This window comes from Giraffa tippelskirchi, chromosome 5 (genome assembly GCF_054371585.1).
Source record: "Giraffa tippelskirchi isolate mGirTip1 chromosome 5, T2T-mGirTip1v1.2.pri, whole genome shotgun sequence".
In the NCBI taxonomy this organism is placed as follows: Eukaryota; Metazoa; Chordata; class Mammalia; order Artiodactyla; family Giraffidae; genus Giraffa; species Giraffa tippelskirchi.
Genome location: NC_137279.1, coordinates 163,514,588 through 164,573,479, shown reverse-complemented (window position 1 = coordinate 164,573,479; position 1,058,892 = coordinate 163,514,588). Strand labels below are relative to the sequence as shown.

Sequence of the window (1,058,892 nt, the reverse complement as noted above, 5' to 3'; positions counted from 1 at the left end):
TGGATGTATTTTACTCCAATCATGCTTCCCGTAGAGTTGAGATCATACTAAAATTTTATGTCTTGTTTGTTTTTTTCAGCTTTATTGATGCAAAACTGGCATATCTTGCCTGTTTTGCTTAACATCTTATCACAGGCATTTTTTTCAAGAAAAATTTAATATCTGATAACATTCCATTAAATTGATGTGCCACTGTTATTTATCCATTCTCCTGTTGTGAATGTTTAAGTTAGTGCTATTGTCTGTTTTATTATGAATGGCTTTTCTCTTATTGGTTGTGCTGTTATAACTAATGCTACCACCTTGGACATCCAAATACTTAATCTACCCTTTACTAAGGACATACCGCATCCTTAGTTCATATCTGTGTTCTTATAACAACCCTGAGAATTAGGTGGTATTTTCATGGAATAGATGAGGACAGTGATGAAGCACAACTAGTAAATCCCGAACTGAAAGATAACCCACTTCTTTAGACCTCAAGCCTGATGCTCTTTCTTCCACCCTATGCTTCATGTTACAAGGTGAACAACAGATGAATAAATCATCTGACAGCCACATCCCATCAGAAAGAGTTAGATGATCCAGGAACTCTATACCTGGAGGAGTAAAGGCTTAGAAAGCAAAGATGTCGCCCAGTATCAGCCAGTAAGGCCTATTGGTTTAAAACAAAAAGAAAAGCAAGAAAGCTTATCCATGCAGCCACAAGGGACAGAACTAAGACATCTGTATGGGAATTCAAGATGATTTTCACTCAATATAAGAAAAAAAATGGGTGGTACCATGAGTCTAACATAAGACAGATTTGAGTTTGAATCCTTGCTCCCTTACTTACCGGTTGCATGACTTTGGACAAGTCACTGTGTTCTGTGAAACTCAGATCTCACAAATTTAAACTGTGTGAGGTTGATCTGAGGGTTAGGGGTAATGTGCATTTGGTATCAAGTTTGATCCATAGCAGGAGCTCAATAAATGGTCACTACTCTTTTTAACACTAGGTTATGGCTGTTCAACCCTGGAGGGACCACGTCGGATATTTAAGCAAAGTTGGGATATCCCTCTGTCCAGTGGATGATGGAGGCAGTCAGAGTTTAAACCAGGTGATTTCTAAGTCACACAGTTAGAAAAATGTGAGCCAGAGTTAGGAGTCCTGGACCCGAGACCTTGTTCCATTAACTTATTAGATGAGGCATAAGAACAAATGACTTACTTTTTCTGGGCCTCAGTCACCTCGTTCATAAAACTGGGAATAACAACAATGCACTCTTCACTGGGCTATTAGGAGAGAGACAAGAGACTGTTGATATGCAAGCACTCATATAACCCTAAAAATTCCACCAAAGTCCATTCCTTTTATGATTAGCATTCCAGCTCCACAACGCAGTGACTTTCCTGAGGCTGCACAGAGAAAATAAATTGTGCTTCTGATGAAACTGCTGACTTCTAGTTCTCACACCCTTCCCAGTCATACCTGTATTAGCCAATGTTGTTTGAAGAGGGAGCCAGCCAGGACAACCAGTGCAGATTTGGAGTTTGGAGGGGCTCACAATGCTGCCTATAGAAATGTCTTTCATCTACCAGGAATGTCTATGGTATTTACAGAGCAGACAGGACTAGGTCAGAGGCTCTCAGGACCTTTCCCTAGCTTCCTCACCTCTGGGTACAGGACACTTACAGATTATGGACAGCTGATCCTTTGGGCTGCAATGCTGTGAGCTAGGCCTGACATATATTCCATTAATTTCCCAGATAGGCAGCCTGCATTCATCCATCTGATCTCAGCCACCCTAGTTGTCTTTGGGGTTTTACATTTCCATTGATCATAGAGAGTGACTGGCATCCTTCACTCAAATGCCAGACATTCCTGATCCTCAGTGCTCAGATTTTCTATCCATCACTCAGGAATGAACAGGAATTGCGCTCAGAGTAAAACATGACTTGCAGCAACTTCATCCCATAAATTGTTATGTATTTTCTTAGCCAGCATTACCTTTCTCCGTTGAAGTCTTAAGATTTATATCACCCCTATCCTTACAACAGAACTGGGCAGTTGAAAGCTCTGAAGGCAGCTAGACATGATCACAAATACCAGTTCTGACATTTGTTTGTGACATAAGGCAAGCTGTTATATAGATTAAATGAGATAGTGTATATTAGACCCTTAGCCCACCGCTAGACCATAATGGTGGTGGTGGTTTAGTTACTAAGTCATGTCCAACTCTTGGGACCCCATGGACTGTAGCCTGCCAGGCTCCTCTGTCCATGGGATTCTCCAGGCAAGAATACTGGCATGATTTGCCATTCCCTTCCCAGGGGATCTTCCCAACCCAGGTATCATACCGGGTCTCCTGCATTGAAGACAGATTCTTTACCATCTGAGCTACAAGGGAAGACCATAGGAGTATCCTGTAATTAGCTGTTCCTTAGCTACTGTCATAGCTGCATGTTCTTGGGCAACTCACATAACTCTTTTGAGCCTCAGTCTTCTCATCTGGAAAAATGGATCATCTATAAAAAAGTGATTAAGAAGAAAGCAATAGATTGCACTCTCAGAGCAGGCTACTTTTTCAACTTAGTAAATTGTGTTTCCTCGGTATGTTGTTTAGAGGAAACTTGGAGCTTCAGCTTCCTTTTCTATAAAGGACAAATAATAACACTCATTTTTCAAGGTTGCTGAGAGAATCAGAAATAATATCTGGAAAATTCCTAGCATGAAGAGCAACTGTGGCATTATTCCTGATGGGTGACTGGCAGCACGATTACCATTTTAATTTTGAATGGTAGCAATTTAAATTTAGCATCTAAGAGTGGAACGGTGTAATCACCAGCCAACACCGAAGCAAGCAGACACTGAGGTAGACACTTTGGGCCACATAGGATAAATCAGAGCCGGGCTCAAATTACATGGTAGCCGCTAAATGCTTTGCTGGGAGAGATAACCACTCTCCCATCTGTCCTTCCCAGCCTCTCCCTCCCCCGTTCAAGAGTAGAGCATCCCTCTAGAACTGAATTCACAGAGGAGCCAAGATGAAATAGACTGTTGACCTCTAGCTCTCACCCCATCTTCAAGCACCACGTCTGCCCTGGTCTCTCATCACCTGAAAGCAGTTTTGTCATATGACTCCTAGCTCAGAGAAGTTGAGTGGATCCCTAGTATCTCCCAAATGAAGTTCAAAATCAAGGTCTTGAATGAAGTTCATAAAGTTAAGTTCTTCTAGGATTTCTCACTACTGATTCCAAGGAGAGCTCATGGAACAGGGGGACAGGAACTTGAGAGGTACTCCAGCCTCTAGGAGTCACACACACCTAGCTGAAACTCAGCCCATGCCACCTCGACCAAAGTTCCTGGAAGAAACAAGGAAATATACCTCAGGTACTATAAGATGAGACTTGGTGCTGTTATTCCAGTTAATTCTCATGACCCCTGTGAGCTAGAGATTCTTACTGTCTCTGTTTTTCAGATGTGAGGACAGAGCCCAAGATCAAGCAACACAGGCAGAGTCTCTGAACCCCTTGCCTCATGAGTAAAATGAGGACTAAGGAATGCCTCCCCATGGAAGAAGGAGGACTCCCCCAAATGCCCTGAGGTGTTGGCTGTTGCCAACATCGCCTCAGCTTGAGCATCAGTACTCTTTCTGGTCTCATCATCCTTTCTTCTAGATCTGTAGCTAAAGTCATAAAGACCAGCACGGTGTCTGGAACTAGCAACGATTTCATTGAAATTTGTGCATATTCTTTGGAGCCTGGACTCAGAAAGTAAAGGGCAGGGACTTCCCTAGTGGCCCAATGGTTAAGAATCTGCCTTGCAATGCAGAAGATACAGGTTTTCAATCCCTGATCAGGGAACTAAGATCCCATATGTGTCCAAGCAACTAAGCCAGCATGCTGCAACCGCTATGCCTGAATGCCACAACTAGAGTCTGTGCGCTGCAATGAAAGATCCTGATGCAACTAAGACCTGACCCAGCCAAATAAATAAATTTTTTTTTTAAAAAAGAGAAAGAAAGTAAGGGGCAGGCAAGCGCCACTGGCCTTGGCTAGAGCTGGCCTCCCTGTCATATGTCCTCAAAGTGGCACTGCATTTGCCTTATAGTTCCTATAATTATACATAGTGGGAACACCGACGCGGAGGAGTTCATGAGGGCAGGACATATGTCTAATGTGCTCAGCGCTGCATCCCTGGTGTGGCTGATCTCTAGGTACTGGATGAACAGATGAATGAATAGGCTGATTCCCCCGGCAGCAATGTGTGTAGGGAATCAGTTGAACCAGGAAGAAGCACTTATGACAAGTCACGTGGACTGCTGCTGGCAATCGGGGATTTAAGTCACAACAGCAATAAGGAGACTAAAGTAAAGCTTAGTTACGAAATCCCAGGAGAGCAAATGTTTAGCCCCGGAGGACTCAAGTTCAAGTTCCACCTCTGCCCCAACTCATATCACACGATCTTGGGAGATGCCCTCTTTCTCAACCGACCCAGGAAGAGGGGGGATCAGGAGAGCTCACAACACACTTCCAAGACTGATGTTCACATGTTTCCCCTAGCTAACTCCTCTTACTCCAACTTTTAAGGATGTTTTGAAAATAGCTGAAACAATGTGCAGAATTTTAGAGGCAGCTCCTGGGAGTAAAACTCATGTCGACAAACCCCTCACCTCAGAATAGTGCAAAGATTTAAGATATTGGTAATCTGAAAAAGAGGACAAGCCCCTGATCTGAGGTTTGGGGCTTTAATGTAATCAGAAAGGTCTCAACCTCTCCCTCACTCTCTTTTACATAAACACACACATACACACACACACACACACACACACACACACACACATGCACACCAAGGTAACCCTGTTACCTACTTGGACCAAAGGAAAAAAAAAAGATGACAAGGGTTTGGGGAGGGAATTGTCATTTTCTTTCCTGTCTTCTCCCTCATCTCTTGGTTTTTCTTTGTTCAAAGCTTAGTTCAGCTGAGCACCAAGCACCACCTCATCCATTTCACATGAAGTGAGAGGTTGCAAGGCTATTCAATGCAGATTCCCAGGCCCCAGATGGAGCTTCTGAATCAGACATTTTGCTCACACGCTTCATGCCCCCTCTCCGCTTCCTATGCTTAATAAGTTTTGAGACACACTTGCAAATGTTTAACCCAACTTAGGGTCTATTCAAATGTGCCACGCACTTTACAAGATAGCCTGAAGCCGACAGGCAACACTTTCTGACCTTCAGAAGTGGCACGTTCATACAGTTCAACCTAATCCATGGGCGTAGGTGATGTAAACCTCAGCACAACCTTCCAGGTGGGCATGATTATTCCTGATTTACCTTTAAGAACACAAGACTCTTGGTTATGAGTCTTGCTGACGGGCACAGAGGCATGGAAAGAAGACGTGAGATTCAAATGCAGGCCTGTCGCCTCCACAGCCCACGTCTGCCTCTGTTCCTGAGCCACCTCGATGCCTCAGGACAGCAGGAACACTGGACAGCTGTGCACTACCCACGCCCCAGTGCCCTAGGTCGGCGCCATCACTGATCAAATGGGGCCACAAGTCTGTCCCCTGAGGCCTGGGCTGTGTGCGAAAGTTTTCAGAAAGCTTTGTTTCTTGTCAAAAACTAGACTGATGTTTTTCCTGGAATGGCTTTTGGAAGGGAGCGTGATTGCTAATTAAATATGAAGTGGTTTGAAACCTAAGTGTCTCTCTGAATAATGTAATGTTTACTCCTGATCAGGAAGGGGTGCCAGGGGGCTGTCTCCTCAGGGTTATTTACGTATCCCGGTCTCCAACACCCCCTTTGCAAGCCACTGCAGTGACCCTGTTTGGGTTTGACACCCCCTCCCGCAAGGGATCCCTGTCCTGAAGTGGCCCGAAGACTGAGCAAGAGGGAGCATTTCTGTCCCCGGAGCCATCGCTCTGCTGGCTGAACCTGGTACCTGCTCAAGCCCAGAGCCGCCCCGCTCTGTGCCCAGAGGAAGATGCAAAAACTCATACACTCGCCTGCTTCTGTAACTTGGGACTGGGGCCCTGAATCTGTGAGTCTGTGGAGGGGAAAAGAAAAAAGAGCAGCTTTGTCTAGAAAGACTCCTATATTACATTTATCATCTCTTTGAATTCTTCAGTTTTCATACTTTGAATTCCTCAAAGACCCCTCAATATGGTCATTCCTGTTGCCATTTGATAAATAAGGAAAAAACCAAGACCCCCAAAGTTAATACTTTCTTCAAGTCCACACATCAGTTAAGCCCAAGACTGTCTGACTCCAAAGCCTTTGTTCGTGTCCAGAAGGAAGAGGCAGGTAGGAAGGGAAGGGGACTTATTTTATGCTAAGTGTTGTGCTAAGCGACCTCCTCTTCAGGGTCTCCTCTACTCCTTCTATCACTCATGTGAGGAAGGCATAATTACGCCCATTTCAGAGGTAAGAAAACAGAGGTTCTAGGTATGGGAGTGTTTGCCAAGGCCACACAGGCAGTAAATAGCCGAACCAGGCCACAGTCCAGGCTCAATTCCCACCCGCTTATGCTCCTCGATGACAATGAGCCCCAAAGTCTGGGTCTCTTCCCAGCCCTGCCACTAACCAGTGTGTGATTTGGAGAAAACTACTTGCCTCTCTCAACCTCAGTTGCCTCTTCTGAATTGTGAAAAGACCTCCAGTGCCTCTCAGGTTTGTAAATTGAGACAACCGAGACCCCTCAGAACAGATTCTGTGTGTTGGCGAGATGACCTGGCTGCTGGCTGGATTGTAAACGGATATTGTTTAAGTAGCAGGTCCTTGAGCTGTCTTTGTAGAGGGAAAATACCTCAGAAGGCACCAAGTTAATGCCGGCCAATAGTGAGAGGCTGGGAGGGGGACTGGGGTGTCAGAGTGTTTGGGAGAAGCAAGAAGCTTAGAGAAATCCTGGGAAAGGCCCCGGGAGGGCCCTCAAGCCACCTCATACAAGCAGGGCAGGAACAGGGTGGGTGAGCTGGGGCTTGTGTGAAGTGATTCTGCACTTGCTTAGGAGGAGGGGGTATATCCACCTGCCTAGAGCAAATGTACTTAGAGGTCATCACCTCCAATCTCTTGTCCATACCCCCAAAATGTGCCTGAGTTGGACATCACGAACCCCTGGCAAACGTTCAGTCCTGGGACCACCAATCGTAGTAGACGCTACCATAGACTAACCCCCAGAAAGGGAAGAAACTACTTTGTTTCAGCTCATCTGTATACCGGGCATATATTCAATGATAGATGTAACCAATTCTGAAGTATTTTTTTTTACATAATAGTAATAATAGCAATTTAAAAAGGAGAATAAGGAGAATAAGAACAAGGACACTTAGGGAGTTCTTTCTTTGTGCCAATGTGCCAGTCCCTTTGCATACATTGTGTTAATCCTCATAACAACTCGAAAAAATATTTACTTTCACTGTATCCATTTCATCAACACAGCCCCCTGAGGCTCAAAGAGGTTGAGTCACTTATACAAATCCCACAGCAGGTAGCTGGCAGATTGGAACTATGAACCCTGGTCTGTTGGACCTGAATGCTTTGGCTGCATTTACACCTCCTAGAGGAAGTGCCTCCACTCTTCAGTCTTTCCCTTTATTAACAGTGTCAACCTTGGTCAAAGCATTAAACCCCTTTGAACCTCAGTTTCCTTATCTGTAAAACAGAGTTGCGTGGGGACCAAGAAAACTAGATCCATCCCCATATTCAGTTGGTCAATCCACAACCACTGCCGGGGCTCCTCTGGTGTGTCTGGGCTGGGGTCTGGGGCTTGGGGGCTGAATGAGAATGGCCAATGTCAAGGACAAAAGATAGATGCAGCCAATCAGAAGGCAGCATGTCGAGCATTATTAGAGAACTGTTTGCTGCCCAGATGTACTGGGTTAATGCTTTTATGAAACTTAGGAGAATTATTGGCACATTGAAGGCTCATTTCCCCTCTCATCTCTGCCTGGGGCTCTCCCTCTACATCCGTATTCCTCAGATGAGATGCCTGGGCCAACAGAACTTGTACTGGCAGCTGGTTTCAGAACTTGCAACACGTCGGGCTTTTTTTTTTTAAGCCTCCAGTATCTTCCAGCCTGGAAAATCCCAAGGTGACTCAGAGACTTTCACGGAAAGTGATCAAAGTCGAGGCCTCTAAAGCCCCTGGATTCCACCCACTCTGAAGCTGCCCCTTCCCCAGGCAGACCCGGCCAGAGCTGAAGCACACAGACCTCGCTCCCTGCGGCAGCCGAAGGCAGAAGCACCCAGCCAGGGGTCTCCACATCCAGGCGCCACTGTCCCTCGGCTCTGTGTCAGCTGTGGGTCCCTGGGCAGGTCTGTCCCAGCTCAGTGTCCTCATCTGTCAAGTGGGGACAGAATTTCTAGTCTCTCTTCCTCCCAAGCTTGTTGTAAAAACTAAAAGGGAAAGTACAGTGTTGTGCAATGACACACCTGTCACAGAGAAGCCATTCATTCTCCAGTGAACATACCCTTTGTTTCACCAACTAACCATAATACCTAACATTGGCACTTTTCTGGCTGTCTGCTGCTTAACACTCTGTGCTTCCCTGCAGGGGGTGCAGAGTCGAGGCCGGGTCAGGGAACTAAGATCTCACATGCCACACAGCACGGCCAAAAATTTTTTAAATATACCTAAGGCAATGGCACCCCACTCCAGTACTCTTGCCTGGAAAATCCCATGGACGGAGGAGCCTGGTAGGCTGCAGTCCGTGGGGTCGCTAAGAGTTGGACACGACTGAGCGACTTCACTTTCACTTTTCACTTTCATGCATTGGAGAAGGAAATGGCAACCCACTCCAGTGTTCTTGCCTGGAGAATCCCAGGGATGGGGGAGCCTGGTGGGCTGTCGTCTATGGGGTCGCACAGAGTCGGACACGACTGAAGCGACTTAGCAGCAGCAGCAGCAGCAACGTTTTCTGGGTACCAAGTATAACCAAATTAGTTAATAACTCCATATATTAAGTTCCATATTTTAACTAAGTTAATATGTGTAAAACTAAGTATTAGAGATATGAGTTAATATTAGCAGTTACATATGTTCAAACTTAGTTAACATATGGAATTACAAAAATACTTAGTTTTACATATATTAACTAATGTAATCTTCAGAAAAACCCTAAAGGTTGATATTTTTTATATCCCCATCTTACCTACAGGGTAACTGTTCAGAGGTTAAGTGACTTGTTTAAGGCTCCACAGACACAGCTGAGAAGTGCAGAGCTAGAAATGAACCCAGGAGGTACAGCTCCAGCGCCTGTGCCCTTAACCTCTACCTCACTCTCCACCAGTGAGATATGAGGGTCCACAGTCTGGTAGGAAAGAAAGACAGGTAAGCAGACAAATGCACTATCAAGATTCATGCTGGGATAGAGGGAGTGCAAAGGCAGGCACCACTGAGCCAGAGGAGGGGCTCCAACCAAGCCTGCAGGTATCAAGGAGGGTTTCTTGGCAGAAGCAGGTACAGACTAACAATGTGATCTTGACAGAGGCTCCAATTGTGGGAAAGTCTTGGGGTGAGAAAAAGGCTGATTGGGGTGACTAATGGGGAGAAGTGGGCACATAGGGTGCAGGGGCCAGACCAGCTAGGGACGATTATATGGGGCCTTGTAAGCAGTGTTTATTTATCAGGCAAGGTCCCAGCATGACAGAGATGGCACGCTTACCTGAGTGATTTAAGAAAAGTGTAAGAAACTTGACACAAAGTGTAGACAGGGAACAGAAGTGATGACAGATGCTGCAGCGTTCACAGGCTAGTAGCTGGTCCACCATGAAGCCTGCAGGGACCTGAGCAGGCGGGGTACAGGGAAGACTGTGACGGGAGCTGCGGTCTTTGGCAGACGGACACGACCTTCCCCAGGAACCTGCAGGAGGCAAGTGGGAGGTCAGGGCTCTGATCGCTCTCCTCCTCCCTTCCCATCTCCTGGGGCTTCATTGGCTGAACCAAGCTGGGAACATGAACGTGGTGGGCCTGTCAGAGATCAGGGTCCAGGGAGAAGAAGGGAGGATGGGGGCCCTGCAAGAGGCAATCAGAAGACATCCTTGGCCAGGGCTTTGTTACCTTATCCTGGGGACAGCAAAGAGCCATAGAGTGACACTAGATCTCTATTTTGGAAGGAAGGTTCTGATTACAGGTGAAAGAAAATGAGCAGCATGTAAGAACCAGAGGCAGGGTGACCAGTTAAGGCTGCGGCAGATGTCCGGTGGGAGGGATGTGGGCAGGAAACACGGCAGTGGTGTTTTGAATAAAGAGACTTGGACAGTCGTTAGGTAAGAGGCAGATCTCTCCTTTCCCTCCTCTTCCCAGCCCCCACGGTGACACACGGGCACGGGCACATGCGCACACACACAACCGCCACCACTCCTCGCACCCTGCTGCCATCACAGGCTGCATCCTTCAGGCCTCTGATTCACATTCAGCTCACATCTGTTGATGAGCATCCCTAGTGTAGCTACCACCAGGCCAGGTGTTCTCACTCCACTGTTTCATTTGCATGCTGAACAAATCAGCGATCTGGGCACCATGCTCTCAACTTAAAGAAGAGTGATATGAAGTTCAGAGGAATCTAGAGACTTATTCAAGGCTCCCACAGCAAGGACGCAGCATAGCCAGGACTTGAACCCGAGTCGGCCTGGTCCTGTCTTTCCACCTCCTCTCTCCCTTCTTCCTCTTGCCTTCCCCTCTTCCCAGTAGGACACCTCTAAGTCTTACGTGTTGACCCCCACCCCTCCAGGGGTTTCCTTGCTGAAGGACATTCATTCCTACAGAGTCCCCAGCAGACTGAGTTGATCATAAAGTCATCTTCCCACGACCACAAGAAGCTTCATGCATTGCCAGAGCCTTGTAGGCCTGAGGTTCCAAACCCAGAAGGTCTGCTCACCCCACCCTCCTAAACAGAGGGCACTGACTGCTGTGGATTGGGTGGTGATCACAATGAGGGTTTGGGCTTCCCAGGTGGTGCTAATGGTAAAGAACCTGTCTGCCAATGCCAGAGACATAAGAGACGCGGGTTCGATCCTTGGGTCAGGAAGACCCCCTGGAAGAGGGCATGGCAACCCACTCCAGTATTCTTGCCTGGAGAATCCCATGGACAGAGGAGCCTGGTGGGCTATAGTCCATAGGGTCGCAAAGAGCCAGACACGACTGAAGAGACTCAGAACACTCGCACAGTAAGGTTTTATAGGTGGAGGGTGTTTTTACTTGATCCAGACTCTATCTGAAGGGCTTTACCTTGAAACGTCACAAAACCCAATGGAGTGTGTAAACTGAATATTTCCAGTTTACAGACGAGAAAACTGAGACACAGAGAGTTTAAATAAATGAACTAAGGACCCAGAGACAGCAAGCAGCAAGGCTGTGAGGGAACACAGGCGGGGCAGCTCCACAGTCTGTTCACTTCATCTCCTTGTGTGGTTTTTGTCTGAGCTGGAAAGCCCCAGAGCACATCCAAAATCACCCCTCCTTCTGAAAACGAAGAAAAGGAGGCCTAGAGAGAGGGAGCGACTTCCCAGCTCAGTGGCAGAGCCTGGACTAGACCCTCTCACCCCCAGTCCAGCGCTCCTCCCACCAGCTGGCACTGCCCGTCCTCCAGAAGCTCTGTGTGCCCCAGGCTGGAAACTGGCTGAGCTTTTAGCTAAAAGCTTGATTATGCTGGGGTGAGCTCTCCCCTCCAGGAAGCCAGTTTACGGGACATTAAAGTCTCTTGCTAATGACCTATATTCCTCACATTCAAACTGGAGCTTGGCCAGGTTCTCCAAGTGACTCCTTTGCAGGGGTCATGAAGCTTTTGGCTGGGGAATAACCAACACCAAATATTTCCAGAAGCAGGAAAACCCCTAGGGTCCCATTCCTCAGCTCCTCCTCGGCCCACAAGAAGGTTGCTCTGCAGCCAATGGAAGATAATTTCCTTTTCTTTCTAAGACTCTCATGGACGACACTTGGCTAGCCGGGGGTCACCAACACCTCCTAATCACCCTCACCCCATAATTATTCTATGGATGAAAAGCTTTAGAATGGGAATGTCTTTATCCTAAGCTCGCATGAAACCAGTGGGGAAATTGAGGTCAGCAAGGAGATGGTACCAGCTCCACGTTACACAGCAGGGCCAACAACAATCAGAGGCAGGTTGGACACCCCACCAGTCTATCCTGAACCCTGCTTGTTTCCAACATACCTTGTAGGGTCCTCCCAGCACACCCAGAGTAAATCTTTACTCTAAGTGTTTAATGATTCTCAAAATCTCAAAGAGTTGTAGATATCCTTTTGAAATATATCTGTAGAAATAAAGAAAAAAAGAATAGTTTAGGGAATAACTTGTCTCTCTCAGCGCTTACTTAATCTGTTTACTCAGGATTACCCGGAGAAGGCAATGGCACCCCACTCCAGTACTCTTGCCTGGAAAATCCCATGGATGGAGGAGCCTGGCAGGCTACAGTCCATGGGGTCGCTAAGAGTCGGACGACTGAGCGACTTCACTTTCACTTTTCCCTTTCATGCACTGGAGAAGGAAATGGCAACCCACTCCAGTATTCTTGCCTGGAGAATCCCAGGGACGGCAGAGCCTGGTGGGCTGCCGTCTATGGGGTCACACAGAGTCGAACACGACTGAAGCGACTTAGCAGCAGCAGCAGCAGCAGCAGGATTACCAGGCCAATTACCAAGCTGTCTCCTTCCCTCCCCCAGGGGGCCTGAAGGAGGTAACTTTAGGACATCACAATGAGGTCAATGTGCTAATGTTTGTGAAGCGCTTCAGTTTACACAGTGTTTTCATGTTACACTTTGCAACAGCCTTGTGAGGTGAATGCACACCTATCGCAAGAGAGACAGTGTGCCCTGGCTGCGTTTCCTCTGGACGCTGGAGTGAGAGAACCCTAGGGCCGAACCCCAGTCCCAACACACGCAAGCTGCGTGAGTTCAGGGCAGCCATTCATCTTCTCTAGGCCTCCGCTTTCCTCATTTACAAAACAGATGTTATACCCACCTTGCAGATGAATGAGATAAAGGCCCAGCACTTTATAGCACTCAGTAACTGCTAGCATTGCTTATCCTTGTATCCTCTGCCAAGGGCCACATTCCCAAAAAGGTATTTAACCCTGGGGCTTGTTATCCCATCTCAGGCAAAAAAAAAAATATTCATGAGCATCAGAAGGGTTTGAGCGATTCCAGATGAGAAATCCATGATGGGAGCTGTTAATAGATACAGTCAGAATGGGCACCTCACCTTGGTTAATCTAATCAGTGAAACCTGTCCTTATGTGGGATGTACTGAGAAGAGGCACTATTTTTTCCTGCAGGTTCAGGTTGTGAACCTAAAGGATGAAGGCCAGGAGGAGTGCTATACGGAAACTGAGAATGAAGCCAGCGTGAAGGAAAGGAGGCCTGAGAGGGGAAGAGAGACGTGGTCCTTATGACATCTTTTGACCCCTCTCTCCAGCAAGCTCTACCACGCACATTTAAATTGTATGCACCAATGCATTCTTTTTGGGTGGGGAAGAGTGTCTATGGCTTGCAAGTAAAAGAATCTTATGGACTTACCCACTGGCAACAGGGGTGTTGAAAGATTAGGGATGCCTGCTGGGTGAGATGAGTTGGATGGTCTCATTGGAATGAGATATACAGGGCACGTCAGGCCATCGTGGAAATGTTCTACTTCTTAAGCTGAATAGTTATGTATGTAGATTTTTCATGCTCTTCTCTGTGCTTTGCATGTATGAAAAATCTCACAAAACAAAATTTTATTTAAATCTACTGGTCTCTTTTCTAAGGACAGTTTAGCAATACACAAAGCCATTAATCAATTTCATTAATTAAATTAAAAATTTTAAATGCACATATTTTTTAGCCCTAAAATTCCTCTTCTTTTTTTGGCCACACTTCACAGTGTGTGGAATCTTAGTCCCCTGACCAGGGAGGGAACCCATGCCCCCTGCAGTGGAAGCATGCAGTGTTAACCACTGTACCACCAGGGAAGACCCCTAAAATTCCTTTTCTTATCCTAAGAAAATATTAACATCTACACAAAGATTTATGTTCTACACTGTGTATCATTTCCAAAAATTGAAAAGAATTTAAGTTCCATCAATAAGGAATTGAGGAAATTATGGTATATTCTTAAAAGGGAATAGTTATGTAGTCAGGAAAAAGAATGCAGTAGACTTCTTTATGCATTGACAAGGAAAAAAATTAATATATATATAATATAAAGTTAAGTGGAAGGGTGTATCATTTAGAAATTGTGTCCAGGCACCAGTCATAGAAGACCTCATCACAGTGGCTTAAAATCACAGGGAGTTATTCTCCAATGTTAAAGAAGCTTGGAGCAGGACAATGGGGAGTGGTATAGCTATTCCTTTAAGTTATTGATGTCTCAGCTCTTCTCTTCTGGTCCCGTTTGCAACTTTCATCCTCAGAGTCCCTTCATGGCCTAAGATAACTATGAAACTCTACCTTCAGATCTGTTTGTAGGTAAGAAGGAGTCAGGCATACAGGTCAAGAAGCAACAGTTAGAACTGGACATAGAACAAGAGACTGGTTCCAAATTGGGAAAGGAGTAGGTCAAGGCTGTATACTGTCACCCTGTTTATTTAACTTATATGCAGAGCACATCATGCAAAATGCCAGGCTGGATGAAGGACGAGCTGGAATCAAGATTGCCGGGAGAAATATCAATAACCTCAGATATGCAGATGACACTACCCTTATGGCAGAAAGCAAAGAAAAACTAAAGAGCCTCTTGATGATAGTGAAAGAGGAGAGTGAAAAAGTTGGCTTAAAACTCAACATTCAGAAAACTAAGATCATGGTCTGGTCCCCTCACTTCATGGCAAATAGATGGGGAAACAATGGAAACAGTGAGAGACTTTATTTTCTTGGGCTCCAAAATCACTGCAAATGGTGATTGCAGCCATGAAATTAAAAGACACTTGCTCCTTGGAAGAAAAGAGATGACCAACCTAGATAGCATATTAAAAAGCAGAGACATTACTTTGCCAACAAAGGTCCGTCTAGTCAAAGCTATGGTTTTTCCAGTAGTCATGTATGGATGTGAGAGTTCGACTATAAAGAAAGCTGAGCGCCGAAGAATTGATGCTTTTGAACTGTGGTGTTGGAGAAGACTCTTGAGAGTCCCTTGGACTGCAGGGAAATCCAACCAGTCAACCCTAAAGGAAATCAGTCCTGAATATTCATTGGAAGGACTGATGCTGAAGCTGCAACTCCAATACTTTGACCACCTGACGCGAAGATCCAACTCATTGGAAAAGACCTTGATGCTGGGAAAGATTGAAGGCGGGATGAGAAGGGGATGACAGAGGATAAGATGGTTGGATGGTATCACTGATTCAGTGGACATGAGTTTGAGTAGGCTGTGGGAGTTGGTGATGGACAGGGAAGCCTGGTGTGCTGCAGTTCATGGGATGGCAAAGAGTCGGACATGACTGAGCAACTGAACTGAACTGAAGAAGGAGTCAGGGAAAAGGCTGAAAAGACATGCCTCCCACCTGCATCAGCCTCTCTTAAGCAACCTTCTGGGTGTTGTACAACCTGTCTGTTTATATGCTATTGGCTAGAACTTAATTCCCTGCACACATCTTGCTAGAACAAAAGCTGGACAATGTAGTCTTTATTCTGGGTAGAAGTGTGCTCAGCTAAATATCAAAATTCTGCACTAGATGTGTGTGTGTGTGTGTGTGTGTGTGTGTGTGTGAGAGAGTGTGTAGAATGCAACATATAGGTTTGTAAGCATATAGAATAAACTCTAGAAGCATATACACACTAAAAAATGGTTATGTCTGGAAAGTCAAATTAGAGAGACTTCTTTTACTTGCTACTCCATATCATCCTGAATTAATAAAATTATTTTCAACCAATATTTATTATTTTTGAAATCAAGAAAGCAACCATAAATATATCTCAATTTTGAAGAAAAAAGAGATAATGACATTGAAGTCCTATAAGTTAAACTTCAGCATGCATTATGTGTTGGCAACAATACTGTATGCCAGGGTTTGAGTATATGCATTTATGCTCATGCAGTTATAAAGCATTCTTAAAGCCTTCAGAGCACAGTAGGTATTGAATAAGAGAAAAGCCAAACACAGAAGACATGAAAACCTCTTTTCTGATCTAAAGAAACTAGAAATCTACTGATGACACTTTTATCATGATTCATTGACGATTTCCTTTTACAAACATCTCATCTCCCCATGAGATTCACCCAACGAACATTGAGTGCCCACCATGGGCCAGGCAATTTATTAGGCCCTTTCAACCTTTCTCATATAATCACTAACAAAAACTCTAGCAGGCAGGCACTTTTGTCCCATTTCATAGATGAGGAAGACAAGCCTCAGAGAAATGAAAGAAGTTGGGGTTTTCGTTTGTTTGCTTTTAAAATTTTCACTTATTTATTTTTTTGGCCTCAAGTTTTCTCTAGTTGTGGTGCATGGGCTTCTCCTTGCAGTGGCTTCTCCTATTGTAGAGCACGGGATCTAGGGCTCACGGGCTTCGGTAGTTGTGGCTTGCAGGCTCTGGAGTGCGGACTCAGTAATTGTGGTACACAGGCTTAGCTGCCCGTTGCTTGTGGGATCTTAGTTCCCTGACCAGGGATCCAATCCATGTGCCTTGCGTCAGCAGGTGGATTCTTAAGCACTGGACCACCATGGAAGTCCCAGTATTTTTTTTAATACCTGGAAGACCCGTGTTTCTTGGACTGAGAATTAGCATGTTGGGCATCAGTGTTTTCTATAAGGGTTAGGACCTGAAACTTTTGAAAGAACCATTTATCTTTTGGGGAAGTATTTCTGAATTGTCCATCACCAACCATTTCTTCTCGGATATCATCATGTTTGTTGATTGGAGCTATCCTTTAAGTTGATGCACCTCTGGATCTGGATAAAACATTAAACTGTCTTCCTTCTCCATCAAGTGTACAGTTTTTAAGCTATCATTGGCATTTCAAGTCTTCTGAAAACAGTATGGCAGTATATGCATGGCCCATAGCACAGTACAAGCAGCATCTAACAACGGTTTTCGCTGCGGAATGTTTTCAGATTCTTGAATAAATCTGATCTTTGATTGAGACCCTACTGATGATCCCTGGGAAAACCTTTCCCACCTCACCTCTAGTATTGACCATTGCTGCTCAACCCTAGCCCTCCCTGACTTCTAAGCTCATCCTTTTACGACCCCACTGGAGGATGTCTCCAAGCTGGATCATCCCCAAGTCCTCCTGCAGAGGCCAAGGAATGATAAATGGCAAATATTCCTCACCCAAACTCCCTGTCTCATACCTTAGGAGCCTCAGAGTCTGAGGCTTTCTAAAATTAGGTCAATCACTTCCTTCCTTACCTCCAGCCAGTTTTAACTACAAGCTCTCCTATCCATCTTCCTTACTGGCTGAATTTTCCTCTGTGCTTTCATGAACTACCATAACCCAGCAGTATTTTTCCTATTGCCCTCTTAACTTCCTCTGGGAGTCTGACTTGTTACTCATTTTGGACCCAGTGTCTTGTGAACTTGATCATGGTCTTCCTTACCTTACTCAGCTCTGACGCAAGTGAGGAAGAGCCTTCCCAGTTTTAGTCACTCCTTAGAGATGGGGCTCTGGATGTCATACCACCCCTCCACTGTATGTCCAGTGAGTTTCCCGGATGCAGCGGGAGTGGTGGAGAGAACTTGGGCTTTGGACTGAGACAGATTTGGGTTTGAATCGTAGCTATACAATAATTCTGAGTCATGATTTCCTGATTTCTAAAATGCAGGTGATAAATGAATTTTTTCCAGACTGCATGTGAGGGTTAATTGATATAAGTATTTTGTTGCCTAGCACCTAGGAATCATTTAATAACTTTTTGTTATTTATCTTACCTCCAGTATTCGTGATTGAAAATGCCCTAAATTCTCATCATATAACTAAAGAATATTAACATCAATTATAATTAGGCCAAGAGTTACACAGCCCGTTAAAAGCACGGGCTCCAGGACAGACGGCCTGAGTGTGAATCTCAGTTTCACTGCTTAGTAACTATGTGACCTTGGGCATTTATTTAAACCCTCTGAACATCAGTTTTCTCAACTGAAAAATGAGTTTTTGACTGTACTTGCTTCATGGGGTCAAATCACTTAGAATAATGCCTTGGCCATTATAAGCACTTAATTTGTATGTAATGTTATAGTTTTTACCATGCATTGAAGTCTTGTTAAATTCCAGGCTCTATTTCAACTCTCATTCATCCTCTAGCATTTTCACAATGACTCAGGTCATAGGATCCCTGCCTTTGAGCTAGGGAAACTGAGGTTCAAGTGGGAGGATGACTTACGCCATGATTCTAGAGCGAGTAGGTGGCAGAGGCTGGATTCATGACAGGCAGTCACCACCCTTTTCACTCTGCTCTGAGGTTATCTCCCTCTGACTCCGGCTTATTCTCTAAGGAGCCCCTTGGCTCCTTCCCAACTTCCTATCCTGATATCTCAAGTACATTTCCACATTAATCTTGGTTTCCTTTGCTATTTATGTCCTGTTACCTTTCCCAAGCTTTATCACAAGGATTGATTAATCTGAAACTGTTTCTCAGCGGTTATGACCCTAAAGGAAATATATTAGAGCCTCTGTAACCATTCCTGATCTCAGCTCATGAATGATAGGCTGTTTATCAGAGAGCAGAAGGCAGCCCATTGTTGGGATGTAAAGAAAAGGTGACCAGGTTAGAAGGCCTCATATAAGACATGGGTCTCTGGGACCTGCTGAGTAAGATGATGTGCATATGGTTCTCGGTAAACAGGATATTTTCTTGGGCTCCAAAATCACTGCGGATGGTGATTTCAGCCACAAAACTAAGACACTTGCTCCTTGGAAGAAAAGTTAAAACAAACTTAGGCAGCATATTAAAAAGCAGAGACATTACTTTGAGACAAAGGTCCATCTAGTCAAAGCTACGGTTTTTCCAGTAGTCATGTATGGATGTGAGAGTTGTACCAAGAGGAAGGCTGAGTGCCAAAGAATTAATGCTTTTGAAATGGGGTGCTGTAGAAGACTCTTGAAAGTCCCTTGGACAGCAAGGAGATCAAACCAGTCAATCCTAAAGAAACCAACCCTGAAAATTCACTAGAAGGACCAATGCTGAAGCTGAAACTCCAATTATTTGGCCACTTGATGTGAAGAGCCAACCTACTGGAAAAGACCCTGATGCTGGGAAAGATTGAGGGCAGAAGCAGAAGGGGACGACAGAGGATGAGATGGTTGGATGGCATCACCGACTCAATGCACATAAGTTTGAGCAAACTCTGGAAGACAGTGAAGGACAAGGAAGCCTGCTATGCTTTAGTCTATGGGGTCACAAAAAGTTTGACATGACTTAGCAACTAAACAACAACAACAAACAGGATGGTGTTGGCCCAAACTGCTAACACTCAGCTCTGCCATAATGTGAAAGGGGTCTTCTAAGAGCAGAGATGCATAGCCACAGAGATGGTCATGCATTCCATCTAACAACCAGTAGAAATTAGAATGGTAGCAGCTACCTCTGATTGGAGGCATCTAGTTTGCTAAAGAGGAGATACACACACTTCCTGGGTGTCAGTGCTTACCAGGCCCTGACTTGCCCTTGAAGCTCCAAGAATCCCAAACAACCCAGAGTCCCGCAGAGGCACCATGCGAATTCTCGCCTCTGTGCCTTTATCCATGCATTCCTTCATTCAACACTTATATCCTAACTATCTATTATGGGTCTCTGGTGGGGGGAATTGTGTCCCCCCTCCCAAAATTCGTATCTTAAAGTCCTAACCTCTAATACCTCGGAATGTGACCTGATTTAGAAATAGGGTCATTGCAGATGTAATTAATTAAGAGGAAGTCACACTGGAATAGGGTGAATTGTGTCCTTATAAACAGAGACAATTTGCACACATACACACAGGGGTAATACCACATAAAGATGAAGGCAGAGAGCAAGGGGATATGTCTACAAGATGAGAACCACCAAAGACTGCCAGCAAACCACCAGGAGCTAGGAGAAAGACATGACGCAGATTCTTTCTCACAGCTCTCAGAAGGAACCAAGTCTGCAGACCCCTTGATCTCAGATCTCTAGCCTCCAGAAATATGAGAAAATACATTTCTGTTGCTTTAGTCACCCAGCCTATAACACCTTGTTACAGCAATCCTGACAAACTAATACAGCATCAGACATGAACTTACGGGAGTCAGCACTGAGCAACACAGATGAGGTCCCTGCCCACACTGAGTTTACCTCCCAATAGAGAATACTCTAAGAATACAAAATTAAATACACTACACCTTCAGGTCATGATAAGTGATGTGAAGGAGACTAAAGCAGGATAAAGGGATGGACAGTGAACAAGGTGCTCAGAGAAAGTATCTGTGAGGAGGGGATCTTTTGAGTAGAAGCCTGAAAGAAGTATGGGAGTAAGTCATGCAAAGTTGTGAAGATAGAATATTACACTTTGGCCCCTTTGTCTGGATGGTGGTCCCCCTCGCCAGCGCCCTCTCCTAACTCTCCAAGCACCAGCTAACTCGCTCTAGTCTCAGCTTAGATGCCCTCTCTTCCAAAGAGATTCCGCTGACCCCCAAGCTAAGCTAAATGCTGCCCTTCTATGGGCTCCCAAACACCTAGAGTACATGTATCCCTCAACAACTTGTTTTATAATTTTTTTTTGTTAGTTTTGTGTTTTTCTATCTAGATTGTGCTTTCACAGAGGACAGGACCATGTCCTGTTCATTTCTGTGTCCCCAGAGGTCAGCAAAGAATCTGGCGAACAACAGGTGTGATAAGTCTGTTGTATGGATGGTTGGATGGATGGATCGATGGACTGATAGACAGATAAATGGATAGAAGAAGAGAATGGAATTATGTTATTTATTCCTCACTACAACCTTGTGGGATAGTTATTATTGTACTTATGATACAGATGAGGAAATCTTAGTCTCACTGAGGAGGGATCCAGGCTATTCATACTGACCATGTTCTAGGGCACAATTCAACTGGCCCAAATTGTCGAAGGACCTAGATGAGCAAAGTCACCCATTGGACCCAAGTTCCTTGAAGGGCACAGCCCTTTACAAATTACACTCTGACATTTCCATTTGTTCCTCTCAATAGCCTGAAAATATTTAAACAGGATAACTGTCATTATTTGACAGACAGGAAAATCCTGATTCAGGGAGGTGAACTGAATTGCCCAGGCTCTCACAGCTGGCAAGCAGAGCGAGGACTCCCGACTCCCTGTTCTTCCATTCGTGGTGCTGCTGCCCCAACTCACTGACCCTTGGAACCATATCTTAGATGTTTAGACCTAGGAGGACTTGGGCTTCATCGAGGCCGGCCTCGACAGATGAGGAAGGAGAGGCTCAGAGCCGGCAACCCCATGCTCACCACCCTTCCTTCAGACTGAGACCATTTCACTTGCTCTAAGAAAGTACCAGAGGGAGGCTGCTCTGTTCAAAGACAACAGGAAACACCTGCCCTTTGTAACAAAATGAACAGAAAGCAAAACAAAGAAATAGAAGAGGAAATCGTCATCTAGACAGAACCCTAAAACTCATTTTTCCCTGAGAACGGCAAGCTCTTCTTCAGCACCCTTTTCCCTTTAAGACCATCAGCTTTTCTGGAGGATTAAATCAGGAGGACAAAGTGATGATAAATCCACCAACCACAGCAGTCTCTCCATCAGCCCTTTATGGAGAAACATGTGAAGAGTTGATGCTTTTGAACTGTGATGTTGGAGAAGACTCTTGAGAGTCCCTCAGACTGCAAGGAGATCCAACCAGTCCATCCTAAAGGAGATCAGTCCTGGGTGTTCATTGGAAGGACTGATGTTGAAGCTGAAACTCCAATACTTTGGCCACTTGATGTGAAGAGCTGACTCATTTGAAAAGACCCTGATGCTGGGAAAGATTGAGGGCAGGAGGAGAAGGGGAGGACAGAGGATGAGATGGTTGGATGGCATCACCGACTCAATGGACATGAGTCTAGGTAAACTCCAGGAGTTGATGATGGACGGGGAACCCGGCGTGCTACAGTCCATGGGGTTGCAAAGAGTCGGACACGACTGAGTGACTGAACTGAACTAAACTGTGGAGGCGGAGGGGCATGGTGGCAGGGATGGGCAGAGTTCGAGGAGTTTCTCCCTCTCTAGTGTGGATGGGAATGGTTGCATTTCTCCAGTGACCCAGCATTCCTAGTGGGAAATGGAGGGGAGCAGGAGTCCCACCACAGCCCGCAGTGCAGGGCAGCAAAGGTGACTGTGACTTCACTCCCGCCATCCACATGGCCCAGCAGCCCTCTGCTCTGTCCTGGACCTCTGTGCCCAGTTCAAGGTTGTGGGTTCAACCCAGAGAGGTCAAGGTCAGATGCTACAATCTGCCCCCATTCCCCATGAACAGGGAGAAAATCAAGTGGGCAATGCATTTTGGAATATAATATCTCAAATCTGGTCTAAAGTTGATGGTGGTTTTTTTTTTTTTTTTTTTTTTGCTGGAAGCCTGCTTCTACTCCTGTGTTCCAAATAACATGAGCCATATTCACCTCTCATTCAAGGAAAAAAACCTCAGTCCCTTCCTTCTATACCAGGATCATACTCACAGTCAAATTATGAGCAAGGCAGCTCACCCAACTTGAGAACTGTCTCCCCAGCAGCACTGTCTCTCCATTCCTAGAGCACCTACCTCAGGTCTGACCTCATCACCTCTTGCATGACCTTCTTATTGTAGCAGACCCTCCCTCCCCTAACAACCTACCCCACCTGTTGATATGCTCTCCCTGCGCAATTAACCTGATCAGATCAGTTCCCAGCTCCAAATGCCAGGTTCCTGTTTCCCTTCTTGTTGTTGTTGCTGTTCAGTCACTAAGTCATGTCTGACTCTTTGTGACCCCATGGACTGTAGCACACCAGGCTTCCTTGTATCTTCACTATGTCCTGAAATTTGCTCAAACTCATGTCCATTGAGTCAATGATGCCATCCAACCATCTCATCCTCTGTCATCCCCTTCTCCTCCTGCCCTCAATCTTTCCCAGCATCAAGGTCTTTTCCAATAAGTCAGCTCTTCACATCAGGTGGACCAAGTATCTGGAGCTTCAGCATCAGTCCTTCCAATGAATATTCAAGGTTGATTTCCTTTAGGATTGACTAGTTTGATCTCCTTGCTGTCCAAAGGACTCTCAAGATTTTCCCTTGAGATATGTCCAAATTCTTCATCAGGCTCTATATAACCCAACCTCAGCTCCTTATCTCTTACCACCTCTGGCTCCCATTCTTCTCCCCAGAAGCTCTCAGCTGCTTGCAGTTACAGCCACAGTGTGCCACGTATCATCTCCATTCACTTCCTCTTGTGACTCTTTTTCCTGGAACAACTCCCTCCCCTCACCATCTCCTACCTCTTATTGCACTGCCCAAATGCTACTCAGTCTTTGAGACCCAGCACAGGCATCATCTCCTGAAGAGGCTTTGCCAGATCTCCCTCATACCAGCCCAGCCACCCAGCTGGGACAGGGGCCTTCACCTTGCACCCACAGCCCTGTCTTGCTACACCTACAGTGACAGCCACCTAATCATGTCCCTTTCTTCTGACTCCTTCTCAAGGGTCAGGGCTCGGTTTTACTCATTTCCACAGCCCCAGATGCTGGTCAAATCTCTGAAAAAACAGAAGAACTCCATAAATGTCTAATGGGTAAATGAATGCATGGTTGGTGGAATTCATTTGAAGAGTCAGACACAATTGAGTGACTGAACAACAACAAATGAGGGAAAGTAAAGAATCTAGGAGAGTTCCAGGTATTGACACTTCTCATAAGACTCGAAACACACAACAAATGAAGGTTTAGGGAGCAGATGGCTGCCCCATTGGATAGAGATGTCCCATAAGCAGTTAGATCTATGTACATATATGGAGTTCAGAAAAGACTGTATCTGGATGAGGGATATCATTTGGGTAATCACTGCAGTAGGAAAATTGCTCAGAGAAGGATCTAGAGTGAGAAAAACAAGGGCGGGAACCCTGAGGAATACTGTCGTTAAAGCATGGGCAGAGGAAGATAGTTCCATGTAAATAACAGAGCCTACTGCTGCTGCTAAGTCACTTCAGTCGTGTCTGACTCTGTGCGACCCCAGAGACGGCAGCCCACCAGGCTCCGCCGTCCCTGGGATTCTCCAGGCAAGAACACTGGAGTGGGTCGCCATTTCCTTGTCCAATGCATGAAAGTGAAAAGTGAAAGTGAAGTCGCTCAGTCGTGTCCGACTCTTAGCGACCCCATGGACTGCAGCCCACCAGGTTCCTCTGTCCATGAGATTTTCCAGGCGAGAGTATTGGAGTGGGTTACTAGTGCCTTCTCCGAAATAACAGAGGGGACGTGGCCAAAGAGGTAGGAGCCGCTCCATCAGAATGTGATGCCACCCAAATCAAGGGGTGAGAGCACTCCAAGGGGACCAGGGTTTCCAAAAGCACCAGTCACTTCTTCTTTTATTTATTTGTTTACTTGGCTGTGCTGGGTCTTAGCTGTGCTATGGGAACTCTTAGCTGCAGCATGTAGGATCAGTTCCCCAACCAGGGATCGAACCAGGGTCCCTGCATGTGGGGTGTGGAGTCTTAACCACTGGACCACCAAGGAAGTCTTCCAGCAGTTACTTCTTAAACAATGAGCAAGGCCTTTATAATCTAGTCCTTGCCTTGATTTTCTACCTCATCCCCTCACACTGTAGATTTCAGCCCTTCTGCATATCTTAGGGTTCTCTCAATCTTCTGTGACATTTTACCTTCCCATTCATTTGTTCATTCATTTCCTCTCCAGTAAGGTCCACACCTTCCTGTGTGGTTCCATACAACCTACCAGAAATTGCCATCATCAATCAAATGCCATCTTGAGCTTTTCCTCCTATAAAGCTTGCCTAACCTGTTAACCACTCCTTCCTCTAGCCCTCTACTTTTCTATCAACTTGGCTCTTACACATCACCTGCAAGACTGTATTTCTATTTCCATGCCTCTTTTCCCCATAAGATTGCCTTGTCTAGGGGCACGGGCTGTCTATTTATCTCTACAATGTCAAGAGCAGACACGTGATGTGGCATGGTCAGCAGTTTACATGTTTTACTGAATGAGAAAGAGTGAACAAAAGACTTAGCACATCAACATCACTCAGAGAACAAATCAATGGCAGTGTAAAAATCAAGATAGAGTTAACTGAGGATTTTCCTTTGCCGGGTTTTGATTAACTGAGGTTTCCCTGGGTTAATGCCTGGATTGATACTATACAGAATACACTGAGGTTTGCCCTGGCCTATATGAGCTCCTTAATGTAGTTGCAAATGAACTAATCTGGGTGGGAGGGATCACCTTTGTACTGTTACATAGAAACATCCGTTTGTGTTGAGACTGCCAAACTGGTTTTCCCTTAGCCCCACTGCACCAAGGGCGTCTCATAAATGTTAAATAATCATAATGGCCATGCTCAAGGGGGTGTCAGTGGTCATAAAAGCTGGCTTTTATGGATGCTTGTCTGCGTCTCCTGGTGGGTGGCTACAACTTACACAGGTCTGCTGGCCAGAGGGCTCCATACAGGCTGCATCTGAGAGACCTCTACGCTTGGGTGGCTTGGATCCAATCACAAGCTGGGCCGCCCAACCATTGATTGATTGAGGAAGGCCACCCACACTGAGGCTTCTGGAATCCATTGGTGAGTCACGGGCCAAAGGATTATGTCTTCAATATGGGCCATCAGGCCTGATACCAAAGCATTTCCTGCTTACAGCTTAGGGGAGCTGTCATTAATGAGGGTGATGACCTGTGGGTCCAAGAAATAGCCAGATGAGAGGAAAACCACAGTCTCATTTACACCTCATGGGACATGGCTTCCTAAGCTTTTCTGTTTGATTCTACATTCTCCAGCAAACCTCATTTTACACTCATCCTATCATTTATCCTTTGTATTCATTCATTTCATGGACATTAATTGAGCACATGGGCTAGATGTTAGAAGTGCAAAGATGAATAAGACACGATTCCTAAACTTTTGGGTTAATTGTAGACAAATAAGAAACCATTCCCATGTAATGTGTTATGTATATATGGCCATTGCATGCATGAGTGCTCAGTCACTTAATTTTGTCCAACTCTTTGCGACCCCATGGACTGTAGCCTACCAGAAACCTCTGTCCATGGAATTTTCCAAGCAAGACTACTGGAGTGGTTTGCCTTTTCCTTCTCCAGGGAACCTTCCTGACCCAGGGATCAAACCCATGTCTCCTGCGTCTCCAGCAATGGCAGGCAGATTCTCTGCCAGTGAACCACCTGGGAAGTCCCATATATGGCCATAGGGATATGTACAAAGGGAAGAAAGGGAACCACAGAGGTCATATTTGTACTGAGTTTTAAAGGACGAATAGGATTCCAAGTGGCAAGGAAAAGGGAAGAAGAGAGGTGCTGGGTATCCAGGGGGGTGAAGAGGCATTTTAAACAACTAGATACATAGAATGAGAGGAGTGCAAAGTAGGGGTCAAGAGCAGGATCTCTGCCTCCATAATTTCAGGGGTACTACTCACATCAGAGTCTACAAAGTCATGCAGTGCATAACCTGATGGTTATAGCCGCTCATGGCCCTCTTTGGGAGACTTGGGTTCAATTCCTGACTCTGCTATTCACCAGCTGTATGACCTCGGGTGATGCTCTAGCTGTTCCTCATTCCCTTCAAGTGTGGAATAAAGAAACTGAACTAGATGGTATCCAAATAATCTCTTCTCCCCAGAGTCCTCTATGAGTGCAGCCAGAGATGAAATGACAAAGGAGTTAAAGCCTGTTATTTCAGGACTGAATCAGGTATTGTCCTTGGAAATAAAACCCTAATCTTCCCCCAAACTCTTGATTTATGTACATTTTTTAACATAATGTTGGTTAAACGGTGATATATAGAAAGTGAGCACTAAAACAGAATTTAAAGATCATTTAACCCAAGTGGTTCATTTTTGAGAAGGTGAGACTGAGACCTAGAGACAGTAAATGATCCACCCAAAGGCACATAGTAAGTTAGGTCAAGATCAGAACTCTATCAGACTCTTTGTCCTAAGCCAAGCAGTTACAAAGTTTGACACTGACTAATTCTATGACATTGCGACCTCCTTGGCCCATTTCATGTTTATTCAAAAAAAAAAAAAAAAAAGAAAGGAACCGTCATCCTATTGAGAAGCATAATGCTGCTAATGAAGGCTGCCTGCAGATCCACTCACATGCCTCCTGGACACCCTATTCCCACTCTGCTGGCTTCCAAACAGCAGAGCATCCAGCTGACCAAATCTGCAAATCTAGGACCATAGCACACCTCCACCTGATATTTCTTTGAAATATAAAAATTCCAAACCCTTTTCCTCATAATTAAATTAAATCTAGGTATATACACAAGTCACCTTTGATGTGGCCAAAATATTCCAAGCACCAGACACTCAAGTGAGAAACTCAAGTGTGATTCTTCCTCCTCCTCTCTCTCCCATTCCCTCCTCCCAGTTCCAAAACATGTCCTTGTCTCCAACTTCACTGACCTACTTCAGAGCTATACTCTTTCTTACCAGAGCTATTACAGTAGTCACCTGACCAGTGTCCCTCCCTCCCATCCATCTCCCTCCTCCTGCCACCATGATGGTTTTGACTCTTCCCTGCTCAAGGGCAAACAAGGGGCACTCCCACATCTATCAGTAAAACCCAGTCTTGAGCCTGGCATCTCACATGTTTGCTATCTTCCCCCATCCACCTGCCATTGTTTATCTCTGCCTCTGTACTCCATCAGTATGCATAATTACTGTTTATGGTTCTACAGGTATGTTGGGGCTTCCCAGGTTGTTCAGTGGTAAAGACTCCACCTGCCAATCCAGGAGACACAGGAGAGGCCAGTTCAATCCCTGGGTTGGGAAGATCCCCTGGAAAAGGAAATGGCAACCCACTCCAGTATTCTTGCCGGGGAAATCCCATGGACAGAGGAACCTGATGGACTACAGTTCATGGGATCTCAGAGTCAGACAGACTTAGTGACTGAACACACACGCACACACGCATGCCCTGGGGACGGGTAGGCTCTGCTATCTCAGGCCTCCACACCTTCACTCAGCCTGTTTTCTTTGCCTGGAATGCTTTCCCATCCTCACATCCATCTCCCTTGTACATCCATCCTATATAAGTCTGCTCAGGGATACCACAGCCAAATTCCACAGACTGGGTGGTGTAAACAACAAAAATGTATTTCCTCAGAGTTCTGGAGGCTAGAATCCATGACCAAGATGTCAGCAAACTCAGCTTCTGGTGAGAGGTCTCTCTCTCTCTGTGTTCACATGGACTCTGCACTGAGAGATAGCTCTCTGCTGTCTCTTCTTCTCCCTATAAAGAGCCCCACCCTTATGACCTCCTTTAACCTTAATTGCCTCCCTAAAAGCCCTGTCTCTAAATACAGTCATCACATTGAGGGTTAGAGTCTCAGCATATGAATTTGAAGGACACAATTCAGTCCATAACACCTCCATCATAGCGCTCATCTCTATGTATTACAATGTTTTATTTTCATGTCTTTCTCCTCCGGTGGCTTCTGAGTTCTTGAGGAAAACAAGAAGTCTGTGAATCCTCATGTCAGTGAAGACTGGTCCAGGTTTTGTGAAGCCCAAGGCTGATAAAATGTGATGGGCCCTAACTAAGGAAGGGATTAAAACTTAGGTCCTAAGTGACTTGAGGAAGGGCCCGTGCAAGTGAAGAGCTCTGGAGCTTCAGTTTCGTAGTCTCACAGTTTACTGCCTCTGGGCTCATAATAAAAAGCTTCATTGGATCCTACAAAGACCACTGGGCTGGGGCGCATTCAAACTTCTCATCTGATTTTGGACAGAGAACTTCATTATCCACATCTCAGGGTTTCCGCATGTGTAAAATGAACTTATAATACCTGCCATGAGGTTGTTGTGAAGATATAGTTGAATAACCCGAAAATACATTAAATATTTGTTTACTTGCTCATTGTCTGCTTCCAACTACAATGTAAGCTCCATTAAAAAAAGAGACTCTGCCTTGGTCGTGGCTGAATCTTTTCCATGATGGTGCCTGGAAATGGTTGGATGCTTCATAAATATTTGTTGAGTGAAAGAATGTAGTGCCTTGTAGGACCTGAAAGAATGGTGCTTGGTATCCATTGTTAAGTTCTCCCAGTTGTAACTATCGCTACTATTAATGAATCTTTAGTTACATGAATAAGGAAGAGACAGAAAATACTAACGATCAGAAGACACAAAAATCACTGTAAACTAGACTCTGGAGAGCATTATCATTCCAAATCTCTTATTCTCCTAATTGTTTTGAAACTTAGAATAAGAAAATATCTGGAAGGAAGAAAGGAAATTTAGAGAGGGAAGGAGAGAAGGAGGAGAGGAGGCAGAGAAGAAAAGAAAAAGAGATAGACAAACAAAACAAAAGAACATTGAAAACTGTCCAGGCAATGGAGAGAGGCAAAAAGGAAAGCCCCAGAAATTTGACATCGTTTCTTCCAGGACCAAGACAGTTTATTTATTATTCATTGTTCGTCAGCTCCCCTTGCTCTCTCCAGGGAGGAGGGAGTGTGGCTGGGTGCAGAATGCTCTCTCATCAGCCTTCAGAAAGGGCAGACAATCTCAAGTCACGTCAGGCCCCAGTCTCTTCCATCTTGGAGCTGAAAAGCAAGTCTTCCAATTTAACTCTGAACTCCTCACCCCAATCAATTAAGAGAAATCTCACTAAAAACCCCAAATAAGTTTGGTTGGCTTGACCTAGCTAAAGAGGCATGGTTCCTCCTGGAAGAATCTATCATGTTTAAATGGCTCACACTGATGGGGAGGAATTCAGGGAGAGAGGCTGCAACCCACAGGCAAGAGCTGAGAGGGACCCCCACACTTACAGAGGGCCCCCTCCATGACAGATGGGGAAACTGAGGTTCTAAGACAGCCAGCGACTTTGTCAAGGTCATAGAACTTTTTATTACTATTGTTAAAAGGAATCCCTGAGACAGATCTGGCTTCCTATACAGTCCATTTAATTCTCACACTTGACTATGTCAGTAACTCTGACTCATGGTTCAAGGTTCAAGGCTCTTATGAGCCTGACCTCAGCTTCACAGACCTTGTTTCCGCTTCTCATTTTGCTTCCTACGTGCTATGGGAACTTGGACAAGTGACAGCACCTTTCTGGGCCTCAATCTTATCCTTTGTAATTTGTCTCACATATGTGCTGTCAAGATTAAGTAAGACAGCATGTTTTTAAAAGCTGGTAATTTTTGTGCTTAATAAATGCTGATTTCCCACCTTCTCCCTTCCTCCTTCTGGCTTCCCCGGTGGCTCAGACTGTAAAGAATCCGCCCTCAATGCAGGAGACTCAAGTTCCATCCCTAGATCGGGAAGATGCCCTGGAGAAGGGAGAGGCTACCCACCCCAGTGTTCTTGCCCGGAGAATTCCATAGTCAGAGGAGCCTGGTGGGCTATAGTCCGTGGGGTCACAGAGTAGGACACTAACGGAGCAACTAACATTTTCACTTTCCAAACTTCTCCCCTTCTCCCCCAGCCCTCCTTCTTTCCCTTTCTCTTCACTCCTCTTTTCTTTCTTTGTTCTTCACGTATACAAATGATGAATGCAAAGAAGTAGAACACAGGGTCCTTGCTCAGAGGAAGTTCATCTCCAATCAGGCTTCTGTTTTCACTTCTGTAACATGCAAAGGTGGGAATACACAGATGTCATTCCCTGTCCTCAAGGAGCTTATAGAAAACCAGAGCTACATACAAGGGAGAGAAAACCCCATAGGAAGCATGACATTTTCAAGCATTCAAAAAAACACATAGAAGATGGGGAGAAATTACCAAGTTAGGGTTCAGTGATGAGGTATCGGAGGGGGAAACCCAAGAGGTACTGTAGTTCTCCTTGTCTGATTCAGAAAAAAAAAACCATAAAGGGAACTAGAAGTTCACCCATCAGGGCAACTATTTCTGGGCACCAGAGAATCTATGTCCTCTGGGTCTTGTGACTAATGAACCTGGTGGGAAAAAATATCTTAAAATTATATGAAACTGAAACAAGAGAAAGAAAATGAAAGGAGAAGAGGAAAGAAGAAGGAAGAAAAGAAGGAAACTGCCACTGGTTTTCACTTATAAGTACTAAGTCCCAGACTAGATTCCTTTATATATTCATTCTATGAGTGAAAAAAAGAAAGGAGGAAAGGGGACAGGGGAGCAAGAAAGGTGGAAGGAAGAAGGAAGGGTGGGAAAAAAACCTGGAGATGGATACTCTCTTCTTTTTAGAGGAAAGAAGAAGGAAGAAAAGAAGGAAACTGCCACTGGTTTTCACTTATAAGTACTAAGTCCCAGACTAGATTCCTTTATATATTCATTCTATGAGTGGAAAAAAAGAAAGGAGGAAAGGGGACAGGGGAGCAAGAAAGGTGGAAGGAAGAAGGAAGGGTGGGAAAAAAACCTGGAGATGGATACTCTCTTCTTTTTAAACAAGAGGAAACTAAGGTCAAGAGAAAATGCCTTGCCCAAGGCAACACAGTCATAAAACGCAGCACTACGATTGAAAGCCAGCTATGTGTAACTGCAAAGCTCGGGCTCCCTCAGGACATCCCAGTCCCCTGATCAGAATCCACATTATCCCCCAAATTATAGCATCAGTGGTAAGGTGTGGTCTGAAGAGCTAGGATGTCATGGGAAGAGGAATAAAAAGCACAGAGAAAAGGGCCCTTTCAGGTGCTCAGGGAATCCCACCATTTCTGTGATTATCTCTACAACATGAATTTCTCCTTGGGTTACTGACAAAGTCAACCCTGGGCAGGTCACCTAATCTCTCAGCTGCCTTATCTGTAAAATGGGTTCATAACATCATCATCATCATTTGATGAAAGAGACTGGATTAGCTGAAATCTTGAGCACCTGTCCAGGTTGAAGTTTTTAGATGCTACTCACATCACAGAATTTCACATCTAAAAAAAGTGTAAAAATTCATGCCCAAGAAATGGCTAGACACTTGGTAGAGATTTCCACTTGGCCCATTTGTCTGTTCTCTTCTTTTGCATAATGACAGAATTTTTATCTAGTCACAAGACTGCCCAGGTAAAGTGATTTCTTGGCCTTCCTTAAAGGTAGGGGTGGCCATATGATCAAATTATAGGTAGTAGAATATGAAAAAAAAGTGAGGTGTGCAACTTCTTCCCTGAAAAAGAAATGGTAAGCTCTCCCCAATTCCTCTTTTCTTCTTCCTGTTGAATGAAATGCACACTTGATGGCAGGAACTGCCATCCTGGATCATAGGATGGAAGGCACATGAGGAGGACCATAAGGCAACACGATGGGAAGAGCTTGGGTCCTGATGCACAAGAAGCCATTATTCTACATGGAATCTAGAAAGGTGGGACTGTGAATTAATTTGCAGGGCAGCAGTGGAGAAACATAGAGAACAGACCTTTGGACACGGAGGGGCAGGGGACGGGAGGAGGGAGAGGGTGAGATGTATGTGTATGGAGAGAGTAACAAGGAAACTTACAATGCCATATACAAAATAGATAGCCAATGGGAATTTGCTGTATGACTCAGGGAACTCAAACAGGGGCTCTGTGACAATCTAGAAGGGTGGGATGGGGTGGGAGATGGAAGGGAGGTTTGGGAGGGAGGAAACATTGGTGTACTTATGGCTGATTCTTGTTGCTGTATGACAGATGGAAAACCACAAAATTCTGTAAAGCAATTATCCTTCAATTAAAAAATAAATAAAGTGGGTAAAAAGAAGCCATCATTCTATCCCTCGATAATCTACCTGAACTTCATATATGAGAGAGAAATAAATTCCTACCTCGTTTATACTGCTGGCCTCTAGCAAATACATCCCTTTTATGAAAAAAAAATATCACAGATTGTCCAATTTGGGAAACATACTGCATGGAAAGTGAAATGGGAAACATTTTAGATATGTTCATGGTATCGTCGCTGTCATAAATACAAAGTCAAATGGGGCCAATGAAACTTAATGTCTATGCATGGAAATGGAGGGTCCCTTAGAAAATCCAAATTATTTTTATATTGAATAGAAAGAGGGTTGGATAACCACTTCCATGTATACACAAAATTGTAGAAGTTATCACAAGACTTCTTAATTGCCCTTACCCCCTATCCTGAGCCTAGAGGCCAGAAGACCCAGTTAGAATGAAAATTATATAATCCACTTATTTTCAAACCAAATTCCACTATGACTGCAGGGCAATAGTGGGAGAAGTCTGTCCAGGGAGGATGAGACAGGATGAGGTGAGGTCAGCAGATCTCCAGGAACCTGCCTCAACTGCACCTTCATTTCTCTTATCTGCTTTACATATCAAGGTTCCCCAGAAAAGTTCAAATGATTCTGTGGTCAAGTCTGAGTAAGTCCAACTTCATGGTTAACAGAGGAAAGAACTAGCACCCAGTAGGGGAACTGACTTGCCTACAGTCACACAGTAAAGGAGAGGTCAAGTTCCCAGGCCTAGGAATCAGCCTCTTCCACAGAACCAGAGCTATTTACTGATCAGGACAGACACAACTGCTAGCCCGGGGACAACCCTCTCTTACCACAGAGACAGAGTTTCCCTTTTGTTTGTGATTTTTAAGTGACTCTCTCATCCGCATGGGTGCTTCAGCCAGAAGGGAAAGAACCTTTGACCACAGCAGGTGCTCACAGCCTGAGAACGAGCCAGTGAATTCCTATACTGGCCCCAGGAAGTCAAATGCTGTCCAGCCTGCTCAGCTGACCCACAGAGGGATGGATCACTCCTGGTCAGAATGGGTCTTAAGAGCAGAGCAAAGGAAGGCATCACATTTCCTGTAGCATCATGACCACGACCAAAGATGTCTTCTTCCCAGAAGGGAGGATCAGGTGGGTGCCAGGAACAGGTCCCCAAATCCCTAAGCACCAGTATCGGTCACTCAGATTAATATTAAAAGTGACTGGGAGGACTTCTCTGGTGATCCAGGGATGCAGATTCAACCCCTGGTGGGAACTAAGATCTCACATGCATCTTGTCAAAAAAAAAAAAACTAAACACACAAAACATGAAATAGAAGCAATATTGTAACAAATTCAATAAAGACTTTCAACATGGGGTGGGGCGGGGAGGAGAAGTGATTGGAAATTCCCTGGTGGGCCAATGGTTAGGATTTGATGCTTTCACTGCCATGACCTGGGTTCAATTTCTGGTCAGAGAATCAGAGAACTAAGATTTTATATGATGTACAGCACACACACACAAAAAAACCCATTAAAAGTGATTATTCATTGGAATGTTCCAGAAGTTCCCAGTTCCCAAAGGCCTTTTACATACATTATCTCAGTTGGAGGTTCTTACAGTGCTAGAGGGGAAGTGGGTCAGAAATCAAAATGGCTTCCTGATACCGTCAGAGATGCTGGAGGCCCATCAGGGTCTCACTAGAATGTGAATTCCTTCAGGGAAGGGGATTAGGTTGATTTTTGTTCACTATTTCCCTAGTGTTTAAATACTACACTTGAACTGATGCCCACTATTTGCTTCATAAGTGAAGAAACAGCCTCTGCCGATCTTCCCAACTTCATCTCTCTTCATCCCCCCTAATAAGACACAATCCATGCAGCCTTCCAGTCAGTGAAACACAGGCAGGTCCCCAAGCTGAGGCAGCTCTCTCTCCAGCCTGCAGGGTTTATGCATGCTCTTTCCTCAGCCTGAAATGGCCTCTGCCAACTTTTCCTCTACTGGACCTTTCTATCTCAGTCAACATTCAGGGCTGCTGTGTTCAGATAAGCAAGTTGTTCATCAGGCAAGAGTGATCTGGAAACTAACACAATATTATAAAGTGACTACATTCCAAGATAAAATAAAAATTAAATTAAAAAAAAAAAAAAAGAGTGATCAGCCCAGGAGGCAACTGGGGACACAAAGATCTGCCTGGGCTCTGCTTGTCAAGCTGTGCAGCCAGGTTAGGGGCTGCATTTATCCAGTAAAAGGGGAAACGTTTTAAATTATTACACAGCTTCCATAGGGGCTAGAGTCCTGTTAATATCAGGTCCTCCAGGGCTCCTTTGGCCATACCCCAGAGCAGCATAGAATCCACTCACAATCTCTGGCCTTGCTCATTTCCCCACAGAAGGCATGAGGTCTTCCCCTGCAGCAGCTGTCTTGTTAGAAGTTGTCTCAACCGTTACAACAGTGCGAGGCCCACAGGAGCACTTCTAGAAATGTGAATGAATAATGATGGGCTTAGAGAGATGAATTGCCTTTTCCAGGGTGACATGGTCAGCCATTGGCAGAGCTGCATCGAGCCCCCCAGACCTCCTGGGGTCTGGTCTAGAGCTTCCGTCCACAGTAGAAACCCTCCTTCCAAACACCCCTTCTGGAAGCCAAGCCCTCAAAGATACCTTATTTAGCAGTGAAGACAAGCCAGATGAGGCTAATTAATTTTGAACCCTTGCATGCAGCTTGTTCACTCAGTGAGGGTTACTCATGAACAGAAATATTTGAGAAGACTCATTTCTCCACCCCCAATTCATAATTCTGTCTGCTCGTCACTCTTCACCCGGATTTAAGAGGTGCTAGTGAACTTCAAGTAGGCCCTGTGCCTCCAGCACCACTGTCCTGACCAGGCTTTGCCCCTTGATGCTTATCCTGCAAACGTAAACCAAAGGGGCTTGACCAAGTGGCTTCTGCAAAGGGTCGTGGAGCTAAAAGCATCTCACACTTTGGTATTCTGGGTATAATGTGATCCAGACTCCCTGATAACAAAGCTGTGCAGGAAAAAGTGAGGAGGAATACAGAAAATCACCACGTTGGCAGCTGGGAGAACCAGGTCACTGTCCTGTTAGGATAATATTGGTAACTCCTCATTGGAAAAGTGAGATTTGACTAAAGCCACTTTGCTTGCAGAGGACAACATTCCCAAGGCAGAGCTGTCTGGAAGATTTGAAAGGTGATCAAGACACAAGGGGCTTTGACTGCTTCTCTATGCAAGAAGGGGGCTGTGCTAGGAGTAGAGAACCCAGGAATGGTCTCACACTTTGGTCTTTGGGTATAATGTGATCCAAACCACTGCCTACTCCACCACTTTATTGCTCTGTGACCCTGGGCAAGTCACTGACTGTCTCTGAACCTTGGTTTCCTCATCTGAATAAGGGAGATAAAAATATATATGTTGAAAGGGGTTTTTTGGGTCACACCCTTCTTTCTTCATCTGCTTATCACTGCTAGAGCCTGGGCTCCTGGCTTAGACTTGCAGTGTGACCCTGAGTAAGTTAACTTCTCTCAGTCTCCATTTTCTTTCTTGTAAAATACTGTCTACCTCACAGAGTTGTCCCAAGGGCTAAGAGAAAGGAATGCATAGAATATACTTATTTAGTAACTGCTAAACAAGCATGAATAACTCTTACAGTATGTCTGACTACTAAGTTACTAATAAAAACAGACCATAGATTAGTTCAGTGGTAAAGAATCCACCTGCCAATGCAGGACACGTGGGTTTGATCTCTGGGTTGAGAAGATCCCCCTGGAGGAGATGGCAACCCACTCCAGTATTCTTGCTTGGGAAATGCCATGAATATAGGAGCCTGGTAGGCTACAGTCTGCAGCGTCACAAAGAGTCGGACACGACTGAGTGACTGAACAACAACGGCCCAGGGGTGCAGCTCCAGTTTAGGCACTCCTGTTTCCTGATCTTAAATAATTAAATACCCTCTCTGGGCCTCCATTTATTCCCTCAGTAAAATGAAGGGATGGGGCCTCCCTAAGGGCTTTCTCTCATTACATTCTGTGGGTACCCGAATCTCTGCCCCTTTGAACTCTTCGGGGTCTGAAATGTCTGTTGTCCACCTGTGGAACTCCCTGCTCATCATGTAGGGCCAGGTTAATCGGACTTCCTCTGAGCATACTTCCATGACAGGGACAGAAAAAAGCAAACAGTCAAAGTACGTCACGGTACTTTCCCTGCTTTTATTTTTTTTTCTCATATTTATATAGTGACTTTATTATTAGCTCCATTAATTCTGTGCCACAACCCATTATACCCCACTGTACACGGTGGCACTGAGATATAGCAATAAGTATCTTGCCCTTCATAACACATTTAGTTATGGTAAAGGCAGGTCTAGTCCCAAACCCTCTTAACCCCTACTATCACTGTTTCTATTGTGTCATACTGACAACATCCCAGATTACTCTCTAGTGTGAAAGGATTAGGAAAGTCGTTATTGTCCAGTGTTGTTTGAAGAGAAGATGAAAATCATCTTCTTTTTCCTGCTTTTAACAGTCACCTGGATTCAGCACTTCCGACTTATTCCTTCTCTTTTTCCCTCCCACTCAGCAAACCCAGTAGCCCTGGAGAACATGGCTCCAGCAGAATAATAGATGGTACTTGGGCTTTAAAGGCAGATCCGGGCCAAACCAAATTCTGTCCCGCCGGCCTATCTAGATGATATTGATAAGTCACTTCAACTCTCTAAGACCCAACTGCCTCATCTGAAAAATGGGAGACTAATGTCTACATCACAGGCTGTCAGAATTCAGTGCAGGGACCACCAAGAGGTGGCACTTGAGAACGAGAGAGAGTCACTGGAATGAGCTGGAAGTTGCCTTTCTCTTTGGAAACATCCCGAGGGTGTGGCACAAAGGAAGCAGGAAATAAAGTGTTGCTGGATGGCACTCTTTGTAAAGAGCTGCTTGGAAGTCCAAATCGTCCAGCGGCCAGGCCTCCCGACAGATAAACTGCTGCCACAAAGAGTTAATGTTCAACTGCCCTTCTGACCCCGTGTCCTTCAAAAGGAGTACTGGCAGGAAGCCCTGGGCTGCCCCCATTGGGCCCGTGCCTGCCCACCCGAAGAAGCTGGCGGAGAAGGGGGCAGGCCAAACAAAAACCTTTAACTATGATGTCATCGCAAACTCTCTCCCAGATAAATGCCCAGCTACCAAAGCATCTGCATTGCATGCCAAAACGTCCAGCTGGGCAGAAAACAAGGAATCAGGTCCCAGGCGGCCCGTGCAGACCGGTCCCGGGCGCCTGTCTCGCTGACCCGGGACCTTGGGATCGCAAGAGACCAGCGGCCCAGGAAGCACCAGGGCTGGCTCTTCTCTAGGCCGCCCACTCTGCCCCGGACGACAAGCCCCGCCCCGGCTCGCAGGGCAACCAATCAGCGCTTCCTTCTTTCCCAGACTCTGAAGGGACCGCCCCGATGCGCTGCGGCGGGAAGAAAGCCCGGGATCAAAACAGACTGAAAAGTGAGTTCCGAGATAATGCACAAAGCGGGCCAATCGGGCAGCAGAAGTAACGCTGCGAGAAACCGCAACTGACTTCCTTCAAGATGTTAGAAGATATTCCACCTGTGAAAACGGCGGCAGATATATTGAGGAAGGAAAAGGAGAATCGGAGAGTCATTGCACTTAGGAAAAAGAAAATAAGACGGCTGACATTTTAAAAAGAGTCCTAACTCCAAACGCAGCAGTTGACCGCCCTCCTTCCCCCCGCACACACACACAGGGAATTAATAATTCATGGATTGTATCACCCATCCTTATGCCGTCCCTTCCCTCCTTCCGCAACTTTAAGTCCAGACTCCATCATTTTAATGACTCGGCCTCAGCTCCCTTGCACTCTCACGCATCGGTGTGAGCACCTGCCAAACCAGTTAAATGCAATTTTCCCGTCCGTCTTCACGTGCGACCACCCGGCGCACATCGCCTGGCTGACTCCTCTCAACAAGTTCCAGAAACCAAGCCGAAGTCCTAATACACTTCCCGAGTGGATTCCATCCCACTCCTCTAAACGATCATTCGAAGTCTCTCTTGTGTCATCCCCAGCAGCTCCTCCCCTACCCTTCCTCACAGCTGCTAATCTTGCTTCGGTTTTATTGAGGAAATAGACTCGATCCCAGCAGAGCTTCCTTCAGCCACCACCCGCTCCCCTCCAGCCCATATGGATATCCGCACTTGCCCTTCACGCTTCCTCTCTGCCCCCGCGACGAGTCTGCCATGTCACTCTGCCTTGCTCTTTCAACGGCCTCTCCTCTTTTGTTACTCCGTGCCCACGTCTTTCACTGCCCCAAACCACCTTCCAGCACCCTCACTTTTCCCTTCCTGTCGAAATCATTTTCCTCCGCGCACAAACATTCTGCATTTTCTCTCATCTTTAGAAACAAGAGCAAACCCAAATCAAGCTTCTCTTTAGGTTCCATATTTTCCTCCGGCTACCTACCCATTTCTGAGCATCCTTTACAGTACAACTTACCAAGGACAGTCTGTGCCAGCGGTTTTCAAACTGGTTTGGTTTACATACCCACAAAAGAATTTTGAAAAATATGTACTCTAACACACATTTCAAACTGACATCTAAAATTGTTCATTGTAAGTTTAATAGTTGTAAAGAGGTGATTTATGACAATTTGTAAATACTGAAAATTTGAAATGAAGATACTAAGTCACTCTTTTAAAAGATCTAGTTGAATGTGAATATCATAGCATTCTGAAGTTTACATTTACTTAAAAAGTATTAGTATATGAAAGAGCTCCTTTTAACAATCAGAAATTTTAGTTTATTTCTCGAATTCATGTTTTCATTCTATTTACCTCTCCTCTAGAATCTTAACCTAACACAGATTGTAAGATTGAAAGTCTCTAACTGATCATGTCATATATCTCTAACAAAATGTATATAAATAGAAATGTAAAATGTTTTCTTTCCACTAACCATATGGTTGTACACATTAAAAAATTCCATCTGCATTGAGTTATCATAATTGTGTACTATTAATATAGTACACAATTGATCAAAACAGCAAATATGGTTTTTTAGAAATAATTCCTAAACATATAAAGTGTTATAGGAAATTATCTCATAATGAGATATCTGAAATTTTTCTTTAATTAGTTTATGTATCCATTGATATGGGCTTCCCTGGTGGCTCAGTGGTAAAAAGACATGAGTTTGATCTCTGGGTTGGGAAGATTCCCAAGAGAAGGAAATGGCAACTCATTCCAATATTCTTGCCTGAGAAATCCCATCTACAGAGGAGCCTGGCAGGCTGCAGTTCATGGAGTTGAAAAAAAGTCAGACACGACTAAGCGACTAAACAATAGCAACATCCACTGGTATATAATATTTATTGCTGCAGTGACAGAGAATTAAACGTCAATTCTAGTCCTATTTTTCTTATTTACAGATGTTAGCACTGAGAGCAATTAGTGTCAAAAATCAGTTCATTGGAAAAGAGTTTTGTTTATAGAAATGTGACTTCATTCTTTGAACTCCTTTTAAGTTATATGCCAGAAATCACATAGTGAACTGTCATCAAAAGTTATTTTTAAGGGGGCTTCCCCGGTGGCTCAGTGGTGAAGAATCTGCCTGCCAATGCAGAAGACACAGGCTTGATCCATGGTACAGGAAGATCCCACATGGTGCAGAACAACTAAGCCCATGAGCCACACTTTGAGCCTGTACTCTAGAGACCAGGAACTGTGTGCCCAAGAGCCGGTGCTCCACCAGAAGAAAGGCCACTGCCATGAGAAGCTGGTGCACTGTAACCAGAGAGTAGCCCCCCACTCACTGTACCTCAAGAAAAGCCCTCATAAATGGCAACCCACTCCAGTACTCTTGCTTGCAAAATTCCATGGATCGGGGAGCCTGGTAGGCTACAATCCATGGGGTCGCAAAGAGTCAGACACGACTGAGCGACTTCACTTTCTTTCTATAGTTCCTTTTGGAGAAGGAAATGGCAACCCACTCCAGTGTTCTTGCCTGGACAGAGAGGCCTGGTGAGCTACAGTCTATGGGGTTGCAAAGAGTCAGACATGATTAAGCAACTAACACACACACACACACGCGCACACACACACAGCAATGAAGACCCAGCACAGCCAAAAATAAATAATCTTTTAAAATATTTTTAATAATATGCTATCTGATAACTGGAGAAGGCAACGGCACCCCACTCCAGTACTCTTGCCTGGAAAATCCCATGGACAGAGGAGCCTGGTAGGCTGCAGTCCATGGGGTCGCTAAGAGTCGGACACGACTGAGTGACTTCATTTTCACTTTTCACTTTCATGCATTGGAGAAGGAAATGGCAACCCACCCCAGTGTTCTTGCCTGGAGAATCCTAGGGACGGGGGAGCCTGGTGGGCTGTCGTCTATGGGGTCGCACCGAGTCGGACACGGCTGAAGCGACTTAGCAGCAGCAGCAGCATCTGATAACTACTAAATCAGAGCTCCATATAGCTATTTGCAAGGTGCCTATTAGATTTTCATGCAGAAATGTCAAGGTACATATGTCCTGGAGCAAGAATGGGGGTGCCCCAGGAAGGATCAGGATGTGAGAGGTGGCTGCAGAGACTGCCCCTGACCCTGACAAGTAGAATGGGGAGAACGCTGCACTCGAGTCAATGACTTGGGTTCTAATGACGGGACCAGCGCTGCTGATGGTGTGATCTGGGACAAATGATAAAATCTTTCTGAGCTTCAGTTTCCAATTGCCCCTTTCCTGCATGTCCACAGATTCTGAAAGCAGAAGGAACTCTCGCTAGGAATGCAGAATTTTTGAATTCTTTAACTTAGGAGAATAACACAGATTCAGATGTGACTGAATCACTAGTCACACTCTGATTTTTATCTGTTCTTTTTTTTTTTAATCTGTTCTTTTTTTTTTTATTTTTAAATGCAGTAAAATACAGAAAACATAAAACTTACCATCTTAACCAGTTCTACCAGTGTACAGTTCAGTAGCATTAAGTATAGTCACATTCTTGTGCAACCAATTGCCAGAACTTTTTTATCTTGCAAAACTGAAATTCTATAACCATTAAACAACTATTCATTCCCCACTCCCTGTAGTCCCTGGCAGCCACTATTCTAATTCCTACTTTTATTTCTTTAACTATTCCAGGTACCTCATATATGTGAAGTTATGCAGTATTTGTCTTTTTGTGACTGGCTTATTTAGCAAAATGTCCTCAATATTCATCCATGTTGCAGCATGTGTCAAATTTTCTTCCTTGCTAGGCTGAATGAGATTCCATTTTCCATTCCATATTCACCAACTGTGAATTGTATTCCATGTTGAAATGAGAACTCTGTTTATTCAAAAATATTTATTGAGCACCTACTATGTTTGTGTATATACATCTGGATGTGTTGTACATGTGAGTCAAACAGATATAATGACTAGGTGACTAATACTTTCACTTTCATAGTCTAGTGTAGATGAAAGTGGATTCAGTCTCCTGTCCTATCTTTTAATCCATCAATCAAGCTTTTGGGTCAGAATATCAAGATGGCATCATGATGCCAGTATTCCAGTTTGGAGCCCTGAGACCACCTAGTTCCATCCTCTACACATACAGCACATATCCAGACCCTTCCTCACACCAACCCAAACCTCCACCCCCATCTTTATTCACTCCCTTATAATAGCTGTGTAAGCATCTGTATCTCTGATGAGATTATAAACCTGTTTGCAAATAAGAAGCAAGTAAGGTTTAGCTATGTATCCCCAGGACGTTAACGAAGTCTTTGGCACATATAAATGTTCAATAGTTGTTTTTTAAAATATACTGAGAAAGCTGAAAAATCCTTTATCTGTTCTAAATTATTCAAATAATTCATATTCAAAATAACTCAGGGAGATTTGCCTGAGTCTCACCATGGTTGCAGACTCTGGAGTGCAATTCTTGGCTGATCCCGTATAAACCCATTTTTACTGGGAAATAAAATAATTCAAAAATTACTGCTTGCTTGCTATGTGCCAGAGTCTGTTCTAGGAGATAGGACTATGGTAAAGAACAAGGCAAACTTTATTCACACTCCCCTAACACATTCTGGTTAGGGAGTGAGAGAATCAACAGTGAGTGAAGCACAGTGAAAGAAATAGCAGGCAAGGGCCAGGGTTTATACTGCTTTATCCTGGAGGATCAGGGACATCTTCTCTGCAGGAGTGTTAGTGGGTCAGAGATCTGATGAGAAGAAGGAGCCCAACAGGGAAAGGTCATGGGGAAGAACATTCTAGACAGAAGGAACAGAGACTGCAGAGGTCCTGAAGCAAGAAAGTTATACTGATGCAGGTTAAAGCTATATTATTCCTAGTTTAGAGATAAGACCATCAAATCTAAGATTCAGTGACTTGTCCACCACTCACAGAAGTGGTAGCTAGACTGGGAATTAGGTACAGTCAGAAAGTAATCATATTTAAGTGGTGTGCAGACATTTTCCCAAGCAGTTCAATCCTCTAAGCCATAGAAAAGAAATATCCTGACTGAACTTGATACAAAATAAGCCACACTTCTCATTCGACACTCTCCCACTGGGTCATCTATCTCATCCACTTCTTGTGTCTTTCTCCACCTCTACCATATCCAGGTTGTTGACTTGTAAAAGTCTGCCTCCAGACCAGATATCTGTTATGTCTATTCTGAGCTACAGATCCTTGTCCCCAACTGGAATGCAAGCTCTCCAAAACCAAAGCACTGTCTGTACACGGCTCTCCAAAACCAAAGCATTGTCTTACACACAGTAGTTACTGAATAAACATTTGTTGAATGAATGAATGAGCAACTAAATGAACTGTCTATCCAGCTATTCACTGGACACATCCATCTCAATATCTCACAAACACCTGAAATTCAGCGTATCCCAGAGTTCCTCATCTCTGCTACTCTCTCCTCCCAGCTACCCTTTCCATGCTTCCTCCCCCTCTGAGATCAGTGCACATTCCAGTGCCCAAGTCAGAAACCTGGGCCCTATGTTTGATTATTTTTCTCTGTTTTTATCCATATCTAATAGGCAATGAAGTCTTCTCAGTTCTAACTCTTTATAGTTCTAGAATTTGTCCCCCTACTTCTACATTCTTTCTAGATTTGCCTTGGTTGAAAATCTTATCATTTATCTCCTGAATTATTGCAGTAGTCAGCTAATTATCTCATTTCTTTCTGTCTCTCCTACATACATAAGACTCTGTTCTATAAGTGATCATTTAAAAATATTTTTTAAATTGTAAATGCTGCATTTTCATTCTAAAGATATGAAAAGTACAGAAAAACTTGAAAAAGAGAACAGAAATCACCAATAATTCCACTATGCAGAGATAACTATAGTTATTTTTTGGTGTTGGTACAGTTCCTCCTGGTTTTGCTGTGCACATATTTATTTATTTATTTTAAATCAAAACCTGAATCATGCATTCTTCTTTTTGGCTTGGCATTTTATTATGCATGTGTCCCTATACCTTGAAATATTGCCAAATGACTTGAATGCTTTAAAATATCACATCAGTTGCATGTAGTATAATTTGTTTAATCATTTTCTAATTATTCAGCATTTAGATTCTTCCCAGTTTCACTAATGTGTCCTCAGTGCACATTCTTGGACATAAATTTTTGTCTTTAATTCTGATTATTTCCTTATGACAAATCCCTAGAAATAAAATTATTAGAGCAAATTATATGGCCGTGCTTAAGGCTCATAACACTTTTGTCAAGTTACCTCAGAGAAACTTCTTAAAAACGTGAATTTAATCATGTCATTCCCTTTTGAAAATCTCTAAAGACAGAACTCAGAAACTAATTCAGACTTCTTGAGCAGATTTATAAGACTACATGGTTTGGCCTCAACTTACCTCTCTGACTTCATCTGCCACTGATCCCACATGTAACCCCTTTATTTCAACCACAACATATTATATATTAATATCAGCTCATGAAATATGTCAGTCCTTTGGACATGGTTGTGCTCTCTGCGCAGAACATCATGTTCCCTTTTCTTCATCTAGCCATCTCCTATTTGTTGATCAAAAATTTAACTTTAAGCATCATCTATATAAGATAGAAAATATCTTCCATTTAAACGCTTGCTGTGAGTCAGGCTCTAAACTAAAGAAAAAAATTCATTGCATTTAATAATCACAGCCATTTTATCTAAGTATTTATTTCCAACATCAACTGAAGAAACAGGCTGAAGAGTGACAGGCTTCTGTAGTTAAGTGGCAGAGTGGAGATTAAAACCCAAGTCTATCTGACTCTGAGCCCATGTTCTTTATCAATGTGTGTAAAATTTGTCTCCTCTCTGATCTTCCTGCCATTTCAGCTCAGTTCAGTCCTCTGTCATATCTGATTTTTTGTGACCCCATGGACTACAGCACGCCAGGCCTCCTTGTCCATCACCAACTCCTGGAGTTTACTCAAACTCATGTTCATTGAGTCGGTGATGCCATCCAACCATCTCACCCTCTGTTGTCCCCTTCTCCTCCCACCTTCAATCTTTCCCAGCATCAGGGTCTTTTCCAATGAGTCAGTGGTTCGCATCAGGTGGCCAAAGTATTGACGTTTCAGCTTCAACATCAGTCCTTCCAGTGCATATTCAGGACTGGTTTCCTTTAAGATGGACTGGTTGGATCTGCTTGCAGTCCAAGGGACTCTCAAGAGTCTTCTCCAACACCACAGTGCAAAAGCATCAATTCTTCGGCACTCAGCTTTCTTTATAGTCCAACTCTCATATCCATACATGATTACAGGAAAAACCATAGCTTTGACTAGACGGACATTTGTTGGCAAAGTAATGTCTCTGCTTTTTAATATGCTGTCTAGGAAGGTCATAACTTTTCCTCCCAGGAGCAAGCGTCTTTTAATTTCATGGCTGCAGTCACCATCTACAGTGATTTTGGAGCCCCCCCCCCCCCAAATAGTCTGTCACTATTTCCACTGTTTCCCCATCCTGCCATTTAGATTCCTCTTTTATAGGTTTTCAGAATACCCTGGGCTTCCCTTTGTCTTTCTGTTTGTCCATCTAATCAGCCTCCCTCATTAGAATGGAAATTCCTTGAGGGCAGGAACTATGTCTAATTCACAGTGTAGGAACAAAGTGAATAGTCATTGAATGAATGAGGAATGAATAAACAAACACTGATTGTACTCTTATAACTCTGACCTCAGTTTTCCTTAATTTCCTTTGCTGTCACCGATGATGACTTTATGAGCTTGTCTCCTTGGGGGATCACCACTCATTTCCTCTGTTGTCTTGATTCATGCTGGGGTTCGCCAACTGAGCAGAGGTGACATCATGGTCACAGAACTCCTCTGCCAATCAAGGTGGACCCCCAGACAGCATCCTGTGAATCCGGCAGAAAGAGAAAGATGTCGATTGGGAGTGCCGTTAGAAACTTTGTTGCCCACACATGCCAGAGTGATGAGAAGAAAGGAAACATAGAAATAGAAAGCAGGGACTTAACGGGATGGCAAGGAGCTCCAGTGTGAGGCAGGAACTGCCCCTAAAGGATTAAAAAGAAAAGGAAAATTGAAAATTTGGCACAAACCTTCAACTGGAATTAAAGAGATCAGGTCCATAGGAGTTGTCCGCTGAGGCTGTCCCACTGAGGTCAAAACTCCTTCCAACCCTTCCTCTCAAACCCCTGATTTCAAAAGCTGTGTAATTTTTACTTAGGTGCATTGAATTCCACCCCCACCCCCATAAAAGGCACCCTCCATGGGGTGAGTTTCTGAGAGCTGCTTGGACCACATACTCCACAGTTTGGTCTCCAAAGTGGCAATTATCCTTTATTTCCTCTTTCCACTGTCACCGCAAACATCTTAGCATCCCCACAAATGCCACCTAAGAGTTCGTGTCACCCAGTCAGAAGTAGCAGAGCAAATATCTGCGTACATGCACATACTCAGACACACACACACTTGCATGCATGTTCAGAGATACCCAACCGTGTGTTTGCAATTATATGTACATCCTTGCATATAATTAACACATAACCATGCTTTCACATATACTAAAAAAGGCACCCTCTAGGTATCTATTTAGTCAAAAAATAGTTAATTGAGTACTTCCTCTGTATTAGCCACTATGCTCCATCCTAAAGAAAAGAAAGATAAGACATTGTCATTGCCTGCAGGAGTTCACAGTCAATAGGTGAAATAGATAGACATCTAGTCAGTTGCAGAGCCAGATGACAGTGGAAGTCCAGCAAAGCCATCCAGCCCAACCTCTGAGCTCAGAGTTTTTCCAGGGAGGTAGAGGCAGATCTGATCCTTGACAATGACTAGGAAAAGGTAGCTGCATATACAAAAGCAATGTGATATGAGTTTGGGAGAATTGCAAGCAGTTCAGCATAGCTGGATTTTAGAGGACAAGGGGAAAGGTAGATGAATCACAAAAAATAGGGGTAGAGGGATAGGGAAATACGAACTCATGAAAGGAATTCCATGCTGAAATTCCAAATCTAGCAACATGGCAGACTTCATTAACATAGAACTGCCATCCCAGAAAACAAAAAAGCACACACACAGAAATACTGAATAAAATATAATAGCTCCCTCCACTGAATAAATATCAAATGAACTCTGATGCATGGATCAGACATTCCATGTATCAGAAATAAAAGGAGAGTATAAAATCAAGGTAATAATCTTCTAGCTGAAGTTGAAGTGTGTAGAAGCCAAATCATGCAGTCTTATATATCCATCCAATGAAACTGGACTATTTTCTGAAATCTTTCTGTAGAAAGTTTAAAAAGAGAATAATACAGTTAGGTTTGCATAGCCTAGTACCTATGGACCCCCTGGGATTCCTTCCTACCAGCACAAAGACAAAATGGCTTTCTAGAGACCAGGGTGCATGGGATTCCCACAGAAAACATAAGCCCTGCTATAGATAAGCTCACAATAAAAAATTATAGACCACACAAGCTTAACTTATCTAGTATGCAAAATGAAGATTAAAATTCAAAGGGATTTTACATATTCATACTTACCAGATTGTTAAAATTTAAAATTCTAACAATACCAGTTGTTGAGGATAGAAATCAATAGCAAAATTTCATATGCTGCTATTAATAGTAATGGCACAAATTTCTTACAACTACTTCTGAGAGCATTTTGGCAATAAAGTGGAGGTATATTATATTTCACTTTTCACTTTCATGCACTGGAGAAGGAAATGGCAACCCACTCCAATATTCTTGCCTGGAGAATCCCAGAGACGAAGGAGCCTGGTGGGCTGCCGTCTATGGGGTCACACAGAGTTGGACACGACTGAAGCGACTTAGCAGCAGCAGCATATTATATTTCTACCATTTAGCAAATCCATTTCTTTGTATACTAGAACTAAAGGAAGAAATACATAAAGGAGTCCATTTCTGCATTGTTTGTAATAGCAAACAGCTGAAAATAATCTAAATGTTCACAAACTTTATAATAGATCAGTAAGGTATGGTTTACCCATACAGTGATGCCATAACATGTTAAATGAATATTGTAGATCTATATGCATCACATATAAATTGTAAAAACACAATGTCAAGTGATCAGAGCAGATTATAAAAAAAAAACTATTTTGATACTATTTACATATATACATATTTAAAACTAACAAAACAGTTATATAGAGTTCATGGATGTATACTTCAGTCAGTCAGTCAGTCAGTTCAGTTACTCAGTCGTGTCCGACTCTTTGCGACTACATGAACTGAAGCACGCCAGGCCTCCCTGTCCATCACCAACTCCCAGAGTCCACCCAAACCCATGTCCATCGAGTCGGTGATGCCATCCAACCATCTCATCCTTTGTCATCCCCTTCTCTTCCTGCCCTCAATCTTTCCCAGCATCAGGGTCTTTTCCAATGAGTCAGCTCTTCGCATCAGGTGGCCCAAGTATTGGAGTTTCAGCTTCAACATCAGTCCTTCCAATGAACACCCAGGACTGATCTCCTTTAGGATGGACTGGTTGGATCTCCTTGCAGTCCAAGGGACTCTCCAGAGTCTTCTCCAACAACACAGTTCAAAAACATCAATTCTTCGGTGCCCAGCTTTCTTTATAGTCCAACTCTCACATCCATACATGACTACTGGAGAAACCATAGCCTTGAATAGATGGACCTTTGTTGGCAAAGTAATATCTCTGCTTTTTAATATGCTGTTTAGGTTGGTCATAACTTTCCTTCCAAGGAGTAAGCATCTTTTAATTTCATGGCTGCAATCACCATCTGCAGTGATTTTGGAGCCCAGAAGAATAAAGTCAGCCACTGTTTCTCCTGTTTGCCCATCTATTTGCCATGAAGTGATGGGACTGGATGCCATGATCTTAGTTTTCTGAACGTTGAGTTTTAAGCCAACTTTTTCACTCTCCTCTTTCACCTTCATCAAGAGACTCTTTAATTCTTCTTCACTTTCTGCCATAAGGGTGGTGTCATCTGCATATCTGAAATTATTGATATTTCTCCCTGATTCCAGCTTGTGCTTCCTCCAGCCCAGCATTTCTCATGATGTACTCTGCATATAAGTTAAATAAGCAGGGTGACAATATACAGCCTTTTCCTATTTGGAACCAGTCTGTTGTTCCATGACTAGTTCTAACTGTTGCTTCCTGACCTGCATACAGGTTTCTCAAGACACAGGTCAGGTGGTCTGGTATTCCCATCTCCTTTAGAATTTTCCACAGTTTATTGTGATCCACACAGTCAAAGGCTTTGGCATAGTCAATAAAGCAGAAATAGATGTTTTTCTGGAACTCTCTTGCTTTTTCGATGATCCAGTGGATGTTGGCAATTTGACTGGTTCCTCTGCCTTTTCTAAAACCAGCTTGAACATCTGGAAGTTCATGGCTCACGTATTGCTGAAGCCTGGCTTGGAGAATCTTAAGCATTACTTTACTAGCATGTGAGATGAGTGCAATTGTGCGGTAGTTTGAGCATTCTTTGGCCTTGCCTTTCTTTGGGATTGGAATGAAAACTGACCGTTTCCAGTCCTGTGGCCACTGCTGAGTTTTCCAGATTTGCTGACATATTGAGTGCAGCACTTTCACAGTGTCATCTTTCAGAATTTGAAATAGCTCAACTGGAATTCCATCACCTCCACTAGCTTTGTTTGTAGTGATGCTTCCTAAGGCCTACTTGACTTCACATTCCAAGATGTCTGGCTTTAGATGAGTGATCACACCATCGTGATTATCTGGGTCATGAAGATCTTTTTTGTACAGTTCTTCTGTGTATTCTTGCCACCTCTTCTTAATATCTTCTGCTTCTGTTAGGTCCGTACCATTTCTGTCCTTTATCGAGCCCATCTTTGCATGAAATGTTCCCTTGGTATCTCTAATTTTCTTGAAGAGATCTCTAGTCTTTCCCGTTCTATTGTTTTCCTCTATTTCTTTGCATTGATCGCTGAGGACTACTTATGTTGGGTTAATAAGAAAACCTGATTTGAAAAGACACACACCAAATTCAGGATAATGGGGAGGGATTGTGTGGAATTAAGGGATGGGGCTGAAATTGTATCTTAACTGCTTCTTTCTTAGCAGCAATATTTGATCGGGAACAAATAGGGCAATATGCTAATCTCTTATAGTTGAGTGGTAGGTACACGGTTCTTGTGTTATTCTCTGTGTATATTACATTTTTGAAATGAATTCAAATTCAAAAGAAGAATACATACTATGTGAAGGATTGTATTCCCTGAGAAGGTGAATGACATGGTCAGATTTCTGTTTGGAAGGCTCCCTTTGGCCCCTATGCAGAAGAGTTCTTACCAGAATGTAGACTCAAACAGGGAAAACCTGATTACCAGAGGCTATTGGAGTTGGTTAAAAGAGACTTAATGAGGGACTTCTCGGGTGGTCCAGTGGTTAAAATCCACCTTGAAATGCAGGCGATGTGCAGGTTCAGGGAACTAAGATCCCACATGCCACAGAGCAACTAAGCCCACAGGCTGCAACTACTGAGCCCAAACACTCTGGAGCCTGCACACCGCAGCTAGAGAGAAGACCTGGAACAGCCAAATGAATAAATAAATAATATTTTGAAGAATTAATGAGGCCCCAAATAAAGGGAATAAAGGGAAGGGATGAGTTTGAAAGCTATTTATGAAGTAAAAATTGCCAATATATTGTCAATAATTTTCCTTTGGTATTGAGGTTTGTTTTGTTTTGTTTTTTGATAAACTTTGCTCTTTTCCCTTTTTCAGTTGAAGTATGACATAGCAATAGAAAAATACATGAATCAAAGTACACTGCTTAATAAATTTTCACAAAGTGACCAGCACCCACATTAAGTCCACTCCCAGTCAATATGAGCCTAAAGGTGATCACAAACCTGACATTTATTATTATAGATAAATTTTGTGTTTATTTAAAATATTGATTTGAATTTATTGAAATAACAGAGGCACTTAGCTATCACAGCTTCCCAGGTGGCAGAGTGGTAAAGAATCCACCTGCCAATGCAGGAGACGCAGGAGATGCAGGTTCAATCCCTGGGTTGGGAAGATCCCTTGGAGGAGAAAATGGCAACCCACTCCAGTATTCTTGCCTGGAGAATCCCATGAACAGAGGAACCTGGCAGGCTACAGTCCATGGGTTCACAAAGAGCTGGACACGACAGACCTCACACACACAATGAGTTGTCTAGATGCTGGTTGGTTCCAGAGCTGATTCACCCAGGGCACTGGGTCAATGACTCTGTGAGGTTCTGACCCTTTATGGCTGGCAAGATGGCTGCCACAGCCCCAAACATCATCAGCCGCTCAGTTGTGTCTGACTCTTTGTGACCCCATGAATCACAGCACACCAGGCCTCCCTGTCCATCACCAGCTCCCGGAGTCCACCCAAACCCATGTCCATCGAGTCGGTGATGCCATCCAACCATCTCATCCTCTGTCGTCCCCTTCTCCTCCTGCCCTCAGTCTTTCCCAGCATCAGGGTCTTTTCCAATGAGTCAGCTCATCAGGTGGCCAAAGTATTGGAGTTTCAGCTTCAACATCAGTCCTTCCAATGAACACCCAGGACTGATCTCCTTTAGGATGGACTGGTTGGATCTCCTTGCAGTCCAAGGGACTCTCAAGAGTCTTCTCCAACACCACAGTTCAAAAGCATCAATTCTGCAGCACTCAGCTTTCTTCACCGTCTAACTCTCACATCCATACATGACCACTGGAAAAACCATAGCCTTGACTAGACGGACCTTTGTTGGCAAAGTAATGTCTCTGCTTTTAAATATGCTATCTAGGTTGGTCATAACCTTCCTTCCAAGGAGTAAGCATCTTTTAATTTCATGGCTGCAATCCCAAACATCATACCCTCAGCAAAATGTTGAAGGAAGGAACCAGCAATAACCAGGCTACTGAGACATCTCAAGTGCTTTCCTGTTTGCTCAAATACATAGAACATGATAAACTTCACGGAGGCTGGAAAAGTCAATGATCCCTGTTTTGAGAATCTGTGATGGGAAATGAGTAGAAAAAACAAGGTTGGGTATCATTATGACAGTCAAATAATTTCCTTGGTTTCCTACCAGGCCCACTCAATACTAGGAATCAAGTAGTACAAATATTTATCTTTGGTTCAAGTGTAAAGTTTTTCTGATTAATGTGTCATCATTGCTTTGGAATTTTCTGTTCTTACCTAACTCCTTGGTTTTACTTGCTTATTTTGTTTTCTTTCTTTTTTTTCTTTTTATTCAGTTTCATTGAGATATAGTTGACACACAGCACTGTATACATTTACGGTGTACAGTATAATGTTTGACTTACATATATTGTGAAATGTTTACCACAATGAGTTTAGTCAATATTCATCATCTCTTGTAATATAGAAAAAAAAAGATTAAGAAAAATATTTTTTCCTTGTGATGAGAACTCCTAGGATTTGCTCTCTTAACAACTTCCATGTATACCATAGAGCAGCATTAACTACATCATCATGTTGTACATTACATCCTAGTTCTTATCTTGTAACTAAAAGTCTGTACCTTTTGACCACCTTCGTCCAATTCCACCTCCCTACAGCCCCTGCCTCCAGTAACCACAAACTGATCTCTTTTTCTTTGAGTTTGGTTTCCTTTTTGTTTTGTTTGTTTTTTTTTAAGATAAAATCATGAGCTGTTTTAAACAAATGAACTTACAATGCCTATGGAGTTGGAGTATATAATAAAATAAGAGTGACAGTTAAATTTAAAATTTTATATACATTTTCCAGCCAACATATTTGAGAGGGAAATTATCCTTAAATCAAAATTATGTACATTAAAATCCTTGTTCCCCCTGATTTTTGCTATAAAATTTAAAATTCCCAGGATAAAATAAATATCAGCAAAGAATGGGCAAACATTAACATTTCTCTAAAGATTATCTTTTCTGATAAAGTAGTGATAATTATTCTTAAATTTGTAGTAAAATATGAATATCATGTTGAAAGGGTCATGTTAGTTCTTGCCAAAATAACTTAGTTCTAAAAATGAAAATGTCAATTTAACTAAACTACCTCTTAGCATCATCCTAAATCCACATTGTTTTGGTAATTTATAACCCTGTTTGTCATATGTTCTTTCATTTATAAAAGATGTGTATCTTAAAAATAAATTGGTTTATTGGGACATAGAAGAAATTGAAACAAGCAAATAGCCACTCTTGAAAATATATTTATCAGTGACCAATGGAGGAGTCTAGACCTGAAACCCCTAGCGAAAGAAACTCTGAGTTTTCATATAGATTTAGCATTTTCATAATTATACTAATTCCTAGATAACCCAGACTTAGAGGATATAAAATGTAAGGAAGAGGGATTAGGCCCCAATATTTGGAGGGATCTTCTAGTAGGTGATGAAAGGAACTGGAGAAAGCTTATAACAATCCCTTTTGGTGTCACTCATGACGTGTTTGTTCTTTTGGGATTTAGTGACCTAGATTTAATTGGGCTTCCCAGGTGGCACAGTGGTAAAGTATGGCCTGCCAATGCGGGAGATGAAAGAGACATGGTTCTGATCCCTGGGTTGAGAAGATCCTCTGGAGAAGGAAATGGCAACCCATTCCAAAATTCCTGCCTGGAAAATCCCATGGACAGAGGAGCCTGGTGGGCCACAACCGCAGGGTCACAAAGAGTCAGACACAACTGAGAAACTGAGCACAAACAACCTAGATTTAGTTATTTTGACCCTACTGTATTCCATTCATCACTAACCGCTTATCTTGCATCATTTTCCCTCTTGGCACATAAGAGTCTGGTTTTTGTTTTTTATGTTTCACATGTAAGTGAGATCACACAATGTTTGCCTTCTTCTGTCTGACTTATTTCACTTAGTATAATGCCTTTCAGTTACATACACACTGTTGCAAATGTTAGAATGTCTTTTTTATACTGGAATAATACTCCATTACATGTATAATATATTCCATAACTTCTTTATCCATTCATCTGTTGATGGACACTTAGGTTGTTTCCATGTCTTGGCTATTGTAAATAATGCTGTTAAGAACATGGAGGAGTGCAGATATCTCAACACAAAGTTTTCACTCTCTTCAGATATATACCCAGAGGTGGGAAAGCTGGATCATATAATAATTCTGCTTTTTTTTTTTTTGAGGAGCCTCTATATTATTTTTCCATAGTGGCTGTATCAGGTTATATCCCACCGCTTGCACAAGGGTTTCCTGTACTTCACATTTTCACCAGCAATTATTATATCTTATTTTTTGATATTAGTCATTCTAACAGGCATGAGGTGATATCTCATTATGGTTTTGATTAGCATTTCCCTAGTAATTAGTAATGTAGAGCATCTTTTCATGTACCTGTTGGTCATCCCTATACTTTGGAAAAATGTCTATTTAGGACCATTATCCACTTTTAAATTAGATTATTTGTTTTTTGCTATTGAGTTGTATGATTTCTTTATATTTTCGGGGTATTAACGCATTGTTGGATATAAAGTCTGCAGATATTTATCTTCCCTTTCAGTAGGCTGTCTTTTTGTTGATTGTTTCTTTTGCTGTGAGTTTGTTTATTTTGAGCTTCATAAAAACAAACTCATACTGTATGTATTCTGTTGTGTCTGTTCCCATTCACTCAATATTCTTTCTGTGAAATTTACTTGTATTGTGTGCATTGAAGGGGTTTGTTCATTTTCATTGCTAAATTTTATCCTCGTGTGAATGTTTAATTTCATTATTTAATGATCTGCTCAATCGTTGATGTGGATTTGAGTTGTTTCCAGTTTTGGTGAAAATATATACATCCCTCTGTTGGGTGTATATTTAGGTAGGAGTGGAATTTCAGGGGGATGGGGTATGCATATTATTGGCTTTAGTAGGTACTCCCAACGTTTTCCAAAACGGCTGAACCAATTTGCATCCCTGCTTGCAGTGAATGAGAGTTCAGTTGTTTTACCTCTTCAACAACATTTCACACTACCAGTTGTCTTTTTATTAATTAGACAAGGGTGTCACAAGTATGAAGCAATATCTCACTGTGATTTTAATTTGCATTTCCCTGTGACTAATAAAGCTGAGCACGCTTCTATGTTTATCTACCATTTGTATACCCTCTGTTCAGTTCAGTTCAGTTGCTCAGTTGCATCCAACTCTTTGCAGCCTCATGGACTGCAGCATGCCAGGCCTCCCTGTCCATCACAAACTCCCTGAGTTTACTCAAACTCATGTCCATTGAGTCGGTGATGCCATCCAACCGCTGTCATCATCCTCTGTCATCCCCTTCTCCTCCCACCTTCAATCTTTCCCAGCATCAGGGTCTTTTCCAATGAGTCAGTTCTTCACTTCAGGTGGCCAAAGTATTGGAGTTTCAGCTTCAGCATCAGTCCATCCAATGAATATTCAGGACTGATTTTCTTTAGGATGGACTGGTTAGATCTCCTTGCAGTCTAAGGGACTCTCAAGAATCTTCTCCAACACCACAGTTCAAGAGCATCAATTTTTTGGCACTCAGTTTTCTTTATAGTCCAACTCTCACATCCATACATGATTACTGGAGAAACCATAGCCTTGACTAGATGGATCTTTGTTGGCAAAGTAATGCCTCTGCTTTTTAATATGCTGTCTGCTGCTGCTGCTGCTAAGTCGCTTCAGTCGTGTCCGACTCTTTGCGACTCCATGGATTGCAGCCTATCAGGCTCCTCAGTCCATGGGATTCTCCAGGCAGGAGTACGGGAGTAGGGTGCCATTGCCTTCTCCAATATGCTGTCTAGGTTGGTCATAACTTTCCTTCCAAGGAGTAAGCGTCTTTTAATTTCATGGCTGCAGTCATCATCTGCAGTGATTTTGGAGCCCCCCAAAATAAATTCTGCCACTGTTTCCACTGTTTGCCCATCTATTTGCCATGAAGTGATGGGACTGGATGCCATAATCTTAGTTTTCTGAATGTTGAGTTTTAAGTCAACTTTTTCACTCTCCTCTTTCACTTTCATTAAGAAGCTCTTTAGTTCTTCTTCACTTTCTGTCATAAGGGTGGTGTCATCTGCATATCTAAGGTTATTGATATTTCTTCCAGCAATCTTGATTCCAGCTTGTGCTTCATCCAGCCCAGCGTTTCTCATGATGTACTCTGCATATAAGTTAAATAAGCACGGTGACGATATACAGCCCTGGAGCGGGGGCTGCACGGCGCTAGAGCGACTTTGAGGAGATAGCGCATGTCCAAGGTCAGAGAAGCCCCACCAAGATGGTAGGCAGTGGAGTGGTGGCTGTGCAGCCCTGGAGTGACTTTGAGGAGATACCCTCTGTTAGAAAGTTCTAATAATTGATTGTCTCTTTTTTTCTTACTCATCATTATTTACAAATCATTCTGATTATCAAAAGGAAACTACCAAAGCCTCCCTGATTCTAACATTCACCTCTGCTATCTGGGGCTATTCATGCCTTGTCTTCTCTTCGAAGGAGGTGAGGAGAATCCAAATGTGATGTGTGCATTCAAGTTTTCCAAAGTCTGCAGTGGGCTGTTGAAGGCAAAGTTAGCATCATTGGAAGGGTTCATCCTGAAGATGGAATTTTTTTCAGGGCTGGATGTTCTAGAAGGGATGCTTACCAGAGATGGGGAGAGGGTCCACTTGGAGGGAGGACATCAAAGTCTAACTCATTCTACTCATTACGTTCCTGCAACACTTCACATAGGCTCCTTCGCCCATTATCATACTACCATAATCATTTCTCACACTCACTTGTCTCTTGTCCTAGACCTACGTCTTGCAGAGCCCTTCCATTCATGTCATTGGTGCGGATAGTGTAAACAGGCTTTGGCCCTTGGTAGATCTCAGGAAAGCCACATCAAACAGGATAGGTTCTCCAGCTGATGTCTCTCTTAACTTCCTGTATTCTTTCTTTGTAACACTTGTCTTAGTTCTTAATTACCTAGTTAAATGATTATTTGACTTTTTGCATCCTTCTCTAACTCATAAGTCCCTTGAAGCTGCGATCTCGTCCCTTTTACCCACTGCCCTTCATGGATTTACCAGTGCCTGGTATAGAGTACTTAATGAGTATAATCAACAAATAACTGAAATAATTTGAATCTGAATCCCAGAGCTGCCCTATACTATGGCGTGACTTCATCTTTCCTTAAGTGAAAGTGTTATTCGCTCAGTCATGTCTGACTCTTTGCAACCCCATGGAATTCTCCAGGCAAGAATACTGGGTAGGGTAGCCATTCCCCTCTCCAGGGGATCTTCTCAACCTAGAGATCGAACCCAGGTCTCCTCCATTGCAGGCAGATTCTTTACCAACTGAGCCATAAGGGAAGCCCATCTTTTCCTTAAGTACCCATGAAATGGTGCTACTTCTTATTGAGACTAGTTTAATTCATCAAGTACTATTGGATAAGTATAATGAGAAGACAGGGAGACTGGTAGTATGCAGTGACTTGATCTCCATAGCTCCTCTACTAACTTGCTATGTATACCCCTCCTCCTGCCAGCAAGTTATTTTATCTATCTGGACCTTTGTTCCCCTAGATTTGAAGGGAACACTTCGGACTCTGGCCTTAAGAATCACCCTCTCTGCATTGTGGGATCCAAAGTTATGTCCAATCACAAGAAAATGCCGAGAAAATGCTGAATTAGGACAGGGATCTGAGCGGGGATACCAAATGGAGTTTGCCTGGCTGGATTTTAAAATTGCTTGAGACCAGTGACTCCTTTTTTCCTTCCATTTTCTCTTTTGAATAGCAATATCTATAACTGTTATTCTATGCCTGTCCCATCGTAGAATTTTGGGAGCAGATGACTCATCTCTTAAGTTTCACATATTCCTAGATTCATATATGGAGAGCAATTGCGCCTCAGGATGGATTAAACCCAGAACCTCATTCTTACCTTACTTAGATGATGTAGTTTGGATGATGAGATTTGAGATTTTGAACTGATGTTACAATGTACTGAGACTTTGGGGAATGTTGCGATAGGATGAATGCACTTTGAATATGGGATAGATGTAAATCTTCAGGAGCCAGAGGTAGGAAGAATAATGGTCCCCTCAAAGATGTCCACGTCCTAATCCCTGGGACCTGTGATACGTTGTGTGACATGACAAAGGGGGAATTAAGCAATTAAGGTAGTAGATTGAATTAAGGTTGCTAATCAGCTGACTATAACTTGGGTAGATTATTGTGGACTATCTGAGTGGATCCAATGTCATCATCAGGGCCCTAAATGTGGAAGGGGTGGCAGAAGAGAATCAGAGAGATGATAGAATGAGAAGGACTCAGCCCAACATTGCTGTCTTTGAAGAGAGGAAACAAACCAAAGAAAGTGAATGACCTCCATAAGTTGGAAAAGACCAGGAAACACCTCTAGAGCCTCCAGAACTAGGAGGTAATACACTTGTGCTGTTTTAAGCCACAAATTAGTGGGTAATTTTTTACAGCAGAAATAGGAAAGGAATCCAAGTTCTGGCCTGTGGTTTACTCCTCCACAATCTTAAACATCATCTTTGCATTCCTTCGTATTCCTTATTTCTCAAAATCAGAACTCCTGGAAGGATCAAAAGCGACAAACAGGCTGCAATGCCTGGTACACTGGTGCTTAAATGATGTTAGTGTCCAGCTTCCTTCCCCTCCTCTTCCAGGTTGGGGAAACACAGAGAAGAAAGTGAGTGAGTGAAAGTCGCTCAGTTGTGTCCAACTCTTTGTGACCCCATGGACTGTAACCCACCAGGCTCCTCTGTCTGTGGAATTCTCCAGGCAAAAATACTGGAGTGGGTAGACGTTCCCTTCTCTAGGGGATCAGAGAAGAAAAGTAGAAGCCAAATGCCATTCTTAGCAGTGCACCCTCCTGCTTTTGATGTCGCTGGCTGTGTAAAGGATTGTTTCAGTGAACTCCCCAAGCACAACTTATCGACATCCTGCTCCTTATCTGCCTTTGGGGGACCCACAACTCCCCCCTCCGTGGGGAAACCCCCCTTTAGAATACAAAAGCTCTTTAGAAGAGGAGAGTTCTCGGAGAGAGCAGGACCAGAGCGTCACTCTGCAAACAGGCTCTTGGAGATGAAAGAACTCAGGGCATCAGTATCTACACTACAGCCACTATATTTCCCAGGGAGAGAATCCCACAGCGGTGCCCTGTGGGGGAGGGGAGCCCCTGGAGGAGTACAGCCTCCTCCCAGACCCTCAACCACAGAGACCAACCCCCCTCAACCATTCCAAGTCTCCAGCTTCCTTCTTAGTTGTTATGAGCTTTTATTTAAAAAGCACATTTAATACAAGTATAGTTTCGCAGATACAAGTTTTCACTTTGTATTCTACAAAAGTCTTTGAATATTATTCTCTTTACAAAATGGAACCTTACAAAAATACTGGCAATTTAATGTTTTTATACAGTTTTCTCTAGTTGCAGTTATTTCTTTCATTGTAAAAACATCTACCACAGAACTACGGTATTTTAGTTGATATTAAAAAAAAATTTAACTCCATGCTTTTTTAAGCAGCTAATGTAAATAACACAGGTCGAGACACAGTTTATAATCATAGTGGATATAGCTAAAATTGTTTCAGAAATAATATTTTACATAGTTAACTTTTAATGTTTTATACATTATTTATATAATATTTATATATAAAAATCATAGCTTGCTATAAGTTGAAATGAAGGGACGGCTTCTGTAGTAAGGCTGTGCATGTGGTTGACCCATGTGGTTACATTTAGCCCTTTGAAAGGTGTGCATCCGAGATCTGAAAGCATTTCTTCCTTCCTCCTTTCCTCAAAGGTTCAGTAGAAGCGGTCCCTGACGGCTGCCTCAGGTGGGACCTTGCTTGGAAGGACACTTACGGAGAGAGGATGAGGAAACTCTACGGAGATTTAACCCACGTGTTCTGCCCAGCAGAACCTACCAAGAACTGCCCTAGAGATCAACCCCAAGACAATAGTGCTTTACACAGCTTAGCAAGAGCAGCTCCCCCAGAGACCCTGCCCCCATCAACTCCGTTATCTGGAAGGGCTGCCTCTGGGATGTGAGACCGCCTGCTACTCTGGCTCATTCAGACTTTGAGTAGCCAAAGGGTTGCTTCATTTTTCATTCTGCCCCCTTCACTCCTCCATCTCTTGCATGGAAGGCTGCTTTCCATCAGCTGATGGCAGACCACATCTGTGCTCGTCTCCGGGCCCTCAGAGGCAATCCCGGTGGGCACCCAGCAAGGGTTTCCAGGGAGAAAGCAGTAGCCGAAGCTAATCATCACTACTTGAATGTGCCAGTGCCCGGGTGATTGCTGTACACAACATCAGCATCCTGTAAGCGACATTTCAGCATCACAGGATGGTGCGTCAAGAGAAGACACAGGAGGGCCTGAACCCTCCAGCTCTTCCAAAATTGTGCTATTTGTGAAATTCACTCATCCACAAAGAGTCACCTAAGCACTATAAGTGAGGGACTGTGGTTGCTGGCTTATGGGCTGAGGAAGTGAGTGATGAGGCCTCATGACTGGGAATCTGGATTCAGGATTTGAGGCTGGACTGAGCAAACCTGCTTTTTTCTGATATTTAAAAGCAAAAATAAACAAACAAACAAGGTTCCTGAACCAAAGTCACAGTAGAGAATCGAGTGGTGTGGACAGAGACACAAGAGGGGAGCCCCCAATGGCTAGTCTGTGATTCAGTGCTATTTCTGGCATCATGTGCTACAGGGTGAATGTGAGCTTTCCCAACAGGCCTGGGATTCCTCAGGTCACAAAGGTGACCAGCAGACTCTACTCAAATCGTCTTAGTGTTTGTTCCAGAACAAGCCTGTGTTCACTAGAACATGAACACTTAAACCAACTGCATATCCAGGATTCCCGCACTTGCTGTTAGTTTGCTGTTGTTTCCATATAGGTGAGCGCTACCTATTTTGGAAGGCCATAAGGTAAGACTTTTTTTTTTTTTCCTTTTTAAAAATCAGTTGGGCAAAAAGTTTTTCCCTACATTCTACTGTCTGATGAGATTGGAGAGCAGCAAAAACTTGCTGTCAGCAGTCATTTTCCAAAAACAGCTCAGGAGGTGGGTGGCCCCTACACCATATTGTGGTGATTGCTCCTGTCCATAATGTCCACAGGTGAAAGGATGTCCTTCCTGATGGCAGAAGGAGGCAGGGAGAGGGCTGTCTTGGTCTTGAAGAGGTCAGACACGAAGAAAACCTAGAAGCATAAAATCAGAGATCCCAATCAGTCATTAACATTTGGGCCTTGGGGACAGGCAAAGGGAAGATCCTAGGAGTGTGGACTTTAGGAAAAGGGGTCCCCAAACTTTGAATAGGGAAGGACCACGAAGACTATGGGCTTCCCCGAAGGCTCAGCAGGTAAAGAATCTGCCTGCAATGCAGGAGACACAGGGAGACATGGGTTGGATCCCTGAGTCAGGACGATTCCCTGGAGGAGGAAATGGCAACTCATTCTAGTATTCTTGCCTGAGAAATCCCAGGGACAGAGGAGTCTAGGGGGCTACGGTCCAAAGGGTTGCGAAGAGTCGGACATGACTGAGCGACTAAACACACAACAACATGGAGACCGCAGAGTCCAATTCTTATTGTGCAGAGAGGGAAACCGAGGCCCAGAGAAGGGTAGTGACAGGCCCACAGGTGCACAGCCAGGGTAGGAGCAGACCTCATATCCATGGGCTCTCAGTCCAGGGCTCCCTATCTACATGCCCCACTTCCTTATTTCTCAAGGTAAATGAATAGCAGTGAAAGATAAGTTCTCAAACAAAGGAAGCATTAGTCACCGTCATTAGTCCTCAATACTTTCCCTTTCCTCACAAAGGAATCTAGGGTGTAACCAAAAGAGATCAGCCAATATGAATTCCTATCAGCAGGCCCTGGAGCAAGGAAGCAGTCATGATCACTTTTTCCTGAAAGCCCAGTGATGTCAACAAGCTGATGGAGGTCAAGAAGCCAGGGTCTCTTGGCTGAAGGAGTCAGCAACTAACCCGGAGGAAAGGTCAATGAAAACTCTCCTATCACTCATTCCCAACCTCCTTCCTCCTTCTGAGCATATGACCTCACTGAATCGTCTTAGAACCATCGAGAAACATTTACTGAGTACTGAGTGCTTACTCACAAGTGCATAAGGATGGCTCAGGCAAGAGTTTCTGCCTCAATTAGCTTATGATGAAAGATTCAAGAACTTGCTCCGTTACCCAAGTAAGAGAAATTTATGCTTTGTATTAGGTGGGAAAATAAATACACAGATCCCCATTTGAGCAAGTTAGCAACAGGAGTTTGTACTAAGTAACTGTAAGAGGCAGCTGTCAGTCATGTAATTTAATAGGAAACATATGGCTGGGTTTTGAAATGGGGACTAAAACACTTCAAAGTTCCTATGTCTAACAGCTTTCTGGATGGAAGAGTCTTTGTCCTGCAGATGGTAATGCACTCTCTAATAAGGACAGCCCTGTGACTTCATTCTGGACACATTACAGGCAAAAAAAAAATGAAGTTCTTATTAAGACTGCACCAACACCAAGGCTCTAACAGCCAGAGCCTGGCCACAGAAGGGACTATACTGTATCCTTTGTTGAACCAATTTCCACAGTGTTCTCTCTAGTGATACAGTCATCAGCAAAATGCAACCAAAATCACTGGGGATGCTGGTTATCACTGGACACTGGTTACCCTGGGAGAACTTGGTGACTAGAAGGCCAAAGGAAACAATGGCTTACTAGCCACCACAAAATCCTTTGTACCTTTTGAGTTTTTGTACCCATTTCATAGATGACCTACTCAAACATTATTATTCCTTTGTTGAAAAAAAATAAGAAGGGCCAGGCAATTTCTAAGTTATAAGAAAGTGAAAAAAAAATAAAAAAGAAAGTGAAATATTAGTCAAGAAATGGAACATTTGAAAACATTTACAGTCTGAGTGCAATTGAATGGACCCTTTGCAAAGGAAAAAATTAAACCTTTTGTCTCATTTTCTAAGGAGGTGTGAATAGTGAGAACTGTGGCACAGGAAGGTTTGTCTCGTAGCCAGGCACAAGTTGAGACTCAGGAGAGAAAAGGTCTGTTCAGTCCTGCCAGGAGGCCCGAGGCTGCCCTGCCTGGGAACTCTTTACCAACAAGTGGGTAAGGGGGTTTTCAGATGCCTCAGTATAAGGAAATCTGAACAAACACAGTTAAATGTAGAGATCAACAAAACTTTTCAACTCTTCTCTGACAGGTGCAGAACCTATGTCCTCATTGCTACCTGGAAATTACCTTCTCTTCCTCCTTCGCTCTGTCTCCGAGGAAGAGGTTTCAGTCAGTCCCTCCATTGCTGGCTCTCAACTCTACTTCCTACAGCCCAGCAGCGAGCCCCACCAAATAAGGGCTCCTACTGATCTCATTTCTTAGAGATCTTTCTCCCAGCCTGCATGCCATCTACTGAGGGCAAAGAGAGCAGAGGACACCCTCAAGCAAACATCCCTCCCTTCAAGGTCCTGACACCACCTCTATCTACTGGCTGATTTCCCAATTTAATTTCCTGAGCTCACACCCAATACATATTAAGAGTTTCCGTTTCCTAACTACAAGATAAGAATGAAATGAAGGTTAAAGGAAAGAATGTATTTGATAAGAATTGTAAACCTGTGTCTGGCACATAGTTCAATAAAAGGCGTACCTTGTCTGGGAACCAAAGTCATGTCTGGGCCTAGAGTAAGCCATGTGCTCTTGTGTCTGCAAAACTTTGCTCATCAGCCTTTCTTCTGATGGGATGGAGTCCCATCCTTCTTAAGGATGGAGTCCAATTCTGATCATTCTACATCACCTACACACTTTGCATTGAACCTTGCATATACTAGGAGCTTATAAAATGTTTGGTGTTGAAATTCTACACTTCTCTCTACTGGAAGCAGGCACTCTGGCCTTGGATCTTATCACCATGTAGAACTTTCACAGACCTCAGGGGGATCGAATCGTCCCACACCAACTGCACACAGCCCCACAGCAAGATGAAAAGTAGACTCTGGTCCAACAGGATCCCCTCGTAAGCTATATTTCACCTTCCGCGTGGCTTGAAGTTTCACAAACACTTTTTGGGGATCATGAAACATGATCCTGTTGAGATTCAAACAGGGCTCTGGCTTCTTCATGCTTGAACAGCAGAACACAAAAAGGACTAAAAAAACCTGAAAACTTTTTGTCCTGGAGCAGTTCTATTTTCCACAGAAGATAATTTCCACCCAGAAAGAAAACCCAGAAGCCCAGGCTATGAAGGGTCTGTACAAATTAGGTGACTACCTCAGGTATGTGGGACAAACACCCTCCCAGCCCATAGCCCATTGCACAGAACTTCTCTGCCATGGGAAAGAACCAGCAGACAACAGTCTCAGCAAACACAAAATCGATGTGCAAAGCACCACTAAGAGTTCTAGTATCTCTCGCCCTGAGCATATGCTTCCAATTCTTATTCTCCTCTTCTCTGAATTTCATAAATTGCCTTTTTGAAAAGCACAATCAGTAAACACTTATTGAACATCTGCTCTGTTCCAAGCCCTGAGATGATAAAGATAATTATACAGAAGACAGAATTCTTTGCCCTCTAAGCGCTCACAGCTCAATGAGGGAGAGATCCAGGTAAATAGAGCAATGCAATAGCGTGGTTTAGGATTATGATAGAGGGAAGCCAGGGTGTTAAAGCAGTACAGAGAACATGGCATCTAACCCAGGATGAAGGGGAGGGAAGAGGGCCTGAGAAAGCTTCCCCCAAAGGAGGTCTATTTGAGCTTAGCTTTGAAGGATAAGTAGGAGGGAGCCAGGTGGTGAATGCTAGGAATGTTGTTCTAGGCAAAGGGAGTAGCACATGCAAAGGGAGTGAGGGAGCCCAGCAAGTCCAGGAGCTGCGGGAAGCTCAGTGTGGGGAGGGCTGAGTGGTGAGGGTGGCTGGAGGGAGAGCCAGATCTTGAGCAGGAGTATGACACAGCCTGAGGAGCCACGGTCAAGGCTGAAGCTGGAAAGCAGCATGGTGGGGAGACCTGCATTAAGATCATGATTATCTAAGAAGAAGGCATCAGAAAGGGAGCTGGGTGCCTGAAGGCAGGGGTACCGGTCAGGACACTGTTGCAGAAGAAGAGACGATGAATCCTGTGCAACCATCACGCAAGTAAAGACAAAGAAGACAAGATGGGTTTTTGAAAGGTTGAGGCCAGAACTGCGGTTGAGAGAGGTGTGCATATGTATGTGGGTGGATGTGTGTGCAGGGGGACCTATGTTTCTCTTTCTAGTCTTGTTTTCAACTCTAGAAATCTTGCACTCGTTCCCATCAAAACTCTGGGTAACTATCCCAGGAGGGAAAAAAAATTATAGTTCTGCTTTCCTCTGCCTTCTAATATTCTGGCTCCCTCTGACATTGGCTTAGAGATATGGTTCTGACCTCCTGAGTCAGAGAGGATCTGTAATCTGAGGGTACAGTGATCTGATTCAGGCAAGCACTCCGGAGAATGTAGTCCTTCCATCCAGAGCAAGGCTACACACAAACATGACAGCTCCAGGCTGGAGGAATCCCACTGGAGGTGATGAGATGAGAAATGTACAGGAGTCTCCTTATATAAATGGTGACTCTTATTACTGTGCCAGTGGGTCATCATCTCCCACGCCCCATCCTACACATGCAGCACCGGTGACAGGCTTTGCTCTTGGGAGTAGGGCAGACTTGTCTTCAAATCCAAGTTCTGCCACTTTCACAAAAATACCTAAATGAGGGATACAATCTCTCAGGCTTACTTAAGGAATACGTGGTGTCACAAAAGGCACAAGTAGGGCTTGAGAGCAAACAGCCATGATCACCAGCTTGTGTGTTCAGTGCCTGCCCACATCCAGTCACCTCTCTTCCCCAGCCTCTTGGGTAGAAAGAAAAGAAACAAGAGAAGGAAGTAGAAACAAGAAAAATTAGAGGGAAATAGAAATGATCGAGAATATGAATGAATACGTGAAAGCCTGTATTGATTCAAGTGAGACATGAAGACCACGTGAAATGGGAGTTTTCCATAGGACACATAGGATCTGCTCTCTAAGTCCAATAATTTCTGGGGCTTTTGGGGGGAATGAGTCAGCCAATCAAAAAGAAAGATGCTTCCAGTGTCGTGTTGCTGGCATTCACCAGCTCCGATATGACACTCCTCAGAGCACACAGCCCAGCCCAGCTGAGGGGCTGCCTGCCTAGAGCTCACCAAGCTCCAGATGATCAGATGGGCTGCTAGACCTGCCAATCAATGGCTTGTGTGTCTTAGACATCTTGTAATCTCTTTGAGAGCAAGTCCCCTATCTGTACACTGGGGCTCCATGAGCCCCTCCTTGAGCTGCTCTTATCTGCTCTCTTCAGTACCCATACTGAACTTTTAATGACCTTCCATCTTAGTATGAGGCCTAGACTTTAGTGCAGATGCAGTGCTTTAAACGTGATGTCATGATTTCCCTTTAGACAACGAGCTACTCAAGGGAATGAACTGTGCTCAGAGCCCAGCATGCATAACCCTCTGTAAATCTAGTCCACTCACTCCCCTTGTGAGGCTAGAAACCATGGGCTGTCCCTGTTGCATACTCCCCATGCCTTGGTCTTGGGATATCCTTCGGGCATCCTGCTCTACCATAATAAACAATCTCACTGGTTACAGAATAATTTTCCTTCCCCTGGGTCTTGGCTCACCCTCACACCTTAAGTCCGCCTGCCAATTCAAGACAGGAGAGTTTGATCCCTGGGTCCAGAAGTTCCCCTGGAGGAGGAAATGGCAACCCATTCCAGTATTCTTGTTTGGAAAATCCCATGAACAGAGGAGTCTCACGGGCTCACAAAAGAGTCTGACACGACTGAGTGACTGAGCACACGTGCAAAGAAAAGTCCTCCTTGGCAGCCCTGTCTTTTGACTAAATAGGAGTTACTTTATTACAATAATTATTTTCTGACCTTAATAAGGCCAGTGTCAGTGACTTTTTGGCCCTGGAAACTTACCAGTGTCCATATTGAGTAATTTCCTTGTGTATCTGAGAGGGAACTTGATGAGGTAGAAAGAATGTCACACAAGAAGTCAGGCTACAGGATTTAGTCCCCAAATTGCTACTGCTGTGTGACCCAGGCCAATGCACACTCTTGTCTAGGCTTGCACTTGTGCAAGACGAAGAGGTTTGTGATTTCAGATGATGGGTCTGTCCTTCATTTGTGTGCTATGGCTATTTAAAAATCTACCTTCTTACAGTTTCTTAAGGCTTAAATGGAAGGATTCATGTACAAACGCTTCATACCTATGAAAGGCTCTTCAAATCCTCAGTCATCGTCCTTCATGACCATCATCAATACTGAGGGTCATGAAGGAAGTTAGTCCCATGAAAAGAAGGAGGGTTTGGAGCAGCAGAGGAAAGTCATGGGCAATTGTGAAGGAGAACAGGCATCTGAACCCTGTAAAGAGCCTCACAGGAGGGCACTTCTCAGTTAATATGGAGGAGGGTAGCTGGAAAGGAGGACCCAGAGAGCTGACACTCAGTGACTAGGATGCTAGATCCAGCATCAGCCAGAGTTCAGGAACATGGTACCCAAGAATTATCGAGACGGGAGGAAGCAGGAGACCACTTCCAGAAATCCCACCTTTTGAAGTTGAAAGGGTAAAGGAGGCTGCTATAACCGACTGCCCCCAAGCATCCCACATTTTCCATCATTCTTAAATGTTTAGGGCCACAAGTTATGCCATATACACATCCATCTCCATGTCTTTGTATTCCTCCTACATGAAATGCCCTTCCTTATCTTTTGTATCTCAGAGAAAATACCCATACGTTGTTCAATATTCTCCTACTCTAGGAATTCTTTCCAGCCTTCCATCATTTTCAAGAAAAAGGAGCGCTCCCCTTCTCGTGGCCCCACTGTCCCCAGGACAGGAGCCCATCCTAATGGCTGTGCCCGTCTACTGCACTTGTGTGTTTCATGTCCTTCCCACTAGAGCAGCATTTTTCAAGCTACACAGTACAAGTCATTAATAAATTATGGTATCAATTTATTAGGTGGTCACTACCAGCATTTTCAAGGTTAAATTTAAAACGTTACACTGTATCACCTACAGTAAGTCTAAGTCTTATTTTGTGAAATAGTTTAGTTGTGTGGGTGCCTCTATTAGGCTTCCCAGGTGGCTCAGTGGTAAAGACTCTGTCTGTCAATGCAGGAGATGAGACGTGGGTTCAATCCCTGGGTCAGGAAGATACCCTGAAGGAGGGAATGGCTACCCACTCCAGTATTCTTGTCTGAAAAATTCCATGGGCAGAGGAGCCTGGTGGGCTACAGTCCATGGGGTCACAAACAGTCGGACACACAACTGAGCACGCATGCGCAGTTGCCTCTAATGGGTTATGATGCATGGTGCATTTCTCATTATGGACTGTGAAATACTATGGACTGGGAAACCACTGAACCATAAGCTCTTCAAGGACCAACTCTTTTCAGCTTGTGAATATTTAAAATCAAGCATCATACTTAACATGGAATACACATTCAATCAATGTGCTGCATGTGCCAAGCATGACATATCTTTAATTCATTGACTCCTCAATCCAAAGATGAAGCTGTGTGTTAAGACGTATCATCCCCACCTGGTGGGATGGGAAGAGGCAGCTGAGAGGAAGTAACTTGGCCAGTGTATCTAACTGAGTGGTGGGAATACAACTCCCCCCTTCTGAGTCGGCCTCCATCCCATTCATCTCAGCAGAGAAATAAGAAAGGAGATTTTATCTTACCAAAAAACCTGAATGAATATGTTAGCCAACCCAACAGAATGACTCTGAAAATTGTCATTATCTACTGAGGGGCAGAGTTTACCTCTACCTCTGCTTTCTTCTCTCTCTCACACCCACGTTCCTGTCACCCCTGCCCATCTGAGAATGGGGGCCCAGAGTGGTGAGGTCATCCCAGAGCTTCTGGACAGACAGCAAGGCTTTTGCAGGGCCAGAGAGATTCAGGAGGTTATTTCACCCATTCCCTCTGCCTGGGCAGCAGTGGAACAAATCCAGTGGGAACAGTGGGAATCTTCTGGTACAGAAGGAGATCATCCCACAAATTCATGGCATAGATTGCACAGGGTTGGGGTTGCCTAGTTTAATCTTTTAAGATAAGATCAGGCGAGCCGGGATCTGGTTCCTACTCTGCCACCATGTGTCCTTAGGTGTGTATCACTCTCTCTCTTTGCACCCCAGTTTCCTCTTGGGGGGCCATCATCGCTGAACTCTTCTTCCATTCACATCCTCCTTTGTCTCCTCCCTCAAGGTCACCTCTCTGGGGCAGAGACAAAGAACACCCTCGCCCTTCCCTACATCCTGGAGGAAGACAGCAGCACACAAAAGAGCGACGGCTGGCTGAGCCACACCCCCCACGAGAGGAAAACCAGGAAAGACTCTGCCGCGTGTTTATGAAATTCACGAGCAGCTGCTTCCTCTGCTGCGCCACAGCAATGGCGGCCTGGCCCTGCCCTGACCCCTCCCAGGGCCCCGTAATTTGCCATCTGTTGGAGGGTCAGGGAGGAGGTGGCCAGATAGGTAAGTTGTCACCAGACAGGAAATGAACCCACTGTCTGTCGCTTCATCCGGGTCCCTGGGTTACTCCAAGGGTGGGAATGCTGAGCCCAGCTGTAGAGTTCAAATCTTGGGAGGGGTGACTGTGTGTGTGTCTGTGTGTGTGTGAGAGAGAGAGAGAGGGGACGGTGAGCATGTGCCTGTGTTTGCCTTGGCCTGTCTGTGTATCCATGGTTCTGAAAGCTGGTGACAGAAAGAGGATGGATGACTGTCTGTGTACAACTGGGTCTGACCATGTGCCTCTGTGCCATGCACATGTGTGAAGGTGTACATCAGTGTGCCTGCCCTTCGGACCCCATGTGACTGTGTCTCCGTGTTGAGTCCCCGATGCCGTGTAGGTTTTTTGTCTGTGTTGGGCACCATTGCCTCCCTCCTCTGGAAAGAGTTCAACTACCAAGCAGTGGGGGAGGGAACCGAACCCTCTCCTGTTTGGCATGTGATTTTTGTCTAGACACGTCTTTTTGCTGTGACAGGACTTACTCTCAAGACCCAGGTCAAAGTGCTTGGTTGTCATGGCCTATTGCCCAAGGCTCTGCAGTAGCTGAGCCAACATTCTGGAGTGATGTGTTGTAACCCTTGGGGACTTAAAGATATGCCGTGGTCCCCAATAGAGGCCACCTACGTGGACATTGCAGAGAGATGGTTCTGTCTGAGAAGGCAGGTCTCTCTCTGCACGTGTGCTCAGTCGTGTCCAACTCGGCAACCCCATGGACTGCAGCCCCTCAGGCTCCTTTGTCCATGAAATTTTCTAGGCACGAATACTGGAGTGGGTTGCCATGGCCATTTTCCAGGGGATCTTCCTGACCCAGGGATAGAACTCACATCTCCTGTGTCTCCTGCATTGGCAGGTGGATTCTTTACCACTGAGCCACCTGGGAAGCCCTGAGAAGGCAAATCGAGCTCAGTTACTACAAAGCCCAAAGTTGGCTGAGCCTTGGAATCTCTGTGGGAGAAGGTCATGGAGCTAAAGGGCTTCCAAGATCAATTCACAGATGAGGAAGCTAGGCTCAGGGAGGAAGTATCTTGCCGAAAGTCACAAGCTAACATCACTCATTCTTTAACCAATGCTTATCAAGCAGCTATTGAGTGTCAGCCACAGCACTAGGCACTGAGAATGAACAACCAAGGGTAAAGCCATGGATTCTGCCATCAAGGTACACATAAGGCTACTTGGGGAGACAGACATTTGAACAATTATGACAGAACCAGGCCGAATGTCATAGTGGAAAACATTCAAGGGGCCATGGCACCATTAGAAGAAAGTTAAGCAATTGTTTTCAGAAAAGGCAGAAGAAAAGATGTGGCAAACTAAACAATGCCACCCTCAATGATGCCCAGGTTCCTAATCCCCAGGACCTGTGAATACGTTACCTTACATGGCAAAATGGACTTTGCAGATGTGACTAAGTTAAGGATATCAAGATGGGAAGATGATCCTATATTATCCAGGTGGGCCCAATGTAATCACAGAGGCCCTCAAAAGAGGAAGGCAGGAGAGTCAGAAACACAGAAGGTGTGCTGATGGAATCAGAGGCCAGAGAGTCTGAAAGAGAGATGAAGATGTTACGCTACTGGTTATGAAGATGGAGGAAGTGACCACAAGCCAAAGAATGCAGGCAGCCTCTGGAAGCTGGAAATGTCAAGCAATCATTGATATTTGAGACTCTCCCCAGATCTTCCAGAAGGAATGCAGCTCTGCAACATGTCGATTTTAGCCCAGTGAGATGCATTCTGGAATTCAGAACTCAAGAACTCTAAGAAAATTAATCTGTGTTGTTCTAAGCTACTAAGTTTGTGACAATTTGTTAGAGCAGCGACATGGGAAACTAACACAGGGTTCATCTGCGATGGAGTGAAACTGAAACTGTGCTCCATCAAAAGGGGACAGCTGTCTAAGATAGGAGCTCAGGGTGCCGAAAAATCTGTTTCATGTGCTGTCCTGGAGGTGAGGGGGTGTGAGAGGAATGGAAGATGAGGCCTTACAAGAGGATGGGGTCTTCAGAGCTGGCCCTGCTGAACTGCCTGGAGTCGACCCTCTATCTTCTATCCTCTCTCTGTGTTACTTCATCCTTCCTAGTCCGTTTCCTCATTTCTTTAGTGAGGACAGTGAAGGGTGTAGGGTTTTCCAGGCATTGGAGATGATCAGTGTAAAGTGCTTAACGTAGTAGCTGCACATGAGCTTTCCATGCATGTTAGCAAATATGATGCCCTTGTTGCTGGGGGTGCATAGAAGCTTGGCTCAGGAGATTATTGGTAAGGGTGGGAAATGGCTTATACATTCCTTGCCCCCCTGTGAAGTGGCCTTGTACCTTATTGGGCTGCCTCTTCTTGATCCTCCTAACCAATCTCAGATGATGCCCCTGTCTTAAGATCCATTCAAATCAGCCACATTCACGGGTGAGAAGAGAATGTGGCTTTGCCTAGGATGTGCCTAGGCAGACTTGTTTCTTGGCACCAAGTTCTGTTATGAGACACAGTAAGGCAGAGCCTACAGGCTCCTGCCTTGGCTGCAGGCTACCTGGTACAACTCCAAGAAAGCACCTGATAAGAGTGGCAAAACCCGTCAGGCAGACACCTTCCATCCACCTCCCTGTCCCCTCTTCTTTGTTCCCCAGACCCATCTCCAGCTCATCCTGTGGTCCTGAGCTTTGTTTCTGTCTTCCTCATACTTCTTATGATGGAAAATCACACACTGCCTTCTTTTCCCCCAGCTGAGCATTCTCAAGCTCTTAGGCTGACCCCGCTGTCTTGCTCTGGCCTCTTTGAGTAGCTTACATGAAATGGCTCACTCGGTGCTGGAATGCTGAGCCAGTCAGGACCACAGGCTCCTGAGGACTAAGCTGGGAGTCAGGCGCTGGGAGAAGAATGATAAATATTGAGTCCCTACCCTCGTGTGGCTCAGAGCTAAGTGGGACAGGGAAAAATGCTTACAACCTTTTTCTAAGCCATCTTTACACTGTAAAATAGGCTAACAAACTGAAAGCAGCAACTAGAGCAGCCTAAAGGCTTGGGAAGGCCCCTGACACCCTTAAATTCTGCTCTGGGAGCAGCTGTGTATGCTGTTTACACCTCAGGTAACTCTGGACTACTTTGGCTCAGGTGACCATGCCTCCTTGCCAATCCCAGAGGGCATAGCTTTGAGCATCCCCAGGAGCTCTTATCTTGGATGCCCTGAGTCATCTCTCTGAGTCTCAGTTACCTCATCTGTAAAATGGCTGTAGTCTCCAATGGCTTCATGTGCCTTAAAAGGATGAGTAAAGAATCTAGAACAGAGCCGACACAGAGTAGGTGCTTGACAAACGCTTGGACCAAATTCCTATCCAGTGCTCCAGCCTGCCAGAGCCAAACAGGATAAAAGTCAGACCCCTCATTTCCCTTCTCGAAAATAAACCCTGGTCCTCCCATATACTTTGTCCCATTGTACATAGTACAACGTGCTCTATAAAAGACAGGAAGGCTATCAAGGACCCCCACCCCCCATCTTTCAATTTTTTTAATTGGGGGTGCAGGAGATTTTAATTAGGGCAGTGGCGCCGAGAAGGAAACACCACAGCAGGCCCCTGTGGGCCGACCTCCTGCCTAGAGTGAAGCTCAGACAGCATGGTCAGCAGAGGGTTACTCTGTCATGCAAACACCCATCCCCCACTGTCACTTCACATTAAAGGGCCAGGCTGCAGAGAACAAGCTGCCCAGTGACAGCTGCTCTCATTAACGATGTGCTCCCCCAATTTCTCTCCCTTCTGGCCTTGACTGGGGAAAAAAAAAATACGAAAGAAAGTAAAGAATAAAGCCCGCAAAACAGCCAGTCCCTAAGCTAGGGTTCCCAGGCCAAGGCTGGCTGGCAGCTCAGATACTACTTTCTCCATGGTGCCCACTCTGATCGCCCCAAGTCCGTGCCCCTCTTCCCACCTTGCATGCCTGCTAAAGTGCCCTGGTCAGTCCCCATGATGGCTCCTCGTCCTACCGTAGTTCCTGTGCCTGGCCTGGCTATGAGCACCTGAACTGGGATTGCCTTGAAAGCAAGGACTGTGCCTTATCCATCCCCGTGCCTTCATGAGAATGTTCTCAAGAAAAAGTGGATCAACTCACGGACCCTAGCTTTGTTGATTACACATCCATTCACTTAGTCTGAGCTAGCATCCCTGAGAGGCCTTGGTGACACAAGGAGAATAACACATATATTGACCAGGGACCCTGTCTGGGAGGAACAGTCTAAAGGGAGACACACATGTCCACAGTTTCAACACACAGTGATGAATATAGGAGACAAGGTGGTTAGTGCAGGGAGATACCAGGCTTCAGCCAGGCTGAGTACCCAGGAAAGGACCAGGGGCTGGTCTAGATCTCTCCACCTCATGATTCTTACCGGGAATGAACAAGGGTTAAACTAACAATACAACCGGCACGTGCAGTGCTCGAACACCCAGCCAGTATTCTGTTCTAGAACTCCTGCTGGACCAGGGTAAGTACCCCTTAGTACGGGCCAGGAAAGCATGGTGTCAGAGAGGTGCTCAGTCATGTTGGCTGAATAAGCCCCTCAAAGTTTCCAGCACAAAATTTAATATTGTACAGATTTTTTGTTTGTTTGTTTCTCTTTTTGACTCTTAAAAACAACTTGTTGCAGGCAAGAAAAGCAGAGATACCTGAAGACACAGAGGCTCAGAGGTAGCATGCCTCACCCCACCCTCACCAGGAGTCAGGGAGGAGGTATATGAAGGGGTAACCCTGCCATTTGGGGCAAAGCAGAATGTGATCCATTCAAGACTATTCTTTAGGAAGCTCTGTGGTTTGATGTACAAAGCCCTCAGGCTAAGAGAGGGCTGAGCCTTCGCCAAGCTGTTTCTTACCCAGCCAACACCTAGTCAAGGGTCTGACTAAGTCCAGTAAAGGTCATGGTGGTGGTGGTGGTTTAGTTGCTAAGTCATGTCCGACTCTTGAGATCCCATGGACCGTGGCCTGCCAGGCTCCTCTGTCCATGGGATTCTCCAGGCAAGAATACTAGAGTGGGTTGCCATTTCCTTCCCCAGGGGATCTTCCCGACCCAGGAATCGAACCCAGGTCTCTTGCATTGCAGGTAGATTCTTTACTGACTGAGCTCCAAGGGGAGCCCAAGGTCACAGTAGGAAGGGTAAAAGTTTTCAAGAAACTGGGAAGTGTCCCTGAATAGTAAGTGATCACCAAAGCAGCATGTGAGCAACAGATGAGTCAGAGACTTAGACTCTTGACATGTGACTTGGGAAAAGTTTCTTCCCCTCCTGAACCCTAAATGCCCTCATGAATAGAGTAAGTGAGTAGAATAACTAAGATATCTTTCAATTGCAACTATGAGCCTAACCCTTCTAGAGAAGAGGATTTATAGAGTTTTCTGGATTAAAACTTCCATGGGGACTTGCCTGGAAGTCCACAGGTTAAGACTCCGTGTTTCTAATGTAGGAGGTATAAGATCCCCCTTATGTTGGGGAGATAAGATCCCACACACCTTGCAGCCAAAAAATCCTATGCCTGTGACAATAGTTATACAACTCTGTAAATATACCAAAAATCATTGAATTATGCAAGTAAAGCAAGTGAATTGTATGGTAGGTAAATTATAACTCAATAAAAATTTAAAAATAAAATAAAACTCCCAGGTTGGAAAAAAGAAGGAATTATCCTCAGTTCATTGAAGAGGTCCTGGGGCAGGGTGGCTCCCTGGACCCCAGGCAGAGAAGAGGATTGAGAGCGTCCCGGCTCTGGTCACTGAACCAAAAACATTTAATGAGCAAGTTTTTCAGGGCCCTGCTCATGTGCTGAGGACCAGAGGCTACTTACTATGCAGCAGGCCACCAGGGCTCCTTGAGCAAACCCCGCCAGGACATCGCTGGGATGGTGCTTGTGGTCAGACACGCGGGACAGTCCTGTGTAAAAGGCCATCATGATCAGGGTGAACTGCAGAAGGGGCCGGAGCAGGCGGGCCCCTCGCCAAGTGAAGCGGGCCTGCAGGTACAGCTGGAGGGAGGAGACAGAAAGAAGAGACACTGAGTGACTGGCCACTCACCTGCATTCTAATCCCAGGTCAATTCCCATGCATGGAATCATCTGCAAGAAAGACCATTCAACTTGGACTTGATCTCAAGCCCATTTTTTTTTTTTTAAACTTAAGCCTTAGTTCCCCTGCTAAAAACTAGGAAAAATGGAGCTTTTCTAGGGAGCTAAACTAGAGAGAATTGAAGAAAAAAATTCAAGAGAATGGCCTTAGCACACTGCCTGACATTCCATAAATGGGAGATTCCTTTTCTCATTTTTTGATCGAAACCAATTAAAGAATACTAACCCGGTTCATAATGGTTTCTTTTTTTATATTCATTGACAACCCATTCAATGCATTTGTGTATTTTCCTAGAGATGATGGCTATACAATTCTTTCACTTCCCAACTCTCAGAAGCATCATGGAAACTCACGCATGCTGATCAGGGGAAGTTATTATGACAGTCACAATGCAATGCTTCCGATTCAATTGAAAGCAACTCTAACAAAGAACAAATTTCTAAGTCACCACCTGGAACTATGGATTTTGCATCACAACATGAGGAAACACATAAACCAACCAGACAATGCAAGAGATCTTTCAAACAGAGGTTGACAGAGACTGGACTGGGTGGGGTAGAAGAGTAACCTGAAGGAAAATGGAAGGAAAAAAGCCACTCTGGCCGAAGCAAAGAAGTTGCAATGACGTCAACTGGGTATTGTCCCTTGGAGTTATCTTGCTGCAGTTTCCGTTCTAACCTCTGGGCACAACCTACTTCTAAGGTTCCTGTGGGAACTTGGGAAATGAAGGGGAAGAGGCAAGAGGATGAAGGGGAACTTCCGACACAAATCAAAGCAAGGCACTGGGAGACCAGAGAAAAGGGAAGAGAGCGGAGGGGTGGGGCGGCGGCCTAAAGATAGACCTGGGGCAGCAGTAGGGAGTGATTCTGCCCTTCCTGAGACAAATGGACACCGTCCTCCGGATGGTCAGGAAAGACAAGCCAGCAGCAAACCTGAGAGACAGAAGAGTGGAAGATTCCAGAATCATTCTTGCCCATGTAGAAAGAATGCCTAACACTGACTCCTCAACTACTTGGAAGACAATTTCAAAAAACTCAGACCTGGAAAACAGCAGGCAACTTTATAACCATTATGAAATTACATAAATATATTTTGGGGAAATCTAAGAACAACAGATAAAACATTTAAAAAGACAATGCACTGATGCTGTTGGCCGCTAAGCAAGTGATAAAAACCAGTCATTTTTCAAACACTAAAAATACCCCATTAAATATCAAAAAGAAGTAAAGCAATTATACACCAATTTAAAAAATAAAAAAATAATCTAAAGAAGAGGTAAAATCACCATAATAGCCCAGATGATGATATAAGTAGAAATTAGCTCACCAAGAACAGCATAGAGCCAGGATGAAACAAAGGACATGGAGGACAATTTGAATAGACAGAATTTTTATTTTTGAGAACACTCGTTTATAAGAACCCTCAACTTCTAAACTCAAAAGATAATATGTAAATTTAATCAGATTCCGAGGAACATCCTAAAAAGGTTTAGAGAAAAAACTTTAACAAATTATTATAAAATTAACCTAAAAGGTCAAATAAATAAATACACACACACAAAAATAGATCAATACATAAGCCAGGCACTATGCTAAGTGCTAAGCACACAGAAATGAGAAGTTATCATTCCTCCCCTCCAAGGGGCAATATATGAAATATATTAAATATAGATGAATAGAATATAGAATATAGAAAACAGGTTTAAGTGCACTTATGGATTTTATAGAAACTATGAAAGAAGCTGGGGAACCAGGGTCAGTTACTAAAGGGTAGGCATACTTGATTTGAATCCTAAAGATACATAAATATTTGCTAGGCGTCAAGGGGATGTATTGAGAAGTGTGTATCCCAGGCAGCTCAATGGCTTAGAAGTCAGTCAGAGCTGCAAAGGACTTCTGGAAGTTCAGTAATAACAGAAAAGAGTATATGCGACCAGTGGGGGTGTGGGGATGGCAGGATGTGAGACACAGGGCTACAAAGGCAAGCAGGGGCAATTCATGAAGGGGGTTGCATGTCAAAGGAATGTGACCTCTATTTAGGTCAGTCTTTCTTTCCCAAACCATACTTCATGGAACATTCCAAAGGTCTTTTTAAAAAAAGGTTGATAAATATTAAATCCTTATTTTAATCACTTATAAGACTTATTATTTTTATAGAGTATCTACCTATTGAATCCCAACTGGGAAATATTACTGTTAGCCATGGTGAAAAAATCAAATTATTTTTAAGTAAGAGACTCAGTACCCCCAAAAAAATAATGTGCAGGTTAAAGGCCACTCCCTCATTTCTAGTGAAATAACCCAACAAACAGCAGATTCTGCAATCATGAGTCAAAGGAATCTCTCCCTTTTGACAGTGAGAATGGGAATGATGTTGGTAGCCCCAACTCAACCTGGTCCTTGAGACAATGGCAAGTTCAGGGAAGAAGGACTAGTCCATATGCAGTCTGACCACCATGGTCCAGCCTTCCTCCAGCCAGTCTTGGCAAGGAGCAGGGATGAAGGGGGTAGCTGAAATGCACAGGTTTTCATCAGATGAACCTCACTGAGCCTCACTTTTCTCTCATGTAAAATAAATGTAACAACTACCTTATAGGCTGTAGCACAGATTGGTGACAAATGCCTGGCACCACATACTGCTCAAAGACACAGATGATTTTACTCTCTAACCACTTTTCTTTCTCTTAATTTGGACCTGATAACATCAAGATTTTCTCATTTCTCTCAACTTAAAAATCTACAGGTCCTCAAAAAATGATTGTTCAAAATCCTCCAAGTCTCCCTGCCCCCCTCCATGTAGCCTTTAAGTCACTGGCCCTGGAGATGTAGGTGGAGCAGAGGAAGGGCAGGTTTCCCAACTGGACAAGGCACACATCTCCCCATCCACCGACTCAGATACTGAAGGCTAGAGCTTAATACGAGAAAAGAATAAATATGTGAGAGGAGGTGGAGGAGGGAGGAAGAGACATGTCGTCAGAATAGCTTCAGGAAGGGAGTGCTTAGGAAGGAGGAGGGGGCCACCATGAGGCTAGAATCCCTTTGGGAGGCAGTCCCAGGTGGGGCAGTCGGTAAAGAATCTGCCTGTCAATGCAGGAGACATTGGTTCGATCCCTGGGTCGGGAAGATCCCCTTGGGAAGGAAATGGCAGCCCACTGCAGTATTATTGCCTGGAAAATTCCATGAACAGAGGAAACTGGTGGGCTACAGTCCATGGGATTGCAAAGAGTCGGACATGACTGAGCACACACACACACACAGACAGGGAATTAGTGGGCAGATGGACGCTTGTTCCCCTACATCCACTGGTAACTAGTACCTTTATTGAGAAATGTCTTGAGATCTCAGGATCAAGAAGGTGTCTGCAGCTGGGGCACAGCAGTAATCAAGTGAATCCTGGGGTGAGATTACCCTGATTCCTGGAGAAGGAAATGGCAACTCACTCCAGTTTTCTTGTCTAAGAAATGCCATGGACAAAGGAGTCTGGCAGGCTACAGTCCACGGGGTCACAAAAGAGTCAGACATGACTTAGCATTTAAACAGGCCCCTATTTCAGTCCCTTACTAACTTCTCTAAGCCTCAGTCTCCTTCTCCGTGAAACAGGAAGGACAGGATCTTCCTCTCAGGGTTGCCAGCATCAAATGAGACATCACAGGACCCTGCCTGGCAGAAGACAGGGACTGAAGGCACTCTTTAGAAATCAACACCACCCATTCACCTTGATAGATGAGACTGACTCAAATGACTGTAGTTGATTTCACCAAAATAAGTGAATCACTAAAGAAAAAGATTGTGCAATGACCTTTAGCCCAGTGACTGATTCAGAAATGAGAAGTCAGCTGAGGGCAGCAGGCTTTGAGGTTGATCAAAGAATCTGATAACACGCTCTACCCCACCCCAATCTAAGCGCTGAATGGATTGGATTTTGCCAGTTCAGAGCCTAGTTCATATGAGCCAATCACTACAGGGCCAGAGGCTCAGGCCCCTTCAGAATCCGTGACTACATTCTGGAGCGCCTTGCTCCCTTGGAAACCTGACCTGGGAATGCTATGTGGGTCAGGAGGATCCATACTCCATAGGGTCCGACCTGGGAATGCTACGTGGGTCAGGAGGCTCCATACTCCATAGGGGCAGGTAGCCCTTATCCAGGAGACAGAGTCAAACATACTGGTCACAAGGATGTAATGCTCTGTTATGGGCCAAAGAGCATGGAGCATTTCCGAGAATCAAAACTCCTGCAGGGGCTTCAACAAAGTCCCAGGACTCCTGAAAAGGGTCGTTTAGAAAGAGGTGAGCAGAACTGGACAAAACCAGACAGCCTAAATCAGCCTGACCTCTCCTGGGGGTCAGCAACCCCAAGGTCCTGAGCTCTCTGTCTTTATTTCCCCACTGGTGTGAAGGCCTCTGGGCTCAGAGAACCCACTTCCTTGGCATCAGCGCAATGCCACAGAAAGTGCCTGACTTGCAAACAGAACAACCGGATTTGAATCTTTTTTTTTTGCTACATACCAGCTGTCTGACCTGGACAAAGCACTCCGCTTCTCTGAATTTCTGCTTTCCCATATGTAACATAAGGAGATTATTTTTTCATTTAAAAAAATGTTGTAAGCATCAATTCTGTCCAAAACTCTGTGAAAGACACAGACACGAATAAAACAAATTCCTTCATACACACAAAAAAGAATACAATCTTTCTATCTTTTTCTGGGGCTAAGATTGTTCTTCCAATTACTAAAATAAAACTGCTGATTGCAGATATGTAAACTACAGTAGAAAAGTATATGTCTGCCCCCGACCCCAATGTACAGGAAAGTCCCCAGCACACAGAACTCACTCCAGAAATGGAGCTCTCTTCTTTCTGGTCTGAGCTTCAAAACTGTGGTCCTGTGGAATTCCAACAAAACCTCCTTAGAAAAGTCTGGCTGAGTTCAAGCTGGCTCGGGGCTGAACCAGCAAGTCAGACCTGGGTGAGTCTCACTGGTTCTTGCTAAGTCATTTGTGTTTCATTACATGATTTGCATACGAGTGAAACAGGTCTGTACTGTCCTCTGGCTTCATTTCCATTGCTCTTGGGAGCGCTCTGCTAAGAGTGAGAAGGAGGCTTTTGTCCTTCCTCTGTCCCTGCCCACTCTCTTCCTGGAAATCTGTCTAGATCACTGACACCCACAGGGAGAAACTTTCTCCCTTCTCCCATCTCCTCCATAGCTCATACTTGAGTCTGGTTCACAGAGCTGGTGAGTCTACATGGTACAGAACTGGGAAGTTATTCAACTACATTCAGGACAAAGAGGAATTTTTAGTTGACTTTTCTCCTCCTTGAGAAGTAAAGAGATCTTGCTTTCTGTCACTATCAGGAGGAGAAAAAGAAACTACCAGTTTGCTCAGCATTTAGACACTGAGCAAGGGGCCTTATATTACATTCCCTACAATTGCTACAACCAGCCTGGTAGGCAGACACCATTGTGCCCATTTTACAGTTGAAGAGATCAAGGCCAAAAGAGGCCATGCCACCTGCTCAAGGTAACAATGGATCATGATTGACACTGAGTAAGATCTGCCTCTTTTAGGTCCATGCTCTAACCACAGAACCACCTGGCTTTCCTTAGGGAATGAGTGCTCTGCAAGCCAAGTATTGGTCTTTTGTATTGGATTTCTGTCTCTGGAGAAGCAATCTGAGGGGACTACACAGGTGTCATGGACTAAAGGACAACCTGAATGGGACATTTAGAACTTCAGGCTCCTCTAATTCACCTGTCACACCTTTCAAGTGTGCATGTCTGAAAACACAGATGTATGGCTTTTGTTAGAGTTAGAGCAGAGGAGTCTCTGACCTGGTCTTGAGTTCAGCAGAGCCTGTGAGCTGACTCAGCATGCCTCAGAGCCCTCTCCTCTGACCTCCAAACCCTCAATCCACCCCAATCAGAGAACTCAGCCAGCTGCTTTGCAACTATTTACCTCTCAAGCTTTCCTCACAAAATGTGAGCTCTCTCGGTATCCCCCGGTGTTGGTACAGAACATATATTCAGAAAATGCTGGATGGATGGATGAAGCAGAGAGGAAGAAGAGGAAAAACACCTGGTCCAGTGGTTTATTTCCCCGTGGAAACAACAATCTTGTTCCTGGCAGGGGTTTCACCAGACACTCCCAGGATCTGTGGGCATGTCTCGTGGACATACCAGACCCCACGGCTCTGGGATTCTAAACATATTGAACAAAACCTCAATGACTAACAACCACAGGATGGAGAACATGGCTGTCAGAGCATAGCCACTTCCCTGTTTCCTTGGTACCCAACAAAGCCTCTGACACATCAACAATTCTCATGGGCATCACAGCGAAGAGCCCACAGGTAAATACTTCAGAGGCAGCAAAGGCCTTCCCTACATCACATGGGCCCTTCATGATCTATAAGTCAGTGATGAGGAGGTGAACAAAATTTTGATTGGAATGGAAAGCAGCATGGCCTGGAAGTGTCAGAAGATACAGGATTGATCCATCCATCCATCCATCCATTCATCTAACATTCACTGCATACTTAACTGTCAGACACTACTTGGGTCCCTCCGTTCATTCATTCATCAAGCATCCATTGCATTCTTAATTGTCAGTGTTTGGGGAAGTGAGAGACCGCAATAAATCAAGAGACAAAAACCTCTACTCCGCGAAGCTTGTAATATATCTAGTGGAGATACACAAAGGCTGTATCAGATGGTGAGAAACTGCGGGTGTGTGTGTGGGGGGGCGGAATAAGTCTGCAAAGGAAGCTAGGGAGCAAAAGATGGGGCAGCCAGGAAAGGCTTCTCTGACAAAGTGTCCCGAGGACGTGGAGGGGCAAGGTGCAGATTCCTGGGAGAGGAACTCAGCAGTCCAGGAAAGGCCTCCCTCGAACTTGCTGCTGCCTGATCTGAGCAACAGGAGGAGGAGCTAGGGCTGACGCTCACAGGGTCTTCTCAGCTCTCAGTGTACCCTCCATGGTCTGCTTCCTATCAGCCATCAAAGCCATGCTCAACTGAACATGTGCAGACCCCATACCACCGTCCTCATGTTCTTCTAACCTCCCATCATCAAGAGACTACCCTACAGGACACTCTCTTTGTCTTCCACCCTGCTCTGCAGTTTAGCGAGGGTGTCACAATTCTGAGTTTCCATAATAACCTATACACCCCTGTCCCTCCTGCATCATGAACCAGCCTATCGTCATTGTCCATCAGCTCCTCTAGACTGAACTTCCTGAGGGCCATGACCATGCCCTGCCCATCAGTACATTCCCACCTCTAGCATGGGGCTTGCATGTGTGTGTGTGCTAAGTTGCTTCAGTCATGTCCGATTCTTTGCGACCCCGTGAACTGTAGTCCCACCAGACTTCTCTGTCCATTGGATTCTCCAGGCAAGAATACTGGAGTGGGTTGCCATTTCCTCCTCTAGGGAACCTTCCCGATCCAGGGATCAAACCTGCATCTCTTATGTCTCCTAAATTGGCAGGCTGGTTCTTTACCACTAGCTCCACCTGGGAAGCAAATTCCTCACTAAACTGGTGATGAATGTTGAAAGCATAGGTGAGTTCCATGAGGGCAGGGCCCAAGGCTGATTAATCTAGTAGCCCCAGAAGGCAGCAGCATGCCTGGTACAACAGAGGTAACTCCAGATATGCTATGTGAATTGGTGCCCCCCACCCTCCCCCAACCATGTTGGCATTTTGTCCAGACAGCCAGGTCATCCTCAGTCCCTGACCATGGAGGTCCAGGGCCAATCCAGATGTGGTCCTCTGGAGTTTAGACCAGGGCTCGAGGGTAGAGAGCACCATTTAGGTTTATATATGCTGTGGGATTTTTCTGATTTGTATCTGCATTAATCTCTGACAAGCCTTAACCTCATCCTTAAGCTTCTGTGCCCAGAGATAATTTGGTGTTTGAAACTATGGTTTTTCCAAGCTATCCATTTTACTAATCAAAACCTAATACGGAGTGCCCTCCAAAGCCATGGAGGCTCTCGGTGGCAGCCTGGCAAAGGGATGGCTGGTGTTCTGGTCCGCCACTCTCTGAACTCCATGGAAATCAGGACAAAATTGTCTCTGCCTGCTTCCCATCTTCCCTTTCAACACCTAATCCAAACTTCTTTTAAAAACAACCACGAGGGATTGAGAAATCAATTAGATGGTAGGCACCATCTAATTCCACTCTGACATTTGACAGCTGGGGAAAGCAGAGCCTAGAGAAGAAAAGTGGTACCAACTTCCAAAAACAGACACGATTGTCTCCACTTGACAGAAGAGTACACTGAGGTTCAAAACCTAGGAAACCAACTCACAGTTCCATGGCTAGTAATTGGCATGGCCAGAATCTCCCAGGTCTGTCGGACTCTAAATGCAAACACTGTCAATGCCATACTCAGCCAGTCCAAATGGGAGTATTCCCAAGGCTCCAAGGAAGCTCGAGCCCAGGTTGCCTGAACAAAATCCCACAGAGCTCTGGAGACTGCCAGAATCATATGTCCAACTCAGGCACTTCCTGCAGCTCAACATAAAAGCTATGGGAGGAGGTTCTCTGATGGACTGCAGTATCTTCTACTTCCCCAGACAGGCGGCAACAGTGTTCTTCAAACTTCCTTTGAAAGCTTTGCAAATTGGACTTTCAAAGGGTTGAGATTTCTGTGTAACATCATGTAAAAAGGAGCCATGGTGAAGGACACTGTCCTCCCTACTTCTCAGCCCTTACCTTCAGAGGTTATTTTAAGACAAGATAATCTTAGAGCTAAAAAGAGAGCCCTGAGTTTACACATTGTATGTGTGGGTGCTTGAGAATTGTGAATGTGTGTGTGCAGGCGCTCCAAAGAGTCTGTAAAAATATGTTGCAGAGATGAAGGATTAAGGAGGTTCTTTTCTTTCTTCCTCTCTCTTTCTTTCCTTCCATCCTTCCAAGAATGGAATATAAAGCCACTGTAGTTTTTTCCTCCCTTAAAGATGTAAATAAACATTCAGTCACAATCCACGCCTTACCCAACACCCCCGTAGAGAGCTCTTGCTATAATCATAGCTGCCAGGAGGTGATGGGCGGTGGGGGTAAGGCAGCATCTCACCCATTAGAGCAGATCTGAAGAAAAGCAGGTTGCCTTCAAATGACATTGGAATTAGGGTTGGAGCCTGTATCTGTAAGTTTATCCTGCAGAGGTTTGTTTGATTTCTTTCTTTTTTTTTTTTTTTTTATCACACAGCACCATGAAAAGAACATACAACGAGGCTCGGGTCATGAAAACCAGCCTTAAAATACCTTTCCTGCCTCTTAAACTCAGATTTGTTTGTTTCTGTGTCTGAAACTGAAAATAGTGTAATCAACACACATCTCGTTGGGTTACTGAGAGAATCTCAAAGTCGTGGCATGACCATGACACAGTGCCTGAGACAGAAGGCACCAGAAACCTGTCAGCACTTTTACAAAACAGTGAAATTATATTTTGTAAAATTGCTTCCAGACCTGGGTAAAATACAAATGGAGCAGGAAATGAAATATCATTGTTAAACTGTCCTTCCTCAGAGCAAAGCAAAAGCAAAAACAACAGAAAAATAAAGTACGGTGGGAAGTGCTATCCATGAATTTTAAAAATCCATGTTTAATATTTTTAGAGGTTGGGGCCCACCTTGTAGCTCTGTATCCTAGGTAACGGGAAGCCTGGAGGCCTCCAGACTTGGAACAGACTGGGGGAAAAAAACAAAACAAAAAAACCTCTCTGCTGTTTTTCCCAACTCTTAATTATGATTTTTAAATATGAAAGCAAAATGCTTTTTTTCTAAACAACTTTATGCTCCTCTGAGCTATGTCTGACCTCTCAGCGCCTTCTCGCTCTGAACTCCATCAAAGCAGCCAAAAGCAGGAAGTGCCTTGGCATAGGAACCTCATTCAAGGGGAGAGGAAAGGCAGGGGGATGATATTTAACTGACAAACAGAAACAGACCAGCAGCTGTCTGTCTATGTGGCAGCCGGAGGGGAGTAGGTGCTTCCCTGCACCAACCTTCCTAGCATTTCCAGGAAGCATGGCCATGGCAAGGCCAACATGGGGCCTCAGATCATGGGTCCATCACTAGTTGAAGGCCCTCCAACACACGGTGATCCTCTCTGGGCCTTGGTCTCTAGATCTGAGCACCGGGGCTAAGAATTTCCTACTTCACTGTGTTATTATGAGGTCACCTGTGCTCATGGATGCAGAAGGATTCTGCAAAACTCAAAATCACTCTGTAGACAGATAATGAGTTAAACCTTTCCATCAGAAGACGACCGAGGAGGACATGGCATGGAGAACATTATGAGGAATGTGATCTGAAGGCATGGATTTGAGCGATAGTTCTGGTGTCTATGTGAATTTTGGCACTTTGTTTGAATTGTCTGAGCCTTACTTAGTGATCCTTTCCCACAGTAGAGATAATATTACTTATAACAAAGTTCCTGAAAGGATCAACTGAGTTAATGGATTTTCAGAAAATGGTGCTTGTTACCACAAAATGTTATACAAGTGTCTTTATCACTTAATCATTCCAAAATGGGTGCTCAATCCTTATCAAGCAGCCATGGTAAATATTATTTTTATTTGAAAAACGGGAAAGGTCTGGAAAGTGAAATGACTTCTGCTAATGCAGTGGCAGGGCTCAGAATAGAAGCTAATTCTTCTAGCCAACCTTTTTCAAAGATTCCTCAGTGAAGTCTGCCCCTAACCATTATGAGGGCTCTATGTACAGACGAGATTTAAGCTGGGGTTGGACTTCATTGGAATCAGAGACAAAGTACTTACCACCAAATACAGCATAGTGTACATGGAGAAGGAGGCATGGCCAGAGAAGAAGGACTTCCTGCAAGAGCAAGAGATGGCTGTGTAAGGGCCATATTCATATCCCCACTACATGCTGGTCTGTCTTCCCTCCCAGGACTGTGACCCTGAAAGTAGCACTTGTTCACTGCTGCATCCGTGGTAGTGCTTTGGACACCTTGCCTGGGAGGTAGCAAGCACCCATGAATGAACAGATCAATGAAAGAACAAACAAATGAATGAATGGACTTACCAAAGCTCTATGGTAATTGTTTTTACGATCTGTCAGTTATTTGACTGTGAGTTCCTTAAGAATGGGGACTTCGCCTTATTCATCCATCTAAACCAGGGCCCCAGCACTGAGCTTGGTACTAAGTAAGTACTCACTGAACTGCCTGCAGCAAAGGCGTGAACCTAGTGCCATGGGAGGTGGAGTCTCACCTGGCTTCCTGGACTTTGCTGTCTTCGCCTCTGCATTTGTAGTTTTGAATATAGCCCACAGAGCAGTTGATTTGACTGAAATCAGGGTTGCAGACGCTCAAGAAGTGAGGACGCAGGCGCCCTATGGAGACCTTGGCAATGTCTGTGAAGGACTGGCTGATGGCACAGCCGAAGAGGAAGCAGCCCACCTGCTTGTAGAGGGCTGCCACGTAGGGATTCTGAATCGTCGAGCGGGACTTCTCCTTCAGGTAATAGATGCGGTAGAACTCCCCTGTGATGATCTGAAAGACAACGGATAGGGAAGCGAGGCGGCATCAGGACCTATCAACAAAAGTGAGGCTGTAAGGATATTCAGTGACATAAGAAGATATTCAGTACATAGCCATAGGTTATAATCTAGAAAAATCCCAATTTTCTATTCAAGAAGTATATAAGACATCAATGTGCATGGGAGAAAAGACTGAAGTACTAATGCAGTCATTTTTCCCTTATATAAGAAGTCCTACATGACCATATAGTATCTTTGTAAGAAGAAACATATGTAATCAAATACAGTCATATGTAAATATACAACATATAAAATATATATTAATATATATGTTAAGATATAGATATCCATATATGTGTGTGTTTGTGTGTGTATTGGGTTAGCTAAAAAGTTAGTTTGGGTTTTTCCATACCATCTTATGGAAAAACCTGAATGAAATTTATAGATAGCCGTGTGTGTGTGTGTGTGTGTGTGTGTGTGTGTGTGTGTGTGTGTGTGTGTGTGTGTGTGTGTGTGTGTGTGTGTGTGTGTGTGTGTGTGTGTGTGTGTGTGTGTGTGTGTGTGTGTGTGTGTGTCGGATTGGGTTTGAATCCAGGCTCTGTCACCTACCTGGTGTCCTTCTGAAATAACTTAAACCTCTACAGAGGTACTGTCAGAAATGTGGTGACTGGTGGAAATGCCCTGGGTCACAGAAAGGGAGTCTTTCATTTTACTCTTAAGAAGTAGGGCATGATGAAAAGAGTACTGGCCTACAAACCAAGAAACTTTTATACAAGGCCCTTCAGAGTTTGTGAATTCCCAAGGGTGCCTGCATTGTCTCCTCCATCCTGAAAGACAGTGAGCAAGTCTGGGTTTTCATATCCTTCCTCCATCCCACTGTGTCTACTCTTTAATGTTTAGGGGAGATTCATCACTTCTTTAAAAAGAAAAAAAAAGAGCCAGCAACTATTGATTATGAATAGCATGTCAGTATTTATTTTTTCTATACTTTATGACACCCCCACAACTACCAGGAGATAGATTGAGACTCAGAGAGGAAAAGCACTCTAACCGAAACTGCCTGCTGTACATTAAGAATGGTGGGGGCTTGGGGCAGAGAAGGGGGTCAGACTGTCTGTAAGGGAAACACCTTAAATGCCTACACAGCTGAGGATAACTTCTGCGCTGGTGATACACCACCACTCAGCCTGCTGTCCTTGACTTAACTCCACAGCACAGCCCTGGCCACTTCCTGGTCACAACCACAGTGCAGGGACAGCGATGTTCAACTCATCACTCACCGCAAAGTCCCTTTCACACTTCCTCACAGGGAAGGCTGATGAGCCACACTTGCCCTTTCAGGGAACAGAGACCATGTTCACAACCACAAGGGAAGCAATAGACTGACACATCCGGGCACTCTTCTCATAGTCTCCCCTCATTCTTTTTTAGCTGGGGAAGGCATCCAGGCTGGGCATCTGATCCAAGTCCAGGGCTCCCAAGTCTGGAGGGGAGGAGGGCCATGAAAGGCCAGCTGGGCCCAGGGGCAAGCAGGTGCAGTCATGAGAACAGCCACGAGTGCTGCTAACATTATACAGTGATTCTGTGTTTATAAATGCTGGTGATTTCTCAGTGCTACCCTTTGGTTTCCTGGATCATATTAAATTTCCTAGATCATATGATTCCATTAGAGAGATGGTCAAAGGCCAGGCCCATCTGGCATCCTGGCTTAGCCATTCTCTGGGAGAGCAGCAGGACTATCAACTGAATGAATAAATGAATGAAAGGGGGCAAGATGGTGGTCCACACGGTTGTTTTTATTGCAAAATTGGAAATGACCTCTAAACATTACCAAGAGTCCTTTGACAACATGCTGCAGAGATTAAAATCTGAGAAGCCTAGCCAGTCATAAATGAAAGGGTCCATTATATATGGAAGAAACTGAAGTTCAAATTAACTCACATCTAAAGATTAGACCCAGGTGTTCTAATTCTCCACCCAGCATTCTTTCCTACCATTCATGGTCTAATTCCCCTTTTGAACCTGTTTATACTTTTACCCTGTGTAACCTTATGGGCTAACATGTTCCAGATGTTTATTACCACCATCATGTTCTCTCTTTCTTATTCTTCTTTTTTTATAAATCACACTCACTTGACTTTAGACATGGGGGGGAAAGCACTAAACTAGCAATCAAGGGGCCAGAGTTCGAGTCCCTGCTCACTGAGTGATTTGGGATAAGTCAGCTTCTCCATCTGCAAAAGGAAGGCACTAGACTCCGTGATTAATTCCTTCATAACTGCAATGACATTTATTCCCAGCTCTCCTGTGCTACCTTCACCAGTAGCCTCTCATCAAAGCAAAGATAATAAGCAGCAGGAAAGGAAACATACTTGCTCAGAGATGACACAAGCCAAGCACAGAATCAAGGCCCCATGTGCATAATTCCTGCCCTAGGATGACTCCTGAGTTCCTTGAACCATCTACTGAAACAGATAAGAAACTTTTTCTCAATGGGCATGTCTTGGACGCGATTTCCAATTTGATGCTGAAAAAGGACACGTGGGTTCCCACTGCAGATCAGCATCTCTTACATCATTTTATGGTTGATTAATCCCAGGAGTGTCACCTCTCTGCTTCAGTTATCTCAGGAAGAAAGGGTTTGGTTACACCTCAAGGACAATCTTTACCTCTCACACCCTTCATTCTGAAACTTCAGTTTTCAATGCCACAGTCTTGCAAACAGCAAGCTGCTAAGTAAAATGCTTCCTCCTCTCACGGGAAGATAAAGATATTAAGAGAACATCTGATGGCCCCTCAAATTCCCAATAACAACTCTAATAATACTAGCAATCTTTTATATTTCTTTTGCAACTTACAGTTTCATTTAATCTGCAACCTGTGAGGACAATATACCCAGTTTACTGGTGAGAATACTAAGGCACTGAGAAATGCGACTTATCTGAAGGGTTTGAGGCTAGAAAGCTGATAGTTAAGAGTAGAGCCCAGATATTCTAACTCAAGTTCAAAGACCCACAGAAGACTACATCAAGATCGTTTTATTATTTCTGTTATTAAAAACAATTTCCACTATAGAATAGCAACTGTGTATTTTCAAGGACAGGATCAGGCTGAGGCCATTTAGCAGACATATGACTCCAGGACCACATGGCTTCTGGGGCAGCCCTGACAGATCTCGGAGTTAATGAGCAACAAATTATGTATTTTCTCCATCCCCTTGTACAGAAGGGTCGGGGAGTCGACAATACAGCCATAAATCATCATTATGAACTGGCCAGGTTTGGCTTCTTGTAATCCTAACCCTTAAAAGACCATTTAATGAAATTCGGGCTGCCCGAATACCTCACTTCTGCAGAAGAGGCGAAGGCTTAAATTGTTCTCCGACACGTTACACACCTAACTCTGGAGTTCCAGATTTACTGCTTTCGGACTTTATTCATTACTCGCAATGTTTTTATTCCCGGGTAATAAAATAAGCTCTTCCCTCCCCCCCTCCCCCTACAAAGGCTCTGTCCCCACTCGCAGACTCTGGCCCCTGGAGCCCTCATTTCTGCTTCAGTCAGCAAAGTTGTGATATGTAAATTTCACGGCTGAGAAAAATGCCTTCAATGTCGATCCCTTTCTGAAACAGCAAGCAACAGATTCTGGGGGTGATGGCAGGCTGCCAGGCGAGCAGAGGAGAATTCTCCCCTACCTGCCTTTTAAAGCACTTGGCACAAAATCTGGAAACTAATAAAGTGGGAAAGCATTGCAATTAAGCTATGAGGGGACAGAAAGGGATCAATCAGTCCTCGTCAGAGAATGGCCGAGTTTGGAGGGAGGTTGGCTCCAACTCTTAAGACAGCTTCTCTTCCTGTCTTTTCTGGTATACAAGAGCTCAACTGCCCACATATTCACAAATATTGAGCTGCTCTGGAGAGGAAATTTGGAAAAACATTAGGAGAGACATTTTGGAAAGGAGAGATTACACGGTGCTGAAAGAAGCACTGATTTTTGGAGCCAGAAAATTCTTGATCTGTATATCCCATCTCTTACTGTGAACCTAGACAAGTGACTTCACCTCTCCGGGCTTAGGTCTCCTTGTCTATGAAATAAGAGCAATATCTTGACAAGTACACACTGCTATATTTAAAACAACCAACAAGGACCTACTGTATAGCAACAGGAATTCTGCTCAATATTCTGTAATAACCTAAATGAGAAGAGTTTGAAAATGAATTGATATATGTATATATATAACTGAATCACTTTTTGGTACACTGTTAATCAACTATACTCCAATATAAAACAAAAATTTAAAGGAAAAAAAATTAAAAATTTTAAAAGGACTAAAATCTACCTGGCAAGATTGCCAGGGGAATCAAAAAGATGATATATCAAATACCTGGCACCTAGCAGAAGAGCTCTGAAAACAATAATGTTGTTTTTTCTCCCTTCCCTTGGGAAAAAAGAAACGAAAAATTGACACAGGCATGCCATTTTATTGCCTTTTGCACATACTGTTGTTGTGGCTGCTGTTTTTTACAAATTGAAGGTTTGTGACCACCCTGCATCAAGCAAGTCTATCGGCAACATTTTTCCAACAGCATTTGCTCACGTCATGTCTATGCGTACTATGTTTTTAAATTTGTAATACTTTCAATATTTCTAATTTTTCATTGTTATTATATTTGTTACAATCAACGATCAGTGGTCATTTTTTTAGCAATAAAGTATTTTTTAAATTCAGGCATAAACATTGTTTCTTAGACATAATGCAATTGCACACTTAACAGATTACTGTTTAGTGTAAACATAACTTTTACATGCCCTGGGAAACCAAAAACCCATGACTCACTTTATTGCAATATTTGCTTTATTGCAATGATCTGAAACTGAATGTGCAATATCTCCAGGCAATGTCTATACTTGTATAAAACATCTTTTCCAAAATAGTTCTAAGAGATCCCTGGAAAAGAACATATCACACTAAAGAATTTGGAAGTACCACCTCTCCAGGGTAGAACCAGAAAAATATGAGTATGGAGACGTTGGTTTTCACCATTTCATCTAGGATGTCTTTTTCAGGGGAACAAAGCAGAAAGAAAGTCTAAATTCCAGGCAGCAAGGGCTACCCTCCTGCAATGTTTGTGTTATTTGTAACAGTCTACTATATAGATTATCCCAAGAAAAGTAAGACTTTTGCAGAGTCCCAACAATCCCTCTTACAGAGTCTGAGAACTCATCTTCTGCTGCCAAATTTGAAGGACAGTTCAGTTCAGTTCACCTCAGTCGCTCAGTCGTGTCCGACTCTTTGCGACCCCATGAATTGCAGCACGCCAGGCCTCTCTGTCCATCACCAACTCCTGGACTCTACCCAACCCATGTCCATCGAGTCAGTGATGCCATCCAACCATCTCATCCTCTGTCGTCCCCTTCTCCTCCCGCCCCCAATCCTACCCAGCATTAGGGTCTTTTCCAATGAGTCAACCCTTCGCATGAGGTGCCCAAAGTATTGGAGTCTGAGCTTCAACATCAGACCTTCCAATGAACACCCAGGATTGATCTCTTTTAGGATGGATTGATTGGATCTCCTTGCAGTCCAAGGGACTCTCAAGAGTCTTCTCCAACACCACAGTTCAAAAGCATCAATTCTTCAGCGCTCAGCTTTCTTCACCGTCCAACTCTCACATCCATACATGACCACTGGAAAAACCATAGCCTTGACTAGACGTACTTTCGTTGGCAAAGTAATGTCTCTGCTTTTAAATATGCTATCTAGGTTGGCCATAACCTTCCTTCCAAGAAGTAAGCGTCTTTTAATTTCATGGCTGCAATCACCATCAGCAGTGATTTTGGAGCCCAAAAAAATAAATTCTGACACTGTTTCCACTGTTTCCCCATCTATTTCCCATGAAGTGATGGGACCAGATGCCATGATCTTAGTTTTCTGAACGTTGAGCTTTAAGCCAACTTTTTCACTCTCCTCTTTCACCTTCATCAAGAGGCTCTTTAGTTCTTCTTCACTTTCTGCCATAAGGGTGGTGTCATCTTCATATCTGAGGTTATTGATATTTCTCCCGGCAATCTTGATTCCAGCTTGTGTTTCTTCCAGCTCAGCGTTTCTCATGATGTACTCTGCATATAAGTTAAATAAGCAGGGTGACAATATACAGCCTTGACGTACTCCTTTTCCTATTTGGAACCAGTCTGTGGTTCCATATCAAGTTCTAACTGTTGCTTCCTGACCTGCACACAGGTTTCTCAAGAGACAGGTCAGATGGTCTGGTATTCCCATCTCTTTCAGAATTTTCCACAGTTTATTGTGATCCACACAGTTAAAGGCTTTGGCATAGTCAATAAAGCAGAAATAGATGTTTTTCTGGAACCCTCTTGCTTTTTCGATGATCCAGCGGATATTGGCAATTTGATCTCTGGTTCCTCTGCCTTTTCTAAAACCAGCTTGAACATCTGGAAGTTCACGGTTCATGTATTGCTGAAGCCTGGCTTGGAGAATTTTGAGCATTACTTTACTAGCATGTGAGATGAGTGCAATTGTGCAGTAGTTTGAGCATTCTTTGGCATTGCCTTTCTTTCGAATTGGAACGAAGACTGACCTCTTCCAGTCCTGTGGCCACTGCTGAGTTTTCCAAATTTGCTGGCATATTGAGTGCAGCACTTTCACAGCATCACCTTTGAGGATTTGAAATAGCTCAACTGGAATTCCATCACCTCCACTAGCTTTGTTTGTAGTGATGCTTTCTAAGGCCCACTTGACTTCACATTCCAGGATGTCTGGCTCTAGGTGAGTGATCACACCATCCTGATTATCTGGGTCGTGAAGATCTTTTTTGTACAGTTCTTCTGTGTATTCTTGCTACCTCTTCTTAATATCTTCTGCTTCTGTTAGGTCCATACCATTTCTGTCCTTTATCGAGCCCATCTTTGCATGAAATGTTCCTTTGGTATCTCTAATTTTCTTGAAGAGATCTCTAGTCTTTCCCAATCTGTTGTTTTCCTCTATTTCTTTGCACTGATCGCTGAGGAAGGCTTTCTTATCTCTCCTTGCTATTCTCTGGAACTCTGCATTCAGATGGGAATATCTTTCCTTTTCTCCTTTGCTTTTCGCTTCTCTTCTCTTCCAAGCTATCTGTAAGGCCTCCTCAGACAGCCATTTTGCTTTTTTGCCTTTCTTTTCCATGGGGATTTTCTTGATCCCTGTCTCCTGTACAATGTCACGAACCTCTGTCCATAGTTCATCAGGCACTCTGTCTATCAGGTCTAGACCCTTAAATCTATTTGTCACTTCCATGGTATACTCATAAGGGATTTGATCTAGGTCATACCTGAATGGTCTAGTGGTTTTCCCTACTTTCTTCAATTTAAGTCTGAATTTGGCAATAAGCAGTTCATGATCCGAGCCATAGTCTGCTCCCAGTCTTGTTTTTGCTGACTGTATAGAGCTTCTCCATCTTTGGCTGCAAAGAATATAATCAATCTGATTTTGGTGTAGACCATCTGGTGATGTCCACACGTAGAGTCTTCTCTTGTGTTGTTGGAATAGGGTGTTTGCTATTACCAGTGCGTTCTAGTGGCAAAACTCTATTAGCCTTTGCCCTGCTTCATTCTGTACTCCAAGGCCAAACTTGCCTGTTATGCCAGGTGTTTCTTGACTTCCTACTTTTGCATTCCAGTCCCCTATAATGAAAAGGACATCTTTTTTGGGTGTTAGTTCTAAAAGGTCTTGTAGGTCTTCATAGAATCGTTCAACTTCAGCTTCTTCAGCATTACTGGTTGGGGCATAGACTTGGGTTACCGTGATATTGAATGGTTTGCCTTGGAAACGAACAGAGATCATTCTATCGTTTTTGAGATTGCATCCAAGTACTGCATTTCGGACTCTTTTGTTGACCATGATGGCTACTCCATTTCTTCTAAGGGATTCTTGCCCACAGTAGTAGATATAATGGTCATCTGAATTAAATTCACCCATTCCAGTCCATCTTAGTTCGCTGATTCCTAGAATGTCGACGTTCACTCTTGCCATCTCCTGTTTGACCACTTCCAATTTGCCTTGATTCATGGACCTAACATTCCAGGTTCCTATGCAATATTGCTCTTTGCAGCATCGGACTTTGCCTCTGTCACCAGTCACATTCACAGTTGGGTATCGTTTTTGCTTTGGCTCCATCCCATCATTCCTTCTGGAGTTATTTCTCCACTGATCTCCATTAGTATATTGTGCACCTACTGACTTGGGGAGTTCATCTTTCAGTGTCCTATATTTTTGCCTTTTCATATTGGACAAGTGTCCCTAATATTCTGGTATGCTTCAGTGATAACATCTGCATAGTCTGTAACAACTTACAAAACTTTCCCCAATCCACTGCATTACCTGCTTCTCACAACACCCTAAGAATTGCTAAATTATTCTCCACACTTTATAAATGAGTGTGATGAAGGCCAGAGAGGCCACTGCATTACCCTTGGGGATAAGGTAGTGGACAGTGTCCAGGCGCTTGCTGCAGCCTGGGCCTCCCATGTTCTGCCCAGTGACATCTAGCTGGCTTTCTCTTAGAAGCCCTAGCAGGTGGCAGGATGGAAGTCGCCAGTGAGACAGGCATTCCCTGAGCACCTAGGAAGGTCATGTCACCTGTCAGGCACCTGCACGTCCAGATCCCCATCAGCCACAGAGCACCAAGCTCCCCCTTCACATCTCAGCTCTGTGGATTAATGAACTTTTTTCAATCCAGAAGAGATTCATTCATTCAACAAGCACTGAATGATGGAGATAAATGAAGGAAGAATCATTTTTCTCACTTGATTTCTCAGTAAAGGAAATGTAACATATCCAAGTCCTGCTTCTAAGAATGGAGACAGAAGTGTTACTCTATCTTCTTTGAGCTTTGCTTCATCTACTACGATGAAATGCAGTACCTTCAGTGACTAGAAATAACTGATGAGAAAAATTTAGTTTCCCATTCTTCTCCCACTCAGTTGTCTTTAACCTCTTGGTAGGAGATCAGCGCCTCACAGATCAGGAAAGGCAATGGGGACCCAAATCTGTCCAAGGCGACCAGTGGAGTTTCTAGGCTTTATGGGTAGGACTAGAATATGGACAGCAAAGAAGCCAGAGAGAGGTCACAGAAACTATTTATGGTTGAAATCAACCATAAAAGATTAGTGGCCGCCCTAAGCCCTCAAACTTTACAAAGGAGGCATCTTGAAACTTGAAGCAGTCTATTTTCCAAAGTCAGGGACCCAAAGGCACGAGTCTTCTAGGTGATCAGCTCTTCCTATCCATGCAAGAGTCCTCCTATAGCATTGCCTACTGCCCACCTCTCGCTCCTTTGACCTTGAATTTCCTACCATCCTTAATGTCACCACTGTGCTTTTCTTCCTATTTCTCAAACACCTTTCTCTTTCCAGTGGCTCCACTTCTGAGTGCTGTTAGATAAATGTCAGTCTTCCTAGGGTTGTATCCTTGCCTTTTCTCTGTGACTTCACCTGTGAAAATGACCTTCAAATGGGCATTTCTTTTGCTCTCTAGTTTCAACTCACCCTTTACCCCATCAGTCTTGTTCCAATCTTCTGCCAAATCTTCCAACTAGTTATCAAACCAGTATTATCAGCATGTCCACCTGACCAAGTCACACTCATTCCAACTTCTGCCCCAAATCTCACTTCTCTTCCCTCCATTCCTACTCAAGATGCCACCAAACACAGAACTGCAAAGACAGGAAATCTTAGACTGTACCCTCTCCTTTACCCCATTGTCATCCAATTCTGCTCATCCCATGTTTGCAAGGTGGGATGTCATATCCATCCTATTCTCTCTCTTCTCTTTGTATTACCACCACTGCAGTTCAGACCTCATCCTTAACCTTGGTTGAAAAGTTGGCCATGTGAGCTGAAAATACTTTCATCAATCTCTAGCCTATTAATGAGAGTAAAAACTCCTCAGCACTCAAGGAGCTTCACAATCTTGCAGTCATCTCTTCCTACCTTATCTTTGTCTACACCCTTATGCTCTATTTCTTTTGCCGAACAGGTCTGTCTGCTTGACATTTCCTGAAAAGGCCCTATTGTTTCAGGTTGGTGAAGCCATCCCCTCTGTCTGGAACATCAGGATCTCTGATGAAAGTCTCACCTCTGCTTCAAAGTAGAGCTCAAGTGCCAGCTGGGTGCACCAGGTTAGAGTTTGGGCTCCTTTACTCAAGAGTCTTGGGCAACTGAGCTCTATAACTCTCAGTCTCCTTATGTGTACAAAGGGAGATGATAGGATGGCAGGACCAGGAGCTCCAGGGTTGTTGTGATAATTAAATGGAGTGCTTCATGAGTGATGCTGCTGCTGCTGATGAAGCCTTCACCAATGAAAACGACCTTCAGTGATCTTCCTCTCAACTCCCACAGTACTTTATTTCTGCCTTAGACCATCTACAGCAGAAGTCCCCAACCTCTAGGATCTAACGCCTGATGATCTGAGGTAGAGCTGATGTAATAACAGAAACAAAGTACACAATAAATGTATTGTGCTCGAGTCATCCCAAAACTATCCCTCCCCCTCACCCTGGTGGGTGGAAAAATTATCTTCCACAAAACCAGTCCCTGGTGCCAAAAAGTTGGGGACTGCTAATTTACAGCATTTTTCTTGTTTTGTCCTTGAAGCTCTCACCTCTCTGGGGCTTACTCTCCTTCACTGCCCTGACTATCTTCTAGCTCCCTGACCAGTTCTTTAGTCTCCTTGAGGGTCTAATGGTACAGTCAGTCATGTACTTGGCCTGTTCCATAAGCTCCAAGGAGAGTATCTGTGTTTTGTATCTCAGCTTCTAGGCCAAGGGGAAACCTAGAAGCTGCCTGTATGTTCTAAGGAAGGTCTCACTCAGAGAGGCTTTCACTTTCTGAACAAACCACTTCCTACACAACACTATCCCAGGGACTTCCCTGGTGCTCCAGTGCAGGGACTGCAGGTTCAATCCCTGGTCGGGGAACTAAGATCCCACATGCCGCACGGCAAGGCCAAAAAATAAATAAATAAATAAAATAAGAGAGTAAGAACTAAATTAAAAGCTATTTTAAAACAAACAAAAAATATTGTTTAAAAAAAAAAAAAAGATAACCCACTATCCCACACTGTCAGTCTTGGGCAATCATCTGCCCAGGGGCCTAGATGTTTTGTCCTCCTCCATATAAAGAGCTCTTTACAACCAGGAACTACAGATTTTCTAGCTCACTAAATACAGAGCACTCTGCATAGCCCCAAGCACACAGTGGGTCTTCAATGTCAGCTCCTGTGCTGGGTTTTGAAGCCAGACAGACCTGGGTATCAATTCCTGCTCCCTGTTCACCAAGCAGAATAACCTCACACTGGCCACACTCCCCTTGTAAACCTTAGGACCCTCCCTCATTAGTAAAATGGGGTCAATAATACCTATCCCCTTCAGATGCTGAAGAGGATTTAAGATAAGGCACATTAGTTTCCAGCCCACTAGATAGTGGGTCAATGGTATCTAATCCTCTATCCCATCTCCTAACACTGACTCACATGAACAGATTGCCCAGCCTCCTAAGTTCAGTTCAGTTCAGTCGCTCAGTCGTGTCCGACTCTTTGCGACCCCATGAATTGCAGCACGCCAGGCCTCCCTGTCCATCACCAGCTCCCGGAGTTTACCCAAACCCATGTCCATCGAGTCAGTGATGCCATCCAACCATCTCATCCTCTGTCGTCCCCTTCTCCTCCTGCCCCTAATCCTTTCCAGCATTAGGGTCTTTTCCAATGAGTCAACTCTTGTCACTTAAAGTGGAGAATATCATCACTCTCATATTAGATAGATTTTTCCAAATAGTCCTGAACCCCTAAGAATGATAGTAACTAAGGAAGAATTGCTTGAGTTGGGGGGGGGAGGGAAAAACCTAAATCCTAATCTCAGTGCCTGTGTTTGTTACATTACAAATAGAACACCTCCCCCCGCCCCCACCTCAGGCAGTAAGGAGGTCTGAAGAGCTCTGTAGCCCTCTGATCAGGGATGACACAGTTGAAGGATTAACATGATCATTCTCTGTTGGTGGTCTTGGTAATTGCACAGATATAGTGGATTGTAAACTGGGGGAACTGGGTGTCCCACCAAGGCACCGCTGGGCCAGCCTAACTTCACATTTTTTTTCAGAGTTGAAGACTCGACTAACCTTTAATGAGGAGGCAGTCTTGGGGAACCTTGTTTTCTTGGCAGTGCTGTCTCAGATAAAGGGAGATGGGGGGTGGGGAGGAAGTAATGAAGTCCAGATGTGGGCAAACTGAAGCCTGATCCTGAATAAACAAGTCTTGGAGGTAATAAGCTCTTCTTCTTGTCTCTCCAGCCAGAAATGTGCATGTGGTACAGAGCAGGCTCCCATGTGCATCAGAGGCCATCATCCAGATTTTAGGGAGACAAACAGCACACTTGTCCCTGCTCGCCTAGGTCCTCTAACATATTTTGACCTAATGCTTGTCAGTTTCTGCTCGAAATGTATGGCCTCCTCTATGATTTTTACAATTGTATATATTGAGCACCCAAGTTTGTGCCTTATGCTAGCAATATAAAATCAAAATCAGACTGATCCCCACTCTAGCAATCACCGGGAAATAGTCAAGTAAACAGACATGACAGTTCAATACAGTGACTGAAGAGACAGAGGTAGGCCCAGGGACCTCTGGGATCTTTGGAAGGTGGGGGAGGAAGCAGTCAAGGAATGCTTCCTGGAGAAGGCGACATTTGGTTGGTGTTTATTTAGTACCTACCACGTGCAAGAGGGAAAGATCTGATCTCTGCCTTGCAGGAACCTATTATCTAGTTGGGGAGATGAGAAGTGGACACAAATCACATTACACGGTGATATATATTGAAGGTGCTATCTGTCTGGTGGAGATGGGGCAGCTTCGGGCAGTTTAGTGACAAGAGACAACACACAGCTTGTTAGGCGAAGGTTCAATCCTGGATCACCAGCACCTGCGGGCTGGATAAGTAATTGTGGAAGGGAAGCAGGCTTTAGAAGGCAGCAGTGGTCTCATTTTAAAAAGCCTTGCCTTAGAATCAGAGGACTCCTGGTCTGGCCCCGCCACTCATTAATTATGGGAAAGTCACTTCATTTCTTGATCTCCAGTTCCTTTAGCCATAGCAGTCCACCCCCGAGAATCACAGAATCACTACCAAGTGCAGATAAGAGAATGTACACATGAAGGGCACTTTGTAAACTTTACAACACTATAGAAATGAAAAGGCCAGTTCTCACTGATGACACATGTAATGTCAGCTGATTTGACTCCCAGAACTAGCCTATGGAGTTGGTGAACTATTGTCACCAATTTACAGTAAACGTAGGTATAGTTCTTTTCCAAAGGGGTCAATGCCTTGACAAAAGTTGAAGGACAAGTCACAGAATGAAGAAGCTCAGAAGTTTTAGGCCACAAACCTCAATCAAAGCCAAAATCTGAGCTTCTACTCTAGTTAGGAATGTCATAACAGAGGTTTAAAATGGATGGGATGTGAGGAAAAGGAGCATTTTTATGGCCAGAGAGAGAAGTGGATTCACTCATGACTCATCACACTTCAACTCCTAGATATTAAGAATCTTTATTGAACCCCTTTCAGGGTCTGACCAAAGCAAGCACTTGAGCCCATGTTTATTTAAAAGGAATACTAAGCATTTTTTCCATATTAAAATCTTTGCACATAATTCTCTGCACAGCACAGTGCAAGGCAATTGGAGAGAAGGCTAGATAAAAGATAGATGATATTTACTGTTTTTGCTCCTAATCTCACTGCTGCTAGAGTCATTAAACCCTTAGAAGGCGGGGATAGGAACCATTGCCTTGTGGATTTGGAAGGAATTCCTATTATGCTATAATTTCAAAATCTAAGATACATCTGAAAAAGAGGTCAAAATGACCCGATTTTTCCACATCTCCTGCCATAGTAAGGTGTCTGCTTTCTCTATAACTTCTGAAATTTGCATCTTGAAACCCCACTGGTGTGCCATTCCTTTGTTGTGGGGACTATTCAGACTGGAGCAGGGGCACCCAGATCAGTCAAGGCTTCTCTTGTTGTTTTAAACAAACCTGACATTTGGCGGAGGAGGCCAGGGCAGCAAGTAGCAGGCTGATTAGATTTCCAGCTCCGGGTCCCCCTTCACCCTCCCTGACTGTCATTCACGCCCTCTGATCAGAAGCAGATTCTGCATGGAGCCAGCCAGGCTCTCTGGCCAGTCACAACAGGAGAGATGGTTGTTGTTGTTGAATTCAAGTTGTATAGCTTTTCCAGAATTGACTATTTGTATTAATGGGAATTATTCACTTTTCCTCCGAGGTCTTTGCTTTTCCTCTTGTTCATGATTACTCTGCTCCTTAATGACAGGTAAGCGGGTGAGCATACCTCATTAGCAGCCCACATCTCACACACGCCTCCAGCTAAAATGCAGGGGCAGCTGGATCAGGAGGCTAAAGTTTTCTTGCAAAGAGTATTGGCACGAGAGTCAAGAGACCTGAGTTCTCATGAATCAACTACAAGGGAAGAGCGGCAGATGTGATGAGTCCAAAGGCTGGAGGGTCTTTCCTAATTCTACTTCTGCAGGTAAAAGATCTTGACTAAGTCACTTCATCATTATTCTTTTTACTTCATCATTTTTTGATGCTGTTTACTCACAATAAAAACAGTGAACATTTGCTGGATATACTGCCTGTGTCAGGCACTGAGTTACTTTCCACATATTAGCTCATTTATTTCTGAAAACCTTCATAATAGACATAATATCTCCATTTCATAGATGAAAGCAAGGAGGCTTACTAATTTTCTACACGTTCCATAGCAGAGGAGCTTGGGGGTGAACCAGAGCCCACACTTTTAGCCCCATATGAAACTGAGACACCGGAAAACAATGTGTGTGTGTGTGTGTGTGTGTGAGTGTGTGTGTGTGTGTTGGGAGGGTGCAAAAGGCTCAAACACGGCCCCAGGTTTCCATGACACAACAGTAGCACCTGACAAAGGATGGCTTTCTCAGAACCAAATGGAAGCACCATCCAGACCTATTCTGCTGGCACTGTGTGGGTGGGGGAAACGTCCTCGTTGCCCATCCCATAACATCCCATCCCATAACCAAGGCACAGTGCATGACTCTTTCAAGGGAACCTGGGGGATCAGGGAGCATTTTAATTAAAGCTTCCACATGACATGAGGAGAGAGGCCAGCCACAACTCAGCTCTTCAAAGCAGGTTTTTCTTAGTGAGGAAGGAAGAAGCAAGGACCCAGGAGAAGCGACATGAGCCCTGTGTCCTCCTAGCCCACTGCAGCCAAGGATGTGCCCCCTAGTTGTGAAATCAAACAGTACCCTCATTTTACAAATGAGGAAAATGAGGTCTAGAAAACCCAGGTGGTGGTGGTTTAGTTGCTAAATCACGTCCGACTCTTGTGACCCCATGGACTTTATGTAGTCCACCAGGCTTCTCTGTCCATGGGAATTTCTCAAGCAAGAATACTGGAGTGGGTAGCCATTTCCTTCTCTGGGGATCTTCCTGACCCAAGGATGGAACCAGGATCTCTTGCGTTGCAGGCAGATTCTTTACTGACTGAGCCACCAGGGAAGCCCAGGGATTTACCTAATTCACGTTATGGCAGAAAGTGAAGAAGAACTAAAGAGCCTCTTGATGAAGGTGAAAGAGGAGAGTGAAAAAGTTGGCTTAAAGCTCAACGTTCAGAAAACTAAGATCATGGCATCTGGTCCTATCACTTCATGGGAAATAGATGGGGAAACAGTGGAAACAGTGTCAGACTTTATTTTTTTGGGCTCCAAAATCACTGCTGATGGTGATTGCAGCCATGAAATTAAAAGACGCTTACTCCTTGGAAGGAAGGTTATGGCCAACCTAGATAGCATATTTAAAAGCAGAGACATTACTTTGCCAACAAAAGTCCGTCTAGTCAAGGCTATGGTTTTTCCAGTGGTCATGTATGGATGTGAGAATTGGATGGTAAAGAAAGCTGAGCGCCGAAAAATTGATGCTTTTGAACTGTGGTGTTGGAGAAGACTCTTGAGAGTACCTTGGACTGTAAGGAGATCCAATCAATCCATCCTAAAAGAGATCAATCCTGGGTGTTCATTGGAAGGTCTGATGTTGAGGCTGAAACTCCAATACTTTGGGCACCTCATGCGAAGGGTTGACTCATTGGAAAAGACCCTAATGCTGGGTAGGATGGGGGCGGAAGGAGAAGGGGACGACAGAGGATGAGATGGTTGGATGGCATAACCGACTCGATGGACATGGGTTTGGGTAGAGTCCGGGAGTTGGTGATGGACAGAGAGGCCTGGTGTGTTGCAATTCATGGGGTCGCAAAGAGTCGGACATGACTGAGTGACTGAACTGAACTGAACTGAGGGGGCCCCAAGTCTCTCTCCCTGGCGCCATGCCCAGGAGCAGCCCACTAGATAGGCCACTAATAACTGCATGTAAAGAGAGCAGAGACCACAGGACATCCCTGTCAATGTGGTATTCTTATCTCAACAGCTCCCAAGTTAGAGCCAGCTTCTAAAAGGATTCAATTTAACTGAGCTTCCAAGTGTCAAAAACACCTGTTCAAACCTGAGCACCAGATACCGTGTTAAGTATTCCCCTTCCATTACAAACGTTTTTTCCAGGCAAAGCCATTCTTCCTAAAGAACTCAACCCGAACTGTAACTTTGGAGCAAAGAGTAAAATTAGATTTTGTATTTCTCAGCTTCTGAACACAAAGATCCTTAGTCCACCTTTACTACAGTTGCCAAATGGACTGTTTTTCTTTTAAAGGTCGGAAAGAATTCTACTTGCCTCCCTGCCCCCTCCCCAATGTCACACTGTTGATTGTGTGCCTGGTTTACGATGTTATTAAAAAACAAAGAGGGGTCTCAAAGTTTATAACCCACCCCCAGAGTGGGGAAGTCAAAAGAAAAACTTCATGCAGTGCACTCGGTGGACCATCAGCTGTTTATATTTGATGCAGAGAAGGCAAGAGTAGCTAACCGCCTATCCCACCGAGCACTTGAATAGGACAGCCAACCTCCTGTCCACAATCAAGTCAGCAACGTGGACAGAGGGCTTTGGAATAAACCAGGTTTATGCTTGAGCCCCAGTTTTTACTTGCTTTTGACTTTGAGCATATCACTGAACCCCTCCGAGCTTCAGATTTTCCATCTGAATGATGGGAATACTAAGCTCCTATTTTACATGCAGTGTTCTTAATATTGGGCTTCTCTGGTGGCTCATAGGGTAGAGGATCCACCTGCAATGCAGGACACCCTGGCTCAATTCCTGGGTCAGGAAGATCCGCTGGAGAAGGGATAGGCTACCCACTCCAATATTTTTGGGCTTCCCTGGTGACTCAGCTGGTAAAGAATCCACCTGCAAGGCGAGAGACCTGGGTTGGGAAGATCCCCTGGAAAAGGGAAAGGCTACCCACTCCAGTATTCTGGCCTGGAGAAGTCCATTAACTTTCTCCCTTCTTGGCTTGCTAATACAGGCCAAACATAAGCTTCCATGTTTGGATTAACCCAAAGATGACTTAGAATCTAAAAGAGAGAATTTTTGATCTTGGTGGACGTGATGCCTAGCCCTTTGCTCATGTTGCTGGGGTTCAAGGACAAAGAAAAAACTGAAAATAGTGGATATGTGGAATGGATGGCTGTGAAAATGTATGAACTACAAATTATAAGACTGGATTCCCTCACTCTTCCCCTCCTCTGCTCTAAATGGACACATCTAAAACAAGTGATCACACTAACAAGTGTGATCTAAGTACAGCCCAGATAGACGACACCCCAATTCCCACGTGGCTACCATTGCTCAAAATAATTCTGGACCTTGTCAAGCTGGTAGCACATTTTCGCAACTGCAGTGGGGGCTTCATCCTCTAAGGGAAGATCTGGATATAAGTCTAGACTTTACCCCCGGGTATGAGCCACCTGATCAGCAATTAAGAGTTTACCAAGTACTTCAATATTCATGATCTCTTTTACTCCTCACTGCAAAGCTTTGAAGCAAGATGGTCACCCTCGGTTTTAAAGATGAACAACTTGCCAGTGGAGGGCCAGGTCTAGAACGTAGGTCTTTGGACTGCAAGTCTCATTTACCAGGTGAGAGAATTAGACAATATGCCAGAGCATGCCAGTGGCATTATCACTGTCAGAGCAGCAGCACAATAGTGTGGAAAAAATATAGGAAATGCCCAAGATATTCAGTAAGCCTTTTCCCCTGTCCGCTGGGGCTCAGATTTATAGCATGGTGGCTCAGAGGTCAGACTCTGGGGTAAGGGACGTGCATGCGTGCTCAGCCACTCAGTCATGTCCAACTCTTTGTAAGCTCATGGACTGTAGCCTTGCCAGGCTCCTTGGTCCATGCGATTCTTCAGGCAAGAATACTAGAGTGGCTTGTTGTGACCTCCTCCAGAGGATCTTCCTGACTCAGGGATCAAATCCTCATCTCTTACATCTCCTGCATTGGCAGCCAGGTTCTTTACCACTAGCACCACCTGGGAAGCCTGGGGTAAGGAAGACAACTAGGTTTAAACCCCAACTCTATCACTCATGAACCAAGTGACCTTGGACAAATTATTTTTATTCTGCGGACCTCCATTTCTTAATTTGTAGAAGAAAGATAAGGACAATATCTACACTTTGACTATTGTAGAGATAATGTATGCAAAATATTTTAGAAGGTTGCTTAGCATACTTTTATAAACAGTGTTTATGTATTTTTTTATTTTAAAATATTGAGTTGGACAAAAAGCTCATTTGGGTTTTTCATATTATGGAAAATCCCAAATGAACTTTTTGGCCAATCCAATACTTTTAGTAATAGTATTAACTGCATGAAATAGTGTTAATCAAGTGAAATTCTTCTTGATCTTCTAAACCTCTGCTATATCAGATAGACCATGATGTGCTACAAGGGAGTCGGACAGTTTGCCCACCGCAGTCTGGGCGCTTACCGCGAGGATGGCAATAACAATCCCCACAGCACAGAGCACAGCGTCGTTGATTGTCTCCCCGGTTTTCAGCGGATACTTGATGCTCTCGTCATTGCAGTAAAAGCCCCGGTGGTAAGGCTTGATGGTGCTTGTCTCGATGATGATGAAAGGCAGGCCCGCTGGTCAAGATGGAACCATCATTACCGCATACAGGGGAGAAAACAAGACAGAGGAAAAACATCAGTGCAAAGAGGCCAAAGAAGAAGGACCTACAGCAGCAAACACCACCCCAGATAACAGCATCGATAGTGATGTCAATTCCTTGCATTTGTAGTGACCTACAGCCTTCTCTGGGGCTTCCCAGGTGGCTCAGTGGTAAAGAATCCGACTATAGTGCAGAAAACAGGGTTCCATCCCTGGGCTGGGACGATCCCCTAGGGAAGGAGATGGCAACCCACTCCAGGATTCTGGTCTGGGAAATCCCATAGACAGAGAAGCCTGGCGGGCTACAGTCCATGGGTCGCAAAAGAGTCGGACAAGACTGACTAAGTGACTAAACAGCAACAAAGTCTTCTCTGCATGCTCCCCCTTCCTGCCTTTACTCATGACTAAGAAGGTGTAGCGTGATCCTCTTGTCTTGACCAAGAGCACAGAGGGAGACAGTGCAAGCACCAGGGAAGGAGCTTTTCCACTGCTCTAAGTCATCTTGCTAAAGTCAAAGCGCAATTTGTAATTATCACTAACAACGTTCCAAATCTAATGATGTCTCATGATGCCTCCAAGTGCCTTCCTCTCTTAAGTCAACCATTTCCCCTTTGAAAAGCTCACTTCAAGGCACTCAGGCATGGAATTCTGAAGACCCTGGAGTAAGATAACCTAAATTTGAACCCCCAGATCCACCACTTCCTAGCAATGTGACTTCTGCTTCTTTCTCCATCTTCCTGAGCCTCAGTTCCCTCACAAATGAGTTGTACTGATGCCTAAAGGGGATCAAAGCATCCGAAACTCCTAGCGGAGTGCTGGCACACAGAAGCTACTCAGTGAATGGCGTTTCCAATTCTTTTCTTTCACTATTCAACAAGTCATTGACAAGGCTGAGCAGAGCTGAGCTGGGCCCCGCTGCCTGCAGACCTGGAGCAGAGCCCAAGGGCATCAGGAGCACCGCAAGGCATTCTCGCAGCTGCTGCTAGTTTATCAGCGTCTAGTTCAGATGCCATTTCCTTAAAGGTCATGGAAAATAGATTTCCTCACCTGCCAGGAAAGGCCCTTATAAGCCTGAAGCAAAAAGTGAAGGCCCACAATCTCTCTTGCTTGGACCAGGCAGCAGCCTCCAAATTGGTCTCCTGGCCTTCTGTGCCTCTTACACACATCCACCAGTTTATTGCCTGGGCATGAGCAAGTCACGGCCATGCTCAAGGTTTGTCAATGGTTCCCCACCACACAGGACAAGATGACGTCCCTAAGTCCAACCTCCGGAGTTCCCACGACCCGAACCTCCTTGACACACACTCCAACAAAACAGGATACAGGACCTCTGTCTTGGTTCATGCTCTCCTCTTAAGCTGGAAAGACACTCCTCCCCTACCTCCAAGTTCAACCAAGCCCCACTGCCACCTCACCAAGATGAGGAAAAGGTAAAATAAAAGTGAAAGGGGAGGCACTGAATGTCAAGACTAAGGAAGACCACGAAAAACATCCGGTCAATGATAACCACTGCTGATGTGCACCAACAATGTATAAGACACTTTGCATCCATTTTTGCATTGAACCCTCCAGCAACCCTGAGTGGTCATTTTAAAATCATATAAGCACTACTATCACTCATCTCCCAGTAGAGAAAAGAGAGGCTCAGAATGACTGTTTAGCTCACTCAGAGTCTCTTAGTCCACCTCCAAACTGCCTAAATCCCCAATTTAACTTTACAAATTGGTTTTTATCCATATAGGAATTTCATTAGTGGGGGAAAAAAATGCGATAAGCAGCCATTCAAAAGATAAGTTTCCATTTTCATGTTTTTCCAAAAGAATTAAGCTCACGTCTTGTTGCTCAAAGGCCCAGACTGCCTAAAAAAGAGAAATATACCATGAACTCCACAGTTTTTCAATGACTTTGGTCCAGGCCAGCAGTGATAAAAATGCTCACTTTCTAAAAAGTGTATTTATGTATCACTGTGCATACACACATGGATTTATTTGGTTTTATTCTTTTGATTTATTTGAATTCTACGGCTATTTATTTTGTGACCCCTAACTGCTTCCTGCTAGAACAACAATTTACTTTATCAAATTCATACTGGTGCTTTGAAAAGAAAGCCCAGCCACACACCACAGCATTGTGCCTGACCTTCAGAAAGTAAACACAGAGGGGCCCTGGAAGGCAATCACCAGCAGCTCTTGAAATTCTGTCTCTGTGAGGACGGAAAAAAGGAGGAGGAAGGGGAGACAGTGAATGCATGTTCTGGTTTAGTGGTGGCAAGTGCAGTTAGCTGATCCTCTGGGGTTGGGGGCTAGGAGAGAGAAGATATCCTGTGGGCCTGAGCCATCTTCATTCCACTGCTTGAGCACTTTGAAATGCGGCCAAGTTGGCTATGAAAAGGAGCTGTGAAGCCAGCAGTATGATATTAATAGTCCGCTTTTAAAGTTCCACACATCGTGACCAACACTGTTAGCTTCGCATCTGAGCCCGGCCACAGCCTCTGTGGTGCCGAGGAGCCAAAGCGTTGCTAATAAACTCAGGAAGGGAACAGACCCCCAGTTCCTTACATTTGTGCTCCGCTCTTAGGCCTCCAGCTTCTATTTTTAATAGTGTTCACATGATAGGCCTGTAAAACATATGTTTCTAAGGACAATAAAACACATATAAAAGAGCTGTGGAGTCAGACTGAACTCGGTTAATGATTTCAACTCTGCTCACCACTACTTGAGCAAGTTATTTCCCATCTCACAACCCCCTTTCTTATCTGCTCAATGGGAAAAATGAAGACTTGCTTTGAGATTCATGGGATGGTATAATACATTAATGTATTCACTCACTCATTCAACAAGTATTTATTGAGTCTCAAATATGCCTACGAAGTACAAGGAATACAGAGATGACATACGTCCTGCCCTCAGGAAGCTTATGATCTAGTAGGGGACGACATAGATCATGGAATGAAATCAGTACAGGGAGTTGTTTTCGTTGGAAGAAACCAGGCAAGAACATGGGGAAGGGTCAGCACAGAGTCTGGTGCACACTGTAGACACTCAAAACTGCTGTAAGGAAGAAGGAAGGGAAAGTCCCACAGAGAAGGTTAGGAAAGAAAATCTGTCTGGTCAGTTCTTTTGCACTCAACCTGGGAGCCATCCAAACCCTCTTCCTTCCTTCCTTGTCCAAGGCTTGGGGAGGGTTTCCGGTTCCAATAATATGGATGATGACCACAAGCAGACAAGAAGTTGGATCTGAATACGGTTCGTTTTATTTTCTTGAAAGGCATGGAGACAGCATTGAGAAAACCCAGTGGCCTTTTCTGTCTCCCTTACAGACTTGTGGCATGATTGGGGGTGATGCCAGTCGAGTCTTGACTTGGCTCCAGGAAAAGAATAACCTCAGATTCCCTTCAGTTGATGGGAAAAGCGTAAATATGTCTCCCTCAATGGGGCAGCCAGTCCTCAAGTGACATAACGCCTTGCCTCTCCAGGACACAGAGATGAGGCCATTCTAATCCAAAGCAGGATTTCCATTTCCAATGTTGGCACTGTCTTTATTACCAATCACTATATTTCCTGACCATTTCATTTCAAGAAAATTCCTAGTACTGGAAATTGAGGTGAGAGTAGATCAAAGAACCTGGCCTCAAGAAGCTCATGGTGTGGTAAAAAAGTCATGAAAACAAGTGCACTAAAATATTTTTATAGTGTGAGGACTGACAGATGTAGAAAGTACAATGAACGCACAAAAGCGCACTCTACAGGGGACACTAAAGATGGTCTGGAGGGGAGGTTTAATTTGACACTTATGTGAGCAGGTTTCTGGGGTCCTAATGTAGGCATGCATGCTAAGTGGCTTCAGTCATGTCCAACTCTGTGCGACCCCATGGACAGCAGCCCACCAGGCTCCTCTGTCCAAGGAATTCTCTAGGCAAGAATACTGGAGTGGGTTGCCATTTCCTTCTCCCTGGGGTCCTAAATACACTCATAAAAACAGTGTAGCTTAGGGATTGCAATAGGGCTTCCTAGGTGGCACTAGTGGTAAAGAATCTGTCTACCAGTGCAGGAGACTCAAGAGACACATGCTCCATCCCTGGGTCAGGAAAAATCCTCTGGAGGAGGAAATAGTAATCCATGCCAATATTCTTGCCTGGAAAACCCCATGGACAGAGGCGCCTGGGAGGACTACAGCCCATGGGGTCACAAAGAGTCAGATACAACTAAGCAACTGAGCACAGAGCACAGGGACTGCAATAGGCTATCAACAAAATGAGGGTCACCGCTATGATGAAAATACAATTTTAAATCTGGCTACAGAGGTGGGAGAGATACACAAGGTGCAGAGGATCCCCACATAAACTGGCAAGTCAGACAAACCTGCTGCCTGTTCTGTTCTCAGCACTGATGGAACTACTGAGTTGGAATCCCAGTCTTCCAGTGGCCCAAAGGCCAATAGGAGAAGCAGTCATAAAAGCTAACACATTAAGTCACCCTAAGGTTCAAAGGGATTAAAGTGACTTACCAGAGTCACTGGGTCAGAAAAGCTGTGGAGGTGGACGGGCTCAAATGCTCTGACTTCTGGGCACATTCTAAAGTAAATGAGTCACTTAAAATAGAGGGGAGGAAGCACCTATGAGTATTAATACATTAATTGAAGCTCAGCAAATCTCATGGTCTTTGAAGAAAGTGCTTGGTTTGGGACAGTCAAGGCAACAGCACTGGCTCCTGTTCCCTGAACATTTACCATGTACTACACACGTTAGTATCTAATATGATTAAAACTCTGAGGCCAATATCCTGGAATTAAATTATCTATACTGAAAGGTACATTATAAGCTTTTTGCAAAGCAGAACGAAAATGTAAGTGAATACACACACACACACACACACACACACACCCCATCTGGTGATTCTAAGACCTCGGACTCAAGCATTTCTCCTTCTTTTAATCAAGGATCAATTAACTTCCTAAACCTCCAGGGACCTCTTGGGATGTGTAGGCTGCAGGGGAGGTGAAATACGAACTCACTGACAAACACTTAATGGGCAGAAAATCAAAGCATGAAGAAAAGCCCCTGTGTTGGGTTCAGCCTTTGAAAGTTCTTGGGATTTGAAAAACTAACACTTGGGCAGGTTGGGCGGTTTGGGGGTGGGGTGTAAAAAAACATGGGATAAGTTTTCGTGGCCCACCCATTGATAAAGTCATGTGGGAAGTGTTACCAAAGTGACCCAACCCCAGAGCCCTGCTCCCTCCAGCCACAGCTTCAAGTTTGTGCAAAATTAAACACAGCCTCCTGTTCTCAAAGTGATTTTTAGAAAGCGTTTGTGAGGGTAGGAGAAGAGCGGGGGTGGGAGAGTGAATGACAAATTTTTGCACTTTTGCATGACCGAAATCAGAGCATCAGGGAGAGATTTTCCTATCGCTCCTGTAGACCTTTTCTAGAACTGTCCAACCTTCCACTTCACCAAAACTGTAGTTACCCTAAAATGAGCTAAGTCTAGCATTCAACTAATACCTGCAGAAAGCCTACATATCTACTCACAAAATAATACTGGATAAAGAGCCCATGTGCTAGTTGTTTAATGATTCTGTGACAGGAATTTATACATCTTAGCTAGGGTATAGAGTTCTATCAATTTACTGTTTTACTCCCTTTGCAAATGGAAATTAAGGCTCAGAAAGGTTAAGAAGCTCATCTGAAGTCAAAGTGAGCAAATGGCACCAATTCAGACCAGTATAGAAGTAGAGCTCGACACGGGACTTCCAGTGGTAAAGAATCCACCTGCCAACTCAGGGGACACAAGACGGATCCTTGGTCCTGGAATTAAGATCCCACATGCCACAGGGCAACAAAGACTGTGTGTCCCAACTACTGAGCAAATGTGCTCTGGAGCCTGAGTGCCCCAACAAAAGAGAATCCCACACACCACACTGAAAGATCCTGCTGCTACAACTAAGACCAATGCAGCCAAAAATAAAAAAATATTAAGAAAAAGAAAGAAAAATACAGATGGACCACACTGGGTTTCTGATTTCAAAGAGTTTAGAATCTAATTAGGAATTAATGTATTTTAATCTCCACAACAGCTCTGAAAAGTTACAGGCTCTTATTTTCATTTTTACCAAACAGAAAACTGAAGCCAGAACTTTTATAATGTGGCCAAGGTTCCCAAGTGAGTCAACTGGTCACTGGGATTTGAACTCAGGTCTGTCTTTCTTTTGGCTCATGTTTTCTTACTCCATGACCTGACCCTCCCTTTCTTTATAAATGTCTTCCCTGTTAAAATATGACCAACTGATTTTTTTTTAATCACTTAAGGCCAGAATGGTCAACCCAACTACTACTTAGAGGTTCAAAATACAAATATTTATGTTGCTTGTAAGTGACAGGGTTTCTATTTAAAGTAATTAATTGCTACTGGTCTTAGAAGTGTGCAAACTTTCTTTGGTTTACGATATTTGTCCAGATTTTTAGACTGGACACAATCCAGATGAGACAAAACTAAGTTTACTATGAAGGCGTTTCCCACCTTTGAAAGAGGCTGCCATGAAAAACACTTGCTGTTGGCTGGTGTGAATATTCAGTATTCTGGTCTAGAGGTTCTCTTTGACAAATGCTCAATTCTTTGGTCCTGGAAAGTTCAGGCCTTTTTTTTTTTTTTCACAAATAGAAGATTGTCTGAACCCAAAGCAACCACATGGTAGAAATGAAGAAAGGAATGGCAGGTCCAGTCCTGGCTCCTGGGTTTCTTGAGTCTAAATCCTGGGTCTTTAATTGGATTCCATAAGCACATATGGACAGTTCCTGAGCACTGGGCACTGTGTGAGGTGCTCAGGACACAACCTTGAGCACTATTTTTGGGTTCCTTAACTTCAGAAAGCCTCAGGTTCCACGACAAAGAGACACCTGACTTAGTCTATTTGAGGGTATGAAAAAGGACTTTGAATGGTCTTTCTAATTTGAAAGTGCTTAAAGTATTATAAAAGCATTTTATCCTTTAGAATAAATAATATCAGCCACCTTAAAAGTGTCAGCTCTGGCAGTTTTGGCTTTTGCAGTTGGAATTTTAAAGGGCTGCCACATCCACCAAGGAGTAAAAAACAGGTCGACCAACAGTCAGTGATTTATACCTTTCACTGAGACAATTCCAGACCTCTTTCGTTGCCATTATATATTTCACAAATGAGATACTTTATTTCTATTACTATACAAAGGACTTACGATTCCTCTCCTCCAGGTAAAAATAGGTCAAGACCTCCTTTCTTTCTTTTGATGCCTCTTTAAATAAGGGTGGGAGTCCATGTACACTCATTGGGCACTTATTGTGTGCCAGGAGGTTTGGATATATCAACTAATTTAACTCTCAAAACAGTCCTCTAAGTTATCAGTTAATTACCAAAGTACAGAAGGTCAGAGATTATAATTTGCCTCAGTGTCCACTTTGCTTATAAGAGGTGTAACCAGAGTACGTAATCAAACACTCTGAACTCTAAAGTTCATTCAGAGATGGGGCCAGTGAGCCTGCCCTTCTTAAATACACATGAAGTCTGCCTATGCAGATGATTCGCAAAGCTACAAAGCTCTGGAAAGTGGAGGCTGACCTCAAATAAGGATAAAAAGTAAGGCCTTAGATGCTGAGATGCATTTGTACAGATCCAGCTACTCTCCTATCTCAGTCTCTCTTATGAGCCAGAGACGTTCATTTGCAATATACTGCCCAGAACTAGGACATGGTAAGAATCACATGAGTGGTTTCACAGTTCTTAGGTAAATGATCACCTCTGATCTTCCTGACAATTCTGGAAAGTAATGTTTTTAACATCTGGATTAAAGTATCACTGGCAAACTCTGATTCAAGACCTGAATATCTGTTCTACAAAGGAGCCACTTAGCCACATAACCCACTCTGGCAGAGTTACTTTTTTCCAATTTGACCAGAAATTTTGGAATCAGGCAGACAGGATTCTACTTCTATCACCTGTCATGCTTACTGTATGACCTTGTCATGTCACTTGACCTCTCTGACCTCCATTTCCATCATCGTGCAATAGTTCTCAACATACAGAGTGGATTGGGAGGACTAACTGAGACAATGTATAAAGCATCCGGTAGTCATTTGGCTCTGTAAATGTTCCTTCTTGCTTCTGTATGTGATAGGAAGCCACGGAAAGCTTTTAAGTAGGGACAAGACATGATCAGAGTTCTGTCAAAAGCCACAGCCCCACCAGCCCCTTTCCCAGTGTAATCTGATCCCACGGGAAAAGCATGCTCATAAAATTCTTTAATTCCAGGGACTTCTTGGGATTGTGTAAACAGAAGGGGTTAGTGGGACCTGGCACCCTGACACAGAGAAGAAATATCACAGCAGGCACCCTGCCCTGCATTCTTGAAGATCACAGGAGGCAGAATGGGAGGTGTAATAAGGGTGAAAAACATTTCTCCTTATTTTTCCAACAGTTAAACATACATTCGTCGGCAGTGTGCTCGCATCAGAGTCATGCTATCCAGGTGTATACAAACACCAAGTTCTCGTGGTGGTACAATAAACAACACGGTGCCTGGCAGGACATCAGACACTTGAGAGACAGTCAGAAAGCAAGGCTGGAGCCAGATGCGGTGCCAAAAATGAAGAACTGAAGCATTATCGGAGGCCTTGCGAGAACAAAAACATGCTGGCAGGTAATCCAAGGCCATCAGGGCACTCCAAGCCAACTCATCAAGCTACATAGCCCTACCAAGTTCTAGGTCAAAGTTGACACATTGGCAGCCCAAGGCCAAATCTAGCCTTCAGAGATGTTCTGTTTGGCCCACCCAGTTTTTAAGATGTTTTTAAATTTATTATTAATATTTAATAACAGGAGATCTTACATAACATTCAGATTTCAGCTTCTTTTATTTATTATTTATTTATTCATTTATTTATTTATTTTTGGCCTCCTGGGTCTTCATTCTGCACAAGGATTTTCTCCAGTTGTGGTGCTCAGGCTTCTCATTGCCTTGGCTTCTCTTGTTGAGGAGCATGGGATCTAGGGGTGCTAGGGCTCAGTAGTTGTGGCTCATGGGCTTAGTTGTTCCATGGCATGTGGAATCTCCCCTGACCAGGAACTGAACCTATGTCCCCTGCATTGGCCAGCAGACTCCCAACCACTGGACCACCAGGAAGTCCCAGATTTCAGCATCTTAAGCCAGCTCTACTGTCCACTGGCAATCAATGTAGGTAATGGTAACAAGCTACACAGATTCTCCAAAGCACTACCATGCCCTTCTGTCTCCCTGATACCAAGGCTACATCTTGGTTCCATTCCCATTGAGTTTGTACTGTCACTCTCCCTGTAACTGGTCTACTTCAGTCATTTATGTTAATAGTAATATCTGATCCCTGGAGATGTTTGGCTTTTCCATCCCTGCTCTCAAGAACATAAAGTTCCTAGTTGAACCCATAAAAATAGAAACAATGAACACTTGATTCAACTTATCATCTCCTCCATGGTAAGTGATGGCCATATTAGACCCATGTGGATGGGTGTGTACATGGGTGTATCAAAGACTTAACCAAAGACTGTGCCTCCTATCAATGTTTTCAAAGCCAGACATTATGTCAAGTCACCACTGCAAGGCAGTTAATAATATCTGCATATTAGACATGAGGAAACTGAAGTTCAGAAGCTAAGTAATTTGTCAAATATCTCACGGTTAGTAAAAGGAATGAGGGTAGGAAGCCAAGGCATGTTGAACAACAAAGTTCTTTGCAAGTTTATTCAATGAGGGTGGCATTGGGGCCAGAACGAATCTGCTTTACTGACCAGTTAAACAAGGTGTATATGTTAATAAATTACATGGTTATGCTTCAGAAGAAAGAAGTAGACACAACTTATACATGTCTACATGATATACTAAGTGAAGTTATCAGAGAGTTTATTTTTCAAGGCAATGGTGTTAAAACAAGAAAAAGCATCTTTCTGGAAGAGGCTTTAGAAGCTTTTTAGAAGCTCATTCATTCTAAAAAGTAAAAGTCAAGTGAGAAGGAATTTACAATTCAAAATCCACCAAATAGTTGCTGGTAATTACAAATCCTACTCTAGTGGAATCAGGAACATTATAGTAATAGGCTGGTAAAGTTTTGAAACTACAGGAGATCCGAGGCGTCAGTTATTCCATTTCAGTTCAGTTCAGTCGCTCAGTCGTGTCCGTCTCTTTGCGACTCCATGGACTGCAGCATGCCAGCCTTCCCTGTCCATCACCAACTCCCAGAGTTTACTCAAGCTCATGTTCATTGAGTTGGTGATGCCATCCAACAATCTCATCCTCCGTCGTCCCCTTCTCCTCCCACCCTCAATCTTTCCCAGCATCAGGGCCTTTTCAAATGAGTCAGTTCTTCGCATCAGGTGGCCAAAGTATTGGAGTTTCAGCTTCAGTATCAGTCCTTCCAATGAATATTTAGGACTGATTTCCTTTAGGATGGACTGGTTGGATCTCGTTGCAGTCCAAGGGACTCTCAAGAGTCTTCTCCAACCCCACAGTTCAAAAGCATCAATTCTTCAGCACTCAGCTTTCTTTATAGTATATTCCATTTACTAGATGGGAATACTAAGACTCACCACACCCTAGCATCGTGATTACTCCTTTCTGGGAAATCTCTTCAGAAAAGGGTCCTTATTTTATTTATTTCTGTATCCTCAGCACAAAGAATAATTCCTGGCACTTAGTGGGTGCTCAACAAACATGTACTGAATAGATCTATAGGAAACAGACTAAAATTCAGAAGAAACGGCTCCACCCCTAACACACTTTATAATCTGTGAATCCTCCCCCCCATGCTCCCTTGCTTCTGAACTTAATCTAATCTCTTTCATATCCCTAAATCCTGTTTTTTGAACACAATCTCCCAAAGCAACACAGTACCCTCATAAAGCACAGATGCCTGTACCAGGAATAAATTATGGAGAACCTAACCAGCTTCAAGTACCAGATGGGTGGTTAGACTGGATAATCTTTAAGACAATTAATCTTCAGAGTTTCCCAGATGTTTCATGCCTTGAATCTATCAGAAAATACTGGGAAGGGGTGAACTGAGGAGGCTGTTGCTCAGTGATTCAGCATCAGGTCCACCCTGCCACACGGGCTGAGGGCTAAGGGATCAATTTCAGCACACCTCAACCTAACCCAGTTGCTCTGATCTTCTTGGGAATTTCTGCCCTGAAGAAAGTTCCCAGTAAGAGGAAGAGCACAGATTTCAAGAAAGCAACAGACCTGGATTTGAAAACCAGTTTTGCTACTTATCATCTAAGCCATCTTCAGCAAATTGCTTAACTTCGCTGAGGCCCAGTTATAAAAAAAAAAAAAAAAAAGACGCCAAGAGCCACTTTGAAGAGCCATGAGGATGAAATACCATATTTAATAAAGGTATTTATTAAATGTACCTTTGCATTTAACATAGTCCTAAAAATCTATTCTATGGCTGTTTCCACGATACCAATTAACCAGCTTGACTGGTTTCCTCCAGAAGGTGGCCGGACTAACCTGGACAGGGCTGTGTCAGCTCAGACAAGGACTGTCATGCAGGTTGCCCAAGACGACAGCAATTCCAGTGCGCGGCTGAGAAGACAGCCCTCACCCCAGGAGCACCCTCCCCACTCCTGGCCCTGTCAATGTTCCTTTTGTAAAACACAGAAACCTTCTTCAAATCTGACAGCTGCCACCTGCACAAATAATTCAAGGATGTAATTTTGTAACTGAATACAAGCCCTGAAAGCTGAAAAGTTTGAAGTCCAGAATAATCCCTTTGACCTTCTGCCTAAACACTCACTAATCACTTTTTAATTTGTAGTTTATTTCCTCTCTCTGTGCTGTCCTTCTAGGCTATATTTTCGTTTTAGATGTATCCAGGGAGTGAATGGCATTACAGAACACCTGATTAAAGTACAAGTCAAACTTCTCTCCCAGACATCTGAGGCTTGGTGCATGCCTCACTGAGTTCTCCAAATTGCTCTGGGTGGCAAGAAAGTGAAGGAGAAAAAGCCTGCTTTGAAGGAGGGAACTCCTCACTGAGAGAATTAGGAGCTACAGAAATTAATAAGAAGTGGTCTCTGCCCTCTAAGAAGGCATACTCTGGGGACAACTACCCGTGATGCCACGTGACGGGAACTTCCACGGAGGCATTTCTAAAATATTCAGGGAGCGTGGAAGACGCCCTTTAGCACATGACTTGGCAGCCAATAGGCATGCAATACTGGTTTATTGACTAGCCCAGTAAATGCATTTCAAAGATTCCTTGCTGTCATTCCAATGCCAACTTTGTACTTAAGGCAATACAAAAAAGAAAAAAAAAGAAAAATCCAGAACAGGTAAGCCTCTCCCACCCCCCACAAACTGCTTCAGTGTTTCACCCCCATCTCCTACCCACCTTTTACCCTTGAGAAAAAATGAGAAAAGTAATGTGAGGGAACCCATCTAATTCCTAAAACTCAGATACTGAAAAGATGCAAAAAGAGAAAAAACAGAATTAAAAATGTTATTCATTCCAGAAAAAAATCTCTTCCTTGGAGGAAAAAGGTTTCTAACTTAATCATCACTCAGTTCAGTTCAGTTCAGTCGCTCAGTCACATCCGACTCTTTGCGACCCCATGGACTGCAGCATGCCAGACTTCCCTGTCTATCACCAACTCCCGGAGCTTACTCAAACTCATGTCTATCGAGTCAATGATGCCATCCAACCATCTCATCCTCTGTCATCCCCTTTTCCTCCTTCTCATCACTAGGATCACTATAAATTGTAGTAAGTTGAAGGTAGATCAGTATATTGGAGTCATTCAGCTTTGTGTCTGTTCTAGTAAATTAGCCTACTGAGTAAATTTCACCTACTGAGCAAGGAGGAGTCTCGAGTAGTCTGAGCTGGCTCAGCTCGACCAATATCCTGGAAGGAAAATAATTTCCACACTAGTTTTTAATTCAGCGGAGTAATGCCTGGTAGTAAAAAGACAGCACAATTAAGTTTGGGGAATTTAAGTTTCTCTAGCTAAAGTGTTAGTCGCTTAGTCGTATCCAACTCTCTGCAACCCCATGGGCTGTAGCCCTCCAGGTTCCTCTGTCCATGGAATTCTCTAGGCAAGAATACTGCAGTGGGTAGCCATTCCCATCTCCAGGGAATCTTCCCAACCAAGAGACCAAAACTGGGTCTCCAGTATCACAGGTGGATTCTTTACCGTTTGAGCCACAGCTAAGGGCACCTTAAAAACAAATACTAACAAATGATAACTAATAATAAAAATGTTTGTTCATCAGTACTAACTGCTGCTAACTGTATATCATCACACTTCAGCTCACTTGGGTTCTATTTCTTCATGGGAACTTCGACGGAGGCATTTCTAAAATGTTCAGGGAACATGGAAGATGTCTTTTAGCACATGACTTGGCAGCCAACAGGCATGCAATACCTAATGCAAAATGAAAGAGGTGGTCCTACCAGGTGTCTAATGGACCTTCCGGAGCTGTCACCTTTATCCAAGGAGTGCAAGGCATTTTTTGAACAAACCAAAGGCTTTGTTCCCATGGCATCCTCACAGAGCAGATGGGCATCACCTCCTGTCCATTATCCTAGCTGAGGCCACTGGGGACCAGGCTATTTTAAGTTTGTGAAGGTTCAAAGATGCTCATTTATAAAAATCAAGAGCCTCAGAAAACATCCCCAAACCTGCCAATCTTCAGATACAAACCAAATTCAAGATGGGCAGCTCTTGGCTCAGTCAAAGATGTAGGTATCAGCAACATTTCAGTGTGGGTTAGAGGCAGGGGGAATTAGTATCAGTTACTCCTGCACACTGGATACCATTCCGGGCAGTTTGAGCTGCCTCTCATTTGTGAAAGTGAAAGTGTTAGTTGCTCAGTTGTGTCCAACTGTCTGCAGCCCCATGGACTGTATCCCACAAGGCTCCTCTGTCCATGGAATTCTCCAAGCAAGAATACTGGAGTGGGTAGCCATTTTCTTCTCCAGGGGATCTTCCCAACCCAGGGATCAAACCTGAGTCCCGCATTGCAGGCAGATTCTTTACTGTCTGAGCCATCTAACCCACCCAATAATCCTTTTCAGTAACCAGTACCCACTTGATTTTGCAAAGGCCGGAACTGAAGATGAGAAATAAGTCCACAGAGCAGCAGTGCAGGAATGCTGCCGGGTCAGGCTGGCTTTGCACAGTGCCCCGCAGCCATCACATTTCCTATGTATAGGCGACTTTGACTGGACCTCCAAAGGGGTCCTTCTCATAAACTGGTCAGCCCTCCTTAGCTAGAAATCCTTGTGCTCTGGGGCCACCCTCCGCTGCTCTGGCCCTGCCCCATCCCCACCAGGATCAGGGAAACAAAATGTGGGCATTCAGATACACGTGGGAGAGCCAGCAGCAGTAAAGAACTCCTAGGTGGCTTGCTATAGGAACCCTATTGTTCCAGAGGGAAGCTCTTGTGCCAAAACTCTGCAGGAAGCCACTGCTCCATGATGCATTTTTCAGCTGTGAAGAGAAAAGGGTAGCTCCTGGGATGTTTCTTCAACGGTTCTGGAAGCCAGGCCCTTAATCCTTGCAAAGCAGCGAGGAGCCAGCTTCTCTCAGAGGGACAGAATGTCTAGAGTCCTTCTTCCAACTAAAAACATAAAAAGAACTCGTCAACCTCCCCTTTACAACCTCTCAAAATGTATGAATCAGGAAAAGGGGGAGTAGAGGATATTGAAGCCCAAGGGTTGGGGGGCGTTCAGACCTTCTCTGCTCCCCTCTTTTCCTCATGACCCTGCCCACTGACCTCTCTATTGCAGTAAATTACAAAGCCCCCACTGTTCTCTCTGCCCATCCTCCCCCAACCTGTCCCCCTCACACACACCACACGCCCCCTCCCCCCCCACCCCACACATACACTTTCTTAAAAGGGCGAAATGCCAAATAACATTATTCTCCTTCACCATGGTATTGCCACGAGAGCTGCCTGGTATGTTTGCCTGAAAAATGGAAGGTTTTCATGGAAATCTCAGCCTCCACTACAGCTCACCCTTTGTGGAAGTGGACTTGGAAAAACATGGAAGGAGCCCCCATGGATACCTAACTGGGCAGACAAGAGCAGAGGGCAAGGCCCATGGAATGGCTCGAAGGCCCCAGGAATACTTGAGCGTGCCTTTGGCAGCCCTTAGGAGGCCTTCGTACTTCAGCAAAGCCCCTCTCTGCAGCCCCACTCTGTCCACTGTGCCCCTGTGCACAACATGGCACCCTGTAAAGGCACCACGCCTCTGGGCAGGGACCCTATTATCTAACATGAGGGGGGAGGGGAGGACTTACAGGACATATATTATCCAGGTAGGCAAACAGGTATCCCTGCAGGTGCTGTAAATCGCAGAAAACTTTCCTTCACTGCCCAGATTAACCAGCTGAACACCAAGAAAAACAAAAAGGGTCTTCGGGCTTTGGTGTGGTCTGGTGGCAGTTTGGAGGGAGCAGACTCAGGTAGGAGTCCCACCCTTCTCTGACGCATGTGGCAGTGTGACCCTGGACTCCTGAGTTCTCAGGACATCTGTGTCCTCCCTGGCAAAACAGATCAGGCACTTTGGAAGGGCCGCTGTGAGGATTTCCTGAGATGGTGTGTCACACAGCCCGGTTCCAGCAGATGGGCCCTTAACATTTCTTCTTCCCCATCCCACAACCGCACAAAGGGGAGGGGGACAGATCCCTAAGAACAGGACAGGATCTGTGAGAAACCGTCTCTCCTATCATGCTCCAAGGGCCTCTGAGAGCAGAGCTGTGTATGTGGGCTCTGGCCTGCCCATCAAGATGACAGAATGGGTCTTGGGGAATTAATTATTCAACAGACTCGCCCTTCACAAATCCCATCCAAAGGAATGGTTGGATGCCTTTTAGTACACGGACTATACAAAATACTGAAAGGCCAGTGCACTTCAAAAGCCTCACAAAAACCCAGGCCTGGGTTTGGCAGGAGTTCCTCAGCCACTGGGTTTTTCTGTGTGTGGTTTATAATAACATGCAGACCTGATGCCAAGTCCTAATCTATTAAGGGACTGCCAATTAGCAGGAGGCTTAGAGCTGCAGGTTTGAAAACTGGGGAGCAGGTCTAATTAGGCTTGCAAATCATTTCTGCCCATTGCCCCTTTCCATCTGACCCAGGCTATACTGGCCAATTGTTCTTCATACATCCTTTCCATATTCCTCTGCACACACCTCTTTGTGAGTGTGTTTGTTTGAAGGTTCCGGGCCTGAAGGTCAGTGCTTATTTTTGTGTCTGTCTTTAAGACTGACGTGGAGGATCAAACAAGATTATCTTCTGGATAGTGACTCTCAGATTTGGTCAATCATCCAAACCATCAGGGACACTTATTAAAAAACACATTCTGGGCACGGCCAAGAACCCACTTGATAACTCAATCAGACTTTCTGGGGCAAGGGCTTGAAAATTCCCCTTTTTAATAGGACCTCAAGATGATTCTATCCCAAGTCAATTTGGGAATCACTACTCTAAAAAGCATAAACAAAATTTTAAACTATATCAAATATCAAAGGTTTACTGAGCACCTGTTGTGTGCTGGAGCTGGGAAATATCACAACAAATAAAGCAGGGTTCCTGCCCTCAACCAGCTCTCTATTTAGGGGGCCAGTAACATTCCCATAGAAACCCTGTCTTTCCTATTAGAGCTCCTGGGAGAATCCACACCTGCAATCCTCCTCTCACATTCTCTTCTGCTGCATCATAAACCTAGCTTTCTAATGTTTTTGCTGAAATGGCTCCGAAAAAAACCAGAATGATTTCAGACACCAAACATCAGAGGCTTATCTTAGGAGGGGAGGGGAGAAAAAAACCTAAGAAACATATGGTTTCAAGATACAGGAGAAAATACATACTTTAGGACTGCCTGGTCTAAAGACAGAAACAGAGTGGAGAGTAATGTTAGGGGGGCTCTGTGCAGCAGAAGCAGCCCACGGCTGGGTCTTGGAGCCCAACACTGGATACTTCCATGACTTCAGAAAGTCCCTTTGCTTGGCCAAGCCTCCTTTTCTATTAAGGAGAGGAGGCTGCACTACTCAGTTATATTTCAAAGCATATTTGGCACAAACTGTTTTCCCTGGAGCTTTCATCAGAGTTCACTTTTGAGTTTCAACAGGGAAATGTACAACCTAGAAGAACCAGAGTCCTCCAGGGCCCTCTCTAAGAAAAGCTAGCCTGAATGATCTCTAACCAGTTCCAAAATTATGTTTTGAGGCTATGGCTTTCAAATGAGACTGATTTCCTAGCCATCAGGGATGGTGTTTTTTATTTGTCTTATTATTATTTTTTTTAATCCTATCCTATTAGTCAGTAATGCCATTCAATCATATAGTGCTGGGTACACTGCAGAGACTCAAAATAAGGGGATAGGTGTGAGGTAGACAGCATGGCCAGGCTGTGTTTGAGAAAGAGCACTCTGGTGGCCACGGGGAAGAGGGGTTGGAGCATAGGACTTCATATCTAAAGCTCCCTGCTTATGATGCATGACCAAGCATCTTCCCAAGGAAAAATCTGTATTTTCTAGACACATCTCCATTAGTCCTTAAAAAGACATACTAAAGCCTTGACACCAAGCTAGGTCCTGGACAGCACAACCCAAATAATCACTGCCTTCTCTCCAGGAGTGGCCAGGGCTGTTGCTCTCTTTGTTTCCTACACCTCTAGGAAACTCACTGCTAGTATCAGAGTCTCTCAGGTTATCTTAACACACAGCACTATTCAGGAGCATAACTAGGTATAGACAAGAAGTATGCAGCTAAAGGGAGTGGCAATCCATCTGCTGGCTACTTAAGCACATGGCAAAGAGTAGCATGGTGTGGATTTTGGAGTCAGACATACCTGAGTCCTGCCTCCACCTTAAACACATCAGTTAACTTTCCATAGGGATATGACATGAAAAAGATATGATATGCAAAGATGCTTCATATAATGCCAGGCACATTGGAATGCTCAATTAATATTACTGGTATCATGAATATGGGATGGTGTGTCTTTTCTAAGAAGGAGCGAAACAAGTGTCACCTTGGCCCATTAAGAAATCCATGACGAGGACTTGCCTGGTGGTCCAGTGCCTAAGGCTCTACCCTCCCAGTGCAGGGGACCCAGGTTAGATCCCACAAGCTGCAACTAAAGATCCTATGTGCCACAACAAAGATTGAAGATTTCGTGTGCTGCAACTAAGATCCAGTACAGCCAAATTAATGAGTAAATATATTTTTAAAATCCATTAGGTACTTCACATATAGTTACTGAACATGTATCTTAAAATCACCAAGCCTCTGTTTTTTTTATGAGATGGGAGTGGGTAACTGACAATACAGATGATCAAGAAAAGCACAGAGTTTGTGGTGAAGTAGATTTGAAGCTCAGCTCTGTCTGTTTGGTCCTGTGACACTGGGTAAGCTGCTAACCTCTCCAGGGAATCTGTAAAATGGGGTCAGTAGAGGGGTTACTGTGAAGTTTGGAGGTACAGTACCATCTCAGAGTGCACTCAGTTCATGAAGCTATGGCTATTCCCATGGTCTCACCACAAAAATACATTAGAATGAAGAAAGATGATGAGGGTAACCCTATGTCTCCATGTGGGAGTTTTCCTTTCCCTTAAAGCAGGCAAGGCCATCAGTATATGCAGAGTTTTCTAAAAGACCAACATCTTTTCAATGTTTGATTATTTCCAGCTAAAAGAAAATAATGGGATTTTCTCAGCACTTCAACCTGGTTTGAATGGAATGTCACTTGGATCTTCCTTGGTTCATATCTGTTGAGACTATGTGTTCACTTTCTTTTCATTCATTTTTGCCCAATAAATTTTTTTATGCACCTACAGTGAATAAAGCACAGAAAAGAGCAACTCAGTTGACGCAGTGATCATAAGTCAGAATGTTTGTTTTTTAATTCATGTGAGGAAATTAAGAGTAGTAGTGACTTACCTAAGTGCACTCGATGACAAAAGAACACAGGTGTCCATGCACTGACCAACTACACGATGATGGGCTACATTAGCTGATTATTGTTTGCCGGTCCTAGCCTTCCTGGGGCCTACTTGTGTGTGTGTGTGTGTGTGTGTGTGTGTGTGTGTGTGTGTGTGTGTGTGTGTGTTCACATGTAGCTTACCATAGTCACTAACCCAGGAGAAGGAAAATGAAAAACCTAAAAGGAATCCATAGAAAAGATAAACAAACAAGATAAAAATTGGTGACCCATATCTAATATTGATTGATTTTGCTATAAAGTGTGGTCCAATTGCCAGACAATTACTGGGATGTATAAAGTCTACCAGTCATTATATTCCCTGGTACTTTCAAATAAGAACAGAAGAATCTGTGTAACAGGCTTAGCAGACACTTCAGAGCAATAAAACATTTTAACTAAGCATAATGTGCTATACTTGACTTTATTTTTAAATAACATGATTTATATAAGTTTCAACTGGTCAAACTCAGTTAAATTTATCAGTTAATAACCATCAAACTTATCTCATGGTAAATAAATTCAGATCAAGGAAGATTTTTCCCCCCTTTCTTCATGGTATTCTCAATTCATGGGGAGAGAACAGGATGTGATGATAGCACATTATCTCAGAGTCATTTAGGCCTAAAATCAAATCTCCAGCTATTTGGCTTGGGCCTCAATTTTCTCACATATAAATGGGAGGTGTCAGAGATTGAATTGTGCCTTCTCCTAAGTTTCATATATTGGAGTTCTAACCTCCCAGGACCTCCAAGTGTGGTCTTATTTGGAAAGGGGGTCTTTGGAGAGATAAGTCAAGTTACAATGACAACAGTAGGGTGGGTCTTAATCCAATATGATTGGTGACCTGCGGAAAAGGGGATATTTGGACCCAGGGATACACGCAGGGTGTACAGGGAGAAGGCCATGTGAACATGAAGACAGCCATCCACAAGACAGAGAGAGGGCGGGAGCAGATCCTTCCTGCATGGCCCCCAGGAAGAATCCCCTGCACCACTTTGATTTCAGACTTCCATCTCCATATCTCTAAGACAATATATTTCTGCTGTTTAAGGCATCCAGTTTGTGCTATTGTCACAGTCATCCAAGCAAACTGGGGGCAATTGTGCCTCCCCCAGAGTTTTGGTCTAGGGGAGCAGGATGAAGGAAAAAGAAAGGGGGTGAAAGAGAAATTTGTGTGATTAAAGGATGATGCTTAATTCTGAATGATTGTAAAGTGTCATACAATCAAGCAATGACAAAATAACTTTGATTATGGTGACTATTAGTAACACAGAAATAATCTAAGTAACTGAAAGAAAATTAAATAAAAAATGATTAAAAGGGTATGCCCAACAGTAGTAATGTTTGTGTAAGTTGGTGAATTATATATGATCTTCTCTCTTTTCCCTAAATTTTAAGTGATGTAGTTTAACATATCAATGTTGAAAGCAAACTTACCTTTAGAAAAAAGGCTATAAAACTTATGTGAGTGTCAAAACTGACATGGGTTTTTCTATTTTGTTCAATCTTTACTGAACAACTTATATGTACAGGCCCGAGTTAGGCACTAGAAATAGAAAAGTAAGAAAAAGAAGGTCCCCACCTCAGATTTCACTGTCAAGGTTCTATAGAAACCCTCACTTATTCTTTATATCTCTCCATATACATAGGGAAGACAGTATTTTCCCAAAATCTTAATCTACCATAAAAATACTCTAATTCAAAGAGCAAGAGAAAAGCTGTGTGTGTGGTCCAGTGCCGACAAACACACCAGAAAGTTTTCTTCCAAATATTGTTCAGTCAACTAACCAGCCATTGTAACTTCTCTGATTAAATCCAGTCATCAAAAACACCACTTGTGGTAGGAATCAAGACATCCCTATGTCACAGGACAACATCTAATATTAAGGTAACCTCTACTCAAACTCAAGGCCCTTACACCTCTGAATTCAAGCATGTTTGCATTTGTTGATTGAGCATATGTTGGTAAAACTACTGTTTAGGAACAATTAATAGTAACCTGGCGCATAACATTATGAAGCAGAGACTGGGTAAGCTTGGAGTCTTGATTCTTGGAAGACACATAAGCATGGGCTACATTATCAATACACATTTGGGGCACAGAGTAAACATTTAAGATTGCTAATACATGAAAGGTCATCCCTTTTTGCCTTAAATCTTTGAGTCCTCTGTGTTTCAGGAAACTCAGTTTTCCAAATATATAACCCAAAGTCACTGTTTTTCTACAATGATGGACAGACTCCACTGACTCAGCCCCTCCAGATTAAGTTCTGTTGCCAGTGGTTCTGCCAAATCCAGCCTTTTCCTTCTGTTGTTCCTACTGCACTATTTCCACTCCCCTCCCTCCACCTTACCAAGCAGTTGACAGGTGAATTTAGATATATACAAATGAAAAACAGAAAAAGAAAAATGAAGACCAGAATCCATCAGAATTTATTTTCTCTCCCCTCGTCTCCATCATTGAGCCTTCCCCTGTGCTTATAGCGCTCTTCTGCCTGGACTGGCCCTGCTGGACTCCTGGTGGTCAGCGTGCTGCTATTTAGAATACCTGTAAAGGCGAGTATTACAAGTTTCACTTCAGGAAAGGTCACATGTAAAACCCTATTTGGGTGATGGAGGGGAGGAGAGTCATGTGTACAGAACACAGAGGGACATACTTCAAGTTTTGGTTAATTAGATGTTGAGCTTCATGAGTAGGAATTGTGCCGTTTAACTTTATAGCACCATCAACCTAGCATGTAGCAGGTGATCAGAAAATACTGCAATTAAGCGAGTGAATGAATGAATTCATGAATGTGGTTGCTTTGGGTTTTCAAAGAAAACCACTGGCCTTCAGGTCAGGCATCATGCTAAAATGGGAACATCCACAAGTACCGTTGAGACTCATTTCCCTTTTCTGTTCAAAGATATACCGTGCTGTGAAGCCCACATTTTAAAGGCATGCGGATGAAGCTGACAGAGGAAAGATAGCAGCTTCTGAAACCAACTTTCGAGGGTTTGGAAAGAAACTCTCACCGTATGGAGAAACTTTATACTTCCTCCATCGATCTCATAGTCCCTCTCCTCCTCAGCAAGTCCCAGGGCGCTTTTCCAATCCCACATTGCTCTGTGCTGAAGCCAAAGCCCAGTTTCCTGCCTCAAAAGGCCCTTTGTTTGGACTCTCTTTCCAAATCAGTGTATCCTGAGCTTGAACCCTCTTGCTTTTGAGAACTTCGATGTCTTGGCAGCAGAAGGCTTTGCCAGCAGGTTTGTGGTCCTCACAGCTTTCAAAAACCTCAATGTGAGGGCATGTCTATGGCTAAAAACTCTTTTCATGGGGGGTGGGGGAGAGGGAGTATTATTTTAAGAGTTGCAAAAACAACTTCACATTGACTCTTTCGTCTTTAATTGCTACCAGAATACTGAGAACCTCTTGTTCCCTTGTATTTAATTAAGATGATAGTTTTAATCAACTTTCAATGATATTGGTTCATAGGCTCTGCTCAATCTCTTGGGAAGTTTTGCCTCAGAACAGTGGAATGCATTAAAGACACATTTCCAACAGGTTCTCACCAAATGGGAAAACACCTTCCTTCAGCAAGCGCGGATGGAAAGGTAACTACATCTGTGCAGCTGCTTGATGATTCCCTGGAAGGACTCCAAAGTTTTACTTTTCACAGATCAGGTAAACTGCATCTCATCCATTCTCTGTACACTACATATGCTATACATCCAGGCAACGCTATCTCGTATTCTTTGTGCAGCTTGCCGACTCTGACAGATAAGAGTTTCCAAACAAAAACATTTTAGGAAGAAGGGTAGAGATTAATGTGGAAGAGCCTACTGTCTGTATCTCCCAATCTTGGGATGCTCTGTCAGACAGGAATTGTTCTTCCCATTTTACAGATGATGAAACTGAAGTTGTTCAGAGAGGTTACAACCCTGGCCTCACTTATAAGCTAGGCAAATGGTGGAGCCAAAATTTGAGTTCAGAACTGTTCCCAAGGGCACATTCTCTTTCCATTATATCATGTGGCCTCTGAAAGTTTAAAACTTTCTGACTTGAGTTTAAACTGTGGGAACTTCCTAGGGTGACTCTCTTCATCTCTCCTCTTATGTCTCAACCCTCTGATAGGATTCAGCAATTCAACATGGATCAAGATATCCAACCAGGAAGCACTGTACTAAATGTGGAGTTCTTTATATTTGATGAACTCAGCAAAGCTTAAAGATCATCTCACTCACCTGTCCCATTATTTAGGAAAGAAAAGACCAATAGAACATAAGGGATTGAAAGTTACTACCTAGTGTTTCATCTGGAAGCACTTGAAATGAGGTGAAAGTTCCCTAACGTTGGACTAGTGAGGGCATGAGATGTGCAGAAAGCAGCCTAGGGATGGATACTATTTCCCACAGGCAGAGAAGAAGGGGAGGGTGCTTTGAAGAGCAAAGACATGATTCAAGGCCAGAAGGCAGACATCTGCGGGGTGTGTCAAGAAAAAAAAAAAAATGAGACCAATATGGATGAAGGTGGATGTCACTGAGAATACCTGTGCACTCAAAATAAGGTTGGCAGGAACTACAAACTGTTAACAGTAATGCCTCCAGGGAATGGAATTTGGAGGGATGGTGAGAGGGTTATCCCCTTTTAACATAATCATATTTTTGGAATATTTTTACTATAAGAGTGCATTACTGTGCTTTGGGATGTTATGTTAAGGTTTAAAAGGCTTTGTAGATTATGACACATGGGACCATTATCTGATTTACAGAATAACCAAATCCATGGTGTAAAGGGGTGCTTTAAAATAAGGTATTTATTGGATTTAAATTTGAACCTGCACAAGGTAAGGGTTTTATTTGCTCTGGATTTTACTCATTTTCTTAAGAGAGTAAACTTCTCTGAGCCTAGTTTTCCCACCTATGTGATGGGAGCGGGCAAGGGGAAACCCTTGATCCTTGGGCCCTGCCACTCCTGCATTCTAAGATTATTCTAAAGGATGGTCACTGTACCAATGGTTAGAACTTAGGCAGAGGAATCGCTCAGCTCAATGAAGCTCTTCAGTGCAATGCCGTTTTCAACAACAGTGCACAAGAGCATTCTCCTGAGTTGGCCATCCAAACAAGTGGTGGTGTTACTACCCCTAGCCCCCCCAGCTCAATTCTGCTACCTCTATACAGTGTCCAGATTGTATTTCTAGAACTGCTACTGCCCAGTGTCCATTCTAGAAGACTCTAGAAGACTACATCCAATTCATCATTAGACGCCGACACCAAGCACAGCACTTGGTACATGAAAGGTGCTCAATGGATGTTGGTTGAAGTGATGCATCACCACCAATTAGTCAGGGGCTTCTAATTATAAAACTGATTGATATTATTATTAATATTAATAATGACTTACCAGCATGACAACCAAACATAGCCAATACTGGGTTAAACTTATAGGAAGGTAGACACTGGGGTTACTTCCTAGTACCTAACCTCTTCATGCCTCAGTTTTATCATCTGTAAAATCTGAGTGATAATCCATTACACAAGGATATCATAAGGACTGAATAAAACACATTAGGTGCTCTGTTCTGGGAGTTCCTTTCTCTTCTGAATCATACATTTTGGTATTTCAATCTCAGCCTTCTCAGAATTATGAGAAGCAAGATTAACCCAGAGAAATATCTAAAAAGGTAAACATACAAATTGTGGTGTCTTAGGATATTAAGAGATTGTTTTTAAAAGTTTTTCCAGTGGGTAAAAGCAATGAATCAAATACTGTTGATGTGACAGAAGAAATAAACAGAACAGTAATATGATAAAACAGAAAAGAGTTGAAAGGAGAAAAAAGCCTTCCCTTCCTCCTTCAATGTGAACTTCATGACATTTTATGGAACAGAGGAAATGCCCAGAGAATTCTCCATGCCCCATTTCACAGATGAGGCAACAGAGTCACAGAGAGGGAAAGTTGCTTGGCTAAAGTGATCCAGTAAGTTAACAAGAAAGTTAGGACATAAACCCAGATTTCTTAACTTTCCGCTTGGGCATCTTTCTCGGATAGGAGGCTTCTGCTTTGCTCATTCACAGAGCCTCTCCTTAGGGCAGGACTAGGATGAAAAACACCAATCATCCTAAAATATAGCCCTAGCTTTTAGGATAACTTCGATTTTTTTTTTTTTTTAATGGGAGCTATCATGGTTAGTACAAATTCAATCTGTTGACCAAGTTCAAAACACTATATAATGTAAAAATTGAACTTAAAATATCTAGCTGCCTTTAGTTAAGTACATACTCCCAATCTCTCAGGTTAATTAATACTTTATTATAAGCTATTACAAACTCTAGCAAGTGAAGGCTTTTTCCATTTCATCACACTGATTTGCAAGAAGTATGTATTAAGCACCCAGTGTTTAGCTTTATAATTATACTTAATAATAATTCAGCTATTTATAGAAAGAAGAGATATTGTGCCAGTAGCTGCTTTAAGGTTGTGTAGTATAGGCAACAAAATTGTATTTTCCTGTTTGCTTCTTGTTTATATTTACCAAAACAGCCTTTTATTGACACTTTCTTCAATGTGTTGACTTTAATAAAAATTTTCAAGCATTTGTTCTATACAAGGGAGTCATAGTCTATTAAGATGGACCTGTACCAAACTATAAAATAAGCCAAAAATTTTGACATAAGAAAGGTCAATACAAAGTGCTATGATCGCCTAAAGAAGAACTAATTCTGCCCAGAGGAAATTAGAAGGGCTTCACAGATTGGGTGGCACTTGAATTGATGATAAGAGGTGAATAACATTTTTGGAGCAAACAGAAATGATTTGGTGGGAAAGTTCCTGGAATAATCACAGAATGGAAACATCTGGGCAAAGGCATAAAGTGGGGATTGGGGAGGATGGGAAGAAAGGGAATGGCAGGTTGGTTGGGGCCAGATTCTAAAGAGTCTCAAATACACTAAGAAGTCTTAGTATAGTCAACCAGGGTGGTGTGTGGCGGGGGGCAGGGTGGGGAGGAGGGTGGTGGTGGTCAAAAAAATCCCGAAAAGAAGGACCTATGTGATTAAAATTACAGTTTTGAGAAATTATTCCTATATAGTTAATGCATAAATAATATATGGGAGAGCCTATCCCCCTAGAAATAAAACCTGTAAAGGAATGTTTTCAGATCTAGGTGTATGAAGGAATTCATTTAAAATGGAATAGGGACTTCCCTGCTGGTTCAGTGGCTAAGACTGCACTCCCAATGCAGAGGGCACAGGTTTGATCACTGATCGGGAAACTAGATCCCATATGGTGCAGGTAAGATCCAGTACAGCCAAATAAATAACTATTTTTTTTAATTAAAGATAAAATGGGATAAAAGCAGGGAGAATGGAGGACAGCAGATTCAGACTATGGGTTGCCATTTCCTTCTCCAGGGGATCTTCCCAACCCAGGGATTGAACCCAGGTCTCCTGCATTACAGGCAGATTCTTCACTGTCCGAGCCACCAGGGAAGTCACGTGCACACACATTTATATCCATTGTACAAATATGACTTTACAGTTGTAAAGCATTTTCCTTATATAAACATGATACCATACTCTTGGTCTCAAGAGCTTCATGAAGTAGGCAGAGAATGAATCATCACCTCCATTCTATCACCCAACTAATACAGCAAACTTGGGAACACAGCCCAGGATCAGCATGGAGCTGCCTCGTAGACCTCCTATTTTTAAACTTTCATTTAATGATCAGCTCAAGACACCTGGTCATGTTTTCCCCAAGAATGAATGTGTGTCTCCCTTCTCATCTTTTTACCTACCCCTTGAGGGCAGGATCCGCCTCTTAGTATTTCTTTGTTATCTCTTTGTATTTATCTCAATAAATACTGAAGGATAGATAAGATAGCCAGCTGAGTCCCAGGAATGTTCTCATCTGTAGTTTCCCCCAACCGCAAAGAATGGTAAATAGGCAATGATCCATTTTCCCATTGGTCCTGTGAGTGCTTCCCATTCATCACCAGTTCACAGCAGACAAACAGCCCCTGCCATGACTCCTATGATCTGAGCTGCCTCCTGCCAGCTGCTCTGCATTCTAAGCGTGAAGGATCTGTACAGAATGGGCTTGCTCTCAGTCCTGTTTAACTTCTCCATGGCTCTGTGTTTGTCAAAGCTTCATGCCAACTCTGTCAGAAAAAGAAATGCCACAAAACTTCTTTGAGGAAAGGGAAAAAAAGACCTACTTTATACACTTGCTCTCATGCAAATCACACTCCATTCAAATCCCAGCTGAATAGGAGCCCTACAATAGCCTGGGAAATACACAGAGCCTCTAACCCAAGTGTAAGCTGCTGCACTCAAAATGTCACATTTCTCGGCCTTTTTAACTCCTTTGCAGAAGACCAATAAGAAGAATTAACAATATCTTCTGAGGTTGCTATCCCTCTGCACGAAGAAAAGTCATTCCCTTCCTGTACAAAATCGGCAAAGTATTCTCCTGCCACGGCTTCTGCCCTTTTCGTCTCAAGTTCTGCAGAACTGGAGTTGGGATGCTCTGTGACATATTTTCAATCAAAGTGGATATATGGTCCAAGCTACCAGCTCCAAGCAGATTCTAGCAAAGGAGTTCCCCTGCAACCTTAGTAAACAATCTCTGCTAGTGATGAACTAGCTGAATTATTAATATACCACCCACCAAAAAGAGTTGAGACAGGTAGGGCTAACCAGGTTCTGAGAAAACTGAAATGAACTCCAACACCCTCCTCCATAGGTTGTTGTGAAATTCAAGCAGGTTAACCAGCCCCTTGCATGACTGCCTGCAATGGAGATAGATGTTCTTTAGTTCATGCCCTTCCCACTTCCAGCCCAGAGGTTTTTGAGTCTAATCTCTATCTTCCAGGAATTTGCAAAGAAACAAACAATAGTAAAATGGGCAAAATGCTTTAACCCCCAAATAACACTTGAATACTTCATAAGGCCTGGTCATTTCACTTTAGAACTTTCTGGCTGGCTTGCTGGCTCTTCATATGCTTATTATTGAAAATAGCAGCCAGTGCAAATTTCAATGCCATTCTTCACCATGGGAGAAAAGAGTTCACATAGGTGTTGGTTGGTTCTTATCCCAGGCGTTCCACCATTTTGTAGACACAGGATCCCCAACAAGCTCCTCGACCTTTCCCAAGGGCAACTGCCATATCTGTAAAATCAGTTACAGTAATATCTTCCCTTCACAGTTGTAGACTTTGATGAGATATGGGAATGTGCTGGACTATAGTGGAAGTGTTCAAAAATGTTCCTTTCCCAGCCTTTTTCAGGTTGATATCTGGAAAATGACCTCCTCAGTAGGGTGGTTTGCATATATTTTTCTGTGGGCTTTTCAGGGCTGGGGAGCTCAAGAGCTAGAATGAGAAAAATGAACTGAGGCAAGAAAGAATATTTACATTCAAATTATCTAATGCACACATTATCATTTGGTAGCACTATTCAGTGAAGTTTAGTTCAGTTCAGTCGCTCAGTCGTGTCCGACTCTTTGCGACCCCATGAATTGCAGCACGCCAGGCCTCCCTGTCCATCACCAACTCCCGGAGTCTACCCAAATCCATGTTCATCGAGTCGGTGATGCCATCCAACCATCTCATCCTCTGTCGTCCCCTTCTCCTCCCGCCCCCAATCCTACTCAGCATTAGGGTCTTTTCCAATGAGTCAACCCTTCGCATGAGGTGGCCAAAGTATTGGAGTTTCAGCTTCAACATCAGACTTTCCAATGAACACCCAGGATTGATCTCTTTTAGGATGGATTGATTGGATCTCCTTGCAGTCCAAGGGACTCTCAAGAGTCTTCTCCAACACCACAGCTCAAAGACATCAATTCTGCGGCGCTCAGCTTTCTTCACCGTCCAACTCTCACATCCATACATGACCACTGGAAAAACCATAGCCTTGACTAGACGGACTTTTGTTGGCAAAGTAATGTCTCTGCTTTTAAATATGCTATCTAGGTTGGCCATAACCTTCCTTCCAAGGAGTAAGCGTCTTTTAATTTCATGGCTGCAGTCACCATCAGCAGTGATTCTGGAGCCCAAAAAATAAAGTCTGACACTGTTTCCACTGTTTCCCTATCTATTTCCCATGGAGTGATGGGACCAGATGCCATGATCTTAGTTTTCTGAACGTTGAGCTTTAAGCCAACTTTTTCACTCTCCTCCTTCACCTTCATCAAGAGGCTCTTTAGTTCTTCTTCACTCTCTGCCATAAGGGTGGTGTCATCTGTATATCTGAGGTTATTGATATTTCTTCCGGCAATCTTGATTCCAGCTTGTGTTTATTCAGTGAAAGGTATTATTAATTAATAATAAATGTTTGGATTTCACAGCTGAGGCCAACACAACTACAAACAACCAATTTAAAGCAAAATTATAATTAAAGGTTCTTCAACTCCATCAGTTGGCCTTTGGAAAATTAAACCTAAAATCAAGAGGGCTTATTTTCCCCTGAGATTGAAAGCTCTGTATTTTGAATGCTTTGACCCAAGAAGTATACTTTAATTTCCCAGCCAGCCCCAGAGAAGTCTGCATTCACACCATGCCTACAGTACAAACCATCCAAAGAGTGGGACCATCATCCCTCCTTCTGTGTCATTGGAGCCATTTTCTTTAAACAAATTTAAATGAGAAGCCTGCTGAACACAAGATGCCAGTACAGTAGCCTTCCTATTTTGGGGGGAGACTTCCGAGACCTCTGGGGCTTCCCTGGTGGCTCAGATGGTAAAGAATCTTCCTGCGATGTGGGAGGCCCGGGTTTAATCCCTGGGTTGGGAAGATCCCCTGGAGAAGGGCATGGCAACCCACTCCAGTATTCTTGCCTGGGGAATCCCGTGGACAGAGGAGCCTGGCGGGCTACAGTCCATAGGGTCACAAAGAGTCATACATGACTGAAGAGACTTAGCACGTTCCAGTGGGTCCCTGAAACTGTGGACAGTACTGAATAATATAAGTACTATGAATTTTCCTGTGTATACCTTGCTATGAGAAAGTTTAATTTATAAATTTTGCAAAGGAAGAGATTAACAACAATAACAAATAATAAAATAGAACAATTATGATAATATACTACAATAAAAGTTATGTGAATGTGGTCTCTCTCAAAATATCTGCTTGTACTGTAGACACCCTTTTTCTTGAAATGATATAAAATGACACAATACCTACATGATAAGATAAAGTTCGACACAGTATTAAGTGACTATTGACCTTCTGATCTTACGTCAGGAGCAGGACCATCTGCGTTGGGTGATTGGATCATCAAGACATAACAACATGGATGGCTGGAGGTCAGTAGCAGCCCATGTTGACAGCTGGGGATCCTTGCACGTTGAAACTTTTGAGTTATTTCTGGAATTTTCCACTTAATATTTTTAGACCAAGGGTAACTGAAAACATGGAAAAGGAAACAGCAGATTAAGGGAGGACTACTATAAGTTGGTGACACCTTTGGAAATATTTTAAAATCTCAGCCTGCCAGAAGTTCCTCCCTTTGATAGCAATACAAGCGGCTGCTTCAAAAGAAGACACTAGACATTTAATCAGTGTCCACTATCCACAGAGCTGCCTGTCCATTCTAGAATGTTCAACATTTTCACCACCAAAGATCCCTTGATGTTCTTCCATGACTGTCTATGACATCTTTATTTACCAAGCAAACTACATTTAAGTCATTTCTCTACTTCTGTTAATTAAAGCATGGGAAGTGCCAATCACATCTCCTAATGAGTGGAAATAACCAACAAGACCAGAGTGATCTGCCAGGTAGCATTCCACACTCAAATCACCAGCACAGAAAGCCAGTGCTTTGACCAGTCCGGGCAGAGGCCAATGCTCTCAGTTAACCTAGGCAAGTTAATCATTGAAAAACGTACAGTCCATGTTAGATATTTTTGAAGTTCTGAAAAGAGCACGAGATGCCCTGTGATTGCCCTAGTAGACCTTGACAGGTCCAGGGAACCCAGGGTAAGGATCACAAGACTAATTCATTTTGGACAATTCTTCATGTGTTACTGACGTGAAAGTTGGAAGGAAACAGTGGGGAAAACTTGAGCTTCAGAAATAGAACAAAAGCAGGAGAGCCTATTGTTTAAGAATGGCCTCATGAGACAGACTTCTCAGGTCTGACCCCAATTCAAACTCACCTGCTTGTACCTTTTGTTAAGTTATTTCTAATATCTCTGAACCTCAATTCTGTTAATGCAGATAACAGTAATAAAGACTTCATAGGCATATTGGGAGGATTAAATAAGAGAATGCCTGCACCCTGTGTAGCCCAGTGAGAGGCATATACTGGCACTCAGTAAATGTTAGCAACTGCCATTATTTAGTCAGGCTTGAGTCCAAACCCCAGGTCTAACACATATTAGTTGTGTGAACTTGGGCAAATCATTTACCCTCTCTGAGTTGCAAAACCAGTTATTGACATCTACCTTATTCTGTAATTGGAAAGATCAAGTGAAATATCATCTAAAGTTACTAATATTAAAGGTTGAGTGCCTTTTCCTCACTCTCGTGAATTGTATGTGGTTTAATTTTTCATTAACTTATAGCTTAATCTGCACTGTAATTTTCAATTCCAACCTATTTCTAAAGATTTGTCCTTGTGTCTTATACTCTAATATCACCCAGTGTCCAGCACATAAATCTAAAAGATGGACTGTAATTTTAGTTTCTGAGAGGCAACCATGTATACAGCTGTATCTCCAGTGGGGAAAGGATGGAAAAAAAGAAATCAGTCTTATCAGGACCTACAGTTCTATTTCATGGTCTTAAAAATATCATAAAGCAAATCCAAGGATATACAGATTTCAATATTTGTACTTTTAACTGTTTTCAGGGTACTCTGAAGAGCCAAGGCTGCTTTTCATTTTACTGAAGCAGGAATCTGCTTGTCACATTCTGGTTTCTGGAAGTATGTTACTCAGCGTATGAGTGGGTCTAGCTGACCACCCAGCTATTACTAAAACAGTTTTATTATTCTCCATTTACTCATCTTAAACCCAGTGATGCTGCTAAACTGGTTGAAAACTTTCCTTGTGAAAAATTCTCTGACAAACAAAGCAACACTATAGTGTTTTCATAAATATGTTAACTCCAAAGATCTTCAGTAACACGTCTGCATTTTTTTCCATATATATCTTAATTAATCTTAAGACACCTCTATTGATAAAATGGTGCAGCCACTATGAAAAATAATTCGGCAGTTCCTCCAAAAGTTAAACATAGAGTTACCATATCACCCTGCATATCTATTCCCAGGTAAATATACCCATGAGTATTGAAATTCTGTGTCTATACAAAAATCTGTATATGAACGTTTATAACAGCGCTATTCATAATAGCCAAAAAGGGTAAATAACCCAATGCTCCAGCAACCAATAGATGTATAAACCAAAGGTGGTATGTCCATATAATGGAATATTACTTAGCAATAAAAGTAGATGAAGAACTGATACAAGCTGAACATACACGCTACTGTATGAGTGAACCCTGAAAATACTATGCTGAGTGAAAGGCAAAGAAATAGAAAATTGATCAGCAGTTGCTATGGGATGGGGAAGGAGGAGGATAAATGTGAAGTGACAGCTAACAGGTACAGTTTTTGTTTCTTGTTGCAGTGATAAAAAAAATTTTCTAAAATTTATTGTGGTGATGGTTGCTTAACTCTGTGAATATATACTAAAAGCCAGGGAATTGAACACTTTGAATGAATTAATGTTATGGTATATAAATTAGGTCTCAGTAAAATTTTTAAAAATACCATGTAACCCATGGAAAACTGTTTCCCTAAACCAAGAGGATTTCTAATGGCCCATTTATTTTAAGGGGCATTTGAGAAATTTAAAAATTCCAGAGCAAATAAATAAATAAAATTTAAAAAAATATATATAATATCTTATAGCTTCATCTTTTTAATAAGGCTATGAATATAAAGAAGCATTTACTAATCCTATTATAATATGGGCTTCATAAGTCTTCTACAAACACTGCATTTAAAGTGTTTGTGGAGGGAGGGGCATTACCATGATTCAGAGGCTCCCAACCAGGAGATTAGGAGCCCCACCACCATCTTCCCACCTCCTGCACCTTACCCCTCCCCAATTTCCTTTAATCTCCTTCTTCACCCATCCTTCTCCTCTCTGCCCCAGTAACTCAGATCCATCTGTCTCTCAACTGATCTCCCTCCTTGGCCTCCAGTTTCCCTCTCCTCAAATCCAAAGATCTCGAACACAAATCAGAGTAGATTAACCCCCCTCTTAAAAATTGTTCATGAATATGTTAATTCCAAAGGTTGCCTGTAAAACTTTGGCAATTTTTTTTCCTTACACGTTTTAACTAACCTTACAATACTTCTAAACTGATGCAGCTGCTATGGAAAAGCGGTTTGGCAGGTTCTTAAAAAGTTAAACATGCAGTTACCCTATGACCCAGATCCTAGGTATATACTGAATTTGGTTATATACGAAATATATATATATATATATACGAAATTTTCCACAAGAAAAAGAAAAATGAAAACAAAAATAAGACTTCATTCGCTGGTCCTCCAAAATAAAGTTCAAGTCCTTTAGCAGCCTGCCATTTATAACTCTCCTTTTTAATCTGGCTCCTGACGGTCTCTCCAGGCTCATCCCCAGCATCCTCTATCCCCTCAATTCAATGCAAATACACACCACGTACATTCCATCCTGCAACCACTCACCCTTCCCAAACATGTTCCTGTTTCCAGGTGTCAGCATCCGTTGCTTCCCCTGCTACTCTCTTCCACTCTCTATGTGCTCAGTCACTCAATTGTGTCCAATTCTGCAAGCCCATGGACTGTAGCCCACCATTCTCCTCCGTAAATGGGATTTTCCAGGCAAGAATACTGGACTGGGTTGCCATTTCCTTCTCTACTCTGTATAATGTGGGCTATTATTTCTCTAGCAAGACCCAGCTCCATGTCCTCAGGCAAGTTCATTGCTTTTCTTTGTGCAGCTATAGCCAGCCCCTGCCTTACCACTCCCAAGTCAGTGGCACTAAATGTGTGAAATTATGAAAAAGTCTGTATGCATTCCCAACCTGGGAATTTTGAAGTGCAAGGAACCCTACCCCCCAACTCAAACCGAGGGGAAGAAGGGACTGAGGGGGGTTGCACATAGTGGATGCTCAGGAAACAACTGCAGAAGATAAGACATACTTGAAAGACAGGTATAAACATAGAAATTAAATAGGTTCTCTAGAAATTATACAGATTGATGCCACAAACTAATTTGGAGGCAAGATATAAAGAAACCATCAATGAGAACAGCTTCCTCCATGTCAATAATCATGTGTATTATCTGCTTTAAGGACACATAAACAGGAACCAAAGCATACTGCTTATTATGACAAGGCGCTTACACTGATTTGCATTTCTCTGCAAAACTCTCTAGGCATATAATTTTGTTAATTTGTGACAAACCTCAAAAACACACTTCCCACCAATACTCTGATTGCAATGTATAGTTTAAAAGCACACAGAAATCATCAAGTTCCTTTCATAAGTCGCCAGCTGGATCTTATGTGTGTTGTTTGGTTCAGTTTGTTTTAAATTTGGGAATTTTAATGCAGGTCATCATTTATAATTTAACTTGAACTTAAGGGAACAACAGTTTCACAAGGATGTCAGAGAAACTGACCTAGCCTTCTTTCAAATGTGGGGACCACCAACTCATGCATGACCTTGAGGAAATTATTTCATCCGAGACTCAGTTTCCTCTTCAGTCAAAAGCAAACACTTTGAAAACACTGGCTTCTCTTTCTCCTTTCCTGAGACACGTCCTTTGAAAAAGACGGTGCCTGTTCAAGTTCAAATCAGTCAGCAGTGATCTTTGGTAAGAAGCACTTTCTAGAACAAGGGCCAATTTGAAGAAAAGTGATATACGAAAAAAACTGCCTAGTCCTTCAAATCTGCACCATGTGTCACTAGCCTCACTCAACTATCATCCTTTGATTTGGATTAAAAGTTAAACCTGTTTGCCTTGTTCCTCTTTTAATTGACCCAAGCAAGAGAAAAATGAGAATAGAGCTCTCTGGAGAACTACCTCATACACGATATCAAGTTTCAAACTGACAAGGACATACCAGAAAAGCAAAATGGTAAAAAGGCACTGGTTCTAGGCCCTGCTCCTTCACTGTCACTGGACAACTAATAACCAGTCCAAGCCTCCAAGTCTTCCTATGTGAAGAGCACTGACTAGGACATGGCGACAATGACAACAGCAGCTGGTGAGTGCCCAGCGCCATGCACTATACCAGGCATCAGCTCGCAGGTCCACAGTGCATACTATCCCATTTCACAGGTGAGAAAACAGAGACCTCGGGGACAGTCACAACTTGCCCAAGGGTGTAGAGCTTATAACCATAAGCAAACTCCCACCTGTCTGTCTCCAAAGCCTGTGCTTCCTCCTCAGACCTCCCACCTGTTCCCTGTTCAAAGAGGCCTATTTTTCTGACTGAGATAGAAAAATGATCTCAGTATTGTTGATAATGAAATCATCAAGGTACTTTCAAATTCTAAAGTATCCACAAATCTAGGCACTGAAAAATTGCTCTGATGGAATTTTCTTTATGTCCACAGAGAGGCTTGTCAGCACACGCCAAGCTGTTTCACAGCTATCTCTATATAACTCTGTCCCCTTTACTGCCCAATATGATCCTTGCATTAAGACTCATATTTGTGTCCTATATTGGGACTCCCCTCGTGTTCCAGTGGTTAAGACTTTGCCTCCCAATGCAGAGGGTACGAGTTCAATCCTTGGTTGGGGAGATAAGATCCCACATGCCTTCTGGTCAAAGAACTAAGACATAAAACAGAAGCAATATTTGGCCTGCAGAACACATTTGTACATATGTGGACCCAGTAAAATGGACATAAATGAAATGGAATGGAATAGAAAGAGGGAGCCTTCATTGCATAAACTGCATTGGAAAGTGGGCAGCAAGGTAAGCTGACAAGAGTTCTGGAAAATTTAGTGACTCCTTACTAGTTGGGTGCTCTTGTTCAAGTTACTTAACTTCTCTGAACTGCAGTTTCCTCCTCTCTAAAGAAAGTTAGAAAGTTAATCACACAGTCATGTCTGACTCTTTACGACCCCATGGACTGTAGCCTGCCAGGTTCCTCTGTCCATGGCCTCCAGGCAAGAGTACTGGAGTGGGTTGCCATTCCCTTCTCCAGGAGATCTTCCCAATACAGGAATCGAACCCAGGTCTCCTGCATTGCAGGCAGATTCCTTACCAGCTGAGCTACTTGGGAAGCCCCCTCTCTAAAAGGATCTAATATCTACAGGACATGGTTGGCATAAACAATAACAATAACACTATCACAGTTATTCCCTTCCTCAAGAGACATGGAGAGTGCCCTGGATGACAAGCATTCCAATTATTTTCAAACATGGCTGCTCTTTTTAGTTAGATGTTTTTCCCCTGGGCTTTCAAAAGACACATATAAGAGTTGACCCTAAAACAGGCCCTTTGTCCAAACTTCCTCCCAGCCTTGCTAAGGTGTATCTGTCCTTCCCTTAAAGTGATATGGCCATGTCACTTCCAAGGGGAAGAAAGTAACCACCAAAAGCTCTTGAGGTTCCCACACGCTGACTTTCTCCAAACCTGCCACTGCTCTCCTCTGGCTAATGGAAAACATTTGTATTCCCTGTCTGGCTTTTTCTTACATTCTCTTCACAATTGTGTCCCCTAATATATTTCAGGCAACTTTGCAACCAAAACATTAAAGAAAATTTCATAGAACCATTGAGGAGTAAGAACAGTGGGAAGGAAAGGAAAATTCTATTACTATGAATAATAATAGCCACATACCACCCAATAATGACTTAGTACTTTTAAACCTCTCTAAGTAGTTTCAGATTTATGATATCATCTAAGCTTCACCATACACGAGTGTCATGAGGTTTGCTTTTGTATTTTACAGATGAGGAAACTGAGGCCTGAAAGATTAAACAATTTTTGTCCAAGTCACATATGTAGATGACATTCTGTCAGGATTTGAACCCAGCTCTGGGTGAATCCAAAGCTTGTACTGTTTCTCCTGTACTCTGCCAAGTTAACTTTGATTTTTTAAAGGCTCTCTTTAGAAATCTAATTCATTCATTTTACTTTTTACTCACACACAACAAACTTCAATATCTAAAGAGAAAATATTTATAGAGTTTACACTTCATTTATCCAAAATGGTCACTTGGCCTTCAATAAGTACACTACAGAGAACTCAGTTTAAAAATAAGTAAAAATCCCAGATTTCAGCAATTAGGAGACACCACCAAACCCTGGATGGGGAAGATTCCCTGGAGTAGGAAATGACAACCCACTCCAGTATTCTTGCTGGAGAATCCCATGGACAGAGGAGCCTGGCGGGCTACAGTCCATAGGGTTGCATAGAGTTGGACACTTTCACATTCACCAAGTCCTTGCACTAAAAATCACAGGAGACTTTCAGGCCAGCACTCTGTGGTAATTTTTCCTTTTGAAAGAATTCTAAAAATCTTGAATATCTTTTTCTTAATTTTATTGGAGTATAGTCGATTTACAATATTATTCTAGTTTCAGGTGTACAGCAAAGTGATTCAGTTATACATATACACATATTCATTTATAGGTACACATTCATGTAGACACATATACATATTCATATATTCTTATATAGGTTATCACAGAATATTGAGTAGAGTTTCCTGTGCTGTATAGTAGGTCCTTGTTGGTTATCTATCTTATATATCATACTGTGTGTATAGGTTCATCCCAAGCTCCTGATTTGTCCCGCCTTGTGCTGCCTGGACGTTTCCCCTTTGGTAACTGTAAGGTTGTTTTCAACATCTGCAAGTCTTTTTCTGTTTTGTCAAGAAGTTCATTTGTATCATTTTTTTTTAATTAGATTCCACATATGAGAGATATCATATGTTATTTGTCTTTGTCTGACTCATTTCACTTAGTATGATCATCTCTAGGTGTCTTAAGCACTTTTATTGGAAAAGACAGGTGTACTGGCCACAAACAGAAAAAAAAAAAAAATACAACCTAACAATTCAAAAAGTGCCACATTTAATCCTTCTCTATAAACCAATAGCTTTTTCTCAATCGCCATTAAGACACTAGCTATTAAACAAAACAGTGATTCTCAAATTTAGCCTAATAAAAATCACTAGAAGCTTTTATGAAACACAGAACCCTAGGCCATGGTTCAGAGCATACTGAATTTGAATCTTCCATAAAGAAGCCTGAGAATCTGTATTTCACACCAGACAGGTGTCCTTATTAGCTGAGACTATGAAGTACTGATATAGCAGGAATTCTGAAAGTTATCACTCCCCAAATAATGTGTACCGTGTTGAACTGACACCCAGGGTAGCGAGTCTCCATTAATAAAACTTTTCAAACAAAGTAGCCCCAGGGGGTTGGCATCATTAACATCATGCTATGCACAACAGGGCTTGCCAGCCCGAACAACTGCACAGGAAGTGGAAAAGAAAGAATCTCAAATTGACAGGAAATCAATAGGGCTAAAAGTGGAAGAGGTCACCAACTCGAACTTTAACAATCTCCCTCAAAGGCAGCTATGCCCCTATGGTATATATCAAGTACAAGAGAAAGGGATGAAAGAGCTAAGAGAAAAAAAAAAACTAGCCAATCCAGACAATGAAGAAACAGAGGTTTTCAACTGTCCTGGAAGAGTCAGCAGGGCTTACCTACGAAATGGAGGCTCCCTTCTCATTTCAATCAGGGCAGGATGCTTCTTGGTTGGAAGGTTCACTAGTTATTAAGCAAAAATCTATTTCTAAATTCTTTGGTTCATGTGGTAGATTAAGTTATCAAAGTCTGCTCCATTATTAAAAACACATACTTAGTGACTATAATAGCAGAGTTAAAAAAAAAAAAAAATAGAAGGGAAAAACCTGTTGGGCTTGCTTCCTTGTTCGCTTGTAAATCCTATAAATTTTAGGAAGCAGGTGAAAGGACGCATCTGGCCAGGAAAAAACCTAGCCAGTTTCTCAGCATATTGGATGAACTCTAAGACAATGCTCTTTATCCCTCCAGAATGAACCCCAATTCAAGCTAATTATCAGCAATACTGCTTTGATACAAAAACATAAAAATTCAACTGTTGATAAATAATCTATGAGAAGCAATTTCTGGGTTTCTACATCAGTTATCTATCAGCACAGATTCATAAAATTGTCAGCGCTAGAAGGGATCTGAGAAATTATCTAATCCCTTTCCTTTGTGATCATAATCAAGAAATCAGGCCCACAAAAGTTAAGGGAATGTTTTCAAAGTCACACAGTGAGTGACACGGCAGTACAAGACAAGAGCTCCTGTTCCTAGGCCCTTATTCTTGTGACTTCCTGAGCTAATATACAACCAAGAGCTAAGAAGAGCACAGGTATCAGGTACCAGGTAGACATTCAATAAATCCAAGTGTCATTCCTCTCTACAAGAAATCGGTCCTGGAATGTCACAAGGCAGCTTTTGACATTAGATATCATCCTGCCCAACCAGTCATTTCACTGTTGGAAAAAACTGAGACCCATTAAAAACTAACCTGCCACAACCACACAACTAGCTGCTGGCACTGGCCACCCTGGAAACTGAACTTCTGGCGCCAAGTCTCCCATCCTCTTCACTACATCACATGGCCTCCCTCTCACTATTAAAGAGTGAAGAGTTTAATAATAACACATGATAATTTTATTTATCCCATAGACTGAACCAGTTCTAGAATTTTATTTCAGCCATTTAACTGCAAATCAAGAAGTGTCCAAAAACGTTCTAGAACCACTAAGTTAATAGCATAGTTGCTGACTATCAAAATTCTCTATTTTTACCCATTTGAGCTTCTTTCTCTTTGCCTCACTAACTGTGTTTCCTGGTGAGGAATGGCACAAGAGCCAAGCCTTTCAAACCAAACCTGCCTGAGCACCTTCTCCTTCAAACATCTCCCACCCCCACCATAACCTCAGTATCACAAGTCAAAGGAGGAACAGTCTTCAAACTACCACATAACTGCACTCATTTCACATGCTAGCAAAGTAATGCTCAAAATTCTGAACAAAGAACCTTCTATAAAGCATGATCAGAATATACTGTGAAGATGTGATGGCTCAGAATACTACTAAATTTTAGGGGTCGCCTTCTCAGCTAAAGTTTAGATCAACAATGAATGAAAATCATCTTCTTCAACCTACTAGGCCAGTGTGACCTTCTCCTCTTGGACATGGATGCTTTGTGGTCTTTGCTATAATATTGTTATTGAGTTTTTGTTTCATGGTCTCATCTACCTATGATTGTGAGACACAGCATATAAACATAGCCACAAAAGGCTTCATCTAGGGGTCTGGGTTATAAATCCTTTGCATTTGCCCAAGTATTGAGAGATGACAAATAATTTTCACATCCAATAGTTCCTCTGATGCTCACAGCAACATAATGGAGAGGCTACTCTGATCACCATCTCACAGATGGGTTCACAGATCTCAGAGGATGAAGGATCTTGAACAGAGCCCTTGACAAAAAGCTAGACCTGTCTAATTCTGCCCACCTATCAAAATGCATGGGCTGGGAGGAAGCAGTCAGTAAATACCTGGGGAGACAGACAGGGAAGAGATGAGATGAAGCAGAGAAGCTCCATATAGATTTACCAAATTCCCACATTTGCACTACAGTTATGCACTGCTGTTTGTGCTTTCTTTGGAACCACTGTCTCATGGGGTGAAAAAGCACCCTCAAAATTTGGGAATTACTCAGTGTTAGAACAGCCCCAAATCAAAGCAATGCCTTAGGGCAATGAGACCATATCACTGACCAGAAGAGCTAAACCACCTTTATCCATCTGTTTCATTGCTAATAATTAGCTGGAAAATGTGGAGGGGGAGTGTGTGTGTGTGTTAGTTGCTCAGTCGTGTCCAACTTTTTCAACCCCATAGACTGTAGCTCACCAGGCTCCTTCTGTCCATGAGATTTCCCATTCAAAAATACTGGAGTGGGTTGCCATTTTCTTCTCCAGGGGATCTTCCTGACCCAGGGATCCAACCCCAGTCTCCTGCATTGCAGGCAGATTCTTAAACATCTGAACCACCAGAGAAGTCCTGGCTTTCTGTCAAGAGAGCTTTAAAAATTTTCTAATAATCTGAGTTTTAGGATTCTTCTGATGAGAGAAGGAGGATGGACTCCAGTCATCCCGCTAGATTAAGGATCAACTCAAATTGACTTGTGTGAATCTCAGTTTTCTCATTTATAAAATGGAGATAGTCTCTTCATCAGGGTTACAGTGAAAAGTACATAAACTAATTTACTTGACAAAGAGTCTAATAGAGCTTAGATAGAAAAGATGCTCCTTCCTCCTTGCATGGGAATGGTCTCTGCTGCTCTCTTGTAACCTGGTACAGCAAAAGCATTGCATTAAGAAAACAGAAGGCCATCCATATTATGCAACCGAAAGGAGAACAAAATCGATTTCAGAAAAACTACTATGCAAAGATTCATAACCATATTTACAAGCAATAATTGGCAAAGACAGCTATTTTCTGAGATATAAACTCCCACAGGTGATTCTCTGACACCAGATTCCTTTGGCCCTCAAAGGCGAGTGGACTTCTATTGTTTCACCAAGAATTTAAAAGGTAACAACATGTATATTGCACATTGCCTCTTATTTTTTTCCAGACAGAAGGAGAAGAATCTTGGTGTATAGTCCTGTGAGAGAATAAACAGAAAACTGTGTCTCCCTTTTTCATATATTAGGGCTTTGTAATCCAGACCACATGATCAATAGACTATATAAAAATTAAATCATGACTGACAGTTCCAGGCAAAAAGTGAACCAAGTAGAAACAATTTTTTAGGACTGTGATGTGTGGAATATTAAAATCACATGTTGTGCTAATAATTTTCTTTTGGAAGTCAAAGGGAGTTCTCCTGCATAAATTTCTCAAGTAAATGTTTACCTTGCAGTGTTTCCTATTAAAGGAGGTCAAGGGGCATCAAATTAGTGCTATTGTGATTTGGTCTATGCACAGGGGAGACACTTTTTAAATGACTTGGTTGACATGATGTTAATGGCAAGGCATATACCCTTAAAACGGACAGCTGTGTGATTCTTATGGTAAAACAGAAAATCCTATTATCTTATAAACATTTTTTATAGTAAACAAAACCATTTGCTGGAACAGGCCCAGAGTGAATAAACTTAACAAACAGCTAGGTATAGAATATTAGCTTTGGAAGGGACACAGGGAGAGTCAGGGCAGATGAAGAGCTGAAATGCACAAATGTACACCTTACTCACACCTTCAATGCACAACAGTATCTTGGGATTTGTGTGTCCCTGGCTAAACTATAGCTGATAGGTATGTCTTTCTGCAAATTCCTTCACACTTTTTCCTTTGATAAGACACACCATCTCTTGGGATTGCCTTCTGAAATCAGAGTGGAAAGCGGAGGGAAAGGTAACGAAACTGTCTGAGCTCTGCTTCCCTAACCACCAAGTAGGAGATAGGAGGGTACATGGCAACAGTCTAGAAAGAGTTCACCCTTCCACCAACAAAACGCACCAGTGAAGACTGGAAGCCCCAGATAAGTTTACAGCAAACAGCTTCAGTGTGTTTCTGGGTTCCTGGTACTCCCCCAGGACCAGGGAGGATCTCTTAAAAATTCAATAGCTTGGCAAGGAGACTTTAAGCACTAATCTCCCCACTGTGCATAAGTCGGTTGCCTTCAGGAAGGTGGGCCCCCCAGTGACAATTCCTTTACATAACATCTTAATGTTGAATTTATATGAAGAGGTGAGAATGGGATTTGCCACCTGAACTACAGGCACCTTTCTTCCCTTCCACAGAGCACAATTGACCTTCAGCTGTCTCTGTGTATCTAAAGGAGGTCATTCTTCTATTTAAACTCCAAGAGTCTCTTCTTTCTTTGACTCCGAAAATTCACTATGGACAGTCAAGCCAAGGACAGATGGACCTCAGTAAGGACCCTGCTACAGAGTCATGAACACAGGGACCTGGGACTCCAGCCCAAGAAGTCTCTGGTCTGCACACTGTACGTGCACAAATGCAATTCAAACGAGACTTGAACCTCCTGTGCAGGAGTTCTATTTTAAGGGAATGAAATTGGGAACACAGATGTTTCTTCAGTTAGCAGAGTTGGCAGAACAGCCCCTGGACCAAATCCGAGTTCTTAATGCAGGAAGGGGCCTCAGAGAGCAACTAGTTCAACCCACTCACTCAATTGATAAGGAAACTGAGGCCAAAGAGGCAGTTAGGTGGCACACTCAGCAAGTGACAGAGTGGCCCTGTTCTGATGACAAGTCCTGCACGCTTTCCATTTCACCATGATTCGCTTAAAAAAAAAAAAAATCTAAGCTGACTTCAACCTGTGAACTCCTGTAGATTCTTGTCAATAGCCACCCCTCGCCCCGGGGGCAGTTCATAAATTCTCCGGACCCTCCCACCCCACTCCCTATACTCTTTTTCTAGCTGTGACTTCCAAATAGTTTGGAAAACAGAAGCAAGCTACTGCCTCAACGTTTCAGGAGTACAGTTAATCGTGGTCCCAATGCAGGACGGTGGCTAGTTTTCCCAGTGCCTCAGTTTCCTCACTGGTGAAACGGACCTCCTCGCTCGTACTGCACCGAGTCACGGAGAGGGCCAGTCAAAACTATCACCTGGTACACAGTAGGCGCTTTAAAAGTGACTGCTGGGTCGGCACCAGGCATCAAGCCCCTCGACAGCACCCTCCCAACCCCTGGGGGGCGTTCAGGAGAGCAGCAAGTGAAAAGGCCAGGGCAGTCTCAGCGGAAGGGCTGGATGTTTACATTCGGCCGGGGGAAGGCAGCGCTCTCCAGGCGGGAGCCCGGCGCTCCAGGAGATCCATCTTACTTGGATGGATGTCCAACCAGCTCTACTCCGGCTCCGGGTCCCAGTTGCATCGACTTCCCCTTTCCTAAATGGACGAGCCCACTCTTTTCCTGGGATTCTGCCCGGGATTCCAACTGCAGCTCGGCTTTTAGGATTCGGTGTCCAAGTGGCCAGCGAAAGCCTACAGCGCTCCCGACACTCCTCTACAGGCCGGAGAGGCGGCGGGAACCGAGAGGGCGGGGACCCTGGGGCCGAGAGCCGCGCGAACACTCTCCGAGAAGCCTGCAGGGGCCCCGGAGGCGGACGGCGCGGCGCGGCCGGGAGACGCCGCCCCGCGCGCAGCCCGTGTAGGGCTGGGACGCGCGCCGGGCGCCGAGGGCCCGAGGGACAGTGGGGCCGGGCTCACCCATGAAGAGGCAGAAGAGGTCCAGGCAGATGAGCAGCACCCGCTTGCTGCCGCCCTTCCTCGGGTTGTTGTTGAGCGCCGGGCTGCCGCCGTTCTTGCTCTCCGCGACGATCGCCTTGTCGTACTTGTAGTTTTGCATGGCGCTGGTCAAGACGCCTGGCGACAGCAACCACACACCCAGACGCCCGGGTCGCCTCCCGGCCGAGGCTGCTCGGGGCGCGGCGGGAGAGTGCGGCCCCGCTGCCCGCTTCCAAAGGCAGGCGGTGGTGCTTTCTGCTCCCCCTGGGGCTCCTCTGCTTTTCTTGTCTCAACCCCGAATCGTTCGAAAGTCCAGGGTGAAAAGAGCCAACTTCTCGAGGGGAAAGTTCTGCAGCGCTGCGCTGCTTGCAACGCGCGGAGCTGGCGTGTCTGTGCGCAAAGCCTCGAGTGGTCAGCCCGGGCGCTCGGCCACCTTCCTCCGCGCCTGGTTGCTTAATGAATGGGAGCTGCGCGGAGCGGAGCTGAGCCGAGCCCAGCCACCCCGAAGCGCTGCCGCGACTCCAACTTTCCTCCTCCTCCTCTTTCTGCTGCTGCTGCCGCCGCGGCTGCCGCTGTGATCACCAGGGTTTGTTTTCAGCACTTTTATTGCACGAGGTCCTTTTAAAAAAGAGAGAGGGAAAGAGAGGGACCTCCTTACTTGGCTCAGAAGGGATTCTGAAAGCACAGCCCCTTCCTTAAGCAGCCTAAGACGTAGGATAATTAAGGCCACATTTTCCCCCACCCCCTTCCAAAAAAAAAAAAAAAAATCCTAAAAGGAAAAGTTACTCTCAAACCAGAGAATCCGGGAGCCCCTAGCGTTCAGAAACACTGAACTGTCACAAAAGGAGGGGGAAAAAAAGTATAAAGAGAAACATTTTCTTGCCGGCCTTGGGTCAGGCAAAAGTTTAGGCTGTACAACTCAAAAGCGGTTTTCTTCTCCATGACACGTTTGGGGCTTTCAAGTCTTTATTTTGATTTGAATCGTATTATCCCAAAAATATTCAAAGGAAAAAAATCTTTTTTTATTGTTTTTAAGATCTTAACACCCAGCACCAGATACTGGGGTAAAATTTGAGGGTGCGTGTGTGTATGTGTGCTCAATCGTGTCTGACGCTTTGTGACTGCATGGACCCACGGACTGTAGCCTGCCAGGCTCCTCTGTCCATGGAATTTTCCAGGCAAGAATACTGCAGTGGGTAGCCAGTTTCCTCCTGCAAGGGATCTTCCTGACCCAGGCATCAAACCCTCTTCTCTTGCATCTCCTGCATTGCAGGCAGGGAAGCCCAGGATTCCGAGGATAGGAACAGGAAAAGAACTGCAGGACTCTGGAACTAAACCTGTGGTTTGAAATCCTGGCCTGGCCGCGGCTCTGTGCTTCGATTTCCCAATATGTAAACTGGAGTTAATGTGTTTCTCCAAAATAGAGGAATTGTGAAGACATAAATAGCTAATCTACCTCAGGGCCTAGAACAGTGCCAGGTATAGGTGTTAATTGTGATTTTTACTTCTGTTTCCAGGGTGAAGGAGTTCCAAGCCCTCCACTAGATCAACTGGCCCCCAACCTACCTGTACCACTATGTGGGGGTGGGGGGTAGTTTGGGGGTGATCTAATGCTTTGCCTTAGAGACTGTTATATGCTTTTAAATTACTTTATTTTTAATTTTACTTTTAAATTTATTTAATTTTTAATTTTACTATAAAATTTATTTAATTCTTAATTTTTCTTCCAGGTAGAGTACAAACATTTCCAAGGCAAGGGCCTTTCCTTCTAACTGCTGTAGTACCTATAGGAAAACTGGGCACACAGTACCATAAATAGGTATTCCTTCCAGATGTCTTTTTTTTGTACATCCAGAAATAGAAATATTGTAGCTTTTTTATACATTATATTGATCATGTTCTTTTTTATACTGACTTGTTATGGGGTTCAGTAACCTTATATCCAGCCACCACCAGCCACTTGCCTTTTCTCCAATAGTTGTTTCCCACTCCACACACTGTCCTCCTTCTCCTTCTGTCTGTAATACACATCCATACCTTCTCTAACTACCAAAATGCTTCTCTTGTTTTAGGGTCTGAAATGTCACTTTCTCTCTGAGCCCTTCCTTGACCCCTGGATAGAATTAACTTCCCCTTCAACACTTTACTCTCGTAGCATTTATCACAATCTGATTTGGTGCTATAGTTAGTAAAGACTAGTGCCCTCTGTAGATTATCAGCTCTGAAGCATCTCCCAGGTACCTCGCACAGAGTTTGGTGCCTGCAGAATTAAGCTCAAGTCTAGACTGCATAGCAACCAGTGGGTTGGCAAAGAGAGGCAAAATCGCTGTCTTCTGAAAGAGAGAGTAACTGAATCTCCAAGACAGTTTTGGAGCTGCAGTATCTAGCTGCAGATTAGACCCAACATTCTCCATTCAAATAGCAGCAAGGAAAAGTCAGGGAAATTAAGAGAACCGATCCCTTAGACACCTTTACAGTGAGAAATGCTTCCTCCTGAAGTGTTAAAAGAGCAGAAACAATACAAAGCCAATTTCAACCTTACTGACGTTCTAAAAGGAACTCTGGGATTCTGGTGTCTACCCTTGCCCACCCCACGCTCCTTGTTTTGATGATCGTCCTTGAAGTTCTAAATCACCAAGCTACGTCTTTGGAATCCCAGATGAAAAGTAAAAGCAAGTCCCTGAGACTTCAGCAGCCCTCTCTGATTTTTCCCTCCTTTGAGCATCAAAAGTCCTCTGAGAATCATAAGTGCCACTGACAGCCACTTATATCCCACTGTAGAGTCCTCTGTTCTATTATTTGAATTTTAAATTACCTCCCTTTACATCTCCTGTCTGTTTTTCCCTCTCTATGAAATGACTTTTATTAATTTAATAATACACATTTTGAAAAGCTAGACTTTTACTGTAGTTAAATGGTATAACTCAGCAATCACTGTTGGGCTCTTTAAAGTTACTGAGTAAGATTGATGGTAAACTTCAGCACTACACTGAATACCAGGAACCTTTTTGGCTTTAAGGTTCCCTGGATTAAATTCAGCTACTTATTAAGAAGGATAAAAATCTGTTATTCCAGGAGTGGAAAAAAGGGGGAAATAAATGAATGTTTAAATAAGGGCTTTATATTTCCATTTACAAGGCTCTGTGGGCTACTTTTTCCATAACAAAAAGATCATAGTGCTAATTGATGCATGTTGTTGGGTGCAAACAACTATTACATTTGGATAACTCTTCAAAGGAGCAGAACACTACAGATACTCATTAAAATGGACTTGAACAACCCATAAGCATAATGTCAGTATCATTCTTTAGATAATAGGATATAAAACAGCCTCCCCAGATGCATACATTTGAAGGCCTCTTTGCTTTAAATCCTAAAATTGGACAAACCAACTAGCAAGTAAAATGCAACAGAACAGACTTGATAGTTTAGAGTGGTGTCATTTCAAAGTAATTACATAATTTAAATTCCTGGTAAATGTAGTCTACCAGAACACACACCTGAAAATGACATTCAGTTCACTAAACTAGTTTGTATAAAAACTATAACATCAGCGAGGATAAATGCCTTCTTAAGATTAACTTATTATGTGTGGCAACAACAGCACATCATTCTTAAATAACTAATACCTCCCAAGAGATTTAAATGGCCTTCATTTCTAAGATCTCTCGTTACCTCATAACTTTATTTCTCTCTCTTTTTAACCCCTAACATTTAATAATTAATCATTTCTTTATTTTTTGAAAAGGCATGAATTGGCTCTGGAAATATTTAAAGAAAAGGTAACTGGGTTTCTTTACATAAAATTGTGTAGTCAAAAGGTCAGAGCCCAAATTTCCCAAGTCGTTGAAATTCACTTAAGGAGACCTAAGTTTTGGCTAACAAGTACCCATTTATCCAGGTTCTTTTAAAGTGTTACATTCCATCTCTGGTTTTTACTAAACAAAACTTGTTGGCTTGCTGCTCCGAAGTGTTGGATTCAGTAGCACAAGAGCTCCCACTGGACTGAGCAGAGGCCTCCAGAGCAACACTGTGGAGGAAAGGCAGGAAGGAGCAGAGGATTTAAGGTCTGAATATCTTGGGAGTGCTGTTTGACTTGAGAAACACTCAACAACCTCTCTGAACTTTAATTTCCTCAACTTTTCAATGGAACTGACATTTTTCTCTGGTTCCGGGGACTAAAACATTAGTAATGAAATAATATTTGAAAATACCTAGTACACTACAACAAATGGGCTTCCCAGGTGGCACAGTGGTAAAAGAATCCGCCTGCCAATGCAGGAGCTGCCAGAGACCCAGGTTCAGTCCCTGGATTGGAAAGATTCCCTGGAGTAGGAAATGGCAACCCACTCCAGTATTCTTGTCTGGAAAATTCCATGGATAGAGGACCCTGGCAGGCTACAGCCCATGGGGTCACAGAGTGGGACATGACTGAGCATGTGCACGCATGCATACATACAACAGATAGTTGACAAATGTTAATTAAATGTTAATATCGTAAATGAGCACTTTATTTCTACAATATATGTATTTTAAATTCAGATTTTAAAAGTTAACCAGTATAGATTAAGGGTTAAAGTCTTTGTGGTTATTGTATCAGACTGCCTAGGATGCAAATAAAGATGTGGCAGAGATACTGCAATCCACGCCAGCATGTTTGCCTGGAGAACTCCACAGACAGAGGAGCCTGGTAGGCTACAGTCCATAGGGTCAAAAAGAGTCGGACACAACTGAGTGACTAACACCGATCCAGTACTAACTCTGAATGTATCAGTTAATTTTATTCATTTTTCCCCTAGATGAAATAACACTTTCAGCATCTCTATATCTATATGTTTTTAAATGTGCAGTTTCTTGAGAATTCTGAAGGTATTAAATCAAGCATGCTTATTTCTTTTAGACAATTTAGTTACACATGGGTTTCTTCAGGATTGTTTGTGAAACTCAAGAAAAGCTATTTGCTTAAACTAATGATCTTGTACAAGTAAGAGTACTTTCATTTTAAAAGCTTTTTCACATCTATTATTTTATTCTTACAGCTCACCAGAGTAGGTGGGGTTGATATCATTAGACCATTTTATAGATGAGAAAACTGAGGCAAGCCCATTTAACTGGCTAGGAATGGTTTTCCCCGAAGGTAAAATGGAAATGATTCTAACATTAGCTCATGCTGTATAAAATAGAGCCCTTTACAGTTTATAAAGGTATTTACATTCACTGATCTCATTTCAGGTAGGTAAGGCAGAGATCATTATCTTCATTTTAGAAATGAAGGCACTGAATTTTTGAAAGATAAAGAGATTTGCTTAAAGTTGAAAGTAAGGGGGTTAGTGAAGCACTAGAATTCCTGAAAGTGAAAAGTGAAAGTGAAGTCCGACTCTTTTGCGACCCCATGGACTGTAGCACCAGAAGCTACTCAGTCCATGGGGTGCCTCCAGGCAAGAATACTGGAATGGGTTGCCATTTCCTTCTCCAGGGGGATCTTCCGGACCCTGGGATCAAACTCAGGTCTCCCGCATTGCAGGCAGACTACTGGCTGAGCCACTAGGGAATCCCTAGAATTCCTGAAGCACTCTTGAATTTCTAAACCAAGATTCTTTTCTTTACACCCTCAAAGGTGATCAGAAATTTCTGCTTCTCAACCATCGTTTCAGAGTACGTTAAAGGGAGTGCAAAATTGATCTCACATCTTTATTAAAAAGAACTAGAAAAAGTTTTACACTGTTTTGTCTTTTCTTATAGATTTGAAAAGGAACGACATTGTTGCACTTTGTGTCACTGAAAAGGAAGATTTGGGTCCCTTGTTTGTCAATATTTTTACCTTTCTACAAGCAATAATCTTTTCTTTAGCTAAAACTACACAGTTAAAAACTAACTTCATAATAATTCAAACAATCAATGCTATTCATTAAATTTTTTTAAAAAAATCCAGAATGGACAGAGGAACTTACAAATTAAGATGTGGCAGTTTGTCTCTAGACCAAGTAAAACTGGAGCGTGGCTGCTAACTCAAAAGGAGACTGATGCTGCCACCTTGTGTCATTTTAGAAAAATGCTAGGATTCCCAAAGTGAAAATTGTAGCTGATGGAATAATTTTAAGGAGAATTCAGAATTTTTATATTGTACATTAAATTATAATAGTCAAGAATTTTTGATATTTTCCTGATCCAGTATTTATTATTCATGCAACAAGGATTTATTGAGCATCTGATAACGTACCAAAAACATTCTTTTAGGAACTAGGGATATGGCAATGAACAAAGCAGACAAAAATTCCTGTCGTTGTTGAGCCTGTTGGCCTCTAGTTATTTTATATGTATGAACTTATTAAAAACTCTATGAGGAAAGTGTTCCCAATTTACAAATGAGGTTACTGGGGCCCAGAGAATTTAAGAAACTGGTCTGAGATTGCAAGGTGGTAGACCCTGGATTTGAACTTGGGCCATCTGATACATGAGTCATTGAGACTCTTATCATCAATCTGAATAAATTTGTCCTCTGTCTAGGTATACAAGGGAGAGATTAGAGGTTTTCCCTAGTGGCACTTCAGCTGTGTGTGTCTGGACAAAGAATAGAATGGGTGAAGGTGTTGTGTGTGTGTATGTGTACATACATATGGGTTTCTCAGGTGGTGCTAGGGGTAAAGAACCCATCTAACAATCAGGAGACATAAGAAATGTGGATTCGATCCCTGGGTCGGGAAGATCCCCTGGAGGAGGGTACGGCAACCCACTCCATTATTCTTGCCTGGAAAATCCCATGGACAGAAGAGCCTGACGACCTACAGTCCATGGGGTCAAAAGAGTCGGACACAACTGAAGCAACTTAGCACACACATATACACATACATACACATCTATGTGCATTATTTACTGAATTTATATGTATGCATATTCCATATATGTATTCACTGTATACATATATGTGCATTTATTCACTGTATATATATGGGTATTTATTAATTTAATCACACATGAGCACCTATTCTACACTACAATTCATGCTAGATGCTGCTGCTGCTGCTGCTAAGTTACTTCAGTCATGGCCGACTCTTTGTGACCCCATAGACAGAAGCCCACCAGGCTCCGCCGTCCCTGGGATTCTCCAGGCAAGAACACTGGAGTGGGTTGCCATTTCCTTCTCCAGTGCATGAAAGGGAAAAGTGAAAGTGAAGTCGCTCAGTCGTGTCTGACTCTTAGCGACCCCATGGACTGCAGCCTACCAGGCTCCTCCGTCCATGGGATTTTCCAGGCAAGAGTACTGGAGTGGGGTGCCATTGCCTTTTCTGATGTTAGAAACTAGAGATAATCAAATGAAAGCTTATGGTTTCTTTCTTCGAATGACTCATTCTTAGTAGGAAAGAAAAAACATACACAAATACTTGCAGTATTATCCTGAACTTGTCACGTTTTATTGTAAAGCTTTAATTGCTTTCTTCAAAAATCTATATTCTTTAGACAAAAGCCAAATCTTTGGGCTTAGCATGGTACATAATAAGTCATCAAAAAGTAGTCATTGAATGAAAGGCTAGTAGAGAGTTGTAAGTTCCACACAGGGCTATCAGGGAAAGTTTCACAAAGCAGATAAGGAAGGGCTATGAAAAAAACCTGGAAAAGATATGTAACTTGAGTACACAGAAACAAAAGAGAAAAAAACATTTGCAAAAATTAATCCCAGATGGATAAGTGACATAAACATGGATGATAAAATACAGTTTTTAGAATAGAAGAAAGAAGAATCTATTCATAACCTTGGGTAGGCAAAGATTTCTTATATGGGAATAAAAAGTAATGATGACAAAAGAAGAGATGTAATTGGAATTCATTAAAATTAAGAACTAACATTTATAAAATACACCTGAGGTCACCAAACCATGGGCTAAAATTCAGCCCACTATATGTCTTTGTACAGTCTGTGAGCTCAGAATGGTTTTTACATTTTTGCATGGTTGAAAAAACTTTAAAGAACAATAATATTTCATGATATGTGGAATGTATATGAAATGCAAATTTTTGGTATCTGTAAATAAAGTTTTATTGGAACAACCATGCTTATTCCTTTAATGTATGACTTTCTACAGCTGCTTTGTGCTACAAAGGTGAAGTTGGGTAGTTGCAACAGAGATCACATGGCCTACAAAGTCTAAAATATTTACTATATGGCCCTTTACAGAAAAAGTTTGCTAACAGCTAAAAAACACAAGCAAGAAAGTGAAAAGGCAATTAGGACAGATTAGGAAAATACATATATCCATAAACAGGACATATTCAGACTGTATAAATAACTATAAATCAATCAAAAATATAGACATCACTTAAACTTTTTAAAGGGTCAGGGAAGAAGGGGAAAGTCTTGAACAAGCACTTCACAAAAGAGGATATATGAATGACCAATAAGTATAGGACAAGGTGCTCAACATAATTAGTCATTAGGGAAATGCAAATCAACCACTACATATCTACCAGAAGGGCTACATTAAAAATCCTGACAATACTGAGTGTTGGTAGATGTGGACCAAGTGAAAAATTGGTACAGCTACTTTGAAAAACTCTTTGGCAATATCTACTAAAAATTGAATATATATATATGTATATATGTATGTATATGCATATATATATATATGTATATATGTATGTATATGCATACATATATATACATAGGGCTTCCCTGGTGGCTCAGATGGTAAAGCGTCTGCCTGCAATGCAGGAGACCCAGGTTCGATCCCTAGGTTGGGAAGATCCCCTGGAGAAGGAAATGGCAACCCACTCCAGTACTCTTGCCTGGAAAATCCCATGGATGAAGGAGCCTGGCAGGCTACAGTAAATGGGGTCACAAACAGTCGGGCACAACTGAATGACTTCACTTTCACTTTTCACTTTCACATGTATATGTATGTATACATATATATATATATATATATATATATCTCCTATGACCCAACAAAGATGAAGGCATATGTCTATCAAAAGACTTACACAAGAAAGTTCAAAGCAGTTTTATTCATGATAGCTCACAAATGGAAGCAACACAAGTGACCATCAAAAATAGAATGACTAAATGAATTAGCACACATTATACAGTGAATACTATACAGCGATGAAAAAGAACGATCTGCGTCTACATAGAGGAGAATGGATGAATCTCTCAAACAAAGTGTTGAAAATAAAGGCTGCTCAGAGCAGCCCTAAGAAACTAATACCTTGATTTACTAAGTACATTACTTTCTTCAGTCCAAAAAATCTTTTCTTTCTTTAAACGTTAGAGGGTAGGGAAATGGGATACAGAATGGTAGAGGCAAGATAATGTGAGGCCTTTACCCTGAGTGTTCTCTCTGTTGAAATGTTGCCCTCCTTCAGCCCTTTGCTTTATTTACCATATCTGCATTTCTCCTGATGCCATTACTTAATTTTTTTCCATAGAATTTATGCTGTTTATTTCCTATCTTTCTCCACTAGATTTCAAATTCTGTAAAGAATTTATGTCTTTTTTTTTTTTTTTTTTTTGCCTTGTGTCTCCTTAGCGTTTGGCACTTGGCAAATACTTGTTTGAATTAGTAAATAACTAGCTTAGTAAATAATTGAATTAGTGAATAATCAAACAAGCAAGTGAATGAATGAATGACTACCTGGGATGGCACCCACGAACACTTCAGGAAGATTTAATGATAATTTTAAATATTGTCAAGTCAGAGTCCTCACTGGAGGAGGCCTGCTCTACTGATATTTATTAGATACAAGACACAGCTGTGGGGTTTCATCTCTTAGCAGCAGTGTCCCAGACCATCCCAACTCTCCTTTTTTCACAAACTACAGTTCCTTAGAAATTTCAGTCTGCTTCACTGTTTAAGATGAATTCCAAGTTTGCTACTTGCATTCTGTTTCCCCAGCCTGGACTGTTTCTCCCCTTAGACATTGTTTTTTTTCCCATCTTCTGTCCCCTCTTCAACAGTGGTAACTGGCCTTTCTCTCCTGTATTAAATTTTTGGGCAGTGTAGTGGGCTTTCCCTTAGGAGAGAATATCTTGGGTTGATCCAATCAGGATAAAAGTAAAATTTTTATTAAGACAGAATTCAGGTGGACAAATAAAGAAATTTTAGTCCCATTCTTCAGACAATACACTAGTATCTTTCATATATATTAGCTCAACTCTTCATGTTAACCCTGTGAAATAATAGTAATAGCTACCACTTACATTGTGCTTATATGCCAAGTCCAAAGTACTTTGCTTGGCATTATCTAATGCATATACTAATTAATGGCCCTAAGAGACAAGGGCTTTTATTAACCCCATTTGGTATTTAAGAAAATGAGATTCAAAGAGGTTAAATAACTTGCCCAAGGTCACACAACAATAGTCATGGTGGAGACAGGATCCAAAACAGGGAGCTGGGGTCCACCCCTGCTTATTTAACTTATATGCAGAGTACATCATGAGAAACGCTGGGCTGGAAGAAACACAAGCTGGAATCAAGATTGCTGGCAGAAATATCAATAACCTCAAATATGCGGATGACACCACCCTTTTGGCGGAAAGTGAAGAAGAACTAAAGAGCCTCTTGATGAAGGTGAAAGAGGAGAGTGAAAAAGTTGGCTTAAAGCTCAACGTTCTAAGATCATGGCATCTGGTCCCATCACTTCATGGGAAATAGATGGGGAAACAGTGGAAACAGTGTCAGACTTTATTTTTTTGGGCTCCAGAATCACTACTGATGGTGACTGCAGCCATGAAATTAAAAGACGCTTACTCCTTGGAAGGAAGGTTATGGCCAACCTAGATAGCATATTTAAAAGCAGAGACATTACTTTGCCAACAAAAGTCCATCTAGTCAAGGCTATGGTTTTTCCAGTGGTCATGTATGGATGTGAGAGTTGGACGGTGAAGAAAGCTGAGCGCCGCAGAATTGATGCTTTTGAACTGTGGTGTTGGAGAAGACTCTTGAGGGTCCCTTGGACTGCAAGGAGATCCAACCAGTCCATCCTAAAGGAGATCAATCCTGGGCGTTCACTGGAAGGACTGATGTTGAAGCTGAAACTCCAATACTTTGGCCACCTCATGTGAAGAGTTGACTCATTGGAAAAGACCCTAATGCTGGGTAGGATTGGGGGCAGGAGGAGAAGGGGACGACAGAGGATGAGATGGTTGGATGGCATCACGGACTCGATGGACATGGGTTTGGGTAGAGTCCGGGAGTTGGTGATGGACAGAGAGGCCTGGCTTGCTGCAATTCATGGGGTCGCAAGGAGTCGGACACGACTGAGCGACTGAACTGAACTGAACTGAACTCCATTAGAGCTTAACCAATAAGCTCTAATAACCCAGTATGCTATTATTTGGCTATTAGAGGTTATTGTTATTTCCATTAACAGGTGAAGGGATCAGGAAAAAAAGTAATTTTTCTCAATGTCACTGAGTTAGTAAATGGCAGAGCTCATATTTGAACCCAATCTAAACCATCTATCAAACTACCCATGCACATAGACACTGGGTTGTTCTCAAATGTATCTCAAATTAAGCATGTCCAGAAATACACTATCCCAAACCACTCTACCTTTAAGAGTCTCCATCTAAGTAAACAGAATCTCTAGCTACCTCATGCCCTACATCCAATCAATCACCTACTTTCACTAATTCTCCCTCCAAAGTAGATCACAAAATCTGTCTCTTATCCCTGTCTCAATGTCAGCCATCCTTTCTTTCTAATCTATTGCAATAACCTTTTAATTGCTCAGTTTCTACATTTGCCCACTTTGGGCTTCTCAGATAGCTCAGGGGTAAAGAATCCACCTACCAATGCAGGAGACACAAGAGACATGGGTTCTATCCCTGGGTCAGGAAGATCCCATGGAGAAGGAAATAGCTGCTCATTCCAGTATTCTTGCCTGGAAAATCCTATGGACAGAGGAGCCTGACAGGCTACAGTCCATGGGGTCACAATGAGTTGGACATGACTAAGTGAATGAGCACACACACACACACACACACACAATTTTCCACACAACAACCAGAATGATTTTTTTTAACATAAATTTGATTATGTCATTTACCTGCTTTTTAAACTTTGAGGCTTATGATAAAATGTAAAATCCTGCCTAATATGGTCCCTAACTAACTCTCCAGCTTATTTCCCACCTTGTTCATACATTCTAGAGACATTGGCTTTCCCTCTATTCCTTATAGATGTTAAATCCCTTCCCAATTTGGGGTCTTTACGTGCACTGCCCCTTTTAGTATGTCTTTTCCCCCTTTACTACTTCTATTTTTAATGGCTTTATAGAGATGTAACTTACACACCATAAAATATACTCATTTAAAGTGTACAGTTCAATGGTTTTAATATATGCACAGTGATGAGCAGTCAAAACCACAACTTTAGAACGTTTTTATCATCCTCAAAAGAAACTTGAAAATATATACACATTTACATATACAACTGAATCACTTTGCTGTTCAGCAGAAATTAACATAACACTGTAAATCAACTATACTTTAATAAAATAATTTTTTTAAAAGAAACTTGTACACTTTAGCTGTCACCTCTATTTCCTCCAATCCCTCCAGCCCTAAATAGTCACTAATCTATGGATTTGCTTATTCTGAATATTTCATGTAAAGGGAGTTGTACAATATATTGTCTTTTTTGACTAACTTCTTTCACTTGGGCAATGTTTTAAGAGTTCATCCAAGTTGTAGCATGTATTAATCTTTCACTTTTTTTCTTTCCAATTATTACTCCACCTTAGGGGTACACCACATTTTATTTGCTGACATTGAGTTGTTTCCACTTCTTTGTTATTATGACTAAAGCTGCTTTAAACATTTGTTTCATGAAAGGGACATTAGCCTTTTTTCAAAGTGAAATGAATATCTATTTTAGAGCTGGAATTGGAGGAGTGATGATCTGACTTCATTTTTTAAAGAATCATTCTAGCTGTTTGTTTGTTTGTTTGTTTGTTTTTTACTTTTTATTTTGTATTGGGGTATAGCCAATTAACAATGTTGTGATAGTTTCAGGTGAACCACAAAGGGACTTGGCCTTACATATACATGTATCTATTCTCCCCTAAACACCCCTTCCATCCAGGCTGCCACATAACATTGAACAGAATTCCATGTGCTATACCCACATAGGTTCTTACTGATTATCCATTTTAAATATAGCTGTTTGTAAATGTCCATTCCAAACTTCCTAACTATCCTTTCCCCCCATCTTTCCCCCTGGCAACCATACATTTGCTTTCTCAGTCTGTAAATCTCTTTCTGTTTTACAAATAAGTTCATTTGTATCATTCTTTTTTAGATTCTACCTATAAGGGATATCATACGATATTTCTCATTCTGGCTGTTTGAAAGTAGACTGGATGTGGGCAAATGTACAAGGAGGGAATCTAGTTTGGAGACTATTGCAGTAATCCAAGAGCAAGCAGTCATGGGTTGATTTAAGGCAGTATGAATAAAAGGCGATGAAAGAGGTCAAATTCTGGAGATACTTTGAAGGTAGAACCATCAGAATTTGTTGACAAGACGGATGTGTAGTAGGAGAAAAAGACAGACATCAAAGATAACTCAGGACTTTTAGCCTGAGTAGCTAGTTTGCTCAAATTCTAATAGGTTATTAACTACTAATAGGTCCATGTCCAATACTGAACTCCTGATCTTCCCTCCCAAGACTTGCTTCCTCTCAGTTCTTCTTACCTATGGGTGACAGCCCCCTCCTTCTAGTTACTCAGGGTAACTAGAGTAACTTGAGCAAGTAGGACTTGAGCAAACTCTGGGAGACAGAGGAGGACAGGGAAGCCTGGCATGCTGCAGTCTATGGGGTCGCAAAGAGTTGGACACAACTTAGTGACTCAACAACAACAACCTATTAGTTATTCAGGATGTCAAGTAGACAGATGTATATCATAGATATCATTTTATTTGTCCTTCTAACATCAAATAAGATACTACCAATTTTTTATCATTCAGTGAACAATTAGTGAATGCCTAGTATGTATAAGTGAGTGAAAGTGAAGTCGCTCAGTCGTGTCTGACTCTTTGCGACCCCATGGACTGTAGCCTAACAGGCTCCTCTGCCCATGGAATTTTCCAGGCAAGATACTGGAGTGGGTTGCCATTTCCTTCTCCAGGAGATCTTCCCAACCCAGGGACTGAACCCGGGTCTCCCACGTTGTAGGCAGACGCTTTACCATCTGAGCCATCAGGGAAGTCCTATATGCATAAGGTGCACCTGTAAATATCCAATAAAGATAATCTAACTCTATGTCTCTGACAGTATTTTACATACTGTCAATGAATCAGTGAAAACAGCAAGGGGTCTGAAGACAGGAATGTTAGTTCTGTCTCAGTTCCAATTGGTTATATGATTTTGAGTAAGTATCTTCATTAGTTTCTTCATCAATTTCTTCATCTTTAAAATGGGGGGGGGGTTGTGCAAGATAATAACCAAGATCCCTTCCCCAGCTCTAAAAATCTTACCATTTGCTTATCTTAACTGAAACCTAGTTTTCCCCAATTTACATCATTTCCTTGAAAGTTTGCTGGGGAAGGAAGCTACTTTTCCTTCACCTGTTAATTCACTGAGCAAAAAATAAGAGAAGTTGGACTATATGGTCACTTTCATACCTCTGTTTCTATTCTATGAATGTGACAATCTCTTCTTTAAAAAACAAACAAATGGGACTTCCCTGGTTGTCCAGTGGCTAAGAATCCACCTGCCAATGCAGGGGATACAGGTTCAATCCCTGGTCTGGGAAGATTTCACATGCCACAGGGCAACTAAGCCTATGTGCCACAACTGCTGGGCCCACACGTCCTAGAGCCTGTGCTCTTCAACAGGAGACGCCACCACAATGAGAAGCTCACGCACCATAGCTAGAGAATAGTACCCACTTGCCACAACTAGAAAAAGCCCACACAGAGTGACAAAGACCCAGCGCAGTGAAGAAATAAATATTTTTTAAATGGATCTTTTTATTATTATTGCAAGAGTAATACATATCAATGTAGATGAAAGTCAAAATCTAAAATTATGCTGCCTCCCCTTTTCCTCTGCTAATTTCTTGTAACACTGTACTCACATCTCTGGTAGTATCTGTAACATTCTACCTTCTATTATTGTTATTTGTGCACTAGAATATTGTACATTTTCATGAGGTCAGTGATCTCATACACATTTTTACAGTTTTCATGGTGTTCGGTTCATTGCCTTGTCGATAACAGATATCTCCAAAGTTTATACTGAATTAATGAATGAGTCAATCAACTATCTACAGCAAAATGAATTTTAAAACATTTAATGTACAATAAATAAAATTTTCCCAGGAAGACCCTTCTGATGTTTGTGAGTAGTTTTTCTGCTGTTTTTGAGTTTTTATCATTCTACACCCTTTGATTTTATATATGCCTATGAGAACATTGGAATTCTCTCTGGCATAGACAAGGTATTTCTGATATTTGAAAAAAATAGAGTAATAGAAATATCATAGCAAATATCATGGCAGTTTGAATCCCAATCAGTCACTAAGTAGCTGTGTGGCTTTGGACAAGTTGCTGTCTCTTCTTAAGCCTTAGTTCCCAGTGCGATCAAGTGAGAATTACAGATCTTACATGCTGGGTTGATGTGGAAATACAATGAAATAATGAATGTGAAAATTCTTTGCAAACTACAATGCTCATATTAAAAAACATCATCTTTTTAAAAACCTAATTTCTGAGAAGACATTCTGTTATTATTTTTACTGTTAAAATGATGAAGTGCTTTGATGGGATAGTTAAGCTGATTTCTAGTAAATGCTAAGATTTGATAGGGGTTGGACTAGAGAGGTATGTTGTATAATTTTCAAATAAGGGGACAGAGAAATAGGTCCATAAAAATTCTGGAAATGTATGTAACCTTAGGGCTACCACACATGGCCACAAAATCTCAGGGTCTCCATCAACATGGATACACATGAAGGCTCCTGGGCTTGTAAAGCATAGCAGTCCTAGTAGGCAGCCATGTGGTTAAAAATATGGAGAGCCTTAGCATGGAACAGAGGATAAATTCTGCGAATATTTTCAGAAACATATTTATAATGAATTCTTAAACAGTATATGTCACTCTTTACCATCGTGCTATGCTAAGTCACTTCAGTCCTGTCTGATTCTTCACAACCCCATGGACTGTAGCCCGCCAGGCTCCTCTGTCCATGGAATTCTTAAGCAAGTATACTAGAGTGGGTTGCCATGCCCTCCTCCAGGGGATCTTCCCAACTCAGAGATCAAACCCATATCTCTTATGTCTCTTGCATTGGCAGATGGGTTCTTTACCACTAGCGCCACTTGGGTTTTGATCTTTATCATTACTAATACTAAAAACGTGAAGTAACAATCATTAAGACAAATTGTTATTGTTGTTGTTTAGTTGCTAAGCCATGTATGGCTCTTTTCAAACCCATGGACTGTGCTCCACACTTTTCTTATGTAACATAACTATTATGCTTACTTAATGGCTATGTTTCATCAAATCTTCCATTCATTCAAATGAACATCAGTTGAACATTGACTTTTGGTAGGTTTTAGGACAAAAACACTGTCCCCGAGATGCTCACAGATATTTGCTGTGGATCCTAGGGCTCTTGAGAAAGCATGAAGTAAACTTTAAATGTGATTGCATGAAATCCAGCATGAGGGTATTTAAACCTCAAGCTAAAAGGAGCGAGGGGAGATAAAGACCATCTCTAATTTCTATGGGGTAAAATCAACTGGAAGTCAGAAAAAATTAAGACAGCTTGCAGCTCAATTTGGAATGGTTTTAAAAATCAATCCTGAATATTCATTGGAAGGACTGATGCCGAAGTTGAAGCTCCAATACTTTGGCAAGGGGACGACAGAGGACGAGATGGTTGGATGGCATCACTGACTCAATGGAATGAGTTTGAGCAAGCTGGATGGCATCACTGACTCAATGGAATGAGTTTGAGCAAGCTCAGGGAGATGGTGAAGGACAAGGAAGCCTGGCATGCTGCAGTCCATGGGGTCACAAAGTTGGACACGACTGAGGGACTGAACAAAAAGAAAAAAAAGGACATTGAATCATTGTCAAATGTGTTTCATTACAGCCAATGGAGAAAAACTGATAAAGCCCCTTGTGAGCCAAATACAAACCCATAAATACTGGAAGGAGGGGACCCTTTTTCCATTCCCAGGCATGACTGATGATACCAGCAAGGGAAGCAGCAGCAGTTTCAGAATGAGCCCAACAAGTGCCAAAACAGCAGGGACAACTGGAGCAGCTGTAGCACCAGGAAAAAAACTTCATCTAGGATCCCCATGGGAAAGGCAGACATGTGGGGACTCGGGATTCTGGTGAGCCCACTGAGAAAGCTTAACGATATTAATGGTGGTCCCATAGTAACAAGAAGGAAGGGTTTACACAAAGTCACTTTATTGTCACTCAATCTTTTATAAGAAAGACAAGGCTATTTATCATTTTTAAGGTCTTCTTTCTTTTTTTTTAACAGCATTATTTAAATTCATTTTCCCATTTTTTTAACCCAGATTGCAATATAGTCATAAAGAAGATTCATCTTACAGCTGAATCTGGGCAAAATGTTTTGTCTGTTGCCTTAATCTGTGAGCTGTCATAAAGATAAATTCACTGCCTCAAGGTAATCACACATAAAAGTTTGTGTCTTTTCTTGAGTATTCTTTCTAGGTCATTCTCCTGGGATAATCAGTAGTTATTTAGGTTTTAAGATTTGACACAGATTCTCTTATAATAGGGCAGGAGACACAGGAGAAAATATTAGGATTAAGGTTTGAGGAAATTTCTTAACCCTTAATAGGAAACATTTCTATTTTATTTTTAAATTTGGAGGATTAGTGATGTCTACCTTGAACTACCTAAATGATTCATTTGATTACTGTCAATATTAGGATTGTACAGAGTCAGACAGACTGAAATATTTACTAGCATGTGTCATCATGGGCAAGTAATTTCATCTCCCTGTCCCTGTTTCCTGGTGCATAGAATGAGACTAGCTCTGCTTTGCTCTATTCCTGAGCAGATTAAGTAAAGAACGCATGAAAGGAAAAGTGTTAGTTGCTCAGTCATGTCCAACTCTTTGTGACCCAATGAACTGTAGCCCACCAGGCTTCTCTGTCCATGGAATTCTCCAGGTGAGAATACTGAAGTGAGCAGCCATTCCCTTCTCCAGGGGATCTTCCCAACCCAGGGATCAAACCCAGGTCTCCTGCATTGCAGGCAGATTCTTTACCTTCTGAGCTGCCAGGGAAGCCCTCCAAAGAATGTATAGGAAGTCCCAAATAAGACAATCAATTCATAGTAAGTGTTTTACATTTCAGCAACATAATGGGAGAACTCCCTAGAAACTACATTCTGTCGTGAAGGATTAATGCTTCATTCAGTAACTAACTGAAATGCTCAGATTTCTAAGATGCATAGGCAAATGAGAAAGGAAGATTAGTATTCTAAACCAGGCAAACAGAATCATCCAAACAGAAAGAGAGCTAAAGAGGAAAACACAAGACTGTGAGTTCATGCAGACCAATAAAAATCTTCATCTGAAAAAGCTGGGTGGCTGTTGACATTCTTCCTAGGCTTTGTCATCTGACCTCTAGATTATCTGATTATGTCTAAATAGGAGGAAGGGTGATAAAATCTAAACTCCTCCCCTCTGTAATTTACAAGTTGCAAAACTGGTCTGAGTGTCTACCTTTGCCACAGAAAAAAGGTATCTCAGCAGAATTATTTCTTTAATGCATAAAATTATCAAATCTTGGAGTCAGAAGAACTCTTAGTTGTAGTTTGGACCTCATTTTATACGAAGCAAATTATTTTAGAGACACTAAGGAATTTGCTTAAAATAAAGACCAAGATCCCAGATTTGAGATGATTTGTTTTTTGTTTTTCTGGGTTTTTGTTTGTTTTTGTTTCTTAGTTTAAATAAATTATTATTTTTTTAAATTCCAGATCTTCTCATTTCTAGTCCTGTGATTTTTCACTAAACCACATTGATTTTGTTCCTGTTTGGTTTTGAATGTAAAGGATTTTGTTTCACCAAAGAAATAGAGGGGGAAAGAGCCTTTACATTCATATCTATTCCTGTGCCTCCTGATCTATAATTCTTATATATGTGGTTTTCAACTAGAGATATTTAGAAACATGGGATGATATTTTTTAGTAGTCACTATGACTAGAGGTTGTTATATGTATTTAATGGGTGGTACTCAGGAGTGTTGCTTAATACAGTGTAATAAATTGTTCTGCACAAGAGCAACAGTGGTCCTGTTGCGGGGGGCGGGGGGAAGTACTGACTATGTTCAAGGCATGAGACTGCTGAATGCTTAAATACACTTTATCCCATTTAATTCGCACAGTGTATTAGTATGATGTGCATACATGCATGCTAAGTTGCTTCAGTCTGGTCCAACTCTTTGTAACTATATGGATTATAGCCTGCCAGGCTCCTCTATCCACGTGATTCTCTAGGCAAGAATAGTAAGATTGGGTTGCTGTGCCCTCCTCCGGGGGATTCTGACCCAGGAATCGAACCCATGTCTCTTATATCTCCTGCATTGGCAGGCGTGTTCTTTGCCACTAGCGCCCCTGAGAAGCCCACATTAGTATGTCAGATACTATCAAAATTTCCATTTTACACAGTAGGAAACCAAGGCACTGAGGGGAAGACCTACCCGTATGTATGCAGGTGTATATTTACATGTTGGCTTTTATATACTATCAAAGTATAGATTACCTGGAACATTTGATCTCAGATGGCTTCAATCTGCAATGGCTTGAAATGGGGCTTGGGTTCCCAGCCAGAGATCGGGGCTGGGTTGGGGCAGTGAAAGTACTCACATTGAATAGGGGGAAAAAACATTACCCATTTCCCACCACATAAGTACAATCCCTTTTCACATTTTAGTATACAGTATTTCCTTCTAATATTATGCTTTTGAGTCTTAAAAATTAATTATAATAGTATGCATATAAATGTAAGTTTCTATTCTGTTTTTTTTCACTTAATGTATTATAGGTACTCCACTCATAACTATCATTTTTTAAAAGAAATTGTAGCATTCAAATCAATTATTGTTGTTGTTCAGTCACTCATTCATGTCTGACACTTCGTGATCCCATGGACTGCAGCATGCCAGGTTTCTCCATCCTTCACTATCTCCCTGAGTTTGCTGAAATTTACGTCCATTGAGTCGATGATGCTGTCCAACCAACCCATCCTCTGTTGCCCACTTCTTATCCTTCAATCTTTCCCAGCATCAGGGTCTTTTCCAATGAGTCAGCTATTTACATCAGGTGGCCAAAATGTTGGAACTTTGGCTTCAGCATCAGCCCTTCCAATGAATATTCAGGGTTGATTTCCTTTAGGATCGAATGGTTTGATCTCCTTGCTGTCCAAGGGACTCTCAAGAGTCTTCTCCAGGACCACATTTTGAAAGCGTCAGTTCTTTGACACTCAGCCTTCTTAATGGTCCACCTCTCACATCCATACATGACTACTGGAAAAACCATAGTTTAGACTATACAGACCTTTGTCGGCAAAGTGATATCTCTGTTTTTTAATACACTGTCTAGGTCTGTCATAGCTTTTCTTCCAAGAAGCAAGCGTCTTTTAATTTCATTGCTGCAGTCACCATCCTCAGCAATTTTGGAACCCGAGAAAAGAAAATCTGTCACAGTTCTTTATGCCTCCAATCAAAAGAAAGCAAGAATGAATAAACAGAGCGCTGAGAACATGGCCTCAGTAAAAGTGGCTGATTCTTTGATCAGTCTCTGGACCTGTGGCAGATAGCAAGCCTGGAGTCTGACTTTTCAGTCTGAGTCCTTAAATCAGTGTGATTTAACGTTCAGTACAAAATATTTTGAAGCTATCATAAAACAGTAAGTATAAGATATAAATATACCTTGGGGCTGAGGGAGAGTAACCAAGAAAGGACAAACAAGTATAGGAGGTCATACCTCACTGGAGCAAGTGTAGCAGCAGTTCACTAGATGATGAAAAATTCTCTGATTTCCCAGACCCAGCTGGTCCATAGTCACTGGGAAAGCAGGAAGCAACCCTCTGGGGCATAGGCAAGACACAACCAGTTGGCATGCACAGGGTATAGGAGAAAGCTACTTCCCTGAGTAAGGGAGATGAGAATTAGCTTGAGTTTGTCACTTTTCCTCTATAAATGTTGAAGTGCTCTCAAAAGAATCCATCCCATACCACAGTCCTTCTAATCACCATGACTGCCACAATGGTCAAGCACAGTTGACACTCAAGTTTCCAAGGCATGTGCTCTATCTGGGCTTCCATCACAATCAACCACAGCTGGATTAATTGTGATGCCACAGCATGTCATGGGTTACTAGCATCCCATTTTCCATCAGCCGCATGCTCAGCACTAGCACTCAAGCCCATGATCAACCCAATCTCCAAATCCTGAATTTCTGGGACCATTCCCATTCTATATCAGTCTAAGTTCAATTAAGAGACAGAAACCAGGCCCTGATTTGAAAAGGGGAGGCTCAATATTAAGAATAATCAAGCTATGATAAAAGACTAAGTATAAGATGTGAGTACCCTGGAGGTGAGGGAAGGTACCCAAGAAAAGACAAACTCGTAGAAAGGGAGTCCTCTCCTGAAAACTGGGCTTGGATCTTGTTGGAAAAGGTATAGTGGCAGCGCACTCAATGGCAGAGACATGTGCTGATTTTCCCAGGCCAGAACTGGTCCAGTTTCTGGGCAAACGGGGACACAACCATTTGGGAGTGAGAGTGGCCTGTAAAGGGAGTCAGTAGAGGTGGGGTGTCTGGAGATCACAGTGTATCAGGAAAGTCACACATTTTTCAGGGATGTAGGAGACAAACCTCTGGGGAAGGGTAGAAGCCAGCAGGACTGAGGGGCTGGTGCAGGTAAGATGTTTGGAGGGCACAGTGTCTGTGTTGAGAGTGTTACAGGAAGAGCATCAGACTTGGCTGGGGTGGTTAATTCTGGGAGCATGACTGGGGCAAAGCAAGACACTGACCAATGTACAGCAGCTGGAACTAATGAAAGAAGCCCTTTTCTCCCGCAGTGTCACTCTAGTGCCCTCTACTGAGAAAACTTAGCGTTTTGCTCCCTGTAAAGAACAAATGCTTAAAAGGAAGCTTTCCATCCAATTTCATAGAGTAAGTTCAGTTCAGTCCAGTCACTCAGTCATGTCTGACTCTTTGTGACCCAATGGACTGCAGCACGCCAGGCTGCATAGAGTAAGTACTAATGTGTAAATTTAGAGCTGAGAGGTAATAAATTGATAACTAGTACACCATTGAATAAAAGGTGGCTATCTTCAGGAAGAAGGACCTGAAATACCACACAAAATACATACTCAAACTCCCCAGATCTTTCCCAAAGGGATCTCTGGCCATTTGCTTGGGTGAGGAAAGAGAAATAGCAATACATTTTGAAAACTATTGGAATAGGATCTGACTTTTGGCATCAATACTGTAATGTTTTATGTGTCAGCTTGGCAAGACTACAGTGCCCAGATATTTGGTCAAATATTAGTCTAGGTGTTGCTGTGAAGGTATTTTTCGAATATGACTAACATTCAAATTATAAGACCTTGAGCAAAGCAGATTACCTGAGTGGGCCTCAGCCAATCAGTTGTAGGCCTTAAGAATAAAAAGAGGGGTAACCTTTAGGAAAAAGGAATTTTGCCTCTAGACTGTCTTTGGGCTTGAGCTACAATATCGACCCTTGCCTAAGTCTTCAGCATGCCAGCCTGCCTTGCAGAGTTCAGACTTGCCAGTCCCCATAATCACATGAGCCTATTCCTTCAAATCTTTTTCTATATATATATACACACATATACACTATGGCTTTTACTTCTGGAAAATCCAGACTAATATGGATACCTAGAAACCCAGCATCATCACAACTTTCTGCAGAGAGAATGCAAAAGGTAGTCAAGCAATAAGTGGATTCTTGGCCAGGCATCCCATAGACAGGGAAGCCTAGTGTGCTACAGTCCATGGGGTCACAAAGAGTCGGACACAACTGAGTGACTGAACTGAACTGAACTGAACTGGCCAAGTGAAAGTGTTAGTCACTCAGTCGTTTCCGACTCTTTGTGATCACATGGACTGTAACCCACCAGGCTCCTCTGTCTATGGGATTCTCCAGGCAAAAATACTGGAGTGGGTTGCCATTTCCTCTCCAGAGGATCTTCCCAACCCAGGGATTGAACCTAGGTCTCCTGAATTTCAGGCAGATACTTTACCATCTGAACCACCAGGGAAATCTTCTTGACCACAATCTGACTTAAAATCTGTATACAAGGTCTGTGCACCCACCCTGTAGTTATTTCCCCAGTTCCTTAATGTATAATTGACATTGACATACTTGGCATTTGGAATAACACTTAGCACGTGGGGTAAGGAATACAACAGTAAGGAGGGCCAAGTGGAGGTCTCTAAAGTTCCCCCACTTCTATCCACCAATCTAGATAGAAACAACACTGTATCCCAGGGAAGATGGAGTGGATTAGTACCACTCTGAAGTATCTCAAGGATGCAGGAGTGATGGTCCCTACCAGACCTCCATGTGTCCAGCCAGTCTGGCTTCTGTAGAAACCAGATGACACGTTCTGGAGAATGATAGCACACCACTGCAAGCTCAACCAAGTTATAACCCCAATTTCAGTTAGCATACTGAACATGGTGTCTTTATGAGAGCAGATTAATTATGGCCTTAAGTATATGGTACGTGATCATTAACTTAAAGGATGTATTCTTTTCTATCTCAGTCAAGAAAAGGGACTGGAATCAGTTCACATGGAATGGACTAGATACATTCACAATTTTCCCCCAGGGTTATATTACCTCTTTTGCTTCTTGACATTAATACAGTCTTTGCAGTGTATTAAGGATTTTCTGGGTGTTGGTTGTTCCAACAACATAGGATAGTCTTAGAATCATAACTGCCAAGTGGAAGAGCAAATAAATATGCAATTTTGCTAGATATTAACTGGCATTCACTCTTTAATTTACCATTAAATCCATTTCTGCTTTTTAATTTGTCAACCTCTCTCTATCTAGTCAAACAAGTCAGACTTTTGGATATTTCTTTCAACCTTCCCTTTTATCCCTGCTACCATCAAAACTGGTATAAAATCAAACTAATTTTGCTTTCCAGAGATGTTTCAAACTAGGTTCTGATTTTGAATCCCTAAAGCCACTGCTTTAGTTCAAACTCTGAACTATTTAGACATGATGTCTCTTACATCATATTATTGGCTTCTTGGTGCCTAGGACAGAGTGTGCAATAGAAATTTGATTTCATTGGAAAGTCAAAAAATGCTTGCATTGAAAAGATGATTTCTATACCTGAATACTGAATAGGCAATAGCTAGAGGAAGAGCAAGAAATTCCCGGCAGAGGGAAAGGAATATCCTAAGGTACTTGGTAGAAGAGTACATGAACACTGGGAGGAACTAAAAGAAATCCAATGAGTTAGAAGCACAAAAAGCAAAAGAAAATAAACTGGAGAGGTAGGTAGAGGCCAGAACATGCAGACTATGTAGACTAGATTATGGACTCCTTGTTTCATCCTAAAATATACGGAAACCATTTATAGATTTTAAGCAACTGAGTGACTCAATTGGATTTGGAGATTTAAAACATCATTCTGGCTGCTAGGTGAAAAAAACTTAAAGTAGTCCAGGCAAGGGATACTAGACGGGTGGCCCTGGTGGTGACAAAGTAGACAGATTCAAGAAGTATTTTTAAATAGAATTAATGGAAATTAAATTCAGCAAAATATGGAAGCAAGCTAAATGTACATCAACAGATTAATGGATAAAGAAAATGTGATACATATATACAATAGAACATTACTCAGCCATTAAAAAGAATGAAATAATGTCATTTGCAGCAATACGGATGAACTTAGAGATGATCATACTTAAAGAAGTAAGTCAGACAGAGAAAGAAATGTCATGTGATATCGCTTATATGTGGAATTAAAAAAAAATGATACAAATGAAATTATTTACAAAGCAAAAACAGATTTACGCTTAGAGAACAAACTTATGGCTACCGGGAAGGAAGACTTTGGGGGAAGATACGTTGGGAGTTGGGGATTGACAGGTACACATTGCTATATTTAAAATAGATGACCAACAAGGACCTACTGTATAGCACAGGGAACTCTGCTCAATACTCTGTAGTAACCTAAACTGGGAAGGAAGAGAAGAAGGCAACAGAAGATGAGATGGTTGGATGGCATCACCAACTCAATGGACACGGGTTTGAGCAAACTCTGAGAGAGAGTGAAAGACAGGGAAGCCTGGCATGCAGTAGTCCACTGGCTCCAAAGAGTCGGACATGACTGAGTGACTGAACAATAAAAACAATTGGGACAAGAATTTGAAGAAAAGAATAGATACGTGTATGGGCTTCCCTGGTGGCTAAGCAGTAGAGAATAAGCCCGCCATTGCAGGAGATGCAGTTTCAGTCCCTGGTTCGAGAAAATCCCCTGGAGAAGAAAATGGCAATCCACTCCAGTAGTCCTGCCTGGGAAATCCCATGGACAGAGGAGCCTTGTAGACTACAGTCCACCGGGTGGCAAAAGAGCTGGACACAACTCAGTGACTAAACAACAGCAACAGGTACATGTATGCGTACAACTGAATCACTTTGCTGTATATCTGAAATTAACACAACCTTGGAAACCAACTATACTCCAATATAAAATAAAAATTAAAACATATTTAAAAACTCTACAAATAGACATGTCTAGTGATGAACTGGTTAAGTGGGTCCTTCCCCCTTAACTGTTTCTGCTTAGACTTGATGTCAATGATATCAATCATTGAAACAGGGAGCACCAAAAGACAACCAGGTTGGGCAGAGTCAAAGGTGGGTTAGAAATAGTGAGTTGGTTTTTCGGACATACTGACACTGCAGTGCATTTGAGACTCCAAGATAGTAAGCACAGAATCAAAATAAATGTCAGAGGAAAGGTCTTGGTTGATGAGACACATTTGTGAGTCATCTGCAAATAACATAATTTGTATCATGGGTGTATATGAGAATGTCTAAGAATGTAATGAGGAGGGAAGAGGCCTGGGCCAAATCTTGAGAACTAACAGCGTTCACAGCCAGAAAGAGGAGGAGGAGCACACAAATATAACAGAAAAATAGCAGTCTGTAAGTGGGGTTAAAAGGAGGCCAGGAAAAGAGAGTGTTTAAAGGACAGAAGGCTGAATTGTGTTGATTGCTGCCTAAAAGGCTGAGTTAAAGTAAAGCCATAAAAAATAATCATTACACTGAGCAACAGAGAATTCCTTAGTAACTTCTTTAAGGGCAGTTTCAGTGATGCAGTGGAGGTGGAAACCCAATTAAAGTGAGTTGAGTGGATAGAAGGTGAAAAATGGAGTCAGCTTTCTCTGTAGACTGGGGAAGGAAGTATATAACTGTGGGATTGGCTGAGGACAATGTATAGTAAAAGGAGGTCTTTTGAAGGGGGGAGAGGCTTTCCTGGTGGCTCAGACGATAAAGAATCTGCCTGCAATGCAGGAGAACGGGGTTAGATTCCTGGGTCGGGAAGATCCCCTGGAGAAGGGAATGGCTACCCACTCCAGCATTCTTGCCTGGAGAATTCCGTGGACAGAGGAGGTTGGTTGGCTACAGTCCATGGAGTCACAAAGAGTCGGACACAACTGAATGACTAGCACTTTAAAGATGGCAGCGCATTCTGAATGCAGTTGAGTGAGACAGGTGATCATCGCGAGGAGGAGGGAGACATAACAAGGAACCAAACCCTGGAGAAGTCCAGATGCGCACTGAGGAAACAGCCACCAACAGAAGGGAGACTTCATCAAATGAAAGGAGAGAAGGAGGTGAGATGGGCAAACACAGACGGGTGTGTTGATCTAGTGATAAGATCATGAAGAGTGCCCATATGATGGTTTCTACTTTCCCAATTCAAAATGAAGAGCGGTCATCAGTTGAGGATGACAGTGATGGGGATGGGAAGTTTGAAGGTAGTCTATGAAACATATCTCAGACAATACGAAGGAGAGCTAATGAGAGAAACATAGCCTGATGGTTGGACAGTGCTGACAGATCATTTTACTCATCAATTGGCAACATTACTGTTCTTCTGTATTTAACTTCTTAGCTTGTAAAATTAATCCAAATTGATCTCTGCAAGAGTTTGGTCTGAATTAACCAGATGATGGTTTCAATTTTCCCCTTTATTTATGCCCTAGCCTGGATCTTCCAGAAGCAGAGCCTAAAGCAGAGGGCTTAAGTGCTCTTATTTTATTAAGGAGTATAATTCCGGGGAAGAAGAGTGAAGGCAGGCAGAGTGCAGCAAGGAAGACAAGAAAGCCAATGTGAGGATGTTGTATGTTAGTTATTGCAAAGTATGATTGATGGCTAGTTTCAAAAGACTGTGCTCTTAAGAATCAGGACACAGTGTATCTCGGGACTGTCTACTTAGGAGAGAATCTGGTAGAAGAGAGAAAGATTTTGGCCATTGACTATAATCTGTGAGATCCTTGGTTCACCACTATGCTTCCAGGTTGCATATGTCTGTGTGCCAGCCCTTGGGATTTCCTGGATGGCACAGTGGTAAAGAATCCTCCTGTCAATGCAGGAGACACAGGAGACCTGGGTTGAATCCTTGGGTCAGCAAGTTATCTGGAGTAGGAAATGGCAACCCGTTCCAGTATTCTAGCCTGGAAAATTTCATGGACAGAGGATCCTGGCAGGCTACAGTACATGGGGTCACGAAGAGTTGGACACGACTGAGCGACTGAGCACATACACATGCATATGTCTGGGTGTCAGTCCCTAGTAGGGGCCAGAAGAAGCTGTAACACAAGGAAACCCTGGGATGGGAAGAGAGAGGCGCCAGGCAAATCCAGGAGGCAAAGTGCTTTCCACTTCGGCTTTTTTGAACTTTGTCAGAGCCATGCAGAGCTGGCTGACCCCACAGCAACTAGAATGAGAGACAAGTACCTCCAAAGAAGGAAATGATACAACTTACAATTAAGAATATAGCTTCCTTGATTTGACTAAACTCGTGTAATACTTTAGAATCACAGACAAAAATGCAAATCAACTAGTCTGTCTCTAATGTCATACTAAAATCCTCTAACCTGGATGGTGAGCCGATCAGAGATTTTTAAGATGCTTTCGACACAGCAGGAGGATTTCAGATTTGTGTTGGGCAGGCTTATGCAGGAAGCAACTTTGTAACTACTGTTTTAACAGAGCAGAAGAGCCTTGCATATTCTGAAGGCCCCCTTAAACACTCTGTTCTGCCATCTAGTGTTCACTAGTTTATCAAATTTGTAAGGAGTGGCTTTATCTGTTTCTCAAAGGCAGTACTAACAACATTTTGCGGCAGGACAATTTCTAGTTACGAGGAGTCATCCACATTTGGGAATATCCGCGTCCCTGCCCACCACCCCACCCCCTTACTAATAGCAGTAACCACCCCCAGTTACTGTGAGGACCAAAAGCACTCCCCCACAGTTTCAAATGCGCCCCGGGACCTCAACCATTGAGAATCACTACAGGAGGTGTTGATGTGAGTCCCCACTTTTCAGATGAGGAAACCAGGGCTTAGAGAAGCTAAGTGACAAGGTCACGTTACAGAAAAGCAAGTGCTCAGTACACACGAGTCTTTTCTAACTCCCACCTTTCCCTTTGCAGAGGGTAACTTAAGCATTTTTGTTGTTTAGTCACTCAGTCATGTCTGACTCTTTGCAACCCCATGGACTGTAGCCCGTCAGGCTTCTCTATCCATGGGATTTCCCAGGCAAGAATACTATAGTGTATTGCCATTTCCTTCTCCAGGGGATCTTTCTGACCCAGGGATCAAACCTGAGTCTCCTGCATCTTTACTGACTGAACCACCAGGGAAGCATTCTTAGTGCATTTGTAAAATGACACAATCTATTAAAAAATTATTTTCACATGGCTGTATTTTATAAGGTCAAGTTCAATTGTAAGATCATCAGGGTAACAAAAATAGAACAGTTGAGAGATCAAAGTGACAAAATACAAAGATCACTGAAAGTTTGAGAAAAGTTTGTGGGAGGGAATTTTCAACAAACATAGTTATTGAGCCTAAAAATCAGAATGGGGATTTGATGATGAAACACCTTCTAGCATGTGAAGGGTGTTCACACAAAGAATGGTGTGTTTATGTGACTATATAGTCTGAGATAATACGAATTCATGGTGATTGTATTGGAGTATCACTTGTACAGCACTTGAAATCTTACCAAGCACTTTCGTATATGTTACCTCACTTTAATAATTTTTATAGTACTGAGTCAAGGTAAAAATGTCAATGTTAGATATACTCTGTTACATACATATGTAAAAGACTAGAAAAAAAAACATTACTGATAAAAATGAGGAAGAGAGCCACTGAATACAAACATATCCAGTGACCAAATTTTAACGAGGTAGGAAGATGGGCATTCACATGGGCCCATACCTGACCACCTAACATCTGGGCTCTGTAGAGAACTGATTAATTGGAGGCAGAGGTATGTATTACAAGACTTAGCTAGCTGAATAAACAAACAAAACATCCATCAGAGTGAAATCAAGTTCAAAAATAAAGTATACATTCCTGACACATTGCAGATTATCTGTGAAAATAAACCGGACAACAGTGAAGTTAGGGACATAGGATTACAGAGAATGCATGAGGTACACAAAGACAGGACAAAAAAGATAATACTTGAGAAAAGCCTGAAAAAAACAAGAGTTTTGAGAACTCCTTGAGAACAAAACTACTACTAATTCATTATTTGTGAAGAATTGTCCATCCAATTACCCACATTTGTTAGACTGAATAACTAGATATGGCCACCTGATATAAGAGGTAAGAATGATTCACTATGCATTGTGCATGAATATCTGTTACCATAGTCATAGTATTGATCAGCTTTTACATCAGGAATTACCTTTTGTGATGGTGCTCTTATACTTTCCTCTTTGACATTATTTATTCAACATATAGAGCACCCACTATGTGCCAGGCAGCATTCCAGGCACTGGTGATACAGTAGAGAACAAAATAAATATATTCTTACCCTCATGGAGGTTACTTTCTCATGTGTATATGAGACAGGGGAGAGGAGGAAGAGAAGATAGATACACAAAATAAAGAAGTAAAACAAAGTGCAGTGTGTTAATAGTGTTGTGTTACTGAGTTAGTTAAGCAGGAAAGGAGGTAAACACTGTTGGGGCATCAAAGGAAAAATAACATTTGCTGCTTAGGCTAAATATTAGGTGAAATGAGCAGGACTGAAAACCACATATAAGTACATTGCCTATTTTATGCAAAAACACATTTATAAAATATGCATAGAAAACAGAATCAGAGGAAATATTGTTAAATATTAAAGTGACTATCTTTTTTGTTGGTGAATCTAGGAGTAATTTTTAAAGTGCTTTTCTTTATACGTTGCTATTTTTATTAATTTTTCTATGATTAGCATATATTTTATAAATCAGAAACAATAAACATTTTAAGTTATTTTTCTCAATATGTTTTTCATCATAGCTAATTACAGTGGCTTAATCTCCAGCATAATATATTTGTGTTAGATATATCAGTTCAGTTCAGTCGCTCAGTTGTGTCCGACTCTTTGCGACCCCATGAATTGCAGCACGCCAGGCCTCTCTGTCCGTCACCAACTCCCGGAGTCTACCCAAACCCATGTCCATCGAGTCAGTGATGCCATCCAACCATCTCATCCTCTGTCGTCCCCTTCTCCTCCTGCCCCCAATCCTACCCAGCATTAGGGTCTTTTCCAATGAGTCAACTCTTCGCATGAGGTGGCCAAAGTATTGGAGTTTCAGCTTCAACATCAGTCCTTCCAGTGAACGCCCAGGATTGATCTCCTTTAGGATGGACTGGTTGGATCTCCTTGCAGTCCAAGAGACTCTCAAAGAGTTTTCTGCAACACCACAGTTCAAAAGCATCAATTCTTCGGTGCTCAGCTTTCTTCGCTGTCCAACTCTCACATCCATACATGACCACTGGAAAAACCATAGCCTTGACTAGACGGACTTTTGTTGGCAAAGTAATGTCTCTGCTTTTAAATATGCTATCTAGGTTGGCCATAACCTTCCTTCCAAGGAGTAAGCGTCTTTTAATTTCATGGCTGCAATCACCATCAGCAGTGATTTTGGAGCCCAAAAAATACAGTCTGACACTGTTTCCACTGTTTCCCCATCTATTTGCCATGAAGTGATGGGACCAGATGCCATGATCTTAGTTTTCTGAACGTTGAGCTTTAAGCCAAGTTTTTCACTCTCCTCTTTCACTTTCCTCAAGAAGCTCTTTAGTTCTTCTTCACTTTCTGCCATAAGGGTGGTGTCATCTGCATATCTGAGGTTATTGATATTTCTCCCAGCAATCTAGATTCCAGCTTGTGTCTCTTCCAGATGTATAGAAGAATCATTTTTCAAGAGATAAAATAAACTCTCTTGAAATGTCCTGTATTATCTCTTTAACATTATTCATGCTTCTGTTAATATGCTATCAATTTTTACAGTTCTGGCCCATATACACCTGACTTCTATTCCCCTCATTCAACTTATTGCTTAAACCACTCATAAGATGCTTATCATTTATTTTCTTGTATCAGTAGCCTCCCCTTGAGAGGTAGTGTGATAATCTCAAGGTCCATCATGTTGCCACAAATGGCGTTATTTCATTCTTTGTTATGGCTGAGTAATATTCTGTGTGTGTGTGTGTGTGTGTGTGTGTGTGTTTCACATCTTGTGTATTTATTCATCTGTCAGTGGTCACTTAGGTTGCTTCCATACCCTGGCTATTGTAAATAATGCTGCTATGAATACTGGAATGCAGGTATCTTTTTAAATAAGAATTTTTGTCTTTTCTGATAAATGCTCAGGACTGGAATTGCTGGATCACATGGTAGTTCTATTTTTAGTTTTTATCAGTTTTTTAATTTAATTTTTATCACTGTTTTCCATAGTGGCTGCACCAATCTACATACCCACCAACAGTGTAGGAGGGTTCCCTTTTCTCTACACCCTCTCCATCATTTATCGTTTGTAGACCTAAATTATTTATTTGTTTTTTGGCTGCCCTGGGTCTTCATTGCTGCATGTAGGCTTGCTTTAGCTGCAGAAAGTGGGGGCTACTCTCTAAGCGCAATGCACAGACTTCTGTTTGCAGTGGCTTCTCTTTTTAAGAAGCACAGGCTCTAGGCACAAGGGCTGCAGTAGTTGCGGCTCAAGGACTCCAGATGTGGCACAGGGGCTACATTGCCCTGAGGCACGTGGGATCTTTCGGGACCAGGGATCAAACCAGCATCCTCTGCATTACAAGCCAGATTCTTAACCACTGGATCACCAGAGAAGTCCCTGTAGACTTTTTGATGATAGTTATTCTGATCAGTGTGAGGTTGATACTTCAACGTGGTTTTGATATGCCTTTCTCTAATAATTATATGTTGAGCATCTTTTCATGTGACTGTTGGCTATCTGTATGTCTTCTTTGGAGAATTCTGTTTAGATCTTCTGCACATTTTTTTGGCTGGGTTGTTTGGTTTTTTTTTTTTTTTTTCCTATATTGAGTTGTTAATATATTTTGGAAACTAAGCCCTTGTCGATTGCATTGTTTACAAATACTTTCTCCCAATCCTTAGGGTATCTTTTTGTTTTGTTGATAAATGTTAATCATTATTTTTCTAAATTTAATTTTCTAGAAGGCAGGGGTCACATTTTATGTTTCTCTTTATTCTTAGCTATAGATAAGCACATAGGAAACTCATCCACCCAGTTTTTTTTTTTAACTATCCAGTTTATTTCCCTAGGACCTAACATGTTGGCAGCAGGTGAGATTTGGTGTGGGTGTGGGGGAGAATAAAATGTCAAACAGTTTTATATGTTATGCTTATAACCCACTCTATCTTTCTGTGAGGTAGATAGCAGATACGAAAACTGAGGCTCTGAGAATTTAAATAACTTGCTCGAGATCACCCGGCTGTTAAGTGTAAATTAAATCCATGTTTGTTTGACTCTTTCCATTGTACTGTGTGTTGGAAATAAATATGAATAAATGGATGAGTGAATTTGAGAAAGATCTGGAATTGTATTTTGAGCTCCTCCTGTGTTTATTTACCACTGTATTCCCAGAACTTCCCACAGTGACTACTTCACAGGAAGGGCTCAATAAATATTTATTGTTAAATGAATGAATAAATAAATGAAGAAAAGGACAAAGGAACAAATCAAGGAATGAATCAACAAAATGACTGCTCAAAAAGTAATTTTCAGTCTTACTATCCCGTCTCCTACATTCAATATATGACATATTTATGATAAATGCTCCCATTTGGTACCTAGAGAAAATGGAGGAAGTAATTCATTACCAATTTGCTACACGTATGATTTCAGACCAACGGTACACAATCACCTTTGTTTTTATTTTATGAAATGAGGAGGTAATATGTTTCCAGCTGTGTAACCATAAGCTTCATTTGTTTGGCTGTGGGTTCACTTGGAATGGGCAAAGGAATTCAAATAAATCTGTGTGGTGTATCCCAAACATATTTTTCTTTTCTGGTTCAAGGAACTTTGGGAAAACCCATTTGTTTGTATTTTACATAATTGTGTTCAGCTCCCCCCATCCCTTACACTAAAAAAAAAAAAAAAAAAAAAAAATCAGCCTAAAGTTGGCAAGGGTCTACAGGGACTAGGGACTCCTGGAAAGACCATATCAGATACTTCATTGGATTCAAACTAGTCCCCTACTTCCTCTTAATATAAGCACAAGGGAAACACCATAAGCTTAACTTAAAATGGATTTGTTTATAATAAGATATCAACATGATAAAAACACATTAAAACATCTGCAGGGTACAATGAAAAACTACTGCAAAAATCAGCTGTAAAAATAATCTTCATTTAGATGAAAAATACCAGATAGCTCAGGAATGAGCTAATATGTGTCTTTGAGAAGGAAGTTTGTATCCCACTGGTGCTTATAAAACATTTCTCAATTTTTAAAACTATGCTTTCTTGCATGTTTTTAGAGGATATAAAATACTCATACTGGAAATGGCATAATGTCATTATGTTTTATATGGTTACATTATTTCCACTTACACATATAAATCATCAACATTATAACTAATTTTGGAACAGGGAGATTGCTTTGAGATAGCCACGTAACTAAGATACACAAATACTTTGTAGTGAGAACAGCAGAAATATAAATGAGTGTCATAAATGAGCTGTAGATGATTTTCAAGTTTTCTAATGCACAGCATTGAAGAATTCTTTTCCAGTGTTAGAACTAGAACCTTACTCCAAATGAGAAAATTGCTAATGTTTAGTATGATTATTATTGGTATTTTTATTATCACACATATACAAGTGTATAATTATATAACATTATATTCATAAATGTGGCTTCTTTGTTTCCTGTGATCATGGGTGGATAGTGAAACGGAAGCATTTAATAAATTTAAAGTTCTGTTTTACTAGAGTGAAGCTCCCTTTGTTGTTGTTCAGTCGTTAAGTCATGTCTGACTCTTTGCGACTCCCTGGACTGTAGCCCGCTAGGCTCCTTTGTCCATGGAATTCTCCAGGCAGGAATACTGGGGTGGGTTGCCATTTGCTTCTCCAAGGGATCTTCCTGACTCAGGTCGGGTCTTCTGCATTGCTGGCAGATCCTTTACCATCCGAGCCACCAGGGAAGCCCTGAAGTTCTCTTACCTCACTTAATTTTCTGCATTGCATTAGATTAATGGCAAGAAATTTCATTGTAAAAATGAACCACTGTCCTTTAGAATTTTATAATCTAAGGAGAATTGTGACAGAAACATAGCTATTAATTATTTACACAGTCATACAGATACATAGACATACCTGTAGATTATTTCCTGGCTCCTAAAATTTGCATCCCATACATACACGTTGGTACCAAAAGGGAGACACTGTATTAAGGGTGAACAAAGGGAGCACATTACACAATCAGTGTACAACTTTAACTTCTCGCATTGAATGTCACTTCAAATAGTCTTCCTTTTGTTTATATTGCTTAAAGTTTTTCATGAATATGTGCTTATAAAGTTTATTCTTGTATTAATCTTATTTGCTACATAACAAAATATTTCTTTCATATTCATAGGCCTATGAATTGCCTGCAGCTTTTAAAAACAATTTATTTTTAATTGGAGGATAATTGCTTTACAATATTGTGTTGGTTTCTTCCATAAATCAACATGAATCAGTCACAGATATACATCTTTCCCCTCCCTCTTGAACTTCCCTCCCACCTCCCACCCCTCTAAGTTGTCACCAGATGTGAGCTCTCTGCGTCACACAGCAAATTCCCACCAGCTATCTATTTTAGATACGGTAATGTATATGTTTCAGTGCTGCTCTCTCATTCGTCCCACCCTCTCCTTTCCCTACTGTGCCCACAAGTCTGTTCTTTATGTCTGTATCTCCATTGACAGTAAGTGAAAATGTTAATCACTCAGTCGTGTCCAACTCTTTGCGACCCCATGGACTGTAGCCCACTAGGCTCTTCTGTCCATGGAATTCTCCAGGCAAAAATACTGGAGTGGGTAGCCATTCCCTTCTCCCGGGGATCTTTCAGACCCAGGGATTAAACCCAGGTGTCCTGCATTGCAGGCAGATTCTTTACCATCTGAGCCACCAACACTGCCAATCCATTGCTGCCCTGCAAATAGGTTCATCAGTACCATCTTTCTAGATTCTCTCTATATAAATTAATATACAATATTCATTTTTATCTTTCTGACTTATTTCACTCTGTATAATAGGCTCTACATTCATACACCTCATTGGAACTGACTAAAATGCATTTCTTCTTACAGGTGAGTAATAACATTCCATCGTATCACAACTTTTTTATTCATTCATCTGTCGATAGACGTCTAGGTTGCTGCTCCAACCAAAAGACACAGATTGGCTGAATGGATACAAAATGAGATCCCTATATATGCTGTTTTCAAGAGACACATCTCAGACCAAGGGACACATACAGACTGAAAGTGAGGAGCTGGAAAAAGATATTCCATGCAAACAGAAGTCAAAAGGATGCAGGAGTAGCAAGACTCATATAAAATAGACCTTAAAATAAAGACCATTACAAGAGACAAGGAAGGACACTACATAATGCCTACAGCTTTGATGGGCTCTGTATTTTTTCAGTCTAGGGATATCTGAGGACAACTCTTCTTTTGGCAGAGGTAAGAAATTCAAGAGGCCCTGCCAAACTGTGCAAGTATATTTAATACCTCTGCAAAGATGGGGTGTAGGTCATATCTGCCCACGTTCCATTGGCCAAAGCAAGTCCCTGGGGAAGTACATTCCTCCCATTGTGGGGGAAGGGGAACTGGAGAGTTATAATAATATTAACACACTCTATCATGACTACAGATTATAAAGTTATATCATATCCCTGAGCTACAAAAAGAGGTAAATACTAAAATATCATCACAAATGTAAGTAAAAGTTTAATATCTCTTTGAACAGCTACTTACCAGAGACAGTATTGTTTGGGAGCTAGAGTGGAAGGTTAGAGAAAAAAATCCAATAACTAGTTAAATCTATAAAAGTACAAAATGAAACACACTCTTTCCTCTTTGGGGCTTCCTTAGTACCTGTGCTTCCCTCTATCATGTCGCTTATCACTCTGCTTTCTGATTGTTAATTTCTAAGACAGAGCATTATTGATTATCTTTGTATACCTACTAAAATCCCTGGCATAGAGTAAGCACTCAATGACTGTTTGTTGAATGACTAAATGAATTTATGCATACATAACCCAGACTATGTGGTTCTATTGTTTCTTTTTTTTATGTGAAGTTATTTATATTTTATAACATTGTAGAACTAACATAATTTTTTTATGCTCCCCATTTTCTTTTCCTACCTGGGACTTTTTATTCTTCCTTCTCTCAAGGAGGTTATTTTAAATAAAATAAGTTGAACATGCTTGGTTTGATATATCTCAAGTGTTTTCTTGCCGACAAACTTTGTGCATACACATGTGTGCACCTGGGTGTGTGTGAGTGTGTTTGTATGTGTGTGAGGGAGAGATCTGTGAAGTTTTTACACAATCAGGATATAACTTTAGAGTATTCACTATACTATCGATGAAAATCAATTCTTGAACCAAGTTCTTGCCACATTTATTTCTTGTGTAATGTGCTTACTGGGAAAACCTCATAACCTTCACATTACGTAGTTATGAGCCTGTCAGGGGACAATTACCATACTAGAACAGATAAAAAGATTTCATACAGGTTGTATAATGCAGTGCCTTCACAGTAAATAGCAGACAACATAAAGAAATGAGAAAGCTGATGATAATTTTAAAAAAAGCAAAAATGGAAATAGCAGAATGCCAACTGGTTTCTATTACCATTCAACACAAATAATAAACCTTTAAATCTCTTTAAAAGTACTGTTAAATTCACTTGGCTAAATTGTGTACTTTTCATGATTTAAACTTCACATGGAAGTATTTTCAAGTGAAGTTCATAAAATTCCCATATTTGAAAGTCATCCAGAAATAATATAGATATCATCTCTATAGTTCCCCCAAATTACAACATTCCAATTCTGTAGCTGGTTTTAGATAGACTATGTATGTGACGAGAGTGTAAAATATTATTTTAATGTAGCTACACAAAAGGAAACAATTTGCTCATGATTTTTACAAATGTATATCTACAGAAAACTTAATAGTTCATGACAAAACTTTTGAGGACTCAAAGGGATGTGATTTCTCAGTTCAAGTGATCTTGTTCTTTTTCCCTCATAAGTTAAAATGTGGTAACAGTTTAGAGACTAAATGAATTATCCAAAATCACACACCAGAGCCAGCTTGCCCCATGAAATATCAGATTTGTCATGAACATTCAGAAGAAGACTTTAACTTTGGAACTTGGACATAATCATGTCAGGAATAGTAAAAAGTGATTAAAAACAGTTAACATTTGAAATCTCAAAATTCTTTGCTGGGTGTTGAGAAATATTTGCAATACAGTAAGATTGTAAACAGGAAAGATTTGTTTTTATTTGATGGTTGACTCTAAGGATGGTATCAAATATAAACTCAGCTAAGATTCATGACATAAACTTATGATATAGAACTCCCAACAGTAAAGGAGTGAGAACATACAAATTCCTGAAGGGATTTATTTTTTAATTTATATTTGAAAAATGTTTCTAACAGATGGGAAAAAGTAAGGAGCTATTCACAAAAGCTTTCGCTTATTCCCATGAAAACACTCCATTTATTGAATAGGAAATAAGGTGTCCAATGTACTTTTAACCAAACTAAGAATTCACTCCTCCAATTTATAAAAGCTGTTCATTGCTCCTACTAACAGTCCAAATATTTTCTCATCTGATACCTCTCAGTAAGCTGGACTCTTTAACCAAGCTCAAAAATAAATGTTTTTGGCATCTTCTTGTATGAAGAAGAGAGAAAAAGCCATCTCTTTTCAAAGCTGGTAGATTCTAGTGAGTGACAAGGTTGGGGGTCTTTTGGTGTGACAAGAAACTTGCCAGATTGGCATGTTCCTGGTTTATTCGATACTATGGCAACCTTTTATTCAGGTGAAAACATGGAGTTTGCTAGGGTACGCCCAAAGTTTTTAGAATGAATTTTTAACCTGTGAAGATAAGCCAGAAACCTTTAGACCCTTGAAACTGTTCTTGAAACCTTAAGAATCTGGATTAAACAGGAATGGAAAACAGGGGTAAACATCAAAAATGTAGAATTTACTGGCAAACTAAGAGGGAAAGTAAGGAACCACTGGTGAGCTTGGATTTATGACTAATGCAGAGAGCACTTCCAGCAATAACTCAGGGTTGAAACTGAATTTTGGATTCAAGGAACATAATCAATGTTGTGACTTAGAAACAGATTTATTACAGACAGATTTGACTGATTCTGTCTCAAAAAAAGTTTCTTTGCCTTCCAGCTTGTTTTCACTAAGCAATCATCATACCATTTAGCTTTTGTTCTGTGGGCATCATAAAACCATAAGATTTTAAATGGAAGAAGTAAAGAAAAGGGCAGGAAAAAATGTATAATCACAATCTTTTTTTTTTTTACAAGTCTATGTTTCTGAGGATATTTATATTAAACCTAACAAAAGTAGGTACCAAAAATCATGTAACTTCTCTCCTGTGTAACTAAAGAGAATTTGGTGGAAGAAATATAATGAGCTTCTGTTTTCATCCATGAACAGTTTTAATCCATGAGTTAAAAAACAAGTTACTGGTCTCTAAATTGTTTCCAGAGTACAAATTTCCTTGAGACGGTAAGAGCCTTCAGGACATTATTCATGAGATAGTTCTTTTATATCTAGCAGGGTAGGCATTCAAAACTCCTTGAGGCTTGCATTATATTCTGAAAAATAGCATTTAACTTTCTTCAAAAGTTCCTCTAATGATTCAATTTTATAATAAGCCAAAAAAACAATTAACTGGAAAAAAGTCATGTTAAAAGTAGTTGTAAATTTGAGACAAGTGAATTGTATCAGTTAAAAAAAAATTCCTCCAATTTAAAAAAACTTCATTGCTCCTCAAACAAACCTTTGAAATAGTTTGTAAAGGGCTTGAAATGTACTTTTTAAAAAAAGAAAGTGAAAAGTTGCTCAGTCACGTCTGACTCTTTGAGACACCATGAACTGTAGTCCATGGAATTCTCCACGACAGAATAATGGAGTGGGTGGCCTTTCCCTTCTCCAGGGGATCTTGCTGCTGCTACTGCTGCTGAGTCACTTCAGTCGTGTCTGACTCTGTGCAACCCCATAGACGGCAGCCCACCAGGTTCCGCCGTCCCTGGGATTCTCCAGGCAAGAATACTGGAGTGGGTTGCCATTTCCTTCTTCAATGCATGAAAGTGAAAAGTGAAAGTGAAGTCGCTCAGTCGTGTCCGACTCTTAGCGACCCCATGGACTGCAGCCTACCAGGCTCCTCCGTTCATGGGATTTTCCAGGCAAGAGTACTGGAGTGGGTTGCCATTGCCTTCTCCACCAGGGGATCTTACCGACCCAGTAATCAAACTGGGGTCTCCTGCATTGCAGGCAGATTCTTTATCAACTGAGCTATCAGGAAGATACTTAAAGTGCTGTTTTTTATTCCTTATGAGGATAAACTCAAGCCATATTTCTAAGAATATGGTTAAAGATAGCTTTGAGTTCTTTTTTTCTGAAAAAATTCATGAGAGATGCTGTGATGTTTTTCATTATACATCATAACTGTTAGGATTTCCCTATGTCTGTAGCTAAGTATGCCTGAAATTCTATACAACTTATTACATAATCTATGTGAGATATCAGGTAGATCAAGTAATGAAAGAGTAAAGGAGCAGAATCATTGTGGAGATGCCAACCCACTCTCCCTTTTCGAATTCTGGTAAGGGCACCCAAGTGTCCAATTTGCAGGCAATACTCCCCCCAACATGCCTTGTTCTCCCTTCTTCCTTTATCCCAGTAACAGGAGAAGCCTTCTAGAATGACAACACAAAGAGAAAACACAAAGTGGATGTATCGTTGATCCTGTTCGTGACACCAATTGACTTGCACTGTTCACACTGTCCTCACTGTCCACTAAACCCAGGGTAGGCAAGGTGTGAGCTAAGAGGCTCGAAGGAGACTCGAGGAGCCATAGGAACTGCAGACACCTTTATTCTCTCCTGGCTGGCATGGCAGCCATAACACAGCCTCTCTTATGGCTGACGCAACAGCCGTAGCAGCAGCTATAACATACCCTCATATAACATAACCATGATGCTGCTCCAGTGTAGCCCCAACACCAGAGCAGCCAGTGCTTTCATGGTGGAACTCTTACAGGCATACCGCACAAAGCAGCTCGTGACCAGCTTGTAACCATTTGGGTTACCTTCACCAGGGACATCTTCCACTTTTCCAAAGAGCAAGAGGCTATGGGGTGAGACAGCCTGACCACACAGGCCATCGTGGCTAATTTGCTCTTTTCCTACAGAAGGGGAAATTAAAGCTGCCTCCAATGTTTGGAAAAGTGGAAGATGTCCCCAGGGAAGGTAACTCAAATGGTAGAAGAAAGCAGAAAAGACACATACAATTGACTTGAGCTACTCTGTTATGGGGTATGCCAGTGGCTCAGTTATAAAGAATCTGCCTGCCAATACAAGAGACTCGGGAGAGGCAAGTTCAATCCCTGGGTCAGGAAGATACCTTAGAGGAGGAAATGGCAACCCACTTATAGTGTTCTTGCCTGGAGAATCCTATGGACAGAGGAGCCTGGCGGGCTGCAGTCCATGGGGTCACAAAGAGCTGGACACGGCTGAGCCACTGAGCACACACACACACACACACACACACACACTCAGTTACTGTGTGCAGGGAGCAGGGATACTGCTTATGACTGTGTGGTTGATGTCCTCAGTATGTTGCTCAGTCCTTTCCTGAGAAATCCATTGCAAGTTCTACATTGTAACAAGGGCCTATAGACTAAGAGAACAAAGTCACCTTCTCAATTATTAGAGCTGCTGCTGGGAAGAGAATATTAAAAAAAACAAAAAAACAAAACTCTTCCTCCTTAATTTTGAGGATCAGGATGGCAGTAGAGGGCGCCAGGTGGGCAAGCAGTGCTGAGTCTCACCGGGAAACGGAAACAAGTGTGGGTCAGGTGGGCTCCATAGAGGTCAGAACTCAATAAAACCTCAGGGGGTTCCTGAAATAGTTCTGTTTACTTCCAAGACTAGCATGACCTGAGGAAATAAGCATCATTTTAAAAGTAAAACTATTATTTTCTTTAGAATTTAGTTTACGAAGGACATTGTTGTATTCCTTTAGCTCACACAAATAATTACTTCTGGCTCTAAACAGTAAGAGATTAAACAAGTGGACTTACTTTGTACAAAAGGCCAAGTCTGAATTCCCCTTGGACTTGGTAGTGGAAATAATGCTCCTTCCTTCCTTCTTTTATTCATTCATGAAATATTTAAAGAATACCTAGTGAATAAGACTCAGTGGAGCAAAAGATGATCCTAAATAGTTACTAATTTATGCAAATACTGTGCAAATGCAGTAGATTAATTGTTTAATAAAATAAACCATAACAAACAGAAGAGTGTTGCTTGACCGCTCTCACCAGTGGGAGAGGGTAGAATTATGCCAAGTGATCTAGGAACTGGTAGTGGTGTGTGCTACCCAATTGTAACAGTACACAGAAAAGTTGAGAATCACAACACATGGGCAAACAATGAAGAATAAAAGTTTTCTTGTTCTTAGGCTTTTGTTGATACTCTATATCAATAACATCCCCAAAAGTGATAATTACACAGAAGAGATATATTAATAGCCCTAGTAATAGAATGCCAGAGTGAAAGATTAATTCTAGCCAAGAGTGATTAGGGAATTTGTGAAGGTGGAAAAAGATGGGCATGATTACATGATATCAGACTTTAAAAGGTAAGATAACTTGTTAATTATTCAGCAATACATTCTTAAAACATTTATTGAGAACCTAGGTACTTGGGATACAAAGATAAACAGGATAAAACCCACACCCTTGACTATTTCAGGCAGGGAGAAATGTTTTTCTGCCTGAAAACAGAAAAAAAAAAAACCCACAACAACATCAGTGCCACAAAACAAACACAAGGTTATAGCACAACATAGTGCCAGAAGAGAAATGACAGAGGGCCTTATAGGAATAAACAAAAAGAAGCCTTTAGTGCTTCTAGGAGGGAATAGGTAAACTGAGATAAAGTTATCCCGGAACTAACATGTCATTCATATATTACTTGTTCAATTAATATGCATGAAACACCTATGATTTTCACAGTGCTTGCTCTCAAGGAATTAATAGTCAAATAGTAGCCCAGACATATAGATAAGTACAGTGATGGACCTAATAAAGTGTAATTTAGCATTATTATTAATAGATGCAGGATGGTCAAATGCATCTGGGAAGTTGAGGAAAGCCTACCAAGAGGAGATGAATTTTGAATAGAGGAAGTGAATGTGTTACTGACACAGAGTCCAAGCTCACTGGCTCTGCTTGCCACACAACAGACCAATGAACCTGAGAGAAGAGGGATTGAGGTAAGGAAGAGACTAATTGGGGAGCTGGCTGACTGAGAAAATGGCAGGATAGTGCCTCAAAGTAACCTGAATGCCAGATGTTTTTATAGATCAGAGAAGGGGCCAGGTGAGGAAGCAAAGCAAAAAGGCCATTAATCTTGCAAACATCTCCCAGAATGTTAAGCCTCAGGCAGGGAATGTGTTAATTTCTTCCTTCCTGCCATGCACTGGTGGACAGGGTTCTGGACAAAGTCACTTTACACAGTTAGACAGAGGGGCAGGATTCTCTGAGGCCAGGCCAGTCTGTATGATTACAATAACAAAAGCAAGGAAAGGCAAGTCATATAAACGGTTCCAACATGCCGTCACAATTGGCTTATTCTCTGCAACAAATGTTGAAACTATGTTAGGCAGACTGTGATTTAGAGTACCAAGGACTAAAGAGGTTCGAGACAATGAGAACAAAGGGAGCACGGGTACAGTCTTACTACAGCTTGGTGTGTACAAAGAACAGAAAGAAATCTGATATGAATACGGCTTTGGGTAAGGAACATGAGGTTGTCAGGGATCAGATAGAGGGCCTTGAATGCAGATTTAAAGACTTGCAATTTGATGCTGTAGACCAGTACTTTTTAAACTGGATTTCACAAAGTCCTTGAGTTCCAAGGACATATCTCAGAAAGATGAAGGTACTTCCCCTAAAGGGCAGATTTTAGGAGTCCATGAATTCTAGTACAGAGTTTTAAACATTTAATCTTTAGGCAATGTAAAGTGTTTGAATATTTTGAAGGAAGGAAGTGATAAGCTAAGCAAGATTTTGGAAGATTCAGCCATCACAATTTCATCATCCAGAATTGTCCCATTTCTCCAATTTATAAACAACCACACTAAATCCGATTCATTCTTTTTCTTAAATATCTCTAAAATTCATCCATTCCTCTCCTTTCCTACTGGAACTGCCACTGCCATTAGTTTTCTTCTGGTTAAACATAAACACCTTTAACTAACTGTCCTACACTCTTCAGTCAATCCTATCCACAACTTTTTCTTATTACTTATTGCACCATTTTGCAGCCATAAAATTAAAAGATGCTTGCTCCTTGGAAGAAAAGCTATGACCAACCTAGACAGCATATTAAAAAGCAGAGACATTACTTTGCTGACAAAGGTCCATCTACTCAAAGCTACAGTTTTTCCAGTAGTCATGTATGGATATCAGAGTTGGACTATAAAGAAAGCTGAGCGCCGAAGAATTGATGCTTTTGAACTCTGGTGTTGGAGAAGACTCTTGAGAGTCCTGTGGACAGCAAGGAGATCAAACAAGTCAATCCTAAAGGAAATCAGTCCTGAATATTCATTAGAAGGACTGATGCTGAAGCTGAAACTCCAATACTTTGGCCACCTGATGTGAAGAACTGACTCATTGGAAAAGACTTTGATGCTGGGAAAGATTGAAGGCAGGAGGAGAAGGGGGCAACAGAGGATGAGATGGCTGGATGGCATCACCGACTGGATGGACATAAGTTTAAGCAGGCTCCGGGAGTTGGTGATGGACAGGGAAGCCTGGCATGCTACAGTTCATGGGGTTGCAAAGAGTCAGAGATAAATGAGCAACTGAACTGAACTGATTTCACCATTTTGAAATTTACTAATTTAACATTTTTCAATTTACAAATATAAGTGTATATGTTTTCCATTAGAGTATAAGTTCCTAAAAGCAGATATGGAAGTTCCTTAAGGACTGTCAACATGGGATCCACTAATAAACGTTCTATAGTTATTCTCTCTATCATACACCATCATTTTTTCCTTTTCTACATGATCATTCCCATCAACATATAAGCATGTTGTATTTTTCTTTGCTCTAAAAAAACCCACCCTAAAAAAACTCAGGAGACCAGAGTTTAATACCTGGGTTGGGAAGATCCCCTGGAGAAATAAATGGCTACCCACTCCAGTATTCTTGCCTGGAGAATCCCATGAACAGAAGAGTCTGGCGGGCTACAGTCCATGGGGTTGCAAAGATCTGGACAGGACTTAGTGACTAAGCATACACACCTACACACACTGTTAAGTTTGATTTAGCCAGAATAATAAAACTCCTCATCCTCACCATCACCTTGGCCTTCTTTCAGCAAGGATCCTGTTAGGTTAGTCGAACAAAGAGTTACCCTACCCTCCCAGTAATTTTCTACTCACTGATATTCCCACGCAGCTCCTTGGCTACAAACCCCCACTTTTCTTTGCTGTATTCAGAGTGGAGCCCAAGCCAATCTCTCACCTCCTGTAATACCCCATTACAGTAGTCCCTACAGATATAGTCAACTTAGCTTCTTTAAAACTGCTGTGAATAGCTTTTCTTTAACAAATGCTAACACTATGAGTGATAAATGAGACAAGCAGCAGATGTCTTGTTCACTACTATATCCCCAGTGCCTAAAACAGTATCTAGCACACAGTCAGCACTTAGTACATCTTTTTTTCAATGAATGTATATATTTAGAACAAGGAGCAATATACCCAAAGAATCTGGGAATCTTTACTTGGTAAGATCACTAGTTTTACACCACTTTAAAAACATTTCAACATTTAAAAAATAAAGGGTGAAAAGTTTATTAATGAATGTATGCATGCTCAGTCACTTCAGTTGTGTCCAACTCTATGTGATCTCAAGGACTGTAGCCCACCAGGCTTCTCTGTCCATGTGATTCTCCGGCAAGAATTCTTGAGTGGGCTGCCATTTCCCTCCTCCAGGGGATCTTCCCAACCTAGGGATTGAACCCGCATCTCCTAAGTCTCCTGCAGTGCAGGCAGATTCTTTATCACTGAGCCACCAGCGAAGCCCCTTAATGAATGTAACACAGTTAATTTCATAGAATCAGAACCTCAGAGTTAAGAGCCCTTGAAGGGCACCTAGTGCTTGCCCACAGAAAAGAAATGGAAATCTCTGGCTATTTTTTCTTTAGGTCTTTAATCTTGGAGGGAGAGTTACTTTAATATATATGGAGCATTAGGAAACTTTGAAATTAGCTAATTGGTCTTAAGTTTGCACTAATTAATCATGTTAAAGCTTTGTAGTTAATGTTCACAGGATTGAACCAAAAAGCCAAAGCATTAACACCCACTGGGGGTCATTTAAAGTGTATTATAAAAGACTTCAAATAATGTGTATACTCTATAGTTTCATCAAGGGTTGTTTTAATTCCAACACACAGCTATAATATAGATGATAATCATGTCAAGGTGACATTGGTATCACTTTATTCAAACCTCACTAGTTTAAAAGCACAGTATAGCTAGGCACTGAATCCATGCCAGGGGGGAAAGAATTGATTTAATTGATCTAGAAGTATGTTTGAGTTTTTTTTTTTTTTCAGACAAGCTGTCAACACACACATGAAAGCAAGATTCTAAAAATGCTGTTAGATCCATAATGTTTATACAGCAAAGCAAACAACCTTTGTTATTCCAATTAATGCATCTGGCCATGGAGAAAATCTGATCCAAAATGTTTTATATTTCTCTTAACTACACTGAAAAAAATGTTGACTCATATTGAATCAATTTGGAAACATACTCAGATGAAAATGAAAATGGATTACATTAAATTTAATATTTGTTATTAGAATACCTGCTAAAAATAACATCACAAAGTTTTACACTTCCTTTAAAGGGTTTTAACGGTTGTCACATGTATTGTATCTACTTATTTTTTGGAAGACTGTTGGGCCAGGTAATATTATCCTCTCACCCTTACACACCAACAATAATAAATGTCAAGAGGTAAAACATGTGTAGGGAAAATAATGTACCAAGATCAGTTTGTTGAGATACCTTGGACTATAGCCTATAGTACTTCATAGTAATCTCCCTTTTTCCTTTGATAGTTTCATTCTAAAATGGGTAGTGGATTTAGGAATTGAATTTCCTAACACTACTAGTTTTACCAATGAGATGTAAATCGATCTGTTTAAGGATACACTAAGTGATTAAGCTGAGATGTGAATTCAGGATTTTTGTTTCTAAATACTACACTTCCTACAATACCATACTACCTTTGATGATCCAGAATAATTGTTAAATTAAATCCAACAGGGTTTAGAATATTCAACAGGTAAAATGACCTACTTATTAAACAAACAAATGACACTTTTTAAAGAGCGAGGAAAAAAGTCACGGATTAAAAGAAACATAAGATGCATCTCAATAAAATGCTATTCAAAAATCTTTACTAGAATAAACCAAATGTACAGTTATTCTTAAGACAATCAAGAGAAATTGAACACAGAATGGGTGGTTTATAATAGTAAGGAATTATTGTTAATTTTGTTAGATATGATAATAGTAACATCGTTATGCTAAAAAGAAGTCCTTATCTATTAGTAGTGTATACTGAAGTATTTACCAGTGAAACAGCAAACAAATAATTTTAATAAAACACCCTATGAAACAAAAAAAAGTGAAAAATAGATCGGTAAATGATAACAATACTGATAATCATTAAGGGTGGGAGTTATTTGTCCTACTTTGGTGTATGTTTGAAATTTTTCATAATAAAAATAAAAAAGAAGCAATTACTGAACTAATGCTACCTATAAGACACCATCAGCACATTTTATTAATCAGCGAGTATCCAACTTTCTTTTTATTTTAAATTGGAGAATAATAATAGGAAAGAATACCTTATCATGAATCTCTAAGGTCCTTTATGTTCTGGGTTCTGCCCATCTCCAATCTCACTAAACACTGTTATACCAAAAATTCTGCTTTGTATTTAATACATGTGTGTGTGAAATCAAATTGATATTAAGTTTGACTTATTTTTCAAATGCTCTTCCCTATATTCTTGTTCCTTAGTTCTGCATTTTGGTAATCTTTTTCTTTAATCCAATTCAATAAATATTTTGGGAATGATATACTAGGTTCTGTCAAACCCCAGGAGCAGCAGAAAGGGTATGTTATTTTCACATGTATATGAAATATTAGTTTGTATATGAAATGTGAAAGGTATATGAAATATTCACGTACATAATAACAGAATTGATAGATGTTATATTAATTCTATGAAAAAAGTGCTATGCGGATACTGAAGAGGAAGATGTGAACAAAAATTTGATCAATCGTATTAGAAGAAGGACAGAATTATCTTTCTATTCTCTCTATAAAAATATAAAATATGAAGAGGCAATCAAAGAATATACAGCCAAAATATGTAGAAAGCAAGTATTATAGAGATAGGTGGAATAGTTAATTTATAAAAATGTTATTTTTCTGGATTTGGTAAGTTTGTGTTATTTGTTAACTTCAAAAATTTTGTAGATTTAATTTCAGATATTTACTTACATCCCCAACTTTGTATTTTTTCCTTAAGGAGGTTCTGCCTCATTGTATAAACTTCAGGTGCCACACAAGCTTAATCCACTGAAGAGCCTGTGACTTACTAGGGTACATCTGTGCTGAGGGTACATCCATCAGTGAATAAAAAGAGAGGGGAAGAAACTCTTTTGTGAAGCTTACTTTCTAGTTGCAAGAGATAGACAAAACAAAAATGTAATAAACAAGTAAATTAAACAGTATGTCAGAAGGTTAGTGCCATGGAAAAAGTGGAGAAGGCCTAGGGGAATGGAGAGTGCAGAATAGAGAGCGCAGGCGGGGGGTCAGAGTAAGTAAGCCTCAAGGAGAAGCAAAGAATAGAAGGATGTGGTTATTGATAATATCAATGGAATCTAGTTATCTGTATTCGTTTAGGTGGTGCTCCATTATTCTCTTACTCAGGTCCCCAGTATATAGGATTTGAAGTCAAGTAACTACAAAGTCACTGTAGTAAGAGGGTAAAGAACTGAATAGCTTCCCAGGGGACAGTAATCTTAGAGACTGGTACTGAACAACAAATGGACACTAAAACATCACTGGAAAACAATAAAATGGGGTCTATTGTATTTACTAGGACTTCTTGGGGGGTGGTGAGACCCTCCGCAAGTGGCATGGCTCTTTAAGGAGATTCAATCTGATGAACTCTCATGTTGTACTGTTAGGTAGGAGAGGCAAATATGGAATCACAGCTGAAACCATTCAGGCAACAGAAGGCTGAGTGATGCCACCAAGAATTGTCCTTTCCCATTGTCATCATCCACTTAGCATTCCATCTATGCTCTAAACGAAAGTCATGAAAACAGATGAAAATATAAGTTTAAAGTACATATTGTTGACCTTCCCTAAAAATAATAAAAACATGACAATGGAACTATAATTGTAAAAAATTTATGTTTTTAGAGCATCACATACTCTTTTTTATATGGGTAGCTGTTTCATAGTAGAAACACAAAAGGACAGGTCAGAACTGGATATGAGTTCTGAGTCTGCCACTTAGTTGATTAGCATTGGAGAAATCAGAAAGGGAAAAACTAGGTTTTATCATCATAAAATGGGGATAATAATAAGTTTCTTTTATGACAACTAACTGAGATAATTGCACTTAAATGAGCTTTTTAATCTATGAAGTATCATCTACTTGTTTGGTATAATAATAAAACTACAAAGTAGTTCATAGTTGCTAGGTAAGGATCATAATTATGTGGCATATAATAATTAAAGTTGTAATTATCCACCAATAGTTAAGACAGTGCAGGATGCTTTAAAATTTCTTTATAGGCTGTCTTCATAAAGCTTCAAGAAAGCAATCTAATAGTCTTTAACATCTTTTACTGGGCTGTTAAAACAAGTGACACATTCATCTTATTTCTCAAAAGCAGAACAGATAATTTTTACTTGAATAAATACCGAAGGAGTGATCCTTAGCCAAATACCAGTATCAGAATAACTGGCTATTTCCCCCCAATTGCCGGTTAGGTACAATGATTCTTAAATGATACTTCTTGTCAGCAAGAAAGATGATCCCAAGAATGAACAGAAATAGCCTCTGTTCAACAGCTGTGATGTCTATAATTTATAAGCCATGATCATCTCTCATCAGATTGGCTTGGTGTGCAGAAAAGATGCAAGTTTGCTATTTGTATATTCATTACTTCTCAGAAAAGGAACTTTCGTTACATCTTATCCTTTTTAATACATTTCTCTCTTTACCTATAAATAATTCAATGAGACTTACTATTTGAGGAATGTGACCTTGAAACTCTACTGTCATACACAAAGGTAAAAGATGTTCAACTAATTCTTAAACATTTATTCCCAAACGGCAAATGATTTTTAAGCTTTGAAAGACAGGCAACACTGGAAACTAGGAGACTGAAGGAAGGAAAGAAAGAAGAAAAGAAAGGAGAAGGGAGGGCAGGAGGAGGAAGCGATAATCACTGTATTTACTGTATCTTGGCAGTTTTTAAGGCTCTGCCTGCTTCTAGTTTCCTCTTACCGTTTCCTCACTCCCCCTTCAATCTTTACCTTTAATTTGTGCCCTTACATTGCCCTTGTCCCTTAGGTAGCTTACTCCCCAAGCTCACTACGTTCAGTTTCCTTCTTCAATTTCTTTCACTATTTCCCTCTTGTGCAGCTCTACCACAATTTCTATGCTATGTATACTTGCTTAGACGTGTCTGACTCTTTCGCGACCCCATGGACTGCAGCCCACCAGGCTCCTCTGTCTATGGGAATTCCCAGGAAACACTAACCAGAGTGGATTGCCATGTCCTTATCCCTGGGATCTTCTCAACCCAGGGATCGAACCCTTGTCTCCTAGGCGGATTCTTTACCACTGAGCCGCCTAGAAAGCCCATATATTTATATAAGTATGTCTAAAATACATTTGAGCAAATATTGGGACTGATTGGAGAACTTTGTGCAAACTAGTTAGAGCCGAGAGCTCTAGAGGAGAGGGTCTCTCCTCCATAACTGAGAATTAGACAGTATGTGGAGGAGGACCAGTGAAGTCAGCACAGAGTTGGCTTTTTTGTTTGTGCCGTGATGACCTGTATGAAAACAGTCCGTGACTCCAGAAACTTCCTTGTGACTCTCCTCCGACTGACCTTCGATCAAGGCCCTTCCCCACTGCCGCCAGCCCTGACTTCCCTCGGACCCACACGCTGCTTTTCACGCCCCTCTCTCCCCACACTTCAGGCCTGTTTCTCTTCTCCAGGTTCTATTAATACTTCATCTCTTTCCACTCGCCAAGATTCGGCACAAATATCACCCTTTCATTTCCACTCTGTCAGGTTCTGCTCGCTGGCCCCCTAACTCTGCTCCCACCCCGGGCCCCTCCTTCAGGTAGCGAGGCGACATCCTTCCCTCTCCCCGCTCCGCGCACACCTGTCAGCCTCCACCCTTCCTCCACTGCGCCCCCAGGGCCCTGGCCCCGGGCCCACGCCGGCCTGACGCCCGCCCACGGGGCCGCGGCGTGCCCACGCCCACGCCCCCCCCACCCGCTCGCGTCCCCCCCCCGCCCCGCCCCGCCCCGCCCCGCCCCGCCCCGCCCCGCCCCGCCCCAACCCGTCTGGTCCCCGAGTCTCGGGCCCCCGCCCCCCGCGGGCCCGCTGCACTGTGGGTAGGCGGCGGCGGCCGCCGCACTGAGGAACCCGCGGCGGCGGAGCGAGGCTGCGCGCGCCGAACATGGCTGAGAAGCAGAAGCACGACGGGCGGGTGAAGATCGGCCACTACGTGCTGGGCGACACGCTGGGCGTCGGCACCTTCGGCAAAGTGAAGAGTTGAGTACGCCGCGCCTCGCGGGAGGCCGAGCCCCGGAGTCCGGGAGCGCCGGGCCGCGAGCAGGCAGCGGGTGGCGGGGCCTGGCGGCAGGTGGAGCGGCCGTGCCCGGGCCGCGCGAAACCTGGGGACCCAGGGAAGGCAGTGGGTACCGCTTCGCCCCGCGGCAGCGGAGGGGGCTCGGGCGGGGGCGTCGCGAGGTCCTGGGACTGGCGTCCAGCACGCGTCTACCGCCCGAGCTCAGTGCCCCCTTCTGGAACCCGGAGACTGGGTTGTTGGGCGAGATGCCTTTCAGCTGGGAGGCTGTAAGGATAGGGCTGGGGAATGACCCACGGTCCTGATGGTGGAGTTCCCATTTCGTGCCAGGTGTCCCGTTAGGTGCTTCACGTGTGATCTCCTGTAATCCTTACAGCAGATTCAGGTGTTACCTTCGTCTTTAACGTGAGAAAACGGGGACCCCCCCTAGGAGGGACGTGTTCAAGGTCACACCGAAATTGGCAGAACCGGGATGAAGGTCTAAAATGTCCTCCAATTTTGGCCAGGCTGGGAAGTCCTGCTGTCTGGATTCTTTCGTGCTTCCTGACTCTGGATTTGTGGGGCTGGTAGTCTGGGGGGGGGACCCCGGGGTGCGAGGTGGGTGGGTCTTTCTGCTGGCCGTGGGAAACGCTGGGATGCAGCTGGGTTGGGTCAGGGCTTAGTTAGAACTGGGACGTCTGAAGGTTGATTGGTGTGTGTAAAATGGTTCTAGGAAGGCTTCTAGGATAGAGGGAGAGGAAAAAGGGACTTTGGTGTTGAATCTTGGAAGATGCAGGGCTGAGGCCAGAACTGCTAAGACATACTCTGCTGAGCTCTGTGTTCTTAGGTGATGGGATCCCATTTTGGGTGTAGAAAAACAGGCTGCTTTGATTTTTTTTTTTTTTTTTTTACTGGTTACTAGTTAAGTATTGAACTTTCCTGTTTTTCTTAAGTCATGTGGGATTAATTAACTTGTCCTCTCTCCAGAAGTAGAACCAACTTATTAAAAATACTTCTTTTGGTTGTTGCTTTTTGGTTTTTTTTTCGTTTTGCTGGAAAATGTTGGGTAGGCAGCTTGAAGATTTTATTGAGCCCTCTATTTCCTTAAAAAATCATAATGAAAATATTTTAAGTTTTTAAAATTAAAGTAAATTACAATTTTGAGTTATTCTCTATGACATTGTGAATCAGCTATAAGTATCCATGTATTCCCTACTTCTTGAACCTCCCTCCCACCCTGCTAGGTCATCACAGAGCACCCAGCTGAGTTCCCTGTGCCATAACTTAGCTTCCCACTAGCTAGCTATTTTACACATGGTAGTGTGTATATCAATACTACTCTTTCAGTTCATCCAAAAATCCTATTTTAACCTTGAATCTAGGCTGTAAGTGGATACAAGAGACTCGTTCATTCGTATGGCAGGGATCAGCTTTTATTTGCTTGCACACGTCTGATACCCTTTCTTTTGTTCAGTAAACACTTACTGAGTGCCTACAGTGTGCCAGGCACTGTTCTAGGTAATGGGGATACCCTAGGAACAAAATCATTAAAATCTTTCTTTCTGTGGTGCTTATATTCTAGTAGGAGAAGACAGTCGTCACTATATATATTTATATATGTGTGTGTGTGTGTAGTATTTTTAGTGATGTGAAGAAAAATGAATCAGAGTTTTGTGCAGTTAGCAATTTTCAGTAAGATTGTCAGGCATGGCCTTACAGATAGGGTGGTATTTGTGTAAAGACCTCAGGTTTGTAAAATTCTTTCAAGTCCTGTGAGGGCTGTGAAGTCCTGGCTTAGGTTTGCAAGACCTCATAAAGTGGTAAGTGAAGAGAATATATTTAGAGTGAATATATGAAGATTCAGGAACTGGATTAATGCTGTGACATTACTAAGGACTATTGTGTTTTGATGTTATACACTCAAGTCTTCACCATCTGGGCATGTACACTCTCCAGGTTATATAATGTATACTGTTCCTTTTCAAATTGTGTTAAAATTGTTTTTTAAAAAATTCTTGTGTAATCTGAATGTTAGCTAAAATACCCATCAGATAGATCATTTGGTCCATTGTCACAGGACAACTTAAATCTCTTTTTGTGTATATCCTTGAACGGCTTCTAGGCACTGACTTAAAATATAAACCAACAAAAGGTACTTGGATTTATGAGAAATCCTTTTCCTGGAAGACTCCTTCCCAGTGAGCAACCAACTGGGGAGGTTTCCTAACACTGTATGAGCACCTCTCCAAAGTTAGACAGTGCTCTCCCATCCAAAGTTAGAATTAGTACAGTTGCTTAATAAAAATTATATAAGTTGCAGCAGTCTAAAGTTACTCATTTACAGTGGACCCTTGAACAACATGAATTTGAACTGCAGAGGTCTACTTTTACAACAGATTATATTTTTCCCCTAAATAAATACTACAGTATTATACAGCCCAGGTTGGTTGAATCCTAGAATGTGGAACCATGAATACTGAGGGATGAATGTAAGGTTACATACAAGTTTTCAACTTCCTGGGGTCCAGTGCCCCAACTCCAGTGTTGTTCAAGGGTCCATTGTAATTCTTTAAGAGACTATAAACAAAAGCACATTTATTTTTAAACACGACTTTTTTTCAGGCCTATTTAACATATCATAAAAGTCACCCATTCTAAATGTATTATGTGTAATACAAGTCAGTGATTTTTAGTGACTTTACTGAATGGTGCAACCATTATATAGATCGATTTATAACATTTTCATCACCACAATAAAATTCCTCGTGCCATTTATAGTTAACCCTTAGCCCTAGGAAACTGTTAATCTGTTTTCTGTCTGAATAAATGTGCTTTCTTTGGACATTTCTTATAAATGAGATCATTGACTATGAAGTCTCTTATGTCTGACTTCTTTAACAAGGCTTTTGATGTTCATGCATGACATAGCATTGTTCCTTTTCATTGCTGAATAATATTCCACAGCATGAAAATGCCATATTTTGCCTATGCAGTCACCTGTTGATGACCTATGTTTTCAGTTTGGGACTGTTACAAGTAATGCCACCACAAACGTTGTATGCAAGTCTTTGTTGTGGATATATGTTCTCATATATATTGGGAAGATACCTAAGAGTAGAATTGTTGGCTTATATCATAATTTTATTTTTATCTGTTGGAGAAACTGCACACTTTTCCAAAGTGGTTGTACCATTTTACAATCCCATCAATAATGTATGAGGTTTCCTATTTCTCCAAATCCTCACTGACATTTGTTTATTGTCTTCTTATAACTCTTCTAGTAGGTGTGAAATGGTAACTCATTGGGGTTTCAATTTGTGCTTTCCTAGTGGTGATACTTAACATCTTTGCATGTACTGAATAGCCATTTGTGTACCTTGGGTGAATTGTCTTTTCGTATCTTTAGTTAATTTGTTGGATTGGTTAAGTTGAGCTTATAAGAATTTTTTTTTATAAATTCTGGATACAAGTCCCTTATTGCAAATGTTTTCTCCACGTCAGTTGTCTGACACATATAAATGTTTTGAATTTTTATGAGGTCCTGCTTATTGACTATTTCCTTTTATGGATGATGCTTTTGGTGTTATATTTAAGAAATCTTTGCTTTGGGTTTCAAGGATTTCTTCACATTTTTTTAAAAATAGATGTTTGTTGTTTTAGCTCTTATATTTACATCTAGGACCCATTTTGAGTTAACATTTGAGTATGGTATAAGTTGAGATTCTAAGGTCAACTTTTTGAATATGGATATCCAATTGTTCCAGGACCGTTTATTGAAAATACTTACCTTTTGATTTGCTATTGATTTAGACTTTGTAAATTTAATTTCTACTAAAAAACAGTAGTAGATAGTTTAGTTTTATATGGCTATAAAAACATGGAAATGAAGAAGTGCTGAATATTTTATGTGCCTTCTCTCTTAGCTATTATGTTATTTATAGATATTGAAAATTTAACTTCAGTTGTTGATGTGTCAATTTACAGATCAAAGTTAGGTACAATGAACAAAAATGGAAATAACTAGTTTTCATTTAATAGCACTGGTTTCAAGCTACTTTTAAAAACATAAGGAAATCCTTGTAATTGTTGATAAATAATTGAAGCCTTATTTAAAATATTGAGTTGATTTTTCTCCATTGTTCTAGTGTAAGAATACTAGAGGAGTGCTTATGGAAACAGATTATGTTGGCTTTCAGAGTTTGAAGTAGTGCATCTTATCTACTTAAATTTTTTTCTATGTATTGTTTTGGTTCTTACTCTTTCCCAGGTAAGGTACAACTGCCGTTTAAGAGCTCTTGTAACTAGACTTGTTCAGTTCTTACCTAAATAATGAAGGTCATAGAAATTCTAGAAGAATAGATCTTGTGTATGTGTTTTACAAAGACTGGTTGAAGAAAAAAAGTGTTTTAAATATAATGATAATTATATTTTAAAAAGAAGCTTGTATTTTCAGGGTGAGAACTGATAGATTTGATTTATGAAATCATTATTCTTCATTAGAATTGTACGCCATAGGATCAGTTCAGTTCAGTCGCTCAGTCGTGTCTCACTCTTTGCAACCCCGTGGACTGCAGCACACCAGGCTTCCCTATCTATCACCAACTCCCAGAGCTTGCTCAAACTCATGTCCATCAAGTTGGTGATGCCATCCAAGCATCTGATAGGATGCTTTCAGTCAAAGTAGCCTTTTCTAGTCAGCAAGGTCTCATCAAGGCTTTGTTTTTTGATGTTTTTCAAATAGTTATGTGAATGGCTCACAGAATTGGCTTTCAAGAAATTAAGTAAATATTTTATTAAATCTTCACTTCTGTGTAAGATAACAGGAAAGATAAGCAAATGTAGAGCTTGTGTTCAGTTGTTCGGTTGTATCCGACTCTTGGCAACTCCATGGACTGTAGCCTGCCAGACTCTTCTGTCCATGGAAATTTTCAGGCAAGAATACTAGAGTGGGTTGCCATTTCCTGCTCCAGGGGATCTTCCCGACCCAGGGACTGAACTGTCTCCTGTGTCTCCTGCATTGGCAGGCGGATTCTTTACTACTATGCCACCTGGGAAGCCCTAGAAATATAAATACCAAGTCCTAAGTGATAAATTAGATTTCAGACAACTACCTGGTTAGTTGGTGGCCCTCAGAGTTACACCTGTGGTATTTCTGGCCCACACTGGCACTGTTTTTGACCCTCATGTAGTGTCAAGTCCCTTGAACTGCAAGGAGATCAAACCAGTCCATCCTAAATCAGTCCTGAATATTCATTGGAAGGAGTGATGCTGAAACTGAAGCTCCACTACTTTGGCCACCTGATGTGAAGAACTGACACTGGAAAAGACCCTGATGCTGGGAAAGATTGAAGGCAGGAAAAGAAGGGGACAACAGAGGATGAGATGGTTGGATGGCATCATGGACTCGGTGGACATGAGTTTGAACAAGCTCCAGGAGTTGGTGATGGACAGGGAAGCCTGGTGTACTGCAGTTCATGGGGTCACAAAGAGTTGGACACGACTGAGCAACTGAGCTGAACTGTAGTGTCAAGGCCCTAAAGAATACTTGAAAGGTCTCTGGGCTTTGTTTTCTTCTTCTCCTTAGCAACAACAGTAGAATGTGAAATTTGTTTGCAACTGATTTTTTAAAGATTTAATTTCAAAAAATGGATAAGTTTAATTGTTCCTTCTGGCTTAGTGGAAATTTGAATTATTGAAGACCAGAGCTGAAATAAAGATGTAATGTAAAACAAAAGAAAAGGGAAACATATTTGTAACAATTTAGTGATAAAAGCTACAACTTGATAAGTTGATACTGCTACTGCTAAGTCGCTTCAGTCGTGTCCGACTCTGTGCGACCCCATAGACGGCAGCCCACCAGGCTCTGTCATCCCTGGGATTCTCCAGGCAAGAATACTGGAGTGGGTTGCCATTTCCTTCTCCAGTGCATGAAAGTGAAAAGTGAAAGTGAAGTCGCTCAGTCGTGTCCGAGTCTTCGAGACCCCATGGACTGTAGCCTACCAGGCTTCTCCGTCCATGGGATTTTCCAGGCAAGAGTACTGGAGTGAGGTGCCATTGCCTTCTCCGAAGTTGATACTAGGGTTTACTATATATGCACTTGGTTTTATTTAGTCCCCAAAGTAATCCTGGATTTGGTATTACCTCCATTTTGCAAGTGTAGATATTGGGAATTAGATACTTTAAGTAATTTGCCTAAAGTCACAGTGCTAGTAAGTTGCAGAAATGGACAATTTAGGGTTCTCTGATGCAAGTCTGTCTCACTCTTTGCGACCTTATGGACTGTAGCCTGCTAGGCTCCTCTGTCCATGGGAATTCTTCAGGCAAGGATACTGGAGTGGGTTGCCATTCCCTCCTCTAGGGGATCTTCCCCATCCCAGGATCAAACCCTGTCTCATAAGTCTCCTGCATTGGCAGGTGGGTAAATTGCATATGGATGATTAAAAATTATATTTTCATATAAATTTTACTCTTGTGTCTCAATCCATTCCATTTTTTTTATATGATAAATTTACTGAATTCTGACACTTTTAACCCAAATTTCTTAAAAATACCAGGTATTTTAGGGTTCCCCCATCCCCATTATGAAAATAACTTTGACTAAAGATTGCCAGTGGCCTTTAGTAACCAGACTAAAGAGAAGTTGTGAAAAATAACTTGATGTCATAGGATGAAGGAACATTGGTTTTGGAAGGCATTATCTGGGCATTTTCATTTCATACTACTGCCAGTTATATGAATTTGGGAAACCATTAAACTCTGAGCTTGTTTCCTCTTTTGTAAAATGACAATAACAATACTTGGCTACTTACATTCTAGGTTTTTTTTTTTAAGGATTAAATGAATTGAGGCATATAAAATGGCTTAAGAGAAAATGAGTTACTTTACAAATAGATGGCTGTTGTGGAGATGGCCACACATGGCCATTTTGAGTGAATCCTGTACCCTGTGTGAGGTGTTATTAATAATAAATGTTTACTGATTGCAATTCTGATTGCAACTCTGATTGCAACATTGAGACTTAACTTTAATAATCTGCCCCAATTTTTTGGTTGCCTGCATTGGAAAGTTCCTGATGATTAACTCATTTGTGCTATATGATATTTAGTTATTAGTGTTTCTATTAAAAATACAGTATCTTTTTAGGTTAAGTCATGAAATTTGTTTTTTCACAAATATGGAAAATGAATAAAATAAGAATGAAATGGATATAACTTGATGTTCATATAAATTGCTAGGTGAACTGATTTTACTTTTGAAAATATGTACATTCTAAACAGCTGTTAAGCAATGCTTCCAACTAATGAAGCTATATATTTTCTGAAATACTAGACCATTAGTGTTGGAATGAAAATGAATTCATCTTTCTTAAATAATAAAGTAAGTAATGTGCTATTTAGGGTTCTTTTCACCTGACTTATTTTTATGATTTCAGTGTTTGTCCTTAATGTTGAATGGATTTTGTTCATTTTATGTAATGGATTGATTCTTGAAAGATACTTTTCCATAGGAAACAATGTTATAAGTGATGGATAGATTCAGAGGAAGTCCACAAAGGCAAGATGGTATACAGTATAGAGAAGACTGGATTTAGAAGGCTGTTATAAGCCAAAGTCACTTGATCTCTGAAAAAGGGAATAAGACTGTATGTTCTTTTATACTTCTGAGAGTAGTACAGGAGAACATGTAGATGAAAGTATACAAATACTTAACTTTTATGTACTTGTATACTTGGGCCCTATTATGGCCTTAAACCTGTGATTAGCTGAACTCTGAGAATAATCTGTGATCTGGTTCTGAGACCAGGATTTATTTGATGTTGAGAAGAAAGAGTTTACTCTGTTCTGTTTTATTTTTCTCTGGTCTTTTTTCATATTTCATTTGTGTATGTTTATTAATCTAATTCTCCAGACACTGCTCACTTATTACCCTCTTCTGTATGCCATGTATATGTATGCAACGTGTATATGCAAACATGTAACAGATATCTATTCCAGATCTCATGGTAGTGATCATAGAACTCTTGGATAAAGGAGGCAAAGCTGGGAAAGGGAGGAGGATGTGAGAGGCAGCTGGCAGTTTTTATGTGTGGTTTGTTGTCAAGGTTCTACTTGGAGTAGAACCAAAATAATACACACAGCTACTTTTTTTCAAACTTCGGAAAATGCAGATTCTGAGCTAAAAATGCCTTTCTACAATCTTGCTCCTCACATATCTATGTGAGTTAGAAAGGATTTTTGTAGTTGATCATATACTGAGGAACTTACTTCAATTCTGTGGACTTTCTCCCTTTCCCATGCTGACACAGCACTGCTTTATCTAGTTGTAATTTTTTTTTTTTTTAATGTGCCATAATATTCCCTTACCTTGTAGTCCATGTTCTCTTTCCTTAAAGCGTTTGTACTGCTTTGTAGTGATTATATTGTCACATTTACTCTTCTGAGATTCTTGTGGTTTCCTTAATGATAGGGAAAGTACTTTATAGAGAAAGTAGTTAATGTTTTGAAGCCAGGTAGATAATTTAATTGGATCTAACAGAAGATCTAATCTCAAATGAGAAAATGGGTGGCAGAAGACCCCTAAAATATTGAATGTGTTATAAAAGTAAGAGGCAGTCTCCCTAGTGTGTTTATTAGTTGCAAATGTAAGAGAAAACACTTTGAATCAGGTTAAATAGATTTTTATCAATTATTTAGACAATTGAAATGCATATGCAAAGCAATGTGTTTATTTTGAAATGTGGCAAACCATTTTATTTTTAGTATAGTGTTATTAAGGAAAGAATTTGAGGCAGCTCTTATCTCTGCTAATAATAGAAGCCACACCCCTTCAAGGGAACAGTATTCTTGCTTAAGTGGTGTCTGATGGTTGACAATGTTTGCCTCTGATAAATTTTAGTGTATTTTTTTTGGTAGTGCTTTTATTTTTAAAGTGTTAATAATGCTTTTTTAAATATGCCCTTAGTTTTTTTAAATGCCTTTTATAGAATCATCAAATCTTGCTATAACATCTCTTACCCTGAATGTTAGTGTATTGATTTATTGAAATACTTTTTTTTGGAATCTTTATTCTTCATATTATTTTGTATTTACATTTTATGCACTATTAAAAACATAGTGAGCAATATATTCTCATTTAATCTCTCAATTTCTAAATTATAAATTAGTTATAAGATGGTTATATAGCTATCATAATTGAAAATAATGGAATTAAAGTTTTAAGTATGCCATAAGTTTTTTCTAAATTCTTACTTTACTTGATAAATACCATAAATATTATTTAGTTTTTGTTTTTAATGTGTTGGAGCATAACTTGGTACCATATGTATTCCATAATTGACTTGAGTTCTGCCAGACTTAAGTTAATGAGATAATAGAACCAATTATATCTTAAGCACCTACCATGTTTAGTCATACAAGATTTTAAGCAAACTATTTATGTCATTGTCAAAAATGTGACAATGATACTACTAATTGGGAGTATCTGGAAAGAAGGAAGAGGGAAATATTCAAAACAGAATTTACTTAAATGATTCTTCTCTCATGTTTGAATTCTATGTCAAATATGATATAATGAATCTACCTTTTACTCAGGTTTATACCAGGCCTTCTCAGTTCTCTAGTAATTCACAGTTAAGTAGTATAATGGTTATACTATATGCTATAAATTTGCTTTTAGTAAGAAATTTGGCTTTGTGACTTATGGTAGCTTTTTGGATAAGATAAAGAAATGTGCTTTGGAGGACTTATTGCTGCTGAACAACTATTCCCAAAGAACTTAGGTGTCATTCTAAGGGAAATCTTGGTCCTTTACTCTATTTAATACATATAGTAAGATTTCCTATTTGGGATAGTACAAAGCTAGATGAGATAATTGATAGACAAATCACAGAATGAGAATTTAAATTTTTATTGACTCTTTGAATTGCTAGGTAGAATTTGATGGGGATAAGTGTCAAATCTAGGGTAAAAACAAAAATGAAAAGCAGGTATATAAGAGAGTAGAACAGTTGATAGCAGTTCTAAGATATTGCAGTTTTATCTGACCATGAGTTTTGGAAGTATATATTATGAGTACTTAAGTGTAAAGATTGTAATTGGGTAGAAAATAGACATATAGATTGATATTGGTGAACCATGTTAGTAGATAGTTGTAGAGGTATTAATAGTATAGTTCTGTACTTTGTATTAAGCTAAATGTTGAATATTGACTTTAGTTCTTGGTTCCACAGTTTGGAAAAAAATCTTAGCCAGTTATATTTCATTCAGAGAATGATCATTATAACTAGGGGAGTTCAGAAATTATGCCATGTGAGGTATGGTAAAGAATATTTTTCATTGGAAAAGACACTGATGCTGGAAAAGATTGAAGGAAAAGAAGAAGGGGATGACAGAGGATGAGATGGTTGGATGGCATCACTAACTCGATGGACACGAGTTTGAGCAATCTCCGGGAGTTGGTGATGGACAGGGAAGTCTGCAAAGCTGCAGATCATGGGGTCCCGAAGAGTCGGACATGACTGACCGACTGAACTGAAGTGATAAACACACACACACACACACACACACACACACACACACACACATTTGTATGTGATTGTGTATGTAATGTGATTGTTTTCTGTATCTGGCTATGATTTCTAACTTGCATCAAATCAACTTTCTAGTTAAGGTGCAATTGAAAATCTGGAGAAAATTAAAAATTTGAAGGCAGCCAGGACTTGAGTGGTTGATATCCCTGTAAGAAGAAAAGTGCATTGAAGTGAGTCTGACATTTTGTTTGGCTTTTCTCTTTGAGTCATTTGCTAATTTGTAAAGATGGTAAATGTAAGAAGCCAAACGAGAACAGTGGATAAAAGGCAGAAAAGCTAGGCAGAGTTTGAATCCTGGGGAGATAGCAGTTGGAGTTCATAACTTATTAAGGAGAAAAGTCACAGGTAAGCAGTTGGGTTTTTGGTTTCAAGCCTGTGAAGACTGAAATCCTTAGAATCAGCTTAATGCTAGACATATTAAGATGATCTGCTTCCTGTCTTTATTCTCTGGAGGAAAATAAAATCAAGTGGGCCCTTTATAGTTTTTCCACACACAGTGTTCAACATTCTAGGAAACAAGGGGAAGACAATAGAAAACACACTCATAGGAATTCAGATATTAAAGCTATCAGACATGGACTTAAAAATAATTACGATAGAAGTGATGTCAGTATCACGATGGTATGCTGCTGCTGCTGCTAAGTCGCTTTAGTCGTGTCTGACTCTATGTGACCCCATAGACGGCAGCCCACCAGGCTCTGCCGTCCCTGGGATTTTCCAGGCAAGAACGCTGGAGTGGGTTGCCATTTCCTTTTCCAATGCATGAAAGTGAAAAGTGAAAGTGAAGTTGCTCAGTCGTGTCTGACTCTTCTCGACCCCATGGACTGCAGCCTACCAGGCTCCTCCATCCATGGGATTTTCCAGGCAAGAGTACTGGAGTGGGTTGCCATTGCCTTCTCCGCTTGATTGTATGAGTTATTTCTTTTTTTCTCCCCTTCAATGTACAACTAATTGGACATGCATAACCAAAAAAAAAAAAAAAAAAGCTCTCTGCATAGCATACCAGGACACTCAAGAGATCCATCCATCTTTGTACCTGAAAGTGGGTGGATTGGAATGCAGAAAAGGGTGTGGAGCACAGACCTTTTTTGGCAAAGGAGGTGGAGGGTGATGGTGGTGTGTGTGGGTCTGCCCAGCTGTGCATGCCACAGCTGGAGGGACCTGCTGCTGTCTCTCTGGAGAGAGGGAAAGGAAAGAGAAAAGGGCAAAGAGAACTGAAAGAAAACGTCTCCTGCCCATTGGTGCTACGATTCTGGCCATGGGACTACCCATGGGCTGGTGGGACCCTCACCCCAAACTTGGGGATCCATCTACTAGGTTGTGGGCACACCCAAAGCCCAAAGATTAACATACATCTCCTCCAATGTGCCACCAGCTACCCTCTCCTCTTTTATTTTCTCTGCCAGCTTTTTGTTGTTGATGCACATTCCCAACTCCCAACCTTGTACTGGTAAGAAAAATGAAAAGAATAAATAAATAAATAAATAACCTGTGCTATAGCACCACCTTCTGGAAAACAAAAGGAAGACTTCTAATTACCAACCTACTGAATTGTTAGGGGTAAACAAGTTCAGTTCAATTCAGTCGCTCAGTCGTGTCCGACTCTCTGCAACCCCATGAATTGCAGCACACCAGGCCTCCCTGTCCATCACCAACTCCTGGAGTCTACCCAAACCCATGTTCATCGAGTCGGTGATGCCATCCAACCATCTCATCCTCTATCGTCCCCTTCTCCTCCTGCCCCCAATCCTACCCAGCATTAGGGTCTTTTCCAATGAGTCAACCCTTCGCATGAGGTGGCCAAAGTATTGGAGTTTCAGGTTCAACATCAGACCTTCCAATGAACACCCAGGATTGATCTCTTTTAGGATGGATTGATTGGATCTCCTTGCAGTCCAAGGGACTCTCAAGAGTCTTCTCCAACACCACAGTTCAAAAGCATCAATTCTACGGCGCTCAGCTTTCTTCACCGTCCAACTCTCACATCCATACATGACCACTGGAAAAACCATAGCCTTGACTAGACGGACTTTTGTTGGCAAAGTAATGTCTCTGCTTTTAAATATGCTATCTAGGTTGGCCATAACCTTCCTTCCAAGGAGTAAGCGTCTTTTAATTTCATGGCTGCAGTCACCATCAGCAGTGATTCTGGAGCCCAAAAAAATAAAGTCTGACACTGTTTCCCCATCTATTTCCCAGGAGTAAACAAAGCATTGCCTAAATAAAGAAAAATCTTTGCTACTTCAAATGTAGCAAATCAGATGTAGCAAATGTAGGAAAATATCATTGTAATCTTGTTATCACAAGAAGAAAGTGACAGTTTTCCCACAACCAAACCCAAAGACCTGGAATATTGTGATCTAACTGATAAAGAGTTGAAAATAGCTATTAAGAGGAAATTCAGTGAGCTGCAGGAAAACTTAGGCAATACAGTGATCTCAGGAATAAAATTAATAAATGGAAGTAGTACTTTACCCAAGCGACTGAAATTCTAAAAAGAAACCAAACAAATTATGGAGCTAAAGAACTCAATAAATGAGATTAAGAATTAGAATGCAATGGAAATAGAGCAGGTCACATGGAAGAATTAGCAAGCTCAAGGGCAGGGATATAGAGATGATTCAGATGGCAGAGAGAGAAAGAGAAATAAGATTTTCAAAAAGTGAAGAAACTGCAAAAACTCTCTGACTTCATCTGGTGAGCCAAAGGAAGAAGAGAGGGAAAAGGGAGCAGAGAGTGTGTTAAAGAAATAATAGCTGAGAACTTTCCAAACCTAAAGAATGGGATATACATGTCCGCAAAGCTAATAGAACCTCTACTTATTTAAACACAAAAGGACATTCTCCAAGACATATTAAAACTGACAAAAGTCAATGATAACTTGAAAGACTGCAAGGAAAAATAGTAACCTACAGAGTTACTCTCATTAGGCTATCAGCAGATTTATTAGGAGAAACTCTAGACTAGGAGAGAGTGGAATGACATATTTAAAATGTTGAAAGATAAAAGCTGCCAACCAAGAATATCCAGTCTGGCAAAATTGTTCTTCATATATGAAGGAGAAATATGGGCTTTCCCAGACCAAAACTGAGTTAATCACCACTAGACCTGCTTTACCAGGAAATGTTGAAAAGAGCTCTTCAAGTTGAAAGTGCACAAAAGATGAAAGTACACAACTCTGATTATAATGATAGAAAAGTAACTTTTTGCAATAATTAAGTCCTAATTATAGTACAGAATTTGAAGGCAATGAAGTATAGCTACCACAACTTGTAATCACATCATAAGAAAGGTAATTTGTGATGTCAAAAATGTAAAAAGGAAAGAGCTGAAGAATGGAGCCTTTATAGGCAAATGAAAATAAGTTGCTATCAGCAGAAAAATAACTGTTTCATGTAAGAGAAGTTTTATATAAATTTCATGGTAACCATAAAAAAATCTAGAGTGGAGAATGAAATATTTTTTAAAAATGGGAGACTGAGAAAATCACTGTGAAAAACCACCAACTTACAAAGGTAGACAGAAACAGAAGAAGAAAGAGTGGAGCAGTAAAATAATAAAAGATAAAGGACAGTATGGCAGTAGTATGTTCTTACATGTCAGATAGTCACCCTAAATGTAAATGGATTGAACTCAACAATCCAAAGGCACAAAGTGGCTGGATGGATTAAAAAAAAAGCAAGACCCAATTATATGTGATCTACAGAACACTTTTTAGCTTTAAAGACACAATGTCTCAAAGGAAAGGATGGATGATGATATTTCAAGTAATTGGAAACCAAAAGAAGGTGGGCATAACCACAGTTATATCAGACAAAGTAGACTTCAAGTCAAAAAGTATAATGAGACAAGAAAGGTCATTGTATAATGATAAAGGGATCAGTATATCAAGAGGTTATGTGCTCAGTCACTCAATTGTGTCTGACTCTTTGTGATCCCATGAACTGTATGCTGCTAGGCTCCTCTATCCATGGCATTTTCTAGGCAAGAATACTGGAGTGGGTTGCCATTTCCTTACAATCATAAGTATATATGCTCCCAACACAGAGGCACCAAAATGCATTAAACAGATAATAACAGATCTTAAAGGAGAAATAAACAGCAGTACAGTAATTGTAGGATATTTCAGCATTCCACTATCAGGAGTGGATAGATCATACAAACAGATTCAACAAGGAAACATTGGAATTGAATCACACTTGAAAACAAATGGACATATGTAACATTCTGTCCATCAGAATACACATTATTCTCAAGTACACATGGAACATTCTCCAGGATAGATCATATGATAGGCTACAAAACAAGTCTTAGCAGATCTAAGATTGAAATCATACCATCTTTTGTTTATCACAATGGTATGAAACTAGAAATCCACAACAGGAAGATAGTAAGAAGATCTGAAACCATGTGAAAACTAAACAACACACTTACAAGAAACCATTGAGTCAAAGAAGAAATCAAAATGGACACAAATTATCTTGAGACAAATGAAATATAGTATATTAGATATATGGGAGGCAACAAAAGTATATCTGAGAGGAAAGGTTATAGTAATATATACACATAACCTCAGATATGCAGGAAATACACCACCCTAGTCATAGAAAGTGAAGAGAAACTAAAGAGCCTCTTGATGAAGGTTAAAGAGGAGAGTGAAAAAGCTGGCTTAAAACTCAACATTCAAAACACTATGATCATGGCATCCGGTCCCATCACTTCATGGCAAATAGATGGGGAAACAATGGAAACAATGAGAGACTTTATTTTCTTGGGCTCCAAAATCACTGCAGATGATGACTGCAGCCATTAAATTAAAAGACACTTGTTCTTTGGAAGAAGAGCTATGACAAACCTAGCTAGTGTATTAAAAAGCAGAGACATCACTTTGCCAACAAAGGTCCATCTAATCAACACTATGGTTTTTCCAGTAGTCATGTGTGGAAGTGAGAGTTGGACCATAAAGAAGGGTGAGCACCAAACAATTGACACTTGAACTGTGGTGGTGGAGAAGACTCTCGAGAGTCCCTTGGACTGCAAGGAGATCCAACCAGTCAATCCTAAAGGAAATCAGTCCTGAATATTTGTTGGAAGGACTGATGCTGAAACTGAAGCTCCAATAGTTTGGCCACCTGATGCGAACAGCCAACTCACTGGAAAAGATCCTGATGCTGGGAAAGATTGAGGGCAGGAGGAGCAGGGAATGACAGAGGATGATATGGTTGGATGACATCACTGACTCAATGAGCATGAGTTTGAGCAAGCTCTGAGAGGTAGTAAAGAACAGGGAAGCCCGGTGTGCTGCAGTTCATGGAGTAACAGAGTCGGAACGACTGAACAACAACAGTAGCACGTGTATTAAGAAATTAGATCTCAAATAAGCAACCTAACTTAATACCTCAAGGAATTCAAAACAGAAGAGCAAATTAAGCCCAAAGTTAGTAGAAGGAAGGAAATAATAAAAATCAGAATGCAAATCAATGAAACAGTGACCAGAAAAACAACAGAAAGGATCAATGGAACTAAGAGGTAGTTCTTTGGGGGAAAAAAAAAAAAACAACAACAAAATTGACAAACCTTTAGCTGAACTAAGAAAAAAAAAAACCTCAAGTAAAATTAGAAAAGAAAGAGGAGATCTTGCAACTGACTACAGAAATAAAGACTCATAAGAGACTATTATGAATAACATGCCAACAGATTGTATAACCTAGATGGAAGTGTGCATTTCTGGAAACACAGAATGTACCAAGACTGAAAAGGACATCTTTTTTTGTTTGTTTTTTTTTGGGTGTTAGTTCTAAGAGGTCTTGTAGGTCTTCGCAGAACTGTTCAACTTCAGCTTCTTCAGCATTACTGGTTGGGGCATAGACTTGGATTACCGTGATATTGAATGGTTTGCCTTGGAAACAAACAGAGATCATTCTGTCATTTTTGAGACTGCATCCAAGTACTACATTTCAGACTCTTTTGTTGACTATGATGGCTACTCCATTTCTTCTAAGGGATTCTTGCCCACAGTAGTAGATATAATGGCCATCTGAGTTAAATTCACCCATTTCAGTCCATTTTAGTTTGCTGATTCCTAAAATGTTGACATTCACTCTTGCCATCTTCTGTTTGACTGCTTCCAGTTTGCCTTGATTCATAGACCCAACAGTCCAGGTTCCTATGCAGTATTGCTCTGTACAGCATTGGACCTTGCTTCCATCACCAGTCCCATCCACAACTGAGTGTTGTTTTTGCTTTGGCTCCATCTCTTCATTCTTTCTGGAGTTTTTTCTCAACTGATCTCCAGTAGCATATCGGGCACCTGCTGACCTGGGGAATTCAGCTTTCAGTGTCTTATCTTTGCCTTTTCATACTGTTCATGGGAAAGGTCTGTCTAGTCAAGGCTATGGTTTTTCCAGTAGTCATGTATGGATGTGAGAGTTGGACTATAAAGAAAGCTGAGTGCTGAAGAATTGATGCTTTTGAACTGTGGTGTTGGAGAACACTCTTGAGAGTCCCTTGGACTGCAAGGAGATCCAACCAGTCCATCCTAAACGAAATCAGTCCTGAATATTCATTGGAAGGACTGATATTGAAGCTGAAACTTCAACACTTTGGCTACCTGATGCGAAGAGCTGACTCATTTGAAAAGACCTTGATGCTGGGAATGATTGAAGGCGGGAGGAGAAGGGGATGACAGAGGATGAGATGGTTGGATGGCATCACCGACTCAATGGACATGAGTTTGAGTAAACTGCGAGTTGGTGATGGACAGGGAGGCCTGACATGCTGCAGTCCATGGGGTTGCAAAGAGTGTGACATGGCTGAGTGACTGAACTGACTGATTGACTGACCAAGATTGAATCAGTACTAGAATTCTAGCTAGAACAATTAAGCAAGACAAAGAAATAAAAGACATCCAGATTTCCTGTGAAAAGATGACCTTAGGTTTACCTTCTTTTGATACAGTTTCTCTTGGACATATACCACGATAAATGTGCTATTTCAGTTCTGTTACCAACCAGCAGTATTTATGGTGAAAATTATCTGTGATTGGTAAATTACATCTGGACTGAGAGGATTAAGGAAACACATATTATACTCTAAGGATATACATTACTGCTTCATTGTTTCACTAGCATAGAATTTGTAGAGAAATAGACCTCCAGCTCCGCTTTATGGCATCTCTTCTAACTCAGTGCACCCTTTGTGCAGGGGTTGGAAACTGTATGCATGGGCTGTTATTTCATGTGGTTACTGTTTAAAATTTACGAATGCTCTGAGTGTCTCTGTGTGATTGATTAACGGTCTGGGAAGCAACAACTGGATATTTTAAGGACTCTGGATAAAGATGTGTCTGATTTTTGTCATACTGACATGCTATATTTCCAGTGCTAAGTCCTTCCAAAGAGCTAAGTAAAATTGGTGATAAGATGACTACCTGTTGTGTCCTGTGAGTTTGAATGTTATTTTGAACCCAGTACTACTGATGATCATTCTGGAAGAGGAAGGGAGAGGGAGGAGGGCAGAGGGAGGATGACAGGGCATCCTCTGTCGTCCCCTTCTCCTCCTGCCTTCAATCTTTCCCAGCATCAGGGTCTTTTCAAATGTGTCAGCTCTTCACATCAGGTGGCTGAAGTATTGAAGTTTCAACTTCAACCTATAATTTTGTACTCAATATTTGAAAAGATAATAGAAGAAGGTTTTTCAAAGCTGATGAACACATCAAGCCACAGATTCAGAAGATGTATGAACCATAAGCAGAATAAATACAAGAAAACCATTCATAGGTGTATCATTGGAAAACTGTTTAAAATTGTTTGTTTGCTTTTTTTTTCCCTTGAGACTTTACTATACTGGAGTGGACTTCATCTGTGTATGCAGAGATGGGGGAAAATGTAAAAGGAAAATCTTAAAAGTAGCCAGAAGATTAAAAAATGCATATTATTTTCAAAGGAATGAAAATAACCAAAAACAATGAAAGCAAGGAATTAGTGGAGTGATATCTTTGAGAGGTGAAAAAAACAAACTGCCAACCTATAATTTTGTACTCAACAAAAATATTCTTCAAAAATAAAGTCATAATATGTTTTCAGGTAAGGGTAAACTGAGCGAGTATGCCTCTAGAATATGTCTATGGAACATAAAATTATATTAAGTAAATATATTCGACTACAGAAATTATTCAGTTAGGGGCATTGAAGGGGAGATGTCTGAAGGCAGGAAATGAAAGGGGAGTGAACAGGAGGGAGACAAAGCATGTAAAGATACACAGAGAGAAGACACGTAAGGACAAGAGATTGAGAGATCGGCAAGATAAGAGAGGGGATGATTTAAGAAGCTTTGGGAATGTTTCTGGAAGATTCTGTTTTTCATCTGGAGTGATTACATACGTGAACATTTTTTTCAAATCTTTTTATCTCTGACCTGAATGCTAATACTTGATTGGCTAAAAAGTTTGAGTCTTCCCGCAACATCTTACAGAAAAACCCAAATGAACTTTTTAGCCAACCCAGTACTTTGTCCATCAGTTTTAAATAATCTCTTCTATACTGGAAAACTTTTTTCCTTGGCTCTGTGTAGATAATTCATCTTAAATGATTCTACAAAAAATTGATTCTCCTGTGAATTTCTTGATTGACTTAATTTTAAAGAAGTACTTTAAAATTATAATCCAAGCCAACATGTTTTAAAAAATGAAGCCGAATACAGAATATCATTATCAGTAATCAGTTCTCAAAGGTAGATTGAGAACATGTGCGTGCTCAGTCACTCTAGTTGTGTCCTACTCTTTGGAACCCTAAGAATTGTAGTCTGCCAGGCTCCTCTGTCGGAGAAGGCAATGGCACCCCACTCCAGTACTCTTGCCTGGAAAATCACATGGATGGAGGAGCCTGGTAGGCTGCAGACCATGGGGTCGCTGAGAGTTGGAAACCACTGAGCGACTTGACTTTCACTTTTCACTTTCATGCATTGGAGAAGGAAATGGCAACCCACTCCAGTACTCTTGCCTGGAGAATCCCAGGGACGGAGGAGCCTGGTGGGCTGCTGTCTATGGGGTTGCACAGAGTCGGACACGACTAAAGCGACTTAGCAGCAGCAGCAGCAGCAGCATGCTCCTCTGTCCATGGGATTCTCCAGCCAAGAATCCTGGAGTCGATTGCCATATCCTCCTCCAGGGGATCTTTCCTATCCAGGGATTGAACTCTCATCTCAATGTCTTATGCATTGGCAAGTAGATTCTTTTATCACTAGTGCCACTTGGGGAAACCCTGCTTTAGAACAATCTTTCCTTAAAAATGGGCTTCCCTGGTGGCTCAGATGGTAAAGAATCTGCCTGCAACGCGGGAGACCTGGGTTCAATCCCTGGGTTGGGAAGATCCCCTGGAGAAGGGAAAGGCTACCCACTCCAGTATTCTTGCCTGGAGAATTCCATGGTCAGAGGAGCCTGGCAGGCTACAGTCCATGGGGTTGCAAAGAGTCAGACATGACTGAGCATAAACTTTCACTTTATTATTGATCACTTTGCTTAAAAAAAAAAGAAAAATCACATCCTCAGCCCTTTCCTGATCTGTTTAAAATAATTTTCCCACCTTCACCCCAGTCATTCTTGTTATTCCCAGTACTCAGCACGATTTTCATTTTTTGTCGTTATATCACCATTATATAACGTTTGTTTATTGTTCATGTTCTCCTCCAGAGTGCAAGTTCCATTTATACCTGCATTTTCAGCATTTGGAGCAATGGCTAGCACACATTAGACATTCAGAAAATATTTCTTGAATGAATGAACAAATGAATGTTCAGGCCAACAGGGAGTAAAATAAAGAGAAAAAGATCTTCAATCGTATGAGTTTGTTCTCTCAGTAAAAATTTAGTGCATGTTATATATTATATAATGGGATTATTTCAGTCCATGTTTTATTTTCTTGAAATTAGGTAGTCAACTTTCATATATTCTGATCCATAGGAAAGGCCACAGCCCTACTCCAGCCTCCATTTTACCTGAACATACAAGGCAATGGCACCCCACTCCAGTACTCTTGCCTGGAAAATCCCATGGACAGAGGAGCCTGGTAAGCTGTAGTCCATGGGGTCGCTAAGAGTCGGACACGACTGAGCGACTTCACTTTCACTTTTCCCTTTCAATCACTGGAGAAGGAAATGGCAACCCACTCCAGTATTCTTGCCTGGAGAATCCCAGGGACGGCGGAGCCTGGTGGGCTGCCGTCTATGGGGTCGCACAGAGTCGGACCCGACTGAAGCGACTTAGCAGTAGCAGTAGCAGCAGTAGCATCAATTCTTCCTTAATTTTTCTTACTCCAGCCATTCACTGTGCCTGAATTTCTCAGCTGAAATGCTGGACATAAAAGGATAAACATGCAAGTAAGCACTCTTGATGTGTTATAATTAAGTGAACCTGGTTATTGGAAAGTGAAGTAATGTAAGTTTTGAGCTTGTGTGTTGGTGGCAGATGAACCATTTTGTTCCTCATTGTTCTTTAATTCTAGTTTCTTCATCTGTGAACTTGGGGTAATGTTTACTTCTCGAGTTCTGGGGAATAAATAAGATTTGTATATAAGGTGCTCATAGTACTTGCTTAATCAGTGATATATCAAAACAGGAAGTCTTTTGCTTCCTGTTCAGAACTGTCCTTTATAGAATTTTAAAGGACTTTCAGGGAAAGGAAATTTGGTGAGCAATGAGATTGTTTTGTCTTACCACAGGTGAAGAAGAAAGGGGGCTTGTGTTATTTTGGCAGAAGTTTGGTGATGGCAGGAGTCAGAACATGTATGCACTCAGATGACTGTCTTGATTCCCAGAGTGAAGACTCTTGATACAATGAGTAAGGGGTGGCTGATGCCCACTCATGGCCCTGCTTGCTGGCATGTGGTGTCCCTTGGCTCGTAAAGCCTAGGCAGGGTGTAGTGTCATCCAAACATTCTTTCTTAACTTTTTAAATTGAGTTGTACCATATATGTGAAGCAGTACACATATTCTAAATGATTTCTTACATAAATCCTTAGTGAATTTTCACAGACTGAACATAGGCATATAACTACTACTTAAGAGCACAAAAAATGACCAGTTTCCCACAAGCCCCCCACTTTGTGTCCCATTTTAGTTACTGTTTCCATCTTCTTCCCCCATCAAAGGTCACCACTATCCATGGTTTATAGTTTTATCTATTTTTGAACTTCATAGAAATATAGGCATATTTGTCTCATTTATTTCACTTGAGGTTTTGTTTGTGAGTTTTACGTACGTCATTATATGTAGTTGTAATTCATTTATTCCCATTGCTGTATAGTATTACATTAAGACTATACATTATATATATTGTATGATAAGAATATAATTCAAATTATACATATTATACAGTATGTTTGTAACCTTTACAGCAGAATGGCATTTTGACAGTTCTTTGCTTTTCTTGAGCCTCAAGGACAAATAGATTGTAATTTAGACCTAAAATATACAATAGTTTTTTAATTGTTCCTTTATTAGATTTTAATAAAATATTTCTATCAGAATTTTAGTAAAATTTTAATAAATCTTAGATTTGTTTCTTTACTTCATTAGATATATTAATGTTCTAAATTATATGATATTAAAATTGAATGATTTAAATGAATTAGTATGGAGTAATGTATAGGAAGAGAAGTGTTTCAAGTTATTTTTCATAAAATTATAGGATCTGTGCTTCTGTAAAAAATGCTTGACTTCATTGGGGGTGATACTGGATATTTGAAAATTTATAGTCTTTGGGCAAAATAATAATGTATTTACAATTCCATAATACAGTTATATGAAATCCTGGGTCTTGTGTATCAAGAAAAGCTGGAAAGCATCCAGAAAATAGCAACTAAAGTCAAGAGGCTAGAGTGGCTCAAAAGACTTACACCCTTTACTGTGGAGTGATTTTGGGGGGTATAATTGGAAAAATCTTAGACTTGGAAGGGGAATTAGACTTTATTTAGTTCAACCTGTTACTTTGTGCAGGAATTTATCGTATGATGTTCTTGACAAATGGCTGAGGTTTCTCTGATTGGATATTGGATGGTGCATGCTTCTGAGTTTTAATCCTGATGCTGCTCCTTCATAGTTCAATGACTGTGGACAAATTCTTAACCTCTCTGTGCTCCATTGTCTTGGTTTATCATTTATTTCCAGCCTTGGCAATAGGAAAACAATACAGGGGACCTGACCTCTAATCTCTTCCCCTGTAGTATTGAGAGATGAACTGAAAAATCAATAGATGTTAGTGTTACACATCCTGTCAAAAAAGAATGCTCATGCTACAGTAGTAATATTAAAAAGGAAATTTTCAGTGTAGGCTTGAATGATGAGAAAGGTGGAGATGAGAGGGGCTTCGTGGAGCAGATGACTCTGTTAGTTGAAAGAATTTGTGTTGATTATTCCCAGTTCTGCTCCCAGAACAATGTAAAATAGTTTCACTCTTCTGTATAACAGCTATTCACCTTATCAAATGTAAAATTCTAAAAGGATGGATGTGATAAGTCTGGATGTTTCAGTTGCTTTAGAGAATATTTTGTATGATTAGGCTAGAGTTTGGGAAAAACAAAATGGACCACTGAGTGATAATTTTGTAGAATCCTTTAATCCAAGAAATTGTATGAGCTATAAATTATAGTTTATTTCCATTAGTTCATGGATGGCAGTTCAGGAAAATTGGAAATTTGAAATAAGTTAAAACATTTTGCATATTATTCTGTTTAGGTTCCACACATAAGGAATGCTGTATAATATTTCTCCTCTGTCTGACTGACTTCACTCAGTGTGACAGTCTCTAGGTCCATCCATGTTGCTGCAAATGGCATTATTTCATTCTTTTTAATGGACAAGTAATATTCCATTGTAGATACATACCACTTCTTTATCCATTCCTCTGTCGATGGACATTTTACAAATGAACTTACTTATAAAACAGAAAGAGACTCACAGAGGAGTCTATGATTGCTGGGGAGAAGGGGGACTTAGGGAGTTTGGGATGGACATGTACACACTGCTATATTTAAAATGGATAACTAACAAGGACCTATTGTACAGCATATAGAACTCTGGTCAATGTTATGTTGCAGCCTGGATGGGAGGGGACTTTAGGGGAGAATGGATACATGTGTATGTATGGCTGAGTCCCTGTGCTGTTCACGTGAAGCTTTCACAACATTGTTAATCAGCTATACCCCAATACAAAAAAAAGTTAAAAAAATAAAAATAAAGTATTCTAGACAGGGTATTATTGAGACTCAGCTGTGAATGACAGGGATTTTCAAAATAAGAATGGCTTAAACAAGATAGTATTTTACTCTCTTTTAACAGTCTGAGCAGGTAGTTCCAGGCCTCAGGACGGTGGAAGGATCTGAAGAAGCTGCTGCTAGGGACATTTCTGTTTGCATGTCATTGGCCAGAGCATAGTTACATGGCCATATCTAGTTACAAGAGATACTGGAGGCAGTCTCTACTTTAGGTGGATATATATTCAGGTGTAATTTGGGAGTCATATGTCTGGGAAGGAAGACTGTCACAGTGTAACAGAATTAATTTGTTCACCACTTATATCCTAAGTGTCTGTAATTGCACTTGATACAGAGTGCACCATAGTAGGCATTCATTAAATAGTTGTTCCATGGATGAGTGTTCTTTATTGCTCCTGTCAAACTAGATATTGATCTGGATATTTATATACATGATACACATGATAAATTATGGCAAATTTGTCCACCCTTGGTTTTTAAAAATGGTTTGCTTTTTTTCATCTATGTTCTTTGTTCATAATTAAGGTATCCCTAAGAGTTTTCATATAGATTTGCTACCATACAGAATCCTTTATTGCTGATGTTTCTTCTCACTAAAGCTTGGAGACCTATTGAATCTCTCTTAACATGTGTCTTTGATCAGCATAGTCCTACCATGTGAATGGTGCTCAGTAAATGTTTTTAGATTGAATAAATGAATGTTGCTGTGCTCAGTTATGTCAGACTCTTTACGACCCTATGGAGTGTAGCCCACCAGGCTTCTCTATCCATGGGATTTTCCTGATAGGAATGCTGGAGTGGGTTGCCAGTCCTGCTCCAGTGGATTCTTTACCACTGAACCACAGGGAGAAGCCCAAATGAATGTTAAATGTTAATGAATCCAAGCCTTTCTTCTCAGTTAATTTCCCTAGAAAAGTTTACAGCTGTAATACACAAAAAAGAAATTCTTGGTTTTAAATCTGTTTATATTACAAGATTTTCAGAAATATTCAGCTTTCAGGTGGGATGTGATTATGAGACAACTATCTGTATTTAATTATCACTAAGTACTAATACACTTAAGTTTTTAGGTAATAGAGGCTATTGTATTTCAGCAAAAAAAAGGGGGCATTCTTAATGCATTTGAATCTTTTGACCTCAGATAACCAATTAGCTTATCATTGTGCTTAACTCTTTCAAGGGATGATGCCATTTCTTTCTTTCTTTACTGGAGTATAGTTGGTTCACAGTGTTGTGTTAGTTTCAGGTGTACAGTACAGTGATTTAGTTATATTAATACATATATTCCTTTTTTTTTTTCAGATTCCTTTGTCATTTAGGTTATCATGGAATATTGAGTAGATTTCCCTGTGCTATATATTAGTTCCTTGTTGGTTGTCTATCTTATATATAGTAGTGTGTGTATGTTAACACCAAGCTCCTGATTTATCCCTCCCTGCCAGGTTTCCCTTTGATAACCATAAGTTTGATTTAGTATCTGTAGATCTTTTTCTGTTTTGTGAATAAGTTCATTTATGTCATTAAGAAATTAGGTTCCACATATGAGTGATATCATATGATATTTGTCTTTTCCTGTCTGACTGACTTCATTTAGTATGATAATCTCTAGGTCCATCCATGTTGCTGCACATGGCATTATTTTGTTCTTTTTTATGGCTTAGTAATATTCCATTGTATATTTGTACCACATCTTTATCCATTCCTCTGTATGAACACTTAGGTGGCTTTCATGTCTTGGCTATTATAAATAGTGGTGCAATGAACATTGGGGTACATGTATCTTTTCTAATTTTGTTTTCTGCAGATATATAGAGTGGGAATTGCTGTGTTGTATGGTAGTTCTATTTTTAGTTTTTTAAGGAACCTCTGTACTGTTCTCCATAGTTGTACCAATTTACATTCCCACCAACAGTGTAAGACGGTTCCCCTTTCTCCACACCCTTTCCAATGTTTATTATTTGTAGATATTTTGATGATGATGACCATTCTGACCAGTGTGAGGTGATACCTCCTTGTAGTTATGATTTGCATTTCTCTGATAATTAGTGATGTTGAGCACCTTTTCATGTGCTTTTTGTCCATCTTTATGTCTTATTTGGAGAAATGTCTATTTAGATCTTCTGCCCATTTAAAAAATTTTTTTTCATATTGAGCTGCATGAGCTGTTTATATTTTGGAGATTAATCCCTTGTCAGTTGCATCATTTGCAAATATTTTCTCCCATTGTGTGGGTTGTATTTTGTTGGTGGTCTCCTTTGCTGTTCAGAAGCAGTTAAATTTAATGGGCCCCATTTACTTATTTTTGCTTTTATTTTCATTGCTCTACAAGGTGGATCAAAGAAGATTTTGTTATGATTTATGTCAAAAAATGTTCTGCCTATGTTTTCCTGTAAGAGTTTTATAGTGCTCAGTCTTGCATTTAGGTATTTGACCCATTTTGAGTTTATTTTTTTGTCACTGGTATAAGCAAATTTTCTGCTTTCGTTCTCTTGCTTGATGCTGTCCAGTTTTCCAAGCACCGCTTATTGAAGAGATTGTCTTTTCTCCATTGTATACTTTCTCCTCTTTAACATAAATTAATTGACTATAGGTGCATGGGCATATTTTTGGGTTTTCTGTGCTGTTTTTTTGATCTGTATTTTTGGTTTTTTTGCTGCCAGTATCTACTGTTTTGACTCCTGTAGCCTTGTAGTATAGTCTGAAGTCAGGGAGCCTGATTCCTCCAACTCCATTTTTCTTTCTGAAGACTGCTTTGGCTATTCAAGACCTTTTGTGTTTCTGTAAAAATTTAAAATTTTCTGCTAGTTCTGTGAAAAATGCCATTATGTCATTGGTAATTTAATAGAGATTTCATTGAATCTCTAGGTTGCCTTGGGCAGTGTAGTCATTTTGACAATATTGCTATTTCCAATCCAAGCACATAGTATATCTTTCCATCTGTTTATGTCATCCTCAATTTATTTCATCTGCATCTTATGGTTTCCATACTACAAGTCTTTTTTCTCCTTAGGTAGATTTGTTATTAGATATTTTATTCTTTTTGATGCAGTGATAAATTGGATTGTTTCCTTAATTTCTCTTTTTGATCTTTTGTTGTTACTGTATAGGAATGCAACAGATTTCTGTGTATTAATTTTGTATCCTGCAACTTTATGAACTCTAGTAGTTTTCTGGTAGCATCTTTAGGATGTTTTATGTATAGTGTCATATCATCTGCATACAGTGACAGTTTTACTTCTTTTCCAATTTGGATTCCTTTTATTTCTTTTTCTTCTCTGATGGTTGTGGCCAGGACTTCCAAAACTATTGAATGAAAGTGGCAACAGTGGGCATACTTGTCTTGTTCCTGATCTTAGAGGAAATGCCTTCAGCTTTTCATCATTGAGAATGATGTTAGCTCTGGGTTTGTCATATATGGCCTTTATTATGTTGAGGTAAATTTGCTCTGTGCTCACTTTCTGGAGAATTTTTATCAGTTGTTGAATTTTTTTGAAAGCTTTTTCTGCATGTATTAAGATGATCATACAGTCTTTATTCTTCAGTTTACTAATGTGTATCACACTGATTGATTTGCATATATTGAAGAATCTTGCATTCCTGGGATAAATCCCTCTTGATCATGTTGTTTGATCCTTTTAATGTATTGTTGGATTTGATTTGCTAGTATTTGTTCAGGATTTTTGCATCTATGTTCATCAGTGATAGCCTTCAAGTTTTCTCTTTATTTTGGTGGCATCTTTGTCTGGTTTTGATATCAGGGTGTTGGTGGCCTCATAGAATGAGATTGTGAGTGATCCTTCCCTTGAAATTTTTTGTAAGAGTTTCTGAAAGATAGGTGTTAACTCTTCTCTAAATGTTTGGTAGAATTAGCCCGTGAAGTCCTCTGGCCTGGACTTTTATTTGCTGAAGATTTTTTTTTAACTTTTTATTTTGTTTTGGAGTATAGGTGATTAACAATACTGTGACAGTTTCAGGTGGGCAACAAAGGGACTCAGCTACACACACACACACGCGCGCGCACACACAGGCGTATCCATCCTCCCCCATGTTTCTCTCCCATCCAGGTTGCCACATAACATCGAGCGGAGTTCCTTGTAGGTCCTTGTTGGTTTTCCATTTTAAGTATAGCAGTATGTACAGTGCTACCTATTTCTTCCTCTCGAACTATTCCTTCCCCCTATCCTTCTCCCAGCAACCATAAGTTCATTTTCTAAGTCTGTGAGTCTGTTTCTGTTTTGTAAATAAGTTCATTTGTATCATGTTTTTTTCAGATTCTATGTAAAAGGGATGCAATACAATGTTCCTGTTTCTCTGGCTGACTGACTTTACTCAATGTGACAATCTCTAGGTCCATCCATGTTGCTGCAAATGGCATTATTTCATTCTTTTTAAAGGCTGAGTAATATTTCATTGTATATATGTACCATCTCTGTCAATGGACATTAGGTTGCTTCCAGGTCTTGGCTTCATAAACAGTGCTGCATTGATCATTCAGGTTCATGCATCCTTTTGGACCATGTTTTTCTCCAGATACATACCCAGGAGTGGGATTGCACGGTCATGTGCTTGCTAAGTTGCCTCAGTCATGCCTGACTCTTTGGAACCATATGTACTGTAGCCCACCAGGCTCCTCTGTCCATGGGATTCTCCAGGCAAGAATACTGGAGTGGGTTGCCATGCCCTCCTCCAGGGGATGTTTCCGACCCAGGGATCAAACCTGCGTCTCTTAAGTCTCCTGCATTGGCAGCCAGGTTCTTTACCATTAGCCCCACCTGGGAAGCTCTTGCAGGGTTATATGGTAGCTCTATTTTTAGTTTTTTAAGAAGCCTCCATACTATTCTCCATTGTGGCTGTACCAATTTACATTTCCACCAACAGTGTAAGAGGATTCCTTTCTTTCCATTCTCTTTCTACTAGAAGATTTTTAATCAGTTTCAATTTCATTACTTGTGATTGGTCTGTTCATATTTTCTGTTTCTTCCTGGTTCAGCCTAGTTCAGCCTTGGGGGTTTATACGTTTCTAAGAATTTGTCCATTTCTTCTAGGTTGTCCGTTTTATTGGCATATAATTAGTTGTTTGTAGTAGTCTCCTAAATGACTTTTTCTTTTAATTTCTGTGGTATCCGTTGTATCGTTTCCTTTTTCATTTCTAATTTTATTGATTTGAGCCCTCTCTCTTTTTCTTGATGAGTCTGGCTAAAGGTTTTTCAACTTTGTTTATCGTTTTAAAACACCAGCTTTTAGTTTCATTGATCCGTTCTTTCATTTTCTTCTTCTCTATTTCATTTATTTCTACTCTGATATTTATGACTTCTTTCCTTCTGCTAACTTTGGATTTTGTTTTTTCTTCTTTCTCTAGTTGCTTTAGGTGTAAAATTAGGATGTTTATTTGAAATTTTTCTTGTTTCCTGGGGTAAGATTGTATTGTTACAAACTTCCTTCTCAGAATTGCTTTTGCTACATCCCATAGGTTTTGTATCACGGTATTTCTGTTGTCACCTGTCCTTAGGTTTTTTTTTTTTAATTTTTTTGATTTCTGCTATGATCCATTGGTTGTTTAATAACATTGTTTAGCCTCCATGTGAACATGTCTTTTTTTTTTTTTTACAGTTTTTTTTTTTCCCCTGTAATTGATTTCTAATCTCATAGTGTTGTGGTCAGAAAACATGCTTAATATGATTTTAATTTTCTTAAATTTCCTGAGGCTTAATTTGTAGCCCAAGATGTGATTTATCCTGGACAGTGTTCCATCTGCATTTGAGAGGAAAATGTATTCTGTTGCTTTTGCATAGAGTGTTCTATAATTATCAATTAAGTTCATCTGGTCTAATGTGTCATTTAAGGCCTTTGTCTTCTTATTGATTTTTCTGTTTTGATGATCTGTCCATTGATGAAAGTGAGGTGTTAAAGTCCCCTATTATTACTGTGTTACTGACAATTTCTCCTTTAATGGCTGTTAGCATTTGCCTTATACATTGAGGTAGTCTTATGAGGGGTGCATATACATTTATAAATGTTACATATTCTTGGATTGATCCATTGATCATTATGGATCCTTGCCCTTCCTTGTCTTTTTCAACAGTATTTATTTTAAAGTCTGTTTTGTCTGATAAGAGTATTGCTACTCTTTCTTTTGATTTCTCTTTACATGGAATATCTTTTTCCATTCTCTCACTTTCAGTTTGTATGTCCCTAGATCTGAAGTGGATCTCTTGTAGACAGCATATATTTGGGTCTTGTTTTTATATCCATTCTACTAGTCTATGTTTTTTGTTTGAAGCATTTAATCCAATTACATTTAAGGTAATTATTGATAATGTATGTTCTTATTGCCATTTTGTTAAGTGATTTAGCTTTAATTTTTGAAAGTGAAAGTGTTAGTCACTCATTTGTGTCCGATTCTTTGTGGCCCTATGGACTGTAGCCTGCCAGGCTCTTCTGTCCATGGAATTCTCCAGGCGAGAATACTGGAGTGTGTTGCCATTCCCTTCTCCAGGGATCTTCCCAACCCAGGGATTAAACCCAGGTCTTTTGCATTGTAGACAGATTCTATACCATCTGAGCCACCAGGCGTATTTTTTATTCCCTTCATTTTTTGTTCTCTTTCCGTGTGATTTGTTATCTATCTTTTAGTGTTGTGTTTGCTTTTCCTTTTTTGTATGTTTGTCTAATACAGATTTTTTGTTTGTGATTCCCAAGGGGTTTTAGTATAGCAGTCTGTATATGTACAAGATTGTTTTAAGTTGCTGGTCTGTTCATTTCCAATACATTTTCAATATCCTGCATTTGTACTCTTCTCACAATCCCTGGTTTTGATATCAGATTTAGATGTGTGATATCAGATTTTGTTTTATGTTTGCCTTTACCAGTGATCTTTCTAATTTGTATTGTTCTTGTTTCTAGTTGTGGCATTTTTTTTTTTTTGCCTAGAAAAGTACCTGTAGGATTTATTGTAATGCTGGTTTTGATGGTGCTGAAGTCTCTTTTTAACTTTTGCTTGTCTGTAAAGTCTGTTGATTTCTCTGTCAAATCTAAACAATAGCCTTGAAGGGTAGAGTATTTTTGGTTTTAGGTTTTTCCCCATCTGTACTTTGAATATATTGTGGTACTCTCTTCAGCCTGCAGAGTTTCTGCTGAAATATCAGCTTATAACTTTATGGGGATTCTCTTGAATGTTATTTGTTGCTTTTCCCTTATTATTTTTAATATTTTTTCTTTGTCTTTAATTCTTGTCAGTTTGATTAATATGTGTTTCAGCAGATTCCTCCTTGGTTTTATCTTATAGGGGACTCTGTGCTTCCTGGATTTAAGTGAGTGCTTCTTTTCTCAGGTTCGGGAAGGTTTTGTCTGTAATAGCTTCAAATATTTTCTCAGGCCCTTTCTCTCTCTCTTCTCCTTCTGGGACCCCTGAGAGCCCAGGATGGTAGTGATGGCTTTTGCCTGTCCCTAGAGCTCCTGTAGGTGGTGGTGGTGGTGTGTGTGTGGTGGGGGGAGAAAATGTGCACACCATTCTTCTTTATTCATTCATACATTTGTTGATGGACACTTAGGTAGTTTTCATATCTTTGCTTTTGTGAATAATGCTGTGATGAACATGTTAGTGTAGATACTTCTTTGATATCCTATTTTTATTTCCTTCTAATACCTACAAGGGGGTTGCAGAATCACATTGTAGTTCTATTTTTTAGTTTTTCAGGAACCTCTATACTGTTTTACATAGTGGTTACACCAATGTACATTTCTGCCAACGGTGCACAAGGGTTCCCCTTTCTCCACATCTTCACCAACATTGCTGTCTCTTCAGTTTTAATGACAGCTATTCTGAAAAGTGTGAGGTGATAACTCATTGTAGGTTTGATTTGCATTTACTTTATAATTAGTCATGATTTACCTGATGATTACCTGATGATTTTGTGTATTTGGCCATTTGTATGCCTTGTTTGGCAAAAAGTTTATTTAGTTTCTTTATTCATTTTTCAAATCAGATTGTTTGGTTTCTTTGCTATTAAATTGTTAGATAATTTACATAATTTGGATATTAACCCCTTATCAGATGTATAATTTGTAAATATTTTCTTCCATTCAGTAGGTTGCCTTTTCATTTTGTTGATGGTTTGTTTTGCCATGCAGAGGCTTTTTAGTTTGATTTAATCCTACTTGTTTATATTTGCTTTTGTTGCCTTTGCTTTTGTTATCAAGTTCAAAAAAATTATTGCTAAGGTCAATATCAAGGAGATTACCTCCTATGTTTTTCTCTAGAAGTTTTATGGTTTTTTTGTTTTAAATTTAAGCCTTTAATCCAGTTTGAGTTGATTTTTGTGTAATGTATGAGATGGGGTCTATTTTCATTCTTTTGTATGTGGCTATTCAATATTCCCAGTGCCATTTATTGAAGAGATTATCCCTTCCCCATTGTATGTTTTTTAGTCATTTGTCATAAATTAATTGACTTTAATTATGCATGAGTTAATTTTGGGGCTGTCTATTCTAGTCCGTTGGTCTCTGTGTCTGGTTTTATGCCAAGACTATGCTCTTTTAGTTATTACACCTTTGTAAGATAATTGGAAATAAAGAAGTGTGATATATCTAGTATGTGCAAAATACTGTGCTAGACACTTCCTAGCAGATTCAGATGAATACTGACTGTCTTATTTGAGGAGGGTAAGAGCTGGTAGCGCTTACATATGATTTTTCAAGAACGCAAATATATATAACAGCCTAAAAATGGTGAAGGAACATGAACTTTGTCAGTATACTGTGAGGGTTTGAAAGAATAGAGATTCCATCAAATGTGGGAAAACAGGAAACCTTTATAGAAAAGGTGAAAAAGGGGTACATGTGAATTTTCTGATGAAATGGTACTGAAACTAGTTATGAGTTTTAATTTATTATAGCAATTATTTATTCTTTCATAATACAATGATTGAATTAACCAGAGAAGAGGAAGAGGTGAACAAAACCTAGTAAATTCCATTCTATTGAAAAGATGTTTCAAATTCATACCTATAGTTTTAGGTATGAATATGGAATTCAGTATCCTTTCCACAGATACTTAATTAACATCTCTGGGCTGGGTGCTGAGGATACAGAGAAGACTAAGATACAGTTTCTGTCCTTCAGGAGCACATACTCCAGTAGAGTAGTCAGACATGAAAAGAGATTATTTTCTGTTCTATACAATAAGTGATATCAAAGTGGTAAATATGAGGGAAAAAATTTGGGGTTACAGTGGAAGGAAGCATGGATAAATGATTACATTGCTATGATGGCAAAGTTATTTTCCTTTTTCTTTTCTCTAGTTGGAGAGCATCAATTGACAGGCCATAAAGTGGCAGTTAAAATTTTAAATAGACAGAAGATTCGCAGTTTAGATGTTGTTGGAAAAATAAAACGAGAAATTCAAAATCTAAAACTTTTTCGTCATCCTCATATTATCAAACTGTAAGTATTTCTGCACCTGATTACATAAGAGAAACTGTCTCAAAATACCATATTTGAATTTATAAATAATTATTTTTAGTTAAACTTTTATAAATATACAGTTGTTCATATTTATATTTAACAAATTAATTCATTTAACCGCATTATTCTTTTTTGCATACTTCTGGTTTAGAATTAAAAGTCTAATTGTAGATTGACTCATGTCTAGTATTCATGTTGAAGGTAATTTTGCTATTTCTAGATTTATTTTATAATCATTTTCTAGTCACTTTTAATGAACAGGGCATTTTCTTTTTGGAAAAGGTAGAAAGTAACTGTTAAAGATTATCTGCTATAATATTATTTGTAAAACTGCCATCATTACTTTAATTACTGATAGTAAAGTCCTTAGGAAGGCAAATTAATTTTTTTTTGGATAAAGCAAGTTACAAACTTAGAAGGTAAATAAATTAAGAGTTTAATAAATAAGCTAAGTAATTAATTTGAAACATAAATAATTTAACATCATCTAGTTTAGACGTTAAGTATGCAGCATTATTCTTTTACATCATTTGAAGTTGTGTTTAAAGTGGCTGAAATAGCTCAGTTGGGAGAACATTAGACTGAAGTTGTGTTTAATATTAATTGTGAAAATGTAATATGCTAAAACTCTGAAGACTGTCTTTATTTTTTATCTTAAAGCTTGTACAGAGTTTAAGAAAGTAAATATTAATCTTATCGAGTACCTGATAATGTCTAGAAACTGTGTTGAGCATTTTACATATATAATTTCACTTCATCCTCTCGAAAAGTGTATAAGGGATATTATTATCTTCATTATACAGATAAGAAAATCACATGTTTAAAGAGTATCAGCAACTTGACCAAAGTCAAATAGCTAGTAAGTTTTGGAGCTAGTTGTTAACTTTATATCTGATTTCAAATGCCATGCTATTAATCTCTACTTCAGGACTGAAAAAACTGAGAAGAAAAGCAATATTAGTATCTTTGAGACTTTGCTAGTTCGTTATAGTCAGAGGTTATATTTAGTCTAACCTTTGTTAGTGAGCTGTCTTTAGGTATCAACGCTGATGAGGAACAATCTGATAACCCTGTAGAGGTACTTTGTTTACTTATAACAAGGTTGCATAACAGCTGTGGTGGACCATAGTGCCCCCACCGACACCCCCCCTTCAAAAAAAAGAAGATGTCCTAATTTCCAGTGAGTATGTTATATTACGTGGCAAAGGAGAATTAAGGTTATGAATGGATTTAAGGTTGCTAATCAGCTACAAAATAGAAAGATTTTCGTTGGTTATCTGGGTGGTTCCAGGGTAATTCAGTGGTCCTTAAAAGTGGACAAGGGAATCATAAGCCAGAGAAAAAGATTTGAGATGGAAGCAAGGTCAGAGAGAAGGGATATGAAAAGGATTCAAGTGGCTGTGCCTCGCTTTAAAGGTGGAGGAAGGGGGCCATGAGCCAAGGAATTCAAGTGGTCTCTAAATACAAAGAAATAGATTTCCCCTAGAGCCCCCAGAAGGCAATGAAGCCCTGCTGTACCTTGATTTTAGCCCAGAGAGGCATGTATCAGACTTTTCCCTTTAAAACTGTAACATAATACAGAATACATTTGTGTTGTTTTAAGCACACTAAGTTCTTAGTATGGCAGCAATAGAAAACCAGTAGAGTAGCATTCTTGAAATCTTTAAATGAATGGCTGATCCAGTTATTGCTAGGATTTGGGACATGCATTTAGTATTTTCTATAACTAGATGTATTTATTGCTAGGGAACCAGTGCAAATTGGTATGTTAAATGAGGGGGCCCCCTCAGTGTATCTTACTAACAGCATGAATATGCCACTAGCTGTTCAGGGAGGCTTCTGCGGGGGTTTGGTGTACCATTGGACGACCTGTGATGACTCAGTTCTCTCATCACTGTGATAAAGACTTCGTTCTAACAATAAGCTTCAGTGTCGTTTTATCTTCATTTGAAGTTCACTTGATCATAAGCATAAATAAGAAATGAGGTCCCTGAAATTGCATGGCTGTACTTGATTTTAAGGTTATATTATCTAGGACCTGTGGTCTAGATGATCCAAAATTTGTATATACAGGTTTTTAAAGATATCACAGGAATTAAAATATCACCTATGATTCACTCTTCTATTCTTTGTTTCCTTAACTTTAAAATGGGGATATCTCATGGTGCTGTTTGAGAATTATTGTGTTCTCACTGTTATAATGCCTGCTGGTTGAAGTGCATTGACCCAAAAGCAGGGTCAGTGATTTCACTCCTCTCATGATTCTAAGTGATTTTCAGTTAACTGAACCAGTTCATGTCTGACTTCAACTCCATGTTAATAATTATTTTATTCAAGTTAATGAATAACTGAGTGGATGAATTTAGCTTCTAAGATAAATCTCTTTGCTCTTCCTTACTGAGTGGTCACTTCCTATAAGAGGGGAAAGCTGCTAAGCCAGGCTAAAACTGTCACATGCCAAAGTGAGAGTGGAGAAGGGAGAGATCTCTGTATTCTTCCTGTTTCTTGACCTCATCACTTATATAATGCAAACCCTGAAAGATGCCAAGGAAAGTTTGTTCATCTAGAGCATGAGTTCTAGTTGCTATTCTGTTCCTGTAAATAAATCATTTTGTCAGTAAGCAGTTGCAGTTGTCAAAAGGACTTAAAAGCTTATTTTTGATGTTATAGCTACTAGTGTTTTCTTGCTTCCATTTCTATAACTATTTATAGTTGTCTGACTTTGGTTTGACTACTCACCCCATTCTGTTTCAGAATTATTTCATTATGTTCTGTTTTGTGAAGGAGTACTAGGATGTTCTCAGGATTGGTCAGAAGGTAACCGACAGAGGTGAATTTAGTGTTAAAGTTTTTGGCTACCAGCCTAAGCTTAGTCCATTTAACCACATTGCCTCTTTAATTGTGGATTTGATTTTTTGTTTTAAAAAGGCATGCGTATTCTTGCTTCAGAATAAACTTGCTGACACAGCCTTCTAACAGTGTTAGTGATTTAAACAGGGAGAGAGACCTGATCATTTTAGTGGTTTTGTTTGTTTTCTGCAGTCTTGGACTATGCAAGTGAGCCAAGAATAGTTTCCTTGTTACAGAATGGGCTTCTAGAATAAGCAAGAAAGTTTGAAAACTAAATACTGAAAATGAAGGTTGTATGTCGCACAATTTCTCTATTAACTCAAATTGAAAAAACCCACGGGGAGAAAATTGAAAGGAATAAACAGGATTAAAAGGAAACTGCAAACTTCCCATGAACTAGAATTTGTTGAATTGATTTTTGTCTTGGTTTTTCATTTCCCCATGATTCTTAGGGAAATCTCACTTTAACTGGTCAAAGGATCAGTACTTTCTAACTTGGCAAAGATGGTTTTTGCCTGCCAACTTTTAAATATCTTTATCTTATCCACCCCATGGACAGCTTTTAACATTTTTCATGAGCACCACCTGAAAATGTTGTAGTCCCTAGGTTTCTATGGCACTATGGTGTTCTGATTTTCTTTTTACATTCTTGCCTCTTTTTGAAACTTTCTTTTATGGGCCCTTCATTATCTGCCTGGCCATTAGATACTGATATACTTCAGCATTCTGAGCTAGTGTAATCTTAGTGAATCCTTTTTGGGTGACCTCATCTGCTACCACAGTGTGATTTGTCATCTCTATCCTAAAAATTTGCTAATCTATGTTTCTGCTGAATTCTGAGCATATTCATTGAACTATTTGTTGAGTGTTTCCATTCTGAAATCAAAGAGCCTTTTGAAACTAAGTTGAATTTTTTCATATATATGTGTATGAAAAATTCATATTAGTTTATTGAGTTCAGCTTAGTTTGTATATGTATATAATTCAACTTAGTTTATATATGTTTGTGTGCATGAATGAAATAAATTAGTGTGCATGAATATTAGTTTATAGACATTTGTGTGCATGAATGAAAATACCGATCACACAATTTCCAAAGCCTAAAACTTGAGCATCATATTTAATTCCTCTTCCCTTATCCCTTACATATAATTGATCATTAAGTTCTACTACTTTTTTTCGAGTGTCTCCTAAATCTGCCCCTTTCTCTCTGCTCTTATTGTTACCATTTTCTTACTTGTATTTCAAGTGTTGCTTCTGCTTGGAAAACTTTACCTTTATCTCCCTTCCTCTAGGCTTCCAATTCCAACTTGTCCTTTAAATACCAGCTTTTAAATGCAATTACCTCTGGAAAAACTACTTTGCCCTAGCCGTAACACACTGGGTCAAGTTTCATCCTCTCTGTTCCTAGAGCACCCAGAATTTCAGCTTTTCCAAAGCTGAACATTACATTGTAATTGCTCATTTTCTTTTTAGTATCTCCACAAGATTGAATTCTTTAGGTGCAAAAACAATATTTGTTTTCTTCTTTTACTCAGCCAATTTTTATTGGGTGCATAGTATCTGATAGGCACTGTTCTAAGGCTTTGGGAATACAGTAGTAAAAGACAGGGTCTCTCTCCCCTTGTGCCGTTTATGGCTGGCCTTATCTAGCAGTTGTCAATAGTAAGTAAACAAATTAACCAGACTATTTTAGGCATTGATAAAGTGCTATATGGAGAGTGAAACACAGTGCTGTCCTAGGGTGTGACGAGGAAGGAGGAGGTGCTAATTTAGATTAGGCTGTTAGGAAAGCCTCATTGAGCAGAGATAAGGCTTAAGCTAAGACCTTAAGGATTATAAAGATCTAGCCATTTGAAAATCTGGGAACGGTATTGGTAAAGTAATCTCAGAGGGGTGAAAGAAAGATTGAATATTGTAGGAAAAAGAAGATGGTTATAATGTCGAGAATGGAGTGAGTGATGGAAAGAGAGGTAGTTCATGAGGTCAGAGAGTAGACGTGGACCACATATCATAGGATCTTGAAGACTTTGCTGAGAGGTTTGGATTTTGTTCAAGAAGTTGAGGGAGTGAGAAAGTTGGAGGAGTGACATGGCCATAGTGTAGAATGGGTACAGAGGCAGAAGTAGAAGCAGAGAGACCAGTTAGGAAGCTGTTGCTATGGTCCAGCTGGGAGATTAATGATGGCTTTAGCCAAAATGATAGTGTAGATTTGTGCTGTCCAATACAGTAGCCACTAGCCATATGTGGCATAAATTTGAATTAAATTAAATGTTTTGGTACTCTGGTCATATTAGCCACATTTCAGGTGTTTTAATAGCCATGTGTGGCTAGTTGGACAGTATGATAAAATATTTCCATCACTGTAGAAAGCTCTGTTTGACAGCACTGGTTTAGCTGTAGATAAACCTATCAATTCAATGTATATTTTAGAGGTAAAACTAATAAATTACTGAGGAAAAGAAAGGGAGTGAGAAATCATCTCCTTTTTTTTGCCTAAGCAACTGCAATTTGGGGCTTTGACTTGAGCAATTAGGTGTTGATGATGATACCATTTTCTGAAATAGGAAGACTAGAGGAGAACTGTGTTGGGGGTACAAGTGAATGTTAATGATCTGCCTTGGCTGTGTTAAGTTGAGCATCCTGTTAGTTATCTAAGTGACAGTGAAGATTCGTGCCGTCAATATCGTCTTTATCTCTTTGGCACCTAGTACGATAGTAGGTATTCAGTGGTTACTTTGTGTATAAAGAAGTGACATATGAACGATGTCCTGATGGTTCTAGAAAAACAACGAAGCAAAAGAATGAAAGTATAAGGAACATGGTATGGTGGGAACAAGTAGTCTGGTTTGTCTAATGCACAGACTGTTGTATAGGGACATGGAGGAAAATAAGGCCACAAAGAGCTTGTTGATACATTCATTCAACAGATAGCACTGGGGATACATCAGCAAACAAACAGATGTCAAAAACAAAATCTTTGCTATTATGGAGCTTATATTTGTGTGGGTGTGTGTGGGCACTTGTGTGCTTCTGGAGTGTGTGGCATTGAAGAGATAAGCTATAAATCCTATATTAGTAAAATATGTTATATTTTAGACAGTAAAGAGGTGAGGAAATATGCATGCAGATATTTGGAGGTAGGAAATAACAGATGGCGAAAACTGCACATACAAAGGCTATGAGGTGCAAATTGCTACAGGTGGTAGATCATGGGAGCAGTGATCTGGGGGAAATGAGTAAGAGGTGTAGTCAGAGACACAGAGGGGAGCCAGATTGGGTAAGAGTATACCAGACCATTGTAAGAGCTTTGGTTTTTAACTCTGAGTTAAAGGGAAGCCACTGGAAAGTTTTGACCAGAGGTGTGATATTATCTGACTTATGTTGAAGCAGAGAAATCAGATTAGGGGTCAGTTGTAGTATTCTGAGTGAAAGAGATGGTGGCTTGCATTAGAACAGTGTGGAGAGTATTGAGAAGTAAGCATATTTTATATGTATTTTCAAGGTAGAGAACAGGATTTGCTGACAGATGTAGGTTGTGGGCTTCCCTGGGTAGCTCAGATGGTAAAGAATCTGCCTGCAGTGCAGGAGACCTGGGTTCCATTCCTGGGTTGGGAAGATCCCCTGGAGAAGGGCATGGCAACCCATTCCAGTATTCTTGTGTGGGGAATCCCTTGGACAGAAGAGCCTAGCAGGATACAGTCCATGGGGTCACAAAGAGTCAGACACAATTGAGCAACTAAACACAGCACAGTAGGTTGTTAGAGGAGAGAAGTCAAGGATGACTCCAAGGTTTGCTGGTGTGGACAAATAAAAAAGTGGAGCTGCCATTAATTGAAATGGAAAAGATTATAGAACAAACAGATTTGAAGTGGGGTTTTAGGTATCAAGAATTTGATTTTCTTTTTTTGAAGTTGAAATGCTTATTAGTTATCCAAGTAGAAATGCAAGTAGTTTATTTGATTTGTGAGTCTGAAGTTAAGGAGAGAGCTGTAAACTAGAGATAAATTTGGAAGTCATCAGCATATAGATGGTATTTAAGATATTTAAGGCCCAAAGACTAGGTGAGATCCTCAAGGATGTGAGTGTGGAGTGTGAATTCCACACTCCACTTCTTCCGCCATAAGAATTCAAGGGGTTGACCTCTAGGGCACCATGATGTTAAGATGTCTGGGAGAAGGGGAGGAACCAGCAAAAGAGTATGAAAATGAGCAGTTAAAATGGTTGGGGGAAAACCAAGAAAGTTTTTGGTATCTCAAAGCCAATTGGAAAACATATTTGAAGAAAGAGAGATTATTAACTTTTCCTTACACTGTTGAATGTTGAGTAAGATGAGACTGAGAATTGACCATTAGATTTGGCAAGGTGGAAGTTTCTGGTGTCTTTGAAATTTGTTGGAATAGTGAAGACAAAAACCTATTAGGAAAGAACCTGAGATGTAGAAGGGGAGATAGTAACAACAGCATTCAAGGATTTTAGAGAGGAGAGACATAGGAGTGGTGACTAGAGGGAAGTGTGGGATCTAAACAGTGTTTGTTTTTTGAGATGGAAGATATTATAGAATGCTTATGTGTCAAAGAGATAGTACAGTCAAGAGGGAGAGATTGACACAGGAGAAAGAACAGCTAATTGTAGAAACCAAGTTCTTCAGTAGGTGGGACAAAGGAATCCAGGACATAATCGGAGGAATTAGTCTTAGTGTATGACCATGGAGGAAGTGGCTGTGTGTAGTAGAGGAAAAGAGAATGAGAACTACGGAGTCCAGGAAATTAGAGGGTATGTATTGGACAGATCATCTACATGGATATCTTGTTCACCCAGAATGATGACAACGTTCAGTTCAGTTCAGTCACTCAGTCGTATCCAATTCTTTGCAACCCCATGGACTGCAGCACGCTAGGCCTCCCTGTCCACCAGCAACTCCCGGAGTTTACCCAAACCCATGTCCATTGAGTCGGTGATGTCATCCAACCACCTCATCCTCTGTTGTCTTCTTCTCCTCCCACCTTCAATCTTTCCCAGCATCAGGGTCTTTTCAAATGAGTCAGCTCTTCACATCAGGTGGCCAAAGTATTGGAGTTTCAGCTTCAACATCAGTCCTTCCAATGAATATTCAGGACTGATTTCCTTTAGGATAGACTGGTTGGATCTCCTTGCTGTCCACAGGACTGTCAAGAGTCTTCTTCAACATCATAGTTCAAAAACATCAATTCATCAGCGCTCAGCTTTCTTTATAGTCCAACTCTCACATCCATACATGACTACGGGAAAAACCATAGCCTTGACTATACAGACCTTTGTTGACAAAGTAATGTCTCTGCTTTTTAATATGCTATCTAGGCTGGTCATAACTTTCCTGCCAAGGAGTAAGTGTCTTTTAATTTCATGGCTCTAGTCACCATCTGCAGTGATTTTGGAGCCCCCCAAAATAAAGTCTGCCACTGTTTCCACTGTTTCTCCATCTATTTGCCATGAAGTTGATGGGACCAGATGCCATGATCTCTGTTTTCTGAATGTTGAGCTTTAAGCCAACTTTTCACTCTCCTCTTTCACTTTCATCAAGAGGCTCTTTAGTTCTTCTTCACTTTCTGCCATAAGGGTAGTGTCATCTGCATATCTGAGGTTATTGATATTTCTCCCAGCAATCTTGATTCCAGCTTGTGCTTCATAAAGCCCAGCATTTCTCATGATGTACCCTGCATGTAAGTTAAATAAGCAGGGTGACAATATACAGCCTTGATGTACTCCTTTTCCTATTTGGAACCAGTCTGTTGTTCCATGTCCAGTTCTCACTATTGCTTCCTGACCTGCATACATATTTCTCAACAGGTAGGTCAGGTGGTCTGATATTCCCATCTCCTTCAGAATTTTCCAGTTTATTGTGATCCACACAGTCAAAGGCTTTGGCGTAGTCAATAAAGCAGAAATAGATGTTTTTCTGGAACTCCCTTGCTTTTTCGATGATCCAGTGGATGTTGGCAATTTGATCTCTGGTTCCTCTGCCTTTCCTAAAACCAGCTTGAACATCTAGAAGTTCATGGTTCACTATTGCTGAAGCCTGGCTTGGAGAATCTTGAGCATTACTTTACTAGCGTGTGAGTTGAATGCAATTGTGTGGTAGTTTGAGCATTCTTTGGCATTGACTTTCTTAGGGATTGGAATGAAAACTGACCTTTTCCAGTCCAGTGGCCACTGCTGAGTTTTCTAGATTTGCTGGCATATTGAAACGTTAGTAGTGGGAAAAAAGACATTAAGTCAGAATGACAGGAAGATGATAAGGAGATTGGTTGATGAATATAACAAGAAAAAGTGTCGGGCAGTGTTACCTGATGGCCTGTACTTCAGAGACAATGGTGGTTTTTGAGGGAGGATTTCCTATAGACCATAGTTCATTACTAGACTATGGAAATTGGCCAGCATTTAAAATTTCACTGTGACTTAATAAGATCTATGCTGTGATCAGTAATGGCTCCTAATATCTCAGAAAAGAGACAGACATCATACCCCTTTGGCTGGAAGCACACATCACCATCTAGTCTTTAGAAAGAAAATAAAAATCAAACTGATATCTGATCAAGTCTCTGGGTCCAACAATATTTATTGAAGACCTATGATATTCTCAGAGGAATCAGCAGCTAAATTTACTGGAATCACTGCTTTTTTCTTGTACCCAAAGATGTACAAAGCAGAAAAGTGGCTGAGACTTCTGTTGATAAATCAGATCAGCCTACAGTGAGGTGATCTTGCTGTTCACTGTTCATTTGATTCTATTAGAGTTTGGTGCCTGTTAGGATTGCTTCTTTAGAACCTTTTTTTTTGCCCCTAGAGTTCTCAGGGTAGGTTCCCTGTTCACAGTTCATTTGAGAAGACTCAACCTTATTTGTCAGTTATATTAATCTATAGAAAGTGGGGTACCTTTTTCATCCCAAAGACTATCGATTGCTATTATAAATATTTCTTCTGAAAATCTGTAATAATTTTCAGTAGTATAGCTTTTATATTTTACTTTTTTTCTATTTTTTTTTAAATTGAAGTATAGTTGGTTTACAATGTTGTTAACTATTTTACTTTTTGCAGATATTAATTTACATATCATGTGTCCTCTCTTACAAGATATACTATGTAGTTATATCACCAATTTCCTGGCCATTTTTTCCTTCCTCTTTAAAGAAGAATAGTAACCAAGACCACCATTTAGCACTTTCTTTTTTGAATGTTAATAATAAACAGTGCCCCATCTGGGTGGACTAATTACCAAAAGCCTCCCCTGCTTCTGACACATCCTGTGTCAAGGTGTACTGCCTGCAGGGTGGCATCTGGGCCACTTCTTAGCCCCTGCTTGTGCCTTCCACTGGGTGCCTTTAAGCCATGCACAACCACACAGCTATACATAGAGGCTCTTAATAGAAACTCAGTGTAATTTAGATATTTCTAATAATCAACTAGATATAACTAATCCTTTATAAACAAAGCAGAGTGGAACAGTTGTTCATTTATATGTGTTAGATGCAACCATCATTTAAAACATTAATACTATAGTTAACATGTTTTTAAAGTTTTCAAAACTCTGGTAAAATTGTGTATGGATGTGGAAGTTATATTTTTTTAGGAAAAATTTTGACAAATAGAGCTAAGGTTCTTGATTGTTTTATGTGCTCAGCTTTGAGTGCCTAGAACATACGTATTTTCACAAGTATAAACACACACATATGTACATACATACATCTGTTTAATTATGTCTTATGGAAGTTTCATAATGCATACAAAAAAAGTAAAGTGATGAAGCCTTATATGTCTTTCATTCAACTTCAGCAGTTATCAGTGTATTACTTTATCTGCTTCTTCCTACTTGTCCCACCCCAAATTACTTTGAAGCAAATCCCAAATAGTATGTTTTTAATCTGTAAAGTGAAAGTGTGAAAGTGTTAGTCACTCAGTCGTAGCTGACTCTTTTTGACCCCGTGAACGATGGACTGTAGCCCGCCAGGCTCCTCTGTCCATGGACATCTCCAGGCAAGAATACTGGAGTGGGTAGCCATTCCTGTCACCAGGGGATCTTCCTGACCCAGGGATCGAACCCGGGTCTCCTGTATTGCAGGCAGATTCTTTACCGTCTGAATCACCTTTTAATCTGTAATCTCTTCAATATCTACTTTGGAAGGTAAAGGCTGTGTTTTAATAAAATAAGCACAGTTTAGTATCATCTAATATTTTAAACAGTTAAAGTATTATCAACCAGTCATTCAGACTTTCTTTTCTTGTTTATAAATAGTTTTTAAAGTTGGTCTGTTTGAACTAGAATCAAAACTAGTCTATACAACATGTCTTTTAATTTACTTTTAATCTATACCTTCCTTCCCTTTTTTTGCATTTTATATCTTGAAGACAGGATCAATTGTCAACTTTAAGATTTTGCTGACTATATCCATGTTGATAACATTTTCCTTTCCAAGAATATTTTTCACTGTTATTTAAATATACCACACCTCAACTCCTTAGTTCAGTTCAGTCACTCAGTCATGTCTGACTCTCTGTGACCCCATGGACTGCAGCCTGCCCGGTTTCCTGTCCATCACCAACTCCCAGAGCTTTCTCAAAGTCATGTCCGTTGAGTTGGTGATCCCATCCAACTGTCTCAACAGCCTCTGTTGTCCTCTTTTCCTCCTGCCTTCAATCTTTCCCAGCATCAGGGTCTTTTCTAATGAGTCAGTTCTTCACATCAAGTAACCAAAGTATTGGAGTTTCAGCATCAATCCTTTCAATGAATATTCAGGACTGATTTCCTTTAGGATTGACTGGTTTGATCTCCTTGCTGACCAGGAGACTCTCAAGAGTCTTCTCCAACACCACAGTTCAAAAGCATCAATTTTTTCACACTCAGCTTTCCTGATAGTCCAACTCTCACATCCATACGTGACTACTGGAAAAACCATAGCTTTCCTAGACGGACATTTGTTTGCAAAGTAATGTCTCTGCTTTTTAATATGCTGTCTAGGTTGGTCATAGTCCATCTCCATAGACTACAAACAAATTTTTTCTTAAATGGAAAAATTAATGCTTAATTTAGTTGTCGAGGAATGGATGATTTCCTAGATTTTGTAAACATGAAAGGTGGGATCTGGAGGGAAGGACCTAACTGAGTTTTATGAACCTCCATGTTTATAACTCTGTGATTATTTTGATAACATTATATAATTTGTTGACATCTTAAAGTATTATAAAACACTGGAATATCAATTTATAGTAGGAATGAACACACTAGGCTGATTTTGGTTAAAGTAATATTTTTATTATATTTTTCATTTACAAAAAAAGATACCAGGTGATCAGCACTCCAACAGACTTTTTTATGGTAATGGAGTATGTGTCTGGTGGTGAATTATTTGACTACATCTGTAAACATGGACGGGTGAGTAACATTCTATCTAGTACAATAAACCCTTAAGCAAAAAAAAAAAGAGGAAAGTAGTAAGAAATAGCAAACCACAAAGATACCTTCAAAGTCAAAATTGTTTCTGTAATAATGTCTAACTAAACATACAGAGTATTAGATGTATTTTCTTTCTTAAAACATGCACTTTATGACATACTGATTTTAGGAAATATATTCCACTTAATTGCCAACATGAAAAGCCTATGCTTTTCAAAGTGCAAAATCAGTTCCGTAACATCATGCTGAAGCTTCAGATATTTCCTTTTCTTAGCAGTTTCATGTAAATTCTGTTTTAGATTGTTTTACTTGTGATACATTGTGCACATCTAGTAATATTATTTGAAAATGAACTGTGACATCTAGCAGCAAAGAAGAGCCTGTCGATTGATATGTTGAGCTTGAATGCAAGTTTTTGGCTTGTTTGTCTGATTTGTTGAGAATTCTAACACAATTCTAATTGCTTATTACTCAGTTATATTTAGGCTGATTGTGAAACTAAAACATGCTATGTAGATGTCCCAAATGTTCTTGGTATACATTCTTTTATACCTGATAGGTTGAAGAGATGGAAGCTCGGCGGCTCTTTCAGCAGATTTTGTCTGCCGTGGATTACTGTCATAGGCATATGGTTGTTCATCGAGACCTGAAACCAGAGAATGTGCTATTGGACGCACAGATGAATGCCAAGATAGCTGATTTTGGTATGTAACTCCAGAGTTGTTCAGAAGTGTACTAGCTGCCTTTGCAAGTGTGACAGTACCAACTCTTAATGAGCTAAAACTTTCAATTTCAAGGATGTAAATCCTATATTGTGAAAAGGGATTAGTCACACCGTCTGCACACTAGCTTGTTCTGTTCGTTTAAACCACTTTCTAAAAATGCAAGTACATCTAGAGAAGTTAGAGAGCTTGTATCAAGGTAAACCTACTCAATCTGCATTCCCTCCTGAGGAAATGAGACTTGACTTTTTTGTGAGGGTTACAAACCCCCTTTGAAAATCTAATGAAAGTATGGGCTTTTTCCCTGATAAATGCACTTAAATGGAGGTTCGTGAAAATTTCCATGCAGTTGTGCAGCATTGTAGTCCTTCTGAACTGATGGAGGAGGAATGTCAGTAGACTGATTTTAGCAAATATATTCCACTTAATTGCCAACATGAAAACCCTATGCTTTTCAAAGTGCAAAATCAGGAGGAGGAATGTCAGTAGACTGTGGAATAATATCTAACAGCAGTTGACAAAAAGAATAGGAGTTTTTGTTGGGGGTAAAATAAAAGGATAAAATGTAAGTTTTATGACCAAACACTTTCTGGGATCAACATACCTGGACAGGGTGCCATAGTAGGGGAAAGGGTTTAGAAAGTGAGAGATTATAGAAAGAGATGAAAAGGTACCAGAGTTCAGCATTACTTAGTTAACATTTTTGTCTGTACCTTGTCTTTAATCTAAAAGTCAGGAGATTTCTTTTCCTATTTCTCTTTCTTCTCTAAATCATAAACCTCTTTTAGTGCTATAGTTCAACTAGATTTTGGTTCAATAGAATATTTTTTTATGTTGAATTAAAGCCTTCCAAATTAAAAACTTTTGGAACATAATCTTTATAAATTGGAGCCTATCTGATTTCTACCTAGCGATTTTTTTAAAAAGGCCTATGAAAGCAGAGTATAAAAAAGTAATAGTAATCTCTGTTTTCTTTCTCTTGGAGAAATGGGTAAGTAATATTTTGATGCTTTTATGTTTGAAAAAGTATGCATAATTTAGAATAACCTCATATTTGTGAAGTGAATCAACATTCTTATTTAGGAAAGGAATTTCAGTCTTATGTGTGATGTGCTTTAGCTTTTTTTGTCATGTATAACATGACTTGATGTATATACAGACTTGATGTTATTCCTTTTGCATTTATCTATATTTACTTTAAGCATATCTAGCACTAGCTAAACATACTACTCTTATTTTTAGGATTATCTAACATGATGTCAGATGGTGAATTTCTTCGAACTAGCTGCGGATCCCCAAATTATGCAGCACCTGAAGTCATCTCAGGCAGGTAATATAGTATATCAGTGAAGAGTAAGCTTTTCGTAATGTTTGTTCATTCTGATTACATTTAACTTTAATATATTCTCTTTGGAAGATAAGGTTTTTAATAGAAGCACATTGTGCCTTTAATTTTTCTGTCATTGAAGACAGAAGAGTTACATTAAACAATTTTTAAAACATTTAATTTTGATTTTGTTCTGAATGTATTGAAGTAGTTTTTCCATTAAAATTGAAAAAAAAATCATGACTTTTTTTTTTCATTTTAGGCAATTGCAGCTAGGAAAGCAAGCATTTGCTAGTGTCATTATTTACTTATCAGACACAGTCTTTTAATCATACTTTATATACTCTTATAAAGCATGCAGAGTATTTTTATGTTGTCTTTGGAAGAATGAGGTTTTGAGGGGAGACGTTATTGTCATTTCATGAAAGCAAACTGCACAAGAGAAGACTGTAATTATTCATGTAGCTTACTCATTGATACATTTTTTAAATGTTTATACAGATGGCAGTGATAAACTCAAGTCTTCTTTGGTGACCAGTGTCTGATCTTAAATTAATAGAATTCTCTGAGAGAAAATATAAAACAGTTATTACTGCATATATAGGAGCTTGGGCTACATAGCAAACACTGTAAACATTGGATAGTGATTTTTATTGAAATGAGTTATACTGTTTTAATTGGAATTGTAGAGATTTACTCTATTACCTGAGGCTCAGGTTTGAGTTTGGTAATGTGCCCTTGGGAATTTTAACACTGTAGAAAGGTGAGAGAGAAAAGAAACAACATTCTAGGCATAGGTTTTCTGGATAAAGGTCATCTCAGCCCCATGAGCTACCAGGTGATTTGAATGAAAGTAGGAGGTATGCAGGATAATGTGATATAGCCTGAATACCATGAAAGAGATTGCTATAGAACCAGTTAGGTACTTTACTATTTCAAATATTCTTTAAAATAGGTGTGTCAGGCATAAACATTCTATTTTTATGCATTTTCTTGCCTTTTAATTGCTTTGTGTAAGAAGATTTAGCCTATACACTATATAGTATTGCTTTTCTAAGTTTATGGTCGTCTACTTTGATGTTTCTATCAAAAATCAACCATAGAAAGTTTTATACTTTTTAATTAGTAAGTTCAGTTTAGTTTGTGTCAAGTACACATAAATACTATTTTCCTTTGGGAAATTTGAATAGCAATGGGTTCGACCAATTGTTCTTTCTGGGGAACAACCATTGAGTGTTGGGGAGTGGCCATGGATTTCATTAAAGACCTTGGAAAGCAATATATTTGGAGTCTCTCCTGTATATACAGGTACACAGAGAAGAAGTAGGGTACACGCAGTTGAGAAGTGACACTTGCATTTCGGTTTTGTGTTGTCATCCCCCCCTAGGCTGTATGCAGGTCCTGAAGTTGATATCTGGAGCTGCGGTGTTATTTTGTATGCTCTTCTTTGTGGCACCCTCCCGTTTGATGATGAGCATGTGCCTACACTGTTTAAGAAGATCCGAGGGGGTGTTTTTTACATCCCAGAATATCTCAATCGTTCTGTTGCCACTCTCCTGATGCATATGCTGCAGGTTGATCCCCTGAAACGAGCAACTATCAAAGACATAAGGTGAATATTCTTTTTGTGACTATTAAGTACATATTCTAGTATTAATATTAGTACCACTAACTGCATGTTTGCTTTATGTTAGGCACTGTAATACTTTATACAAATTTTACTTTCCTTACTATATAAACCTGGCCCAGTCATTCAATTTTTAATTATTTCAGATTGTGTCCCAAACTTTTCAGTTAAAGTAGCAAAGCATACAAGGCCTGTCATAGTAAGGCTATGCTTACTTCTTCCTGCTCTTACCCCTTGTACCAGAGCTCCAGCCACAGTGAACTTTTCCTTGTTCCTCAAATATGATGCATATTTTATGTCTTCATGCCTTTGTTTATATTATTCCTTTGCCTCTAATACCTTTTCTGTCCTTTTGAACCTGAAAGATTTCCATTCATCCTTTAAAATTCTTCTCACTTATCACCTTCCTTGTGAAATCACTTCTGATTCTCTTGGGCATTGCCAGTTGCTTGCATGTCTGTGATTTCCACACTTTGTTCATGCTTTCATTCTCATTTTGTATCTAACTGTTTTCAGTGTATCTTTCTCCCCTCTTGTAACTATAAAAGGGTAGAGAGAGTGTCTTAGCACCTTTGTATATACAGTGCTAGAAGGCCTAGAAATACAGTAAACATTCATAAAGTATTTGAATACGTTTCAAATGGAAATAAACAGGGTGAGAGTTATATATTTTACATAGAGTTGATGAAATAAACCATAAAGAGTTTTGCTAAGATTTTGAATCCAAAAATAGCCACTAGTGGGTTTGCTGTGAAGGATTACTTGTTATGTGAGAAACTTTGGAAACTGCAGTTGCTGGTGTGACTGTGAATATGACCTTTATATAGCACACACAAGTCAGGATGATTCATCGCCCTCTGTGTTTTATTTATCAGTCATATTTCTTAGAGGGTTTTTTTGTTCTTACCTAACATTTCATCAGGTATTTATTTGCAAACGCATTCTTTTAACATCTTTCCTGAATACTCTGCCTTGTCTTCATAAGTCAGACTATGACTCTTGAAATATTTAAATGATGGCTGAGGTAGTTGTTTGTGTGACTGCTGTTGATCTCTTTTGCATTCCTGTTGCATTTGTGTCTTCTTCCCTCAGCCTCTGTTAGTGTTCCAGGCCTCATACATAAAAATGTAAAATTGTAAATTAGTACCATATTTAGTTTTGGAATGGAAATGAACAACTTAGTGGGGAAACTCTTTTGTGTTCATAGTTCTTTAGAGTAAATAGGTCACTTAGTTGGCTTTTCCTTAGAGCATTAAATATGCTAATATGTATATATACTTGCACCTGTTCACATCAGCACATATACTTAGAGTAATAAAAGCACTGATTCTGTTATATTAAACAGGTACCTGTATAGTCACAAGCTTTAGAAGAACAATGTAAATAAAACCCTACTTCAGTTCAGTTCAGTTCAGTCGCTCAGTCATGTCTGACACTTTGTGACCCCATGAACCACAGCACGCCAGGCCTCCCTGTCCATCACCAACTCCCGGAGTCTATCCAAACCCATGTCCATTGAGTCAGTGATGCCATCCAGCCATCTCATCCTCTGCTGTCCCCTTCGCCTCTGCCCTCAATCTTTCCCAGCATCAGGGTCTTTTCAGATGAGTCAGCTCTTCGCATCAGGTGGCCAAAGTATTGGAGTTTCAGCTTCAACATCAATCCTTCCAACGAACACCCAGGACTGATGTCCTTTAGGATGGACTGGTTGGATCTCCTTGCAGTCCAAGGGACTCTCCAGAGTCTTCTCCAACACCACAGTTCAAAAGCATCAATTCTTTGGCGCTCAGCTTTCTTCACAGTCCTACTCTCACATCGATACATGACCACTGGAAAAGCCATAGCCTTGACTAGATGGACCTTTGTTGACAAAGTAATGTCTCTGCTTTTTAATATGCTGTCTAGGCTGGTCATAACTTTCCTTCCAAGGAGTAAGCATCTTTTAATTTCATGGCTTCAGTCACCGTCTGCAGTGATTTTGGAGCCCCAAAAAATAGTCTGCCACTGGTTCCACTGTTTCCCCATCTATTTGCCATGAAGTGATGGGACCGGATGCCATGATCTTAGTTTTCTGAATGTTGAGCTTTAAGCCAAATTTTTCACTCTCCTCTTTCACTCTCATCAAGAGGCTCTTTAGTTATTCGTTCTGCCATAAGGGTGGTGTCATCTGCGTATCTGAGGTTGTTGATATTTCTCCCGGCAATCTTGATTCCAGCTTGTGCTTCATCCAGCCCAGCGTTTCTCATGATGTACTCTGCATAGAAGTTAAATAAGCATGATGACAATATACAGCCTTGACATACTCCTTTTCCTATTTGGAACCAGTCTGTTGTTCCCTGTCCAGTTCTAACTGTTGCTTCCTGACATGCATACAGGTTTCACAAGAGGCAGGTCAGGTGGTCTGGTATTCCCGTCTCCTTCAGAATTTTCCACAGTTTATTGTAATCCACACAGTGAAAGGCTTTGGCATAGTCAATAAAGCAGAAATAGATGTTTTTCTGGAACTCTCTTTCTTTTTCGATGATCCAGCGGATATTGGCAGTTTGATCTCTGGTTCCTCTGCCTTTTCTAAAACCAGCTTGAACATCTGGAAGTTCACGGTTCACGTATTGCTGAAGCCTGGCTTGGAGAATCTTGAGCATTACTTTACTAGTGTGTGAGATGAGTGCAATTGTGCAGTAGTTTGAGCATTCTTTGGCATTGCCTGTCTTAGGGATTGGAATGAAAACTGACCGTTTCCAGTCCTGTGGCCACTGCTGGGTTTTCCAAATTTGCTGGCATATTGAGTGCAGCACTTTCACAGCATCATCTTTGAGGATTTGAAATAGCTCAACTGGAATTCCATCACCTCCACTAGCTTTGTTTGTAGTGATGCTTCCTAAGGCCCACTTGACTTCACATTCCAGGATGTCTGGCTCTAGGTGAGTGTGAGTGATCACACCATCATGCTTATCTGGGTCGTGAAGATCTTTTGTACAGTTCTTCTGTGTATTCTTGCCATCTCTTCTTAATATCTTCTGCTTCTGTTAGGTCCATACCGTTTCTGTCCTTTATTGAGCCCATCTTTTCATGAAATGTTCCCTTGGTATTTCTAATTTTCTTGAAGAGATCTCTATTCTTTCCCATTCTATTGTTCTCCTCTATTTCTTTGCATTGATCGCTGAGGAAGGCTTTCTTATCTCTCCTTGCTATTCTTTGGAACTCTGCATTCAAATGGGTATATCTTTCCTTTTCTCCTTTGCTTTTCGCTTCTCTTCTTTTCATAGCTATTTGTAAGGCCTCCTCAGACAGCCATTTTGCTGTTTTGCATTTCCTTTTCTTGGGGATGGTCTTGATTCCTGTCTCCTGTACAATGTCATGAACCTCCATCCATAGTTCATCAGGCATTCTGTCTATCAGATCTAGTCCGTTAGATCTATTTCTCACTTCCAGTTTACACATATATGGGTGGTATAAAAGAGTGGCAGCCATCTCAGTACTTAAAATTGTTGTTGTTCAGTCACTCAGTCATGTCTGACTCTTTGTGACCCCATGGACTGCAGCACGCCATGCGTCCCTGTCCTTCACCATCTCCTGGAGCTTGTACAAACTCATGTCCATTAAGTCAGTGATACCATCAACCTTCTCGTCCTCTGTCGTTCCTTTCTTCTGCCTTCAATCTTTCCTAGCATCAGGGTCTTTTCTAATGAGTCAGCTCTTCACATCAGGTGGTCAAAATATTGGCGCTTCAGCTTCAGCATCTGTCCTTCCAATGAATATTCAGGCCTTATTTCCTTTAGGAATGACTGGTTTGATCTCCTTGCAGTACAAGGGACTCTCAAGAGTCTTCTCCAACACCACAGTTCAAAAGCATCAATTCTTTGGTTCTCAGCCTTCTTTCTGGTCCAACTCTCTCATCCATACATGACTACTGGAAAAACCATAGCTTTAACTAGACAGGCCATTGTCAGCAAAGTAATGTCTCTGCTTTTTAATATGCTGTCCAGGTTGGTCATAGCTTTTCTTCTGAGGAGCAAGTGTCTTTTAATTTCAGTCATAACATGAGTTTATAGTTTTCATCATTTTGAAATTAATTCATCTTCTGTCTTTAATGTTTGGAAATTCTTCATTTGACAAAACACAGTTCAACAGAAAGAGTTACTAATTCATTGAATGATTTTATATAACAAGCATTTTGCTAGATACTTGACATATTTTCTTGCACTGATTCTTAATAGGTAGCTCTCATTTATTTTAAATGCTTACAGTATTTCCTTTTTTAAAAATATATATATTGATTTTCTTTTTGGCTGCTTCCTATCTTAGTTGTGGCACATGGGCTCTTCATCATGACATGCAGAATTACTCTAGTTGTAGCACAAGGGCTCAGTAGTTGCGGTGCTCGGGTTTTCTAGTTGTGTGTGGGCTCAGTTGCTCTGTGGTGTGTGGGACCTTAGTTCCCTGGACCAAGGATTGAACTCATGTCCCCTGCATTGCAAGGCAGATCCTTAACCACTGGACCACTAGGGAAGTTCCAAGTCTTAATAGGTAGCTATTATTATTCTCATTTTACAAAAATAGGGCTCAGAAATTGCCTGATTTCAGAACCTGTGCTACTGCAACTCATCCATATTGCTACACCAGTCCTCTGACATCCATCCTTTCTCCAACATACCATGATAATGTTATATTTCTGTCATGCTACGACATTCTCTTTTATAGTTACAGGCATACCTAGTTTTATTGTGCTTCACTTTTTTTGCACTGTGTAGATACTGTGTTTTTTGTTTTTTTTACACAAATTAAATGTTTGTGGAATCCTCAGCTTATATGATGATGGTTAGCATTTTTTAGCAATAAAGTGTTTTTTAATTAAGATATGTTCATTGTTTTTGGGCATAATGTTTTTGCAAACTTAATAGTCTACAGATACTCTAAGCATAATTTTTTATGAAATTCATTTATTTCAGTGGAATAAAACTATAAGCAACATGAAAAAGTAAAGTGCTACATAAAAGCCCCATAGTAATAAAATTTGAAAGGTTTCATTGGCTTAAACAGTTACAGGTAAAAGAACTTTATATATATGTTCAAGCATGCTGTTTTAACTACCTTGATATGTGCTATGTTGGTCAGAGAAAAGGCCAATGACTTACCTAAATCTGAGGACTGAGGGAAGGAATCCTAAGCCTTCACCTACCAGATCACACATCAGTTTTGGCCTTATCCTATAAATAAGCCCCACTATAAACATAATTTTTATATGCAGTGGGAAACCAAAATATTGGTGGCTTGCTTTATTGCAATATTCACTTTATTGCAGTGTTCTAGAACCAAGCCCTCAATATCTCTAAGGTATGCTTTTATTTTTGTACATATCCTTTTTTTCTCTTAAGATGGTAGGCTACTGGAGGTTAGAAAATATATCTGTATTTATTTGTTCATTTAATCATTTTTATTTACTTAACAGTTATTTAACATCTGCTTTGTTCAAGGTCCTATGCTAAGTGCTGGGAATGTTGGTAGGCAAGACACATTGTCTTGAGGAAACTCACATCTTTAAGTGCTTTAAGCTTAGTATTGCTGTTAATGTTGTTATGGTTAAAATGAAAGATCTGAAGTTCAACTGTCTAATCACAAATTCTGATTTCTTTGTTTACTAGCTATTGGCATATTTCCTACCTCTTTGTGCTTTACTTACATCATTTATAGTGGATTTGTTTGGAGGATAGTCTTAGGTTAAAACATAAGAATTTACTATTACTGTAGGTCTAAACACAGTTGAATGTTAGAAACTACAAATATTCATTCTAATATAATTCAAATTTTTAGAATAATGCCCAGCATATAATATTAGCCATTAATACTGTCCTAAAGTGAATATATAAGGACCTTTTAGCTGCACTTAAAGCAGTTTGCACACATTGTGAAATTCATACAGTTTGATTGGAGTCATTATAGCTCTTTTAAGTCTTATATGAGAATCAGGTTTTAGGCAGCAGTGACAGAAAGACGGCTTCTGGAGGCTGTGTAGTAACCCATCTGAGATGAATTGATTTTGTTTCAGGTGAACCTTCATAAACATCCTGGTTACTACTTACCTGGTTTAGAAATTGACTCCTGAAAATTAAAAGCTGGAAGTATGATTTTTTTTTTTAATATGTTCAGGGTTGCTTTATTATCACTTAAAAAAATATAGTTGGTTTACAATGTTGTGTTACTTTCAAGTATATAGCACAGTGACTCAGTTACACACACACACAGACATACACATGCACACATGTATATATCTTCCTTTTCAGATTCTTTCCCTTATAGGTTACTTCAAAATATTGAGTATAGTTCCCTGTGCTGCACAGTAGGTTCTTGTTGGTTATCTATTTTATATATAGTACTGTGTATATGTTAATCCCAATCACCTAATTTATCCTCCCTCCATCCCAAAGTATGGAGAAGGCAGTGGCACCCCACTCTGGTACTCTTGCCTGGAAAATCCCATGGTTGGAGGAGCCTGGTAGGCTGCAGTCCATGGGGTCACAAAGAGTCGGACATGACTGAGCGACTTCCCTTTCCCTTTTCACTTTCATGCATTGGAGAAGGAAATGGCAACCCACTCCAGTGTTCTCGCCTGGAGAATCCCAGGGACGGCAGAGCCTGGTGGGCTGCCGTCTATGGGGTCGCACAGAGTCGGACACGACTGAAGCGATTTAGCAGCAGCAGCAGCAGCATCTCAAAGTGTGGCTTTTTAACTGGCACTGTTATTTATTATGAAGAACTGTGGTTCTTTATCTGAATTAATTAGAAATGAAAATTTAGATTATTTCTGTTGTTTTTTTCAGCATTTATTTTATTGATATAATTCACATACCATAAATTTGTTTCTTTAAATTGTATGATTCAGTGGTTTTTAGTACATTCACAAAGTTGTATAGTCATCACCACTCTCTATCCCAGAACAGTTTTCTCATTCCTCAAAGCTCTGTACTCATTCCTCCTCCTTGCAGCCCCTGACAACCACTAATCTACTTTCTGTCTTTATGGATTTGCCTCTTATGGACATTTCATATAAATAGAATCACAGCATGTGGCCTTTTGAGTCTGGCTTCTTTCACTTAGCATGTTTTCAAGGTTCTTTAATGGTGTAGAATATCAGTACTTAACTGATGTTTTGCTTGAAAAATATTCCGTTGTTTAGATAAACTGCATTTTGTTTATCCATTTATCACTTAGTGGATTTTTGAGTTGTTTCTAATTTTGGTTCATATAATGTTGCCATGAACATTTATGTATACGTTTTTAAATGGTCATATGTTTTTATTTCTCTTGCATAGATGCCTGGAATTTGTAATTATTGTACACTGTTGTTGCTCTAATTTGCTTAGTGATTTTACTTAACTAAATCTGTTAAGTCTGTATTCTTTGTCAAGGGTGGCCACTGAAGTCTTTGCTTCGTTAGCTTAATGGTCAGCTAACTGCTAGAGAAAGATTTCCTTAAAGGCCTTGATCTAATCAGTCTCCCAGCCTTTGCTGAGGGATTCTGTGTCCATGTTGGGGTGTGTCTTCAGCACTTTAATAAGAAGTTCATAACTCTGCATTAGTCTTGATTCCTTCTAGCTTAGAGCCTCAGAGTCAATCAGTGATGAGAAATCAGGGGCTTTCTTGGGCATGAACAACAGTCCTGCATTTGTGAGTTCTAGGATTTTAAGAGTATTTTAAGGACTCCTATGGAACTTAGTCCATAAATTTTCCTTTCATCGTTTTTGATCAGCTTCTTGTTTACTCCAATTCTTTTTGCTGCTTTGGCAACTGGGATGTTAGACAGTTGCCACTGGTTGTTTCTGACAAGTGTTCTGGACAAAAGGCTGTTTGCAGATGGAACTCTAAGTCAGGTCAGATGAAGACAGGGTTTGACAGAAGAGGTTTCCAGAGATCTGCCAGCCCTGTCTAATAATGACAGTTCTCTGGGGATAGGACTTTCGGAGAAATCTAAGCCTGTTCTCCCCATTTGCCTCCCAGTGGTTCTAGGTGCTGGTTTTGGGGGTTAAAATGATTGTGAGGCTATTGGTTTTCAAGGCCACCATAGAAATGGGGAAGAGGAAATGGATATTGGGTAACTTAAAGTGTCACATATCTCACTGTTCTTACGGAGACACAACCATTTTTTAAAAAATACTCCTCAGATTATTACAAGCCTTTGGTTAATTTCCAGAGTTGTGAAAAAAGATAATATTGACAGTTTCCTCTAGTAATCTCATTGCTTTAATAGAAGAATGAATTTTTGGAGTTTATTCAAAAGTGTTTCTCTACCCTATTTTAAAATTGGATGTTTTAAAAATGCTAGATATGTAGCAATTTATTTTTTCTATATTTCTTTTCAAAAAATTAGTACTTACCGGTCATTTTATTACTAAATGTTTATTTGCGCTAGTGGTGCTCAGTCACTTCAGTCATGTCTGACTCTGTGTGACCTCATGCAGTCTGTCAGGCTCCTCTGTCCGTGGGATTTTCCAAGCAAGAACACTGGAGTAGGTTGCCATATCCTTCTCCAGGGGATCTTCCCAACCCAGGGATTGAAACTGCATCTCTTATATCTCCTGCGTTGGCAGGCAGGTTCTTTACCGCTGGCATCACCTGGGAAGCCCAAATGGTTATTTAGGTGCTTATTATTGTCATGATATAGCAATTAAATACTTTAATGAATTTGTTTTTTTACTTCTTTGTCTATTAATTGTTCTGCATTTATCGAGCATTTGCTCTGTACTGGCTACTGAAATGTAGGTGAATAAGGCATGGTCCCTGTTTCAAGGAGCTTAGTATAAAAATCTGTAACAACTGTGAGAAAGTATGGGTGTTATAATAGTATCATTTACTAGCAGCTGTAGAAGTTTCACCTCTGTATATATCCATAAGACATGGCACACCATCATTTCTCACTTGGACTATTGCACTAGCATCCTCCTCCTCCTCAGCATCATTAGTTTTATCTTTTCAATTCAGTTACTTTATCACAAGAAGAATGATCTTCACAGAGTGCAAATTAGATCATGTCACCTCTGCCTCTTTAACATCTTTGTTATTATCATCAACCATAGGTTCAGTCCCAAAACCATTTTTGTAGCCTACAGCTGTCAGAAAAACCTGATATCTTTTGCCACTCCAACCAGTAACTTATTATGATTTCATGATTCTGGCCTCAGTTCAGTTCCTTGAACATAGGAAAGCTTTTTTTTAACCTCAGAATCTTTGCATATATTGTTTGTTTTGCTGGGAGTATCTATTCCCCAGCTCTGCTTAGCTGACTTCTAATCATTCTGATTTCTGCTTAAATATTACTGAGAGTGGCTTCCTTAAGCACTCAACTCCCGTTCTGAGTTGTGCACTCTTATTTTACCTTGTGCTTTTCACTCATAATTTTTATCACAGGGTTTTTGTATTTGTAATTCTGTGTTTATTTTTGAGAGTATTTGTTTAGTCTATTTTCAACTAGAATGTAATCTCTGAGAAAGAGTGTGCATTTTTACCATAGTATGTCCTTAGTAAATATTCATAAATGAATTAATCAGTCAGTAGAAGGCATTCAGGTAAAATATATACTGATCTGAATTTAGCTTAGGAAGTGCCCAGTTTACCCTGTATCAATGGTTACACGGTCTTGAAGAAATAATATATGTTAGTTAAATGAAAAGGGATGGGATATTCTAGGGATGGGATATTCTAGGGTGTCAGTAGTAAACATCATGTGTAAAGGCCTGGAATAGTGTGAAAATAAGATCTAGGAGACAAGGTTCTCAAATATTTTGGTTTGAATACTACCCCCCAACCAGTCTTAAAATCGAGGACTCTGAAGGGTCTTTTTTTATAAATGCAGGTTATTTTTATTAATTTCATATTAGAAATCAAAAGTGAAAATTTTTTTAGATAATTAATTCACTTAAAAATAATAGTAAACCTACTACATGTTATTCTGAATAATATGTCTCCTATGAAAATAACCTTATTTTCCAAAACAAAATATGACGAAAAGAGTACCGTTATTTTACATTTTTCAAATCCTCTTGATCAGAGACAGCAGCTAGGTTTTCATACCTACTTCTTTATTCATCTATTGCAATATGTTGTATTAGTTGAAGTCTAGGAAACATATCTGATCTCAGATATTGTTGGAAAAGGGAGGAACATTCTCATAACCTTTCAGATAGTTACAAATATTTTTCTTTGGTATTAAATCAAAGCTTAATATGTTAATTGCAATATCAAATTGGAAAACATACCAGTGAACTTTTGTACTTTATTACATTGAAATCCACAGGTCTGTTTTGCATTTTGAGTGGAGCTTCTGCCCATGTATGATTATGTAACATCTTGCATTGGTCATATGGAAAATATTGGGTTAGTGAGATAGCCTGGTGTTCAGAATGGTAACACATTTCATTATATACTATCAAATCATAGTCATTATCCTCTGCACTATAAAAGTAGAAAAGTCTCTTAAATATTGAGAAGCTGTCAAACTTATGGAAACAGATATAAATTATTCTGTTATATAGGATTCTACATATGTATATAGAATTCTGTTATAAGCAGAATTCTAACATTTTACTTGAAAGCTTGAATTTCATCACTGGAACCAAATACTGCCAGTTGTTTCCTTTGAAATGACAGACTTATTTTATTTCCTTTTGTGAAAATGTCAGCAAAATACCCAAGTCTGAATAATCATAGTTACTCTAGAGCAAGGGTTGATGAACTTACTCAGGGTCCCATAGTTAGTAAGTGACTAGAGACCCAGGTCTTTCTGATTCTGATATATTGTATTGCCCCATGTCTAAATTATTTGGGACTTGCCAAAGCATGTTCTTACAATAGTGTATTGTGGTATCTTTCCTAGAGAGCATGAATGGTTTAAACAAGATTTGCCCAGTTACTTATTTCCTGAAGACCCCTCCTATGATGCTAACGTCATTGATGATGAGGCTGTGAAAGAAGTGTGTGAAAAATTTGAGTGTACAGAATCAGAAGTAATGAACAGTTTATATAGTGGTGACCCTCAAGACCAGCTTGCAGTGGCTTATCATCTTATCATTGACAATCGGAGAATAATGAACCAAGCCAGTGAGTTCTACCTCGCCTCTAGTCCCCCAACTGGTTCTTTTATGGATGATAGTACCATGCATATTCCCCCAGGCCTGAAACCTCATCCGGAAAGGATGCCACCTCTTATAGCAGACAGCCCCAAAGCACGATGTCCACTGGATGCACTGAATACAACTAAGCCCAAATCTTTAGCTGTGAAAAAAGCCAAGTGGCATCTTGGGATCCGAAGTCAAAGCAAACCATATGACATTATGGCTGAAGTTTACCGAGCTATGAAGCAGCTGGATTTTGAATGGAAGGTAGGAAATTATAGTATATGAAGAGCATTTGTAGAAGCCATTTTCTGTATAGTAAGCCTATCTGAGCTGCTGAATTGAGTACTAAGATCAATAAAAAGTTGGTTTTGATATGAATTTAGTGGTCTCAATAAATAAATGGGCTGATAAATCCTATTCTTTCCAATAATGTACCATGTGCATTCAAAACAAAACAAATCTTCGTAAGGATGAAGAACTGTCGATGTTGGGGACCTATGTATTTTTGAATTAGAGAATAGCATTCTTGGCTGAGAAACATGGTTGTAATCAACTTGAAATCTCTTGAGAAAATAGTCCACTGTTTCAGCAGGCATCATAACAGTAACAAGTCATGTGTCTTCAAAGATAGTGTATTTTTACCTTTCTCTGTCTTTTTAATGGCAGGTTTTTTTTGTTTGTTTTTGCCAGTAGCTGTAGTGCAGGTGGTTGATACACATTATACCAGCAGGGCCTGTTTATTTAGTAAACAAATACTTTTCTGTAAGTTGAGAAAATTTCTTATTTGGCTAGTATTTTTAGTCCTTAGTTGTGATATATTTTTGTTACTCTCATCCCACATTTTGCTTTATTAGTATTTCTTTGTTTTTTATTAGTACTCAAATTCATTTCAATTCTATTTGACTATATGTGGGGGGGATCTGTTTTTCACATTCAGGTATCTTTTACTCTTGTTCCTTTCTTGAGTTCTGTGAATGTACTTTTAAGGGAAGAAAAACATGTTCAAACATACCATGTAAATATTCATTTGACATGTTTTTATTTCATTATTTATATATGGAATGAATAAACAATAGTGAAAGTGAAAGTTGCTCAGTCATGTCTGAATCCTTGTGACCCCACGGACTACACAGTCCATGGAATTCTCCAGGCCACAATACTGGAGTGGGTAGCCTTTCCCTTCTCCAGGAGATCTTCCCAATCTAGGGATCAAACCCAGGTCTCCCACATTGCAGGTGGATTCTTTACCAGCTGAGCCACAAGGGAAGTCCAAGAAGACTGGAGTGGGTAGCCTATCCCTTCTCCAGGGGATCTTCCTGACCCAGGAATCCAACCGGGGTCTCCTGCATCGCAGGCAGATTCTTTACCAACTGAGCAGTGAGGGAATAAACAATAATATTTCCTTAATACCATTTAAGAAAGATCTCCCTTTTCTGAACAGTTTTATTTAGTTAGTTAAAAAAGACATGTTGGTGTCTTTAAAAGTCCTTATTGAGAAATTTTTGGAAGTAATTTGATAAGGTATTTTGAAAACTAGAATCTTCTTTATCTGAGTTGCAGTTTTATTACCCTCAGAAGACAAATAATGCCTTCCTCACAAGATTACTATGATACTTAAACTTTGTGACAGTAGCTATTAACAGTGCCTGATTCAAACCATTAACATGTTATATATTTCCTTTTTCTGTCTGTTCTACATTCATAGTTAAAGGTATTCAAATTGAGACAGGGAAACCAAAATATGTTGGCAACCAAAATATGGTTTAGAGTGAGGCGAGTCTGAAAAGAAGGCTAGACTCTTAAGAGTCTCTGAGTTCCCTTTCAGTTTTAATTGCTGTATACAGTACTGTTGAAAGTGAAAGTCAGTCAGTCATGTCCGACTCTTTGCGACCCCATGAACTACATGTAGCCTGCCAGGCTCCTCTGTCCATGGAATTCTCCAGGCAAGAATACTGGAGTGGTTTCAGTTTCCCACACAGTACTGTTAGTGGGGATTAAATAAATACTAAACAACTATGTAATATAAAAAACAATCATTCAGAAGTTTGTTCTCTACCCCACCCCTTCCAATTATTTGTTTAGATATTATTCTTTACAATAAAAATAATGGAAATTATTTTATAGTTTTTTATTTTGAATGTTTTTCCATAAAGAAGATTTTTCATTTTAGGTAGTGAATGCATACCATCTACGTGTAAGAAGAAGAAATCCAGTGACTGGCAATTATGTGAAAATGAGCTTACAGCTGTACCTGGTTGACAATAGAAGCTATCTTTTGGACTTTAAAAGCATTGATGGTAAGGAAGCCATGCAAGCATGAGCTCTGAGAAGATAAAACTTGGCACTAGTTGACAAGATGTTAAATCATCTCAAAGACATGGTGGGTAGTCTTCTATACTGGTTTTTAGTAATCTAGATTTAACTAAGAATGTAAGTGAAACAAAAAGAATTGAAGATAAGGAAAATTTCTAATCTAGCACTTCTTTTGGAGACGTGCTTCCTCGTTTTAAAAAAAAATCATTTGAAGTGTTGACTATGGAGGAAAATAAGGAAATAATTTTTACCTACAGTGAGCTGAATTAGGTTCTTTGTCACACTTCTCCTTTCATATTTTATCAGTAAGCATTATAATATCTAAAATTCCCTGTCGATTAGCTTCTTTTATCTTGGGTGGCCATGGTGTCCAGATAGGCCTCTCCTGGGATTTGGGTTGGATTTTATGCCCATGGCCATCCAAGAGGCAAAGGAGTCAGAGGAGGTAGTCATGTCCAAGGATCTAGTATGAGTCGAGAGTCATACCTGGCTGAGCAAATGTGCTTATTCTGCTCAGAGTCCCAAGTGGGATGTGAGCAGACTAAACCAAGGGTCTACTGCTGGATGGAATCAGAGGAAAACCGAGTTCAGAGTTAAGGAAGCTGTTTTCAACAGTTTAAACTGTATTCTTAAACTGCCATCAACTATAGCTGTGTCTATATGGTCCCTAGAACACCTTTATCAAAATTACCCAGAGTTCTTATTAAAATGCAGATTCTTGGGAACTCTCCCAAACCTAGCAAATCTGAATCTCTGGAGATGGGTCCTTGGGAAACTGGGAATCAGCATTTTTAACAAGATTTCCTTTGCCCCTTCGGCAATTGCAGTGTGCTCTGAAGAATCAGTGCGATTGTAATTTTTGTTTTTATCTTAATTATTTTGTTGTTGTTGATACACTGCAAGAAAATAATCCTCCAAAGGTGTGCTTTCTTCAGATAAGAGGGTATCAGGAACCTTTGACTTCAAGGTTGCTGTCAAACAGTATGTTGAGAAGGATTTAGTCATCACATTTTGACTGTGTAGCAGTGTTAACAGTTGGTTAGTGATGTCCTTTACAGTTGTGGGAGGGAAAAGTTTTTGCCACCCCTACTCCTAAAACACTGCAACATGACATTGGCTCCCAGGATGCCCTAGCTCAGATGTGTTCACTTAATATTCTGAATAAGGTACCTTCATAGGAAGGGCTGGGGCGAATACACTGTTCATGTAAATTGCTCTTCTTTGGTCCATTTCAGATGAGGTGGTGGAGCAGAGGTCTGGTTCCTCAACGCCTCAGCGGTCCTGTTCTGCTGCTGGCTTACACAGACCACGGTCCAGTTTGGATTCTGTAACTGCGGAGGGCCATTCACTCTCTGGCTCTCTCACGGGCTCCTTGACCGGAAGCATGTCATCCTCTGTCTCACCTCGCCTGGGCAGTCACACCATGGATTTTTTTGAAATGTGTGCCAGTCTGATTACTACTTTAGCCCGCTGATGATCTTTCCCTAGTTTTTTTCTGTTATTGCACTGTGAAAATCAGATATATTCTTTAAATTATTATTTTACTTATAGATATCACATACTCTGAAGTACTGGTTGAGAGCCGTGACTGTCTCCAGGGGACACAGTACCATTGAAATTTACTGAAAAGGAAAAGTCTGACATTTTATTTACTGTAGATATCTGTAATTCTGTTTTGCCTATTATAAATTCACATAGGCAGTATCTTTAATATGTGAACACTGATGAAGATTATTGTTAACCTAAAATTGTGGATTCACTACAGATTATTAATATACCTTTACTGGTGAACCATCTCAGTCAACAGGTAGTTTGGCAACATCTTGCTTTACTGTTTAGTGTAGGTAAATCAAGTTTGCTTCCTAAATTTCAGCAGGCTTTAAGCTGTATTTATGCATAAGAAGATTTAAAAAGAACATAAATATTAGTAAGATAGTATTTAAATGTTGAAATCTTAAGAGCCAGCCCACTCCCCCCAAATTTTAGAACCAAATTCTACTAGCAGTTTCTGCAGATATTGCCCAGTGTTCAACAGAAGGGCTGTGGTCCTGAAACAGGTAATGGTCATTTCCAGGTTCCTTCAAAATAGCTATCACCAACCAGAGGTTTTATCTTGAGATTTTCCTGAATAACATATATAAGAGCCTTCAAGGTTCTACTCAGTACTGGAACATCTGGAATTACAACTTTTGTCTTTTTTCATAAACTTGTATCATTTTACAACATGCCTTCAAAATCTACCTTTCTCAAGTTCTTTTTCACTGTATTTATTTTTGTACTCCCGCAAGCATGATAAAACAGTTAAATGAAACAAAGCAAAATGTCAACAGTCCCTTCAAGAGAACTCTTTGGTCTCTTACTGTGTGTGGTGGTGAGGAGTGTGTGTGTACCTGTCCTTTTTCATCCTGTAATGCTAATTACTCACCAGAAGTTTGTTATTGTAGTCACCCCACTCCCTCACCTTCCCTAATCACCTTTGTCTTTGTTTATTGTTTGATCCTTAGTGGCTGATGGACTTATTTTTGAAATCTTCTCTGGGTCTCTTTCTTTGTTCTACATCTTGGTTGCTAGCCATCCAATTTGAAACACTGTTCTGGCCCTAAGGGCTTTTGTGTACTTCCAAAGCTTGGTAGGCTTGTGACCTTCACTGTTGAACCTGTTAGGGCAGGGAAGCCTTAAACATTCAAAAAAATTCTCTCAGATAAATATATGTGTTGTTTACATATATACGTATATGTATTTGTATACCAGTGCTTTTAAAGGAAAACCAAACTTTTTTTTGGCTTTGTGAAAGTTTTTTTAAGGCTTTAAAAAAAAAAAACCCTATATAAAGCAGGGTAGATAATAGCCCATTGATTATATTGTTTTAGTAAAAAATATTTAATATTTAAATTATGTGTAATTTATCTAATTTGTATTTATTCGTCTTGTTTAATATGTTGTAATTAACAGTCTCATTCACCTGACTTAACCCTAGAAATGATTAAGTGATTAAGCTCTTGAAAACAAAAAGTGAACACTTCCTTGACAGGTTTCTCTCTCTTTGCCAAAAATAATGTGTTTTCTACCAAGAAGCAAATGAGAATGTTAAACCAAATTTCTCTTGTGTTTGGGAAAGACAAGTATGTCTGTCTTTAAAGAGTTTTGAGTCAGGAGTTTGCAGTGTGTCACATAGTATTGTTTAGCAGAACTTTAAAAAATGGTATTACACAACTTTTAAGGATGACTTAATATCAAAATACAAGGAATCCTTTGTTTGCCAATTTGAGAAAGAGAGTGGGGTTGCAGTTAGGTGTTTTACAAATTTGAACCTTTGAAAGATTGCCATCTAGTGGCATCAAAATATGCTTTTTTGTGTATATTTTTATAGGGATAAGCAGACCTGCTGCATTAATCTTGATGTGTATATACATCTGGCAAAATTTTGGCCCCAACAAATGTATAAATACCTCTTTTGGGAAACACAGGGCCATCTCATAATATTTGCCTGTTAATGGGATGACCTTCAAAATAAATTAATCTGACTCCTTACTCCTAATGACAAAATCCCTAATAATTTTGAAGGCAGAAAAACAGTAGGAAGGAATTCAGTGGCATTTTAACTTCCTTAGTTTAATGAATCAGATGTTAGAAACATTAAAATTGCTTTATATGGTTATCATTTTTTAAAGTTAAAAAATTACTATTTTTTCATTCTTGCCAGTATTTATGAATATCTACATTTCAAGAGCTACGAGTTTTCAGAGAACCAAGGGTCACAGTTTGGGTTCTTGTGTGCTGAAGTTTCTAGGGACAGCTCTTCTGTGGATGTAGATGTTGTAACACATTGGTCTGCAGAGAGAAGATTACAGGAGGCTCAGTCCAGCATAATAGGTCTAGAATATTTTCATAGGAGGCTCTTTGCTGCTCATGCAGGACGAGGGAAAGAATCAGTTGCTAAATTCCCATATTTCAGTCTTGTAACCTGGGTGAGTGTGGATGTGGTATGTGGTAGATAGACCTGGGGTAGGAACACTTTCTTCATGTTATGATTTTGTAGGAGAACTCTGTTATTAGGCTACAGATAAAGTCTTAGCTATATCATGGAAATGGAGTCCATCATTGGTTCTAGAACAGCATTTCTGAAACTGCGTTCTGTGAGTTGCTCTGCAGAAAGGGGATTTCACTGAGCAAGTCTGATAAATGAAACATGTTACTCTCCTGCTTGAAGATGACAAAGGATGTGACCATTAAAGACTTTGACCAGTCCTTCTGTGGAAAAAGAAAATCATTTAAATTTGTTTAATCCTGCTTTGTCCAAATTAATTTAAACATTGTTTTAAACTTACTATCCCCTAGGGAAAAAAGCATATTCGGAAATTGTGATTTTAAGAAAATTATTGTACCAGGTTGCCATAATTAGGTAGATAAAAATAAAACTAAGATTTCATTTGCCCTTACCCGTTGTTGGAGAGAATCTGATTCAAAATCAGAATTATTTTAACCTGTATACATATTCATCTTGAGCGAATGCTGGGTTAGTGGAATTCTGCATGTCTACAACTTACTTCATAGCATTTTGATTGTCTTAATCAGGTTTGGTATTTTGTGGAGAGCAAAATTTATTCTTTTTTGTGTTGAATGGATAACTGAATAAACCTTAAATAAGATTACTTCTAAAAATGGTGTAAGAGACTAGTGACTAATGCTTTGGCTCAATGGGTATTGAGTCAGTAGCTTTGATTCCTTCTTTCAGAAAGTGTAATCAGTGAACATTTTCTTAACACTTTTATATAAGTAGACACCAAATTTAGATCTAATTCCAGTTATTCTTCAATGAAGGAACAAACAACATCCCAAATTACATATGTAAGGTGGGAGGCAGGCTATTACAAGTTGGGCTTTTGTTTTGATCAACAGACTTTTGAGACACTTTTGTAACCTCTGGTGTTTGCATTCCTTGATACTTGCTAGCTGTAAAGAGAATCCAGGAGCCTAAATTATTCGGAAGTAACAGTATTCCATGTCAGGCAATTGGCTATATGTAGTACAGACAGTTCTCCCCTTTCCTTTCTGCAAATAGTTTTCCTGTGACAGTTACATAATCCTGGGCTTGCTTTCTCTTATTCCCTAGCCAGTTTGTACTCAGGGAATACAAATTGATTTTTATATTAGATGAGATATAATTGAGAAAATAATCATTGACAGCTGTTACAGATCTTTGACTATTTGGATTTTTCTGAAAATGTACATTTTATTGAATTAATCTAAGCAATGTACCTTTGATTTTATAAACTGAATGATCTTGGAATCTGCCTGCCATAGGCACTGCATCTTTGTCTCTTCACTGATTAATAATTTAAAATCTTGTTAATGACTGTGAAATCTAAGTATCTAAATGCTAGACATATTCACAGTTTTGTCTGTTTTTATTTTTTTTTTTAAAGACCTCCACGTTTTCAGTTTGGCGTTTCTTTACCTGATCCTTTTGTCACTTTGTGACTTTTTAAACAGAGAATGTACTTTTTTTTTTAAATAATAGATCTCAGAGACTCTAAAATTCTGGATGAGGGATCTGTGCAATTTGTTTCTAAGTCACATCCTGTGTTGGGCCTCATTTTTATAACCTCTGAAGTGGAAGGGATAGATTAAAAGACCTCTAGGTTACCTTTGAGCTTTAAAATTCTGTCTCTTCTCTGTCTTTTCATATGATTTGTATTAGCGTTCACTTTTTACGTGCTGAGAGATTGTATACTAATGTGAATGATCTATATTTGCTTGGCGAGGTGTTTTGAAGATACATACCTGAATGTTTTTCTAAACACAGCTGCCCCCCTGGAATACAAATGGCAAAGTCATCCAGAAAACCAAACATGTTAAAATATTAATATCATGTATGTGTACTTGCCATAAAGCAAAAGATGACAAATTTGGAGTGATGGAAGTGTTCCATATATTTTAACAGTGATTGTGGCTCAGCTGATAAAGAATCCGCCTGCAATGCAAGAGACCTGGGTTCGATCCCTGGATTGGGAAGATCCCCTGGAGAAGGGAAAGGCTACCCACTCCAGTATTCTGGCCTGGAGAATTTCATGGATAGTATAGTCCATGGGGTCGCAAAGAGTTGGACACGACTGGGTGACTTTCATGTCACTTTAGATCCAGAGACCCTCCGTATCTATTAACTTATTTAATACATTACAATCACCTTGTGTGTTGATGATTTTCCAAATGCGAAAGCAGGACCAGAAAGCTTTTCACAAGCTTTAATGCCATATAATGTTCAATGATGATCACTGTTCTTTATGTGCCCCCTTCCCTTGGGGGAAACAGTCTGAATCACTGAAACATCTTAGTAGCTAAGTAATAAAAATAAACACAGACGCATTGCTTTCAAGTCTTAGAGTGACATGAAGTAGTCTTAATATTTTTTTTAGTTTATTTGAATGAGTTGATTGTGCTAACTAGATGTATTTATGATTATATATTGATTTTTGTTAAGTACTTCTAAGTTATTGAGTGTGCTTAAAACTACTGAAGAAACTTTTTAGGCCTTGATTCTTCCTTTAACTTTATTTATGTGATTCTTACAGCACAATGGTTTTTAAAAAAGTAAAACCAGCCCCAACTCCTATCTTAAATTATAATTTTTGACTATTAATCTAAATTAGGCTTATCTAAATTTCATATACAAATTGGTAATTTTTCATTTCATCTGCATATTAGATGATACTATTCTCATAGAGTATATTTCTGTTCACAAACTACCAACTATTATCAGCTTGATACAGATTCTTCCAGACCTTACAGAAATTTGAAATGTAATTTATGTTTGAGCTTTTAAGAGTATACCTTATTTACACAAGTTGCTGGCATCCTTACCAGCCTTTTCCATGTACAATTATAATGCATTTGATACCACTGAACAGTAATAACGTGAAGAACAGGACCCACAGTGTAGACTAGATTAAGTTTTAATTCAGCTTTTTCAGCCATAACCTGATAAGAATCAGGCTGGGTCTAGAAGTGATCAGACTGTGGGACTGTATTAATTTTGTGAGTCAGTGTTTACTGCCAGCCTTGCACAGCAATGCCAGTTTGCAGCCATGGTTGTATATGTGACTTTCTGTAACTACTGTTTATATATAAAGCAATTCAGATGTTATGGAAGTAGCTCATGATTTTATTTGGACAAACAGGGTAGGTAAATTTAAGTTACATTTGAAAAAGTGCAATTAAGAAAATCATAGCATATAAAGCTCTTTGGAGGAAAAAGTGAAGTGTTTATAGAATATTCTAGCATGACAACACTTTTAAACATATATAGAATTTTGACAAGGTTCATGCAATGTGAATTTTTTAATTCAAGGTTTGCTGCTTTGTGTTGATATATAATTTCAAGGAAGGAATAGGAACATTCTACCCAAGGAGAACTGCACAGTTAATTTTTTGCTGTTAATTTAAGCTTGCATTTTTCACAAGTAAAAGTCCTTTTTAAATTTTGTTACAAAGAAAAACCATTTTTCTAGACAGGTAATGGTTTCCTAAGGTTAAAAAGAGAAATAGATCCCACTAAAAAAAAAAAAGCAAAACACCTTAATTAATTGTGCCTTCTTTCAAATTGTAGGAATAATAATTAAAAACTTATTTAAGCTGTGTTTTTCCCCTAATTCCTCTCATTTTTAATTGTCCTCCACAGTCACATTGTTTGCTTTTGCCTGTTTGTTTTTGGGTTCCTTTGGCCAGACCTCACTGTCATTGTCAGAAATTGTTCACTATGTGTGTCTTTCTGTTTTATGTCGCTTCCCTTTTTAAGTCACCTTGGTAAAAGTTTGGCTGCCTTCTCATGGTTTTAAAATGAAAGCAATGAATAGCAGTCTTTATATTTCAATCCTTTAAAAAGTTTGTAAGCGAAAGAAAGAATGCAGAGCAAAGAACAAAATCTAATTTGGAATCTGATTCTCAGTTTGGCTGCTGTGGCAGCAGCAGATCATTTAACCTCATTTAATGTTTTCATCTATAAAATATGGGTAATAACCTACCTCACAGATGTGTGTGAGAAACTGGAGGCCCTTGTTTAAATACAGGGTTTATCATCCTATTTAACGTAAATCCCTTTCTTAATAGATATCTTTGATACTGATAGGATGAGTATCTTGATTTTAGGTAAGTTATGTGGTAAGAATGTAGTAGAAAAATGTTTAGGACCACAATTTCACAAATGATGGTATTCTTATTTTAAGTGACTTTTAAAATTTCTTGAAAATATCAAATATTCAAATACTAAATTTGTCTTTTGTTGCAAGAGATATTCAGAACTTCTTAATATGTTGGCTGAAGATGCCTTAACGTACCAAATTATAGCTTTCTCTCCAGACTACTCACAAATATCTATGGTTGTACAATGTTTTGAGTGTTTAATGTAAAATTGTTATAGAACTGTGAACTCTGAGCATACTAATCTTGTTTTAGGAAGAATGCTTGTGTTCTGTATCATATATGATTAAATATCATACAGTGACTTTGGAGTGCAACAAACAAAACTGAAAGTTGACAGCCATTAGGTTGTTGTGTCCATGACAATCATAAGAAAATACAAGATTGGATAGTGTTCAAAAAAATTTCAAGAACATCTTTGGGAAAAAAATTCCATAGGCTGATATATTTACCTACCAAAGCACTTGATTACATATCTAGTAAGATAATTTTTTTAACTGTTAAAATTGGGATCATGTTTTATAATTCATTTAAGAAATGAAAAAAAAAAGACCAGACTCTCAGTGCTTTTGTGTTTTAATAACCATAGATGCAGATTTCAGTTTTGTTATATATATATATTTTTTGTGAATGTTAAATGATCAGCGGAAGGATCTGTCTTCCAGCAACTGTGTGCTATGGGTGTCCTCTTGAATTACACAGCATTTCATAGTTACAGGTTCTCCCTAGTTAATATTTGCACTGTACAAGCTCACAGGTAACAAACACAAAAGAGAAATGATTGCTTCCAAGCTTTTTTCACAAAATCAAATTAAAGTCTCTGGTTAATTTGAAAGCTCTTTTGTTTCTGTTCATTGATACTCTGCATGTCAATTAATAGTTGCTGACAAAGCTGTTGTAGAACTTGGTTGCCTCTGATCCCATGGAGATGCCTACCATCTTTGTCCACTTTTGTCTTCCTTGTCGTACACTGTAGTTTCTAACTTTAGCCACTGTATTAGTTTCCTATTGCTGCCATAAGAAGTTACTGTAAACTTAGTGACTTAACACAAATTTATTATCTTACAGTTCTGTAAGTAAGTCAGAAGTTCGGTGGGCTTAACTGGGTGTTTCTGCATCAAGTCAACACAGGCTGACAACCACAGCAGCAGTAGGGAGAAGCTCTGGGCAAAATCTGTTTCAAGGCTTACTCAAGTTGATGGTGAATTCAGTTCCATGCTGCTATGGGACTGCAGGCCCGTTTCCCTTCTGGCTCTTCGCTGGGCATCACTTGCAGTTTCTAGAGACCAGTATCATTGCCTGGTCCATGGCTCCTTTCATCCTCAAAGTGAGTAACAGAGGGCTCATGCTTCAGACATTTCCTGCCTCTTCTTCACTACATCTCTGACTGGCTGACTGTTCTGGTTGTCAGGGTCCATGCTATTAAATGGGGCTCACTTGAATAATCTCCTTATTTTAAGGTCAACTAGTGAGCAAACTTAATTTCATGTAAAACGTTCCTTTTTCCCAAGTCACATAACATATTTATAGGTATTAAAGCCAGGGCAAGAAGATCACTGAAGCCAAAATTCTGCTTATCATCATAGGAGAGGAAGGGAAAGGCCTAGACGACTTCAGGCTTACAACAGAGTTTTACACTGAAGGCTGCTGAGAATAGAGAACAATGTAGATGTGGTCCTACGTGCTTACGGTGGTCACCTCCCATATACTTTTTGAAAAACATCCAAGTTGAGATTTATAAGATTTCTATTTACTTCCACAAACTTCTATACTTTTCTGATTTCCTACAATAAACATCTATTACCTGTACAATTCAGGAAATAAAGAAGTATACCTTTAAAGAAAAGGTATTCAGTAATAAAATCTGTTCTCTTCAAATTTTGGATAAAGAAAATAGAACTCTGATGATAAATCTCAACTTGGATGTTTTTCAGAAAGTATACAGGAGGTGACCATCATAAGCACATAGGACCACATCTACGTTGCTTGTTCTCTATTCTCAGCAGCCATTAGTGTAAAAACTGTTGAAAGCCTGAAGTCTTACCCGTTACCCAGAAACAACCACTTCTTAGCAATTTGTCTTTATGTATTGATTTTTTTTTCTCTTCCTCTTCTTCCCTCTAGAATTCTATGTTTTAAAAGTTCTGAACATATGTGGGAGAGGCCCTGCTGGAGAGAATGCTATGGTGGCTTGGAAGACCAGGTGTGTCAGAGGTGCTGGAAAGGAGGAAGGGACGGCTCTGTCGGTGCACGTTAGCAGGTTGCTGGGGGCCTGGCCTATACATGAATGAGGGTGTCGTTGATAACCTCTGTTAGGTTTGGGTCCCTTTGCAAGCTGTCTTTTTCTCTGACAGAGTGTTGTCATCTCTAATGATATCTTTTGATACAAAATTAAAAAGTTGTTAAATAGAAACTCAGTCTTTCCATTGAAATATTTTGCTAGATTAGGGTTTCTAGGAGACAGATGACATCTGCTTGAGACATCACTGAAATTATAATGTTTGCATTAAGGGACTTTGTAGACTAATAGCATTGAAACTGAACTTCACACACTGTGATTTAAAGAATGGAAGGAATGTGGCTGATCATAAAACAGAAATAACTACTTTGATGTAGATGGAATGTTTTTCCTAAAAATGTACTCCATATCCATAGTTATTAGATATTTGTTTATATTAGACTAAATGGTTTATACTTTAAAAACATAGAAAAGTGTTGTTTCAAAAACCTGTTAAGCATATCTACGTAAAATTTTTATATCCTAGCCATTCTTTTTTTTTAAAGACTGGATTATTTTATTAACATCTTAGAATCATCCAATTTTAACACAGTTCACTGAAACCAACATGCTTCTTCCTCATTATATGATTTTTATCCTCTTTTCTTGGCTAGTAGATTTACTAGCATAAAAGATTTCTTACTAAATTATAGTGACTCTTTTGCTACCCCATGGGCTTCAGCCCACCAGGCTCCTCTCTGTACATGGGATTTCCCAGGCAAAAATACTGGAGTGGGTTGTCATTTCCTTCTCTGGGGAGTAACGATGACAGTTTTTCCCTAACAATGTTTCTGGTAACCCTGGGGTCCATCAGAAGTGGCTGCACTCCTTAGGAAATAGAGCAGATGGCCTGAAGTACCTAAGGACACCTTGGATTGATTATGAGGCCCTATCACATTCACAGGGTTTATGCAGTGATGCACATATCAGCCTTTTTGTCTTGATCTCCCTTACTGATGATTTTCTGAATTTGAGAGGTCAAGATATCCTAGCCATTCTTTCAAGTCTTAATTTCAAAAACTTGTTTTTGTGTTCAGCATCTTCCAGCTTCACAAAAGGCCAGGTACTAAAATAACCACACTTTATATTAAGGGTTTTAGGACACTTTTATTTATATTATTGCATTACAGCCTGACAACAGTCCTGAGAAGTAGACGAGGTGAGTGCTATTAGCGCTGCTTTACTGATGAGGAAATAAGAGACTCAGAATACAAGGCCATGCCACGAGACAAAACGTGACTGAGACAGAGCTGTGTCAGGTAAGATTCAGTCCCACTGTCACCTCAGGATCTAAGGTCATGTTTTGGTGAGGTGGCAAGAGTGATATGTAGGTTTTGGTCCTCTTTTGTATAGGATTATTGCATGAATGGTCTCTGCTCAGCACAGCCTTGCACTCCCTCTCACTCAGCTTGGGCCACACCTGTCCTTGTCTCATGCAGTGCCCACAGTGTCAGAGAGGGCTGCAGTTGCCTGGCTGCCCTGCCTCTCACAGTAGTAAATTTAATTCAGGGGATTGGGGGAGTCCAAGCAGAAATATATTCCCAGTCTTTGGTGTCAGCCTAAATCTCATCTCCCAAAAAAGAAATTTCATCATCACTTCTCAATTCTGTTTCTCTCTCACCTCTCCGTCTCATGGGGCTCCTGTACTATATATACTTCTGTTGTGGCTGTCTTGAATTAAGGTCTAGTGCTCTTTCACCTTGAATACCGCCAAGATGACTAGTCTCTCCTCATTCTTATCTGTCATCCATAATCAGTCACCCATATTGCCGTGATTTTTTTTTTTCCTTTTCTCTCTAGACATCTGGTATTGTCTTCCTGCTTAAGACTGCTGGATGGTTCCTACTCTCTAGAGGAAAAAGTCCAAGTGACCTCTGTTACATTCTAGCCCTGGCTTACCCTATTTCAGCTCTTGCTACTTCCTACCAGATACAATAGACTCCTTTTACTTTGAATTTCTTCCCGGTCTCCAGGGAGAGCATGGACGTCTCCATCTCTGTGTCTTGTCTAGCAAATATATTGTGTGTAAAGACCAAGCTTCAGTGTCAGCTGTACGTTGTTATAACTGTTACTTGTAATAATCTCTCCACCTATTTTCCTCTCTAAGCCCTATGAATACTTTTGATACTTTTCATCTGGAATAAGCTTGGCCTTTCTTGGCACATGCCATTTGGAACAAGAAAAAAAAGATAAAAGCACCTAGAACCTTAAAAAATAGTGTCACAGTATAGAGGATGAGGCCATGGATCGTGCCCTTGAAGGTCGGAGTCACCCTGCCTAATATGCCGTGTACATCATTTGAAAAATAGAATGTTATTTACAGCTCAGCTTATTTTTACTCTTTAAGTAAAAATACTTATAAATTATTTTAATACATATTAAGGCATAAAATAATATCCTGTTGTCTAAAGTAAAAAATGGTTATTTTAAACTGATACAGTATATAATTTAAATGTTATTAAACATATTTAGGCAATTCTCAAAATGTTGGGTGGATTTAGGAAAAACTACTTTTCAGCATCCTTTTCCCAAAGAAACCAATTTTTGGCAACATTTGTTAGATTTTTAGTTTTATGATAAAAATCAATGCAGAAATGTCCTCCTGCTTTAGGATGATACCTGAAATTGGAGTATTTGAAAGATGTTGGTTACACTATTTACTTTTCAGAATTAAATTATACCCAATTTAAACGCACAACATCTTCTCGAAATTATAAACACTCATGTACTAATATTAGAAGCATTAGAAGCAAAGTAACCATCTGCACAACTGACTAGGTGCCATACGGGGTGATTTCTAACTTTGGACATGGCTCATTAAACAAGTGCTCAAATGCCAACACACACTGTTTCACATTCGAGCCAGCCGTGAAATACATACTGAAATAGACATTGAAAGATAACTGTTTAGTAGTAAAACCAACATCTAAATGTGGAGTATTTTTCTTTTCTAAGTTGTTAACGAAAATTTCCACAGATTCCACCATCTCATGCTGGCAACATAAACTAATGTAAAGCAGGGCTGAGACCTTAGAACTAGTTCACACTTGAGCAGACCGTACCATTTGATCTTGATCTCTCTAAGATGACCAAACTTGTTGCCTGAGGGAAAAAAGGAGAAATAAACGAACACTTTAAATACAGGCTCATGGAAGAGGAAAAGATTTGGGGGAATTTCTTATTCAGCTTAATATTCATATACTCCTTTAAAATGTTTACAAATATGCTCTTTAGAGAAGTCTGATAACCTACTCAGAAGTGGCAGACAAAAAAATTACTCTTCCAAGTAATTCTTGTAGAAGAAAGAAAGAATTAGTTGCTCAGTTGTGTCCGACTCTTTGTGACCCCATGGACTGTTGTAGCCTTCTAGACTCCTCTGTCCGTGGGATTCTCTAGGTAAGAATACTGGAGTGGGTTGCCATTTCCTTCTGCAGGGGATCTTCCTGACACAGGGATTGAACCTGGGTCTCCCACATTGCAGGCAGATTCTTTACCATGGAAGTCCTCCTTACAGAATAGAGCATTGGATATTTACAAACTTTCCCTGAAGTTAAATATATGCAATAGTCTTTCCTTGAGACTCACGTACACAGTAATGTATTAAGTATTCAGAATTTAATTTAAAGTATAAAGTCAAACCACTTACTTGAAATCTAGATGTTCAATTAGCACATATCCATCTACAGAAATAAAAATCACTGTTACTAATCTGAAAGTTATAATGCTTTGAGTTTTTCTCAAAAGCAGTGATTGAAATCTTATGGTCAATAACCTAGTAACTTACATTTGCCTTCAGAATTGCGGCATATCACTAGATTTTCTTCAGTGATATCAATGACGTCCAGTTCTTCTCCAGGGGTTATTGGCAAGTCACATATTCCATTTCTTGAATTACTGGAACACACCACTGCTGTGTTGATGACAGTAATCTCTTTATCATACTGAAAGAAAAAATTACTAATCAGAATATGCTTGTATAGATTTATTCTTTTTCATTATAACATTAATGGAGGACATACTATGGTAACTTAAAAATAAACTCAAGAGGTTAGATATTTGTTAGTCAACTAATGTCTAAGGAAAAAGAAAATAGCAAGATATTTAGGGAAAGAAAGATTAAGGAAATAATAGTACATTTGTTTATTATCACAACCTTTACATTTGTTTGGTAAGATCATACTTTCAAAATGTCTTCATACCCATTATCTAATTATAGTAGAAGGAATTCTAGGAGGTGAGAAGGTGGTAACGTTGGTGTAAATTAAGTATTGTGAATGGTATTGTTCCAGTAATGAAGTCAATCAGTAAACCCAGGAAAGGACAAGTTATAAAAAGAGGGAAACAGAAAACCTCTTTGTGTAGTAGTGCTTTAGAGTTTATAATGTCCTTATGTATATAGCATTTCTAGATGGCACTCTTTCCACCCTTCCTCTCTAGTGGGCTCATATATTCTTGCATATATGTATTAATAGCTGCAGCACACGTATTTTAAAGAGGTAGGAATGGTGTGTGCTTCTCTGATAGCTCAGCTGGTAAAGAATCTGCCTGCAATGCAGGAGACCTGGGTTCAATCCCTGGGTTGGGAAGATCCTCTGGAGAAGGGAAAGGCTACCCAATCCAGTATTCTGGCCTGAAGAATTCCATGGACTAAGTCCATGGGGTCACAAAGAATCAGACACAACTGAGCAACTTCCACTTTAGGAATAGTGTGTGGGAGCAGGTCCCACTCTCCCTTTGTGGTTAAAGACAAGCACTTATGGAAAAACTGAGGGATTCGATTTCTGACCTTAGGAAAGGTTTTTTGTTTTTTTTTTTTTCTGTGTTATAAACTAGCCAACCTATCCATGTAGAGGTACACCACCTTTTATTGTATTGAAATCTGTTTATTGGAAAAAGTTCTAGAATATGTAGCTTATACTTGCAGATGTCTACTTCACCAAATTAGGGTAGCCACACATCTTCCTTTGCACAGGATAGTCTCTGTTTATATTAATGTCTCTAGTTATAAATACTTACTATGATTAATTGTGCCTCCTTCCCCTCAAAAGTGTCCTGGATTTCGATGATGAATTATGATGGGTGCCAAATGCGATCTAATCCACAAGATAGGTTTTTCTTTTGCCTAACAGAGTAATAGCTTCCTAACTGATCTTACCCTTTCCAGATCACTGTTCACAGTGATTTCTTAAAATGCAAATCTGAATTTTTAAAATAAAATTCTAAAAACTCTTCTTCATTCAAACTCACATTTCTTAGTTTGACATTTAGGGTCCTTTGCACAAAATCATTCCCCATCCCTTTCTCTTTCTTTTCCCTTCATTGAAGCCTCATCAAGCTATATGATAATCCTGAATGCACTGTGTACCTTCCATATTTCCATGCCATTTCACTTGCTGTTTTCTCTACCTGAAATGCTTTTTTTCTCTTAAGCATTATTCATGAAGGCTTTCATGACTGCCATGTATAATTTACTGTTTTAACTGCACTTTGTATGTACCCCATGATGGCATTTAATCAACATATTGTCTCATAAAATAAAAATGGGAATCAGTTTTATCCATCCTTGCACCCTCAATGCCTGACACAAATGAAGCACCCAGTATTTTGGTTGAGTGTGATTTGAGCTGAGTAAAAATTACTGAAACTGTATAGTTTTTCTAATGATATATCAAGGAGACTCACCACAGGTGATTGGGAAGAATGGACTCAAGAGAATGGGAATTTCTGCTGCCTATGAGAGAGTCACAAATACAGTGGGGAATAAAAGCACTAGATGGGACATAGGGTCCTTTCAACAACAAGTAATTGTTACACACTCATTTTCAACTAATCAAATAACGTCATGGTTTACAGTAAGTAATTTCATAGTACAATTTATAGATCTAGTGACCCTAATTAGCTTGGTTCAAGCAGAACTTATTAATGATTAAGAAGTATTTGTGTTTATTCCTAAGTTGAGTTCAAAAACGTTTTTATACAGTGTTAGCTACTGCTATTACACTCGCTACGTGGACATGATACATAATATAACCCCTGTACTCCAGGAATTCATAGTTTAACTGATGAACATGTATTGCAATAATGCTAATGTTTTGTGATAAGCTAGAGGTTCGCTCAGGTATAAAGAATTGTAGAGGAAGAGTCATTTCTTTAATCAGCAAGTGTGAGTTCCTAGAGGAGATGCCTCAACCAGGTCATCACAAATGAACAGGTGCTAGTCAGATGGAGAAGGAGCAAGGGTACACCTGACAGTGGAACGGATCAGGTAAATGTCTAGAGGAAGGAACTAGCAGGACAAGGATGGAGGTGGATGTTCATTCAAGAAACAGAACGACGAGCAATTTGTTGCCAAGGCACAAAGTGCAAGGTGGAAGAATGGCAGGAAATAAAACCAGAAAGACAAAGGTCATGACATGAAGAGCTTTATATAACTCTCTCTCAATCCAATGTCTGGTAAATGGGAGGTGTTCAATATATGTTTAATAATTCCCACTGTGACAGAACATGAAATCAAAAGGGAGGAGTGTCTGAAGCTTGAAATTACAGAAAAATGTTCCATGGACTCAATGACAGAGTTGTTTAATCATTCAGTGTATCCATTTTTATGTTGGGAGCTAGGGGGGAGCTTGAACAATACAAAAATCTGTCCTTTAAAAGGGACTCAAGACTTTAGTTCAGACTACACAAACACACACACACACTTTGGCTCAAGGAGTTAGGGAAGAGCAGATGACATTTGAACAGTCTTAAAGAACAACTTAGCCGTTTTTCCAGGCAGAGGAAATAGCACGTACAAAGGCATGATAATACAGAAATGTATCGGGAAAAATTAATCTATCATGTTTAATCAAAGACCATGACAGTCCCAGAGAAGCAGATGTGCACCACATTTAACAGAATCTTTAAAAAAAAAAATTTTAAGTCCTCTGTTAATGTTTACCTTGAATCTTTCTCTAAAAAGTCTTTCTTCTCTTTTCATCCTGTGCTTTTCTAAATTTTGCTTCTTGGTTTTGAAGAAACTCCTAGAAGATGGCAAGAAATGTGCAGGTAGGGTTAAGTGTTACTATATATAATAAAACTCTTTAAGCTTCCAAAGCTATAAACTCATTCTACTTCAGGATAAATTCAGGTATAATTCTGTGTATAATTTTATACAGTCTTATTGTTGCCTCTTCTTTCTCAAATCCATCTGCATACCTGCCTCCAGGGTCATCTTTCTAAAATTTAATTGATCATATCACTCTCTTGCTTAAAACCTTCCAGTCTGTCTCTACTGCCTCTACTGTAAGATAAAGTCAGATCCCATTGTGTTGGACACAGGGTATTTTATAATCTGGCCCAACCCCCTTTTCCAGCTGTCCTTTTCCATATAACATTCAAAGTCTACATGGAACATGTTAAAAGGTGGGCTGTCATTTCTGTGCCTTTATACCAGGAAACCACCCTCAAACTTCCCTGAGAACTGGCCATCATCCTGATTAATAAAGGGATAATAAAAGGGTTGCACTAAAATTGCTCTAAAAAAATAATCCTTACTTATTGGTAGAGTAAGTTATGGTAAAAAATAATTTTAAAAGGAACAAAGAATGCATAGAAATTGATACATCAATCTACAGGAATAATGTTAAACTCAGTATTGGATTTTCAAACTACTCAGTTGAGGAAAACAACTATAATATCAGTTTCTTGTAAGAAACAAAGCACTAGAAGATTGTTTCCTAAAAAGATTTATGTATAGTCCTTAAAATAGTGGGCTTCCCCAATGACTCAGCCTGAAATGCAGGCGACATAGGGTATGCGGATTCGATCCCCGGGTTGAGAAGGTCCCCTGGAGTAGGAAATGGCAACCCACTGTGGCATTCTTGCCTGGAGAATCCCATGGACTGAGGAAAGCTTTTTTTGGCAGGAGATGGGGAAAGTAAAAAATTTCACTGATATTTCATTTCATGGAATTTTGTTTTGCTATGCTATGCAACATTAAAAGATGCTTGCTCCTTGGAAGAAAAGCTATGACAGACCTAGACAGTGTATTAAAAAGAAGAGACATCACTTTGCCAACAAAGATCCGTATAGTCAAAGCTACGGTTTTTCGAATAGTCATGTACAGATGTGAGAGTTGGACCATAAAGAAGGCTGAGCGCTGAAGAATCGATGGTTTCAAACTGTGGTGCTGGAGGTGATGGTTAAGAGTCCCCTTGGACAGCAAGGAGATCAAACCAGTCAATCCTAAAGGAAATCAACCCTGAATATTCATTGGAGGGACTGATGTTGAAGCTGAAGCTCCAATACTTTGGCCACCTGATGCGAAGAGCAGACTCATTGGAAGAGACCCTGATGCTGGGAAGGACTGAGGGCAGGAGGAGAAGTGGGTGACAGAGGATGAGATGGTTGGACAGCATCACCAACTCAATGGACATGAGTTTGAGCAAACTCTGGGGGATGATGAAGGATGGAGAAGCCTGGTGTGCTGCAGTCCATGGTGTTGCAAAAAGTTGGACACGATTGAGTGACTAAACAACAAAATGCAAAAGTAGAAGTGTGATGTTTAAGGTAGAAAGATGCTTTTCTAGTCTTGAATACATCTTTCCAACTTGGGAAAAGTAAATTACATCAAGTCTAAACTTAAAAACTTAGAGAAGGACCATCCTCACCCTGTGCCACTCTCTGAGTTTAAATTTGGTATAGACTGAGGTCTGATTTCTTCTGGGGTGCCCCTCGAGGACTTTTCTAGACAGATTTCCCAGAGCAGACAGACCATACAGTGTTTTCAGCTCAGTGATTGTTTAGACAAGGATTTCCCCAAAACATCAGTTAAAGTGCCTCAGCTCCTGCCCTAGATCCCAGCAACTGAGAAGACTGAAGCACAGAACACTAAGTCACCATCAGAGTAAAACACATCCTCTCCCCCACAGCCACCTGGGAATTTGAATCACGTGAATAAAGGATAGATCTCGAGTCAATGAAACATTGTTTTATTTCTAACACTAATGCAGTGATCACTAGAATTATATTGTATCAATATGTTAGGGAAATCAGCCTTGCTATATGATACCCAGTTTCTCTTCTCAAGGCATCATTCAAGTTCTAAATGGTATATTATTTAAGTTCATTCTTACAGGGAAAAAGTTCCTACAGCCTAGAGGAAGACGGGAAATTTTTCATCCTTTGATAAAAAATGATGGCTAGAATCCTTTTCTTGCTCCCTATCCACCAAAAGCAAGAATGATAAATGTGTGTGACACTTAACATTTTCATATTCTCTTTCTCTTAATCCTCTCTGTTGTACTGTAATATATGTTAATATTCTCATTCAGTAGATAAGGAAATCCAAATATCAAATTTAATAACCTGCCAAGATCACACAGCTAGTAAGAGGTATAAACTGCAACAGAAAAGCTGTAGTGTGAGTGCACTGTGTGCTTACCTTTCTGATTCTTTAGCACCTTTTTTCTTTTTTTGTTTCAATGTCAAAAACTTGGGCTTCCAAGATTTTTCTTTATCTTCATCACTGAGAAGAAAAATATTTTGTGCAAGTAAATTAAGATTGAACTATAGTCTTCATGGAACCATCAATACTTTTTGGGCAACTGTGTTTTACCAAAAAATTAGAAAGTCATCTAGACGTATGTTTTAATAATCTATGGCAAGGCCAGAGAGTAAATATTTTAGGCTTTGCAAGCCATGCTATCTATCCTAACAGTTTGACACTGCTATTGTGACTATATACACAAAAACAAGTGGCTGGCCATATCTGGCTCCCAGGCCATAACTTGCTAATGCCTGATCTGTGGCAATCCAAATTTGAAGCCAGAATTTGAAAAATAATAGATATACGTATAACTGAATTGCTTTGCTATACACCCAAAACTAACACATTGTAAATCAACTGTACTCTGATATAAAATAAAAATAAATAAAAAAAAAAAGGAAATTTGAAGCCAGAAGCAAGAGATCAACTTGTTTATAATCATCCTTTCTCTCCTTTCTGAGCCTTAGTTTCTTCACCTATAGAACATGAATGATAAAATGGACCCTCACTGTGAGACAGGACTATCCCAATTAGTGTGTAGCAGAAAAGGATGCAAAGAGTGGAGAGGGTATTACAGAAGAAACCATATTTTTGAGCACCTGTGTGTCAAGTCATATGCTTGGCATTTTACATATGTTAATTAATGTGTTTTTTACAGAAAGCATTGCAACAATCAGTGTTTCATAAAGTTTTACGAAGGGGGAAATAGATGATCTTCGTAAGTTATCATGGTCACAGAAATGGTGCTTTGAACCCAGTGGCTTTGTATCCAAGTGTGCTTGGCAACCAAGTCTACACTCTTTGATCATGCCTGCTGCTTCAAAACGTTTCTTCACTTGTTCAGTTCAGTCACTCAGTCGTGTCCGACTCTTTGGGACCCCATGGACTACAGCACTCCAGGCCTCCCTGTCCATTACCAATTCCCGGAGTTTAACTAAACTCATGTCCATTGAGTCGGTGATGCCATCCAACCATCTCATCCTCTGTCGTCCCCTTCTCCCGCCTTCAATCTTTCTCAGCATCAGGGTCTTTTCAAATGAGTCAGCTCTTCACATCAGGTGGCCAAAGTATTGGAGTTTCAGCTTCAACATCAGTCCTTCCAATGAAAACTCGGGAATGATCTCCATTAGGATGGACTGGTTGGATCTCCTTGCAGTCCAAGGGACTCTCAAGAGTCTTCTCCGACACCACAGTTCAAAAGCGTCAATTCTTCACTGCTCAGCTTTCTTTATAGTCCAACTCTCACATCCATACATGACCACTGGAAAAACCATAGCCTTGACTAGACAGACCTTTGTTGACAAAGGAATGTCTCTGCTTTTTAATATGCTGTCTAGGCTGGTCATAACTTTCCTGCCAAGGAGTAAGTGTCTTTTAATTTCATGGCTGCTGTCACCATCTGCAGTGATTTTGGAGCCCAGAAAAATAAAGTCTGACATTGTTTCCACTGTTTCCCCATCTACTTCCCATGAAGTGATGGGACCAGATACCATGATCTTTGTTTTCTGAATGTTGAACTTTAAGCCAACTTTTTCACTCTCCTCTTTCACTTTCATCAAGAGGCTCTTTATTTCCTCTTCACTTTCTGCCATAAGGGTGGTGTCATCTGCGTATCTGAGGTTACTGATATTTCTCCCGGCAATCTTGATTCCAGCTTGTGCTTCATAAAGCCCAGAGTTTCTCATGGTGTACTCAGCATGTAAGTTAAATAAGCACAGTGACAATATACAGCCTTGACGTACTCCTTTTCCTATTTGGAACCAGTCTGTTGTTTCATGCCCAGTTCTCACTATTGCTTCCTGACCTGCATACAGATTTCTCAAGAGGCAGGTCGGGTAGTCTGGTTTTCCCATCTCCTTCAGAACTTCCAGTTTATTGTGATCCACACAGTCAAAGGCTTTGGCATAGTCAATAAAGCAGAAATAGATGTTTTACTGGAACTCTCTTGCTTTTTCGATGATCCAGCGGATGTTGGCAATTTATATGTTCATCACTGATGTGAGCAAAACTGACCCTTCCTCTATTGATCATTTGTATGTATGTGGTGTCTGCACATCAGAACACAGTAACTCTTCACTGGGTAAATTATAACCACAAGGATATTATGTCAGAGGAATTTAAAAAGTTCTCAGTGACACTGTGTCACCATTCCCTTAAGATTATGGTCCAAGTGTCTAACAGATTATCAAGGTCTCAGCATCTAACCAGCATTAAAATGCAGCCTAGGAATATGAGATTAACAGATATAGACTACTATATGTAAAACAGATAAGCAACAAGGATATACTGTATAGCATAGGGAATTATATTCCGTATAATACCCTGAAATGGAACATAATCAGAAAAAAATATACTGGATCACTGTGCTGTACACTTGAAACTAACACAATATTGTAAGTCAAGTATAGTTCAATAAAACAGAAAGATGCAGGTTAGCTAAGGCTTTCAAGAACTTGCCTAGGGATCTTGCCTAGAAGGCTTTCCAGGACTTGTCTAGGAATCTCCCATCACTCTTTGCTCAATGTCCATTGCCTTTGGAGTCTATAACAAGGAGCTCAGCAGTTACTTTTCTGACTGTCTGATGTTCACTCATTTATCTCTCCATTTTAAGTTTGCAAAAGATGGGATCCAGACAAGCATTCCAGATGTATCTACTACAGGCTTATCACAATGCTAGGCAGAGAGGAAGTGTTCAGTGAGAATTCATGCATAGACTTGTTAGGAAGGAGCTATAGCTATGTGGGCAGGGAATAGGCAAAGCCAATGCCTACTGAACAGTTTATTTTCTTTACTGATTATAAAGCAGTGTATCCTGAGTATTTAAAAAACTGGAAGCAGAACTAGAAGAGAGACAAGCATAATCTGACCTCTCAAAGGTCCAAATTTCCTTCTAAACATTTTCTAAGCACTTTTAGAAACTAAACTGTGATCAAAACTGTATATATCATTTTGCATTCTGCTATTTTTCAGTTATAGTGAAAGCATTTACCCATGTCACTGGAAACTACTTTACATACACTTAAGTGGTCATGTTGACTAATATTCCTAGTGAATTTGGGTTGTATTAAACATTTCCTTTTATATACAGCCCTGAGACAGACATTTTATATATAATTTTAATGTTTCCTTTATTTTTTACTAGAGCTAATTGCTTGTAGCAGAATTACAGAAAGGGTTTGGGCACTGTAGATATATAGTACCATATTGTTCTTTTGGAAGAGTCATAACAGTTTTTACTCCTGCTAGCCATGTGACCATTATGGTCAACTTTTTGCTTCTCTGCAACTTGTTTTAGCTTTTATAGGGATCTAGTTAGCTTAATGAATTTGACAGGACAAGGATTGCTTTTTTGGTCATATCACAGGTTAAGAAACTAAGATTCAGAGAAGTAAGATGACATGCCATAGGCCCCACTAGTACCAGATTGTAGAAGCTGTTCCAGTGTCCTTTTCAAGATCCCTCTCTTCTTCTTTCCTTGGTGACTCTCTAGGAGGAATTCTAATGAACAAAAGGAGATGAAAAGCAGAGGTCTGGATTATCTAGCAACAATTTAATCCAGAGTTGTTTAGGCATCTCTTCAATCTAATACCTACCAGGACATGACATTCAAACTACCCAAGCTTACAAGAACTCAGATATCATCTTCCGTCTCCCTTCTCATCCCAAATTGTGCTGTTTTCCATCAGTGTCCCATCTGCTACAAATGTCTTTAATAATTGATTCATCTGAGGCCATACTACAGAAGATATATTCTATCACATGAAATAGAAATTGGTCAGGTTTTGATAGGGTTAAGTGACTTGGTAAGTATCATTTAATCATAAAATATCTTCATTTTTTTCACCATCTTAGAACACATTTTGATCACTTTTTCATCTGAGCAACTTTAATAATATTCTAATAAATATTTTGCTTCCAACCTTCCCTCCAAAGCTTTCTGCAGAAGGGTCTAGGTCGAGTTACTCTTCCTAAAGTGTGACTCTAATTATATTGTCCTCTTGCCCATAGTTCTGGACTCCCTTATTCGGCAGAGAAAGTGTTAGTCACTCAGTCGTGTCTGACTCTTTGTGACCCCATGGACTACAACCTGACAGACTCCTCTGTCCATGGAATTCTCTAGGCAAGAATACTGGGGTGGGTTGCCATGCCCTCCTTCAGGGGATCTTCCCAGTCCAGGGATTAAACCATTGTCTCCTGCAGCAGAAGGATTCTTTACCCAGTGAGCCACCTGGGAAGCCCTATTTGGCAGTCAGGCAAAAGAATTTTCTATAAATAGGGCTCTCCCAATACAAAACTACTAGGTCCTGGATAAAGGTTGTTCGTGTGTGTGTATGTGTGTGTTTATTTTTAGCAAATTGCTATACTTTGTCCTTGTGTTAAGTCCTGCATACTATATTCTAATCACCCCCAGCAAATAAATTGAAACTAGACAGAGCAGTAAGCAATATGCAAGCACAAAAGACAAGTCTGTCCTGAGGAAAATGCTATCAGCACCGTGATATTTCAGAAGATTAAACTTTACATCAAGGGCAAGGTAGGAGTTAAGACAGGTCATTATATTAGATTTTTTTTAAAAGACATTTCAGCTATATTTTATTTATACAAGACACAGTGAACGAGAATATGGAAATCAGAAAAAGATAAAAAATGTATACTAGGGAAATACTAACTAAAAGATCAGATCAAGAAAGATCAAGATAAAGATCATGAAAGATCAAGATAAAGATCATGAAAGATCAAGATAAAGTATCACTAGGAAATGAGCTTAGTGTTGCAGTGAAGAGAATGGATTGGGAGTCCAGTTGCCAGGGTTTGAATCCTTATTGGCTATATGAAGGTTTAGTTGCTCAGTCATGTCTGACTCCTAGCGACCCCATGGACTGTAGCCTACCAGGCTCCTCCGTCCATGGGATTTTCCAAGCAAGAATATTGGAGTGGGGTGCCATTTCCTTCTCCAGAGGATCTTCCCAACCCAGGGATCGAACCCGGGTCTCCCACATTGTAGGCAGACACCTTACCATCTGAGCCACCAGGGTAGTCCTATTGGCTATATGAGCTTGGGCAAATAACCTAACCTCTGTGTCTCCACCTATTTTTTTTTTTTTGTAAGGATAGTCTTATATTTTTTTGTTGAAAGTCTTGAGGACTACAAATTACAAGCTAAAAGTAGATCACTATGTAGAAACATAGTGAATACATTTTGCCTGTGTATAAAAGCTTTATCAAAGTCATTCCTTTAATAATTTCACCCCATTCACAATGGTATCAGTTATAAAATGCTCTTCTTCATAAGGTTATTATACCTTTATTTCAAACTATATTATATGTTATTCCCTCAAGATAAACTTTTAAACACCAAATTCTTGGCTCATAAGAATGGCACCTGTGAAAGGGTAATTCCCACTCAGTCTTTGGTGGCATTATTCCAAGTTTGTTTCTTTCACCAATCAAAAAAGCTTTCAAAATGTTCACTTTTAATATGAAGTCTTTCCACCAAAAAGTGTGGCCACGTTGTTCTCTTACAACTCCAATTTTATATTCCAGGGCTCTCCTCCATCTCCTGCCAAGTTAACATTTCCTGCTCATAACACCACTTTCCTGATCACGTGCCTCATGGTCCAGTGAAGCTTCTTCCCAAACACACGTCTTGCATTTACACAGCTGTCCACCTCTCTCCCACAGCAAACCATCCCCACTTCTCTCTCTCAGTCCCCAGTCTCCAACGGACAAGATGTTTCCTATCCTTGCTTGCTTGCTTCAACTTGGCACAGGCTTTCCAGATCCCCTAAAAATGGAAATGTCTGCCTATTTTGACCTTAAATCATTTTGCAAATTTTTTGAAAGTAGGTCTTTCTTCGTTAACCAATTTAACAAACTATCTTTTGATATAAGGCCACATGATACACTGGATTAGAAAGCCAAGGCCCCACCTCAGGAAGTTTCCATCTAGAGGAGGAGACAGGGAAGAAATAAGACCAATACAACTGTGAAAAGAATGTTCTGATAAAAAAGGGTACATAACCCAAAATAGTTAAGCTCAGAGAGCTTTTGCTTCCTGGGGAAAGCAAAATTTGAATTCAGGTTTAAATAATAAAGTACTCAGCCAAGCAAAAAGCATGGCAAAGTGTCTTATGGGCAGAACAATTCTTTTGTTCTTAAATTCTAACCTCCTTGGAAAGCCTTTTCCCAGATATCTACCCTAAAATGACTATCAGCCTCCTCCCAACACACATAGCATATGCCCAGTCTCTTTCAAAATATCCAAAGCAATCAAATTCCTATGTTTAATGATCCATCATTTATCTATCTGTCTCTCCAAACAGAAAGGAATAGGAATTATAACTGTTTGGTTCACTGCTTTATACCCAACACGTAGCACAGTGCTTGGCATACAGTACCTGCTCAGTAAATATTTGTTGGATGAATTGAAGAAGTTGGAGCAAACATGAAAGTTTAGATATGCTGGATGGCTTGATGAGTTCAAGGACCACCCAGATAATACAGTATGGATGGAACACAGGAATAATGGGTGAGTGGCAAGTACAGTTGAGGCTGAGAGTTCACCAGGGCTGTATCAATAATGAATTTTATGTCTTCTTAAGCAGTTTGGATTTCATTCTGCCATGGCAGTAATCCAGCTGAGAAACAGTAGGTGCTTGCATGTGGCTGGTAGTGAGGATGGGAAGCAGGAACACTTTGATAGAGTTGAGTTATTTAGGCATTGAGAACATTGGTTCTGCCAGGTGGTGCTTGCCATCCTCCATAGGAGGTTATTAAATAAGTGTTGTATTGAAATGAGTTTCAAGTCTATAGATTCAAAGGTAAGAAACAAAGCTCCAGTGAGTTTTGAAACACCTACCACTGTTAGGTCATCTGTATTATTCATTGTTCCCCCTCCCCAGTGGAAGCAATATATTACAACTTGACTTTTCACCTAGTAACCAAGGATCTAAAGAGATGGTATTCTGACCATAGTTAACAAAACATCAGGAAATGGGTTAAACACCAGCAGAGATGACCAATGCAGTAAATTGACTTACTTTGGCTGTTTTCCATTTGTGGCCACATCATCGTAGATAATAACTTCCTGAGACCTAAGTTCTAGGGTCAAGATAGGATAAAAATAGTCTGTTATTTGATATGATTTATACAATCCCTGACTTTTCAAATTATACACACTTAATTATCCACATGTATCTCTGAGTCTGTTTTATCAAAATCTGATCATAGACCATAGATAGGTTGAAAGGATCAAGGAACAAAAAGAGAATCCATTTGGGAAAAATTCAACTGAGGATTAAAAAATAGATGTCCTGGTATCTCAAACACATACATAAATATTTATATCAATTTGATTTCATAGAGATTTCTAAAAAATATGAGTTGCTGAAGGGATCATTTTAGACTGGGTTCCCATCAACCTGGAACTGGACAAAGATGTTATACTGCTAGGACAAAGAGAGGCCTGAATTTCAAGGGGAAAACACCAACTTAATAGACATTAATGTTAATTTTTCTTCCGTGATTTTTATTTCAAACCATTGACAACTGCTTCTTTATAATAATCTTGTGTAAAATTGAATCTAACTTAGTACATAATTATAATTAGAGATTTTCAATATAGGATATTCATATTCCTTGGTGCTCTACATAGAACTCCATAACATTCAAGTGATTCACCACTTGAACTAGTTAGAAACCTTCTGGCATAATTATTCACAGTTCATGTTCAATTATTCATAAATTTGGATGGAGGTAAAATGCATGCCTATTCTAAGTAGACTTTAAAAAAAAAAGGCCAAAGATTATTTTGGGAGATGTGATTATACCAGGTTTATATAATTGTTATTTAGTGCAGCAAACTCATATTTGTGGAATATAAAATTCACTCTAATTGCCAAGTCAGAGTAAAATCAAAGTAGCCACTATCACTAGAGCCCATAAACTAAACCTGACAAACAACAAAACACATGGCCCTCTCTCATTGACACATTCAGCTTACAGAATGTGACTTGAGAGTGAGCACACTCTATGTCAGGCACTGTGCTAATTTGTGCACTATTGCTTTTATAGCAAAGCAAACAATATTCTAGTGACTCACCCTTGATTCAATTAGTATGTATACTGGAAAGTATTCATGTTCAAATTACTGTGTCTTAATTCGGGTGAGCTGACTGTGGTAAAATGTAAAATGCACACACTTTGTGTATTCAGAGACTTGAGTACAAATCCTAGGTCACTAAAATATGGATGTTAGTCCAAGAGTCTTCCTACAAAAGGATAATGCATCTATTTCTTAGATATTAAGGGGCACCTGGTCTATAGGAGGCACTTGAGAAATGGCACCCATCTTCCCCAAAGTAAGTAATACTATGATGTAAAATATCTTCTTCGATTTTAATGTATCAATTTTTCATTACATGTGAAATTCAGGGAGGATTACTACTTCTTTCTTAGACTGAAAATGTCAGTGCTGAGTAACTTTGTTCCAGCAATAAGAGAATGTCACTTACCTAAATCAGGCAGCGAAAGGGAAAATGCCCTGTTAATTGACAAAAGACACAAAGGATTAAGGGAAAAGCCATATTCAGAAATGTTCATTGCTACATCTCAAACAACATAATGATGACTAGGTTTCTTGATTTGAATGCTTTTGGGGAAAAAAAATGTCAATATGAAGCAAACCTTCCCTGCAGCTTTATTCTGATCACCTCTCCCCCTCCTGTAAATGAGCTTATTTATCCCCAGTGACCATTCTTACCCACTTTCCTAATGGGACAGTCTCAGGGTCTCCCACAGCCCTTCTCTGTCCACAGGATCCTGTTTCTCCCTTCTAACCTTCCAGGGTGCCAATCAGATATATCCAGTGTGTGGGACACAAGGTGAGAGAGATGACCCTCTGGAGACGCTGGACCCTGACTATGTACAGGTTTAACCAGAGAGGTGACTTAAGGGGAGAATTACGGGCCAGGGGAAATGGAAGATGGTAAATGTGCCAAGTAGGAGAGGACACTTGGCTAAGTAGATTGTCCAGTTTTCCTCAAATCTCATAGTTAAGGAGATCACATGGAAGGAAGTATGATGTGATAGAAAAAAAAATTCATGTGTTTTAAGCAATTAATTTAAGCTCAGTCCTACAGGCCTAGGGACAAAAGGTAAACAAAGTTCTGTGTTATGTTGGTATGTCTCCATGGCAATAATTGAAAAATTAAGGTAAAGAGGCAAATTTTGGCAAAATTTAAGGGGAAAAAATCTTTTCAGACTTTACTAAAAATGGCAGATTTTCCCCTGAATGTAGTGAATTTATCTCTGTAGAGGTGTGCAGATACAGAGATTTGGCCTCTTAGGAATAGCTGCAGAGAAGCTTGTGTACTGGGTTGGAATAGGTAATAAGGACCCTTCTTACCCTGAGATTCTCTGACTGTTAAGGAAAAGGATTTCTTGTAATAGATCTTACAAGATTTGCACAGGATGTTTTGGAAACACAGAAGAGAAACTGGTAATACAGGTTTGGGATTCATGGAATGCATCCCAGAAGGGGTAATATTTGACCAAATTTAAGAGAAGGCTAGAACTCTGATAATCAAAGGAAGACAGAGAAGCGCAGATGCATTTCAGACCTATGGATGTCATGGTTAAAAGCAAGGAGGCACGAAACACCACGGTGTACACATAGGGTGTGTGTTATGGGGTGGAGCTGAGAGTAAATCTGAGTAAGACGGAGCTGGACAAGTAGGAAGGGGACTGCCATAATCGTATTTACTTGCAATGAAAAAGGATTGGATATTCTAAAAGTCATAAGCAGTCACTGAATAGTTCTAAGGAAAGGGAAATCACATGTAAAAAACATCAGCTTTCTCACCTGGATTAAATTTTTAAGGGGCTACAGGCACCATGCTAATAATTCTTGTCAGAAACTTCTAACCTGCTAAGGTCAGGGTATGCCTTTAAGGGTCTCACTGGCCACTAGAACTAGACTCTGTCTTCTATGTTTAGGACTGCAATTTGTAAACCTCATATAACGTATAAATCTCTTTGTAGATCTAGATCCAACATACAATTAGACTTAAATTCATGTTACTTTAAGGTTTTATAATTGAACTTCAAGATAAATAACAAATTCCATGTCAATATATGTAGTGACCTGGAGCAAATTATTTTACCATCCCCTGCCCTCATAAAATACAGATCTATGTCTATGTTTCTCTCCTTCCCTCTCTGAAGTGCCTTCAGAGACCACACAATCTCCTATTATATGCTAAAAGAAACTTGGTCCCTATGGATGCAGAATGGAAGTGACTTGCCCATGTTTGCACACTGAATAAATGGAAGAGCTGAAACTAGAATCCGGAATCGAGGCATCGAGTCTCTTTCTCCTACCCATGAATTGTAACCTTCTCAATTCCCATTGGAGAAGGCAATGGCACCCCACTCCAGTACTCTTGCCTGGAAAATCCCATGGATGGAGGAGCCTGGTAGGCTGCAGTACATGGGGTCGCTAAGAGTCGGACACGACTGAAGCGACTTAGCAGCAGCAGCAGCAGCAATTCCCATTGGTAATTAGCTAGGGTGAACTTGGAGGGTCCCTTCCAGAGCTAAGACTGAGATACATGGACCATCCAGCTGAAAAGTTCATCTTCCTTCTCCACACACTACCTCTCTCAAGAGAGGCAAATTAGAATATGGAGTGTAGACAAAAACTGCTGGAGCCTGTAGGACTGAGAAAGCATAAAAGAATGTAATTAATAACGTAATGCTCAGTAGTAACAATAGGAATATATATGCCAAGGATGATGAGGAAGTTCCTTTCCTGGACTTTTTAAGACCTTCCCTCTTCCTTTGTTCACAATCTTCCCTTATCAATTTTTTCAAAAAGGACATTGTCACTTTCTCACTAGCATGTGTGTGTGTGTGAGTCACTCAAATACTGGCAAGGAGGAGGTAGGTGATAACCAGGGCTTTGGTTTTAGCTCCTGGTACCCCCTTCACTAGAAGAACAGGATGGAGACCATCAGCTGTGTAACTACCAGGCTGGCACTGCTAATCCTCTCCTAGAAAGAGAAATAAAAAGGGACTTTTTACCTTATATTTTCTTTTGAATTGATTTTCTTCACTTTAAGTCCATCCTTTTCTTTCTTGAAGAACCTCTGCAGTCTTTTAAGTGATGCTTTTCCGTCTGAACTAAGAGGAATCAGAGAATATAAATAACACACTGTTTGAGAGAGTACTGGGGATGGGAAGCTGCTGTAGTAAAAAAGATCAGAGACTTCAGTCTCATTGCTATTAATAAAACACACCCACTCAAGGAAGAGCAGGAAAATGCCTTGTCAACCCCTATGTTCTTCTTTTTTATAGATGCTAATGGGAATTAGCACATACCAGCTATGAAGGAAATTACTATATTTCAATACAAGCTTTCACCTACTCCAAATGGTCTTTATTTTACAGAGTTTATGGAGCAAAGTCTTCCTTTTAGAGACCATGACTCAGGGACCCATACATTAGTGAAATTCCTGGCTCCTGAGATTCATATCACTGATCTTTAACTTATGGGATGATAATATAACAGTGATGCTACACTGACTGCCTGCTTGATGATTAAAATTTTTCCAAATATGCCCTGATTTTCAGGGGTGGGTGAAATGTTAGGGAAAGTGGATAATACACCCACATCATCCCACCCAACATAAATGCCCTATTTTCCTTTCAACCTTCAAACTTCCTGATTTTGACTGCTGCTATTTTCTTCCCACAATGTGCCCCTAATAACTGAATTTGATTAATAATCCCCATTTGAGCAAATATTGATAACACTGAATTATTACATATTAAATTAAGCCCCAATCCCAGAGATAGCCTCATTAGCTTGAAAAGACACAGGTAAATAAAAAGACACAAGTAAATCATAACCATTGATTTCTTCCTGGAAAAAAACCTGAAGCATTTTATTGCTATTTATTTCTTATTTCTCACTTACTCCCTAATGCAATATCAAAGTCTTCTACTTGGGGAGATGGACATTTTCTCAAAAGAAAAAGCAACATGCTTAAAAATTACAAGATATGATTATATACAATTACAAACACCCTACCGATAACAGAATTTTATTACAACAGCTTATCTGCACTCTCCATGAAAATCTTCCCTAAAGATGGGGTGAGTAGTGATGGAGGTCATTTCTTAAACTTCAGTTTTCCTAGACTAGCAGGAAATACCCTTAGGTATGAAGCCAAGAAAAAGAGAAACTTGCCCTATATTTGGGTAGTTGCTCTTTGTTTTGTAGACAGCTTCATACACTTCTTTACTATTTACTTTTGAAATTAAAAAATATTTATAATGGCAGTGATATAGATTCATATTTGACACAAAATTATGGACCTACCAGGTGCTAGGTACTCTGATCTTTTGTTTGTGAAATAGTTTTATGGCAACATATGCACATGTTTTTACAAGCAGGTGGTAAAATTAAGTAAACTCTATAAAAGTATGTACAAACAAAAATTAATATTTGCTTCTACCCTGTTTTCAAGTTTGCTCTCATTTAGTGAGAGAAAGTTAATTTATTAACAGATTCCTTCCTTGACCCTCCGCCTTTGCATATTTTACATATAACAATCAGTCTACTAAACACCAGACATTGTGCTGAATGCTGGAGAAGTAATGGAGACAACCAGACACATCTTGAACAATCCTCCTCCTCATAGCATGGCTTTCACCTAATTCAGCACATAGGGTTAAAATACACAGACACACTTTGAATCTACCCTGGCAATGGAGGATTTTCAAGTTCAGAACTTGATTCACATTGAGTTTAGGAGAGTCACTTCTCTATGCTTCAATTTCCTTTTTTAAAAATGAGGGTACTGTGTTTAATGATCTCTAGACTGCTTCTCCATCTCTGACATTCTAAGAAGGACAAAACAAAAATGAAAAACAGCAGCATTTGATTATCCCTCCTCCATTACCTTTTCATTTATTTAAAAGATATTGTTTGAATATCTTAACATGTGCCTGGCATTATGACATGGGTCAGAAAAAATAGTAAGTATAAAGAATAAAATCATCTAAGGGGGAAGACAGCTAATAAAGAATCACATAAATATAGAATTATTAATAACTGTGACAAGTGCCATTAAAAAAAGGGTAATGGTAATGCTATAAGACTACATACCTAGGAGAATATTCCCTAGGGAATAATGATTGAGCTGCAATCAGAAGAAATATTAAGAGTCACTTAAAGGGGCAAAGAAGAGGAAAGAACATTCCAGGAAGATGGAGTAGCATATGCAAACACTCTGCAGTGGGAGCTTAGCCAGTCAGAGAAGTTAAAAGGTCACCATGACTGCATCTCAAAGATGAAGACTAAGCATGTATGAGAAGAGGCTGGAGGAGTAGATAGGAACACTCAAGTCCTCTATACCATGTTAAGGTCAATTGTAAATGTATTGGGAATATACTACAAAGCTACAGTAATCAAAAGAGTATGGTACTGGCACAAAAACAGACACATAGATCAATGGAACAGAATAGAAAGCTGAAAAACAAACCCACACACTTATGGTCCATTAATTGATGATGAAGAAGGCAAGAATATACAACAGAGAAAAGACAGTCTTTTCAACAAGTGGTGCTGGGAAAACTAGAAGAAAACATAGGTTCTTTGACATAAGTCTTAGCAATGTATTTTTGGATCTGTCTCCTCAGGCAAGGGAAACAAAAGCAAAAACAAACAAATGGAAGCTAATCAAACTTAAAAGCTTTTGCATGGCAAAGAAAAACTTTAACAAGACAAAAAGACAACCTACTAAATGGGAGAAGATATTTGCAAATGATATGTCTGATAAGGCATTAACATCCAAAATATATAACAAGCACTTACAACTCAATATCAAAAGAAAAACAAACAGCCCAATTAAAAACGGACAGAAGGCCTAAATAGACATCTTTTCAAAAGAGACAAACAGCCAACAGGCACAAGAAAAGATGCTCAGTATCACTGATCATCAAGGAAATGCAAATGAAAAGCACAGTGAGATATCACCTCACATCAGTCAGAATGGCTCTTGTTGAAAGACGGCAAAAGATGCTGGTGAGAATGTGAGGAAAAGGAACCCTCAACACTGTTGGTGGGAATGTAAATTGCTACCACTACTATGGAAAACAGTATGGAGTTTCCCCAAAAGATTAAAATTAAAACTGTTGTATAATCCAGCAGTTCCACTCTTGGGTATATATCTGAAGAAGATGAAGAAACCTAATTCAAAAAGATATACGGACCCTAATATTCACAGCAACATTATTTACAATGGCCAACATATGGAAGCAACCTTAGTATCCATAAACAGGTGAATGGATAAAGAAGATGTAGTGTACACACATACACGTAAGAATACTAAGCCATAAAAAGGAATGAAATTTTGCCATTTTCAGCAACATGGATGAACTTGGAGAATATTATGCTTAAACATACAGAGAAACACAAATACTGTATGTTTTCACTTATATGTAGAATCTCTGAAATAAAAAATAAGTAAAAGAATGAAACAGACTTACAGATACAGAGAACCAATGGTTACCAACCTGCCTGTAAGTGTTTGAGGGTCTCCTGTAGAGGTGTGAGTCAGCAATGGCCTGTCACAGGGACAGGGGCACTGGCAGCAGCAGTCCTGGGAGGCACGACATGTGGCATAAATTCTCTTGGAGGAGGTCACAATTTAGCCCTACCATAGAGCTGCTGGATGGGTGACCCACAAACTGGAGAACAATTATAACAAAGAAGTTCTCTTACTGTTGAAAGTTCTAGGCACCACATCAGACTCTCCGACCTGGGGATCTGGCAAAGGGACTGGAAATCCCCAGGGAATCTGAAGGTCAGCAGGATTTGATTATAGAACTTCCACAGGATTGGGGGAAATGGACTCTTGGAGGGCACAAACAAAATCTTGTGTGCACCAGGACCCAAGGGAAAAGAGCAGTGCCCCATAAGAGACTGAGCCAGACCTGCCTGTGAGTGTTTGGGGGTCTCCTGCAGAGGCATGACCTGCGATGGGGTCAGGGGCAGCAGCAGTACTTGGAGGCATGGCATGTTGGCATAAGTCCTCTTGGAGGAGGTCGCCATTATTCCTGCCACAGAACCTCTAGCTCTAACATAGAGATTTCAGACTCCCAGGACTGAGTCACCTCAGGCCAAACAACTAACAGGGAAGGAGCACAGCCCCATCCCTCAGCAGAAAACTGTATTAAAGATTTACTGAACATGGCCCTACCCACCTGAGCAAGACCCAGTTTCCCCAATAGCCTGTCCCTACCATCAGGAAGCTTGCACAAGCCTCTTATCCATCAGAGGGCAGACGGAAGAAGAACTATAATCCCATGGCCTCCAGAGAAAAAACCACAATCACAGAAAACTAACCAAAACAATCATATGGATCACAACCTTGTGTAACTCAATGAAACTATGAGACATGCCATTCAGGGCCACCCAAGACAGACAGATCATGGTGGAGAGTTCTGACAAAATGTGGTCAACTGGAGAAGGGAATGCAAACCAGTATTCTTGCCTTGAGAACCCCCACGAACAGCATGAAAAAGCAAAAAGATATGACAGTAGATGAGTCCCCCAGGTCGGTAGGTGTCCAAATATGCTACCGGGAAATAGTGGAGAAATAGCTCCAGAAAGAATGAAGAGGCTGAGCCAAAGTAGAAATGATGCTCAGTTGTGGATGTATCTGGTGGTGAAAGTAAAGTCCAATGCTGTGAAGAACAATTTGCATAGGAACCTGGAATGTTAGGTCCATGAATCAAGGTAAATTGGATGTGGTCAAATAGGATATGGCAAGACTGAACATTGCTATTTTAGGAATCAGTGAACTAAAATGGATGGAAATGGGTGAATTTAATTCAGATGACCATTATATCTACTACTGTGGGCAAGAATTCTTGAGAAGAAATGGAGTACCCCTCATAGTCAACAAAAAGAGTTCAAAATGCATTACTTGCATGCATTCTCAAAAATGACAAAATGATCTCAGTTCATTTCCAAGGCAAACCATTCAACATCACAGTAATCCAAGTCTATGCCCCAACCACTGATGCTGAAAAGCTGAAGTTGAATGGTTCTATGAAGACCTACAAGACTTCTAGAATTAATACCCAAAAAAGATGTCCTTTTCATCATAGAGGATTGGAATGCAAAAGTAGAAAGTCAAGAGATGCCTGGAGTAACATTCAACTTTGATCTTGGAGTACAAACTGAAGCAGGGCAAAGGCTAACAGAGTTTTGCCAAAAGAATGAACTGGTCATAGCAAACACCCTCTTCCAACAACACAAGTGATGACTCTACACATGGACATCACCAGATAGTGAATACTGAAATCAGATTGATTATATTCTCTGCAGCTGAAGATGGAGATGTTCTATATAGTCAGCAAAAACAAGACCTGGAGCTGATTGTGGCTCAGATCACGAACTCCTTATTGCAAAATTCAGGCTTAAATTGAAGAAAGTAGGGAAAACCACTAGACCATTCAGGTATGATCTAAATCAAATCCCTTATGATTATACAATGAAAGTGATAAATAGATTCAAGGGATTAGATCTGATAGAGTACCTGAAGAAATATGGATGGAGGTTCATAATTTTGTATAGGAAGTGGTGACCAAAACCATTCCAAGGAAAAAGAACTGAAACAAGGCAAAATGGTTGCCTGAGGAGGCCTTACAAATAGCTGAGAAAAGAAGAGAAGAGAAAGGCAAAGAAGAAAGGGAAGGATATACCCAACTGAATTCAGAGTTCCAAAAACAGCAAGGAGAGATAAGAAAGCCTTCTTAAGTGAAGAATGCAAAGATATAGGGGAAAACAATAGAATGGGAAAGACTAGAAATCTCTTCAGGAAAATTATATACCAAGGGAACATTTCATGCAAAGATGGGCACAATAAAGGACAGAAATATCAAGGACTTAATAGGAGAAGAGGTGCAGGAATACACAGAAGAACTGTACAAAAAAGTTCTTAATGACCTGGATAACCATGATGATGTGGTCAATCACCTAGAACCAAACATTCAGGAATGTGAAGTCAAGTGGACCTTAGGAAGCATTACTATGAACAAAGCTAGCAGACATGATAGAATTCCAGCTGAGGTATTTCAAATCCTAAAAGATGAGCTGTGAAAGTGCTGCTCTCAATATGCCAGCAAATTTGGAACTCAGAAGTGGCTACAAGACTGGAAAAGGTCAGTTTTTATTCCAATCCCAAAGAAGGGCAATCCCAAAGAATGTTCAAACTACCACACAATTGTGCTTATTTCACATGCTAGCCAGGTCATGCTCAATACATTTCTAGCTAGGTTTAAACAGTACGTGAACTGAGAACTTCCAGATGTTCAAACTGGATTTAGAAAAGGCAGGGGAACCAGAGTTCAAATTGCCAATGTTGTTGGATTATAGAAAAAGAGAACTTCAGAAAAATATCTACTTTTGCTTCATTGACTATGTTAAAGCCTTTGATTGTGTGGATCACAACAAACTGTGGGAAAATCTTAAAGAGATGGGAATACCAGACCACTTTACATGCTTCCTGAGAAACTTGCATGCAGGTCAAGAAGCAACAGTTAGAACTGGACATGGAACAACAGACTGGTTCAAAAATGGGACAGGAGTACATCAAGGCTGTATATTGTCACCCAGCTTATCTAACTTCTGTGCTGAGTACACCATGTGAAATGCTGGGCTGGATGAATCACAAGCTGGAATCAAGATTGCTTGGAGAAATATTAACAAAGTCAGGTATGCAGATGATACTACCCTAAAGGCAGAAAGTGAAGAGAAACTAAAGAGCCTCTTGGTGAAGGTTGAAAGAGGAGAGAGAAAAAGCTGACTTAAACTCAACATTCAAAAAACTAAAATTATAGAAAAGGCAGAGGAACCAGAGATCAAATTGCCAACATCTACTGGCTCATCGAAAAAGCAAGAGAGTTCCAGAAAACATCTACTTCTGCTTTATTGACTACGCCAAAGCCTTTGACTGTGTGGATCACACTAAACTGGAAAATTCTGAAGGAGATGGGAATACCAGGCCACCTGACCTGCCTCTTGAGAAATCTGTATGCAGGTCAGGAAGCAACAGTTAGAACTGGACATGGAACAACAGACTGGTTCCAAATAGGAAAAGGAGTACGTCAAGGCTGTATATTGTCACCCTCCTTATTTAACTTATATGCAGAGTACATCATGAGAAACGCTGGGCTGGAAGAAGCACAAGTTGGAATCAAGAATGCTGGGAGAGATATCAATAACCTCAGATATGCAGATGACACCACCCTTATGACAGAAATTAAAGAAGAACTAAAAAGCCTCTTGATGAAAGTGAAAGAGGAGAGTGAAAAAGTTGGCTTCAAACTCAACATTCAGAAAATAAAGATCATGGCATCTGGTCCCATCACTTCATGGCAAATAGATGGGAAAACAGTGGAAACAGTGTCCGACTTTATTTTGGGGGGCTTCCAAAATCACTGCAGATGATGACTGCAGCCATGAAATTAAAAGACGCTTACTCCTTGGAAGGAAAGTTATGACCAACCTAGATAGCATATTAAAAAGCAGAGACATTACTTTGCCAACAAAGGTCCGTCTAGTCAAGGCTATGGTTTTTCCAGTAGTCATGTATGGATGTGAGAGTTGGACTGTGAAGAAAGCTGAGTGCCAAGGAATTGATGCTTTTGAACTGTGGTATTGGAGAAGACTCTTGAGAGTCCCTTGGACTGCAAGGAGATACAACCAGTCCATCCTAAAGGAGATCAGTCCTGGGTGTTCATTGGAAGGACTGATGTTGAAGGTGAAATTCCAATACTTTGGCCTCCTTATGTGAAGAGTTGACTCATTGGAAAAGACCATGATGCTGGGAAGGATTGGGGGCAGGAGGAGAAGGGGACGACAGAGGATGAGATGGCTGGATGGCATCACCGACTCGATGGACATGAGTTTGGGTAAACTCCGGGAGATTGGTGATGGACAGGGAGGCCTGGCGTGCTGCGATTCATGGGGTTGCAAAGAGTCGGACACGACTGAGCGACTGAACTGAACTGAACTGAACCATCACTTGATGGCAAACAGATGGGGAAAAGTGGAAACAGTGGCAGTTTTCTTTTCTTGTGCTGGAGAATCACTGAGGATGGTAACTGTGCCATGGAATTATTAAAAGACACTTACTCCTTGGAAGAAAAGTTATGACAAACCTAGACAGCATATTAAAAAGCAGAGACATCACTTTGCTGACAAAGGTCAGTACAGTCAAAACTATGATTTTCCAGTAGTTATGTATGGATGTGAGAGTTGAACCATAAAGAAGGCTGAATGCCAAAGAATTGATGGTTTCAAATCGTGGTGTTGGAGAAGACTCTTGAGAGTCCCTTGGACAACAAGGAGATCAAACCAGTCAATCCTAAAGGAAATCAACCTTGAATTTTCATTGGAAGGAATGATGCTGAAGCTCCAGTACTTGGGCCACCTGATGCAAAGAGTTGACTCACTGGGAAAGACCCTGATGCTGGGAAAGAGTGAAGGCAGGAGAAGAAGGGGGTGACAGAGGATGAGATGGTTAGATGGCATCACTAACTCAATGGACAAACTCTGGGATATAGTGAAAGACAGGTAAGCCTGATGTGCTGCAGTCCACGGTGTTGCAAAGAGTTGGACACAACATAGTGACCGAACAGCAATAACAGTAGTTACCAGAGGGAAGAAGAGGGGAGGAAGTGGCAGGTTGGGGAGGATTGGAAGAGCATTAAGGTATACAAACTGGTAGCTATAAAATAAATAAGATACAAGATATAAGGATATAATGTATAGCACAGGGACTGTGACCAGCATTTTATAATAACTTTAAGTGGAGTATAATCTATAAAAATTTTGAATCTACTGTGTTGTACATTTGAAACTAATGTTGTGAATCAACTATACTTCAATTAAAAAAATTGAGAACCCATAGAAGTGTTTTAAATAAAACACATTCTATCATCAGTCTTGGATTGTGAGATCAGGAAGTTTCATACCAAAGTTGCTTCCTTGTCAACAAAAGACCCATTACCAGCATCTTCCTGATTCTAAATGCATCTATTCACACATCCCTTGAACCACCTCTATTAGTTTATCATCACTTCACCCAAATGGCATTAATACAAGTATATAAATGTAAGATACCTTATTACTAAAGTGCCACAGAAACTCAGCAGTTCCTACTGACAGTTTCAAATATCTTCTTATACTTGCCATTATGTGAGATAAATGAGTTAGAGAAATCTGACTTTGCTCTATGGGGAGAAAAGATACAAAGACCATTGACCTATTGTGTTTTGGCCGTGCCAGCATTCGTGATCTTAGTTCCCTGACCAGGAATCAAACCCATGCCCCCTGCATTGGAAGCATGGAGTCTTATCCACTTGACCACCAGAGAAGTCCATGTATTAAAGTCTCAGCACATTCATCTCACTGCAGGGCTGAAATGCTTACCTCTTACTCCCAGAGCACTCAACATCATCATAGTTCTCTGAAATGGAATTTGGCGTAATGGCTCCTTGGCCTTCGGTTTCTTTAGTCATCTCTAAGGCCTTCACATAACCACCTGCAAGGAAAACAGAGAACCCCCTGAGAATATTTCATCAACCACTCTCATAAATGCATTCATGTACATCAAGAATAGAAAAAGGCAATAGAAATAGATTAAATATGCTAACACTGGATTATAACTTTGGTTTGGATGATCCTGTGGCAAACCACTTCACCTTACTGAGCCTCAGTTATGGTTCTCTCAAGTTGGGATAATGATGGTAACCCCTACTCTTAGATGACTGTGGCAAGGGTTAATACATCTTTATGAAGGGTGCTAATTACCCAGTAAGCCAGTGACCCCTCCTTCTTCTTGGAGCGTTCTTCTTCTAACCCCTAACCTCAAATGTTGAAGTTTGCCAAGGTACAGCCCCTGGGGTTTCTCTTCCTACATTTAGATGCCTTTATCCAGTTTTGTAGCATTTTTCTTCCTTAAAGTAAAATTTCTTAGGTTGATGGAGTACACGCCAACATTTATTATTCATTAATGATAGCATCAGCGAGATAGTATGCCAGGTTGAAAAATGTCTAGGGATTGTTTGCACAAGTAGCTAGCCTGTTAACTGCAGAAGCTGGTTTATTTCACAGGGCTATAAACTTGTCATAGCCATAAAACTGCCACCTTTTTATCAGTTGGCATAGGTTAATATTTAGAGCATTGGTGATTCAGAACCATTTTCAGATATGAACTATTAATCAGAAATAAGTAGTAATATATCTGATAAATAACAACAGGCACATTGACTTTGGCTATTAATTAAAAGCACCAGACAACAAGATTTTATCTTCTGATAAGAAGTCAATTAGCACATCAGCCCCAAACCATCTCAATGAATGTCAGCTCCCAGAGGCACAAAGGCCCTGCTTTTCCTTACAGAGTTATCAGTAAGTTTCTCTAGCACAAATATTTTTTTAAAATGAAGAATACCATTTATGTTTTTAACTTTTTATTTTATAAGCAAAGATGCTTTTATTTCAGGATATTTTTTTTTCTTTCTTAATCTTTCCTTTTGGCTGAAGCAAAATTTTATGGCTTCATTTTAAAAACATAAAGAAGAAAGTGAAGTTGCTCAGTCATGTCCAACTCTTTGCAACCCCATGGACTGTAGCCTACCAGGCTCCTCTGTCCATGGCATTTTCCAGGCAAGAGTACTGGAGTGGGTTGCCATTTCCTTCTCCAGGGGATCTTCCCGACCCAGGGATCGAACCAAGGTCTCCCGCACTGCAGGCAGATGCTTTACCGTCTGAGCCACCAGGGAAGCCTTAAAAAAACATAGACAACTTAAAAACATAGACAACTCCCAAATTTACATCTCTAACCTAGACATCTCTCTCATGAGTTCTAGATACATCGTCAGCCTTCACACTGCTTCCATTTGGTTGTCTCAACATATTACATTCCAAACCAAACTCTTTACTTTCTGCAAATGTGCTCTTCCTGAAGTCAGCCTCATCTCAATGATGAGTGGCAACCCACCTTTCTAGTTGCTCAGGTCCAAAACCTGAAGACATTCTTGACTCCTGTATTATACCCCACCTCCAATCACAGCCATCCATCAGCTTGACTTTCACATTATATCCTTAATCCAAAAATACACATCTCAACTCAACCATGGTACCCTCCTCCAAGCTACCATTGTCTCTCATTTAAATTATTGCAACAAACTCGTAACAGGTCCCAGGTTCTTCCTCTACATTCTTCTTTCAAGACAGCAGCCAAGATGATTCTTTAAAATACAAGTCAGATCATTTCTGTTCTTGTGCTCAAAACCTTTCACTGTTTTTGTTTTGTTTTTTCTAAATAGTACTTAGAATAAATGCCAATGTTCTTCCAATGGTCTACAAAAGCCCCTGGTCCCTTGTTATATCTCTGACCTCATCTCCTACCACAGTCTCCTTCATCACTGCTCCAGCCACACCAGCCTCCTTGCTATTCTACCAGCACATCTAATAGGCTCCTGCCCCGGGATAGCTGCATTCCTTCCCCCATCTCCCTAGAACATACTGGATAGATATGGCTCTGTTCTTCATCTACTTTGTGTCTTTGAGGTCATCTGTCAGCCCTTTAAAAATACAGCATCCACTTCCTCTACCTACTTCCCTAATTCTTTTTTTGCTTTTATTTTTTCTATATTTATTTAAATTCCACATAGTGAATATTTTATTGTTTATATATTTATCCTCTGTCTCCTCTGATCAGAATGCATAATTTTTGTCTGTTTTGTTTACTGCTATACCCCCAACACCTAGAATAATTCTGGGGACATAAAAGGCCCTTAAATATTTTTAATATTGAATGATTTGAAAGCATATGCCCTCTAATTAGAGAGTTTTAGTCTTATAGTGTTTACTGATATTTTGAAATATATATTTAGTGTTTTATTACATACATTTTATTTGTTCTGTTTTTCCCTCATTTTCCTTGTGTTTGACTGACTGAGGTTTCTTCTCTTTTTCTTCATTCTCTTTTTCTTGTTTGTTTGGAAAGTTCACATTCTATGTCTGTCTTTTGACAATTAGTAACATTACAGTGTGACGGACAGGAAAGGGCACAAATCATGAGTAGAGCTCAATGAATTTTCCCAAAGTGAGTATGAGGATCAGCTATGGTAACAGATGTTTTTTTTCCTTCACGCAGCACCAGGAACAAATGAGCAAATTTCCTTCTGCTCCCTGGGGTTTGTCTTTAATTTTTTTTTAATGGAAGGAAGGAGTTCTTTTATTTTGTTCATTTTTTTCTGAAAGAGACCTATTTGTATAGAAGGAGTTAGAAAAACAACTGTATTTTTTTTTTCCTCAAAACTTTCCTCTCTGTGTTCATGCCCACTTTCCCTGACTAAGCATTTTGTGCTCCTCATCACAAGTACTGCAGAGAACTATTCAGGGGGTTTAGCACAAGTTTATTACAGACGCCCTTTGTGCTTTAGCAGTATGTACAGATTACTCAGAAGAATTTTCTTCAGACTGTTTTCAACATAGTGTAATCCCGAAATCTGTAGTGACTCTTCAAGGACAATACATAATTGCTTGAAAAGGGCTTTCAGCCCCATGTTTAGGCCTCTCCTTTAACTCTTATTTACTTCAGCTTGTTCTCCTCCCTTTCTGCCCTTCCATTTTTTTTTATAGTCCAAATTAGTCTATCCATTTTTCATCTAAAGACATGGTTATTGATTCAGTACTGCCTCTGTGCTTTCTCATGTGTCATTTATCTCATTAGAAATGTCTTTATTTGTCCTATTTCTTAATTTTTAAAATTTTTTTTATGGTTTAAGAGCACTTGAGGTCTACTCTTGTAAATTTAGAAGTACATAATATAGTATTGTTAACAACAGGCATAGTGCTATCCATTCTGTGTGGACATAATTCTTTGAGGTCCCAACTTTATACAGGAATCCCCTATCGTATGGGCTTCCCTGGTGGCTCAGTGTTAAAGAATCCACCTGCCAGTGCAGGAGACACAGGTTTGATCCCTGGGTCAGGAAGATCCCCTGAAGGAGGAAAAGGCAACCCACTCCAGCATTCTTGCCTGGAGAATCCCATGGACAGAGCAGCCTGGGGAGCTGCAGTCCATGGGGTCACAAAAGAGTCAGATATGACTGGGTATGCACACATGCACCCTCCTATTATGCACACACTTTGGGCAGGCCCTGGGAGACAGCTCCTGTCCTCTGCACACCATGCAGTCAAAACAGGAGAACAAAGGATTCAGAGCTCAGTGAAAGCCCTCAGGGCAAGAGCAGCTTTGGTGCTCACTCATTTCTCAGGGTTCCTGGTTGCTGCAGGCATGTGGATACTTCCTTTTAAGTCAATTCTGTGATGCTTTAATGAATTGTTCCCCCCCCTCCAATTTTCTTCTTCACTTTAGTTGTTTTAGTCAGAAGAATCATTGTCAAGTCTACCATATTCTCTCTCTGAAGTCTGATTTATTATTTTATTCTCTCCTTTAACAAAGTTTTATTGGTTGCAGAGATACAGAGAAAAATGTCAAATGGTCTCTGACCCCAAGGTGTTCACAGTGAACCATGGGAAACAAGCGTGTACATCATGAGTTGTAAAGTAAAGCATGCTGTAATTGTTTTAGAAAAGCAAATGAGCAAAGAGAACTGACAGTTATTTAGCAATGAACCGGATACTTTATATGCACTGACAAAGAGCCCTGGGAAATAAATAGTACTGTCCCCATGTGTACATAAAAGTAAGTAACTTCCCAGGGTTGTAGGATTAATACATAGTGGTTTTGGGGTCCCAGAAATGCTTGAATCTAAAAAAAAAAGCAAATACATCACTATTATGACAAAGGTCGGTATAGGCAAAGCTACAGTTTTTCCAGTAGTCATGTACAGATGTGAGAGTTGGATCTCATAAAGAAGGCTGAATGCAGAAGAATTGATGCTTTTGAATTATGCTGGAGAAGACTCTTGAGAGTCCCTTGGAAAGCAATATCAAACCAGTCAGTCCTAAAGGAAATCAACCCTAAATATTCATTGAAAGAACTGATGCTGAAGTTCCACTACTTTGGCCACCTTGCAAAAAAGATGATTCACTGGAAAAGACCCTGATGCTGGGAAAGATTGAGGGGAGGAGGGGAAGGGGATGACAGAGGATGAGATAGTTCAATGGCATCACTGACTCAATGGATGCAAGTTTGAGCAAACTCTGGGAGATAGTGAAGGACAGGGAAGGCTGGCTGCTGCAATCCACAGGGTCACAAAGAGTCAGACACGACTTAACGACTGAAGAACGAAAACCTAATATGGAAAACTGGTCATTCCATTGCTGTTTTGGTGTCCTGGAAACAGAGAGGAGTGAACAATTATGGTCCCTGGAGAGTGGGAAAGTGGAGTATAGATGTAAGGAAGGTAAGGAGGGCCTCAGAAGAACTGACTTTGGAGACAGATCCTGTAAGATGGCTAAGACATCAGCAGGTAGAGGGTGGGCAGAAAGGCATTTCAGACATAGGAAAGAGTTCAGGCAAAGTGATGGGGCACTTAAGCACATGACAGTCAGTTAACTTAGAATAAACAGTGTGTAGGGAAGGAGCTGCATGGCAGGGATGCAGCCAACTAGCCTAGAGGCAGATTTTATAGGGTCTGAGTCAATCTTTTGATTGTAATATATTTTCATAACTTTGATTCTAACATGTTATGACATGTCAGTGGTTTGCTGTGGCTTATTGGACTAGAGTAGACATCTGTTTTGTCTATCCAGTGTCTGCTTTTTACCCCATGATAACAGCTCTTAACTTGGGAAATCCTTCAATCTGAAATGATACTGTAGAACTAATTCTACCTCCAGCTCCAGATGTGAATTTATGACATAGGCCTGGGTCAGTCAGAGCATCCTATCCCACATTCATGATGATTGGGTCGAGCTTGGCATGTGAAACAATCAAGCCAGTAAGACTCAAATCTGGGCCTTTTCTTAAAACTGTTGAGAGGATAACCATTGCCAGCTTTCTGTTGGGGTTCCTAAGAGGATAGATAGTGTGTAAGTCTGCCCCTGCCAGGTGCCAACTTGTCTCCACAAGGGTAGAGTTTGCTTGAAGATGGAGCCAAGAGGGAGGGGGACAAAGCCAGGAGCAAAAAAAAGTAATACTGAGTCCCTGGGATACTGTTTGTGTCCCTGAGTCCAGCCATGTCCAGACCTTCTGCTAGGTGAGCCTCCTTCTCTTTTGCTTAACACAGTATGATTTTATTACAGTTACTTGCAATCAACAGTTTTGACTCACATGAAGATAAAATTCAACCTGAATAAAGTCAAATAATAGTATCATACTATGTCATCAATATGTCAGTGTCTTGGGTCTACAAAAAACAACGGGTTCCGGGAGATATAAGAAGAAATGAGTAAACATTCAACTGTGTACCTATTATGCAACATACCGTCAGATTTGGTCTGCGCCAAACCCCAGTGAGATCTATATTATGATCCCTTTTTATAGATGAAGAAATTGAGGAATATGAAGGATTATGTTACACAGCTAATAAGTATAAGAGTCTTGATTTGAACTTGGGCCTTCTACCTCCAAATCTAGTGCAGCTGCCTCACCCAGGCAAGTGACTTGATGTATAATAGATGCTAGGTGAATATTTATAAAATCAATTAAATCTTGGTCACACACAGCTTTAAAATAATTCAGTAATGGCAAAAAGAGCCAGAGAAAAATGAAACTCACAGTAGCCTATGGAGTGCTTGGCCGGCTGGAAGTCCTCAGGGCAAGCCTCCACCTTGATGATGTCCATTGCAGCATCCTGCTTTCTGGCCGGCATGGTTCTCCCACCTCTGTGGTCTTCTGCCATCTGGGTTTTCCCAGGTGTCTCTTCATAGATACCCACCTAAACACATGCAACAAGGACAGTCCTGCACTGTTTTGACTTAACTACTGGTTTTTCGCTTACTAATGCTGTTCTGTATCCATTCATTCCTCCCAGCTAGCCATTGTTTGTTGTTTTATTTAACACAGTCTCATTTCTCTTAAGTTTCACAAGGGCACATACAATGTCTTTTGTTTCCCTCTGAATAGCCATCGGATGTCTGGCTTGGAGGCAGGCCCACAGGATGCAATCAGACTATAATGGCAGGCTGACCATGAAATAGGCTCTTGATATATCTTATCTGACTTGATCTTCATGACATCTCATTCAAAAAATACCATGATTTATCTTGATAAAGGATTTAGAAAGGTTAAATAACTGGCCTCTGGTCTCACAGCTAGTCATCTGCCCAGGAGGACTGGATCCCAGAGCCCTGTGCTCTTCGCTACCAGGGATACACTGAAAAAGGGCACATCCATGCTTTTGCTCTTTCATGGTCAGTATCCTCAATCATATCAGATTTCCCTGGTGGCTCAGTGGTCAAGATTCTACCTGCAATGCAGAAGCTGCAGGAGATGTGGGTTCAATACCTGAGTCAGAAAGATTCCCTAGAGGAGGACATGGCAACCCACTATAGTATTCTTGCCTGGAGGATCCCATGGACAGAAGAGCCTGACGGGCTACAGCCCATAGGGTTGCGCAGAGTCGGATACAACTGACCGACGGAGCATGCACACATCCTTAATCATGCTCCTCTGCTGCCTTTCTCATCATGAAACGTTCCTGATGAACCCCTTCCTGATCTCTGGTCTCACCATGTATCTTAACACATCATGCCACTCCCCTGTCTCTGGGCCCTATCTTTCATTATTAATGACTTCTCTGAATTATGCTGCTTTTTTATATTCTGTAAACACTGAATCTATTCCAGCTGGGCCTCTGGGCCTACACCTCAGTTCAGGCCCATACCACCACCAAGATGTCTGATTTACCCAAGCCCTGCCCATGGGACTGGAACAATCTGACATGATGTGATAGGCGCATCTCAAACAGGCACCCCAGATGTTTCAAACCCTGGTAATAGCCCCGCTGGTATCTACTGTTTAAGCCTCTGACTGTTTTGAAGGAGATCGTGTCCACTGGATGTGGATATACACATATACAGTGTTTCATATCAATAAACAGTGTTAACTGATCAGTTAATTAACAACAATATACTTCATTTTCATGGTAGCTTACAAAGTACCTTCATCTACATTATTTCAGTATCAAAAATAAGACAATTAGGATGGGAGTGGGGATGGTAATTGGATAGGGGTTATTTATTCTTATTTTTTACATGAGATGCCTAAGCTCAGAGATTAAGTCCCTCTTAAGCAGAGCCTCAGAGCACAGAACTTCAGGAGGCCCTGCCATCAGGCTCCACAAAGACAGGGTGGGCACCCGAGTTGTCTCTTTGAATTTGCCCTCCGGGTGTCTCGCTGAACTCATACTAATCTCAGCCCAGTTTATGAGACCTGCTTCACAGCTAATAAGTAAGAAATCGGAGGCTAGAGTTCAGTGTTCTTGTCCTGTCAATTTCTTTCATGAGACACCCAACACCCACTCCATCTTCTGTCTTTCTGGAGAGTTGCATGGCTCAGCCTCTAAAAAGTCACTCCATGAACTGAGCCTATTATATGGCTAACCTGGACTGTTTGATCTGGAACCCTAGAATATAAATACCTTGAAAAGACGGTCTAAGTGTAGCTCTTCTGCGTTTTGAAGTTTCAATTGGTATGGTTCTTCTTCCTTCATTTGTTTATCTTCATCTTCGTGTTGGGGTCTGAAATGTGAAGAGATACCAGGGAAAAAGTGAAGATGAGAGAGTTTTGATGATAGTGTACCCCTCAATCCTAAATGAAATGAATGAGGGAAATGAATTTAAACAGAGCTGAACCCTCCTCTTCCCCTCCCCCCCTTCTCCTTCCCTTTCTCCTCCTTTTCCTCTTCTTTAAAGATGAGAGGACCAGGATCAAGTCAACCATAGAAAATTTCCCCGAGTTTCTGGCTGTTCCAATCAATGCCGGAATGAATTCCTGCTTAAAATCTAACTTCCCATTGGCTGATGGATAAAATATCAGCCCCACTGTGATTTGGCCCCCACCCTTCTTTCCAACTCCATCCTCTCTGCTTCGTCTCCATGTTTACGCTAATCTACACTCTAATTCCCCAAACTGTCCATCCTATTTTGAGCAACTCTTCCTTCATATTTGCTAGTTCCTTTTTCAGTCATGCCTTCCACATCTTACACTGCTGAGAAACAGAGAACCCTTTCCAGTCTGTCTAAATCAGCTCCCCTCTGAGAATTGCTGCCTGATTTTCACAAGCAAGCGTTGCCTGATTCTCTTTTATCCCTCTATTTTATATTAAAATGTACAGTCTACAGATGTGCTTCTGGCTCTTTCATTTTTCCTTGACACTAACTAAAAATCAGAGCTCTGTTAATTCATGTGTGTACCCCCAGCACTAATGCTTTGTAATCCGCAGTAGCAGTCTTCCAGCTAGTATTCCCTCATGAAAGGCATGACTACCACACACCTATATACTGACAGTAGCTGCAGCAGAGGAGTAGAGGAGAGGAGTCAAGGTGAAGAGTCTAGTCAACAAGCTGAGGACCCGGGACAGAACACTGAGGACCCTCAGCATCCAGATATGAATGTCTGTTTCTGGCAACAGAGTGAAGTAGATAGTTCTATAACCACTTTTACATGGAAGGCAGAGACAGAGAGAGCCCTCAAAGAAAAGCAGAAGAGGTGGTCATGCAGGAAGGAGAAACACCAGGAGAAATATTCTGTGACAATGGGAAGAATTTTACAGAGTTTCATTCATCCAATGACTGGTGACTCTTATCCATCATTAAGGCCACTAGTTCTAGAACAGGGGCTGTGTAGGGAAGGCTGGGATCCAGCCCCTATTCTGCCTCTAATAACCTAAGATGAATCTTTCTAAAAGTCAAATGTTTCCATCTGTAAATGAAAAGTCACAATGCTAGTCTCCACAGTTGCCATGAAAGTGAAATGTGATAAAGATGTTGAAAGCCTAACACTGCTTACAGCAGGTAATTGGCTCTCATAACTGTCAGTGTCCTTTTCTTCATCACAGCATCTGCTGAGTTAGAATTACCCAAGGCTTCTCTTCCCATTGCTGACATTTTTCCTAAGGCATTTACCTACCTTGCTGATGTACGCGTCCTTTGTAATCCATCTTTCTATCCCCCGGGTTTTGTCCAGTAGTTTATACATGGCTGGATCTCCATAAATAACTGTCAAATTACATTTAATGTTGTGACTCCTAGGAATGCTAGGGGTATATTATTTCTGCTTTAAAACTCTTTTGTGGCTTCCAGTGACTTATAGAATAAGGTTTAAAACTGTGCTGTCCAAGAGGTCACTGTTCACATGTGACTTTTGAACATCTGAAATGTGTATGGTCCAAACTGAAGCTGTTCATGTAAAACACATCTGGATCTTTAAGACTTGGTGTGAATAAAAGGATCTAAAATATTTCAGTAGAAACTTTAATACTGATTACATGGTAAAATGATAATGTTTGGGATATATTAGGATAATTTCTTTTTTTTTTATTCTGCTTTTTAGAAAATAGCTACTAGAGATATTTTAAGTGACACATGTGGTTTGCATTATATTTCCACTGGACAGGATTGGTCTGAATGATTAATTAGGGAATGTTGGTCCTCCTGGATCTTGCTCTGTATATGACCCTGGGCCTTGTTCCTGCTGCTCCACACTGCACTTTATGCTCAAGTATCATCCAGCTCTTTGTGGACACCTGTACTGGCCTCACTGTGCAACACTATGTCTTTGCCCCCCACCTTGTCCTCTGCCTGGAACATGCATCCTGCCATTTTCACCTGGCCAGTTCCTATATGTTTTTACGATTCAGCTCAGCTGTCACTCTTGCAGAAAGCATGCCCACCACCTCACCTCTGTGTTTTCATAACTTTTAACAGTGATTATCTAATACTGTAAATTCCTACTTCCATGGTCATTTTCCCCTCCAAGTGACCCCGTCACCCCTACCACTCTGGTCTTCATTCTAAAGCTGAACTAAGTATAGGGAATACATTCTATTCATTTTTGTACCTGAGAATCTAGCAGTGTCTGAACAGAGAAAAAGCTCAATAAATGTTGAACTAAGTAGGTAATCATATGGCATGTGCTTACTCTGTGCCCAGCACTGTGTTAGGTGCCAAAGGGTAACCACAGGACTCATGAATTCAAGGTCAGGCAGGAGCTCAAGGAGAGAGATGAAGCAGGGTTTTCCTCCATGATCCAGCTTGTGTGTTTTTAACCTCAGCCAGGAAATGCTGATCCATGCTCCTCCAGAGCTCACAGGCCATGTTTATTTTAATGCATTATAAATAACTTCCACGAGTAGGTGGTGAGAGAGACAGGCAGAGTCTGAAGGATCAGGCAAAAGCCCTGCTATATGCCAAGCCCAAGTCTGGATCAAGAACGAGAAAAATGGGCCCTGCCCACAAGGAGCTCAGAGAAGGAGAGAATGAGGATGAACCGGCATCTTAGCAAACAAAGGACGGACATGATGTTAGTGGAAATGTGTGCGTGTCTTACAGCAGCACCACAGGGAAGGGACTAGAGGGGGGGAATGAGGAAGGCTTCTTACAGAAGGGGATATTTGATGGTTAGTAGAAGTCTGCCAGATCATTAAGTTGGGCTGACTGAAGTAAATGAGCAAAGGCAAAGAGACCTGAAACAGCACGGTGCATTTTGGAAACTGTCAATTCTTTGGGACCCATGTGATTGTCATATACCTGTTTGACTGTATTTCTCTCACTGGGGAACCCCCAAGGGTAGTGGCTAGCTCTCTGTCACTGCCCCAGCCCTTGAAAGTGAAAGTTGCTCAGTCGTGTCTGACTCATTGTGACCCCATGGACTATACAGTCCATGGAATTCTCCAGGCCAGAATACTGGCGTGGGTAGCTGTTCCCTTCTCCAGGGGATCTTCCCAACCCAGGGATTGAAACCAGGTCTCCCACATTGCAGGTGGATTCTTTACCAGCTGAGCCACCAGGGAAGCCCAAGAATACTGGAGTAGGTAGCCTATCCCTTCTCCAGCGGATCTTCCTGAACCAGGAATCGAACCAGGATCTCCTGCATTGCAGGTGGATTCTTTACCAGCTGAATTACCAGGGAACCCCCAGCCCTTGTGGCTAGCAAATGGCCAGCATGTTGGGGACTCAGCAAGCCTCTGCTGAGTGAGTGTAGAATGAGCTAGAACGAGGTGAGCCCAAAAGGCCAGGCAGGACCCTTGAGCACCTTCTCTGTACCAGACACCTTGCAGGGTACTAGGGGTGCTGAACCAGGTCAGGCGCTAGAGACAACTGGCCCATTAAGGAAAAACAGTTGTGTCATCAGAGGGTCAGTGGCTAATTAATGCTTTTCCTTTTGAAGATAAAACTCACCTAAGTTCTTGATGGTAAAAACTCTTCCAAGCCTGAAAGTAAAGAGAAAAATGGGCATTTTCATAAATCTACCTCATGTCAAACCCCAACCAGGCCTCTGTTGTTTGGTTACAGATCATTAGAGACATGACCAAAGGGTGAGGCAAGTGAGGTCTCAGTACAGAGCAAAGTAGATGCTGACACAGAATGCTTCATGAACTGTTGCCAGTGGAGCTGAAGATCAATCAAAAGAACAAAAAATAACAGGCATTTCTAAAGTCATGGTGCATGCCAGAGGTAATGTATAATTTGACTTAGAAAATTAAATTGTTCTCTTCATGCCCATCCATGAATGCATCTGTAGAATAAAGAACTTTTAAACCTCATGAGCAAATAGGAATTGCGATATTTGAGCAATGTTCCAGTGAGCAAAATTGGTACAGGCAAGTATGTAAGCCATGCTGGGCATTCTTCCTTTCCAGATCATACCCCACCTGATCAAAAATCAGCTCTTGTGTGATCTAGACTTGGCACCATTAAACTTAGGCCCCAGTGACCACAACCTAGCCCCTCATTTAGTCATTTACGTATCATTCACAATCTGGAATCTAGCCAAGAACCTGAAGAGAACAGAAAATAAGCATTCAAAATGCTGCCACAGAGTCCACGCCAAGAGCTCATATCCCTTCCTTTGAATAGAGCCTCACGGTTTGCATTCAGGGATGACTGGCTCTCATTTTCCACACAATTCTAACAGATTGGATGGCAACACTTATAGAAAGACAAGTTAGATGGACCTTGCTTTATATCTCTGCTACATTATTTACAGTTATTTAACTTCTCTGAGCCTTGAGGTCTCATCTGTAAAAAGCAGTGATGCCAGCTCACAGGGTGACTGTGAAGATTACATGATACCATGTATACACAGGTGAAAAAATGAAAAAGTGAAAGTGTCAGTCACTCAGTCGTGTCCGACTCTTCGTGACCTCATGGACTGTAGCTCACCAGGCCTCTCTGTCCATGGGATTCTCCAAGTAAGAATACTGGAGTGGGTAACCATTCCCTTCTCCAGGGGATCTTCCCCAGCCAGGGATCAAACATGGATCTCCCACATTGCAGGCATATTCTTTGAGTCTGAGCCACCATATACACAGGTACCTGCCCCCAGACAGGGACCTGATGTGTGGTGGACCACATGGAAACTCACTGCTGGACACAAAGAGGTTGACAGGAGAAGGAAATAACAATTGATAGAAATAACAAAACAACTACAGCATATAGACAATGGCAGTTTGGTGTGAAGGCAACTCATTCTGAACACCTACAAGGGCCCAAGAGCATCTCAAGAAAAACATGAACAGTGCCCATTCAGCCCCTTATGTTTCAGAGAACTCCAAATCATCAAGAAATGGAGAAATCAGATTCTAGCCACCAAGCTCAAAAACATAAGATGAACATAATACATGTCTGAGGTTGAAAGAAAAATACTTTCATGCTTTTTAAGTTTTGAATGGGATAAAATTGTGGTCATTTGGAAAGTTCCATTGTGCAGAAAAGTTTGTCATTTGCTGATACTGCCAGGTAAGTGAGGCATCTTTCTGCTTTCATTAATAGGAATAATAATCATTTCTAGTTTTCTATCTCTAAAGTGTATCACAAATGAACAATCCTTTTCATTAACCATAAGAAAAACGAAGAAGAAAGATGAAGGACCTCAAGGAAAGGTACCCAGTGAGGAAGGAGTAGTACCTTAACTGACCCAGTTAAAACAGTAAGTAAGTACCTACTGTGTGCTGAGTGCTGGACTCGGTGCTCACCTGCTTCATCTGGCTTAGTTCACTCAGCAATTCAGTGAAACAATTGTTGGTCTCACTACTTACTGAGCATCTACTACTGCACAAGGCTTATGCTTCCTGCCATTCCAGAGAACACACCATTTTACAGAAGACACAGCTGAAGCTCAGAGAGGTAAAGTGCTTGGGATAGATTCCAGCACTTACTATTAAACTGTTTACCTGAATTTACCTCTTTTCATTCTTACAATGACTTCTGATGGGGGAATTCCTATGACCGCATGTGAGGAAATGGAGGTTCCAGGTCACAATAGCCAGAAGCCAGAATCAAAGCCCGTGATTCTGCTTTGGCCCTAATCAAGTTGCTAGTACTATGCCCACCAGAAGTCCAAAAAATATGCCTTCAAGGGTCTGGTCATTCTCATGGAAGCACATGATATACAAATTTGGCATGTGATGAGGAACGCTTCTCTCCTGAAGGGACAGTTATTAAAGGCCAGTTGGTACTGACCACCTTACATCAGGTGCCAGGAAACGTTACTACCACCTTCTCCCATCCTAACACATTTTCTGTCTCTGATCATACAGGGCTCAGACTTCAGAATCTTAGCAGGTGAAGTCTACAAATGCCTCTGAAATTGCAAGGAAACACCAAACAAAGCTTTCCTCCCTCATGAAAGAACTTCAGAATCAACTCTGCACACTTGCTTTAGTTATGAAGCTGATAAGAAGAAAAGAAACTGTACCTTTTGGAGTTCTTCAATTCTGACTTCATAAGTTGCTAAAATAAACATGAGACAATTATTTCAAGGCAATTTCTCATAGCATCCATTTCTTATACAGTACCCAAGATTAAAGCAATTATGGACAGTGGCAGAATTCAGTTTTCTCAACCCTCAGAACAATCGATGTATGGGAAACTTGTCCACACGGTTTAGCAAATTCTCAGGTCATTGATCATGGTATCTTTCCTTTGGGGATTTCTAGGATGGAAAGTACAGTCAATGACAACATTTGAAACAATTGTCAGTTTCCTTTTTGTTAAACAGATTCATACTTCATTATGAAGAGAAAGTACTGCAATTGAGTGGTGGCAATCAGAAGGCAGACTTGAAAGGAAAGGGAAAGGAAATAAGGCCACAAAAGCCCAGGTCCCACTTCATCAAATCCAACTCCACAGTACGGCTAAAAGTGGCTCCATGAGCATTTTGTTTCCATGGCACAGCTGGCTGCCAACTAAGGCTCAAATACCTTTCAGCTTTTCCAAAAGTTCTGTGGATTTTATTTAATGATATGATGCCAAATTTAATCATTAATTAATACAAGCAGTAGCAAGAATTTGGGTTCAGAGCTCAGTCCTGCCACTTCCTACCTGTGGAATTACAGACAAATTACTTCATTTTTTTGAACCTCAGATTGTTTATTGGTAAAATTTTGCCAACTGGCATCTGCCTTCCAGAGTTCATGGGAAGATTCAAGCAGATGATGTAAGAAAGTAAATGTAGCAGAGCACCAGACATTGTATAGAAAATGATGTTTTTTAAAATAAAATTGCTAATTTAATTTTTCTTTGCTTAAAAGTTATCTATAAACATTTCACCTACTGATAGTGAATACACGCATATAATAAATAAGACTTTCCCTGTTCCTTTTCTCTTTCTTGCTGCTGGAGGTTTAGTTTACAGAACTGACCAAACAACCACACACATTTCCAAGCCACTTTTACTCTACACATACAATTCATTCATAAATTATTTAAATGAAATCACTTTCTCTCTAGGGACTATCTGCATGTGATTGTTGACACAAGGACCTAAAATTCTGTGTGGCAGATTAATAACCTGTACTTCAACTTTGGTAATTATACACTTATTTTCACCAATTTTTGAATCAACACATTTTATTCTATTACTTGCTTTAAAAACATTTAAGAATATCTGCTTATGATGCAGTTGGCCTCATCCTTATCAAGTATGGATTTACTTTCCAATTCTAAAAAATGATAATCTCCTTTTCTCTCCCTTCTTCAATCTATTCACCCTTCTGTGTTTTTGAAAGAATTAACAAATCATGATATCTTTGCTTCTACCTGTCACCTGATGGGGAGGAGATATTATTATTCTTAGAAAGGAGAAAACCAAGGCCCAGAGAGAACTTACTTGCTAATGTTAATAAACAAAGATAATACACAATTAATAATGCATTCATAATTTGATACTGTTTTTTTTTTTTTATTTAAACAAAGTGGAGGTTCTCTCAACAGTAAGTGTTGCCATTAAAACTTGTTCCCAAGGTAGGAATATAAAGTACAAACGATCATACCTCAGGGGGTCAGGAAAGGACTAGGAATTATAATAGGAGGATATAACCCAAAGCATCAGAGCCCTCACTTAGTTTCCACAGGGAATTATATAACTGTTTCCTCTGAATAGCTGTGTCCCAGCTGGGAGGAAAATGACAAATGTCAGAAGATAGTCTTCAGCAACCCTCCACCTGTACTCCAATACGGTACACTAGTACCACAACATGGTCATGTTTTCAGACCCTCAGCTCTTTGTCCAGGCTAACTAATCGGGAAACTCCCTGTGTGAGTTTCTAACTCCCTGTGTCACTTTGGAAAAGTCCCTTTCCCATGTTTTACACCAGGAGGTGAGACAATTATTACTAATATTAGAACAATAATAATAAAAAAAAATAGCTGACAGTTTTCTTTTTTTTTTTCTCACGATAATCACTACTATATCTGATATACTGATGAGGAACAGATACTCAGAAAAGTGAAGTGACTTGCTCAGGGTTGCTCAGGTAGGAAATGGTTTTCAACCTGTCTCCCAGCCATGAAATCATTCAAACAAACACGATATTACAGGAGCATAAACGAAACTTCTCTGGTTGAAGTTATCCCCAGGGGTTTCTAGGAGCCCCCCTTAGGACAGCCCTCGGCTCTAGGAAGCACAGTCTGAAAGGCACCGTCTAGATGAGCTCTGAGGACAATTCCACAGAGCTTCCAGAATAGCCTAAATCCGCTTATCCATCACCCAGTTGGTATGAAAGGGTGAAGTTTCAGAAAGTCACCGGTGCTGAGCTAGGCAAACTGAAAGGGTGACCTTCTGTTTTTCTTGGCATTGTTTAAGAGACAGACTCACCCAAAGGTGATGGCAAAAGCCTTCTCCTCCTTTCCTTTCTTTCCTTCTCCCTCTCTTCATCCTAGAAAGTCAGTATTTAAAGATTCCTCATCCTTGGTGAGCGGAGGAAGGAAGAAATCCAATCTGAGCTAATTTTTTCTCCAAGTTTACTGATTCTTCTGTTCCCTCCATTCTGCTATTGAGCTTTTTTTCTTTACTGTATTTTTTAGTTCTAAAATGTCCATTTGTGTTTTCATTACGTCTCCCATTTCTCTGCAGAGATATCCCCTATTTGGGGATAAGACTTTTTTCTCAATTTGTTTCAATCATATTTATAATTCTCACTGAAGCATGTTTAAATAGCCAATAGACAATTCTAACACTTCAGTCACCCCAACGTTGGCATCAGTCAGTCATCTCTCTTTGAGACTTTCCTGGCTGTTGGTATGATGAGTGATTTTTGATTGAACCGTGACCTTTTAGAGTATTATGTTGTGAGACTCTGGATACTATTTAAACCTTCTGTTTTAGCTAGCATGGTAGCAGAAGTGGAGAGGACTGCCTTTTTCCTGCCAGGTGGGGGTAGAAGTGTAGGTTCCCCATTTCTTGGTCTTATTGATATCTAAGTAAGGGAAGGGCTCCTCATCATTTCTGAGCAGGAGTGGGTGCTCTGGCTCCCGGCTAAGCTTCTGCTGGTAACACTCTGGGTGGGGGGGTGGGAGTGCTCGTTATCACTCCCAACATAGCCTCTACTGATACCACAGGGAGAGGGTGCCTTATTGCTGAGAGTGTGTGAAAGTCTTGACTCTCCACAAGGTCTGCTCTGGTACTATCCCAACAGGGAGGGGAAGGGACACCTTGTTATTGCTGGGTGGAAGGCTGGAGTCCATGCCCCCACGTGGTCTTCACTGACCTTCACTGTAGGTGGAGTTTGTTACCCTGACAGGGATGAAAGTCCCAGCTCCCTACTTAACCTTCTTGACCAGCAGAAGGGTTGCGGTGCATCATCACAGCCTGATAAAGGTGGATGTCCAGGCTCCCCACTTAGCCTTGGCTGGTGGCGGTGGGGCCAGTTTATTATTTTCTGTGACATTTAGCTGGGATAAAGTAGTTGTTGTCTAGACGCTTTCTGTTTTTCTAGGCTTCTCTTTTACTGGTCCTTTGGCTAGAAAGAGCAGGCTTCTGTTGGAGCTGCTTTGTCTGTGCCCAGTGATGTTTCTGGGTTGCCAACTTCTTCAGCTCCAAGGCTGGGATATATGAATCAAGAAGAAAACCCAGTGAACTCACCACTTTACCCTTCCTTTGGGTCCAGAGCTGCCTAGCTGGTCTACCTTCTTCTTTCTACCTTTTCACAGTGTTCTAGTTTTCTTATGTTTGTATATAAAAATATACAATATAAACATATATGTATATATTTGTTTTAAACATATAATATCCAGGGGTTTTAGTTGTACTTAGAAGGAGGACTAGGGAAAAGTATATGTGCTCCATCCTCTCAGAGCAGAGTTCACTTGACTTTGCATGTATTACCTTCTTAAACACATGGCACAGTTACACAAAGAAGATATTATATCCATTTAGTAGATGAAGAAATTGAGATTTGCACATCTTTCAAACAGTAAGTATAAAGAGGATGAAACACACGGGGAAAAGTCAAATGAACATGGACAAGTGGGGGTAAAATAGCCTATTTCCGTCCCTTTTTTGCATCTAGGGTAACTATCCCTTGCCTCTTTAGAGAGGAGCAGGGAAAGGAGTGTGGGCTAAAACAGCATCCTTTCCATCCCAGACTAGGGTTCTCTGGCTTCCTCAGAGAATCTCCTGGCAGGCTTCTATCCTATCCCCCACAGGATGCCATCCTGGCTGGGGAAGCCCTCACCATCCATGCCCTTCTCCCTCTCTCCCCGCTTCCAAGTGTCCTTTGCACAGTTACCTCTCAATTACATCAGTGGCTTATTTTCTGAGCCCTTTCTCTTTTCAGTCATAAACACTTGTCTCTTCAGCAGCACGGAGGGACACAAAGGATTCCTTGGTGAAAGACTGAGGAGAGATCTGGGTTAGCGGTTCCTTCGTTGGGTACCCCAAATGATATCCCCAACAGACCCAGCTTGAACATCCGTGGCCTGGAGAGAACACATGGAGGCCTCTGGTCCACTTCCTTCCTTCCAATCCTCAGCTTCACCCTACACACGAAGGACCTTGCCTACGTCACCCTCCTCCTCTCCTGCCCCATCACAAACAGATCTCCCTGCAGCTCCATCTGTCCTGAGATGGAAGGACCCAGGGAAGAGACCCAGGCAGCATCTTAGAGACCCACCAGCGGGAGGGCATTCTGGGGGGGTCTCATGAAGTCCAGAGGGAAGCTGCAGGGGAGCATCCCCTTGGCCCTGTGAGCACTTAGCTTTGTAGGAAAACATGCAGCTGGAATGCAGTCCAAATGAGACTCACAACCTTTCAATTCAAAGTGTAGCCTGTGGACCAGTGGCATCAGGGCACCTTTAGAAATGCAGAATCTCTGGCTCAACCCAGAGCAATTGACCCAGAATCTACATTACAACAAGATGCCCAGAAAATTCATGTGAACATTAGAGTTTAAGAAGCCTTGCTTTTAAGTCAGGGGCCCAGGCACCCCAACAACAAGGCAGTACTGCCTTCTGGGTTGATGCAGACAGGAGTTCCACTTCTTAAGGCTAGTATTTTACAAGCCGGTTTGGAGAATCTAGAGCTTACCCAGTCTAGGAGAAAGTTTTTCCAGTAGTTCTTGGACCCCTTATTTCCTGAGGTGAGAATGGAAATTTCAGTGGATTCTAACTCTTACCCATGAACTTCCTAAGCACGTGTTCCCAGGCAAATGACTTCCTCTCCCAGAGCCCTGGGCTTCTTGTCTGTACAACAAAGAGGTTGAAGCAGAGGATCTCTAACTCTCCTTTCGGGAGAGTCAAACATTCTTGAATGAGAAGCAGCATAAAACTGTGCGCAAAGCATGGATCTTAGAGGCAGTCTGAGCCGTTGCCCAGTATAGCCCTTCCACATATTACTTGTGTGACCTTATGCAACTCAGTCTCTCTGATTTTCAGTTTTCTGTCTCTAAAAGTGGGTGAATACAATGGCTATATCAAAAGGCATGTGCACAGAGGACCTTTAACAAGACTGTGGCCTACAGCACAGCTCAGTAAATACTAGTGTTTATTCTAGCACTAATATTTATGCCTTTTGTAGAGAACGCGTTGATTCTATTGATATAGGCAGAACAAAGACACAGAAACCTGAAGAAATGCTATGAGTTTCTGATTCTTCACCTTCTTGCCTGAGACAGTCTCTTTTTTTCACAGAAAGGTCTGAGCTTTGTCGGTAACACCAGAGGCAGGAAGACCCAGCTCCAAACCAGTGGTCAGATCCATTTAATGAATCCTCTGCTCCTATTCAGGCTAAACACAAGGACCTCATTCCTCTAGTCTGTTATCTCTCTTCTCCACGCCCAGGGACCTCAAGACCGACGTCAAGAGAAGAGAGATGAAGTTTCCATGGGAGGAGAAGGAAGAAAAATGAATCACTATAACGTGATTTTCCCTCCCACGCATCTACAAAAGGCAAAGTGTCTCAGTAGATTGGTGAAGAAGAGAAGGCAGCACTAGGAGCTGGGAGACAGCACTGATGCTCAGCTGGGTTTATTTGTATATTTAAGAGGCTAGAAGAGGGGAAAAAAGAGAAATGTGACAGTAAAGCAGCATGACTGTCAACTTTTAAACTCAGAGTTAGCTGGGAGAAATACCATTTTGGACATATTTTCATTCCATACAGGGTTACAATATTAATTGGCTTAGCACACTTACAATCAGCAGATTCTTTTGCAGTGCACAGGTTAATGGAGTTGCTGGAGTGTCTCAGATAGGAAACTGTTGCCTCATAATTATGTGGTTCTTCAAATTCAGCACTGAGAAGTGTGGAGAAAAAAAGGTTACTTAAAGAAAAACATTTTTAAAACATATTTTCAAACTCTGGGTATTTTTTTCCTCATTAGAGAAGTAATATAAGTAAGTCTGGTCAACGTGGTGACCCATGGCCAATGTGGAAGGCACACCACCCCCACTTTAAATACAGAAGATTTCTGGATGAAATATAACAATGTAAAGAATTATATCAAGAACCCATAATTTACCTAGAAATCAACAAAGTAAAACCCCCCAGGTGCCAGACATAAACAGGAAATTCGCAATTAAAGTGTCCGTGAGAATTGCAGCCAAGGGACTCCATGGGAAATTGGGATCAAATAAAAAAAGATCCCAGTGACTGAATGGCTGGGGATTTAAATTCAGTCTGAGCCACAGGCCTCACTGAATGGGAAGCTGGAACTGAGCTAAAAGAATAAGGTCCAGGGTCACAAAACGCCATCCCATCTGTAAAACTAATTGTAATAACCATGTACTCTCCCAAGGAGCAAGCAGGAAAGCCTCCTATCTGAGGAGGGCAGTTGTAGCTCCAAGAGTCACCCGGGAGGAGGCAGAAACTCTACAGCCCAGCACCGAGGGGACGGGGTTCTAAATGCATAATACCTGTGTGTTCCCGAGACACAAAGCCAGCCTGCTGTTACAAGCCAAATCCCCACCACCGCCACCACTGGCTCCCCTATAAAGGAAACCTGAAGTCATTCTGTAAAGATGCTCCCACACCCATAGCGCCTATGGTTTCCCAAGGGAAGAATCCCCACTCAAAACAGGCTTATAATGGAAAACTGCTAATCACACAAGAAGATGAGCCACTATAGGTAGTCAAAAGATCGAATGAAGAGCCTATTGTTCAGAGTGAAGTAAGCCAGAAAGAGAAAAACAAATATCATATATTGACGCATATACATGGAAACTAGTACTGATGAAAATATTTGCAGGAAAGAATGGAGATGCAGACATAAAGAACAGATTTTTGGACACAGCAGCAGCAGGAGACAGTAGAACAAATTGAGAAAGTAGCACTGACATATATACACTACCACGTGTAAAACAGATAGCTAGTGAGAAAGTGAAAGTGAAAGTTGCTCACTCAGGTCCGACTCTTTGCGACTCCATGGACTGTATAGTCCATGGAATTCTCCAAGCCAGAATACTGGAGTGGGTGGCTTTTCCCTTCTCCAGGGGGTCTTCCCAACCCAGGGACCAAACCCAGGTCCCCCACATTGCAGGAAGATTCTTTACCAGCTGAACCACAAGAGAAGCCCAGGTATACGGGAGTGGGTAGTCTATCCCTTCCCCAGCAGATCTTTTCCGATTAATTTGCCAAATTCCCCTAAAATTTGGCAAATTCCCCTAACATTTGGCAAATTCCCCTAACATTTGGCAAATTCTGACCCAGGAATCAAACCAGGGTCTCCTGCACTGCAGGTGGATTCTTTACCAAGTGGGCTATCAGGGGCAGTAGCTAGTGAAAAGCTGCTATATGATACAGGGAGCCCAGGCAGGCACTTGGTGGTGATCAAGAGGGTGGAAGGGGAGAAGGGAGGAAGGTTCACAAGGGAGGGGATATATATAAATAGTTATGGCTGATTCACATTGTTTTACAGCAAAAACCAACACAACACTGTAAAGCAATTACCTTCCAATTAAAAAATAAATTAAAAAAAGAATAAAGTAGAATGAAAATGCTAAATAATAATTATTGAAGATCATGAAACAGGGCTATGGGAATTATTCTCAGGTACCATTCAGGAGCAGGATAGAGATTTTGATTACCACTAGACTTAGTTAACTGTGGATGTCAAACTTTGTCACCACAAAAAGAATAGAAATAGAATATTTAATTTCTTAAGCGGTAGAAGTTCAGTTCAGTCGCTCAGTCATGTCCAACTCTGCAACCCCATGGAATGCAGCATGCCAGGCCTCCCTTTCCGTCACCAACTCCCGGAGTTTATTCAAACTCATATCCATTGAGTTGGTGATGCCATCCAACCATCTCATCCTCTGTTGTCCCCTTCTCCTGCCTTCAATCCTTCCCAGCATCAGGATCTTTTCAAATGAGTCAGCTCTTCGCATCAGGTGGCCAAAATATTGGAGTTTCAGCTTCAACATCAGTCCTTGCAATGAATCTTCAGGGCAGATTTCCTTTAGGATGGACTGGTTGGATCTCCTTGCAGTCTAGGGGTCTCTCAAGAGTTTTCTCCAACACCACAGTTTAAAAGCATCAATTCTTTGGCGCTCAGCTTTCTTTATAGTCCAACTCTCACACCCACACATGACTATGGGAAAAACCATAGCCTTGACTAGACGGACCTTTGTTGGCAAAGTACTATCTCTGCTTTTTAATATGCTGTCTAGGTTGGTCATAACTTTCCTTCCAAGGAGTAAGAGTCTTTTAATTTCATGGCTGCAGTCAACCATCTGCAGTGATTTTAGAGCCCCCAAAATAAAGTCTGACACTGTTTCCACTGTTTTCCCATCTATCTGCCATGAAGTGATGGGACCGGATGCCATGATCTTAGTTTTCTGAATGTTGAGTTTGAAGCCAACTTTTTCACTCTCCTCTTTCACTTTCATCAAGAGGCTCTTTAGTTCTTCACTTTCTGCCATAAGGGTGGTGTCATCTGTGTATCTGAGGTTATTGATATTTCTCTCAGCAATCTTGATCCCAGCTTGTGCTTCTTCCAGCCCAGCATTTCTCATGATGTACTCTGCATATAAGTTAAATAAGCAGAGAGACAATATACAGCCTTGACATACTCCTTTTCCTATTTGGAACCAGTCTGTTGTTCCATGTCCAGTTCTAACTGTTGCTTCCTAACCTGCATACAGGTTTCTCAAGAGACAGGTCAGATGGTCTGGTGTTCCCATCTCTTTCAGAATTTTCCACAGTTTATTGTGATCCACACAGTCAAAGGCTTTGGCATAGTCAATAAAGCAGAAATAGATGTTTTTCTGGAACTCTCTTGCTTTTCGATGATCCAGCAGATGTTGGCAACTGATCTCTGATTCCTTTGCCTTTTCTAAAACCAGCTTGAACATCTGGTAGTTCACGGTCCATGTATTGTTGAAGCCTGGCTTGGAGAATTTTGAACATTCCTTTACTAGTGTGTGAGATAAGTGCAATTATGCGGTAGTTTGAGCATTCTTTGGCATTGCCTTTCTTTGGGATTGGAATGAAAACTGACCTTTTCCAGTCCTGTGGCCACTGCTGAGTTTTCCAAATTTGCTGGCATATTGAGTGCAACACTTTCACAGCATCATCTTTGAGGATTTGAAATAGTTCAACTGGAATTCCATCACCTCCATTAGCTTTGCTCGTAGTGATGCTTCCTAAAGCCCACTTGACTTCACATTCCAGGATGTCTGGCTCTCGGTGAGTGATCACACCATCATGACTATCTGGGTTGTGAAGATCTTTTTTGTATAGTTTTTCTGTCTATTCTTGCCACCTCTTAATATCTTCTGCTTCTGTTAGGTCCATACTATTTCTGTCCTTTATTGTGCCCATCTTTGCATGAAATGTTCCCTTGGTATCTCTAATTTTCTTGAAGAGATCTCTAGTCTTTCTCATTCTATTGTTTTCCTCTATTTCTAAGTGGTAGAAGGAAAATGCTAAATGAGAAAGCTTAAATATTAAGAAGGCAGGAAAGGAAAAAATGCACATAAGGGAGTGGCATGGTAAGTCTAAAACATAAAATATAATAGCAAAAAGTCCAGACTGATCAAGAATCACAAAAAATGCACATAGATTAGTCTACTGTAAGGAAAGTGGAGAGTATCTGACTGGATGTTGCAAAAATCTTGGTAATGCTGCTAAAAACTGCCAGATAAACCAAAGCTCCGTTATCAATGGAGAAAGAGTGTAAAGCAAACTTTCTGAAAGAAAGCTTAGGTAGGTGTATTAATATCAGACCACACTTTACCATGACTGATCAAGACGATGAGGGAAGGCATACGCATATCCATACACACACAAATTACAGATACGAAAGGGGACAACACTACAGTTTGTTTCAGATTTTCAGAAATCTAAGAAAATATTAATATCAGCTCTCTGTCAATAAATTTGAAATTTTAGGGAAATTTGGCAAAGTGGTAGGGAAATATAAAAGTACCACAGTGACTGAAGAAGAACTAGAAAGACTAGTAGGCCAACAAACCATTAAAGGGCTCGAATCAATAGTACTCACACCAACCTCCACACTCAATGCATCTCTCTCCTTTTCACCCACTATGTTTTATGACAAAATTTTAGCAAAGTTTCAGAGGATAGAAAAAGAGAAAAACTACTTTACTCATTTTCAGAGGATAGTGTAATTTTGATATGAAAACCACAAAAAGATCAAACAATGAAATAAAAGTAAAGCCCAGTTTCATGTAAGAAACTTTAGCCCAAATTCACTAAATAAATGAATTTGTATTAAAATCAACTTAAGAATAACTAAAAGTTATTCCAAGACTTCAAGGATGGCTCAACATCAGAAAATCAACCACTGCAATGAATCACATTGAAACAATGAGAGGGAAAATGTCATAATTATTTTAATAGATATAAAAAAAATTCCATGTAGATAAACTCTCAGCTAGGTTAAATGCCAACAAATACCACACTTAATAATGAAGTCTAATAAACTTTAGTTGATATCTAAACTCTATTGGGAATGCCTGAAATAGGAAAAAGTCAAATCCATAGAAAATTGAACAAAAGGACATGATAGACATCACAGAAGAAAAAAATTGAATTGTTTACAAAAGTAAATTTGGAGTCTTATGGTCAGCAGGGAGATGGAGTCAAGACAATGAGAATTTCATTTCTATCCATCAGTTTAGCGAGAATCCCCCAACTGGAAAAGCACACCGCATTTGGCAAGGACACAGAGAAACTCGTTATACCGGTTTGAGAGGACAGCCATTTGGGGAGATAATTTTTCAATACCTATTATAGTAAAACTGAAGTTTCTTATTTACTATTATTTAGCAATTTCTACTTTAAGTAAATAACCTAGAGACACTTACCTATATTCACCTGGAAATACATGAGGATGATCACTGCAATATCATTGGAAAATGTGAAAATAAAAAACAATTTCAATGTCCCTCAGTCAGAAAATACACAAATTATGATACATTCACATGATTAAATATATATAGTATGCAATTATAATGAATAAACTAGCTGTACATGCATCAGCATAGATAGAATATGAAAACTGCTTTGAGGAAATTCAAGTTTCAGAAGGATAAACAAGATGTTGTTTATGCAAAAATGTAAAATTCTGTATCTTTAACAGATATCTGAGTTTGTAGCTGAAGAATAAGAAATACAAATGGATACACTCTAATATTCATAGTTGGAGTTGCTCTGGGTAGAAAGAAACAGGACTAGGGAGTGAAAGGAATAGGGCTTCCTTCAACTGTATCCACAGCAAACAGACTGTGGATAGGAGCGAGACAAACAAATCACCCACAATCTTCCACCGTCACACAAGTGAGCTCTTTGCATTTTGGTCTTCTTCCAGATTTCCGCCCTATTTCTATAGTTATAGACAATGGAAAGGTTGGACTTCCTCCTTTGCTTCCCTACATTTATTTTATAAGCATATTCCACTCAGTTCCCCATCTATGTTTGAACACTTTGATTATTTCAGGTTTTTCTTTCATAATCTCTATAATATTTTAAGATACGTATGAACAGTTCATTTTTCTGAAGAGGAAAAATTATGAACTCTAACGCATCAGTAATTTCTCCCCTCACTATTTTGTTCCCCTCCCCCTGCATAAAATAATCGAGAGACATGTTCTTAAATTATAGACTATGCCATGCATCTTATGCTCCAGTGACCTAACAATCTCCATGGGTCTATGGTAAATTAACTTTATTAATTAGAAACAATTTGTGGAAATGCTGAAAGAAGATGTCTAATCAATTTGTTGGACTACTTTTGTCAGAAATGAATAAATATCTGATTTCAGATAATCAGAAAGAATTTCAACAGAGCATAAAAATGTCATCTTTCAGATCAGTGTCTTTATAGAGAGGCAGTCCTAGGATTTATGTTAAAAGGGAAAAAAGACTGTACATGTATTTAAACTTCCCTTTCTGCCATCTGAGAATGTCTTTTATATTTTTCTTGGTCCATTAAAACAAGATCTGAGATACACCTTGATTTAATATGACATGGGTCAAGATAATGAACCTGGATTTCTGGGAAGAAATAATTTTATAATTTAAATATATCTATGCTTCAACTTCTTTGTTTCCACATTTATTAAAATATTTGTGTACAGTCTGTATCTAGGACTTTAGATGTCACTGGGAGGCAACACAGAATTACTCACAGACTAGGAGCTTGGGGTCAGACAGATACGAATTTGAATCCTCTCTCTTCCATTTTCTAGTTTTAAAAGTATTGAATAAATACCTTAAATCTTCAGTTTCCTACTCCACAAAACAGTAATGATAAAATCTACTTGAAAGGTATACTATAGATATTGAATGAAATATCTGCCCTCTGCATATAGGCATTCCACCAAAATTGTGCTACAAATTTATTACATTATTAAAATTACAGTATTTTAAAAAAGAAGTGTTGAGGTTTGCATTTTGGAAAGTTCCTTTTATTACTAGCATATAGCACCAGGTTTTTATCTTTTCTGCCTTTCTTATAGAAAACTTCTAGTAATTTAAATATTACATAATAAAACATGAATGTTTCTTAAAGATACCTTCAACATTATGTTCCCAGGGAAACAAGAACACTGTAAATGCAGTGTAAATGTTAAAGATGACTTATAAACGCAAGTATTTTCTAACTGTATTTGGCCCCTTAGAAACCTATCTTCTAAACAGATTTTTGGACAAGTGGGGACTCTCTGGATGAAACACAGACTTGTGACTTCCTCTCATGGTTGTTTCCACTTGCCACGTCGACCCCTGGGCCACCACCCTCCTTTGAAGAAAATAATGAATCCACCTCTGTATCAGACTGTACATGCTAGGGAAGCAGCTCACACAGCTTATTCAAACACCTGTTCACTTGGTCAGTGAAGTTTTCCACAACAGGATCAGCTGCTAATTGTCGAGGGTACTACATGATGGACACTGTACCTAGATTCATCCCATCCACCTCTCACTGGCTGTGTGATCTCGAGCAGTTAGCTTCTCAGAGCCTTCACTTCTTCACTGGGTCATCAGCAGTTCAGTGGTGGAATAACTGAGTTAACATGTGGGAAATGCCGGACAGGTACATTTCCATGCTCATCTTCTCCTATGCTACACTGCGTGAGGATGAGTCAAAAAGTTTCACTGCAAGACAGTTCTGGAAAATCTAAAGAACCTGCATTTAAACAGAAAGACTGAGGCTTACACAAAACCACTGTATCTGTTTTATTAGGGGTGTGGACCTAAGTTGAAAATCCAACTTATTCCATTTGTTTCAATGGTCCACCAGAAGAGTTGTAGCTTAGCCAGCAGCTGCTCCCTGTGACATTCTACAGGTTCCTGGTGACAAGGAAGGATGAGACCATCTGATCTCTCAATTACCCGAAGTCCCAAAGTGGAAAAGTTTCTTTCTCCAATAAACACTTCTTTTAAGACTAACCTCTCCATAGGCTTTTACCCTAAGAAATTCCTGAATGAAGGAACTAATTCTTGAATCAAATGACTGGTAATTAGACTACAAACAATGGCATTCATTCTATCTAAACTGGATCTCCAAATGCATTTGTGCCAGGTTTACAAAATCGCATGGAAAAATTTTACATATATTTTTCCTCGTAAGCTATTCTAAGCTCTGTCTTCTAAATATTAGATAATGGTTAAAGATGAAGTAGTTGACCAGAATGGCTCTAAGGAGAGACACACTTCTGGAAATAGAGGCTTTTAGGGTGGAATCTCCACACCTCTAGCCAGCTTTACCTGGCTGTGACCCTGGATACATAGTTGGATCCAAGTCTCTTCTCCCTTTAACCCTCTTTCTGATAAGGATGAGATGATTGTCATTATGCTGCATTTAGCACAATGCTTGGCACAAAGAGTTCACTACTTCCATTTCCAGTAATATTTACTACCATGTCCCCCTCTACACACATCAACCACTTGGACTTCAGCTTCTACTGCCTCTACCACCAGTTCTTCCACTTCTACCATTTTTACTGAACGCACACATACCTCTACATATACATCTTTGTATTTGATTTTACTATCATTTTATATATGATTTTATGTATCCTATATATGTTTATGTACAGATACATGGATACACGTGTGTGTATGCATGCCCAAATCCTACTCATGCATGTTTCATAACTTTACAGATTGTACTATGACTCTACAATAGCATCAACAACAAACAGTGGCATTCAGCCCTGGACACTAGGTATTTGTTTCTAATTCATGAATGGGTAACTCAACTCTCTCTACATAAGGGTCACAAAAGCACAATGACTAAAGGGATGTGTGACTAAGTACAATGACTAAAGGGATGACTAATTTTATGTGTCAACTTGACTGGTCACAGAGTGTCCTGATAAATATTATTTCTAGAACTGTTTAGAGGGTGTTTCTGAATGAAGTTAGCATTTGAGTCAGTGGGTTCAGTACAGCAGACTGCCCTCCATAATACAAGTAGGCATCATGCAATCCATTGAGGGTCTGAATACAACCAAAGGAGGAGGAAAGAGGAATTCACTCAATTTGTCCTGGCTCATCTGTTGATCTGGGTCACGTCAACTCATCTCCTGCCCTTGGACTGGGATTTATACCATTGGCTACCCTGTTCTCAGGCTGTTGGACTTGGAATTATACCATGCTTATAGATGGCAGATCATGGGACTTTTTGGCCTCTATAACTGTGTGAGCCAATTCCTCATACTTAATAAATAATGAAATATTATATATGTAATATATGCAATCTAATATGTAATGCATAAATACATAAAATACATATCCTACTGGTTCTGTTCCTCTGAAGAACCCTGACTAATACAATGACCAGGTAAATGTTATTAGAGTAATCTCAGTTTCGGGAGTAATATTATTAAAACTACTTTGTCAAACCACTGATCTCATTCATAAGGAGGGCATGTCAACAATAATAATAGCTAATAACTTTTATTCCTTTACTTTGTGCTAGGCACTGTTTCAAGTATATTTCTCAATTTATTTGATTCTCAATTGACCCAATGAAGATACTATCACTTTTTCCATGTTCAAGTGAGGAAACTGAGGCACAATCCAGGTCACAGAGCAGTAAGCAGCAGAGCAGAGATTAGAAGCCAGATATCTGAGTGCAGAATCTTGGGTCCCAATCACTCTGTTGTAGAATTTCTCAGAAAAATGGAAGTGCCAGCTGAGGTCAAACAGAGCATGAACAGCTCCTATAGCAATGGAAGTCATTACAGGAGGGGGTCATTGGCACACACCACAGAGAGGACCCAAGAGGACCAAACAAACTATGAAGCAAAGCCATGATGAGTGACCATCATGTGTGCTGAAGATGGGGAGGTATAGAAGCTCTGAGATTTCTCACTCATTAACTCACACGCCCTCATTCCCTCTTTGACCAAACTGTATTCATGCTAACGTTATATACGTTCTCTCCTTGAATCTTCTCAGTAGCACGACAAGGCATTTTGCACATGTGGAAACTGAGGCTTGGAGAGCTTCAGTAACTCACGCAAGGCAACACCACTGTGGGTCAGGAAAACAGGCCTTCTAATTCCTAGTCTATTGCTCTTTTCCTTGGAACTACAGAAACCAGGAAAAATAAGAAATGAAAATGATGAAGCCCAGAGTGATGGTGAAGGTCATGGAGCTTAAAAATGGGTTTTAGATGATATATTTCAAAATTTCGTTAGGCTGATCCAGTGGTTTCACAGATCAATTCTTCTATATAGCAGTCATTATATGGGGAACATGTGACGAGGCAGTTACTATATTTCTCTGTGCCTGATATTATCACTTATAAGAATAGTATTACTTAACCTTAATAGTATTACTTAACAGAATCAATGAAATCACTGATGAACTTAGGAATGACTCTTTAAACTCACCCTGACTTCTACTAATGCAACCACTAAGCAATTTCTCAATAATCCAGTGGCAACTTTCACCGCATGAATAAAAGATGACCCTAAGCCCTCATTTTTATTATTAAGGTCAAGCTTTAAAATACCTAAACTTCAAATTTTAGGGTGTCTGCTTTGAGGTGGGATATCATATCTGAGAGCATTTGTTTTAAGAAGTGAAAGGCAGGGTCATCCTCTGAGCTCCTGGCAGGCTTTCCTAGGAACAGACCTCCTGAAGCCAGCAGCTGCCTGCAGCCCTAGACCTTGTTACAGACAAACCCTGCTACTCCAAACACACGACAAATCGCTGCCATTTATCAAGTGTTTACAACATTGCTGGGCACTTTGTGGAATTATAGATATGTATCTTGATCCTCACAGCGACTCCAAAAGGTAGGATTTATTGATTTCTCCATTTTCCCATGTGAGGAAATCAGAGGCCCCGAGATATTAAATAACTCTTCTAAGATCACACAGCTAGTGTGGAGCTCAAAATATAAACCTAAGGCTGTCTGACTGCAAAGTCTATGCTCTTAACTCCTTATAACACATTCCTTCAATCTTCTTGTTTTCAAGTATTGCTGTGTTGTTCAGTTTAAACAAATCTCAAAATTATGTAGCTGGTAATAAAGAAATATTTGATTCTCTCCCTGCTTTCAAAGAATTTATAATTTAGACAGGGAGCTGAACTACACCCAACAATCTAGAAAATAACCAAAACAGACTGTATATAATTGAGTCTCAAGCTAAGAACCATCTAAGTCCATTATATTATTCAGCCAGTATTGGCTGAACTATTATTACATGCTACACAGACTGCCACTGTACATTCTAATTATGTCAAGTTACTGCGGTTCCTCAACACACCAGGATGTTACTTGCCTCTGTGCTTTTGTATGTGTGGTTCCTCTGTTTGTAATAACCTTACTTCCAATGTCCTTTCTACAAACTTTCACTTATTCTTTATTGTTTTTTCACCTTGGTAATTTTCCTTTATTATGATGACTAAGGAAATGGCAACCCACTCCAGTGTTCTTGCCTGGAGAATCCTAGGGACAGGGGAGCCTGGTGGGCTGCCGTCTATGGGGTCGCACAGAGTCGGACATGACTGGAGTGACTTAGCAGCAGCAGCAGCAGCAACAAGTGAATAGGTCTTTTTTTACATTACTTTTTTTATTGGAGTATAGTTGCTTTACAATGCTGTGTTAGTTTCTCCTGTACAGCAAAGTGAATTAGCTATACATATATATATACACACACATATATATACACACATATATATGTGTGTGTATATATAAATATATATATATATCCTCTCTTTTTTAAATTTCTTTCCCATTTAGGTTACCACAGAGTATTGAGTAGAGTTCTCTGTGTTGTACAGTAGCTCTTACTTATTCTTTAAGACATGAATTATCATTTTTCTCCAGTCCTTCAACAGTCTATTCTCCACATAGCAGCTAGGATGATCTTTTACAAAGATAGGTTAGACCTTGTCACAATCTTGCTTATGCTATTTAATTTAAAAACAACAAAAAAATGTTAATTCACGTTGATGTATGGCAAAACCATTATAATATCATAAAGTAACTATCTTCTAATTAAACAAAAAATAACAACAAAACCATCGAATGCCTCACCTGTATGATCTCAGCCCTAGCAACCTCTCCAAACTTCTTCTTATGACCCTCTTGCTCCCTCATTACACTCTAACCACACTGGCCTCCTCTCTGTTTTACAAGGATGCTATCCACTCTCCTACATCAAGGACTTTGCAAATGCTGTTCCTGCTTCCTGGAATGTTTCTATATGGCCAGCTGCCTCTCAACCACTAGGACTCACCTTAGAAGTGTGGCCATGTCAAGTTATTTAGCCTGTGACTCAAGTTTTCTCATTTATAAAATCTATAATAGTTGTATCTGCTTCTTAAAGATTGTCACAAATGAAATCATTCACATACTTAGAATGGACACTATGTCAGCATTGACTGCTATTTCTAATACGGTCATTATTTCATTGTTGTCACAATGGCTCCCTAAGCTATCTACCTATTTCTACCTGCTTCTTCACTATATGTTATTTATACAGCATCCAGATCGATCTTCCCCAAATAAATGTCAGCTCACTACCTGGATTAAAACTCTCCTCTGGCTTCCCAATGCATTTAGAGCAAAATTCGAACTCAGTCCACGGCTGCTAAGAATCACCACTGTCACTGCCCTAGCACACTGTGTTTTAGCTCTACTCCTTGCCTTTTTCATTCCTGAAGCTCATCGAGAGTGGTTCTCCCTTGAGAGTGCACCCCGACTGTCCCTCTCTTGGAACATTTTCTAGACCCTCCATGATGGGGTCCTCATCATTGAGGTCTCAGCCCAAATGTCACCACCTCAGGAAGGCTTTTCTTGATGGTCCTACACCTCCTTGGATTCACTTCCAATCCCATGTTATTATCCTAATATGCTTTAATTTTTTTCTTTATAAAAGTAGATTCACAGATACAGAAAACAAACTAGTGGTTACCAGTTGTAGGAGAAGGGTCAATATATGGGTGGGGAAGCAGGACGTACAAACTATTGGATGTAAGGTAGGCGACAATGATATGTTATACAACAGAGGGAATATAGCCAATATTTGTAATAACTGTAAGTTGAGTATAACCTTTAAAACGTACATATATCTTTTCCTTCATAGGCTTTACCACTGCTCAAGTAAGAACTACAGCCGTATCTTATTTGACCACCATGTCATTTCTCTGTTATCATTATTTTACTTGAATGCCTTCGGGAAGGCATTCATTCCCCAGGATCTATTCTTCCTAGTCATAACACAGGTCCTAGACACGATCACATAATCTGCTCTTACCTAGAAGACACTTGTAGTCCCCACTCTGTGTGGGGTAGAAATACCAAAAACACAAACACAAAAGTATGTTCCAAAGTACTAGGTTGAAGGAGGCCATCCAGACATTGAAAAAGGGCTTATATTATCTTTTAAAGACTATTGTCAAAATGAAAATCAAAATTAAATGTTTGGGAGAGAATATGGTGGATTCCTAAGATCTACCCACAGACCCTCACATGAGAGAAACATTGTACTGTCTGAATCTATTCTCCTGAAATAAAGAGCTTCTCTCTGTGTTAGTGTCTGAATCAGAGATTCCCTGACTCAGGACTACCCTCTGACTCTTCTTAATAGGAAAAAACCCATAGTTACAGCTAATGAATAAAATATTAGCCAACAGTCAACTCGGCTAAGCACTGACATAGACCCAGGGCTGATTGCTGCCCTGGGACTAACCTGCTTTGCTCACACACACAAATAGCTGCTTATTCAAGAGGCATGCCAACTAGCTTGGTTTGCATGAAAGAGTGATGACAAAGGATAAACTCCAAAGAGTCGTTTCATTAATGTGATATTAATATTCTAGAGAGAAGAAGAAAGGGAGAGGCCAAGGGTTGAAGAAACTAAGACTCATTGATCATCTTCTGTATAGTTCCAAGCTTTATATAATCTATATCATTTAGTCTTTGTGACAATCAATGAAGTAAATATTACTATGTTCACTTTAGAGACATGAATATCAAAGCTCTGAGCTGTTCAATGACTTGTATTGGAGGTGGGGTTGAACCCACGCTAATTTGACTCTAGGCCTGTACTTGCTCCATTACACAATGCCGCTTATATGTAATACACAGTATAGAGAGGCTTAGAAGTAAAAATGGCTATTGTAAATGCACTGAGTTCCTAAAAGAGGATTACAAAATATATCCGCAGAGATACAGCAAAAACACAGACCCCTGTTTTGTGAATAATGGCTAAAAACAATGAGAGTTTGAGATTAGGGAAGAATGTAGTCCTTAGATATTTTAAAAAACATCACGTAAAGAAAAAAATAAAGGGATTTCCCTGCTAATTCAGTTGGTTAAGAATAACTATAGTTATAGGATTAGTTATAGCTAATCCTCATTAGCTATAACTATGGGTTTTTTTCCTATTAAGAAGAGTCAGAGGGTAGTCCTGAGTCAGGGAATCTCTGATTCAGACACTAACACAGAGAGAAGCTCTTTATTTCAGGGGATGCAGGTTCCATACCTGGTCAGGGAACCAAGGTCCCACATGCCTCTGAGCAACTAAGCCCTCACGCCAAAACTAGAGAGGTCGTCCACTGAAATGAAAGATCTGCATGATGCAATGAAGATCCCATCTGCCGCAACTTAAGACCCAATGCAGCCAAATAGATAAATATTTTTTTAAAAGAAAGGAGTAGAGACAACATCCATTGCATCAATCAGTAGATCCGGGATGGATGATTGAGAGTGTAGAATAAGGAAGTCATTTCTTTTTCCAGCCCAACTTCAAGGACTTTCGAATAAACAAACAAATGTGTGCGTGGGCACATGTAATATATTTTTTATACACTGCTGTATCCTCAACGTATTCTCAATATAAGAGGGCTTGGCATATGGTAGATGGTCAACAAATATGTGTTAAATGAATAAAATCTGCCCCACAAAAGAAAAACACTGAAATCTCCAGGCAATGAGCTCTCCATCAAAGGATTTTTGAAGAGAATAAGGTCCTGAACATGAATGCCTGCCCTTGGTGAGAGGTTATATAACAGCTAAGCAAACTTTACTGAACACTCTAGACACTTGGTAATGCACTAAACACTTTACAACTATTATTTCATTTAAACCATACCACAATTGCATGTGTTAGGAACTATTAATATCCCATTTTACGTAAGTAAAACTGAGGTTTGCAGAAGTTAAGGCATTTGTCCAAGACTACATAAATGTTAAGTGGCAATACTGAGATTAAAAGCTCAGATTTTTTGTTGATATTATGCTATATGGCCTGTTGCATCAGATAATTGCCAGGTCCCCTTCTAGTAATGAGATCTGACATATTCTATTTCTAATCTAATATCTTTATTGAAGATTAATACCATGAACATGGAAGATGTTCTTCCCAAACAAGCAGCAGTTTCCATGGCAGTTGTATCTAAGAATGCTCAGCATCATGGCCTTTACTTGTTCAAAGTAATTTCTTAGCATTACAAGATAAAATTCAAAACCCTTAGCATGGCACTGAATGTATTTCAGAATTAAATGTCATGTCTTACTTTTCCACCTCAGCATCCTTCTTCTGTCTGTTTATATCCTCCTCTCTACCACCTTGCTTTCAATCATGTTCTAGCTCTATAGTGAACATCCATTGGTCTGTCCTTCAGTCTATCCAGCCATCCATTCATCCATCTACCAACTATAAGTGAAGAATGTCATTATTTCTGGGAATAATACTCTACCCTCATCTACCTTATAAAGTGAAAGTGCTAGCAGCTCAGTTATGTCTGACTCTTTGCCACCCCGTGGACTATAGCCCACCAGGCTCCTCTGTCCATGGAATTCTTCAGGCAAGAACACTGGAGTGGGTAGCCATTCCCTTTTCCAGGGGATCTTCCTGACCCAGGAGTTGAACCCAGGTCTCCTGCATTGCAGGCAGGTTCTTTACTGTGTGAGCTACAGTCGCAAAAAAGGGAACAAATAAGTAAACCTATGTAATTCTGACCTATCATTACAGGATACATTTCAAGTTCTTTTTACTTCCATGAAGCCACACCTAAGTATTCTGGTCCCTCTTCATCTCTTGTCTTTCACTCTCACAGCACTATGGCCCATATCATCACTGAGGTATAGCGAGTCTCATTTTAAATGAGGTTAAGTTCTACAGTCAAAGGACAGAATACTGAAACTGTGCTTGTAAATCCCATAGCAAGAAAGTGTCACACCAGAGACTGACTACAGTTTCCCAATACTTGCCTATCACAGTAAGGTTGCCCTACCGCCCTGCATGTTGAAATGGATGATTTAAATGCCAGAGAAGAAGTCAGCTTAGTTCAGAGCCAAGCTATAGAGAAAATGCATATCGAGCTGAACACTACTGTCACAGCACACTCATAATCACACTGAGATGCTCACAGTATTCAAGGCAAGAGAGAACCAAGACGGACTTAGAGCACAGTAGAAGTACATTGTCCCCTCAAACTGTGACACTGGAGCCCATGTTCATAGAGTAAATAATACAGATCATCTCCTGGGCTAATTTTTTCTCTCTTTCACACAAATGCACATAGAAGGCAGCTGACTTACCCTGTGTCATCACTGAACTCTTTCAAATAGACAACTGAACTAGGGGTTCCTAAAGCACATGAATTTTATCTAGCTCCATGCAGTTTGTTCCTTGTTGAACCAGATCATCTCCTCTAATCCTTGGTGTACAGAATCCTCCACTAATTGGTTCCTATCTCCCTCTAACAACACATTCCTTCCCATTTCTTACTGTACTTTCTATACTCTAACTCAACTAGTTTGGTTTCCAAAAGAAGACAGGATACTCCACACTTTTTGCTTCTGCTCATGGTGTCTTTTCCTGTGTTTTCTGACAGATGTTTATCCTCAATACTTATTTCAAATGTTGCATCTTCACTGTTAGGTTGATTGAATTAATGCCTCTATTCTTCATCCCTTTCTGGATCCCTGCCCAATGCCATGTAAAGTTTCAGTGTTCTACTCTAACTCAGTACCTGCAAAATTGCCTGGATAGTCTGCAACATATGAGCCAGTCAGCTGAGCCTAGCCCAGGTCAGCTGAACCCACACTCACTGTGTATACTATTGATGTTATATTGCCATTACATAGTATTACTGTAGTAATAGGTAACTGATATGTTTTCTATAAAAGACTTCCCTGACCCTCCCAAGGAAAAGTGATCTCTCCACATTTTTGCAACCTCTGAAACTTGTACCTATCTCTATTATAAAATGTAACACATTCTAATATTATAAACATTTCATGAGTGAATAAGTAGTATGATCATTTTTATGTTTAGTATTCCATTTAAGACTGACCTTCTTGGGAACAGGAGCATCTTTGTGAAGGAGTTGAGGTGATACACTCAAAACAGTTTGGGCATACCTGTTAGTACAGCCATTATGCAATACTGTATGGTGGTTCCTCGAAAAATTAAAAATTGAAGTGCCATATGACCCAGAAATCCTATTCCTCGGTATACACCCAAAGGAAATGAAAACAGGCTCTCAAACTGATACCTGCACTCCTATGTAGATTGCACCATTATTCACAATGGCCAAGGTATGAAACACCCTAAATGTCTGTCAATAGATGAAAGGGTAAAGAAGATGTGAGATATATACATACAGATAATGTATATGTGTATATAATAGATATATATGTGTGTAAATGTGATAGATAACAAATGTTACAGATATATGAATGTAATATATTATAAATGTGATATGCTGCTGCTGCTGCTGCGTCGCGTCAGTCGTGTCCGACTCTGTGCGACCCCATAGACGGCAGCCCACCAGGCTCCCCCGTCCCTGGGATTCTCCAGGCAAGAACACTGGAGTGGGTTGCCATTTTCTTCTCCAATGCAAGAAGGTGAAAAGTGAAAGTGAATTCACTCAGTCGTGTCCGACTCTTTGCAACCCCATGGACTGTAGCCTACCAGGCTCCTCTGTCCATGGGATTTTCCAGGCAAGTGTACTGGAGTGGGTTGCCATTGCCTTCTCCATAAATGTGATATACGTGTGTGTATATAAAGATCTATATATGCATATGGAATATTATTCAGCCTTTAAAAAGAAGGTCATCTTGCCATTTGCAACATGGATGAACCTCAAGGGCATTATGCTAAATAAGTCAGAGAAAAGACAAATACTATGTGATATCACTTATATGTGGAATCTTAAAAAAATAAAAACTAAAAAAAAATCTGAACTTGTAAACGCAGAAAGTAGAAAGGTGGTTACTGGAGACTGAGTAGTGGGGAAACTGGAGATATTAAGAGTACAAACTTGCAACATAAATTCTGGAGACTCAATGCAGAACACAGGGATTATAGTAAAAAAAAAAAATGCTGTGTTATAAACTCAAAGTTGCTGAGAGACTAGAATCTTAACTGTTTCCAAAAGAAATGATAATTATGTAAGGTGACAAAGGTGTTAGCTAATGTTACCACAGTAACAATGTTGTAAAATACGTGTGTTGAACCAATATATTGTGCATCTCGAACTTACACGGTTTTACATATCCATTATATCTCAGCTTAAAAAAAAATAGTTTGGAAACACCTGGGTTAGAATCGGGGCTCTGCAAGTGGCAAATGTTCTGAGCCCAAGTATCTCTAGCTATAAAATGAAAACAGGGCCACAACTTTGCAGCCTTCTTGAGAAGAGGAAGTGAGAACCTTGGTATAAAGTGGTCAGCTCAATGCATGACACATCAGAGGGCACAATACATAGACTGACACTTCCATGGCGAAAGTATTACAATGAGTGCACCAAAGCCAGAAAGTCCTTTGTCCCATTACTGATTCCTAATATCATACTAGCTGCCCACAGCACTCTGTAGCCTCTAATCCGATTTATTACTAGGAGGCTGATGTTTCAATTTACTGAGCCCAACCGTACCATAAATAAAAGGACCTCAGAGACCCATCTTTGCAACTTAACATCAGCTCGGTTGTTAAATGCAGTGTATTTAATTTCTCATTTAATGGAAAGTTGCAGTTGGTTGCAGTTTGTTATCTCTTCTTCCTCCAACTCTTCTGAGAAATACAGACAACTGACCTGTGCTTATTGCTTGCTTTTGGGCAGGCTAAGCAGCCTCGTTGATGGGCTGCACTGCTGCACGATTAAGAAATGGGTACTCACCTCGCTAGAGGCAGGTTGCCTTCTTCCACAGCTTCTGCAATAGCAAGAGGCAGAGTGAAAAAAAGACGTGTTAGTGGCAGTCTGTTTAGGTGAACTATATGTACAATGACCTGATCCCCTCCCACCACCAGAGAAAATGTAGAGGGGCAGCTCACCCGAGCCCCAACCCACCCTACCCCAGCACCCAGGGACTGTCAGACCTGCACGCAGCATTCACACACACTTTATGGTGCTTATTTATGACTGCAGTCTCTTATATTAGACTTTGACCTTCTTGGGCCCCGAAACTCCTATGGGATTTATCTCTTAATTTCTTGTTTCTTTAAATTTTTTTTAAAATTAAACTTTCCACTTTGAGATAACTGTAGGTTTACATGCAATAGCAAGAAACAATACAGAGGGACCCCTTATACTCTTTACCCAGCTTCCTCAATAGTATGAGAGCTAGGTTGATGTTCTTGTTTTCCCTTTGCCCTGTGGATGTCCACTAGCTCTAACAGCACTTGTTGTAACTAATCTATTGTTTCTATCACAGAGTCCAGCAAAGAAGAGTGCAGCTGCTCAATGCATGCTTGAGGTAATGGTAAGAGTGCCTTTACTGAGCGCTTACTGTTGTGCTGGGCACTGTTCAGTCTTCCCAGGCTTCATCTCATTTCTCCTTACAGTCATCCTATGAGAGGAGTATTATTATCATCCCCATTTTACAGATAAGGAAACAATGAAGCTCAGTGGGTCCCATGACCAAACCTAAATAGCCAGTGGTGGGGAAGCTGAGATTTAATAAAATTTTTTAAATGGGGAGCCCATTTTATTCCCCAAAACTTAGTCCTCTGTTCTCTGACAACTTTTTTCTCTTTCAGAGAGATAGTTTGAGGCCTGGATTATTTAATGTTCATAAAAATCAGACTTTACCCTCTTTGATATGGAGATAGCCATATTATCAAAGTATACTTAGAAGAGCTCGATTTCTCGTTACAGAATTTCCTTTTAGGATATGACTTAAGGTAACTTTTAGCAGTGGTTCTCAAAGCATGGCCCCCAGACCAGCAACATCAGTGTCTCCCAGTGAACTTGTTAAAAATGTAAATTCTCAAACGTTCCAAACCCAGACCGGACTTCCCCAATGGCTCAGCGGGTAAAGAAGCCACCTGGAATACAGGAGACAAAGGATATGCAGGTTTGATCCCTGGGTTGGGAAGATCCCCTGGAGGAGGAAATGGCAACCCACTCCAGTATTCTTGCCAGAGAAATCCCATGGACAGAGTCTGACAGCCTCTAGTCCAAAGAGTCGCAGAGTCGAACATGACTGAGTGACTAAGCACAAATCCAGACCAATTGACTCAGAACTCTGGGTTTGGGCCCAGAAAGCTATATTTTAACAAGTCCTCCAGTTGATTCTGATGCATGCTGATGTTGGAGAACCACTGAGTTAAAGAAATTTCACCCTGAGGTTGCCCAAAGCAGTCAAATGGGCAATCAACGAGCTAAGAAGAAATGAATGAAGAATTAGCTCTTTTAGCGTACTGTTCACTGGTACTCGTGGCCACAGTAAGAAAATTGCTAGCACAGCACTACACATCACCCCAAGGTGTATGTTCACCTCGTGTTTCATTAGGGCAAATGTAAATGTCAGTGGGATCCGGCTATGGTGGGGGTGGAAGCGGGGTGAGAAGGTTCCCTCACATAGCAGAGGCATACACATAAGAGCACAGAAAGAAGGCTGCCCACCGAGGCTGCTGCAGTTTATGGGAAGGAGGACCAGTAGGGGCAGGGGTGAGGGCCCTTCAATTCATTCCTGAACACCGATCACAGTGGCCCAGGGGATTCCCATCATGATCCCAGGTCAAGTTCACACTGAGTTTCCTCTCTCCAATCCCTCCCCTTCTCCTACTCCACTTGGTTGTGTTGACAACACAGGCTTTGTAGGAAAACAAAGACTCCCTGCCTCCCTCTTCAGCTACTTTTCTTTTTCTTCCTCTTGGACAGATTCCCAGTGATCAAACGCAAAGCTCTCAGGGGAAGCAGGCTGGCCCAGGAGCGATAAGGGGCCAATTCCCACAGATTTGTCATTTCACGGGCAAGCTGCCACAGCCTCTATATGAGAATAAGCAGTGATGGATGTCCAGCCCCACAGAAAAGCAGTTTGGCACTGTCCCCTGGGAGTTGATGCGGTGAGGGGAGGTGACAGGGAGATGGGGGCACGGGAGCCGTGACTCCCCTTGGCTGCCTGTGCACGGGCCCTGTGTGTTTTCTTACCTTCCCCATCGGGCTTGGAAAGAGCAGCTGCCTGCCTCTGGAAGGCCTGGAGGGTCACGACTGGGGGCCTTGGCGGCTTTGGCGGAGGAGGACCCAGGGACTCGACGGAAGGCAGTGGCTTGGTATTGGGGAGTTGTGGATGCCTGACATCTGGCTGTTCCTCTGGGCACAAAGAGTCCAAAATATAGGTTATTATTTCCATCTCATGGTTGGCCTCAGTCTCACTCCCCTCCCACCTATTCTCCACCCAGTAGCCAGGGTATCCTGATCAACATGTGAACCCAAGCTCGCTGCCATCCCAGCTGCCCAGTGGATGAAGCCCGAGCTCCTCAGCTGCCATCCACTCACTCCATCCTCTAGTGTTAAAACACCACACAGCCTCAAACTACACTTTTTTTTCTTACCACACTTTGCCATCCTGCTTCCCCAACCTTCAGTCCCAACATCTTTTGCTCACACCACTGGCTTCTCAGTTTTCCACATTTCATAAATATTTTTTGTAGTTTCTATTTTTTCTCTTTTTTCATTTTTTATTCTATTTTTAATTCACTTTTTTATTTGAAGTATAGTTATTTCACAAAGTTGTGTTTGTACAGCATCATGAGTCATACGTTTGTGTGTGCGTGTATATGTGTATAAAGTTGTGTTCATTTCAGGTATACAGCAAAATGACTCAGTTTTTATATGTATATAAGACCCTTTTCTGATTCTTTTCTAGGTTCTTACAAGCCCAGGTTTGATTTCAAAAGCCTTAACTAGCTCTCAAATATCCAAGATTTTGTTCGTACCATTCCTTTTCTGGTATGCTGTTCCCTTAACCTCCCTTGGTGAAGTTTGACTCATTCTTTAAGACCCTCCTCCAATGATACCTTTCCTGATTTCTACCAGAAAACCAGCTCATAATCAACCACTCTTTGCTCAGTATCACCTGGCACATTGTTACCACCTCTCCATCAGTGCTGTGACATATGAGCAGGGCTGGTCTATCTTCCCACCGAATGTAGGTTCCTAGAGGGAAGGGACTAGGCCCTAGTGATCTCCTCTCAGTGCCAACCACAGGACCAGCATCAGCAGAAATGCACAATGACAATGGGCAGATGGACAATGACAATGACTATTCCCTGAAAGGATTTTTCAAGCATTCATGATGGGCAAATAACATGGGGGACATGAAGAGGAGTAACAACTGGTCTCTTGATTTCCAGGGCTCCAACATCTAGAACAGGTTTCAAGGCTGCCTTTGTGGTACCTGGGCACCTGTGGATTCTATATCCTGTAATTTCCTAGGACAGTCCCAATTTTATGTATTTTATTCTTCTGCGCTGATGAGCCAACCAATAGAAATTTCAACATTATATATAAATATTGCATATGCTTTTTACACTGAAAACAGCACAAAATCTTCTATTATTCAAGTGCCTTGACTTTTGGTTGATATAATACAGTGGCTGACCACATGGTAAAACTAAAGAAAGTTGGCTAGTGTTTTATAAAAACATCAGTGCAACCTCCTCAAAGCCCTGCTATCCTCCCTCTGCAGTCGAAGAGGGGGATTCCTTCTAGCCCTATAGCAGGGGTAACATAGTTAGGGTCATAGTATAGTTCCTTTCTTCTAAGACTTGAATTATAAGCTGCAAAATCAGAGATTTTAGTCTTTCTCAAATAATAGAGAAGACAGTAAAAGTGAATGATCAGTTACTTACTAACTGAGCTCCTCATTTTTATCAGGCTCTGTGCTAAGCAATTTACATGGGTTATCCCATTTGATCCTCCCAACAGCTCTGTCAGGTAGGTTATCTAGTCCTTTCTTTCCTCCCATCTCGCCTTGCTCCCATTCATCCTTTCTTCCTCCCTATCCCTTCATCAACAATTATTTACTATATTCCAAGCATTGTTCTAGGGGCTGGAACTAGAGTTAAGGACAAGAAAAGATAGAGTTCTGCCCTCAAGAATTTTCATTCTAATAGGAGGAAGCTGATGATAAACATGCAAACAAATAAACAGATAAGAAAACCATAACAGGGCAGTTCAGTTCAGTTCAGTCGCTCAGTTGTGTCTGACTCTTTGCGACCCCATGAATCACAGCACGCCGGGCTTCTCTGTCCATCACCAACTCCCGGAGTCTACCCAAACCCATGTCCATCGAGTCAGTGATGCCATCCAACCATCTCATCCTCTGTCGTCCCCTTCTCCTCCTGCCCCCAATCCTACCCAGCATTAGGGTCTTTTCCAATGAGTCAACTCTTCACATGAGGTGGCCAAAGTATTGGAGTTTCAGCTTCAACATCAGTCTTTCCAATGAACACCCAGGACTGATCTTCTTTAGGATGGATTGATTGGATCTCTTTGCAGTCCAAGGGACTCTCAAGAGTCTTCTCCAACACCACAGTTCAAAAGCATCAATTCTGCGGCGCTCAGCTTTCTTCACCGTCCAACTCTCACATCCATACATGACCATTGGAAAAACCATAGCCTTGACTAGACGGACCTTTGTTGGCAAAGTAATGTCTCTGCTTTTTAATATGCTATCTAGGTTGGCCATAACATTCCTTCCAAGGAGTAAGCGTCTTTTAATTTCATGGCTGCAATCACCATCTGCAGTGATTTTGGAGCCCCCAAAAATAAAGTCTGACACTGTTTCCACTGTTTCCCCATCTACTTCCCATGAAGTGATGGGACCAGATGCCATGATCTTAGTTTTCTGAACGTTGAGCTTTAAGCCAATTTTTTCACTCTCCTCTTTCACTTTCATCAAGAGGCTCTTTATTTCTTCACTTTCTGCCATAAGGGTGGTGTTATCTGCATATCTGAGGTTATTGATATTTCTCCTGGCAATCTTGATTCTAGCTTGTGTTTCTTCCAGCCCAGCGTTTCTCATGATGTACTCTGCATATAAGTTAAATAAGCAGGGTGACAATATACAGCCTTGATGTACTCCTTTTCCTATTTGGAACAGTCTGTTGTTCCATGTCCAGTTCTAACTGTTGCTTCCTGACCTGCATACAGGTTTCTCAAGAGACAGGTCAGATGGTCTGGTATTCCCATCTGTTTCAGAATTGTCCACAGTTTATTGTGATCCACACAGTCAAAGACTTTGGCACAGTCAATAAAGCGGAAATAGATGTTTTTCTGGAACTCTCTTGCTTTTTCAATGATCCAGCGGATATCGGCAGTGATGGAGGACAAATAAGGATTTTGGGATTAACATGTACACATTGCTATACATAAAATAGATAACCAACAAGGACCTACTGAAAACCGCAGGGAATTAAATTCAGTATCTTGCATTAACCTATATAGGAATATTCTATAAAAGAATAGAATATAATATTCTAATAATATTTTAGAATATAATATTCTAAAAAAGAATAGAAGCATATATATATATATAGACACACACACACATATATATATAACTGAATCATTTGCTGTACATCTGAAAATAATACAACATTGTAAATCAACTATACTTCAATTTAAAAAAAGTAAAAAAAGAAAATCACAGCAATCTATTAATTCTTTAAAGAAAACAAAAACAGGATGATATGAAAGAATGTGAATTCTTGGTGGTGAGGTAATATACTTTAGATGGAGGCTAGAGAAGGTTTATCTGGGAAAATGTCATTTGAACTTAGACCTAAAGGTAACAAAGGAAAGATCAAAGAAAAGTATTGTATAGGAAGAGGGAACAGAAATCATAAGGTCCTGAGTCATAATGAAGTCTGTTCACAAAACAGCAAGGAAATCCAGGATGCTGTCTATAGGCTAGTGATCTAGGGAAAGACAGCAGGAAGTAAGTCAGAGACGTAAGCAGGGACCAAAAGAAGCAGAGCTATGAAGTCAGTAGTAAGTAGTTTAGATGCTATTCTGAGTGAAAGGGAAACCAAATAGGATTGTAAGCAAGAGAGCAAGCCAGCCAGCCAGCCAGCCAGCCATTTATTCAAAAAATACTTTCTTGAGAACTCATTGAAACTGGCCTTGTTCTCTTAGGTTCTGGGGATACAATGGTAAAGAAGACAGTTTTTATTCTCACTTAACTGATACTTTACTGAGGTAAACAAATGCATAACAAACTAGATAGGGGTAAGTGACAGACAACTAAAGCAATGTAAGAAAAAGGTTGCTGGAGGTGGGTGGCTATTTCAGATCGAGTGATCCACAAGGTCCACACACAGCAGGTGATACTGAGCAGAGACCGTGATAAAGTGAAGGAGTGAGATGTCAAAGTCCTACAGGAAAAGTGTTCCAGACAGAGAGAGCAGCAAGTACAAAGGCCCTGGGGTGGAACTAGCTTGGTATGTCTAAGGAATAGAAAGTAGGTCAACGTGGTGAGAGAGTACGAGATGTTGGCAAGGAGCAAACTGTATGAGCCGCAGTAAGACAGCTAAAGTTGAAATGAGCAGGGAAGTGATATGATTGGATTGATGTTTTAGAGCATCACTGCACCTGCAAGGAAGGGCATAGAATACAAGAGGGCAAGAGTGTGAAAGCAGGGAGACCAGCTGGACCTGGCAGTGGTCCAAGCAAAAGATGGCCCATAGTGGAGTAGACTTGAGCAGAAGGCAGAAATGGAAGCGAGTCAGGAGATTCAGAACATATTTTGGTGACAGAGCCAAGAGCTTGCTGCAAACAATGATTAGTTACAAACAAAGAGGCAGGGAGATGGGATGGGTGAGAGGAATAGAGCATGATTCCTAGATTTTTGGCCTGAGCAAATAGAAGGGTGGTTGTGCTAGTTACTAAGACAAGGAAGACTGGCAATGGATCAGTTGATAGGAAAGTAAACCAGGCTTTGTGAAGTTAAGCAGACTGCCCCAGTTCAGGCATCTTGTAAGAAGTAGAGCTGAAGGATTCAAATCTGGGTTTGCCCTCAGCTGTCTCTCCATATAATTCCAGGAGATTAGTCACTTAATCCAAACCTGAAATTATAATCTAGCAGATGGGCTTAGAATATCTGTGCTAGAGTGGGAACAAACACTGCCCAGGCCACATATGAGACCACCCATGCCAGTAAGCTCTAGATGAGAAACCTACAGTGATCCCTCCCCCTAGGCCTGTGGGGATTTGATTTCTCACCTGGGGTCTGGCTGGTGAGCTCATTGTCATAGACAGGGTGACAGATGCTCCTCTCAGGACTGGAGTTTGCTGTGCTCTTCCCGCTACATTGAGAAAGTTGAACGGTGGGAACTTCAGAGATGGCACACAATCTTCTTTGGGCCATCAGGTGCCTGTGGGAAGGTGGGGCCTGGGCTCCTTTTATTTCCAGCTTTTCCCTGGGCTCCTCTGGAGTCAGCCTGATACTTTTCTGCTCTTCTAGATGGAAGGCCCTGCTTCCACAACTGGCAGGGAGAAAGACGGATGGTGTCTCACTTTTCTGAGATAAAACCTCCCAGCTCCAGAGCTTGTTTTTGAAGCTATCACTAACCATGACTTTCTTCTTATTGGCTATCTCATCATTTGACTGATACACATCTAACAGCAGAGAAGCCTTCTGTGAACTTACTGCAGAACCAGGAAAACTTGGAGGTTCCAGGTAATTATAACATTTCTGAGTCTCACTCTTCTCAGTCACCTTCACTTCCTGGGGTTTAAGAGGCTGGGGACCACCATCAGCAGAGCTGGGTGAGTGCTGACTGTGGCTGGATGAGGGGGGTTTCCCACTGGCCAAAGTCGTTGTGGACTGTCTGCTTCCAAAGTCTCCCTTTTGAGAAACACCTGCTGGGAATTTAATAGGTCCTGAAAGAGATGATGCATCAAGATTTTGAAATTTGGCTCGAAGTTCCTTGAAGTTTCTTAATCCTTCCTAGAGCATAAAAGAAAAGAAAAAAGCAGCACCATTAGATGACTTCACTACACTTGCCAAGAGGCTCTAGGTGCTGGTATAATGTCATTGCTTATCTATCAAGTAGTATCAGTAATGCTATTGTCTACGTGAGGCAGAGTGAAAACAACTATGTGCTCTTTGAAACACTGCAGGTATGCTTAGTTTCTTCACAACATACAAAGAATGCTTATAAAATAGATAGCACTAACAATTACTGATAAATCCCTGGATATAAACTTTTGGTGGCTCTCTGCTGCCTGTCCAAATAAACCCCTGCATGTGGCATTTAAGAACAAAAGTTGTGGAATTGTGATCCCAGCCATAGATCAACTTGTGTGCGTGTGCTTAGTCACTCAGCTGTGTCTGACTCTGCGACCTCATGGAATGTAGCCCTCCAGGCTCTTCTGCCATGGGATTTCCCTGGCAAAAATACTGGAGTAGATTGCCATTTTCTCCTCCAGGGGATCTTCTCAACCCGGGGATTGAACCCACATCTCTGGCATCTCCCGCATTGGCAGATGGATCCTTTACCACCACTTAACCCTGATGCTGGGAGACACTGAAGGTAGGAGGAGAAGGGGACGACAGAGGATGAGATGGTTGGATGGCATCACTGACCCAATGGACATGAGTTTGCATGAGTTTACATGAGTAAACTCTGGGAGCTGGTGATGGACACGGAGGCCTGGCGTGCTGCAGTCCATGGGGTCTCAAAGAGTCGTACACAACTGAGCAACTGAACTGAATTGAACTGAAACCAAAAGGATAACTGACAAGTTTCTAGAAACTTTATACTCTCTACCACCCTGACTCTGCTTATGTGTTCCTGCTCCCCCAATGCATCCCCCCATCTACTTGTCAACTGCTTTCTTGCAACAATAATGCCCACCTTCTCCACAAGATTTGCCCTGTGGCTGACAGGTAGGCTAATTCCTTCCCTGGCTCCACGTTGCCTGGCGACTGAACTTAACATCATAGGGTGGAGACAAGAGCAATCTTTGGAACCTGACAGGTATGTGTTCCGTTTCTGACTCCGCTCTTTATCATCTAGGCAAATACTCTGGGAAACTTGGTATCATCAGTGCAGTCTCATCATAAAAATAACTTGCAAGCAGTAGAAGGATAAGGGCTGCCATATGTAAAGAATCCATCACAGTGCCTGGCACATAGTAAATAAAAGCTACTTAAAAGGGATGAGATGATGCTCTTGTATTTTTTACTCTCCTTGGGAGATTGTGTTATCCTTTAAATTCCACTCGAATTCAGTGAATGAAAATGGTGGTAGTAACAGCAGGCCAACCCTTGGAGCAGAGGAAGGGACATGCACAGGATCATACAGTAAGCAGGTGGTCTATGTAGGTGGGATTGGGCTCCATGCCTGTGCAGTGCTCTTCCCAGGTCCCCCCTCCCTTCCCTCACTAAATTTACTTTTGTAAATGCATTTTGTCATTTTCTGTCTTCAGAGGGGGTGGTGGGTGGATAGAGCATAGGAGGACATGTAATGAAGCCATTTCCAAAGTAACAGCCACCAACTTCTCCCAATCATCTTACGGGTCTTAATTTTAGGTATACAGACAATCTCCATGCAGGTAACTTCAGATTTTGCCTGCTGAAGGAATAACTGTTGGGTGGCCTTTTCTCACTGTGTTTACAGTTGACTCATACCTGCCCTCTGAAGATTTAGGAAGGGAGGAATACTGAACAGGAAGTATGAAGCAGGTGTCTGGAAGCATGCTTGCATGTTCGTCCCTCTTTCTTCAACCCTCCCTCCATCCCCTTCCTTCTCTTCCTCCTCTCTCTGTCTCTCTCACTCACACACACATACACACCCCTGCACACACATTTATAGCTTTCTTCACAAACTGCCAAGGGTTAGTTTCTTATATTTCAACCAGCAGTCAATTCCATTGACCTTACTCTCCCCTAATGTGGTAGCAGCCAGCACTGGGCATGGAACCAGGAGATCCAAGTATGAGGCTCAGCTTTGCCATTCTCCAGTCATGTGCCTTGGACAATTTACTTCACTTTTCTGAGCTTTAAGCTCCTCACTATAAAATGGGGATACTCTACTAATAGTTCAGGGTTATTGCAAGGCTCACATGAGATGACAGATGTACATACCTTGTGGTTAATATTTTTTAAATCGTGGTAAAGTACATTTAACTTTAAATTTACCACCATAGCCATTTTTAAGTATACAGTATAGTACAGTAATGTTCAGTACACTCACACTGTAGTGAACGTCCAGGACTCTTGCCATCTTGCCAAACTGGAGCACTATATTCATTAAACAACAGCTTCCCATTCCCCCTCCCCCAAGGAGATCTGGGACAGAGAGGAAAGACAGTACAGAAACTGGTCTGTGGCAGGCAGGACAGTGCAAGACCTACATGAATGGTCTGTGCTGCAGCTCTGCATGCCCCAGCCTGAGTCACATTCACTGGTGTGGAAGGGGTTGGGTGCTGGAATGTGGGGTCTGGAGAGTGGGCTCAGGAAGAGAACAGCTACTGGCTGCGGACAGACAGATCTGAAGCGGCAGGAATAAGGAGTTCCACAATCAGGAATGTTTGTGGAAGAAATCTGGGCCACCAGAGAAGCAAAATGCCATTGTTGAGTGGTGCACAAGAGGCAGGGCCACCACTGCACCCCCTTCCCCCTTCCCCTGCCTTGGTGGGCGCTAGGAGGAGCACCCACCTGAGCAGGCTCCCACTTCCCTCCTGCCAGTACCTCCTGTGGCCCTGCTGGCCCCAGTGGGCTTGCACACCCTGCCCATTGCTACCTCCACCCCGACTGGCCTTAGACGGGTCTCAGGTACAGGTGCTGCTGGGAGGAACACATGCAGAGGTGGGACTGAAACCACAGTTAAGCCCCTGGGGCATGCAATGAAGGAAGAAGAGCTGGATTCTCTTGTCATGGCTGCAAGAACCATAGATTTACACCGCTGCTGCTGGCTTTGAAAACTTAGCACCTGCAGAATATATGAATGGATGAGTGCTCCTGCATCTGAGATGGGTCTAGCTTTAGCAGCTGTGGGCTTTGTGGGCACACACACAAGGGGACTGGAGCACGTCAGAATCTGCGCTGTCTCCATTAACTCCCACCGCGGATCCAGGCACATGATCACTGCAGTCCTGGGATGACTTTGGTGGATCTGCACCGGTGGCTTGGTGAAAACAATGCCTGAGAAACACCAGGACCAACTGCCACTATAACCATGGTTAAAGTGGGACTGAGAGCAGTTCCAACAATAGTGTAATTTGTGAGTCAGCACAGAGGTGAAAAATGACACAACAGGATTCGCACACAGATAAATAGCTCCAGAGGAGGAAAACTCAGTGACTTTTCTCCCAGTGGGAGTGCTCCAACTCTGCCTATCTCACACTGCAGATCAGAAACACAGCTCAGAGACAGATCTGGGGACCTCTACTCCAATAACTAGGGAGCAGACTTGCCCCTGACAGGGCAGTAACAACACAGAGAAAGTGGGGATGGGGGGCTTTGCTCAATATCCATCGCAGGCTCAGGTCACCACAACATCAGTCACATCTTCTATCAAGGGGATAATGGCTAGCATACACTGAGGAAAGGGGTAGTAGACATCCGTGCTAAAAACAGTCCTCACATCAAAAAATCTAAAACACACAGAGACTACACAGGGACATTCCCACATAAAAAATAGCCTTCCAAGGCAGTGTGAGGGTCAGGAATTAAAAAGAAAAACCTTCAGAGTATTTGGCTTTGAAGGCCATCAGGGCCTGCACGCAGGAGCTCCATGGGGCTGGGAGAAACAGAGACTTCTCTCTTGGAGGTTGCACACAAGGTCTCACATACATTGGGAACCAGCACAAAGCAGTACCTCTACCTGAACTGGGGCTAGACCTAACTGGGGGTCTTGGAGGTGGGGGTTGGCTGTAGCTCACTGTGAGGGCAAGGACACTGGTAGAAGAGGCCCCAGAGAATATTGATTGGCATGAGCTCCCCCAGAGGTCCCCATGTTGGTACCAAGACCTGGCCCCACCCAACAACCTCGAGGTTCCAAGCTGTAATGCCTCAGGCCAAAGAACCAGCAAGACAGGAACACAGTCCCACCCATCAGCAGACAGGCTGCCTTAAGTCATACTGAGCTAATAGCCCTACGTCAAAACACACCACTTGACACAGCCTTGTCCATTAGAGGGACAAGATCCAGCTCCATCTACTAGAGGGAAGGCATCAGTCCCTCCCACCGGGAAGCCTGCATAAGTCCCTGGACCAACCTCACCCACTAGGGGGCAGACACCAGAAGCAAGAGGTACTGTGATACTGCAACATGTAGAAAGGAGACCGCAAACACAGAAAGGTTGACATGTAGAAAGGAGACGGCAAACACAGAAAGGTTGACAGAAAAGTTGCAAATGAAGGAACGTGACAACCCCATAAGAACAACTAAATGAAATGGAGATAGGCAACCTAGCTGAAAAAATTTAGAGTAATGACAGTAAAGATGATCCAAAATCTTGGGGAAAAGCACAGAGACACAGACTGAGAAGTTGCGAGAAATGTTTAACATGAAGCTAAAAGGTTTAAAGAACAAAAAAACAAATGAACAATACAACAACTGGAATGAAGAATACATGAGAAAGAATCAATAGCAGGATAACTGCAGCAACAGAATGAATAAGCTGGAAGTCAGAGTGATGGAAATCATTGCCATAGAACAAAATAAAGAAAAAACAAAGAAAATAAATGAGGACAGTCTCAGAGACCTCTGGAACAACATTAAGTGCACCAGCATTTGCATTATAGGGGTCCCAGAAAAAGAGAAAGGACCTGAGAAAATATCTGAAGAGATTACATTCAAAAACTTCCCTAATATGGGGAAGGAAATAGTTACTCAAGTCCCAGAAAGCTTAGAGAGTCCCATATATGATGAACCCAAGGAGGAACATACCAAGACACATACTAATCAAACTGACAAAAATTAAAGACAAATGATTAAGAGCAACAAGAGAAAAGCAACAAATAACATACAAGAGAATCCCCATAAGGTTATCAGCTGATTTTTCAGCAGAAATTCTGCAGGTCAGAAGGGAGTGGCACAATATATTTCAAGTGATGAAAGGGAAATATCTATAACCGAGAATACTCTAACCAGTAAGGGTCTCATTCAGATTTGATGGAGACATCAAAAGATTTACAGATAAGCAAAAGCTAAGAGAATTCAGCACCACCAAAACATCTTCACAACAAATGCTAAAGGAACTTCTCTAGGTGGGAAAGAGACCAGCAACTTAAAACAACGTTTGTACATATACTGTTTTATCAAAACCTCATGGGAATATCAAACCAAAAAAATCTAGTAGATACATACACACACAAAAGAAAATCCCAAACACAACACCAAAGACAGTCATCAAATCACAAGAGAGCAAAAGAGGAAGGTAAGAAAAAAGACCTAGAAAAACAAATCGAAAACAATTCAGAGAATGTCAACAGGAACATATATATTGATAATTACTTTAAGTATAAATGGATTAAATGCACCAACCAAAAGACATAGTCTAACTGAATGCATATATAAACAAGACCTGCATATACTGTCTACAAGAGACCCACTTCAGATCTAGGGACACATACAGACTGAAAGTAAGAGGATGGAAAAACGTATCCCATACAAATTAAAATCAAAAGAAAGCTAGAGCAGCATTACTTATATCAAACAAAACAGACTGTTACAAGAGATAAGGAAGGACACTACATAATGATCAAGGCATCAATCCAAGAAGAAAATGTAACAGTTGTAAATATATAGGCACCCAACATAAGAGCATCACAAATATGAGCCAAATACTAACAGCCATAAAAGGGGAAATTGACAGAACACAACTGTAGTGGGGGATATTAAAACTCCACTTACACCAGTGGACAAATCATCCAGACAGAAAATCAATAAGGAAACACAGGCCTTAAATAACACATTAGGTCATGTGAACCTAACTGATATTTATAGAACTTTCCATCTGAAAGCAGCAGAGTACACTTCCTTTTCAAGACCACGTGGAACCTTCTCCCGGATGGATCACATACTGAACCACAAATCAAACCTCATTAAAAGTTAAGAAAACTGAAACCATATCAAACCTCTTTTCTGACCACAATGATGTGAGATTAGAAATAAATTAGAGAAAAAAGAAACTATAAAGTAAAAAACAACAAATATACATGGAGACTAAACAATATGCTACTAAACAACCAATGGATTATTGAAGAAATCAAAGAGGAAATAAAAAATAATAATCTTACCTCAGGAAACAAGAGAAACTGCCAAATAAACAACCAAACTTATACCTAAAGCAACTAAAGAAAAATAACAAACAAAACCCAAGGTTAGTAGAAGGAAATAAATCATAAAGATCAGAGTAGAAATAAATGAAATAGATACATAGAAAACAACAAAGATCAATGAAATTAAAAAGCTGGTTAATTGAGAAGATAAACAAAACAGATAAAACTTTAGCAAGATTCATGAAGAAAAAGAGAGAGGACTCAAATCAGTGAAATTAAAAATTAAAAAAGTTACAACTGAAACCAGAATTGAAAGAGACGCGTGTACCCCAATGTTCATCGCAGCACTGTTTACAATAGCCAGGACATGGAAGCAACCTAGATGTCCATCAGCAGACGAATGGATAAGGAAGCTGTGGTACATATACACAATGGAATATTACTCAGCCATTAAAAAAAATACATTTGAATCGGTTCTACTGAGATGGATGAAACTGGAGCCCATTATACAGAGTGAAGTAAGCCAGAAAGAAAAACAACAATACAGTATACTAATGCATATATATGGAATTTGAAAGATGGTAACGATAACCCTATATGCGAGACAGAATAAGAGACACAGATGCATGGAACAATTTTATGGACTCTGAGGGAGAAGGTGAGGGTGGGATGTTCTGGGAGAATAGCATTGAAACATGTATATTATCATATGTGAAACAGAACACCATTCCATGTTCGATGCATGTGACAAGGGCTCAGGGCCGGGGCAATGGGATGATCCAGAAGGATGGGATGGGGAGGGAGGTGGGTGGGGGGTCCAGGAAAGGGAACACATGTAAACCCATGGCTGATTCATGTCAATGTATGGCAAGAACTATTACAATATTGTAAAGTAATTAGCCCCCAACTAAAATAAATAAATTTATAAAATAAAAAAAAAAAAGTTACAACTGAAACAAGAGAAATACAAAAGATTGTAAGACACAACTACAAGCAATTATATGCCAATAAAATGGAAAACCTAGAAGAAATGGACAAATTCTTAGAAAGGTACAACTTTACAAGAATGAACCAGGAACAAACAGAAAATATGAACAGGGCAATCACAAGTACTGAAATTGAAACTGTGGTTAAGTACTTCCAACAAACAAAAGTCCAGGACCAGGTGGCTTCACAGGCGATTCTATCGAACATTTACAAATTCTTTCAAAAAATTACAGAGAACACTCCCAGGTTCATTCTGAGGCCACCATTACCTTGATCCCAAAGTCAGACAATGATATCACAAAAGAAGACAATTATAGGTCAATATCACTGATAAACATAGACACAGGAATCCTCAAAAAAATATTAGCAAATAGAATCCAACAAAACATTAAAAGGATAATACACAATGATCAAGTGGGATTTATCCCAAGAATGTAAGGATTCTTCAATATATGAAAATCAATCAGCCTGATAAATCATACTAACAAACTGAAAAATAAAAACCGTATAAATCTCAAGAGATTCAGAAAACGTTTTTGACAAAATTCAACATCCATCTATGATAAAAAAAAAAAACAACTCTCCAAAAGCGGGCACAGAGGGAACCTACCTCAACATCAGTTCAGTTCAGTCGCTCAGTCGTGTCCAACTCTTTGCGACCCCATGAATTGCAGCACGCCAGGCCTCTCTGTCCATCACCAACTCCCGAGTCTACCCAAACCCATGTCCATCGAGTCAGTGATGCCATCCAACCATCTCATCCTCTGTCGTCACCTTCTCCTCCTGCCCCCAATCCTACCCAGCATTAGGGTCTTTTCCAATGAGTCAACTCTTCACATGAGGTGGCCAAAGTATTGGAGTTTCAGCTTCAACATCAGTCCTTCCAATGAACACCCAGGACTGATCTCCTTTAGGATGGATTGATTGGATCTCCTTGCAGTCCAAGGAGCTCTCAAGAGTCTTCTCCAACATCACAGTTCAAAAGCATCAATTCTGCAGCGTTCAGCTTTCTTCACCATCCAACTCTCACATCCATACATGACCACTGGAAAAACCATAGCCTTGACTAGAAGGACTTTTGTTGGCAAAGTAATGTCTCTGCTTTTAAATATGCTATCTAGGTTGGCCATAACCTTCCTTCCAAGGAGTAAGCGTCTTTTAATTTCATGGCTGCAATCACCATCAGCAGTGATTTTGGAGCCTCAAAAAATAAAGTCTGACACTGTTTCCACTGTTTTCCCTATCTATTTCCCATGAAGTGATGGGACCAGATGCCATGATCTTAGTTTTCTGAACGTTGAGCTTTAAGCCAACTTTTTCAATCTCCACTTTCACTTTCATCAAGAGGCTCTTTAGTTCTTCTTCACTTCCTGCCATAAGGATGGTGTCATCTGCATATCTGAGGTTATTGATATTTCTCCCAGAAATCTTGATTCCAGCTTGTGCTTCTTCCAGCCCAGCATTTCTCATGATATATCATTATATGATAACTGCATATAAGTTAAATAAGCAGGGTGACAATATACAGCCTTGACATACTCCTTTTCCTATTTGGAACCAGTCTGTTGTTCCATGTCCAGTTCTAACTGTTGCTTCCTGACCTACATACAAGTTTCTCAAGAGACAGGTCAGATGGTCTGGTATTCCCATCTCTTTCAGAATTTTCCACAGTTTATTGTGATCCACACAGTCAAAGCCTTTAGCATAGTCAATAAAGCAGAAATAGATGTTTTTCTGGAACTCTCTTGCTTTTTCGATGATCCAGCGGATATTGGCAATTTGATCTCTGGTTTCTCTGCCTTTTCTAAAACCAGCTTGAACAGCTGGAAGTTCATGGTTCACATATTGCTGAAGCCTGGCTTGGAGAATTTTGAGCATTACTTTACTAGCATGTGAGATGAGTGCAATTGTGCGGTAGTTTGAGCATTCTTTGGCATTGCCTTTCTTTGGGATTGGAACAAAAACTGACCTTTTCCAGTCCTGTGGCCACTGCTGAGTTTTCCAAATTTGCTGGCATATCGAGTGCAACACTTTCACAGCATCATCTTTCAGGATTTGAAATAGCTCAACTGGAATTCCATCACCTCCACTAGCTTTGTTCGTAGTGATGCTTCCTACGGCCCACTTGACTTCACATTCCAGGATGTCTGGCTCTAGGTGAGTGATCACACCATCGTGATTATCTGGGCCATGAAGATCTTTTTTGTACAGTTCTTCTGTGTATTCTTGCCACCTCTTCTTAATATCTTCTGCTTCTGTTAGGTCCATACCATTTCTGTCCTTTATTGAGCCTATCTTTGCATGAAATGTTCCTTTGGTATCTCTAATTTTCTAAGGGCCATATACAACAAACCCACAGCAAATATCATTCTCAACAGTGAAAAACAAAGTTTTTCCTCTACAATTAGAAATAAAACAAGGGTGTTCACTCTTTCCAATTTTATTCAACATGTGGAAGACCTAGCCACAACAATCAGAGAAGTAAAATAAATATAATGACTCCAAAATGGAAAACAAATAAAACTGTCACTGCAGATGACCTGATACTCTACATAGAAAATCCTGAAGATGCTACCAGAAAACTACTAGAGCTCAGTGAATTTGGTATAGTTGTCCATAGTATAGTAATGAGGATGAAAATTCATCAAATAAGCTCTATATGTGGGTTACCTATGTACCTGTCACCACTTTTAAAAATCTACAGAGAGTTAATGTGAATGAGAACTAACTACTGATTGTCAAAGTTACAGAACCATTGGATAAAAAGAGATACTAATGAAATAAATCAAAGTTGATACAAACAGATGGAGAGATATATCATGTTCTTTTATTGTAAGAATCAATTTATCAGAAAAGTACACTATCCAAAGCAATCTATAGATTTAATGTAATCCCTATCAGATTACCAATGGGATTACCAAATTTCTTACAGAATTTCTTACAAATGTCTTACAGAAAATAATTGCATGGTTTGTATGGAAACACAAAAGACTCCAAAGACCCAAAGCAGTCTTGAGAGAGAAAAACAACGCTATAGAAATCAGGCTCTTGACTTCAGACTATAATACAGAGTTAAAGTAATTAAAACAATATGATATTGACACAAAAACAGAAATATAGATCAATGTAACAAGATAGAATGTCCAGAGATAAAACCCTGCTTGTATGGTCAACTATCTATTACAAAAGAGGCAAGAATATATAATGGAGGAAAGATAGTCTCTTCAATACGTGGTGCTGGGAAAACTGGACAGCTACATGAAAAAGAATGAAATTGGAACACTCCCTAACACCATTTACAAAAATAAACTCAAAATGGATTAAAGACCAATATGCAAATCTAGACACCATAAAACTCTTAGAGGAAAACACAGGCAGAACACTCTTTGACATAAATCACAGCAAGATCTTTTATGATCCCCCTCCTAGAGTAATAAAAATAAAAGCAAAAAGAAACAAATGGGACCTAATTAAACTTAAAGCTTTTTCACAGCAAAGGAAACCACAAACAAATGAAAAAACAACCTTCAGAAGGCAAGAAAATATCTGCAAAAAAGTGACCAACAGGGGATTCATCTCCAAAATATACAAACAGCTCATGAAGCTCAATAACAAAAACCAAACAACCCAATCAAAAATTTGATATAAGATATAAATAGACAGTTCTCCAAAGAAAACATACAGATAGTCAAAAAGCACATGAAAAAGTGCTCAACATCACTAATTATCAGAGAAATGTAAATAAAAACTAAAATGGGTATGACCTCACACCAGTCACAATGGCCATCATTAAAAAATTTACAGACAATAAATAGAAGCTGTAGAAGGTTTGGAGAAAAAGAAACCCTTCTACACTATTGGTGGGGATGTAAATTGGTAGACCCCTATGGAGAACAGTATGGAGTTTCTTTAAACAAGTAATGATAGAATTACCATGTTACCCAGCAATCCCACTCCTGGGCATATATCTGGAGAAAACCATAATTCAAAAAGATATATGCACCCCAATGTTCACTGAAGCACCATTTACAATAGCTAAGATATGGAAGCTGGAGAAGGAAATGGCAACCCACTCTAGTGTTCTTGCCTGGAGAATCCCATGGACAGAGGGGCCTGGTGGGCTGCAGTCTATGGGGCTGCAAAGAGTCAGACATGACTAAGCAACTAACACACACACACCCATGCCCACACCCACACACACACAAGATATGGAAGCAACCTTAATGTCCAATGACAGAGGAATAGATAAAGAAAATGTGATACATATATACAATGGAATATTACTCAGCTATAAAAAAAGAACAAAATAATGCAATTTTCAGAAACCTGAAAAGTCAGAGAAGAACAAATATTGTATGGTACCACTTACACATGGAATCTAAAAAAATGGCAAAATGAACTTATTTACAAAATACAGTCATAGATGTAGAAAACAATCTTATGTTTACTAGGGGGAAAGCAGGGGGATGGATAAATTAGGAGACTGGGGGCTTCCTGGTGCTCAGTGGTAAGGAATCTGCCTGCCGATGCAGGAGACACAGGTTTGATCCCTGGTTTGGGAGTACCCACATGTCACGGAGCAACTAAGTCTGTGGACTACAACCACTGAGCCTGTGCTCTAGAGCCCAGGAGCCACAGCTACTAAACCCTGTGTCACAGCTACTGAAGTCCACATGCCCTAGACTTCATGCTCCACAACAAAAGAAGCCACTGCAATGAGAAGCCTGCATACCACAACTAGAGAGTAGCCCCTGCTCTCCACAACTAGAGAAAAGCCTGTGCAGCAACAAAGACCCAGCACAGCCAAAACTAAATAAATAAAAAAATTTTTTTTTAATTTGGAGGTTGGAACTGACATATACACACTACTATATATAAAATAAACAACTTATAGGGAACTACTGTAGAGCACAGAGAATTGTACTCAATACTCAGTAATGGCCTATATGGGGAAAGACTCTAAAAGAGAAGAGATATATGTATAACTGGTTGACTTTGCTGATTCACTTTTTGGTGTTAGCAGAAACTAAACACAACATTGTAAATCAACTATACTCCAATAAAAAATTTTTAAAAGAATTAAGGTTTAAAAAAGACATTAATAATGAAAGAAATTGAAGAAGACACAAATAAATGGAAAGAATTCCAAAGAAATCTACAGATTCAATGTAATCCCTATAAAAATTTCAACCAACTCGAAAGATTGTACAGAACCATAAAAAACCCAAAATAGCTAAAGTAAACTTGAGAAATAACAACAAAGCTGGAGTATCATACTTCCTAATTTTAAACAACATTACAAAGCTATAGTAGTAAAAGCAGTATGGTACTGGCATAAGAACATAGATTTCAATCAGCAGAACAGAACAGAGAGCCCAGAAATAAGTCCACACATACAGTCAATTAATTTACAACAAAGATACCTAGAATATACAACAGGGAAAGAACAGTCTCTTCAATAAACCGTGTTGGGAAAACTGGACAACCCACATGCAAGAGAATGAAATCAAACTACTATCTTACACCATACACAAAAATCAACTCAAAATGGATTAAAGACTTGAATATAAGGCCTGAAACCATAAAATTCACAGAAGAAAACATAGGTGATAGGCTCCTTGATATCAGTCTTGGTGGCAGCCTTTTGGATCTGACTCCAAAAACAAAGGCAAATGGTACTACATCAAACAAAAAATCTTCTGCACAGCCAAGGAAATAACAACAAAACGAAAAGACAATGAACTGAATGGAAATACTTGCAAATCATATATTTGAGGGGTTAATATCCAAAATATATAAAACCTCATACAATTCAACTGTAATATAACAGAGAAACCAATTTTTAAATGGGTAAAAGATCTGAATAGATCTTTTTCTGAAGAAAACATACAGATGGCCAACAGGTACATAAAAAGGTGCTCAACATTATTAATAAACAGGAAAATGCAAATCAAAACCACAGTGATAAATTACCTCACAGCTGTTAGAATGGCTATTATCTGAAGACAGGAAATAACAAGTGGTGGAATAGATGTGGCGAAAAGGGAACCCTGTGTACTGTTGATGGGAATGTTAGTTGGTACAGCCACTATGGAAAACAGTATGGAGGTACCTCAAAAAATTAAAAATAGAACTACCATATGATCTCCAGCATTTTCACTTCTGATTATTTCTCTAAAGAAAAGGAAAACAGTACCTCAAAAAGACATGCACCTCCATGCTCACTGTAGGATTACTTACAATAGTCAACATATGGAAACAACTTAAATGCCTGTTGATAGATGAATGGATAAACAAAATGTTATATACACATATACAATGGAGTATTATTCAGCCATAGAAGAAGAAAATATTAACACTTTGGACAATGTGGATAGTTCTTAAGGGTATTATGCTAAGTGAAATAAGTCAGACAGAGAAAGAAAAATACTGTATGATCTTACTTAATGTGGAATCTAAAAACAAAATGAAACAAAAACCCCATCAAGTTTGTAGATACAGAGAACAGATTGGTGGTTGCCCGAGGTGGAGGCTGGGAGGTAGGAGAAATTGGTGAAGAGAGTCAAAAGGTACAAACATCAAGTTATAGAGTAAATAAGTCATGGGTATGTAATGTACCACATAGTGACTACAGTTAGTAACACTGTATTGCATATTTGAAAGTTGCCAGGGGAGTAAACCTTAAAAGTTCTTATTACAAGAAAAGTATTTCGTATCTATGCATGGTAGTGGATGCTTCCAGACTTATTGATTACTTTCCAGTATATAAACTGTATACAGTGTATATAATTATCAAATTATGTTACATACCTGAAACTAATGTTTTATGTCAATTGTACTACAATATAAAAAAGAACACAAACAGTCCCTGACCTTTCAGAGCTTGCTGAATGAGGGAAGCAGGCACAAACTGATCATTCTAGCATAAAGCAAAGTTATTAGATACAAGGTATAAAGTCTGCTCTGAGAGCACAGAGGAGATATCATGAGGCCAGTTGGGTGGGGGAGGGTACAAAGAAGGCTTCCTAGAGTTGACTCCTCAGATAAAACAGGCAGTCAAGCAAAGAACAGTGGGAATGGCAGTTAAGATGAGAGAAGGACATCAACAAAGGAAGCATGGTATGTGAAATAAGAGGGCACATATGAAAAGAATTCCTTATTATTGGAGTCCCAATGTTCAGTATGTGAGGCTGGAGAAGGAAGTAGAGGTCAAGTCTCCTTTAAGTAGTTGGGCTTAATTTTTAGAGTGGATGAAGAGTTTTACACAGTAACTGGAGCTACTGATGAGTTTTACACAGGGCAATGACATGGTTAGGCTTATATTTCATGCTGATTATAGAGCAAAAACCAATTAAGAGGCCACTACAATGGTCAAATAAAAACGATGAGAAGCTGGACTTGGGCAGTGTTGTTGGGCACAGAAGAAGTGGATAGATAAAAAAAAAACATGCAGAGTAGTATGAACTGGGCCTGGAGATCCACTGGGTCTGAAGGAAATGGGAAGAAAGACTCCAGGATGATGCCCAGGTTCTAAACTGGGTGAGAGATGAATGCTAGTACCCGACACTAAGACTGAGGACTGGAGATACAGATACTGGAGGAGAGGATGAGCCCAGTTTGGGATGTGATGGTTTGCATTTTTAGGGAAGCCATCTAACAGGCAATTATATATGTGAAACTTGTGGGAGATAGAAACCTAGATTTGGAGTTATTGGCTTATTGGATCACATGGAGCTTAAGAGCATGGACCTTGAAGTCCAAATAAGCTTAAATGCCAGCTCTGCCAATTATTAGCTTTATGACTCAGAGAATATTACTTAACTACACTGTATTTTTTGTCTTATCTGAGATAATAATTTCATTTCTTAAAGGGTGGATGTCATAGGTAAGATAAACTGAAAGAAAAAGTGAAAGTGTTAGTCACTCAGTTGTATCCAACTCTTTGCAACCCCATGGACTGTAGCCCACCAAGCTCCTCTGTCCATGGAATTCTCCAGGCAAGAATACCGGAGTGGGTTGCCATTCCCTTCTCCAGGGGATCTTTCTGACCCAGGGATCAAACCTGAGTTTCCTACAATGCAGGTGGACTCCTTATCATCTGAGACACCAGGGAAGCCAATGGCACCTCAAGAATGTCCACATCCTAGTTCCTAGAACCTGTGACTATGTTACCTTGTGACTTTACAGATGTGATTAAGGTAAGGACCTTCAGATGGGAAGATTATCCTGGACTATCCAGATGGGGCTAATGTAATAACAAACATTCTTATAAGAAGGAAAGAGGAGAGTCAGAAAAGAAGTAGTAGACATAAGGAGGTAGACGTTGAAGATGCTACGTATGGCCAAAAAGATGGAGGAAGGGTCCATGAGTCAAGGAAGCAGGTAGTCTCCAGAAGTGGAAAAGGTAAGGAAACAGTCTTCTCTAGAGCCTCCAGAAACAGTGCCATTGACAAACAATGATTTTAGGCATCTCCTGTCCAGACCTGTAAGATAATCCCTCTATGTTACTGCAAACTACTAAACTTGTGGTAATCTGTTAAAGCAGCACTAGGAAATTAACACACCTGTTATGTGGATTAAATTACTAAATACATGCAAAGCATTTAGAAGGCATAATAAGTGCTCATTGAGTGCTAAGTCTTGCTGTTACTATTAGAAGTGGTTGTTGAGGCCATGAAACTGGAGGGGATTATGGAGGAGAACGTGCAGTGAGATCAGAGTCAGGAGACAATGGCAGAGGCCAAGACGCAGAGAGGTGGGAGGTTTAGAAGAGAAGGAGCAGGGTTGGGCGGTATTAGTGAGGAACGAGTGCCTGCAGTGGCAAGTGCAGTGGATACATTCTGTAAGATAAAGATGAAAAAGTGTCTGGTGGAATCTGTCAAGATGGAAACCACCGCATGGGCACTGCAAAAGAATATCATGGCAGAAGCAAAGCGGCTGTGGCTTCCAGAATGAATGGGAGGTGAGTAAGTAAAATAAATGACAGTAACTTTTCTTTTAGGAAGTGGGCATGGCAAAGAAAGAGAGGTGAATACTTAGAAAGGGATTCAATATCCACCAAAGGTTTTAAATTAATTTTTCTGCCTATTGAGCCTTACCCTAGTACAGATCCTGGAAAGCTCAGAACTCTATTTCCCAGGTGCTCTTTCAGCTAGAATCCTGCCAAGCACAGACATCCACAGGGCAAGGGAAACAAATACATGAGTGTACATCCACTTAGGGTGACAGTGGATCCCCTGTGGAGGAGCTGTGACAGATGTTCGCATGCTATGCACCGGACAGCAGTTATTGATGGGCTCCCATTGGAATGGTCCCATGTTGGACATTTTGCTTAGATATAGCATACAAGCCCATCCTCAGCCCTTCTGGAGATTCCTAACATAACCCATTATAAATCTTTTCTGCTCCGATTGGCAACAAGAGATTTGGTTGTCTACAATGAAAACCACTAACCAGTACATCTTAGTTTTTTGCTTCTTCATAGTGCCAATCAATGCCCAATACCATCTATCTCCCTCTGTGCGTGCGTGAATGCTAGGTTGCTTCAGTTGTGTCCAACTCTCTTGCGACCCTATGGACGGCAGCACACCAAGCTCCTCTGTCCATGGGATTCTTCAGGCAAGTATATTGGAGTGGACTGTCATGCCCTCCTCCAGGGGATCTCCCCAACCCAGAGATCAAACCCACATCTCTTATATCCTGCATTGGCAGGCAGGTTCTTTACCACTAGTGCCACCTGGGAAGCCCCATAACTCCCTCTAACACAATGTAAACTCTCTGAGAACAGGCATTATAGCACGCGGGCACGCACACACACGCACGCGCGCGCGCGCACACACACACACACACACACACATACACACACTTTGTCAGCATGTGTTCACTGCGATAGCACCAGTGGCCAAAAGAATATTTGACCCATAGTAGGTGCTTAAGAAAAATGAGGTGAATGAATGAATTCCTGATTTACAAGTCTTCCAGCATCCTTTCAAGAGAAGGTGTCTCAGTTATTTTGGTACCCCCAGTACCAGCCCCGGGGAGCACCAAACACTTCTTGAATGAATGCAAGTGAAAGTTGCTCAGTCATGTCCGATTCTTGGCAAGTCCATGGACTATACAGTCCATGGAATTCTCTAGGCCAGAGTACTAGAGTGGGTAGCCTTTCCCTTCTCCAGAGGATCTTCCCAGCCCAGGGATCGAATCCAGGCCTTGCGCATTGCAGGCGATTTCTCTACCAGCGAAGCCCGAGAATACTGGAGTGGGTAGCCTTTCCCTTCTCCAGGGGATCTTCCCGGTCCAGGAATCGAACCAGGGTCTCCTGCATTGCAGGCAGATTCTTTACCAGCTGAGCTACCAGGGAAGCCCTGTTGAATGAATAAATCAGTCTAAAAAAAACCAAAAACAGAACATTTAGAAAAATTAGTGGGTTCACATAATTCATACACTATAACTTTACTGAATTTTATTTTTTCCCCACAGACAGCTTAGAATGCACACAGAAATAAATTATCTATATGCTATAATGTTAGAAGACAACCCTGAAAATAGCTGTGAAAGACAGCCTTGGCACTTCTGATCTGGATGGAGCAAGATTCAGATATCTCACCAGGGAAGCAAAGCAAAAACAATTCCAGATATTGTAGGAACAACCTAAGATAAAAGACAGTGGTGTCCTCTAAACACAAGGGATTTACTCCTTTGATATGGAAATTAACCAAGGAACCACGGACATAGCCACCAGCCAAGAAAAACAAAGACTTTGTTATTCTAGGAGAATAGGGAGAACAGAGTGAAATGGTTATAAGTCCGAACCCTAGTTCTCTATATGTGGTATACAAGAATATGTATAGCCAAACTAGGGGGGAAAACTCCAAACAGACCTCTCTCACTCAGTATTTATTTAATAGGAATCTAAGGAAGAATAACGGTAATAATAACCAAGATAGCCATTAAATGCCTGTTTGATGTATACATGCTTTACATGACATCACTATGGGCCAGGCACTGTTTAGACACTTAACTAAACAACAACAACACACCAAACAACCCAACTGAAACATGAGCAGAAGACCTAAATAGGTATTTCTCCAAAACAACATACAGAAGACCAACAGGCACATAAAAAGATGCTCAACATCACAAATTATTCGAGACATGCAAATCAAAACTACAATGAGGTACCACCTCACACCAGTCAGAATGGCCATCATTAAAAAGTCTACAAACAACGATGGGGGAGAGGGTGTGGGGGAAAAAAAAAAAGGGAACCCTCCTACACTGTTGGTGGAAATATAAACTAGTGCAGCCATTACAGAAAACAGTATGGAGGTTCCTCAAAAAACTGAAAATAGAGTTGTTGTATGATCCAGAAATCCCACCCCTGGGCACATACCCAGACAAAACTATACTTCAAAAAGATATATGCACCCCTGTGGTCACCATAGCACTATTCACAATAGCCAAGACATGGAAACAACCTAAATGTCCGCTGACAGATGAGTGGATAGAAAAGCCGTGAGATATAGATATACAATCTCACCATGGACGGATCTAGAGATTACTATACTAAGTCAAGTATTGATAAGCCAGAAGGAGAAAGACAAATATCACATGACACTATTTAAGTGCGGAATCTAAAATACTATACAAACCAACGTATCTATGAAGCAACAACACTCTTAAAGACAACAGACTTCTTGTTTTGCCAGTGGGAGAGGTGGGGAGGGGAGGGAAGAAATGGGAGTCCGGGATTAGCAGAGGTCAACTATTACATACAGGATGGTTAAACAAAGTCCTACTGTATAGTACAGGGAACTATACGCAGTATCCTAGGGCAAACCATAATGGAAAAGAATATGAAAAAGAATATATACACAAATTTTACGTATATATACATGAATCATTTTGCTGTACAGAAGTAAAACAACATTGTAAATCAACTACACTTCAATGAAATAAAAAAAACCACTTAACTATATTACACCATGCCCATGTATCTTGCATTTTCAAGGCAGTCCTGACTTAACGTAATTTAAAAGGTGATAAGAAAATGCAGAACCAGATAACAAAATATAAATTCTGTGTCAAGTCACATGTCCCGACTTCTGATTTATAAAATATGGTATAGAGAGCTGCTCCACCCTCTCTGGAGTTTGCCCTGCTATGGCAGGCTGCTTGGTAACCCACTCCTGCATTGCAGCTCCCTGAGTTTAATTTACAATGACATACATTCCAGCACACTGCAAACTGCAGTGAACAAGGACTACAGATGCTCAGTGAATTCACAGTGACTCAGAAAGTGAAAGTCACCATCAGAATATACATAAAATAAGTTCCCAAAGGAGAAGACAGGTTTTAAAAAATTTTTATTTTGTATTGGGGTATAGCTGATTAACAATGTTGTGACAGTTTCAGGCGGACAGCAAAGGGACTCAACCATACATATATCAGTTATCCCCCAAACCCCTCTCTCTTCCAGGCTGCTACATAACACTGAGCAGAGTTCCATGTGCTATACAGTCCTTGTTGGTTATCCATTTTAAATACAGCAGTGTTTACATGATGATCCCAAACTCCCTAACTATTCCTTTCCTCCTTCCTTCCCTAGGGCAACCAAAATCTCCTTCTCGAAGTCTGTGAGTCTGTTTCGTAACTAGGTTCATTTGTATCACTTCTTTTTAGATTCCACACATAAGGGATGTCATAGGATATTAGGAGAAGACAGTTTTGATGCTGGTTTAAAAACAAAAGTGAACTCATCCCCCAGTTTCTGCAAATCGCTGAACAATGCCTTCCACAGGGAGAGCTACATCAATGGCAACAGTTTATAGTGAACATTCTTCTAGTAAGCAAATGCAAGATCCTTAAGGAGAACACAAACTCAAAATTTGAAGCACAGGGAAGGCAGTAGAAGCCAAGAAATTATAAGCCCAAGAAAAGAGCTGTCAAACCATCCCTAACAAGTAAAGAAGCACAAGTTGATTAATATTAGCACCTGAGTCATCCTTCACAAATAAAAGGGCTTCAATTCAACATTCAATACTACAAGAGCTGTTACCAATGGGAAAAGGTGGCCTGTGTTCTTGATATCAATGACTGATTCCAAAACCCCCAAGGAAGGGGTAGGGATAACAGAGCATAAAAGTGCTGTTTAAAGTCCTCCCACCTGCCCTCTGAACAGACCCAGGATAGAAAGGTTAAAAACTTCCATCATAGTCAATGGACACCTAGGTTGCTTCCATGTCCAAGCTATTGTAAATAGTGCTGCTATGGACATTGGGGATACATGTGTCTTTTTCAATTACAGTTTTCTCAGGGTACATGCCCACTGCTGCTGCTGCTGCTAAGTCGCTTCAGTCGTGTCCGACACAACATTGTAAAGCAATTTTCCTTCAATTAAAAAATAAAAATTTTAAAAAACTTCCATCATAAAGGTACAAGAACCAATAACTGCACAAACCCTCTCTCATTATCCAATAGGTAATGTCACTACTTTTCATCCTTCAGGTTAAATATGGGCAAGAAGCCCAGCTCTGCTAGATGTGTGATCTTGAGTAAGCTACTAAATCTCTGAGCATCTGTAAAATGGGGCTAATAGTGCCTGTGACATGGGGCTATTGTAACCTTTCAGTCAAGTGGGAACAAAGCCTGGTAAGTTCTATCCCAGGCCGGTGCTTTTGGTAACACTGCCCCTTCTCTGGTTGCAACCCCATATGCTGCATGTTAAAAAGGAGGCATCTAAAGCTCCCCCAGGCTACCTGTAAAACCTCTCCTCCTTCAGCCATGACACTGCCCACTGCTGCCTTTAAAAGCAGTCCACAGAGTCCCATGGGGTCCTAATAAGACTGCTTTGCTTCCTTCACCACTATACCCCATGCATCACCTTGAAAGCTGTAGTGGGCAACAGTTGGCCAATGACTCAGCTTCTCCTAAAACAAAAGGCCATCATGGCTTATATCCCAGTTTACCTTGGTCATTATTGGAAAGCCAAGCTAGTCCATTAACACAGGGACTTATCTCCCACAGACCTTTATATTAACAATGTCCCCAGTTGAATCCTATTTCTTACCCTTCCCTCACCTCGCCAATCCTTTCTTTAAGCAATCTGGGGACATCGCAGTCAGGTTCTCAATTTCATTTATGAACCTGCTCTCTGCCTCTTCTCTCTAACTCAAACTGCCGTCTCCCTTGGACACAGAGTTTCCCCTGGTGCCCTCCCAAGTGTGGCTGTTTTTTGCCACCCTCTTCTTCTCCTGGGCCAGGAGGGGGGTAAGTGTTCTCTTAGCTCTTCACTGCTGCTTCCAGATCATTCTTTGTTAGAGATACCAGCTCCACCTAACAGGATACTAAACTAAACCCACTGCTTCTTATGGAAGTCATCTACAGTGCTCCTGGCCATTCCTCTTCTTTACTGAAGATTTTAGCAGCTGGCTTACTCCTCTCTCTTCCCTACGACAGCCATGACAACAACCAAATTTAGAATCCAGATAGATAATCCTTTCAACACCCTGGATTCATTGCTGATGACCTTGTCCTCCACCCAACCTCAGCCACTGGTTTCCATGGATACACCCTAGGCTTCATTCGTCTTTACCAATAACTGGGCCACCTCTAACACGTCAATTTCAAGTATCCTATTCTTGCATCACCACCTCCTATTTCAGCCACTTGCCTATTCTGGTACCTCCACTCCAGCAATTCTTTGACCCCAGCACATTAATCCTCAGGCCCCAATATTTCTTCCCTGTCTACTCTTTCGTGCTGTCTTCATTTCCCCCATATACCCAAATTAGATCCCATGCATGGGCACTGGGATCCCTTGGGAGTATATTATAGTATCTCTCTTACTTCCCTCCCATTTCACATTACTTGTGCCTAGAATTCCAGAGTTAAACTCTCTTTCTACTCTTTATCTTTACCTAGAGCTACCCAGGGTAGCTCCTACCTTGCAGTGTATAAAAACTGGAATTCTCTATTAGAGTGGGTGCATGCAGAAACTTGGAATTAAGGATTTAGGATTTTATTCAGTAGGTACTGGAAAGCCTCTAAAGACTTCAAGCAGGGTAACCCCTACGCACTCAAGTCTCATTTGTGGCACTGTTTTCCCAAACTTCCTGTCCTCTCCCAGTTCCAAGCCAAATGCCTCCCTCTGCTGACGTCTGTCTCAGTGCTTATCACACTCCAGCTTATCATAACTGCTTGCTGGTCTGTCTCTCTCCCACTAAATTTGATATTTTCCCAGGGCAAAGACCATGTCGTTCCATCACTGTATCTTCTGTTGATAGCTAGGCTAGCTAAACAGACCAATTCAAAACATTTGATCCTTGGATAGTGAAGACACTTACTAAACAATAACCTAACAAAGTCTATGTATGGGATTCATGAAAATACAGTGAAGTGAAAAATTAGTTTGGACTGGTCCGTTCAAGGAGTCCTTCCCTAGGAGGTAAGATTGAAGTGTATAAATGGGTGTTCACTGGAGAGAGGTGGGGCTCTGGAGACATTCAAGGCTAAAGGAACAGCATAGGCAGAGGCGGGAGGCATGTGGGGCCACTGAATTTTCAGGCAAGTAGATAGAGCAGGTGAAGTGGAAGGAGAAAGTCATTATTTGTCCCTGAAGCCCTCCTCACTTAGTGCTGCAAAGTTTTCACTCAAAGATGTAAGAAATTTAAGCTGCATTTGATGGACAAGAAGAGAGAGATGATATGTTGGTGCAGAGAGCCTTTTGGTGGATTTAATATCCAATCCCCTTGCTGCTTTCCTGTCTTTATCTGCCTACGTCCTTTTCTTCATGAGCCTTTCTGCTCAACCATCAGTAATTACAGAGCCATTTGACCTTTCATTCCAGAATCCCAATTGTACTTTGGCACCAACACAAATAATGATCTCCCTTGTGTTCAACATGAAATCTTGTAGGTTAGCTCTACCTCTGCAAAGGCCCTTCCGTCTGTGCCTTCCCCTTTATAGGATGTCAGGCCCCTTTCTTTCTCTTTACTTGGAAAATTACTTGGGTTCTTTCTTTAGTTTCCACCTTTTCAAAACAATACTAACTTGGTCTACAATCCCTCCAACAACAAAACCCTTGGTCCAGGTGTACTTTGGAATCCAGAAAATTTGCAATTTTAGAAAGGTTTTATGTTACAAATTCTATACATGTGGTCTGAGGCAGCAGGCTGTGATCAAACATGGTACTATTTCTGTGGTAAGATATATTAATGTTCATCTAATATAGCAAAAGTAAAGACTGTAAAATGGCTTGTGTTGGTTCAGGTAGGTTTCTGACACCAAAAGAGTTAAAAAAACAAAAACAAAAACTGGTTTTTAGTGTTTATTGGATTTTAGAATTATGGTTAAGAAATTGTGGACTGGTTCCTATTCATTTCTGAGGGTTTTTCAAGGCTTAAAGAAGAAGAAAAACACACAACAATTATCCTAACTCCAAGCATAGTGACGGGCAGCTGTTACTATTAACTATCCCTTGTCTAGCTGGTCATCTTTATCTACTTAGATTTTGCAATCACTTTCTAACAGGTGATCTGGCCTCTTTAGACATTTTTTCATTGATCTGATAGATCTAAAATATAGTTCTGGTTATGCCTTTCCATTTTTGAAAAATTAGTAATATTTTATAATTATCTAGCAATTAAAGTATTAACTCCTTTGCCTCCTTCATCTGGTCCCAAACAACTATCATATTATGTTACAGTTGTGCAGAACTCTTGGGGTTCTCTCAACAGGTGCTTTCTTTTCCTGAATCCCACCATAACCTATGCTTCATTTGCCACTTGGAATGGCCTTGCCATTCATCTACTGTCCAAATTCTACTCATCTGTCTAGGAAGGGATAAGCTCACTCAGTCGTGCCAACTCTTTGAGACCTATGGACCATAGCCCGCCAGGCTCCTCTGTCCATGGGATTCTCCAGAGAAGAATGCTGGAGTGGGTTGCCATTTCCTCCTCCAGGGGATCTTCACAACCCAGGGATCAAACCCACATCTCCTTGTTCTCTGACTTAGCTCAAAAAATGCTTCCTGTGCCATGAAACCCTCATCACTGGCCCCCTTTAAAATGTAACCACTCCTTCACCAGATCCCTTCTGGCAATGGTTCTCAAACCTTGCAGTGCACTGGAATGTCCTGGGGAATCCTAAACCTACCCCCCCACTAAAACAATTTCTGGAGAGCCCATATATTATGAATTATCACAAGGGGCTTATTATGAAGCCTACATCTGATCCAAGGAATAGACTGGGAAACATATCTATACAATTTTACCTGCATACTCTTTTGGTCTCATGCCTCTTACCACATTCCATGTCCTACTACACAATTACTCAAGTAGATGCCTCATCTTCCCCAAAAGTCTGTGAACTCCGCAGCAGGTAGAAAACCATATGTACCTCTATAGAGCCCACGAGAATAAAGCATAATACTTTATTTCTAGTAAGTACTCAATAAGTACTTACCAAATGACTACTGAATGAAAAAAATAAATAGGTTTTCAGGGGTAATGACCTAGAGGGGATGCTCTTTAAAAAGTCTTTCTTAGAGACTTATAAATCAAGTTCACGCTAATGATGCATCTAAAATGCAATTCTGATTATATCTCTCCCTGCTAAATCCTTGAGTGGTTCCCCAGTGTCCTCATGATAAATCAGACCTTCCTTAGCCATCCACATACGACCCTCTTGTCTTTTCCTGCCTCCATCACCAGCTTCATTTCCTACTTCCCGTCTCTATCTAACCCCTCCAGCAAATCTTAACTTGCCCTGTGCACTTGTTCATGCTGTTCCCTCTGCCTGGAGTGCCTTCTAAATACTTATTCATCTGGCTAAAATTATTCATCTTTTGAGATTTAGCCAAGTTATCAATCTATCCCAAAAGCTCCTTCCAGTTCTTAGGTTAGGCTAGAAGTTGTTGTTGTTGTTCAGTTGCTAAGTCATGTTTGATTCTTTGAGACCCCATGGACTGTAGCCTACCTGACTTCTCTGTCTATGGGGTTTGCCAGGCAAGAATCCTGGAGTGGGTTGTCATTTCCTTCTCCAGGGGATCTTCCCGACCCAGGGATCGAACCCATATCTCCTGTATTAGCAGACGGGTTCTTTACCACTGAGCCACCAGGGAAGCCCTAGCAGTAACTGATCCATATTCTGTGGCACATTTGGCTTACTGTTATTTTCCCATTTAATTTTATTAAGAGCTTCTAAAGGGTTCTAAAAAGGGAGTAATAAAATCACAGATATTTTACTTGTGAATCAGAAGGCTATTTACTAAAACAACTTCAAGAAGGAATACACAATTCTGGAATTATTTTTTAAAAAAACTTCCATATTTATGTCTGCTTTACTTATATCCCATTTACACTGTTAGGTCCTCAAGGTCATACAGCAGACTGCACGTATTCTTTTCTACTCATTCTTGCCTCCCTATGCTTGGGAACACTGAATTTAGATGGACAATACATGTTATTTTGAATTGAACTGAGCTGATTAGAAACCATTTAGATGTATTTACGGATGGAGGAAACTGAGGGAAAGTTAGTAATTCCAGATAAAAGAATATGAAAGATGTACTGAATCCTTATTATGTTACTATGCTTTCAGGCATGGTGCACACAACATGTATTCCCCCCAATTATTTTAATCCTTACCATGGGCTTCTGAGCCGTGCTCCTGAAGATGAGGAAAAACTCAAGGATCACAGTCTTCCGTAGCTTGCTCGGGTCACATAGCTAATGAGTACCTTAGCCAATGGCAAAACCCAGTCCAGATATTAAAGCCTATGATATTTCATTATTATTATTTTTAATTTTATTGAACTGCAGTTGATTTACAATGTTGTGTTAATTTCTGCAGTACATGATGAACCTACTTTCAAGACAGGAATAGAGGCACAGATGTAGAGAATAGACATGTGGACACAGGAGGGGAAGGAGAGGGTGGGACAAACTGAGACACTAGCATTGACATATATACATGTAAAATAGCTGCTGCTGCTGCTGCTGCTAAGTTGCTTCAGTCGTGTCCGACTCTGTGCAACCCCATAGACGGCAGCCCACCAGGCTCCGCCGTCCCTGGGGTTCTCCAGGCAAGAATACTGGAGTGGGTTGCCATTTCCGTCTCCAGTGCGTGAAAGGGAAAGGTGAAAGGGAAGTCGCTCAGTCGTGTCCAACTCTTAGCGACCCCATGGACTGTAGCCTACCAGGCTCCTCCGTCCGTGGGATTTTCCAGGCAAGAGTACTAGAGTGGGGTGCCAGTGCCTTTTCCTGTAAAATAGCTAGCTAACAGGAAACAGCTGCGTAGCACAGGGAACTCAGCTAGGTGCTCTGTGATGACCTGTAGAGCTGGGATGGGGGTAGGGAGGTGGGAAGAAGGCCCAAGAGGGACCGGATATATGTATACTTATAGCTGATTCATGCTGTTGTACAGCAGAGACAACACAACATTGTAAAGAAACTATCCTTCAATTTCTTAAAAAACTCAATACCCTATTAAAAAAATTTCTGCTGTACAGCAAAGTGATTCAGTTTACACATATACATAAAAGTGAAAGTGTGAAAGTGTTAGTCACTCAGGCATGTCCAATTCTTTGTGACCTTATGGACTGTAGCCTACCAGGCTCCTCTGTCCATGGAATTCTCCTGGCAAGAATACTAGAATCATTAGCCATTCCCTTCTCCAGGGGATCTTCCTGACTCAGGGATCAAAGCCAGGTCTCCTGTACTGCAGGCAGGTTCTTTACCATTTGAGCCACCAGAGAAGCGTGCGTGCGTGTGTGCGTGTGTGTGTGTGCGTGTGTGTGTGTGTATTTTCAGTCTTTTCTAGTTTATCATAGGATACTGAATATAGTTCCCTGGGTTATACAGTAGGATCTTGTTGTTTATCCATCCTATATATAATAGCTTGTATCTGCTAATCCCAAACTCCCATTTCTTCCCTCTCCACTCTCTGCTCTGGGCAACCAAAGCCTGTTCACTATATCTGTGAATCTGTTTCTATTTTGTAGATATGTTCATCTGTGTCATATTTTAGATTCCCACATATAAGTGATAACATATAATACTTGTCTTTGTGTGGCTTATCTTACTTAGTATGACAATCTCTAGATCCATCCATGTTGCTGTAAATAGAATTCTTTCATTCTTTTTTATGACTGAGTAATATTCCTGTGTGTGTATACACATATTCTTTATTCATTCATCTGTTGATAGACATTTGTTTCCATGTCTTATCTACTGTAAAGAGTTAAACCTTGTGATGTTTTCAAATGAACTCAATGCTATAGCATGCCTTTTCTCTGTGACAGGCTTTCATTTGTCTTTCCCCAAATTCATTTGGCAATTACTTGTTGCATTTCTACAATGGTTAACATAAATGAGTAAGACAGACACAGGACTTGCCTTCAAGCCTTCAAGATGTTCACAGTGTTATGGAAAAGACAGACAAGTAAACGATGATGGTAACAGCACCCAATGGTCATTGTGACAAGGCAGTACCAGGGCAGACAGAGGGATAACCAAACCAGGTTTGATGAGCACAAAGTCTTTCCTGGAGAAACCCAGATGCGAAGAACAAACAGGAGCGTGACTGTCAGAAGGGTGGGGGGCATTCTAGGTAGAGGACACATTTATAAGACCTGAGGCATGAGAAGGACTTTTTCCTGGTGGCTTAGCAGTAAAGACTCGGCCTGCAATGTAGGAGACACAAGTTAGATATCTGGGTTGGGAAGAAACCCTAGAGGAGGGCATGGCAACCCACTCCAGTGTTCTTGCTTGGGAAATTCCATGGACAGAGGAGCTTGGAGGGCTACGGTCCTTTGGGTCGCAAAGAGTCGAACACAACTGAAGTAACTGAGCAGGTACACACGCGTGATGTACGAGAGAGTCTGGTATGTGTGGGTTTCCAAAGTGGGGAGCGTGACTGAAATGCGAGGCAAAGAGGGGTAAGAAATGGAGCTGAGGCTGCATCCTGAAAGCCATTAAAAACAAACTTATCAACATACGTTTGCATTTGTATGGTTCTAAATACCTTCACAGGCTATACAGGCAAATAGTGAGTTAGAGATCAATTTTGCAAGTTACATACCTTCATTCAAGACATGGCAGTACAGAAACCCTCAGGATGAAGAAAATGGAGAGAGCTATTCATTTCAAACCAATAAGGTTATGATGCCTTTTAGGAAATCAGGGAAAGAAGGAAAAAAATAAAAACTAACAACCTAAACCAAAACAGAAAAACAGCAATAGGCTAGAGATTGCTTTAAGATACCAAAATGTTGCTTGTTAATAGCATTTTGTGGTGGGGGTGAGGGTCTCAGAGGACAATTTGGGTCATACGTCCTCAGATGCCTAATTTAAAATGCGGCTCCCAGCGGAAGGGCTAACGTATGACTGAGTTAACAGTCTGGGGATAAGGGCCTGAAGTCAAAATTTATGACCCTGCCAGCAGACCAGTCCTTGAACTACCCCATTACGGCCCCCTCATTACACTCTCCGTGCTTGTTTGGCACTGAAACTTGGGGCAAGAACAGGGAAAGTTCCCTAGAAACTGACTGTCGGCAAGTTGGAAAAATCGACCACAGAGGGTCCTTATTTGAGAGCACCGCCTGCTCTCCATGCTGCCCTCTCACGCCCCAGGCAGAACAGTCATTCAGTGTCCTTTGGGTTGTGATGGTTTTACTTAAGGAGCAATTTACTGAACACTGAAAAGAGAAGGGCTGAATAACTTCTTTGAGTCACTTTATAAGCTTTCACCCTACAGCATGTGATGTAAACTCCTTAGCCAACGCAGCCATTTCTAGTTCCTAGGTTTGCTTTTCATATTAGAGTCCCAGCTGCACAAAGAAACAGTAGAAGAAATCAAAGACAGCATTCTATATGCCAAGGGGGGGAGCGGGGAGCAATTTTACAGGTGTTCGGTGATTTTGTTTTGTTTTTTAAAGAAGAGACAGCAGCTCCTCTCTGGTTTTCTGTCTATCCAGTATCTTCTCTCTCCAATAACGGCCATAGAAGTCACCTTGAAGATCTGCAGCACCAATAATCCTCATAGGTATCACCATCCCCTGTACCATGGCCCCATCACCACACCACAGGTTAAGCTACTTGGACCTGTGCAACAGGTGCTTTCCAGATATCACCTTCTACTAACCAGGCTGGGCAGGTGTTACTATCCCCACTTTATGGAAAAGAAAGCTGAGGTTTGGAGAGAAAGACCAGTTTAGAGATTAAAAACCATGCAGTGATCACTAATTATTAGAGAGATGCAAATCAAAACCACCACAGTGAAGTCTTACCTCATATCAGGTAAAATGGCCATCATCAAAAAGTCTACAAATAATAAACACTGGAGAAGGTGTGAAGAAAAGGGAACCCTCTTACACTGTTGGTGGGAATGTAAATTCATGCAGCCACTATGCAGAATAGTATGGAGGTTCCTTGAGAAACGAGAGTTTCCATATGGTCCTGCAATCCCACTCCTGGGCATATATCATATCCAGAACAGATGAAAACTCGAATTTGAAAATGTACATGTACCCCAATTTTTATAGCAGCACTATTTATAGTAGTCAAGACATGGAAACAACCTAAGTGTCCATCAACATACGATTGGCTTAAGAAGATGTGATATGTATGTACAATGGAATATTACTCAGCCATAAAAAGAATGAGATATTGTCATTTGCAGCAACATGGATGGACCTAGAGATGATCATTCTAAGTAAAGTAAGTCAGACAGAGAATGACAAACAGTATATGGTATCACTTATAGGTCAGTTTTCAATTAGTCCCAAAGAAGGGCAATGCCAAAGAATGTTCAAACTACTGCACAATTAAAAAAAAAACAAAACTACTGCACAATTATACTCATCTCACATGCTAGCGAAGTAATGCTCAAAATTCTCCAAGACAGGCTTCAACAGTATGTGACTGAGAACTTCCAGATGTTCAAGTTAGATTTAGAAGAGGCAGAGGAACCAGAGATCAAATTGCCAACATCTGTTGGGTCATAGAAAAAGCAAGAGAATTCCAGAAAAACATCTACTTCTGCTCTCTTGACTATGCTAAAGCCTTTGACTGTGTGGATCACAACAAACTGGAAAATTCTTAAAGAGATGGGAATACCAGACTACCTGACCTGCCTCCTGTGAAACCTCTATTCAAGTCAAGAAGTAATAGTTAGAACCAGACATGGAACAACGGACTGGTTCAAAATTGGGAAAGGAGAATGTCAGGGTTGTATATTGTTACCTAGCTTATTTAATTTATATGCAGAGTATATCATGCAAAATGCCAGGCTGGATGAAGCACAAGCTGGAATCAAGATTCATGGGAGAAATATCAATAACCTCAGATATGGAGAACTAAAGAGCCTCTTGATGAAAGTGAAAGAGGAGAGTGAAAAGGTTGGCTTAAAACTCAACAGTCAAAAAACTAAGATCATGGCATCTGGTCCCATCACTTCATGGCAAATAGATGGGAAACAACGGAAACAGTGACAGACTTTATTTTCTTGGGCTCCAAAATCACTGCAGATGGTGACTGCAGCCATGAAGTTAAAAGACATTTGCTACTCAGAAGAAAAGCTATGACCAACCTAGACAACATATTAAAAAGCAGAGACATTACCTTGCCAACAAAGGTCCATATAGTCAAAGCTATGGTTTTTCCAGTAGTCATGTATGGATGTGAGAGTTGGACCATAAAGAAGGCAGAGTGCCAAAGAATAGATGCTTTTGAACTGTGGTGTTGGAGAAGACTCTTTGAGAGTCCTTTGGACAGCAGGGAGAGCAAACCAGTCAATCCTAAAGGAAATCAATCCTGAATATTCATTGGGAGGACTGATACTGAAGCTGAAGCTCCAATACTTTGGCCACCTGATGCGAAGAACTGACATTGGAAAAGACCTTGATGCTGGGAAAGATTGAAGGCAGGAGGAGAAGGGGACAACAGTGGATGAGATGGTTGGATGGCATCACCAACATGATGGACATGAGTTTGAGCAGGCTCTGGAAGTTCGTGATGAACAGGGAAGCCTGGCGTGCTGCAGTCCACGGGGACACAAAGAGTCGGATATGACTGATCGACTGAACTGAACTCACTTATATGTAGAGTCTAACAAATAATACAAATGAATTCATACACAAAACATAAATTCACAGACATAGAAAATATGGTTACCAAAGGGAAGAGGGAGGGCTGACAGATAAATTAGGAGTACGGGATTAATAGATACAAACTACTGCACATAAAATATATAAGCAACAAGGATTTACTGTATAAATCAGATAATTATATCCAATATCTTATAATTACCTATAATGGAATCAACTGGCAAAAGAATCACTATGCTGTATACCTGAAGCTAATGTAATATTTATTGTAAATCAACTATACTTCAATAAAAAGCCACATCGTGGACTTTAGCATCAGGTAATCTGTTTTGGATTGTGCCCTTTTACTTTCAGTGAGGCCATGTCCAACTTAATCACCTGAGTTCTCATCAATAAAACGGAGACAATAATAGAGCTTACTTTATTGTCACCTATTAATTTAGACCATCCTTGTTAAGAGGTTATCAGTACCTGGTGCATAGCATGTTTTCTATAAATGCTAGCTATTATCATTATTGCTATTACTATTACTGATGTTGTTGAAGTTTGCATCATTATTAAGAGGTAAATTTGGATTTAAAAATCAAGTCTGATTCCAAAACTCAGCTCTTTTCACCCCACTACATTGGGTTAGACCCTCTTCATACATTATTTTGTTTAGTTTCCCACAATGCTGCAGTGGAGAAATGGTTAACTTCATTTTACAGATGAAGAAACTAAACTGGAGGGGCCAAGTAGATCAAAGATCTAATAAAAGACTGATTTAGCCCTTCAGACCTCAACCCCCAGTTCTTTCTAATATACTACTGCAGCCTCAATTTTTGTCTGAAAACAGTTAAGGTAAATGCAACTGAAGAGTGTTTGCAAGGCCCTTCATCTGGGGCAGAATTTCTTCATCCAAACTGATGTTCAGCAGCCTTTATGCTTTCTAAATATGTGTTCTACTAATCTGCTCACTAAATCTGCTCACTAAACCTCAGGATCATCTTTACTCAAAGAGCTAGTGAAGTCAGAGCCTCCTGTGAGAGGTTTACAGCAGCACGTAGTTACACGCTGATCCCTGACACAGCTCCCAATTTCCTTTACCTTGGGAGGGGGCCAAGGACACTCTCTGTAACCCAGTTGTTTCCCAGGAAAGGGGCATCCTTGGAGGAAACCATGAACTGACGGATTTACAGAGAAACTGCATGCTGTAGTAGAAAAGCACTGACTAAGGGAAGCCTGGGCTCCTCTTTCGGTTGTTACACTCCCTAAACGTGTGTTTAGAGACAGGCTTTCTGTATCTCTTCCCCACGTGTGAAGTAAGACATGCTGATTTACAGCATGAGAGTTAACTAATGCCTTCTACATGACTAAGAGGCCAAAGAACACTAACCTCTGTTGAGCCTGCCTTTTTCATTTGTTAGCTAATTCCATCAATAATTATGAATCCCCTGGAGCAGAAGTGAACCCAGGCTGCCAAGCTGCACACTCCCAGAGGCATTTGTCACATTATGATCACACAGACCATTCACAAAGGCTACCCTGTGGACAGAGTCCCCTGGAGATGTGCAACTCGGTGGCTCCACTGCAGATACAAGTGGTGATCGTGGTGAACAAATGTTCTCTGTCCTCATGGGACTTATTATAAGCAACTGGATTGTGGTAAAGGTCAACAGAGATCGTTCGGTCATTCACTAGTCAAGTGCCTATTATGTACTAGGTAGTGTTGTAGGCATCATAATACAGGATATTATCAACAGCTTCTTTTCTTCTCATTTTCCCCTATAAATTCTTACTGCCCTTGAAGCTTCCAGACTTATCTTCTCCAGTGCATCCATTGCACTGGATACATCTCTCTCTTTTTTAATTCACCCTTGGGTTTCCTAACAGTACCTGAAGCAGAGAAGGCAGTAAATATTTGTTGAAAGAATGAAGGCATCCGTGCCTTTGCACACATTTCATCCTCTGCCTAGAATTCTCTTCTCCCCTTTCCTTGTCTGGAACATATGTATTACTTGACTCAGATCACTTGCAACTCCATGAGGAAGCCTTCCAACAAGTATGCAGTGAGAGTGCTGACTCCTCTCTGCTCCAAGAAACCCTGTACTTCTCTAAATTGCAGTGTTTATTACAATTACTGTCTTCTACATTTCCCCTTTCCTTCCTAGACTAAGAGCTACCTTAAGTGCAGCAATAGGGATAAGCACATGGGCCTTGGGGTGGAGAGTCTTAACTTAAAACCCTATCTCTATGAATTATGGCTCTGTCACTTTGACAAAGCTATTTCAGTTCTCTGTTCCCTATTTCTGGATGAGTAAGTTGAAGATACAACTATTCACATCATAGAACTGCCATGGACATCAAGACTGACCCAGGGCCTGACACAAAGGAGGCCTCCAGTAATGACATTGTGATGAGAAGGGTTGTGATGTGAATAAAGAGAATGATGATGATGAAGAGAAGGAGGAAGAGGACACTGATGTTGATGACTATGATTATCGTGATTTTTACAATGATGAAATGAATGTCTGTGGCAGAAAGCACATGCTTAAGAAATATGTACAGAATTAATCGTCCTGCTGGTTTCAGATGAAAAATTGCATTATTTCTGATAGGTGGTATTCTAATTTCTGGTAATGCGTCCATTTCGACCTTCCTCTTCTCCTGCGTTCACTGACCTGAAGTATCCATGGATTTTACCCTTTGGTTCTAGTTCTCCTCATTCTGTGAAATTTCCATGTGTGTGCGTGCTAAGTCACTTCAGTTGTAATCAACTTTTTGCGACCCTATGGACCATAGCCCTCCAGGCTCCTCTGTCCACGGGATTCTCCAACCTCCTTATTGCTCATAGTTCTTCAGCTGTGCTCCAGCCCAGCCAGCGAAACTAGTTCGAAACAATGGACAACACAAGACTCACCCTTCAAACATTCAGTTTGGCTTTACTTATGCTCGATCCACATTTGCACTCTGTCCTGAAAGTTTCTCTAGTAAGTAAGTGTGTGCTCAGTCCTGTCCGTCTCTCTGCAACCCCACGGACTGTAGCCTGCCAGGCTCCTCTGTCTATCCATGGGATTCTCTAGGCACTGGAGAATACTGGAGTGTGTTGCCATGCCCTCCTCCAGGGGATCTTCCCGACCCAGGGAAGGAACCTGCATCTCTTAAGTCTCTTGCACTGGCAGGCAGGTTCTTTACCACTAGTGCCACCTGGCAAGGAAAACAATGACAAGGCAACTAGATGGAGATGGCCTTGTATTGATCTCATGATTTCTGGGTCAGACTGTCACTTAGCTCAGGGATATTATCTTAAGAAACAGGCAGAATAACTGCAAGGCAGAATGAAGGGAATGTAGCATTTAATGGAATATTAACTGAGATTTGGGTTATTGAAAAGAGAACATAATAAGGTTTTAATAACAAATGGTGCTGGCAAACAAAAAATAATCATTGACAATTGCTTAACTTCAAGAGAAGAAATATAACTAGGAGAGAAGTGGTCTAGCTGATTTTTAAGGTGTAACACCCTGGATACTTATGAAGAATGTGTGAGCTTTTGACTTGTTGAAGTCAAACTGAATAGAAAAATAATATCTGAATTAGCCCAGGATTGAATATGTCACTGTGATTTTTGAGAAGTGCCTTAGTTTCTCGGAGTTTCAATTTGTTCATCTACAGAATGGGACCCTTGATTTTGAAAGTTTGTTGTAAAGGTTAGAAATCCCTGAGTCTAACATTTGATGCTGATCACACAGTAAGCAGTTAATAAGTTTATACTGACTAAAGGAATATGCGTAATGAACTTTGTTAATCATAATCTTATTCAACCATATAGAAACTGTTTCTCACACTACTTATCATGGCTTGAGGAAGTTAGTTAAAACACGCATTGACCAATTAAAGATATAAAATCGCATTCTTTTTGGGTGATACTTAAAATATAAATAATTGTATTTATCCTATCTACCCTGTGAAGTTCTTATAAATATCATATAAAATGAATTATAAGGACACTTTGAATAAAATAAAAAATAAATGGAATGCAACACAGATTTAAGACATTAAATATATATAAATGCCATAGATCTGACACAAAAGGATTTTCCAGATAGAAAGAGTAGTCAACCCTTGGAATGGGCTTACCAAAGAGAAGAAGCAATTAGCTTGGATTCCAGTGTTCAACACAGCACCTGCCACATGGTGGATACTCAAAACTAGATACTAAATTAATGAACAGATGAATAAACCTCATGGTGGGGGGGATGGGGTAAAAAGAGGGGAATGGCTTAAAGCAGGACTCATTATAATGATTCTCTGAAGCTCTATATGAAACCTTGAAACGAGCAATTTTCTAGCCACATACCCACTGGGTCATAAGCAACTTGAGGAAGGGGAGAAGGACTTAGTTAATTCAGTACCTGCTCTATTCTTCCTGCCGCCCACCACCTCCACCCTCCTCTTCACCCAGTGTTTATCCAGTGCTGTGCGGAGGATGCAGTCTTCAACAGAGGCACACAAGTCCCCATGTTTTCCTTTGCCTCATGTCTCTTTGTTCCCAATATGCCATTTTTCTGCCTCAGTTCCTTCATATATGCTACTCCCTATGCCTGGAATAGGGCTTCCCAGTGGTCAAGAATCCACCTGCCAATGCAGGAGATGTGGGTTCAATCAATGGGTCGGAAGATCCCCTGGAGAAGGAAATGGCAGCCCACTCCAATATTCTTGCCTGGGAAATTCCATGGATAGAGGAGCCTGGTGGGCTATAGTCCATGGACTTGCACAGAGTCAGACATGACTGAGCACGCACACATGCCTGGAATGCCTTCCCCTCTCCCATATCCCACTGCCCGGTGAATGCTTTTCATCTTTTCAAACCAAAATCAGAAATTACCTCCCTTGGGAGAGGCTTTTCTGCCTCATCCAAGCTGAGTTAAAGGATTCTCTCTCTTTTCCATTAGTTATTTGAACATAATGTCATTGTTCATATTATAACTGTCACACTGTATTAAAAACATGCTATTTTTATAGATCATTTCTACTAAACTCCGAGCAATCTGAAAAAGGTCTAAATTGTGTTTGAGTTTTTGGTCCCTCGGGCTTCCCTCATAGCTCATTTGGTAAAGAATCCATCCATCAATGCAGCAGACCCCAGTTCGATTCCTGGGTCGGGAAGATCCACTGGAGAAGGGATAGGCTACCCACTACAGTGTTCTTGGGCTTCTCTGGTGGCTCATATGGTAAAGAATCTGCCTGCAATGTGGGAGACCTGGGTTCAATCCCTGGGTTGGGAAGATCCCCTGGAGAAGGGAATGGCTACCCACTCCAGTATTCTAACCTGAAAAACCCCACAGACAGAGGAGCCTGGCAGGCTCAGTCCATAGTGCTGCAAAGAGCTGGACATGACTAAAGCGACTTAGCGTAGCACATACAAGGGAAGAGCTAGACACAGCGTGGCTGCGTTAGTCACTCAGCCGTGTTCATGCTTATCTCCCCAAATGTTATCAACTGGAAACCCACATACATGCTCTGAAATAAGACTTTGGGGTATATAGTACTTAGGATAGACTAGGTTTTATTGTAACCAAGCAACTCCTCAATCTCAGTGGCTTAACCTAAAGGTCAGGGTTGGTCGGCCAGTCTCTCCCTCATACATACACATATACTACATATTCGACACGAGCTGGTAATGACTGTTCCTCATACTCACTGAGGGACCCACCACTAGTGATGTCAGCCTCTCAACACATGACTTGAAAGTCAGAGAGCCAGAATTTGAACCAAATGTTTGACTTGAAGCTATTAGACGCTCAGTATTGACTACAATCCTATATTCGGAGTTCATTAGCCAGAGAAGCATAAAGAAATGCATAAAGCAAAAGCATAAAGAAGCGTAAACAACATTAAGTTGCTTCATATTCTACTTGGGATAAAACAGTGGGTTTACCAATAAAGAAGAAGAAAAATATCACTAATCCTCTTAACCTCCCCCATGAACCAGAAATTCTTCGCATGTCTCAAAGTAGTAACTGTAGACTCTGATTCCACCCATCGCTTTACAGATGAAGATACTGAAGACTTGTCCAAAGTCACATAGATCTCCTCCCAAGGCCAAGCCTGTTTCTCAAAACATGTTTCCAAACATTTTGAGTGGGAGAACTGAAGCAGAGAAAGACATTTCATGTACGTCTGTGAATCATTTTCATAAGATATAGAAAGAAAAAGAAAGTAATGTCGCTCAGTCGTCTCTGACTCTTTGCGACTCCATGAACTGTAGCCTACCAGGCTCCTCCATCCATGGGATTTTCTAGGCAAGAGAACTGGAGTGGGTTGCCATTTCCTTCTTCAGGGGATCTTCCCGATCCAGGGATCGAACCCAAATCTCCCACATTGCAGGCAGACACTTTACCATCTGAGCCAACAGGGAAGCCCAAACTGAGTGGAGGATGTGATATACCCAGATATTATTCCAACTTTTCAGATTGAAGAAAAACAGGCCCATGGAGTTAATGTCCCAAGGAGCAGAGCTTAACCTTGAGCCTCTGGAACCCTGCCCATGTTCCTACCCTATACTATGCCACCTCCTCTGGGAGGAGACAGCCCTCTCTTCATCAGTGCTGGTGGCATGGAAAGGCAATAATGGAATTCCTTATCTTTTACAGTCCCCAGTTTCACACTGCATTCCTGGATTGGAGGAAAACACAAGAAATGTTCCCAACAGTCTGAAAGTTGAATATCCTCTCCTAAATCAGACTTGTAAAGCCAAAAGTCGATATAAATTTGTCTTTGGCACTAGGAAAGATATGGGAGATTTATACCCCATGAAGCAAAGATGAACGCCTTCACCAGTTGATATTTTAAGGAGTCAACTGGAAAGCACTCAAAACAATATATTCAGAAACAACTTTTCAGATGGAGGGTGGAGCCAGGTTCTATTTTTCTGCTAGGAGATTTCTTACTGGTTTTCATTGTGAATGCATGCTATGAAGAGATGTCTTCCCTAAAAGAGAGGCTCGAGGAACGCTAAGAATGTTTCAACGATGCCCTTTCCCCTAGGGGTTGTATATTGCCAAAAATGCTTTCATTTTTCTAAGCAGAGAATGTGGCTAGTTGTGTCCTTGGGTTTCCTGGTGTTGGTATTGGGATGCCTTCCCATTTTCAGCCAGCTCTGTACTTTTCACACCCTGACACCACTATTCTATTGAGTTTCTGGGAGAGATGAACTCTTACAGAATGTGTTCTTCAAAGCTTCAGCTTCTGGATTTGAATCCCATTGCCACCACAACTGGCTGTGTGACTCTCAGCAAACTGTCCACCCTCTCTGGGTCTCTCATAATACTGGAGACCTCCAGGGAGTGCCTACCTGCCTAATGACAGTGCCTATCCTAGAGTGGCTGAGAGGACGTACATAACTAGCACCAAGAGTCATGGCTGATGTATCTAAGTGTCAGCGTTAGCCGCTCTTGTTAATCACGACAAGAGTGAAACCATGTAACCCCCGAGAACTTCTGTTTTCTCATCTGTAAAATGGGGATAATATTTCTCACAGATGATTTGCGAGGTTTGAACAAAACAATGCAGCTAGATGCAAGGAGTGGCACAGAGTGAGTGCTCCACCAGTATTATCTTTCTTCCTTCCTGGAATACAGGTCAACAAAACAATCACTAAGCAAGGGATGGGGGTGGGCACTAAAAGGGAATTAAGAGCACAGAGCTGGTTAGCACAGAACTGGTAATCCCTTTGTTTCTGAGAACTATAGTTCCAGGCATTGGGGTCCTTGTCTATGACATGTACACCAGAATGAAGCAGAAATATCTTAAGTTCTTCCTAGGGTCTCCACCACCCAGCTTAAAAGTGAATAGCAGGTTAGACTAAGAGTACATGGATATTGGGCTTCCCTGGTGACTTAGATGGTAAAGAATCTGCCTGCAATGTGGGAGACCCAGGTTTGACCCCTGGGATGGGAAGATCCCCTGGAGTAGGAAATGGCAACCCACTCCAGTATCTTTGCCTGGAGAATTCTGTGGTTAGAGAAACCTGGAGGCTATAGTCCATAGGGTCACAAAGAGTCAGACATGACTGAGCAGCTAACACTTTCACTTTTCACATGGATATATTTGATGCTAGCTTTTTTTTTCCCCCCAATATGTCATCTCGTTCATTTAATCCTGGTTAATAAGTGAGGATAGTGACTGCAGCCATGAAATTAAAAGACACTTGCTCCTTGGAAGAAAAGTTATGACCAACCTAGACAGCATATTAAAAAGCAGAAACATTACTTTGCCAACAAAGGTCCATCTAGTCAAAGTTATGGTTTTTCTAGTAGTCATGTATGGATGTGAGAGTTGGACTATGAAGAAAGCTGAGTGTGAAGAATCGATGCTTTTGAACTGTGGTGTTGGAGAAGACTCTTGAGAGTCCCTTGGACTGCAAGGAAATCCAACCAGTCCATCCTAAAGGAAATCAGTCCTGAATATTCATTGGAAGGACTGATGCTGAAGCTGAAACTCCAGTACTTTGGCTACCTGATGGAAAGAGCTGACTCATTGGAAAAGACCCTGATGCTGGGAATGATTGAAAGCAGGAGGAGAAGGGGACATCAGAGGATGAGATGGTTGGATAGCATCACCGATTCAGTGGACATGAGTTTGCATAGACTCCGGGAGTTGGTGATGGACAGGGAGGCCTGGTGTGCTGCAGTCCATGGGGTCACAAAAAGTCAGACATGACTGAGTGACAGAACTGAAAAAAATTTGTTTTTATTATTTTTAAAAAATAAAAACTGAGGGCTCCCCCCCAACCCCTGGGGCAGACCACAGCCTCAGTGCACACAGGCAGGAGTGGCAGAGACTAAATTTAGATCGTGATCTTCAGACTCCCAACTCAGTGCCCTTTCCTGGGTACCACAGCTTGGGGGAACATCCCTGGGCATGTACTCAGAAACAGCACTGGGTAAAAAATAAAGCCCAGGAGACTTTGGGGTGATATTTTTAAGGATGTGGAAGATGGCACCTCTGTCCTCATCCTTTAAGTGCTTAAGGGAAAATGCTGGTTTGTTCTTGTATATCAACTTCAAATTGTTAAACATTGTTCCCAAGTATGATTTCCTCATTCCTATCGAAGATCACACACTGATCTTTAAGATGAGCTCTTGACTGGCTCACACAAAGTAGACAGTGCTTTGAATTCTGTCTCCTTTGCTCAAATGTTGGAATGGGGAACTGTGATAATATCAACAATTCTGAATATTGTTATGGCATTCTATTATTTACAACAGTACTTTACATACATTATCTTATGTAATCCTCATGGACAAACTGTCAAATAGGTATTTTCAGACATAGAGATAAGAACACTGAGTCTCAGAGAAGTAGAGTGATCAGGATGACAGACCTAGACTCGAATTCAGGTCTACTTTTTTTTTTATTGCTTTACAGAATTTCGTTGGTTTCTGCTAAACATCAACATGAATTGGTCAGGTGTTCTGTTTTAAAAATTTCTAAATATCTCTGTCCAAAAAACCATTCAGTATGATCATACTTGAACGAAACCAAGGGTCAAGATGGGGACTCTGAGTCAAATATATCTGAGTTTGAATCTTGAGTCTGCCTTATCTGTAAAATGGAGAATATGAAAACAGTAAGAGTGAACAATAGAAATAAAAACTAACTTTTTCCAGTATTATAATCCAAAACTGCTTATTCTAGACTTCCCTGGTGGTGCAGTGGATAACAATCTGCCTGCCAATGCAGGAGACATGGGTTCAATTCCTGGTCTGAGAAGATTCCACATGCCTCAGAGCAACCAAGGCCATATTCCACAATTACTGAGCCCCTGTGCCACAAATTACTGAAGTCCATGCACTCTAGAGCCCGTGCCCCACAGCAAGAGAAGCTACCACAAGGAGAAGCCTGTTTACCATGACAAAGAGTAGCCCCTGCTTGCTGCAATTAGAGAAAGCCTAAGCACAGTAGTGAAGATCTAGCAATTAATAAAATAATAATTAAAAACAAACAAAAACTGCTTAATCTTTCTGAAGCACATAATTCATTAACTTGCCTGAATTTAGTATGTGCTAACAAAATATAAGTATTCATTTTGAAAAATCACCCCAAGACTTGGGTATTTTAGAGTTTTACAGATGAGAAAAACCAAACCCAGGGCTCAGTGATCAGAAAGGAATTCTGACCACGATCCTGAGATCATTTCACCCCATTTCCCAAGCCAGGTGCTAATAAATACTTCTCAGATTTCTTCTTTGAAGAGCTACGCACAGCTGTCTTTTTTGATCATCAGAACAACAACATGGCACAAAATCCTTCCCAGGTTGATGGAGGAGGGGCACTACATTGAGTATTTAAGTGAATTCTCTTAATTTCCCAGTCAGGTCCATGCAGGAGCTTGCTAGGCCTGCTCTGAAAAGGTACCCTGGACTCTGTGACTCAAACAACAGAAATGTGTTGCCCCACAGTTCTGGAGGCTGGAAGTCAAAGATCAAGGGTCATCGGTTTGGTGCCTTCAGAGGGCTACAAGGGAAGGGTCTGTTCCTTCCTCCTCAGCCTGTGGATGGCCATCTCCATGTTCACAAGATGTTCTCATTTTATCTTCACACTGTCCTCCTGCATCTCCATGTCCATCCCTCCTTTTTATAAGGACATCAGTCATATTGGATTAGACCTGCCCTAATGACCTCACTTTATCTTGCTGACTTCTGTAAAGACCCTATCTCCAAATAAGGTCAACTTCCGAGGCAGTGGGGGTTAAGACTTCAACATACGGGCCTGGGGGAGGGGACAGAGTTCAATTCATAGTGGTCCACGTATTATTACTGTGATGTGAAATGAAGTGCAAGTCGCTAAGTCATGTCCGACTCTTTGCGACCCCATGGACTACAGTACATGGAATTCTCCAGGCCAGAATACTGGAGTGAGTAGCCTTTCTCTTCTCCAGGGGGGTGTTCCCAACTCAGGGGTTGAACCCAGGTCTCCTGCACTGCCGGCGGATTCTTTTACTGTACCATATCACGACTTTAGCTTGTAGAATTACCTGCTCTGTGACCTCACTGAGCTGACCTAAGCATTTTATATAAAACTCAGCTGACTGCTGAGAGGTAGATGCTATTCTCCTCTTTACAGATGAGGTAACTGGGCACAGAGAGATAGGTAACTTGATCAAAGACAAACAGCTAGTAAATGAGGGAGCCAGAAACTGAAACCAGTTGGGCTGCCCCAGAGCCCATGCCTTTAAGCCTCAGACTGTGCTACTTTTGGGATCTCACAGTCCAGACCTGGGGCTGGTCAAAGGGCTGGGAACTTGCAAGCTCGAGAAAAACCAATCATGACCACCCAGGAGCAATGGAAGCCTTCTCAGGAAGGTGATAGCTGAGCTGAGTATTAATGTGACAAGTAAGATTCCAGAGAGAGGAGTGTGCATGGTGTAGAACAGACTGGAGCATAAGGGATGCAGGACCAAGGAGGCTGGAGTGGGAGCATCTTGACCTTGTGAGCCAGGTGAAGCCCTAGGGCTCTACCGCACAGGCAATGGGGGACAGTTTAAGGGGATCTGGCAGGGATGTGACATGATCAAATTTGCCTGTTAGAACCAATTCTCCAGTGGAGAAATGTGGGTGCCTAGTTTGGGGAAGAGAAAGCTTGACTCAATGTCAAGGTAAGAGTGGGTAACTCCAGGGTACAAGCTGCTGGTTAAGACTGAAAATCAGCCCTGGAGCTGTGCAGGCCACTTCATGTTTCATGGTCAAGGACTAAGCAACACTGTTCAAGAGGCCTCTGCAGCACAGCTGCTCTGCAAAGATAGCAGGGAGGTGCCCAGTCTTAAGGCCACCTCTTGGAACTCCCAAGAAGCCTCACCCAACCATCTGATCTGAATCCCTGTGCACTCCACCCATCCAAGAACAAGCTCATTAACAACAGACCATCTTCACGGGAATATCTTTCTCAGTGGGCGCATCCCTTTCCAGACGTTACCCTGCCTCATGACCTATTTATTAAGAATCAGAATATTCAGGAAAAACCCCTGAAATCATTCTTGAGGGCTTGCTAAGTGGTCTCACAGGCATTCAGAACCTGGGTTCTAGACAGAACTGTCAAAAATAGGCCACCTATGACCTTAGGACAGTCCTATGACATCAGAGCGTGACAAGACTGCAGGGGTGTGTTTAGTCCCATCCGGGAGGTGCTGGCCCTCAGTGGCTCCCTTGGTCTCCAGCATGAAGTACATCTGTGTTCAAGGGCTTCAGTTGTTGTTCAGTCACTATGGCATGTCCAACTCCCTGTGACTCCATGAACTGCAGCATGCCAAGCTTCCCTGTTCTTCACTATCTCCCAGAGTTTGCTCAAACTCACATTCATTGAGTTGGTGATGCTATCCAGATACTGATGCTTTCAGTATCTGGCTCTGATTTACTTCTTGGGATTTGGCTCTTCCCTTGTCCCTCATCCCTCCCTTTCTCCTCCCTCCTTCCCTTTCCATCCTTCCTCTGACATGCATCTACTCAAACTACTCAGCTGAGGGAAGGCAGCAAGGTAGACCTTCATCAACCTCTGAACTATGTAACAAAGTGTATTTTTACAGAACTCCCTAGAGCCTTATATCCATGGGAGAGAATGATACTTTTATAACTAAAAGAATGAAAGAATTAATAGTTTCGGTATCTACTTCCTCTGACATGCATCTCAGATACCAGCTCCTCCAACAGACCCTGGATGGTCCCACTTAGGAGTTAGGTCCCCATTCTTGGTGCTCCTGGTAAAACCTGAGGCTTTCTTCATTATTCTACTTTTCTTTAATACTTCAATTGTCTGTTTTCTTGACCCTCTCCCCTGCCAAACTGAGCAACTAGAGGACATGTGTGATAGGACCCCCTCAGAAATTCTAAGTGAGGGCCTAACTCAGAGAAGATGTTTGGTGATTTTTTGCTGAACAATGCCAAGAGGAGAGCCTAATGATCTGATGCTAGAGTTTACTCTCAAAAAATAACAAGATCATTTAAGAGCATCCACTATGTATGAGGCACCACAGAGAAGTAGTTACAAAGTGTGTGACCTTTCCCCTCCTGGGCTCCAAGTTTCCCATCTCTAAAACGGGAGTCATTAGACTGGCTGGTCTTTGAGAAATCTCCCAACGCCTCCATTTTATTATTCAGTGGTTGGCTCCAATCACTTGGCTAGTAAGAGGCAGAAGCAAACATAAATACAGATATTTGGACTCCAATGCCAATGCTCATTCATCAAGAATTCAAGTACCATCTTCTAAGCTCCCCCACTGACAAGCAATCTCAGCTTAAAAATGCTAGGATTCTCTCTTGCCAAGGCTGGGAAACTACTCAGCTGAGGGAAGGCACCAAGGTAGACCTTCATCAACCTCTGAACTATGTAACAAAGTGTATTTTTACAGAACTCCCTAGAGCCTTATATCCATGGGAGAGAATGATACTTTTATAACTAAAAGAATGAAAGAATTAATAGTTTCGGTATCTACTGTTGCAAAACAGACCACCTCACATCTGAATGGCCTAAAACAATAACCATTTTTCCTTATCTCACAATTTAGCTGGGATAGGACTTTGGGCTAGGTTCAGCAGGGTGACCCTTTTGTTTCACAGGGTGCTGATGAAATTGTCCCAGTGGTATCTCACCAGTAAATGGGCTGGTCTGCAGAGCCCTGGTTCTTTGTCATGCAGGAATGCTGGAAGGCTAGGTTTAGCAGGAACTGTCAACCAGAGCAGCTGGTTGACAGGTGTCCCCATAGACCTCTTACATGGGGGTTAAGGGCTGCAAGAGTAAGGCTTCTCACAAACCAGGTAGAAGCTGCATAGTCCTTTATGACACAGCCTCTAAAGTCACATAATGTCACTTGTGTCACAGTCTATTGGCCAAACCAGTCATGATTCTGCCCAGATTCAAGGCAAGGGAACACAGAGTCCACATCTTGTTGGGAGAAATATCAGAGAATGTGTAGCCAAGTTTGAAAACCACCACAGTAACATATACTAAATGCTGCTATGCACCCAGCATTATGCCAAGCAATGAATATTTTTTATGTTAATCATATTTCTGTCTAGGCCTCCCCCTCAAACTCTAACCTCAATATCTGTCTACTCAGCCCCTCAGCCTACAATTTACTGTGTCTAAAACTGACCCCCTGGTCTCCTTGCAAACCTATTCCACCTTAAATCATCTCATTCAATGTCAATTACATTATTCAAGGTGCTTAGGCTTCACACCCCGGAGTCACTTTCTTTAACACTTTTTGTTTCATCCATCAGTTAATCTTGTTAAATCCACCTTTAATACATATCCACAACCTAACCATTTCTAGTCACCGTTATTGCTAAGACTCTGGCCTGAGCCTCCATATTCTCTTGCTTGAATTCGGAAAAGAGCCTCCTAACTGGTCAGCCAGGTTCTAATCCTGCTTCTTCTACCATCTAGTTTCTAAACAACAGCCAGGTGATCCTTTTAAAGAGCAAGTTGGATCATTCTCTCTGCCACTCATTACACTCAGGTGCTCTCCATCTCACTTGGAGGAGCACCTGGAATTCCAACAATGGCCTCCAGCATCCTACGTGACCTGACCTCTACTTCTTACCACTCTCTCCTTTGATCTCTCCGTGCTGGGCATCTTACTGACCCCCTTGAACACATCAGACAAGCTTCTGCCCCAGGGCCTTTTTGCACTTGTTTTCTATCCCTCTGCAGAGTGCTCTTCCCTAAAAGATCCACAGCACCAACGTCCTCACCTGCGTCAAGCTTCTCCTCAAATGGCATCTTGTATTGATGCCTTTCTTGACACTATCCCATTTAAAATATCAGCCTCTCCTACTCGCTGTCTCAAAGTCCTTAAACTCTGCCTTACTCTGTGGTTCTACGTTGAATTCACTGCCATTTGACCTAATGTGTGTGTGTCTTCACCAGTAGAACACAAGTTGTATGCAGGCAGGCATTCCTGGCTGGGTCACTGCTGCATCTGCAGCCCCTTAAACAGGCCTAACAACACAATGCAGGTGCTTAGTTATGCATATGGAATGGGTATTTTGTTAGCTTTACAAAAAACAAATTCTCCTTTTAAAATGAGAAATAACCCATATTTCTCTTTTGATCTTTTTCCCCCCCTTTTTCTCTGAGCGGAAAACGTTGCATAACCACATCAGCTTATCCCATAACTGCATTATCTTATCCCATAAAAATGCCATGAGCTAACATCCCCTTTGGTACATTTTTCTCTTCAATTACCTAACATTCCACCCGTTTTCCAGTTGTCATCCTTGCCGGCAGTGCCTGGCTTATAGTTGGCACTCAATACTTGTTATTGACAAATCGCAGCCCGAGCTTTGGCTCTGCTGCTTACCAGCTGTGTGATATTGAGTAACGAACAACATTCTGTTTCCTCCCTGTAAGAACTGGGGCAGAAAGCACTGACCTTGATCTCACTGTGTTGTTACGTAGATAAACTGAAACAATGGAAGCTAGTGCATACCCTGGCCTATCAGAGAGGGTAAAATATAAGTTTGTTTCTTTTTTTCACAGCCACACTGGATGTATTCAGCCTGACATTTTCCCATGGATTCGGAGTTTCTCAGAAATTGCTAAACTGTAGAATAGGGAGAGAATTCAGAGGAAGGGAGACAGAAACCATACCAGCGTGCCTTTGCTCTCTCTTCCAAAACTCAGCTAGCTGGAATGGAGGGTCAGCCACAGAGAGACATGTGCCCACTGCCCTCGGACCAAGGGGAGCTTCTTCTGATTGGTGACCGCTAAAATGGGTCCTCTGTCCCCACGTACAACCAACCTCTGGGAAGGAAGCACCTGACTCAAAAGAAAATGACTCCAGATATATAGTAAAGACAATGAAGGTGAAACACATCACTTCCCTGCCCCCTTGTAGAGAAATTGACTTATTTTAGAGAGGAAGGGAGGCGGTGGAGAATTAGAAAAGAAAAGAGGAAAATATGGTCAGTCAGGTGAAAAAACTCTCCAACTAGGCAAACAGGACGTGGCCATCCATCCAAGCAGAAGGGAAGTTCACCTGCTCGGTTCAGGGCATGTCCCCAATTTTTTTTTTTTTTTTTTTTAACAAACATCTCCAATCATCTCACTAGTTATTCTAGTAGCAATCCTATTTTACCAGTGAAGAACCAGGGGCTAAGGACTGGCCCCAGGCCATAGAGCTTATAAGAAGCAGAACCCGCAGGAAAACCACAAGTCACAGAAGAGCCCCTGCAGCCCTGTCCTCTGACCAGGAAGCTCTCGAATCTCGAGAGGACAGGCAAAAGGACAAGCAAACAGAGACCAACACTCACTGACACCCAGGCTGGGGGGGCTGAGTCGGGGGAGGGGAGGTTAGAAGTCCAGCTTACAGCGCTGGAGGTCGAGTCCCTCACACCACCCCTCCTGAGACCCTTGCCCTTCAGCCTCCAAGGTGGCACAGGACAGGTACACACACCCCTCTTCCGTCTCCCCACCCCATCCCCGCCAGGGCAGGCCAGTGTGAGCTGGACGGCATGAAAGTTTATTCCTCTCCAGGAGGCGAGGTGCACAGGCAGCCTCTCCCCACGCTTCCTCCCGGGAGGAACTGGACGCACAGAAAGCCCACGACCAAACGCACCACGACTTACCGCTTCCATGACTTTCTTCCGAGGTTGAGTCTGGAAGACAAAACCGGCTTCCCAGAGCTGGATCCTAAGGCCAAGCGTCCGTTTGGCTCTGCCTGCGCCGGCCAGGGAGCAATCGCTTCCCCCGGCCGCCGCCGCGGAAACACCTGAGCTCAGGCTCCCCACCTGTCCCACCTGGGCGGCGGCTCCTCCCTCTGCCGGGGTTGGAGCGCTCTCGCCCGCGGCGGGGCGCGCGCGGGCCTCCATCCGCCGAGTTCGCAGGACCGGCACCTGCCGGGGGCGAGGGATCTTTCCGTCCAAAGATCCACAGACTCTGGCCCCTCTCAGCCAGCGGCTCTGTCCGCTGTTCAGGCTGGTCCGCCCGTCACCCCGCAGGGAGTTCACGTTGTGCCCTCGTGGGAGTAGTTGGTGAACAAGGGGGCTGGAGGGGCTCCGGTTAGGGCAGAAGGCTCAGGCCATACAATGTAATTTTTCTTGATAACAGTTTCGGCCCCACTCCAGCCCTGCGGATGGCTGCTTTCCCTCATGTTAACAACGGGGAAACCAAAGCCCCAAGGGGACAGAGCCCGCCCAAGCTCCCGGGGGATTTCAGGGAGCCAGAAAGAGAGCTGTTAGAGGGGGGCACCTGTTTTGGTGAGACCCTATCTGAGCATGTGGATACATTATTCTACCCAAATCTTCCATTCGCCCTCGGAAGGCTTATAATACCATTTAAAAACGAGGGAAGGAAACAGGATCCAATAACCTGCCCCATGGTCACATAGGTGGTAAGTAGAAGGCTCAGGGTTTCAACACAGGTCTGGCTAATTCTAAAAGGATTTTGTTCCTCTGGCTTCTTGTGTGTGTGTGATCATGCCTTTGTTTGTTTTCTGACAGAGCTGGTGCTGGAAACCCAATCTCTAGCTGTTTAGAGCTCACAGCTGTCCTGGGGTTGGGAGGCCAGTTGGCAGCTTGTTCTCTGCTTCAAGTGCAGTCAATATGACTTTTCTTGCTATGTTAGGCCAAGCTCACAAGAAATGAAAAGCCTGTCCTGCCCTGCCCAGGGGAAGGGTGAAGGGGGAGCAGGTGAGAAAAAGCACTTAAGTGCCCTTTCTTCTAACAGGTGGCTCCCATACCGAGCTGATCAACACAGCTGCCAGGGAATGTGTTAAAACTATAGGCTTCAAGGCCCCAGGGCAGACAGGAAGCCAGGAGTACCGTCTTCTGGTAGGGTCTGGGAATCTGAATTTTAATCAGATTTTTAGGTCAAGGTGTTTTAATAATAAATGACTCACAGGTCTACCTTTTATCTCACGAGTCAGCACACAGACACATACACACTACAATTAAAATTTTTCAAAACAATAATTGCTCATGCTGTGTGTGATCACACTGATATTTTCTATTTTCTGAGCCTCAATGTGCTATTTAATTAAAAAAATCAATGGTCAGCCCACCCACTCCATTGATTTCATTACTCACAGTTTGCTCCACACTGGAGTGGTGTGGGCTCTGCCCACCAACAGATGAGGGTGCTACTCCTCCAAGCTAAATGAGGCACAAGCCCAAGGTTCTCTGTAACTTTCCCTCCAAGCCCAGCCTTCACTCAGGTCAAAGGCAAGGATGTTTTGCATACTTGTTTACAACATATGGTGAAAAATCATGGGCAGAAGCGCTTAGGAAGGGAACCCTCCTCCCAACCCCAGGTGATTATTAAGCTGTCAAATACCTTTTGCTCTTAATGCTAGGGCACCCCCTGGTGGCTTCAGGCCAGCGTACAAAGACAGAGTGATGGAGTAGGTAGATCAGGAGGGCTATCATCTCTCTGGACCTGGCAGGACTGACAGCTCTGTACTTCTGGTTTGGTTTAGGACAAGTTACAGTGGTAGGTCAAAGGATGTCATGGTAGCTGTTAGGAGTGTTTTGCAAGTGGGCTTAAGAACTGTGACTCTTGGAACTCTGTAGGATCCCCTATTATTACCTTATGATCCTCTAGGTGCTACACTCAGTTTTGCCACTAGATGTTGGCCTTGGGATTGTCAACAAACCCCTGGGATATATGTTCCTGGTGTATACAACTAGATAAGAGCGCTTACAGTGTTGGCTTGAGGATTACTGTGCCAGGCAAAAATCTCTACAGTGCTTACTGCTAAATAGGCACCAAAAAGTTCCTCTCTTCCTTTTTTCTTTTCTCCTCAATTCATGGTGGCTATGTCACTGTCGAAACGCACATGCTACACTTGGATGTACTGATGAAGGAACACTTTTATTTCCCTATAACGATCCCAGTTTGCTCAGGAGCGCCCATCCCATGAGTAAGCAGGCCCTTGCATTCAGCTTGGTAGGAGAACTCACACATGCTTACGTGGGATGGGGAGGCAGAAAAGAGAGTACATAGTACAGACACTGTGGGTAGGGGGGTTGGAGATGTGAAGTTTGAGGTTTGATCTAAGTTTAGATCTCATCACTTCATGGCAAATAGATGGGAAAACAATGGAAACAGTGACAGACTATTTTTGGGGGCTCCAAAATCACTGCAGATGGTGACTGCATCCATGAAGTTAAAAGATGCTTGCTCCTTGGAAGAAAAGCTATGACCAACCTAGACAGCATATTAAAAAGCAGAAACATTACCTTGCCAACAAAGGTCCATCTAGTCAAAGCTATGGTTTTTCCAATAGTCATGTAAGAATGTGAGAGTTTGACTATAAAGAAAGCTGAGTGCCAAAGAATTGATGCTTTTGAACGATGGTGTTGGAGAAGACTCTTGAGAGTCCTTGGACTGCAAAGAGATCCAACCTGTCCATCCTAAAGGAAATCAGTCCTGAATATTCATTGGAAGGACTGATGCTGAAGCTGAAACTCCAATACTTTGACCACCTGATGCAAAGAACTGACTCATTGGAAAAGACCCTGATGCTGGGAAAGATTGAAGGCAGAAGAAGGGACGACAGAGGATGAGATAGTTGGATGGCATCACCATATCGATGGACATGAGTTTGAGTAAGCTCCAGCAGTTGGTGATGGACAGGGAAGCCTGGCCTGCTGCAGTCCATGGGGTCACCAAAAGTCGGACACGACTGAGCAACTGAACTGAACTGAACACTTCAGGAAAAATAATTCAACTGAAGTGGGGTCCTCCTATACCGACGAGGTGGTGGGTGGCCCACTGTGATCTGCATTTAATCATGGAGCAGGAAATGACTGACCGAGTGTGGACTCTCCTGGGGAACAGTGCCCCAGACTTTACAAATGTCACCTTATTTAGTTTTTATTGTGATTCTCATTTTCCAGTGGAGGAAAATGAGCCACAGACGAATGAAAGTCACTGATCCAGGCCAACACAGTTAACAAATGGGAACGCAGACACTGCAATCCAGGCAGTCTGGCTCCAGAGCCCACACTCACCACCCGTCTGGTTGCTTCCTCTTGCATCCTTGAGAAATAGAGACTCATAAACACAGAATCTGAGAGCTTGGAGGGTTCTTTGAACCCTCTTATCATTCACTGAGAAAGCTTAGCAGATACTTGGGCTAAAGTTAGGCTCCATATCTTACAGGTATTGCTGTCTTTCAAGCTCCTAGCTTCAGTTTGCTCCTCCTTGTAGTGGGGATAATGGACCATACTCACCAACGAGGTCTTGTCCATTCTTGGGCAAACTGAGCAGTAGAAATCAGTATTTCCAGCACATTCTTCATGATTCCAAACCTTACTTTCAGTACTGGACACTGCTTATAGCTTTTTAGTGTTTCCATTCATGTATCAGTTTTTCATTTCTTGGCAAACATATTGCTTACACTTTGCACCGTAAGTAATAGTTTGTAGCAGAATACTGTGATATTAAAAAAAAAAAAGGAAGATTTAAGTAATATCCACAAATGGGAAATGCTGTGCATTCACCTCTTCCTAGGGTAAAACTCTGAGCACTGTTTGTGATGTGAAGACAAAGCTGGAGCACATAGATTGATTGTCAGAATCAGGATGTGCTGCTGAAGCAACCCATTATTAATATTAAAATTATTATTGGTTACATTAATCATTTCTGAGGATTTCCAGTGCAATGTGTGATTTATTTATGTATAATTTATATCCTGACTATTTTCAAAAGGGAGAGAAGGAAAGATGAAGGGAACTTAAATTTATTGAGAATCCATTGTATAACAAGCTACATGGTTTGCATATATTTTCTTCTGTTCCTCAGGACAATGGTGAGATAAGAGAGGTTATCTCTGGTGGACAAGTGAAGCACATGAGACTCAGGAAGGTCAAGGCAAATTCCCCGGCCATGCAAAGTCCAGTCTGAGTCTCTGTTTTGACTCTACTCTACCTTCACCCATGGCTTCTTCCTCCCCTCCATGATCATCCAGAAGGACTTGAAGGACTGGGCAATACAGAGCCAAATAAAATATGATGATTAAACAGAAAGATAAAAGCCATACAGAGGACAGGGCGGATGGGAAGGCAGAAAGGATTGATGAACAGTGTGGAAATATGAGATGATTACTACAACGTATGCAATTATCTAAATGGAAATCATTTAAGGATAAAATACCTCAAATTATGTTAGAAGGTATGTGGGTTCAAGAAAGGGTCTGCTTCCTTTCTACCAGTTTGTGAAAACTGTACAAGCCAGATGGTTTGTCTTTTTTCTGGAAGGAAGCTCACATCTGAATTTTGTGATTATCTAAGTCATCTTAATAGTATATCATAATTTAGTAAGGGCTTTTTTGAAGAATGCTAAATAAACACAACCAAGGCAAGTGCTTTCCCTTTAACAAACACGACTAAGGCAAGTTGCTTTCCCTTTAACAGCCTTTTATCCAGAATCTGAGCATCTAGTTTATGTCGGGTTCTGCTTGGAGCTGGAGACATAGCAACCCTTCAGGCTCTTGTAAGGAAGCCATCTTCCTCTATTAACGCCAGTTACATTATGTATGCATCACTCAGATGAATTATTAATATGTTTTTCTTATCTGCTTATCTTGTAGAGATCAAAGGAATACCACTCCTCAGAGGGAAGTAGATGGGCTTGCCTGAAGTAGGGAATTGTTCCCAATATCAATCACGCCCATATCCCATCATCCAGAAAAGGGGTTCTTCAGATGGGCAGTTCTATCAGGAAACCCTCTGTCTCTCTTCGGTCATGTTTCCTTGGAAAACATAGGAATACCACATGGAATACCACATGTGGCGTAGGATTACCACATGATTGCAACTCGGAGGCTCAGAGTACTGAGGCAGAGGAGTGGTACAGGTCAATTGGCATATGACTCATGAATCATAATTTGGGTTAGCTGATTTTACATGTATTTGAGAGCTCTATCAAAGGGTAAGAGTTAGATCTGCTTTCCTTGCAAGGAGTTAGGGAGGAATAGCTTCTCTCCTCCACCCATGTACCCATCCCCCTGCCTCTCTCTAATCACTCCCCCACAGATGCCACGCTTATACTTTGTGGACTTGAAACACAGGCATGCCATTTCTGGATAGGATGGGTCGGATGGCCCCTGACCTGTGGCTGCAGGACAGGAGTGTGGCAGGCAGGTGGTCCTATGGAAGACTCAGTTGAAGATGCATAAAATCCGTTTATAAAAAAGCAAATTAGCAACTGTAGATTTCTCAGTATTTATTCCTCATATATCATTCCCCAGTCTTTGGTAAAATCTAGTATAATTTGATATTTAGCCTCAGCTTTGGAATAGTGACAAAGGAAGGACCTTTGGTCTACATTTGGGATGAAATGTTAAATAAAGAGCAGTGTCCACTGAGGTCAGCGTGGGTACAGTACTGATTAACAAGAGACTCACAGTGCTGACGAGCCTGGAGGAGGAGGGATAGAAGACTCCATGCTCTGAGATATAGCTACCTCTTTAGGTAGCTAAATAATATGAAGGTTATTTTACTAGGGGAGTAAGATGAGCAGAGAAAATGCTTGTATTCACCAAATCCCAATTCTTTCTCCCTTTCTTGTGTATCTGAGAAGGCTATATTTTCCAACCTCCCTTGCAATTAGATTTGGGTGTGTGACTAGGTTCTCATCAATGGGATGTGGGAAGAGTAGTGGATGTTACTTGTAGGGCTGTCTGCTCAGTGGTCCACTTTCTCTTTTCTCCTTTTGCAGTAATCTCAGAAGAGTGGAATCACAAGACAGAAGGAGCCTGGATCCCAAAGTCTGTTCTTTTAAGAGAGCTTCTAAGGATATCTGTCCAGTAGTCATCAGATTATGATATAAATAAACCTTTGCTGTATAAAGCTATTAAAACCAGGGGGTTATTTGTTACCACAGCATAATTTATCTTATTCTGACTAATGCAATTATTAGTGAGCTGTAGTAAAACTGGCAGTGAGCTGGCAGGAAAAGAAGAGAACATAGCAAGAGTTGGGTCAGGAAATAAGGAAATTAATCCTTAGGGGGATTTAGCCAACTTCTTGAGGATTGAATTGAAGACCAGATTTCTATGCTTAAATGTCATGATCTGGGCTGTTAGAAACAACAACAGGCACCCTTTATGTGTTGAGTGCTTGTTTTGTATCAGGCAAAATGGTCGCTACATATATCAATTTTCCTTTGTACATTAAATATATATACCATTCAGTCTTCTCAATAATCTTAGGAATTAGATGTCATTATCTCCTTTACATGGATGAAGAAACTGAGGCACAAAGAGACTGAGAGTTTTTCCTCTGTTTTCCACAGCCTATAAGAGGCAGAAAGGGAAAGGGAAGTCGCTCAGTCGTGTCCGACTCTTAGAGACCTCATGGACTGTAGCCTACCAGGCTCCTCCATCCATGGGATTTTCCAGGCAAGAGTACTGGAGTGGGGTGCCATTGCCTTCTCCGATTAATTCTCTAAGGTTCACTCAAAAGTGAAAGAATTAGAGGCAGAATTAGGTTCAAATCCACCTGTTCTATTGGAGTCAAGTCAAGTGCTATTAATCACAATGCTATAGGCAGTGGTGAAGCTAAAACTCACAGAGGTGGCATCACTGTGATTCTAGGAGAAGGACTGTATCAGTTAGCTAAAGGATTATTGACAGCATCCTGAGATAGACTTCAGCACCTAGGGAAAGAATTGCAGCATCTAGATAATTTATTAGGGCAGCAGGCAAGCAGACTAGGGTTTAAGGCCTTACAGAGGGGAAAAAAAAAGATGAGTAAAAATCAAGAATAGAGGCAAATGTTTAATCAGTGGAACAAGGTACACACAGCAAAGGCTGGGTGACAGCTGAGGCACAATGGCACACTAGTGATGGAAAATTTATCCCAGGAGCCAATGGACATGAGACCAGAGTAGCAGGATTAGCACCAGCCCTCTTTCCCCTGCTGGTGTGGATGCCCCTACCATCCTCCTACTTGGTTAGGAGAAGCTAAGGGTCTGAGCGGACCTGGGCCTGGTGGCCAAAGGCCTCTAGACCTGCTCAGTGTATAGCAGGAGCAGGAGGGGAGATGGATGAGAGGGGATTCTGGCCCTAGAGGCACTCACTTGTGAATAGATCAACCAAAACCACACAACTAGGGCTTCCCTGGTGGCTCAGTGGTAAAGAATCTACCTGCCAATGCAGGAGACACGGGTTCAATCCCTAATCCAGGAAGACCCCACATGCTGCGGAGCAGCTAAGTCTGTGTGTCACAACTACTGAGCTGCAGCTACTGAGGCCTGCTCGCCCTAGAGCCCGTGCTCCACAAGAGAAGCCACTGCAATGAGAAGCCATGCACTGCAACTAGAGAGTAGCCTCCACTTGCTCCAACTAGAGAAAAGCCCACACAGCAACCAAGACCAAGAATAGCCAAAAAATAAAATAAAAATAAATAAATAATTATTTAAAAAGCACAATTATATCCGTTTAGAAATATGGAGAAAGCAAATATACTGGGTATTTGATTTTTGACCAATCCTGGCTCAGCCAATTACGAGCTTTCCTTCAACCAAGTGACTCATGTCTTTGACCCTCAGCTTTTTGATCTGTAAAATGGGTCTAACAAACTCAATCCTACAAATGGTTCTGGTACAAAATGGTACACAGTAATATAAAGAATAACAAACAGTAGTTGACACCTAACAGGCACTCAGTAAAGGCTGGTTCCTTCCCCTCTTCCCTCTCCATATAGAAGGAGGTATTTATCTCTGCCCAGAGGTTGGCAAGAGGCTTCAGAGTCGAAATAAGTCTTGATCTTAGTCCTAGAGTAGTCAAGGAGGGGACGTCTAGGGTGAGAGAGTGCCTTGTGCAAAGCCATGGCTTCAATCATCAAGCCTCCCAAGTAGGCCCTTTAGGAGAGAGAAAAGTCTTAAAAAACTTGGTCTCCACTTTCAGGAGTTGCTGTTCCCGACCCTTCATCATCTGGAAAGCAGCCCCATGATGGCACATTCTTTTCTGCTCTAATGCTATTTTCTCACTCACTAACTACATTGTCAGAGTGGCCAGGACCTCAGGCTCCATGCTGCCAAAAGCTGGTGCAGCAGCTTGTAGGGAGGTGGGTTGCAGCCAGGGCCCCCTGCCTGCACTTGATTGAAAGACCTCAATCAAGTCTGAACGAGGGTGTTGGATGGGACAGGCCATTTGGCCCCTGTTCAGGTTGCAAGATGAGAGTCTTTTGTGGTTGAAATGAAGGGCTTCCTGGGGAGGGGGGGTGACATGTGTCAAAGAGAACTTGTTTCCCACTCTTTCCCAGAGCAGGGGAGGCTGCTCCAAGCCAGGTGGAATAGAGCATGAAGGTCAGTGTGCTTCTTCAAAGGCATTTCTCACCGTGGCATTTAATCACCTATATAAACATTTGTTGAGTTGAATTATTTCATTCAGTGCTCATAGCCAGGGCACATAATAAATCCCCATTATACAGATGAGGGAACAGAAGCTCAGAGAAGGACCTGAAAAGATCTGATCAGGATTAGATTGGGCGGGAGTGGCATGTGGAGAAGAAGAGGGAATTGAGAGGGTTGGAGAAAAATGTTACAAACAAGTAACTTTGAACCTGGAAGCTCCAGCTCACCAAGACCTACCCTTTCCCTTGGCTTCTGCCTACATCCTGTGTCCACATCCATATCCCCAGCCCTGCATTCATTCAAAAAATACTGACCTCATCTTGACTCTGAGCTAGGTTAGGCCAAGACATTCAGTGGAGAAGAAAACACACACTGTCCTCACCGCCATGGAGCCTGCAGTCTAGTGAGGAGGTCAGGCATTTAACAAACCAGTGAATCATCATCTGATGCTTCATACCATAAGCACTGTGAAGGAAAACAACAGGGACCGCAATAACAAGGAGCCCCACTTCACAGAGGATAGTCAAAGAGTCTAAGTCATAACTGAATTCCAGACCCATTCATTCATTCATTCACCCCACAAATATTTATTGAGCACCTCCTCAGTGTGTTGAGCTGCGCACTGTTCTATATATTGAGGACTCAACACTGATCCACTTATTCAACTCTCTGCTGGACTGCTCACCTGGGCATTCCATAGACACCTCATACTTAACACAGTCATAACTAAGCCAGTCACTTGATCCCCTAAACCCACTCGAATGGTATCAAGTTCATCTGCTTTCCAAAGCATAAACCTTACTTTTTATTTTATATTAGAGTAGAGCTGATTTACAATGCTTTGTTAGCTTCAAGTGTACAACAAAGTGATTCAATTATACATATGCCCATTCTTTTTCAAATTATTTTCCCCTTTGGGTTATTACACAATATTGAGTAGAGTTCCCTGTACTATACAGTAGGTCCTTGTTGATTATTTTATATACGGTAGTGTGTACATGTCAATCCCAACTTCCTAATTTATCCTTCTTCCCCTTTCCCTTTTGGTAACCATAGTTTGTTTTCCAAGTATGTGAGTCTGTCTCTGTTCTGTAAATAAGTTTGTATCAATTTTTAGATTCCCATGTAAGTAATATCATTCAATATTTGTCTGTTTGGTTTACTTCACTTAGTATAATAAACTCTAGGTCCATGCATGTTGCTGCAATTGGCATTATTTCATTCTTTTTTATGGCTAAGTAATATTCCATTGTATATATGTGTAACATCTTCTTTATTCATTCATCTGTCAATGGACATTTTGGTTTCTTCCATGTCTTGGCTATTGTAAATAGTGCTGAACACTGAAGTACATGTATCTTTTAAAATTAGAGCTTTCTCAGGATATATACCAGAGAAGGCAATGGCAACACACTCCAGTACTCTTGCCTGGAAAATCCCATGGATGGAGGAGCCTGGTAGGCTGCAGCCTATGAGGTCGCTAAGAGTCAGACACGACTGAGTGACTTCACTTTCACTTTTCACTTTCATGCATTAGAGAAGGACATGGCAACCCACTCCAGTGTTCTTGCCTGCAGAATCCCAGGGATGGGGGAGCCTGGTGGGCTGCCGTCTATGGGGTTGCACAGAGTCGGACATGACTGAAGCGACTTAGCAGCAGCAGCAGCAGGATATATGCTCAGGAGTAGGATTCCTGGGTCATATGGTAGCTCTATTTTATTTTTTCAGGGACTTGTGCTCAGTCATGTCTGATTCTCTGTAACCAAATGGACTGTGGCCTGCCAGGCTCCTCTGTCCATGGGATTTTCCGGGCAAGAATACTGGTGCAGGCTGCCATTTCCTTTGCCAGGGGATCTTCTTGACCCAGGGATGGATCCCACATCTCCTGTGTCTCCTGTATTGGCAGGTGTATTCTTTACCACTGAGCCACCTGGGAAGCCTTAGTCTTTTTCAGGAATCTTCATACTATTCTACGTAATGATTATACCAATTTATATTTCATCTACACCCTCTCCAAAAATTTGTAGACTTTTTGATTAAGGTTATTCTGACCAGGGTGGGTGATACTTCATTGTAGTTTTGATTTGCATTTCTCTAATTAGTGATGGTGAGAATCTTTTCATGTGCTTTTTGGCCATCTGCATGTTTTCTTTGGTTTAATGTCTATTTAGATCTTCTGCCCATTTTTTGATTGGGTTATTTGGCTTTTTTATATATATTGAGCTACATGGGAGAAAATGTTTGCAAATGAAGCAACCAATAAGGGATTAATCTTCAAAATGTACAAACAGCTCATGAAACCTTGCCATTCCTGACTCCCATCAATCCTCACTTTTCAAGTGCAGTTGATTGTGCCTCATTCAACCACATTCACAGGTATTTATTTAGTGCTCATTTTGGTGTGAGGCAATTGAAGTTTTCTGGCACAAAAGCAGATAGTCCCTTCGCTCTAGAGGCTTACACCTCTTGAGCACCTAACAAAATGACAAGACTACTCAAAAACATCTCTTCAACTAGTTTTCTTCTCTCCATCTCCTATTATCACTTCTCAGGTGGCTCAGATGGTAAAGAATCTGCCTGTAATGCAGGAAACCTGGGATCAATCCCTGGGTTGGGAAGATCCCCTGGAGAAAGGAATGGCAACCCACTCCAGTATTCTTGCCTGGAGAATTCCATGGACAGAGGAGCCTGGCGGGCTACAGTCCATGGAGTCACAAAGAACCTTTGACTATATGGGTCACAACAAACTATGGAAAATCCTTAAAGAGATGGGAATACCAGACCACCTTATGAGCCTCCTGAGAAATCTGTATGCAGGTCAAGAAGCAACAGTTAGAACCAGACATGGAACAACAGACTGGTTCCAAATTGGGAAAGGAGAACATCAAGTATGTCACCCTGCTTATTTAACTTATATGCAGAGTTCAGTTCAGTTCAGTTGTTCAGTCATGTCTGACTCTTTGTGACCCCATGAACTGCAGCACACCAGGCCTCCCTGTCCATCACCAACTCCCAGAGTTCACCCAAACTCATGTCCATTGAGTCGGTGATGCAATCCAGCCATGTCATCCTCTGTCATCCCCTTCTCCTCCTGCCCTCAATCTTTCCCAGCATCAGAGTCTTTTCAAATGAGTCAGCTCTTTGCATCAGGTGGCCAAAGTACTGGCGTTTCAGCTTCAGCATCAGTCCTTCCAATGAACACCCAGGACTAATCTCCTTTAGGATGGACTGGTTGGATCTCCTTGCAGTCCAAGGGACTCTCAAGAGTCTTCTCCAACACCACAGTTCAAAAGCATCAATTCTTCGGCACTCAGCTTTCTTTATAGTCCAACTCTCACATCCATACATGACTACTGGAAAAACCATAGCCTTGACTAGATGGACCTTTGTTGACAAAGTAACGTTTCTGCTTTTTAATATGCTATCTAGGTTGGTCATAACTTTCCTTCCAAGGAGTAAGCGTCTTTTAATTTCATTGCTGAAATCACCATCTGCAGTGATTTTGGAGCCCCCCAAAATAAAGTCAGCCACTGTTTCCACTGTTTCCCCATCTATTTGCCATGAAGTGATGGGACCGGATGCCATGATCTTTCGTTTTCTGAGTGTTGAGCTTTAAGCCAACTTTTTAACTCTCCTCTTTCACTTTCATCAAGAGGCTCTTTAGTTCTTCTTCACTTAGTGCCTACTTTGGCCACCTGATGGGAAGAACTGACTCCTTGGGAAAGACCCTGATGCTGGGAAAGATTGAAGGCAGGAGGAGAAGGGGACAACAGAGGATGAGAGGGTTGGATGGCATCACCGATTCAATGGACATGACTTTGAGCAAGCTCCGGGAGTTGGTGATGGACAGGGCAACCTGGCATGCTGCAGTCCATGGGAGTCACAAAGAGTCAGACATGGCTGAGCCACTGAACTGAACTGACTGATTCCCTATTATGGGAGGAAGGAGGCTTAGGCTGGTGGTCCCCCTGCTGTAAGATGCTCTTTGCATGAAACCTCTCTCTGTAGAAGCCCTTTTCCCTGTCACTTTAGCAAAGTTATATTGTAAGTAACTTTTAAACCAAGCACTCCCAGGCTCTTTTCATCTCCAGCCCAAGCACACATTTCAAATCTTTTAATCACACAATACTTTGCCTAACAAGAAGGAGGAATGAAGAATAAGTAATTAACAATTGACCAGACCGCTTCCCTAGCTTCCCCTTCAGTAATCTCCCAAACAAGCTATGTGAAGAAGATAGCATCTAAAGAAAGATCACAAGGAGTCAAGAAGCCTGCATGCAGACAGGGATGGTGATAAGTCTGACCCCCTATCTCAATGCTTAACCGAGATTACTTCCTCTTTCCCTATAAAAGTTTCATCATCAAGCAGAATCTTTGGAAGTAGTTTTGGGGGGACACTGAGTCCGCCATCTCCCCACATTGCCAGTATTGTAATTAAAGGCACTTTTCCTTTGCTACCAACCTTTGCGAGTACAAGTCCCCAACAAACGAACCTTCAAGTTGTGAAATTTAAAAGATGCTGTGAACTTTCAAAGATGTGTTTGCATGTCCAATCATGTAAGCTAGTTGACCTGTAAGTTTACTGTACTGTAACATTAAAAATGTTTTATTTTTTGTGCTTGCTTGTTTTTCATGTGTTATTTGTGTGAAAAGTATTATAAACCTACTACATTACAGTATTATATAGCTGATTGTGTTATCTGGGTACCTAGGCTAACTTTGTTGAATTTATAACAAACTGGACTTATGAATACACTCTTAGAACAGAACTCATTTGTATGTAGGGGACTTACTCTATTGATTTTGTAAGTAGTGAGCAACAAGCAGGACCCTTAATCTAATGACACTGCCTCTAACATCCCACCTCCCATCAGATAAGCCTTCTTAGTGGCACCTGAGTGGTCTTCCCCATCACAAATCTGACCATATGGTGAGAGTGAAAGTGTTAGTTGCTCAGTCATGTCCGACTCTTTGTGACCTCATGAACTGTAGGCTGCCAAGTTCCTCTGTCCAAGAAATTCTCCAGGCAAGAATACTGGAATGGATAACCATTCCCTTCTCCAGGGGATCTTCCCAGCTTAGGGATCAAATCCAGGTCTCCAGCGCTGCAGGCAGATTCTTTACCATCTGAGCCACCAGGGAAGGCCCTCTGACCATGTACTCCACCATCAAAATCCTTCTCTGACTCCGATGCCACAGACGCTCTCCCAGGACACACAGGCTTCAGAATTGGCCTCGTGGAGCTTCTGTAGCCCCTGTCACTTGACTCCACACACTGCCATACAGAGTTTATCCCTGGGCCCATGGTGCTATCTCTGGCTTCTGGATGTTTGCCTATTCCATTTCCTTCACCTGGAATGCCATCCTTGGCATCCCTGCCATTCACCTGGGCACCCACTTTAGCTTTCCAGAGTTGGTGCATCTAGGCTTTTCTGGTGACTTCAGGCGGGGTGATATACTCAACCCTCTGTTCCCACAGTTCCCTCGTCATTTACTTTATAACCCAGCTGTGACTACAGAACTGGTCCTGTGTATAAACATGGGATAACATCTCCGAGTCCACTGCAAACTCCCTACCCCTGTGGGATGTCTGAGAATCTTCACAAAGGGCTTCTTAGGTGTCCACCAAGCAGGGTGGCGTCAGCTGCAGTCACCATGTGGCATTCACTGAAGGCTCCCTTTCCGGCCTTGGCTCCTCCTTGCCAAGTCCAGGGCCTATAAAATGGGTAGAGGAACCACCACCCAGGGTGACCACCCAGGCGGACACCAGTGTCCTAAGGCTGACCTTGAAACAGACAAGGTGGAAAGAACTTTCCACGTGTAAACTCATCCTCCCAACTACACTAACCTTATTGTAAAAATGATGAGGAAGCTGAGACTCAGTGAAGTTAGTCACAGATCAAGGTCACCAGGCTGGGAAGTGTGTGAGCTGGGATTAGCCCAGCCCAGTCTCCTCATCCAGGGCATGTATTCCTCTGTGCCGAGCATGGCCTCACATAGACTGTTGGGGTTCCAGCTCAGCCCATTAACTGCCTCTGGCAGTTTCTCCCCAGGTCTGTCTCCACTGAGCAGACGGGAGCACCTTCAAGGGCAGGGATTGTTTCTTATTCACTTTTATCCTCTGAATCCAACTGAACGCTGGGCCCACAATACATATTTCCTCCATAAATGTGTTACCTTTCAGGGGAGATGTCATGAAATTGTATTACTTTCCTTTTCTCCCTTGAGTGCTAAGCTTCTTCTCAACAGCTGGTCAGCCTCATTTACAGCCAAGTCACGTGGGGTCAAAGTGATTTGAGAGATGCTATGTGGGGCAGGAAGGGGCAAGAAGTTGGGTGGCACTCCCTGTTCCTGGAGCAGAAGCATTAACCTGCCCCACTCCCAGATCCTTTCCAAATGCCTGGTTTGTAGTATTCACTTGGCCTCCAGACCACGGCAATAAAATGATGGTCTGGGCAGCGCTGAGGAGACCATCCGGCCGTGTGCTGGTCTCATGCACAGGGGAGCATTTTAGCAGCCAGGCTAATACTTGAATCTTCCACTTTGGCTACAAATGTGCATCTTCCTTTTATCTGCAAATTGCACTGGGCTCTGGGAATCACTGTAAATTGGCCTGGCTCTGGCTGAAGTCACAGACAGACCTGAAGAGCGGAGAGATTATGAATCCTCCACCATTGTCCTGTCGGTCCCGGCCAACAGCCTGGGCTTGTTGGATTCTGCAGCTGTTCTCATCCTGATGATTTCACTCTACACCCGATGTCTTCACCATCTGTCAGCGACGCAGAGGCCATGCAGGACTCGAGTGTAGGTAAACTTGAATGAAGGGTTAGGGTGGGGGAATCTGGCTAGGAAAAGTGGATAGGGCTCGAAAACAAATATTAGGGGTGTCAGAAGGAAAAAGAGAGTGACAGGAAGAGTCATAAAAGTGTCTCAGAAAGGAGAAACGTAAACATTATATATGACAGGTAAACATGGTCGTCCGTTCATCCATTCACTGATGTCCTTCATTTCACCAACCATTCTCAGATCAGTCAGGACCCAGTTAGGAAAAATGAAATCACTCTAAATGTTTGAAACAGAAGGGATTTAACACAGAGACCTGGTTACACCAGGGATGGAAGAACTAGGACCAAAATAAGGACCGCGAGGAAACCCAGAGATTTCCAAAAGCTGGGAGCTGCTAGGCTGACATAACAAAGAGGAGGGGGTGTTGTCAGGGCTCAGGGCTGGATCAGGCAGAGGAGATAAGAGAGAAATGGCCACTGGCACATTTACCTCCTGGGGCTTCTATAGAAAGGAGGCAATCAGCCTGGTTTCTCCCCTTCTCCCATCCCATCTCTGGTCATGCCTCCTACTGGCCAAGTTTTTTTTTCAAGATCAAAAAAAGAGAGAGAAAGAGTAACAAAGTGCCTTTTTTTTTGGTGGCTGGAAGGGGTTAGAAAACTTCTTGGAGGAGATGACAGATGAGCCAGGTCTTGAGCGAGGCTTGAGAGAATGAAGTGAAAGCAGGGAAAGGACATTCAGGAGAGGCAACGGCAGGCACAGGACCTCAGCTTCAGGAGAGGGGCCAGTGGTTCTCGGGAGCAGAGAGAATCTAAGAGGGTGGGCAGAAAAGCAGACCAGAGGGGGCCACAGAAGAACATAGGGGCAGCTCGAGGCCTGAAGAGTCTGCTGAGCTCAGAGTAGCCTGGAGGCCTGGGGAATTCAGCTGTAGGGTGACTGAAAGAGGGTGGTAGTCAGATCATCTCCATTGTAGAGGAAGAGTCTAATACCTCAAGATCCTCTTTCCTCCTGCAAAGCCAGTGGGGAACTCCAGTGTCCTCCTGGGTGCTCATAGTTTACATTTATTCAAAATAAGGTTGGAATTCTCTGGCCTGGTAATTGTCTTCAGAGCTCAAGATACTATATTTGAAAAGGCACACCTCTGCTTTGGAGGATTGTGGTTGTCCAGTCACAATCATGTCCCACCCTTTGTGACCCCATGGACTGCAGCACAGCAGGCTTCCCTCTCCTTCACCATCTCCTGGAGCTTGCTCAAACTCATGTCCATTGAGTCGGTGATGCCATCCAACCCTCTCATCCTCTGTCGTCCCCTTCTCCTCTTGCTCTCAATCTTTCCCAGCATCAGAGTCTTTTCCAATGAGTCAGCTCTTCGCATCAGGTAGCCAAAGTACTGGAGCTTCAGCTTCAGCATCAGTCCTTCCAGTGAATATTCAGGGTTGGTTTTCTTTAGGATTGAGTAGTTTGATCCCCTTGCTGCCTAAGGGACTCTCAAGAGATTCACCTTTTTGAAAACTCGCAGGGGATTGGGAATCCAGTCAGAGGAAGAATATGGTTAGACACGTCACTGTGCTTTTGTGGCCAAAACCGAGGTGTAATTAATGCAATCTGAGCTATGGTTACATCACTGGAATGTGAAGATCACTTCTCTAGGAGACTGCTCAGAAGTGCAGTACTCATTCTTACATCTAAGGAGTCTGTTTAAAAGTCAGTTTCATTATTTTATGATTGAGCATCGTATGATTTAGTTTAGGCATGAAGAGCAGATGAATAGGACAGCCCCTCCCACTGGTATAGCATCTTAGGCTTTCTAAAACACTTGCACAAAATCAAAGGAAAGTGCAAAGAAATAAAGATAGGAAAAAGAGGCAGAAGGGCGAGAAACGAAATTATTCCTAAGAGACTTTTTTTTAACACTGCACTGTCAAGAGAGACAGGAAGTCAATACCCAAGTATATTTCAAGAAGTCAATATCTGAGGATATTTTAGGGAACTCATTATCAGAGGTTTGGAAGTTGAAAACCATAACATCCAGTTAACTTACAGATTTCTGAAAGGTTGGGTGATCTCTTAAAGTGATCACAAAATAACATTTACTCCTACAACTTGTCTTTTTTTTGCTTCAAGGAAAATAAACATACCAATTTTAGCACACGCTTTTTGTAGCTAGCCTTCATTTCCCCCTGCTTCCTCTTTTTTTGTGCTTGAAAATATTCCTTCAAAAAATGTATGCACTCATTCTTCCCCCATAAGCCCAAGTGATGTAGGGAAAAGCAGAGGTGATCCCACCTCTAGTTCCAGGCATGGGTCTTGATTGACAGGTCAACAGTACATGCCCTTAACCTCAGCAGCTGGTTCAGTGGTGATAATGTGATCTAAACCAGTCCAAACAGAGGAGTTAGATGATTCTCAGAATACTAGAATGAGACTTCTTCTTGCTCTCAAAGTACACTAGGATCATGTAGTAGTGGGACTACTGACAGCCATCTTTGACCATCAGGAGAGTCAGGTTTAGAACACCTGAAACTAATACAACATTGTAAATCAATTGTAATTCAATAACAAAAAATTAAGCTTATCAGGCAGAAGAAAGAACACAGGTCCTCGAGTTGTTGGATAGATTAAATCAACACTAAGGCTCAATCTACACTTGAAATTTCTAGCTCTGAGAGCCAATAAAATCCCCATTTGGCTTGCCAGTTGGAGTTGGGTCGTCTTTTTCCTGTGATAGAAACCTGTGTAATAACAATAAAAATTTTTTTGTAGAATGAAAATATTGCTTATGTGAGAAACAACTGCTTTTTAACCAGCATTTATTGAGCCCCAATTCTGTGCCAAATGTTTTCACATACATTGTTTCATTGAATATTCACACATTATCTTTATTTTTAGTTGACAAAACTGTGGCTGAAAGAGGTGACTTGCTTTAGAAGGATAATTAACACTGGCTGTTGTAACAACTCTCAAATTGTGGTTGCTTAGCCTATGTAAATTTATTTCTTGCTCACGTCACAGTTTGAAGGCAATCAAGTGCTTTTCCTAAGTGAGTGTCCCTAAGTGATGACTCATGGTTTTGGCTTACTTCCCTAACCCTGACATCCTGGAATGTTCTGTTCTGGTGGTGTGGATACCGAGACAGTGGCAAAAATCACTAGGGAGCCTCAGGAGTAAGGTCTGAATGGGCCTGTCACTCTGCCTGCATCCCATTGGCCAGAACTCAGTGGGTGGCTCCCGGTTGTAAGCTGAGATGGAAAAAAGTCTTCCTCTGCGCTGAAGGGAAGAGGGAGCCGTCTGCCTGTTACCCGGTGGAGGGCCATGTCAGGACCCTGCCTACCACAGTTTGCAAGCGGAGGCGGGATTCGGAGCTTTTGCTCGGTCGTGTCCGACTCTTTTGTGACCCCATGGACTGTAGCCCGTTAGGCTTCTCTGACCATGGGATTCCCAGGCAAGAATACCGGAGTGGGCTGCCATTTAGCAGAGCCAGGACGCTAAGCTAAGCAACGCATCTCGACGGCCTTCTGTTTCTCCACGTTCTTCTTTTTCCTCCTCTAACACCCCCTTCCCCTCAAACACGTTCGCGTTTTTGTTAATCCCCTCAGTAAGCAGTTACATAAAGGTCAATTTGTATTTCTTTTCAGTATTTTCTTAAGGAAAGAAGCAGCTCTCAGCTTCCCTGACATTTGGTAAAACCACAGAAGCTGTTACTACCTCAGAGAAGTGCTCACTGCATGATAATGTATATGAGGGACAGATCATTTACTTATCCTCAAAGCAGATGGACTTTATAAGGAGAATTGCTTTGTAATGCAGACATGACTGTGAAGAATAAATCAGATTTCTCTGTGTACTTAGGGGAGAAAGAATTATTCAAATACCAGTGTCTGCAGTTTTGGGTCCGTTTACTGGGTCCGCAATCCCACACAGTGGCCACAAGGGGGAGCGCTAGACCCATCCCTGCACAGGCAGCTATTTTTGGAGACTGCTTCTAGCCTCAAGGAAGAAGCCAAAGAAATAAAAGACTATGATTTTTTTTTTCAAATAGGACCAACTTATAAATTATTTGTGAGTCCAATAAAAGGCAATTATCAACATTTCCTACTATTTCAAGAGTAATATATTCTATGCTAGAAAAAGATTCAATTATTTCCACGGCTGTGATTCAGACAATAGAAATTGGAAGCAACCACAATCAAAAAAAAAAAAAGATTGTAATCCTGTGTAAATCTCTGTCTTCAAAACTCAAATCAGAGGATGTGAATTCTGGCCCTGGTGGACATGAGATATTTGCCCTGAAGGCAGTGGAGTTTGATGGGCTTGAGGGAGGTAGCTGGAAGTGTGTGTGTATGTGGTTGTGTGTGTGGTTTTGTGTGTGTGTGTTGTGTGCACACGTGTGCCTACAGTGAATTTGACTTATTCTTCCCTAGCACAGGGGAGGTAGAGTAGAATAATCTCGTCCAAACAACTAAATAATGAACATTATATAATTATTTTAGGAAGTATAGTTTCATTATTTTCATACCAAGTAATGGAGCTCAGAAGATCCCGCTTTCATAAACCAGGTTGTTGTGTGAAGACAGGCCCTTCTGCCCTCTCCAGTCAATCCCCTGAGCAGCACTCTGGCTAAGCAGCAGCCTGGATTAATGAGACAACCGGCGTCCCTGGCTCCAGAGAGACAGAGCCTGAATCTTACCTCTGTGGGCCAGTGAGACTTTGGGCAAATTACTTAACCTTTCTGATCTTCAGTTTCTGCAAAACCCATCTCACAGAATAACCATAAAGATGAAATGAAATTGGATACATAAGTACCTATCACATCATGAGTGGTCAGTGAATATCAGCTTTCTACTCTGATAAGCCCCCTTGTTTTCCTAAGGATGGCAACAAATAAGTCTGAACAGAGCCTGAACACTTCCACAAATTCTGAGTCTGTGGACCTGGATTCAGGACAACTTACTTAGAAGGCACAGTGGGAGTTCTCTCCCTGAATTCCTCAGCTCTGGACCACACAGCCTATTTGTTGGGGAGTGCAGTCTCCAGGGCACCCAGGCCCTTAGCTGAGCTGAGAAGGCTTTCTCAAGCACAGGGACCAAAGAAGGAGAGAGTGGGACTGCAACAGGTAAAGCCCATGTTCCCCACCAGCTGCCACGGTTACTTAGACACCCTTTCCTCCATTGTGTGAAAAGCACAACAACAGGACCTGGTGAAACTGAGAGCCTCAGCTAGCATCTAGGGAACTGGGACGTGCCGAGTATAGGCTTGGAAGGAGAGAGCATTGCAGGCATCCTGCGATAACCAGGACTCTGGAGAGGGGAGTTAGGTCAGCACCCCAGCCCTGAGAGAAAACTGATGATCCTGGGAGGAAGGTCCCCCATGCCACAGGGACCGCCATCACGCCGTGTGGAGAGCCCAGAGCCAGTTCTCCATCCTCAGAACTGGTCTGAACACTAGGTTCTATTCCCTCCCACTCCTCCTGGTCTGATTCCTGTTTGTGAACTCATGTTCATCATAGTTGCCCAGATTCAGTCCCCGCTCCCCGCTCACCTCCCTCAGCATTTTTCTGGGTCCCCGGAGGCTGACCCACACAGACTGAATCATCAGGTTGTAAAGCGCCAGTGGGAACACCAAAGGCGAGATGAGAAGGAGGTCGGGCATTTCTCCCTTGACCCACTCCCTGCTTAGAGTAGCGGAGTTCTCCCATCACTGCACTCCACCACCCTCCTCCCGGCCCCAGACCCTCTGCGTTCACCTTTCCTCCAGTCATCTGGGAGATAATGGCTTCCTGCGCTTGCAAATCTCTAGGTGCCTCACTGCCCCTTGTCAGTTCCCTCAATTCTGTCCACACCTCCCTGAGAGGCCCTGTCGTTCAGATCTCTCTCTTTGAATGACCTGAGCTGAATCCTGACTTCCACAAGGGCCCTGATATCATCCCTTTGTGAAGATTTATTTATACATTATCTTGTTTTATAAAGGAGCTTATCAGGATATATACCACATGAAATCACCACAGTTAAGAGTAGAATTGAAAACCATGGGTACCAGGGCATGTGCTTCCCTGGTGGTTCAGACGATAAAGAATCCGCCTGCAATGCAGGAGGCCCAGGTTCAGTCTCTGGATGGGGAAGATCCCCCGGGAGAAGGGAATGACTACCCACTCTAGTATTCTTGCCTGGAGAATCCCATGGACACAGATGGTTCTGGCGGGCTACAGTCCATGGGGTCACAAAGAGTCGGACACGACTGAGCGACTAAGCACGTACCAGGGCATGCATTGGAATTAAAGATAAAACTAAGACAACTGCATGCATAATAATCTCTCCCCTTGATCAAGCAGGGCACACATGCAAGCCTTTGGTTTCCAAATGCCCACAGATTGTCACATCTATTAAGTTTCGAGTCTATAAAATACAAATAAGCCAATTACCCTGCACACACACAAGTGTGTTGAGATAGGGGTTTTAGCAGCATTCTCTTAGCTGTAATGAAAAGAGGATTGTGCAGAGGTCAAAAAGAGAAGGAAGCGGGCAGGGTGTCACGGTAAGGATGGGCTTGGCAGTGAAAGAGAAGCGGATATCCTGGGAATCTAAGAGCAGGAACCAGAGTGTGGCTGGGCCCCCAGTCGTGGCCGGGATCCGGGGCCCCTGCAGAACCTCCTGGAAGGAATGGTTGGCGTCCATACTATGTTCTGTTGTTAGCATAGCTAAGCTGTGTCCAAGGACTGGATTCTCTCTGCTTCTCTTTCTGCCAACAATTCGCTCCCTCACTTGTCTACAGTCTTCCTCACGGCTTCTGCTTACCCAGACTTCCGCATCATCATGACTTTTGTCTGCACGTCATGTTTTTCAGGGTCTCTGTTCTACCTGACAGCCTTTCTCTCGGCTTCCCATCGGTCTTAGTTTCTGCTACTCATAATTGGAGTCTCCTTACATCTTTTAATTCGGCTTCCCCAGAGTGAAAATCTGATTGGCCAGCTCACTTCTCTCTGGGTGGAGCTTCCCATCTTTGGCCACATCAGAGCCAGCCTTTGGTGAGGTGTCTGTTCTCAGTGCAGTCGGAGGCTCCCAGGGTGTCGCGTGCTGAACATGGCAGCTCAGGGGCTGGGTGTGTGTGGGCAGAGCAGTGGACAAGGGCAATGCTGTCAATCATCTGTGCTTGTCATAAAGAGACTGTGGATTTGATTTGCAAACATCTGTTGATTCTGGTAGCCTCAGGCCCCTGGGAGTCTCCGCTAAGGCTCCATCCTCTGTAATGAATTCTTTTGCTCATCTACTCCGGCCTCAAGAGCAGGATGCATACAGCAGAGTGAACATAGCCTGGACCAAAACAGCAGGCACTGTGGTTTGGTGAAGTCATTGGTTCCCAACATACCAGACAGTGACCTAGAGACTGCAAGAGAATTCCCAGACACTGTCTGCTCATAAGGACAGAGCCAGTTCCAAACTGACTCACAGCCTGGAGAAGGTGAGCTATGGATGGAGATCCCAGAGGGCTCTGGCTGAGCCTGAGGAAGTCAAGCTTTGTCACTTAGCCAGCCTGGATGAGGAGGTCCTCTTTCCTGTGGACAGCCGTCAGAGGAGAACTCACCCCAGAGGGTTTAGCAGTATCAATGATGGCAGAATGGAAATCCCAGAGCTGCCACATATGAGCTGTGTGACCTTGAACAAATTACTTGATTATTGAACCCATTTCTGCATGTATAAAATGCAGGCAATAAGATCTACCTTTTGGAGCGGAAGCAAGAAGCCCATGATAGAGTGGTTATTAAGTCCTTGGAGACTGAGGTCTCAGAAATGGATAGTAATTTTTATGATTATGAGTATTAGTGGAACTGCTGGCTGATTTTCTAATATTTGCTCCCAAATATTAGATTGGACTTGGGCTTCCAAAGACTTAGGAGGGAAATAATCTTTCCAACTAACGTGGGTAGTCTTGCCATTGATGATGAGGCAGATACAGCATCCTGAGTTACATAGGGCTGGCTGGGCACTTCATGCAGCCCACTTGGCTGTGAGTTGAATATTGGTGAAACTGAGCTCTGGAAATACATTTTTTTAAAAGGAAGCAGTACAAGAAAAGATAACAGTTCTCCCCAGAGGCCCAGTAGGCTAGAAAGCATTTTCTTGCACGGAGTTGCAACGGTGGCTGGGTCCACCATAGCATCCTCCTGCCTCTGGAATCCAGAAGGTTATGAGAAAAAGCACAGGCAAGCGTGACTTTGTAGTCCAGACACCTTCTCTCAAGACAGCCCTCCCTAGCAGTATCAGAGATCCTTTGTTCAAGTGAGAATGCAAGCCGGGAGTCACTGAACTCCCCCTGTGCTGTCTGGGGAGGGCAGCTAGAAGCAGGCAGCTTATGGCCTCTCTCCTTCTGCCTCCCGGGGGAAGGGGCTGTTCCCCAGCAGCTCAGGGGGCCATTCCTCTAGTGAGAAGGGAGGGAGCCCCTCAATCTTGCTTCTGGGGCTGAGGGGTGGGGGGTGGGAGGGAGCGGAGGTCAGGCTGAATTATCTCACAAGAGCAATTGGCATCTACCTTGGCTGGAGTCAGTGAGCTTGTAAAATCACTTCCCTGAGGCACTCCAGCACCCAATTTGGAGATGAGTGGGGATTTACATGTTTCAACAGAATGTTTCTTTCCGGTATGGGGCTCAGTCAGTCGTGAAGGAGGAATTTGTGAGCAAAGCTCACTGGCTGTAACTTGTGCTTCCTTCTTGTCCGGAGGGGCTGCAGGAGTGCAGGCATAAAGGGCTCAGTCTTTGAGGTGAAAATAAATGATGCTCAGGGGTGGGATGCATCTGTCTCATTGTGACCCTAGGGAGTCTGTCCCTGGGGTCAGGAGGGATGAGGGAAGAAAACTCTTCTGACTTTGAACTCTCAAGGTCAGGGACACTCGATGTATTGAATGTTTCTTTGCAGCCAGGTACTGTGTCTGCCTGCAGTGCAGGAGACCCAGGTTCGATCCCTGGGTGGGGAAGATCCCCTGGAGGAGGGCATGGCAACCCACTCCAGTATTCTTGCCTGGGAAATCCCATGGACAGAGGAGCCTGGCGGGTTACAGTCCATGGGATAACACAGAGTCGGACACGACTGAGTGACTAAGACACAAATGCTGTGTGAAGTCATTTACTAACATGTCCTTGTCAGATCCTGATAACAACTCTGTGAGGTGGATGTGCTTGTCCTGATCTTATGGATGAGGAGAAACTGAGTCTCAGAGAAGGTAAGTGTTAAGCCCAAGGTCACATAGCCAGAAGCTGCTCATCTGACCCCTGCCCCCAGAAGATGCTCCCTGGAGTTGTACCTGGAATTTACACCTAAATAAGCATTATGCGATATAAAAACGGTTGTCTGATAGATTGGGAATTTGAGATTGATATATACGCACTGCTATATTTAGAATAAAATGCCTTTCCATGAAAAGAAACAGAAAATACAAAGAGGTGTCTAGTATATTTGTTTTGCATTTTCAGTATACGCAGGATCTTTCTAGAAAAAGGTAGGTCATGCACGTGTGCTGTCATGTCCTGCCCTTTGCGACCCCACGGACTGTAGCCCACCAGGCCCCTCTGTCCATGGGATTTCCCAGGCAAGAATATTGGAGTGAGTTGCCATTTCCTACTCCAGGGGATTTTCCCGACCCAGGGATCAAACTCGCATCTCCTGAGTCTCCTGCATTGCAGGTGGATTCTTTACCGACCAGAAGTCAGAGAGCTAGAGAGCAGCTGTCTCTCTTTCACTGCCCTGGGGTTGAGTGAACTGAGGGGGATTGGAAGCCTTACCCAGACTGAAACCAAATCCATGCTGATCCACTTACGATGTCTGGGACCTCAAGAAAGTCATCTCTCCTTTCCGAGCCTCAGTTTCTCTGTCTGTTTCAGTGGGTTTCTCTAAGGAGTCAAAGTGATGATCACTGTAGTGACCTTGTCATATAGTACAGGCTCCACAGACATCAGGTTCTTTTACCTGTCATCCAGTTACCTCTTGCTCTGTAACTGTGTGTCTGCTCAGTCGGTCACTTGTGTCTGACACTGTGACCCCAGGGACTATGGCCCTCGAGGCTCCTTTGTCCATGGAATTCTCCAGGCAAGAACACTGGAGTGGGTTGCCATTTTCTTCTTCAGGGGATCTTCCCAACCCAGGGATAGAATCCACGTCTCTGGTGTCTCCTGCACGGGCAGGCAGATTCTTTATCACTGTGCCATCTGGGAAGCCTGCTCTGTAACTGCTGCTGCTGCTGCTAAGTCGATTCAGTCGTGTCCGACTCTGTGCGACCCCATAGACGGCAGCCCACCAGGCTCTGCTGTCCCTGGGATTCTCCAGGCAAGAACACTGGAACTTTGTAACGAACCACTCCCAAACTACAACAATCCTCTGTTTTGCTTGTGAATGCGCAATGTGGTCAGGGCTCTGTAGAGACACCTCACCCCTGCTCTATGCATCACTGACTGGGGTGGCTCAGTGGGGACCCTCCTTCAGGACAGCTTACCCATGTGGCCAGCAAAGCTGCTTGGGGGTGCCTCTTGCCTGAGTCTCTCCATAGCATGGCGTGGGTCTCCTTACAATGCAATGGTGACGTTTGAAGAGTAGGTGTCCCAAGAGACAGGAAGTGAAAGCTGTCAATTTATTACGTCTTGGACCTGGCACTGTCACAATGCCACTTCTGTCATATTCTGTCAGGCAAGCCATCCTAGAGTCCAGATTCAAGGGGGAGTGACACAGAATCCTCTCTTGATAGGAAAAACATATATGAGTCTTGGGATGTTCTAAAAACAGCCCTGCCACAGTCTGTCCTCAGGCCACAAATTATTTACATGTATTCCAAGTACAAACTATACCCAGCACCTCCTAATATCCCTGAAAAGTCTCCTCTCATTATGGTGTTGGGTTCAAGCTCTTGTCATTAATCAGGTTGAGGTGTCAGGGAGGCTCCTTGAATACCAACCTGAGCTACAGCTCCTTCTTGATCAGAAGTCCTGTCAGCTAAAGAGACAAGACATCTACTTCCTCATACAACACTGAGACAGAGAATCAGACCATCAGAGCTCAGCAGAAGCCAGGCTGCTGTGTCAGAATCTAGGGGGGACCTTTCTGTAGCAGCCTAGTGCTGAGCACAGGTGTGATCACAGGTGACCTGGGTTCAAATCCAGACTCTAGCACTGATCTGATGGTCAGTACGGAACATGTTATCCATTGCTCGGAGACGTCATTCCCTCTTCTTCAAGATGGGAAGAATAATCTCTCCATAGAGAATTTTTGAGATTTCAATGAGGTCCAGAAACAGTTCAGCACAGTTTCTAACATATATTAGGTCTTCAGTAAAGGAGAGTTGAATTTGAAACTGGAGATATGCAAATAAACTGGGCATCATGATATTTATTTCACAGAGTGAATGCAGGACTCAAAGTATATAAAAGGGAAGTTGAGAGCTGTAACATTTTATGAAAGGAAAATATGTGTGTGTTTCCTTTGTTAAACCCCCACTGGCTGCTCCCTAGTCAAAGCCCCAACATCAGCAGGGTGTGGTCCCCTCCTTCCTGGGTCTGGTGACAGTTTGATCTCTGAGGCAGAGGGGACAGAAGGGAGCTGCTACTTGGATGTTCGCTAAAAGTCATTCGACATTTTTCTTTTGTGCTTGCCTTTGCCCTGAAGTCACCAGATTTCATCCACGTGGGATTACACTTGAATCTTGTAATCCAGTTCTTTTTTTCTTTTGGTGCTAAGGGAGATTTCTGGAGTAAATGAGCCCCAGTCTAGACTGGGGCCACAAGGTCACAGTAGCAAGATGGGTGCATGGTCTCTGCTTCTGATAAATACTCCTGGAACAGCTGAATATGGATTTAGAAGCCTAAAGATCAAGGTTCAAATCCTGGCACTGCCTCTTCTTGACTGTGTGCCATGGGCAAGTCCCTTTATCCTCAGGATGTCTAGCTTTCTTATCTGACAAATGGGGAAATAATCACTCCAGCTGACAGGGTTGTGTGAGAAGGTGGGTAGGGAGGGGGCAATGCATGTAACAGGCTCACCTCAATGCCTGGTGTGGAGGCAATGCTGACAGATGTTGCTTTATTATTATTAGAAGAACATGGGCTAATAATATCCATCTAATCAACTGGCAGGAGTATTAAATAAATTACATGCAAAACACCTCCACGGAGCTAGGCAAGTAGAAAGTGCCCAGGAAATGGTAGTTGCCATTGCTGCTGCCGTTAATAATTTTAATTTTTAGCAATAACAGAGTTGATCACACTTGACTAAATTCCTAATATTCCTTGAAAGTTTCTATAAGCTTGGAGACAAGGTTTAAATTATGTATATGTTAAAATATCTTTTGAAAGATTTCTCCTGCAAAAGCCAGGTATAGAAGGAATATATTGGCACAAAGTGAGAAAATAAAATACAAGTAGAAAGGGAGACATATTGAGAGCAGTGTCGAGAATTTCACTGATGGCCCAGGTGACACAGGGCACAGTGAAATTTCCACGTTGAAAGTGACACTGTATTTTTGAGGCAGAGTGAAGTACCAGGTGGAGAAGATTTATTGAATAATTACAACGAGGGGTATAAACTGGATACAGTTTCACTTCTTTTCCAGTCACGGCCTTCAGCTAAGCTCCCTTGAAATCGGCTTTCTCATATTTTATTTGTAAATCTAGTTTTTTGGTTGCTCTCTGGAATTAGGATAGACTCAATCCAGTATTTTAACTTCCTTGTCCCAAGGAAGTTAAGAACAACTTGAGCACAACTTCCTTGTTCTATTCCTTTGTCCCTACTTAACCTTGCTCACGTGTGCTACGTTAGCAAGTCTCTGGTGTTCATAAACCTGGAGGAGTCCTTGCATTTTCTTAAATTCCTAAACTCCAAGGGCACCTCTCTCAAGAACTTTCTTTATTCCCCTTCATTTCAGGGTGGTTCTGGGTTGAGACATCAAGTTCAGAAGCTCAGCTGACAGTAGGCTAGGGAATAACATATTACATGGGTTAGCTATTGTCACATAGTGCTGCATAACAAGCTATCCCCAAACTCAGTGGCTTAAACCACATCCCTTCCTCACAGATCTCGCTATGGCCAGTTAAGCAGCTCTGCTTGAGGCGCGGCAGCTAGATTGAGTCTGGATCTAACTGAGCAACTCTTACTTCAAGCTGAAGGTCTGCATGCTTCTTGAGTTTTTCTGTTTCATGTGTCTTTTTCCTCTGGGACTGGAGGGCTACCCAGAGCATATTCTTCTCATGGTGATAGCAGAGGCTTAAAAGGCATCTCTAATTATCATGCCGGGATACATTGTTGTTGTTTAGTTAGTTAAGTCATGTCCAGCACTTTTGTGAGCCCATGGATTGTAGCCCGCCTGGCTCCTCCATCCATAGGGTTCTTCAGGCAAGAATACTGGAGTGGGTTGACATTTCCTTCTCCAGGATATCTTCCTGACCCAGGGATCGAACCCCTGTCTCTTGCATTGCAGACGGATTCTTTACCAGGGAAGCTCATGCCTGCACACAACTATGTCCAAAAGCAGGAAGAGAAACAAAGATTTTCCTTGCATACCTTTTTCTTTTCATCAGGGTGGAATGCCTTCCTCAACAGATTTCTCTGTACAGCTCATCTGCCAGTACTGGGCTCCCTGTCCATCTCCAAATGAATCTCTGGAAAAGGGAAAAGATACCACAATGGCCTTAGACAAATGTTTGTTCAGTGAATGGGTTCTTACAGAAAGAAGTAATCCTCATTTAGGGTCTGACATCACTTTTAGGAATAAGCAAAAAGCATACCCAAGTTAGGGAAGGTATGTAAAAAGACATGAGTAGGGGAAAAAGGTGAAATAAGTATTTAATTTCATATTTTCTTGCTGATGCAGGTCCTCAAACACAGTTATGTCGTTTCAGTAACACAGTGACTACTATGCTCAGACTAAGAGGGATACACTAGAGTGTCCCTAGCATGGGGGTTCTTATTTCATTGTTGCTGTATAGTTGCTAAGTCGTGTCAGACTCTTTTGGGACCCCAAGGACTGTAGCCCACCAGGCTCCTCTGTCCCTGGGATTTTCCAGGCAAGAATATTGGAGCAGATTGCCATTTTCTACTCCAGGGTATCTTCCCCACAGAGGGATCGAACCTGCATCTCTTGCATCTCCTGCATTGGCAGGCAGATTCTTTACCACTGAGCCATCTGGGAAGTCTTCTTATTTCATAGTCAATAAAATAAAGACAACTGCAGTGACTAACTTACTTATAGTAATTAGCTATTAATACTAAACAGCTAATACTAATGCTAAAATAGTGTAAACTAGTGTCGAGCCCATTTCTAACCACTTTACACACATAAATTCATTATTATGTGCTGCTTGTGAAGACTGATGGGACCAATAGGTCTCTATGAACCAAATGTCCTGATATTCACACCCTGTGTGGTCTCCTCCCACAGTGATCCTGGGTTTAGTCATTCAACTTGCTTTGCCAACTGGACGTTAGCAAGCATGCTATAAGCAGAGCATTCTCTTTTGGAAGTCAATTGCTCTGCTGGAAAGAAACCTCGGCTAGACTACTGCATGATGAGAGGACTTGTAGAGAAAAATCCAGAAGGCAGAGAGGCCACTACAGGTATTCCAGCAGTAGGTGAGCTCTCAGCTGAATGCAGTCCCAGCAGTGACCTTCCACAGGATCCCATGAAATAATAAATCAATGTTGTTTCCAGCCACTGAACTGTGGGATAGTTTGTTATACAGCAATAGAAATGTAAACAATTGGAGGGAAAAAGGTGTATGAATTCCTTGGACAATTTCTGTGAAGCACTTTCTATTTGTGATCAGCCAGAAAAGCTAAAGGGGTGACTATGAGACTCACGGGGCTCATTCATTCATTCAACAAATGTTTACTGAGTGCCTGCTCTATCCCAGGCAGTGTTCTGGGTATGGGAAGCATCGTGATGAACAAAGTCACTGCCTGCCTGATGCTTATTGTTTATGACATAGATTCATCCTCCTAGATTACCTGGGAAAAGATTAGTAGTTCTCCACCAAACACAACTTTTGTTTTCTTCATAACCTACTATGGATTTCCCAGGTGGTGGTAGTGGTAAAGAACCTGACTGCCAATGCAGGAGACCTAGAGGTGTGTCTGGGTCAGGAAGATCCCTGTAGGAAGGCATGGCAACCCATTCCGGCATTCTTGCCTGGAGAATCCCATGGACAGAAGAGCCTGGCGGGTACAGTCCACAAGGTCACAAAGAGTTGGACGTGACAAAGAAAGGCAATGACAAAGAATGCTCAAACTACCGCACAACTGCACTCATCTCACACGCTAGTAAAGTAATGCTCAAAATTCTCCAAGCCAGGCTTCAGCAATATGTGAACCATGAACTTCCAGATGTTCAAGCTGGTTTTAGAAAAGGCAGAGGAACCAGAGATCAAATTGCCAACATCAGCTGGATCATTGAAAAAGCAAGAGAGTTCCAGAAAAACATCTATTTCTGCTTTATTGACTATGCCAAAGCCTTTGACTGTGTGGATCACAATAAACTGTGGACAATTCTGAAAGAGATGGGAATACCAGACCACCTGACCTGCCTCTTGAGAAACCTGTATGCATGTCAGGAAGCAACAGTTAGAACTGGACATAGAACAACAGACTGGTTCCAGATAGGAAAAGGAGTATGTCAAGGCTGTATATTGCCACCCTGCTTATTTAACTTATATGCGGAGTACATCATGAGAAACGCTGGGCTGGAGGAAGCACAAGCTGGAATCAAGATTGCCAGGAGAAATATCAATAACCTAGGATATGCAGATGACACCACCCTTATGGCAGAAAGTGAAGAAGAACTAAAAAGCCTCTTGATGAAAGTGAGAGAGGAGAGTGAAAATATTGGATTAAAGCTCAATGTTCAGAAAACTAAGATCATGGCATTTGGTCCCATTACTTCATGGGAAATAGATGGGAAAACAGTGGAAACAGTGTCAGACTTTATTTTTGGGGGCCCCAAAACCACTGCAGATGGTGATTGCAGCTGTGAAACTAAAAGATGCTTACTCCTTGGAAGGAAAGTTATGACCAACCTAGATAGCATATTAAAAACCAGAGACATTACTTTGCCAACAAAGGTCTGTTTAGTCAAGGCTATGGTTTTTCCAGTAGTCATGTATGGATGTGAGAGTTGGACGATGAAGAAAGCTGAGTGCCGAAGAATTGATGCTTTTGAACCGTGGTGTTGGAGAAGACTCTTGAGAATCCCTTGGACTGCAAGGAGATCCAACCAGTCCATCCTAAAGGAGATCAGCCCTGGGTGTTCATTGGAAGGACTGATGTTGAAGCTGAAACTCCAATACTTTGGCCACCTCATGCAAAGAGTTGACTCATTGGAAAAGACCCTGATGCTGGGAAGGATTATGGGCAGGAGGAGAAGGGAACGACAGAGGATAAGATGGCTGGATGGTATCACCAACTCGATGGACATGAGTTTGGATAAACTCCAGGAGTTGTTGATGGACAGGGAGGCCTGGCGTGCTGCAGTTCATGGGGTCACAAAGAGGTGGGCACGACTGAGCGACTGAACTGAACTGAAGTGACTTACCACACACTATATATCTGTCTCACATCTCAATCTGACTTTCATCTGCTTGTAATTCCAAAGACAGTGAGTGGAGATAGACTTTAACGTCAGACTGACTAATGTGGCCTCAAATCCTATCTTCCTCTCTGGTCTGTTTCTCCATCTTTGGACCGGGCATAAGAACTCTCATCTGAAGCTGTCATAAAGATCCCAAGAAGAACACAATTTAATAAATTCAATAAATGTTATTCAATAACTGTTACTATTCTTCTTCTTGTAGATTGAAAACCTACATCCACTTTCCAGGCAATTTCGGTCAGAGGGCAGTTCATGGGGCATCAGGTTTGTTTTCCTCCTGTTTTCTAGGACTCTGATGCTGATGAGGATGTTGAACCTCACATTCTCACATGCTCTATGCCTGCATTGACTCCCCCACCCTTTGCACAGGAAAGCTGAGCCTGTGATCCTTAATGCTGGCCCCTCGCCCACAAAGCTTTACCAAAGGCTCTCACGTCCATTACCTCAATTACCCTTTTCAGCAGGCCTGCGAGGCAGGTGTTCTTAGACTCATTTTACAGTTGAGATACCTGAGGCTCAGGAACTGAAGTGACTTTTGCAAGGTTACAAAGAAAATTAGTGGCTGAGCTTGCCTTGAAAACCAGGTGCCCCAGCTCCTGCCTGAGGCTCTTTCAAATGTCTTTGCACTGTCTCCCTGCCCCCTCTCACACCCCTACCCCACGCTGTGTCACAGAGATGTTTAAGAAGCGAAACCCACAGCATCTCAAGGAGAGGCACACGTGATAATTTTCTTGCAACTGCATACACAGGAGGCATTAACATTCACCCAGTAGCTGCTGAAATCTGCTCAACTGGAACGGAGGCTGGCGAGAAGGGGACTGACCAAATTTGTTTACAGTGGGTTAATCCGGCTTCAGCAACTGTGCTGCACGCCTGCCTGTAAGAGTGGGGAGAGAGTCTAATTACAGACTGACAGCCCCGAGTGTCTCCTGGGAAGACAGGTCCTGCATAAAAGTATTAAGAGAGACTTGACGGGTTTGGAAATAGATAGAGGTTTGTTTCCTCGTCCTGTAGTCTAAGGGGAAGGTCTTAGATCAGAATCGCAGAAGCCTAAGCTATCAGACCAGGGGAGGCTGTAGAGAAGAGCCAGCCCTCAGGTGTGGACACTGAGGTGACTGTCCCAAGGTCATGCAATGTCACCTTGCAGAGGTCAGCATACGCATCCTGAGGCCTGACTCCCAGGCTTCGGAGTTCCAAGTATCTTCTCTTGCCGCCCCCAAGCATTTCCTCTTCTGTTTCAGGTGAGTGGGGTTCCAGCCCCCAGGGGTCTGTCTCTAAGCTGGTTCCTCTGCCTTGGCTTCAGCACGTGTCCCCAGAGTGCAAAGGACTGTGATCACGGGGCTCTGCTGCATCAATTTATGCAGTAGCCCCTCCATGCACTTAGGGGTAAAATCTACATCTTAGTCTTGATAAAAGAAAGGAGCCCTTTGATGTGGTCTTTAACTATGTGTCTGCCTGTTCCACCAGGAGCTGTTGGTCCTCAGACTGGTCATGTCCCTTTGCACCTTCATGATTTTGCTCATGTTGTTTCTCCCACCTGGAATACCGTTCGTCCCCCCTCTGTCTAAAGAAAGTTCTCCCTCCCAGCCACCCCCACTGCCTTCTTCAAAGCCCAAACCACATATAAGCTGCTGTTCATGATGCTCCCAGCTTGGCCCCCTGCAGGTCCCCATGGCACAGTGAGTCTGGGCAGGGCACTGTGATGGCAGGGGCTGTGTCCCCTTCATCCACCCCTGAGTATTTAGTGCCCGCCATAGTACTGAGCCCCAACCTCTGACAGAATGAAGGTAATGAGCTGATTGGTTATAATCTGCAACTACTTGGTGGTACAACAAGGAAAACAGGCCTGGGCAGTCCTCCCAGAGCTTATGGTCTGACTGATCAGTCCCCTGGGTTACTGTTGGCTGGTGTTTTAAAGGTGCTACTGTCTTTAAGAGGCCTCATTTAAGCAGTAAATACCTATGGCCTGATAACAGAGATGCCTAACAGAGAGAAAAATGACACCCGCATAGGTCCACTCTGTCAGTTTCTCGGTGACCTCACTGCATCACTGAGTCTTCTGATGACATGTGAACACCTGCTGCTCAGGTGAGGGCAGGCCCCCACCTGAGTGTCACAGGGGGTGTTTCTGGAGCAGAGGGTCATGACAGAGAAGGCAGGAAGCAAGAGGATTGCAAAGAAAAACAGGATCCATCTGATTTTGCCTGGAAATACCTGCTAATTTAGGTCAATTCAGCAAATATTTATGAAGCGGTGGTGGTGATGGTTTACTCGCTAAGTCGTGTCTGACTCTTGCAACCCCATGGACTGTAGCCCATCAGGCTCCTCTGTCCATGGGATTTTCCAGGCAAGAATACTGCAGTGGGTTGCCATTTCCTTCTCCAGGGATTTATGAGGTACTATGTGCATATATGTGTACCACAGGTGAACTTACACATATATTGATCAGTTGTCTCCTTTTCTGTGATGCCTTCACTCATAGCAAGGTGTTATCAAACCCATTACACAGGAGGGGCAGTTAAGGCATAGGGGCAAAATATCTTGTCCATATCTGCACAGTTGGTTCATGATGGTGCTGGGACTTCAATCTAGGTGTGTTGGACTTGAAAACTGCAGTCTTCCTACTAGGCTGCATACTATGGAGCACCTACTCTGTGCCAGAGCTGGGGGCACAAAGGTGATTGAAACTTGGCCTCTGGCCTCAAAAAGACCCCAGTGTCCTGGGGGGTATGGAAAGGAACCAGCTCTCTCAGGGTGATGCTGTCAGGGAACGGAGGATGGAAGGCTGTGGGGAAGGAAATTTCACCTCAGACAAGGTTTAGAATTGCCTATATATGGTAAGCGTCCAAAAGCCAGACTGACTTCTGGTGGGCTTTATTATTGTTCTTAATACCTGTGCACACTCTGTGGTCCCTTATTGTCTACTGTCTACTCATGGGGCACAGGAAATCAGTCTGGCTGTAGAAATGCCAGCTCCATTCCTGAACTCACACAAATCTGGATCATGGAGACTGTGGGTCAGCATGGCCTTGTCTTCCTAGAGTCACAGAATCATAAGTCCACTATCTTTCAGAGAAGGGGATGAGGCCATGGTATGTTGGGAGGAGGGGAGAAGGATGCTGCACAGCATGCTGTGAGTGAAAGTATCACACAGGAGACAATTAACTGATGATGCCTGGAGAACTAGCTCAGGTGCAAAATGTACTCTGGTTTTTATTGCAGCCAAAGTCCTAGAGGAACTTCCCAAAGGACCACCCTGATTTGGCCACAGCTGCTTAAGTATTCTACACCTTCTTTGAGGAAAGGTCTTTAATTTCCATGCCAATGAGCCAGGCACTGACTCCCTCCCATCCTAACCCTTAAATGCAAAGGCAAAGCTTCACCAGGAAGTGAGAGCATGGGAGCAGTAGGCATGCATTAGCCCTCCCAGTGTAAAGCCTCTGAGACCAATTACTCAAACCAGCCCCACTTCATTTCCAGCGGAAAACCCTCCACTGAAATCTGTTGGCTGCAATCCCAGGCTGATGAAGTAATCAGAAGGAAAAACAGATATCAGAGACACACAGTCTTGCAAAGGATTGAGAAAGGAGTGGGGGAAAGGCAATGCAGTGGACGTGGACTGCAAACTATGTGCAGAGTTTGTGCCAGGTCTTGGAATATTTTGGCGGTTTCTGCATGGAGTAGAAGGTCATCACCCAGCCCTAACACACACATAAACACACACCCCCACACCCACACCCCCATAGACACCCAGGAGAGGGATGTCAGACAAACTAATAAAATTGTTTTGGCATCTGTGTGGCCTGCCAACCAGTAAGCTGCTTGGAGAAGCTTCATTAGCTTCTAATCATCGTGGGATTGGCTTTATCCCACCTGAAGTTGCTACTTTGAGTTGTTCCCCAAGTATTCAACCCTTGAGATGCTGGAATGGTCCTGGAAACTGGACAGTGATGGGGAAACAGGCCCTCTGCCACTTAGTCACCTAGGCCCCACAGCTGAAATCATTCTATCAGCTTCTGCTGGTAGCAGTCTCCCTCCAGAAGGCTCACAATCAGCCTGAGACAGGAGGGAAAGGGGCAGCGCACAACCCGTAAAGAATGACAGAGACAGTGGACAAAAACTAGTTAGAATCAACTACGTCAAAGATGATGGAAGATTTGACTTCCAGTGGACCTGGAGCTTCATTATATGCATCAGTGCTCCCAATGAATATTCAGGATTGATTTCCATTAGGATTGACTGGTTTTATCTCCTTGTATCCAAAGGACTCTCAAGAGTCTTCTCCAACACCACAGCTCAAAAGCATCAATTCTTCGGAACTCAGCTTTCTTTATGGTCCAACTCTCACATCCATACATGACAACTGGAAAAACCATAGCTTTGGCTAGATGGACCTTTGTCAGCAAAGTAATCTCTCTGCTTTTTTATTATGCTGCCTAGGTTTGTCATTGCTTTTCTTGCAAGGAGCAAGCATCTTTTAATTTCATGGGTGCAGTCACTATCTGCAGTGATTTTGGAGCCCAAGAAAATAAGGTCAGTCATGGCTTCCACTGTTTCCCCATGGCTTCCATTGTTTCCCCATCTATTTGCCATGAAGTGATGGGACCAGATGCTATGATCTTCATTTTTTGAAAGTTGAGTTTTAAGTCAGCTTTTTCACTCTCCTCTTTCACTTTCATCAAGAGGCTCTTTAGTTCCTCTTTGCTTTCTGCCATAAGAGTGTTGTCATCTGCATATCTCAGGTCATTGATATTTCTCCCAGCAATCTTGATTCCAGCTTGTGTTTCATCCAGCCCAGCATGTCACACGATGTATTCTGCATATAAGTTAAATAAGTAGTGTGACAATATACAGCCTTGATGTACTCCTTTTCCAATTTGGAACCAGTTCATTGTTCCATGTCCCGTTCTAACTGTTGCTTCTTGACCTGCATACAGGCTTCTCAGGAGGCAGGTAAGGTGGTCTGGTATTCCCATCTCTTGAAGAATTTTCCACAGTTTGTTGTGATCCACACAGTCAAATGCTTTAGCATAGTCAAAGAAGCAGAAGTAGGAGTTTTTCTGGAATTTTCTTGCTTTTTCTATATTCCAACAGATGTTGGCAATTTGATCTCTGGTTCCTCTGCCTTTTCTAAATTGAGCTTGAAGATCTCGAAGTCCTCAGTTCACATACTGTTGAAGACTACCTTGGAGGATTTTGAGATTATTTTGCTAGCATTTGAAATGAGTGCAATTGTGCAGTAGTTTGAACATTCTTTGGCATTGCCCTTCTTTGGGATTGGAATAAAAGCTGATCTTTTCCAGTCCTGTGGCCACTGCTGAGTTTTCTAAATTTGCTGGAATATTGAAATTTGCAGCACTTTCACAGCATCATCTTTTAGGATTTGAAATAGCTCAGCTAGAGGGCTTCCCTGATAGCTCAGCTGGTAAAGAATCTGCCTGCAATGCAGGAGACCCTGGTTCGATTCCTGGGTTGGGAAGATCTGCTGGAGAAAGGATAGGCTACCCACTCCAGTATTCTTGGGCTTTCCTCATGGCTCAGCTGGTTAAGAATTTGCCTGCAATGCGGGAGACCTGGGTTTGATCCTGGGTTGGGAAGATCCCCTGGAGAAAAGAAAGGCTACACACTCCAGTATTCTGACCTAGAGAACTCCATGGACTGTATAGGCCACGGGTTCGCAAACAGTCAGACAAGACTGAGTGACTTTCACTTTCACTTTCAGCTGGAATTCCATCACCTCCACTAGCTTTGTTTGTAGTGATGCTTCCTAAGGCCCAGTTGACTCCAGACTCCAAGATATCTGGCTCCAGGTGAGCGATCACACCATCATGGTCATCTGGGTCATTAAGATCTTTTTCTGTGTAGTTCTGTGTATTCTTGCCACTTCTTCTTAATATCTCCTGCTTCTGTTAGGTCCATACCATTCCTGTCCTTTATTATGCCCATCTTTGCATAAAATGTTCCCTTGGTATCTCTAATTATCTTGAAGAGATCTCTAGTCATTCCCATTCTATTGTTTTCCTCTATTTCTTTGCACTGTTCACTTAGGAAGGCTTTCTTATCTCTTCTTGCTGTTCTTTGGAATTCTGCATTCAGATGGGTATATCTTTCCTTTTCTCCTTTGCATTTTGCTTCTCTTCTTTTCTCAGCTATTTTTAAGGCCTCCTCAGACAACCATTTTGCTGTTTTGCATTTCTTTTTTCTTGGGGATGGTTTTGATCACCACCTCTTGTACAGTGTTACAAACCTCTGTCCATAGTTCTTCAGGCACTCTGTCTATCAGATCTAATCTCTTGAATCTATTTGTCACTTCCACTGTAGAATCATAAGGGATTTGATTTAGGTCATACCTGAATGGTCTAGTAGTTTTCGCTACTTTCTTCAATCTAAGTCTGAATTTTGCAATAAGGACTTCATGATCTGAGCCACAGTCAGCTCCCAGTCTTTTTTTGCTGACTGTATAGAGCTTCTCCATCTTCAATTGCAAAGAATATAATCAGTCTGATTTTCATACTGACCATCTGGTGATGTCCATGTGTAAAGTTGTCTCTTGTGTTATTGGAAGAGGATGTTTGCTATGACCCATTTGTTCTCTTGGAAAACCTCTGTTAGACTTTGTCCTGCTTCATTCTGTACTCCAAGGCCAAACTTGCCTGTTATTCCAGGTATCTCTTGACTTCCTACTTTTGCATTCCAGTCCCCTTTGATGAAGAGGACATCTTTTTTTGGTGTTAGTTCTATAAGGTCTTGTACGTCTTCATAGAATTGTTCAACTTCAGCTTCTTTGGCATTAGGGTTGGGGCTTAGACTTGGATTATTGTGATACTGAATGGTTTATCTTGGAAACAAACTGAGATCATTCCGTTGTTTTAGAGATTGGACCCAAGTACTGCATTTCGGACCCTTTTGTTGACTATGTGGGCTACTGCATTTCTTCTAATGGATTCTTGCCCACAGTAGTAGATATAATGGTCATCTGAATTAAATTCACCTATTCCAGTCCATTTTAGTTCACTGATTCCTAAAATGTAGATACTCACTCTTGCCATCTCCTGTTTGACCACTTCCAATTTACCTCGATTCATGGACCTAACATTCCAGGTTCCCATGCAATATTGTTCTTTACAGCATCAGACTTTATTTCCATCACCAGTTGCATCCACAACTGGGCGTTGTTTCCACTTTGGTTCAGACTCTTCATTCCTTCTGGAGCTATTTCCCCACTCTTCTCCAGTAGCATATTGGGCAACAACCAACTTGGGGAGTTCATCTTTCCGTGTCATGTATTTCTGCCTTTTAATACTGTTCATGGGGTTTTCAAGGCAAGAATGATGAAGTGATTTGCCATTCCCTACTCCAATGAACCAGGTTTTGTCAGAACTCTCCACCATGACCCATCCATCTTGGGAGGCCCTACATGGCATGGCTCATGTTTTCACTGAGTTAGACAAGGTTGTGATCCATGTGATCAGTTTGGTTAGTTTTCTGTGATTATGGTTTTCATTCTTTCTGCTCTCTGATGGATGAGGACAAGAGCCTTGTGGAAGCTTCCTGATGGGAAGGACAGGCTGTGGGGAAAACTGGGTCTTGTTCTGGTGAGCAAGGCCATGTTTAGTAAATCTTTAATCCAATTTTCTGCTGATGAGTGGGGCTGTGCTCCACTGAAATTTGGTTTGAGGCCAAAAATGACTTATGCCAGCAGGCTGAGGCTCCCAGGACTGTTGTAGTCAGTGCCCTGACCCTGCAGCAGGCCACTGTTGACCACGCCTCTGTGGGAGACTCGGACACTCACAGGCAAGTCTGGCTCAGTCTCCTGTGGGGTCACTGCTCCTTTCTCTGGGGTCCTGGTGTGCACAAGGTTTCGTTTGTGCCGTCTGAGCATCTCTGGTGGGTATGAGATTTGATTTTAAACATGATTGTACCCCTCATACCATCTTGTTGGGGCTTCTCCTTTGCCTAAAAGGTCAAAAAGTGGATGGTGGCCCAACTTTTGGAAATCCCTACCCCTTCCTGAAAATAGTTTGAAAAAGCCTCCCATTCATTAACCTATAAAATTACCCAGACCATGAAAATTAACTTCCCAATATTTTGGGCCACTATCACTTTCCAAGATGACTCTAAGCCCTTGGGTTGCTCTCACCTTCTGAGACAGACCTCATTCTGCCTATGGAAGGTGTATCTCAGTAAACCTTCTTTCAGTTTCCCACGACCCACTCTTGAATTATTTCCTGTGAGAAGTTAAAAACCCTCATTGGCAGCCAGTCCCAGGGACTCACCCAAGACCTGAGACATGACCACTCTCTCATGTTCCATTTTCCTGCAACAAGCCCAGGATACCTGGAGACGTGAACCTCCCACATTTATTTCATCCTCCTTCATCATTCTCTTTGCCAGGCCCCACCTTTCTTCCACTTCTCCCCTTCCTTGGTACTTAAATGAAAGCTTTCACGCTATGAGAGAGATAAACCAGTATTGGGAAGAAGGAGCAAAAAGATGGGGAAGGATTGTTTTAATAAACAAGTTACTAATGTTCAGAAACACCTGGAATAACAGGGAAATTTGGCCTTGGAGTACGGAATAGAGCAGGGCAAAGGCTAATAGAGTTTTGCCAAGAGAACGCACTGGTCATAGCAAACACTCTCTTCTAACAACACAAGAGAAGACTCTACACATGGACATCACCAGATGGTCAACATCAAAATCAGATTGATTATATTCTTTGCAGCCTAAGATGGAGAAGCTCTATACGGTCAGCAGAAAAAAACCGGGAGCTGACTGTGGCTCAGCTCATGAACTCCTCATTGCCAAATTCAGACTTAAATTCAAAAAAGTAGGGAAAACCACTAGACTATTCAGGTATGACCTAAATCAAATCCCTTATGACTATACAGTAGAAGTGACAAATAGATTTAAAGGACTAGATCTGATATACAGAATACCTGATGATCTATGGATGGAGGTTCGTGACATTGTACAGGAGATAGGAATCAAGACCATCCCCAAGAAAAAGAAATGCAAAAAAGCAAAATGGCTGTCTGAGGAGCCCGTACAAATAGCTGTGAAAAGACCGGAAGTGAAAAGCAAAGGAGAAAAGGAAAGATATACCCATTTGAATGCAGAGTTCCAAAGAATAGCAAGGGGAGATAAGAAAGCCTTCCTCAGCAATCAATGCAAATAAATAGAGGAAAACAATAGAATGGGAAAGACTAGAGATCTTTTCAAGAAAATTAGAGATACCAAGGGAATATTTCATGCAAACATGGGCTCAATAAAGGACAGAAATAGTATGGACCTAACAGAAGCAGAAGATATTAAGAAGAGGTGGCAAGAATACACAGAAGAACTGTACAAAAAAGTTCTTCATGACTCAGACAATCATGATGGTGTGATCAGTCACCTAGAGCCAGACATCCTGGAATGTGAAGTTAAATGGGCCTTAGGAAGCATCACTACGAACAAAGCTAGTAGAGGTGATGGAGTTCCAGTTGAGCTATTTCAAATCCTAAAAGATGATGCTGTGAAAGTGCTGCACTCAATAGGCCAGCACATTTGGAAAACTCAGCAGTGGCCACAGGTCTGGAAAAGGTCAGTTTTCATTCCAATCCCAAAGAAAGGCAATGCCAAAGAATGCTCAAACTACTGCACAATTGCACTCATCTCACACGCTAGTAAAGTAATGCTTAAAATTCTCCAAGCCAGGCTTCAGCAATACGTGAACTGTAAACTTCCAGATGTTCAAGCTGGTTTTAGAAAAGGCAGAGGAACCAGAGACCAAACTGCCAACATCAAATTGCCAACATCCGCTGGATCATCCAAAAAGCAAAAGAGTACCAGAAAAATATCTATTTCTGCTTCGTTGACTATGCCAAAGCCTTTGACTGTGTGGATCACAATAAACTGTGGACAATTCTGAAAGAGATGGGAATACCAGACCACCTGACCTGCCTCTTGAGAAACCTGTATGCAGGTCAGGAAGCAACAGTTAGAACTGAACATGGAACAACAGATGGGTTCCAAATGGGAAAAGGAGTATGTCAAGGCTGTATATTGTCACCGTGCTTATTTAACTTATATGCAGAGTACATCATGAGAAACGCTGGGCTGGAGGAAGCACAAGCTGGAATCAAGATTGCTGGGAGAAATATCAATAACCTAGGATATGCAGATGACACCACCCTTATGGCAGAAAGTGAAGAAGAACTAAAGAGCCTCTTGATGAAAGTGAGAGAGGAGAGTGAAAAAGTTGGCTTAAATCTCAACATTCAGAAAACTAAGATCATGGCATGTGGTCCCATCACATCATGGCAGATAGATGGGGAAACAGTGGAAACAGTGTCAGACTTTATTTTGGGGGGCTCCAAAACCACTGCAGATGGTGATTGCAGCTGTGAAATTAAAAGACGCTTACTCCTTGGAAGGAAAGTTATGACCAACCTAGACAGCATATTAAAAAGCAGAGACATTACTTTGCCAACAAAGGTCCGTCTAGTCAAGGCTATGGTTTTTCCAGTGGTCATGTATGGATGTGAGAGTTGGACTATAAAGAAAGCTGAGTGCAGAAGAATTGATGCTTTTGAACTGTGGTGTTGGAGAAGACTCTTGAGAGTCCCTTGGACTGCAAGGAGATCCAACCACTCCATCCTAAAGGAGATCAGTCCTGAGTGTTCATTGGAAGGACTGATGTTGAAGCTGAAACTCCAATACTTTGGCCACCTGATGCGAAGAGCTGACTTATTGGAAAAGACCCTGATGCTGGAAAGATTGGGGGCAGGAGGAGATGGGGACGACAGAGGATGAGATGGTTGGATGGCATCACTGACTCGATGGACATGGGTTTGGGTGGACTTAGGGAGTTAGTGAGGGACAGGGAGGCCTGGTGTGCTGCGTTTCATGGGGTTGCAAAGAGTCGGACACGTCTGAGTGACTGAACTGAACTGAATGTTCAGAATTCCCAGTTGAGGATATATTTTCTAATTTCCTCTACAATTCTTCAATCCTATCCTGATAGTTATTATTTTACCCATCTTACAGACAAAGAAACTGAGGTTAGGAAACAATTACAGGTTAATGTTGTCTTCTGACCTACAGCTGCACTCTTTCCATTCTAGCAAATTGCCTCTATCTGCATTCATTTTGCAGAATTTTGATGTGTCTGCATTGAACACCCTGCAGGTCCAGCACAGGGGAATGGGCCTAGGGCTTCTGCAGCTTTTCAAAGAGCACAGGGCTGGCTGTCACCCTGAAGTGAGAGTCTGGGCTGACACGGGACATGTTGCATTCTGAGGCCATAACTCACAAGCTGATTTAGATAGTGGAAAGTGTTTCCCTGAGACAAGCTATGTGTTTTCAAAATGAACTGCCATCTTGCTGTCTTCTCTGCATGATACTTTATAACTATCTATCTCTGATAACAGAATGCTACAATTAAGGTAAAATCCACATATGCAAAGTTAACAATTTTTTGGCATTTCCCATTCACCTTAGACGATTTTGGCTGAAAACAGATGAGTGCCTTGCCCCCATTCCAACACACACACACACACACACACACACACACACACACACACACACACACACACACACACACACACACACTTGCACTCATACACTTAGTCACAGAGGCAGGGAATGATCCCATCTGACTTAGCTTCTCTCTTGATACTATCCTATCCTGTGAGCCCCTCTCCATTTCCTGCATTTTGCTTTTTTGCCTTTGAAAATGGTATTCATTCTCTGAGCTAAGGCATAATAAACAGAGAACTGGACTTGGAGCTAGAAGACCCAGGCATTAGGCCTGATACATTGCTTTAGTCATTGTGTGACCAGATCAAAAACTATCTGAGTTTTTAAAGCTGGACAAATAAACCCATGACTCTGAGACTCACCAGCTGTGCAACTGCAGGCAAAGTACTTAACTATTCTGAAATTCAACATCCTCATTTGCAAAACAACACTGTTATTACTGGTCTTGCAAGATCATGTAAAGATTAACTACATAGGAGATTTATAAAAAACACAAAAAGTGGTACTCTGTATCTCTTAGTTCTGTTTTCTACCTTAATCACTGTATCGTTGACTCTTAGGATTCTCTTCAGAATAATGACATTTATCTACAACATTACAGTGATGATTAAATGAGAAAATATACCTGAAATTACTATGAAATTATGAAGTATTTCTAATCCTTTGGTCAATCACTCAATATTTCTCAGGACAGATTCAGTGGTCAATGATAATGGTGACAACAAAGGAGAATCAGACAGAATTTACCCTCGAGAAAACTTCATTCTCAAGATATACATCACTCTGTTGGAAGAACATAACATATGGCAAAAATGAAAAGTGCTGGTGATGTATTTGTAAGGTTCAAAGATAACAAGGAGACTCCTTCCAGATTGGGGCCATCAGCCAAGGCTCTATGATGGACCTGCTATTTGAGAAAACACTTGGCCGAAAAGTAGCCGATAATGGATAAAAGTTGTCCAGGTCCAGCATGAGCAAGATCACGGCAGTGAGAAAGTGTGAGAAAGGTGAGGGGAACCTAGACCATAATGTGCAGGATAATTAGAGGGTTGTGGCTGATAAGGTTGCAAAGATGGATTCGGCTTTTTTGGAGGAATTTGGACTTCTAACCTCACGGAAAATGAAGGATCCACAGAAGGTCTTTGAGCAGGAGAGTGATGTTTTCAGATCCAGCATTCCTGAAGGTGAATCCAGCTATAATGTATAGGAAGGGCTGGAGTGAGGTGAAACAGAGGTGCCCTAGGAGTCTGTTAGACAAGTTTAGGAGAGAGCCGAGGCCCTGAAATGGATCAAAGGGAAAGTGAAGGAGAGAAGCTTGGAAGGAAAATATTATAGGATTTAAGGGAGCAAGTTGGAGGTGTGGAAGGTGAGAGAGGTTACCTGAAGTTAAGGAGGAGTCCTGAGTACCACTGAAGTCCTGGTTGAGGAGATTTGCACAGGGAAATGCCAAGAAGGAACTGATCTAACAAAAAAGACAATGTTACCTGCATGCAAAAAGAAGAAACTTAATTCACCAGGACTCCAGGGGTCAGGGAAAGGCAGACCAGCCTTTTGGTGGTGTTTCCCAACCTTGGCACTATTGACATCTGGGGATAGAGAATTCTTTGTTGGGGGACCTGCCCTCTGCACTGTAGGATGTTTAGAACCTACTAGATACCAGCAACACAACCTCCAAAGTTGTGACAACCATAAAAGTCCCTGGAAATTTCCAAATATTCCCTGAGAGGCACAGTCATTCCCACTGAGACCCCTGTTGTAGGGAGAAGTCTGCTCCGCATGAGAATTGCTGCAGAAGTGCAAAAGGAAAATCTGAGCCACATGCCCCAGGGGGCTGATGACCTGGCTCATACCCTGGACTTTGGATGGACCTGGAGGGAAGACAGAGGCACCTAGGGTGTTGGTGGAAAGAAGTGGGTTCCAGGTGTGCCTCCCAGAGCTGCCCATAGGGTGTCCAGATATAACACCTCCCATCACATCCACATGTCAATAAAAGCATTATGAGGTATTTAGTCATGGCTAGATTACTTGAGGAAAAAGTAAAAGAACAGAGTTTTCCAAATAGGTCAGAAGGATTGTAAAATTGCAGCCAAGAGGACCCAGGAGTCAAAACAAAGACAGGGAGGAAGAGAGACACAGAAATCAGAGACGAGGCAGGTGGGGGGTAGGGTTTCTAGGGCCTGGAATAATTGGTATTCACCTCTGTCAAACTGCACCTTAATCTCTGAAGAAATAGAGATAATAACAACCGAGGACCTTGTTTAAATCTCCACAATTAAACCAGGTACAAATTTCTTAGGCATGCAAGTTATTCAGTACATTTTTAAAAAATAATTTTGAGATGAATAATGAGTTCAGTTCAGTTCAGTTCAGTCACTCAGCCATGTCCGACTCTTTGCGACCCCATGAATTGCAGCACGCCAGGCCTCCCTGTCCATCAACAACTCCTGGAGTTTACCCAAACCCATGTCCATCGAGTCAGTGATGCCATCCAACCATCTCATCCTCTGTCGTCCCCTTCTCCTCCTGCCCCCAATCCTTCCCAGCATTAGGGTCTTTTCCAATGAGTCAACTCTTTGCATGAGGTGGCCAAAGTACTGGAGTTTCAGCTTCAACATCAGTCCTTCCAACGAACACCCAGGACTGATCTCCCTTAGGATGGATTGATTGGATCTCCTTGCAGTCCAAGGGACTCTCAAGAGTCTTCTCCAATACCATAGTTCAAAAGCATCAATTCTTCGGCGCTCAGCTTTCTTCACCGTCCAACTCTCACATTCATACATGATCACTGGAAAAACCATAGCCTTGACTAGATGGACTTTTGTTGGCAAAGTAATGTCTCTGCTTTTAAATATGCTATCTAGGTTGGCCATAACCTTCCTTCCAAGGAGTAAGCGCCTTTTAATTTCATGGCTGCAATCACCATCAGCAGTGATTTTGGAGCCCCCAAAAATAAAGTCTGACACTGTTTCTACTGTTTCCCCATCTATTTCCCATGAAGTGATGGGACCACATGCCATGATCTTAGTTTTCTGAATGTTGAGCTTTAAGCCAACTTTTTCACTCTCCTCTTTCACTTTCATCAAGAGGCTCTTTAGTTCTTCTTCACTTTCTGCCATAAGGGTGGTATCATCTGCATATCCTAGGTTATTGATATATCTCCCGGCAATCTTGATTCCAGCTTGTGTTTCTTCCAGCCCAGCATTTCTCATGATGTACTCTGCATATAAGTTAAATAAGCAGGGTGACAATATACAGCCTTGACGTACTCCTTTTCCTAATTGGAACCAGTCTGTGGTTCCATGTCCAGTTCTAACTGTTGCTTCCTGACCTGCATACAGGTTTCTCAAGAGACAGGTCAGATGGTCTGGTATTCCCATCTCTTTCAGGCCAATCCTGCTAATGATAGAATCAAACAATCGCAGAGGATATCAAGACAGTTGTCTATTCCTGAGCAGCTTAACTTCTCTGGACCTTCATTTCTTCAACTGCAAAATGAAATGAATCATTTCCATCTCATAAACTTAGTTTAAGGATTAAGTAAAATAAGACAAATTAAATGCCTGACACACGTTCAATTATTATCTTTCTATCTACCCATCTCTATGTAATTGATTTATGACTACGTCTGGATGAGTAAGAGAAGGTATGTAGACATGGCGTCATCAGTCCAGTGTGTGGATGTTGTTACAATTCTAGAGGATGCTTCTGGAGATGTCCATTTAAGGCATCTGGTTCCCTGAAGACACAAATATGCTAGAAATATTGTATGACATCTCTTATATGTGGACTCTAAAAAAGAAATGATTCAAATGAACTTATTTACAAAACAGAAACAGACTCACAGACTTAGAGAATAAAATCATGGTTGCCAACGGAGAAGAACAGGGAGAATGGAGAATTAGAGAGTTTGGGATGAATATGTACACACTGCTATATGTAAAATGGATAACCAACAAGGACCTACTGTATAGCAAGGGGAACTCTGCTCAGTGTTATATGGCAGCCTGAATGGGAGGGGAGTTTGGGGAAGAATGGATACATGTATATATATGGCTGAATCCCTTTGCTGTCTACCTGAAACTATCGCAACATTTTTAACTGGCTATATTCCAATATAAAAAAAAAGGGTAAAAAATAAAAACAAGATAGTAATGATACCCAATGTCTGGATGAGAGGTGGAAAGCCCATTCAATTATCCACATTTCTCAGACCCCAGATGTTTGGCAATACATTGGAGAACTTCCCCATGTAACCAGTAGCATTTCCTGTATTTTGCTGGCTGTTCATGGCTGAGTTGAAATGCCAGTATTAACCTTATTTCAGTCTTACAAAACAAATTGATCTGACCTCAGAAATTCCAGGAACTACTCAAAAATACCACGAATTCTGGAGCTATATCTTGGTTTGGTTTTTGCCTCATTCTGAAAATAAGATCCTTCTGCTCAGCTGATATTGGTTATCATAAATATCCTCCTTTCCTCAACCATATGTATATTGTTTTTCCAAAGATCTGAGGGGCAGTGGCCTTTGGTGTCTAAGATTTTAGGGCATTTGGCTAATCAATACCCTAGTAAGTAATTAACCATATCTGAATGAGAATCAAGTGAATTTTTTTTTTTTTTAGCTTCGAACATTAGATAGATCCCGGACTGTAGATGTCTTTTATTCCAACTCTCTGAGTAGTTTTATTCCTTTCTAGGTAATACAAGGTGGTAGCTCCTGGATGAGATGTTTGCTGCTGCTTTTTTCCTCTTATTTTTGATGACTTATCAGCCTGGGGTAACCATACAAGAGAAGGTGAACTGGTGAGTTGGCCAAGAGCTTCTGCAAAATTTGCAGTTTAAAGGGTTATTTTGCCGGGAAATGAACTGCTGTCATTTTTGCAACAGGCTATTTTAGGATGGAGCATGACTTTTTTTCCATGCTATTACTAATTCAGTGAAGGACTCCAGGTCAGTAAAAAGAGCATTCACTTGGTGTCAGATAGGCCTGTGTGCAAAACCAAGACTTAGGAGCTGGGTCATCTGGGCTAAATCGCCTAATCTCTTTGCACTTGTTTCTAGATTGGTCAAATGAAAATTATAATACCTCTTCTGTAAGAGTCGTGCTCAGTTGCTTCAGTCATGTTTGAGTCTTTGCGACCCCATGGGCTGTAGCCCACCAGACTCCACTGTCCATGGACTTCTCCAGGCAAGAATACTGGTGTGGGTTGCCATTTCCTTCTCCAGGGGGTCTTCCCAACCCAGGGATCAAACCTGAATCTCTTATATCTCCTGCGTTGTCAGGTCAGTTCTACCACTAGCACCACCTGGGTAGCCTTAATGAACATGAAATAAGATCCTGGATATAAAATATATTCAACTTAATAAATGATAATTCTCTTGAATGATATTGGACAATTTAACCTCTGCTTGTCCATTTGTGAATTATAAGAATACACATCTCATAGTGTTTGGGGGAGGATAAAATTAGATAAAGTACATAAAATTATCTTGGGAAACACAAGAGACTATAAAGATACTGAGTCATTTCATTCCAGAAAGTCAACCTTTTGCTATGGAGTAATGAATGGAAGAGATATTTATCTATGTACGCTGCATTTTATGCATTCCTTTTTCCTGAATATCCCAAATTAGCTTCATGTGTTTTTTTTTTTTAATCTTAACATCAAGTATTTTGTAGTGCTTAAATAGCCTTTTATTTTGCCTGTGGGATAGTTTTAAAAGAGTCCCTGTCTCCTAAACATTGAAAATTTCAAGTAGAGCTATTTTATTAAAATTCTTGTTAGATGATTCAATTTTGAATCATTATTGCTTTTAAATGCTAAGAGAGAGATTTCCTTTAACTAATAACAGTTCAGAGGGGGAAAGGCATTCTTACAAGCAGTTAATTTGCAACTTGCATTTCAAGCAAATACCATTTTGAAAAATCAGAAAATTCATCTCTAATAATTAGAAGATAAAGGCCAGAGAACTGTGGTAAAGGAAATCTCTGCTGAGATACCCTTAATTATAAAAGCTTATCATTGTAATCCTTTTTGAAAATGAACAAAGAGTCTTGATGTTTGATGAACTTATCAAATAAGACAGACCAGTGAAGAGGCAAATTTGAAGTCAAGGCAAAAGAGAACCAATTAAATATGTTTCAAAGTGCTGAAGTAGGAAATCACAAGGTCTTGGGTCTAATGCCAGGGTGTCTGACCCTGGCTTTGCAAATGCAAAACTACATGGTGAAATAACTTGACTGGGTTCAAATTCTGGCACCAGCATGTACTATTTGTGTGATCTTAGGCAAGTTATTTAAGTTTTCTGGGCTGTAAAGTGGAAGGCAAGTAAGAGGAACAATTAAGTGCATAAAAGTACTTAAAAAGACACTTGGTACTTATTAAGCATTCAATGACAGCTGTTACCAGTGGTGCTATGTGACTGTTATTGTCATTTTTTTGGTATTTTTCTTCTCTCCAATGGTTGATAAAAGTGAGAATAAATTTGTAATGTGCCAATTAGTATGTATCTTTTGGATTAGTGTGATTTCAAACTTAAAGAAAATTTAACAATGGCAAAATAAACAACTATTTTTCTCAAATAGAATCTTATATAAACACTAACATTGAAAACAGATGGTATATATTTACATTTTTAATGGCATACATTTACTTTTATAAGCTCATATTTACCATTATTACAAACTATACTGCCTGTGTGTTATTACACCATTACTATAAATTCTTAGAAAAATGGAACTGCTTGAGAAAAAATATTTTAAGATAATGTTGATGAAAAGACATTATAATATTCAGCTCAAAAATCATGACTCTCTTTTATGTGTTTTGTACAAAAAATACATTTCAGCATGTGTGTTGCTTTAAAAAGTTAAAAGATTTTTTCCATCCTTTTATTGAGATTTGTTTTACGATAAAGAATATGCTCTTAGTGAATATTTCACGGGTACTTCAAAGTGTGCTCTCACTGTTGTTGGGTGCAGTTTTAAGTCATTTTAAGTTGGTTGTTAAAGCTGCTCAAGTTTCACCTCCTTGTCTAATAATTACTGAGGGAAAGATGCTGCAATCCTCAACTATATTTTGCATTTATCTGTTTCTCCTTTTAGTTCTATCAGTGTTTGCTTCATGTATTTTGAAGTTCTCTTATTATCTATCTATATACAGATTTATACATGATTTGCCCCTTTATCATTACAAAAGGCTTTCATATCCCTGGGTTGTGCATGGTGATTTTTTTCCCCAATATTTTGTTTTAACTTATCTGACTCTTAATATTTTGCAGTATGACTCATGCAGATAACACATAGGTGGTCTTACTTTATTATCTAGTCTAACAATCTCTGTCTTTTAATCATAGTATTTATACTACTTATATAAGATGTAATTACTGATACTCATGGGTTTGGGTTTACCAGTTTTCTATTTGTTTTCTACTTGTCCCATCTGTTCTTTGTTTCTGTTTTTCTCCTTTTCTGTCATCTTTTGGATTTCATTTTTTTTTCTAATTCCAAATCGCTTATTAGCAATTCTATTTTATTTATTTATTTTGGCTGTTACTCTAAGCTTTGCAACATTCATCATTAACTTATCATAGCCTACTTTCAAATAATATCATATCATTTCTGATACCATTATTATTTTTCCTGAATAAGTTCTTTTGACCTTTCTTCTGGTCACAATGAATTCTGGTGAGAGAATGGTCCATTTTTATTAGTCAGAAGAGCTCTTTGTTTTGCCTTTATTTTGAAGGCTATCTTTGACGAATATGAAATTCTACGTGAAAAGTTTCCTCTTTTCCTTCCACATTACTTTGAAGATATCATTCCATTATCTTTGGCTTGTATAGTCTTTGAGAAAAAGTCTACTTTGTTATTCTTTGTGTGTCAAACATTTTTTAAAAATGGACTCAAATATTATATCATTGATTTCCAGCAGTTTGATTGTGATGTGCCTTGGTGTGAGTCTCTGGGTTTATAGTTCTCATCAAATTTTGGAGAAAATTTGCCTTTACTTCAAATGTTTTCTGCCCCATACCCTCTCCTCTCCTCTGACTGCAGATATATTCAACTACTTCATATTATCTTACAGGTCACTGAGGCTCTCTTCTTTTTTTTTAAATTGTTTTTGGCAGCATTGTTTCTCTGTTTCATTTTGGAAATACTATCATTATATCTTCAAGTTTACTGATCTTTTCTTCTGCAATATTTAACCTTTTTTTAGCCCATCCAATGAATCTTTCATTTTGGTTATTATAATTTTTCAGCTTTAAAAGTTTCATTTGGTACTTTTTTGATGTATTTCACTTCTCATAATGTTTATGATTCCCTTTCATATACTTAAAATAACTCTCTTAAAATCGTTGATTGCGACTTCCGTCACTTTTATTTCATGGGTCTTTAGAATTAGGAAGGACTTTGACATCAAATTGAATCCGCTCATGCTACAGATAAGGAAACTGAGTCGCAGAAAGAGGAGTGGAATATTAAAAAACAACCAGACCATTTTCTCTAGGCATTTCATGAGTATTGACAAATTCAATCCTTATTACTTTCCTCTGAGATTGTTGTAATTATTATCCCCAGCAGTTGAGGGCCAGAGAGGAAAGAAAGCAATTTCATATGTAAGTCACACAGCTTCCTAGTGGCACAGTCAGGCCTTCTAATTCCTCGATCGGCATTATTACACCATTATTGCTACCCTCACCCATCAGAAAAAAAAATCTTTTCAAAACTGAGCACCCATTTTGATAAGCACTATTTATAACACCTAGGACATGGGAGCAATCTAAATGTCCGTCGACAGAGGAATGGATAAAGAAGATGTGCTACATATGTACAATGGAACATTACTCAGACATAAAAAGAATGAAATAATGCCATTTGCAGCAACATGGATGGACCTAGAGATTGTTATACTGAGTGAAATAAATCAGACAGAGAAATGTAAACATCATATTATACCATTTACCTAGATGGGTGAGATGGGGTGTGGGTGGGAGGCGGATCCAAGAGGGAGGGAATATATATACATAGAGCTGATTCACTTTGTTGTATAGCAGAAACTGATACAATATTTTAAAGCAACAATACCCAAATTTAAAACAAATAGCACAAATGAACTTATTTACAAAACAGAAACAGAGTCACAGATGTAGAAAACAAACTTACAGTTATCAGAGGGGATAAATGGGGGAGGATAAATTGAAAGATTTGGATTGGCATACACACACTACTATATATACAATAGATAACTAATATGGATCTGTAGTATAGCACAGGGAAATCTACTCAATACTCTGTAATGACCTATTGAGAAAAGAATCTAAAAAAGAGTGGATATATGTATATATATAACTGACTTAATTTGCTATACACCAGAAACTAACACAATATTTTAAACCAAATATATTCCAATAAATTTTTTAAAAAGTAAAATAAATATTTAATTTGGAATTAAGATACCCGAAGGCTTTTATACCATTTCCAATCCAACATTTCCACTGATGAAGAATGAACATAAGTCCCTTGGGGCGGGGGGCTCAAAGAAATACAAGTGAAGATCTCAAACATACAGAATAACTACAAGGGTCTGTTTGTTTCTCTAAACAGATGAAATAGGCAGTAGAGCCTAATGAAATTTAAATCACTCTCCTCTTTTTTATTTTATTTCATGGGCATCAGAGTGTTCACCAAAGTATCCTGGACCAGGGCCTTGTGAATATTTTCTGTAGTTGTCCGGATGACTGGAAATCAATATGTATTCAGGCTACATGAAATTTCAGCTTGTATAAACAACTGCAGTATTAGATGTGACTCAAAATGAGTCTCATTACTATGGACACTTTTTTTCTTTCGGGGTAACTAATCTCTAGCTGTACTTCAAGCAGCATTGGGTGTGGGCTTTGATGTGTGATCAACCTGGTTTTAAATCCTGGCTTCACCTCTTAGTGGCTATGGAACTTGGGTAAGTTGCTTAAACTCTTCAAGGCTAACTTTCTCATCTATAAAGACAGAGATAATACATATTTCATGAGTGCTTGTCAAGAGTTAAAAGAGTTCACATAAAGCACGGATCATAGAAGCTGGCACATGGTAAGCTTTTAGAAAATTACTTTTATTACTTTATTTCCCTTTTGTCAGCAATCCTTCACAGTATAAATTGAAATGTTTTCTAAAAATCTTCCAATACATATTGGAATATATGTTGGAATGTTTTCCAATATGGAATTTATTCTAGTATATATTGGAATGTTTTCTAAATATGTATAGTTTAGTGTGGAGTTCTATGTGTACCTGGAACACAGTAGATACATTTTTTTAATTAATTTGTTCATTTATTCATTCATTCATTTTCATTCAAAGGAGTCAAAAAAAGTCTTGGTTTGAATTCTTGCTTCACCAATTACTATCAATATATTATAACTTTAAGCACATTATTTCATTTTCCTCTGAATCTGTTTAACTTATCTATAAAATAGATATAATATTGCACAGGAGTCTGATAAAATTTAAATTATATAAGATTTAATGAGATGATATATACATACAAAAGTTTTTATTGAATTCCCACTGTATGCCAGGTACTGTGCTCAGCACTAGGGGACCACAGTGATCAACAGGGTCATGATCCCTTGCTTTGCAGAATTTGCAGTATAGGGGTGGACATAAAGTGTGGGAGGTTCTACATATGTGGGACTATGTTAGCAGAGGGTAGGTGGGCTTTTCTGGTGGCTCAGAAGTAAAGAATCCACCGGCACTGCAGGAGTGACAGGAGACCCAGGTTCGATCCTTGGGTTGGGAAGATACCCTGGAAGAGGGCATGAAAACTCACTTCAGTATTCTTGCCTGAAGAATCCCCATGGACAGAGGAGCCTGGCAGGCTACAGTCCACAGGGCTGCAAAGAGTCAGACATGACTGATGAGACTTAACTATGCACAGTGGGGCGCAGAAAACCATCTGGAGGAAAAGAGCCCTAACTGAACTGGGACAGTCTGGGCAGATGGATGGGGTGTGATTACTCCATGTGGAAGAAAGAGTATTATGCATATATTGCAGGAAAGCCTGGAAAAGGGTCAGAACTAGAAGTTTTGTGTGGAATTCTATGTGTACCTGGAACACAGTAGATTCTGCTCATTCATTCATTCATTTCTTTTCATTCATTCATTTAATACATATTCCAGGTATGCTTATGGGCTTCCCAGGTGGCTCAGTGGTAAAGGATCTGCCCACAATGAGGGAGATCTGGGTTCAATCCCTGGATTGGGAAGATCCCTTGGAGAAGGAAATGGCAACCCTCTCCAGTATTCTTTCCTGAAAAATCCCATGGACAGAGGAGCCTCATGGGCTACAGTCCTTGGGGCCACAAGAGTCCAACAGGACTTAGTGACTAAACAAACAAACAGACCAAAAAAGAGGTATGGTACATAGCAAACAAAACAGATAATGCCCTTACTCTCAAGGAATTTACAGTGTAGTGATGGAATCAGTCAATAAACATGTAAACGGAACATTTCAGTAAAAATTGTGGTAAATAATATGAAGGAAACAAAAAGGGTCCTTTAATAGAGGATATCAGAGTGAAAGGTTGTTGCTGAGCCGTGAAAGATGCTGGGATTCTTGCCCTCCGGAGGAGAGGAATTCAATCCAGGGCCAGTGACAAAGCTTGATTGCTCAGAGCTTTTGTGTAATAAAGTTTTATTAAAGTATAAAAGAGATAGAGAAAGCTTCTGACATAGACGTTAGAAGGGGGCAGAAAGAGTGCCCCCCTGCTAGCCTTTAGCAGTATGTTATATACCTATCAGCAAGCTGTTAATTAGAGAAAGATGTCTCAAAATTCAGAGTGGCATCAGACCCCTCACCCACAACATGCATTTTGAGATAACATTGGCACAAGGTGAGTCATCCCAGGCCATAAAATGATTGACATGAATCTTGAAGAAAGACAGGTTTCCAAGCAAATGTATGGTTTTATTAACATAGATTAAGAGAACAACTGTATGAGTAAAACATACTGGTTTGTCAAGTGGGTTCTGAGTCTTAGGTGGAACCAACTTAAAGACAGAGTCTAAGGTAAATACATAGTTCATTAACATAGCTTAAGAAAAACATTTCCATGAGAAAAATGCATTGGTTAGCTCAGTGTTTGAGAAAAGTTAAGTTCAGGTGGAACCAGATGTATGTTATGGCAACACGGAATTTTAAAAGAAACCTTTTTAAATTTGTATAGAGAAGGGGAAAAAAAATCCAACACTTGTAGCTTGTTTCCTCCTGCCACTTAAGAGAGAGATAAAAAAATGTCTAACACTTGCAGCCTACTTCCTCCATTTGGAGACCCCTGGCCTTTCTGCCTGTTACCTTCTCTAGAGCAATCTAAAAATAGGCAAGTGGGGGGTTCTCTGTGGAGGTGGTAAAAGTTTAAGCTGAGAGATGAAGGATGGTGAGGAGGGAGAAACCATGTGAAGAGCAGGGAGAGTGGAGAAGTCAGTATATGCTAGGAACCCCAGGGGAAATGGCTTGTCAGGTTCAAGGACCTGCAGGATGAGAACAGCATGAGATCAGGGGATTGTGTCCTGAAAAGATGTCAGAAAGGTGGTCAGGGGCCAGATCACAGAGGTCCTTTGGCACCTTCATGAGGAATTTGGATTTTAGTCTATGTGTAGTGAAAAACAAACAAAAATCACATGGAGTATCTTCTACAGGGTGGGTATTATCTGATTTCTCATTTTAAAATGTGTCTGTGCAGAGCAAAGATTGAAGGAAATTAAGTGGACCGTCTCAGACCATAGGAGGCCAAGGAATGATCTGGGTGAGAGATAACGGTGTCTAATATTAGGACGAGGCAGTCTAGATAGGCAGAGGGGAAGATATTTGAGATACATCTTGAAAGCAAAACCGACAGCAATTTCCAAAGGCCTGGATATGGGTGCGAGGGAATGGAAAAAATTAAAGACCACTGCTAGGCACCTGGCTTGAGCAACTGTGTGTTAGGGTGGTTCCAATTACTGATGTGGGTAAAACTGAGAGAGGAAAAGGTTAAAAGAAGAAAATTAAGAGTTTAAGCTTGGAGCCATTAAGTTCACCATGCCTGAGAGGCACTAGCAGAGGTATAAAATGGGACAATTGGATAAACAAGACAAGATTTCCAAGCTTGAAGATCTCAATCTAGAGGCATTACCACAGATGGTATGAGAAGCCCAGGAAATGGATCCTACTTTCTCAAAAACGAGAAAAGCAAAAAGGCAAGACTGTACCCTGAAGGATTCTAGTTTTCAGAGACATCAAAGAGAACTGGACACAGAGCTAAGAAGGGAGCAAGGAAGTTTGGTGCTGAAGAAGTCCAAGACAAGAAATATTTCAAGAAGGAAATGCTGGTTAACAGAGGGCAATTAAGACCAAGCCAGAAAGCTTTCCACTGGATTTAGCAACATGGAGGTCACTGGAGACTCAGCACTTTGAAAGTCAAATTTTCAATACTTGTTTCATGAGGTAAATTTCCATGTAACTGAATGGGAGTGGCTCAAGGTTGTATAATTAGTGACAATCAGCCTTGAATATAAGCAGAGCCAATTTATTAGGATGACCCAACTAATTGGGGTTGGGCCTTCTGATCTTCTCACCTGGGATGGGTAGCTAATTAATTATTCTGTGATCTACATTGCTGAGATGGCCACATTCAATTCCAGGTTTTAGGCCTTTTGCCCAATATGTCACCCTATCTAAAAAGGCAGGTGGGAAGCATATCACTAGTCTCTGGCACTTCACAGAGCGGTCATTCAATATGTTTTTGATGAAGATGAAGAGGTTTGATGAGCATGTATGGGGTTGAGAAGGTTATAGAGAAGAAACTAGCATGTATGTCAGGCTGATGCTTAGGGCTTTGCATATGTAATCTTATTCCCATATTCAAAACAGTCTCACAAGTTTTTACCATCTCTTATTTTCAGCTTTAAGTAGCAGAATCTGGATTATATACATCTTTGGTATACTCTAAACCCCTTTCTGTTACATCAGTGTTTCTTCAGCTGTGCTGTATGGTCTTATTACATGAAAAAAAAAAAAAAATGACCTGTGGTCAAAAATTGGGTAACTGCTGGATTAAGTAAATTAAAATGCAGAACTTCTCAGAGTCTTTAATGTATTATTGGACACTTAAATCTCCAAGAGCAGTATGTTGTATGCAATTTATCCAAATCTATTTGACCAGGTAACTTTGCTTCTTTCCCTTTTCCACCTCTAGTGCATAACTCAGGAACCAGTACTCCACAGGGCACACTGTGCAGAGTGGAAGGAACCCTGCACAGACCACTATATTTCCTTGTGTTGACTCTACAGATGAAAAACTTAAAAGCCTCTCTGGGTTCTGCTCAGAGTGGCACAGCAAGGTAGATGCCAAATAAAGACTAGAATCAAAGACTCCTGAATCTTACTGTTTGAGTAAATTTTCAGTAGCTTGGAGATGCTTTCAAACTATTTGCCAAGATTTACTAGGCCACAGATTTATTATATGTTCCTTAAGTAATTGAAAAATTGATACAGTTCTTTTGGAAAGCCATTTGGCCATATGTGTCATAAACTTTAAAACCATTTGTATCCTTCAATTTAGCCATTCTGTTTACAGGATGTATCTTCAGTAAGTAACTTAGAATACAGGAAAACTGGGTGCTCAATACTCTAATTGTTTAATGTTAGTGGAATGGAACAATGTGCAGTCATCATAAAAATTTATATTTCTCTGATAATATTAAATTGAAAGATAAACATATAAAAATGTAATAGTATAACCTCAACTATTTTATGGAAATAAAGAAAGGAAACAGAATTAATGGTGGTGGAAATTTGGGACAATTTTTTTCTTTTATAATCTTTTCTATGTTCTCTTAAAGGAGAATGCATGACTTTCAAAATCTATAAAAAAATAAACTATGTAAAAATTCATTGACATGATAAGAGAAAACGCCAGTCATATTGATATTGGCTAAAAGGTTGGAGCCCTGTAACGACTTAATGAATGGTCCTTGTGTACCTTCTGTAGCCTTGCTTCAGTGATAGCATGACTGTGTGTGCCTCGGTCTAGACATCATGTCACAAAGCTTTTAAAACTACAGCAACACAGCACTGCTCTGTCTAAGCTTTTGCTTCCATCCATTAATACTGTTTCCTTCCATTTTGACATCATAATGCAGTCTCTGTGGGCTTACAATGACATTATCTTGACAATTCTACAGCGAGATGCAGAACTAATGCTGTAGTCATTTTCTGCTCCCAAACCTCTGCCCTTGTAACTTCTCTCCCATCTTTTGGTGATTATAACCCTTGCTTTTCTCCATGTTTCTATGCTTCAAGCTTTTAATATTAGCACAATCTATTAGAAAAATAACATATGGACCAAACCTTGAGCCATCTGAATGTCTAGACACCAGGATTATTTAATTAGATTCTAGCTGGAAATTAGGTTCAAATAAATTTCTAAACAATGTCCTTCTATTTTCCATAAGCTGGTTTCATTCTTTCCATCCCCTTTAATTCTCCCTCCTTCCCTTCCTTCTCCTCTCCCTCCCTCTCCTTCTCTCTTTCTCCCTTTCTTCTTTTCTTTACTTTCCTAAATATTTACTGAGCACCTTCCCTGGGTCTGGCAACACGTTAAGTGCTGGGAGTTCAGTAGCAAACATGTGAACAGTACAAGTACACGCATTCATACAGCTTATGATCTGGTGGAGATGGCAGAAACTATACAAATATTATAAGTGTGCTAATTTTGAGACAAAAATGTGCAGAGATTGACCAAATCATGTGAAGAGAGATATGTCATCAGTCAGAGTATTAAGGAATGTTTTCCTAAGGAACTGATGTTTATGATAAGGCTAAAGATACCTAGGAATTAACCAGGAGAAAGATATTTGGATTCTTTCAAGACTGGGTTTCATGGGTAGGTGTGATCAACTGAACTGTGGGGTCCAGGAATTCAGGACATAATTACAATTTTACAATGATGGATCATGAAATCAAAACTTATTGTGAAGAAAAATGAAAATAGGGAAGGTCTTATTGCTAGAGAGACAGCTTAGGAGTCAATGGAGGCCCCAGTGAGGTCTGAGAAAAGTTCACGGGAATACTTGAGTATATAGAGATAGAAGGAAAAGAGGCTGCGGAGCCCCAAATAACTTCATAGGTGACCCATGAATTAGTCATTTGGGAGGGAAGCTGTTTCAGAGAGCAAAAGTCCAGGATGAAATCATGGAAGATAATGGAACAAAGAAAAGAGTCACTCAAGAGGAAGAAAAGGAACAACTGCGAGCAGAGAGCATTGAGTGGTTCATTCACAGCGATGCTGAGGTCTCCCAGGGCGATGAGAGGAACTGGGTAGAGAGGAAGATGGTAAGCTGAACACTAAAGTTTTCTTTGAAGGGATGATAGAGCTGGTGTTATATACTAACATCATTTTATAAATCAGAGTTTCTCGAAGTGTGGTCTGCAGACTGTAGGCAGTCCCCAAGATCTTATGAGGGCAGTATCTGGGAATTCAAAACAATTTCACAATAATGCTAAGACACTGTTTTCTCTTTTCACTGTGTTTATGTTCACCCTGATGGTGTAAAATTAACATTGAATAAAGCTACTGTGTCCTTGACACAAATCAAGGCAGTGACATCAAACTTATAGGGAAGAAGTTGTTTCACTTAGAAAATTCCTTAAAACAGTCAAAATTGTTAATTTTATTAAAACTCAATCTTTGAAAACATGTTATTTAAATATTATTTGCGGCCAAATGGAAAGGACGCATAAAGAACTTCTACTATACCTGAGTATGATGACTGTCTTAAGAAAAAGCAACTGTTTGAGTTAAGTCAGTGTTGATGTCTTTTTCCTGGAACACTGTTTTTACTTGACAAAATGACCGCTAGACAAACTACTGTTATTCAGGCTAAGATAATTGGGAGACGTTGTCTCAAAAATGAGCAGAGGGCCTATTACTTCCAGGAAAACAGATAGCATTATTTGTTACCAATGACAAAATTTGGGCTTTCAAATGAAAATTAAAATTTTGGAAAACATATTCACTACTATGAGCTTGAGATCACTGTTAATATTAATAAATTTGACTTTTAAATATTTTATATTGAAATATGTGAATATTTTTAAGATACATACACTCAGGGAGCCATTATTTTCTCAATTTCCAATGTTTGCTGCTATATAAAAATTATGTATGGATGTTGTTGTTGTTTACTTGCTAAGTCATGTCCGACTCTTTTGAGACTCCATGGACTGTAGCCCACCAGACTCCCCTGTCCGTGGGATTTCCCAAGCAAGAATACTAGAGTGGGTTGCCATTTCCTTCTCCAGGGGATCTTCCCCACTCAGGGACTGAACACGTATTTCCTGCACTGGCACGTGAATTCTTTACCACTGAGCCACCAGGGAAGCCCATGCATGCGTACTGGGTCCATTTAAAGTGTACACAGACCAATGAGTTTTAATGTAACAGAGAATTAAAAAATTCACCGATAAGCTTTCAGATTACAACTACAACTAACATTTAAGAAATTACCGCTTTTAAAGTGTTGGTGTAACATCAAAGAACATACACAATTATCTGAGAAGACTATTAAAACACTCCTCAACTACATTACTTTTTCAACTACATAACTGTATGATGCTGGAGTTTCTTCATAGATTTCAATTAAAGCAACATAAAGCAACATATTCAATGAAGAAGCAGAGGTGAGAGTCTAGCTGCTTCCTATAAACCAGACATCAAGGAGATTTGCCAAAACATAAAACGTAACACTTTTCAATAATTATTTTTCTTGGAAATGGATTTTTAAATAAACATACATGGTAACATGTAATAATTTCACAGTGATTTTAAATGGGAAAATAAACACTTCTTAATTTCTCAGTTTTGATTTTTAATTCTGTGACTATCAATAGATCTAGTCCCCTTAAATAAAAGCTCTTCAGAGTCCTCATGGTATGTTAGTGTATAAAGGGTTCCAGGACCAAAGTTTGAGAACCAATGATAAATGTGATCACCCCTTTCCTGAGGATCCTAGGGCTTCCTGTCTGGAGTTGCAGCCTAGGGGGGCATCATTCATTATGAGGACCAGCTCATGGCATAATTAGACTGAGTTTTGAAGCACTACAGCATCATCCTTGCATATGGTAGAGGCACAATATATTTTTATTCTTTATTTCTTAAAACTGTGATTGACTGAAGGGAAAACATGCACAGTTCTTTTTTTTATTTGCTTAAATTTTACATCTCAAAATTGATGCATGGAAATGAAAAGAGTTCTGGGGATGGAAGCAGTGATGGTTGTACAACAATATAAATGTACTCAATGCCACTGAACTATACACTTAAAAATGATTATGGTAAAGTATAAGTTTTATGTTATGTATATTTTACCACAATAAAATATTGGGATAAAAAGAGAAATAGGCCATATATCTTTTGTTTTAAAAACAGCACATGCAATTTTTAAGAAGAATGATAGAATTAATCATGTATTGGAAATACTCCTGCAGCCCAGGTTCCAAGTAAGAAAAACTGTGCCTTTATGAATGTTCCTCTCGTTTCCTTGCTCCATCCCCACTCCTACTTCCGGATAATGTGAAGGTTAAGGGAATATATATCATGATATTGTTTCACGTTCTGTGGCTACAAGTACCCAGATGCCCAAATCAATGGGCAACCTGGACAAATTCAAAAAAAAAAAATTAAGTATCTGTTCAGACATAAAAAAGGAAAATCCTGCCATTTGTGACAACATAAATGAACCTGGAGTACATTATGCTAAGTGAAATAAGCCAGGCAGAAAAAAGGCAATACTGCATGATCTCAGGTATATGTGGGAATCTAAAGAAAAGTCTAACTCATAGAACCAGAGATAGAATAGAGGGGCTTGGGGCGAGAACAACAAGGGCAGAGGTTGGTCACAGGATATAAACTTTCTGTCATAGTGATGGTTTATGGTGAACGATGTCGGATTCATGATCTCCGAAAAAGATTTAGCTTTGGGATCAGGGACCAGGCTTGATCACTCAAGAGCTTTTGTGTAGCAGAGTTTTATTAAAGTGAAAAAGGGACAGGAAAAGCTTCTGACATAGACATCAGAAGAGGGGCAGAGAGTGCCCCCCTCGCTAGTCTAAGCAAGGAAGTTATATACTTTTTTGATTAGTTATTACAATAAATCAAAAGAAAGTCTCAAGATTGTAAAGATCTTACTAGACCCACTCCCATAATTTACATTTTAAGATAACAGGATTAGCCAGAAGGTTTTCAGGGAGGAGAAACTGTCCTCAAGCAGAATACTCTGTTGTTATATAATCCTTAATACAGAGTTTAAACTGAGTTGTTTCTTGTGTAATCATCAGAAAAAACTATGTGACTAAGACTAAGGAATGTAGAGAGAAAAAAGAAGATGTTTGTCCCTTCCTCCACCTTGAGAATTCCAGACCCCTATCTCCACTTCGAGAGCCCCAGACCACTTTCTCCTCCTCAGGGACCCGGGACTTCTTATCAGCCTGCCTAGGAATTGACTCTCTCAATAGGATGAAAAGTTCTGGGTTTCTAGTGTGCAGCATGGTGACTAGAGTTAGTAATAGCATAGTGTACACTTGGAATTTGCTAAAAGAGTAAGTCTGAAATGTCTTAGCACACCAAAAAAGGAAAAAAGGTAATTATGGGAGGTGAGGTATGTGCTTCCCTTGATTGTGATAATCATGTCACAATGTATATGTATATCAAACTATCACACCAGTCATCTTAAATATACCATACAATTTTTTATCAATTATGCCTCAATAAAGCTGGGTAAAAATTCAGCATCTGTTTACGTATTATAAAGATGCCATCATATTAAAACACCTTTTCACATTTATAATTACAGAGATTTAAATGATTATGATAAAAAATTAAAAACTGAATCGAGGTCTTTTGTCTCTTTAGGAGAGTCAGTCGAGCTGTTGAGAGTTTCATCCCCACAGCTGTTTCATGCCAGCTGGACAACTGGGCAGAGTGGACAGACTGCTTTCCATGCCAGGAGAAAAAGGTGAGACATTAATGACCAATTTTGGAGCATTTAGCATTTGAATTGTCTAGTATGCATTCAAATGGGGATAAGCAGTTGGCACTATAAATCTAGAAGTCTGGGGAGAAAATGGATCTAGAAATAGGTATTCAGAAGCCATAAACACATGATGGAACATATTTCTGCTTCTTCTGATTTTGTTTGAAAGGCATTTGGATGAGGCTACTCAGACATGTATGTTATGGCTTAGATGGAAAAAAGTAGCCTTCCAGACACGGGCACACTGATCCCCACTGGCCCCTCTGGGTCCTGGCCAACCTACTGTCCTCTAGTGAGAGCCATCTGGAGGGACCAGTGACTTGGGAACAAAATGCCAAGCTGTCCATGACCTATGGAAAACTGAGATAAACCAAAGCATGCCACACAGGGTGTTTCTGAAGATTTCATTTTCATGAACTGAAAAAGGCTGACACGCCCAATAAACAGATGTATATCTATCCTGCCCACATAAGTGGTTTTAACTGGTCCAAAATGATTGCTAAACTCAGTAGCATAAGGGGGATGTTGGGAGTACTCTGCTCTGGCAGGGAGAAGTATTACAGCTCTGTCTTTGTTCAGAATCACTGGCCTATCATGATAATAAAAAGACTAACTTCTATTCTGTTTTCTTAGTGTTTTAAAATCTCTGCAGATAACACACAGCTTCACTGGATACAGGGTGGGTGCAGCCCCTTACGTGGTACACCACTGCCTGAGCCTTGTCTACTAGCCTACTGCTGTCAAGCCTGTGTTTCAGCTTTGATCGAACAGCTTAGATTCTGGTTTGCACCTTATTTGCTGTGTTACTTTGGACATATCTTTTACCTTCTCTGTGCCTCTGATTCCTAATCTATAAGTGAAAGTAGGAACAGTATGTACATCATAGAGTTTTTGAGAACATTAAATGAATAATGTATACAAAAGCACTTTTCATGGCATCTGGCCCACAGTAAAAGTGAAAGTCGCTCAGTTGTGTCTGATTCTTTGTGACCCCCAAGGACTATACAGTCCATGGAATTCTCCAGGCCAGAATACTGGAGTGGGTAGCTGCTCTCTTCTCCAGAGGATCTTCCCAACCCAGAGATCAAACCCAGGTCTCCCACACTGCAGAAAGATTCTTTACCGGCTGAGTCACCAGGGCACATAGTAGGTGTTCAATAAATGTGAGCGGTTTCACTTCCTTTCTGTGCCCTCCTCTCTACCCCTACTCCCTCTGCCTTGAATCAAGCCCTGCTCTTTTCTCATTTGACCTCTTACAGAGTCTGCTGATGGTTCTCCTGCCTCCAGCCCCCTCCTCAGTGAGACAGGAAAGTGCTCTGGGAAGATTTTATGACAGTAGTGGAAACACCATTTCAGTTCAGTTCAGTTCAGTTCAGTCGCTCAGTCGTGTCCAACTCTTTGCAACCCCATGAACTGCAGCATGCCAGGCCTCTCTGTCCATCACCAACTCCCGGAGTCCACCCAAACCCGTGTCCATCGAGCCAGTGATGCCATCCAACCATCTCATCCTCTGTCGTCCCCTTCTCCTCCTGCCCCCAATCCTACCCAACATTAGGGTCTTTTCCAATGAGTCAACTCTTCGCATGAGGTGGCCAAAGTATTGGAGTTTCAGCTTCAACATCAGTCCTTCCAATGAACACCCAGGATTGATCTCCTTTAAGATGGATTGATTGGATCTCCTTGCAGTCCAAGGGACTCTCAAGAGTCTTCTCCAACACCACAGTTCAAAAGCATCAATTCTGCAGCGCTCAGCTTTCTTCACCGTCCAACTCTCACATCCATACATGACATTTGGACCTAGTTTATTTAACTCTGAAGGCTAAAATTTATGATCTTGCCTCTTCCACCTCTGGGATATGCCAAATAATTTTAGGCATTCCGGTTTAAAAATATCTGGCCCCTAATTCTCATTCTGCTTTGACGTTCTGGATTAATTTTCTGAATCTGCTGTGATAAATGCCACAAACTGGGTGGCTTAGAATAGCAGAAATGTATTCTCTCACAGTTCTGGAGGCCAGAAGTCTGCAGTTGAGGTGTCAGTAGAGTCAGGCTCTCTCTGGAAGCTCCAGAGGAGAAGTTGTTCTTTGCTTCTTCCAGTTTCTGGGGGCTGCTCGCTCCAATCTCTGCTCCTCTGTCTGCATCACTCTCTCCCCTCTGTGTGTTTGCCTTATGTGTGTATAAGTGAAATCCCCCTCTGCGTTCCTCTTACAAGGACACTGTGATGGCATTCAGAGTCCGCCTGGATAATCCAGAGTAATTTCTCCAAGTTAATAATGTCTGCAAAGATCCTTTTCCCAAATAAGGTAACATTTACTACTTTCAAGGATTAGGACTTGATTTCTTTGCATGGACATTATTCAACCTATTATACATTGAAATAACATCCTAAAGCTACATTTTTCTCTTGTGTTACAGTTTAGATAGCAGATAGCACAGATGAATGACTTACAGTTTACATCAACATTGATTACTTTCTTAGGGATTCAAAAAGTCGTGTCTTTAAGGTAATTCTTACAATGATTCTGTTATCTATTTAATTGAAAGGCCATCTGACTTTCTTTTTATTAATATATTTCTTCCTCTCAAAATCTCCCAAAGATGTGCATTTCTGAAAAGAAACATTGTCTACTAGATAGAAAAGAAAATTATGTCTTAATGATACCAACCATGGGCAATGGCACGGAGAAGTCCCTAGGGGAGTATCCTTATCAACCTGTCTGCAATACAATGTCTTCATTATTTGATAGCAACCTAGAAACTAGGGAGTGGGTGGGAATGAACCTGATGCCTACACCATCATTTCAAGTATAGAAACCACAGGAAGGATGTTAACGACAATAATAGTGGCCATTTATTAAATAATTTCTGTAGACCAAGGACTGCGTTAATGCTTTAAATAAATCATCTTCTTATTTGACTTTGGCAGCCAGTAGTGGGTGATAGACAGATAGATACCGTCCTCCCCTTAACTTAGGTTGCCCATTAAGAATGCAGCAGAGCCTCAATTTAAAATCTGGCCAGTCTGATTCCAAAATGCCCATGAATCTGAACTGTATGCCTCTCCTGGAGCTATATGGAGTGTAGTGAGTGAGAGTAGTGAGCTATATGGACATTAATGGTTACCTAATCCAATACCTTCTCAGTCATAATCATTCCAGAGTAGTCCAACAGCTACAAGGATGATGACAAAGTTGACAGCTCTTATTACTGGGTACACACAAGAATGGAACAGAGATCCAGTGTCTTTACCTGTGTGATCACTAATCTTCAGAACACTCTCAGATCTCTCTCATCTTACAGATGAGAACACCGAGGGTCAGAGGAATTAAGGAATTTATCCAGTGACACACACACTGTGAGCTGAAGAACTGGAATTCTAACCCAGTTTAAGATGGGATCATGAATAGAATGTAACCTCCTAGACTTGTGAGAATTAAGTGAGATAAACAATGTAGAGGGACTTCCCTGGTGGTCCAGTGGCTGAGATTCCACACTCCTAGTGCACAGGGCCCAGGTTTGATTCCTGGTCAGGGAATGAGACGGCTTCCCAGGTGGTGCTAGAACTTGCCTGCCAATGTAGGAAACATAAGAGACGTAGGTTCAATCCCTGGGTGAAGAAGATCCCCTGGAGGAGGCATGGCAACCCACTTCAGTATTCTTGCCTGGAGAATCCTATGGACAAAGGAGACTGGCGGGCTACAGTCCACAGGGTCGCAAAGAGTCGGTCATGACTGAAGTGACTTAGCCCTCACGCAGGCACACAGGGAACCAGATCCCACATGCCACAAACTGAGAGCTTGCATGCCTCAACTGAAGATCCCATGTGTGCAACTGAGACCAGGCACAGCCAAATAAATAAATAATAATGTTTTTTAAAAGAATGTAGAGTGTTTAGCCAACAGAAAGCATTCAATAACTGGTAGCCACCATCATCATCATCAACACATTGGTAACTGCAGGTCACATAACTGATGAAGGTTTTTTAAGGGTGAGAAAGACAAGAGAACTGGCTCTATATTGGTATGACAAGCTCTCTTGTATTTACTGCATTGTGGAACAAGAATGTGGGTAGACACTGAAAATATCTTCATATTCCCACGTTGACCATTAATTATAATCTCTTCCCACCAAGTTTACAAATCTGTCATGGTCATCTGTCATTAACTGACAGGCATGAAAGGCAGACGGACTGGTTGGAGCCTCACTTCGCTTTGCACTCATCCCTGGAAGCATCTGGAAAAGGCTGCATTGACATTGATAATGATGTAGAAACCATTTCTGCTTTGTACCAATGATATGCCAGGCACAAGCCTACATGGTCTCAGACCTCTCGCTTAGCTCTCACAAAATCCTTTTGAGCTAAGGTGTCATCACAACCACTTTACATATTAGACAACAGATGCTCAGAAAAGATAAGTGACTTGCTCATGGGCAGTTGGTAAGTGAATCTGGGTTTGAACCCAAGTGGGTCTAATCTTGGGCTAATTTCATGCCTGTGCTCTTCCAACTATAGGACACAGGTAGAGGAATCATAGTAATTATGATTGGTGACGTTAACTAGGTCAACCACCTCATTTTACAGATCTGGAAACTGAGGCAGAAAGTACCAGGCACTGACACTGTACACAGTGAGTAAGAGATAGATTCAAGTCAGGAACTCAATTGTCTTGCTTCTCAAGTCATTGGCTCCCTATTTACTTACTTACAGTCTTGAAGGCGGGGTCTGTGGGCTGAGCCAGTACAAAAGGCAGCAGAAAATATGGCGCTGACCGACACTCTGTATGAAGCTCTCTATACCCCCATGTTCTGTGTTGTTATATTTTTTTATCTCGTCAACTAGACTCTGAGCTTCTCAAAGACAGGGATGGAACTTCAATTTCTTGGAATATCTTACTGTTTCAGCTTCCTCCTTATACACTGGTACCTCACACTGTACATCCTATAGAAAACAGTAACATAAAAACATTGAGCCCAAGATAGATATGCATTTTATTCCTTCTGTCCTTCCTTCAGTAAGTATTTATTCATCTGCAGTCAAAGCTGGACACAGGGGCTCAGATGGTGTCTTTAGAGCTCTTTTTGTCTCTTGACCTCTTGCATGGGCTCTTTCTACCTCGTAGGCAACATGATCACTTGATACCCGGCAACTTCAGCTAAAAAGGAACTATCTTTTCCAAAAGTTCTGAAAGAAAATTCCCAGAGAGGACTATGACTGCCATAAGGCTGAGTCATGAACCAATCATTGCGACTTGGCAGATATGGGGCCCTGGTTTCCCTGCCTCATTCATATCCACACAATCCTATGACTAAGGGGGTGACATTACCCCTACCTGAATCATATGAGATATGTCACAAGGAAAGAGGAGATGCCATGATCAGAAACAATTTTACAAAAGAGAAGCAATAAACATCTTCTAAAAGTGCCTCCCATGCAATGCATCATAGATCAAATGCCAAGTATATGAAGCCAAATAAGACATGGTCCTCCCTTTGGCAGCCCTGACCCCATATGAAAATTGTTCCTAAAATAAGGAGATAGGTAAAGTAAGAAGTAGGCAATAACAACCTTATATGACAAGTGCTAAGATAGAGGGTTCATAGGGAACTGAGAATACATTACTGAGTTATAGAAGTTTTTTCCCAAGAAGGTAAACCATGTGTCTTGAAAGATGAATAGGTGCTAACTGGCTTCAGAAAGGGAAGATGGAGGTCCTTCCTGGCAAGGAGGAAGACCCTAGAAATACTTAGTCTAAACTTCTCATTTGATGTTTGGAGGCCCTAATTCAATATTCCAGCTGATGACAACCTCTGGTTGAACATCACCATTTATGATTACTCGCCCCCTCAAAAGACAGCTTTGCAGGGAGCTCTCAATCATTAAGACAGTCATTCCTTATGTTGAGCTGAGACCTGCCTGCACCAATCTTGGTTGATTGATAAGACAATGAATGTGTCTGCTTCCAAATCTGATTTAGTACAGATACCGGAGCCTCTTGCAGCCAAACAAGTTTGGGGGAACCATCTGCAGTGGCAATGTCTGGGACCAAGCCAGCTGTCACAGTCCCACAGCTTGTCTGAGTCAAGCACAGTGTGGACAGGATTTCCAGTGTAAGGAGACAGGTGAGTAGCATCTCAGCAGGATAACAGCTGTGCCTGTCAAACTTAATGTACAAAACAGTTCTCCAGGAGCTTGTTAGAATGCAGAACTCCAGAGTCCCAGAAGTTATCATTCTGGAAGTTTCGGATGGGACCTAGGAACCTGAATTTGAAGCCAAGCCAGCAATCCAAGTAATCTTGATGCAAGTTTTTGGGAACATATGTTGATTTTAAAAAGGTACAATTCACACATCCATCCATTCATTGAATAAGTATTAATTGAGTGCATATACTGGCCATGCAGAGATAAAAAAAATTCATGTGCTTGATCCTCGCTACTCCTAGACTCTTTGGGAGACAGACCAATAAGGCATCGATGACAACATCCTCTGATAGCCAGTGTAACGGGTGTATGTATAGGGTCCAATGTACAGATTCTCTGGCAGGGGGTGCCTAAATCTGCTTTGGTGAGTCAGGGCAGGATTCAACACGGTACTTGAACTGAGACTTAGAAAATGAACAAGTTTGCTAAGAGAAAAAATGTGCAAAAGCACAAGGGTTTAGGGATTCGCAATCAGCCCAAAATAAGTGCTTTGGGAAGAGAGGCAGGGGATTGGCCAGGTTTTTAACTGGGGACTAGATGGTGGCATTTGGAGACAGAGGAATGGGGAGGCTCTGGAGAGTGCAGAGCATTTTAGATCCGTGGGGCTGTAATGTGGAGACTGAATAGAGAGGAGGAGTGTGGGGCAGGGTCTGAGCTGAGGGCCTGCAGGTGGGAGACAGCAAGGCTGGGAGGAGGGTGGAGGCACTGAGGATGAAAGGAAGATGGGACAGCATGGAGGACTGAAGGGCTCTTTCAGAGATGGAACAGATCCAGTAGGCATGTATGGATGTGAGAGTTGGACTATAAACAAAGCTGAGCGCCAAAGAATTGAAGCTTTTGAACTATGGTGTTGGAGAAGACTCTTGAGAGTCCCTTGGACTGCAAGGAGATCCAACCAGTCAATCCTAAAGGAAATCAGTCCTGAATAGTCATTGGAAGGACAGATGTTGAAGTTGAAACTCCAATACTTTGGCCACCTGATATGAAGAGCTGACTCATTTGAAAAGACCCTGATGCCGGGAAAGATTGAAGGTGGAAGGAGAAGGGGATGACAGAGGATGAGATGGTTGGATGGCATCACCGACTCAATGGACATGAGTTTGAGTAACCCCGGGAGTTGGTGCTGGACAGGGACGCCTGTCGTGCTGCAGTCCATGGGATTGCAAAGAGTTAGACACGACTGAGCAACTGAACTGAACTGAACTGATACAGGTCTTGAGGGAGGGGGAGCAGTCCCGGAGGCTCTAGAAGCATCCACTGCCTCTCCTTGCTCAGGTCGCTGCCTGAAACGCCACCTGGTGTGTAATGGAGACAAGGACTGCCTGGATGGCTCTGACGAGGATGACTGTGAAGACGTCAGGATCTCGGACAATGACTGCAGCCAGTATGACCCAATTCCAGGATCAGAGAGGGCAGCCTTGGGGTGAGTCACTGCCTGCTGGCTCTGTGAGTCCTGGGCATGATCTCTCATCAATCATGAGTATTGGTTTCAGGGAAACAAGAGGGTCTTTGGGAGGAATTCCTCTAGAGTGCATCCTAAGAGGCCACCGTCCCTCTAGTGTCTTAGTTCTTTCAGGCTGCTCTAACAAGATACCACACACTGGGTGGCCTATAAACAATAGAAATTTATTTCTCAGACTTCTGCGGCTGGAAATCTGACATCAGGGTGCCAGCCTGGTCAGGTGAGGGTGTTCTTTCAGTCAGCAGTCTTCTTGCTGTGTCCTCCCATGGTGGAAGGGATCAGGGTGCCTTGTGGGTTTCCTCTGTAAGAGCAGTAGCTCCATTCATGAGGGGTCCACCCTGATGACCAAAGCACCTCCCAAAGGTCTCCCTCTACATACCACCACATGGGGAGTTAGAGTTTAAGCATATGAATTTGATGGGGGCACAAAATTCAGTCCATAACAGGTGATTTGCTCAGTCCTGTTTACATGACATAGCTCCTGTTTCCCCCTCTATGCCTCTCTCTGTGTATCCTTATTTCACTCTTTCCCACTCTACTGCTCATTCTTCTTGCCCCAATTCCATTTCCAAGGCCCATTTGTGAAGCTACATCTTCTCCGAAGGCTTCCAATATTCCCCCAAATAACTCTTCTCTGACTAAGGGCACTTTTCAGTAGCCCTGTTCATGCTCTGCTTTGCACTGCAGCTGCTGATACAACCAAGGCTAACATAGCGACACAGTGCAAAGAAAATGGACTCTAAGGTGAGACACAGTGGAGCTTGAATCTCCACTTTGTGACTGCTGACTCACACCTCTCGGGACACAGTTTTTTTTTTTTTAATCTGTTGAGATCCATCAACCTTGATTCTAACTTTACTTCATTGTATACCTTATGTTTAGGTTCAAACCCACACACACAACACTCACTTTTCTTCTGAGATTTCATAAAGTTAGTTCCTTCTTTCTGGAATATCCTTCCCTATATTCCTACCTGGTTACCTTTTTACCTAGTGTTATGCACTGAATTGCATCCCCCTAAAATTCATATGTGGAAGCCCTAACACATATGTGATTGTATTTAGAGATAGGGCCTTTACAGAGGTAATTAAGGCCAAATGAGGTCATAAGAGTGGGGCCCTAATCCAATAGGACTGGTATACTAATATGAGGAGGAAGAGACACCAGAGAGCTCTCTCTCACCACATGCACAGAGAAGACACCACGTGAGGACATGGCGAGAAGGTGGCTATCTGCAACCCAGGAAGACAGGCCTTATCAGAAACCAACCCTGATGGTACCTTTCTTCTAGACTTCCAGCTTCCAAAACTGAAAGAACATAAATTTGTCAAAATTCTTTGAGTCACCCAGACTTGGGTATTGTATTGGGTGTATTTTGCTATGACAGCCCAGTTAAGACATCCGGGCATCATCTCCTCTAGCTGGTCTTTCTGACACCCCCTCTCCTCCTCTCAATGCTGTTTAGCTGTCTTAGTCCCCTCCCACTGCTCCTAGCATCCCTGTGTGTCCTCCACTCTCAGCACTTAGCCAACAGGGCAGAGACATCTGTTTCCCAGGCTGAGGGATCCCTCATCATCTCTGCTTCTCCAGCACCCAGCACAGGGCTGAGCTTGTAGTGACACATGGTATTGCTCGTCTTTGCTTTGGGGCTTGTCCCCTAACTTGAACATAAACTCTTTGAGGGCAGAGGCTGCTCTGATTCATGTTTTTCATCTCCTCAGCTTCTATATCAGAGCTTTTCCTAGAACAGTCTGTCACTGAGTATTGATTGCATTGAAACAAATCAATAGGAGCAGCTGGATCTTTACAGATGAGGAAACAGAGAGAGGTAGTAATCATCATATAGCAGCTGGGCCATGTGGCGGCCCACTCCCGGTCACGTGTGAGTTCTGTGACATGCAGTTCTCATTCACTGTGCTTTAATTACCTTCAGATAACAGCCCACCTACCAGATAGGGCAGAATCCTGCACATGCATGTAGACACATACACATGAAAAGATGATCAAATATTTGTTTCTTTTAGAACAATAATATTAGTTTTCTGGGACTGCCATAACAAAGCGCCACAAACTAGGTGGCTTAAGCAATAGAAAATTTATTTTCTTAGGAGGCTAGAAATCTGAGATGAAGGTAGGATTGCTTTTTCTGAGGCCTCTCTCCTTGGCTACTGAATGGGCGTCTTCTCCCTGTGTCCTCACAGTGTCTTCCCTCTGGCCATGGCTGTGTCCTAACTTTCTCTTCTTGTAAGGACACCAGTCATACTGGATTACGGCCTTCCCTAATAAGCTCATTCTACCCCAATTGCCATTTTAAGGATCCTATCACCAAAATACTATAAAATTCTGAGGTTTTGGGAGTCAGGACTTCAACATGTGAATATTGGGAGGGCATATCTCAGGCTCTATCACCAAAATCTTGATTTTGAAAGTGACTATGGGATGAAGAGTATGAGCATGAAATGCTGAGGTGTTGATTGGAAAATGATTGCCTTCTTATTGACAAAAAGATCTCAGACCATGACCCTGATCTCATGTGATTCAATCAGGAGAATTTCAAGTATATTAATACTTCTTGGGTTGAGTACTTTGCTCACGCGGAACACTGAAACGAGAAGAATGGGGCCACCCCCACTCCCAACAGCTGACATTATGGTGGTTTTTCATTCGTCTGTAAGGTCTCAGAGGCCTTTCCTGATATTTTATTTTTTTCTTATTTAGGCATTTCCCAGTTTTTAATTTTTATTTATTGTTACAAAAGTAATAACTATTTGAGGTTAAAAACTGAACTTTGTCCTTCACTGTCCTTAACCTCGTCCCACCCACTGACCCTCTCTTTCTTCCTTCCCTGGAGCTGACCCCTGTTAAAAGTTGGGACTTTCCAATCATGTAAAAATGTACTAACAACATACACTGTATGGAAAGAATTCAATTAAATGTATTGTGCATTATAGGCATAAGTATATTTTATATAAATATGATTAGACTATACATACTGCCCACAACTTGTTTTCACTTAATATTTTGAAGATTTCCTACCATATCATCTACTGTCTTTTTCTAAGCAACAATGTAGTGTTCCATAACAAGGGTCAGCAACCATGGCCTAGGTGCCAAATTCAGCCTGCAGTCTGTTTTTAAATAAAGTTTTATTGAAACACAGTTTTTGCCTTACAGTGGAAGAGTTGAGTAGTTGCAGCAGAAATCTACACAACCTGTAAGGCCTAAATTATTTACTATATGGACCTTTGTAAAAAATTAAAAAAAAAAAGACAAACAAAATAATTTCCCAATTCTTCTATAGTGTAACTGTATGATAATTAAATTACCTCCTATGGAACTGAAAGATAATTAGATTATTTCCCCCTTTTCCCTTTCATAAACAGTGCTACAATGAACATTCTCATATATATAATTTTGTACACGTGTGTGAATATTTCTGCAGAACAAATTTCTAAAAAGTGGAATTTCTCTCTTTTTATTTCCACTAGGGCTTCTGCAATCAGATTTTCCAAATATACATAAGCTTTACTTATGGTTAGAGACTGCAATACAATCTTAGAGCTTATGGTTCTTTTGAGTTTTCCTTTGGTCCATTAGAGAGCCTGTATTTATCAGCTATAGGCAGCAACGTGTCCCATAGGTGGAAAGATAGAAACTGCAGGGTAAAGAGTAAGAACCTAGATTGTAGTGTCCAAAAAATTTAGGAAAAAATCCCAGTTCTGACTATAGGCAAGTTACTTAATTTTTCTGAGCTTCAATTTTCACATTTGCAAAATTGTCATGAGGTTGAAAGCTAATGTATGCTAAATGTCTGGTAAAATGTGTATTCAATTCATCACAGCTATTATTACCCAGGAATCACATCCACTAATAGGAAGAAAGAGATGGAGAAAGGAAGATAAGAAGGAAGTTCACTTACATTGAATTTCTACTATACACCAAGTGCTCTATAATTATCCATTTATTCTTTTGAAGCAGGTTTTATTCATAATTCTTCCCCTGCTAATTTGTCTTTGTGCCTTTTCGCAAAGGAAATAAACAAACATGACATATGGTATGCCAGAGGCAATCACTGAATACCGTGGGAACACAGAGGAGGGACAATTGTCTGTCCAGGATAATCAAATAAGGTGATACAGAGGAGGCAACGTTCGAGTTGGGTCTTAAAGGCTGAACAAAAGTTTGAGATGCAAAGAAAAGCAATCATTTTATTGTCTACAACATAAGAGGCTTAGATTGTAAGGTCTTTGAACTCTTAGTCAACTTTCATGCTTTTGTTCAGTTAACTTTCTCTTTTTAAGAAATTAAAGCTGTCTTTTACCTGTTTCACATTATTTTTACCTAAATATGGTTGAACCATCCATGACCTAAAACAGAGGACTTAGGCAGAGAGATGTGAAACACCCTCAGAGTGGCAAGTATCAGAAAATATTTCTGGAAAGGTATTGGGCCAGGGGAAAAGAAGTATTACTATCAAGTATACTTCTGTTTTACCCTAATGCTCTCATTTAGACTGCACTAAATGAGACTTTTACTATTCTGTTCTTCAAATGAGGGAAACGATCTTCAGGAAGTTTGTAGAAACCTTCTACAAAGTCACACAGCTAGTAAATGACAGAGCAGGAAATTAAGCAGGTGTCTCCCTGACTTCTGGAGAAGGAAATGGCAACCCACTCCAGCATTCTCGCCTGGAGAATCCCATGGACAGAGGAGCCTAGGGGGCAATAGAGTCCATGGGGTCGCAAAGAGTCAGACATGACTTAGCGACTTAACTCCTGACTTCACACTGTTTCTCCATGCTGTCTAGAAGACTGCAGCCTTTCTGAGGATTAGATCATCAGCTTACCACTATGAACTATACCAATATTTCAAAGTTAGTTTTCAACAGCAGAACTTCTTCTGAAATAATACTAACAAAAACCAACAACAGCAACATTTTTTAAATATTTCATATGAGTACTATTACGATTCCTTTACTTGTTTTAACTTATGCTTAACTCTGCGAGGGCAGTAGTATTAGCTGTTTTTTTTTTTTTTTTTTTTTTACAGATGACTAAACTGAAACACAGAAAGATTAAACGATCTGCCCAAGGTCAATCACACAGCTAGATGTGGCAGAGACAGGAAACAGGTCTGGACTGTCTAGTTCCTGGGCTCAGAATTTTGATCATCATGCATATTCTTCTTCAGTTTGCTCAACAAATATTTAGGAGTGCCTCCTATGTGGGAGCACTGTCCTAGATGCTGAATGATGTTGTCTGGCTGGTCTGGTTTAAGGGAAGGTGGGGGGCTCATGTCCAGCCCACTCAGTTTCCCACTGTTACCCAAAATGGCCCTTAAGGTACTTCAAGGAAACCTAGTGCCTCACATAACTCAGTTTGAGAAACACTGCTCAGCCTACCAGTTTACATCAACGTGCAGAGGATATTTTGTGTTATTCTTTGCTTTTCCAGTGCTCTCTCCTAGAAGCTGCTTTCCTTTTCAATTTAGGTATAATATCCTGACCCAAGAAGAAACTCAGAATGTGTACGATCCCAGGTACTACGGGGGCCAGTGTGAGACTGTATACAATGGGGAATGGAGGGAGCTTCGGTATGACCCCACCTGTGAGCGTCTCTACTATGGAGATGATGAGAAGTACTTCCGGAAACCCTACAATTTCCTGAAATATCACTTTGAAGTAAGTCTGAACGGGGTGCTCACAGGCCACTGTGGCAGGCAGGCATGGAGGGGAAGTCTGTTGGTGAAGATAGGATGACTTGCTTTGGAAGATTTTACTTTCTATAGGGCTTGCTGGTGGCTGAAGCACCCACTGCACCTGCTGCCACACATGCTCAGGGCTGAAGTGTCAAGGTCAGGGCCAGGGAGCCTCTGTAAATGGGACAACCTCTGCTAAATCTCGGTTCTGGTCCTAAAGCAGTGAAATAGACTGGGGCCCTATTTTCTAGGCTGCTAGTCAGCAGCCCTATTTCCAGGTTTTGACACTATTAGAACAGATGTATATCAGACCTTGAGCAGCTCACTGTCCCTCCCCAGGCTCAGGTTCCTAAGATATAAAGTGGGGGCAAGACAGGAGGTGGCTGGGGGTCCTGAGACCTGCGTCCCTACTTCCCCAAGGGCAGGTCCTCACTGATGACCTTCATCTCTTGGCTTTCTGTACATGATTTTGTTGGAAGAAAGGGTTCTGCTATCGAACAGTGCTTGCAAACTGCTAAGGTTCCCTAAGATTCTCCACATCTTTAAAATTCTGCGGTCTCCTGGTCACCATGGAGCTCACAGTCAGCTCCAGGGCCTGCTCCTGACCATTCATTTCTCTACCCCTCACCCTGTGGGTGAGCCATCTACACAGCACACCTCACTGGAGGCTTACCAAGTGTCCCCTCCTACTTGCACACAAATTCTCCCACTGAATCCTCATTACAAGACAATGGAACAGATATTACCATTGGCCCATTTTAGATATTAAAAATCCCAGAGACTTAGAGGGATAAATGTCAGGCCCAATAGGTAGCAGAGACAAGATTTAAATCCAGATCTATCTGAACTAAGCCTAGCTATAGAGCATTTAGAAGGGAGGCTAGAAGATACAAATTCTCTCTGTATCATATACATTCTATCTGCTGCTGCTGCTGTGTGTCCGACTCTGTGCGACCCCATAGACGGCAGCCCACCAGGCTCCGCCGTCCCTGGGATTCTCCAGGCAAGAACACTGGAGTGGATTGCCATTTCCCTCTCCAATGCATGAAAGTGAAAAGTGAAAGTGAAGTCGCTCAGTCGTGTCAGACTCTTCGCGACCCCATGGACTGTAACCTACCAGGCTCCTCCCTCCATGGGATTTTCCAGGCAAGAGTACTGGAGTGGGGTGCCAGTGCCTTCTCTGACATTCTATCTACATTCTATCTATAGAGAGAGATGATAGGATGCTAGGACCCTGAACAACTATCTAGTCACATCCCTCATCCCCTCAAGTTTCTCAAAAGAAAAATATTGACAGAGGATAAGGCTAGGCTTATGGATTCCATTTTAAGAAATCGGTTCCCACTGTCCACAATAGCTAAGATGTGGAAGCAAATGTCCATCAACAGAGGAATGGATGAGGAAGATGTGGTACATATATACAATAGAATATTACTCAGTCATAAAAAAAGAATGATAATGCCATTTGCAACAACATGGTTGGACCTAGACATTATCACACTAAATAAGCCAGGCAAAGATAAACATTATACGATCACTTATACGTGGAATCTAAAAAATTAATACAAATCAACTTAAGCACAAAATAATAATAGACTCACATACATATAAAACAAACTTAGGGCTACCAAGGGGAAAGGGGAAGGGGAGAGATAAATCAGGAGTATGGGAGTAACAGATGCAAACAACTATATATAAAATAAACAATGAGGATTTACTGTGTAGCACAGAGAACTATATTCAATGCCCTGTAATAAACTATAATGGAAATGAATCTGAAGCTACATACCTGAAACTAACACAATGCTGTAAATCAACTAGAGTTAAATAAAAAATAAAAGAAATTGGCTCTCCCCAGCCCACTTCCACCTCTGCCATCAGGTCTAAGTAAGCCCAGCTGGAAGACGTAGGCAATGCCATTTTCCTAACCAGAGGATGGTCTAGGGCCTATGTGTCAGACAAGATAGACTAGGCTATGCTGTGGCAACAAAAGATTCTGCAATCTCAGTGCTTTAAAACAGTAACGCCCTTCTTCTGCTATTCATTCATCCTAAGGTGGAAAGGAAACTCTCATCATCACGGACACTCAGGACCCAACTTAATGGAGCCTCCATCTCAACACGTGCTCTTGTGATTACAGAGTGAACCACCCATGGGCTCCTAACCCTCACTTCCTTGGCTCAAGCAAGCACATGACCACACCTCAGGTCAAGCTGGCTGAGAAATGCAATCCTGGAATGAAATAACCAAACACTTTGGGGTGGTCCCTAAGCATACCTCTGCTTAGAACTGTCACCACCTGCCTGCCTTTGCCCCTTGTCCATGCCTAGATACGGCTTTCTGTATTTCCCCACTACAGAGTCAAGCAGGAAGGAAGGGTATCTATCTTCCTATCTTCTACACAGGAAGGATAAGCCCTCTGGAAAGAAATAAATGCACAGAACATTATAACATTTTATCAGAATCATGTGTGTATGTTTAAATAAATATTTTAGTAGTACCACTAATTACTAAGCACTGCTGAATTTTCTGCATTTTAGTATCAATTTGGAATAGCCTTTTTAAAGGAGCATTTATAATAATCTGAAACACTGATTATTTTACAGAGAAAAGATTTAAATATTACCTATGAATTGGAATATAACTTTATGTATACAAAGCTAACATTTATGTGTTTCCTTTCAGGCCCTGGCAGATACTAAAATCTCTTCAGAGATGTATAATGATGCAAATGATCTTCTTACTAAAGTAAAAAATGACAATTCTGTGTCAAGTGGATTGACCATTGGTGTGGGCTCTACACGCCGCCCACTCATGGTGACTGCAGGTGTATCCACGTCACAAGATGCTTCCTTCTTAAAAAAGTTAAGCAAGTATAATGAGAAGGTATTAAAACATAATGCCCATGTTACACAGTATTGCATAATCTATGCCGAACACGTACTACCTTAACTGCATTAAAAAAGTACAGTAGTAATTGAACCTTCATTTGCTTGTGTAATTGGAAATGTCTGATCAGTGGTAATCATGTTTGTTTTCTTATTACACTTTCACATACAGAATCATCACAAAGGGAATAACATTGCATGATACGACTAGTACTCTTATCATCTCCCCATCCTTTTTCATGGTTACCTGGAGCATACAGGGAAATGCTCAGAATGGTAATGTCTTAAAGAGAAACAGCCAAGCCCTCTAAACTAGACTTGGAAGAATTCTACAGCAAGCCTGGCTTTTCCAAATAGATTGGATGGTTGGCCCGCTCAATGAATCTTTCTTCATCAACATTTCTTCATCAACCATTTACTACTAATTGCCTATTATCCTGTCTATTATCAGGCAATGCTTCCTTGAGGAAGTCAGGGAGTCTGTCTTAACTGATATCTAAAGACTAGTGCCAGTTGTCTGGGTGAAGTGAGGCAGAAGCTAACAGAAGGCTGTTCTCAGCCTGGGAAGGAGCATGTGCAAAGGCCTGGAGATGAGAGCCTGCCTCACACAGATGTGGACTGAAAGGACTTCCACTGCCTGAAGCCCAGGTGGGAAGGGAAAACAGGGAGTGATAAGGATGGAGAGGTAATCAGGAGCCAGAGCAACATTCATTGAATTGATCAGAAATTTACCCAAAAGCCTCAATACACTGATACCAGAACTTGGGATTTACAGAGGGCTCAAAACATTATTTTACATGATGGAAATAGTTATAAAAATTAACTTTGTTAACAAATATAAATTACATTTTGGAGCTTTGTCACAAATAAGCTGTTTATCTGAAGGGAAGTATTGTTCTGAGATATGACTCTCACAGAGTCATGTGGACTTTTCAAAAACCAGGTAGTTTCCTTCAACTTTCACTATCACTTTGGAACAAGGTTTACATTCTCTGCAAGGAAAGCTCATGCACAACCCACTTCTCTTAAACTAATTCAACCTCACCCTGGTCCTGTCTTTTTTTTTTTTTTTTTCATTATTATATCAGGATCCTGCATTTCTTTATTACTGAATCGTATAAGATTACCACTAAAATATAAGCTCTATGAGGACAGGGACTATCTCATTCAAGATCATGTTCCCTACACCTAGCAGAAAGCATGTGATGACAGGCACTGATAGGTATTTGTTCAATAAATTAAATGATATTGGCATTTCACAATGTCATTGAAATATTCCTAAACATAATTTTTAATGGGTGCCTAATACTTATATTGGAAGTTGCATAATGCAATGCTTTAATTAGAGAAAGATGTGGAGGTAAGAGTGGGCTGAGGGAAGGATAGAGGCAAGGAACACAATGAAACACACTGTAATAATGAACCCAGTGAAGGTTGATAAGAACTTGACCTGGATGACATAGTAGGAACAGAGATGAAGGTACAGGAGAAGCCAGGCACACACTGGTGTCTAATATATGCTTGCAAAATGTAATAATACTCCCTTATATATGTTTATATACATATATATGTAAGTATATCTATACATTTACATATGATTCCCACAGTTATATGTAGGTGTGTGTATATATATATATATATATATATATATCCACAGGTACTAAATGCTGACCTTTTACATGATCTCATGTGGTAAAATATATACTCTCTTTGTTCTTTTCCCTCATTTAATGGTGGTGGTTGTTGTTGGCAGAAATACATCTTTATAAGAATTTTCACAAAGGTGAAGACTGCTAATTTTAAGATGAGGAGAGAAAACATCATGCTGGATGAAGGTATGCTGCAGTCACTAATGGAGCTTCCAGAGCGATACAATTATGGCATGTATGCCAAGTTCATCAATGACTATGGCACCCATTACATAACGTCTGGATCGATGGGTGGCGTTTATGAGTATATCCTGGTGCTTGACAGAGAAAAAATGGCAACAGCTGGTAAGTAGAATGGGTGCATGATGCACATCATGTTCACTGCATGTACCAGACATGGTGAGCAGTTTTCTAGTCACTGACTCTCAGCCATGCATGATCTCACTTAGTCTCCATGACAACTCTCTAAGGTAGCATTAGTATTATTATTTATAGGAACTTGAGGTTCAACAGGGCAAAGTGGCTTGCAAGGAAGCACCACAAATAGAATTTGAATGCAGACTTATCTGGCTGTCCAAAATCATGCATTTTCTGTGGCACCATAGTTATTTCTTTAATAATAAAGGGTCTCTGGGGTTTTGCTATTTAAAATGTTCAAACATTTTAAGTGTAGATTCTTGGTGGGTAGAACGGCCGTCCAAGCAGTCAGTGATGGCAGAAACCTAGAGTCAGACCCTCCTTCCCCTCCACCCCTGTAGATCTCTAAGACCCTTCAATTCTCTCTCCTGAGCAGCTCTCCTCCATCCTTTCTTCTACATTCTCTCCTGCAATGGGAGGCTGGGTTTACATCTTTCACTTATTACTGCATCAACTCCTAAATGGTCTGCAAAGAAAGACTCACCTCTTCCAATCCATTCTCAACACTGCTACCAGAAGGATCTTTCTGCCTCACAGATCTTAGGATGTCACCTCCTTGCCTAAGATCCTGCATGGCTAATACGAAAGTCTAAAATCCTTAGCAAGACATCAACAGTCTCCATGGTCTCACTCCAAACTGCTAGGATAGTGGTTCTAAAATGTGTGGACTCCCACCAACAGCATCAGCATCACCTAGGAACATGTTAAAATGCAAATTCTCAGGTTCTCATCCCAAACCTGCTAAATGGGAAACTCTGGGAGTGGGTCCAGCAGTGTGTGTTTCGACAATCACCCTCCAGGTTATTCTGATGCTTAGCATAGTTTGAGAACCAGTGAATGAGTAGAAGGGTGAGAGGTGTATCTATTTTTCAAGCCCAAGTTCAACCTCCAAGTTTCAAGAAGTTTCTCTGACTGCACCAGTTCAGGCTGGTCACTTCCTTCCTTCAACACATTCATATAAATTCCACAGTTTAGTCTTTAAAGCAATTTTCCAAATGTTAATTATTTCTCTTCTCATCTAGACAGCAAGATCCTTGAAAGCCAGCATCATGTCTGACACTCCCACCTCTTTAGCACTCAACACAGGGTTTAGTACACAGTGAGCGAGCAAAACAAGACACTGAGTTTGAAGAGGGTGTTAACTTAGATTCCTGACTAGGGCCATTCATAAACTCGTCCATCTATCGCTGTATCTATTCTTTTATAATTCAAGTATCTATTCAGTATCTTCTATGTGTTTGTGTTAGGGATACAGAGGCAAGCAAATCTAAATACAGTCTCTACCATCCGGCAGCATGATACTTAAACTGCAGGTTGAAACCCAGTAGTAGATCCTGAAATCAATGTATGGATCACAAACATTTTGAACAACACAGAACAGAAGAGAAAATATCATAACAGATTGTAGGCAGTGAGGATAAGTTATTGCTTCAAGAAACTTCTTTTGGTTAAAGACATATATATGTACAGAGTCATGACAAATGAAATAGTTCAGGACAGATCAGTATAAAAAAAGAGTTTGAAAAACTTAATTCAAGTGGATCTTTTTAAGAGTCACTCAAAACCATGAGGAAGGACAAAGAGCTAACATTTATTGAGTACTTACTAAGTTCCAGGGCTATTGTATATATTCTTATTTAATATTCTTGATAACATTTGGAGGTTGGTGTTATTCTAGTTTTAGCCCCAGAAATGCTGAGGCTCCTTAGGGAAGTTAATTACTTCCCTGTATTTGGCCCAGGGCTGCAGGAAACTGGCATCAGACCCCTGGACCCGTGTCTTTTCACCATGTGTTCCTGGTACAGTCTTTCATTTGGGCTCTGTCTTTGGTACTGGATTACTAATTAATTGCCTGGGGTATCTCAAGCCCCCTCCACTTTAAAATCTGTGAGGCAGAAATGGGCTTCCAATGTGGTTAATATTCAAAAGGAGCCCACCAACGAATTGTCCCAGGGATAATTACCTCAGCTCTGTTTATAGAAAACCATATGTCGATAATAGCACAATTTGCTACTTGTGAAGAGCTGATTTTCTATAAATCCGGAAAGTTAGTGTTGCTTTTCTATAAATATGGAAATGTGCTAATCATCACCTCATCTGCTGGAGCCCGCTAATAAATCAGAATGTCATTTACATATTAACCTACAAAGAACAAAAACATCTACCTTCTTTCCCTTTGACAAACAGAATACTGCATACTCTCACTCCATGTTTGATGTTTGTCTAATTTTCTCTTTGTCTCTTTCTCATCCTCTCTCTCACTCCTTCTCTCGCTCTCCTCTTTTTCAATGTCTTTTTTCTCTCTGGGTGTCTTTGATCGATATGACTTTAATCATATTTATATTCTATTAAGTGCTTTTTTCTGAGAAACACACCGTGTGGTATACATCCCCTCCCTCAAAGAGCTGAGCTTGGAATGGAATGATTTAAATGAACACACGGGCTGGTTTGCTTTGGGGGAACTCATCTGTCCTTGGGTTTGCCTCAGATCCTCTATGGGTTCATCCCAGAGGATGCATGAGGCTGTTTTCTTCTAATGTGTCCTTTAGATAAAATGCTTCTCCCCTAAAGACAGCATGAAACCATGCATCAAAAATCAAGGGACGTCTTGGATGTTGGGGAGGTGATGTTAGACTTCAATGGGAGGCTAGACTTCCCTCAAGGGCTGCTGCTGACAGCTTTCTACCTTCTACAGGGATCAGTACGGCTTTGGGCTGGAATTTCTGGATTTAGATTTTTTTTTTCTCCTTCATCCCTTCTTTGGAGCTCTTATTATTTGTCTTTATATAAAAATATCACAAAGAGAATAGTGCATTCACCATCTGGCCTCTCTGGAGTCTGGCCCCAATACTGAGCTGATAATTTACCTAGGGCAGGTCAAGTACTTCAGTGACATGGTTCTGTTCATGTATGTTTCCTGCCTCCTTTTGTGCATGCTTGTCAGCCTCCAGAACGCTTCCCTGTCTTGCCAACCTGACAGATTTCAACTTATTCTTCGGAACCTTGTACAGGTATCCCCAGCTCTGTGAAACCTGCCCTGACATCCCTCTGCCCATTCTTTCATAGTTTTGTTCATACAGATATGCATTCATCAATTATGCTTGTATTATGTGCCAGGTAAACAAAATAGATATGGTTCCTGTTCTTACAAAGCTTACAATCTAGTGGAAGAAACTAAATAAACACCTTAAAATCCAGATGTCATTCTTGGTTCCTCCTTTACTTCCTGCCCCTCATCAGTGAGATCTGTCATCTTTTATTTCTAAAGCATACATGGAATCTGACCACATCTCTATTACCATCTAACTGGTCCAAACCACTGTGATCTCTTATCTGGCCACTGCTAGGGTATGATGGCTTTTGTTTTGTCTTTCTTCACTTTTCTCCTCTTTCCTTTTACTTTTTCTTTCATTTCTTTCCAGTCTTGCTGTTGTCACTGTTGTTCTACAAACACTCTAACATAGCAAGCTTATTTTAGCTTATAGCCTCGGTACTAGAAGTTCTCTCTGTCTGGGCTACCTTTCCCTCTGATGTTTGCATAGCTGTATTCTAACCATTCAAATCTCAACTTAAATGCTCCCCCTTCCCAAAAGGCCTTTTATGACCATGTAGCAAGTCCTTCTTTGGTATAGCACCTTATTTTAATTCTCAGGCCATCACTATATATTCAGTAATTACCATGTTCACATGCTTATTTGTTTATTGTCAACCTCTTCTTCCTAGTATGCATGTTCCTTGAGAGCAAGGACCTCATATGTTTTGTTTGCTATTATACCTTCATTTCCTAGAGCAGTGTTTGGCCTAAGTAGCTTCTGCTGAGTGAGCTAATGAATAGATACATGAAGTGAAGTGAAATGAAAGTCACTCAGTCGTGTCCAGCTTTTTGAGACCCCATGGACTATACTGTCCATGGAATTCTCCAGGCCAGAATACTGGAGTGGGTAGCCTTTCCCTTCTCCAGGGGATCTTCCCAACTCAGGGATCAAACCCAGGTCTTCCTCATTGCATGTGGATTCTTTACCAGCTGAGCCAATTGCAAGTTGTGATATGAGCTATGTAGAAAATGAACAGGTTGTAGAAATAGAGAATAACTGTGGAAGGAGAGGGAGAAGACAATCAATTTAGGATTATATGGGAAAATCTCTTGAGGAAATAGGATAAGGTCCAAAAAGATCTTCAGAAGGAGACTCTCAAGACAAAGGGAAGGTGCCCTGGGCAGAATGGACAGCCTGGAGTGTTTGAGAATTGAAATAAGAATGTGTGGCTGAAGCCTGCAGATAAGGTGGGGGATGGAGGGAGCTGAGGTTGGAAGTAGCTGCAGATGGTCTTGCTGGTCATGGTAAGAAGTATAGACCTTGCCTGCAGTGAAAAGGAAATCACTAAAAGGTTACCCAGCAATGCCATGGTCTAATCTCTGTGTCAGTAGGTCATTCCATGGTCTGGAGAGCACAGATTAGAGGGGGTGAGAGCAGACTCAGGGAGCACAGTTAGAAGACTCTTGTTGATATCGAGGTAAGGAATCAAGAATGGAGATGAAAGAATATGATAGATTCGAGACATATGTTGAAATAGAGTTTAGGTAATTTGCAGATGACCTGGGTATGAATTGTGAAGTGTAAATACTCCTTCTATATTATATTTCAATCACACACACACACACACACACACACACACATATTAGGGTGAGAAGAACATGATGAGTGTGCCTGGGAGGGCCAACTTCCTAGGAGAGGTGCCTTTAGGCATTTGGAAATATGGCAGGGATTCTCGAGCCAAGAAAATAATCCAGAATATATATGTATGTATATATATATGTATATATAAATTCATACACTACACTAATTGTAATTATCTATATGTATCTTTTCTACTAGACAATAAACTAGACTTTCCCTTTACGGTCAATGTAGGTAGGTCTTGCATGTGCATGCTCAGTTGTGTCCGACTCTTTGTGATCCTATGAACTGTAGCTGCCAGGCTCCTCTGTCCACGGAATTTTTCAGGCAAGAATACTGGAGTGGGTTGCCATTTCCTTCTCCAAGGTATCTTCCCAGCCCAGGAATCGAACCCTTGTCTTCTATATCTCCTGCATCGCATGCAGATTCTTTATCTCTTGAGGCATTTGGGCTTCCTTGACACATTTGGCTTTGCTTCTGTGACTTTTGTCTCTCAAATGCTACATGAAACAGATTTTCTTATAAGTTAAGGAATCTAAGTAAGTCAGATAAGTTACCTCCATCTGGGATGATGTGAGGGAAACTGCATGGAATAGAAAGTAAACTAAGAGCCCTCAAAGCTCTAAAGGTTCATGATTCTATTGCTGTTTTTTAGACGCTCAGTTGTGTCCAACTCTTCTGTGGCACCATGGACAGTAGTCCAAGAAGCTCCTCTGTTTATGGGATTTTTCGGGCAAGATTACTGGAGTGAGTTGCCATTTCTTCCTCCAGGGAATCTTCCTGACCCAGGGATTGAACCTATGTCTCTGAGTCTCCTGCATTACAGGTGGATTCTTCACTGCTGAGCAACCAGGGAAGTCTCTTGATTCTGTAGTTTGGAATATTGAGAAGGTCTGCAAAGATCTTACAGAGAATGACTTCTATTGATGCTCCGCTTGTGAAGGAAGCCAATAGTATTTTATGGCGCCATGAAAGCCATCAGGCAATGTGGTAGTCAAAAGGGTTCTTTTTACAAAGATATCTTTGCTTTTGGTTCTGCCATTTAAAAGCTAATACTTTGTATCTCTGAGTTTCAGTTTTCCCACAACTAATGTAAGTATAATAAACTACTTTTAAAAACCATTATGAGAATTAATGAAAATATTTCTGAAAAGCATCATGATAAAGAAAATACTGTGTAAGCAGTGGTTATTATTATAGATTACAGTTTTAGGTGGGGTGAGTAAGTAGCAGAATCATTTGATCAAGGTCTGTGGAATGAAGACATGCTGGCAGATGGTAGTGAGGAATCTAAACTTGGGAGTCAGACACATCTGGGTGGAGATCTTGGTTATACCATTAGTATTGCATGACCCCAATCAGGGAACTTAATTTCTCTGAACCTCAGGTTTTTTCAAGTCCCAAATAGGAATGATAATAAAGGCTTGTTTGAGAATAATTCCAAGTATCAATACATTTTGGATGGTAAGTGTTTAAAAAGATTTGTTTTCCCTTGAATGCAGGATGTTAGAATAGCTTAGTGTTTGAAATATAAGTTCTGTCACGTTACTGTGTGATTACCGGCAGATTATTTAATCATTGTAAGTGTTAATTTCTTCATCCCTTAAGCTGGAGGTATTAATGGCATTTAATTCATATTAATTGTGAGGAATAAGAAAAGTTATCCACAGAAAATATTTAGAGTAATGCTAATGAGCACTCATTAAGCATCAATTGCTGAAAAAGGTTCTAATTTAGATTCCTTGTGTTCACATCTCATCTCTACCATTGACTGACCATGTGACCCTCAGGCAAATGCCTCCCTCTTCCTGCCTGGTTCCTGTTCCCCTAAATGAGACAATGACAGAAGACACTGCATAGGACTGTTAGGAATATGAAATGAAACAGTCTATGTGATCAGAGCTTCCCTCATAGCTCAGTCGGTAAAGATTCTGCCTGCAATGCAGGAGACCTGGGTTCGATTCCTGGGTCAGGAAGATCCCCTGGAGAAGGAAATGGCAACCCACTCCAGTATTCTTACCTGGAGAATCCCATGGACAGAAGAGCCTGGCAGGCTACAGTCCATGGGGTCGCAAGAGTTGGACACAATTTAGCAACTAAGAGAGAGAAAGAGTTGTGATCAGGTGGCCCAGGGCCTGACATATTGTACGAGTTTATAAATGGTACTTATTGCTGCACTATGTTGGTGTAGTAACATTATGATGGAAATGGGTGAATTTAATTCAGATGACCATTATATCTTCTACCATGGGCAAGAATCCCTTAGAAGCAATGGAGTAGCCCTCATAGTCAAAAGAGTTTGAAATGCACTGCTTGGGTGCAATCTCAAAAAATGATAGAATAAACTTGGTTTGTTTTCAACGCAAACCGTTCAAAATCACAGTGATTCAAGTCTATGCCCCAACTACTAAAGCTGAAGAAGATGAAGTTAAACAGTTTTATGAAGACCTACAAGACTTCATCGAACTAACACCAAAAAAAACCAAAAAAGAAGTCCTTTTCACCATAGGTGACTGAAATGCAAAAGTAGGAAGTCAAGAGATACCTGGAGAAACAGGCAAGTTTGGCCTTGGAGTACAAAATGAAGCAGGGCAAAGGCTAACAGAGTTTGCCAAGAGAATGACTGATCATAGCAAACATCCTCTTGCAGCAACATAAGAGAAGACTCTACACATGGACATCACCAGATGGTCAATATCGAGATCAGACTGATTATATTCGTTGCAGCTAAAGATGTAGAAGCTCTTTACAGTCAGCAAAAACAAGACTGGGAGCTGACTGTGGCTCAGATCATGAGCTCCTTATTGCAAAATTCAGGCTTAAATTGAAGAAAGTAGGGAAAACCACTAGGCCATTCAGGAATGACCTAAAACAAATCCCTTATGATTACACAGTGGAAGTGACAAATAGACTTAAGGGATTAGATCTGATAGACAAAAGTGCCTGAAGAACCATGGATGGAGGTTCGTAACATTGTGCAGGAGGCGGTGACCAAAACCATCCCCAAGAAAAAGAAATGCAATAAGGCAAATGGTTGTCTGAGGAGGCCTTACAAATAGCTGAGTAAAGAAGAGAAGTGAAAGGCAAAGGAGAAAGGGAAAGATACACCTATCTGAATGCAGAGTTCCAAATAATAGAAAGGAGAAATAAGAAAGCCTTCTTAAGTGAACAATGCAAAGAAATAGAGGAAAACAATAGAATGGGACAGACTAGAGATCTCTTCAAGAAAATTGGAGATATCAAGGGAACATTTCATGCAAAGATGGACACAATAAAAGACAGAAATGGTATGAACTTAAAAGAAGCAGAAGATATTAAGAAGAGGTGGCAAGAATACACAGAACTCTACAAAAAAGGTCTTATTGACCTGGATAACCGCAACAGCGTGATCACTCATCTAGAGCCAGACATCCTGGAGTGTGAAATCAAGCGGGTCTTAGGAAGCAATACTACTAACAAAGCTAGTGGAGGTGATGGAATTCCAGCCAGTTATTTCAAATCCTGAAAGATGCTGCTGTTAAAAGTGCTGTAGTCAATATGCCAGCAAATTCGGAAAACTCAGCATTGCCCACAAGACTGGAAAAGGTCAGTTTTCATTCCAATCCCGAAGAAAGGCAATGCTAAAGAATGTTCAAACTACCACACAATTGCACTCATGTCACATGCTAGCAAGATAATGCTCAAAATCCTTTAAGCTAGGTATCAACAATACATGAACTGAGAACTTCCAGATGTACAAGTTGGATTTAGAAAAGGCAGAAGAACCAGAGATCAAATTGCCAATATTTGTTGGATCACCGGAAAAGCAAGGGAATTCCAGAAAAAGATCTAATTCTGCTTCACTGACTATGCTAAAGCCTTTGACTGTGTGTATCACAACAAACTGTGGAAAATTCTTAAAGAGATGGGAATACCAGACCACCTTACCTGCCTCTTGAGAAATCTGTATGCAGGTCAAGAAGCAACAGTTAGAACCAGAAATGGAACAACAGACTGGTTCCAAATTGGGAAAACAGTACGTCAATTGTATGTATATTGTCCCCCTGCTTATTTATCTTATATGCAGAATACATCATGAGAAATGCCAGGCTGGATGAAGCACAAACTGGAATCAAGATTGTGGGGAGAAATATCAATGACCTCAGATATGCAGATGACACCACCCTAATGGCAGAAAATGAAGAGGCACTACAGAGCCTCTGGATGAAGGTGAAAGAGGAGGGTGAAAAAGCTGGCTTAAAACTCAACATTCAAAAAACTTCGATCATGGCATCCATTTCTATCACTTCATGGCAAATAGAATGGGAAACAATGAAAATAGTGACAGACTATTTTCTTGCACTACAAAATCACTGAAGATGGTGACTGCAGCCATGAAATTAAAAGACTCTTGTTCCTTGGCAGAAAGGCTATGACAAACCTAGACAGCATATTATAAAGCAGAGACATCACTTTGCCAACAAAGGTCCATCTAGTCAAAGCTGTGGTTTTTCCAGTAGTCATGTATGGATGTGAGAGCTGGACAATAAAAAAAGGCTGAGCACCAACGAATCGATGCTTTCAAACTGTGGTGCTGGAGAAGACTCTTGAGAGTCCCTTGGACAGGAAGGAGATCAAACCAGTCCATCCTAAAGGAAATAAACCGTGAATATTCATTGGAAGGACTGATACTGAAGCTCCAATACTTTGGCCACTTGATGCAAAGAGCCAACTCATTGGAAAAGACCCTGATGCTGGGAAAGATTGAGGGCAGGAGGAGAAGGGGATGACAGAGGATGAGATAGTTGGATGGCATCACTGACTCATTGGACATGAGTTTGGGCAAACTCAGGGAGATAGCGAAGGTCAGGGAAGGCTGGTGTGCTGCAGTCCATGGGGTTGCAAACAGTCAGGCATGACTGAGCGACTGAACAACAACAATGTTGGTGTTACTATAACCACATTCATTACTCCCAGCTTTCCAGTTGTTAATTCTACAATGTTAACTATCCTCTCATCTATAATGTGGGGACAATAAAGCAACCTATCTCATAGGTCTCTGCAATTGGTCAGCTTTGAAACATTGTTCAAATGGAAGAAACATCATTATGCCCAGCCTACAGTGGCCAACACTTCTGCTGTAAGACTTGGAGTCTTAGCATTCATGCCTCCTTCCCTTACCTGACCATTTTTTAAAATCAAGGTCATTCATTTCTGTCCCTAGAGCTTCATCCCATTTTGGAGGGACTGCTCCTCCCATTGATCAAGGTCACTTTGAATTCTTATCACTATCTTTCAAGGTCTTAACAAGCCCAATCAGTGCCTGTGTTCCATCATGCTTCCCTTTGATGGATGCCAGATAACAGTGACCCTGGAAATGACCCTTTCAGTGAAAATGCAGTACATTCAACCCATCACTGATCATCACTCTCCAGCTAGGGTCCTTGGGCCAACTGGTCTACTACCTAACACACTGGGTATAAAAAGCTATAGGGACATGACAAAAATCTCACTAAAGTTGATGTCAATTATAGTTTTACATTCTTTTCCTTTGTCTTCTTTCCTTCTCTTCATTTATTCAATAGCTTTTCATTCAACAAACATATATTAAGCACACAAAATATGGTTAGCACTGTCTAGACACCAACATGGATCCTATTATCTCATATAGCAGGTAACAGGGTTTCTCTGTTTAAAATATTTGATTCTAATAAATATATTAACTCCTAAGGTTGGTAAAATACATCATTCACATCTGGTATTGAAGATGATCTTCATAATTGCTTATAAGGAATTTATTAATATTTTTCTCCCCAATTCTATACAAAAAGCTTAGGTCTAAAGAGCCCAAGTAATTGGCTCAACATGATTCAATTAGTATTGAATTAAGGTCTTCTGATGTAGAGTTTATATCTTGTCCAAGTATTTACCTCCCATCAACCCCTCCCCATTTCTTCACACTCTGTCATTCATTCTGATACTATATTCCAAGGGCTTAGACTCTAATAGCAGTGGTAAAATGGCTAACAGTTACTGAGCATTTCATCACATGGCAGACACTGAATTAGGCATTTAAATGCACTATCTCATTTTATCCTCAGGAAAGACCTGGGAAGAGCATACTATACCATTCAATTTACAAGTGAAGAACTGAAGCTCAGCAATGTTAAATATCTTGTGCAAGGTCAAGTTTGCCTTGTTATTACAGGTGGAGTCCAAGTTCATTGTGAGAACCTGTGATATTCACAAACATTCTATAATGCCTTAGAGGTGTTTTACCTAGGGTTTTTCAAACTACAGGCTACAGCCCACTAGCAGATTGTAAGAGAAATTTAGTGAGCCATGACTAGCATTTAATAAAATGAAACAGAATACAGTAGGAAGGAAAGCCTCAGAGAGCATCACAGAAAGTATGGTTAAGAACTGAAACTTTTTTTAACTGGCTGTGAATGGGCTGGGTCATGATGTAAACTGTATTGCTTACTTTTGGGGGTAACCATACTGTCTTAACCCAGTGTGCTCCACTGACTGTAGCCACGCATCTAATCACTTTAAATAAAGGAAAAATCATCATTAGCCATAACAAAGGCACTAGGAAGTATATTAGTTAGGGTTCTCCAATACATACTTTACTTATATAAATAAAGAGAGTTCTTATAAAATATTGGCTCACACAACGATAGAGCCTGACAAGTCCCAAGATCCATATTTGGCAATCTGTGGACTTAGGGGAGTTGATGATTTAGTTCCAGTTTGAGTTCAAAGGCCTAAGAATCAGGGGAGCTGATGGTGTAGTCCCAATTTGAAGGTTGGAGGCTTGAGACACAGAAAGAGCTGATGTTTTAGTTTGAGTCCAAAGGCAAGAAAAAAGCCAATTTTCCAGTTCAGGGCAATTAGGCAGGAAGAATCCTCCCTTTTTAAAAAAGTTTATTTAATTTTAATTGTAGGATAATTACTTTACAATAATGTGTTGGTTTCTGCCATACATCAACATGAGTCAGCCATAGGTATACATATGTGCCTCTTGAACTTCCCTCCTACCTTCCACCCTATCCCATTCCTCTAGGTTGTCACAGAGCACAAGATTTGAGCTTCTTGCATCATAGAGCAAATTCCCACCAGCAATCTATTTTAAATATGGTAATACATATGATTCAATGTTACTCTCTCAATTTGTCCCACCCTCTCCTTCCCTGACTGTATCCACAAGTCTGTTCCTTATGTTTGTGTCTCCTTTATTGCCCTGCAAATAGGTTCATCAATACCCTCTTTCTAGATCCCATATGTATGCATAAAAATATACAATATTTGTTTTCTGACTTACTTCACTCTGTATAACAGGCTCTAGGTTCACCTACCTCATTAGAACTGACTCAAATGTGTTCCTTTTTATAGATGAGTAATATTCCACAGTATATATTTACCATAACTTCTTTATCCATTCATCTGTTGATGGACATCTAGGTTGCTTCCATTTCCTACCTATTGTAAATAGTGCTGTGATGAACACTGGGATACATGTGTCGTTTTCAATTATGGTTTCCTCAGGGTATATGCCCAATAATGGGATTGTTGGGTCATAAGGTAGTTTTATTTCTAGTTTTTTTTTTTTTTTAAGGAATCCATACTGTTTTCCATAGCAGCTGTATCAATTGACATTTCCAAAAACAGTACAAGAAGGTTCTCTTTTCCCACACCCCCTCCAGCATTTATTGTTTGTAGATATTTTGATGATGCCCATTCTGATCCTTGTGAGGTAATACCTCATTGCAGTTTTGATCTGCATTTATCTAATAATGAGTGATGTTAAGCATCTTTTCATGTGTTTATAGCCATCTGTATGTCTTCTTTGGAAAAATGCCTATTTTAGGTCTTCTACCCACTTTTTGACTGGGTTGTTTCTTTCTCTGGTATTGAGCTTCCTGAGCTGTTTGTATATTTTGGAGATTAATCCTTTGTCAGTTATTTCATCTACTATTATTTTCTCCCATTCTGAGGGTTGTATTTTCACCTAGTTTATAGTTTTCTTCACTGTGCAAAAGCTTTTAAGTTTAATTAGGTCCCATTTGTTTATTTTTGCTTTTATTTCCATTACTTTAGGAGATGGGTCAGAGGATCTTGCTGTGATTTATGTCAAGGAATGTTAGGCAGGAAGAATCCTCTCTCACTCAGGGAAGGGTCAGTCTTTTTGTCTATTCAGGACTTCCAATTGAATGAGGCCCACCCACTTTAGGAACAGCAATCTGCTTTACTCAAGCTACTGATTTAAATGTTGATCTCATTCCAAAATACCCTCACAGAAACACCCAGAATAATGTTTGACCAAATATCTGGACACCCTGTCCCAGTCAAATTGATGCATGCAATTAACCATCACAGGAAGGTAGTCAAAGGGGAAATCTAGAGGCAGATGTTAGTATTAACTGCCGAGACAGGTGTGTGAAGTCTCATGTAATGAAACAGCTTATGCAATTGAAAATGAAAAAACAAGCAATCACTGAGTTCTAACTCTGTGTCAGGCGGCATTCTGAGCGCTTACATGCATTTCATCCCATTTAAGCTACCTGGCAATGCTTTGAGCTGTATTTTATGGCTGTAGCCATTTTACAAGTGGTGAAAACAAGGTACTGAAAGATAAATGACACATCCAAGGTGACACCACAGGTTAGAAGCAAAGTGAACTTTGAAATGAGGATTTCTAATTCCTGGTTCAGTGCTTCTGTGATATCTTTGGACATTTATTTTGCTTATCTTCTTTTTTTAAAACTATTAAACCACTTGTGATAACTTTGAAAGTGGTTAAGTGAGGTTTTAAAAATACCCAAGGGAGTATTATCAGCTTTCCAGGTGGCACTAGTGGTAAAGAACCAGCCTGCCAACGCAGGAGGAGATGTAAGAAACACGGGTTCTATCCTTCAGTTGGGGAGATCCCCTGGAGGAGGGCATGGCAACCTACTCCAGTATTTTTGCCCGAAGAATCCCATGGACAGAGGATCCTGGTGGGCTCCAGTCCATGGGGTCACAGAAGACTTGAACACAACTGATGTGACTTAGCATGCATGCACGCAAAGTTGTATTATAGTCGATATTCACTCCTAAGGGCAGTATTAGGTCAGTTTGAACCTTGACTGGGAATTATAACAGAGAATGGTTAAGGGTTAAACTGACCAGCTACTGATGGTCTGTTCTGAAGTGTAGGTACATTCACAGAGCTAGGAACAAGCATGGTGCACCAGTACCCATGGCATGCAAAGAAGTGAACTTTAAAGACCTGTAGGCCATAAAATGTATCTAAGCCACCAATGGCAGGTAGTTTTAATAGCAAATGCTACTGGGACTGTTGAGTTGAGGACTGTGACACCAGATAAGGGCTCAGCCAGAAAGCACTGTGGTCAATCAGTGATGTCAGTCAGAGTTAGAGACTGACCCATGGTAGAGCTTCAATGTCTTTCTGGCTGGGGTGATTCGGTATCCAATCCCACCAATCCTGGACATCCTCCAGAGCTTTCTTTACACTCTGGAGAGTCAGGGCTGGATTCCTGAAGGGTCTGAGCAGAGACTGAGAGCCTCTGAGCTATGTATTTTCTGTTCCGTTACTAGAATGGGACAAAGGCAGCCCAGATGATTAAGCTGTATATGAGGAATAACGGGGGAAGATGGATGTGTAATCTAGCTTTCTCAAATTTTTCATACATTCCATCACATTTATATATTATTGCTATTTTTTTGCTTATAATTCCCTTTCAGGAAGGTTCTGAGCAGAGCATTTCCCCCTTAAGAGGCAGGAAAGAATCTCCGAGGAAAACTCTTCTCATAATCCAATCTCCATCCATTTAGCAATCTATCTATTCATCTAGTAAATATTCAGAGAGAACCCATGATTTCCAGAGATATGGGGTAAAACACACAGATCTCCATCCTGGAGAAATATGTAGTAAGTTGGGGGCTAAGAATAATACACTGCGATAAGTGCTTGAATAGAAATAAATTCAGTAGAAGTACAAAGGAGGGAGCAAACCACCCTTTCTTCCCCTCCCATCTTCTAGAGTCCAGAGACACTCAAACCTGATCTTTTGAAGTTAGTTGGAGTAGGAGCATGCCTGGTGGAGCATGTAGCTGGATCTTTCTAAGAGAAGAGAATTGCATGGGAGTGGCTGAAGCAGCAAGGGGTAAGAATGAGCAACAGGAGATGAGTGATTCACCCCAAGGCCAGACTCTTTGTGGAGGGCTTGTCTGAGGCCAGTGCATACATGAGAACAATCCAGTGTTTAGGTTATTCCAAGAGGAGTGATGATGTATCAGTAACCTGGAAATGTAGTCAGTGTTGGCCTCCAGGAAGCCACAGAGAGGATGACAAGTTACAGAACAGCAAGCTGCTGCTGCTGCTGCTGCTGCTGCTGCTGCTGCTGCTGCTAAGTCGCTTCAGTCGTGTCCGACTCTGTGCGACCCCATAGACGGCAGCCCACCAGGCTCCCCCGTCCCTGGGATTCTCCAGACAAGAATACTGGAGTGGGTTGCCATTTCCTTCTCCAGTGCATGAAAGGGAAAAGTGAAAGTGAAGTCGCTCAGTCATGTCCGACTCTTAGCGACCCCATGGACTGTAGCCTACCAGGCTCCTCTGTCCATGGGATTTTCCACAGCAAGCTGCTGGAGCCATGCAAAGGTGAACATTGAGACCGGAGGGTCCCTGCCCTGGACAAGGGAGCATGCACTCAGCCCTCCAGCCCACTCCTGGGTCTGTGTTGTACTGAGCTACTTGCTGGTCCCTTGACTTAATCACACTTTCTCCTTGGTGCTGTTCCTTCCACTTGGGACTCTGTTCCCCTCCCCTCCTTCAGTCTTCATTACCTGGCTAATGCTTACTCACCCTCAGTCTCTGCTCACACAGGATTTTTCCCCGGCTCTGGGTTGGGAGCCTGTCTTAGGTACTTCAATGTAACCAGGACATAGCTCTATGTATATCACATTATTATAACCACCTGCTTCCATAGTGCATCTTGTGAATGATGTGTCCCTGGAATTTTGCCCAGAGGCTGAGGCTGACTCACATTAGAGACTCAGTGTGTTTCTAGCAGGGCTGGTTCAGAATCTAAACCCATAGATTCTGGGCACCCTCTGCAGCTTCTCTTATACTCTGAAGAGTCAGAGGTGAATCCCTACAGAGATTGAGTGGGATTGAACAGTGAGGATGGTGAGCTGGGCAGGAACCTGACTGTGAAGGGTCTTGTACTCATGGCTAAGTAGTCTGGGTTGGCCCAAAAGGTCTTTCATTGTGTTTGCTAACCAACCAATCATCCTGAACAGAGAGGCACTAGATTCTAACAAGCTCCGGGCTTTATCCTCAGTTACCATGACAACCAGCCTTCACAGTGATGGATGGTATTGATTGACTGACAGACTCCCGGTGTCTTGGCTCTGTCCCCATCTGCCTTAAGTCATTTACATACACATGGAATTGAGACCCTTAGCACCATCCTCCTGAATTTATCCTGATTTTGACTTTCCACCTCTATCACTGAAAACAGCCTCAGCCTGAAAGGAAGGTGATGATGATGTCAAAATTACACCCAGGGCCACCCTTAGCTCCCTCTCCCCCAAGTGATGTGGCAAGGAGAAAATGGGCTTTGGACACAGATCTTGGTTCAATCCCTGATCTACTATTTACTTATTGTATCATTTTGGGCAAGTGGCTGAAACCATCTAATTCTTGAATTGCTCATCTCTAAAATGTGAAAAAGTGTACCTGCTGTGGAATGATCTGTGCATATTAAATGAGATAATGCCTGGAAAATTTTTGCCCAGCACATAATGTGGATGTTCCATCTTCTTCATTCATTCCGTCTCAGTTTATAGTACAGCTAACACCACAGAGAAGTTGATTAAGAAAACTGGTGTTCATAAACTCTTCAGCCTCCCTTAGTCTCTGATTTTTCCAATTCAGAATCAGGAACCAACAGCACAGCCTATGTGTGGTGTGGCATTTCTGGCAGCAGTGATAATAGTAATTCCTGACCATTTTGGCTACTTTCAAGCCAGGAACTATCTGAAGCACTGTACATGGCATGGATTAACTCATTTAACCCTTAGAGCAACCCTGTGAGACAGAAAGTGTTATAATCTCCATGCTATAGATAACTATGATATAGAGAGGTTCAGATAGTCAGTGTGCATGGACATTTCCAGCTCGATCAATCTCCATTTCAGTGCCTGGCCCTCAGCTATCCTCCAGCCTCTTGTCATGACCACAGTCATCTAGTGGGCCAGAGTTTCTGAGGGTAGCCACTCATCAGGCAAGGGAGTATAAGAGATCGCAGCCCCCAGATTAGCCATTGGAAGCATGGATTCCTTTTCTGAGCTGCTTTGTGGAATGAGGCAGGTCATGGAATGAAAGTCTTGGTGAGGCTACTGCTACTCATGCCCCATGATGAATGTTTCCTGCAGAGTAAGACTGCCTTGATGAGATGGAGGGGGCCCTGAGTTTGGATATAGCACACCTCACATCAAAGCCTGATTCTTGGGCTTATTAGTCATAGATCTTAAGGCAAGTTACATAACAACCACAGCAAAAAATAACAAAATTTGTTGAACACTTAATTGTACCAGACACTGCTTTTAGAGACTCATGTAAAGAACCCATTTTCATATGCATTTTCAAATGGGCAACATGAGGCACAGAGAGGTTCAGTAATTCACCCAAAGCCACACTCCCAGTGATGGGTAGAACTCTGTCTCCTAAGTTCACACGCTTAACCCCCACAGTTACTGCCTTTTCCAATCCTAGTTTGCCTGTAAAAAGAGCAAAGCCTCCTGGTCCCGTAAGATTGTTTTGAGGCTCTAATAAGATAATGCTGATGAAAGAGCTTTATAAAATACCAACTCAAACAGGAGATATTACAAAGATGCAATTTGTATCATCAATGAAAAGAAGACAGTGACTCTCAAAGAAACATTTTAGAGGTACTGTCTAGATAGGTTGGAATTAGCGCATCCCTGGGCACTACTGGGGCCTGTCACATGCTAAGTCTTGAAAACCCAAGAGATGACATTGTAAGTTTGCAGAATAGTTGGAAAAACAGATCAAGAAATTGACAATTACCATCGTGCGCTAAACACTATGCTATAGGGAGGCATGGAGATACCATGACAGACACATAGGGATGCCATGGGGACATAGATACAGGGCCTTTGGGAGTAAGGGAAAGCTTCCTCGAGCTGAATGGGAGGAACTCAGTGAAAGAAGTAAGGGGACTTTTACAGGGAACAGCACATGCCAGGGCACAGAGTTACTGGTACTCTTAATCTCAGGTAGTTGGGAAGAAGCATGCATTTTAATGGATACACAGAAGCACAGAAGGGGCAAGTAAGTTAGCCAACACTTCCTGGCTCATCCAGCCACACACTAAACAATCATCTTTTCCAATGTTACGGCATGAAATAGACTATACGATTCTTCCTTTCCTTTCTGAGGCTGTCTTTGGGAGCAACCAATGTAGCAAAGCAACACAGCACATAAATCACAGCCACCTGAGTGGCATTTGTTTGTTGCATAGAGATAAATAATGCATCATACCTGCTGTTTTCCACCCGATGCTTTTCATCTGAGGAATGACAGAGACTTGCTGCTTCTGGCACCTCAGAAGTCAGGCTGCCTTGTTCTGCCTCAGAGCCGTGTGGATGCAGCATCTCCACGGACGTTTGAGGAGAGCTCTCACACCTGTACACAGCCCAAACCAGGTGGAAAACAAGGATCAGACATGATGGCCAGAGACGCGTCTCCCGGGCTCCTGGGCTCCCTGGCGGGCACAACAGCTTCTCTGGGGACCAGACAAGAGTGTGGAGGACCCCAGGGGTCTCCCAGTACTTCCTGGACTGATCTGCATCTCCCTTTCTTCCACTCTTGAGTTTAGACCACGTTGGCCTCTCTGAGCAGAATCTTGCTGCCCGGGTCCCCAGGCCTTCTTGTGCCCTTCCTGTGCTCTCAACGTCCTCCTCACAATTTGGTTAATCCCTACTCATCCTTTCACACTTGCCTCTGGTACCCTTCCTTTTATATCTATGCATTTGTTGCCTTCTTTCGAAGTCCTCACCACACAGTACAAGAACTGTTGGCTTACCTGTCCATGTCTCCACACTTGGCTATAAGCACCCTGTGAACAAACACTCCCCTTAACCTTCCTTATTTCCCAGATGCCTGGCACATGATAACAAATTACTAAGGACATAATGAAGTTATCCCAAACGTTCCTCAAGTATTCTGGTATGTTCTTAAAGTTTCAGAATCTTGGCTTTAGAAGAGCTCTAAAAAGACCACTAGTCAACACTTCAAACCGTTCTACTCACAAGCACACAGCCAGCTTCTGCTTGGTACCCTCCAGATGTGGGGAGCTCACTGCCTCACGAAGCAATGATCTCCTTGGCCTCTGAGCGCTGCTGTGATTTACCTTATGTTGAGTCTCAACCTTTCTCTCTGTAGCATCTGCCCTTTTGGTCCTAGTTCTTGCCCTTGTAACCCCACCAACAAGCCATTAATTCGTTTTCCTTAAGACAACCCTCTGGGAAATTGAATCCAGTTCTCTAAGGGAGAAATCTCTCCTTCCTCGTTCTGATAAATATCCCACATCACCTTCAGTTTAGTTCAGTTCAGTCGTTCAGTTGTGTCCAACTCTTTGTGACCCCATGGACTGCAGCACACCAGGCTTCCCTGTCCATCACCAACTCCTGGAGTTTACCCAAACTCATGTCCATTGAGTCGGTGATGCTATCCAACCATTTCATCTTCTGTCGTCCCCTTCTCCTCCTGCCCTCAATCTTTCCCAGCATCAGAGTCTTTTCAAATGAGTCAGTTCTTCACATCAGGTGGCCAAAGTATTGGAGTTTCAGCTTCAACATCAGTCCTTCCAATGAACACCCAGGACTGATCTCCTTTAGGATGGACTGGTTGGATCTCCTTGCAGTCCAAGGGACTCTCAAGAGTTGGCTCCAACATCACAGTTCAAAAGCATCAATTCTCCTTTGCTCAGCTTTCTTTATAGTCCAACCCTCACATCCATACATGACCAGTGGAAAAACCATAGCCTTGACTAGACGGATCTTTGTTGGCAAAGTAATGTCTCTGCTTTTTAATATGCTGTCTAGGTTGGTCATAACTTTCCTTCCAAGGAGTAAGTGTCTTTTAATTTCATGGCTGCAGTCACCATCTGCAGTGATTTTGGAACCCCCCAAAAATAAAGTCAGCCACTGTTTCCACTGTTTCCCTATCTATTTGCCATGAAGTAATAGGACCAGATGCCATGATCTTAGTTTTCTGAATGTTGAGCTTTAAGCCAACTTTTTCACTCTCCTCTTTCACTTTCATCAAGAGGCTCCTTCGTTCTTCTTCACTTTCTGCCATAAGAGTGGTGCCATCTGCATATCTGAGGTTATTGATATTTTTCCCGGCAATCTTGAGGGAATTTAGTGAGATCTTTACCTGGGGGATAGAGTTTGGATAGACTCTTAAAGATTATGGGAGTTTGGCACTGGAGAAAGATGGAACACTTTCACCAAGAGGCTCTTTAGTTCTTTTTCACTTTCTGCCATAAGGGTGGTGTCATCTGCATATCTGAGGTTATTGATATTTCTCCCAGGAATCTTGATTCCAGCTTGTGCTTCATCCAGCCCAGTGTTTCTCATGATGTACTCTGCATATAAGTTAAATAAGCATGGTGATAATATACAGCCTTGACATACTCCTTTTCCTATTTGTAACCAGTCTGTTGTTCCATGTCCAGTTCTAACTGTTGCTTCCTGATCTGCATACAGATTTCTCAAGAGGCAGGTCAGGTGGTCTGGTATTCCCATCTCTTGAAGAATTTTCCACAGTTTATTGTGGTCCACACAGTCAAAGGCTTTGGCATAGTCAATAAAGCAGAAGTAGATGTTTTTCTGGAACTCTCTTGCTTTTTCAATGATCCAGCGGATGTTGGCAATTTGATCTCTGGTTCCTCTGCCTTTTCTAAAACCAGCTTGAACATCTGGAAGTTCACATCACCTTAAACATTCCCAAAAGGACCAGGCTTTGAATTTCTTCAACCTTATGCTTCTTCTTACCCAATCATTCCCCATTCATCTTCTTTTTTAATCTTATTGTGGTAAGAATACTTAACACGGGACTTACTCTTGTAACAAATGTTTTAGCATACAATACAGAATTCTTCACTCTAAGGACAGAGTGATACAACAGGAACTCCAGAACTCATTCATCTAGGGTAACTGAGAGTTTATGCCTCATCACTCTCTCCCTCTGCCCCTGGCAAACACAATTCTGTGCTCTGCTTCTGTGAGTTGGACCACTTTACATACTTCACATTAAGTAGAATCATTCAGTTCTGGTCTTTCTGTGACCAGCTTCTTAGCATAACATCCTCAGGGTTCAGCCATGGTGTTGCACAGGGCAGGATTTCCTTTATTTTCAAAGGCTGCATGGTGTCCAGTGAATGTCTCATTTTCTTATGTCCTTTGAAAAGCATGGCTCCCAGAACTTGGCTCCAGGTTCCGGGTTTCTCTAACCTGTGCAGAAGGAATGAGGTTACCCCTGCCTTTCCTCTATTGGTTATAATTTTCACTTGGCATCACTGCCCTACTGAGCTGGAAGTTATCTAAAACGCTTGGGCCTTTTCTCTGGCTCTCCTGCTAAGCTGACCCTATCCCTTACTGTGCTCATGCACTTGGTATTTTATCTCCAGGACAGGATCTTGTAACTTTCCAATCTGAATCTCATTTCTCGTGCTTGGTCTGTCTGTTCATCAGCCTTTTGAGGGCTTTTTGGATTCTGGTTCATTCTCTAGTTCCTTCTGCCTGGGTAGATAGAATGAGCCTGGCTGCTAGGTCCTTATTTAAGGCACTAACTAGGAGAGGGTGGAGGCCAGCTCGCTGTGACAGGTCACCAGAGGTCCTCTGTAGGACGAGGGTATTTAATATCTGATCCCAGATGCACTGCATAGGTTTCATCTGAGATACTTGTTTAAAATATCATTTGCTGATTACTCTGAAATACAGAATCAGAATCGAGAGAAGTGGGCACCTGGAACCTGCTTTTAACAAGCACTCCAGAAGATCTCACTATGTAGCCAGGTTCAGCAAACATCAACTCCAATTCACTGAGTTCAAAAGCCCAAAGCAAATGCCAGTTTGATCTGGTCCAGAGTTGACATCTAAGGAGTCAGGCTGCTGAGATGGGGTGGAGCCCTGGCAGAGCACCGCCTGGTCCTGTAGTCTGTCCACCCATGCCATCTCCCATCTAGGCAGGTGTTACTCAATCGCTCTGGACATATTTCTGCTCTTCCCCTCACCCCCTCCTCTGCTCTTTGCATCTGTCACTCTGGCTTTGTGTCTTAGGTTCTATTCCAGCTTCAAGTCCTGGATTTTGGCATCACATTTGACCTCCCCCAGCCCCTATCCCAGTTTACTGGTCTTGGTTTTCTACGGGTGCTCTGTAGACAGCTCTGACTTGGCAGTCCCAATTACTTCTGGCAAGAGACTCCTCTTCTAGCCCTGGTGAATCAAAATGAGCAACTCTCAGATCCAAGTGAGTCTTCACTGACTGTATGGCCCACACCTGCTAGCTTCTCAAGGCCAGGACCGTACTTGTTCAGATTGGCATCATATTTGTATCAGTTTTATCCTCACAGTGTCTACCTTGTCCAACATACAGTATGCCTGGGATGGTAATAGTAGATGCTTACTAAAATTTTCAGCAGAATTTATTCTGATGAAATAACTGGAATTAGTGAAAGTACCACTAATTCTTCTAAGCACGACAGACGAGTTTGAATGTCAGCTCCACTGTTCCTTTTAACTGTGTGGTCTTAGGCAAGATAATAAATCTTTATGAACCAAGCATGTCACCGCTACACGTGAGATGTGTCAGGTAGGTGACTAAGGATACTTTTAGCCCTCACTCTGTGTGGTTCTTAGGTCACAGACCTCCCCTTGCTGGCTGGTATCCTCCCTCAGGGTCCACAGGAGGCAATTCTTTGCAATCAAGCCTTACTGTAGGATTCGCTTCTCCCAGCAGCACCTGGCAAGCTGTCGGCAGACCCTTCATGAGCATAATCACTCCACAGGCATCCTCCAGCCCCCACTAACCAGCTCATCCTGTCACTTTAATCGGCAGCACTCCACCACTCACCTAAGTAATCACTCTGGCTTCTGCCCATGAATTCCTTTCATCCACTTTTGTTTATCACTGTTGAAGCAATTTTTAATCAAAACAATTAAATATGCTAAATCTTCCTCAATTAGTAGTGCATTAAAAATTAAAAGTACTTGAAATGGCAGAAGAAGCCGTTTGCTTGGTGCTGAGTGCTAGTGCTTAAAGGATCACTTCTCCCACAAAGTCTCAGCTCAGAGTTATTCAGAAACCACTGTGCACAGAAGCTCAGAGGGCCCCGGCCAGGAGGGGCCTGCGGAGGAGCAAGTCTAACTCCTTCTCTCCATAGACGGGAAACTGAGACCCCATGAGATTGGGGACCGTTTCTAAGTTCATACAGGGTGTCAGGGACTGGGATGTGTTTTGTTTCACTTTTTTAAAAAAATAAAATTTGTATATAAAGTATACAGTATGATTATATATATGTATATATATATAATGAAATGATTGCTACAGTCAAGCTAATTAGTATATATTCTCCTCACAGAGTCAGGTGTGTGTGTGTGTGTGTGTGTGTGTGTGTGTGTGTGTTGTGTGTGTGTGATAAGAGTACTTGCAATCTACTCCCTTTGCAAATTTCCAGTTTTCAATACAGTGTTATTAACTAGAGTCACCAGGCTGTACATTAGCTCTCTAGGTTTATTTCTCCAACACAACTGCAACCTTGTGCAGCATCTTCCCTTTTCCCAACCATCTCCTTGTCCTGGGAAACCACCATTCTACTCTCTGCTTCTATATATGTGACTCTGGTAGAGTTCATGTATAAGTACAATCATAAAGTTCTTTTTCTTTTTGTGTATGACTTATTTCATTTAGTATAATGTCCTCTAGTTTCATCCACATTGTCCCAAACGGCAGGATTTCTTTACATTTTAAGGTAGGATCTCTTTATATGGGATATATCTATAGGGTGTATATATATATATATATGTGTGTGTATATATATATATGTACTCTATATAGCCCATATATGGGCTATATAGAGTATATACATATGTATATAATTTTTAATATATAATAATTACATATATCATAATATATTATAATTATATATACTATTTAATATATAATTATGTATCATGAATTTATATGTAAGCATATAACTTATAATTTATATAATTATAATTATTATATATAAGTTATAATTATTATATATAACTATTTAATCATTATTAATTATATATATAATATGTATGTAATTATTCTATATATAGTAATTTCTTTGTCCATTCATCTAAGTGACTGGGATTTGAATTCATGATTCCTGACTTCTAAGGTTCTTTCCATCAGAAGCTGTTACCAAACAACTCTTGGCATTCATTTTCATTCATCAATCATTCATCCTAAGAGTATTTACTGAGATCCTCCTGCATAGCAGACTGACAGAGTGGTAAATAAGATGTCAGTGCTTGACCTCATAGAGTTTAGTTTCATGGGAATGCCAGCAAGTAAACTTGCTGCCCAAAACTCCCTTGAAAATATTGAATCTAATTTTTAGCTTAACTGAATTACAATCTAAATGATTTTTCCTTTGTGGTTGCCAGGATAATACACTGACTGGTTATAATTATTTATAGTCGCAGTGAAAAGCAATGATGTGCTGAAAATATAAACTCCAGTTCACAGCCTTCAGAAGACTTTAGCTACAGAGGAAGTTGAACTCTGTAGCAATGGTCAATATCTTGCTCCGGTCTGCTCCTCTAGCCTTATCTTGCCAGTTGACCAAGGGCTGGAAACCCCGATCTGTTCACCTACAGCCTGTGGGATTTGGGGCAAAATGACATCATTCCTTTGAGAATTATGTTCTTCATTTGCAAAATGCAGATTCCTCAGCAGCTCCTCAGATATAGACAGAGACAGCTAATGTGGGCTTCATAGTTCTCATGGGGTCAGAAGTCAGGCAGCCTCCCCATGGAGATCTATTTCTGACAGCACCTAGCCTCTCTGAGGTGCAAAGAGGACCTGGGCAAAAAGAATTGGGACACAAATGATCATTCAGGCCCAAACAAAGCACATGGGTATCTTTGGAGAAAGGGGGAAGTGTTCTGATTCCAAAGTGCTTCACGGAAGAAATGGTATTTGAACTGGAGCTTGTGTGGACTTCAGAATGACAGTGAAAAAGGAGAGAGGAAGGGGCAACACATGCAAGATTGGTGCCAATCATGGGCCAGGCACTGCACTAGGCACAGGGGTAAAGGAGATGGATCAGACAGAATCACCATCTCAAGGAGGCCCTGTGGAGAATGTGCAAAGGAAAAGGAACAAGCACTTTTGACCAACTTGTGTGTGCAATCCATATTCCTTCTTATTTCAAGAATATTTGCATTGGGACCATAGAGAAGGAAACACTGAGACTGAGTTCAAGAACAGGAATTTCAACCCAGATCTCTTAGACTCTAAAATAGAAGCTAGTTTTTACTACTGTGAGCTGGTGAGCTATGAACTACTATTATGAGCTGGTTGCACATATTCACCGTCTTGCGTGTCTCAGCATTCTGTGTTTCTCTACTTCCTGTTGCAGGTGTTACCAGAGCTGAAATCCAGAGATGCTTTGGAGTCTCTTTGGGTATTGAGTATGAACAAGCACAGGAGATACAAGTTGGAGGAAGTTTATCAGTAGGACCCTGTGAAAAATCTGGAGATGGCAAACTAAGCAAGTATTAATAATGGGCTTCCCCAAGAAGAAGCCAGATTCTCTCTTGGACACATAATCAGGGCATATATGTTCTCCTTCCCAATTGATTCCATTTCAGTCGATGGTCGCACTGTGTATCTCTTGAATACCCCAAACCAATGACCTGTAGTGACCCTATTTTGAATCCCAACATGGGCTGAGATCACCTTAGAAATGCCTGACATCCTATTTGTACAACCTCCTGGATTTCAAGCACCAGACAAAGATCTGAGTAATAGCTGGAGGAAAGGCATCTGCAGACAGAATCTGGAAAGTTAACGGTTGAGATCAAGTCCCATCAGGTGCAGCTCAGAGGCAGGACACAAGTTTGCTGAGAGATAAAAATGTGGTTACCAAGTCCAAGTTCAAAGAATAATAATTAGAGAAAAATTGTGCAAGAATATTTTATAACATCTCCTGCACAGGTCACTATACATGTTCATGTATTTATTCATTCATTCAACATGTATTGAGTCATTTTTTCCAGGTGGAAGACACACAAGATGCAAGGATTCTGAAATAGTTTGTAATAGATGGATGAGTAGATGAGGTTCACGTTACTTCCACTGCACTGAGCTACTCATGTCTCAGGGTCTTCAGTCAGATACTTCTCTCGGTTGCCTTTACCTCCTCCCTCCATTTACCTGCCAAGATTTATCCATTATTCTAGGTAACTGACTTTTTACCTGACCACCTCCCCACTCCTACTGTAGATCTGACCACATCTTTCTCTGAACCCCTACTGAGAAATCAGTTATAGCACCTATAATATTTGGTTGAAGCGATTTGGCATGTAGTAAGCACCAAGCAAACATTTGGCATGTGAATGAATACATGAATGAATCAATCATTATCCATTTTTCCATCTTCTCCCTCCTCCATGTTGGGTTGAGCTCTCTTCCCAGGGCCTGCTCCAATCCAAAGGATGAGTCCATTTCCAAGTGTTGGTGCTTCTTTTCTGCGTTGTCCTGCTGGTTAACTGAGCAAGGTAGAAGACTGGGAGACAGCTCTAAGGAGAGCACTTAAACTCTGTTCCAAATCTCATTTAGTGGAGCTTGCCAACTGGTCCTTTGGCATCTAAGGAAATGGGCTAATGTGATTATTCTTTCGATGGTAGGTGACAACGAGAAGGCCATGGGAGTGGAAGAATTCATTTCTCTGGTGCGCGGTGGCAGCTCTGGCTGGGGAGGTGGCTTGACACAAGACAGCACCATCATTACATACCGTTCCTGGGGGAGGTCATTAAAGTATAATCCTGCTGTTATTGATTTTGAGGTAAGTCTTTTCTCAGTTGAAGAAACTCTAGGTCCACAAGGAATGAAAGTGAAACAGACCAGATCATTTTATATTTCTTATTATGAGTCCATCAAAAAACAAGATTAAATGTAACGGCACGCTGAACTGGTGGCCTTACCCAAGCCTGACTACAGGGATGCGTGACTCTATATGCAGGCCACAGGGGAGCTGGGGTCACAAGCTTAATATCTGGTTAGGGTCTAGTGTTATACTAGTAGTCCTAGAATTTCTTCAGGAGTAGGCCACCTTATTAAAAAAGTACTATTCACATTTATACATAAAAGACTTTAAAAATCATATCTGTTAAGTTGGAGGTTGGCAAACTTTTTTCTGTAAAGAGCAGATAGTAAATACTTTAGGTTTCTAGGCTATATACAGTCTCTTGCACACAAGTTCTTCTTTTTCTCCAATCTTGTAAAAATGTTAAAGCCATTCTTAGCTCAAAGGCCATACAAAAACAAGCTGTGGGCTTAGTGTGATTTCAAGCTACAGTCTGCTGCCCCTGCTCTAAATGATCTCATCACAATGACCTCTGGCACAGATAGGATTCTCCCCATTGAAAAGATTAGGAAACTGAGGTTCCAAGTCATCAAGGGAATCATTTAGGCTCACAGAGCCCATAAGTGGAAGTACCTTGATCCAAGACCTTTGGACTTCATGTCCAGTTCTCTCTTCCCTCTATTCTAGCACCTTCCTTAAAGCCATGGTTCTCAGCCACTAGGGTCAATTTTTCTCCCCCAGGAGACATAGGGCAATATCTGAAGATATTTTTGATTGTAACAACTGAGAAGATGCTATTGGCATCTAGGGGCCAGAAGCCAGGGAGGCTGCTAAACATCCCCCAATGCACAGGGCAGCCCCCACAGCAAGGACACACCTGGCTGCTGGTGCGAACAGCACCAAAACTGAGAAAGCTTGCCTTAAATCTCTAACCCCACAAAGGAAGTAAAGTTGTATTCAAACTGTAAAGCAAGTGAATTGTTCTACCAGTATCATCACACTATTCAATTCATATGCAAGAAAACCCAATAGTGTCTTTTGGGAGAGAGAGCTTGAATTTAGGGTGAAGAAGATGTAGGCCATTTGAAAATGAGAGTTGCATTTTGGGCTTTTAAGTAAAATATTATTGTTTTCTTGCCCATTTTTCCTGACCTTTGCTCATTTTCTATATATAGTTAAAAATTCCAGGTATGGACACATTCCTTCTCTTTAAAATGTATACAAACAGTTAAAACTAAAAATCTATTACGACAGCCTCTTTTCTATGAAGAAAGAGGTCAGGTGGATTAACCTTGAGTTCATTTCTTCTCCAATAAGTAAGGGACCATTTTCACGCACCTGTAATTCACATAGGGTCTGAAAATTGCTATCATCAAGCTATTAGTGATTTGGGCAAAACTGTAAAATTGATATCAGGAGTAATATATTAACTTTCATGGGCAAGAGGTAAGCTCTTTGTTTGCTTTGAGCAAAACTTCCAAGGGGAAGACTGACATGCATGATTTGGAGAAGACCCAATACTGTCTTTTGGGAGAGAGAGCTTGGGTTTGGAGTGAAAAAGAGGTAGTTTGGCTCATGGATCAGCCACCTTTTTGATGTGTGTGTGACCCTGGATGAGTTACTTCATTTTCTGAGGCTCAGGGATTTGCTCTGTAACATGGGGATAGTAAAATGTTACATCTCAAGGTTAGGGAGAGAGACGTCAGTACTTAGTGAAGTCAGATGCGGAGGCAGGTTTGTGGAGGTTAAGGAAGCTGGCCAAATCTCAGAACTAGAAAATGGCACAGCCCAACTGGAGCCAAGACTGACTGATTCTAATGCTCAGGATCTCTTCACAACCCATAATGACCCCTGGAAGGATGGATTCAATGCACGAGGCTGTTGGCAGGTCATAGAGCAGGGGATTGATGAAACTAAAGCTGTGCTTTAAAACGAAAATGCTCAGAGACAGACAGACAGACAATCAGACTACAGACATGGAGGGGAGGCCAGTTAGAGAGTTATTTGGAACTTGATGCTCAGAGTGGAAAGAGTCTTATTCACTTGCATATTCCCAGAGCTTGGCAGTGTCTATTTAGCAGGTGCTTAGATTGAGTGAATACAGGAATCATGCCATGTGATGATGTTGTTATGGTATACATTATTATATGTTATATGTTATTTTATAGTGTGTTGATATCATACTACTTTCCTTCTCTGAATTTTTTTTTTTTTTTTTGTAAAATGAGAACAAGACCATTGCCAATAGCTTTCAAGCTCTAACATTTTAAGAATCATTTCCCCATCCTTCTTCCCTCTTTAAGTCCCACCAGCCCTTCCACATCCTCTACTTGAGGATTCAGGGAATAGAAAGGAGAGATGGGGGTCTGAGTTCTGGGCTCCCCCAGAAGGTCAAAGGGAAGCTGCCCAATGGTCCTGGCTTTCTTTGGAACTAACAGTCATATTTATCCAGGGCAGTCCATTCTGCACCAATTTCCTAATAGTAGGGCCAAATTCCATGCACTTCCAGTAACGGTCTTCTCCTCTGGGCTGGGGGCCCAGCCAGTCCCAACATGACCAGTCTGGTGACCTCAGCCACGGCCCCTGGTCACAGGACAAGGTTTGTTTGCCACAGGTCTTTCTGTACACATTTCCAGGAACCCAGTCAAAGCATGGCATGTGCCCTTACTGACCTCTGATTCTTGAGAAGTAAGTTTGCTCCAGTGGGGTTCAGTCCCATCTCAGAATGGCTCTGTGACCTTGGCGAATCCTTCCTCTCTCAGCTCCTCAGGTTCCTCTCCTGTAAAATGAGAGATCTGGGAAAGAGTTTTCATTTTATGATTATGTGTTTAAAAAATAGTGTTATAAGCATATTGAAGACAACCATATATACATCCAGTTTAAAAAATGGGTTTTTTTTTACTATCATCACATCTAACTAAATAAAAATGATGTTTATTTTATACTGTCCTTCCTCTTTGCAATGGTATCTCACATTCATTATTTCCTTAGATTCTCATGTGAATTTTAAGTAGGTTATTATTCCCATTTTATAGATAATGGGGCTCAGGCTTAGGAGGGGCAGTTCTGGGCCACACAGCTGAGAAGTGAGCAGCATTCATTTAGCTGTGACTGTGTGACAGCCCTTCCCTGTCTTTCAACTTTAATCCTCTTGATAACCAGGAGTGTAGGACTATTGTTCTCACTTTACAGATGAGGAAGGAAGGCTCCGTGTGTAATGGGACAGAGATCACACAGCTAGAAGCAGAGCTGGGATTTGAAGCCAGATTTTCTAGCCCCAGATTCAATGCTCTCTGTTCTATCTACGACTTTCCAAGCAGGGGTTGACCACCCTTTCCTCACTAGGGGATATCTAGCAATATCAGAAAACAGTTTTGGTTTTCATGGCTAGAAGATGCTATTGGCATCTGGTGAGTAGAAGCCAGCAATGCTGCTAATGATCATACAATGCACAGGCCGGCCCGTCCCTGCCAATAAAGAATTATTCAGCTGGAAATGCAATAGTGCTGAGGCTGAGAAACCTTGGACTACATTCTTGCCTAGAATGGGTTGCTGCAAATATAAAACAACCCCAGCATACACACAGGCAAACCCCACACTCACACCATTAGGGGTTGTGCTCAGTAGTGGCAACACAACTGCCTATCAAGAACTTTATTAATCCCTGCATTGAAGGCTGACTATAAAACATACACACAGACATGTAAGTACTTTATACTCTTCCTGACTCCTAAGAATGCTGGAGGGGGCAGATGAGTTGGCACAGATAGCTTCTGGGTTCTTGTCTTCCTCTAGGATCTGGGGACCACAGGTTTCAAAGTTATGCAGCTCCATGTTCAGCATGGTCCATTGTGTGTGGTCCTGAGCTGGTCACTCAAATGCTCTTAGACTCTGCTTCTTCATCCATTGCCTGGGAAACCTAATACCCACTTTACAGAGTGGCTGCCTGGATCTAATGCAGCAGGATAATCTGGCTCTGTATCTGGCATGCAGCAGGCCTTTCTGAGGCTTGATGACCAGTTCTTGGGCTCTGAGAAGCTGTACAGAGCCCAGGGCGCAGCCCTCTGTTCTTTCTGTGCGCACAGATGAGACCGATCCATGAGATACTACGGCACACGAACCTGGGGTCCCTGGAGACCAAGCGCCAGAACCTGCGGCGGGCCCTGGACCAGTACCTGATGGAATTCAACGCCTGCCGCTGTGGGCCCTGCTTCAACAATGGGGAGCCCATCCTTGAGGGTACCAGCTGCAAGTGTCAGTGCCCCGTGGGTCGCCAGGGCCTCGCCTGTGAGCAAATGCAGTCAGAGGGTAAGGCTCACGCATCCTCACTCAGCTTCTAGCCTACCCCAGCTCAGAGGGTTCTTGGGGTTCCCAGTCTCTCTGCTCTGTGCCCTCTTGCCCACTGCTCTAGGAACCCACATTCTGAGCTCTATGACTGACCCCCTGCGTTTACCAGTTCTTACGCTCTCTCCCTGCCATCGGGACCCTCTCTCAGATGAGAACAGTTTTAGACCGAGGCATATATGGACAACAGGACTCATCTCTGGAGGGATGTATTCATTTCCGAAGGCTGCCATAACAAAGCATCAAAAACTGGGTGGCTTGTAGTAATGGAAATTTGTTGTCTCGGACTTCTAGAAATTAGAAATCCCATTCTGGGTGTACTGGCCAGGCTGCTTTCTGCTGGAGGCTCCGTGGGGGGAATCTGTTCTTTCTCCTAGCCTCAGGCACTTGTCAGCAACCCTAAGCATTCTTGGCTTGTAGCTACACCATTCTAGTCTCTGCCTCTGTCTTCACATGGTGTTCTGCATTCTACATCTCTGTTTTCTTATAGAAACACTAGTCATTGGACTAGGACCTACCCTAATCCAACATGACATCATATTAACTTGATTTTATCTTCAAAGACCCTATATCCAAATACGGTAACATTTGCAGGTAATGGGGTTGAACATCAACCTGTCTTTTGGGGGACATTATTCAATCCACTACAAGGGATAAGTAGGTTGTCATGACTAAAAACAAGCTTGGGGCAAGTAACATAATGTTTAAGGTTTCAAAGTTAAACATATGAAGCTGCAACACAAAGCAACTGCATCAGAAAAGAAGTTTCTCAAAGGAGGATCCAAGTCCTTTAAAGATGAAGTCTAGAGACCTGTGTGTTAATCTCAGCTATTTCACTAACTTACTGATATGCTGATAATCATTTTTTCTTTCTGGGACCCATCTTTCTCATCTATGTTTCCATTTGAGCTTCAAGAATCTCTATGCATGTTTTAATCCCTAAGCTTCCAATTTTTCCATGTATGCTTGGTACACAGCATGATGGTAAAAATATGGGCTACCAAATCAATGTATAAATCAGTCTCATTTGATACCTGCAATGATGAAAACGTACAGAAAAATAATTCTGGAAGGGTCTATCTAAGGTTATCTATAAAACAAATTCATCCCAGGGTAGATGGGATAGGAGCCTGGTTTTAGAGTGAGATGATGGTGGGTAACAATTTTACCGATGGGAGAGTTGTTCTAAATGGGAGGCAAGATAACACAGCTGTGGTGTCAAATAGGCCTTTACATCCCAGTGGCGCTAATTTCCATGTTAGGGAGGCGTCCCCTGTAAAGTGGGGATGATGTTGTTACCTGCATCACAGGTTGGGCTGAGGATTAAACTAGCTAATTTGTGTGGCAAACTCAGTTCTAGTAAGAAAAAAGAAGAGAGAACTCTACTGGTAGAAGATCTGTCCTGAGTGGGATCTGCATCTAAATCCCTCCTTTGTGGGCTAAAGGGAATATAAATGGGGTCCCAACAAGCTGCCTGATATGCTGTAGGAAGAATTCCAAGAGGGGTAAGCCGAGATGTGAGTCAATTCCAGAGTCCTTATGAAGGAAGATGCAGAGAACAAAACCCAAGCAGAACAATTACATACGCCAAGCCTGGTACAGTTTCCTCATGGGAACTGAAAAAAAGAAACTGCCTGTTAGGTATGTAAGTTGGGAGATACACAGAAAATCATGCAGGGTTGATACTGCCCAGCTCCAGGGCCCAGGGATTTCTTAACTTTTCAAGCAGAGTTTGGCCTGTGTTTCAGCCCCCATTTGCCTCACCGGCCAGGCAGCTTTCCAGAGGAACCAAAGGTTAGTGAACAGAAAGAATAACAAATTTTACACCAGGCACTATTGCAACACTTCATGTGCATGAACTCCTTTATCCCCCCAAGAATGTGATGTTGTCGTTCAGTCGCTAAATTCTGTCTGAATCTTTGCGACTCCAGGGACTGCAGCATGCCAGGCTTGCCTGTCCTTCACTATCTCCTGGAGTTTGCTCAAATTCATATCCATTGAGTCAGTGATGCTTTATCACCCCAGTTCACAGATGAGGACACGGGGGCAGAAGGAAGGTGAAATAACTTACTGGGTCATCTATTTGGGGAGAGTCAGAGCCAGCGTTTGGACCCAGGTGATCTGATGTTAGGACCCAAGCTCTTAACTGTTACATTCTATTAATTTACATTCTAAGACAGGGGTCCCCAACCTTCGGGCTGTGCACCTGTAAGTGGCATTAGATTAGAAATAAAAGTGCACAGTAAACGCAATGTGCTCAAATCATCCTGAAACCATCTCCCCTGCCCTCCGGTCTATGGAAAACCTATCTTCTGTGAAACTGGTCCCTGGTGCCAAAAAGGCTGGGGACTACTGTCCTAAGAATCAGGACATGTGGGGAATGAGGGCAGCGAGTCTGAGATGAGTGCGCTGACTATCACTTTGGGGAGTGGATGGGGAGGATATGGTCCAAGTGCTGGTTATAAGGTGACCTGGTTTAAAAGAACATATGTCGGCTCTATCTGGGTAATTAGAATCAGAGCATGTCAAGGGCCCCTAGAGCCAGGGACTTGTTTGGATTCCTGTTCACACAGCATAGTGCAAAGGGAACAGGGGGTGTGGACTACCCAGAGATACCTCGCCAATGATCCAGTGCTGGGCTTGGTGGTGACCATGCTGAGTCACATAAACCATGGTGGGCACCGGATAAGGAGGACATGGTAACAATGATCTAGGGTATGGCAGGGCACAGAGCGCTGGGTCCTCCTCACAGCCCTGTTTTTCCTGCAAGATTACATTCAGTCAGTTGCATTCAGCTCATGGGGGTTCCATTAACCTTGTTCTAAGCAGGATATGGACCTCAGGTGGCCATAAGGCTATCAGACTGAACTTTCAGCTAGACAGAGATCAATCTGGCAAGGAAATCTAAGGCTGGAGAATCAGCCACAATGGAGACCCATTGACGGAGGGCCCGAGGCATTTGCCTAGCAAATCTTTGCCTGTAGGGACCAAGCCACAGAGGTGGGAGGAATAGAGAACCCTGCTGTGGCTACCCCACCAGGGAGTATAATTACAGAGCTGGAAGGGCCTTGAAGATAATCTAACCCAATGATATTCACACTGGGATGTGACGAAGCCTAGGGTCTCCTAGGGGCTGTCCCAGGGGAGCAGGGTAAACCTAATAGACACCCTAGCTTCAAACAGGACAACTTCACTTTCATCTGACTTCCATGGCGGGTACCATCCAAGATTTCATTTAAGAAAAAAAAAAAAAACAGTAACGAGAAAAGTTCTGATGGAAAAACCCCACCGGATGAATCCATCCTTTTCCTTTACAGAGGTGAAAACTCAGACTAAGAGAGGAGATGGGCTGGTCCACAGGCATACAGACAGTGGAAGGCAGCAGTCCCAGACTGGAGGGATTGTGTAAGCTGGGTTTCCAGAGACGGTGCATATTCAGCACATGGGTTCCGATGCTCTGTGCAGAGAATCTGTCAACCACTGGGGCCCCATCGTCAGAGACCGAGGGGGTTGGTTTTTGAACCCTCATTTAAAAGCCAGTAATCCTTTCCCTAGGGATGTCTGGCTGGCCTTTGTCTCTGAAGCCCCAGCTGGGATGGGCTCCCTCTCTGCACACACTTCACTGGCTTGGAGTCATTCTTCCAGAGGCACACGCCTCCACTCCTCTCTCTGCTATCCATCTTCCATGGAACTGCGGGTTCCAATTTCATGAGATGGGATCCCAGTGGCCTCTTCTCACTCCACCCAAAGTATCAAATTAAGTGCGAGGCAGAAAGCACAAAGGTCTGGGTTGGCTACACCCAGGCATTTCCCCAAGGAGAGCTTATAGACCACTCTAGGGCGGTGGGATGGGCTTCACTCTTCACCATCCGAGCTGCTGCTGGTATGCTAACCTTGTTCCCCGGGAAATCATCCATGCAGGAGCTAAGGCGGATGGTCGTTGGAGCTGCTGGAGCTCCTGGTCTGCTTGCAGATCAGGCACCCAGGAAAGGAGGAGAGAGTGTAACAATCCCGCACCCCAGAACGGAGGTGCCTCGTGTCCAGGCCACAGGGTGCAGACCCAGGCGTGCTGAGTGCCTCCGGGCACAGGCTGGAGCGGGGACAGGGGATGTCACTGCTTGCGCTGACCAATGGATACAGACCTCACTCAGCTGACAGAAGATACCCGGCAGCATGGACTTTTTCTTTGTCCTGGACCAGACTGTGCCGTCAACAACCAACTGTTCTATCACCCACATAACCCAGTCAAAACTGGGTGTTGAGAGTTAACTAGAGGGTTAGTGGCTCACAGCACTTTGGATCATCTGAAAAGAAAAGAAAAGAAAAAAAAGGAGCTATCTCCATGCATGTCTTAGCGGAACTTTCAGGATGGTGGAGGGACAAGGCAGGCAGATACTTTTGAAACCATCAATAACCAATAAAACAAAGTACCATGAGAATGATCTCAGTTCTTTGATGATATTTGTTCATTTGTAGAACCATTATTAGTTTGCAAGATAATAAGACATACTGAAACAAAGAGAAAAATTAAAGACTGACTCAAGTTCCTTCAATTTTCCTTCACTGGGATTCAACATATTCTAGTATTCCTTCAATTAATCTCTCGTGTTTGGTTGAGTTCTTGCCACAAATATCACCTTTCTCCCACTTATTTTCTCACAGCACACTAGTCTTTTCCTTCATTGCCTTTTTGACAATTAGTAATTATATACTGGATCCCACATTTTCTGTGACTATTTATGATCTCTCTCCCCATGGATGGTAATCTGGAAGGCAGGGATCAGCTTTGTCTCATTCAGCACTGCGTACCCAGAGGTCAGGGCTGTGCCTTGAACTGGAGGGAATTAACAAGCATCTATGGGTGAAGTGAGGGACTGAACTAAGAGTCACTTCAGAAATGTGGCCTCTCTTCCACTCCCAGAGTAGAGTGTGAAATCCATGCATCTGCCAGGCACCTCGGGTTTCCCTTCAGATTCAGCTAGTAAAGAATCCATCTGCAGTGCAGGAGACCTGGTTTAATCCCTGGGTTGGGAAGATGCCCCAGAGAAGGGAACAGCTACCCACTCCAGTATTCTGACCTGGAGAATTCCACGGACTGTATAGTCCATGAGGTTGCAGAGTCGGACGCGACTGAATGACTTTCACTGTGCTGTGACCTTGCCCACCTGTGGAAGAGCCAGTCATATCAGCCTGCCTCACTGTCCCCACGGTATTCCAATCAGTCCTCAAAAAGAGAACATGGGTGTTTCACTGACTTTTCTGTTGACCCAAAGACGGTGAGCTATTTGAAGGTAAAACCTGCCCTCTCAGTTGGTACAAAAACCGTGTATTGACTGACACACACACACACATATGTATATTATATATATAACATATATATATTATATATATCTCCCTATCCTTCCAGAATCCTCAATCATGCATGCTAAGTCACTTCAGTCACATCCAGTGCTTTGTGACCCTATGGACTGTAGACTGGCAGACTCCTCAGTCCATGGGATTCTCCAGGCAAGAATACTAGAGTGAGTTGCCAAGCCCTCCTCCAGGGGATCTTCCCAATCCAGGGATTGAACTTGCGTCTCTTATGTCTCCTACATTGGCAGGCAGATTCTAGTACCATTAGCGCCACTTGGGGAGCCCCCTCAACCATTCATATATATACCAAAAAAAAAAAAAAAACCAATCAGAAGTTAGGGTCACAGGAAGTTAACTGCTGAATTAATGCCAAAATATATGGCACATAAAATAAATGTCAAAGGAGACCAGGTGAAAGAGAGATTTACCTTTCCTTGCGTCTATTAAATATATGGAATGGGGCTTGACCTAGACCTTGAGGGATTTTTGAACTAGGTAGAAAGGGAGAAGAACTTTAAGATAGAAATACAGCATGTGAGAAAGTTTGAACCTGAGAAAGTGTATTAGGGGTGTGTGTGGGTGTGTATGTGTTGGAATGGGGAGTGGGGAATAAATTCAGTTATATAAAATACTTGGCACAACGCCAGTCATATGTGAAATTATTAGCATCACTCTTACTATTATGAACTAAAGCTTATAGTTTAGAAGTTTATTTCTGTACTCTACATTGATCTGAAAGAAAAAAAAACTCATATTGATTCTCATCCTGTCGTTAACTTACTTCCTACTTTTTAAATTTAATTTATCATAATAAGTAATTTCCATTTATTATTTATTGGGGGCTTCCCAGGTGGCGCTAGTGGTAAAGAACCTGCCTGACAAAGCAGGAGACATAAGAGACATGGCTTTGATTCCTGGGATGGGAAGATCCCCCAGAGAAGGAAATGGCAACCAGTATTCTAGCCTGGGAAATCCCGCAGAGGAACCTGGCAGGCTATAGTCCATGGGGTCGCAAGAGAGTCAGACACAACTCTGCGGCTAAACAACAACAACAATATATATATATGTGTGTGTGTGTATATATATATATGTGTGTATATATATATATATATGTATGTACATATATATGTATATATACATAAAATATGTGTATATATATCTGAATCACTTTGCTGTACACTTGAAAGTAACACAATGTTGTAAAGCAACTATACTTCAATTAAAAATAAATAAATCAATGAAAGCTTCCCAAGCAATTCCAATGCAGTCAAGGTTGAGCGTTCCTGAGAGTGGAGGAGTCGTCACATATTTGTGAAACGTGTGACCAAAGGGTGCCGCAGTAAGGTTTACCTGTACACTTTATCTTGTCTTAATGTAGACCTCTCAGGTGTGTTTTACAAGTCCCATTTTATAGCTAATGAAACTGAGTCTCAGTGAGGCTGCACCTGGCAGGTCCCAGAGCCGACGGGCTGGCAAGGGTATGAATGCAGTCCACCAAGCATGTGCTCCCCAACCTTTGCTCTGGGCTCTCTGCCAGTGGAGCGATGGTGGTGTGTGCGGTGCAGGGGAAAGGGGAGAAACAGAGGCCAGGGAGCTCATTAGGAAATGTAGTCCTTTAGACGCAAGACGAGAACATGGGGATTAAACAATTGCCTGGCTCACCTGTAAGCCAAAACGACCAGCTGAGCAATGCCATCTTCCTGTCGTCTGAACCACAGAAGCAAGGCCAGTGTCTGCCCTGCTCCTCTGAGGATGCTGAATCCCCAGCAGCTTTAGAAATGAAAATACAGCAGCAGCAGCAGCCACACTTTACCAGATCAGCATCTCTCCCTCTCTAAGAATGTCTGGCTCTCATCACGCAAAAGGCATAAAACCCGTCAAATGTATTCTCCCTCAGGTCTTTTCAGAAGATCTATAATCTACAGTTTTATAGGTAGTGGATGTAAAAACACGGTTTAAAGATATAATCTTCAGCTTGACAAGGTGTCTTTTGAAAAGTAAATTAATGACAGAATGAAAAGCAATAAGGAGAGGCTTTTTTCTTTTTTTCTGCTTTGAGATAGAGGAAGATCTAAAGAGTTCACCACTCAATGAATCTCTTCTGAACTAGATGCCTTTAGGGTGAAGAAAATGGACAGAGAGAAAGGGGAGGCTTCAAAAACCACGGTGCAGAAATGAGAGACAGCAGAGAAAGCCGCCGGGCACCGTTTGAGGAAGGGCAAGTGATACAGCTTGGCAGAAAGAGGCTTCTCCCCTGTGAAGAAAATCGGGGAGGCTACCCCCTTGCTTGGGAAATGGGCAAGCACTCTGGGGGCCCCTGTATCAGGCCCTGGGCTGGGTGCTGGGGAACAGAAATGAATCAGACACAGTCCCAGCATGGGAAGAACATCTGGTCTGATGGAGGAGGCCTGTGAACAGGGCCTCAGGTCCCAAATCAGCAGGAAGCCCAATCTGGGGAGCAGTAAGACAGCCTGAATAGGACAGGAGACAATGGCCAGCAGAGGCTAAGAAATGTGTGGGAGTTGACTCAGACGGTAAAGAATCTGCTTGCAATGAAGGAGACCCAGGTTTGATCCCTGAGTCAGGAAGATGCCCTGGAGATGGGAATGGCTACCCACTCCAGTATTCTTGCCTGGAGAATTCCATGGACAGAGAAGCTTGGTGGGCTACAGTCCATGGGGTTGCAAAGAGTCAGACACAATTGAGCAACTAACACTAGAAAAGCAAAGAAAGGTGAAGAAGGCGTTGGACATTGCAGAGGAAATAGTGTGTGCAGAGCTGAGAGGTGGCCAATTTCATGAGGGGGTGGAAAATAGTTACTGCTTAGCTCCTTGGGGTGGTCACTGGTCCTCCTCATGCTGGGGAGAGCTGAGTTTGACATTTTGGTTTGGTCACAGGGCCTTTCCTGAGGGGAGCACCTGGTGGTCCTGGGGAGATTTCCAAAGAGAGCCATTTTCCAGTCACGACCCTGCCCTCCTTGAGAGGTCCTGGAGCTTCAACACTCCACAGACATCATATTAAAGCATAACAATCTAAAGCTGGATTCACAAGGTTTTCTCTGGTCTGACGCCATGGATCACTCCATCTTTTCTCCCTTTGCAGACTTTGTGAGCCAATAGACTAAAAATCTGTCATCCCGAACAGGACAACAAAGCCCTGAATGCTGAGCCCTCACCACCCTCTGATGTCCTTTCCTTCCACTCACTCTTTCCACAGTCCTGCTGTTCCAGTCATGGAAGCCTTTTTGCTGTTCCTCATACATGTCCAGCTCTCTCAGGCCTCAGGACCTTTGCACCTGCTTTCTTCTGCACCAGAAATGCTCATCCTCTAAAGGAGTTCATCCCAGACTCCCGCTCTTGTTTCACTCACCTCTCTGCTCAAATAATTCCCCTCCAAACACCTTACCCTCTTTTACTTTTTTCTCATATGGCACTCATCACTACCTGAGATTATAGGCATTTTTCTTGGTGTGCCTCCCCCCATTAATATGAAAGCTTTTTCATGGCTGGATCCCCAGTATCTAGAATAGTATTTCTCCTTAGGAGGGGTCTAAATAAATATTTGTTGTCTGAATGAACTACTGAATTGGCCAAAAAGTTTGTTCAGGTTTCTCCCTAAGAGCTTATGGAAAATGCTCAACAAACTTTTTGGCCAACCTAATATTTCCAATTTAATCCCCTATATAGGCTTTGTGTCCCCTTCAGGTTTTTGTACATACTGCCTGAGAAGCACTGCTGCCTACTGGCCCCCACCTTCTCACAGCTCTTAACCGGCACTCTGCAGGGTAAGAATTAGCTGTCCATTTACCCAGAAAGCCAACCCTGACCACTTCTGCTCCCCTACACGTCATCAGATCCTACTCTCTCACATACCTCTGGATTCCAGAACTTTCCATACCCGATCACTGTAGCCAAGTTACCCAGAGACACCTTGCAGGGCAGATGGGGATGGAGATTTACTTTTGAAGCCCCAGTGTCTAGCATAGCTCTTGAACACCTAGGAGCTTCCCAGTAAAAACTGGGATGCTGTTCTCCCTCTGGTCCTTCCATGCTAGGGGCAAAGGCTCTGAAACAGCCTCTGCACATAGCATGTAGGAACTGGTAAGCAACAACCCCATGTAAGATGTTTTCATAGGACTCTCAGGTCCTACAACCTTCCTGGCACATCAGAGTGGAGTCCACAGCATACATTTAAGAGAGACCCCCACCTTTTCCACTTTAGTGAGGGGAAAACCATCAAACTGAATTAAAAATTGTGCATTTGTAGCTTAGGGACACCCCCTCCTCTGGGAGAGATAAAGGAAAATGTGTTTCCCTCCTATATTAACAGCTTAAAATGTGATATAAATCCTCCCATCCTAACCTGTTTTTCACAAATGGACTTTGCTGTCCGATGGCATGATACATGTCTGACGGATCTATTTATCCATTCTATTTCTTTAGAGATAGCAGCTAAGAAGTTTTATCTATTATTTGTCTCTCTCCCCCAACCATTCCCATTTTCCTAACCAAGCATGTGGAGCAGGTAGTTGATGGATGGATGGTGTTTGGGATAAAAGGGACCAGAATCAGATAGTTTTCAAGATCTGAACAAACTGGCTTATTAACAAGGAGGCCCCTTTGGCGGGAGGTGGTGGAGGAAGGAGGAATGGGTACCAGACAATGGCCAGTGATGGATGAAGGAGCACCTGGGGTTACAAGGTGTAGACACGAGATAACTGTGGGCCGCAGCCTCCAATAATGGGAGTGTCCAAGCTCCGATGCAGCCTCCTGCACAGAGGTGAATGTCAGACCAGCCACTTGCTTTCCTTTGACAGTCCTCCAAGAATTCCCTGCTGTAAAGGCAAGCCCATTTTCTTTCTTCTTCCTTTCTGTAAAATGCAATCTCCACGCTCAACCAGGGAGAGCCGCTAGGCAGAGTGCAAATGGGCAGATGTCAGGCAGGCTTGGTTTCGCAACCAAGCAGGGGAAGGCAGTTGAGCATCTCTGTGGACCAAGCACTCTGGGGTGAGAGCAGTCCCTTTGCATGTGCCATGTTATTCAAACCTCATGCTTAGGCCATGGGGATTACTGACCCTATATTCTGATGAGGACACAGGCACAGAGAGGATAAGGGAATCATCCAGGCTTCTCAGCTAGGAAATGGTTGTGTGGAGTCTGACCTCTCTGTCTGCCCCAAAGTCTTCTATTAATAAATGACTCTGCTTCTCCAGTGGAGGAATGCCAGACGAGGGGCCTCTCTCTCTCTTATTTGTAAGCGGGCAGGCGGGTAGGCACCCACCCTACAATGAAACTGGACCTGCTCCTGTTGCTGCAGCAAGTTGGGGAGCCCTGCAGCAGCCACGCATGGACTGAGGCAGTTCCACCACTTTCAAGCTGTGTGGTCTTGGGCAAATCACTCAGACTCTCCGAGGCTCTGTCTCATCACCTGTCAAAGGCAGATAATAAATCCTTCCTCTTGCATGCATTGAGAGGATTAAGCTGGATTAGGTATGTGAAAGTTCTTTGTAACTGGTAATGCCCTCTGCAAATATTAGTTATTATGCTATTACATTTTCCCTTAATAACCCAGAGTTTGGGATATAAAAGCCTTCCATGTCCTTTATTAAGATATCTCCTAGGAGCTAAGCTATTTTATGTCTTTCTTGTTCTTTGTGTGTTACAGTGGGTTTAGTACCAAAATGTACTAAATCAGTTTAAAGCAGTTTGAAATGACTTTTTATAAAAAAAACCCAAACACACAAACCATAGTTTTGGCTGATGTTTTGAAAATCCCCAGAAGAAGTGATGTCAAGGATACTATGGAGCACTGAATGTCCCAGGTACTTTCCTGAGTATGGTTAATTCACATCCTCCTGAACCCCAGAAGGACATTGCTGTGACTATCCCCATCGTCTAGACAAGCAAATGAGGCACAGAGGGGCACGGAACTTGTGTCAGGCCACAGGGCTGGGAAATCACAGAGCCAGGCAAGGATACAAAAGCACCAGCGTGGCACCAGGGCACACACTTCTCAGCACAGCCTCACTCCGTCTCTGTTCACCTGTTTCCAGCTCTGCCCAAGAGGTCGTGGTGCTCCCCACACCTACTCCCCCACCCCCACCCCTCACCAAGGAATCACAGCAAACTCACCCTTAAGTTTCTGAATCCCTCATCCCTCAGCATTGGAATTAACATTCCAAAAAGACAACTCAAAGAGGAAGACACCAAATAGAAACATCTGATTTCGTGACAGCATCCAATAAACAGGGATTCTCAAAGATGTAAAGCGTACTATTCCGGTGTGCTGCCGTTAGGGTTTAGGTGGTCATACTAGGTTCAATACTAATCCACAAAGGAGAAAACGAGGTGAAGGCAGGATGTTGGAAGATTTTTTTTTTTTCTAAGTTTTTCTTTATTCATCTCCTACCTCTGGTGCACACTGAGCAGGCTTCTTAACCCTCTTGAGTTTTGGTTTCTTCCTCAACATATATAGGTGCTTCTCAGGTTTACCTCACCAATGATGACAGTTCTCAGCTCTCTTCCTCTGTAAAGTTTCCCAGGGGATTTCTGGTAGTTCCCAGTATGTGTCCCGAAGTCCCCTAACAAGGATTGTACTTTCAGCCCTACCTGACATCAACAATTTTTCTGCCTCTTTTGTTTTACTCTTCTTCTGTAGTGCTGTCCACCAAGCTGACTTAATGCATCTCCTTGTCAGTGCTGTATGGTTGCCACTATCTCAAGGTCACTGTACCCCAAATTTTATGATGCCACCAGCATGTACCACCGATCCACTAAAGAGTCTATCTGGCCTGGGATGGTTCTGCCCTTGGCCCCACTCACATTCCTTTTCATTAACTCATGCAACAATGACTTATTGTTGCCTGTTGTGCCAGGCCCTGTACTGGGTACTTGGGACACGTGAGTGCAGTAGACAGACACTATCTCTGCTTCAGGGACACGATATTTCAGAAAGAATAGGAGACGGCAAACAAACTATAATACAGTGTCTGCAGAGCCTGGAAACACTGGCAAATAGACATCTGTCATTAAGGACATCTTCAACCTGTAAAACAAAATATGTCCAACAAGATGCTAATTACAAAGGTCCCCAGGGAGACCTGGCGAAGTGTCCTGAGGGCTTTCTGCTCCAGCCCCACTCTTTCCAGTGGGATTTTTGTATAAGTGCTTGGGAGCAGACCAGAGTCCTCTCCTTTAAAACAAAGATGCCATTTTCCTCTGGATTCTCTGCCAGCAGATGTTCTTCTCCCGGCCTCAGCATCTATGTTGATTTTCATAGTCATCCTGTCCGTGGCAAGGACCATGTTTCCCTTTGAAGCTTTCCCTACATGTCACCTGCTGACTGTATTAATATCTACCCCATCAAATTTAAATAAAGATTAAACTAGATGATGCAGGTTAACAGATTTCATAAACAGAGACGTGCTCTATAATTGGCAGCTATTATTATTACTACTATTGTGAAAATAATTATAATACTTATTATTCCCACAGAAGTTATATTATTACCCCAAGGTCACGGAGGAAGTATAGACACAGAGCTCCCTGTCTTGACATCAAGCACACGGCTGAGACCCCAGCATTTCAGAGATTCACACTGTGAGATGTAAAACCCGCCCACCCCCAGGTATCCTGGGCTGTGATCAAGCATCCAGGACCACTGCCAGGCTACACACTGCCTGGCCCCGGGCCTCACAGATGCCGCAGCTCCTTCACAGGGATGCCTGTGTGAGCTACAGTTGCCAAGGTTTTCCAAAACCACAGTCTGCATTTATTTTGTTTAATTCTTACATTCTGTTTCAGCCTCCTCCTAAATGCATTTGTTTGCAAAAAGAGCCATGAGGGGAAGTTCAGCCCACAAATAAGAATATAATTATTACACAGTTTAGCTGTGCCTGGGCGTCACCCGGGTATTCACCGGTGCTCAACAATTCAATTGTCTCTCCTTCAAGACTGTATTTAATAGGATAAACAATTTCTGCTAAATGCAATAAACGCGAACCTGCGCTGTCATCTCCATAATCAACTCAAATTTCCCATTAGAAGCGGTGGCTGTGATTGAGATTCAGAATTTAATTTGGCAGTGCTGCCTTCCACGTGCCTGTATCAGCTTCATGGGAGCCTGCCATCAACCCAAGACAGAACCTCTCTTCCCCGTCTCTGGGGAATCTTAAAAGAAGATAGATTATAACACAAGAAAATTATACAGCCTTGCTATAATGAAAGAGATAAAACATTATTGGATTAGCCTGTTGAAATAACAGCAGACGGCAAAGCAATAATATTAAGCCAAACAAGGGCCTGGACCCATCAGTTCAATTGCAGGGAACATGAGGATGCAGAAGGCAGACAGAATGGACATGCTTGCTACAGCAAGCCCTGAGCAGTAAAGGATCAGCTTCTTCTACATTGTTCTATAGACTCAATTCCAGAGAGCTAGGTGGCATGATTGGTGGGTGTTGGGGACCTGTGCTTTGGTGTCATGGACATGTTATGGTCTTGGGTCCAAGTACCTAGCCCAGCAGCAAACTTACAGCAGATCATGTGGCTGAAAACAAATCAGTTGAAAATACACAGGATGAACCAATTCACCTTCAATCAACTGTTTTTTTCCTCCCTACCAATTTGATTTCAACAAATTCACATGATGTTATGCAATCCAACAGGAAGTGCCTGAGAGCAGAGAAAATATTAACGGATGTTCTAATGAAATGGAATGAAAGAGAACATAGCTGAAATGATCACTTGATTCAGTCTAAAAAATAAAAATATTTTGGTGTTTAGTAACCTGAAGATCAACTGTACCCTTATTCTCATCTTTAAGTACTTCCCTCCCCAAATGAGATTTTCACAAAAGCATGAGTGAGCAGAGTACAGTGTACGGAGGCACAGAAGGTTTACACTGCCAGTCACTCCATGGCCACCAGCTTGAACATCTCCTGATGTGTTTCCTCTTCCAACCACCACAGCATGTTTCTTTTTAAACTGTCTCTCATTCAGTGATGAGTTTCCCTTGTTCTTGTCTCTTGTTCAGCATCTTCTCTGGGTACCCACTCATGTCACAACAACTCAGCTCTGCCCCAGAACAAACACTTAACTTCCTGTGCTCGGCATCAAAAGGAGCTGAGGAGCTTGGATCCACGCTCTTTGGGATGCAGCGGGTGGGGATTTGTCAGTCACTCACATTCACACACACACATAGCACCTTCTTCTACATTCTATTTCATAAAAAATTCTTTGTTAATCCAATGTCCAATATGGAGATGAGGGGAACATCACTGTTAAGAGTTTAAAACTCTGGAGCCTGAGGGCCCAGGTTTGCAGTCAAGCTCCCCCACTTCCTAACTGTATAACCTTGGACAAGTAAGTAACTGAACTCTCCTAAGCTGGCACTCCTGCTGTTTAATAGGGCTAATAGAGTATCCACCTTATAAGGTGGTCTTGAGGATGGAATGAATGAGTGGATGCACTGAGCACCATGGCTGGCACATACTAATCATTCATTAAACCAGAATGGCCAACTGACATGATGAATGAGACAGTATGTCCTCAGGATAGGAACAGTTTAATATCTATTCAAGGATCCATTATTGGGAACCTACTCTGTGCAGGTCACTGGTGGACAGTGGGACTTTCACATGGACAACTTCCAACATAATCCCCGGCTGTTAGTAAATGTGAGTAAAATAAAATTGCTGAGATGAGCAAAGTGAAGATTACCAGGATGCTTAAGCCCTTCAGGAGACCCTAATTACTGTTTAACTTACTGTTTGTTCAAATTGATGTGCTCTTGACAAATAATATCTTTATTTTAAACATTCTGAATGGCACAGCCCTCTACCCATGCGCCAGCTCCAGATGGGAGCAGGTGTGGGGCTAAGCTGGCTTGATTTCTAAGGGCTCAGAATTATGCTGTGTGCAGCCCACAGGAGCATCACCTGCTAAATGCTTTCTCTTCCTTAACAGTTAAGTGTTTCTGAAGCAGGTCCCAAGCAGGGGTTGCCCCCATTTCCAGGAGATGGATTGGTGCACTGCCTTTGTCTTGTTTTACGTCCTCCAGAACATGGAGACCAGTTTGACCAGCAATTCCAGTTCCCATCGATGGGGACATCTATAAGAAAGAAGGTCAGTGAATGTTAATTAACCTTTATTATACACTAGTGCCCTACAGGAGGGGTGAGGTGTATAAACCCTAGGGCACTGGGAATCTGAATCTCTGATCTCCCCACTCCAGTCCACTGTCTTTCTTTCAGGCCACTGACTCACTATGCTCCCTTTAATCCCAGGGCCTTTGCACATGCAGTTCTCCTGGCCCCAAATACCCTTCTCTCCTCTATTCCTCTGGTCAATCCTATTCATCCTTCAGATCTCAGTTTAAGTGTTATTTCTTCAGGGAAACCTTTCTTGATTCCTAACTCCGCATCAATATTTCATATTTTAAGCTCTCAGAGCATTTTGTAGCACTTACAGTTGAAACAGACGATTCAAATGATGTTGGACTTTCTTTCTAAAGAGCAATCTCCATGGTGAGAGGAATTATATCTGATTTGCCCACCACTGAATGAACTCCAGCACCTAAACTGGCACATAGGAATCCCTGACTCCATATTAGTGGAATAAATGGTTTCTAGCTTAGACATTTCCAAGGTATACAATGCCAGATAGTTAACTTCTTCTCAATGTATCAGATGGGAGCTCTGTTATCCACAGTGGTCATTGTGTGCTTTAAATGAAGTAATAACACTGTACTCACCCCTCCCTGACATTTGCCTTTTTCTTTAGGATTTCTGGTTGTTGATGAGACTGGAAAATAGTCAATTACATTCACCATGATGGATATGCACATGGCTGAGCCTCTAACTTGCAGTGTAGCTCTGGGTACATTATTTAATAACTCTGGGCCTCACCATTGGTAACATGAGATACCAGGAGAAGGAGATTTCCAAGGTCTCCTTCAACCAGTGGAAATCCTGTGATTTTTGTCATTACACTCTTACTGGACAGATCACTGTCATGGGCCTGGTTGAGATATAGCAGGAGAGGGGGTGAAGAAACCCCTGAACCCTTTACTGGGGAGGAGGGCATAGCAGGCACCAAGAGCAAAGACAACAGAGACAGACTCACTGGACCTGAAACTGGGTCCCTATATCTACTACGTGACCACTGGGCAAGTTAGTTAGGCACCCACTGAACCTCAGGTTCTTCATCTATAAAATGGGGGTATTGGCAGTATCTACTTCATGAGGTTATTGAGAGGATGAAAGGATTTAATATACGTGAAATAAAAATTAACTATATATTTTGCTCTAAAACAAATATTTATTTTGCTCTTTTGATGGGTTAGGCATCCTTCCAAGTGCTTTTTATGTCTCAAGAGAGACTCAAGACAACTCTTTGAGGTAGTTAACACATTATTGACCAGGGGATTTTTGCAGAAACTAACATGCGTGGCATTAATATTGCATATGTGTACATGGATGCGTGCTCAGTCGTTCAGCCATGTCTGACTCGATGGACTGTAGCCTACCAGGCTCCTCTGTCCATGGGATTATCCAGGCAAGAATACCGGAGTAGGTTGCCATTTCCTCCTTCAGGGGAGCTTCCTGACCCAGGGAACAAACCCGTGTCTCTTGTGTCTCCTGCACTGCAGGCAGATTCTTTACCACTGAGCCATCAGGGAAGCATTAATATTAGGTTGTCCAAAAAATTTGTTCAGGTTGTTCCATAAGATCTTATAGAAAAAATGTGAAAGAACTTTGCGGACAACCCAATACATCTCTGGTCAATGACGTGTTAATATCATCATCCCCATTTTAAAAATGAGGAAATTAAGGCACAAAGAGGTCAAGTAACTTGCTATTAAATGATGAGATGGAATTTGAATCCATCCTGAGTCAAAGCCCTTACCAAGTAGTCTGCTACCAAATGGTGTGTGTGTGTATGCTCAGTTGCTCTGTCATATCTGACTCTTAGCGACCCTGTGGACTAGGCAAGAATACTAGAGTGAGCTGCCATTTCCTCTTCCAGGAGATCTTCCTAGTGGAGAATTTAATACATGTTTGGTGTTTTTATTGGATATGCCATTTCCTTTTTTAATGGTATCACCAAAAATTCACAGAAAGGAAAAGAAAGGGGTGGGTGTGGGGGGATCAGCAGTGTTAAGAATTCTTAGATAATAAACTGGCTAAAGAATCTGACTCGAAGAGATCATTATGGTAATCTAGTCCTTCAGTTGTTAATTCAACAGCAGTAACTGTGTGGCAACCTGAGGACTCAGAGATATAAGTGGGACATGATCCCTACTCACAGACAGATGGGGGGAGACACACATAACCCAAAATAGAATGTGCTAAGAGCTATAATAAACACATGTTTGAAGTCCTGTGGGATCCCACAGTAGAAATTAACTAATTCTACTTGGGTTAGAATAATTTTTACAGAAGAAAGGGCATCTGTGTTGGATTTTGAGGGTTGAATAGGAGTTCACTAAATAAGAAAAAAAAAAAAGATAAACATTCCAGAATGATTTGAAGAGATGACCTGCAGCTGCCATGCATTAGCAGTCTTGTAACACGGAGTACTCTCAGTTGTGAAAATATAAAATCAGGAGTCAAGATGGATCTCAAGGGCTTCCCTGGGGTCCAGTGATTAAGAATCCACCTGCCAATGCAGGGGACATGGGTTCATGCCTTGGTCGGTCCAGTAAGATCCCACATCCAGCAAGGCAACTAAGCCCAGGCGTCACAACTACTGAGCCCAAGTTCTAGAGCCCAAGTGCCGCAACTACTTAGCCTGGATGTTGCAACTACTGATGCTCCACAATAACAGAAGCCATCACAATGAGAAGCCCACACACCGCAATGAAGAATAAGCCCAGCTCCTTGCAATTAGAGAAAGCTTGCACTCACATCAGTGAAGACCTAGTGCAGCCAAAACAATAAACAAATAAAGCTTTAAAAAAGAGATGGATCTCAAGTTTCATAGTGTCCAGTTCCCTAGCCCATGCCCTGACTTTGCTCTTACTCTTTCAAATAATTCTCTGGACTTCCCTAAACTTCCCTTTCCCAACCCATTCTCACAGACTCCTTACTTTTCCGATGCGTGACCTCACAGGCCGAGCCTTGGAATCCAGCAGGACAGATGCAGTCACAGCGTGTTCCTGAGAAGACAATGCAGAGAAAATGTGAATCACATCATGTGAAACAAAGAGTTTCTGGAGTTCATCCCTCCCTCCACTTCACAGCTTTTCCATTAGGTTAAAATAAGACAAATGTTTAACTAAATGGTTTGAAATAAGAAGGTTCAGTGCCAAGAATATCCACTCCTTTCTTGAAGATCCTTAGCTCATGAAAGGGTGTTTATTTCACCACAGAAAATGATGTAGAGCTACTGAGAAAAATTACCCATTAGCTGACCTTTGACCTAGACTTATGGATTTTGGGGGTCAGAAGATACATTACTGAGGTCATTGGGGCCAGTGGTCACTGGTGCTCAATTTCACATCAAGTAATTGCCTAGTTTCTGCTTGAACACCTCTAGTGATGGGGAACTCACTACTCTTGGATGTCTCATGCTAACTTGGGCTTCCCTTGTGGCTCAGCTGGTAAAGAATCTGCCTGCAATGCAGGAGACCTGGGTTTGATCCCTCGTTTGGGAAGATCCCCTGGAGAAGAGAAAGGCTACCCACTCCAGTATTCTGGCCTAGAAAATTCCATGGACTGTATAGTACATGGAGTCACAAAGAGTCGGACACAACTGAGCAACTGTCACTTTCTTTCACTTTTCACTTTCATGCTACCTTTGGCCACTTCTGACATTTTAGAAATTATTCTTTATGTTAATCTGTCACATGTCACCCTGGAGCTTCTCTCACATCAACCACATGAACTCCTTTTACAGGACTGTCCTTTACAGGCCAGGCCCTTTTAGCCTCTGGCTTCCTTTTCTCCCTCACCTCCAAAGTAGAGCCTCCAGGGAGTCCCAGTCTTTAGGTCCAAATTACACACAAGGCAAGGGGGATTTCAGCAACCCTAGATCAAAATCTGGAGCAGGTGAATGGATCCTACTTCCTGCTGAACTGACCCTCACTTACAGGTCCTGTTCCTGAGGGAGAACTCCCCATCCTTAGGCTGTCACTTATGCCTGCTTTGCCCGTCTCCATCCCCTCTGAGAAGCTAGACACATCCGTCAGCCTCAGCTGAGCAGGTGGGATCTTTCTCCCCGAGAACAGATCTCCTCTCATGTCCCCTCTGTTGAGCTCACTCTACCCACATGAGTGCCGGCTGGCTCCCTGGGCTGGTATCTGCTGTACCCAGGTGCTCTTGGCACCCTGTTTTAGCATTATGCTGGACTGGATCCTTCCTCAGCCCATCAAAATAAAAGCAGAAGACCCCAGGCCCCAGCCCTGCCCATGTTTGCTCTGCCCACTGTGGTGACCCCGGATGTGACCCTCAAGTTAGCAATGAAGTTCTCGTGGCCCATCCATGCTGCCATCTCCCCATCCTCCAATTGTTTCAGGATATGCAGGAGGGGTTTCCCCTGCTCAGCCCAGGGAGGGCCTTTTGTCTGACCAGGAGAGAGTCCTAGAGTCCCTCCCCACTCCCTTTTAGAGGCCATAGCATCTCAGTCTGTCCCTGCCTTCAGTTTAATGCTTTCCCTTGTGGCTAGAACCTAGGTATCCTGACAGCCCAAGCAGCCTCTTCTAGCTGCCTGCATTCTGACTTCCTGGTCCTAACACTGGTACACTTCAATGCAACCTTTGGGTCAAGTCTAGCTCTCCTGCTAGTCTAAAAGCTTGGCAAAATCATGGATTCTGTCTGCCAGTGAATTCAGCTGTGGAACAGCTGCCCAACTCTCACTGTACACTGAATTATTTGGTAGGCTTTTTAAAAGGCCAATCCCAGTGATTTGCTTTAACTATTTTGGGCTGAGGCTCAGGGCTTTGTGTTGGTGGAAAGCTCCCTGGGTGATTCTCACATGCATCTTGACAGGAGCATTGTGCACCTTGCCATTAGTGCCACCTGAGTACAGGCGCCTCCTTGGTCCAACCCCACCTCACTGTGCTCCAGGAAGGTGGGGACTTTAGCAATGGTGAGTCACACCCCAGCCACAAATTAGAACTACCAAAAGAGGAGAGGGTTTAACCATCCTGATGAGGGTCTCTTCCCTAGAGTTTCATGTGATGATCACATTTGGGGTCCTAGGGTCAATAGTTCTAAAGATCCCCAGTGTTCTAATGCCCAACCAGGATGGAGAAGCTCAGCTTTAAAAGGCTCCAAATGGCCAGGGGCTCATATTTTTTTCCTCTGAGACAAAGAAGGGAGCTTTATGACAGTCCCTGGGGCTTGAGACAGAAGACAGGGGAATGACCTAGAAATTCCCCTGAAGATACACATCAAACCTTGACCTAGAAACACACCTCTGGAGGGTGTGTGGATCTGATAATGTGATCTGGCCCCAGAACCAGCCCATCCAGATGGTAGCTTCCACAAACGACACTGGAAACGGTACCTTTCAGGACAGGGACTCCATTCCCCTGGCAGGGAGCACAGTGGCAGGAGCTGACTTCCTTCTGGAACTCCTCCAGGGCCTTCTTCATGTTCTGCTTCACTGTGCTGGAATAGGCAAAGTCCGTGGCTGTCACCAGTTCGTACAGAGGCATTACCTGGGAAAGGAGCAAAGGCGTTGATTTCAACAGACTACATTAGTCATATAGTAACAAAAGCCCAAAGTAAGACTCCACAGCAGTGGGCAGGTTTGGTGCATGCAGATCACAGTGGATTCATATGGAACTGGATGGATGGTACAGCACATAGATGGACACCCCATCCTTTATCTTTCCCATCCCACCCAATAGCCACAAACAAGCCCATTCAAGTTCAGGTCAACAAACACTTGCTGAATACCTTCCAAGTGCCAGGCATGAAGCATAGTAAGGAATAAGAAAATCCCCACTTCACTCCCCCAGAACTCAGAATCTAGAGATACAGACAGTCGTACTAATGGATACTTACAGAACAGTGGTTACAGATAACAGTGGTAACTTGTAACGGGTAGAGAAGAAAATGAAGTCACTCAGTTATGTCCGGCTCTTTGCAACCCCATGGACTGTAGCCTGCCAGGCTCCTCCGTCCGTGGGATTTTCCAGGCAAGAGTACTGGAGTGGGTTGCCATTTCCTTCTCCAATTGCAGGACAGCAACCAGGGTAGAGAGGAGCAGCTGGTTAATCTCTCTTTGGTGGGAGAGGGGAGGTGATTTGCAAGCTGCTCTTTGGAAGTATTATAGGTGCCCTGTTCCAGCAATACCCCCCCACACCAAACCTGTGAAAATCCTTCATGTCATGCAAGAGCCACCATTAGGGAAACCTCTCCAAGCTCTAAAGCTTCCAGAACACCTTCCTACTATGAAACACCCAGCATACTATCTACGCTACTCATCCAATGCAAATTCTACCTCTTTTCTCCCTCATGGTCAATGTTTTGGGCTAAAGTCCCTTTTCCTTCACTTCTAATTAGACTGGAAGCTCCTGAAGATCAGACCTATATACTGCTCAGCTGTGTCTCCAGGGTCCAGCCCCAAGCTTAGTGAGAGCGGCTAATAAGAGTGGGTATAAGGATGAAAAGGGAATGGGAGGCCTCGTTAGGGTAACAGCAGCTGGCATGGAGGCCAGGGTGTGGCAAGCAGAGAGAAAGATGCTCTCAGTGGGCATGGCAGTGTCTGAGAGCAGGAGGCCACAGATGGATGTGGGGGTGTTTGTGGCCTTGGAAAAGACAGAGGCAAAGTCCAAAGAGGAGGTTAAACATGTTCAGAGCCTCTTGGCTCAGAGTTTCAGTTCCAGGGTCAGGTTCCTCGCCAGATTTTGTTTGTGATCTGGCCCTGGAGAGTTTAGGGTCCGTCTAAACACAGGCAATCATGCCTAATAGAAGCCTCTAGTGGGAAGAAAATTGCTTCCATTTCTTAATGCATCTGATGCTGACCTTCACTTCAGTGGGCAAAGCAAGGCCCCTTGGTGGTCCCATTGTCTCACCGTTTTGTGGTCAATGAATTGATCCAGAGGCTGTTTGCAGAATAGTCCAGCTTCTGGCCACACATGGTGGGTAGGCGGGGGTACATAGAGGGTTGCTATACACCCACAATGAACTCCTCCAACAGCCTGCTCTTACCGCCAGAGCACCTTGAAAGGCTGCCTTTAACCTGCTTTTAACCTACCAGGCATTTTCCTACTAGTTCTGAGATCTGCTCCAAGAGATAAAGTCAGTGGCAGAACTAGAATAAACCTTCCACATATACTGTGTGCCAGGGGCTGTGCTATGATCCTCCTCCATCCTCACACGGGAGCCATTACCAGCGCCATTTCAGGTGAGGTTAAGTTGAAGAACTCATTGAATAGTGCTGCCAGGATTCTAATCCCAAATCTGTGCTTCTCCCACTAGTTCATGAAAACTGGTGATTAAAATGGTGATTATTCTCCTTTCGAACCTCTATCCCAGGGTTCTCCAGGACAGTTTGCCTTGGAACTTGGCAGCAATTCCTCAAGATTCCCTCCACAGTTTCCTTTTCAACTTAATGTGGCTCACTTGTCTTTTTTTGGTTTGCTGGTTCCTTTTTCCTGTCTTTTTCTCTTTTGTCCTCTTCTTCTTTCCTCCCTTCCTCCCTCTTTCTTCTACATCTCTCCCCCAGACACCCAATCCTAACTACTCACATTGATCACAGGGTCCTTAGCACATCTGCACTTGTGAAAACTGTTGATTATGTTGCTGCACAGGGATGGTGGTGGTTGTTCCGTCGCTAAGTTATGTCCAGTTCTTTGCGACCCCTGAACTGCAGCACGCCAGGCAGGCACGGTCTATAAAACTCCATGCAGTCCCCCATGATGGATCCTGGTGATTGGCATTCTTGATCATTGCCATAGCTAGCATTCATTAGCTACTGAACTAAAAACATACGTTATCCAACTTAATCTTCACAACAATCTTAGGAGTCAGGTAGACTTCTGTATCCCCAGTTTACATAGACTTCTGTATCCCCATTTTATAGATGGCAAAGCTGAGGCACAGAAAACTTAAAGAAATTTACCAGAGAAACACTCAGTAAGCAGAAGATATGAATTGTTACCATTGCGATTTGTGCCCTTTCCGAACATATTTTTGGAAGGGTCGATGGACAGATACTTATACCAAATTGATGGCATAAGAAAAGCACATGTTTACACTCCACTTTTTTCACTTAATATCATATTATGAACATTTTCCTATGCTATTCAATAATCCTTGATAAAATGATTTTCATGACTACAGGGTATCCTGTTGTACTGGTGAACTACAGTGTATTCAACCATACCCTGTTATTGAATCTTTAGGTTGTTTCTACTTTTCTTTTTCCTTTTGCCACTACGAATATGGTTGTCCTCCCTTATCAGTCAGGATACATTCCAAGACCCTTGATGATTGCCCAAAACTATGTAGAGTACCAAACTCAACATATACTATGTTTTTTCCTATACCCATATACTATGATTAATTTATGAATTAAGCATGATAAGAGATTAACAATGGGAACTAGTAGTAAAATAGAACAATTATAACAATACACTGTAATAAAAGTTATGTGAATGTGCTCTCTCTGTCTCTCAAAATATCTGATTGTACTGTACTTACCCTTCTTCTACTTGTGATGACATGAGATCATAAAGCGCTAACATGATCAGATGAAGTGAGTAAATGACAGAGGCATTATGACATAGTGTCAGGCTATCGTTGATGTGTCATCAGAAAGTTCATCTGCTTAGGGTGGTCCTGGATTACTGAACCAAGATCATATCAGGGGTTGGATGTCAGGAGCAGATGGTGTTGATGGTTGTCCCCAACCAAGGTGGGGATGCAGTGGGACAGTGCAAGATTTCATCACACTAGTCAAAATGGCTTGCAATTAAAAACTTAAAAATTGTTTCTTTCTAGAGTTTTCCATTTAATATTATCAGACCATGGTTGACCATGAGTAACTGAACCTCAGAAAGCAAAACTTCAGATAAAGTGAGACTACAGCAGCATAAAATGAGGCGGGTCTTTATAGATACATCTTTACCAACTTTTAAAATGATTGCTATAATCGATTTTTGCATTTACGGTTATTGGATCAAACACTGTAAACATTTTTAATGTCTTGGATATATACTGTTAAATTCTTTTCCTAAAGGGTTGTACCATTTTATAGTTCTGTTTCATAATATAAAAGTTTCCATCTCATTGCTCCCAATAAAGTTGAGTATTAAAGATTTTTAATCATCATTAATCTGATAGGCAAAAGATACATTCTACTGTTACTTTAATTTTCATTTTTATTTCTGAGAAGTTAAAATTTTGCTTATTTATCATCTGAGTTCTTCTGAGAGTTTTCTATTTCTTTGAGATATTTTTCTTATGAACAGTATCATTCCTTACACATGAAAGATTTCACGTGTGGTAAATTATTTTGTTGTTGTGTTATCTTCCATTTAATAATATTTGTGGGTTTCCTTATTTGAAATTCAGAATTTATTATTTCAAGTGAGATCTGACAGTCTAAGTCCGAATTATCTTACTGATTCATGCTACCACGGCATTTACGTTTTAAACTGGTGGACTCCGGGAGTTGATGATGAACAGGGAGGCCTGGCGTGCTGGAGTTCATGGGGTCACAAAGAGTCGGACACGACTGAGCGACTGAACTGAACTAAACTGATCAGAGTAACTTGCTTTTAGAGAATCTTTGAACAAGTTGCTTCAGTAGAGTGCAATGGTCATTATCACTGTTTACTAAATGTATCAGCTTCTTTTCCTTCTGGGAACTTGGCAGGATTGCTTTTCCCTGAACCACCCTTAAGGGCAGGTTTGCAACGTGACTTTTTCTGAGCTGTGAGAGGTAAGCAGATGGGGCATCCCTTGCAGGTTGAAGCTCTGGCAGCAGAGTGTGGTGAATTTCCCCATTCCTTTACCATTGCTGTGATGATATTGGGAGCACATGACAAGATAAAACCTCCACTGCCCAGATCCCACAGTGATATTCAGAAAAGCCCCTTGGCCAGTACACTTTGGACAGGATATGTGACTGAGCAATAAACTTTGGCTGGATTAAGTCATTGAAATTTGGGCTGTTTCACAGCGGCGTAACCAAGGCTCTCCTGATGCCTCATTGAACCACTCACCACTGTATCTTCCCTTCTACACTTGGTCATGCCACGCTCTGTACCATGGACTCTCCATCAGCCTGAACCCCAGACCACAACCTAGCCACCCCAACCACAATGGATATGTACATGGATGATAGACTTTGTGACTAAGGTTGCCAATCAAATATAGAATTCTGAGTTAAAATTGAATTTCAGATAAGTAACAAATGAAATTTTACTATGAAGTGAAAAAGTGGTAGTCACTTAGTCATGTCTGACTCTTTCCCATGGACTGTAGCCCGCCAGGCTCCTCTGTCCATGGGATTTCCCAAGCAAGAATACTGGAGTGGGTTGCCATGTCTTTCTCCAGGGGATCTCCCTAACCCAGGGATTGAACCCAGGTCTCCTGCATTGCAGGCAGATTCTTTACCATCTGAGCCACTAAATATGTCCCATGAAATATTTGAAAGATGCTTATCCTAAAAAAAATATCCCTTCTTTGTCTGAAGTGCAGAATTATTTGGACATCCTCTATTGCCAGGCTCCTCAGAATGTCTTGGGGAACTTTTCCATCCTTTAAAGACCATTTCACTGGGACATAAGCTTTTTCCTTCATGGTTGTCACTTCACAGTCTTTAGGCATTTAGCACTGCGAATAATTCTAAGATCAGTACGACTTCTATTTTTGTAGGATCTATTTGTTCCTCAAAGTAAAAAATTTGACCACGTTATGTTTCAGTATTGTTTTATCTTCAGTACTTTGCCTGCTTTTCAACGAGCTGTTCATTTTGCATTATCAGCTCAGGGAAGTTTCCCTTATTATGTGCTTGATTAATGCATCTTCACACTTAATCTTGTATCTTTCTCAGGAAGAATGCTCTGGGTTTTAGACTTCCACTTCTGTACTCTCTGTCCATCATATTTCTTTTATATAATTGTTTTAATCTCTTTGTCTTTTGCTTCTGCATTATAGGAACATTTTTACAGCACCTTCCACATCACTGACTCAATTTTCTGCAGTGTCAATTCTGTTCTTTATAGTTTCCAATGTAGGTTTTGATTCTACTATTGTGCTTTTGGCTTCCTACATTCAGCCATTTCCCTTTTCATCTGATTAGTGTCTAAACATCTCGGCTTCTATTTTTTAGTTCATAAATTCTTTATTTTCTTATAATCACAAAGCAAACATATTGTAAAATTTACTTCTATGTTTAGATGTATGCTTGTCTATTTCATCTTGGATATAATTTCAATCTTTTGTGTTCAAAGTTCTCTTTATGTATGTCCAGTGATTTCTCTACCTCTTCTTTGAACAAAGCGCCATCTTTCTATATCTAATGTTCACCAGTTAACAATGTGAATGGGCTCTTCTCTGGTCTTCTTTCCTGCCTACCCGGCTTCTATAGGAACTGTGTTTTCAGGTATTGATCTTTAAGACTGGTTTATGTACATGAGCCTTGGCCAATACTCTGTGTCTAGGAATTCCTTATCGAGTGGTCTCTGCTCTCTTGGAAAGCAATTACTGCTCCAACTACCTGGTAAGCTGATTCTGAAGAGAATTATTTTGAGATAATATGAAGTCATACACAGTTTTCTCTTGCCAGAAAGAATCTATGACTACAATAGATGTTTCCAACTCAAGTTAGGGATATATAGGAGAAAGGCATAAAAGCCTTCAACAAATTCACCTCTGCCACTACTGGAAACATCTCTGATTTTCTAATCTCTCACCTTTTAGTCCCCACAACCCTTCACAGCACTACGCTGATAGTAGATACAATACTTTCCAGGGCATCACATACATGCTGGGAAGCCTCTGTGCCATCAGCAAAGTGCCACATCTCTGAGGATGGTGGCAGGTCTGAGATGCTTAGCATGCTAACATGTGCTCTCTCTCTTTCTCACAAACACACACAACACACATTCCATTATCATATCCCCTGCTTCTGGATACTTGACATTCCCAATGCCCATGATGGCACTTTCAACCTAAATGCATAGGTAACCAGAGCAATCCATTAACTCTAAGTTTAAAACAAAATTCAGGTAAGATATCAGTAAAAAGTAAAGACCAGGAGTCTATTTTTCCATGAACTCTTTTCTCTCCCATGCTTGTTTGTGATACCAACCAATGTCACCATGTCATCAGCCCATCCCAGATTTCTCTAGAACCGCCTGCAAGCTACGGCTCACTTTACCTTTCTTGATGCTTGCCAGCAACCCTAAGTGTCACTATTGAATAAGTGGCAGAGCAAAGGATTTGAATGGCAGCCTTCTTGTTCTGCAGCAACCATGCAACTGACATATAAATAAAGACACTGGAAGACTGCCAAGTTCGGGAACTGCACAGCCTCTCATCAGAGCTCCAGCCCCTTAACTCCTCTCCTTGGCTGCAAGAGTACATCTCCGGAGGGTGGATGCCGGACCATCAATAATTGTACAGACAATGGCAAGAAGAGGGCAGTGTAAGATCTGACATGGACAACGTGCTGAAGTACCCACAGGCAAGGACCAACCCTGCTGATGTGTATGACAGCGCTGCTCTGGCAAATGTCTTTTTAGTTTAAGGTTGTAAAACTGCCATTGTTTGGGTGACAGGTGGTTGGGATCATTATTTTCTATTTTCCAAACCCACAGGAAAATTTGGAGGGGAGGGAAGAGGTCAACTTTTCAGGTCTGGACTCTTGAGCAGTCACAGATGGATGAAACCTCTGTGACCTTGATTTTTTTTTATCAGCCATAAAATGGAGATAAGCATACTAAATTTGCAGGCTCATGAGAATTAGATGAAATAACATTCCCAAAGTCCTTGGCAGAGTATCATGAACATGGTAGGTGCCCAAAATGTGTTAGTGATTACCACTATGTATTATGCTGTCCTGTAAAACAATAATGCATACATGTATCTCACTATTCAGCATAGACTGCATTTTTCATCCTTGCGCCCTCCTCTGTTTTCCTCCAGTGTCTTAGTTCCCATCACATCACAGGAACTTAGCAATGACTTGCTGGTTGTAGGAATGAAGGTTTAAACGAACAAAGAACTAAATGAGGGATTCCCCAATAAACTGCAAACAATATTGATTTTTTAAGAAGCCTGGAACTAGAAGCCGATGGTTAACTTACTTGAGCAACTTTGGAGCCCAAGTGAGAGGAAGTGAGGGGTCTCTAGCTGGTGTTGTGCAGTGTATTACCATCAGTTCACTCTGGATACATTTTCTACTATAAGGTATCTATCTCAAGGTATCTATACAGAGCTCTTACTGAGCTCTGTATTCTATACCCTGGCTCAGGGAAACCCTTCAGAAGCTGTTTTCTGAATAGAGGAAAGGATGGGTGGGGTGGGTGCATGTACCTTAACTTTGATGATCTCCGGATTGTACTGTACTGCATCTCCCCATTCCTGCATCAGGTCCGCTGTTGGCAGCTCTCTGTATGCCAGGGCAGTGACATACTCACTTGCTCCTCCTCGTACAACGACCACCAAGTCTTCCACCATGCTGTCTTTCTTGTTTCTGTCTGGAATGGATACGGAGCCCTGGCATGTCAGGGGATCCATTTTCATACCCTGAAATTTGCTGCAACCCACCTGACAACCTGGTAACTATAACGTTAAGGGAGGTCGCCCTGGAGATGTAAGTGGGACGATACCCATCCCTGCCAGCAAAGGAGTCACAGTGCAAGGGCAAAAGGGCAGTGCACTCAACCATACATGACACAAGCTGGAGACAGGATAAGAAAGGGATATTTATTTTTAGCATCTGTAAGTGATAGTCGCTAAGTGAGTCTATGGAAAATAGCTGATAGACGGATACATACATACATACATAGGGACAGATCATAGATAGGTAAACAGACAAAGATTATTCATCATTTATGTGTCATTCACTAATCTAACATTGTACATGTATTAACTTACCTAATCTTCAGTATGAAACAGGAAGTATATAATCCTTCCTTTGCAGATAAGAAATCTTAGGCACTAGAGGGAAAGAATTTACTGACACTACCGTGCCCAACCTCTGAGCTATACCACTTCTTTGTCTCATATGACAAATGTGGGAAAATCTATAAGGTGTGAGCATGAATGTAATAGATACTCACTAAATAATGTCTACTGTTTTTTTCAATGTCTACTCTTATTATTTTGACTTCTCAAGCAGTTTCCCAGAAAGCCCTCAATCATATCAGTAAGTCATTCCTATTCTAATTTTTCTTGTGCCCAATGCTAAAGAAACTGGTATAAAGTGACTATTCCACTCTGAGCTTGTAGCACTTGAGCATCATACAAAAGGAGTCTTGTATACTACTGATCAGACTATAAATTGATACAGCCATTTCAGAAAAATCTCAGTATTACCTAGTGTAGAATAAGTACATACTCTGTAACCCAACAATTTCACTCCTGGGTACATTCCCTAGAGAATCTCTTGCACATGTGCGTCAGAAGAGTATGTAAGAATGTTCACCGCAGCTCTGAATATAATGGCTTGGCACAGGAAATAATCCAGATTTAACAACAGAATGAACAAAGTGATATATTCATACAATAAAATACTATGCAGCAATGAAAATGAAGTAACTATAGTTCTACAGAAAAACATGATATCAAAGAAAAACAAAATTAAAAAACCAGAACTGAAAGATTACATTTCATTCATATAAAGTTCAAAAACAAGCAACTTTAAGTCATTGTTTTTATTTAGTTGCTAAGTCCTGTCCAACTCTTTTGCAACCCCATGGACTGTAGCCTGTCAGGCTCCTCTGCCCATGGGATTTCCTAGGCAAGAACTCAGGAGTGGGTTGCCATTTCCTTCTCCAGGGGATCTTCCCAACCCAGGGATTGAACTCGCATCTCCTGCATTGGCAAGCAAACTCTTTACCACTGAGTTACCAGAAAAGCCCAACTCTAAGTCATAGAGGTTAGCAATACATGTAGGTGGTAAGACTATCATGAAAGGAAGGATGTGTTTAACAGAGGCTTCAGGATGGTGTTATCTTCAAAGGGAGGGAGGAGTTGTAACTGACAAGGGTCCCGGGGTACTGGGTAATGCTCTATCCAGTAACTTGGATGGGGGTTTACTTTATAAGTTTTCTTTGAAGAGCATGTATGTCTTCTGCATGCCTCCCTATGTAGGATGCATGTTCCAACCCAGCCCCACCAAAATAAACAACAGTATTCACTGCACATCAGTCACAAGAAACTCTTCTAGACCAGCAGTTCATTTTGTTGTTGTTTTATTTTGTTTTGCTTTGGCTGTGGAACTCTTCATCCACATGTGATCACAGAAATAGGGACAAGCTTAGTCTGTAGAGCAGATGAAGGAGAGTAGCTCAGGGTGCAGAAGAGGTCGGGACTAGAGCCCTGCTGATCAGCCTCTCTCTCCTACTCTACTTTCGGTGTTGATTCCCAGCTCCCCTGTGTGGCCTCCGAGATCTCTGCTCCTAGATTGGCTCTAGCACTCACTCCTAGTCTCATCTGCCATGTGGACTCTGCTATATGACTTGTGGCTTTGCCTGCTTTTCTAGTTTCCATCTTGCCCATTGCTTCAGGTAAGGACTAGCTGCCTCAACTGTATCTCCCACTGCCTCCACTTGGCTCCTACCTCTCCAGCCTAGAGCATCCTACCTCTAGCTAGGCCGACTTCCGGCCCTCAGAGCAAATTTTCATTGTTAGATTTTTTTTTTTCCCCTGCCTAAAAGCAACCTTGATCCCTTACTCCTCAAGCTGCCATTCAAATGACCCCGTTCCAGGAAGCCAGACTGAGTTTGGTGCTTATTACTGCCCTGTCCTTGATTTTTTAATTGTTTGCCTACTCATGTGAATATCATGAAGATAGGAAGACCATCGTATTCATTTCTGCATACCAATACATAGTAGGAGCTAGGTAGATTTTTATTGAATGAATTAGTATTTTAATTGAAATGCCTTGGAATATTCAATCTTTAGCTTAAAGAGTGACGGGTCTGGGCTGCTGGAGAAGGAAGGATGATCAGCAGAGAAGTCACATGCCCTTGCCACTCACCTTTTATCTCATTGAGAATGTTATTGCATGTGGCTTCCGACACACCCAGCTTCACGTAGACCGCTTTTATGGCGGCGCCGACTTTAAAATCATATTTAGCACAGGCCTGGACGTCCTTAAGAGAGTAATCTGAAGGAAGCAAGAAAAGAGGCTCATGACCTAAAATGGCAATTTGTCCTGGGCCTTTTCCTGCAGTCGATCCCTGACGCCAAACCCTTCCTGGAGGCTCACAGGGACTCAGGTGTAAATTAACGGGTGGCCAGATTAGGGACAAGAAATGCAGCAGGCAGCTCCTGGCACAAGGGCAGAGACTCCATTCAAGATCAGCATCAACTTCCCCTTTCAGCCTCTACAAATACTCAGAGGGTTTTTGCTGCTCTCCAAAGACAGGATGAGGTTGAAGTCGCTTTCTAAAAATATGGCTTCTTATCAAGTCTCTAGGCATTGACCCAGTGAATAGAGGCTGCTGTGAGCTATCCTCCCTCCTCTACTCTTTGATGTACTACAAACAGTTACTTGATCAGTTGAGATAATGTTTATGAAATGTCTGGTATGCTGCTGCTAAGTCGTTTCAGTTGTGTCTGACTCTGTGCAACCCCATAGACGGCAGCCCACCAGGCTCTGCCATCCCTGGGATTCTCCAGGCAAGAATACTGGAGTGGGTTGCCATTTCGTTCTCCAATGCATGAACGGGAAAAGTGAAAGAGAAATCGCTCAGTCGTGTCCGACTCTTAGCAACCCCATGGACTGCAGCCTACCAGGCTCCTCCGTCCATGGGATTTTCCAGGCAAGAGTACTGGAGTGGGGTGCCATTGCCTTCTCCAAAGTCTGGTATAGTCCCTGGCAAAGAGAAGAACCGGTTTCCCTTACTTCGTCTTCATTTCTGGACCATTTCCCATCTATTCCTCTCCAATTCTCCCCAAGGCCCCTTCCCGTCCTGGGCTTGCTGAAGTCTTCCATATGACATATAAGCACCTTTCTATAGCATTTGAGGTCAAGGAAAGGAGAGGAGAACAGCTTTAACACCTGGGATTGCTAGAAACGTTGATGTGGATCCATTTTCCCCAAAGCATGTTCCTTGAAACATGAATCCCATGATGATATCTCTTATATTTCTTCTAAGAGCAAGAATGACAAGAAACCAGGGTTATGCAGTCAAGTCAGTGATAAATGTGGTATCAAAAGCGATGGAGAGGTCACTTGATTTCAGTATGCCTGTGAAACTCTCAAAGTGGGATCTATTATGTTTCCACAACTTGATCATAGAACCTTTCTGTAGAAAGCAATCAGAGGAACTATGACAAGTACTTTTGAAACCTCTGGTATGGAGGACAGTACCCTTAATCTTGGCAAGACTGAGGGAGGCCACACTGACCTTAATTTACCTTATATGCCTTCTGTCCTCTTGCAAGTTCACTGGACCTATAACCGAAACCTGGCTCTGCCACTGTAACCTGGGTGACCTGGGGCAGGTCACTTAACCTGACAAATGCCATATTGCAGGAAAGAGTACAGGACTGGGAGGAAGAAATCATATCTTAGACTTGACATTGATTACAACTAGAAAGACCTGTAATATCTGTATGGAGAATGGATTGTGGAAGGCAAATGGGAGTTGAATATTAGTTTGGAAGCTCTGATAATCTAAGACATTGCTGCTCAAAGTGTGGTTTAGGAACCAACAGCACTGGCATCACCTCAAAGCTGATTGAATGATGGAATCATTCTGAGTTGCAGATGACTACAGAAGAAACATGTGAAAGTTCTCTTTGGGGGCATGTTAAGTTTTTGATGGTCAGTAGATATTCAAATGGAGATCTCAAAGAGGCATTTCTACATGAGCTCTTCGGTACACAGAAGAGATCCAGGATAGACATATACATCTGCATGTATAAAGCATTTAGAGACAGGAGATTAGATGTTATTGTCTAGAGGGAGTTATGTAGAAAACAGGACTGCCCAGAGAGAGGGCTGGCAGAGGAGGACCACCTTCAACACATCAACAAAGGATGGGGAATCTGCAAATGAAACTGTGAAAGGAAAACCAGGGAGGGAGAAGGAAAACTGGCAGCGTAACTTAAAACCCCTCCCCCAACAAGGAATAGAAGCCTCTCTCCCTGTTAACTCATAGTTCCATCTGCCCCATCAGTAAAGACATGGTCCTTGGGCAGCATACCTCCTCTCTCCATTGCCTCTTTGTTCATGATGAGTGTGTATTCATAAATGCCCCCAAGCACAGCCTCTGTGATGTAGTGGGTTCCAAAATCACGGAAGAGATCTCTGTACTCCCCGTAGCTGTATTCCAAGGGCAGCCGCTTGACTCGCTGAAGGAATTCGTGATGCAGCATGAGGTTTCTGGGTTTCAGCTTGTAATGCGCTACTTCAAGGTCAGAGCGTGCGTGCAGGAATCTGCTTTTCTAAATGAAAAGACCAACAAGGGAAAAGCAGACCTTTAAAGTTAGGAATCTGGAACGAGAAGATGAACTTTGCAAATATCATCCGATGTTCTGGCCAGGGGTCATCATTCACGATTCCTTTAGGAGACCTGAGGGAAGACGGCCCTTTGACAAGCCTTTATTTTTCAGAAATATTCTGATGTCCTTTTCGGCTTGGAAGAGCTTGCTCTTTGTTCATTTCTTTACAGCGGCAAATAAGAAAGGAGAAGGAAGGGAAGCAGCAGCAGACAGGGCAGGCAACAGCAGGAGCCTGCGCACCATTCTAAGGGGAGACGGGGTGTGCTGACCGGCAAAGGCAGCTTCTTGGTTGATGCTTCTTTTTTTAAAGAGAAGAAGTGTTAGTTGCTCAGTGGTGGGTGTCCAACTCATTGAAACCCCATGGACTGTATATAGTCCGCCAGGCTCCTCTGCCCATGGAATTCTCCAGGCACAATACTGGAGTGGGTAGCCATTCCGTTCTCCAGGGGAGAAGGGAATCTTCCTGACCCAGGGATTGAACCCAAGTCTCCTGCATTGCAGGCAGATTCTTTACCATCTGAGCCACCAGGGAAGCCTCGTTTAAAGAGAAAAAATGTTTATTCAGGGAGCTATACGCTGGACAGGCAGAGTGTGGGCCATCTTGGAAGGCAAGAGAAGCCATGGGAAAAACACACTCCACAGACAAAGGATGGGCCATCTCAGAAGGTGAGAGGGGGCAGTTGATGCTTTTTAAACTCTGAAGAAAAGGCACTCAAGGAAGAGTAAAAGCGATGCTTTAGGAAGGCTGGACACCGCAGTGCATGCCAAGGGTCAGCAGACCACAGCCTGCACACAGGATCTGGTATTTGGTTTTGCAATCCAGTTTCATTGCAATGCAGCCATGCCCACATATCTGTTCATTGTTCATCACTGTTGTCACCCTATGATGGCAGAGCTCTGTGGTTGCTACAGAGACCCTGCAGCCTTGCAAAGCTTGAAATATTTACTCTCTGGCCCTTTACAGAACAAGTTGGGTGACCCCTGGTGTGTGGAAGAGACTGAAAGATGGCGATGCTAGATGAAGGGCAAACGTCCAGGGATGTTAATGTAACCCAAGGTGAGGCGTTCCTACACTGCAGTGAAGGCCAAGGAAAAGGTGAATGAGTAGGAAATGCACATTCCTCCTGCATCTTAAAACTCTCAGCCAGCTTGACCTGTCAGCTCTTTAAGTCATGCCACCTCTGCTCCCTGCCCTGCTCCCCCATCCTAGTCCTGCCACAGCCATCCATGACTCCTCCTTCCTCATCTTTCCAACTTTGCAGTCACTAGATGCAGTCGCTAGATGGTCTTTCTAAATATTTTAGGTTTCCTCTTCTGCTTGGGTTATGACAAAAGCTTTCCCACTGATCTCCCTTCTCCCTCTAGCTGCCCTCATTGCTCCAATCAGAGTTGATATCCTAAAACTGTTAATACCATTAAATGCCACTCTGGGCTGAAAACAAAACCCAGCATTGGCCTCTCCATTGTCCAAGAGTAAAATCAACTCCATTACTCTGAATGTAAGAATGTCACGATCTGTCCCCCAGTAGCCTCCTGGCTTCAACTTTTACAACCATGAAATCTACCCTCCACCATACTGTACTTTTCTCTACCACCTACATCGTACCACAATATCCATCTAACATCTTACTCTTCCCCACATCTGTCATTCTCTCTCATAATATAATTTTGCACATGTTCCTTCTGCCAGACATGCTCTTCTCTCCCTTTTCTGCCTGGCACACACCTTCTCATATTTAAAATTTCTGCTAAGCTGTGCTTTCTATGTGATGGCACCCTTGAATTTCTCTGACACTCCACCTCCCAGAACTGCAATGCATGTTGCTTATATTTCCTTTATAGAATAAACCATGCTGTATTGGGTTTTCCCGGTGGCTCAATGGTAAAGAATCCACCTGCAATGCAGGAGCCACAGGAGACATGGTTTCAATCCCTGGGTCGGGAAGATCCACTGAAGGAGGGCATGGCAACCCACTCCAGTATTCGTGCCTGGAAAATATGGACAGAGGAGCCTGGTGGGCTACAGTCCATGGAGCTACAGAGTCAGACACAACTGAAGCAACTTAGCACTCACACACGCGTGCTGTATTACAACTGATGTCAAAATCAGGACTGTTATCTGCATACATGTTTGCTGCTCCTACTAGACTGTGAACTTGAAGGCAAGAATTGTGTTATACTTGTCTCTAGGTTCCAAGTATCTAGTTTAATACTTAACATAAGGTAACATTATGTAACTGGCTGTTTAGATCAGGGAGCTGGGAGGGAAGGGGCGAGAGACAGAGAGAGAAAAGGAGACAAGGATGGTACCCCCCTCTTTCCCTCCTAACAAAGCAAGTTCCTTTTTAATCAGTCCTGTCCTTCATCACTGTATTTTAGTCTTGAGCACTTACCAAGTGCCACCCTGAACCTAAAGATGAAAGAAACAGCCTCTGTGCCTGAGCTGCTCACAGCCGAGAGGATGAAGAAAAACAACCAGAGACGATTACAGTCTAATTCATGTTTATGGCTCATTTTCTGCTGGTTGGTAATTTGGCAGCAGAACTTAAGCCCCTCCCCATTCCTTTTTTCTCACATAAATCACTGTAGACTTTTAATTTCCTCCATGTTCCTCTCAGATTAGTTTTCTACCACATCACGCCCATGTGGCAAACTCTCAGTGACCAGGGAATAAATACACCTGGTCCTTTCTGGAATCCAAGGTTTTCCAAGCCCTCCTGTCACCTTACTTCCCATTCCAACTGCTCCCCTTCCACTAAGTCATGGGCTTTGACTTTCACCTTATGGGCAATAGGGAACAGGTGATACGATCAGGTTAGTATCAGAAAAGCATTTTTCTGGCAGCACATACATTTGAATGGGCAAATTGAAAGACAGGAGTCTCATTAGGAGGGCTGGAGCCAGAGGTGAAAGGGCCTAGGCTAGTGAAGATGTAATCAGAGTTTGATTAAGACATATTGGATAGCCATAACTCAGTCAGTAAAGAATCCGCCTGCAATGCAGAAGACCCGGGTTCGATTCCTGGGTCTGAATGATCCCCTGGAGAAAGAAATGGCAACCCATTCCAGTATTCTTGCCTGGAAAATCCCATGGACAGAGGAGCCTGGCAGGCTACAGTCCATGGGGTTACAAGAGTGTCGAACACGACTTAGCAACTAAACTACCACCACCGAGACATGGAAACAACCTAATGTCCATCAACAGATAAATGGACAGAGAAGATGTGGTACATACACACGAGGGAATGCTACTCAGCCATAAAGAGAACAAAATAATACCATCTGCAACAACATGGATGAACCTAGAGACTATCGTACTAAGTGAACTTAAGTCAAACAGAGAAAGGCAAATACCATGCAATATCACTTATATGTGAAATTTAATATCTGTATGTATATATATATATATATACACCTGAACCACTTTTTTGTAGAGCAGAAATTAATACAACATGGTAAATGAGCTAGACTTCAATAAAAAAAAAAAATGAAGAAATATTGATGAGTGAAAGATTTGGTGGCCAACACAGGTGGGCTTCCCAGGTGGCGCTAGTGGTAAAGAACCTGCCTGTCAATGCAGGGGACATAGAGACATAGGTTCAATCCCTGGATCGGAAAGATCCCCTGGAGGAGGGCATGGCAACCCACTCCAGTATTCTTGCCTGGAGAATCCCATGGACAGAGGAGCCTGGCAGGCTATGGTCCATAGGATCGCAAAGAGTCAGACACCACTGAAGTGACTTAGCACAAGCCACAAGCCACACGTGGGAATAAAGAGAAAAGAGAACCAAATACGACTCAGATATTCTTAGCCTGGAAAGGCAGAAGGAAAAGAATGTTATTTAACACAGAGAGCTTGGGAGGAGGAACTTGCTTTGGAGCGTCCACAAGGCATCTGGGTAATGATACCCAGAAGAGTGGGTGGTGCAGGTCTGAGCTTCCCAGAAAGGGCAGAAGTGGCGGCGAAGGCTCATGCTTGCCCTGGTAGAGGAGCAGGGTGAGTAGAAAAGGACATTTGGGGTGGGTGGCTATAGAGGAAGAAGAAAAGATGACCAAAAATTAAATAGAGAACAAGTGGGGCTGTTAGAAACCAGGATGAAAACTAACTGATAAGGAGCAGAAAGCAACCATGAGAAACAGGAATGTGACTCCATCAACAGCTCCAAGAAGTTGGAGATGAGATCTTGGATAACATTCTGGAGGGGAATTTCAGCCTAAGGTTTAGAACAGAAGTCAAGTTGCTGGGAGTCAAAAAGTCTCCAGAAATAATTTAGTTTTGGCAAAACTATGCTTCTTAATTTAATAAAAAACAAGTGAAAAGCTTATTAGTAAATAAGAGTACCAAAAAAAAAAGAAAAGAAAATGAGAGTACTTAGAGAACTATATTCGATATCCTATGATAAACCATAATGGAAAAGAATGTACATATATGTATAACTGAATCACTTTGCTGCAACAGAAATTAGCACATTGTGAATCAATTATACTTCAATAAAAATATTAAAACTGAAAAAATAACACAACACTGTAAATCAACTATACTCCAATAAAATTAAAACAATTTAAAAATAAACAAAAACAAGGCCATACTAAAAAAGTAGAGTAAATAATTATAGAAGGCCACCACTGGCTGGTCTTTCTGAAAAGTAAAGTTAATGTAAGACCAAGGTATGTTTTATGAAAAGCTTTTCAATGTAACAAATATAATTGGTTGTCAGGACTAACAGCAATATAGTATACAGACATCCATGGGTATGAAAATTCAAATGAATACATAGGAACGGAAAAGCAAGCAAAGGGTACCTACCGTATGAGAGAATCGTTTGATCCTGCTAATAAAATGTTGGCCGATATTACTTGTGCTGCTGTAGCCAAGTTCAAATATTCCAGAAATTTTCAAACCCAAGCTGAAACTAGACTGGCTAACTGCCGTCCCTGTGACGTTATGTTCGAAATCTGAGTACGATTCATATTCCGTCAATGTAAATTCATATTTGCCTTGGGTCTGAAAGAAGAAAAAAACAAATGTTCCGTATGTCATTTGACTCATATCAGTTCAATTCAAATCAACAGACACACACTGTACTCTTACTATGTTGCAGGTACTAGACTAAGTACACGGGATGCAAAAATCTCAGAGGCACCCATGTCTCCATCCCCAGGGCAATTGATCCAGCAGGAGGAACAGATGTGCCCAACATGGTGAGCTGACACTCAGAGGTGGGTGCTTGATTTGGGTTTCAATGGGCAGAAACGTAGGAGAACATTCTAGGCTGTGGACTTGGATTGCAGGCAGAAACATGAAGGTAGGAGAGGGCAGAGTGGGGTCAGAAACTGCAGGGGTTTGAAAATGCGAGTGTGGTTGTACCAGAAGATACAAGAGTGAGGGGAAGACAGGGACCATGAGAGAGGGGGCCGGCATCCAGATACTGGGGCTTTGGGATGGCTTGCCGAAATGTGGACTTAGTGCAAAGATGAGAGGAAGAAAGCCAACGGAGGAAGTGGCTGGGCACCAGGAAATGCATGACAGGACAGAACAGCGGTTGGGTTGGAAGGGATGGATTTGGGGTCAGAGAGACAAACCAGTGCAGAGGAGGAGCTCAGTGACAGCTCATGAGGGGCTGGTGAAAGGTCTTGGGATGGGGTTTGGGGGTGGGGAGATGCAGGGACAGAACTGCTGTTCTGTCTTTGTGAACTTAGAGGAGCTGTTTGCTTGAAAATTGGTGCTCATGGTGCTGTGCACAGGGAAATATCAACGGCGCTGCCTTGGCGGCCCCCAAGTGACCAGCCCAAATTGTCTCCATCCCCATCCCACTGGATTCTGGATGCTTGCACTCCCCCATAACACCTCAGCTTTCGAGGAAGAAAAGCAGACGTGATTCCGAACGTGGCCTGGAGTGAGACACCTGAGGTGGGGTGCACCATTTTCTCACTGGGTAACCCTGGACATCGGGCTTAACCTCTCTGTGCCTCAGTTTCTTCCTGTATAAAATGCAGACAGGAACAGTTCCTGCCAGTGGGGCTTGTTCTGAGGGTCGAGTCTCTGTGGGTAAAACACTGTACAGAGCCTGCCACAGTGCTCCAAAAACAGTTACAGAGAGAGGAGACTCCGAGATACACAGCCTGCCTGGGTTTCCAGGAGGAGGAGGGACGTCTGCTCTGAGATTCTCCTTTGAAAGTGGAGGCCAGAGGGATGGTACTGGTCAACACAGGGGAGGGTGCATTTGTCCCAAGGCTCATTTTGTAATTTTTAGCCAATAACTCTGTGGGGGTGTGGAGGGAACCAGGAAGGAAGAGAAAGGAGAGGTAGCAGCTTACCCTTTAGTACTGTACCATTTTATCTTATTTTTAATTTTTTATTTACTTATGCATTTATTTGGCTGCACCAGGTCTTAGTTGCAGCTTGTGGGGTCTAGTTTCCTGATCAGGGATTGAACCCAGGCCTCCTACATTGGAAATGCAGAGTCTTAGCCATTGGACCACCAGGGAAATCCTAGGACTGCACAATTTTAGACATGAAAACTACCTGGTCATCCAGTCCAGTCTTCTCATTTTACAGATGAGGAAACAGGCCCAGAAAAGAGCAAGAACTTAGCTTAAAGTACAACTGGGTCCTGGGGTATAGCTAGGCCTGGCACACGGATCTTCCCCCTGTCTTATGTGTGCATTATGCAGTGACATAGTCTACTCTGAACCCCACTCCCTGTGAGATTGCTTTTAAGTCTCTGTGTTAATAACACAGGCTCATCTTGGTAGAACATTTTATAACTTACAAAAATGCTTAGAACAATGCCTTCTAATAGGCAAGGACTTGATAATAACAGAAGTATATTCTTGTTGTCTGGCTGTCTCTGGATGCTAGGATTCTTGCATGTCTGTCGTGATGTCTCAAGTATCACCAGGCATCTGGGATATCTATATCTTTGCCACTCAACTGACAACATTTATTCAAATCACTGACTGACCAGTGATTCCAGTCACGAGGTTAAGTTGCTTGGGTCACTTCGTACTCCACTGATATAATTCTTTGGGGCTTCCCCGGTGGCTCAGACAGTAAAGGATCCACCTGCAATGCAGGAGACCCAGGTTCAACCCCTGGGTCAGAAGTTCCCCTGAAGAAGGGAATGGCAATGCACTCCAGTATTCTTGCCTGGAGAATTCCATGGACAGAGGAGCCTGGCAGGGCACAACTGAGCGACTAACACACACACACACACACACACACACACACACACACACACACACACACACACACACACACACACACACACACACACACACACACACACACACACACACACACACACACACACACACACACACACACACACACACACACACACACACACACACACACACACACACGTCTGGATGAACTCTGAAGTCTAGCTAGCAAGTCCCAGCTGTGATACCAATGTTTATATATGAAAGTCTATGAAGTAAGCCAGAAAGAAAAACAACAATACAGTATACTAATGCATATATATGGAATTTGAAAGATGGTAATGATAACCCTATATGCAAGACAGAATAAGAGACACAGATGCATGGAACAATTTTATGGACTCTGAGGGAGAAGGTGAGGGTGGGACGTTCTGGGAGAATAGCATTGAAACATGTATATTATCATATGTGAAACAGAACACCATTCCATGTTTGATGCATGAGACAAGGGCTCAGGGCCGGGGCAATGGGATGACCCAGAGGGATGGGATGGGGAGGGAGGTGGGTGGGGGGTCCAGGAAGGGGAACACATGTAAACCCATGGCTGATTCATGTCAATGTATGGCAAAAACTATTACAATATTGTAAAGTAATGAGCCCCCAACTAAAATAAATAAATTTATTAAAAAAAAAAAAAAGAAAGTCTATGAAATTTTTCAAAGGCAAAATAAAGGACCTACAGTGTCTGTATTTGCTTTTGATCCAAATGTGAAACTGAAGCTACCAGTTATAAATAAGAAAGCAAAAATAGCCTTTTTTCATAAAACAACAAAAGAGTTAACACTTCCTGAGACTCACAATTAAACCAGGTATTGTGTGTGTGCTAAGTATTTACACTCACTTATCCCCTCTGTGCAGGTAGAACCTTTAAAATCCCAATTTAAAGACAGGAAAATGGAGGCTCAGAGTATGTAAGATGATACAGATGGTGAGTTGCAAAGACATCTGTGAGACTAAATCCTAAGCTGTGCTTGTCTCTTTATGGCAGTTTTTGTCATTGTCGCTGGTGTAATTATGCTACAACATATCTGCCCAGCCTCTACTATACATAGTATGACCTCACCACTGTGTCTGGAGGAAACAACCACCCATTTTACATATGAAGAACTGAAGCTCAGAGAAAAAATGTGATGCATCTGAGCTGGCCCAGCAGGGGGCTGCTGACCGGGTCCAAACTGATGCTTCTGGCTCCTCTGCCAGTCTCCCGGCCATGGCCCTGTAGTGGCTTCCTGGCTGGCACATACCTGTGGAATGAAGTTTTCCACGTTGTACGGCTTCCGAAACCTCGTGTTGAGTATGTAATGGGGGGAGCACACACCGGCGTAATACCTGTGATCTAGAACCGGGCCCTCCAAGTTGTTTGTGAACAAATTAATCCTGCAGGGAAGAGGTGTAAAAGGGGGTGAGGTGAGGATATAATCCCAACTGGTGGGCCTACTAAAGGACACCCAAATTCATGGGCACAGCACAGATGGCCCTCAATATCTGTTGAGGCTTTATCCCCCGCCACAACCACAAAGCCAGTCCCCCACTACATGGAGGTGTTCTCCCTCCAGTCTGTTTTGCTCCTTCTCTTCTTGGTAAGGGCTGTTCCCTATGCCTAAATACCCTTCCAGCCACTCATCGCTTGCTTAGTTGCTCAGTTGTGTCTGACTCTTTGTGACCCCATGGACTGTAGACCACCAGGCTCCTCTGACCATGAGATTTATCAGGCAAGAATACTGGAGTGGGTTGCCATGCCCTCCTCCAGGAGATCTTCCTGACCCAAGGATCGAACCTGAGTCTCCTGCATTGGCAGGAAGATTCCTTACTGCTGAGCCACCAGGGAAGCCATACTCACTGCTTTATCTCTTACTTATCTTTCTAGACTAAGCTCTTTTGTCGCCTGTGGTGGGAAGCCTTTGCTGACACTTGTAAGAAGCTGCATTAGAGGCCCTCCTTAGACCCCATGCTTGCCCCATTCATGCATTTATTGTTCTGCACCTACTGTAGTTACTGTCCAAGAACAGTCTACATGGGAGGTGAGAACACAGACTCTAGAGCCAATGAGCTGGCATTCACGAGTTATGTAGCCTCAGGCACACCCATTAGCCTCTGTACCTCGGTCTCCTTATCTATAAAATGAGAACAAAGAAAATCCTATCTCTTGGAGTGACTGTAAGGATTAAATGTATCCATATTTGCTAAGTGCTAAGAACATGGCTTGGTCTGTGATAAAGGCTTATTATTATTTACGTGTCTGTCATCTCCCCAAGATTCTGTGCTCCTTAGAGATGATGGTTTTCCTTTTAATTTCTGTATGCCTCCCATCACAAGACACTAAATTAATTCCAATTTACTGAGTTTCTAACTGGAAATAGGCACAGTCATGGATGGCTCAGGACATCACCGTATGTAGTGTCCCCAAAGCCCTGGGTAGTAGATGTCATTATGTCCATTTAGAAAGGATGAAAATCTCATCTCTAACTCAACATTATTATTTCTCACCACCTCCTATGGCAAGACTCCATTTCCTGACCTGCTTTGACTATGGCTGATCGCTGTTTCTTTTGTTAAAAGGAGTTCTGTCTCCTTTCAGCTTCTGCCTATTGGTTTGCTCTGCTCCTACCAGAATCATTTCAGGCTCTCTTTCCTGTGATAGGGTTTCATGTTCTTTAATACCATAATAATCTATTACACATGTTGGTTCAATGAATCCATAGGTATTATTATTATACCCATTTAACAGATGAAGAAAGTAAGACAGAGAGAGGGCAACTGACCTGCCCAGCAGCTGGTGGGGCCAGGACTCAAAGTCTGAGCATCTAAGTCTAGTCAAGAGCAGAGTCTGCTTTCTTCCTACCACATATTTTTGCCTCTCATGTATTAGCTTATTACCATGGCATTAGCTTATTTATCCCTCACAGACCTGAAAAGAAGGTTATGACTGACTTCTGTCTACAAATGACAAAACTAAGGCACCAAAGCCATCCTTCTGCCCCTCTTGCAGGGTCCAGTTGGCTTCTGCTGCTGGCTCTGTATGTCCACTCTGTCACCCTCTTTGACCTGTGACCCCCAGGAGCTCTAACTTCCCAGACCTCAGTTTCCTCATCAAGGAGATGGGGCTTATCATCACTAGTGTCTAAAGTGGTCCTGCAAGGAGGTCTTCCCCACATGAGGAGTCTGTGTCTCTAACAGCAACCTTTCAGGATGGAGACCTGATGTTTGCTTAGGAAGAAAGAAAACGCCATCTAGAGCCACTCTGCTTCCCACACTGCGTCACATACGCTGGTTTGTGAGGGGAGGCCCTGACTTTTCCCCCGGAGGCTGAGAGGCTGCACAGTGCAGCAGGAAAGGAGGCTGAGTGCCAGGCCAGTCAGCCCCTTTTGATCCCTCACCTCCCCAGAGGATTTAACCAACTCAGAGGCCCCAGACTAACTGCACACAGATGGCCAGCAGAGCCACGCTGGCCATGCACTCCTTCACTGGCCAGTCACTTAGTGGCCTCTGCTCTGGGCCAGCCTCTCTGCTGAGGCCTCGGGATAGAGAAACACATAAAGCTCCCTGGCAGTTGTCAACAGCATTCCAAGTTAATGCTTAGACAGTATCTGACACGGTCACAGAGCAGGCATCAGATAACCCTTCCCCCAGCCCTCGTGTGGAGCCTCCGTGCCCCCCGCACCCCACAGCTCTCTCCTCAGTGCTCCCTCCCTGCAGTCACATCTGGTCCATCTGGCCGTGGCACGTGCTCTCGGAGCCCCCGGGTCTGTCGTCAGGAAGCAGCTGCGAGCATCTGCTAACACACCAGCCTTTTTCAGAAAGGCACAGAGGAGTCACTCTGTCTACCGCTCCCTCCCTCTCTCTTCTCCAGATCACATTTACTTGTATGTTCTTCCCACTCCACAACAGGAAGAAGGTGACTTACCCACTGGCCAGTCTGCCAATGGCCCAGTATTGCTCCATTTCCTGCTGACATTTTTTATAAATCTTTCTACAGTTCGCCTCATCTGACTGGTCTCCACAGTCATTGTCCCCATTGCAAAGAAGTCTTCGGTTTATGCACCTCCCTGGGATGGAGAAATGGGGTTACCCACAGGTCGAGGCCAGGAAGGGGGGGGTTCACATGGCTTGAGACCCACTGTGGCCCAGACTCTTGGCTGCACCTTTAATGCTCTGTTTGCTTTAGTCCTCATATACTGGGGATGAATGGTCGTGGAATTCACCGTTTATTCCCCGCCAGAAGCCAGTGTTGTATTTCTGAATGTTCTTGAAGGCAGATTTGCTAGGCAGACCAGAAGGCAGGCTGGACTCCTGTGCTTGGGACTGGAGAGAGGAGGTGGGTTTGGAGGGTCCTGCAATAGTACCAGCTTTGGCACCTTCCATGTGGTACCTGACTCCCTGTCTCAATGAACTCATCTGTAAAGTAGAGACATCATCATACCTACCCCCAAAGGTTGCTGGGGATTCAAACAAATAAATGAAACAGTACTGACTCATGGTAAGCACTGGATATGTGTTGTTATTACTATTATTAGTGCTTTGATGGTCCAAATGCACACTGCTGGTAAGTACTGGCAGGAGGATGGGAACCTATAGCTTTCTTATCACAAACTCGCCCCATTAAATGGCACTGTCTTCAACATCAGAGCCACTCAGACTAGTAGATATTAAAAATATTTACACTGCATATTTAAAGGTATTTGAGGCACCTCCACTTCCTTGAAACTCTTTTTCCCATTGACTTGACTTCTCTTCTTATTTACATATCTTTTGGGAGTAAAGCCCATAAAACAGGTGGCCATTTATACTTAAGCATGTCTGTTCATTTTAAACCAATGTTCTTTGGGTATTAAAGGCAGAAGAGTAACAATCTATTCTTCAAATGTTTGTTACAAGGCATTTAAACTAAAGCTGGCCTGAATAACCATTATTGGGTTTGGTGAGAATCATGGAACATCAGTCATAATGAGTCCATGGACACACATAAACATTTTTCAGATTTACTGGATGGAGCTCTGCATTTGCAATAATGCCTAGAAATCACTCTAAGAATCCCTAGTTCTTTCTGGAAAGATACTAAAGCACAGTTCACAAAGTTGCGGCAAATGTAGAGAGTTGCAACTCGCATCTAGGTAATCTGGGTCAAAATAGTCTCATTTTTGCTAGAGCCTTGGAGAAAAAGTCAGGTTTGCCTGAATTAGTTAAAGGAATTAATTGAAAAGAAAGGGTCTACTGAGTTCTGCAGCTCATGATAATTCATTTGTGTGCTCCTTCCTTCCTTCCCTCTGTCTGCCCATCCATCAGTCCTTCTTTTTTTCCTTCCTTCTTTGAGTCAAAAATGTTTCAAAGACTATCTCATGCATTAAGGGTTTTGCTAAACTTGGTGATACAGAAATGCAGGGACTATCTAACCAAAGAGTTTTCAGAGATAAATGATGCTACCACCCTTTTGAACTGCTGCAGAGAATGTGGCTCCATTGTATTTAGCCCCAAACCTCTGAGAAAGCCAGCAGAGCTCATGGTCTGCAAGGACTTCTTAAACCCACTGCGTCACTTGGTGCTTATAGCAAACTTATAAAGGATTGACATCACTTCTGACTTTTGGTGTAGACAACCAACACGAAGAAAGGTTCAAATGACTTCTAAATTACAAAGACACAGAATTTTGGTGTTCTTAATGTCAGTGAATGTAATTTGAATTTCCAAATTCCTAACTATATCTCCTCCACTTACCTCCTAAGTGATTGTGGGTGAGTAACTTCTCCAAGCCTCAATTTCTCAATTAGTAAAATGGGGGTAATATTAACACCTACACAGTAGGGTTGTTTTTATGAAATAATATGTGTAAAAAGAGGTCAAGGAGGCCTCCTGGCCTGACACATGACCTTGATCTTGAGCACTAGGCAATAGCCAGTGCTCCCATCATCACATGCCATCACCTCCCTTGATACCCATCCCCTCCCACTCCTGTGTCCCTTTATACCTGTCTGCACACACACAAAGCCTTCACATCGCACTTGACTTCTGCATGGTCTGTTGGAAATACAGTCTTCAACTTCCTTGTCGGAGAAGTTGCATGGTTCCCCATGGAACTGAGAGGGCCGGATCAAGTAGGTATGTCTGTACTATAGCAGAGAGGAGCAAGGTGAGACAATGCCAGAGCCTCGGGGACATGGGGAGCTGAGGGTACACTTAAGGATCTATAATGCCACTGGCTGTTTGCCTATTTCAAATAGCCTGGGAACTCTCTGAGGGCAGAGACCTTATCTTCAATCTCTGTACCACAGTGATCAATACAGGTTTGTTGAATGTGGGGAAAGCATGGACTTTCAAGTCAAAGGTAGTAAGTGCATTGATGGGGCCAGTTCAGTCTTTCAGCTTGATTAATCCAATGGGTTGATTCAAGTATTCTCATTTATTAAGTAGCTTAAAATGCAGAAGTATCCACTCTGGAGCCACTGACTCTGTTACTTTCTAGTTATGTGATACTGGGTAAGTTACTTAAGCACTGTGATCTCAACTTACTAATCTGTAAAACAGGGATAATTAGGTACAGCTATGTAGTTTCAATTATATATGAAATCTCATTATGTTGTCTGGTACAGAGTAGGCATTCAATTTCTTCTGCTTACTTTTCTTTTGAATTATTAATAATTTCAGCAGCAAATATTTCTGTCTCTACTTTCCTGTTTGCTTATTCCAGAAATATTGACTGGATTTCCAAAATATTGATTCAATACTACACAATGATGAAAAAATGTAGGTGCTTTTTATGCTTGTTTGTATTCGATCATAATTATGTCCTCTGGACTGTCCTCAAGGCGGTCACAGCTGGTGGCGGTGGGCATGATGATAAACACAAGGCAGGGGCAACACATTGAGAGGGGTGCCATGACAGGGACAGGACAGAGCGCTCTGTAAACACAGAGGGGATCCCCAGTGCAGACTCAGGAGATGCTGAAGCGACATCTAAGCTGAGCCCCAAAGGGTGAGTAGACGCATCAGGCAAACATGGAATGCTGGCATGAGGAGGGGAGAGAAGGGCAATCCGGATGGAGGGAATTGCTGTGCCAAACCTGAGAGGCTAGAGAGTACGTGCCTTATTCCAGGAAACAAGAAATCCATCACGGCTGGAGAGAAGAGTTAAAGAGGGAGAATGATAAGAGATGGAGGGACACGGAGCCAGGAGCAGCTAAGGCAGACCCTCCTGGGCCCTAATAAGGTTGGATTTAGTACTTCTTCATGGTAAAATGAGAAACCACTGCAGGGGAAGGAAATGATCAGATTTGGGTGACTTCCAAATGCTAGCTGCAGTCAAGATTTTGGTGCTACCAAAGGGGGCAGACCTGACAGCAGTCCCTCTGCAGACTGACACGTCAACTAGCCACAGTTATTATGTGCATGGTATCTGGAAATCTAGAAAAGAAATCTAGACAACCATCCACCTTTGCTCCTTTGCATTTCTACAGCGTCTTTCTTCCTAGAAGGCAGAGGCTGGCAGGACAGGGATAAGGTCTGCAAAGAAGGTACTAGAAGACTAGCGCCAGGCACTAGAGACAACATGGGTTTGAGGACTGTGGAGATGATAAAGAAAAGTCATCTCTCAATCCCTGTTGGAAGAAATGATGATGAACTCCCAGCCACTGACCCTGAAGACATGATGTCCAACTGAGGGAACATGCATAGCAAAGTCTGAGTGTAGAGCTCTGACTGGATGAGTGGATGGATGGATGGCTCACACTGGGTCTTCCTGGTTTATGGTACAGATGAAGCAATTATCCAAATAATTGGATCAATGTTAATCACGTCAGCAATACAGCCTACTTTGGGAACTGAATATATCTGCTTGGCTCTCCACATTGATCCAATTAAGTGTGTAATTGTCCTGGGCCTATTCCCACAGCCTCTTTAGGGTCTTAGCTCATGGATGCTTTGGTTTCCCAAGGAGCTGGGGGAAGTGAGAACCATTCTATATTCTCTGACAAATGTGCTGTTCTTAGACCTGGATCCTGCATCAGCCTTCCTGTGACAAGTAAGCTCGAAGAACAAATACTGCAGAGACTGTGTGTTTTGACTGGTTGAACTAGCTAGACAAGAAGCCAATGGCCCATGTTCAAGATCTGTCTTTACTACTAAGTGAATCCAAGAATGCACTTACCTGCTCTGGGTCTCTGTTGATCTCTCTGCCTAACAGAAACGGTAATAATTATCCTACCTTATAGAGATTTCAGGAAATGTAACGAGATCAAACACACATTTATGGAGCACCTCAAACATGTTAAACATTGGCTCATAAGTCTTTAAGTGCTTACAATTTAATGGAAAGGCAAATAATAAAAGAAAAGTAAATGATGAGTGCTAGGACACAGCAGGAATAAGGAGCTGTTGCAGTTCATAAAGGAGTGTCTGGCTAAGGGCAAGTGGTGCTGAGAACTCAAGGAAGGCTTCTCAAAAGAGGCGGCCCCTAAGCAAAGTTTCAAATCATGAGTAGATGTTAGTCAATGAAGGAAGTGGGAAGGACATTTCAGCCTGAGAACAGAATGTGAAATGTTTAGAAAAATACATGTGTTCTATGTGCTGGCATGAGGGATGTTCCGTGAAAATGTGGGCGAGGTCTATCTAAGGTGTGGGGGGCCTTGAAGACCATGAGTGTGGACTTGATCCTAAGGGCCATGCATAGACTTTGGATGTTCAAGCTGGGGAAAGACTAGCCAGACTTTCATTTTCAAGGGCTCCCCTGGCTGTCCCATGAAAGATGGATTGAAAGAATAAGGCTGGAGGCAGGAAGTCTAATTAGGAAGATGCTAATGGGAGAAAGGACAGATATGCTTCGAAACAAACCTGAAGGATCAAAGGCAGGATCTGACTGCTCCTTGGAAGCTCAGAGGAATAAAATTCATTTATTAAATCAGCCAACATTTATCAAACTCCTACTATAATCCAGCTACTGTCAGTAGTGTATTAACCGATCTTGCTGAGGGACAGGGCTCCTGGAAGCTTAGAGGTCTCCCAAGGTCTGGGTACCTACCCTTTTCTTCTGACAGGGATCACACGTGGTCCAGGAGGACCAGCTGGACAGCTCGCAATCAATAGGCAATGGCGTGACATCCACACTCCGCGTCTGTCTAGTCTTGGCAAAGCTCTCATTGACTGCATGTGACCCAAGAGAGGTTGGCCTTTCACCTCTAAAGGTCATCACAGAGAAGAGAGTCAAGTATCAGAAGGTAATTAAGTCTACATTCCACTGCCTATCCATCCATTCAATAAATATATATTTGCTCATTTATGTGAGGCTGGCTTCCCTGGTGGCTCAGATGGTAAAGAATCTGCCTGCAATGCGGGAGACCTGGGTTCAATTCCTGGGTTGGGAAGATCCCCTGGAGGAGGGCATGGCAACCCATTCCAATATTCTTGCCTGTAGAATTCCATGGACGGAGGAGTCTGGCGGGCTACATACAGTCCAAAGAGTCAAACACGACTGAACGACTAAGCACAGAACATTAGTTTATCAGTCAAGTATCAGTTAACTCATTCAGCAATATTTATGGAACCCTCAGTTATTGCTCCAGATTATGGCTAGCTACAGTCAAAAGAGTATTGAACTCTGAACAGATCATCTATCAGCAGCTGGGTGATCTTGGTCTGGTTTTTCAGCCCCTGTGCGCTTCACTTTTCTCAACTATGTAATGAGAGAACATACCTCATAAGGCTATTTGAAGGATTAAATAAGAAAATATATGTGAAAGCACTTTATAAGGTCTAAAGTGCTTGAGATATGCAGGGATTACAACCACAGCTAGATGTAAGACCTCAAGCAGCACCTTCCCCATCTTGGGGCCTCTGTCTTATCCCCTGGAAAATGAGAAGTTTGGACTAAGTGGTCTTTAAGTCACCCCCTCATGTTATGAGTCTATGAAACTTTTTCTGAGAACAAATCATATTCAGGATACTGTGCTCAAGAGGACCCAGAAATATAAGACGCAGCTTCTGCTCTGGAACTCACAGTTTGTCTTAGGATAAGAGAAGACAAACATGTCTCCTTCCTTAGCTCTTCTGGACTTTACCAAGGAGGCAGGGTTTTTTAGCATGCAGGATGGATGGTCTGAGTTGAGCTTTAGGACATCACTGTGGCTGCAGTGTGGAGGCTAGATGGAGGTAGGGAAAGCCCAGAAGCAGGAAAAACAGGTAGGAGGCTCAAGCAATGGTATCAGTGAGTGATGTGTGCCTGAACCACTCTGGCATCCAGGGGATATAGAATGGGGGAGGCAGACATATGAGATGCTTTTCAGGGGGAATGGAAAGAGTGACGGATAACAGGATGTGGTGTGGATTAGAGAGAGAAAGTGGTTTAGGATGATGCTGGTTTCTAGCATGGGGGGGTGGTTGGGTGGGTGGGGAAACCAGGAGCAAAGGAATTTGTTGAGGAAGATGGAGTTGGGGCATGCTGAGTTCCAGGTGCCTGTGGGGTCACTCAATAAATAGTTCCTATGTAGATCTGGAACTCAGGAGAGAGATTTGCACTAGAGATACAGATCTGATCCCGAAAAGCTATGGGAGAGGATAAAAATATTCCTGAGAGACACCAGCCAAGAATAAGCCCTGGGGAGACTAGTGTCTGCCAGGCCAGAGCGAAGATAGTACATAGAGGTGAGTGGGGGATGGGAGAGGTAGGTGGTGCTACACCTGAAGAGCAGTCAAACAACATGAAACCTGAAATCTGTCTTGAAAATCAGGTAACACTTTTTGCTGAGTCCCTGGCACTCATGGGACATTGAGTAAAACAGGGAAAGAAAGGGCATGTTCTTTAACTGTTAGTGCCTCCAGTTTTCCCACATGTAATACGATGGATATATTATAATTTCTGTTTTTCTTCCATCTGAAAAAATGTATAGCAGTGTAAAATTCTTTGTAATTTGTGTTTCTTTCCAAGGCAAAAAAGGAGAAAAGAAAGAGAATTAAGATTTGTTGAGCATCCAGGACTTGGAGAAAAGAAAGAGAATTAAGATTTGTTGAGCATCCAGGACTTGTCAGGTCCTGCATGAGATGTTTCACCCTTGCCATCTCATCTAATCCTGACACCAATGCTAGAAGGCGGCAACATCCTAGACAGATGAGAGAAATGGTCAAGAGCCACGTGGTGGTCACGCTGGGGTCCGAGCTGAGCTCTGCTCACCTCTAGTCTCTGGGCTGCGTTCATTTCCCCATGCTACCCAGAAAGAACTGGGCCAGCATTCCCTCTACCAGTCCCCTCCGTCTCCAGGCAAGGCCTCTCTCATCTCCTTGTCCAAGACTCAGTCCTTAGGCAGAGCATCACATAATCTCCACTAGCATATCACTCCAGACAAGGTCATTAACAATACATCCTCACTTGGCAAAAGTCCTAAAAAGAGGATAATATTAACTACAGTGAAATCCATCTCCATGACCACCCCAGAGACCAGCAAAAATCAATTGCCTCGTAAAGTTGAATCTTTAATGAAAGGTCAAAGACTACTGGAAACCACAGGTGGGTTCTTTAAAATGGTTACTTGAGGCTGGAGGCTGCACAGCAGTGGCGGGGGTGGGGCGGGGCTTCAGAATGTGCTCTTATCTACTAATTTACTCAGGTTTGACAAAACAATATTGTCTGTGATTTGGCTTCCCCTTAAGTATGTATTTGACAGCGCTGCAGGGTATCCTCTTCCTGTTTCCACTAAGAAACGGCTACATTGTGTTTTTAGCAACTATCCACCCAATTCAGGCCACAGTGGAGACTGAGTAGATGAGTTATGTGCACATATGCTATTAAGAGTCACAATTACTTTCCTGAGATTTGAAAGCCTGTTAATGGGCAAGATGATCACTTACAGAAGGAACTTGGTAAAAAGTAGTTACAACCACCAGATCTCTCATTTTTGCACCCAATTTTCATTACAGAGGTGGCAGTATAATAGGTAATCAGCTGAATAAATAAGTGTTTGTAAATTACACTGGATAAGAAGTGTGTGGTTTATTAGTACTACAAAATGCAAATCTGAAAGCAAGTGAGTGCATGCTAAGTCGCTTCAGTTGTGTCCCACTCTTTGCTACCCTATGGACTGTAGCCGGCCAGGCCCCTCTGCCCATGGGATTCTCCAGGCAAGAATACTGGAGTGGGTTGCCATGCCCTTCTCCAGGGGATCTTCCCAACCCAGGGATCAAACCTGCATCTCTTAAGTCTCTTGCATTGGCAGGTGGGTTCTTTACCACTGGCACCACTTGGAAGCCCTCTGCAAGCAAGGCTAGCATTCAATTTCATCTTTTAATTCCTGGGATTGCATGGACCCAACAGAACACATGGGCAGTCAGGACCTCTGTGTATGGCTATTGTAACACGTGCCTTCACACTATGAATTTACAGAGATGAATCAGATGGATGTTCTGACCAACTAACTTGACTCTGTCATTCAAAATTCTCTCTATATTTCTAATGTTGAAAAATTAAACATGCCAGAGAACTACAGAAAACAAATAGTAACTACTCAGGTACTCACAACCCAGGAATGGCAATTGTTAACATTTTGGCATACTTCCTTTAAGTCTTTTTTTTTTTTTTTTAATAAAAAATAACCTTATAAATTTGACATTTGTGGTTGACACCAGCCCCAGATCCATTTTCTTCTCGTCTTCTTCAGAGGATACTACAGTCATCAGTTTGGTGTATATCCTTCCAGTCTTTCAAATGTTTACATATACACATATAGACACAAGATATAGCATCACTTTTGTGAGCTGCACTCATACTAGGCATAGTATTCTATAACTTGCTTGTCAATCAGCATTGTGTTTCTGGGGACTGCCCTGGTGGCCCAGTGGCTAAGACTCTGTGCTCCCAATGCTGGGGGCCTGGGTTCAATCCCCAATTAGGGAACTAGATCCCATATATCATCCCAGGACAAAAAGATGCTACATGCCACAGTGAAGACTGAAGATCCCATGTGCCACAACTAAGACCCAGTGCAGCCAAGCAAAGAAATTTTTAAAATAAATATTAAAAAACCACTGTATTTCTGGCCCATATATATTGATTCATAAAGATATCTTGTTCCTTCCTTTTATCTAAATGTTCCACCATTAGACATACATGGCATTTTCTTTTTGAAGGACATTTATAGTTTTTCGTTGTTTTGAAACTGCAAACAATGCAACAGCAAACACCCTTCTACAAGGTGTTGGGATGTATCTCCCACATAAAGTCTGACAAGAATGAACCTGCCTTTCCTCGAGGTGTGTGGAATGCTGAGGACATATTTCACTCAGTCCTTGCCTCCTACTGTTTCTAACAGGAGTCACTGATCAAAATAAAGATGGATCCATCATGCACGGCAGGATTAGGTCAGCAGTAAATTGCGAGCCATCAGCTTATATAGATGGGGTATGTCAATACATTTTGGCTTTCTGTAGAAATGCCCTGACACAACAACTTTCTTGTCACACACAATTTGTTAGGCAGCTGCATCTCCTTTGCAAACAAAATCCTTCCTCTTTGCTGGAAGGGGCAGCTTCTGGGTGGCAGATTTTCAATTTCTCTTCTCTGTGTCATTTGCTGTTGTAGACATGGAATTTAAAGCCACATCTCAAGGCAACACATGTGTTGTCCAGAGATAGAGAAATGGCCTTGGAGTCCAGCAAGTCAGATCCACAATGCAAGTGGAGAAGGGATAATGTATTAACAAGAGGCAGAAAAATACAGGGGCTCTGGAACCAGAAAAAAAATGGATTTGAATCCATATTTTGTTACATATTAAGTGAGGAATCCTGAAACAGTTACATTCTCTCTCCAAACCTCAGTTCCTTCTCTGTAAACTGTAAATGATAGCACGTACCTCAAATAGCTGTGAGGATTAGACCTAATATATCTAAATGCCTTACACAGAGCAGCAATAAATAAACATAGGTCTGTCTGTCTTATGAAGATGGAATGAGTATTTCCTCTGACTTGATTACAAGAGTAACTAAAATTGGTAGCCTTTCTTAGCTAATATGAAGGTCTCAGCATTTTCTGTTGCAGAACTGAAGGCTATTCTTCCATTTCATTTAAGGGATTCAAACACATGCCATGTTCAAGACTTCTCATGGGAATCACAGGTTGAGGCCAATGCACTAAATCTGGATTCAATTAAGGGTTTGAGACTCATGAGATGTGAATGAATCTCTTCTCCTTTCTAAGGACCCACTTGCTCCTCTCCACAGTGTGAGTGGGGACAGCAGCCATCTCATGACATCACTGGAGGGTTCAGCAAGGTTCCCCAGCCTGCCAGCTACATTCATCTTACACCTTCACTTCCCACATCTGAGTCAACTTCCTAATATGGAAGTCTGACTGTGTCAATCCTTCCATGGCTCCCTACTACTGAGGATAAAGTTCAAGGTCCTTAGCCAGAGTACTGGTGCCCTCTCCGAGCTCTTTTCAGGATCTGACTCCTGCCGACTCTGACTCGGTCCTGTCTTTGGCAACTCCTCACCTTAGCCTGCTCCCTGGGTAGCTCAAATGATAAAGAGTCTACCTACAATACGGGAGACCTGAGTTCAACCCCTGGGTTGGGAAGATCCCCTGGAGAAAGGCATGGCAACCCACTCCAGTATCCTGGCCTGGAGAATCCCATGGACAGAGGAGCCTGGCGGGCTACAGTCCATGAAGTCACAGTCGGACACAACTGAGTGACTAATGCTACTACTACACCTTAGCCTGGACATGCAGCTGCAGGAACAAGGCAGGCTCTCTCATCTCCACACAATTGTCTAGGCTGCTGCTTCTTCCTGGAATGCTCTTCACCCTCTCCCATTTGGCAAACACCTACTCCTATAGAAATATTCAGCTCAACCGTCCTCTCTTCTAGAAGCCTCTCCACGCTCTATCTTTGGTAAAGCCAATCACCTCTTTTCCTGTTCTCCACTTGCTCCTGTACTATCTCTCACAACAGTATGCATAGTATGTGCTCCCACGTTGGTTTTCTCCACAAGAACATGACCCCTTTGTGTCCTATTCATCTCAGCATCCTCAGAGCCTGTGAGAGGTCCCACACAGGGGTCCACATGTGGGTAGGGTTGCTATGACCCCTTTAAACCCTCCATTCCAGACACACTTCCTTGGATCCTGATAGACACATAGTACACACAAGGAAGGCCTTGGCTGCTTCATTCTTCTCAGGACCAAGTTGAGGCTCTTGGTATCATAATAGCTAATAGTCATTGAGTGCCCAATGGGCAGTGAAAACTCATCACCCTGGTCTCGGGTGGTGCCCAGTAGGGGCTGAGTGCTCAGCAGAGCTGACACCAGGGGACATCCAATGGGTACCAGGTGCTCCTCCCACAAGAGGCTGTGCGTGCACAGCTTTTATGGGATGAGTAAAGGAATGACGTTAACCGTCCTTTCCTCCCATGGGACGGCTCACAAGGAGCCTGGGACACAAGACAGCTTCAACCTCTCACTGTAAGGGCAGCGGCTTCTCCTGAACCAGGAGGATCCCCCAGTTGACACATCACTGGGGCTTCTTTCACTGGATCCCACCTTGAACTTTCTCTCAGATTAAGTTTGAGCTTTCAACTCAGGTAGTTTCTTCAGCCTGTTTTGCACCCAATTAAAAATAACCCTAAAAGATGAAATAAATCAGTTAGCACTTAATTGCTGTGAATATCTGGAGTATGTATGTGTGTGTGTGGTGGGGGTGGTTTGAGAGCAAAAATTTAGCCTGATGAACAGGTAGAGTAGGTCACTCTCGTATTAAAATCATTGCTATAAGTTGGCTTTTCTTCCTCCATACATAACAGATCTTTTGCTTAAAGAAGTATGGTGAGGCTTTGTTCAGAATACAGAGCAAGGATCCTATTCTTCTTAGCATGATAAAATACCTTTAAACACGTCAGTTTCCTACGAGAACTTTTGTTGAAGTCGGTGGCTGGGTTCCACAATAATTTGAAGAGTTGTTGATATGGTGTTATCAGATGCATGTAAATTGCTTCAGGAGATGTTCCTTATTCAATAGGCATGTGACAAGGAGAGGGTCAGCATGATATGTCTTTATATTCCCCATCATATTATTGATTAGGAAGTCATTTGGAACTATCACCTACCTGGAGCCAGGCACACTGAGAGATCCCAGGGCAGCACAGAGAAGAAACAGCTCTGCTGGTGCCCTCCAAGCCCACGTCCTGGAGGTCTTCATTTTCCCTCTGCAACAGGAAATCTGACTGTAGCTCCCAGTTCCATGAAGAGTCTACCCAGAGAGTTCTGCCGTCAGCTTCTGTTTCCGGAGAGTAAACAGCTGGGCAAAGTAAACAGAAAGCCACCAGTGACCAGAAACACCTAGACTTTGCACAGACAGAAGACTTATCTGGGACTCCAAACACCAATGAGAATGGTGGAAAGCTCTGCCACAGCTTAGATTTTATTCATATGTAACCAATTCTGGGGTAAGCTGCTGAGAGGACAGGCAGTTAGTGGGGCAACAAGGACTCTATGCTCTAGGTCCAGACTGCCTGGGTTCAAATCCTTTCTCTGTAACTTACCAGCTTTGGGACCTTGGGCAAGTCACTTCATTTCAGTTTCCTCACTTGGAAAGTGGGGAGGGTCAAATAAGTACATACAAGTCAAGGGCTTAGAACAGGCCCAGACTGAGCACTCAGACATGTGAGTTGTTATTATGAAGTAGAATGCGGGGGGTGGAGTCAGGCTTTGAATTCTGGTTTGCCCCTTTCTAGCTAAATGATTTTAAGAGGCTACAGAGCTTTAGAGCTTGTCTAGGTTCAAATTCTTGCTGTATCTTTTACCAGCTGTGGGACCCTGGGCAAATGATGAACCTCTCTGGGCCCAGATTTCTTCCTCTACAAAACAGGGATCATAAGAGTGCCCACCTCAGAGGACTGTCATGAAAATTAGATAAATCTAAATATTTAAAGCACGTTGCACAGTGCCTGGCACATACTGTGTAACCTGTGAGTGGGCTGATACTTTTTTTCAGTCTCTCATCCCGTTTCCTCACGGGCTCTGCCTAGCCATCCCTAAGAGTTGGGAGGGGCAGATGAGACACTGAATATGAAAACGTTTCACAAACAGGAATTATAAAAAGAGCTGTGATAGACTAATTAACCAAATACACATTGTTATTACATAAATAATGTAGGACTTTATTATATTTAGGGATAAAGAGATGGTTGCCCTAACCTTGTTGCAAAGTGATGCATAGTAGAGTACTAGTAACAGATTAAACATTTGTCTCCAGCATTTACTGATAACCCTGAGAGCCACAGTGATAGCAGCACATGAAAAAGTTCAATAAACACCTTTTACTTATCACCTGCACCCTTCAGCTATCACCTCTGCCATGTTAAAGGTATGAGGACTCGATGGTTCAGCACAGCAAAAGCAGGTGCCACTCATGCAGGGTAATTCAGACTTGTTTTATTTGAGCCTGGAAAAGTGCTTCCCCTTTGTCTTTTCATTATTCTGAATGGCACTCTGTATCCTGTCATTTCTATGTAGCTTCACCATTAAACAGGATGAAAACAAAATGTGATTCTCAGGGTCTCCTGTTTTCACTTTCGGCCATTCCATGAGGCATGCAGGATCTTAGTTCCCCAACCAGGGACCAAACCCCTCCCCACTGCATTGGAAGAATGGAGTCTTATCCACTGGACCCCTAGGAATCTGCTCTATGGGTCTCCTAAAATGGCATAATCCAAGCAAATGTTCACTTTGATACCTCTAGAAATGATTCCTAGAAACGACTGCCTGTGGCCAGATGTGAGATGTGTGTCTTTACATTTTCCATTCCATTGCAGACAAATTGTTAGCCCTGACTCTCAACCTGGAGGTGGTACCCACCCTGCCTTTGGCAAGGAGCACAGAAGTGTGGTGTGAAAGAGGCATAGTGCAAAATCAAAGGTCATATACAAATGGCCCAGGCTCTCAAATGTACCCCTACCACTGAGGTCTCAGAATCAACAAGTTAAAGTCCAAACTTCATTGACCAGGCATTTACAAAACCAATCTTCAGACCATAGAGAGCTGAAGGAACGAGGCTGACAACCATCCTTTCTCTGTTGATCAGGCGGGTCTAGGTGAGGGTCCTAAGAGGGGATAGGAAGCAGGCAGCTTGAGGGTGGTCTGGTAGAAAGAACACAGACTGGATTTGACTTCCTTGAACAAGCTACCTAATTTCCCTGAGACTATTTTTTTCCATCTGGAAAATGGGGATCATGATTCATTAATACTTAGCTCATAAGGTTGTTTTGAGGCCTAACTATATAAAACATTAAACCCGTGACTTATTTCCTGACACAGGTTGGAAGCACCGGCCTGCTCCCTGTCCTGCCCTGTCTGCTGAAACAGCTAGGCTGGGGTTTGGGGGTGCAAATAAGGAAGAGGGGCAAGGCGATGGATGGAAAGCCACAGAGGGCAAAGGCCCTTCACATTAATTGTGCCCAGAACACAGAACGCAAGCTCTGCTCTCAGACCATCCCATGTGCATTCCACTTGTCATTATCCCAAGCTCAAGGCACCATCTCATCGCCGTCCCAAAGGATGCAGTGACCTGAACTTTGACACAATTGACTGTGGTAGTTAATCATTTGTAAACAAGCAGAAAATTGCATTTCAGGAAAGATCCATGTCCTTTCTCATGTCTGCCTGCCTTTAAGAGGAGCCACATCTTTACACAATGGGGTTCTTATTCAACCTCCTAAACTTGAAGGACTCATGGATAAAGCCACACATTTTAGAGAGAACAGTTACATGAATGAATCAGGTGCTCACTCACCTCTAGATTTCTTATACATGCTGTTCCTTCTGCTCAGAATATGTGCCTTGTAGCTAAATAGGAGTCATTCCTTATGTTTCATATTAACATCACTTTCTCAAGAAAGTCTTCCCAGTGGACTTTTCTGGGCTTGATTCCAGGCACCAATGGGTCTCCTGGAATTCCAACCTCATAGCGCCCCCTGGTGGCTTTAGGTGCTACTCAGCCTCAGGCTGTGGTGATAATGCAAGTATTTTTCATGGATAGTTAGCAATTTAACAGTTTTCCCCATATATCATCTTGTTTGCTCTTGACAAAAAAACGAAGTATCATCTTACATGCCTCTGAGATAAGGTTCCTCAATTGGTTCTATAGTTGCTAAGAGATAAATCTATGACTAGATTCAAGTTGGTTTTTTTTTTTTCTTCCTGATTCCTAACCTCTTCTTTTTATAATTCCTAGGCTTTACAAACGTCCTCTTAGCAATTTCCAGGACTGATGAATGTCTAGTACAATTATCACACCTCCCTCTCCATTCTCTGGCCATAGCTCTCTTCTTTGGCTGGGAAAGAGGTTTTTAAAACAATCATGGGGCTTCAGGCATTTAAATTATATGTAGTAATTCATAGCTCCAAGCCTGTGGATCTACTGACAGTGCTGTTTTTCCCCACTTTGATAATTAATTTTCTAGCCTCCAGTTCTACAATCAATGCTACATGTTTTAGGTTTTTGTTACAGCAACATTCCACTCCTGGTACCTATTTTTTTGTAGTAGTTAGCTTTTGCTATATAACAAATACTGGCTAGCTTAAAAGAATGGCCATTTATAAGCTCAAAATTCTTTGGGTCATCAAGTCAGTCTGAGATAAGTTGGGTGGTTCTGCTAGTCTTGCCTGGGTTCACTCATGCAACCTCCTCAGCCAGTTAAGAGGGTTGGCAGGGGGCTGGTCGCTACAGAATGGCCTTACTTACCAACCTGAGGATCCATCCTTTCGGTCTATACATTTTGGTTATTGGCCAATGTGATGGGATAACTGAGCAGCACGTCTCCAAAAAAGACTAATTAACCAAGGCTTTTTCACAGTGATCTTCATGGTTCCAAAGAGCAGCAGGAAAGCATAGGCTCCAATGAACAAGCTTTTAAAGCCTCTGACTGCAGTATGTGTCTTAAGACACGGCCAAATCCACATTCAAGAGATGGAGACGTAGATGATACCTGTTGATAGGAGGAAAAGCAGAGTCACTTTGCAAAGGGGTAGGCATCAGGGCTTGTTGGAGGGAATTTGGGGACATTTTGCAATCCACCTCAAACATGCTACTTTCATGCTGAAGCAGTTAAGAGCCATCATGCCTCGTCCATTTCTCTCTTCTGTGCTGGTGACTTCAAAGCATGTGCTAAGGTAACAGTGTCTTATGGTGGAGGGAGCCTACAGCCCTGGCACTGGTTGAGGAGAGTCCCTGTTCCTATGAGTGAGATTTAAACTTTAATTGTGCTATTGCATTGAGATTTTGTGGTCTATATGTTACTACAGCAACAGCTACCCTACCCTGGCTAATACACTCTTCTGTTACATACAAAATTCAGTGCGTATGTGTGCTTTTCTATAGGAAAAAGTCTACAGCCTTCCTCAGATTCCAGAAGGATATGAGATTCAAAAGAAGTAAAAATAAAATGAAACAAGAAGCAAGAATTCCCTCAAGAGCTAGAACTTCTTCAGCTCACAGAATTATCTGTGGTCTCTTTGAAGGCAGTGCAAAGTAGTCTGAAGTGTTTGGGACATCAGACAGACCTAGACTGGCATTTCATTTCTCTCATTTATTAGTTTATATCCTGAACAAATCCCTTAAGCCCTCCGAGCACCGGTTTCCCTAGTTTCCAGTGTAGGCTTGTTGAAATAATGTTTCAATAATCATTTACTGAGAGCTACTAGATGCCAAGCACAATCCTAGGTGCCTAGATATAAAAATGAATATGTAGTAGACCTTCCTGTAAGAGCCAGAACCACGGTGAGAGGGACAGACACAGTCATATATCAGGGCAGTATCGTGTGATGAGCGTAGTGATGGAGACATGCACAGTATGGTTTAGATTTAGCCGAGTGTGTGTGTGCACATGTGTGCACCTGCATGTGTGTGCATGTGGTCACTGGGAAATGTTTCTCAGAAGTGATGCTTGAGTTGGCCCCTAAGGGGTCAGGAGGAGTTAACAAACCAAGCACCATAGGGAGGGTGTGTGGCAGTTCAGGGAGAGGCCAGAAAAATCAAGATGCAAAGGTGAGAAATTATACAGCATGTGCGGGGAAACTAAGACCTTCAGTGTTGCTGGAGTCTGGAGTTCAGCTTGAGTAGTGGAAAGGAATGAAACTAGAGAGGCAGGCGGGAGTCAGATCCTGTGGGGCTCGATGGGCAGGGCTAATGATATGGATTTTATCCGCAGTTCAAAGGGGAGCTCTTGATGGGTTTCGGTTGGGAAGGAAGGGGTAGCTTTCTTTGTCAGAGAGATTGCTAGGCTGCAGTGTAGAGAATGGATTAGAGGGAGGCAAATTGGAGCAGAGACCAGTTAGCAGGCTGTTATAGCAGTCCACTGAGAGATGATGAGGGCCTGAATTAGGGCAGTGGTGGTGCCAAAGGAAAAGAGGGCATAAACATAGTATCCGTCTCCTGTCGTTGAGAAAAGCAAATAACATACTCTTTGTGAATGGCTTTGTAAACAATGCAGCTGTGCACAAAGGCGGGATTATTATGCCCAAGATTATGGTTCTCTGTTAAGAAGGGTATATTAAGTACCCAGGGCTGAGCTTAGCAGCTGTTTCAAGCAGCCCCCCTCCACACAGCTCATGCTTTCTTCTTGGTCACCTGGTCCTGTGGATTGACCTGCCCGGGCTTATCTATCTTAAGTTGAGTTCCTTGTCTTCCAGGCTCACCTTCCAGAATTCTGGAGGAAAAGCTTTATGTCCCTCCTGTTGTTTCAGAGTGCTCATCAGTGTTTGGGAGTCCCTCATCGCCAAGGTTTCCACTGTAGGTTTTTCGGTGAGTCCTGGGGAACCTGATTTAAAACAGCCCTTGGCATCCTGCTGTGACAACTGCATCACCAGTGGTGATGACTCATGTTGGTACTCATCCATGGCAGGGGTGTTATCACCAGGGTGGTGCAAAATGGGGCCAGATAGAAGTATGAATGGGCTGAGAGGGCAGCAGGCTCTTTGGAGGACTAACTGGCAAAACAATAACCCGCAGGAGAAAAGGAAATGTCTCTATTCTGAAATAGAAACATGAGAAGGGAAAAAAAAAATAGCCAGTAAAATGAATGAAGAGTCCAATCTTTTCATGAAAAGAGAACAGCTGTTCATGGATCCCAGTCCCTTCCTCTGAGTCAGTACACTACATTCCTGGCACCCCCACAATCCCACCTGGGCTGATGACTAAAGTCATGTGGAATACAGGGAGAAGTGTGAGTGTCACTTTACCCTCCCTTGTGCCATTCTACCATCAACTACAAACTGGCACTTGCCATCTACCTCTGCAAAGATTAAATCAGGTGTTGCTGTAGCTGCTGACCTTCAGCACCCCTGAAGGGCGTTCAGGACGGAGAGCAGCAATGAGGCACTCTGTGCTCTGGAAAAACTGGCAGAACAGACCTTCAGAGAGTTAGATATTTTCAGGAGCTGATTTTATGAGCCCAGTTCTTGTATTCCCTCATATTTAGAAAAGCACTTCATTCCTTCATGGTCACATCTGCTCCTCTGTACTAGCAGAAAACCTTCTGCAAAAAAAATGTGCTTGATTGTATGTGCTTCCCCTTTACCAAAATCACATTTATACTGAGCCTCCCCACTACCTCTTTGGAGCAGTTTCTCAAGAGCTACCTAGGATGCTGTCTCCCAGGATATAGTTCTCATTTTGCCCCAAATAAAACTTAACTCACAACTTTAACACTGTGCTTTTTTTTGTTGTTGTTAACACTACTCTCCCTCTTTTCCTTCAACCACCTGCCAAATGTGGATACCTGTGGTGAAGTCAGTATTGGAGAGGGTGGAAACTTTGGCAGGATTGATTCTTATATGACTGTGTGGAGCAGAAACTCTCTCCACTCCCTGTTGAATGGTCTATGCCTGAGCAAGAAGGTAACTTCTATTGTGTTGAGCTGCTAAGAGTATATACAATGAAATACTACTCAGCCATAAAAACAACAAAAGAGGATCAGCACTGATGGGGTGGTCAGCACTGTAAAGACCAGATAGATGGGAAAAGTCAGTGGTGGGCTCCAAGGGGAGGGCTGGCCAGAATGCTGAGGAGAGGCAGCTGTGCAGGTTCTGCCTCCATCATCTGGGATGTACTTATCAAATGCAATTGGAAAGATCGGGGCGAGCCTCCTAGGTACAAATAGATTTAATGCTAGTGATTTAGGGCTGGAAAGGGCATACCACTTGGTTCCTAGTTATTGACAAGAGCACTGATCAGAGAGACTCTACAGTATATGTGAGAAGAAGGGGTAAAGCAGAAACATTAGCAGACAGATGGGTCATGACAGTGATGAAAACTATGCTTTTAATGCAGTCCTCAAACTGGGGAAAACTTCAAGGAATATCACGAAGCAGCAGTGTGTCCGGGATCCACATGTGGGCAAAGTGGATGAGTCATAGGTTACCTAATGGTTCTCAGAATCTATACACAATTGCATGTTTCATATTGGAGCACAGTACATCATATTTTCTATGAAACATTATTCTGGTTCCCAGTGTCTAAGGATATTTCACTGACCCCATAAAGTCCACTGACATTACTGGCATAGGCAATGAAACGTCTGGAGTTCAACACAGAGTAACGTGCTTTTGTAAATCTTTTTAGATTAAAGTACAGGCAATTATTTAAAAATAAAATATTGAGTACTCATTTTCTAATTTCAGATTATTTCCAGGAATGCTGGAAATGTTGTGAGGAGGGGAAATAGGATTCCACCTGGCAATATGCCAGGAAACTAATTACCTAGGGGACTTGAAATGACTCAATGGATTATGTAGTTGCATTGATTTTGTGGATTAACGGTGGCAAATGGTGAAATTTAAGCCACCTTGTTCATCTGTTCATTCACTCACTAGTGGATCAAGTTCAAACTTCTTAGCCCGGCAAGTGAATATTTCTCAGTCTATGCTTTAGTTTCTCTGAACTTCATATCAGTGTATTTATTCATTCAAATATCTAGATATTTTCAATGTCTACTGTGCAGGGAGCCTTGGGTTAAAGTGGGGGATGCAGCAGTAAATAAAACCCATGTCCCTTGCCCACACAGAGCTCCCAGGTTCCTAGAGGAAATAAACTTGAGTAATTGTACATATCTATAATGATGACCTGAGTAACTATAAGTAAAATCATATACTTGCCTGATATTACTAGGGTGACGGCTTGGGGAGGGGAAAGAACTCTGGGAAAATTTACCTACACTTGGAAAAGTGGTTAAGTGATCAGATTTTGAATTACTGATGCAATTAATGATGTTACATTCCGCCACACAGAGTTTCGGTTATCCAGTGTTGCTGTAAAGAATCATCTCAAAGAACCTCCTATACCATTGGTACAGCCCCTATGGAGAACAGTATGGAGGTCGTCAAAAAAACTAAAAACAGAGTTGCTGTAAAATCCTGCAATCCCACTCCTGGGCATATATCTGGAGAAAAGTATAATTTAAAAAGATACATGCATCCCAGTGTTCACTGCAGCACTATTTACAACAGCCAGGACCTAAAAACAACCTAAATGTCCACTGACAGATGACTGGACAAAGAAGATGTGGTACATATATACAATCCATGAAAAAGAATAAAATAATCCCATTTGCGGCGACATGGGTGGACCTAGAGATAATCATACTAAGTGAAATAAGTTAGAGAAAAACAAATACCATATGATATCAGTTATATGTGGAATCTAAAACATGACACAAATGAACTTATCTACAAAACAGAAACAGACTCATAGACATATAGAGAAGACTTTTGGTTGCCAAGGGGGAGGAAAGGATTAGGAATTTGGAAATAGCAGATGTAAACTATTATATAGGATGGACAAAGTCCTACTATATAGCACAGGGAGCTATCTATATTCAATATCTTGTGAAAAACTCTAATGGGAAAGAATATGAAAGAAAGAATATGAAAAAGAATGTACACATACACAAACACACACACGTGTATATATATATATATATAAACATATATAAATGTGTATGCTGCTAAGTCGCTTCAGTCGTGTCCGACTCTGTACGACCCCATAGACGGCAGCCCACCAGGCTCCCCCGTCCCTGGGATTCTCCAGGCAAGAACACTGGAGTGGGTTGCCATTTCCTTCTCCAATGCATGAAAGTGAAAAGTGAAAGTGAAGTCGCTCAGTTGTGTCCGACTCTTAGCGACCCCATGGACTGTAGCCTACCAGGCTCCTCCATCCATGGGATCCAGGCAAGAGTACTGGAGTGGGGTGCCATTGCCTTCTCCAAATGTGTATATATATATGTATAACCGAATTACTTTGCTATTTCCAGTAGTCATGTATAGATGTGAGAGTTGGACTGTGAAGAAAGCTGAGCGCCGAAGAATTGATGCTTTTGAACTGTGGTGTTGGAGAAGACTCTTGAGAGTCCCTTGGACTGCAAGAAGATCCAACCAGTCCATCCTAAAGGAGATCAGTCCTGGGTGTTCATTGGAAGGTCTGATGTTGAAGCTGAAACTCCAATACTTTGGCCACCTCATGCGAAGAGTTGACTCATTGGAAAAGACCCTAATGCTGGGAAGGATTGGGGGCAGGAGGAGAAGGGGACGACAGAGGATGAGATGGCTGGATGTCATCACCGACTCGATGGACATGGGTTTGGGTGGACTCCGGGAGTTGGTGATGGACAGGGAGGCCTGGTGTGCTGCGATTCATGGGGTCGCAAAGAGACGGACACGACTGAGTGACTGAACTGAACTGAATAGTAGAAATTAACACAACATTGTAAATCAACTATATTTCAATAAAATACATTTTAAAAAAGGATCATCCCAAAACTTAGAGACTTAAAACATCAATTATTTTACTATTACTCACAATTCTGGAGGTCAAAAATTTGAACAGGCCCCAGCAGGAGTGGTCATCTCTGTTCAATATGATGTCTACTGGTTCTGGAACATTCCAGATGGCTTCTCTACTCATATGCCTGTTGACTTGGCTGGGCAGCTTTCTGGGGCCTCTGTCCTCAGGGCCTCTTCTTTAGGTGACCCTCCACTTGGGGCTTCCTACATGCCAGTTCAGAGCTCCAAGAAGCTGCCAGACCAAAGCGCTAGTCTGGAACTGGTGCTATTTTGCTTCTATCTCATTCTATTGGTTATAGTGAGTCACAGCACCAGCCCTTGTGGAAGGAAGGGACATGCAGGTGTGAATACAGGGAGGTGTGGGTTACTGGGAACCACCTTTGGAGACCAGCTACCTCATTCAAGGAGTGGCACTGTTTAATATCATTGTTGTTTTTAAATGTGTCTTAATCAGGAGAGCCTCTTTCTCCTCCAAAGAATCTGCAAATACCTTTCTTTAACCATTGCTTCTATAAACTATGGCTGCTTCTGGAGACTGCGGCTCACAGAGGGAGGTGGGGGTTTTTGATTAGAGAGCTGGGTATGCCACTGTCCCACCACCATTGGAAAACATCATCTCCAGACTCACAGGTAAAGCAGCAATTGTCTGATCAGGACTCAAGATTCACACCGACTTTGAGAACTGGCAGGTATTTAATGACTCCTGACACATGGAAATGACACAATGCAGAGACAGAGCATCAGAGAGAAGAGTGGGGACACTCAGAAGAGAATCAACAGACCTGACAAGCAAAACAAAGCAGGAGGCATAGTCCAACCTGGACTGAGGCTACACCCTTAGCTGAGGAAGACATGAACATCAGGACCCCAGTCTAGCATCTCCTTAGCATGTTCTACATTATTTCAGCTTTATTGGGTTATAACAGACATATGACACTAGGCCTGCCTTGCATACACATTAGGAGAACTGGCTTTGCAGTCAGAATGTCTGGTTGTAAATCAAGCCTGCCTCTCGCTGGATGAGTGGACTTGTGTCAAGTTATTGACTTTTTTGTTTAGGTTGGTGAGGGTGTTTAGCACAGTGCCACGTATAGCAGGATTTCAAAAAATCTTAACAATTAATATTATTGCCATTGTCCTGATAGTTAATTTCATAAATTCCAATGTATATGTCCCTCTGGCAGGATACATGATTTGGATGGGCTCCTGTATCTGTCTACTGATGAGAGAATTTTAGCACCCAGCGTGGACAAGACTAGAATGACAGCCCTCTTGGCAGAGGGAACGTTAATGTCTATCTAGGTGCAGCCAGTACCCACCTTGCAGCTTGTGCTGGGGAGGAAGGCTGTGGCTTTGGCTGCTACACAGTGTTGATGAACAGCAGGGTCAATGTCAAGGCTGAATTATCTGGGCATTTAAATCATACTGACTCACCACCTGAGCTATTTCAAGTCCTAAAAGATGATGCTGCCCTCAATATGCCAGCAAATTTAGAAAACTCATCAGTGGCCACAGGACTGGAAAAGGTCAGTTTTCTTTCCAATCCCGAAGAAATACAATGCCAAAGAATGTTCAAACTACCACACAATTGCACTCATTTCACATGTTAGCAAAAATAATGCTAAAAATCTTTCAAGTTAGGTTTCAACTGTATATGAACTGAGAACTTCCAAATGTACAAGCTGGATTTAGAAAAGATAGGGGAACCAGAGATTAAATTGCCAACATCGGTTGGATCATAGAAAAAACTAGAGAATTCTGGAAAAACATTTACTTCGCAACCCACTCCAGTGCTCCTGCCTGGAAAATCCCATGGGTGGAGGAGCTTGGTAGGCTGCAGTCCATAGGGTCACTGGGAGTTGGGCACGACTGACCGACTTGACTTTCTCTCTTCACTTTCATGCATTGGAGAAGGAAATGGCAAGCCACTCCAGTGTTCTTGCCTGGAGAATCCCAGGGACGGCGGAGCCTGGTGGGCTGCTGTCTATGGGGTCACATAGAGTCAGACACGACTGAAGTGACTTAGTGGCAGCAGCAGCATTGACTATACTAAAGCCTTTGACTGTGTGGATCACAACAAACTGTGGGAAATTCTTCAAGAGATGGGAATACCAGACACCTTACCTTCTTCCTGCGAAACCTCTATTCAGGTCAAGAAGCAACAGTTAGAACTGGACATGGAACAATGGATTGGTTTCAAATTGGGAAAGGAGTACATCAAGGCTGTATATTGCTACCCTGCTTATTTAACTTATATGTAGAGTACATCATGAGAAATGCCTGGCTGGAAGAAGCACAAGCTGGAATCAAGATTGCCAGGAGAAGTTTCAATGACCTCAGATATACAGATGATACCACCTTTATGGCAGAAAGCTAAGAGGGATTAAAGAGCCTCTTGATAAAGGTGAAAGAGGAGAAAGAAAAAGCTGACTTAAAACTCAACATTCAAAAAACAAAGATCATGGCTTTCGGTCCCATCTCTTCATGGCAAATAGATGGGAAAACAACAGAAACAATGACAGACTTTATTTTCTTGGGCTCCAAAATCACTGTGGACAGTGACTGCAGCCATTAAAAGACTCTGGCTCCTTGGAAGAAGTTCAGTTTAGTTGCTCAGTCATGTCCAACTCTTTGCCACCCCATGGAATGCAGCACCCCAGGCTTCCCTGTCCATCATCAACTCCTGAAGCTTGCTCAAACTCATGTCTATCAAGTTGGTGCTGCCATCCAACCATCTCATCTTGAAAATCTATCACAAACCTAGACACTGTATTAAAAAGCAGAGACATTACTTTCCCTAAAAAGGTCTGTATAGTCAAAGCTATGGTTTTTCCTGTAGTCGTGTATGGTTGTGCGAGTTGGACGATATAAAAGGCTGAGTGCCGAAGAAGTGATGCTTTCAAACTGTGGTGCTGGAGAAGATTCTTGAGAGTCCCTTGGACTGCAAGGAGATCAAACCAGTCAATCCTAAAGGACGTCAGTCCCAAATATTTACTGGAAGGACTGATGCTGAAGCTCCAATAAATACTTTGGCCACCTGATGCAAATAACTGATTCATTGGAAAAGACCTTGATGCCTGGAGAGGTGGAAGGCAGGAGGAGAAGGGGACAACAGAGGATTAATATCTGGATGGCATCACTGACTCCATGGACGGGAGTTTGACCAAACTCCGAGAGATCGTGAATGACAGGGAAGCCTGGTGTGCTGCAGTCCATGGGGTCGCAAAGCGTCAGACACAACTGAGTGGTTGAACGAAGATGACACCAGCCCAAGAAAGGTTTTTTCAAAAAAAACTGCTTTATGTACAAAAGATTATTTTAGAAGTCTTACATGAATTTCAATACGATTTTGATTTTTATGAAAAATATTACTTTGTTAGTTTCTATTTGTCCTGAATGTACTAGTCGAATGACTCTGGACCCATGTTTGAATAACTGCATTTGCCAAAGTGTGTCACTGCTCTTTCTCAGAGGCTCTCTTGATCCTGGAAACTGACACCGCAGTCTTCGTGCATGAGCCAGACAAGAAGGAATCCCCTGTCTCCTGAGAGGGCAGTGTGGGCCATGGGTATGCACAGACGCTGTAGACCTGCTGCAGGGTGCAAATGTGAGTGTCTCAGTCCATTCGGGTCACTATCACAAAACACCAGATTGGGTAGCTAATAAACAACAGAAACTTATTTCTCACAGTTCTGGAGGTTGGGAGTCCCAGATCATGGTGCCAGCAGATTTGGTGTCTGCTGAGACTCCCTTCTTGGTTCAGAGCCGTTTTCCAACTTGATGTATCCTTACCTAAGTAGAAGGGATGAGGGAGCTCTATCATACTATCTTAAGGCACCCTAGGGCCAGGCTTTAATCTTAATTTTAGCCAAATCTCAGACTTTTGACCAAAGGTGGACCACAACACTCACCAGAACTCCATCTTCCCCTGACATCTCCAGGCATCCCTTCCTAGGCAGGCAGGAAGAAGAAAGCCTCCAAGGAGAACGCCCTGCTTTGAGTTTTCAGCCTTGGCCCCAACCACACAGGTGTCCAGCAACAGAGTTGGCATCCTCTAAATACGGAATATGAACCACAGTGCTAATGACCATCATAGCATAAGAATAATCACAGCAGGTTTTATAAAAAATGGGTTTTCAAACTGACCACAGATAAGTGTAATCACATGCTCCCCATGGGGCTGCTTAGGCTATCATTTTTCCCAGGCAGCTCTGACCCAATTACAGAAACATAAATTTGACAGAACTTTCTAAGAAGGAAAAGTGCCCCTCTTCTCAGCTCCCCCACTGCTCCATGTCTCTGAAAGTGAGCCTCGGCTTTTCAGGAGGACGCTAGAATGAGGGAAGGCAGCAGCCCAGCCTCGGCCAAGGCTGCCTTGCCAGGTCTCTTGTCAATACCTGTTGACATTTCCTTGAGTAATCGTTCTGGGTGCCTCGGGTATATTTCTTCATAACGTCGGATGGATTACAGAGGGCTTTATTGATTTTGTGGTTTCATGTGTGAAAGATCTAATCTTAATCCTCCATTGTTCATTTTCCTTAACCTTTTAATAACATGATAGGGAGGCAACCCATCAGAATGAAAATTGTTTCTGAGACACGTTGTCGTAAATATACGCCATAGACTACTTTATGGGAACAACCAGATTTTTGGAAATAATAATACTGATAAAATTTGTATGGTGTATTGCAGTTTACAAAGCACTTTCCCCTATCAACTCATTTAATCCTGATGGCAATCCTGATAGGTAGCAGTTAATTTTATTTATTTTGATTTATTTATTCTATGAGTCTTTCCACAACATGAATTTTTATTATTCGCTGTGTCACAGATGAGGAACTTGCATTGCCCAAGGTCACACAGCTCTTAAAAATAAAGTTTGGAGTCAGGGTGATCTGCAATCAAATCCTGAGGCTGCCAAAGCTGTCACCGTGTAACCTTGGATGAGGGCTTTAAACTCTCTATGATTTCTTTACCAACAAAATGGGAATGTTGAAGCCTTTCTGGGATTTTGTAAGGGTTAAAGATGATGTGGACACACCACCTGCATAGTACCTAGAACCAAAGTAAAGTCCAATAAATGTTCTCTATTATAATTTAAATAACATTATTACTTAATAAAGGTAGGGTCTGAGTCAAAGACTCTTATGTCAAACCTTAGTTCTCCTTTGCTGGTGAGAAATTGGAATCTGGTTTCTCTCACTCTCCTTCCCTCCTTCTCATCTCTTAACTCTTAAATCCCCAGGGCAGGACAATAAACCAAAGGCTCTTCAGATGGATCCCTGGAAGTCCCTGGAAAAGAAAGAGCTAGCTGATACGCATCAACACACTTGAGTCTTTTTCTCTGGAGCAGGATTCACTGGCGAATCCTGAAGTTGCCACATGGGATAGTCCTGGACGCTGGAGGCATCCTGCCCATACTTGTGTCCTTTGTCAAGGAAGGATGAAGGGGCAGGCAGAGGTTCTCAGTGTAGCTTGGAGAAGTTATGAGGATCACAGACTTCAGTTAAGAAAGGAGGGATGGGGGCTTTATTCCCAGCCTTGGCATTCACTAGCTCTGAGGTCTTGAGAAAGTAACCTTCTGTACTCTGACCCCAACTTTCTCATTTTTAAAATGAAAGTGTTTACCTGTCATTTTTTTCCCCAGCCTAAATTCTGCTAGAAACCAAAAAAATAATTTAAATTCCACCCCTGTCTCATTTCCAACCTCAGAAAATAGAGAAGGGAAGAAGTAGGCAGGAGAAGGATGTATAAAAGAAAGGAAAAATGTTCATGTTAGGAAACTTCATCTTGAATGACTTCTAATTTTCCCCTGGAACTCACTTGCTATGGCTTCAGTGCTCCAGAACTGAAATCCATTTTCATACTTCCTATTTCATAGCTTTCTGTATTAACTCTTGGATATTACACAACAGGTAGGTAAGACAGAAAAAATGTATCTCTAATATGGAATGGCATTTTCTCTCCTCTTTTCCCTCATTGCTTTCCCTCTCCTACTTTCTTTGTCTTTCCTTCTTTTCTACAAGAAAATGCATGATATTCTGGGTCAAATCCTGGATCTCCTTTGATAAATTCTAAATGTTGTGACTTCTGCTGCTTGGTTCCTGTCATTTCCTCTGTCTGGATGGGCTTTCCTCTTGGATCCCATCCTCCATCCCGAGAACTCATGTCCATCATTTCAAGATCCACCTTAAATGTCACCTCCTTTGCAAAGTCTTCCTTGGATATCCCAAGGAAAGGAACCATTTCCTCTTTTGGTTCCATAGCATTATCTCTAGGATTCTGTTTGTATCCTAGTCACAACCTTGACTCAGAGCCCTTCACTCTATCCTCTGGCTTTGACAGGTGTCTCTACCCACATTCTGCCCCCTGCTCACCTGTTTGGAGACTGGCTCTTCTTCCTTGTGCTTTATCCTCAGGCTCTCTTTCACGATCTTGAGGCTCTTCTCAATCTGGCTCTTGCTTTCTTGATATAGATTCCCTTCTCTAGTTCCTAGCCCCACAAAATGCCACTGCCACCCTCCTCACTATTCCTCAGGTGAGTCCCAGGATCCACAGTGAAATTAACTTGAATCTGGCCCCATTAAAGAGATGCTTCCCTTGGCCAACTTTCTTTCCTTGTGTCTCTTCCATGTTGGTTTTCTTTCAGTGAAGAACAAACCTGCTAAAGCACATCTTCCTGGAGGTGATAGTTTCCAGTGCTGCCCGTGGTTTGCAAATTATAGAATCACTCGCAAAAATTCAATCCTCACTCCACCTAAAACATCATCAGCACAAAGCATGGATGGCTTTGAAAAAAATTTTTTTTTTTTAATTAAGCTCATGTGGAGTTTGATAAATCCTTCCCCTCATGATCTGTAAACCAGACATTTCCACTGAGAGAATATGGCATTATTAGTGGCAAACCACATGCATTAATGTAACAGATATTAACTAAGCGCCTTCCATCATTGGTTCAGGTAAATATACAAAGAGCTAGAGAAAGGTATCATAGTCAACCGTGATCAGCAGTTTCCTGAAATCTAGGTGTATCCCAAGCAGAAGTGGGAAGGCAGTTCCTCACTCATTGTCCCCAGGAAGCATAGAGCAGTCAAGGAAAGAGGGGTCTGTCCCCATCTAATTCTGGCCACACCATTTATCTAAAGAGCATGTTTCCTGACTTGAATTTCAGTTCCTTTTTTTTTTTTCTAAAATGCAAGTTAAAACACTCACCTCGTGGACTGTTGTGAGAAGAAAACCAAAAATGTAGATATGTTTCATCTCAAATACCATCCTCTATCAAAAAAAAAAAAAAAAAAAAGGCCCTAGGGAGGAGGTGGGGAAAGAAGGGCCTGGTGAAAAGCAGGGGAACTTGAAAGTGGAATTAAGTAGTGAGCTGCTAAGGGACAGAGTCCTGGACTAGCTGTTTGGGGGTAAGGAGGCAGAAGGGACTGGGGGGGGGGGTCACAGATCAGCCACATATAAGGGAAGTGGACCACTGGGTTTGGGCCAGTTCAGCAACGAGGCAGAGGGAGACCCTAGGAGCCTGAGGATGGACTTAAAGCAGCAGTCCAGTCTGATGAGACAGGAAGTGATTCTACCTCCCAGGGAGAATCAGGGGCTTGGCTCAAGAAAGAGTCAGACCTGTGGCCACTCTGGGGGGGCTCCTCTCTCCCACTCTGATGGGGACAGCAAAGTCAACTCCAAACCCCACTTGCTGGTGCTGCTGATCAACTCCCTCCATGGTCAGAACTGGCTCAGTGCTGAGCAGGGAGGGGCTGCCATCAAAGCTTCTGGGGGATCTAGGGAGGAGAGGTAACAACTGCTTAGGGTATAACTTTATGATAGAATTCCAGAAACCTGCTACAAGTCATTTTAATTTTTCCTTGTCTCTTGGAAAGCCTGGGTGGAAATATTAAACTCACCCAGACTTAAGTCTACAGGAATTAATAACAAGGAGCCATGGAAGTTCTTAGAAGAGAGTCAATAGGCAGAAAAATGCTTAGGAATATTTTGCAGACGTTGTTTCAGAGGAAAGACAAGGTGACTACCTTACGAGGCTTGTCCTGCAGTGGTAGTGGGATGTAGAAGAGGGTACAGATGGACATGCGTGATCAAGGTGGAACTATAAGAATTCTTATGTAAAGGCTAGGGAAAGAGGTGTGGATGGTGGTGAGTCAGGTAGCACATCTTCGCTGGCCTCTTCAGGGTACTCTGTCTCTGTAGGAGAAAGGCTGGATGTTTCACCTACCACACTGCCCCTTGCAATGGAGAAGCTCAGAAAGTGAGAAAGGGTGAGGCTGAGAGTCTAACCATGTGGAGTGGCCCAGGTAGAGCCTTGAAAGTGGGAAGATGAGGGTCACAGTAACTCACACCATAGTTGAGTGTCAAGCCACTTCTCTGCTGGGTCTCAACTTCCCATTGGAAGTGTGGGAGTTGGTGCTCACTCCTTCTTCCCAGAGAGGATCATGATGGAGTGTATGGTGCACGAGCAGCCACACGGGCCTGCGAGACCAGATCTACCTCCATTCTTCACCCACTGCAGACCTCACTGTGCTCGTATTTAACAGACACGAACCTAGGGTTTAGGTGTGTCAAGCACTTTATAAATACCAGCTCAGTTATGCCTCATTATTAATACAATGATAATCTCATCTTCATTTTACGATGAGGATATGGTAGCTCAGGGAAGTTAATTCAGCCAACATCACAGAGTTATTGTGTGACAGAGCTGGGCAGCTGGAATTTGAATTGTACAATGAAGATTTGTATACCTTATGTAAGAATATTATTCCTCAGTATTTAATACACACACATTCATCTGTATTGATTTATGCATACATGAGACATAATATTCCAAACTCATGGTTCCATGAAGAAAAACACGTTCTATGCATAGCATACTACTTATATATTAAAAAACCAAACTCCTATAAGGTAAAACTATGTATTTCTGTGGTAAACATTTGTGAGTGGAAATACTTAGAAAATCTAGAAGAGACAATTGAAAACTGGTTTTCTGTGAGAAGGGTGGTCAAGAGTTCATTTTTTATCTAATATTAAATTATTGTTAATATTAAGAATATATTTATGATTTCTATGTAATTAAAACATATAGAATTTAAATTTAACATTAAGTACAAATGAAAGTAATTAGCCTCCAATTAAAATAAATAAATTTTTTTAAAAAAAATTTAAAAAGCTAAAAAAGAATTAATGGCAAAATAAGTTGGCAGAGAGAGCAGTTAGGAGCAAACTTATGAGAGCTTTATGTCTTATACTTTAACTATATTTTTATTTTAAAAAATATATATTAAAAATAAATATTTATATAAAATTTTTATTTTATTAATAATCTTTATTAAAACAGATAAAACATGCATGCTGAATAAAATAACACTACTATAACTTGTGAATGATAAACAAGGGGTTTCATAGATGGACTGGATTATTGTCTTCTGATTATGGCATAATGTTTTGAGGTGAGGGCAGGTGGGGGGATGTGGTGCTGTGACAGCAGTGAGGAGAGAGGCAGACTGCAGGGGCTTGGAAATAGGAATCTCTGCGCCCTCTCCTTACTCCAACTTACTGACCGCCATGATCTCTAATACATCTTTGGTTCTGGAGTGGAATTTTATGTTTGCTGTGTTAGCAGAGTCGCTGTCTATGCAAGTTATATAACCAGTCAGCCCTCCCCAAACCATTCTCACCTCTTTTGAAGAATGCATGCAGGGCAGGATACTTGGTCTTTCTTATGGTCCCCTTGAACCTGTTTAGAGGATGATAGTGAGTCACTTAAACCTTGGCTAAAGATCAGCTTACTTTGAGAAGGAGACTGATGGATCTCTATCAACTGCTTCATTAGCAGGGTTTGAAGCTTACAGTGAGAAATCACTTATGTGTGAAACTGGAAAACAAACCCAAAAAATTCAGCACAAGAAACAAAATGGAAGTTATATGAATCCTACTACCAAAGTTTTTGTAAGCTTTTTCTATGAATGTGTGTATATTTATATAACCAAAATTGGATCATAATGTGCATATGATTTTATCCTCTGCTATACTGAATTATTAATGAAAAATGGCATGGGGAACCCTGAGACAAAATATAGGTTCTACAACATTATTTTAGTGACTGCATACTCATATGCATAAATATATACTTACTAATGCTAAAGATAAATGAAAAAGACATGGTCCCTGTCTTCAAGGAGCTTATCACTGATGATAAAGGCATAGCCTCCCATTCTACAGGTATAACATTTAGATAGTCTCACAGTATTAGAAATTTAATTTCTAATATCTCACTATTATACATAATAAGTGAAGAATATCTTAATATCTATTTATTCATTGTCATGGGAGTTTCCATCTTTTAAATTTGTCTTATACATGGAATTATCATGCTGAAAGTTATGCAACTTTTAAAGATTTTGATTTAAAAATTCCTTTGACTCAATCAAAGTGTTTGAGGGTGCCTGTTTCCTATCTTCACCAACACAGAAATAATCATTGCTAATCTGATAGGAAAATGTTGTCTTGATGAATTTCTTTGATTACAAAATTTTATACAGCCAAAGAAATACTTCTTGGCCCATAACAATATTGGAAACATAAGGTTTGTAGCAATATAAAATTTCAAAAAGCACAATGAAGTGAGAAGTTTGTTTTCTCCCTTTTGAGGTCCCCTTCTCTAAGGTTACTCACTGCAAGGTTAGCAAAAGCCTCATATTGCTCCATGAAAACAATACTCCTGGCATATAGGAGGCACTCAATAGATACTAAGTGAATGAGCAGTTTCATGAATACCATAATAAAAATCTTCTGTGGATACATAAATACCTGCATACATATTTTTATACTATTAATAGAAATGGGAACTTACCAAACCCACTCTTATGTATCATTGACACTATTTTATATAGGCTTATTTAGACATTTCATTTTGAAGAAAGGCTGCATAGTGCTGTAATTTAATGTGTTCCCTATTGATAAAACATTTTGCTGTTTTCTACCTCTAGCTATTATTTATGGGCTTTCTGCGTTTCTTCTTTGGGGATTGTTTGTTCATATTCTTTACTTTTCTGTAAATATTTTTCTGTAAGCTTTTAGGAGCTTTCTGTGTATTCAGAATAATAAAGTTTTTTTTAATAATACTTCTCTAATTTTTCCATGACCTTTTACTGTTGTTTATGGCATTTTTAAACATAAATTTTCATGAAGTTAAATCTCTACACATTTATATATATTTTCTGCATTTGGTATTAGACTTATGAGGTTCTTTCCTACCCCATACGAATATTAATTTTTTCTCATATACTTTGATGGATACATATGATACATTTGATATTTAATTTCTGTGGATTTTAATTAACTATATGATGTGAATTAAGAATCTTTTTTCTAACAGTGTTTATTATCCCATTTTTACTTATTGAATAGTCTTTATCCCCACTGCTCTGGATACTTTCAACTATCCATTGATTAATGATACAGTAATTTCTTGAGTTAGTTTCTATAGTTTACATTGTTTCATAGATCATTTTATTCTTTGTCCTATACCAAAAACTTTAAATGATTTTAGCTTTATGTTTTGAGATCTGATAGACTGTTTATCTCCATTATTTTTTTCTTGCATATTCTCACAGGATTTTCTCTTCAGATGTGCTTTAGAACATTACTGAATATAAATATGTGATTGAAGATGAAGAACTGAGATTATGATTGAACCTGAGCCGCGGCAAATTAAGAACTGACATTTTTATAATCTTGAAACTTCCTCCCTGAATTTGTTGTTTCTCTGTGCCATGTTACAAGGTTTTATAATGAAAAAAATATCTAGATCTTATGAACTTACATCAGTATTAAATTTACTTTTGCATATTTTATTCTTGTTATTTTTATGGAATTATTTTCCATTAAAAATAGTGTTCCAAAAGGTCATTTATAACAATATAGAAAATAATGACTTTTATATATTTAAAAAATAACCACCTTGATTCTTTTATTAGTTCTTATAGCTTGTTAGATATTTCCTATTAGAAAATATTATCCACAAACACTGATAACGCTCCCATTTTAAATGTCTTAAATTCAGAACACTGCTAGATGATAGAGGTCATGGTTGACAGCCTTGACCTCCACCTCATTGTTGCAGATACCTTCAAGTTTTACTGCTATGTTTCCTATAGGTTTGCGATTGACGTTCTTTATCATGTGAAGGAAATTCTATAATTTTAGCCTCTAATGTTTTTCTCAAAGAGGATAATGAATTTTACCAGATGCCTTTCTGGCAGACACTAAGATGGGACATTCTCTCTTGACCTATTAATTGCGTTCCAAGAATTAACTTTATTTGGTCATGGTTTACAGCTGTGTTTAATTTGCTACTATTTAGGAATTTCTGATTATACATTAGAAAGATCAGGCTGTAATTGGTACAATTTTTGATGTTTTATTATTTTAGTTTTGAAATACGAATTGAGAAACTTTTTTTGCGTGTTATTCAAGACCTTAAATAGTGCATCATTGTCTCCCTTCACTTACTCCAGGCACATCATGCTCACTGGCTGTGCCAGTTCAGCTACAGCTTTGGCCTCCACTGCTTCACGAAGAACTCCTACTCATTTTTAAAGATACAACTCAACCATCAGTGCTTCTGTATAGCCTTCTTCCACCATTCCCATAGTATTAGTTCTTGTGTTTCTTCCAGCAGTCATCCTACTATACTTACCTAATTAGTCTTTTTTCCCAACTAGACTCTGAACTTCTTAAAGTGGGAATAGTCATATAGACATCTTAAAAAAATTTCTGAATCTCTAGTGCTTATCACAGATCCTCATACATAGCATATGCTTAATAACTGTTACATGAATAAATCCATGATATATTTTTGCTTTAAAGTTTGCCAGTGAAAAAGATTTCAAAGAGATATATGTATGCTTCTTTGCTTTTCTTTGACAACAAAATAGAGTTAATAATCATCCATTGCCATCCTGGGATAATAAATGTGAAAGGATAAAGTAAAATAATTAAACCCAAAAATATATAATAGCTATCACTTTCTTTACTGTACTGTAACTTGTACTGAGCATTTGTGTGGGCTTCCTTGGTGGCTCAGTGCTAAAGAACCTGCCTGCCAATGCAGGAAACACGGGTTCCATCCCTCGGTCACGAAGATTCCCCTGGAGAAGGAAACGGCAATCTGCTCTAGTGTTCTTGCTTTGGAGAGAGGAGCCTGGCTGGCTACAGTCCATGGGATTGTAAAAGAGTTGAGCAGGACTAAACTACAACTTGAGGATTTACTACGTCCAGTTATGAAATTTTCAAATTTATGTGTCATTGCAGCCTTACGAAGAAGATATTATCATTTCAAAGTTACATTCAGTGACCTGAGGTCAAACAACTAGAAAGTCGTGGGGCCAGAACCTACATGGAGACTTCCTGATAAGATTGGGTGAGTTCAGGGTGGTACAGCTGTAGACTACCAAGACTTTCGGAATTCAGAGTCTACCCTCTGTAATCTATGTTAACTCACCAGTAAAGATAGCATGTTCCACTTTTGGGAGAAGGGAGGCAAATGCTAAGCAATGCATGATCTGGTCAAATACTCGACTTTCCAGGTTCTGCCTAAGGTTAGTACACAATAGGAAGAAAGAAAACTATTGACTACCTACCTGCTTGACTTTTGCATCACTTCTCTTCTGATGAAAGAGGACTAACCATTTACTATGGGTTCCTTTATTTTTAGTTTATGATATGATGTTGCTTTATTTCAAAAGAGTAAACATGGACTGTGTGGTCACTGACCACCTTTCCTTTACCACCTATGAAAGTTTGAAAGGGCACAGACAGGTAAGAAGAAATAATTCCCCTTTAATAACTAAGTTCCTAGGTTCTTGAGCTCATGGCCGTGAGCAATGGGTAACTAACTTCTATCATCTGAAACAAGACAGACTTCAGGGTGCCTCAAGAGGCAGGGTAGAGTTCCTTACAATAGGAAAAAGGACAGCTGAGCATTTTACTGCTGACAAGATGTCAGCCCTGATCACTGCCTGTTCCCTCGTCCACCATCCCTGCTGGTTCCCTATCCAGGCTGTGGCCCCTGCGTGAGTGACAGAGTGGCAAGAGGTTGTTCTGAAGATTAAAGACCCAAGTCATCAGAGGCTGCCATCTCGCAAGAATATTTGGACATTTTCCACTTGGCAGTCATCAATACTCTTCAGCAAACGATGAACCTGTTCAAGAAGACTCCCCCTTCAGACCTCTGTATCTTAGATGAGAAAATGAATGCTAGTGGTTTGTTTTGCAATTATATATTCATTGGATTGGGTTAGAGTTATCACTGTTCTTAAAAATAAAACTGAATTTTTCCTTTTTAAAAAATATCTACAGTCGTTTTACTGAAGAATCCATTTCTGCACTAAGTCAGCCCAGGTAAGGTTAGGTGTAATTTTCCTAACAAACACTACTTTTAGTGGAATAGAGATAGACTTTAAAAGTATCTTACAGAGGGTGCATGAGCCATCTGACATCTCAGAAACCCTGCAGACAGAAGCAAACATGGAAGAGAGGAAAGAGACTTGGATGTCAGACCCTGGGAACCTCAACAGCCTCTGGGAGAGCTTGTTGGCTCTGTTAATTAACAGCTGTTTCATAACATCTCTAAGTTTCAGTTTCCTAAGTTGTAAAATGGGGAGCCTGTTTCTTTTCTTCTCAGGGTTTGTGTAAAACTTTGGAAATCATAGCTAGAAAATGAGTGACACAGATATAGCAGGAGCAGCAGGCAAGTAGCAGCTATTATTATATTATTAAGATTTTAACATAAATACTGAGAACTGGTTACTAAGTGGCTTGAAAGCCATCTACATCTGTTCATTTTTTAAAAAAAAAATCTTTAAGGAACTGTTGCTCCAGTTCCCTTAATTTAAACATCTTTTAAAAGGTTTCAAAGCTTTGAAGGTTGATTTCAATGAATCCTGTTTCTATTCTAGGCGTTTTTCCTACTGTCATTCTGAGTAAAATAAATACCATTTACTGTCAAAACAACAAGGGTTTGCTCTCAAGCACAAAATCAAAGCAGATATGTCTGCCTGATTTATTTTGGCATCCATCTAATAGTTAAATAGGACACCTTTTAATTTGTCACTTCTTTAAGATGCATTTAGGTTGGGAAAGTAAATCACCAGTTCTTGGTTTCAGCTAAACTTGAACCAGCTGGGCAGAAAGGTGTATTTTTTTTTTTTTTTAATCGCTGTGACACATACCCTTTCAAAGTGCTAATTAAAAAAGAAATTACAAAGTTAGCAACATATTAAAGATACTAAGATCTCATGTTTTTTAAATTTTCAACTGGAGGAACTTAGAAATCTAACTTATTTACCAAAGATCAACTAGAGTTCTGGGAAGAGGCATAGCGATCAGGCTTTTCAACAAGACTATTTAGAACTATTAAAAAGGGTGAATATTCAGCTTTCTAAAAAAAAGTTAAAATCAATTGTGAGTAAAGAAACTTCTTAACTTTACCGTCAGCTAGCTGAAGAAGTTATTTGATCTCTCCAAGTCTCAGTTTTTTTATAAATTGAGGATAATGTCTAAGGCTTAGAAGATTAACTAAGGCAATGGCCATCTAGCATGGAGTGTCTTTGAGGCACGTAATAGCTGCTCAAGAAGTATGAGGCACTATTATTCAGAAAGCCTTCTATAACATCTTCTAACAACTCAGTCCATTTCTTACTATATGAAGGTTGTTCCTTCTATCTGGCCCAAATTTATTTTGCTAGAATCCTTTCTCTCATTTTCTCCAAGTTGGTGGTAACATCTGTTTAATACTTTCTATTTAATGACACCAGACTGAGGGCATATGTTTATACAACCATTAACATAACCAGTCCTAAACAGAGGTGTTTTTTGGCATCCCACAGACCTAATCATAATCTGTAATCTGGCTGATTATTGGATCAACTGATTTAATAACAAGAGAAAATAAAAATGATACACACATATACATACACACACACTTTTTTTCTTTCTGTTCTTCAATACATAAAATGAAAGTCACGGTCCAGCTCCAGACTTGTTTTCCTTTCATGTTTTTTGGTGTGGATTGTGTGCGGAATGTGAAGGAAGATAAACGCTTCATTCTTTGGGTCTCTTATAGCAGATGATCTTGAACTATGGGGCAAATTCTTTGACAGTGTAGGTTAAGCTTGGTCTTCTAACCAACAGTTTAGCAGGTTTTTTGTTTTATTTTTTATATTTTTTAGAAGAAGATACAAATCCATAGGGTAAGTCCTGGGGTCTTTCCCAACTTCTAAAGTCCCACGCTAAGTGTGGTCCGAACACCGCATCTACACAGGGTGTGCTTTTTCTGACAACAGCCTCCTCATTCCTCACTGTGATTTTCCAAGCGGAGCCAGTACCTGAATTGAACTGAAGACAAACTGACCTGACTCCTCAATGGAGCTTTCTTTTTCTGGTCCTGTGCCAGGAAAACAGGCCTTCACCTGGTCCAATGGAAGTTTCAAGAGAAGCAGTTTCTTCTTCCAAGTCCTCAACCTGAATATCCAGTAGAAGCTTACGGAATAAAACCAGGCTAAGCTGTTGTTCTCAAACATGTTTATTTGTAACAGTTTTACACGGTGTGTTACAGAAATTAATGGAAAATTTCTAAAAATTTTGCTGTTCTGTTGAATGCATTGTACATAAAGTTAAAAATAATGTGTCCATATATGTTAACAAACTGTCATCTGAGGTAAAGTTAAAGTAGGTCTAGAAATGTACTGCAACAGTCATTTTCTCTTTCTCATCTTTATTAAAAAAATATGTGTCAGAACGCAGAAATTGAAATGAACCAAACCCACAGAGTAAACTTTTTTTTTTTTTTTTTTTAAAGAAGGTGCCCGGTACATTACATGATGGGGATTCAGTAGACACAGGGATGAGTACGAATTATCAAAAAAGTCTTGCGGCGTGTAAAGAGAGCTATGGGGTATGGGAACAGAATGACAGGCGGTGTTTCCCTGGTTTCAAACTTTAAAGTGACAAATTTCGTGCTAGTGAAGGATGAGGAATTAACAGTTGTACACGTGGATTTTCTATCAGTCTAACTGGAACTGTGCACACTCCCCATGGCCTTTTGGTATCTGCACCTCAGCTCTTATTTAGAAATCTCACTATTTTCCTGGGATAAGATACGGTGGTTCCGAGTTCCCCAAACAGTGCTTATTAGACAGCAGAATTCAGCCAATGATAACATGGATGGCAGTTTAAAATCTTGACTTTATTTCCCTCACTTTAATGCATTACAGGGGCCATCTTCTTTAAGTTCAGAGCCAGCTATATTTTCACCCACACTCAATGAATGATGACAAATCCACTGGGCTGTCACTTTCCGCTATGAAATGAGCTCCAGATGGTGTACCTGAAACAGCCACATCAGCCAGAGTTCACTCTGAATGTGTCAGACGCAACCTGCAGAATCAGTGGAAGGGTGTGATACTGCAAGACAAACTCAAAACAACCATATTGAGGGAGAAGATAGCACCACTGGTTTAAAATCAGAATCACGGACAACAGAGCAATTTAAGTTACTTCCCCGTGTGAACTGCCTATCTCATCAAATCCCCAGAAAACGCAATTGAACTGGTCTCAGGACAACTTTCATAGTTATCACACCTTTCCCATTTTCCCCTTCACATGGAAGGATCAGCTCATCCAAAGTATGCACATTCCTGGAGAAGTCATGTCAACCAAAATGTGACAGCTACAGAGGAAGGTAATGGCCCTTTTCAGCTCTCGAGTTCTTCAGACTTTCCATGTTAGGGGGACACATCTATTCTGCAATGGACATTTGCCAGTTAACCGGAAAACATTTAGATTCCAGTGACCTGACGGTGTAAAACATGGGCTTTAAACAGTAACAATTACCTTGACTTCTCAATTTTTTCCTTGGTCACCAAGTATACCTTCTTCCAAATCATTTTAGTTTCTGTTGATACGAAGTATCAAAATACACAGGCCGATTGCAGTCAATCATATCAAGGTAAATTCTACTTTTCAAATTTTAAAACCAAGTAAGGATAATCACCCCCACCCCCAATCCAATTCATCCCATGATTATTTAAAGTTTTCTTTTTAGTGTTAAACCATTCAATTCAACATAATGTAACTGCATAGGAACATCAGGAAAACACAGTCGACCTGTAGAACAATATTCTCTGTAGGGCAAAAATATATAGATTCTTTATGAAAATCATGTGCTAAACATATGAACCAAACACTGCACTTTTTGTCTCATAAATGTAAAAAAAGGAAGCTTAAATTCTTCTGTTTCACATACAAACAGTCCAGTGATGTCTACAGGGTCAGTGGGAGTGGAAAGGTGGGAGGGAGTTTCAGAATCTGAAGGACAGGCCTTCAGAGTGTGAACTGTCTCTTTCTGGTTTTACACAGAGGGTTATACTCTCGCAGAAAGACTTAGATGAGAGGCTGGAGTCACGTGCTCCCTTCCTGATCACTAGCTGCTGATTGGCTGACTGCTCCTGCCAGTTGTCCCTGAACTCCAACTTCCTACCATAGGCTCCAGAGTAGTCTCCGGAAAGTGAGCCCCGCCCATCAAGTTTGTCACATTCTGCACTCAATCTGCTACCTTCTCTACAGTGTAATGGCATTATTAAAAAAGCATTTTCATTAACATTTATATTTACAAAAAAAAACACAAACGGGCAATTTTTTTTTTTCATTAGAACTCCTTAAAGCCATTTCCCTTAAATATTTAAAGAGTTTAATGGTAAGGTTTTTTTTTTTTAAGTTATAAAATAAAAATCCCATTTGAATTTTCTGATGTACAAAAAGAGATAGAGATGAACCATCGTGACCACAGAATCAGTTTGTTACTCTGAATATTCATGTCACCACTGTTCCATTAGCAAGTTGATTTTTTAAAACCCCAAACCACATGACCAGGATTGTACCAGAAGTATTTGGCAAATGACTTTTCTTTGAAAATGGCACATGGAGAAGACACTTGTCTGCATAGCATCACAGCAGCAAGATATCGGAAAAATAAAAAATCTCATTTTATTGGACTTAAAGAGTTTAGAGCTTCTGAGGAAATCAGATGTACTTTTCATCTTTCTCATCAATGGGATTTGATGTCCTTTCCTACTCACAGAGTGAAGGTTAAACCGAAATCTGTCTTTCTTCACCAGGATGCAGAAGAGCTTAAAGGGTTGTTTTGGCAACATTCTTAATCAAAAAGAATCATCAGCCATTTATTTGTCTTGTGATGATTCCAAGTGAATTCATTTCATATGGGTTTTTTTCTTTTTTCCCAATTGGATTTCTTCATCAATATCTAAAAAAAGTCAAAAGCAATACAAAAATTTGTACACTCATTAATTTCAAACATGGCAAAGAAAGGAAAGGGAAAAAAATGGCAGACCAGGCCTTGTGGAGCATTGTAATTATACCATCCTATGTGGAAAGGCATACGAATGAGCGTCTTGTGGTGACAGAGATCTTACATTTGCCTAAATGACGCCAGTGCCAACCCTGATGTACCTCTCTGAGGCCTGTCACTCCAAATCAGATGTCTTTACAGTGGTCAACAGGTTGAGAAATAAAAAGAGAATTAGGGTTTCACATACTGGGTCATCTTAAACCCACACTAAGAGAGCCTGGAATATTTGTTGGGTGAGCACTTGCTTGATTTGTGATTTGATGCTGGGTATGGTTTTTTATACTTCTGTGTGTTTGTTTTTGTGCTGCCATAGACCTCTGCCAGTGGTTGCCAAAACCTCTTAGTTCCCTCTTCCAAAGGAGTTCCATTGGGCAATCGTGAATTTCTTCGTGGGATGACGTGAGGTGAAAGAATACAAGAGAGCCTGTCGCAATGCTGATTTCCACGCCAGTCTTGAAGCACCCGCTACAAGCCCGCATTGATGCTATTTCTTACATCTGTTGATCTGCGCATAGAGAGGCTCCGGCTCCTATGGACAGAGGGACAAAGTGAGACCCGCTCTTTTCCCAATAGGGTTTCCTGAAACAGTATGGGAAGGAAGGTTTGGAATTAGAACAGAAAGATGACAGTTTATGATGAATGATCTTAGGTTATTTTGGGATTATTCAGTCATGGTGCATATCATTTTGGCATCCTTTTTTATCATTAAGAAGAACAACTCACCCAGTTGTGCCCTTGGTTTTCAAGCTGAGCCTGACTGCCTGTTAGGGAAATCACAGAGCCTAGTAGACAGAGCTGGACCAGCTCTATGATATGGACAAGATACTTTTACTTTCTGAGCCTCAGTTTCCCTAACCATGAAATGGGAATAATACTATTTACCCTACAGGGTTCTTGGGAAAATTAGAGAGAATATATATAAAGCCTCTAGCATAGTGTTTGGCAGGAACATGGTCTTCAGAACATGGTAACAATGATCATACGTGAAGTGAACATTTTTCCAAGACAGTTATGTGAACATCCACTTGAGATTGCTGAAATTCCGCTCTTTGGTTTCTGCAAGCAGCGATGACTGGGCATGCTTTAGAGCAAGAGAACAGCAATCACGCCATGAGCTCTTAGTTAAAAGCTTCTAGGGCTTGTTTCCATCCACTCCTGCTGCAGTTTCAGGTTTGGTCAGTCACTTGCCTGCAACCCTGGGACTGTCCTAAGATATACACAAGGTTTTCACCAATATATGACATAGCAAAAATTCAATCCAAATGTAGATGGGAAATGGTGTTTGGCCTCGTTGAAGTCACTCCAGACTTCAGTTCATACTGAAATAGCCCAGCAGATCAGGTCACTATATTGGTCTGAAGCATGCACAGGCCCTTCTGTTAAAGTTGACTTTCATGCTGTCACTCTCAGATATTTGTACCAGAATTAAATGGACAAAACGACATCTTAATTCCGCCATCTTTTGTACATTAGCCTGCCTCCTGCTATGTGGGTATAGATCCTTTTCAACTGCTTATTTTCTTGAACCAACAGACGGAACTGGCATTCTGTAGCTCTACCATGTGTCCGACACCATGCTAGATATTTTCAAGTACATTGTCTTTTGAATACATCACAACAGCCTTGTAAGGCAGTAATTTATCTCTTTTGCAAATGAGAAACCAAGCACAGAGAAGTTAAGTAATTTGACCATGGTCACATGGCTAGTAAGTCACATGGGACTTGAAACTTAAAAGTAAGTTCCAGCACTTTTTCTCATTTATTACAACAGCTGCCATTAAACAATAACAACAAACCCCATATCAAACATGGTGTTGTAGAGTGTTTTGGAATTTGTATAAAACACCTTTATGTCTTACTGGGTTGGCCAGAAAGTTCATCTGTAACATCTTATGAGAAACTCGAGCGAACTTTTTGGCCATCCCAATATTTTATCTGCCTAACCATCCTGGGAGTGGCTTTTATTCTTTCCATCTTCATCTTGCAGGTAAAAACTGAAAATCAAAGAGGTTGTGGAACTCAAAGTCATTGTGTTGCCTCTCATGGATTTAATATGTTGTATTGCTTGCTTTTATTGTAAAGTGGGGATGGGCAAGAAGACAAAATGTGAAGCCCAATGAAGAGAGCTTTTGCTTCCCCAGAGGCACAAGGTTACTTAGTAACCAGGCTGTAAATAGAATCCAGAACTTCTGAGATCAAGTCCAGCATATTTTCTTCTAGAGCTCATCATCTCTGTATTCCTCCAGGAAGAAGGAGCTTCCTACTCTTTGAGGCACCCAACTGTGTAATACAATGGTTTGCAAATTGGCAACCTGCATGGTTTCCAACCATGGGGCTTCATAGTGCCCTTGGAAAGGTAAAAAAAAAAAAAAGAGTATAATACTTCTTCCAAGTATCTGATGACATAAGGTAGGAAAGCTTATTCGTCCACACCCGACTTCTGAGTTACCACCTGTGCATTCTGTCTGCCATTTTACACGTAGAATTAGCATAGTAAGTGCTCAATGAAGGTCTGTTGAATGAATGTGAATGTCTAGGATACAGTTTCTACTTTTTTCACTGTTCTGATCCTTTTGTCCTAAACACACTCTTCCTTGGCTTTATTCTCTCAGCATCAAATTTTGAGCAAAAGCTATAGCAAGATGATTTATTAAGCATCTAATCTATCTCTGCCAATGTCTTGAAATGCTTCAGATACTTGTGATAAGGCTAAACATGGAACTTTTCTGTGTGTTTGTGTTCTGGGGGTGGGGTGAGTGGAGCAAAGGTAGAAGGTAAAGTAGTGAAACAACTACTAGTGGGAAACAACATCTCCTTGTGCTATGCTGGGCTACAAGAATGCAGCTTCCTCTTTCCTGGGTAGACTTTCTCAGCTCTCTCAGCCTTTTGGATGCCCTAAGAAGTCAGGCTGCCTTGATCTCACCCTACCATTTGCTTTATTCTAATTTTGGAAACTAATTTATTCAACTGAGAGTGACACCTAAAAACAGGAGAAGACAGCAGGCTCAGACAGGGTAATTAATGCCACACTGCATTAACTTTCTGCAGCTGAGATAAATATTCACACATCTCCTGCTTGCCGGAATTTAGCTTCAAATACCCATCACAACAGCGGTAACGACTGCAGTCAACTCTCAATTATCCCCACTAATGAAGGGGAGCATTGGTGTGGAAAACCCCAAGCAGCAGATAATCCCAAAGTCTGACACTCTGATGCATTATACGTTTTGGAAATAGCTTTACCTTCCTTGTTACAGAATCTTGAGACTGTCAAGAGCTAGAGGGGACCTAAGAAATCATTTGATCCAGAAATTTCTGACCTGACTTCTGCCAAGGTCACCATGGGGTCTTTAGGCTATTTTTGACATTCCAAAAAGCTTAAATGGAATCACACATTAACACAGCACATTGATATCTGTTTTTTTTTTTTTTTTTCGGTCAGATCTGACCATATCTCTGCTCTGATTCAAATCCTTCAAAGTCTCCCCACTAACCACAGGGTAAGGTCAAAGCTCCTTCACTGGGCACATAAGACCTATTAGTCTCATAGTCCATTAGAGCTAATAAATGCCCCTTTCCAGACCATGAATCAAAAGTCACCCTTCTGGTCACATATATCATGCTTAAAAAAAAAAAAAATTCTTCATGCTTCTCTCAGAACGATCTTTCTGCAAGGGATTTGGTCATTCCAGTTTCCTGACTGAAACAACCCTCCAGGCTCCTTAAGTCCCCAGGGATAATGCAGACACCCCCTCAGGATGACCCATGAGGCCCTTCCAATGTGGCTCCCTCTCCCATTGGCTTCATCTAATTCCACTCTCTTTTAGGTCACACTTCTGCTCTGTTCTTCTGGTCCCCTTGAAAGTGAAAGTGTCAGTTGCTCAGTTGTGTCCAACTCTTTGCCACTCCATGTACTGTAGCCTGCCAGGCTCCTCTGTCCATGAAATTCTCCAGGCAAGAATCCTGGAGTGGGTTGCCATTCCCTTCTCCAGGGCATCTTCCTGACCCAGGGACTGAACCTGGGTCTCCTGCATTGTAGGCAGATTCTTCACCCATCTGAGCCACGAGGGAAGCCCCTGGTCCTCCTGACATGGTGGGATTCCCCACCCTTGAGACTCTGTTTAGACAGTTTCTTCCACCTTTGGGACCTCTCTTTGTCATGCACCTATAGGTTCATACTTTCAGAACTAGCCCAAATAGAAGGGCTTCTTGGATTGTGCAGGTGACGCAGACCACTCCGCTCCTGGACTCCAGCAGTGCCCTGCAGAGACCTATGTCTACACTGCCATCACATTACCTCCTAGTGCTGTCTACACAGTGAGCTCTGCCGTACCTTTCATGTCAGTGTCCCACATTCTGAGCACAAGCTTGGAACCTGGCAGGCACACCAACTTACAACATAGAGCATGAGGATGTAAATAAGTGAATGGAAAGTGCTTCTCTTACTAGGAGTTGGCAAATACTCATGAACTTTAATAAGCTCATTTGTGAATCTTGCATATTAATAACCTTTGTTACTAGAGGACAACAAAGTAGATAGAAACCATGCAGTAAAGATGAAAACAAATCAACTCTCAAGCCTTTGGCATAAGTCGAATACCCTATGTTCTGGGAGATGCAGTGAAAGGGTACAAACACACTGATGTGAAATCGGGCAGATCCAGGCTGGTATTCCTACTACCAACTGCCTGCAGATCACCAGGTACACACTTGCCCTTGAGCAAGTTTGATTTATTGCTCATTACAATGAGGGGAACCAGGGGCAAGTTGGAAGAAGTGGTTAGAAAGAGCTTCTTATGGATTAAGCTTATATTAGATGTTTAGGGGGAGGGTCCAGAAAGTAAGGTTTCTTTCTGGGTTCAGTGCTTTCGGGAAGCATGAGTATGGTTATCTTAATCATTCTTACCTGGGAGGCAGGAAGCACAGAGTAAGACTAAAGCCAGGAGGGAATCATGTTTGGTCATTTTTGGAGCTTGGACGACGTTCATGGCAGCACTGGCTCCTGAGTGGTCTTGAATGGGTCTTGACCCATCATGGTGCCTTGTCTGATGCTCATGCTCTGTGCAACTGTTTACATGCGACAGAACACCAAGGGCCCAGCTGGAGGGCTGGGCTTGCTCCTGGCTGTCATGCTGATGTTCTCTTTCCACCGTCACCTACTTAGTAACCTTACAACTCTGTGCAGGTTACTTAACCCTTCTGGGTGTCGGTTTTCTCATCTGTAAAATGAGGCTAGAAGTCCTCATTGGGGATTGAAGGAGAAAACACACAGGGAGCACACAGTCTGGCACAGAGAAATTACTCCCCAAATAGTAAGGTTACTTCTCTCTGGGTGAGTAGTTCTATCCTTCCTTTATAGAAGATGGTTTTCAGCCTAAAAATCACTGGTAGGTGGCTTTCCAAATCCATCTCCTTCACTGACACTTCTTCATAGTGTAACTGGGCTGTTAAGAAACCTAATAATGGCACAGGATGTGTCCTGGGAGACTATGTGGAAGGAATGCAGGGTACATCTAAAGGATCTGGTTGCAGGGCCCTGTGGATAGCAGAGACTTCCATGTGTCTGCAGACAACTTTAAGTATGAGGTATGAGCTCATGCCAAAAAACCAAGTAGAATCACAGAATGAAGAGTATTAATAGACTATATATTTACAGAAACCAAATTAGAGTTTATAGAGGGCTTTCCTTGATCATATCCATGGTCTCGGTTGGGCGTCACATAGTCTGTACCCTGGGTATTCCTAGCTTCTTTTACAGGGAAGAAGCAGGGCTCCCTAGAGTTTGGTGACTGGCCCAAGGTCACTCAGCCAGCACAGGGCAGAACTGGATATGATCACATTTGTTACATTTTTAGTTTTTTTACTGCAGTAAAATATTTACAGCAAAGCATTTGTCATTTTGATCATTTTTAAGCAAACAATTCAGGGACATTCATTATTAAATCCCTTTCTTTACCCCAAATAGACTCTGTACCCATTAAGCAGTGACTTCCTAGTCCCCTCGACCCCTAACCCCTAGGAACTAGTCTCTCATCTACTTTTCTATCTCTATGAATTTACCTATTTCTTATTTTTAAATCAACTTCACTGAGGTGTAATTTGCACACAATGAAATGTTCCCATTTTAAGTGTACAGTTTCATAAGCTGTGACAAATACTTACACTTATTTGGGCCTCCCCAGAGCCAGCAAGCTATAGAGCATTTCCTCACCCTACAAACTTCCCCCAGGTCCTGCTCAGTCAGCCCCTCATTCCATTGTGGCCACACTGATCTGCTTTTGACCACTGTAGGTTAGATTTGTTTTCTCAAGTATTTCATATAAACACACCCGGGTCTTTCCTAAGCCCACTGTCCTCTCCACTGCCATGTGATCCCTTTTGTAAAATGTCAAAGCAAGAAGGGCTCTCAGTCTGACAGTTCCTTTCCGGCAGGAAGAAATGAAGGCCTCTGGATGTGAGGGGTGTTTTACCAAAAGTCCACAGGAAACAGTGGAGAGCCAGGAGGGCAGCCCAGGGTCTGGACTCCCCTTTCCGTGCATATTCCCTCACTCTCCCTACCTCTTCCCAGCCATTTGGCTTGAAGTACAAAGGCACATAGTTTTCAATCCCCCATTTTCATGAGCCCCTTTGGAAAGCCACCTCAATTGTGCTTATGACTTCACATCCCTTTAAATTCACTGTGTTTGTTTTGGGGAAGCTTGGCCACATTGAGCAAAGGTTGGTCCAAAACAGATGATGAGTGGGGAGAAGACGCAGCATGCCGAGAAAGGTGGTCTTGGACGTGAGGTCACGCGCCATGCAATCTGGTTACTGAGCAAGCCCATTTCTGCCCCATCCTGGGTGCCTGGGGAGTAAGAGCCACGCCGAGCCAAGCTGGGGGTCAGACTGTAGCTGGGAGGGGAGCCAAAGCTTGAGGCCCTCAGCATCGCCCTGCCTAGGCAGCAACTTCAGCCTTGGGGTCCTTAAAGCCCCAACACTGGGGCCTACCTCAGCAGGGTCTTACATTTCCTGGCTTGGAAAAATGAAAAATGGGATGGTAACCATGGAGTAAAACTAAGGCGGAAAGAACTCAAAGTTCCATCTAAATCCATGAAAAATGTTTAGAGCCACAACGACTCCAGCAATCTTCCTAACTACCTGTATGAACTGAGGCAGGCATTTCACCTGGGTTTCTTCATCTCTACAATGGGGCTTGTAACACCAACATCATGGTCCTGTATGTAACATGTAATAAGTGAGCTCATATGACATAAAGAATTTTAACAAGTGGCAGGACTCTTTCTTTCTTTTTTTATTCAAAGGAAAGGGAAAATGACAAAGCTTTCTGACTACTTTCAGCCTGAAAATCTGGCTTTTAGGATAGGAAAGCCTTCAAAATAAAGGATGGCTATAATGGTAATACCTTAGAGACTGAAGTTGCTGCCAAATGCACTCGCTTCCAGGGGCCTCACGGTGCCAAAACCCACTTGGTGAACACAGGTGCACAATCTGAGTTCCCAGGAGGTCCACACTCATTCTGATCAACTCTGCACTTCCCCAGTAAGACAAATGATGGGCACCAGTAATCTGCTTTGCAGGTTTACGTCACTTTCTTTTTAACTTGTCATGTAGCAGATGAGGGCACTGAGGTTGTTGATGCCTGTTCTCTGCCAAAAGCAAGTGGGCCTGTCCTGAGTAGGCTCCTGATGGTCAGGAGAGGGTCCTACATCTCACATGGAGAGTCGTCGGAACCCCTAAAGTAGTCACCACATCTCAGGGACTTCTGGCCTTTCCTTCATTAAGTGGCAATAAGGACAACCTGGGAGAAGGGTGCTGTTGGAAGACACTTTTTGAGGATTGGGTCTTCCATGCTCTAACTGGGTGACACTGGACAAGTTAGAAGTCCTAAAATGTAAGAGCTAGAAGGGCCTGAGGAACTGCTTTTCTGAAGAGAAGACCAAAGGCCAGAAATGAAGGCATCTGCTTCACATTAGGAGAAGGCAATGGCACCCCACTCCAGTACTCTTGCCTGGACAATCCCATGGATGGAGGAGCCTCGTAGGCTGCAGTCCATGGGGTCGCGAAGAGTCGGACACGACTGAGCGACTTCACTTTCACTTTTCCCTTTCATGCACTGGAGAAGGAAATGGCAACCCACTCCAGTGTTCTTGCCTGGAGAATCCCAGGGACGGGGGAGCCTGGTGGGCTGCTGTCTATGGGGTCGCACAGAGTTGGACATGACTGAAGCAACTTAGCGGCAGCAGCAGCAGCCTCACAACACGAGCAATTAAGTCAAACAGAGGCTGCTAAAACCCAGGTGTCCTGGTCTTGATTGAGTGTTCTTAAGTTCTCTAATCAGGGTCTAGAGTCAAATCCTAGCCTCCTTTCATGTGATTCTTGTGATTTCAACAAGTCATTAACCTCTCTACCTTACCTGCCATATTTCTGAAATATGAATAATAAAAATACTTAAGAGTGTCTCCTTGAGGATCGAACTAGGTGATGTTTAATGAAAGTGCTATAAACACGCTGATTTTTAAATTTATCTCATTAGTAATAGTAAGTGCAAGGCTACTTGCATTACCTTCTGCAGGGTGATTCTAGAAACAATGAGCATGATCTAACTCAGCAAAGGACTGCCCATCAGCCCATTTTACTGACTGACAGTTCTTCTGTAAATAGTCTTACTGGAACTCACCACACACAGTCCTTATGAGCTGTCTTTTGCTGTTTTCCTGCTACAACAGTAGAACAGATTAGCTGTGACAGAGGCCCGGATGGCCCACAAACCATACCATAGTTCACACAGTGTTTGCTGAACTCAGGTCTAAATGATCAGTGGATTCTAGCTCTGCCCACTACACTAGGTGCTGAAAATCATGTTGAAATTTCCATTTCTGGGCCTTTGTCCTCCAGAGTCTCATGTTCAGCAGTCTACCAGCATTTGAACTTAGAAGTTCAAAGGAACCTCAAGAACACCTGGTCCCAAAGTAAACTTGCCTTTTCCTCTACTTAAGCTGCTGCTCTGTGTTCCTCAGCATAGTTCCTGGCCCCGCCTAGATCCCCAGCAGGCAGGCAGGAACCTGCAGGGTCATCCTAGTGAACACCCTCTTCTTCCTCTCTCCCCACTTCCTTTCAGCCTTAACCTCCTCCTGATTCCATCTTTTCATATCCCTGGGCATCAAGCCTCCCTCTCTAACCTGGCTAACGCTGCCCTCAGCCAGGCTTTCCCATCTTCTGCCTGGACGAGGTTGGCTTGGACTAGCTTCAGAGCACTACCATGCTCACGTAAAGAAGAGGTTATTTTCCATTTCTATGGTTCTGTTTTAAGGCTTTTTGCTATGTGATTCTATTTAAAAGCAAAATAGTAATAATAATGCCAAATATGTGCTATTTTACTTTCAAAGCTTATAAAGCACTCTCATACTTATGATACCTTCTGATTCTAGGCGAGTCTGAGGAGGGAGCTGTTGTCATGATTCATTTTCATCTATGTGTGAGGAGTGAGGCTCCAGGGGTTAGCTAAGGTCCTGTCTAAGATCACGTGCTTAGGAACTGTAATTCAGACCCAAGTCCCCTGACTCTGGGCATCTGTTTTCACTCTTTCCCCCCTTTTTTTTTTTTTTTCCAAATCTCTCTCCCTAAGCATCTAAAGTTCTGCTTTTCTTTCCCTTTAACACTAAAAATCCATCAGGTAATATTTTATATGTCTTGGGTTCCCACTATGAAGATTGGTCTTTAAAAAAAATGACAGTGACTTATTATTTATGGCAATATCTATTGTTACTAAGGGAGACAGACCAAACAATTCTCCATTGTTACAGATGCTACTTTGACTTGACAGCTGGGGAAGTCTGATAGGCAGTTTATTTACTTAGCTATTTAACCAAATAAATGTTTTCATTTTTCTTTTATCTCCTCAAAAGCTAACATTTCGCCCTTAAAATTGCTTCAGCAACACATCAGTGGAGTATAAATTACCTGCCATTCCCACACCAGCCATTATAATATTATTTGGGTTCTTTTTTTGTGCCCTTGTTGACCCAGTCTTTCAAAGACACGTGATTCTCCCAGATGGGAGGGTAGGGGAAACATGAAATAATTGAAGATATTTTCCCTTATTGCTAAAATGCTGTTTGAGATTGGCCCCAAAGCGTCCACTGCAAGGATTGAGGCCGTCTGTTTCCTCTTACGAGGGTGCGATATGGTTTTAACTTATCAACAGATGTCACCCCTACGTACTCAGAATTGTGTGGGCATTTCTAATAAAAAGCAGCTGCTGATAATGATTGCAATGGTGGTAAGAAGGCTGAGACTCCTGCTTTCCAACTGCATGGAGGCAGAGGGGAAAATAGAGCTGTGGACATAACTCACCCTGCATGGTTTATCCTTTCTCCAAATGCCTGGAAAAGCGCTAAGAAATTGCAGTCAGTAAATTTCCGGTTGGGTGGATGGGTGAATGGAATGGAGACAGAAAGATCAAATGTGGCTTGTGCTGTATTGAAGGAGGGGCCCAGAAGCCCTATTTGGACTTCTATCGTGGGTGTCTTGGGGGATTCCCTTGTAGCTCAGTTGGTAAAGAATTTGCCTGCAATGCAGGAGACCTGGGTTTGATTCCTGGGTCGGGAAGATCCCCTGGAGAAGGAAATGGCAACCCACTCCAGTATTCTTGCCTGGAGAATCCCATGAACAGAGGAGCCTAGCAGTCTACAGTCCATGGGGTCGCAAGAGTCAGACACTACTTAGCGACTAAACCACCACCACATGGGTGTCTTACAGGATGTGTCAGTAACGCTGGCATCGGCCTCTTGGCATACGATCCTTGCTAGACCATTGTGAAATTGCCAGACTAAGCTTTCAAAGGGAGAAAACTGCTTCATTGAAGATTACAGCCGAGCCCTCCTTTGGAGCTGGGAACTACTTATTATGATTTACATGTGAATATAAGATAAGGCTGCTCTGTTTGGACAAGTGACAGTTGGCCCGTGAGGCCCTAAAAGGGGTCATTTTGAATAACCCATAAGGGGTAGGGTGAGCCAGAGAACTAAGAAATAGCGTTTTTCATTTTATTTTTTTCCCAAAGCTCTTTTAAGGCATATTTAAAATTAATTACCTGCAAATAGAAAGTACAAAGCAAAACCTCCCAGGCAATGGCCTGGGTCCTTATGGTGGAATTTATTCAACATAAGGACATAAGGGCTAAAAGTATAAAATCCAAGGGAGTGGTAAACCATGTTTATTGAGTACATGTGATGACGGTTTGGGATGGTGGTGATGGTGTTGGTGTTGCTGATGGCAACTAACAGCTCGGCTACTTTCTGTGTGTCAGACGCGGTGTTAAGAATTCCAGACATATCATTTAGTCCAAACAATAACCTCATGAGGAAGGCTATTTTTATCCTTATCTTTCTAAATAAGATAGAGAATTATTATGACATCTCATCAGGGTCACATAGCTCATAAGTGCTAGTGCCAGATTCTGAATTCACTCTTGTTCCAGAACCCAGATTTTTAAGCTGAATACTGAGTGTCTGTCTCTATATGCCATCTCAGTTAAGGTAATGAATACACCAGGCCCTGCCAGTGGATAAGCACACCAAGACTCAACAGCAAGTATGATTCTTACCCAAGATTTCCTGCTACTAGGTAGCTGAGCTAGAATTTGAACTCAAGTTGCAAATTCTGAGCTCTTCCCACAAGACTGTGCCACGTCCATTCACAACTCGGCCCTGGCCTGGGGTTCTACACAGAGCATCAAACACAACACAGAACAGGCTGAAGCCCCACAAAACAGTTTGCACAACTATCTCAAGCAGAACAGACTCGTAAAGATGAGGGTGTGAGGCATCGATCTGCAAATGCTGTCCATCATCTCTGTTCTCTAGAAGAAGTTCAATTTTAGGATTAGATGTTGGCTGTTATGCTGATGAATGGCTCTTGTCACCCCTACTTCATTCATCACATTTTTCAAGGCAAGGGTGAGCATGTGAAACAAAACATATGAAAGGGGTAGAAAAACCTGTTGGGGCATCTTCCCAAGGTGTCCACCCATCATCTCCAACTTCTGTTTTTCTTGGAACATCGACTCTGTCTATTATCACAAGCTCCTCAAATTGCTTTGCAAGACTACATTTTTAGATGGGCATTTGCATGGCACGATGGTATTCTCATGTGCTATATACTGTACTGAGGTGAAATGTGGCAGAATGTATAGTATGTGAGATTCTCTAATCATAAAATCTATGAACAAAATGCACTTTGAAAACACTCTATGAGCTTTCAATAACCATCAAAATAACTTACACACAAATGGCAAATGATTCCAAGGTAGCTTCAGAATCCATTTATGAACAGTGAAAACTATTTACCATTTTAATGGTTCTGACCATGCTGCTCAGGCCTAAAAACAGAGCTCTGTTGGTTAGGGTCTTGTGGTCCTAGGCATTTATGGAAAACTAGAAATGCATCTGAAAATTGAAGACATTTGTCAAGGAGTGACCTTAGAAATCATGTCTGGGTAACAAGGGGGTACTTTTGTCTCCTGGGAAAGTTGGCTTCATCAGCCCCTCTTTCTTTCCATCAAATCAGATGTATTGAAATTCAAGTGCCTAAACCCACTTCTAGTAAATGTAAGTACATCTCTCTCGAAGTCGCTGCTGATGGAGTCTGAAGTGGTTTGGTGGCAAACCACTGGCTGTCACACAGGTGCAAACAGCAGAGCCTCAGAAGCGAATGCCACACGTCTTTGAGTTCCACTTTCAAAGCTCTGAATTCCACTTTGACATCAGAAAGGGTGCAGGGCCCCTTTTGGCCAGACAAAACAGGCTACCACGATCTCACATCTCTATCAATTTTACTTCAAGCACTGCTTGTTTTGTTTCTTAGTCTGCCTTCTCAAGTGTGTTTGGTTAGTGATTTTCTTTTTCTTTTTTTAGATCTGTGGAGTGTAGGCAAATTCTGTGACACACTGCTGAAGGGGTCTAAGCATCTGGACCACATCTCACTGAGAAAGAATGTGTCCATCTCAGAATGTTGATGCTTTCAGACACTAAATCCACATTAAGCAGCTCTGACCATGCCTCACCACCCCCCAACTCAGAACATATCGGTAATAAAATAGTATGACCATTCCCCACTCCTCACCTTTACCCCTACTCCCAATACATGTCAAAGGTCATGCATCCATGAGGATAAACAAGGTGGAATACAGACACCAGGCAAGGCGAGATGATGCAAACATCAGGGATACGCTCAGGCCAGGAAGATGGTGCGAACATCAGGGATGTGACTTCAGAGGCAATGAACAAGCAAAAGGGAGAGCAGATGGCTTAAGGGTGGGAGATCAAAAGGACAGATACCTACCCAGACCTGTGCTATCTAGCTACCGGCCTGCGGACTTATATTATCACCACTGGGCTCCCCACTGGGCTCACCAAAGGGATCACTGTTGGATGAGGCCTGTGACCCATCAGGCTAGAACACAAGAAGATAACACTTTTTTTTTCTTGTCAGTAATTTAAAATATAATACAGCTGGGTACATTTTCATGCACACATATCGTCCATTATTTTAAAGAAGGCAGCACTCCATGGAGAGGATGCCACTTCTGCAAATGTGAGAACTTGCAACAACATAATGAAAGGATAACAGTTTTCAGCTGCTCATTTGAACACAAAAGAAAACCCCTTTAGTCACCCCTTTAGAACCTAAGAGTCTGAGTCAGCATTCTTTTCTACATAGGCTTCCTCATGCACTGTTCATTTTAGATACAGAAGTTTTAAATGGAAAAAAAACCACACAAAAAAACTCAGAAAGAACAAACCGGTCACTTACAGCTTCTTGCTCTTCACTTTTGCTGGGACTCTCAAAGCCCTCTTCAAAGATGTCATCGGTGGTCGGATCACTGGCGTGGGATGCAGATGATTTGGATGGAGAGCTCTGTCTAGGGGCTGGGGTTGGAGCTACATGGAGACCATGCAAAAAGAGAAAACATCCTAAGTGTCTGAAGGCAACTGTTTCTACCCCTCAGAAACCCCAGGGACCCGGTTATGTTTGAGTCAAATCCCAGGACACCTCTTCCCATCACAAGTCAAATCAGTTGAACAGTTTAATCTCTCTTGTGTATCTATCTATCCTGTCCTCTCACATACTTGACAGTCAGGAGAAGCGGGGCCACAGGGATGGGTGAGGCAATGGTCCTCAAGGGATGTTCCCTGGACTGGTAGCATCAGTCAGATTTGGGGACTTGTTGGTAATACATATTCTTGGACCCTACCCTAGATACACCTGCTAAATCAGAAACTCCATGTTTCTGCAGACTCACGTTGAGACCCGCTGGACTATAGTTTTCTTTCTTAATTTCATACAATTATTTCAATAAGAATAAAAAGAGATGAGGACAGTGCAACGCATTTATTGGATGCCTTCCATGTATCAGAGGCCGTCAAATTTCACAGGTAATATCTATGATCCTCATAAAGCCGTTTTGAGGTAGGGGTTCTCCAATTTTACAGATAAGGACAGTGAAGGTTGCTAAATTGCTCAAGGTCTCTGACTTGGCAAGAGGTGGAAGCAGGCTTTGTATCCTGGCATGTAGTAGGTGTCTGATAAACCTGTGTGAATGAAGAGTGTCTCAGTGATCTGGGGAAATGGACATGGCTGAAGGCAACTTCACAGCTGATGCTTTTTTCCTTGTTCCATAAGGATCTGCATTTTCTGTCCTGACCTTCCCACAATTTCTTTGTCTTCTTTATTCCAGAGGTTTATAATAAATATGCCACTGGAAACCACTTTCCTTTCCATAATTTCTAACTTGGCATGGAAAATACTCCTCACTGGCTCAGCCCCAAGGTAGGGGGAGGAGGAGAAGACTTGATTTAGTAGTTGAACTTCAAAAGCCATTGATAAGGTCTCCCTGCCATTACTTCCAAGAATTTACAAAATCTGGCTGCTCATCAGACAGTGAGTGATTATAAAACTTAGTGAGTTGCTTTTGCAACTCTTAACATCTTTAGAAAGACGTTATTTACTGCGTGTTAGTGAGCTAGACACGGTGCTGGGCACTTTGCATTCATCACGCCCTCTAATATAAACACTGCAGGTGCTATTGTACCTGTTGTCTTTTTCTGATGATGAAACTGCCACTCAAAGAGATGAAGTGCCTTTCTCAGAGTTAACACAACTATGAAGAAGCAGGAGCCCTGAGAGTTAGCACAAATCTGATACTGTTCAGCCCCACTATGCTTTTCTATTTCTATCTGAGGATCACTTGTGGTTTTGCTCCACCCAAAACATTTGAAAGGTGATGCTGATGGACAGAGGATATAAAGATAGGCTGTACTCATTTTCTTTAAAACATTGGATTTTTTTTTTAATTAAAAGCAAGTAGGTTTAAAGAGATAATCTATGTGAAAACACCTTGATATGCAGCACATGCTTAACATTTATTAGCAATATTGGATTCCAAAGCGAGTTTGATGTGGTTTCTTACTTACTAAAGGCTGAGAATACGGACCAAGCCGCCAATACTGAGAGGTATACTGCTCATACTTACTGGATGTAATCAGGGGGATGCAAAACTCAGTTTATTTATGCAAGTGTTTAACCTTTAGAAGGTTTTATAGAATACCCTCTATACTCTAAAACAGTGGTTCTCAATCTGGGACAGTTTTACTCCCAAAGGAACATTTGGCATTATCAAGAGTCATTTTTCGTCATCACTGCTAGGGGAAGAGGATATGACTACAGGGCATCCAGTGGGTAGATGCCAAGGATGCTGCTAAACATCTGCAATCCATAGGACAACCACCCACAATGAAGAGTTATTTGGCCCCAAATCTCAATAGTGCCAAGGATACAAAGCCCTGCTCTGAAACACAAGAGTTACTAGGTGGCTTTTGTCTTGTTCCTTTTCCTTCATTCTCTACAATCTTCCAAAATACCTCACATGTGCCAGATACCACAGGAGCATCAAAAAGAGTGTAGCAACATGAGGATGACTAAGACATACTCCTTGTCCTCAAAGAACTTACACTTCCCTCTTTTATATGTAGCTGGCGCAACAGCCCCTTGAAAGAGAGACATTTGCTTTCAAAAGATGCTTGCTTATTTATGCACGGCTGTCATTTCTTTAGCGTTTCATTTTTTTAAATTCTTGATTCTTTGTTGAAACCCTGTGAGTTGGAGTAAATAGAGATGCCCCCACCATGTAGATCATATGGCCTGAGAAGAAGTAGGCTATTTATACCCATAGAAGAGGTTCATTTTCAGAACAGCATCCTGGACCTGGCTGAAGTGACATCTAATTGAGTTAACATTTTAGATTCTTTTAACAATTCACGGTATTGGCTAAGCAGTGATCCGTATCATCTGACAGTAATGAAAACGCCAACCTCTCTGTGCCATGAGCCTTTTCCTTCCCCTTATCAACTGTTAAGGCACAGGCTGGATCACCAGGCACCTTCCCGGGTTGGTGTCGAGCTAGCGTCAGTGTACCCCAGTGTATCTGGATTCTGTTTGGCTGCACGGTACTGGTTTGCCAGAGGCTGGCAGTAGAAAAGTGAGTTGGGGGAGAATCACTGAATGCCACAAACAGGACAAGGCACACAGCTATCAAAGCCAGCTCACTTATCCTACCCAAGACACAACGGAGGTTACGAGAAGTCACACACTTGCCCAAAGATACAGCTTGGGGTAGAGAAGGCAGGATTAGAACCTCAGCCCAGGACTCTGCATAAATCCACTCGGTGTGCCATAACAATGACGACAAAAATACTTCCAACTCTGTGAGGGTTGTGATGTTTTAGTACATGTACCACTGAATGCTTTTTATGATCCTTAGCCTGAGATAGTTGAGGAAACTGAGGCACAAAGAAATAAAATGACTTTCTCATTGGCACAAAACTAAGAAGTAATCAAGCTGCTCTCTGGATTCCTAGTCCAGAGTGTTCTGCTACAACAATTTATTTTTTTCCCTTTGAGTATCCGAAGCTTTGAGCCAAATTCTGGCAGCTACTCTACCTGCTGTGGGAGGCTTTACGACTGCCCTGTCTCTGGTCTGCATTTTCTCCTGATCTTAACTTTCTAATTTTTTATCCTTGTTCCTAACAATTTTAAATGCACATCCTCCATTCAGTTTTAGTTCAATAAGCCATACCCCAAACTATGTGTCAGAGCTGGGATATACATACATGAATACATGAAGGAGTGAATGAGCAAAAACAGAAGAGGCAGGGTGACATGCTAGAAAAATAACAGGCTTGTATTCAGTTCTACCCTTTTGTCTATTTTCTTTGTCTTTGAATCTCACTTTCATTATCTGTCAAACAGGTCTAACAAAACTTGCCATAAGCATTGTTAGGAGTATAGAAATAACACATATAAAGCCCATGGAGAAGGTACATATAATTGGCATCTAATAAGGGGAGGCTGTTGTTAGTAGTAGTAGTAGTGATATAAACAAAGAGGCCTGTTGAATGCAACTGAGACGGTTTCTCTGACACCAGAAACAAGGCATCAGTTGCTCTCAGGGGCTTATATCACCAGAGAAGGACACTCACGTGAGTTGGTCGATGGCGTGGTAGAAGTCACAGGCGTCAAGTTCAACTGGGAGATGTCAAAGTCATCACAGTCATCTGTATCCTGTGCCACCCCGACTTTGTTGAAGTAACTGGAGAAGGCCTCTGAGGTGCAGGTGAGGGAGGGCTGGTCGGGTTTGCGGGAGGGCACAGGCGGAGGCTGGGCCATCTGGAAATCCTTAAACACTTCTTTTCCCATTTTCTGCCTGGGCTTGTCGGTCTGTGGACTTGACCTGGCGGAGTCACCCGTGGCTGGGACGGTTGCAAGGGGGGTGAGGGGACCTTGGAACATGGCAGCTGGCAAAGGCATAACAGTTTGTGTGGGCATGAAGGCGGCTGGCGGAAACTGCCCGGCCACGGCAGGCCAGGGCTGCTGAGTGGCAGGGAAGAGACCTGGCTGGCCCCATGCGATGGGCTGAGCCCCCGGCATCACCTGAGCGACTGGTGGCTGAGCACCCATGGCGATCTGCTGTTGCACAAGGGGCTGCTGGCCCCAGAAGGATGGGAGGACGGCGCCCATAGCAACATAACCTGCAGGCATGAAAAAGAAGAGTCAGAAGCCCTGGGAAAGAAGCATTCAGGGAGTCAAGTGATTGGCAGAAAGGTATCAAGTGACTACTCAGTGTCAGGCTGTGTGCTAGGATGCAAGGGTGAGTATGACAGAAGTCTCTGCTCTCCCGGAGTCTGCCTTCTACAGCTGTGGTCAGGAAAAACTGCTCTAAGGAGATGACTTGTAAGTAGAAACTAGAATGCAGTGAGGGAGCAAGCCAGGCAGGCATTTGGGGGTAATAATAATGATGGTATAGTTCTTAAAGTAGTCATAGTCTAATAATTCTTAAAGGTTTCTGACATTATACAGCTCAGGAACCAGGGTGCTCAGTGGGAAGGGCAGAGTGCTGGAAACAGGACATCTGGGTTTGAATATTGCTTCCCCTTCTTGCTAGACTGATGGCATCCCCATTGCTTCTGCTAAGAGTCAGGCTCTTTGTTGTAAAATCAGGTTACAACATCTTCCTTCTCTGCATCAAAACCGTGTGCAATATGATTGCGATCAAGGTTAAAATTCAGACTGCCGCTTCTATCTATAGAATCTGGGGAGAGCTTAAGAAGGTCTCTAAGCCTCTCCTTATCTGTAAAATGGGCAGAAAATACCTTCTGCCTTGTTGGGTTAAAGACTGAGATTATACATTTAAGATATAGAGAACTGTAGCTGACATAGAATGAATATTGAGTAAATGCTAACCATTTGAATCACAGCCTATAAAATTACTTAATACCTTCCTTGATATATAACAAACATGCAATAAAAGGTAGCTCTAGGTATTATTATATATTCAGTTCAGTTCAGTCGCTCAGTCTGTCCGACTCTTTGTGACCCCATGAACTGCAGCACGCCAGGCCTCCCTGTCCATCACCAGCTCCCAGAGTTCACCCAAACTCATGTCCATCGAGTCGGTGATGCCATCCAGCCGTCTCATCCTCTGTCGTCCCCTTCTCCTCCTGCCCATATTGTTATGCTAATCTTAGAGATTAAAAAATGTAGTTTAGTAATCTATTTAGGAATACTACATACAGTGGCACAGATGGGTCACTGCAAAACTCTAGGGAGTATACTCACGTTACCATAAATTTTTGCTACAGTGAGACATAATCATTTAAAAGGAGTACAAGTGATACTCTATACCATAATAACAGAATCAACATAATTTCCACTTATTAAGTGCTTACAGCATGTTAGGTATAGTATTAGGTGCTTCACATCTTCACAAAATCCCTGCAGGGTCAGTATCATTATCTCCATTTTAGGGATAAGGTGATTGATGCTCAGAGAGGAAAAGTAACTTGTACAGGGTCACACAGCAAACATTAAGCTGGAATCAGGGTCTGAACTGAGGTTATCTGTCCCCAAAGCCAGCATTCTCTCCATTGCCCCCTACTACCTCACCCAGACGGCCAAGACTGACTTCTGATCTTAGCACAGTTCATAAAGCTGGTCCAACCATCAGATGTTTTAGCTTACTGTGGGCCTGGAGGAGACTCCCATGTCCTTCCAGGGGTTCCACCGTTCTCAGGGTACAATCAAGCCCAGGAGACAGATGACCAGTCTAGGCAGAGTAGAGGATGAAGACTGATCTCTCAAAATAAGCATTTTTATGGCTGCCAGAAGGAATTTGCAGGTACAGAACGTTGAGGTCAGGAAAAAAAGAGGGTGGATGTATGGTATCTTACAAAGGGAAGAAAATCAGACGCCGGGGCACTGGGCATGACCTGGGTTGCGTTGATGACTCTGGTGAACCAAGAGAAATGACAAGTGGGCTGCCTCACTCATGCGCTAGCCTCAGATCCACCTGCCCTTCAACTGATTCATAAGAGATGGAGCCAACTTCCAAAGCCAGTCCATTTCCTTACAAGGTGAGAGGAGGCCCCAGAAGGGGTAGACACAGAAACACAGGCTTCCTGCTCATTCATTGTGTTCAATACTTTTATGGAATGAGGCAGGAGTGGCAACAAACAAAACAGACAATATCCTTATCGGACCACCTTCATCCTAGTGCAAGGAAATGAGAATACATACTAACACTCTACTTTTCCTCTCTGAGCACCAATCACCTTAACCCTAAAATGGAGATAATGATATTGACCCTGCAGGGATTTTGTGAAGCACCTAATACTATACCTAACATGCTATAAGCACGTAATAAAGTGAAAATTATATTGTTTCTGTTATTATGATATAGAGTATCACCTGTGCTCCTTTTAAAATGATTATATCTCTCTGTAGAAAAAAGTGAAGAGGCATTGGTGCTGACAGCTTGCTTATGTTGTCTATCATAGAATAATACCATGACTTAACTGTAACAACAAAGAATTCTGCAACTTTGTTTTTCCCATTGACTTAGACGGGGTTCAGTGGTTCTTGGTGGGAGCTCTACTGCCTCCTAGGGGATGATTAGAAAATTCCTGGGGTGTGTTTTGATTATCAGGAAAACTTGGTGGGGTGGGGGGCAGTATTGACATTTAAGGGTCAAGAGCACTGACACCAGATCTCCTATAATATGGGAGATGGAGTGCATGACAAAGAATTTGTGATTATTTGAGTGTACTTTGAATCATGTGGAAATTTAAAGTTTCTTTGCACAGTTTTAATGCACTTAATTTTTCAGAAATGCATACATTGGGGAAGATTATATTTTGTTTCCTTGGAACACAGTCAAGAGTTGATCAACAACTTGGAAAATTGTGGTTCCTGTTCATGGCATTGGAGACAGCGTTAACACTCCTATTCTGATTGGTCTGTTCTATTGTTGGTTTTAAGTACACACATCTGACCACTTAGTATGTGTTCTAGTGTGGTGGCACCTGGGTATTTCCTTATGAAAAATACATATCTTTTATTATAAATTTGCTTTTATTTCTTCTATTACAGTTAGGACACTATATTGATTTTTGAACAACTGTGTAGGTAGTTTATATCCTTGATGAATTTCATTTCACAGTATTAAAGGAGATGTCATAAATCCTCGTTACAAAAAGGGGCACTGAGTCTGACAAGGTGAAGACTTGCCCATGGAACTTGCCAGCATGCCAACCCTGATGCCCATTTTGGTAAATGGATGGAAGGCTTCACTATCCAGTCAGACTTTTGTGCTTGGCTTCCATCCCACCCTCCTCTCTGCCACCATATTCTAAAATGCAAATACGGTTGTCCCTTGAATAATGCTCAGGTTAAGGGCACTGAGTCCTGAGCAATGGAAAATCCTTGTGTAACTTATAGTTGACCCTCCATGTATCTGGTTCTGCACCCATGGAATCAACCAACCTTGGATCATACGTAGTACTCCTGCAGTATTTATTGAAAAATATCCACATATAAGTAGACCCATGCAATTCAGGCCTTTATTGTTCAAAGGTCAGCGGTACAGTGCTTCATCATCTAGAAAATGATGCCCAGAGACCTTAGCTTATCTTTGGGGCTATGGGGTCAGCCCCTTTCCACCTCTTTACCCCTATTGCCCATTTGCTCTCTCATTGGCACCCTTCCCTGCAACAGTTGCAAACAACACAACTTGCTCCCTCATCTCTGCTGGTCTACCTGCATGGAAACTCATCCCTACTTCTTCACATGACTGTCCCTCGTCTGCTCTTGGAGGCTTAGTTCACCATCACCTCTGCCCTCTACACTCAGCTGGCTCTCCTCTGGTCACGCACAGTTCCTTATGTTCATCTCTATCGTAAAAAGTTACTGTGTTGTAACTACACAGTGATTTTGTCTTCCCTCATTAGACTAGAGAGCCCCTGCGAGTAGGAACTTTTTATTTTTTTCTGCCTCCCCTGTCTGTGTTTAGCACAGTTGTGGACACACATCCACTGCTCCATAAATGCTTAAGGCTGGAGAAAGTCTCTAGGCAGAGGTGAGTGAGTCACAGTGGAATAAATACCTTTACTGCATTTTTCTAAGTGTCCAATTCAACTCTAGCAACCATAAGTGCTATGATCTCTGATGAGTCAGTCTACTGCTGGTGGCAGGCTTTTCCCCGCTATCCTTTTTTCCCTTTTTTCCACAAGGAACCAACAGATGGGCTGTACACACTTTTCTGGAGAGAGCTGTTACCATGTCTCCCTGGCTTCATGCCATCTGCTTCAGACCAAAGTACAATATTCAAAAGAAAAAAAAAAGACAGAAAGGGTAATTAGGTGTCATGTTTGGGAACTTGCAGGTCTCACTTGCTTTTCCTGAGGGGGTTCCCGGTAGTGGGGGCTTTCTCCAGACCTGTGAGCTAAGGCTCTCTGGCCACGTGGCATTGTGTTGTGTGTCCCTGACGGGATATCTCAGGGGCAGGGTTGTGCTAGCATTAGACATGGGAAGCCGCTGCGTGGCTGCCACTGCAGCCACTTAATAGCTTAGTAACTGTTTACTCGCTAACATTCAACAGCAGAGGAAGGAGGTGCCAATGAGCATCTGTTTATGCCACGAAGTTCAGATCAATCATAAATCTCTCTCTGCAGTGAAAGGAACCACCTGCATTACTGCCTTGCAGTTAGATTTTTAAAAGTGTTGAAAACTGCAATTTATAACCAGATGCTGCACCTGGGAAAACCTCATTATTTGGAGGAAAAAAAAAAAAAAGGCAGACTAAAAGGTAAGAAAACCCTGAAAACTGAAGGATTTCTCCAATATACATACAGAACTTGTATGGTACCTCTCATCTACATTATGTCATTTGATGCATTTGTTTAAAAGTAGTCCTCCTGGGTGGCAAACACTGATTGTCTCTGGAGATTCAGTGAAGAACGAGACAGTATTAAAAATAAATAAATAAATAAAATAAAATAAATCCTTACCCTAGTGGAGCTCACATTTTTTGTGAAGCTGATCCTTCAACAAGCCTCTGGGGTGGCTGTTATCATTAGCTCTTTAATTGGGACTTCTCTGGTGGGCCAATGGCTAAGACTCTACGCTTTCAATGCAGGGAGCCTGGGTTCAATCCCTGATCAGGGAACTAAATCCCACCTGCCACAACTAAGATCTGGCACTGCCAAATAAATAAATAAATACTGAAAAATATCTCTTTAATCTGCATACAAGGAACTGACAGCTTCCAGAGTGGAAGGTTTGATGTGGCTACCCAGAGTATGGGTAGAAGAGTCAGGATCCCTGGTGAGTAGGGCAGAGAACTTTTACTGAGTGCTTACTTATGTAAACACTGCCAGGTACTGTTTTAAATGTTTTACTACGTGTGATTAACTCAGGAACAGCTCGATGAGGTATAATCATCATCCCCACTTTACAGATAAGTTCCCTGAGGCTCTGAAGTGATATAGCTGAGTGTCACACAGCTGGTTAGTAGAAGGGTCTGTATTTATAGAGTATACTTTCCAGCCCTTCAGGCAAGCTCTGCCATGTGCTCAGAAGGTCAAAGACCTAAACTTTATTACATGCATTTTTTTAAAAAGGGAACATCCCAAGAAGGAAAAGGAAAAAAAAATAGGTAAAAACAAGACATATTTTCTTCTACTTTAGATGTCAGAGTAATAATAATACTAGCATTTTCTACACAAAGCGTTTACAACATGCCAGCATTTTTCAGAAACACTTGATTTTATTTCCTCATTTAATTCTCATGATATTGTTGCAAGGTTAAGTATTATTTTAAATTCAGTTATAAAAATGAAGAAATTCTGACTCTGACAGGTTAAGTAATTTGCCCAGGAGTCTAAAGCTTATAGATAAATGGCTGAGCCAGGCTCAAACTCAGCCTGTTCACTGCACTACACACCCCAGGTCATTTCCCACCTCCCTGCCGCTGGCAGGGCAATTAGGGACAGCGAGATGGAGATTCAACAGCTGCAGAGATTTTTAAGGCCAGTTAAAGGAAGAAGAAGGCAAACAATTTACCACCACCTGAAGCCCAGTTTCGTTTCTCCGCAGAGCTTGAGTAAGAAAGCAAAACTATGCTAACTGAAATTAATTTTAGACTTACATTGTAAAACCTGAAATCTTGGAGGTAATCAATCATTTTTTTAAGCAGCTAAAGAAACGGAATCTGAATGGGTGGAGTGGTTTGTCCATAGTGCGCAACATGGCTGATCAAGTGGTAAGATTGTAAAATAGAGTTCTTTAAAAAGCCATAACCTGGCCCCGACTGGGCAGAGGGCCTGGAGCAGTACAGGCAGGTTCTCAGGCATTTCAGTCAAGTGTAAGGGCCAGAACTGAATCCAGCCCCTCTTGCTTACAGAGAAAGGGGGTGGAGGCTGGGAGGGGCCACCGGGAGTACTCTTGACCCTGACACCTTCCTGGCTCATATCACATGTTTGCATGAGCCCCTCCTCCTGACCATCACCGCCATTCACACCTGCCCTGCACCACATTTACTTCTGTTCGTACCACTCATCCACCATTCCTAACAGATTATGTTAAGTTACTCATTTTCATGTTGTTGTCTGTCTCCCCACTTGAAAGTAAGCTCTCTGTGGCCAGGGGGTCTGTGTCTGTTGCAATCACTGACACACCCGCCACCTCGAACTGGACCCAGCCCACAGTGCGTACTCAGTGAACATTTACGGCATGAACATGCCTGAAAATGAGTAAATTTGGTGCCTGGAGGTCCCATCCTCTGTCCCAGTATATCTTCATGACTCAAATAATGGGGACAAAGCATGGTTATTCTTAGTGCAAGGCTGACAGCACAGGAAGATTGTCCATCTCTGACGGAAAACTATTATTCTTACTTAAAATGACATACCATTACACTATTCCCAAGGACATTTTAATATCCAGTTTAGGTAAGGAAAACTATTGCCACCGTTCCATTTTAGGTTTGGGTAAAACAGATTTGACTGGGAAGCTTAGCAATTAAAGACATTTCTAGGCTACCTATAGATTCTCAACGGTAAGTTAGACATACTAGCTTCCGACCTCTGTTGCTTCTAGAAGTGATCCTTCAGCTCAGTAGGAATAACTATTTCAGAACAGAGTATGAAATTTTAATTTCATTTTAAGTAACAACAAGGTTTATATCTGGTGGCAAGAATTTGTTTCTAACACTATATAATTAAAAGTAGTTATTTAGAGAAAATGCAAGAAATTGGTATTTTAAAGCATACCAACTCTGTCGTTTATATAAATAAAGTAGTAAAAGAAGGATAAAGCCACATATTTCAAATATGTAGTTAAGGAAAAAACAGTCTTTAAGAACGCCTGTATGCAAACAGCATAAGTAATACCACCTATCTCTGACTCAATGGACATGAATTTGAGCAAATTCCGGGAGGTAGTGAAGGACAGGGAAGCCTGGCATGCTGCAGTCCATGGGGTCACAAAGAGTCAGACACAACTTAGTGACTGAACAAAACCAAGAGCAAAATACCACCTTTGGCTATGTCCAGGTAGAACGGGCTAGCGGCTTCATGGACTGCCTAATGCCATGGAAACAAGATGCCTCAGTCCCCACGGATATGCACCTGCAACACTGTTACTATATGTATCTTTACCCTGTTGTAAAAGAATATTTGGACAATAGAACAAATACTCTCTAAGTCACTAAGCCCCATTGCGATTCACTGTTCACTGTCAGCAGAACTCCTAGGTGTTCCTCTTTGCATGGGGAACCTCCCCTTCCTTAAGCCTCCACCCCTTCTATCACTCAGATCTCAAGAGGTCAATGAAGCACACCTGCCCCTTCCCCACCCCCACCTTCCCCGCATCCGACTGAGCTGACAGTGCCAATCAGGACTTGCACTGGTTCACACGACTGTGTGTGCACCGAGCTCCCCAAGGCTATACATCTGGAATCTTGACCTTTCAGGTTCAAGACATGACTGGTTTCCTGCCTCCCACATACCAGAGCTTGGTAAGCATACTACTCCCTGCCCATGGCAGCTTCTCAGTGTCACCTGAAGAGTCACAGGGAGAGAATGGTCGTCCCACAGGTGTCTGGCATAACCTGGCAGCTGGTTCAGTCAGCCTTTTCTTTTTCTTGGTGGATGGAGGTGGGAGGAAAGTGGAAAAGGGCTTACCTGAGGGTACAGCAGCAGTGCCAAAAGGTACAGAACCAAACATGTCTGCACTCGCCGGAAGTGTCTGAGATGAAGACGGGATAAAGGCATCACCTGGAGTTGCAGGAGTCTGTCAGACAGAGAGGGGCAGGAGGGCGTGAGGCTCCTAGGGAGAGCCTTATTGCTGACCAGGATAGGAGGCAGCAGGCCCAGGAGTTAAGGGGGGAGATGCTGCAGAAGCAAGCCCTGGTCCAGGCCACTTTTTGTGAACTGCAGACCATGAGCTGCTATATATACAGAGCATAAAATGAGAAAATCAATACCTATCTCCAGAGCTGCTGAGAGGCTTCAATGAGATAATGCATTTAAATCACTTAGTACTATGCTGAGGCACAGAACAGGTGCTCAGCTAACACTGGCCCACATCACAACTATTTAGTTTGAGCCCATACCCTCTGAGGGGTGCCTTCAGACCCTCATATTATCCCACAATATCTGGTTTTTGTCCTTTAGAAGTTAATTTACACTGACAAACACTCACTCAGGGCCGACTGTGCACCCAGCTCAAGGCTGTCACCGAATACATGGTCAACAAACAGGCGCTGACTAAATAAATAAAGATTAGCAAGTAGAACAGAGACCCTTGGGTCCTCGTGCCTCCCTGAAGAATCCTGCCTGAACCTTCACTTGCAAAAATAAGCAAATGTTCTCAAGAAGATGATAAAAATGATGCTAGAGCAGCTGCCAACTCTAGATCCTGGCCCATGCTGGAATTTCAGAAATGTCTGCTCCATGACGTGTTGGGTAAGGTGAGGGCTACTGAAATCAAAACTTGAGTACTTGTTTCTTTAAAGGTCCATGCCTTTCCAGAAACCTTTTGCCTACAGAGTATGCATATTTGATGACATAATATCTTTATTTCTTTCCCCTTGGAATAGATTGGGGCAAGCAATTAATCCTGAAACCATAGCAATTAGACAAGGCCATTTTTAGATTAGCAGCTTGCAGGAGGCATGGCATTGTTCTGAGGATTATTAAATACCCATTTGGATGGCACTCAGGTTCAGGGCCAGAAACACAGCCATGAGCTGCTGCATTAAGCACGTTAGACCATAATCAATGTCGTTTGCTTTCCTTCAGTGTGACCTTGGGTGAGTCACATGCCCTCTCTAGAACTCAGTGTGCTCATCTGTAAAACGAAGGTGCTAAATAAGGCTAGATCACTCCAGACCTTTTTAGCTCCATGGCCCCACGGTTCAGAGATGCAGCTGCCTTCCCTGGAAGGGGGGACAGAAAGCCTCACTAGAACCAACCAGCCTCCCTGGTGATAGGAGCTGATGGCCCCTCCTTCACGGCTGCTCTGGGTACCAGGTGTTCGAAGCAGGGCAACTGTGCTCAGATTCCCTGGTGGCAGCTGTGGGCAGCAGGCTCTCCTGCCATCTGTCCTCAGTGAGGTTACAGCCTTTTCTCTGGGAGGCGCAGCTTGCCAATGAACCATAGCACCATCCCTGGGTTTGTGCTAAACGTGTGGTCCCCAGAGGAGCCGCCCCCTCCCAGAAGCTTCAGCGGGTGCAGCTGTGGCTGACTGCTCTCCGCCCACCTCCGGGGAGTGGGCTGGGCAGGAGCTGGAGGGGCTAGCTTGGCTCTCTGCCGTGGCTGCAGGGTTGCCTCTGAATGCCTCCCATTCTCAAAGCCCTGGGATTCTATTTTGCTTCGGCTCCTTGCGAACTCTGCCCTAGTGCAAACAATGACTGAGATAGCATGGCTGAAAACTAGAGTTGGGAATCCAAAGCTTCCTGAGAAGCTCAGAGAAGCCGGCAAGCAAGGGGAAGGGAGGAGGAAATGAGAAGAGGAAGAAAGGAAGGAAAGAAGGGAGCAAGACAGGAGAGAGCTGAAAGGTCCCGGGGAGAAGATGCTTCCTTTACTGAGTTGACTACCCAGCTGTGTGGGTTCCAGGTAGGAGATGACAAATGTCGCATCTCATCTGCTGTCCTGTGGAGCTTCTCACCCATATTCCCAGCTGGATCTGTGCTCCTTGCAGGCAGGGACTACATCCCGCTCCTGTCTCTTTCCACTGCCCAGCATAATGGCAAGCACCCCAGTGATAGTCTGTAATTGCTGATGCATGATCTCATTTATTTCTCAAAACAGAGCATGCATCATAATTCCCTTTTTTTAAAAACAGCAGAGGAAATTGACATTTAGAATTACTAGTTAATATGCCCAAATCAGACAGCTGGAAGAGTCCAAGTTGAAATCCACCAACAGCTTCTTTTACCCAAAGCCCATATATTTGTCACCATGCAACTGAAGAAGGAAAGGAAAGAGATGCAGGGCTCCAAGCACAGTGCATACTTACAGGGGGAGAGGTTATATCAGGAGGGGTGGACATGTCCCCAAAAAGTTCTAATTGGGTCACAGCCTGAAAAGACAAAAAGATAATGATGTAACCACAAGGGGAGCTGATGCTGCTGGGCAATGCTTTAAAAACAGTATGATCTGAGGACATGCATTTCATTTTTTCATCATGACTACATAAACAATAAACCCAGTTGGTCATTATGATACTTCTTGATCCCAAAGACAGCATCTCAGATGCAGCCAGAATCAATTATTGTTTCAGTGTGTCTGGCTGTTTATCTGGGCTTAGTCAAGCAGATCTGGGCTTAGCCACGTTGCATAAGCAATAATAATACCATTTTAAACATATTTACCATCCAATGCCAGCACTGTCTCTCTTCTCCAGGAGACAAAGAGGTAGTTTTATCATTTGCTTCTCTTTCCTGAGTATGTCCACATGTTACAAAATGCTTCTCCTGTACCAAGTATAGCAAGTCACCACTTCACGGCCACTTCTCAGTAAATTCTCCAATATTACTGACCCTGAAAGGTATGAACTGTCATCCCCATTTTTACAGATGAATAAACTGAGTTTCACAGAGATCACCTCAAGACCACCTAGGCCAGGACTTGAATTTTCTGCATGTAGAGCAGGCAGTCAAATGACAGTCCTTGAAAGAATCCATCTTCAAGATAAAAAATACAGTTGGAGGAGGAGAAAATGTATCATTTAATACTAGGAAGGGTACCAAAAACAACCCAGTATATACACTATTAATCACTCTGAGGAGCTCCATCACTGTGGATACTGTATCAACTATATTTCCATCCATCATTCCTCAGTGTCTGAGCAAGGCCAGCCAGAGCAGTGGGAGAAGCCCTTTAAGATACACTTAGAAATTAATCAGTATACACTTCCAGCTTCAGAGTCTGCAGGAGGTCTATGGCCCGGAATCAAATAGCCTGACTTAAAGTACATAATCATGTGTTTTGTGCAAATTTGCCCACTGCAAAAAAAAAAAAAACAACTTTCTGCTCATCTTCGACTTTTAAGTGATAGTTTCTAATCAGGGGACTGAAAAACACCACTGGGAGAGTCTGTCCTGGCAGACAGAACTCCTGCCCTAGAAATCTGTTTTAACCAGGCAAAGTGAGATCACCAAGATGCACACAAAGAAAGGAACATTCTCTGCTACTGTCAAACTTGTGAGCTCTAGGCCCAGGAAGAGTCCCATCGCTGGGGTTGCATCTGAGTTCTACCACTGACAATCTCTGCAGCTCCTCAGGGCCACTTTTCTCTCACCTGGACATGAGAAATGCTAATATCTCCTTTGGAGATTTATTGATTATGTTACTAGAAGGACTCTGAAGTTTGGGTAAGCCTGGTGAAAAAGGCACAGAAGATTTGCTGCAAAGCAACACATTAGCCTGCAAAACTTATTTTCAATCCTTCCTCTTCAGGTTTCAGATCGAATAAATGGTTCCTGGCACACAGTAGGGCCCTATATATATTAATTTCTTTCCCAACTACATAATTTTTTGGAGCTCAAAAATCACTGCAGGTGGTGACTGCAGCCATTAAATTAAAAGACACTTAATCCTTGGAAGGAAAGTTATGACCAACCTAGACAGCATATTAAAAAGCAGAGACATTACTTTGCCAACAAAGGTCCGTCTAGTCAAGGCTAGGGTTTTTCCAGCAGTCATGTATGGATGTGAGAGCTGGCCTATGAAGAAAGTTGAGTGCCGAAGAATTGTTGCTTTTGAACTGTGGTGTTGGAGAAGACTCTTGAGAGTCCCTTGGACTGCAAGGAGATCCAATCAGTCCATCCTAAAGGAGATCAGGCCTGAATATTCATTGGAAGGACTGATGTTGAAGCTGAAACTCCAATACTTTGGCCACCTGATGCAAAGAGATGACTCATTTGAAAAGACCCTGATGCTGGGAAAGATTGAAGGTGGGAGGAGAAGGGGATGACAGAGGATGAGATGGTTGGATGGCATCACTGACTCAATGGACATGAGTTTGAGTAAACTCCAGGAGTTGGTGATGGACAGGGAGGCCTGGCGTGCTGCAGTCCATGGGGTCACAAAGAGCTGGATGTGACTGAGTGACTAAACTGAACTACATAATATGCTGGTACACACTGGACAATTGTAAGGTATTAGGCCCTGTGCTGGGTGCTAGGAACATAATTAGGAGGAATGTCAATTTTCAGCCTTCAGGGAGCTTACAGTCTAGTGGGGACAATCCACAGATATAATAATAAACGTTTGCTTGTCTTTGGGAAGGCTTATTTAGCATGTGAACAATATTTTATATTGTTTGGTGAAACAGTGCCAATACTTAGGCTCTCTCCCAAACCCACAGAAGGCATAATTCTATTTAATGCATTCAAAGGAGGTTTCTGGGCTTCTTGGCTCTTGGAGCTCAATGCTTTGCAAATGGCCCATGACTGTTTTCAGTGGTAAGAAAATATTAAAATGAAGTTAATAATTAAGTTGCACAATTTACATTTCAAATGTGGTGAACTTGTGGCACACTTTTACTAACATCATAAACATAATTTATTGGCTAATTTTCTCCTTAAGCACAACTTTTAAAATAACCTTCATTCTTGAGCTACAGACTCTCCTCTTGCCAGATGATTTCCATTCAAGGATTAAACGAGAAAAAACATGCAGAGGCATAAAACATAGATTGTTATTTCATTCCATTGGATTTGCTGCTTAAATAGAACCTCGAGTTAATTAAATTTTATAGAAAAAGGGGATTCTTAGGCCATAAAATTAAAAATAATTCTAATAACAGTATATGATTGAGGATCTGGAATAATATCTATTTTCACAGCCCCTCTCCCCCTTGTTAACCCTGGTTCTTTTATTTGTAACTTAAGAAGCCATGTTCCATCTGATAATATTGTCGTAATTAATCATTTTAACAGCCTCATGAGAATAGAACTAACCATTCACATTTGTAGAGCACTTTATAGTTTACAACGTATTTTCCAACACATTACTGTAACACTGGACGCTCCCTGAACTCTGTGAAGTTGGCAGCACAGGAATCTCTCCCACTACCTCTAGTTTCCAGATGAGCTAATAGAGGCCTGGAGGTAAGGTGACTTGCCTCAGATCGGTCAGCTAAAAAGAGCTGGGCTTGATCCACAGACCAAGCAGCACCTTGTTTATCCATGTGTCCTTTTACCCAGACCTACTTAGCCCTCCTTCATGGTGGAAGTCCAGCCCCACAATATTCTCTAACCAGAAGCCAGTGTTCTTACAAGTCCTGCCATGATTCACGTCCCTCTGAAGAAGTCATCTCCAAGGTCAACCCAAGATTCCTCCTTGTCTTCCCCTTCCTGGCCCTTCAGACATCTTCAGGTAAAGATGTGGTTGTTGATGGCAGATTCTGCCCCTTCTTTAGGTCCTGGGCATCCTCCAGGGTAAACAGAGTGACCCAGGAAGCTGCCAAGGCCAGTGAAAAGGATGAGGAGATGCTTGGCTATTGGAGCTCCTCAGTATCTCAATCAGGCCTGTCCCCTCCCAAGCCACTCATTGTTATGCATCAGTGGTGGTTTTCCAATAACATCTGGAATGCCCTATAGCTGCTGTTTCATAATTACCCCCGGTCCTTCTTTCCACTAAACCTTTGCAAGTAGACTCCTAGACCCCTCCTGCAGAGAAGCTCTGAAGGCGCCACGGATGAAGATAGAGGTGTCCACGACTGACCACCAGTACACATTTACATAGACCCACTCCCTCAGTTTTGGCATCAGGTACTCCTTCACTTCCGGCAAGCATGTAGTTCCTACTGTGTATCAGCTACTGTGCCGAAAGCAGGAGACACAGGGATGCATAAGGCATCTTCCTGCACTGAGTCTCATGAGCTGCCTGTTCTATGGGAAGACAGACCTATAGACACAGTGAGGACCATGTTACAGAGGAGAGAAGCACCAGCGGTCACGAAAGGAGGGGCCACCTCAGGGCCGTAGCACGTGCTCCTCCTCTGACCCGAACACTCATACCTTCCCCCACTGCCTTTCCTACGGATCTTTCAAGGCCCAGACTAGAGGGCTTTATTTCTTCCTGAGAAGTGTTTTCTAACTGAATTTGTACCCCATCCCACTGCCCCAAACAGCCTATGTGAGACCCTTAGATGGATTGTCAGCCTTGGATACCCTGGTGGCTCAGTTGGTAAAGAATATGCCTGCGATGCGAGAGACCTGGGTTTGATTCCTGGGTTGGGAAAATCCTCTGGAGGAAGGCATGGCAACCCACTCCAGTATTCTTGCCTGGAGAACCCCCATGGACAGAGAAGCCTGGCATCTCTCAGTCCAAGGGGTCACAAAGAGTCGGGCACGACTGAGCAACTAAGCACACACACGCATGGGAAAAATATGGATGCCTGGTGTCTACCCCTTGAGGTTCTTAATTAGTTGGTCTGAGGTAGTTTAGTAACTCAAAGTTTAAAAATTTTCCTGATGATTCTAGTTTGCAGCCCAGGTTGAGAACTCCTGTCCTACAGACTTCCCAAACATATGTACTCAGGAGTGACAACATTCACTGGCCTATGTATTAACCAATCTGAATAAATACTGGCTGCAAACCAGGCCCTCTATTCCAGGTGATGTGGACCAAATAGCAGTCTTATCTCCACAGGTGCTGCTGCTGCTGCGAAGTCGCTTCAGTCGTGTCCGACTCTGTGCGACCCCACAGACGGCAGCCTACCCCGTCCCTGGGATTCTCCAGGCGAGAACACTAGAGTGGGTTGCCATTTCCTTCTCCAATGCATGAAAGTGAAAAATGGAAGTGCAGTTGCTCAGTCGTGTCCAACTCTTCGCAACTCCATGGACTGCAGCCTACCAGGCTCCTCCGTCCATGGGATTCTCCAGGCAAGAGTACTGGAGTGGGTTTCCATTGCCTCCCCCGCCCACTGCACTGGTTTTTATCTCCATAGGTGCAGTGAGAAGCTCCTGTTCAGTGTTTGAATCTCCACTATACTATGTTACACTCCACTACACTAGGCAATCCTACCCTACCCTTCTCTACCAATCCCACCTGCCCTCTCCTATGCTATGCAATACCACACTGGGTTACACTTTGAGCTCCCTGAGGATAGGGGTAGTGTCCTCCTCTCTGCTACATCTCTGGCATCTATCAGAATGCCTGGGACACATTAGGAGATTGAAAAATATTTGCTGAATGAAATGAAGGGGTGTCACTTCCTCTTCCACATACACTGTTTCTCTCTCTCTCTCACATACACACACACACACACTCCTACTATTCGCCCTCACCACGGGGCCCACCAGGAGTCTCTGAACATCAGCAAAGGCCAGCACCAGAGCAGAGCACTGAGGAGAGTGAGGCTGCACAGAACGGAGAGGAATGACCAGAACAACCCTCACTTCACAAGACCATGGAGGCCTTACCTTTGTTGCCTCAAAAATCTCGTCAAAGTCCATCGGCAGGTTTCTGTTCTGTAACCACAAGGCATGACTTATGAGCATGAAATGAGTGATGGGACAATGACGTGAAACCGTTAACCAGGCTGGACCCTCTTGCGCTTACCGGGGTGGCTGCACCAAACCGCTCTTCAAAATCCTCAAATGCACGGCCGTTCTGAAAGTGTAAGGGATGATGAATGAGGATGAAGTGAATGACATACAAATGACATGGATTTATGAGTTTAATGATGACATTATCTATGGTTTACACTCTCATGGTCACAGGAGGCGGGAGTGGTTGCCAATGTGCTGTGAAAACCCTGGAATATGTTCCCAGCATAAACTGATGATAAAACACATGCCTGGCTAGGAAATACAAGCCATAGGGAGTTTGTAAGTTTCAAGTCCATCTTCCTGAAATTACAGACCTGACCCAGCCAGTCTCAATGGAGACAGCAGATAAGAGCATGATGTTTACCCTTGAGATTTTTGTTTTAAAAGGAAAAAGTGTTATCATGTGCTTTAGCCAAGCTTAACCTTCGGAGCAGTCTGTGAACAGCTGGTTTTGTAAGTGCCTTTGTACATGCAGCCTTTTCTGCCTGAAATGCTTCTGTCAGCCTGGCAAGCTCAAAGCTCACCCAATTCCTCAAACGCAGCTGAAAGGCCATCTCTTCTGTGAAGCTTTCTTTGGTCCCCTTAGCTGAAATCCATCCTCTGTGAGCAGCAGCATATCACCTGTACCCATTACACAGTGATCTTCCTGAAGCAGGGACCACGATGTATTTGTTCCTGCATCCCCAGCAGGTCATGGGGGATCTGTTCCATGGCAGTGCTCAAAAAATATACATATATATGAATGAATAGATGATTTTAAAAATAGGCAGCAGCTGACCAAATCTAATCATTTTGTTAATTTTTCACTTTGTTGTTTATAATTGCTGAGAGCTTTGCTACATCACTCCATCATACTGCTGCCTCAGCATCCCCTTTGTGTGGCCAAGTGGCCCGCAGGGGCCTTGAATTGACCAGCTTCTCCAGTAAAGTAGGTCCTGGATAACAGCCCACAGAGCCACAAGTAAATGTCAACTCCTGATCTGACCATCCTAACAGCTCTTATGACTAGACTCTCCCCAGCCTCCCAGGGCCTTGCCTTATGTACCCTTAGATAAGATTCCTTAGATTCTTACCAAAACCCTGCTCTTTTTGGTTTGAAATTACCAACCTGGCCTCAGACCAGGAATGCTAAAGCACTCTACCCTGGGGCCCTAATACAGGCAAGTGCCCCAGACCCTGCCTTGCTCTCTCTGCCTGCTTCCTGCCTTTACCTCTGCATATGGCCCTTCCTCCAGGACCTACACTAATAAACTCCTCTATTTCAACTCCCTGGTGGTCTTCTATTGAACCCTGGCTTACCATCCGATACCCCAGAGCTTTATTTAAATAATGTTAATTCAACAAAGTCACAACATTAATGCATATTGTAGGTAATATGCATAATATCTCCATATGTACACGTTTATTTTTAATGACCATGTTTTTGATCTATATGTCCAAACTAATTATGCTTGGGAAGAATTCCAAGCAGTGTAACAGTAGTCTAAGTCTGATAATATTGACATTAACTTGGAATGATTATGCTTGAACAGAAATACTTGCATTGTTCCCTAATTTTCAGGAGAGCTTCCTGCTGGCCATGGAGGAGTAGAGGAACCATCAGCCATGACCACTTCCACTCTGTCTTTAGTAAATGTGACTGTACATCAGTCAGCCCCAGTTACAGGGTCACAGAGAAGGGCAACGCACATGCCCGTGCCCACCACGGCAGAGCCTTCAAGCCAAACACCAGCAAGTTCTGTCATCAACCACCTGCTCCCACAAGGTGCTGGCTCACCAGGATTCAACAGTGGCTGAGAGAAGAGGAGGAAGGATCACGTCGGATAATGGCAGAAATAATAATAATATTATTATTTGGCTAGAGATGGGGAGACAGTATTATCCTGTAACCTCTGGTGTGGCCTGAAAGGTTAAGGTTATGTCGCTACATCCTTTATAAATTCCCACACTTCTAGGGATTTATGGCATAGCCCCTACCAGCTAGCTCTGGGTCATAACTTTTAATAAAAACATTTTTTAGTGTCCAAAATCTCATTACATCTGTCCAATATAAAAAAGCAAATGGCTTCAGAGCATGATGGATGAATTAAATAAATTTGAAAAACAGCCGGTGGTAGAGTCTCATAAAACCCCCACCATATAATGAAAACATGTGAGGATAGCCAGCATTGGTGTGAGACTGTCACTTTGCTGGTGACAGAAGAGGGGGTCTCTGGTAAGGGGTGGGGCCAGGGTGTGAGGAGGCGATTTCCGTAAATCCAGATGGAGACTGGTCCAGACACGAGAGTAAATGTATCTCTTTGGAGTCACACAGATATGGACTGAATCCCGACTGTGCCCCACGCTGGCTGTGTGGCCCTGGACAAGTCACAGAGCCTAGGTTTCCTCAGTGGGATCACAGTGATAACATCATCTTAGGGTTATGGAGAGGATTAACTGAGATGTGTGTGCGGTGCTCTGTTTGCTGTTTGGCACACGGAGATGCTTAATAAACGATAGCTATTATTAGGATCTTCTCAATCAATTTCTTTTAGCTCACTTCTGCAATGCACAGGCACACATCTTTTAATATTAAGAAACTATTACTATATGATATTGGGAAAAAGGAGAAGAAAAAATATCTTGCAGAAAGCCCCTCTTTAGAAACCACCCCCACTTCAGAACACGGACTAGGTCCTGTGTAAAAGGATGCCAAACACTTTCTGCTCTTAGTTTGGAACACCCAGTCCACTCTTGACCCCATCTTTTCCCTCTTGTCTCTCTTACTGACACAGTCTTGCTGGGAGCATCTTCCCATCCATACCCTTTGTACCTGGCATAAGTGGTTACCTTCCTGTTTTGATACTAGCTCAGTCATTTCTTGGACTTCCTTCCTCTTGCGTGGGACAGCCTTAAGGAATACTCAGGGCACTTCATCCAGCCATCAGAAGACCCTTCCAGTCCCTGCATTTTTCTCTCAGATGACTCTCATGGGGAGAACCTGGAATCCATTCCTTAGTCTCCCTGCATCCCCAGCTCCTGCTTAACCCACATTTACTATTAGAGCTTTTGTTCATTTATCTTCAAGTCTTGTTCTCCCCTTATTAGATATATTCCCCGCACTTACTATCATAGCATGCATGCAGTTTTGTATTCTGTTCTTAAACTCTCAATATGACAATCTAGTTTACTCACAACTTCCATTTCCAGTGAAGGTTTAAAAGAAGAGATTCTCTTCTGTTGTTTCAATACAGTTCTAGTCCAAAGCATCATTAAGACATTGAAATTAAGCTTCCACGTGAAGTTTACTTTCCCACAATCTATCTTGAGCAGTGGGACTCTATTGTCCCATAACTGAGTAGGGTAACTCTTAAGAAGATCAGATTCATGTCACTTTTGCAGCAAAAGTGAATGGATAAAGAAGTTGTGGTACATGCATACAATGGAATATTACTCAGCCATAAAAAGGAATGACATTGAGTCCTTTGTAGAGATGTGAATGAACCTACAGACTGCCATACAGAGTAAAGTAAGTCAGAAGGAGAAAAACAAATATTGTATTAGTGCACACACGTGAAATCTAGAAAAATGGTAGAGATGATCTTATGTGTAAAGCAGCACTAGAGACAGATGCAGAGAACAAATATATGTACACCAAGGGGAAAAGGGGATGGAGGGAGGAATTGGGAGATTGGGATTGAAATATTTATACTACTATGTATAAAATAGCTAACTAATGAAAACCTACTGTATAGCACAGGGAACTCTACTCAAAGTTCTATGGCAACACAAATGGGAAGGAAATCCAAAAATGAAGGGATATACGTGTAGAGTTGGTTCACTTCACTCTACAACAGAAACTAACATAAGATTGTAAAGCAACTGTACTCCAATAAAAATTAATTTTAAAAAACGGTCTTACCAATTTAAAAAAAAGTTAGTGGATGAGATGGGACTTGGGGTGAACACATCAAAAAGGATGACAACTTATAGCTGCCAAATCAGAAACCTGCAGTAGTTCTCACTGCTGGCTGCACAGTGTAATCCTCTGGGGGAGATTCTTCACAGCTACACATACCTGAGCCTCGCCAGCTGAGATTTGGATTCTGTTGGTCTGGGGTGAGGTCCTGGCATCAGTAGGTTCTAAAAGCTCCCCAGGCAAGTCTAATAGGAAGCCAGACTTGTGAAGCACTGTGCTGGGGAATGAACTCTCTGTAGGAATAATCAGTGAAAGTCCCACTGGGAAAAATGAAGACATCTTGATTGATTACATAATTGATTAATGAATTTCTTCAGCAAACATTCACTGGGTGCTTTCCACACGCTGTGTTCTGACTAGACGTTGGAGATACAAAGATGACTGATACATGGGCCATGATCTCTTAAAGTTCAGAGCAGAGTCAGGATATATAATCATTCTAGCATGGAGGGTGGGACAGGAGTGGGACAGGGAGCTCACAAGGCATCAAGATCTCAATTCAGACAGAACCCAAGCCAGTGCTGCAAAAGAATGAGTTCAATTATCCATTTAGAAGGCTCAGGAGAAATGGATTAACTTAAGTGATTTGTAAGTGCACCAAGGTGGGTACTATTAATGCACCTAGTGATTCCAAGCATTTGAATTGTGTGCCTTTCCCTGGTGAGCGATTTAACCATGAAGACAACATGCTAATGAAGACTAATTTCCTCTGGGGTATCTAGGAGTTTATGCTCTCTATCACCTTTAGCCAAGAGTAAACAGTCACTTTCCTACTTCTTGGCAGAGAAAACAGCAAAAACTGTTTGGCAATTGATGAACAAAGTAGGAGTTGGAGTTGAGATGGGGAGTAGAAAATGCGATGTTAATAAATGATTTCTCTCATGAGCACCCTGTCCAACAGAACTTTCTGTGACGATGGAAAGTTCTACACCTGTACTTCCAACTTGGTAGCCAATGGCTGCACATGGCTATTGAGCACTTCAAATATGTCTTGTATGACTAACAAATTGCATTTTAAATTTTATTTATTTTTAATTAGCTTCACTGTAAATAGCCACATGTGACCATTGGCTACTGTATTGGACAGCGAAGCTCTAGATAATAGATATTAAAAAACAAACAAAAAACTTCAGCTGCCTGATTTAGGTGCTTTCTAAATACCAGACATATTCCTTCCTTATATAGTCTCTTCTATTCTTTTAAAGAAAATCCTACCTTTGTGTTGATGAGAAAGGTTCTATGGGGGCATTGAATTCTTTGCTATGTCTAGATAGCCATGAATCAAATTCAGTTTGCAAAAGCCACAGCCTTCTTCTGGAAGTTTTGTCATTGCCTGGGCTAAGCCAAAGCCAAATATTGGTGGAATTTTTTTTTTTAAAGGAGGTTAACAATCCTTTAATGAACTTCAGGTGGAAATCCATGGAGCCTTATCATCATTCCAACAGAACGGAACTCCCTTTAAAGGCCAAAATGTCCCAGCCTACTGAGATCTGGGGCTCAGTGGTTTTGTGGGACTCAATGCCTTGATCTAATAGAGGATTTGGTACTGCTTTGTGGCTCTGTCCCTGTAGTGACTGAGAAGTTGGCTCTACTCAAAGCTGGGCTGTATTTCAGCAGTTAACGGCTCTCCTTCTGCCAATTAACATCTTAGGAGGGCCCCAAGGTTGTCTAGACAGCTAGAGGGTGGAGGGAAATGCTTAGATCTTACAATGAGAGTTACATCTTCCCTTCAAGTGCACCCAAGTGTAACATATCTGCTAATCCCTGGGACAATGAAATATTTTTATCCAACTTTCTAGAAATGAAGTTGGTTTAAAACAGCCCCCGTTTCTCTCCATTTTTTAATTGTGGTAAGAACACAACATGAGATCTATCTTCTTCACAAATTTTCAAGTGTACAATACAGTATTATTAGGGGCACAATCTCTAGGAGTTAATCTTCTTGCACAACAAACTTAATACCAATTAAATAGCATCTCCCCATTTCCCCTTCCCCAACCTCTGGCAACCACCATTCTATTCTCTGCTTATATGCGTTTAACTACTTTATGGACCTCAAATAAGCAGTATCCTGCAGTATTTGCCTCTCTGTGTTTGGTTTATTTCATAACGTCCTCAAGGTTCAGCCAAGTTGTTATGTAAGCAAGGACAGACTTCTTTTTCAGGACTATATAATATTCCACCGTGTGTATATAACACATTTTCTTTATCCATTCATGTGTCAATAGATATTTATGTTGAAATGGCCTTTCTTAACATCCAAGAAGAGAGTCAGGATGTTGACTAGACGTAGAAGGAATTTGCTGGTGTTTTATTCAGGGGCATGTAAGAGAAAGGTAGACTCCTTTCATGAAGATTAGGGCACTAAGTTGACCAAACTGGGCTAATGTAAATGAACAGGGGCAGCTGTGGCTAAGGACCCTAAATCTGGAGTCTTTAACTTTCCAACTTTAATCTCAGGCCAAGGAAACCAATGTGCATGCTTCTAAGTGAGAAACTTGATGATTTTAGGAGGGACAGGCCAGGGGCACTGGGAAGACAAATGTTAGGAACAGTGGCTTTCACAAGACATAGAAGTAAATGTCCACTGACAGATGAGTGGGTAAAGATGTAGTACATTTATATAATGGAATATTATTCAGCCATAAAAGAATAATGCCATTTTCAGCAACATGGATGGACCTAGAGATTATCATACTGATAGAAGTTAGACAAAGACAAATATCATATGTTATCACTTACACATGGAACCTAAAAAAGTACACAAATGAAGTTATTTACCAAATGGAAACTGACTCATAGACTTTGAAAACAAACTCACGGTTACCAAAGGGGAAAGGGGGAGGTAAGGGAAAAACCAGGGGCTTGCGAGTAGTATATCCACACTACTACATATAAAATAATCCCAACAAGGACCTACTGTATAGAGGGGGAACACTACTCAATATTCTGTAATAACTTAAATGGGAAAAGAATCTGAAAAAGCATGGACATATGTATACATATAACTGACTCACTTTGCTGTACACCTGAAACGAACCCAACATTGTAAATAGACTATACTCCAAAAACAGCTTTCAGTTTGAACTTCTACTTCATCATTGGTACATCCTTGGATGAATTTCTTCCTTACTCTGAGCCTCAGTTTTCTCCTCAGAAAAAATAGGGAAAAGAATGCTTATAACATGCAATTGCCGAGAAGTGGTGAGAAGGTTTATACACCTGAAAAGAATTAGCACAGCACCTGACAAAGTAACATCTCAAAGGATGTCAGCTCCCTTTCCAAAAGTACAGAAAGGGAAGGAAGGGTGGGAGGGAGGAACAGAGGAGGAGGGGGGAGGAAGGGAGGAGGGAGAGACGGCAGGGAAAGAGGAGAAAGAGGGGGAGGAGAGAGGAAAGGAAGAGAGAGAAGGGGAGGAAAGAAAGGAAGGGAAGAAGAAAGGAAAGCCATGGGATTATATGCTTGGTACGTGAGTGTAGGCAGGTTCCAGGCTATGGCAAAATTTGGGAAACACTAGTCCAGGGAAGGAACAAAGTCACTCAGAAGAGAAGCTAAAGGTGTGGCATGATCTTCACAGGGCAGACACTGGTCACAGCAGGTTCCTGCTCCTGCACATTTTACCCAAAGCTTAACACTAGCAAGGCTGGACCACTGTGAAGTCCATCAGCCATATCCTTCATTCCATCTACCCCATACCCTTCTTTTCTCCACTGCCTTCCTTACATCAATTTCAGACCTCCAGGGGGCGACTCTATGCTTTCAGGCCCATATCTTCTAAAACACATCTCTTATTTTCTTGAAAAATACGCTTAAAGATGGGATTGGAGGTGCAATTTGTAGGCTGCAAATTGCGGTAAGATACTAAGCGCTAAGTAAGTCTGATCTCAGGAAATGATAGCACCCAGAGTTTGGGGTGGTGGCAGTGACGACAGTGATGGCTGTTTTAAGGCTGTCCTAACCTGTCCCTCAGTCTCTCCATATCTATTTATTGAGCAATTATGCTAAGATGCAATCCCTGCCCTTAGAAGAAGACAGGCAATGATCATACGATTGGTGTCATACATGAGACAGTTCACATGAAGCTTGTAATACATAGTTCAGAGTAACGACATGATTCATGCCAGTGGTTACTACCACTGGTAACTGATCCCATCTTGGTGGGTCAGACATTTTGAGACAGTGGCGAATGTAGTGCTGGGGATTTTGATAGTTTCAATCCTATTGTCATGAGGCAGTGATTATAAAGAGACGATGGTATAGTTGTTAATACAGTGATAGCTCCAGATGTGGCAGTGTTGGGAATTGAGAATAAACGCTGAAAACACCAGCCTACCTCGGAGCTTCTCTAGAAGCCCTGGAGATGACTTTATGCTCTATACTCATGGAAGCTTCCTGGGCTCTAGATCCTGGTCCCAACCGATGACCTCATTCCAAAGCTCTGACGTGTGACCATGAGGATTTTAGAATATAGGGCCCCTTATATAGGAGCTGTGGCTCCTCTGTGGGGTGAGGGGCAGGCTGCAAGATGGCTTGGCCACTTTGCTGGTTATCAACAGAATAAACACACCTGCCCAGGTCTAAACATACAGTGACAACGAGAAACCACAGGGAAATCATTTCCTGAAGCTTATAATTATTTGTTTTTCATTCTCTCTTTCTTGATCTCATCTCCTTAAAAAAATCTATTATTCTAGTTCCACATTAGCAAAAACTCAAAGGATTTTTCAAAAACTCCTAACAAGATTTGGCACTAGTTCAGTACTTTGAAAAGGGGTGAATGAGAATCACAGGAAAGTGAAATCAGCTCCTGTCAGCAGGATGACAGGCTCTCAGCACACTCCTGGGGAGGAGGGCAGGGGATGCTCAGACAGGCAGTCAGCTCCTTCTCTGCGGCTGTGTCTCTCTTAGAGAGGCTACTCCCGCGGTCCAGATGGCACCCGAACGGTAACAAGAAATATTGGATGGAGCTGAAATCAAGCAAGAGCAGCAGAGGCTCAGGCTGAAGGCAGAGCAAATCAGAGGAAATCACAAATGGAGAGATGTCACAGCAAAGGAAAAAATAGTCACGGAGGGCTTTGCCTGCTGCTCTGACAGCCGTTCCCTGCACAATGATTTTTCCTTTTCTTCTCTGGAAGAATGCAGATTTTACATCTTAGGCATTCATTTCATAATTAATAAACCTTTCCTGATTGTGTGCTCAGAGGAAGGCACTGGGCCAATATTGTGAGCACTGGAATGCTATCTCTTCTCTGAGCTGCAACCGTCAAGTGAGGGAAATGGGAGGAAGCCCATTCGGGTCAGAGCAGGAGGACAGTGATGACAGGGGCACCGCATGGAGGATTTTCACAGCCCGTGGACCATTTTTACTGCTGCAGGACTGAAGCCAACTCCTCTGTAAATGACCAAAAGAAAAATTCCGTTTCCATGCGGTTGGAATTTGACTAGTTTACCCATCTCTTGAATTTTCTTTATTGTAGAATTAGGGAACCACCCACTCTAAGACAGGACTTCTCTAAATAAGATTTGAGGTAATAGCTTAGTGAGCAAAGTGCCTGAGACACAGTAAGATCTCCATTGTGCTGTGCTGTGCTTAGTTGCTCAGCCGTGTCCAGCTCTTTGTTACCCCATGGACTGCAGCCCACCAGGCTCCTATGTCCATGGGGATTCTCCAGGCAAGAATACTGGAGTGGGTTTTCATGCCTTCCTCCAGGGGATCTTCCCTATCCAGGGACTGAACCCAGGTCTTTCGCACTGCAGGTGGATTCTTTACTGACAGCCACCAGGGAAGCCCAAGATCTCCATTAGTGGGTTAAATATTAAGTCAATAATACAGTGAAGTATCCTTTCAGAGTATGATGGTATTTTATGGCATTTTGCACAGTTTTATGAATTGCAGAATTGCAGGGAAGTAGAACTAGAAGAGGCTATAAACATCTCTAACCCAACTCAACCCTATATATTGTTCAGATGAACAAACTGAGGTCTTTAAGATTTTCAAAATCATGATAAGGTTAGCGGCAGACCTGGGATGAAATCCCAAGTTCCTAACTCCTAGTCTAGTTCCTTTATTTCCATCACAACTCCCTTCATGGGTGAACAAACTAAGAGGAGACAAGAAGTCAGATCAGAGAAACCTGGCTCACAATTTACAACAAGGAAACTAAGGCCCTAAGGAGCTTGCTCATATGTAAGACAGTGAGGAAAATGACTCCTTCATAAAGCTCTGAGTATCAAGGGAGGTGATGTTCACCAATAAACTAGACTTGGAAGGCAGCCTACAGGTTGGAGTCAGAGGAAATTTGCAAGAGCATTATCTATAATTGTCTCAGATTGATTGTCGAACCTATAAATAGTTTGTAACTCTGTGCCATGATTTCACTTGCTCTCTTAACAGGTCTCTCAGTATATTATATTTCTCACTCTCTCAGGCATTGGTATAAGCCACTCCTCATGACTGGCTGCCCTCCCTATCCTCGTTCATCAGGAGACCCTGAAGAATTGGGTCTAGTCATCTGTCCCAAGCCTTTAGAAGGGGTAAGATGATCCTCCTCTGGGCATCACATATGCAGTAATGGTTGATTACTTTCTCTCTTCTCTACTACAGACTATCACCTCATGACACTAAGTTCCTTGCATGGGAAGCTGTACCTTATTCTTCATATTCCTAACGTTTAAATACCCCAGTTAGCTAGCACACAAAAGGAAACTCACTGAATTGACAGATTCAAAAGAAAAAAAAAAAAACCCAGAATGAGTAAATGGAGGCACTTGTTTACACAAGAGAATAGAAAACTGAACAGAAAGAAACTTGGTGATAGTATGATTTACAAGGCAGAGGGTATGGTGGTCCATATGGTGTTTTCAAATGCTCAGCATGTACGGGTGTGCATGCACACACACACACTAACTCACTCACTGAGACATGGCATTTGCTATTGTAAACTCCAGAAAGGATGTCATATCCACTGTCATTTGACTGAATGAGACTTTGCAATCAGAGTAAATAACTCTGGTTCTAACTTCAAAGAAATACTAGGAAGATGTTCCAGAAAAAGTCATAAGAACAGGAATATGCTCTTCTTCTAGCTCTTCTAATATCTGGATGGCATTTTCTTCTGAATTCAAGCCCATTCTATTAGCGACATCCATCAGTGGCTCAAGGGTAGCAGTCAGTCTCTGACATCCCTCACCACTCGAAGTCCAGCCAATGCCTGGGCTTATTCTCCTTCCCAGCAAGTGATGAAATGATTGTATTCCATACTGTTCAGACTCTCAAACTTAACTTGTTCAAAGAATTTTTGATCTCCTAAAGTCTGTTTGTTCCTTGTCTTCTGATTTCTACTAAGGCTACCAATTCAGGCCTGGATGCTCAAATCCTCAAAGGTAAAAGTTATCCTCTACCCCTCTCTCTTCCACACCCTGACATCCAATCATTCTTTAAGAAATGCTGACTCCATTTCTAGGACATATCCCACTTCTGCTTGCCCCTTTCCCTCTTCTTGGTGGCATCCTCTTTTGCCTGGACTGTTGCTTTTAACACTTTCTCCCTTAAGTTCATCCCCTACATAGCAGCCAGAGTGATATTTTTAAAATATCAGATCAAGTTCACTTCCTGATGATCACCCTCACTGACTTCCATTACAACTGCAATAAAATTCAAACTCCTTACCGCTGCCCATACCACTGTCCACGTTCACCTGCTGCCTCTGAGTCTGAACCCATCCTCTACCACTCTCCACTACTCACCAAGCTCTGGCCAACATCAACCTTCTCTCTGTTCCCCCTGAACTCTTAGAACATTTCTGTCCCAGGCCTTTGACCCTGCCTTTCCCTGTCCTGATCCCACTCTCCATCAGGTGGTTTCTTCTCATAATTCAGACTTGGCTCAGGTGTCACGTCCCTACAGACCTCCTCTGACTATTTACTTAAATACAGTCCTAGCTCCCAGCTCTTGTCATGCTTTCCTGTTGTTTTTCTGGCTAGCACCCATGTATTGTTTGGAGAAGGAAATGGCAACCCACTCCTGTATTCTTGCCTAGAGAATCCTGTGGACAGAGGGGCCTGGTGGGCTGCTGTCCATAGGGTCACACAGAATTGGACGCGACTGAAGTGACTTAGCATGCATGCATGCACTGGAGAAGGAAATGGCAACCCACTCCAGTATTCCTGCCTGGAGAATCCCAGGGACAGAACAGACTGGTGGGCTGCCATCTATGGGGTCGCACAGAGTCGGGCATGACTGAAGTGACTTAGCAGCAGCGGCAGCAGCAGCAAGCACTGTATGTTTGTTTACTAGATGGTTGGCAGCCTTCTCCTGTGAAATGTGAGCTGAGCAAGGGACGGGACCTTGTCTGACTTGTATAGCACCTGTGTCTGTGTGTGATACGTGATGGACACTAGACTGTATTTGTAGAAGGAGGAAGGAAAGAATGCTTGAATAGAAAAATGCTTAAGTGACCAGTGGCTAGTTCTGCAGCAACTATAAATTAAAACAAAAATTTTGTACATACCTTTACAGGGACAAGGGAACACTATGTTTGTCACTTTGATGTCTGTGCTCTGGTCTCTTTTCCTGCCTGTTCTCTGACGCTGGGCAACCCATCTCTGAAGATCATGGATCCAGGGCCAGAGGATGGCAGATTCGGTGAGATCCCATACAGATCCCACAGGCAGAAACCCTCTTTAGCCACATCCTTACTATATCTGTTCTATGGAAGATCTTTTTGATTTAATCGATATTTCTGGTTTGGTCACAAGTGGTTGACATCATTATTTCTTGTTTTGATAGATCCATAAAGTTCCTAAATATACAAGCTCCTCTTGATCCCTCTCTCTTCCACACCTTGACATCCAGTCATTATAAGAAATACTGACTCTATCTATAGAACACCCACCCCCCAAACAGTCCATTCTGGTCTAAAGAGGAAGGAAGGGGCTAAATAGTAATATCAAGACCTCATCCGTTCTTGGCCAAGCAGGGATCAAGCATGATGATAATCATAATAGCTGATGCCTAGATGAAAGTTCCTCTCCACGAACCAGACACCAATCTAAGGTGCATTCATATAACTCACTTAATTACCACGGCAAATGTAGGTGCTATTGTTGTCCTCACTTTCAGAGGGAACTGAAGCCCAGAAGGGTCAATGACCTTGCCCAAGGTCACACAACTAGTAAATGGCAGAGCTAGGATGTTTGCCAAAGTGAGTGGGCTTTAAAATACATGTTCTTAACCAGTACTCTAGGGTGAGGAGAACAAAAGGTGTAAGACAACATGTATTTTACGATGAGGGTCAAAGTAAGGGGTTTGGAAGGAGCAGCCACTGGGGAGAGCGGTAGTTCGGCAGCCCACCCCTCCAGGTCCACTACATCTGGAGGACCACGGCCTGATCACACGGCAAGTGTTATCTCTACAATGATGATGGGCTAAGGGGCTAGGACTTTCGAGGTGACCATGGAAACAACAACCTAGAGACAGCCAAAGAGACGAGGCTATGAGATTACAAATACAGGAAAAGGGGAAAACCAGACTATCAGGTTGACGGCATGGGATGGTGGGAAAGAGGAGTAATACAGAAGATAAGGCAGCAGCTAAGCTGCCGGAAAGAAATGTGATGACATACTGACAGGTCTCTGTGACAGACAGAAAAATAAGAGGTGGAGAAGGGAGTTCAGTTCAGTTCAGTCGCTCAGTCGTGTCCGACTCTTTGCAACCCCATGAATTGCAGCACGCCAGGCCTCTCTGTCCATCACCAACTCCCGGAGTCTACCCAAACCCATGTCCATCGAGTCGGTGATGCCATCCAGAAGGGAGAGAGTGGGGTAAAAAGTGAGAGTGAATGTTCCCTTAACACGAGCCATTCCTTGTGCACAAGTGGAGAAGCAAGAGACTCCTGCATCATCAGACTTAACTTCCCTCTCCCTTTAGCAACTAAACCTCACTCTTCTCATCCCCAAAATAGAGAAAATAATAGTTGGCATGTTAATTAAACTAAATCAATGTGAAGCGTTGGAATCCATTTGGGGGAACTTGATCAATCTCTCTTTATATGTAATGGGCTTCCCTGGTAGCTCAGATGGTAAAGCTCAGACGGTAATGCAGGAGACCCGGGTTCGATCCCTGGGTTGGGAAGATCCCCTGGAGAAGGAAATGGCAACCCACTCCAGTATTCTTGTCTAGAGAATTCCATGGACAGAGGAGCCTGGTGGGCTACAGTCCATGGGGTCGCAAAGAGTCGGACATGACTGAGCAACTTCACTTCACTTCACTTTATATATAAACACACGCAACCCTTACAAAAGCACATCTATAGGGGTGAGGGCCCAGAAAGTTCTGTTTTCAAAAAAGTGTCACCAGGGACTTCCCGGGCAATCCAGCAGTTAAGACTTTGCCTTCTAATGCAGGGGGCATAGGTTTGATCCCTAGTCAGGGAACTAAGTTCCCACATGCCACACGGCCAAAAAAGTGTCACCAATGAATGTTTGGCAATGTGGTATTCAGGAATCACTGATCTGGATGCAGCTTGCCAAGTGCTGTACGTACTCCCCGGCCCCCAGTAAACACTCTGCAAATACTTGTTTCTTGCCTCCTTTCTAAGTCATTGCAAAAACAGGCTTCACACACTTTGGGTTGGGACTGTCACTGATCTATATTTTCTTATTCTCCATGACCATTTATTCATCTCTTTCCCCCTTTTTACAACTAGAATTCATTCACTATTCTTCTGCAACCACTAATAACAGCATTTAGGGAGAAAGAAAGAGCCTTAGCATGATGATTTATCCAGAAACACTGAATTACTGTACCAGGAGAGAATGAGTGTCAGCCTCAATGGATATATATGGGGAAACTGTATATTACAGCTCTGCTCATTAGAGATGCTGTAGTTAAGGTTCTGTGGATGTTAATGATCTATATTAGAGGGATAAGGAAAGACTCGCAGCAGCAGCAGCAGTTAACAGGTACCCTGGAATCCCATTTTCTTCCCACTTCAGAGAGCTCCAAGGAATCTGATTTATGCCCACTGAAGGAGCAGACATGCATTGGGGCACCTGTATCTTGGGGGCAGTACTATCTTTGTTTTAGAATAGGTAGCGCGACTGGCAAACAGTTTCAGGAACAAAGCGGATAGAGAGCTCCCGCCTTCTGTTTGAAATCTCACTGTGTTCTGGTCTTAGAGACAGCTTGACCCAGTGGGAAGAGCATTTCTTGTGTGTGGGTAGGGTGGACCTGCACCCTGGGCTACCTAACATCACTCCCGTTCCTACCTATTGTCCTGACATAATTATTAATAGCATTCCCCCTTTCCCTTTAAAGGTGACCCAGTTTGGATGATAAACTAGGTCACCCTACCTTTAGGGTCAGAGAGAGATGGATTAGATCCTTAGTGATGCCTCTTCTAGCTGTGCTGGTTTAACTTCTCTGATCCCCAATAGCCTTTACAGTAGAGAAGAGATGTACGTCTCAGGGTAATTTGGGAATGCCTTGACATAGTACGTTGTGCCTTCTACAGTCCCTTGCTTGGTAAGGGTGCTCAACATTTGGTATCACAACTGTTTGTTATCCTCACCCCACAGCCCAGGCACTCCCCTGCAGGCTCAGCCCCACCCCAGTTAAGCTTCGTCTTGTTAGCATTATTGTTTGAGCAAGGAGAGCTGAGAATGTTCCAGCCTCTTACCCTTCCCCCCAATGCTCTCAGGACCCTAAAAGCACCCTAGTGGTTCAGCCAAGTCTTACTTATCATCATATTTCTTGAAATATTTGATACAGCCCTTTGTTCATAGAACAGCTCATAATAACAACTATGGCTAACATTTATTGAGTAGTACTTACTACATGCCAGACGCTGTTCTAAATACTTCACATGCATTACCTTATTCAAGTTTTCAGAAGGTAGGTACCACAATCATTATTCTCATGTTATAAGCAAATACACTGAGGTTCAGAGAAGGTTAAATAACCCACCCAAGCTTACATAGCTGGTAATAGAGGTAGAGAATTTTCAAGCATTAAGTAATCAGTCTGCAAGGCTGACTGCCTTTTTTAAGTGTACCCCCATGCTGCCTACCAAGTACTGAATACCTACTCTGGGCAAACACAACAGAAATCACATCTGTTTTCTAATTTAATCCTTACAGGAACCCAGGGAGGTAGCTTTCCCCACTTTGTTAACTGGTCACTAAGAAGAATCTGAAAGATAAAGCCCTTGCCTAGATTCACACAGTTAAGAATAAAGCTCTGAACTGCTTCAAATTTCAATGCACACATGGGGAATCTAGAAAAATGGTACAGAGGAACCAGTTTCCAGGGCAGGAATAGAGATGCAGACATAGAGAACGGACACGTGCACACAGGGGAAGAAGGGAAGGGTGGGACAAATTGGGAAATCAGGATTGACATATATACACTGCTGCTGCTGCTGCGAAGTCGCTTCAGTCGTGTCCAACTCTTCGTGACTACCATGTGTGAAATGGTTGTGGGGATCTGCTGTATGGCACAGGGAGCTCAGCTCGGTGCTCTGTGATGACCTTGATGGGTAGGAAACGGGGGTGGGGGTATGAGGGAGGTCCAAGAGGGAGGAGATACATGTGTACATATGGCTGACTCACTTCACTGTATAGCAGAAACTAGGTTCAATCCTTGGGTCAGGAAGATCCCCTGGAGAAGAGAATGGCAACCCACTCCAGTATTCTTGCCTGGAGAATTCCATGGACAGAGGACCTGGCAACATCGAGTCCATGGGGTTGCAAAGAGTCGGACACAACTGAGCGACTAACACACACTTTCAACAACATTGTAAAGCAATTATACTCCAATAAAAAAAATTTCACACACTTTCTGCTGTTTTACTGCTTCTTAAAGACTACAGTCCTGGTCTGTACTCAGAATTTGATTGTGCAATAACAAAGCCTTGATGGGAAATGATGTGAAGGCTTTCTCCATCTGACCGCCCAACTTCTCCCACCCATGGAATAACTGTGGGATTCTTTGACAGTGCCTTCTCTGCACCTCTTCCCTTCTAGAACTTCTGTTCTTCAGAGAGAGGAAGGTAGAGGGTTTCCAAGTGGGTGGGCCTTAGGGTTCAACATGGGTCTAACCACATTCTCCTCTTTCATCTGTTTGTACAGAAGGCTACTGGGCACATTTCATTCAAAGAAAGAATTCTGAGTTTTACAGAAAGTTTAAAGACCATTTCTCCAGGAGACCAGTGGCAGAGGAATGAAGTGATCACTGTTTTATGCATATATGATTTTTGCCAACACATAACTGAGCAAGCAGGGAACCAGGCAACCGCTGACACACCCATTTATCCCCTCTACACTGGCTTCTATGGAAAACAAGTTTTGGGGATGACTTAACATTGAGCCATCTACAACTCTGTTTGATTCCCTTCATGAGAACCTTGATTGTTAACCCTGGGAGAAACAGCCAGGTATCATTCAAGGTGGCAACATGACTGGGCCCTGATGTGAGTCATGGATTGAAAACAGACAGGCAGATGAAAGGGATTACTATTATCTTTGACAAGAACTTGAAAACAGCAAATGGAAGGGCTGATGAACAAACCCTCTTAGAAGCCAGAGCTATAAAAAAGGATGTCTGTGACATGAGCTATAGGAGAGGTGACAGGGCATTTGGCTCAGATCACCCAGGTATCTGACTTCCCAAAGTTTTTCACCTCGGAGGGGGCTTGTTTTTGTCTCACCATCCATATCTGCAAGAACTTCTAGATCTAGCCCCGTCAACCACTCAAATGTACACACAGCCCTACTCACTGTCTCTCGTCAGCAGGGTCTCACCCTCAGTCCAAACCCACAGTGGTCCTCACTTGCCCACCCCTCAACAATTGGCCCTCAGAACCATCCTTGCCCATCCCTGCTCTGTGCTGAATGACAGTGACCAATCCCAGTAAACCACATTGCTTGGGCTCCCTTCCCAGCCATTTCCACTTAAATTTGACCAAAAGGAGGCTGGGATCAGAAGTTGGAGGGAAGGAAAACTGTGAATTTCTCTCCTGCTCTCTCTGGGCAGTATTCTTGCAATGGCTGAATTTCTCCATGGTTTCTACCAGACAAATCCTCTCCATGTGGTCTCACCTCCTGCTGGGCAGCTCCCTCTGTGGTCCCAGTGCCTGCTGGCGACCCCAACTCCTGGGCTCTGCCAACACCACTGCCTTCTTTGTCCATTGAGCTCGAGGGGTAACTCTAGTAGCAACTTCCGACCAAGACTCATCTATGTTGCCCCACTGTTGCCTATTTGGTTTTTTTTTAACACCTTTATCAATAACCTCAGATATGCAGGACACCACTTTTATGGCAGAAAGTGAAGAAGAACTAAAGAGCCTCTTGATGAAAGTTAAAGATGAGAGTGAAAAAGTTGGCGTAAAGCTCAACATTCAGAAAACAAAGATCATGGCATCCGGTCCCATTACTTCATGGCAAATAGATAGGGAAACAGTGGAAACAGTGGCTGACTTTATTTTTGGGGGCTCCAAAATCACTGCAGATGGTGATTGCAGCAATGAAATTAAAAGACGCTGACTCCTTGGAAGAAGAGTTATGACCAACCTAGACAGCATATTAAAAACCAGAGACATTACTTTGCCAACCAAGGTCCATCTAGTCAAGGCTATGGTTTTTCCAGTGGTCATGTATGGATGTGAGAGTTGGACTGTGAAGGAAGCTGAGCGCCGCAGAATTGGTGCTTTTGAACTGTGGTGTTGGAGAAGACTCTTGAGAGTCCCTTGGACTTCAAGGAGATTCAACCAGTGCATCCTAAAGGAGATCAGTCCTGGGTGTTCATTGGAAGGACTGATGCTGAAGCTGAAACTCCGATACTTTGGCCACCTGATGCGAAGAGCTGACTCATTTGAAAAGACCCTGATGCTGGGAAAGATTGAGGGCAGGAGGAGAAGGGGACGATAGAGGATGAGATGGTTGGATGGCATCACCGACTTAATGAACATGAGTTTGGGTGAACTCCAGGAGTTGGTGATGGACAGGGAGGCCTGGTGTGCTGCAGTTCATGGGGTCACAAAGAGTCAGACATGACTGAACAACTTAACTGAAGGGAAAACTCCCTCAGGCAAAATTTACTGCCCCTCCACTGCCCCCAGGGCATCTTGTACACAGCCTCTTACACCCTTGATTATATTGATTGGGTTTACTTTTATATGTTTATCTTCTTTTTGAAACCTTTAACTTTCTTAAGCAGCTGGTCTTATTCATCTTTATATCTCTATGGAATAGAACACTGTATGGCAGGTAGGAGATTCTTAGTAACCATTTGCCAAATGGATGAATGAATGAATAGGATGAATAGAAAAGAATGAAATGAAGTAGAATGAAATAGAAATAGAATGAAATGAATAGAACTTGTAAGGGAACTCCAAAGAGAGAAGGGTTTTGTAGCAATCAGAGGTCTGGGATTACAAAAGTAATGAAGGTCTGTCACTGCAGGTATGTGAGCTGAAGCCCAAGAGTCAGGAATGCTTATTTGCACTTATCACAAGCCTTGGGAGATTTTTGCTTTGGTGGGCAGGTTAAACAAGACAGCATCTTTTAATATTCCTATTAACTTTAAGATTCTAGAAATTTAGGATTCTATCCCAGGAAAAAGTTTATGTACAGCTAAAAGAAAGTCCACTCAAGAAACATCAGAAGAGGCAAGTTTCTCTTTCATTTGTGAGAATATGCAGATTCAGATTTCCTTTTCTCACTTTGAGATGATCTCACCTCTTGTGACACCTGTGTTCACTGTGTTGTGATCATTATAATTTCTCTACCACATGGTGCTTAATCAGGAAGTGAAACTGACAAATGCTCCTACTAGACTTAATCCAATTATACAACATCTTGATTCAGATTTCAAACTAAAGGAAAAACCAACTGCTAAATTGTGAATGAAAATTTATTTGCCATGAATGATGGGGACTGGGGGTACAGGAAACGATTGTTCAGAGAACTCTTGCAATTCTTCCCATGAATGGATTGCCTCTTTCTACATTTGCAGCAGCAAAATGGAAATGAATCCAGGGCAAGGAAAGCCATCCAGAGGCTGACTGCTGGGGGACAGGGGTCTCATAGAAAAACATCAAGGAGTTTGGAGTGCAGGAGGCAGGGGCAGTAAAACAAGCAGGTTTCTGAGTTTCAGAGGTAGGCTGCTTTTATTAAGATTTGTTCTCTGGGATTCAAAAATATCTTTTCAACAGCAGGATGAGGAAAGCAGTGGTGCCAGGCAGAGTGAGGGTCTAAAGAAGGAGAGAGGTGTTCACAGTCAGACACAGAGCCTCAGGCCTCCTGAGCTCCGAGTGTTTATAAAAACTCAAAAGCAATGAGTAATTAGAGCTGGAACGGAGTTTCAGGTACTGATTCTGATCAGTTGAGGGTTAGGAGATGGAGGACTTTGCATTTTCTGGAAACCTAATGGCAGCATTATTTTGGTGGAATTGTGTGGGTACCTGAGTTAGAACAACACAGGGTTCAAATTCTGGCTTTGTGAGTTTTGTGACCTCTTAAAATCTCAGGTTCCTTGTATGTAGATGACACCTAACTAGCAGGTTTGTTGTTACTGAAGGTGATCAGCCGAGACCAGAGCCTAGGCTGTCTGGGGCAGAGATGCTCAGTGGGGTCTTTCTACTTTTCCCACAGCTATGTTGGCCCTAGATCTGGTACATATGGTTACTGTCCTGGTATCATAAAAGAAACCGAATGGAACCCTGAACTTCAAATCTGATCCTTGGGATGTTTATCAGTTTCATCCAGCCTGATAAACTGGATACAGGATACAGACCAGTCTAGAGCCTTGATTTCAAGTTTTGTAGGAGGAAATTAAGAACAGATTTCTAAGCACCTACTCTGGGCCAATTCTTGCTCAGTGAGGTGATCTGATTATAATACTTGGTAAACTTCTTATCCAGAGCACTAACTTCACTGGGCAAAGCCACAACTTATTGATGGGCATTTCAGAGTAGACGTCTGAAGACAGGATGCTAATAATGAATCCAGATGATAATAATGAAGACAGGAAGGGGCCCTCTGGGGTACATGGCTTGGCAGCTGAGCTATTTGGGAGCAAGATGATAAGTATTAATACATGAAGGCAAATGGAATGCCAGAGGAGATAAGAGAATTTGAAGTCTAGCACTGTAGTCACCTTTACAATATAAGGATTCCTTATAGAACCACTATGTGCTGCTTGAACACTCCTAGCGCCAGAGAACTCACTACTTTGAGAGGCTGTCATTTCTGAAAATCAGCTCAGATGGTCTTCAATTTCTTTCTTATATTGAGAGCAGTTTTGACCTCTCTTGTCATTAAACATGGACCATTCTCTTAATCAGGTCAGAGTGTTGGTCGCTCAATCGTGTCCAGCATTTTGTGACTCCATAGACTGTAGCCTGCCAGGCTCCTCTATCCACGGAATTCTCCAGTTAAGAATACTGGAGTGGTATGGCAAAACAAATACAATATTGTAAAGTTAAAAAATAGAAAATAAACTAAAAAAAAAAAAAAAAACAGGCTTCAAGGCCATTTGTCCATATATATTCTGACAAAACTTAGTATCAAGCAAAAACACCCAAAATAAAGGTCTTCAAATTAAAAAAAAAAAAAAAAAAAAAGAATACTGGAGTGGGTGGCCATTCCCTTTTCCAGGGGATCTTCCCAACCCAGGGATTCAACCTGGGTCTCCCACATTCCAGGCAGAGTTTTTACTATCTGAGCCACCTGGGAAGACCCTCTCTTAATCATAGAACAGCACATAAAATCAGTAGAGGTAACGAATATATACCATCCTTCAATCTTTACTTCCTCAGCATCTCATAAAAGTGACCCCTGAGTATCACAAAAAATGTTTCATGTTGATGTGTGAGTCTCATGAAAGCCCTGAAGTGTTACTAGTAGATGGTCATCCTTTTCACTTTGCAGCCCAAGAAAAGGAGTCTCAGAAAGTCAGAGACTGACAAAGGGAAGAGAGAATCTCAAGGAGGTCTTATCATTCCTTTCAATTTCTGAATCCATGTTACACCAAAAGGAAATTAATGTCGAGACCAAAGCATCCATTTGACAACCTATGTCCTTCCTATTTACCACTACGCCAAACTTCCCATAATTTCTTTTGAAGGTCAAAAAAAGTTCAGCTAGTAATCACTGACTCGTTATTACTAATAATTAGAAAGTCTTTTATGTCTAATACAACTACATAAAAAGCTTTTAAACTGGGCAATTATAAGGTGAAGGATAAAAGATCTTATTCAGCTGTAAGAATATTATATGAGGGGGTGAGCGTAGGGGAGAAGAAGAATGTGGAGTATTTCCTGTCGTTGAAACTGTTGACCTTCACAGAGAATCTCAACCAAGTTCAGCGCTGTGGGGCATAAAAGGGTCTGGAATGGGCCCTTCAGCAGCCTGTGAATGCCTCGCTGTGAAACTAGACCATGTCCAAAGGCTAACAGAGTGCAAAAGGCACTAAATAATGGATGCAGACACTTTCCTTCCCACTTAGGAATGTACATTTTTGACATCCCCAAAGAGGCCAGGGTGTTTGTCTAAAGAACATGACAGCATCATCAGCTGGCAGAAAGGGAGACTACCTGTCTAGCCCACCTCTTTGAGAAGGAAACTGATGAGAAACTGATGAGAAATTAACCAGGTCTGAATGTTGCTACTTATAGGCAGTTTGGACTCAGGAACCAGGACCCCAGTGATTTACCCAGAGGTGTTTCCCTGTAGCTTTTGCCTGTTCAGATCCTGCTCATCCTTCTGGGCTTTGCCCAAGTTGCACCTTCTTTCCTGAAACCTTCCTAACTCTCTAGTCATCTAACATTTCCTGGCAGCAAGCATTTATGCCACCAGGTTTCAGAGACCTTGACATAGAAACAGACCCCCTGTTTAAGATACAGAGGAAATCAGACCATGTGCAAAGCTGCCGACTTCCTTGACCAGGAATGTGTATTTCTAGGAGTGAGTGGGATTAATCCTTATCTGGGCTCAGATTCCCAGGAAATGATAGAGGGAAGCAAAGCATGACCTCAAGAACAAATCTGCTGGAAGAAGGCGACATTATAGGTACAAAGTAAAGTAAGCAAACAAAAGCATCCTAATGTGTTATTTAAGAGAGCAGAACAGGAAAAGGGCCACTACAGCTGAGCATCCTAAGTTTATGGGACAAGGAGGGTGTTCAACCAGGACAGGGATGAGCAAACGTGAAAGTGGAAGTGTTAGTCACTTGTTGTGTCTGACTCTTTGCAACCCCATGGACTGTAGACCATAAGGCTCTTCTGTCCATGGGATTTTCCAGGCAATACTGGAGTGGGTGGCCATTTCCTACTCCAAAGGATCTTCCAGATCCAGGGATTGAACCCCAGGCTCCTGCATTTCAGGCAGATTCTTTACCATCTGAGCCACCAGAGAAGGTGAATGTGAGGGAGTAAAAACACAGAATTGGCTTTCTGTCTGAACCTGCATGCAAGTGTGCATGCTAAGTCACTTCAGTCCTGTCCAATTATTTGTGACCCTATGGACTGCCAGGGTCTTCTGGCCATGGGATTCTCTAGGCAAAAATAACTAGAGCAGTTGCTATGCCCTTCTCCAGGGGATTTTCCCAACCCGAGAGACTGAACCAGCATCTCTTACATCTCCTGCACCGGCAGGCAGGTTCTTTACCACTAGTGCCACCTGGGAACAATGTAACAAATACAATGAATTCTGACTTCTGCTGCCCTAAACCTCTGAAATCCCCAATATGTCAAATTTGCCACTTACTGAGTATCTCTCTGACCATGAAAGAGTGATGATGAGCCACCGACTGAGGCTTTAGAACAGAGGTTCTAGAGCTGAGATCAAGGGATCTCGTTGGCTTCAAGACCTACAAAAACTTACACGTGGACATGGGTTTCTTTCTGGGGAACGAGTCTACTAGCAAAATTTCAAGGAGAACAGAAATCCCAAAGAAAGTTTCTTTATGGATAGTGATCTTTTTTTTTTTTTTGGTTGGATAGTGATGATTAAAAGTAATTCTAGTCCTCCAGGAGTTCACAGAAAAGAAAGGGAAACAGACAGCATAATAACAGTTCACAGCTACTGAATCCTCACTGTGCACCAAGTCCTGTGCCCTTTCACATATTTAAGCTCATTTAGTCGCTAGCAAAAACTCTAAGGTAGGTGCTATCATTAACCCCAAAGTCAGGCTTTTAAGGAACCCAAGGTCCAATGGCTCAGTGGATACATTAAGAGAAAATAATCCTTTATGATCATCACAAAGAGAAGGACAGAGGTATCCCAGAGAAGCTGATTACTCTGGGGCAAGGAAGGCTTCCTGGTGGAGGTGGGCTGTCACTTAGAATACTCGGCAATCCTCAGCTCTGTGAGAACTGTTGGCTGGAGCACTGCTTGTTTCAGCAACAGGTGGAAATGTTCTCATCTAATCGACACCATGTCTGCTATTAAAGGTTTTACATAAATCTTTCCTTTGAGCTGCTAAACAAAGCTACAAGAAAGACATTACTTTCTTTGTACAGATGACATTGAGGCTTAGAGATGCAAAAAGCTACTCAAGGACCCTTAACAGGTGGCCGGATGAGAGCCATACCCAGATCTGATTCTGAAGATCAGGTGGTTGTATATTTCTGGGCTGGTTGGTGGTTTTCCTCAACGACAGCCCCAAGCTGAGTCCTTTATTAGGACTCTGTGCAGATCTGTCCCAAGGAAGAAGAAACCAGGTGGTCCCCAGATTAACAGAACACCGGGCAGTCTCCCTGTGGGAAATTGTAGGAGCCTCTAGATTCCCTTGGAAGATGCCTGGTTGTCTTTGGTTTGTGTTTCTGGGTAAGGAGCAGGTGGTGAAGGTGTTAACAGCAACAGTATGGCAGGGATTCTCAGAGCATAGATGTATCCTGGGGAAAGGCACTTGGAAGAGAAGAGGGGCTTTGGGGGGAAGCCTGGAGCAGGGGAAGATGTCAGAGCAAGGGGGACACAGGGTACATAAGACACCTCTGGGAGGTTTAGGCAAGTGGGAACAATTTTCCAATACACAGACTATTTTATCCTCAAAGTCATCTTGCAAGTTAGTATCAGCAACTCTTTTTGGAAGAGTTCTCATAACACTGCGTTCTCATAACACTGTGCCTCAGAGGCAAGGAGATCTATCAAAAGCCTTACAGGCAGTAAGGATAGACAGGAGTTGAGATTCCAGGTGCATCCATCTGCCTCTAACTTTAGACTATGCGTTCCACTTTCTCCCTCTCTCAGATTTTTAGAAATACTGAGACGGTTCATGGAAAAGCCATTATCACCATCAGATGCTTCTGAGAGTCTGATAACAATGGGTTGGAAGCCATTGTGGGGCATTCAGGCAACCCTGACATTTTCTAAGCAAAACCTTAGCATACATTCTCAATGACTATTTTGAATCAGAGAAACAGGAAATTCCCATTAAAAAATAGCAAGAATTTTCATAAATCCCTTCTACAAGGAAGAAGCATTCTTATATTTATTAACTATCCCTAGAGCAGCTGTGTTGTGTCTGGCTGCTATGAACCAGGCCCTGGGCTTGCTTCTGGTAACACAAGGACATCAGGAAGCTCCCAGAAGCTCCCGAGGAAGAAGGATTCCAACACTGTGTAGTCTACTCCTGGAGGACTGACACGTGTGGAGGCACAGATGCGGGGGCAATGTGCTGACGCTGCTGGGAGAATTAAGAAAGACTCCCCCAGACACAAGGCAGGATGTTGGGGGAGGGCTCCAGGGAGGGTGGGGGTGGGTATGACTGCTACAGGAAACTGTGGAGTCCAGTGGAGCTGGACCAGGATGAGGCAGGTCAAAGATACAGCAGAGGCTGGGACCTGAGTGCCGTGTATGTCAGGTTGAGAAGTCTGGATTTTCTTTTTCTTTTTTTGGAGCTACTAAGCATGGAGGTGGTGTGGCCAGACTGGTTAATAAATTCACAAAAACCAAGGCAGCAAATGGAGCATGTTTCCTCACGTATCTAAGCCTGTTAGGGGCAAGTAAGGCAATTTAGGCAAAAATTGAATTGGAGGGAGCTGTGCGATAGGGACTGGACCAAATTGAAACACGAAGAGCAGACCAGTGTCTTGGTGACAAGCAGGCTTGATTAGACGCAAAAGCCTCTGAGAGAAAAACTGCTTTTTCCGAGTGGCACTCCACTGATGCCTTCTACTCTGTTTCTACACTTGGTGTTTCTAAAGGGGCTGATGTTCAGATATGCCTTCTTACTAAAACTAACATACACTGAGTTTTGGAAGCTGTATTTAGGTAGGATAGGATGGTTCCAAGATACTGGCAGAGTGGGTAGAGAAATGGACATGAATCAGAAAGAAAGTTCACTAGGAAAAAGGGGAGTGGAGCCAGGGGAGGATAAGAAGGGACCAGAAAGACTTCTGATTGGAGGAATCCAGAAAGGGTTTGGCAAGGGTATCAAAGGCTTGCCCTTCTGGCCATTCAATGTCTGAATCCCCGTCTCCCCACCTCCATCTCATCATCTTTCTGACAGGTGGTCTTCAAGGCTCTGCTTTTACAGCTCCAGCGATGGGGAGCTTACTCTCTGAGATGCCAGAGCTCCACGCCTGAGCAGTTCGATCACCCTTAGTTGGGAGTCAGAACTGGCTTTCTTGTAGTGCCACCCCCTTGTCTCAGTTCCAAGAGTTGGCAGATACAGAACAGTATAATCCCTCTTCCATTTAATGGCCCTAGGGATGCCCGCCTCCATAGTCATGGTTTCATTTCTCCAGGCCAAAGGTTTTCAGGTCCTTTTGCTACTCGTTCACCAAATCGGGTTTCAAACCCCATCATTAATCTTATCTTGAAACAGACAGGATTGTCTCTATGTCTCTCATGGTGTGGGGTCCAGGACTGATAACAGTGTTCTAGATAAGGTCATTTAGCCTCAACACAGCTCTGTTTGGACCAGAGCTGGGTTCTTGAGGGTCAGTATGACTTCAAAACCGCTGCTCCTTCCACCCATGGTTGAATGAGGTCAACAGAGACTAAACATCCCAGTTCTTTTTACACAAGCTGAGGCAGGCTCACAGGTCCCCCCACTCAAAGCCTGCACTGGCTCCCCAGGGCTGCCTGGGTAAGGTAGAGGGTGTCTTCTGAGTGCAACTGAAGGTCTCAAACACGGTTCTGAGCCTAGCAGTGATACACAACTGAGCATTTTCCTTTGTATCTCAGATTTCCAGGAGTCCCCCTAGTAGATGGGGTCCAGGTACAGCGGGCCCCCTGGGTTCTCTGCAAGCCTACAACACATGGCCTTTTCTATAGTGTGCTGATCACTGACTGGACGCATAACACACTCCAAAGGCTTTGGCCAGCCCTTGTTCTGTCTCCCTGAAGCTTCTTGACCACTTTCAAATTGAGTGTACAACTCTCTTCCCAGAACCAAGAACTGCCCCTGCTTGACCAGGCATCATGGAGTCTTTGGCTGAAGCCGTTTTCCATAAAATACCTGAGACTCTGACTCCCTTGGACATAGGAATTTTCATGATTCAGCAGATTACCACTCAGGGAGCCAGACCTTCATGCAGACTTAGCCCCATCATTTCCAACTCTAACTCCCTACCGCTGACCCACTGAGGAGTCCCCAGCACGCCATCCCCAGCAAAGCCATATAGGTGGTGATCCGTATCCATAAGAGCAGATTGTGGACTCCCTTCCTCGGATTGCAGACCAAGCCTCGGTATAAAGCCAGGTTGTGGGGACCCAGCAGAAGAGAGGAGATATACTTACACTTACAGGTTGACTTTTTGGCACGTCATAAACACCTTCCTTCTTTTGGCTGGTGGGAACCTACGAAAAAATCAAATTCAACACAGTCAAAACACTCCGGTACTCTGCTTTTGAAGAACAAAGCAACCAGGCTTTCCTTCCACTGGCTAAGTGTGTGTGAACTCAGCCCCTGAGGCCCGAGGGGCCAACTTCCAGCAGAAGGAGCTGCTGATATCATGCAAGTGTCAGGCCAGGCTCCTTCTCTCAGGCAAACTGGAGGAGGAGAGGGGGTGTGAATCATTCCACAAAGGTTTGCAGGATGTCTCTGCCACTGGACTCCTCACAGTACCACAGCAGAGGGAGCAAAAGGTAGAGACCTCAGAGATCATGTGGTGGAAAAAATCATCATCTCACCAAAGACCAAAACGATGCCAGGGAGGTGCTAGGAGTTGCCTAATGTCATTAGAAACAGTTTGCAGTTGAGCTTGAAGTACTCCATGCTGATTTGAGATCCAGGTTATTTAAAATACCACAAATATCAAGGTCCTATGACAAAATACAGCTTCTGTTTGGATCACGCACACACTATCTGATAATCACCAAAGGTTTTTCTTTAAGAAAAGGGTCCATCCACGGCAGGAAATGCGTGCGACTAGAATCCAAAAACTCTCTGATGGTTTTCTAACACTTCTCTGTAACTTATTTCCTCCCTCTCTTCTCTTCCTCATCCATCTGGCCTTACTGGGCCACATGATAACTGTCAAGCCCTAAGCAAGTCACTTAGCTCCTCTGATTCTCACTGAAATGGGAACTTCAGCTCTGCTTCTTGCTTAGGTTATACATCAAAGAGAAAAGAGAGTAAATAATAAAAGTCTATTTAGTACCATCACACTATAAAGTGTTAGAATGATAATGTCTTTTGCCATTGATATATTATGTAAATATGTACCCAAATACACATAAATAACAATGCACTTGTGGAATACTCTTCCAATGAGTCTATCAGGGGCCTTGCTCTGAAACATTCCAGTTTCTCTCACTAGTTCATCCTCAGCAACTAGCAAAGCTTAACTCAAACCCTCCTTGGGAGAGATCAGCCAGTAGTGGTTTTCTGTCTGATAACTGGTCTCTCTTTGATCAGACAGGGAGCCCCTTAAAAGTAGGCATGGCACATAAGAGCCAGTAGTCATTCAGTAGGTGTCTGCTACGTAAGTGTATCATCGAGGATTGTGGAGAATAGTTAAGAAAAAGTATCTTTTAAGCTTGGACCAGCTTAGAGAAGAATTTGAGCTTATTCCTTGAGTCCCCTTGCCATTTTCACTCTCACTTACCTTAAAATCTTTATACTAACCCTGAGAAGTTGGTATTAAAATCCCCAATTTAAGTAGTAGAGAGTGAGGCTCAGAGATGTTAGGGGACTTTGCCCATAGTTTCATAGCTAGTAAGTGATCAGAGTCAAAGGTAGCTCATTCTGGCCATGGAACAAGACATTTATCACTAATGGTGTAAGCTAACACTGCCAGAGCATTTTCTATGTGCCAGGCGTTACTCTAAACATTTACGTTCACATACATCCTCATTTAATCTCTGTGAGCGGGAAGCCAGGAGCACCAGCCTCCACAGTCTGCCTTGAACTACTGCATCATACAGACAGCTGCAGCTCCCTCCTGTTCCCACCATTCCCACAGTAGATTTGGGTGGTTCTTGTCCTCTGACATCTATTCTAGACTCCTGGAAGCTCGTGCACATTATTGCAAAACAACAGGACTCTAAGTGAGCATGGCTGTGCAGAAGATGCACTTTCAGAGTTACTCCTGCAAACTTTAGTTTGCAGGCAGCCCATGAAGAATGTAATTTCTTTGCTCCTGATAAGTAAGCTCCCTCCAAAAGGAACCCTCTAAGAATGCCTACAGAGTGCTTGTTAACGAGGGCCAATAAATTACCAGCCCTCACTTTTATTTTTACTAGCAGCTCACCCTTGCCTGAGCAAAACGAACAGTGCTTTTCTGTTCCCTGCAATTCACTGCTCACTATGGGCACTTAGTAAGTTGAACCGCAGCTGACTCTCAATTATGCCTGCAAATGGAGGAGAAGCAGTAGGATGGAGAAACCCAAACTGTGCATAATTGAAAAAGCTTTTCTGCTCGGCTGTCCCATGGGTGAGATAGCAACCTGCCTGTTTGTCTTTTAAGAATTATTTCAGCTAAGACATCATGCTGGGAGCGCCACCAGAGTATTGGTGGAGCATTCCTCTGTACTCCTAACATCTGGTGCATTCTTTCATTAAGAAATAAAAGTTACCAAGAACCTATTAAGTGTCGCGCACTGTGATTTCCTAGGACAGTGTGGTGAACAAGATGAACGTGGCCCCTGACTTATCAGTGCTTCTTGTCTCACTGGGGGAGATGGAAAAGCCATCAGGCTACTGAAGGAAGGTGTAAAAGAAGCTTTATCTTACAAAGTAGTTGTCAAACCACACTGAAGCTTCCCGGTCACTCTGAATTCTGACTGATCTATAAGCCTGCTGAGGGCTCAGTAGATATTTTATTACCTTTGTTTCCCCATCTGTAAATACTGGTTAAACAAGAAACTTCTAAGCATCACACATATACCACATATGTGCTAAAGACAGAAAACCAGCAGAAACACTAAAAGGATGAAGGCCAGACAGTGCTTTGGTCTTTGCTCTCATCTTCCCCTAACTGGTATGTCCCATCTGTGGACCATTTCAGTAATATGATGTTGTATAGAGTGATAACAGTCCTGGACCAAAAGGAGGTGGAAGGTCTGGTTCCTAATCCTGGCTCTGCCACAGACTGTATGACCCTGGAGAAGTCCCTGTTCTCTGAACCTGTTTCTTCATCTGGTTGTCATGAGTATAGAAGGAGTTGCCTACAAACACCCTGAAGGTGGGGACCAGGCTATGAGTCACTATTACATCCCGATGCACCCAGAACAGGCTGGTGCTCCATACGTAACTATTTATTGAATGAATAAATGAAAAAGGACCATCCATACAGAAGACACTTTCAGTGCAACGATACATTAATAGGGTGGAGGGGCAGGTTGACGGCTGGGTGACATAGGATTAGAGACATGTCGTTTTAAAATAACAATGTGTAACAAATCTTGGGTAATTAAAAATGATTTTCGAATGAACAAACTTGGAGAATGTGCCCTTGGCAAGCTGCGATCTCGCTGATGCTGGAAGCTGGCTGAAGTCTGGAGGAACACTAGGTTTTAAAATCAGAGGCTCTGGCCTTGGGCCCATCACTTAAGTATGAAGGACTTAAATTTCTTACATTTAAAATGGTAGTTATTACAACTGTTCTCATCTCACTGAGTTGTTGGAAGGGTCAGAATTAAGTGATGGGTAAAAACGCTTTGTACTGTGGCGTTCTGTGTTGTTTTCAAAAAGACAACTAATAATTTTTTCTGAGGCATGCAAATAGAAAGACAATTATTATTATTATTAATCCAGTTTGGAAAATGAGACTACTGATCCTCAAAGAGAGGTGACATTTACTCAAGGGTCTTTCCCTCCCTTGTGTTGGAGTTATAAATAGTTGTCAAGTGAGGCTGCAGCTTCCTGCTGGGCTCTCTGACAAGATAAGGTGAGCAAGTCATGTTCTACTTCACTTAATACATCATCATAAGACGTCTCAAGCAGCATCTGATATTGATGGCATTGAGAAGTGAAAGGAACTAACATTTACACAAAACCTACTATGTACCAAGTGTTGTCCTGGTTGCTTTACATCTTCATACCACTTCTAGAAGCAGAGACTATAGTATCTATATTCTGTAGCCCAGGAAATTGAGACACAAAAGTTAGGTACTTCACCTGAAAACCTTAGGCCCTCATTCCAGAAAACAGAGGATAAATAAAATAAAATAAAATCTGAGGCTACGTTGACCAAGCTGACGTATAAGAAATATTGAAGTCTACTCAAGAAGAATAAATATAGGCCTTACAAATACTTGTAGGCCCTAAAAAAATGTTGAGGCTTCCAACAACAGCTCCCTAAAAGCACAGCCTATCTTCAGACCCAAGAGCTTATTTCTAGTTAAGCAAAATGAGGCCCAGTGGACTGGCAAGACAAGAGAGAAAGATGACCAGAGGCCCTTCCAACAGAGAGCAATAAAACAGTCATTCCCTTAAATGGTACTTCCTATTAATTATGGACAGAGCAGAAGATCCTGGATGTCAGAACTGTTAACACAAGGGTGACTTTTAGATACTGACTTGAAACCTACATACAATCTATACTTGTAAAACTTATCATCAAGGATATTCTGAACTGAAAAGAGCCCTTGGATTTATTTATTTATGTAAAGAAGTCAGCGAGTGGGAGGTTCTACCTCTTGCTAGCTCTGTAAGCCTGGGCAGCACACATTATGTCTGTGACACTCTCTTTCCTCATCTGTAAAGTGGGAAATATGACTCGAGCCACTTGGGATAACTATGAGACATAAGAAGATACTGTATGTAAGCCCCCATTCACAGAGACCTTGCTTGAGAAATGTTACCAAAACGACATATACATACATACACATACACGCACGCACGCACAGCACTTCTAAGTCTTATTTCTCTGTAAAGCAAGGTAGCATGCTTCTCTAACAGTCCTGTGCTGAGGCATCAGTTGAAAAGAACAGAAAAGGCCCATGCTGGGGAGAAACTTCCATCTTATTTGCTCATTTTATAGATAAGTAAACTGAGGCCCAGAGAAGGAAAGGGATTGACAAGGTGGCTTAATGGCTGTGGATGCAGTGTGTGATCTGGGATGAAGCCTCTTCTTTACAGTCTCCTTGTGATCTTGTTTCATTCTCATGCCTACATGTGATTGAGGGAGAACTTATTCTCCTACTTTATCACTGGGGAAACTGAGTCTCAGAGAGGGCAAGTGCCTTGCTCGCTACCCCTTAGCCAAAGGTAGGTAGTGACAGAGTCAGAACTATACCCCAGTTCCCTGCTTCCCAAAGCCAGTTCTTCCTAGTACACTAGACTGCCCCCCAGAGACCCCGACAGGGCACAAAAGAAGCCCTGCCAACTACAGATAAATCTGAATTCAAGAACCTCTTGTATTGAAAAGTCTAATTTTATTTGAAAAGGTTCTCTCTCTCCATCAGATGACTGGTTAGTGGTTCCTCTGGCGTCACACTGTAACTGAGCAGGACCCTATGGGGCCTTCCCGGAACAGGCTCCTGCCTCATATCTTCTGGAAGTACCTAGATAATAGGATCTGATGCACATTTCCTGAGCTGTTCTGCAGATGCTGAAACCCCCAACAAACTGAAGAAATTAACTACTTGATGCCCATGTGCATGCAGCGCCCAGACCTACTGATGCCTAAGGAACGATACTGTGACAGCATCCTGTTACCAAATGATTAACCAGAGAGTTGTGCACAAGCTGATCACATACCCCGCAACTCCCTTCCCTCACCTGACCTTTAAAATGCGTTCCTGAAACCCACTGGGAGTTCGGGGGTTTTGAGTACTAGCAGCCCTAGGCTCCTTGCTTGGCGCCCTGCAATAAACTCTGCTCTTTCCTTCACCACAACCTGGTGTCAGCAGATTTGTCTGTGGACCCAAGTTTGGTTCAGTAACAATACTGAGACACTGCAATGCTGGGCTTTAAAATTTGACACTGAGGACAGATACACAACTTTTCTGTTTAAAGACAGAAACTTTGTAAGCGATGATTTTAGACAAATTCTCAAACAGCAAGCTCACACTTGAACCCAGATGGAACCAGTGGATAGAAATAGATTATTACCCCCTAGGGCTGGTTAAACCGAGGTGCTGGTAGAACTAACATACTTTGGTCATTTAGAATTCAGTGCATTTGATGAAAACTGAAAATATGTTTTACTTTTATTACACAAGTAATGCATGCCCAAGGCAGAATAACAGACCACACAACTGAGTAAATTAAGAAAATTAAAATCACTTATTTAAATACATTAAAATTGTTCCTGCTTCCATAATGTTTATATTTCAAATCAGGGCTTAAATTCTAATTGATGAAAAACTGGAGGTCTTCATATTTGTTTGATGTGTGGCTGTGCTGTAATTACACAGCCTCTTTGGTGGAAAAGCACAGGGGAAGCAGCATGGGTTTGGTCCCAGCTCTTAACAGCTGTACAGCCTTGAGGAAGCTACTCAACCTCTCAGAGCCTCAGTCTTCCCTTGAAAAATTGGAATTAAAATACCTACTTTACTGCATATTTAGGAGAATTTACGAGTTTAAAAGTGTACAGCAGACTTGCGGTTGCCAAGGGAGGGGGCTGGGTGGTAAGGACTGGGAGTTTGGGATTAACAGATGCAAACTGTTATCTATAGAATGGATAAACAGCAAGGTCCTACTGTATAATGCACAAGGAACTATGTTCAATATCCTGTGATAAACCAAAATAGAAAAGTATGAGAATGACGGCATAAACATGTATAAATGGATCATCATGCTGTACAGTAGAAATTAACACAACATTGTGGATCAATAATACTTTGGTAAAATAAATTAAAAAAAAAAACGTGTGTTTAGGCTTCTTCACATAAGCAGACATTTTTAAGAATATTAATTTACCTTCCCTTTAGAAAGGGTAAAACCTTTAGCTCGACTTTCTTTTATTCAGTTAATATTCCTAGTGTTGTCTCCAAACAGTATTTTTGAATTTGGGCTTCATTTTCAGTGGTGCAATTGACTTTTTAAAGAAATTCAACAGCACATTCTTTTGAGAAGTGAAGGACCCTCATATTCTGAACAACAACCCTCCAAAGGATTAATTTAGTAAAATGGAATGTTTGATTTCTGTGTCAACTGAAAATAGTTAAGATCCATTAAAAATTAAAATATTCTACCCAGTTGGCCATTAAACGTGTCAATGATCAAGCATGAAAACTACTGGTAAATGGCAGGGAACCAGGAGCCAATTTACACTGAGGTATTTGAACAAGCCCAGAATGACCAGCAGAGCAAGGTGGAGGCTGGGAGTGAGAAGGGAGCCCCTGGGGCCGTTCACTGGCGGCAGTGCGAAGGAAGGAGAGGAAAGTGATTTATACCTGATAAATGTTTTCTTCCGTTTCGGGATCACGGATTGGCTCGTGTCCAGCCTCAAACACAATGTACTATGACAGCAGCAGCCAGAGAGGAAAAGTTAAGGGGAAAATGAAAGAGGGAAAAAAAAAAGCATTTGGAATTCAGGATACAAATTGTAGTAAGCATTAAAGACACAGGCACAAGAGAAAACACCCTAAAGAGACATTACTGACATTCCACGTGGCCTGGCACATTCCTGCCTCTTCTAAGGAAGATTGCCATGGTCCGATGGTCAGCCTTTTAGTCAGCACTGCGTAGGCGCTGCAGACCTTTCTGGAGATATAACCCTTTCCTTCAGTGGCACTGATCTCAGCAGTGTCTGCCTGTGCGGGAACTGCTGTGTGGGGCTAATGTCTCCTCAGACCCCAACTTTGCCAAATCTGGGTTAGAGGGGTCTCTCCCCTTTGCTCCCTAAGGCCCGCAGATCTAAGCCAATTCTGATGTGCTCAGAAGCCCCAAACGCCTTCATCTCATACATATCACCTTACTTTACATTCTCAGTTTTAAATACTGAAGTCAAATTTTCCATATACATGTCTCAGACTCTAAAAGACTGGGCCATTTCAAAAAGGGCTATGTTTTTCACTCTCTGAGCCCATGAGCCAGGGGCTGAGCTCATACTACAGACAAATCCACACCCCTGGTATTCTAAAGCAAAGCTTGACATCAAATGCACCTTCGACTTTTGTTTACATCCATGTTAGATACTTCTTTTCTTTCAAATTATTCAGATTCTATTAATTTCTTATCCATATTATTTTCTTTTCATCATAGCAGTGGCAGCTTTCGTGTGAAACTATGCATTCCGTGAAACTACAGAATGCATGTGTGATACACATATATAGAACCCATGTGTGTCCCAGTTAGAAATGTACATTTCAGACTGTCTTTTATGTCCCATAAGTCAAATGTTTGGCTGCTCTCTCTCCTTGGGAATAAGCAGAGAATGGGAGAGGCCTCCTCTCTACTCTGCATCTGTTAAAACAGAGCATATACTTGAACCCAGGAGAAGCCATCTCTACCCACATTTAGGCTGCAACCTTGAAGAGAGTGCAGAGAAAGCTATGGGCAGGCATGTCTGTGGGATCTCCCTTCCCCCAACTCACAACAGCCCCTCTGGCATGAGCCAGGGAGTCAGGGGGCAGCCTGGACAATCAGGGGCCAGAGAGACCTCTCCCCACAGTCCTTTCCCCAGCTCACAAACCATCCTTTGGATGTGTGTTCAAATGTTGCCAAAATGTCAGTCCCCATCTCTGGTTCTTAACTCACTGAAGCCACCTCATTATTCAGTCTCTCTAATGAACTCAGAATATTCAAGGGACTCTTGTGAACATTCAGCTCTGGGATCAAACTTACACAGATTGCAGAGAAGGCTGAAGCAGGGGCAAGTAGGGAGAAGCCTATTTCTAAATCCCATGCTACTGATGCCGGCCAAACTTCTGTGAGTTTTTATGGAAATTTGCTCCTGGAGAGCTTGGCAGACCTCATCCTCAGAAATAATCTTGGTCCCTCTCCAGGCTCTGCAGCCAGTGGAGACAAAATGCCTATACCACAGGCCCAGGCCTTTCCTGACCTTCAACCCCAACTAGTTTCCAAAATTACCTGGTATACAGGATCTTCAACGTCCTCTTCCAGAATTGTCTACAGCAGAGTGAGGGAAGGGAGGATGAAAAGCAAAGGATATAAAGCGAGAGATGTGAGACTGTACTCAGAAATTACAGGACAGTGAAGAAACCAGCTCTGGGTAGGAGAGGCTGGTGGGTCATTATGGCAGAAAACTGGCAGAAAAAAAAAGAAAACCCTTGTAGCTGCCCCACCCCCACTGTTAACAAGAAGCAAATGCAATTGACTTTCCTTAGATCTCCTCCGCTGAAATCTTCCCCACTTTTAAGACTTCACTTTCTCTCATATGTCTAGAATCTCAGAGAATAGGGATCATTTCTAATGGCATGCTTTCGGTGCCTGTAATTTACACAGGAACCTTTCATCTTTGTTTATTTCTACTTGGCAGCAGGAGGAGAAGCCTTGACTGTCAGTTTTCACATCTGTTTATTTTAAGCCCCTGCTGTCTCTGGTACCAGGATAAATTCACAGGTGTACCTGATACACAGCTTGTTCGCACTGCTTATCCTTTTGTGCCTTTTTTTCCAATTCTTCTCTTTGCTTCAATTCATAAATAAGTTGAAAGAGATCTCTCAAGTCCAGAATAACAGGTTCAGCCTGGAGTAAAATGTGGTAAAGCACAAGAATAAGGGGATGGTTACTGAGCTGCAGCGACCAATTTTTGTGTTTGCTGGCTACAACCCGCAGCCCTTCCTTTTTCTATTAAACTGAAAGCATTCCATCTTTAATTAATTCTACCTTGTTATATTGGTTTAGCAAATTGCATCTAGGCTAAAGTTCATTTCTTCAACTAATTATATTTGCAAATTCATAATAATCATAAGCATAAAAGGCAATGCTTTTATTTATTAGTAATTTCGAATACAATAAAATTAGGGTAGGCCTTATGCAAAACAGCTATTTGTTTTCTCTTATTTTCTTTTTAAATGAGGCTAGCAACACAAGGAAACTTATTTGTATAGTGTGCCTCCATCCAGCTTAATCAGAAAGGAAAATAATTAGTCATTACGAAATATCCATTAGAAAAAGCAACAGCAACACAACTGGATGGGCGTGAGCCTGTTTCTTTGCTCTGAGGCTGTTTATCTTTTCTAGATGGGAAGCTGAGTGTCAGCATCGCTGAGTCACATGTCACAAAGGGCCCCCGAAGACCAATGATGTGATTGTGCTACCCCAGAAAAGGTACAAGGAAAAGCATCCTCCTTGGAAGGGGGTTACTCACCGCCTGGGCTGTTTTTATGGCCACAAATCTGTGATTCCCTTCCTTCCCGCAAACATATCCGAAGGCCCGGTGATCTGTGATGTCCTTTGCGATGTAGGAAATTTCGTGAACAGCATGATGATGCTGAAGGGCCTGTGAGAGACAAAAAGAAGAGCCTATTTCAGGGGACTTTCCCTCCGAGCTGTTGATCAATAAGAGATGTGTTTCCGCTATGTGTGAACAAGCCCAGAGGGCTTTGGAAAAGCTGTTTGGTCCAGATGGAAGGAAAAAAAGAGCTGTGCCTGCCCTTGAGAAATGGAGGCTTCCTTCCATGGTCTTGATGCTGTGACCAGAGAGATAAACAGGACTGTTCAGATGCTGAATGAGCATCTGTGATGGTGGCTCTTTCTTCTGCTTGCCGGGGCCAGTCAGCCTCACTCAGTGGTATAGGCTCCTTCTACGTCTTTCCTTATGACACAGCCAAGTCTAAGTTCTGCATTGATATTTAGTACACTCACATAACCAGGGCCTCTGCTTGTGCTGCTGGACAGTGTACACTGTACAATGACTGGGGGCACGCTTTGTATTCAGAGAACCACAGATGTGCATGGTTATGACAATTTCCCAACAGGTGGCGGCGATAAGACTGACTTGAGGATCAAACACCCTTCTTTGTTTTGTCCCAGGTCACCAACTGGGTTAGACCCACACCTCTAAGGTTTTGTGTGTATTGGTCCCCTTGTCTGCAAGACCTGTTTTTTTTACCCACCTGCCTGAATTCTATTCCTCTTGAAAAGGCTATTTGAAATCACACTACCTTGTAAAATACTCTGAACGTGCCCTTCCTTTACCTGCAGAGGAAATTTCTCCCTCTTCTGTGTTCCCCAGAACTTCAGTCTAGCGATACTGGAACTCCCAAAGGATTCCTCACACACAGCTCCCTGGGCTCCTGCTTTCAGAGATTTTCCTTCTCTGATACATTTTCCTAAAACCTGGTCTTCCTCACCTGACTCTGTCTTCATCTTTGTCATCCTAGTACCTAGTGCTGTGCCTGACCCATAGTTGTTGAACTAAATTGGGATTGCTGATCAGTAATTCAAACATCATTTGAAACTGACCTTCCTGCCCTTATTAACTAAACTTCAACAAGCAATATCCACCATCCTGTTAAGTGATGGTGATCTTTATGGTCATTTTTCAAGATTAAATGTACCTAAAATAATCCTCATTAAACAGTAGTCTGTAAAGGTTTATGTATGTATCTAGGCATTATATAATGTGTTTCAAGTCCTTACAAAGGACCTTTTCATTATACTAGGTGCTAAGAAGCTTGAATTCTAGCCACAATATGTGAACACAAGGCACTCACTGTATCTCTCTGGATCTCTGTTTATTCCTCTATTAAAGGAGAACTTTGACCCAGATCAATGGCTCCTAACCCAAAGTCCTGGATCTATAGGGATCATTAAAAATAATGAAAAGAGGTCCCAGGCAATTTTCAACATTTCAAAAAGCTAAACAGAAATTTATAATTATTCCTAATAAGATGACTTCTTTCATTGTGCACACAAATAAAAATGCTGAGTTTATTTAGAATTATATCTGGTTACTGTTGTACCCCTTAGTCCACCTTGGAGCAGATTCTCTTTGGCAATCAGTGATGGATTCAAATAATCCAAATAGGAAAGTAAATGAGTATAAATGCATTTTACTGAACAAAGTCTCCTATGTTACTGAACCTGTGAAGGGAAGGAAAAATTTAACACGAGGAGAATTTGGTTACGAAACTATTGAGAACCACTGAAGTAGATTTTCTCCCAGGTCTCCTTCCATCTTCCCAGATCCTTTAACCAGCTAGATCTCACATCACACAGCCAGCCTCTCAGGACAGTGGCGCCTGCCTCTTATGATGACCATTACTTAGTTCTGGATTGCTGGCCCTGATCTTCCAAAATGTCCATTCCCGGTCTGTTGCCATCTTTTCAGGCTTCTGACCTTAGGAATCATTTCTGCAGTAGAATTTGCTGCTGCAGCTTTACCTTCCAGAGTCCAGCCATTCACTCACCTCTTTCTTACTCTTAAGACGCTCCCTGTGGGTTTCATGCCCGTCCAGGTTGCCTAGTGTCAACTAGATATAGGGCATGGAGAGGGGTATCACTGCCTGGTCACCCTAGCCCCTTAAGTGGCCATAAGACAACTTCATAATTTTAGTGGATTTTGACACAAAGTTGGGGAAGAAGTAAGTGTTTATTAGTAAAATGACCAGGATCCATTTGTTCCTGCTTTATTAAGAGGGCATATTTATCTAGCAGAGAAAAACTGCTCAGACAGCAGTAGCTTTTCCATGGTGTTAATGATGTAAAATTGATGAGATTTATATTCACTAAACAAGGCGGTATTGATTTAGAGGCTTTTGTGAGCTTGAATGGGATACAGCAGAGAAAAGTGGGAGACAAAGGCATCCTCCTTCTCTTTCTTTCCTGCAAGTATTTCTTTCTCTGCATAATACAGTGAATGTTATCCACGTATCCTATTAAGTCAAAGTTTGACGACAGCACTTTAGTGATTGCCAAGTGGAATACTGCTCTAAAATTAAACCACGATTAGAAGTCTTCCTGGTGGAATTAGATTCGGAGGTGATTGTGCAATGGTAAAATATCACCTACTATACAAGATAGCAGATGGAGATGTTTTAATTTATCTGTGAATCCTCATTAAGTGTTTTAAAGTCAAAACATTTTTAATGCTTGATGATACCTAATATTTCCTCACAAAGTGTAGCTGTGTGTGCACATAAAGGGCTTAAAAATATTATAACATTATCTTTTCCCATAGTTAATTTTATGATGTGTTAAAAAGGATTGCTCTGAAATTGGCTCATTCATTTGGAAACAAAGAGTCAGATAGGGATTATGTCTCCACTTTCTCCAACCTTCACCATGCAAACATCATAGAGATCTTCGGAAATACAAACATATTAGAATCCTTCTAATCCCACGTTATCACATTCATCTTGGCAACTCAGAGGACATCGCAAATACTTGCTCACTGAGCCTCCAAATTGCTCCATGTCTTCAAGTAGGTTTTATCAGCATAAAGGCAGGTGGAGCCAGAGGAAATGTAAACATCATATAGTTCAACTGTGAGTTTATTCATGAAAGGACTGCGGGCCAGAAGGTGTTCTGGCTGGACCAATACTTAATCCAGGCCCCACTCTCCCTACTCATAATGGAAAAGCATTGAATGAAGTAAACAAGGTCATTTAGAATCAAGGTCTCCCTTCCTTAGACTCTTGGCTCCCTAGATCAACAACAAAACCATGATCCCTGATAAGCTGGGATGACGAAGGGGAACTAAGGAAGGAGGTCAAACAGGGCGTTCTGGATTCCAGCAGATTACTAAGGTCAGAAACGGTCACCAGTCAGAAGGTCTGGGGCCAAGGCCAGCTATCAGGATCTCAAAGAAAAAGGTCAAGACCACCTGGTCTGGAAGGACACTCTCAGGGGCTTGCCACCTACAGTATATCTGCTGGGCAGCCAAGGCCAGAAAGGGGAAGTGAAGTCTTTGGTAACAAAAAAAGCAAAGACCATTTCATCCCAGGAGTGTTTCTGTGGAGAATTTCAAGGCATCACATGTTGTTCTGGAGATGCAGAGAATACTGGGCCAGAGGGAGAGGGAGAGAGTGGAAGAAAGGCAGGTTCCGGTTGCCCTTCTCCACCCTTCCTTTGGAAAAGAATTTTTGTCTTGGAAAAACATAATCTAGGTATTAGTGTTAGTGACTCAGTCGTGTCCAACTCTTTGCAACCCCATGGACTATAGCCCACCAGGCTCCTCTGTCCATGGAACTCTCCAGGCAAGAATACTGGACTGGGTTGCCATTTTCTTTTTCCAGGGGATCTTTCCAACCCACGTATCAAACAAGGGTCTCCTGCATTGCAGGCAGATTCTTTACCATCTGAGCCACCAGGGAAGCCCAATCTAGGTATTAAAGTACCGCCAAAATATCAAAGCAGATAATTTGGTTTTAAAGAGAGAGTCTTCCAGAACACCCGATTTTTCTGCCACCGCTTCGTTTACTCCTCCTATTCTGAACCCTCACATTGTGGATGAAAATGTTGCTGCAGAATTCCAAGGCCAATCCAGAGATCAGCCTCGCCAACCCAGTCTGAGTTTCCTCCCAGGAGTAAAAATAATCTGAAGGATTCATCATCCCCCTTTGGGTTCTGGACTTTCCCACCTCTGTGCCATTATGTATGTTGTTTTCTCTGCTGACTGCCTCTTCTTACCCTAACCGTGTTTCATCAACTCTACCTAACTATATTATATCTATGCTTCAAGGCCTAGCTCCAACATCATGCTCATCTAGGGACCTTCCTCAATCCCCTATTCCCTGTAATAATATTTCCCAACTGTAGAATTCATTGGATTGTACTTTTTTCTTCTATCTGGGATGCTCCAACCTTCTTAATTTTGTTACACATTTGCCCATGCATATAGTTATTCACACTGTGTAACTGTATTACTGAGTGCCTAATCTGTTCTAGGGAGAAGGAAATGGCAACCCACTCCAGTGTTCTTGCCTGGAGAATCCCAGGGACGGGGGAGCCTGGTGGGCTGCCGTCTATGGGGTCGCACAGAGTAGGACACGGCTGAAGTGACTTAGCAGCAGCAGCAATCCGTTCTAGGCCTCATTCTAAGTGCTGCTGCTGCTGCTGCTGCTAAGTCACTTCAGTCGTGTCCGACTCTGTGCAACCCCATAGACGGCAGCCCACCAGGCTCTGCCATCCCTGGGATTCTCCAGGCAAGAATACTGGAGTGGGTTGCCATTTCCTTCTCCAATGCATGAAAGTGAAAAGTGAAAGTAAAGTCGCTCAGTCGTGTCCAATGCTTAGCGACCGAATGGACTGCAGCCCACCAGGCTCCTCTGTCCATGGGATTTTTCAGGCAAGAGCACTGGAGTGGGTTGCCATTTCCTTCTCCAATTCTAAGTGCTACATCTGCCCAAATAATTAAAACCTGGTCCCTTCCTCAAGACCCTTGCAGTCTCAAAGAACAGGCAGGCAAAGAACCTAACAACCACAATATAATAAGACAAGCTTGATATTAAAGGTGTTGTATAGGAGCAGAGGCGGAGAAGGCAATGACAACCCACTCCAGTACTCTTGTCTGGAAAATCCCATGGATGGAGGAGCCTGGTAGGCTGCAGTCCATGGGGCTGCAAAGAGTCGGACATGACTGAATGACTTCACTTTCATGCATTGGAGAAGGAAATGGCAACCCACTCCAGTGTTCTTGCCTGGAGAATCCCAGGGATGGGGGAGCCTAGTGGGCTCCCGTCTATGGGGTCGCACAGAGTCAGACACGACTGAAGCGACTTAGCAGCAGCAGCAGCAGCGTAGGAGCAGAGGAGAAATGGGGAGGAGCATCAGGGAAGACTTGACAAAGGAGCTGACGTTGGACTCAGTCTTCAAGGATAAAGGGGAAATCCTCAGAAAATCAGAGAAAAGGCATTCTAGGCAGAAAGAATGAAGCAGGCAGATGCCTCTAGGTTCTGAAAACAAAACACCTGAGAACATCTGTGCACATGTTTTCTCTCCACTTTGGGATGTTAACTCTTAAAAAAAAAAGATAATGTCAGGGTCTCCTCAGCCTTATCCTAGTTCCTAATACTGTTCCTTTTGAACAACAAGTGCTAAGCAAGGTGTCATGAATTAAAGAAAGAACAGAGGGACTGCCCTGGTAGCTCAGTGGCTAAGAATCTGCCTGACAATGCAGGGGACATGGGTTCGATTCCTGATCTGGGAAGATTCCACATGCCCGTGCCCCAGAGCTACTGAGTCAGCACTCTAGGGCCCGTGAGATGCATCTACTGAAGCTCGTATGCCTAGAGCCTGCATTCTGCAACAAGAGAAGCCACTGCAATGAAAAGCCCACACACCACAAAAAAGAGTAGTCCCCGCTCACTGCAACTAGAGAAAGCCTATGCAAAAAAGCAACAATGACCCATGCAGCCAAAAACAAATAAATAAATAAATATTTTTAAAAAAAGAAAGGAGGAACCAAGTTATCCAAAGATGTACAGTACAAAGGTAGTCACTCAATAAATGCTCAATGACTGACTAAATCAGGTTAATTCATGATATTTCACATAGGATTTATTCTGTAAACAGAGGGTTCCGTCTCTGATTACCATTTTTTTCTTAGCATTTCCATGAGCCATTTACCAATGTTTAAATGAAGTATCAAATTGTTTGCAGGGTTATCGTCTGACAGAATAAATTACAGAGAAGACTTAATTTGTAGTATGGTTCAATACAGCCAATTAAATACAGTATGGATTAGAAAGTCATCTGCTCAGACTTTACCATTAGCTTTTTTGAAAGAATAAATTCTAGCCTATTTAGCCTTCATATTATTATTGTGTGTGAGTATATGTGTGTATGAGAGGGTGTGGTTTCCCGAGGCTATACTATTCACAGGAAAAATACCCACCAGGATTCAAGTGAGTTAACAAAAAAGCAAAACAAAAAAACAGATATGCAGATAGACACAGAATAAAAATAGATACATGAAAAATACACTACTTCACACTACAGGCAATTACAGTAGTTAAAATCTCACTAGACAAAGAGAGGCCCAGGCTCATTATAAAGGCCTTTCTCTTTTCCAACATATTTTTGGATGCATTTGCTGCATGGCAGTGCCAGCAAGGCTGGGAGGCAACCTCTGTACCAGCCTCCAGGCACCCCATCATCTGAGGCTCAGTGGAGCAGGTCAGAGTGAATTTTTCTCTAAGTTCCCATCCTGAAATCATCTAGAATGTTTTACTCAAGGACAAGACCAGATTTCCAAAGATCCCAGACTCTAGCTAAAGAGGCAGCACGCTAACAGGGGAAAGAATGTTAACACTGGAGCAAGAGAGAACATAATTCAAATCCAAGCTGTATCATTGACTGCATAGCTTTGGGAATATTTCTCTAACTTTCTGAGCCTTCTCTTTTTATATAACACAAAGAATGATACAGAACCCAACAAGTTGTTGAAAATATTAAATTGATTCATATAAAATATACCAGATACAAGTGAGATGCCACTTTTCTCCACCAGAATGAAAAAAAAAATAATACTCAGTGATAACAAAAGTGTGGGGAAACAGATACTTTCTTGGGCTATTGGATTTCTCTAACATACGTATTAATACAATGGGACAAAGAGTGCCTCTCTCCTGGTCCTGTTAGAAAGACTGATGAGTGAGACTGGTATACATAAAGGGCTTGAGCAGCACAAGGCACATATTGTAAGGGCTTTGTAAATGTTGGCCATTATGGTTATTTTTGTTACTTGTGGGAGTGCGATTTGGTGCAATTTTTCTGAAGAGCAGACTGGCTATCTCAAAGCATTAAAGATATGCATAAATTTTGACCCTATGATTCTTCTTGTAGGGATTTGAGTATCTGTAAATAACATAAAATATGGTAAAGGACTTAGATATGAGATATTCCCTGCAGTGTTTAGAATAGTGAAAGGTTAGAAATGTCTGAAGTGTTGAGCATTAACTTACTGGCTGAAGTAACTGCATTTTGCTATAAGATGAAATAATATGCAGCTAGCCAAAAATCATCTTGGGAATGTACGTACTTTTTGCTGTGGAAATATATTTTAAACATCCTAATGAATGAAAAATAGCATATCACATAATAGTATGTGCAATATAATCCTGTTTCTGAAAAAGAGGATGATTCTCCACATATGTATGTGTATAAAAAGTCTGGAAGTACATCCAACAAAATCTTAATAGGAGTTTTTCCCTTGAATTGTGAATTTACTAGTGATTTTAAAAACTGGACTTTTGTTCAATTATACTAATTTTTTTGCAAAAAAATTATTCTAATTTATACAAGTTACATAAAAATACTAAGCTTCCTGGACTTTATCACATGGTACAATTCTTTAGTTGCCATGATGTATATATGGATATAAGGTCCGCCTGGTGGCTCAATGGTAAGGAATTCACCTGCAATGCTCGGGTTTGATCCTTGGGTTGGGAAGATCCCCTGGAGTAGGTAATGGCAACCCACTCCAGTATTCTTGCCTAGAAAATCCCATGGACAGAGGAGCCTGGTGGGCTACAGTCCCTGTGGTTGCAAAAAGAGTCAAACAAGACTGAGCAACTAAACAACAACAATATAAAGATATATAATTTCAGTTCCAGAGTGGTAGCAACAATATTTTTCTCATCTTTATCCCCAAATCAGGTAAAGTAGCTGACATACAGTAAGGATTTAGTACTTACATATTTTTATCATAGAAAAACATACACAACTTTAATTTACATTTTGACCATTATTAAGTGTGTGGTTCTGTGACATTAAGTACATTCACACTGCTCTGCAACTATCACCGCCATCCATTCCCCACGTGACCATCTGTATCATGAACACTAACTTCTCATTCTCCTTCTTACAGCCAACCTGGAAACCACGTTCTACTTTCTGTTGCTATGACTTTGTCAGTTGCTGCTGCTGCTGCTAAGTCGCTTCAGTCGTGTCTGACTCCGTGCGACCCCATAGACGGCAGCCCACCAGGCTCCCCCACCCCTGGGATTCTCCAGGCAAGAACACTGGAGTGGGTTGCCATTTCTTTCTCCAATGCATGAAAGTAAAAAGTGAAAGTGAAGTCGCTCAGTCGTGTCCCACTCTTAGCGACCCCCTGGACTGCAGCCTACCAGGCTCCTCCGTCCATGGGATTTTCCAGGCAAGAGTACTGGAGTGGGGTGCCACTGCCTTCTCCAGTATCTATTTTTAAATGAATAATTTGAACGAATGAATCTGTCAGCAAAATCCTGAGTCCAAGTCTGTCCCTGAACCCCACCCCCTCACACAAAACCCTACTGGCTCTAATTCTGTTTCGCTAACACTTTATTTTCTCAGTTGTTAAAATAAAGAGGTCAAATTCAATAAATACTCATGTCCTTTTCTGCTCTTGACACTTCTTTTGAAACTTTATAACAAGACAACAGTTATAAAAGACAGCTTCTTCTCAGTAACTCTGAACATATGTTATGAAAACAGAGCTCTGCAACCATGTGAGTAAAGTTCTTGCCTAAAAATAGGGAGATGAACTAGTTAACTAGCTGAGAGCATTCCCGACCTATGATTTAGGCTTAAATTTGTCTAACAGGCAAAGTGGAGCCAGGTGTGCTGAATCAATTAGCAATCACCACAGTGACAAGGCAGCAGATTTCTGCTCAGGAGAAATAAAAACCCCCTTCCACAGGAAACCAGCTTCTGTGTGAAGTACTAGTTTCCTAACACTTGGGTTCAATCAAAATCCAACATCCCATGACCTAGGATATGCTATCACATAATCACAGTTGGTGGAAAGGTAGACTAGCTGTCCTCTCACATTCAGTTCACATTCATGCCTAAAAGCCCATTGGTACTAGGATATACTGGGCCCTGGAAATACAGAGATAAAGAAGATGCAGTCTGTGCCCTCAAAAGCTGGCGGTAAGTGTGCATGTGTAAGTCAGGGTGCTCCTCTTTTGCTTCACTCTCAGAGTACTCTGCATATTGTGTTGTCCTTCCCCATTGCAATAAAAGCATGTCATGTGATGAAAGGATTTGGGATCTCATCCATATGGCCATGGGCAAGTCATCTTACCTCTCTGAGCCTCAGTTGCTTCATCTGTACAATAGGAATGATCCCTTCCTCAAAGGAATGTGAAGAAGATCACTTAATGTATCTAGCAGGGTGTCTGGTAGACAGTAGGGTTTTCATACTTTGGATCTTTCCCCAGACAACTGAGGTTAAGATCTAATGGCTATGTGACATAGTGTTCAGTCACCAAGCATGGTTCCCACAGGTTAGGCCCTCCTTAGAGCTCGCCGGATAATAGTCTTGGAGTAACCGGAGGATAGTGAGAAAATCTGCTGGGAAATCAGGTCATCAGAAAGGAGAGAAGAGCTGAGAGAGAGAGGATCACACTTTATGATGCCATCTAACAGGCTGGATGCTACTATCCTGGGAAATGTAACCCTGCAGTTTCTAGTTACATAATCAGTGAATTCCTTTCACTGCTTAAGACTGAGGTGAGTTTCATATTACTTGCAATGAAAAGATTTCTGAATTAGTGATCATCTTTATCCCGATCTTAGACCAAAGGAAACAGGCTCAGCAAGAAGTGACTTGCCCAGGGAATATCAGGCTAACAGGAGATTTTAGAAAATCTCACTGTCACTCAAATCTACGCCTGGTTTATTGCTAGCAGTAATTCATGTTGGAATTCCAATTTTGAAAGTGCTTTGGTTATATTTTAGGATAAATATATATACAAATGCATTGTTATTAGAAAGCAAGCTTTTCAGTGAAAGAAAAATGAGACTTTAAGAAATAAGCCAATAATGGTAATTTGAACTGGAAATATCAATGTGAGCTCATCATTTAAAAACTACATTCTCTAAAAACTACATTCTTACCACTGTTTGCAGAAAGGGACTAGAAGCAGTGAGACCCCAGGAGCAATGAGTACACCTAATGCAGCTGTTTATTAGTTAGATATCCGTTTATCTATTGGTCTCTTAACCTATCGAAAGAGAAGGGGAATCAGGGAAAGCAAATATGGCAAAAGGTGAAATTTTCTGTGTGTTTGAACATTTTCATGATAATACATTAGAAAAAAAAAATTAAATCTCAACGTGCTCCTTTCTCTATCTATCTCCCATTCCCTTCTCTGAGAACAGGAGAAATCAAGGCACTGAACACTTCAATGACTTAATTGAAAGTAGGCTGCAGACAAAAGGCCTTTGTCAAGTCCACCTCAGGCAGCCATTGGTCCAAAACATAAGGGGTCGTTCAGTGCATTCAGAAGAGCTCAGTACAGAGCTGCCAGTTTTCTTTGTTCCTTTGTGCTTTCCCAAGGCCAGCATAAATAAACATCAGCCAGTTGTGGTTCTATTTGCAACAATATTTTTAAAAGTTCAGGATGAATAAATATGGGAACAATTTATACTTTCAAAACTCTGGATGGGAAAATATCCCAAACTTGGAAGATTCTCCAAATAGTCATACAGATTCAGACTTAATTTTCATTATATATTTTAAATATATAATGGCACAGCCCCTCCCTCACAGTAGTCATCCAGAGAATGACTACTATGTGTTGGGCATCATGCCAGGTACGCTACGTATGTAATCATCATTTATTTCACTCAACCAACAACTTTACACGTTATTTCCCCTCCTTTTACTGTTGAGGTAAGTGAGACACAGAGAGGTTGAGGAACTCACTTCAGGTCACACTGTTGATAAGGTAGACCCTGGATTGATGCCAGGTATGGCTGGTAGCCTCTGTGCCCTTGAATACAGTATCCAATGTATTTTAACTGCCTCTACTCTCGTTCTCCTAAAATTCGTGTTTTTATTTCTGTCTCTTTCTGCATGAAGGATCCTAATAACCATTGTAGGTGTTTAGTAATGTAACCAATGATTTCAACATTTCAGCTTATGGTGTAAAATTATTGTAGCAAGTAGGCAAATGAGTGTGAATGAACAGAAATGAAACAGCATGTTTTGCCACAAGTCACTGCAGAAACGACGTCATTATATTTAATGGAAAATTACTTTTTGTGTTGCAACCAGCCTGAAATTAACCTCTGCCTTGGTCAAAAAGAAGTCTTGCATGCCAGACAGAAACTTCCAAGAAAGTGATGTGACTAAAATGCAACCCATGGAAAGAACGCTGGATTAGGAGTGAGCAGGCTGGTGTTTTCATTTATATTAATAGATTGAGGTGAATAGCAGGTAGTGGTCATGGTGAATATGGCTTCTAAGATCCATTTTAGTTAGATACTTGCATGTTGAAGAAACACGTGGCTTTGGATAGACACAGGCCAGCACTTGAAATTCAAATCTATTCTGTACTACTTATGCCACCTTGGGCAAATTACCTAGCTTCTCTGAACTTTAGTATCTTCACCTGTAAGTCCATTTGTTTGGGGGAAAACTAAGTAAGATCCTGGTATCCTGCCTGGCATGCTTAATAAATGGTAGTTCAAAGATTCTATTCTGTAAATCGTCTGTCATCATTATATGTTTAATTTAGCCTCCCCAAATTCTTTAAGTTGAAGTCCTAAACCTCAGGCCTTTAGAATATGACCTTATCTGGAAATACAGTAGACCTTTAAACAACAGGGGGATTAGGGACACTACTCCCCACTCTTCCCCATCCTGTGTGGTAGAAAGTCCATATATAACTTTACAGTCAGCCCTCTGTATACGCAGTTATGCATCCAACCATAGACTGTGTGTACTGGGATATGTATCTATTGCATAAGTCTGCATATAAGTGGACCTGTGCAGTTCAAACCCATGTTATTAAAGGGTCAACTAAAGAGTGACATGACTGAAGTGAAGTGACTTAGCACAGAATAATGGTGGTGGTTGGTGGTTTAGTTGCTAAATCATGTCTGACTCTTTGCGACCCTACGGACTGCAGCCCACCAGCCTCCTCTATCCATGGGATTTCCCAAGCAAGAATACTGGAATGGGTTATTTCCTTCTCCAGGGGATCTCTCTGACCCAGGATCAAACTCTCATCTCTTGCGTCTCCTGCTTGGCAGGCAGATTCTTTACCACTGTGCCATGTGCTAGAATAGGGTATGCCTCTAATCCAATATGACTAAGGCTCTTATAACCAAAAAAAAAAAAAGGAGAGATGTAGACACAGACACATGGACTGATTGCCTTTCAAACATGAAGGCACAGATCCATATGTGTCTAAAAGCTAAGGGAATACCCAAGACTGCCAACAAACCACCAGAAACCAGAAGACTGGCGCAGACCCTCCCTCACAGTGGTCAGAAGGACTCAACCTTGCCTAAACTTGATCTCGGACTTTTAGCCTCTAACTATGAGACAGTAAACTTCTGTTTAAATCCCTGGATTGTCGTACTTTGTTACAGCAGCCCCAGGAAGGAAACACAGCAATCGCCTTAATTTTATCTCCAGATCCCTTTGTTTGATGAGTTTACCAAAAGGATACCATAGTGAAACAATAAAATCTTTGGTGTCTAGCCCCATCTCTGCTCCCTCAGTGAGATTCAATTTTCCCATCTGTAAAATGAGGGGCAAGATGGGCCCCCACCAGCTTTGCTCTGCTTGTCAATGCAGGGCAGCAAAGCCTTTAGTTTTCCTATTTCTGCCAGACCTGGAGAGTTGAATCAGAAGCTGAGTGTGGTGCAGGGCCATGCAATTTATAATGGTGTCTACCCAATTAGTTCCCAGTTAGTGCTGTGCAGCACTTCCCTGAATAAACACCACCAAATCACTGAGGTGAGGGGCTAAGCTGAGTACCAGGATCAATCGTTTCTTTTACACTAATTGGCCCCATGATTTGTTAGGCTGCTGCCTTGGAAAATGAACTGACAGGCAAAGAAATTAGCACAAAATTGCCCCTTTCGTTGAAAAAGCACCAAACACCGTCCTGCAGCCGTGTCCTCCAACTCACCTTAGGGCCCCAGGGACAAAACTGACACGAAATAATACCTTCTAACCCTCAGCTGTATCATTTGCTGGTTAGAGATGAGAAAACTGAGGCTCACAGGGGCCCAGGGGTCCTCAGTCTCTAGGATCTAATGCCTGATGATCTGGGGTAGAGCTGATGTAATAATGTAAGAAATAAAATGCACAATAAATGCAGTGTGCTTGAATCATACCAAAACCATCCCCTCACCCCCTGGTCCATGGAAAAAAATGTCTTAACATGAAACTGGACCCTGGTGCCAAAAAGGCTGGGGACCACTCACTGGTAAGCAACTCATACAGTCAATGTTCTGTCAATGGTGAAGTTCAGAGCTGGTGCTAAAAGTAGGTGTGCTGGCAGCAGACTTCATGCCCATTTTATCACATCAGGGTGCCTCCCGTAGGGCAGCAATCCTCAGGTTCTGCCTAGCTCTCTACTCTCTCATCCCCACATCTCCTCCTCTGCCTCTACTGGACTCAGAGAGAGCGGTACTTAAGTGAGAGCAGCTATCAGGAGGCTTGGCTTGGTCACTCTGCACTTCCTGCACCAAATACCACGGCCTGCTGGGCCAGCTCTGACTTTTTTCCACAACTCAACTCCAGTAACGGAGCATCTCCCTTGACTCTGTGGCAGGCACTGTGCTGGGAATACCGGGCAGGATCCTGACCCTGGGGGAATCGCATATCTCTGGGAAGATGGGGCGTTCGGTGCCTTTGTTAAATGGTTCCAAAGAAACGCACTCTCTTTCTTCCTAATACCTAGCACAGTCGGTAGTTATCCCTTCATGAGCATGATCACCTGGTTACTATCTGTATCTTCCGTTAGTCTGTGAAGACTAGGGAAGCAGTCCTCGTGTCAGGCTCTGGTCACCTCTGCATCCCCAACACAGTGACTGACATTTAGTGGGTGACAGTCACAGTTTTTTGAGTGAATAAGAGAATATTGTGTTCATGCGATAATAAACGTAAGAACAGGGTGGGAATGGAGGCCAGAAGGGACTAGATCAGTAGGAGTTGACTAGGTATTAGTGCTCCTGGGGGTGTTAGGGATTAAGATATCCCAACCAGACTCCTACTGTATCCCTCCCTCCACCACCCTTCCCCTTTGACCATCATAAATTTGTTTCTGAAGTCTGTGAGTCTGTTTCTGTTTTGTAAGTAAGTTCATTTGTATCAGTTTTTTTAGATTCCACATATAAATCTAAATGCTATCTGTCCTTGGAGTTTGGGGTTGACATATATATATTGGTATATATAAAGTACATTACTATCTATATAAAGTAGATAATCAACAAGGACCTACTGTATAGCACAGGGAACTCTACACAATACTCTAATAACCTATGTGCGAAAAGAATCTGAAAAAGAATGGATATGTGTATATATATATATAACTGAATCATTTTGTTGTACACCTGAAACTAACACAGCATTGTAAACCAACTATACTCCAATATAAAATAAAAATTAAAAAAAAAGAAAGATGTTCCATTCAGAGGGATACCAAAGAGACCTGATGGCATCAAACATCCTATTACAGGTAGGGAACTACAATCAGTTTGGGATGATTGATCCATAAGGCTAGCAGAGAGTGGAGTGTGCTAAGATAGGCTGAGACCAGGGAATGCAGGCTTTTGAAGGCCAGGTTAAAAAACTTAAGAAAAGTGAAAATGAAGTCACTCAGTTGTGTCCAACTCTTTGCGACCCCATGGACTATAGCCTACCAGGCACCTCCGTCCATAGGATTCTCTAGGCAAGAATACTGGAGTGGGTTGCCATTTCCTTCTCCAGGGGATCTTCCTGACCCAGGGATGGAAAATGGGTCTCCTGCATGGCAGGCAGATGCTTTACCCTCTGAGCCACCAGGAAAGCCCCTTAAAAAACTTGGGTGGTTGAAATTATCATGACTTTCTTTTTGACTCTGCTGCTGCTGCTGCTGTTTAGTCGCAAAGTCATGTCCAACTCTTTGCAACCCCATGGACTATAGCCTGCCAGGCTCCTCTGTCCATGGGATTTCCCAGGCAAGAATGCTGGGATGAGTTGCCGTTTCCTTCCCCAGGGGATTTTCCTGACCCAGGGATCATGTCTCATGTCTCCTGCTTGAAAGGCAGACCCTTTACCACTAAGCCACCTGGGAAGCCCCACTCAACTCTGCAACTGACCCTTTCAGGAAGCTGCAAAGGGAGTCCATACTCAGGCTAGAGAAGGACAGGGAACTGAGAAGCCCCTCCCTGCTGGGGGCCATCAGCACGGGAGCCAAGGGGATGCACAGCTGAAGCGTCCGAGATGGAGGCTCACAGGTAGACAGATGGTTTCAAGTGAACTGGGCTGTTCTGTGGAGAGGAGGCCTTGAGGGCACTGGTCAGACTGCAGACTGGGCTTCTAAAAGCCGGATGCTCTCTGGTCTGGTGACAACATGGCAAAAACATTTGCGAGCTGAAGATAGATCCCACCTTCATCCACCTCTAACCCCTGCTCCCTGCCGACCATCCAAGATCCACAGATGATAGGAGTTCTGTCTTACGAAACGTGGATGGCGGTGCTGGTGGTGGCAGTGGTAAGGGCAGGGTGCCTCTTTGTTTAACTGGCAGCACTGGTAGTTTCTGAAGATAACTGGAAATGCTCCCAACCTCATAGCATGAGGCTCTGCATGCCAGGGTCAGATGGGTCTGGAACATTCCTTGGCTTCACCATTTTCTTTGTAACAGGCCTCCATGTGCCCTTTTGGTAGATGCCGGCTCAGAAGGCCAATGGAAGGACTGCACTGGAAGGTCTGGACTGGAAGGACTGGAAGGTCTGCTCTGAGGTGCTGGTGAACTTAAGTGATGGGGGATCTGGGAGGGCCAGGAAGCACAGCAGGCAAAGAGATGAACAATCTGAGTTCTTATATCAGGCCTCAGCTGAAGGTGTGCTATGAGGTGACATATGGTGGCACAGGGCACATGAAAGGCACATGGCTGGAGGCAGTCTTTGCCCTTCCGAGCACACAGTCTGGAGGACACAGCTGGGGCTAGACAATCACAGTCAGGTGTGGCGCCTACTCAGAGATGCCAAGAACTACCAATAGGGTCAGTTAACCCTGCTGGGCAGGGTTAGACGAGGCATTGGCTCCGGGTGAGCCACTACTGTTCTTATTCTCAGAATAAGAGAATAAGGCATTCCAATGCCTTGGAAGAGGAGGCATTGGGGCTGACTCACAAGAAGATAAGGAGCTAGCAAGGCAAGAAAGGGGAGCAGCACGTGCAAAAGCCAAAGGAGAATAGTTGACTTCAAGTAATTTTGAGAGGTTCTGGGATTGAGGGGTCAAGGGGTACAGATATGAGGTTATCTGCCTGACTGTTCTGTATACTCTTTACAGAACTTCCTGCTAGTGTGATCTGAAGGAGAGAGAGGCTGGCAGGGCCACAGTGCAGAGGCCTGTCATGTGGTTCGGAGGATTCTACCAAGATCCCGGGGATGAGCTATTGAGGAAGGTGCTGGGACTTCTAACATGTTTCTGTTACTGAGTGCTGAAGAATTGATAAGCTTTCGAATTGTGGTGCTGGAGAAGACTCTTTATAGAGTCCCTTGGACAGAAAGGAGACCAAACCAGTCAGTCCTAAAGGAAATCAACCCTGAATATTCATTGAAAGGACTGATGCTGAAGCTGAGCTCCAGTACTCTGGCCACCTGATGCAAAGAGATGACTCATTAGAAAAGATCCTGATGCTGGGAAAGATTGAAGACAGGAGGAGAAGGGGGCAACAGAGGATGAGATGGTTGGATGGCATCACTGACTCAATGGACATGAGTTTGAGCAAACTCTAGGAGATAGTGAAGGACAGGGAGGCCTGGCGTGCTGCAGTCCATGGGGTCACAAAGAGTTGGACACGACTGAGTGATTGAACAAATCTGTACCCTATGCCTCTTGTCTGCTGTCCTCATACTCAAAACACTTGCTCTTCTGCCACCTGATGACCTGTTATCTGTGCACCTTTCTGTAACTTGTCTGGCCGTCCATTCAGGAATCTGCATGAGAATAAGAACAGTAATGGCTCACCCAGAGCCAAGCTGGTGCAAGGATCACGGAGACCAGCAATGGAAAGTAGGATGAACTAGTGATCAAGACTCTCCTTGTCCAAACTCCAGCCAGACTCCTCTGCTGGATTCCTCCTCTTGTCCAGCCCTCTGCTGGATGAGACCTCCACCTTGGCCTCTAAAGACTTGAATAAAACACTAACATCATTTCCGACAGCTCAAGGCCACATTCCTAATGGCCCTGCTGCTGCTGCTGCTGCTGCTGCTAAGTCGCTTCAGTCGTGTCCAACTCTGTGCGACCCCATAGACGGCAGCCCACCAGGCTCTGCCATCCCTGGGATTCTCCAGGCAAGAACACTGGAGTGGGTTGCCATTTCCTTCTCCAATGCATGAAAGGGAAAAGTGAAAGTGAAGTCGCTCAGTCGTGTCCGACTCTTTGCGACCTCATGGACTGCAGCCTACCAGGCTCCTCTGTCCATGGGATTTTCCAGGCAAGAGTACTGGAGTGGGGTGCCATTGCTTTCTCCACGTGATGGTCCTAGCACCCATCAAAGTCCCTGCCTAAGAAAATTCAAGGATGCCAAAAGAATTTATTGATTGTTTCAGCCATACTTGGAGATAGGGCTGGTCTCCCACCCTCTGTGAGAGGCTAGAGCCTAAGCTTGGATAAGGGTCAGTTATCAAACCCAGATGACTTTCCACGTGGACTAAACCCCCATATCCTGCTTTCTGTCATGTTTTGCTCCCTGACACTACATAGTCCCCACTCACTAATGCCCCCCCCCAATCCCGTCATTCTCACCTCAAACCCCAGTCACCTCTGCACAAATTGGAAAGAAGTTCAGTTCTTTTCCCTACTGGAAGGAGTTCCTAAATAAAATCTGTTTTACTATGGTCACATCCGGCTGTGTTTATCTTTGACACCATACAAGTGATGACAATCTCCAACCACAGTGCAAAGCCCAGGCCCTGGGCTAAGTAGGTTATCCATGACCTCATTTATTATGGCCCTGGAGTGGAAGGCAGTCTTCACAAAGAAAAGGGAGGGGATGACTCAGTGGTTAAGGTTAAGAGCCCAGGCTCTGGAGCCAGAGGTCAAGGCCTGGCCTCTCTATTCATGGGCTCTGACATCTAGGCTAGGCACAAACCCTTTCTATGAATCAGCTTTCTCACCCGGATCCTGGGTATAACTGTCTCCATCTCTTAGAGTTGTTACGAGAACTATATGAATCACACACACACAGCATGTTGAGCCCAGAACACAGTAAGGACTTGATAAATGTGCCATTGTTATTTCAAAGTCATTCAAAACATATCCCGTGAGGGAATATCTTCTCTGTTTATGCAAAATATGTACCCTCACCTGGCACAAATTCTTATGCACAGTCAATGTTTAATAAGTGTTTGTTGAGTAAATGACTCATTATTGAAATGCTCATCCTTGCTCTGTTATTCACTCCTACATGATTTTTCAGTCTGGTCCCAGAACTGTGCGGCCACTTTGGCTTGTGTCTGCACAGGAGCATGTGCGGGACCCTTGAGGGCATCTACACACAGCATCTAACTGCACATCTTATAATACAAGCAGATAAGGATGGGAATGCACATCTGTGACTCCCAGCTGACTCCCAGAGCTAGTCCAGGAGTGGATGCGGCCAGAAGAAACTTACATCTCTGGTCTCCACTGAGCAGAAGCAAAACTTGGCTTGAGGCTGCTACATTTCATTCTTCCTTTGTGTATGAGAATGGAACGAGGGGACAAAGTGATAGGAGTTGTCAAGTTTTGAAATGAATAATAAGATTTTTTTTGAGTGAGGTGTATAAAAGAGATGAGCTAAAAATACAGCTCCAAGAGCATCTGGGAAGGAAAAGGATTAGCGAGGTGCCTTAACTGCTGCAGAACAAAGACCCCTGCTGAATGGAGTTTCCCCCACCAGTTGTACCTGCAGCAGGTAAGCAAAAGGGTGAAATGCACAGTGTTTATTCTGAATGCTGTCTCCCCACTTTAGGAAATTAATTCCAAAAAAGTAGCGATCTAGAAATTTCACATCAGGTAGATGCAAGGGGAAAGGGGGCTCAGTGAGTGGGAAAGAGGGGGCCATTTTCGAGCACCTCTACTAGCCTGATGCTCTTCTTACAGGATCAAACTTAATTCTCATAAGCCAATGAGAAAGGTTTTATTATCACTTATTTGACAGAAAAGGATACTGAGGCTCAGAGAGGTGAAGCTGCAGGTTTAGGCTCAAAGAGCTAGAAGGTGGAAGTCCTAGGATTGGACATCCAGCCCACCCCATCCACTGTAACTGCCTAATCCCCAAATCCAAGGCCAGGATAATATGCTGTTTCTTATACATTTCCTTTGTTAAGTGTCCTCTACTTGAAGTATGTCTTCTAAAATACTGATAAATTCTTTCTCCATCCATCCACATGCTCTCCCTCGTTACCTCCATCCTGCCCTGTTTTGGAAAAAAAAAAAAAAAATCCCCATTGTTTTTGCAGGCCCAAGGCATGCATATAAGGCAAGTACCTCATCTTATCATTCAAGGCTCTTTGACATCTAACAATTAATATCCACTTCATACTCAGAGATGCTAAGAGTTTTACAGCTTTTAAAGCTCTATCTGATGTATTATCTCATTCACTATCTTGTTTTGTTCCCCTCATGAGAAGATGAAAAACTTATACAGCCCAGAGTGGCTAAGTAATCTGCCCAAAGTCATATGTAGCAGCAGATGGGAAATTAGCACCCATGAAGACCTTCTGAGTCTGACTTCTAAGCTTCTTCTGTGTCATCTTGATAGAAACAATAAATGCAGAGGTTAAGAATATGGGCACTGGGACTAAGGCTGCTGAGTTCAAATCTCGACTCGGCCACTCACTAGCTGTGGGGCCTTGGGTAAACATGTATGCTCTCTGTGTCTGAGTTTGCTGGTCTGTAAAACAAGCCTCAGATTAGAAAGTTCCTACACCACGAGGAACTGTGATGATTGTTGTTGTTTAGTCGCTGAGTTCTGTCCGACTCTTTGTGACCCCATGGACTGCAGCACGCCAGGCCTCCCTGTCCCTCACTATCTCCTGGAGTTTGCCCACATTCAAGTCCATTGAAACAGTGATGATTAAGTAGATTATAATATTCAATACACTTAAAATAGTGTCTTGCATCTAGTAAATATCATTCAAGTATTAGGTTTTTGGTTTTTTTTTTCAGTTCTCGTTTCTTTTTGAATATGTACCTGTCTCCTATTGTGGGAAGTTCTCTCCCCACCGTCTGAGAGCATCCTGTAACTAGCCCAACACTCCCCCAGTTAGGAAGTGGTAGAGTTAGGATTTGAATTGAGGCTTGTCTGACACTTTCAGGTGTATCCTGAAGACTCACTTGCATGCCTCTCCTTCTGGAACATGGGGTTCGATGTAGAAAAAGACTGCAGCTGAGTCTCTATCCTGGGCCAGAAAAAGGAAGTGTATCACCTGGGAGAACCACACCATCGTAAGGACACATTCCCACGGTGACATGAGTCATCTCCACTGTATATACGTCTTTATTCATTCAACAGAATTATTGAGTAATTGCTATGTTTTGAGCATTGCACTGGAACCTAGGGACACGATAATGAAACAGATATGGTCTCTGCCCCACCCCCACCCCCAAGTTCAAGGTCTAGTGGGGAGCCATGCAGGAGAAATAGCAATGTGATGTGCTAGGTCCCCTGAGAGAGGAGGTACAGGGTGATTGATGAGGAATCCATGAGAGATGCCTTTAACCAGTATAGGGATGGGGTAAGCCCTAAGTGCTTGCATTCTGAGACTAAACACAAGCATTTAGAAATCATACAATTTCTTTTCCTAACTTAAAAAAAAAATATTCTCTGAGGCCTCCCTTTCATAGACACAAAATGTAGTCATCCGTTTCTGGTTCAGGAAAGGAGTGACAAATGACTTAGAGGGGATGGAGGAGGCTTCACTCCTGTCATTCCCACAAGGAGAAGAAAAACAGGTAAAAGGCCTGATGAGACAATGCAAAAGCCAGACAGTGCTGGGTGCTCACAGCTACTCTGCCAGTGCATGGCTGAGTCCAGACTGTTCTTTCTCTGGCTGATTTCGGAGCTGATGAGCAGCACAGATGACAGAAGTGAGACAGAGGTTCAGGGAGAGGTAGGTGGCTCCCCATCACCTTCTTCTTGGCATTATGGAGGCATGACAGATTTTGGAGTCTGAGCACCTTGTGCTGCTGAAAAGCTGTTGTCCTTTGCTGGCTTGGAGGCTTCTTAGCACAGAAACAACATATAGCTAATGCCCTGTGAACCCATTTCCAGACTCATGCCTGGAAGCCAGACACTGAAGCACTACCGGAGGACTCTCTCTTTATCTAACATGCAATGGAAGACCTGGCCTTAGTTTCCTCATCTACAAAATGGGGATAGTAACAACAGCTTCTGTGCAGGGTGACTATGAGGAATAAAATGGATATTACATATTAACACACATGATCAGGCTCATAACAAGCTTCCAATCAATGGTGGTGATGAGTTAATCCCAGTCTTCCAACAACCTATATGACCACAGGCAATAATTTTACTTCTAGGTGCCTCAGTTTCCTGATCTGTAAAATGGGGACTAATAAACTTCACAGCATAAACTTGTGAGTTAAATGAGATGATTTCTGTAGGAACCTAGGAGAGGGCTCAGAATGGCCCTGGGATCAACTGCCAAGAATCTAGGAGCTGACACCTTCAAACCTTTTATTTTTCCTTTTTCTTCCATTTGAACATCGTTTTTTCACTTGTCCATTATTTTTTCACTCCTTCAATAATATTTATGGAGTACCTGCTCTCAGGCAGACACGCTGCAGAGCAGCTTTGGTCGTGTCTCCTTTACTACAGCCATTTTCAAAGAAGAAACAGAGCCCCTAGCACCCTGCAAACCTTTACATCATTCTCCCTTCCTCACGAGTCTGAGCAACTCTAGCAGCAACATCCAAATGTTTGTTCCTTTCATCTACATGTATGGAGATTTGGTTTCTAGATGCATTTTCTCAGCTGCCTGTCTATAAAGGTTAGAGGGTCTGAGGTCAGAGTGGTTACAGATAGGAGAAGAAGGGGGAACTTTGGGTGCAGTCATGCTGGAATCAGCCAGTCCCATCCTAGACTTCCATGACATACTAAGTTTCTTAGGATGAGTACGGTTTCTTTCTGACCACTTTATGTCTCCTAAAATTATTTGGAAATTGGTACCAGAGAGTGTCTCCTGTGGGGAACTCTCCGTGGTCAGGTCCTAAAGGACCTCATCGCTGCCTATGTTCCATCCCTTGTCTCTTGTGCCTGAATCACACCAGGATCACTGGAGGCAAATTCCCAGCAGGCCAGGTTGGGTGGAAGTCAGGAGGCAGGGCTTTGCAGACTTGGTTTCTCAGAAGGTAGCCCTGCCTTCCTTCTATAACACAGAAAAGCACCTTCCAATCACCCTGGCTGATACTGTTGACAGCCTTACACCTTCATCACTTGCCTTGCATCCTCACCCACCCGATTTCCCTCAATTTTACTGACTGACGGCTTCTTGTTAAAAGCCTTTCTTTGGCTACAGCTTTCCAAGACTGACCTATAATTTCTCCATCAACTACAATTCACACTCTCCCTCATGCTGAGCTGACTCACTTGACTCTTTTTTTTAAATTGATTTACTTATTTTTGGCTGTGCTGGGTCTTCGTTGCTGTGCACCAGCTTTCTCTACTTGCTGCGAGCAGGGGCTACACTCTAGTTGCTGTGTGGGCTTCTCATTGCGGTGGCTTCTTTTGTTGTGGAGCACAGGCTCTAGGCACATGGGCTTCGGTAGGGATGGGATCTTCTTGAACCAGGGATCAAACCCGTGTCCCCTCCTCTGGCAGGTGGATTCCTAACCACTGGACCACCAGGGAAGTCTTGCAACTCGCCCTGCTAAGAACTTTTTCTGTACTATCTTATTTCAGCCTCATAACCAGCCTATACAAAAGACGCTATTATTATTAATATCACCAGTTAATTGATGAGGAAACTGAAGCAGAGAGAGATAGATCATCCTTCACCCAACATCAGCCAGCTGGAAAGGCATTGGGGCTAGGCCTCACACCCAGGCCTTTCTAACAACAGAGCCCGTGGATCCTCCGAATGCACAAAGCACACCAATTGCCTAGCTCAACTTCTTTGCTTAAAAGCTTACTGCTCATTCTTTCCTGGCTCTTCACAGAACATTGCTTTCTGAAATGCCTAAAATAAACACACATAAGTCCAATAATAGATACGTCCACTGAATGAGGAGAAGGAAGTGGCAACCCACTGCAGTATTCTTGCCTAGAGAATCCTGTGGACAGAGGAGCCTGGTGGGCTGCTGTCCATAGGGTCACACAGAGTTGGACATGATTGAAGTGACTTAGCATGCATGCCACTGCATGAAATAGATTTAAACTCCTCACTTCAGGGAACTTAAAGAAAACACTCAGCAAAAGAAAAATGAAGTGCCCCAGCCGTATCTGACATAGTATTAAGCTTTTTAAGTTTCTGCTTCACATCCCTGTCTACCCTGAGGGCTGCATTTTTCATGTCTCCTTGGGGCCTTGAAGCCCCTTAGCCCTGGTAAACTCAGTTCATAGGTCACTTCCTTACAAGACCCTCCCTGTCAACCCCAGTTAAAGTTGCCCCCTTCAGCTCATCCCTAAGACATCACCCTTTTTTGTGGGCTTTATAATCTTACTCTGAAATTAATCTGTTCCCTTATTTATGTCTTTATATATTGTCTTGCCTGCTTTATTACTATATCCACAGTGCCTCGAACTGAGCATATAGTAGCTGACCGATAAACACTTGCAGAACCAATAAAAAGCTCCTGCTTATCCACCAACACCCAGTCCAATTTCCTCCCAAAACTGGGATCGGTGTCCCTCTTTCTGGATTCCCACAACACTTCCTTTATTTATCAGCTCTTACCAATTATAATTCTAGATTTTTCTTGCCTGTTTCTCCAGCTAGATCTCAGCCCCAAGAAGGTAGGAATGATGGAGCCTTTAGGTATTACATCCTCAGTACCCAGACTAGAGGGGCTTTCCAAGTGGCGCTAGTGATAAAGAACTCGCCTGCCAATGCAGGAGACATAAGAGATGCAAGTTCGATCCCTGGATTGGGAGGATCCCCTGGAGGAGGACATGGCAACTTATTCCTGTATTCTTGCCTGAAGAACTCCACGAACAGAGGAGCCTGGTGTGTTACAGTCCACAGGGTCGCCAAGGGTCAGACATGACTGAACTGACTTAGCATGCATACACACACTCAGACAAGAATAAAGCAATGAACAAGTGGTAGAAAAATGTCTGTTGAATACATAGGCTGATTGATGCATGGATGGATACAATAAAGGAAGTAAAGAAAGAGTGGACAATAATTTTTTTCTGTTGTAAAAATTAAAATTTACAAATATTGCCTTAAATACTGTACCCTTGAAGGTCTATGACTTACTATATTAAATATATGGTAGGTTAACCATGAAAACTAAATGGCTTGTTACAACTAAAGTTCATATTGGATTCCAGCTACATGGGTTGGCAGGAGCTCTGATGTACAGTCTCAGTGGGCTCAGGTTAATGGATGCCTTCAAATCACATCCCATGGCCCTATAGTTGTTAAGGTAGGAGAAGAAGTAGCCAGAGGGTTGCATCTGATGCTTATGAGCTGGGCCAAAAAGTGATGTATGTCACTTCAGTTCATAGTCAGATATACTCATGTGGCTCCAGCAGGAGCTGGAAATGTGGAGGAGCCATGGGTATGGGGTGGGAAGCAAGCTTCTTCCATACTTGGGCATCACGTAACTCCTAAAAGCCACACAAAGCACTAAGGCTTATGTGTGTTCCAGGTTTTGGGACATGTCACCCAACACTTTAGTGGGACATGTCACTAATACAAAGTATTAGTTCATCATTGTCTTTTACTTATTTATTAAAGACATGGTTAACTACCAACTGGAGCTTTATTTTTCTTGAATAGGCTATAGAGTATGACTTCACAGAGTTGATATAACTTCAACCAACAGCAGGAAAAAATTCCATTTTGATTATTGTTGACAACTTTATTAAAGGTATATATAGCCTCCTTCTTTTTAAAATAATAGCCCACATTTATTTACTGTCTACTTGGTGCCATTGTGGTTGATCTTTTATTTATATAGTATCTAATCCTTCCAATACCCATATAAAATAATATTATAACTCCAGTTTTAAAAATGAGGAGACTAAGGGTCAGAAGGATTAAGATTCTTGACAAAAGTCAGACAAATCATAAAAATCCAACAGGAATTTGAACTCAAGTTTATGTGACAACAGCTCTTAGAACCCATAATTATCTAACTGGGGCCCAGTGTATGTGAGGACAGAAGAAATGGAGGACAGAGGAAATAAACTGCTGGGACTGTTTCTTTCTACGATCCCTTTGAACCCTAACATCCTATGAAAGCATTCTATAAGCCACAGTGGAAAGAATTCAAACTGTATTATATAAATGTCACTGACTTATCATGAATAAGTTATGGCTTATTCCTTGTTTAAAGTTGTGAAAGGAAAAATGGAAGATTACAGCTTAAGGACTGATGTTCTATCAGACTATGAGCAATCATGGGGCCCCATTTAGGAAGCCAAAATAATAATCAACAACAACTGGGGAAACTGTTAGGATTATACACTAAATATACCTACTGTTGACAGCCCATATTATTTGAGCCTTGCAGGCTCTGGAGCGAGACCACCTGGGTTCAAATACCAGCTCCATCATCACTAAACTATTAGGATCTTGGGCACGCTACTGTCTGGGAGGAAGAAATTTTCCTCTACCCTTCTGCATTCTTCTGGCTGGTCTAAGAACTAAATTTCCATGAGACAGATTAACAGGAGAAAACATCTAACAAAAGTTTGTAACATGTATACATGGGAAAGACTCAGGAAATCTAAGTAACTTGCGAAAACAGTTGAAGCCATCACCTTAAAAATCATCTTTAGCTAAAGATAAAAGTGGATGTTGGGGGTACTTGTTTGGGGCTTCAAATGGGAGGAAGGCAATTCACATGGAGTTAGAAAAGCAAAGGTTTGATAAATAAATGTTCTGGGCCATGCAGAGACAATGGGAAACAAAATGGACTCTGATCTTTAGGCCCTACCTAGCTCATATTCTTTGCAGGTATCTCTGGTGACAGCTCTATTCTGTAAATAGGTCCTCTGTCTAATTTTTTTTAGGGAGTTAGGGGGAAGGTCAAAGTTTCTTCCTGACTCTCTTGAACCTTAAATGTTTTAGCTTGAACTAATTCAGATGCCAAAGAGACATTTTCAGGCGGCAATTTTAGCTTCACTGCATTGCATAACCTTTCTGAACCTGTTTCCTTATCTATGAAACAAAGATTAAAATAGAATCTACCTCATCAGGTTATCACAAAGAAGTAAGTAAACAGTTTATATATGTAAGTGCTTTAAATATTGCCTGGAACATAGTAAGCGCTACATAGTTGCTGCTATTATTTTTCAGACAGTAGCATACATCCAAAAGGATTGTGCTATCCAACAAAGTCAGACTCCTAGTCATACTGCATGTCAATTTATTTTCCTATTTGTTTAACAGCCCTAGCCATGAGCTTTGTCTAGGCACTAGGGAATACAAAGACAATACATCACAGTCTCCATCCTCAGGTGGCTCAGACACAAATAATGATATTAGACACAGAACAAACTATATTGCATTGACTGCAAGATACTATAGACTGTAAGCTATACCCTTATTGCAGATATGTTAAACTGGGAGAGAAAAAATATCTTAAAATCACAGAAACATAATATGTTCAAGATATAAAGTAGCAGAAGGGGAGGAGTGCCCAATTCTGCCTGGAAGAAACAGGGCTGCTTCAAGGAAGAAGGTTTAGTTAGATTAAGAACTGCAGGTTATACAAACAAAGTTCCAGGGCTGGATGGCTTCACTGGGAAATTCTACTAAACATACAATGAAGAACTTATACTGATCTTTCCCATACTCTTCTAAAAGATTAAAGAAGAGGGAATACTGCTCAAGTCATTCTATGAAAGCACCATCACCCATATATCAAAACCAAGACACTACAAAAAACAAACAAACAAAAAAACAAAGAAAATCATAGGCCAATACCTTTGATGAATATATATGCAAAAATTCTCAACAAAATGTTAGCAAGCAAAATCCACTAATACAAAAAAAGGATCATAGACCATGATCAAGTTGGATTAATTCCAGGATCATAACATATGCAAATCAATGAATGTGACATACCACATCAACAAAAGACAAAAACCATATGATCATCTCAATAGCTGCAGAAAAAGCATTTGATAAAAGTCAACATCCATTCATGGTAAAAAAACTCTTGCCAAAGTGGGTATAGAGGGAACATACCTCTATATAATAAAAGCCATTTATGAAAAACCCACAGCTAACATAATACTAAACAGTGAAAAGCTGAAAGTCCTCCTGCTAAATTCTAGAAGACACAATGCCCACTCTCACCACTTCTATTCAACATGATATTGGAAGCTCTAGCCACAGTGATCAGACAAGGAAAAGAAATAAAAGTATCCAAATTGGAAGGGAAGAGGTAAAATTATCCTTATATGCAGATGACATAATATTCTATAGAATCTATAGACACAAAAACTACTGGAAGTGGTAAATTAATTCAGCAAGGTAGCAGGATACAAGATTAACATATTTCTTTACACTAACAATGAAATATCAGAATGGGAAAGTAAAAAAATAATCCCATGGAGAATCACATAAAAAAATAATAAAGTACCTAGCAATAAACCTAACCAAGGAAGTTTAAAACTTACACACTGAGTACTACAAAACACTGATAAAGGAAATTGAAGATGATTCAAAGAAATGGAAAGATATCCTATGTTCCTGGATTAGAAGAATTACTATAGCTAAAATGGCCATACTACCCAAAACAATCTACAGATTAAACGTAATTCCTCTCAAATTTCCAAAGATATTTTTCACAGAACTAGAACAAATGACTCTAAAATTTATATGGAACCATAAAAAACCCAGAATTGCCAAAGCAGTCAATCCTGAGGAAAAAGAACAAAGCTGGAGGAATAACTCTTCTAGACTTCAGACAATACTGCAAAGCTATAGTAATCAAACCAGCATGACATTGGCACAAAAACAGACATAGATCAATGGAATAGAATAGAGAACTCAGAAATAAACTCACACAACTATAGCTAACTAATGTTTGACAAAGAGGGCAAGGATGTACAAAGGAGAAAACATAGTCTTTTCAACAAGTAGTGATGGGAAAGCCGGACAGCTGCATGTAAATCAATGAAGTTAGAACACTCCCTCATGCCACACACAAAAATAAACTCAAAATGGCTAAAAGACTTAAAAATAAGATATGAGACCACAAAACTCTTAGAAAAAATACAGGCACAATATTCTTTGAATTACATCAGTATTTTCTTAGGTCAGTCTCCCAAAGCAAAAGAAAATTAAAATGGATTAAAGATGTAAATGAAAGACTGGAAACCATAAAACTCCTAGAAGAAAACAAAGGTGGAACACTCTTTGACATAAACCATAGCAATATATTTTGGGATATGTGTCCTAATGCAAAGGAAACAAAAGCAAAAATAAACAAGTGGAATCTAATTAAATGTAAAAGTTTTTTTTCACACCAAAAGACTGTTGACAAAATTAAAAGAATACCTACTGAATGGGAGAAAATATTTGCAAATGATTCAACTGACAAGGGTTTAATTTCCAAATAGCTCATACAGTTCAATATCAAAAAACAATAAATTGGCCAGAAGACCTAAATAGACATTTCTCCAAAGACATACTGATGGCCACCAGGCACATGAAAAGACACTCAACATCATTAATTATCAGAGAAGTGCAAATCAAAACTACAGTGAAGTATCACTACATACCAGTTAGAATGGCCATTATCAACAACTCTACAAATAATAAATGTTAGAGAGAGTGCAAAGAAAAGGGAAACTTCCTACACTGCTGGTGGGAGTGTAAACTAGCACAGTCCCTGTGGAGAACAGTATGAAAGTTACTTACAAAACTAAAAATAGTTATCATGTGATCCACAAATTCCACTCCTGGGCATATATCTGGAAAAGATGAAAACTCTAATTCGAAAAGATACATGCAGCCCAATGTTCACATAGCACTATTTACAACCGTCAAGACATAGAAGTAACCTAAGAGTTCAGGTGAAATGTAAAAGATGTGCTATGCATGCATGCATGTACATGCATAACACACACACACACACACACACACACACACACAGGAATGCTACTCAGTTATAAAAAAGAACAAAATAATGCCAACATAGATAGACCTAGAGATTATCATACTAAGTGAAGTAAATCAGACTAAGAGAAATATTCTATTGTATGATTGCACTTATACGTGGAATCTAAAAAATTAGTACAAATGAATTTATTTACAAAACAGAGACACATTCATAGATATAGAAAACAAACTTACAATTACCAAAGAGGAGAAAAGGGGAAGGATCAGTTAGGATTATGGGATTAACAGATACACACTATCATATATAAAAACAGATAAACAATAAGGATTTATTGTTTACCACAGGGAACTATGTTCAATGTCTTGTAATAACCTATAATGAAAAAGAATTGAAATAAGAAAAAAATACATATACATCTCTGAATTGCTTTGCTGTACACCTAAAATAATCACAATATCGTAAATCAACATATACTTCAATTAAAAAAATTAAAAACACTGAAAAAAAGAATGCAGGTTAAATAGGAGCTTGCCAAGCTGGAAGAGGGGTATGGACAGGAGAGGTGGGGACAGGAGACTGAAGCAGTGAGTCCCAGGGAACGGTATGAGTAGGCATGGCTCACTGTGGAGGGCAGGGAATGAGAAATAAGATCCACAGGGGAGAAGGCTAGAGATGAAGCTGGAGAGAAAAAGCAGAAGATAGATCACAAATAATTCTGTTCTGTTCAGTTGCTAAGTTGTGTCCGACTCTTTGCAACCCCGTGGATTGCAGCACGCCAGGCTTCCCTGTCCTTCACTATTTTCTCAAATTCATGTCCATTGAGTCGGTGATGCTATCTAACCATCTCATCCTCTGCTAACCCCTTCTTCTTTTGCCTTCAACCTTGCCCAGCATCAGTGCCTTTTCCAGTGAGTCATCTCTTTGCACCAGATTCATCAGATCATAAATAATAACATCAAATATAATTTTCAGCCCTTATAAGGCAGACACTGTTTAAGCACTGCAATCTTGCCAACTTCCCCACCATGAGGGAGATATTCTTAGTGCCATTTCCAGAGGTGGGCGCTGGAGACACTCTAGGTCCACAGCAGGGGCAGAATCTGAACCCAGTCAGCCTGACTCCAAGGCTCTTCCACATCCACTCACCATGCCCTGGTTCCTTGAGTCTCACCCTTGCCAGGGCACAGGGTTTGACTTCTGCTCAGGGCCTTGGAAACTGCTACTAAGCCAGACACAACACAGGGCTCTGTCCAAGGAAAACTCAGAATCAGTCAACCCCTTTTCCATCTCTTTATACACTGACTTTTTAACAACTGTCCTCCCTTAGTGATATAATTACTTTGGTATTTGAAAACCAGTAACAAATTAAGGGAGCTACATAATCAACTGTTACATTAATTAGTCACCCTTTGTTGAAAGGCAAACATTCTGTTAAATGTGTGAGTTAATAACGACCTCTGCATCAGTTCTCAGTTTTGCACATTTGCAAAGGCTCAACTTCAGTCCCTAATGTGCAAGCCTCTTTGCCTCTCCGCTAGCTATCTGAACCAAGTCCAGTCATCTCCAGGCAGCCTCAAGTTTCAACAAAGAGGCCTGGATTCTGGCAGAGCCACTGAAATACAAAGAACGCTACAGATGCAAATAAGCAATGTGTGCTCTGGACTATAGCTATGCTGTGTATTCACCCATCCATCCATTTATCCTCCCACCCTTCATACACTGATTCATCATTGACTATACCAGTCACTGTTCAGGGCACTAGGAGTAGAGAGATAAGGATTACAGTTGATATTCAGTGAGCATTTTCAATGTGCCAGGCATCTTTCCAGGGTCCTACTTATTTAATTCCCATAACCACTCTATGAGTCAGGCCACTGAGGCCTAGAGAATAGAACTACCTACACAAAGCTGCCAAGCTCATAGGTTGGTGGACTGAGAACTGAATGCAGGCTATCTGGCTCCAGAGTCACTGCTTTTATCACTATATCACACTGCCTACTATTTCGGGGGTAAATAAACAAGGGTCCATGCTCTCAGTGAGCTCCCCACCTAGTGAGGCAGTAGACACATGATCAATCAAATGCCAAAGTAGTGTGATCTTTGCAGTGACAGCAGCATGTTTATACAAAACCTTGGCCAGAGGATCTTCCCTTCTGCATTCATTCATTCTCTCTCTCTCCCTTCCCCGAGCTCTCTCTGCCCACCGTGCCCACCCCAATCCCTCCCACTCTGCGGAATCACAAACAATTAATATACACATCGCTAATAGCAAAATCCAAACCATTTCAGGAACAAAGCTCAAAGGATGTTAAGATGGATTGAGATAAGCTTAAAAGCTTGAGAAGAGCTACAGCCACCACCCTATGGTGATGTTTTAACGACACTATGCTGAAATAGACTACACTGCCGTCTTCATTATATTAATGCACTGTAATGATTCCAGTCTGTAAATAGTGTTTGGAATTGACTGACATGATACCAAATTTGCACTTGCATGCATAATTCTAGTATTTTATTATTAAACCGAGCTCACAGATTGAGCGCCAGGATTTAAAACAAACAAAAATCTATAATTACAGCATATGAATTTTTCCCATTGCCACTCCCTGTTCAACTATTTTCATCGAGAAAGCTTTTATTCTCCTCTCTTTTCAGAGTTTTTCTCACTTCCAGTGGAGGCCCATGACACAAAGTATAGGATATCATGAAGTTGCAAAGTTCACGGGATTCTCTTTCTCATATTTTAAATGGAAATAAAAATGTTTTTCATCTCCTGAGTAGTTCATTTATTCATGTAAATGGATTTTTAACTGTATATTCCCATGTGTGAAGAGGCCAGAATATGCTGAGGCCTCCTGGAAATTGTTAGCTCAGAAGCTTTCTGTCTGGTGCCCAAGGAAGTCCCAGACGAGAAGCTGAAAATAGCCAAGTCCTGGATCTGAGTCAGACAGCTCCCTCCTCAAAATGGCAGAGTTGGATAGGGGAGAGGAAGGTCCTCGAATTTAAGACCTGGTCTTAGAAATCCACAAACCCAGGCCTTTCCAGAGAAAATGGACAAAGTGGGGATATTTTAAGTCATTCTTCAGTCTCTGCCTAATACTGAACCCCTGGGTGCTAACATCTGGGTGCTAACATTATCTAGAAAGTGAGATGAGAGGCTAAAAGGAAAGTAGGGTCAGCTCTGGTGGGGAGGATGGTGGTAAAAAGCAAAACCCAGAGATTCATGTAAGGACATATCTCACTGTGGCGAGGGAGGGGGCAGACAGGAAGACATTATGATTCCCTAATCGCAGCACACAGAGGCCCTCTAAGGCCCAGAACTAGGTGAGGGCTCTGGAGAGGCCCCAGGATCTCCCAGGCTGGGTGTGGATCTCACTAATAAGCTGTCCATTCTACCCCAGGCAAGCTGCTTGGCTCAGATGGTGAAAGAATCTGCCTGTAATGCAGAAGACCCAGGTTCGATCCCTGGATCGGGAAGATCCTCCAGAGAAGGGAATGGCTACCTGCTCCAGTATTCTTGGGGCTTCCCTGGTGGCTTGGATGGTAAAGAATCTGCCTGCAATGCAGAAGACTCAGGTTTGATCTCTGGGTTGGGAAGATTCCCTGGAGAAGGGGATGGTAATCCACTCCAGTATTCTTGCCTGGAGAATTCCATGGACAGAGGAGCCTGGCAGGCCACAGTCCACGGGGTTGCAAAGAGTCAGACACTACTCAGAGACTAACACAGGCAAGCTATTTAACCTCTCTGAGCTTCAGGTTTCTCATTTTAAAAATAGGATTAATCATACCATGTGGATGTAAGGATTAAGTGTGATCCCTCTTTACAAAGTACCTAGGTACAGAGCCCTAGAGCAGAGGAACTACATGTACTGGGTTTGTGGGGAGAACAGCATGGGCAAAGGCCCTGAGTAGGTTTTGTGTGGGAAGGCAGAAGACTTACAAAGAACTGAGAGAGGCCAGGTTTGCTGGGGAGGAGGGAGTGGGGACAGGGCGACTCTGGGAGGCAGACAGGGATGAAGGCCCCTAGCACCTCACAGGCCATGTTAAGTGCTGTGATCTTTAGCAAAGGAAGCCACCAAAGAGCTTTAAGCAGAAGAGAAACCTGCTCTGTGTATATATTAAAGAGGTTGCTGGGGCCTGATTTTGCATAATGGAGAGAACTGGGTCCAGAGAGTTTGTAAGAAAGACCAACCAAGTAGGAGGCTCAGCATCCAGGTGAGATGGCAGTGAGCATCCAGTGATGGACAGTGAGATGAGGCAGGTGGGTGGGTCTAAGATGGGTAAGAGGCAAATTCAACAAGACTTAACACAGTCAGAGTGTGGGGATCAAGTGTATGGCTCGTGTGAATGAATGAACAACAGTGGCAGAGACAGGAGGTCCTGGAGGGAACGGGTCTCTTCCACCTCAGAACACCATGTGCCATGGGGAATGAGAAGGCAAGAATGTCCAGAATCACATTTTGTGGTCTGCAAACCGGAAATGGCCTGTAAATTACTATTGATGTGTGACAAGATAAGTACAAAGACAGTTGTCCAGAAACTTCTATGGCAATGTTGCTGCAGCATCCAGGTGTGTGCTCAGTGGTCCCATCTCACTGAGAGGGGTGGTGGTGAGGTTAGTTACCATGGCACTCACATGGTAAGTCACGTGTGGCACAGGGCATTCATTGCAAGACCACCTCTTGGTCCTCAATAAATTAGAAAATTAAGTGACCCGTCCTTCACCATAACTAGCTTAAAGAGGAACACCATGGTAATCTATACCTGACAATTTACTTTTTTTTTTTTTTTTTGCAATTAACATTTGCTGATTTTTAACACTAAAGTGAGTTGACCTTAAGCGAGTTGGCCTAAAGCGAATTGACCTTACGAGAAGATGTGCTGGGAATGAAGGTAGGAAGGGCTTAAACTGGTTTCAGTCACAGCCTATTACTTGAATCTATGCTCTATGGTTGAGAAAAGCTGTATATTTCCAGGGAACTGTATGTTTCAGGCATAAACTATGGGAAAAGATGAAGTGAGTAGAAACAGAGCTGATTTGTTGCCAGCAGCCAGTGTACCTACAGGATAAAGTGGGATGGGGCCAACGACACTGACATCAAGACAACCTGGACTCCATGGCATCTGGTTGAGATATATGGTAAGAAATGGAAGGAAAAGAGGCTTGAGAAATGAGACTTGAACGTGTGTTACAGAAAAAGCTGGAAGAGGGCTGAGGGAATGGGCTATCTGGATTGGTTGTAACCACATCCTATCAGAGTGCAAATTCTGTCAAGAAAGGTGTGCTGGGACTTCGAGAAACTGTGTCAGAGTGAAACCTGGCGGTCCACCTCCAGTATTAGGTCACTTCACTGCTTTCCCTCATGAACGTCTATCCCTGATCACTAAAGCCCATCTCCCAGGGCTGACTCCAGGTCAAGTATCTTTGCAATAAACGTCAATATCTAGGTACACTTGAAAATGATCACAGCCATGCAGCGACAGAAGGGAAACCTCAGGGGGACCTAAGATCCCATCCAACTCCTCAGTTTGGTTCAGGCTATCAACAGATTGGGGATCCTTGCAGACAAATCGGGATATTTTACAAATTCTTTTGCTTCTACCCAGTATACAACAAACACCCTAATTGATGCAAAATACCTCTACGGGAAGCACATGCTGGGAATGGGGGTGGGGTGATGTGGATTAATTGGACCCTGGAGCGAATGAGAAAAAAAAAAATGCAGTTTTCAAAAAGCCAACCTCAAAAGAGCCTGGAAAAGAACAAAGCCCTTTCAAGTGCTCTCTGTGTGTATTTTTTTCCATCCTCCTGTTGTTTGCTGCTCCAGGGAGAGGTGGGAGCAGCCGCAGTCCTCCTCAGTAGGTGTCTGTCACATTGTGTTATTACAATTCTATATTTCAATTAAAGCAATGTAGCCAATTTAAAAGTTCTACCGTGCACCACTCGCAAAGCAGAGATCTAAGGATTCAACTCACATATTTTAATACCCTACTTTTTTCCCTTCTCCTCATTTTCATGTAAATCAGGTTGAACACTGTCTTTTTTCTTCTTCTTCTAATCTAACCCTCAAAATACAACGCCAATTAAACAGTCTGTGCAAAGACAGCCTCCATAACCCAGCTTGATTGTACCACGCCACTTCGATTTTCCTTCAAGTTTTCTTTCTGTCCTTTTCCTTTTTTCTATTTTCCTATTCTAATTTGATAATTGATATGATTTCCTTCTAGGGCATACATGGGATTCAGAGCCCTATTCCTAATGCCCCTGTTTGATGGGTTTGGGGAGAAAAACATGAGTGTGGGGCTGGGAGCCCAGAGTCTGATCCGGGCTCCCTTGCTTCCTATTTGGGATGACCGCAGGCAGATCGCTTACCCTCGGTAGACTCGGCAATCTTGTCTGTCAAACACAAAGACTAAAACCCGCCTTGCTGCCTCATCTGTCTTATGTGGTAGGTGCTCAGTTTCCATTAATTTCTTTCTCCTTCTCTTAGGCAACCGTGATCACATTGGGTTAACCTTTTCTAAAACAGAAATAAGATCTGAAATGACACATAAAGCCTCTGCTATTTTATTTGATGTTTTGAAACCTCTCTTTCTGTTCATTTATTTTCTCCCAGTATTATTTCTTTGCACCAAACCTTGGGGGGGAATTAATTTTTAGTTCCTTTAATCTCAACAAGACACAGGCTCATTAAGACCATCTCCACACAGTGGGTGGGAGGAGCGAGTGTTCTGTTTGCCCAATTTAACTGCTTCCTCACAAATTTTAGGTCATTCTCCACATTCCATGGGGTGTGCAGCTCTTTTATAAACAATGAGCATAACCCATCTTTGATGTATATGGGTCTGGCTCAGTCCCAAAGAGATCCAGTTGGTAGGGTGGAGCTTCCTCTCAGTTTCTTGTCCAAGGAAGGCCATGAAGGATCAGAGATCATAAAAATGTGAATTTTCACTTATACAGTATGAGGCCTTCAAAGACAGAAAAGTGTTTGAGACATATAGGGTGACTTTCTTTTGACTGAATGGTAGAAAAGAAATGAGGTCCCTTTAAAGGCATAAAGTTGATAAAGGACTAAAGGAATAGAACCCACACATCTTTCATTTCCTGAGCAACTTCTGTTGTTAAACTTGGTGGAAACCAAGATGGATAAGAACCTACTCTTGTCCTCAAGACTCACAGATTGACAGAGGGCAGAACCAGATAAACAAGTGCATTATAACAAAATAAACAAAAGCAGATGCAAAGGAAGAGACGGAGTAGTGGAAGAATGATCAGTACTATCAGGGTCTCAGGGAAGCAGGGTTGTATCAATACAGAGGAGGTCAGGATATCATGAGAATGGAGAGGATTTCGGGCACCATCTTGCCTGATATCCTTGATTTACAAGCAAGATGATTTAATGAGAAGGTGAATTAAAAAAAATAAGGAAGATTCGGTTATACATATATATACATTTTTAAAAATATTCTTTCCCATTATGGTTGATCATAGGATATTTATTTAATTGGAGGATAATTGCTTTACAGTGTTGTACAGTTTCTGTTGCACAACAATGTGAGTCAGCTATAAGTATATACATATATATCCCCTCCCGTTCTTCTCGAGCCTCACTGAATGTCTGCTGTACAGTAGGAGTTAACAACACTGGAAATCAACTATACTTCAAAAAAATAAATAGGAAAAAAGTAAGGAAGAAAAGCAGCTTTGCAGTGTGCAAATTCCAAGCATTCTGCGGTCACTTTCTTCATCACTGAAGTCACTGTCACAATCTTCTGAATACACATACTTAGAAATGCCAGCTCTATTCTGAGGAATTACTATGTGCTGGGCATTGTGTTCAGTCCTCTGCATGCTCTGTCTCACTTATCCCTCCTTGCAGCAGCCTTGTGAGGGAGAAACGATTATTTTTCCCATATTTCTAATGAGGAAAAGGAAAAGGACCTCGCACACAGTAGGTGTTTCTATTTGCTGAATGATTACATGAATCCAAACCCCTTAGATGATTTCTAAAGACAATCTGCTGTGCTTCAAAAATCAATTATCCCAGCTGTCATATAAAAGCTCACAAGCTGTCAAATCATGGATGGATTAATGCATATTACTTCCCAGGGAGGAGGAAATTTCCAGGGAGACATTTCTCTTATCAGATGGGCCATGGGGACAGGGCAAGGCCTGAGATTATGAAAGTTACTCTGTGACACAGGAAGCATAACTCAACAAACGCTTTGTTTTGGTCAAACCTAGGGATGAGTTGGAGAAGGCAATGGTACCCCACTCCAGTACTCTTGCCTGGAAAATCGCATGGATGGAGCAGCCTGGTAGGCTGCAGTCCATGGGGTCGCTCAGAGTCAGACACGACTGAAGCGACTTAGCAGCAGCAGCAGCAGCAGGGATGAGTTTGCACATAAGCACTTTTACATTAATGAGCTGTAAGGTAGCCACATGTGTCCATTCGTTTATTGTATGTAGACAGAGCATCTGTTCTGTCCAAGGGTTTGTGCTCTGCTGAGAATGAAAAGATGAATGAGACCAGCCTCGGTCACCATTTCCAGAACAGTGTGGAGATTCTTTAAAAAACTGGAAATAGAACTGCCATATAACCCAGCAATCCCACTGCTGGGCATACACACTGAGGAAATCAGAATTGAAAGAGACACGTGTACCCCGGTGTTCATCGCAGCACTGTTTACAATAGCTAGGACATGGAAGCAACCTAGATGTCCATTGGCAGATGAATGGATAAGAAAGTGGTGGTGCATATACACAATGGAATATTACTCAGCTATTAAAAAGAACACATTTGAATCAGTTCCTAATGAGGTGAATGAAACTGGAGCCTATTATACAGACTGATGTTAAGTCAGAAAGAAAAGCACCAATACAGTATATTAACATATATATATGGAATTTAGAAAGATGGCAACGATGACCCTATATGTGAGACAGCCAAAGAGACAGACTTTTGGACTCTGTGGGAGAAGGCAAAGGTGGGATGATTTGAGAGAATAGCATTGAAACATGTATATTACCATATGTGAAATAGATCACCAGTCCAAGTTCAATGCATGAAACAGGGCACTCAAAGCCAGTGCACTGGGACAACCCAGAGGGATGGGATGGGGAGGGAGGAAGGGGAGGGGGTTCGGGATGGGGGACACATATACACCCGTGGCTGATTCATGTCACTGTATGGCAAAACCCACCACAATATTGTAAAGTAATTCATCTCCAACTAAAATAAATAAATTAATTAAAAAAAGAAAAAACTAGGCCATGTGTTCAAGAGAAACAGGTGTTCTAATGGGACAAAATATTCTAAATTGGGGCTCATCTTGGAGAACTGGAGCTCTGTTACTCTCAGAGCTATCAATAACCTACTTCTATGTACACTGCTGTTCTGAGAGGGACTAGACATTGCTTTCAGATCTACCACCAATAGGCTTTGTAATGTTGGGCTTAACTCTTTAATCTCTGTTGGCCTCCATTTCCTTTTGACAGCTAAAGGTTCCTTCTAGTTCTGAAATCCTATAATGTTGCAGTGTTTACATCTACAGAGAAAAGGAAGATTTCACTCATTTACTCAAAATATTTACTATGCACTATTTGTGTTCTTACTCCTTGGAAAGAAAGTTATGACCAACCTAGACAGCCTATTAAAAAGCAGAGACATTACTTTGTCAATAAAGGTCCGTCTAGTCAAGGCTATGGTTTTTCCAGTAGTTGTGTACAGATGTGAGAGTTGGACTGTGAAGAAAGCTGAGCGCCGAAGAATTGATGCTTTTGAACTGCGGTGTTGGAGAAGACTCTTGAGAGTCCGTTGGACTGCAAGGAGATCCAACCAGTCCATCCTAAGGGAGATTAGTCCTGGGTGTTCATTGGAAGGACTGATGTTGAAGCTGAAACTCCAATACTTTGGCCACCTGATGCAAAGAACGGATTCATTGGAAAAGACCCTGATGCTGGGAAAGACTGAAGGTGAGAGGAGAAGCGGACGACAGAGGGTGAGATAGTTGGATGGCATCACCGACTCAATGGACATGAGTTTGAGTAAACTCCGGGAGCTGGTGATGGACGGGGAGGCTTGGTGTGCTGCAGTCCATGGGGTCGCAAAGTGTCACACAATTGAGTGACTGAACTGAACTGAACTGATAAACAACACAGGAGAGAATATGCTAGAATAAATTAAAAAAAAAAAAAGAAGTACAGATAAAGGGTTTAAGCAAAGGAGACTACTTACCGGTGGTGAAACCTGGGAAAGTTTCTGAGAGAGGAGCTGAAGGACAGGTGGGTTTTGGATGGGAGAAAAGGGGAGAGATGGAATTGGCAACAAGAGGAAGTAAGGTTGACCAATCTGCACGTTCAGCCCCTCTCCAGCTGGTGACATGGTCCTTGTTGCGCCATCAAGGCTGGGATATATCAGTTTCCACTAGCCAGCATAAGTGCCTGCTGGTACCTGTCTCCCCACAGCACTCTTCCCTCATCTCATTCTCCCATTCATTCATTCTGATCCAATTCAAGCTATAGCTTGTGTCCCCTATTCAGAGATGCCTTCCCTCATTCCTCTTCTCTAATTTTGCCAGCCACTCCCTATCATTTTACCCTGAATTAAAAAAAAAAAAATCACAATACTTATTGTTACCTGAAATTATGTATTTACTTATGTGGTTACTGTCAGACTCCTCCAATAAAATAGAAGGCAAAAAGGATCATGGCCTCATCTGTCTTGTTCCCTGAGTGCTGAAGCCTCCAGGCTTATTATAGGTGATCAATAAATAGTTGTTGCACAGATAAATGACTAAATAATTTCTGCCTCAAATTTAGGGTGGATTTGTTGGTAAGGTTCAGGAGTCAAAAAACTTAAATTCTGCTCCAGGGTCTGAAATATTCAATTAGTAGAATCTCAGTTTCAGCATCTGCCAATTAAGGTAATACTCCTCTCATTAAGCACTTATGGATAAATTGAGTTTCTAACATATAAAAGTCTGTGATATCATTATGACATTCTTGCTGTCACACTTTCTTTTACTCTAGGGTCTAACGGGGAAAGTCAAATTGTCTGCTTAATTTCAAGATCCTTTCCACCTATCTAGAAATTTGCTTCCAGTCTGGGAGACTAAGAGTATAGAATAGCCTCAGAGACCTGTGTTCTGATAGCCAAAGACGGGCTTCAGGGTAGGGCCTGTGGTCATCCACTGTGAATTTCCAGGCCAGACCATCCTGAGTCAGTGGACATCAACACAGCTGCTTAGCAAGTTCTCATCACGCTCATGAATGTCTTCTGTATAAGCCCAGCGGGTGAATCTATGTGGGGGTGGTCCACTTCCTGCCTTGCAGATCCTCATGCTGTCTTCTACCCAAGAAATCCTGCTGGACTTCCAAGGATCAAGGATAGAGGGTACCACCAAGCCATGGTTGTATGCAAGCAGCCATGCAATACATGTAAACCAATGAGAGTAGCTGTGTTGTGATGAACTTTTATTTATGGACTGCTGCTAAGTCGCTTCAGTCATGTCTGACTCTGTGCGACCCCATAGATGGCAGACCACCAGGATCTGCTGTCCCTGGGATTCTCCAGGCAAGAATACTGGAGTGGGTTGCCATTTCCTTCTCCAGTGCATGAAAGGGAAAAGTGAAAGTGAAGTCGCTCAGTCGTGTCTGACTCTTAGCGACCCCATGGACTGTAGCCTACCAGGCTCCTCCGTCCATGGGATTTTCCAGGCAAGAGTTCTAGAGTGGGGTGCCGTTGCCTTCTCCGTTATTTGTGGACAATGAAATTTAAATTTCATATACATTTTGCACATCATGGAATATTCTTCTTCTTTCATGTTTATGAAAGAAGAAATAATTATTCTAAATAATTATTATTATTTCTTCTTCTTTCATGTTTCATATTCTTCTTCATTTTTCCAACCATGAACAAGCATAAAAGGCATTCTTAACTTGTGACTGTACAAACACAGCTGGTGGACTCCATTTAGGCTACTCTGACTCTGACTCCAAATCCAGGATGTAAATCCATTCAGGCTGATGTTAGAGGCTGTTCTCTTCACTAGCAAGTACGTGGCACACCCTCAAATCCAAACTTCTGTCATTCCAATGCACGTGCTCGTTCTCACAAATGCCGCTATTCCTGAGGGGTATTTGGCAAGGATGGCCAAGGAATACAGAATGCACACACTCTCAGAGCAGAATTCAACTTGGGGCTGGAACACTTCCCTGCTGCTTTTGGTGATGCCTTAGAGTCACCGTAAGAAGCAGTTTCTATGGCAACTGACCTGGTCCCTATGCCTCAGTGATCCTTGTTTAAATTTTATTCCCTGACCAAAATATGAATGCAGAGGTGGGGACCGACCACCTGCTATGTTTGCATCTATCCTCCCCAGCCATCTTGTATTTAGGACTTCAGATACACCAACTTCATAGATAGAATTTATTAGTTAACAGACCACTTCAGATACACGAGAAAATGGAATGAATCAACACTGTTCATGAAGGTTCATCTTTTTTATTAGGCTCAGAGTTCTTAGTGAATGAAAATGGAATGCAGATGGTGCTATTTTCTTCTTTGCTGTATCTTCAAGTTCAGTTACTGTAATTGAACAGATTAACTTGAAAGGGGCTGGCAAAGAAACCTCCTTGGACATGTATCAGAATCAACCGGAAAAGCTTTTGCTCAAGAAATTCCATTTGTTTGGGGAAAAAAAGCAAACCGGTACTGCAGGCCTGTAATCAGTTTTCAAATTACAGAAGATGTTGTCCATTGTTGCGAAATGGGGCTCTGACAAGAAGTCAATCAGCTGTATTTGCTGCATCGATTGACACTTCAGTGGTGGAGGGGGAAGGCCAGCCTTTGCACAAGGCCAGCTCTCCAGGGACTAGGTAAGTTCCCATGCTCAGAAGCATCCACTGCACTCAGACACCTGGCTCTGTTTACTTTCCCAAAGCAAGCAGAAGATGCACCGAGGTTCTCCGCATTTCAAAAGAAAACCCTTCTGTGGGTAGTAAGACTGAAATCAGACTGAAGAGGGTCAAAGTAACAAGACCCAGCAGACACTACAGGGGCTTCTGCGTTCAGAACACCTGGGTCTCAACCTCTGTCACATACCAACCACCATGATGATTATTTAACTTTTAAGCTGTGATGTTTTTCATCTGCAGGGGGAAGATACTTATATCTACATGATGGAGATACTAGGAGAGTGAAACATGGTATGCGCATGGAAAGTGCTTAGTCTGCTAAGTTCCTAACAAAGGAACATGTGCAAAATGGATGGCTAAAACCATCCTCAGCACCCCTAGTGCTACCATCAGCCTAGCCCCATCCTCAGCCCACCCACATCCCACCGGCTCACAGAAGATGCTACGGAGGAACTAACAGAGGCGATGACTGCATCAACAGCCAGTGCAGAAGAGTGGTTCAGAAAGTGAGTTTCAGAGCAGAGAGGCCCAGTATCCGGTCCCAGTTCACCTTCCCAGACATGTATCCTCAGGCAGGTTGACATCACTAAGCCTCAGGCTGCTCATGTGTTAAATCACACTTAGTTCTAAAAACGTTCAGGGGATTTTAAAGTATTTAGCACAGGGTTGGCACAGTGTAAGGTGGGCAATTCCATCACAGGGCAGTGTGAAACCAACTCTTCAGAACAGTCCTGTCTGAATGAACTTTCTATTATGCAGGAAATATTATATATGCACACTTTCCAATATGGTAGTTTTAGAAAAAAAAAGAAAAAACTCCTCCTATATGTTTTTCTTTTACTCTTAAACTACAACCATGTTTACTATACTTCTGACAGCAAATGTATGTTGCTCTCCCCACATACAACAAGCAACGCTCTAAGATAACAGCTGGGTGAGCTACAATGTAACTCACTCTGATAGGACCTGGCCATAGGGTTAGATACAACAGGTAAGGGTTGATTTCCATAAAACTTTCCCCTCCTTCAGATGCCATTCACAGGTCCAAGTTGTTACCTGAGCTTCTCACCAACGGGTTATAGGTTGGAAGTGCCCATGACTCCCTTCTCAGGTTTGATTAATTGGCTACAGCAGCTCCCAGAACTCAGGAAAACCATTTCCTTACTAGAATACTGGCTTAGTATAAAAGGATAAGACAGTAACAGCCACATGGAAGAGCTGCACAGGGCGAGGTCTGCAGGAAGGAGCATAGAGCTCTGTGCCCTCCCCAAGGGAGCTACTCTCCCAGGACTTCAGTGGGCACCAACCTGGAAGCTCTCCGACCCCACATTTCTGGTCAATTTGTGGAGGCTTCATCATGTAGGCATGATTGATCAGTACCTCAATCTTCAGCCCATTTTCCCATTCTCAGGAGAAGGGGCTCATGCTGAAAACTACAAGCTACTTATCCTGGCTTGATCTTCCTGGTGGGTCTAGCCCCCACATAAGAGCCATCCAGAAGCCCAACCAGAGTTGCTTCATTAGAACAGATGTCACTCCAACACCCAGGAAATTATGAGGGATTTAGGAGCTCTAGGCAAAGGAATGGAGGTAGAGACCAATATGTATATATTTCCTGTAATTTGGGGCTTTCCAGGTGGCTCAGTGTTAAAAGAATTTACCTGCCAATATCAGAGACACAGGAGATACATGTTCGATCTCTGGGTCAGGAAGATCCCCTGGGGGAGGAAATGGGAATCCACTCCAGTATTCTTGCCTGGGAAATCCCATGGACAAGGAGTATGGCTGGCTACGGTCTAAGGGGTCGCAAGTGTGGGAAATAACTGAGCAACTGAGCATGTACGTGCGCGCACTCTCTCTCTCTCTCTCCCCCTCCCTCCCTCTTATTATTTCACAGGTAGCCACCAGCCACATGTGGCTTTTGAGCACTTGAAGTGTGCCTGGGGTGACTGAGAAACTGTGTTCTCAAATTTTATCAAAATCTAACTACTTTAAACCCAAATAGCCACACGCAGCTAGAGGCTACTACACTGGACAACACCAGTTCCAGAAGGATGAGCTAAAGTTTCTTGGGTCTTTAGAAAGCAAAAGCAGGGTTTTCAAATGGGCAGACAAGGCAAGACCATATGGGCTAGGTTCTTTTCTCAGCTGGCCTCTTAAAGAACAGACTCTGACCTGTAGAATGCTGGTCCTCACTTTGAGTGACAGGAAATGGGCCATTTCTTAAAGAAAAGGATGTGAAGCTGAGCTGGGTTGGAGCCTCTCTTGGAAGGGTCTGACTACCAACCTGATGTGAATGCTCAGTTGCTCAGTTGTGTCCGACTCTTTTGCGATCCCAGGCTTCTCTGTCCATGCAATTCTCTAGGCAAGAATATTGGAGTGGGTTGCTATTTCCTGCTCCAGGGGATCTTCCCACCCCAAGCGCCAAACCCTCGTCCCTTATGTCTGTTGCATTGGCAGGTGGATTTTTTTACCACTGTGCCACCTGGGAAGCCCTACCAAGCTAGTGAGGGATCCTCAATAGGCCATGTGGAACACTGTTCCACAGAGAGCAGATGATATGAAACAGTAGTTCCTGCCTCTACTGCCAGATGTTACATGGGGATGCTAGCCCATCTCTTCTCACCCATCCATGATCTAATGCATCACACATACATGTCAACAACATGTGTAAATACTCTTTCCGCAACTCAGCAGACTGTGCTCAGGGATTGTTTAGGGACATGGTTCTCATCTCTGAGTGCTTTGCCTTTGTACACAGATTAGCTCAGAAGGCAGGCGGAGGCCTTCACAGGGTCCCTCAGCCATACTGCCTGCATGAGCCACACTTCTTTAGAAGCTGTTCCAACAATTGTCCTCATTCTACAAGTGGCCAAAGAGATACCAGCAGGGGCAAAGAGGACAACTCAGGGACTCATCTGCTCATATAAGGATACAGGGAGCACAAGGATATAAATGGTTCTTGGAGTTGCTTTTCCCTTTCACTGACTCAGCTGATGGTTACAAGACAGGAGAAAGAAAGAAGATTATAGCCCGATGGCTTTAATACTAGACTTACCTTGAACTACTAAGATACTTGCCATCTTTGAAATATACACAGGAAGAAGAAGTAATTAGGTGGCTTTTTACAGCTCTCTATAACTGCCATGAATTAATAGGGGCACCATGGAGAGAATTCTTTTTATGTCCTGGCATATATCTTTGGCTACAAAGCAGAACTAGCATTTAACCTGAATAGAGATCTCAGTGACTTCATCCCACCTCTGTACAAACATCGTCCGGCAGACAGCAAAATGAGAGGCCAAGACAGTCACAGCTCTTCTAATTCACACCTATGTGGAAAAGCCCAATGATTCCTGGCTTTGATTTCTGTTTCCTCTCTACACTTTCTCTAGTGAAGGTTATGAAATAGATGAGAAGAGTCACTTGGCTGAGAAAGCTGGAAATTGTCTTGTAGTAAAAAGTAAGGGGTTCTCAATGGGAAAATTAACTGCATTTATAGAGATGCCCTTTGGATTTGCAATGACAGAGCCACTCCGTGGCCTGGCCATCCCAGTAAAAAACCTGCTAACGTTTGTAGAAGTCTATAGAGTTCAAGTCTGAAACACTTTCTTTTACATGGTACTGGAGCCTGACAACCACTCTGGGAAAGAGGTGTGGGGTATGCAGATTATTTTGACCATTTTACAGAAAAAGAAAATGAGGTTCATGAAGGTTAAATGTCCAAGATCACACAACTGGTCAATTGAAGAGCTGCTCTTTGAGCTTCTATCTCAGTCCTTAAATGCCACCCTCTTTCCACTTTTGCAGCAATTAACATTTTGCATGGTATTTTGCAGTTTTCAAGGCACTTCTGACACGCATAGTATAGTTCAAATCCTCAGAGCAATGCAATATATATCATTACCTACAACTGAAAAACTGAGTTTCCAGAGTATTTGTATCACCTGCTAAGACAATGCAGCTCACAAGTATAACTAGGATTGTCCTGTATGTTCCCTTCTGATTCTGTATTGGTACCAAGCATTCGTTCTGTTCCTAAGCTATTTTATCTGCACTCTCACATTGAAAATCTTCCTAAAATGTTGTAGTCTATTTCCTTTCCAGCCCTGGTTATAAAAGTCTCATGAAAAGGTGGGATTTTCAACACAATATAGGGAAAGGGTGTGAAGAGTCAATCCTCACGTGTCCTCAGCCTGTACTCTGTGACCCACAGCTCTGCCGGTTGGTACGTCTGCAGAAAGAGTTGAGGATATAGCCTGGCACATTTGGGGAAACTGTAGCCCAGTGACCTTCAAGGATACACAGCCCATGAGAGGAAGAACTGGCATTTATTACGTCTTTTGATACTGGACATTTAGATAAAGGTATATGAGGTGGCCCAATCCTGTACCTGACCCCTTCTCTAGTACTTTTTCTAGCTCACAAAACCAGTCTAATTACAAACTGTTGGAGAAGAAAAACATTTGGCCATGGCCAAAGTCAACAATGGTTTGTCATCATTCAAAGAGACTTTCTAGTTAAGAGTACAGAGCTGCCATCACAACCGCCAATGGATTTTCACAGTGGGGTGGTGAGGAAGTGTAGATAGATCATGCTGCAAAAAAGAGTGAAAATAAAACAGATATCCAAAAGGAATTTGCTCTATGGCTCAGGAAACTCAGACAAGGGCTCTGTATCAACCTAGAGGAGTGGGATGGGGAGGGAGATGGGAGGGAGGTTCAAAAGGGAGGGATATATGTATACCTATGGTTGATTCATGTTGAGGTTTAACAAAAAACAACAAAATTCTGTAAAGCAATTATCCTTCAAAAAAAAACAAAAACAAAAAAGAGTGAAAGTCTAAATATGTGCACAATCGCATCTGACTCTTTGGGACCCTATGACTGTAGCCTGCTAGACTTCTCTGTCCACAGAATTTTCCAGGCAAGAAGACTGGAGTGGGTTGCCATTTCCTACTCTAGGGGATCTTGAACCCACGTTTCTTAAATCTCCCACATTGGCAGGTAGATTCTTTACCGATGCACCACCTGAGGGGCCACATTAATTCACATATGGACAAGACACAAGCTGTAGTAAGGTACTAGCAGGTATCAGATCAGCTCAGTCACTCAGTCATGTCCGACTCTTTGCAACCCCATGGACCGCAGCATGGCAGCAGGTATCAGTTGAAAACAAAAGATTCTACCAAGGAATCTTGCTCCATCACCTTCCTCAGCTTTGAGGCTGGGAGACCAACAGGGATGAAGGGAAGACAAAGCTACTGCATCCCAGGCTCAAAAGTCAGAACAAAGACCAAAGAATGATGTTAACACAGAAAACATGTAGCACACAGGCAGCAAGAATGGCATGAATTTAGACTTTGGAATGAAAAAGACCCAAGTTCATATATTCCAAGTAGGCAAGTTTCAGAACTTCTCTATGACTTTCTCATCTTTAAAGTGAAAATGATACTGCCAGCTCCTACTTTTTGAGCACTTACTGTGTGCCAGGCACTGTTCTAGGCACTGCCTGTTCATTGACCTCACTGAATCCTTTCAACAATCCTATGACATTTGTGAGGGTTGTTATAATTATTTTCCATTTCCAAATGAATAATCTGGGTTACAGATAAATAGCATGCTCCAGATAACACAACTGGTAATTCTTCCCATGTAGGATGGTCTTGAGGATAAAATTCTAATATATGTAGGTAGCAGACATGTAAAGGAAGCCCAATAATTGATAGTGTCAGCTAGTATTATTATTCACATTATTATAATGGCCTGCTACCATTCACTATCAGGATAAAGAACTGAGCCTCTCACATCTTTGGAGGTTTAAACAGGCTGGAAGGCTGCTGGTAAGACCGTTTATCTTAACTGCATCTACATCTTTTCCAGCCATTTGATTTTCTTAAACTATTTACACACAGGAGCAGCCTCCTCCTAGACTTCTCCCAGCATCAACATGTGCTTAATCCAAACAATGCAAGATTTATAGCATTCCTTTATTTGAGTTGATTCCAATGTGTCAGCAGATATGAATTGCAACATAAAATAATTACACTTGAAAGTGAAATGCAGGCCTAAGGATTCTGGTTGGCTATTTTTTAAAAAAATGCCAGCAATTTCTGCAAGACTGGATTTATTTAGTGCCTTCCCCCACCCCTCCTCCTCTTCAGCACTTAGAGACCTCAGCATTTAGGAATGCCATTCTAGTTACCTTTATTACAGACTACTTTATCAATTACCCTGACAGTTATTCATACTATACGTGAAGGTACTTTATAGTTGTCACATGTGCTCCACAGACAAGGTAATAAAATATATAATGTGTCTTTCTTATCAGTAAATCCTAATGGGTGATGCAAGGCACAGACTCTTGAATGGGAGCCTCTTAGAAGTGTGACAGAACCGAAGTGGCTTGAATTTATATACAAACAAATTAATGGAGTCTTTAATGCAGCACAAGAAGGGGGTTCCCACAAGGAAGATTAGTAATTAGGGCAGGAAGAGGCCTATTAAATCATCTTGTCCATCCCCAACCATGTAGGCTGTTCCCTATAGCAAAACCCCCTTCCAGGGTAAATTACCTAAGAGACTGGGATTCTGTTACAGCCCTTGGGAAACAGCTGATTGCCCAATCAATCTCCCCATTCTAGTTCTTTTGGTTACATGGCAAGAGATTAGAAAAATACAAAAAGCAAATGAAAAGTGACTTTATCACAGGGAAAGTCTTACATCAGCCTCTTTATCCCTCCTTTCTTTTCCACCCTCTTTTCAGTCTTCTGAAATCATTTTTAATTTAAGATATGGCATTTTACATTCATTTATCTGCATCCACCTCCTCTGGTTCTATTGAGCTGTATGTGGAAAGTGATGGCACATAAAGGCTGGAATGATGAAAGGAGTATTTCTGGACTGGAGTTGACAGCACCTGACTTTCGGTCCTGACTCAGACACTGAGTACTTGTGCGATTTAGTCTGGGCACCATTCCTTTCATAGTTTGAGTTTCCTTTATAAAATTAGGATGTATTACCTTGATATGGTCATAACAGATAACTTCTACATTTATTCTATTACTCAACAGTTTTGTTTTTTTTTTAATTGAGTACTTACTATCTGCAAGATATTTGCTAGCACGGAGGATACACTGATGAAAATCCATGGTTACTGCTCCCAAGAGCATATAAGGTATTGGAAAATATGCTGTCATGACATACCCAATTATAGCACATTTTAAACAATTGTGATAAAACATGCATAACAGAGAAAGCACCATTCTAATCATTCTAAGTATACAGTTCAGTGGCATTGAGCATATTTATACTGTTGTGCCAACATCACCACCAACAATTTCCACCACCTTTTTTATCATCCCCAGCTGAAACACTGTACCTGTCAAACAGGCACCCCCATTTTCCCCCAGCTCCACCCCTGGAAAATACCCTTCTACTCTCTGTGTCTATGAATTTGACCACTCTAGGAACCTTATGTAAGTGGCTGCTGCTGCTAAGTCGCTTCAGTCGTGTCCGACTCTGCGACCCCATAGACGGCAGCCCACCAGGCTCCCCCATCCCTGGGATTCTCCAGGCAAGAACACTGGAGTGGGTTGCCATTTCCTTCTCCAATGCATGAAAGAGAAAAGTGAAAGTGAAGTCGCTCAGTCGTATGTAAGTGGAATCCTACAATATTTGCTTTTTTGTGTGACTGACTTACTTCTCTTAGCACAATGTCTTCAAGGTTCACTCATGTTATTGCATGTGTCAGAATTCCCTTCTTGTTTGGGCTGAATACTATCCTACCGTCTGTATCTACCACATTCAGGTTATCCATTCACCCACTGATGGACGCTTGGGTTGCTTCTACCTTTGGTACAATATAGTTTAATAACTACTGTAATCAAAGTGGCTAGTGAAACTATAGAAACTATATGAAATTATAGACAACCATACCTAGGTTGGGGAAGACTCTCTAAACAAATAGTACCCAAGCTGAGAAGACTTGAGGAGCAACTGGAGTCACCCAGATAAAGGAAGGAGCACAGAGAGGGTGGTTGGAGGGAAGGCAGGGGAAAAAAGGTCTAGGCAGAAAAATAAAACCAAACCACACCAATCCATGTGCAAACGTCGAGAAAGACAGGCGCATTTAGAACTGACAGTGGTTCTCTTTGATCATGGGGGTCAGCTGGGGATGATGCTGAGAGGACTTTTGAAATGATCTGAGATGATCGTTTTGGTGATTCTGTTCTCTACACAGTATCTGTATTAGACGTCTACTTCACCAACATTCCCCATACAGATCAATTAAGTATCATCTGCTGGTTTAATTAGAATAACTCTGTTTGCTTCTCTTTTCAGGTCATTAATACAGAAGCACACACGTACGAAACTGAAGTGAGGCAATCACCCCATGATCCTGCTTATCATACAGTCATATAATTGATTGTTTACTCAGCTGCTGGTTCGTGAGTCCTGGGGAGGAAGGGGGTTTTTCCGATACATCTTCATATCTCTGTGACTGGGACATAGGGCACACTAGGTAAATGTTTGATAGAAGAATTTAATTTTTACAGATGAGAGTATCAGGGAAAGAAAAATAAATGACTTCACCAAGGTGCCGATGGGAGTTCTGGTTTTTTAAGGGTGGAATTTTACTCTCTATAAAATAATTAACCTTAACTCTCCCAATGATATTCATATACTAGTTTCACAAAGAGACGTATACACAAAGGCAGATTTGTGCAGTAAGTACTCTGAGGCTAGAGAAATAGCCTCAAGAGGTGTAAGGTACACTCAGTTCTCTTGAAGACCTTATCTAGGTGGCTGGAATATAGGCACTGGGGCAAAACACCAACATGATGAGTGCCCTGAGGACACCAGAGCTGTCCTGAAGGAGGCTGCAGTCAAATCTCATTATTTTAGATCCTACTAATTCTGAATATAGGCACCTAGGCGCCATCTCTTGCTCAATAAAACTGTTCTGTGTAAGTTAGACAAAGTTCTTAGGAAGAATGTCAAAGGAGGAATTTATTCAGTCCTAAACATTTGGTAAGTGCCAGCTTCATTCTTCTGACAAAAATAATATATTAATACATCAACAAGGAGCATTTATTTGGAAAGAACTTCCAAACACACTCTGTCCCCTGGAATCATTGCAACAGACCTCTGCAGAAGGCCAAAGTCATCCCCATCTCCATCTTATAATTGTGAAAACAGGCTCTGAGTGATAAAAGGTCTTGGCCAAGATTGTACGGCTTTATGTGTACGAATGAATATACAAAAATATTTTATTCTGCCTGAAAGTCAAAGATCATAAATCTTAAATTATAATAGTAAAGATTGTCAAGTTTTCTCTTCTTGGTGACATTTATTCAGACATGGAGAATCAATAATATTGCCCTAAATATTGCTCAGAGAAAGTATATGACCAAGGGCAAAATAGACAACGGATAGTTAACACCTTGAGAACCGATAAGCCAAGCCCTATGAGAAATTCATTTTCAGCCGATTCTCAATGCCCTTTGACATCATTCAGATCTGCAGGTAAAACTAATGGATCATTAGTCTCAGCGTAAAAGACAGACTCTGCCGTTATTATGCTGCTGCCTTACAATGACTATTATGAACAGATAAGGAAATTAAGATAGAGGCATTAAAACTAAAGTTTAATATCATAAAGATGAAAAATGCATACTTTGAAATAAATGGTAATATTCCATGCTGACAAATATGCAGTGAAACAGACAGTATTTGTACATCTGGTGGTACAACTTTCTAAAACATAATATCAACCTCCCTGAAGAAAAAAAAAAAAGACCAAAGCATTAAAAGTGTACATACTTGTTGATCAAGGAATTCTGGAAATTAACTAAAAGAAGTACATACAGATCTGTATAAAAATATGTGCCCACAGATAAAAACAATATGGTATTTATTAAAAAAATTACACTTATATACTAGAAAGCTTTATAGTAATTAAAAATGATGCTATAGAAACATTTAACAAAATGAAATATTTCATTTTAGTTTTTATTTAAATTTTATTTTTTTATTTAAAATTTATTAAATTATATTTAAATTTTAAAAATAAATGTTTAAATATTTTTAAAATATTTAATAAAAGAAAAAAGGTGGATAAGTAATAAAGTAGATCACAAAGCAGTATTATAGTATAATTTCAATTTAAAAAAATACATACTCACATAAAGAAGACTATTGATATATACACCAAAATAATGACTAGGTTTCTATTTCAGTGGTGGGATTTCAGGTGACTTTCAAGAGACTTTTCTATATTTTATAAATTTCCTATAATAAATATATGCTACTTTTATATTATAAATAGAAAAGGCATAAAATAGAAATAAGGATTAGTCTCTGTCCATTACCATTGTGTGACATTGGGCTGGCAATTAGACTCTCTGGGTTTGAGGTCTATCACCAATAAAACTGCACGTGTAATACACATTGTTGTTGTTCAGTCACTAAATCGTGTCTGACATCCTGTGACCCCATGGACTGTAGACTTTCAGGCTCCTCTGTCCACATATTGTAAGATTAATGCAAAGATCAGCTATAAGAAAAAAGTGAAAATACTTCCCAAACTACAAAGAGATTCTCAAACCTAAGAGATACTGGTTTTTTTTTTTAATCATTGTATCTGACAAAGAAATTTTTGTTAAGTGCTAGGGAGGTTGTGTCGCAGGCCAGAGATAGGCAGAAAAAAATACGCACAGACTCTGACAGCACAAAAATACACATGAAAAAAATGTGCACGTCCATTTACGTGCGTGAATAGATGATCCTACATGGAGTCATGAGATGATGTATCTCTGTATCTGAGCCTCAGACACTCTCCTTGGACGCATTTATATTGAAGATGAAGCATCTTTTCCTTAAAAGTGAGGTTACGACTGTCTTGAGTTTAGACACTGGCCAATACAATCTTTATTTTTAAAATTTTAAACATGTAATTTCAAAATAGTCTACACATCTCTTAGATATCATGAAAAATTCAAACCTCCGTCTCTGGAAGGGCAGGCATTTTGTATTTAGATATTGAGGCCATGCTTCCCATGTAATTTCTTGCACCTTTGAAATCTGATTTTCTAAATCGCTTAAGAAGTCAAATCCATCCTGCCAGGCAAATCCCTGAGCTATGTGAGTGAGGCAGCTTGAAGGAAGGGTGTACTGGGGTGATCCCAAAAGAAATATTGACTGAAGCCACAGTACAGGAGCTGCCTATGGCTGAGATGGCTGCATGCTGCATCCAATGTGGGCTCATCAGACAGATGGAAACCCAGGGCTCGAGTCACAACTGAGAGATCACTGGTCTTTGTCCTCAGTGCCTGGAGTACCTCTATCCTCTGCCACCTGCCATGATCAGGACTCCATCTACAATAGGGTTATTGATACCTAAGGTTATAGTGCGACCTAAAGGAATGAAGTGGACTTCCCTGGTGGCTCAGACGGTAAAGCATCTGCCTACAATGTGGGAGACCTGGGTTCAATCCCTGGGTCAGGAAGATCTCCTGGAGAAGGAAATGGCAACCCACTCCAATATTCTTGCCTGGAAAATCCCATGGACGGAGGAGCCTGGTGGGCTACAGCCCATGGGGTCGCAAAGAGTCGGACACAACTAAGCGACTTCACTCAAAGGAATGAAGGAGACCATGCATGTAACTCACTCAGCACAATGGATATAACACTCCTAGGTCACCCCTCACCACCTCACCACCTCTCCCAGGCTAACCTCCTCTCTCTCATCCTTTGCATCAAAGCATATCTGCACATGTTCCAGGCTGCAGGGAGCCCAGGTATCAGAATTCTGAGGTGCAGATCCCAGGACCCTGAAGGGACTCCCATCTCTGGGGAAAGCACCCCTGCTGACAGGGTACAGGATGAGTGGGAGAAGGCAAGGGTTTTCATTCTCCAGGAACTTATATTGTAATATTTAGCTTAGAATTGGGGCTTCCCAGGTGGTGCTAGTGATAAAGAATCTGCTTGCCAACACAGGAGACATAAGAGACACAGGTTTGATCCCTGGGTCAGGAAGGTTCCCCGGAGGATGAAATGGCAACCCACTCCAGTATTCTTGTCTGGAGAATCCTATGGACAGAGGAGCCTGGTGGGCTACATCCCAAGGGATTGCAAAGAGTCAGACATGACTGATGGTCTGAGGACACATAGTATAGAGTTCAACAGATAGCAGATGATCAAAATGTTAAAGTCTTCCCTTCCCCTAAATTAGATACTACCTTTCCCTTATTTGCATAATATGCTATATTTATTTAACAGCTGGCTGTTATATACATAGAAGGTACTTAGTAATGTCTTTGGAAAACATATATGGCAATAGGGAAAAAGTGACTACATCTACATGCATATGAGATCAGAGAAAAGGGATGAAGAAGACAAAGGTAAATTGGAAGAGGAAAAAAAGAAAGGAAGAAAGAAAATGAAGGAAAACAAGTTACGTATGCATAAAGGTCATTAATAACAGTGGAAGTTGAGACTGAATACATTATATGCAAACTTTAAGGCATTTTATAGAACCTTCTATTCAGCTGGAAGTTAAAGGAACTCCAGGAAGGGCAGGGACGGGGGAGCCTGGTGGGCTACCGTCTATGGGGTCGCACAGAGTCGGACTGAAGCGACTTAGCAGCAGCAGCAGCAGGAAGGGCAGATATGACTTCCCATGGCAGAGGGAACAGAGCTGCTATTTATTGCTCTCAGGGAGATAATCGTTCTTAAAATTCAGATGCCGCCCACAATGCCCAAAGGTTTCAGGTGGACACAGCTAGACAAGAAGGTAGATCAGGGGGCTGCCTGACTTCTACAGTGAAGGAATTCAGTGCAATTCCACAAATATCTCCTGGGAGCTTACTATGTACCAGAAGGTGGTAGATACAAGAGTGACCAAATAGTGGACCCTGGCTTCCAATTACTCACAGTGTAGCATTTTTGTTTCTTTATTTAAAATTCTCTCTACTTTTCCTGTTTGGAAGTTATCAGGGAGTGTAACTGCTTTAACAGCTTAGCACAGTTATTTCTCATCTATAGAAAAGCAGGAAAAGGTACAAGAATGAAGTAGTGACCAAGAGCATAAGACGTAAAATGGGAGGGCATTAGATTCATCTCACTGATGATGCTAGATTTTTTTTTAATATGTATTTTTAAATTTTAGCATCAACATATAAATATTCATATTCAAATAAATAAATAAAGTCTGTAACTATAGCACAAAACAACAAACAATGAAAAAGTCAGCCAGGATATCACTGAAGTGTTTTGTTCCAGGTAATATCTAACCACTCACATGAGATACAACCACACATCAGCTTCCCTGTTGTGGTCAGCAAACCAGTGTGGTACAAAATAATGTGGTGGACAGAACAGTCCTCACTAACCAAGATATCTTGGCAGCTCATTACATCTCTCTGAAACTCAGTGCCATCTGGTGTAAACCAGAGATACTACCACATGTGGTAAGACTGCTATAAAGCATGGTTAGTTAATTATGCCTTCATACTCTAGAGGAGAATATGGAGCCACTAAAAGGTTCAGTGATTCATAAAAGTATGAGATGTGTGTAAAGCACTTACAACAAGATCTGGGACAACAGTAAGGGCTATCATTATCATCACTATTATTGTCATTGTTGTATTTATCGTTACAGCTCAAGTGACAATACAAATTCAGGCCCTCTGAAAAAAAGCCCAGACTTCTTTGCATGACATGGGTCATCCAGACCCCAGGTTCCACAATGCACATCTCCACAGAGAGAGTCTCTCCTCTGAGAGGTGGATTTTACCAGCTCTCACTTTGACTTGGGACTTGCCTGGTGGCTCAGACGGTAAAGAACCTGCCTGTAATGCAGGAGGCCGGGGTTCGATCCCTGGGTTGGGAAGATCCCCTGGAGAAAGAAATGGCAACCCACTCCAGTATTCTTGCTTGGGAAATCCCATGGACAGAAGAGCCTGGTGGGTTATAGTCAGGGGTCACAAAGAGTCAGACATGACTGAGCGACTAACACTTTCACTTTCACCTTGACCTGGGGTCTCATTTTCTATGACATGCATTTCTCTACTGTTCCCAGAATTATTAATGCTGCTCCACCTCTGGCTGCCACCGAGAAGTACTTGGGACAAGCACAGAGAACCATTTGATCAGGGCTGGGCCTAATCACAGCATCACCATTTCGATACAAACAGCTCCTGAAAGGAGTGTCTTCATTAAACTAGAAGTACCTATTAAATAAACGAGGCACAGTCTTGGAAAATGAGTTCTAAATTAAAATTTTAAAAAAGCATGTAAGATAGAAAAACAGTAAATAGCAGACCCCATATAAAGCAATCAGCCATCTCAGCAAAGGCAGAGACAGCCAAAGAGACAGCTCTGATTTATCAAGTATAACGGCCTCTGGAATTCGGATGAGAATTTTCAGAAGTATCTTTTTCCATTACTCAGTTGACCCTCAAATCTAAAGGAAGCTCCCAGAGCACATTCGTTATCTGTGATTTACACAGCACTTATGTCATAGGCCTTTTTGTGAGGACAAAGGAGGTACAGTGGGGAAATGCTATAACCTTGCTGTTCTTTCATCATTTTTTCATAGCACTCATTACTTTCTAACAAAGTATTAGATGCACATAGTATTTATGTGCATCTATTGTTTCTTGTGTGTCTCCCTGCATTAAAATGTAAACACAAGAGAGATAATCTTCTTTTATTCATCAGTGTATGCACAGCCCTGAGAATACTACTTTGCACATAGCATGTACTCAATGAACATTTGCTGAATACATAAATGGATTAAAATTTAAGGGTAGTCAGTCATCTCCTCTGTAAAACGGGAATGATAACAAGTAACTAACCCACGGACTGTAAGAATTAAATGAGAAAAATATATATGAAGCACTTAGCATAGGGCCTGGCAATTACTACTTCACAAATGGTAGAAGTAAGTAACACAATTCCTAGAGCTGAATATTTATCTTCAATGTCATCCCCAAAGTAAGCCACCAAAGAAAGAGCAAGGGCCCAGAGATGAGAAACCAGAGATCTTCAGGCTGGTGCTCACCCTGAGCTCCCGCAAGGCTTGTCACGAGGTGAGAATGAGGAAATTAGAAGACTCCAGAGTAACCATCAAGCACACAGCCAACAGCTTATGGCTCGCGGGCCAGCTACTCATTTTCACAAAGTTCACAAGTTTTATGGGAACTCGCCAAGCTCATTTGTCTACATATCATCTGTGGGGGCCTTCAATGACAGTGGCCAAAGAAAATGGTTAGGAGGCCAGAAGGCTGCCAAGGTTACTGCATGGACCTTACAGAAGAAGTCTGAGGAATGACCACAGTCTTCAGATGAGGAATGAGTACCAAAGAGTGGGCAGAGAAGCCACCCAAGGTCATACTGCACATCTAGGCACTTGCCACTTTGAGACCAGCAGCTCACACATCTCTCAGAGGCCCAAATAGTAGCTGATAAACCCTTAGTCATAGGAGTGGTCTGCACAACAACCCTAAAGGCAGATAGAGCTCTGCCCTGGAGAACAAATGAATGGTCGCTTGCTTGACAGAGGCACTAACTACACTGATGTGAAGAAGAGACTGCTTCCATGTTCTAACGATTATAAATACTTTTGCAATGAACACTGGAGTGCATGTAACTTTCACAAGTATGGTTTCCACTGGGTATATACCCAGGAGTAGGATTGCTGAGCTGTATGGTCTGGAGTAACAGGCAAATTTGGCCTTGGAGTACAGAATGAAGCAGGGCTAAGGCTAATGGAGTTTTGCCAAGAGAATGCACTGGTCATAGCAAACACCCTCTATCAACAACACAAGAGAAGACTCTACACATGGACATCACCAGATGGTCAATACTGAAATCAGATTGATTATATTCTTTGCAGCCAAAGATGGAGAGGCTCTATACAGTCAGCAAAAAAAAAAATACCGGGAGCTGACTGTGGCACAGACCATGAACTGCTTATTGCCAAATTCGGACAAATTGAAGAAAGTAGGGAAAACCACTAGACCATTCATGTATGACCTAAATCAAATCTCTTACAATTATACAGTGGAAGTGAGAAATAGATTTAAGGGACTAGATATGATAGACTGCCTGATGAACTAGGGATGGAGGTTTGTAACACTGTACAGGAGACAGGGATCGAGATCATCCCCAAGAAAAAGAAATTCAAAAAAGTAAAATGGCTGTCTGAGGAGGCCTTACAGATAGCTGGGAAGAGAAGAGAAGCGAAAAGCAAAGGAGAAAAAGGAAACATATTCCCATCTGAATACAGAGTTCCAAAGAATAGCAAGGAGAGATAAGAAAGCCTTCCTCAGCGATCAGTGCAAACAAATAGAGGAAACCAACAGATTGGGAAAGACTAGAGATCTCTTCAAGAAAATTAGAGATGCCAAAGGAACATTTCATGCAAAGATAGGCTCGATAAAGGACAGAAATGGTATGGACCTAACAGAAGCAGAAGATATTAAGAAGAGGTGGCAAGAATACACAGAAGAACTGTACAAAAAAGATCTTCATGACCCAGATAATCACGACGGTGTGATCACTCACCTAGAGCCAGACATCCTGGAATGTGAAGTCAAGTGGGCCTTAGAAAGCATCACTACGAACAAAGCTAGTGGAGGTGATGGAATTCCAGTAGAGCTATTTCAAATCCTCAAAGGTGATGCTGTGAAAGTGCTGCACTCAATATGCCAGCAAATTTGGAAAAATCAGCAGTGGCCACAGGACTGGAAAAGGTCAGTTTTCGTTCCAATCCCAAAGAAAGGCAATGCCAAAGAATGCTCAAACTACCGCACAATTGCACTCATCTCACATGCTAGTAAAGTAATGCTCAAAATTCTCCAAGCCAGGCTTCAGCAATACGTGAACCGTGAACTTCCAGATGTTCAAGCTGGTTTTAGAAAAGGCAGAGGAACCAGAGATCAAATTGCCAATATCCGCTGGATCATCGAAAAAGCAAGAGAGTTCCAGAAAAACATCTATTTCTGCTTTATTGACTATGCCAAGGCCTTTGACTGTGTGGATCACAATAAACTGTGGAAAATTCTGAAAGAGATGCGCATACTAGACCATCTGACCTGTCTCTTGAGAAACCTGTATGCAGGTCAGGAAGCAACAGTTAGAACGGGACATGGAACAACAGACTGGTTCCAAATAGGAAAAGGAGTACATCAAGGCTGTATATTGTCACCCTGCTTATTTAACTTATATGCAGAGTACATCATGAGAAACGCTGGGCTGGAAGAAACACAAGCTGGAATCAAGATTGCTGGGAGAAATATCAATAACCTCAGATATGCGGATGACACCACCCTTATGGCAGAAAGTGAAGAAGAACTAAAGAGCCTCTTGATGAAGGTGAAGGAGGAGAGTGAAAAAGTTGGCTTAAAGCTCAACGTTCAGAAAACTAAGATCATGGCATCTGGTCCCATCACTCCATGGGAAATAGATGGGGAAACAGTGGAAACAGTGTCAGACTTTATTTTTTTGGGCTCCAGAATCACTGCTGATGGTGACTGCAGCCATGAAATTAAAAGACGCTTACTCCTTGGAAGGAAGGTTATGGCCAACCTAGACAGCATATTTAAAAGCAGAGACATTACTTTGCCAACAAAAGTCCATCTAGTCAAGGCTATGGTTTTTCCAGTGGTCATGTATGGATGTGAGAGTTGGATGGTGAAGAAAGCTGAGCGCCACAGAATTGATGCTTTTGAACTGTGGTGTTGGAGAAGACTCTTGAGAGTCCCTTGGACTGCAAGGAGATCCAATCAATCCATCCTAAAAGAGATCAATCCTGGGTGTTCATTGGAAGGTCTGATGTTGAAGCTGAAACTCCAATACTTTGGCCACCTGATGCGAAGGGTTGACTCATTGGAAAAGACCCTAATGCTGGGCAGGATTGGGGGCGGGAGGAGAAGGGGACGACAGAGGATGAGATGGTTGGATGGCATCACCGACTCGATGGACATGGGTTTGGGTAAACTCCGGGAGTTGGTGATGGACAGAGAGGCCTGGCGTGCTGCAATTCATGCGGTCGCAAAGAGTTGGACACAACTGAGTGACTGAACTGAACTGAGACAGCATATTAAAAAGCAGAAACATTACTTTGCCAACAAAGGTCCATCTAGTCAAGGCTATGGCTTTTCCAGTGGTCATGTATGGATGTGAGAGTTGGACTATAAAGAAAGCTGAGCACTGAATAATTGATGCTTTTGAACTGTAGTGTTGGAGAAGACTCTTGAGAGTCCCTTGGACTGCAAGGAGATCCAACCAGTCCATCCTAAACCAGTCCTGAATATTCATTGGAAGGACTGATGCTGAAACTGAAACTCCAATACTTTGATCATCTGATGTGAAGAACTGACTCATTTGAAAAGACCCTGATGCTAGGAAAGATTGAAGGTGGGAGAAGGGGACAACAGAGGATGAGATGGTGGGATGGCATCACTGACTCAATGGACATGAGTTTGAGTAAGCTCCGGGAGTTGGTGATGGACCGAGAGACCTGGCGTGCTGCAGTCCATGGGCTCACAAAGAGTCGGACACAACTGAGCAACTGAACTGAACTGAACTGATGGTAGTTCTATTTTAGTTTTTCAAGGAACCTTGGTATTGTTCTCCATAGTGGTTGTATCAATTTACATTCCCACCAACACTGTAAGAGGGTTCGATATATATGATAGCCAGGCATGGAAGCACCTAAATGTCCATCACAGTGAAACAGATAAAGAAGATTGGCACATTTATATAATGAAATATTTACTCAGCCATAAAGAGGAACAACATTATGCCATTTGCAGAGACGTGGATGGAGCTAGAGACTGTCATACGTAGCGAAATAAGCCAGAAAATGAAAAAAAATATCATGTATTAATGCATATATGTGGAAACTAGAAAAATGGTACAGATGAACCTATGTGTAAAGCAGAAATAGAGACACAGACATAAAGAACAAACATATGAACACCAAGGGGAGAAAGGGAAACAGGAGTGAATTTGGAGATTGGGATTCACATATATACACTACTATGTATAAAACAGGTAACCAATGAGAATCTACCGTACAGCACAGGGAACTCTACTCAATGTTACGTGGTGACAAAGAGGAGATATACGTCTATGTATAGTTGATTCACTTTGCTGCACAGGAGAAACTAACACAACATTGTAAAACATCTTAACTCCAATTTAATTTAAAAAAGGAAAGGAGAGAGACCACTACTGGGAACTGACAAGAACATGGGCCTTCCCACCATGCCAGGCTGGAGTTAGTGCCCGGCTCACGAATTTGTTGGTCACTTGGCCTTGTGTAAGTTCCTTAACTTCTCTATCTCAGTTTCCCCATCTGTTTAATGGGAAAAATAATACTTAGCTGAGTTCTTAGTGGGTGGAATTAAATGAGACCAAACATATAAAAGCAGCTAGCTCAGAAAATATGATCTCTTTATCTCCTTAAAGACAAAAATTCATAAAAATGATTCATTAAGGGAAAGACAGTACATTTCTGAGCTTACCAAACCTACTTGACAACATTCATGGTCTCACTTTCCAGAGTAATGTGAGCATCCTTTCTCCTCTGTCATGAATTATCCTGTCTAAATTATCTAACAGTGGTAGCTTCCTGACAGGGCCAATTTCTAAAAATATGTTGGTTTTGAGCTATAAATTGATTTCTTATTGTGATAAATTAAAATCCAATATCATCCAACAAGACACTGAACATACAGAGGCCCAATTTTTCCCCTTAGATGTTCATTCTCTTTGATATTAAAATGTATCTGGGGCATCTGTCAGGCTGTGGGAGCCTGAACATTGAAGCAAATGAGCAAAGAGTATAGAGATGGTAGAGATAGAAAGAGAAAAAAGCAAAGAGGAAGGAAGGTAAAGTGAGGAAGAGGAGGGAGGGAAGAGGATGCTTTCCACTTTGTTTTGTGAGCATGAGGGAGTGACTCAGATGTGTCCTGAGAGATGTTCAAACCTAGGTGCTTTGCACATCATTTGATAAGAGGTTCAGGAGCCACTTCCTCTCTTTGGGTTCTGAATTTCTTCACTTGTTAATGAGTGGGTGAGTCAATGCCTAAGGGGCCTTCCATCCCTGACATCCTAAGACTGAGCAACCCTGAACCATGTACATTTTTCTTTCCATGCTCACTGCCTGCATGGCAAACCTAGCATCTTTGGTACGCAGCATCTTGGGCTCCAATGTCTAGCCCAGACAATCAGTATTTTGTTATAAGTTTACTTATTCACTACTTCCTCTTCCTTCCTTTCCTCTCTTTCATTCCATCTCTCTCTGACTGCCTCCCCTCTCTTCCTTCAATGTGCCATTCGCATCTCTGTCACTTTCTAGGACCTGTGGTAAACCTTGCAGATACAGCAATGGATGAGACCAGGTACCTCATGGAGCCTGCAGTCTGATGGAAGCATGAGTCAGCTCATTCTGATACAGACCATCATGTGCTAAGATAAAGGTGAGCGGAGGATGATGCAGGATGAATATGAAAGGATTTCTTAATTCTGAGGTAAGGACATAAGAAAGCCCATATCAGAGAGAGGACAATAGATTGTTATTATTATTCTATTATTAATAGAACTAATAATATTATTTAATACCTAGAGCTTTTTACTGTAACAGGCACAATTCTAAGTCTTACGTGATTAAATTAAATCACAATTTAAATGATTAAATTAAATTAAAAGTGATTAAATTTAATTCTTGCACCAACCCTAAAACATAATAAGATGATTTCTGATAAAAAAATAATGTGAGTTTCTACATATAAAGGCTTAGTTACAACTACAAATGAAGAACATAATGACACTGAGCCTTCTTATAATTAATGAATCAATTTTGATTTAAGAAAGCATTCAACTGTCACTGACTCGATGGACATGAGTTTGACCAAACTCTGAGAGACAGTGAAGGGCAGGGAAGCTTGGTATGCTGAAGCCCATGGGGTCACAAAGAATTGAACACAACTTAGCAACTGAACAATAACTTTCCTTTATATTTGACATTTTTAAAGAAGAGTCAAATAAGTCCAGATAAAAGGTCAGTTTTCATTCCAATCCCAAAAAAAGGCAATGCCAGAGAATGCTCAAACTACTGCACAATTGCACTCATCTCACACTCTAGTAAAGGAATGCTGAAAATTCTCCAAGCCAGGCTTCAGCAATGCATAAACCGTGAACTTACAGATATTCAAGCTGGTTTTAGAAAAGGCAGAGGAACCAGAGATCAAATTGCCAACATCCAATGGATCATCAAAAAAGCAAGAGAGTTCCAGAAAAACATCTATTTCTGCTTTATTGACTATGCCAAAGCCTTTGACTGTGTGGATCACAATAAACTGTGGAAAATTCTGAAAGAGATGGGAATACTAGATCACCAGACCTGCCTCTTGAGAAATCTGTATGCAGGTCAGGAAGCAACAGTTAGAAATGGACATGGAACAACAGACTGGTTCCAAATAGGAAAAAGAGTACGTCAAGGCTGTACATTGTCACCCTGCTTATTTAACTTATATGCAGAGTACATCATGAGAAATGCTGGGCTGGAGGAAGCACAAGCTGGGATCAAGATTGCTGGGGGAAATATCAATAACCTCAGATATGCAGATGACACCACCCTTATGGCAGAAAATGAAGAAGAACTAAAGAGCCTCTTGATGAAGGTGAAGGAGGAGAGTGAAAATGTTGGTTTAAACTCAACATTCAGAAAACAAAGATCATGACATCCGGTCCCATCACTCCATGGCAAATGCATGGGGAAACAGTGGAAACAGTGTCAGACTTTATTTTTCTGGGCTCCAAAATCACTGCAGATGGTGACTGCAGCCATGAAATTAAAAGACGCTTGCTCCTTTGAAGAAAAGTTATGACCAACCTAGGCAGCATATTAAAAAGCAGAGACGTTACTTTGCCAACAAAGGTCCATCTAGTCAAGGCTATGGTTTTTCCAGTAGTCATATATGGACGTGAGAGTTGGACTGTAACGAAAGCTGAGCGCCACAGAATTGATGCTTTTGAACTGTGGTGTTGGAGAAGACTCTTGAGAGTCCCTTGGACTGCAAGAAGTTCCAGCCAGTCCATCCTAAAGGAGATCAGCCCTGGGTGTTCATTGGAAGGACTGCTGTTGAAGCTGAAACTCCATACTTTGGTCACCTGATGTGAAGAGCTGACTCATTTGAAAAAACCCTGATGCTGGGAAGGATTGGGGGCAGGAGGAGAAGGGGATGACAGAGGATGAGATGGTTGGATGGCATCACTGACTCAATGGACATGAGTTTGAGTAACTCATGTAACCAACTCTGGGAGTTGGTGATGGACAGGGAGGCCTGGCATGCTGCAGTCCATGGGGTCACAAAGAGTCAGACACAACTGAGCAACTGAAATAACTGAACTGCGAACATGATAGCTAGACATGGAACTGATAGAGCTGTGCTCTATTTTAGACTTAGTATGACGAGCAGTCACAGGGGGGTGGTTTTCCAAAGTGACGACCAACTCTTGATGAGTTTCCAACAAAAGAAAGCACATCTTTCTGTTTAGTTGCACTCTGGAAAATGCACTGTTATGGATATGAAATTACTTTTTTATTTGTAGAGTTGGGTTTTACATTCAGATAATTATAAATGAATTTTTCACCTACATGAAAGTGTGGTAAGATATTTAAAGTCATATAGCCAGAAAACGTTTGTATTATGTGTGAATATCTTGTACACTGTGGAGTGTCTAGCATCCTTGCCTCTAGTGAATTCCTGTATCAGCACCCCCTTCCCACAAAGTTGTGAACACCCGAATGCCTACATTAAGTTCCAAAACAGCCCTTACGGGTATGGAACCAGTCAAGTGGAGAATCTCTGGGGTAAAAGAAACAGAACAAGCTCAGGAGTTACAAATGTGAATTTGAACTCAATTTCTGCTACTCAGTGTAGCCTCAGGCAAGCCACACACTCTACTTATATTTTAGATGACTCATCTGTAAAAGATTTAGTCAGTCAGTCATGTCCAACTCCATGGACTGTAGCCTGCCAGGCTCCTCTGTCCATGGAATTCTCTTCCAGGCAAGAATACTGGAGTAGGTAGCCATTCTCTTCTCTAAGGAATGTTCTCAACCCAGGGATCGAACCTGGGTCTTCACTGCAGGCAGATTCTTTACTGTCTGAGCCACCACAGAAGCTCCATCTGTAAAAGGAGGGTAATAAAACCTCCAAGAATTGTTGGGTGTCAAATGAGACAGGATCATGAAAGCCTGTCTACAGACCTGCTATAGACCATATGGTCTTGCTTAGAGGTTAATCATCATATCCAGTCCCTGAGAGTCCTGTGTACTGCTTCAACAGCTCTCCGGATGACAGGGGTATCCCAGGTCCCAGAATCCTGCTTTGTAGCCCCTTCATCCTCCTCCCTGTCTCACTCCCTAGGACCACTCTCCTTTGCTCAACCTCAGCTGCTCTCCCCAAGTCCATTCCAAATATTCTGTTAGAAATAAAGGGAGAATAGTCCTGTTTTTGATGAGATACAAACAAGGGTAATACCTGGTTTTCACTGAAGAATAAGTGATTAAATCAGTCCTGAAATATAAGTGCAGCCATTGCATTTAAAACATCATTACCCCTCTATTATGAGGGACGATATTCAATCTTGGGTCACTCTCCACCTCTTCCCTGTTATGCCCTAGTTGTTCTGAGTACACTTGCTGATTCATGATCATTAAGTCATTTTATTTTCTGTGCAATAGGTACTACTGAGCCCCTACTACGTGGACTTCAGTGCTAACCAGATATATAAGAGTGATGAACAAAAATATACAGCCTTGATAACCTGTGTGTTGATACAAGTGATCAATAAGTATTTCCTGAAGGAAAGAATGAACACATGTGCGGGCACACACACACCTTTCTCCTTTAGACATCTGCACATTTAGAAATACGTTTTTCTCTTCCCTAACTTGCTTATCTGGTCCTCTCCAACTCACTCCTCCATGGCTAAATCAGTGTGCCATTTTCTGTGAAAACTTTCCTGATTATTTCAAGCAAAGCTCTGTCTCCATCCCCTGAGTACTGACAACTCCATTCACACCTGCGTCTCAGCACATGTCAGTTCATTTTGTGAGTCTGATTTCACCACCAGACTGTGAACACCTCAGGGATGAGGACACATCTTCTTCATCTTTGAATCCTCAGGAAACAGAACATCATGTGGCACAGAACAAGCATCCACTGCAGTCTTTCCTGACCACATGGTAACCAGTGGTTACCCTGCCAACATTCTCCCCACAAGACAGTCCCAGTGGTAACGCCACCCCTATTATCTTCACTCAGGAAAGCTCATTAAAATGAAAGTGAATAATGATGACAGTAAAACAGGGATAATACTGAATCTGCTCTAATACATATGGAAGGAAATCATTTATAAACTTTCAGATTGCTATGGTCTGTTTATGTGTCCTCAAATTTCATATGCTGAAATTCTGATGGCATTAGTATTAAGAGGTGGGGCATTTGGAAGGTGATTAGGTCATGAGGGTGGAGCCCTGATACATGGGATTAGTGCCCTTATAAAAGAGGCCCTAGAAAGCATCCTCTCCCTCTCCCTCTTCCACCACGAGAGGACACAGCAAAAAGGCACTATCTATGAGAAAGTGGGTTCTCACCAGATAAATCCTGGGGCCAGGATCCTGGACTTTCCTGCCTCCAGAACTGTGAAATAAATGTTTGTTGTTTATAAGCCACCTAGTTTATAATGTTTCTGTTTTAGGAGTCCAAATACTAAGAAAACTATGTAATTATTAGTTGCATCTTACTAGCACCAAGGACTTTGCATGAGACTATCTGGGTTTAAATCTCAGCTCTGCCATTTGAGAACTATATAATTAAATTGTTTGAGCCTCAGTGTTCTCATTTGTAAAATGGTGCTAATAATAGCATGTCATAGAATTGCCATAATGTACATAATATGCATAAAATGGTGCACATAATAGTGACAAATCAGTGTCAGCTAAACTAAGTGAACAAGCAAAATCCATCTGTGACTGGCAACAGAATGTGGTATTATCTTGAAAAGTTGAATAAGACCACTGCCCTCTATCCTGAGAAACAGACTTAACTTTAGGCTCCTGCAATATTTATGATTTTTAATGGCACACGTAATAATAATATGGTAAAATAAAATTGTAAATGAGGAGAGAAGAAAGCTAGTGAGTTTCCCTGGAAAGACATAGGATTTGAGATTGGAAGGTCTGATTTGAGTTTCCAGTCTTATCAGGAATACTCCCAGAATTTCAGTTTCCTTATTTGTGAAATGAAGATGACATCACTCCTGCATTGGTGTCCACTGGTCTGCTTTGAGGACCTAGTAACATACTGACATGAAACCATTTCTACTCCTAATTTGCTCTTGCTCCTACTATGACTAGTAACAGTGAGCTCATTTATGACATTTTCTTCATTCTCACTGATACTTTGGATATATTAGCAATACCTAGATATTTGAACATATGGACAGCTTTTGATATCGATTTATTTCCTGCAACATACTAATAATAAAATTTACTCACATAAGGATTTGGATCAAGAACCCCTTTGAAATTCAAGACAAGGTGTAAATTGCTGCAAAGGTCTCTTTAATTGGGATCAAAACATTTTTTGACAGCTTTTGGATTTTTAAAATTCTAGCTATTGTCACGTTCTGCTAATGTTTCTTTTCTTGGTTTTGAAAAAAATAGCACAGCCAAGCTTGAACAGGAATACTTCTGACATGATAAACAACTAAAATTTGTCATTCCAAATGAAAAAGACCCAGTTTTCCATTTCTTTGATAAGTAGGACAAAACACCACTAGACTCTTATTCTGCAAAATTGAGTTGGGTCCCTGCTGGGCAATGACCAAAGTTTAGTAAACTGTTTATGCTCATAACCTCCAATGGAGGTTTTGAAAAACCTCCAGTTATCTGAAGATAAGTCACATCCAATAGGGATGGATTTAAAGGAGAAACAGACTATTAAAACTAGTCTGGGGAATCAACTAAGATGTGACTTTGGTCAACACCTCATCTTCTACTTGACTTCCTTCCACAATATCTCCATCGTATGACTGTTGCTTGAATCCTCCAAGGGATGGTGTACTCATTTGCACAGAAGGTGGTCCATCTCAATGTTGAACAGCTCTGACTTGTGGGAAACTCTTCTTCCTCATAAACTGAAACTGCTTCCTAGAAACTTCTATCACCTTGTCTTGGTTATGTTCTGAGTCACAAAGAACACTGAACAAGTCTTTGGAGAGATCAACACTCCTAATACAGAGTGCTTTCCCCCACACTCATCCCTACTTCAGGCTTAAACGTTCAGCCCTCTCTACCAGTCTTCCCTAGACTTGTGTTAAGACAAATTAACAAGCTATGGTTGCAAAAGCCCTAAGGTAAGAGCCTAAGATAAGTCAGCAGACTAAGTCAGACAGATAGCATTCTGCCTTCATCCTGAATCGCCACTAGGATATGACATTTTTTTCCCCACAAAGCCAAATAGCTTTGAGTTGAAATGATGATTTTTCAGTTTTTTTGTGTGTGTGTCCAAAGAAAGAATCAAAAATCGCATTTCAAGGTTTGGTGGCATCTTTCTTTGGGGCCAGTTTAGCCACCCTTGAGTGAGGATTTAGATAAAAGTAAAGAATACAAACTACCTCTACTCATTAGCTAAAGTTTGGTGATTAGGACTATTTGATGGTGGAGTACATGATGGAATAGCAGTACCCCAAAACACAAGAATAAAGAGTAAGATAGACAAGATAAAGTATCTGATTCTCTATCCCTGTCATTCCTGTCCCTTTGGTGATGCCAGTGTCACGGTGATGGGCAGGTGTGGACCTGGGAAGAGACTGGAGATGATGACATATATTGGGGTATATAAACCCTTGTGAAAGTATCTCCCAGTTAGTCTTGATCCACATTACTTGGTTCCCTCCCATGAAGGATGATAAAGGATGAATAATATCCTCAAGTTTCTACAATTCCAAAGCTCTCTGCCCCCGTGTGTTACCCAGGATCCCACAAGGCCACAGCATGTCTGTGCTATTACTAATCAGGAGTAACTTTTCTTCAAGAAAATAATTTTTTTTACTGTTAAATTATCATCCTACTAACCATATGGTCTCTTAATATGAGTCAGAACAAAGGGGGGAAATTTGTAATGCAAAATGACAAGGTTAAGTAGCTTGGTTAATTGAGTATTGTTTATATATTGCTTGACAAACTACCTGTGAAGTTCATAGGAGGTGATATAAGTGGAAGTATGTTAGAAGCTATAAAGTACTGAGTGAATAAAAGAAAATTGTGTCCATCTGACTCTTGCTCTCTGCATAAAACAGATCATAAAAAGCTTTTCTCTTTTTCCCTTACCATCAACGAACATGGTCAACAATGCTAGGCAAGTCCTGGGGATAAACCTGGGAGCTAACTGCTGCCAGGAGGTGGAAGAAAATACAAACCACATCTTCAGAGGGTTCAACACACAGATCAGCCCTTACATTTCCTCACCATGCAGTGATAGATTTTTTTTTTTTTACCACTGAAAACTCCATTTATTCTTTTTGATGACAGCAATTGCAAGGTGCCACAAGTTCAATTCAAGAGAGTCTGGATGCTTTGACCAAGTCAAAAGACCCCTGTACATTTCCCTCTAGGATGCATGTCATTAAAGTTGCCAACACACAAGGAAATTTAACTTACACTGTCACATTACCCACGGCTCTTCAAAGCACATCAATCTCCCATTGCATTACCAGGGCTGCATGACACTTTTATCCCAATTACACCGTAAGAAACACGGTGCAGTCATACTGTGGCCAAGTCAGGGAAGAGCCTCCCTTTGATGAACGATCACAGCTGATCAAGTTTGTCAGCTGCTTTATGTGTTTTTATGCTTGTTTGATATTCCTGCCCAGAAGAGTAGAGGCTTTTAAGGGCATATCTGTCAATAGATTCAATTTCACCATGCCATGTGATTCTTTTACTTACCCCTGTCTTCTCATCAAAGATTTTGATTCCTCCAAAGGAGATGGTTAAAAAGATTTTCTGTTTGTGTTCTCCTTTGGAGCGAGCGCCAGCAACAACACCCTGTTGAAAGGAAGGATGTGGTTTTTACTTTAGTGTTTTCATTTGAAAATTCCCTCTGGTCCCAGAGGCATGTCAGATACCATGAACCCAGGCCACCAATCATGCACACTCTTCCCTCCCCACTTCCATACTATCTTTCCCAATGGGCTTGCATCCTCTTGATGTTTTAGGGTAACACTTGTCCTCACTGCTCAAAAACTGTATAAACAGATATCTGAACATCGATTCATTGGGCAAACCAAGATTTACAGAGTGCCTCCTTTGTGCCTAGATAGTCGGCTCAGAATTTGAGATCCCAGGATAAACACAATATGGTTCTCTTGTTGAGATCTTTTCTGGGTTTTGTATTAGATATGGTTTTAACCTTTTAAATAAAGATGAGTCATGGGATGTGTTCCTAAATGTGATTTTAATTTCATACTTCTGGAAAAACTTTTCATATGAATTAATTATAGAGATTAAAAAGAAAAGAAGAAATATTGCCAGACTGCATGTCTCAAGTCTGTCTAGAAAAGTGTGATCGTCATCTGCCTATGGCTTGAGTTTTTACTCACACATTTTATATGTTCTTCTACCATTTTCCCAATCATTCTTGTGCTTTCAAGAAAAGCACCTACCAACAGCTTCTATTTCTCAAAAACCTGTTTCCCCACTTTTCCAATTTTTTTTTTTAATATACTGAAGATATGTGTATGAGTCAATTAGAAGGTAAATGTCACAAAAAGTGGGTATGTTACTCTGCTCACTACTCTCTCTCTAGCACCTAGGACAGTCCCTGGAGGGTGGGAGGCACTCAAGAAATTATTATGACATGAATGTGCTATCAAGAGTCCCCTCCAAAGTTGATATGATGTTAAGAGTAAAAACACTTGCTTCTTAAATTAGCCTCTGTGGTGGCCAATTAAAGGCAAGCACGGGCTTCCCTTGTGGCTCAGCTGGTAAAGAATCTGCCTGCAATGTAGGAGACCTGGGTTTGATCCCTGGGTTGGGAAGATCCCCTGGAGAAAGGAAAGGCTACCCACTCCAGTGTTGTGGCCTGGAGAATTCTGTGGACTGTATAATCCATAGGGTCGCAAAGTCAGATACGACTGAGAGGCTTTCACTTTCACTTCACTTTTCATGGGCAACATACTAGGGTACAACTCAGAGGATGAGGACATTCAAGGGCTTTATGCTCTAGGACTGTTGCAGACTCTGCATTAGGTGTTTTGAAGCTTCTAACCGCTTCATCCCTACTAGCTTCCACAGAAGGGGGGATTAAGTCCATCTTTCACCAGTAATCATTCTGGGCTTTTTTCAGAGTAGGAAAGTCTAAAATAATAATGATTTCATATTTCCAAGAGAAAAAAGCCCTTTGTGTTGTTCTCAGCACAGCATGTTTAGAGGTATGACCAGCACAAGGAAGGGGTATTCTCTTAAGGTTGTGTGATTATCCTCACTTTGGGTACTGGAAATATTCTAAGGAATCGAAACATCTGGATTATACTTCTGGCTGTGATCTTGGACAAATGACTTAACTCCTAGCTCTACTTCCTTGAGTGTAAATACTTCTCTTGCATGTTTGAGAAAATGAAATGAAAATGCATGGAAAGTACCTAGTACATTGCTTGGTACATTTTAGGATGTCATAACTAACCCTTAGTATTTGTGGTCCAGGTCCTGTTTGGGAACTAATAACAGGAAATTCACTCAGTCGGGGGTCACCCATTCATCCTCAGGCACCTCTGACATACAGATGTACAGAATGTTAGAGTTACAGGAAACCTTCAAAGTAATCAGTCTAAATTTCTGAACTGACAGCTGAGAAAAACGATGTTCGATAAGCTGAGTACACAGTTCCAAGATGGTACAGAGAACTGGTTAGAAAGTTGAGACCACACATCCACTTTCAAGACTCTTGGCGCAAGAGTCATTACTTCCTTACATATCTCTTCTTTCTAATAAGCCCAGCTCTCTTTCCTGTAATCCTACCTGGTGTTCCTCTTTTGGCCTTTAGCGATGTACCCATTGACGTAAGATCCCTCCTCCAATGACTGCCCTTTACATAGTTACAGGGTGACTTACTCCCAAAGCGGAGCCCTCTGTGTCTTTAACCCCTCCTCCTGTTCAAAGGTCTCTAGATTCCTCAATGTGCTGCTTGCTTTCCCATAAATTCATGGAGACATGGTTTTATGGACATGGGAGAAGGCTCAGAGTATGTCTTTGCAATCCCAGGGGTAGTTCTTATTTCTCTTCAGTGTCACCCAAGCAAAGATGCTGTCTCTGACTCCTCCACCCTCCACTCCAAACTGCATCTGATCTTTCTCCCTGCATCTTTTTCCCTTATAGTACCCTCTGGCATACTGTATATTCATTTGCTGACTGTCTGCCTTTGCCCAATGAGACAAAAGCTCAATGGGCACAATGGGAACTTTGTTTTATTCATTCTGCATGCCCAGTGTCAAGAATGGAGACTGGAATAAAAAAGACACTCAAACAAGTGAAATGACTTTCCCCTCACTCAAGTGGTGAACAATCTAGGTTTTGAATCTATGAAAACCTTGACCTTGAAATCTGTGTTCCTAGTTTGATTTGCAGAAAAGTAACTGATGCTGCCATCCCTCTGCAGCCTGACCTCCAACTTCAGGATCCAGATGTATGCAAAAGAGAGAACAAGTAGCCCTGTTATAAATGGAGGCATTGGAAGGAGGGTGGTAGGGAGACTCTCTTTCTTATTTGAGTCCTTCCAACATGAAGACGTCATAGTTCCTTTGGTCAAAAAGAGTAGCTTCAACGACCCCGTCTCCAAAACAGTCCTAACAACCCTCAGCTCTTGGAATTACCCAACATCAACCAGCAATAATTTCCAACACGCATTGATACTGACTAGCTAATGCTCCCCTTTCCTTCCTGTTCCAAATGGTTCCAAGAATTCCCTGGCAGAATGTGGCTGCAGATAAAGAGGGATGGAAAGAGCATGTATGAGAGCAATTCTGCTTGGGACTGCTGGTGATACAGCTTCCCAGGACAAATACAAGAGAGAAGGATGATGCACATGGTACAATCTTTGGGGAAAATAAACTCCAATTTTATCAAGCACATTTCTCCTGTGAGACACAACCCTGAGTCAAGCCCTGAAAAACTGCTTGAAGTCCAAGCAAACCTGCTGCCAGAGAGCCTGCTGCAGGGTCACATCTCCCCGTGGTGTTTTGTAGAACCGAAGGAAGATCAGGAGACAGGGCTGGTTGGAGAATTAGAAGATACAGATGTAGGTGTCTTTGGAGGTTTCTGTGTTTAATATTAGCCTCCTGACCTACAAAGTCATTGTTGGGAACCTGGAAATGAGAGTTAGGTGTTTTCTGGGTATCTACCAAGTGGAAGGCGTTCTCTTACATGTTACATAACTTAGCTCACCCCACAATCCTAGGAAGGAAGAATTACCTCCATTATTTTACATATGACAAAACATAAGGTCAGGGGGTCAAGTGACTGCCCCAAACCTTGCAGAACTAAGAAGACATAGAGGGAATTTCAACAGCAATCTTTTGAATTGCAATGTTAGGGTCCCTTCCTATGGAAGGGTTCTATGGGGTAGCATGGATGAAAAAAAAAGGTGGAACCCCCAGCTTCCAGATGCAGTAGTGAAGGAGAATTCAAAGTGAGATTAGTCATACTTTTAACAAGCGCAAACCATGCATGTACTGCACATATCATGGGGTGCAGCAAGCAGGGAGAGCTAGCAAACTTGACTGACCATACCACTGGTAGTAATCCTGATACTGTGAAGCAACGTCATGTGCTGGGCACTGTGTGGAATGACTGATGCAGGGCTCTCTGAGGGAGTCACACCGAGGCAGCATCTTATTGGAGGAATGTATACACACAGAGAGGGTCAGGCACACCAGGCAGGATTGACCTGTTCAGTCAGGGATTGCCATGAGAGTCCAATAAGATGCTGCACAGGAAAGAACTGAGACCTCACGCAGCAGGGTGCATGCCCATGATGGGATGACTGTGATCCCCAGGGAACAGGTCAAGCAGGTGAGCCCATACAACAGGCTGCAGGCCTGAAAGGTTGAAAATCTAGAATGCTATTCCAGAAAGCTCCATGAACTAAACCTGGTCTCCAACCTCAACCCTAGTAGTTAAATCAGCTGTACAGTCTCGGGGGGAAAACTCATCATAAGTTTCACTTTTTCCCAGTTAAGAAGCGGATACAGATATCTTCCTTGCTTTACACCCAGGAGACTGGCCCCTGAGCTCTGTACTTTCAGGTCCTCTGAGCATCCTGTCTTCTGGATTCCACCAAGGAAGGCACAGACAGGAGGTCAGAGCGGGGGAAGGAGAGAAGTCCGGGTATTTCTTTCTGCTTCCTTTCCATCCCTGTTCTACAATCTTTAGCAGTAGCTATATTTTCGCATGGCGAGGGGACTTCCTCCTCAACCCCACCCTCCCTGGGTTCCAGTTAGTACATCTCTCCTTGGGGTGGGAACAGCTTTCCACTGTTTCTAGTTTTTGCTACCTTAACCTGGCCTACCCTGCATGAGTTGCTCCTTCATTAAAGCGTCCTCATCTGACCTAGCCAGGGTGACTATTTCCTACATGACCTTGACTAATAGATTCACTTTGGGCTCTGCAATCAGTCCTCCAGGCACTGTCTTTATGAGACATCATTTTGCCCGATACCTCTGAGAGGTGAGTACTTTGTAAGTGAATGATGTGGGGCTACCTGGTAGTAGCTTACGGGTAGGGGTTTAAAAATCTAGCTGGGCAACCAAGATAGATTTCAGTGCAGATACAAAACAGAATAGAAGGAAGCACTTAATAATATCCTATCAAACACGAGACATCTGGAGATCTGGGTTTGAATTCTGGGCTTATTCCAGATTAAAATGAAGGCTCTGGGGCAAATTCTACAACTTCTGTGAGCCTCAGATTTCTTACTTACAAACAAGGAGGCTAAAAGCTACCTTACAAGATCAAAAGAGATAATATATATAAAAGCGCTGTTGACTAAATTAAAATAAAGTGACAATGGGGCTTCGCTGGTGGACAGGCAATGGCTCACGCATACTCACATAACGAATCCCCTCTTAAATCTCTATAACCCAAGAGAAAAATCTCTACAACAGGCACCAGCATCAGAGAGTCTAGCAAAGAAAAACAGAATTTTTTAAAAAATTTCTCATATGGCCTGACATGAACAAGCGGGCCTTTTTGCAAGGCTAACAGACATTTTTTATTTCTTTGTCTTTCTTTCCTGGGCAGGTGGCCAAATGGAGAATCGATCATTTATGTTTCTATGCTTCCTAAAGAAACACCACTGGGAGCGGAAATGTCAACATTCTTCTCTGCAACTTGCAAATAATGAAAGACAGTTATCTGGAAACCAAGAACCCTCTACAAGTTCAGAGCATCTAGCAGGAATGTGTTATGGTCAGACCAAGCCAGGCTGTGTGAGTGTTAATCTTTAGGGAGAACTTAAGAGCACACAAGCCAACTCCTGCCTCACACTGGCTGAGACCTCTATGCTCCTATGGAGGCAGATGGCCGATGAGGTGCTCTGTGATCCATGCCTGGTGAATACTATCTATCAGGATGCTGGGTGAGGATGCATCAGCCTCTTTCTTGTCCTCAGTAGACTTGCAGCTCTGGGTGAGAACCAGTCACTGGAGATTTTCTTGATGTCTTTTAATTCACATTTTTCAAAAGCACATCTCCACCTGTCTGGCCTATCATACTCAGTAAGACCAACTTCACCAAGAATTAAGGTCCTGGCCTTTATCCCCATCCTTGATGAGAGTCTCCATGGGGAGGCAGGCATGGCACAGTCTCCTTTGGGTTCTCTCTCTGCAATCTACCTGCTGGTAGAGAGGGTGAGTTCTCATGTGATCTCATACATGAGTCACAGTGCTGCTCTAGGGCCGTGGGGGTGAACAGGGAGGGCTGCAGTTAGCCAACTGTCCCACAAACCCACTGGAACAGCCTGTCTCCTTCAAGGATGCCTTGTGGCTGTGTACTTGTATCATGTCTGCCAGACCAGCATTTATCAGTCATAAAGCTGAGATTTAGAATTCTTCCTGTTGGACTCCTTTGTCTACTTATCACCCAGATTTGAATTTGGCAGAAGAAGGGGGCTCATTATTAGACTGTCCTAAAATCTCATAACATCATTTAATTATTCTTTTCATAAAAAGATACATTAACCTCTTCCAAGGAGGCAAACTGTGAACTCGTGATTTTAACATCTTTTATACATTTTCTGGTATGCCTTCTGGTAGATTTATAACTATTAAAATAAAGTTTGCTATGTAACAACTTAAAAAAATAAAAAGAAAGTAATGGATACACAGTTTAGAAAATTAAGAGTTTTTAAAAAGAATGATTCCTATAGCTAGACTATAAGAAGTCTTAGAATCTGATACACATGTTAAAATAAACCATTGAGAAAATGTGTACAATGTAAACAAAAATAATAACTGTGCCTTATTAAGCATTTATCAAAGAAAAGGCAAAGAAGTCATTTTATAGACACTGTCCCATATAATATTACTAGGTACTTGGCCAGCCTTTTTTTCCTTCCCTTTTTCTTACATTAAAAAAATTATATTGACCAAGTTGTATTCACAGGGACTATTAGAAAATATGAAAAAAATGTACATGATGTATATTATTAGGTAAGGAAGAAAACAAGATATGAAACTATAAATGGTCATTCCAATTACACTACATATATGTGTATGATTCACATATATACACACAAATGTATATAAAAATACAAAGATTGTTAATAACACAAAAATGTTGATACTGATTTTCTTTTTGTAGTGTGATTGTAAGTTAATTTTCCCTCTTATACTTTTCTGTATTTTCAAACTTTTTACAGAGCATTTTTTTGAATTCTATAACCAAAAAAAAGAATTATACATCTTAAATGTATATGATACTTACAGATTTTTTGTTAAATAATTTTTCTAAGATTTTATATTACTTTTTAAAAAAAAAAGAAGCATAGACTACACGGAGACTGGAATCTGAGAACAGACAATACATGATTTTGTATGTTTTTAAAGGCTACTTAATATTATAATTTTCTTATTTTGTATATTAAAATTTTTCCCAATCTCTTAGATTTCTCAAGGAAAAGGTTTCTTTAAAGCATTTAAAATCAGAACTCTCTTTGTGATATCTCCAAATACTAATATCTAGTTACACAACACTTAAAAAAATACTTTCCCTTTATTATAAGGTATGTGGGGAATATTAATAAAAATTACAAGGAGACCCACCTACCAGAATAATAGAAATAGGAGCAAAAATAAACAAATGAGGCCTAATTAAACTTAAAAGCTTTTGCACAACGAAGAAAACTATAAACAAGGTGAAAAGACAGCCTACAGAATGGAAGAAAATAACAGAAAATGAAGCAACTGACAAAGAATTAATCTCAAAAATATACAAGCAGCTCAGGCAGCTCAATACCGGAAAAATAAATGACCCAATCAAAAAATGGGCCAAAGAACTAAACAGACATTTCTCCAAAGAAGACATACAGATGGCTAACAAACACATGAAAAGATGCTCAACATCACTCATTATCAGAGAAATGCAAATCAAAACCACAATGAGGTACCATTTCACGCTGGTCAGAATGGCTGCTATCAAAAAGTCTACAAACCATGCTGGAGAGGGTGCAGGGGAAAGGGAACCTTTTTACACTGTTGGTGGGAATGCAAACTAGTACAGCCACTATGGAGAACAGTGTGGAGATTCATTGAAGAACTGGAAATAGAACTGCCATATGACCCAGCAATCCCACTGCTGGACATACACACCGAGGAAATCAGAATTGAAAGAGACATGTATACCCCAATGTTCATCACAGCACTGTTTACAATAGCCAGGACATGGAAGCAACCTAGATGTCCATTGGCAGATGAATGGATAAGAAAGCTGTGGTACATATACACAATGGAATATTACTCAGCTATTGAACAGAATGCATTTGAATCAGTTCTAATGAGGTGGATGAAACTGGAGCCTGTTATACAGAGTGAAGTAAGTCAGAAAGAAAAACACCAATACAGTGTTATTAACGCATATATATGGAATTTAGAAAGATGGTAACGATGACCCTATATGCGAGACAGCAAAAGAGACACAGATGTAAAGAACAGATTTTTGGACTCGGTGGGAGAAGGCGAGGGTGGGATGATTTGAGAGAATAGCATTGAAATATGCATATTACCATATGTGAAAGCCAGTCCAAGTTCAATGCATGAGACAGGGTGCTCAGGGCCAGTCCATGTTGGGATGACCCTGAGGGATGGGATGGGGAAGGAGGTAGGAGGGGGGTTCAGGATGGGGAACACATGTACACCCATGGCTGATTCATGTCAATGTATGGCAAAAACCACTACAATATTGTAAAGTAATTAGCCTCCAATTAAAATAAATAAATAAATTTTTAAAAATTACAAGGATGAATAAAATCAGCTTTATTAACATAAAATCTTTTACCATATTCATCATATGGTAGAATACAGAAAAGTTATTAAAAAATAAAGTAGAAAATCTATAAAATCTGAGTGACTGTAGGATTTGATGATTTTGTACCTTTATTTTTGTTGGAACCACACAATGAAGATACAATTGAAAAAATGTGATATGTTTTTATTATATCACAATAACTGCAAAACAGGGAGTAGCAAAACACATCCACATAGAAGATGCTTAATAAATATTTGCTAAATGAGTGACATATCCTCCCAATATATACATGCAGTGAGTCATCAGTATACTAAGTAATATACCAGTATGTGAATAAATAAAAATATGTTTGCCAGAGTGATTGTAATTATTTTTCCCTCTCGGTCATATCAAATGTATACTGTTTAAAGTAAAACGTTGGCACAGTACCTTGAGTTTCATCATTGAGTCTTGGCATAACTTGTCTCCCCGAGCTGCGGAAACCTCATCAATTCCAATCAGTTTGGCCTTGTACCGGACCCCTTCACCTTTAAACCTCTTTATCAAAGTGGCTTCACTGCGATCCTGACCTAAAAAGAAAGAAAAGCAGGATTCAGATATGTAGGTGTTCAGGTCCCACTGACTTTAAATATCCACAGTTCCAAGACTGGTTCTCTGGTTTACCTAAGTTCAAGGAAAGTCAAATCACTGAATCACGTACAAAAGAATGATGACACTCCTGGATGCAAATTCTGGCTCTATCCTTCCAAATCCTCAGGCAGATTACATAATTTTCTCTAAAACTGTGTTTTCTCAGGCAGAAACAAAGAAAAATATTAAAAGTAACCAACCACAAAGTGGCATTAAGATAAAAAAGCCAGATAACACATGTAAAATACCCAATATGGAGTCTGACGCACACTAGATTGTCAAAAATGATCATTACCCACTACATGTTTATGTCTGACACTCTTGTTAGAATAGTATTAGCCCTGAGTCTCTCTGGTATTTCCAGCATTTAAAATGACTTTGGCCAGGGTCCAAGACCCTCCTTACACCCTATTCTATGGGCCATTTTATAACGAGGCACCAGAGTAATTGTTTTGTATCAAGTAATGACCCAGGGTCAATTATCAAAGAATGGTTTTACAATATTTCTTCTGCTAACTCATGTGTGTACAGAAATAAGCTTCCACACTCCTTGGTACGGTGCTCCCATACCTTGCAGTGGGATTTCCCAGTAATTATTAGCATAATATTTTGCTAAGACACATCAACCAGAAGTTCAAACACATCCACATAAAATAAAGACAGTAAAGTTACTGTGAATAGAGTATGTGTTTCTTGTGAGATGTTATAAACTTTATTCCCACTCTCCACAACTCAACCATTTCCAGCTCCCAGATGAAGGTCATGGAATTCAAATAGCTTGTCCGTATTCACACAGTCAGAAAAAACAATATATAGGAATTTGAATCTCTAACTTCATCAAATGTCTATCAGAAGAGTCACAGGTTGGGGCATTGCTCATATGGTTCTTTTTTCTTTTTTTTGGGGGGGGGGGTCACATATGGGATCTTAGTTCCCTGATCAAGGATCAAACCTGTACCCCCTGCACAGAGTCTCAACCACTGGACCACTAGGGAAGTCCCAATCATGTGGTCTTTAAGCCTGGAATGCCATAGGCTTCTGATATTCATCTCCTGGAACATCATGAACTTCAGCTTCTGATACCTCCTCCATCATGCCTTCTTTCATCAGTTGGAAATTTAGAGCTGAGGATATCAGAAATAATTCAGCCCATTTCTCTCTACCTACATGATACGCACATTGAGGCCCTTCCATTACGTGGGGCTGAGAATTATTTGAGGACATACTTAAAACAGGAAAAAAAAACCAAAACAGTAATAGCTAACCACTGTGTGATGCTTTTCTATTGACAGAACACAGCATGCATTTCACTCATTTATTCATTCATCCCTTACTGAGCATCATCTCTGTGCCAGATTACTCACTGGCAACAGATGAATGAGACAAAGTCTATGCCCCTAGAGGCTCAAGTTTTTGATAACTGCAACCAAAAATATGTAGTGTGTTATGCTAGGTATATAAGAAGGCAGAAGCTTTACAGCCAGACATCTTCATGTCAAATCATGGCTCTCACTTACAAGTCAGCTAAACTGTCTGCTGAGCCTCCATCTCCTAACTATTGAATGAAGATTAAATATTCACTTTCAGCATTATTATGAACAGTAACTTACATGATATAGCACGTGAATAGCATGGATTCACATGGTAAGTTCTCTATACACGGTAGCTGCCGCCCGTTATCAGCTCAGTAAAACAAGCACCTAGAAGATACAATTCTGAGAGCAGGAGAGCACAGAGAAGGGGTGTCTGCAGAGTTAGTCCTGGACCTGTCGTCCCCAGATCCCACTTGATATTTTTCCACCGCACTGTTGCTGACTCCTGGTATATTGAAGTCTCTGAATTAATTCCATTAAGCAAATATAACACATGGATGATTTGTCTGAATGTGTAATCAATGTAAAAATTAAGCCTCTGGGATCAGTGAGGGCAGATGTCAGAGACTAAAGCTAAGAACAAAAAGAGTAACATTTGCCATGATACACCCTATACTGACATCTAGCTGTGGGCACTGCAGGTCACCTCTCCCTGCACTGTTAAACAATATTTGGTAGAAGTAGCCTATGGTTTGATCTATTTCTTGGGAAGTTTATCTTACTCTTTCTTCAATTCCTGACATTATTGCAAATCACTACTAACATCTCGTTGACTATCTGGAACTTCCTTTAAAGTTTAACTATAATGGCAATACTAGGTAGTATTTATCATGTTATATACAGCGCATTATATGCATCAATTTGTTTAGTCCTTAAAATAATCCTAGAGGTAGGTACTGTTACTCAGATCTTATAGACGAGGATCTAAATTGAAGTTTTGAGAGGACAAGTAACTTGTACAAACTCACTGAGTGGAACCTGAACCCAGATCTGTCTGATGCCAAAGCCCATGCTTTTAGTTTGCTTACGTTCTGTGTCTTCAAGCTTGTTCTCTTAATTATGATGATTAATTGTTTCTCATCTATCTGACTTCTCTATAAAAGTGTCAGTCACTCAATCATGTCCAACTCTTTGTGACCCTATGGATTATAGCCTGCCAGGCTCCTCTGTCCATGGAATTCTCCAGGCAAGAATACTGGAGTGGGTAGCCATTCCCTTCTCCAGGGGATCTTCCCAAACCAGGGATAAAACCTGGGTCTCCTGAATTGCAGGCAGATTCTTTACCATCTGAGTCACCATGGGAAGCCCTTGAGATGATACTTATACAAAAACTCCCCTCGCCCAAATCTGTTGATATTTAACATACTGGCAGCATTAAAATGCCACTGGAAAGATGGCTTGAAAATGGAACATACACATTCCAGACTCCAGGTCATGTCCCAAAAATGTCCATAAGTCAGATATAAAGACAGCCTTAAGATACATTTGTCAGGGCACAGAGCTCTGCTGAGAAACACACTTTGTAAGAGAAGGCAGAGCGAGATCAGGTGAACGAGGGCAGAGATTAATAAGAAAATATTGGGCCATTTAGAGGAAAGTAGAGAGTCCAATTTAGATTAGGACCCAGGGCCAAGCTAATTTGTATGAAGGGCACTTATACAGTAGATAATCCAGTTTCTCATTAAATGCTCCACCATTAAAAGGGTAATTTTTCAAGAGCACATCTTGAGCGAGGTCTCAGATATATAAGTTAAGAAATAAATAACAGATATCAGAGCCATAAGGCTATTCCTTCAGAGGCACATATGACTTGAGGGTGTTGAAGGGAGGGTCAATCTTCATGCATCTGAAGTCATCATGAATCCCCAGCCTAGTCTGCTGAAAGTACCACTGACCCTCTGTTTTAGGATGGACAAGAGAAAGCTCATGTGTTTAAGGAAAATCATCTATTATCAAGCATTTATGATATCGGTCACTGTGCCAGAAGTTTTACATGCAATCTTTTATTCAATCTTCACACCTGCTCTTTGAGTTTCTCTCTGTTATGAGCCCTATTTTATAGAAGATGACACCAATGCCCAAAGCCAAGGGCATTGCCAGAATTTTTTTATGTAACAGCTTTGTTGCGATTTAATTCCTACACCATTCAATTCACCATTTTAAAGTATACAGTTCAGTGGTTTTAGTACTTTCATAGTTATACAACCATCACTGGTGGCTAATTTCATAACATTTTCATCAACCCAGAAGGAAACCTCGTACTTGTTAGCAGTTATTCCCTATCTTCCTCAAACCCATCAGCCCTAGGCAATCACTAATCCACTTTCTGTCTCTATGGACTTGCCTGTTCTGTAGGCAATTACATTTCACACAAATGGGATCATATAATATGTGGTCTTTTGTGACTGGCTTCCTTCGCTTAGCATCACATTTTCAAGATCATTCCATGTAATGAGCGTGTATCATTATTTTGTCTTTTTCTTTCTGAATAATATTCCATTGTAAGGATATACCACAACAGTTGGTGGACATTTAGCTTCTATTTCTTTGGTATTATTAATAATACTAAAATGAACTATTTTTGTACCAGTTTTTACATAGTCATATTTTTCAATTCTCTTAGGATTATACCTAGGAGAGAAATTGCTGGGTCATATAGTAACTCTGTTAAACTTTTTGAAGAACTATGGAACTGTTTTTCCAAAGTGGTTCTACCAGTTTAAAATCTCACAAAGTATGAGGGTTCCAATTTCTCCCCCAGCTGTTCTTGCCAACATCTCTTATTGTCACTGCTTTTTAGTCATCCCAGTAGGGATTTAATGATATCTCACCATGGTTGTGTTTTGCATTGTCTGCAGGACTAGTGATGTTGAGCATCTTTTCACGTGTTCATTGCTCATTTGCTTATTCATTTTGGTGAAATGCCTATTCAAACATGATAAGCTGAATTTGACCCCAGGTCTTATGCAAAATAACATGCTTATAACCATTAGGCTATGGGGCCTCCTGTGACCTGTCACAGCACTAACTACTTCTCACTTTGTGCCACAGTTACTTAAGTAGATGTCATATGGAGCCTGTTGTAAATTGCAAGATAGCTTACTGCTAAGACAAGCACAAGTACATACACCTCGCTTGATATTGTTGTATCTTGTCCTATTTAATCTTCTAAGGTTACTGGAAGGAGGTACCATCATCATTCAAGAGGAAGAAACTAAATCCAGAAAGATAACTAAAGTTATTTCAGTTAGGGCTCAGAAAGAGCCCCATCCTGTTGTACTCTGAGGCCTGAGCTCCTCCACAGGGAGCCCTGAGCTCTGGATTCAGATGACCCGAGTTCAAGTCCCAGCTCTCCCACCCCCGCCGTAATTGCATTGCCTTAGGTAAGTTCCTTTACATGACTTCTACAGCATCTTCCTCTGTTCACTGTAGAAAAGAACAGTTGCTCCTATATGGGGTCACTGTGTAGGTCAACGAAATGCCACACAGACAGTATGTAGGAGAGTGACGGGCAAACAGTAAGAGCTAATCAATGTTGGCTGCTGCTATCTAGGTGCTCATATTTCCAGTGTGTCTGGAACAGTCCTGTTTATACCTTATGAACTGACAGTGTTATTATTAGCACCCCTCATTATTCTCAGAAGTATCCCGGTTTGGATGATGAACTGTGCGGTCACCCTAATTATATTATCACCATCTGTACACTGTACTGCCTCAGCATGTTCTTTGTGCAAGGCACTGTGCAGATTCCTAGGTGAGTGAAAAGTGTCTCTTCGCTGGTCTGGAAGCCACATTTCAGAAAGAGACACACATAGCTTTACAAAATGTTGAGATGATCAGGACTGTGAATGTCATATAGAACTGAAGGGAGGAGAAATTGTTTCTGCTTGACGGGGAGAGGATGAGCAACCGCTGCAGAGGTGAGATGACATTTGAGGAAGGATGGTAAGAAGCAGAGATTCAACAAATAGAAAAGTAAGGAAGAAGTTTTCTAGAAGAATTAAGATTATGGTAATATTCAAAGACAGGGAGTAGTCATGTTAGACTGAGTGTTTCTCAACCCTAGCTATGTTTTGTTTGCTTGGATTTGTTTCTTTTATTTAAACTTTTATTTTATATTGGAATATAGTTGATTAATAATGCTGTGATACTATCAAGGGTACAGCGAAGTAATTCAGTTATACCTATACATGTATCTATTCTTTTTCAAATTCTTTTCCCATTTAGGTTGTTAAATAATGTTGAGCAGTGTTTCCTGTTAAGTCCTTTTTGGCTATCCATTTTAAATACAGCAGTATTTAAAAGTCAACCCCAAACTGCCTATTCCTTCCTCCCACCTTTCCTTCCTGGTAACCATAAGGTTGTTCAATGGTTTCTGTTTGGTAAAAAGTTCATTTGTATCATTTCTTTTTAGATTCTGCATATAAGTGATATCATGTCATATTTCTCTTTCTCTGACCAACTTACTTCCCTCAGTATTATCATCTCTAGGTCCATCCATGTTCCTGCAAATGGCCTTATTTCATTCTTTTTTAATGGCTGAGTAATATTCCCTTGTATATATGCACATCTTTTAGCCATGTTTTAGAATTATCTTGGCAACTTTTTCAAATACTACTCCACAGATTTTCAGTATATTGATCTGGGGTAAGCCTGAGCCAATCAATATGCTTGCAAATTACTGTGTTTAAGCACACAGCTCAAGTAATGCTAACAAATGCTGGAGGGGCTTAATCAAGAAGAGTTTTGGAAGTCAAGCTAAAGCTTTTGGGCTTTTTCTTTAGACCACAGCATCTTTATTGGTTGATAAATCATTCACATTCAAAAAATATGTATGTGTGTGTGTATATATACATATATATATATAGATAGATAGATAGATAGATAGATGGATATATATAGTGAGTGCTCACTATAAGTTCTAAGGTGCTAGAGGTATAGTAGTGACCAATATATAGAAATATCCCTGTACTTATGGAGCTTACATTCTGGTAGAAAAATCAATAGATTATTGTAGTCATTTTCTAAGTATAGTTTAATTAAGAATTGCCCATTTAAAACACATACACACACCGCACATACACACAAAAAACAGGGACTCCTAAATCTCACCCATTCAGATACTGAACCTAGTGGCAAAGACCCAGTAGACTGAGTTGATTCAGACACTAGTAATCCTGGAAGTTCACCAGGAACAGAAAGGGGTCAAACAGCAACCTTCTTATGTAGAAAATTTCCTAGGAGGTGCTATTTCTCAAACTGGGCCCTCAGAATGAGAATTTCAAAACAAAGTTTTGCCATTTATAACTAACACTTAGAGACTCTAACCGCGGCCAGAACTGTATGGCTGCACTTTGTAGAGCTCAGTTTACTGTTTCACATCAAACGTGATGCTGTCCACATATTTTGAATCCAGAGCTAGAAACTCAGAGAGGTCACGTTGCTTAAATTGATTCATCTAGGTAAGTTCTACAGTGAAGATGTAAACTCAGGTCTGCCTAAATCCACAAAAGCAGGGTCTCCAGGGATTTTTTTTGGTTTTTAAAATCACATCTCTATCAGTCAAATATTTTTGAGCACACAAATTTAAGATAGGTATATATCAGTATAAATAAAATTAACGCCCTTAACATATCTTACAAAGCCCCTACAAATCTGGTCCCTGTTGAATGCATGGCCTCATTTTTGGACCACCCTCCCCTTTACTTCTCACATTCTCGCCACAATGGCCTTCATCCTGTCTCTCCAAAAAGCCATATTCTGAGCAAATGTACGCTGGGCTCTGCAGTTTTGCACCTGCTCTTCTTCAGACCTTGAAGCCACCACACCCCCATCCTCATCCAGCCTCATCCCCCCAGCCCCTCCCCACTTCCCTTTGACACCTGAGGTCTCAGCACAATGCCACGTGCCCAGGGTTCTCTATCCCAGAGGTCTATGTGGGAGGTCCCCTCTGAGATGTGACCACAGTACTCTTCTGATAAGCCCCCTGCCTTCTTGCAACAAATTAATCTCATTTGTAATCATGTTTAAATTCCTTCTTCTCATCCTTCTGTAAGCTCCAGAAAGCCCAGGACTGTGTTAGATTTGTTAGCCAAGGTATCCCTGGAGTCTGGCATTTTCCTAACAGACACATTTTCACTCAATTCCCTCACAGCACCTGTCACAGCACTATGGCACCTCAATGACTTTGTCTTCAAGCCCGTTTCCTTCTCTGCACTTTGGATCCCTGAGGATGGGGCTGTGTTCTCTGAACATAGGTAGCATGGTGCCTGGCATAAAATGGACCCTCAGTTCCCAGCTCTACTGAATAATTGAATACACGAATACAGTTATTTATTTATTCAAAAGAGGCCACTGACTCCCAGAGTCTGGATCACTCTGGGGAAGTGTACAGGGTCACTATAAACCCCTTCCATACAGACTTTATCTCAAATCCATCCCATGAGTGTGGATCACTAAATCTTCAAGTAATAAAATTCCTAATGGGAGGAAGCAAATGTCGCACCTGCAGTTAAGTTCACTGCTGCCTTCACTTCGTGTCATTAGGGGAAGAGCGTTTCTCAGCCTCATCACAACCTACTCACCTCATAAGCGGGAAATGACTCTCTGAATTTAGATGGAGACAGTGCCGAGGACACCCAGTAAGCTCCGTTTTGAGCAGGCCTCAAGGATGCTATCAGGAAGAAGATCACGTCCCTGTGTTGGAGCAGAAGGCATGCCCAGCGTGGAAGTCCCACACTGGGAGTGACCTTGCAGAAACATCAACAAAAACAAGCTCCTTGGCCAGAAGCCAAGATCCCAAAGAAGCAGGCAATTAGCATTTCCCACGACACTGAGGCAGAGAGCCCACAGAATTCACTGGAACCATAACAGGTCTCCCACTCCAGGCTGTTCACTCAGGACGGCTAATGGACAAATAAAAGAGATTTCACACCCAAGATTGTTCTCTCTTTACCTCCCCCACGCATCCCAGATTATAATGATCATGGCCACAGAAACCCACGCAAGAGCCAAGATTCTTTTTTCTACTGTGGGCAGTCTGGCTGTGAATTCTTCTAACTTTTGACAGTTACCGTATTTCTCTGTCTAGCAGAGGTCAACACCAACATACTTCTTATGTTAAGCTGAATATTCAATTCTCTTTTTTAGATACTTAAACACCAAAGGAGGAGTCTTAGCCCAGGCTGCTATAACAAAATACCGTATACTGGGTGACTTAAATGGCAGGCATTGATTTCTCACTGTTCTGAAGTCTGTGAAGTCTAAGAGCAAGGTGCTGGCACACTTAACCCTGGGGAAGGTCCCTCTTCTTGGTTGGCAGATGGCTACCCTCTTGCTGTATCCTCACACAGTGGAGAGAAAGAGCAAGTGAGAGAGCTCTGATTCTGTCTTCCTCTTCTTCTGAGGGCATGATCCCACCAAGGGGACCCCACCCTCATGACCTAATCTAAACCTTATTATCTCCAAAAGGCCCCACTTTCAATGCCATCTCATTAGAGATTAGGGCTTCAATACATAAAATTTTGGAGGGTGTGGCGGAAGGAATCACAAACATTCATTCTGTAACAAGAGGCTGGAATGAGGAAGGAAGAGGGAAAAGCTGCATGACATCCGAAAGCAAGGGTGTCTGTTCCATAATCATAAACTATTTAATTGAAAATTCAGAAGGAGGCAGACTGCATCCCACTGAGAGATGAGGGGGCAGAAGGGAATTGAGGTCAATGGTATTGAATACAAGGCCACGCTGCTAGTGAGGGGCATGGTTGCCTAACTCTGGGATCAGAAGGCACTGCAGTAGCTCTGTGCCTACCTGTGTATGTGGGATTCTGGGATAGTCATTTAACTTTCGAGTGTTAGTCTCCATCTGTAGAACGCTATAGTTATTTGTACTCCTCTCTAGGATACTCTGAATTGCCAAATTCAGACTTAACTGAAGAAAGTAAGGAAAACCACTAGACCATGCAGGTATGACCTAAATCGAATCCCTTAATGATTATACAGTGGAAGTGAGAAATAGACTCAAGGGATTAGATCTGCTCTGCCTAAAAAACTATGGACAGAGGTTCGTGACACTGTACATGAGGCAGGAATCAAGACCGTCCCCAAGGAAAAGAAATGCAAAAAGGCAAAACGGTTGTCTGAGGAGGGCTTACTAATGGCTGTGAAAAGAAGAGAAGCAAAAGGCAAAGGAGAAAAGGAAAGATATACCCATTTGAATGCAGAGTTCCAAAGAATAGCAAGGAGAGAGAAGAAAGCCTTTCTCAGTGATCAATGCAAAGAAAAAGACAAAAACAGTAGAATGGGAAAGATCTCTTAAAGAAAATTAGAGATACCGAGGGAATATTTCATGCAAACATGGGAACAATAAAGGATATAAATGGTATGGACCTAACAGAAGAAGAAGATATTAAGAAGAAGTGGCAAGAATACATAGAAGAACTATACAAAAAAGACCTTCATGACCCAGATAACCACGAGGGTATAATCACTCACCTAGAGCCAGACATCATGGAATGCAAACTCAAGCAGGCCTTAGGAAGCATCACTACGAACAAAGCTAGTGGAGGTGACGGAATTCCAGTTGAGCTATTTCAAATCCTGAAAGATGATGCTGTGAAGTGCTGCACTCAATATGCCAGCACATTTGGGAAACTCAGCAGTGGCCGTAGGACTGGAAAAGGTCAGTTTTCATTCCAGTCCCAAAGAAAGGCAATACTAAAGATGTTCAAACTACCACACAATTGCACTCATCTCACACTCTAGTAAAGGAATGCTCAAAATTCTCCAAGCCAGGCTTCCATAGTACATGAACCGTAAACTTCCAGATGTTCAAGCTGGTTTTAAAAAAGGCAGAGGAACCAGAGATCAAATTGCCAACATCCAATGGATCATCGAAAAAGCAAGAGAGTTCCAGAAAAACATCTATTTCTGCTTTATTGACTATGACAAAGCCTTTGACTGTGTGGATCACAATAAACTGTGGAAAATTCTGAAAGAGATGGGAATACCAGACCACCTGACCTGCCTCTTGAGATATCTGTATGCAGGTCAGGAAGCAACAGTTAGAACTGGACATGGAACAACAGACTGGTTCCAAATAGGAAAAGGAGAACGTCAAGGCTGTGTATTGTCACCCTGCTTATTTAACTTATATGCAGAATACATCATGAGAAACGCTGGGCTGGAAGAAACACAAGCTGGGATCAAGATTGCTGGGGGAAATATCAATAACCTCAGATATGCAGATGACACCACCCTTATGGCAGCAGTGAAGAAGAGCTAAAGAGCCTCTCGATGGAAGTGAAGAGGAGAGTGAAAAAGTTGGCTTAAACTCAACATTAAGAAAACTAAGATCATGGCATCTGGTCCTATCATTTCATGGGAAATAGATGGGGAAACTGTGAAAACAGTGGTAGACTTTATTTTTGGGGGCTCCAAAATCACTGTAGATGGTGACTGCAACCATGTAACTGAAAGATGCTTGCTCCTTGGAAGAAAAGTTATGACTAAACTAGACAGCATATTGAAAAGCAGAGACATTACTTTGCCAACAAAGGTCCATCTAGTCAAGGCTATGGTTTTTCCAGTGGTCGTGTATGGACGTGAGAGTTGGACTGTGAAGAAAGCTGAGGGCCAAAGAATTGATGCTTTTGAACTGTGGTGTTGGAGAAGACTCTTGAGAATCCCTTGGACCGCAAGGAGATCCAACCAGTCCATCCTAAAGGAGACCAGTCCTGGGTGTTCATTGGAAGGACTGATGTTGAAGCTGAAACTCCAATACTTTGGCCACCTGATGCAAAGAACTGACTCATTTGAAAAGACTCTGATGCTGGGAAAGATTGAAGGGGGGAGGAGAAGGGGATGACAGAGGGTGAGACGGTTGGATGGGATTACCAACTCAATGAACATAAGTCTGAGTAAACTCCAGGAGTTTGTGATGGACAGGGTGGCCTGGCAGGCTGCAGTCCATGGGGTCTAAAGGAGTTGGACACAACTGAGTGACCGAACTTAATTGAACTAGGGTAGATGCTTCCCTGGTGGCTCAGTGGTAAAAAATCTGCCTGCCAATGCAGGAGATGAGGGTTTCATCCCTGGGTCAGGAAGATCCTCTGGAGAAGGAAATGGCAGTACACGCCAGTATTCTTGTCTGGAGAATTCAGTTCCGTGGACAGAAGAGCCTGGCAGGTTACAGCCCAAAGGGTTGCTAAAGAGCTGGATGTGAGCTGGACTAAACAACAATTAGAACATTTAGAAGGATTTGATGAGATAATACACATTTTGCTCTTAGCACACTCCCAGGCACATGGCAGTCTTTCAATAAATATTTACTGCCTTCCTCCTCTCCAAATAATATATTTCACATTAAGCACCAGTAGCCCAAAGCTAACCATAGCAAAGTCATACCACTTTAGAAGTAATGGTCCCAGCTGTTTGGGATTTTTGGTTTTTTTGGTTTACTGGGAATAAGGTTGCAATTAGGAACAGGAAGTTTCTCCCTAAGGCTACAGGGAGACCACCTTATGAATTATTAACACAGCATCCAAAGAGAGACATCCTCCCTCCTTCTGCATATCTCCCTGAATTACTAGGCCATCCATCTTGATGATAAGAAGATTTCAAAGAGTTCTCCACCCCCAGCCTACCAACATCATTCTGTCCATTGCTGAGAAAGCTCTATTGTTTGCTAGGTTGTCTAATTTAAGAACAGATTGTGGGGAGAATCTCAGGGCCCGGGAGCAGAGACAACTTATTTTATTTAGAATTCTATCTTGCAGTTATCCAGTTATTGATTTGCAATGGACAAAAAATTATGTATGCTGACTGTGTAGGGGAGAATGCTGATTTTTCTGTAATTAACTAGCTGGGCAGTGAGCAGAATAAGGGGAACAACAGACTTAAGGGGCTGTTAAAAGGCACTTTTATGAACATGGTTGCTGTCATCAGTGCTAAAAAGGGTAAACTAACTAAAGAACTAAAATAAATATTCAACCTATAACTCCTACAGACATTTTCCTTAAAAATGCTCCTCTCTGGTATTTTTGGAAAGACCTCCATATAAAGGGCACCTGGAGAATGGAGTACTAAGATTTCCACAGATTCTAATGTGAGGGGCTGACCATCTGCATTGTCAAAGCCTGGCCAATGATTCCTAGGCAGAGTCAGATTAGGAATCACACAAGAACAAGGCAGGTCCTTTAGGGAAACGTATGTGAGCCAATTCTTACTCTCGGATAACTGGCCCTTCTTTCATTTTCCTGACAAAGGTCTACTAGTGCTTGTTTTCTTTCTGCCAGGTGTTCATTCAGCAAATCTATTGCAAACATTGTATGACATCATTAATAAGCTCAATAACAGAAGAAAACAATCATTGGGCACGCCATGCCACTCCAACAGATCCTTAAACCAACAATTTCCTGCCAGCGCTCTTTCAAACCCCGTTTTCAAGCGTGTGTGAAGGGCAACTGCAGAGACCATCATGCTAAGTCAGCGTGGGGTGTGAATCGTACTCCTTGTAGTGACTCCTGGTGCCAGAGGGCATGTTGTGGCAGGAAGAATCTGGGCCCAGGAATCCCCCTTACTGGACTGACAGCTTCCACAGGGCTCACGTGGCCATCCATTGCCCTCTCCGTGCATCCCAAACAACTAGGACAGTCCTGGCACTGCGTGGGTACTCAATAAATAAATACTTGCTGAATAAAGATATATATACTCAGTAAGGGAACGTGCTCTCACTAATCCAGAGTTTTCAATATTCTCTCCCAAACACACAGACATAGCGTTTTATAGCTTTGGAAAGTCAAGTTTAAGTTCTCATCATGAGGCCCAAAGTCTCAGGTGCTATTAATCGGGTTAGTGGCACTGCAAACCCAGCAATGTTTCTCAGTCAGAAGTCAGGCATGTCGTCAATCATATCTCCATGTAAGAAGAAGCAGTTAGATGGAAAAAAAAAAATAGAGATCTTTTGGCTTAAGATTAGAAAGACATCTATAATCCTCCATTGCTGAGTCCTGAAGTCCCCCATGAAGGCGTACCAGCTTGGCAGATCCTGCTAACGTGAGCCTGTTTCAGGGATTAACCATCCTGGTCTCTGATCTGCAGCTTTCTTTGTTCTCACTTGCTTACCAAGAGCCTGAGGATGGCACACACCATTTACTTCTCAGGTCTTTGGATAGCTGGGCTTGTGTCTTTGTCTTAGTGGCCATGGGGCAGGGAGGGTAAAACCACTTTGTGCTGCCACCATGTGTAAGGGAAAGCACCAGGTGTGCAATATTTTATCTCATGCTGATGCCATAGTGCCAGGCATAGAATGTGCTTTCAACAATTTGTATGCTCCCCTTCACTGTTCTCTTACTCCTCACAACAACCTAGCATGACATGCATTATTAGTCCCTTCTTATAGATGAGAAAATAGAGGCTCCAAGAGGTAAAGATTGGCCTAAGACCACAGAGCTTGGAAAAGGCAGAGCCAGGAGTGATGGAAAATCAATGGAGTTGAATTCAAAGTTTTAAGGCAAACAGGTAGATACAGAGAACAGAGTAGTTGTTGCTAGAGGGGAAGGGGCTAAAGGGAGGGTAAAATGAGTAAATGGAATCAACTATATGGTGATGGATGGAAGGTCTTAGTGGTGAGCATGTTGTGGAGAATATAGAAACGGAACTATAAGGTTGAGCACCTGAAAAAGTTATATATTGTTGCAAACCAATGTTACACCAATAAAAAAACTACAAAAAAAAAAAAAAACACTTAACAACAACAACAAAAAAATACAAAAGCAAGAAAGAAACAAAAAGCAAGGGAAGGGCAGCTGTGAATCCATAGTCATGGAATTAATTTTTGATTCTGTTATTTGCAAAAGAAAGGGTCCTGTTATGGTTGCAGGGCTGCAGGGATGAAGGCAGGTCAGGATGATGCACATAAGGGTGGGGAGGGGCAGGATGATGAAAGGGAAAGAACAGAGTTCAGGAGGGACTTGTCATTCGAAGGCTCCTGATCTGGAGCAAGTCATTTCATCTCTCCACAGAAGACAGTTAAGAATGTTCCTCCTGCAGGATTATTGGAAGAACTGTGTGCAATTGTATGGGTGAAGCAGCTAACAGAGCAGTACACTTCCTGGCTCCCATCATATATTGATAATATTTTCACTTCCCTTTCTGTGAACTGCAGGCTGCATGTGGTATGTCTCCTAGACCCAGTTTCTGGTCTGAAGACTCCTCCCCCAGGTTACATGCTGACCCAGGAAGGCTCTTGGGTAAGCTGCTCTCAGAGAACTGTCCACCACCAAGGAGTCCCTCACCTAAGGCCAGGTTCCCCTCATCTCACTCCTTCCCCCCCCTAAAGCTTGCATCCAATCAGTAACTGGCTGATTAGATGGGGTTGAATGTAAAGGCCCACAGCCCAACCCTCAACTGGGGACGCTGCTGAAGGCAGCTCAAGAGCTCCCTGTGGAATGGCGGGGATCAGTTGAGGCCTTTGGTGCAGCTGCATCAGGGTCAACTCCTCCCTCTGCCCAGCCCTGCCACCCACACTCCTCATCAGCACTGACTCTGAAGGCACTTTCCCAATAAGCTTCCTAAGCAAATCTCCATCTCCACCACCGGTTTCCTGGGAACTCGATGGAAGACAGTACACAAATCAGTGCATCTGAGAGAAAGTGTTCTGATAGATGATACAGAGGGGGTCTTGACATGGAGATGCAAGCCAGCAAGTGTCTGTAATAACCCGAGTAACAGGAGGAGGGCTTGGGGTGGGGGTGGGGGGAGCAGCACTGAATGTCCCAATAATGTAACCAGGTTTGATACTCCATGAGGCTAAGCCTATTCAAAAGGGCAAATCCAGAGCTAACACTCTCACCAAACGCAACTCAAAGGCCCCTGGCAAAGCTGTTGTGGGCAGCTGAGTCTGTAGGAGTAAGCTGGGTGATCATCCATCTAAGGGCATCCTCGCCACCCCCAGAACTGGCAGGTCCACTGGGGTTTGCTTTTCTAAAGTTCACAACTTGTCTCCCTTTGGCAAATGCACATGGATAGCAGATACTAGGCACCTACAAAGCCCTGGGAGCTGATGACAAGTGAAGGTTATCTTGTTTTCCAATGAAAAATACAGACATATTTTAAAATTTTTTCTATTTCCATTCTTTAAAAATTTTTTTTTCTTTTCAATTTCAAAGACAAACATGTTCAAATCTTAAAATTTGGAAAATGCAAGAGAGGAAAAAGAGGGCAAGTTATCCAGAATTCCTTCCAGGGATATCTATGGTTGCATTTGAGGATATGCCCTTCCAAAATTTCCTAAGTGTACACACACAAATGTACATTTCTCAAAAAATGTTTTCATATGGTACATCTGCAGCTTGCTTCTTTCATTTGGCAGGGCAGTACATCTTTTTTTCCATATTGATATTTTTCTTGTAACATGATTCTTAGTGGCTGCCTAATATCCCCATCCTATAGATGTGGCGTAATTTATCTAACCAACTCCCTATCATTGGACAGTTAAGATCTTTCCAATTAAAACAGTGCAAAGAGATACAATATTGAGAATTCCTGCTGAAGACAGGAGGAAGATGGATTTCCCCTGTGAAAACGCCTTCATGGAATCTTTCTACATGTATCAGAGATGACGTTTCATTATTTCCCCCCACCCTTCTGCTCCAGAGAAGTGTAGCTCAAACAGACAAGTGCAAATGTGAAAACAAATGCAAAATTTACCTCTCCCAGAGTTTTTCAGTGGGAGAAACAATGAGGGCGAAGGAAGGAAGTCTATGATTTGGATCACACATGAATCCCTTGTAAGCTCTGAACATGCTGCCCATGGGAAGCCAGACGACTGAGATCAGAGAGAGAAGCAGCAGCGTCAGCTTTAGTCAGTAAGCTGAGGTCACAGCGCAGCACAGGACAGTTGAACTCCCAGTTTTAAGTTGTCACCCCACGTGCACGAACACCCAACATCTGAAAGTCTGTTTTTGGACCCAGACACTGGTTAATTAAATCACAAATGAACAAGGGTTTCTATTTTCATATTGCAGCCTACAATTGGCCAACAACTTTCTTCTGCGGTAGCTACAACTTTCACAGGGTCCTCTCCATTAGGAGAAAAAAAAAAGAGAGTTTAATTGAGTCTCTCCGCCGCCAACTTGCCCACAGACTATTTTTTAAGGGAAATTATTTTGGTCCTAAAAGATTCTGGTGGGAGCGAGACTCACACTTTATCTTCTATCTGCCTTCTAAACAAGAGGGCTGTGTATGCTATCGACTGATTAAATGATTTCTTTAGAGTACAAAGAAGTATTTGTGATGAAGACAACAGAGAGGGCAAATCAATTATTTACTGAGGAGGCTGCGATATAAATTACATTTGATTAAACTCAGAGATAAATCACAGTGATGGAGGGTTTAAGTGGAATGTGCTGGAATAGACAGTGACTAAGTGCCCCCCGACATTGCCAGTAATGAATGCAAGGGCACAGGCCCAGCCCTGACACCCCTGGATTTCTAACACAGGCAGCCTAATATTCATTCATTCACGCCACAAACATGTGTTGAATGTCCACCACACAGCACTTGCCCAGGTCCCAGGCAACAGTCATGGGCAAGAGAGAAAAAGCCACTGCTCTCCTGGAGCTTCAGACTTGAAGAGGAAAGAAAGTGAATAAGCCTATAAATAAATAATGAACGAGATCATTCCAGAGAGTGATAAGTGTTATGAAGATGATAAAACAGTTTGATGAGATGAAGAGTGACTGGGGCAGGGTGGGGAACAATTAATTTTGACAGGCTGGTCCAGGAAGACATTTCTGGAGAAATGACATTTGAAGCGAGATGTGAACATCAAGAAAAGGGCAGTCGTGCCAGGAGGGAATGTGCTTGGCCTGTTTACAAAGCAGAAAGACACTAGTGTGATGGAAGCAGATCCAAGAAGGAGGGGCGGGAGCTGCAGGGAAGCAGGAGGCAGGACTCCTGCATGTGTCGTTTTAGGAGGTCAGGTAAGGGGTGTGGATTTGGTTCTAAGCCCATCTAAAAGCCACGGCGTTGAGGGCGGGAGGCGTCATGCAGGTACATGACGGCATTTACAACCATTTCTCCAACTGCTCTTTGGTAAAAGGGGGTGAAGTCAAAGTGGGAGGTATGGTAGTGATGCAGGTGAGAGAAGAGATCAGGAACGTGGATTAACACACAGAAAAATGGGCTGAATAAAAACAGACACTGCAGGGAGGCAGACAGGACTCATTCACAGATTGTCTGTGGAAGACAGGAAAAGGGAGGAGTCCAGTATGATTCTTGATTATGGTTTAGGGACCCAAGTGGAAGGCAGGCTCCCTTCCTGAGACAAAGCCATCCTAATCAGTGATGGAGACAGAGCCAAGGGATCCAGGTGACTTCAGGTTCCCTTTAAGACCTTTCAGATTCCATCTCTGTGGACTGTGTGTGGAATTCAGAAGCAGACGGATGCAACCCCCAAATGCTGGTTCTGTCATGAGGGCCCCAGGCCCCACTAAGTCTTGGGAAGTTCCTTATTTATAGTATGGAATAGACAAGACCTACCTGGATGTGTGAGCATGAAACCAGGATGTGGGAGAGTAGTCCTTCTGGCAGAGAGGTGCTCCCTAAGTATGAGGTCTTTTCCCTCCAGTTTAAATGTAGCCCCAGAGTACAGACTGAGCTATGTCGATGCTGAAAAACCATCATATCATTATCTAAAGACACTCTTTTTTTCTGTCTCACTGACTGTGTGAGAATTGGGACTTGGCCTCATTTATCAAGACTAGACAACTTTAAAGATATCTGTCCAATCTTAGTGACTGAACCCCCAGCTGACTGCCCCCTCCCACACAGCAGTATCATCACAGTGACCTTGTTTATACAACATGACCTGACACTCTGGCCCCTGCTGATCAGACCAGATGGTGACACCTGGTCCAAGCTGTGCTGATCAGAGCCCCAGCCTTGGGAATTGAGAACTGAAGCAGAGAGGAGTCAATCTTTCCTCGTGGCTAGATTAGTTGGCCTGGGTGGCCAACTTTTCCTGCCATTGGCTTGGGTAACAGAAAGGCAATCTTATAAAAAGCCAAGAGAAAAGATGCTCTGGAAGAAGTGACCACAGAGAAAAAACACTGTAAAAAAATGAAAAGAAGAAAGAGAGAAAGAAAGAAAGATCAGAAAGTAGAGTATCCTTGCTTGTGCTCCTGCTCACTCTTTTGCAACCCCGTGAACTATATAGCCCACCAGGCTCCTCTGTCTATGGGATTTCCAAGCAAGAATTCTGGAGTGGATTGCCATTTCCTTCTCCAAGGGATCTTCCAAACCCAGGGATCAAACTATGTCTCCTGCGTTTCCTGCACTGGCAGGTGGATTCTTTATCACTGAGCCACCTAGGAAGCCCCGGAGTATCCTTACTGATTCCCAATTCCTGATTGATCTTCCAGAGGCTCAGTTCACACATGCCCTTCCTTAAGTCTATGAGACAACTCTCAGTACTAATGACATGTCCCTTTGTTATATTTAAGTCCATTCAAGTTGACTTTCATTACTTGCAACTACAAAGCTTTCATTAATAATGGAAATGAATTTCTATACATCTGGCCCCTGGCCCACCTCTGCGTGGTCAGGAGACAGTCAGTAAATGCTTGTCAAATGGAAGGGATGTAGATGGTGGTACTCAGGGCACTGCCCCAGGGAATCTGCTTTATCTTTGAGTCTTTCTACCTAGCTTCATACCTGCTAATAAAGCCATGAAAAGAGAAAGAATTTGAATTTTGATGATCTTTCCCCCACTGTCATCACCAAGATCTCAGGCCACAAATTGTTTAATTTTGCAGTTTATCTCCTTGGAGATTAACTTTAGCTTCCAGTTAATTTCATGTATAAGAGCCAATTATCTTCTAAGCAACTTCTTTTTGTCTCCTTTCGCTAACAAGGAAATATAGACAAGTCTATTTGATCGGATAACAAAACCTTGAATGCCTACACGACCTTGCTGATTTCAACAAAGCACCTCCTTTCCAAAGAGCTCAACATAGGATTGCAAGCACAATCCTAATGCTTCTTAAACCACTGTAGTAAAGTGCCAGGGAGAAAATGTGACAAATGTTGATAATCAGCAACAGTAGGATATAACGGATCAATGGAAAACAAATAAGTATTAAATCCCTTTTAGTTTAATTCAGCCAACATTTTGTGAGCATCTTTCATGTAACTGATACCATGCCTGCAGCTGGAGCTGCCATGTATTAAACACCTACTGTGCTCCAGGTACAGTGATAAACATTTTTACATACATTACTTTTCATCTATCTCATACAACAGCCCTCATGGGTGCTATGATCTTCTTATGCGCAGATGAAGCCTTTTGAAATCAAGAAACCTGCCCAGAGTTCACATAGCCAATAAGGAGATTTGATTCACAGGATTTGCTCCAGCTATGTTGTTTCCATATCTGTATATGTTTCCACTCTGCCTAAGTTTTCTCCCTGAGAAACTGAGTAAATGGAATTACTTCCTTTAAGAAGATCCCAGTCTAATAGAAGAAGTACAGTTTCATTAAAGGTGGTGTTTCATCAAAGGTGGTGTTTCATCAAATGAAGGTGCCACCAATGTGAAAAGGGAGGGCCAGGGAAGAACCTCACATTCTGATGGATAAGACACAGACTGGCTACATGGAAGAGGCGGCATTTCAGGGGGGACTGTGGGATGCACAGGCTTCCAGAGCAAATCTTTTAAGGAATCCTGAGAAAACAGATATATTCAGTATTGCACACCTTAGTAAGACCCAGGGAAGTGGTGAAAATATCATAACTGAGGACCAATTATGCAGTGTTTAGGCCATCAGTGACATTATGAGGGAGGAATTATTATATTTTCAATTTTACAGGTGAAGAAAGTTGTGTTCCCAGTGGGTAGGCAATTTCTTCCATGTCACATAATCTTCATTTAGCTGCTAATTATTTCAAGTCCAGGCATTTTTGATTCTAAATAATATATTTTCCCCTGATAGGTCATGTCTTCCAAAGAACGGAAAGACAAAGAAGAAAAAAAATAGCTACAAATTATAGGTACAATAAATTATAAGGCCTTTTTCTACCCTCAGGGAATTTACAGTCAAGTCAGGGAAGTAAACATACACTCTGAGAACTGAAACAAGAAATCAAGGTAGAAAAACAAGTTAAGAACAAAAAACATCACGGCCCAGGTCAGCCCAGGAATAACTAGTATGCATATTATACTGAGCAGGGTCCTAGGGGTTTGGAGAAAGGACACAGGACTTTGAAGCAAGGTCCTTGGAGAAAGTTTTAGGAATAGGTGAAACTGAAGAAGCCAGGTCTCAAATGATGCACAATTTACATCAACTGGGGGATAGAGGACTAGTCTCTGCTATGGTTAAAGGCAAAAGCAAGATCAGAAAAGCTGCAAGGGAGCCTTTACCTAATTCTGCACAGTAATAACTGCTCCACATTATTGGGCATCCCTCCTGAGCCAGGAATGATACTAGGCACATGGCAAACGATGCTCATGTACAGAAAATATACTGGGCGTCAGAGAGGGACATGAGTTGGCCAAGACAGCCAGCCAGCTGCATTCAGTGGTGCCCATTTGACTCCAAATTTCACTCTCTTTCCACTATGATCCATCACCTGTGCTCAGATTTTGGAGGATTGTGAAGGCCACCTCTTCTCTGTGGGTGTTCAGGGTGTCTTCACTCAGCAACATTGTTATAACATGGTTCGCATTATGGAGAAAGTGTCTGAGTCTGGGTGAAGAAAGGGGAATTAAGGTGGAAATTCAGTCTTTTACTTCTCATTTTAGGCTAGGACTCAAATGAAAAGTGAAGCATCTTAAAGACAACCAGGATCTGCAAACCACAATCTACAAACTGACTTATCTAATTCCAGATTCACTAAAAATGACACAGCAACAGACCACTATGGAGTTAATGACATACGATGTGTTCTCATGAAGGTAAACTCATCAAGGAATTATTATTTCAACAGTCCTCTTGCCACACTCACTCTCCTTGACCCCTGCACACCACTGGACATCTCACTGTCTCCACTTTCCTAAAGGTATCATCCCTCTTATGCTTCTGCAACTAGTATCTTGGTTCTTCTCCTTTGCTGACTGCTGTATCTTTTCTTGCCAGATCTTTAACGGAGGTTTTCCCTAACATTCTGTCCATGCTCTTCATCTTGCACTTGACAATCTCACCTCTCCTAGATGACATCCTAGTTAATATATTTAGCTTTAATGCCTCTCCTGAGCTCCATGCTCACTTTCTTGACTGCCTTCTAAATGCTACCATCTGAATTTATTACAATGAGCAAAATTCAATATGTATAGAACTAAGATGACTAAGTTCCCCTTTACTCAAACCAGCTCTTCCATCTCAATGCCCAATACCATTGCCAACTCCCCACCACCACCTCCCACGAAGCCTCACCAGGCGGAGTTTAAGTGCAGTCACCACAACCTAACTGTTCGTTTATGGCAACATCAGCAAAAGCACCGCGTGCACTGTGCAATGACTCGCAGACGTGAGGTACCACTTGCAATTCTCACTCATCATTGAATCCTCAGTGTCTAGGACAGTGCCCAATGCAATACAGGTAACATGTAGATAACTGTCACAAGCATTCTACCCTTTATCAGGTAAAAACCTTGGAAAGACTATTATTTCCCATTTACCTTACCATGGTTTTCACACACATTATAAGAACTGTAAATAATATTTCCAAAATATCCTGTCACCACATTTATTCAGGTCCTCAGTCTTCCCTAGATAATTCCATGGTATACTAGTTTATCTGTTAATATTTTCTCCCTATTCAAGTCCATTTGGTAGAGAACTATAAGATGCTCTTCAGACAGTATATTCTTATAAATGCAATTCCACTATTCACAAGTCTTCAATGGTTCCACTTCCCTCCAACCAAATGAAACAGAAATTTCTCAGTCAATGATTCAGTATTTCACTAAATATTTACTGTACGCCTACTTGCTAAACATTGGGGAGCTAGAGGAGAACCTTATGGATAAATTCCCTGCCCTTGTGAAGACCACAGCCTTTTCAATTAGGAAAAAAAAATTCATTTCTTCTTCCTCACTCCCATTTTCCGCAACATAAGATCTTTGCTTCAGTCACGCAAAGCCCACTGGAAGCCAGGTCCCCAGATACATTCTCCATGTTTGCATACCCATGCATTTTCCTGTACGTTTTCTGTCACAAGCAAGAGTCTCTCTTACCCCACCTGCCAGTCACCTTCCTGTTCCCACCTCTGTCCACCAGTCCAAAATGTTTATAGAGTCTTGCCTCCTAGTTTTTTCTTATGTGATGAATTGAGTTCCTTCCAAAATACATTTTCTCCTTTGATCTCTCTCCCTCAATCTATGAATTCCATTCTCAGACATTCCCAAATGTCCCTTTCTCTTTAATTCATACTGAAAAGTTTCTTATGAACAAAAGAAATACAGATAAACTGAAATGGGCACACTTATACATTAAGCCAAAGAACTCAAGTGATGTACAAAATACATTTTCTAACACAGCTGAAATCTAGACACAGAGGTACCTGACAACCTTCAGCAGTTATAGAGAAACACTTCAACGAGTTCTTTTTGTTTTTACTAATATTTACTGAGCACTTACTGTGTGCCAGGCTTTGCACATATATTTTGCAAACTCCGTCTCATTGATTTCTCACAAAAATCCCTTAATGTACACATTGTTATTCTCTCCACTACACAGACTGAGGAAACCAAGGCTGGCATGCGTGCATGCTAAATTGCTTCAGTCGTATCTGACTCTTTGCAATCCTATGGATTGCAACCCTGCCAGGATCCTCTGTCTATGGCATTCTCCAGGCAAGAATATTGCAGTGGGTTGCCATGCCCTCCTCCAGGGGATCTTTCTGACCCAGGGATCAAACCTGTGTCTCTTAAGTCTCCTGAATTGTCAGGCAGGTTCTTTACCACTAGTGCCACCTGGGAAGCCCAAATCAAGGCTTACAGAGGTAAAAAGGGCTTGGCCAAGGTCACACAGGCAGCTGGAATTCATTTGAACTTAAGTAGTGTGATTTTTAACTATTAACAACACCTGCCTCCTTTAAGTATGTAACTGATGAATATGATATACTTAGCAAAGTGCCTGACATAAAGTAATCGTTCAATAAATGTGACAGATGATAGATGAGGGAGAGAAAACAGGTTGACAGATTCATACAAAAGTGTAAGATGCATTCATATACAATGCAACACAAAATTCTGGCAATAGACCTGCCAGGTACTTATTATGAACTGATTTCACAAATAAAGATACTGTGATGCTAGCAGCTACAGGGGATTTGAAAAGCTTCCCCACCTGGTAACCAGGCAAGTGCAGAATTGGAACGCACATCTCTGAGTCCAGCTCCAGTGCCCTCTGAGATGGCCCCATTGTGTCTTTTCTCTCCCTAATCTATACATACTTCATCTTCTTTATATTCCTGCAATGTCTGGGAAAACAAAAGGGATGGTTCTGTTCCTCAAAGGGCTGGAATAGATGTGAGTTTTGGAGAGGTCATGGGTTGGCTACTCTTGCTCTCAGTCCCTGCATGGAAATCACCCACAGGTGGGGAGCTTTTGATACTTCAAAAACCCTCTCTCTGCTGGAATTTTGCAGCCTGCAGGCGGCTCGCTCTGCAGGAGCCCTGGCTCCCTCACTGCCATCTGAACACTTGAAGGAGCTAAAATCCTAGGTTCTCAGATCAAGGCAAAGGGTTCAATATGGCTCGGGAGAAAAGAGAAACTGTTTTGCGTTGTGGCTGGAAAACTCCTCTGAGTCAGGGGATCAGGGTTGCTGGTTCCCAGAGTCTGAGTTTCTTTATGAGAAAGCTGCTGAGAGTGGTGACAAGTATGCTATCATCCAGTCTGGTGGAGGTTTTTCCATGAAGCATCAACTTGAAAGTGAAACTGTACCAAATAAAGACAATATCAAGGGAATGTCCAGTGATGCACTGGGTCATGGCCTTGACTATGCACACAGAAGGAACTCCCTTTCACATTTAAAGATTGCTCAATAAATATGAATGGCAAAGTGAAGTGTTCTGTGCTCTCTTTGTACAATGCAAATCACTCAGGATGGTTTCAGGGAAGCCGCTCTCCTTGGTCCCTCCAGCCGCCTCTGCACACCTGTAAATTCTTTTCCTGCCAGTGGAGAAACAGGAGGCCTAGAAGAATTCCTCTCTTTTCCCAGCTCTCTGAGATGCCTTAAAAATGTTCCAAGATGACAAAAACAGTAACGTGTTTCTATCTGCTGCTCCTTTTCAGGCTGGTATCATGAGTCTGTTCTTATGGTCAAATCTCCTGCAGCAGGATGTGTGTGCTGAAGATGACTGCACGCATGACCCAGAGGATTAAAAAATACACATTACACATCTGAGAAAAGATGACACCTCTTCTCTGTGCTCTTGGGAAGAGCAGAAATGTGTTCAGCACACCCAGATGTATGTCCCTGAAAAGGGTCCTGCAGCACACTTACATGGATACATTTAAAGGAGGTCACAGGAGGAAAAAGAGGTTTCTCAGGTGGCTCAGTGATAAAGAATCCACTAGCCAAGCAGGAAGTGTGGGTTTGATCCCTGGTTCAGGAAGATCCCCTGGAGAAGAAAATGGCAACCCACTCCAGTATTCCTGCCTGGGAAATCCCATGGACAGGGGAGCCTGGCGGCTGTAGTCCGTGGGGTGACAAAGAGTTGGACACGACTGAGCGCCTGAACAAGAGGAGGAGGAGGGACAGATGGAAGAAAGGTCAGGAACTAAGATGGACTGACATGTGCATCAGTGTGCTAGGGATGCTGGAACAAAGTACCACAAACTGAGCAGCTTTAAACAGAAATATATAGTCTTACACTTCTGGAGGCTAGAAGTCCAAGATCAAGGTGTCGGCAGGGCTGGTTCCCTGTGAGGACTGTGATAGAGACTCTGTTCCGGGCTCCTGCCTAGCTTTTATTGCCAGTCTTTGGCATTGCTTGGCTAACGGAGGCATCGCTCCAATCCCTGCCATCATCTTCACGCAGCATTCTTCCTGTGTGTCTGTCTCTATGTGCTAATTTCCCCCTTGTGTGAGGACAGCAGTCATACTAGACTAGGACCCACCCTAATGGTATCGTGCTAATTAATTACATCTGCAACAACCTTATTTTTCAAGGAAGGTCACATTCTGAGGTTCTAGGAGTTAGGACTTCAACACATGAAAACTGGGGGGGATGGTGGGTACACAACTCAATTCATAACACAGGTGCTTTAGCCATGTTAGCTCACTTCATCTTCAAAACAATTTCATGGAAAAGAAAAGACATAACGCTTTCCTGTCTACTGATGAGGAGGTGCAGGCTCAATAAGGTGAAGTGATCTGGCCAAACTGCAGAGGTAGGAAAAACGGAGCTGAATTGTGAACCTGAACTTAATGACCCCATCTGTGCCCCTTCTGCTATATAACCTCTGACCATAATGAAACTTTGGTTACTTGATCTGCCTGCTGCCACTGATGACTGATCCCAAGAAGTGGTCCTTCATAATGAGCGTCAACATCAGAAAAACAGTGCTGTATGTGACAGGCATAGTGATCAGAGGCACCTGGCCCTTGCCATCAGCCACTTACCCCTTAAACTATGCAGATTCCAAATCATGGGTTATTAAAGCCAGAAACAGCCCCCAGGTGGAAAGAGAGAGACTAACTGCCAGAGAGAAAAGCAGGTGGAGAGAGAAAGACTAAGTGCCAGAGAGAAAAGCAGGAGAGAGGAGACTGCATTCTGTGACTTGCCCAAGAAAGCTTTCTCAAATTAAAGCAAGCTAATGCAGAAAGGGTCTTCCTCTCCACATTTCATAAAGGCCATTTCACTTCTTTTCTTTGTAATTTGGCATAGGGTCCAAGAAACATTTTATTGTTTAGACATGGCTTTAATAAAGAGGGTTTGATTCTTATTAACAGAGTTGCCAACAACTGGAGAGTGTATTTTTTCCCCAGGATGGAAGCATCACAGTAAGTTCAGTCCACGAAGGGGGCTATGAGGCTTTTGACTATTCAAAGTCTGGAAAGTCATGGAATTTCCAATTTGTCTTTTTAAAGAGACAGACCTAAAAATGAGTAAGATACGGTCACTGCTCTGAAGAAGTTTCTAGGATTAAAATTATGTTTGGTTCCTTGCGCAAGAATCCTCTTGTCTGGTGGCAAACCTCTCCATAAAAATTTTGATAAAATGATCTTACCTGGCAGCAGGCTATACTGAAACACAAAGGAAGAAGCTCCCCAGAAGGGTACTTGAGAAAATCAGGCTGACTTGGGACTTTTTGGTCCCGCCAACCCCATGAGGATCAAGTCACGGGCGTTATAGACTTGGTACCTGTGACGGCATCTCCATACTTACCCCCTCACCCATCCACATGCCAGTCCCTAGCATTTGCTCTTGGCATCCCTACCCCAGACACAGGCCCTTTCGCCAGAATTCTCCTGCCGTTCCCCCTAAGAGTAATTCCTACCCTTGCCCAAATGCAAAAGTTAAAACACATTTTCAGGTGGCCTTCTAGATGCTAAGCAATATAATGGAGAGAAAGCAAATGACTCTGGCATGCCCTTTATCCCCACAGGCTCACAGGCTAGTAGAAAAACTAAATATTGAAACCAAAGATAACCATTCAATGAGAATTACAGTGACTCAATTGATAGGCATGGGAAAAGACGAAAGAAATTAAGCTATGGTTTTCTGAGATCCTACTATGTACTCATCACTTTTTTATGCTAGTCTGTTTATATGCCTTATTATACATCCTATCCACAGAACAACTCTATAGAAGACGTACAGGAAAAAAAAAAATCTCTTAAGCTAACCAGTGTAATGTATTTGACCCTTCTCACTATCTGATGCTGCCTTCCTCACACTGTTAGATAGACTACTTGATTTATGTTTGATTCCGTTAATTTAGATGTTTACCAAGAATCTCACACATTTGTTCCCATACCTGCTTATGAGAATTATACTTGTTATTGTAAGTGTATAATCATTAAATATTACATGTATCAGTGAAACATGAATACAAAAAGAAAGGGGAAGTGTTATTTCTATGAAGTTCAACAACTGGAAACAATCAAAATGGGCAAGTTGTGAAAAGAAAGTGTTATTAAAAAATTAGGTGAAAAAGCACACAAACCCAGAAGGATTTTCCCCTCTGGTTACTTTGGAAGTGTTTTTAAATCCTCATGCCACTTATAAGAAACCAAAACTGGTAATCATAGAAGATATGTTTTACAGGCATGGATTTTATTAGAAGAGTATATAGCACTGCAATTAGCAAATCTGTGTCCCAAGAAAAGTCCTTATACTGACATCAAAAGGTCAATAAACTTATGTACATTTATTATATATCTTCAGTTGAAATAAAATGTAAAGGGAAACGTGAGTAATTTCTTAAATGATTTCCCAGTTTAAATAATTTTTTTTTTTTTTTTTTGATTACCTGACCAACTGCAGATTCCAATCTTCTCCGCTAAGTGCTATTAGCAGGAAGATTTCTCTGTTGGGTTAATGTACTATTAGCTAAGGAACTCTGGGGGAGTCTTCCTGCAAAGTAGGTCAATTCCTTGCTCTATAATTCTGATTATGTCAAAGCATTTATTCATGAGTTTTCTAATTCAACCCTCTTCAAATAGAGTCGTATTTATATCACCACAAAAAATTACATCCAAATTACAACTAAAGCCTTTGCATTTAGCTCTGTGAACATGAGGAAAATTTAACCATTTGCATGGCATATCTGCACTGAAATAGCAGGGCCTCAACATGGCATCACAATGGCCCATCCTGGAGAATTTCTCAGAAAGACTGCAGTGTTCCTTGCAAATTCCAGATGGTGCTTGCTCTCTGCTAATAGCATTCTTGTAAATACTACTGGACAATGTAGAGAGTATCAAATACTGGACACTCAATGCAAAACCTAGCAGAATGACAGTCCCTGTAAAGCCTCCTTTTCAGGAAAGCCGGCTTCCAGGCTGACATTCTTAATAAGCTAGCTTTTCCTCCTTGAATTTTTCTTCCTTACCTGGAGCATTATTGTATAGTAGTTAAGCGCAACATAGATGGACCTGGATTCAAATGCAGACTCTGTCACATTGAAGCTATGTGATTTGGGGCAAGAGACTTAACCTTTCTCAAGAACAGTTTCTCCATCGACAATGTGGTTATCAATGTATCTACTTCATGGGATGAAAGTGAGGGTCAAAGAAGAGGATGCATGTTAGGGTAGGAATAGTCTCAGCTTCCCTTGGATGACTGGCATTTTAGTTTCAGCATTAACCAATATTACAGAGGTGTGTCCTTCTATGTTTAAATATAAACCCTCTATTTAAATATAAACATATACACAACCTCCAACCTAAGAGTCCCATTTCATCTGAATGTAAGCTAATGTAAATGAGAGTATATGCTTTAAGAAATGGTTCTAGGAGCTCCAAGCACAGATGTTTTAGGATGGATATTTTTAACTGTGACATATTCACACAATGGAATACCATATGCCAATAAAAACACCTGAACTAAAAAATATTTTATTACCTGCAGCAATGTGGACGCATTATGGAGTTGTGCAAAACAAGATAATCCTGAGAGAATATACACTGTGTGCTCACATTTATATTAAATTCAAAATCTTGAAAAATGAAACTATGGATTGTTTTATTTATGGATCAACTATGGTGGCTCAGACGGTAAAGAATCTGCCTGTAATGTGGGAGACGTGGGTTTGATCCCTGGGTTGGGAAGATCCCCTGGAGAAGGGAATGGCAACCTACTCCAGTATTCTTGCCTGCAGAATCCGCATGGACAGAGGAGCCAGGCAGGCCACAATCCATAGTGTCACAAAGAGCTGGACACGACTGAGTGACTACGCACAGCAGCACATGAAGAAAAGCAAGGAAGAAAGTGTCATAAAAAACAGGAGTGTTTCTGTTAGAGGAAAGGAAGGGACTATGCTTAAGAAGGGACATGGGAAAATTCTAAGGATGCTGGTTATGTTATAATGTCTTGATTTGGAAATGAGTTTTATAAGCATTCATTTTATAATCATTCATTAGGCTGTCCATTTATGTCTTATTAATGTTTCTGTACTTTTTTATTTTTATCATGTTACATAATATAAAACTGAAAACAACTCAAAGATACTCAATCACACAGATACCTAACAAAGTGTGTGGCATCTGTTAGGTGAAATAAAAGGGGAGCTGCCCCCCAACCCCTTCTGTACCTCCTAGAGATTAAAGGTTCACTGAGAATGAGACACAAAATATTATATAACATTTTACAGGTTTTCTTTAACTGAAAGCAAGAACTCAGGTTCCTTTTAATGGAAGAGGAATGAATTTTTCGTTTGGTGAGAAGAGTATCATCAGATTTCAACCTCACATAGCAATCCTGAAATTCCATATTCAGACTCTACCATGTAGCTGAAGGGCACCTGGGGGTTTGGGGTGGATTAGAAGTGAGGCTTCAGCACCCTGTTTAATGACATGAGGCTGCTCTTCCAGGCTGTGGCGCTCAGAGACCCCTGCTGCTTTTATTTAAAGGAGAGTCCAGCGCAGCAGCAGTCTAGGTGGATGATGGATCAAGACCTAAGATGCAGCAATCTGCTAAACATCTCAGGGACAGGGGGAACCCCCAAAGGCTGCATCCCAGCCATTGTACCTGGAGTCACTTAATGGCTTCTAGAAGCAGAACTCAGGAAGGGGCAGCAACAGGTGAGATATCAATTTCACTGCTTGCTTGCCACACTGCTAATGGGAGCCTAGGAGAATTTATGTCAGATGTCAAGTGTGTATTTGTCCCTGATTCAAATGGCAAGTCTAGTCTCCATTTCAGATTCATTCTTAGGCCTTTAGTTGCATTTTATGAAAAGTGGTTGTATTCAGTATGAACCGATTTTCCCCTTGAGTTTTATTATTGAAATCATCCAAATAAATCACCTCTAATCCTCAGTCCTACCTGCTTTAAAAGCCGGAGGAAAGCAGTGAAATCCTCTTTAGAAAATACACACATGAAACATTTTTGTGCACTTGAGACAATGACTAGCTATTAAGTTGAATTTTTTCCTGGTGTGTGTGTGTTTGCGGGGTGTGTGTGCACGTGTGTGGGGGCATGTGTGCTGGAGACAGAGGCAGTATGAAGTTTTAGTTTCCTATAAGTTTGTGGTAGTATATCTAATGGCTTGTTTTGTTGTTGTTGTTGTTTTTTCCCAGTGGCTTGTTTTTATATGTAATAAGGGAAAGTACTATTTAAATAAGAAAAGCATAAGGACAGATGGTGAACACGGACCCTAGGATATTAATCTGTCAACCAGAGGATGACAGTAGCATGCCGATTTTCACCAACCAGTTCTGTTGTTTTTGAATTAGTTTTCTTTTTGTCCTAGTTGAGGGAGGGAAAGGGAAAGAAAAATGACAAAGTGGCAGCCTTGCAAGGACCCCTTCCTTAGCACACACTCTTCACACCCCAGGTAAAGTGTTAATCCTCCTGCCAAGCTGTAACTCTTCACTTCGCTCTTCTACAGACTCTTAAGAACAATTTGGTTTACAAACTATGGAAGTGATCAGCCAGTCTTAGGTAACAGAGCACAGCAAAGGGGACCAAGGGATCCCTGTCTTATCCTCTTACCTCTGGTCTCCACTATCCCCCTCCCCCAACCAAGACCACTTCACTCTATTTCCACAAGTAGTTTTAACCCAAACTTTATTTTGTAGAATAACGATTTTTACCTGCACCCTCAGTTCTTCTATGGCTCTAGGGGTATATGCCGTAAAGATTACAACAGTTGTGCTGTTATTAATATTTAACATTTTAGTGTGTCAGCCACCCAGGACTTTTTATTTTCCAGCTGCAAGCAAAAGTAAGCCAAAAAGCAAAAGTGGGAGAGATTTCAAGGTTTGTGCACATGTGGGCAAGGATTTTCAGAAGCAATTTTGTGAAGGCTCTGATATCATGCCATACAGGACATGATTGTTGTTGTTTAGCCGCCCAGTCATGTCTGACTCTTTGCAACCCCATGAACTGCAGCACACATTTCACTCTAATTTTGGTCTGGGATAACGTGACATTCCTGTCACAAAGCTCCCTACATACACTTACACTGAAGAGGAAGTAACAGAGGTGTCTCTGTCCCTGTTTCTCTCTCATGAGAGCCCATAACCTTCCAGGCACAATCCAGATTTATTCCCACAGAAGAAACCAAGCTAACCAGTGTTCATCTTTCAATACCCAGTTCAAATGCCAGCTCTCCTTAACACCTGAACTCTCCTCACTTCACAATTCTGCAGAAGAATTAGCTCTTTTGCCCCTTTCCTGTTTGCCCATTTCTGTTCACCTCAAACTTTAAAATCTTAATTACAGATGTGAGATAACTAGGCAATATTTAATCTAACCCCTGGAGCACATGCCCCATGCATCACTAATCGGATGGCATTTTCAAGTCCCTGATCATATAATGCCTTGTCTATAACTTGTTGATTCTTTTCTCAGATTAAAGAAGTAGAAATGAAGAATAAGTAATCAACAGATAACTGCATCTCTTCCCCAGCTTCTCTTTCAGTAACACTGTAAGCAAACCGCGTGAACAGGATAGCATCTAAAGAACGATCACAGTGAGTCAGCAAATCTGCGTGCAATGGAAAATGAGGAGGAATCTGATCCCCGACCTCAAAGATTAACTAAGATCATTTCCCTCTTTTCCCTTTAAAAACTTTCATGGCCATGAAGAATCATGGAGTTGACTGTGGGACATAAGTCCACCTTCTCCCCCGGTTGCTGGCCTCCTGAATAAAGCGATCTCTCCTTTTCTAACCAACACTTGCCTCTTGAGTACTGTCTCTGGTTCACTCCTTCATGTGCACTGTCACAGCACTTGCTGTATCCTTTTCTCATAGTAGTGATGCCCATATCTGGCTGTCCATATAAATCAATTGAAGATATTTTTAAATTCGGGCCCTCTCTTAGGGATTCAGACTCAGTAAACCTACAGTGATCCACTGCAGTGGTCTTTACTAATAAGCTTTTAATATATGGGTAATCCTGTGATGTAAACTATTTTGGGAACCAATCTTACCCACTAATACCATCTGGCCTCATATTATAATCGTCTATATGACAATGGAAAGGCAATACAGCACTGTAGGTGTAAGCAAAGACTGTAAAGCTGGACTCCCTAGGTTCAAATCCTAGCTCTACCCTTACTGGCTGTGTGATCTTTGGCAAGTTATGCAATCTCTGTGTGTCTGTTTTCCCAGGTATAAAATGGGGATAGACAGTATCTAACACATAGGATTGTGGTGCGGATTAAATGGATTGCTCTGTGTAAGGCTCTTAGGTATGGTGGATGCTTCTTACCATAAGTGTTCACTAACATCACATGTGGGCCTTTTAGCTTGGTGCTGTCTACTCAAATGTCAATGCTGAGCTCTCTCAATGACAGGTGCCTTTCCAGAGTAGGTTGACCCAGTGCCCATAAAACCTAGTGGCTTTACATAGTAAGATACTCCATAAAAGTGGCCAAGAAGGGAACTGATGTTCAGAAAACAAAAAGCAACTGAAGGGGAAGGAACTCAGTGGTGTCAATAAAGGGGCCAGCATCTTGGTTCCAGTTGAGTCTCTTCAAAAGCAAAGCTTATTGTACAGATGAAGAAAGTGAGGGCCTGACTTGAAGCTCCTATGAACTACCTTCAAATCCTCAAGTTTGAGTCCTCCAAGGATCAGATAGTAGCAGTCTTTCTGCTTTACACAGACCTGATAATCAATGAGACTTCTGGGAATGCAGCTGATCAATGCACTTCACAACACTATCATTGAACACTTATCTTGAAAATGCTCATGACAATCTATTACACAGTCTAATTGAGAGGAAGGACTAAATGTTTCCTTATCTCTTTACCTAAAAACTGCAAGCAGGGAATGGAAACTGTACAAAGAATGCAACTACAGTCTCCCAAATCTGCTTGTTCTACTTATTCTGTTGGCTGTGTTAAAATGATCTCCCCCGTGATTTGCTTTAATTGGATATGTGCATCACTACTTAGAATTAAGTACAAATCCATGTGAGAGTGGTCTTGGGGAAGTCTAGCATGGGCTTTGCATTCAAACAAACTTGGGTTTACATCCAAGTTAAGCAATTCCTAGCTGTGGAGTATGACATCAACCATCAAAAGTGATAGTCATAACTGCTTTATTAGAGTTGTCGTAAAAAGGGAATCCTAATTAAGTGGTTAACACACTGATTAGCACTCAAGTACCTGAGAATTGCAGAGGGAAAGGCTCAAACATGTACAGAACATCTAATAAAAGTAGCTATCAATTACCAAGGGTGCACATGTCCCAGGGATTTGATGTACATTATCAGTAATCCTCATAATCGCTTGGACAATGAAGGAATCATAATGCTCCATTGACAGGCGAAAAAAATTAAGGCTCAGGGAGGTGGACTTGGCCAAAGCTGCAGAGTTGTTAAGTAGCAGAAAGGGGGCTGGAATGCAGAACTGCCTGTCCACTTACCCTGTATCACAAGGCTTCTTGCTGTGTTGGGGGCAGCAGGTACTGTGCAATATCCTTGGGATACCATGGGGGAAACTCAGCCCCTACTCTGGAGTCAACTGCTTCCCAGGAGGCACTAGTGGTAAAGAACCCACCTGCCAACGCAGGAGACGTGGGTTCAATCCCTGGGTCAGGAAGATCCCCTAGAGGAGGGCGTGGCAACCCACTCCAGTACTCTTGCCTGGAGAATTCCATGAACAACGGAGCCTGGTGAGCTACAGTCCATGGGTTTGCATAGAGTCGGACATGACAGAAGCAACTGGAGCATGCACATGCTGGAGGTGCTGCTGCTGCTGCTAAGTCGCTTCAGTCGTGTCCAACTCTGTGCGACCCCATAGACGGCAGCTCACCAGGCTCCGCCATCCCTGGGATTCTCCAGGCAAGAATACTGGAGTGGGTTGCCATTTCCTTCTCCAGTGCATGAGCAGGAAAAGTGAAGTGAAGTCACTCAGTCATGTCTGACTCTTAGCGACCCCATGGACTACAGCCTACCAGGCTCCTCCGTCCATGGGATTTTCCAGGCAAGAGTACTGGAGTGGGGTGCCATTGCCTTCTCCGCATGCTAGAGGTAGCCAATGTTCAATGGAGGAGATAGAAGGAAAAAGACAGAAGCAAGAGACTGTATAATGTAAAAGTAAAATACATGATGAGTTTCATGGTGGGGGTGAGAACAAGGCTGAAGCAGCACCAAATTCAGTCTCATGTTCAGGAAATGTTTTAGCAGGAGTGAAGGGAGAGTAGCAGAGCTGATTCTTACAGACCAGTGTGAGTTTTCTTGGAAAGGATACAGGGTTGAGCATTCTGGATAGAGAGCAAACCTTGATCCAAGGTACAGAGGTAAAGGATACTTTAGTATAAAGAGTCTAGAACAGTGCTGTCCAATATGGTTGTTGTTTAGTCGCTAAGTTATGTCTGACTCTTTTGTGACCCCAGGGACTGGAGTCTGCCAGGCCTCTCTGTCCATGGGATTTCCCAGGCAAGAATACTGGAGCAGGTTGCCATTTCCTTCTCCAAGGGAATCTTCCTGACCCACATCTCCTGCAATCACACATGGATTGGAGACACTAGTATATGGCTATTCACATTTAAATTAACTAAAATTAACTAAAATTAAAAATTCGATTCTTCTGTCACATCAACCATATTTCAAGTACTCAACAGGCCTGTGTGGCTAATGGCTACCATACTGGAGAGCACAGCTGTAGACTATTTCTGTCATCACAAAAAATTCAGTGCATCAGCAAGGGAGGATGAGATTTTATATGATAAAATACAAAGCATTATAGCACAAACAGAAGAGGCTGGAGGGGGAAGCACAGAGCTGATCACAAGGAGGCAAAGATGATGGTGAGCTGTTGAGAATTCTAAATAGAAAACTTAGGTAACATGTCTGGGTGTTAGAAAGGTCATTTCAGCTGCAAGGTGCAGACAGCGAGGCATAGATACTGTGAGAAGCGCAGTTAAATCTGGGCTTAAACTTGTAGAGATGGAGAGACAGGAACATATGGAGAAATATACGCAGGAGATGAAGCCAGAGAATCAATATTGGGTGTATTGAGAGGGGAAGAATAAAGAATTCCCAGGATCATGGGCTGAGAAAACGTATTTGTATAACATTACTATTACCTGGGGCATGAAACAGAGAAGGGAGATTGGAAAGGGGCTGAGAGAGTTGATAACTTCCTTTCTGGGCATATTTACCTCTTGCCTTTGGCACATTCTGATGGAGATGCCCACCAGACAATCAGATGCAGAAACCCGAGGGCCATTTCATCAAACTACAGTTGTTTCCTAATAACTTGTGAGCCATAAACCAGCTCACCTGGAGCAATAAAACCTTCTGCGCACCAAGCATTTGACTGTGGAGGAAAATAATTAGAAAAAATGAGTAACTAATCCCTCTCCTCAGAGGATTCATGATTTCCAGGGGAGACAGGCAGTGCTCTCATGAAACAGACGCTATTAGGGAGACAAAAAGAAGTCAGCAAAAGGATGGGAGAATGGAGGTGAGGATAAGCAAAAGAGAATGTGGGAGCTTTCATGGAGGAGATGCAGTTGTCTTAAAGCCTGAAAGGACATCATTAGACAAGACTGATGGTGGGGAGGGAATTTGTCTAAGAATGGACCAGTTCGCTCTGCTCTGCTCCACCTTTTCTTACCATCATTTTTTTTTTTAATCAAGACTTTCCTAAAAAGAATTAAGTGCCCATCACATAACAGGAATGTGAAAAGAGCCAGGACTCCCGCTTCTCCACATCCAGGCACCTCACTCCTTCTTACATTGACATGGGGCTCGGGGCTAGAGAAGACTCTCCCCTCCCATCCAGGGAAGGAGAATGTGGGTGAAAGCCCTCGGTGAGTCATAGGTGTTTCAGGACCTGGCAAATTACAACAGTGTGATTCAGGTAGAAACTTGTAACATACTTGGGAGGGAAAGGATTCCTCTAATTCAATGAGCGAGAATGTGTTAGAGGTTATACTGCCTCCATCCCTGCCCGCCTCTGATTCGTTCTCCTCTCTTAGTTTCCTGACCAGGGATCGAACCCATGCTCCCTGCATTGGAAGCTCAAAGTCTTAACCACTGGATCACCAGGGACATCCTCGGCAATGGTACTTTTAAGTGTTCTACTTAAGTGTAAGATGCAACCAAGTGGTCAGAATCACCAGACTTAATCAAACCTCCTGAGTGATTACATCAGAATACAAACTCTCTCTAACATATATCAGTGTTTCTCCAAAAACAGCCCTGACTCAAAGTTCAGGATCACAATAGGAGAAGCAAACTCATGAAAACACACACATGGAGTCTAGCTGGCCACCACTGACAGGAGTGCTTCCCCAATCCACCCGTGCGAGGTGTACTTATGTATTCTCATTTCCCTGGCAGGTAAGCATTATAAGGATAAAAGAGAGTGCCCTATAAAACATTATTTATTAGTGGACCCCCTAGCTCTTCTTGTGAATCAGCTTTTACAAATTTCATTTTCCACTGAAACAATGGAATGTTACACAGCTAATAATAAGGTACAGGCCTTGATTAAATATCCAATCCATAATTCAACAGAGGTTGTGCTGACATAATCAGCAAAGAGGGACCTTATGAATATCTAAATAAGCCACCACCCGATTGTAGGAGTCAGCATTCACCCCCACAGAGGCATATTATTTGTAAAGTGTGCAAAACATTCTTCTTTCAGTGCTGAACTTCAAGAATTTTAGCATTAGCGAAGTTCCATTAGTGATGTAAAGACATCTGTATTCCAAGTGAAGTCTTGCCAGCAGTCTCAGGATGCTTTGCTGGGAAATTACTGTTTCAATTACATAAGAAATAATATATGTCCTGTAATTGAATAACAGGCTATTTGTCTATTGAAGGGGTCTAGAAAATTTCTAAATTGTTAGTTCAGGGCTGTTTGATTTCTATTTTGTACTGGAATGCCAAATTTTGATGGGTATTCTCATTTCCCCACCCACCCACTCACCCAGAAAGGTACAATCTGAAAAGATCCCAGGATACATGTTTTCCAATGTTTAAGTCAGTAGCATAAAAACTTCCCTGGAAGAGGGCATCGCAACCCACTCCAGTAATTTTGCCTGGAGAATCTCATAGACAGAGGAGTCTGGCAGGCTACAGTCCAAAGAGTCACAAAGAATTGGGACACAACTGAAGCGACTTAGCATGCACGTGGTATAAAAACTTCTTACTGCAGAATTTAATGTGCACCCACATTAAATGAAGCACATACCTTCTGTGATTCCCCTGACCAACTCTGCTTTGACCTGACACTATGAAACTTAAAACTGGTTGTGTCTGTCTTTTTTCTTTGACCACCAGGAAGCTCAGAGCCAAAACCGTAGCTCACACCAAACAACAGGACCTTACTGCATGATTTTTATCCACCATCTCTTGTTTTCATATTAGCTATGTAACTAATATGCATTATAATGTAGGTATCACTATAAACCCATTCACATCATCTTTGTAATAAGGTAGAATGTAAACAAACACCACAGCATCTAATGATAATACATCATAGCAAACTGCACGTGATTCTCGAAAGTGCACGTACCAAAGGTGTCAATGGACTTGTTGGCTTGTGCAACAGCATACTGAAAACTAGAAACTTCCCAGGAAATCTGGTCACATGGCCACTGCTCACACAGCACCCCTCCCTCAGGGATGACAATCCCCCCCCGAGAGTTGCTATCCTGTCCTTTGAGATTGCCAAGTTAAGGCTGGAGAGTGCCCAGAAATACCCACAAGGAACATCTGAGTCAAGAATAAAAGCATTAATTTCTGAATAAAGTTTGGGAGCTGAGGATAGAAGTCCAAAACTAACTATGGAAAGGAAGAAGTTTCCCTCCATTTTTAACCCTGGCACATCAGTGATCAACTTCTAAAACAACTGACCAAAGTTATCAAAATAACTGTGCTTATCTCTAAAGAAAGAGGTGGGTCTCTGATCTTTAAATCCTTAGGTTGAGCAAGCTTTCCCACATCATATGTAGAATGTCATTTTCTTTCAGGCAACCAATACAGAAGTGGCAAAGAGGACTGGCAGGAAAAGCGATGGAGATACATCTAAGAGCAAACCTTGAGACAGAGAGGAGTTAGGAGAGGGAGCACAGAGTCCAAAGAACAAGGGCTGTGGAGTCCTGCCAGCCTGGGTGCAGATAGCAGCTCTTCAACTGACCTGACTTCATACCTGTGGTGATAGAGACCTAGCGCCGTCTGCTGAGCTCCACTCTGCCCCCTTCAGCTGCACAAGCTCTGTACTCCCAGGGATGCCTCAAACATGAAAGGGCTAAGGGAACAATGAAGTGGTCAATGGATTCAAAGGACAAAGAATCTTGCCATGGTCACCTTCTGAGATTGAAGATGACTAAGAGGCACATGAAAGGGGCAGGACAAAGCAATTTCTCAAGGACACACTATTCAATTCAATTCAGCCAGTATTTGCTGAGCAGCTACTATATTCTGCACACTCAGGATGGAGCCGGGGACACAGCGATATACAACACAGACATCTAATGGTGACAGACATACTGATAATTCTAAGTGAACATGCAAAAGCCCATGACAAGGAAGGTCTAGGGTGCTGTGGGAACACAGCAGAGAGACATATAACCCAGGTTTGGGAAATCAGGGAAGACTTTGAAAATATTAGACATATATCTATGTTCTTATTCCCACTGTATGGCAGACAAAAGTAAGGCTAACAAAGAGGTTAAGTAAATTGCCAAAAATTACTTGCCCAATATGTGGCTGAGCTGGGATTTCACCTGAAGTCTGTTTGGCTCTTTAGCAAACAGAGTGAAAAGGGAAAGGCCATGCCCTATGGCCCTATGCTGTGCCTGAGGACATTGCAGAGACCTCTCAGGCAAACCATTTCACTGATAATCCACCTCAGAATTAATTTAGAATTCCTATTCAATTAAGCACATTGACCATTTACACTCTGAAATGGAATTTTTCATCATGAGTCACTACCATACGATAATGGTTCAATGTGTGTGATCTATAAGAGAAGGTACGAAGAAAAAGAAATTATAAATGGGGCTTTACAGAGAAAAAAGTGTCCCGGACTAATGAAAAAAATAAGATCGGAATTTGGCTCGTAGCTAATTGGAGACTGTTTCATAATGACCCAGAGACGAGGTACCGGGAGCCGTCATTTAGATATTCTCACACCTCATTTGTCTGATGTCATCATCAAAGCAGGGGTATGTGTGTGTGTGTGACTCAGCCAAAGTCTCAGTGCTTTTACTCACATCTACCTTGTTTCTCCTTGCTACTTTCTGGTCTTTGGCTTGACTTCCATCTTGTTTCTCTCGTTACCCCAAACTGTTTCATTTACCAGTGATCCCAAGACTCCTGGGGTACAGTCCTAGACATTTCTCTCTGCCTCACTCAACACATTAATTCATGACCACTATTCCTATAAGAATAACTAGAGCTCGCCTTTGTTGAGTCTTTACTATGTACCAGATCCTTTGCTAAAATAAATTCATCTTAAAAAGTTTTTCACTTAATCTTCATAGTGATGCCACAGGGTTATTTATTTTCTCTCAGTTTAGAAATCAGCAGAGACTCTTTCTTAACTTGCCCAAGGTCTCAAAGTTCAGAGGAGAGGGGAGGGTGAGGGGACAGAAATTCAAGTCCAGGCTTGTTGGACTTCACATGACCATTCCACTCCATGGCCTTAATCAGGGGATGATTACCACTTATCTGGAAGTCTCTGGACGATCCCAGTCACCTCCTAATCATCAGTCTTCTTCCCTCCTCTCCTGCTCCTTGTCACCTACTAAGAATTTTGCTGCTGATGCCACAGCATCAGTATCCTCCAAGTGGTTCAACCACAAGATACAATAGCTGACATTTGGCAAATCATACAAAGGTAGTCCTGTATCCACATTTATCAGAGAAAAAAACAAGAGTATGGTTTCCTTTCAATCAAAATGCTGAAGCCTTGATATCACAGATCCTTCTTTCCTCTGGGGAATGTAGCAACCCAGTTATCTACTCAAATTATTCTGACCTCTCAAGGCCAAGTCCTGTTAGCCCTTCCTAATCCAAAAATAATTAGTGGATAACAGACCCTGGCTTGTTGAGACAGAGTTATTTGTAAGCAATCTCTTGTCTGAAGCAAATGGTTTTGCAGGAATCACTAACCTTAATAGATTCTCTGGAGCACTTGCCACCTGCTTTCCTGAGACCCCTGTCATCTCTGACAGCGAGAGGGCAGGCAGGTCACGATGTCGAGCCTGGAGCTACAAAGGTGCCACCACGCTGTCACTGATGAGGAGAATGAGGCCCATCTACCCACCATCTGGAGAGGAGCCTGGATGGATGCGCACAGCCATTCCAAGGAGACAAACAGGAGAGCAATTAAGAAGACAAGGAAGCTTGTCTAAAACCGGGATATTTGGCTGGCTCTCAGAAGTGTTCAAAATTTGTTGGCAGAGAATAGCAGAGGGAAAAATAAATTAAACAAAACCACCATAATGGCCCATCATGCCCAAGGGACCGTGCAGGGTATCCAGGAGTGTAGAGCAGCTCACGCTAGGGCTGAACAGAAACTGGTGTTGCGGGAGGGCCCAGAGCCCGAGGCATCATGTTCAAATCAGTGTTCATTCCCACTCACAAGCTAGAAACAGGAACAGACTCCCAAAGGGAGGTGGCTTGAGAGAAATGGCTCTCAAATATGAGCATCGCATCACCTGGAGGGGTTGTTAAGGAACAGATCACCGACCTGGTCCCCAGAGTAGGTGCCTAAAATGTGAGTTTCTGCTGAGTATACTGGTGAGGTTAATACGGTCTGGGGGCCACACTTTGAGAACCACTGCTTCCAAGAAGAGAAGGGAAAGCAATCGGGGTTAAGTCAGCTTCAACTATAACCAACATGTGCAAAAGTGCTTCCCACTCCATAAAGATGTGCTCACTCAATTTTTTAAAACACAAAAGCAGACTTTCTAAACCACATTCTGCAGATGAGGAAGTTAAGGCACAGAGAGGTGAAGTGAGCTGGTCATGGTCACACAGCTAAGAGAGGAGCACATCCAGGATCAGAATCAGGGTCCACAAGACCTTAAAATAGCCACACTTGTTCTCAAGAAAAAGTTCCAGTTCCTGATGAACCTCAGGAAGACCTCTTAGCTCCTGAGACTACTATGTCTTCTGTAAAATGCCTATTCGGAGCTTTCCTCTAATACACAACAACTCAATCCATTCTGAGAGACTTTATTGCCCAAACCCAACATACCCAAGATGAAATGTGCAGGGGAAGGCACACACACCACCCAGAGACTATCACAAAAGAAGTCCAGAGAAACAGAACCATATGCGATTCAAAGCTGGATTCTGCTGGGAGTCTGGAAGAGTGGCGTGCTACAGTACCATCTAAGGGGCTCCGCGACTCATCGCCTAAGTGCAAAATTGGAGATCCTTCAGAATTACAAGTTGTTTGGTACCAAGGACTGTGCATCTGTTCTAAAGATGAGACTTAATATCTGGAAGTAATTACTTACTTGTCAGTTAAGTCCCTTAACTCCACTGAGTTTTAGTTTCTTCACCTGAACACAGGAGCTGCTACCATGAGCCACACTACTTCACAGGACACAGGACAGCAGGAGTGAAGTAATGCTATGGTGTATATATTTGGTGAATTGTCAGCTGCCATAACAACAAAAATCAATAGGAATCATGAGTGATGGGGAATGCATGCTCATGAGAAAGGAACTTGAAAATAGGAGCTCTTCAAGGAGAACCTGACTTTGACTTCTTTACTTTGAGATTTTGCATTCTTATCAAAAGCTATTACCTTCCTGGCCTGGGTTTCCTTAACTAAGATATGGAGATGCCTCCACCTGCAAGACCTCACAGAATGGTGCAATGTTCTATCATTTTGTATTCATGGCACACTTTCAGATCTGAGAATTTTTAGGGGATGCTTGAACAGATTTAAAGACTCAAAACAACAACTCAGCAATACCTATTGCCCAATCACTGTCCAGTCTGTACTTGGGTCTGGCTGTCCATTAGCCCTTCCTTTACCACTGACTCATTTCTTGAGGGTCACCCTGACTGTGCCCTCCTACATGCTCCTGAGGTAAAGCTCTGAGAACCATGTCCTCCTGCCTCCTTGATAACTTCCCATCATCCTCCCCTGCCTATCTCCTGCTCACAGAAAGTTAAATGGAGCTTTATAATCATCATTCCACTCAAAGCTCTGAACCATGGACACTTCTATAACAGTGATGGGAGATTTCTATCTTGATCATAATGTTGAAGTACACCTGTGCAAGGTTTAGAGTGTACAGCCAGTCCTGGACCACTCGTGCAGAGTTGAGGTAAAAATCCTGGTGTTCAAGGGGGTAGTGACTCTGTTGGGGTCAGTGAGCTACAAACTGCCTAATCTGTAACAAGTGGGTGATAATGCCCACTCCTGCTGATCTCCCAGGGTTGTGGGGAAAATCAAAAGATAGGAAGGATGTGACATTGAACAGAGGACCATACTGTAACAATAGTGCAGCACTGCAACAGATGAAACCACAGGAACTGCTGTTAGTGTCAGAAAAACAACACAGCATAGCGGCTGAGTGCAGTACTTAAAATACGGGCTCTGGACCTACATGCATGCATGCATGCTAAGTTGCATCCAACTCTTTGTGACCTCATGAACTGGAGCCCACCAGGCTCCTCTCCCTATGGGATTTTCCAGGAAAGAATACTGGAGTGGGTTGCCATTTCCTCCTCCAGGGAATCTTCCCGACCTGAGGATCAAATCCACGTCTCCTGTGTCTCCTGCACTGCAGGTGGATTCACACCCATTGAGCCATCGAGAAAGCCCTTTAGAAAATTCAGTTCAGTTTCTCAGTTGTGTCTGACTCTTTGCGACCCCATGGACTGCAGCACGCCAGGCTTCCCTGTCCATCACCAACTCCCAGAGCCTACACAAACTCATGTCCACTGAGTCGGTGATGCCATACAATCATCTCATCCTCTGTCATCACTTTCTCCTCCCCGCTTCAATCTTTCCCAGAATCAAGGTCGTTTCAAATGAGTCAGTTCTTCACATCAGGTGACCAAAGTATTGGAGTTTCAGCTTCAGCATCAGTCCTTCCAATGAACACTCAAGACTGATTTCCTTTAGGATGGACTGGTTGGATCTCCTTGCGGTCCAAGGGACTCTCAAGAGTCTTCTCCAACACCACAGTTCAAAAGCATCAATTCTTTGGCACTCAAATTTTGTTATAGTCCAACTCTCACATCCATATATGACCACTGGAAAAACCATAGCTTTGACTAGATGGACCTTTGTTGGCAAAGTAATGTCTCTGTCTAGGTTGGTCATAACTTTCCTTCCAAGGAGCAAGTGTCTTTTAATTTCATGGCGGTAGTCACCATCTGCAGTGATTTTGGAGCCCAAAAGAATAAAGTCTGTCACTGTTTCCACTATTTCCCCATCTAGTTGCCATGAAGTGATGGGACTGGATGCCACGATCTTAGCTTTCTGAATGTGGAGTTTTAAGCCAACTATTTCACTCTCCTCTTTCATTTTCATCAAGAGACTCTTTAACTCCAATGTTCATTGCAGCACTGTTTGTAATAGCCAGGACATGGAAATAACCTAGATGCCCATCAGCAGATGAATGGATAAGGAAGCTGTGGTACATATACACAATCAAATATTACTCAGCCATTAAAAAGAATACATTCGAATTAGTTCTAATGAGGTGGATGAAACTGGAGCCTATTATACAGAGTGAAGTAAGCCAGAAAGAAAAACACCAATACAGTATACTAACACATATATATGGTATTTAGTCAATCGGTAAAGATAACCCTGTATGTGAGACATCAAAAGAGACACAGATAAATAGAACAGTATTATGGACTCTATGGGAGAGGGAGAGGGCAGGATGATATGGGAGAATGGCATGGAAGCATGTAAATTATCATATGTGAAACGAATCACCAGTCCAGGTTCATTGCATGATACAGGGTGCTCGGGGCTGGTGCACCGGGATGACCTGGAGGGACGGGATGGGGAGGGAGGTGGAAGGGGGGTTCTGGAGGGGGGAACATGTACACCCATGGTGGATTCATGTCAATGTATGGCAAAACAAATACAATATTGTAAAATTAAAAAATAGAAAATAAACTAATTAAAAAAAAAAGGCTCTTTAGTTCTTCTTCGCTTTCTGCCGTAAGGGTGGTGTCATCTGCATATCTGAGGTTATTGATATTTCTCCCAGCAATCTTGATTCCAGCTTGTGCTTCATCCAGTCCAGCATTTCTCATTATGTACTCTGCATATTAGTTAAATCCTACCTCTTCCATTAACTATAGGTGTGTCTTTGGCTAAGTGATTTAACCTCTCTTGACCTTGGGTTACTCACCTGTGAAAGAGGACTGAGTTAAAACAGGCAAAGCCTTGAGAACTGTGCCCTGCACTGTGGAAGGGTGAACTGCTGTTACCAGCACCATCCATATCATCCTTCCTCTGCTTTGGCCACTTGTCTTTCTTATTATAGCACTGCCATCCCTGCATTCCATGTTCTCCACCTGCAGCTGGCAGGCCCTTCTGGGTACCTTCCTATCCCTCCTCCAACAAGGGGCACAGCAGTGTTGATGATGTGTGCAGAAGCAGGGCAGTTTAGCCCTCCCTTGATTAAAAAAAAAAAAAATCTTACAATTCCACTATCATGCCTGTACTTTAAAAGCCATTAAGTTGTGCTTTTATCGCATCCTGTATTTTTATAAAATGTGGTAAAACACACATAGCATAAAATTTACTATTTTAATGATTTTTAAGTATACTGACTGTTCAGTAGTGTTAAATATATTCACATTGTTGTCCAACCAATCTCCACAACTCTTCATCTTTCAAAATTGAGACACTGTACCCATTAAATAACAGCTTTCCACTTCTCTTCCCCACTCCAGCCCCTGGCAACTACCAATCTATTTGACTCCATGAATTTAACACCTCTAGGTAGCTCATATAAGTGAAATGATTCACTATTTGTCCTTTTGTGACCGGACCATTTTAATAATTCTTGGTCGTCACCCAACACTGATCTAAGCAGTAGTAACAATTCTGTTTAATGAAGATAATTTTTGAGCCTTGAGTTATTGGGCATCTTTCAATGGCATCAACCAAACTGGGGAGAATCCAGAATACTATAGTTACCACAACACAGACAATAATTCAGATAAATCAGAAAACGAAAATACTCCTAGCTTCCAGGCATATCAGATTAAGTGAAGAATCAATAATGTCTGATACAGTCCCTTTTACTTGTTCAAAACTTAGCCTTTATGTAGTCTGGAAATTCACTTTTATTTGGCATTTGAAAGTAGGAAGCAACCATACATGATGATAACTGATATTAGTAATAAGAGAAGCTAACATTCATCGAGGATTTACCATATCCCAAGCACTTCCTAAACTCTTGATCATGTGATCCACTTAATACACCTATTACTGCTAACATTACCCCCCCCCATTTTAGAGATAAAGATATGGAAGCACCAAAGTTCACTAAATGGATTAAAACCCCATGGCAAGAAGCAAGGTTTTAACTATAAATGACAGCAACTGCTGTTTCTTTAGTACTTGCTATCGTTAGAACTCTTCTTAGCACTTTATACATTTTCTTTTCAAACACTGATGTTAAAACCACAACATGAACTAGTTACTTAATTTACAAATGGGCACACTGGAGCTTTCACGTATTAGGTGATTTGCTCAAGATCTCACACTGCTAATTAGCAGTAGAGCCTGATTTTTGAACCAGATTCAACTCACTCCATATCCAGAGACCACTCATTAGAGAGTATGGTTTCACATCCCCTTTGAGTAATATCGTCTCCTCAAGTCCGCAAATTCCATCACTCAGCTATGAGAGATGGGCACACAGACACCAAAAGGCTGAAGGGGACAAACGCCTATTTAGCTTCACTTGTCAGTTATTATTTTTTTAACACCCAGGGAGTGTAATGTTAGAAGAAGTGCTTTAGAAAGCAATCCAGTGGATTAGACTATGGTTTGAAGGTGATGATTTAGCAAACTGCAGAGGTGTTAGTAAAAATGAAAGAGAAGATCTCTTTGCATATTATCTCCCCAAAGAGTATTGCTAAAGAAACATGCTTTGCACATAAAATAATGAGGCTACGGTGCACATAATAAACATTAATTACAATCAATGAAAATTTGCTTTTCTTATAAATTCTGTCTGTCGAACTTATACCAATAGGGTTCAAAGACATTAAAACATGAGCTGGGAGAAATGAGAAGGGATCTCAATAACTTCTAGCATCTTTAGGTTCATTACCTCAGCCTTCCCTCCTTTGCATCTATTCTACTAAACACTGAACTTTTACTAACACCCACCACATACAGAGTAAGAGATGGCGGGGGGTGGGGAGGGGACAAGGGAGGTGCTGAAGGCATGATGTTATCCTCATGAAATTCACAGTCCAGAAGGGAAGACAGACATAGTCCTAAAGCAAAATATAACATAACCTCTTATAACCTCTGTACCACATTCAGAGTAAAATCCGAACTCTTGAGCATAGTCCCAAAGCCCTAAGTTTAGAGACTCATTTCCCACTACTCTCCCTTCACGCCAGGAATATAAGCCTTCCTCAGTCCCTAAGGGCCCCACACTCTTTCTCCTTTGCATTTCCTTTTTCCTTTCCTGCAAATGCCCCCTTCATCCATATCCTTGCCCAACACACACACACACACACACACACACACACACACACACACACACACACACACACACAAGCAGTGGCATGTCAGCTGGAATCTAAAGGAGGAGATGTATATTTCAAATAGGACAGAGAGGAAAGGCAGAGGCAAGGCAGAGATCTGGTAAGTAGAGGTGCTGACCCCCGAGAAAGCAGGCAGCGTCAGTGAATGGAAGGGTGAAAGTGAAAGTCGCTCAACCATGTCCGACTCTTTGAGACCCCATGGACTGTACAGTCCAGGGAATTCTCCAGGCCAGAACACTGGAGTGGGTAGCTTTCCCTTATCCAGGGGATCTTCCCAACCCAGGGATCGAACCCAGGTCTTCCGCATTGCAGGCAGATTCTTTACCAGCTGAGCCACCGGGGAAGCCCAGGAATACTGGAGTGGGTAGCCTATCCCTTCTCCAGCAGATCTTCCCAACCCAGGGATCGAACCAGGGTCTCCTGCATTGCAGGCGGATTCTTTACCAGCTGAGCTATCAGGGAAGCCCTAGAATGGAAGGATGGGTGGAGTGCAAATAAGACAAGAATGAATCCAGCTCCCAAAGGTCTGCCTGTCAAGGTCAGTACCCTGCAGTGAGCTGTGTGTACTATGCGGGACCCCAGAAGGGAACTAAGGAAGGTAGGGGTGTTAGAAACATTTGTTTTGAAAGAAAAAGCTGTGGCAGCTGTGTGGAGGAGAGACTAAGGTTGACCAGATAAGGAAACTGGGGTGGGGAAGAGAAACACTTTCTAAGGTTACAATTAGTGAGGGTGGTGCGTGGACCAAAAACCACCATTGGACCTGAGTCCCAACACACCTATCATAGGAACCCTCTAGGTAGCTTCCTTGCTAATTTGCCAAGAAGCTGTTAAGAAGCCCCCTCTGAAATGGAATCAAAAGAACTGGGCTCAAAAAGAATGTATACAGATATATAACTAAATCTCTTTGTTGCATAGCAGAAAGTAACACAACATTGTAAACCAACTATACTTCAATAATTTTTTTAAAAAAGAACAATGCTGCTAAAGCTTTGAATAACTTCTTTTGCAAAGTAAAAATTCTAACTACCAAAGCTTTTGAAAAGGGGGATGAACTAGTGGCTATCTTTTAAGATATCCACATAAAGGATACTTCAGCCAGGAACAGGGCATCATTAAGTGCCTAGTGCAGCTCACAGAGGCCTCACAAGGGCTGTTCCAGAGAGATGTGCCCAACATCTGGGCACTTTTTCACCTTCACTTAACAACTTGGAGGGAAGCGACAGCTGGCTTGTCTCCTAATGGCCTGATGGCCATCATTACGTGAAACTGCGTCACACTGGGGGGGAAATGTGACCACAGCCATGACAGCCATGAGTAAGCAAATGGTAGTGATGGTTTCGTCACTAAGTCGTGTCTGACTCTTGTGACTCCATGGACTGTAGCCTGCTAGGCTCCTCTGTCCATGGGATTCTCCAGGCAAAATACTGGAGTGTGTTGCCATTTCATTCTCCAGGGGATTTTCCTGACCCAGGGATCAAACCCAGGTCTCCTGCATTTTAGGGAGATTCTTTACTGACTGAGCTATGAGGAAAGCCCCTGGGTAAGCAAGAGGATGGACTGTTTCTTCCACATCTTCTTGGTGCAAGAACAACTCTGACTACAGTGATATAATGGAAGTCATTGGTAGGGCAACTGTGGATGCCTAAGGAATAAGATCATTGTTACTAAAGATGGGGCCATGTGAAAAAGAAGAGATGATGGAATCTGGAGTCAGAAGTCCTAGGCCCACTGGCAGCTCCATGACCAGCTCTGTGACTGTGAGTCAAGAGTCCCCCATGTCTGAGCCCATGCTTCACTGTCCATTAAATAAGAATGACCGGTCCATTGCAGGATGGTCTAGCCTAGTGCCAAGTAGAGCTAACACACAGCAGCATACTGAGGGGTCCAAATTAGTCCAAGATGCAATTCACAGTCTCACAAACCTTCTCGAGGGGAGTCCAGAGCCTGTTCGGGGTGGGGGAAGGTCTGGCCAGATCGAGTATCCAGGCTCATTTGAGTGAAAAAGGTACAGGAGATTCAGGGAAAAAGCACAAAATAAAGAGTTCCCAAGACAGGTGAAAGAGAGCTGAGGCCCACTCAAAGTGATTTGCTACCTAGTGGAATAATTAACTGGTTATTTACCTATTTGAACAAATATGTATTATGTATTTACTGTGTGCCATATTCTGAAATCAACTCTGATTTCACGGAAGAATCCAGACTAAGCCTTCTCTCAAAAATTTCACAGCACTTAGTACCCCCAGGCAAGCACCAGATAGTAGGAGAGGAAAGAGGAAAGGGGATTGGCCATAAAAGCTTGGGAAGGGGAACTCAAGGATGGCTTCCTGGAGGAGGTGATGTCTGTGCTGAGTTTAATAATCTGAGCAGGAGGTGAGCAGGGCTGGAAGCTGGAGGGAAGGAAGCAAGAGCACAGATATGGTAGAGGGGTGCCCTGAGGTCAGGAGGGTGCTACGAGCAGGGCATGGCGGCAACGAGGCAGGAGGCAGAACCTGCAGCATCCATCTGTAAAGCGAACACAGAAATCTCCCTGTAGCATACGAGCAGGCAATGAGAGGGTTTAAAGCATGGGAATAATACAATCGCTTCAGTTCACGAAGAAGGGGAATAACAAATTAGGACCAGAATGAGAAGCCCTGGGTCTGTGTCCTGCTCTCCTGTCAATCCCCATGTTGATTACCTACCTGACCTCCAAATCAAAGTCTCAAAATTCGGAAAACATGGAACACGAACTAAAACAGCAGTCCCAGAACTATGGGTATAACAGACCATCACTTTATTTCCTGAGCCAAAACCCCTGGTTCTGGTCCTACCTCTGCCATTGACAAGCTGTGTGGCCAAGGACAGGTTCCCAAGCTCCTGAATTGTAAGCACTCCTGAAGCCTATGGGCTTGGGACCAAGAGATCTTGGTCTCTAAGATATCAGTCCTGTCAATGCTGCAGTCCTCATAGGACTATGTGAAGCAAACCAATATTTCATTTAATCAAGTCCCTATATTTCAGATGAGATCATTAGAACAGCTTTAGGCAAAACTGAATACTGCCCCCTAGCGGATACAAAATTGTTGGTGACCATGAAGCAGCCACAAACTTCCCTGGTAGCTCAACTGATAAAGAATCTGCCTTGCAGTGCAGGAGATGCCAGTTCAATTCCTGGGTGGGGAAGTTCCCCTGCAGAAGGGACAGGCTACCCTCTCCAGTATTCTTGGGCTTCCCTGGTGGCTCAGATGGTAAAGAATCCACCTATAATGTGGGAGACCTGGGTTCGATCCCTGGGTTGGGAATATCCCTGGAGGAAGGCATGGTAACTCACTCCAGTATTCTTGCACAGAGAATTCCACGGACAGGGGAGCCTGGTGGGCTAGAGTCCACGCGGTCACAAAGAGTCGGACATGACTGAAGGAACTTAGCACGCACACACACCTGTCCCCTTTCACCTTGACTGTCTTTAGCTGCTGCATAGCTGTGGTTCAGCAACACTCTAGCCTGAGGTCAACCTGTTTGACTCAAATAATGTGTTTAAGTTGCTAGAAAGGATGCATCCGACATATATTTATTAAACATGTACTATGCGCCAGATACTGTTCTAGGCATAGTGGGTAGACATCTCCATGGTCTCAGCCCTCCTATAACATGCAGTTTAGTCTGTGACAGAGAGGGGAGGCATTAAGCCAGGATTAACCTGACAGTGAAATAAAATCTAATCTTGGTTCAATATATTACACACTGGTGACCAGTGTGTGATCTGGAGGCAGTTCAGTCTGGGTACAAATTCCAGTCTGCTGCTTGCCATGGTACACTGGGCCAAGTGTTTTTATCCTTCTAGGCCTCGGTTTCTGCATAGAGATGTGGCAAGGATTCAGTGAGTTAATACATATAAAGCCCTTAAGACAGCACCTAGAACTTAATACAAAATAAAATAAATGCTAGTGAAAATTTTAATAATTACATTTGACCAACCCCACAAGTTATTTCACTTGTAATTTTATAAGTTAAAGCTTGAAGGTGATGATCAATAAACAGGCAAGGTTACAGAATAAAAAACAACTCATGTTTATACATGACTTTCCAATTTACAAAACATCTTCATACATATTTTCACTTGATAATCAAAACAAAGCTACCTGCAGTAGGTAGGCAAGGCAAGACATTATTCTTAATGTCTTAATTCTTCACAGGGTCCTCAGCACTTAAGCCCAGGGTGAGAGACATACTAGGTGTGCAAAAGATGTTTCTTGAATGAACAAATGAAGATGAGAGAACTGAGGCATCATATACTATGAGAATGCCACTATGCTTGATGTGTTACATACGTTAAATTTGGAGAGCTTAGTGATTCTCTCAAGGCCACACAGCTAAGCAACACTAGGGGCTAAGTCCAACATCAGAAGCCACTGCTACTTCTGCAAAGCCATCAGAAAAAGTGTAAAGACAACTCCCCTGGTGGTCTAGTGGTTAGGAGTCTGCCTGCCAGTACAGGGGACATGGGTTCAACCCCTGGTCTTGGAAAATTCCACTTGCTGCGGGGCAACTAAGCTCATGTGCCCCATAAGCAGCAACGACTGAGCCCACACACCAGAACTACTGAAGTCAGCACCTTCTAGAGCCCATGCTCCACAACGAGAGTCACCCCTGCTCGCCGCAACTAGAGAAAGCCCATGCACAGCAACAAAGACACAGAGCACCCAAAAATAAATAAAATTTAAAACAAAAAGTGCAAAGAAATTCCCTTGCCATCGAGTTTCTGTACCTTTGTCAATAAAACCGCTTATGGCGTGGCACACAGTAGGCACTCATGGTGGGTATGAATAGCTTTCATTCATTCGTTGTTAGTCAAAAAACATTCACTCTGTGTCTACACTACTCCCCTGGAACTTAGCTGTGTGTCTACAGCCTTGGCCAAAAGACGGTATCTATTAACTTCCAAATCTTTCCCACGAACCAGTCCTGTAAGGCCCAGTGCACATGATGCCACGAACTTGCACAGTTTTCTGGATTCCACCAGCAGGACTATCCCAGATCAGGACCCTTTTAAGCACTTCTTCCACATGTTGGTTGCCACCTTTAACAACCCACATGACCCAGGTCCTGCTTTTGTCTCCAGACTTGCTCATCAAGGGCACTCAGCTCAGTCTCCCTGGAAGGCCTTCTCACAAACTCTTCCCTCCTTCACAACACTCTCCGCTCCCTACCTGTGGCCATTCTTAACCAGCAAATTCCCAGTCACTCTTCAGGTCTCAGCTTAAATGTCACATCCTGAGAAGAGTCCACTTTCCCGGGCTTCACTGTCCATCTCAGCCCTCTCACCTATACTCTGAAAGTACACTCTGTGTTTCTAAATTCATGCAGAAAGGTATGTTAGGACAGTTGCAGGACCTGAGAATTCAGCAGGAACACAACAGACAAACTCACTGCTCTCATCAAAATTTCCTTTCTAGGCAGAGGTAGCATTTTCTCCCAGAGCTCTTATTACAATTGTAAAGAACTCTTTGAGTGATCACTAGCTGGCTGTAATTCATACTCACACGGAAGATGGATAAGAATGGGGTTTGGCTTTGTGTTCATCAATAAATCCACAGAGCCTAGCACAGAGCCTGAAACCTGGCAGGAGCTTAATAGATGAGCTCTATGGAAGTTCCAATGAAAGATGACTGCATAAATGAATGAGTGAGTGAGCAGTTTAAATTCCAAAAACATCTTATATAGCTTGTCTTTAAAAATAGGTCAAGGAAAAGAACTTCGCAGGTGGCAAAGGATCTGCCTGCCATTGCAGGAGACACAAGAGACACGGGTTCGATACCTGGGTCAGGAAGAACCCCTGGAGAAGGAAATGGCAACCCACTCCAGTATTCTTGGTTAGAAAATTCCATGGACAGAGGAGCCTGGCGGGCTACAGTCCATGGGGTCGTAAAGAGTCAGACACAGACATGACTGACCACATACACACACAAACACAAGGAAAAAGAAGGCATTCAAGTTGCTACTGTCACAAATTCAAGTAATCCACCATCTTTAAGGATTCCCTTCAATCTCTGAGTGTGGTATACATATTTCTGCCAAGCAGAGGTATTTGAGAACAAGCTGCAAGGTGGTAATTATCTCTCCCAATATTCCTATAAATAGATTTAGGCAGCCCTCCACCCCATTCTTGTTTCATTGCTGGGTTTCTGGGCTGAATTTGAAAAGCACATCTTTTTCTTTAAGCCCTGGCAATTTGGAGGCTATAGTTGGTTTATAGAGTCTGTGCTTGCAGGTGCAAAAAAATACATTTCACAAACACAAAGAAATACAAGGGGGTCAAGCTGAATCCTTTGAAAATGTGGCCTTACATCTTTTTATTTTATTTTCCTGAATTTTTGATGAGGACAGATTTTTGCTGGTGTGCTGCTCATTTTAATAGCATTTTGGAATTTGGCAGTTCCACATGGGAGCGTATTGAGATGCAAAGAGAGGCCAGGTCTCTAACTAGGATCCCTTTACCTGCATTCACTCAGGAAGAAGAGAAAATGGAATGTGGAATTAATCGTTGAATTAACAGTTGAATCAAGATTAGAAACTGGAAGATGATGGACAGGATTCATTCTCTGACATACTAATTCTGAACAGCAGGGGTCAAAAACACATATAGTGGCTATTCCCTCCATTTGGATAAGCACTTTACAGTTTAGAAGAGCATTTAAAAAAAAATACACATCTATTCATTATTTCATTTGATCCTCATTGAAAACCTATGGTTAAGTTATCACATAGGCACCAATTATCTTTTTTCGGTACAAATCAGATCATGTAGTTCCCCACTTAAGTAAATTCAGAGGAACCCTACTGCTTTCAAGTTGAAGTCCAAAGTCAAGGCTTGCCGTAACTGGATTTACCACACATTCCCAGGTATGTCTTCCATTATTCATTCATTCTCCAGTGATGAGCATGCAGGCATAGGCCTTGTTTGCCAAGATCTTTCAGTACAAGCAGGGAAGACAGACAGACAATCAACTGTCTAACAGTCAGAAGTCCGATCACAGGGACTTCTGGAGGAAAGGGGATTTAAGTTGACATGTGTTAGTGGGGACCTGTGTTGAGTGGATGAAATGTCTGGGGTAGTCATGCAGAGATGGTTTCAGGCAGAAGAAACTGGCTACAAAGCAGTATGAGAAAGAATGTTACTTGCCCTCAACCCATATCACCTGCCTCCAACCCCAAACACAACCATACAGATTAAATGCCAGCCACTGGTCACATATCCAAGTTTCAGACAACTTGACAGAAAGATCCCTCATTCTCTCTCCACTAGATAAAGTCTTACTAACCCTTCAAGTTCCCTCTTGTCATCTCCCCATCCGTTTTCTTGACTTCTCCATCAACCTTTGCTTATACATGTATCCCTTTCTGCTAGACTATAAGCTCCCTGAGGGAAAGGAAAATGAAGTGTGGGACTCGACATACAAGTGTGTGGATGAGCTGAGCAAGGATCCTCGGGGGACAGTGAGAAAGGGGACTTTGGTGGGATAGGAATCAGTCATCCCTGAGACCGGCTGTCACCATGCAGTTGCGGTGGCAGCTAGATAACCAACTGAGCCAGCCTTTAAACTAAACTGACCAAGAACAAATTGGCCAGTGGAGATCCTTACACAACTCCACCACGTGACAGCTGAGAAAGGCCTCATGAGGGACTGTTGATGGTAAAGCTTACTGCATTCTGTGGCCTTTGCATCAGATACACTGTCTGCATTCCAACCCAAGCCCACATCTGTATGTTTTTCATCTTCTAAGACTCTCAAGGCCTCTGTCCTTGAAGGACATAACACAACCTATTCTAGTTCTAGAAAACTGGTGAGGACAAGGAGGCACATGTTGTGGGCTTGGCTCAAACTCTTCTTAGAGCAGTGCTTTAAAAAAATTAAGAGCAGATTTTTTCCAAATTAAATAGTATTTAGAAACCCCCAAATCTAAAAAAATATTAAGACAGTTCTTTTGAAATGGGAGTAGGGGGCAATGGGTACCATTTATTCAGACTCACCCTTGCTTTCACTCCTCCACAGATCAAAGGATCCACAGAACAAGAAACGGAAATAGCAGTCTAGAAAAATGCTAAATGTCACTCCAAGTGGGTCTAGGAGGTTAGCAATTAGTCTATACCTGAAACATCAAGGAATGCAGTCTCTGATGGGGTCAGCAGAGTTTGATTCCAGACCTGGGCATTTTGATGACATGATCTCAGGAAAATCATTTCAGGCTCCTTCTAGGCACAGCAGGGATAGGGATGGGGGCCCTAACAAAGGCTTTGCTGGGACTGTCAGGAGGGTTAGAGAAATGTATGTAAAGTATTTCATAGAGTGGTGGTGGTGGTTTAGTCGCTAAGTCTTGTCCGACTCTTGCAATCCCATGGAATGTATAGCCTGCCAGGCTCCCCTGTCCATGGGATTCTCCAGGCACGAATACTGGAGTGGGTTGCCATTTCCTTCTCCAGAGTAGGGAAGCAGCAAATATAAGCTGAATTAGCATGTGTGACTAAGGCTGATGTGCCGTTTATTATTGCCATTGACTTTTACCAAAGTTGTCTTTTATTCACTGTGATCAGATATATGCCTAGGAGGCTATGAAAACTGGCAACTGATCTTCAACCACCCTCCCCGTTAAAATACAAATGGCAACACTAATTTTAAGGAGATTTCAATACAGAGAAAAAAAAAGATGGTTGCAGCAATTTCCCAGAGGAGTCTGTCACCTTTGGAAAACAATGCTGCTCTGTGGGAACTTCAAGACCACCCACTGAAGGGTGTTAATGAAATTCCAGAAAAAAGGGGGCTCCTCTGAAGGCATTGGGTCCCTTCCTGTATTCTCTCATTATTAAAGAGTCCCTTGGTTATCTTAAAGCATGAGGGGAAAGTCCCTCTTCACGCAACACAAAGGAGAATTTGTGAGACCATCTAATAAGAGGCAGGGTACCTCAAAACCAAAACCTCTCACAAAGTTGGGTTTCCCAGCAGTTCTACCTCAATTGCAATGTGCTGGTTCAGCTAATGTCACCCATTATTCTTTCTAACAAATATTTATTACTCACCTTCCAGGTGCTAGGCAGTAAACAAAAAAGGTAGGTCTAGCCCTTTCTGAACTTAATCAAGAGGCAAGTAGGGGGCTCAGGAGGGAGGGGACATATGTATAATTAGAGCTGACTCACGTTGTTGTACAGCAAAAACCAACACAACACTGTAAAGCAATTATACTCCAATGAAAATTTTTAAAAAAGAGGCAATAGGGGATCAGGTGTCCAAGTTCCCCCCACTGGAGCCCCCAAAGTCAGAGACTTTACCTACCTAGAAAGAGAAGTGAGTAACTGACCACCTACTATGCATCAGAGACCAGAATGTGTCCATAGGTCATCTCATCCAGTTTTCTAATAACCAAAGCAAAAGCACGTTATTTGTCCAGTAGTGTCTGACTCTTTGTGACCCATGGACTAGGCCCACCAGGCTCCTCTGTCCATGGAATTCTCTAGGTAAGAATACTGGAGTGGGTGGCCATTCCCTCCTCCAGGGGATCTTCCTGATCCAGGAATCAAATTTGGGTCTCCTGCAGTGCAGGCAGATTCTTCATCGTCTGAACAACCTTCAATACATTATCTCATCCAAATTTTCTAATAATCAAAACTGAACCTCAAAAAAGGCAAACTTCCTTGCTCAAGTCAGGCACCTAACTCAGTGGCCACCTGAGACTGTTTAGTCTCGAAGGCAATGTTATTTCAACTTGGATCTCCAGCACACATGCTTAACAAACCTAATTTCATTAATATGTACAACATCTCCAAGTACATTCACACAGTGCAACCAAATGAGGGCCGCAAAGAAAAATTAGCACATCTGCATTTAGAAACCACACGTCTTTACTGGCTCTTCTCTTTGTCACTCTCTTTTTTAATGCTCTCTCCAGTATCAATTCACTTTATCCTTTTCAGTGAGCATTTATCCAAATTAAAGTCAATAAAAATAATGTACATTTTTCAACAAATTTACATTAAGCACTGCAAAAGTGCTTATGTGCTATTTAGAGTTGATGGTGCTGGAGCATGGAACACATTTAAATATGCCTTTAATTGAAGTCCAAAGGGGTTAAGCAGGAAGCTGGTTTTGTTCTGTAATTTCGGGAAGAGGGAGCTTGTTAGAAAGGCTTTGGGGAAGAGGTGGGATAGGAGGAGGGCAGGGAGGCAGGGAGAGAGAGGAGGGAGAAGGAAAGGAAGGAAGAAATGCTTAGCAAACAGAACTAAAGACATCAGGATGGGCCAGATGATCTCCTTCATCACCACTCTCCTCCCCACCTTGAAGGAATGGGGACTCCATCTACCAGACAGTGCTCCACGGGGCAGTCCAAGGACCCAGGCTCTAGTTACCTAAATGCCTAACTCTGACTGCCTTATTGGTAAGATGCGTCCCCAGTGGCTCAGCTAGTAAAGAACCTGCCTGCCAATGTGGAAGACACAAGAGATGCAGGTTCGATCCCTGAGTCGGGAAGATCCTCTGGAGAAGGAAATGGCAACCCACTCCAGTATTCTTGCCTGGAAAACTCCATGGACAAGAGGAGCCTGGCGGGCTACAGTCCATGGGGTCGCAGAGAGTCAGACATGCCTATGCACACACACATAGCGGTAATGTGGGAATAGTGGAAACAGTCTGAGTTTCTACAAAAAACGGCTGAGCCTTCAACACTGCTCGGGTTATTTTCACCTCTCCTTTGTATTTCAGTGAACATTTCAGGACCCAGGTCTGTCTCCTCCATGTGCTGTTTCTCTCACTAGACGAGACAAAGGAGCACCATTATGTGCTGGGCTGTGGCTGGTGGCTCCTTCTTTTCCTCAAAGGACTGTACTGCAGCTCAGATCTGGCTTGACACAGTTTCTCTTGCCTCTAAAGACACATGTAAAAGTCCAAGGTCCTTTTGGTTCTGCTGCAGGCCTGTGTCTACAGATCAGAGCTGAGTTCCAAGCGTGGGGCTCCATCAAGAGGCAGTGTGTAGACAAAGGGAAACATGAAGGAGCTTTGAGCTCAGGAAGACCTGGGCTTAATTACATGCTCCTTCAGCCCCTCTGAAGTTCGCGTGTCAGATAGGGCATCATAACAAACATGTGTCATGCTGTGTGTACAATGTCTGACTTGCGCAGAACACTCCAAAGAAAGTCACACTTATTTTTACTGTCAACAAATACCATTTGCTCCAGGTATCATGGGAATGTAGATGATGATGCTTTCTTCACTTCAAGATTTTCCCCAAAAGAAGAGCAAAAAAAAAAAAAAAGTATGTGTCCTTTTACAAAAATAATTTAATGGATTAAATTTCTAACCTCTCTCTTTTCAAAAGGAGTTTAAGCTGCCTTTGTGAAAGTGTGAAAGTGGAAGTCACTCAGTCGAGTCCGACTCTTTGCGACCCCATGGACTATACAGTTCATGGAATTCTCCAGGCCAGAATATTGGAGTATACTGGAGTCCTTCCCTTCTCCAGGAGATCTTCCCGACCCAGGAATCAAACTGGAGTCTCCTGCATTGCAGGTGGATTCTTTACCAACTGAGCTATCGGGGAAGCTTTGCTAGATATTTATTTCCTCCGGCCATGCTGCAAGTCTTGGGATGGACTAGATATTTATATCTTAAAGGGCTTAGTTCTTAAAAGTTTAATAAAGCCACAGCTCAAGACAAATTGATGGCCAATTTGTCAGGTCATGTGCAAAGTGTTCACAAAGGTCAAAGACCTTGAAATAGCATATGACCTTCTGGGACACCAAGCTGGGAAAATACTTCCTTGTCTTACTTTGAGATGCCCTAAAGCAGGCCCTGAAATAAGGATTCCAGTGCAGGTAACTGACTCAGGAGAGGAAAGAAACACTGTCAGGGGAAGGAAAGGTGATTCAGGGAAGGAACAGCCAATAGAAAGTCCATTATTAAACCAGAAGCCAGAAAAGTCTAGAAAACAGAGTAAAACACACAACCTCAATTATTCCACCACCCAAAGGGTGAAGGACCTGGGGTATTTATATAATAATGGCCAGAGTCATTGGGTAAGGGCTGCAAGAGATGTTAACAATCCTGATTAGTAGAATGGCTATCCTCAGTTCCAGAAAAGTTGGCAAAGAAATGCAGCTATGGATGGTACTGGAATGGCAGAGGACAATGGATCTGGATACTGAAGGGCCCTGGAGCATCTGCACCCCTTCCTAACAAGGTTTCTCATCTAAATGCCACAGATCATAATGTTCCCTTAGCTAAGACCAGCTCCCTCCTGAGAGAGTCAATTCCTAGGCAACAGGTTGATAAGAAGTCCAGGGTCCGTGAGGAGGAGATAGGGGTCTGGAATTCTCAAGAAGGAAAAAGAACAAACACCTTTCTTCTCTACATTCCTTAGTCTTAGTCACATGAAATGGTTTTCTCTTTAACCCTGAAACTGATGATTACACAACAAACAACTCAATTTAAACTCTGTACTAAGGATTATGTAACAACAATGTATCCTGCTTGAGAACAGTTTCTCCTTCCTGAAAACCTTCTGGCTAATCCTGTTATCTTAAAATGTAAATTATGGGAGTGGGTATGTAAAGTGGTGGGTATGTAAAGTGGGTATGTAAAGATCTAGTAACATCTTTACAACCTTAAGACATTCTTTTCATTTATTGTAATAACCAATTAAAAAAGTATATAACTCCCTTGCTAACACTAGCAAAGGGGGCACTCCCCGTCCCTCTTCTGATGTCTATGTCAGAAGCTTTCTCTTCCCTTTTTCGCTTTAATAAAACTGCTACACAAAAGCTCTTGAGTGATCAAGCCTGGTCCCTGGTCCTGAAGCTATATCATCTTCTTCAGAGATCACAATCTGACACTGTTCACAGTAAGCTATCACTCCGACCTTCTCACCTGGACCACCCCCTCTTATCCCCCAACAGCATCTCCTTAGGCATCTCATCTTCATGCCTCTCCTTAGGCCTACTTCTGTCATACCACCTATGTTCAGCATCATACTAAAACCATCTGTATCTTGATCACCTCTGTAGGTGAAATACTCAGAAAAGAATCTAGAACATGATCAGTGCCCAGCACACATTTGTTATGATAAGAAGTCTACTTTTTCCTGGGTGCTCTTTAAGGCCATGTACTCCAACAAGTGATTTCACTGTATGTTGTCTGTCTGGTTTTCATGACATCCCCATTTATTGATTCCCCTCCCCATTTTATAGATGAGGAAACTGAGGTCTGGAGAGGTTAAGAGTTCAAGGCTGAGAGCTCAAATGAGGCAAGATTGAGATTCACCTCTAAGGTTGTTTGATTCCAAAGCCATGACCTTACCCTTGAGGATTATGGAAGGAGTGTACAGGCAAGGTTACAAGGAATTTCCCGTCCACTGCAGGCTTTGGAGACAAATGCAGAGTCACAGGTGTTGCTGGGGCCATGAGGTGGACACAATTCAACTGCTATTTCCTCCTTGAGAAGTTGAGCCCAGTGGGCAGCATCCTTTCAGAATCAACCTCTGGTGTCCAGCACAACACACAAGGCCTAGCACAGACTGAGTGTCCTGTGGGGGCTAAGCAGACAGAGCAAGCTGAGTAAGAATAATAACAAGGAGGTAAAGGGCATAATGAATATAAGGGATGTGGTAGAATGAATTGAAAGGATTAACAGGATGAAAGAGGCCATGAGGGATGCTGATTCAGGGAGAAAGTGGCATTATCGCCCTGGTGTCTCTGGACTGACATTTTCCAAACATCACTATCTTTAAGCAAACGTTGGAAAGCCCAAACCATATGCCTTAAATACATTGTTTTTTCTGCTGCAAAGAGAGTTTAATAAATCGGAGGAAGTTCGTACTGCAAATTGGGTATTTACCATAGTGAAATCATGGACCAAAAACTGTGCCTCTGTTGTGGCGTGTGCTCACTGCCATCAATAATGTCTTTTACCTAATTGCAAGGAAGGAGCGAATGCCTAGCAGTCAGCTTCCATTCCTCGCCACACCTTTGTTTTGTGAGCTAAGGGGACCACCCTGCAATATAACTCACATCTCCCATCACTGAGCTGAACAGATCTGACAGCTAACGTTTGGCTGCTTTATTTGACCTCAATCTGCTCTTGAACTTTGACTACTGCTACTGGATAACCAGCAACTGCAAAGTAGGAGAAACCAATGGGCGTAATGCCTGGTTCGCAACACACTGCCCTCTTACTGTTGTTTAATTCAATGGCTCACCATTGTTCCTCTCCTCTGGCCTCAATACCTGCATCCTCAATCTTTCTCTCATACACACCAGGCACTCCCTCAGTATACCTCGTCTACTGTGATACAAACACAACACTATTTCGTAGGAAAAAGTCTTTATATGATTATAGAAAACTCACATAGCTTGGAATAAAAAGCCCAAAACTAAAATGTCAGTTTAGCTTCTTACAAATGGTGTGACCTTAGCTGAATGAATTAACCTCTTTAAGCCTCGGTTTCCTCGTTAAGAAAACTGAGATAATAATGTCTAACTTCTAGGATTATGGTGAAGATTAAATGGGAAGATAGAAAAAAAAAAATCTGAATGAGTGCTTAAAAACTTGACCTGTGGAAGCTACTCTCGTTAGCACTTGTATTAATATTAATAAGCATCATGTTGCTAGAGTCATCATTATTGTGTGATTTAAAGACATACAATTTCCATTAATATTTTAGGGGAAAATATCTATTGCTATAATTTGAAAACATAACCAAAATCATACTTGAAAAAGATGGTAAGATAAGACAGTCATTTAAATTGTTTTTGCCATTAAACTCTTGAAAATAAACTATTCTACTGAATAAAGATAAAACTCAAAAATAATAAATAAAACATCGCAGCATGTTTCCTGGGAGGTAAAGTCAGCAGGAGCTAGCCTACCCAGCTTGTTGGGGGACATGGAGATTGAAGGATAGTGGTTTCTTGGTAAATGTTATAAGAGCCTCATGTCTTATAGACCGCTGCATCTCATCAGCAGTATACCAAAGGCCTCATTCATCAACTTGCCATCTCAAAAAATAATCTGCATTTTGAGAAACACAGCAAGATACCAGACCTAAATACCCATACCCATATACACACGCAGATAAAAGTTCATCTCAAACCAATAGACTTATCAGTAAATTTGATGGAAACACCATGTAGTTGCAATCAAATTCACTGGGTTTCAAAAAGAGGGCAAAAAAGAGAGCATTTACATTTTAACAGGCATCAACTCTAATTACCAATAGAACACACTTAAAATGTAAAAGGGGGGGACAAATGAACTGGTTTTCACCATGTGTGCATAAATACACAAATGGTACATTTTACTACCCACCCATTAAAGTGAAAACATCCATCTTCATCATATCCATTTCATAATATTAGACACTGTCATTCTAATCTGTTATCGATAAGAAGGAACAAAGCCTGGAATTTTCACCTGGGCGCATTTCATTCCGTTTCTTTTCAGTGACAGAATTCAATATGACACAGCTCAGTGTGACAGCATCAGGCTGAGACTGTCACCTTAGGGGCTTATACATCTTTAAAATTCTAACAAAAGTGAAATTGACTGACAGTGAAGCAAAATGATGCTTTTAACTTGAGTTGGAAGATCAGAAAAGTCAATGAAAACACTGAGGATTCGTTTAGGCTCTTCAGTGAGGAAGCTTTTGGAGGAAAGAACTGGAGTCTCTAAAATGCTTCACCACTGGAAAAAGGTGGGACCCCACAGGTGGTCTGGAGGGGAACATCTGTACAGAGGCCATACTGGGAAGAGGGGTGGGAGTTACGCTGAGCTTTAAAGGAAGATTTTTCTCTTCTCTATATTTTATCAGATACAACATGATGTATAGGAAGGAATATGAGGTACCCATTCAAACCCTCCTTCCCATTCTGCAGATGAATGACCTAGGAGGCATCACTTAACCACTGGGTGTCTCCATTAAATCATCTGCAAACTAGGGCTACAGAAAAAGAATTTCAAAGTGTTGTGGAAACATCCAGTCAACCTCAAGGCCCATCTACAGAGGAATGGAAAAAGAAGATAAGGTACATGTATACAATGGACTACTACTCAGCCATAAAAAGGATGAAATAATGCCATGTGCAGCAACATGGATGTATCTAGAGATACTAAGTGAAATAAACTAGAGAAAGACAAATATCATGATATTTCTTATATGTGAAATCTAATTTTTAAAAAGTGATACAAATGAACTTACAAAACAGAAACAGACTCATAGATTTTGAAATCAAATTTATGGTTTTCAAAGGGGAAATGTGGGGGGAGGGGCGACAAATTAGGAGATTGGGATTAACAAATGTGCACTACTATGTATAAAATAGATTACAAAAACCTAGGTTTTTGTAGCTACTGTATAGCACAGGGAACTCAACTCAATATTCGGTAATAATCTAAATGGGAAAAGAATCTGAAAAAGAATGGATAGAAGTTTAGTGACCATCTCTCACTATATATACCTGAAACAACCATTGTATGTCAACTATACTTCTATTTTAAAAGATAGACAACTGTGGTCATTAAATGAATAAGCCCCAAAATGGATACACACACATACACACATAGATGTATAACTGACACTTTGCTGTACACCTGAAACTAACACAACATTGTAAAGCAATTATACTCCAGTAAAATTTTTTAAAAATGTATGTGACCCTCTCTCCTTCCCTCCTTGACTACTGGGCAGGGCACATCCCTCATTACACTTAGCCCTTGGCCTGGAAACCCCAGGGGCAGGGTACCGCAGTAGCAGCTACTTGGGGATGGGATCCAACACTTTGAGAGATTGGGCTTCCTGCTGGTGAGGATAAAAGGGCTGCAGGCACCAGAGGGCGTCCTTGCTGAGCACTGCCATGATCTGCAGAGGAAGCCCTGCTAACCAGCCTTGATCAGCTTCCTGAGCTCCAGTCCTGAAGAAGCCATGGTCTAGGAAGGCCCCATGTGTTTCCACATCTCAAGGGCCATGATACAACACCAACTAGGATGAAGCTGCCCCCAGAACCACTGGAGAGACTATAGTGTTCACATCAGCAGGAACACTGCCCACTCCAGCCACTCTGTGGAGGGGGCCCAGAAAGAGAGACACAACTATGGTTTCAGAGCAGGGAGCTGGTAGTTTTCAAACTCCTGTTCTCTACTCACAGCATCCTGCATCCTGCCATAAAGTCACGGAGCTGGAGGAATACCTAGCCTACCCTTTTATGTTTCAAATGGCCACAAAGGAACTTAGAGGCAGGAGTTAAATAATGGCAACAAGGATTATGAATTTAAAAATTAAAACATAGCCAGTGGTAATATTACAAGTGCATGCCACTTTGTACTGGTTTGGCTAAAAAGTTTGTTTAGCTTTTTCTGTAACATCCTATGGAAAAACCCAAATGAACTTTTTGGCCAACCCAATAATTTACAAAGCACCTTCATATGGACTAATTCTTTTTGATTCTTAGCTTGACAGCACCCTATGAGGCAAGGTAATACTGTTACTCTCATTTAAACAAGGAGAAGGCAATGGCAACCCACTCTAGTACTCTCACCTGGAAAATCCCATGGGCGGAGGAGCCTAGTAGGCTACAGTCCATGGGGTCACTGAGAGTCGGACACCACTGAGACACTTCACTTTCACTTTTCACTTTCATGCACTGGAGAAGGAAATGGCAACCCACTCCAGTATTCTTGCCTGGAGAGTCCCAGGGATGGGGGAGCCTGGTGGGCTGCCGTCTATGGGGTTGCACAGAGTCGGACACGACTGAGGCAACTTAGCAGTGGAGGCAGCATTTTAAACAAGAGAGAATCCAGCATTCAAAATGGTGCATTGACCTTTCCAAGGTTAACTGGCTAATCAGTGGCAGAATGTGGACTGAAGGCTGGATCTGACCTCAATTTCTACCATCCTAAACTGAGCTACAGAAAAGGCAGCACTGGGAACCTGAGGACCTAGTCTGGCCAGTGAAAAGTGGCAGGAATAGGGATGGGTAGGGGCTGGCCACAACACAGAGACCAGGAGGGCACAGAGTCAGGCAGCAGGTGGGAGATGAGTCCAAGCACTGGGTGAACTGTGTGGCTGAAGGCCCAACATATTAATAGAAGGTCTAGAGCACTGAGGTCCAAAAGAAATCAAATGTGTTACAGATGCAATTGAACATTTTCTCCTAGTCGCATTGAAAAAGGTAAAAAGAAACAGGTGGATTTCACAAATATATCTTATTCAACCCATCCAAAATATTATCATTTAAACATATACTCAATGCAAAAATTGCTAATGAGGTATTCCATACTCCTTTCTTATGTACCAAGGTAGTAAAATCTGGGGTGTACTTTTTGCTTCCAGTACATCCCATTTTTGACTAACCACACAATTCAGGTGCTCCATGGCCACCATCCTGGACAGTGCAGATCTAGACTTCAGGTAGTGGGTAGGGGACTAGGTCCTGATCTCTGGGTCCTAGACAGACCCAAAGGGAGGAGGAGAAAGACAGTACTTTTCCTACAATTCATCTGAGTCTACCATCACACAACACGCAGTCTCCACCCAGAACACAAAAAGGAAGCTCATCACATTGGCCTGGTCTTCCTCCGTTCTCTCCCTGGGGAAAGAATGAGAGAGGAAGCAGAAGGTACCAAAACTGCACAACAAAGCTTGGGGTGTAGTGTGTTACAGGCAGGTGACCTCTTTTAGACCCTGTGGCTTTACCTATAAAATGAGATGATTTGAGTAACCCAAGATCCTTGCAATATTTCACCAGGCTTTTTTTCATTCTTGAGTGACTGTGACAGTTAATTTTATGTGTTGATTTGCCTGGGCCATGAGATAACGAGCTATCTGGGTAAACATTATTTCTGGGTGTGTCTGGAAGGATATTTCTGGAAGAGATTAGCGTTTATGTCAGTAGGCTGGGTAAAGCTAACTGCCCTCCCTGATGTGGGTGCAGGCATCCCCCTATCCACTGACAGCCCAAATAGAACAAAAGAAGACAGAATTTGCTCTCTGCCTAACTCCTTGATCTGGAACACCTGTCTTTTCCTGTCTCTGAACTGAGACTTACTCCTTCAGGGCTCTTAGGACTAGATTGGAACTATACTCCCAGCTTTCCTGGGTCTTCAGCTCCCAGATGGCATATCATGGAATGTCATAGCCTCCATAATCATGTCAGCTAATGCCTTATATTAATAAATCTCTCTATATATGTCTGTATTTATAATCATTTACATATCACATATACAGATATGATACATATTCATATATATACACCCACATATACATAAATATTTCCATATGTCTATACCATGTGGGTTCTGGACAATCTAAACTAATACACTTGTTAATTTGCCTTCTCTCCCAATCTCTTTCTCCCTACCTGCCTCCATTTCTCTCTGGTCCTCCTTCTGTATAAACTTCCATCATCCACCATGCATGTGCTATGGGCAAGCCCTGTGCTGGTTGCTGGGGGCTTAGAGTTGAGGAACACAGTCCTTGCCCTCAGAAGTTAGGTGTGGTGGGAAACAGATGAACAAAAAAGGCATTTTAGAGGGATGCAAAGTATAACGGGGTCACCAAGGAGAGAGAATGTGACTATCCTTTGGTTTGAGGGGCATCATAAACAGCCTCAAAGAGGTGAGGTTTTATCTGTCATCCTCAGTTACTAAGTCGTCATATCTTTTTCCAGTTTTATTCTCTAGTGTAACCGAGAGCCTCCCAGTATGGTCACAATAAGTTGATAAATCCACACCCAAAGCAAAGAAACTTGACATCGATGTTCGCCAATCCAGCCTTAGAGGACGAAGGCATGGCTTCTGTTTCAGATCAGAAAAACAAAATGAAACAAAACACAGAGTGAAAAATCATGAGGATTCGTGACATCTGAGCATCAGAGACCATGTGGAATTCCAGACTGGGGAATGATCACTTGCCTTACAAGTGAGGCACTTATATAAGGCAATGATCACTTGCCTTACAATCTCTCTCCTACCCCGATTGAGATGGTGAAGGTCCACTTATCCCCTGGAGATGGTTAGCACTGGGGTATGAGCCCAAGCTGTGATCTCACAGTTTTCCATGCTGTGATGGATGCATAATATTAGCTTGATATGAAACATGTAGGGGGAAAAGCGGTTTTCCAAATCAGATGGAGACGAAGCATTCAGGAAGAATCTGCAAGTAGAAACTTAATAAAAACAGAAAACATTTGTTCCCAGGAGGACTTGCTAGAACAAACCAACTGTTCCATGTTTGACACTGCACTTGGAATGTGGGAGAAAAGGAAAGGAAATCAAATCAAAGCACCACCAGGAAAGCCAGCCCCACCCTTGATCGCCTCACCTGAAAACTCTGCACTGTGAATTAGGACTAAGGGCACATGTGTGCACGTGTGTGTGTGCACGCACACACACACACACATATTAGCCTCCTAAAGCCAAAAACTTCTGAACACGCAGTCTTTGACGTTTGAAAATAAGTCTTTGTGTTGGCCCATGAATTTTGCGTTCACGCACTCTTTATAGAAACTTACCAAATTGCCATTAATCCAGTGTCTACTCAGCTCTGACGATCTCTAATAACAATCCTATAACCTTTCTGAGAAGGTCATCCCGCTCCTAATGGAAACACAGCGATCACTGAAAGTAAAAAAATGCCTCCTTCCATCAACCTTATTCCTCCATGACTAGACACAGGCAGATTTGCACTTCCTTTCTTCCTTCTGCACAAACTCAGATTGGCTCTGGGGAACGTCCAGAGGTTTCAGAAAGTCCCTTTTTGGACCAGCCCAGACTAGTAACTGTGTGTGGAAAGGGGGAGTGGCACCGAAACACCTATTAGTGATCAGCATGCCTGCAAAGGGCTCTAAGCACAACTCCTCTAGGATCTGAAGTAGAAGGCCAAACTAACTGGCCTTCTCAGACTGGCACAGATAATTCTACTGGAAGATTACCTACGAAAAGAAACTAGTCTTCATAAAGAAGGGTATCACTTGTAGTTTCCTCCCTAAATACCTCTGATTTCCTTCACAATACTTAAAGGACTTGGTATCTTAATTGACTTCTTATGCCACTCTAAGATAGGAATATTAAATTAAAGACTATGTGTTTTAGGTTCTACACTAAAGTGCATTAAGGAAATTGATTTTAACTCTAGTACAGCTTGGTCAACCACCTGAGGGCTGTGGGAAGGTCAGCCTGCTACAACAGACCAGGCAGAGCTGGACTCTCTGTTGCCAGTGGATACAGGGCCTGAGGAACACTTTCCAACTGGTTCAGAAACAAAATCATGTTAACTCCAACTTATGTCACTATATTCCTTGGCCACAGGAATTCAAAAAGAAACACTTTGAAAACACAGAAGCAGAGCACTGAGACACAAAACAGGCCAGGTGCATAGAGCAAGATGACAGAAAGAGATTTCAGAAGATATCTGGCAAATGTCTAGGTTGAGGGAATCACAGGGCCAGGGAAGGGGCAGGCTGGGAGTTGTTTTTTACCCTACTGATAAAATGATCACCCTAAGTCATGGTTCTGACAGTGTCACTGTCTTGTTCAGAGACAACAACCCCCTAATCTGAGGAATAAATGATTGCAACTGCATTCAAACTCTTCCGAGATCTGATCCCATGTACCAGCACCCTCTCCCGCCCCACCCCCTGATATCCAGATATGCCTCCTTGCAGAGCTCACATTCACACTGTCTTGGCCAAATCACCATTCAGTCATTATTCATTCATCCAAACATGGGTACACTGTCTCCAGGCACTGGGGATGTAATGCAAATAATAATCCTTGGCCTCTAAGAGCTCACAGTCTAGGAAAGGAGAACCATAATTACAAAAGGTTGACAAGTACCCTAGTATGGTACCATACCATGCTACAGGAAAGCAGAAAAGGATTTCTCAAACAGCTGAGCCGTGTTGTGAAAGTCAATAATGGTATTCACCAACGGGACAAGGTTGGGGAAAGGCGTTGAAGAGAGAAGACACAGCGTGTGCACAGGCACTGGGGAGAGAAAAAGCATCTTCTGGTTTTGTGTCCTCTGGCATAAAAGCCTTCCTGTATGCGTGTGTGCTAAGCCACCTCAGTTGTGTCTGATTCTTTGTGATCCTATGGACTGTAGCCCACCAGGCTCCTCTGTCCATTGGATTCCTCAGGCAAGAATACTAGAGTGGGTTGCCATGCCCTCCTCCAGGGAATCTTCCCGACCCAGGGATCGAACCCATCTCTTAACGTCTCCTGCATTGGCAGGTGGGTTCTTTACCACTATGCTATGCTATGCTAAGTCGCTTCAGTCGTGTCCGACTCTGTGCGACCCCATAGACGGCAGCCCACCAGGCTCCGCCGTCCCTAGGATTCTCCAGGCAAGAATACTGGAGTGGGTTGCCATTTCTTTCTCCAGTGCATGAAAGGGAAAAGTGAAAGTGAAGTCGCTCAGTCGTGTCCGACTCTTAGCGACCCCATGGACTGTAGCCTACCAGGCTCCTCCGTCCATGGGATTTTCCAGGCAAGAGTTCTGGAGTGGGGTGCCATTGCCTTCTCCGTCTTTACCACTAGCACCCCCTAAGCCTTTATCTACTTGCAATATCTTCACTCCATCTGCTTCTTAAAATCTTACCTATTTTGTAGGACCTACCTTAAACAATTCTCTTATAAGTCATCTTCTTTGTTTACTATTAAAGACAAAATTATCTCTTCCTTTTTGCTCCCATAACCCACATTTTAGCACCTTGCACAGTCTGCTCCGTGTTCACAGTGACAAGGAAACAAAGTAACGGCATCAAGAAGCGAGCTGGGCTCTGAGTAGGTGCCAGAAGCATTGCTTTGACAAAGCAGCTTGGGCCAAGACAAAGGATGCTGGGGTCTTAGTCCCCATTCCTCTCCCTCAGGATGATGGCAGCACGGGTGTGGGTGAGTGGCTTACAGAGCCCGATCAGTGCACTCTGCTCTCTGATCAGGGTATCATTCAGGGTAAAGGTAAAGCTTGGCAGGGGAAGGGCACTGACAAAACTATGCTTAGTCTATAAATAACCTAACTGAAACGTGTTAACCTTCTTTTTTTCTATTACATTGATATAAGACCATCTAGGTCCCTCAAGTGGACAGTAATCAGATGCTAATGTGTTAAACGAGGAGTTTCAGTTTTGGACTTAAACACATTAGTGAAATTTTCAATAAAAAAAATTCACAAGAACCATTATAGTGTTGCTATCTTTATATTTAACCCACCAAGACTTTTTTTTTTAATATATGTACTATGACTGTTGTTTCATCAAAGAAAGGCATTTAAACACTAAAATACAGAAAATTTGTCTCAAAATAAAATTTTGTCTCAAAATAATCAATATGGCTTTATGAAAAATACACAAGGCAGTTATTTTTCTTCCTAAAAATTAGACCAGTTCAGATTAGGCAAGTCAATGCTCTAAAATTTCTTTATTTAGAGTCCCTACCTGACACCATATGGGACTGATCCACCCAAAGGAGATCCACTCAGTGTGACCCACACCTCTGCACAGTTTCCTGCCTTTGAGTGCTGGCAGGTCCTGTCACTTGTTCCTTCTCAACAGAATACAGCACAGCGAGAGGGCAGTCACTGACTCCTGCGATTGCATAATTCTGTAAGACTCTATCTTGGTAGGCTTCCCTGGCGGTTCAGATGGTAAAGAATCTGCCCGCTATGTGGGAGACCCGGGTTCAATCCCTGGGTGGGGCAGAACCCCTGGAGAAGGGAATGGCTACCCACCTTCAGTATTCTTGCCTGGAGAATTCCATGGACAGAGAAGACTGGTTGACTACACTCCGTGGGACTGCAGGGAGTCAGACAGGACTGAGCCACTAACCTTTCCACCAGCTTATTGAGAAAAGATTTCACAGGGCCAAAAATGGTTCTGCACATAAATGCTAGGTAATAAATGCTGCAGATTGGTCTGGAGTAGCCCTGGTTTGAGGCTGTCAGTGACAGTTGCTTCTGTTTTTCAGGTTTCCAAAGCACTGGAAACCATGCAATTGTAGCTATGACATGGTGGTCTCCCTGGTTCCCAAATCCTTTGACAGATACCTCTGGGCTGTAGTCATGTTGCTAGAATCCTTCTGGAAACCCAAGAGGATCTTCCCAAGGACACTAGTAGAAGAGCATTGGTAGACTGTGTGTTCTGAGCTGTAAATCAGACATTCAACTGCACTGTTTTACCCTGAGGTCTAAGACAAAAATTCCCAAGAAGGTTGGATGGCGTGAGGCCTGAATTGTGGACATGTTTGTTGGCAACCATAACCCTGACTGACCTTGGTACAGCATGCAGATTTCACAAAAGACTGCTTACCCATCATTACAAATGATCCTTTTGGCAATCTTCTGACATCAGATATTATAAGCAGTATATTCATTGTACAACTAAGGTTTAGAGGAGCTACATGACCAAGGTCACCCAATCAGTAATAATATAAACAATCTCTTTTTCCCAAATCTAGTGACATTTTCACAAACTATTTCAAACTATGATGCTCTGGAATCAGACTGTTCGGCACACATGGGGCTTGAGTCCACAATTGATGAGAATCCTAATCTCCACATCCTTCTCTCCTGAGATAGTAAGTGTGAGCTAAGACCCTGGAGAATGGTAGTATGAGGATACTTAACCTGTGCTTTCAGTAGAATCACACCCTCCCTACTTCAGCCTTGAGAAACCAAGACAAAATTTGTGGTGAGTGTTCTGGTTGGACGGCATCACCGACTCAATGGACCTGAGCTTGAGTGAACTCTGGGAGTTGGTGATGGACAGGGAGGCCTGGTGTGCTGCAGTCCATGGGGTTGCAAAGAGTCAGACATGACTGAGCGACTGAACTGTTAACTGAACTGTTCTAAGAAAAAGATTAAAAATACACACATCATTTCATTCTCTGCCACAAAATATCCCAAGATGTCATTTCCTCTCTGCAACACTACTCTCTGCATCATATTTAAAGAACAGATTTTTTTTTTTACCCTAAAATGGGCAGTAGTTAATAGTTGATTGTGGGAGTGAGGGGGTTATAGATTATTTTTCCCAGTTCCTTTCACAAGAATTCCTTTTTATTTTTCTTTGCCCAAAGTGACCACTTGGGCAGGAAACTGACATTTAATCTTGCTTTCCAAGGGCCAGGCACTGTTAGGTCTTTTACAAATGTTTTCTCATTAGTTTCAGTGAGGAAAGTATTATTTTTGTTATTCCTTTTTTTTCCAGCTGAAGAAACAAAACCTTAAGAGTTGAAGAGATCTGCTTGAGATGACACAGAAAAACTCTGAAAGGTACCCAAGCACATAGGACTCTCCAGCCTATCTGTCTTTCATCTTTCTTTCTTTCCTTCCTTCCTCCCTCCCTTTTACCTCCTTCGAAATACATGAAAAAATTCTGCCACTAGGGATACAAAGTTCTGGTTCTATCCTAAGGAGTGTCAATGTAGTGAATAATAGAAAAGTCTGAAATATTGTGATGGGGAATACACAGGGGCAGTGGCAGCTGGAGAAGGTCAGTACCTGAGCTGTGGGTAAAGCCCAGCTGAGTCCTCCATGGAGTAGGGGGTTGGGGCATGAGCTTCAGGTGACACAGTGGAGGTGGACATAAGCCGAGGGGGCTTGGCCAGCAGATCAGTGGTTAGCAAACCTGGGATACAGAATGTGAATGATGGGTGGCAGAGATACAGCTGGACAGGGCGACCCAGGCTAGGGCCTTTTATGCAACAGTAGGGAATCTAGAGTTACTCCACCACAGCCCAGGCTCACATGTTTTGATTTCCTTTAGACTCACAAGTCACAAAACATTTCACATGGTTGACCCATTCTTATAGGTGTAAATATAATGATGCTCAATTTTATGCACGCGAGTGGTAAATCTATCCCCATTTTTCTCCCATTGGGAAATGAAAGGATTAAGCACCATGGAAATTAATGACAGGAACGATCTTATATCCAATCTAACTGTTCTTTTAACAAGTACATATTGGCAATTGTTTGTATTTTATTATTAATGACTTGTAATGCGTTTCACGCCTGAGTCTGGGCACAGCTGCCCCACACCAGATGCCTCATCAGGGCACAAAGATTCCAGCATGGCTTCCGGTGGAGCTTTGCAGTGGTACTTGTAGCAGTATAAAATCTCCCCATCCTTCCTCTGGAACAGCTCCCCTATGTAGGGTTCAGCGCATAGCTCACCTTTGCACAGAAACCCCTCCACTGTTTCAGCTCATCAGAAACCAAAGACGAGTGCTATTCAGAGCATGATCAATGTAGTCATTTGTTAGAGAAGCAAAAGGGAGAAGGGACCAAGAAGCCGAGGAGAATAAACACCACCCTGGACAGTGAAGGTTTCCAGAAGCACTTTCAGTGATGACTTCGGGAATCAATTTTATTTTTAAAGGAGAGAAGAAAATAGACAAAATGAGAGATTTCAAAACAGGAGGTGTTACAGAGGAGGATGCTTTGTGTGGTAACAGCAAGGCTTTTGTCCACAAGTATAGGATCTGCCAAGGCCTTGTGGCCCAAGTCTTCCCCCCCCCAGAAATTGTAAATTTGCCTTGCTGGCTTAGAAACTGACAGCAGGTCGCTGCAGTTCCCTATCTGTCACTCCTTCTTCGAGCTACAAGTGACCAGACTGGAGCCCTGTCTCTGGTCCGTATGCTCAGCAGAGCTATCCATTCATTAAGTAAAAAGAGGAAGTGGTCCCTCACAGCATCCGCCTCCTATTAGCAGTGTGGATGGAAGCCAAGCCCATCCCAGAATGTGCTGCCTCAGCAGACTCTGGACAGAGGCAGGCAGATGCTGTAGAACACCTAGGGCTCTGCAGTGGAACTGTAATGAACAAGGAGAACCATCCCCAGTGGATCCTCTGGGGCAGTCCTATTTAGCAGTCAACATAGATGCTTTTCAGTGGGCACTCCCAGCTTCACTCAGTCCACATGGCAATCACCATACACCTGTGGGCGTGGCTGGAGTGAGTCCCAGGGCCACAGTCCCTGGGGCTGGGAGCCACGGTGCAGAGCCATTCTTCCCACCATCATTCCTCTTCAGGTTAGACTGTGACACTGTGGAAAGACTAGCTGTGGAGTCAGAAAAACCTGGGTTCAATTCCTGGCTCCACCACTTATCAGCTAGGTGGCTTGTAAATAAGTTACCCTCTCTCTGATTCTTATAACATTACCTTCTCTTAATGCATTTCCCAAGCATCTTGCATTATGCTTGACACATTTTACTGTTCTTGCCAGTTTGTAGGTATCCTTAACTAGACAGACTTAAGTTCAAATTAAAGTGTTAGTTGCTTAGTCATATCCAACTCTTTGAGATCCAATGGACTGTAGCCTGCCAGGCTCCTTTGTTCCTGGGATTCTCCAAGCAAGAATACTGGAGTGGGTAGCCAGTCCCTTCTCCAGGGGATCTTCCCAACCCATGATCGGCCCCGGGTCTCCCACATTACAGGTAGATTCTTTACTGTCTGGGCTAATTCTTATTACCTTCTTTCTATGCATTTATCAAGCATCCTGCATTGTGCTTAACACATTTTACTGTTCTTGCCAGTTTGTAACTATCCTCAACTAGATTTAAAGTTCCTCAAATAGACACCACCTCAGGCTTATTCACAGTCTTATCCCCAGTGACTACTACAGTGCCTGACACATAACATAACTCAACAAACCTAAGTAGATGAATACTGAATCTCTACCTCAAAGGACTGCTGTGGAAGGTGTAAAGAACCTGGTACAGTGGGCCATCATTGGAGCCCTTAATAACTGCTGTTGCTCTTAATCTTTTCCCTTCCCTTCCCTAATTACTACTTGGGTTCTGCTGGGATTATGGCCAACCTCAACTATTACCCACCAGATATATCCTAGCTAATAACCCACTGGCTGAAAAATAGGATCTTAGTTAACTCACTGTCTGGAGAATAGGATCAATCTATCTTCCACCTCCCTTCTGGCAATGATAGAACATTGTTTCAAAAGGATGAACCATTCTTGAGCCAAGATACTGCCAAGTAACCAACTGGTCTGACTGCCATGTCCTACCCAACACCACCCAAAAGCCAGGCTTTCCTTGATCATCAATGCCAACCTGAGTCATACTGGAGTCCTTCCTCTGCCTTTCTTTGGACAGCATCTCACTTTTAGCATCTCCCTTTGAGGCAGGTCTGGAGTTCAATTAATCCCCCAGTCCTCTTTAACATAATCACTGTGGTCTAATAAAAATATATATCCCCAGTTCCTGAATGAGAATTCAAAAATCCCTTGCTTGTAAGGTGACTTCTGGAAGGGCCCTGAGATAGATTCAGGATGGGGCTGGTCACCAGAAAGGCTAACCATGTGATTAGAGGGTCGGAACTTTCAGCTTGGTCCCCTGACCTCTGTGGGCATTGAATTCAATCACGTGACCAATGATGTACTCTATAATGCTTACATAGTGAAACCTCAATAAAAATTCTGAACAATGAGGCTCAGGGAGGTTCCTGGTTGATGAATATACTGATGTACTGGAATGCACCCTGACTCCTCAGGGATGAATGCTCTTATATCCTCCCCTCCCCCATTTTGCTACTCTGCGTATCTCCTCATTTGCCTATTCATCTGGATCCTCTATAATAAAAGGGTAATCACAAGTGTACTGCTTTCTTGAGTTCTGGGAGGTATTCTAACAAATTTCTGAACCTGCAGAGGCCATGCAAATCCCCCAACTTGTAGAGAGTCAGACAGAAGTGTGGGTTTATTTTGTTGTGGTTGTTCAGTTGCTCCGTTGTGTCCGACTCTTTGCGGGCCCATGGACTGCAGGACACCAGGCTTCCCTGTCCTTCACTATCTCCCAGAGTTTGCTCAAACTCATGTCCATTGAGTCAGTGATGCCATCCAATCATCTCATCCTTTGTCACCCACTTCTCCTCCTGCCCTCAATCTTTCCTAGTATCAGGGTCTCTTCCAATGAGATGTCTCTTCGCATCAGGTGGCCAAAGTCCCGGAGCTTCAGCATCAGCCCTTCCAATGAATATTTAGGACTGAAATGCTTTAGGATTGATTGGTTTGATCTCCTTGCTGTCCAAGGGACTGTCAAGAGTCTTCTCCAGCAACATAGTTTGAAAGCATCAATTCTTTGGTGATCAGCCTTCTAACTCTCATACTGGTACATGACTGTTGGGAAAACCATAGCTCTGGCTATATGGACCTTTGTCAGCAAAGTGATGTCTCTACTCTAAGTTTGTCATAGCTTTTCTTCCAAGGAGCAAACATCTTTTAATTTCAGGGCTGTAGTCACTGTTCACAGTGATTTTGGAGCCCAAGAAAATAAAGTCTGTCACTGTTTCCATTTGTTTCCTCATCTATTTGCCATGAAGTGATGGGATTGGATGCCATGATCTTAGTTTTCTGAATGTTGAGCTTTAAGCCAGCTTTTTCACTCTCCTCTTTCACTTTCATCAAGAGGCTCTTTAGTTCCTCTTCGCTTTCTGCCATTAGGGTAGTGTCATCTGCATATCTGAGGTTACTGATGTTCTTCTCAGCAATCTTGATTCCAGCTTGTGATTCATCTAACCTGGCATTTTGCATGATGTACTCTGCATATAAGTTAATAAGCAGGCTGACAATATACAGCCTTGACGTACTCCTTTCCCAATTTTGAACCAGCCTATTGTTCCATGTCTGGTTCTAACTGTTGCTTCTTGACCTGCATATAGGTTTCTCAGGAGGCAGGTAAGTTGGTCTGGTATTCCCATCTCTTTAAGAATTTTCTACACTTTGTTGTGATTCACACAAAGGCTTTACTGTAGAAAATGAGGCAGAAGTAAATGTTTTTCTAGAATTTCCATCCGTTTTTATGATCCAATGGATGTTAGCAATTTGATCTCTGGTTCCTTTGCCTTTTCTAAATCCAGCTTGTACATCATGAAGTTCTCTGTTCATGTGCTCTTGAAGTCTAGCTTGAAGGATTTTGAGCAAGATGTTGCTAGCATGTGAAATGGGTGCAATTGTGTGGTAGTTTGAACATTCTCTGGCATTTCCCTTCTTTGAGATTGGAGCGAAAACTGACCTTTTTTCCAGTCCTGTGGCCACTGTTGAGTTTTCCAAATTTGCTGGCACATTGAGTGCAACACTTTAACAGCATCATCTTTTGGGATTTTAAATAGCTCAGCTGGAATTCCATCACCTCCACTAGCCTTTGTTTACAGCAATACTTCCTAAGGCCCACTTGACTTCACACTCCAAAATGCCTGGCTCTAGGTGAGTGACACACCATCGTGGTTGTCTGGGTCATTAAGACCCTTTTTTTTAACATAGTTTTTCTGAGTATTCTTGTGGCTGGGGTCTGATGTGGGGAGGGGTAGTCTTCCCAACAGTAGAAACCAACACAACACTGTAAAGCAATCATACTCCAATTAAAAAAGTGAAAAATTAAAAAATGGGCTGGGAGCTTAACAGACACCTCACTAAAAAAGATACACAGATGACAAATAAGTGTATGAAAACTTATACAGTCTACCTTACATATCATGGGGAAGTTCAAATTAAAGCAACAATGAGATACCACTATGCACCTATTAGAATGGCAAAATCTGAAACACTGATAACACCAAGTGCTGACAACGATTGCAGCAACAGGAACTTATTCATTGCTGGTGGAAATCCAAAATAGTATAGATACTATGGAAGACAGTTTGGAGGTTTCTAACATAACTAAGCACACTCTCACCATCTGATCCAGCAATTGTGTTCCTTGGCATTTAATGAAAGGAGCTAAAAACTTACGTCCACATAAAAACCTGCATTCATGTGTTTATAGTCATTTTACTCATAATTGCCAAAGCCTGGAAGCAAAAAAGATGCCCTTCAGTAGGTGAATGGATAAATAAACCACAGTACATTTAGACAATGAATATTAGTCAATTAAAAAGAAATTAACCTTAAATGCACATTATTACGTGAAAGAAGCCAATCTAAAAAAGCTTTATATGATTCCAACCATATGTTAATCTACAAAGGGCAAGACTATAGAGACAATAAAAAGATCAGTGTTTGCCAGTGGTGCGTATGGAGGGAAGAGGGGAGACATGAACAGGCAGAGCACAAAAGATTTTTAGGCTAGTGAAAACACTCTGTATGTATTATAATGATGGATATGTATCATTATTCTTTCATCCAAACCCATCAAATATACACCATCAAGAATGAACACCAAGGTAAACTATGGACTTTGGGTGATTATGATGTATCAATGTAAGTTCACCCTTCGTGAAAGTTGTACCACTTTAATTTTTTGATAATGATAACAGAGGAGGTTATGTTTGTGTGCAGGGAGGAGGGATATGGGAAATCTCTACACCTTCTTCTCAACTTTATTGTAAAACTAAAAGTTTTCTTTAAAAGTCTTAAAAAACACAACTAAGTGATTGCTAATTCAAGTGTGCCCAGCTGTAAATAAATGGTCTCTGAAAAGCATAATTCACGACCATTTTAAAGAGATCAATTATGGAGGAATTTGTTTTTGTCTGTTTTTTTAGTAAAAGAGATTTTCAGATGTTTCCTGGGTCAAACTCCACCATACCATTTACCTTTCAGATAAGGTACAAAACTATTTACATTTAACTTAATATGGACCAATTATTAGTCCTCAACCTACTTGACAGGCCAGCAATACTGGACATAGTTGATCCCTCCTGCCTCCTGGAAACACCTTTTCTCTTGGCTGTTACTCTCCTGGATTTTTTCCTTCCTCACTGGCCACTTTTACTCAGTCTTCTTCACTGGTTCCTTCTTATCTCCTCACCCTCTAAATGTTGAGAGAGCATGACTCAGACCTCAAAATTCTTCTCTTCCCTCCCCAAAGTCATTGCATCAATACTTTTACACGTTCTAATGGTTTCTGATTGCATTTATATCCTTCCTGACCTCTAGATTCCACAACTATGCATGGGCATCTAAAGCACATCTCAAACTTAAATGTCCATAGTAACACTCCCCCAACCTTTTCTTCCTTCAACATTTCCCAGCTTAGTAAATGGCAACTCCAAACTTCCCAGTTTCTCAGCCCCAAATTTTGGAGACATTCTCAACTGCTCTTTTACAAGCGAAACTCTTTTACTAAACTCTGCAGGCTCTATCCTTAAAATTTATGGGGAAGTTAGCTGTTTCTCACGGAGAAGACACTGGCACCCCACTCCAGTCCTCTTGCCTGGAAAATCCCATGGATGGAGGAGCCTGGCGGGCTGCAGTCCATGGGGTTGTAAAGAGCTGGACATGACTGAGTGACTTCACTTTCACTTTTCACTTTCATGCTTTGGAGAAGGAAATGGCAACCCACTCCAGTGTTCTTGCCTGGAGAATCCCAGGGACGGGGGAGCCTGGTGGGCTACCGTCTATGGGGTCGCACAGAGTCGGTCACGACTGAAGCGACTTAGCAGCAGCAGCAGCAGCTGTTTCTCAACCCTTCCATCATTTCCTCTCTGAGCCGAGTATGCTCATCACCCCTATTGTCTACATCCCTTCATCATCTCCTTGTTTCCACATGCATTCCCCTACCACTCCCTTACCTCTCTTACCCCACTGCAGTCACCACAGCAAGTCTCTGAAAAAGCATATCAGATCTTGTTACTCAAGAGTGCTACAGTTATGTCAATGTTTACAAGGGAGGAAATAGTCTTAGGTTAAGTAAACAATCATACCACCAATAAACGGTAGAAAAAGAATGATTGAAACCCAACTCCTTCTGAATCCAAAGCCCACACTCTCAATCATAAGTCCCTACTGTCAAGAAGCCACTGGCACATTAAATGCAAGATACATTTATACCCTAAGCCTTGGTGGAACTGAAATATATAGACAAGATTCTGAAGTATAGAATAGACTCATTCATTCATTCAACAAGTACTATTTGAAAATCTATTATATATCTGGCAGTACTCTAGACCTGTTGGTTCACCAATAAATACAGGAAACTGTCCTCAGAGAACTTAGAGTCTAAAGAGGAAGATGTACAATAAAACAAAATAGATAACAACTCATTGAAAATGAATTTGAGCAAACTCTGGGAGATAGTGGAAGACAGAAGAGCCTGGTGTGCCACAGTCCGTGGGGTTGCAAAGAATAGGATACAACTTAGTGACTGAACAACAAAATAAACAGAGTGATAAAGCTGGGTAAAGAAGACAGAGCAACAGAGAATGACTACTGCAAAGCGGCAGAGACAGGGGTGTTCTTAATGCACTGAAGCAACAGCAAGAGGCCAGCTATTCTTCAGCAGAGTAACCACCACGTGAAAACTAGGAAGAAATATTATATCTAATGGTGAAGAGTGAGGAGAGAAGCATTAGTTATTGCCTGCATCATCACCTGAAAGAGAAGCAGCAGCAGAAATTCTTTTGGTTCCTGAAGCATTAAAAGGAATACTTCTAATCTTCCATTCTCTTAACAGACTAAGTGTCTGTAATAATACCTGGCATGTAATATATGCTCAATAAGACCAATATCCAGAAGTATTATATCTGCCACTTTGTTCTTTTTCAAAATAGTCTTCACTATTCTTAGACATCTGCATTCTGATATATAAATTTTAGAAGCTATCAAATAACACACAAACACACCCATACATGTTAGGATTTTGAGCTGGACTGCACTGAATTTATTGTATCATCTGCAAAAACAACATCACAACAATATTTATAAAGGCACCAAGAAAAAATCTGTAGACAGAACACACAAGACCTACATATCAATAAGAAAAAGGAAACTCGCTCCAGATAAAAACAGGGCAAGGGATATGAACATGAAACCTAGAAGAGAAAATCTGAATAGCCAATAAACAGATGAAAATAGCCTAACATCAAATATATTTCTGGCAAACGCAAATTAAAACAAAGATAAGGAATCATTCTATGCCCGTAAGATTTGCAAAAACTAAAAGTCTAACAGTAACAAATGATTTAATTACTGCTTTTTATATGGAGCACAGGGTACTCTTATATACCCTGCTTCTGGATATATAAATTGGGAAACCCACTTTAAAATATAATTTGGAAATATCCACTAAAACTGAAAATGCATATATAGTAAGATCCAACGATCTGGTCCTAGACATTCTGCTTTACAATATCTTCTTGCTTGAGGTCATAGGGATAGATAAAAATAGTTATTAAAGATTGTTTATAGCCCCACATTGTTAACTACCTAAGGGCTCATCATCAGAAGACGTGGTAAATAAATATTTTTATATTCATTTAACTAAATACTAAGTAGCAGTTAAAATGAATGAATCAGAACTACTTATATATCAACAGGGATAAATCTCAAAATTGATGCTAAGCCCAAACAGTAAAGAGATAAGTTCATATTAAGCATGAACACATTTTTGCAAAGTTTTAAAATACATAGCATCTAAAGCACATTTTGTTTTAGATATGTCATATGCAGTAAAATTTTAAACTCTTGAAGAAACGTCAAACATCATACTCAAAATACTGATTTCCACTTGAGGAAAGATGGAATAGGTTCAAGAGGCTATGTGTTCACAGAGGCTTTATGTGCATCTATAATATTTTAATTCTTACAGAAAAAAAATCTGAAGCTTTGTCCAAAGCAGGAAGTAGATATGCTGATATCTATAATAATAGTCTCTGTATTTATCTGTATGTTTAAAATCTGCATAATTTTAAAAAGCAACAATGAAACATCAGAATGGTTTTTTGGGTTGCAAGTGAGACTTTTTCAACATTTTGGTGGCCATCTGTAGAACTATATGGCCATATGCATCTTCCCAAAATTATGTTTCTGCTTCCAAGCAAAAGCAAATACCCTGTGTTACATTCATTGTCAAAAGAGTTGAATTTGCCTTTTCTTCTATGGGGGTCACTTTGAGTGAATAAGTGTCTTTCAACTGAACTCTATCTGAGATGAGCGCCCCTGATTTGTTGCCCTGAACATCAGAGGGAAATCTGCAAGAGCCTAAGATTTGACTTATACACAGTTCCCACCTTCCTTATTTGGTTTTTATCATCAAGACTTGTTTACTGAAGCATACATTTCTCCTTCCCAACACATGAAAAATATGTGACTATTACAGAGACTTCTATATTTGAGCTCTGAACTCAATGAACACCCAAGTAATCTCTCTTGTGATTACAGATGATTTCTCTAGCAACCCAAAATTGAGCTCTTTAACTCTCATTCTGACAGTGTCTATATTATCTTTTTTTATGCAAGCTAAGAACTACTCTGAAAATGTGTCAGCTATGACTCAGAGATTGCTTTAACCATTTGCTTTGTTTTTCAATATTGAAGATGTATAAGAAAAAGCAAAAATTTTCCCTAAAGATTACAATTACCACCACTTCTGGGCAGAGGAGGAAGAACAGCTGCTCCAGATGTTAAGTGAATTAAATGACAACAAAGATATCAAATGTACTCATCAGATCTTCAAAAAGAATGTCATCCTGATAAGGAAATAGGATCACTAAAATTAAATGATTATATAGAAATGAACAAACATCATTTCCAATATTCTAATTTGGATTTGCAGTTAAACTCAACCATGCTATTTCTCTTTCCTAAATCAAGAGATTTCTGGAGGCAGCATGTTCTCTTAGAGAGCATGAGTTTTGAAGACAAACAAAATTGGGTTCAAGTCACAATTCTGAAAATTATTAACTGGTGACCTTGCAGAAATCACTTAAGTTCTGTAAACTCCACTTTCCTCCCTTGTAAAATGGGGATAACAAAAGTGTTATGGGATAATAAAATGTATATTATGGGCATCTGTGAAGAATTAATTGAGATGATGAAGGGCTTCAAAAAATGCTTGTCACATAATAAAGATGAATTAGTAATTATTAGTCAGATTCTTAGTTGCAGTAAATATTAGCTATTATTATTATCACTTGCCACACATAATTGACATGTGTGAGACCTTGCTATTTTCAACAGATCATCAAAAAAAATGTTCCTGATTCCTACAATTCAAATGAAGAATTAAAACCTTTAAAATGAAAAGCCCACACAACAACATTCAAGATATGAGAGAACATTTTCTTTCCCCAAATTGGGGATCTTTGTAGGCATCTTCAAAGTACCTGACCTGGAGTGAAATGGATAACTTCCCTGACTCCTCAAAACAGAACAGAGCATTTCTTTTTCTTGATACTCTCAGTTCATACTTCTGTATTTCTAGTATACTTACTGTTTTTACCGCTCCTTCCACTCGGCCATGAGCTACCGGGGGGAGGAGACTGTTTCTTGCATGTCTGTATCACCTGTATCAAGCACAGAGCTTACCAAACTCTGGGTGCTCAATGAATAATTAATGACTGACTAGGAATAAGAAAGAGAAAACAAAACAAGCATTTACCAAGTCCTTGCTGTGTGCCAGACACAGAGTTAGGTGCTTTACATACCTGTCACCTGACCTTGTCCTCACAGTAAAACTGGCAAGTAGGCACTGTTACTAACCACATATTAAAGATGGAGAAACCAAGATTCAGAGAAAGAAGCCATTCCAGAGTATGAAAGTAGTAAATGATGGCACCAGCTTTCAAATTCACTTTGGTCTCATGCTGAAACTTTTATTCTCTCCATTCATCTAGATCACCCACCTTACAAAACAAACTCTCTTTGGGAAAAATGGAGGCACATAGGAACTTTTAGAATGAAGACCCTCACATGTGGGGCCCTAGAATGAAACATCTGTTTCTGACTCATCCAGTCTTCACTCTGATATTAGCTATCAAGCTTCCTATTCCTTGACTGTTTGTCCTGAGTTTCTCCCTCACTGGCTCTGTATACCATCTCCTTTAACCTATGGATTACTTCTAGGGCATGTGCTAAGACACTTCAGGCGTTATCCGACTCTTTGTGACCCCATGGACTGTAGCCTGCCAGGTTCCCCTGTCCAAGGGATTTTCCAGACATGAATCCTGGAGTGGATTGCCATTTCCTTCTCCAGGGGATCTTCCCAACCTAGGGATGGAACTAGCATCTCTTACATCTCCTGCATTAGCAGATGGGTTCTTTAGCACTAGCGCCACCTGGGAAGCCCAGGTTAAGCCACCCAGGTTAAGCTCTTAACCTGTCAAGTTTCTCTATTTTGTCTAAGCTGATTCTCCTAGATTTCAGCTCTTAGCAGCTTAAACCTGAGGTCTAAGGGAAAATTCTGAATTCTGAGTTCTCTCATTCAACACCCTTGGTGGCCACTGTCAACCATACCCCATCAGGACATGTAATTCAGACTGGACTACACTACACCCCAGGTTTTTATAAAACACCCAAGAACAGTAAAGGGGCTAACTGTCCAGGGGTTTGATGAGTCAAGAGCAACAAATCTATCATTACTCCCACACTATCTCAGCTAATACACTTGTCAAAGGCACTATATGAGCTGCCGTATTTTTTCTTTTCCTGTTTTTTTTTTTTTCTTTTTCATAAGTCTCATTAAAATGAGCATAAAAGACAATAATGCATGCCGTGGATTTCTTCATTACTTTGACATTAGTTTATTCATCCATTCAGTCAGTCAGGCATTCTTCAACAAATATTTACTCTACAACTGCTACCTGCTGATCACCATGCCAGACAATGGGAATACGAAATGAACAAGGCAGATGGCCACCCCTCATGAAGCTTACTTCCATCCTTAATATATTGCTTGAGTTCTAACAGATGAAATGTACCTTAAAGTTTGTCTAAACACTCTTTCCCAGTTTTAGAGAGGAAACTCAGACCCAGAAGTCTAGTAAATGCCCATTTCTCTGCCGTTTCCAATTGAAATCTCTGTCCAATACAACAGACGGCGCCCATCTGATGAGCAACATGTGAGTTGGCATTTATTAGGCACCATGTAAGCAGGGACATTTCAAAAGGCCTGGCATTCAGTCCCCCCAGAAGCACTAGAAACTAATTTGACAGCAGAGTGTGGTTTCTTTGGAAAGACAGCAGGAGCCGTATAAATTTTTTAGAACGGGACTGTCATTATCACAACCATGTCCAGTCAAACATTCAGCAGGCGGCCAATGCCTCTGAGGAGTTGGAGTGGCCTTCCTTTGTCTCCTTGAAGGTGTTCATTGCATGATTTATTACTAACAGGACTGTGTGGGCTGTCTGGAGAAAAGGGAACTGTTTTAAAGATAAAACTGAGTAGGAAAAACCAAAAGACACCGGCACCCACTTCTGAGACTGAAATGAAAAAGCAAGTGTCAGCACTCCAAGCTGGGCTCCCTCTCTGGGTTATCCTGCTCCTGCTCCACGCTGCCTTTTCACTGCCTTTCTCCAACAGCTCTGCCCACTTGAGAAGGCTTTGCCCATCGCAGCAATGCAGCTGCAAGCTTCTGCTCCTATTCTTAACAAACTTATTTTAAACCTGCTGCTGTCAGATGAGTGGCAAGGCCTCCTCCGTGGACTAAGATAAAAAAAAAAAAAAAAAAAAACTATAGACATGGATATAATTGTGGAGGTAGGGCCCAGGGAGGCTTACCCATAAGGGCTGAGAGTCGTCAGATACAATAAATGCTGGGCTCATGCTAGTCACCAAGATGGGGCGATTCAGGGAAAAGGTAGGGAAGCATTTTCAATGACAACCCCTACAAGGTCAATGGGACCTTAGTTGAAACAGTAAAGTCCCAGCAATCCATTGGAAGGATAATATGTAGCATATATATCCATATACTTACAAGTCCAGATCCTTTTGTGATTTTGATGATTAAGAAAGCCCCTAACTGGGTGTGGAGGAAAGAAAACCCTCCTACATTGTTGGTGGCAACGTAAATTGGTACACCACTATGGATAACAGTATGAAGGCTCCTTAAAAAACTAAAAAGAATTACCATATGATCCTGCAAACTCCCTGGGTATGTATCTGGAAAAGACAAAAGCTAATTTGAAAAGATACATACACCTCTATGTTCACAGCACCACTATTTACAATAGCCAAGACATGGAAACAACTTAAATGTCCATCCACAGATGAATGGATATAGAAGATGTGCTATATTTGTACAATGGACTGTTAGCCACAGAAAAAGGAATGGAATAATGCCATTTGCAGCAACATGGGATGGACCCAGAGATTATCATGCAAAGTGAGGTAAGTCAGACAGACAAATATTATATATCACTTATATATAGAGTCTTTTAAAAAATACAAATGAACTTATCTACAAAATAGAAATAGACTCATGACACACACACACACACATACACACACAGAAAACAAACTTATGATTACTCAAGGGGAAAGGATCAAGAAAGGGATAAATTAGGAGTTTGGGATTAAGAAATACATACTACTATATATAAAATAGATAAAGAACAAGGACCTACTGTATAGCAGAGGAAACTATATTCAATATCTTATAGTAATCTATAGTGGAAAAGAATCTGAAACACACACACACACACACACACACACACATATATATATGAGAATCACTTTTCTGTATCAGTTCAGTTCAGTCACTCAGTCGTGTCCAACTCTCTGCGACCCCATGAACTGCAGCACGCCAGGCCTCCCTGTCCATCACCAACTCCCAGAGTCTACCCAAACCCATGTTCATCGAGTTGGTGATGCCATCCAACCATCTCATCCTCTGTCGTCCCCTTCTCCTCCCGCCCCCAATCCTACCCAGCATTACGGTCTTTTCCAATGAGTCAACCCTTCGCATGAGGTGCCCAAAGTATTGGAGTTTCAGCTTCAACATCAGACCCTCCAATGAACACTCAGGATTGATCTCTTTTAGGATGGATTGATTGGATCTCCTTGCAGTCCAAGGGACTCTCAAGAGTCTTCTCCAACACCACAGTTCAAAAGCATCAATTCTGCGGCGCTCAGCTTTCTTCACCGTCCAACTCTCACATCCATACATGACCACTGGAAAAACCATAGCCTTGACTAGATGGACTTTTGTTGGCAAAGTAGTGTCTCTGCTTTTAAATATGCTATCTAGGTTGGCCATAACCTTCCTGCTAAGGAGTAAGCGTATACTTTTCTGTATACCTGAAACTAATACAACGATATAAATCAACTATACTTCAATTTAAAAAAAAAATAACAGGTCCCTAACTCAAGAAGCTCATAGTCTAGGGCAATAACTTTACAGGTGTATATATTAGAAGTGTCCATGAAGCTTTTTATTACAAAACAGAGCTACCCAAGATCACCCAAGACCTTGAATCATAATAACTGATCAGGACATAAGAACTGGTATTTTAGCAAGTTCTGCAAATAATTCCAACGTGCATTCCTGGTTAAAAATCACTGGTCTATGGACAAAGAGCACACTTTTATAAGAGGCAGCTCTTCTTGCAGAGTCTCACCATCACTCACACCAGTTCTATAGCCTTGGGCATACTATTTAACCTATTTAACCTCAGTTTCCCAATCTGTAAAATCAGTACAATGGTAAAAGGAAGAACACTTTTTAAGTTCTTCCTAAATGTCAAGAAACTGACTCATTGGAAAAGACTCTGATGTTGGCAAGATTGAAGGCAAAAGGAGAAGTAGGTGGCAGAGGATGAGATGGTTGAATAGCATCATCAATCAATGGACATGAATATGAAAAAACTCTGAGAGATAGTGGAGCACAGAGGATTCTGGCATGCTACAGTCACAAGGCCACAAAAGAGTCAGACACAACTTATCAACTCAATAACGATGACAACAAAATGTCAAGAATAGTGCTAAGTGCTTTACACTTTTTTTTCAACTCATAACCTCATCAGATAGATGCTATTAACTAATAGAAACTAATCTAAAGCATTTGTATTAGTTTCCTGTTGCCAAGTAACAAGTTATTGCAATTTTCGCAGCTTAACCTCACACCTGTTTATGAGTTCACAGTTCAGGCAGGCTCAGTGGGCTTCTTGGCTCAGAGTCTGGCCAGGCCAAAATCAAGGTGCTGGCCAGAGCTGCTCTCATCTGCGGCTCTGGAGAAGAACCCACCTCCGAGCACATTCAGGTTGTTGGCAGAATTTGATTCTCTGTAGTTATAGCTGTGAGCTGGTGCCACTTAAGGCTCTTCAAGCACACCCCAACCCCTTTTAGGGACTCTTCTCCATCTCTAAGACAGCAGCAGCACAGTAAATTGCCTGTGTGCCTTGAATCTCTCTGACTCCTTTACTTAAGCAGAAATCTTAAAATCTTACCTTAAAAGCAGAAATCTCTCGCTTTTAAGGGCTTGAGTGATTAGATCACACCCACCTGGAAAATTTCCCTTTTTAATATAAACTATGCACATAACATAATGCAATCACTAGACTGGCATCTCATCATAGTCACAGATTTCAGAGATGAGGGCATAATATTTGGGCATAATATTAGAAATGCTGCCTTGCACACAACTTCAGTTGCACATAGTCAATCAAATCAGTGGGGAAAGTCTCAGCTGTAGTTGTAATGTTGGGTTAGACTCTCACTCTGCCATTTAGTCTCTGCCTCTAGACAAGTTACTTAATTTCCCTGAACGTCTCTTTCATCATAGTTCTGTTGTTGTGGTTCAGTCACTAAGTAACTCTGGGACCCCATGGACTGCAACTGCAGCATGCCAGGCTTCCCCGTCCTTCGCTCTCTCCTGGAGTTTGCTCTAACTCATGTCCATGAGTAGGTGATGCCATCCAACCAGCTCATCCTCTGCCACCCTCTTCTTCTTTTGCCTTCAATCTTTCCCAGCATGAAAGTCTTTTCCAGTGAGTCAGCTCATCATTATTAAGTGGAGGGTATTATGAACTAGTTTACCTAGTATGAGGATTTACAGAAGTTTCACCTGGGAAATTAACTAATGTCTGATAGAAGTCAGAAATGGAGAGAAGGGTCTAAGACAGGAGACTTCATTTTGTGGTAATGATCACATTACATTTTGAGGACTGTGATGGGAATTAACCATGATACGGCATCTAGTATAGGGCCTGGGTCACAGAAGGTGCCTGATATACAATAGTTCCTTTCCTCCTGGAGTCTATGTTGCACACGGTGGTGTGTTATCTCATGTAGGTTTCACAAATCCATGTCAGGTGTTGAGCTATTATTACCTTTGTTTTACAGGTAAGAAAGGATCAAGTAATTTATTCAGTGTCCTTCATTAAATGAAAGCAGAGCCAGTCAAAACTCAAACCTAGACCTGTCTTAGTCCTTAGCCCAGTGCTTTCCACCTGAAATTTCAAACAATTGTCTAGTGTATTACTGAATCACATCTGCTGCACCCACCACAGTAAGCACAATTTTATGGCTTGCATTTTAATCCCCTTAATGCTAAGCTCACAGAATCATGCAGACTCACCACAATGCCAGCACCCCTCCTTGCTGTGGTGTGCACAGTGCAGAATTGATAGTCTCCTTCATTAGGAGGACACACAGGGCCTGTTAGCAACATCTGTCTCAATAGAAGCCAGCACGCTTCCTTATCTCCTGACCTACATTTTTCCTAGTATGACTAACTCATACTAGGGAGGGTAGTGCCCTAGTATTTGGGTTAACACCCTAAGTTCACAGGTATTTGGCTCTGGACACTGAGAGATCAGCTAGAATTCGATAGCCAAGAAAAGAACAGAATTGGTCTGGGGATCCAAAAGCTTTAACAAAGCTCTTTGATCCTCATTTGGCCTGGGAAGTCCTGTGTGTACTCTTTCATTCACCCATTTGCCTCGCAGTTCATTTATTCATGTGGGAACCCATTCATTCAAACTGTCACTTTTGACTTCGTCTTTTATGAGAAGCATGGCCTTCAAAGTTGACTAAGTGAGGTCTTGCTCACAAGGAGCTCTCCGTCGAGGAGGAAGAGGGACGTATTAAATGTTCATTACAGCAGGACATGCGAAATGCCACAGCAAAGCTCTAAAGCACAATGAAGGAAGAGACCAACTGTCAGTAGACATTTTTTTTGAAAGTCAGTTTATTTATTTATTCGGCTGTATCGAGTCTTAGTTGTGGTACACAGGCTCTCTAGTTGCAGCACACGGGTTTAGTCATTCCACAGTATGTAGGATCTTAGTTCCCCAACCAGGGATTGAACCTGCATCCCCTTAATCGCAAGATGGACTCTTAACCATTGGACCACCAGGGAAGTCCCTGTCAATAGACATTTAACAAGTGCCTTGAAGGATGCACACAAAGAATGTGGATAAGAGGGAAAGGGTAAGAGGTAGGCAAAGGGCTCGGAGAATGAAACTACAAGTTGTGACTGAAAAATGGTGAATTCTATATAGCAATAGCACGCATGGGGCATGGAACAGGGATGGCACTGGGAAAAATCCCAAGGATGCTCTTTTTATGTCAGGCTGAACACTTTATCTGTTCTTCTCACTGCATAGGAAGTTAAGGACTGCTTTTTCTTCTAAATGAGAAATCTTGCCATTTGAGAGTAGAACATATCACTCTTATCCCAGGGTAGGTCAAGATGAAGGAACAGAAAGCTAGTGAAAACTGATACCATGGATCCCACCAGGTCCTTGGTCCCCTAGAGAAGGCACAGGAACTGGATTCCTGGAGCTTCCCCACCATACCCTCTAACACGATGGAAATATTATATGCTGTTTGACAGGGTAGCTGTGGGCCACATGAAGCTTTCGAGCACTGGACATGTGGCTAGTACAACTGATGAATTGAGTTTTTCATGTAAATGCATTTAAATTAATTGAATTTTAAACTTGCCATGTGTGGCAAGTGGCAGCTTTATAGGAGAACACTGAGATAGAATTCTTTGGGAGTTTCCATCTCCACTTCCTCTTCTCAAGGGACCCAGCCTCCCAGTACATGTGGATGAGATAGACTATCTCATGGTGATAGTGGGGCGTTTCTGACACCTGTCACTACTGGATTTGAATTCTTTGAGGGCAGAAATTGTCTCTCTTCTATGGGAGTATACCCAAAGTGCCCAGCTCAGGACCTGACATGAGGAACATATGTTGAGCAGAAGCAGGTACTGCCCAGATGAAAGGCAATCTTTCCCCACGGGGAGACAACTTATCTTCTCTTAGGAAAGCTTTACAATTAAACACAAACCACCTCTGAGACTTATTTTTAATAGCCCAGAAGTAAGTTAAGTTGGAAAATAAATTATCCCTGCTTACCTTTATCATCCAGCCAAAAGAATTTCTTTCCTTCTTTTTAGCATCAGGGCTCTATACAAAGAAACAGGAAGGCTTTCTTTCTTTCTCATAAAGCCATCCTATTTCCTACTGCTAATGAGCTAAGCAAAAATGTTCATTATAATTTTCCTAATAGTCTTGAGTATACAGGACATGCTGCTGCTGTTAAGTCGCCTCAGTCGTGTCCGACTCTGTGCGACCCCATAGACGGCAGCCCACCAGGCTCCGCTGTCCCTGGGATTCTCCAGGCAAGAATACTGGAGTGGGTTGCCATTTCCTTCTCCAGTGCATGAAAGGGAAAAGTGAAAGTGAAGTTGCTCAGTCGTGTCCGACTCTTAGCGACCCCATGGACTGTAGCCTACCAGGCTCCTCCACCCATGGGATTTTCCAGGCAAGAGTACTGGAGTGGGGTGCCATTGCCTTCTCCAATATAGGACATAGTCTAAGAAAAAATAATAGCCCAAATAACTAGTGCTAAGTAGCACTTGACAATTTATGAAATATTTGCCCATGCACTGATGAGTTTGATCCTAACAATAGCCTTGAAAGTTTCTAATCATCATTTTCATTTTACAGAAAAAGTAAAGGCTCAGAGCAATTCTCCAAATTATTCAAAGATTCAAAGCTTTATGAGGTAGAGTTAAAACTGAAAACCAGGTTGATCTAAGAAGCTCCTACCACATGTAAGGAAAATACTTTGAGTTAACTAAAATGAATTATATGTAGATCTTGAAGACTGGATTAGATTTCAACATAAGAAAATTAAAGACAAGTTTTGCCTGTTCTGTTTTCCCTGCCTGGAGAGATATCCTCTTCTTTCTTTTTATTTACCCAAAGGATTATTTCATCCTGAAAGAACCCAAACAGACTAATTAGGTTCCTCTTCAGGAAAAAAAAAAAAAGCTTCATTAATAAATTCTCTGCCTTCTGATTCTCAAAGACTTTTGCTGTTTGTCAAGTCATTTGTCAGTTAACTAATTAATTTATCCATCCATCCAACTGGCAAACTTTTAAGGAGTCCCTGTTGTGAACCAGTCCCTCCACCCGGAATTCATAGATGAGAAAGAAAACAGTCTGTATCTTCTAGAAGCTTAGGCTTTCTTGTCTCTTGACTCTGATTATTTTGAATTGAACTATTATTCATTTTTTTATTTCATTTGTCTATGGCATACTGCAAACCTCACCCACCATCAAACATGCTAGGCATGCTAGCAATGTCATCACTCATACTGATGACAAATATGTATTAATTGGTGGTAGAAAAGAAATTAGAAACACTATATTACTATTTACTGAGCATTTCTTAAATCTCTACACTGTGATAAGATCTGGGAGCGGGGAGAAAGAGGGACAAAACAAATAAAAGAAAAAGGCACTTCCTTAAGGAGTAGAGAATCTGATTAGGGAGACAAGACATTTATAAACAGCTGAAATGTAATAAATCAAAGAAGAATACACTCAAAAAGGCAAATTTGAATCTCATACAGGACATATGACAAATAATGGTTTTGCTGCACACATTTATTGATCGCCTACAAAGTGACATACACAATGCAAGGTGTTTTGGAAAAAACAGCTGAATTCTTAAGCAATTTTCATGCATCATCTGATTGGACCCACCAACCCTAAAATGCCAGAATCATTACAGATGAGGAAAACTCAGGCTCAGAAGATGGTAGTCAGAGCAGTGAAACTGAGAGTGTTAGTGACTTGGTCGTGGCTGACTCTTTGTAACCCGTGGTCTTAAGCCCACCAGGTTCCTCTGTCCATGGAATTCCCCAGGCAAGAATACTAGAGTGGGCAGCCATTCCTTTCTCTAGGACATCCTCCTAACCCAGGGATTGAACCTGGGTCTCCCACACTGTGGGCAGATTTGTCACTGTCTGAGCCATCAGGAAAGCCTGGACCAAAGTCACAAATAATACAGGCAAAGAGACCCAAACTTAGGTTTTCTGACTGCATGTCCACTATTTCTTCCACTAGACAACATTGCCTCTATTGTTACAAATTAACTAATGAAAGGTAAGAATGATGAACATAGGCTAGAATGAGCTGAGGAGGATGGGCTTAGAAAATGAAGGATGGATATGATAGTACTACGGAAATTAAAATTTCAGTCATTACCTGGAGTTTACCATTGCAGATTCAATGTATGTGATTAAACTACAGAGATTATTATCGTTATCAATGTTTGGCTAATTATATTGACCTTCCCTCTGGGATTGACCGTTGTTCTGGGAAAGGCCTTATTTAAGATAAATGCAGACCTTGTATCTTCTTGTACCTCCTGGTAGGATCATCTGAGCTGTGCTCATCTAAATATATTAAATAATGGACAACAGTTAACACGTGCATATATCTGTTCTATGTATGTAACCACTAGTACAGTAGGTATAGTAAGAAAGAAAACTGAGAGTGCAATATAGAAATCTGGCAGGTATTATCTCATTCACTATTGTATCTCCTGACCCAGATTAGGTGCTCCATAAAAGTGTACTGTACTCATGAACTTAACTGCTTTGTGTTTCTTGCCAACTATCAATCAACACAATATGTGTTGCACAATAGCCAAAAGGAATACACAAATATCCCATGTAACAGGGGGAAAGAGGAAGAAGAACAGGAATAAAGCCCTGAGAAATATACTGTTCTATACCGCTATGACCTTTGTCAGCCTTCCCCTGCCTTCTTCAGTCCTTCTCTAATCGAGAAATAAGACATGCATATGAAACATCCCAGGTTCCAGCCTATCAAGTCTCAAGCCTATCACCTGGAGCAGAAAATAGATCATCAGTCTCACTAGAATGTAGGACCTAGAATTGGTCATCTGGCCAAAGACCTAACTAATAGCCACTGGGCTTAGAATTTCTTCACAGCTGCTCCAGCAAAGTGCAGCTGTTGCTCCTTACCTTGGACAAGGGGTATCTACTCACAACGGCCCCTCCTGACCTTGAATGTGGAGTAACTCCTCTCGGCCCTCCTGTGCCCATGCAGCTCCTGCTCCTTGGGCCTGGGGTAACTCCTCTCACCGCCGTCCCCGACCCCTGGCCCAGCCTGGCCCCTGTCGGCTGCCGCCCCCGGCCCCTGGCCTGGCCTGGCCCCTGTCGGCCGCCACCCCTGGCCCCCACGACAGAGGATGAGATGGTTGGGTGGCATCACCGACTCAATGGACATGGGTTTGGGTAGACTCTGGGAGTTGGTGATGGACAGAGAGGCCTGGCGTGCTGCAATTCATGGGGTGGCAAAGAGTCGGACATGACTGAGCAACTGAACTGAACTGAACTGGGCTTAGAACGGGGCCTGGACATCCAGAGAATAACTGAGTTACCATCTGTCTGTGAACATGGCCCTGAGGATAGGACCGTATTGCTAACTTGCTCGGTAGCTGCATGGTGTTTCTCACTGGAAATGGGAATGCCACCATTTACATAGAGGGTCCTTCCAAGTCTAGCTAGCCGTTGCCAGATCCTATCCTGGGAATTGGGGCCTTACTCTCCTTACTATGACTTCCCTCTGGCTCAGCTGGTAAGGAGTCTGCCTGCAACGCAGGAGACCTGGGCTCGATCCCTGGGTTGGGAAGATCCTCTGGAGAAGGAAATGGCAACCTACTCCGGTATTCTTGCCTGGAAAATCCCATGGACAGAGAAACCTGGCAGGCTACAGTTCATGGGATTGCAAAGAGTCAGACATGAATGAGCAACTTCACTTCTCACTTCTCTTCTCTCCATACTATGTGCTCTTGGCTGGGTTCTGCCATGGAAAGGAAGCCATGGGGCTGTTCCTCTAACTTGCAGAGCTTCAAACACCCAGTGTTTATCCCTTCTGCAGTGAGGCCCCAGCTACCTTATTAATCCCCCTGCATTCTAAGACCAGCTGAAAGAAAGCCCATATTTTCAAAAGCTATCTACAGCTTGTTAATGCCTTCAGTCTCAGTCAAGTAATTTCCCCTAATTCCTATTTCTCAATCATACATTAAAGTTACAAAATCTCATAGAAGAGTCTGCTTGAGTTATGACAGCCATATAGTCTCAGGTTTGCGGGAGCTAGTTTCACTTGTATGATCTTTATATATATATAAAAGGGCTAATGTATATATGCTTTATACACATATATATATGCATCATTTCATATACCTTTTTCTAGGTACTATATGTGAAAAAGATATTACAAGTAAATGGTTATAGATTTATGGTTGAAGTTATTAAAGCCCAACTCTAAGGTCTTAGAAAAAAGCAATCTTCAAACTTTCCCTGAACTTTTTCTAAGAGTTAAAAGCATCTTTACAGTTTTCCCCCTTCGGGGATTCAGAGCATCTTGGCGACAAAAGCATTTTCAGGTGCTTCCCTTCTGCCTTTAATCTTCTAACTCTGGGCAAAGGGGTCATAAAGGACTTTGCTTGGGCAAAGGCAGAGAGACAGAAAGGGATTCCTCTAGAGTGGAAAAAGGGCCAAGGCTCTTTCCTAGGGTGGGGGTGGAGGGAGATGAACATCAGGGAGCTACAGGAGGTGCCTGCATTTCTAAAGGAGATGCTCAGAACACGTACTATCTCAGAACCTATGGGCCCTTACAATTTCCTTATTCTTACTTCTTAAGAAAAAAGTAAAAACAAGAGGAAGAAAAATACAAGGACATTCACAATGACAAGAGCAACATGCATGTAACTCCTCAGGTCTACATACAACCCCTTGCTGGCTGCTTCATCATGCTTAAATATTCATCTATGTAACTTAATTTTTCCCAATCCATTTAAAATTTTTGGAGTCACTTATTACGATTCCTAATTTCTACCAAATATTTTAATCGTAAAGGTCATAAACTTCCAGCCATTCTTCAAGCAAATGTTAATCTGCTTTTCATTATAAAAGAGCCAAAAGTCTCACAAAGCATTTCAAAACACATCTAAACAGAACCATGTTCTTAGACTATCTCCATTTGTCATCCCCTAGAGCCACAATTCTAAACATAATTAACCAACTGGAAAAAACTTCAAGGAGAATTTCGTTCAGATCAGTATCCTTTGATCACTGTTATTCTGGCAGCACAATTCATGTGCTTAGTAGATACTCAATAAATACTTACTGACTTGAAACGGGTTGTCACTGTGAGAGTGCATTGTCAGCTGTGAGTTGAAATGGGCTGAAATGGGTTGTCAACTGTGAGAGTCCTAAAGTGGGTGCTCTGAGGTTCCTTCGACTGAGCTACTCTAGTTTATGTTTTAGCCATCCCACCTGTTAACAGTGCTAATTATCTACCTGCTAAATGGTAAAGATATAACTGATCAGCCACAATGCATCAATACCTTCATGTTTATTGTTATTATTCTTATTTTAATCATTCTTAAAGACTGCCTTACTTGGTGTAATTATGAGTGGTCCCTGAAATCACTGTGAGTGGATATAACAGCTGAGACATACTTGGAAAAAATCCAGAGAGGATTAGTGGTTAATGGTGCGTCTCTCCCACGCATCCTGACATGCACAGTAGTTTTTCCAACACTTTTTGGCCCCCAAGTTTGTGTTTTCTTCCTTATGACTAAGCTAATAAAATTCTAAAAATTCTAACCTCTAAATAGGTAGAAGAATCACAATCCTTGTGTGTGCACATACACGTTTTGGGGAAGGAAGAAGAATGCCAGGAATGGGGGGGGGGGGTCAACCAAGCTCATACCCAAAGCCCTGGCTCCCCAGCTCCCTTGTCCCTTCTCTGCTGCTGTCTCCTTGGATCTTGCATCTGTCCAGTGTCTGACCTCTAGGACTCATTCTGCATGTCAGGCTTGCCTGCTGGACAAGGCAATTCCAGTTTTTGATGCACTGGAAATTTACTCCTTGCACAGGTCATGTCTTCTTTCAGACTCTGGAGAGGTCCACTGGGGCAGATGGATCCTGGCACTGCCTATTATATGACATAAACAGTGGTAGTGGTGGTGACATCCTCCACACCAAGGGTACAGACCAACCTTGACAACCACCTGGATCCCAACTCATCATGGAAACAGATGAACATTCTTAACATTCAGATCCAATCCATGCACATCTCCTGCTACTCCCCACAGTCATTTACCTCGTGGCTTTGTTTTTTAAACCAATCTTGAACATACCTCATCTTCACATGCCTCTTTTCCTTTATCTGTGCCATTTCCTCTACCTGGGATGTTCTGCCTATTGCTTCTTTAATTTGGGAAAGCTCTCCATTTCCCCAAATCTATGTATTCCTTTTTTGTGCATCCTCTCTTTTGGACCTCTTTTTGGAAGAATCAGCTTTCCCTTCTCTCAGTCCAATTGCATTTTCTGCCCCATGTCCTTTTCAAAATCTTACAACATTTTAATTATTGTTTCTATGTCTGACTGCCTGACTACAAAGTGAACTTATCAAAGGCAAGGCACCACACTTTTCCTTTGTATTCCAAATACCTAACATAGTGCTAAACACATTCAATGCGCACAGAAAATATTAGATATGTTTGATAAAAGAAAAAATGAACAAATGGACCAATGGAGGAAAGGTGGATAGATGGGCAAACAAGTGAATGACTCTCTGTTTCATGCCTTAGAGGAGTGTTATCTGCTAAACTGTTACTGGAAGTCACACATCACCAAAATGTGCTAATGGTGAACATGGGCAGATGATCTCCAGCTGAAAACCCTGTCTTGAGAGGTACAGAATAGTATTCATTGCATTGTTACTCCTGATCAGTGAAAATATTTGCCCTGCAAATCATAGACACAGGGACTGCATCAAATCTTCCTTTCATTCTCTACCTGTAGCTTCAAATAAACACTATCAAAAGTCACTTAAAATGCTCCACATCTCCACTTTTTCTTTTGTAAAATAATTTTAATATATAATTTGAAGTTATTTGGAGGACAACATGCTGTAATTCATGGGACAGTGTAAAGTGAGGGGCTTTTCACCCAGTAGCCAATAAATGCACACGGTCCTCCTTTCCCTTATATTACCATGGGTTCTGAATCTAACTTATCTTCTCATGTAGTCTGCTATCGTAGAGACTACAACCTGCACCCCTCCACTGGGCCACATTTACCAGCCTCCCTTACAGCTAGGTATGGGCTTCTAACTTGTTTTAGCCCATGGATCAAAAGTATCAATAGAAATGAAAAGGGCCATTTTCAGGTCTCATTCATAAAGACCACTTATGGACACTCTTCCCTTGGCCTTTTTTTTTACTTTTCTGAAATGGAGACCAGCCCCAGGAAGGCCTTGGACCTATTTACAGAAAATGATGGGACGTCCTTTAGCCTATATTCCTGAATGACTCATGGAAAAGATATGCCCGCCAACCAGCTCAACTGCCCAGGGCTACTACAGGAAAAAAAAGTTGACTCTGCTTTCTCTTGAATTATGCATTTTGGCTGAGTGGCTGGGATTCTCCTAACACCACTGTATTCTCCTTGACATCCAGACAGCCAGATCCACAGCACTGAACATACCATAGAACTAGAACAGTGCTTGGCCAACGGTATATACACATCTAAGGCTTCTAAAAGAAATGAGGAAAAAAAAAAATGAAGAAACCCACACCTACATCAGCTAACAAGCGTCAGGGCTGAAAATGTGTCCTTGAGTTTGACTTCATGGACTTTGTCAAAATCGACTATAAAAACAGTGTTCAAAGTATTATAGTTTCTGGCTTTCCTGCAGTGTAATTCTCAGCACATATTGATTTTGAAGCTCAAATCTTTGCAATTCCCTGATAATGCTATTCCTCAGAATAATGAAGCAGAAAGGTCCCCGACGCCCACAATTGTGCTGGGAGGGTAGGAGCTGTGATTTTCTTTAACCACAGGTATCTGCCTTTGCTCAGGCCCTCATTATAGTCTATGGGATGTTGTTTAATCTTCAATGAATTTTTCCCTAACACTTTTTCTCCTCCTTATGAAACCCAGTCAAGTCTCTTGCAGATGCTGTGTTGCCTTCACTAACGGGCTTCCCAGGACAATCATGAGAATTAACCCTCTTGATCTGTGATGCCCCTCAACAAGGGAGGCATGTTAAGCTAAGGATCGCTAGACATGGGCAGTGCCAAGTGAGACCTTCTGTAAAGGTTTTAAGCAGTGATTCAGACTTGAACCGATTATTCAACTGTCACATGTTTACTGAAGGCCTTCCAAGTGCTTTTTGCTGGTGAGGAATGCATGATTTACTTGTGAAATGTGACCAACAATTGAGCACGGGAACAGAATTTTGATGTGGTCCTTGGACATATAGAGAAAAGCATCCATTTCCTGTATTATGTTGATTTATCTACCCCATCATTTTTTAGTTTATTGAGTATCATGTCCCAGACCTTATTCTAGGAACTGGAGCTATATCTCTGTATAAAACAATGTTCCCCACTCTCATGAAGCTCTCAACAAAACAGCCCCGCTTATAATTTGATCTTAACATACCATACCTCTTCTGATTTTGTACATGTTATCTCTCTACCCAGAAAGCCTGGTGCTCTTTCCATTACTTCACTCCATCTGTTCAACTTCCTGTGTCTGACAACTGTCTCCATTCAAAATTCTGCCTGGGCATTTCCTCCTCTATTATACTGCTCTGATAATTTATTTTTTTAGACTAAAACCTGTCCTACTCTGTGTGTCTTGCAATAATTTTCTTTTTTCATTTGGCACATTCAGGCTTCCTTGGTGACTCAGATGGTAAAGAATCTGCCTACAATGCAGGAGACCTAGGTTCAATCCTGGGTTGGGAAGATCCCCTGGAGAAGAGACTGGCTACCCACTCCAGAATTCCTGCCTGGAGAATTCCATGGACAGAGGAGCCTGGTGGGCTACAGTCCACGGGCTCACAAAGAATCAGACACGACTGAGTAAGTAACACACAGTTAGGGATGTACAGGTCTACCTCTTCTCCAAAGGTGGAAATCGAAGGCAAGGCCTGAGTCTCTTCTACCTTTAGGTCCCAGTGCCTAGAATCAGCTGGCCCACAAAACTTCAGCCAACCTTTGCTGTCCTCAACTCAACTGCAAAGAAGGAAATCAAATCCCACTGAAATGGAAGTGCCTACCCAAGACAACTGAACTAGTTGGTAGAAGAGCTGAAACCAGATTCATGCCCTTGCTCAGATGAATCAAATACATTGCCATGGACTTTGTGGTTTGCAGTTCTGTCTGGAGACAAATGTTAGTTCCTCACTTCAACTGGCAGAATATAGTGCATCCATCTGTCTAGGTTTTGTACTATAACTATTTATGTCAGTAATATTTCAATCTTTTATATTCAGGTTATAATTACTAAGGAATAAAAATATGTAAAACTAAGGTAGTGCCTACACAAGGGGGTCATAACCTAGGGAGATGGAAAATATACTAAAAACTAGAACATTTAGCTTCCTCTTTCTACCCCACTATAAAATCCTTTAAGGACAAACTGAGAGAGTTCTTTAATGGGACTTTCCTATTGCCTAGCACAGAAAGCTAGGTTCCAATAAAGTCTATAAAAAACAGACTCACTCTAAAAGTCTTTTAAAGATTTTCCAGTTCCTGACATTACAGCAAAAATCCATAGCCTTTCATAATTTGTACATGCCTATCAATGCAGAATAATGGGCCCACAGCAAAGATTCATTCACCAGCCAACAGCTTTTCATTAATTCATTATTTTGGTAAATATACATATTTAGGTTTTTTTTTACATCAGTAAATTACTAAATGCTTTGTATGCATAATTTCATGTATTTCTTTTAAGGGAAATGCTTCTATTCCTTATTTTACAGAAGAGAAATCTGATATCCATAAAGGTGAACTAACTTGGCTAAAGTCATCCAGACAGCATTTTTCTGACTCAAGATTTAAACTTGTGTTCAAAAGTTGTGTGTGTGTGGTAGTGTCATGGAGGTGGGGGTGGGGAAGGGGTAGTATTAATTGGCTGGAAAAAACAAAATGTAGTATCACTGAATTCATAGAAAAAATCATATATTATTTTTAATTTTTTTAGCAAATAATATATCTTTGAAAAACTTTTCAAATAAATTTTTTTGACCACACAATGCAGCATGTGGCATCTTAGCTCCCAGACCAAGTATCAAACCCGTGCCTCCTGCATGGAAGCATGGAGCCTTAACCTAACCATTGGATCACCAGGGAAGTCCCATATATTATTTTAAATGAAGGCCTTGATATGTTTAGTTGTCCACATGTCACCCTGGGCTACGAAAAAAGTCAACATATCTCACCAATGTGAATGGTAGTCCCTTAAATATACTAGTTTAAATAGTCAACTGTCTGTGTAAATGTGAAACATTTTTTTGAAGTGGAAAGTCTTGCTTCAAAGCAGAAAAACAATGGCATTGGGGCTGCCAGCTTCCAGGGCCATTTCTGAAAACCCAGTCATCATACTGCCTTGATACCACTGTTAATCACCAGTGTCCTTAGCACCTATTGAAATGCTGAGATTTATGGAATATTTTGCAAGGATGTACACAGCTTCATCTTCTACCTAGACGGCTCCTTAAGAGGCCAACCTTTTAAAACTGTCTAGCCTGCTGGAGATGAATAATTTTGTAAACGAAGTATTTAAAAGATTTAGTGTGTGATACAGCCAGTAACCCCGAGAACACTGAAATGGCCAGTAAGAAGCTTAAACTTGCTCTTGAGGAGACAGAAAAAGACATCATTAGACAAGTGCTTATAACTGCTGCCCCCCTGACTTTCTCATTTCAGGACTTTTATCAGCTCAGCCTTAACAGAAAATAAAGCAAAGCAAAAAAAAAAAAAAAAAATCCTTCCTTTTAACTTGCTTATGGAAAGAGAAGGAATTTTTTTTTTCTTTCCTGGTCCCTGAAACCCTTTTCTTCCAAACAAAACCTGCTGGGAGAAGTTTCCTTTCTTTCTTTGGAGTCAGTGATTCTGGAAACAGAAAATGGTGGCTTTTGTATGCAATCAGAGGGTATGGGAGGGGCTCGTGTTCACTGATGCGAGGCACTAATAGGGAATGACCTTTGTCACTGCGAGCCCTCCAGCAGCCGCGCTCCATAGAAACCTCCAGGACCACAAGCCTGAACACTGAGCAGAGACTCTCCAGGCAGGATGAAAGTGAAACACACCTGCGGCTGTCTTCCTTTTCCTTTAAGTCCTTAAGAACAAATCACAGCCATTGTTACCCCAATATTAGTGAGTCAGAGACTTCAAAGAAGGGCTCTCTATAACTGAAAAGAATACATTTAATAATAGGGGGAAATTCCTATTACAGCCAATACAAAGATACATTCATTTGTCCTTCTCTTATATTTAAAAAAAAAAAACAAAACTTTCATCCATTGCTAATTATCAGTACAAACCTGGCCCACAGCCCATGTTCTCCTATTTGATTCTGCAGCAAAGAAGATAAAATGTCATGCAAGTAAAACCAGTCCCTGCAACCTAAGTACTGGATGAAGAACTCTTGCAGCTTATTACAAAGAAGCCAAGATGAGGCTCTTATTGAGGCTCTTATTCTGATTCCAGTGATCGTAATAACAAACCTCAGGGCTATTTTAAGGGTATCTTTAAAACAATGAAGAACTGCATTAGGAAGTATTTATTTCCATGAAAACAAAAAAGCAAAACACAAGAAATCAGTTTGACAACCTCCTTTCAGATGGATTCGATGTAAGGCTAATTGCTTTTTTTTCCAAATGTGCATTCATTTACGTACTCAACTATAAGTTAATAAGCCTCTACTGTGTACCAAACATGACATCTCACGTCTAGTTGGAGATATGGAAAAGTATACTGCCAGTGAAAATACGTTGTGATAAGAAACACAATGGATGTAAAATAAATGCAGATGCCTGGCTCTCTGAGATGAAGGGCACCCACCCCCAGGAGAATGGGGGCATGAATTAGAGGCAAAGGTTCAGGGCTGAGAGAGCACAGGCTCTAAGGTCCTACCAACAGACAGCTGCGCATGGCCGGAGTGTAGCTATGAATCAGGGGGAGTAGATGGCAGGCACATCATGAATGGGCTTAAAACCATGCTAACCTGAAAGACTAGAAAGCAGAAGCGTTTCAAGACCAGTTCTGTGTTTTAGACAGATGATTTCAGACATCCAAGGGCCAGGTAGATTGGAGGCATGGATCAAGCTGAAGTGAGTCCACACAGTGGAGCCCCTCACCCTCTTTCAAAGGACAGGAAGGAAGCATTAGCCCTTTCATCCCTCTCTATTGCCATTTCTAGTAAGAGAAGGGGTGCGTGATCTGATCCTCGGGACTGGGAATGAATGTGGGGAGTGGAGTGCAGCCCAACTGCGGTTCTGTTTCAGGATCTGCGTAGTGAGAGTGAGCGTGTTGGTGTTGGGCCAATCAGGGCAAGTCCTGCCTCTGCCCCTGTATGGGTGAAGGAAGAAGCAAGGGGAGGATATTAGTAGAACACTGTCTTCACCCCTCCCTGACCAGCTGAGTAACCGTGACTTTGACTCCAGGAGGTCTCTAGATACAGACTTGGAGGGCAAGGAGGATGAAGACTGATTCCAACCTTAGATCTAAGCCACATACTCCTGGCCCAGCTTTGCCAGCAACATGTAGGTATTTTCTATATCTGGTTCCCCATGTCGCATTTGCAGTTAGCTCAAAATGCAGAGGGAGAGGGACACACAAGTAAGTAACCCTTATGAAGATTCCCCAAGAAGAACCCAAATCACACCAATGGCAGTGGGGCTGAAAAGGACAAAAAGAGATTTCAGAGATACTGAAGGCTGGATTTGGAATCTGGATCAGCAGTACATCAGCGAATGATCTTTCAAAAATCACAAAACAAAACCACTAAAACACCTTCCAATCACCAAGAGGAAACCCTGGAATTTAGCACTTATATTTCTGTATTTCTTGATATTGTTGGTATATATTTACTTTTCTTATAAAACTTCTTTATGTCAAAAAAAAAAAAGACATGTTAAGACCATCTTCTACGTCCCAAGTATTTCAGTCTCTCTGATGAAAAATAATTGCTTTGAAGGGGGAGGGGTGGCTGTTGTTTGGACATCCTTAATCAGCGCATTACCCGATAGGACATTTATTAAGGATAAAACATTTCTTTTATCCCAATAGCTGCCTCAGCAGTTGTTAAGATGAGAAGGGGGAGGGGAAAGAAAGCCTTTATCATTTCCTGATCTCTCTAGCAAATTGCCAATTTATGCACAGAATATTACAAATACTGCTGAATTATTTGAGCCTGGAATTAATTTAGAGAATCTTCTCCTTCTTTGAGTGCCCAGGGATTTGGCTTATCTTTATTTGCTGAAGGAACCATGTCACTGAAAGCAGTCTCAGGATTATTTCAAGTGAATGAATAATGAAATTGCCCAGCTTTCTAATGGTTTCCAAATTCCATGACTAGCTCTGGAAGCTCTTGTGGCCTAGTTCATCAGCTGGGTCCCCTCACTGTGGGTGAGGCACACCCAGACTTGAAACAGGAGCTTCTGCATGGAGTAATTAAAGGCAGTGAGGAAAACCCAGTGTCACCAGGGGTTACTGAAGGCTGCTTTGGCAAATGCAGAAAAGATATTTCATCCTTCAGACAGTATCATTAAGGTAACACACACAAAATCATCAATTACCAAAAGCGGCTAGTTTTTAATAATCCTTCACTAATGTGAAATCCCTTAATCATGTCAGAAATTATTGCTCTTGTCAGTGATAAGAATGTGCCAAAGAAGGGAGAGGACTTCTTGACTTTAAAACATGATAAACAAAGGATCCAAATAAATTACTGTTTTACACAAAATTTCCTCTGTACCCTAGCTAACCTCCTAAAAATCCTCTACTCACCCATGCTGGTCAGTTATGTAACCAGTAATCATTCTGGATACCCATTTCCTTTTCTCATCTTGCTAAGCCATGAATATTTACTGTGGAAGACAATACAAATACAAAAATGAAAATAAAATGCACACTTAATCTACAAAATCAGAGTTTACACATTTACTATCTGGAGTGTTTCACTCTAATAATTAATTCCTCTACTCCTACCCACATACATACACACAGAGAGATAAAACTGAAGGTTAAAATTGAAGCAGACATGCATTCTGTTTTTGCACTGAGATCTTCAGAATCTTGTCAAGTCCTTAATCATTTCAAAATACTTATGGCATATGATACTCTATCTTAAGACCATAACACAGAATTTAAGAGACTACTGATTCTTTTTTAATTACTGAACCCTCAACATTCAAAACAGTGCCTGGAAGATAGCAGGCACTCAATAAACATCTGATGAAAGGATAAATTAAATAGAATAAAAGAACAAACAATGAATGAATGAATGGTTTTTACCCTGAAAACAGTGAAATAATTCAGCTGTACAATCCCACTGCTTCTCCTAGAAACCATTAGGTCAGAAGCAGGCATCATCATGATAAAAGTCTGGAGTTAATATAGTATGTGTCAAACCTAGTTATAAAATTGTCTTAACTCACTTTATTATATGCTTTACGTATCAATATATTCTCTGAAATCCAAACAACACATCTCTTCCAGTATGACAAGAAAAATCCAGGCCCTCTGTTCCGTTAAAAAAAAAAAATACTGTGTCTTTTCTTTAAGAGTATCTGGTCTCTTTTCCAGTCTACTATCTAAATCATAATGCTATCCCAGCATACTCAAAGCCTCTCTTATAATAGTTCCGATAATTCTATTAAACTGGGACTTCAAGGCATTAAAATAAACAGTTGTAAATATCTACTGATTAAGCATTAAACATAAGATATCATCAAATTGCTAAGTTCAAGGGGCTGCCATTTCCTGACTATTCAGCTCTTTTGGTGCAATTTTGATACATTTGCCTTAATGTGCCATTTGTGAAATGTATATCTTAAATCAGCAGTGAAATGAAACCAACATCATTAATTCTACAAAAATCAGGGAACTGCCACATGTATTATCCTGCCCTATGCAATGTTATCAGCATGGTACTTCCCAGGCTGGATATTACAATTGCTCAATATTATCCCTTACTACTTTAAAGGCAATTTTACGTTTCATATCCAAATTAATGGCTAATCTCAAGAGACTTATTATGTTTAATTACTTTTTATTCCTGAATCCTCCCTTTCTCCCTGCTCATTCTTTCCTCAAATGATGGTAAAAACTTGAGGTGTAATCAGAGAGCACAAAAGTTGTTAAATGGTGAATGCTGATTAGAACAGAGGCAGGATCTGGAACTGAAGCTCTGTAAACTCAACAGCAAAGAGTCTCTGAGACCTACAAAAAGGTCATATTTGATCAGCTGAAAAATTTGGCCAAGGACAAAATGTCTAGGTCCAGCTCTGCTTCTAACATGCCACATCCTTAAGCAAGTTGCTAAATCCATCTGGTCTTCAGGTTCCATATTTATTCACCAGAGCCTCCCTGCATCAGAGCCAACATCACACTCACACACACCAAGCGTCCCTCAGGCCCTACCTTCATCCAGTTTTAGCTAGAACCACTAGCTCGCACCCATCTGGCACCAGCTTTCTAGACATGGCTGATCTTTTCAGATCCTGACCTTGTGCCTCACTTCCTGTCACCTTGCTTTGTCCTTCAGACTCAAATCTTTGAAGACTGTGGTCAGCTCTATATTCTGGTTTTCCTTCTTATCAAGGTGTGAACACTGATCAGCTTGGTTGTTTCCTGAAGTGGTACAAACCCTGACCCTCTCTAGAAGCATCTAAGTCCAGCTCAGACTTCCTTAACCAGGTGGTCCCATTTTTCAAAGCAGCCTTCAGTGACCCTGATAGTCTGGCAGTCATTGTTCCTGGACCAGACCCGTATCAGTCCCTGGGCCCATTCTGATGAAAGCAGGATTTATATCATTGACTTCAAAATCTTAGGGCCTGGCATTATTTGTCCTTAGAAACCTAGGCTCTGGGCCCAGCAGTCTTACCTGAGGTTCTTCAGCTGGCAGTCAGACCTGGGATCAGGAGGCCCCAGAATGACTTCCCTGAGCAAATCCTGTTTCTAACCTGAGGCACCCCTTTCTCTTGATCATGGTGTTAGCTCTTGGGTTCTGCTGGATTTCTCTTCCTACCACCCTAACTTTCTCTAGGATAGGAGCCAGACTTGAGCCCCTTTCTGGTTCCATGGCCCTATCTCCTAATAACATACTGCGCGGGTGATGTTAACACTGCCGGCAGCCTCCATCCTCCAAAACTGTGCCCTGTCAGCTTCTATGGAACTCTGAGTACTGGCTAAATACTGCCTGATGTAAAACTCAGAACTAAGCGTAGCAACTGTTTTTAAAGTGTCTACAGTGGATAAGGTACTTGCATTATCTCTTTGATGTATTCCCAACAATCCACATAAGGAAAATGTTATTATCCCATTTTAAAGATGAAGAAAATTAGATGATCCAGGGTGCCACTGAAGTGAAAATTAGAGACTGGACTTGATCCAGACCTTTTCTGTGCTGGCTGGATTTTCTTTCTATTTATATTAACTTCTTGTGGTGTCTGTAAAAAATTATCCCAAACATGGTGTCTTAATGCAACAGCTATTTATTCTCTCAGAGTTATAGAAGCTAGAAGCCTACAATCAGTTTCACTGGGTTGAAATCGAAGTCCTGGAAACGCTGTGCCCTCTTCAGAGGCCCTAGGAGAGAATCCTATTCTTGTCCCTGCCAGCTTCTGATGGTTGCTGGCATTCCTTGGCTTATGGCCTCATCACTCCTATCTCTGCATCTGTTGTGTTACATTCTTCTATGCAATCTCCCTTAGTCTCCCTCTTTAAAAAATCACTTGTGATTGCATTTAATCTATACCTGGATAACGCAGGACAATCTCCCTAATGCCAGATCTGTAATTTAATCACATCTACAAAGTCCCATAAATGTTAACATTCACAGGCTCTTAGGATTAGGACATGGATACTTTAGGGGGTCATTGTTCAGCCTATTATATTAGTAAACAATCCATTCCCAACTTCCATTCATTGAAAGCAATGGATTCTTTTTTTGGCATTGTGAATAAAGTATTAATATTCATAAGAGTGAACTTTCTCAGTTTTCAGAACAATATGCATGTATTTCTCACATCCGAGATCTCATATATTCTTCAAAGCATCAGGAAAGCAGGCATTAGTCTATTCATGCTACCACATGGAAAATCGAAGCTCAGGGGGACACAGATTTTCACTAAGGATCACAAGTTAAGATGGAAGCAGGTGAGGTATGCACCCAATAAGGTGAGCATGAATGCTCTTCTGCCTGACCAATCACCATCCCTTCTCCCAGACCCTTCTCCACCCCATCCATTCTGTTCCTATCTTCAGGCAGTGTCCTCTCTCCTGCATTCTAAGCAGGTGGGGAGTCACCAGGGCACTCTGCACACTCGGTCTCTATTACCCAGAGAGGTGCTGTTAGTCCATCGTTTCTAACACATCAAGATAATGATTTCAATGAGTTTTTCTCCCAAATCACTTCCCTCATCTATAAACTGCGTTACTTTTTCCCCTTGTAATTATTCTACATTTTTGTACTTCGAACTACATTTACCATCTGGCTAGCCCAATTACGCAAATGATCCAAATCCTTTTGATTCTGGTTAAACTGCTGGCTTTCCACTTCTAAAATCATCTGTGAACCTGGATTTGACACAGCAAGTCATAAATAGATGGCAGTGGGAAGGTGGGCGGTGGGATGAGGTGGGGGAGACATGTCAGGATGATGTCAGAGAAAGAGTGGGATGTGCAGGCTCGGAGTGGGAAGTGAATTTTGGACCCACTCCTCCAGGAGCTGGGGAGTTAACTGTATGAATATCCAAATGCAGCAGGTTTGGCACCTTTGATGTCTTATTTCCTCATGCTACAAAGAAATGAATTCTACATTCTCGCCTCCTTGGAAGACTTTTGAGGATTAATGAGATGGGTTTGATTAAGCACCTTGTAGAGCAACACTACATAGTTAATTGACAACTAGATGATGTTGCACAGTAGCTGTTGTGAAAAGTGGGAAGTCCCTGTGTCAATAGCACATCCTCTGGTCTCTGCCTTCCCTGTGCAGGGTGTTCATTGCATCCAGGCCCCTGTTTGATCTCTTCCTGTTCATGAACCATTCAGCTAACAAAATATACTAAGAATCAGCTGAGGACCTAATGACCACAGATCTAGCTCTTGTCCTTGGGAGATTTACAGTTTAGATGGGAGACAGACCAGTAAAGAGGTGATTAAAACAGTGAAGTGAGGCCTGGAGGAGGGAAGCAGGAGATCCTAGAAGAGTAGAGAAGAAAGTCACCTAATTCAAACTGGGGCCAGCCCATCAGGGCATCTCATTCCACAGTGAGGGATAGCTGAACTAATTCTTAACCAGCAGGCAGGAGTTGGCCTTGAGAGAGGGAGAGGAGCACCCAAGGCTGAGAAGAGGGCACATGCAAAGACCTAAAGGAGGAGAGGGCAGGGAAGGTTCCGGGAGGTTTGAGGCCCTGCTAGCACCTGGTCGGCAAAGGCAAAACAAAGCAACAGTGAGAAACTGCAGAAAACAGAGTAAATGACACACAAGTGGAGGCACTGTCATTTGCAATTTACTTGGGTCACCAGGCAATTAGTGTGTTGCTGCTGCTGCTGCTGCTAAGTCGCTTCAGTCGTGTCCAACTCTGTGCGACCCCACAGACAGCAGCTCACCAGGCTCCACCGTCCCTGGGATTCTCCAGGCAAGAACACTGGAGTGGTTGCCATTTCCTTCTCCAATACATGAAAGTGAAAAGTGAAAGTGAAGTCGCTCAGTAGTGTCCGACTCTTCATGACCCCCTGGACTGTAGCCTGCCAAGCTCCTCCGTCCATGGGACTTTCCAGGCAAGAGTTACTGGAGTAGGCTGTTGCTGCTATTTAGTGACTAAATCATGTCCAACTCTTTGTGACCCCATGGACTGTAGCCTGCCAGGCTCCTCTGTCCATGGGATTTTCCAGGCAAGAGTTACTGGAGTAGGCTGTTGCTGCTATTTAGTGACTAAATCATGTCCAACTCTTTGTGACCCCATGGACTGTAGCCTGCCAGGCTCCTCTGTCCATGGGATATTCCCAGGCAAGAATACTGGGGTGGGTTGCCATTTCCTTTTTCAGGGGATCTTCCCTACGTAGGGATCAAACCTGTGTCTCCTGCTTGGCAGGTGGATTCTTTACCACTGAGCCATGTGGAAAGCCCAACTAGTGCACAAAAAGTAGCAAAAAGATTATGAATAAGATAAATGTATGGCCTTGCCAACTGCTGCCAACAATTTTGCAGGTTTATGCAATCCTGCTGTGGTATCTGAATGATTAAAAACAGACCGGGACATCAAAAACTAATTGAGATGGCTTTCATAGCTTCAAGATAATCAGGTTTGGGTTTTGGTTGTTGTAGTTGTGGTTTTACATTATCCTGCATTTATTCTTGTTTGCTATTATACTGAGCAAGAAAGGAGTAAGGTGATTTTTAAAAAATGACACAAATTTGCAAACGTCAAGGTTGTTCTTCATTGTCTAATCAACACAGAAAGCATCCTTAAAGACTCGGAACTCTACAATATATGCAGCACTGACTCCCAGGTACACTAAGAACACTGCCAAGACGCAGCCTTACTGCCCAGTTCTACAGGCAGAGGTAGAAACACAAAGACTCCATTGCTTCACCCACAATCAACAACGCTGGTTCCACACCAGGTGTCCTCGGGTCCAGAGCAGGGAGAAAAGGAGGACACAGTCCCTGCCTTCCTTCAAGGTGACCACACTTTAGGGTGGGTGATCTGGACAATGCTCACCATATTACGGCTAGAGGAACCCACCAGCACCTGGATGCTTATTGAATGCCAGAGAGAACAGCAAACTCACTGCATCAGTTCAGTTCAGTGGCTCAGTCATGTCCGACTCTTTGCGACCCCATGAATCGCATTGACTGTCAATGGCATAAATCGGAAAGATCCTGAGGCTACACAGCACAGAAAAGGGTCTTTACAAGATCCTCTAACCCAACAACCCCCCAGGGTATGAATTGGAAAACTGAGGCACACAGCAGTCAGGGGACCCACTAAAGGTCAAAAACAACTTCGAGGTGTCCAGCGCTCTTGGTTCCTCACACTCAGAGTGATTTTGCTATACATTTGTCCCTATCACTCTGTGGCCCATGTCAGCAGGACTTGGGCTGTTTTCAGGCCACACAATGCCAGCTCTTTTAATCAGAGGGGGTTGGTTTCTACTCTGAAGCTAGGTAGCACGGTTAAAAGAGCTCATTCTGGAAACAGTCAGCCTGGCTTCTCTGTCTAGATCTGTTATGTGAACTTGAGGAAGTTATTAATCTCTCTGTGCTAGTTTCCCATTGCAAGAAATGAGGCCCAATAGCAATCAATCAGGTTTGTCCTCAGGATTAAATGAGTTACTATGTGTAAGGGACTCAGATATTTAAGATACCCTCCTAATCTGTTGAGATACACTGGCACTCTGGTTCTCTGATACCCTCCTGCCACCCCCACCACCAACCCAGCCTTTGAAAGAAAACACGGACTGCCTGGATTTAATTCTTACATTTGGCAATGAATCTCCTTGGGATCTGGCATATATTTTCTCAAAACGCAGATCAGTATCAAAGAAAATTTGTTTTATAACCAGACATGTTAGAGGCTAAAGAGTCCTTTTAGAGATATCAGAGCCCTTAACTCTTCTTTTTCCTATATCTGGTATCACCTTCTAATGTTCTTGACAACTTACTCATTTAACAAGTGAAAGTTAGTCGCTCAGTTACATCCGACTCTTTGCAACCCCGGGGACTATAGCCCATCAGGCTCCTCTGCTCATGGAATTCTCCAGGCAAGAATACTGGAATGGGTTGCCATTTCCTTCTCCAGGGGATCTTCCTGACCCAGGGATTAAACCCAGGTCTCCTGCACTGCAGGCAGACTCTTTACAGTCTGAGTCACCAAGGAGCCCAGAATGTGCTGCTTATCCCTGCACTCTTTTCCCACTAACTGAAAGCAAGCTCTATGAAGGCAGTGATCCATGTTTATTTTGGCTCATCTCAAGAAGCTAGAAATGTTCATTGAAGTGTTGGGTCTCAGCAGGAATCAAATCTGCTTCCCGTGGGAACCTCCAAAGGCAGGCCTTGCTCTGCAGACACACAGGAAATGCTCCTTGCACACTTGCTAACAAGTGAATGAAGCATGAGACATGCCACATACCAGCAGGCTGACCTTGGGCAAGTCACTGCAACTGAAGGAGGAAACAGAACAGGCTCTATCTTGAAAGCAGGACTCCATCTTGGGCTGGACTGTGGACTTTGAGCTATATGCCCAGTATCTATGGAAACAACATACCAACTGGAAAACCAGTCCCTGGGGCTCTTCTTTCGCTAAAAGAATACCCTAATTATCTGTGTAACTGAAGAGAATCATACATTCTATTATGCTTATTGGGGTATGACCACAGGCCTATTGATAATTGTCCACTGTTAACTACCTAGGCTTAAGGCATATGAATCACGGGTTAACTCTGATTGTCAGGGAATCTGGGGAAGTGGGTTTGTGCACGTACACTTAGGATATATAAGGTTTTCACAAAACCTGATGGGGTCCTTGGCTAAGAGGAGACCCTGCCTTGGGGCCACCAGTGTAATAAACTGCACTCCACTATCTGCATTGTCCTTCTGAGTGAGTTTGTTTCCCAGAACCCATGGCTACAACACAATCTTACCTGTAAAATGATAATAATATATCCCATCTCACAGATCACTAAGCAGACAAACAATAAGTGAATAGTAAAATTACTTTTCCAAACTGAAGTGCGGTACAGAAATGTCATTATTGCTCTTATGTATGGAATGACAGGGACGTCATGTACTCATCCATCTAGGAAGTGCATTGGGCAAACTCAAATGAACACAGCACAGCCACTATCCTCAAGGAGTTTACTGGTGTGGGAAAAAAGAACGGAGGCTTTGGGGGAGGGGGTGTTTCCAGCCAGTCCACAGAGGAAATGACTGCCAAAAAAGTGGAATCTAGGAATGCAAGGCAGAGAGAGGAAGGAGGGATGCACCCAGTGAGGGAGGAAGCTATTCAACATGCCAGGGAGCTTGTACCTCTTAATACTCAGAACCACTCCTGTCACTGAGCATTGCTATTCCCATAGCACCAATGAGGAAACCAAGGCTCAGAGAGGTTCAGTAACTTACCCAAGGTCACACAGCTTTATATGACAGAAGCCACATTTGAACCAGGCCTGCCGGACTGCAATCACATTATATAACAATCATTAGGCAAAACAGTCCTAGAGAAGTCTGTTTCTCCAGAGAGCTGTGAACAACACTGGTGCCATATGATTTGGAACTTCAGGGCCCAAGATCTGTGCTCTGGCCCTGGGGGTTTCTCCCCAGGGCTGCCCACAAGGATGAAGACTGAGCACCAGACCCACAGATTAACCCATGTCTACAGGCCAACCACCAAGCAAGGCCAGCACTGCTAATGAGCTGGCAAGTCCCTGAGGGAAGTTTGCCTCCTTTTTTTCTGTAGTCAGTGGTGTAAGTCACTCAGCCTTTCAGCTCACACCCAGATCTCTTTTCCTCTTTGTAGGAAAGTCATTTGCATCTCTAAGAGGTTCATTTGCATCAAGCCAGGCCACTGGGGCTGCTCTTCCTCTTTGTAAGTTATTGAGCCCATCATGTGAAGTGGGATCCAAAGCATCTCAGAGGGTGCGTGGGCAGAGGCTCACCATCCTCACATCTCTGCCCCCAGCCCAAGCCTAAGAGAGAAGGTCCCTTGACAGTACTCTCTGATCCAGGAAATATGGGTCCCACACTCCAAGAATACCAGGCTCTTTGCCATATAACAGAACACAGTGGGCAAACTGGAGACATCGGGAATACAGACTCCTATTCTGGCCTGGGAGAATACCTTGTTTTATGCTTCCCAACTTTCTATATATATTCACTATAAATATTGATACATCTGTATTCACTTCTCACTTTCTCTATATATCTCTGAATCTGTCTATTGAGATGGGCAAAAGTCTCCTTTCAGTTTTTCTATGTTATGGAAAATCCCAAATTTTTTTGTCAACCCAATATATCTTAACATATATGTATATACATATAATAAGCAATATTATATGTATATAGTGTATGTGTATGTGCTGTGCTTAGCCACCGTTGTGTCCAACTCTTTGTGACCCAGCGGACTGTAGCCTGCCAGTCTCCTCTTTCCATGGGATTCTCCAGGCAAGAATAAGGGAGTGGATTGCTATGCCCTCCTCCAGGGGATCTTCCCAACACAGGGATCGAACCCGGTCTTCCATATTGCAGGAGGATTCTTTACCAGCTGAGCTACCAGGGAAGCCCAAATAGTGCATATATCTTCGGTATATATCATATTGCTCTTACCATTTTGCTTTAGACCCATCTGTTCATACGCCTCCCCTACACTAACACCTCAACCAAACGATGAACTCTTTGAAAGACAACAGTCTTTTCTGTACCTAAGCACCTGCCCGCATCCTAATACCTAACATGTAACAAACTTAACTCATGAAATATCTACTTACTGTTCACCTACCAGATCATGGGGACCCTTCTAGGCACTTGGGAAACTTCAGTTCAGTTCAGTTCATTTCAGTCACTCAATCCTGTCCGACTCTTTGTGACTCCATGAATCGCAGCACACCAGGCCTCCCTGTCCATCACCAATTCCCGGAGTTTACCTAAACCCATGTCCATCGAGTCGGTGATGCCATCCAGCCATCTCATCCTCTGTCATCCCCTTCTCCTCCTGCCCTCAATCTTTCCCAGCATTAGGGTCTTTTCCAATGAGTCAGCTCTTCGCACGAGGTGGCCAAAGTATTGGAGTTTCAGCTTCAACATCAGTCCTTCCAATGAACACCCAGGACTGATCTCCTTTAGGAGGGATTGGTTGGATCTCCTTGCAGTCCAAGGGACTCTCAAGAGTCTTCTCCAACACCACAGATCAAAAGCATCAATTCTTCTGCACTCAGCTTTCTTTATAGTCCAACTCTCACATCCATACATGACCACTGGAAAAACCATAGCCTTGACTAGATGGACCTTTGTTGGCAAAGTAATGTCTCTGCTTTTTAATATGCTATCTAGGTTGGTCATAACTTTCCTTCCAAGGAGTAAGCGTCTTCTAATTTCATGGCTACAATCACCATCTTCAGTGACTTCATTGAACAATAAACACAAAAATATTCCTGCCTTTGTGGAACTTAACATTCAATCAACACAGGAAACATAATAAATAAATAGATGCTTATTTAATGAGGTGAATGAATGAATGAATGAATGATAGAAGATGAGTGCTTGACCTGCCTCTGATCTCTTTCCAATTTGATTATGAACCTATTTTCAACCAGAAAGTTTATACTGGCATTATAACTTGCAATACATATCTGTGATTTTACCTGATTTCACATCGATCCTGTGGAGAAGGGAACCACAGAACCATGTGCCCTATTTTGTGGAAAGGCAGACTGACCCCTAGAGACTGAGGGCCCCTGAGCATGAAGCCTAAACACTGAAAGCTGGTCTCCTAATCTCCCAGTCCTGTCCCCCAACCTCCCAGGCTCTCACCCATGTGGGTGTGGCTGAATTTCCTGTTCTCAAAGATGAGGCAAATTTCAGTGTAACTCTCTGGCATTTCTCTTTGATCCTCTGATGTCTTGGTCTTAACACCTTTCTGATCATCTACTCGATCTCTTCCTGGTATATATGTCAATATCTCAGCTGTCATGGCAACCCACTCCAGTATTCTTGCCTGGAGAATCCCAGGGATGGCGGAGCCTGATGGGCTGCCGTCTATGGGGTCGCACAGAGTCAGACACGACTGAAGCGACTTAGCAGCAGCAGCAGCAGCAGCAGCTGTCAATATCAACAAGTTAGTAATAACAAATCAATGGTTTATGTATGTACAGTCTTCCCAAGTTTCCACGGAGTTCTCTAACCTCATTTGATCTGACAACCCTTAGAAGTAGGGGATGGGAATAGTAGAGATGGTTACTGCCAATTTCATTTTGCACATAGGGAAATAAACCTACAACAGGAAAGATGAGACCAGCCAGGGTTTGCGTGGGTGCTACATGGAAGAGCCAGGAAGGGCTTCTCTGACACATCCTTCTCCAATATCAGTGGGCTCCCCACCTCCCAGCAGCCCCACACCCAGCCCCCAGGCACAGTGAATCTGCTCTGAATGTCTCATTCAGCATCTCCCAAGCCCTGTTCCCTTCCCGTGAGTCAGCGAGTCAGCGGCTGCCATCCGTGCTCATCTTTATGCGGATGAGAAGAGCAGGATGTGTGTTCTTGTGTGGAAGCCTGTAAAATCTATTTATGGACCTAATTGTCAGTTTCCATGAGTGACAGGCATACAGTGCTTTGACTACCCAGCCTAATGTGTCTGTATCTGACATTTTAAATAGAACTCTCTCTTCCCCTCCCTGTTCTTTTAGGAAGTAATTTGAAAGAGCAGGTATTTTTAAATTCATGTATCTTTAATTATATCTACACAACTGTCAGAGATTAATGATTTCCTCAATCTGCTTCTTCTTAAAGGAGAATTCAGAACTTGGGAAATGCTGAAAAGAGCTCCAGTGGATATGCTGTCAGTAACAAAGACATTCGCAAGCAAGGGTTTCAGCTTCAGTCAAGTTCAGGTTCTTGTTGTAGATTAATTTTGCGCGACGTTTCCATGAATTATTGAGAGAGCACCACTCGTGGACAGCAAACATAAATAGATCTATCCTTGTAAACCAATAAAAAGGCATGTGACAGACGGGGAGTAGGCTCTGCAGGGAAAAATACTCCCCTGCTCCCCCAGAGAAATAAGTAACAACAGGCCCCAGGTGGTATCCATGTCTTTTGACCCCCAAAGAAAATCTCACCTTCCCACATAAGCAAACTCAATCTAGAAGCTCGAGGTCAGGGAGGACTTAGAAAAGAATCACATCGAGGTCTCCTGCTTGATACCAGAATTTCAGCTGCAATGAAACTCATTTAACAAAGATTTGCTTGATGCCGGATGAGTGCCAGGCACAAGGCAGGCCAGGGGTGCATGCTGGTCACAAGGCATGGCCCCTAGCATCAAAGGGACCACAATAGAGAGAGAATAAAAATATCTTGCAGAGAATCCTGGCAGACAGCAGAAGAAGAGCATTCAGGTATGCTCGTCTTATGAGAAAGGAGAGGCAGACAGCTAAGCACAAGCCCTCTTGCTAACCAGGTACGTGATGCTGGGCAAGTCCATTTCTCTTTCTTCCCCAGTAAAATGAGATCAATACTACTTTTACTTTGTGAGCATCACACAAAACCTGGCTTTTGTTTCCTATGGCTGTGTCATCTCCCCTGCATAAACCTTGTGCCCCCATACCCTGACTTTGTCACCATCCCTCAAAAACGCTATGATTTCTTATGCCTCAATACATGCAGCATTGCAGGTGGCTCATGCACGTCTTCCTTTCATTTAGTCAACTCCTAATCAACTTTCATAAGTGAGCTTGAAGGCTATCTCTTCTGTGAAACGTTCTCCAATCCCTGGTAAATACCTACATGAAAATATCACACTGTGCTATAGTCACTGTCTATTCTCACACAGGGCTTATGTCTCAAGAAAGAAACTGTGTTTTATATTTTGTATCTTCAGGGCCTGGCTAGTGACTGGCCCATGGTAGACAGGTACTCCACCAACTGCTGTTTAAATGAATACAGAGTGAATGAATGAACAAACAATCAAATGAAGGATGAACAATACATGTGAAGACCTTTTAAACTGCAACAAAAGGAGCTACTGTTTAATAAATGCTTACTATGCCCCAAGCACATAGGTACGTCCATATAATTTCAATCAACCATAAGATCTCCACAAAGTAGGCTTCTTACGGGTAAATTCATGGCATGGATACTGGTCAATCAGAATTGATGCCAGTGATACACCACACCAACCCTTTAGAAAGAAATCAAACCAGTCAATGTTAAAGGAAATCAACCCAGAATATTCACTGGAGGGACTGACGTTAAAGTTGAAGCTCCAATACTTTGGCCACCTGATGTGAAGAGCTGACTCAATGGAAAAGACTCTGATGCTTGGAAAGACTGAAGGCAGGAGGAGAAGGGGGTGACAGAGGATAAGAAGGTTGCGTGGCATCACTGACTCAACAGACATGAATGAGTTTGAAGAAATTCCAAGAGATAGTAAAGGACAAAGTAGCCTGGCACGCTGCAGTCCATGGGGTTGCAAAAAGCTGGACAAGACCTAGCAACTGAACAACAATAATGGGCTAAATGGCAACCCGTAAATGATCTTTTTCATGTCCTAATTCAGGGATCCTATGTATGTATGTAACCTTATTTGCTATAAAGGTCTTTACAGATATATTTAAGTACTTCAAGATAAAGAGGTCATTCTAGATTATTTGAGTGGGTACTAAATTCAAGGACAGATGTCTTAAAAAAGAGACATAGAGAAGAGCATAAAAAGATGCGGCTACAAACCAAGGGATTTCAGCCAACACCAGAAGCCAGAAGAGGCAAGGGACAGACTCTCCTCTAAAACCTTCACATGGACACTTTGATTTTGGATTTCTAGCCTCTGGAACTGTGAAAGAATACATTCCTGTTATTTTTTAATTAATTATTTATTTGGCTGCATTGAATCTTAGTTGCAATGCGTGGGCTTAATTGCCTCATGGCACGTGGAATCTTGCCAGACCAAGGATTGAACTCACATCCCTTGCATTGCAAGGCAGATTCTTTACCACTGGGCCACCAAGTAAGTCCCTGTTGTTTTTTTTAAGCCACTAAGCTTGTGGCAATTTTTTACAGCAGCCTTGGGAGACTAGTACAGAGAGTTACCTTTATCTCTGCTATCAAGACGAGGAAATTGAAGTTGAGAGAGGAACAGTTTTTTTCAAGGTACACAGCTATCCACCAGCAGAGATGAGATTCAGATCTGGGCCTGTCTTATTCTGAAGACTTCGTGCTCTCTGTGATGTCAGGATCCTCCCAGGGGCTCCACAGAGAGAAACCTCCTCAGGTTCTCATTGCAAGCTTGGACGCATACAGATGCTCAGTCCCTGCCTGTGGAGATGCCCACTCACTGGATCTGAGAAAGAGCCGTGGCACCTGTGTTTTCTGATAAACATCCAGGTGGTTTGTGTTACACAGTGTGGTTGTGAAGGATGGCACTGAAGGATGGAGTTTTCGCCCTCACAGTCCTGCATGAATGCCCACTCTGAAAACACAGATCATGCAGCACAGAAGGTAAAAACAAAGGAATGAACCCAACCTCCAAATTAAAAGCTGAGCTCTCCATCTTTATCATGGGCATCTCCCCAATGCTGCTATGTCATAAAAGAGTGAATGGGGGCCGGGGAGACAAATGTATGGGCTGGTTCTAAACCAAAGCCATTTCAACTCCCCAAAGGGTTTGTTAAATCATTTCTAATTCCAAGGAGCTGAAGTAAATATTTAACATTCGATTCCTAATCCATAAATATTTACACGTAGGGATTTCCCCATGTTTGACAAGCCCACTGGAGGTTGTGCAGTTTTAGCAAGTGTGACTAAGGAAATCTTACAATTCCCTACCCCAAAATGGGGAACATCTGCCCACTCCTGCAACAGTCCTAATGCAAGGAACAGTGTGTGTGAGCCTGAGGTGCAGCCATGATCGTTGAGAACTGCTAAGGGATTCAGCTTTGAACAGCAAGTTTAGGGAAGAAGAAATGGTGACACCTCCCTCCATAAAAAGGGAAAACTGACAATGTTGCTATATTAAGTACCTTCCAAAGGATCCTGTGGTATTTTCCAATTGTTAACTTTATGGTGAGTAACATTTAAAATGGACTTCCAAAGTGAAAACGGCGATATAACTTCACTAGAGAATTCACCAAGAAATTTTAAAATCCTAGAATAGGACTTCCCTGGTGGTACAGTAGATAAGAATCCGCCTGTCAATGCAGGGGAAATGGGTTGGATTCCTGGTCCAGAAGCATCCAACATGCCACAGAGCAACTAAGCCCATGCACCACAACTACTGAGCTCACACTCTAAGGCCTCTGAGCCACAACTACTAAGCTCGCATGCTGCAACTACTGAAGCCTGCATGCCCTAGAGCCCATGCTCTGCAACAAGCGAAGCCACCTCAATAAGTACGTGCATCACAGGGACGAGTAGCCCCTGCTTGCTGCAACTAGAGAAAGCTCATGCATAGCAAGGAAGACCCAGCACAGCCAAATGTAAATAATTTTTAAAAAATGTGGTGCTGTATGGTGCATAAAAACAGACATTTAGACCAACAGAAAACAATACAGAGACAAAAACAGACTCTCGCATATATGGTCAATTAATTAAGAAAAAAAGAATCCTGGAATAACTGGAATGACGTTGGCAGAGTCTCTCAATCTATCCAACCCTTTCAGTTGAGGCATCTGTGTGTGTGTGTGTGTATACAAATATATGTATGTATATATAACATTATTAAGTTTATTTTCTTTATTAAATGTGAGGCATCCTGCAAGGAATTGAAAAATAAAAAGACCAGGTTCCTTCCTTGAGAGGTTCTGACTCTCTCCCTAAATGATCAGCAAAGAAAATAATAAGAGTTGTCCCTTCTTAAATACCTACTATGTCCCAAGCCCTCTGTTAGGTTATATATATATATATATATATATATCTCATCTCTAATTCTAAAATCCTTGTTTTCTGAATGAGTAAAGAGGTTCTGCAGGTTAACCAGCTTGTCCAAAGTTTTCTCAAATAGTGTGGAGCTAGGTTTGAAACAAAGGATCAGTCAGGGGCCAATCAGACAAGCAAAGTCCTTGCCAACTTTTCAAAGAGAGAATCTTATGTGGGGAACCCTTACAATGGTGTTAGAAAAGCTGAAAAGCCAGGGGAAAAGGAAGTGATCCAGGGATTAGCAAGAGCAGGAAGCTGTGAGCAGTCCTGGGATCAGACCAACAAAAAAAGGAGATGCTGTGACCAGGATGCAAGACAAGGGACTGGGAGTGTGGCTGTGCTGTCCAGGAGTGGGTAAGGCATCAGGAGGGGTCCAGCAGGACCCAGATCCACAGAGCACACGCAGTGACTGCCAGAGCCACAAGTGGAAGAAGAGGGAGAAGGAAAAGTGTCCAACCTCTCCCTTTGCCCCACCCTCCACTCTCCCTCCATGACCTCCTACTGGCTGAGCCCAGCTGGAAGACCCAGGGTCTGGAGAGCTTAAGGGAATGGAGTTTGCAGTGTCCGCTCCCTGGGACACACAGAATACCCTGCCATGCACAGGTAGAGGATGAATCTAAGAGCAAACAAGCAAGTGATCAGGATACCAAGACCTGTGTTACTTCTCAGCCCTTGATCTTCCCGACAGGAAAACACTACAGCATGAGAAGAAGCTGAGATCCAGTCTTGAAGATGCCACCGTTCACCATGTGACCACATGCAAGCTGCACAAGTCCTGGGTCCATTTTGGAAAAGCATCATGTACCTGTTATGCCTGGCACTGCTAACTCCTGGAGCTGATCTGAGGGCCACGCAAGATGGCCTGGACACTGGGGCTTTGTCGACTGTGAGGCCCTGGTGTGTTCCTGGACCACACGGCAGATTTTCTTTCACTTAGCAATACTGTCTATGTATCTATCCAGACTCAACCCCTACTCCCACCACCGGGATATTCCCATCAGCCACTCACCCTGAGATGCCCTTTGCTCTAACCCAGCTACCATCCTCAGCTCTGCTCTTCCCAAGGATATTTTCCAGGGACTAGAGAGAGGAGAAGGATTTCACATCAGGAAATGACTGGTTGGTGGGGGAGAAGAAGGTTAAGGCTGGACTGAGATTGCTGCCTGGTAATCCTCTCTAACTCCTGTATGGCAAGAGGTAACAGACAATCATTTCTTGTGACTGAGACAAGATCAAAGGATTAAGGGGTTTTCGGTAAAGAAGGGTTGGTGCTCAGTCATGAGAACTATAACAGTCGGGCTGCTGAAAAGAACAGCTTGCTAGGTGAAAGTCTGATAATACAGTCTCGGATGCCTGTGAAAAGCCTGAGTTCTTTCAGAGAGAAAGGCCAAGAAAAGGGCAGAGCCTGGGTGTCTGCCCAGGAAAGCTGCCATCACATTCTAGACAGGACTGGCTACAAACATGCCGGCTGCTCCGGGAGGTGAGAGGTTACTGGCTGAGCCTTCGAGGTCTTCTACTAAAGGTGATGGTGTCTCATCCACCATTTATCAAGCAGTGATCCCAGGCACATAGGTCTGTACCCCTTCTTACACTAGCCCTCACCCTGTACAGCAGACAGAGTATTTTCATTCGATAAATGAATAGACTGAGACATGCTATCAAGTGTGGTATTTAAAGTTACTCCATTAACAACACAAGTTGCTAAAAACAGCTATATTTGTTAGATACTTACTCTTGTCTGTAGACTCCCCATGGACAGAGGAGCCTGGCAGGCTACAGTCCATGGGGTTGCAAAGAGTCGGACATGACTGAGCGACTAAGCACAGCACAGCACATACGAGCCACCGTGCCAAGTGCTTCACAGTTAAGCCCCAAGCCATGAGGAAAAAAAGTGAAAGTGTTAGTCATTCAGTCATGTCTGATTCTTTGTGACCCCATGGACTGTAGCCCATCAGGCTCCTTTGTCCATGGAATTCTCGAGGCAAGAAAACTGGAATGGGTAGCTATTCCCTTTTTTAGGGGATTTTCCCAACCCAGGGATCAAACCTGGGTCTCCCACACTACAGGTAGATTCCTTACCATCTGAGCCACCAGGGAAGCCCTACTACATGCCAGATACCAGACACCAAGCTAAGTGTTTCATAGTTAAGCCCCAAACCATAAGAGATACTGGTCTTCTCAATGAACAATGAAGGACCAGGATCTGAAAGAGCCTGAGTAAAAGACTTGTGTTAACCACATTCAGAAGTAGGAGAAGCAAGATTCAAATCGAAGTCTCTCTCCTAAAAGAGTTCTTCATCACTAGTCATCATTGTTTTGTTTGTTCACTCAGCAAATATTTACCAGGCACCTGCTATGTGTTGGGCATTGGTGGAGGTGTTGGTCACACTGCAACAGACACAGCAGTGTCTTTGGGAAGGAGACACTCCCATTTGACACTGCAGGGTGTCGGGGACAATCCTTCCATCAATAGGTATGGAGCATCTTGGCACCATGTGAAAGGTAAAGGGGAAAAGGAAAGATAGACCCATCTGAATGCAGAGTTCCAAAGAACAGCAAGGAGAGACAAGAAAGCCTTCCTAAGTGAACAATGCAAAGAAATAGAGGAAAAGAAGAGAATGGGAAAGACTAGAGATCTCTTAAAGAAAATCAGAGATACCAAGGTAACATTTCATGCAAAGATGGGCACAATAAAGGACCAAAATAAAGGACCTAACAGAAGCAGAAAATATTAAGAAGAGGTAGCAAGAATACATAGAACTATACAAAAAAGATCTTAATGAGCCAGATAACCACGATGGTGTGATTACTCCCTAGAGCCAAATATCATGGAGTGTGAAGTCAAGTGGGCCTTAGGAAGCATCACTACAAACAAAGCTAGTGGGGGTGAAGGAATTTCAGCTGAGCTATTTCAAATCCTAAAAGATGATGCTATTAAAGTGCTGCACTCAATATGCTAGCATATTTGTAAAACTCAGCAGTGGCCACAGGACTAGAAATCCCACAGAAGGGCAATGCCAAAGAATATTCAAACTATCACACAACTGCACTCATTTCACATGTTAGCAAACTAATGCTCAAAATCCTTCAAGCTAGGCTTCAACAGTACGTGAACTGAGAACTTCAGATATACAAGCCGGATTTAGAAAAGGCAGAGGAACTAGACATGAAATTGCCAAAATTTGTTGGATCACAGAAAAATCTAGGGAATTCCAGAAAAATATCTATTTCTGCTTCATTGACTACTCGAGAGCCCTTGACTTTGTAGATCAAACTAACTGTAAAAAATTCTTAAAGACATGGGAATACCAGCCCATCTTATCTGCCTTCTGAGAAAGCTGTATGCAGGTCAAGAAGCAACAGTTAGAACTGCACATGGAACAACAGACTGGTTCCAAATTGGGAAAGGAGTATGTCAAGACTGTATACTGTCACCCTGTTTATTAAACTTATATGCAGAGTACATCATGAGAAATGCTGGGCTGGACGAAGCACAAGCTGGAATCAAGATTTCCAGGAGAAATACCAATAACTTCAGACATGGAGATAACACCACCCTTATGGCAGAAAGGGAAGAGGAATTAAAGATCCTCTTGGTAAAGGTGAAAGAGGAGTGTGAAAAAGCTGGCTTAAAACTCAACATTCAAAAAACGAAGACCATGGCATCTGGTCCCATTACTTCATGGCAAACAGATGGGGAAACAATGGAAACAGTGGCAGATTTTATTTTCTTGGGCTCCAAAATCACTGTGGATGGTGATTGCAGCCATGAAATTAAAAGATGCTTACTCCTTGGAAGAAAAGCAATACAAACTTAGACAGCCTATTAAAAAGCAATGACATTTCTTTGACAGCAAAGGTCTGTAAAGTCAAAGCTATGGTTTTTCCAGTAGTCACGTACAGATGTGAGAGTTGGACCATAAAGAAGGCTGATTGCCAAAGAATTGATGCCTTCGAACTGTGGTGCTGAAGAGGATTCTTGACAATCCCTTGGACTGCAAGGAGATTAAACCAGTCAGTCCTAAAGAAAAGCAACCCTGAATATTCATTGGAAGGACTGATGCTGAAGCTGAAACTCCAATACTTTGGCTACCTGATATGAAGAGCCAACTCATTGGAAAAGACCCTGATGCTGGGAAAGATTGAAGGCAAAAGGAGAAGGGGATTACAGAGGATGAGATGGTTGGATGGCATCACCGACTCAATGGACCTGAGTTTGAGGAAACTCCGGGAGATAGTAAAGGACAGGGAAGCCTGGTGTGCTTCAGTCCATGGAGTTGTAAAGAATCAGACATGACTCAGAAACTGAATAACAAGAACCTTGGCACCAGGCACCACACCTGGCCCTGTTGCACTTCTCCTAAGTGGCCAGGCCAGTGGGAAGGTCACACCTTTCTGTGTCCAGCACTAACATTCTGCCTTGTTCTCAGTGCCTCAGCTCTCATGGACAGTGTCTGGGATGGGTATTTGCGTATGGATATGGCTTGAGCCCTGGGTTTGTAAGATTTTTCACTTTAAGACCTTTAGGTCAGTCACCCAAAATAAAATGAGGGTTGGAAAAAGCTACAGCAAAAGTGCCTTTGTAAGCCCTTCCTCAGAAAGGTTAAGCCTGACACCTTCCAGCAGTTTAATCAGCTTAAGAGATGCTGAGTGAACAAGTGACAACTCAGCTCATTATGAACCCCAACTTTTCATCTTTTGGTGGCTAACTGGCACTAATGGGTGGGGCACAGGATGGCTATCAAGTAAGGAGCTGCAGTGGGCTCTTTAACATTCAAAACCTAAAGAGTCTGGGATCAAAGACACAGAACATGACTATAAATGGAAAAATGGCCATCCTGTCTGCACTCTGCTACTGTCCATGGATGTTGAAGGCACCTTGGGTGGGAGAAGGCTGGGGACAACTGGTTTTTTTGTCCAAGGGACCATTTCATGTTGTCACGAGGAAGTATTTCTCATTCCATATTGCAATTATGTGTCTGTATCCCCAATGATGCTCAACTTTGTTAACACTTACAGAGTACCTACTATGCAGCAGGCACTGGGCAACAGGAAGGGTTTGCAAAGAGGAACTATATCCTGTCCCTGCTCACAGGAGGCAGGCTGTGGTATGAAGACAGACATAGGGTTGAGGAAAGCACATTAGCACAACTTGAGATCTAATGTAACAGAGGCCAGAGCCCCAGATTCAAGTGGCACACAGGAGGGTCTAAACCATCCTTGCACCTTGTTTACCTTGGTCCAGGAAGGCTTCTTGGAGGAAGTGACATCTAGACTGAACCTTTTCAGTAGTTGTATGTATTCAGCCAGTGCCTCCTTACTTTGCATAGTGATCCCCTCCCATCACCCATAAGGTGGGCTATAACACCTGGCTCGTATTACATGTCCCTAACTCTTGAAGACCAGGAGTGACCACTGTCAGAACGGGGCTGAGATTTACAGAATTTCTTTCCCAAGAATTGGGATTTTGTGACTCAAGTCTTACTTGGGATCTTGAATGAACCAATCAGTAAAGCTGGCCACGAGCACAGTGACCAAGGAAAGCCTGCTGCAAGGAGGGAGAAGCAGGAAGTAGAGCTGAAAAAGGCAAGAACAGCTCTGGGGAGATGGAAAGGGGACATGTCAGTGTCTGGCTTCTTAGGGTGGGGCTTGTGCCCTCCCAGCCTTCCAGGTTGCTTCTTTAATGAGTGGGTTCTGTTCTAAGCAACAGTGATTCGGAGGGAGGCCAAGGTGAAGGCCGAGCAGGGACCCATGGAGTGGCACGGTGTGCTTGGTGCTTGGAGACCAACAGGTGACACTGGAGTGCTCAGCTGTGACTTCCTTGAAGGCAGGCAGGGGGCAGATGGTATCTCTCTACCACCAGCAGCACCTCCAGCACAGAGCCAGGCAGCAATGGACACACACACAAGGCCTTGCACCGTCTCCCCCTCACAAACTTTACGGCCCCAACAATCAGCCCTGATACACGGGCTTTAGTTTTCTCATGGCCACAAGAGCAGCAAACCAGAGTGTGTGTGTGTGTGTGTGCCCGTGCACACACACACACATAAATATATGTGCTGACATTTACATATATGATCTCATTTGGTCTGAATTATCTCCCCCAGAGATGAGACCTATCACTCCCATTTTACATACGAATAGCAAAGCTTAAAGGATTTAGAAGTTGCCCAAGGTCACATAGAGTTTCCCTGGTAACTCAGCTAGTAAATAATACGCCTGCAATGCAGGAGACACGGGTTCAATTCCTGGGTTGGGAAGATCCCCTGGAGAAGGGGACTGCTAGCCACTCCAGTATTCTGACCTGGAGAATTCCATGGACTGTATAGTCCCCGGAGTCGCAGAGAGTCAGACAGGACTGAGCGACTTTCACTTTCAAGATCACATAACTTAATAAATAGAAAGAGGTGTGACTAGTCACTTTGTAATTCTGAAGACATTAACACAATCACTAGGCTATGTGCTAAAGAACACATGCCTCACAAGTTGTGAAGGCTGATGGAGCTGACTTTAATAAGGCCCTGCGCACACCAGCCATCAGCAAGATGTTCAAGAAATGTGACCTCCAGGCCTTCCTGGCCAGGGGGAGCAGTAGGGGGGGTGGGACAGCCATTCTCCTTTTGTGTGCAGGAAGAATGCTAGGTACTAAGAAGGCTTTCTTCTCAGGTTGTTAACCAAATAGCTTCTGTCGCTCCCCTCTTATTTGGCCCTTGCAGGCTGTGAAAGGACAGAATGTTCTGGAACTTGCTGGACTAACTGGCCAGAGAATCTAGGACCCTGATCTCACCTGTGACCCCACAGTTGTCCACCTCTATCTGATGGAAATAGTGTGACCTGGGGAGAGGACTCTGAATGGCTGGTTTGCACCAAATGGCAGCAAGTTGAAGAAGTTAGAGGGAATGTCTGATAACAACTTATCATAATTAGGCTTTATGAGTATCAGTTTGGTGCCAAGAAAGAGCCATGAGGACACATCTTGCAGACCACCAACGGCAGGGAAGAAAATAACCTCTTGCCCCAGTTGCTGCACTCAGAAATTCACTATGGAGAACAGTATGGAGGTTCCTTAAAAAACTAAAACTAGAGCTCTTATATAAACCAAGAATCCCAATCCTGGACATATAACCAGAGAAAATCATAATTTGAAAAGATATATGCACCCTAATGTTCACTGCAGCATTATTCACAATAGCCAAGACATGGAAGCAACCATCAACAGATGAATGGATAAAGATATGGTACATGTATACAATGGAATATTACTCAGTCATAAAATAAAGAATGAAATGATGCCATTTGCAGCAACACGGAAGGACCTAGAGATTATCATACTAAGTGAAGTAACTCAGACAAAGATAAACATGATATAATATCACTTACATGTGTAAACTAAAAAAAGATACAAATTAACTTATGTATAAAATGGAAACAGACTCACAGACATGAAAAATAAACTATGCTTACCAAAAGGTTAAGGTGGCGGGGGAATAAATTAGGAGGATGGGATCAACATATACACACTACTATATATAAGATAGATGATCCTTGGAAGAAAAGCTATGACCAATTTAGACAGCATATAAAAAGCAGAGACATTCCTTTGCCGACAAAGGTCCGTCAAGTCAAAGCTATGGTTTTTCCAGTAGTCATGTATGGATGTGAGAGTTGGACCATAAAGAAAGCTGAGCACCAAAGAATTGATGCTTTTGAACTGTGGTGTTGGAGAAGACTCTTGATAGTCCCTAGGACTGCAAGGAGATCAAACCAGTGAATCCTAAAGGAAATCAATCCTGAATATTCATTGGAAGGACTGATGCTGAAGCTGAAACTCCAATTCTTTGGCCACCTGATGCAAAGAACTGACTCACTTGAAGAGAATGTGATGCTGCGAAAGATTGAAGGCAGGAGGAGAAGGAGATGACAGAGGATGAGATGGTTGGATGGCATCACTGATTCAATGGACATGAGTTTGAGCAAGCTCTGGGAGTTGGTGATGGACAGGGAAGCCTGGCATGCTGCAATCCATGGGGTCGCAAAGAGTTGGACACGACTGAGAGACTGAACTGAATCAACAAGGACCTACTGTACAGCACAAGGAACTCTACTCAATGTTCTGCAATAACCTATATGGGAAAATAATCTGACAAACAGATATATGTATAACTGAATTACTTTGCTAAATGCCTTAAACCTACATGACACTGCAAATCAACTATGGTACAATATAAAATAAAAATCAGAAAGAGAAAGAAATCCATCTGCACCAAGATTATGTTTCCCACAAGCTGTTTCCAGCCAAAAAATAAATCAGGGCAGGAATACTCTGGCCAACCCATTCCCAGGAGATACAGGATTCCTCTGATGAGCAACTTTGACTCAGTGACTCTAAAAGACCTTGTCGATGTCTAAGATGCTTCCACCCATCCTATCTTCCTTCCTTTTCTCTTTGTTTCTTTTAGGGTCAAACCTGCATTTATGGTCTTATGGCTCCCTTAGCCTCCTCTGGCTCTCTCTCTCTTTTTTTTTTTTTGCCCCCAGGCACAAGGAAATCTCCTCATGGCCCCATAGCCTCACCTCCCATGTCTGACTGGAATCCTACAAGCTCTTGACTCCACCAGCTGCTGCTGACACTGTAGCCTGGTGGTGAGCTGAGGCTGCAAGGAGGAACCTCAGGCTCCTGCTGCAAATGGAAATGCCTGACACAACAGATGCCCTGGGACCATTTGTTAAAGGTGGGCCCTCCCAGTGTAAATCTTACTCCACTGATTCCCATCACTGAAGTACCTGGGTACCACAGGTTATTTTCTGAAATGTACCAACCTCTGCAGCTGGCTTTAAAAGGATTTTAGAGATGATTTGCCCCATCAAGCTAGATAATCCTTCAACTTTGAAATGGAAGATCATAATGCTTTTGCCAATCTACTCTGATCCCAGAGAAAATGGGCCGATAAAAGAAGATGATTTCAAGGTTTAAAGCTACCCCATTGAAGGCAACCTGCTCAAAATTAAAACTCAGCAAGGCATAGTGAGATGACTTTTCAGCCTGTCATTCTTATAAAATAGAGATACTAAATAGGTCCCCAATTTTCTTAGTGAAATAAAATTTTCTTTACTGAAAATAAAAATAGAAACTAGTGTGGTGGGCAGAGTTCTAATTGGAAGCGGGAGCTGCATCACTCACTCAGCTTTGGGCCTTGAGCAAGTTGCCTCCCATGAAATGTCATTTTCCACCTGCAGAAAGCAATCTATTATTATTTTGAATGAGTTACAGTAAGCAAAAGATACAACAATCCTTAGTACAGAGTAAGTGTTCAATAAATATTAGCTATCACAATATCAATAACAGTGTCATGATCATTGGTTTATCACAAAGATTAACTGAGATTAAGAGTATTTGACATATTTCAGGCCATGGGAAAATGTTTACTTACTCTGAATCTAAACCATGAGTTTCAATACTCAAAAAAAAGAAAAGTGACTAATGCAAGTTTCTTCTTTAAGAGGCAGAGGAGGGGAAGGAGGAGGAAAAGAGCTAATATTTAAGTAAGATCTGGTATAGGGTGTTTGTCTTCATTTCCTTTCAAGATCTTTATTGCCTTTTTTGTTTGATTGCAAGCATTTCTGATTCTCCCGATAGATATGTGTGCTGTGCTCTCAAGAAGATAAAAAGGGAGAACATAAAACTATGTACACACAAACAATGATGGATGCCAGGGACAGAAAATTTCCAGTAGACCTGGTCTATAAATTGTCATTTAAATTTGCAATTTAAAAACAGTCTGACTTTTTGACTTAGCTGACTGTATATGAGAGACAAATAATGGAATCCTAATAAGCAAGGTTTAAATGACATCTCCAGTCTCCCAGACGGAGAGGGCGATGGGAGAATTCTAAGGAGAGAAAATAAATCTACCAAGAATAGGAAAGACGACCAGAACTAAATAGTTGCACTAATCACTTGATGATAGATACCAGGAAAATGTATTTTTGACTGTTTAAAATTCAAATCCTTAACAGATGAAAGCTAGGTTATCAGCTGAAAAACTCTAAAGTCATTGTGAGGGGACAAGGCTGTGCTTGGTTTTTACATTTCATCACATTAAAATAGATGAACCAAAAAATCAAGGCACCAGGACAATGTATTAAAGTTGATAAGCTAAGGTTAAAAGATTTGAACGGCAAAAGCACTACAGCTCAGAGGCCTCCATTGGCAAAGCTCATTGCCAAGGTTGTACCAGAACAGTGGCCCACGCTGGTGGCCCTCCTACAAAGGGAAGCCCACCCCAAAATCTCACGTTTTCTTCTCACTGTAGGAAATGAGTTAACATCTTCCCTAGGCCACAAAATACAGAAAACAAACACTGCATCAGCTGAAGGAGGAAAAGCAAAATGAATCACTGACTATGGAAAACAGTTCTGTATATGCTCCAACTTCAGCAAGATATGGCAAAGTTGGGAATGGGCCACTGAAGAATGGCAACAGTGACAGAAGGGTTGAGGGAGAGATTCCCTGAGTAAAAGTAAAGAAAACGAGATCTCTTAGGATTTTTGTAAATGATGATTGTCAAAAGTTTATAACGATATGAAATAGCTTAAAATGTAAGGTTTAGTGAAAAAGCATGGAATTAAATACACAGGAGGATCAAACTAGAAGGTATGTGTTTGCAGGCTTGTGTGCACACACTTTTATGCAGAAAAACTAAAAGACTAAAGAGACTGAAAAGCTATACACCTGAGTGTTAACTGCTTTCACTCAAAGCTAGGATACCACGTCAGAATCCTCTACACAGTGCTCCAAGCAGCCGTTAAAATTGACTGGCATTGGCAAATTACACAAAATCTATTTGCAATCTATAACTCTGAGAGCAGAAGGAGAAGCTACAGTAATCATTATTTTAAAACATCAAAGGAAAACTAATGGAATATAAATTACTGATTCTAGTAAAATGTAGGCCAAAGGCCAAAGAATTACCTCTAATATAGGCTGCTTTATTGTTCAACACACACTTAATAAGCACATACTATGTACCTGGTCCTACACATAATAGGAAATGAATAAAATATGTGTGTTTCTTGAAGGAGATTTTACTCAAGAAGAAGGGGGAGCAAGTTGCTACCCAGTGAGATGTCTGATCCACTGGCCTTTCTTTCACTGGAATACAGAGTAGGATTTATTTTTTGCAACTGGGGACTTAAATCTAATAGGTAGATAATGTCTGTAATAATAGGAGATATTTCACAAAGCATTCATTGAATAAAAAAAAGAAATCTGAACTCCAAGAATCTTTATTTAAATCTCACAAACCCTGGGAAGTCCTTGGAAACCTGGTTATCTCTGTTTTGGGATTTTAACTTAACTCCAGTGAACTATAATTGCTTCTCAGTTGTCTGTCTTTCATATTAGATTTTAGGTTCTTTAAGCCAGGGACTTGTTTACAATCTTCTTCTGTGGCCAGCACTCTGCCTGGCTTTAGAGAAAGCTCACAAATGGAATGAGGGGAAGAAGGTAGGAAAGAGACAGGGGAGAGGAGAAGAAGGAAGGAACTCAAAGACCTCCCATCCCACCCATGTAGGTCATCACAGAGCATCAACCTGAGCTCTCTGCGCTAAATGGAAAGTCTTGACTTAACTAGCATTGCCTGAACATCTACTCTGTACTAAAGATGACAGTAGGCACCTTCACATACACACCTCATTTAGCTGCTTCTCCCACTCTTTTGAACTCCAGCCAGAACGTTATTTATTAAAAGCTACGATGGTCTACAAAGCACATAGATTTGGAAATCAGACTGCTCAGGTTCAAATCCTCACTTTGCTGGCTTCCAGCCTTGGACAGGCTACTGAATCTCTGTGACTCCAGGTTTCTACATATGCATGTGAAATGTGAAAAGAAAACAAGATTAAATACTTAACATGCTGCGCACACCATTTTCTTCCCCCATAAAAACAGCTTTATTTCCTACAAACTTATATCCCTTCTACTATTTAATCAGAGCCTCAGCCTGACCAAAAGCCACTGGATACTCAACTAAGACAGCAGGGACAAGTCTGGCAGAGCTTAAGAAGCAAGGGCTAAAAGCGACCTGAGAGAGTTACACATTTCCCATCTGCCATCAAGCATCAGGTTACTTTTCCTAAGTCCAGCCTGACTCCAGCACTCATGGCTATCCATCACGGCATCATTGCCTCGTCCATCGTCTTTAGCACACGCTTCCATATCGCTGTTAATAAAGGATGTGGGGATAATCATTTCCCCAATGATAGGGGTCCTGATCCTTTTTTAGGATCACATAATAAGAACATTTTTCATTGTTGGAGATAATTCCCCTTCCCGGGCACATTTGTCAAAGGCAGTTTCCAACAGTCCCGTACATCATCCTGAAATACATGATAAGATTCAGGTCTGCTATTCATCATCCGCTGGGCTTCTTCCAACGTGAGTTCCTGCGTGGTTTTTCTTGCCTCTGGTTTAACAATTGGAATGCATGTTCTTCCTAGAGCAGTAGTGTCAGCCAGGGAAGGTTGAAAGACTGAAATGACCACAGTCCCCAGGTAGAAGGAAGTGAAATCTCTAATGCTGATATAGAAACTCTTTATAAAAAAAAAAAAGTAAACTACATATATTGCCACTGCTTTGCAAGAGCAACCAGACCCCTAGGAAATGCGCTTGCACTGAGGTTCTATTCAATGACCACTGTAGAGAAAACACAGAATATATCAAAAAGGTCCCGTGCTCTGGATCATTTAGACCTGAGTTTAAAATTCCTGCTCTTCCATTCACATGATGAGTGATGCTGAACAAACTCTGAACTTACCTGAGTATGTTTATCCATCTGAAAAATGGGAGTGCTACTGACTTCATAAATCTTTTGGATTCTCATTGCATTCTCTGTACTGAGTAGTCAACTAATTAATGCCATTTCCCATTCTCCTCACTGGGAATTCTTTAATAATTCTCCTCCTCTAACTTTGAGAGAATAAAATGATGAACAAGACACAGTCCCCTCTATCAATCCAGCAAGGAAGAGAAGTCTGTAAGTGAAATGCTAATAGATGGAAGAAAGGAAGGAGAGCTTCATCTAAATTACAAATGTTCTAAAATGGTATGCTGAGAATCATGGAGAAAGGAAGGTTGAATTACATGGGAGGAGGGGGATGCCATCTACCTGGGTCTCAGAGGATCAGATGAACCTTGAAAGCAGACAAGAGAGAAGGGGATTTTTTCCAGATTGAAAGGAGAGCTGCTGCAGCAAACTCAAGCATGTTTAGGAGTTCAAGCAGGTCACTCTGTTCAGAATGTGCCAGGTACATGTAAGGCACATGGAATACCTGCTAAATGGATGCGTGAGACAGAACCACAGGGCTCTTCAGAGCATTGATTCTGAGATTACAGCATTCACTCTGTCTTCCTTCTCCTAGTTCTGTTTTCTCCCCTGTAAACATGAGATTTCAAATAAGGAGCTACCTCAAGGGGTTATTCTGCAAGAGAAAATACATATAAAGGCTTGAATACATTGCCTGTTATTCTGTAATTGTGGGCAGAGAGTAGTTACCTTCATCACCATCATCATCATTAGTATTTCTGATGTGGGGGTGCCCACTGGGAGGTACACTGAGCCAATGATACTATTCACGGAACTGGGGCATCTGCAAAATCAGAGCGCCTGTTCCAAATTCAGATCTTAAAATGTATTTTGATTTATACGCAGTCAAAATCCTTCAAGTACACTTCATCTTGAACTCTGTGAAAACTGGAAAACATCTGGAAAGCCTGGACTCTCTGGCATCCTCCTAAAGAAAGCAAAATGCTTCCTTCTCAGCTTCTAGAGCCCTTATAGGTAGCAACCTTTCACACACCACAGTCACAAGGGGTAAAGTGCTAGAGCTTCTATGCTTTGCTAACTCCCTTTCTGCCTCCACCACATGGTCTACCATCACTCCTTTCTGCCGCCGAGGCCGGCTCAGCCCAATGGTGTTGGTTACTGGAATCTGTAGGAAGATGTCTTTCAGTGTTAAGTATCACTTGGTAATTAACAAGAGGACACTCATTCAGTAGGGAGAAGTTCAGTCCACTGTTCAGCACAGGGACAGGCTTTGGGGTCAGAGAGATCAAGGTGCAAATGTGTCCCTAACTTGTCACATGCTGTGCGATTTCAAGCAAGTTGTTCACCAATCTGAGCCTCAGCTGCTTCTTATGAAATAAGGGGATGCTTGTTTTCAAGCTTAAATGAGACATTTCCACTCCACCCTCACCTCTCCCTTTGACCACGGGTGCTCTCTTGATGGACTGGGCAGAAACATGCAATCCTGCAACATGTTGTACTCTGACCATCCCAGAAACTGTGTCACTATAGGATGGGGTGGCTGACATCCTGACACACCTGAGACCTTCTTTGTCTGCTCATAAAATCCACACAGATAATAAAACCCCATCCTCTGGGCCGCTTACTGATTATCTGCAAAGATGAAGACTCTCAGACACTGGGCAGGACTGTAACTTTACCTGACTCATAGAAATCGGAGGGCTAGTATGAAGGGCTTTGTTCTTCCAAACATCAAAATTCAAGCCCAGCCACTGCCAGAGGCAGCACACTGAGCTTAATGAAGCAGTGGGATGAACTAATATGGCAAATCTTATAGCTCTTACTACCAATATGGCCCACATCACGCTGAATTATAGCACCAGACATGATTGGACACACATTGCAAAAGGGAGAGGTAGTTCACTGAATGGGAGGAATTTTCAATGCCACATAATAAGAATCTCCAGAGCAAGCTCTTAAGGGAGATGTTGATGGTTTTAAATTTTCTTTCTGCTTGTGCAAATCATTCTCCCTCACACTTTATGATAATTAATTCAACAAACATCTAATGAATACCTACCATGTTCCAAATGCTGTGCTGGGAACTCATAGTTAGTGGCAGAGGCAGACAAAAAAAGTATAAGAAAAATGTGGTAGATGTGATGATTTGAATAAACGAAGCGTGCTATAAGAGCCTTCATAAATAGAGGCATGTGAGGCTTTTTTAGTCATAAGTTCATTCATTCACTTATTTATTCAACAAGGCTGCACACCTACATCTTCCAACACTGTGCTTAGTGGTAAAAGTGAAGTTAGGAGCTTGCCTGATGGCTCAGTGGTAAAGAATCTGCCTGCCAATGCAGGAGAAATGGGTTTGATCCCTGGTAAGAGAAGATCCCATGTGCCATGGAGCAACTAAGCCCAGTCACCACAGCTATTGAGCATGTGCTCTAGAGCATGGGAAACACAGCTACGGAAGCCCGAGTGCCCTAGAGTCCATGCTCTATAACAAGAGAAGCCTCCGCAATGAAAGCTCGAGCTCTGCAACTAGAGTAGCTCCCTGGTGCTCACAAGTAGGAAAAAGCCTGTTGCAACCAAGACCTAGCACATTCAAAAATAAAATATTTTAAAAATTATTATTATTCTTTTTAAACTGAAGCCAGATATAGTCCCTGCACTCACAGAACTCCCAGCCTAGTGAGGGATAAAGAGGAACTAAAAGATGATTAAAACAGTGTATTAAGATGGGCAAAATGAGGTGCTTTGTGAGCACATAGACTGGTCATGATCACAACTGGGGATTGTGTTGGGTGGGTTGCAATGGGCCCCCCGAACATTTCCATGGATGTAATAGCTAACTTGAAGCTAAACCAGAAGTGGAGTTGCTTTGAAGAGAATTATTTTTAAGTACTATTCCTGGAAGAAGAAAAAACATGTGCAAAATTCCAAATGTGAAATATACCATGGTATGTTCAGGAGACTGAAATGAATTCGGTTAAGCCAGGGAGTAGAATATCATTCTGGAAGAGTGGTGAGGGATGTGAGGGAAAGATAAGAAGGGGACAGGCCAGGCAAGGCTTCCCTGAAGCCCCAATAAACCTTGTGGACTTTATCCTGAGGGCAGTGGTGACCATTCACAGAAGGGTCTGAAGCAAAGGTCAGAACTGATCAGATCTTCCCATTAGTGAGCAGTGTCAGGAAGAGCTTGGAGATGGATGATTCTGAAAACCTGAGGCCCTCTCAGAGGGTGATAGGATGGGTTGGATGACAGATGAAGGCAGCCCAAACTATCCTGAGGAGAGAGGCAGTGTGGAGAGAGAGGATGAGTGGATTTGAGAGATATTTGGGAGGTTGCAGGAACTAATATCATTGATTAATTCATTGAGGGCACTTGGAAGCTTGAAGTGTCAAGGATGATGGGTCTGTCAAATGGTTGCTAGGTTCTGAAGGATGACCAAGAGTCAGTCCAGAGAACAGGGTGAGAAAGATGATCCAAGTAAGGGAGCAGTATGCATGAAAGTTGCAGAAGTGTGTCCTGAGACCTGGGCTCATGTTGGTGCAGGATGGGGAGAGAAAAAGGGACAGAGAGGCATGGACCAGGCCTCAGAAGGCTGGCTTGCTGCTCTGCCTGCTGCAGCTTACTCTGCTGGGGTTACAAAATATGTTCACAGAGGAGAGCAGGTGTGCAGCGGGATTTGAAGAAAACTGACTTTCTAAAGAAATCAGTTAGAACAAAGTCACCAATGAAGGAATGGCCACAGTGTGTGAGGTGTCCTGTAATAAGTTCAAGGCCATGTGCTTGTGGGGAAGACAGAAGTCTCTGTCTACCACATGTAACGTGATACAGCAGTCCTTCCATAAAAACTAGACTTCCAGACCCAAAATGGTGTTTCCTCCCTCTCAAATTCTTTAGCCCAAGAACTTCACAGACCAACTCCAGAGAAATATATGTTGTCTTGCTACTAAATCCTTGATGCTGAATTTTCAAAGCCTGTAAATCACAGCACCAGTAGAGAGTGATTAGCTCACCAAGATCCAACCCTGAGAAAACAGAATGGTGCCACAAATTAACGTGAGGTGGCTAACCTGTTTCTATGTCCATCCCCCCAAAGAGTGTAGTCCTTTTTCACATTTCCCACCTCCCACATCAAGGCACAGGGCCAACACGTGCGTTCAGAGGGCACCAACCTACACATCAGACAAACTTGTTAGCGCATTCCAGCCAATGTAGACAAGCTATATGACCTCGGGCAAGTCCCGTGATCTCTCTGAACATTATTTTCTTATGTGTTCCATGGGGCAATGTAAGGTTTGGGCTCATTTGGGGCAATTTATCTAAAAAGGCTAGCATGCAGGAAGCACACAAGAAATGATGGTTATTAATGAATGTAGCTTGACAACATGGTCCATTTTCCTTTGTATTTCCTGTCTAACTTCCCAAGTTATTCTTTGGAAAAAGGATGCTTTTGAAGACAGACCAGTATGTTTTTTTTACTGCCTGATTATCCCATGCACCTCTGGAGAAAAGGGTACCTTCCACCTTTTTTTATATCCTGCAGCACTAAGAAAAAGGTCACCTTTCAGGTAGGCAGCTGAGGGGCCAGAGGCGAAAGGGAAAATTCCCTTATCTTGAGTCTATATACAAAGAACTGTGTTAAGTGTTTTATATTTTTGACTTGTAAAATACTCATTACAACACTTTGAGACAGGTATTATTACCTCCATTTTAAGATGAAGGAACTGAGACTTGAAACAATTAAGCAGTTAGCCTGAGATATACATGTAGTAAAGGTGATGAGCCTTGATGCACATTTCAGTCTATCTGATTCTAAAAGCACAAGCTCTTCCAGGAGGCTTCAACATAAAAGAAGGAGCAAACACACCAAGAGCTTAATCCTAAGAAGGGAAGTTGTTGAGAATCTGTAAACACAAGCAACATCATCCAGGGAGTTATTCCTGACTTCCAGCTCTGTCTCCGCCACTAACCAACTGAGTGATTACGGGAAAGTCATTCATCTCTTAAGAACACATCTTGAAAGAAGGCTCTTCTGGCCCCCAAACACTAATTCCTTCTAAACTTTGACGTACTTTTAGAGAAGTTATTCATGTTTTAATGTAAGTAGACATTTGGAGTATCATGTTACTTGTATTAAGCTGAAATCCACTTGCTTTGGGTCAGGAAAGCAGTGAAAAAAGTTTTCATAAAAATTTTCTTTAGTATGATAAAAATGCACCATTTTAATTGGTAAGTATAAACTGGAGTTAAAAATGAAACATAAAATTTATGAATAGTAACATGGAGATGAAGAAAAGTAGCAACATGGAAAAAACGCATGTGTGTGTGTATATATATATATATATATATTTTTTTTTTTTTTTTTTTTTTTTCTTCTGAAGGATACATTCATGTGTGCATGCTCAGTTAGGTCCTACTCTTTGGGACCCCATGGACTGTAGCCTGCCAGGCTCCTCTGTCTATGAGATTTCCCAGGCAAGAATACTAGAGTGGGTTGCCATTTCCTTCTCTAGGGGATCTTCCTGACCCAGGGATCGAAACTGCATCTTCTGCACTGCAAGCGGATTCTTCACCACTGAGCCACAAGGATGAGACCCACAGAGGTCAGAAGGGCCTCGCCTCAGGTAGAAGTTCTTGGACTATATGTACTGGCTGGAGTCCGAATCTCCTTCTCCAGTGTTTCTATCCCCCTGATCCACCTCCAGAACACCGAGCTCCCACTGGGCTCATGGCTAGGGCTGGATAAACATTTGCAGACAAAGTAATTAATTAAATATGCCTCTTCTACATGTCACACTTGGCAAATATAAGTTCTACATCCACTGAGTGCCTGTGGAAAATAAGGCTCAAGTGTGGAAGTGACTTGCCTGGAGGTGAACAACTCGAGAGAGGGGGCCTGGAGTACAAACACAAATTCAAGGTCTTGATGACCCCAAGTCTGCCTCCCTGCAGGATAAAAGCAGCAGATAGAAGCGATGAAATAGCAGCTCTTTCTGCACCAAAGGGTAAAATCATGGTAAAATGATTTTCCAAATTTACTCTCCCAAGGTCCTAAGGACCAGTGGGATAATAAATACGAAAGTTTATGAGCTCCTAAGTAGTAAGCCAGTTATAATTAACAGAGTTCTTTCCCAGGACTCACCAATCAGTGGAGGGATTAGGACCCTGAGCATGCTGTTCTTGAAATCATTCCTTCACCACAACTGACAGAAATTTTCTAAGAAACCTCTCAAAAGTCTGAACAGCTACTGAGGCACACAGCTAGGGTTCAAACACAGTTTGGGAGGAAATAATCAGGTAGCATGTTGCTGTGTCACTGTTCTTCACTAATTATCCTTGAGTAGAGCTCCACAATAATCATAAGGAAAGTGATTAAGTTTATGTCCAAGTATTTCTAGAAAATAGGGAGAAAATACTAAACTGTGATCTCAGAAGGAAGAGGACAAAAAAGCTAACCCTGACCATATTGCAGATCCCAAGCTGGCCCTTTATCCAAGATAATTTCACTCATCTTTCTGATAACAATCAGAGTAGTAACACCCGCCACCTCCCCCTACACACACACTGGAATAACACACTTAAAGACAAGGGTAAATGGGGCTAAGTTCTGGTTACACAATAGATAAGGAGAAGAGTTATAGAGGAAAAACCAGGTCTGCTGGACTCCACAGTTAGGGCTCTTCCACGACACTAAGCTGCCAGATAGCACTGACTAAAATCACCCCCAGATATGCCTGTTAATGCTGGGACCCACTCCTCTACCACAGGCTTCTACTGGCTGTCCTAAGGCCAGGATCACAACAAACTGTGTCGGCTGATCCTCTCCCTTTGATGGCAGATAATGAACCTGAAAATATACATTCTTTCTCTCTGGTCCTCCATCAAATTCCGCTCCCAGAAGAGGCACCTCTGACAAGCTGTATGGGTAGTGACACAATCCAATAAAAATGAAATGAAGGAAACAACTTATTTCTCACTACTTTCATCCCCTCCTTATTTGAACTATGAATACTCTAGTTGCATCTCATACATGGCCTGTCTAGAAACTCATTTTGTGGTGAAATATGCTCCAGTGTGACTTGTTTGTGAATCTGTCTGACTTACTTTCAACAGCCTGGGTCAAAGAACTAGGGTGATAGGTTTTTGAAGAATTATTAACGGCCTCTTAACATTCTTTATGCTACTCTTTGTCATGATAGATGTCTCACATTGTCAGGTGCTGGTTTTTTCTTAGGAAGCAAAATGTCTGCCCCACCAACCATCTAAATCTTGCCAAGAAAAGAAAAACGTTTCTATTCTGTAATACCAGGTAGTAAAATGAGAAATATACTTATGATAGAATGTCAAATGACAAAGCAGGATGTCAAATCATACGAACAGCATAATCTCAAGTACATATATTACCCAGGAAAGTTAGTTCAGAAGGAAGTAACTTAGAATGTTAATAAGTTATTTTTAATTTTTAGGATTATGCATGCTTACCTTGTCTTTTTTAGTTTTCAGTAATAGGCATCTATAACTTTTAAAAAGTCTAATGGAACTATTAAAAAAGAAAAAATATTTATTGTTCATAAAGAAGTCTAAAATTACTTTGTTTCCTTACCACCAATATCATTATGTAAGGTTATTAACTTTGACCTATGTCAGGCACAAAGATTGTTCAAGAAAAGAAAAATATGCACCAACCTTGCTGATGAATATAAATAACAAAATATTAAATAAAATATCAAACTAAAACCACAGGGTATATAAAATAAGATATCAGAAATGAAGATTAGAAAATCTATCAGTGAAATCCATGACTTATTACTGATTTTAAACTAAAAGAAAAAATACATGTATAATCATTGAAATAAATATAGAAAAAGCATCATAAAATTCTGCATGAAAATTCAAGATTTAAAAAATAATTCTAGAAATGATAAATGAAGGGAAACTAATAATGAATATTAAATAAGACTTAAATATCACACTTACAGGTAATTTAAGGCATTTCCATTAATTCAAGAAAAAGTTAAGGATACCTACTCTCTACTAAATATCATATTAATGATTCTTTACACCCCCTCCCCCCCAGATTGTAGCCCATCAGGCTCCTCTGTCCATGGAATTCTCCAGGGAAGAATAATAGAGTGGGTTGCCAATCCCTTCTCCAGGGGATCTTCCCAACCTAAGGACTGAACCTGGGTCTCCTGCATTGCAGGCAGATTCTTTATCATCTGTGTCACCAGGAAAGTCTACTGTATTAAGAGACTGAGACGATGTAATAAAGTAAGAAAAAGAACAAATATTTAAAGATTGGGAAGAAGCCTGAAACTACTTATAAGGTTATATATTGCTTCATTAGAAAATCCAAGAGGAGTCATAGAAAAATATTAGTAAAAGAGTTTAGTAACACTATTATATTCAAGATTCAAGACCAATGAATATATAAACTACTTACTTCCTTTTAAAGTTCTACTTATTTTGGCCCAGCTAGCAACATTTGTTTAATGGAATACTTATACAATCCCATAGCCGAAACTAAAGAACAGGAAATGAATTAATCCTACTACCAGCACATTCTTGTTCTCTCCCTTTAATGTATATGTGTGCTTTCCTTGTGCCTCGGTCCAGACAAGGGTATCAAGAAAAAAAAAAAAACAAAAAACTGCTTAACACTGTTGCATAATTGCAAATAATTGTAAAATCTTGTTCTGGACAAATCAGCTATATACTTTTTAAGATCCCCTTGGGTAAGAGAAAACAATGTGATGATTCTGATAAAGATGAGAAAGAAGAGGAGGATGGAATGGAAAAGGCAGAAGAGAAATAGGAAAAAGGGAGAGGTGGGAAAGATGGAGAAAGATGACAGGGAAAGAAGCGGATGAGAAGAAGGAAGGAGAAGAGGAGGGAGAAATGGGAAGAAGAAGATTACAGATAAACTTTTTTGAGTTTTCAACATATGCCAAGTTCTATATTAAGTGTTTTATTTGCCTTATTTCAATTAATCTTCCTAGTGAGCCTTTGAGCTTTGTAATATTACATCTTCATTTTAAGAGAAAGGCAACTGAGTCTCAGAGAGGTGAAGTCACATGCTAAGGTCACACAGTTGGGAAGTGATATAGCGGAATCTGAAGCCAGCTCTGTCTGCCCAGACTTCACAGTATTAGCCACTCACTAGAGGATACTCCTTGCACAGGTACTCTGTCGGTTTTAGGGCTACTAAAGACATGAAGATAAGGAGGAGTTCAAAGGTCATCTTCACAGTCCCATTCCAAATCTTCAACTAAGCCAATGTTTTGAAAAACCTGAATCCTCTTTTTAGAATGCTGCAGGTTTTGTGTATTTAAATTAAGAATGAAAAGATATGCATTAAGTACAATTCTAATGCGTTAAGCATTCAAGAGCATAAGTTTAGTGGAAAGGTTAAATTTGAAGCAAAAATATAACTTGTCAGTTTCCAGTGAAAAAGCATTTGAATTCTAGTACATACCGGGCTATGCAATAATTTTTTTTCCATGTAGCAGTTCTCCTAAGACCTGTTCTCTCACTTGCTTTCTTTCTATTATTCTTATACTCTCATGCATAAAAAGTAAGGCTTATATTAGGTTTTAAAGGATAAAATAGACTTCTTCCAAAATACTTGTATTTCAAATAAACATCTAAAGCAAAATTTATAGTCCTTCTCAGGGTTCTGACTGTCCGAGAACTGCATATGTATTACATTTATGTCCTTTGCTTCCTACAGAGCATCAGACAATGCCATCAGAAAACATGACTGGGCAGGCATGGCTATGCCTCAGACAAACAACTGCCTATACAAAGCAACCAACGGCAGCTTCTTTGCAGTTCCATACTGACAGATTTTAAGACTTGAAAGAGAGTTCTATTAATCCTCTTCCACGCAGTCTTAAAGACAAGGAGGGAAAAGAGATGACATAGACAGAAAACACACACCACACCACAGACACACAGACATATTCACCAAGCATCAAGTTGCTTACATCTAATTATAACAAGAAGACATGGTCATAAAACCATAGGAACAAATCCTCCAAGAATCATGAACAGCAATAGAATTATTTCATTATCACACTATGCATGCCAGTCTTCTCTACCAGATACCTGTGTGCCTCCTCTATGTCAGACACTTTCTAATTGTTGGGAGTTAAAAGGGTGAACGGAGAGAACCAGCTCTGAAGGAGTGTATAGTACAGTTGTCCAGTGAAAATACAGGGTGTTTTTAATAAAGTGAGATACTAATAACGTGCTAGTGAAACGAACAAAAGAAGTAACCCAATTTGGGGAGTAAGGAAAGGCCCTCCAGGAGCCCTACTAAGCTCAACCCTGAAAAATAAATAGGAGAAGGTCAGTCTAAGAAAAAGTGGAGAGCAACAAAAGGATTTCAGGCTTAACTGATAGTCCAGGTGCTCTCAAAATCTGGTCTCTGAACTACCAGCTTCTGCATCATCTGAGAACTTGTTATGCGTCTTGGGCCCCACCCTAGGCCTAGTGAACCAAACACTCCAGGAACGAGACTCAGCAGTCTGTGTTTTAACAAATCTAGGTCATGCTTGCATGGCTGGAGTTCAAGAATCACTGGTATTGGGCTGGTCAAAAAGTTTGTTCGTTCCGTAAGATTTACAGAAAAATCTGAACAAACTTTTTGACAAACCTAATATATTCAAAGATGAACTACAAGACATAGAATGCCTGGAATGCAAATAGGGTTGGGTGGGGGTGTGGCACAGATTTAGGCAGTGATATTGCTAGAGGGATGGAGAGATAGGTAGAAGCCAGGTTAAGAAGGGCCTTGTATATTATGAAGTTTTTTTTTTTTTTTTTTTGGATTCTACCCAGAGACAGATGAGCCATTAAAACATGATACTGTGAATACAAAAGACACCAAATAATGCTGGTGACTGTAAAACTATATGCAATCACAAAGATAGTACCAAATACTATTCCAAAGACTGAATAGTAAGTAGCCATTGGGAAAGGCTGCACAATAAGTAGCCATTGGGAAAGAAACAGATTGAGCCCTACCTTTCTTTCTGGAGTCTTTCTTGGCGCTGGTTTTCACAGCTACTTGAAGTTCTGTCTCAGTTGACATCCTACTAAATCCTTAGTCCACTTCACACAGATCCCGGGCCTTGGCCAGGCTCATTGAGGACTCCTCTTCAAGAAAATGACTCCTCCTTTCAGAAACGACACCCCGAGTTGCACATTTCATTCACTTCTTCCGAGCGCTGCAAATCAAGAGAAGAGAACATTCAGAATAGCCACCCTGGTGAAGTCAGAAATTAGAAGGGCAAAAAGGAACTGTCAAACATACAAAAACAGGAAAATCTTGGTCTCCATGTATAAACTGCCCACATGGTTTCATTAAGCCATTGACAGGGCTCATACGCTCTCAAGCAAAGAGCTTGAGAGGCCTTATTTGCAAAACTCAAACTAGAAAACACATAGCAGATCTTTAAAACACTGGACTTTCAAGAAAAGCAAAACTCAGTGCTTTATTTTCCAGGTTTCTTATTGTCAAGCACGGAAAACCACCCAGAAAATGCAGCACAGGCATATTTCCTGAGCAGCCCCATGGAGGCATTTCCAACAATGAGGTACCCATCCATTAGGCAAGCTTGACCAGAGCCTTGGCAGCTGAAGCAGATCATAGGGAAGTGACCTGTGGTCTGTCCCTCACGAGCAGGCATCAGAGGGGACATGCAGTTGACATACAATTGGGCTTCAAGGGTAAGGTGACAAATGGGGCTGAGAAACTTTCCAGCAAGCCAATTTTTATGTCAGCTTTTCCCCCCAGCTATATGAGCAGACAAGCATTTAATGTGGGGAGGAAGAAAAAAGGAAAAGGAGCAGGCAGACACACATTTTATTCCTCTTTCTGTAATAAATATGCATTACACACTACTAGGTACTATTAAGTTCAGACACTGTGCTGGGAAGAGATGATAATGATAATAATACCACTTCAATTACGGCCAGTATTTACTATACATTTACTATATACTGTGCCCTCAGCTTCCACTGCACATACATTATCTCATTTGATTTCATTTAAATTGAATGAATGTATTCCCGGTGTGAAGTCAACAATCTTTCCCATGACTCTCTATCTCTGATAGTTACATGTGAGAGTTCAGTTGAAAATAAACATTCAGGAGTTATCCATTTTTAAAGAATATTAAGATAAAGCTACTGGAAATGGATCTTCAAACTGTGCAGCCAATTCTTAGCTACTGCAATAGATCTAGAACTGTTTAATCTGAAAAGGGTGACCCGGAATGCCAGTTTCAGCTCAATAAGAATAATAACCCAAGCCCCTTAATCATGCCAATTAAACATGGCTTAACTAGAAAACGTTTAATGTAAAAGGCACACAAAAATTTAATAAGGCTTAAATATGGGGAAATTCACACCTTTATCCAAAGATATCTTATTTGCTACTGTTAACAAACTGTTTTTTAACAAAGACAGTAGCCCTGAAGGAAGGTACTTAAAGTATAGGACCTAAGAATGCAACTAAAGAAAATGGAATATTACTTTCCTAGAATGGGGTACACGGAAAACTCTGTTGAAAATGAGCAGTTTTCCCACCACTTTTGTGCCATCTATCTGTATCATGCCACTAAAGCTCTCATCTCCTTCCTAACCTCTTGCCCCCAAAAGACAGCATTCTATAAGAGATGACAGAGTCACAAAATTGGGTCCTATAAGGGACTAAATAATTTTATTAATGATACTAGTCGCTTCATTGTAACAAATATCTACTAAGAACATAAGAAGGGCCAGATGCAAGTGCTGGCTCATTCATGTCAACAGATGTGTACTGTGCAACCATGCAACCCAAGAGTACAAAGTCAAAGCCTGACCTCTTGTCCTCAAAAAAGCTCAGTCTAGCAGAGGTGTTAGTCGTGTAAGAGACTGAAATACACATGATCAGAACAAAAACAGACTGGGGTACAAAGGAGAAAGTTTTTATTTTTGCTTTGTTTGAAAGAGTCAATAAAGCTTCACAGACAAGAAGCTCTGCACTGTGTGATCTTGAAGAATGATGCTTTCGTCAGGTGGATGGCAAGGGAAAGGACCAATGGGTGGGTACTCATGCATGTATAATAAGTGAATAAATGGTTGTCTCAGGCAGAAGCATCAGCATGTCCAGGGAGGCTTTAAGTTAACAACCAAAATAACAAAAGGAAGCAGAAGTCTAGTAGGGAGGTGATATACTTTCCTAACTTCCCAATTTTCAATTGTGCTGTTACCTTTCTGTGGAATTTTTCAAGTCTGGCTTGACATTCTCAAGGTTCAGTTCAAAGAGGTTTCTTAGGCAGAAAGATTTTCTCTCTGTTAAATGGAACTGTAATAGGGAAGAACAAATCTGACTCCATATTGGATCTGTTGCTTTTATTTTAACCTTTGTACTCTATTGTTTTTGCTATAAGATAAGAATGTTGTCTATAGCCTGAAATATACAGGGTAGCCCATTCACAAGGCTCTGACCTTTAAAGCTGTAACATTTTCCCATTCATATAGAGATAAAAAGTTGCAAGGCAGAAAGAAACATTTGTCTTGTTGAAGGTTTAGAGGAACATTATGACCTGACCTACATGGACAGCTGCAAGAACAAAGGATTAAAACACCCAACCAACCATACACCCTCACCTTTTAGTATAAAAGCCTGAATTCTAACTCAGGTAAGATGGTTCTTTGAGAAACTAGTCCACTATCTTTTTGCTCTGCTGGCTTTCTAAATAAAGTCACTATTCCTTGCCTTAACAACTTATCTCTTGATTTATTGGGGCCTGTTGTGCAGCAGCAGTATGAGCTTTCACTGGTAACAGTGAATCTCTTTACTTATGATCTGATTCTTGGCCATCTTCATAGCCTGAGCCACTTACAAGCAATGTGATATTGAGGAAATTACTGAACCGCTCACCCCTCTTTGCCTAGTTTTTCTACCTTTATAATGGAGTAACAGTATCAACTTCATGGAGTGGCTGAAGAAATTGTGATCACACGGGTAACATGCTTAGAAGAGTGTCTGACACATCTCCCGGCAGGTACTCAATAAATGTTAGGCACTAATAGTTTCCTGTGTTATGAACAAAGGAATACAAGGTCACAACACGGACTCAGGGTCATACTGCTATCCTCTTTTCACAGATGAGGAAACCATGGCAGGTTAAGTTTGCTTTCTAAAGACAAACTGCAGGGAATGGTAGGAGCTAAAATATTTCCTTCATGCTGGACTTGCACAAAGTAGGTACCTGATCCATAAACACTGACATGGACTGAAATATGCGAGTTTTAAACCATTTCAAGCACTCTTAAAAGTCAGTGTATAAAACTGGATTAGATTTGTGCCATTTTCTTTCCTTTGACTTTGTAAGCCATAATACAGCACCTCTGTCTATTCTGTGGGCATCTCCAGTATCCCACTTGTTTAACAAAATGAGATTGTGTTCAAGTGTTATAAGCATTACTTGTGAATTCCTGAAGTACTTCCCCATATCAATAAAGAAAGGAAACTTGCATCATCTTGAATAAAAATGTGCATGAGGAAGCTTCAGTAAGAAGAGAACATTCTACGTCCAGGGCCCTGGCATTCCCTTTAATTTTCCAAAAGCCAGAGGTTGAGCAAATGCTGTGAAGTAGCTCCAAATTATTTAGGAAATTCGTTTCCTTGTAATTAAGGAGATTAAAGTCCTCTAGGGCCAGAAACCATGTGACAACTCAAATCATTTTTCCCCAGTAAAAGCGGTGAAACCCCATCAGTTAAATTCAGGCTCGCCTAGAATTTTGAAATGCTTCAATAATGTTTCTTTGCTCCACACAATCTGCAGTAATTTAATATTCCTGAAGTGTGTCAGGTTTTTTATAATGAGCTCTTCAAATCTAAATGTGAATTATGTAACATTCCACTACAGACATTCTGTCTACTGAACTGCTTCTAAATGTAAAATCCCATGTTCGGTGATGGGGGGATAGGGAGGGGCGGGGTGCAAAAACACCAAACCACAAAGCAGAGAAAACAGATAGGCCTTTTTTAATAAAACAAAGCACGAAGGTTTGAGCAGCTACAACAGAACAAACACACACTAAAACACCTACTATAATACACATTTATGTTCACTCTCCTTCCCTCCCACCCTCATACAATCCAAAGGTGAAACAGCTAATTTTAGGAGGACCCACTATTTGCCATGGAGAAGGGAATGGCAATCCACTCCAGTATTCTTGCCTGGAGAATCCCATGGACAGAGGAGCCTGGCAGGCTACAGTCCATGGGGTCACCAAGAGTCGGACGCAACTGAGCAACTAACGCCACTACTACTACTGTTTGCCAGGTTCTCTTCTATGAACTTCTCATATATTATCTTATCCAATCCTTCAGTCACTTGAAGTTATACAGTATTATTATGATCACCTGACAAATGAGAAAAGGGAGGCACGAGTCAGTTTCGGAGCTTGTTCACAGTCATGTGGCTAGTAGGTTGCAGAGCACAAGGCAGGGTACAAGCCACTCTTCTCCCCAGTTTCACTCAAAACCCCCTTGGAGCTCCATCAGCTGGAGAATGAATTAACAAAATAGTCTATCCATACAATGGAATATTATCCAAGCTATAAAACAAAATGAAGTACCGATACAGGCTGCAAGGTGGATGAACTCGGCAAACAACATGCCAAGTGAAAGAAGTTAAGACGAAAGGTCACTTATTGCGAAAGTGGAAAATGATTCCATTTTCCTCCAGACTATCCAAAAAAATAATCCAAAGAGAGATGGAAAGCAGAGCAGGGGCTGCCAGGTGCTGGGGGAAGCAGGGGACGGGGACTGACTCCTTCTTGGTTACAGGGTCTCCTATGGTGGAGATGAGGTGTTTTGGAACTAGATAGCAGTGATGGTTGAACGGCATTATGAGTAAAGTAAGTGACACTGAATTATATACATTAAAATTTCATCTCAATTTTAAAAAGGAAAAACAGAAAGTCAAAAACAACTCTCCCAGCCAGGTGCCGCATCCTGATTTAAGCATTGTGTGAGGTGCTAAGACACTGAAAATTCCAGTCTAAAGGGACATCCAGCTTTAAAAACCAGATGAAGAGGTAGACTTCCAAGAAGTAGGACTTTGAGTGGCAGCAATTTGATAGATTAAAAATTGTATGTACTACTACCTGATGCTTCATGAGTTGGCACATCTTAACCACTTTCATCTAAAGCATAAAGCACTGAAAACAGGCTATTTATCAATAAGGCACAAAGGTTTGCAACAGTACAGTACAGACAAGGACTTTCCACATCAGTATAATGGGAAGACCACCACCAAGAGTGCAAGATTTGGAAGATCAATGAGATCCGGGCACTTATAAAGCCTAGCTCAATATACAGTATGCCAGTCTTTGTGTAAGAAAGGAGGATATGTAAATCTGCTTATCTTCACAAAAAGAAACAGGACAAACAAACCAGAAAACAATGAAGCTGTTTCTCTACATGGAGAGATCCTAGATGTTAAAATGACAGGATGACCAGGTAGAAAGACATGGCAGAGGGTCATACTTATCAGTAGATTTTTACTTAATTTCTACATGTGGAAGCATATTAATGCTTCACATCTCAGATAAAAAATAAAATTAACAGCGATGGAAAGTGGGGGAAGGGCTAAAACTGGAAGTGAACTGAAACAAATGCAACTGTATTTCAAAGGAGCATCATACACACAGTCACTGAAGAGGCGGGAGAGAAATAATTAATATGAATAACTTACAAACACAGAATTTAACTGTTTACAACCTGTCATGAACAGGACCAGGGCAGGGAGCACCACAAACAAACCTTGAACTCTTTTTAGTAGGCTTTTTTTGGTAGTGTTATGGGAAAAGCAATTATGAAACTATTCTAAATGTATTATAGGACTGGGCAAAGAAGTAAATTCTTTAATATTCTTGGGAGCCAAGACTCTCATTATTCAAGAATAGCCATTAAAATATGAAAAGGGGGAAGCCAGGAAAGAGCACTGTGGGGACAGTTTGGAAACTGGAGATTTCAGGGTTTAAACTCATGGTTTATAAAATAAACATGCATCTGCATGTAGGTGTGTGTACACATGTGTTTATATGCATATATTTCCCAGCCTTGTCCACTGGACAGGCCTAGAAGCAAAGATTCCCCAGTGACAAGGTGATACCTTAATACCCAGATTTTAGTTTCTACTACAACTCTTAGTAAAAAGACCGAGAGTTTTTAGAAGTGGGTTATTCCAGAGCCATGAAGGGCAGATACAAGATGAGCCCAACGTATCTTGTTGTCCCAGAAAGTCAGTAAATGCTAAATCCAGGAAGCCATCCATAGGCCTTAAAGTATGTTCTCATTTGTTGTCTGTAGTTGCAAGCAGAAAATCTGCGATCATATAATGGAGACACTGAACAACACCTCAATCAGGTTATCAAAATTAACATTAACAGAGATGAGCGGATGGATATCAGGTGATATCCTGAGAAGACCACATCACTATGACGCAGTATCCTGGCCAGGAATCTAATAAGAACACGCATACAAAAATGTGGAGAAAAGTCCATTCTTCAAAAATGGCAAATCAAAGACAAAGGTAGGCTGTGGAAATATTTTATATTAAAACAACCAAAAGAGGTACAACAACTAGATGAAATATTAGATCCTCTTTTTGGAGAGAAAATAAATGCTACAAAGGAAATCAGAGAGCCAAATGACAAACTTGAATAGAGATGGCAAACTAGGTAAAAATATTGTATCTATTTTATTTGATAAGTTTCCTATGGCTATGTGAGAGAATACACCTATTCTTAGAGAATGCGTGCATGCATATTCAGTTGCTTCAGTCATGTCCGACCTTTCGCGACCCTATGGGTTGTAGCCCGCCAGGCTCCTCTGTAGATGGGAATCTCCAGGCAAGAATACTAGAGTAGGTTGCCATGCCCTCATTCAGGGGATCTTCCCAACCTGGAGATCGAACTCGCATCTGCCTTCATCTCCTGCGTTGCAGGTAGATACTTTACCCACTGAACCACCTGGGAAGCCCATTCTTAGAGAATACACACCAAATATTTAGGTATAAAGGGTTAAGCTACATGCATCATCCAAATGATTCAGGAAAAACAAATCTCGGACATGTATATATGTGTATGCAGCATATGTGTATGTATATCTATGGATATACACACAGAGAGAATACACAAATGCTAAAGCAAATGTGATAAAAATATTAGCAGGTGAATCTAAGTAAAAGGTGTAGGGTATTTTTTGTATATTCTTACACTTTTTTCTGTAATTATCTCCAAATTAAAAAAAAAAAAATCCTAGCTCAGACTATAACACACCCAAGTATGTAACAAAGCCAATTCTGGCAACACCTTTCTTTTTTTAAAAACAGCTCAGACACAATTCCAGCTCCCTGGATGGACTGCTTTCTAATTCCCAAGGCTAGTTGAGTTTAAAATTAGTTTATGGCTGTCAGTTCTTATTATAGATTCCAACTTCATCCTATATCTGCCTGGAATGCTTGACTTGACACAAGTCTCTTGACCAAGGTTGTTTCAAGCAGGTCTCTCTCTTCCTGAGCCCTGGACCTCCCCTCCAGACTTGCCTCCATGCCAGGAATTGCCCCCTAAGACTTTTTATCTATTAACCCCAGAGATCACCACAAGCTCCTTTTGAGACAGGCCTGGGAAACAGGACCCTTTGCTTCAGTGCTGCAATGCCTGCAACTGAACATACCTCTCCTGAAGCAATAAAATACAAAGAAGCTGTATGGAGCTAAAAATAATTGCATGCATGTGTAGTTGGGGCGAATTCGGAAAACCAAAGATAACAAGGAGACCAAAAACCCAATCGCTCCTTTTGAGGAGCTGGGAGCAAAAAGCAGCGTACGGTGCATGCCCCCTGCATGCAACACCACCTAAGGGGTGGGCAAAACACCTAAGCCATCTACCCAGCCTGACCCCTGGACACACCCCTATCCTCACTCCATATAAGGAACAAGCTTGCCCCTCTCTGGAAGCCAGCCAGCAAGGGAACCTATTGTTTGTTCTCATTCACCCCTGCTGCAGCAGGTGCCCCAATAAAGGATTTCTTGTCTGGCCTCTGATCAATTTCTATTGATTAAAGAGGCCAAGAACCCTGGTTGGTAGCGCTAATTATGGAGCCAGAGTCAGCCTTTGTTGGACCATCTCCCTCTCCATCCCTGGGACTATGACTTTAAACTGTCAACCCTTTTTCTATTTTTTTAATATGTCAAGGGCTAACTGATCTGATATAGTCCATTTGGAAACTGCCCAAAATTTGCTCCTTCTCTGTAATCCTTCTTTTCAGGGTCAAGAGAATAGGACAGAGCAAGGTTTTGTGGAGCCCAATGGTAGTGCTGATTTAATTCTGCCAGGGATGTCAGAAGTGCAAAGGCTATAAAAACTGTAGTAGGATATCAGAAGGTAGTACATCTCTCTCTACTGATAAAATACCACCATCCTCACAGCCATCATTTGCTTAGACCAAACCCTTCCAGAAAGAGACCTACACTGATAGAACATATCCTGGGTTTAAAACTCTGAAGGCCACAAAGTTGATAAATTAACAACCTCACAGCAGACCTGTTTTGCCACAACTGTATATGTCAGAAAAGGATGGAAACATCACAGAAGTAGGAGACCTCTCTTGGCCTGAGACATCATGTTCATTGTGTTGCTTGTTGGTTATGTTCACCTGATATTATGAAAAAAAAATAAAAAGAAGTCAGGCAGCTTATATAAAGTTTTATATACAATCATTCTCTGGAAAAGGATAAAATTAATGAATGAAGAAAACTGGAGTGAAGGGGAACAAAGAATTGGAAGTGAAGGTAGAGGTAGAAAAAAGAATAGGACACAAAAACAATCTTGAGGTTGCAGAAAATAAGCCGTAAATTTATGAGAGTCCTAGAGGCCAAAGCAAAAAAGGAAATATGATCATTTACAGGTCCCACAAAGGCCATGCTCAAATAACCTGAAGCCAGAAACAAAATGAAAAGGGTCTATAGGCTTTCATAAAATCAACAGTGTATGGTCCCATGGACATGAACATCAGCACTGTCTCTCTCTAAAAAAAAAAAAAAAAAAAAAAAATCCAACAGGGAATTTTCAGTGTTCCTTAACGTATGTGAAGAACATAATACTAAAGCATAATGTGCTCAGTTGCTCAGTCATGTCCGACTCTGTGACCCCATGGACTGTAGCTTGCCAGGCTCCTCTTTCCATGGGGAATCTCCAGGCAAGAATATTGGAGTGGGTTGCCATGCCCTCCTCCAAGGGAGCTTCCCAATACAGGGATCAAACCCAGGTCTCCTGCATTGCAGGTAGATTCTTTACTGTCTGAGCCCACCAGGGAAGCCCTAGAATACTGGAGTAGGTAGCCTATCCCTTTCTCCAGGGGATCTTCCCAACCCAGGAATTAAACTGGGATCTCCTGCCTTATAGGCAGATTCTTTACCAGCTGAGCTACCAGCGAAGCCCCCAAAGCATAACAGCGGTAGTATTTTTAAATACAGTCAAAACAATCTGACTCAAGTTGTTTTAAACTCTTTCTGAACAAAGGATGCTTTCTTTTAACTTTTAACTTGAAAAATAAACCATTGGGATCTTGCTGTACAGTTATCTGGTGGTCTGACATTTCTAGGGCAGATCTAGAATGAAAAAACCTAAATGGTCTATCAGTTTACTCATCTGTAAAATGGGATAATGCTGGCTATAATTCATGGGATTAAATGAACAGGAATAAATTAAAGTTATGTGAAAGTACTTTGGGGAAAATAAAATGCTCCACTCCAGAAGGCAGGTACTGTTATTACTCAGGTATCTGACACCTTTCAGTAAGGAGATGACAGGAGGAACAGAAGGTGTTTCTTTAATCAAACTCAAAGCTTACAAAAGTCAGAACCAGATTTCAGCAATATTAAAGGAATTTATGTGACAGCAACACGGCATACTTAGGAACATTTCATTTAACTAATGGATCACACAGTTTCATTGAGTATTTACTGCACCATGAAAAGTCATTACATAAACTAATAGAGGATCAGAAAAAAAATGTATAAGCTTAAAATAATTCCATTAGTGTTTTCAATACTTGGGGCCTGACTTCTAACCAACCTTCTAAAATCTTTACCTATGATTTTACAAAAATGTATCAGTAAGTGGCAGAACCTAAACCAATAGTTGAGGGCTGGGTTGGACTCCTGCCTGACTCTCCCACTGACTGCTTATATACTTTTAGGCACTTAAGCTATCAAACTAGTCTGAGCCTCAATTTGTTCATCTGTAAAATGGGTAATCTGGAGAACCCACAGTCTTCAAACTAGGGAGTAGGGAGCCCAGGCAGGATTGAAAAAATTCCACTGGAGTGAAGACATCAATCTCTGTAATAGCTACTTATGATTATTTTAATATGAAAAATAGGAGATAGTTTATTCCTTTAACATGAAGATTCACAGTAGCATATGTACATAAATTTTTGTATCTAAAAATTCATGTGCTGCTGCCAGGTGCAAACTTCAAATTGACTCATTAGTGGGTGAAAGAAGAAGTGATTAAAAGAAACATCTACTAGCAGATGACAGTCTTCCCTGATAGCTCAGTTGGTAAAGAATCCGCCTGCAGTGCAGGAGACCCCAGTTCAATCCCTGGGTTGGGAAGATCCCCTGGAGAAGGGAAAGGCTACCCATTCCAGTATTCTGGACTGGAGAATTCCATGAACTGTATAGTCCATGGGGTCGAAAAGAGTCGGACATGACTGAGCGACTTTCACTTCACCAGCAGGTGACAGAGGGCCACCACAGTGATTGTAGAGGGGAGTGGCTGACACAGCTCAATTCTTTCAAGATGATGCTAACCCAGGAATCACCCTGGGGCTGGAGACCAACAATGGTAGGGATAAGGGGACCAACTGGGAGACCGCTCGCATCAGCGGAGCTACTGGCTTTAAAAGCTTATGCTCTTCAATTTTTCTTTCCAAGGATACTCTAGATAAATGAATTCTCAAGAAGAAATAGTAAAAGAGAAAATATCTCTAACTCCTTCAGCACGTAGCTGGCAAGTTACTGGTTCTGTAAACCAAATCAATTCTACGTACGTTTCTAAGCACCTACTCTGTACACAGAAGACTATGTGGGCAAGTTACAGAGAGAGATGAATCAAAGCCTGGTGACTGCTACACCCTCCCAGGGATAGGGACTGGCCTCAGGTGGCCTTCATACCTGTTCCCCAGCACCAGTCCTAAAACTCCACCTCCCTCATCACCTAGCTTTTTAGCCAATGCCTGCCTTCATTTTAACCCCACAAGCCACATGACATTGCGGGGCACACTGTCTATTTGCTCTTGGAGACTGAATGCCCTCTACCATCATCCCCATTTCCTCCATGATGTGTCTGAGTAACTTGGAACTCTAGCCATTCCCTGGGGTCTTGTAGAAAGAAAAACAAGTATTTAATGAGGCCCTCCCAGTGAAGCATATTTTAAATAAGCAAGCACCACATTTGGCAGCTTTACCTACTGATGTATCTAAAATATATACCGCTGTTATTGACTCTCCTTTGCTCAAACTGCATTTCATTATCTTCAAAGTTGACAGTGGGGAAGAGAACCACACAGGCCAACATCTGCCAGTGGTGAGCTGGATGAGAAAGAGACAGATGTCCCCAAACTGTGTGGTACCCAGGTGGCCCTTACCTGTGTGGTAAGGCTGTGTGGTACCCAGCCTTACCCTGGGCATAGGCTCATCCCTAGACAGTCTACATCCCAGTGCCTGTCCTGACCACAGGGGGCACCTTCCCATTGGCTGCACTCAAGGGAGATTGAAGCACAGAGATGCCACCTTCTCATTAACCAGAGAGCCAAGAGATGGGCATGTTCCCTCCCACTACTGACACCCCATTTTAATTCTTCTCTCTCTTCTCAAACATCAATTTTTTCTACCTTCTTTTGGAAAAAAAATAAAGAGCCCATCATTTTCCTTTGCTTCGCTAATGACTTGCTAGTCCAATCTCAATTACTGTAAAATGGAATACATGGATAGCTCAAATTTTCTCTACAAAAGAATTTGCTCTTGATGGGAAGCAACCCAATTTCCACAATTATCTCGTTCACAAAACGTATCCACAACAGTGATAACTGTGGGGCTGTGTTTTGCTCAAGCCATAAATGAGGATGGACGCTCTGACAAAGGAGTTTGCGTTTCCCTTTGTTTCCTGATTCGTGAATGTGTTTATGTGAACCTTCTCACGGAAACTTAAAAAACTTCCATCACATTCAACAAATACCGAGCAAATCGCCAACATGGAGAGCCGTCTCCTATCCACACAATGCTCTCTTCACTGTCACACCCAGCAAATGCCTTCAACTGTCAGCTGAAGCTCCCCTCCGCGGGGAAGGTTTCCTTACCACGTGCGCCCTTACCCTGGAGCACTGGCCTCTAGTGAGGAGTAAAGCAACACAGGGCAGAACCTCCCAAGCTTTGTTGCATGTTGAAATCATCGGAGGAGGTGGAAAGACTATTTACTTTTGGCTTCCCAGGAGGCTCAGTGATAAGGAATCTGCCTGCCAATGCAGGAGACCCAGGTTCCACCCCTGGATTTGGAAGATCCTCTGGAGGAGGAAATGGCAACCCACTCTAGTATTGGTGCCTGGGAAATCCCATGGACAGAAGACCCTGGCAGGCTAGAGTCCATGGGGTTGCAAAGAGTCAGACACAATTTAGCAACTGAGCACACATGCCCATTTCAGGGTTCTCATTTAACTTCTCTGAGGTTCCACCTGGGCATTGGGATGATTATAAATCTCCCCAAGTAATCTGAATATCCGGCAACATAGTAGGGAAATGCAGGCACAATGGTAAAGACAATTCACAAGTTTCTGGGCCTCTGTGACCCACTCCCTGGTCCCACATGACTGGGCCTGTTATTGGATTCCCCTGACTCTAAACACTGCAAAATACAATGGCTCTGAGAATATTCACCAGATATGGTGAGTGTATTAAATGACATAATTTATTTAAGATGCTTAACACACAGTGGTAAGTGCCGGGGTTAGGTAGGAAAATACCTTACCTCCCAAACACATCCATGCCCTAGTCACTGGAATATGATTTAGATAATTTAGATAATGGAAATCTGGACTTCTGAACTGATGCGGTCATAGAGAGGCCTTGCCTATATTCTGCATTTAGACTGGATGTGAATTTTGGGGGGCCATAAAGTGGACCAGAATAGTCAGAATAATGCCCCCTCCTGGAGATGTCCACTCCCTAATCTAAGTCCCAGCTTAACAACCATTAGGGGTAAGGTACAAACTTTTCAGCTTCACAGAGTCCATTCTTCATTGTTGTTCAGTCGTTAAATAGTGCCTGATTCTTTGTATAAACTGCAGCATGCCAGGTTTCTCTGTCTTTCACTATCTCCGGGAGTTTGCTCAGATTCATGTCCATTGATTTGGTGATGTTATCTAACCATCTCATCCTCTGCCATCCCCTTTTGCCTTCAATCTTTCCAAGCATCAGGGTCTTTTCCAATGAGTTAGCTCTTTAGATCAGGTGGCCGAAGTGTTGGAGCTTCAGGTTCAACATCAGTCCTTCCAATGAACATTCAGGACTGATCTCCTCTAGGGTTGACTGGCTTGGTCTCCTTGCAGTCCAAGGGACTCTCAAGAGTCTTCTCCAGCACCACAATTTGAAAGCATCAATTATTCAGCACTCAGCCTTCTTTATGGTCCAACTCTCACATCCATATATGACTACTGGAAAAACCATAGCTTTGGCTAAGTCTACCCCTTACCCAAGGAGGGGATGATCAGAGTCACAATTTGGCCTCGCAGGAAGAGTTAGATCCAGACTGGACATATGAAAAGATGGGTATATTCTCTCTCCCAAGAACTTGAACTCATTAATACAGATTCTGTCCAGAAGTAACAGGGCCAGAAGTGAAAAGATGCACAAGAAGAGACTCTGAGGCAGCAAGGGGAGTCTAAGCAGAAGTTGTGAGTTAGCAAAAGTGGAGAAGCCACCAGGCAGAGAAATTTATGTACAACTAGGGGAGAGACAGAGGTCACTTCCAGTAGAAGTAGAAACAGAGTACCCAATGGCAGGGAGTGACGATGTCCTGTGCAACTGGAATGAGTTGACCTAGTCCCCGAGAGATCCTTCCTGCTATGAAATCACACTCCAATGTCTGCGATGCCAGGCTGTGTGACTACTCTGAGATTATAGAGGAAATCCTTCTGCATAGATTACTCTTACAGAAATTCCTACTGTGCATGGCCTTACAATGTCATACTCCTTCCTGGGGTGGGGCTGTAACAAACAGCCTAAGATTCACACCCTGCTATTCTTACCTGTACCTCTCATTTGAACCCTTAATTACATCACTCTTCATATCTTGCAGCTGACAACACTGGATATTCATGAACATCACCATTTCACAGACTGGCCTTGGCTTTCAAATTATGGCTCCACTAAGTCCCAGTTCTGTGACCTTTGGCAACTCCACTGAAGTTTGTACCTTACCCCTAGTGGCTGCTGAGCAGAATAAATAAGATGATATATGCAAATTGCCTGGTACTACAGGAGAGAGTCATTCCATATTGTTTGCCTTCCCTTCCCTCTAGTTCATTTGAATATCATTATTTGGAAGGAAAGGGGAGAAATTTCTGATATTTATTTCCTACACCATAAACCTATTAATTTTTCAATAGACACCTGTCAAAACAAATCAGGAAACAATTACCAAGAACCATCTCTGCTATGATATGAAGTCTGATATGTTAACCAGACCTTCAGGCTCTAGTCCAGCACATCTCCCCAGACTTACAGTCCAGTCCATCCTTCTTGAAGGAAACACACGCTGTGGCCACACTACATCAGTCGTAGACCCCAGAGCATACCTTGGTTACCCAATGCCGTACCTCCTCACCTAATCAAACTCCGCCCATTCTTTGAGGTCCCACCTTGAAACAGACGACAACCTGAAGATAGTATTATTGCAAAGAGTTAGTACAAAGATTATGTGCCCAAGGGTGGGCTGAGTTGAAGGCTAACCTTGAAGGACAGGCCAGGATCCCAGGGCTAGAATAGCAGAACTTGTTACCTCTCTTAGGCTTGAAGGGATAAGAGAAAGGAAGGGTGACCAGAATGGGGAGCAAACTCAGTAGAGAACGTTGCCATAAATGGAGTGGTGACATTCAGTCTAGGATACAGCAAAGTTCAAGGCAACCCAGACAAGAGAAATCCTAAAAGCTGAGCAAAGCACACAGACTTCTTCACTCTCCTTCCTGCCCACCGTTCAGCCTCCTGCTAGAACTCAGCATTGGCTATTTCCAAGAAGAAGCCAAGAGGCCAGGAAGCCCATGGATGCAGCCCACGCAGAGGGAGGAAGGGAAGAGGGAGAACAGAGTGCATCCTGGAAGAGCTGGCAGAAGACAGCTAGTTCAAGGCCCAAGGGCAGCTCCTCCTCCGTGAAAGCTAGCCACACCCTTCAGCTTTCCTAAGCAACTGTCAAGCCTTTATGTCTCTTGTGACAAAGCATGAAACTGAAGGGAGAAACGAAAAAAGGAAAATATAATTACAGTTGTGATTACACCACTATGTGCCACATTCTGTGATAAGTATGCTACATGCCTTGTCTCATTCATCTTTACAACCTAGGAAGGCTTATTACCTTTGTTTTGAATAAGTAGAAACTGAGGCATCGAACAAATGAAACATCAAGCCCCAGGTGGATCCAGATCTAGAACCCAGGTGCACCTATCTCTCAACATCACAGTGTTTCCATAAATTCACCCTGCGTTGCATACATTGCCACTTTCTGATCTACCTACAACTTGTCCCTTGATGAGCATGAAGGCCACCTGTGGTCATGGACAGTCTTCCATTCCTTTTACATCTCAGTTTGCCCCTGTGCTAATGAGATGTTAGAAAGTCCCACCTAAAGATGAATAAATAAAACCACAAAAATCTTTTAAATCCCCACAATCCTATTTTTCTCCAGTTTAAAAATAACCTGTTTTGCCAAACAGTCAGAAACTTCTTTTTCCTCTTTAAACAGACTTTTTTTTTTTTTTTTACACACATCTCATATTGGGATTCACAACTCATCACTCCTGCAAGAAATACCCCCAGGCTCCTTGTCTATTCAGGAAAGCACTTGGTAAATTTGGAAAACAGTTCAGATGAATTTCTGCCTGCCAAGTATGAGGATTCTTCTCTTAAAGTTTTAAAAGAAATATTTTGCTAGTTTCCTTAAGCACACCCAACAATAGTTTCTTTTTTTAATGGGCTCTGGTTCAAGACTTTAACACTAATTTAAAAAACACACACATACACACACAATATGATTAATAAATAATACAACCATGCAGCTCTGAATAGCTGACATTACATGGTTATATGTGTGTAATGTTACCTGATGAGTGTTTCTAAAAGCCCTCAAGTGTCTTTCTGATATTTCATCATTAACTCCTTTAGCCTTCTCTGCAGGGAAGCAAAGGTGAGCTGGCCTGAGCTCCATGTGGAGGTTGAGGTCTGGGGCCCAAACAGCTCTTTTCCACACACCCATCTTCATTTGAGGATTTCATCTTCATGAGAGGAAGACAACACACTCTTGTCAGAACACAGCAACAGGGAGAGGAAACGATCTCCAGCTGCTCTTTGGAGGGTGCCCTCTGGTCTCCCCTTCATCTCTGCACTCATTTGACATTTCCTTTCTAAAGACTGTCAACATTTTGCCAACTACTTTCCTGTCCACACACTCATTTCATCTACATGACACCGCAGGAAGGTAGGCTTTGCTGTTCCTATTTTGCCAGGTTCGGACAAGAAGAGATGGGCCAGTGGTCTGCCAGCTGGGAGGTGTTGAAAATAGGACTGGAATTCACGTCTTCTGGATTCCAAGATCTTTTTTTCATACCTTGACGCCTAGCTCTGTCTTATGTTTTCCTGTGTATCGTCTAGAGTTAAGACTAATATTATGGGGATGAGGGTGGGATGAGAGTGAGATGAGAGTGAGAGGGCAGGACCCTGTGGCCAGCATGGCTGGTATGTTAGCTGGCCCCAACCTTCCTCTCTCACTGCCAGCTGCCAAGACCACACCTCCTTTATCTGCTGACTCCAGGCCATACCTCCTCCGCTCTGATGGAGCTTTGTACCTTTCCACTGGCCAAGCCAGTGGGTCACTGGCCTCAATAAAATGATGCCTCTTCCCTCCCTGGAGGGAACTTCAGCCTCTGGTCATTCAAATTTACAGTCTAAATTAGGAATATATTCATCATTTCAAATGTACAGTCTAAATCAGGAATATTCATTATATTAGAGGTAATATTCATGTTATCTCTATTGTTATAGAGATAACAATATTAATACTAAATGACTTCCAAGAGCCAAACTGGTAAATGAATGACTCCAGATTTTTAATTAGGCTTATCTTTAAAAAAATGAGTCAGTGTCCAGAAAACAGCAAAATTCTGTAAAGTGATTATCCTTCAATAAAATATAAATAAATCAATTAAAAAAAAAGTGTCAATCAGGTGTCCATCAATAGGAAGTTTCCAGAAAGCAGCAAAAAGGTCCTGAAAAGAGTCATTCGCATGGTATTTGTGATTTTGTAGGTATTACCTGCTAATATCCCTCCACAGAGGAAGGGATACATGATCAGAAGAAGCATGAAAAGATCTCTTTCCCCAGGAATTCCAGAGAGAAACACCCACAAAAAATTCAGTGGTTAAAAACGGGGACATGAAATACTCCTTTGAAAATACTCCTTTGAAAATGAAAGCTATGTCTGAATCCCTTCCCCAAGCTCAAGTCAAGAACTTAAGATGAGAATTAAAAAAAATAAAAAAAACAAAAGTGAATCATAACATCCATATATTTTTAAAGTACCATTTAAAAACTGTCAATTTGATATATAATGACTTTTCATCTCCTTTTATCCAACCATTCTGTTGGCACAGTGCCATGAAATCACGATAAAGTAAGAAGTTGTTTCCAAAAAAAACAGGATTCTACAGCTAAAAAGTATGCTCACCTTTGTGTGTCCAAATAAAATTCTCTTAATGCCCTTGGAAAAAACACAAACTCTTTTTGTCTCTTTTTGAAAGACTGAGAAGCTAGAGCTCCGAGAAAGAAGCTGACTTACCCAGAGGCCCAGTACTAGTAACCAGCTATATCCAAGTTAAGACTGAAGTTGTTAGGCTTCCAGTCAGGAGCTCTAAAGCTAGAAAGGATCTTGGATGGCATTAAGACCATGGCTTAGAGACTTCATTTTTCAAATAAGAACTGTATCTTAGAGAGATTGAATGGTTTGCCCAGAGTCACCCAAATAATAAGCTACATAAAACAACTAGCCAGGTCATCTGGTTCCTAGTTCTTTTCTGACACCACCATGGTCCAACATATACACCATTTGTAACATAAGCCATAGGAAACACTTCTATTCAGTTTCATTTTATTAGACAATTTCTAACGTATCATTTGCTTTTACAAAATTCCTGCCCCAGGAACAAGCTGTTTTTTAAATATTTCAAAAAGCATAAAAGAAACCTTTAAAAAAATAAGGAGAGTTAGACTTCAGCTCACAATATAGATAGAAGGTGCCCCCTGTTCAGAACATAATTTACAAAACCTGAGCTGCACAGGGTGACATTCTAGAAAGCATTTCCCTAGAACTTCAGGCAGAGGACAGAAAGAGCTCCTACCAGGGGAAATACTTCAGCACGCTAGAAGTCAACAATACCCGAGAACCTGAGCAAATTCATTTCTAATAAAGAGTTCTACTCAGAGATTTTTAAAAATTAAATGTTACATTACCCATGTGGTCAGACTGCAAAGAACAGCTCCTAAAGAGACAACTGCCCAGCCCAGAGACACTCCACAAAGAAGGAAGGGCAAAGTTCACAGCTGGGAATCACAATTAGGAGTTTCAGTGATTGCCAGAGAAGGGGTTTGGCAAGGCGTGATCACGTGGGGAGAAGCATACGTGTTCTGCCATGAACACCATCAGAGCAAGGAAGTGAAGGTAGAGCACCCCCCTCCCAACTCCAAATATATTTCTTTATTCATTCAGTCAAAAGAGTTTAATTTACTGACTGCAGGCTGTTTGCCACGCATTGTTCAGTTTTGGGAACGTGGCTTATGTCCTAGTGAAAGGAGACAGACAAAAACAAATGAAAAAGTCATGTGCAGGCAGACCTCAGAGATGTTGTGGGTTCCAGACTCTCTGTAATAAAGCAAACAGCACAATAAAGCAAGTCACACGAGTTTTTTGGTTTCCTAGTGCATATAAAAGTTAAGATTACTCTATACTGCAGTCTATTAAGTGTGCTTTAGCATTAGGTCTAAAAAAACAATATACCCTTTATTACTTAAAAAATTCTAACCATCATCTGAGCCTTCAGTGAGTCATAATCTTTTTGCTAGTGGAGCATTTGAAATAACTGCAAGAATTATCAAAATGTGACACATAATATGAAGTAACTAAATGCTGCAGGAAAAATGGTGAGGATAGACTTGCTCAACACAGGGTTTCCCCATACTTTCAATCTGTTAACACGTTACTGACCAGAGATATATTAATACATCTTTCATTATTGTTGCGGAGAAGGCAATGGCACCCCACTCCAGTACTCTTGCCTGGAAAATCCCATGGACGGAGAAGCCTGGTAGGCTGCAGTCCATGGGGTCGCTAACAGTCGGACACGACTGAGCGACTTCACTTTCACTTTTCCCTTTCATGCACTGGAGAAGGAAATGGCAGCCCACTCCAGTATTCTTGCCTGGAGAATCCCAGGGACGGGGGAGCCTGGTGGGCTGCCGTCTATGGCGTCGCACAGAGTCGGACACGACTGAGGCGACTTAGCAGCATTATTGTTGTTTAGTCGCTGAGTCGCGTCCGATTCTTTTGCAACCCCATGGACTGTGGCCCTCCATGCTCTTTCTGTCCATGGGATTTCTCAGGCAAGGATACTGGAGTGGGTTGCCATTTCCTCCTCCAAGGGATCTTCCTGACCCAGAGACTGATCCCATGTCTCCTGCACTGGCAGGCAGATTCTTTACCACTGAGCCCCAGGGAAGCCATTAGGTCTTTTGTTACCTGGATGTTATTGACTGAAGACACTTTTAGAGAGTGTTAGTGTTTTAGAGAGTGTTTTTAGAGGGTGATATAATTAACATCACTATGCAAAGTTGTTAGAGCTTAAAGTTGATGAAGGGTTCGTTATACAACTTATACAACTTACGACTGTCATTATCATTCACATTTTGCTCCGTTAGGTTTTTGTTCCAACCTGGTGTGTATTACAAACGCAACATTTTGAAAAATGACACATCACAAAATTTTGAGTGAAGGAGAATTTTTCGGTGAGTTTTAAGCAGATACTTTCTGATAGGCCGAGCAACATATATATTAGTGTCTCAGGGGATGACGGTTCTTCAGAATCTAGTTCTGATTCAGATGATGTGACTATTAGACCAACAAAAAGACAAACAACCTTAGCAACTGATATGTAAAGGGAAAATGAAACTCATGGTGCTGAAGTATGCTCCTTTGCTTCTGGAGAAGAGTGGATTGAAGACAACATCACACAAAAATTAGAAGATTTTACAGGTGTGTCAGTTATAACTATTAAATGTGACAACCTGCAAAGTGTTAGGAAATAACAGGATTAACTTTTGGCTGGCCAAAATAAAAATTGTTGGCCACAGACATAAGTTTCTACAAAAATCTCCCAGTCAGTAAAAAGCTAAAAAGCAGTATCTGTGAAGAGCAATAATGCAAGGTACAGTTAAATAAGGTACGCCTGTATGTATGCAACATGTCAGACAGCTGGGAAGGGCTGAGGAGGAAAATAAGCGTGGAGAGGGAAGAGGTGCTGGAAAGGGGAACATTTCCCAACGAGTAGTCAGGGCAGGCCTCACTGAGCTATCGCTTAGAGAAGCTTTTAAGAAGGTAAAGGTGATACCAATGCAGACTTGGGGGATGAACATTTCAGACAGAATGGACAGCAAGCCCCAAATGCCGATCATTTTGAAAGATAGTGAGGACGCTGTGCAACCAAGCAGGACCCTAGGAGGCCTTCTCAGAATAAACCCCCACCCATGTCTTCTGCCTGCCTTTTGCCTGTGGGAAAACTTTAGTCAAGGAATAAATTTAATCAGAGAAGTGAAAAAATACAGAATGGTAGGAAAACAGTCAAGCAAGACAAAACAATAATAATTTAGCCATAAAACAAAGTCAAAGACCTTTAGTTCTTCTTCAAGGGCTATAGATACTATTCTGAGCCATGTTCTTTGAGATGCTTCACAGGTACTGAAACCCCCACCAGCTGGAAGAAGTTAACTAAGGTGCCCACAGCACACAGACCCCAGATTGGCTGGAACCAGAAGGTTAATGATGCTGACTCCCAATTACCTCACCACCAGCCAGTCAGAAGAATGTCCCTAAGTTGACCACATCCTCACTATCTCCTCCAGGGCGGGGACACCCAGTTTTGACGACATTCGCCTGCTGTGGCCCCCTCTGCCTGGCAAAGCAATAAAGCTATTTCTCCCTGCTTCACCCAAAACTGTCTCCAAGATCTAATCAAGCACCAGTGTACAGAGGCTGCATTTCGGCTACAGGTGGTGCGGACCAGAAGGGAGAGAGAGGAAGAAGCAAACTGTGAGGCCAAGACAGAGGCCAGAGCCAGGCCTCGGGGCACAGAGGATGGGGTCCTCACTCTTCACAGCTGACAGGCTACCAAAGAGCAACGCTCCCCACCAGGCTGGGTTTTTCAGAGATAGCTTCACTATTCACTCACCATGCAACCCTGGGAAAGGAAACCCTGTATGAATTAAGAACAGTCATAACCTCATCTCATTTATCCCGCTAATCCAGCTCCTACCACTCGAGTGAGATGATTTCAACACACTAGACTCCCACGTGTCACCTCTCTTCCTCTGCAGAGCAACCACATGGGTTTAATATTTCCATCTCTATGTCACAGATATGAAACTAAGACACAGAGACTTCAATTATCGCTGAAAAAAACACAGGTAGTATCAGAACCAGGGTCTGAACACGGGTCTTTGTGACGCTAAGGGCCACAGCTATGAGCATCACGTATGACAGGGCCAGAAAAATGACGTCTGGAAACGACTTAATGACACGCAGTGTGGAAAGAGTCACATGGCCTCGTGGTGGTTTTGGTTGTCCTAGTGACTCAGTTTGTTACGTAGGATGAGAGCTGTGCAGTCCCACGTGGGAGCCCCCATCCCACAGGTGGAAGACTAAACCTGCCTGGCTTCTCTTGGTAAGCCTGGCTTCCAGAAGCCTGATCACATTGGGAAACTGAGGCAGCTACCTATCTCTGCGAGGCTTAGGGAACTAAACTTGAAAAGAGAGAAAAGAGAGAGATAGACATCAAATTCCCTGTAGCTATCTTAGGATGATGGGGTTTAGTCCTCTCTAAAAGGAAGACTTCCTGCCCCCAGTCCATCCGAAGGAAAGAAAATCAGTCATGCAGATTAGCACGTGTTTATTGCACTGGACTTTGCTCCCAATGTATCAAGATTCAGTTTAACTCATAGGAGAAATGAACATGCTCTGGTTGCTTTTCTCCCCGGAATGTTCCACACCTTTTATTTCCAACAGAATCTGTATCCAGACAAAGGTCACCTGTGAACAACTGAACTTGAGCCAATTTAACATGCTATGACTGTTAGTGTATGTCTTTATGTACACAGCTTTCTTCTCAATGGACTGTGAAACAAAAGCAACATATAGCATGATGATAATGATGATGAAAATAGCAGCAGCCATGACGTGAAGTCAATCTTAGACTCAATTCCTGGTTCGGAACTTTACTGGTACTGAACTTTACTAAATTCCTCATTTCTGAAATACAAACACTAAGGTTTATCTCACAATTTTATTATTATGGAGAACAATAAGCACGTAAAAAACAAGTATGTATGTAAAATTCTTGGGCCACTCTAATTCCCTAGTAACTGAGAGTTGTTATTCTGCATTAAAATAAAGGTGAATAAGATTTACATGGCATTTTTCCATCCATAATCTCAGATGATGCCCCAAACAAATCCCAGGCCTTAATTTAGGGTCTTTCACTTAGTAGTAGCTCAAAAAATAAAATTGAGCTCGAAAAGAGTTTAGCAATCATCCCATCCTTTCATTTTACAAACAGGAAACTGAGGTTCAAAGAGGGACCATATTATACGTTTACTAAAGCAACTGCCTTCTGTAACAATTCAGAGTCTTCTTAAAGATAAACTCAGTCAAAGGACAGCATGGCCTCAGAAGCTAAATGCCATGGGAAACATCACCAGGGCACAGACGAATGCACTCAGGATCAAATGTAGTCATTGTGAAATCCAGAATCATCCAAAGGCTTTAGTAAAACTCCATTTTGCACAGGAGAGTGGAGGAAAGTGCCTTGTGCCTTGAATGCAAATTGGCCCCCATTGACATTGGACTCTTGCTCAGGGAAATGAAGGTCAAATTTTTCAAAGGTTCTAATTGGCAGAAAAGTGGCTGATGGGCAGTGGGGCTGTGTGCAAACCTCAACACTGTTGCTTTCCACCTGTTTTTCCACTTATTCATCATCCAAGGGCTCCAGGAGAAGAATTCCACACTCAGTCTAACTTCTGTGGGACTGAACTGTCTGCATGACCAGGGCAGGGCCAGCAGAATCCGACTATCAACTCTCCTCACTCTCATCAAGACCCTGGCTGGGCTAGTGCTTTTGTCCAGGATTCCTGGGAGGAAGCCCTCTGCATAAAGGTTCTATGCCTCCCTGTCTTGTTCTCCCAGACCAGACGGGGTGCTGAAATTAAGAATACAGAGCCCCAGTTTTCAAGCATTATTTCTGTGAAAGGATGCTTAGACTAAAAAAAAAAACGGCAGGTAAAAGCTTTCTTGGTGGCTCAGACAATAAAGAATCTGCCTGCAATGTAGGAGACCCAGGTTCGATCCCTGGGCTGGAAAGACCCCTGAGAAGGAAATGGCTACCCACTCCAGTATCCTTGCCTGGAGTATACCATGGACAGAGTAGTCTGGAAGGCTATAGTCCATGGGGTCACAAAGAGTTGGGCATGACTGAGCAACTAACACAAGACCAAAGCAATTGAGAATAGGGCCTCAGGATAGGAGGGAAAGAACACAGGGTTGGGATTGTGTCTATCTGTGTGTCCTCACATGGCTCTAAAAGTGTCAACTTTCCTGCGCCCTCCTCTGGTCCCCACATGATGACTTTCAGAGGCCCCAACTTCTTCATTAAAAAAAAATATATATATATATAAGTTCCATTCTACAATGGTCTAACAACAAATATAATCTTTGACCCTAAAAGATCACTTCCTTCTTCTGATTTTAAAAAATTAAAACATTTATCCTGGGCTTCTAAAAATACAGTGGGGCCTGAGGCATGGTGCTATTGCTCTAATGGCTACATTGGCCATGATTTTCTTAACCAAAAAAATGGAATTGATGGCAGCTTCCTCCAAAACCTTTGTGAGCATTATTGGTTTAATCTATAATTCATCCAGCACCATGCCTGGGATCCAGCAGCTGTTCAGTTCAACTGAGTTGCTCAGTCGTGTCCAACTCTTTGCGACCCCATGGACTGCAGGACACAAGGCCTCCCTATCCATCACCAACTCCTGGAGTTTACTCAAACTCATGTCCATTGAGTCAGTGATGCCATCCAACCATCTCATCCTCTGTTGTCCCCGTCTCCTCCCATCTTTAATCTTTCCCAGCATCAGGGTCTTTTCAAATGAGTCAGTTCTTCACATCAGATGGCCAAAGTATTGGAGTTTCAGCTTCAACATCAGTCCTTCCAATGAACACCCAGGACTGATCTCCTTTAGGATGGACTGGCTGGATCTCCTTGCAGTCCAAGGGACTCTCGAAAGTCTTCTCCAACACCACAGTTCAAAAGCATCAATTCTTTGGCACTCAGCTTTCTTCCAACTCTCACATCCATACATGACTACTGAAAAAACCATAGCTTGACTAGACGGACCTTTGTTGGCAAAGTAATGTCTCTGCTTTTCAATATGCTGTCTAGGTTGGTCATAACTTCCCTTTCAAGGAGTAAAGGTCTTTTCATTTCATGGCTGCAATCACCATCTGCAGTGATTTTGGAGCCCCCAAAATAAAGTCAGCTACTGTTTTCACTGTTTCCCCATCTATTTGCCATGAAGTGATGGGACTGGATGCCATGATCTTAGTTTTCTGAATGTTGAGATTTAAGCTTACTTTTTCACTCTCCTCTCTCATTTTCATCAAGAGGCTTGTTAGTTCTTCTTCACTTTCTGCCATAAGGGTGATGTCATCTGCATATATGAGGTTATTTATATTTCTCCTGGCAATCTTGATTCCAGCTTGTGATTCATCCAGCCCAGCGTTTCTCATGATGTACTCTGCATAAAAGTTAAATAAGCAGGGTGACAATATACAGCCTTGATGTACTCCTTTTCCTATTTGGAACCAGTCTGTTGTTCCATGTCCAGTTCTCACTGTTGCTTCCTGACCTGCATACAGGTTTCTCCAGAGGCAGGTCAGGTGGTCTGGTATTCCCATCTCTTTCCGAATTTTCCACAGTTTATTGTGATCCACACAGTCAAAGGCTTTGGCATAGTCAATAAATCAGAAGTAGATGTTTTTCTAGAACGCTCTTGCTTTCTCGATGATGCAGCGGATGTTGGCAATTTGATCTCTGGTTCCTCTGCTTTTTTTAAAACCAGCTTGAACATCTGGAAGTTCACGGTTCACATACTGTTGAAGCCTGACTTGGAAAATTTTAAGCATTACTTTAGAAGCGTGTGAGATGAGTGCAATTGTACAGCAGTTTGAACATTTTTTGGCATTGCCTTTCTTTGGGATTGGAATGAAAACTGACCGTTTCCAGTCCTGTGGCCACTGCTGAGTTTTCCACATTTGCTGGCATATTGAGTGCAGCACTTTCACAGCATCATCTTTTAGGATTTGAAATAGCTCAACTGGAATTACATCACCTCTACTAGCTTTGTTCATAGTGATGCTTTCTATGGCCCACTTGACTTTGCATTCCAGGATATCTGGCTCTAGGTGAGTGATCACACCATCATGATTATCTGGGTCGTGAAGATCTTTTTTGTACAGTTCTTCTGTGTATTCTTGCAACCTCTTCTTAATATCTTCTGCTTCTGTAAGGTCCATATAGTTTCTGCCCTTTATTGAGCCCATCTTTGCATGAAATGTTCCCTCGGTATCTCTAATTTTTTTGAAGCGATCTCTAGTCTTTCCCATTGTATTGTTTTCCTCTATTTCTTTGCATTGAGCACTGAGGAAGGCTTTCTTATCTCTCCTTGCTATTCTTTGGAACTCTGCACTCAAATGGGTATATTTTTCCTTTTCTCCTTTGTTTTTTGCTTCTCTTCTTTTCACAACTATTTGTAAGGCCTCCTCAGACAACCATTTTGCCTTTTTGCATTTCTTTTTCTTGGGGATGGTCTTGCTCCCTGTCTCATGTACAATGTCACAAACCTCCATCCATAGTTCATCAGGCACTCTGTCTATCAGATCTAGGCCCTTAAATCTATTTCCCACTTCCACTGTATAATCATAAGGGATTTGATTTAGGTCATACCTGAATGGTCTAGTGGTTTTCCCTACTTTCTTTAATTTCAGTCTGAATTTGGCAATAAGGAGTTCATGATCTGAGCCACAGTCAGCTCCTAGTCTTGTTTTTGCTGACTGTATAGAGTTTCTCCATCTTTGGCTGCAAAGAATATAATCAATCTGATTTTGCTGTTGACCATCTTGTGATGTCCATGTGTAGAGTCTTCTCTTGTGTTGTTAGAAGAGGGTGTTTGCTATGACCAGTGTGTTCTCTTGGCAAAACTCTATGAGCCTTTGCCCTGCTTCATTCTGTACTCCAAGACCAAATTTGCCTGTTACCCCAGGTGTTTCTTGACTTCCTACTTTTGCATTCCAGTCCCCTATAATGAAAAGGACATCTTTTTTGGGTGTTAGTTCTAAAAGGTCTTGTAGGTCTTCATAGAACCATTCAAGTTCAGCTTCTTCAGAGTTACTGGTTGGGGCACAGACTTGGATTACCGTGATATTGAATGGTTTGCCTCAGAAACAAACACAGATCATTCTGTCATTTTTGAGATTGCATCCAAGTACTGCATTTCGGACTCTTTTGTTGACCATGATGGCTACTCCATTTCTTCTAAGGGATTCTTGACCACAGTAGTAGATGTAATGGTCATCTGAGTTAAATTCACCCATTCCAGTCCATTTTAGTTTGCTGATTCCTAAAATATAGATGTTCACTCTTGCCATCTCCTGTTTGACCACTTCCAATTTGTCTTGATTTATGGACCTTGGCTCTTAATATTACATTATTATTATTCCTGAGAAAATGTAACTTAGCCATTCTTCAAAGACTGTGAGCCTTTTGGAAGGAGAGAGGCGTGAGTTTGTTCCCTATGTGATTTACTCATTTATCAACTCCCCTGAGTCTACCCATAGCTATGGGAATGTGGCCATTATTCAATACAGGCACATACTGAATAATGACAATGAACTTGAAAGGAAACATTTTCCCTCCAAAGCGAAATTTCACCACAACTTTCATTATGGGCTATTAACTGAAACAAATATACATATATATAAAATACATACCAGAGCAATTGGAAGAAAAATCAATATCCCAGGTTCTGTGGCTGAAACTGAAGCTGGGGACTGGAAGCCCCCAGGGTTTCCCATAGAACTCTCTATTTTTTTAGGATGTTCTTTAAAAATAAGAAATGGGCAGATCCAAGAAGAATTTATATACATTTATGTGTGCGTGCATGCTTAGTTGTGGCCAGCTCTTCATGACCCCAATGTCTGTAGCCTGCCAGGCTCCTCTGTCCATCGGATTTCCCAGGCAAGAGTACTGGAGTGGGCTGCCATTCCCTTCTCCAGAGAATCTTCCCAACCCAGGGGTCTAACCTGAGTTGCCTATATTGGCAGGAGGAGTCTTTACCACAAAGCCACCTCAGAAGCTCATATATATATGCTATGTTACTTTCTGGTGTACAGAAAAGTGATTCAGTATATATAAATATGTGTGTGTGTATATATATATATCAGGTGAAATTTATTTATTGATTCCATATGTTTCATAAATATATTATGAATATATATATACACACACATATATCTGAATCACTTTGCTGTATACCAGAAAATAACACAACATAGTAAACCTACTATACCTCAACAACAAAAAATAAAGAAAAAAAAGAAACAGATGGAAGAAGGGAGAGATGGATGGAAGGAAGGGAAGGGGAAAGGAACGCTATCATGGTTAAAAACTTGTGGAAAGACTTCATTATATATTTGTCCCCAATCTCTTGAAAAATCATAATGAATGAGTATATTAAAAAATGTTGAAAGATCCTTTGCTAAAGAAACCCACTTTACCTTTCAGATCAAAATTTCACAATTTCATTTAAGCAAGTGTTTTTCTGTGCATGACTATAGATATCCCATCTGATCCAGAAGTGCCCACCATGCTGGCCATCTTCCTGTCCTTCCCCATCAGGGTCCTTGGTTACTATTCCTTCCTTGGTTCCTTCTTATCTTACATGTCTCCCTTCAGATGCCCTTCTTAAAGCGGCCTCTCACAGATCCCTAACCTGTAGCAGCCTCCTCATGTCCCTCCAACTAGTAATTCTCTATCATTTCAATCCCTATTTATTTATAGTATTTATTTCCTATACAATCTATCAGTAATATGTTTGTTCATTTTTGATCAAATCCCTTGAGGTCAGGCAGTTTTCCTGACTTCTTCACGTCTTCATAGCCACTGCAAGGAGAACAGCATTGTCAGAGAGTACACCTCAATAAATACCGAACAGATGGGTGGCTGGGTGGGTATGATTGGATGGTTGAGTGAATGACTGTATGTATGGATGGGTTGGTGGGTGGAACACAACTATTATATGATCTGTAGGGCTTCCCCGGAGGCTCAGATGGTAAAGAATCCACTGCGATGTGGGAGACCAAGGTTCAATCCCTGGGTTGGGAAGATCCCCTGGAGGATGGCATGGCAATCCACTCCAGTATTCTTGCCCAGAGAATCCTCATGGACAGAGGAGCCTGGTGGGCTACAGTTCATGGAGTCACAAAGAGTCGGACAGAGCAACTAAGCACAGCACCGCACAGGAAACGCCTTTAGCCTTCTGGGCCTTAGTTTCCCATCTATAATGGAGGACTTCACATTTAAAGTTCCTTCTAGTATTGTTATTGTAAGTACAGCATCAATAAAGACAGCATTTAATATATCTACTCTGTGGCAAGGAGCTTCCCCTGGTGTTAACTTCATCTTTAAAACAACTTTATGAAATGGCTAAAAAAGCACATGAAAAGATGTTCAACATCTTTTCTAATTATTCTCTAATTATTAGAGAAATGCAAATTGAAATTACAATGAGGTATCATCTCACACCAGTCAGAATGGCCATCCTTAAAATTCTACAAACAGTAAATGCTAAAGAGGGTGTGGAGAAAAGGGACCCTTCTTATACTATTGGTGGGCATGTAAATTGGTATAGCAACTATGAGGACTCTGATAGGTCAGTTAGTAAAGAATCTGCCTGCAATGCAGGAGACCACAGTTCAGTTCCTGGGTTGGGAAGATCTGCTGGAGAAGGGATAGGCTACCCACTCCAATATTCTTGGGCTTCTCTTGTGGCTCAGCTGTTAAAGAATCCACCTGCAATGCAGGAGACCTGGGCTCGATCTCTGGGTTGGGAAGATCCCCTGGAGAAGGGAAAGGCTACCCACTCCAGTATTCTGGCCTGGAGAATTCCATGGACTGTATGGTCCATGGGGTCTCAGAGTCGGACACGTCTGAGCGACTTTCATATTCACTTTCAACTATGGGGAACAGTATGGAGGATCCCTAATAAACTAAAAATAGAACTACTATATGACCCAGCAATCCCATTCCAGGGCATAAACCCAGAGAAAACCGTAACTCAAGAAGACACATGCATCCCAGTGTTCACTACAGCATCATTTATAACAGCCAGGATAGGAAAATAACCTAAAAGTCCATCAGAGTAGTAGATAAAGAAGACGTGGTACATATACACAATGGGATACTACTCAGCCTAAAAAAGAATGAAATGATGCTCTCTGCAGCAGTACGAATAGACCTAAAAACTGTCACACTAAGTGAACTCAGACAAATATCATATTATACTGCTTATATGTGTAACCTTAAAAAAAACAGGCAAATATAAACTTATTCACAAAAAGAAGTGGAGTCACAGATATAGAAAACAACTTATGGTTACCAAGGGATAAGGGGGAGAAGAAATTAGGAGGTAGGGACTGACATATACACATTATTATATTTAAAATAACTAATAAGAACCTGCTGTATAGCATAAGGAACAGTATTCAATACTCTGTACTGGCCTATATGGGAAAACAATCTAAAAAAGGGGGGGGTTATATGTATAACTGATGCACTTTGCCATACACCTGAAGCTTAGACAACGCTGTCAATCACACTTCAATAAAAATTAAAAATGAATAAAAATAAAGAAAACAACTTTATGAGGGTAGTGTTTACTATCCCAACTGAAAGATAACAAACCTGAGGATGAAACCTGTAGCTCTGACAGGTTGAACCTATCGCCCAAGACTACTGCCAGTCCTAAGCCAGTGTTTTTCTTCTACATTATGAATCTATATGCCAGAAGGAAATAGTGGTATTCTCTATTGCAAAAGAAATTTGACTGCAAAAGGAACAAGAGTGAGGGAACAGGTAAGGCATTCTGCATGTAATTCAATTCACTGTGTATTAGTCTATGCCTGGAAACCAAGAAGCATTTCCTGACTCAGCAGATTTTTAAAAAGCCTAACTTTACCTCCAGACAAATGTCTTCTATTTTTTAATAAAATTTTTGGCACTTTACTAGTAGCACTTGCTCTAAATCATCTCTCTACTTGACAATCAGGCACCATCCACCTTCCCTCTCACGTGAAGAGTGTATTTTCTCTTGGAGAGCAATTACCGGACAAATGCCAGGCTACAGAAGGTGTTTCTCCAGCAGCAGCATCTGTCTCCTTGGCAGGTTCCTCAGGCAATTTTATTGGCAGCACTAAAATGGCCAGGGGGTCAGTCAGAGCTCAGCTGCCCACAAGCCCACAGGTGGCCTACGAGGCTCTGCCCGAATGTCTCAAAAAAGAAGCAGGCTTGGACCCACCTCCAGAGTTGAAGATCGGCCAAAGCCAACTCTATCTAGCTTGATCAGAACCATTTGAGCCAATCCTGGTTTCTGCTGAGAGCCAAAAATTTCCCATGATCCTCTTTGCTAAGCAAACTGGCAATAACAACGATCTGTTTTAGGACATAAGACACCCAAGTTTTTGATAGGATCTGCAAATATACACTGTGGGAGGCAGCCTCTGAAATGGCCTCCAGTGAGTCCTGACTCATGGGATACTCATGTCTTTGGTGATTCCCTTCCCTCTGAGTAAGAGCTGGACCTAGTGGCTCATTTCTAATAATTAGAATATGGCAAAAGTAATGAGATGCCAGTTGGTAAATTAGGTTACAGAAAGGCTCTGGCTTCCTTCTTGCTGGACACCCTTTGTGTTCCCCTCCACCCACCCCCCCGTTTGCTTACTCCAATGGAAGTCTGCTGCCATATTTGAGAATGGCCCTATGGGGAGACTCACACGGCAACAAACTAAAGGAAGCCGCTGGCCACCAGTCTGTGAGGAACGAAGGCCTGCCAACAGCCACAAGAGCAAGCCTGGGAACAGATCCATCCCATGCCAGCCTTGAGATGGATGCAGCAGCCCTGGCCAACACCTTGACTGTAGTCTTATTAGAGACCCGGAGAAAGAACAACTAGCTAACTACCATAACTGAGGAAACTAAATGCTTCTTGGTCTAAAATGCAAAGTTTGAGGGTAAGGCAGCAATAGCTAACTAATAGGTGTTTTAAAACAGAAAATTTTGTATGTATGTATATATATATATACATAAATATATAAAACTTTTATTTATTTTTAGTCATGTCAGTACAATTATCTTTTTTCAAGTCTGTTCAGATGTCACCTTCATGAGCCTATCCTAATCACCCTGTTGAAAAATTACAACTCAAGTCTACCTGTGTTCCCATGCTACCATATAATACACCAGCTTTTCAAATTTCCTCAATTCTTAAGCATTAACTTTGAACACTTTGCTGCTCAAAGTGTGGTCTCCGAACCAGAAGCATCAATATCAACATAGGAGCTTGTTAGAAATGCAAATTTTAAGGACGATTCCAGATCTACCAAGTCAAAATGTGTGTGATAGGAAATTCTCCAGCTGATTTACAGGATACCAATGTTTGAAAAACACTATCCTAACATTCTACAAGACTGTCTTATTTATAAAATTTCACTGGTTTTTTTAATGTCTCTCACATTTCACCTGACCCCAATGAGAAGTGAGATACAGAAGTCACTGCTGATGCTGGTTTCCACCATTTGGAAGAACCCAGTCTGCTTTTGCAAAGGTAAACACAGAAATGAAAGAGATAGAGGGACTACGCTTACAAATTTTTACAACCAATGCCACTTTGATCTAAGTTTGTTGGAACTGGGTTTCTGTATCAGGAGTAGCTCCAGATGACAGGGTCAGAGCCCTCAACAAATCCCATACCTTACTCTCAGTTTGTCCCTAGTGATGAGCTGACTGAAATCTCTCTCCCATATGCAGCTTAAAAGATCCCAGGATTCTGATTGGTCCTGAAACATCATTTACCTCCAGTCCAATGAAATGTATCTACAGAGCTAGAATTGAATACTTGCTCCAATCCAACCACAGAGTTGAGGTGGTAAAGAAGCATCTCCAGTAGGAGAAAAGCGGATTTTCTTTTTCTGAAGAGGGGGAGAAATTGCCTAGTTAACAGAATATCAAATGCTCATTGAATTTTACAATTTTTTTTGCCCTTTAGGTGCTATTTCTCCACCTAAAATACCTACATAAAAGCCCTGATAATACCCACAACCTCCATAAACTAGCAGGTTGCTACTAAGCTTTCCTGAATCAGTTCAAGAGTTACATCTTCTTTGAGACACTCCCTAGCTCCCAGGGGAGATGTACAAATTCTTTACTGATCTTATTGTACTCATTCACTCTATTGGAGAAAATAATTATTACAGTAATTTAGTGTATTTGATTCAGTATGACAAATGCATTATTAAACACTCAAACTTTTATTTACCAATAAATACACACAAAAATGAATGTTCATCCAACTCCTGAGCCTCTGGATTAAGCAGTGAGGAGACGGAGCAACGTTTGGGCTTTGCATAGAATTTTCACATTTTGCATGTTTATTTTGACATGACTGCACCATCACAGTTCAGTGGATTCTCTGCCCTTTAGAGCAGCACAATTTGTCAAGGTCATGTATAAAAATAGGTTCTTCCATCAACAACTGACATGCAGACTCCATGTCCACATGGTTTGCATCTGTCCCATATCTCCCATCCCTTGCCCTCTAACAACTGCAGGTTAAAGGCCTCCCTGTCATTAGCATTGGGGATCCCCACCTGTCTCTCCATCTGGGAGACTCTCACGGGTGGTGACAGATCTTACTGAATCACCTCATCTTCTTTAGAAGTGTTGTAAGGCCCGGGGCGGCTGCTAATTACTAGACCTGTTACTACTGTAGGTGCCACTCTCCTTTCCCAGGAACAGCTTATCTGAAGAGCAGCGGGGGGAGCTATGGAGATGGGCATCTGCATCCTGGCAGAGCTCACGGACCGGCCCCCAGGAGGTAGGATCAGCAGCTGAGGACTGGCGGAGGGCAAATGTGGGTCAGCAGCAGCAGCTGCAAACAAGAGCCGCTGGCTGACTCTTCCATGAGTGTTTTCTACTCATATATTTGGAATCCAGGCACTTCCTCTACATTACTCACTGATGAATGATGCCTGCTTAGGGTAAAGCATCTTGAAGCCATTGAAAGTCCTGCCTGTTTCCCCTGCTTCTTTATCTAGATATTGTCTGTCTCTTACAAACAACTGTCCCTCCCCTCAACATGCAAATACTTGGCATGACCTCTGTGTGGCACATCAGCTCACATGTTTTCTTTGGTGCTCGGATGTTAGAAAGCTCTTTCACCCACACTGCCTCTTCTGCTTGCCCACCTCCCTTAGAGATGCTGAAAAAGCCAAACACATGCTTTCTTGGCCTCCCTTCTGACTGGAAGTGGTGATATGAATCCATTCTGGCACATAAAGAATAAACAGGGATGGAGGTCTCCTGCTTTTTGAGAGTTCTTCCTGGGGAATTTCTGGGGTTTTTTTGTCTGTTTTGTTTTCAACCTATGATAAAAGAAAGGAGACAAATAATGAAAGCTCTACCATACCATCCTGGCTGTCATGGCTTCTTTCTGTTTTCAGTGATGTCATATGAGGATATGGTACTTGTTTCTATGGTAGCTATTCTGGGACCATAAAGCATTAATCTAAGTTTGACACACAGTAGAAAGAACTTCAGCACCTGATCACATCTTTGAACTACTACACTGATCTTGGGACCACCTACCTCTGAATCTGTGCTATATGAGATAACCAAAAAAAAATTTTTTTTTTTTCTTTTTCCTGATCACTGTCAACCAGGGTTTCATTTTGCTCTCACTAACAGTTTCATGTTCCAATTCAAGTTGCTCATGCCAACACTTCTTAAACTTTATAAGGTCGGAGAGAAGTGAATGAAGGCATAGATCTTCCCCATAAAAACATGCATACCCACAAGTTTTGCCTACAATTTCAGGAGCATCAGAGACCCCCTACAAGCCCATCCATGGAAAATGCATTACTTTCTTGCTCATAGAAAAACGTGTCTATAAATTATGTACATACACACACAGGATTATATAATCAATACTGATATATACAGAACCCCAAGGGCTCCAAGACATTTTAAATTTCTTTGTCTTACAAGATATATCATCTTCACCATTTGCTGAATGCCTACTATGTTGACAGTACCTAAGCAACTTTCTAAGTACTCTATATATAATCTCATTTGATCTCTAAGCCCTGTGAGGTAGGTATTACTATTAGCTCCACCTTAGTGGAAGGGAACTGAGGCTTAGGCAGACTAGTAAACTGCTCCAAGTCACAGGACTAGTAAACAGTAAAGTTAAAATCTAAACCCAGGGAGTCTGACTACACATTCCTTCTTTTAACATCTATGTTGTGTTGTCTCAACTCTGTTTGGTAGACTAGGTGCTATAATGAGGAAGTAGATTAACAGTTTAGAAATTGCAAAAAATAGACGGAATTTTAACCTAAAATGTTTGATTAACTAATGGTATTGACTGTGCATTTAAATGTTTTAAAATATAACTGAATTCTTACAATGTGGCTTGATCTGAATAAAGGAGATGACAGAATGTCTTAAGTAAACTATTACATTTGTGTTACTTTAGGGTTTACTTAGATTTAATAACTAATCTGAATATAAACACCAAGTGCTTTCCATGTATCAGCCACTGTCAAGCATTTTATGTACATTATTCTCCTTAAGCTTCCTAATAAATCTATAGGGTAACCTGAAGAGAATGTTACCATCCCCATTTTACAGATGATGAAACTGAGGCACAGAAAGGTAACATGTGGAGGGACATACAGCTGAGAGGAGCAGAGTTCAGATTTCAAGTCAAGTGGAAGCTTTACCATGAGTCACTGTGTTATACTGACTCCAGTTTCACCACTTGCCTTGCATTGTCTTCATCCAGAACATGAACATTTGTAGCTGCATTCTCATTTTACTTAGGTTAAAAATCAAGTTTCCAACATGCAGTGACAATCCATTCCTTCTGACCTAGAAAGCAGGGCTCATGGCTTCTCCTGTGGCTTTGATTTCCAGCAAAGTGGAGTCAACCCACACTCTCTCTCTGCTCTGGACCTCTTTCCGGTCCTCAGTCACCACCTTGGGAATCTTACCAATGCAATGGCATCAACCCTCATGTCTTGGCAGAGCATGCTCAGGTCCACACCTGCCATCCTGACCACTCTCTTAGCTCCCAAGCTTTCATGGCCAGCTCTCCAATGGACCTTTTCCACACAGATGCTTAAAGGTCACTTCAAATCTGGTGTCTAAATACACCTGAAATTGCAGAATCTTAGAGAGAGAAGGGACCACAAAAGGCAGATGATAAGAGTTAAAAGATTATGGTTTAGAGGTCAGAAAGCGCAGGGTTCAAATCCTAGCTCTGAGCCCATTTCTTCTGTTAAAGTGGAACAACTGTTACCTTTATTAAGGCTGTAGAAGGATTAAAGATGATAATGGATACAAACTTGCCTACCGTAGTACTTGGCACACGTCATGGACACTCAGTACACAGCAGTCACATTTACTACTAGTAATATGATCCACTAAATTCTGTTCATACACCGCATGCGTGCATCTTTCCACAATACCCACGACAGATGGCCATCCAGGCGCCGCTAGAACATTTCCAAAGATAGAGAGCTCGCTCATCGCACCATCTCCCCAGGCAGCTGCTTCTATTATTGGATGGTTCTCATTGGCACCAAGTCTTCCCTACGTTGAGCCAAAATCTGCCTCCGTGAATTCCATTGGCCCTAGCTCTGCCCTGTGGAGTAGCACGGCACAATTCTGCCCTCACACAACAATCAATCCTTCTGAAAACCACCATCAGGTCCTCACCACACCCTCTTTTCTGAAAGCATTCATTCCCACACACCCCCTCCCTTGACATGATTTCTATATTATCCACTATGTTCACTAGTTTCTCAAAGTGTGGTTGTTGTTGTTCAACTGCTAAGTCAAGTTCGACTCTTTGCACCTCTAGGCCAACCGCAGCACTGCAGGCTTTCCTGTCCTTAACTGTCTCCTGGAGTTTGCTCATACCCATGTACATTGAGTCAGTGATATCATCCAACCATCTCATCCTCTGCTGCCCTCTTCTCCTTCTGCCCTCAATCTTTCCCAGCATCAGGATCTTTTCCAAAGAGTTGGCTCTTCGCATCTGGTGGCCAAAGTATTGGAGCTTCAGCAAAAGTCCTTTCAATGAATATTTAGGGTTGATTTCCTTTAGGATTGACTGGTTAGATCTCCTTGCTGTCCAAGGGACTCTCAAGAGTCTTCTCCAACACCACAGTTTGAAAGCATCAATTCTTCGTCACTCAGCCTTCTTTACGGTCCAACTTTCACATTCATACATGACTACTGGAAAAACGACAGCTTTGACTATACAGAACTTTGCCTGCAAAGTGATGTCTCTGCTGCTTTTTTTCATAAAGCATGGTATCCAGAAGAGATACAGCCATTTAGTACCTTGTATGAGTGAATACTGTACTTCCATGAATGCATTTGAAAACTGTATTGTGATTTTCTTAGTAGCCAGATAAATAATCACTGTTGCAGCATTGAGGGCATGAGGTTAACTAAATTAAACCTGGAAGTCTCCTCTTTTTAAGAGAGAATATACTGGGTCTTCCCCACACAACCCTCTTCCCATCAGCTCTGAGCTCCCACAACTTGATATATCCTGTGGACTTTAACCAACTGAGAACATTCTGAATTATTTTTGTGCCATCTATATTAATAACATCCTGCAATTCTTCATCCAAGCAATTGACAGCACTTTTTAAAATAAGTTCTCCTCAATGTTGTCCTCTGGAGAAGGAAATGGCAACCCACTCCACTCCAGTATTATTGCCTGGAGAATTCCATGGACAGAGGAGCCTGGTGGGCTACAGCCCATGGGGCTGCAAAGAGTTGGACACGATGGAGTGACTCACACACACACACACACACACACACACACACAGTCGTCCTCAAATTTAGCACTCAAGGCCTCCACTCTGGTTCATTTCCATCCACTTTAAGAAACCAGTATTCAGTGAGAGATACAATGTAAGAATCTCAGGATGTATAAGAGAGCCCTTGTCCTTGAGAGGCAGGGAAGACAGATCAACAAATGAAAATGACTACACAGCACAGCAAGTTCTATGATAGGAGACAGAAGTTAGGAAACAAGAGTCCAGGGGTGGCTTATGTATGTGGCCACATATTAGCATCACCTGGAGAGCTTCTAACTGCACACACCCCAGTCAAGTATATCAGAAGCTGTATGGGTGGGACCCAAACATCAGTACTTTACAAAGACCTTCAGGTAATTCCAACGCACATCCAAGTTTGAGAAGCAATAGCCTAAACCAACCCAAGTATTTCTCAAGCTTTAATGTACACATGAATCACAGATAGGTTGAAATCGAGGTGCTAAAATCTAAATATCCATCAAAAGATGATGAATAAAGGAGATGTGATATATAACACAATGGCATATTTCTCTGTCATAAAAAAGAATGAAATAATCCCATCTGCAGCAACATGAACCTAGAGATTACCATACAAAGAAATACAATAATCATATGATCACTTGTATGTGGTATCTAAAAAATGATACAAATGAACTTATTTATGAAACAGAAACAGACTCAGAGACATAGAAAACAAACTTATGGTTACCAAAAAGGATAGTGCGGGGGAGTGTAGATAAATTAGGAGTTTGGAATTAGCATGTATAAAATAGGTAAACAACAAGGACCTAATGTATAGCACAGGGAACTATACTCAATATCTTATAATAAACTATAATAGAAAAGAACTTGAAAAAGAATATATTTATGTATAACTTAATCATTTTGCTGTACACTAGAAACTAATACAACATTGTAAATTAACTATAACTCAATAATAAAAATAATTCAGATGCTGAGTCTGTAGGTCTGAGGTGGAGGGTGAGATTCTGTATTTTTAATTCACTGCCAGAAGATCTAAAGCTGCTGGTCCATGGACCACGCAATGAGGAATGCAGGCCTAAGATATACCATCTAATTCTCCCTTAATTCCACCTTCAGTCTTGCCTCCTTATTTATTGGACACTGAACCTTTCATTCCAGCTGACTGAAAGAGACAAGCAAATGGTTAAGATAAATACAACGGCAGTTTGTTTATGACAGGAGCTGTGAGAGCCCAGAAGAGGGCACCTAATGAGACAAGAGGATGATGGTGGCTGAGGAAGGCTTCCCAGACAAGGCTATGATTTCACTGAATTATACACAGGAAAGTTATTCCGGACCCATTAAAGCACTAGACATAGCTTTATAATCGTGGGAGGAAAAACAAAACAAAACAAAATACAGAGCACATTCAGGAAACTTCAGTATTTCTTAGTTCCATGAATTCAATCACTCATTTAACTGTAGCTGTGGCCTGGGACTTTCCCTACAAAGTTGATTTGAACCATAACTGAACTTCTATTACATCAAAGCAATATCTCCAGAACCAGACCATGATGTCTTCAAGGGCAGAATCAGGTGCAAACACATTGGAAACCCTCAGTTCCCAGCAAAGTGTCCAGCCCCTAGAGATCTCAGAGTATGTTTGTAAAATAATTAAGAGAAACATTACTTTTTAAATCGGATTTTTCAGTTCCAGTCTTCTTTTTTTTTTTTCCTGAAGCACAGACTGCTGTAAGGAGTTCAAGTTATTTACCAAGATTTAAAAAATGATGCAAACCAGTGAGATTAGGGTGGAGAAATGTTACCAAGGCTAATTAGAAAAGAGGAACACTTCTGAGAGAGGGGTCAAGAGGTGGAGTTGGTGTGAAGATGATGTGTACTTGTATTTGCAGATGGTGGGTGGGTTTCTGTCTAATCTGAGAGCAACCCATCCCATCCCATTCAGATGACTGACGTAGAGGAGAGAGAAGTTACCTGTGTCTGGGGCACATGAAACCGCAAAGGGCTGAGACAGAGGGAGAGTCAGCCTAATTCAAGCAGACATTATCGTCAGCCCTGGTTAATGGGAAACAATTAATACAATCCATTTTTATGCAGATTAAAACATTTCAAATTAACAGGTCAATCGCACTCATATGTTCTGAATTTGGGCTCCACCAGAGCCAGGTGAACCGTTACGTGAACCAATCTAAACTTCATTACAGAGGAGGATGGCGACTCTCAGAAATTCACACAAAACTCAATTTGGAGTTAATCGCTCACATTTTTCTCTCACCTACCAGATATCCTAATTTAAAGACAGATCTGCTGGGCTCTCTTTTATGACAAAAGACAAAAAGAACATGAATTATTCATTAGCAGTAAAGGTATCGTTTTATCTGTTTATTTTCCAATTAGGTGAAGTCAGATAAAGAAGCAGTCAATAAAACCCAGAGATTCCCCCCCACCCCATTGTATGGAATTAAAAGTAGACCGTGTTAATGTGGGTCTTAGAGTCTATAAAAAAACATTCAATTAGCAGTGTAGACTGGAGAGGAGACTAAGATGGGAATTGCTTATGGTCGAAATGCCTCCACATGGCAGGGCTCTGAAGGTCTTCCAGGGTAGCCCTCACCTGCCTTTCCTGCTGCCTGTATCTCCAAGCTACATCTCTAGTCCCCCTCCCCACAACATCCATCCTCCTCAGCTTCAAAGCCTTTGCTCAGGCCCTGCCCTGGTTTTGCCAACTCCTCTCTGCTTCCATTAAGCTCCCAAGTATTCTTTAAGACACTGTTTTCCACTCTGTACTATGGGCTGTGCTTAGTTGCTCAGTCATGTCAGTCTCTTTGCTACCTCATGGACTGTAGCCCGCCAGGCTCCTCTGTCCATGGGGATTCTCCAGGCAAGAAGACTAGAGTAGGTTGCCATGCCCTCCTGCAGGAGATCTTCCCAACCCAGGGATTGAACACAGGTCTCCCGCATTACAGGCGGTTTCTTTACCGTCTGAACCACCAGGGAAGCCCCAAAATACTGGAGTGGGTAGCCTATCCCTTCTCCAGGGGATCTTCCCGACCCAGGAATTGAACCGGGGTCTCCTGCATTGCAGGTGGATTCTTAACCAGCTGAGCTACCAGGGAAGCCCACTTTCCACTCTGCATCTGTTAAAAACAGTCTGGATCCTGTCTCGCCTCCCACCACCCTCCACACCAACACAGCACGGAGCAGCTCCCCTCCTCCATGCTCCAGGCACTCTATGTGTAGCTCTGTTTGGGTTTCAACTGATTCCTTCAGAACCGCTCGAGATTTGGGGTTGAGGCTGTCTCCTTTCTGTATTGATATCCTGGAGTCCTGCCCAGAGTGGGGCTCTAGGAATGTTTGCCCATTTCCAATTAAGCCTTGCTTGCTAGGCACAGAGACTCTGGAGCCCACCCCGTTTTCCCCTTCCTCACCTTTTACTCCCCCTTTCCAGAGAAGCCACTAGACTTCCCTGAGCTTCAATTCCAAGTTCCTTTCAGACCAAGCTCAAGCTGAAGGCAGGCAGACAAGAGGCAGGAGGCAGAACAACTCACCTCCACTGGCACTTAATGTACACCTTGCTGAATCCCTAGTACAAATTGCCCTGCCCCTCCTCTGGACTCTTAGAACCCCGTGTTTTTGCTGCGGCTGAAGGGGTTCAGTCTGCTTTGTAAGCCTAGGTTGCACAATGAAGCAGAGTGGGAAGGAGGGCAAAGGTAAGAACCCAACCCTGCTGCTTTCAACAAACCACTTAACCTTCCTGAACCTTGTTCTCCTCCCCTTCAAAAGGGTGATAAACATCACCTACATGCAGATTCAGTGTGAAGACTAAATGAAACACTATAAGCACAGTGCCTGGTTCGATGGAGGTGCTATGATTATAACCAGATATTTACATATTTTACTATCTATCAGACTGTGAGCTTTGGAAAAATGAAGACCACGTCTTGTTGCTCTTTTCCCTAAAGCTCTGGAGTCAAGTTGCTGTTTGTGTCCCCCTAAAACTCCTATGTTGAAATCCTAATCCCCAATGTGATAGGATTAGGAGGTGGGGCTTTGGGGTGGTGACTATGTCATGAGGGGGGAGGTAATTGGGTCATGAGGGTAGAGCCTTCACAAATGAGATTAGTGCTGTTATATATATGTATGTATGTATTAAGAAGCCCCAGAGAGCTCCCTCACCCCTTCTACCATGTGATAACACAGAGAAGTCAGTAGTATACAATCCTCAAGAGGGCCCTCACCAGGATCTAACTATACTGGTACCCTGATCTAGACCTCCAGCCTCCAAATCTGTGAGAAATAAATTTCTTTTGTTTGTAAGACTAGTTTCTATGGTACTTTATCACAGCAGCCCAAACTAAGACACAAGCCAATCATCAGGACATCCATTCTCACGATCAAACAAAAAAGACAATCCTCATGTTCTGTCTGATCCAGACACATAGATTCCCAAGCTGGAAGCAAAAGGAGGGCAAATTATGACCTAAGCCAACTTTTCCAAAAGTGATCTCTGGAGAAAACTAGGAAACAGAAGTGTTTTGAAAATAGGTTCTATGTACAGGTGCATATGGAAAACACTCTCCTCTCCACTGCAGGATTTCTCAGAGCTTTAGTGTTACCATGAACACGGTGATTCTCTGTGATTGGGAACAGCAGTCTCATGCACGGAATCCCTCAACCTCTGTTCAGCTACATAAGAATGGTCCCTGAGGGGCCTGGAATCCTCCTTTATCAAGTGCTAACACTTGTGTCAGGCTTATTGCCTTTATGGAAATATTTTTTCCTGTTTCAGTCTCAGTGAGTTCTCCTCTGTTCTGTTTAAGGATGTGCATCAATGGCCCTCAGGTACACTCCCAACTTTCAATATTTCAGACTCCATGGTCAGGGTGTGTAGGCCAATTCCCTTGCTTTTGCCTTGAGGGATCAGCACCCACTATAGGGGCTGATTTTGTTCTGTCTCTTCTCCACATAAGAGCTGTTCCATCCAGTGTCTGACTGCACTGTTTCCTTAGCAACTCTGATACCAAGATGCAGAGTGCAGAAGTGCTTGGACTTCTACTGCTGGTGGCTGGCACTGTGATGACCCTTGCCCCCTTTTATGGAGCGGGAGTTCCCCCCACCCTGCTCCCCTTCACTGGTAAATGATGCATGATGTTCTGCTCAACACCAATAAGATGGTACAGGTAGCTTCCTAGTCAGCTCAGGCTGCCATAACAGAAGACCACAGGCTGGGGGCTTCAGTAACACACTTACTTCTCACACTTCTGCAGGCCAGAAAGTCCAAGATCAAGGTGCCAGCAGATTGTTTCTGGTGAGAGCTCTCTTCCTATCTTGCAGATGGTGGTTTCTTGCTGTATCTTCATATGGCAGGGACAGAGAGAAAGCTCTCTGGTATCACTTCTTACAGGGCACTAATCCCATCATGGGGGCACCACCCTCATGATCTCATCTAAACTAAGTGTCTCTCCAAAGCCCCATCCATTAATATCTTCACCTGTGAGTGCTCACTCAGTCGTGTCTGACTCTTTGTGACCCCATAGACTGTAGTCTGCTAGGCTCCTCTGTCCACAGGATTCTCCATGCAAGAATATTGGAGTGAGTTGCCATGTCCTCCTCCAGGAGATCTTTCTGACCTGGGGATTGAACTGCATCTCCTGCATTAACAGGTAGATTTTTACCACTCACTAGCACCACCTGGTAAGCCAAATATCTTCACATCTGGGGGTCAGGGTTTCAGTATATTACTACTATGGAAACACAAACATTCAGTCCATAACAGGCAGTATTTCCCAACCTTTTCCCACACAGAACCCTCTTTACAAGAACTTTAGGTGGGACTATATGCCCAGGATCACACTTGGGGATTTCCTGGGATAATCTAGAGTGTGAGCTGTTGGAAAAGAGAAAGAGCAGCACTGATTTTCCAAGGGATTATCCCATGCATCCCTGTTCTGCAGCACCAGGTGGCTTCCATGGAGGAGTTTGTTAGTAATTTTCCTGAGTGTATGAATGTATCTCTCCATGACCCATGGGGAAGCCATCATCCAGCCTTCCAGGGCTGCAGATGGGGCCTCTTTAGACCTGCTGCCAAATATGGCAACCGAGTGTCCAAATGTTTCGCTCTGCCATGGAAGATGTCAGGAGAAAAAAGAAGGTTAAGAGATTACCAAAATGAAAGCATGTGTCAGAACACACCTCCTGTGCCTTGGCAGGAGAAGGGAAATGTACATGCTCGAGCTTGCCAGGGAACTGAACCAGAATGCAAAGGAAAGGATTTCCATTCCATGGGCTAGGTGGCTCCACCACGGCCCCTAGAGATGTGAGTAGCCGAATCACTGACTTTGCCAAATTTATTCTATCCCAAAGCCAAAGAGGTAAAAATGTTTTAAAAAATGAACATGAGCAGCCTCTTCAATAAATGGTGCTGGGAAAACTGGACCACTACATATAAAAGAATGAAATTAGAACACTTCCTAACACCATGCACAAAGATAAACTCAAAATGGATTAAAGACCTAAATGTAAGACCAGAGACTATAAAACTCTTAGAGGAAAACATAGGCAGAACACTCAATGACATATATCACAGCAAGATCCTCTATGACCCACCTCTTAGGGAAATGGAAATAAAAACAAAAATAAACAAGTGGAACCTAATTAAACTTAAAAGCTTTTGCACCACAAAGGAAACTATAAACAAGGTGAAAGGACAACCCTCAGAATAGAAGAAAATAACAGCAAATGAAACAACTGACAAAGGAATAATTTCCAAAATATACAAGCAGCTCATACAAATCAATACTAGAAAAATAAACAATACAATCAAAAAGTGGGAAGAAGACCTAAACAGAGATTTCTCCAAAAAGACATACAGATGGCTAACAAACACATGAAAAGATGCTTTACATCACTCATTATTAGAGAAATGCAAATCAAAACTACAATGAGATATCACCTCACACTGGTCAGAATGACCATCATCAAAAAGTCTACAAACAATAACTGCTGGAGAGGCTGTGACGAAAAGGGAACTCTCTTGCACTGTTGGTGGGAATGTAAATGGACACAGTCACTATGGAAGACAGAATGGACATTGCTTTAAAAACTAGGAATAAAACCATCATATGAGCCAGCAATTCCCCTAACTAGGCATATACCCTGAGGATATCAAAATCAAAAGAGATACATGTACCCCTATGATCACTGCAGCACTATCTACAATAGCTAGAACATGGAAGCAACCTAGATATCTATCAACAGATGAATGGATAAAGAAGCTACAGTACATATACATAATGGAATATTACTCAGCCATAAAAAGGAACACATTTGAGTCAGTTCTAATGAGGCGGATGAACCGAGAGCCTATTATACAGAGTGAAGTAAGTCGGAAAGAGAAAAAACAAATATCGTATGCTAACACATATATATGGAATCTAGAAAGATGGTACTGATGAAATTATTTGCAGGGCAGCAATGGAGACACAGACATAGAGAACAGACTTATGGACATGGGGAGGAGGAGGAAGGAGAGGTAGGGATCTATGGAGAGAGTAGCATGGAAACTTACATTACTATCTGTAAAATAGATAACCAAAGAGAATTTGCTGTATGACTCAGGGAACTCAAACCAGGGCTTTGTAGAGGGGTGGGATGGAGAGGGAGGTTCAAGAGGGAGGGAACATATGTATACCTACGGCTGAGTATACATATATGGAGAGGACTCAAAGGCTGGCAGGGAATGGGCCTTAGAAAAAAATCTTCATGTTGACAACACCTCAAGGAACAAATTCCAAGCTAATCTGCCAGTGTTTGAAAATGCCTGTCATCCCAGTATCCTACTTTTCCATAATTTTACCGTTCATATTCTGTATTCCTATCACAACCCTCACACAGAAGCCACAAAGCACCTGGAGTTCAGTGTAAGGAGAGCTAGGCTCCAGTCAAGGGATGTGACTTAGCAGACCAATGCATCCCACAGTCACCGAACTAATCACTGTGTTCACAGCAGTCCCATTCCAACAGCCAAGACATGGAAACAACCTAAATGTCCTTGGACAGAAGAATGGATAAAGAAGATGTGGTACATGTATACAATGGAATACTACTCAGCCATGAAAAGGCTGAAATAATGCCATTTGTACCAACATGGATGGACCTAGAGATTATCATACTAGTGAAGTAAGCCAGACAGAAAAAGACATATATCATACATCACCTATACATGGAACTTATCTACAAAAGAGAAACAGACTCGCAAAGAACAGACTTGTGGTTACCATGTGGACTGAGAAGGGGAAGGATGAAATGGGAGTTTGGGATTAGCAGATGCAAACTATAACATATAGAATGAATAAACAATGTTCTACTGTATAGCACAAGGAACTATATTCAATATCCTGTGATACAACAAAGGAAACTATAAGCAAGGTGAAAAGACAGCCTTCAGAATGGGAGAAAATAATAGCAAACGAAGCAACAGACAAACAATTAATCTCAAAAATATACAAGCAACTCCTGCAGTTGAATTCCAGAAAAATAAACGACCCATTCAAAAAATGGGCCAAAGAACTAAACAGACATTTCTCTAAAGAAGACATACAGATGGCTAACAAACACATGAAAAGATGCTCAACATCACTCATTATTAGAGAAATGCAAATCAAAAACACAATGAGGTACCATTTCACACCAGCCAGAATGGCTGCTATCCAAAAGTCTACAAGCAATAAATGCTGGAGAGGGTGTGGAGAAAAGGGAACCCTCTTACACTGTTGGTGGGAATGCAAACTAGTACAGCCACTATGGAGAACAGTGTGGAGATTCCTTAAAAAACTGGGAATAGAACTGCCATATGACCCAGCAATCCCACTGCTGGGCATATACACTGAGGAAACCAGAATTGAAAGAGACGCATGTAACCCAATGTTCATCGCAGCACTGTTTACAATAGCCAGGACATGGAAGCAACCTAAATGTCCATCAGCAGACGAATGGATAAAGAAGCTGTGGTACATATACACAATGGAATATTACTCAGCCATTAAAAAAAATACATTTGAATCGGTTCTACTGAGATGGATGAAACTGGAGCCCATTATACAAAGTGAAGTAAGCCAGAAAGAAAAACACCAATACAGTATACTAATGCATATATATGGAATTTGAAAGATGGCAACGATAACCCTATATGCGAGACAGAATAAGAGACACAGATGCATAGAACAGTCTTATGGACTCTGAGGGAGAAGGTGAGGGTGGGACGTTCTGGGAGAATAGCATTGAAACATGTATATTATCATATGTGAAACAGAACACCATTCCAGGTTCGATGCATGAGACAAATGTTCAGGGCTGGGGCAATGGGATGACCCAGAGGGATGGGATAGGGAGGGAGGTGGGAGGGGGGTTCAGGATGGGGAACACATGTAAACCCATGGCTGATTCATGTCAATGTATGGCAAAAACCACTACAATATTGTAAAGTAATTAGCCCCCAACTAAAATAAATAAATTTATTTAAAAATAAATAAATAAATAAATAAATAAGAAGAAAAAAAAAATCCTGTGATAAACCATAATGGAAAAGAATATGAAAGAACATGTATATATATGTACAAGTGAATCACTTTGCTATACAGCAGAAATTAACACAACATTGAAAATCAACTATACTTCAATAAAATAAATTAAAAAGAAAAAAGTATCCAGTGTCATGAGAGAAGCAGATACCAGGCAGCCTGCCTCCAGTCTCATCTTCTTTCCTCCCTGCACAGCCCATAGGAACACATACTACATCCCATAACACAAGCTAAATGGACATCATTCCCTATCTCTTTCTAGTTATAAGTTACAAAGTCAATGATAGAGATGCTTCTTATGGACTACTTCTCACTGTTGATAATGACAGTAGTTTTGCCATGCACTCTCCCTTTCCAGGGCTGCCTATCTGCTTTTTGCATATTTAAATAGCAATTCTAATCATCCAGGTTTGAGGATCTGCCTTGAAACCTTTCTCTAGTGTCATCTGCAGTTCGAGTCTTTGTTACATTTAGATTCAGCAAGCTTATTTATGCATCACATTCATTAATTCCAGGATAGTCTGCAATTTGTCTTTTCCAAAAAGAAAAAAAAATAAATACACACACATACCTCTATATTGAGGACACTCATAATGGTGAAAGCAGGTGCCTGAGTGCTTGGCATTAAATCTTCTATAGAGTGAAAAATCTACTATTAAATAATCTGGAAGAGGTCAATCAATAAAAATAACTAAATAATTGATAGTGTTATATTAGGTTAAAGTATAACATATGATCTTCATTAACCCGTCAAGAAATAACGCTTGAGTTAAACCACCTCTCTCAAATGAGCATTTCTGGTGTTAATTCAAAAGGCAATAGCAGTCACCCAGGGGATGTTTTCAATGTTTTATGCTTTCACTGCAATGGTGTTTATAGAGGGGTGAGCAGGGCAATAAGGATCATATTTAGGAAGGCAGCTCAGTGACAGCTAAGGCATTGAACTACAATCAAGTCATCTGCCTTCACGAAAGCAACGTGGACAGCTCCACTCTGGCTACTCAGCCTGGCTGAGGAATAACTGACAAGTTACTGGAAATTTACTGTAGGAGTAAAGGGCTTTCCCTTTTCTTAAAATAAAATACAAAATCTCAGCACTTGGTGTGTTTTATACTGACGTGCCCTTGGTTAGTGTTGCATTTTATCACCAAGGGGCGGTGAGGGTGGATGTGTACCACCACTCAGGTTTCAGGAAACAGGGCAGGAAGCAGAGTGCACAGGGTCTGGAGTCATAGAAAACTGAGTCAGAATCCTTGCAGTACCCCTGACTAACTGGGTAGTCTGGAAAACTAATTTAATTTTACTGGGTCTCAGTTTCTCACCTGTAAAAGGGAGAGAGTAACAACAACCCTGCTTCAGATGGTAAAGAATCTGCCCGCAGTGCAGGAGACCTGAGTTTGATCCCTGGGTTTGAAAGATCCCCTAGAGAAGGGAACGAGGCTACCCACTCCCGTATACTGGCATGGAGAATTCCATGGACGGAGGAGCCTGGCAGGCTACAGTCCATGGGTTGCACAGAGTCTGAAACAACTTGGTGCCTTTCACTTTACTAACGACCTTGAAGTTCTGTGCGACAATGTCCATAAAACATTTAACCTTTAATCTGGGACAGAGCAGATAGTTAACAACACGTAGGTTTCTTCCCCTTTTAGCAGATGAGAAAATACATGCCAATAGGAGGTGCTTCTTGAGAGCAGGTGTTGCTCCTCACTGCTCACCGTGTCCCTAGGGCTCGGGGAACACCTGGCATAAAGAAGATCGCTCAGGAATCTTGCCCACACCCACACTGCTTTTCAGCCTGTTGGAAAGACATGCTCTTCCCCCAGTAGGTGCTACACTCTGACCCTTCTGTGTTTTGCACCTTTTCAGCATATGCTGTTCCCTCTGTCAGGAAATCTTTCCTCTTTTTTTTCTGATGAGCCCAGTTTCATCTTTTTTTTTTGCCACCTAAAGAGCATCATCTCTATAAACAATCATCTTTCCATCCCTGAGTTCCTCACCCCTTTGAGTGAGACTGATAGTCGCTCAGTCATGTCCAGCTCTTCGCAACCCCATGGACTGTAGCCAGCCAGGCTCCTCTGTCCATGGAATTTTCCAGGCAAGAATACTTGAGTGGGTTGCCATTTCCTTCTCCAGGGTATCTTCCTGACCCTTTTTGGTTGGCATTTCCATACCAGGAGTTGAACCTGGGCCACCTGGGTGATAACAAGGGCTCCTAACCACTAGACCTCTTTTACCTCTTCCCATTTACCTCCAAGGAACCTCAATCTCTCCTTCACACCTGCTACTGCTGCCCCTCACTCCATCACTGAACTTAACCTTGTTATGTCATATTTTGTTTGATTCTCTGTTTCCATAAATGCTGGCACAGAAACTGAACTGTCTACTAAAGGTAAAGACAAAAACAATGTAATAGTAAAAATGGCTAATATATACAGACATACCTCTGAGATATGAATTCAGTTCCAGACCACCGCAATAAAGCAAATATCACAATAAAGAGAGTTACACAATTTTTTTGGTTTCTCAGTGCATATAAAAGTTGTGTCTGAGGATCTGTCTCCTCAGGCAAAGGAAACAAAAGCAAAAATAAACAAATGGACTAACAAATAACAAAACTTAAAAGCTTTTGCACAGTAAAGGAAGCCACAGACAAAAAAAACAAAAAGACAACAAACTGCATGAGATAAAATATTAGCAAATCATGTGTCTGATAAAGGATTAATATACAAAATATATAAACTGCTCACACAACTCAATATCAAAGCCCAAATAACCTGATTTAAAATGGGCAGAAGACCTGAAGAGACATTTTTCAAGTGAAGACATACAGGTGGCCAACAAGACACAATAAACATGCTCAACATCACTAATCACCAGGGATATGTAAATCAAAATCACAATGAGATATCACCTCACACCTGTCTGGCTATCATCAAAAAATCCACAAATAACAGGGACTTACGGGCAGTCCAGTTGTTAACTCCACACTTCCACTACAGGGGGTGTGGGTTTCACCCCTTGTCAGAGAACTAAGATTCTGTGTGCCACGTGACATGGCCAAAAAAAAAAAAAAATAGACTATAAATAACTATAGTCTACTATAACTATCGACTATAATAGACTATAGAGTAGAAATTCCACTCCTGGGTATATAGCCAAAGAAAACAAAAACACTAATTCAAAAAGATATATACACCCAAATGTTCACAGCAGCATTATTTACAACAGAGGTGAGACATGGAAGTAACCTAAGTGTCCATCAACAGCTGAAGAGATGAAGAAGATGTGGTATATAAACATAAATGGAATATTACTCAGCCATAAAAAGAATGATATTTTGTCATTTGCAACAACATGGATGGACCCAGAGGATATTATGTTTCATGAAACAAGTCAGATAGAAAAAGACCAACACTTTACATAATCACTTATATGTGGAATCTAAAAAATTAGACAAATGAGTGACTATAATAAAACAGAAACAGATCTGGAGAACAAACTAGTGGTTACCAGTGGGAAGATGGAAGGGAGGAGGGACAAGACAGGGGTAGGGGATTAAGAGGTACAAACTATTATGTATAAAACAAATAAGACACAAAGATATACTATATAGCAGAGAAAATATAGCCAATGTTTTACAGTAACTTTAAATGGAATATAATCTATAAAAGTATTGAATCTCTGTTGTACACCTGAACTAATGTACTGTAAATCAATTATACTTTAAAAGTTACATTTACACTATACTGAGTTAAGTGTGCAATAGCATTATGTCTAAAAAATAATGTACGTACCTTAATTAAAAAATACTTTATTACTAAAAATGCTAACCATCATCTGAGCCTCTAGTGAGTCAAAGCAGTAACAGTGAAGATCACTGATCACAAATCACCATAACAAATATAATAATAATGAAAAAGTTTGAACTATTGCAGGAATTAGCAAAACAGGACACAGAGATATGAAGTGGGCAAATGCTCTTAAAAACTGCACCAATAGACTTGCTCAACTAGGGTTGTCACCGAACTTCAGTTTGTAAAAGACACAATATCTGCAATGTGCAATAAAGGCACAGGAAAACAAGGCACGCCTTTACTTGGTGTGCACTGACTATATGCCAGACACTGTGGTAATCACTTCATGACTATTTGTTTTATTCTTCCAATAATCCAAATGTTTAAATATTTTTATTACTCCCCATATACAAATAAAAATATTGGCATAGAGAGGTTTAATAACTGGTCCAAGCCTCTCCCAATGGGGTGACACCATGGCACTGTGGTAAAGGGTATGACTCCAAGAGTCTAAATGACTTGGCTGAAAGATGTTTCACCATTAACCAGCAGTGTGACTGCGCCTGGCTCACTAACACACTTTGTCACTTTGGCCTGCCCAGCTAAGAAGTGAAACTCCAGGATCCTGCTTCCCTTTTAGCTAAGGTTGGAGGCAAAGGAGATACAGATAAATGTATCCCTTCCCCCAAAAGACAAAGCCTCACCAAGTTGAATGCGTTTACCCTTCCTACAATTGTTCTTTCCCCTGATGTGGCCCTAAGACAAGACTGGAGCTACAGCAGCTACTCTGCTCTCATGAGAAACAAAAACCGCACAGTAGGGATGATGGATCAGAAAAGCTGGAGATCTTGGGTTCTTGACGATTTTCCTGAGCAGACTTCCCAGCACTAGTTTACTATCACTCTTCTTTTACTATAACAATATAACAAAAATAAACATCTTAATTCTTCAGGCCACTTGTTGAGTTTTCTGTTATTCACAACCAAACACATGGAAAGAGTATCACCGGGCCTCATCCCTCAACTGTCAAATGAAGGTAATAACAGTATCGATGTCTTACACAGTGATGTTAGGATTAAATAACAATATATTTAAAGATCAAAGTTTGGTTTCTGGCACACAGTAAGAGCCTACTGAATATTTATTCTTATTATCATCATCATTATTACTTCTACTACTAGTTAATGAGAGACCTGGCACTCAGGAACTCCACTGCTCAGCTTTTTTTTTTTTTTTTGATAAATCAGTCCTCCCAAGACTCCTCTTTTTTACAGAGATAAATATATCTGGTAAAGCAGCCATCTTTCTCTGTGGTTTTTGAAGAATGCTTCTAGATTTCCTTGTCATTTGATGGTCAATCCCTGAGATATACATAGGAAAGGGATTACTACGCACATATAACAGATTAAAGACCTGCAGACTCTGAGATATAAAGGGATTGCTCAAGGTCACATGCCTAACTTTATTCTAGGTTTTAAGGAAGTTGGCATAAATTCCCAGGTTCTTACCCTATTCCAGTAAGAGCTTCTCTGGTGGCTCAGGTGGTAAAGAATCTGCTTGCAATGCAAGAGACCTGGGTTTGATTCCTGGGTCGTGAAGAGCCCCTGGAGAAGGGAAAAGCTATCCCCGTCAATATTCTTGCCTGGAGAATTCCATGGACAGAGGAGCCTGTCTACGGGGTCGCAAAGAGTCAGACACAACTGAACAGCTTTCACTTTCACTTACCCTATTCCACAAAGCTCTGCTTGATCTGACCTCTGACTGCCTTCCACCAAATATCCTTCCTTCTTTTCTACATTTTATTGAAGTTTAATTGATTTACAATGTTGTGTTAATTTCTGCTGTACAGCAAAGTGATTAATGATACATACATACACACACACACACACATATATGTATACACCTATACATTCTTTGTCACATTCTTCTCCATTATGGTTTATCACATGATATTGAATATACTTCTCTGTGCTATACAGTAGGACTTTGTTGTTCATTCCTTCTATATATAATAGTTTGCATCTTCTAACCCCAAACTCCCACTCTATCCCTTCGCCACGTCCCCTCCTCCTTGGCAACCACAAGTCTGTTCTCCATGTCTGTGATTCTGTTTTTGCTTAATAGCTAGGTTCATTTGTGTCATATTTTAGATTCCACATGTAAGTGATTTCATCATACAGTGTCTGTTTCCTCATGGCTTTCTTCATTTAGTAAGATAATCCCGAGTTTCATTCATGTTGCTGCAAATGACATTCTTTCTTTCTTTTTTATGACTGAGTAGTATTCCACTGTATGTACGTACCACATCTTCCTTATCCTAGAGTGTAAGTCTCTTTAAGGCAGGCACATTGTCTATTTTGTTTACACTGTCATCTTAAAACTAGAGGGAGGAGAAAGTGAAGAACCCAAACCTCTGCAGAAGTCTGAGCTTCATGCAAAGAGAGACCAGGGCTCAAATCCTGACTTTGTCATGTAACAGTGTGAGGAAAATAAATCACTGAATGGCTCCAGTTCACAGTAACCTTATATCTAACAGGAGAAAGAGCATACCTATCTCACAGGATTATTGTCAACGTGACAGATGATTACATGGGTAAAGAATGGAGCCCCATGCCTAGCATCTGCATGTTTAATAAACTCTAGCTCGTCACCCTTCTTTTTCTCCACTCATGTGCATCATCTGCAGGGTATGGTGCCAAGTGAATGGTGTTCAACCAACCAATTAACATCAAGAAAAAAAGATGAGTAGAAGAAAGTGTTGAAGGCTCTGCTAGCTCTGCTCTTGACAGTTACCCACCTCCCTGCAGACCATGGAGACTGCAGTTGGTATCAGTACCTATCACTTATGATGCCCTGAGAATTAGATAAATAACTAAGTAACTGCTACTTCAAACAGTTGAGTGCTTAGATTAGGTCTGGCACATAGTAAACTCTCAATAAATATCTGCTAATATTATCACTTGTGTTCTTGTGAACAAATCCAAACACATTTGATATTTTCAATTATCACTGAATGTCTAAATCTGAGACAAACTAGAACCCATCACTGTCATCATCATTGTCCTTATACTTTTATTGACAAGAGGTACTGTATTGGGAATAACAGAGAGCAGGTTGGAGAAGGGAATGAGGGGGAGATACAGATGCAACAGGTATTTAGGGGGAAAAAGAAAACTAAAATCGGTTTTCAGCCTCAGACCCCTATTCCCTCAGAGTAGAGACAATCAGGCCAAGTAGAAGCTCCTATGACAGGTGTGAGTGGGGCAGAGTGTCCAACCCAGGTCACCATGATTAATAGCGAGGCCACAGAAAGATGCACAGCCCTGTGTGTGACAGAAGGGCCTGGAACAATGCTCAAAGGACATGTGTCTGAGGGAGACCCCAAGCTCAGGACTCTGGGGCCTGAGCACAGGGCTGAAAAGACACAGATGTGAAAGGGCACTGCGTGGGGTCAGACTGCATGCCCTCCACACCTGACTGCTGCTCACTCAGCCTGCTCCCCACCATGAGGGTTGGGGGGCTAACTTCTCAGAGCCTTTTTCTCACCTGTAAAGTGATGTTAGTAACTCCTCCTCCCCACACATTGCTACAAGGATTCCTAACCTAACGCCTTACATCCATCCACTGAGCACTTAATAAATGGCAGCTAACTAAAAATAAAAACAGTAGCCAATGCTTGAGAGGACTCACTATGCATTAGGGTTTCTTTGAAGTACTTTGCAAATAGGAACTGATTTAGTCCACACAACCCTATGTGGAAATGCTATTCACAATAAGAATGATGATGATAATATAAGAGCAGCAAACTTGGCATTTCCCACAAGTCTGGCATTGTTCACAGCTTTCCATATATTAACTGTGACCCACAAAAACCATGTGGAGTAAATACTATTAATGTGCCTGTACAGATGAAGTTTCTATACAGATGAAGAAACTGAGGCAGGGATTAGTGAGCCTACCTGAGGTCATCTGGATAGTAAAGGTTGAGGTTGGCATCTCTTCCAGCTTAGCTATGGTATCCCTCAAAGGATACAAGCTCAGGAAAACCCTACAGAAAGTGAAAGAACATTGTTGTCCTCCTTTTTTGTAAATAATGAAACAACGGCTCAGAGAGGTGAGGTGTTACATAGCTGGAAACTGGAAAACTGTTTCTCTTTGGTAATGATCATCAAACCATAGCCTTTTGATCTGTGGCCCAGGACTACATCCACTTCAGCAGTCTTTTCAACGATCAAGTAAGTTAGTTCTATTAGGTAAATGTGTTCTACCTATTCTTCATAGCTGGGCTGACATCTGTAAATGCAGAAACAAGAATTTAGGAGCTCTCTGGCTTTCTTCCAGAGATAAGCAATCATGGCTATGTGGGACATGGACATCAGGGAAAAAAAGAAGCACAATGTTAAAAAAGCAACTTTATGTACTCTGATAATTAACAAGAACAAAATACATCTGACCCCAAATTGGATGTAGTTTGAAACAAACTAGGTCTTCAATCATTTGGAAATGCTAACAGGCCAACTGCTTGATTAAACACAATTTGTATTGTCAATAAAAAATGCAAATGACTATTTTACTGGCAAATACAGCATTAGACTTTGCTTGATATGAGGATTAAATTGCATTTCAAGAAAAATTCAAGAGGTCAAATTATAAATGAACATCCCCTTCCATTGTCCTTAGGTTCTAGAGGCCAGAATAGGAAATACAATAACAAAAATAATTGCCTGCCACTGTGTGCCGTTTCAGTTAAAATAAAATCCATGCCAGTTTTGTGTAGTGGAGAATAATATTTAAGCCCCCAAATGGGTCTTGTATTTTAGCACATAATTCCTTGAAATTTACATGGCACACTCCCACTCATCTGAATCAACTGATAAACTCTCTTTTATTTGTATTAAACAAAATGGGGATTAAAAGGTCAGGAATCCACACAGTGTAGATACGGAGTGCATGGGCCCCATTTTAAAACCTTTTAGTCAATCTGGCCCAGAGCTAAATCAAGTACACAGGAATTATGCTTGACTGCAAATATTCCCCAGTTACAGATAGGAATAAGACATGCATTCTGAATCCCATAGAAAAATATGGAATCACAGATGTTGCTTTTGAGCATCTTTATTTCTGAAATTACAAATAATCATTGTTGGCATCTGTGAGTGGAAAAACTAAAAAAGCAAAGAAATACCTCATCAGAGCATTACGATGCGATAAAACCTCAGGATGGCAGGCAGCCGGCAAGGCATTAATGCAGTTGTGCATTTTACATTCAGAGATGCACGTCATTCTGGTTAAACATCATTGCCCAATTTCCCAAATTTCCCCTTCTTATTTTTTTTCCTCTACATTTTTCACATTAACTTCAAGCAAGACAAGTTTATACAGCCTCTAATACCTTGTTACAGCTATTGTTGTTTTCTTTCTGAAAGCTGGAACACATTTTTAGAGCTGTTGGTAAACATGACTAATCCAAGAAGAAATTAAAGAGATACTCTGATTGCATGGGATGAGCAAACACAGAACCAAATAGAAGGGTTTGGTTTCTTTGTGATTCTTTGACCATGGGGTAAAATCTGAATTCAGAAAACATGGAAATTAAAAAATGCCCTGGAAATAGGTACAATGCAGCTCAAATATGCTAATGATCTGAGGATATTCTGAACAACCTCCCTGGAACGCATAGCAACACTGGGGCTACTTTTGATTACTGCGTGTTGGGCATGTTCTCCATGCTCACATATTAACCTACATATTAAAGGTAGGCAGGTACCACCTTTTCCACTATACAAATGAAGCATGGAAAGATCAGTGATTTGTCAACAATTACATGGTTACAGAGGCTTCCCCAATATCTCAGCAGGTAAAGAATCCACCATCAATTCAAGAGACAGAGGAGACAGAATTCGAATGCTGAGTCAGGAAGATCCACTGGAGAAGGAAATGGCAACCTACTCCACTATTCTTGCCTGGGAATTGGAAGAGGTCTGGCTTCTGAGCGGCTCCTAAACATAACATTCTTCAGCCACTTAAATGTCTCTAGATGTTACCTCTCTGTGTATACCCTATTTATTAAGATGATTTCCCTTTGCTGTTCAGTCACTCAGTCGTGTTCGACTCTTTGTGACCCCATGGACTGCAACATGCCAGGCTTCCCTGTCCTTCACCAACTACCGGAGCTTACTCAAACTCATGTCCACCTAGTCGGTGATGCCATCCAACCATCTTGTCATCTGTCGTCCCCTTCTCCTCCTGCCTTCAATCTTTCCCAGCATCAGGGTCTTTTCTAGTAAGTCAGTTCTTTGCATCAAGCAGCCAAAGTATTGGAACTTCAGCTTCAGCATCAGTCCTTCTAATAAATATTTCCCTAAAGGAACCTGTATGTGTTATTTATATACAAAGCAAGTGTACAAATAGATATGATTTCCCTAAGCAACCTGTATTTGTTACTTACATACATAGGAATTATATAAATAGATACCACCTTCCCGTTTTACAGATGAGAAAACAGGTTAAATGGTTGTTACTCTGAGCCCTCTCCTAGCACATGGCAGGACAGAATGGGAGCCCTGAAGGTCAGTCTCCTTCACTCACAGAGCACAGCCTCTCTCCCCAGTATTAGTCTCTTTGGAGAACATCTGCAGAGCCTGTGTTATTCACTGGCTCCTGAAGGATGCTCTAACCCTTCAGGGTCCTGCACCTTAGCACCTGGCAAGCAAGTTCAAGTATTAGTCTCTCAGTCATGTCAGACTCTTCATGAGCCCATGGACTGTACCCTGCCAGGCTCCTCCACCTATGGGATTCTCCAGGCAAGAATACTAGCATGGGTTGCCATTCCCTTCTCCAGGGGATCTTCCCCACCCAGGGATCGAACCTGGGTCTCTCGCAATGCAGGCAGCATCGGAGCCACCAGGGAAGCACCCTAAGCACAGACCCAATAAGCACTCGAAAGACTCCATCTAGAATACAAACTTCTCACCAATGGCTCAGTTAATACTCTGCTGCAAACTGCTATTATCTTCCATGTGGATCACTTACTGCTACAGCCTCCTAACCATATTCTCTGCCTCTGCTTAGACTGCCCTACAGTAAGTTTTCAAAACACATCAGATTCTTCCGTTGCTGTTGCTGTTCAGTTGCTCAGTCGTGTCCGACTCTGTGACACCATGGACTGCAGCACACCAGGTTTCCCTGTCCTTCACTATCTTCTGGAGTTTGCTCAAACTCATGTCCACTGAACAGATGATGTCATCTAACCATCTTATCCTCTGTTGCCCCCTTCTCCTCCTACCCTCAATCTCTTGCAGCATCAGGGACTTTTATAATAGGACAAAGCATTCTCTGACCTTCCTGCCTCACCACCTTTATTCCTCTAATCCCCTTGGACACCATTCTCCCCTCCTTGCCCTGTTCCAGGACAGGCACACTGGCCACCTTGCCATTCTTCCCATAAGCACAGTGTGCTACCAGCTTGGCACCTGCAGCTCCATTGGTATCAGCTAGCAAAGCAGCAGACCCTGCAACCTCCCTGAAGTCTCGGCTCAAATGTCACTTTCTCAGGGAAGTCTGCCCTGATGTCTCTGTTTAAAATTACAAGCCCTACCCCTTGTGCCCTCAATCTGTCTCCTCTGCTAGGTTTTCCTCCAAAGCACATTCTAATATACTGTGTCACTTGCATGTGAGTTGTGTTTCTGTGCAAATCTCCCGACTACCAAGTAAATCTCTCCATTGGCAGAGACTGTTTGACTTACTGCGGCATCTTTAGTACCTAGACGGGGCTTGTTTGCAGGAGCAGGTGCTAATGAACATGGTAGAGAGGGAGGGAGTGTAGAGAAAGAAGAGCATTCTCACATTTCTTGGTCTTCCTGGAGTGTCCACAGAAGACTAGTTCCCCCATGAATTCTGGAACCCCAAGGTCTTTTTTTGTTTTTTCAATTGACATATAGTTGATTGACAATGTTGTGCTAGTTTCAGGTGTACAACAGTGATTCAGTTTATATACACACACATACACACACACCTTTTTAGATTCTTTTCCCTTAGAGGTTATTATCAAACACTGATTATAGTTCTCTGTGCTATACATTAGGTCCTTGTGGGTTATCTATTTTATGCATTGCTTTTCTCCTCTTTTCCCTCCCTCTCCATCTCCCTTCCTTAAACACATTCCTTGTGTCCCAAATGGGAAAGAGAGTTTTCCCTGAAAAATTTAATTCCTATAAGGGCCACATTTAGATGTGTCATTTTGCTCATTTTTGATGATGATTGTGCTATGTACCCTTTACCATTTCTACCTCCTCGTTGCATTGGCTATTCTCAGTATTGAGCTGGTAGCCTGAATCCAAGCATCTGGATATAAGGCTCAGTTTTTGAAACATTTTTTCTAAAATTAGAAACAAGTAGACATCTAATACAACCTTATAAAGGAAAAGGAACCTAGTTAAACACATACATGGTATCTATTTCTGCTTACAGTTGTATTGTGGAACTCTATCTATGCCTGTAATTCTTCACATGATGATTTCTCAGCATGCCACCAGCAGTATTATTCAAGCACAGTTTTTGAGGTCCAGGGTCCCGTGTACTAGTCACAGCCTCATCCTTGATAGGTTTAAGGGCCCTTGGACAAGGACATTCTAGCTCTGTTGTCTCAACCACAAAACTACCAAAAATTCCCAGTTGATGAGTTTACTGAAAAGGGTGAATGAGATGTATATTTGCAAGTAGTTTATAAACTCTTAAGTGTTTAGAAGCTACATTATCTTTTCAGCTTATAATTCTAGCTTAATTTTTTCCTTCATTCTTAAAATGTTTTTTCTTTTTCTTGTCTTATCAGTATGCATTAGCTAGAGCCTTAGGCTAGTAGTGACTGGAAGTAGAAAATACTTTCTTTTCTCATTTCTAATATCAGAGACTTTTTTTTTCATAGAAGCTACATTATTTTGGCCAAGTCTAAGCCTCAGTTCCTCATCTGGAAAACAGGGTGAATAGCTGGGTGCTGAGTGAAGAGGAGATGAGAGATGGCACACAGGAAACCCTGACCCATTGTCCCTACCTTTCCATCACCATGTTTCTGCTCATCTCCTCCTTCCTGACTTACGAAAACATAGCACTCCTTTTAAAAACCCATTGCCAAAGCCTTTAACAAAGCACTCTGTTATATTCTTATTACTAGACTGCCATTTCTACAGGTACATTTAAGAAAGGTAAGTGGGAATGAGAAGTGATTACAGACCAATGATTTCAGGCTGACACATGAATTTAGCTGACACATTTAAGGTACTTATGTTCTCATTTTTTAAAAGCCACCTTTTAATCAAAATCCAACATGTATTTGCTGAACCTACCCTAGGTGCACACTATTAGGTTAGATATGGTAAGAGGTTTCAAGCATTATAATTAGAAATACATGTCAAATTAAAATAAGATATGATCCTTTATAATCTAGTTATGACAAAATGACATGTAGCTCCAAAAAGTTGTGTCAACAAAAGGTTTTCATGATTCAGCAATAGATATAGTTTTCTGAAGCAGCACTTAATATCCTAGTGAACTCCAGAGAGGCAGCACTCTGGGGCTCTGTAGAGATGGCAGAGATGGAGCAAGGTCTAAATACTTTGGATTCATTCAACAGACTTGTCCTGTGATGGAAATTTCTGAGGCTGGTCTCTCAGGCTTGTTTGGAAGATGCCAGAGAGCAGAGCAAAATCCTGTGCCCTTCCAGCTACCCCAGGTAGAAGGGAACTTGCATAGTAGACAGTGCTGCAACCCTACCCTCTGATTCATCTGAAATGGGAAAGAAGAGGTAAGATGTTAATTATATAACCTTAAGGTCCTCTCCAGAAAGAGGAAAGCCCAAACTGAAACACACATCACAAAATTCTGGAAATCCTGATGCTGAACTAAGGCAAATCAATGCTTGTACACAAGCTCATTCTTCTAGATTACATCTAAAAGCATGGGCCTGTTGTCAATTTGCATGTGTTCTGTGTTGGAAAATAAGTACCTTGGGTCTAATGAGGAGCAAACGATGAGAATCCATCCTGCTGTGGAGGCTCAGGAAAACCTCAGATCCTCTCTCTGCATCTGTGTGTGGTGGTCTGTGAAGTCTATCAGATACACTGTGCTGAAATTGATCAGGCAGCCATCTGTATTGATTCCTGCTGCCACTGTGGAGAGTCAGTCACCGTAACTATTCACTGGCTACATGGAGACACAATCTACATCTGCTTCAATCCTTTCGGAGGCTGCAGTGTGCAGGCTCAATCTGGCCAGCCCAGCTCAGTACACAACAATAGGTAACACTGTGCTTCAGTCTCTGGCCTGGCCTTGTGCTAAATGCATGCACTGCATGTTTGATTCCTCACAACCTCCCCAGGTGTATGTGCTGAGGAAGCAGAAGCAAGAGGCTTCACAGCCAGTAATCATCTGATACCAGCCCCTGAACTCTGCACTAGAAGGATAGCCATATCCTGAGCACCCACTCACCTTTACCTCTTTTTTCAACCTTCCAACAGTTGCAGATGATGGGCATGATGATCACAGGAAACAGGCTCAGAGAAGCTAGCTAATTTGCTCCAGAAGAGTAGAATTTGTGGCTCTCCTGACACCCAGGAGCTGGTTTAAGAATTTCACATGGTAACACGCAGCAGCTCCACGAGGTAGCTACTGCTCTGTGCCCCCATTTTACAGATGGGAAAATCGAGGCACATGGAAATCAGTGTTTCCTGAGGTTTCACAACTGGTAAGTAGCAGACATCCGGAGGTGGGTGGTCTGAGCTCAGTGTGTGTGCTCTTAACCCCAAGGCTGAATCTTTGGTTGGGGGCTATGTCCAACCTGCCTACCCTTCCCCTCCACCTCAGTTCCTCCCAACATTCAAATCCAGGGAGCCCGCCTGGCTCATTCTCTGGTACATGGTGGGAAGAAGCAGGGAGATCATCTGACATCAAACCTTGGTTTTAGTGCTAAGCAAACAAATAAGCCAGAAGACATTTCTGTACCCTATGGATTTTTCACTTGTCCACATAAAGCCTTTGACACCTGCCCAATAACCCTATTAGCTTGACATGAATATCAGGAACACATTTAAATAAACAAAGGGTGATTCCTTCTAAACCTTCAAGTTCTATCTCCTCTGAATGTGTGTTTTTATTCCAAGTCTCCAGTGCCAATACTGTTGTGTTGTGTGTGTGTGTGCGCGTGTATATTATACAGAGGTCCCTAAACAAAAAGAAATAAAAAATTCTGTTAATTTTCTCTTTTGAACTGTTTGAATTTCAACTAGGTAAATTTCTTTTAGAACAAGAACACAGATCTCATCTGCTGCATCTAACCACAGTATTCCCCAACCTTAGAGCACAAAGGTCGTGAGAGAAGATTACCACCAAGAATTTACTGTAAAAAAATAAGTGTTCTCCATCCAGCTAGTGGTCAAGCAGGTTTAGGGAATACCACATGTACAAAACCCCTTCTGATAACAGAATGCACTGTGACATCACAAAGTCCTCAGAAGCTTTTAGGTAATGACATCCATTAAACATGGTTCAACACTACTTAACGGTAATTGAGAACATTCTCTGCTACTTAGTGCCAAGGAGTATTCCAAGGATATTCCCTGACTTGCTTCATTTTATTCTGACAGCAGCCCTATGAGGCAGGGCCTATCACTATGACCATTTTACAGGTGAGAAAGTGGAGGCAGGTTAAGTTACTTACTCACATATACAGTTTGCTGCAACCATTGGGAAGCACCCAGAATTTCCCTGAATGAACCTTACTCTTTCTCACCTCTCTGCCTTTGTCGTGGGTTATTTTCTTTCCCTGAAACTCTCCTTACCTTGCTGATTCCTATGTATCTTTTGAAACTATGCTGCTTCCCATGGTTTTCTTTTTTTTAATTGAAGTAGAATTTATTTACAATGTTTTGTTAGTTTCAGGTGTACAGCACAGGAATTCAGTTTATAAAAAAAATACATGTGTAAATAAAGAGAATATAAATACATATATAAATTCTTTTTCAGATTTCTTTCCCTGATAGGTTATGACAAAATACTGAGTATAATTCCCTGTGCTATACAGAAGGCCCTTGTTGGTTATATATTTTATATATAGTAGTATGTATATATCAATCCCAACCTCCCAATTAATTCCTTTACACTTTCCCCCGTGGTAACCATAAATTTGCTTTCTATATCTGTGGATCTATTTGTTTTATAAATAAGTTCATTTGTATCTTTTTTCCAATATATGCACTATCATATGATATTTGTCTTTCTCTGGCTTACTTCAGTTAGTATGATAATCCCTAGATCCAACCATGGCATTATTTCATTTATTTTTATGGCTGACTAATATTCCACTGTATATATGTATCACAATTTCTTTATCCATTCCTCTGTCGATGGACATTTAGATTGCATCCATGTCCTGGCTATTGTGAATAGTGCTGTTATGGACATCAAATTAGTTTTCTCTGGATATATGTCCAGGAGTACAATTGCAGGATTACTCGGTAACTCTGTTTTTAGTTTTTCAAGGAATCTTCATACTATCCACAATGGCTGCACCAATTTACATTCCCACCAACAATGTAGAAGGGTTCTTTTTTCTCCATACCCTCTGCAGAATTTATTATTTGTAGACTTTTATGATGGTCATTTTGACCAGTGTAAGATGATACCCCATTGCAGATTCCCTAAGGTTGTCTATTCCCACTGCCTCCAAGGTGATCAGAAGCTGTTCTGCATCCCCACTGCACTTATCATGCCGTATCATAAGGCCGTTTTTATGTGTCTGTCTCTGCACTGAGAGGTCCTTCATGGAAGGACTGTTTCATTATCAACTTATCTCCAGTGCTGTGTACAGCACTTGGCACATGATAGATGCTTAATAAATGTTTCCTAACGGAAAAAATTCCAAGACAGCAAACATTATTTGCAGGAAAAGTTCAAGATGAATCTAACAGCTCTAACTCACTGAGATTTCTCCGACATCAGCTGCTGTGCCAAGCTGACATACAGTGTTATCATTTTATCCTCACCAGAGCCTTTTGGATAATTGGAAATATTACCTCCATTTTACAGTGAGGTAAAGTGAAAGTGAAAGTCACTCAGTCATGTCCGACTCTTTGCGACCTCATGGACTATACAGTCCGTGGAATTCACCAGGCCAGAATACTGGAGTGGGTTGCCTTTCCCTTCTCCAGGGGATGTTCCCAACCCAGGGATCGAACTGGGGTCTCCTGCATTGCAGAAGGATTCTTTACCAACTGAGCTATCAGGGAAGCCCCACAATGAGGTAAATTGAGGCTAAAGAATGGTAACTGACCTGTCCCAAATTCATACAACCAGTATGCAAGAATAAGATGCTGCAAAAAAACAGTATGCAATTGAACTAAGATACCAAACCCAAGACCATCCAATTCCAAAGTTCTTACTCTTCACACATGCTGTTCCAGGCTGCCAACATGTAATTTGCGGATCTGATTCTTTTAGTAACCGCAGCACTGAGATCTCTTCTAGAACATTCGTCTACTAAGAACAGTGCCCCTGGCCAGCCTCTTCTCTAACTGTTGAAGGAAATGAGCTAAGATAGCCTTCAGCGATGCCATCATGATGGTGGTTGGAAAAAATGAATCCTCTGCCATTTTGCATTTGCTGCTTGTGAATCAAACTGTGAAAACTAATTTAAAAACTTTCACACTTGGTTTGAATGAGGACTGTCAGCGCTTTGTGAATGCTAAATTGTACACAATTAGCTCAAAAGGTGTGAGTTTAGGCATACCCAGCAGCTTCTCAAATGAGAAGGCTCCCATGGTCACCCTGATGAACCAAGGGGAAAGCCAGAGAAGGTTCTAGAAAAAAAAATATGGAGAAGTGTCAGCGGTTTGTGAGGAAATTGGGCACTGATACATCTGCCCCTGTCTGCAATCCCATTAAAGTGCAGTTCCCATCCCCACCCCCATCCCCTGAACACTAGTGCTTCATGAGGTCACAGACTCTGGGGCACATCTGCTTGGGATGAGTTATATATGACACAGAGCCTTTGTTTTGTCATCTGTAAAACAGGGATAACACTACAGTCATCAGAAAGCTTTGCTAGGATTTTACAGCATGCATGCAACACCCCTGGCATGGTGCCTCCCAGGTCAGAAGCCTGGTGATATTTAATGATGTTGTCAGGCTTGTCATGTGCTATCCTGATAGGATATGCACACCTTGAGGGCAGAAACACAGTCTTGTTTACTTTCATGATCCTGGCCCATCTGTACTATCTTACAGCCCAATCTTTTTCAGGATGATTATAATTAGTAATATTAGAGTTTGGCCCTTAAGTGGGTCCTAAGTCTTTGGCAGAGTGAAATGGAAGGAATCTTGAGGCTGCACCCGGGGATCTGTGTTCCCGTCCTGGATCTGCCTTCCTTCTGGACCAGGGACATCTGCACAGACTCTTTGATTCCCTGGCACAACACCTAACACAGAGCATACCAGTGGTAAAGCATTTTGGATGAACAAATAATGTATTTGAGTGTCTCTTTTCTCATTTTAATAATAATAATAACTGCCTCACAGAAAATGGACCAGAGGGCAGTCTGTAAAGGAGAAATAAAGCACTATATCAGGATAAAGATGAGCAACAATGAGCAAGAACCAGCAGAGACAACAGAAAAGCCTGCCTCCTCTCTGAGTTTCAGTGTTACCAGCAAGTCCAGGATCTGCAGCAGCATCTTTTTGGACCTATTCTTGCATCTAAATAATAAGAGCTTCTGTCTGACTGCCATCTCCTTCCCAGTTACCTGACTTAGAAATTCTACAAGCCTCTATAACTACTGGGGTGTGGGGAGACTTAATAAAAGAATTTTAATAAGAGCAGTGCAATTTTAAGGCAAAAATAACTGTAATTACTTGGAGCCTTCATAACATCTAAAATCTGATTAAAATGTACCATCATTTATGAGCTGACATGAGATGGTTATCATGTGTCACAGACCTGCAATTACTGCTGGTGCATGTGCACAGAAAAGACTCTGGACTGTTTCTTTTTCACACTTGCATGGTACTCTAATCCCTCCATAACAGAGCAATTTTAATGCAAAACAGATACACAAGGGAATGAGAAATGAATGTTTGTTGAGCTATTATTGTAGGTCAGGAACTGGGAGGCACATTAGAAAAATGGCTAATGTAGAAATTAACATCATCATTGGAAGAATGAAAACCCTGGAAATGTGAAAGTCACAGAGCTGGAAAATGAAGAGGTGAGTGAGGTTGGACCCGGATGCTGTTTGACTGCTATGGATATATACTTCCACTCACAAAAGGGCTTAACTGGGCTGAGCAATGTCTACATCATAGCTTCACCATGGTCAGCTCCCATGTGGCAGTTCTTACCCATTTCAGAGGAGGAGGGAAAAGCTGGAGGAGGAATCCACACACGAGGTTAGATTTGAGATTCAACTTAATTTCATAGGTACTAGCCTGAAAGCATTCTATGCATTTTACTTGAAGAATGCTATCACATGGGTATTTTGATGCAGAAACAATGGGATTTTAAAACATTCATCCTTTCAACAATTACTGATTGCATCTTCATTCATCAGACAGTGAAAACTTTCTTAGCCACATGTAGGATGGAACCCCCATACTTCTTATCTCTGGTTTGCTTGTCTCCTCATATTTTAATTCTTATCTCACACATACAGTTGCAAAGTTACATATTTATTTACAAATAAATATACATATATGTATATATTTTATTTATAAATTTATAAATACATTTATTTATAAATTCTATTCCTTAAATTTATTATCATCTCCATGACTCATCCCCCCGCCAAAAACAGTGGAAGCTCTTCTGTGATAGGACCTTCTAATCTGTTTTGTCACTGTGGCTTCTGAACACCTGGAACATTGTCCAGAACACAGGAAGCATATTTACTCTGAAATATTTGTTCAATGAATGAATGCAGAGCTGAGATTACAGCAGAGCAAATGGACAGGCTAATTTTCTGAACCTTATATCAAGTTCTCAAAATATAGTGAGGCTTTTTCCTAAGTCTCTTTACCTCACACTATCTTGAGTTTGCCATCTACCTCTTTAATCATTCATGCAATCATTTAACAAGCATTTATTGAGTAACTACATGTGGCAGGATATATTTCAGGTGTTTGGATTCTAGCTGTGAACAAAATAAATAAAGCCCATGAAGCTTATATTCTGATGGAGGAAACCAACAGATAAAAGAAAATATACCTTCCATAACAAAAGGTGGTAATCAGACATCAAATAGGGCAAAAGTGAAGCTGGGAAGCCAGTTCAGTTCAAGGGCAGGGAAGGCTGACTGAGCAGGTGAAGTGTCAACAAAGGCAGGTTACTCAAAGTCGAAGAGGGCTCAGGAGCCTCAGGACAGCAGCGGCAAAGTCCCACCCCACTGTATCAACAAGACCTAGACATTTCTCATCTTCAACCCTTGTATTCTTCATATGGTGCAGTGCGAATAGTAAATTCGCCCTGCCTACCGTGCAAAACAGGCCTCCAAGGACAATCAAATGAAATATCCCAGTTCCCAGGATGTGGGGAAGTAAGGGCAAAATGAGTGAAGGTGGTCAAATAGTACAAATTTCCAGTTATAAGATAAGTTAAGTCCTGGGATGTAACATACAGCATGTCACTACCATTCACAAGACTGTACTGTAAATGAGAAATGTTGCTTAAAGAGTTGATCTTAAAAGTTCTTACCATAAGAAAAACAGTTGGAATAGTGTGTGGTGACAGCTGTTAACTAAACTGACTGTAGTGATTAGTTCCCCAAATATACACATAACAAAACACTACAATGGACACCGAAAACTAATATAAAGTTATATATCAGTCACACCTTAATTAAAAAAAATGACTCCTGGCTGCTTTTTATTCTTCAATTTTCAGTGTTTAGATTTAAAATAGAAACGGCCAGGTTCAAGACAATACTTACAAAACATTTGTAATAAAATACAAAATACAAGAATATCCAAATAAAGTTGAAGTAATGGTAGCTCTGATTTTCCAGGCATTTTAAAGTGATTTTAAACCAATGGAAATAAATCCATTTCCCCCATTCATGAGATAAAGGGGCTGCATTACAACATGATTTCCATGATCCCTTGCTGCCCTAATTTGCTAAGATTCTGTTGATATGCTGCTGCTGCTGCTGCTAAGTCGCTTCAGTCGTGTCCGACTCTGTGCGACCCCATAGACGGCAGCCCACCAGGCTCCCCTGTCCCTGGGATTCCCCAGGCAAGAACACTGGAGTGGGTTGCCATTTCCTTCTACAATGCAGGGAAGTGAAAAGTGAAAGTGAAGTCGCTCAGTCATGTCCGACTCTTCGCAACCCCATGGACTGCAGCCTACCAGGCTCCTCCATCCATGGGATTTTCCAGGCAAGAGTACTGGAGTGGGTTGCCATTGCCTTCTCCGTCTGTTGATATGAAAGAGGCTTATAAATTCTAGCTTACTGCACAAATGTGTGAGATAATGGTCATCACGATGCTTTTTATCATTACTCCAATGATCCACTTTGGTTCTGAATTCGGAGCCCCCAGCATCATGGCGTTGATTAGACTCATATTTAAGTGATTTCAAGATCTCATTAAGTAACTTAAACAGTAATTTCATTCCTCGAGATGTTTTGTTGTCTAAGCCATAATTTAAATGTCCATCCTTAACTCTGCTAATTATCAACACTCATAATGAGAGACAAAATTGTCATGTGTATGCTAAGTCACTTCAGTCGTGTCTGATTCTTTGTGATCCTATGGACTGCAGCCTGCCAGGATCCTCTGTCCAAGGGATTCTCCAGGCAAAAATACTGGAGTGGGTTGCCATTTCCTCCTCCAAGGGCTCTTCCTGACCCAGGGATGGATCCCATATCTCATGCCTCATGCATTGGCAGGGGGTTCTTTTACCACTAGTACCACCTGGAAAGCCAAAAGGCATATTCTAATTTTGTTTTAGGCTGTATTTTAAGGTTTTGCTATGAAGTATCAGATGGGCCTTCCCAGTTCTATTGAGGCTGCTGCTGCTGCTGCTGCTAAGTCACTTCAGTCGTGTCTGACTCTGTGCAACCCCATAGATGGCAGCCCACCAGGCTCCGCCCTCCCTGGGATTCTCCAGACAAGAATACTGGAGTGGGTTGCCATTTCCTTCTCCAGTGCATGAAAGGGAAAAGTGAAAGTGAAGTCGCTCAGTTGCATCCGACTCTTAGCGATCCCATGGACTGCAGCCCACCAGGCTCCTCCATCCATGGGATTTTCCAGGCAAGAGTACTGGAGTGGGGTGCCATTGCCTTCTCCATCTACTGAGGCAGAGACCGCTAAAAAAAAGCAAATTCCAGGTATGTGAGAGATGCAGAGGAAAACGAGGGTGTTACCACACTGCGGTCTGTGGATGAGTGTCAGAGTGCAATCACTCCTCTGACACTGTAGCAAACCTTCGTCTTCATTCTAAGCTCAAGAAAGTGAATTAAGTTCGACAACTTTTCAGGTTCCCTTCTAGATGGATTAGATGGAGCAATTTGGCCCTTCCTTTGATCACAATTACCTGGAGCAATCAGCAAGAATATTTGGGAAACACAAGACTATAAATTCACTTCAAATGACATATCAACACGAACCTAAAGAAAACAAACTGACAAATGATGTAGTACTTAAAACTTACTGAGAGTTTCCCCTGTGCCAGGCAAGCTGCTGAGAGATGGAAATACAGACATACCTCAGAGACAGACACTGGGGGTTCAGTTCCAGACCACCAAAAGAGAGTCATATGAAATATTTTGGTTTCCCATTGCATATAAAAATTATGTTTACACTATATTATTGTCACTAAGTGTACAATAGCATTACATATACAAGCACAATGTACATACCTCAATTAAAAAATATTTGATTGTGACAAAATGCTAACCATTATCTGAGCCTTTCATTGGAAGGACTGATGCTGAAGCTGAAGCTCTAATACTTTGGCCACCTGATCCGAAGAACTGACTCACTGGAAAAGACCGTGATGGGCAAGATTGAAGGCAGGAGGAGAAGGGGACGACAGAGATGAGATGGTTGGACGGTATCACCACTACGAAGGTTATGGCTTTGAGCAGGCTCCAGGAGTTGGTGACAGACAGGGAAGTCCATGGGGTCGCAAAGAGTTGGACATGACTGTGTGACTGAACTGACTAATCTTAGCCTTTAGCAAATTGTAGTAAAATCAAAGATCACTGATCACAGGTCACCATAACAAATACAACAATAATGAAAAGGTTTGAGACACTGCAAGAATTACCAAAATGTGACACAGATACATGAAGTGAGCAGATGTTGCTGGAAAAAAGGTTAACAAGAGACTTGCTTGATACAGGGTTGCCATATACCTTCAATTTGTAAAAAACGCAGTATCTGAGAAGGCAATAAAGTGAAGCACCATGAAATGAGGTCTGCATGTACAGAGACAAGTAGGCTTTCTCTGCCCCCTCAGAAACTCACTATCCACTGCAGGAAACAGACCACTGAGAAGTTCCCAAGACTGCTAAACTGCCACAGGGACTGCAAAAGAAGAGGACATGGGAAAAGCCAAGGACAGGAGGCATCTCTGTCCAGGTTTAGAAACTGTTCACATAGGACGTGACCCTTATCTATGACTTGCAATATAAATAAATGGTTGAAAAATACTTGACGGTAGCCGAGAAGCAGGAACTAATATTCATGAGTCTGGTCCAACGCTACATACATATACATGTGTATGTGTATGTATCTTGTACTTGTTGCCTCATTTAAGGTCTCAAGTACTGGTGACATAGGTCTTATCACCCCTTTGTACAGGTGAAGTAACTGAGGCATGGAAAGGTGACATAGTCTCCCTGCCTCACTCTTCTTGCCAGAGTCAGGAATGAAAACCCATCTGCCCTCCAAAAACCAACCAGGATGTGTTTCTCCCCCTGACAAGTATCTCCAAGATGCTGGCTCAGAATCCAACCAGCAGCCTGCTCTCTCCTGCTTGACTACACAAAGTCTGAGCCATGTCACTTGGCTTTTCTCCTCTAGAAATGCCTCCAAATTACCCCTTAATCTGCAGTATGGGTTTTTTCTCACTCCAAGAAGACTCCAAAGTTTTCCAGGGGAAAAGCCACACTAACCCTTAGCCTAGTTCCTTCATTCTTCCCCAGAACACTGTTCCATCTACAGAGGTTAAGAGGTAGGTCCAGCCATCTGCAGGGGAGGCCATGACAGACAACATCCAGTCCAGACCCATTTCCTTCCTCTCAAGTTCTGGGCAGGTGATCCTGACCCTCTCACACCATTCTAATGAGAGTTAAATCTTCTTCCTCTGCAACCCCATATCCTTTGATACAGTCCTCCTTTGTTCCATATTTTTTTTGCTTTTATCTCTCCTTCCTGCTTTAAGTGGGATATTTTCCAACCCAAACCATCAGGCATTGGTAGAATTTCTGAGCACTTCTGTAACCCTAACCTTGCTTTTGTAAAATCACCACCATACTCTGGGTAAAAGGTTTTTTGGTGTGTGTATGTGTGTGTGTGTGTGTGTGTGTGTGGTGTGTGATACAGGGTTCTGTGTGTGTCTGTGTGTGTGTGTGTGTGAGATACAGGGTTCTGTGTGTGTGTGTGTGTGTGATACAGGGTTCTGTGTAGCATCCAGACTGCCTGAGCATCACACATTTCACCTTTAATTTTTGGTGTGTGTGTGTGTGTGGTGTGTGATACAGGGTTCTGTGTGTGTCTGTGTGTGTGTGTGTGTGAGATACAGGGTTCTGTGCGTGTGTGTGTGTGTGTGTGTGATACAGGGTTCTGTGTAGCATCCAGACTGCCTGAGCATCACACATTTCACCTTTAATTTTCTGACATTAAGTTTCCTTCCCTAGACTTAAATCCCTATTTCTAAATCGTAGAAAGCTGTGGTACCTTTTCTCTAAATGGGTAGAGAAAAAAAGGGAATTTCCCTGAACAGAATCTTTGGGGTTTTGAAATGTTTGAAAATAATCTCTCTTCCATTAATGCACAGAGTAACATATTTCCCCTGCTGCTAAATGACACCTTTCAGGACAGGATTAACATATAGTCAAACCACTTAAGGCACCTTCAAGGAAAAAGCAACACGCATCAGTTCAGTGGCTACGGTGGAATTCCACATCAGGTCCTTTCACATGACTGCGGAGAATTTTCCCTACTAAGCGGAAAAGAATACACACACAAAAAAGCTATGGACAAAACTGAATCACGTTCATCTGCAGTTTGTCCAAGAGTCACTACAAAAGAACATTTTCATATGACTAAAACAGTGATTGTAGTCTCTTTTCCTTACCGATTATGTCTGTACAATCTCACCATCATGCAGCTCTCCTGAGATGGATTCATTCATTCATGGGCAGGAAATGACAGGCATGGGAAACTTCATTTCAGTGGAAGAAAACCACTGCCAGTGGCACGAACATTTTGAAATGGACCTGATTCCTTCAATGGCAAAAGCCCAGTGCCCTTTCTCCTAGCCCACGTTGGCACATCACCCCGAATTGCTATCCTGATCAGCTACCCTTTATTCAGAATTTATCATGTGCTGAGCTCTGTGATAAGCTACATATCCATCAAATTAGTTGGCTTTCAGGTTTATGGGACAGATACTATTTTTATCCTATTCTTGTTTTGTTAATTTTTGTCTTTGTTATTTCTTTTATTGCAGTGTAACGCTTACAGCGTTGTGTTGGTTTTTGGTATACAGCACTATATACGTGTGTGTGTGTATGTGTGTGTGTGTGTGTATATATATACATATATATATATATATATATGTTCAGATTCTTCTCTATTATAGATTATCACAAGATATTCAATATTGTTCCCTGTGCTCTACAGTAGGCCTTTGTTGCTTATTTTACATATAGCAGTGTGTATCTGTTTATCCCAAATTTATCCCTCCCCTGCTTTCCCCTTTGGTAACCATTACTATGTCTTCCATGTCTGTGAGTCTATTTCTGTTTTGTAAATAAATTCATCTGCATCATTTTTTAGAGTCCGCACATAAATGATATCACCTGATATTTGACATTCTCTCTCTGACCCACTTCACTCAGTATAATAATCTCTAGGTCTATCCATGTTGCTGCAAATGGCAATATTTCATTCTTTTTAATGGCTGAGTAATATTCCATTATATATATGTACCATTCCTTCTTTATTCTTTCATCTGTTGATGGACATTTAGGTTGTTTCCATGTCTTGGTTATGGTAAATAGTGTTGCAATCAACACTGAGGTGCATGTATTTTTTCAAATTAGAGTTTTCACCTTTCCCAAGTAGATGCTTAAGAGTGGGATTATTGGATCATATAACTATTTTCAGGTTTTTAAGGAACCTCCATACTGTTCTCCACAGTGGACGCATCAATTTATGTTTTAATGAATGATGACTCTGAGGCAGAGACAGCTTAAGGAACTGGTCTTTGCACCTCCCTGCTTTTTAAATAGCACAGCCAGAATTTGAAAACAGATCTGCTTGATTTCATCACTCTCTACTATTTCCTTACTTACTGCTATCATCCACAAATAGAAATGACCACATCCGTGTGTTCAAAGCTGTGTAATAACAAACCACATGCTATTGTTTGCTTATGTAAAATGCTTCATGAGAGGTGCACGAGAAAAGGACAACACGGCCTCCATTGGCCCTGAGGCGTGAACCGAATAAGCTTTCTCTGTATGTACTCAGATCAACTTAGTAGAATGCTTCTTGGGGAGAGAAGCAGTAATTATAAGTTCCTGCTTGGCTAAGCCAATCACAGGCATGCCTATACTTCTGGCTGGCACTAAAAGAGGACAATGGCCTTGAGAATGAAAGAGAAGTAAATCTCAAAGTCCAGGTGACTCCACAGAAAGTCAAAACTTCTGGCATTAGGTACCTTCAAAGAAAATAGCTGTTTCAGTTTCATGCCCAGACATGAAGATAAAATGAAAATCCCCTTAATGAATGATCATGATAAAGTTTGCAAACCACAGCCTATGGGTTTGTAAAATGATTCTACAGATTCAACTCGCACAGAATTTACTAACGATTTACTGAGCATGCTGTGGTAGGAGCTGCTGCTGCTGCTAAGTCGCTTCAGTCGTGTCTGACTCTATGCGACCCCATAGACGGCAGCCCACCAGGCTCCACCGTCCCTGGGATTCTCCAGGCAAGAATACTGGAGTGGGTTGCCATTTCCTTCTCCAGTACCTGAAAGGGAAAAATGAAAGTGAAGTCGCTCAGTCATGTCCGACTCTTAGCAACCCCATGGACTGTAGCCCACCAGGCTCCTCCGTCCATGGGATTTTCCAGGCAAGAGTACTGGAGTGGGGTACCATTGCCTTCTCCGGTGGTAGGAGCTAAAGATACAGAACTAAAGAGGATAAGGCTCTTGGCCTCAGAGAGGCTCAAATGAAAACAAAAGGAAAAGGCATATTGAGGTAGTCACACCAGCACCCCACTTCTTGGATGCTCACCATGGCATAGGCATTGTGCTAGCTGCTTCATGTTTATTACCTACTTAATACTGCAAAGAGATACATTATTATCTGCAGTCTGCAAATGAGAAAGCTGTGGCCCAAAAATGTTGAGTCACCTCTTCAAGTTTCAAAAATCAGCAAAGAGCAGATCTGGGACTCAAATCTAGGTTTTTTCAGACTCTAAAGACTGTTAACTACAAAGAGGCACTAGATTCATGCTCAGAAATAATTATACTGCAGCATCATAAGGCCAACAACAGAGGCAAACACAAGTCCAAGAGGAGCCACCAAAGAAAATGGAATTCATTGGGGGCCCAAAGGAAAGGCAGGGTATCCTTCAGAGGGCTGACACCTGAATGAGGTTTTGAAGCATGCCTAGGAGTCTGTCAGGTGGATAAAGGAAGAAGCTGAACATTCAAGGCAGGAAGAACTCATGAGTTTGGAGGCATAAAAGATCACAGCCCACTAAGAAGTTGCAAGGAATTCTGTGAAGCAATTATATCAAGTGATTCTAGGGAGAAGGGTAATAAGGATAACAAGTTGCCTGCAAATACAAGTAAGAGAATAGGCTAAAGGCTCAGACATACATGTGTGTGAACACTCACATACATACACATCTTTTTATGTGATTTCCTCAAGCAGAGACAAACTTGAGCTTTACTGAACCCTGGATGAGAGTGAAAATAAGTGGAATTCAGCTATGGCCATCACTGACTTTCATGGTGCCATTCAGCCGCAAAGAGCCCAGTCCAGTGACAGTGAACTTACACCAAGCACTCACACATGTTTATTTGTCATTTCTCCCTGTTCAGAAATAACTATTAGGCTACCTCGCATGTAAAATGGGGTGTGTTTTGCACCTGTCATTTTCTAGGGATCCTGGTTATATAGTCAAAAAGGAAACGAAGCAAAGTAGAGAATCAAAAGTAAATGTAAAATGAGCACCAATAATCCCTTTACATGAAAAGGCAACTTTCAAATTTGAACCCCCCCCAAATAATCTCATTTGTAGATTGCAGATAATAGTGTATATCTTCATAGCATTAAGGAGATAAGGAGATAATAAACATGGAATCGGGTTTTGAAGCATACATGGGCGTTCATCAGATGAAACTGCCAGATTCCATAACTACATGAGCCAATTCCTTAAAATAAACCTTTCTATATATACACACATCCTCTTGGTTCTGCTTCTCTGGAGGATGCTAATATGTAGATTTTTTAAACCTTCTAATCCCATTTCTTACCTTTTCAACTCAATTTATTCAGCAGATATTTTTCGAGAGCTCCACGTGAACTAGTTACTGCACTAGGCTTGATTACAAAATTGAGACGATACTCTCAGTTCAGTCCTCTCCTACCCCTGGTTTCCCAACTCCTCTCTGGATTACAAGATCCTTGAGATCTGGGATATCAAGTACAGAGCTTCAAATAGACAACAGAGTAAACACCCAACCATGTTGGCAAAATGAACACTACTGATGCTTGCCATTATGTTTTTCACCCTTTACTAAGTACAGGCAAGGCCCTATGCTAGACACCCTGTATTCATTTCTACCTTGTTTTGTCCAATTTTTAGGAACGGATAGGGAGATGTCAAGAGGCTAGGCTACCTGCCTGGGGTCACACAGAGTTATTCACACTCAGGTCTCTCTGAATCCAAATCCAGTGGATTTCTCATCATTGCTTCTGCTAAGGCTCCCTGCCCCTTCCCCCACCAAACTACAAATAACAAATGAGCCCTGGGATGAATGAGCACCCCCAGAGCTCCAGGGCCTTCAGCCAAACTTCACAAACATATAACTTCATAGCCTGCATGAGGCAACATATAAATATGAAGACAATATGATGTTATCTATGAACACCTAAAAGCTTCTCTTTCTTTCACTTAAAAATGTTCTCATAATTGTTTTTGCTGCAGTTAATCATAAAAATGAATCACCTCAAATTTTTGAAAGAAATTCTCCTTCAAAATATGTCAACTTTGTGCCATGAATTCATTTATTTTGAGACCACGTGATGCCTCCAAGTACTGCATTTTATTTAAACGTGACATTTTTTCACTCTGTTTTGATTCCACAGCCGAAAATCGCTTCTATCAATCTTTCGCTGGAGCCAAACATAACTGTTCTGCTCACTGAAACATTAAATACAGACTCGGGGTCCTAGAATCAAATTAAAAAATAAAATAAGCTAGTATCTGACATTCATAGCATCATATCCAGGAAGACCACAGATTCCAGAACTGCAGTGAACCTCCTTCCAAGATCAAAATCAATCAATCCTAATCCTTCTGGATCTTAAATCACCTCAAAAAGTCCAAAGACTTTATGCAGGTTGATTTTTCTTTTTGAGATTCAATTTTAGAAATTGTTTGCTACTCTGATTTTGAAAGGGGTATTACATCTTCAATGAAATCGCAGACTCCGTTGGGGCATTGATGGTGATCAATGATTTTCCACATCAGTTGCTCTTGGGTTGCAGGTGGGGGGTTGGGATGCTCGCAATCTACTTTTTCTTCATAATGCATCATTCTCTTTCTCAACAGCAGCAGCAAACAGGCACACCCAATATTGTATTACTTCCTTCCTTCATGACCATGTCCCACACAGGCCCTGATAATCTAAAAAAAGAAGCATATCCCATGTTCTAAGGGCAAAGGGAACCCCGGCCAATTTATCATGCTTTGTCTGCTAATCATAGACTCCTGCATAAGAGCCACCATACTGGAGAGAGGCAGCGGGTATGAAAAAGAGTGCATCAACTGTCAACGGGTGGGGTCTGGAGGACAGCAAAGCTGTGATTAGAATTTTCAATCAGGACTTCTACGATTCATCATGCTTCGGGAGAGGCAAGAGGAGTTTGCAGAGGCATATTCTCTCATCAGCCCTACCTTCCCTCCTTCTATCAGCAGAGTTCAGTCCCAGGGGCCACAGAAAATTCAGTGTCTCATTGACTCAAAGAATGAAACTGCAAAAGAGCTGCCGAAGTGGGGCAGATGAGTGCCAGAATTAAACGACTTCCTCTCCACAATTAATCTCCAGATTCATGTCTTGCAAATACAATTCTGATCTTGTGGTGTCTGATCAAAAAGTCTGATTTCAGTGGGGGAGGGAAAGATTGGAACTTTGGGATTGGCAGATACAAACTATTATATACAGAATGGATAATAAATAAGGTCCTACAATATAGCACAGTGAACTATATTCAATATCCTATGATAAACCATAATGGAAAAGAATATAAAAAAGAATATATATAACTGAGTCACTTTTCAGTTAAGCAGAATTAAACACAAGGTTGTAAATCAACTATTCTTCAATAAAATTTTTAAAACTCAAATTTCTTCCTTTCCTTCTCCTCTTTTTTTATCCACTCTCCCTTTCTTTCTCTCTTTTTTCTTTCTGTTTTTCCCAACTTCCATCCTCCTTTAATTTCCCTTCCTTTCAGGCTTATCTTCCTGTCTTTTCCCCCTTTTCTCTTCCCTTCCTCCTTGTCTATGTACACCCCTTTCTTCTACATGGATTAAGCAAAGACAACCCCAATAGAGTGCAAGTCAGACACTGTGTGATGGAATTCAGTGGAACTAGAGGAGTGAGTGATGTCCAGAAAAGCTTCCTCGATGAAGTGAGAATGTGTTGCCAGCAGAGGAAATGGCACACAAAAAGGCGGAGGACAAAAGGATTTGGGATATTCAAGGAAACGAAGATCTATCAGTGAGGCTGGAGCACAGTTTATGGTGGGGTGGGGAGTAGGTGCTATAAAATGAGAGGTAGGCAAGGCCATGTTGTTAAAGGCTTTGTACATAAGGACTTCTTCTTTTCATTGTATTTATTTATTTTGGGCTGCCCCGGGTCTTTGTTGCACACAGGCTTTCTCTAGTGGGGGCTACTCTTCCCTGTGGTGTAGGCTTCTCATTGCAGTGGCTTCTCTTGTCACAAAGCATAGGCTGTACAGCACGCAGGCTTCAGTATTTGCAGCACGAGGGCTCAGTAGTTGTGGCACACAGGCTTAGTTGCTCCGTGGCATGTGGGACCTTCCCAGACTAGGGCTTGAACCTGTGTCTGTCCCCTGCACTGGAAGGTGGACTCTTAACCACTGGACCACCAGGAAAGTCCATGTACATAAGGATTTTAAGAAAGCAATGGAGAAAAACCATAGATCCTAAGCAGAAGTGGTGGTGGTGACTACATTTTTAATTAAACTTCAATAAATATACACACACACAGAGGTCTTCTCTTAGCAGGTTACTTAAAACTGCAACTAACTCACTACTTGGGGCTTCTCAGGTGGCACAGTGGTAAAGAATCTGCCTGCCAATGCAGGAGCCACAGGAGACACAAGTTTGATCTCTAGGTTGGGAAGAGCCCCTGGAGAAGGAAATGCCAACCCACTGCAATATTCTTACCTGGAAAATCCCATGGACAGAGAAGCCTGGCAGGCTACAGTCCATAGGGGTCACAAAGAGTCAGATACAACTGAGTGAGAATGCATGCAACAATGCTATTAACTCACTACTTATCCCCCTTCCCTTTTTTATTTCTTCCCGTCACTCTTATCAGCATCTAGTATTAGATCTGCTTATTGCATTTATTGTCTATCTGTTTCCACTGAAATGTTAGCTCCATTTTGAGAGCAGCATTTTTGTTTGATCCGTTGCTGTTTCCCTTGGACCTAGGATACTATTAATATTTAACATATAGTAGACATTCCATGAATATTGTTGAATAATATGATTTTTTCAGAGACAGTAAAACTCAATCATCTCAACACTATTTTGAGGAAAGACTTTGTCTTTAAAGCAGACACATAGCTCAAACTTACTCATACTCAATTCCTAGCAGAATGCAGGTGAAACACCTATTTTTAAAGTAGTTATAATAAAAAGTTGTATATAGAACTTAGAATGGTGACTGACCTATAGTAAGTCCTCAATAAACTTCAACAACTATTTTTTGTTTTTGTTGATACACAATTCCCTGGGAAGCTCTTCAGGGTCTTAATCACCCAGCACACACAGGTGCTTAGTGAATGGCATCAGAGACAATCAACCTAAGGGAGTCTTTTTTTTTTAGGTCAGAAGGTGAGTCATTTCCCTAGAGTATTCTAAACATCACAACAAGCTATTTTCAGAAAGGAAGAAGCCTTGGAAATGTAATGTACTTTTCAGACAATGCATTTCAAGACAAAAACTCAGCGGTGGCCAAGAACAGTCCTAGAATCCTGTATCCATGCCTCCTGGAGGACTGATGATCATCTTCCATGGCATCATCATACAGTAACCACAGCCATGTATAATATTGCTTTGAACTTCTGACTGCCTCCTGCAGGGGATCATATGCACCTTAATACGGGGTATGATATCACTGCTGAGGACACACTAAGATGCAGAGCTAAGAGCCTGGGATCTAGTGCCCAACTTTCGGGTTTGAATCTCAACTCTGCCACTTTCTAGCTGTGTGACCTTAAGAGAGTGACTTAATCTCTCTCTGCCTCAACTACGCATTAGGATGATAATAACCCTACCTCACAGGGTAGGATCAATGGAGGATCACCTCAGGATCAACTGAGCCAGTCCTGTGAATCACTTAGAACAGCACGTGGCACATAATACATGTTCAAAAAACATATTTTCTCATCAATATATCTTAGAGGGGCTTCCCTGATGTCTCAGACAGTAAAGAATCTGCCTGCCATACGGGAGAACTGGGTTCGATCCCTGGGTCGGGAAGATACCCTGGATAAGGAAATGGCAACCTGCTCCAGTTTTCTTGCCTGGAGAATCCCATGGACAGAGGAGCCTGGCAGGCTGCAGTCCATGGGGGTTGCAAAGAGTCAGACATGACTGAGCGACTAAGGTTTTCACTTTCGCATCTTAGAACAGAACTGGAGCCCAAACAACACGAATAATTCCTTTTTGCTGCCCACTGAAAATGATCGGAAAGGGGCTTAGACACAACTCTGTTCCTATCCCTGCTCAGAGAAATATTTAAAATCATGAATAACGCTAAAGGATCTGCCCCTTTCTGGTTGCAGACTTAAGAAACATGACCTGATTTAACTGCAGAATGTCAATATCTCCACCTGTGAGACTCACCTACAGTTGCTCTGTGGCCTGATAAGGAAACATCTGGTGTTTTACAAGCACTATAAAATATGAAGTTGGTATTAAAACCAGAGAAGCTCCAGTCACTCGGCAACAGAGGGAGTTAAGAAAAAAAGGTACGTCAAACTACTTCATCTTTTCACATTTGTGCAAAATTAAAATGACTCTTTGCAGAATCCAATTTGGATAAGCCCATGTCAATACTACTAATACAAGCCATCACTAATGACAAGATTGATAGCCCAGGAGGGCGAGCCATTTCATGTTCACTGTGGCATCATGTTTAATTCGCCAAAAGGAGTTTGTGTGTATAATTAATGCACTTTTCTTCCTGGCTTCATTTGGAAACATATAAAGGGTCTCGTGGGACTTCTGTAAGTTAGAAACAATTAATAACATAAAACCACTTAATTAAAGAGAATAACTGGTGCCTGTTTTAGACCAGAAAATGGAGGGATAAAAATCACTCAATGTGGAAACACGTCTAAAAACTGCCAAGTTTTAAAAGAAAGAACAATATGCAGCTGGAATACATGTAAGTCATGATAGTCGACCGATTTCCTAGGCCTTTTGTTCTGAGATGATGTAAATCCAACCTACGTGATGCAGACGTGAATTTCAAGACTACTGACCCATGATGACAAGTGTCATTCTTAGGTAGGAAAATTTCATCTATGCATTATCTCAAAGCACATTTACAGCCCCTTCTCTGTACTTTTGTAGGGACTCACAGCTAAAAAGCAGCCCTTCTCCCTTTGCCTTCCAGAAAATCTCAGCCTGGCTGAGGAGAGAAGTCCATGCACAACTAAAATGCAAAGACATAGTACCGAGGTAAGAGAGGACACCAAAGGTGAGTGAAGGAGCCCCCTCCAACAAGTCTAGGAGAAACAAGTGATGCTTTCAGAGGCCCTGAGTATTCAGGGAAAGAATGAGCATTTACCAGGATAGCAAGAGGAAAATGCAATTACAGACAGAACATTATACACCAATACACACATGATGAATGTACACATTGCTTTGATAAATTACATAAAACTCAGTGTGGCCCAAGAATATTTCCGAGCAGAAAGAGATGACGTTGGAAACCAGATGGGGAATGAGCGTGCACATGGAATCAGCAAAACTTGCTCAAGCCACAGAATTCTGTAACTGAGGATGTACATAGTATCTCCAGGCTTCAGTTTTCTCTTGAATAAAAGAGAGTTGTTCATCCAAGATCATTCAGATGGTAGTACACTGCATGATGATCCCCAACTGCCTGTGCCCTTCCCAGTGAGGGGTTTATTCATCCATGCCCTTTGCCACATGACTGCCAGACCTCAAGCTAGACAGAGGATGCCCCCTGCCCCAATGGCAGATATGGCCACATTCCTAGTCTGACCAAAGAGGATATGAGTAAACATAGAGTGCACTCCAAATGAGCAGAAACCTTAAAGGCACGCAATGTTGGTCAATGCAGACTTCGGCATTTCTGCCCTTTGCCATGAGAACCACAGAGCCTGGGCTTCTGGAATGACCAGGCTCTTCGGACTGAGCTCAGCAGAGCTACAGCTGATGTGAACAACGACTGAAATTTAGGGTGGCTTGTTAACTACAGCAAAAGGTCACCAATACAGAGATAAGTGGATAGCTCAGAGCCTAAGAGAAAGTCAAACAGGTAAACCTAAAACAACCAAAAAGTGCCATGAAAAATATAGGCATGGAACAGTATTGAAGAGTCAATAGCATACATAAAAACACTTGTCCTCTGTTAGGCATTTAAGCAATGTTTCATTCCTTCATCTTAGACCTTTCAGGAAGAGGCAAAAGTCTCAGAGTTAAGGAATTATAATGAAGGTCATCTAAAGAGTGACTATATTAACTTGCTCCATATTAGACACCTGCCACCAGAGTTAATGGGAAACATTCTTGCCTGGTCTCAGATTTACCTTGGACAAATTCTTAAGCTCTCTGCACCTCAATTTTCTTCTCTGTAAAATGAACAAAGTAGTTTGGTACCTACTCCAAACTGCAGTCCTGGTAATTATATTTGTTAATTCATGTAGAGTCCTAAAAAGAGAGCCAAATATAACATGTGCTCAATAAATACAAACCATTGTTAGTATTGATTACTATTACTATTGAATAGTAAGAATATTAAGAATAGGTGGCAAGAATACACAGAAACACTATACAAAAAAGAACTTAATGACCCAGAAAACCATGATGGTGTGATACTCACCTAGAACCAGACATCCTGGAATGTGAAGTCAAGTGGGCCTTAAGAAGCATCACTATGAACAAAGCTAGTAGAGGTGATGAAATTCCAACTGGAGCTACTTCAAATCCTAAAAGATGATGCTATTAAAGTGCTGAACTCAATATGCCAGCAAATTTAGAAAACTCGGCAGTGGCCATAGGACTGGAAAGGGTCAGTTTTCATTCCAATCCCAAAGAAAGGGAATGCCAAAAAATGTTCAAACTATCTCACAATTGCACTCATCTCACATGTTAGCAAAGTAATGCTCAAAATTCTCTAAGCTAGGCTTCAACAGTATGTGACTTGAAAACTTTCAGATGTTCAAGCTGGATTTAGAAAAGGCAGAGAAATCAGAGATCAAATTGCCAAAATCCACTGGATCATAGAAAAAGCAAGAGAGTTCCAGAAAAACATCTACTTCTGCTTTATTGACTATGCCACAGCCTTTGACTGTGGACCACAACAAACTGTGGAACATTCTTCAAGAGATGGGAATACCAGACCACCTGACCTGCCTCCTGAGAAAGCTTTATGCAGGTCAAGAAGCAACAGTTAGAACTGAACATGGAACAATGGACTGGTTCCAAATTGGGGAAGGAGTAGATGAAGGCTGTATATTGTCACCCTGCTTATTTAACTTATATGCAGAGTACATCATGCAAAATGCCACTCTGGATGAAGCACAAGCTGGAATCAAGATTGCCAGGAAAAAAAAATACCAATAACCTCAGAAATGCAGATGACACCACTCTTATGGCAGAAAGCAAAGAGGAACTAAAGAGCCTCTTGATGAAAGTGAAAAAGGAGAGTGAAAAAGCTGGCTTAAGACTCAACATTCAAAAAACGAACATCATGGCATCCGGTCCCATCACTTCATGGCAAATAGATGGGGAAACAGTGGAAACAGTGGCTGACTTTATTTTTCTGGGCTCCAAGATCACTGCAGATGGTGACTGCAGCCATGAAATTAAAAGACGCTCGCTCCTTGGAAGAAAAGCTATGATCAACATAGAAATTATATTAAAAAGCAGAGACATTACTTTGCCAAGAAAGGTCTGTCTAGTCAAAGTTATGGTTTCTCCAGTAGCCATGTATGGATGTGAGAGTTGGGCCACAAATAGAGCTGAGTGCTGAAGATTTGATGCTTTTGAACTGTGGTGTTGGAAAAGACTCTTGAGAGTTCCTTGGACTAAGGAGATCAAACCAGACCATCCTAAAGGAAATCAGTCCTGAATATTCATTGGAAGGACTGATGCTAAAGCTGAAGCTCTAGTACTTTTGGCCATCTGATGCGAAGAACTGATTCACTGGAAAAGACCCAGGTAGCTCAGTGGTAAAGAATCCACCTGCCAGTGCAGGAGGTACAGAAGACCTGGGTTCAATCTCTGGGTTGGGAAGATCCCCTGGAGGGGGAACCGGCAACCCACTCCAGTATTCTTACCTGGGAAATCCCATGGACAGAGGAGCCTGGTGGGCTGCAGTGCATGGGTTGCAAAGAACTGGACGTGACTGTGCATACATAGTTTAACTCACAAAACAGGTTACTACTTTGAGTTTGAAGATACATTCCTTACCATGAATTTCCATTGTGTTTATACAACTTCAAAATATTTGGTCAGATCATTATAAAGTAATCAGTATAAGCCTTTGAAAATTTATTCATTCATAAGAAAAAAAAGTCTATGTCCTTGTCTTCAAATGGTTGACTGCAGCGGTTTGTTGTCTTAGTGACTTTCACATGAAGTCAGTGATTTTTACACTTTCAGGGGTGACAGATCTCCATGAGAGGGAGACAGGAAACTCGGGCATTCTCTCCAAACAAATGCAAATCACGAACTCAGAATCCTAACCAAATTCTTTTCTGTGGTTCCACAGCTGACAGATAGATGGTGATGGCCAGGTGTCAGATGTGAAGGGCCTTGTGGAAAGGGAGACATCTAGAACACACAATAGTTCCTGCTCAAAGTAGGAGGGACAGGGAATTCCCTGGTGGTCCAGTGGTTAGGACTCGACACGCTAACTGATGAGGGTCCAGGTTTAATCCCTGGTCAGGGAACTAAGATCTTGCAAGCCATGTGGCATGGCCAAAAAACAAACAGCCAGCCAAAAAAAAAAAAAAAAGTCCAAAACAAGTATGAGGGACAGAGGCCCAAACAGATCTCTCCCAGGACAATTCCCCAATTCCTTGTTTCATTGGGATCAATGTGCTAAATGCAACCCAATTTTCTGTGCTCAATTTCGTCCATATATGATAAACATAAAAGTTCTCGTCTGATAGTGTTATTGTGAAAACTAAATGAGGTGATCCACAGAGTGTTTGGCATGGTGCCTGGCACATGAGAAGCTCTTAACAAACACAGGCTACTCTTCCCACGACAGGATGCGGGATGCTGAAGCCCAGAAAGAGGCATCACTTGACCAAGGTAGCACAGTGGGATGAGACGCTGAGGGGCTACGAGAAGAGAGCTTACCAGTAAGCCGAATGCTGGCGTTAACAAACCAGAGCATCTTGAAATAAGAGGTGCTAAAATCAGCTGCTATTTGTTTGGAGCTCAGCTGTTCCATCGCACCAGCTGCTCAAACTTACAGACGTGTCTCAGCACAGAATCACCCCATCCTATATTCATTCCATCAGCCTCCAATCTAATTTTGGTCCTAGAGAGGCTTTTTTTTTTTTTTTTAAGGGGGCCTAAAATTGAATATCCATTCCTATTTATAGTAAAGGGACATTTCCTAAGAAAGTGCCTTGTAAGGAATCAGATCCCTCTTTCCTAAGCAGTTTTTCCCCCTGGCCATCTTGGGTCTATTTTGATTCCTTCCCTGATTGAAACATGTCTCAGAGGCTCTGATTTCTGAAGGGGTAGAAGCTTATGACAGGTCCATAGCCATGGGGTGTGCCCAAGGCCGGCATTAATGGGACAGAGGCCAGCACAGCCCCAACTTCAGAGATGGGGAGAAAAACCATCTCAACAGCAAATGCCAGCATATTTCTAGAAGAGTATTAAAGAGCTCTCCCAAATAAAGCTTCCAAAATTATAATATCAAAAGTATGGGAAATTGCTTAAAATAGAAAGGCAAACCATCAGACATGGGGCTTTATCACAGCCATCAGCCAAACTGGACAAGAGACCTGGGTGATGGCCCCCAACTGCCATTCACTAGCTGTGGAACCTGGGGACTCGCCCTGCTCTCTTAGGCCTCAGCTATCTTATATGGAAAACAACTAGGCAGAGCTAAGATATAAGAACAAACTGTTTCAGGCTCACCTGGTGGTCCAGTCATTAAGAATCCACCTGCCAATGCAGGGGATACTGATTTGATCCCTGATCTGGGAAGATCCCACATGCTGCAGGGCAACTAAGCCCGTGAGCCTCAACTACTGAAACCACTGCAATGAGAAGCCTGCACGTTGCAATGAAGAATGGCCCCCACACACCGCAACTAGAGAAAGCCTGCATACAGCAATGAAGACCCAGTGCAGCCATAAATAAGAAAGCATAGCATTTTTATTTTTTAAAAAGCTGTCTAGCTCTTTTTCATGGTGCCTCGGAGGTGGTCGGCTGCTTCAGGATGAAGCTGAACATCTCTTTCCCGCCCACTGGCCGCCAGAAACTCATTGAAGTGGACAATGAATGAAAACATTATACCTTTCATGAGAAGTGTATAGCCACAGAAGTTGCTGCTAACGTTCCAGTGAAGAACGGAAGGTTTCTGTGGTCTGAATTAGTGGTGGGAACCACAAACAAGGTTTCCCAATGAAGCAGGGTGTCTTGACCCATGCTACTACTACTCAGTCCACCTGCTACTGAGTAAGAGGCATTCCTGTTACAGACCAAGGAGGACTGGAGAAAGAAAGTGCAAGTCTATACAGGGTTGTACTGTGGGTGCCAATCTGAATGCTCTGAATTTGATCATTAAAAAGGGGGAGAAGGATATCTTTGGACTCACTGATACTGTTATGCCTCATGGCCTGGGGCCCAAAGGAGCTAGCAGAATCCGCAGACTTTCTAATCTCTCTAAAGGAGATGAGGTCTGCCAGTATGCTGTGAGAAAGCCCCTAAACAATGAAGGTAAGGAAGCTAGAAACAAAGCACCCAAGATTCAGCGTCTTGTTATTAAACCTGTTCTGCAACACAGATGTTGGCCTATTGCTCCGAAGAAACAGTATTCTAGGAAAAACAAGGAAGAGGCTGCAGAATCTGCTAAACTTTGAGCCAGAAGAATGAAGCAGGCCAAAGAAAAATACCAAGAACAGATCCCCAAAACATGCAGGCTGTCCTCTCTGAGAGCTTCTACCTGTAAGTATGAGTCCAGTCAAAAACGCCATATTCTAAGAGTAACAAATAAGATCAGACATCAAAAAGAAACAAACCATCTGTACAGACCTTTTCAGCTTCAAAATCAAAGGGATAGAAGAATATTTATAACAACATATTTCATAACAGTAAAAAATGTAGAAACTGACCAAATGACTCCATTACTAGGTGAGATAGAGAGATATCCTAGGAACAGAATATTATACAGCAGCAAAAATTAATGAACTATAGCTACATGCATCGATAGCAAGAAATTTTGAAAATACAATGCAAAACAAAATTGTTTTTCAGTAAGATTACATTTATGTCAAGTTCAAAAGCAAGAAAAATGAAATCAAATACAAATTGCTCAAGGAGACCTATGAAAAGACACCAAAGAAATGATTGACAAGAAATTCAAGCTAGAAGTTACCTGGGGAGTAGGCAGGGGGATGCTATCAAGATCTTAGGAAATTTCGAGTGATTTATAGCGTTCTCTTTCGTGGCCTGGGGAGTGGGTACCTGGGGTTTCATTTTATTTTTATTTGCTTATTGTTCATTAATTGTCCACATATGAGGTCATAAACTTTTTTGCACATATTCTGCATTTCATGATAAAGAAACAGGTCTAAGGGGGCCCAACATTTTAATTTAAATGGACTACTACATTCCAACCAAATACATGATACACCATTAGACCCTGCAACAGCCTGGAGACACAGCTATTATTGTGCTCAATTAGCAAAAGAGGAAACTGGGGTTCTGAGCAGTACAGTAAAGAGGAGCAGGCACGAGTCAGGTGGGTCTCTTTCTCTGCAAAGACCATGCACTTCCCTCTATACCAGACTTTGGATACCAGTTCAGTTCAGTTCAGTCACTCAGTCCTGTCCGACTCTCTGTGATCCCATGGACTGCAGCACGCCAGGCCTCCCTGTCCATCACCAACTCCCAGAGTTTACTCAAACTCATGTCCATTGAGTCGGTGATGTCATCCAACCATCTCATCCTCTGTCGTTCCCTTTTCCTCCCACCTTCAATCTTTCCCAGCATCTGGGTCTTTTCAAATGAGTCAGTTCTTTGCATCAGGTGGCCAAAGCATTAGAGTTTCAGCTTCAGCATCAGTCCTTCCAATGAATATTCAGGACTGATTTCCTTCAGGAAGGACTGGTTGGATCTCCTTGCAGTCCAAGGGACTCTCAAGAGTCTTCTCCAACACCACAGTTCAAAAGCATCAATTCTTTGGCGCTCAGCTTTCTTTATAGGATATCAGGCCAAGTCTAATTCTGTGCCCAATACTCCCAAGAAGGCAAGAGCCTCAGAAAGATGTGTCTTGCTCAAGGATGCCCAGGAATATATAATTAAAAGAGCAGGAGTCACAATCTAACCCTAAAGTAACAGGCTCTTTCCAGTATGCGTGGCTAAATTCTGCAAATTGGAAGCAAGGAGAAACTGGTGTTCACATGCTAGTTCCCAAAGAGAGGAAACAGGCTAAGCCTCTGCAGTTTATCCTCTTCCAATCTGGCTTGCGTGAGGTCCCGGACTTATCTCTGATTTGGAAAGGTGTGCAGAAAGATAGGATGACGCTAATATGACGGGGTGAAAATAATTTTCATATCCAAATGTGTCCTGCTCTTTGCAGGACCAAGGTGACTATGTGCAAATATGTTCATGCTTTCCTTCTCCCAGCCCCAAAATAGCAAAATGGCATTACTCAGTGTGCTGGATCCATGGATTTTCTCATTTAAATAGTGCTATTGTCTCTCTTGTTTATGAGTTTGTTTCTCATCTCAGGAAACTTCAACCCACACATCAGCTACAAATGTGCTCCCTTCCATTTTTTCCCCATTACTCTTAATTAGGTAGTAAAATACAATCCACCTACATGAACAAGATGGGTAAAAGAAAGTAATAGCTAAATGCATTTTTCATTTCACACATAACAATTTGTAAGCAGAGAGTCCGATTGTTCCCTGAAGTGAACCATACAATGCTTCCACCAGTCATGGAGGGTCTGGCTGTTTATATCCATCATGGAACATCAGAGCTGAAAGGGATGCCAGGAACCCACCCTACTATCTAGCATGGTGTCTGGCACACAGTAGTGGCTTATGAAATGTTTGAATGGTAAATAATGCCAGTTCATAATTATAGTAGCTAATACATATAGAAAGAGCTTATCATACATAAGATACTATTGTAAGCATTATATCTACATAAATTATTTTATCTTGATAGCTATATCATTAGGTTAGTCTTGTCATTATCCTCACTCCAAAAACTAAGATTCCAAATGATAGAACTTATCCACCATCACACAGCTGGGAAGCAAAAAATCAAGGATCCAGGCTGTTGACTCCAGCACCTGTGTTTTTAACCCACATCACTATTCTGAGCATCTCTTAGAAGAGATGGGAAGAATGAAATCCAGAAATGTAAAATGACTGTACAAAGCTCACATAAAATTGTACCCTGGAAAAAAGCAAGAGCCCTGGAGTGTGAAAGACAGTTTCCAAGCAGTGCTAGATGTCTTACATGTTTGGGGACCTGAGCTACAAATGTGTTCAGAGACGTACCGGGAGTGGGCATCAGTTTTTCAAAGATTGTAGGACTGGTGTCAGTTTATATTTGCATGTTTCCATCTCCACCTCTGTAAAATGAAGGCGGTCACATCTATCTCAGCACACTGCAGTGAGAATCAAGTCAGCAAAACAATAAAGGCTCCCCAAAATGCAGCTACCCAAAGAAACCTTGTAAGTTCAAGTCTTAAGTATCATGCCATAAATGTGTCTTCCCATTGCATAAGGGCAAACGTACCCAAGAGATATTTTTCCTCTCACCTCCGAAAACTAGCCGAAGGCTGATATCAGAAACACACTAAGAAAAAGTCACACTTTATGGTAGGGGACAGCTGAATAGGGATGGAACGGGAATAGCTTGGGACTCTAGAAAAGTGAATATTACATTTGCTTCATCATAGTAGCAGAAAAATTTCCCCAAAGAATTAAGAGGACAGACAATATTACTTTATGGTTAAAGTTAGGATGATGGAGAGAGACAGACCCTGCGTTGCACACTGTCTCCTCTGCTTGCTAGCAGCAAGTCAGGCAAACTCTCCAGGCCTCGATGTCCTCATTCCTGCTATGAATGCTATGATGATGTATCACAGTGGCTGGCAGAGAGCAAGAGCTTAATCAATGGAAGTAAGAACTCAAACCGTGGGATGAGAGAAGGGTAGGAAAGAGATCCAGCCCTTCCCCTGGGGTTGGTACCCAGGCAGAAGACATAAAAATGGCCACAAACAAATGAAAAGCTGCTCAACGTGACTAAGCATTAGAGAAATGTGAATTAAAACTACAGTGAGGTATCGGCTCACTACGGTCAGAATGGCCATTATCAAAAAATCTACAAAAATAAATGCTGGAGAGGGTGTGGAGAAAAGGGAACCCTCTTACACTGTTGGTGGAAATGTAAATTGATGCAGCCACTAGAGAGAACAGTAAAAAAAGAAAACAACTAAACTAAAAATAGAACTACCATATGACCCAGCAATCCCACTCCTAGACATATACCCAGAGAAAACCACAATTCAGAAAGATACAGGGACCCCAAAGTTCACTGCAGTGCTCTTTATAATAGCCAGGACATGGAAGCAAGCTAAAAGCCCATTAAAAGAGAAATGCATAAAGAAGATGAAATATATACACACAGTAGAATAATATTCAGCCATGAAAAGAAACAAAAGCTCCATTTGTAGAGATGTGAACAGACTTAGAGACTGTCAGACACAGTGTCACAAAAACAAATATCAGATAATATAGCTTATATGTGGAATCTAGAAAAATGATACAGACGAAATTACTTGCAAAGCAGAAAAGAGACACAGAGGTAGAGAACAAATATATGGATACAGTGGGAAGAAGGAGGTTGGCGGGATGAATTGCGAGGTTGGAATTGGCATATATACACTACTAATACTATGTATAAACTAGATCAATTAATGAGAACCTACTGTATAGCACAAGGAACTTTACTCAATGCTCTGTGGTGACCTAAATGGGAAGAAAATCCAAAGAAGAGGGGATATATGTATATGCATAGCTGATTCACTTTGTTGTACAATAGAAACTAATATTGTGAAGTAACTATACTCCAATAAAAATTAATTTAAAATAAAATAAAATTCAAGAAGTATCAAGATAATATAAAGTCCACCTTAAGAAGAAGGAATCAAAAAGTCAGAAAAAAATATTTTCCCTTTCCAGGACCAAGAACTTGATATTCCGAATAAATATTTTCCTTTTCCATATTTTACTCATCCATCATGAATAGAAAATTTGTGGATAAGAAATGAGTGATGCACACGTATGTCCCCAAGCAAGGGCCTACCAAGTGGACACAGAGGGAATGTTATTATACAAAACAACGAACATTCGAATGGCGTACATTTTCCTGTAACGGTATCAGCCCACTGAATCCTCAGAAGAGTCTTATAGTCGGAGCCAGAACAGGTTCTAAGCTTGGCTCTAGGTTTAGGCTTGAGATGAAATCATGGACAGCTCTGAACCTACTGGGAAACTTCCCTCTCTGGAACATGGGGGTACTTTGTGTGGTCAGGATGAACATCCATGTACAAGGCCGGGGACCTAGCACTTCAAACAAGTCCACATGTGAGTATGATGAAAATAAGGGTTATTATTAATGGCATCCTCATTATGGCGAATGAGGATGACACCAATGCAGGACTGAACCAGGATCATTCAACTAAGAAGTTAGGAAACCAGGTCTTGAATCAAGGTCTGTGTTCTTGCATGGCACTATGCTAATTAACTCTCTTTTCAGGATTTCTTTCTGGCTCAGTGCTGCACTCAGCCCCTGTGATAAACACCACTCCTCCTGCAGTGACCCTCACATTCCCTGGCTGTCGGTGTCATCTCCAGCAAGAACTTTCATTGCCAGCTTCCACTAACAGCCCCCAAACACAGTCTTCTTATCTTGAATATTATGTCCAGCGGGCATTGTCTTGATTGTTTCTCAGTCTCTCCACCAAAATGTGAGCTCCTAAAGGCAGAGCCCATGTCCTAAAAACCTCTGTGTCTTGTTGTCCAGCATAAACAGCTGCCCAGGAAATATTAGCTAACAAATGACTGCAATCAGGAGAGTGCAAAATAATAAGAAAGTTGCATGCTTTACCAAAGGAAAACTCAACAGAAAGGACTCCTGGATTCAACTTGCAGCTTTGCTAGTAACTAGCTTTTAAAATAAATAATAGCAAATGCCCCCTTCTCTGGACCTCTAGTTTACTCACAAAGTAAAAGAAAATATTTACACTTGACTATTTTTAAATTAGCATTTTCTAATTCCAAATACATCTATGTCTTAACAATCTAGGAAAATCATTGTTTATCTGTGCATGTGAATCTCAGATTAATTTTACTGGGGTGGGGTGCGGAGAAAGACTGAGACATATTTAAAAGACAAGGTCCCCCCCCCAAAAAAAAAATCTGTGACCTTGGACAAGTGATATCATCTCCAATAATTTCCTCATCTGTAACTCACGAAAGCTGAACCAGGTCATTTCAACCAACTTTTCTGATTTTAACCGAAATGCCTTTTGATTCTACTTTCCTCCTCAAGCTTTGAGCCCCGACCTAGAAATCCACTGGACCTTGTATTTTTTATGGTCCATTTAAAAATCACACCACTGTACTGGTCAAGCCCACAGGACAAATTTAAATCTAAAGTTTAAAAAGTGATCTCAAATACCTTCCAATAATAGTAAACTTTTGTGCTGTTTCAGCATCAATCTTGGGAATGGTTGTGATGCTCTGACTTGTTTATAACTTTAAATGCAGTCCTTGGAAATACAGTCATCATTGTGAGATTGGCCACAACGCTAGCAGGGCAGCCAGGGCAGTTCTGGGAATCGGAAGCAGCTATATGCACAGCTGTGATGATCTGGGAGTGTACAATGAAATATTTCATCCCCCACTGAACCACAACATTCTCCATCTTGCCAGTGTGGATTCAAAAAGATTCAACAGGCCTCCCTGGACCTGGGCCCCCAAGGCACTGAGTGTAATGTTCAAAGGAGGCAAAGTAACTGGCCTCTTAAGTGTTCATTTGTGGAACATCCCACATCCAACCTCAGGCTACTGTAATTGCCACAAAAATGCATCTATGGTGGCATGTGTCATCATGGATATTCTGTTAATTCATCTTTTCAATGTATTTTTTACATGCCAGGTAGCCAATCAACCAATAGCTACTGAGTATCTGCTATGTGCTGGTCATTAGATGCTGGAAGAAAAAAGAAAAAATTCTCAGCCAAGATTTTACGGAAGGACAGATACATACATATACATAAATATATAAAAGAATATGCTTATGGAAGCTAAATACCTATTTAGAGACAGGTAATCACGGTAATCCAAGTCTATGCCCCGACCAGTAACGCCGAAGAAGCTGAAGTTGAACGATTCTATGAAGACCTACAAGACCTTCTAGAACTAACACCCAAAAAAGATGTCCTTTTCATTATAGGGGACTGGAATGCAAAAGTAGGAAGTCAAGAAACACCTGGCGTAACAGGCAGGTTTGGCCTTGGAGTACAGAATGAAGCAGGGCAAAGGCTAATACAGTTTTGCCACGAGAACGCACTGGTAATAGCAAACACCCTGTTCCAACAACACAAGAGAAGACTCTACACGTGGACATCACCAGATGGTCAACACCGAAATCAGATTGATTATATTCTTTGCAGCCAAAGATGGAGAAGCTCTATACAGTCAGCAAAAACAAGACTGGGAGCAGACTGTGGCTCAGATCATGAACTGCTTATTGACAAATTCAGACTTAAATTGAAGAAAGTAGGGAAAACCACTAGACCATTCAGGTATGACCTAGATCAAATCCCTTATGAGTATACCGTGGAAGTGACAAATAGATTTAAGGGACTAGACCTGATAGACAGAATGCCTGATGAACTATGGACAGAGGTTCGTGACATTGTACAGGAGACAGGGATCAAGAAAATCCCCATGGAAAAGAAATGCAAAAAAGCAAAATGGCTGTCTGAGGAGGCCTTACAGATAGCTGGGAAGAGAAGAGAAGCGAAAAGCAAAGGAGAAAAGGAAAGATATTCTCATCTGAATGCAGAGTTCCAAAGAATAGCAAGGAGAGATAAGAAAGCCTTCCTCAGCGATCAGTGCAAACAAATGGAGGAAAACAACAGATTGGGAAAGACTAGAGACCTCTTCAAGAAAATTAGAGATACCAAAGGAACATTTCATGCAAAGATAGGCTCGATAAAGGACAGAAATGGTATGGACCTAACAGAAGCAGAAGATATTAAGAAGAGGTGGCAAGAATACACAGAAAAACTGTACAAAAAAGATCTTCACGACACAGATAATCACGATGGTGTGATCACTCACCTAGAGCCAGACATCCTGGAATGTGAAGTCAAGTGGGCCTTAGAAAGCATCACTACGAACAAAGCTAGTGGAGGTGATGGAATTCCAGTTGAGCTATTTCAAATCCTCAAAGGTGATGCTGTGAAAGTGCTGCACTCGATATGCCAGCAAATTTGGAAAACTCAGCAGTGGCCACAGGACTGGAAGAGGTCAGTCTTCGTTCCAATCCCAAAGAAAGGCAATGCCAAAGAATGCTCAAACTACCGCACAATTGCACTCATCTCACATGCTAGTAAAGTAATGCTCAAAATTCTCCAAGCCAGGCTTCAGCAATACGTGAACCGTGAACTTCTAGATGTTCAAGCTGGTTTTAGAAAAGGCAGAGGAACCAGAGATCAAATTGCCAATATCCGCTGGATCATCGAAAAAGCAAGAGAATTCCAGAAGAACATCTATTTCTGCTTTATTGACTATGCCAAAGCCTTTGACTGTGTGGATCACAATAAACTGTGGACAATTCTGAAAGATATGGGAATACCAGACCATCTGACCTGTCTCTTGAGAAACCTGTATGCAGGTCAGGAAGCAACAGTTAGAACTGGACATGGAACAACAGACTGGTTCCAAATAGGAAAAGGAGTACGTCAAGGCTGTATATTGTCACCCTGCTTATTTAACTTATATGCAGAGTACATCATGAGAAACGCTGGGCGGGAAGAAACACAAGCTGGAATCAAGATTGCTGGGAGAAATATCAATAACCTCAGATATGCGGATGACATCACCCTTATGGCAGAAAGTGAAGAAGAACTAAAGAGCCTCTTGATGAAGGTGAAGGAGGAGAGTGAAAAAGTTGGCTTAAAGCTCAACGTTCTGAAAACTAAGATCATGGCATCTGGTCCCATCACTTCATGGGAAATAGATGGGGAAACAGTGGAAACAGTGTCAGACTTTACTTTTTTGGGCTCCAGAATCACTGCTGATGGTGACTGCAGCCATGAAATTAAAAGACGCTTACTCCTTGGAAGGAAGGTTATGGCCAACCTAGATAGCATGTTTAAAAGCAGAGACATTACTTTGCCAACAAAAGTCCGTCTAGTCAAGGCTATGGTTTTTCCAGTGGTCATGTATGGATGTGAGAGTTGGACGGTGAAGAAAGCTGAGCGCCGAAGAATTGATGCTTTTGAACTGTGGTGTTGGAGAAGACTCTTGAGAGTTTCTTGGACTGCAAGGAGATCCAATCAATCCATCCTAAAAGAGATCAATCCTGGGTGTTCATTGGAAGGTCTGATGTTGAAGCTGAAGCTCCAATACTTTGGCCACCTCATGCGAAGGGTTGACTCATTGGAAAAGACCCTAATGCTGGGCAGGAATGGGGGCGGGAGGAGAAGGGGACGACAGAGGATGAGATGGTTGGATGGCATCACCGACTTGATGAACATGGGTTTGGGTAGACTCCGGGAGTTGGTGATGGACAGAGAGGCCTGGCGTGCTGCAATTCATGGGGTCACAGAGAGTCGGACACGACTGAGCGACTGAACTGAACTGAGTTGGTGTATCTTATTCATCCAGCAAGTATTTCCTAGGGGCCCATTACCTGACTCGAAGTCCCAGGCCATAGGGATACAGAAAACGCATAGCCAGTCCTGTCCTCAGGCCTCACGTGATCGAGAAGAAGTTAACATATGAACAAGGGTTTGTATCCCTGGGGTTTGAGTTTGCCTCTCCTTTTAAACTCTCAGATGTCACTTTGCTCTGTGTTTAGAATATCGAAGTGCTTTGAGTGGACACCACTTCAAGGCAATGATTCTCAACCAAGGGCTCTTTACCCCCCAGGGGACAATATCTGAAGACATTTTTGGTTGTCAGAACTGGTGGGAGGAGATGCTACTGACATCTACTGGGTACAGGCCAAGAATACTGCAAACCATCCTATACTGTACATCATCTGGCACAAAATGTCAGCGGTACTAAGACTGAAGGGCTTCCCAGGTGGTGCAGCGGTAAAGAATCCGCCTGCCAATGCAGGAGACTCAAGAGATGCAGATTTGATCCCTGAGTTGGGAAGATCCCCTGGAGGAGGAACTGGCAACCCAGTCCAGTATTCTTGCTTGGAAATTCCATGGATAGAGGAGCCTGGCAGGCTACAGTCCATGGGATCACAAAGGGTTAGACACAACTGAATAACTGAGCACAATACTGATATTGAGCAATCCTGATCAAAGTATGTTTGGCCACTCTAAAAATGTTAGGGTTAAACTTTAAAACTCAGAGACATTTATAGAATTGGAAAATTGAGGAAAGATGCCTGTGGTTAAATTAAAAAAAAAAAAAATCTAAAGAATCAAAGAAAATCTATTCAGTTGGATTTGCATGGAAATAATAAACATGTGCAGGCTGCATTAACGTTTGCCTTACCCGAGAGGCAATTCAGGGACATTTACAAATTATGACAATTTCTCTTATACATGCCATAAAATGGTGTGTTTAATACCTCCTGATTTACCAGGGGGAGAACAGTACTCCAGTCTGCCTTTGGTTTTCCACCTTGTGGGACTCACTGTTTAAGGCCTTACATCTGTTAGTTATGAGAACTTATCTCCAGAAAGACACATGGGCCCTGAGGCCTCCTTCAAGATTTGAAGAAGGCTGTAATTCAACCATCAGACAATCAATATTCCAATTTGGAATTTAGCGCTTTGGAGCCACCAGAATGTTCAGAAACACACATAAAGGATCTGCTTGTGATTGAGGCCCAAATCATATTTATAATAAAATCACCTAATAAAAATAGTAATGACCTCCGGCTGACTTAACACAGCATGCTTTGGCACACAAGCTCCCTGAAAGGATTTTCACAGCCCTTGCCTTCAAGATAATACATCTAAGCTCCTATTTTTGGAGTTTTTTTTTTTTTTTTTTCAAGACTGAAGAGCCCAGACAGAAGGAAAAAAAAAAAAAAGAAACTATCACTTTGCTTTCATACTGCCAACATGCACAGTATGTATGGGCGATTATCTTGTAATAATATGATATTGTCCTCAAGAACTCTCTCCGCTCATACATGTGACCTTTAAGACGAACGTATAATACACTTCTTGGTTCATCCCCTTTACAAGCAAAATTCAATCTCTCTCCCCTTCCATGGCTACCTTACAAATAAATCAAGATGCCCACTGACTGACACATTTAGCTGCTGGTCTGTTTGCTCCATCCCTCTGCCTCCTCTGACCAGCTTCCATGACCCCTTAATGATGCTCAGAGGCTATAAAATTTTAACAACACATAGCTGGGCTGATAATCCAAGTGAGCAGTTAAGAGCATATAAAGTTTCCTGGGAGAGAGAAGGGAGAGAGAGCAGGGAGAAAGAAGACAGAGAGAGTGTGTGTGTGTGTTTAACAGAAACAGTCCTGGTACAACCCTCCAGGACTAGCTGCAAACATCTGTATTTAATGGAAAATAAAAGCGTGCGTGCTTAGTCACTTCAGTCATGTCCAACTCTCTGCGACCCCATGGACCATGGCCTACCAGGCTTCTCTGTCCATGGGATTCTCCAGGCAAGAATACTGGAGTGGGTTGTCATTTCCTTCTCCAGTGATAAAGTATGAAGTGAGTGAAGCGAAGTCACTCAGCCGTGTCCGACTCTTTGCAACCCCATGGACTGTCTACCAGGCTCCTCCGTCCATGGGATTTTCCAGGCAAGAGTACTGGAGTGGGGTGCTATTTCCTTCTGGAAAATAAAAGAGAACAGTGCAAGCAAAGCAAGGTGGAGTGGTCTGAAGAGATCTCCACTTCTCAAACTAAGTAAGTTTATCTCCTTTCCAAACTGCCCAGGCTTTACTTTTTATCATCTATGAGTTACTGTTTCCACATCTGAAAATTACTTCCTGAATCTATTAGCAAAAGTGGATGAAAGGAAATCAGCAGTCGCAAATTCTGGTCCAAGTGGAATAAATCAGGGAGGGTGGCTCCCCTTGACACCGGCACAGACATGAACATATTTCAAGAACATAATCGCTGGGTCTTATAAAATTCAAGTTCAATTTTTTCCCACTACAAATTTTATATCTGCATCACCATTCTGAAATGCACATCAGAAGATACTTAAAGGATTATTAAAGAAGAACTAGATATAATTTTTCCAGCCTATTTCAGACCCCTCCAGGAAGCATATCCCAAAGAGGAAAAAGCAGTATGTGCTTTTTAATAAAATGAGTAAAATTCTGGCTTGAAAATCCTTACTATGGCATGCCCAGAAGACAGGTCCCTTTGCAGGTATCTGAATTTGTTGACACAGGCATGCTAAGTGTACCCATGACAAATTAAAACACAAACCAATTAACAAACAAAAACTTTAACAGTAAACATTTGTCGAATGGATGAACAAATGGATTATTTTATCATTGATGACAGGGCTAAATATTTTGACAAGAAAGTAAACAAGAAAAGAATCAAAAAAGCTCTAAGAATGGATAAGCATTTTCATCAAAGCCATTATAATATGGATCACCTAACGGTACAAAGTTTTTTCATTTCAATGCATGAATCACTGATAAATCAAGAACATGTAAACCTTTATTAACTCATTTTAAACATCTATATTAACATATTAATTCTTGCCTGGAAAGCAAACTTTTGATGGAAGGAAATGATCATACAATTTAACATTCTAATATTTGACGTAAAAAGAAATTTATCCCAAAGTAAACTGCCTTCCCAATTATGTTGGATAAATTCAGAGCTGTATTATTTGGGGGGAAAAAATGAAAGTGTTAAGTTGCAAAGAGATTTAACCTTTCTGAGAGACATGGCCGATTTCCTCCACAGTCCCTGCCCCATCATCTCTTTGGCCTCTCCTCTCATATAGGACAACCTGGCGCCATCTGAAGGTTCTGCCTGGATAGGTCTCAATCCTGACAACATATTACAGTCACTTATGGATCTTTCATAAATCACCTAAGTTGCATTCCCTGAGATGATGATGTAATTGCTTTGGAACTGGCCTGTGCATAGTATTTATTACATAAATTTTAATATACAGCCAGTACTTGGGGAGCTCTGCCTCATCCCAGGAGTGTAGCTACAAGCCCACCGCGGAAGCCTGGAAGGCTGAAAGTCCTCCCTAAATTTTCACAGGGCTCAGCATCCCATCTTTTAGTGGCTGGTCCTGCTATGACTTGCCAGTCTGTCCCAAGTCTCAGGGTTCTGCCTGGTTTCAGAGACACTCATCTGAAACGACGGTACCTTCATTTACAGCTTGTTTCGTCACCCTGATAGACCCTTTGGTCTATCCTTGGCTGTGCCACAGGATGGCACATTTGGCCACTGATAAAAACAATGCTGGGCTTCCCAGGTGGTGCTAGTGGAAAACAATCCACCAGTGCAGGAGACACAGGTTCAATTCCTGGGTCTGGAAGATACCCTGGAGTAGAAAATGGCACCCATTTCACTATTCTAGCCTGGAAAATTCCATGGATAGAGGAGCCTGCCTGGCAGGCTACAGTCCGTGGAGTCGCAAAAAGTCAGACACAACTGAGCACGTAAGCACGCATGGGGACAACGGGTTCCCGCGGACTTAGTCTCAAGCTTACCCTAAGAGAAGCACTCCAGGCAAGCAAGTGGCTGTCTCTTCTCCCACCTGTTTCCTCCACCACAGCTGAGTCCGCACTATCACGTTAAGTGGTTGACCCACAGGTGCTTGGTGACCCCTAGAACTGCCCTTGAAGTCACACAACAGCATGAGCACCACTTAAGGAGTAGCAGAAACTGAGGTGATGCCCCTGCCTCAGGCCATAGACCCAGGCAGTTGCCAAGGTGAGACATGAATCCACCTCTGATGACAGAGGCCACCTGTCCTAGTCTGCTCAGGCTGCTATAACACAGCACTACAGACGGCGTGGCTTGAACAACAGAAATTTATTTCTCACAGTTCTAGAAGCTGAAAGCTCAAGGTACCAGCCAATGTAGTATCTGATGGAGTCCACTTTCTACTCTGTAAATAGTTGTCTACAGTATGTCCTCACCTGCAGAAGGGGAAGAGCATCTCCCTGGGGCCTCTTTGTTAAGGGCACTTATTTCATTCGTGAGGGTTCCACCCTCAGGACTGAATAAGCACCTCCCAAAGTCCCACCTCTAAATATTACACTGGAGTTAGGGATCAAATATGAACTGGGGCAGGGGGAGGGGAGAGCACAACATTCTGGCTACAGCAGTCACACTTCCAAACCTTTTGTGCTTGCTCCGACCCAGGTACTGCACTAAGTTCTCTATACAGATTTGCACATTTCATCCTTCTAGACCCCTATGTGGCTGGTCAGAGACTGAGGCACAGACAAGAATATGCCATGCGGCCAGGTCCCAGAGCTAGCAAATCTTCAAGGCAGGTATTGAGTCCAAGCTGCTTGGCTCTAGAGTCCAAACTCTGGACCACTCAGCCCCTTCCCCTTCTCAACCACCACTCTAGGCTGTCCCGGAGGTGACAGCAGCTCCTGTGGCCCTCTGTCATCACTCTCAGGACCCTGCACAGCAGTGATATAACTGGCTGCTTCCACCACAGGCTAAAGCCACCTGCATGTACTCACTCCCATCTCCTTTGAATCTAATACGGTACCCAGCATATTTAATAAGGAGCTGTTCTATCCATGTACCTATTCCTTCATTCAACTGACATTCTGTGCACCACCTTCTGTAGCTTCCAGGGATAGAAAGATGATTTGATCGTGATCGCAGTCTTTTGGGAGTTTATATAAGTACAGAGGCAGGGACACAGCTGTCACATGTCATGACGAGTGTGCTAACAGAGAAATAAACGAGGCATGGGAAGGGATGGACTGCAAGTGATCCAACAGTAACACAGAAAGCTGAGCATCCCCCCTTCATGACTCCACTGTCCTGTCTTCCATATCCACCCAACTCAGAAAATACGGTACTTTTCTTAAAAATTTCCCAACACTGGGAGCTATGCCAGAGCTGATGGCAAAGCACTGCAGTTTTGAAGTAGGCAGTCCCTGGTTGAGCCCCTTCTACTCCCAGCCCTGGGCTTCTCTAATCTGTCATCAGATATTTACAGTGATTGGCTCAATGGGCAGAGAATCACACTGCTTTGGTCTGATTTGGTCTTACTTACTGATGGGAACTGTCACAGGGAAGCTGGTACTGCCTAGTAGAATAATGCCTACACTGCTCTAGCTTGGAAAGGTCCATTAGCCTCCTGTAGGTGTAAGGAAAAATTCGATTCTTTGTTTCTCACCATATGGTCTACTGCTAGAGGATTAGTATGAACTGCAAGAATTTAAGCTCCATGAATGTAGGGATACTGGACTGTTTACTCACCACTGTATCTCCAGGGCCCAAAACAGTCCCTGGTATACATATTGGGCACTCAATAATTATCTGTTGGATGAATACAAAATACCTATTTGCTTACATTTTTGTTTTCAGCTACTTGTGAGCTTCTTGTGGACAGGGCCGACTGTTTTTTTATCTCTGGTACCTAGCAAAGTGCCTGGCATATAATAGATGCTTAATAAATGTGTCATGAATGAGTGAATGGACAGGTGGAGGGAAAAATAGAAAACTGTTCTAAGACAAAGAGACTCATCAAAACACAAAGCCTACTAACAAATTACCATCATCAACTAGTTTTATTAAGGGAAAAGACAGGGCGCTATCTCGCTTAATGTTCTTTTCAATAAAATTTCCCTTCTTAAGCACATACATGCACGCGTTCACACTTGCAAGAACACAGGATCTCAGTGAATTATGTTAAGTCCACCTGCAAGACATGAACTTGATTATGGAATCTGACAGAGTTAAAAGGCCAAAAACTGATAAGCAGTCTATTGATATAAGGAAGTATTTCTCAAAAGTGGTCTAGGGTCTACCTACATCAAATTCACCCACAGGTCTTGTTAACAATGAAGCTATCCCAGCCCTACTACCTGTCTACACAATCAGAGTCTTTGGGGAGAGGCATCCAGTAACTGGAAATTTTGACAAGCTCTCCAGCTTATTTGTACCCACATAAAATTTGAGAATCATAGGCATCTATATATTAACATATATAGTCTTCAACTTTAGCTACCACCAAGGGTGTATTTGAAAGTTGGGAAAGGGAACTACCTAGAAGGTAATGCAGAGGACTTTCGTCCAGTGAGACCTCCCTCTTGGTGACTCAAAGACTCAAAAATAACAGTTGATACTATGTTACCTCAGAAATTCCTATCAGTCAGGGCCCAGCAAGGTCTAGAAGACCTCCTCAAGCTGGGATGACCATAGTAGAGGCTGATAAAATGACTAGGTACAAAGGTGCGGGCAGGGTTACAGAGAAGCCAAAGGGGACAGGGCAGGACTGAAGGGCTAGGAGCCATTCCTGGGAAGCTGTTACAACCCCAAAGCCTGAAGGGAAAGGTGAAGCGGTTATTAAAACTTAATACCAAGAGGCTGGGTGGAGAAGACCATTCTATGGGTCTGTGACCTCTGGCGGAAAAAAGCAGCCAGCCTGCAGTGGTTCTGAAGGAAGAGAGATGGAGAAAAAGTCCCCACCTTTACTCGGGGCTCTCCATCAGCCCCCTGCCCATGTTCCCACCAGGAAAACAAAGCAGAAGCCAGAGGACAAGCAGGCTAACAGAATCACAGAGGTCCGCCTCCCAGGACCCAGATCAGGGTGGAGGCAGGACCCAGAAAGACAAATGGAAGATGTTCAGCACAAACCCACAGATCTCTGAAGAGAATTTGATCCTGGCACTGCATATCTGCAGCTCCTCTGCCAGAAGGCAAGTGTCTTCCCAGTAATTAGCAACGGAAATGTGTGTGTTAGGCACTCAGTCGTGTCTGACTCTTTGCAACCCCGTGGACTGTAGCCTGCCAGGCTCCTCTGTCCATGGGACTCTCCAGACAAGAATAGTGGAGTGGCTTGTCAGTCCCTTCTCCAGGGGATCTTCCCAACCCAGGGACTCAAACCTGGGTCTCCCTCATTGCAGGCAAATTCTTTCCAGTCTGAGCCACAAGGGAATCCCAGCAACTGAAATAGCCATTAAGCTATCATGCAGTCCCAAGGTGAGTTTGGCGACAAAACTGGGAACATTCCACCTCTGCCTAAAAATGAGAGGGATGCTGTCATCAAAGAAATAAGAGGAGTTTTAGAGTTGAAGACCTTGTTGAAAATCCTGGGGCACTGGAGCCTCAAGTCTGAATGTCTTTCTCAATGCCAAAATGGGTATAAACAAAGCCCCATAACTCTGCCTACACTGGAATGTCTCCCCTAATCATCACATGAGATATTGGGTATTAAGTGTCTTCTTGAAATTGCCAAGCCCTATAAAATGTAAGTTATAATTGCCCCCCTAAGTACAGTGCAGATGTGCAAAATCCGAGCATGAGGAGGAGGGAGCAACTCATTTTGTTTTCACACTTGAATGATCTGTGCCCAAATCAAAGGCGAACTGCAACATATGCTTTCATGTGAGTTTCCGTATTTTTAGCAGTGCATTAGGGAGACGGAGTCACTGGGATGCACTGAATTTGGCATTGCAGCACAGCATGCCTCAGCAACTTGGAGGTGGGTTAAGAACATATGTTTAACAGCCTTTTTCATGAACCCAAAAGGGGAACAGGGAGGCTATCACTGCTTACTGAAATGGCTGCTACTTGAAGCATTTTCTACCTTTGATTAGTTTCCCTTTCAACATAAATGAATGGTGGGGAAGTGAGAAGATCACTGGAAGAAATGCCCAAAGACCCTGGCTTTGCAATGCTGACTCTGTCACCAGCTGAGCTGTACCTGTGGGGTGCTGAAGCTAAATGTGGAATTTTCAAACTGTGATGTGGATGGCCTAAGGGTGATTTTTGCAGTTGTCTCAGGGCCTAACAGGAGGGTCCCTGAAGGTGAGAATGAGGAGGTGGTGAGGAGGGGCTGCTACCTGAGAACCCCTTTCCAGGTCTTTACCAACTTCACAGTGTGGAGTTATGGGTGGAATCTCACTGCTTCATATACAAAACACATGAGCAAAAAGAAAACACTTTGAAGTATATGATCTTTAATATCCTTTAAAATATGAGATAGATTTTTGAACTCCATCACATCCCACTGCATTTGAAGCTGTGAAGCCAGGAGTATTTGCCCAAACCTTCCTTCCAGTCTAAAGCATGAACCAACGTACCTAATAAGCTACAAAGTAAGAATCATCTACTCAGAATGAAATTAATACTATGGCTCGCAGGCAGGTTTGTAATAAATACTTTTTTAGAATAAAGACAGACTGGGTCTTCTGCCCCAGGAATAGCTTAGCTGCTTTAGTGAGTGTTTGATCACTACCAGTTAGCAACTTTGGAGAAGGCAATGGCAACCCACTCCAGTACCCTTGCCTGGAAAATCCCATGGATGGAGGAGCCTGGTAGGCTGCAGCCCATGGGGTCGCTAAGAGTCGGACACGACTGAGCGACTTCACTTTCACTTTTCACTTTCATGCATTGCAGAAGGAAATGGCAACCCACGCCAGTGTTTTTGCCTGGAAAATCCCAGGGACAGCAGAGCCTGGTGGGCTGCTGTCTATGGGGATCGCACAGGGTCGGACACGACTAAAGAGACTTAGCAGCAGCAGCAGTTAGCAACTGCTGCCTATGGATGGAAACAGACATGATGACCTCCATCATTCAACCAAGCAGTGCCCCCAGGGAAAAACAAACAATACTGTCTGCTGGTTCACCAGCTGGAAATATCACCTCCCAAATTATGAAAATGATGACAAGATTCAGCATCACTCACTGGATAAAGTTTAATCTCCAAGTCACACATCAAATATGATTTACCACTCACTCCACTGGGCAAACAGGGAAACCGAGACATGGAAGCAAGAAATGAAAACTTTGTGTTGAAGGTCAAGGACTTGATTTAGAACTCCATCACTCATGAATACCTGACTGTGGGTAAGTTACCTCATCAATCTGGTCCCAGTTTTTCAAACTGCCAAATGGAAACATAGACATTATTTCACTTGTAAATCCATGTGAAATTCATAGAAGTGTTTGGGATATAGTAAACTCTCAGTTGATGGTAGCTAATGCTTTCATTATTTTTGTCAGTAAGTTAAAATGTGCCAAGTACTTTGTCAAGGTTGAACAGACCATTCAACAAACATTTACTGAGTACCTAGGGGGTGCTGTACACAAGTCAAGAAGCAACAGTTAGAACCAGACATGAAACAATGGACTGGCTCAAAATTGGGAAAAGAGCATGTAAAGACTGCATATTGTCACACTGTTCATTTAACTTCTATGCAGAGTACATCATGCAAATGCCAGGCTGGATGACTCACAAGCTGGGATCAAGATTGCCAAGAGAAATATCAATAACCTCAGATATGCAGATAATACCGCACTAATGGCAGAAAGCAAAAAGGAACTAAAGATCCTCTTGATAAGGGTGAAAGAGGAGAGTCAAAAAGCTGCCTTAATACTCAACATTCAAAAAACTAAGATCATGACATCCTGTTTCATCACTTCATGGCAAATAGATGGGGAAACAGTGGAAAGAGTGGCACATTTTATTTTCTTGGACTCCAAAATCACTGCAGTGACTGCAGCAATGCAATTCAAGGACACTTGCTCCTTGGAAGAAAAGTTATGACAAACCTAGACAGCATATTAAAAAGCAAAGACATCACCTTGCAGGCAAATGTTCATCTAGTCAAAGCTATGGTTTTTCCAGTAGTCATGTACAGATGTGAGAGTTGGACCATAAAGAAGGCTGAGTGTCAAGAAGTGATGCTTTCAAACTGTGGTGCTGGAGAACACTCTTTCAAGAGTCCCTTGGACAGCAAGGAGATCAAACCAATCAATCCTAAAGGAAATCAACCCTGAATATTCATTGGAAAGACTGATGCTGAAGCTGAAGCTGCAATACTTTGGCCATCTGATGCAACTGAACAACAACAACTACAAGGGGCTAGACACGGTTCCTATTTAATCCTACAACAATATGAAGTAGGTATTATTGTCTCCATTGTCCAGATATGAAAATCAAGCCTTAGAGAAATTATTAACAACAAACCAAAGAGTATAACTATCTGACCCAAATCTCCTAGGCTTTATCTCTCCGTGATGCTGCTGTAAAGGTGATATGGTATTGTGCAAATAAATCAGCTAGCCCAGAGTAGGTCCTAATAAACAGTCTGTCAATAAACAGTCATTGACAGAATCATTTATGTTACCATACTATCTAGTACACTTTTTCCCTAATATGAGTCAATTATACACCCTCTTTGTACTTTTAACACCTTTGTCTTTTCATATCGATTTTTTTAAACTTCGTATAGATTCATACTATTATTAAATGCGTGAACAATTTTTATAACACCCAAAAACTATATATGTGTTATTCGTATATCCTGGCACCTCAGAAAATCCTCATGAAACTTCTAAAAAACTATCTCTTGATCTTAAAAAATTTAAGGCAGTCAGCATATGTTTCTATGGTGTGAGGAAATGAGTTATTACAGTTTTTAAAAATTATTTTTGCTATGCTCTATGTAAATAAAAAAAAATGTTTTAAATAGTTGGTGTCACAGGATGACAACAGACATTAACTTCTGGTAAAATGACTTTGTCTAGATTTTTTTGATTGAAGTACAGTTGATTTATAATGTTTTATTAATTTCTGCTCTACAGAAAAAAAAATTATTCACATTGTTGTTGTTCAGTCGCTCATTCATGTCTGACTCTTTGTGACTCCATGGACTGCAGCATGCCAGGCTTCCCTGTCCTTTACCACCTCCTGGATCCTGCTCAAACTCATGTCCATTAAGTCGGTGATGCCATCCAACCATCTCATCCTCTGTCATCTCCTTCTCCTCTTGCCTTCAACCTTTCCCAACATCAGGGTCTTTTCTAATGAGTCAGCTCTTCATATCAGGTGGCCAAATTATTGAAGCTTCAGCCATCAATCCTTCCAATGAACATTCAGGATTGATTTCCTTTAGGGTTGACAAGTTTGATCTTCTTGCTGTCCAAGAGACTCTCAGGAGTCTTCTCCAGCACCACAGTTCAAAGGCATCAATTCTTTAGCATTTAGCCTTCTTTATGGTCCAACTCTCACAACCATACATGACTACTGGAAAAACCATAGCTTTGACTATACAGACAAAATGATTCTACATACTGAATATTTTTTAATAAGTTATTAGAAACTCAGATAATTCAAAAAAACAGAATGGTACAAAGCCTGGAACATAATGATAATGACAATAATAACAATAATGTGTTTACTATTTACTGTTATTGCATGCCAGCACTAGAGATACAAAGGTGAAACAGCATAGGTCTCTCCACTCATACAGGTATAAGTCTAATGAGGAGACACATGAAGCAGTACCAAGCACACAATGGAACATTTTACAGCAGGAGCTAAGGTCTGTGTCTGACAAGAAAAATCAAGAAAGGCTTCACAGGAGAGGTAGTCTTCGATTTATGGCATGCAAGATGAAGAGGAGTTCGTCAAATATACAATTAAAGGGCATTCCTAGCAGAAAGGCTGTGTCCAAGTTCTTCTCCATAACCCAGCCAGGCAAGACATAACAGCCTGCTGATGACATCTGAAATGTAAACAGGTGATGACTATGAATTTCCTATATCCCCCCCCCCAAGCTTGTTTCACCCCTCTCCTAAAATATTTTCATTCCAGAGACTTCCAGGAGGAGGATGAGGAAGAGAAAAAAAAAAACCTCTGGGGTAATCTGCTTATTGTAAAGAAATACAACTGTGCGTTCCTTTGTCATTCCCAAAGGGATGCTTCTATGCGACAGGCTAATCACCTGCAGAATTACCATGAGGAGCTGGCTCTTAGTTACATACAAGCAGAACAGCATTCAGAGCATCTTCACGTGGTTGGTTTTAGAACTCAAGAAAGACTGCTCTGATTTAGCTTATTTTTCCAATTCAAACTCGGGAGATAATGGAACAAATGGATACTGCTACCTGTCAAATGAGAGGGAAAGAGAACCACAGGAAACAAGCCTTGGGTAATCAATCCAGGCTTCTCACACTGAGGCATCGAGATCATGTAATCATTGTGGGGGCCAGAGCATAAAGCATAAGGCTCTTGAGTATTTTTATATAGAAGATGTTACTTTTAAAATACTGATGATGTGTCAACTCCTGTAGATTAAGCACTGCCTTGTACAGTGAAGCTGCACACATCACTCATGCAGATTGCTCACTGTGTTCTCGCTTGGTCTCTGTTTTTTTCAAGTCCAAGAAGCATCCCCACCACTGCCTAGCAAAGCTTTTAATGGAAAAATTTTATCAGGAAACCAGTCTCCCCACTATTTTCTCCCGCACACACCATCTGCCTTGGCTCACTCACATGCACAGAGGCTCCAAAATCCACTGAAATAAATCTGTGGTGTCTGTACAACCAATTCTCAAAGAATACAACTTTACAGTTCTGTGGCCCCTACCAACCCCTTCATATTAACAACTGGGCACTGCTTGCAAGGTTTCTCTCAGACCTGATGGTGTGAAATTAAATTTTTAGCTCACTGCTTTCCCAGATCCAATGCTAGCCCCTGGTCCTGGGATGTCCTGAACCAGAGAGTTTCCCCAAGACAAGCTGCTGAAGGCAGATGTGGCTGCTTCTTGTAGGTACCAGCAAAGAAGCTGCTGCTGGATGGCCCTCTTATTTGTTTGTTTGTACAGAGCACACGCTCTGAGGCTTAGGTTTTTAGTTAACTCTCTCAAGTATGCTGCTGCTGCTGCTGCTGCTAAGTCGCTTCAGTCATGTCCTACTCTGTGCAACCCCATAGACGGCAGCCCACCAGGCTCCGCCATCCCTGGGATTCTCCCGGCAAGAATACTGGAGTGGGTTGCCATTTCCTTCTCCAGTGCATGAAAGGGAAAAGTGAAAGCGAAGTCGCTCAGTCGTGTCCGACTCTTAGCGACCCCATGGACTGTAGCCTACCAGGCTCCTTCGTCCTTGGGATTTTCCAGTATATAGGGCGCAATAATGCTTTCATTCTCCTTTGCTCTCTCAGCCAAGAGACACGCCCACACTGCTGCCCACCTTATCCCACGATGCACCAACAGGCGACTTGCTGTGTGTGGCTGGGAAGATCAATGACAAACCAACATCCTCACACATCAAGGAGAAAACTTGTGGAGGTGGCTGAGGATCGGATTAGAGATATCACTCTGCTAATCACCTACTCTGAGCCACTAGCCAAGTGGCTTCACCTTGCTGAGACTGTTCCCTCTTAATGAGGATGAATACTTACCTCCCTATGTTGATGAGAGGCTCACTTGTTCATTCTTCCAACAAATATTTACTGAGCACTCTATTAGTTTCCTACTGCTGCCCTAGCAAATCACCACAAGTTTAACCAGTTTAAACAACACAACTGTAACTACGTTCAGTGCTACAGAAGTCCAACAACAGTCTCACTGGACTAAAATCAACTGTCAAGAGGGCTACCTTTCCTTCTGAAGCCTCCAATGGAGAATTCATTTCCTGGCTTTTTGTAGCTTCCAGAGGCCGCTGATTCCTTGGCTTGTGGCCCCTTCTCACATGTACTGCAAAGCCAGCAATGGCAGGTTGACTCCTTCTCATGCTGCCATCTTTCTGGTTCTCCGCAGCCAGAAACGGTCTCAGCTTTTAAGGACCTATGTGATTAGACTGGGCCCACCTAGATAATCCAGGATAATTTCTCTTCTCGAGGTCCTAATCTTAATTCTATCTGCACAGTTTTTTCGCCACATAAGGTGACATATTCACAGGCCTTGAGAACTGAGGCATGGAAATCTATGGGGGTCATTATTCTGCCTATCACAAACACATACTCTATATGTGCATGCATGCATGCTCAGTCATGTCTGACTCTTTTGTGACCCCACAGACTGTAGCCCAGCAGGCTCCTCTGTCTATGGGATTTTCCAGGCAAGGCCACTGGATTGGGTTGCCATCTCCTCCTCCAGGGGATCTACCTGACCCAGGTATTAAACCCACATCTCTTGCATTGGCAGGTGGATTCCTTACCACTGAGCCACCTGGGGACACTCTATATACATCAGTGAACAAAAGGAAAAGTCCCTACTTGAGGGAATAAACATTCTAGTGGGTGGAGAAAGACAAACATTAAAAAAAAGAGCAAAGTATTCAGTATGTTAGAAGGTCTGTGTACTATGGACCAGATAGAAGGTCTGTGTACTGTGGAACAGATATAAACAAAAGAAGGTGGAGAGGAGTATCAGGGTCAGGGGACAGACTGTAATATTAAAGATGGTGGAAATATATATTAGAGGGTGGAATGCATGAAGCTGAGATCATGAAAGGGTTGCAATGATTGGGAAATTATAAGGCCATTAATTTTCAAAAATAGAGTTAAAGGATCTAGCACATAATCATTCATGTTTCCCTTTCAATAGTGATGATTTTCCTATGAAGAACCCTAGTTAAAGTTTGTCCATGTGATTCTAAGGGTGGAGTACCTGGCCCAGGATGTGACAAGTTTTGTAGCATGGTGGAAGAGTGCAGAGGTCCAGCCCTGCAAACGACTGGCTGGGAGACCTGGAAACATCAATTTCCTTCTCTGGACCTCAAAGATTTCCTAGATTGACTGGCACTTACCCTGGGAACTTCACACTATTTGGAGAATAAAGATCAGTATATGTAACCAAAAAAGAGTGGTAATAGCATAAAGACAGAATTAGAGACCGAAAAAATAGAACAGAGAGGCCAGAAATAAACCCTCGCATATGTGGTCAAATATTAAGAACTCACATAACTCAACAACAAAAAACAAATAACTGAATTTAAAATGGGCAGAGGACTTTAGACATTTTTTTCCAAAGAAGACATATGAATATCCAGCAAGCATATGAAAAGATGTTCAATATCACTCATCGTTAAAGAAATGCAAATCAAAACCACAATGGGATACCACCTGAAATCCATAGGAATGGCTTCTAGTTAAAAGAAAAAAAGAAGAAGTAATAAATATTGGCATGAATATAAAGGAAACTGCTGGAACCCTTGTGCACTAATTATTGGAGTATAAAATGGTTAGTTACTATGGAAAAACAGTATGGTGTTTCTTTAAAAAGTTAAAAATTAAACCACTGTATTACCCAGTAATTTTGGTTCTGTGTATGTACAAAAAAGATCTTCACGACACAGATAATCACGATGGTGTGATCACTCACCTAGAGCCAGACATCCTGGAATGTGAAGTCAAGTGGGCCTTAGAGAGCATCACTACGAACAAAGCTAGTGGAGGTGATGGAATTCCAGTTGAGCTATTTCAAATCCTCAAAGGTGATGCTGTGAAAGTGCTGCACTCGATATGCCAGCAAATTTGGAAAACTCAGCAGTGGCCACAGGACTGGAAAAGGTCAGTTTTCGTTCCAATCCCAAAGAAAGGCAATGCCAAAGAATGCTCAAACTACCGCACAATTGCACTCATCTCACATGCTAGTAAAGTAATGCTCAAAATTCTCCAAGCCAGGCTTCAGCAATACGTGAACCGTGAACTTCCAGATGTTCAAGCTGGTTTTAGAAAAGGCAGAGGAACCAGAGATCAAATTGCCAATATCCTCTGGATCATCGAAAAAGCAAGAGAGTTCCAGAAAAACATCTATTTCTGCTTTATTGACTATGCCAAAGCCTTTGACTGTGTGGATCACAATAAACTGTGGACAATTCTGAAAGATATGGGAATACCAGACCATCTGACCTGTCTCTTGAGAAACCTGTATGCAGGTCAGGAAGCAACAGTTAGAACTGGACATGGAACAACAGAAAAGGAGTACGTCAAGGCTGTATATTGTCACCCTGCTTATTTAACTTATATGCAGAGTACATCATGAGAAACGCTGGGCTGGAAGAAACACAAGCTGGAATCAAGATTGCCGGGAGAAATATCAATAACCTCAGATATGTGGATGACACCACCCTTATGGCAGAAAATGAAGAAGAACTAAAGAGCCTCTTGATGAAGGTGGAGGAGGAGAGTGAAAAAGTTGGCTTAAAGCTCAACGTTCAGAAAACTAAGATCATGGCATCTGGTCCCATCACTTCATGGGAAATAGATGGGGAAACAGTGGAAACAGTGTCAGACTTTACTTTTTTGGGCTCCAGAATCACTGCTGATGGTGACTGCAGCCATGAAATTAAAAGACGCTTACTCCTTGGAAGGAAGGTTATGGCCAACCTAGATAGCATGTTTAAAAGCAGAGACATTACTTTGCCAACAAAAGTCCGTCTAGTCAAGGCTATGGTTTTTCCAGTGGTCATGTATGGATGTGAGAGTTGGACGGTGAAGAAAGCTGAGTGCCGAAGAATTGATGCTTTTGAACTGTGGTGTTGGAGAAGACTCTTGAGAGTCCCTTGGACTGCAAGGAGATCCAATCAATCCATCCTAAAAGAGATCAATCCTGGGTGTTCATTGGAAGGTCTGATGTTGAAGCTGAAGCTCCAATACTTTGGCCACCTCATGCGAAGGGTTGACTCATTGGAAAAGACCCTAATGCTGGGTAGGATGGGGGGCGGGAGGAGAAGGGGACGACAGAGGATGAGATGGTTGGATGGCATCACCGACTCGATGAACATGGGTTTGGGTAGACTCCAGGAGTTGGTGATGGACAGAGAGGCCTGGCGTGCTGCAATTCATGGGGTCGCAGAGAGTCGGACACGACTGAGAGACTGAACTGAACTGAACTGATATATTCAAAAGATTTGAAACCAGAGTCTTGAGGAGGTATTTGTACACTTGTGTTCATCTCAGCATTATTCAAAATAGCCAAGCAGTGGAAGCAACTCAAATGTCCAATAATGGATAAATGGATAAACAAAATGTGGCACATACATACAATGGAATATCATTTGGCCATGAAAAAGGAAATTCTGACATACAACATGGATAAAACTTGAGGACATTAAGCTAAGTGAAATGAACCAGACCCCAATAAACAAATACTGTGTGACTGTACTTATATGAGGTACCTAGAGTAGTCAAATTCATGGAAACAGAAAGTGAAATGGTGGATGTCATGGGCTAAGGGACAGGAGAAATCACAGTTCTTTACTGCATTCTGCAAGAAAAAAATTTCTAGAGATTGGTTGCCCAAGAGTGTGAACATCCTCAACACTTAAAAATAGGCAGGATGGTAAATTTTACAGTATGTGCATTTTGCTATAATAAAATTTTTCAATTTAAAAAACAGTAAAGTAAGATTCATAAGGAATACACGTGTGGGATGTTTGCAAATCATGTTAGAACTGTAAGCGCTGCCCCCATGCTCTGACATGCTCTTTGATGAGAAGTGATGGGTTTTACAGAAGCACACATCCACTCCCAGATCTTCTGTGATACAGCACACAAAACGGGGTGACTGCCCGTGGTCCACGGTAGTCACAGGACATCATTTTGCAAGATTTCTCTGGCAGACTGTGCACTCCCCCCTGCCCAGATGAAGTACTGACGGATTACTATTTATTATTCAAACATCGCTAATCAACACAAGTAAAATACGGTACCATGTTTTGAAACAGGAGAATTAGGGCAACACTGAGTCTAGATGTTTCACATAAATTCTTCCTTGCATTTGTGTTAGCTCCCTTCAGTTTTTCTGAATTTCAGAGAAATTCATGGTCACAGACTTGGCTGAGCCTGCGTACAACAAGATGTGTGGTTGAAATGAGCTTTACAAGTTTATTTCTCTGTGCAGGCTCTGGGCATGAGAAAAATCACCTTTTGAATCATCTGTAATGCATTCATTCAAGAAACATTCACTTAGCAACTACCATATGCCAGCTCTAGCTGGTAATTAAGATGCAGCCTCTGCCTTCCAGGAGACTCATGGAGTTGAGGCATCAAAGACAAAAACCTGTGATTACATTTCAAAAGTGCAGAATCCAGAGGCAGGAGACAGCATGACATATTCTGGGAAAGAGTAAATACCTCAGTAAGGGTGGAATTCAGGCTTCATGGCAGGAAAAGAGAAAGAGAAGGGACAAGGAAGTTACTGGGTTAGAATGCAGTGCATTCTCCAGCCACATGGCAGTGTTTCCCATTAAAGATGTTCCCAAAATGGCAAGGTGCCATGGAGATGGCCCATTGATGCTTCTCTGATTTTATTCTGCTTGCAAAGAAATGGGTGGTTCATCGATCGCTCCCTTTGGGAGGGATTTAAGGGTGTCCTCAGCCTCCTCTTGAGAGATGCACATTCCAGAGAGTTAAGAGCACGGGTTACAGTCAGCAACAGTCAAGGCTTCGATCTGAACTGTGTCTGTCACCCCTTGGCTGTGAGGTCTTGGGTGAGTGACTGGACTGTCTAGTGTCTGTATATACAGCATAACGAGGGGAAAAGGATGGCTCCTACATTACTGGATTGCTGTGTAGTTTATAGGAAGAAATCAGTGTCATGTGCTTAGCACATAGTTAGCACTTTGTAAATGGTATGGATGGTATTCATCCACTTATTCACTCTTTCATCAGGCATTTAATAGGCACTTTCCAGACATGAGCAGGGGGAGGGGGCATGTTCAAGATACAGCAGAGTCCTCAGTCTTCAAAAAGCCTCCAGACTAGTGGGTCAGATAGACATAATTACACAGGACAATAGGATTGTCAACGTGTTTCCTCTCTCCACCACTGAGGCCCCTTGGAAGAAGGGTCCTGTCTAGTTTATCTCCATAAGAAGGATGGCGCAGAAGTCCTAGTGGCTTCAATAGAGTCCACAGGTATTTAAAGATAAGCCCCAAAAACTGGTGACATATGAACCAGAGAGTAACTAGAATTTGCTATATTTCCTATATTCTAGAACAGAGCCTGTTAGAACTAAAAAGGACCCTAGAGATCGAAGGAATCCACTCCTTCCCTTTGCAGATGGACAAAGACCACACAAGTCACCGAGGGTCACTCCATTTGGTTCAGTGCTTCCTCCTGAGATGGGGCGTTTCCCCTCTTCAGATGCAGCCTCCTTCCTCATTATTTTTTTGTGTTTTATCGTGACAAAATGTAGTCTCCACACCAGTCCTCAAGTGAAGAAGGAATACCAACAATTGTTTACTGGTTCCACCCCTTTCTACCTTCTAATACTTGAAGCCCTGAAGCCCACATAGCATTAAGCTGGAGAAAAGTCCAGCTCTCTCTTCCTTCAGGAGCAAGTTTGTGAGCTGCCTTTGTATCATCTGGGCTCTATTATTCCCAGAGGCCATAGAAAGTTTCCCAGTGGCCTGGCTGGGAAGGCACAGGGGGCTGAGTCACAGGGATTGCAGCAGTGGCATCAGCATGAATGGTCTAACCCTATTTTCTAAAGATACTATCCAGCTCTCCATTCCCCCCTCCACCCCTTTCAAATTGAGAGTAAGGCTCTGAATTTAGTTAGACAAAGGTTTGGGTCTGGATCTTCCACTTACTAGATGAGACTTCACGCAAGTCATTTAACCTCCCTAAACCTGAGTTACCTTATCTGAAAAATAAGTATCATACCACCTACCTCTTTAAGTCTGAGGTGTAATTATAAGGTCTGACTAGGATGCTATGTGCAAAGGAGCAGCACAGGACTGGGCAAGGGGCAATGCCTCAATAATGGTACCTGGGAGGAGGAGGAGGAAGTGATTATTATGTTAGCATTAGAAATAGTATCAGAATTACACTTTATCCAAAAGGAACAGCAGAAATTCTCATTGGGCCATCTCTGACTTTTGAACTTCATACCTTTGCTTTTAGTGATAAAAGGTACTATTACCAAATCACGTATACACACACATACATGGACATACACACAATAGCCATCCCTTTTCTAAACATCACAGTAACACTGTAAACCATGAGGAAACTAAGGATCAGAGGTCAAATATCCGGCAGCAGGTGGCTCTGCTAGAAAAGCAAGAAACAAATTCGAAGTGAGGTATTTGCAAGGACTGCTCATGTTTCATCAGCTATTGATCTATTTACTCCACCCTCTTCCTCATGTCACGCAACAGATTCTGAACAAAAGCTTCAAAGGTTTACTTGCTGTCCATTTCCAGGATCTCAAAGAACCACTGGAGGCCCCTCCCAACCAGAACCCTTCCCCTCATGCAGTGAAGACTTCTCATCGCGCCTCACACATTTCTTCCTGTGGGACATGTGCATTGATACATGTGACTGTCTCCCCTTCTAAGTAAACAAACCCTGAGCTCTGACGTCTGTCAACAAAGATGACCCTCCACCCATCCACCCAATGTTTGTTAAACAACCTTCCTGTCCTTAGATAATTTTTCTCCTACTGACCAGTCTAGAAGTCCTGATTCACCCAGAACATCACCCTAGACAGCTTTGCTCCTTGTGCTAAAACCGTAACAGGCTTCTCTTCTGCCGGAGTTCCTCAGGCCTTCGGTATCTCATGCTATCTGTGCTCCCGGGTCCATGTGCAGGGCTTCTTTCCTAGAATAATGAGATCTCCTTGAACTCCTCAGAGCACCTTTGTGCCCCCTCTTCTTTCTCGAGCTGCCTGTGACTGCCCACCAGCTCCATCTCAAGCTCCAGGCTCCCTCCCCTCTCCTGCGTCTCTCCACCTTCTGCAACTGGGGTCCTACCTACAGCTGGCCTGCCCTCTTCCATCATGCTTTAGTCTCGACCTCTGTCTATCTCTGAAGGCTCTTCTCCCCTCCCCTTTCTTTCCTCTGTGCATCTCAGACAAAGACAGCCCTCTGTGAAGTGAACGAGTGTGCCCAGCTCCCCATTCACACAGCTCATTTCCCCTTCTGCTTTTCTTCTTAGGTTCCTCGTTTATCCCTCATTACTGTATCACTTTCCTTCTCCATGACCCTTCATCTTGCATCATCACTGAATCCCGCTCCCTCTCACAAACTTCTCCTTCCCTTGGCCCCTCTGAAGGTGCAACAACATTACTTCAAGACATGTCACCAGCTCTGCTTTGCTCCCTCTTTCCATCAGGGCCCTTGAAGCTGTTCCAGCTGTGCTTGCCTCCTTTTAATGTCATTCTTTTAGAAAAACTTTCAAAGATATTCTATTACGCCACAAGGGTAACTGTCGATTCATGCCTCAACCCTTCATCTTGTTTTAAATAGGAAGCATAGTTGGAACCTCGTTTTGAGCATCCCAAACACACACATCCTCTCTTCCCCATTCCTGTTGTCACTATCTTGGCTCTGGTCCTAATTATTTCTCTCCGACGCCCCTCACCCACATCTCTGACTTTTTTCTTGTCAATTTCCATCTGCCCTTCACACCCTCTGCTCGAGACTGATTCCAAAAGCAAATGTGATCAATTAATTCCCCAGATGACAAGGCTCCAATAGCTTCCCGTGATTTTCAACGGAGTCTAAACTCTCCAGGATGGAATGCAAGGCACTTCGGGATCTGGTCCCTCCCTGCCTCCGACTGCAAGCTCACATGCCTCTACCTACCACCATCTAAGCTCACCACGGACAGTAATATGGGACCACTTTGTGGGTACACCCAGGGGAAACACATTATGGTAATTCTTGCTGCCATGCCTCTAATATGATGTTCTTGTGCTGGGAATGCCCATTTTAGATAGATAGATAATTGGATTGGCCAGAAAGTTTGAGCTTTCTGTAAGATCTTAGAAAAACCCAAACAAACTTCTGGCCAACCCCAATAACTCCTATTATCTTTTCTCTTTCATCCCATTATCCTTCCAGCCCCAAGTCAACAAAGAAACAAAGAATAGATGGAGGGAGGGAAAAGTGGCACAAGGAAGATGCAACAAGCAACTGCACAGTATACTCATAATTTCTGGACCAATAGATGATTTCTAACCCTGTATCAATTATGGCTAAATTGTTCTTCAAATGAAAGAGAAGGTTGTAATAGCCCTATACTTCCCTTGACACATTCAATTAGATACCCAGCTGTCCCAATATAAACCACCATGACAATAAGAATGATAAAAATAATAGCTAATATACCATCCTCCAGAAACCTTCAGAGTTCTTTACCTACATCAACTCACTTATGCCTCAATAAACAAGAAAGGAAGCAACAAATGTCAGTAATTTGCTCAAAGCCATACACCTTTTCATAGAGGGCCAGAGTGCAAATCACAAAGCCAACGTTCTTAACCCTGACACCAACACTGCCGCTGTGATCTGCTATTTTAAGTAGTACTGTTAACACATACCAAATTTTCTTCAAGAAGTCTCACTATAGACAATGAAGGTTTGGGTCCCACATGGCCCCCTTAAATAGACTATAACATGCTTCCAGAAGCTCATCACAGTGAAAAGAATATGGAGTTTGAATCAGAAGGCCTGATGGGATTCAAGTTCTATCTATATTACTCAGTAGTCATGTGGCCTTAAGGCAAATCATTTAACTTGGTCTTCAATTTCCACCCGTAATGGAGATATTAACACCTACTCTCGTGGGAATGCTCCAGAGTATAAATGAGATAAAGTCTATAAAACTACATTGCAAAGGTACTCATTTCAATTCTAGCTGCTGCTGCTACTGCTGCTAAGTCGCTTCAGTCGTGTCCAACTCTGCGCGACCCCATCGACGGCAGCCCACCAGGCTCCGCTGTCCCTGGGATTCTCCAGGCAAGAATACTGGAGTGGGTTGCCATTTCCTTCTCCAGTGCATGAAAGGGAAAAGTGAAAGTGAAGTTGCTCAGTCATGTCCGACTCTTAGCGACCCCATGGACTGTGGCCTACCAGGCTGCTCCATCCATGGGATTTTCCAGGCAAGAGTACTGGAGTGGGGTGTCATTGCCTTCTCCATCAATTCTAGCAGTTCTTGTCAAACACCAAAACATCCATGATTATTCTCCTAATGTGAACATCACCTGCAACTCCTTAACTCCTGGGCACTGAAGTCCAGCACATGTGTCCTGAATTTATCCCCACAGTGCACACAATCAGAGCACTGGTTACTGTTAATGTAATCTTTTTCTGGACCACAAAGTCTTATCCTATATGAAGTCACTTCTCCTTTCAAATTTTCCCTTGCAAGGGTCCTACAGAGATGATTTCACCCTCCCCTCAAGAATGAGGTAAGGAGAAATCAAGGTGAAAGAGAAAGAAAAGCCAGCTTTGGTCCTTTTCATTTCATTTTTCAACCTACTGTGACCTTCATAATTTTCACTTTTTGCTATGTTTTCCCTCTTCTCCCAACTTTCTGTTCACAAACATTTACCAAGCTTACTATAGTCCATGCTAATGCCATTAAGGGTGTCTGCTCTCAGGATATCCAAATACCCAGCTTTGGTTCTTCAGCTGTGGCTGTTTTTCCTTCCATATCTGCATGCCCCATGGCTCACATAACCTTCTCAATGGCATCCTTTTCATCTCTAAGGATCCACACAATCATTTCCTGTAACTAATTTCAGTCCTTCTGTCATGTTCCTGGTGACCGTGCTTTTCCTCCAGCCATGCAGGAGAAACTCACTGATCCTAGCCAGTAACAGAGCTAGGATCTGAACCCAGCTTCCCTGACCACACCCAAAACTCATTAAAGAATAACACATTAGCTCTACATTTTTAGTTCTAAGAATGTTTAGTAATTCACAAGTAAATAGCCTAGTACTATGCTTGGTAAGAGACAAGAGGGATACAAAATGAACACAGAAAAGTAGGAACAAAGAAGAGGCTGTAATAGAAGCATCTGTTACTTCTATATCACCTGTTTTGTAAATGTATACACAGTATACAGTAATTCACAGGAGTTTATTACAGAATCTATCACATGTAAGATAATCAAAAGGAACAATCAAGTTGTGTTGTTGGCCGCTGTATCTTCAAGATCTAGTTCCCAGCTTGGCATATGGGAGGCATACTGAAAATATCAATTAATGAATGCTTCCAAATGGCAACCCACTCCAGTATTCTTGCCTGGAGAATCCCATGGACAAAGGAACCCAGTGGGCTACAGTCCATGGGGTCACAAAGAGTCGGACACGACTGAGTGACTAACATTCCATGTACTTTGCTAAGCTTGAATCTCTATGAGCATGGGTCCTGAATGTTTCTTGGTTCATTTACTTAACCATCATTTACTGAACATTTACTATGCTGGGAAACAGTTCATGACCCCAGAGATGTCTTGATGTTAGCAGGTAAAAACAACTTCATATAAGACATGGTTTTTCCAGTAATCACGTATGGATGTGAGAGTCACACCATAAAGAAAGCTGAGCACTAAAGAACTGATGCTTTTGAACTGTGGTGTTGGAGAAGACTCTTGGGTGTCCCTTGGACAGCAAGGATATCAAACCAGTTCATCCTAAAGGAAATCAGTCCTGAATATTCATTGGAAGGACTGATGCCGAAGCTGAAGCTCCAATACTTTGGCCACTTGATGTGAAGAACTGACTCATTAGAAAAGACCCTGATGCTGGGAAAGACTGAAGGTAGGAGGAGAAGGAGATGACAGAGGATGAGATGGTTGGATGGCATCACCGACTCAACGGACATGAGTTTGAGCAAGTTCCCAGAATTGGTGATGGACAGGGAAGCCTGGCATGCTGCAGTCCGTGGGGTTACAAAGAGTCGGACATGACTGAGCGACTGAACTGAATGACTGAAGTGAACTGAAGACAAGTGAAGCGTTAATCAGCCCATGTATTCGACACAGGCAGAGGGAAAAGTATACACATGTACACAAAGACAATACAAGTTTATGTTGCTGGAAAACTACATTTTTAAAGTAAAACACAAGGACTTCCAAAGTGCTCCAGTGGTCAAGACTCTGCTTCCACTCTAAGGGTCATGGTTTTGATCTCTGGTGGGTGAATCTGTAGGTGCAAGGCCAAAAGAAATAAGCTTTTAAAAAAAAAATTGAACAGGAAATAAAGATGTCAACTTAAAAAACGTCAGAGATAAAGTAAAATACAGTGTCCATGCCAAAAGTAACTCCAATCACAAACAACTCTTATTGTTCGTTGCTCCTTGATAACATACTCCCTTTATTTGGAGTAAAAACCAAGATGTGTGAGAGGGTTTGGGCATGTTCCAGAAGCAGCCAGAAGATCAATGTGGTTCAAGGAAACTGTACATGGGCCTGGGGAAGTGGAGGTAAAGATAACAGGGTGCTTGCATCCATGCTAAGTTACATCAGTCGTGTCCGACTCTTCGTAACCTTATGGACAGACAGTAGTCCGCCAGGCTCCTCTGTCCATGGGATTCTCCAGGCAAGAATACTGGAGTGGCCTGCCATGCCCTCTTCCAGAGGATCTTCCTGATCTGGGAGGTCTGTGAAGTCCAGGGAGCACTGTGCTGGTCTGTAAACCAAGGAGACTTGTTTTTCCCAATACTCCCCCTAGAGACAGTCTGGGGCTGAGCAAAGGCCCTGGAGCAAGTCCAGGGGCTGCACAGTCAGGATCAGCCACGTCCTCCCTGTGTGACCTCTGGCAGGCTAATCCTAGGCCTCAGTTTCTTATGCAAAATTCGGATGATAATAATAGTACCTAAGTCAATGGGTGCTGTGACACCTCAATGATCTTTTAGAATCATGCCTGATGACTAAATACTAACAATAATAATCCATCTAAACCAAAGCCATTACTGCCCCGATTCACTAAAACAATTTTTGGCTTTCCCGAAGTTCCACTTCAGTGTAAGGATCTGATTCAGGCAAGCATTTCAGAAACTGCCTGTAATTGATGCTTATATTGATTATCAACAAGATAGATCAGGGGTCTGCAACCTCTGACCTGTGGACCAAATCTAGTTCGCTGTCTGTTTCTGTAAGTCTTATTAGAACATATTCATTCATATGTTCTACTATTTATGTGGTGGCTATTTTTGAGCTACAAAGGCAGAGTTAAAGAGTAGCAACAAAGCCCCTATAAAGACCCTATGAGCTTCCAGGCTGAAAATACCTACTATCTGGTTCCTTTCAGAAAAAGTTTGCTGGCCCCTGAGATAGATGGCTGAATGATATATAGAGAGAGATGACATCCACATATAGGTGTACATGAGAGCAAAATAAACACATGTATCCATAATCCAGAAACTTGATTCAAGAATTTGCTCCTAACCCTTTCCTGCTTTGGCTATTAGCTTAGATAAGCGGTTCTCAATGTCCTGCCCTCTTGTGATTTGCTTATATGAGTGGGTTTATCTGTCACCCTTTATCAAAGGTGGTGCAGAAAGAGAACAAAATTGAGACCTTTGCCTTAGATCTTACCAGACTATTTGGGTCCACCCAGGTAGAGCTTTATTCAAAGCAATCATTTCACTAACACAGGGCGAATTACTTTCCCCTTTTTCTATCAGACCAACGTCAGACCCAATGGGCCTTGTGTTGCAAAGACAAACTGCTGAAAGCAGAGAGCTTCGAAAACCAATAGAAGCACACAGTTACATTAGCCTCTAGTCTTGAAGTACAAAAACAGCCTTTGTGGTTGTCTGAAATACAAGCGATCTCAATCACTGTTTACTGAACCTTAAACCTTGACAAAATAGGTTACTTTCAGGTCCTGAACTAGCTTCAGATTTATCCTTTCCTTAACAAAAGAGACTGAGCTGGATGAACCTCATCCCTTTTGCTATTTTAGAATTAGAGATTAGAGAAGAAGGAAATAGTTTTCCATGAACTTCTTTGCAGGTGCCTCTGGAAAGCAGGGATTGACCATGCCCTCAGAGCAGTATGTTCAAAATGGTTTCTGTGAACACTATTTTAATAGGTATTCAGAAAGAACAGGGAGGGGTTCCATGTCCATAAAAGCTCAAAGCATTTTGTTTTCTATGCTTCTTTCCAGTGGGAGTTCTCCAAGTCTTTACCTTGTGCATTATGAACCTCCAAGAGGGAGACCATGTGGGCAGTTCCCCAAACTTATTTGATCTAAGAAAGCCTTTATGGGTCTGATTTTTCTTGGAATGTAGTTTAGGGAACATGGTCTTTAGATAATGAAAAAGTTTACTGAAAGATGCAACCTACTTTTAGATACTCTCTTAGAAAACAGCTACTCATTAAAAACTGGTTGTTTTTTTTTCCATTCTGCCTGTTAAAGGAGCAAATAATTATTAATGTACAAGTGAAACCCTATATTATCAAATAAACCATGGGAAACAACTTCTATGGAAGCAGGATTCCCAAACCTCATCCTTGCAAACTGCCTCTCAGCTAACAAACTGGATACCACATATCATTGGTAACTTAAACAGGAATAAATGTTCCTTAAGCCACTACTGCAGGACAAGAACTGCTTGACATGACACTGCATTTAATCTCCAGAACAACCTTGCATGTAAAAATTTAGTATTTCCACTTTGCAGATGAAGAAATTGGGAGGCCAGAAAGTAACCTTGCCAACTATAAAATAACCAGCATTGAACTCATGTCTGGTTCAATCTATTCTTGGGTCTCATAATAGTTATCCCATGTACTTTATTGAAATATAGTTGATTTACAATGTTGTGTTAGTTTCAGGTGTATAGCAAAGTGATTCAGTTACACACATACACACATTATTTTTCAGATTCTTTTCCCTTATAAAGTGAAAGGGAAATCGCTCAGTCGTGTCCGACTCTTTGCGACCCCATGGACTGTAACCTACCAGGCTCCTCAGTCCATGGGATTTTCCAGGCAAGAATACTGGAGTGGGTTACCATTTCCTTCTCCAGGGGATCTTCCCGACCCAGGGATTGAACTTGGGTCTCCTGCATTGTAGGCAGACACTTTACCGTCTGAGCTACCAGGGAAGCCTTTTCTCTTACAGGTTATTACAAAATATTGAGTATAGTCCCTGGTGACATACAGTAAGTCATCGTTGGTTATCTGTTTTGTATATAGCCATGTGTATCTAAAAGGATTCTCTGTGATGATGAAAATGATACATACTGTGCTGTCCACTGGCTCTACTAAGGTAGCCACCAGCCACGTAACATGACTGACCCCTTGAAATGTGGCTAGCACGACTGAGGAACTGGGTGTTTTATTTTGATTAATTTACACTTAAAGAACCACAGGTGTTCGAAGAGCACAGAACAACAGCATTCTTAAATACAGAGTCTGCTTGACTCAGTTTTCAGAAACATCAAGTTTCTGAAAGATAGTTTCCCGCTACCAACCTCTGGTTTTACCATACGTCACTAATCAAAGAGCCAACAGATCCCGAGGACAGGGACCAAAGGGGAAACAGGGGGGAAGACTGACAAATAAGGTAAAGAGGCGAAAGCAGAACATGTGGGCAAGATAAAACACAAGGTGAAGGCAGAAAGCAGGCTAGGGTTATCTCTTGTCAGGCCAAACCAACTGAAGTCTGTTAATAAGGGATAAGGTGGTGAGGCAAGGACACAGCAAGAACAAAGCACCCAGAGGTCTGGGGAAACTCAGAAAACGTCCACTGCATTTTAGCAGGCTTTGAGACACCATCTTATGCTTCTCTTGTTCTATTCGCTGTCAGTGAAGCACAAGAAACGTTTGGACACTCAAAACGTTAAGACATAGGTTTTGGAAAAATCCATTTAACCTCACATTTCTATGCCGAACAAGCCAGGTGAGAAGTGCATAACTGTGTCACGTAGCATTTTCAGGAGTAAGGTGCCCGAAATTTCATTAGAGGAGCCCAGTCCTTGACTTACTAACAAGTGTTTGCTGTCTGGCTCTATACAGGCAGTTAGTTAGAACTTCCCTAAGCGATTCCATTTTTGTCCCCATTTTTTCCCTGAGGTCATAAGGTACTGTTACTATATAGAAATCATAAGATTCTAGAATTAGAAGGATCCTGACATCACTATTTTCAATTCCTCTATCCAACGTGGGATTATGCAGTCATCTAGAGCACCCCATCTCCTCAAATTTTTCAGCCTATGAAACTTGAGAAAGGGATCAAATACATGGTCACATATAGATAATTTCACACTTAGACAATTCCTTGAGCCAAAACTTGCTTTTTCTAATCTTCACTTCTTTGATAATAAACAGAAGAATTCTAATATCCATCCCCCACAGCAGTGTTTAAAATGCTTGAAGACGGTGATTACATTCCACCCTCCCCCCATACACCCATCCCTGCCAACAAACACATGTTTCAAAGTAGAAATATCTCTGGTTGCTTCTATTATTTTTATAATTTTTGAGGAATAGATTTTTTTTTTTTGATCATTCAACATTATTTCTCCAGATACACTTTGGTGTGATCAATTCCCGTACCACCAACATTTTATCTTATCTACTACATTCCGTGCTTGGTGCTGGGCTCTGGGGAAAACAGCTGAGACAGAAGACACCATGCCTCGTTCATGGAGTTTACGTGAGGCAGATGTGTCTACACTTACTTAACTTCCAACTGACCCTCCAGAGAACAGGGACAAAAACTCAACTTTTTCTTTAGGTACCAAATACTTCTATTGATCTACCCTGAGAGTGATCAGGCATCTCTAGTAGACTACTGGTGAAATGTATTGTTGTTTGTTGTTTTCCAGTTGCTCAGTCATACCTGACTCTTTGTGATCCCATGAACTATATAGCACACCAGGTTCTCTGTCCTTCACTATCTCCTGGAGTTTGCTCAAATTCATGTCCATCAAGTCAGTGATATCATCCAACTATCTCATCCTCTGTTGTCCTCTTCTCCTCCTGCCTTCAATCTTTCCCAGCATCAGAGTCTTTTCCAATGAGTCAGCTCTTCTCATCAGGAGGCCAAAGTACTGGAGCTTCAGCACCAGTCTTTTCAATGAATATTCAAGGTTGATTTCCTTTAGGATTCACTGGTTGGATCTCCTTGCAGTCCAAAGGACTCTCAAGAGTTCTCTCCGACACCACAGTTTGAAAGCATCAATTCTTTGGCGCTCAGCCTTCTTTATGGTCCAACTTTCACATCCATACGTGTGTTAAATCAATTCCTTCTCCCCCCATCTCCTTAAGAACAGATAGATATCCACTACATTCTCTTTTGCTATTAATATCAATGACTTGCACATAAGTCCAAGACTGCATTTAGCTCTTTCAAATCTCACTTTGGTTGACTCAATCAAACTTTCTCAGGCCTGAAGATCTGTTTTAAGCCTGGCACACTGGCTCTTTGGTCTCTGTAGTATCTGCCAAACTGGCTGGCATACTTGGTCCACTTTCTCTCAATCCCTGCTGAAACTGTTCACACAAAAAACAACTTCTATGTGGTGACTGTCCATGTTTACCAGAAGCACTGGATATTGAAGGTTCTACATTCATTCATTTATTCATTCATTCGTTCAGTGAATATTACTGAGTGCCCTCTTTGAGTAGGGTCCTAAGGCAGGGGAGAAGATTATAAAGAGAAAGAGACATGGTTACTGTGCTGGAGACACAGAGTCTCATGGAGGTGACCGTCATGTATCCGAACAATTAGAATACAAGACTTAATGCTGGTGCCATGGAGCGTGATCAAGAGAGCCATCTGTTCAGACTGAGAAGACCTAGGAAGGCCTCAGAGAGGGGAGGGCAACGAACCAGGGCTTTGATGGATGACGAGGAGCTCGGCAGGCAGTGGTGGGGAAAAGGAAGATAACAGAAACCAGCAGAAAATGGGTTTTTAATGATGCAAGTGACATAACTATTTTTTGTTTGTTTGTTTTGGAATTTTTCTCCTTTCTGGAAGCCTTCCTGAAAAACAGTCAGTATGTTAACTGACACCTCACATACTTCTCCTCAACTACAAATGGCCCTTTGCACTTCTAACATTTGACTTGGGAGTTTTTAAGAAAAATTCTTTTCTATCTTAAAATGCAAAGCAAAACACCCCATGTTTACAAGTCAGAGGCAAAAGCCTCTCGCCTTTGTTTCACAACTCTGAATGTCTTAACTACACATATGCCTGCTTCTGTCAGGAAAGCCGGAGACGTTGGCTCTGGGCTGGGGGACTGGCCACACTGAGGCTTTTCAAGGCTTCCTGGGTTCTGTCCCCTCTCCTTGGGGTGCCCAATTACATCTCATTTTCTGTGTGGCCTTTTACTTCCTTTGAACACTGACTTGAAGGTGGGTCATAGTTTTGAATGTGCCCATCCAATGTTGAAGTCATTCATCCCGGAAAATGCTGTCCGCCTCCTGGTGGGGCTTTTGTTTATAAAGAAGCTTTCTCACAGTTCTTCCCTCCAGTTCCATCCCTAGTTTAAGCTTGAGATGATTAAAGCTGTGTGCAACAGGCAGAGTTGAAAAACCTTTTCCTCCCTTCTTTTCTACTGGGATCACCAACACACCATAAACATCTTTCCAGCTGCACAAAATCCAAAAGGCAATAAAATGAAGAGTGACTGGCTTGGAGTGCAAAATTCTTTTTCCTTCTTGGAGGATGAGGGGAGATTTGTAGACAGAGACTGAAACTCATCTTTGTTTTCTTAGCTCAATGCACAGCAACAAGCCTACAGGTGCTTAAGATTAATAAATGCTGAGTTAAGAGAATAACATGATAAATGGACAGACAGCATAGCTTCCTGCTCTCCAAAGGGGAATGTCCTAATTAAATAACATTTTAATATTAATTCAACCCTGAGATTCTAGGCTTATGTTATTTTGTGAAATAAATCAGAACACTGACAGGCACATTTACTTGGGTAATATGCAATATGTTTTAGAAGATGGGCCAAGTCTGAGAATACCAGTAATCTATAAAGCACCCATGACCCAAATGCCTCTCCCTCAGCTCACTGGTCTAGCAATCACGGAAGTACCAGAATCCTATCCAGATATCCCAGAATGTGAAAGGTGAGAATACCCCATTTTACAGATAAGAAAAGTGAGGCCAAGCAAAGTAAAAAAAAACTTGCCCAAGGTCACTTAGCTAGTAAGCTGCATAACTTGGACTGAATTGATTGTTGCTTCCCCAGCAAAGCTCATCATTCATATTCAAGGTAGAAAAATACTACACGTCAGCTTGGGCCATAATAAACCAAATGGACTGAATTAACTCCAAGGTTCCTGCCTTGTTATGAAGACTCAAAAGCAAGTCTAAGATGTCAGGAGCTAGAGTCAAACTGAAAAAAAGATAGCTGCTTTAAAACAGACAGTGTGGGAGTACAATGGCCTGCCTTACTTCCCCAATGCTTGGGGCACTCGCTCACTGACCACATGGCTGCCTTTGCCCAGTACTCACTGTATGGGTAGTTTTACTGGATTAGGAGCCAAGAGGGCCTTGGGAATGACCATTTAAATTTCTTTCAAACTGAAAACAACACTAGTGTTTGACAGCTCCAAGGGTCCCGTCCCTGCAAGAGCTCCCCTCCTGGTATGACCTGGTATGACCATCACCTGAAACACCACCTCTCAGTGTCTGCAAACCTGTGCAAGAAATCAGTACTACGCCTCAGTGTTGGGAGCATTTATTTTTCAGGTTAATTTTTAACACCCGAGGTGGAAAGAATGAAAAAACAAAAACAGCAGGGCTTCAGTCTGTAGAATTGTTTTCTTTCTCAACACCTCACCCCCGCCACCCTTTCTATCTAAAATAGTGCTTGGCACATAGTTGGCATTTATTTCAAGCAGCTGAATGTACAAAAGTTATGAAAGTTCACCTGATTTGCCCATGGACTCCCCAGCTGGAAGCAGTAAACCAGAAGTTCCATCCAAAAATACAGTCAACATACCTTTGACTCTGTATTAAACAAGACTATTGAAGTACTCCATGCCAAAATCCGCCTTAAAAAAAAAGAAAAGAAACCAGAGACTTTTTCCCATTGTCTCTAGTTAACAGTCATCTCTTACACTGGTCCATGGAGACTTCCTGAGTGCGGGCTCTAAATTATCTCATGTAGCTGGGGCTGTTTATTTGAGACATTTCTCGTCACATGAATCCACTGCATTACCATTTAGTAACGCTGAGGAAAGAGAGGCAATCATAGCTGTGCCCATCTAGACGCATTACACATTTCATACATAGGGCAATCACGAAATGGGATTTATTCAGTCTCAGGCACTGACGTTGATATGGCTCAAACCTAATTTTCTAGAGGACAGCGCAATTCTCATTGATTTGGGGAGATGTATTCACATTGTCTTGCTCTGCAGACTGGCTCTCCATGCAAAAACAATCTCGAAACATCAAAACCCTGGTGAGGACGGTGGGAGCTCTGTTTTCTTTCTTAAAAGCACAAGAATGACCTTACCTCCCAAAAGGCCACATTTTGACATGATGGGAAGTAACACAGCATGGCCCCATCATAAGAAGCTGAGTAATCGGAAATGTATAAAAGGATTCTATTATGGGAATGAAATGATTTACCTCTCCACTAGACTGCAAACATTTGGCATTTCATATACATTAAAATGAAATCTGCCTGAGAAACTACTGAAATTACTTTACATGGCCTAAGTATTAATATCTAAGCGATTTTACAACTGTATAGGAACCCCTTGCCTTTTCAGGCATATCTGTATTTGTTTTTGTCTTTCCCTGTATGATCTCTAAGATATGGTTGCAAAATATTTATTGACCGTCTCATTGCAAAATACTTTTCATATATGAGAAGATATATTTTTTAAAAAGCACCTTCCCTCAAGGAAATCAGAGCCTTGTAGGGAAGCCACAATACCAAAACCCACCCAGTCTGAGACATATAATCTCATGTGTGAAAGTACAGTAAGAACAGAGAAGGACAGAGCCTCCGTCAAGGGAATGTGGAAGAGATTTGAGGCAGAGAACGAGCGTGTGTGTGTCTGTGTGTGTGTGACCCTAAACTACCCCAGAGTCATTAGGTATTATTCCACATGAACAAAGATTCAGGGTGTATAAAATCAGAGACTTCCAGTGGATCTTAGAGATGGATCATCAAAGCCTTCTTTCTCAGCTGAGAATATGCAGGTCCAGAGAAGTAAGTATACTTCAACGACACCAGATCATCAAATGCACCGAATAACATAGTCCATGTGTCCCATCGTGCCCTACACAGCCTGTTAGCACTTCATTTCTTTTACCTGCAAAGGTAACTCAATTCAGCACAGGTGCCTCGGTGAAGGTGACCACAGAATTTTCCTAAGACTGGGCTCCATGCTTGCAGCCCCTTTGACGACATATAGAGAGCCTGTCTATGATTCCACCTGGAATAAATAAGCACTAAAAAATAATAAAAAAACAAGAAGAACAAATTGTGCTTCTGACACTGCCTGCATCTTTACACAATAATGACTAGCTAGTTAAAAATTGATAATATGTTAGACTGACACACTATCTGGATTGAGGTCCTTACTGCCACTTTTGCCACAATGAAAATGAAGTAAAAATATATAGATAGATAAAGACCCCTAATTTCATGGTACAGTAGATGTTAGGACAAGAAATTGACTTATACCTATGAGGTCAATCTCATCTTACAGGCAGGGAATATTAATTTGCTGATATGCTTTATGCTGTAGAGTTTAAAGGAAAATTGCCATGAATGGTGCTACAAAATTTCAACGTCTCTTATGAGGCTGAGCACAAGCAGTAAAAAGAAAACTGTTTTGAGTCACCATATTTTTATGACACAAAGGGCTGAATCAGAAAATTGGAGTATTAATAAAATATTTTCTACACAGACTTCACAGATGAAAATAAATAGCTTCCTGCGTTTATGAAGATCTGATATGTTACAGTCACGTTTAAGGGCAGTGAGTCTCCCTTTTTGTAATTACTAATAGGCATGGTTTAATTATACTCATAAGTCCCAAGATATTGCTTCAATATACCAGCTGGGGACTGAAGTGCCCACTTGCTACCAGAATCCTAGATTATCTGGAGTCTGACATGCAAATCCTATCAGCTTGGATTCAGATACTTCTAAGAAGGGGCTTAGGTAATATATCTTTTGCCTTATTCATAAAGAAAAATAATCACAATAGATGCATCGATTTACTTACCTTGTTAACTCTCTGGGGCATAGTTACCTACTTTTGAGAGAGGAAGAATTAACTAGTGAGCACACTGTCATAAACACAGGCAGAGCAAGACCAGACAGAATCCCAGCATCCCAGTGCTTTCATAATTGGAAGGCATCTAAGAACCCTTCTCTGGGTAGGGGAATGGTCCCATTAAGTGACAGAAGCCAGCTGGGTGAGTTGACAGCAACTCACAAGATAGAAAACCTTCACTCTCCCTGACAAACTGGCTTTTCCTCAGAAAAGAATCAGAGGAACTAAAAATGCTTCAAAGAACAGTGCAGTGAGCAGCAAGTAAGTAACCTGTGTCTGCCAAGTACCCATTTCCTACTCTGATTTTCTTTCGAGGAATCATCCTCTCATCTCAGTTTCAGTCCATGCATTGAGTTGACCAAAAAGTTTGCTCAGGTTTTTCTGTAAGATGTTATCAAAAAACATGAAAAGAACTTTTCAGCCAACCCAACAGTTTGGTGGGCCTGACTGACCCCACCCTCTGGCTTTATAGGTTGGCCTCGGGCCCAGTACTGGCCAATGGGCAGAAATTTGACCTCCCCAGCCCTGACCACAGAGATGAATTCAGGAATCAGAACAAGTGCCTTGTGTACCAGCCCCAGCCTGTTCTGCGGCTCTACTGGTGAAAAGCCTTCTTCCCTTGAGCCAGGGTTGCTAAGCCAGTAGGATGTAAGTCTGGATGGCTAGGGGCCGTCTCTGCCACTGCTGAGGAGGAGGCTTCTAACAAAGCCAACGCAGAGAAAGTGAGGCTGGCATGGAGAAACAGAGCCAATGGGGCACTCAGCTCTAACCATGTCTGAAGCCAGACCACACCTACTCTTGGTTATGTGAGCAGAGAAACTCTGTTTTAGACTGAAGTCACACTAAGCTAGATTCCTGTCCCTGGCAACCTGAGGAGTTCTTACAGAGTCAACATTTTCAACTCACTTACACTAGTACATTTGTTGCAATTAATGAACCAACTGGTGAACCAGTACATTATTATTAACGAAAGTCCACATTTTATTATTTCCTTAGTTGCTATGTAATGTCCTTTTTCTTACTCCTTGTTCTAGGATCTCATCCATGGTATCACGTAACACTTAGCCATTATAACTCGTGACTTTGACAGGTCTCAGACTTTGCTTATTTTTGATGACCTTGACAGCTTTAGGAAGTACTGGTTGAGTATTTTACAGAATGTCCCTAGGTGGGATTTGTCATAATTAGACTGGGGTTATGTGTTCCGGCGAGGAAGACTGAAGAGGTGAAGTACCATCTTCATCACATCATATCAAGGGTAAAATACAACCAACACAATTCATTCTGGTTGGTATTAACCTCAATCACCTGGTTGATGTACTGTCTGTCAGGTTTTGCCACCGTAAAGTCACTCTTTTTTATCCCCTTTCTACTTTGTATTGTTTAGAAGGAAGTCACTCTAAGCAGCCCATATTTAAGTATCAACTCAGACTTCTAACTTAATGTGGCAACAGGCATGGGAGTCACTCTACACCATCTCATGTCAAAATGAAGAGAAACACATAGAGAGGGAAAACACAGTATCTTGAGACTGTACCAGAGATTATAAAACAAAGCTAGTCTATGTATGTCTGTCTGAAAAACAAAATCCCTGCCTAAATACACTCTACTCTTTGAACCAGAACAGTATAAGTTCACATGGTCCAAAATGGCAGCCACCCACTCTATAATTTAAACTAAAATTAAATAATGTTAAAATTTTTAATTCAGTTTCTCAGTCATACTAGTTACATTTCAAATGCCCAGAGCCATGTGTACCTTATAGCTACTATACTGGACAGTGCAAAGACCATCTCCATCTTCACCAACAGTGTCAATGGAGAATGCTGGCAGTAATTCTGCCCATGTCCAGATGTGGGAGGCAGTCACTATACTAATGAGAAAATCAACCTGCTGCAAAAGGTTGATGAATGAAGATATTCATCAAAGAATTATTTATATTAAAAAAGAATGAGCAACAACTTAAATATACAAGGGGAAAAGCTAAATGTTGATATAGGCATGTTAATGAAATATTATATAACTTAAAGAGGACATTTGGATAGACATTTCTCCAAAGAAAACATACAGATGGGCAAGAGGCATGTGAAAAGTATCCAATATCACTCATGATTGCAGAAATGCAAATTAAAACTACAATGAGGTATCATCTCACACCAGTCAGAATGGTCATCATTAAAAAGTCTACAAATAATAAATGCTGGAGCAGATGTGGAGAAAAGGGAACCCTCTGACACTGCTGGTGGGAATGTAAACTGGTACAGCCACTATGGAGAACAATATAGAGGTTCCTTAAAAACTAGAGTGGCCATATGATCCAGCAATCCCATTTCTGGGCAATATCCAGAGAGAATTCTAAACTGAAAAAATACATGTACCCAATGTTCATAGCAGCACTATTTACAATAGCTAGGACAAGGAAGCAACCTAAATGTCCATTGACAGAGGAGCAGATAAAGAAGATGTGGTACATATATACAATGGAATATTACTCAGCCATGAAAAAGAATGAAATAATTACATTTGCAACAAAGTGGATGGACCTAGAGATTAAAATATTAAGTGAAGTCAGCAGGGAATGACAAATATCATATAATACAATTTATACGTAGAGTCTAAAAAATGATATAAATGAACTTATTTACAACACAGAAAAAGAATCACAGACTAGAAAACAAACATATGGTTAACAGAGGGACTAGAGTGGAGGTAAATCAGGAATTTGGGTTCAGCAGATATATACAACTATGTCTAAAATATATGAACAACAAGGACTGTATATCACAGGAATCTATATTCAGTATCTTGAAATAACCTATAATGGAAAAGAATCTGAAAAAAAACATACAAACATATGTATACATATATGGGTATATACACATAATTGAATTAATTTGCTATACACCTGAGGCTAACACATTATAAATAAACTATATTTATAAAATAATATAAAAACACAGAACCTACTGTGTACCACTTGAGGGAAGGACACTTAGTATATTTTTAAGAGATAAGGGAACATTAGATGTTTTATTTTGCAAGGAAAAAAACAGCTTCTTTTGATGATTATTTTTAATGAACCCCACAAGGTAAAATGTTTATAGCAAAAAGAACAGAAAATGTTACAGCTCACTTTTAAGTGTTGTCTACGTGCCAAGTAATGTGCTAAATGCTTAATAGGTACTATTTGGTTTAATAATCAACATTTCAGATAAAATAGATGCAATTTTTATTTCTATTTCGGATGAGAAAAATAAGAGGTTTCAAGATTAAAGAAATGGAGGAACCTGGATCAAAATCCATACTGGTCTGACCTCACACCACAGCCTCTTTATCTCTTCAACTCAAAAACACTATCAGTGATTGCCTCTGAGTAGAAATATTATATGTGACTTTTTTCCCTTTTGGGCTTCCCTGGTAGCTCAGCTGGTAAAGAATCCACCTGCAATGCAGGAGACCCCAGTTTGATTCCTGGGTCGGGAAGATCCCCCAGAGAAGGGATAGGCTACCCACTCCAGTTTTTCTCTTTTATACTTTTTTGCTTTTTCCAAATTCAACAAACACAGACTGCTTCTTTAAAAAAATTTTTTTGAAAGAAACATTCATTAAAGTTGACCACAGCCACAATATGGTTAAAAGAGACTGCTGTATGCAATGGATCCTCACTGAAAACAGGATAATTATGAACACAAGGAGCTTTCATATTCTGCTGAAGCTTCTGTTCAAATCTAATTTCTCAAAGTATATTGCTAGACGCTAATGAAAACCCAAAGAGACACACGCATTCAGGAGATGTATAGCCAATGAGTTTTCTGTTGTTTTTATAGTGAACAACTTTTTTATATCTTAACATTTTTATGCCAGTTATGAAAAAGATAAATAAATATTTATGACATTCACTCAATTTCACAGTAACTACTAAGTTGCTCATGTTCTCACTCTGGTTTGAAACGTGCATATTTTAGTGGCTGGGAGTCTCAACCCTAAATGAGAAAGCCACAGAACACTGTCATTTTCAGACCCTAAAACTACTCATTTGACTCACTACAGGGATTTGCCTTGGTAGCAGCACATAACAAGCTTAATCAAGGCAGCTGTAGACACAGACAGATACAAAGCTCAGTGCTGCCCAAAGAACAGCTAAGAAAACACCAGAATTGCCATGGACACTGGTTTTACAAAGCCTCACCATGTATCAGAAGCATCTAATCAAGAACAACAAACAAGGTGACTGAGGGAACACACAGAAATAAATGAGAACCAATTTCCACTGTTCAACTGTCTTGCAGAAACTTCCCTTTACCAAAAAAACAACCCAATTTACCCCTTGGTATATTGACTGAACTTCCACTTGAGGGAGATATATGTAGCTATAACAGGCTAATTATAAAGAATAGGCCAAAATTCACCAATGGGTAGTTCATGAGCTAAAAGCCCATAAGCCAGTTATCATCTGTCTACACACATTTTTTTTGTTATTTGTTTTAACTGATTTAGTGCCAAATTTTTAGACAAAAGTACTTCTTGTTTTTTTAAAAAAAAGTTTCTAGATTTTTTTGGAAAAACTGAAGACCAGGTTACATTAGTCCAGCACTCTCTTATTGCAGCCATCAGTTGGAACTGAATAATGGCTTACCTAGCATCCCCTCACTCCACTCCAGACTATTCTACCAGCTAATGTCAACCGCATGACTCTTGCAGGCACCTGAGCTTGAAGTGCTTCTAATAGGGACACCTGAAAGACCATTAAAATGCACCACACCTGACAGTCCTCGTTTCACCTAAATGAATATATCCATATTTCTCCAAGCACTGCTCTTTGAATCCAGGCAACAGGAGAAGTGAGGGATGCAGAGAAGAATCTTCTCTGCAAGTGAAGTCTATCTTGTCACCATCTACTGAACCACAGGAGGAAAAGGGGACAACAGAGGATGAGATGGCTGGATGGCGTCACTGACTCGATGGACATGAGTTTGAGCAAGCTCCGGCAGTTGGTGGTGGAGAGGGAAGCCCGGTGTGCTGCAGTCCATGGGGTCGCAAAGAGTCAGACATGACTGGGCAAGTGAATTGACCCAACCACAACCTCCCAACCAACAGCTGATGAAAAGATGCTCCATGAACTGGCCATGTTTACCTGACCAGACTGACTTTCCCTGGCTCCTCCTACCCCATCACTTTGTGATCCATCTGTACCAACATATATACAGTGCCCACTTCTACCTTAGCCATGGCCCCCAAATCTATGTGTCTCCTTCTGCCTTTGCTGGTTTTATGTTTTCCCAGTGGACTGTATCGGAGAAGGCAATGGCACCCCACTCCAGTACTTTTGCCTGGAAAATCTCATGGATGGAGGAGCCTGGTAGGCTGCAGTCTGTGGGATCACCAAGAGTCGGACACGACTGAGCACCTTCACTTTCACTTTTCACTTTCATGCATTGGAGAAGGAACTGGCAACCCACTCCAGTGTTCTTGCCTGGAGAATCCTAGGGACGGCAGAGCCTGCTGGGCTGCCATCTATGGGGTCGCACAGAGTCGGACACGACTGAGGTGACTTAGCAGTGGCAGCAGTGGACTGTATATGCAATATGGGCCACTGGAGTTTTTGTCGTGTTCACCCTATAGGCCCAGAACAGAACTCAGAACGTAGTTATTGCACCAAAGACTCTTCAGCAAATTCCAGATCACCTTCAGAATGCTTAGCTTAAATACTGATCCTTCCCTACCCTGGCAAAATCCATCCTTCTGTCTTATTTTTCACCACAGCTAATACTATTGGGGGCCATACTTAGCCATATTATTTGTGCTTATCCATTTATTTGTGCTTTCAGGACTAATCTTGGATCTTGAGAAAGAAACTTATCTTTTTTATGACTAAAAAAAAAAGTCAGCCACTATCCTGCAAGGGCTCAAATATGCTGAGTAAATGGATGAAGTGATGGAGTACCACAATCCTTTCCCATAAGTCATCACTCCTTGTCATGAACAGGGAAGGAGCCATCATCCTCTTCATCCCCATCATTCTCATGGTCACCATCACCACTGGTGCCAGCACCACCATCTCCATTTGAAAAAACAGCAAAAACCCACTGCATGCAGCAAAAGAGCCTGGGCTCAAAAGCATGTCTTTGTGACTAGTGTAGCTGAAGTGCAGCCAAGGGGACAGAAAGGATTACATCCTGAGGACTCGGATTATTCTACAGGTTGTCACTTCTTCTTTCACACCCTCCCGATTTAAAAAATACAAGGGAGCAACTGCTTGTTTAGATCATCTCCAAGACAAAGCCACCATCACATTGGGAACCGCGAATGCACCCAGAAGATAGCTAGCTGAATAATATATGCCTAATTCAATCCTAGTGGTGGCATGCCTGACGTCTTTACCTATAGAACATATTTCATATCTCCTTTCTCTAGAGTTTTCTGTAAGTTATGGATTAATAAACATTCCTGAAGAATGCTGCTTTATTAATCTTGCAAAATAGAAAGAAAGGAAAATATTTTACTATGCCATCTAACTTGAATTATGATAAAGTCCCACATGTGCTGATAAGAAAGTTGCTTTCTGCAGCAAATTGTGTTTGTGGCCATGGGGGCTTCCCTTCCAGTTGGATTTGGAGGAAACAAAATATCAAATTGTCTCCTGACCTGTGAAGATGATAGGGGCCACCAAGGTCACAGCAAACCATGACTGATTTCAAACCTCTCTTTTGAGAGCTGAAGAAAAAGAAAGAAGGCACAGAGAGAGCAGGTCTATTATCATTCAACTACTGAACTCTCTTCATTACACTGAAGCATGTCCTTTTCAAAGGGAATGGCTATGGGGCCATGCCATCTGCTTTATTTGTCTGAGGGGGAGGCAGAATGGAACTACAACCGCTGGCATGTCCAAATGCATCAGGTACAGTTCAAATTGTGTTGTAGGTGTCACTCTTTTTTTTGGGGGGGGAGGTGTGCCATGTGACTTATGGGATCTTCATTCCCCTATCTGAGATTGAACTTGGACCCACCCGCATAAGGGAAAGCATAGGAAGAGTCCTAATCACTGGACTACCAGGGAATTCCCCTAAGTGTCAGTTCTTTTGAATTACAAAACAGCCCTGTAGGAATCCATTTTTCCACTGAAGCTCAGACAGTTCATGGTCTTGTCTGTGGCCACAGAGCTAATCACTGGCCAAGTCTCCTTGGTCTGATCATCTATAAAATGGGGACAGTAAGAGCCTTCCTGTCTATCAGATAGGATTGCTCTGAAGATAAAAGGTGAAGATCTCTGAAGAGGGAGGGAGAGAGAGAGAGAGAGAGAGAGTGTGTGTGTGTGTTTGGATTTACCTGTATATTTCACTTTCTGGCTTCCTTCATTCCATCTCAGTGTCAAGTATTTAAATGTTGAAGTAGCCAAAGAACCAGACCTAAAATTCACTCACTGCAAAGGGGCAATAAATGGTTCCAGCTCCACAATTCACTCTTTGGTGACTCTGTGACAAGTTGCTCAAGTCTCCAGCCTAAGCGATAGATATCTCATCCACAGAATGAATGCGCAGTTCTTCTGGACTTCAGGGACACATCCAGCCTGGACATGCTAAAGTCTGGGCTTCCCAGGTGGCACTACTAGTAAAGATCCCGACTGAAAATGCAGGAGACCTAAGAGACGTGGGTTTGATCCTTGGGTTGGGAAGATCCCCTGGAGGAGGGCATGGAAACTCACTCCAGTATTCTTGCCTGGAGAATCCCATGGACAGAGGGGTGGAGCAGGCTACAGTCCATAGGGTCACAAAGGGTTGCACATGACCAAAGAGACTTAGCACACACACACATTTTAAAGTCCTCATTAAATTTGTTACAATATTGCTTATGTTTTACCTGTTAGTTTTTTGGCTGTGGGGCATGTGAGGATCTTAGATCTCTATGTGGGTGTGCTCAGTCGTGTGACTTTTGCGACCTCATGGAGTGTAGCTGGCCAGGCTCCTCTGCCATGGAGTTTTCCAGGCAAGAATACTGGAGTGGGTTTGCCATTTCCTACTCCAGGGAATCTTCCCAACCGAGAGACTGAACTGGAATCTCCTGTCTCTCCTGCATTGGTAGGAAGATACTTTACCTCTAGCACCACCTGGTAAGCGTCTTAGTTCCCTGACCAGGGATCAAACTCACACCCCCGGCATTGGAAAGCTAAGTCTTAACCACTAGACTGCAAAGGAAGTTCCCCTCCTCCCTTTCTGCTTCAAGGTGGCTGCTGTAGCAAAGTCTCTTCCCTAGCTCCAGCTGATGTTGTTTTGGGTGTTTGGGGATAGCACAGAGAGGTACTCTTCAGCCCTGACATATACTGGTTGGCAGAGTTTCTATCTTTATGCTGTAATTTTAAACTGGCTACAGATAATTCACAAAGTGGCCAATCACCTCTGTGAAATATTTACACTACCATGGGATTTGACAAGGAACTACAAAGTCCACTTCCCAAGTACTCTCCAAATTCCTCCTCCTCCATGGAAATAACGTATCTAAGAAAGAGAGGGAATATTGACCATTTCAGTAACCATGAAATCACACTGCAGACTTGGAGGTTGAGAAGCCTTTGTTGTTGATTTCATGAAACTTCTTTGATTTTTAAAAAAAAATAGAAGGAAGAAAGGAAAGAAAGAGGAGGAGTGAGGACAGGAAAGAATAGGACAGGCAAAAGTTATGGAAGAAAAGACATGTCCCAAAAGAAACTGTTCAAAATTACAACAGAAAGCTCCATTTTGTCTTCATAAACAAAAAATAGTTCACTAAACGGATATGTTTCCCTCCACAGCTAGCACTATGGTAGCTCTTAAAAATTAAAGGTAGCAAATATTTAAGGTGAACTTCCTCAGTAGGCCAAGCATATGGAAGTAATGTCAGATTTCCTCTTCTTGGACTTTAAAATCACTGCAGATGGTGACTGCAGCCATGAAATCAGAAGATGACTGCATCTCAGCAGGAAAGCTATGACAAACCTAGATGGCATGCTGAAAAGCAGAGACATTACTCTGCTGACAAAGGTCCGTACAGTCAAGAATATGGTCTTCCTAGTGATCACATACGGCTGTGAGAGCTGTATGGTAAATAAGGCAGAGTGCCAAAGAATTGAAGTCTTTGAACTGTGGTGCTAGAGAAGACTTCTGAGAGTCCCCTGGACAGCAAGGAGATCAAACCAGTCAAACTTAAGGGAAATCAACCCTGAATACTCATTGGAAGGACTGATGCTGAAGCTCCAGTATTCTAGTCACCTGATGCGAACAACCAACTCATTGGAAAAGTCCCTGATGCTGGGAAGGACTGAAGGCAGAAGCAGAAGAGGTTGTTAGAGGATGAGATGGATAGATGGCATCAGCAATACAATGGACATGAACTTGGGCAAACTTCAGGAGATGGTGAGGGACAGGGAGGACTGGCATGACCCCATGGCCTGCAGTCACCGAGTCAGACACGACTGAATGACTGGACAACAACAATGGGGCATGAAATCCAGTTGAGAGTATCCCTGAGAAACTCTCAACTTTAGAGGACCCCAGATTAACAGACATGGAGCAGAACAACTGACGCAATGAAGCGTGTTACTTGGTAGAATCCAGGGCTTGGGAAGCCAAATAAGGATACCCTTGCCAGGGAAAGACAGACAGAAGGAAGCATCGAACTTAGATTGAGCCTATGGTACAGGACCTTTATGTATTTTAAATTTTTTATTTCATACTGGGGCATAGTTGATTAACAGTATTGTATTAGTCTCGAGTGTACAGCAAAATGATTCAGTTATACATATACATGTATCTATTATTGTTCAATTTCTCTCATTTAGGTTGTTACAGAATATTGAACAGTGTTCCCTTGGTTATAAAGTAGGTCCTTGTGTGTATATTTCAATGACCTTTGTATTTCTGAAGAAGGCAACGTTAGTCCAGTACCCAGTCCTCTTCCTCCCAGCCCATGCTGACTTACAGTTACTCAAACAAGTCAAGACTTCCCTCTCCCCCGATCCATCTGGAGCAGTCAAATGCATAGAGAATGATACCTGACCTCACTCCTATGACCCCACAAATGGAGTAGGGAGAAAATTTATAGGGTTAGCAGGTGAACCAAGTGGTCAGATATTTGGTCCTGTAATCCTGCTTTCTTTGAGACATCCTCTTTTATATCAGTCTAACCTAGTGGGGTATGTATTATCTTCATTCCAGAAAATACAAAGAAACGTGCTAATGACAGGATGTGAGAGAAGAGGGAAAAGAGATACAGTACCTGGCAAGGGGAGGAGAAGAATTTGAAATTTTATGGACACTGACATCCAAGGGGTAAATTTCAAAGTGAAATGGACATTTTCCCTAGGTCCTAAAATACAAATATTATTTGAATGGGGAGAAATGAGTGGAAGTGGGGCTTATGAAAGAATTAACAGTGTAAGGGAATCCAGAGAGAGAGACAAACAGAGCAACAGAGACAGGATAACGACTGGCAGGTAACAACTCCCACATGGGGCTATAGTTAGACAGCTCTCTCATTACCCCTCTTTGGGCAGGTGTAAATTACAGTTCCCATGCATAACGGTGTTTCCTCAAATGAAAAATGCTTCAGTATTTCACCATATCATCATCAAATACTTGAGGATCTTAAGACTCTGCGATGAAATGAAAGAGCACTAACACAGGTGCAGGGAGACCTGGGTCTTCACTCCAGCTCAGCTAGATGACTTGCACACGTCTTTCCATTTCCTTGGACCCCTGCTTGAAAATGGGAATAATATTCACTGACCTGAAAAGTCAAAGGACACTGTAGCTACTGGCCAAACTGTGTCCCCTGAGCAGCCAGATGACTCCAGCCTGCCTGAAATGCCAGCCCAGTGTGTCAGGAGCCAGACTCTGACCCCTGGGGCCCCAGGTCCCGTTATCATGTGAGGCGGGGGGGGGGGCTACCCAGGACAGAGTCGTGCCATCCTCTGCGCTATCCCTCATTCTTCTAGGGAACACAGGAGATGTCTTTTAAAGACCTCTGCCACCTGAATCAGGAGAGTTACTGATACTCAAGGTGATCACCCCTCACCAGCCTCAGATCTCACTTCCCCAGTCCACCGACCCACCTGGACAAAGGAAACTCCTGCACTGCAGGTTTGCAAAGGACGGCAGTGACCCAGTCAAGGGCAGTGCTAAGCCATCCAGAGCCCTTCCCCTGAGGCTGTTCTGCTATCAAATCAGTGTATGTGAAGAACCTAGTGTTGATTCTGAGTGCTGCTGCTGCTGCTGCTAAGTCGCTTCAATCATGTCCGACTCTGTGCGACCCCATAGATGGCAGCCCACCAGGCTCCGCCATCCCTAGGATTCTCCAAGCAAGAATACTGGAGTGGGTTGCCATTTCCTTCTCCAGTGCATGAAAGGGAAAAGTAAAAGTGAAGTCGCTCAGTCATGTCCGACTCTTAGCGACCCCATGGACTGTAGCCTACCAGGCTCCTCCGTCCATGGGATTTTCCAGGCAAGAGTACTGGAGTGGGGTGCCATTGCCTTCTCCTCTGAGTGCTAGGAGGGGATATATAGGAGGGGATATATATATATACACACACATATATACATATATGGCTGATTCATTTTGCTGTACAGGAGAAACTAACACAACACTGAAAAGCAACTATACTAAAAAAAGAATTAATTTAAACAAAAATGTGTTTAGTAAGTACTCATAATCACCAGATTTGTCTCCTCCCCTTTAGCCGCCACCATCTAGAATAAGAAATACGGTTGAGTAGGATGAAAACTAATTCATAACTAGAAAGTATATTTGTCCTGCCAAACACCAAGGCTTGTTATAAAGTTATACTAATAAAGAAATGCAGTTTGGACAAAAGAGTAGACCAAATTATGCCTAGAAACTAATCCTAAATGCCAGGATGACTTTCCCCCATGCGGAAGAAAATTAGAATAAACAGAATAAATTCCTACCTCACACCACACACATACATACATACACCACAGATTACAGAATTTAAATGTGAAAGACAAAACAATAAAACTTTTAGAAGATAATAAAGGAGAATATCTTTATGACATCAGGGTTTTTAAACAGGCTTTCTTAAACTTAAGACATAAAAAGTACTAACCATAAAAGAAAAGATTGATAAATTCAACCACATTAAAATTAAGAAGTTAGATAACAGAAGGTTGGCAAGAATCCAACTTCTATGTGGCCTATAAATCTATTCAGCTTCCCAAAGGAATAAATTACAGTAACCTTTTTGCATTCGTTGGAACTAAGTTCTAACAATACAGGCTGTGTCTTGGATTCAGCATATGGCTGGCCTATCTTTGATTTCATCCACAATTGGATTACCGGCACTCTGGTCTAACTTGAGTATGTTTGAATGGTTGTGTTTTATATTTAGAACTTTCGTGAGCATGCGTGTAATAAACATAACATGTCAAAATAACATGTGCTAGGACTGAAGACAAGTACCACCACATGCCATGGTCAGAGTTTGTGGGCATTATTGGGCAATCACGAGGGAACAGCATCACGTGACTTCTCTTCCTTACTCTCTGGGCAGTGTCTGCATCATTTATGACTATTCACACAAGCTGACTCTCATCCTGCCACCTGCTGGGATTTTTCCAGCCAAGTCAAAGACAGAAAATCCTAGGGGTGGATTCATAGCTATAATCAACATTGAACCCTATGGGAAAAGCTAATCCACTATCTTTCATAAAACCACGATCGAGTGCAAAAAGCCTCTTCCAAGGAACCTGTAAGTCCCCCACTTCCTTTCCCCTTCCATTCTTTCTACCATACATCCTTCGGCAATATTCTAACATTTGCTCTACATGTTGACATGTATATGACAGTAATATATGAATATGCTGCTGCTGCTGCTGCTGCTGCTGAGTCACTTCAGTCGTGTCCAACTCTGTGCAACCCCATAGACAGCAGCCTACCAGGCTCCGCTGTCCCTGGGATTCTATAGGCTAGGATAATAAAGAAGGAAAAAGTCACCCAAATATGATATATGTTTTAGGTAATGAGAGCTTTTTCAAGAGGAAGTCCCTCACTTCTATCAAGAAGGATGTTTCATTGGCATGATGGTCCCTAATAATAAAACTTTGTTACTGAAAATAAGTTACTTCTCCGAGAACCTCTTAAACCTTCAAAGTATCCAGTGTCCAGATACTGAACACTCATTTAGTGTTAACTGATAAATGTTCTTTTTTGATTAAAAACATTTCTAGTTATCACTGTTCCTATAATGAAAGTGGATAGTTTTACTGAGTCAGTTCTTTTCATAGGACAAATCTAAGTTTTTACTGTTAATGATTCCAAAAGCTGTTAAGAAAACAGAGATAACTTTCAGTAGTTGATTATTACTATTCATTTCCAAATTCAGATTATAAAACAAAGAACTCTTACCAAAAAAAAAATGTGTTTTCAAGATCACTGATCACAAAGAATTTCAATACAGTGTTGTCAATGGAAAACAATTTACCCCAAACTTTTTATCCCCATGAGCTTCATGAACCACATGACAATACACACATTCAATTCAACATAAACTTACTGAGCATCTACTACATTCCAGGCACAGTTGTTAAAAGCAGAAGCTATATTTCTTCCCTCTAAAGAGTTTATAAATGTCCTTTCCTGGACATTTATTGGACAAAGTATTATGACTGTAGTGACTAGCTAGAAACTGGATTGTAATTCAATGTAATTCTTTTTAAATCTGTTCTTCTGAAAAGCACATTTGAAACAATTATATGGAATGATAAATACCAAATGTGGAATAGTGGTTACCTCTGGCAAGAGGGAAGAAGATCTGATGGGGGAGAGGTTACCAAGAGGCCTCGATTACATTTACATAGCTGATTACATTTACATAGCTCGCTTTCTGAAGCCGAGTGGTAGGGACAGAGTTTTCTACTGCCAGTTACTTACACATTTTCATGTCTTAAATATACCATAGTTCAAACAAAACATTACTTCCTCGATCAAATTAACTGTTCTGCTTAAATATCATACGTGCTTAGCTACAAATCTTTTCTACAATCTGTCTTGTGAGACACTGAGAGAGGCTCCTAGAAATCAAAGATTCTACAGCAAATAAGTCTGGAAAATTCTTAATGAAGTACATGAGTTTCTTTACTGTAGGGAATCTCTGAAGCTTTACTATGTCAGTAAATACTGTGTCTTACTAAGACACAATATATTCTATATTATATCTATATTCTACAATAGAGAATTCAGTGCTTTCCAAATATTTTTGAGCACGGGCTATTTTTCCCTGTAAACACTTTTATTTGAAATACTCATCACCATCCTGGTAGACAGTGCCCCAGAACCAGGTTTGGAAAATGCTCTCCAGAATAATCCATGTCTGCCACATATGCTGCATGAGAGCCACTCTCAGCAGGATGCCTATCCCCAAACCAGAGGCGAAGCTTCCTGCCCGCCTGTCTTTGCCAGTTTAGTTCTTTCAATCTGGAATACCTTCAACTCTTCAGGAACTCCTGGTCAACCTTCAGCTTCCTGCTGAAATGAAATTCCCTCTTCTGTGAAGCCTTAAGTATCCTTTCCTTTCTCCAGGTAGAAATAATTTCTCCTCTGGAAGCTTCCAGCACTGCTGTATGGATATTCTCTGCACCACATCTCATGCTATATCAGCTACTGATGCATGAGGCCAGGTGCCCAGATGGCAGAGACTGCACCTTTGGATCTTGGAACTGTCCACAGTGTATAACACTCAGCCAAAGCCAGGTACCAAGTAGGTACTAGTAAGATGTGTTGAATGGACAGAGGGGTGACGTCCATATCAGGACCTGAGTGGCCTCAATTTCTCAGATACTCCTCGTGCATATTTATCATTTTCAGCTGTTATGGTTGATTATGACACTAACAAGAACAGGAGCAAATAGACATAAAGAGTGAAAAGGAGACAAAGACTGGGATAAACATAGTCAAAGGAAAAGAAAAAGATGCTCAACTGATGAGGAGTAGGTGAATAAATAGATCAAATTGAGAAACAGACCAACAGAGAAGTCAGAAATTGGCACGATGCTCACAGCTGATGCAAAGCATTGGTAACTTCCCAAGATTCACGCTAGGAGGTCAACACAGCTGACTTGGATTCACTCTGAACGTCTTATCTGTCTGGTACATTACCTCCTCTAACTTTATCCCCTAGGCCAAACAACCCATCTTTGCTACCACAATCTTTTACCATTTTAAGCTGTGAGTTCTTCAATTCAGTACCATTTTATTTCTATTGCCTGTTCTCTATGAGAATCCCTCACTGGGATTAGAGATCAGTTATATGTCAAGTTAAAATAAAATAACCATAATAAAAGCAAGTTGGCAATTTCTTTCCAATAGAATATGTTGCATATTTCATGAAATAGAAGCCAGAGGAGTTTCACCATTCCCAAACCAAAGTCTCCCCATTATCTAAGGACTCAATGACACAAAAATACAAAGAGCATCTGACAGCGAAAGAAACCTGATCATTTGCTCTTCAAACTAAGTGTTGAAAAGAAGTGTTCAAGTGATTAACCGATTGAGTATCTTTTTTCCTTTTTTTTTTTGTACACGGGTTCATACCCAGATACACATCTCAGAGATTGAGTTCTGTGCTAGTTTTTCATGGATATAACCCCAGAGGAGGGATTTTCTTTTTCTTACTGGACACATTTTTTCAGTACAGAACATCGGGCTGGCTTCTGCTCTTCGCTGGTAACACCCACCCATTTGCCTTCTCTTTCTGCACCAGTTCTATTTATATTTCAGGCAAAAACTCTATCATGGTATAGGAGACAGTCTGGTCTAGAAGAAGGAGCACTGAATGAAGAATTCTGGGTTCTGATAGTGCCTCTCAGCTATACAGTTTGTATCACCCCAAGTCTGAATTGGTTTCTAATCTGTAGATTGGGAAGAACTGACTACTCTAAGAGTTCAAGCTATCCACAGTTGTTTTATTTCCTTAAAAATAACTGCTGACTAGGACATGGAAGCAACCTAGATGTCCATAGACAGATGAATGGATAAGGAAGTTGTGGTATGTACACACAATGAAGTATCACTCAGCTATAAAAAGGAACACATCTGAGTCAGTTCTAATGAGATGGATGATCCTAAAGGCTATTATAGAGAGTGAAGTAAGTCAGAAAGAAAAAGACAAATACCGTATATTAACACATATATATATCAAATTTCGACTAATGGTACCGACGATCCTATGTGCAGGGCAGCAAAGGAGACACAGATATAAAGAAGAGACTTTTGGACTCAGTGGGCAATAAAGAGGGTTGGATGATTGAGAGAAGAGCATTGAAATATATACACTACCATATGTAAATAGATAACCAGTACAAGTCTGATGCACGAAACAGGGCACCCAGAGCTGGTGCTCTGTGACAACCTGGTAGGGGGAGGGGGGTTCAGAATGAAGGGGACACAAGCATACCTATGACTGATTCACACTGATGTACGGGAAAAACCACCACAATGCTGTAAAGTAATTATCCTCAAATTAAAGTAAGTTTTTAAAAAAAGAAAATAACTGCTGAAAAGTGCAATGAAATGGGGCTATTTTAGCATTATGAAAATCTCTCTATCCCCTTCACAAAGAGGGAAAATGTTGGACAAAATATTTCCAATAAGCTACACAGAACAAAACCTTTGCCTTAAATCCTTAAATATCACTTTTCCTCTCTACCTCTGGTTAGCGGGGGAAAAAAAAAAAAAAAAATCAGTCCAGATACTCTAAGGATATTTAAGTCTTAGAATATCAGTGACAAACAGAAAACTTTTTATTATCAAGGGAAAGGATTTTTCTTTCCTCTAAAGGATAACATTAACAGTTAAATAGCATCACCCACTGGGTACTGTTCTAAGCATCTGGTGTTATAATTCTATAATCCTCACAACAATTTTATGTGGCAGGTAGTCATCTTATTATAAAGGTAACTGAAGCACAGAGAAGTTTGATAAGCTGGTCAAGGCCACACAGCAGCAGAGCTGGGGGAACTCATGTCTGAACCCAGCACCTAAGTCCAGACCTCTAACCATCTGTTATACCATCTCTTAATTTTGAGAATCTCCGCTTATCTCCTCTGGTAACCAACAACAGCACTAATGCAATCTCTGCACACCCAGTTACTGAATATGCTAACCCAGCAGATGTATGTGAACCAATACCTATCACAATGTCAGAAGTGTTCAAAATGTCCACCATCAGCCTAATGCCCCGTTGGCAACAGAAAAACACCCTCTAGTTTGCTCCTACAGGAAGTCTAACTATTCCATTAAAACTAACTGTGCCGTGCTCAGTCGTGTCCAATTCTTTGCGACCACATGGACTGCAGCCCATCAGGCTCCTCTGTCCATGGAAATTTCCAGGCAGGAATACTGGAGTGGGTTGCCATTTCCTACTCCAAGGGATCTTCCCAATCCAGGGATTGAACCCGAGTCTCTTGTGTCTTCTGCACTGGCAAGTGAATTCTTTACCAACGCGCCACCTGAGGAGCCACCTTTTCCATTATTCCCACTAAATCGGACAGCCACCTTGGGAGAGAGCTGAGATCACCTCCACATTCAGAAATAACATGACACAGTCAGGACTGAATGCTCAGATTTAAATTGTATTAGTTGCTGTGTGACCTTGGGCCAGTTACCAACTCTCTCTGTGCCCAGTTCTCTGAATTATCACTTTCGGTATCAATCAAATAAGAGTATTCGCTTCCTAGGGTTAGTGAAGGATTAAATAAATGAATGCCAAATCCTTAAGACAGTATCTGGTTCTTAGTAAAAGCTCTGCAAAGGTTAATCATTCCTGTTTGTATTAAAAAGGTGATTTGCCAATCTAGTACCTGGATTCCATCCTGCCCTTCCAATTCCAAATACCATTCTCTCTCCTCAGCAGAACTCCATGCTATTACTAAAAGTTACCCTTCTCCTGAAATCCTGCTACATGCCAAAGCGCCCCATGAGACATTTTTTCCCCATAGAATTGCTCACAGGCCCACGAAGTAGAGAATATTGTCCCTGTTGTGCAAATGATGAAACTGAGCTTCTGAGAGGTCAAGTGATTCATCCTCAATCACTTAACTCAACCAGTGAACATTTTTTGTTAGCCCTGAGTAACACTTAAAGTTCCTGACAACTGCCTTCAATTTATGCAATTTCATAAAGTGCCATTTAAAAGATATAAACTGTGATTTTCTTGCTTTGTTAGCTTTATCAGCTCGAGAGAAGGATTAAACCCTAGTAAAAACAAAATGTTTGACTTAAGGGAATTATAAAAAATAATGAGGCCTCAATTAAGATTCTTCCCCTGCCTGCAGGGTGGCTCCAGGCACCTGAAATCCACCAAAGGTAATTTTTAAGAGGCTACTATCAGGGACGAAGTCAGACACCCACCGTTTAAGAAACATGTCTTAAGAGGGCAGAGGGGAGCAGAAGTAGTGGATTTCTCTCTGGCTTTGGGAGAAAATGAACAATAAGTGATAGCATCTCTTCCCTGCAGCCTCACACAATGGTCTGTCTTGCAAATGAAACATACTGTGAAACAGCTTGTGAGATGAGCTTCATCAACAATAAGTAATTTTTATTCAGATTTTATTGTTGAATACAATGAACATGATTAAATGTTCCCGATATGCCTATTTAGACCTAAAGTAAACCACCACCCAAAAGAGAAAACAAAACAAAAATCACTAAAAATCATCTTCTAAATCTGCTTTAGGAAGAGATTTAATTGCCAGCTTGATGTGTAGAAAGAACTGAATCCCCCTTGATAGCCGGCGCTTCCCAATAAGACGGTAACAACGCATTTGTACTCCCCAACTCGGCCTCTTCTCTAATCCCTACAGATCAGATCCTCCCAGCGTCGCCAAATAGTTACAATGTCTGTCTTTCAAATCACCGCATTTTGAACTTCCTAAACCTTTAACAGGGCCTCTGTGTATGGAAAAGAACAATAGCGCTTCAAAAGCCATTTCTGCGAGTTCTTCAATACTCCATTCATGAATGCTGGGGTTTCAATCAAGGACATCAGCAGACAATTTCTGATTGCTTAGAAGTTGACTTTTTTATACAGCTTTGATTAGGTCGCTCTTCTCAATGGGAAATCAAGAAAATCTTTGATCCCTTTCAGATTCCAGGACTGTCACCAAGCCTTGTCGGGATAGGGGTTGAAGGAGATGGGGGATAGGGAGGGTTAGGGAGAAGCTGCGAAGCGACCCTTTTCCGTTCAACCTCTCCCCCTCCCCCTCCTCCTTTATCTTGCCTGTGCAATTCAGGGTTCTATCCAGAATCACTCATCGTTGAGATAATAAAAACAATGAGTGCTAATTCAGGGGGTGGGGATGGTTTATAATTCTATGCATTTCCCGAAGACCTATAATTGGCACATAAACGTACGAACGTGAACCGGATAATTAGGGGGTTCTGAACGCAAACCACCTTTAATTTATATGATTACTCGACAACATGTTAAGTGTGATAAAGTTTCAGCAGAACCCCCACAAGGCCTTTATTCAAAACCATCAACATTTTGAAAGTGCGTTGAACGCGCCAGCGGGCGGGGAGCAGGAGGGAATAAAAAACGATAGCAGTGGCTCCTTGCTCCAGCCCCCGCCGCCGCGTTAGGAGCTGCATTGTAGCATCCTTCTCGGAGGACTCGCCCGTCAGCCCAGCACAGGGCAGCGAAACCCGCACTCGCTTCCGCAGCCTCTCCACTCGCCCTTCTTTCTAAACGAACTAAAAGCCCAGGTGTGCGCCAGCCTCCAAACGCACACGCAGACGCCGACCCACGCGGGCGCACACCTCACCCGCCGAGACCCGCGCCCGAGCGCAAGGAAGCCCGCGCAGCGGCGCTCTGCACTCCGCCCGCCGCCGCCGAAATCCAGACCGCGGTCGCCCGGCGCCCCCTGCCTCCCCGCCCCCACCCCATTCCTCCAGATTCTCGCAGCCCAGGCGGAAGTGCCCAGGCAGACCCCCAACAATGAGGACTTGTGTGCTGCCGTTGGGGGTGGAGGGTAGTTGACGTGGAGTGAACCATCGGGTCCGGCAGGGAGCAACGCAGGAGCAGAGTGGCATCAACCTCAGGCAACCTTCGCCGGTGCCCCCTCGTCCCGTCCACCAGCACTTATACCAAAAAAAAGTGCTTTAAAAAGTGCACAGAATACACGCGCCCTCCCACCAGGGGTCACAATAATACTTCGCGGGAGTAGCCAGCGTGGGGCGGAGAGTCCCGGCTGCAGCTACCAGTGTTCTGAAATCGACTTAGAAGACGCAGCCTTCAGCTCCTTTCCGACGACGCCAAGACTCAACCTCCCCCATCCCTAGACTCCCTGACTCCAGGCTCTCTCGGCGGTTGAGTTCTCTTTTCAGGGCTCCTTTATGAACCGAACCACGCGGATTTTAAAGTTTACCCAATAAGGGGGTGGGGCGGGGGGTAGGCTGAGCTCTGCGGCCGAAACAGAGCGTCGAGTCTGAAGCAGAGAGAAGCAAGAGGGGCGAGTGGGGAAGAGAGAGGAGGGCGGGGGGCTAGAGAGTGGGACAGAGAGGGCGGCAGCAAAGAACCGAGTCTATGGGGGACTCGGGAAGAGATGCGTTCCGAAGAGACGCGGGGTACAGCTCCGATGGTGTTTGCAAAAGGGTAGGGGTTGCTGGGATAGATCTGGCTTTTCGACAGGTCGTAGCGGAACCACAGCGCAGCCAAAGAGTAGGGAAGTGAAAACCGAGTTTGGCTGAGCATGGAAAAGGGTCGGACCTGGGGGCGCCGGCAGAGCGGCTGGGGAAGGGCTCGGGAGTACCGGCTAGGTTTTGGAGCGGGAGAAGGCAGGCTCGTGGATGGCTGGAGCCGGGGACGCAGGAGGGAGGAGGGCGCAAGGGATCCAGTAGAGAGAGAAGTGTATTAAATGAGCAAGACTGGAAAGAGAACTGAGCGTGGTCAGAAGTGACACTGAGGATGGTAAGGGGAGACCCAGAAGGAAGGAACAGAGTCGCCTCTCCCCCCAGCAAGTGGAGGAAGAGGGAAGAAAACTGCAGTCTCTATCCCCTCCGCACTTCTAACCAAACTCCCGAGAGGGGCTCCCCCGGAGCCCTCCTCCGCGCCCGGGAGCCACGGAGGGCCCTCCCGGGCATCCAGGCGCCGCGTCCCCGCCTGACACCTCTCGGTGCTGAACTCCGCGGCGGCCGCGAGCCTCCCGTCGTGCCTCACCTCTGCTCGCCGAAAGCATCCTCCTCCGCAGCCGCAGCCGCCCAGGAAGCGGCTCCCCATGCCCGGCGGGCGGCGGCACTCAGGCGCGCTCTCCAGCCCGGGGAAGCCCGGGCGAGCGCCGAGCTCGGTCCATCCTCCCTGGGAGCCACGGGCCCCGCGTCAGAGCAGGGGGAGGAGACCGCCCCGCGCGCAGATCCGCCTCCTCCCGCGCCCCCGCCCCGCCGGCCCCGCTCCCGCCAAGCGCCGCTCACCTGCCCGCTCCCGGGACGCCGCCGCCTGGCTGCCCGCCGCGCGCCCTGGCCTCACGGGCTCCCGCTCCCGCTCCCTCCCGGGTGTTCTGTGCGCCGCCCGAGCGCGCTCCGAAAGCTTAGCGGAGTCGAGGTGGTGACGAGGAGGAGGAAGAGCGAGCGAGCGGGGGCGCCGCGGTTCGCAGTCGAGCCTCTGGAGCCCTGGCGCTCACTCCCCATCCCGGCGTAGAAGGGGGAGAGCTGAGCCCAGAGCGCTGGGTCCCCGCCCCGGCTACGTGGGTGGAGAGGGGGCGTGAGGGCGAGATGGGGTAAAAGCCACTGACTCGGGTTTTTCACAAAGTATCCACTGTTTTTGCCACTCACCATCGCCACTGGCCGCCTCCGCCTGGCCTCCCTCGTTTTTCTCTAGTCTACTCTTGTATCATCCCAGGCCTCTAAACCCGGGCAGACCCAAATTGAAAAGAGTGCCGGTGCTCAAAAACTACAGGGCAGGTCCGGCGCGGGCGTGTGGGCCCCACGCCCCTTCGCAGGAGGGGGCGCTAGTTCCTAGCCGCCAACCCTCTCGTCTGTGCCCCACTGTCTTCATTGAGGCTTCCCAGCAAAGTTGGGCGAGGAAGAGGGAGGAGGCATGCATCTGTCACGCTTTCGTGAGTCCTAGGGAGGCACTCAGGACCCAGTTAACACCCAGTGCTTCCCCCTGCCTTCTTCCCTGGCAACGCTGGTTCTCGGAATGCCCTGGGGTAAACAATCGCCAGATTAGAACAGGCATAGGAGAAGGCCCAGGCAGGATGTAATCAGTGGCTCCCTCCTTCTGGTTCTAGCTTACCCAGATCCGCCAAACTGCAGAAAATAGTGTGTCCGTCAGAAAATAAAGTGTTCAACCCTGAGACTGGATTTCACTCCAGTGAATGCCTGTTTGCACACCCATCTTCAGAGTCCTGAATGCCAGGTGTGAAAGGAAAAAAAAATCGACTCCAGTCCTGCGCTGTTGGAGCGGGGCGCAGGGAAGGAAGACACTGGCCACAGTTCCTTTAAAAGTTTATTTTTACTCTTTTTAAGGGCCACACTCCTGTCCTCCAGCTGGGTAATAATGAAGCCAATGTGGCTGATTCGGGTTTTGCACCCCCCCCCCCATAGTTTCCATCACTCACCCATGAAAATTTAATGAAGCATTTAGGGTTATTACTTCCAGAGTCAATGGGCTAAAAATATTTAGCCTAATGCACTCCTTGCGGAGCCAGTAGGTCCATGGCTGGTACATACAAAGTCATCCAGAGACCCTCCCTGCCTCCACAAAATTCACGACCCATTAAACTTATTCCATAATAACAGCTGCTGTACAAATGGAGGCCCCAGCAAACAGAGGCTGTCATGCACCTCCTGAAAAGATAGCAATTTACATGGAGACAGGAAAAAAGTGTGAGGTCACTGGCAGGATGCAATCTCGAGGGGAAAGTTGGTGGAAGAGAACTCCCAACAAGGTGGGAGGGAGGTCCCACCCTTGGATGGTGGATACAACTCTTTCTATTTACTTCTGGGTATGACCAGCCAGCCTAATGGTGGGGCCCAGAGAAAGTGGCTCCAGTCTCTCCAACTTTTCTAAAGTTCTAGAAAGTGGCAAGAATTATTACAGAACACTTAAGATACATCAGTAGGAAGTTCAGGCTCACCAGACAACTCTATTAATAAAACACTTCAGTTTTCTCTTCCATAAAGACAGACCTCCAGAGTCTGAACTCAATACAAAGAAAACCAGGGGACATTGACAAATTTCCCAAGACCTCACTGAAATAGGGAAAGTGGGTTTAGAAAACCATCATGGACTTCAAACAACTGGGACAAATGTCAAACCTTAGGTGATTGAACATAGGTTTAACTTCATCGACTCTCCCAAAACCACTGAAGTTTCTCAATGCTTGAGACAGCTGTGAAACATCAAAACTATTTACATACATTTTAAGGCCTTGCCTTTGAGAGCTGTGGACTTCACCCCTCTTCCTTCTTGTTCTATATTCAAATGAGGTTATGATTACAGACTTTGAAGATAATACCTGACACTGAGTGGTGGAGTGATAAAAATGAAAGGCACTCCTGTAAAACTCTCTTTTCAGCCTTGGAGAATGTCCACCAGGGAAACTCAGAAAATTCCTCTTAAATCTGATAGGGGCAACAAGCTACAGCTGTTCCCAGCTCCAGGCCGAAGGAAAGTTATACAGATTCTAACCGCCAACAAGCTGCCCACCAAAGACCTAATAGTCTTCAAGGTTAAACCAAATCACATCTTAAAGTACCATTTTAAGTTTTTATGCCAAACGTTTCAAGAAACAACTCACATAAATTTAGGGTATTTCTTTAATTCTCTTTTAAATAACAATACAGTTTGTATTATGTGTGGCATAAAAAACAATAAACTATTTTATCATCTACCCTGATAAATAGCAAAGTAATAAGGACAGCAAAGATGTATGCATTGCTTATTATATTCCAGGATTCCAGGCACCATTCTGGGTGCTCTCCCTTCATTAACTCATTTAACCTTCATGACAGTCCAGTAGTGAAGTACTCCTCTTGTGTATACTGTATCCTGAGTCATCTTTGATAAGTTATTTACCTCTCTGAGCTTCAAACTTCTCAGTTCTACAGTAGTGATACCTGCTTCAGGACATTGCGCAAGCTTTCAATGGAAAAATATATTGAACATGGCTAGCACTGAATAAGTCACTCAGTAAACATCGATTCTCATTCCAGAACAATTCCAAAATAGTTCACTTTAAATCAACTAGCATTTATAGAGTCCATGTTCTATATCAGGCATTGTAGGAGGCATTGGAAATAATGATGATAAATCAGAAACACATCCTGCCTTTACAGAGCCCTGAGTCAACTGAATAAAAAACATGGGCATGAGTAGCATGCAGATGGACAGAAAGGAGTTTTATTGAACTTCACGTAATTCATCCCTATACACATGATTCTTCAGACACCCAGAAGGGAAGCCTATATAAGTACTGTTTGAGACTGATCTGCAATTGAAGGCAAAATCAAATGTCAGAAATAATAAATCCAGCTAGCAATAATCACTCCTCCAAAGAAAGAGAAGAAAAGTAGTTCATTTTGTGTATTATACATTATTTAAAATTCTGTTTATTCCTACAATCATTTCAGATATACCTCTCATTGGATGAAGTATAATAAAATGAATTTGCGCTGTAAGCTCTGAGGGTTTGAAACACAAATTATTCCATGGCCACTGTTTATTAAATAGTTTGTAGTGCTTACAAATGCCAGGAATATGCTAATATTTCTCTACACATAAAACTCTCATATTAATAAAATTTTGAATAACATTCAGTAGGAACACTTCTACCCAGCTTATTAGAAATATCATGTGTTCAAAGTATGCTGATACGTAGAATGCACAAAATTTTCAAAGCTTAATACCAAAGGTATATAAGCTTCTCATTCTTTTCATTTAAACTCATGTTCACACTCAGATTTTATTCATTTTTTCAAAAAATATTTACTGATTGCTTACTTTATACTAGGCACACTGTTGGGCATTGGCTGAGAAAGAAAACAAAAAGAAAAAAAGAACAAAAAAAACTCGCTTTTAAACAACTTATAGGCTCATGAAAGAAACCCATCATTGTACTGCATCACAATAAATGCTATATAGTGATAGTGCTAAGTATGGGATGCTAGGTGAGCATCAAATCTGGGCATTTAACCCAGAGTAGGATGCTAAGATTTCATGAAGGAAGTGATACCATCTTGAAAGAGAACTGAGTAATCAGGTGAAGGAAGGAAAGGTATTTCAGACAAAGAAAAGAGAATATACAAAATCATAGCAGAGATTGTTCTGTGGTTGTGGCTACAATTGACTCTAGGGCTTCCCAGGTGGTGCTCATGGTAAAGAATTTGTCTGCCAATGCAGGAGAAGCAAGACCTGAGTTCGATCCCTGGGCTGGGAAGATACCCTGGAGTAGGAAAAGGCAACCCTCTCCAGTATTGTTGCCTGGAAAATTCCATGGACAGAAGAGCCTGGGGGGGCTACAGTCCCCAGGGTTATGAAGAGTAGGGCGTGCGCGCACACACACACACACACACACATACACATATAGTTGACTCCAGAGAAGCAACATAGACTGCAAAGGGTCTTGTTTGCCATGTTCAGGACTTTGGAATTTAGTGTAAAAGTAAAGAGGTCCAGGTTTTGGGTTGTTGTTGTTTTTTTTTTTTTAAGCAGAAAAGAAAGTATTTTGTAAAATCTTTCATTAACCATACTTCAGATACTGTTCTTACATCTTCTGGACACACAAGTAAAACATTCAAAAGCAATGAAAAAAATTTCTGTATGACTTCCTCAAAACAGAAGTTCCCTTGTTTCATGATACCAGCATTGCTTGATTCCAGGGAAAGGTTGTGTGGCAATATTACTAAACTTGACTTTGTTTTGCAGTCGCTATAAATAGCACTCCTTTTATTTTTCCAAGGAGGGGGTGGAGAAGAATAGCAACACTGCAATTGTATTTATGCCACCAATCTGCTCTTTTTAGCTAAATGCACAGTTGAAACAACATGGAGAGCTAAAGTGATTGTCAAAAGGCTCTTAAGTTCCAATACAAACCCCCAATTTTTTCACTCATGGAGTAGAGCTTAAGGTGATATTAGTGCTTGAAAACAGAAGTAGACTAAAAGCTATCAGAAAAATGATTGAGTCTCTGATGCCTAGAGAGTATCAGAGGCAGAGAGGAATATGCCCACCATGTGATACAGCGGCCATGTATTTTGTGGCTACTATGTTAAAGATATGACAAATATTTGTTTGCCTCTTTGAGGCCATTCCTCTTTCTTCTCCTTGGGGACCATTCCCCTACCCAATAATATTTTTTTCTATTTAGTTATAGGAGAGCTGACTCTACCCATAGCTCAAGGGATGGAAAGGTGCCACACATTCCTTGGCCACAATTCAGGGATGGTCAAATGGGTGACCTGTGTACATGTGACAGAGCAACTAGGAAGAATGTTTTCTCTCTACCATTGGACTGGACGCTGGAAAGTCTGTAGCTGCAGAAACCCATTCCATAAGAGAAGCCTTTGGAGAATGAAACTACACGAGAAGAAAACAGGACTGAAAGATGGGAAAATAGAGATTTATGAGGGCATTGTTGAAGGGCTTTGGTTTAGTCATGCCTAAGCCCAACTACCAGATCCCCCACCAGATTTTTCAATTATGTCAGCCAAAATATTCCCTCTATTACTCAGGCCAATTTGAGTTGTTTTTTTTTGTTTTTCACTTTTGAGCAAAAGAATAATTTCTGATATACCAAGAACTGCATTATGAACTTTCTAAGTTATCCTTTTTAATATCAATAATAAAAGAACCCCTAAAAACTATTTGTGCATATTTACACCTGACCTTCTTCTAAGAAGAACATGAACTCACATTTTATAGGTCAGAAAAAAACTCAGAGAGGATAAATACCTTATCCAAAGTTATGTAGTCACTCAGGAAGCTGGGAAACAAAAAAAAAGAGTAGATGCCATTTATGACAGCACCTCACAAGATACTTAGGAGTAGATTGAATCAAAGTTGTGCAAGTTTTCTCCACCAAAACTTACAAAATGTTGATGAAAACGATTACAGATGACACAAATAAATAGAGAGGCATACCATGTTCACGGTTTGGAAAACTCAGTGTTGATGTCAACTTCTCTCCAAGTTGAACTGTAAACTTAGCACAATCCCAATGAAAATCTCAGTGTATTTTTTCAAGAAATTGACAAACTAATACTAAAATGTATATGGAAATGCAAATGGACTTACAATAACCAAAATAATCTGATAAAGAAGAGAAAAACTAGAGAGCTTATCCTATCTGATTTCAAGACTTACTATAAAGCTATAATAGTCAAAACAGTATGGTATTGGCATTAAGGATAGATAAATTGATCAATGGAACAGAAAAAAGAATCAGAAATAGACCAACATATAGGCCATCAATTGACTTTTTTTTTTTTTTTTTACAAAGGTGCGACTGTTATTCATTAAGGAAAGAAAAGTCTTTAAAACATGGTATTAGAACAACTGTTTAAACATATGGGGAAAAAATTAACCTTGAAACCCTTCTCATACCATACATAGACCAAAATATAATTGCTAAAATGGTAAAAGTTCTAAAGGAGCACATTACAGAGTATCATAATGATGTGGAGGGATGCACAGATTTCCTAGAGAGGACAGAAAATCACTGAACATAAATGAAAAAAAATCAGTTGAGCTTTATCGAAGTTTAAAACATGTACTGATCAAAAGACAACATTTAAGAAAATGAATGGTAAACTATAAACCTGGAGAAAATATTCACAAAACATATATCTGAAAAGGACTTAAATCCAGAAAATATAACTATTCTTATTTAATAATAAAAAGACAACCTAGTTAAAATGAACAGAATACTTGAACAGACACATTACAGACTAAGGTAAACTGAATAGCTGATAGGCATATGTAAAGATGTATGAGGAGAAGGGGACGACAGAAGATGAGATGGTTGGATGGCATCACTGATTCGATGGACATGAGTTTGAGTAAGCTCCCGGAATGGGTGATGGACAGGGAAGCCTGGTATGCTGCAGTCCATGGGGTTACAAAGAGTTGGACATGACTGAGCGACTGAACTGAACAGAAAGATGTAGATCATTAATCATAAGGAATGGTATCACAATTTTGAAAAACTGCCTGGCACTTTTTTTTAATTCAAATTAAGGGTACATCTGGGCTTCCCAGGTGGCTTAATAGTAAAAAAAAAGAAAAAATCCACCTGCCAATTCAGGAGATGTGGGGCCAAGCCTTGGGTTGGGAAGATCCCTTGAAGAAGGATATAGCAACCCACTCCATCATTCTTGTCTGGGAAATCCCATGGATAGAGGAGCCTGACAGGCTAGAATCCATGGAATCTCAAAAGAGTCGGACAGGACTTAGCAACTAAACAACAAACAATAAGTGTACATCTACTCTGGGCACTTGTAGGCATCTACTCATAGTTATATACCCCAGAGAAATAAAACATGTATACATACACACACAAACATATATACTAGAAAGTTTATAGCAGCATTTTTTTTTCATAATAGCTCAAACTGAAAACAACACAAATCCCTTTCCACAGTAGAATGGATAAACGAATTATAGACTATCCATACAATAGAACACTACTAAGCAAGAAAGAAAATAAACTATTGATAGGTACAGCAACATGGATAAATGTTTTTTAAAGAATTGAATAAAAGAAACTAGATTCAAAAAAGGACATTATTATTATTCCATCTATATGAGGATTAAAAATAGGAAAAATAAATGTATGATAAGAAAAATTATGATATAAGAAAAACAAATTGTTTTTCTTGCAAAAACAATTGTTTGTTAATGCATATATGTGGAATCCAGAAAAATGGTATAGATGATCTTATTTGCAAAACAGAAATAGAGACACAGACATAGAGAATAAATGTATGGATACCACGGGGAAAGGGAGGGTGAGATGAATTGGGAGATGGGGATTGACATATATACACTATGGATACTATGTATAAAATCCACAACTAACGAGAAACTACAGCATAGCTCAAGGAACCCTACTGAGTGCTCTGTGATGACCTAAATGGGAAGAAAATCCAAAAGAGAGGGGATACACATATACATATTGCTGATTCGCTTTGCTATAAGGTAGAAACTAACAAAACATTGTAAAGCAACTACATTCCAATAAATTTTTTTTAAAAAACTAAATTATCCAGTGTTTAGTTATTTTCAATGGCTTGATTTAAAAAAAAAAATAAGTAAATGCCATCATTTATAAAATTAAAAAAAAAAAAAATAGGACAGTAGTTGCCTCTGTGGAGGGAAATTGCCTGGAAAGGGGCAAAAGGTGCTTTCTGGGATAATGGAATATATTATATCTTTAATGTGGAGTTGGTTTACATAGGCAAATACATTTTTCAAAACTGATCCAACTACTCTAATGATCTATGTATTTCAATATATGTCTATTTTATCTTAATTTAAACAATTTTAAAAGAGCAGTCACAGAGAAAGTGGAGCAGCCAGTCAGACTCCACATCTTTATGGGAACCACATTACTTAACATTCAAAAAACTAAGATCATGGCATTTAACCCCATCACTTCATGGCAAAAAGATGGGGAAAAAATGGAAACAGTGGAAGATTTTATTTTCTTTGGCTCCAAAATCACTATGGATGGTGACCCCAGCCATGAAATTAAAAGATACTTGTTCCTTGGAAGAAAAGCTATGACAAACATAGACAGCATATTAAAAAGCTGAGAAATCACTTTGTCAACAAAGGTCCATATAGTCAAAGCTAGGTTTTTCCAGTGGTCATGTATGGATGTGAGAGTTGGACGATACAGAAGGTTGAGCATCAAAGAACTGATGCTTTCAAACTGTGGTGCTGCAGAAGACTCT

The 1,058,892-nt window shown here is 41.9% G+C and overlaps 6 protein-coding genes, 2 long non-coding RNA genes and 1 pseudogene across 38 annotated transcripts; 4 read left to right on the top strand and 5 right to left on the bottom strand.

Annotated features, from left to right (window-relative positions):
• Positions 1–60,939: 60,939 nt before the first annotated feature.
• On the bottom strand, positions 60,940–151,364 carry PLPP3 (phospholipid phosphatase 3). The gene is made up of 6 exons (XM_081486770.1): positions 150,767–151,364; positions 106,304–106,461; positions 87,068–87,348; positions 86,612–86,669; positions 75,560–75,736; positions 60,940–61,364 (listed from the first exon to the last, which is right to left on the bottom strand). Exons 1-6 carry the CDS (start codon positions 150,903–150,905, stop codon positions 61,239–61,241), a joined length of 939 nt encoding a protein of 312 aa, XP_081342896.1. The 5' UTR covers positions 150,906–151,364; the 3' UTR covers positions 60,940–61,238.
• Positions 151,365–202,392: 51,028 nt separating this feature from the next.
• On the top strand, positions 202,393–401,773 carry PRKAA2 (protein kinase AMP-activated catalytic subunit alpha 2). Of its 16 annotated transcripts, XR_014052804.1 has the most exons (12): positions 202,393–202,563; positions 223,124–223,229; positions 235,733–235,874; positions 248,061–248,154; positions 248,735–248,879; positions 250,140–250,227; positions 251,612–251,836; positions 262,719–263,223; positions 265,130–265,256; positions 275,593–275,671; positions 276,877–277,005; positions 317,794–320,266. XR_014052804.1 is itself a non-coding variant. In XM_081486766.1 (10 exons), the coding sequence occupies exons 1-10, from the start codon at positions 202,470–202,472 to the stop codon at positions 276,917–276,919; spliced, it is 1,542 nt and encodes a 513-aa protein (XP_081342892.1). In that variant the 5' UTR covers positions 202,393–202,469; the 3' UTR covers positions 276,920–277,941. The 16 variants fall into 16 exon arrangements, 6 of the variants coding, with proteins under 6 accessions (XP_081342892.1, XP_081342891.1, XP_081342894.1 ...); XR_014052803.1 differs by lacking the exons at positions 223,124–223,229; positions 317,794–320,266 and adding an exon at positions 400,288–401,773; XR_014052809.1 differs by lacking the exon at positions 223,124–223,229 and having other exon boundaries at positions 263,015–263,223.
• On the bottom strand, positions 203,110–208,317 carry LOC145505061 (uncharacterized). The gene is made up of 2 exons (XR_014052814.1): positions 208,062–208,317; positions 203,110–207,111 (listed from the first exon to the last, which is right to left on the bottom strand). It is a non-coding gene; the product is annotated as an uncharacterized LOC145505061 (long non-coding RNA).
• LOC145505060 (uncharacterized) lies at positions 210,900–222,700 on the top strand. Its single transcript, XR_014052813.1, has 2 exons — positions 210,900–213,786; positions 222,248–222,700. It is a non-coding gene; the product is annotated as an uncharacterized LOC145505060 (long non-coding RNA).
• Positions 276,834–405,049, bottom strand: FYB2 (FYN binding protein 2). Its single transcript, XM_081487014.1, has 22 exons — positions 404,982–405,049; positions 401,376–401,793; positions 352,664–353,390; positions 347,588–347,749; positions 345,332–345,365; positions 331,543–331,575; positions 326,410–326,510; positions 320,198–320,232; positions 317,680–317,711; positions 313,920–314,019; positions 312,056–312,215; positions 305,785–305,896; positions 296,358–296,456; positions 293,789–293,817; positions 292,316–292,376; positions 288,696–288,773; positions 285,171–285,254; positions 282,687–282,768; positions 279,531–279,687; positions 279,393–279,426; positions 278,809–278,848; positions 276,834–278,365 (listed from the first exon to the last, which is right to left on the bottom strand). The coding sequence occupies exons 1-21, from the start codon at positions 405,047–405,049 to the stop codon at positions 278,827–278,829; spliced, it is 2,628 nt and encodes an 875-aa protein (XP_081343140.1). The 3' UTR covers positions 276,834–278,365; positions 278,809–278,826.
• Positions 405,050–405,117: 68 nt separating this feature from the next.
• On the bottom strand, positions 405,118–591,336 carry C8B (complement C8 beta chain). Of its 2 annotated transcripts, XR_014052798.1 has the most exons (21): positions 591,278–591,336; positions 586,745–586,880; positions 585,500–585,642; positions 575,497–575,740; positions 571,862–572,052; positions 564,798–564,954; positions 561,753–561,894; positions 559,695–559,836; positions 557,035–557,167; positions 553,374–553,571; positions 548,270–548,510; positions 546,094–546,222; positions 543,423–543,586; positions 535,432–535,585; positions 533,012–533,080; positions 529,860–530,032; positions 518,461–518,871; positions 512,896–513,018; positions 501,634–501,777; positions 430,421–430,518; positions 405,118–405,183 (listed from the first exon to the last, which is right to left on the bottom strand). XR_014052798.1 is itself a non-coding variant. In XM_081486762.1 (17 exons), exons 5-16 carry the CDS (start codon positions 571,951–571,953, stop codon positions 529,881–529,883), a joined length of 1,773 nt encoding a protein of 590 aa, XP_081342888.1. In that variant the 5' UTR covers positions 571,954–572,052; positions 575,497–575,740; positions 585,500–585,642; positions 586,745–586,880; positions 591,278–591,336; the 3' UTR covers positions 517,780–518,871; positions 529,860–529,880. The 2 variants fall into 2 exon arrangements, 1 of the variants encoding a protein (XP_081342888.1); XM_081486762.1 differs by lacking the exons at positions 405,118–405,183; positions 430,421–430,518; positions 501,634–501,777; positions 512,896–513,018 and having other exon boundaries at positions 517,780–518,871.
• C8A (complement C8 alpha chain) lies at positions 449,671–519,006 on the top strand. The gene is made up of 11 exons (XM_081486763.1): positions 449,671–449,828; positions 464,976–465,078; positions 471,072–471,216; positions 472,571–472,718; positions 478,248–478,437; positions 481,140–481,340; positions 483,096–483,336; positions 508,775–508,906; positions 510,045–510,202; positions 514,309–514,531; positions 518,489–519,006. Exons 1-11 carry the CDS (start codon positions 449,752–449,754, stop codon positions 518,638–518,640), a joined length of 1,770 nt encoding a protein of 589 aa, XP_081342889.1. The 5' UTR covers positions 449,671–449,751; the 3' UTR covers positions 518,641–519,006.
• Positions 591,337–598,167: 6,831 nt separating the features above from the next.
• On the bottom strand, positions 598,168–1,050,739 carry DAB1 (DAB adaptor protein 1). Of its 15 annotated transcripts, XM_081486741.1 has the most exons (17): positions 1,050,158–1,050,318; positions 897,356–897,558; positions 752,396–752,535; positions 743,399–743,497; positions 672,618–672,749; positions 671,873–671,992; positions 671,375–671,413; positions 669,736–669,801; positions 662,689–662,748; positions 634,995–635,045; positions 634,856–634,903; positions 629,440–629,502; positions 627,102–627,210; positions 618,567–619,115; positions 614,842–614,969; positions 614,371–614,481; positions 598,168–601,558 (listed from the first exon to the last, which is right to left on the bottom strand). In XM_081486741.1, the coding sequence occupies exons 2-16, from the start codon at positions 897,420–897,422 to the stop codon at positions 614,386–614,388; spliced, it is 1,767 nt and encodes a 588-aa protein (XP_081342867.1). In that variant the 5' UTR covers positions 897,423–897,558; positions 1,050,158–1,050,318; the 3' UTR covers positions 598,168–601,558; positions 614,371–614,385. The 15 variants fall into 15 exon arrangements, with proteins under 15 accessions (XP_081342867.1, XP_081342869.1, XP_081342868.1 ...); XM_081486743.1 differs by lacking the exons at positions 614,371–614,481; positions 1,050,158–1,050,318 and adding an exon at positions 1,050,409–1,050,660; XM_081486742.1 differs by lacking the exon at positions 614,371–614,481.
• Positions 984,001–986,611, top strand: LOC145505285 (small ribosomal subunit protein eS6 pseudogene; annotated as a pseudogene).
• Positions 1,050,740–1,058,892: the final 8,153 nt, after the last annotated feature.

What these genes read in the sequence shown, in the direction of transcription:
- PLPP3 (XM_081486770.1), bottom strand. Translation starts at nt 150,905, where the DNA reads ATGCAAAACTACAAGTACGACAAGGCGATCGTCGCGGAGAGCAAGAAC. An exon ending in TTGTTATTGCCATCCTCGCG is followed by an intron (nt 87,349 to 106,303) that starts GTAAGCGCCCAG and finishes GTTGTCTTTCAG; the next exon opens with ATCATCACAGGGGAGTTCTA. An exon ending in CCCTGGTGGCCTGCTGCATA is followed by an intron (nt 61,365 to 75,559) that starts GTAAGTAGCCTC and finishes TTATGCTTCTAG; the next exon opens with GTTTTCTTCGTGTCTGACCT.
- PRKAA2 (XM_081486764.1), top strand. Translation starts at nt 202,470, where the DNA reads ATGGCTGAGAAGCAGAAGCACGACGGGCGGGTGAAGATCGGCCACTAC. An exon ending in CATCCTCATATTATCAAACT is followed by an intron (nt 235,875 to 248,060) that starts GTAAGTATTTCT and finishes TTACAAAAAAAG; the next exon opens with ATACCAGGTGATCAGCACTC. An exon ending in ACATCTGTAAACATGGACGG is followed by an intron (nt 248,155 to 248,734) that starts GTGAGTAACATT and finishes TATACCTGATAG; the next exon opens with GTTGAAGAGATGGAAGCTCG.
- FYB2 (XM_081487014.1), bottom strand. Translation starts at nt 405,049, where the DNA reads ATGAAGAATGTGCTGGAAATACTGATTTCTACTGCTCAGTTTGCCCAA. An exon ending in GAGTGCTCTGGGAGTAAGAG is followed by an intron (nt 296,457 to 305,784) that starts GTAAGCATTTCA and finishes GATTCCTCTTAG; the next exon opens with TTCAGACGGAAAAGCATCAC. An exon ending in TTTTTAGAGAAAGATTCAAG is followed by an intron (nt 279,688 to 282,686) that starts GTAAACATTAAC and finishes TTTTTCTTTCAG; the next exon opens with TATGATAAAGAGATTACTGT.
- C8A (XM_081486763.1), top strand. Translation starts at nt 449,752, where the DNA reads ATGTTTGCTGCTGCTTTTTTCCTCTTATTTTTGATGACTTATCAGCCT. An exon ending in ATACAAGAGAAGGTGAACTG is followed by an intron (nt 449,829 to 464,975) that starts GTGAGTTGGCCA and finishes TTGTCTCTTTAG; the next exon opens with GAGAGTCAGTCGAGCTGTTG. An exon ending in TTCCATGCCAGGAGAAAAAG is followed by an intron (nt 465,079 to 471,071) that starts GTGAGACATTAA and finishes AATCTGATTTAG; the next exon opens with TACAGATACCGGAGCCTCTT.
- C8B (XM_081486762.1), bottom strand. Translation starts at nt 571,953, where the DNA reads ATGAAGACCTCCAGGACGTGGGCTTGGAGGGCACCAGCAGAGCTGTTT. An exon ending in CTTTGTGTGTGTGCAGACAG is followed by an intron (nt 559,837 to 561,752) that starts GTATAAAGGGAC and finishes TCTCCATCCCAG; the next exon opens with GGAGGTGCATAAACCGAAGA. An exon ending in ATTGGCAGACTGGCCAGTGG is followed by an intron (nt 557,168 to 559,694) that starts GTAAGTCACCTT and finishes TCTTCCCTGCAG; the next exon opens with GATTAATTTGTTCACAAACA.
- DAB1 (XM_081486741.1), bottom strand. Translation starts at nt 897,422, where the DNA reads ATGTCAACTGAGACAGAACTTCAAGTAGCTGTGAAAACCAGCGCCAAG. An exon ending in GCGAACAAGCTGTGTATCAG is followed by an intron (nt 671,414 to 671,872) that starts GTACACCTGTGA and finishes ACTCTGCTGTAG; the next exon opens with ACAATTCTGGAAGAGGACGT. An exon ending in TTGAAGATCCTGTATACCAG is followed by an intron (nt 669,802 to 671,374) that starts GTAATTTTGGAA and finishes CTGCTGTCATAG; the next exon opens with TACATTGTGTTTGAGGCTGG.